The 982090-nt window shown below is 48.6% G+C and overlaps 309 protein-coding genes across 309 annotated transcripts; 162 read left to right on the forward strand and 147 right to left on the reverse strand.

Moving 5' to 3' along the window:
- Window positions 1-5771: 5771 nt before the first annotated feature.
- Window positions 5772-7814, reverse strand: FSST1_003145 (DNA-directed RNA polymerase I subunit RPA34.5-domain-containing protein; the record flags this gene model as incomplete). Its single annotated transcript, XM_083229198.1, has 2 exons — window positions 5772-6538; window positions 6587-7814. The coding sequence occupies 2 exons, from the start codon at window positions 7812-7814 to the stop codon at window positions 5772-5774; spliced, it is 1995 nt and encodes a 664-aa protein (XP_083086575.1).
- Window positions 7815-8380: 566 nt separating this feature from the next.
- Window positions 8381-10772, forward strand: FSST1_003146 (polynucleotide 5'-hydroxyl-kinase; the record flags this gene model as incomplete). The annotated part of the gene is made up of 5 exons (XM_083229199.1): window positions 8381-8417; window positions 8496-8748; window positions 8802-8943; window positions 8995-9282; window positions 9330-10772. The coding sequence occupies 5 exons, from the start codon at window positions 8381-8383 to the stop codon at window positions 10770-10772; spliced, it is 2163 nt and encodes a 720-aa protein (XP_083086576.1).
- A 2661-nt stretch (window positions 10773-13433) lies between these two features.
- Window positions 13434-13838, forward strand: FSST1_003147 (uncharacterized protein; the record flags this gene model as incomplete). The annotated part of the gene is made up of 1 exon (XM_083229200.1): window positions 13434-13838. One exon carries the CDS (start codon window positions 13434-13436, stop codon window positions 13836-13838), a length of 405 nt encoding a protein of 134 aa, XP_083086577.1.
- A 174-nt stretch (window positions 13839-14012) lies between these two features.
- Window positions 14013-16358, forward strand: FSST1_003148 (transcription factor domain-containing protein; the record flags this gene model as incomplete). Its single annotated transcript, XM_083229201.1, has 6 exons — window positions 14013-14087; window positions 14181-14426; window positions 14480-14576; window positions 14626-15033; window positions 15087-15177; window positions 15236-16358. 6 exons carry the CDS (start codon window positions 14013-14015, stop codon window positions 16356-16358), a joined length of 2040 nt encoding a protein of 679 aa, XP_083086578.1.
- Window positions 16359-18346: 1988 nt separating this feature from the next.
- FSST1_003149 (uncharacterized protein) lies at window positions 18347-18710 on the reverse strand (the record flags this gene model as incomplete). The annotated part of the gene is made up of 2 exons (XM_083229203.1): window positions 18347-18581; window positions 18673-18710. The coding sequence occupies 2 exons, from the start codon at window positions 18708-18710 to the stop codon at window positions 18347-18349; spliced, it is 273 nt and encodes a 90-aa protein (XP_083086579.1).
- An 8635-nt stretch (window positions 18711-27345) lies between these two features.
- On the reverse strand, window positions 27346-28026 carry FSST1_003150 (uncharacterized protein; the record flags this gene model as incomplete). The annotated part of the gene is made up of 2 exons (XM_083229204.1): window positions 27346-27577; window positions 27635-28026. 2 exons carry the CDS (start codon window positions 28024-28026, stop codon window positions 27346-27348), a joined length of 624 nt encoding a protein of 207 aa, XP_083086580.1.
- Window positions 28027-30340: 2314 nt separating this feature from the next.
- FSST1_003151 (lethal giant larvae like, C-terminal-domain-containing protein) lies at window positions 30341-33435 on the forward strand (the record flags this gene model as incomplete). The annotated part of the gene is made up of 3 exons (XM_083229205.1): window positions 30341-30459; window positions 30545-32649; window positions 32705-33435. 3 exons carry the CDS (start codon window positions 30341-30343, stop codon window positions 33433-33435), a joined length of 2955 nt encoding a protein of 984 aa, XP_083086581.1.
- Window positions 33436-33785: 350 nt separating this feature from the next.
- Window positions 33786-34478, reverse strand: FSST1_003152 (uncharacterized protein; the record flags this gene model as incomplete). Its single annotated transcript, XM_083229206.1, has 1 exon — window positions 33786-34478. The coding sequence occupies one exon, from the start codon at window positions 34476-34478 to the stop codon at window positions 33786-33788; it is 693 nt and encodes a 230-aa protein (XP_083086582.1).
- A 748-nt stretch (window positions 34479-35226) lies between these two features.
- On the reverse strand, window positions 35227-36921 carry FSST1_003153 (major facilitator superfamily domain-containing protein; the record flags this gene model as incomplete). Its single annotated transcript, XM_083229207.1, has 3 exons — window positions 35227-35605; window positions 35667-36210; window positions 36267-36921. The coding sequence occupies 3 exons, from the start codon at window positions 36919-36921 to the stop codon at window positions 35227-35229; spliced, it is 1578 nt and encodes a 525-aa protein (XP_083086583.1).
- Window positions 36922-41899: 4978 nt separating this feature from the next.
- On the forward strand, window positions 41900-43669 carry FSST1_003154 (saccharopine dehydrogenase (NADP+, L-glutamate-forming); the record flags this gene model as incomplete). The annotated part of the gene is made up of 9 exons (XM_083229208.1): window positions 41900-42268; window positions 42317-42327; window positions 42381-42484; window positions 42538-42555; window positions 42607-42799; window positions 42847-43115; window positions 43169-43420; window positions 43480-43585; window positions 43639-43669. The coding sequence occupies 9 exons, from the start codon at window positions 41900-41902 to the stop codon at window positions 43667-43669; spliced, it is 1353 nt and encodes a 450-aa protein (XP_083086584.1).
- Window positions 43670-43965: 296 nt separating this feature from the next.
- FSST1_003155 (uncharacterized protein) lies at window positions 43966-45159 on the reverse strand (the record flags this gene model as incomplete). Its single annotated transcript, XM_083229209.1, has 1 exon — window positions 43966-45159. The coding sequence occupies one exon, from the start codon at window positions 45157-45159 to the stop codon at window positions 43966-43968; it is 1194 nt and encodes a 397-aa protein (XP_083086585.1).
- Window positions 45160-46477: 1318 nt separating this feature from the next.
- Window positions 46478-49484, reverse strand: FSST1_003156 (Piwi domain-containing protein; the record flags this gene model as incomplete). The annotated part of the gene is made up of 2 exons (XM_083229210.1): window positions 46478-49090; window positions 49143-49484. The coding sequence occupies 2 exons, from the start codon at window positions 49482-49484 to the stop codon at window positions 46478-46480; spliced, it is 2955 nt and encodes a 984-aa protein (XP_083086586.1).
- A 1540-nt stretch (window positions 49485-51024) lies between these two features.
- On the reverse strand, window positions 51025-54164 carry FSST1_003157 (cleavage polyadenylation factor subunit RNA14; the record flags this gene model as incomplete). The annotated part of the gene is made up of 4 exons (XM_083229211.1): window positions 51025-51941; window positions 51992-53000; window positions 53051-53482; window positions 53532-54164. The coding sequence occupies 4 exons, from the start codon at window positions 54162-54164 to the stop codon at window positions 51025-51027; spliced, it is 2991 nt and encodes a 996-aa protein (XP_083086587.1).
- A 1022-nt stretch (window positions 54165-55186) lies between these two features.
- FSST1_003158 (uncharacterized protein) lies at window positions 55187-55597 on the forward strand (the record flags this gene model as incomplete). The annotated part of the gene is made up of 1 exon (XM_083229212.1): window positions 55187-55597. The coding sequence occupies one exon, from the start codon at window positions 55187-55189 to the stop codon at window positions 55595-55597; it is 411 nt and encodes a 136-aa protein (XP_083086588.1).
- Window positions 55598-56725: 1128 nt separating this feature from the next.
- FSST1_003159 (nucleosome assembly factor ASF1) lies at window positions 56726-57728 on the forward strand (the record flags this gene model as incomplete). Its single annotated transcript, XM_083229214.1, has 4 exons — window positions 56726-56834; window positions 56886-56925; window positions 56986-57294; window positions 57347-57728. The coding sequence occupies 4 exons, from the start codon at window positions 56726-56728 to the stop codon at window positions 57726-57728; spliced, it is 840 nt and encodes a 279-aa protein (XP_083086589.1).
- A 1340-nt stretch (window positions 57729-59068) lies between these two features.
- FSST1_003160 (cora-like Mg2+ transporter protein-domain-containing protein) lies at window positions 59069-61505 on the forward strand (the record flags this gene model as incomplete). Its single annotated transcript, XM_083229215.1, has 4 exons — window positions 59069-59886; window positions 59940-60588; window positions 60644-61099; window positions 61161-61505. 4 exons carry the CDS (start codon window positions 59069-59071, stop codon window positions 61503-61505), a joined length of 2268 nt encoding a protein of 755 aa, XP_083086590.1.
- Window positions 61506-62720: 1215 nt separating this feature from the next.
- On the reverse strand, window positions 62721-63650 carry FSST1_003161 (transcription activator HAP2; the record flags this gene model as incomplete). Its single annotated transcript, XM_083229216.1, has 1 exon — window positions 62721-63650. The coding sequence occupies one exon, from the start codon at window positions 63648-63650 to the stop codon at window positions 62721-62723; it is 930 nt and encodes a 309-aa protein (XP_083086591.1).
- Window positions 63651-71984: 8334 nt separating this feature from the next.
- FSST1_003162 (Redoxin) lies at window positions 71985-72754 on the reverse strand (the record flags this gene model as incomplete). Its single annotated transcript, XM_083229217.1, has 4 exons — window positions 71985-72013; window positions 72071-72236; window positions 72312-72357; window positions 72429-72754. 4 exons carry the CDS (start codon window positions 72752-72754, stop codon window positions 71985-71987), a joined length of 567 nt encoding a protein of 188 aa, XP_083086592.1.
- An 816-nt stretch (window positions 72755-73570) lies between these two features.
- FSST1_003163 (uncharacterized protein) lies at window positions 73571-74287 on the forward strand (the record flags this gene model as incomplete). The annotated part of the gene is made up of 2 exons (XM_083229218.1): window positions 73571-73864; window positions 73913-74287. The coding sequence occupies 2 exons, from the start codon at window positions 73571-73573 to the stop codon at window positions 74285-74287; spliced, it is 669 nt and encodes a 222-aa protein (XP_083086593.1).
- Window positions 74288-80255: 5968 nt separating this feature from the next.
- FSST1_003164 (Ras GTPase-activating protein) lies at window positions 80256-82716 on the forward strand (the record flags this gene model as incomplete). The annotated part of the gene is made up of 5 exons (XM_083229219.1): window positions 80256-80376; window positions 80430-80563; window positions 80612-80860; window positions 80913-82506; window positions 82556-82716. The coding sequence occupies 5 exons, from the start codon at window positions 80256-80258 to the stop codon at window positions 82714-82716; spliced, it is 2259 nt and encodes a 752-aa protein (XP_083086594.1).
- A 955-nt stretch (window positions 82717-83671) lies between these two features.
- FSST1_003165 (phosphotransferase family protein) lies at window positions 83672-84877 on the forward strand (the record flags this gene model as incomplete). Its single annotated transcript, XM_083229220.1, has 3 exons — window positions 83672-83770; window positions 83822-84438; window positions 84490-84877. The coding sequence occupies 3 exons, from the start codon at window positions 83672-83674 to the stop codon at window positions 84875-84877; spliced, it is 1104 nt and encodes a 367-aa protein (XP_083086595.1).
- Window positions 84878-85449: 572 nt separating this feature from the next.
- FSST1_003166 (uncharacterized protein) lies at window positions 85450-87902 on the forward strand (the record flags this gene model as incomplete). Its single annotated transcript, XM_083229221.1, has 5 exons — window positions 85450-85750; window positions 85807-86461; window positions 86514-86831; window positions 86883-86946; window positions 87000-87902. 5 exons carry the CDS (start codon window positions 85450-85452, stop codon window positions 87900-87902), a joined length of 2241 nt encoding a protein of 746 aa, XP_083086596.1.
- Window positions 87903-88794: 892 nt separating this feature from the next.
- FSST1_003167 (S-adenosylmethionine-dependent methyltransferase) lies at window positions 88795-89559 on the forward strand (the record flags this gene model as incomplete). The annotated part of the gene is made up of 1 exon (XM_083229222.1): window positions 88795-89559. One exon carries the CDS (start codon window positions 88795-88797, stop codon window positions 89557-89559), a length of 765 nt encoding a protein of 254 aa, XP_083086597.1.
- Window positions 89560-89831: 272 nt separating this feature from the next.
- Window positions 89832-90370, reverse strand: FSST1_003168 (mRNA splicing protein SMD1; the record flags this gene model as incomplete). Its single annotated transcript, XM_083229223.1, has 3 exons — window positions 89832-90145; window positions 90214-90263; window positions 90357-90370. 3 exons carry the CDS (start codon window positions 90368-90370, stop codon window positions 89832-89834), a joined length of 378 nt encoding a protein of 125 aa, XP_083086598.1.
- Window positions 90371-91445: 1075 nt separating this feature from the next.
- FSST1_003169 (Cullin) lies at window positions 91446-94070 on the forward strand (the record flags this gene model as incomplete). The annotated part of the gene is made up of 3 exons (XM_083229225.1): window positions 91446-91511; window positions 91589-93837; window positions 93893-94070. The coding sequence occupies 3 exons, from the start codon at window positions 91446-91448 to the stop codon at window positions 94068-94070; spliced, it is 2493 nt and encodes an 830-aa protein (XP_083086599.1).
- An 831-nt stretch (window positions 94071-94901) lies between these two features.
- Window positions 94902-95406, forward strand: FSST1_003170 (Sm-like protein LSM2; the record flags this gene model as incomplete). The annotated part of the gene is made up of 4 exons (XM_083229226.1): window positions 94902-94915; window positions 94980-95127; window positions 95197-95299; window positions 95375-95406. 4 exons carry the CDS (start codon window positions 94902-94904, stop codon window positions 95404-95406), a joined length of 297 nt encoding a protein of 98 aa, XP_083086600.1.
- Window positions 95407-95699: 293 nt separating this feature from the next.
- FSST1_003171 (DNA repair metallo-beta-lactamase-domain-containing protein) lies at window positions 95700-98234 on the reverse strand (the record flags this gene model as incomplete). The annotated part of the gene is made up of 1 exon (XM_083229227.1): window positions 95700-98234. One exon carries the CDS (start codon window positions 98232-98234, stop codon window positions 95700-95702), a length of 2535 nt encoding a protein of 844 aa, XP_083086601.1.
- Window positions 98235-98926: 692 nt separating this feature from the next.
- FSST1_003172 (uncharacterized protein) lies at window positions 98927-99430 on the forward strand (the record flags this gene model as incomplete). Its single annotated transcript, XM_083229228.1, has 1 exon — window positions 98927-99430. One exon carries the CDS (start codon window positions 98927-98929, stop codon window positions 99428-99430), a length of 504 nt encoding a protein of 167 aa, XP_083086602.1.
- A 651-nt stretch (window positions 99431-100081) lies between these two features.
- On the forward strand, window positions 100082-102592 carry FSST1_003173 (kinase-like domain-containing protein; the record flags this gene model as incomplete). Its single annotated transcript, XM_083229229.1, has 1 exon — window positions 100082-102592. The coding sequence occupies one exon, from the start codon at window positions 100082-100084 to the stop codon at window positions 102590-102592; it is 2511 nt and encodes an 836-aa protein (XP_083086603.1).
- A 193-nt stretch (window positions 102593-102785) lies between these two features.
- FSST1_003174 (telomere length regulation protein-domain-containing protein) lies at window positions 102786-105851 on the reverse strand (the record flags this gene model as incomplete). Its single annotated transcript, XM_083229230.1, has 3 exons — window positions 102786-104473; window positions 104524-104952; window positions 105002-105851. 3 exons carry the CDS (start codon window positions 105849-105851, stop codon window positions 102786-102788), a joined length of 2967 nt encoding a protein of 988 aa, XP_083086604.1.
- Window positions 105852-106176: 325 nt separating this feature from the next.
- FSST1_003175 (NEDD8-activating protein UBA3) lies at window positions 106177-107723 on the forward strand (the record flags this gene model as incomplete). Its single annotated transcript, XM_083229231.1, has 5 exons — window positions 106177-106226; window positions 106304-106402; window positions 106457-106462; window positions 106519-106598; window positions 106651-107723. The coding sequence occupies 5 exons, from the start codon at window positions 106177-106179 to the stop codon at window positions 107721-107723; spliced, it is 1308 nt and encodes a 435-aa protein (XP_083086605.1).
- A 300-nt stretch (window positions 107724-108023) lies between these two features.
- FSST1_003176 (DNA-directed RNA polymerase core subunit RPC40) lies at window positions 108024-109230 on the reverse strand (the record flags this gene model as incomplete). The annotated part of the gene is made up of 2 exons (XM_083229232.1): window positions 108024-109103; window positions 109165-109230. The coding sequence occupies 2 exons, from the start codon at window positions 109228-109230 to the stop codon at window positions 108024-108026; spliced, it is 1146 nt and encodes a 381-aa protein (XP_083086606.1).
- Window positions 109231-110922: 1692 nt separating this feature from the next.
- FSST1_003177 (uncharacterized protein) lies at window positions 110923-115527 on the reverse strand (the record flags this gene model as incomplete). The annotated part of the gene is made up of 3 exons (XM_083229233.1): window positions 110923-114608; window positions 114665-115319; window positions 115426-115527. The coding sequence occupies 3 exons, from the start codon at window positions 115525-115527 to the stop codon at window positions 110923-110925; spliced, it is 4443 nt and encodes a 1480-aa protein (XP_083086607.1).
- A 694-nt stretch (window positions 115528-116221) lies between these two features.
- FSST1_003178 (proteasome core particle subunit beta 2) lies at window positions 116222-117132 on the forward strand (the record flags this gene model as incomplete). Its single annotated transcript, XM_083229234.1, has 2 exons — window positions 116222-116347; window positions 116446-117132. The coding sequence occupies 2 exons, from the start codon at window positions 116222-116224 to the stop codon at window positions 117130-117132; spliced, it is 813 nt and encodes a 270-aa protein (XP_083086608.1).
- A 546-nt stretch (window positions 117133-117678) lies between these two features.
- Window positions 117679-119983, reverse strand: FSST1_003179 (tetratricopeptide repeat protein; the record flags this gene model as incomplete). The annotated part of the gene is made up of 3 exons (XM_083229236.1): window positions 117679-117790; window positions 117841-117979; window positions 118030-119983. 3 exons carry the CDS (start codon window positions 119981-119983, stop codon window positions 117679-117681), a joined length of 2205 nt encoding a protein of 734 aa, XP_083086609.1.
- A 4253-nt stretch (window positions 119984-124236) lies between these two features.
- On the reverse strand, window positions 124237-125685 carry FSST1_003180 (retrograde cargo receptor ERV46; the record flags this gene model as incomplete). The annotated part of the gene is made up of 3 exons (XM_083229237.1): window positions 124237-124410; window positions 124464-125416; window positions 125493-125685. The coding sequence occupies 3 exons, from the start codon at window positions 125683-125685 to the stop codon at window positions 124237-124239; spliced, it is 1320 nt and encodes a 439-aa protein (XP_083086610.1).
- A 1534-nt stretch (window positions 125686-127219) lies between these two features.
- FSST1_003181 (hinge domain of cleavage stimulation factor subunit 2-domain-containing protein) lies at window positions 127220-128158 on the forward strand (the record flags this gene model as incomplete). The annotated part of the gene is made up of 2 exons (XM_083229238.1): window positions 127220-127271; window positions 127326-128158. 2 exons carry the CDS (start codon window positions 127220-127222, stop codon window positions 128156-128158), a joined length of 885 nt encoding a protein of 294 aa, XP_083086611.1.
- Window positions 128159-128746: 588 nt separating this feature from the next.
- On the reverse strand, window positions 128747-131350 carry FSST1_003182 (magnesium transporter CorA family protein; the record flags this gene model as incomplete). The annotated part of the gene is made up of 3 exons (XM_083229239.1): window positions 128747-129023; window positions 129072-130988; window positions 131043-131350. 3 exons carry the CDS (start codon window positions 131348-131350, stop codon window positions 128747-128749), a joined length of 2502 nt encoding a protein of 833 aa, XP_083086612.1.
- Window positions 131351-132722: 1372 nt separating this feature from the next.
- FSST1_003183 (ribosome biosynthesis protein NOC4) lies at window positions 132723-134422 on the reverse strand (the record flags this gene model as incomplete). Its single annotated transcript, XM_083229240.1, has 2 exons — window positions 132723-132863; window positions 132929-134422. 2 exons carry the CDS (start codon window positions 134420-134422, stop codon window positions 132723-132725), a joined length of 1635 nt encoding a protein of 544 aa, XP_083086613.1.
- Window positions 134423-134797: 375 nt separating this feature from the next.
- Window positions 134798-135733, forward strand: FSST1_003184 (F1F0 ATP synthase subunit 4; the record flags this gene model as incomplete). The annotated part of the gene is made up of 4 exons (XM_083229241.1): window positions 134798-134828; window positions 134918-135366; window positions 135430-135652; window positions 135708-135733. 4 exons carry the CDS (start codon window positions 134798-134800, stop codon window positions 135731-135733), a joined length of 729 nt encoding a protein of 242 aa, XP_083086614.1.
- A 646-nt stretch (window positions 135734-136379) lies between these two features.
- FSST1_003185 (Man1-Src1p-C-terminal domain-containing protein) lies at window positions 136380-138536 on the reverse strand (the record flags this gene model as incomplete). Its single annotated transcript, XM_083229242.1, has 2 exons — window positions 136380-136971; window positions 137077-138536. The coding sequence occupies 2 exons, from the start codon at window positions 138534-138536 to the stop codon at window positions 136380-136382; spliced, it is 2052 nt and encodes a 683-aa protein (XP_083086615.1).
- Window positions 138537-139138: 602 nt separating this feature from the next.
- On the forward strand, window positions 139139-140650 carry FSST1_003186 (uncharacterized protein; the record flags this gene model as incomplete). Its single annotated transcript, XM_083229243.1, has 2 exons — window positions 139139-139307; window positions 139356-140650. The coding sequence occupies 2 exons, from the start codon at window positions 139139-139141 to the stop codon at window positions 140648-140650; spliced, it is 1464 nt and encodes a 487-aa protein (XP_083086616.1).
- Window positions 140651-140887: 237 nt separating this feature from the next.
- Window positions 140888-142394, reverse strand: FSST1_003187 (nife hydrogenase-like protein; the record flags this gene model as incomplete). Its single annotated transcript, XM_083229244.1, has 3 exons — window positions 140888-140904; window positions 140956-141697; window positions 141747-142394. 3 exons carry the CDS (start codon window positions 142392-142394, stop codon window positions 140888-140890), a joined length of 1407 nt encoding a protein of 468 aa, XP_083086617.1.
- A 1504-nt stretch (window positions 142395-143898) lies between these two features.
- On the forward strand, window positions 143899-144522 carry FSST1_003188 (acyl-CoA N-acyltransferase; the record flags this gene model as incomplete). Its single annotated transcript, XM_083229245.1, has 1 exon — window positions 143899-144522. The coding sequence occupies one exon, from the start codon at window positions 143899-143901 to the stop codon at window positions 144520-144522; it is 624 nt and encodes a 207-aa protein (XP_083086618.1).
- Window positions 144523-145461: 939 nt separating this feature from the next.
- Window positions 145462-148353, reverse strand: FSST1_003189 (Zn(II)2Cys6 transcription factor domain-containing protein; the record flags this gene model as incomplete). The annotated part of the gene is made up of 4 exons (XM_083229247.1): window positions 145462-146324; window positions 146411-146873; window positions 147115-147435; window positions 147526-148353. 4 exons carry the CDS (start codon window positions 148351-148353, stop codon window positions 145462-145464), a joined length of 2475 nt encoding a protein of 824 aa, XP_083086619.1.
- A 4095-nt stretch (window positions 148354-152448) lies between these two features.
- FSST1_003190 (uncharacterized protein) lies at window positions 152449-153861 on the reverse strand (the record flags this gene model as incomplete). The annotated part of the gene is made up of 2 exons (XM_083229248.1): window positions 152449-153252; window positions 153301-153861. 2 exons carry the CDS (start codon window positions 153859-153861, stop codon window positions 152449-152451), a joined length of 1365 nt encoding a protein of 454 aa, XP_083086620.1.
- A 1015-nt stretch (window positions 153862-154876) lies between these two features.
- On the reverse strand, window positions 154877-156736 carry FSST1_003191 (putative ubiquitin-specific protease UBP16; the record flags this gene model as incomplete). Its single annotated transcript, XM_083229249.1, has 1 exon — window positions 154877-156736. The coding sequence occupies one exon, from the start codon at window positions 156734-156736 to the stop codon at window positions 154877-154879; it is 1860 nt and encodes a 619-aa protein (XP_083086621.1).
- A 977-nt stretch (window positions 156737-157713) lies between these two features.
- FSST1_003192 (uncharacterized protein) lies at window positions 157714-158685 on the reverse strand (the record flags this gene model as incomplete). The annotated part of the gene is made up of 1 exon (XM_083229250.1): window positions 157714-158685. One exon carries the CDS (start codon window positions 158683-158685, stop codon window positions 157714-157716), a length of 972 nt encoding a protein of 323 aa, XP_083086622.1.
- Window positions 158686-159232: 547 nt separating this feature from the next.
- Window positions 159233-160291, forward strand: FSST1_003193 (uncharacterized protein; the record flags this gene model as incomplete). The annotated part of the gene is made up of 1 exon (XM_083229251.1): window positions 159233-160291. One exon carries the CDS (start codon window positions 159233-159235, stop codon window positions 160289-160291), a length of 1059 nt encoding a protein of 352 aa, XP_083086623.1.
- Window positions 160292-160639: 348 nt separating this feature from the next.
- On the reverse strand, window positions 160640-165089 carry FSST1_003194 (uncharacterized protein; the record flags this gene model as incomplete). Its single annotated transcript, XM_083229252.1, has 4 exons — window positions 160640-160765; window positions 160827-164798; window positions 164845-164961; window positions 165012-165089. 4 exons carry the CDS (start codon window positions 165087-165089, stop codon window positions 160640-160642), a joined length of 4293 nt encoding a protein of 1430 aa, XP_083086624.1.
- Window positions 165090-165455: 366 nt separating this feature from the next.
- Window positions 165456-166253, forward strand: FSST1_003195 (centromere protein H (CENP-H)-domain-containing protein; the record flags this gene model as incomplete). Its single annotated transcript, XM_083229253.1, has 3 exons — window positions 165456-165615; window positions 165665-165830; window positions 165878-166253. 3 exons carry the CDS (start codon window positions 165456-165458, stop codon window positions 166251-166253), a joined length of 702 nt encoding a protein of 233 aa, XP_083086625.1.
- Window positions 166254-170863: 4610 nt separating this feature from the next.
- On the forward strand, window positions 170864-171338 carry FSST1_003196 (high mobility group box domain-containing protein; the record flags this gene model as incomplete). The annotated part of the gene is made up of 3 exons (XM_083229254.1): window positions 170864-170924; window positions 171037-171254; window positions 171309-171338. 3 exons carry the CDS (start codon window positions 170864-170866, stop codon window positions 171336-171338), a joined length of 309 nt encoding a protein of 102 aa, XP_083086626.1.
- A 2177-nt stretch (window positions 171339-173515) lies between these two features.
- FSST1_003197 (uncharacterized protein) lies at window positions 173516-175406 on the forward strand (the record flags this gene model as incomplete). Its single annotated transcript, XM_083229255.1, has 10 exons — window positions 173516-173952; window positions 174009-174085; window positions 174132-174205; window positions 174257-174327; window positions 174379-174453; window positions 174505-174731; window positions 174789-174900; window positions 174948-175075; window positions 175126-175287; window positions 175333-175406. The coding sequence occupies 10 exons, from the start codon at window positions 173516-173518 to the stop codon at window positions 175404-175406; spliced, it is 1437 nt and encodes a 478-aa protein (XP_083086627.1).
- Window positions 175407-175937: 531 nt separating this feature from the next.
- Window positions 175938-177880, reverse strand: FSST1_003198 (phosphoglucomutase PGM2; the record flags this gene model as incomplete). The annotated part of the gene is made up of 5 exons (XM_083229256.1): window positions 175938-176230; window positions 176280-177293; window positions 177346-177549; window positions 177602-177699; window positions 177828-177880. The coding sequence occupies 5 exons, from the start codon at window positions 177878-177880 to the stop codon at window positions 175938-175940; spliced, it is 1662 nt and encodes a 553-aa protein (XP_083086628.1).
- A 623-nt stretch (window positions 177881-178503) lies between these two features.
- On the reverse strand, window positions 178504-179210 carry FSST1_003199 (ribonuclease H-like domain-containing protein; the record flags this gene model as incomplete). Its single annotated transcript, XM_083229258.1, has 2 exons — window positions 178504-179070; window positions 179127-179210. 2 exons carry the CDS (start codon window positions 179208-179210, stop codon window positions 178504-178506), a joined length of 651 nt encoding a protein of 216 aa, XP_083086629.1.
- Window positions 179211-179746: 536 nt separating this feature from the next.
- Window positions 179747-181360, forward strand: FSST1_003200 (Gfo/Idh/MocA family protein; the record flags this gene model as incomplete). The annotated part of the gene is made up of 1 exon (XM_083229259.1): window positions 179747-181360. One exon carries the CDS (start codon window positions 179747-179749, stop codon window positions 181358-181360), a length of 1614 nt encoding a protein of 537 aa, XP_083086630.1.
- Window positions 181361-181673: 313 nt separating this feature from the next.
- FSST1_003201 (uncharacterized protein) lies at window positions 181674-183085 on the reverse strand (the record flags this gene model as incomplete). The annotated part of the gene is made up of 3 exons (XM_083229260.1): window positions 181674-182481; window positions 182539-182704; window positions 182818-183085. The coding sequence occupies 3 exons, from the start codon at window positions 183083-183085 to the stop codon at window positions 181674-181676; spliced, it is 1242 nt and encodes a 413-aa protein (XP_083086631.1).
- A 4170-nt stretch (window positions 183086-187255) lies between these two features.
- On the reverse strand, window positions 187256-188362 carry FSST1_003202 (NUDIX hydrolase; the record flags this gene model as incomplete). Its single annotated transcript, XM_083229261.1, has 1 exon — window positions 187256-188362. The coding sequence occupies one exon, from the start codon at window positions 188360-188362 to the stop codon at window positions 187256-187258; it is 1107 nt and encodes a 368-aa protein (XP_083086632.1).
- Window positions 188363-190057: 1695 nt separating this feature from the next.
- Window positions 190058-190390, reverse strand: FSST1_003203 (uncharacterized protein; the record flags this gene model as incomplete). Its single annotated transcript, XM_083229262.1, has 1 exon — window positions 190058-190390. One exon carries the CDS (start codon window positions 190388-190390, stop codon window positions 190058-190060), a length of 333 nt encoding a protein of 110 aa, XP_083086633.1.
- Window positions 190391-192617: 2227 nt separating this feature from the next.
- Window positions 192618-192893, reverse strand: FSST1_003204 (uncharacterized protein; the record flags this gene model as incomplete). The annotated part of the gene is made up of 1 exon (XM_083229263.1): window positions 192618-192893. The coding sequence occupies one exon, from the start codon at window positions 192891-192893 to the stop codon at window positions 192618-192620; it is 276 nt and encodes a 91-aa protein (XP_083086634.1).
- A 1630-nt stretch (window positions 192894-194523) lies between these two features.
- FSST1_003205 (uncharacterized protein) lies at window positions 194524-195208 on the forward strand (the record flags this gene model as incomplete). Its single annotated transcript, XM_083229264.1, has 3 exons — window positions 194524-194643; window positions 194745-194983; window positions 195070-195208. 3 exons carry the CDS (start codon window positions 194524-194526, stop codon window positions 195206-195208), a joined length of 498 nt encoding a protein of 165 aa, XP_083086635.1.
- Window positions 195209-197003: 1795 nt separating this feature from the next.
- FSST1_003206 (40S ribosomal protein uS19) lies at window positions 197004-197806 on the reverse strand (the record flags this gene model as incomplete). The annotated part of the gene is made up of 4 exons (XM_083229265.1): window positions 197004-197073; window positions 197125-197421; window positions 197533-197609; window positions 197792-197806. The coding sequence occupies 4 exons, from the start codon at window positions 197804-197806 to the stop codon at window positions 197004-197006; spliced, it is 459 nt and encodes a 152-aa protein (XP_083086636.1).
- A 2061-nt stretch (window positions 197807-199867) lies between these two features.
- On the forward strand, window positions 199868-201030 carry FSST1_003207 (uncharacterized protein; the record flags this gene model as incomplete). Its single annotated transcript, XM_083229266.1, has 2 exons — window positions 199868-200322; window positions 200373-201030. The coding sequence occupies 2 exons, from the start codon at window positions 199868-199870 to the stop codon at window positions 201028-201030; spliced, it is 1113 nt and encodes a 370-aa protein (XP_083086637.1).
- A 1494-nt stretch (window positions 201031-202524) lies between these two features.
- FSST1_003208 (tubulin alpha chain) lies at window positions 202525-204235 on the forward strand (the record flags this gene model as incomplete). Its single annotated transcript, XM_083229267.1, has 5 exons — window positions 202525-202536; window positions 202728-202786; window positions 202840-203150; window positions 203205-203708; window positions 203760-204235. The coding sequence occupies 5 exons, from the start codon at window positions 202525-202527 to the stop codon at window positions 204233-204235; spliced, it is 1362 nt and encodes a 453-aa protein (XP_083086638.1).
- A 762-nt stretch (window positions 204236-204997) lies between these two features.
- FSST1_003209 (rRNA-processing protein NOP12) lies at window positions 204998-206859 on the reverse strand (the record flags this gene model as incomplete). The annotated part of the gene is made up of 4 exons (XM_083229270.1): window positions 204998-205486; window positions 205547-206668; window positions 206722-206788; window positions 206849-206859. The coding sequence occupies 4 exons, from the start codon at window positions 206857-206859 to the stop codon at window positions 204998-205000; spliced, it is 1689 nt and encodes a 562-aa protein (XP_083086639.1).
- A 714-nt stretch (window positions 206860-207573) lies between these two features.
- FSST1_003210 (Sds3-like-domain-containing protein) lies at window positions 207574-209661 on the forward strand (the record flags this gene model as incomplete). Its single annotated transcript, XM_083229271.1, has 4 exons — window positions 207574-208552; window positions 208604-208673; window positions 208720-209203; window positions 209257-209661. 4 exons carry the CDS (start codon window positions 207574-207576, stop codon window positions 209659-209661), a joined length of 1938 nt encoding a protein of 645 aa, XP_083086640.1.
- Window positions 209662-209993: 332 nt separating this feature from the next.
- FSST1_003211 (uncharacterized protein) lies at window positions 209994-210505 on the reverse strand (the record flags this gene model as incomplete). Its single annotated transcript, XM_083229272.1, has 4 exons — window positions 209994-210078; window positions 210177-210258; window positions 210307-210431; window positions 210495-210505. The coding sequence occupies 4 exons, from the start codon at window positions 210503-210505 to the stop codon at window positions 209994-209996; spliced, it is 303 nt and encodes a 100-aa protein (XP_083086641.1).
- A 614-nt stretch (window positions 210506-211119) lies between these two features.
- FSST1_003212 (RNA-processing protein PTA1) lies at window positions 211120-213498 on the forward strand (the record flags this gene model as incomplete). Its single annotated transcript, XM_083229273.1, has 4 exons — window positions 211120-211454; window positions 211511-211676; window positions 211726-211853; window positions 211914-213498. The coding sequence occupies 4 exons, from the start codon at window positions 211120-211122 to the stop codon at window positions 213496-213498; spliced, it is 2214 nt and encodes a 737-aa protein (XP_083086642.1).
- A 1009-nt stretch (window positions 213499-214507) lies between these two features.
- On the forward strand, window positions 214508-216074 carry FSST1_003213 (uncharacterized protein; the record flags this gene model as incomplete). The annotated part of the gene is made up of 2 exons (XM_083229274.1): window positions 214508-214562; window positions 214879-216074. 2 exons carry the CDS (start codon window positions 214508-214510, stop codon window positions 216072-216074), a joined length of 1251 nt encoding a protein of 416 aa, XP_083086643.1.
- A 1133-nt stretch (window positions 216075-217207) lies between these two features.
- FSST1_003214 (uncharacterized protein) lies at window positions 217208-220133 on the forward strand (the record flags this gene model as incomplete). Its single annotated transcript, XM_083229275.1, has 4 exons — window positions 217208-217306; window positions 217366-217932; window positions 217980-219574; window positions 219626-220133. The coding sequence occupies 4 exons, from the start codon at window positions 217208-217210 to the stop codon at window positions 220131-220133; spliced, it is 2769 nt and encodes a 922-aa protein (XP_083086644.1).
- A 1729-nt stretch (window positions 220134-221862) lies between these two features.
- FSST1_003215 (uncharacterized protein) lies at window positions 221863-224566 on the reverse strand (the record flags this gene model as incomplete). Its single annotated transcript, XM_083229276.1, has 7 exons — window positions 221863-222575; window positions 222629-222825; window positions 222873-222947; window positions 223003-223058; window positions 223108-223969; window positions 224095-224207; window positions 224477-224566. The coding sequence occupies 7 exons, from the start codon at window positions 224564-224566 to the stop codon at window positions 221863-221865; spliced, it is 2106 nt and encodes a 701-aa protein (XP_083086645.1).
- A 4204-nt stretch (window positions 224567-228770) lies between these two features.
- FSST1_003216 (major facilitator superfamily domain-containing protein) lies at window positions 228771-230745 on the forward strand (the record flags this gene model as incomplete). Its single annotated transcript, XM_083229277.1, has 5 exons — window positions 228771-228816; window positions 228915-229015; window positions 229069-230401; window positions 230453-230620; window positions 230675-230745. 5 exons carry the CDS (start codon window positions 228771-228773, stop codon window positions 230743-230745), a joined length of 1719 nt encoding a protein of 572 aa, XP_083086646.1.
- Window positions 230746-230990: 245 nt separating this feature from the next.
- On the reverse strand, window positions 230991-232468 carry FSST1_003217 (histidine phosphatase superfamily; the record flags this gene model as incomplete). The annotated part of the gene is made up of 2 exons (XM_083229278.1): window positions 230991-231784; window positions 231841-232468. 2 exons carry the CDS (start codon window positions 232466-232468, stop codon window positions 230991-230993), a joined length of 1422 nt encoding a protein of 473 aa, XP_083086647.1.
- A 1149-nt stretch (window positions 232469-233617) lies between these two features.
- On the reverse strand, window positions 233618-234713 carry FSST1_003218 (SDR family oxidoreductase; the record flags this gene model as incomplete). The annotated part of the gene is made up of 4 exons (XM_083229279.1): window positions 233618-234227; window positions 234287-234351; window positions 234406-234599; window positions 234659-234713. The coding sequence occupies 4 exons, from the start codon at window positions 234711-234713 to the stop codon at window positions 233618-233620; spliced, it is 924 nt and encodes a 307-aa protein (XP_083086648.1).
- An 8241-nt stretch (window positions 234714-242954) lies between these two features.
- FSST1_003219 (mitogen-activated protein kinase kinase kinase) lies at window positions 242955-247033 on the forward strand (the record flags this gene model as incomplete). Its single annotated transcript, XM_083229281.1, has 2 exons — window positions 242955-246435; window positions 246489-247033. 2 exons carry the CDS (start codon window positions 242955-242957, stop codon window positions 247031-247033), a joined length of 4026 nt encoding a protein of 1341 aa, XP_083086649.1.
- Window positions 247034-247656: 623 nt separating this feature from the next.
- On the forward strand, window positions 247657-248274 carry FSST1_003220 (cytidine deaminase; the record flags this gene model as incomplete). The annotated part of the gene is made up of 3 exons (XM_083229282.1): window positions 247657-248009; window positions 248081-248162; window positions 248212-248274. The coding sequence occupies 3 exons, from the start codon at window positions 247657-247659 to the stop codon at window positions 248272-248274; spliced, it is 498 nt and encodes a 165-aa protein (XP_083086650.1).
- A 3371-nt stretch (window positions 248275-251645) lies between these two features.
- FSST1_003221 (uncharacterized protein) lies at window positions 251646-252671 on the forward strand (the record flags this gene model as incomplete). Its single annotated transcript, XM_083229283.1, has 1 exon — window positions 251646-252671. The coding sequence occupies one exon, from the start codon at window positions 251646-251648 to the stop codon at window positions 252669-252671; it is 1026 nt and encodes a 341-aa protein (XP_083086651.1).
- A 1265-nt stretch (window positions 252672-253936) lies between these two features.
- FSST1_003222 (uncharacterized protein) lies at window positions 253937-255642 on the forward strand (the record flags this gene model as incomplete). Its single annotated transcript, XM_083229284.1, has 2 exons — window positions 253937-254020; window positions 254071-255642. 2 exons carry the CDS (start codon window positions 253937-253939, stop codon window positions 255640-255642), a joined length of 1656 nt encoding a protein of 551 aa, XP_083086652.1.
- Window positions 255643-256183: 541 nt separating this feature from the next.
- On the reverse strand, window positions 256184-257713 carry FSST1_003223 (uncharacterized protein; the record flags this gene model as incomplete). The annotated part of the gene is made up of 2 exons (XM_083229285.1): window positions 256184-256683; window positions 256735-257713. 2 exons carry the CDS (start codon window positions 257711-257713, stop codon window positions 256184-256186), a joined length of 1479 nt encoding a protein of 492 aa, XP_083086653.1.
- Window positions 257714-258374: 661 nt separating this feature from the next.
- On the forward strand, window positions 258375-260676 carry FSST1_003224 (Hsp70 family protein; the record flags this gene model as incomplete). The annotated part of the gene is made up of 9 exons (XM_083229286.1): window positions 258375-258538; window positions 258619-259192; window positions 259251-259295; window positions 259344-259410; window positions 259459-259705; window positions 259759-259861; window positions 259915-260015; window positions 260069-260285; window positions 260335-260676. 9 exons carry the CDS (start codon window positions 258375-258377, stop codon window positions 260674-260676), a joined length of 1860 nt encoding a protein of 619 aa, XP_083086654.1.
- Window positions 260677-260899: 223 nt separating this feature from the next.
- FSST1_003225 (WD40-repeat-containing domain protein) lies at window positions 260900-262418 on the reverse strand (the record flags this gene model as incomplete). Its single annotated transcript, XM_083229287.1, has 2 exons — window positions 260900-261407; window positions 261460-262418. The coding sequence occupies 2 exons, from the start codon at window positions 262416-262418 to the stop codon at window positions 260900-260902; spliced, it is 1467 nt and encodes a 488-aa protein (XP_083086655.1).
- Window positions 262419-267377: 4959 nt separating this feature from the next.
- Window positions 267378-268211, forward strand: FSST1_003226 (Ser-Thr-rich glycosyl-phosphatidyl-inositol-anchored membrane family-domain-containing protein; the record flags this gene model as incomplete). Its single annotated transcript, XM_083229288.1, has 1 exon — window positions 267378-268211. One exon carries the CDS (start codon window positions 267378-267380, stop codon window positions 268209-268211), a length of 834 nt encoding a protein of 277 aa, XP_083086656.1.
- A 1849-nt stretch (window positions 268212-270060) lies between these two features.
- FSST1_003227 (major facilitator superfamily domain-containing protein) lies at window positions 270061-271732 on the reverse strand (the record flags this gene model as incomplete). The annotated part of the gene is made up of 3 exons (XM_083229289.1): window positions 270061-271087; window positions 271159-271527; window positions 271581-271732. The coding sequence occupies 3 exons, from the start codon at window positions 271730-271732 to the stop codon at window positions 270061-270063; spliced, it is 1548 nt and encodes a 515-aa protein (XP_083086657.1).
- Window positions 271733-274538: 2806 nt separating this feature from the next.
- Window positions 274539-275693, forward strand: FSST1_003228 (methylenetetrahydrofolate dehydrogenase (NAD(+)); the record flags this gene model as incomplete). The annotated part of the gene is made up of 3 exons (XM_083229290.1): window positions 274539-274741; window positions 274828-275560; window positions 275613-275693. The coding sequence occupies 3 exons, from the start codon at window positions 274539-274541 to the stop codon at window positions 275691-275693; spliced, it is 1017 nt and encodes a 338-aa protein (XP_083086658.1).
- A 2368-nt stretch (window positions 275694-278061) lies between these two features.
- On the forward strand, window positions 278062-280797 carry FSST1_003229 (uncharacterized protein; the record flags this gene model as incomplete). Its single annotated transcript, XM_083229292.1, has 2 exons — window positions 278062-278793; window positions 278842-280797. 2 exons carry the CDS (start codon window positions 278062-278064, stop codon window positions 280795-280797), a joined length of 2688 nt encoding a protein of 895 aa, XP_083086659.1.
- A 907-nt stretch (window positions 280798-281704) lies between these two features.
- Window positions 281705-282241, forward strand: FSST1_003230 (Apq12 family protein; the record flags this gene model as incomplete). Its single annotated transcript, XM_083229293.1, has 1 exon — window positions 281705-282241. The coding sequence occupies one exon, from the start codon at window positions 281705-281707 to the stop codon at window positions 282239-282241; it is 537 nt and encodes a 178-aa protein (XP_083086660.1).
- A 372-nt stretch (window positions 282242-282613) lies between these two features.
- On the reverse strand, window positions 282614-283714 carry FSST1_003231 (protein GPN3; the record flags this gene model as incomplete). The annotated part of the gene is made up of 2 exons (XM_083229294.1): window positions 282614-283468; window positions 283667-283714. 2 exons carry the CDS (start codon window positions 283712-283714, stop codon window positions 282614-282616), a joined length of 903 nt encoding a protein of 300 aa, XP_083086661.1.
- Window positions 283715-285446: 1732 nt separating this feature from the next.
- Window positions 285447-286655, forward strand: FSST1_003232 (S-adenosylmethionine synthetase; the record flags this gene model as incomplete). The annotated part of the gene is made up of 1 exon (XM_083229295.1): window positions 285447-286655. One exon carries the CDS (start codon window positions 285447-285449, stop codon window positions 286653-286655), a length of 1209 nt encoding a protein of 402 aa, XP_083086662.1.
- A 6136-nt stretch (window positions 286656-292791) lies between these two features.
- On the forward strand, window positions 292792-293451 carry FSST1_003233 (uncharacterized protein; the record flags this gene model as incomplete). The annotated part of the gene is made up of 1 exon (XM_083229296.1): window positions 292792-293451. One exon carries the CDS (start codon window positions 292792-292794, stop codon window positions 293449-293451), a length of 660 nt encoding a protein of 219 aa, XP_083086663.1.
- A 1581-nt stretch (window positions 293452-295032) lies between these two features.
- Window positions 295033-296424, forward strand: FSST1_003234 (PLC-like phosphodiesterase; the record flags this gene model as incomplete). Its single annotated transcript, XM_083229297.1, has 1 exon — window positions 295033-296424. The coding sequence occupies one exon, from the start codon at window positions 295033-295035 to the stop codon at window positions 296422-296424; it is 1392 nt and encodes a 463-aa protein (XP_083086664.1).
- A 2695-nt stretch (window positions 296425-299119) lies between these two features.
- FSST1_003235 (uncharacterized protein) lies at window positions 299120-300436 on the forward strand (the record flags this gene model as incomplete). Its single annotated transcript, XM_083229298.1, has 1 exon — window positions 299120-300436. One exon carries the CDS (start codon window positions 299120-299122, stop codon window positions 300434-300436), a length of 1317 nt encoding a protein of 438 aa, XP_083086665.1.
- An 865-nt stretch (window positions 300437-301301) lies between these two features.
- On the forward strand, window positions 301302-303153 carry FSST1_003236 (uncharacterized protein; the record flags this gene model as incomplete). Its single annotated transcript, XM_083229299.1, has 3 exons — window positions 301302-301473; window positions 301554-301956; window positions 302007-303153. 3 exons carry the CDS (start codon window positions 301302-301304, stop codon window positions 303151-303153), a joined length of 1722 nt encoding a protein of 573 aa, XP_083086666.1.
- Window positions 303154-303382: 229 nt separating this feature from the next.
- FSST1_003237 (uncharacterized protein) lies at window positions 303383-304336 on the forward strand (the record flags this gene model as incomplete). Its single annotated transcript, XM_083229300.1, has 1 exon — window positions 303383-304336. One exon carries the CDS (start codon window positions 303383-303385, stop codon window positions 304334-304336), a length of 954 nt encoding a protein of 317 aa, XP_083086667.1.
- A 568-nt stretch (window positions 304337-304904) lies between these two features.
- On the forward strand, window positions 304905-306000 carry FSST1_003238 (NADP-dependent oxidoreductase domain-containing protein; the record flags this gene model as incomplete). The annotated part of the gene is made up of 3 exons (XM_083229301.1): window positions 304905-304956; window positions 305007-305578; window positions 305635-306000. 3 exons carry the CDS (start codon window positions 304905-304907, stop codon window positions 305998-306000), a joined length of 990 nt encoding a protein of 329 aa, XP_083086668.1.
- Window positions 306001-306642: 642 nt separating this feature from the next.
- FSST1_003239 (WD40-repeat-containing domain protein) lies at window positions 306643-308773 on the reverse strand (the record flags this gene model as incomplete). Its single annotated transcript, XM_083229303.1, has 2 exons — window positions 306643-308592; window positions 308651-308773. 2 exons carry the CDS (start codon window positions 308771-308773, stop codon window positions 306643-306645), a joined length of 2073 nt encoding a protein of 690 aa, XP_083086669.1.
- A 723-nt stretch (window positions 308774-309496) lies between these two features.
- On the forward strand, window positions 309497-310022 carry FSST1_003240 (F1F0 ATP synthase subunit e; the record flags this gene model as incomplete). The annotated part of the gene is made up of 3 exons (XM_083229304.1): window positions 309497-309517; window positions 309665-309842; window positions 309949-310022. The coding sequence occupies 3 exons, from the start codon at window positions 309497-309499 to the stop codon at window positions 310020-310022; spliced, it is 273 nt and encodes a 90-aa protein (XP_083086670.1).
- A 1370-nt stretch (window positions 310023-311392) lies between these two features.
- FSST1_003241 (dolichyl-diphosphooligosaccharide--protein glycosyltransferase subunit STT3) lies at window positions 311393-313906 on the forward strand (the record flags this gene model as incomplete). Its single annotated transcript, XM_083229305.1, has 5 exons — window positions 311393-311528; window positions 311639-311662; window positions 311715-312389; window positions 312440-313583; window positions 313636-313906. The coding sequence occupies 5 exons, from the start codon at window positions 311393-311395 to the stop codon at window positions 313904-313906; spliced, it is 2250 nt and encodes a 749-aa protein (XP_083086671.1).
- Window positions 313907-315010: 1104 nt separating this feature from the next.
- On the forward strand, window positions 315011-318345 carry FSST1_003242 (uncharacterized protein; the record flags this gene model as incomplete). The annotated part of the gene is made up of 4 exons (XM_083229306.1): window positions 315011-316498; window positions 316546-317733; window positions 317806-318184; window positions 318242-318345. 4 exons carry the CDS (start codon window positions 315011-315013, stop codon window positions 318343-318345), a joined length of 3159 nt encoding a protein of 1052 aa, XP_083086672.1.
- A 640-nt stretch (window positions 318346-318985) lies between these two features.
- FSST1_003243 (serine/threonine-protein kinase) lies at window positions 318986-322680 on the reverse strand (the record flags this gene model as incomplete). The annotated part of the gene is made up of 3 exons (XM_083229307.1): window positions 318986-321538; window positions 321591-322600; window positions 322656-322680. The coding sequence occupies 3 exons, from the start codon at window positions 322678-322680 to the stop codon at window positions 318986-318988; spliced, it is 3588 nt and encodes a 1195-aa protein (XP_083086673.1).
- Window positions 322681-324269: 1589 nt separating this feature from the next.
- FSST1_003244 (PH domain-containing protein) lies at window positions 324270-328617 on the reverse strand (the record flags this gene model as incomplete). The annotated part of the gene is made up of 3 exons (XM_083229308.1): window positions 324270-327851; window positions 327917-328074; window positions 328212-328617. 3 exons carry the CDS (start codon window positions 328615-328617, stop codon window positions 324270-324272), a joined length of 4146 nt encoding a protein of 1381 aa, XP_083086674.1.
- A 5503-nt stretch (window positions 328618-334120) lies between these two features.
- FSST1_003245 (uncharacterized protein) lies at window positions 334121-335373 on the forward strand (the record flags this gene model as incomplete). The annotated part of the gene is made up of 3 exons (XM_083229309.1): window positions 334121-334539; window positions 334596-335266; window positions 335318-335373. 3 exons carry the CDS (start codon window positions 334121-334123, stop codon window positions 335371-335373), a joined length of 1146 nt encoding a protein of 381 aa, XP_083086675.1.
- A 602-nt stretch (window positions 335374-335975) lies between these two features.
- On the forward strand, window positions 335976-336994 carry FSST1_003246 (rRNA-binding ribosome biosynthesis protein UTP23; the record flags this gene model as incomplete). Its single annotated transcript, XM_083229310.1, has 3 exons — window positions 335976-336063; window positions 336176-336265; window positions 336315-336994. 3 exons carry the CDS (start codon window positions 335976-335978, stop codon window positions 336992-336994), a joined length of 858 nt encoding a protein of 285 aa, XP_083086676.1.
- A 912-nt stretch (window positions 336995-337906) lies between these two features.
- Window positions 337907-341459, forward strand: FSST1_003247 (uncharacterized protein; the record flags this gene model as incomplete). The annotated part of the gene is made up of 2 exons (XM_083229311.1): window positions 337907-340033; window positions 340083-341459. The coding sequence occupies 2 exons, from the start codon at window positions 337907-337909 to the stop codon at window positions 341457-341459; spliced, it is 3504 nt and encodes a 1167-aa protein (XP_083086677.1).
- A 2658-nt stretch (window positions 341460-344117) lies between these two features.
- On the forward strand, window positions 344118-345362 carry FSST1_003248 (uncharacterized protein; the record flags this gene model as incomplete). The annotated part of the gene is made up of 2 exons (XM_083229312.1): window positions 344118-344514; window positions 344584-345362. 2 exons carry the CDS (start codon window positions 344118-344120, stop codon window positions 345360-345362), a joined length of 1176 nt encoding a protein of 391 aa, XP_083086678.1.
- An 826-nt stretch (window positions 345363-346188) lies between these two features.
- Window positions 346189-346978, reverse strand: FSST1_003249 (DUF846 domain-containing protein; the record flags this gene model as incomplete). The annotated part of the gene is made up of 4 exons (XM_083229314.1): window positions 346189-346346; window positions 346412-346695; window positions 346767-346812; window positions 346879-346978. The coding sequence occupies 4 exons, from the start codon at window positions 346976-346978 to the stop codon at window positions 346189-346191; spliced, it is 588 nt and encodes a 195-aa protein (XP_083086679.1).
- A 489-nt stretch (window positions 346979-347467) lies between these two features.
- On the forward strand, window positions 347468-348482 carry FSST1_003250 (Pyruvate/Phosphoenolpyruvate kinase-like domain-containing protein; the record flags this gene model as incomplete). Its single annotated transcript, XM_083229315.1, has 2 exons — window positions 347468-347513; window positions 347566-348482. 2 exons carry the CDS (start codon window positions 347468-347470, stop codon window positions 348480-348482), a joined length of 963 nt encoding a protein of 320 aa, XP_083086680.1.
- Window positions 348483-348847: 365 nt separating this feature from the next.
- On the reverse strand, window positions 348848-350050 carry FSST1_003251 (uncharacterized protein; the record flags this gene model as incomplete). Its single annotated transcript, XM_083229316.1, has 1 exon — window positions 348848-350050. One exon carries the CDS (start codon window positions 350048-350050, stop codon window positions 348848-348850), a length of 1203 nt encoding a protein of 400 aa, XP_083086681.1.
- A 3796-nt stretch (window positions 350051-353846) lies between these two features.
- FSST1_003252 (RNA recognition motif domain-containing protein) lies at window positions 353847-354675 on the forward strand (the record flags this gene model as incomplete). The annotated part of the gene is made up of 5 exons (XM_083229317.1): window positions 353847-353866; window positions 353918-353990; window positions 354108-354214; window positions 354290-354525; window positions 354581-354675. 5 exons carry the CDS (start codon window positions 353847-353849, stop codon window positions 354673-354675), a joined length of 531 nt encoding a protein of 176 aa, XP_083086682.1.
- Window positions 354676-355264: 589 nt separating this feature from the next.
- Window positions 355265-356203, reverse strand: FSST1_003253 (gamma-glutamylcyclotransferase; the record flags this gene model as incomplete). The annotated part of the gene is made up of 2 exons (XM_083229318.1): window positions 355265-355820; window positions 356151-356203. The coding sequence occupies 2 exons, from the start codon at window positions 356201-356203 to the stop codon at window positions 355265-355267; spliced, it is 609 nt and encodes a 202-aa protein (XP_083086683.1).
- A 1336-nt stretch (window positions 356204-357539) lies between these two features.
- On the forward strand, window positions 357540-358672 carry FSST1_003254 (EF-hand domain-containing protein; the record flags this gene model as incomplete). The annotated part of the gene is made up of 4 exons (XM_083229319.1): window positions 357540-357580; window positions 357730-357748; window positions 357815-358148; window positions 358209-358672. The coding sequence occupies 4 exons, from the start codon at window positions 357540-357542 to the stop codon at window positions 358670-358672; spliced, it is 858 nt and encodes a 285-aa protein (XP_083086684.1).
- A 4544-nt stretch (window positions 358673-363216) lies between these two features.
- Window positions 363217-364910, forward strand: FSST1_003255 (uncharacterized protein; the record flags this gene model as incomplete). The annotated part of the gene is made up of 4 exons (XM_083229320.1): window positions 363217-363330; window positions 363531-363923; window positions 363973-364428; window positions 364491-364910. 4 exons carry the CDS (start codon window positions 363217-363219, stop codon window positions 364908-364910), a joined length of 1383 nt encoding a protein of 460 aa, XP_083086685.1.
- Window positions 364911-365479: 569 nt separating this feature from the next.
- On the reverse strand, window positions 365480-366650 carry FSST1_003256 (uncharacterized protein; the record flags this gene model as incomplete). Its single annotated transcript, XM_083229321.1, has 3 exons — window positions 365480-365751; window positions 365808-366160; window positions 366226-366650. 3 exons carry the CDS (start codon window positions 366648-366650, stop codon window positions 365480-365482), a joined length of 1050 nt encoding a protein of 349 aa, XP_083086686.1.
- Window positions 366651-367061: 411 nt separating this feature from the next.
- On the forward strand, window positions 367062-367540 carry FSST1_003257 (Acylphosphatase-like domain-containing protein; the record flags this gene model as incomplete). Its single annotated transcript, XM_083229322.1, has 5 exons — window positions 367062-367073; window positions 367121-367151; window positions 367203-367215; window positions 367271-367340; window positions 367391-367540. 5 exons carry the CDS (start codon window positions 367062-367064, stop codon window positions 367538-367540), a joined length of 276 nt encoding a protein of 91 aa, XP_083086687.1.
- A 1860-nt stretch (window positions 367541-369400) lies between these two features.
- Window positions 369401-372322, forward strand: FSST1_003258 (uncharacterized protein; the record flags this gene model as incomplete). The annotated part of the gene is made up of 1 exon (XM_083229323.1): window positions 369401-372322. One exon carries the CDS (start codon window positions 369401-369403, stop codon window positions 372320-372322), a length of 2922 nt encoding a protein of 973 aa, XP_083086688.1.
- Window positions 372323-372768: 446 nt separating this feature from the next.
- Window positions 372769-374456, forward strand: FSST1_003259 (rRNA-processing protein PWP1; the record flags this gene model as incomplete). The annotated part of the gene is made up of 2 exons (XM_083229325.1): window positions 372769-373025; window positions 373088-374456. The coding sequence occupies 2 exons, from the start codon at window positions 372769-372771 to the stop codon at window positions 374454-374456; spliced, it is 1626 nt and encodes a 541-aa protein (XP_083086689.1).
- A 3107-nt stretch (window positions 374457-377563) lies between these two features.
- Window positions 377564-378496, forward strand: FSST1_003260 (uncharacterized protein; the record flags this gene model as incomplete). Its single annotated transcript, XM_083229326.1, has 1 exon — window positions 377564-378496. One exon carries the CDS (start codon window positions 377564-377566, stop codon window positions 378494-378496), a length of 933 nt encoding a protein of 310 aa, XP_083086690.1.
- A 1551-nt stretch (window positions 378497-380047) lies between these two features.
- Window positions 380048-380903, forward strand: FSST1_003261 (isoprenoid synthase domain-containing protein; the record flags this gene model as incomplete). The annotated part of the gene is made up of 2 exons (XM_083229327.1): window positions 380048-380716; window positions 380787-380903. 2 exons carry the CDS (start codon window positions 380048-380050, stop codon window positions 380901-380903), a joined length of 786 nt encoding a protein of 261 aa, XP_083086691.1.
- A 203-nt stretch (window positions 380904-381106) lies between these two features.
- On the reverse strand, window positions 381107-381916 carry FSST1_003262 (chitin deacetylase family protein; the record flags this gene model as incomplete). The annotated part of the gene is made up of 1 exon (XM_083229328.1): window positions 381107-381916. One exon carries the CDS (start codon window positions 381914-381916, stop codon window positions 381107-381109), a length of 810 nt encoding a protein of 269 aa, XP_083086692.1.
- Window positions 381917-383377: 1461 nt separating this feature from the next.
- Window positions 383378-384072, forward strand: FSST1_003263 (uncharacterized protein; the record flags this gene model as incomplete). Its single annotated transcript, XM_083229329.1, has 2 exons — window positions 383378-383952; window positions 384009-384072. 2 exons carry the CDS (start codon window positions 383378-383380, stop codon window positions 384070-384072), a joined length of 639 nt encoding a protein of 212 aa, XP_083086693.1.
- Window positions 384073-384605: 533 nt separating this feature from the next.
- On the reverse strand, window positions 384606-386045 carry FSST1_003264 (Cys/Met metabolism PLP-dependent enzyme-domain-containing protein; the record flags this gene model as incomplete). The annotated part of the gene is made up of 2 exons (XM_083229330.1): window positions 384606-385643; window positions 385809-386045. The coding sequence occupies 2 exons, from the start codon at window positions 386043-386045 to the stop codon at window positions 384606-384608; spliced, it is 1275 nt and encodes a 424-aa protein (XP_083086694.1).
- An 853-nt stretch (window positions 386046-386898) lies between these two features.
- On the reverse strand, window positions 386899-387919 carry FSST1_003265 (uncharacterized protein; the record flags this gene model as incomplete). Its single annotated transcript, XM_083229331.1, has 4 exons — window positions 386899-387294; window positions 387372-387512; window positions 387572-387600; window positions 387745-387919. 4 exons carry the CDS (start codon window positions 387917-387919, stop codon window positions 386899-386901), a joined length of 741 nt encoding a protein of 246 aa, XP_083086695.1.
- A 2956-nt stretch (window positions 387920-390875) lies between these two features.
- On the forward strand, window positions 390876-391551 carry FSST1_003266 (uncharacterized protein; the record flags this gene model as incomplete). The annotated part of the gene is made up of 2 exons (XM_083229332.1): window positions 390876-390923; window positions 391015-391551. 2 exons carry the CDS (start codon window positions 390876-390878, stop codon window positions 391549-391551), a joined length of 585 nt encoding a protein of 194 aa, XP_083086696.1.
- A 284-nt stretch (window positions 391552-391835) lies between these two features.
- Window positions 391836-392860, forward strand: FSST1_003267 (S-adenosyl-L-methionine-dependent methyltransferase; the record flags this gene model as incomplete). The annotated part of the gene is made up of 4 exons (XM_083229333.1): window positions 391836-392192; window positions 392256-392266; window positions 392316-392401; window positions 392466-392860. The coding sequence occupies 4 exons, from the start codon at window positions 391836-391838 to the stop codon at window positions 392858-392860; spliced, it is 849 nt and encodes a 282-aa protein (XP_083086697.1).
- A 78-nt stretch (window positions 392861-392938) lies between these two features.
- On the reverse strand, window positions 392939-393353 carry FSST1_003268 (U4/U6-U5 snRNP complex subunit LSM6; the record flags this gene model as incomplete). Its single annotated transcript, XM_083229334.1, has 3 exons — window positions 392939-392964; window positions 393024-393137; window positions 393242-393353. The coding sequence occupies 3 exons, from the start codon at window positions 393351-393353 to the stop codon at window positions 392939-392941; spliced, it is 252 nt and encodes an 83-aa protein (XP_083086698.1).
- A 458-nt stretch (window positions 393354-393811) lies between these two features.
- FSST1_003269 (ubiquitin-2 like Rad60 SUMO-like-domain-containing protein) lies at window positions 393812-395329 on the forward strand (the record flags this gene model as incomplete). The annotated part of the gene is made up of 1 exon (XM_083229336.1): window positions 393812-395329. One exon carries the CDS (start codon window positions 393812-393814, stop codon window positions 395327-395329), a length of 1518 nt encoding a protein of 505 aa, XP_083086699.1.
- A 510-nt stretch (window positions 395330-395839) lies between these two features.
- On the reverse strand, window positions 395840-397648 carry FSST1_003270 (DHS-like NAD/FAD-binding domain-containing protein; the record flags this gene model as incomplete). The annotated part of the gene is made up of 1 exon (XM_083229337.1): window positions 395840-397648. One exon carries the CDS (start codon window positions 397646-397648, stop codon window positions 395840-395842), a length of 1809 nt encoding a protein of 602 aa, XP_083086700.1.
- Window positions 397649-399941: 2293 nt separating this feature from the next.
- FSST1_003271 (rhomboid family intramembrane serine protease) lies at window positions 399942-401612 on the reverse strand (the record flags this gene model as incomplete). Its single annotated transcript, XM_083229338.1, has 1 exon — window positions 399942-401612. One exon carries the CDS (start codon window positions 401610-401612, stop codon window positions 399942-399944), a length of 1671 nt encoding a protein of 556 aa, XP_083086701.1.
- A 364-nt stretch (window positions 401613-401976) lies between these two features.
- On the forward strand, window positions 401977-402591 carry FSST1_003272 (uncharacterized protein; the record flags this gene model as incomplete). The annotated part of the gene is made up of 1 exon (XM_083229339.1): window positions 401977-402591. The coding sequence occupies one exon, from the start codon at window positions 401977-401979 to the stop codon at window positions 402589-402591; it is 615 nt and encodes a 204-aa protein (XP_083086702.1).
- Window positions 402592-403229: 638 nt separating this feature from the next.
- On the reverse strand, window positions 403230-404438 carry FSST1_003273 (uncharacterized protein; the record flags this gene model as incomplete). Its single annotated transcript, XM_083229340.1, has 1 exon — window positions 403230-404438. The coding sequence occupies one exon, from the start codon at window positions 404436-404438 to the stop codon at window positions 403230-403232; it is 1209 nt and encodes a 402-aa protein (XP_083086703.1).
- A 4016-nt stretch (window positions 404439-408454) lies between these two features.
- On the reverse strand, window positions 408455-409669 carry FSST1_003274 (uncharacterized protein; the record flags this gene model as incomplete). The annotated part of the gene is made up of 1 exon (XM_083229341.1): window positions 408455-409669. One exon carries the CDS (start codon window positions 409667-409669, stop codon window positions 408455-408457), a length of 1215 nt encoding a protein of 404 aa, XP_083086704.1.
- Window positions 409670-411900: 2231 nt separating this feature from the next.
- FSST1_003275 (Inosine/uridine-preferring nucleoside hydrolase domain-containing protein) lies at window positions 411901-413357 on the forward strand (the record flags this gene model as incomplete). Its single annotated transcript, XM_083229342.1, has 4 exons — window positions 411901-411940; window positions 411993-412095; window positions 412147-412316; window positions 412375-413357. The coding sequence occupies 4 exons, from the start codon at window positions 411901-411903 to the stop codon at window positions 413355-413357; spliced, it is 1296 nt and encodes a 431-aa protein (XP_083086705.1).
- A 268-nt stretch (window positions 413358-413625) lies between these two features.
- FSST1_003276 (U6 snRNA-associated Sm-like protein LSm8) lies at window positions 413626-414039 on the reverse strand (the record flags this gene model as incomplete). Its single annotated transcript, XM_083229343.1, has 2 exons — window positions 413626-413820; window positions 413878-414039. 2 exons carry the CDS (start codon window positions 414037-414039, stop codon window positions 413626-413628), a joined length of 357 nt encoding a protein of 118 aa, XP_083086706.1.
- Window positions 414040-416092: 2053 nt separating this feature from the next.
- On the reverse strand, window positions 416093-417524 carry FSST1_003277 (cyclin-like protein; the record flags this gene model as incomplete). The annotated part of the gene is made up of 2 exons (XM_083229344.1): window positions 416093-416944; window positions 417060-417524. The coding sequence occupies 2 exons, from the start codon at window positions 417522-417524 to the stop codon at window positions 416093-416095; spliced, it is 1317 nt and encodes a 438-aa protein (XP_083086707.1).
- A 478-nt stretch (window positions 417525-418002) lies between these two features.
- FSST1_003278 (WD40-repeat-containing domain protein) lies at window positions 418003-419559 on the reverse strand (the record flags this gene model as incomplete). The annotated part of the gene is made up of 1 exon (XM_083229345.1): window positions 418003-419559. One exon carries the CDS (start codon window positions 419557-419559, stop codon window positions 418003-418005), a length of 1557 nt encoding a protein of 518 aa, XP_083086708.1.
- A 1548-nt stretch (window positions 419560-421107) lies between these two features.
- FSST1_003279 (kinase-like domain-containing protein) lies at window positions 421108-422646 on the forward strand (the record flags this gene model as incomplete). The annotated part of the gene is made up of 1 exon (XM_083229347.1): window positions 421108-422646. One exon carries the CDS (start codon window positions 421108-421110, stop codon window positions 422644-422646), a length of 1539 nt encoding a protein of 512 aa, XP_083086709.1.
- Window positions 422647-424828: 2182 nt separating this feature from the next.
- On the forward strand, window positions 424829-426138 carry FSST1_003280 (cytochrome and DOMON domain-containing protein; the record flags this gene model as incomplete). Its single annotated transcript, XM_083229348.1, has 3 exons — window positions 424829-424865; window positions 424934-425709; window positions 425788-426138. The coding sequence occupies 3 exons, from the start codon at window positions 424829-424831 to the stop codon at window positions 426136-426138; spliced, it is 1164 nt and encodes a 387-aa protein (XP_083086710.1).
- Window positions 426139-426899: 761 nt separating this feature from the next.
- FSST1_003281 (F1F0 ATP synthase subunit h) lies at window positions 426900-427650 on the forward strand (the record flags this gene model as incomplete). Its single annotated transcript, XM_083229349.1, has 3 exons — window positions 426900-426926; window positions 426989-427082; window positions 427382-427650. 3 exons carry the CDS (start codon window positions 426900-426902, stop codon window positions 427648-427650), a joined length of 390 nt encoding a protein of 129 aa, XP_083086711.1.
- A 1428-nt stretch (window positions 427651-429078) lies between these two features.
- Window positions 429079-431828, reverse strand: FSST1_003282 (kinase-like domain-containing protein; the record flags this gene model as incomplete). Its single annotated transcript, XM_083229350.1, has 2 exons — window positions 429079-430540; window positions 430600-431828. 2 exons carry the CDS (start codon window positions 431826-431828, stop codon window positions 429079-429081), a joined length of 2691 nt encoding a protein of 896 aa, XP_083086712.1.
- Window positions 431829-439751: 7923 nt separating this feature from the next.
- On the forward strand, window positions 439752-440658 carry FSST1_003283 (uncharacterized protein; the record flags this gene model as incomplete). The annotated part of the gene is made up of 2 exons (XM_083229351.1): window positions 439752-439918; window positions 439983-440658. The coding sequence occupies 2 exons, from the start codon at window positions 439752-439754 to the stop codon at window positions 440656-440658; spliced, it is 843 nt and encodes a 280-aa protein (XP_083086713.1).
- A 19-nt stretch (window positions 440659-440677) lies between these two features.
- Window positions 440678-442405, reverse strand: FSST1_003284 (iron-sulfur cluster assembly protein NAR1; the record flags this gene model as incomplete). Its single annotated transcript, XM_083229352.1, has 1 exon — window positions 440678-442405. One exon carries the CDS (start codon window positions 442403-442405, stop codon window positions 440678-440680), a length of 1728 nt encoding a protein of 575 aa, XP_083086714.1.
- A 744-nt stretch (window positions 442406-443149) lies between these two features.
- Window positions 443150-443820, forward strand: FSST1_003285 (uncharacterized protein; the record flags this gene model as incomplete). The annotated part of the gene is made up of 4 exons (XM_083229353.1): window positions 443150-443155; window positions 443208-443325; window positions 443375-443479; window positions 443531-443820. The coding sequence occupies 4 exons, from the start codon at window positions 443150-443152 to the stop codon at window positions 443818-443820; spliced, it is 519 nt and encodes a 172-aa protein (XP_083086715.1).
- A 191-nt stretch (window positions 443821-444011) lies between these two features.
- Window positions 444012-445171, reverse strand: FSST1_003286 (C2H2-type zinc finger protein; the record flags this gene model as incomplete). Its single annotated transcript, XM_083229354.1, has 2 exons — window positions 444012-444610; window positions 444661-445171. The coding sequence occupies 2 exons, from the start codon at window positions 445169-445171 to the stop codon at window positions 444012-444014; spliced, it is 1110 nt and encodes a 369-aa protein (XP_083086716.1).
- Window positions 445172-446067: 896 nt separating this feature from the next.
- Window positions 446068-447384, reverse strand: FSST1_003287 (3-deoxy-7-phosphoheptulonate synthase; the record flags this gene model as incomplete). Its single annotated transcript, XM_083229355.1, has 4 exons — window positions 446068-446225; window positions 446279-447181; window positions 447255-447309; window positions 447373-447384. The coding sequence occupies 4 exons, from the start codon at window positions 447382-447384 to the stop codon at window positions 446068-446070; spliced, it is 1128 nt and encodes a 375-aa protein (XP_083086717.1).
- Window positions 447385-451775: 4391 nt separating this feature from the next.
- On the reverse strand, window positions 451776-453746 carry FSST1_003288 (WD40 repeat domain-containing peptidylprolyl isomerase; the record flags this gene model as incomplete). The annotated part of the gene is made up of 3 exons (XM_083229356.1): window positions 451776-451913; window positions 451964-453624; window positions 453680-453746. 3 exons carry the CDS (start codon window positions 453744-453746, stop codon window positions 451776-451778), a joined length of 1866 nt encoding a protein of 621 aa, XP_083086718.1.
- A 433-nt stretch (window positions 453747-454179) lies between these two features.
- Window positions 454180-454941, forward strand: FSST1_003289 (FAR-17a/AIG1-like protein; the record flags this gene model as incomplete). Its single annotated transcript, XM_083229358.1, has 2 exons — window positions 454180-454712; window positions 454767-454941. 2 exons carry the CDS (start codon window positions 454180-454182, stop codon window positions 454939-454941), a joined length of 708 nt encoding a protein of 235 aa, XP_083086719.1.
- Window positions 454942-455577: 636 nt separating this feature from the next.
- FSST1_003290 (DNA replication protein SLD5) lies at window positions 455578-456342 on the forward strand (the record flags this gene model as incomplete). The annotated part of the gene is made up of 3 exons (XM_083229359.1): window positions 455578-455705; window positions 455754-455934; window positions 455983-456342. 3 exons carry the CDS (start codon window positions 455578-455580, stop codon window positions 456340-456342), a joined length of 669 nt encoding a protein of 222 aa, XP_083086720.1.
- A 965-nt stretch (window positions 456343-457307) lies between these two features.
- Window positions 457308-460898, reverse strand: FSST1_003291 (uncharacterized protein; the record flags this gene model as incomplete). Its single annotated transcript, XM_083229360.1, has 1 exon — window positions 457308-460898. One exon carries the CDS (start codon window positions 460896-460898, stop codon window positions 457308-457310), a length of 3591 nt encoding a protein of 1196 aa, XP_083086721.1.
- A 4320-nt stretch (window positions 460899-465218) lies between these two features.
- Window positions 465219-465698, forward strand: FSST1_003292 (uncharacterized protein; the record flags this gene model as incomplete). The annotated part of the gene is made up of 2 exons (XM_083229361.1): window positions 465219-465461; window positions 465510-465698. The coding sequence occupies 2 exons, from the start codon at window positions 465219-465221 to the stop codon at window positions 465696-465698; spliced, it is 432 nt and encodes a 143-aa protein (XP_083086722.1).
- Window positions 465699-465836: 138 nt separating this feature from the next.
- FSST1_003293 (WD40 repeat domain-containing protein) lies at window positions 465837-467582 on the reverse strand (the record flags this gene model as incomplete). Its single annotated transcript, XM_083229362.1, has 1 exon — window positions 465837-467582. One exon carries the CDS (start codon window positions 467580-467582, stop codon window positions 465837-465839), a length of 1746 nt encoding a protein of 581 aa, XP_083086723.1.
- Window positions 467583-467860: 278 nt separating this feature from the next.
- Window positions 467861-470407, reverse strand: FSST1_003294 (pseudouridine-5'-phosphate glycosidase/carbohydrate kinase family protein; the record flags this gene model as incomplete). Its single annotated transcript, XM_083229363.1, has 4 exons — window positions 467861-468833; window positions 468886-469173; window positions 469225-469901; window positions 470003-470407. 4 exons carry the CDS (start codon window positions 470405-470407, stop codon window positions 467861-467863), a joined length of 2343 nt encoding a protein of 780 aa, XP_083086724.1.
- Window positions 470408-471288: 881 nt separating this feature from the next.
- Window positions 471289-472153, forward strand: FSST1_003295 (uncharacterized protein; the record flags this gene model as incomplete). The annotated part of the gene is made up of 3 exons (XM_083229364.1): window positions 471289-471433; window positions 471492-471787; window positions 471851-472153. 3 exons carry the CDS (start codon window positions 471289-471291, stop codon window positions 472151-472153), a joined length of 744 nt encoding a protein of 247 aa, XP_083086725.1.
- Window positions 472154-472727: 574 nt separating this feature from the next.
- On the forward strand, window positions 472728-473921 carry FSST1_003296 (SDR family oxidoreductase; the record flags this gene model as incomplete). The annotated part of the gene is made up of 2 exons (XM_083229365.1): window positions 472728-473121; window positions 473173-473921. 2 exons carry the CDS (start codon window positions 472728-472730, stop codon window positions 473919-473921), a joined length of 1143 nt encoding a protein of 380 aa, XP_083086726.1.
- A 3074-nt stretch (window positions 473922-476995) lies between these two features.
- Window positions 476996-479142, forward strand: FSST1_003297 (FAD binding domain-containing protein; the record flags this gene model as incomplete). The annotated part of the gene is made up of 4 exons (XM_083229366.1): window positions 476996-477258; window positions 477318-477697; window positions 477747-478787; window positions 478844-479142. The coding sequence occupies 4 exons, from the start codon at window positions 476996-476998 to the stop codon at window positions 479140-479142; spliced, it is 1983 nt and encodes a 660-aa protein (XP_083086727.1).
- A 1853-nt stretch (window positions 479143-480995) lies between these two features.
- Window positions 480996-482751, reverse strand: FSST1_003298 (Aldehyde/histidinol dehydrogenase; the record flags this gene model as incomplete). The annotated part of the gene is made up of 2 exons (XM_083229367.1): window positions 480996-482050; window positions 482103-482751. 2 exons carry the CDS (start codon window positions 482749-482751, stop codon window positions 480996-480998), a joined length of 1704 nt encoding a protein of 567 aa, XP_083086728.1.
- Window positions 482752-483816: 1065 nt separating this feature from the next.
- On the reverse strand, window positions 483817-485658 carry FSST1_003299 (calnexin; the record flags this gene model as incomplete). Its single annotated transcript, XM_083229369.1, has 3 exons — window positions 483817-485105; window positions 485162-485444; window positions 485542-485658. 3 exons carry the CDS (start codon window positions 485656-485658, stop codon window positions 483817-483819), a joined length of 1689 nt encoding a protein of 562 aa, XP_083086729.1.
- Window positions 485659-487360: 1702 nt separating this feature from the next.
- On the reverse strand, window positions 487361-488015 carry FSST1_003300 (uncharacterized protein; the record flags this gene model as incomplete). The annotated part of the gene is made up of 2 exons (XM_083229370.1): window positions 487361-487804; window positions 487860-488015. 2 exons carry the CDS (start codon window positions 488013-488015, stop codon window positions 487361-487363), a joined length of 600 nt encoding a protein of 199 aa, XP_083086730.1.
- A 3317-nt stretch (window positions 488016-491332) lies between these two features.
- On the forward strand, window positions 491333-492400 carry FSST1_003301 (methylthioribulose 1-phosphate dehydratase MDE1; the record flags this gene model as incomplete). The annotated part of the gene is made up of 3 exons (XM_083229371.1): window positions 491333-491484; window positions 491729-492253; window positions 492307-492400. The coding sequence occupies 3 exons, from the start codon at window positions 491333-491335 to the stop codon at window positions 492398-492400; spliced, it is 771 nt and encodes a 256-aa protein (XP_083086731.1).
- Window positions 492401-492707: 307 nt separating this feature from the next.
- On the reverse strand, window positions 492708-493932 carry FSST1_003302 (uncharacterized protein; the record flags this gene model as incomplete). The annotated part of the gene is made up of 2 exons (XM_083229372.1): window positions 492708-493587; window positions 493637-493932. 2 exons carry the CDS (start codon window positions 493930-493932, stop codon window positions 492708-492710), a joined length of 1176 nt encoding a protein of 391 aa, XP_083086732.1.
- A 284-nt stretch (window positions 493933-494216) lies between these two features.
- On the forward strand, window positions 494217-494563 carry FSST1_003303 (mitochondrial 54S ribosomal protein mL53; the record flags this gene model as incomplete). The annotated part of the gene is made up of 2 exons (XM_083229373.1): window positions 494217-494397; window positions 494451-494563. The coding sequence occupies 2 exons, from the start codon at window positions 494217-494219 to the stop codon at window positions 494561-494563; spliced, it is 294 nt and encodes a 97-aa protein (XP_083086733.1).
- A 215-nt stretch (window positions 494564-494778) lies between these two features.
- On the reverse strand, window positions 494779-496586 carry FSST1_003304 (inorganic diphosphatase IPP1; the record flags this gene model as incomplete). The annotated part of the gene is made up of 6 exons (XM_083229374.1): window positions 494779-494920; window positions 494973-495056; window positions 495109-495452; window positions 495506-495625; window positions 495804-496339; window positions 496571-496586. The coding sequence occupies 6 exons, from the start codon at window positions 496584-496586 to the stop codon at window positions 494779-494781; spliced, it is 1242 nt and encodes a 413-aa protein (XP_083086734.1).
- Window positions 496587-497225: 639 nt separating this feature from the next.
- Window positions 497226-497573, reverse strand: FSST1_003305 (uncharacterized protein; the record flags this gene model as incomplete). The annotated part of the gene is made up of 1 exon (XM_083229375.1): window positions 497226-497573. One exon carries the CDS (start codon window positions 497571-497573, stop codon window positions 497226-497228), a length of 348 nt encoding a protein of 115 aa, XP_083086735.1.
- A 684-nt stretch (window positions 497574-498257) lies between these two features.
- FSST1_003306 (Eisosome component PIL1-domain-containing protein) lies at window positions 498258-499338 on the reverse strand (the record flags this gene model as incomplete). The annotated part of the gene is made up of 2 exons (XM_083229376.1): window positions 498258-498665; window positions 498727-499338. The coding sequence occupies 2 exons, from the start codon at window positions 499336-499338 to the stop codon at window positions 498258-498260; spliced, it is 1020 nt and encodes a 339-aa protein (XP_083086736.1).
- Window positions 499339-500428: 1090 nt separating this feature from the next.
- On the reverse strand, window positions 500429-500638 carry FSST1_003307 (uncharacterized protein; the record flags this gene model as incomplete). The annotated part of the gene is made up of 1 exon (XM_083229377.1): window positions 500429-500638. The coding sequence occupies one exon, from the start codon at window positions 500636-500638 to the stop codon at window positions 500429-500431; it is 210 nt and encodes a 69-aa protein (XP_083086737.1).
- Window positions 500639-501358: 720 nt separating this feature from the next.
- FSST1_003308 (dolichyl-diphosphooligosaccharide--protein glycotransferase subunit OST1) lies at window positions 501359-502942 on the reverse strand (the record flags this gene model as incomplete). The annotated part of the gene is made up of 3 exons (XM_083229378.1): window positions 501359-501638; window positions 501689-502543; window positions 502596-502942. The coding sequence occupies 3 exons, from the start codon at window positions 502940-502942 to the stop codon at window positions 501359-501361; spliced, it is 1482 nt and encodes a 493-aa protein (XP_083086738.1).
- A 2172-nt stretch (window positions 502943-505114) lies between these two features.
- On the forward strand, window positions 505115-506771 carry FSST1_003309 (hexokinase-domain-containing protein; the record flags this gene model as incomplete). Its single annotated transcript, XM_083229381.1, has 5 exons — window positions 505115-505244; window positions 505297-505322; window positions 505373-505783; window positions 505838-506292; window positions 506348-506771. 5 exons carry the CDS (start codon window positions 505115-505117, stop codon window positions 506769-506771), a joined length of 1446 nt encoding a protein of 481 aa, XP_083086739.1.
- Window positions 506772-506961: 190 nt separating this feature from the next.
- Window positions 506962-508317, reverse strand: FSST1_003310 (protein-arginine N5-methyltransferase; the record flags this gene model as incomplete). Its single annotated transcript, XM_083229382.1, has 1 exon — window positions 506962-508317. The coding sequence occupies one exon, from the start codon at window positions 508315-508317 to the stop codon at window positions 506962-506964; it is 1356 nt and encodes a 451-aa protein (XP_083086740.1).
- A 1414-nt stretch (window positions 508318-509731) lies between these two features.
- FSST1_003311 (VTC domain-containing protein) lies at window positions 509732-512276 on the forward strand (the record flags this gene model as incomplete). The annotated part of the gene is made up of 3 exons (XM_083229383.1): window positions 509732-510256; window positions 510312-511943; window positions 511995-512276. 3 exons carry the CDS (start codon window positions 509732-509734, stop codon window positions 512274-512276), a joined length of 2439 nt encoding a protein of 812 aa, XP_083086741.1.
- An 837-nt stretch (window positions 512277-513113) lies between these two features.
- Window positions 513114-514861, forward strand: FSST1_003312 (pyridoxal phosphate-dependent transferase; the record flags this gene model as incomplete). Its single annotated transcript, XM_083229384.1, has 3 exons — window positions 513114-513296; window positions 513343-514089; window positions 514142-514861. The coding sequence occupies 3 exons, from the start codon at window positions 513114-513116 to the stop codon at window positions 514859-514861; spliced, it is 1650 nt and encodes a 549-aa protein (XP_083086742.1).
- Window positions 514862-515225: 364 nt separating this feature from the next.
- FSST1_003313 (MCM DNA helicase complex subunit MCM4) lies at window positions 515226-518376 on the reverse strand (the record flags this gene model as incomplete). The annotated part of the gene is made up of 3 exons (XM_083229385.1): window positions 515226-517084; window positions 517135-518004; window positions 518055-518376. The coding sequence occupies 3 exons, from the start codon at window positions 518374-518376 to the stop codon at window positions 515226-515228; spliced, it is 3051 nt and encodes a 1016-aa protein (XP_083086743.1).
- Window positions 518377-518840: 464 nt separating this feature from the next.
- On the forward strand, window positions 518841-519573 carry FSST1_003314 (coatomer subunit zeta; the record flags this gene model as incomplete). The annotated part of the gene is made up of 3 exons (XM_083229386.1): window positions 518841-518952; window positions 519030-519270; window positions 519333-519573. The coding sequence occupies 3 exons, from the start codon at window positions 518841-518843 to the stop codon at window positions 519571-519573; spliced, it is 594 nt and encodes a 197-aa protein (XP_083086744.1).
- A 184-nt stretch (window positions 519574-519757) lies between these two features.
- On the reverse strand, window positions 519758-521059 carry FSST1_003315 (threonylcarbamoyladenylate synthase; the record flags this gene model as incomplete). The annotated part of the gene is made up of 1 exon (XM_083229387.1): window positions 519758-521059. The coding sequence occupies one exon, from the start codon at window positions 521057-521059 to the stop codon at window positions 519758-519760; it is 1302 nt and encodes a 433-aa protein (XP_083086745.1).
- Window positions 521060-521698: 639 nt separating this feature from the next.
- Window positions 521699-524160, reverse strand: FSST1_003316 (conserved oligomeric Golgi complex subunit 4; the record flags this gene model as incomplete). Its single annotated transcript, XM_083229388.1, has 2 exons — window positions 521699-522895; window positions 522949-524160. The coding sequence occupies 2 exons, from the start codon at window positions 524158-524160 to the stop codon at window positions 521699-521701; spliced, it is 2409 nt and encodes an 802-aa protein (XP_083086746.1).
- A 396-nt stretch (window positions 524161-524556) lies between these two features.
- Window positions 524557-527929, reverse strand: FSST1_003317 (uncharacterized protein; the record flags this gene model as incomplete). The annotated part of the gene is made up of 4 exons (XM_083229389.1): window positions 524557-525095; window positions 525150-526481; window positions 526531-527704; window positions 527762-527929. The coding sequence occupies 4 exons, from the start codon at window positions 527927-527929 to the stop codon at window positions 524557-524559; spliced, it is 3213 nt and encodes a 1070-aa protein (XP_083086747.1).
- A 1630-nt stretch (window positions 527930-529559) lies between these two features.
- FSST1_003318 (kleisin alpha) lies at window positions 529560-531483 on the forward strand (the record flags this gene model as incomplete). Its single annotated transcript, XM_083229390.1, has 2 exons — window positions 529560-529823; window positions 529876-531483. 2 exons carry the CDS (start codon window positions 529560-529562, stop codon window positions 531481-531483), a joined length of 1872 nt encoding a protein of 623 aa, XP_083086748.1.
- A 611-nt stretch (window positions 531484-532094) lies between these two features.
- Window positions 532095-532507, forward strand: FSST1_003319 (tubulin binding cofactor A; the record flags this gene model as incomplete). Its single annotated transcript, XM_083229392.1, has 2 exons — window positions 532095-532274; window positions 532328-532507. The coding sequence occupies 2 exons, from the start codon at window positions 532095-532097 to the stop codon at window positions 532505-532507; spliced, it is 360 nt and encodes a 119-aa protein (XP_083086749.1).
- Window positions 532508-532782: 275 nt separating this feature from the next.
- On the reverse strand, window positions 532783-533835 carry FSST1_003320 (Tho complex subunit 7-domain-containing protein; the record flags this gene model as incomplete). Its single annotated transcript, XM_083229393.1, has 1 exon — window positions 532783-533835. One exon carries the CDS (start codon window positions 533833-533835, stop codon window positions 532783-532785), a length of 1053 nt encoding a protein of 350 aa, XP_083086750.1.
- A 420-nt stretch (window positions 533836-534255) lies between these two features.
- On the forward strand, window positions 534256-535801 carry FSST1_003321 (uncharacterized protein; the record flags this gene model as incomplete). Its single annotated transcript, XM_083229394.1, has 5 exons — window positions 534256-534430; window positions 534481-534906; window positions 534958-535069; window positions 535115-535170; window positions 535266-535801. 5 exons carry the CDS (start codon window positions 534256-534258, stop codon window positions 535799-535801), a joined length of 1305 nt encoding a protein of 434 aa, XP_083086751.1.
- A 662-nt stretch (window positions 535802-536463) lies between these two features.
- Window positions 536464-537983, forward strand: FSST1_003322 (uncharacterized protein; the record flags this gene model as incomplete). The annotated part of the gene is made up of 3 exons (XM_083229395.1): window positions 536464-536567; window positions 536830-537230; window positions 537280-537983. 3 exons carry the CDS (start codon window positions 536464-536466, stop codon window positions 537981-537983), a joined length of 1209 nt encoding a protein of 402 aa, XP_083086752.1.
- A 1176-nt stretch (window positions 537984-539159) lies between these two features.
- On the forward strand, window positions 539160-541355 carry FSST1_003323 (tetratricopeptide repeat protein; the record flags this gene model as incomplete). The annotated part of the gene is made up of 7 exons (XM_083229396.1): window positions 539160-539815; window positions 540022-540235; window positions 540300-540333; window positions 540387-540445; window positions 540744-540948; window positions 541053-541163; window positions 541315-541355. The coding sequence occupies 7 exons, from the start codon at window positions 539160-539162 to the stop codon at window positions 541353-541355; spliced, it is 1320 nt and encodes a 439-aa protein (XP_083086753.1).
- A 2182-nt stretch (window positions 541356-543537) lies between these two features.
- On the reverse strand, window positions 543538-545390 carry FSST1_003324 (bZIP transcription factor; the record flags this gene model as incomplete). Its single annotated transcript, XM_083229397.1, has 2 exons — window positions 543538-544558; window positions 544615-545390. The coding sequence occupies 2 exons, from the start codon at window positions 545388-545390 to the stop codon at window positions 543538-543540; spliced, it is 1797 nt and encodes a 598-aa protein (XP_083086754.1).
- Window positions 545391-553814: 8424 nt separating this feature from the next.
- On the forward strand, window positions 553815-554572 carry FSST1_003325 (DUF3237 domain-containing protein; the record flags this gene model as incomplete). The annotated part of the gene is made up of 3 exons (XM_083229398.1): window positions 553815-553862; window positions 554019-554328; window positions 554406-554572. The coding sequence occupies 3 exons, from the start codon at window positions 553815-553817 to the stop codon at window positions 554570-554572; spliced, it is 525 nt and encodes a 174-aa protein (XP_083086755.1).
- Window positions 554573-555058: 486 nt separating this feature from the next.
- On the reverse strand, window positions 555059-556313 carry FSST1_003326 (Mob1/phocein; the record flags this gene model as incomplete). The annotated part of the gene is made up of 3 exons (XM_083229399.1): window positions 555059-555605; window positions 555656-556129; window positions 556300-556313. The coding sequence occupies 3 exons, from the start codon at window positions 556311-556313 to the stop codon at window positions 555059-555061; spliced, it is 1035 nt and encodes a 344-aa protein (XP_083086756.1).
- A 1370-nt stretch (window positions 556314-557683) lies between these two features.
- Window positions 557684-558969, forward strand: FSST1_003327 (Paf1-complex subunit LEO1; the record flags this gene model as incomplete). Its single annotated transcript, XM_083229400.1, has 2 exons — window positions 557684-557941; window positions 558001-558969. 2 exons carry the CDS (start codon window positions 557684-557686, stop codon window positions 558967-558969), a joined length of 1227 nt encoding a protein of 408 aa, XP_083086757.1.
- A 685-nt stretch (window positions 558970-559654) lies between these two features.
- Window positions 559655-561565, forward strand: FSST1_003328 (triacylglycerol lipase family protein; the record flags this gene model as incomplete). Its single annotated transcript, XM_083229401.1, has 4 exons — window positions 559655-559714; window positions 559792-559922; window positions 559972-560788; window positions 560843-561565. The coding sequence occupies 4 exons, from the start codon at window positions 559655-559657 to the stop codon at window positions 561563-561565; spliced, it is 1731 nt and encodes a 576-aa protein (XP_083086758.1).
- Window positions 561566-562012: 447 nt separating this feature from the next.
- On the forward strand, window positions 562013-562594 carry FSST1_003329 (uncharacterized protein; the record flags this gene model as incomplete). Its single annotated transcript, XM_083229403.1, has 1 exon — window positions 562013-562594. One exon carries the CDS (start codon window positions 562013-562015, stop codon window positions 562592-562594), a length of 582 nt encoding a protein of 193 aa, XP_083086759.1.
- Window positions 562595-564033: 1439 nt separating this feature from the next.
- On the forward strand, window positions 564034-564615 carry FSST1_003330 (uncharacterized protein; the record flags this gene model as incomplete). The annotated part of the gene is made up of 1 exon (XM_083229404.1): window positions 564034-564615. One exon carries the CDS (start codon window positions 564034-564036, stop codon window positions 564613-564615), a length of 582 nt encoding a protein of 193 aa, XP_083086760.1.
- A 1848-nt stretch (window positions 564616-566463) lies between these two features.
- Window positions 566464-567166, reverse strand: FSST1_003331 (uncharacterized protein; the record flags this gene model as incomplete). The annotated part of the gene is made up of 2 exons (XM_083229405.1): window positions 566464-566915; window positions 566974-567166. 2 exons carry the CDS (start codon window positions 567164-567166, stop codon window positions 566464-566466), a joined length of 645 nt encoding a protein of 214 aa, XP_083086761.1.
- A 4910-nt stretch (window positions 567167-572076) lies between these two features.
- FSST1_003332 (UTP--glucose-1-phosphate uridylyltransferase) lies at window positions 572077-573489 on the reverse strand (the record flags this gene model as incomplete). The annotated part of the gene is made up of 2 exons (XM_083229406.1): window positions 572077-573367; window positions 573428-573489. The coding sequence occupies 2 exons, from the start codon at window positions 573487-573489 to the stop codon at window positions 572077-572079; spliced, it is 1353 nt and encodes a 450-aa protein (XP_083086762.1).
- Window positions 573490-573954: 465 nt separating this feature from the next.
- On the reverse strand, window positions 573955-574206 carry FSST1_003333 (uncharacterized protein; the record flags this gene model as incomplete). Its single annotated transcript, XM_083229407.1, has 1 exon — window positions 573955-574206. The coding sequence occupies one exon, from the start codon at window positions 574204-574206 to the stop codon at window positions 573955-573957; it is 252 nt and encodes an 83-aa protein (XP_083086763.1).
- A 2459-nt stretch (window positions 574207-576665) lies between these two features.
- Window positions 576666-577393, forward strand: FSST1_003334 (GIG1 family protein; the record flags this gene model as incomplete). The annotated part of the gene is made up of 2 exons (XM_083229408.1): window positions 576666-577193; window positions 577247-577393. The coding sequence occupies 2 exons, from the start codon at window positions 576666-576668 to the stop codon at window positions 577391-577393; spliced, it is 675 nt and encodes a 224-aa protein (XP_083086764.1).
- Window positions 577394-577654: 261 nt separating this feature from the next.
- Window positions 577655-578647, reverse strand: FSST1_003335 (dihydroneopterin aldolase; the record flags this gene model as incomplete). Its single annotated transcript, XM_083229409.1, has 2 exons — window positions 577655-577924; window positions 577982-578647. 2 exons carry the CDS (start codon window positions 578645-578647, stop codon window positions 577655-577657), a joined length of 936 nt encoding a protein of 311 aa, XP_083086765.1.
- Window positions 578648-586297: 7650 nt separating this feature from the next.
- On the forward strand, window positions 586298-587927 carry FSST1_003336 (uncharacterized protein; the record flags this gene model as incomplete). Its single annotated transcript, XM_083229410.1, has 4 exons — window positions 586298-586376; window positions 586425-586663; window positions 586724-587494; window positions 587550-587927. The coding sequence occupies 4 exons, from the start codon at window positions 586298-586300 to the stop codon at window positions 587925-587927; spliced, it is 1467 nt and encodes a 488-aa protein (XP_083086766.1).
- A 1384-nt stretch (window positions 587928-589311) lies between these two features.
- FSST1_003337 (glycoside hydrolase superfamily) lies at window positions 589312-590823 on the forward strand (the record flags this gene model as incomplete). The annotated part of the gene is made up of 1 exon (XM_083229411.1): window positions 589312-590823. One exon carries the CDS (start codon window positions 589312-589314, stop codon window positions 590821-590823), a length of 1512 nt encoding a protein of 503 aa, XP_083086767.1.
- An 876-nt stretch (window positions 590824-591699) lies between these two features.
- Window positions 591700-594104, forward strand: FSST1_003338 (uncharacterized protein; the record flags this gene model as incomplete). Its single annotated transcript, XM_083229412.1, has 3 exons — window positions 591700-591783; window positions 591858-592055; window positions 592107-594104. 3 exons carry the CDS (start codon window positions 591700-591702, stop codon window positions 594102-594104), a joined length of 2280 nt encoding a protein of 759 aa, XP_083086768.1.
- Window positions 594105-598313: 4209 nt separating this feature from the next.
- Window positions 598314-599988, forward strand: FSST1_003339 (ammonium transporter AmtB-like domain-containing protein; the record flags this gene model as incomplete). Its single annotated transcript, XM_083229414.1, has 3 exons — window positions 598314-598383; window positions 598463-599386; window positions 599441-599988. 3 exons carry the CDS (start codon window positions 598314-598316, stop codon window positions 599986-599988), a joined length of 1542 nt encoding a protein of 513 aa, XP_083086769.1.
- A 545-nt stretch (window positions 599989-600533) lies between these two features.
- On the reverse strand, window positions 600534-602570 carry FSST1_003340 (histidine phosphatase superfamily; the record flags this gene model as incomplete). The annotated part of the gene is made up of 6 exons (XM_083229415.1): window positions 600534-601100; window positions 601149-601354; window positions 601409-601551; window positions 601599-601660; window positions 601713-601780; window positions 601838-602570. 6 exons carry the CDS (start codon window positions 602568-602570, stop codon window positions 600534-600536), a joined length of 1779 nt encoding a protein of 592 aa, XP_083086770.1.
- A 2715-nt stretch (window positions 602571-605285) lies between these two features.
- Window positions 605286-606647, reverse strand: FSST1_003341 (TauD/TfdA family dioxygenase; the record flags this gene model as incomplete). Its single annotated transcript, XM_083229416.1, has 5 exons — window positions 605286-605730; window positions 605787-605956; window positions 606007-606074; window positions 606137-606367; window positions 606425-606647. 5 exons carry the CDS (start codon window positions 606645-606647, stop codon window positions 605286-605288), a joined length of 1137 nt encoding a protein of 378 aa, XP_083086771.1.
- A 3372-nt stretch (window positions 606648-610019) lies between these two features.
- On the reverse strand, window positions 610020-612464 carry FSST1_003342 (uncharacterized protein; the record flags this gene model as incomplete). Its single annotated transcript, XM_083229417.1, has 6 exons — window positions 610020-610123; window positions 610206-610361; window positions 610417-610459; window positions 610534-611403; window positions 611501-612159; window positions 612242-612464. 6 exons carry the CDS (start codon window positions 612462-612464, stop codon window positions 610020-610022), a joined length of 2055 nt encoding a protein of 684 aa, XP_083086772.1.
- A 5551-nt stretch (window positions 612465-618015) lies between these two features.
- On the forward strand, window positions 618016-619743 carry FSST1_003343 (uncharacterized protein; the record flags this gene model as incomplete). The annotated part of the gene is made up of 1 exon (XM_083229418.1): window positions 618016-619743. The coding sequence occupies one exon, from the start codon at window positions 618016-618018 to the stop codon at window positions 619741-619743; it is 1728 nt and encodes a 575-aa protein (XP_083086773.1).
- Window positions 619744-619997: 254 nt separating this feature from the next.
- On the reverse strand, window positions 619998-621443 carry FSST1_003344 (uncharacterized protein; the record flags this gene model as incomplete). Its single annotated transcript, XM_083223853.1, has 1 exon — window positions 619998-621443. The coding sequence occupies one exon, from the start codon at window positions 621441-621443 to the stop codon at window positions 619998-620000; it is 1446 nt and encodes a 481-aa protein (XP_083086774.1).
- Window positions 621444-623915: 2472 nt separating this feature from the next.
- FSST1_003345 (RNA recognition motif domain-containing protein) lies at window positions 623916-624875 on the reverse strand (the record flags this gene model as incomplete). Its single annotated transcript, XM_083229419.1, has 5 exons — window positions 623916-624016; window positions 624118-624245; window positions 624347-624403; window positions 624463-624486; window positions 624664-624875. The coding sequence occupies 5 exons, from the start codon at window positions 624873-624875 to the stop codon at window positions 623916-623918; spliced, it is 522 nt and encodes a 173-aa protein (XP_083086775.1).
- A 1309-nt stretch (window positions 624876-626184) lies between these two features.
- FSST1_003346 (uncharacterized protein) lies at window positions 626185-627696 on the forward strand (the record flags this gene model as incomplete). Its single annotated transcript, XM_083229420.1, has 1 exon — window positions 626185-627696. One exon carries the CDS (start codon window positions 626185-626187, stop codon window positions 627694-627696), a length of 1512 nt encoding a protein of 503 aa, XP_083086776.1.
- A 1072-nt stretch (window positions 627697-628768) lies between these two features.
- On the forward strand, window positions 628769-629866 carry FSST1_003347 (protein ERV29; the record flags this gene model as incomplete). The annotated part of the gene is made up of 4 exons (XM_083229421.1): window positions 628769-628932; window positions 629002-629114; window positions 629182-629675; window positions 629729-629866. The coding sequence occupies 4 exons, from the start codon at window positions 628769-628771 to the stop codon at window positions 629864-629866; spliced, it is 909 nt and encodes a 302-aa protein (XP_083086777.1).
- Window positions 629867-630896: 1030 nt separating this feature from the next.
- FSST1_003348 (major facilitator superfamily domain-containing protein) lies at window positions 630897-632845 on the reverse strand (the record flags this gene model as incomplete). The annotated part of the gene is made up of 3 exons (XM_083229422.1): window positions 630897-631828; window positions 631884-632500; window positions 632565-632845. 3 exons carry the CDS (start codon window positions 632843-632845, stop codon window positions 630897-630899), a joined length of 1830 nt encoding a protein of 609 aa, XP_083086778.1.
- A 1699-nt stretch (window positions 632846-634544) lies between these two features.
- FSST1_003349 (GNAT domain-containing protein) lies at window positions 634545-635129 on the reverse strand (the record flags this gene model as incomplete). The annotated part of the gene is made up of 1 exon (XM_083229424.1): window positions 634545-635129. The coding sequence occupies one exon, from the start codon at window positions 635127-635129 to the stop codon at window positions 634545-634547; it is 585 nt and encodes a 194-aa protein (XP_083086779.1).
- A 2170-nt stretch (window positions 635130-637299) lies between these two features.
- FSST1_003350 (P-loop containing nucleoside triphosphate hydrolase protein) lies at window positions 637300-641411 on the forward strand (the record flags this gene model as incomplete). The annotated part of the gene is made up of 2 exons (XM_083229425.1): window positions 637300-637356; window positions 637422-641411. The coding sequence occupies 2 exons, from the start codon at window positions 637300-637302 to the stop codon at window positions 641409-641411; spliced, it is 4047 nt and encodes a 1348-aa protein (XP_083086780.1).
- A 372-nt stretch (window positions 641412-641783) lies between these two features.
- Window positions 641784-643572, forward strand: FSST1_003351 (HeLo domain-containing protein; the record flags this gene model as incomplete). Its single annotated transcript, XM_083229426.1, has 3 exons — window positions 641784-642288; window positions 642336-642374; window positions 642428-643572. The coding sequence occupies 3 exons, from the start codon at window positions 641784-641786 to the stop codon at window positions 643570-643572; spliced, it is 1689 nt and encodes a 562-aa protein (XP_083086781.1).
- Window positions 643573-644224: 652 nt separating this feature from the next.
- On the reverse strand, window positions 644225-646366 carry FSST1_003352 (phosphoprotein phosphatase CDC14; the record flags this gene model as incomplete). Its single annotated transcript, XM_083223855.1, has 2 exons — window positions 644225-645732; window positions 645789-646242. 2 exons carry the CDS (start codon window positions 646240-646242, stop codon window positions 644225-644227), a joined length of 1962 nt encoding a protein of 653 aa, XP_083086782.1.
- Window positions 646367-648016: 1650 nt separating this feature from the next.
- On the forward strand, window positions 648017-648456 carry FSST1_003353 (chromatin DNA-binding EKC/KEOPS complex subunit PCC1; the record flags this gene model as incomplete). The annotated part of the gene is made up of 2 exons (XM_083229427.1): window positions 648017-648063; window positions 648132-648456. The coding sequence occupies 2 exons, from the start codon at window positions 648017-648019 to the stop codon at window positions 648454-648456; spliced, it is 372 nt and encodes a 123-aa protein (XP_083086783.1).
- A 522-nt stretch (window positions 648457-648978) lies between these two features.
- On the reverse strand, window positions 648979-651019 carry FSST1_003354 (uncharacterized protein; the record flags this gene model as incomplete). Its single annotated transcript, XM_083229428.1, has 2 exons — window positions 648979-650409; window positions 650480-651019. 2 exons carry the CDS (start codon window positions 651017-651019, stop codon window positions 648979-648981), a joined length of 1971 nt encoding a protein of 656 aa, XP_083086784.1.
- Window positions 651020-655543: 4524 nt separating this feature from the next.
- Window positions 655544-657910, reverse strand: FSST1_003355 (uncharacterized protein; the record flags this gene model as incomplete). Its single annotated transcript, XM_083229429.1, has 1 exon — window positions 655544-657910. One exon carries the CDS (start codon window positions 657908-657910, stop codon window positions 655544-655546), a length of 2367 nt encoding a protein of 788 aa, XP_083086785.1.
- Window positions 657911-662007: 4097 nt separating this feature from the next.
- Window positions 662008-664180, reverse strand: FSST1_003356 (uncharacterized protein; the record flags this gene model as incomplete). The annotated part of the gene is made up of 3 exons (XM_083229430.1): window positions 662008-662052; window positions 662106-663533; window positions 663695-664180. The coding sequence occupies 3 exons, from the start codon at window positions 664178-664180 to the stop codon at window positions 662008-662010; spliced, it is 1959 nt and encodes a 652-aa protein (XP_083086786.1).
- A 572-nt stretch (window positions 664181-664752) lies between these two features.
- Window positions 664753-668040, forward strand: FSST1_003357 (3'-5' DNA helicase; the record flags this gene model as incomplete). Its single annotated transcript, XM_083229431.1, has 1 exon — window positions 664753-668040. One exon carries the CDS (start codon window positions 664753-664755, stop codon window positions 668038-668040), a length of 3288 nt encoding a protein of 1095 aa, XP_083086787.1.
- Window positions 668041-668960: 920 nt separating this feature from the next.
- Window positions 668961-669741, forward strand: FSST1_003358 (uncharacterized protein; the record flags this gene model as incomplete). Its single annotated transcript, XM_083229432.1, has 2 exons — window positions 668961-669029; window positions 669220-669741. The coding sequence occupies 2 exons, from the start codon at window positions 668961-668963 to the stop codon at window positions 669739-669741; spliced, it is 591 nt and encodes a 196-aa protein (XP_083086788.1).
- A 262-nt stretch (window positions 669742-670003) lies between these two features.
- Window positions 670004-675822, reverse strand: FSST1_003359 (uncharacterized protein; the record flags this gene model as incomplete). The annotated part of the gene is made up of 7 exons (XM_083229434.1): window positions 670004-671223; window positions 671274-671521; window positions 671576-672370; window positions 672427-673538; window positions 673606-674958; window positions 675011-675097; window positions 675151-675822. 7 exons carry the CDS (start codon window positions 675820-675822, stop codon window positions 670004-670006), a joined length of 5487 nt encoding a protein of 1828 aa, XP_083086789.1.
- A 1561-nt stretch (window positions 675823-677383) lies between these two features.
- On the forward strand, window positions 677384-682384 carry FSST1_003360 (RecQ family ATP-dependent DNA helicase; the record flags this gene model as incomplete). Its single annotated transcript, XM_083229435.1, has 1 exon — window positions 677384-682384. The coding sequence occupies one exon, from the start codon at window positions 677384-677386 to the stop codon at window positions 682382-682384; it is 5001 nt and encodes a 1666-aa protein (XP_083086790.1).
- A 1062-nt stretch (window positions 682385-683446) lies between these two features.
- On the reverse strand, window positions 683447-686683 carry FSST1_003361 (uncharacterized protein; the record flags this gene model as incomplete). Its single annotated transcript, XM_083229436.1, has 1 exon — window positions 683447-686683. One exon carries the CDS (start codon window positions 686681-686683, stop codon window positions 683447-683449), a length of 3237 nt encoding a protein of 1078 aa, XP_083086791.1.
- A 3685-nt stretch (window positions 686684-690368) lies between these two features.
- On the forward strand, window positions 690369-691970 carry FSST1_003362 (uncharacterized protein; the record flags this gene model as incomplete). The annotated part of the gene is made up of 1 exon (XM_083229437.1): window positions 690369-691970. One exon carries the CDS (start codon window positions 690369-690371, stop codon window positions 691968-691970), a length of 1602 nt encoding a protein of 533 aa, XP_083086792.1.
- Window positions 691971-692761: 791 nt separating this feature from the next.
- On the reverse strand, window positions 692762-693787 carry FSST1_003363 (HSP20-like chaperone; the record flags this gene model as incomplete). Its single annotated transcript, XM_083229438.1, has 1 exon — window positions 692762-693787. The coding sequence occupies one exon, from the start codon at window positions 693785-693787 to the stop codon at window positions 692762-692764; it is 1026 nt and encodes a 341-aa protein (XP_083086793.1).
- A 1034-nt stretch (window positions 693788-694821) lies between these two features.
- Window positions 694822-695992, reverse strand: FSST1_003364 (Alpha/Beta hydrolase protein; the record flags this gene model as incomplete). The annotated part of the gene is made up of 4 exons (XM_083229439.1): window positions 694822-695102; window positions 695159-695426; window positions 695487-695882; window positions 695936-695992. The coding sequence occupies 4 exons, from the start codon at window positions 695990-695992 to the stop codon at window positions 694822-694824; spliced, it is 1002 nt and encodes a 333-aa protein (XP_083086794.1).
- A 762-nt stretch (window positions 695993-696754) lies between these two features.
- FSST1_003365 (copper metallochaperone COX17) lies at window positions 696755-697102 on the forward strand (the record flags this gene model as incomplete). Its single annotated transcript, XM_083229440.1, has 3 exons — window positions 696755-696779; window positions 696835-696899; window positions 696962-697102. The coding sequence occupies 3 exons, from the start codon at window positions 696755-696757 to the stop codon at window positions 697100-697102; spliced, it is 231 nt and encodes a 76-aa protein (XP_083086795.1).
- A 365-nt stretch (window positions 697103-697467) lies between these two features.
- On the reverse strand, window positions 697468-697949 carry FSST1_003366 (uncharacterized protein; the record flags this gene model as incomplete). Its single annotated transcript, XM_083229441.1, has 3 exons — window positions 697468-697645; window positions 697703-697815; window positions 697872-697949. 3 exons carry the CDS (start codon window positions 697947-697949, stop codon window positions 697468-697470), a joined length of 369 nt encoding a protein of 122 aa, XP_083086796.1.
- Window positions 697950-699224: 1275 nt separating this feature from the next.
- On the reverse strand, window positions 699225-700997 carry FSST1_003367 (chaperonin-containing T-complex subunit CCT4; the record flags this gene model as incomplete). Its single annotated transcript, XM_083229442.1, has 4 exons — window positions 699225-700067; window positions 700119-700774; window positions 700828-700879; window positions 700935-700997. 4 exons carry the CDS (start codon window positions 700995-700997, stop codon window positions 699225-699227), a joined length of 1614 nt encoding a protein of 537 aa, XP_083086797.1.
- A 473-nt stretch (window positions 700998-701470) lies between these two features.
- On the forward strand, window positions 701471-702956 carry FSST1_003368 (proteasome regulatory particle base subunit RPT1; the record flags this gene model as incomplete). Its single annotated transcript, XM_083229443.1, has 4 exons — window positions 701471-701473; window positions 701534-701625; window positions 701682-701796; window positions 701844-702956. The coding sequence occupies 4 exons, from the start codon at window positions 701471-701473 to the stop codon at window positions 702954-702956; spliced, it is 1323 nt and encodes a 440-aa protein (XP_083086798.1).
- Window positions 702957-703392: 436 nt separating this feature from the next.
- Window positions 703393-704052, reverse strand: FSST1_003369 (uncharacterized protein; the record flags this gene model as incomplete). The annotated part of the gene is made up of 1 exon (XM_083229445.1): window positions 703393-704052. One exon carries the CDS (start codon window positions 704050-704052, stop codon window positions 703393-703395), a length of 660 nt encoding a protein of 219 aa, XP_083086799.1.
- A 1058-nt stretch (window positions 704053-705110) lies between these two features.
- On the reverse strand, window positions 705111-706415 carry FSST1_003370 (ubiquinol--cytochrome-c reductase catalytic subunit CYT1; the record flags this gene model as incomplete). Its single annotated transcript, XM_083229446.1, has 4 exons — window positions 705111-705783; window positions 705842-705904; window positions 706034-706191; window positions 706341-706415. The coding sequence occupies 4 exons, from the start codon at window positions 706413-706415 to the stop codon at window positions 705111-705113; spliced, it is 969 nt and encodes a 322-aa protein (XP_083086800.1).
- Window positions 706416-706537: 122 nt separating this feature from the next.
- FSST1_003371 (uncharacterized protein) lies at window positions 706538-706741 on the reverse strand (the record flags this gene model as incomplete). Its single annotated transcript, XM_083229447.1, has 1 exon — window positions 706538-706741. The coding sequence occupies one exon, from the start codon at window positions 706739-706741 to the stop codon at window positions 706538-706540; it is 204 nt and encodes a 67-aa protein (XP_083086801.1).
- A 240-nt stretch (window positions 706742-706981) lies between these two features.
- On the forward strand, window positions 706982-708294 carry FSST1_003372 (GTPase-activating protein RNA1; the record flags this gene model as incomplete). The annotated part of the gene is made up of 2 exons (XM_083229448.1): window positions 706982-707173; window positions 707227-708294. The coding sequence occupies 2 exons, from the start codon at window positions 706982-706984 to the stop codon at window positions 708292-708294; spliced, it is 1260 nt and encodes a 419-aa protein (XP_083086802.1).
- A 605-nt stretch (window positions 708295-708899) lies between these two features.
- Window positions 708900-709679, reverse strand: FSST1_003373 (uncharacterized protein; the record flags this gene model as incomplete). The annotated part of the gene is made up of 1 exon (XM_083229449.1): window positions 708900-709679. One exon carries the CDS (start codon window positions 709677-709679, stop codon window positions 708900-708902), a length of 780 nt encoding a protein of 259 aa, XP_083086803.1.
- A 2348-nt stretch (window positions 709680-712027) lies between these two features.
- FSST1_003374 (proteasome core particle subunit alpha 7) lies at window positions 712028-713066 on the forward strand (the record flags this gene model as incomplete). Its single annotated transcript, XM_083229450.1, has 3 exons — window positions 712028-712030; window positions 712125-712349; window positions 712404-713066. The coding sequence occupies 3 exons, from the start codon at window positions 712028-712030 to the stop codon at window positions 713064-713066; spliced, it is 891 nt and encodes a 296-aa protein (XP_083086804.1).
- Window positions 713067-713499: 433 nt separating this feature from the next.
- FSST1_003375 (DNA-directed DNA polymerase) lies at window positions 713500-716625 on the reverse strand (the record flags this gene model as incomplete). Its single annotated transcript, XM_083229451.1, has 2 exons — window positions 713500-715508; window positions 715554-716625. 2 exons carry the CDS (start codon window positions 716623-716625, stop codon window positions 713500-713502), a joined length of 3081 nt encoding a protein of 1026 aa, XP_083086805.1.
- A 12675-nt stretch (window positions 716626-729300) lies between these two features.
- Window positions 729301-731161, forward strand: FSST1_003376 (putative tyrosine protein phosphatase MIH1; the record flags this gene model as incomplete). The annotated part of the gene is made up of 4 exons (XM_083229452.1): window positions 729301-729551; window positions 729609-729676; window positions 729740-729971; window positions 730024-731161. The coding sequence occupies 4 exons, from the start codon at window positions 729301-729303 to the stop codon at window positions 731159-731161; spliced, it is 1689 nt and encodes a 562-aa protein (XP_083086806.1).
- Window positions 731162-732741: 1580 nt separating this feature from the next.
- On the reverse strand, window positions 732742-734459 carry FSST1_003377 (CwfJ C-terminus 2-domain-containing protein-like protein; the record flags this gene model as incomplete). Its single annotated transcript, XM_083229453.1, has 2 exons — window positions 732742-734386; window positions 734443-734459. The coding sequence occupies 2 exons, from the start codon at window positions 734457-734459 to the stop codon at window positions 732742-732744; spliced, it is 1662 nt and encodes a 553-aa protein (XP_083086807.1).
- Window positions 734460-734786: 327 nt separating this feature from the next.
- FSST1_003378 (armadillo-type protein) lies at window positions 734787-742711 on the forward strand (the record flags this gene model as incomplete). Its single annotated transcript, XM_083229454.1, has 2 exons — window positions 734787-736159; window positions 736210-742711. The coding sequence occupies 2 exons, from the start codon at window positions 734787-734789 to the stop codon at window positions 742709-742711; spliced, it is 7875 nt and encodes a 2624-aa protein (XP_083086808.1).
- Window positions 742712-742977: 266 nt separating this feature from the next.
- On the reverse strand, window positions 742978-743526 carry FSST1_003379 (DNL zinc finger-domain-containing protein; the record flags this gene model as incomplete). The annotated part of the gene is made up of 2 exons (XM_083229456.1): window positions 742978-743008; window positions 743198-743526. 2 exons carry the CDS (start codon window positions 743524-743526, stop codon window positions 742978-742980), a joined length of 360 nt encoding a protein of 119 aa, XP_083086809.1.
- Window positions 743527-744109: 583 nt separating this feature from the next.
- On the forward strand, window positions 744110-744850 carry FSST1_003380 (uncharacterized protein; the record flags this gene model as incomplete). The annotated part of the gene is made up of 3 exons (XM_083229457.1): window positions 744110-744467; window positions 744518-744632; window positions 744688-744850. 3 exons carry the CDS (start codon window positions 744110-744112, stop codon window positions 744848-744850), a joined length of 636 nt encoding a protein of 211 aa, XP_083086810.1.
- Window positions 744851-745439: 589 nt separating this feature from the next.
- On the forward strand, window positions 745440-747238 carry FSST1_003381 (SWI/SNF chromatin-remodeling complex subunit SNF5; the record flags this gene model as incomplete). The annotated part of the gene is made up of 2 exons (XM_083229458.1): window positions 745440-747089; window positions 747143-747238. 2 exons carry the CDS (start codon window positions 745440-745442, stop codon window positions 747236-747238), a joined length of 1746 nt encoding a protein of 581 aa, XP_083086811.1.
- A 2903-nt stretch (window positions 747239-750141) lies between these two features.
- Window positions 750142-751780, forward strand: FSST1_003382 (putative exoglucanase type C; the record flags this gene model as incomplete). The annotated part of the gene is made up of 3 exons (XM_083229459.1): window positions 750142-750750; window positions 750803-751369; window positions 751424-751780. 3 exons carry the CDS (start codon window positions 750142-750144, stop codon window positions 751778-751780), a joined length of 1533 nt encoding a protein of 510 aa, XP_083086812.1.
- An 817-nt stretch (window positions 751781-752597) lies between these two features.
- Window positions 752598-754338, reverse strand: FSST1_003383 (general substrate transporter; the record flags this gene model as incomplete). The annotated part of the gene is made up of 5 exons (XM_083229460.1): window positions 752598-752997; window positions 753054-753792; window positions 753843-753993; window positions 754051-754185; window positions 754246-754338. The coding sequence occupies 5 exons, from the start codon at window positions 754336-754338 to the stop codon at window positions 752598-752600; spliced, it is 1518 nt and encodes a 505-aa protein (XP_083086813.1).
- A 2131-nt stretch (window positions 754339-756469) lies between these two features.
- FSST1_003384 (transcription factor domain-containing protein) lies at window positions 756470-758747 on the reverse strand (the record flags this gene model as incomplete). The annotated part of the gene is made up of 6 exons (XM_083229461.1): window positions 756470-757436; window positions 757493-758101; window positions 758152-758382; window positions 758436-758536; window positions 758593-758612; window positions 758678-758747. The coding sequence occupies 6 exons, from the start codon at window positions 758745-758747 to the stop codon at window positions 756470-756472; spliced, it is 1998 nt and encodes a 665-aa protein (XP_083086814.1).
- A 3160-nt stretch (window positions 758748-761907) lies between these two features.
- FSST1_003385 (transcription factor domain-containing protein) lies at window positions 761908-764886 on the forward strand (the record flags this gene model as incomplete). Its single annotated transcript, XM_083229462.1, has 4 exons — window positions 761908-762135; window positions 762202-762709; window positions 762764-763505; window positions 763554-764886. 4 exons carry the CDS (start codon window positions 761908-761910, stop codon window positions 764884-764886), a joined length of 2811 nt encoding a protein of 936 aa, XP_083086815.1.
- A 345-nt stretch (window positions 764887-765231) lies between these two features.
- On the reverse strand, window positions 765232-767619 carry FSST1_003386 (pyridoxal phosphate-dependent transferase; the record flags this gene model as incomplete). The annotated part of the gene is made up of 2 exons (XM_083229463.1): window positions 765232-767305; window positions 767405-767619. 2 exons carry the CDS (start codon window positions 767617-767619, stop codon window positions 765232-765234), a joined length of 2289 nt encoding a protein of 762 aa, XP_083086816.1.
- A 753-nt stretch (window positions 767620-768372) lies between these two features.
- Window positions 768373-770060, reverse strand: FSST1_003387 (uncharacterized protein; the record flags this gene model as incomplete). The annotated part of the gene is made up of 6 exons (XM_083229464.1): window positions 768373-768568; window positions 768619-768745; window positions 768795-769038; window positions 769085-769260; window positions 769536-769994; window positions 770051-770060. The coding sequence occupies 6 exons, from the start codon at window positions 770058-770060 to the stop codon at window positions 768373-768375; spliced, it is 1212 nt and encodes a 403-aa protein (XP_083086817.1).
- Window positions 770061-771900: 1840 nt separating this feature from the next.
- On the reverse strand, window positions 771901-772726 carry FSST1_003388 (superoxide dismutase; the record flags this gene model as incomplete). The annotated part of the gene is made up of 2 exons (XM_083229465.1): window positions 771901-772418; window positions 772471-772726. 2 exons carry the CDS (start codon window positions 772724-772726, stop codon window positions 771901-771903), a joined length of 774 nt encoding a protein of 257 aa, XP_083086818.1.
- A 2129-nt stretch (window positions 772727-774855) lies between these two features.
- Window positions 774856-775237, forward strand: FSST1_003389 (uncharacterized protein; the record flags this gene model as incomplete). Its single annotated transcript, XM_083229467.1, has 3 exons — window positions 774856-774893; window positions 774955-775105; window positions 775163-775237. The coding sequence occupies 3 exons, from the start codon at window positions 774856-774858 to the stop codon at window positions 775235-775237; spliced, it is 264 nt and encodes an 87-aa protein (XP_083086819.1).
- Window positions 775238-776325: 1088 nt separating this feature from the next.
- Window positions 776326-777397, forward strand: FSST1_003390 (uncharacterized protein; the record flags this gene model as incomplete). Its single annotated transcript, XM_083229468.1, has 4 exons — window positions 776326-776350; window positions 776416-776820; window positions 776875-777156; window positions 777213-777397. The coding sequence occupies 4 exons, from the start codon at window positions 776326-776328 to the stop codon at window positions 777395-777397; spliced, it is 897 nt and encodes a 298-aa protein (XP_083086820.1).
- Window positions 777398-777790: 393 nt separating this feature from the next.
- FSST1_003391 (heterokaryon incompatibility protein-domain-containing protein) lies at window positions 777791-779551 on the forward strand (the record flags this gene model as incomplete). The annotated part of the gene is made up of 1 exon (XM_083229469.1): window positions 777791-779551. The coding sequence occupies one exon, from the start codon at window positions 777791-777793 to the stop codon at window positions 779549-779551; it is 1761 nt and encodes a 586-aa protein (XP_083086821.1).
- Window positions 779552-779574: 23 nt separating this feature from the next.
- On the reverse strand, window positions 779575-780207 carry FSST1_003392 (DUF4291 domain-containing protein; the record flags this gene model as incomplete). Its single annotated transcript, XM_083229470.1, has 1 exon — window positions 779575-780207. One exon carries the CDS (start codon window positions 780205-780207, stop codon window positions 779575-779577), a length of 633 nt encoding a protein of 210 aa, XP_083086822.1.
- A 983-nt stretch (window positions 780208-781190) lies between these two features.
- FSST1_003393 (uncharacterized protein) lies at window positions 781191-783740 on the forward strand (the record flags this gene model as incomplete). Its single annotated transcript, XM_083229471.1, has 5 exons — window positions 781191-782646; window positions 782697-782774; window positions 782825-782997; window positions 783047-783645; window positions 783698-783740. The coding sequence occupies 5 exons, from the start codon at window positions 781191-781193 to the stop codon at window positions 783738-783740; spliced, it is 2349 nt and encodes a 782-aa protein (XP_083086823.1).
- A 774-nt stretch (window positions 783741-784514) lies between these two features.
- FSST1_003394 (uncharacterized protein) lies at window positions 784515-785627 on the forward strand (the record flags this gene model as incomplete). Its single annotated transcript, XM_083229472.1, has 1 exon — window positions 784515-785627. One exon carries the CDS (start codon window positions 784515-784517, stop codon window positions 785625-785627), a length of 1113 nt encoding a protein of 370 aa, XP_083086824.1.
- Window positions 785628-785990: 363 nt separating this feature from the next.
- On the reverse strand, window positions 785991-788333 carry FSST1_003395 (transient receptor potential ion channel family protein; the record flags this gene model as incomplete). Its single annotated transcript, XM_083229473.1, has 2 exons — window positions 785991-786382; window positions 786440-788333. The coding sequence occupies 2 exons, from the start codon at window positions 788331-788333 to the stop codon at window positions 785991-785993; spliced, it is 2286 nt and encodes a 761-aa protein (XP_083086825.1).
- Window positions 788334-791675: 3342 nt separating this feature from the next.
- Window positions 791676-795125, reverse strand: FSST1_003396 (uncharacterized protein; the record flags this gene model as incomplete). The annotated part of the gene is made up of 1 exon (XM_083229474.1): window positions 791676-795125. One exon carries the CDS (start codon window positions 795123-795125, stop codon window positions 791676-791678), a length of 3450 nt encoding a protein of 1149 aa, XP_083086826.1.
- A 3131-nt stretch (window positions 795126-798256) lies between these two features.
- Window positions 798257-798826, forward strand: FSST1_003397 (uncharacterized protein; the record flags this gene model as incomplete). Its single annotated transcript, XM_083229475.1, has 3 exons — window positions 798257-798265; window positions 798335-798402; window positions 798493-798826. 3 exons carry the CDS (start codon window positions 798257-798259, stop codon window positions 798824-798826), a joined length of 411 nt encoding a protein of 136 aa, XP_083086827.1.
- A 705-nt stretch (window positions 798827-799531) lies between these two features.
- On the reverse strand, window positions 799532-801036 carry FSST1_003398 (Zn(II)2Cys6 transcription factor domain-containing protein; the record flags this gene model as incomplete). The annotated part of the gene is made up of 3 exons (XM_083229476.1): window positions 799532-800190; window positions 800245-800580; window positions 800652-801036. 3 exons carry the CDS (start codon window positions 801034-801036, stop codon window positions 799532-799534), a joined length of 1380 nt encoding a protein of 459 aa, XP_083086828.1.
- A 7317-nt stretch (window positions 801037-808353) lies between these two features.
- Window positions 808354-809663, forward strand: FSST1_003399 (phosphoprotein phosphatase methylesterase 1; the record flags this gene model as incomplete). The annotated part of the gene is made up of 3 exons (XM_083229478.1): window positions 808354-808568; window positions 808626-809446; window positions 809497-809663. The coding sequence occupies 3 exons, from the start codon at window positions 808354-808356 to the stop codon at window positions 809661-809663; spliced, it is 1203 nt and encodes a 400-aa protein (XP_083086829.1).
- A 1349-nt stretch (window positions 809664-811012) lies between these two features.
- Window positions 811013-811581, forward strand: FSST1_003400 (CFEM domain-containing protein; the record flags this gene model as incomplete). The annotated part of the gene is made up of 2 exons (XM_083229479.1): window positions 811013-811090; window positions 811183-811581. The coding sequence occupies 2 exons, from the start codon at window positions 811013-811015 to the stop codon at window positions 811579-811581; spliced, it is 477 nt and encodes a 158-aa protein (XP_083086830.1).
- A 646-nt stretch (window positions 811582-812227) lies between these two features.
- FSST1_003401 (ribulose-phosphate 3-epimerase RPE1) lies at window positions 812228-813141 on the forward strand (the record flags this gene model as incomplete). Its single annotated transcript, XM_083229480.1, has 4 exons — window positions 812228-812343; window positions 812394-812520; window positions 812582-812827; window positions 812878-813141. The coding sequence occupies 4 exons, from the start codon at window positions 812228-812230 to the stop codon at window positions 813139-813141; spliced, it is 753 nt and encodes a 250-aa protein (XP_083086831.1).
- A 757-nt stretch (window positions 813142-813898) lies between these two features.
- On the forward strand, window positions 813899-815848 carry FSST1_003402 (oxidative DNA demethylase; the record flags this gene model as incomplete). Its single annotated transcript, XM_083229481.1, has 2 exons — window positions 813899-813956; window positions 814011-815848. The coding sequence occupies 2 exons, from the start codon at window positions 813899-813901 to the stop codon at window positions 815846-815848; spliced, it is 1896 nt and encodes a 631-aa protein (XP_083086832.1).
- Window positions 815849-816109: 261 nt separating this feature from the next.
- Window positions 816110-817321, reverse strand: FSST1_003403 (uncharacterized protein; the record flags this gene model as incomplete). Its single annotated transcript, XM_083229482.1, has 1 exon — window positions 816110-817321. One exon carries the CDS (start codon window positions 817319-817321, stop codon window positions 816110-816112), a length of 1212 nt encoding a protein of 403 aa, XP_083086833.1.
- Window positions 817322-819109: 1788 nt separating this feature from the next.
- FSST1_003404 (RNA polymerase II degradation factor 1) lies at window positions 819110-822082 on the forward strand (the record flags this gene model as incomplete). Its single annotated transcript, XM_083229483.1, has 2 exons — window positions 819110-819410; window positions 819564-822082. 2 exons carry the CDS (start codon window positions 819110-819112, stop codon window positions 822080-822082), a joined length of 2820 nt encoding a protein of 939 aa, XP_083086834.1.
- Window positions 822083-823710: 1628 nt separating this feature from the next.
- Window positions 823711-825641, forward strand: FSST1_003405 (major facilitator superfamily domain-containing protein; the record flags this gene model as incomplete). Its single annotated transcript, XM_083229484.1, has 4 exons — window positions 823711-824004; window positions 824057-824320; window positions 824379-824469; window positions 824518-825641. The coding sequence occupies 4 exons, from the start codon at window positions 823711-823713 to the stop codon at window positions 825639-825641; spliced, it is 1773 nt and encodes a 590-aa protein (XP_083086835.1).
- A 510-nt stretch (window positions 825642-826151) lies between these two features.
- On the forward strand, window positions 826152-827558 carry FSST1_003406 (Saccharopine dehydrogenase-domain-containing protein; the record flags this gene model as incomplete). The annotated part of the gene is made up of 4 exons (XM_083229485.1): window positions 826152-826320; window positions 826375-826531; window positions 826581-826653; window positions 826704-827558. 4 exons carry the CDS (start codon window positions 826152-826154, stop codon window positions 827556-827558), a joined length of 1254 nt encoding a protein of 417 aa, XP_083086836.1.
- Window positions 827559-827691: 133 nt separating this feature from the next.
- FSST1_003407 (uncharacterized protein) lies at window positions 827692-832112 on the reverse strand (the record flags this gene model as incomplete). The annotated part of the gene is made up of 3 exons (XM_083229486.1): window positions 827692-828151; window positions 828198-831664; window positions 831717-832112. The coding sequence occupies 3 exons, from the start codon at window positions 832110-832112 to the stop codon at window positions 827692-827694; spliced, it is 4323 nt and encodes a 1440-aa protein (XP_083086837.1).
- A 1877-nt stretch (window positions 832113-833989) lies between these two features.
- FSST1_003408 (Asparaginase/glutaminase) lies at window positions 833990-835339 on the reverse strand (the record flags this gene model as incomplete). The annotated part of the gene is made up of 1 exon (XM_083229487.1): window positions 833990-835339. One exon carries the CDS (start codon window positions 835337-835339, stop codon window positions 833990-833992), a length of 1350 nt encoding a protein of 449 aa, XP_083086838.1.
- Window positions 835340-839577: 4238 nt separating this feature from the next.
- Window positions 839578-840630, reverse strand: FSST1_003409 (transcription factor SUA7; the record flags this gene model as incomplete). The annotated part of the gene is made up of 1 exon (XM_083229490.1): window positions 839578-840630. The coding sequence occupies one exon, from the start codon at window positions 840628-840630 to the stop codon at window positions 839578-839580; it is 1053 nt and encodes a 350-aa protein (XP_083086839.1).
- Window positions 840631-841850: 1220 nt separating this feature from the next.
- On the forward strand, window positions 841851-843145 carry FSST1_003410 (anthranilate phosphoribosyltransferase; the record flags this gene model as incomplete). Its single annotated transcript, XM_083229491.1, has 2 exons — window positions 841851-842180; window positions 842240-843145. The coding sequence occupies 2 exons, from the start codon at window positions 841851-841853 to the stop codon at window positions 843143-843145; spliced, it is 1236 nt and encodes a 411-aa protein (XP_083086840.1).
- A 247-nt stretch (window positions 843146-843392) lies between these two features.
- Window positions 843393-843878, reverse strand: FSST1_003411 (uncharacterized protein; the record flags this gene model as incomplete). The annotated part of the gene is made up of 1 exon (XM_083229492.1): window positions 843393-843878. The coding sequence occupies one exon, from the start codon at window positions 843876-843878 to the stop codon at window positions 843393-843395; it is 486 nt and encodes a 161-aa protein (XP_083086841.1).
- A 1723-nt stretch (window positions 843879-845601) lies between these two features.
- On the forward strand, window positions 845602-847137 carry FSST1_003412 (CoA-transferase family III domain-containing protein; the record flags this gene model as incomplete). The annotated part of the gene is made up of 5 exons (XM_083229493.1): window positions 845602-845754; window positions 845807-845838; window positions 845897-846023; window positions 846074-846578; window positions 846632-847137. 5 exons carry the CDS (start codon window positions 845602-845604, stop codon window positions 847135-847137), a joined length of 1323 nt encoding a protein of 440 aa, XP_083086842.1.
- Window positions 847138-847622: 485 nt separating this feature from the next.
- On the forward strand, window positions 847623-848921 carry FSST1_003413 (uncharacterized protein; the record flags this gene model as incomplete). The annotated part of the gene is made up of 2 exons (XM_083229494.1): window positions 847623-848369; window positions 848424-848921. 2 exons carry the CDS (start codon window positions 847623-847625, stop codon window positions 848919-848921), a joined length of 1245 nt encoding a protein of 414 aa, XP_083086843.1.
- Window positions 848922-849349: 428 nt separating this feature from the next.
- On the reverse strand, window positions 849350-850267 carry FSST1_003414 (uncharacterized protein; the record flags this gene model as incomplete). The annotated part of the gene is made up of 1 exon (XM_083229495.1): window positions 849350-850267. The coding sequence occupies one exon, from the start codon at window positions 850265-850267 to the stop codon at window positions 849350-849352; it is 918 nt and encodes a 305-aa protein (XP_083086844.1).
- A 2860-nt stretch (window positions 850268-853127) lies between these two features.
- On the reverse strand, window positions 853128-854147 carry FSST1_003415 (uncharacterized protein; the record flags this gene model as incomplete). The annotated part of the gene is made up of 3 exons (XM_083229496.1): window positions 853128-853329; window positions 853390-853638; window positions 853738-854147. The coding sequence occupies 3 exons, from the start codon at window positions 854145-854147 to the stop codon at window positions 853128-853130; spliced, it is 861 nt and encodes a 286-aa protein (XP_083086845.1).
- A 1331-nt stretch (window positions 854148-855478) lies between these two features.
- FSST1_003416 (asparagine synthase-domain-containing protein) lies at window positions 855479-857255 on the reverse strand (the record flags this gene model as incomplete). Its single annotated transcript, XM_083229497.1, has 4 exons — window positions 855479-855547; window positions 855604-856140; window positions 856188-856598; window positions 856650-857255. The coding sequence occupies 4 exons, from the start codon at window positions 857253-857255 to the stop codon at window positions 855479-855481; spliced, it is 1623 nt and encodes a 540-aa protein (XP_083086846.1).
- Window positions 857256-857966: 711 nt separating this feature from the next.
- FSST1_003417 (uncharacterized protein) lies at window positions 857967-860300 on the reverse strand (the record flags this gene model as incomplete). The annotated part of the gene is made up of 3 exons (XM_083229498.1): window positions 857967-859230; window positions 859282-859496; window positions 859560-860300. 3 exons carry the CDS (start codon window positions 860298-860300, stop codon window positions 857967-857969), a joined length of 2220 nt encoding a protein of 739 aa, XP_083086847.1.
- Window positions 860301-864289: 3989 nt separating this feature from the next.
- On the reverse strand, window positions 864290-865222 carry FSST1_003418 (uncharacterized protein; the record flags this gene model as incomplete). Its single annotated transcript, XM_083229499.1, has 2 exons — window positions 864290-864850; window positions 864893-865222. 2 exons carry the CDS (start codon window positions 865220-865222, stop codon window positions 864290-864292), a joined length of 891 nt encoding a protein of 296 aa, XP_083086848.1.
- Window positions 865223-865962: 740 nt separating this feature from the next.
- Window positions 865963-866955, forward strand: FSST1_003419 (uncharacterized protein; the record flags this gene model as incomplete). The annotated part of the gene is made up of 2 exons (XM_083229501.1): window positions 865963-866736; window positions 866869-866955. The coding sequence occupies 2 exons, from the start codon at window positions 865963-865965 to the stop codon at window positions 866953-866955; spliced, it is 861 nt and encodes a 286-aa protein (XP_083086849.1).
- A 328-nt stretch (window positions 866956-867283) lies between these two features.
- On the reverse strand, window positions 867284-868607 carry FSST1_003420 (cryptococcal mannosyltransferase 1-domain-containing protein; the record flags this gene model as incomplete). Its single annotated transcript, XM_083229502.1, has 3 exons — window positions 867284-867699; window positions 867750-867978; window positions 868026-868607. The coding sequence occupies 3 exons, from the start codon at window positions 868605-868607 to the stop codon at window positions 867284-867286; spliced, it is 1227 nt and encodes a 408-aa protein (XP_083086850.1).
- An 800-nt stretch (window positions 868608-869407) lies between these two features.
- FSST1_003421 (dolichyl-phosphate-mannose-protein mannosyltransferase) lies at window positions 869408-871830 on the reverse strand (the record flags this gene model as incomplete). Its single annotated transcript, XM_083229503.1, has 3 exons — window positions 869408-869826; window positions 869878-871513; window positions 871573-871830. 3 exons carry the CDS (start codon window positions 871828-871830, stop codon window positions 869408-869410), a joined length of 2313 nt encoding a protein of 770 aa, XP_083086851.1.
- Window positions 871831-873759: 1929 nt separating this feature from the next.
- Window positions 873760-874423, forward strand: FSST1_003422 (YjgF/Yer057p/UK114 family; the record flags this gene model as incomplete). The annotated part of the gene is made up of 4 exons (XM_083229504.1): window positions 873760-873934; window positions 873986-873999; window positions 874056-874256; window positions 874307-874423. 4 exons carry the CDS (start codon window positions 873760-873762, stop codon window positions 874421-874423), a joined length of 507 nt encoding a protein of 168 aa, XP_083086852.1.
- A 353-nt stretch (window positions 874424-874776) lies between these two features.
- FSST1_003423 (WD40-repeat-containing domain protein) lies at window positions 874777-875972 on the reverse strand (the record flags this gene model as incomplete). The annotated part of the gene is made up of 3 exons (XM_083229505.1): window positions 874777-874817; window positions 874869-875696; window positions 875750-875972. The coding sequence occupies 3 exons, from the start codon at window positions 875970-875972 to the stop codon at window positions 874777-874779; spliced, it is 1092 nt and encodes a 363-aa protein (XP_083086853.1).
- A 427-nt stretch (window positions 875973-876399) lies between these two features.
- FSST1_003424 (U1A/U2B'/SNF family RNA-binding protein) lies at window positions 876400-877107 on the forward strand (the record flags this gene model as incomplete). The annotated part of the gene is made up of 3 exons (XM_083229506.1): window positions 876400-876485; window positions 876535-876751; window positions 876802-877107. 3 exons carry the CDS (start codon window positions 876400-876402, stop codon window positions 877105-877107), a joined length of 609 nt encoding a protein of 202 aa, XP_083086854.1.
- A 51-nt stretch (window positions 877108-877158) lies between these two features.
- FSST1_003425 (ATG3/ATG10 family protein) lies at window positions 877159-878022 on the reverse strand (the record flags this gene model as incomplete). Its single annotated transcript, XM_083229507.1, has 3 exons — window positions 877159-877323; window positions 877416-877637; window positions 877702-878022. The coding sequence occupies 3 exons, from the start codon at window positions 878020-878022 to the stop codon at window positions 877159-877161; spliced, it is 708 nt and encodes a 235-aa protein (XP_083086855.1).
- An 871-nt stretch (window positions 878023-878893) lies between these two features.
- Window positions 878894-881078, forward strand: FSST1_003426 (glycoside hydrolase; the record flags this gene model as incomplete). The annotated part of the gene is made up of 3 exons (XM_083229508.1): window positions 878894-879383; window positions 879443-880782; window positions 880842-881078. The coding sequence occupies 3 exons, from the start codon at window positions 878894-878896 to the stop codon at window positions 881076-881078; spliced, it is 2067 nt and encodes a 688-aa protein (XP_083086856.1).
- Window positions 881079-882976: 1898 nt separating this feature from the next.
- FSST1_003427 (amino acid permease GAP1) lies at window positions 882977-884964 on the forward strand (the record flags this gene model as incomplete). Its single annotated transcript, XM_083229509.1, has 4 exons — window positions 882977-883307; window positions 883370-883577; window positions 883627-883836; window positions 883902-884964. The coding sequence occupies 4 exons, from the start codon at window positions 882977-882979 to the stop codon at window positions 884962-884964; spliced, it is 1812 nt and encodes a 603-aa protein (XP_083086857.1).
- Window positions 884965-885712: 748 nt separating this feature from the next.
- Window positions 885713-887890, reverse strand: FSST1_003428 (uncharacterized protein; the record flags this gene model as incomplete). Its single annotated transcript, XM_083229510.1, has 2 exons — window positions 885713-887518; window positions 887588-887890. 2 exons carry the CDS (start codon window positions 887888-887890, stop codon window positions 885713-885715), a joined length of 2109 nt encoding a protein of 702 aa, XP_083086858.1.
- A 2434-nt stretch (window positions 887891-890324) lies between these two features.
- FSST1_003429 (vacuolar protein sorting/targeting protein 10) lies at window positions 890325-894911 on the forward strand (the record flags this gene model as incomplete). The annotated part of the gene is made up of 2 exons (XM_083229511.1): window positions 890325-894232; window positions 894284-894911. 2 exons carry the CDS (start codon window positions 890325-890327, stop codon window positions 894909-894911), a joined length of 4536 nt encoding a protein of 1511 aa, XP_083086859.1.
- Window positions 894912-896459: 1548 nt separating this feature from the next.
- Window positions 896460-899736, reverse strand: FSST1_003430 (uncharacterized protein; the record flags this gene model as incomplete). Its single annotated transcript, XM_083229512.1, has 2 exons — window positions 896460-897917; window positions 898843-899736. The coding sequence occupies 2 exons, from the start codon at window positions 899734-899736 to the stop codon at window positions 896460-896462; spliced, it is 2352 nt and encodes a 783-aa protein (XP_083086860.1).
- A 4813-nt stretch (window positions 899737-904549) lies between these two features.
- FSST1_003431 (mediator complex, subunit Med16) lies at window positions 904550-907774 on the forward strand (the record flags this gene model as incomplete). The annotated part of the gene is made up of 8 exons (XM_083229513.1): window positions 904550-904728; window positions 904777-905131; window positions 905186-905438; window positions 905493-906143; window positions 906194-906313; window positions 906363-906476; window positions 906526-906807; window positions 906864-907774. The coding sequence occupies 8 exons, from the start codon at window positions 904550-904552 to the stop codon at window positions 907772-907774; spliced, it is 2865 nt and encodes a 954-aa protein (XP_083086861.1).
- A 3438-nt stretch (window positions 907775-911212) lies between these two features.
- FSST1_003432 (uncharacterized protein) lies at window positions 911213-914835 on the forward strand (the record flags this gene model as incomplete). The annotated part of the gene is made up of 2 exons (XM_083229514.1): window positions 911213-911754; window positions 911871-914835. The coding sequence occupies 2 exons, from the start codon at window positions 911213-911215 to the stop codon at window positions 914833-914835; spliced, it is 3507 nt and encodes a 1168-aa protein (XP_083086862.1).
- Window positions 914836-915788: 953 nt separating this feature from the next.
- FSST1_003433 (uncharacterized protein) lies at window positions 915789-916989 on the forward strand (the record flags this gene model as incomplete). Its single annotated transcript, XM_083223862.1, has 3 exons — window positions 915789-916529; window positions 916596-916859; window positions 916912-916989. The coding sequence occupies 3 exons, from the start codon at window positions 915789-915791 to the stop codon at window positions 916987-916989; spliced, it is 1083 nt and encodes a 360-aa protein (XP_083086863.1).
- A 2722-nt stretch (window positions 916990-919711) lies between these two features.
- Window positions 919712-921689, forward strand: FSST1_003434 (ammonium transporter AmtB-like domain-containing protein; the record flags this gene model as incomplete). The annotated part of the gene is made up of 4 exons (XM_083229515.1): window positions 919712-919942; window positions 920176-920240; window positions 920301-921061; window positions 921112-921689. The coding sequence occupies 4 exons, from the start codon at window positions 919712-919714 to the stop codon at window positions 921687-921689; spliced, it is 1635 nt and encodes a 544-aa protein (XP_083086864.1).
- A 647-nt stretch (window positions 921690-922336) lies between these two features.
- On the forward strand, window positions 922337-924787 carry FSST1_003435 (DNA-directed DNA polymerase IV; the record flags this gene model as incomplete). Its single annotated transcript, XM_083229516.1, has 1 exon — window positions 922337-924787. One exon carries the CDS (start codon window positions 922337-922339, stop codon window positions 924785-924787), a length of 2451 nt encoding a protein of 816 aa, XP_083086865.1.
- Window positions 924788-925535: 748 nt separating this feature from the next.
- FSST1_003436 (Tim17/Tim22/Tim23/Pmp24 family protein) lies at window positions 925536-926457 on the forward strand (the record flags this gene model as incomplete). The annotated part of the gene is made up of 5 exons (XM_083229517.1): window positions 925536-925568; window positions 925627-925742; window positions 925799-925825; window positions 925887-926017; window positions 926081-926457. The coding sequence occupies 5 exons, from the start codon at window positions 925536-925538 to the stop codon at window positions 926455-926457; spliced, it is 684 nt and encodes a 227-aa protein (XP_083086866.1).
- A 643-nt stretch (window positions 926458-927100) lies between these two features.
- On the forward strand, window positions 927101-928424 carry FSST1_003437 (PCI domain-containing protein; the record flags this gene model as incomplete). The annotated part of the gene is made up of 2 exons (XM_083229518.1): window positions 927101-928333; window positions 928395-928424. The coding sequence occupies 2 exons, from the start codon at window positions 927101-927103 to the stop codon at window positions 928422-928424; spliced, it is 1263 nt and encodes a 420-aa protein (XP_083086867.1).
- Window positions 928425-928763: 339 nt separating this feature from the next.
- On the reverse strand, window positions 928764-929708 carry FSST1_003438 (uncharacterized protein; the record flags this gene model as incomplete). The annotated part of the gene is made up of 1 exon (XM_083229519.1): window positions 928764-929708. The coding sequence occupies one exon, from the start codon at window positions 929706-929708 to the stop codon at window positions 928764-928766; it is 945 nt and encodes a 314-aa protein (XP_083086868.1).
- A 2206-nt stretch (window positions 929709-931914) lies between these two features.
- FSST1_003439 (transcription factor domain-containing protein) lies at window positions 931915-934287 on the forward strand (the record flags this gene model as incomplete). The annotated part of the gene is made up of 3 exons (XM_083229521.1): window positions 931915-932427; window positions 932480-934150; window positions 934204-934287. The coding sequence occupies 3 exons, from the start codon at window positions 931915-931917 to the stop codon at window positions 934285-934287; spliced, it is 2268 nt and encodes a 755-aa protein (XP_083086869.1).
- A 73-nt stretch (window positions 934288-934360) lies between these two features.
- FSST1_003440 (P-loop containing nucleoside triphosphate hydrolase protein) lies at window positions 934361-935981 on the reverse strand (the record flags this gene model as incomplete). The annotated part of the gene is made up of 4 exons (XM_083229522.1): window positions 934361-935581; window positions 935634-935668; window positions 935718-935836; window positions 935902-935981. The coding sequence occupies 4 exons, from the start codon at window positions 935979-935981 to the stop codon at window positions 934361-934363; spliced, it is 1455 nt and encodes a 484-aa protein (XP_083086870.1).
- Window positions 935982-938373: 2392 nt separating this feature from the next.
- Window positions 938374-941362, forward strand: FSST1_003441 (RAM signaling pathway protein-domain-containing protein; the record flags this gene model as incomplete). The annotated part of the gene is made up of 2 exons (XM_083229523.1): window positions 938374-938940; window positions 938990-941362. 2 exons carry the CDS (start codon window positions 938374-938376, stop codon window positions 941360-941362), a joined length of 2940 nt encoding a protein of 979 aa, XP_083086871.1.
- Window positions 941363-942157: 795 nt separating this feature from the next.
- FSST1_003442 (uncharacterized protein) lies at window positions 942158-942967 on the forward strand (the record flags this gene model as incomplete). The annotated part of the gene is made up of 1 exon (XM_083229524.1): window positions 942158-942967. The coding sequence occupies one exon, from the start codon at window positions 942158-942160 to the stop codon at window positions 942965-942967; it is 810 nt and encodes a 269-aa protein (XP_083086872.1).
- A 252-nt stretch (window positions 942968-943219) lies between these two features.
- FSST1_003443 (trans-2-enoyl-CoA reductase (NADPH) TSC13) lies at window positions 943220-944263 on the reverse strand (the record flags this gene model as incomplete). The annotated part of the gene is made up of 3 exons (XM_083229525.1): window positions 943220-943884; window positions 943938-944162; window positions 944227-944263. 3 exons carry the CDS (start codon window positions 944261-944263, stop codon window positions 943220-943222), a joined length of 927 nt encoding a protein of 308 aa, XP_083086873.1.
- A 1589-nt stretch (window positions 944264-945852) lies between these two features.
- FSST1_003444 (40S ribosomal eS8 domain-containing protein) lies at window positions 945853-948234 on the forward strand (the record flags this gene model as incomplete). Its single annotated transcript, XM_083229526.1, has 2 exons — window positions 945853-947088; window positions 947131-948234. 2 exons carry the CDS (start codon window positions 945853-945855, stop codon window positions 948232-948234), a joined length of 2340 nt encoding a protein of 779 aa, XP_083086874.1.
- Window positions 948235-948971: 737 nt separating this feature from the next.
- FSST1_003445 (40S ribosomal protein S8) lies at window positions 948972-949655 on the forward strand (the record flags this gene model as incomplete). The annotated part of the gene is made up of 2 exons (XM_083229527.1): window positions 948972-949035; window positions 949099-949655. The coding sequence occupies 2 exons, from the start codon at window positions 948972-948974 to the stop codon at window positions 949653-949655; spliced, it is 621 nt and encodes a 206-aa protein (XP_083086875.1).
- Window positions 949656-950272: 617 nt separating this feature from the next.
- Window positions 950273-953517, reverse strand: FSST1_003446 (rab-GTPase-TBC domain-containing protein; the record flags this gene model as incomplete). Its single annotated transcript, XM_083229528.1, has 5 exons — window positions 950273-950335; window positions 950393-951340; window positions 951390-952591; window positions 952649-952976; window positions 953074-953517. The coding sequence occupies 5 exons, from the start codon at window positions 953515-953517 to the stop codon at window positions 950273-950275; spliced, it is 2985 nt and encodes a 994-aa protein (XP_083086876.1).
- A 3476-nt stretch (window positions 953518-956993) lies between these two features.
- FSST1_003447 (E3 ubiquitin-protein ligase TOM1) lies at window positions 956994-969123 on the forward strand (the record flags this gene model as incomplete). The annotated part of the gene is made up of 4 exons (XM_083229529.1): window positions 956994-957041; window positions 957094-968581; window positions 968629-968973; window positions 969029-969123. 4 exons carry the CDS (start codon window positions 956994-956996, stop codon window positions 969121-969123), a joined length of 11976 nt encoding a protein of 3991 aa, XP_083086877.1.
- A 691-nt stretch (window positions 969124-969814) lies between these two features.
- FSST1_003448 (40S ribosomal protein eS6) lies at window positions 969815-971028 on the reverse strand (the record flags this gene model as incomplete). Its single annotated transcript, XM_083229530.1, has 5 exons — window positions 969815-969910; window positions 969966-970133; window positions 970319-970681; window positions 970768-970854; window positions 971023-971028. The coding sequence occupies 5 exons, from the start codon at window positions 971026-971028 to the stop codon at window positions 969815-969817; spliced, it is 720 nt and encodes a 239-aa protein (XP_083086878.1).
- A 467-nt stretch (window positions 971029-971495) lies between these two features.
- FSST1_003449 (chromosome transmission fidelity protein 8) lies at window positions 971496-971936 on the forward strand (the record flags this gene model as incomplete). Its single annotated transcript, XM_083229532.1, has 1 exon — window positions 971496-971936. One exon carries the CDS (start codon window positions 971496-971498, stop codon window positions 971934-971936), a length of 441 nt encoding a protein of 146 aa, XP_083086879.1.
- A 466-nt stretch (window positions 971937-972402) lies between these two features.
- FSST1_003450 (2-(3-amino-3-carboxypropyl)histidine synthase) lies at window positions 972403-973846 on the reverse strand (the record flags this gene model as incomplete). Its single annotated transcript, XM_083229533.1, has 2 exons — window positions 972403-973550; window positions 973609-973846. 2 exons carry the CDS (start codon window positions 973844-973846, stop codon window positions 972403-972405), a joined length of 1386 nt encoding a protein of 461 aa, XP_083086880.1.
- Window positions 973847-974319: 473 nt separating this feature from the next.
- Window positions 974320-976183, reverse strand: FSST1_003451 (H(+)-transporting V1 sector ATPase subunit B; the record flags this gene model as incomplete). The annotated part of the gene is made up of 7 exons (XM_083229534.1): window positions 974320-975127; window positions 975180-975505; window positions 975556-975717; window positions 975770-975805; window positions 975859-975878; window positions 975941-976025; window positions 976085-976183. The coding sequence occupies 7 exons, from the start codon at window positions 976181-976183 to the stop codon at window positions 974320-974322; spliced, it is 1536 nt and encodes a 511-aa protein (XP_083086881.1).
- A 386-nt stretch (window positions 976184-976569) lies between these two features.
- Window positions 976570-977767, reverse strand: FSST1_003452 (hydroxymethylglutaryl-CoA lyase; the record flags this gene model as incomplete). Its single annotated transcript, XM_083229535.1, has 2 exons — window positions 976570-977445; window positions 977504-977767. The coding sequence occupies 2 exons, from the start codon at window positions 977765-977767 to the stop codon at window positions 976570-976572; spliced, it is 1140 nt and encodes a 379-aa protein (XP_083086882.1).
- A 550-nt stretch (window positions 977768-978317) lies between these two features.
- FSST1_003453 (tubulin alpha chain) lies at window positions 978318-980041 on the reverse strand (the record flags this gene model as incomplete). Its single annotated transcript, XM_083229536.1, has 7 exons — window positions 978318-978543; window positions 978597-979020; window positions 979071-979601; window positions 979658-979733; window positions 979803-979829; window positions 979886-979926; window positions 980017-980041. The coding sequence occupies 7 exons, from the start codon at window positions 980039-980041 to the stop codon at window positions 978318-978320; spliced, it is 1350 nt and encodes a 449-aa protein (XP_083086883.1).
- Window positions 980042-982090: the final 2049 nt, after the last annotated feature.

Here is a 982090-nt window from a genome sequence, read left to right on the forward strand (position 1 = left end):
TAACGGTTGGTACCTTGGCAACGCAAGCGAACAGCGCTTCTGAACAAGTCCACATTGTTTGAAGTCCAATTGATTCATCACCGTTCGCATTCAGTATTACAGTTGCAGTCGTCTCCGAGGATCCGATTATTCAGTACCGTCTTCCTCCATTCCTAGAAGACGAATGGAGTCAACCCTGGTCCTCAGCAAGACATATGTCAATATGCTAGACTGCGCGCGTGAGCTCAAGACAGCACGAAACGAGACAAGAGCAGACTGAAATCATGATGCGCTCGATTTGTTGAATCAATTCCACCCATCAAATGTTGTCTTTCTTTGATCAGGGTCTATGTCGATGACGGTGGCTGGTTTCAATACAAAACGTCACCATCAGAAACGGTCCCTTGACGGTGTCGCTTAGTTACAGCCCGATGTCTTGCTCGATTGGCAGACTAGGCAGCGTCATCGTCGTGGCACAGCAGCATGAGCCTTGGGGAGCCATCTGAATTCAACGATAAAAAGTGTCTCAGTCCAATCAAAGATGTGATTAGAAGTTGGTAGGCGAGTTGTCATGTGCTCCCACGCTTGCAGTGCAAAATGATGACGATCCTCAGCTTAATCTGCCATGACAATTGACAGTTGATTTGCATGCACTAATATGCTCTGACCAACGACAATTTGACTGATCAAGGTGAGGCAGTCCAAACAGCTCACGCCCACATCCCATGCGTTGGCAACATCCGTGCTGCCCGTGGTAATATTGAATTAAATCAAATCCTGACCACAATTGAAACATGGAAGCGACCCGGAGATATCCTCACAGGGACATTTCCGTTGAGGTCAGTATCCTGTTGCCTCCATAGGTAGTCTTGCTGTTAAACAGCCGGCTATACCGGCAGTGCTTAATAACGCAGTGATTGTTTGCAATCAGCAATCGATCAGTCAAATCGTCGAGGAATGATCCTCTTTCAGAAGATAGCACAAAAGACTCTCCACCTGCAAAGTTTCAAGGCCGCAAACCGAGATGGATGATGAACAATGAACCATTTAGATCAATAGAAAAAACAAGGATCTTTTTTATTTGACGCTAAAGGAGCTGGGGCCACTGCATCTTTCTTGGTCGGGTCGCAAGGAAGAGAAGCGAAAAAGGAAGCAGAGAAAGAAGAACAGAGCCAAAATTCACAGCTGCCGTTGTCCGTCGAGTACTTGCGACAGATGTACCTTTTCTCCCGTCCCTAGAATTCTCCAATTCCGATGCTGCTAAAGCCCGCGGAAAATGTGAGTGGGATGAATCCCTAGCTGCTTTTCTCACACCACAATCTTGATCTCCAGCAACCACTGTTGCTCAACAGCTTCAAGTAAAGTACCCCTTGAGCCAAGATCACCGTGAGAAATACATCGACGTTTCATGATCATCACTGCACGTCTGGCTCCTAGCTGTCGAGCCACGGCAGCGGCGTAGTTAATCTCATGTTAGCGCCAAGCCATACACAGCAGCTTCTCTGACTGTCAGCACAAGATCAATTGTTGCCGAATCTCAAGAAGAAGTCAAATTGATATCACCACTACTCGGTTCAAGCGGCGCGGTGTCTTGCCAGCATGGAATAGCCATGTGTTCATGGCCTGCTAGCTAATCTAATAAAGCTCCGTTACCTTCGGTCTTCGACTCAGCCCTGCCTTGGCGAGGAAAGCCCATGACAATCCGCGTAACGGTTTGAGGCTTCGTCCTCCAGACAATCAAGACAAGGGTTCGCTTCAGATAGACCCTTTTCACCACCAGACATAGGCGCGCGCAACCCTTCCTACCGCCCAGGTCTCAGAATATATGCACAAGACAAGGGTCGCAACCCCACGAATTGTCCCCCATGAGAAATCCCGCTTGCTTTCAATTCACATTTATTCGGATGCAGCGGAAGGTTGGTTCTACTGTTGGTCTACACATCAAACCGTTGAAGCCTCTCTGACTTTGAAAACCCGCCAACCAATAATGTCCTTTATCTACGACAAGCCTCATCGTCATGGGATGGTGACGTTACTTTACCAGAGGTTAACTAAGTTCAGACCACTTTTAAAGTCGGAAGCTTGCCCGCTCCGGATGCCGGTCGGTGTCTGCGGAGTTTTCCAAGCGGAAGTTATAAACGGCCGCTCGGGTCATATTTGTCAATGCGAGGCGTTCGCTCCGGTGTGAAGCGAGGCGCGAATCCGTAATGCAACGAAATTGAACGTGGAACCTCGTGCTAGCACCCGAGACTGGAGAGAACATCAGCATACATTGTCAGCTTGGTGGAGGACCTTCAGGGTCTGACGAGATTAGGGAGGGTCTCCCGTAGCAGGGGTACGAAACTCGTCCAGTCCTTTGGAGAGCTCTGCTATTTTGTCGCATGCGCAACGAATCAGCCTTGTTAACTTTGCAAACAAACCGATCGATACATTGAAACTTTCCTTGCAATCTCCTTTAACAGGTTTTCCAAGAGCGAGCCGCCTGTGCACGGCTTCATCTAAATAATCCCCCTTACCGGTATGGAAGAGCCAAGGTCGAATCGGGCTGGCCCAACTTTAGGAGATCGTCAAGGGTCCCCTACCTGAGCACGAGACATCCATAATAATTTACGATACGCTAGTTTGTCTAGTTCCTGTCGCCCAGAGAATTGGACGACAGTTTCAATGCAAACGAAGGACACCTATCAGCTATTCTGATCAGGACTATCCCTATCCATCACTGCGTTCGGCGTTGATTATGGATCAGAAACATTCAGGAACAGGCCGGCTCTTGATGCCTATTGAAATCGCACTACTGCATTTCTCTTACCTGGCATTCTCGACATAATTTCAGGTGGTGTGTGGCATGTCACAATAAGCACATGCTGCACTGCACTTAGCTCTTGTCTTGAGTTTAACATCACGCCATATAATAAACCTGATGCTTGTCGATATTGATCAGCTCTCATCAGACGCGCGCTGTACTTGCTAGAGAATGGGTCCAGACCTGAACCTATTGTATGATTAACTGCAATTGCCGTTACATGCCTATCACCCTACTTACATGCAAGAGTCCAACATGGTATGCAAGCACACGCTTACAAGAGGCTAATGCCCAATGACAGATACCTTCAGGCTCAATCTTACTGGATGAGCGTTGATGACTGCTCTCTTAGCTCCAGATTCATGCCCTCGTGAGCTACGACTCCAAGGCACATCATGGATCAGGTATCATGATACCAATAAAAGCCTGGTTTTGGTAGCCAACGCAGAGGCGGTCAATGTTACGGCATCCGAGCGAGCCGCCATGATACTGACTAACACTCTTGGCCTCAAGGATGCCGGCAGCCTTGTTCACAGCGCTGTATAGAGCATGATGGTCGACTATCTGTCCCATGGACAATACAAAGGAACATTAAACGAAAATTTCGGTCTTGGGGCTTCAGCGTCGATCTCGTCGGTCAACGAATTCCCACATCGGGTGCTACAATCTTTACAGAACCCGCAACGGTCCCTCTTAGCTCAGGACCGTCGGACTTTACTATTCTTCTTTCGGGTTTTCAACTCGGCCGATTTTTTGTTTGAAGTTTTTTTTTTTTAATATTTTTTAATCACTCATTCGGTTTCAAAGATTTAGTTAAATGTTCGGGCCTCGGCCTATTAAAGAGGAACATTAAAAAAATTCCACAGGGTTCATGTCGGCCGCAGATCCACTATCGGTTGTTTTCGGCCGGTGCTGCGATTCGGAATCTATCAGAACACCGCATGGGACGATGCAATGAAAGTCTGTATCGCTGGTCGCGTGTTAGTTGCAGTGAGATCCCCGTTGTCCGGATATTCCCAGTTTCCCGTGTGCGGTTCATTTGAAGCTCGGCTTTTGGTTCAACTTTAACCCAAACCACATGCTTTCTCCTTAAACTTTTTAGGGATCTTTTTAGGGATCTCGTCTGTTCGCCCCGTGCCGAACACGTGGGGGTATCTGCTGCGTGACATTTGGCTTGCTTCCGTCGCCGTCATTATCAGCAGTTAGAATCGTATCATGGACGACGTTTTGTACAACTACTACAACACAGGAACGTAACAATAGGGGTTTCGTATAGGCAGATCAGAAAGTGAAACGTCTACGTTTGTGGTAACAAGTCGATCGTTTTCAGCTTAGAACCAGCTCTTGTCAAACATATTGACCAAGTACAGAGTACGTTATCTCAGAGTAACTCGAGATGTCTTAGACGTTGGACCAATATCTCCAACTACTCTATCCAAATGACCTCTGACTTGCTAGCTCCACCGCCCCCAGCAACAGTAAACCGCCTTATTCAGTTATGATCAACAATTTTTTCCATCTTTACCGCATAAACTGAGCTCAGCATAGACCCCTACCCAGCTTCATGCTCATGTGAGGCTGGCGGTGAGAGCTAACCTAACCCAAGCTACTAACTACATACTTGTTGACGTGAGTGATGGTGCAGATCTGTAGCTACGACTTAGACGCATGAGCAAGCACTTTCCAAGCGTTGTGTTTTGTAGATATTGTTCAAAATAATGCTCTCAAGGGCCACGTTTCAACGTGGGATCTATTTCTGTATCTCAAGGGGGCTTTTCGAAACAAAATCTTTGTTACAGATTTTATCCTTACTACGGTTAACAACAGTTCTTAATTTAAGTCTATCTTTAGATAGTACCCGACTTGAATTATAGAATCGCAGACGTCATCGTGCTATACGGATACCGCCTTGCGAGACTGAGACCAGGGGGCGTGTTTCTCCAAAAAGGTTGGATGAAGCTAATGAACCCTACATACCTGACTAGCTAGACGTAGCTGTAGAGCTTGTTCGTTGGAGCTCTCTTTTTTTCGGGCGATTGAGTTTTTTGGAGACGTGGGAGAGGAATTTGATGGCGTTGGGGCTTTCGCGGGGGAGTTGTTGTTTTGAAGCCACGAGGTGGAATGGGAATGTATGTTGGCTTAGTAGATCGGTCGATCAGGAACTATAGAGCTACAATTGGCATTTTGGAAAAGATGGCAAAGTCGTGCAAAAAGGATTACAACATGTGATATGTGATGTTGTGTAGCCAAAGCCAAAGTGGTGATAGCCTCATGGACGAGTATGTGCTACAGGGTAAGCAACTTAGAGGGCGGTTTTTTACTTGATCGTGATCAACGCATTAGAATAGATAGACATCGTCTGGTAGTAGAGGTGTACATCCATTTAACCCATAGTGTCATATCATTCATTATCTGTATACAGCGCCTGGTGGTGGATGATGTATCATGCCACGGATTACAATGTCACAAGTTGGGTGATGGACACTTTAAGTGTTTTGTACTCTCACATTGCCTATATATGGATGATATCTACTTTAGGGTTTCCATCCTGAAGCTCTGGTAAGCTCAGATCGTTGGAGTCAACCTCAAGGAGATTATCCACCAAAATTCCTATCCCATATTTCTTCCTATAACCTCCTCAACTACACCCCTTTTTTCCTCCTTTCCCTTTACGACCGAAATGCACCACCAACGCCATGCCGCTAAATTACAGAGACTGTTGCCTCGTCGCGGTATCGAAAAGCTATGTCAGAAGAAAAAAAGATATTGCCGATTGCTAGTTCAACCCAACCGCATGAGATGACCGCTGAACAACGATGATATGACAGCCATGTGCCAGCAGCGTACGTTCCGATGTATGGCTAACAATGCTATGCGCCATTCGTCATTGCGACACATCGTTGGACCAAGCGATTCACATCTTGGGAGTACCCTTGCCCTTGTACTTAGGCTTGCGCCTTTCCTTTCGAGGAGTCTTCACCTGGGAACGCTATTCCGAGGAAGAGCCAGGGACGGGGGGTGGGACACGGGTTTCCTTCTTGCTTGATGCGGTTTTCTTGCTATCCTTTGGCTTTTTGGATCGCTTCTCCTTGGCCCGGATGAGTGAGCTTGGGGCCTGTGATGCAGGGGCAGGCGCAGGAGAGGATCTGGGAGGTGACGAGTGAGGAATAGAAGGAATGGGAACAGCGCTCTCCTTGACCTTCTTTTGTTTGGAAGCTGGGGTTCCTGCGGTAGGGAATGTGGGAGGCAGAACAGGAGTCTGCTTCTTGGCTACGGAAGCGGGCTCGGAGCCCAAGTCAGGGCTGCCGACTCGGTCTGTTTTCTGCTTCTTGGATTTCTTGGCTGCCGATCTGGCCTCGGCCTGGAGTTGCTCAGTGGCGGCGGCAGCGTCGTCCTCAGAAGCTGCGAGCTTTCGCTTGTTCTTGCGGGTATCGGGGGTTGGCTCCTCTATGGTCTGGGAGCTAGGCCGCTCAGGAAGAGTCATCTTCTTTTGCTTCTTCTCAGACGTCTCCTTGGATTTGCGCTTCTTCTCCTTCTTTTCCGCTTTGGTTGATGAAGCGGGAGCCTCTGCCATCTCTACATCCTCTCCATCACTAATGGTACCCATGGGCTCGTTGACACCGATAGGCTGGTAGCGGGCCTTTAATCCGGCAGGCTGAGCACGAGGGGCTGGCTTAGGGGTAGGGCCGACAGATCTGTTGGCGCCAAGTGGCGTAATCTTCTTGATCTGCATCATTTGATCAATCTGCTTAGGGGCTATTGTACGTTAATATTTGAATATCTGCGACGACTCGGTACACTTACCAGATTGATATTGAGAAGTATCAGAAGAAGGGATCATGATCTGGATGTTACTCTTGGGAGCAATACTCTCAAAAGAGAAACCGTAATCATCACCACCATGCGAGAACAGCTTGTTGCTGGCACTTGACTGGTTCATGGGGATTTCAAGGTTTTGAATAACAGAAATTGGGACGTCAGAAGGAACTGTGAAGTACCAGAACTGCTTGCCCTCGAGGTTGGCCTTGTTGCAGACCTCGGCAACATCCTTGCCGTTTGTGCCATCGTCTCCCTTGCGGAGAACAAAGTCGGGAGTAATGAAGTTGGGAATGGCAACCTGTCCTTCGCGATCCTCAATGTGCATAGATTCGTCAACCATCTCGTCGTCGGAATCCTCCTCGCTGGAAGAGCTGTCGGATACCGTGGCTGCGGATTTCGCAGCAGGCTTCGCAGTAGGCTTCGTGACAGGCTTCGTGACAGGCTTGGTGGTAGGCTTGGTGGTAGGCTTGACAGGTTGCTCCTTTTCACTTTCGCTTTCGCTGTCACTGCTTTCGCTGGAGCTGTCAGATGTAGTAGCAGCAGTGCCATTTACAGCAGGCTTGGACTTGGATTTAGCTTCGTCCTCGCTCTCGCTCTCGCTAGAAGATGACTCGGAATCGTCCTTCTTCTCGGCGGAAGTCTTGGCAGCTGGTGCCTTCTTCTTGTCTTCCTCATCGCTTTCGCTGTCGCTATCCGACTCGGAAGAGCTCGAGCTGCTGTCGGCATCCTTGGCAGGAGTGGTACCGTTGGCCTTCGTGTTGGCCTTTTCGTCGTCAGAATCGGATTCGCTGCTTGAATCACTGGAAGATTCAGGCTTTGGAGCAGACTTCTTGGAAGAGGCCTTGTTGTTGGAAGCTTTGCGCTCGTCGTCGCTGTCGGCGATTTCCTCATCCTTGCTGCGACGGCGGGCAGACTGGGGAGTGGACTTCACAGGAGTAGGCTTTGCAGGAGTAGACTTTGTACCGGCGGTAAGCCTCTCCAGGAAGCTACCGGGAGCCTCATCGCTGCTGCTGTCGCTATCGCTATCGCTTCCCGAGCCTTCGTCGTCGTCATTGTTGGCAAAAATCTTGTTTGGATCGCTCGACTCTTTCTTGACAAGTGTAGGGCGGCCAGCAAGGCGACGGTTGGTCTGCGAATCGGCTGATAAACCCTTCTTTGTGTTCTCAATGTGCTTGCTGAGGGAATGCACCTTGAAAGGTTCCTTGGGCGCCATCTCGGGCAGATTTTTCGATAAGGATTATTGGTGGTGAGGGTGCAATTGGCGAGGAAGTTGTTCAGAGTAAAGTTCAGGTTGCTAGAAAATGAAATTTTGGAGGCGCCGCTGCGCTAGTGGGGCAGATATCTACAGCAACGCGCCCGCTTCGTGTAAAAATCTGGTGGCAGGTATGGAGTGCGCGAATGATGTAGGATGAACAAAGGCAAGATATTATTTTGGTTGTACATTATCAAAATCAAGAAAAGGTACTAAAGACCTTATTTGAGTTTAGAATTTGTGATTTTATCTTATTTAACAGCCGTTATAGCATCTCAAAAGTCACTGACCATGTAGCCTGGGTACCAGTCAAAATGTTTCCTTATCGATAAGAAAATGTATCCATTCACTCTCACCTACCCGCGACAATCATCTCATGGCTCTATCAACTTGTATACTAAGCTTGGAGGATAAACAATGCAGTGCTAGTTCACTGATTGAACCTGGTGTTTATCTAATTTCTCAAACATTTGCATCTTCTTTGTTGCCCGTTCTGACCAAGACCGGTGCCGGCGAATATATTGGACATGTCGTCTAACAAGAAACGAAGAATTGATGAAAAGCGTAAGTTTTTAGTTCCAGCGATGACTCTTTTTCTGCAATCCCAAAAGCTTGATGTGACTTAGGGCTAACATCACAAAGCTGCAATGAGCGCTCTCAGTGCTCTTCAGGCTCGACTAAGAGAAGGTGCAGCATCTCCCGCATCAACGATGGAAACTGGTTCAGAGTCCGATGAGAAGTCGGCGACCACCAGTGTCAACCGCTTTGACGCTCTTCGGAAGAATAGTAGTCAAAAAACTACTCCAAAATCTCCTAAGAAGAGTGCGGTAAATCAATATCTGCAACGCGGGGCAGAATCACCAGCCAGTCGTTCAAGAGGCGTTGCAATAGCAAGGTATGCATGTGCATGTCATATTTGGAACCGGGAATTGCTCACCAGTATTCTAGTGGGAGTATAGATACTCCCAATCCTGAGTTGGCCGGAGCTTCTCAGACGCTGGTTCGAGAATACACATCATTTCGCCTCTCAGAGCAAAACCATCGAATCAAGACAGGAGGTGTCATGGAATTAAAACTATCAAACAGTGCGGTAAATTTTGTTACGACTCGATCTTCTAACAATCATGGCTAACTTGCTTAGCGGTTACTGGTTCTTGGGAGTTTTGGGATTCGGGTCATCCAAGGTGAAGTGAGGTTGGCTGGTGCTACTCTCTACCCCTCGGAAACGATTGAATGGGCTCATGCTCCCCACTGCCATGCAGTTCCTGTGATACGTACTACGGAAAAGACAAAATTGGAACTTCACCCTGATAGTAATGCTCGTGGCATACGCCAGTTGGGTCGGCTGTCACCCCTATTCAGAAAAATATGGAATGAGCCACCCGAGACAAATTCTTCCAAGGCAACAAAAGACTCTACCTTTGAGATTGTAAGTTTCTATGTCTTGAGTGGGACGATGTGCTCATACTTGCTTAGATTTATACCCCTAAAGATGCCCCTAAGAAATGCATCATTCAGGAATTGGCCTCACCAGCTGCGTGGAACAAGAAATTATCTTCACTTGTAGTAACGAGCCGAAAGAAAACTTCACTGTCAACACTGATATGTGGGCCTAAATCGGCTGGGAAGTCTACTTTCTCACGGCTGTTCATGAATGGCCTATTGACAGATCGATCCCAGAAGCAGGGCGCTCGTAGTGTTGTGGTACTCGACCTCGATCCAGGCCAACCAGAATACGCACCACCGGGGACTTTATCACTCGTTTGTGTAACAAAACCCAACCTCGGCACACCATTCACACATCCTAGTCTCAAAAACTCTGCTTTTACGGTTGTCCGCAGTCACTCAATGGCCTCGGTCACTCCAGCTCCAAACCCGGACCTCTATCGGGCTTGTGCGGCAGACCTGTTTGATACCTACTCGGAGCACTACGCTGGAGTCCCTCTCATTGTCAACACCCCCGGATGGATTCAAGGAACTGGATTGGGTTTACTCTCCAGTTTGATAGAGAAAATCAAGCCCCAGGAGGTTGTGTATATGTCAGAAGCAGGCCCGTCCGAGACAGTCGATGCTTTGCGTACAGCAACAAAACTCGAGTTTACAGAACTTCCATCTCAGTCATCTGAGTTTACACCAAGAACTGCAGCTCATCTCAGAGCGATGCAGATCATGTCTTACTTTCACTCGCAAAATGCGGCGCCAAAGACTCCAAACCTGTCCGATACACCGCCGAGATTAAAGTGGAACGCCTCGCCGCTCTCCTTGAGACCGCCTTTGCTTGTGAAATATTCTTCGTCGAAACGAGGCATATTGGGACTCTTGTCCTATGACTACCAGTGCCCCCCAGAATTACTGGCTGACACAGTGAATGGGCAGGTACTGGCTGCAGTCGAGATAGAGGACCCAAGAGCATTCTCCAATTTTCCACAGGAGGGAGTATCGCCGCCGGCAATATCAAGGAGTCCAGAAAACATCCCATTCATTCCCAACTACGATGATGCAGCCTTGAATCCCCGCTATTCCCGGACTATTGGGATGGTGCTTTTACGCGGTATCGACACGAAATCAGAGACACTCCAGCTTGTCACCCCAATCCCACTTGAAGAATTCAGGAGTATCAAGTCGCAAGGAAGGAGTATTGTGCTTCTTCACGGTAAGTTTGATACCCCGAATTGGGCTTACACGGAGGAGCTGTATGAGAAAGCAGGGATTGACGAGGGAAACGACATGATGCTTGAAGTTACCGATGAAGACACGGATGATGATCAGTCAGAAGCTGAGCCAGAGGGGGCCGATGGAGTCAGTGACCTAACCCAAGTCCCTTGGGTTGAGATCTTGAACGGAAGTCAAAGGCGGCCCGTTGGTTCACGAGTTTGGCGGGTCCGAAGAGATCTAGGGCGTAGCAACACGGGGGACTAGTGCTGTGCATAGATCGTCGATGGGATGCCACCGAAATGCTTCCACTAGTTAGCGGCCGTTTGACAGATGGAAAAGAGGTGGAGTGGGGACACGGCCCGGCATTTGGTAATGACCATGTGGCTTCCTCGGCATTGGAGGAACAATGACGACTTGGCTGATCTGACACTCCATAGAGTAAAGTTGGGGAACATGAAAATTGCCATTGGCTCTCGAGAAACATTGGATTGTCAGTTCATGACATGTTAAAAGTGAAGTAAAGGTGTGAGAAAAAGAAGTGCAAGTTGATGGCAAGACTGTCAATACAATACGTCCAACCTCGTAACAAGTGTGACTGCCACAAGAACTGAAACGTCAATTTTCAACCCCAGTTGTTGAGCTAATGTAACCTGAAGGGGATTTTAGCTCGGTTTGAGATCAATATTTGACCTGTCATCTTTTCTTGCTGTCACCCACTGCTCACCCAGCAGCTTGGTCCAAACCCATGTGGTGTTGATCGTGGTAGAGAGAATAGAGGAATGTGGCTAATGCATGTGGTGTAAAACGGTTACACAGCGGATGCGGGCCATGGCCAAAATCAGGCCATGATGAATTCTAGACCAAGTGCGTAGTCTGTTTATATAGACACGGATATTGATGCTATTCGGGACAAGACCAATGATTATCTGGCTTGCACCAGCTGAACAACTTCGCCTACCATTGCCGACATCGTCTTTACTATTCTGGTTAAGTTTGTACTCACTCAGCTAGGTTCGTAGCCGCCAAATGGTACGTTGGTAGGAATAATTAGACGTATACTGAAGGATTGGACATGCATCAGCTTGCATAGCTTCACCTTTATACCCCCGCTTATGACCTGACCCGATAAATATCGGAAATCGTGATGTCTTTCGAACGAATGAACTGGGAGTTGAGGAATTTGTGAAGAGATCGAGGGTACGATATGTGAGAATATGGTGGATTTAATAAAAGTATTAAACTTTGAATGCTCGCTCTTACTTTCCAATTCTTCTGGACTGTTTGATCCCCTTTGAGGGAAAGAGCGACCTGATCATCAACTAAGACATGCACCTGCCTCTTGGGTCCCCCAATTGTACCTGTCACGAAATGAAACCTACTAGAGCAAGACTGAGAGGCCTCGACTTGTCTCTCAACCATTTTACACCTCGCATTTGACCCATTGCTATCGCCTTGCCCATTCACACAAAAGCCCAACAAACATACAAAGAACGATGGAAGTCTCCACCACAGCGCCTCCAGATTCCGAGCTGCTTACCGGTTTGCGAAACCGGCCTTCTGCATGCGTCTCAGGAATTTGCCAAATCCAATGGGCATCTCCGTAGGCCCTTGTTTTGGCTTTGGCAGGAAGCATCTAGGCTTGCACAACGATGCGGAACGCCCTTAATCTTTCACTGGATACAGGTACGACTTCTCGAGACGATAGCGCTTACTAGGGCTGCAGCAGCCCAGCGAACTACGCCTGGGTTATGAGTCCGGGCCCTAATCCCCGTCCCTACAGTAGGGTTTGACCTCTGACGCACAATCTTGGATCTTCGGGGCAGCGGTTGGAGTCGCCGGGTACCAACGACAATCCGCTCGCGGATCCGCCTCGTGTGCCATGACCTCGCTTTACATATGTCGTTCGATTTTGCGACATGCCATGCAAGCTAGGGGCACAGCGGCGGCTGTCTCTGATGCAAGTTGAACCGTCCGGAGGGTTCAGACGAAGCAGGGAAACTTGTGGCAAAGGCTTTGTCAGTCGATTTTAGAGGTTGAGAAAGTGTATAATCACCTCACCGCCTGGCGTCCTCTCATGCGCCACGTGCGATAGTGCGACTCTAGATCAGCTCGCTTGCAACGGCGCGTCGTTGCTTGACATTAGCGCGAACTTTGAGCGATACCCCTGTTGCATAGACTTTTCACAACCATGACGTTCAAACATCGAGAATCAAACATGCAAAACGAACAATATGGGCCTGATAGTGGAGAAGACCGTTGGGACCATTCTTCCAAAGTAGGATGCCGACTGATGCTCATATTGAGAGGATGGATGAATCTTCGGACAGTGATGGTTTCTCTACCAAGGCTTTCTTGGCGCAAGCCTTGTAAGGCTTCCGATGTATGTACGGGTTGATACGAACTTTCTCAAGCCTACTCTTACGCGTCCTCGAACGAGCCTCTCTCTGTTTGGCTTACGAGGAATTGGTGTCTAGACTCTAGAGACGGTAGGACTTCCCGCCTGTTCAAAGCTACAACGACACATACGCACGCACAATGCACGGGCAACAACGTCGAAACAGATGATCTTGGGGCCCAAATGCCCAAATGAGCAAGGATCCAGAACATTCAGACCCTGTAACGACAGTCAGTTTGTCATGACCGGATCGACTTGAAAGAAAATCAGGCGCTGTGGTTGGCGGCTGGAATGCCCTGGCCGGCCGGCGCCGGGTTGTGTGGCGGGGACAACGTTAACAGAGCCAAGAGAGGGGCCGGGTACGGGGATCGATGAAGTCGGCATGAGAGACAATGGTGGATCTGTGCAACAAACGACATTACCAAGAAATCAATGGGAACGCAATGGCTGGTGGGGATGAAGCAAGAACCATCGATGACTGCTTTAGTCCTCGACGCCAAATCCTCTCATACCGGCGAGAGGACGACAGCATGACTGGTGATCTCGACATTGGAAAGGACAGAGCCGAATTTATCATCACCGGCAGGTACTCGGCTTTTTTCCAAACTGTCCACAGCTATTGGAATGGGCCAAGAACATCCTTCACGGTAGTCTCACTTGATCGTCTCGCTTATCTCCGCTGGTCTCTTTCCGGACCCATTAACCGCCAGCGACTCCTCGGCACAAAATTACCAATGGAACCCCCAAGCGATGCCTCTCCTTCTCTTCCTTCCGTGTGCCACCCACCACCCAATAGATCTGCAGGCGGGCAAATGCATCTTAGCAACAACGGTCGACTAGGACTTTCCCCACTTGTCCAAGGACATGATTGTCCAGTCTTTCATTACCAGTATTTGGCAAGTTCCAGCTGTTTTGCTGCTTGTTGTGGTAACTAAATGATCAGTCCACTCGTCTCGGTTCCTTTGCGAAGCAAGTACTTCTGCATTTGTTTTAAAAAAAAACGTTAGGGCCTCTGTCCTTGCTTTCATGAATCGGATCTGGCCCCAGTTGGCAAATACAACTAATGTATACCACCCAGTTCTAGTTGGTCGGCTCTATCACCTGGCGTCATGGGAGAAGGGGCTCAACGAAAGGAAGCAAGCTATCGATCCGCGTGCACCGAATGTGCTCGTCGCAAGCAAAAAGTAATCAATCCCTGCCAAGCTACCTATAGCTGCTACGCGAACATTTGCGGTATTTGGTCTTTCTAATGGCACTGTATACTAACCATTGCGTAGTGCAACCGTGAGTGGCCTTGTAACGGATGTCAGAAACGTAAAGTGGCCGATAAATGCCGCTTCAAAGACACCAACCAGCCTGTGACTGAGAAAGTTGCTGTGGAAAGGCAGCGAAAGAATCGAGTCAACATCAAAAGTAGCCCCGAATCTCTCGATTCCGAGGTTGAGGATACAGGTAGTGACGGGATTCATGCCTTGGGCTACACGCCTTCCCATCTTCTTTTTAATCTTGCATCAAGACACGAGGTTTGTGCACCCAGACTATTTGCCAGCATCTAACTAACAAGTTTTATTCAAAGACTATGAAATCAACATCACAGGAGTTTGTGAAAGACCCCACTGGCTTTGTGCAGCTAGAACGGGCTCTGCAAGCTATCCCTTCGAAACCGTACACCGGTATGCAGCGCTATAAACGATTTCTGACCCTAGCTGACTAGGATCCCAGACATACTTATCCAGAACTTTCTCAACAATGTCAACTACCACTACTATATTGTCTATCCGCCATTGTTTCTAGAACAATATCAGCAATGGTGGACTTTGCGAGCCGAGAATCGACCACTGAGCGTTCAATGGACTTGCCTTCTTCTCACGGTTTGTGCATGTGCATCGCAGTACACCGATGTTGAACTGCAGGCAAAACTCGAAGGCGACCTTGGCCATCCGATCCAGCAAATTGCCGAACAATATCATAGAGCTGCTCAAGAGCTGGCAAGCGCTATCCCACTGGGCCACAGCCATCTCATCAATATCCAACAATTACTGCATTCTTGTTACTGGTTCAAGTCTGAAGCACGTTTTGTTGAGTGCTGGCATGTGCTGAATGCTGCTATTCGAGAAGCCCAAGAACTTTGTACGTTTACGCTGTCACATTCTGCTAACCACCACTTGCTGACACTCTAATAGCTATCCACAAGGAAGCAAAGGCCGGCCCTCTATCTGAACTGGATCTGGAAATTCGACGAAGAATATGGTGCATCCTTGACACTTGGGACTGGTGAGTAGCGCTTCATATTGTCTTTTTCCACCAAAAATACTAAGTTCCGGATGCGAAGGCAAATATCTACACTCTTGGGCAGACCCCTAATAATTGACCGAAACGACTGCGACATTAGTCCCCCAAACCTCAGCTTAGAGGGCTATCAACACCCACCCTTGACACATATGAAGATGCAGTCCAGCTTGATTCAACATATTTCTGGAAGATTTGGGCATACTAAGAACGTTGTGACCCACGCAGATGTTCTGGAATACCAAAGGATCGTCGAAGCTTGGATCAACACCTTCCCTCCCCCTCTGAGTGTTTATGACCCAGATAGATCATTAGATGCATCATGCCCGTGGATCATTTTGCACAGGCATAGGATTCGTACTGTTGCATTCACAATGCTTGTCCAACCTATTCGAGGCTTTCTGACAAGGCCATTTGCTATTCGATCTCTGGAAGCTGAGCTGCAGATACGCAGTGATGGTATAGACTACTGTCTGGAGCTCATGGTATCTTTGCGTGGATTCTTCGATCTCGTATACCCAAGGGATGCCAAATACCATTTTGTTCTGTTCTGCATCTTCGATATCTCAACCGTGCTGTGTTCAGCAATTCTTCATGATGAACAGTACACGCTACCTCGGCGCGACGATGTCTACAGAGCTATAGATGAAGCACATGCTTTGTTGCAAAGTATGAGAACAGTAGCAAAATCGGCCAAGGCATATGGAATTTTGACACGAATCGTTCAGCGACTTCCCAGGACAACGCCAACATATGAAACAACGGCGAAGAGGCCCAAGGTATTAGCACACCAAGTTTCGGAAGTTAATGCACCACCACAGATAACTCCTCCAGTCGGCATGCCAAATCAGCATAATTCACCTCCTGCGGCGAATTTCTCACCTTCGCCAATAAATTTACCTACCCCTGGAGTACCGTCCCCGGTGTACTCCTTAGCCAACGGACCCCCCATGGCTGGCGGCTTTGCACCTCCTGCAGTATATACTGGCCCTCCGCAATGCGGCGACTGGCAGCCGCAGTTGTACATGCAGGACCCGACGACTTTTGCGCCCACCCAGTTTACTTCTCAGGGCGCCATATTTGCGAATATCTCGGACGAGGAGCTTGGCGAGCTGGCAAATGTTTGGAACTATCAGTCCCTCGATTTCAGCTTCATAAACTCTTAGATGTTGCGGTTAGAATGACGAAAATTTGGGCTGCGTATTGCAGGCTGCTCATCAATGATGACGAAGGATGTAATATGACTTGGGAATGTCACTTCTCCAGGTATAGCCACGGGCAACGGCTATTGACTGCTGTACGAAATTATGACTGGCACCGCTCTGACCTTATGCAAAGCAATGTGAGGCCAGACATCAATCCATCTCGGCAAGTATATGGCGAGAAATCAACATTTATGAAGACTTACACGGGAAATGGAGACCAAACTTCACGAGATAAGAATGGACAAAAAGTATTTACGATGTTATGAGACAAACGAGTGTTGGTATAGATTGATAGAAGCATCTAGAACTTGTGAATATTATTACTTGAACAAAATTTGACAACTCCACGAAGTCGTCCGCTATATACCATGATCATGATCTACCTGTTTTCGTTGGGTCCATAGACAAAAAGAATATCCAGCCAGTTCTTCCTTTGATAGTAGTCCCCAATATCTATAACCCAAGTGAAATGTGTCTAACCAAGTAAATCTATAATGCCCAAAAGAAAAGTCATCATACTTTGGAGTCCAAAACCATCAAATAATAAAATTGAGAGAGAAGAAAACAATTGAGAGAAACGAATTAAAATAAGAACGGGTGAGAAAAGGAAGAAGAAAACGTAAGTCACGAAAAGAAAAGAAGAAAGACACAATGTTGCTACATCTTGACCAGCATAATATAACTCCAGAAGATAGGCCCTGTGCCTCATATATAAGTCTCCCAACGGCACTTCGCACATGAAACTTGAAATAGTAAAGATCATCGGTGTGAGTGAAGTTGAAGAATGGGTCTCCTTGTTAACTGCCGGTGATTTGCGGATGGTTTCAGGTTTGCTGAAGTGACTGGTGGCCTCAGGATGCCTCAAACTCAAATCGAATGGCTCTCGAGTGAAGATGGATGCGTCCGTCCATGGGGTAATTTGGGGCTTGGGTGTTGCCTGAGGAGTTGATGCGATTGGCTGCTACGTCTGTGATTGTGCTCAGCCGCCCACAAAACAGGCAGATAAATACCCAACCCCTCGCACCAGCATTAGTCAGTCGATTCCTTTGTGTCTCATCTTTCATCCTTCTACAAACTCAGAAGCAGCATCGAAGGGTTATTCAACCTTGAACGACCTGAAAGCTTCACCATGAAGTGTGATTATTCAGTCGTCGTGCTGTCGTGCTCTGTACAGTCCGCAGAATGAGAGGTCTGTGTTCTCTCATTCATTATGAGCCATTGGTGTCCCAATGAGCCGTGGATGAACGAAGAGTTGAGAGGCTTGGATCGAGCCACCAAAGGGAATTAAGCAGCCGCTTGTATCAAATTTTGGGGAGGTTTCGTTCGTATCACGGATGTGCTGACCATGGTTTGTCCCAATCATCACAAATGATATACAAAATATCACTCGATTCCTGATGGCTGCTGGTGATCATCAGCACACAAGAAAATCGAGAGGGCGAAAAGATATTCGAAAGGGCATGTGACATGCAAGCAAGGAGGGAAAAGAAGAGAGGAAGTCCCAGGTAGGGGCATGAGTCGGAGGGCAAAAGAACACGAGCCTTCCGAACCCGAACGAGTCGCCTAGAACGGGAATGTGTAGTCATATATACACAAGGAAAGGTAGGGTGAGTATCCCAAACCCTTGGTGATCTCGGTCAACAAAAACATCGTGGTCACACCCATTCTCAGAGTGGTGACAACTGCAGACGTTGTCTATCAATATCCAGGTTCCATGGACACACCCATGGACCAGTGAGCGAAACATTGGCAACACTGGGGGCTTCATAGTATATGCATCTTTGTATATGCTGTATGCAGGTTCCAGAGAGGGTAGCAAGGTAGACGGGGCAGATCAAATATGTCATTGAGGGACGAAGGAATTCGGTCGGGCCTGACCTTTGCCCTTCGTCACCGACCACAATCGACAAATTTGAAGGAAAGAGGTGATTGGCGATTGAAGTTGACAATCACTCGAACTTCGACCCAGTCCCAGTGAGGAGGGACGAAGGGTTGACGTTCAGGGCCGTATTCTGGTACCTGGCCATGACGACTTCCAAGCTTGCGATGTCCTGATCGGGGTTTCCTGGGTTGGGAGGTGTGTTTCGAGTCGACAGATCGGCAGCAATGTTGTTGGGAGTGTATTCGGCGACACGGTTCAGCGACATGTACTGGGGCTCGGCTGCGTTGGAGGCTTTAGTGGTTCTATTAACATGACAACCGTTAGCAACGTGTATCACCGCCATCGCCGAACAACGAACGCCTGAACCGAACGATACCTGAACAAGAAACATACCCTGCGGCCGAACCTTGTTTGGGAGTGGTAGACGACATAACTGTTGGGGATGTTGGACAACCTTCGAGGGAGGGAGCGTACGAAGATCGAATACGGTGGGTAGCTGCGGCAGTGACAACAATGAACGAGCGCCAGAGAAGCGGCAATCAAGACGGTTCTATCGGACGATCGAAACGAATAATAATACTGGGATGGAAAAGGGAGAAGCGAAGATGCATGGAATGGGAGCTGTACAGCATGGAAGTTCGGCAAGCGGTATGTTCGTATGCGAACAAGAAAGTGAGAGGAGCAGGTCAAGAAGAAAGAATGGCAGAGCGAGACGCAGTGTGGTAGCGAAGACCGACAGCAGCAGCGTGGAAGGTGTTTCCACAAGGTTGCTTCCTGACTGGGCAGAGGTAAAGCTATTGCAGAAGAGATGTTGGATGAGTATGTTGAGTGACGGGGAGAGAATTAGAAAGAGTGCGCGGGAAGGTGTTTAAGTATGAACCGGTTCATGTTGAGCATCGTGGGGAGGGAAAGTGACGAAAGGTAAAGATAAGATAGCAGCCATAGAGGGACGGACCCAAAAGAAGAGGGACCCTAAAGAAATATGCCCGGGCTTCAGTACGATTCAACGCGGGGTCTGATGTCCCCTGGCATGAGGGCGTGTACAGTGCGGCGCAGAGGGTGCGTTATACCCCCCGTTGGGGAAATAAGTCGTCGGACACTGGTAGGCCCAATTTGAGCGTCGGACGTCCGAAGTTTTGTTTCCCCCTGGAGAATGGAGTCCACAAGCAAGGTGTAGTCATCCATCATAGGTACTAAGGTACGACACCTTAATAATAAAAGGTCAGTAGAGCTTAGGGATGACAGGGGAGATGGAAGGGGACGGGAGGGGACGGGGGGTGGAAAGATGGGAGGACGTCTCGCCTGGTCACTTCCCTCTCTCCCGACTTGGCGACTTTACGACTTACCATCAATTGTCATGTAACTCTTTTTACCTTGTTCAATCGCAAAATATTATTATACCTACTCAGCGCTACAGGCACGACCCCCTGGTCGACGACATGCATCACTCTCTCTGCATCCGTATGTACTGTACTGTACACAGATTGTCTCCATGCAGGACATTGACTGCCACTGCAAGAATGGCATGGGGTAATCCATCTTGTGTCGGACCCATTTAACCCTCACGCCCAGGATACCGCTACCGCTCTCGCTACTAGAGTACCATGTTGTATTGTCCACGGTGGCAGTCCTTACATCGGTGATGGGCAGCACCGGGGCAAGGACTCTGACTCCAAACCAAGCCGGCCTGGGGGGAGGGGTGTATCTCAATTGATTCCTCGCCGAGGACCAAGGATTGTCCATCACAATGCCGCTCCGCAGCATCGGAGCCCCAGACAACATTTCGCACACTGCACTGCAAGATGGACAAGTTCTCCACACTTGTAAATTCTGGGTCGAGCTCAGCCTGTGTATACAGAGTACATACGCCTTATTCAACCGTGTTTCTCGTTTGTCGCACCGTATGTGATGCATCCACCCCCAGATACACTCAAGTGGTGGCTCAGAGTAAGGGAGGCATGATGGGATGGCTCTACAAATTGGGGATCTGTATGACGGGAACCTGGTATGTACTACAGCTCTTGATCATGGCACTCAGTTATTAAGCATAAAGAGCCTCCTAAACTTGTGAGCCAACGGATTCAACATTATTGTTTGAACTCGTAAATTGACTGACGTAGTGGGTGACGACGATAATAGTGACTTTTGTTTTTCCCTCTTTGCTCTGTGTAGCTTCGTAAGCTTCAGTTGAGCTAACCCACCAACAAGAACAAAATTAGGTGATGGGGACTGGCTTTGGTCGGTCAGCTTGGTGAATGTGATTGGTGGGCGGGGCCACAGAGAGATAGAATTACGAAAAGGCAACCTTTCGTAGGTAGGTTATACTGATATGATTTCCTAGGAAATCAAGACCAGACAACTAAGTCGTTGCCTTAAAGTTGCTTTGACCCACTGCGGCTATAAATGGATGGTTCGCGTGCCGCCCGTCTTTTAGGCGAGGGGGCCGATAAATACAAGAACGACTTATAATGGAGCAATTAATGGACTGGGCTGTGACAGCTGGGGTAGGTCGCGCTGTCCATCCTTAGACTCGTGTACCGTACCTCGACAGGGCTGATGATGACCCACCTTGCTTTCCATGCTTTTGCAGTAGGCACAGGTGAGCATTGAAGCGATTGGAACGGAGGCGATCGTGGACAACTACCTCAATGCACATTGATTGCATCAAGACAGACGTATGCATCTACCCAGGGAATATACCGTTGGCTGTTATCTCATACACGACGCCAGTAGGAAGGCAGTTTTTCGAGAGGTCACGCTGAAGTAAAATATTCTGCAACGAAAATCAAATATGGGGTTTCAAGCTACGTTTTATCGGCCATTGTTACCTATGTTAGGTGCGTTGAATTAAACTTGGCATACAATTCGACAATTCTGTAAATTGAGGGAACATGACGCCCACTCGGACAAGGAACCAGGATTGAAGAGATGTAGTGTATTATACGAATGTGCTAGGTTATGGCTTGTCGAGAGTCAGACATGACTTGGGACCTGAAAATCTGAGTCCAAGCGAACGTTTTTTTAACCCGGCCCCAGCGACCTTCGGCAAATAACGCCACGAATTAGGAATTGCAGCAGAGAAATGGAATATCGGTAGATCATGTGCAAGGACTAGAGACGACAAGGTGCGTCTCCAAGCACTCACCTTGTTCTTTACGGGCCGGATAGAGTAGTTTCGCGCCGTCTCCCATGCCAGACTCGATCGGTCAAAGGGGGCTTACAGGGTGGGCAGATGGGGTGTCTCTTTTCGAAAGATTGCCTCTGTCAGGACAAGAAATGATAAAAAAGTACAGAGTAGGGTTAAAAGAAAAGTTGTGCCGAAGTAAAACGCCCGGCCGGATTCCCGATTGCACGGTGGAATCCTTCCGGCATTTGCGCGGAACTCGGCTTTGTTCTTCTTTGTTGTGATACACACTTGTTTCGAGCCCAGCAGCTTGGATCATAGTCTGTAGCGGACGGCAACGCAACGCAACCCGCGCAGCGCAGCACAGCGTCTAGGCCGAAAACAAAATCTCTTGCAGGCGGATCAGTCCCCCGGCCTCAACTTTTGGGAAGATTTTAGTGTGGCTCACCTTTAAGCCGGGCGCTGAGGGTGGCTCTGGCAGTAGATAGTATGGCGTGGAATCTCCTACCAAGCCTCACTTCCTCCCTGTCAAATCACATTGACAAAAGCCATTGAGGCTCTTCCGAGTATCTAGGGAGAGCTGCCGAGAACTGGCGTCTCAAACTTGACAGGCTACGTATTATCCGAGGTCCCTCATCCATGCCATTTTGGAAACTAACGGGCGTTGGTATCGAGTTCTGGCGTACGCTTTTCAATCGGGATCACGGTAAACCTTCTAGAGATCTCGTTACAACGTGCGGTGGATCTGCAGCACCGCCCGGTAGATTGAGTTCTTGTTGTGTCCTTCTAAACCATGGAATCAGATCTGAAGCTTGGAGGGCGCAAGACACAGTGCAGGAGATAACAACCATGTACACGTTCCCCATCAGATGAACTACCCATCAAATGGCTGGTGGCCGATTCTAGATACGGAATTGAAGAGGGCTTATTTGAAGTCAATGCTTTCCGACTGACAGGTGTTGATGACGAGGTCCCTCCCAGTAACTTATTAAAGAGTTTAAAAGCAGGGTCAAGGGACCCCCTGCCATTCAGAGTCTGCTTAGATGGACACAGGCTACAGACCGACATTGTGACATTGTTAGGCGGTTCTGAGAAACGGAGGGGAGTACGTGCAAAAAATGAAGAATTTGGTCTCCAGCTGTTCGGTATGCCGAACGGCACGGAGCGCTATGCCATGGACAACTCTGAAATCATTCACCTGGTGGGAGGCAGGTAGTGGGCAGGTTGCTCTAACGCCCTGGGAGCCACAGGGGGTAGGGCAGCCCAAGAACAGTGGGCGTGGAAGGAACAAGCTTAGGTCAGTGTAACTCCTGCCTTAGTAGTAGTGTGCATGTAGATCATAAACAAAAGCCAAAGATACGGGGATTTTGAACATTCTCAAACGGATTTCTTCCATTCTTTTTCCACTCCAATTTTTCAATCTTTTTGACAGGTGAATATGAAAGGAAGGGGGTGGACGCAATAATTGGCCTTTGCATCGGCACTGTTTTCTAGAAATCTTCGATGTCACACCGTTTGCAGAGAACCACTACTCCATCTGCTTGCCCGCGCATGAGTCCATTCGACTTACGAGAGGCTCAGAAAGGGCTGCAATGACCTTGTCCTGAAACAGACTACCTATTCCTGGGTGTCCAGGTCAACAAGTCCGTTATTTCGGTTTCCCATCAGACTCATTGTATTTCTGACATGGATAACAGGGCAAGGTCTCTAGCGCGATGGCATCACTTGGGCAGACAAGCAGGGCGATGATCACCTCTGATGATTTGCAGCGACAGGATATCTCACCGCTCACTCGCGTATCCTTCACCTCGAATATCATGGCCACTCAAGGGCTCCGGGGAGTGTCCCGGCTGCAATTTAATCTGCCCCAAGGGGAAAATGTGGGGTTCAGTAACCTGCATGCATGCATGCTTGCTTGCTTGTTTGTCTTGCTGAAGGTTTTGGCCCAGGTACGTGATCCATTTGGGTAATCACCCACTTACACGCTGCACCTTTGCAGTTTAGTGTTGAAGCCAAGGGCGTTCGATTGCTCATCATGGTTGAAATAAAAAACCAGAGTGGCTTGGGCTTGCTCTTCTTTTTCTCTGAATATTATCAATATGGTCCAGCCGACTCCACTGTAAATTGAGGCCACCCACACACATAGCTTTGACAATTTCGCCAAGCCAAATGATACATCATGTTCCAGGACGTCAAAGGCAGCGACTTGCATCTGTCTTCTCGATGGTGACCTAGACTGGCGTTGATTCTGATGCTATACTACGGTACCGAAGTTACATCAAGTCCTTGCAGCACCCGGTGCATCTCGAGTTGCACAAGAAACAGTTGGACAAGGCTTCCCAGGACCTACAGCAGTCGAATAGAATGGTGGCTGTGACTATCACGAGCGGCGCCACGACAAAACAGTTGGTGACGTCCTTTTTGTTTTGTTTTTGCTTACAAGGGCATGGAAGAGAAGAAGGTACTTGCTACCCAGGAGAGGACCCTTCATGATCAACCCATGATCCATCTTTGTTCCGTAACAAGGAACAAGGGAGACAAGATCAAGATCGACGCTTCCTTTGACTTAGCTTGAGCGGAGCGGTGTTTCAGTGCCCAGTGGCTTCAATGTCAAAACCCAAGCAGGTTAGCGCTGGGACGTACCTTGACGAAAGGGTTCAAGTGTGTACCGATGAACCGGGTCTATGTATAGTTCAGTTTTGGTGACTTCGCACCCAGGGCCTCATCTCATCTCATACCCATGATGATCAAACGCTCAGATCCCGGAACCCAACAAGTCGTCTCCGTTGCGGTATGTAATCCCCGGCGGGCGTACTTGTCCGGGAATGAGTATGGCCGCTAGTCACGCCTTTTTCTTTGCAGCGCACACCACGCTTCCAGCCGCATGATGCCAAAGGACTATCATTCAAGACTTGTCGGCTTCAGAATCCGGGATGCCGACAGGGGGCCAAAAGCCAGCTTGACAGGGCTGTGATGCGAATATTTGCACACTGTAACATCTGTACAAACCAGTCTGTATTTGTACATACAGCTCGAAAAATACACTCGCCAATCACAAGCAGGAAAAGGCGGGCGTAAAGTGGCCCTGGTACGGAATCCCAGCCCCGAAAAGGAACAACCATAAGGATAACGGTTGGGGCCTTGTTTTGCTTTTGTTATTTAGTCGAGCTGACTTAGCTTCAACGGATGGGGCAAATGAACAATATGAGCAGAGCTCGGGGGTTGGTGGTTGCCATAGCCGATTTGCACTGTAACATCCGTGCAAACTAGCTTGTACAGCGCAGTATGCCAAGGGACACGAAAGACGACGTACGTGGACTTGGGGAATACAAGGACATATACGACGCAACCAAGGTCGCATATTCCTGGCTGGTTCTCGGATCGCGTGTTGACCCTGATAGGCAAGGCAAGGTGAACAAATGGGGCCGGTGAGAAGGTCGTTCAGGTTGACATTATCTGAGAGAATGGGGGAAAAGATGGTGCACGAGGGGACATTCCTAGAGGATGCACAAGACATAAACGACAGATACGTCTGACGTGAACAAACTGGGCAACCAATCCGCTCGCCGACTTCACTAAACAAGTCTCGAGAGGACAGGGGAGGACTCATGGATGGTTGATGAAATGCCTGTGTTCCTTGGGATGGGCCAGGAACCCTGCTGGAAGGCTTCTGGAAGGCTTCTGGAAGGCCAAGAACTTGTGGGGCCTACCTAGGATTGCGACGCTGACATGTAGGCCAAATGTACTGCAACCCTCAACAACCTGCTTTTTTCCACCTGACCCCCAATTGATCTGCACCTTGACCTCCAAGTCGCGTCGCAAGTCCCAAGGACAACGCAAGACTCTGCAGAAGCGCATCGATCATATATAGAGCCTACCGCTCATCTGGGGCATTTGCGAGTTGGCAGGGCAAAGGGCGCTTATCACGCAGACCCCAATGGCCTATAGCACGACTACTATGACCGTTACACGACTTGGGGTAACAGTATCGACTGCACCCCAGGCTGCGAGGTGTCACCAGTGACGCGGCGAAAGCGAGTGTCACATTCTAGAAACGAAGAAGACAAAAAGAAGCTTTCAAGTCTTGTGCAACCAGTTTGTTGTGTTTGATTGCCTCGAGATAAAAGCTTACATTGGCTAGACTGGGTACACACACTCTGCCTTGTCAGACTTCAATTGAGCACAGAGAAAGCCTTGAGGCCTGCTGCATCAAAGCGTGTTCTCTGGCAGATGCCGAGGCGCTTGCATGAACAGGCAGTCGAATTTATTCCATGTTTCTCTTCTAAATCAGAACAGGCATCGACCTCGTGGCTCAGTACACCGGCACCTCAACAATGTCTCCGCTGCAGACCCATGTTTGTATGTAGATCACGGTGGTGAGATTGACTTTGGTGATTGCTTTTTATGCATGCCGCTCAAGCCAAGCAGGCTTCTCTATTAGCCAGAGGCAGTGTCCTAAGCGAGAATCATCTTTCCTACCTCATGTCATATGAACGTCATGTCTCAGCCTGAAGCGTTAGTCTGGGATGGATCGACTTGAATCAATCTAGATTAGTAAATCGTAAGCTAAGCTTTGTTTTTGTGGCTTCATTGAGCCTCATCAAAAGAAGAGGAATATGCCTGTCAAGCTGGGCTGTGGCCTAACTCACCGGTCGCTCACCTGGCTTATATGTGTCATGGAGAGGCAAGTAGCTTCGTGTCAAAACTGCAGTCGATCATGCACAACATGGGATTTACGATTATCATATGCCCGAGTCATGAAGAGCACATACGACAACCCTGATCCTGGAACCTAGTGCACATAAGTTCCAGTACTTTGCTAACGATGTAACAGTAAAACGTGTTGTATATATCCCACTAGGCTTTGACACTGGTGAGGTTGGGACACAACCTTTAGTACATGTTATCCTGATATACATCTAAATTAGGATTGCAAGTACTGTGGCTAGAAACGTCTTTCATAGGCTGAGGCCTAGAATACAGTTAATGATGCTTTTAGGGCTATTGATTCGTAGAGCTTAGAAACCGGTAAGTTGGTCATTGAAGAAAATGTGTGAATACCCAAGTACGTATTATTGAAGTACTAATATAAGACTCAGCAGTTACTAGAATTTCAACCAGTTTTGGTTTGACACATGCGTCTCGCCTTCTAGGCTTCATTCCAACTTCTCAAATTCATTTAGTCCGTGGGCCATCTTCTCTGCCACACACTAGTCAGGGCACCTTGAAGCTTTGCAAAACGCTCGGACAAAGAAACAGGGTTGAAGACGGCATTGGCATACAGTTATACTTTTACAAGTACTGATTGAGATAGGAGGTTCGTTTAATATTCAGGGATGCACTGTCCATCCATAAACAAGTGACGGTAGGACGGCAATATCCGCTGCTTCTAACGAGAGCTGTGCCGATAGTCATGACGAGATGACTTGTTTCATTTTGTTTTTGGGCCATCTCTTTCAAGTGTTCTTTCTCTTATGAGTAGTGTAACAGATTTGATGTATACCTAGAGGGATAGTGTAGGTGATGTCCGTTGGATTATCAAAATACAGATTTCAAAGATCTATGCTAGACCTTCTATATATATGGACGGCGGTACAATTAGTTTGGCATTAGCTTATACATGCCCCTGATAGCTTTAGAATAAATCAAATCAAGTAGTCATCAAGGTTCAGTTCATATTATAGAATCCAAATCTTGTAATTTACATAATATCCATGCCAAAAATGTTTCCCGCTCGCCATTTATGCGAGGATTCTATCTTAACATATCCCATATAATATACCAATAATGAAACTAGCCGATAAACGTCATACTCAAACACATACTCCTAATCTCAAACGATGATACGCCTTTCCCCTGTTGTTAAGCTCTTCTTTAGCTTCTAGATCTTTTTTGGCATGTGAAGTGCCTCTGTCGTATGGTGGAGAGTCTCTGTTTGCCTCTCAGATGTGCGGGTGGTCTGGGTGTGCCGTCCGCATATGTCGATCAAAGTTGTCCTTTCGTGAGTAGACATGACCCGACATGGCCTTGCGGCATCCGTCCACCTTGCATTGGTAGCCCTCGCCTTTGCGATGTGTACGCATGTGCCGGGTCAAATCCTTTTGAGTAGCAAAGGCAGCGCTACATTGTTCGAAGAGACATGAAAAGTGCTTGTCATGGTACTTTTGGTGTTTTCTATAGAGTGGTTAGTTGCTGATGTTATGATGGTAATAGAACTGAGTGGGAGCTTACGCAAGGTCAGATGGGCGTCTGAATGACTTGCCGCACTTGCCACACTTGCAGACATTCTGGTCACTGTAGACATCGTCTTGGTTGGGCGGACTTGAAGTAGCAACGGAAGATGAAGATGGTGGTGCACCATTGTAATCCTGAGACTGCCACATGTGTGGATCGTCAGACCGCTGAGACTCAGAGTACCCTCCTAGACTGTAGGAGTAGGTTGAGTTGGAGTTTGATTGGCTGGCATAGTAGTTACCAAAGGCGTGGTAACGGGGATCTGATGATGTTGGCTCGTTGTAGTAGTTGGAAGATGATGAGCCAGCCCATGGGTGGTAACGAGAGTCAGAGTCAGAGTCTGAGTGGCGGAGTTGGTCGGCAGATAGCCCGTGGCTGTAGAGACTCATTCCGGAGAATTAAACAAGTGGTTTTTGTCTTAAGGATGGTGGTAGTGCTGTGTCGATCGGTTGTAGGTATCCATTAGCGGGAGTAGACAGAAGCAATGAAAGTCGCCCCCCGTCTCTATATGTCCCATATTCTCAGTGCCCAACAACCAAGGCGATACCCGAAGGACTCATTGTCAAATGAATTGTGTATGTCATGTAGGTAGCCCTTGGTAGGGCTCTGGAGGTGAAGCAAGCCAGCCCAGCATGATGCTATGTTATGGGATATGTCATGCTACCCGTCCAATTCTTTCTGCACTGCAGACTGCAGGGGAAACTGGGTCCGCAAAAGGCGGCCCGCTACCTGTTAGCGAGCCTGGTTCTGGTGCTTATGATCCAGGGTCGATAGATTGTGTACTGCAAGGCCAGCGGCCAAACAAGAGGCTTTTGACAGGCCCACGTCAGAGGGTGAGGAGATATTTGGGGAGGGGCCGCCTAAGCTGCAAGCAATGCCCAACGCATACGACACGTCGACGAAAAGAGCCAATTGTAGAGCCACAGCAGAACCCAACTGTGACCCTGCGGCCAATAATAAAGTGCAAGCCTCGTCTCCTTCTGGAATTTCGATACAGCGAATACAGAGACTACAGCCCCGGCGCTCCAACTTTGCATCTACACCGGGCTTCAACTTAGGCAGGATTCATTCACTGGGCATCGATAGTGACAAGTGTGGGTTGGGAGATGGCCCTACTATTTGCACTATGCATCATCTTCTCGCCTAGGCCCACGTGGACTCTTTTGGTTAATTGACATTTAGTCTAGTGCTGTGTTGTACTGTAGTATTGGGTTTGGGTTCAATCTAAACAATCGTCAGCAGTTCGTTGGCCATTGAACACGATGCACTCAATATCAGGCATACACGATCACAAGTTATGGATAACAATCGTCATTCGAGACACTTCAGCTGGCAAGAACGAGACATAGTGACGTATTTCTGTACATGTCACTCGGCAGTCATCGAGTCCAAGTGGACTCGAAATCAAACAATCGTTGAAGAAGATCGACAATGTGTCAACCACTACCGAGATATGGAACAGGACCCTTGAGTGGAGTCATGTCATCACTAAAAATGAATAGAGATTGAATATGCCTATCAAGAATATCAAACTCAACAGTTTATTATTAGTAAAACGGTTGAGAAAATCACTGTGAGATTCCCTCTTTGTTCTTGCTTAGAGCACCTATATTGATTTTAACAGCTCTCTAAACAATTTGACTTCTGTACTACCAAGCTACTTTTGTCTTACTCTTAGATTCCCTATCCATTAAGAGATCTAAATAGATATTAATCGTATCGTGGATCGACAAACTATACTCTATAGATAATAACAAATAGGCCCAAGTCATTAACTAGTCTGACGCTAATTCTTTGACCCTGCGGAACTATGCAAGAACCCGACGGCAAGCAAGGAACGTCCCGCTGCCAAAGCCAAAAAAAAAAAAAAAAAAAAAAAAAAAGAGGTACGATACAGTTTGCATAAAATGTGTTAGTGCAGGTTTATTAATGTGTAATGCATTCAGGCCTTATGAAGTCTCAGAATAGATCTCGTGATGTTTTTATATGTGACTTGATCTGTGCGTCTTTGGACCAAAAACTAATCACTACAGCCAGTAAATCAATCCCACTGCATTAGGTATTTAGGTACTGTACAACACAGACCGCGCGGACAAAAAGCAAAGCCCGAAATCATTTGCTGTAATCACCTGCTTTGGGGCGGTGCAGGCTTGGCCGTGGGTCGAGCTTATTGGCTAACAATGGCAAGATATACTGTACCTACTACTGTCTTGCAGGATTGGGCCCTGACTTGTAAATAACAATCTAGTGGCTTTCACCGATTCAGGCTGATACCGAGTTACACTGCACAAAGTCCGTTTCATTCAAGCGCCTGACGAAAAGAACAACTCTAGAGTGTCGTACAAAGAAGCTATTAAAGCCGTTTTAATACGTCACAGTATTAATCGCGACCCATCGTGTTCCGCACGGTGATAGGACGGGATGACGTTGCCGTCGCCAAGGGTCTTGGGGTCTTGGGGATCTTGGACTGGGAAGTTACAGTGCACTTCGTCAGTGGGCAACTGCGCAAACCAACCCCACCAAAGGGTCCCTTTCTCTTTCCTCTTCATCCTAGGTCTTTATTCTCCCTCCATCTTTTCTTTCCCCTTCCAAAGTAAGAGCTTTAAGCTCTAAAATACACACCGTTAGTGAATCTTATAGCGTTCCTCGTATAATCAGTCAATCTAGCCATCGCCATCGTCAAAAGGCGACGTACACATCAAGATGGCGGCCTTCCTCCGCAGCAAGCAGGCGGGCATGCAAAATGACCTATCAGCGAGCATCAGACCTGAACTCTTCATGCCCGATGATCAGGCTCGTTATGGCATCAACTCTCAAATCAGGTAGCTAAGCGCATCATCATCTCCCAACTTCCCGCCGCCCATCGTCATGTCCCAAATTGACCCTGCTGACCCTGCCCTTTTACAGCTGTTACGCATACGACCCAGTCCAATCCCTCCTCGCCATTGGAACCGGTGAAAGCAAGTTCGGCCCCGGCAAGGTCTACATCTTCGGACAGCGACGTGTGCACAAGATACTCGAGCCCCCCCGATCCACATCATTCCAGATCGTGCAATTCTCGTCCAACCGCCTTGTTACTGTCGACGCAAAGAACGAGCTGGGAATATGGGACATCGATACTGGCGAGCGCGTCGCTGCCATGGTCGTCGCTGGCCAGGTCGTCTCTATGGTGACTGATCCCATGCTTGATTGGGCTTTTATCGGCCTGTACAATGGAGACATCATGGCCTTTGACTTGGACAGAGGAAACTTGGCGCGCGCATTCAGACTACCTAATTTCTGGAAGGAAAGGAACCCTGGTGCAGCCACTTCCAACCTTATAACCATGTCACTCCACCCGAGAGATGTTGGCAAGCTCCTGCTGGGTTACACCCATGGTGCTGTCGTCTACTCGTTTAAGCAAGCCAAGGCTGTCAACTACTACGAGTACGTTGTTCCTGCAGGCGCCCCAGGAGGCAATGGTGTAGCTGTTGAGACTGTCCGAAAGCCACGACTTACACATGCGCTGTGGCATCCATCCGGCACCTTTGTGTTGACCGTCCATGATGATGGAAGCTTGGTCTTTTGGGACCCAAAGGCGGAAAAGGTCGTCATGGCGAGAACCTTGACCGACTTTGACATTGACCAGCCCTCATCCGCCACATCCGCGCCAGCTCTGTGTGAGCCCATTACCAAGATTGCCTGGTGCTGCAAGGAAAACTGCGATGATAGCGGTCTGCTAATTGCGGGTGGGCAACGTATGGATGCATCACCCAAAGGTCTCACATTTGTTGATCTAGGACAAACACCTGTTTATGCGACATCAACATGGCAAATTCTCGCAAATTACTGCCGCGGAAAGCGACAGTCTCTTCTCCAACTTCCTTCTGGCGCCCAAGCAGTCAACTTTCTCCTCATTCCGCGATTCTCTCCTCATTTCGGCGGCGCACAGGACCCAATCGCTGTCATTGTTCTTCTTTCCTCTGGAGAACTAATCACCTTGAGTTTCCCCTCTGGCTACCCAATTAGTCCTACCAACCAACTCCACCCGTCTGTCTCTTTTGTTCATCCCTTCGTAACAAAGATCAATGTCTCTGCCTTGGAACGCCCTCGATGGCTTTCCATGTTTGAGAAGCGCAACCAAGGTGAACCACTTCTCAAGGGAGGCGCCGAAGCACCACGACCTCGAAAAAGATTCGAAGAACGAACCATCATACAAGCTGCCCATGCCGATAGCACCATCAGGATTTGGGATTCTGGACATGCCGATGAAATTGAGAATGGAACTCAGCTACAAGTCGATGTTGCCCGGGCACTTGATCGATATGAGGATGTCGAAATCACCTGCATGAATATGGCAACCAGCACAGGGGAGTTCGTTGTTGGTACACGTACAGGAGAAGCCATCATTTACCGTTGGGGCCAGAATCGTTTCTTCGGTAAAGACAATATGCCAGAGCTTGACCCAAACCCCAAGGGACTCACGGATATCAGCTCTAGAGCGGAACCAGGGTTGAAGGAAGGCTTGCAGCCCCTTGTTCTCTACGAAATGATGATGGGACCCATTACCGCTGTGCAAGTGTCAAATGTTGGCTTTGTCGGTGTAGGCTCAGAGCTTGGGTTCCTTACCTTGATTGATCTTCGGGGGCCTTCGATCATCTTCCAGGCACCCATGACAGACTTTGCCAAGCAAGACAAGCGAGCTTCCTTTTTGAAGGGTCACAGCACTTCTTCGGAACCGCCAAAGGAGTGGCCAGTCGTGATTGAGTTCAGTGTCATGACTCTGGATGAAGACAAATACTCGAGCATTTGCTGCTTCGTGGGAACAAACTTGGGCAAAGTCATCACCTTCAAAATTCTGCCAGGCCAAGATGGCACATATACTGCGCAACCCGCAGGTGTCGTGGCATTCGATGGAAAGATCATCTCACTTAGCCCCATTGAAGCTGATACAGGCAAGCCTGCCCTTGCTACCGGCCCGATCGTGGCAAGCCTAAGAGAAGGGCGCCAGGTCAATGGCGTACTCGTCGCAGGTAAGTTACTCTACATTATGACAATGTTGGAAATACAATACTGACCATCATTTAGTTACGCAAACAGAGATCCGAATCTTCAAACCCGCCAATTCCAAGGGCGCATCAAAAGAGTTTGATGACATTCTATGCGATGCTGCCTGCGTAGCAGAAACTGAATTGCAGGGCTTCGCTGTGGTTGGCTTGTTCGGCGATCGAACTGCTCGAGCTTTTTCGATCCCTGCTCTCAAGGACATCGGAAAGGCCGATCTTCCTATGCTAGATGTGACGAGGACCACCAACTCTGTTGTAACACAAACTGGTGATATCTTCGCGTGGTCAGGACCCAGCGAGTTAGCCGTAATACATGTTTGGGGAGCAGGAAAGGGGCCGCAGCAATCTCCGGATACCATGATCAACCCCGAACTCAAGTGCCCAGTTCGACCAACTATTTCAAATATGCAATGGATCGCGGGCAGCCAGTTTATCACTCCTGAAGATCTCGACCTTCTCGTTGGTGGGCCAGATAGGCCACCCAGCAAGCGAATGATGGATGAAGCAGCTGCTGAGAAACGTGCGGCTCGAGCAGGCGAGCAGGCTCCAGCTGCTGGTTCGAGCAGCCAAGAAGGATGGGGAGATTATTTGACACGGCAGTTGAACGAAAGAACGGAAAAGTTGAATATGATGGGCGACAACATGGAAAATTTGCAGAACAACAGCGCCGGGTGGGCAGATGATGTTAACAAATACCTGAACAAGCAAAAGAGGAACGTCGTTCTGGGAGGTCTCAAGAGCAAGTTTTTCTAAAAAGGGGCTATGAAGTATAGCTAATAAAGGCTTCTTCTGTGGACGAGAAAACTGGTCAGTTATTTTACGATTAGATACCAATGGGATTCTGGATTAACCTGCCAATGTCTAGGCATCTTATGTTTTGGCGGTTCAACTAACAAACAACGTCGTCACATATTGTAGAAAATCAAATTTCCAAGAAAATGTAGTTTTATTTAGTACTTACCCTCAACTATCAGTTGCACTCGCAACGATATCCTCGCATCAAAGACCAGCAACGACGCCGGCCATAACCCAAAAGACCTTAGAATGAAGAGAAAGGGGAGGGGGATGAGAACTTACCAGATCACCTGGATCTTGCCGCAGTTTCATTCCCGTCGCCCATGCCCAGCATGAGCATCATTTGGGGCATCTGGATCCCTGTTAGGGTCCCAGTGTCCTTGACCGTCGTCCCTCAAAACAGGATTATCTACCTGTTCATCATCGGGATAAAGATCAATCGTGGACATGGACCCAAGCTGAATCTGCTGAGGAACTTGCCGACGCCCATCAAGATCATCATGAGCCGCGTCTCCGTTAGCAAATGACGTTAGGCTCGGATTTCCACGCCTGACTTGCCCCATCCTAACCCATCCGGCTCGACTTTCAGGTCCATCATCATATGGACCTTCACCTTGGAAAGAGAAATCAGATCTCTTGTCTGATTGGTCCGAGGAATGACGGCTGTGATACTCTCGGCAATATGCAGCGGTGACGGTCATTTCATCCCAGCACTCGGCATGCAGTGTTCGCCAGTTCGCCAGCTCTCCGGACAGCAGATCTGCCTCTCGCTGGAGTACCTTTTTGTCAGACTCACTCTCTCGAAGTGCGTCTTGAAATTTCATGAGCTTCTTGTCCTGTTCCTGTTTTTCGACGATGTAATCGCGAATACGGAGGGACATTCCAAGGATGATGACTAGGGTAACAGCCAGAAGGAGGCCGAGACCGGTAGACACCCAGTTAAGCGTGTCTGATTCTTTGGGGGAAGAAGACACGGGTGTGGGAGTCGGTGTGGGTGCCATTGTGACGTTTTGCTGCGGCAACATGTTAGCAAAAGGGATATTTGGGGGCATACTTACCGGAAACTCGATATCGTGAGTGATGGATACCGTGTGTGTGTTTGTTGGTGATGAAATATCCCAGAGTTGAGTGAGAATGGGGTTTTTGGAAGAGAAAGTTTCTGATTTGTAGTAGCGGGTTCTACAGCTTAAATAGTATGAAGAATCTTGTTGTTCAAGGAACCCAAGGTGATGTTACCAGGGAGGTGAAGGGTACTGTAGTTATTGACTGGTGGCCCTTTGAATATCAACAATCGCTTTGTTGGTTGAATGTTGTTCTCAGAACTTGAATGTGTTCATATAATGTGTCTTACAAGAACATGATTTTAAACATGAATGTTCTTCCTTGTTCCTATAAATAATCAGGCAGTATAGAACATTATGGAAATAATGCATTGTTCCTCAAGCAGCTTGGTTGTTGAAGTTTGACATATGCACATTGTTTTTGAAAATTGTCGGCTTTGCAAAGAAGAACAAAACAGAACTAAGAGAACGCAAGAAACATGGTATGTAAGACTTTCCTGTGATTATTGCCTTTCACACTTGAGGGTTTGAGTTGACTGAAGTGCGTTGCTGTGGCCGAGATCGATATGCATGCATGTATATTCATCTCAGTAACGGAACCTCAAGACGAACCGTGTTATCCTAAAGTGAAAGTTATACTATTATATCCAAATATTTGGTATCATGCTCAAGCAGTCCATAACCTGGTCTAGTAAACATATTCAAAGTTGGGATTCTCCTTGTCCGTCATATCTGTGAAGGCGGTTGCATTCGTGGTAACGTCATGGCCTGCTGCGCGCAAAGCCTCACGCTGCTTTTCTTTCTTCTTGTTCTCCCACTTAAAAGCGTATCTGAAGACAAAGAAAAGAGCAAACTCTATGCAGTTGGCGACAAGGAGCGAGCCAATACCAAGAGGGTACGATGGTGCTTGTTCGGAGCGATAGAAAAATGGACTTGCAATATTGCCAATGCAGGCACCAAACCAGATCATTCCAGAAACAATCATCTTCTTAGACTGGCCACCGGTGTTTGAGGTGATGAGGGATAGACAGATAACAAAGGATGCTTGATATGAGCCAGTGAGGTAGCTGTGAGAATATTAGATATAAGTTTTCAAATAATCAGGCAAGAAACACAAAGGAGACTTACAAGCAAATCAATCGACCAACATATGCATCCGCAGGAGCAAGAAGAAAGCCAAGTGCTCCAGCAATAGTCGGGATCATGAAGATGGCGCTGACAAGTGTGCGACTGTTCGGCGGCATGTACTTGTTCGCTAGAGCCCCTAGACCAATCCAGATGACAACAAGAACACCTTGAGGGATACCCAAAAGAGCAGTGTGCAAAGTATCGAAGCCGAGTCCTCTAATGACAAGTGTCGAAAAGTTGGAAATGCCACCATTTGGAATGTTAGACACAAAGCCAAGTAATGTGAATAGCCATGTCTTGTAGTCAAGATAGGCTTCCTTGATTTGCCCCCAGTTGATTCTGCGTTGCTCGATTCCTGTTTGGTTGCGGCGCATTCGGGCGATCATGACGAGTTTCTCATCGTGTGAAAACCCCCGAATAGTACGAGGTGAGTTTGGCAGCAGTAGAACAAGAACGATAGCCCAGGCTGAACAAAAGGCGCCGACAACAAGGAACTCATATCGCCAGGACTGAAGTGCTCCATGGATGTTACCAATAGCATAGCCTGTTGCAAGACGGTTAGCTAAACATCAAAGAAACCCAAACAGAACAGTTACTGACCGATTAGACCTCCACCAGCAACCCCCACGCCATTGAAAGCATACCAAGCTGAGATTCGACTTGGCTGCTCCTCTCGTGTGAAATACATCGAGGTAATGAGCATAAAGGCTGGATCAGCAATGGCCTCAAATGCACCCGAGAGGATTCTAAGAGCCAAAAGACCAGCGAAGTTGTTTGCTGCAGCTTGTGTCATGAGGAGAGCACCCCACATGAAGATGTTAAAGGCCAAGTAATATCCAGGGGGGCTGCGTTGCATCAAGAGGTTCGAAGGGATGGCCCAGACAAGCCAGCCGAAGTAGAAACTGCTGGAAAGCCAAGAGTATTCATCTCCTTTCAAGCTAAGGTCATCCTTTAGCCCAAAGATGGCAGCATATGAGAGTGTGGTCTTGTCGACATAATAGAAGAAGTAGCAAACACCGAGGACGGGAATGATAAGTCGGTCCAGTTTCCTCCTAACCTTCTTTTCCAAGATTGGATCGATCGAGTCGTCGGTTGGATATTGTGCAAGTGCTTGTGCATAAATGCCATCCTCGTGTGGTTTGTCCGGATGTGTAGACCGAATACTATCAACTCTGGCGATGTTGTCTCCTGTTCGTTCCATCTCTTCTGCGCGAGCCTGTTCGAGCTCGGCTTTGGTGGCTATGCCGTCAGCCATGGTGAAGTTGGAGTGTTCCTATTTCGGGTACGTCTCTAAGCAGAAAGGTCGATCTATAGAGGCATCAACTATCACCAGTCTTCCGGAAACCGAGTTCTGACGGGCTAGTGATTGCTTAACAGCGTGAACTCTTTCACCCGGCTGGTGGGTAGCAGAAATGTTGGCCTCCTAAGTATTATGATATAAGAACAAACAGCCTAGGAGGTATGGTCTGAGTAGCATAAGCTGGCCTACTAGTTCCGTCTCTTATGCTTCCAGCAACGTTTGTGATACCCTGAGGCCCGGGTCAGGTTCTCATCTTATATATCCATACATTTATGTTTAGCTCGGACTCAATAGGATCTCAGATGCCGATCTCGCTGCAACCCAAGGATCCCCCTCTTACCTCTCCTGGCTATCTTAGACCGCAATGAGTCGATCACCATGTACAGTTGCCCCCACGAAGGCCAGTCATGCATGAAACCCCGGGATTTCGGCACTTGATCTTGTTTCCGATGCGTGTGGCTCGCCGAAAGTTCCTTGTGTACTGAGCCTGAGTCAGTTTCTCGCGAAATAGCAATTGCATTTCCATTGGTGGACATTTCTTGTCTTAAATCTCCTCAAATCACCAATATGGGCAATGTTTTGCACTCTGTCGCATTTACGAAGGCTTTCCTCTAACCTTTTAATTCCATTTATTGCCGGTAAGTGAGGGGAAGTTGTGGAGAGAGCCTGGGGTAAGTTCAACGCTAGGATGTTGAACCACACCGTTCATAGCGTCACTGGGGATAATATGGAGCGTGGGGGTTCTTGAACAATTGGGGGAGGCGTGCAGCCTTTATAATTGTGTTGATGGTAGTACAGTATCTACTGGGTAGCAGAAAAAATGGCCTCCTAAGTCTTAGGGTATAAAAATAAGTAGTCTAAGAACAATAGCCTAAGGGGCATAAAGTGACCTATTAATTTCGTCCCTTATGCTTCCAGCGGTCAATTTTTCTGATACCCTGATGAGTATGTCTTTATCAAGATGGTGTTCATGCAAGTGAAGCCGATGTGTAACACGATGAGGCCCATCACTATGTATTTGTGGGAAAGTCCCAAATGACAGAACAACCTTAGAAACAGATCTATAAGGGCCAAGTGAGAGGTCAAGAGCCTGTCGGCAGATGGCATTTCACGATAAATGATTGGGAGTAGCGTGGAATGGGAAAATTAAGAGTTCTTGGTGTATTAAAATGCATAGTATGTGTCGACTCGGGAATGGAGCGACACAAGAGAAGAGCACCCAAGTTGAGAACGTGTAAGAAAATGGAAAACAAATACGAAAGTTGGCAAAGGAATCAGCACCTGGCTGTTTTTGGTCGTCTCATCGATCAGCCATATACTAACAACCACTTGTAGATCCCCTGACAGGATGTATAGGAGTCGGCATCGGCGGAATTGAACTTGTCGCATAAGGGTGGGTGCAGATTGTCCAAGGTGATCGAGGGTTGGATGCCTGTAAGATACATCAGCATGAGTCTTGCAGAAAACTGTGTATTGCAATGAACGGTCGTACTATCGTATTGTAGCAGCGTTGCGAATCGTCTTTGGCATAATGGTTCAAGTCAGATTGCATACTGGCCGCAACACAGAGACTTAAGAAAGATTGTAAATGATCAACAATCGTCGAACTGAGTGCCGATACCAGTCAGTTCAGATGGGACTTGTCCGGTACGTGTCCTGACGAGCCAGTCTCGGGGTGGTTCACCGAAAGGTCCAGTCGCGTTATACCCTTCGCCCCAGACCCCGAGCAAATGGTGACGCGGGCGAGTCAAGAATGGGAAAAAATGATATACCAATAACTCAAAGATGTATTGGTAGTCATAGGATGGTTCAAGACGTGTGCGACGTCCAAGCCGGACCGAGACGGGATCATCTTCGAGGGTTCTTTTGACAAAGGTATCAATTCGGAACTGATACTCTTCATCTGCAAAAGAATCCGAATTCCTTCGATGAACTATAAAGTTCCGACCTTCACAAGTAGAACCGCTGTTGAAGTCCGTACCGGTCAGTGAATGATTTCAGCAAAGACACGCCGGAGGGATTGAAGTGGTGACATTGTCTTATTGTCAGACAGGGGCGAGGAGGGCTTACCATGAATACGCATCACCATCGACAATGTTATCATTGATCGGCTTCGACATTTACACACAAGTGGGGGAGGTTGGTTTGTAAACTTCGGGCTCGAACTGGATGATGGTATTACAGCTGCTTGAGATAGCTGGGGTAATCTTGATCGTGTTTGAGTAGTGTCACCACTGATGTGCTGGAGACATGTCTTTTAAATAATCCCACGCAGTCGCGTCTACTTCCAGACACTAGCATGTAGATGACATGTATCTAGAGGAAAGTGATTGTGGACACCTCCAAAAGCAAGTACTGTCGAAGATTATGTCGGCGCATTGTAAAGGGGCGTTTTGTTTGATGGCATCGAGGTTCTATGGTCAGGCTGGAGTAGCTCGATGAGCTGACATGGACTGAGACAGGGTGAGACTTGTTGTCACAGAGTCGTCGCCATGTCTAGGATCTCTCGCGTGTCGGTCTCGGAGGTTATCGCGACGATCAAAGCTGGGGTGCGACATTCTGGAGTCGACAGGAATGAAGGCCAAGAAGGAAGTGAGACAAGAGACAAGATGGAAATGACACGGTCGGCAAAGCGTAGACTTCAAATTGATGGAGGCATGGAAGAGAGAAGAGGAAAGAACGTGAGTGAGTGAGCACTTTCCCATAACCCAAGGGAGGAAAGACACAAGTTACCCCCGGTGGCGCCTTCCTTTGTACCTACCGTGCCAGTACCTTCTTCGATACATATTAAGCGGGCATCACTGAGTGCCATCACCTCACCGCCAAGGCAGGGTTTTCATGGTCCTATAATTAATTGGACAACTAACAAGATTGCAATATGCAGGTAGAATCGACCTGAGTATGAGTTCCAGGTTCCCAAAGTAAGGCTGTTGAGCTGGAACAGGCTTGCGATGATTCCGTTGTCCCGTTAGTGAAGATAGGGGGCGTGCTCGAGACACACTACACTGCAATTCATCCATCCATCCACTCCTACCAAGGAAAATCCATCGCAACCAACTGCAGGTAAATTGTCTATCAACCAACAGCCTTGGTACAAATTGTTGCCATCTTTTATTTCTGGTTAGCCTTGCCCAGCCACTACCACCTGGATGCTAACTGACTCGAGGGTGTTTGAGAGGTAAGAAAGCACACCCTCCAGGCTCATCTGACGAGCTTGAGCATGTCTGCAGCTCTTCGCGGCATTTCCATCATGTCGTAAATTGGAAGATTCGTACTCGCCTCTCGGTCAACCAGGTCATCGGAGTTGGCTTGGAATTATCAGGTCTCACCTGCAAGTCGTCCACCTTTCCGTTTGCGACAAATGCATCCAAATCCGGCCTTACAGGGGGGAAAGGATCTTGCAGTAGTTCTTCTACTTTCAAAATAGATTTGACTCTTTGGGATCAAGCTTCAAACCTGGCAGCGGGCGGATCGGGCCACGCATGTCCGCCCGGGGAACACTCCTGAGAAGCCGTTACCATCTTCACCGACTGGCCATAGCTTATTGCGCCCGTTACGAAGAGTGACAAGCTATCAATCTCATCTTGGTATAGCTTACAAGATCAAAAGACAGGTTTACAGAGAATTGTAATTAGAGTCGAGTCGCTCTGGGGCGGTGCTGTCCCTTACTATCTGCCTAATCCGAAGGCTAAGCTGGTGACCGCTACATGGCCGTTTATCTGGCCCAACAAACTGTTGTCCAAGTTAATACACTTTTTTGTTCATGTCGCCATGAAACGCGCCCCATAGTGGATCAAATGAATCGAGTCATGAAAGCTTTGTCGGGCGCTTGATGAAACTCACTGCCTGCCAACTCGTTTTTACAGAGTACACAGCCCACCACAAGGCTTTTAACGTTCATATATTCATATCAACATTGAATGCAATTAAATATTTAACGTGAAAAGATGTACTCTGCATTATTAAACAGACGCAGGGTCGTTGGATTAAAGTCATGATTGAGTTTGTTCATCGCATGTTAGCTTAGACGTTGGGGCCGCCCTTGATAAAGTTAAGATAGTTTCAGAAACAATAAGTTGCAATCTCAATAAGCATTTCAAACATTATTCGGCTCTTTATGCTTATTTAAAAGTTTATGCTGTCTTCTGGAGGGAGGGACATTCTGGCCGTCAAGGGATACCTCATATGCTAACAACCACAAAAGCGAGTAATCCTTGTCTGACACATGCTGATGAGTGTTTCCATCAAAATAACCACAGTCTATTTGCTGGAGCTATAGATTGAGTTGAACAAATGATTGTTCATTGTTTCTGGTCTTTGTGTTTGTTGATGAAATCGTCCATCATACTGGCGACCAAGACAGATCAGAGGGCAATCACCACGCAGATATCACCTATAATACTTTCCTACTGCTTTTCGATTGACTGACTAGCTTGCTGTGTATATATTTGAGCTTCAATTTATTATTGAAAAGCTCTACAAGTCATTAATGGTTTGGGGGTTCATCTCATAGCTTAAGTTATTACTGATGAAAAGTCAATACTCATCGGTATCGCATGCCCTTTTGGTCCGACAAGGACTCACAATCAACTTTATCAACATCCAATGTCCACTTTTACCCGTAGTTTCGTCATAGCAAAACAATTCAACTGGCCAGCCCCAGGCTTTTATCGTTTTGAATCAACGCTTTGTTACGGGTTTACTCTCTTCCCCAGCGAATAGCCCGACATCGGGTGGGATGACCCCCGGCTCCTCCGATAGCCGGAACTACGTATTATACTGCTCTGCCCCTCGTTATGCGGGGCCAACCAACGAACGTCAAGCTTGATCGACAAGAAAGGGAAAGAGGTGCTTGAAATTCTTTTGCTTGTTTTAACTTTGGAGAATCTTTTTTTCATTAACAACTGTAATCAACACATCGTCAAAGTCAACAATGCCTCAATCAGCCCTTCTTCTCGGTTCCGGCTTCGTTGCCACTCCTGCCGTCGAGGTCCTCTCCAAGGCCGGTGTTCAAGTCACTGTTGCTTGCCGTACTCTCGCTTCGGCCAAGAACCTCGCCGGTACTTACGACAACACCAAGGCCATCAGCCTCGACGTTAACGATTCCGCCGCTCTCGAGCAGGCCGTTTCTGAGCACGATGTCACCATCTCTCTGATCCCTTACACTTTCCACGCTGCCGTCATCAAGGCCGCTATCAAGGCTAAGAAGAATGTCGTCACCACCTCTTACGTCTCTCCTGCCATGGAGGAGCTCCACGAGGAGGCCAAGGCCGCTGGTATTACCGTCCTCAACGAGATTGGTGTAAGTTGATCATCCAATCCTTCAATTGAAGCTTACTGACAATTCTAGGTTGACCCTGGGTATGCCCTTCGACGAACACCATCACCCGTTTTTATTCACTAACTATATTTAGTGTCGACCACCTCTACGCTGTCGACTTCATCGACCGTATCCAGCAGGAGGGAGGCAAGATCAAGTCCTTCAAGAGCTACTGTGGTGGTCTCCCCGCCCCTGAGAGTACGCACTTCGTCCCAATGCCTCGCTGTAGTCCAAAGCTAATCACATTATAGACTCCAACAACCCTCTAGGTAACTCGAGCTCCAACCACTACACCCAACGCCGTTACTAATCATAAACAGGATACAAGTTCAGCTGGAGCAGCCGTGGTGTCCTCCTGGCCCTCAAGAATAACGCCAAGTACTACGAGGACAACAAGCTGGTTGACATCTCCGGTGTCGACCTGATGAGCACCGCTCAGCCTTACCAGAGTGGATACCTGGGATTCAACTTTGTCGCCTACGGAAACCGAGACAGCACCGGCTACCGTGAGCGGTAAGTTGTACAGTACTCTCTTCGACGGCAGTGACTGACCTTGGTAGATACCGAATTCCCGATGCCGAGACCGTTGTCCGAGGAACCATGCGTTACAACGGCTTCCCTCAATTCGTCAAGGCCCTTGTCGACATTGGCTTCCTCAGCACCGACGAGCAGGACTTCTTCAAGCAGGCCATCCCCTGGAAGGACGCTCTTCAAAAGTTCATTGGCGCCAACTCATCAAGCGAGGAGGACCTGATCAAGGCTGTCCTCTCCAAGACCTCTTTCAAGGACGAGTCTGTTAAGAGCCAAGTGCTGGCTGGACTCAAGTGGAGTAAGTATATATACTTGCCAGTCATATGAGCCTATGCTGATAAAATATTACAGTTGGTGTCCTCTCTGATGTTAACATCACCCCCCGCGGAACCGCTCTTGACACCCTTTGCGCCTCTCTCGAGCAGAAGATGGCTTACGAGAAGGGCGAGCGTGACCTTGTGTTCCTCCAGCACACTTTCGAGGTCATTAACAAGGATGGTAGCCAGAACACCTGGACTTCCACTCTCGTTGAGTACGGTGCCCCTGAGGGCTCCGGTGGTTTCTCTGCCATGTCCAGACTGGTCGGAGTTCCTTGTGGTGTTGGTACGTGCATCCTTCTTGTCTTTTACGATTGGTATCTAGACATACTAACATTCCAATAGCCACCAAGATGGTCCTCGACGGCACCATCACAGACAAGGGTGTTGTCGCCCCTGTGTACCCCAGCCTTGCTAGGACATTGATGAACGAGCTCAAGAACAACCACGGGTAAGTTTTCTCAATCCAGTTTATTTTTTGATACAATTGCTAACAAATCATAGTATTGAGTGTATCGAGAAGATTGTTGCCTAGGCGCCTTAAAATACAGCGGACAAAGATATCATACAGGGCCATTCACAATTTCGAGCCATTTGGGGACTCATACACCGCGATACCAAAAGTTGAGTAAAATGAAATAAATAAATAAATAAAAGCTTAATGACACCCAAGTACTACAATACTGTTCACCTCGCTGATATAACGTGATGTGATATTATATTAAGCCAAAGCTCTATGCCAACTGCCCATTACCCCTTTTCTATGCTTTAAGCGTAAAGACAAATGCGTAACATCCAACCCCCTGTGAAAGAAAAGATCGTCTCCAGGGCCTATAAAAGAATGAAGGCCAAGGAGAATGTTAGAAAGAACGTTATAAAGCTTGCGCTTTGGATCTTGACGGCCGAGTTGACGATGACGGGAGGTGTGTCCCCTCCGTTTCCACCAGAACCATCTTGACCGTCGGAGCCATTGCCGGAGTTGTCGCCACCACCAGATCCTCCGTTGTCTCCGCTACCTCCGTTGCCTCCGTTTCCGCCATTCCCTGAACTGCCATCACCACCGGATCCCCCATTGCCTCCGTTTCCGCCATTACCACCGTTTCCTCCGTTCCCTCCGTCACTGCCACTACCTCCGTTACCTCCTGAGCCACCATTTCCGCCGTTACCTCCTGAGCTGCCGTTGCCACCGTTATTACCACCATTTCCGCCGTTCCCATCGTTGCTTCCATTGCCACCATTTCCGCCGTTCCCATCGTTGCTTCCATTGCCACCATTTCCGCCGTTACCTCCACTCCCGTTGTTACAGTCCTTGCAAGGAGGGTTGGGGACCGGGACTGGTACCGGAACTGGAACTGGAGCAGGCTTGCTACCATTGCCGCAACCACCAGGGGGGCAAGTAGGAGCCGTCCAGTTTCCAGTACCATTGTAAGAACACCCATAGCAAGGCTTGACAATGGGCTTCGGCACATAATGACACTTCCCATTGGGACACTTGTTGCGATAGGGGCAGTCAACAACGTGCGGTGGGCACTCATGCCACACATCGCCGGGCTTGGGTCCGCCAGTCGGAGCAGGAGGGTAAACGCTTGACATGGGAGTTGGTGTTGCACTCGGGAAATTCTCAAAGACGATCTGAGCGTTGTTTCTCTTGTATAGATCGTAGATGGGCCATCCTTGTACCGATGCACCTCCGCATGTTCCCTTGGACCTATCGGCTGGATCACACCATTGAGTGCAGAGGGAGTTGTCCACCTTGACAACGCGGTACGAGATAGGACGATCGGAGAGGTCAAGCCGGTCACAGACACAGCTATTTCCACGAAATCCGATGATATTTCCGTTCGATGAGCAAGTTGAAGTACATCCCGCCTGACCTAGGTTGAGCTGTCGAGGAAAGGTTCCAGGTCTGATGGCTACACAGCCGAGGTGTTGGAAAGCTCCGTTTGCTGTGAGAGCAGGGTCGGGAGTTGACTGGGCGTAGATACCGACTGCCAGGACGCTGGCAAGGAAAAGTGATTGCAACATTTTGACTGTGTAGAAATACTGAAAAGAAAAATAAAGAGTGACTGACTGACTGACTTCAAATGCACAAAGAATGAGTGAGTGACTGAGCTGGGTGAGTGAACGAGATGATTCGAAACCAGAAGAGCCGAGAAATAGTTGATATTTATCTTTTTCTTCACACGTCTTGGCTTTGAGATGTATGATTCTCAGACTCCGGAACCATCCTCAGCACAGCCTGGTTCCAAGCACTGCTTTTGGGTTTTTGATGAACCGATCAGCCGCTTTCAGGCTTGTAGGAGAATCTGAGACATCTGATTTTCGTAAACGGGTCATGCCGAAGATCTCATCGGGGTCGTGGCTTCAACGTTAGGAATGGGCGTGTTTCACATGGATCGATCATCGGCCACACTTTTGGAGAAAGCATCTTGCTGTATTTACCCTACAATGAAGGGTTCAGAGATTAAGTCATTGTTTTTCGGGCGGTAGATAGGTGCAATACAGCAACATTGTTGTCGTTAACGCATATGCCTATTTGGTGTATCCTTTCCTGTCTACCTACGCCGAGATTTGTCTGTTTATCTTCATCACCCCTCTGATCCTTTTTTACTAAAAATTATCATTTCCCATTATCAGTATGGCCCTCATCATCTTCCCCTCACCCACCTACGTTAAACTGTTAGTCTCCAAAAACTTGACTGCTTGAGGCAAAGAAGGCGGGTACCTGAGACGACCTGTTCATATTGACTGAGACATTTGCCACTATCGCAAGCATCTTGCCTTATCCAGTATTTTGCTTCCGGACCTCAAATCAATATTACAACTGTTGGTGCGCGTGGGCCTCTGAGGCCTTCAATCTTGTCGAACACAGTGAGGTGGTGTAGACCATGGTCCAACCCAAGCTGTCCGGATTCTGAGAAGGCGTATGAAAACATTTCAAGATATCTCAGCTTCAAGTGCTCTTGAAGTCACTTCATACTACTTAGACACGATATTGTAATTCACGTAGAGCAAGAAAAGACATTTGCCAGATCATATGGTTAGAATTGATCTAGACCTATTGTATGTAGAACAAGTAAAATCAACCTCCACCGCCACTTCCCTCCAAACCGGTCGCCCCTTTTAGTTTGTGTGTTGCTGTAACTCTGTTGCTGCTTCAGCGCTAGCTTTGGTTCAGAAATGTAATCGCTCGCATTATCCATGCCCGTCCCTCCTCCCAAGCGATCACCTCTCTCTCTCTATCATCATCCTTCGCCGTTCATCTTTCATCGTTCATCGTTGTCCATCCCCGTTACAAGTCCATGATTATTATCCATAGCTTGCATCAACATCATCATGAAAATTAGATGTACCACATGGTACTGCGGAAGAAGTCGCGTTGTCGCTGCTCGCCATCAGCAGGAGTCTGATGGCAAGGGCCTCCCAGACGGATCAGAGGGGGCGCGTCAGCGGTCCTGTTAGGAGCCGATGAAGTGACTCCGTGAGCTTGCTTCTCTCGAGCAATCTCGTGTCCCTTGGCACCAGTTCTGAATCCATCACTGGTGGCAATGTTTTCGTGGGCGCGAGCTCGGTTGCTAGCGAGATGCGCGTAGTAAACAGCCGGGTGGAGAGAGACAGGGGTTGTGGATCGGGCATAGGAGTAGCACTGCTGGTAGATCATCTTTTGAAGATCATTGACAGGCATTTTCATCTCGTCCAGAATCACCGAGTAGTGGACTGGTCGGGCGGTTCCCTGAATAGCAACATGAGAGTTAAGGTAGAAGTCAAGCATGAATGGGTGAGTGACTTCCTTCTCAACAAGAGTGCCAGGTAGAGGGTTTCCATTCTTGTCACCCTTCTGAGGGAAGAAGCGGACGTGGTGACGCTTCGTGGCAATGATGACAGTGAACTTGGGCATCTTGCCGGCGGGAAGGATGCTTCCGAGGTGCTTCTTGATCTCAGATACCTCCTGCTCCAATACATGAGCGAACTGGCCTTCACTAACGCCATCGCGGAAATAGATCAGATGCGCAGGTAGCTGTCCTGGGTGGTTGTGTCGCCACTGAGTAATGAGTTCTCCAAACATGAAGCGGATGTTAGAGGGAGTGAGCATCTCGACGCGATAGCCGTTCGTCTCGGCAACTGCAGCGTATCGAGTGGCGTTGGGGTCCACAGACATTGTCATGGAAGCGACTGAGGCAGTCGCACCACCGGGAGCGGCATGGGAGACATCGCATCCTACAATCATAGTTGGGCGGCTGGGGGGGAAGAATGTAGGAGTCTTCCACAGAGGAGGCGTGCAGGCAGTGGCACCACCAAGCTTAGCGTTCACCTTCATGCAAACGTTGGAGTGGTATTGACCATTGTTCTTTTGCACATGGCTACCAAGGACAACTTGGCTGAGGATGCCGTATCTGCAATCAGCAGATTTCTTGAGGCGCTCGTAGGTACCACTGTTCTTCTTGGACACAACGATGAACAGAAGTTGAGTGTAGCCCTTTCGGCGGGTGATCTCCTCGTGAGCCCATTCGACAAGCTTTCCGGGTTCGAAACGCAGGTTGCTAGGTGCGTTCAAGAGCTGTGGCTCTCCAGTCACCTTGCCACCATGGCCGAGGAAGGTGGTCTTGAAAGACGTGGCAAATGCCTGAAGAACAGCCTGGGGGACGGGTGCTTCACAAGCAACGAAGCCCCAGTTCATGAGGGGGGCGGTGTTCTGCTTGAAGAACTTCTTGCCTCGCAAGTCCCAGCGACCAGCAAACTTGGGTTCCGCTGTGCCCTGGCCAAACCTGACAGTGGGGGGAGGCAAAATACGAGCCTCGGTCTTCGCAAATTGGGCTTCGAAATTGACACCATACTCCTTCAGATAAGGATCTTGGCCGATCTGAAGAGCGGCAGCTCCCTTTTGGATGTCGGCTTTGCGAACGGCAGGGCGGGTGACTGCGATCTTGATCATCGCAGCTGTCTGGTCCGGGTTGAGCTTGAAAGGGTAGCGCTGCATGCTCTCGACGAAAGCAAGCTCCATAGGAATGTAGCCACCCTTACCAGCATTGATGAGAGGGAGATGGGAAAGTCGTAGAGTGACATTGTACATCTTCTTGTAGTAGTCATAGACTGAGACCTGCTGTCCATCCTTCTCAAAGGTTTCGGTGCGGGCAGTGTGACCGGCCTCACCATACTTGGCGTCGAAGGCGAAGTCCTGGATGGTGTAGAGCTTGTCCTCGTTCTTTCGGCCCTTGTGCTTGACCTTGAACTTGAGACGTCGCAACTTGCGGAGCTGCTTGAAGGCGTCCGATGACTCCCATCCTTTCTTGCCCCGGACAGGCTTGAGAATCTCATTCAGGGTAGCCGGAGTGTGTCCCCGGAACTTGCTGGGGTCGCTGGTAGCAAGGAAATTGCAAGCCATCTTGTCCAATGGCTGGTTGCCGATCCAGAAACAGGTGTTGGCCACATCAATGTTGTAGCCAAGTCCGACACCACCTTGCTTCAAGTTGTCACTCATTCGAACCGAAGCATAAGTTCCCTTGTGAACCTCAACGATGGCTCCATCTTGAAGAGGAGCTCCAGGCCGACCAGTCTGGTAGAAGTTTCGCTTGATGGCGAGTAGGTTCTTTGATGGGAACTGTCGAACAAGATGGTCAATGAAGTTCAGTGCCTCTTGAACACTGTTGTTGAACGACATCTTGTGAGACAAGTATCCCTGGAGGGCAGCGACTTGAATCTCGGTGGTCTTTCGGATAGTGACCAAGAACTTGCCACCTTCTCGAGGCTTGGCACCAGGAGGGCGTTGACCTTCGTCCAAGTCGACTGAGAAACGAAGCTCACCACGATCAACGAGTGCAGGGCTCCAGGCCAGCTTCTTGCCGTCGAAGAGCCACATTTCGAGTTTGTAGGGCTTCATGGTCTTGACAGTGACGGGATGAGCCCAAATCTTCTTCATGACCGGGCCAATCTTGTCAGGGCTAGGCGACAGAACGACCTGAATTTGTCATTAGCATAGGCAGTCACAATGTGGATTCATAGATACTTACATCGTACTGGTAGATCTTCTTGTTGAAGTCAAACTTGGTCATTCGGTACTGATTGACCTCGATCATTTCCGGCTTGCCCTCAGTGTTGAAGCGACCTTCTCGAAGAGTGAACATGTCCTTCTTGGTCTCAGAGATGTAGGCATCGGGAGGCAACTCCATGCGGGTGTTGCCTTGGTCCTCCTGCTTTACAACGAGTCTGGCAGGATCGTAACCAAGTGGTTTGGCATAGCCGCCAGCAGGTCCGCCAGCAGAGCCAGTTGCGGATCGCGCTGGTGACTGGGAAGGTCGTCTTCCCGAGCCTGAAGGGCCCCCCGGAGCGGGTGAGCGACCTCTGTCCGACATGGTGACAGATGAATCTGAAGAAGTTAGTTGATGTGTGCGCGTGTGTTTCAAGTGAATTTGAGATATGAAGAAGTGAGTGATGAAGGTGTGTGGTAGAGATGTGAAAGAAGAGTGGATGAAGAAAGGCTTCTGAGGGGGAGGAGGGTATTTGTAGCCAAAGGAGACGAGATGTCTGAGCTTTGGAGAGATGAAAGAGGGATGACTTACCGGTCGCAGAGGTAGTGTTTGCGTTCACACTTGAGTGAGAATACAGATGCTGAAATCTGGCGAATGTGAGAATGTGCTTTAGAGCAATAGGCTTGGTTTGAAGAGAATGATAAGAGCTGATGTGTGTGATGTATTTGATCAAGCTTGAAGGTAGTTGTTGTGCTTGCTCAAGGAGGAAGAGATGTGGTGGATGATGTTGAGGGAAGAAGGAAGAGGAGATGGAGAGGGAAGAAGAGGAGGATTTTATAGGCAGAATATCGAGAGATCAGAGGAGAAGAAGGGTTAGTGACTCACTGTAAGAATTTCAAGAGGATTGCGTGGAAGCCTAAACTTAGGGATGCCTCCAAGGCAGAGAGAAGATGAGGAGGAGATGTGCTGCTCCTCGTTTGGTGGTTGTTGTGAGGGAGTGAGGTGCACAAGGAGAGAAGGGGGAGGTTTGGATGAGCAAAGCAGAAAATAAAAACAAATCAGAGGAGCAACCACAACGCGCTAATTCTCCTGCATAACCGATGTCGGATAGTGGCAACCAAGTGGGAGATTTGTTTTGAGATTTGAGGAAGGAGACGGGCACTGGCAGGCTAAATCACGAGACCAAGGCGGCTACCAACATGCAAATATGCCACAATCAGGTATCTAATCTCTTATTTCAATGTTTACGAGTGATATTTAGCTATTTTATAATGTATTGAGATATAATTTAGAATTGTAATAATGTCGAGGTTGTAAAGAATGCCGAGTTACGGCATTGTATTTCACCTTGCCCGCAGGGGCCACCACTGAGGCAGAGGCACTGTTTGATATCAAAGCACTGTGACATAACTGACAAACATAGGTAGGTACCTACTATCTAGGCACCTATCATACAAAAAGAATTAGCTTATCGGATGTTCACATCGCATTCCCGGATAATAACAAATAAATGCATTGCGGTCAAGAATGGCAATGTTTCTCGGCTTCTGCAGGACAACGACCTTTCAAACAGCATTACAATCAAAGACAAAAGAAAAGGCACACATTTTTTAATAAAGGAGTCTGTTTATTATACTAGCTTGCTAAAGCTACAAAGTTTAGAAATGAGTAGGCGAGGAATCTCTCTCTGCCTTGTCCATCATCCCAGCATAACATATCCATGGCAATCACCACTGACTTCTGCCATCAATTCCCATAAACGCCATACCATGTATAGAATGCAAGGCAAAGACAATCCCAGCCCAACCATTAGCATCATCCAAAGAATTTCCCTTTTCGGCAGTGTTACCAACTGGCGCCATTTCCGGGCCCGAGTCTTTCACCACTGGCTGTTCTATCAAGAACCCATCTCAAAAACTCGGCCTCAGTATCGATATCCTCCGAATTGTCCAGGCGCTGGCGCACCGTATCCGCCAGGTACCTGCGGCCATGTGGATTGCTGGCCACTTGCTTCAGGCGGAGGGTACGGGTTTGATTGATACGCATTTCCCGTCTCCGGTCGCAATGGCGAATTCCTATACCCACCAGCTGCAGCGGATGATCTTCCGTATGGGCTCAATGGTCGGTTGACAAACTCTCCCGATGCTTGTCGTGTGTGAGTGGGGTTGCCAAAGCGTTGTTGATTTCCACCGGCGGCTTTCCATGTAGAATAGTCGGGAACCTCGGTATTTTGGAGAAGGGATACCAAAGCTGCAGAGTTCAAACGTAGGCCATCATAGCTTGAAGCAGGTGGCAGAATGTTGAGCAAGAAAGTAATGTCTCTGTGCAACGCTGATGTCTGGTTCCGTCGTTGCTGGTCAAGGCGTCGGCCAGCCGCACCCTTGAGCGGTGAGACGCCTCTGGCAAGTCGCTTGGGTGGGTTGAGCTCTTCATCATCGACAGCAAGAGGCCGTTTCGGTGAAGCAGTTGCCCGAACATACTGAGGTCGGGAATTTTGTTCCTGTCGGAGTGGCATGGGACTGTTGCGTAGTGAGATGGGCTGTACGGGCTGCTCGACTACAGGGACAATCTGCCTTGGTCGCATCTGAGCTGTCTTGGAGATGATGATGGGAGCAGAAATGGGATCAAATGTCTCGTTCGAGAATCGGGCTACAAAGGACTTGAGCCTGGGGTCCTCTGGGAAAAGTTCTGCCATTCGGTCTTCCAACTTGGAAATCTGTGACAACTCGCCATACTGCGATTCGTACTTGTGGAAATAAGCATAAAGCGGCTTGGCTTTTGCTAGGGTGTCTGGTTTAGAAACCAGGCGGTTGATGCAGGTCTCGAAAACGACGCGAGCATCTATAAAAAATTAGTTTCATTATTTTCGCTATAGGATGGGTTTGACTTACTGGTCGTGTCATCCTTCGAATGGAGATACTTCAAGTATTCTATCATGAACATCTCATCATTGGGGAATAGGCGCGCACCCCTTTCAAAGATTTTGGCGCCTACATTGTCCTTGTAGACAACAGCCTCGAGCAACGCCACGGCGACGTAAACATCACTTGTAAGTCGTCCTTTTTGACGGGCATCGGTGAAGACTTTGCGCAAGCCACCTTCTGTTTGAGAACCTTTGCCTTGAATACGGCGCATGGCCCTCGCCATAGCAATCCATACATATGAGATTGTCCTTGACAGAAGTTGTGTTTCGGTAGCATATCCCTTCTGAATGGCAAGGATGCGCTCCTCCATAGGCGAACGTTTGGGTTTGTTATCTTCGTCGTCGTCATCATCGTTTTCTTCGATAGATGCTTGGACCGGGTCTAGTGCCGCCGCCTGCTTCAGTGTTGAGACTTCCAACTTTTCCCGCTCCTTGACTTTGTCGCCCATCTCGTACAACGTTTCCAAAACATCATCGTACGGTTTGCGAACAGCTTGCGCAAACGCCGCTTTGTCAGCCTCCTTGCCTGGATGGTTAACCTCGATATGGTCTGCGTGCTTCAATGCAAGCAACACACTCTCGCGGTTTGCCTTGATACCCTCCACTAGTAATTCCGTGCCCACCTCTTTGTCGTTGTCGCGGATATCATTTTGGAAACACCATTCTGCTGCATCGACCCAGATTTCAGGCCAAAATCGCAGTGCCATCAATGCTTGCTTGTAGACATAGAGAACTCGCTGGTTGTATGCCTTGGGCTCGTCAGGCTTCAGGACAAGCGGATCTTCCTTTTCCCAGGCAATCCACTTCTTCCACATTTCAACTTGATCTCTGTACTCCTGGTCGCCACTGAAACCTGGAGCAGGTGGGAGCCTTGGAAGGTTTGTGCGGTCAAGGTACCGAGTGATGTTATCCAAAGCAATGTTCGCACTCTTGGCTGACATGTAAGCTGGAGAACGGTCCTGGATGAATTTGCGACCCTTTTTTGTTAGTTAGCCCATGCTACAGGTAGCGGGACGGTGAAACTTACGGCCATCTTGTTCAATCCCATTTCGAATTGATCATACTCCTTCCAGAGATTGTTGACGGTCGACATGGGAACAGCGACAGCGCGTTTGTATATCGCGCGCAACTGGTCCATTTTCTGTCGATCTTGCCAGTCTTCCCCGCCGACTTGGCCTGGCCCATTCTTGACGAAGTGGACATACTGCTGCCAGATGTTGCCAGAATCTCGGTCCACTCCGATGTTGTCAATCACAAATTCGTAAGACTGGGTAACGGTGCGACGAGCCTGGCTATTTGGGTCATTGTTCAGGTCGTTGCGACGGCGAATATAGTCTAAATAGACTGTCCACAGCTTCACGTTGGGAACCGTCATCAAACATCTGCCAAATAGTTGCTCAACATCGACAAAGTTATTATATTTCAACTCCAGTTCAATCCATTCAACCCATTTATCAGCCTGTTGAGGTCGTTAGCATAGACTACAGGTTAGGGACAGGTTAACTTACAGCTTGTGGGAAAATCTCTACGAAGCGGTTATAAGTACTTCGGGCCTGGTCGAGTGTGCCAGAGTCTCTGTGAGCGGCAATCAACTCTTGCCAAGCATCCATATCGCCACGAGGGTCCTCTTTGACACGAAATTCGAGGAGAGCAACGGGATCGAGACCAGCAAGAACCGGCGTCACATTGGAAGGGACAACAGGAGGGACAGGAGCATGAGTTGGAGCTGTAGGAACGTGTTCATCAGACGTAGTGGAAAGGCCAGGCTGATTTTGGGTAGAGACTGCATCGGTCTGGGGAGCGGCATTGGCAGGCTGCTCTTCTTCATCTTCGCCCTCATCATCCTCATCCTCATCATCAGAAGCCTCAACTATGAAGCCACCTGACATCTTAGGCTTTGATGTCTGACGTTGAGGAGTACCAGAAGAAGCTGGCTCGGGAACCATGGCGGGTGTACCAATAGTGACCGACTCTGGGTCATATTCTCCGCCTTCATCTTCTGTACCATTATCCGCTGCATCAGCATCACCAGAGGCAAGAGAGTCTTGAGCATAGTTATCAACTTGTTCCTCGCTATGCTGAACTTGATCGCCCTGTGCACCAATATCCTCCGCACCCCATGAAGTACCTTCGGAAGCCATCCTGCAAATGTTCAGACTCGGATTGTGTTGCGATTTACTCGGTCGCGATTTGTAGGCGACTTCAATGGGCGCGTCGCCGAAGACCGCAGGACTAAGAATGATCAAGCCTGAGTCAATGACAGATCAGCGGTGGCTACTCGGGAAGATCACAGATGTCTCGGTCGAAAATGCGCGATGTGCTCGATCAAGAAAGTGCGATCCTTGATGATACGAGTGACGATCTGGTGAGATCTGTCGCGAACACGGCAAGCTCGAAGGAGCTGCGCCAGCTTGCTCCGGAAAGATTGGCGCTGAACAATTGCAGCGGTCGCAACTCGAAGTCGGAAACGGCGAAACAGGTAGGAATGAAAGATATGTCGTGTCGAGGGAGATCGAAGCGTCTTTGTTGAGCTGCGTACGGTGTTTTTCTGGTAGCAGCGCCTCAAAGTCTGATAGCTCCAACAAAGAATGTGATTTGGGCAAAGCAGCTGCGGCAGAACTCCTAGACAGGTTTAGTGGTTCCAAGGCGGTGAAGTCGCAGTAATGGGCAGTTTAGTTCAAGAGCCGCACTTTTAGTGGGTCGCGTGATGGGACAATGGGGGAACGAATAAGAGGTTGGAATTTCTACTACCTACACGATAATGAGTGTAAGAATGTCTACGAGAAGTTATTTTGACCTTGTCAATCTACCAAATTACCTGAGGACTAACGCATGTACTGTAAGTTGGATGAACTGAGGTTGAAGGAAGAGAGAACACTGCAATGCAAATGGCGAAGTAGTTAACCTACTTGCGTGTTCATATTAGAGTTATTTGATAGGTTGACCTCAAAGTATGACCTCGAAAAGCGTGCAGCTTCGTCACGGATTTTAGGGCTCATATTAGAGTTATCATTGCTATACATACAACCAGGAAGCTACTTGGTAATCATTCAAACTTTCACAGCTTCTTACATGTCAGGAAAACGTCGAATTTACGCAACCCCTACTTTCATAGCAGTACCTTCGTGCCAGTCTACATGATTTCCATTTCTTAATCTTCAAAATGTTCATACGACCCACTCGATTAAGCACGAATCTTCCAAGGCTGGTAACGAATTTCCCCCGTTCAGCCATAAGAGATGGCGGTTGGCAATCAGCCGTAAGAAATGGCGGTTGGCAATCACCCGTGAGAGACGGCGGTAGGGAATCAACCGTGGGCGATATAACAAACACCGTCAATATCAATCACCCTTCAGGCTTCACACCTCTCCAGGTCATAGGTTTCTTCATCATCGTTGTGCTATTGGTGGTCATCGCTTATCTATGTTGTGCAAGCTCAGAGGAATCGGGTGGCGGAGGAGGAGATGAAGGCAAGGAGGAAGCGAAACCGGAAGAAGCTTCAGAGGAGAAGGAGGAGGAGGAGGAGGAGCCAAAGCCGAGGCCTGGTCCCAACCGGGCCTACTATTTCTACTAGGAGGGTAGTCAGTATATAACACCCTGGTCAACGGAGGACAGTTGGACTAACTATTCAGCAGCATGACCTTTTCGTCGTCAACGAGCGCATACCAGAGAATTTTTGAGTACTTCTGGATAAGTCCCTGGACGGATGGATGGACTGCCGGTGTCATATGGGACTTTTCGTGGCAGTAGGATACAAACTGGGATGCGTCGGTACGATAACCACTTACATGTCTACGTTTCCGTCTTGGAAGCTGGATTTTACCATCACGGGACAAGAATTTTAGGATTCTTGTAATGTTATTGTGTGGGTTTCGGTAACAAAACTTAAACTACAAAGCGATGCCAAGATAAAAATCACTACGAATATTTATGTGTTTATCTGGATAACCTCAGTTGTTGCCGTATGTTTATCTGGGTGGAAGTCCAGCAAGTGCGTCGCATAAAAAGGTACTGATTTAATGGTTGATGAAGATATTAAATAGGTCAGATTCTGCGTCAAAAAACAAAAGCTTGATCTCTCGATTTGGGATCGTAAAGAGACATATGCTTACGGACTATGACATACCACAAATTGTCTCAATCATTTTGTTTCTGATGCTCTCGTCATGTAAATCTATTGATGATTTGTTTCTCGATGCTACCTACCTGATAGCTGTACATATCCATTTGATCCCCTGTAAAGAACCAATCAAGTTAAAGAATCACAAGGGTCGCGTCCAATTCAACGCAACCTCTCTACGCGGGGTGTGACCGCCTAACGCGTTCCACTATCGCTCCTCACATTTTGGAACGCTCAGGGCAAGTCATCGCCCATCGCAACCAAGAATCGATCCGCTCTTGTTTTCTTTCACCCATGCTCTTATTCCTACTCCTGGTCCCCCTCCAAGTTCAGGTGCTAAGGCTAAGGTATTAAGACTAGTTGGCCGCTTTTCCATCAAATACTCCATCCATCCACTCTTCTCCCTCCTCCTGCATCTCACATCGCACTTCTTTTCCACATCAACTCTCTCTCGTCACAAGAGTCAGATACTATTCTACGTATCCTTTCCCGTTCTATTCGGTCTTTTACTACAATCAATTTTTGCACTGCGTGCTCTTGATTACGACTTTTCTCCCATTATACCCACCACCTTCTATCAAAATGTCTGTCGTCTCACTCTTGGGTGTCAACGTCCTGAACAACCCTGCCAAGTTCACCGACAAGTACGAGTTTGAGATCACATTCGAATGCCTCGAGCAGCTTGAGAAGGGTTCGTGTTTTTCACCAGTACTGCAAAAATCATAGCGCTAACGTGGATCAGATCTCGAGTGGAAGCTCACCTACGTTGGATCCGCCACCAGGTACGCATGAGCTTGACCGCGATTCCTCACACCGCTTCTTCTTCTTCTAACACCTTTCAGCGATCAGTATGACCAAGAACTCGACTCCCTCCTCGTCGGTCCTATTCCCGTCGGAGTAAACAAATTCATTTTCGAGGCCGATGCTCCCAACACCTCCCGCATCCCCGATGCCGAAATCCTTGGTGTCACTGTCATTCTCCTGACTTGTGCCTACGACGGACGAGAATTTATCCGCGTTGGTTACTACGTCAACAACGAGTATGACACCGAAGAGCTCAACGCCGAGCCCCCTGCCAAGCCTATCATCGAGCGCGTGAAGCGTAATGTACTGGCTGAGAAGCCCCGTGTGACTCGATTCGCCATTAAGTGGTAAGTGAACAGCAACGACTTGTAGAGACGCTCCAAACTAACTTGTCTTCAGGGATTCCGAGGCTTCTGCTCCCGCCGAGTACCCTCCTGAGCAACCCGAGGCTGACCTTGTTGCCGACGGCGACCAATACGGTGCTGAGGAGGCTGACGAAGAGGCCGAAGAGGATGCCGAAGAGGATGCTAAGGCTACGGCCAAGGCCGCCAACGGAGAAGACTTAGAAATGGCCGGCGTCGAGGGTGAAGGAGAGAACGCTGCTGATGAAGACGAGCTGTCAGAGGATGGCAGCGTCGACATCGAAGGCGAAAGTGAGGATGAGCTCGAGGAAGAGGAAGAGGGTGAAGGCGAGGCTGAGGCCGATGGTGATGCTATGGAGGTGGACGGCGCTGAGAAGCCTGCCGCATCAACAGCCAAGCCCGTCAGCGTTGCGTCCTAAACACGTCTATGGCGCAGGGAATCACGTTGCATTCATACTAACTAGGTGTTGGACATTGCTATTAAAGGCTTTTAATATTCGAGCAGGGATTCATTTGTTTTAGAAAGTTATGAGGACACGAAAGGGAATGATATCAGGCGGGCGGCTTGGGTATGGAGCTACGGTCGGTGGTTGACAGGAATGGGCATGTACCGTACTACGCGGACGTGTGTAAAATGTACCTTGTTACTGTAAGATGCGCAGTTATCGATTATACCAGAACATATATCGTTATCCTTGTGAGAATTGGACTTGTCTTTGTCGGAGTAAACGTTCGACACATACCAAACGTAATTGAATTTACTCAATCATGACAGGATTCGTCGGCGATAATCTAAGGTTTGCTCATGATGGCTTTCAGCACGTGGGATGTAATGAAGCTTTACCCCCCGCGACATGGCGCATCCTTTCCAGGGCCAGGGCCATGACCATCCATGTTCAGGGTCGCCCGGGCTGTGAGAAGAAAAAGGTTGCATGACGTACGATATTAGAAATACAGACGGCTGAAGAGTAGCGAAGTTGATGCATCAGAGTCCATTCCGCACTGCCGCCATCATGATATCCGTTTACAACCGTTTAAAGGCGCTCATAAGCGTTGATGATCGACCAAACGCCTTTTTTTGCTTCAAGCCTCACTATCAAAGTCCTAGAAACTCTGTTTGTCATTTTGTATTCATGAGCTTAACGACCTGCCATTGAGCTTCTAGCAAGATTCCATTGAGATAACGAGGCTTGCTTGCGATTTATGACAGCCCTATCATAAGTGATATATTCTTCCACGTGAACAGGCTGAGCTGCGATTCTCTGGCATCCCACCCATGTCGTGATGTCACGAGAATTCATCAGCTTCAATAGCAGGGAGATCTTCAAAGGGAGACTGCTAATGTTGTATTCGGATCGGACATCTCTGCTGCCTTGGCATCATATTAGTTTGAAAATAAGGTCTTGCTTGTCTCAGATATCCGTGATTGGGAATGTGTGACATGCAGATGAACAACTGTTGGTCTTAAGAGTCATACTCCACGCTGCTTGGCACGCTAGAAGCAATGCTTATCTGCTTCATGGATCTTCGCTTGCCCTGCCTTGTTCAAGCATTAACCATGGATGTTGACCGAGCAGGACTCAGCCGCAATATGCATCGGAAGCCGCCGATAGATGGATCAGGTGCGAGGGATGAAAGAGTAGAAATAAACATCCATCTTCCCCAGTGTCTTCAGTCTGGTAGATAGCCAATTCATATAGTTTAGAACCAGCTTCAACTCTTATCCAAAATCATATCAAAACTCATTATACGTGTGTCAATGAACACAAACACATCCTCCCATGCCCTAGACAAACTCATTAGAGTACCTGAGCCCACCCACCAAAAGCATCAACACTCCCCAGCGAATCATGGGGGTGGTTCTGTCTCTCATCGGATAGATTCAGTTGAATCCCCTACTCGAAACAGCATCTCCAATGAGTCTCCAGGTACCTCAAGGTCACCTCTTGGAGCTTGTGATGACCCAACATTCACAATGGAGAGCCCTCCCTCCCCGTTCTGCCCACGGCTTCGATCAGGTACTTTGGAGAGTGTCGAGCCAAGAACATCTCTTTCCGTCAAGTCGTGGCCTTTGATGGGCTTGTCAAGCGATAGTCCTCATGTTGGGTTCCCACAAGATGATCAAGATGGACACTTCGTCCCTCTGCTCGACATTACTACTGCGAAAAAGGCTGAGGACTATTCTCGCAACAAAGTCCAGGGCCATCTCGCTCTAGAAAGCTGGTCTGATGAACAACTCTTCCAGCACCTTCGTGACACTGATTTTTCTCCAGAGATGACTGTTCTTCTCGATGAGATGATCAAGCGTCGCTCCGAGATCCCGAATGATCCGAATGCTGTCTTTCGTGATTTTGCAGCTTACGAGAAGGAGCAGTACAGCCAGTCCACATTTGAGGTGTATGAGGTTGGACACAACAATATCCCTTTTAAACTCAGCGCTGATGGAAATGGGGATGAGCCATCGTCAGATACCAGCGACGGGCAACTTGAGAACTCAGCTGATTCTGTAGATGCGCCCACAGTCTGGCAAACTATCCGATCCGTCAACACCAACAGCCATTCTGTAGGCAGAATCACGTAAGTCTTCAGGTCATTCGAATATCCCTTTGACGCCAACTGACATTGCTTAGAATAGTCCAAGAGCCCACCCCTTTGATCCTCGCAACCCTTCATCTGACCATGTCTAAACACTTTGATATGACTGAGCTCCTCACCCACCTCCTTTCTGATGAGCCCAACCGCGGCCGCACCCGCGCCTTTATGAACCGGGCTTATGAGCGACCACCCTCTCAATCCATTCCAACTTCGCTCCCAGTCGGGCTATCAACCTCCCTACCCAATGTCCGTCAGAAGTCATTCTTCTTTGTCTTCAAGTATTACACTGTGGTCAATCCCCCTCTGGAACCGGCTTCCTGGCAGCGATTCGACAAGCGAGACTCAGAGAGTCGTCTGGGAGACCACATTGATATTGCAGAGTGCGGTTCTGTCCTGGCTCTGTCTCTCGGTGGAGAGCCCGAAAAGGCTCCTACCTGGCGATTGAGAAGAGAACGTCCACGAGAAGGTTTTGTCTTCAACACCTTTGGACCATGGCAGTTACTTGCTATTCAAAGCTTCCCAGACAACTCGCACACAGTTCGAGGGGAAGAGTTCACCAAAGAAAACAACAAGTATGTGAACGGTCCGCATGCGTTCTTGGAATTGCTCATCTCCGAGTATCGCGATGCAACAAAACGAAACTTGATCCTCCATGAGCGAATTACTAAACTCATCACTCCTCCTGTACGTCTCCAATGTCTACTCTAGTATAATTTAAGTTCTTACTGACCATCTGAAGCCCGAGTTCATGTTCGACCCCAAGCTCCGTGACAAGCTTCTCTTCGAAGACAGGCATTTCACGTTTATTCGCAGATACTTTTGGTCGTACAACACTCTAGCCGTTGTCAACACAGGCATCAAGTCAATGATTGCTGCCTATGTTGACACATTCACTGACAGTTTCTGGGCTGGAAACCACCCCATTTTGTGGCCACATCGATACCCTGACACACCTGACGGCGTTTCTTATCGTGAGCGTATGGCCACTGTGCGTGCCGAGCTCGACAAAGTTGTCCAGGAGCTCACCGAGGTTCTCAAGCGCAACGAGCGCACACGCAAGGAGATTGAGAACTTAAGGGATCAGCTCTTCAGTGGAAGTTCTATCAAGGAGAGCCGAAGGGCGATTGAGCAGGGTGACAATATTAGAATACTCACCATGATCAGTATGATATTTTTACCCTTGACTTTCGTAACGGTGCGTTTTCCAAGTCCCCTGATGATAGTGTTACGAGAACATCCTTACTGACATGATCAAGTCCGTTTTCGGCATGACAGTCTTTACTATTCCAGCAACAGACTGGCGTTTCGCCCTTACAATGATACTCGTTTGCGTTCCCTTTATGCTCCTTATTACATTCCTTCAAACCCGCTCCTTTGGTGTCTTGCTGCGTAAACTCGGCGCCATAGGTAGCGCAGTCGTTCGCGTTTTCAATCATCTCCGACGCCATGCACGAGATTCCGCTGATGTTTCTGACAATCGGTCCATCGCGGCCGTCGCACCACGGATTAACAATGGCATATGCTCACTGAGGATACCGACATGGCCTCGAGAACGATTTGGAGATTTGGAGAAGGGCGGTGTTGGGGAGTGTTCAATGTAGATAGTGCTTTTGACTGCAATTTTCCTTTGGAGTTTGTGCTTTGGTGATGGACTGTTCTTGTATCATGACGCATTTCTTCCCTCAGTCGGTGTTGATTTCTTTGTTTGGCGTATTACGACTCTGGTTTTTATTTATGACTTATGAGATATGATATCAGATCTGTTGATCGATGAGTTTTAGGTTACCAACACCGGTAACCTAATAGTCTGAAATGCTAATGTTTATGCTTTGTGTTTTACCACTTGTGACAAAGCTTGCAGGATCATACTTTGGAAGCCAAACCCGTCAAATGTCTTACGTTTTCTGGCGTAGATCAAAATCTTAAATGAAGGTTTCCTAACGACTGACTTTCCCAACAAGAGCGTGCATAACTAACAGCCCTACCTCTCGTAGCCAAGCTGCACGCCCAAAGATTATCATACTTTTAGAGTCACAGTAGAGACCGTCAAAGCAACAAACGTGTATAAGCCTTAATTCATAAATACGACACCCATCAATCAATCCAACGCCCTGACCTCTAACATATACACACACGCATACACACACATGAGAAAGCCTCAAGCCCATGGCAAGATGGAGCCCTAGTCCTTATATAAGCGGCTCGGTACATTCTCCATTTACCCGTTCGATACTTTCTTTCTTTATTTTTGTTTTCCTTCGCATTTCCATGTTTCCCGCTTGCTCTTTCCCATGAATGTCAAATGAAACCCGACCAGTGGACAGATGACAGTTGTGAATGTTGCGGACGGACAATCTAACCTTGATAATCCCTCCAAGAAAAATAAAGACAGAAATATGAAATAGTGAAGAGTTTGTGAGAAAATTGGGACGAATGAAAAAAACGAGGTAGGGTATCGGTCGTGCATTCTACCCATCCAATATCCCCTATTGACGATATGATAATAGACATGAACTGCCTGTTGCCAGAAGAGTGCTTTATTAATGAAACTCAAAAACAGACGTCCCGTCCAAAGGTGCGCGGCAGACACAGCCTTCATATAGACCGTCAAGACATGTCAAGTCTATGACATACACGATCCGTAGGAGACACGCTCACCAGGCTAACAGAAAAGCTGCTTGCACCACCAAGGTTCTTTGAGATCGCGTAGGGAACAAGAGCGGCAGAATGAAGTAAGAATCGTGCTTTCGTGACGTCGTAAAACGCAAAGGGTTGGAAGGAGCAAAAACGGGCCGTGGATGCACTCAAGCACCACACTAACCATCGTCCTCATCTTCTTCGTCCCCTGGGCTCGCTGTGTCCGTCTTAGCTTTTTTATTCGAGGTTGCCGAGCCGGCTTCAGACTTGCGCTTTGTTCCCGCACTTCCTGAATTCTCTCCAGCAGAGTTGTCTTTTCCATCGGCACCCTTCTCACCATCGCGTTCCATAGCCGCAACTTCTTCGGCTGTAAGAAAGCGACCACCAGGGCCACGAGGCCTTCGCATAGCGTGGTTGTGTCGTGACTCGTGAAGGTATGGCTTGCGTCCTTTGGATGTCAGTCGCAGTTGTTCTTCGAGCTTTTGGCGGGCAACGCGGCGCTTGAGAATACGGTGGAATTGCTTGGCGTTCACATATAGCGGCGATTCTTCTGCACCGCTAGCAGCCGGCATGTCAGGCGATTGCGGATGTTGCATCTGTGCGGTCGGCATCTGCGATGGTGCGACGCCTGGACGCGCGCCGGCATGGGTCATCATCGGTGCAGTAGGAACGCCAGGGCTTGTGACCTGACTCATTCTACGTCCAGGTAATTGAGACATGCTGTTCATGCGAGGAGATTGGCGTCCATCCTTCTTAGCATTGGCGCCCATGCGGGGTGAGCTCTGAGGCATGTTGGGATCCGCAGGCATGTAGCCATAGTTTGAACCAGAGGCAGCAGCGGTCGCCGCCATTGCGGCCGCCTGTATACCGTTCATTCCATAATGAACTTGCTGCATACCCTGCTGCGGTACTCCGTACGGTGGTTGATACATGCTGTGATCTTGAGTTTGACCTTGAGTTTGACCTTGCTGTTGGGAAGAGATAATGGGTGACGACTGCACTGGGTGCTGGGAGATGTTCGTTGGTGATGTGATGTTGTTGGCAGCAGCTGAGTTTGCGTAACCCGAGTTTGTGTTTTGCCCTTGTTGCTGATATTGGCCGTAATCCATCCTCCTCTAGTGCTGTCTCGTTGACAAGTGTTGAGGAAGCGTCCTCGTCGCGTTATCCTTGTATCACGCGTAGTATCAACAACTGGTTTGTCCTGATACTTGACGCGTGATACTATACCCTCTTTGCGCAAATTAAAGAAGGAAAAGATATCTTCGATCGCAGCAATTGATCACTCCTGTGCGGTATTCGAGATCAATCTCTCAGTTGGGTACAGTCTCGGGCTTATTGAGCTCGTGGCGTATTTGAGCGAATCGAAGATTCTCTGCAAGTGGCCACAATATAGTAATTAGGCACGTGTACGTGAGCTGGCAGGTCAAGCCGAGTAGATGTTGCTGTGGCTTGGTTCTGCTTTCGATTATGGTAAGTAAATACGGCGATTTACACAGCCACACGAGCAATGTCGAGTTTGAAGGATATCAACAAACACAGGACAAGTAATAGCGACAGGACAGCGCTGGCTGGTCGGTTGCTTGTCTTGAAAGATCTGTCCAACCATAGGCGTTAGCTCAAGTGTATATAGGTCAAACTAGAGTAAGAGGAACGGCGTAAAAACGGGGGCGGGAACGATTGAGGTGCAGATGCGCGTTTGGAAAGCCACTCTTGATGCGTTGGCAACCCAGAGTCTCATGCATGACGGAATATGCAGCAACAGATGGGCCCACACCTTCCAGCCAGCCAGCCCACAAGTCATTTGCTCGGAGCTGCATGGACTGTAATGTAAGAATTGATTCTCGGGGCCTCAAAGTAGGATACTTCCTTCGTTGGGCAGACTTGAGGCTCTGGGATAGAATGAGGCTTTGCCTATACCTCCGGCTCGGCGGTTGATGTCATTGACCTGCCTTGCCTGCATAGACGTATCAAAACCGGCGAGGCGTCGGTTCAGTCTGCAATGCAGATATCAACGACAGTCCTTAAACGGCGTCGTCCAGACATGCGATGTGAGCTTTGGTCAAGCAAGGGCGGGCGGCAGTCAAAAATGATTGGCTGCCATGACTTATTCTCTTCCAGGATTCTGGACAACTGCGGTTTTGCGCCTCGCAACAGGGTCTGGAAGCGGGGTATTGGCTCGCCAGAAGGGGAGAAGACTTGTATAGCACAGCTGTGCACGCCAAGGCTTGTGAGGCAAGAGTAAGAGCAAAGAGAAAAGACTGGGGGCATCACACTTCCTAACATCATCAGCCGTAGTACGAAGCAGACACTCGACTGCGACGTTTCATGACGGAGGTGTGGAAACTGGACTGCCCAAAGACACAATGCTCAAGGCGAAGGGAAAAAAGGACCTGATAAGTCCATTGAGATGAATAAACCATGATAGACAAAAAAGCATGAGGTTGAAAGCAGAGCAATAGAGTAGGAACATGCAATACATACGTGTTGAAAGTTTATCTGAGCACGACAACGGTCGCTTGAACAGCTATTAATGTTGTCAGTCTAAGTACACGCAAGCAACGTCAATTAAGTTCAAGTGCAACAATAAAGCTCAGAATACTCGATGTACCACAAGCTATCAATGATGACATACAACACACGCGTTGGGGCGCTATTTTTCGAATAAAAGACGCGTTTGCCAAATAAAGTGATAGAAGCAATGCGATGCTGACACGATCTGACAGTCACCGCGACACGACGCGCTTACTGTTCAGGGACGAGCAGGACCACCAGCACCGGGGCAAAAAGATAGAAAAAAGGAAAATTACCAGTGATGAGAAAGAAAACAATGTGCAACATTGACAGAGAGCGCAACAAGAGTTGAATCTCTACGTACCTTTTGTGCTGCGAGATGCTGAGACGTACACGAACGCGGGTATGCCGTTGATATGGATGTGATGCCTTGAGCACACTGAAGCTTAACTGTACAACGTCCCTTTCAAGGTCAATTAACAAGATAGCTCGAATCTGGGGTATAATCGGGATCCGCAGACAAGAACCGTCAGGTGATAGACGATGCGGCCAATGAATACAGGCAAGACGATACTGGCGACGATGATAGGCTTCAAAGTCGTGAGTTGAAAAGGTGAAGCGAAATGCGGCAGAGTGCTGATTTGCTATCAGGGCAGGGTGGGTTTAATTCGAACCGGGGTGGGTGGGTTGTCTCGGGCGAGCGATGGCTAGTCTTGTCGCGCGGCAAGTCTTGGTAGCTAGCTCGTGTTTGCAATTTGGTGACAGGCAGGCAGCTTCAGAAACAAGGCCAAGCCAAACTAATATGAAGCCGAGAATCCCCAAGCCGAAGGTAGGGGGATTCACGCTTCCAATACAGGCCGGAAACGGCCAATGTGAATGAAGGAGGAAAGAAAGAGGCCGACCGGTCTGGTCTGGTCTGGTATGGTATTTGATCTTGTGTGAAAAAAGACCAAAAAGATGAGGTTCGAATGTAAAAGAAAGAAAACAATCGATCAAAGAAACAATACCCAGCCACCGATATACGTAGTTCAGGCAAAAGTATAGGTGTTGTGCTAAGCAAGATACACCGAGTTGGGCTTGAAGGTTATTAGTGAAGGGTGAGAGGTATAGTATATGAACAGCTTGCAGCTTGGGCTTGTTTTGTTGCAAGGTTTTGTTTGAGCTGAGGGCTGGGTGTCAGGGGGCGAAAAATGACAAGCCGAGCTGTGATAAAGTGGTTGCCAAATGAAGGTGCAATTGACGTTGATATGCAGCGGTTGTAAGGCTGAATGAAGCTTGAACAATAGCTGTAGCTCCAGTCGTGTTGCCTGTTAAGGTGATTTGCAAGGTGTTGAACGAATCGCAAGACTCAGAGCTCGCAGGCACAGAAGCTTGTCGTAGTTTTGGCCAACCAAAGCTCAAAGCTGGCAGCGCGAACAGAGCGTTTATTGTATTGCCTTGAGATAACGGGCGGCTTGCGCGGATGTGATCCAATCAAGACCAGAGTCGAGACTGATTGCGAATTGTGAATGGCCAGGCAGATTATAGTACCTAGCGACACAACTCAATCAAATCAAATTAATGTTTCGACGAGAGGCCTGGGACAAAACTGAATTGAGTGGATGGGAGGAGGAGGATTGATTGGTGAAGCCTGAGGGGAGGACGAGGGAATGCGAGAAGATGATTTGAGGGGGCAGGCTCCAGACTACTTGATAATTTTTGACTGGCCACAGTAATCAGATTGTGGGGACATTTCCACATCGAGCCCTTGATTGGATAATCCACATTCCGGGCCATGACGCAACGGCTTCATCCACTACAGCAACCTTCTGTTTAAACGGGTAGCTCTTTTTTTTTCGGGTAGGGGGGCCCCTGTTGGAGGGGTAAAACTCTGATATAGAGGGGGCTGGTAGTGGTGTGTACCTAGTACGAATGGAAGGTCCGAGTGTCAATAATTAATTCTCACGCGCAACGACTTCAAGATCTTCATTATGCTCAGTACCTACCTACTATAGATACAAATAAACTTAGAATAAATAACTGCTCGAGCTTAATATTTCACTCACTTGATCATGCTCATTCACTCAATAAATTAAAAATATTTCAATAAATTCAGTCAATTTCTTATCTGATACACAGCATGGACCCCACCCAGGAATCAACAGCTGAAGAATGCTGATGCTGAAGTGGTGGGATCCTTTAACCAAAACATTGCTTTCTAAAACACAAGTCCTTCCGGTCTCGTATCAAATTCACACTAAACAGATGTACGTTATCTTTTTTTCCATTTACAATTTCACCTTCAAACAGCTTCTTCGTGCCCATATGCACAATGTCCATTACTAGGTACTTTTTCACATAAAAGCGAGCTCTCGGGTAGCAAGCAGGACGATGTTAATTGTGGTGACGACAGCTATCACAACCACAATCCACCTGCTATTTGCCTAGGCTTTCCCACCCCTCTCTTGTCGGACGATCATTATCCGTGGATGGTGTATGGATGAGTTGGCAGCCCGGAAGGGCTAAAATTAGCCCGAGCTTTCATTGATGGTGACAAAATAGAGCACAAGATCTTACTTGAAGTGAGCTGAGGTTTTTTGACAGCGCTCCCAAAGAGGTAGCCAATTTTGGTATACGAAGAGCGGTGACTGGCTGTGGGCATATGTACAGGGCCCATTCGATCATTTTGCATATCGAATTCGACAATGCTGCTTGGAACAAAGTATATTTCCTTCCAGTGCTCATTGTCAAAAAGCCACCTGAAATTCAACATGGGAGCCATGCGGCCGTATACCAAATTCCATACAAGCTTTACGATTTTAGAGTATGGCTGAGTTCTAAGGATGGAGGCCGGCAAGACAATGGGCAAATATCGGTGTATTATTGTCGGCACTTGTTCACAGATAAATCCGGCGATCTGGACCTTCTCGTTACTGGTCGCATATTGGAGATCAGAGACATTTCCAAGCCTCATTGCTCATTATCAACTTGGCTTAGATCCTGCGTCAATTGTTCTCGAGTGTAGCTCCACTGCGCCATGGTCCACGTGCAGAATTCCTTGGACTGTTACAGTGCCTGTATCTACTACCACGCGAGCAACAAACTTCGATCGCGTCGAAAAAGACCCATGCATGATGAGTGCGAGGGTACGAGACTGTTCCAAATTTCTGGCAGGACAGAGGCAGTTGTGTTGATTCATTTCATCTTCTCAGGTTACTGCCGTCAAGCCCTGTCGTCAATGTGTTCAGTCCTGGAAAGCTGCTAATGCTGGCTGCAGCAGGAGGTCAGTCGTTCGTACGTAAGACCTATGGAGTCGGTGAGTGGCCATGATCCTTGGCTTTGTGGATCGCCATCAGGTAACACGGCCGTCGCACCTCAATGGGAATATGCGGGATAACCTGCCGAGAGGTCCGCATGTGGGCGAGGAGCTCTGTGTGCCCTGTCGCACACGGACGCGGCGCGTACCTTCAATTGACGTCGCTTTGTTTCCAGACTGATGCTATGACATTGGATTCTGAAGCACCGAGTTTGAGAACAATCATATCAAGAGCAAAAGAAAGCAAGCAATTTGCATACAATCCAATAATTATCAGGGGATATTCAGCTCAGTGTGTTATCGGATGTGCTTCATCTCATACAGGGCATTCATTTGTTTGTTGCACTACAATCCAGGATTACAGGAGCGCAGGGCCATATCACAACCTCGTTATACCTACCGTGCCCTGCTTGCCTCTTCGTGTATCGCACATCGTCTCAGATGGTGGGGGCTTGAGTGGTGTGTGTCCTTATGTCTTGCTGCTGCCTCTGCTGCTGGCAATGATGGTGGTTGTGGCCCGTGGATGACTAGATGCATGCGCATGGTTGGCCAGTTGTCACAATTTGGTTTGCGGCTTGGGGCGGATTATGATGGTGTGGTTGGGTAGAGATCCGTCATCTCGCCTCCTCTTCTCATTGTTATTTCTGACATAGAAGGAGAGTTTGTTGTAAGCTTGAATATGGTGCTTCTGTTGACAAAGAATTAAGGCTTTGACCTGGATCGATTGGTTACCAGCTTGTACCAGGGATCGATAATATTCCGATTGGCCCCGACGTATATCTACATTGGGCATTCAGATGGGAAGAAATCTACAGCACCTAAGACTACCTATGCAACAGGTCATCGAGGTAGCAGATGACGGGATACCTGTGCCATGATGGATTGCATCCCAATCATTCCATTTCCCAACGTCAATGCATGCAGCCGCCCTATGATCTAGGTCAGCATGTACACCAACCCAACCTCGACAGCCATGTCGTAACTATTCTGAGACGACGACCTACCTACCTAGGCAACAGCACAGATAACACCAAATATGGATAGGCTGAATCTAGATGTGCAGCTCATTAGGCTGTTTGCCTCGGGGTTCGGATCAGACAGATGTTGTCCGAGTCTTTACACAAGGTACTCGGTGGGAACCCAACTACAATGCCTGACGTTGATGACTTTAAACATCAGCCCATCTTCAGTACGTACAGCATCGACCTGCCTGAGGTATGGGTACACCATACCTTCACTAGAAAACCTCAGGCTCAAGTTGCGATGACATGTACGTGCGACCGCCTTGTCTTGGACAGAGATGAGGTCTGGCTTGTTTTACATTCCCACTCTTGGTCACAATTGTAATGTCCGGTATCACCTCAGCCGCAATTTCTGCATCCAGGTTTTGATGCTGGTCACGTCGGCCTTGACTCGCCACTATCACAGTAGCATGATTCGTAACCTTGACAAATTTGACTTGATTTTCAACAATGGCCATTTGAAAGTCGACTATTTTCCCGAAACTAAGCTCGGAGTACATGGCCGTCTCATATTGGGCCATGATCCAAGCATCTCACAACTCTGATTCGCTATTAATCACCTCTGATTTTCATCCAATGCCCTTGTTGCGCGCTTAATTCGCCCACTGATATGAAGCTACTCCCAGCATCGCGTTCCAGACGCGTCCCTGCCCCTGACCTAAGCCCTTTGTTAGTCTCTGTTTCGTCCCTGTCTAGTAGCTTCAGCTCATTTGAGGTGATGAGCTGAAGCCCTTGCGATGGTTCTCATTCGCCGCCACCGTTGAAGCTCCTCAGCAATATGGGCTCCTCTCTCCTCTCTCCGCTTGTGAGCTTGGGGCCCTTGGACGGCGCGACCCGTCGATCATCATCTCGGGCCTTGCGTCTTTATTCGGCAAGCCATTGCTTCTTTTCCGTCTCGACATATTGCTACTATTTCCATCCTTTAATGGATCCATTCGGCTATCGGATGAACAATCGTCCCTTTGACTCCTGATGTGATCTTTGTTGGCGAGGTAAACTTGACCAGCTTCATTTCCGATTAATGAAATTTACCATAGTTGAGATGGCGTTTTCTAGAAATTACTTTACTCCTCAAATGTGGTTTTTGGGCTTTGGAAGCCAAAATTGTCAGAATAAACTACTTTACAATATTAAGGTGCTATGATAAAATTCACGGTCAGTGGATAGTATGTGCTGTGGTTTTTGTCATAGCGTGCCTTTTTACATATTGATGTAAAGGACGCCTACGATGTGTTAGCACTCATTGTGTTCATCTTTAACCCCAACCTTGTCTTGTCAGAGTACTCAAACGGCCCATGAGTTTTCGGGGTTTGTCATAAAAACAACCTCACCTTGGCAGGCAGTTGTGAATGTAGCCAAAATAAAAATATCTTCCACGCCGTTTCAGTATAGGGTATTTCGGAACTTAAATTAACCTTCAGCTTCAGAATTTACTTTAACGTGTTGTTGTAAAGCCAATTTGATCAGAATAAGGGGAACTGGACAATGATTCGAAAGACATCCTTACGGTGAGTTAAAATTAAACAACACAACTTAAAAGGATTAGAGTTCCCGTATAACACATCTGTAAAATACTCACCTTGCTGGACTCATCCTATCGTTATTGTTTTGTTATTCATATGGGAAAGCGAAATGAGTTCAAGGAAGACCAGATTACGCAAATGTAGTCAAGATTTCAATTCTGAGATATCTATCGGATGAATGACTTACTACATTTATATGCTTCTCGCTATCACTGAACAGCACACTGGCCGAGGTATGTAGGTTGAAACTCGGCATCTTTGCAACGAGCAAGTTCTTGTAGAATCCATAATTTACCCTAAAGTGTGCGTCTTTAGAACCTGCGCGTAGGTTCGTGAATCATGGTGTACATCGAATCGAATCGAATAGCACGCAAGCAGAAACTTCTCGACTATTGTGGCAAGTTCAGAAGGTTGACAGTTCTACGAGAAGTAGATACGAAGATGTCGCCACAATCTTCACGGAGGCGTATACAGTTTAAACACTAGATCTGGCCGGGGGTTTTGCCCTCAATGGTGGTGAATTTAGATTGATGCCACAGATATGAAGACCAGACGTGTTTACGAGCTTAGCAATATCGCCATGATTGTACGGACTCAGTGTTCGTTTCTGGATTGTATACACGACGCAGAGGATTATCATGAAGGCGTAAGTTCGTTCGTGTAGATAACTGAAAGGTCAAGTGACAATCTTGCATCATGTGAGATACAGGTTGGGGATGAGAATGCGCATGAGACAACACTCTCATGGCATCTGCAAAGATCACATGAAGTCGAAGACTGACCCAACGCTGAGCTTCGGCTGGTGCATGGCAAATGATTAGAAGACCATGTGGCATGAATAAGATCGTGCACTTATTGTGGTGGCAATCTGTGTGAATCTCAATGGCAAGATTTGGTGGTTACTGCACGATGGCAAATACAAAGATATCACTGCACCTCGGATCCATAGAACCATGTAGATTGTCCGAGTAGGTTCGTTACTTTGTGCTCTTGTAACGTAAATTCTTAGATATTCCAAGGAACCTCCTGCAGATGGATGCATATTAGAGGACACAGATAACACAGCCTGCCTCGGCATGATCGTCATAGCTCCTATTCGAGAACCTGCTCGGCCATGGACACTGGTAAATGTATATTAGCATTTGAAAGATACAGCCACCAAAGAAAAAACCACTTACCAGCACTTCCTGTGTTATCTGGCTCCACGTAGGCCTTGCTGACCTTGCCATCCTCAACCTTGAGAGCGTATCGCTTGCCTCGCATGCCGCCGAAGACGGCGTATGCCTCGAAACCGAGGTCCAAGGCCTTGGTGAACTCACCAGTGGGGTCACCGAGGAATCGGATCTTGTATGTGTTAGAAGAAGTACATATGGAGGCTCTGATGAGGTGAATTGGTATATATCATGGATGTTGACTCACTCCGGTCTGCTTTGCGGGGTCAAGCTGGTCGCTCCAGGCCTTCATGCTGCGTGGCTAGTTAGCTTCATGTGGGACTAACCAGGGCATTAATAGAATTAAGAGGGAAACGAAACTTACACAAAGGGGTCGTTGACGGAGACAACAAAGACCTGTCCCGCCTGTTTGAGCTTGGGGTGGTTGATGTATGAGGGGACATGCTTGCTGGAGCATGTGCCAGAAAAAGCGGCAGGGACGCCAATGATGTATCCATTGGATGCCTTGAACTCTTCAGCGAGGTTAACTTTGTTTCCGGGCGAATCCTCGAGGAGGACGTCGGTGTTCGGGATCTCTTGGCCGACCCTGACGGAGGCACGAGGGGTCGAGTGGAAGCCACGGGCAGCGCCGGAGATAGAGGAAGAGGGCCTGGCGAAGGCGAATCGACGGAGGGGAGCTCGGAAAGACATGGCTAGAGGCGGATTGAGTCGATTCTTGAGGTGGATTGTACGGGTTGAGTGTGTATAAATCGGCAATTGCTGGTTTGAGGTTCGAGGTGGAGGCGGAGCTTTCGAAGCTCGGGGGAGCTTAGCTACTAAATAGGCTTAATGACATCAGACTGAGCTCCACTCACTATCAGTGATACAAATGTTTGGCTTTGGTTAAGAAACTCCAGCTCACCAAATGTGTTTTTGTTGATGGGAGAATTAGTTTGGTATGAAGATGTCTTTGAACTTATCAGATTGAGTTTTGTTATCAACAAACTTAAATATTTAGTTGAATCTAGAACTATTTACACGTAGGTAAATATTTTGAATCTATTTTTTCTTTTCTTCAACAACAAGCTGAGGAGCCGACACAATGAGTAGTAAAATATGTTGAATGCTAAACAAACAGGCTCTGCCTTGACTAAAAACAGGTAGGCAGTTACGTTGAAGTATCTGCCGATGCCGGTGGCACTAAAACAATGGCCTCTATGTGTACTACCATTCCTCTGAATCTGCATAATTAACCGTCTCTAAACATATTCACTAACAATACAGAGATGCAACTTAAGCATGGGAATTTAAATCCCCTTCCATAATGATCTCTGCCCTCAAGTGTTCTTCCTTTCCCGAGCTGAGCATGCCCTTGCGCACTGGATAGCCAGCCGCCCTTATTGTGAGTTCATAAGGCCACCGCATCTATAAATACGTGGAACACAAGCTCATCAGCTTATAGGCCCCTAGTCTTGACCACCGATGACGAGCCGAGTCGTCGGATATAATTCTTCAGGAACAGCAATCATGGATATTGCCAGTCTCATAGAATACTCAACTTGGACTCTCCAACGTCCTTTGGCCCCAGCAAGCGACCAAGATCAGAACACCACCAACGAGCCGAACGAAACAAATAACGTTTCGTCGCCAACAGTTCGGACACTAAAATACACATTGCCTACTTGGTTTCGACATTCCCTTGCGGTTCATGTTGTTGACTTCAGAGTCAGCCACAACGACGAAGGAGATAGAGGAGACAAACAAAGTGGTATATTCATCCAAACGCACGAAACTAGAATGCACGGCCGTCTTTTCATGCCCGTTCAGAACTCAGAGTCAGGTCAATATACGTTTGTGAACCAGGAATAGGACAACCTGGACCATCACCCGGATTTTGGCTCGGAGTGTACGATCGGCGTCATCTACAAGAAGGACTATGAGACCACCTTCAAGCAATTACTGAGTCTTGTCCCTCTGCCGCAAGATAGAAACTGCAGTGATACAGTTCCGTACGGATATCGAAACGGCGAAGATCAGGACCTGCCCCCTAAGGACTCGGCCGGCTGGGTAACAGCCGTTATCCAATTACTGGGAACACATCATCTGTTGATAGAGGAGGAACCGGACGACTGGTATATTGACGATAGGGGAGTTTTCCAGGAACGTGGACGGGATCAAACTGTAGTTCAGGATACCATCTACTGTGGGATCTCTACTATAGTGAAACGCAAGTCAGACGACTGAGTTTCCCCATGGCTATATCACGAGTACCAAAACTGTGATATAAGCAGATCAGTACTGGCGGCACAAGCAGATAACAATCTCTAGGACGTCACGAATTCACCGCGTAAAGGAATCGAAGTCGTAGGCATGCTTTGAAATCCGGAAACGGCTGATTTGACGACGCAACGTGCGACTTGCTATCAGTCGTTCGGTACATTTGACGATGCTCTGGCGATATTTATAAATAGAAATAGAGCAGTAATCACCAGAATCCCCCCAGAACGACAACAGTATCCAATGTTCAACATACTGGCCACACATGCTAGCAAGGGGAACAGTCTGTGTACTCCTGAACCATTCATGCCATCTGGTCACAGAACAGACTCACGTAGTCGCTACCGTTTCAAGAGGCTCAGCACAAGTGTGGTGTTTTTAATAGTTCATCACATATACATCATGGTACACATCACCAGCATTGATTGAACTGCCCTTGTCAGACACAAGGATAAGACAAGCATAATGCGATAAACATACTTCGAGACAGCCGTCAAAGCCGATGTTGAGGGTTGAGCAATCTGATACCGGAACCAACCGAGCCTGGGTGTGGGTTGTTACACAAACGTGACATGAGCTGCACTCGCATGTATGCAATGATGCATGTATTTTGATACACAATGGAGACAAACTAGGCTCGTCCCGTGAACAAAGTGGTCTTCGTTTCAGAATTGATCAAGGATTCGATCGGCCGACGACGTATGGAACCCTGTCTGGTAGGGGAAACACTGGGAGAATCACATCATCTGTGCTTTGTTCGACCACGTCAAGAAGCAAAAAAAAAAAACAGATCTCCTTGCGTATTCGGATTGTCTTCGGTCGTCGGCTACATGGTTCCATTCTTCCAGTTAGTGGAGTTGACGTGTAAAATGATAGTATCGATGAGTCTGTGCCGCATGCCAGGCACAATTCTCCCATAGGCCGATATAAGAGCTTACGACCTGGGGCCAAGTCAGCTTATTGTTCTTGTATATGCAGGGGCACAAACACGAGATCAAGGTGTCATTGCCGTCAGTTAGAAGCACGTGGGGGACGTGTTCTCTAGATTCTGATGGGATTGCCCGTAGTTATCCTGGACTTGACATGAAAGAGGGTGATAATGATCTGAGGTTAGAAGTGATAAGTCCAAAAGTGGACAAGCCGTACAAGCCGACAAGCAAGGAGTGATTGTGCAAGTGGACACTTGGAGGATACGAACGTTGGCTGGGTCTTGAACGTTGGTTCCAATTCCCCGGCTCAACCTGGCGATGCATGCTGATGTGCATCTACTAGCTCCATGCACTCTATCACCCGCTTTGACGCTTGCTTGCTTTTTCCTGGAGGCTTGGGACCCGACAGACTGAACAGTGAGTTGAAGACGCAATGCGTCAGGCTCCAAAATACACACTGATATACGGATATGCGTGACACAGACTCCAAGGCTGTTGAGGGATTCGAGTCTGGCATTCATTTCTGTTGGACGTGGCCAGGATGGCTAGTGATTGGTAGAAGCAACGACTAATACCCAGCGATGCAAGCCATCAACACCAATGTGAGGGTCTGGCGTTGTCTAGATCTTGTATCAGCTTAGCCACTCGAGGGAAACAATGCTTTCCTGAAAGTGAAAGATATTGCCGTTATTGCAAGACTGTGGCTTGCGTTGTATCGAGGATCACAATGTGGAGAGAAAGCCTTTCGCTTCGTGAGAATGACTTGTCATGGTCGGTTATCCAACATTGACATACATACATACCATGCGAACCTTGGTTTCCACTTTTCGAAAAGAGAGCCACAGAAGTATATGAGAAGGACGTGATATTGACGATCGTAGCATGGGGTTGTGGTATGAGACCGTAATCCGAACCGCCAAGCATGAGCCTCGCATTCGCCAAAGGAAAAGAAAAGAAAGGCAAGAACAAAATAGAACTCGATCGCCTTGTGACAAGGGGGTTCATGTGCTGTGATAATGCCCAAGATGGCGATCTTCAAAACTCTGCAGCCGTTTGTCGTTGCATCGTGTTTCTCTGCCGGCGATCGACAATGATCAAGTCAGGCCAAACAACAATTACAGCCCGCAATGCTTTTACTTTCTACAGGGAAGCCAGCAACCAGGCCATTGTTTGTAAGTACCTTTGGTCTCGATGTACTTTGCGAATTGAACAGGGGAGTGTACATGGCAGACAGGGGGACCTGGAAAGAGAGGGAATAAAGGCACAGCACGCCAGAGACATGGGTCTTGGGGCTGGTTATTAGTGAAGAAAGGTACATGGAGAGAAGGAAAGAAAGAGACAATTTGATGCGAGACATGCCGCGCTTGGGATGTGACGATATGTATGATGTGTGCTGATAATTGAGGGTAACAAGTCAATATGGAAGTTAATATTTAGACTAGACCAATAGAAAAAGACCAAGAACCCTTATTGTTGACGATCTTCAATATCTTCAATATCTTTTTTCTTTTTCTGTTTTTTAATAAAATAAAAATTGGGGGTTACATACTGCTACTACTATTATTGGGTCTTCATTGGAGCTGATGTGATTCTCATCATTTCACTATCAAAGTCAAGTCACTCTTCTCTCGCTAAAGAACATTATGACCTCATACAGTCACACGGGCGGACCTCCGCTGTATGGACTCTATTATAAGCTGTACCGGAAACCTGGAAGACTTGACAGATACTTGAAAGGTTGATGAAGCCATTCACAGATAACTCGCTCTTGATATTACAAGAATAAGCCCAAACATACCTGAGCATATCTGCCACAGAGCACAACTACAGAGGAGAAACACACATCATCGGACCCCCTCCATTATGGACTTGGAGGGCATCCACAACGACCCGTCAGTGGATGCATAAGCAGGTGCAGGCACTTTAGTAGAGCCTGAGCCCTGTGCCTTGTCTTTATATCTAGCCCGAAACGGGCCAAGGTCTAATCTACCCCTGGCTTGGCACGCAAGGATGAATGACTGACGCCCCCCTCCCTCCCTCTGGCCCCTCTGGTCCCTCTGGCGTCTTGTCTTGTCTCCTCTCTTCTCGCTTCGCTCTTCCTCGACGACCGCTAACTAGTTGATACTACGTATGTATTGCAACAAAACTTATCCAGGCACGAGGACTGATTTGGCCTTTAGGCTCTTGTCTGTCCAGTGAACAGGGAGCACCTGGGGTGATCTCCAACCCCCTCCTTGTCTACTCTCAGTTTAGTTTTGAACATAAAAGCTCTGTGCTTGTTATACGCTTCAACCTCTCTCAGCTTGGATATCAACAAGGCCACAGCTTTCTTTTGATAAGTGCCGTCAATTAATCTAGCGCTGCTGTGTCGAGGCCGGACCCTTCAGTTGACCGAGTTCCAAAACAACGGGAGTTTACCCAGAGTTTTGTTCTTTGGCTGGTCATGCTTGGGGAAAATCCTTAACATGGATCAGGGACACAACTAGCATTGCACACACACAAGACCAAACTCGTCAAGGACCATCATATCAAAACTATACGGGGACTGGTTGATACATAGATCGTCGCCACTGATCAGCCATAACAAGTTTAATAATTGTGGCGGTCTGGCGACGACAGGATGATCAATTCCAATCATAGCCCAGAACCTGCTTGAGAAGTTTGGGTTCAAGTTCAAACGAGATAGACGATTTGTTAGTAGTTTGTACCACCACAAACTGGGCTACCTTCTGTCAAAGAAACCCCGCCAATGCCCGCCTTTGCGACGCCTTCGTTCCACACAGATTCAAGAGGCGACTGGACTGATTTCCTGCTCGGGTCTTTGCTATAATTCTGTTAGACTCCTATGGCACGTGCAGAGTCAAAGTAATATCCGTCAAAGCTGGCATCAAAACGGGGACAAGGTAAATTGAACAAAAGAGTTCTTTGTTGCTCATCTGCAGCGTTCCAACGGTCTCGTTAACCGGCCGTTGAGGTATTCTCTACCTTGCAATATTCCGTATCATTACCAACGGCGATGGCAGGTTGTTGCTGATCCGTCATGGGCTCCCCTGTCGGTTCCCGCTACGATGCGAGAGCCCGCTCTAAAAACGATCATGTTTTCACATCCACTCTGCTTTTTGTCACTGTCTCCATGTGTCTCCTCCCCCTGACCCCAGCCCGTCTATGGAACCCTTCAGGGCTTGGTTTTGCTCTGCCTGTCCCCTTATCTTCCCTTTCTGTACGCATGTCTGGAAACAGCCAGAATTGTAATAACAAGGGTACATATTTGTTGATGGCTGCTGCGGATGGTTGTGATAATATTACAGAGTATATTGCTGTTAAATACCACCGCACCTTGGCTCCGAGGCCATCTCCAAAGGATCCAATGATAATCTAGGCTCACTCACTGTCAACAACAGTTCATTTGGCTGATTTTTTAGCTCCAAGGCTTCTGCATCCACTACATCGTAGCATGTCAGAAACCCAGACTAAACTCCAGCCACGTTGCCGAGGTAGGTAGTGTAGATATTCTGACGAACATACAACCAACTCCCACCGTCACTTATAAATTTCCGTTTACAGGGTATCATCCACCACAACTGTCCTCAGCTAATAAGGGACAGTCCCAACCTGTGCTGTGCCTTCCTGAGATAGTACTGCCTCTGTAGCCTCCCCCTTCCTGACCCTTATTTTGTTTCCATTATCAGTGCCTGCCTTTCACATAAGACTTGACCCCTGATTCTTGCCTTTTTGTAATTGATACTCGCGAGGTAGGAGGCAGGTACCTCCTTCCACTCAGTGAAAAGCCACTGGACACGTTATTTGTCACGTTTCTCGATAACCTCTTTCCTTCCGCTTCTAACGCTTTATTCAACGGCGATCGCTGCTCAACAATCAATTAATCAATCCACGCACCACAGCACCTTGCGATTCAGATACAGCAACCATCCTTACATCCATCGCTTGTTTCGCGTTTGCTACTATTCTGTTCCTCCTCCTATCTTTTTTCTCTCTCCCCACACACACACGCACTAGACACCAAGAAGCCCAAGCCTAAAACCCACAACGCACGTCCGTCCCTGCAGCTTTCAACGCCAACGATCCACCGACCGTCCCACGCGCCGTCTCTCCCTCCTGAAGTCCGCGTCTCAGCCGTGCATAAATCTGCCCGACGATACAGATTGCACCCTTGTCTGGTACCTTGCAGTCCACTACCTGAACCACCCCAGGACAAGTACCTCCTTAGTTTAGGTACTTGGTCTGTTCGTTGTGTCGCCTGTACCTGTACAATTCTATCACCGGCCCCCTTCCCCTTCCAAACATCTGCCTGTCTGCCACCATTATCACTACCACTACCACCGCTACCACCTCCACTTTCGTTATCACCATCGATCAATCCGTTGTCTTTTTGTCCTCCATTTTGCGCTTCTTTCTTGCTTGATCGTATTATCCTGCGCTCCTCGTGAGATCGAGGTTTTTACTCCCAGAACTTTGCTTCACGACACACTGTCGCCCCCCATCGATTTGCTCTCATTGCTTTCCATCTTCGATCGTCGCTTGTGTCCTCTCCTCTTTTGTCTTCCGATCGACCGTACCCTAATTGCGCGCCCAAACCGCCATTCGCATTTCATAACCGCTGACGAACCCGACCGACTTGTCGCAAGATCGATTTTTGTTCGTCCTTTTGATCGTATTGTTGTAATCCATCAACACACAGGCATCGCTGTCTACACGCCTGGCTACCCGCCATCACTCGACGACTTGTTTCATAACCACCAACGGATCTGTCTCGACTCACAGTCATCAGGATAGACTGGCACACCTTCGATTATCCGGGACAGCTGAGTCACCGCTCAATACGACTGTAATAACGAAGCTCTATTTGGGTTTCAAGAGGCATATGAGCCTAAACCTTTGCCCTCCCGAGTTGTAGCAGACACACTATGTCAGTCATGTTACAAACACCATCTCGAGCTTCAACCGCCTCCTCCTCTTCCTTCCAGCCTATATCTCGTCAGAACACCATGTCTTCCTACGATGGTTCGCGCTCTGCGCGCCAGTCGAAGCGCTATTCCATGTCGGCATTGTATATGTCGATTTCCGCCAACGAAGGAGACCTCCAAATTGAAGATGAACTTGCCAAAGGTAGGTGCCAGCCATTCCATAGTGAGAAGCTGAGCCATTGACTCTCTTTACAGCTCAAAAGTCCTTGCGTGATCTCAAATCGAAAATTTCATCACAGTCTAAGAAGAACTTCGTCCTTGAGAAGGATGTTCGATATCTGGACTCCCGAATCGCATTGCTTATCCAGAACCGTATGGCTTTGGAAGAGGTACGCTTGCTTTGGCAATTAAATGAACCAGTTCTCACAAGCAACTAGCAAAATGAAGTCGCCAGCCATCTTGAAGATGCTCTTGAAATGCAGCAGGGTGGTTTCCCAAACGACGATAAGACGCAAAAATACGGAAACCTGCTCTTCCTTCTACAGTCTGAGCCCAGGCACATTGCTCATCTTTGCAGATTGGTTTCCATGTCCGAGATTGACTCCCTACTTCAGACAGTCATGTTTACCATTTACGGAAACCAATACGAGAGTCGTGAAGAACACCTTCTCCTCACTATGTTTCAGGTACGTTTATTTACCATCATGCACTGAGCTGTTGGATTCTTACAAGACTTAGTCTGTTTTGACATATCAATTCGACAACACTCCTGACTACTCGTCCTTGCTTCGCGCCAACACACCCGTTTCCCGAATGATGACAACATACACTCGAAGAGGACCTGGTCAGAGTTTCCTCAAGTCGGTACTTGCTGATAGAATCAATGGCTTGATCGAATTAAAGGATCTCGATCTCGAAATTAACCCGCTCAAAGTTTATGAGCGAATGATAGAACAGATTGAGGAGGATACCGGCCAACTGCCCCCTCATCTTCCCAAGGGAATCACGGGCGAGCAGGCTGCCGAGAACCCTCAGGTTCAGGCCATTATCGAGCCCCGCCTGACTATGTTGACCGAGATTGCTAATGGCTTCTTGACCACCATTATCGAGGGACTCGAGGAAGCGCCTTACGGTATCCGCTGGATTTGCAAGCAGATTAGGAGCTTGACCAAACGCAAGTATCCTGACGCTAATGACCAGGTCATCTGTACCTTAATCGGCGGATTCTTCTTCCTGCGCTTTATCAACCCTGCAATCGTTACTCCCAAATCGTACATGCTCATCGACGGGACCCCGGCCGAGCGACCACGACGAACTCTGACCTATATCGCCAAGATGCTTCAGAACCTTGCGAACAAGCCATCATACGCCAAGGAGCCGTACATGGCTAAGCTCCAGCCGTTCATTCACCAGAACAAGGACAGGATCAACAAATTCATGATTGACCTCTGTGAAGTACAGGACTTCTATGAGAGTCTCGAAATGGACAACTATGTCGCTCTCTCAAAGAAAGATCTCGAGCTTGAGATCACTCTCAACGAAGTTTACGCAATGCACTCGCTGATTGACAAGCATCATAAGGAACTGTGGAAGGATGACAATTCGCATCTTGCCATCATCATGTCGGAACTGGGATCCTCGCCTCCCCAGCTACCACGGAAGGAGAACAGGGTCATCAACTTGCCCTTGTTCAGCCGATGGGAATCAGCCATCGGTGATCTCACAGCAGCTTTGGACATCACTCAGGAGGAAGTGTATTTCATGGAAGCCAAGTCGATTTTCGTCCAAGTCATGCGATCAATTCCATCAACGAGTGGCGTAGCCAGGCGCCCGCTGCGACTGGAACGTATTGCTGATGCTGCAGCCACGAACCGCAGTGATGCAGTGATGGTGCGCAAGGGTATTCGTGCCATGGAATTGCTTTCTCAGCTTCAGGAAATGCATGTTATCGACAAAACCGACCAATTCGGCCTCCTCCGCGACGAAGTTGAGCAAGAACTTCAGCATCTTGGCTCCCTCAAGGAAGGTGTGATCACGGAAACTTCGAAGTTGCAGGAGGTTTACAAGACCATCCGTGACCACAACGTGTATCTCAACGGACAGCTTGAGACTTACAAAAGCTACCTGCACAACGTTCGATCGCAAAGCGAGGGTACTAAGAGAAAGCAGCAGAAGCAGCAAGTTCTTGGACCATACAAGTTCACTCATCAGCAACTTGAGAAGGAGGGTGTCATTCAGAAGAGCAACGTTCCAGACAACAGACGGGCCAACATCTACTTCAACTTTACTAGTCCATTGCCGGGAACCTTTGTTATCTCATTGCACTACAAGGGTAAGTTGTACAGATTTCAGTCATGTGTAATAATACTAACCCGAGACAGGTCGCAATAGAGGCTTGCTTGAGTTGGATCTCAAGCTTGACGATTTGCTTGAAATGCAAAAAGATAATCAGGATGATCTTGACCTCGAATACGTCCAGTTCAACGTACCAAAGGTGTTGGCATTGTTGAATAAGCGCTTCGCTCGGAAGAAGGGCTGGTAAATGATCTATAACGACAATACGACTCTCGACCACAAAAACATCTCGACATATATTGATCCATGTACTACGACCACATCAGACGGAAGGGCTTGGCGTTATGGATACTGATACCACGGAATTTTCTGCTCTCTTGACCCTGGGCCACATAGCTATTTGGAGGGCTTGTCACCATGGTTTTCTTTGTTTGCTTTCATTTGTCAGAGTTTTTTGTTGGGCATGAATGTTTACTCCATATGTATTGTGTCGGCGGGGGTGTAAGACAGGGCAGGGAGGATTACTCTTTTATATACCGTTTGCTTGTTTCTTGAATAGCGGTATTCTGCTTCGGCTGGTCCGCGGTGGGAGCTTGTATATGGCGCCTCGATTATGTGTGCATGCCGATAGTTTGTTTAAGAGACGGATTGAACCCAGTAGGGGTATGGGGAATGACTGTGGGGATGACATACTGGGGCTTAAGTGGCCTCGAGCACCCTGATAATGAACGAAGGATGTCAATGTTTATAGCATAAAGTTGAAAGTTCTTATGATATGGGTACCGATTACGTGATAATTTAATTTTGTTTTGATAGGACAAAATTATCATGGATTTAGTACCTGGAGAGAGGTAGATGTCGATGCTGTTAGTAGGGAATTTATGAACCGAGGGATGGAACTGGGGATTGTGGAGACATCTTGGGGAAGAGGGGCCGCATGAGCTGCAGAGGCTAGGAGCTAGTTACCGTATCCCCCAGACATGAACCTCGGCATCTCATATAACAACCTTGGACTGGATGTTGACTTTCTTACGGAGTAGTAGTTTACATCTTTCTCTCTCCCTTTCATTCGCGATATCATATAAAGAAGTTGTCATTTAACACGACACGTTCTTCTTCATTCGAAGCAAACGCGTGATTGAGCATTGATATTCGGTCATCCCTTCATACTATCTGCTTTCACCTCGCTTTACTTTATTCCCATGGCTGGTAGAATTCGACAGCCCGTCGACGAGGCGGCGCTTCAGAAGTTCATTTCTGAAAATGTACCTGACATCAAAACACCAATTGACCTCAAACAAGTGAGTAGCTTGTTGCCATGTATTGTACTGCATCTGACATCAGACTGCTAGTTTGGCTTTGGTCAGTCCAACCCAACATATCAAATCACCGCTTCCGATGGCCAACGCTTCGTGATGCGAAAGAAACCACCTGGAAAGCTCCTCTCCAAGACAGCCCACAAGGTTGAGCGCGAGTACCGCATCATGCATGCTCTTGAAAACACTGATGTCGCTGTCCCTAAGACGTACTGCTTATGCGAGGATGACTCAATTATCGGAACACCGTTTTACATAATGGAGTTTCTCGATGGCCGTATTTTTGAGGACTTCACGATGCCTGGTGTAGAGCCAGCCGAACGTGAGGCCATGTGGCGCGATGCTGTGTTAACCCTGGCTCGGTTCCATGCAGTTGATTACAAAAAGGTTGGGCTGGAAAAGTTTGGTAAACCATCGGGTTTCTATCCTCGACAGATCAATACTTGGGTGACAATTTGCGGAAGCCAGGAAAAGGCTGTCGATATCGAGACCAAGGAACCAGTGGGTAAATTGCCATACTTTGAAGAGACTGTGCGTTTCTTTAAGAATGAGCGATTGCAGCCCAAGGACCGGGCAACGCTTGTACATGGTGATTACAAGATTGATAACCTGGTGTTTCACAAGACGGAGCCTAGAGTGATTGGAATATTGGAGTATGTTTTGGCGTCCTTTGTTCCACCTACTGATACTAACGATACTTACAGCTGGGAAATGTCTACCATCGGCCATCCCCTTTCCGATATCTGCAACTTCCTTACCAACTTCTACTCGGCCAAATCCCCTGGTGCGACTCCATACGATGCATCAGGATTCCTCCCCGGCAAAACCGCCGGGCTTCCACAGCCGGAGAAGATCTTGGAGTGGTACGCAGAAGAAAGTGGCTACGACGCTCGGCCGGAGGTGCCGTGGGGCATGTCGTTTAGCATTTGGAAGCTGGCGGGTGTGTGCCAGGGCATTGCAGCGCGTTATGCGCTTAGACAAGCGAGCAGTGAAAAAGCGAGACAGCACGCTGAGACGAGGGGATCTTTGGCTGAGTTTGCCTGGGCATTGGCTAAAGAAGCTGGTGCCGACGAGACTGTGACAAAGTTGTAGGATATTTGTTGTATCATGGCGTAATGTATGGTGTTTTCTTCAATGCACTGTGCGGTTCTCTTTTAGTAAATGATTGTGCCACTACAACTATAGGTTGCAAGATCGTCAGTAGACTAGGTACTATATATATATAGGTATATATGGAGTGGTGGTTGGTGTTTTGAGGTGCAACACCCCAAGATTCAAATCTGAAACATGCCAGGAGTTGACAGCTTATGACGTTAGACTTTTGCGATAACATCTTTTTCCCTTGACAAGAAAATCTTTGTTACTTTTTGCAGATTGGTCAATTAAAACTGTATCTCATCTTCACCGCCAAGTAGACCCTTATACATGCCCCATAGCGCGAATCTTTTGAGGGTCGTTTTACAGCACATCAATCAAGCTTATCGCTCGCTAATGCCAAAAAGGGCCAAAACTTGATTTACTGTAACTTGACTAAAATCCCCCTCGACGACGCGACATCCCATCAATACAATTGAGGGTCCTAGTCCTATCTACCCAACCTACTACTCCTTTAACCTAGACATTGAACTATATTGACTTACTTACTCACTGGACTCTTTCAATTCATGGCAGCCAATACTCGCCGGCGCATCACATTGCCGGACCCCTCAGCGGATGAACGTCGTCCTTTACTGAGTAGGCTCAGTACTGGTGGCGGCCCAGAGAACCGCGAGGCCCTGTACAGCTGCATGACAGACCCCCATAGCCATTTGCCCGTGTATACCAACATTCATCGTATCCGTCGCGATATCATCAGCGTCGTTGAGGATTACCTGAGCCTCGCCCAGCTGCAGGATCTGAGAATTAATGTGACAGTCGTGCGGCCGTTGGTTGATAAGTTCTTTGGCCTCAATGACATTTCTATCAGTAAGAAGAACAGTGAAGATGGATTGTAAATACCCTTTACTGACCACTTCTCATAGTCTACTGCTTGCTGGTCAATCGTGCACAGTTTCTGGAAGAGCAGTCTCATCTGAGCAATCGAAACAATGTTAACTTCACTCGTGCTACTTTATGTGAGCTGATTGCTACGCGCATTCTACGACGCTTTGGTGAAGTGCACGATGACGGCCACGATGGTCTCCTCTTACTCGCCCATATCCTCGTGGCAGGCTTTGAACCTTTTCAGAATGCTCCTGAAGAGATTCGAGACGAGGCAGAAAGGACAACTACCTGGGTGGATTATAAGACACTGCCTTCTCTAGAGATTGCCATTGTCACAGAGAGCAAGCACTTTCTCAGCTCGGCGACTTGTGAAAAGGTCGTCAACGCCATCTATGAGGGTCGAATCGTTTATACTCCTTCGACATTCTGGGACATCATCCCCGATCATTACAAGCTGAAGCCCATCTCTATCTATGACCCTCGCGACTCACCCCTCCTCAACCAGTACCGTCTGATCGTCCCTCGTACCCGGAATGTTCTGGAGTCCATCCAATTCGCCATGCTGCTCGCCCTCTATGTTGCGGTTATGGTTCTTAGAAGGAAGAACTGCTATGGGCCGACTGAAGCTGCGTTTTCCATCTTTGCTTTTGGATGGGGATTAGATCAATTTGCTACTATTTTGGCACACGGATGGTACGTTACGACTATGTCTCGACCTTTCATCATTACTGACACATATTGATAGGAATGTGTATACCCAAAACCTCTGGTCATTCCTTGATGTAACCTTTATATTTATTTACTGGGGATATCTAATCTTGCGGTTCCTGGGTTGGAAACTGGACGACACCAACCTGAACGAGCAAGCATTTGATGTGCTTGCGCTCGCAGCTCCCGTATTAGTTCCACGCCTGGCCTTTAACCTGCTCAGAGACAACTTGGTGTTTTTGTCTCTCAGGTCAATGATGGCTGACTTTTTCTTCCTTACGGCCCTCTCCGCCTGGTGCTTCTTGGGATTCTTGCTTTCTCTACTCTGGCTTGGCGAGGGAGCACACCCTCTTCTGTATGTTTCGTAATGTCGCTCATTGTGTAACGTGATACTGACGCGCACTAGGACAATATCGAAATGGATGATATACATCTGGTTTGGATTAGATGGTACAGGTATCCAGCGATCAGTAAGTAATTGTAATTCTATTCTCTATACTGCTTGATAACTGATATCTCTCAGACCGAGTTCCACTGGCTACTAGGACCTAGTGTTATGGTCGCGTTCGCTTTCCTAGGAAACACTCTCTTCCTTACCATTCTGGTCTCCATGTTGTCCAACACCTTTAGTAATATTTCGACAAACGCTATACAAGAGATCAGCTTCCGAAGAGCTGTGCTCACTCTTGAAGGCGTCAAAGCCGACGCTGTCTTTGCGTACCAACCCCCCTTCAACATCATTGCCGTCTTCTTATTCATCCCTCTCAAATTTGTTGTAAGCCCGCGCTGGTTCCACAAGATTCACGTTGCGGCCGTCAAGATTTTGAATCTGCCCCTACTTCTTATCATCGCTGTTGCTGAGCGTCGACTGCTCTGGCCTGCCCGAGTAATTGAGGATCCTAGCGAGATCAAAGCTCCACTGCCGACCAAGAGCCAGTTCTGGAAGATGTGGCGGTTGACGGTCCATCGAGATTTACGTGCTGTGTTTCAAGTCCCACCACCTGACGCAGTACACGACGATATTGCTGTCGACGATGACCTTACTCATCATCTCATCCGTCGCCAGTTTACACGCGGAGCCACAAATGAATTAGAGCCGCGAAACGCGGAGCCTCATGCCCGTCCTGATCCTGGAGGCAGACGACCATCTAGACGAGACTCTATGTTTCCAGGTATACCGGCACAGAAGCTGCGTGGATCTTTCTCCGAAAATGATATGTTCGAGGGGTCATCAGATAGATTGGCGAAAATGGAAAAGTCGATAAGACGCATGGAGGCTATGCTGTCGCGCCTGGTACCATCTGATGAAGATGCCATCAGTGACTCGGAGCTGGAGGAGAGCGGCACACTGAGAGGGGAGAACACGGCAGAGTCCTCATTTAGAAGATCGGAAGACCAAACAGCATGGGGAATTATGCAAGGTTAGGCCTGGTTACATACTGAGGATGAGCTTGTAGTGAGTACTGGATTACTAGGCAGCCTTTATATTTTATTTGCTTGGTATTGTTCTGGCACCGATTCAGTGGCACTGTCAGAGGCAAACTTCCTTTACACCACCAAATAGCGAGCTCTTCCTGAAAATACTAAAAGCATTCGCGTTTTTCTTCTACACCCAAATCTCTCACAGGTCTTCTCTTTTGATACTCAATATCGCATCCCCAGCCTAGGCTCCCAATATGTGCACAGTCACATACTTCAAGCACAAAAAATGCAAGCACACCTGGGTTGTCCTCACAGAGCCCTGCATGCCTTACATGGGCCTCAACACCTGCCCGACCTTTTGCGACGGTACAGCCAAAGATCCGCCCAAGTTTTACAACACGAAGAGTCAGCCTTGTCCGCGATGTCAACTACACGGCGTGTACGATCGCAACTTGGTTCGGATGGTGGAAGCTATGGGATGTGGAATCAAATGGGGAGTTGGACCAGGGAGAGACGATTGGGGTTGTGAAATCAAGTGTGTGATTCAATAAGGGGCTGGCAATGAATGGGTTTTCTGAGCGGAATCGACAAGGCGGTTGCTAAGTGGTTTCTTCAAGGCCGACATACGAGAACAGCATCGATTATGGACAGCAGGTCTCTCTATTGAATGCTATCCCATGTTGACCACCTATTATCTCTGCTGATTCATTACAAGTTCAAACGCCTTAAATATTGATTCATATTTGGGTCCTGTTGCCATCCATTCTTTAGCCTCATATGCTTCACTCGATGTATCACGTGCCATGTCCACATAGAGCCATCACAAGTTTTCCAGCCGTAAATCCATGAAGTCTCACCACAACCACATCATCCTCACCCATTGCAAGTCACAAATCATGCTTCCCACACCAGATACTTCTCACGTCCCATATGAGCGGGTCTATGAACCAGCTGAAGACTCGTATCTCCTTTTAGACACACTCTCATCGGCTTCTGAGACTGAGTATCTACAAAATGCTTTCCCGAGTGCTGCACCTCTAGTGGTGGAGGTCGGCACAGGCTCAGGGGTTGTTCTCGCCTTTGTGCACGCGCATGCACAGAAATTCTTTGGTACACGTCAGGTCCTCACAGCTGGCATCGACATGAATGCGTTTGCATGCCGTGCGACTGTTGGGACAGTAGCAAAGGCAGAGTCTGACAACCCCGACTCTCATGCCTCGTACCTGGGCTCGTGTATGGGAGATCTCACAACTTCGTGGCGTGAGGGCACAATTGATGTCCTCATCTTCAACCCTCCATATGTGCCGACACCTGAGATGCCGGCCAGGCCAGAAGCGTTTGTTGCAGACGACCTTGAAGTTACTACAAAGACCTCTTTTGATGACGACTCATACCTCCTGGCTTTGTCGTACGCAGGCGGCGTGGATGGCATGGAGACAACAGACAGGCTGATTGAGGCACTGCCGCGAACTCTATCCCGTCGTGGCTGTGCCTACCTCCTTCTCTGTGCACAAAACAAGCCTGACCAAGTCAAGAGTCGGATCCAGGGATTCGGACCTGAATGGCGGGCTCAAACTGTTGGTACAAGCGGCAAGCAGGCCGGATGGGAGAAGTTGCAGATCGTGCGGATATGGCGAGACTATGTGAGCGCTGCGGAATAAAAAGAAGATGTATAAAAAAAGGGATGCTGCCATGACTCTGAGGCTTGTAAGAGCATGCATGTATTCAGATATCTTTCCATACCTACCAAAAGGCGATACCCACCCCAAGAGGATTCAGATTCATACAGTTTTTATGGCTAAACAACCCGAACGCCAAGTTCCATTTAAAATGTGATATCTTCGCGATATCGTAGCCACTCCACGAATGATGCGCCTTTACGCTTCCATCCTCCTTCTCTCCTGACCTCCTATCTCTTTCAGTATAGTTACATCTAAGGTCGCCCTCCGCGGCCGCGACCACCGCCGCCACGTCCACGTCCCCTGGGGCCGCCTCTGCCTCGTCCTCCTCGGGCACCGCGGTCCGCTGCCTCCTTGCGGGCCTTGTTCTTGGGCTTGGGCGCGTCGTCGATGAGTAGTGTGTCGAGAGGTAGTGAATCGGGAAGGATAAAGTATCGAATTGTAGAACCTCGGATGTTCATGGTCTCGAGGGAAATGGGCTCCTGACCCTTGATGGTCATCTTGACGTTGCGAAGAGCCGTGTTCATTTGGGGGGAGACGGAGGAGATTGTGCCGTGGATGATGGTGCCTGAGAACAAGTTAGCGTGCTGCTGCATTCTCCCAAGCTTAAGGGAAAAGGATATGAGCTTTCCGTACCATTTTTCAACTCAATTGTCACCGTCTCGTTGGCGCATTTCATGAGGAATCTAGGAGAATCAAGTCAGTCCAAAAGCTCCAAGTTGGAAAAAGAAGCTCAGCACGAATGAGGTCGAGCGCAAAGCGTGGGGAATTGTTCGTACCGGACGAGCTTCATGTTGGCGACTGAAGAGGAATTATGCGCTTTGGATTACTTATGGAAGTTGGTGGTGGTTGTGAAGTAGGAGTTTAATGGGCGCGTCGTCGTGAAATCGATTCGGCGTGAGGCTGAGAGGCTGGCTACCACGACCGCCTGAACTGTCGGTCGGAAAAATCGAGGTTAGGAGCTTCTGCAACGGCACGTGATCTTCAAGTTAGTAAGGATGTCAACCTCGACCTAACGTTTAGAGATGGATCTCAAGATATCGAGACTGAATATAATGAGAACAAACTTAGTTGCAATATAATTAAACTTAGAGCTTGAGATATCAAGACGTAAGCTTGGATAGGTCCCTATTCTTTACTATGATATTCCTTATACTGTTCTACATCTTTGGCTCTTGAAGGTGATTAAAAAGTTGGTCTCAGAGCTTTGGGTACAGAAATGAATAACCTAAAAGTCTGGTCTAAGACGCATTAACTGACCTACTAATTTCGTCTCTCGTGCTGTCTAGCGGCCAACTTTTCTGATACCCTTGGGTGCTTACGACTGTAGGTTGGCTGGGTCGAGCCTCCACAATTGTTTTGATCGTGACCCATTGCGGCAAAGATTACTTATCGATAACGAGATCCGCGGTTCATTCACCAAAGTATGCCGGGGGGAGCAAACAACCATAAATTGCAGCCTCGCCAACTTGACTATGTCATCATTCATTGCTCGCCTCTCGCATTCAGCCTGGGGATTCCTTCAACCCCCTTGTTCTTGACCGGATCCTCAGGGTTGGAATCCTTAGTTCTCTCTCGTGAACCTTCTCTTTCATTTGTCCTTCTGCCATTCACTGCGCACCCCGCCTTGCAAGCTACAACCTGCTTTACCCCACCATCTCTCGCCTTGAGATCGATCGGAAGTTCACTAGACATCTTCCTTCTTTTTCGACGATTCTATTTTGTATGCTTTATGTAACCTAAAGGTTATAAGAAACTCAGACAGTAAGCCAGTTTATGGTATTTATACTGCCTTGAGCTCGCTTGGAGAACATCACTATCATCGTCCACCGGGGTGACATCCATCATCAGGTTGTACTCAAGCAAACATGATTACGGGTCGTGGAGGAGCCGGCGCTCGAGGTCGGATCAGACCCCCTCGTCGCATTGTGCGCGTGAGTATGCCCCAAAGCGAACAAGAGTTTCCGCTCCCGTAGACCCAGGATCGCAAGACTAATAAATGTGCATCTAGTCCACCGACGCTGGCGAAGGTTCCGATTTTGAGGTATGCTGGACAATGCTCAGGGAAGCGCTTACGGACATACACAAGAAAAATTGCAGCAAGCTATCCTTCGAAGAACTGTACCGGGCGGCCTACAAAATCGTCCTTAAGAAGAAAGGCGAGGTCCTCTATGAAAAGGTCAAAGCCTTTGAGCAGGATTGGTTTTCCGAGAATGTTATTCCTGAAATCAAAGCACTGGTCAGCAAGAGCCTGATCAACATCGGAGGCACATCGGTCCACGAGAGGCGACAGACCGGAGAAAGATTCCTCAAAGGGCTGCGCGACAAGTGGGAAGACCACAACATGTCTATGAACATGACGGCGGACATACTTATGTACCTCGACCGTGGCTATACCCAGCTCGAAGCGCAACGAGTCCCTATTTTCGCCACCACCATCGCGCTTTTCCGAGATAATATCCTTCGATCATCCCTAGAAACCAACCACAAGGTCATCGATATCCTAATATCCGTTGTCCTCGATCAGATCAACATGGAGCGCGAAGGAGATATCATAGATCGAAATCTTATTCGAAGCTGCACCCGAATGCTCAGCAGTCTTTACGAAACCGAAGACGAGAAGGAAAGCGACAAGCTATACACCACAGTCTTTGAGCCCTGTTTTCTTGACAATAGTAAAACCTATTATGCCACCGAATGCGAGAAGCTACTACGCGAATCGGACGCCGGGGCCTGGCTTCGACACACCCAGATGAGACTGAATGAGGAGATCGATCGATGCGGAACTACAATCGAGCTGGAGACACTGCCAAAAGTCACATCAACTATTGATCAAGAGCTGATCATTAAGCATCTGGGTGAATTTCTGGCACTCGAAGGGAGTGGATTGAAGTGGATGATCGATAACGACAAGGTTGATGAGCTTTCTATCCTCTACAGGCTAATCTCCAGAGTCGATTCCACAAAGACATCTTTGCGGGATATTCTGCAGCGCCGTGTGGTTGAGCTTGGCTTGGACATCGAAAAGGTCCTGAAGAACACAGACTTCTCGACTGGCCAAGCCGATGGAGAAGAGGGTGAAGGCGGCAAGGGAAAGACCTTAAACCCAGCTGCACAGCAGACTGCTGCTGCAATCAAATGGGTCGATGATGTTCTTCGTTTGAAGGACAAGTTTGATAATCTCTGGACCCGTTGCTTCTCAGACGACCTCATCATCCAAAGCGCCCTCACCAAGAGCTTTTCCGACTTCATCAACATGTTCAACCGGAGCTCTGAATACGTCTCCCTGTTTATTGACGATAACCTCAAAAGAGGTATCAAGGGCAAGACAGAAGCGGAGGTGGATGTTGTTCTTGAAAAAGCCATTGTCTTGATCCGGTACCTGCAAGACAGAGATTTGTTCCAGACATACTACCAGAGACATCTGGCTAGACGACTACTTCACGGCAAGTCCGAAAGTCACGACGTTGAGAAGCAAATCATCTCTCGAATGAAGCAGGAGCTTGGACAACAGTTCACTAGCAAATTCGAAGGCATGTTCAGAGATCTGGTCACGTCTACGGAGCTCACCACCGGCTACCGTGACCACATTCGCAATGTTGGAGACGGTAGTAAGACTATCGACCTCAACATCAACGTTCTTACCACAAACTACTGGCCGCCTGAGGTCATGGGGCGCACCGCACAAATTGGCGAGGGCTCTCGTGTTACTTGCACGTACCCACCTGATTTGCAACGGCTACAGGCGAGCTTTGAGCAGTTCTATCTAAATGATCGTAATGGGCGCAAGCTTACCTGGATTGGTACGACTGGCAGCTCTGATATCAAATGCACTTTCCCGGCCATCGCTGGGAAGTCTGGCCCTCTATCACGAGAGCGGAGATATGAGATTAACGTGCCGACATTTGCTATGGTTGTTATGCTTCTCTTCAATGACCTGGAAGATGATCAGTCCTTGACATTTGAGGAGATACAGGCCAAGACGAACATCTCGAGTCAGGATCTCATGCGGACGTTAACGGCCATTGCGGTAGCACCCAAGTCTCGTGTCCTGCTCAAGGATCCAGCCAACAAATCAGTGAAACCAGGCGACAAGTTTACTTTCAACGCATCTTTCCAGAGCAAGACTATCCGAATCAAAGCGCCCATCATCAATGCGGTGTCAAAGGTTGAAGACACGTCTGAGAGAAAGACTACTGAGGAAAAGAACAACCAGACGAGAGCTCACATTGTTGACGCAGCAATTGTGAGAATAATGAAGTATGCATTTCCCATACCGGCTCTGCAGTTCAGTTTCAGATACTAACATTCCTAGATCTCGAAAGGAGCTCTCACATTCTCAGCTTACCAGCGAAGTTCTTACCCAGCTGTCGGGTCGCTTCAAGCCTGAAGTCTCGCTCATCAAGAAGCGCATCGAAGATCTCATCGCCAGAGAATACCTCGAGCGCCCTGATGAAGATGGCGCACCGTCTTTGTACCGTTATGTTGCATAAAACATACAGATCATCATCAAGTAATCGCATGAATCATGAAATAAAGGAATCGGCATTTCCCGGGCTTGCATGGCGTTGAGATTGCAGAACATTGTCATTTATCTGCAAAACACGGAGACACTGCAGTAGTGTTTGGAAAGGTACTCGGGAAAGGGACTTAGGGAAGGGAGTAGAATTATATATTTGCTATTACAAGTCTCCACATTTGGTGTTATGCCAGGAGAAGAATTCGAGCACTGAAGACTATTCTGAACCTTGATAGCTGCTGTGCCTTAGTAGCTAGTTTCTACTATTGCTCGTGACATGACGTTTTTCGTATTTTAGTGAGAGAATCAGTAATATTCACCGAACTGGGAATCATGTCTCAAGGTGTTGGTAGAACTGGCCTGTAAACACAGAGGAATTTAGTTAGTAGGTCGGTCGGTTTATACTGCTTAGAACAGACAGGTTGTTTATTTTTGTTACCTAAAACTTGGAGACCAAGTTCCCTGCCCCGGTACCTAGGTATCCATCAATATAGTTTTCATGTTTGTTAAGAAGAATCACATTACAAAGAGAAAAACGACATCAATAAGTCAACAAGTGTTGGAGGTTGGACGAGGTCAAGCTATGATGGATCACGTGACCATACTCAGCTGGCGCCTTTAGCTGTAGCCGCTATCATGATGGAGATCTTGCACCACCAACCATCTAAACAGCCTCTCTCGACGACTACACCCATTAATTATCAGAAACTCTGATATTCTGATTCTTAATTATCTAAAAGAGTCCTCAAACTATATCTATTTTCTCTAGGACAAGAGCTGCGATCGTGAAAGAGTCACCGACACAATGCTCTTCTTCAGGTACATCTACTTACCCAACGCACTCGCCCCCATGTTCTCAAAGCTGACGCTCTTTGTCGCATAGCTTTTTCAAGACCCTCATTGACCACGAGGTCACTGTTGAGCTCAAGAACGATATTCAGCTCAAGGGTATTCTCAAGAGTGTGGATCAGTACCTCAACATCAAGCTTGATGATATTCAGGTTGTGGAGGAACTCAAGTACCCTCATCTCGTACGTATAATCCCAGTTTTTATTTATTCTTGGTCATTTGGAGGGTAAAATTATTGACTTGTATTGCAGAGCTCCGTCAAGAATGTCTTTATTAGAGGCTCAGTCGTGAGATATGTTCACCTCCCTGGTGCGTCAGTCGACACGCAGCTACTCGAGGATGCTACCCGAAGAGGTAAGTTTCTCTTTTACTTCATCTCTATCTAATATTTCATGCAAAGTTTGTGAACTGACATGTCGTGTTTTACAGAAGCGGCTGCTCAGCAGGCCAAGGCGAAATGAGCGGTTCAAGTGGATGGATGAGAGGGAGAGTGAATCATGTGGGATAGACTTTTAGAGGTCGACTGCATCAGAAATGAGATGGCAAAAACAGGGAAGGACTCATGAGGCGTTGGCTCCTGATATGGATAATGAAATGCTGTTCTTTCCTCTTTTCAAGTGAATGGTTCAATGCTCAAATGAGATTGACTGATCCACGTTGAGCACCCATCTCGACTTTATCCAAGACCATAAAAGTTGTATAAATTCTCGCTAGAATACAGAATATGCTATTCACCATTTCAATAGAATCATCGTTACCAAAACGCCCCGCCAGCCATACCAGGTTTACCATCCCATAGTTCTTTCTCGGCCACTGGGTCGTTTTCTTCGCCTTCTATGAGCGGTACCACCAACCCTGCTCGCCTCCTCTCTGCCAGCCAACGATCTATCCATCCCTTCATCCGCTTTCTTGACTGTTCACTACCCACGTTGACGGTCGGGATAACCTTTTCAATCCGCAAACTCATGAGAAACATGGCCAGCTCTCGAAAACTGCTGTGTTCCGAGTATGGAACTCCAAAACACATGGCTTCCTTGGTGCTGCCTCTCTGTGGAACAAAGTTCTTGTATCCAAATCTCGTGCGCCAGTTGTTGTCATGGAGGATTTGATGGGTGTGAATGCTTCCAGGGGGAGTGTTGGCACCAAAGGATTTGCCTGCAGGCCTGAAGTTCCAACCGCTGGGGCGAAGTCCGACTATACGACTGAAATACGGTTTGTAGCTGTTGAGATATTCTTGGAGCGTTTCAGCACGAATCTCCATCAACATCTGCATGTGCACTTGCGCTTCGAGAGGGTCGGATGTCAAAAGCTCAGAAAGTTCTGGGTCGCCAAGTTGTTTGCAGATTTTGATCTTGCCAGGTGTTGCGAAGATTTTAGATTTGAGGGCTTTGGCGATAGAGATGCAAATGCGCTCTTTACCAATTGAGTAGGTGCCGCAAATTACAAGTAACCGTTGGGGATGCTTTTTCTTGGTGTCGACCTTGTCTTTCTCATCAGACTTTGCGTTTGGGAAGAACTTGCTAACTGCTGGAGTGCCCTGCCCACTGGCCTTTTCCCAAATGTCGTCTTTACAGTTGGGATCAGGAGACATTGATCCACACAGGTCAGCACAAGCTTTGATGACATCGTTCTGAGGTGGAAAGGAGTATTTCGGATTGAGGTACGTCGTATCCAAATAGCAGATATCAATCTTTTGTTGTTTGACCTTTCCAGAAATGGAGTCGATGATGTCTGGTTTGAGAAGAGGATGTTTAACATGCGCAGGACAAGCTCGAAAATCTCCACAATGTAATATGCGCTGAACACGATTATTGACCCCTTGCTTCGTTGTCTTCTCAAAGAGAAAGAGAGAGCTTCCCGGGCAGTGGTTGGCTGGTATCATGGTGACAGTTGCACCCTCAGTCCCTGGAATGTCGTAGGACTTGTCAAACTCCAGCTCAACAACCCACTTTGCTGCCGTGCGAAGTTGATTCCTGACAAGACTACCAGTGACCTTGCTGCAATATATAGGCCCATGACACCACCTTGCTGTTAATCCGATATAGTGATCACTATGGAAATGGCTTAAGAAGTATGCGTTACAACCTTGTACGGCGCCATAGCGAAACGCATCGACGCAAATGGAGAAACCAGGCATGATTTTGTAGAACGGGCACGTCCTCTCGTAAGCTTGCTTTCCTCGTGAAGCATGCTCCGCAGCAGCAGCCTCCTGCCATGCCGAATCTTCAGCATTGTTGGACATGAGCTTCGAAAATGCTGTTTTTGGAGTCGAATCGGAACCTTTCATCTCCAAGGGGTTGGCTTGGCCAGGTCTGGGAACGGCAGACCGTGCAAATCTTGTGCTAAGTTCTGTTGATTCGACATCGTGTATTGGAGTGGGCTTTGTGGGTGATGGTTTCTCTGGTGTTGTTTTATCCTTTGGTAATGGAATTGGATGCCCGTCGAGGCAAGAATTGACATGCCGTGTCGCTTCATCTACCGAGATCCCTGCCAAACTACCATTGCAAATCGGGCAGCTCTCCGCCATGGAATCATCGTCAAGGGGGTCTTCAGCCAAGTCTTCGATCGATATTCCTGCTTCTTCCGCCTCTAATCGTGCTTGCTCTTTCATCAAACGCATTACTCGCATCTCCTCTCCTTCCAAGTCGTTCAAATCGGGAAATTCTTCGTCTGGTATGTCTCCTAAATTGTCAAAATGCTGGTATGTCGAGTCTTCCTGTTTCAAAGCTGGAGTCCTAGTATCTGTCTCTTTCTTTTCATGGTCCTTAGTTAATCCGTCCGTCCGGACCTCTTCATGCGGGGAAAGTTCCGTACATTGGCCTGGTTTTTCAGACTTGTTGTTCATGGCCTTGGCCTCATCCTCAGATTCGTCTTCGCTGTCAGAGTCCACAAAGGGAGTCTTGATCTTGGGTTTCGTCGGTTTCCGCTGTGGTTCTTGGTCGTTTTTTGTGGGTGATGGGCTGTCTTTGGCTACTAGCACCTCTTCAACTTTCACAGAGACTTCCGCCTTGATTGTTTGCTCAGGCTCTTGGCTCAGTTTACGCCTCTTGTTCGGTGAATCGGCTTCATTATGTTGGGTCGAATTGTCAGCGTCATCGGCAGAGTAAAGATCTTCGGTCTCGGCGATAGCTGGTGCTTCTCCCAGAAAAAGAGAGGTTTCATGCTTCTCGGTTTTTTTGAAGAAGCTCAGAATACTCTGATTGGCTTTGGCAGGCTTCTTGGGCAATTGTGAAGCCGAAGGACCCTTTTTTGGTGTATGCGATCGATTAGGTCTCTTTGGTGCAACCATGGTGAAAGTTGAGGAATTGTACAGAATTCAGTATCGGGTAATTAAAAGTTGAAATTGTTACAAGAAATATACAAGTAAATGCTGGCCTTTGGTTCTTGCCAAATGGAGAGACAGAGCTGGTTTGGTCGTGAGCTGGTGTAATTGATCCCTGGAAAATTAAGTAGCAAGGGGTCTAAACGAAGTGGGATGAGCTGGAGTAGTTAACGCGAAAACGCGAGAGGTGGCAAAGACAAATCCATCGCGCTGTCATGTGACTATAGCCCAATTTAACTTCTAATCACGTGTGAGTCTGCTTCGTTGATCAAACAGCTCTAGCTCTCCACTTCTATGATACCTACCTAGGTACGTAGACAACAAGGCTCGTGAGACTCTCTCTTTGGCCTACGTCCAAGACCTTGGTAGATCTCTCTATCTCCCAATGTCTTGAAATACTCGAATACTCCGTACTTGTTTCTTCTTCAACATAAAAAAGATATGTAACGAGTATGTCTTTATGGTTGACTGTAACATGATACCTCAATGAAACAAGACTTGTTCCATGTCATTCATAAGCGACAATTAATCTTCAAGCCATTCGGAACTAATAACTACTGCACAGCTAGCCCCCTTTTCGACATCGGTATTATCTAGTCGATGTCCCACGAAATACGGCTTTTTGCGAGACTTGTATCGTCTTATTCCTTTAAACCACCATGTTTCGGTCAACTGCCCAGATACAGCACATATCACCCGTTCCTTCAGGAACAGCAGTCTCTAAAGCTGTCGGGATGCTTCACGACCATGCATTTTTCATACAATGCGATCCCTATATGACCAAATACGAGGCCCTGCCGACGCCGGAGCCTGTCCCTTCGATCCCTAATACGCTTGAGCACAAGCCTGTTGGGCAACCAAAATGTTATTCTGTGACAGACAGAGTTCACACACTGCCAGCAGGACTTTGGGATTCTGATGTGGTCAGCACATACGAGTTCATTGACTTGGAGAAAGGCGTCTTTGTAAGAACACGAGGCCCGATGGGCTTGGTTTTGGAGACTATATGGGAGATTGAAGAGACTGTTGATGGGGGATCAAAGATTGTCGAAAACGTTACTATTTCATGCTCTAGGCTCATGCTGGGTATGATAAAAAGCTCGTGCGAGGCCGGCTGGAAGGGAGTCCATGGCAAGATGCTCGAGAGGTTGGAGGGTTCTTGATAAGATACGGCCGGAAGTCCTGGAGTTGTTGGTGCCGGTTTATAGTAAACCTGCAAAAACATGAGCTCCAATGCTTTCGCCTGTTTACTAAACCGGGGCCAACGACTCCCCCAGGATAGCAGATTCCTACCTCGACCTCTAATGCGCAAGATATGTGCCATGTAATTTAGATGCCATTATGATGTAGACTTCTGCTTTCCATCATTCTTGATTTAACCGGTGCCTATTCGTGGACCGTCTATAAGACAACTTCTTCAACTCCCCTTTGGGACTGTTTAAGTGTCAGCCACTAAAGTACACCGCCACAACTCCATCATCTCCACTCATTGGCTCTCCACGTTGACGGGGAAAGTGTCAAGGGGCCTCTCCTTTCGCAACAGTTCAGTCTCAAGCTATTTGTGGTTTCAACATCACAAAAGGTTCCTTGTCTTGAACTTATCGCATCGCGTCTCTTTTTTGTTTTGCTTCAAGGGTCGCGACCTGCTTGTTCCTCCAAGGTTTCCTTTCCCTTGACTTGCACAGCGTGAAATTATCATGAAGTAATCAACAAACGCATCAGTTCTTTCTCTACTCTATCAGTCGGCTACCTAGCTAGCTTAGTTGCTTGCATCCCTCCCTTGCTGAACATCTTCAGCCCAAATATTCACCAAAATGTCGTCGCTTCAACCTAGAGGGCCCGACTCTGCAGTCGGCAAGCAAAAGGCAATTGAAGATGCAAAGAAAATGCAAAAGCTCGTCGCTGAGCAGTGTTTAAAAATCGGAAAGGATCCTCCCCAGTACCGCCTTTCAGAACTCATCGGCAAGGGCAGTTTCGGTCGTGTATACAAGGCCACCTCTCTAACATCAAACCAACTTGTTGCTGTCAAGATTATCGACATTGAAGAGAGTGATACTGTCAACCCTAAGCTTGCCGATACCTACAGCGATTTACTCAAAGAGATTAATGCCTTGCAACTTCTTAGTGACAGCGGCGCTAAGAATATTAACCATGTCATCGACGCTCTTCCTGTCGGTCAATCCATGTGGATGATCACAGAATATTGCGCTGGAGGCAGTGTCGCTACTCTCATGAAACCAACTTCACCAGGCGGTCTTCAGGAGAAATGGATTATTCCCATCTTGCGCGAGGTGGCAGAGGCCATCTACTGGGTCCACAGTCAAGGCATCATTCACAGAGATATCAAGTGTGCCAATATCTTGGTTACCGAAGAGGGAAACGTACAGCTTTGCGATTTTGGAGTCGCTGGTGTCATCGAAACAAAATTCGACAAGCGTTCAACCGTCATTGGTACGCCTCATTGGATGGCACCCGAACTCTTCGACAATAGCACTTCCTACGGTACAGAGGTTGATATTTGGGCTTTTGGTGCCATGGTATTCGAGATTGCATCAGGCCTGCCGCCAAGTGTGGCTGCTGGTATGATGGATTTCAACAGGCTGGGCTCTTACCTTAAACAGCACCTCCCTCGCCTCGAGGGAGACCGGTATTCTCAGGGCTTGAAAGATATTGTGGCGTACTGCTTGGTAGATGACCCCAAACAACGTCCTCCAATTGAACAAATTCAACGACATCGGTATATACACAACACCCAAGACGCGTATCCTTCCTCAGACCTGGCACACTTAGTTAGAGGTTACAAGTTGTGGGAGGCACAAGGAGGTGTTCGCAAATCTCTCTTCTCTGCAGGAGGAGCACAAGGGCCTTCCGACCTGGGTCTTCAGCTCTTAGACAATGACGAGTGGAACTTCAGCACAACTGCTGCATTCGATCAGCAAGTTCTTCAAACCGGCGACGCTCAAGCTGTATTTGATGTTTATGGTTCCAATGTTGACTTCAGGAACGACGGTTTCGACGATGCTTCGCGCACTCAAAAGCCGAAAGGGCGTCGACGTCCACCACCTCATCTGCCTTCTGTCAAGGCGCCCTTGGAAAAGCTTTTTGACCCAAATACGATATCAAATTATGAGGACAACTCTCGAGCATATTATGGTCGCCCATTCCCACCACCTGCTTCTGACTTTCAACCTTCTCAACCTCCAGCATCAGATCTGCCTTTGCGGAACGATTCATCCCAGTCTCCAGGCGTGAGAGAATCCCTTATAGACCTCGATATGTCCCTTGACGGTAATAATCTCTCCGAGTTCGTCGACTTGAATACTATTCGGGCAGGCGACCCGAGAGCATCAACTGACTACGACTTTGGCGACATATCTTACGACAAGCCACCACTCAGCGACCCAGCAGATATGGGCAACAACCGTCGAACACGAGATTGGAAGTTTCCATCGATGGCCGCCCCGCCTGCTTCCGCAAATCCTGAGATGTTCAGATTTCCTTTCAACGATGATGAAGGACCAAGCACCAGTCGTCTTATTCACCCACCCACAGAGCCGCTTCAGCCTTCAGCCCAGTTCGACGACCTCGCAGTGCCTTCACCTGGAAACAACAGAGTATCAACGGGCAGTCTCATTGATTTGGACATGAGTCTGGCGGACCCCATCCCTATGGGTGACTATACCAGACCATCAACCTCACACTCCGATGTGGGATCTTTGGCCGGCTCAGAAATAGGAGGAGCGGATCCTTTCCAACTGGAAAAGCACGCTTCTCTCTATGTCATGCCCAACAATATAAGAGAACCATCCATCTACGTATCCGACGACTCTGAATTTGCGACTGCTGTCGCGGACCTCTCGCTCAACGACCCTCAGATGAACTACCAGCAGACTCAGGTCCCACTATACCAGCAACCACCGGCTCAATCGCAATCTCCTCCGACCAATGGAGTCTCACTGACTGAAAGGCCATATTCTCTTAGCGAGTTTGCGGACACAGATCCCGAGTCGTTCGCTCCTAATACACTGGCCGCTCCAGAACTTGCGCTGCAGCCTCCACCACTTCAACCTCTACCAGATCTACCATCAGCACGGGATGACTATCCACGCTCTTTCCAACAGCAATCTTTTCTACCACCTGCGCCTACGGCACCTGCTCCGATGGTTTTGGAAGGACAGGGCACTTCAGAAGATGTCAAAGAAGAGCTTCGACGTTTGGCTATGAGTTTGAGTGACCATCTCAGTCATGCAAATGCGTGTTTGTCGGGTCTACCGCTTCGAAGAGCGAGTACTACCAGGATAGAACCGGTAGAACCTCCATTGTAGATACGATTTGGCATACATATTTGGACTTGTGGGCTATGAGATTGTGATATCAAATTTTTTTATAGATTGCAGTGGAGGAGACATTGATTTGGGTATGGGAACTATTGGTATGTAAATGATGTATGATCATAATGGTTAATTACGAAAAGAAAGATTGTAAAATCAGATCTCATTTCAACTTTTGATGTTGTATCTACTGAAATCCGATCATGTCTCCCATAAGTAAAGCTTGATACTTTTCAATAGCTTCTCCAATCCTGATGAGTACACCCGCCGCTAGCATCTTGACATCGTTTTCTTCTCCGCCGTCCTCTCCCCTTGTTCTCTCAAACACCATTGAAACCCACTGTCTTGTCTCCATCACTTCTCTTCCCTGGCTCTCGCAGAGTCGTCTCAGGTCGCCGCCGTTTACTTCAAGGAGTGAAGCCATAGCAACCAACCAGCCCCTTGTGGCGCCGAGATCACCCAATACGTGCACACGAACGCCGAGTAGCAAATCCCACAGTTCAGATGTAAGCTGTGGTAGAGAAAGTGTTGAGGGTCCTGCGGCATGGACGATGATACCTAGTGTTTGTAGATAAAGAGCCAGAAGTGCGTGGTTGAGGATGATCGGTTTTGCAGAGCGAAGAGCAACTTGGAAGTGGGCGGCAAGTGGTGAGAAGAAAGATGTAGCAAGGAGAGCGGCTGTTGTATTGGGGATAGCACGGACACGAGGTTTAGACTTGGTCTTGGACTTGTAGCGTGCGGTGAAGGTCTGAAGCTTTAGTACATCAGGCCCTGTGTTTGCATCGGCAGCTTCTGCAGCCAGTGGAGCGAGGAAGGCTGATGTAAGTGACTGAGAAATACTGTCGAGGGCATTCGCAGGAAGTGCTTTCAGTTGAGAAGAGGGGAGTGCCTTGCTGTCATCGTTGGATGGGCCAAGATATAGCTGTTCCATCTTTTCAGGGAGTCGCTTTGATGGAAAGGCAGCAGCAGACTCGTACTGTGAAGTCTCGAAGCCAGCCAGTTCCCGAGCTGATAGGCCCAGTGTAATCAGAACTGACGTTCGCTGATAAAGAGAGTAATCGCCTTCGAAGAAAGTGCGTGCAAACCAAGGAGCCATTGTTTTGGGTTGGGAAATCACCAGCGCTACCATGCCTTGCACTCGCAAGTCTTGAAAATTGTCAATTTCAAACTTGTCTTGAATGCCCACCAAAAGCCCGGCCAATTCATCGGCATGAAAACTGACTTCGGTACCATGATTGGCCTTGCGTCGTATGAGGACTGGGGCGGTTTGGAGAGCAAGTAACTGCTTGTCATAGGTTTCGGAGTCTCTGAAGTATGAAATGAGGTCTCTGATGTAGACAGGAGGTTTGGGTTTATTGCGTTGAACCAGAGTTGCGTCGTCGTCAGAATCTTCAGGGTCTGAGTCTTTGGCATAAGGAGCAAGATCCTCATCCTCCTCTGAAGAATCGACTTCTTCGATGATAGCCTTTGGCTTGGCCTCTGAGATGAGGGGTTTCTTTTGCTTAGCTTTCTTCTGGACAGATTTGCTAGATATCGCAGGTTTCTGTTTTTTGGGTGTTGGCTCCATCGGAAGATTTGATAGGATAGGGTCGATTGACCCAGCCGGATCAAAGATCTTTGTAAGTCCTTTCAACTGCTGTGCTTCCTCTGTATCCGTCTCCTCCATCTTGAAGTCCAGCCTTTTCTTGTTATCATCGATGAGAGAAGAGAGTGATTCACCCACGACGAGACCAAGGAACTGTGCTCTTGCTTGAGTCGCACCGATACGATTAGAAATTGTGGTCATATATGTGCCAACCCGCATAAGTAAGGTCAGCTTCATAGGGGATATTCTGTGCATATAGCCAGATGCTAAGAGCAGGATCTGGGTATGCACTACGAGAGCGTCAGCAGGCTCACATTGAAAATATCTGGGTAGCCCTCACCATCCTGCTGCAGCATTGCTGAATGTCTAATATATAACTCATCTCCAAACTGCGCGAGGCTCTTTTCCAGTACAGTTGTGATGGCTTCTCGGTCTTGAGAGATCGCGGCTATTACAGCACGGCGGATACCAACTCCATCCCCAAGACCTGCACCTGAGGAGGATGCACACCAATCTATGAGTATGTCTCTTCTGAATGGGTCGTTCAACGCTAGCTCCTTCAATAGTCCAGCTACTGCAGAAACGGTGTCGTCCGGGGAATTATCATCTAGAGTCAGGTGGTTCAAATATTTGCGCGAGAGGTGGTGCAGTAAAAGATGAATGACCTTTTTAGAAGACCGTGGTTGACTAAGGGCAACTCTTGTGAACGTCTGCACTGAGCTTCCTTTGGAAAGAAGAAGCCCGTCAATGACGGTCTTGATAAGGGTATCTACAAGACATCAGTAAGCATGTTGATACTAAAGATGTTTGGGAATTACCTGAGTGATGCAGTGACAACGACCTCTGGAACAGTTCGGAAGCAAAAGTCATGGCACCTTCTTCAGGAGACGACCTGACCCATGAGACAATACTATTTCCCATCCATTTGCTGTACTGCAGTCCATCAGCAATCCACTTGGTCTCATCCCTCTCTCGATCACGGCCTATTATTTCCAAAGCTTCGGCGGAAGTTGATACGATTTGACCATTTGTGAGGATTGATGACAGCTTCTGAGACTGAACCCGTTGGAGAGCCGGGTTTGGGATGCCTTTTGTTGACGCACTCCAGATCGCAGATATAGCTCCATGGCCGTCAAGAACGGCAGACAGCACACTCAAGAGAACGTTGCCATTTAGAGATAGATCGGTTTTCTTTTCTTCTTTCCCACCCATCCGCGACTCCTGGATTAGAGTTCTAATCTGTGTGATAACAGCATTGAGGCCGGTTAGACTTTGGATGCAGGCAACAAATAGCTCAGCATCTCGTGGGAGTGTCGTTGCAGCCTGGACAACACCATCGAAACTTCCTTCTAGTAATAAAGTCCAATAATTTGGTGCAATTTCGGAGACGAGCAAATGTATAATCAATGCGCTCTTGGGACTAGGCGTTGAGAGAGAAAAGTTATCGGATGAAGGTTTGGTGCTGATCAGAAACTGTAAAACTGAAATGAGACTGTCGTAGTCAGGTTGATTCTTTAGAACATCTACAGCATCATCGGCTGTTGAAATTGTAGTGGTTTTTCTTGGTTCTGGCTGGGGAGAGGGTGTCTTTACTTCTGTAAAGAGTGGTTCTGTCTCTTTTCGTGGCTTGAGATAGGTGGTGCTCACGGGCGTGAGAAGATCGTCCATGTTGATTGTTGACAATGAGTGTAAGGCAGTGAAGTTTCTTTAAGAACGTTCATTAAAAAGAGGGCATTTCTGGAGTTTGTTGTGTTGTAGGTCAAAGTTAGAGTAACTTCTACACTCTAAAGATGGATAGTTTGGTCAAGGTACGTTGACCCCACCTTCACCGAGACTCACCGAGACAGCAGTTCAGGTACTTTAGGCAATGACGATCCTCCCCCCACGCACGGATCCTTTGAAAGAGCTCACCTCTCTCTCTCTCTTTCTCCCTTATTATTCTTCAGACCTAAGCCATTCTTAAATCTCCAACACTTTTTGTAATTAACAAAACATGAATTGCGACGTTCAAACACCAGCTGGTGATCACCAGAAAACGCGATGGTAACTCCCCTCTCTTCCGTTGAAGCTCAAACTGAAGCTGTAGCTCTGGAAACCATCAATACTGACCTTATCAAAAGGAAATATCTCGACCAGATCCGTAACAATGCCGGTCCTTATACAGATCCTGATGCCATTGCGCCTGAATCACTCGATCGATTCGTAACAATGAAACTTCTGTAAGTATTTCCATGCTAAAATTGTCGATCGAATACCAAACTAACATCACATAGTGTCATGTCAGTCATGTTCCTTCCACGATACCATGAGCGCTCTATTAACTTTCATTGTACAGTGGCGCAGGTGGCCTAGGATGCGAAATCCTCAAGAACCTTGCTATGTCGGGATTCAAGAATATTCATGTGATAGATATGGGTTCGTCCACGTTCATCTCTCCACTCATAGACGCTAACTCATCATACCATAGATACAATCGACATCTCCAATCTTAACCGACAATTCCTTTTCAGGAAGGATGACGTTGGTAAATACAAAGCCGAAGTCGCGGCCGAATTCGTTCAAAAGAGAGTAAAGGGCGTCACCATCACGGCGCACAACAATCGCATCCAGGACTTCGATGAGGAGTTCTATAAGCAGTTTCAACTTGTCATCTGTGGTCTCGACAGCATTGGAGCCCGCCGCTGGATCAATGCTATGCTTGTTGCTATCGCCGAAGAAGGCGAGGATGCTGATGCCTTGAAGCCCTTGATTGATGGCGGCACCGAAGGCTTCAAAGGTCAAGCACGAGTTATCCTGCCCAGCATGACCTCGTGTATTGAGTGCCAACTTGATATGCACGCCCCCCGTGCCGCTGTTCCTCTATGTACAATTGCCTCGATCCCTCGACAGCCCGAGCATTGTGTTGAGTGGGCCCATGTTATTGCTTGGGAGAAAGAGAAGCCATTCCCAAAGCTAGATAAGGATGACCCAGAACACGTCACTTGGCTGTTCCAAAAGGCCCTTACTCGTGCCCAGGAATTCAGCATCTCTGGCGTCACTTACTCCTTGACACAAGGAACTATCAAAAACATCATTCCAGCCATCGCTTCTACCAATGCCATTATTGCCGCCGCATGCTGCAACGAAGCTTTCAAGATAGCAACGAGCTCAGCACCGTGCCTTGGGTTCGAAACAAATTACATGATGTATTCGGGTAACGACAGCATCTACACATACACCTTTAAGCACGAGAAAAAGGACGATTGCCCTGTATGTGGACGCCAAGCTCGCCCCCTTGAGGTAGATCCCAAGGCAACACTACAAGAGTTAATTGAGTCGTTCGCCGTTCGACCTGAAGCTCAGCTTAAGAAACCCTCGATCCGCGCCGAAGGTAAGACCTTGTACATGCAGTCTCCCGTAAATTTGGAAGAACAGACGCGGCCAAACTTGAGCAAGACACTCAGCGAGCTTGGGCTCGAAGACGGACAGCAGGTTGTCGTCACCGATCCTGCATTCCCTCTTGAATTCAACTTTTATTTCAAATTCAAGACAGCTTCTTGATCCTACCCTATCCTTGGGCCCAAATCGGCACACGGCGTTCAGGCTTTTGGGCATCTTTCGGCGTTGGACATGTCAACCGGGGGTCTACAATGGAAAACAGATAAATAACAAAGACTAGAGTAGCAAGAATTGGCATGGAGTAAAGAAGGACGGACGGGTGACGCGTATTATGATGTGGTCATGGTATCATTCCTTTTTTTTATCTAACCGTAGAGACCGCAAAACAAACTTCAAATTTCAACCAAATTACGATAAGAGCGCCAAACAAGTCCCAGTCCCCGTTTTGATCAATGTAGCAGATTACCGCGCCATGTTGATAACTTGCTGCTCGAGCTTCTTACACTTGAGCTTAAGATGCTTAACTGACTCGAGGAAAAGCTCATCGCTGTCCCATTGCCCCGTGCTCTCGATGGAGAAGATAAAGTGATCTCGTCTTCGGCCAAGCTTTACCTTTCCTTGGAACTCTTCGTGACGGAGAGCCTCTCGGCTGACCGTATCCTTCATAGCGTTGACAACCACAGCCTTGGTCTCGCCCTTATGGCCCTCGTAACCGCTGCCAGTCTTTGCGGCATCATCAGCTGTAACCTTCTCAAGTCCAATAACACCTTTGGGGAAACACTTGGCAAACTTCTCAGCGTCGGCTGCGAGGATAGGCTGAGTGATCGTAATGGTTGGTAGAAGACGGTAAGAGGCTGTCGCGACGGGGGAGAACTTGGCGTGATCGGATCCAATGCCCTTGTGCATGTGCATGGCGAGGTTGATGGTCTGTCGGGGTCGTAGCTTGGCAATCAAGATATCAGGGTTCGTAGGCGCAATGGCGTTCTCGCCGCTAAAGTACTCGGCCTGTCTGCCAGTAGGCACAAAGACAATGTCGCGCGCATAAACGTGGGCATTGTGGTACGCCTTGAGAGGGTCGTTCTCGGCAGGCGAAGCGTCCTCGTTGACAGTGCATGTCACATTAAGCTCGAGGCGGACAGTGTTCCAGTCGAAGCAGCCGGCATAAGGATCCTCACCAGCCTCTGGCTTCTTATGCCACTTGAGAAAGTTATTCAGACCCTCGCGACCACCCTTGAAGGGAATAAGACCAAGTCGGTGGGCGAGAACCTCGTCCTGGATAACGGAGGTGTTGTTCTCAATGTAGACGTTCTCGATAGCGAGGGTAGGAATCTCGGAGAGGAGGATACGGCGGAAAGCGTTTGCGAGCGAGGCATCGATTCCGACGAGTGAGAAGGATGAGAGGAACTGGTCGTTCTGGTGGAAGTTCACCGAGAAGGCATCGCGGAAGCGATCAAGAGTGTATTCAACATCCTCACCGGGGTGGTGTCCGGGGTAATCGGTGGAGGAAATGTTTGTGACAGTTTCCTTATTAATACCAACAGTCTGGGCGCGCAAAAAGTTAGATTTCGGTATGCGATCACGGACGAACCAATTGGTAGTTTACCTGACGGCGCGCAAGATCATCTGCGGTGGGAGCGTTCCTCCACGCAGCTTGTTGTGTGGGAGCCATTGCGGTAGTGCTGCTTTGTGATATGAAGAGAGAAAATTAAGTAGGTAGGTTAGGCGGTGGTGGATGTTAGTGATGATTAGCGAAGCAAACAATAATTTTTTGAAGCCCCTCCGAGGTGAAGTTCGGTGAGTTCGAGGTGAAGAAGGTGGGGCTGTGGTGGGGCCCGGTCGAAAAAAAGATGCAGTTGCGAGCGCGACACTTTCAAGCTTCCTTTGTCAAGGTAAGAGACGGCGCAGACGGGATGACTCCACTTGTCTCCGAGACGGCCGACCGTTCCCGACCCACGTTTCGGGTCCAGCGCATGTGCTCCACCCCCGTGTAAGCTGTGAGTACGTACCAAGAATGACTATGGTCTGATGCCATTATTCATTATTGTCAGTCGAGGTGGCTTTTATGCAACGGTGACAAGAACGTTTTGATATCGGTGGTGACAATTCTTGGTGACAAAGCCTTGAACCATGGCCTGACGGCGAGCGACTTCGGCTTGCTTGCGCATGACCAATTACCTGGATAAACCCTTGAAGATTCATTTATACGTGAACCGTCCATCTTGAATCTTGATCAAGATGCCGAGATTCATCCCCTGCTGCTCCGTACTCGGCAGGTTGTTACTGAGCGTGGTACACCACCGGGCCGGCCTCTCGAGATCAGCACACCCAATCACTCGTCGTCCATCGCCAGAGTTTAGACTTGCCAATAATGGATGCTGTCATTGTAAGTGCGACGCAGTTCGTCCTCCTCTCTTCAGGGATCACGCGCACACTTCTCCCCCACTAAGATATACCATCGCACCCATATTGGGACGACCATACGACGTCAGTATGCCGTTGAGTCGAACTTAGAGGCCTTGCTTGACCCCTGCCCTCTTTTCAATTTGATACTGCTCGCACATGCCAAAAAAGGTTTCTGTATACTGTTCTCCAGGCGTAACCGGTCCGGCCTTGACAGTGTGTAATGTAATGTGCGTATCTGATGTGGTTTCGTGAAAAGACGACTATATAATACTTGACAACCCCTCCTCATCTGCTCAGATCATATTCACCAATTCCATCATCAACAAATTGATTGACTCAAAAACAACATTGACAACCTTATCAATAATCCAATCACCCTCCAAGTCCAAGATGCTTTCTTTCGTAAAGTAATTCGGTCCAGTTCTCAACTCACACCTCTGAGCTAACACTCGGCCTTCTAGCTACACTCCTCGAACTCATCCCGAGCACAAAAACAAAGAACATTGCCGGGTACACTCTGATCCATCCAACATCCCGCGCGATGTCTCCCGGAAAACACCCGTCGTTGAACCCAAGTCCTCCGTTCCACGATCTACTGGTCCTCCTGCTCCCACGACTCAAGCTTAAGCGATGAGCATAGGCATTGGTCCTACGAGGCAGATGTCTTGGAATAGTTCAACGGAAGGATACCTGTGGAGTACAAGGCGTTTTTATTAGCTGGTTTGCTGCAACGGTATCGATAATGGGATGCAATTGGCATGTGGTTGTCTGTTCAACAGGCGCACTTGGTGTAATAAGGGTATAGTAGGGAAAATGAACCATGGGCAAAAATACATCAGCTACTTGGGTAGCTTATTTGGCTTTGATACACTATTTAATTTCTAAACTACAAATGCTTGTTTGCTTCATAACCTAATGATACTCAAAACTGAGTCCGTGCCATTCTCGTCATTCTTGATTATTCGATATCCTCCATAGTCCAAACACTAACACCTTGTTTTTCAACGCTGGCCTTCAACTTGCCCAGAACAGCCTTTCGGCGGGCTCGCTGTTGCATCAAACTACCCTTCTCCTCTTGGCTGTATCCACTGAGCTTCTTGCGTGGGGTAGTAGCTCGTGCGGATGCGCCCAGAGACATACTGGCTGCAAAGCTGTGACGGAGATTGCGGACAGGGGTTCCTTCAGGAGAGAACATGACGCTTCGCCTTGCCTGAGGGGTGACCATTGGGGATCCTTCTCGGCTGGCGGGGTTAAGAGTAACCTTGCGCATCTGGTTCTCGAGAACATCGATATCTCCGCTGCGCTTTTCTACCATGGCCGTCATTTTGCCAATCGTGCGGAGCACCGCATCAACCGTGGGAACGTTGGCTTTGCCCTTGCCAGAAGCACCGGAGACAGCTGCCATTTTGGTCTTCAGCAGTGTCAAGGCTTCTTCGGCTTCAGCCAAGAGCTTCGAAAACTTGGCGAACTCCCGTCTCAGCTCGTTCTGTTGTGTTGCTTGCTCTGCAGTAAGGGGCATAGACTTGGTTACTTCTGCCTGCTCTGGGTCGGACCTGATCATCAGGATCTGCTTAAGATCTTCCTGCTTAGCTCGAAGGCGATGCATATCTCTGGTGAGTTCGTGACAGGCATCGAGTTTATCGTCCAAATCACGAACACGTCCATCCTGGAGATCATTATGCAGCTCGTTGTCCAAAACTTCTCCCAGCTCATCGATCTCACAAAGGACCCAATCTTCAGGGACATCGAGATCGTCCTTGCCGCGTCCACCTTCCTTTCGGTTATCGATGTGGCCCTTAATAAATGACTTGACAGTTCGAGCATTCAAGCCAAGGGTGTCAATCATAGAATTGATATCCCGGTAAACAGCTTCAACTTGACTTGGGATGCTCTCCTTAGCAGGCGGGGCAACGTTTGAGTGGGCAATAAACTCATCCAGGGCCAAGCTTCCTTCAACTGCGGATGCCAACAGCTTATGGACCTCATCGTCTTCCTCATCAACCAATGGTTGAGTCTCAGCTGCCTCCTGTTTCGCCTTCAACTTCCGGTGCTGTGCCACGAACGGATCTTCGGGTGCACGAGCGTCTTTGCTGGTGATTGAGGCTCCCATTCGAGACTGTCTCGATCCAAGAAGATTCGAGGCGATTCCGGGGGCACTAACCGACCTCATGCTATCTGATCTCTGAACCCTGTCTGGCACTGCGCTTCGTAGTGGGCTTGGAGAACGAGGGCTAATAGCGCTGGGGCGCGGGAAAAAGGGGGCATTGCGAATTTCACCGAAAAAGGTTCGTGATCCTTCCTGGTTTGTGCTAGAAGAGCCAAGAGCATTACTTGGACGGCCAAAAGAGCTTTCAGGAGTATAACCAGGCGAAACAGCAGGGCTCAGGTCCTTCGCCACGTCTACACCACTACCCTCTGAGCCGTTGTCGTCTTCCTCCTCTCCCTCTTCCTCGCCGACGCCCTCTTCTCCTTCCTCCTCTTCCTCTCCCTCTTCTTCTTCCTCGTCCTCTTCGTCCTCCTCGTCGTCACTATCAGCAGAGGGAGGTCCGGTGACAGCAGGAAAGAGGCTGGATGGTACCTTGGGGGCACCTTCTGGCTTGTCGAAAACAGACCTTTGCTTTAATGGGTTAACCGGATCGGGTGGTAGGGGAGCATCAGCGGCCACAGTAGGTTTAGAAACATGGACAAAGTCCGGCGGCAATGGAGCATCAGCAGCTTCGGTCGACTTGGTTGTTGACTGAGCCGTTTTAGAGGTAAAGTCTGGTGGCAAAGGAGCAGCTTCGGGCTTAGCTGGAGCAGCAGGTGATGCAAATGGGTTATACTTCGGGGTGGGATCCGGAGGTAACGGCGCATCTTCTCCTTCCTTGGTCTTGGAAGACTCGGCCTTGGGTGGCTCGGACTTCTGACCGAATAAACTTGTGTAGCTACTCGGTTTCGGTGGGGTGTTGAAGATGCTAGCCCTAGGTGTGTTTTGTGACGATCCAAATAAACCTGCACCAGCCTTAGGTGTATCAGAAGTTGAACTAAACAAGCCGCCGCTTGGTTTAGGGGTACTTGAGCCTGATCCAAACAGGCCACCGCTGGGCTTCGGTGCCTCTGGCTTGTTTCCAAAAAGGCTACCTCCAGAGCCAAAACTGGATGGCTGTCCAAAAGCCGATGCTTGCGGGGCGGGAGATGGAGCAATACCGAACTTGGACGGCGCAGGAGTAGTAGTAGGGGTGGTAGACTCGGGGCTCTGTTGCGAACCGAATACTGTATCCTTAGATTTTGGTTGAGGAGTTTCCTCAATCGCTGCAGCGGTATCCATGTCGTCGTCTCTTGGTGCAGGTGTTTCGACAGCAGGCTTGTTGTTGGGGTCGGTAAGTGCAGATCCAAAATTGCTGCCGAACAAAGAACCACTTGGCTTGGCGTTGTCGTCCTTGGCAGAACCATCTGGCTTGAAAGAGCTTTGAAGTTTAAAAGGTGTAGAGCCGAATGGACTACCAGAAGAGGGTTTGGCGGGGAAGGCAGTCTCTGCATTGGAAGTCGATCCGAAAGGGCTTGATGCTGGTTTACTTCCACTACCAAAGACGTTGGTATTTCCATCATTACTTACAGATGCAAAGCCACCCTTGCTGGCAAACCCTGCGAATCCTCCTGAAGTAGGAGCGCCCGACTGCCCATCAGCTGCTGCCTTTCCAAAAGGACTCGAATTGCTGTTGTTCGCAAAGCTTGAGAATCCCGTCTGGCCGAAAGCAGGAGTCGCGGCCGACGCACTGCCTGTTGCTGAAGCCCAAGGAGAGCTCTTTGAACCTAGCTGAGATGATTGTCCAAAGCCGATTGCGCTAGGCTTGCCGAACGCTGGGGCCGCAGAGGGAGCAGCGTTGCCGAAACCACTTGACCCGAACACAGCACCTCCTGTACTAGGAGCGGCAGAGGTGGCACTACCCCAGGGAGACGACTTTTGTCCAAGCTGAGCAGCCGAGCCGAAGGCAGATGCCCCAGAGCTTCCAAAAGGTGAAGCTGCTGATGTGGGCTGAGAGGCCGGCGCTGATGGTGCAGGAGTCGTGCCCTCAGCCACAGCCAAGTAAGGATACGAAGTGCCTTGTCTAATCGAATCATTGTAAACTACCCACCAAGCGCAGAGCACACCATCGTGTGTAAGTGCCCAACATCCTGGAAGTGGACCTGGCGACTCTTCTAGCTCAACATCTGAAGGAATAGGCTTGTAAACCTTGTCCTTGCCGGAGAGATCAAGTGCAACACCAACTGGGACCGCGTCATCCATGGATTCAGTCATTGGCAATGTCGGTCGCTTGGTGTCGTCCAAAAATTCTGTCAGGGTAAATACCCCTGTGATGGATTCGGCAGGCTGGTCTGTAGCCAGAGGAGTCTGGGACCGAGTCACAATACCCATTTCCGAAACGGCAGTCGAAGCGATGATGAGCATATCCTGAAGAGCAGGGGCGAAGTCACGAAGACGTAGAATTGAGTGGTGTGGCGCCTTGTCTGAGCCAAACGGCTCGACGGGGTCGGTCAACTGCTGGAAGGTAAAAGACGGCGCTTTGCGCGTGATGATGTGGTAAATAGATTTGGGTGGTGATTGGTTATTCGAAGTATGGATAGACAGGAAGAGGTGGTTCTCCAGCCAAGTGAGAGACGACACTGCGATGTTGTTAGCCTGCTTCAAAGACCATCTTGTCTGCCTCCAATTTACTTACCATGAAAGTCGTCCATATTGGGGGGCCTAGGAATCTCGCCTTTACCCTCTCCTTCCGGCGTCATTTGGAATATGGTTCCATCACCGAGACCAGCGCATAGCTGCTTGCCCTTGGTGCTCCAGCTAACGCAGCTAACCTGGTTCTTCAGAGGGTTGCTGATCTGTCGGTCCTTGAGATTCGCCATATGCAAATTGCCATTGTTCGTAACAATAGCACATAATTCTGACTTCTCAGGTGTAGGGTTCGGTATCATGGCGCGCAACGTCTCACCGTTTGTTGACAGCTCAAAGGCGGAATTTGTTGATCCAGAGAGTAGGCTCTGGACCTCGTAGACAGCCAATCCACCTCCAGATTCCGCCGAAAGAATCAAATAGTTCTCATCTGCGGTAAACGACAATTGCGAAACTCGCATCGGCATCGGAATCTTGAGCTGCGGCTCGAAATTGCGGACATCGGTGTCGCCATCTTGTGGTGCTTCGAAGGCTTTTCTGACTGACTCGGTCGTGGCGATGACGACTTGGTCGGGTCCAGCAGCAGCGACAAGACCTTTGCGCGAAGCGATACTGAGCAGCGACGCGGTAGAAGATGGAAGAGATTCCCACGGGGATGTAAGGCGAACCTTTGCGTCGCCAGCGATAGAAAGAAAGCCTAGATCCTAATACGGGTTATGAATGATTAGCATCACGTCGTCCTCGGGAGTCAACAAAACAAGACAAGATAACAAGATCAACAACAAAAATCAAAAGTAATGCGCCACTCACATCTGTTTGAATTGTCTGCAGAGGGGACCCAGTGATGAGTCCTCCTGCTCCTGCGTTACTCTCAAGCATGGCGTTTTCTGAATTGCCAAAGCCAAAAGCCATGACTGTTGCAGAGTAGCCGACCTTGAAGAGAGGTCCTGAAGTTCATAAATTTGCCCGGGCTCTGCGTAGGAGTGGGTTGGGTGACCGGGGAGCTCTGCGCGCAGGCAGGCCTAGGTAGCGGTAGGCTAGGGGACGTGCTTGTGACGGATTATGATTGGTTGTTTGTTGTGCCTAAAGCCTACCTACTAGGAGGTAGTAATCGGTGACAACTGTGTAGTACTTGGAAATCAGGCGGTGATTGAATCTGGAAACGTGATTTATGAGTGGGTTCAGGCTGAGTCTGATAAAGTGAATAATCATGGATTGAAGTGCCAATATTTCAGTTTGTCGTAAAATCCAAGTCGCTCTCATAGCATCTGCGTCACGTGCTTGTAATAAGTAATTGCTCCTGCCTGTGGTAACTTTTGCGTCTGTCGTGCCTACAGAGTTTCAACCAATCAGAGCGTGCCTCTCAGCTCTGTTACAGGTGCTCTACTGAAGCTCAACTGCTGGAGGCAGCTTTTAGCCTCGTCATCAGCTCTTGCCTTGTTAACCTCACTCCGTCTCGCCTCTTTCCTACGACCACCGACATCCCCACCACAAGCGATACCTCAAGCGATCCCACCATTGTTTTGCGATATCTTGTTATCCTATTGGGATCAGTGCTACATATCAGCTTCGACATCTCGAATTGGGGAATCATAGGTCTTACAAAATGCCTGGCTTCGACTTCTCCAACTACAACCGCAATGCGGCTCTCCACGCTCGAGGTGTGCCTCTCCCCAAGGCCACCAGCACCGGAACAACTATCGTAGGATGCATATTCGATGGTGGTGTCGTGGTAAGTTGCATCCTTCACCCTCTGCAGGCAGCCTTTGAAGCCTAAACGGAGCCATCACCATCCGATTCGAAGATGAATATTGACACCTGTATCAATAGATTGCCGCCGATACTCGAGCCACATCCGGTCCCATCGTCGCCGACAAGAACTGTGAGAAGCTTCACTACATTTCCCCTCAGATTTGGTGCGCTGGTGCCGGTACAGCCGCCGATACTGAGTTCACCACCGCCCTTATCTCTTCTCAGCTCGAGCTGCACTCCCTATCCACAGGCCGCAAGCCCCGCGTCGTCACCTGCATGACCCTTTTGAAGCAGCACCTTTTCCGCTACCAGGGTCACATTGGTGCCTACCTTGTTGTTGCTGGTGTCGACCCTACCGGCACTCACCTGTTCACTGTCCATGCTCACGGTAGCACGGACAAGCTTCCTTATGTCACCATGGGAAGTGGTAGCTTGGCAGCCATGAGTGTGTTCGAGACGCAGTGGAAGCCTGATCTCAGCCAAGAGGATGCTGTCAAGCTGGCCAGCGATGCCATCTTGGCTGGTGTATGGAACGATTTGGGCTCCGGTTCAAATGTCGACGTCGCTATCATCACCAGCGACAAAACAACACTCAAGAGAAACTACATCACGCCTAACCAGAAGGAGCCTAAGCTTCAGAGTTACCGATTCCCCAAGGGCACGACAGCGGTGCTGAACGAGAAGATTATCAAGAAGGAGGAGATCAAGCGATACATTACGGTGGAAGACGTGCCTGTCCCGGAGACAATGGATGTTGACACTTAGGCACGTTACGGCAGAACGGGACCTTAACGACCGATTTTGCCCAAACCTACATAGCTGTGGCTGATGAGGTAGTAAAGCAGTAAAGTATTTCCAATAATATTAGGGAAAGAGTGCAGGTATCTGCGACACCATTTGATGTCTTTGTCTCGTCTACTTCCTATATGTGCAGTGCATTCTGTAAGAACTCTCAGAAGAGAGCAGACAGCCGTCGTACTATTTACATAAAGCAGCGGTGTCTTGCCTGAATCAGGCAGAAATAAGTAATCCATGAACCCCTTGTAGGGGAACACATGCGTTGAAGAAAAGATAATAATAAAAAACACGTCTTTAGAGGTTGACGTTGTACACGGAACTCAATCCAGTTCCTTTTGCCTGACCCGGCGTTTGCTCTGAGCAATCACTGCAGGAAGCATAAGAATATTTCCTCCCTAGACCCCATGAAACCCCCGATCAATGGAAAACCAGTCAAAACTCCGATTAAATGGGTATGTCGAAGATGTCATCATTATCGTAGTAAGCGTGTCACTGAAGCTGTTGCCCTCGGGCTCACTTCCGTCCAAACATAGCTCTGGTGCGGGACTTGCTCCTGGCCTTCTTTTTGTCCTTCTTGGACGTGGTAGACTCGTTGTCGTCGTCGTCGTATTTAGCCTTGTGGATCCTAGTTCATGTCAGCATGTGTGTTATGGGAGATAATCCATCCAAACTTACCAACTGTTCCCAACCATGCTCATACCCTTGGCTTCAGCCATGCGATAAAACTTGGCACTCTTTTTAAGGTTCTTCTTGCAGCCAACACCCTGAGCATAACAGAAACCAGCTTCAGCTAGCGCATCGACATCGCCCCAGTCTAGGATCTTGGTTAATACGTGGCTTTCTAAAATCATAAGTTCAACTTACTACCGGCGATCTCGAAGCACCGCAGAGCCAGAGACTTGTCCTGCTCGATTCCCCAACCATTCATATGGCTCACGCCCAACTCGTAAATACTCAACGCAAATTGGGCTTTTCGGGTTCTTCGTTCTATCACATCGACATGCTTGCCTTCCTTTACATGGCTCTCATCATCTGCGATCTCGACGCTAGCGTATTCGGCAGCTTTTCGTAGCCATTCCACTCCCTCTTTCTGGTTTGCGCGCATGCCCCATCCATGCCGGCAAGCCAGGGCGTAGAGAAGCATGGCGGTTGGGTCATTCAAACGAGCTGCATAACGAAGGTGGTATGTCGATTCCTTTAGATCTCCGCTCTCGTGACATGCGATTCCCTTTGCCAGGTGCTCTTCTGCAGACATCTCTGAGGCAGTGGGTGCTGTTGAGCGAGCTGTGGGTGGTGGTCGGATCGTGCTTGCTGTATCATCGGTAGCTATTGAGAGAGGAGTGCGATCTCGGCCGCGGCCGCGGCCTCGCGGTACATCTTCCGAAGCTCGCGATTGCTCAACTGATCTACCCGGCGTTGGAGATAGGTCTGGCATGGGAGGCGGTATTGTCTCTGACTGGACCTTTCTCAACTCTGTTAAATCCTTCGGCAATGGACTACCTGTGGCCAAGGAATTGCCTGGTACGATATCGGCTGAAGAACTGGAAGGTCGGGTTGGGGGTGAGGGAGGAGGAGCATTTTCGAATCTGTGACCACTCGGGGGAGCCATATCCTGTTGCCAATTGAGGGGTACCTGCGCAGCATCCTCGTCGGATTCTCCTCGCTGGATAGCTTTGCCTCGTGGGAGTGTGAACTTGGAGTAAATATAGGACGTTGCGCCCTTGTCTTCGGTCTGTTGGTCAAGGAAGGCCTCACTATGCATGCTCACTGGTGTATGAGCCGATTCATCAGCCAATATGAACGACGGTTGGCTATCAGAGGAAGCTTGTCTCAGGGGTGGCTCCATACCAGGCGTGCCAGATCTGCTCATGGGTCTTGAGAAGTTGAAGGATGGCCGAGGAAGGGCAGAAGATTCAGATCCAATGGATGGTGATCGTCGATAAGAACCAATTGCTGGTGATGCCATTGCACTTGCAGAAGACATCTTTCGTGGGGGCAATGAGTGGAAAGAGCCCGTCATGTTATGGTCCTCCTCAGAAGGTATCGCTGGAGATGAAACATTGCTAACTCCACGTCTTCTTTGAGGGAACATATTTTGAGGCGGCGCAAGTCCAAGATCGTCAAACACGTGCATTTTCGGCTTCTCTGGTGAGCCTGCGATCGAGCCGCTAATTGAGCCGCTGGGTCGTCGGGCGGAGAGCAGTGAAGCATTGTCTTCTTTCCGAGATGGAGATGATTCGAGTCGCCTGTCGGACTGTGACCGTGTGTCACTAAGTAAAGATGGCGATCGTTCCGTTCTAGCGCCATAAATTGAGCTTGCCTCGTCGATATGATCAAGTACTCGTCCTCTAGATGGTGCTCGAGGGGGGATCGCAGGAACTTCAGCATCGGGAGTAGGCGGTATCCGACTCATTCGCGGGTGCATCGACACGGGACGCTCAGCTTCGTCTGAGAAGGCATCTTCCACCTCTGTCCTCTGTCCAAAGCCCGAGGGCTGCTGTAAAGGAGGGTGATCGCCAGCTTCGGAGCCCGAGTCTTGTGACAAAGAGCGAAAGTAATCTGAACGTCCCTGAACAATTAAAGGACTCTCAGTGGTCAGGGGAGGTAGGCGGCTCATTCGATTGCCGTCCTTGGCGCTCTCTTGTAATTGCCTTGCAAGCAATCGACTCTGCAAAGCAAAGGCGTCCAAAGGAGACAACTCGGGAGGGATTTCACCTGCAACATGGAGACGAGGTGAGCGCAAGGGCTTCGAGACTGTAGAAAGGTTTGATTGTGAGGAGTCCGATCGCAAATCCAGCAAAGAAGGCCGTGACGCCATGATGGTCGTTTTGAAGGTCAAGTCCAACTATCGATGACTGTTTCCATGCAGAATATGGACTGAACAACACAGTGAGAGTACGAAGGCACACGCTTCCAATTATTCCAGCTCAATCTCAGGGATTTAAAGTTGCTCAACCAAATTAGCCGGTTATGTTTGCACTTGGACGCTCGGATGGACCAAGTTGGCGCGAATGCTATGTGAGAGGCGAAGAACGAGTGGTGATCTAGGTGAAATCCGAGGGCAGGAACATGGATAGATGAGAAATAGTCCTGCTATGGATGCTGGTAAAAAAAAAAAAAAAAAAGATAAAAAATAATGCGCGATGGCTGGTGACAAGATGTTAAGAATGACGGCGAGTCGAGGGCGAGACAACAGCCAAGGAGCGATCGGCGGCGGAGAGTGATCTTGCGCGGGCCGCGCTATGCGATATGTGGTACGGAGATGTGTCGATGGAACAAAGTTGAAACAGGCAAGAGAGCCAGGAGTCCAAGATGTAAGTCGGCGACGGAAATACAAGAAGGAGGGAGATGATGTAGTAGGATCGGCAGCCAAGCGAGCAATGTCTTTGGTGTATATACTTGGGGATGCTTGTGCTGTGCTAATTGCGCTACGGTAGGTGTTGTTGATGGCAGCGATGGAATTGTCAACGCTGAATGACGTTGCGCTGATACTGCAGGTGAGGTCGGTTGAGAATTGGACGCAAAACAAAAGGGAGCACCAGGAGAAGAAAAAGGCGCAAGCGTAGGCGAGCGCAAATGAGTATGTGAATGACAGTTAAAAACAATGTACAAATGTTAGTGACGAACAATGGATGGCGACTTTGTCTTGGATGAGAAGTAGGTATGGACGGTACTGCTACAGGTAAAGTTGGGTGGGAGGTAGTGGAGGTTTAAGGTCCCATGAGGCCCAGACTAGGCCCTGCCCCAAGTGAAAGTAGCCCATAACAAGGCCCCAGGCCCCCAAGGGACCTAGAAGGAGCTAATTTACGTGCCCTGTGTGGCTTTATTAGGCATACGTTATAGTACAGACGATTGATGGGACAAGAGTGGATGCTAATACCCAGGTCATGAAATGGATCACCGAATGGATCCAGTCCTTTTGGGTTCCCTTTTTTTTTTCCAGAATGGATCCATGTATGCATGCATGGGTCATGGATAGATGGATGGACAGACTCATTTTGTATGTGTGGACGGCATATGAATGGATAACTTACAATAGACAGACAGGTAAAAAAGAAAAAAAAAAAAAAAAAAAAGACGTCAAAGTGTACTCCATACGACACAACAAAAGGCATGGTTGCTGTTTTAGAGACAAAGCACTGCCTAGGTTGATCAAAACTACATACTCCGTACATCCATGTGAAAGGTAAATTTGAGTTGCACAGCATATGACCATGGCCGAAATAAGGATGGATGCCCCTTACTGCAGTGCACCACACCCATGCCTCGTTTACACGATCCAATCTGATACCCATGATAGGATCAATCTACCACGATAGTCTCGCAAATGTATGTCTTCTATCAAAGCACCAGAAACCCCCTCTTTCTACGGCAGTCTGTGCTCATGATGTGCCGAATCCTTACATACCTCTCGCCACTTCATACGTACATAGGTGAGATCCTTCCTCTCAGCCTCAGTATCGTATCTGAGGTTGGAAAGCTTGAATACGAGCACGTACAAGTGATCTGATATCTCATTCCCCGCTTCGGCGTACACTACATGCACAACGTCCAAGTCTAACTTAATTCCTCCGAAACTAAATAAACTTGTCCAAACTGGACCGTTAGTGGCCAAAAGGGGCGTTCAATTGCATATGTATCTTATCAGCATGTTTGTGTGATGCGCCTCTTTTTGTTTTGACAGCCCCAAGACGGAGACACAACCTCTTCAAGGTAGGTAAGTCCTTCATTAGTTACCCTGAGCCAGAAATTAGATTAGGTATTTACTGTATTAAGGTGCTTTGCTTGAAAGGGTAGCTAGGTAGTAGCTATCTCATACCTGGTTAATAGTCACTTGCATCTAATCTCGTTGCTTCGAGTAGCAACCGCGGTAACAATAACAAGACATTCATTTCTCAATTGTTCTGAATCTTTGCATGATATTATGTGCATTGTTTCAAGAAGACCTATAACTCTCTAGCCTGTCAAAACCTTGTTTCTTGTAATTTCTAGTGACGCTTCGACCCTATCATACCTATGTCATGGTCCTTGTTTCCAACATGTCAATGCTATCAAAACACAACATCAAAACACACTGCGAACAAGACAAGACGCCAGCCAGGGGCTCCTTCAAAAGACCCCACCAATCCGAAGCCACTTCCCCTGGTACGTTATCCTTCAAGGGACCAATTCGGTTGTAGCCACAACGCCTCGGTCTGGGGAAACCTCAATGAAATGTGTGCAGTACATACTATTAGCAGACTCACTACTGGATTCCACCGTAATTAATGACGAAAGCTGATACCTATTGGATCCCACTATTCACGATTTAAATCACCACCTGCGAAGCCCTCGTGACTGACCACTAAGCACTAATGAGATTCTCAGCCTCACCTGGTGATTTAAAGCAAGCAAACAAAATTGAATCAGACCCTTGGATGATTGATACACTGTGATAGCAGTAGTGGTATCAACCATGGTTCCCTTACACATCTGTTGGTTCGACGAACCGAATTATTATCTTCAAGACCCCTTCAGGTGGTCCAGAATGTAATTCTTGTCTCATCGAATATGGGTCCCAGATTCACAGTTGAGCTCTAGACTAAGTTTTACGGATGCTCACTAACATCCCTCCACCTCTAAGCTAAAGCATGACTATATTTTCTCCGCCCAAGGGTCAACCCTTTTTTTAGCAACCCATGTGCTGCGCCAGTCCAAGTGAACCAACCAATACAGGCGAGTAGGGGACCACAAGGCAAATTAAACTGGTGCACGCGTGTTCATCCAGACTTTCCACATGGACTCAGACGCGTATGTATATCTCCATTCTCCTCTGAGGCTGGCTGGACTAATAAAGTGCACTGACTTTGATTTCCTTGCTGGATCGAGATGTCAACGTCAACGTCAACGTCAACGTCAAGCCATCGTGCTACACACCTGTTTTTTGTTCTTTGCCACAGAGAAACAAGCATGCAAGGGCCATTCTAACAGTTTCTGGCGTATTATAATCCAGATTCGTTCATTATTGCGTGTGGCTACGGTTTCACCACTGCAATGACTGGTCGCATTCTACTCTGTACATCGGGTGTAAACACAAGTGGATTCGTTGGACCTCTAGAGATTTGACTATCTAATAACTGGTCTAGTACTCTTTGGTAATTTACCTTGTGACATCTGGATGAAGGATGAAGGATGATGGGATGACTTGCTGAACCAATCACGTATTCTATCTTCCCAATCAATCTCAACTACAGACACCAACTAACACAAGCAGAACAGCGATGTTCCAATTGACATGTTACACGTATTCTCTGTAAGCATTCGCATCTCATTGTACTCCTAGACTCTTCGGTGGTGACTCCGATGGTTGAAAATCTTCAACATCGCTTAACTACTCATCTAGGCCTGTCCATGACTGTATCCTCATTGTCGTTCTTCGCTCCGCCAATAAGTATCATGAACCCGGCCAGTTCATGCATCAAATACAATGGCACTTCGCTTCGTCCCTGGCTGTATCCATTACTTGCGCACGGTCAATTTAGCAACTCGTCACTAATCTCCGTGCTCACATTTTCTGACAGGCACAAAGCCAGTAAAGATCGACTTCAAGGGTACCACCATCTTCCGGTATTAACAAAAAAGAATTGTTCCAGCCAAGCTTATGAGCCTTCCCCATCCTCATGATGCCGATTCTGCAGATCCCAATCAACGTTTCCTTGTCAAACCGTTGGAAACTCGTAAGCCATGTGCTATAAGCAGACTAGTAAGGTCTTTTTTCATGTAGGTAATCCTCTCATGAGACATTCAGACCCATGTCAAACATGCTTCATATCAACTTCAATTGAGTTTTCCCTATGCTACAACTTATATGCTTATGCAAAAACGCAGTTTCTTATCATTTGCAATGCTGCTCAAAATCACAACTAACCCAGAACGCCTACCCTGCCAACGCATATAGCAGTGGACTTTTGGGATGTCTACATAGTAGGTAGGTAGGCATACTGGCCTCTACCAATGACATCTTGGCCAAAACCTATCTGCCGAACCAGGCTTTCTCTTCTCTATTTCTTCCAAGACATATCCCAACACTGCTTACATGTCCTTGGATCGCATCTTCTTGAGACGTGCCGCACCTTCAAACAAGCCTCGGTCGACAGCAGCAGCCACGGTCAGAGTTCCACCGACAATGGCGCAAAGTCCAGCAAGGAAACCACTGAAAGTCTTGGCCTTTTCCTCACGGTTAACAACCTTCATGGGCGAGATATCCTAAGTCGAGTGTTAGTTTTTCAGATTGCCAACCAATGCGGTATTGTACTTACGTAGGAGAAAAAGACACCTGGAATACCGCCACTGGTGTGCTGGCGCTCTGCGTGACCCTCAGCAGCATCGTTACCACCTGCCAGGCTTCGTCTGTGGCTGGTCACGGAGTACTGGTGAGTCTCGACACTGCCATCCTCGGCATAGCCAAAGGCACCAAGGCCGGCGTTGTCTTCCTGCAGGAGACCGGCGATCTTAATGCCCTTGTTATCCCAACCAAGAGGAAGATATGAAGTTGGCACAATCTTGACAAAGTACATAAAGTTGTAGTTGGGGTCATGGGTCTCCTGGGTAGTGTCATCGAGAGGGTTCTGGTGGTGGTTGGTCCAGAGCGTGTTCTTATGGCCGACCTTGCGAGCAATGTGGTCGGGGAGTTGAGGACCGAAACGGAGAGAGTGGACGTGGTGAGTGAAGTCGTGCGAGAAACCCTTGGGGACATCCCAGTAGTTCTTAAGATCGTGAACGTGCATGTTACCGCTGCTGAAACTTCGGCCGGGAGCGAAATGGAAGTTACCAATGACCTTGTTCACGCGTAGACCACCCTCAATGCGGCAGCCCTCCTCACGCTGCGCATCCAGCTTCTCGCCATAGTGCTCGCGCTCACACTGCTCAACACCCTCGCCGCGACCAAAGGCCCACGAGGCCTGAGCATAAGCTTCACGGACTTCGTCACAAGTCTGACAACAGCCTGCCTTTTGACCATTGGCGGGAGATTGAGCACCGTAGCAGCCACCACAGTATGAGGGGTCGAGGTGATGGGCGGCATCGTCGTGAAGTGAGAGGGACTTGGTATCGATAACGGCGCCTCCCTTGCTCTGGGACTGGAGACGGACTTTGTTGACACCGTGCATAACACCGTGCTGTTGCTCGCCAGAGACATCCATGACATCAAGCGTCAATAGCTCGCAGGGCATCTTGGGAAAGGTGATGTTGAGGTGAATCTCCATGCGCTCGCCTACAAGACAAGATGTGTTAGTATTCGATTACAAGTGGCGCATTCATTCCAATGGCAAAGAATGTTTCTTCCATACCTCTTCCCTTATCCACAATCAGCTCAGGATGTATATCGATGCGACGGTACTCTGCCCATTCTCCCCAGGAGAGGAAGAGGACCACCAGCAGCGACACAATCGTGACGATACCACCACTGGTCGTTCGAATTCGCGCTTCATCGACAGTCTTGGTAAAAGCATCAAGCCTTGTAAATCTCGATTTCGGAGGCATGGCGATTTATCTGCGACAGCAAAAAGCCGAGGCGATTGTTGTGTTGAGTTGAGTTGAGAGAGTGTGTCTTGTAGTAGTCGCGGCACCAATCAAAAAGGAGAGGTTATAGTCGCGAGAAGGGAGTGGAAACGGATATACAGATAGGCAATTATCAACTGTAAGAAATGAGAGACAGCATTTGTCTAGTTTCCCTTGTTTGGTTTCGGATCTGCACCTGGCACTCGAGAAATCCGATCGAGCAAAAAGAAAAAGGAAAACACAAGCAAATGCGAGAATAGAATTACAAGAGATGTTGTTTCCTCAAAATGTTAAGGCCACCTTTTTCCAACTGCGGCTGACGTCCTGTTCTAAAACGTAGCTCCGGGGGCGTTTTACAAGGGTCTAGTCCCCTCCGGAATCTATAGGCTAATCCAGGTCAGGTTTGGCGTCTGGGCTTCTGTATCCACTTTCCCACATGAGACACTCTACCAATGGATTGACTTCGTTCATTGCTAAGACATGAGCTGCTGCAAGAACACTTGAAACTTGCAATTCAACTGTCTGGTAGGTAGGTAGTTGTAAGTTCAGGCATTATGAAAGTATCAGAAAGATACTTCTGCTACGCCTGGCTGAGAAAATCAAATGCTGCTGGCTCTAGGCAGCTTTCTTGCAAGACTCATTGTTGTACAGTTGGCCTATAACTCGCTGGTATCAGGCCAAGCAGCATTCACCTTTCTCAGCCAGGTATAACAGAAACATATCTTTCTGACACTTTCATGATGATAAATCAATGGTCATTAAGAACTTTAATAAAATTAAAAAGGCCTAGGCAAAGGCATAAGAAGCTAAAGATATAACTAAAAACTAATATACTTTAAAAGTAAATACTTTTTTTACTTTTACTTACTTAAATGCTAACCCTGCCTTACGGTATCAGAAAAATCGACTGCTGGAAGCATAAGAGATGAAATTAGTAGGTCACTTTATGATCCTTGGGCTATAGTTTTTAGACTACTTATTTTTATACCCTAAGACTAGGAGGCCATTTTTTCTGCTACCCAGTAGACCTGCTGCCTTAGTCACTGAACTCTATCAAAAAGAAGGTTCTGTGAGTTGGAATACGCAGAACAGCACCTGCTTCCTTGCTTACACAGAAGTTCTTTCTTCCTCCTTCACCCTCCTTCAACTCATGAGAACCTATCCTGCGAATACAACTATTAGTAGGGTAATAAAAAATACCTTTTAACTTCTACTCTTTCAGAACAAAGACCAGTGATTCTTGCTTGTGATTGGCTGCGCGAACACCAAGTCTCCACCGAAGCTCTCTGCGCGCATCAGCCTAACGTCGATTTATTGGCAAGGCTGAGAAATTCCATCTTTCTTCCAACTCTGGACAAACTATTGCGACTTGTGATACATTTCGTCTTTCTTCAAGTCACAATACAAAGGACTTTCTCTCAATCATCTTCGCAGTTCTCTAATCCTTACCACGCGCTTATACCCTTTTCCAGTCGTCCCAACGTTAATCTCGTCAATTGCGACGTCTATTCACATCATGTCTACAAGACCACCCTCCCGCGTTGTCTTTGTTGGCAACATTCCCTACGGTATGCCTGCCCCTTTGCGACCGCTCGCGCATTTATTCTAACTCTTGTTTTCAGGTCTCACCGAAGAACAGATTACCGACATCTTCAGCAGCGCCGGCAAGGTCGAGCGTTTCCGCCTCGTCTATGATTCTGAGACTGGCCGCCCTAAGGGTTTTGGCTTCGCAGACTACCCCGATACAGATTCTGCCTCTTCCGCCGTGCGCAACCTGAACGACTACGAGATCATGGGCAGAAAGCTTCGCGTCGATTTCAGCAACGAGCAAAAGAGCAGTGACGACGACAAGGACCTCAACACGTCCGGCTACAACATGCACACCTCGAACGGTGCCGCTCCCAGCTACAACGCTCAGCCCAGCACGCTTCCTCCTCTGCCCTCTGGCAAGGAACTCCCACCTGGCGTCAGCTGCACCGATGCTATTTCACGAACACTCCAAACCCTACCTCCCGCCCAGCTTCTCGACATCCTTTCGCAAATGAAGACTCTTGCGAGCAACGATCCGCAGCGGGCCAACGAGCTTCTCCAACAAGCACCACAACTGGGATACGCTGTATTCCAAGCTCTGCTCCTCATGGGTCTCGTGTCGCCTGAGGCGATTCAGTCCGTGGTTGAGCCAGGAGCGCCGCCTCCTGCTTCTTTCCCTCCTGCTCCTATGCCTGGCTTCCCTGGTGTGAGTAACACTCCACCAGTGGTTGCCATGCCATACCAAGCACCCCCTCAACAATACTCTGCTCCTGCTCCTCCTGCGGCTGCTAATGCCCCGCCAGATCAGGAAGCTTTGATGCGTGCAGTGATGGAGCTCCCTCAGGCTCAGATTGATTTGCTTCCCGAGGCAGAGAGGCAGCAGATCCTAGCTCTCCGAGCTCAGTTTGGTGGACAGCGGAGGTAAAATTATACCTAGGTCGGCATTTGGGAGGCGTTACGGCGTATAGTTTTTTAGTAATTCAAAACAATATCATTCTAACTATACTGGTCTCATTGTAAAACCACATTGTGATAGAAATGTTGTTGTGGAAAGATGATTTGCGAGCTTTGATCACGAGTGTAGGGTGGGCAGATACTTTGATTTGTATTTGCGTTTCGATGTATCTTAATAAATAGCTATTCTTAATGAAAGCCCAATCAAAAACTATGCAAAACACCACACAGAGAAAAGGATTAAATTTATAAAAGTGACATCACGTTCTTAGCTCGAGGCAATTTTGTACCTGACTATACCAACGCAACAAAAACTCCCAACCAGCCTGAGCCCGTCTATCAACGCAAGAAACTATGTTGCTTAGAAGAAATGAAAACTCCAAACCAATATTCGTTTCCTAGTATAAAACCCTCCAATACCAATAATAAAAAGAGAAAGAAATGGAGCTGCAAGTTTGCTGTATACCTTGCCGCTGTTCCTGAACATAGAACGTAATGATTTATGTACTCAGCTTTGCCCTTATTCTCATACCTTACTGCCTTAGAAAAGTACCTCGCATTAAACAATGTTGTATACCCTTTTGGCGATCATAAAACATGCAAAACCAAAGAACAGTAGACCAGCAGTGATCCAGAAGAACCACTGGAGATCTCCTTCATACTCTTGGCCTGGTACCCACACGTTCATACCCCACAAACCAGTGATGATGTTCATGGGCAGTACGATTGTTCCAAGAACAGTGAGTTTTCCGAGAACATCGGCTGTCTGCTCTTGACGCTCGTTCATGCGTATATTGATCTGGGCGAGGTAGTTGCCGTGGGAGCGGGCAAGAATTCTGAGAACGTTAGTGGATGTCTGTTATGAGTGAGGAGAGTCAACTTACTTCTCATAATGACCAAGATTGGCAGTCATGGTAACAATATGATCCTGGATATCGCCCAGATATAGGCCAATCTCGGAACGTGGCGCAACATCCCATCGCTCGTTGCAACGCTTGGCAAATCCCTTGATAACATCTGCCTTGTTGCCCAACAGTCTGTATAGCTTCATCACCTTCTTTCTGCACTCTCCCACCTGTTGAAGCATATCTACACTTGAATCCGAGGCTGCCATAGCATCATCGTTTTTGGAAGACTCCTCGTTAAGTCTCTTATCAGCAGACGAGTGCAACCTCAGGATAGCATCATCAATGTCGTCAACTTCGGTCTCGATCTTCTCGATCAGAGGGGCAAAGACGTCGGTAATGTCGTCAATAATAGCGTATGAAATCCAATCTGAGGAAAGGATCAGGTAGTCTTTCAGTTGCCGGATTCTGCGACGGACGTTGGCAGGATGTGGTGTCCTCGAGAAATGGAAACTGATAACTCCTTCACGGAAGACCACAACGTACATGTCTACAGGCTCAAGAAAGTTATTCGTGTTTTCGTCCTGATCGAACGACCGATAGTTGACAAAGTAATAATGACGGAAGAGCTCAACTTTCTCGCGAGCTTCCTGGAGCATGATATCCTCCGCAGTGAGCGGGTGAATGCCAAAGGTTTTGGATATGACCTTCATCTCAGCCTCGGTTGGACAGAGGACGTCGAGCCACCAGACTGGTCGCTCGCCGTATCTGATCATCTTTTCATTTGAGCCACCTTCGGCGTTTTGAGAGGTACGTGCAGTTTCATCTGCGGATCTCCGACCGGTGGGCGTAGCATTGCCAGACTCACTTCTCGAGACTACATGTGCCAAAGGATCTTTGAGGGGCGATATAGTTCCCTCGCGTTGTTCGTGACTATCATGGACAGTCGATAGAGATGGTTGACGTGTATGAACCTTTGAGTTGCCTTCCGTGCTAAGGTTATGGAGCTTCGTCGGTAGAATAGGCTCAACCTCTTCATCGTCAGATTCGTCATCTGAGAGCACTCGAGGATCTGGAACAAAAAGTTCACGGAATCCACCCCCAGGTTGAACCAGCTCAGAAATAGTCTGACTGTGAACTGTGCTCTGGAACTCCTCGTTGAAGTATGTGAACCGATAAGGTGACTCTTCGACCGCCTCATAAAATTGACCTTTACGTAGTGGTCGCAGACGCCCATTGATGAGCTGCGGCTCGGTGATACGCTTTACCCGACGCTCTTCCGTTCGGTCCTCCTTCTCCATGGAGCTCCACTCCTCTAGAACGGACAGGTCAGGCCATTGACCACGACGGCGACGCGTTCGATATTGGCGGTGCTCATGAGCCTGCGACTGCGTATCGTCGTCACCCATCTCCGACATGCCAGGGACAGGGAAGCACACATCCTGCTCAGCCTCTGTTGCCATCCTACGGCCCATATCAGGGCGACCATCCCGCATGTCGTCCATATCAGAGAGGCAGTCGATCTCGCCCACCAAACGGTGGGGAGAGTCGTCACGATCACCAAGCCCGTCCCGTATCATAACATCGCCCAAGCTGAGCTCTATGCGATCAGCGGTGCCAAATGTAGGCGAGCCAGGCATCGAGGGAGGGGCGTTGACATCGTAGTTTGCGCCGGACGAGGTTCCTAGGCGCGTTGTTGATGATTTATTCGATGGGCGACGGCTTCTCGTCCGGTTCGATCTTGCATCACTTGCACCGTAGCCAGAAATTATAGATTCGCCGAGCAAAGGAGCGTTTTCCTCCCATTGTGTATGGTCCTGGTGCTCTTCCTCGGCAGAGACTGCTGGTATCGATCGCAGGCGGTTGCCAGCGGAACTTGCAAAGGGCGACGACACTGACATACCACCAGGAGGTGGTGCAGTAGATGTTCGTCTGGGGCGCAAGGGCTGATGATCTCTGTTTCAATGTTAGGTGATTGTCAAAACAATTGTCCATATGGGGAAAACTTACCGATGATCCAACAATGCTTCACTGTCGATACTGGTATTGCTTAGGTTTGCGCGGGGGAGATTAAAGAAACCCTCTCCTGTGGCTTGACGAGCCTCATCGTGGTCATCATCATCGTCCATCGCCGCAAAACTCTTTCTGCGCGTTCTCTTCTTCCTACCGCCGCGATGCCCCTTCCTCTTCTTAGCTGGCTTGGATACGTTGGAGTTATTCGACGATTCAGGAGCCTGGGACTGGTTCGCATCTGAGGTAGGAGGGGCGGGCGCGGATTTGCCCGAGTTAGCCAACTCGTTGAAGCGATTGCTCGACATGGTGACAATCGCAGATGGATGGAGATGGTTTGGCAAAGGATGAGAGGAGCAATTCGAGGGCAGGGGAAAAGAAAAGCGACCGCCAAAAGTGTACGTAGTAGTGCGAGGTCTCGCTTGCAGCCGCAAACGCAGAGGTAATGATGTCAGATATCAGAGGTTGACAGGGGATGTACTTTTAGTGCAGTTTGCACTAACATCCAAGTAGCAACCAGGCAACGTTTTGGGTGAGCTCATTCATTCCCATGGTGGAATGAATGGCTCTGAGTCACTTGAATAAAATTGCATGTTTATGGAGTATATATCATGTAAGAAAAGTTTCAATTGCAGTTGTAGAGATGCATTGGCATTTAAAAGTACTTGACCACGTGAGGACAGTCACTTATCAAAGTGTTAATAGAGTCTACAGTGACTCTATTGGACTAATTTTAGCGCATATAAGTTGCAAACAGCGGTCCGCCAATAGTATTTACACGAGGACAAATACCCGCAAAGAATGTGCCTTGAAGTTGGGGTTGGTAGGAGCATAGATCCTTGTCTTTAAATCGGATCATCGAATGTTTCTGTCTGCCAAGATTGAGAATCATTAACGATACACAAATGCACTTAACTACAATCCCAGTATATTTACGAATGTTATATTCGTCAAGGTCTCGGCGTAACCGTCAACTGAAAAAGTTCCCACTCGTATTGCCTGCATCTTGGCTGTTTAAAGTTTTAACAACACAGCTTCGTTGACATCAAGATTCTTTAAGTTAGTGTAATAACTTTCCAGTGTCAGAGTAACGAATTTGAGCTTATATAAATTGCCTTCGTTTTACAAACAGACTTCTAACTGACTCACGTCGGTGTGTCAATATCATTAACGATAAGGAAAATAAAACAAGGAAAAGTTGCATCGTCTCCATACAAAGCAACCAAACTGTACATGGCATGCCATCGAGATTGTGGTCACACACTTATCTCAGGACTTGATCCTGAATATGAGTCTGTTTCTTTAATAAGAAAGGCGTGGTGGCGGAGTGGTCTAACGCGATAGACTAGAAATCTATTCTCTTCGGAGGCGTCTGTTCGAATCAGGCCCACGTCGACTTAACCAAAGTCGGATTCTTCAAGAGTTCAAGTATCTTTTTGCCAAATACTCCAATTACACAGGTCATCACTAACTTGTTACTGGGGAACTCACTTCAGGAATCTAAGGATTAGAACATATCCAACGTGATCAAGGTTTACACGAGCACATATAAAAGACACTCATTCAGGCCCATATTTCATGTTCTTGTAAAACCAGAGGTATCTAAATTCTGAATACTTTTTAGCCCACGGCTTGGTATTAATAACTATCACAAATCCCAAATTCATTCCCACAACAATACTACTGTCCAAAGTCCCACAACTTAACATACAAGTTATCCGGCTCTTCAGCACCCTCATTAGCGAAAAAGACCTTCTTTGGGATGTGGAATTCGGTAACAGGAGCCTTCTTGATCTCCTTTGCGATCTCGGCCTCGAGAAGCTGCCAGGGTAGTTAGCATCATTGCATTGGACAATCATCAAGGGTATGAGCGGTTCCAAACTTACAGTGGCGTATGAGTGATCAAGGAAATCTTCAATGTTGTAAGACTGTTTGGTGAATTGCTCCGAAATGATTTTGGAGATCGTGGCAACGTTGGGGTGGTAATGCGACTGCAGCTGAACAAGCTCCCACAAACAACTCTCAATTGCTTCTGTGTGCATAGGATCTGTCTCGTTGGGGAGGAATGGATCTTTGGCGCCTTGCTCCTCAATGTGCTTCTTCACCTCCGGGTCTTGAATCTGTCGGTGGATCATAAACGTGCATGTTGGGTGACGCTTCAGCAAGTTGTAGATCCAGGGGGTGACAAAAACAATAGCTCCAGGAGGAGCGTTCAATGAGAGACGAGCAAGACGTTTGATGAAACTGGCTACCAGTGCAGCGGGAAGATGTGTCGAGCCAAGGAAGGTGTCGAGAAGACGGAAGAATCGAGATCGATGCTTGGAGTGGAGGATATCGCGATCCAGGAGAGAGTAGAGTTTGGAGTAAAATGATGGGTAGTCAAGGTTGCGCTCCTCGATCAAGTAAAACACACCGGAAAGGGCTAGGAGCGAAGTCGAACCGCCTGCATTGTAGCAGTCTGTCAAGAAATCAGAGAGAAGCTCAGGTTTCGTGAACCAAGGCGCAATCACTGTTGTGAAGATTTCGAGAATCTGCTTTCTTTGCCGCTGCTCCTTGCCATCCATGAGGCTCATCAGAGCAAGCCATGCCTCCTGGCCTTGCTTCTTGTGCTGGTTGATGTTGCGAAGGTTATGGGTCTTCTTCTTGGGCTTGGGAATATAAAAGTCCTCAAGCTGGTCGGCAGACTCAGGGACGCCATCAAGAGCTGACAGAAGTGCAAAGCATCTGTCAAAAAGCTCTGGTGAAGGCTCGCCTTCTTGCTCCTTCACGATATGCTTGACTGCGTCCAATGTGTAGTAACGGATATCATCAAACTGTTCCACGAATTCCTCGACAAAGTCGTTCATCACCTCGCTGTCCTCGCTCTCAATCAGGGAAAGCACGATATCTCGGAGGAAACTTCGAGGGAAAATGTAATCATCCTTTTCGCTGAAAGTTTCACCCTCAGCCTTGAGCGTTCTCATACAAAGTTTCAGGACCGTAGATGCTAGCTCTTTGTCCTTGAGAATGGCAGCTAGAGTCTTCTTGAACTCTCCAAACTGCTTTCTGAGCCAGGCCACAACAACTTGGTCTTTCTCGGAGAGAGTCTTCTTGGTGGCTAGGGAGCCTTGCGCAAGTAACCGTATGAAAATTCGACACAGGGCGAGGGTGGCGGGCATGCTTTCTGAGTCGCCATTCTTGAAGCCATTGGCAGTAGTGAGAAGAACAGTAATGTCATTATAGTTTTTTCGCGACTCCAGAATGCCTTGTTCCATCAGGAGAAATTTGGCGGTGGGATCTTCAGATTCATTGCTTGATACTGATGACCGTCGGCGCTTGGTGGGTTCCTCTTGGATAGAGGACCTCTTGCGCTTGGAGCGCTCAACAGTTGTTTTTGACATGTTCAGATTTGAGACTTTGATTCAAAATGAGATCCTGAAAGTAGAACTGTGGGTTAAAAGAGGTGAGAACGTCGCGATGAACCGGAAGTCTACAGAAAAAGTAGATTATTTGAGACGATTAATGGTCAAAATATTGATACTTCTCTCATCTAAGTTATGAAAAGGGAAATCTTCAAAATCTTTAGATGTTGAAATTTTGACCAATCAAGTTTAAGCACCCACCACACGGCAAAATCCCGGCGCTCCAGATCTGCTCGATCAATCAAAGTCACGTGTTTTTGATTGTTGCCGAGCTAGCGCGATAAAACCTCAACCTCACTTCCAGCTCTCCGATCAACGACAAGCCCCGATACCCCCATCACGAACTATCCCACAATGGCGTCACGCTTGGCACGAAGCGCCGTCGGTACGTCGAGAAATCCCGAATTCCTCGATTCGAAGCCAATTCGACCCCAATTGGCGAGCCTTTGACTCCCACTGACACTCGATACGTAGGCGCTCCCCTCCTCCGACCCGTCCTCGCCCGCCGAGCTGCCCCTGCCTTCTCCGTTGCCGCTGCGCGATACAACAGCAATGTTCCCGCCGAGGACCCCAAGAAGAAGGCTCAGAGCATCATCGACGCTCTTCCCGGTAACAGCCTTCTCAGCAAGAGCGCCATCCTCAGCTCCGCCGCCGCTCTCTCCATCTACGGCATCTCCAGCGAGTACTACGTCATGAACGAGGAGACCATCATCGCCATCTCCCTTCTTTCCGTCTGGACTGCTCTGATCAAGTACGGTGGTCCTGCCTACAAGGAGTGGGCCGAGGCGCAGAACAACAAGATCAAGAACATCCTCAACAGCGCCCGTGCCGACCACACCGAGGCTGTCAAGGGCCGTATTGAGGATGTCAAGCAGATGGGCAGCGTTGTTGAGATCACCAAGAACCTGTTCGAGGTTTCCAAGGTAAATTCTAAATGTCAGATGGATATAAAAAAGGGTTATGGCTGATTACGGTCGTTTTTGTAGGAGACTGCCAAGCTTGAGTCTGAGGCTTTCGACCTTGAGCAAAAGACTGCTCTGGCTGCTGAGGCCAAGGCCGTCCTTGAGTCCTGGGTCCGATACGAGGGCCAGGTTAAGCAGCGCCAGCAGAAGGAGCTTGCTCAGTCCATTATCGCCAAGGTTCAGAAGGAGCTCGAGAACCCCAAGGTCCTTCAGCAGATCCTCCAGCAGAGTGTTGCTGACGTTGAGAGTATGTGCCACCGATCGAGGCCAAAACCATTGACATGACTAACACAAATTTGCAGAGATCGTTGCCTCCAAGGCCCAATAGATAATTACATGCCGCTAGAGTCTCGATCACCGGATTCCACGGTTTTTCTTTGTACCCCCCTTGTGTCATAACAACACCTGTGCATTAGCCGAATCAATCAAGACCCTAGTTACTTCACTGCCGGATAGCTGTTGTCTGTGAGATTTTCGAGATTTGGGTCCATTGTGTTCAAATGGGTTTATCGGAGCTGTAAATTGCTCGTCGGGAAAGGTCGGGATCTCCGACATCGCCCATTCTCGGCGGATCGCAAAATAACAAAAAAACACATCTTCAACACAACGACGTCAGTTTTCATGTTTAAATGACTGGAGTGATTATTGCATGCCGTCACTCAACGAAACGGGTCATATATGCATTGAGTTTATCAACGGCCAACTTTTTGCGTGCTGAGTTTTTCGATATCCTTGTATCTCAATCATGGCTTATCTTAGACTTATGTCTGATAGAAAATTCTCATGCATTTGTTTGTACACGGATAATTGTACATTTGAATAGACTGAAATTCGCAACGCCTTCCCTCCCCAGAGCATCTGCTCCATTGCTCCGTTTACCCATTACCCAAAACAGTCTCCATTATAAACTAATAGGAAATGGTGATAACAGAATACAACAAGAGTGAATACTCAAGATACATTAAATGTGAATATTAGTAAAGGGGCCTTGGTTCGTGCCATTTTTTCACCTCGGGCGTAACCTTTGATGCCTCCGGAGAGTCTGTATGTAAATCGGGACCAAGGGATACCCGGCCAGTTCGTCGCCTTCTCGCCCCTTCGCCAGCGACAGGGCCAATCCATTCCCAAGCACGGCCAACCTCGCCGCTTCTACCCTCACGTTGGCTGGTTCGAACATTGCTGTTTTGCTCGACCACAGCTCGGACCCGTTGCCAGATGCGTTCTCGTTCTGACAATGAGTGAATAGTTCGAAGAACGTCATCTCTCAAGTTTGGCAAAAACAGCCAAGGGTCGTCAATACCCTCTTCGCCGAGCTCCTTCTGGTTGGCAAGTCTTCCTAGGACGGTGTCGACCAGAGCAGGAACTTGAGCCTTTGTAGCTACATGCTTACGGTACCGGGCCCGCATGTAGAAGATACCCAAGACGGCAGAGATTAAAAGTCCAATTGTGAGTCGATATCTTGCCAGGCTGAGTCGGACCGATCGCTTGAGCGCGCAGGTGAGCGGAAGGCGAGCGAGAGACGTGGACGATAGCTGTCGATCTGGAAGATCGGGGGAATCGGACGATCTGTAGGGTCGATAGTGGATCTGGTTAGTTTATGGTCAGAAACAGTTGAAGCAATAAAATGTTGTCGAGGTTTGGTTTGTTGGGGATCAAGTAAAAATGACTTACGGTGCTGTCCCGATGATTTCAACCTCCTCTCTAGTCGCAACCTCGCCAATGGCCTCTGCCCAGAGTTCATCAAATTCCTCCTCAGTGAGCCTTTGAGAGCGCTTGCGGCTGACAGTCTGCTTAAGTTCATGTTCAGCAATGGCAGGGGAGTCTTGCTTTTCACCATCCTCGGTGACAAGCTCTCCGCACTCATACTGGGCACGTCGTTCTCTGAGCTCTTCGATGGCCTTGTCGGCTACAGCCTTGACGCGCCTTGCCTTCTCGCCATCTGGCTCACATGTGGGTGGGACGGGAACAAGACCACCAAGAGACAAAGGATGGGGCTTGAGAAGGAAGCCATTCTCACAACGGACTGAGTAGTCCCCATAGCAGTAGGCGTGTGATGGGCAAGGTTCGCACTGAGGCTCAACAAAAGGCAAAAGAGCGTCTGGAATAGGAACATCAGGTGAGATAAGCGATTTTGCTTGTCCACCAACCTCGCAGTAACCCACAGCTATCTTCTCCTGGCGATACCAAGCAAGGTATGCTCCGAAAAGGGACAGGAAGAGGACCAAGAGAGGGGCCTTGAAGCCACCTTTTCGTGAAACTTGACTTGTAGGCTTGCGTGGCTCGGCAGCCATCTCACCTCGGCTTGCGGCTTCCTCGAGCTCCAGTTGTTCGTTGGGCGTGAACTCCTCGCCAGCCTCAACCATATCCGGGGTTGGCTGACGGTATATAGGGGTCTGAGGTTCGTGAACCTGCTGATAGTCGTCATTGTAAGTGCTTGTTCGAAGCTGTGATGATGACTTGACACTTCTGATAGAATCCCTTTCAGCTGTGCGACGGCGGTTGGTGGGCGTCTTGTGTTGAGCTGGAGAGCTTCCACTTTGGAAAGGGTTGTCGTATGTGAAAACACTTTCTTCGTGGTCGGGTAGTATGGTTTCTTCCTCCACTTCTTCCTCCTCATCCTCCTCCTCTTCTTCGGATGATTCTTGCTTGATCTGTGGCGTTAAGTCCCTCCGTGGCTGACGTACAGAGCGAGGCGCCTCATAATAGTCAGGCTCGTCAGTATGCGAAAGCGCGCGGCTTACTGATCGGGTGCTGCGCTTTGTGGGGCTTCTAGACGCAGGAGTCGCAAGAACATCATGCTCAGTCTTAATGCGGCTTGATGTTTTGCGAGGGGACTTTGATCGCTTCTTGATTGTTGATGGAGGGGCCAGATCATAATCGTCCCAAAGGCCGTTATCTTCAGGACTGCCAGCGTTCACGATACCCATGCTGGACCTCTTGGCGCGTGCGCGCTGGGCCCGGAGCTTAGGGGCTTGTGGCAGGACATGTTCCTCAACCAGGTCAACGAGTTGGGACTTTTTCGCAGTAGTAGGGTACTCGACGTTGTGTGTAACAAGAATTGATCGAAGGCGTGGTACAGTGACAGAGCGCGGGTCAAAGCCCTCTTCGAGATAATCATCGATATCGGCCATGATGACTGATTTGACTTAACGAAAAGAAGAATGGTAAAGTTTAAATGGTGCGTAGGCCGCAGGTTAGGGGACCGCCCACGTTTTGTATGTTCGATCTTCAAATCTGAGGTCGGAAGGGTTTCAAAAGAACAACAAGGAGTGTAGGCAACCACTCTTAAGCCTACAATGGTGATAAAGAAGGTTGTCGCCACAAGGGAAACAAATAAATCTCCTTTTTCACAAAGAGACTGAAAAATAGGCAGAAAATCTGCAGTGGTGGGGTGATGGATCGTGAAAGAACTGCTGGTCTCTGGATAGACAAGCGAATTGTTGATGACGGGCGCGGGTGAGACCCTTGACGCAATGACAATTGATAGCGCGGTTGTCTGTGGCAACTCAAATCAGGTTCGCGACCACCCTGTCACTTGACCCGCTCAAGATCATCGCACCGCCACATGCTGTAGCCACACCGTGCCACTTTCGTCGTCGAGCTATCGAACGTTTGAGGGACGATTTGCTACAAGAGATATGGAGCTTCACATGTCTTTTGCTGGATTGTAAGTCGAGCTGCAATTGCCTCAACTCAATTGTTCGGATATAGAAAATATCGCTATCAAGGAACAATGTTGGCTCGTCGATCAGCTTTAGCCAAGACAGGCTTTGTCTGTCGAACCTGTGCTCGTCAATATCAGTCTCAACTTCGACGGGCTTCAACTTCTACGCAGGACAATATTTATGATGTTGTATGTGTTGGTGGCGGACCGGCAGGTCTGAGCCTATTGACTGCTCTCCGTAAGTTCTTGACCTCTAATAATTAATTGGCGTCTTTAACACTAGTAGGTGCCAATCCTATAACTGCCGGTCTTCGAGTTGCCCTCATTGAAGCTCAGGATCTCTCCAAGATCTCCTCCTTCTCACTCCCTTCGACCCAATTCTCCAACAGATGCAGCTCTCTCACTCCTGCGTCGGCTCAGTATCTCAACAAGATCGGCGCATGGCGACATTTGCAACGTGATCGGGTTCAGGATTACCAGGAGATGCAAGTATGGGATGGAGTCACTGGTGCTCGAATCGAATTCGACTGGCCACCCAGCACGACTGGAGATAAAACAATCGCCTACATGACAGAGAATCTCAACTTGACATCCGGACTACTCAAAAGATTGCACGAACTTGGTGGAGTGGACATTTTCGATAAAACCAAGGTCGAGGGCATCGATCTAGGCAAGGAAACCGAAGACTTGGATCTGAGTGAATGGCCGATTGTACAGCTCTCGAATGGCCAATCTCTGGCAGCACGTCTGCTTGTTGGTGCCGACGGAGCGAACAGTCCCGTGCGTACCTTTGCCGGCATCAACAGCCGCGGCTGGGACTACGGCAGGCACGGCGTTGTCGCAACTCTGGAGCTTGAAGGCGAGGGTTGGGGTGGCCAGTTCAACAAGATTGCCTATCAGCGATTCTTGCCTACTGGACCTGTTGCGATGTTGCCCATGCCTGGCAAATATGCTACTTTGGTCTGGTCTACCACCCCAGAGAAGGCTGCCCTCCTCAAAAGCCTTAGCCCCAAAGACTTCATTGCCATGGTCAATGCTGCTTTCCGACTGAGCCCTGTCGATATTGGCTTTATGCACACTCAGCAAGGCAGTCAGGAAGAAGAGTTATCATGGCGCCTACAACACACAAGCTTCAACGCAGAGGCTCTACCGCAGACTGTTGTTGGTGTGCAGGAAGGCAGCATTGCGTCCTTCCCCCTGAAGCTGCGACATGCCGACACATATACCGGTGAACGTGTTGCACTCGTTGGCGATGCCGCTCATACTATTCATCCATTGGCAGGTCAAGGTTTGAACCAAGGTCAAGGAGATGCCCAGAGTCTGGTCAACACCATCGAGTTTGCTGTCTCTCACGGTCAGGATCTTGGTGCTCAACTATCTCTTGAGTCCTACAACAGCGAGCGATACGCAGCCAACCACATCATTCTCAATGTTTGTGATAAGCTTCACAAGCTCTACTCTGTCGAGAGTGGCCCCCTGGTGCCGCTGCGTTCAGTTGGCCTAAGAGCTGTCAACGCCCTTGGCCCCCTGAAGAACTTCTTCATGGAGCAAGCCTCTGGTACCGGCACCAAAATCTTGTAAAGTCTACACATGTATACTCTTATCTTGTAACACTAAATGTACATAATCACTCTGGACGAAATCGGAGCCAAAAATGGAACTCAAGATGATTCATTGCTAAATTTCAACAAGCATCACCTCTGCATAGCTTCTCGCTCGAGCACACGACGTTGTGGGAGTATTTACCGTGGTCTCCCTATCAGCTATGATTACAAACAAAAGGAACCCATTCTAATCTTCTTTCTTTTCCAAATTGCTTTACCTATCAACCTCACCTGTGAAATGTCAGCATGAATTAATAAAATTTTCTGAAAGGAAAAACTTACCGAACACCAGATCCATAGTACCAATGACCGCCACAGCATCGGCCAACAAGTGACCCTTGGAAACGTGATCAAATCCACCCAAGTGAGCGAAACCGGGAGCACGAATGTGGCATCGGTAAGGTCGCTCACTGCCGTCGGAAACGACGTAAACACCCATCTCACCCTTAGGGGCCTCAATAGCGGAGTAGGTCTCGCCAGGAGGGACGGCGTAACCCTTGGTGTAGAGAAGGAAGTGGTGAATGAGGGCCTCCATGTTCTCCTTCATGGCGGTTCGTGGGGGAGGAGAAACCTTGTAGTCCTCGACACGGACGGGACCACCAGGCATCTTGTTGAGACACTGATGAATAATGCGGAGAGATTGGCGGAACTCCTCCATTCGGCAGAGGTAACGGTCGTAGCAGTCACCGTTGGTTCCAACGGGAACATCGAACTCGACCTGGTCGTAGGCATCGTAAGGCTGGTTCTTGCGGACGTCGAAAGGAACACCAGAACCTCGGAGCATGACACCAGTGAAGGAAAGGTTCAGAGCCTCAGAGGCAGGAACAACACCAACACCTCTCAATCGCTCAATCCAGATACGGTTGTCAGTCAACATCTCCTCGGTCTCGTCGATTCGGTCGCCGAATTGGGTAGCCCACTGGTAAATGTCGTCGAGAAGACCAACGGGGATATCCTGGTGAACACCACCGGGTCGGACGTAGGCGGCGTGGAGACGGGCACCGGAAACACGCTCGTAGAATTCCTACGCTTGTCAGTCATCGCTATCTTCCAATTGACCATCGTCCACCTACCATAAGCTTCTCACGCTCCTCGAAACCCCACAGGAAAGGTGTCAAAGCACCAACATCCATAGCGTGTGAAAGAACGGACATCAGATGGTTGAGAATACGAGTGATCTCGCCGAACAGAGTTCGGATCCACTTGGCTCGCTCGGGAATCTCGACGTTGAGTAGCTTCTCGACGGCCAGAGAGAAGCACTGCTCGTTGGTCATCATGGAGACATAGTCGAGTCGGTCGAAGTAAGGCAGGGCCTGGAGATATGTCTTGTACTCGATCAACTTCTCGGTACCTCGGTGGAGCAGACCGACGTGAGGGTCGGCTCGGACGATCTCTTCACCACTGAGCTCGAGAATCAGACGCAACACACCGTGAGCGGCGGGATGCTGGGGACCAAAGTTAACAGTGTAGTGTCGAACCTTTCGGTCTGAAACTGAGTTCTCGCGCGACTTTCGGGTTCCGGGAGTTCGGGGCTTGGACAGGCCGTAGGCGTCCTGGGCGGTGGTGAAATCTTCGTCAACGGGCACAAGTCTGGTGCCAACGGTCTCGACAGGAGCGGCGTTTCTTCGCAGGCAAGTCGTCGAAAAAGGGCGGGCGGCGAATGTTGCTGGCCGCATGCACAGGCTCTTAACGCCTCGGCTGGCGAGTCGGAGAGCAGCCATTGTGTAGTGTGAGCAGAGAGGGAGCGGCCGTAAGTGCGACAGGATGTATAGAGTCTCCCAAGAGGGCCTCTGGCTCGAGGTCAATGGCAAGTTGATGGAGGGGAATTCGCCTTCGTGATAGTGGCCGTCATCTCCCGCGGTCCGGGGATCGTTGAAACCTGGGAGCTTTGTTCTTGGTGGTGGGTCGGACTATCATTGTTGCGAACAAGAGAGCCAATCATAGCTCGACCATTACTCGTTGATTTTATACTATCAAGTGGCATCTCGTTACAATTGCATCACATAATTCGGCTATGAGTTGCTGATGATAGTGGAATATCACCCGAATTAAAAAAGAAAGACCGATCTCTTATGTAGCTCCATGAATTGTGTATTTCTAGCACTTGTACGTTCTTTGGAATCCCAGCCTCGCAAATTTCGACTTTCAGCAGTATTGAATGCATTGATTCCATTCAAAAGTCCAAGTCGTCATCCATCTTCAAATTCGAGACCATAAATTCCGAAATTGCCACGAACTACCGTCTTTTTTAGCTAATCAATATAAATAAAACTCGTTGACTTGATTGGATGAAGAAACTATTTGTTCTTTCTAATACGAATATAAGCCAAGACTAACCCTCATACATCTATATACACAAATCCACATCATCCACGTGTATTTCTATCGCATATAAATCAGGACAATCACTTTTATTTTTAATAATATTAGAAACACATATACAATGGTACAATTGCATATTCCGTGGTGTATCTACATCGTGGCTCACAAGCATGCTTTCGATGTCAAGTCTAGCATGAACTGGTAAGTTGACCTTCCACTACTAAGTCACAATATAGAGCACCTTCCAAGGCCATCAGATTATCTGAAAAGTTGGCCGCTGGAGGCATAAGAGACAGGTAGTGAGTCAGTTTTCGCTATTTGGCTCTACTCTTGGTTTGTTTATTTTTATAGCCTAAAAGGCCGACGTTTCTGCTACTCACTAGGCCATCTCAATATTTACTAATAAGAGCACATACATAATAGAGCAGCTGCTTGGCTGTCAATATAGAAATGATTAAACTCTGTGGTTTGCTCAGCTTTATACGCATCGATTGATACTCGGCTCTCATGGGGGCGGACCCCCAGTAAGCAACAAGCCGTGAAACCGCTTATCGAGCCATGCCAGTTACGTCGAGGGACTTTTGTTTCAACAATCCTATACGAAGACTCCCCTTGTCTTTCGTGAGTCACGAATCGCATTGATTCGCAACTGTCAAAATTATACTCAAGTCATACGCTGGGCTTCGTGACTCCTTTCTTGACTCACCTCCTAACCTCTGAAAGCATAAGAGACGACATTAGGTAGGTGTCGTTTGGATCAGATTTCTTGGGCTGTTTGTTTCTACATCACGAAGAGTAAGGCTAACTTTTCTGTTACCTACTAGAGTCAGTACTGGTACTCACAATCAACTCCGCGAAGAGCACATATTCTTCGCGTCTACCACACATTCAACCGAACTCACCATGGCTGAGCCTACTAAGTTAATCTCGCCTTCACCACCCAGCGAAGAACCGGGTACTCTGCTTGTGGAAACCGAACGTCTTATCATACGACGATACCATCTCTCAGATGCACATGTTCTAGCGAGTGCGGCCAACAACAAAGCCATTGCTGCCAACTTACGCAACACATTCCCATCACCGTATACTCTCGAAAATGCTCAGAACTTTCTTGTCAACATGGCCTGCAAGCCTGACGGAACATCTTATCCGTATCACAACGGTATCTTTCTCAAACCCAGCACAGCCGAAAACCCATCGAAGGAGCCCCTCTTCATCGGCGCTATAGGCGCAATGCCCAAAAACGATATGTACTTTCGTACATGGGAGATAGGCTACTGGCTGGCTGAGCCGGCTTGGGGTAAAGGCTATATGCCAGAGGCTGCAAAGGCATTCATACGGTGGTGCTTTCAGACGTGGCCCGACTTGAACAGAATTGAGGCAGTGGTCAAAAGCTCAAATGTTGCGGGTCTGGCTACAATCAAAAAGTTGGGTTTCATATATGAAGGCACAAGAAGAGGTGCAATTTCCAAGAACGGTGAGATCTTGGATGAAGTCCAGTTTGGATTTCTGAGAAGCGAATTGTAAAGATACGGATGCCCTCTATAGCAGAAAGTTGGCCTCCTAAGTCTTAGAGTACATATTGAGAAGGCTCGGGCTTCGGTTTAAAAATCAGAAAATACAAGCTGAATGAATTAAGCTGGGAGACTCATGAGAATACACTAGTCTAGTAAAGCACAGTCCCGAGTTATTAAGTAAGTTATATTTATTATGTTAACCATTACTGTATACTAGCTTAGATTGCAGCCAAACTCCCTTAAGCAAGACTGGACCGTGTAGTTGCCAATTCATGATACTACCGGTAGTCGGTTGGTCACCGCCACTTGGGTATCCAATCGCAGTCTTGATCGGTAAAGCTCAACTAGAGCCATAGCCTGGTATTCCGCGGGTAACAAGAGCATCATCCGCCATCCAGTCTGTAGGGAAGTCAAGTGGCGCAAAGCAAAGTATACTCGCGGTACCACTGAAGTCTTGCATTAGCTTCTTGTGTTTCGTCTTTCCTGTGCCCACCCTCGCCGTGTTGGCTTCTACCAGTCCGTTCCATGATGCCGATTTCTATATTTCTTCTTCTCCCTCACTGCCTGACTGCAGGAGCATTAAGGTATACACTTCGACCATAGTGGTCATTGTTTTTTGCAAACGCCTCGGCCACACTGTAGTGTAGGCCATGATGAACAAAGGGGAAGTAAGGGTAAAGACAATGCCTCGCCATCCCATCCCAATCCATTGGGAAAGAAAAAAAACGCCTTTAACGCAAAAGCCAAAAATGAACTTTTAATGAACCCTCGCCATGCCTTAGATGCAACAAATAACAGCCCGCTTTATTGAGAAACAGTGCTTTTTTTTAAAACGAAAGGGAAACGCATGACCACAAGATCATGTTGGGTTGATAACAAAAGAAAAATGGCTGCAGCCGTGAATTGTATAGGATAAATCGAAAGGCTCATCCAGAATACCAAAAGTTGATTAATTTCTCCGAGCGATATTGACACCTGGATTGACGAATGCTCTATGTGCGATGTCGCAGAACCGGCGAACCACATTGGTCGTACCTCCTGTCACTTGTGACTCGTCGAAGATAAATTTGGATGCAACCGCAAGCCTATTCTTGGGGTCGCTCTCGTCAACGTGCTGAGGAGCGTTGTTGTACGCAGAATCGAAGTGGGGTGAAAGCTCTCGAACAACAGCAATAGAGTAGAGGACATCACGGTTCTCGCGACCATCGAGCAGGTAGCGCATCCTTGCAAGCATATCCTCCCTCACCTTGACAGCAGCAAGACCAGTGGGGTTGTCGCGCATCCGTACAAACTCGGCCAAGCTATACCAGAAGTCGAATTGACGGGTGCGAGAACTGTCAGGATGCTGCACAGGTGAACAAAGAGGGTTGGAAGGCAGATAGTCCCCACATAGTAGTGCCTCGACAACTCGAACGCGGTTTTGGGCCTCCTTGGCATCGTTCTCAGCCGGCAGACCAGGGTTGACAACAGTTGTAGGGGCTTCGTAGGCAGATCGCGCAAGCTCCCATACGAGGCGCGTCTCAAGAATACCCGAGTAAGCCATTTGCGAATGATCGTTGACCTTGACAGCCTCCAGGGTTTTGAGAAAGCTTGCTAGCAGATCCACCAAATAAAGGTTTCGAGGAAGTGACATCTTTCCATTTTCCATAAAAAAGTACCATGTGGTTTCGAAGAAAGAACTGAGACCATGTGCGTACATCTCATGGTAGACCTTTGTGATCTCGTTGAGCATCTCCTCAGGATGAGGACCGGTCTGGGGCGGCGGAACTTGGCCCAAGAGTTTGATAATCTCATCGATATTCATTTTGTTGGCTGTCAAAAACACGCGTAAGCAGATGTTCTCAATAGCAGCGCAGCAAACGACGAACAAGGGTAAAATCAATAATAAGGGGCGCCACCTCTTAGGTTTTGGTTGTCAGCAAGAGGCCTATGGTCAACCGCTCTTGAGCTTTCGGGATTGTGGAGGGCTGGGTCGATAGCGGCAGCCGAGTACTCGTATGTTGGCTCGGACTTGATAGGAGGAGAGGCCACGTTGGAGAAGCTGGAATCGTAGCTAAGCGAGGTGATGGATGGGTTGGGGCTTGCAGTTGTTGCGTGAGCTGTTGCGTACGAGCTAGGGAGCATCGACGGCTGGCTACCGTATGAGTTGGTAGGTCGAGCGGTGAGAACAGGGTTGGGCGCTATGGAGGAAGGAATGCTCGAAGGCACGGAGCTAGGGACTGTAGGAGGAGTCCTCTGGCTAGGTGCCGGTTGAATGTTAGAAGGCTGCCCGCCTGCTTGCTGCCGAAAGATTGGATCGTAACCCAAACACTCGCGCTTTGACTTCTTGCAGTTATTGCAAGTTGGGTGTGTCTCGTCGCACTAAAAGAAGATGTTAGAGCTATGTTGGGCGGGGTACTTATATCTCCACTAGAAGAAATAGGCCAGAAATGGAGAGGGGGTTGTGCAGTGCAGCTGGCTGCGAGGTACAGTACGCGCGACCAATAGTAAGCTTAACTGAGCTCTCAGAACTCTGAGAAACTTCAAGCTTTAGGTCGGGTTCATTTGCTGAGGCGACAAGCAAATTTGTATGCATGTGGTTGCAGATACAGAGAGGCATTACGAGGGAAATCAGGAGCTGCGCAGCACTACGCGAACCTGAGTGTTGCTCGCTTCGCTTGTAGCTTCTGCCAAACGAGAAATCTGCAGAAAGCCGCAAACATGATACACCATGTCGATCTGGGCGACCTAATTCCGGCTCTCCAGCTCTGGCGCGTACTTGCAGTCCTTTTCTCCCCAAGTTTATCCTCTCATAGCATCGCTTTCCATTGCGCACGTTGAAACCACAAGCCGCACGAGGGATGAAGAGTACGAAATCACGGCTTACCTTGATTCGGCGTTTTCTGCAAGTCAGACAACCTGTCTTTGTCCGACGTTTGATCTCCTACACTCTCGGTCAGCCCTGGTTCCCTTTGTCATGCCCGCCATTGGCTAGGATTGCAATCGAAGATGTCCTTCTAAACTTTTTACACACCTTCTTTGGCCCCCTGCCCATAAGACGGGGATCATGGGGAATAGCGTAACGAGCCATAGGATCAGAAAGTCCGTAACCTGGAGCCATGGGCATACCCTGATGCTGATAGTACTGTACACCGCCTGGCACTTGGGCCATAGGCATGTTCATCGGCATGCCCTGTGGACTCGACACAGGCGGTCCATGTGGGTTTTCAATCGTCCTCATGCTAGGCAGGGACATGTTGCTACCGATAGGCATAGGACTGGGTCGGTACGCCTCAGCCGGTTGACTCGTCACCGCAGGATAAGAGCCATATTGGGCAGTTGTTACACCGACCGATGGCGCATAATGTGTCGAAGACCCATGGTAGCTAACATGCTGGCCATGAGGCATTCCCGGATGTTGGTTAGACATTTCCGAATTAGACGCAGGTATTGTCGAGGCAGCCTCGGGAGCTCTGCTGTCACCGTTCTGTTGGGCGACCGCGGGCGGAGCGGTAGAGGCAGCTGGAGCTGGAGCTGGCGTAGACGTCGGCGCAGAAGACACTGCGGGAAGTTCGGGCTCTGCGGGAACGGGTGCGGAGGTGGAAACCGCAGCGGTCGTCGAGGTGGTCGGACGGTCCGCTGCTGTGAACGGTACCGAGGCAATCGAGGTGATGGGCGGGAGAGTCGTGTCGGAAGGAGCTGAAGCTGTATTGGCGGATCTGGTGCTCGCGGCGTGAGTTGTGGGAGCGGTGACAGATGCGACAATGGGAGCTAGAGAAGGAGAGTTTGATGTCAGAACAGAAGAAGCTGGAGGATTATTGGGAGAGTCGCCGTGACTCTGCCCATGGTCGTCTTGAGCCATGTTGTTTTTTAATTAGAAATTTTTATGGAGCCTCAAAGCGAAGTCAGGAAGACTGAGAGTTGACCAGGGGGACGCGACCCTGGGTCGGTCACGGAGGGAAGACGAGGTGCTGGCGCTGGGCAAGGAAGATCAAATCCAATGGAACCGGGGCGTAGCAGGGGGAGAGAAAAAGGCGTGCAAGAGGGGCAGACTCCGGGACCAGGGGCCGCGACACGATGCGACGACGATGGAACTGTCACTGAGAGTAAGGCAAAGTCGCGATGGTGGACTGGGCCAAGACCAGCGAGCGACAGGTGACGCGCTGGCGCTGGAGCTCAGAACTGGAGCTCTGAGCTGGAGGAGCAGGTATCGGAAAGGTGAGTCGATGAAGCCCAGTCCAGGGGTCCAAGAGGCGGGATCGGTAGGCGAGGCAGGCTAGTAGAGGCAGAGCTGCAAGATCGGGAGCGAATAGCAAATAGAGTTGAGTCGTAATAACTGCACGGTGCTGTAGGATACGATCAATACACCCATACCATCGCAGCACAACGCAGAACGGGATAGACTAGACAGATAGTTAGAACAGCGCAGCACAGTACAGCACAATAAAATGGATCGCCCCCTGCCTGGTTGCCGCGTTGTAGTAGTGGTGGTGGGAGTGGTGACCGTGGTGGTGGTGTTGGTGTTGGCCGTCCAGGTCCCAGTAAATTGTAAGTTCTAGTGGAGACGGGCCGGCGGGGGCTTTTTGGCTTAAGTTTGTAGGCGGCTTGCTGCCCATTCAGTCTCCGCTGGTACGGGCCCGATGATCGATACTCGACAAACAAGCGCGACGCGAGCTTTGCCCAGTACAGAAAGTACGGTACAGTAGAAACTCGTTACAAAACTTGGGCAACAGGCGGACGGTTCCGTAGACGAAATGGAGGCGAGGCAGGCAGCTCTAGAATAATTGGTAGAAGGGTTCTCGCTCTGAAGAGGCCACTAGCAAGCATGCATTGGACCAGGATACCTTCTATATGAAGAACGTCTTTCGCTTAATGAAAAGTGATGTCCGTTTCGATGAGACTCGAGAAGTTAACAATAAAACTCAGCTCTATTTTTGAAAACCATAAGATTGTGCTGCTAGAATAGAATCATGACAGCTTATCATAGAAGGCCCAAGTCCTCGAAATTCTTTTTAATCGGGTCCTGCCAAGTGGTGTTCAGATGAATCAATCATGGAACTAGCGCACGGAACAACAGTAGCTCCCCGTCAGCTAGAGCCTCGTCTCGGGCCTAAAAGTATGTGCATTAGCGGCACATCAGATAGACGGCACCCATTGAAGCAGCATAACCGAAGAGGCTTCGAAAAGGTTTGTTTGAACAACATCTCATCTCATCTCATCTCGTTCCATGCATGCAGGTATGCATGGCACATGGGCAATGGCAGTTGGGGATCTTGTTTAGATCTTACATACATATGATCATCAGCCGTCAATGCGGCTGCAACATATTGACGAGAATATTTTTGCTTTTTTCCTCTCTCCTTGACTCGCTTGCTCGGGTCCACCAGTAATTGGCAATTCTGGAAGCTCTCTGGAAGCCAGAGAATCTCCTCTCTCCCTTACTTTGTGGATTACAGGACCCTGCTAACGAGGCTTCACAATCAATCAATGAGCAGGGGGGCAATATAATAGCATGGATAGTCATGGCGGAGCATAATATCACGGTATTCTGCTGAAGCCAAAGCTGGCGGTGTCAAGTTTGGTCTCATTATGCAAGTACAACAGATATTGCGGGAGTGTTCAAATGATTCATGTCTGCAACACCGCCATTTGCTTTTTATTCTGCACCGGACTGTTCTGGTACGTAAGACAAGACGATCATCAAAGGCGACTTGAATGCCTCATCTACACAAGCTTGTAAAAGTGACTACTACAGTTCAGTTGACGAACAATATTTGGTCTGGGCAACCCTGGCTAAAGCTTGAGACAAGGCGGCTAACTGTGCTTGATTGTGTGCCACTCATGGGCTCTCGGGTGCAAGGTTCTCGTCCCGTAGTCTAGTAATATTATAGTCGACTCCAAATAATCAAGACACCCCTATTCTCTCACCTCCAGTGACTTTTGGTCCCTCGACAGCTAGGTTAGTAGTTAGTTCGCTAATAGTTTTCCTTACCAGCCGACCGACCTTCCATGGTACCCAGAGATGAACTCCAGACTCAGATTAACGCTTTGGCTAGACCTGAATAGTAAGTACTCACTGTAGGTCATTCAAGGGCCCAAGTTAGTGTTTATCCATTTGTTCTCTCTTTTCTCGTTACCTACTAGTCAGTACCTGTTAGCCTGTACACACATGGCGCCAGCAACTTCACTTCGAACTAGTGAAGATCTCTGTACAGACCGTTGATAACTTAGCACGATCAGGAGAGATGTGGTGAGCGATACGTATCCGTATCCTAGGTAGGTTTCTTTTGGAAGCGCTCCTCTGAATTTCCATTGAACTTCCCCAAGACTGGACTGTCACATACCTAGACACCCCCGCAAGCCACAGGCCCCACAGCGTCCCCCCGTAGAGGACTCCTGGGCTCCTGTTGGCTTCGAATGCTTCTATGGAAGGCGCTAATGCCAGGTACCAGCCAGACGGTGCTCGCTCGCTCGAACCCTTCCACCAAAGGAAAGAACCCAACCCAAAGCCAACTACCGCACCTGCCTACACACTTTCACATGAGACATACATTCTATAGTAGGAAAGTGCTACAGGCAGTAGATATTCTTCCATTCATACACTCATCTATCTATTCGAACCTCGATAATATTCTGTCGAACATTGATTTATCCGGTAATTCCACCGTTCCAAGCTACTCCTTACAGAGTAAGATTATGCGAGCATCATTGATTGACCATCGTCATATACTCCTCTATTTCTTGGGCTGGTCTTCCCCCAAAAGCAGGTATCCGCTGCGGATTACTGCGGGCAAATCCTGCCGCCGCCCACTGATTCCCAATCTTAACAGATATATCCAATATCATCTCCCCCTCTTTCCAATTTCAGCAAATGTGATACCCCTGTCTTCTGTATCACTTCATTCTGTTCCATTTCCAAGGAGTCAATGCCTAACTGGGAAATGGACAGCCCAAAGGAGATAACAGATAACATCAGCCATAGCACAGCAAGACAAATACATGTCTTGAGCCGCCAGTTTGCTTCGGCCATGTTTTAGCTTTCTGACCGTATCCGTACACGCTTCACGTGTATAGTACATAGGACCTATACCTATACAACCTACCCGTCACTACTGGAAACGAACTAACCGGCAAGATCCCGGTGGAAGCGAGACGAGCCTCTCCACAACTCCAAGACCTGTTCTGGTTCGTTGACTTCAACCCGCTCATACGGGTCCTCGGATGGTTCCCACTCTACCTACCGCCTTTTCAGACTTGGCTTGCTGTCTTGTACCATACGGTACCTTCCAGTATAAGTGGATAACGGCAATAGCAGCCACCTCCCTCCCCGTTTGTCAAAGCCAGCATCCCGGCTGACAGAAGCGACGGGAAGCAAGCGAGCGAACGCCGCCAACTAGCGGATGCCAGGAGGCAAGATTTTGAGCCAACCGGCTCTCTCTGTGCATCTCACTATCTCGCCTTGCTGAGTCTTTCTCGCCTACCATTAGTTCCCGGATCTCTGGGACGCCCACCGACCTTTGCCGTACCATTGCTACTTCGCTGGCCAAGTCCCTTCCTGGCTCCTTTCCTCCGTGCGTGCAGACAATCTGCAGTACAGTACAGAGTACAGAGTATCCACGTTGCGGTTTTCCTCCCCACTAGCTGTCAATGGCGGTCGGCTTTTGGGTCACTAGTACTCGACCACGTTCCAATAAGGCGTCTCCTTCTGCCTTACTCGAGAGGTGGAAACAAGTAGTACTTGACACTTGAGGCTAAAAGGGGGACGATACAAAATGGTACATGGTATGATACATACGTTGAGCCGGAAAAAAGCCCCGAGCACAAGATCATCCGCCAGATACCTTGCGCCAACGCTGAGTTTCCGACACCGTTTCGAACTTATGCAGTACGACTGAACCCCAGTGTTGATCACCAGGAGCTTGCCTGCCCGCTGTTTCTGGTTGACAGGAACATCTCGTTAACTGCAGCCGTTGAGCAATGGCTTTACCTCAGGCCAGTTTATCCCCGTTGCTTTCCCTGTAGCGCCATCCGCCCCCAGCAATAGCCAAGGACTCGTGTGACACCGCTCAATCTCCATCTCATATGTCCATGCCAAGCAGCGCCGTCCACTCTGCTCACATCGCTTTTGGCAAGCGTTGGCACTTCTGACGTCGCCCCACGAGCGGGTGTGCTCGTCCGGTTTACCCACATGGTCCGCCATCAACTCGGTCGGCCGGCTCTCAAGCGCCGATATGGCTGACCCCCCGAACAACTGCCAGACATCGTGCCATAGCACCGGCTGGTCTACCTCCGCAAGGGTCTCTCCGACGCGGCGCATTTCACCGGGCTTCCGCAAGCCATGGAAAGAAACCAGGGGTGAACAAAAGCGATCTCCCCAGATACGTGTGATGGACGGCGGTTCACCGTTGAAATGATGGTTATACGCCTCCTCGATGTAGATCCCCAGCTTCTGTAGTGTTGTTGCCACCAGGCGGTCTCCCCACGTCTCGGTCATGGATTCGGCATATGCTTCCTGCACGATGCCTGGATGTTGAAACAACTGTCGCATCGCTTCTCCAGATATCAGAATGCCGGATCCTCCATGTCCAAAGCGTGCCTTGTAATCGCCCACCGCGTTGCCAATATACTGGGGTTTTCGGTAGTCAATATGGCCCATTAGGAGCTCCAGAGACGGCCGAATCAAGAAGGTATCATCATCTAAGATGATGTACCACTTCTTGTTGGGCAACTCATTATATATCATCTCCATACCCATGATGAACTATCTCTGTCAGCAAATCGGAAAGGCTAGTCGTCTGAAGACACATACCTTGAGGGCATCAAGTTCCCATCCATAGCTTTGGCCAATTTTCAGGGCCTCTTCCTCATCTCCGGCCTGGAGCCTGGCTTGGAGACTCATGTACTTGACAAGCCTGGGGTAATCATCAATTTTACCCCTGATCTTGGTCTCCATGACCCTCTTGATAGCATCATGCACCGTGGCACCAATCAGACTCGCATCTGTCTGGTTCACAGTTGTCCAATCTCCAACGACGAGAAAACTCTCGCCTTCCTTTCCTAGGTAACCTCCTGTCGCCTTGAAGGCAGCAAGCTGTTCGGCTACCCTGTGACGCGTTCCATAACCGGTTTTAATGAGATATCCCACGTCGTTTTTAAGGTCCACGGTGAAACGTGGTGCCTTGTATAGCCAAGCATCTTTGTTTGATGCTGCGCCGCGGAGAAAATTGAAGAAACGCGAAACATTGAAGACGAGCGCTAGGCGAATAGCTGAATCGTGAGGTAGGATAGTGTAAATTATAAACACAGATATGAGAAGAAGAATAAAGATAGGTCGTAGCCGACGTCTTGTACGTCGAGAGATGAAAACCATTATGAAAGAGTGGTTGCTATATATGAGCGATGAGAAAAGGTGTTCTCGGTATGAAATTTTGTCTGTATTTTTCACTGTAAGATCTCGCCAAGAATTCCTTGGGGCTTTTTCAAGTCGTCAATTTCTAACCGCAACATCCTCGGATGTCGAATCTCATGAGATGCAATGCGCCATGTGCTTGAGGTACGGTAATCGGCCAAGCTTGTTACTCCTTCTCCTTTGAGGGTCAAGCGAAGGATTTGCTCCCTTGTCGCAAGATCTGCGAGCCCTATGTCGAATTGAAGAACGAATTGAAAAGCTAGGAAAATACAACTTTAAGTATGGGGAAATATGAAAGAATATAAGAGAATATCAGTGTAACACGAAACGATAGTTCCTATCAACAAGGTTGGGGTGGTCGTCATCTCCAAAGCTGTTAACTCTTAGCTGTTCCCATATCCTGCTGAGTCATTCTGTGGGGCGTAATTAGCTGCGAGACGGAATGCAATCTTGTTCCAGCTATTATTCGCTGCGCCGTATAAGCTACGAATGTTTATGTATAGGTCTTGTTTAGTGAGAGTAGATATTTGCTACTTTCTAAAAAGTGAAGTAACTCAAATAAGTATGTATTGTCAGTTATGGATTCTCGTTGGGACTTACACATTGCTGAATTATGTTTGGCGATGATCACATATATAAGCCACAGGGTAGCAAGCCAAGACGAGACTGCTTTTATCGATGCTTTGAATAGAATGCGTATTTTGTTTCTTCGCTTCCCCTCGCATGATGTTATATCGTATGCCAATCGCTGCTTTCCATATTTACATAATTCTCATCCCCTCTCGGCTACCTAAGCTCCGGATATTCTTCAACGGCTGTATGAAAACGATGGAATCTAACAGTATTGAAACATAAACGTCTGTTTCCCTCAAAAACGCCAACCCTATGCAAAAGGACGGGTGAGACTAGAATAAAAACTACCCCACCAAGAACGTACAACCTTGGCGTATCTCGCAGAACGCGATGTGTCGCCCTCCTAAGCGTCTTCCTTGTCGAGCTCGTAAAATAGTAGATAGACTTCTCTCTGCATGCCCAAGACTTCGCTCGTCTTGGCCTCCTTGACTTTTTCGTCGTTGACACGCCACCATTTGTCTGATGTTGTCTTGCGCTTTTTTGATCGCTTCGAGACATTGGATGCCACGAGCTTGGGTGTGGTTGAGCTGCTATTGGTCTGCTTGGGAGATGTGAGCCTGGAGATGGCAGATTTAGTAGAAGCTGCCACGGAACGGAGGCTGCTGGTTTCGGGATCCTTTGGCTTGCCGATTGCTGGTAAGCTCGCCGAGCCGCGTAGATCTGCCGGGACACTCCTAGGTGGGGGAGGCAATGAATCCAGAGAAGGTGTTGAAGAATTACCGGACGAGCCTGACAGGAGATCGGGAGTGGAAATAGCCGGGCTGTGTGTTGGTCCGCCGCCGAGCACCGGTGTTCCCATGGGTGTTGGTGTCTTGCTGAATGCTTCTGAAGGCTGGAAGGTATTCGGATTGGAGAAGGGCGCGGGAACATTCTGTCGTCGGAATGCTTCGTAGTGGCCACTGTTGTGTCCACCGCGGTGGGTTACTAGGCCGAGCAACTTGTATTTCTTTTGGTCCATCAAGCCACCAAGAGGCAGTTGCTCAGGAAAGGCTACCTTGGCAGAGTTCTTCTGTGTCATTTGTCCTGCGTCATAAATGGAACGAGACAAGTGAATAGCCAAGATCTTTGGGAATATGGACATCCGAGTCGTTTTTGCGATCTTGCGCTTGGGCGCATAGCGGCTGTCTCCAAGGTCGAGGTCTTCCGGCGGGTTCTCGGGATCTGTGTCTATCGTATGTTGGAGTCTGTCGATGTTCTCCTGAGCTTGTGCCTTGAAGCTTTCCGAAGTCGACTTGGCCATTTCAGCTTCCAGGTCTGCCTTTGTTTGTAGCAATCGACACATTTCGCACTTGAAGTCATCGATTGTCTCGGATTTAAAGATGCCGTCGAAACATGCATTCAGCGTTGTGCCCGATACTTGAGGGACAGCCAGCGTGATAGTGCAGAATGTTTCCTCTCGGGGCTTAGTCTTATAGTTGCATGTCAAGCACTTGAGATGCGACTCGTATTTTCCCTCCATTGGAAAGCCTTCCTCAATTTCCAAGGGCAGTTGACTGTCGGCCTGTGATATCTCGATTTCCTCGGATGACTCGATGGCAGAGTTGCTGTCGCCATCTGTAGCAGGCTGTTGTTCTTGTGAAGATTTGTCGCTGTCATTGCCATTGGCTTGATCTTCGGCGGTCTTGTCGATATTGGTAGGGAATAAGCCACGTCTTCGCACGTGTAATCTTGCTCGTTGACCGCAATGGTACTCGTCCTTGAGTCGCTCGGCAACGATTTGAAGAAATTCCTGCGCGTCCTGCTGTTGGCGGCTGATCCTCTGCTTAAAGGCCGCCTCCAAGACTTTAACGAACGGGAACGGCGATATGGACTTCTTATAGATGGGGCGTTCATTAAGCGCGTTTAACATTTCCTTCAGTCCTTGTGTGACAAGTCCCTCTTGTAAACCCTGAAGCTTCCATTGCGGAATCTCCTTACCTTCCGGTTGGACAAGATGGGCGTATACGGCAGGGTCTTCGATATGGCGACGATGCGTCTCGCGAATTAGATACACCCGCAACTCTCCCAAACCAGCAAGAGCTTGCAGAACCGAGTTGATGAAACAGTCATTGGCTTGGTTTCTTAAGCCGACGATCGTCTTTTTCTTGGAACTAGTAGCATCGTGGTCGATGGAAAAATTCGGCGCGAACACATAGATCAGCGCAGCGGCAGCGAGAGAGGCGCCGGCGGCGTATGAAACAACTGAAGTATTTTTATCGTGCATCTTTCAACAAGGTGGTCTAGTGGCCGGTTCGGAGGACTCGGGATCGATGGGGAACAAGAAGAACTGTGAGGGACAAGCTCGTGTCGGACAGGTCAAACGGTCACTGCAGGACGGTGGCTTCGGAGCATGTCTTGGGTATCGAGTTTAATATGCGACCGAGACTTGTTTTGACTTGTCAATAGAGACCTAACTCCGAATTGTATTGTTCAAGTTCACGGAGCAATTCGACATAGCAAGATGGGTTAAGAGTTCAAAAGGGCGCAAGAGGAACGAATATGTAACAGAAATCGAGAAATGGTTAAGTCTAGTCTGTAGTGGTCCGTCCCCGGTGAGATAGATTATGGAGAAACAATCCACCCATGGAGCGTTTTTTTGGCAAAACCAAAACCAAAACCAAAACCAAAACGTAACAGCCGGGGGTAAAACGAAAAACACGGGGATTCGACCATGAGATGACGGGTTTTCTGGAAGAAAGCGAAGCCGGAGCATCCCCACTCTTGCCAAAATTCCACCCCATTTTGGCAGGTGAACAAAGGAAGGAGCTCCGTTTATTGGCGTCCGCATGCCGTTTCCCCCGCTAAACAGGGGGGTATCGGACATAGCTTCGGGGGCATTTTGGCTTTTGGCTGTTGGACCCCCAAATCTGACCACCGATTGAGATCAAAACTACCCGGGAGCTGCACATTGGATGATTATTTGACATTTATTTCCGTTGCATCCGCTCAAGATGGTAGTGCTTATTGAACTAGCTAGGCTTTGATCATGTCGAGGGATTTAAATGTGATCAGCCTTACAATATTTAATTGTTGATGAGGCTGGAAAAATCCATAAAGCCGCCATCCTCAAATCCCACATCACAAGGCCTCATCCAAGCTGCTTCCCAAGTCTTGAGGCATAAAAATAAGTAGTTCAAGAACTAAAGCCTAAGGAGCATAGAATAACCTACTGGTTTCGTCTGTCATGCTTCCACAGCTACATTAAGCATCGTTTTCTGCAGGCTCATTGACCACTTTTCCTTCCCAATCCCATAAGTCCCCTTCCAGAGCACCGCGCTTTACCCACGTTGTCACAAGCTCTCGAGGCGTCTCATCACCATAGAACGATGTCGGCACATCATACAACTCAACCGTCATCCTTCCTTTGGGGTCGTACTCCTTCCAACGCGACGTCTTGACATCTCTCCATACAAAAGCCGCGTCCAAAAGTGTAATCTTGATATCACGGTCAAGTCGCACATCGTTTCGAGGTAGTTTATGGAAATACTCCTCTTTGATATTGATCGTTTCCACTCCCAGCGACCGCGCAAGGATAACCTGCTCGAGATTGTGATGCGATGCAATGTACCACCATAACCAGTGGTTGTCAGCGGGCGCTCCAAATATCGTAAGGCGCTTGAGATTCTGCCATAAGCCCCAAACTTCGGTAGGGGAGTCCTGAATACCCAGTACCGGGTAATCACCTAGACAAACAAACTCTTCCAAATTATATAGGTGCTCGAAGCCTTGACGTAAAGTCTTCCTCACATCCAGGTGATCATCGAGCAGTTCTAGGCTCTCAAAGGGCATATTGACGACCAATCTTCGTAAGGTCCTGCATACGTGGTAGAAGAGCTCTCGCACCCACAGTGCCGTAGGCAGATCATTGAGCGTATCTCCAAACGGGGACAAATAGAGTGATGTGATGCTGCTTAGACAGAAACGAGTTGGGAAACTTGGTACGAGTTCAGGAATGCAGAGTAGCAGCTGTGCTATCTTTTGATTTGAATCGATATAGAGACATCGCTCTCGTAACAACTGAATAGCCCGCAAAGAGATTCCGCGTGAGACTCGTGTCAAAGAGAGTAACGTCTTGGTGGAAATATGTGATGGTGGGAGGATTGCGCAAGGATTCGAGGGCAAAACAGCCTCGACGATTTGGTAGAGTATTTCGCCAGGTAGAATACGCTGCATTGTGGGTAGCAGGAAAGTTGGCTTCCTAAGTCTTAGAATATAAGATGAATAGTCTAAGGGGCATAAGCTGACCTACTAATTTCGTCTTTTATGCCTCCAGCGGTCAATTCTACTGATACCTGAACTTGCCTTATCATGACTAGATAAGCTCAGACTAAGAGAGCTGACGTCAGTGATACATAACTTTACTTACACGTTGAACATGGTTGTTACTAGGAAACCACGAACAAGTATCATATAACATGAATATATCAAGCAGAACAAGTCAACCATCTGCAATTGTTGCCTTTTCAACAGTTGAGATAAGATGAACAAGACAGAAATTGTTGAACAAGCCCTGAAGAACACCACCATATAACCACTAACATCACAAGTCGTAAGAACATTGAACAGCAATTGACGACATATAAAACATTTAAATTACTCTATTGAGAGGATTAGAAATTTCACAATCCAAACAAACACAACTTTGCAAAACTTACCCAAACGAAGAGTTTTACAACGACCAACTAACTATCTTTCCAGAAAATTCGCAAACATCGTCACCATGAGTTCTTCAGCCACCACCCTGGAGCCTAATCGGCTGCTTGCTCTCCCATCTGAGATTCTTTTCAAAATTTTGAAAGAGACCACCCAGAAAGAGCAATGCTGGGTAAACATTCTTACCAGAGGTGAATCTCTCTGCGGGAAAATTGGCAGGTGCGATACATTGGTCTACACAAAAGGTGCAAGTGCTCAAGGCCCCAAGAGCTATCCCTTCCATCACGAGTGTATATTCAAGCGCCCTGTCGCTGATGGCAAGATTGATTTCCAGGATACCGTCGACAAGACCTGGGAGCAGGATTTCCAAGCAAATCGCCTCAGGAACCAGCTCAATGTCTATGAGCGTTCTCTCGACCCTGATCTCGTGGACAACGTGAGATCCCTCTGTCTTCGTATCGGAAACGCGGACATCCCGATGGAAGAGGAGTTGGATCTCATATGCGAACATGTCCCCATACTTTGCAAAACCCTCAAGGCAGTGCTTTCAACTCCCGATCCCATCTATGACGATCCAGACGAAGAACAGAGCCCTGGTGAGAAGCAACCGCTTCCGTTCGATGATGTGGTCGAGTGTCAGCGCCTCAAACATGTCATGATTCGTTCTTCTTCGCGGGAAACTCGTTTTGACTTGATCCAAAGGATTTTTAAGGACGCGACGAATTCTTTCCCACGCCAGATGCCGATCTCCATGTTTGGCTCCACAAATGAGATGTACCTCCGCATGATTATACGTGATCGAAAGTTTGACGATGATATTGCTCTCCTCAATCAAGATTGGTCCCTTTTGACCGGTCTCGAGAGTCTCTGTTTTGACCTCAGCACAGAAAAATGGGACTTCTCATTTAAGAACCTCAGGTGTCTGTTCCTCAACATGGGCAAGTACCTGAAGCTCAAGACACTTGTTGTTTTCGATTTTCACAACGGTGCCTTTGAGAAACCCAACATGATCGCTTTGCTGATGAATTGTCTACAGCCAGGCGGTGAGCTTCATCTCATTCTTGCGCCCCACGAGAAGCTAAATGATGACATCTTTACCGACGAAGACGAGTCAGACACAGAGTGACAATCGAATTGCCACGGATGACATGTAAGTTAGATTCCTTTCCTTTCTTTCTAGCTGAATATACGCAATTAAAAGCATCAAGCCTCCTAACGTTAACGTGACTCTAAATGTAAATTGAAGTTTATTTCGTTAACTGAAATCTTGACCCAACGCTGCTCCCCTTAATTTATAATCCCTCAATTTCCCGCTTCCTAACCGCTGTTAAACAACCAGAACACTCCTCCGATCTATCGCCCAGTCTTGTAGACACCGCCGATGCGCCAAACATAAGAAGCCCATCGTTTCCCAAGGGGAAGCTGATTATTGGGCAGAGACAAATAAATCTATCAGAATAGTAGACGCACAAAGTTAATCACCAAGCCACCTTCTGCTCCCGCTCTCATAGTTGTAGTCAACACTCCACAAAGAATCCCATATGTCCGATCTTTTTGTCGGGCTCTCAACTGAATCTTCCCTTTGTACGTTGCTTCGGGGCTGCTAATAGACTATCAGCAGCCCGTAATCAGGGTCCAAAAAGGGCGTCGACGTTTCGTACCTCGTCCGCTTTGCCGCCGCCGCCTTGGGTCGATGACTCGTCTGAAGGCTGTCTGGTAGGGCCCTCCACCCGCTGGTTCTTCTGCCCCAGGCTGGCGATGGTAGATGTGAGATGCCCTCCCTGCGTTGGACTTGTACCGGAGGGCGTGTCGGCGTTATGCGCTCGGAGTGAATTCGTTTCGCTGGCCAAAGCACTATTCTTCAACAAAGTTGTGCCACCAAGTTGGAACGGCAGGGCTTTCTTGGAGTTGGTACTGCTGCGCCTACTCTCAAGACTCTTGGACAGTGTCTTGTTAATACCTTCAATACTTGTAACGCTTTCCCGGCTCTTACCCTTTCCACCCGCAGTGTGAGTGTGAATGTTGGCTGTTGCCTCCACGGTATTAGCCGCGACAGTTGACTTGCCCATTCCAGGGGTCGAGGGCGCGCCAGGCTTGTCCTCCAATGCATCGATCAAATACCAACGTAAACCATCCGACAGCTGGAATGGATTATCGTTCTCCTCGTCGTTGATTGATTCCGTCTCACTGCTCGGTTGAAGGCTCTTAGAAAGGTCGACAACTCGTTCTTGAATTCGTGAAATACGGGCAACAAGCCATTCGCGATGTCGTAGACGATGGGCATCTTGCTCGCGGAGGAAATAATGCGGGAAACCGACGTTGAAAGCAGCCCATGCACCGGCTTGCTGGTTACGAGTCGGAAGGAACAAGGCCAAATCTCCCTCCCTGAAGTGCTTGAAAGCGATCTTCTCGTGCGAGTCTTTCTGTAGGATATGCGCTCTCTCCCTATAAGAACGCGCTTCCTTCTGCCATTTGCGAGCCATGTGTTCCACTTCCTTAATTCTGCGGTAAACAGTTTCGGAAAAGAGTTCCACGTCGAATTTGCCTAGGTTGTTCATGAAAGCTTCGTATTTCTCGTCTTCGGCCTGCATGTCGGAGTTGTTAAGCCAATAGAGTAGTTCCAGGTCGGCACTATCACCTAACACGCGGCTAAGTGTTCCAGATTTGCGAATGGATGCGCTGGGGTCGGTAGAATCAGCGAGGTTCTGGGCATTCCTCTCGGCGCGTGGTATCTTGGTAACAGTCATCTCTCCATCTTTCCTGGTAACAGCGTATCCCACACGTTCTAGCAAGCGGCACATGCGATCATTCTGAGAGTAGAGGCGTTGCGTTAGATCTTTCGTCTTCTCGTCCCGGTGTTCGTAGTGGCTATTCATGTGCGATATCTTGCCCTGGAGAGATTCAACCTTCTCCTGGAACATCCGGAGCTCTTCTTCTAGGCTGCCAACGTGAGATTGCTTGGATGCCACCTCTTCAGTCAAGGTCATGACCTTCTTTTCCTCGTCCTCTAGTCTTGTTTGCAAAGCTTCAGGGCCAGTTTCGCCATCACTGAGCTTGGCACGCAACTCCGTAAGTTGGTCCCTGCCATCAGCGAGTTCTTGTTCAAGAGCTGACACCTTTGCTTGTTCCTCAGCAAGATTTTCGCGAAGATGAATTGCGACCATCTCATCCTCGGAAAGCTTGGTATCTTTCTGGGAGATCTGCTCTCGAAGTTCTGAAATGGTTGAAGAGAAGTGCTCAACCTGGGTCTTTAGCAACTCAATATCTGCTCCCGAGTTTCGAGACTTCTCAGCCAAGGTCCCGGCTTGCGTGAGCAGCAGATCGGAAAGATCTACAACGTTGTCTGGGATAGTAGTGTCAGGCGAAAGCTCAGTGAAGAGCCTCGTCAAAGCTTGCCAATGGTCATCCAAAGCCTCCTCGGCAACACTTAACTTTCTTGAGGCGTTTTGGGCCTCTTCCTGTGCGGACTGCATTTGCTGCTCGAGGGCCTCTTGTTGCTCTCTTTGGATTCTGGTTTCTTTACGGAGAAAGTCAACCTGCCCTTGCGCCTTGAGCGCATCGTCTTGCCGCTGCTTGTTGACTTGTTCCAGCTCGGCTTCCAATTCTTCCACCCGTACAACCAATCCCGCTTTCTCGTGCTGCCTTGATTGATCAAATTGGTCGATTTCGTCTTCGGTATCCTCTAGGCGAGCCTTGAGCGTCTTGATTTCGATCTCCAGATTCTTACGCTCTTCGACGAATTCGCGCTCGAGGGCCTCCATGTTCTCGAGTAGATCTTGTTTGGTAGTGTTAATTTCTGCCATCTGACCTTTCAATTCTTCATGCTGGGCCTTCAAGTCTTCGTGCTGACCTTTGACGTTTTCGTGATCATTCGATTGAGTCGTTAGCTCCTGCTGTAGATTGGCTGATCGCTGTTTCTCCTCTCGCAGTTCGTTTTCGAGTTGAGTGATACGTCGCATCAAAGGATCGATGCCTTCGGAAGATCGTCTGCGGTCGTCAAAGCGGCTCGATCTGACGGAGGACCCAGAGTTTACTCTCTCGCGTCCTTGTGATTGGAAAAGGTTTCCGGGGCGGCTGGCTTGGCTCTGTCGATGAAGTAAGTCTTCCAGACGACGAACTCGACTTTCGGCCGTCTTGAGCCTGTTCTCTAATTTCCCCTTATCTTCCTGTAGCGATTGTAGTAGATCGTCATCTCCTCGGATCATAAGTCCACTTCTACCAAGTGCAGCCTCATGTATGCTTCCATTCTTGAAAGCCTTGAGTCGTTTGGACTGCTGCTTTGTTGGGTTATCAAGCTCTTGTATAAGCTTTACTATGTCGTCCAAAACGTTCTGGTCAATAGGCTGCTCTTGCAGTATCTGGATAAAATCCGTCAGGTCCTCTTTAGTCAGACTTGGCCAAGGTGTGTCTTCTCCAAGCAGGTTGACCTCGAGACCCATGACATTCGTGTCCAAATCTGGACCATACATGCTACCAATCATTTTCTGCCACTTGCGCCGCCTTTTGGCTTCTTCGTCCTGAAACAAGGCCATTTCGTTTGCCAACGTAGAAGAGTCCGTCTTGACTTTATCAACCCACTCGCGGCGTCGGACTGCCTCTGCGACAAAAGCTGCATACATATAGGGGAGTTGGTGAATAAGGCGAAGGTAATCGAATGTTGTCATATCATCCTCAGACTGGTTCAACACGTTGATCTGACTCTTGACGTTGCTATGCAGGGACGTAATCTCGGTGACATGGCGCATGAACTTTGCCGACTCTGAGGCAATGGAGTTGCGCGCATCAATTCCATAATGAAGTAGCTCTTCCATCTCTTTCACTCGCTTCTTCAGTGTTGGTACCAGATGCTCGGTATGCACCGAAGCCGTCTTAGAAGCTTGCGCCACATCTCGTTGCGTGCTGCCATACCCTAGTGCTGCTCGATAGTCGGAATCCATTTGTTTCACCACTGCCTCGATATCCTCAAGAAGCTGTGCTGTGTCTGTACTATGGCTGAGAGCAGAGCGGCTCATCAGCTTCTCGAAATCGGCGATCAGCGACTCCAAGCTCTGATACATCTGGGATGCTGTATTGCCAAGTTGATTTGCCTTATCGCTGAATCTTCGGTGGGCGGTCGGTGCCAGCTTCCCAGCCTTCTTCGCTGTGTCCAACTCGATGAGATCCTCCAGGGTTGGTTTGGCCTTGTTGATTTCCCGTCGAGTCATAAATTTGACCATGGAGGGTGAAACTGGTGTGCTCTTGGCGAGATCTAGATACTGCTCCCATCTCTCAACAAGATTGGCATGCTCTTCCAATGCGGGTTCTACCCATTTTTTGAGGTCGTTATACTTGGGCTCGATTTGTTTGATGCTAATTTCGAGGTTCGCCACAGCAGCATCCAGACACTTGATAATAACATCTATTTCACTGTATCGTGCCAGAGTAGTCGAGTTCATTTGTCCGCAATCTTCCACAAGATGCATCGCCCAGCTCCGGCGGTCCTTGTATAGTTCTTGCCATGATGTTATTGACTGTACATCATCGATAGTGTTCGGCGCATTCGGAACGGTGTAGCGTTTCGGCGATGGTATTGGGGTGATGAGGTTCGCATTGCCCGGAGAGCTTATTCGGATATCGTAAACAAATATCTCTGTCTGGGATACCGTTAGCGACGTTGTGTACCCTGGTTGGGTATCAAACCTCTGTATGTAAGTTTGCAATCTTGACCGTTCGTCCATGAGGGTTCAAGGCAACAATATGCTGTGGAGGGATTGAGGTTCTCTTGGAAACCCATGTTTTGAGATCATCGAGGCTGTACTCAAGTTAGCCATCTATCATGGTATCAAAACGGTACCGATAAGGCTTACATGGAGAACTGTGCGGTATCGACTTCCAGCCGCAGGCCCGTATGGGCTATCAAAACCTGGAGAGCCATCCGTAGACATCTCCTGTTGGAAACAATGCCGCAGTTTGCGACCTACAAGAGAAGGGATGACTTCAGTAGATGTATGGTTGAGTCTACCAAAACTAAAATGTCGGAATGATGTTGAATGACCGGGTTTATAGCTATCTTCGCGTGACGAAGGATCCACAGAATACTAGCTGGGCATGATGAGAGCCTGGTGTTAGCGTGACCGGTGCCTTGTGACAGACACTTTTTCATTCGTGGGGCGCCACAAAGTAACCGCCACACATCAAAGCCACAAACAACGACCATCAGGAAAGTGCAACGCGTTTGTAGTAGGTCAAGGAATTTATATCAAGAGAAGTCACCAGCAAAGAAGTTATCTGAGATTAAATTCGGAATCACGATGGAGGACGAAGGTGATATTCCCATGGTGGATGGTCACATTGAAGCATCTCATTTGCCCCTCTCAGAAGATGAAGAGAAGATTCTCGCACTCTACGATCGAATACAAGAACTCCGACTGGAAATTGCTATTATAAATGCCCAACAATCGCATCAGTCAGGTTTGTTTTCACTCATAGCAATCTTGCCACACATTCTTACAGTTCTCAGATGATACTGCGATATTTACCGATGAAGAAACACAAAAAGCACAATCAGAACTTCTGGAGACCAGAGCACGATATGTTCTTAGGAACGATGTGATGGAAGCTGTCATGACAGCCAATCCTATACTCAAAGCCGTCCACAGTAACGCAGAAACAGCTCCCATCGAGCGGTATGTACTTTGTCATGAAGGATTGGTCATTTGCTAACATTTGTCAGTGAACTTCTGCCATACATCGAGAGTAGAGATGAAACATCAATCTTAGTCGCAACGCAGGCCTCTCAGACGAACGAGGTATGGAAGGCGTTGACAAAGGTTCAAGGCGATACACTGCGGAAATCTCGACAAAATGTCACTCTGGCAGCTGAGCTGTTTGAGTTGGCAGATCAAGCAAAACTCAAGAAGAGAGTCCCTCCCAATAACACGAAGATGATGGAAGAGCAGGAGAGGCTCGAAGCCGAGGTCAAGGCCAGCAAGCAGAAATGGCGGGTCATGAAAGGTGTGGCCGGAGGTATAATAGTCGGCAGCGGCATTGACTGGGTCCAAGACGATGAACTGCGGGATGTTGTACTCGATCCTGAGACTGATGAATGATCCCACATACCCTTTCTGAAGCCCAGAATTACCAACTACCAGTTGTCTACCTGTGCTTCACTATGAGATGACCATCTCCTTGTCGATGATCCTACCACACGGCACGAAAGCCAACACCCGTCCCGTCCCGTCGGGAAGGATACGTACCGTCTTGACCAGGACGGGATTGCAAGATCTCCCGACGTGGAGACAATGGGTGTCTTTGAGAGAAAGCAAGCAAGACTCCATACTCATCAGATAGGCTTTGCAACTAGCGATGCACCTTTGCGGCTGTCCCTGGAAGAACATGCAGGTGCCAGGTCTCGAGCCTCTCTAGCCTTCATCCTCGTTTCAAGGTCTAACAACCCACGAACAACCGAATCATGATCTCATTCATCAGGGCATCCCGATAGGGTTTAGAAGCAAGAAGCTATGACCATCAGTCTGTTGAGATATACACGTGATATCTCTTGGCAATTTCGAGATGGAAAACCAGAGATAACAGGACAGAGCATAATAGTGATTCAGAAATTCTGCGGCTATTTTTTCGATGTTCTTTCTGAATTTACCTTATTCTGGACCAGATCGGCACCCGAAAAAAGGGCGCGTTTATTGACTACTGCGCAGGGGACTCGTATTGGGCAGCTATTCAGGAACTACAAACCTTGCCTTGGACGATTTTCGCCAAAGGAAAAAGGAAGAAAAAAGGATAAAACAACATCCTCAGTATTGAATTGTAGAAGGGAGATTAAATATAATTTTGAAGAAGCAATTATGTCAAGACGAAAAAAGGAAAATGGTTATTGGAAGGGAATGCTCAGAAAGGTACCTGAGTACCTCTTCCAGAGCGAATATCGCAATGTGTGATGATTTTGCGTCAGAAAAAGCAGAGTGACCCATACAAGATTACTAAGTCAAAAGCATAAACGTGAAAACCAGGTGGCAGGAAGAAGAGTGAGTGGAGAGGAACAGAGAGAATTGGCTTGGGCGGGGGACCGCTCAGCTCCCTGTTCTGAGCTCTGGCGTGAGCCCAGAGTCGGCTCGGCGTCGAGGTACAGCACAGTATCAGGTGCCAGGAGGACTACATGACCACCTAAAGACAGGTGTGTCGCGTACCCGCTGCAAGTCTCTACTGGTACCTTTCCTGAGGGCCACTTACGGCGTGTCTTTGCACATTGTTTTGGTCCGGCGCGACCAGACATGCTCGGCAAAGCCGCCATCGCCGGGCGCTTTTGCTTGCCTGCCCTGTCTGGTCTCTCTCTCTGCGACTAGGCGCTGTCGACCGTCTCCATTTACACCAACAGGGCTTCTCGCGCGACTCGTGGTACCCGCCATGTCCGCAAATGGAGTATGCGTCACCATGTACCTTTTGCCCGCATCATTGTGACTTTCGCTTGCTTTGACCTGTCTTTTCCTTCTTGGTATGGGGTTAGGAAAGGTATCCATGACCTTGATGTATTGTATCAGCACTGATCGCTGCTCAATGATGCGCCTATGAACAATACTAGTACACATTTTTACTCAGTTGGGAAAGCACCACAGTGATACACGGGTACACAGCACCAGCTTGCCTCTGCCAAAGCTAGGACCCTATTGTGCCTTTGCACTCGAGCGAGTAGCATGATGGAAGGCGACGGTAACTTTGCCCGGGCCTAGACTCAAACAACCAACTAAGGCGTATCCGTACCTTGTAGTCAGATCTCAACTGGTGCATACCAAGCAGACCTATGCTAGTACTATGTAGAGGACCGTGAAAGTGAGATGCGGGATAGGAAGGAGGGTATCGGAATATTGATTCTTTACGTTCGGTCGAGGCAGGAGAGTAGCAAACAGAAGCACAAAGGGATGAATGAATGCGAGGGGTTAAACAGTTGGTCTTGTGAGGATACGCATAAGCAGGTACCTGTACGTACGATTTTCGTATGACGGTACTTGATGATCACGCACGGCTAAAGTACTGCACTCCGCCGCACATCATTGCACCCGTCAATAGTGAAAAGTGGTCTAGAACTGATGACAGGCCTGGCGTTGATCAAGAAACGCCTGGTGACTGAATATGAGAAATGAACAAACCAAGAAGCTATTGAGAATAGTCAGAGCAGGTCGCCTGGCAACCATAGTGAATGTGTAGGTTTCCAGCTATATCAATGCCATTCTTGACAATCAGAGTTGCGCAAGTGATACCTTTGTCTCAAGGTAACAAATTAGTGCCGAATTGAGTGTGATGCACGCTTGAATGGTGCATCAGTCGGAGTTTGTATGGCAGGGGTGAGGGATAGTGAAGTAAAACACAGCCCGAGATTGTCTTAGGCACAGGTAGGATAGTTAGCGCTGGGGTTTTGAAGGACAATCCCTCCCAAGGCCGGATAACGAACGAGTTGTGAATTAGAGACGAACCCGGAAACGGGACATTGCATTCGGTTGCCAGGTCGTTGGTGTTCTCAGTCAATGCTCGTGGATCGATAATTGGACCCTTTTCCAACCACAAGTTGTGCTCGCTGCTGAAACGTGTGATGCTAGATGCGCCAGAACAAGCAAATTTTGGTTTAGTTTACTTTAAGACAAGTGTTCAATTGACGTCTGACTGAAGAGATATTGTATTTTGAAAGATCCGAGAGGTCCGATCATTATAGCAATTGCTCTTGAGTATAGTCTCTCATCTGGTCGTGGCAAGTTTGCGTGCGTTGCGAAAGTGCTAGTTGCCTTTTCAGCGAATCATCTCTCACGAAAGCTTGACATTACATCAATAAGATCCAACGCCCTTAAACAGCCCGCCATGATAGGCGAAAGAAGAAATGAATAGAGAGAACCGAATGCAGTGTACGCATCGTATTAGTTGAAGAGTCGTTATGCATTGTATGTAATTGCGTGGATAATTTCTGATGCTCTGGTAAACTGGATTTGAGGAATCGATATCCGTACATAGTATTGAGAGGAAGCGTTGGTGTTGTACGTGGTTGGCATCAAATTGGTGTGGTACAAGTAACAAACCTAGGAAAGAGAAGGGGCAGGGAGGAGGGTGTCAGTAGCGGAGCGTCATGGTAATGGTGAGGTGAGCGCGACGACAAGTCCGAGATTGATGAAGCATAGCGGCCTCAGAGGTGGAGGTGGAGAGGTGGATGGGCATGGACATGGACAGGAGGGGACTAGGTACGGTAGCAGAGTAGGAAGAAAGAGGGGACGATGTGAAGCCAAAAAAGAAACATCTAGTCAAACTTGACAAGAGATAATTAGAGACATAGACAAGCAAGGGCAAAAAAGTTCATTGTTTCACACGGTAAATCTGCTGGATTGAGCCCGTTGACTGGGTAAGAAGAACGGATAACGGATATGGCGGTATAATACGGCAGAGTGCTCATCAGAGTAGTCGTCCAGTGCAGAGAGGCTGGTTGGATGGGCGTGATTTGATTAGGAGTGATCAGAGTAAAAGAGGTACCATAATCAAAGGCAGAGGGGCTTGCGACTGCCTCCTGGAGCGTAAGTATACTGTGCGAATAACATCGTCTGTGTTGCGGTACAAAACCTTTGTACTGTACCTCGGCGCGGCGGGCTGCGTGCGGCTTGTACCCGTACAGTACCATACAACAATAGCAACAGAACCACCCGCTTACACGCTGGTGAGTGGTCAGAGGTAGGTGCTCTTGAGGAGCTTGGATGACGGGGCTTGGACGGAGTCCTGGTCGTCTCCCCTAGTAGCAGGCCCAAAGGTAGAAATTGGCCCCAGGCAGGTGCGGTACAGGTACGGATTACGGATACATCTCTCAAACCCAAGACTGCTGCGACAGTACTAGTGCAAGTGCAGCTCCAAGCACACGCACCGCAGAGCAATACGCACCGCACCCGCACCCAATTTTCTTAGAGGAGGAAGGGAAGGGTAAGGAGAAGGAGAAGGAAAAAAAAGGGAAGGGGGGCACCAAGAAGGCAAGCTCACTCCAGCCTACCAGCCCAGCCCAGCCCATTGCATAACAGTCCAAGTCTGGTAGCTGGGCAGGCCGCGTTCCCTCCCCACGCACAATCACTCCCCCATAGTAAAAAGGCTGCCTTGGCCCTCCCTATACATTCCCTCTCACTCTCTTTTCTCCCATACAATTCTCCTACCCAAATTCGTCCCTCTCTACCTATACTCAACACGCCTCGATAAGTCTTTGGTGAGTAACCTCCCATCTTATACTTCAAGAACCACAACTTTTTCCCTTGAATTTAACCTTTGCGCCTGTTCACGTCTTGAGCTTTTCAACTGTTTTCAAATATTGATCACTGTAAAAAAAAGTCCATCGCAAGCTCAAGCTGCATCGGTCTATCGCATCATCACCTACACATCGCTGGTCGCGCAATAGCTTGACACTTTGGCTAACAGAAGCGCATTACAGACTACATCAACACCACCAATCTCTTTTTTTCAAAACCATCCCTCAGGTATGCTCAAAACCTCCTTACACCTTTTTTCTATCAATTTACGCGCATTTTTACGCGTTGGAAAGCGCAATCGCTTTTGCGCCACACCACTCTGCCCTCTTCCATATTGCTCCCAGCTCAGCTTCAAGCTAGCTTGAGCTACCCCTCCATTGTTGCTAGCACCGCATTTCACATTACGATCTTTTGCTCACTCTTCCTCACAGAACACCGTCAAAATGCCTAAGGCTGCTGCTACCGGAAAGCGTGCTACCAGAACCACCAAGCGTGCCAAGAAGGGTAAGTCGAAGCATTTCCCACACGCTCGTGCTTGCAATCACACTCTTTATTGTGGCTTTGCATCGCACGTCGCGATCTTCTCCGAATCAACGAACACAACTAACTTCAATAGACCCCAACGCCCCCAAGCGTGGTCTCTCCGCCTACATGTTCTTCGCCAACGAGCAGCGTGAGAACGTCCGTGAGGAGAACCCTGGTATCTCTTTCGGTCAGGTCGGCAAGCTCCTCGGTGAGCGATGGAAGGCCCTCAACGAGAAGCAGCGTGCTCCTTATGAGGCCAAGGCTGCCGCCGATAAGAAGCGATACGAGGATGAGAAGCAGGCTTACAACGTAAGTTGACATGGTGAAACATTTTAAACAGAGGTATACTAACAACATATCAAGGCCGACCAGGAGGAGGAAGAGTCTTCCTAGAAAGAAGTCTCCGATGTCAAACCCAAGCGTCGCTCGCAGAAGGTGAAATCTGATTCGGATTAGTCCCAACACCAGTGCCGTGTTGCAGATTCTGGCCAGGAAGTCCATCTTCTTTGTATCTCGGTCTGGGCGGTGTTGTATGATGGCACAGGAAGAGTGCCTTGTTTTTTATTAGGAATTTTCACGGGTTAAGGCCGTCCAGATGTTTATGATCTGGAGGACGGTCGATTGAGCTATGGCTTCTATTTCGAGTGTCCTTGGCCATGAGAACCAGATCCCGAACTTGAGGGTCATGGGACGAGGAAACGCAATGTGTACAATTAGGGAACACGGAGCCAAATAATCAAAACTGCAAAAACATCAACGTTATCTACCACATGCATTCAGTCCATAAGGCTTGCAGCTCTAAATCACCAGCAGGAAGCTCAAACTTGAAATGACGTGGAGGCTTGATGCTGTTTGAGGCGCGAGCTCTCCCTGTTTGATGAAAGTGGCTGATGGTGGCTGGTAAAGAAGCAGAGTATATTAAGAACTCTTTTGCTTTGGACCTTTGATTTCTATGTAAAGACTTCAATTGTCCATGTTGACTTGATGAAAATATATTCAATCAATCCGTTTCCATTGACGTTCACGTTGACGTTGACGAAGCCAAGATGATTTCTCCCCAGCCGTTCTTGCCTGATAAGTAACTACCTATGTCAAGAAGGGAAGGCGAGGGGAAAGGCCGATCCATCCAACCAAGCTGAAAGGCTCACCCATAATTCTCTTATCACTCAACTCTTACGGTACTTGTCCGTTGTCAGTCAAAAACACCAAAGCCATTGTTACTGTCACTCGCAGTGTGCAGATCAGCAAGGCAAGTTGCAATGCTTGCCTTAACAGGGAGACGATGGGACAATGTTATATACATTTACGTATGTACGAAAAGTTTACAAATAAGAGAACGTACAACATCGCGCAAACTATCCATGACTGGTATCAAGCATGTCATGTCCTGCCGAGCCTCATCCCCCACGGCTATTGAAGTGGAGTACAAGAAACACTGAGAGGGTCATGCCATGCTAACTTAGGTCTGACCAGGACGAGGAGGGAAATACGGTATACCCCAGCACGAACGTCGTTTCGAAGCTACTTGTTTCTTCACCTTCTCACAATCTCCAGTATCGTCAGGTTTTCCCCACACTCAGTCCACATCCCGCGGATGCATGGCAAGGGTCGCCGACGTAGCAACACGTCGCATCTCGACTGTCACTGGACAGAGCTGTACAGCTGCTCTTCTCTGGGAATGGTCGTCTTTGACTGGTGCGAGTGCCCACCCATCTCTATCCTAATCCAGTTCAATTGATGCCCCCCGAATATCTTCCCATGCATTCGCCTGGCGTCATGTCCCAGTACGCTTGCTATCGTGGCAACGCCTGAGAAGTTGATTCAAGCTGGCGCCCAAATCTCAAGTTGACAGATACACACCCAATGCCGTGCTCGCTAAGCACAATCATCTCCTCTCGTTGGTGTAATTGTCTCAATGAAACCCAAGGCGACAGTCTTGATTCTGCAGACTTATGTACAATGCGAGCGGCATCTGACCATCAGGTGGACCAAGACCCCCGGACTTGAGGCCTGGCTTTAGTTGAGGCGACGACAGGACGATGGACCCCAAGAGCCTCGGACATTACGTGCATCGACGTGATGGGCTCACTCTGGGCTCAGAGCGAGAACCGTGCACCAACCACGTCAGGGAAGGTCGTGTGTATGGCTAGACTGGTGTCGGTACACCTGTTGATGGTGTTGAACAATTGCCCGGATCGGATCACACGTTATTGACGGCTTGCATACCCGTCGTCCCCTCTTCTTCCATTATTAACCAAGGATCTCTTCTCAAGTCTTGAATCTATTCCTGGTCTCTCATCTGATTCAAGATCTCACAATTGACCATCATCGTCGGTTATCTATACTTTTCTTAATACCATTAGTTCAAAATACCTCCACCAGTACTGTCGATTACTCCGCACACTTCACCGTATACGTTGGCTCGATCGACTATCTCCACTGACACGACTGTTGTTGGCGGAGTGGAAGGATTAAAGGCAGACTCAAGATCATAACAAGGCCAATTGTGGTCTCTCTCGTTTTGTGATGAAACAGAGACGCCCACTCGTATACGCATTCTATCCCTCATGATGGAGATGGTTCTTGGTGATCAACTTGAGATTCACTTGCTACAGGGCTGTTGCTTGGAGGCAGAAAGGGCCGATCTTGTTGCACTTCAGTTGCTAGGACTTCACAATGCCCTACCCGATGGCAACCATGCTCATCTCATGATGCTTATTGAAGAGATGAGAGCCTCTAGCCAATTGCTTTTTGAACTACCCGAGCACTGCAAGGTCCATTTCTCCCGTGTTCCCATCGTGCTCGATTATCTTGAGATTCTCCTTCCTTGCCTATCGAAATCACTGCGAGACATCACTGCCTTTTACGAAGACCGGACCCAGACCAGAGAGAATCGTTGGCGAAAGATGTATCATTCCATGACTGACGAAGCCGGGGGTCTTTCGCTCCCCCAACGCTTCATCCTTTACAATCGTTTCCTGACTCTGTTACGAGAGTTGTTGACAAGGTTAGCCAGACATTCTAAGATCACCTCTAGGGCTGAAACTGATAAATATTGCATAGATCGCTGAGCTTCGACTTCAATACAATGGAAACCACCCGGGTACAGCTCATGGAGCTTAGAGAAGCCCGGAACATCCGTGAGAATATCAGCTCCAGCTTCAATGCAGAACTAACAAACAACAGCTCCTCCCCCTATCCGTCTCAACTCTACTTCCCAACTAGACTCTGTGCTAGATGATGACTCGAGCACCATAGCGGTAAGTCAAGTCAGCATGACTTCGCATAATGGCTTCTCACAAAGTTAATAGAACATACATTGGTCTGAAAAGATCTTCTCTCTGCCACTGCCATCTCGAACTGCACTCAAACATCAGCAGCCGTGAGTTTCCCATACCTCATCTCACTGTTCTTTGGTCCTTAACAGTTATAGTTCAAAGGCATGGGGGCCATTACAACCTTGGGATCAAATCAAGATGCCTAGCGATGCAAAAATTCTCTTTATGCGGTACGACCAAAATGCAGTTGATGAGTGTTGGCCTCAGACTAACAGAAACAGATCCTTCAACGAGCGCCAAATAACTTTAGTGGTGTATGAAACTGCACAGGATCAATGCCCCTACTTTCTCCTGCGGACGTTCCACATGGGTACACCTTGGTTCTCGCTTCGTGGGGCGCATGAGCTTGTCGTTGAGCGTAACGGAAGTTGTCTTCAGTTCTGGCAGTGGAGTGCGAACGACCAATGCACCAAGAAATGGGCCAGCCTTTGCTTCCTGACATGGGAAGGTAAGTTGAATGCTGTTGAGACATACGTCTGGTATACCGAAACGCTAATGTTTCTAGAAATGGTGTTGGTGTACTGCTGCTTTCTGTCATTCAAGACTCGCGACAACCTCACCCTTCGAATGGCAAACGAAGACCTCAGTCTTTGGGGTGAACGCAAGCTGTTTCAAGCGTAAGTTCCAAATCCAACACTTTGTCGACTTATGCTTATTCAATTAGCCGAATTGTGGATGACCATTTTATGCATTCTCTTATTGTCTATGAGGACGTTGTCTCCAAGGGCCTTCGTCTTCACGCTGCAGTCTGGGAAGGGGACCTACGACAGTGTCCTGTCTGGACAGCATTCAGTACGTCAGAACTTCAACTTGACGCAATATTTATTAACAAGAGTCTTCAGTCACGCATCAATCTACATCAACGAGATGGATTAAGAGAGTGAGCAAAACCAGAGTTCGCTTAGCCGACATTCATCTCTATGTCTTTTGTCAGGAATATCGACAACAGAACCAGCGAATCAACCGTTCTGGAGCCTTTGAAATTAAGTTTGTCAGTGAAGAGGGTTAGTTGTTCATCCCAATTATGATGCAGAGGCTTACATGTACAGCGGCCAAACGTTTCAGAGATATATTTGCTCCCACGTTCACGGATGAGAGCACGACGACCGATACAACGGCCTGACGACTAAAGATAATCTCTCCGCGATTCGGGCATAAACTAACACTACGACCTCGAGCCCATGCCAGTTATTATACTCCCTCCTTTTCCCATTATTCGTAGCCCTTTGAACCCGGTTTATGCTTTTCCAGCGACGGCGTCCCACGAGAGAAATAACGGCTTGACGATTCACGAATAACGATTTTCATTTTCATTTTTGGTAATAAATCCCGAGTGACAGGAAACAGAATGTAAGATACTTAGCATGGCTCGTTTGCCATTATGGTCAGTTGGTGGGCTCGTCTCGTGTCTTGAACATAACGATATTAAGAATGTTTTATACTGCGGCACTAATTCATACTACTACTACTGTGCCTGCTCTTGCTTCTCAAAATACATCATCTGTTCACCAATTGGGTTGGTTGGTAGTTTCAATAACGCTCAATTTGTTTAATATTGTTGTACGCAACAACAACCTCAGAATCTCATAATTATCCTATGCTTGCATCCATCTCTTCAGTTCTTGGTCCAAACACCACCTATTATGTTACTTGTTTAGGTCTTGACATCAGGCTCGTCACGGCCGACATGCTCCTTGAACTTGAGGAGCTCAGTAGCAAACTTGACCTCCTCCTTCAGGAAGTCTTGGGCGTCTAGCTCGTACTTTGAGGGGTCGCTGGTGTGCTGCTCAATGTACAGGCGGATGGTGGCTCCAGATGAGCCAGTACCAGAGAGTCGGACAACGATACGGCTGCCGGAGGAGAAGCCGGCGTACAGACCTTGCTTGGAGGCGACAGAGCCGTCGAGGTCGGTGTATGAGAAGTTGCCAGCCTTGGTAACCTTGCGGCCTGTAATAAGTCAGCTTGTATTCTTGTAATAGATAGTAATGATACGCACCCTCGATGGTGCTGCCAACGAAGTTGGAGTCAGCAACAAGCTTCTCTAGCTCACCAACAACCTTGTTGGCGCCCTCTGAGTCGACATCCTCGTAGTCGTAACGGGTGAAGAAAGTACGTCCGTACTTGGTCCAGAACTCCTTCTGGATCTCCTTGATCGAGGGGGTGACCTCGGGGTTCTGGACACCGACACCAGCGATGATGTTGAGCCAAGCGATAACGGCCCAGAGACCATCCTTCTCGCGAATGTGGTCACTACCGGTACCGAAACTCTCCTCACCGCAGATGGAGAGCTTCTTAGCGTCGAAGAGAGCGCAGAAGAACTTCCAGCCGGTGGGCACCTCGTAGCAGTCGAGACCCTGGGCCTTGGCGACGAGGTCGACAGCACCGCTGGTGGGCATAGAGCGAGCGAGACCGTTGACACCGTTCTTCTTGAAGTATGGGATGAGGTGAGCGTAGTGGGCGATGATGGCGAGAGAGTCACCGGGAGAAACAAAAGCGTTGGCACCATAGATCATGTTTCGGTCACCGTCACCGTCAGAAGCGGCACCGAAGGGGATGTTGTTCTTGTCGACAACCTCGACCAGGGAGTGAGCGTAGGTAAGGTTAGGATCGGGGTGGCCACCGTTGAAGTCGGGGCTAGGGATACAGTTCTGGGTAGAGTTGCTCAGTCCAAGCTCCTGCTCGAAGATGGCCTTTCCGTAGGGACCAGTGACACCGTGGAGACCATCGAAGAGGACTTTGAAGTCGGGGTGGGTGGAGAAGAACTTCTTGATAAGGTCAAAGTCGAAGATGTCCTTGAGCATGGCAACGTAGTCGGCAGTGCTGTCGATAACCTCGACCTCGAGGTCGCCGTAGGTCTGAGTACCAACAGTGGTGATGTCGACATCGGAAATGTCGGCAATCTTGTATGAGGTCAAAGTCTTGGAGAACTCGTAAATCTTGTTGGTAACGGACTCGGGGGCAGGGCCACCGTTGGCAAGGTTGTACTTGATACCGAAGTCGTTCTTGGGGCCTGTTGGTGGTTAGATTGTGTTCTCAGTCAGAGGATATATAGTTAAACTCACCACCAGGGTTGTGGCTGGCAGTCAGGAGGATACCTCCAGTAGCCTTGCGGATACGGATAACATGGCTGGCAGCGGGAGTAGAAAGGATACCGTTCTGGCCGATGATGAGCTTCTTGACTCCGTATGCGGCGCCAATCTTGGCAATGAGCTGGATAGCCTCGGGGTTGTAATAGCGACCATCACCACCAATGACGAGGTTGGAGCCTATAATTGGGTTAGATCATGTTCCTTGTTTTACTGCAGAGTAGCTGCATACCCTCAACACCCTCAGGGATGGACAGCAGAATGCTGGCGATGAAGGACTCGCTGTAGTGAGGCTGTTGAAAGACAGTAACCTTCTTTCGAAGACCAGAACTGTTGATGTATGTCAGTAGAGTTTCAATGGGTTGAAGAATGGATAAGAAGGTTCTCGGTAGCTCCCGGAGCAGTGGGGGGAGCACAACAGGAAGATCATCCAGGTTCAAGGTCAAGGAAAGACTTACGTTCCGGGCTTCTGATCCTGGAAGGGCTTGAACTCAACAGTTTGAACGCCCATGATTGTTTGATATAGTAGGGTAAAACGAATAGGGGAGGATATTATGAACTTTCTTTGGGAAGATTTGTTGAAGAAAGAGAAAAGGAGGTGAAAAGAGAAGCGAAGGTAGCGGTAGAGGATGTCGAGACGAGATGGGGATGGGGACAGGGACTGAGACAAAAAGAGGGGAGCTACAGGGAGGAGGGAGCTCTCTGGTGGGGTAGACGAGATGATATCACTCAAGCTAATGGAGGGGCAACACAATTGATACTGTGTTTATAGAGGAATATTGTATGTGACGGACAGTGTTTATAGTGTTTAGATATTTCGTTGAGATACAACATTTTAACGTAAGTATGAGAGGTAGAGCTCATGATGGAAGCTGGTGGATATGACATCCAATATGTCCACCTGAATTGGGTATCCGTAGTGGCTACATAACCGAAATATTGGCAAAAGACAACACAAGCTAAAGCTAGAGCTAGAGCTTATAGCATAGAGCTATTTCTTTGCAAGAAGCTACCAAGGTAAGCAAGCAGCTCAATCATGACACTTGGACCCGTCACAACATATTTAATATGAGGACAATCCATCTCATCTCTAATTATAACCCACCTCTCTCAAAACATAGTATCAATTAAAAACTATTGTTTTCCCTTATTAGGCTTGTTCTTAGCAGGCACAACATCAAATGTCGGTCTAAAGATAACCTCCCTGTAGTACTTCGCCTCCTCAATACTCTCCAGAATATCATCCCTCGCCTTGTGCAGTCCCTTCTTATTAGGAACCTTGTTCACAATCCTCTTGGCCGCCCAGCGTCTCGCAGCCTCCTTGATAGAGCTGACATCCAGAATTCGGTGGTGCAGGTGTCTCATCACACGCTTGTAGGGCTCTCGCCTCAGGAATGCCCTGTCGCAGTGCACGCTGTTGCCTGCGAGGAGACCACGCTTGCGCTCGGGGATGAACCGCGTGATGTACTCGTAGAGAGCATCAGCAGCTTGCTCCGGAGTAGTTGTTGACTCAAGAACAGCAGCGGTGAGGCCAGAGTCTGCGTGTGTCTTTGTGCACCACTCGTCCATCTGGTCGAGACGAGACTGGGGGAAGTGGATGATGGCGTGAAAGCCTTCTTCATCAAGAATCTCAAGATTTCCCGTTGTGATGATGCAGTAGATCTCTATGATTTCATCGTTGTCCTGGTCGAGACCAGTCATCTAGACGTATGTGAGCTCAAAGCCGTTCATTATACAACGTAACACGGCATACCCACCTCACAGTCGATCCATACAAGAGGATCATCAGTAGAACTCTTTGGCTGGTTATCAGCTTGGCTTTCTGCAGTTGTAGTAGGCATTGTTGCAGAATTTTGGATGGTTGCAATGTAACGTTTAAGTCAAAGAGCTGTTGGCTTTTCTCGTGAAGGCATCAGAGAAAGCATATCTTCACTAAATCAGTTTAGTAATGATTTAGTGGGGTTAAAGATGGGAACCACCCAACTACATTTCACTTTAGTTAGTACACGTAGGTAAGGGTAGACAGTGAATCAATGCGCTGGGACGTTGTATGTACTAATACGTTCTACCTTATTGGTTACCATCAACTTCTACAACACGATATACGAAAATCATTGCAACAACAACAACAACTGAATGTTACGTTCTACGACATTATATCTCTTTTATTTCAGACCTATTGTTGCCTAGTTGTATAATCTCGCTGCCTGGCTATCTACCAATCATACTTCAAAGTAGTGTCTTGGAGTATCTATGGCATCAGGCGTTCTACTCAACTTGACCACCCAAGAAAGATATTTAACTTGCCTCTTTCAACTCGTATAATATCAAACGTCACATTGAATCGAATAAACCATACAATATCAATACTTACATCATGTCGACACTAGTGAACAACCTCTTGTCAAAGCTTTCAACAGACCAAAATGGAGACACAAACTCACAGCCCCAACCACCTCCCAAGCCAGAAATGTCCGACACGCCACCTCGCTTCCTCATAATAGGGGCCGGATCTCGAGGACAAAACTACGCTGCTGCCATTGACAGCGTCTCCAATGGCGTGGTCGCTGCTGTTGCTGAGCCCCTCAAGTTCAAGCGCGAGTCCCTTGGCCGGGATCACATCTGGGGCAATGGTTCCCCAAAAGAAGGACAATCATTCCATGACTGGAAAGATTTTCTCGCATACGAGCAAGATCGCCGAAAGAGAGCTGCTGCGGGAGATGAGAATGTCCCAGAAGGTGTTGACGGTGTCTTTGTTTGTGTTCTCGACGAGATGCATCGTGAGGTTATCGTTGGCCTTGCGCCGCTTGAATTACACATCATGTGTGAGAAGCCTCTCGCCTGCTCTCTTCAAGACTGCGTCGACATGTACAAAGCTATGCGGCCCTACCAGCCTTCAAAGGTATTCTCTATAGGTCACGTACTGCGCTACAGCCCTCACAATATCATGCTGCGCAAGCTCCTCGTCGAAGACCGTGTCATTGGCGATATATCAAGTGTAGTCCACACTGAACCTGTGGGCTACTGGCACTTTTCCCATTCATACGTTAGAGGAAACTGGCGTAATGAGAACACCACTGCCCCGTCGCTGCTGACAAAGAGTTGTCATGACATCGACTTGTTGCTCTGGCTGCTCTGCTCTCCGGAAAAGGCGGGACAGGGAGAGCCTCATATTCCGGCGACGGTGTCTTCATCCGGCGGCCTTCATCTGTTCAAGAAGAGTAGAAAACCCAAGGCAGCAGGGTCCGCAACAAACTGCACAAAGTGCCCCCTTGGAGACGAAGGCTGCAAGTTCTCGGCAAAGAACATTTATCTCGGCCCCAAGCTCAAAGGACTGCAGTCCGGCAATACCAGATGGCCCGTCAGTATCGTCGTTCACGATATTGAGGACTACCCATCTCAAGAAAAAAGAGAGGAGCTTCTCATGAAGACCCTTGAGGAAGACTATGACGAGTCGACACCCAAGTCCGAGGTCCAGTCCCGGAACTGGTTCGGCCGTTGCGTCTTTGAAGCAGATAACAACGTCTGCGACGACCAATTTGTCACAATTACTTGGCCCGAATCTACTCAGCCGGCAAAGACAGCGACTCTACACATGGTTGCCCAAACGACTAAGATCTGCGAGCGATACTCCAACTTTTACGGCGAGCACGGCGAGGTCTACGCCGACTCGCGACGTATCGTAGTTGAAGACTTCAACACAGGCGAAACAAAGACTTATTATCCCCGTGTTGAAGACCTTGGTCATGGTGGAGGAGATTTGGGCCTCACACGCCAATTTGTCATGGCATGTGATCGTGTCAAGAATCATGGCTGGGAAGCTCCTCGTGCGCAGGATGAGTTTATTGGATGCACTCTCGATGAAGTTTTACGAAGCCACGCCATGGTCTTTGCAGCTGAGGAAGCGAGACTCGGCCGAAAGGTTCTTGACTGGGAAGAATGGTGGAACAAGGCTCTTGGAAAGCAACTGGAGCTGAACGGACATGTATAAGCATTATCTTAGCTATGATGAGGGTGTGTTTTATGGGTTGAGATTATTGAGCAAGTTCATAAGGATCATCACAAATTGGATCATTTAACAGGTATAGATTGAGGCATTATCATATTTTGAATTCATCAGTGAAATAACCCAATTAGGTCTGCCATATAAAGTAAAACAAAAGTTCATGCAATCGATTAGCCATGCAGTTGTTGAATCGCCTTGAAAGTCCACCTGTATGTCCACATAGTCTTTGCCTTAAAAATTTCCACTCATCCAGAAATGAAACTCCTTTTACTCCCGTCATGTCAGTCAATCAAGACTTCTAGCTAAGCTCAGCACGGTTGCCCTCATTTCCAATTGGTTGAACAGCGGGCAACTCTTGAGCCTGAGGAGTCTCGTGGCCGTCCTTGTTAGGACCCGGGCTGGGTGTGAATTGTCCTGGAGGAGGCGAAGTGGATGAAGGTGCTCCATAACCTCCAGCGCCATACTGAGCAGGATATTGACCTTGCTGGCCGAATGGCTGGACGTACCCCTGAGGCTGAGGAGAGTAGCCGCCGTAGCCAGGTTGCTGATAACCTTGGGGTTGTCCGTATGGAGCAGCCAATGAAGGGTCGTATGGCTGCTGGTAACCTTGGAAGTTTGAAGGCACACCTGAAGGATATGTAGCATTTGAAGGCGAAGAAGGAACGTAGCCGGCTCCTGGGCTCTGAGGGTGCTGGGCCATCGCAGGAGGGTTTTGCGGGCTGCTACCAGCTGCTGCAGCTGCGGCATTCTTCTTGCGACGGCGGAAAAGCAGGAAAGCAGCCAGACCGACCAGAGCAAGAGCAGCGACGCCGCCAACAACACCACCAGCAATAGCGCCGACGGGGGCGCCCTTGTCGTCGTCTTTCTTATCAGATTCTGTCGCCGACGCGGAACTTTCTGTTACTGTGGTAGCGGAGTCGTCTGCGGTAGAAGAAGCATCTTTCGTAGTCGATGCATCACTTTCAGTGGTGCTCGAATCACCGGTAGCCAAAGGATCGGAGAATAGAAGTGCAGAGCTACCCGAGGTAGAATCACAGGCGAGGATCGTGTAGGGGTCGCCAGATGTGGTACCGACCCAGGTGTGGCAGTACTTGGCAGTAGCATCACTGAAATGAGATTAGAAACAAATCGATTTCATCAGTGAGTTTTTTTAAGGAACATACCAGCAAAGAGTGTGAAAGTCCTCGAGGAAAGCACACACAGAAGCAGATTCAGTATAAGGCACGCAAGATGTCTTCACTGATTTGCAAGCTCGGCCAGTTTCACAGCATCCAATCCAACCGTTAGAATAACTACAAGTGGCGACACTGGAAATGCATGTGAAGGAATCTGTTGAAGTCATGTTGTCAGCAAATCGATACTTTGCAAGTAGAGTTCATAGCTTCTTCCAATATGTGTGTTGATAGTCACTAATGCGCTCTTTCAGAACAGGGTCAACTCACTTCCTGCTTTACCGAAACCGCAGGTCATGGGCGCTAGGTCTCTCTTTCCCATGGCAAACTTCAAGTCCATAGCACCAGCAAGCTGGGGGGCCTCTGTTGGTACAGGACTCCATCCCAAGGCGATATTAGCTTGTTCGCCGGCTTCAGGGCCGTAGATGCCCGTCTGGCGAGGAGGTTCCCATGACACTTCTTGGTCTGACTTGAGCCAACCGGCGGCGGCTGGTGAGCTGAGAGCCCCAAGGGCAAGTAGAACAGCGGAGCGATGCATCGTCGTTCGATATCGTATAGTTATTTTGAATCGATGGCGACTTCAAGCTGTTTTGTATGTATTCGAATCCCACCGCTTCCTTCTTCCTTTCGGCAGTGGCGGATTGGTATTCTTCTGGGAGCGAGGACGAGGTTCGTTGTATAGGTATGTCCTGGTGTAAGTGGGTCTATACCCCTCGATACAAGTGAAGCTATTCAGACTTGTTTCCAAGTAGAAGCCAGAATTAACTCGGATAGAACAACAAAAAGAAGTGGTTTGAGAAGAGAAAACCAGTGCCAACGCAGGGGTCAATGGGGGTTTTGACTCTCTCCTGTCTGGGCTGCACTTGGGCGTTTTCGGGCCCGAGGAGGTTGACAGGCCATCTCGACCTACACGGGACGTGCTACAAGCAGCGTCCAGTACCGCAGGGGACCCCAGAGGACGCTAAACGAGATCAATGGCCACAAGGGGACCTTTCTCTGCTTTCTGAATGCTCCAAATCCACAGCCCCTGTCCGCTCCAGCACGATCTCGAGCTAGTGGCGCCGTTGGGTGACTCTCATTGGTATGGGAAATCTCTAGTGCGTCGAGCTGAATAAACCCCTGCTCAAATTGAGAGAGTCGACAAGGAATGGTCTGCTGGCTACCATCCAGCCTTTTGCAGACTCAGCCCCCAAAGAAACAACTCAATTTTTTGGTAGTGACAGAGAAACTCATTCTCTAGAGTTTTGCTAGTTATTCTTGACACTTCCATAATTAGAATTAGAATTAGCGGAGCATCTGCAGCAAAAAAAAAACCATCGCTGTCAGACATGATGAGGACGGCTTGTGTGATAAAACGTCCCGTCGCTGTGTAAGTCCGACAAGATCTCGTCTACGGATCGAATGAAGTGTGACCGACAATCTTTGGTGGTGGAGCTATCTAACGATAACTCCGCAGCGAAGAGCATGGGCTCACTTGTACCGGTACTACGCTGTCCTGCATTTCTCATCCGTTGTCAAACGGACCGCCAGCCTTCCTAGGTTGGGCTTGGATGGGCGCCCCTCTTTGTTTGTCTCTAGACTTGAGACAATATCGAACGCACCAGTGATATGCAGAACGCGGGAAACGGGATAGCTGCTAGGCTGCATTTTTTCAAGGCTGTGTGTCATGGCCAAAGCAGTGCTATTCCTTGAATTTTCCCACGGTTACGTTGCAGTGTGCTGTTGGAATGGTCTGTATCGTTTCTGGGAGGTGCATGAGGCTGCGTTCTCGAACCAGCTCATAGTGGCGTCCTGTAGCTACTGCACAATGCAATATTGCTCAGAGGAGGGTACAGGGGACAGCTCAGTATGATTGGGAAGTACATTCTCAAGTTCCCTCATGATCAGCGCTTACAGAATTTCGCTCTCCTCCAGATCGTCAGGTCAAGAACAGTTGGATTTTGGTGGCTCAAGCCACTTGCCTTTTTGCACATGATTGTCCCATAACTCAGGAACGTAGTTATCTAACATGAACAGAAGCATTTCCCTTAATCAAAAGTGCAACGGGAATCTGGGGTTTGTTGTAAGTGATGGTCTTGGCCTGCAATGGTTTGTAATGCAACTCCCAGGCACACCCAGGATCGAGCTCGCCATATCTAGTGCGGTCTCCAGCGTTTCCGTAATTTTGTTTGGCTTTCTGGCACAGATCGCCGGTGCCGGATACGCTGAGCTCGTGACTGGTCCTCGCACAGGTGGCCAGAGAGGGATGTAGTTCCGGCAACATCAAGACGCGTGGGGACCAACTTATAAGCTTGATGCTTAATCGGCAGAAGGTTACATAGTTGTGCTGTGATCACAGGCTTAACGGATTGCCGTAGAGGTGATCCGCATTGTTCTCTCTTGTATTTGATGGATGGTATTTTGACTCCTGTATTGTATTCACCGCTCGCAAAAGATGGAAGCACCCCATATTGTTGCGTGTGGGCCGTTGGATTCCTGAGACCTCTGCATTCGATTGACCACTTGGGGCAATGCAAGTTCTCGGGCAAAGATTGTAGACTCAATCGCACAAGAGCATTGAGAAAGGCTGGTTGCTGCTAAAATCTGACATTGATAAATAGCTCGCGACGGGTTTCATTTCAACTAGATTATGGCTGCCGTTTCTCGTAGTAGGGGAAATTTGTTGGCATGGAATCGTAGCGTTCGACAGGAGCTAGCCTTATGATGGTGTCACCTCGTGCCACTAGAAACTTGGGCAGGCTAGCGTCTCCATTATTGGGCAAACGGCTCTGCGAGGATTCTCATCGGTGACAAGGGAGCGAGGTAATAGGCGAATCTGGACGGTACCTGTACATACAATCGCAAGCAGGAGTGTTCCGATAGTGCTGTGGTTGGGATGGGATAAGATTGTCGATGAGTGGATACAAGTGAGAATCAGGAGCGAAGATCTCTGATCCTGTAAGTAGCCGGGCGGAATATCTTTGTCTAGTGCGGAAATATTCAGTTTATACGGCAGGCAGAGACAAAGTTGCGAATTTGTTTACCCTGCACTCTGTAAAGTTGGTGATGGCTACTGAAACCATCTAAATTCTGTAAATAGAACACAATTAATGACAGTCGCGACCTAGAACACGGTAGTCCATCTTCGGTATTCATCTGCTGCATCTCTAGTTGGCCGTTGGGATTCAGCCTTGAAGTCTTGGCTTGTCACCAGCAGCAAGCCACCAAAAAGAACCCCAGCTATACGACACTAAATTTCGTTTTAAGCAAGGTACACTAACCGAGTGGTGGGACAACAGACTAAAAAAGAAAGGGAGAAAAACGCCTTGTCGATAGTTCATGAGATAACAAACTCAGCTAACTGGAGTGGTCAAGACATCAACTCAACCCTGAGTTATGTACACTACTACGTTTACCAGTCCTCTCTATCACGAATTAATTCCCACGGAGCCTCCGCATGGCAACACACTCCAGGACCCTTAATCAACCGTCTGGGCCCAGTTTTGTCTTGCCGAGCGGGGAATCAATTGAGTGGATATGAGCTTAGAAATTAGTCTATTTATCTATCCCCTGACCGTTCTTGTAAGTGGACGGATGGTCACATATTCACAATATTCTTCAACACCAACAGTTATCTGAATCTTGATACTGCATGCTCGAGAGATAAAACAATCCAGTCACTTTATGCCTTCTGAGATTTGCTCTTATTATTCGTTTTCTATATTCTGATCCTAGTAGCTATATCATGAAGTCTCTGCTGTTCCCGAGATAAGTGCCATCATAAAGCTTATTATGCCAGCAATACCATACATGGTATTATCACCGAATCAAGTTGACTCTCCCAATGAGCCAGACAACTTATAAAGGAACAAGTGTTTCTTCAAGTCTCCAAATCGTCATCTACACCCAAAGACCATCCAAACAAGCGGGCGGGCAGGTAGGCAAGACTCCACCAAACACGACAAAGAGCCACTCAACAACCACTTATCATTGAGATGCTTCACCAGCCCAGATAGCACTCTACCATCAGACGTTCTATCACTGTATACTGCCCAAGGCCACTCCATATGGGATGACACGATCCCAGTCCAAATTTAGAAAAACCCGCAGAGGCGGCTTCTTCACTCACGTCTCTCGTCTGTCATGAGGACATCCCAAGCACCTTGGCTGGCGATTGCGATCTCAAGGCTTATAGGAAGAGCCTCTCTGAGACGGAGGATCTTGTCCCTTTCTATGGCTCTTCCCTCGCGGTTGTCGATTTCTGGCCAGTCTTCTTACCGGATGTGTATTGAATTGCCAGTGAGCGACAACTCTGAGGAACGGACCAACAGCCTTTCTTGGCTAAATTTACCTAGGTATCTAGTAAGTAGCAGAAACTTTACACTCCTAAGTCTTGGGATACAAAAATAAGTAGTCTAAGAACTATAGCATAAGCTGACTCAATAATTTCGTCTCTTATGCTTCCAGCGGTCAGTTTTTCTGATGATACCCCGATGCACATCTTGAAAGTGCATAACTAGCTTTAGGCAAGGCGTATTCCGAAAAATCTCTCTTATTCTTATCGTACAGACTCATCTCATTAGAAGAGGTCTACTGGGTAGCAGAAAAAATGGCCTCCTAAGTCTTAGGGTATAAAAATAAGTAGTCTAAGAACTATACCCTAAGAAGCATAAGGTGTCTCATTATTTTCGTCTCTTATGCTTCCAGTCTCATCTTTCGCTTGCTTTCACTACCACCCGATTCTGCACTCGTTCCATCGGTCGGCAAATTTAAAGGGCAAATCTGGGCGCAAGTCTCTCACGATTTCGGGGAAATGAGTGTCGTTTTGCACATTAGCAAGTCGGTGGCGCACCAAGAAGTCCAGCATCACAAGCCCGCAGTTCGGCTTCCATTTGCCCTTCTCCATCAGGCTCTCCTTCACTTGCGACACATTCATAGGCATGATCTTCTCGATGCTAGGCTCGTTTCCTTGTGGGCAAAAGTCGTTTATGAGTTCGAGGTCGTAGATGATTCTAACACCAGGTTCAAGCTGGCCTTCGTCGTGTTTGCCTGCTTTCCGATCCTTTTTGTCGAAAAAACTGACCCACGAAGATCTGACAACCCTGCCAATTTCTCTCGCTGGCTCTGTATCGGTGCCAGGTGCAAACACTTTTTGGCCCAGTTTCTCGATTTCGAGGCCCGTCTCCTCTTTGGCCTCACGAGTCAGTGTTTTAAAGGGGGCCATCCAATGCTTGATTCGGTCTTCCATGTCCATGCCTCCGGCAACGATCTGGTCCAGCATCCCGGAGTAGCTATATTTGTGACCAATGGCACGTTTTGCGACCCAGATGCGGTACTCGTTGGTCGTACGGTCCCTGCTATAAACGTTGAGGTGTACCCCAACCGTGAGGATCCCGAGAAAACCTCTCAAAGGCGTCGGAATTCGCATACCTCGTAGGCCGTGGGTAAACATGTGCACTGGCGAGTATTCTCGCTCTTCAAAGTCGGTGGCTGCCCATTTGGACAGCGAGGGAAATTCTCGGCAATTGTCGAAGGCGAGCCTTTCGAGAGCAAGCTCGCAGCATTTTAGGGGATCTTTGCAATTCCTAGTGACAGGGAGACCGCCCTCGAATGGTAGAAAATCGGTACGGATGATTATTATGCGATGAGAGCAGCCTTCAAAAGCAGGAGGTGGGAGAGCGAAGATGTCGCTATGCCAGGTCATGGCTTCGGCGAAATGCTCTGGTACGAGACCCACGAGCTCGTCGACGCCATCAATGTATAGACGACGGACATTGTTAGGCAGGCTCCATTCATACTTATTGGCGTAAGCGATAGGAAAGTATAATGAGTCCATGGTATCTGCTGGGCTGGTAGTGGATGGATTGATAGACGATGGATTTGGGGAATGATTCCGGTAGATGTGTTCACAGTGTAGTGATGGTTTTGGTCTTGATGGAGATGTCACTGAAAGTGATGTATGTGCTAACTTTTCTGAAGCCATGGCGAGAGGCTTGGAGAAGGAGTTTTAACAATGGACCAGACAGATAGATGGCAGGAACTCAAATGAGAGAAGGACCCAGGGGATGACACAAACAGTTATTCGCTGAGGTCAGAGAAGAGGAAGGCGCAAACTTTACGTTGCGAAGGCGTTGTGAAGGCGTCGCGACTTGTGAGGTAGGCAGTTGCGAAGGAAAAAAAATTCAAAATTCCGTTTGCGCTTGCATGGATGAATGAAGATGAGCGAGTACCCATGGAAGGATGACACCTGCAATCGGGTCTGGTCCGTGAACCGCAGCCTCGGGTGGTCGCTGCCTTTTTTTAAATTGTCGCACCGGTGAGGGAATCAATCAATCGGGCAAGTCCTTCACGATGCAGGACGGGCAACATCGATCGTCTGTCTGGGGAGGTGCGGACGGGGATGCATCCATCTTATTTGGTTCATACTCTCGACCTGACCTGACCTGACCTGACCTGACTTGACTTGACTTGACTCTGAAATGCACTAATTCACATCTCAGGTAACCCTCCCCCTTGCTACCTGAACCAAGTGCTTCCTTGTCCGAGTCATGAGGACAATGGCCCATGTGCTGCTTCCTTTGGTGCAACAGCGGCTTGTGTTGAAATTTGAATCGCAAAATTGTGAATGGTTGTGGTTGAGTGAGATTGTGACTGTTTGTGATTCAGTCAGTGAACGAGTAGTGGCAGCTGCTACACTGTGTGCGTCTCTTTAGGTCAGCTAAGAGAAGAGAAAAGAAGAGAAAAGAAAGTAAGTGTCACTGCTAATTTGAGTGTTTCATATTGTGTTTGGGACGCACATATACATGCATCTTGGTCACCAAATAGCTGGGCTTGCACGACTTGCGCGACTTGGATGTGAAGAGAAATCGTATCTGTACTCGGGGAAATTGGAGCTGAGGTATGGACATGCATCCAATGTCTGGGGTCGCTGAGTTGACTTGCCCTATCTTAGTAGCCTATCTTGCTTTCGATAGGTGCTTTAATTAGCGGGACGGGAGCGGAACACCGGCCGCACATCCGCCCGCTCAACCACAGAACCGTGTTTTCTTAGGCGAACAGAACCGATTTACCTATCACAGTCTTCTTAGGTCCTTTCTTTGCTTTTGTTTCTGGGTATATATTCAATTTGTTGTTATGTATCAACGATTGTAAATATGTCATCTTTGAAAAAGAAAAGAACCCTACTAACCCCAGTTCTTGGTACCATTGACCAGGCCTGTGGTTCCCTCATTCCAGTAGAGTGGTCCTCACCGGGGTTTCGTGTCTGAGTGACACTACATATGGAATGGAGTAAAGTGATACGAAAATGAAATGAAATGAAGCAAAGCAAAGCAAAGCATTGATGAATGCTGTCCGAATGCGCCCTTGACCCTCTGTCGGTTGCCCGTATCATACCTGTCGTTTCCCAAACACGCCTTTTTTGGTCAAATTTCGTTTCGTCGTTTCAATTTCCCTGTTTCAAAATCTTACACAAATGAACGCCCTTAATGTCGGTAATCGTAACCATTTTGTCATGGTTTGTCGCAAACTTCTAGTGGGCCGCAGTGTGGCGGACTACTCCAGGTCCTGGATAGGCCACTGTCTTTCCAATCGAATGATTGTAAAGTCTCGTGCCAGCCGATGCGGCGGCTGCTGCTGCTGCAGCTGCAGTGGTTGTGTCCTCAAGAGCATGTTGTGCGAGTACCGGTGTAGACAGTGTCGACGTTGTGACACAAAGGTTACACAGCTCCATCTGAGGCTCAGGGGTAAGACAGTAGAAAGGGCTCGAGCATTTACGAGCACAGCGTGTGAAATCGATGACCGTCTCGCCTAGGCTATGGCGGCAATCCTTGCACATCCGCTGGGCAATTACGGTATGGCACATATTGATGGAGGTTGTGGTTGTACAGTGAGTATGTACGAGAGTATGAGGGTGATAATGTGTAAGAGAGGATAGCACGGTATAGAGCTATACAGTATAAGAGGGATAGGTATATGTAGTAGAGTAGATGTGTGGAGGTACTGGCGAGATCTAGTAGAGAGGTGGGTGGGTAGGACGTGATATGTATAGTAGTAAAGCCTGGAAGCCAAAGAGAAGAATGCCGAAACGTTTAAGAGCCTGGTTATTGACTTTTGTAAAGTAAATATAATGAGGCCTCGCTGTGTATTGACAACGTAAGCGGGTCGGGGCGCAGTTGTTGATATTGCTGAGGGAGGCTTGGACGTATCTCAGGCATGGATAGGTTATAGGTGGAAGAGGTATGTAGACAAAATGTATATCAAAAATGTGATCGAGTTTATCCAACCAAACAAACAAGAAGAAACAGACAAGCTTATTAGGGGGTTCTCGGTCCCTTTTAAGCCTTTGACAAATGTCGTGTCAGATTATGTATCTTTGGCGTTTAAAAGTCGACGAGTGACAGTTTAATGACGCGCGTAGGAAGGGAGTGGTAGATGATGATAGCCGGTAGAAATAGCAAAGTTAGGCTTTTCCTTTAAACAGGGAGAGGATTAGGTAGCTAGCATCCGGATGGCGGATGAGTGAGTGTACAGTATGAATCTGAAAGTATGAGAGAGACACAGTCTGTGTGAATAGTGTGTGTGTGACTACAGCACGCCATCATATGACCCTTTTTTATTTATTCAAAGGGAATATTCGGAACAAATTGGGGAAGCACAAACCAATTGCTCCTATCAAATAAGAGAATAGTCGTTGCAATGGAGAATCACTGAGTAAATGAATGGGTATGTGATGTTTGATATACAGGGCCAGCGCAGCAAAGCATGTAGGCACCTACCTACAAATGGATAGCAAGAACCGAATAGAACAAGAGGTCGGGCCTCAAAAACACTGTGCTGACAAGGGAGTGGCTCAGATAGAAGGAAAATAGTCAGCTTGGCCAACATGAAGTTCCATCAAAGCCGAGACTTTTTGCTTTCTCTGAAAACGTGTGTCGTCTTTTACCCAATTAATCACTAGACACGATGCATCCGTGACCAGAAAAAAATGAGCTTCCCCGCATTGAACAGTCTGCGAACACCCTGAGAAAGAACAATCTCTGGGGCTCCCAGGGCTTTGACTAATGGATTGCCAGAGTACGACCACCGAGGTAACCTTGGCTCTGAAACTACTGCAAGGATGTGCAATCACTGTGAGGCACTTTTACAAGGGAGGACATGGACGAAAGGATATCAGCGGCTATTCCATTACCTTTTTCTTCTTTACCTGATGAGACAAAAGGAAGAAGAAGAAGAAAATTGTGATAGTCAAGACGTAAAACTACTGGCCAGTTCGTATCCTTTCCCCTCTTTTTAACCCATTCCTGGGGTTTCTCGTCGCGGGGCTCTACATGGATAATTCAACTTGGCGCGCACTCCAAACCTTGGCATTTTGTTTCGCGATGGGAATTGGAGTTTTTGCCTCTTGCGCGCATAACGAAGCCAGACCAGAAACAGAGTACCACCTATTTTATGTACATTGTTTCTCAATATCACATGGAAATTTCATACTTCTTATCAGCAATGGCCTGACGATGGGAAACTACATCAAGCTTTTCCGCGTCATGGCTCATCATGATGAACTTTGAACAGATAACGATCGATATCAGCACAGTGCCGTCTTGTCATGGCTATGTAATGCAAGGAAAAGGGCGTCTTGAGCACTGTGGTTTGCTGCCGGGATGTTTGTGCCTTGCTGCCTGTCAAACACACGGGATGATGTAGAGTCGACGTGAGACAGGGGAAAGTCCCTTTTAGTCTGCATATTTGTATCTGTGTCTCTTCTAGACATTCGGCCAACATCCATCAACACTGCTCCTGCTCACATGCGGTTCTCATTGCGACGTAAATCACCCGCCCAATATCGCCGCCCATCATGTAATTCGTACCTCGATCATGTTTCACAAAAGAGCATGTCTCTCAGCTGATTGCTATACCTGATGTCCACTCTGCTGATACCTCGAGAGGCTTCCCCAGCCGTCATCAGGAAAAGCATCGACCTGAACCAAGCCTTACCGGTATGGATCAAATATTGGTTAGACTGGTCATCTCCGATACTGCAGTCTGCTGTGATTTGGTCCTGCATGGCGCCAAAGCAACAGAATGTCATTTGGTCAAGGCGCCGCAATCTTTGTTGCACCTCCTTCGTCATCCTTCCAGAGTTCCAGACCAGCCCTTTGCATAGACTTCTTTCCGAGGTTGGTCCTCTCTGAGGTCGCAATGTGAATTAACGAGCTCAATTTGGACGGATGGGGAAGCTTAAGGCCTCCACTGCGGGCACGGTGAGATATCCCAAATTCTTGTGGATGCTTCGCTGGCTCCATAGAGTTCAGGGCGTGAAAGTCCATGATAACCTCCTCCTGATCCAGGCGTGTATAGCTATAGCTCATGAGTTGGACTCTGCATTGGGTAGGCGCTGCAGCGGTCCGGTTACGTGTGGCATAAACTCTACTCTTTTGTTGGGCTGTTGCGATTTAGTACTCGTCAGCGTTGAACTCTCTATTTTCCACGAAAGAAACCCCCGCAGCGCCATTCCGGATGCAATGGCTCGAGTCGCCCTGGATGTTGTCACCGTCCCGTTGCTACAAAAAGCCCCGATGAGGCGCATCCAGCACAGTTTGGGTTAGCCGTGGTGATCATCTGAACCTTGTGGTAGCTTCAGCCACTTCTGACAAAAAGCTCTCCAGAAAACAAGGCATCTAACAGTTCGAGTTCCTTGCATATTAGCTTTTGCTCTTGTCAAAGGAAAGGTTCTTGTCGGCCACCGTTATGCTTCTGTTTTCGTAATGAGGTGATCAGTAAACGTTGTCGGTGGTCAACTTTGGGTGAGCCACTGGGACTCTATCTACTCAGGTACATTATCAAAAACATCGAGACTGGTATCTCTTTCTCTCGAATAGGGACCGCTCTTATCTTACCATGCTATTTATGGGAGCCAGATCTGGTCAGGTTCTTATATTGACATTTGCATAGCCCTGATTGGCTGAGCTTGCATTATATAATTTAGCTGCTCTATTACCTAAAATAGTAAGCTAATTTCCTTCCTTTTATAGAAAAAATAAGGCTCTTTTAATCCTCTTTTCTATGCCCTATCTAGTGAAAATAGCTGCTGACAATATCTTAATAGTTGGCAGAGCGGGCGGAGTACGCGCTCCCGGGTAAGCAGTGGCGGGTCGGAGGGCATCCGTCCATGACCCAAACCTCATTATCAAGAAGTTAACGACCAATGTTGTTCCTATGTGTGCTAAGAAAATAGCCCTCCTGTATCTCGCTTTTGATATTTTTCCACGTAGAATACTCAGCTTTGATGGATCATGAAGTTGTGGTTGTTCTCTTGGTCAAGTCAGAGTACCTTTCACAACCCAAGCACTGATGATACGTTTGCCATCACTACAACATGAACGTTGCCCTTGGCGTTCTTTGAGTAGGCTAAAAAATTGGGATAGAATACGGCGATACAATAGGCACAACATATTGTTAGAATGATTTGTCAAGGTTAAGATCCAATGTTATTTCTACTGGGCAGCACAGAAATTGGCCTCTTTAATCTTAGGATATAAAAATAAGTAGTCTAAGAAGTGTGGCCTAAGTAGCATGAACTGGCCTACTAACTTCGTCTCTTATGCTTCCGGCTCATTCATCTTTGGCGACTCAAATCTTTGAGGTAACAATCATGACCCTTATGAATATTCAGGTAATTAGAAACTTAATTGCGAAAGACTGAAATAAACAAAATCATCAAGCAAGTTTTTGCTACAAAGGACTTTAATCTCGTATTATTTATTTTTGCAACCCAGATCTTAGAAGTCAATTCCTCTACCCTGTCCCTACTCACAGTGAACTTCTATGGTGGGGAGATAAATGGTAAACATCTGCTATGTAATTGGTGCACAATCACAAGTGCCTTACGTAAACACACGCGGACTGGCGACGACCTCACCTGGTTGATCTGGGTGCGGCTTCTTCTCACGAGACCCTCACGACCGATTGCTCAATTGAACGCTGCCCAATTCGCCCAACATGTTCGTCGCACGACAAAGGGCAGCCTTCGTGGCTCGACAGCTGCAGCGAACAGCACGAACCTACGCCTCCGACGCCCACGCCCACCACAAGGCCGCCGAAGTTAACGAGTCGTTCAGCGTACGTCGAGTCACAACATACTACATCATCGGCATCGCATCGCCCAGCAAGGCCGATGGATGAAGCCAAATTACAAAGCAGAAACTGATGCAAGTTTACAGACCGGATCTCTCCTCGCTGTCAGCGGTTTCTTCGGCTCCGTTCTCATTTACCAGTTTGTTCCCGCCGAGGGCGAGCAATCTTCAATCCTCAACTTCATCAACAAGTACACTTCGCGCAGCAAGGACTGGGAGGAAATCAACGCTCTTCACACCAAGGCCATGGAGCAGGCTGGATACGACCGAAACCTGTTCGAGAACGGCGGCAACAAGCACCGATTCGTCGATGTTGCATACCCCGAGTTCGTCATCCCACCTGCCAATATTTGGGAACCCTCCAAGACGGTAGCAACGTCCCGGCAAGATCAATTGCTAACCAGGCAAACAGGGCAATCTCTTCGTATGCTAACCGAAACCACATTGCTGGTCATCTTGCCAACATGGACTACGTTGTTGAGCACTACCGACAACAGCACCTCAAGGAGGAGGAGCGAAAAGCGGCCAAGTTGGCACAGAAGCAGGAATAAGGGATGTACACTAGACGTGAATCGATACTTGAATTCATTTTTCATTGAGTCATCAAGTGCACCTACTCGATTCAGTAAGCTGTGCTTGCCAAAGTGGTTGTCTGCCGTTTTAACCTGTATCACTCCCCAACGGGTAGCAGAAAAAAACGGCCTCCTATTAGGGTATAAAAATGAGTGGCCTAAGGTCGTGGTCAAGGAGCCAAAAGCTGACCTACTAATTTCGTCTCTTATGTTTCCAGCAGTCAATTTTTCTGATACCCTCCCTGAGGACTCCTTCTCATCCCGGGGATACTGTTTCCCAAGAAGGGCATTGGGCTTCTTGGCTGTTTCCCATGTCATTTAACTACGTGGAAAGAGCACTAGGATAGATACTCTGATTCACGTCAAGAAGGAGCTGCAGTTAAATACCCCCCCCGCCTCCCATATGCCATGGTTTTCCTCCACACTCACAACATCCAACATCATCATCCATCTTGGATCCCAACAGTCATTTGAAACACATCATTCTTTTACAACACTCTCTATCATCTACACTACTTTCACATCCACAGATATTCCACACACGATTTCTTACCGTGTCAAGATGATTCAAGAAAAATGTGAGAGGATCGTGATGCGCACCCTGGCCCATCCATACAGGCGGTGGCTCAGAGGTAGCCCATTTCCAACTTCGATTCGTGGCGCTGACTCTTTTAACAGATCACTGGCGATTGCCTCGACGCTCACACGATACGTCAAACTAGGAAGCGATGGCAGGGGAAGATTTGAGAGACTCATCGACCACAACGACACAAGGACGTGAAGCAAAGGCGCGGGAATCCCCGACAATTGCATTAAATCCGATGGATAACTTTCGGGTTCCTACTCCTCCGCCGCATCAGGAACCTTGGCCGTTATCGGAAGACCTAGGAATGCAAAGAGGTCCCGATGTTATGATTCGCGACACGTCCACTAACCGCGGCCTTGGCTTGTTCGCAACTCGGAACCTACCAAAAGATCACAGGATTATTAACAGAGAATATGCAGTACTTTCCGGGAATCCTCTTTCGCTGAGAAACAAGTGGAACAGTTTGAGTCATCGCAAGCGCGACGAACTGAAACTAATCTTTAGAAACTTGCGAGCAATACCGACTGTGGGGTCGTTGTCGAGCAGGCCCATGGATCAGGATCATGTTAGACTCCTCGAGAATTTCAGGCATGAATACGGCTTCCAGGATCCCCAAGGCCGAACATGTCATTTTTACGGAACGGCCTGTTTTATCAACCATGCTTGTGGCAAATGCGCCCAAGCGTCTTTCCAAATTGATGGCAAGTGGCCCTATTGCATCAACGTAAAGCTGGATGAACCTGTCAGGGCAGACGAAGAGATATTCATCCATTATGGCAAGAAAAAACTCCCGTTTGGTTGTGCAGTTTGTACCAAAAAGAAAACCACATCATTCGGCGGAAGAGTGATGGACAAGCTTCGCAAATTGTTACGCAGAAACCGTGAAGAGTGACATCATACGGATGAATTTCTGCGACCGATATTGGGAATTGGAATTTCATGGACAGAGCGAGTGCATTGTTGAGCAAGGCATTCACATCAGGGAGCCAGGAGCGTCACAACATCTTGTTCAAACATGAGCGATAGTTGAAGGTAGTCATCAAGCGGACAATGCTCCTTTATTGTACTATCATGGTACCCATTGTCATCAGTAATTTTGATAGATGTTTTAATAATCCATCTACCAGAACCAGTCCTTTTCGCCCAAAATGTCCGTGAATGCAGAAACCACCCAAGACCGCAAACTTCTTACTTGAGGGGAATGAAACGAGAAGAGTGCGTGGCACCAATACCGGGTCTACCGTGCTTGACGGGCTTGCTGTAAAGGGGGTCAGTTATGAGAAACATGATGAAGCGAGAAGCCACGTACTATGAGATGGAGAACTCAGCCAAGTAGTGACCAACCATCTCAGGCTTGATCTCGACCTGGTTGAACTCCTTGCCGGAGTAGATGCCGATGACGCTACCGATCATCTCGGGGACGACAATCATGTCTCGGAGGTGGGTCTTGACGAGGTCAGGCTTCTCGTTAGGCTGAGCCTCCTGCTTGGCCTTGCGAAGCTTCTTGATGAGGCCCATGGGGCGGCGCTTCAGACCACGGTTGATCCTGCGGCGAGCACGAGCGTGGACAACATCGCGGAGCTGGTCGGAGGAGAGGTCGAGGAGCCTGTGGAGAGGAAAGAAATAACACATCAGCATGGGTTTGTTCGCTCGGATTGCGTCCTCGTAGTTTCATCTTCCATCATCGAGGCGCGGGGTTCGTTTGGCAGCAACATACTGGTCAAGGTCGATTCCTCGGTAGGAGAACTTTCGGAACGCTCTCTTTCTCTTGAGCTCGGCAGCGTGCTCGGCGTCCTATCCAAGCATACAGGTCAGTCAAACTCTTCTCTTCATCATGTTCCCATTTGTGATCGATCCATCATCTTTCTTTTTTTTTCTTCCTTTCGCGGGCGGGTGTCGAGTTGTCGTTCTTCTTCTCTGCTTATGGGGTTTTCCAAAGGGGGTGGGAAGGGGATATCTCGAGGGTTCACACGTACGTATTCGTCAGCCATTGTCGCGGTGTTGTGTTGATTGAAATTCGCTGGTCGGAGAGCGAATATGGATGGGCCGGGATGGAGTCGACTTTGAAGGCGGTGGTTGAATCGCTTAGGTGGGCACGATTTGAGATCCGGTAGGGTTAACATGCCCTTCAACCCCCCGTCATGTGATCTTTTCTTTTTCTTTTTCGAAACGCTGCGCCACTGATGGAGAAGCCGGAGAGGGAAGTGCCGTGACTCCGAGATTTAGTGGGGGAGTGTGTGGCTGTTAATGTGGTGTCGTTAGGCTGACTGACAATTGTGTCTGAAACTTGATCAGTTTCCTTTTGTCTGTTGTTTCGTGCGAATGCATTTTATGATTATTATTTGATGTATATTTCACATTTATCAAGGTTCTATTCAACTTGATTATTAGTAGTGTGCCAACAGTTCTGATACTAGGAGTGATGTTGTTGAGCTTGGAGGAGAGTGCCCGCTCGAATCGAGACACCAACTGCTTCAGAATTTAATCACTGCATTCACAGAACTTCTTTCTGTTGCAACTTGGAATATCTTTGTCAATCTTGAATGATTCATTCAAAGGTCTTTCATGAACAGCATCAATTGCCGAGAGACATCAATCATTACAATGCCGGATCTTCAAGCGTCTAGCCATATAAAGTGTCCACTGGCGTGTGCTACTGTAACCTTATCGGTAGAGTCTGTCCGTCACTGACCATGACATGACCTAACAGCAACCAACCGCGCTTCTGACAACCTTTTCCCCTTTGCATCTCTTTCCGAACATCAAGTTCAGTGTTGATTGGGATAAAGAAGCGAGAAGCCCAACCACTTGCTTCATATTCTCGTACATTGTCACATATCTATCTGCTTCGTCCTACGTTGGCAGTGGTACGCCAAGAGCTTCAAGTTTACTGGGCATTGAATGTGCATTGACTTTTGTTTGACTCCGGTTTGAAGGAATCAGTCAATCTGCTCTTGGCCTGAATGATACGAAAGTGAGTTTTGGGTGGGAATAAGACGGAGCGAGAAAAAAGAACCTGACTGGTGATTCGTGGCCAAGACGGAATCTGCTGCCTTTTTAACAATTTCACAGAATTGGACCGGTACTTTGTGTCGTGACTTCGCGTGCAGGATTCCAAGACGACCCAAGACTTCCAAGCCGGCGTGTTCGGCACAATAATAGGCGGCCCTCATTTCCCGCGTCAGAGCCCAGAAATCCGATACTCATCAGCCAAGGCCGTGGCACTGGGGCCAGAAGGCTCGGCTTTGGCTGGATGCGCCCACTGTCATGGGCATTGGCTCGCGCCGCTTGCTGGGCATATTGGGTCTTTCTGGCCGCATTGACAGTCTTGGTCTTGTCCTTCTTGTCTTGTGACGGGCCATGTCGGTGTTCAGACGTGTACCTTGTCTGAAAGACTACTCTTGGCTATAAGAAACTACCGACGAGACGAAAAAAACAGATAAAATGCCCAGACTCTCAGCGGTCAACGTGGACAGAGGTTTGGTGTAATTCGGGCCTTGGCATTTCTCGGCACCCACCCGTGATAAGATTTCGCCAAGCCTTCAAAGACCTCAGAAGGGGGAACACCAACGCTACTGTACCCGTCCTTCTCGCTCGCTCGCTGGTATGGTATGGATGGACCTGTGCTGCTGTTTGCTTGGCTGACTCTCGTCATTTCTTGGGTAGCTTTTCTTTCTTTTCGTTCATTTGTCACCTTTACTTGTCTTTCTGCTTGCTATATATCCCCATCGCCTCATTCCTCTTCTAGACAGACGCTCGATCGAATGGCCTTCGAGTACCGTTACAGACGCCGTCTTTTACATTGACAACGCCTTCACTATAGTCAAGTCGCATTTCCGATCCTGTTTTACGCGTCAACCTAAGTTCGATATATATCTTTTTGTTCGCCGATAATAGTGGTCGCATGTTTGGATGGACAAGACGTTAAAGGTTGTCCCTGAATTGCCGAGTTGACGGCAAGCGAAGCACTGGTGGTGCGGCTTGTAGTCGAGTCGGCCTTAGTACTCGAGCTACTCGCGAGTTTTCAAACATAGTTGTAACAGACAGACGACATGTCTTTGTCAACTGAGGATGATGAGTCCACGGTATCTGGGTCTTCTCCCATGCCATCCGCCGCGCCTTCATCGGCCATGTCTCTGTCCAAACCTACACCTCACCCGACAACACTTGTAATCGAACCAAAGCCAACCGATGACGACGACCTCGCCAGCGACTGGACGTTTCCACCCATGACAACTCCCTGGACTGGCCCGCCTGATTGTACATGGACTTATGATGCAAACCACATGTCAATGTCTGGGATGGGAGGTCTCGAGGCCATGCTGGACCTTCAGCCGATTGCTGGAGCAAAGTCACTCTCGTGCTATCCGGATGCTATGTTTGAGAACGGCCTTACGGGTGTTTACAGCCCGGGTACGTGCCCGCATGGATGGACTACTGTAACTCTGCGTATCGAACCCAGTGCAAACCGGGACGATGAGACGACTACGGCCATCTGCTGCTCCTCGTAAGTTGTCAGCAACAATGCATTATGAGCTATCGTTCTAACCGTACCAGGCATTATACCTGGGAAGGCAGTTTGTGTAAACGATCGACCTCTTCCGTGGTAGCTATCCCTTACACTTTCAACCAAACAGCGCAGACCTACGATGCCCATGCCGAATCCGCCACTACTTTATACAGCGCAACGATTGCTGTGTACACTATTCGTGCCCTTTTCAAGGATAGAGATAAGGATGATTTGGGACTGAAAGACGAGGACGACATTCCAGGCGTTGACCACCATAATGACACTCTGTCTTTGGGTGAGCGAATCGGCATTGGTGTTGGCGTTGCAATTTTTGTACTGCTAGTTGTTGGAGGAATCGCCTTTTGGCTCATTCATCGAGAACGAGCCCGGACAGAGAAGAGAAAACCACACGAGCTTGATGCAGTGGGCAATATGCGCCATAGTTCTTCAGGGGCAGGCGATGACTTTTACGCTGCTGCCGATCAACGAAACAGAGGCCGCGGAAATACAGAGCTTCCTCCACCTGCGTACGCGGCCACAGACTCGAACAGCATGACAGAGAACGACAGCCGTCTAAGTGAGGATACAACAACGCGGGACGAAGAGATCAGGGCGTTGCAGATGCAGAAAGATGCGATTCAGCGTCGTCTGCAACAGCTGGAGCAGGCTGATATACAGAATCAAACAGACAACCGAAACAACTAAACTCAACTCAACACAAGTGCGAATGGTCAAGTGCGGGAACGAAAAGAGAGCGAAAGATCACGACTTGGATGGGAAACGGCCTACTATACCTATGATACCACTTTGCACAGCTCTAGCAATTGCTATGAGCTTTTTTTCATTATACAAATAATTTTACAGGAGGGGACATCTGTAAGGTTTTCGGAGTACGGCGGCAGTGATACACAACGAAATATTACCATATCAGGCTCTTACTTTTAGGTATCTAGATATAGAACATCATTGCAACCTGTAATGTTCTGTATGGCTGTAGTCTGAAACAGTTTAACATCATAATCAAGACTCTTGACTAATAATTGGAGAATATTTGCTACCTTGGCCTGCCTGTTCAAGTAATACATTAGGCAACCTTTTATATCTAGGCAACAGAATTAACAAAAGCCAATTTGGGAAGTTCTACGGATATTGGATTTTGTTCCCGATTAACGCACGAAGTCTCGATCATGGCAAAGATGGTAGATCAACGATCTTCATAGACGTCCGAGTTACGAAGTACCCAATGCATAGTATCTAGGACTAGGTAAAGGTAAGCTTAGAGTATAGCTACGATGAGATATATTTTCTAGAACGTGATAGGGTGGTTGGCTACATACTAGGTACATACATAGTAGTAGACTATCATTTCACTCACTACCCTCTTAGTGATAGACTGATAAAATTCTATGTTACGTCCGGCACCACCTACTAGGCAGAGAGATTAACCAGCTACTACCTATTGTGAGAACTATCCATGGAGCGGGAAACTGATCACTTGTCAGGAATTCAATTGTCATAGCAAACCAACAGATGTCTGATTTGTTGTTCAATTGAACACCAAGTTAGTGCATAGCTAACCAAGTAAGCTGCAGCCTAGTAGGTAGGTAGTTATCTCCGCTGCAGAGTCTTAGTATCAGTACCTACTACCTATCTATCTATCCAGAGTACCTAGGTAAAACTCGTCCTAGATAGATGCAATTTGGTAGGATTGTGATAGGTGTTCCTTGATATGTGTCACTCAAGCTCCATGTCAAGCTACTGTCTGTACAGCTTGCATTCCGACCTGATTGAACAGATCCCACCTGAAGTGTGCTAGAGTGCCCCTTGCAAGTGCAGTTCTTCCACTATCGAGCAGGGGTCCCCAGGCTGTTCCCTGTCAATTGGCGGTGAGAGTCACCTCAGGTACTCTGCTTGTAGGCCAAAATTCGCCTGCATCACTTGTATCTTTCTGATAGCTTTTTTGTGTTTGGTTCAGTTCCCATGTTGACGAACCCCGCCACCAATTGGATGTCCAGTGGCACGTCGGCACCCACAGATTTGGGAACCTCCAAACCACCCACCCCGAAAACCATCACCACCTCAGGCCCCTTCTTCCCCTTACCCCTTCAAGCGCTGCGCGCGTAGTTATTTCTCTCCCCATACTTCTTCCCCCCAAACTTCAAACTCTCGTCTTAGCTTTTTAAGCTTCATTTATACAAGATGAAGGGCGAGGTATGTTTTTTCCAGTCCCGTCGCGAACCTCTAATCCCCGCGCTGCTCTTCATTGCTCCCCAATTGCATCCTGCTGCTCTGGTTTTGCTCTGCTCGAGAGGCGTTGGGGGTGTGTTCCACTTGGTGTCCTGAGCTGTCCAAGCTGGGGCGGCTTCAGTTTGAGCTCGCGATGCTGATTTTTTGTTATCCAGATTCTTCACCTCCACCTGGGCCAGGCTGGTACACAGCTCGGTAACTCTGCTTGGGAGCTGTACGTTGTCTTCTTCTCTGCTGTCGAATCAAGCTGACCGGCGTTCTTAATAGCTACCTTCTCGAGCACGGTCTCGGCCCCGACGGTCGACCTGACCCCAATGCTCCCGATATTGGTGACCCCGGTTCTTTCGAGACCTTCTTTACCGAGACCAACAGCGGAAAGTATGTTCCTCGATCTCTGTTCGTCGATCTCGACCCCTCGCCTATCGATGAGATCCGAACAGGCGAATACCGCAACCTTTTCCACCCCGAGCTGTTGGTCAGTGGAAAGGAGGATGCCGCCAACAACTACGCCCGTGGTCACTACACCATTGGCAAGGAGAAGGCTGACGAGGTCATGGACCGCATCCGTCGTGTCGCCGGTAAGTCTTGATATTGTACAGTTGATATTGCCCAGCAGCTAATTCACAACCCAGACAACTGCCAGTCTCTCCAGGGTTTCCTGATCTTTCACTCTTTCGGTGGTGGTACCGGTTCTGGTTTCGGTGCTCTCCTCCTCGAGCGCCTCTCCACTGAGTATGGCAAGAAGTCCAAGCTCGAGTTCGCTGTCTACCCTGCTCCCCGAACATCGACTGCCGTTGTTGAGCCTTACAACGCTGTCCTGTCTACTCACAGCACTATTGAGAACTCCGACTGTACTTTCCTTGTTGATAACGAGGCTGTCTACGATATCTGCCGTCGCAACCTCGATATTCCTCGACCCTCATACGAGCACCTGAACCGTCTCATCGCCCAGGTTGTCAGCTCTATCACCTCGTCTCTCCGATTCGACGGTGCTCTCAACGTCGATCTCAACGAGTTCCAGACCAACCTGGTTCCCTACCCCCGAATCCACTACCCTCTCATCAGCTACGCTCCTGTCATTTCTGCCAACAAGAGCGAGCACGAGAGCTTCAAGGTTCAGGAGCTTACCTTCCAGTGTAAGTTAAGCTTATGATTGCTGGCCCGTTATCGATACTAACCTTATTTAGGCTTTGAGCCAAACAACCAGATGGTTGTCTGTGACCCCCGAAACGGCAAGTACATGGCTGTCGCTCTTCTGTACCGTGGTGATTGTGTTCCTCGCGACTGCAACGCCGCCATCGCTTCCCTCAAGGCCAAGGCCTCTTTCAACCTTGTTGAGTGGTGCCCCACTGGTTTCAAGCTCGGAATCAACTACCAGAAGCCTATGGCTGTCCCTGCTCCTGCTGAGGCTGGTGGTCTTGCTCCCGTCAAGCGATCCGTCTCCATGCTTTCCAACACCACCGCCATCGCTGAGGCCTGGTCGCGTCTTGACTACAAGTTCGACCTTATGCACAGCAAGCGTGCTTTCGTCCATTGGTACGTCGGCGAGGGTATGGAGGAAGGAGAGTTCACCGAGGCCCGAGAGGATCTCGCTGCTCTGGAGAAGGATTACGAAGAGGTTGCTGCCGACTCCTTCGAGCCCGAAGAGGAACTCGAGTACTAAACAGTCGCATAATGTGATATTGTGTAATCTCTTTCGACTTCTTTGATGGCATGTTTTAGCGATAGCTCGGACAGGGCTCACGCCCGCGAAGCATACAGACAAGAGTTGTGGAGGAAGTTGTTTAATATTCCCGGTTTTTGGGCGGCACACATATGGGGGTAAAGCGTGTGCTGGCCGCCACGCGCCAATGGCTCAGGGTACCCCGTTAGTAAATGGTCTTATATGTTGGAGTCAGGTCCTAATAGATGAGACTATCCCTCGATGCAAATTTGGCGCATTTATTTGCAAAGCAGGCACGAAAAATTGATGACATATTCTTTCTCATTCAAACAAAGTAGAAAATGTATTTTGTACATGTGTCGAGATTGGCCATGTCGATTGTCTTACATGTAAGCTGAAATGACAGATGTATGCAATCAGTTGACATAATCATAGTAAGTAAGAACATATTCAGATCAGTAGCATTCGATAAGAAATGAAGTAGTTCGGCTATATACTAGGTAAATAAATTATGTCGGTGCAACTACACGAACCATTTTCTATCATGAATCAAATGAGCTACCCCCATCTCTTTTTTAAGCGGTAGAGACCAGGCCAGTTGAGGCAAAAAAAAATCACTCGTAACTTTTCCGGGCGTGGAGACCTAACGTTTATCAACCAACCCTCCTGCTCTACTATTCTCACTAGAAAAAATAGCCCATACGCCTCACTCCCATGTCTTCTATCAGCCTCAACAACTTATGCAGCGCTCGTCAAAATTAATCAGTTCTTCTTCTTCCACTCGGCCGCTCTCTTTGTGCCATGGTTCTGAGGCTTGCCTGACTTGCCCTTACCCTTACCCTTGCCCTTCTGTTTCTGCTTGAGGTCCTTGGGTAGGCCATCTCTTGCTGAAGCACGGCGACCCTCGAAAACAAACTGCTCTGGGCCCTTGATTTCTGGGACCGGGTTCTCAGCTTCCCGGCTCTCGCCATGTGCTGAGGGGCGCTTCTTGTGGCGTTGCTGCACGGCGGCCGAACGGCCAAGAAGCTTGCTTGTGCGGCCAGCCATGGACTGCTCCTCAGGTGTGGCCTTGTGCTTGTATTTTGTGCTCTTGGGTGCACCGTTATGTACGATGTGCTTGCCCCTGGCTCGCTCTTGGGCGAGGACTGTCTTGCGAGGATCCTTGGCACGAGTTACTCGCAACTTGCGCGGCAACATGGGAGGGAACTTCTTGCCATCAAGGAGTAGGGCAGCCTCAACGTCGTTACCGTCCTGTCGAGTGAGGTTAGCGGTTTGAATCTCTAATAGTGAGTGATAGAATCGTGGACTTACATAAAACTGAACGTAGGCAAAACCCTTGCCTACACGAGTCTTGGAATCCCGAACAACCCGGACATTCTCCACCTTGCCCTGAGTGCTGAAAGTTCGCCAAAGACCTTCCTCAATATCAGAGGGGATCTTGTTCCTCTTCTTCTCTGAAGTTTCTCCCTCGGCGTTGGTGTTCAAGACTGTCTCGTCATCAACGAATCCCAGGTTACCAACAAACACACATCGGCGATGATCAGTGGGACTGGGGTGAGCAACACTGTCAACTCTGAGATGACGGTCGAGGACTTGGGTACCGTTGAGCTTTGTGGCTGCCGCACGAGCTGCCGCAGTGGTCGAGTACACGACGTATGCGTTGGCTGATTTGGTTGTGGAATCCATCAAACTCTTTGTGATGTAAGCTGCGCGCTTGGGCAGAGAGCCGCCAGCAAACGCAACGGAACGGAAGCGAAGTGACTCGATGGTTTGCGGGGGAGTGGCGTCCTTCTCCAAGACGGATGAGAGATGAGCCATCAGTGTCTTCTTGGCAGATTTGGAGCTGATTGCTTCGGTGGACACATTGGCAAGGAAGACTGTTCGGGCCGCCTTTTCCAAGTCCGATGTTTTGCTGTCCTTGGCGAGTGTCTCATGGACAGGAATATCGCTTTCGTTACCAGCATCTTCCTCATCGGCTGCTGACTTCTTGTCAGTCTTGGTCAGAGCGTCGTTCTTCTGTCGTTTGCCGGCACGCTCAGCTTCTTCCTCTGCAGCCATCTTGTCAAGATATTTGCCTTCCAGATCGTCATTGTCCTTCTTGCGCTTTCGTTTTCGCTCCTTGTTTGACTTGTCTTCTGTCGCATCAATGATGTCGTCAAGCTCGACAGGCGCATCCTTCATGGGCTCGTCTGCACCCTCACTCTCCTGCTCCTCCTTTTCTTGTTCGTCTCCGCTTTCGTCCTCTTGCTCATCCTCGTCCTCATCTTCGTCCTCATCAGAAGGGCCATCTTCTTCGAAGCTTAATTCCTCGCTGATCTCGGAAAGAACCTCATCGTCCTCCTCAAGCTGCACCTTGGGCTTGGCAGGTTCTCGAACCTTTTGGTCTAACAAGGTCGAGTATCTTGACTTGGTGGGAGCTTGGACAGGACCGGCCTATGTATGATAAGTATGAATTGGCAAGAAAGATCATGCGTCGCAAAACTTACACTGGATGCAAAAAGAGCATCGAGGGTGGGGTCTACTGCCTTAGAAGAGGCTCTTAGGCCTTTTGAACTGCGTGGAGTCAGTTTTGTTTGGTTCTCATACAAGAGTGAAGATCGCGAATGTGCTTACCCTTTCGCCATTTTGTCGAATTTTGTGTTTGGATGGAGTCGGCAAAGCTGTTGACTCTGGTACAATCTTTGGCTCTGCGACAGGAAAAAGACATTGGCAGTCAGAAAAAAGTCCAGAGTTCAATCGAGCGGCCCCACCTAAAGATTTCCTTGGCTGTCGCCATTGGCTCAGAAGATGTTAACCAATGGATAAGGTCTCATGGCTTTGATAGTGGGCTCGAGGCAGCGCCATGAGCCGTTCTGCCGTCAATGACCGCCTTTTGCAACAGGCGGGCCCGTCATTCTCAGCAACCCGCTTTGGTGGAAGCCCGCCCAAAAGCCGGGCAGTCCAGAACCGTAGAGGCAGAAGCAGACACCAGGGCAGCCAGCGCAAACCGGCACCGTACCCATTCCTCTCTTCCTCCGTATCCCCTCCACTCACCACCACAAATTGTCAGTACGAGGAATCTTTAGCTTTCTCAAGTTACTTCTATCTTTTGTATTTTCCATGCTGCACAAAGATCGACTCAATCAGTTCTTTTCTAGCTCGCCTTTACCCCTTCAACCCGATTCGACAAGATACTTTGTCTTCGATTGTCCGTTGACCGTCCCTCACTATTCACCACGGGCGCGTTCCCACGACCACCCGGCCGACCAAAGCTTTCTGGTCTACTCAACAGATCAAGCAAACGCATAATATCTTCACTCGGTCGACCCATAAACACATAATCGCGTTTTGTAGCAGCGATGGCTGCTTCTGCCTCGGCCCCTCCGCTTCTCTCCTCCCCGGCGCTTGGAGTTGCCGACCATGAGGATAGCAACGTCTCCAGCCCCCTCAGCGAGGTTGACACGAAAGATGACAACGACGACGAGATCGAGCACATGCATTTAGACCACGACGAAGAAGAAAACCTCAGGCGGAGCCCTAGAAAGAAACCCCAAGTCGCCTCTGACTCTGACAGCGTCCTCTCCGACGCCCATTCCGACGTTCCCTCCGATGGCAACATCACAGAAGCTGAGACTGAGAGACTCTACGATACCCCTCGGCATCAGAGACAACGAGACGTCGTGGTAGACCAGTTTAATGAGGGTCAAGTCTACGAGCACACCCCCAGCAAACTACGCAGAACTGCCAACCTACAAGGCCTCGACGATGACGAATCTGCCATTGATGACGACGATGCCTCGACGGGCTCACCCACAGTCGGCGGGGACTCTCCGATAAAACATGCGACGAGTCATGACGAAGAGTTGGAAGAAGGACACAAGAGCGACACTCAAGAGCGCAAGCGAAAGCGCACACCTGCCGTCGAGCCATCGGAAACAGAACAGCCGCTTAGAAAACGGACAAGTTCAGTGCATGCGCACGACGCAGATGCTCTACAGAAACTCGAAGAAACCGGCCTCCACGAAGATACGGCCACCCCTGCGAATGGGAGCAGTGGCACACACACGCCCGTTGAAGATATCGATGTATCCCCACGAAAAAAGCCTGCCAATCGCGATACTGATCTGACAGAACGCATATCACGTGTAGCTAAGAAGAACACGCGTGGGTCCAAGCGAAAGGCGGCGGCGGCGGCTAATCCGGATCTCGACACTAATAGCGGAAGTCATGATGGTGCGCGTGACAGCGGTAGAGGGACAGACGTGGATAACCAGGGCGATGACGTCGATCAAGATGCCGACGAAGAGGTTGACTCGGTGACTGCGCACGACGAAGAACGTAAGAAGACAGTTGCCCAAACTTTGGATCATGTTGCTCACCCAATTATAGTGGAGCGTAAACACGCTGCGTTCAAGGACTGGACAGTCATCGAAGAAATGTTTGGTGTCTTTCGTGACAGGTATGTGGAACACTAAGTAAGCATGCACATACTAACATTCCCCCAGGCTCTATAAGGACCGGTTGCAAAGGCTTGAAGAAGAAGAGCAGTCTCTCCTCGCAGATGTGCCAACACACCCCGAGTATCTCAACATGAAGCAGTGCTTGGATGATAGATTGGAGCAGAAACTGCGTGAAATCCACAACGAACACGAGTACCGCATCAAAGCCCATGAAAACCGGTCTGTGGCCCAGCGTGCCCAGGTATGGGGTCAATATTACCAAGCGGTTCGGGAAAAGAGAGAAAGGACCCTGGAGTCTCTTAATCAAGAATGGTACGACATTCAAACAGCCAGACGAAGCGCGCACAGCTTGCAGGACTGTGGCCTTCTTTATCCCAAGGATCCTGCGCAGCGAGTTCGAAACGCAATTGCCTATAATACTGAGGTCTCCGCCCTGGCCACTATCGCAAAATACGAAGGATTCCCTGCTGGCCCTGAAATGGCTGGAGCGACACCGTTAGAGCTTGAGGACGACTTAGCTGCTATTGAGGTAAGTCGACGACGGCGAAAACTCTACGAGCCTGCTGAGCTGACCATGACAAGCGAGCAAAACGGTCGCGACACAAGCCAGCAAGCCAACGACGTGAAGAGTATTATCCTCAACCATTCGACCGCCTCGGCCCGGCAGGCGAACAGTTTCTCCGGGAGACCCCATGGGCTAATCCAAATCATCTGATTCACAAGATGTATCCTACCACTGCTCCAGTAGAGGGACGGCCAGATGATGCGGCTAGCCGTGGCGCGCAGCAAATACACGGTCCTCCTCCTGTTGATATCAAGTCAACTCTGAATGTGGCTGCTCAAGTCACACAGCAGTCTCCATCACTTTCGACACGGTTGTCTGAATCACCAGAATTGACGCGAACCATGCCCAGCCCAGCACACCAGGTGAAGAAGGGGGGCAATCTTCCAGGCGTGAGCCGCAGTGCAAAGACGGCGGCGACATAGATGATGTTTACAGACTTATGGTTGAACATACCCCGTCGACGGGACTTGGTTGATAACACGATGGAGCATATTGCTATTGTACTCGGACTTTTGTGATACCCTTGGGAAATTCTCGGTTCAGGTACTGATGGATCGATCTACTTTTTTTTTCCTTTTTCTTTTTTTTGGCTTGAACTTGGAAGGCGAATAGAGCTTGCGCTCGCTTGCATCAAATACCATTATTGTCGACCTAGAGTGGTCGGAGGAGAGGCATCGGCTTTACAGCAGACAGTGCCCTCTGTTTGAGGAGGTTATTGTACAAGGACCCCACGTACTTATACATACTGCACAGACTAGTTGGCCAGCATGTTGCACATAGGGCGATCGGAGTTTTGGTAGGCGTTTTGCGCAACAGGCTTCATGAGTAGCGACGCCTGCCTGTTGCTTGTCATATAACTTGCACCCATTTGAATATCATAAATTCCAACGCTTGGTATTGATCGTACACGCAGTCTAACCACAAGATAGCCCTTTACTTGGAAGCGGCGGGCTTGGGCGCATCAGGGACCTTGACATCGTCGAAATTGTCTTGTCCAACGGCGTTGAGGGTATACCAATCTGAGATGCGTTAGTAGACGAATGTAGTATTGTTGAAGGGGATCGTACAGATACTTCCGACCACACCTAGGAGACCAAGGCCAGTGACAGTATTCTTGAAAAGATAGGGTCTTCGAGCTCGAACGAGCGCAGCGCCCTGTCGCAGGCGGGGATCATAGTAAGTTGAGTGCGGGCTGTATCGGAGTCATGATCAGTCCATTGCAATATGGAGAGCTTTGGTGTCGGGATGAACACACCTTTTGACCATTTTGAAGGTCTTACGCTTGGCTAGAATTGAATTTCTTGATCTTGAAATGTGAACCGAATAAATTGACTTTCAATTGTTGGCGTGTTGCAAAAGATGGTCTCACTAATCGATATCTGACCTACTGGCGAATGATTGTTCCGTAGGCGGGAAGAATGTTTGCGGCTAATTGTCGGCCCAGCCCAGCAGCCGTGACGTCTACCTACCGCACCTGCACCACCCCTAGGTCCAGGTTCTCTGTGGAGCTCAGTTACAAGGCTCTGGACCATTTCCACGTCCAATGTTCTTTGATTTCCGCGTCGCCAATCTTTCAGCAACATTTCTAACAGACAAAGGCTGGCAACGACGACAATAGTGCTCTACGCCTCAGCAACGCGTAATTCGAGACGAAGATACTGCTAATTGCGAATGTTGGGTGATTTTGAGCTTTTAATGCGAAGCATGCTCAACCGCATACAAGAAAGCTCAGCCTAGTCGCGCGACCACGGTCCAAAAGCAGTGGGCAAGCTTCATCCACGACAACACATTTCCATTGATCTTTCCTGGAGCTCTCGAGCTTGCCACCCGTCGATTTCTACGCCCGCGATTCGAGAATCATCAACATTAATCCACCTACCATGGCAGCAACACTTTCTGTGTCGGACCAGATTCGACAGCTCGACGATGCACGAAAGCTAGTTTTGGGAGACGTAAAATACTACCCCAGTGTCGTCAATGGAATATTACCCATCATCGGACCTAGCGCACCACTTGAGCTGCGGAGATGGGGTGCCGAATTTCTTGCTGAAGCTTTCGCGACGCCAGCTTTACCGAATGGAGAGAAAGAGACAATGCAACCTTATGTTTTACCAACATTGGAATCCCTGCTTGAGAATGAGCGAGAGGACCCTCAAGTGCTGCGCAGTGTGATTCAATGCGTTGCCAGTATTTATCCCTTGGCGATGCGATGGATGTATGGTGATAGTGGTATCCAAGTTATGTGGTTTCAAGACTAACGTGATCATGCAGCATTAATAACGGCTACGACACAATCACTTGGGAAAGAATGGTGGCTGTCAAGCAAAAGGTTTTGAGAATATGGGACAATGCTGGTCCCACCGTGAGAATCTGCTGCATCAAGTTTGCACAACGTGTGGTTCTTGCGCAGACTGCTACCACCGGTTCTGAATTAAGAGTATGGATTTTCTAAACTTTCTACGTGATGTCGCTAACGCAACTATCAGTATGGTGGTACACTTGATGTCTCTCTGGATAAAGTTCCGCAAGGCCACCAGTCCCTCGATCCTAGAAATTTAGAGGCTGAGGCATCGGGGCTCCTCGACCGAATGCTAGGTGCCCTACAAGAAAGCAGGTAAGACTGTTGATCGCGGCTGCTCCATATCTATGTAGCTAACCTCTAACGAAACTGCAGTGACGCTTTGATTGTAGATTCGACCTTGAACTGCATGTCCATCATCATAAGAGCGCGCCCAGCTACATCAAATCGAATCATCAATGCCCTCCTTGCTTTTAACCCCCTCAAGCTTGCCAACTCCCCCCTTACACCGAAGACCCGGGTCATGATCAGGTCGATGGAGAAGACAACTCGCATGCTGTTGATTCACCTTGTAAAACGAGATCCTCACAACCCTATGGTTCCCAGAATACAGCAGCACGTAGAACGTATGATGCGTACCATGGCCGATATTTTTGACAATTCTGGACATAAGCGCCCTCTTGAACCGCCACCTCAAGACGATTACGAGGCCAAACGGCCACGGCTGTCTCAAGCGCAAGTCCGGATACCACCGCTGGGTCCAGGCCCGCATAGTCTGGCCGACATTTTTACCCTGATCGACAACAGTGCTCTCCGGAACTTTGATGTTTCGCAAGTTCCCGCGCCCTTGGTCACTAGGATTGCTGTCACAACACTGGCAAGGCTTGATCCTCAAGTACTGTCCCAGGCAGTTGATGGTGTCCGTGGCCGCCTCGACGCCCTCAACAATGCTCCAGCACCTGAATTGAACCCCAACACAGCCCCGCTCGGTGTGGAAGAAGATGACGATGAATATGAACCCGACTTCTATCAAGCTGAGGACACGGAGCAGATCCTCAACAAGCTAGATAGCTCGCCGACTCATGAATTACCATTGTTGGACGACGGCCTCACGTTAAAGTCCTTCCACCTGCACCAGCCTAGTGCCCTGACACCAGAAGCGGCATTGACAGCAGGTAATGGCACAGTGACCCGAGTCATTGAGATGATGAAATCTATGGAAGAGCCAGCAAAGAAGAGCAAGGCTGGCTTTAGCAGATTGGCAGCTAGCTCTGGCAACCGGGACTCGTGGATGACAATCCTGGCTCGACTGGCGACTCGCTCCGTGGCTGGTCTGGAAGAGACGGCTATTAAGGACGAAGACGGCTCGTTAACACACCAATCCCTCAGCAGCAACATTCGCGACGTCCTATATTCTTACGTGATGGAGGACTTCCGCAAACATATCGATGTGGCGGTCTCTTGGCTCTGCGAGGAGTGGTATAACGACAGGCTACAGCAGAAGAAGGGCGGCGATCGGCCCCTGTACTACGAAAAATGCTGTCTCCGGTTGATTGATGGCTTCCTCCCGTACCTTCACCCTCAGGACAAGGTCTTGACACGCTTCTTGAGCGAGATACCGGATCTGAATAAGAACGTTCTATCGCGGGTGAAACACATGTGTCGGGACCCTAGTGTTGTCCAGTTGGCTCTGACAAGTCTATTGTACTTGATCATGATGCGACCACCTGCCAAAGAGATTGCATTGGATACAGTGCAAGATATTTGGACCGAATGTAAGTCCCAGACGACGAAAATCAATTATCCTGTTATGTTTACTAACGTAATGAATTTAGTCGAGGAAGCAAGACCCGTAGCAGGCAAATATCTATCCAAGTATCGCCCGTCTTTCATGGAAGCTGCACTAAATGGTGCTGGTAATGGTTCGGGGCAGTCTGCATCAACCGCTATTACCGCTTGAGGAAATGACTGTTCTATGATGCATTTCAAGGCGTTAAAGGGTAGATTAGTAGGGTTAAGGTCAATGGTACTGATCAGATGAATACCAAGCATTATTGCGACCTCATGAAGGTGCAAGACAGTTTATAACGCCGATCAATACGTTGCCCCAATTACGATGTTGGTTTATGTGATTTGTTAATACATTGATGTATCTATAATCAATGTCAGGCTTGGAATACGCCTTGCATGAAACCAATTAAAAACCCATGCACTCGAATTAGTACTGTTGTTTCGATGTTGGCCCGTGGGTCTTGAGAGAGAAGTTCTGGGCGTCGCAGAGTTGGAAACTGCATGTAAACATCCAGTCCTCAGTGATGGATGCTTTGTGCCATGATTAATAAGTTAGCCAGCAGCAGGGTAGCCTGTAATTAGTTGCTGTGCCACCACACAGACCGTCCATGTCCCTTGACCATGACGTTTACCAGACTGTTGCAATGCATCTCTTTGTTCCTCTGGTTTGTTTGTTTATTTACTTAGTGACGCTGATCATCCCCAAAATATCAGCGGGCTCAATATGTATTGGTTACAGTTCAGACCGATCCAACACTCTGCGTCTCCTCCGTCCCTCCATCTCAACGGTACCTACTGTAACGGTCCAATAAATAGGGACCAAGCGGGAGCCAGTCGGGAGATGACTGGTACGTACTCCTTATATCAAGTGGAGGTAATTACCTGAAATAAGTCCTCCCTTGAAAACCAAAACAAAGACAAAAAGAAGAACAGGGTCGCTTTTTCTTGATTACCTACACTAAATACTTTAGTGTGTATCACTTGTCTGTGTTTGCAGTCGTCGATTGTCCTAAAGCTGCAGTGTAATCTTTGCCTCATTTTGTTTTGCCTTACTTTTTGCTTGTATTTGCTTTGCTGTACCTCTGCCAGGCCACATCCCTTGTATTTCTGCAGCATTCATTGCCCAAGCAACCCGAGACATAGACACAGCACCCTCCATTTGCCAGCCCGTCATTGCAATGCGAAACCGCCTCTTCCAAAAGGAATTCTCAATTCACAAAGACGCAGTCACCGGTAAGTATGAATAGCGGTTAAAGTTAATTAGCATGCTTTTTTCTATCTGTATATGCTTTCAATTAAATATTCTAGCCTCCACTTTGAAACAGCTCCCCACATCTTCAGCCGGGGCTCAACTGCGTTCTCATCCCATCTTCTCGTCCCCTACGCGTATCGTCTTTTAAGGCTTGGCTGGAGTTTCTCATTTCAGCCTCGTATTCTGTCTCACTCTACTAGACACCGACCTTTCTACCCTTTTCTCTCCTTACTTTCCTTCTTTTTGTTAAAAACTACTATTATATTCAACAACGCTAATATCACTATTTACCATCAGCCGCAGCCACACTTGCAGCCGATTTGACAGATCCACATGCTCCTTCATCTGACAAGGAAAAGACCTTAACTCCCGTCTCTACTGGCTCCATCAACAGCATGAAAAGCCGGAGTCCTGCCACCTACAAACCGGCTGTCGCCAGGTCAAGCACAATCCGAAGTGTCCGCAGCTTTGACGGCTCCGAATCTAGTCCTGAAAGCAAACACAGCACTTTCTCCAGCAGCGTAAACAGTAGCACCAGCGGAGTGTCCCATTCCCACTCCAATCCCGATCTCAACGACCACACGCATACTCCCGTTAAAGCCAAACACGAACCCAACAACGCAAACACAACACCATCGCGCTGGAGCACCAGCGCAGCGCGCGTAATAGAGCCCACACCAGATTCAGAGAGGCCCACCATGTCAGAAGGCGCCGAAGCTGTAGACGGTCAATGGGACTCGACAATAGGCAAAGCCGGCCTTGGAAAAACTGGCCGAGTTATAAACAAGCTCGTCAGCGACAACGAGGCTCTAAAGCGCGACATCAAGATCGAACGTCTAAAAGCCGACGAGGCTAAGCAAGCCGCCAAGTTACTAGAGGATAAGCTCGAACGAATGGTCAGCGATTACGAAAGTCGATTGCTCGAGGCCAACGTTACAAAGACACTTCTTGCTCGAAAGGAGCGTCAGGTCGAGACTCTACAAGCAACCGTCGAGCTTGAAAAGAAAAAGGCTACAGAAGCTCTACTGCGTGAAAAGAGCTGGAGGGATGAAATGACAAAGACGACAAAGGACGCAACAGTTCAAGTCGAAGAAGCAACTAGTTATGCGCAGTTGATGGAGGGCCGCTACAACGCCATTTCCTCCCACTGGCAAGACCAAGGCGAGGAAGTTAAAAGAGCGGTTACCAAGATGAAATCAGAAATAGATCACCTCAACGCAGAACGACGAGCAGACGACGACAAAATAGAAACATTAAGAGATCTCTGCGACCAGCAAGACGGCAACATCAAGCAGCTACGACATGAAAAAGAGGAGATCGCCCGCAAGTTCGAAGAATACAAGAAAACGCAAGAGCAAGACCTCAAGGACATCAAGACCAACGCCAGATTGAGAGAAGACGAGCAAGAAGCCCTACTACTAGCGTCTAAAGAAACACTCGATAAGCTTAAATGGGCACTCAACGTTAAGAAGAACGTTAAAGGCGCACAATGAGTTACATCTCACACCTTTCACCGGCAAATGGTGTCTGCAACGACTCATCTCAGTAACCTTTGCCACAAGAAGTGTGATCCAACCATATTTATAATTCTACCCCATCTCTCGACTGGCTGGACTCCAGTCTATCCATATTGAAGCTCCTTGATAGCTTCACAACTTTTATGCCTACGAACACTTGATGAACTACCGTCGCTTCGATACCATTCCCCGTATGATTTTCTTATTCTTTTCTTCACAAACACATGGACTGGAAATCTACGCTGGATTTAAATCACGTCTGTGTGACAAAATTTTAGCTACTGGTCTGAACCATGGGAATTGTCGGGCTGTGGGTGTTACTGGTGTTGGGCATGCTTTTTTGCACTCGGGTCGAGTCTTGGTATCTCCGCGATCAAGAGAGGAAGCCACATTAAAAGGACATAGAAACTCAGCATCGTTATGTTAATAAAAAGACAAAATACAGGAAATAGAAAAGAAGAAGAGAATGTCTTGCAAATTGTTCCTATTGTAACCAGTTGGGAGGACAGAAGGTCAGCTAACTCATCTTGGTTTCTACATTTAATATACCACAAACATAATACAATCACAAATTTATAACACATTAAAGCCAGCGTATCGCTATTCCTGTATCGTTTAGTATCGTGCGCATTGATTGGACTTTCGATAGATACTGTACTATTGACGTTCTGATCCCCGAACACAACATTATACCTGGCTTGCCCCTTTCCCCTGAGACTTGCGGTGCTATCACTTTCTGATTGACGCAAATTCTCAATCTATCGGGGTACCTTACCATTAGTGATTCACTCACAGGTAACTTGCTCTCCCCCTAATTCAGGCATGAAAGAAGGCAAACGCGGAGTGGCACTGCCACTTGCCTTTGTAAGTGCCAGAGCTGCTGCTTGCCGCCCAGCATCAGGTGCTAACGGGAAGGTGCACCTGCCTACCTGCGCTTCTCCCTCCCCTTCTCCCTCCCCCTTCCATCTAAATCAGCTCTTCTTTACTGTTCATTTTTCATTTTTTTTTCTCTCTACGCCCTCTTCTCTCTAACCTTTCGCCTGCACAAATCACCCACCACAATGGTATTTCTCCGCTTCTAACCATTTCACACTCTAGAGTTCACAATCATGGATGGATTTTCCGAGTTCTACGTTTCTTGCAACCCCCCGTTACTTCCTGTCGGTGTATCGTCCGTTATCGCAGATGTCACAAATGGCTTGGGAGAGGTACGTGATGAGAAAAAAGTTCCCAGGATACTTGCTTATATGTCATTCCCACTTCTCAGACCGTCCTTGAGGTCCTGTATGAGCCCGAAAACTCTTGGTTTAAGTTCATTTCCGCTGTTCAAGACCAGCCCGCGATTACTTATTGGATGCACAAGCGCCTAGACCAACTACTCGAAACCGAGGTCGGCTTGATTAATGAAGGCGGAGATCAAGACGAAGACCAGGACGATGCCAATTGTCTTGATCCTAAAGTTCGGCCTGATATCCAAGTGCTGAAAGAAAAACCTCATGTTATTCCTTACCCGTCGCTCCGACACATTTCAGCAGATATCATCGAACAGTACGACCCTTTCAAGTACCCCGACCATATCAAGCATCTACCTCATAAGAGAACTTGGCAAGGTCCAGAGGGGTTGGAAGGAGTTACTGTCTCCCGACTTCTCTCCAAATTCCAGCTTCTATTGCCAGCATCACTTGGTCCCGATGGTATCAAAACGTTGGGAGAACTTACAAATTGCCGAATATCCCATAATCTCCGGGGTTCACTATGCTACATTGGCACTGACCAGAGTCTGAGTGCACTGGATGCTGCAACGAGCAAGCTCAACACATTCGCGAGCCTCACGGTAATTGTTATCGCCATCCCAGGTTGCAAGTCTCTGACAGTCTTCAGGATTCCCCTTCAGCCACAACCTCGCACCTCATCTATACTGAGAAGCAAGAGCCAGCGAGAGTGTGCTATGTCTGGACCACGCATGTCGGCCTGTCAAAGATGACATATGTTGACCCTGAGTGCTCCAATCTGGAAGACGAGTACAAACGCATTGCAGGCGCAGTGACTCTAAGAATCGGAGTCGCCAACAACAAAGGTTTACCAATCCCGGATAGCACGACATACCCAACTGCTGAGCCTAAGGCTCCCGGGCGCAAGCAAACAGACTTTCATCCTTTCGAAGGGTACACCTATGGCAACAAGCGGTCCGGCACAACAGCTGTCAAGGATCAGAAGCGGCCTCTACAGTGCTTCCAGACGGAGCAGCCCGGAATAAGCAAGAAACAACTCGCCGCCGCGGAGGCACGTTGTGCTACGAACATTGTCAAAGAAGCTATCGACAAGAATTCCTCGGCTCATTCTTCTAGACGAAAGCCCAAAGCTCTAAAGAATACACGGGCAGCTCAAAAAGGAAAAGAGGAGCTTAAATCTCTACTCCAGCATCGCGAGTCTGTGGCTATATGGCTGGGCGATATTGAGCCCGACGAACCCCCTGAAGCTCCAAACAAGGTGGATGATGATGAAGAAGATGCTGCACCTTTTCCGACGTCTTCTCCCAATCATCCTCAGTTGATTGACTTCCAAGACTCATATCAATCACAAGAGGGGCCCGAGCAGAATTTGATGGATATGTTCGATGGGCCTATTGATTATACAACCCTCACACCGGACCGAGTTGCAGTATCTGGTGCGGATACTACCCAAGGTCCTCCGCTCACCGATTCTGAGGTTGTTTTCGGTAAACAAAGCGATGAGCTGAAACACTTCTTCAACACGATGAACCAGAAAGCCGCCCCTGAAAGTTCATGGGCGGATATCGCCTCAAGGAAGAATGCTGCAGCCAAAGAGCAGAATGATATGGACTTTGGGCAGAACGTGCGAGTCAAAGTCGTGCCAGGAATGGATACACCCAAAATTACACTGGATAACGATGGGTCTGTCAAAGTCAGTTTCGACGCAGAAAAAAAGTTGCATGACTTGCTAGAGGTTTTTCAGGCAGTCCCAGGAAGAGTCAGTATGCAGGCCAAGTTCGGTAGGGTTTGTATCAAAGGCATCCCCCCTGCGGAAGTCTACTTGAACCCCTCTCCCAACGGACCTTTCGAGTTTATCGGTGCCAAAGCCAAATGGTTGAACGACAACAATCCCCACGTGGAGTTCTATCCGATTCTTACAACTAGCGCCACAGAAGCCAATTTGATTCCACATATCACAGGCGGGAGAGTCTCATGGGTATTGACGGAGAAACGGGTGTATTACGAGTTTGTCTGCACTGAAGAAGATGGAACCCACCCCCCAAAACAGCTTGTCGTGAACGTCGATGCAGATACGTTTACCCACGAGTGCCTTCCTTTGCCACGAGAAATGTCCCAGGCTTTCATTCACTGCGCACAAAATGCATGGGATGTTAAGCTCAGTGTTGTACATAGAGACATGGCGCAAGTCACCAAGGAGTTTGAGATATTTGCTGCATCGCTGGTCCAGTCTCTGGACATCAAGTAAGTCCCGAAACCCACATATCCAGTCGGCAGAAAGTACTAACCTCTAAGGACAAACGAAATAGGAGAAATTGTCATGCATGTCGAGCCAAAAGATGTCACGAAATGGTGTATTAATCGAGTCAGGGTCCATCATGAGGCCAAATACCGAAACGGGGCAAAGGGGCCAAGTTACCTTACAACTACCATGGTGCGCGTGGTCGAAAGATTCCCCAATGCAACCCAGAAACTGTATCGAGGCCAGCTTGTTCCAGTGGCTTTGCCCGGAAGTGGGCGGGTTGGCCAGTGGTTTGAGGCTACAATCTCATCGGTCACAGCCGAGCATGAACTGCAGGAGAATATCGGGCTCGAACTTGGCGAGAAAACCAGCTGGTCCCCTGACAGTCTGGAGCGTCATGGTACATTCAGAGCCATATGTGAACCGGCAATACGGATGGTGCGTCACATGGATGCCGTGGGCAACTCGAATGCAAATGGGCACGGTGTTCAAACTGACCAGCCGTTTTTCGATGCTGTCGAGGATTCAAGAAAGCGGGCGAAGAACTATTCTTACTGGTGAAATCAAGATTGAAAACTGTCAGACCTAGAATGGAGTGGATGGAGGGATGGAGGGATGGAGGACGAAGTCAGTGTTAGACTTTGAAGATCGTGCACTAGTCTAGATGATGTAGAGCAAGTAAATGTTAGAGTTTGGCCATTGCCTTGTCTGGTTAGTATTGTACAGTCCCTTCAGTAGAGTTTAATCAATTTCGTTACTATCGATCTCGGACGATCTAACCGAGCGTCTATAGTGTCTCACCGGATTGCCGGAACTTTACTTCCGCGCGTTTATGTGGCCGGTGAAATGAAACATACGAGGACAGAAGATTGAGCTTATCTCGATTCGTGGTAAAGGTACTGGTTTTTCCGGGCCTTTTTGGGCATTGGTCTATTTGTCAGACGCAATCCTATGTCGCCTTCTATGCTGCAGCACAAAGATATACTCAATAAATATTAACCAACACAATCCGCTTTCACTAAAAGCCAAGGTCACTAACCAGGTTAACGCAAATCCTGAGAAGGAAAAGCGCGTCCAACGCCAAAGCCAGCAACGGTTGGCGGGACCCCTGTTCGGCCCGTTCCGTGTTCCCGCTCTTGTGAGAAAATAAGGACAAAGAAGGTTTTTCTTGATTGCGCCAACAGTGCCTGGATTAAGAATGGCTTTGGAAAAAACTGGGCAGTTTGTTCCTGCATGGGTTAGAACGAACGATGAGTTCGTATTTACATAAATCACGAATGCCCAATCGGCCCCAAAAACGGGAAAGCTAGACTAGACTAGTGCGAGATGGGGTGCAGAACTGAGCTTGGCGATCGGCGGAAGTGATCTTGCACAGGCGTCGCAGTTTGATTGATTGGGTAGACGCTTTTAGGCAAAAGAAACAGCGGTATTTCTTGGTGATTTCTCACGTCCATCACACCTATCATGGGTTTTTTGTCTCTTCACTTGTCATATAACTGAAGCAGGCGTAGTGCTGCCGCCTTTCCTCTTGAGGGTTCTTGATGTTTGGCTACGATATTATGACAATTATTCTTATCCATGACTAGGGATTTGGAAGTGAGTACACACACGACAGACTTCCTTGATATCTAATGTTAGATCTGGAGCTAAAGTAACCTCGTGGTTAAAAACCACGTCATAATGGTGTAAGCCCTTATCCATACCTTATTATTCCCTGTCATTGAGATCTGCTATCAGCCGAAACCGGTTGTGGCTGTAGATGTCCAGAAGCTCGATAATTGCACGCTGTAGCTGAGAGATGTGAGATGATTTGACAACTCTACCATCACAAAGTCAGAGTTTCGATCAGGGAGCTTGTCAATAGGCTGGTATTTGTAAGGGGCTACATAGTTATGTCGAGAGACCGAGTGAGTTTTGTCTACTTCTGGAGGCGGGCTCATCCAGTGACAAGTAGAACAGTATCAATCCAACGAGTCCATATGGCAGCCGAAGCATTGTAGAGTGAATCCGGGAAAATCAAATCAAAAGAGGCGCTTATCCGCCTTGGGTATTAAATACTAATATTCTCTTTCTCTCCTCCAAAAACGTGATCAACACGTATCCCATGAACTTCTCCTTAACATCTAACTCGAACTATTAGAGCACACACTAACCAACGGGATTAAACCACTCATTTCCCTGGTTGTAAAGAAACAACCGATACTTCGCTTAGTGACCTGATCCGCAAAATCTAATATGCAGCCTCCCTCCATGCTGTCACTATTTGCCAGTGAGCCTGTATTTTTGTCGTTCAATCGTCCAGTCGATAGACTAGGCGAATGATATTCCAGCACCAGTTCGCCGTTGAGTCTATCTTTTTCATGTCGCGTAGCCAATCCAAGTATGTCGTAACAGTCTGCGAGGCTTCAACGTCGAAGCGTTGCCCGCAGAGCGATGATCGAATGCGTACCATAATTGGGTGCTGTTGCGAAAGGTGCAATAGCACCAGAACTCCAAAAAGGTTTTGGGACCAGAAGAAAGTCATCGGTATAAGTCGCTTGTTGGTACAGGTGGGCGATAGGGCGATGGGCCATTTGAGTGATGCTTTGAGACATTCGGCCGCACCTTCGGCATCTTCCTGTGTCACACTATCTGGGTGGTGAAGGACTTTGTAGATGCAGGGGCGGTAGATGAGATATTTGTTGTAGCTGTATCGTGTCCGAAGGAGTGCGACATGTATATCGGCTACAAATGGATACGTTGCTGGTTGCGTGTCAAGGTCTGGCGTGAACATATAACTACTAGGCAGAGACTGCCCAGCATAAACATCATTGAAAGCACCCTGTGAAGGATCTGAAAATGTTATATCCTGATTGTCTTGCCATCTCAAATGGCTGGGCAACATGCCTCTCCACTGTTCGAGTTGCGCATCGAGCTGCTTCATAACAGTCGCACTGCCGGGACTCGAGGCGCCGTTGAAGTGCCCAAACCCTGGAAAGGATATGGATACGTCTGGACCAAATGCTGAGATAGATTAGCTAAATGTCGGGCCAGGGGCTGAATGCTATTGAGCCTACTCTTGTTGAGGACAGAATGCAAGTTCGCCGAGAGCCTGCGAAGCACAATCTGAGACGCAAAATGCTCCTGGAAGTGTGTCGCCTGGTTAGTGATATAGTCCTCGTCAGTAATATGTCCATTAAAGTCAGGAAGACCGATTGTCTCTTCCAACTTGTCTAACCCGGTCAAAGGTAAACCGAATTCCATGTGAAAGTAACTTTTGTCTTGTTAGTCAATACCTCAAAGCAGCAATTCAGTACTCACGTCTCCATGACTGAACAGTGCCAAAATATCCTTTTTACCAAATCTGATCGGAGACCATGGAGCTCGGTAGGTTTGCTGTAAATTAGGGTCAGACAACATCAACTTGACAGCTAACAAAAGGTCTTATTACTTTACAATCAAGGCCTGGCAGGCTGAGGAAGCAGAGACAGTCATCCTCCAACATTCCTAAAAAGTTTGTTAGAGTAATGTCAAGAGTTTCAACGATGATACTGACAAGAGCTTGCCCGCAGCTTGAGTAGTATATGGCAGCAAGCGCGAGCATTTGCACATTTTCCAGGCTGACCTCGCTTAAAGAAAACCCCATCCTTTTGCGTGCCTCGTTGAAGTAAGAGAGGCCAGGTGGTCTGTCGATAGTCCCCCCCTTGATCCCAGATGGCCGCTGCTTGTAGGCTGAGATAGATACTTCGGATGTGGTGAGGGCCACCTCCCCAAGGGCAAGAACGAGGAGTACAAGGCTTGGTATTATCCCTTCGTGGAAGCCGTTGCTGATGATTGAGCCCAGGGTATTTGAATTGAACCATTGCCTGTCCATTATGGGATAGAAAGTATTGATGACATCGAAATATCCTTTGCTTAGTCTTTGCACCGTCTCCCAGTCTACACTGGGGGGGCTGTGGTTGAGAGAAGATGCGGAAGCCGAAAAGAGCAAGGGTAACTGCAGTGTGCTGTTGCTTGATATCCCGACTAGCTGAAGTCCATCGAGTGGCAGGGTAACAGTAGACTCGCGTAGGCCCCGCGGAAGCGTAGGTATTTCGCCTACTGGTGAAGGGGGCTTCTGTCCAAGCCGTTCGAACATGTGGCGCACAACAGGCCATTCCGATACCTTGGATACCGAGGAGTCATATCGGTAGCCGCCTTTATCGCGGCTGGGTGTTGGACTCGTAGGGGGAATAGATGTCCCTGGGAGAGAGTCTTGCGATTCGGGATCGACCAACAGTGGCGTGTTGGGATAAACACCAGAGGGTTGGGAAGTGTTGAAAATGGCAGGGGCGGTGTTTTCCCGCAAACCTATGTGGTCAATCTTGCTTTCAACACTTTTGAGCCGATCTAGAATCTCAACTAGAGTTTTATCCTTCCTATGGACGGAGTTTAGCGTTTTGTAATCGAGTTATTCGGCGGCCAAGGGAACAACGACGGTATCGCCATAAAAAGGCCAGGCGCGGTATCCTTGTCACTTCCTCGGACTTTTATGCAAACATACTTTGTAGGTTGAGGTTCTCTGTATCGGCATTCGAGTTTGAATCGTTGACATGTACCACACTTGGGCCTTCGTTCATCACACCTCTGTTTTCGATTGCGGCACGTTTCGCAAGCCTAAGCATGTTAGTTAATTTGTTTCGACGACAGGTGCTTACTCAGTCAAAGAAGGCAACAAGAGGAAATGAAGTGACGAGTAAAGGGGCTCAGTGCGAGGGTATTTGCCCAGAGCATATGGCAGGGTTAACACAGGGGTCGGCGTCTAAGTCTAACAAGACTGCAGCCAAACAACAGGTGGAGTTGGGAGGAGCGAAAACGACGTGGTCGAGAAAAGGGCTTATAGAAACATTGCATAGAGACAAAATGTGATGAAGAAAATATCGTACCTGAGCAGCAATAGCGCCGCGCTCTTTTCGGTTCGTCTGCGGCACAGGTCCAGGTGAGACGGTGCTGGACGAGGATGGTCCTAGGTCCATATTTGGAGGGTATTCAAGGCCGATGTTCACATATGAGTGTGACAAACGGGAATGGAAGTATCGCAGCTCTAATAAGCTGGTTAAGATGAGTTAAACTTCCGAGTGTAACCGTTTAGCTCCATTGAATACAGGTACAGTGCCTTGAAACAAAAGTTGGTAGAGCGTTTAGCTCCTTGGTGGCCTTGGTCGGGGATGAACTATGTTGCGACGGTTCTGTGAAGCTCCCGGGCGCGGGTGGAAATAAATTATTGGGGGGCAGGACAACAAGAGTACGCACACACGCACGCACAACTAAGTCTAGGCGGATGTCCACGAGAAGACTGGGGTTTAAATGGGTACGTGATGACGGTCTCTGGGACGAAGGGATGTTGTGTGGTTGCGTTGCTAGTGTTTCTGTTGTGAGTGTGAAGGCTAGTTGACTCAATCAAGTGTGCAGGGAACATCGAGGATTTAACAATGACAGGAGGCTAGAGAGGCCGCCTTATAGTCAGAATTCGAGAAGACATCTTTTGGGAGAGAGTTTTTCAGAGTGCACGGGAGGAGCAAGGGCGCGGAGAAAAGATTCGTAAAATGGGACTGGCAGGATGTGAACAGAAGTCGAACCGGAGCGAAGCCCGGCTCCGACAGAGACGAGGGTAGCAAATAATACAAGACTTTAGTGAAATCAAAGCTCGTCAGGTTCCAGTGCTAGAAGCGGTCGCAAATCCGTCAGTGCAGACAAAAAAAGGGCCCCGTTCCGATAGCCATTGGACGGTGTGAGGCAAGGGAAATGGAGGGTATCAAGATAATCCAACGTCTTGTCCCGTCTCATTATGGTTCTGAAGAGTTTAGCACCACACAGCTGGTGCGGTACCGTACCGTACACGTTTTGAGACCGCACCGCTAATTGCACCACACCGTGCCATGAGCTTGGCTATGCACCATGAAGTTTCGATACTGTACCGTATGTATCGTCACTAAAGACCATGGGTTTGCATGCATGCCGCTGGACGTCATTGCTGGATCTCACAACGGGCCGGGGGTCGAGCTTCCCTCTCCGACCGTGGTTCCCTCATGACAGCCTTCCAGATCTAGAGCCCACCCACACCCGATCGATACGCGCGCATCCACCAAGCACCTAAATCGATCAAGCCTACAGCGAACGACGTTAGAAGCTCCCATCTTCTTAGGCGCACAGTTTAACTCGACCTTATTTTGTTTGGTGCCATGCTCTTGTTGCCGCTGTTGTTGCCGCCACAGCCAGGTCCTTGGTACGCGATCGTCCATAATCTGCACCGACTGTCTGGAGCTGGTGACCACTCCACTGGGAGATATCTTGTGGGGACTAGGAGAGTCGTGCTTGGCTCTCAATTCCATCCCTTTGGCAATTGCGCTGCTAATTGTGACTGGACGAGATGGTTTGCGATCGTCCTTCTCAGTTCCCACATGGTCTAGCGTACCAGATGGTAGGGAAAGACGTAAGTCAAAAGACCAGTAAATGAGTTTCTCATTTCCCTGCTGCCATGTCCGTACATGTCTGACCCTATTGATGATGCTGGGGTACAGGGTCTACAATCGCGCCGTCATTTTGTGTCGCGTTGAGCCGATGAATGCATACCTTAAAATCTTCCCTGCCTGTGGGCTCGCTACAGCTCCGATCTGGCACACAACACCCTCGCGCTGCAGATGATCCATGTGATGACGAATAGCGATGCGACCGCCACTACCCACCCCTATAATGGCAGAACCTTATGTGCATATGTGACACTGTGGCACAATCCCGATAGCCAGAGACCGTTGGGTTGATGCCAATTAGCTAAATAACCATCCGCAAATGGCGTCTGCTATTGATAGGCATTCTCCAAACCCGATAGCGGGAGAGGCTGTCAAATTGGAGAAAACCTTATAGCATTCATCGAGCAACATGCTAGATAGTTATCCATGCCGTCTTTTTTTAGCGATTCTCCATACTCTGAGTCTCTGGGTTTGAAAGCATTTGGAGCACATTCTTTTCTCAACATCTCTTGCAATAAGGCTGAGTCCTGCAACGCCCGAATTGGACATGATCGACAGGTTTACATCTGCTGAAACGACAAAAGAAAAGACTTGTAATATTCGGTTGAGCCAGACGATAGCCGTGATATGCAGGGGATTGGAGCTTAGGATAAACCTCAAGCCAACCATGATGTTGTATAGAGAATTTGTCATGAAGTGCTGAGTGTTGCTCAGCTGAACAAGGTATTACCAAAGCATCGTTAGTTCAGCGGATCATCGATCCAACAAAAGATGTCAACAATTGATTTGCAGGCTGTCTTGGCGAAGTCTTGCTAGATATCCGGCAGCCAGCCTCAGCCTGTTGGTCTTTGAATGTAAAGAAACAAGCTCTTCTTATTTTAAGAACACAGATCCTCATGGTTGACTCCGCTCCACACACAGAGAGACAGACGGTTTCACAAACATACGATAAAATGCTTGTTGGGGGTAGAATTAGTGATGCCACCATCCTGGTGTCGTTCTTTAGGGTTCCCATAATCGTGGGCGGATGGCGATAACTGAAGCTACCCAGAGCCGAGGTCGAAAAACTAAGTGGGTTAATGATATGTCGTATGAGACAAGGCACACGGCGCTGAAAAAGGGCATGCCGATGTGTTTGTTGATTTTGACTTGGTATCAACCAAAAAGCCGTTGTGACGTTAGTGGCAGAGTACCAAGATGCAAGCACGGAGACCGTGAGACAACCGCCCAGCGTGCATAGAGGCTTATGTTTGTACCCTTGACATGACTTCTGGCGAGTAGAGTTCCATTAAGCTGGGATCGTGCCGGAGCAATCGAGACATGGCTGAGGATTTCTCCGAATAAGCGACGAATGTCAGAATCCAATGATGGATCCTCGGGGCCGCCTGTGGGCAGCCCGAGACAAGGGCTATGCCCCCCTGTAATGACATATACCAAGCTCAATGCCTTGCCTCGGTACGAAAGAAGGAGGTTGATGAATGTTGTAGATTTTGATCAGAATAGGAGGATTTGTGATAGCCGTTCGTCATCTATTCGCAATCGTTTTGGATTTCAAGAGATTCGAAAGCCATGCCGTGCTACTTGTATTCAGTGCTTCAGCTGGATATCATTCATTTTGGGAAGTGACCAATCCACATGGCTCTTAGCAATAGCACCATGTACTTAGGTTAGTGGGCAAAGAAGGTACGATATAGACCCTGGTCTGTTCCTGCTTTAAACGTACCGCAAGTGCCTCCCTCTCCCGTGAAGACCCACAGGAGCTCTTGCCTTACCGACAAACCAACATCTTGAACTTAGGAGCTTGAGCCAACTTCTATCTCACAATGTATTAGCTATTGGGTGCCTCCCTGGATGAACTGGGCATCGTGCCTGCCTCCCTACTGAGGTGGTACTGGGTAAGTGAATGGCTCCAGGAAAGATTGCAATCAAAGGAGGAAACACTTGCTACTGGACTAGATGCCTGTTACTAAGGCATTACTTCTTAGGTGCGCCGTTGAGACAAAACCGCTCAACCATTCCATTGGATCAAACCAATATACTGTGTAATCCCACGTCGCTATAACCGAAGGTTCTATCCATGTCCAATTATCTATAATGAGATAATATTGGCGTGCAGCAGAAACAGATCAGCCTGATCGTCCGTTGTTTCCGCACTGTCACAGTACAATAATACTGTGTTTGCGATCAGAAATTAACGTTAGTACATTAGTACATTGCCTGTCACCTGCTTGCCAATAAATATGGACAGCAAATGAGGGGACATGAGGCATGGAGAAGGATGAAAATCTTGGAAGAATTACTCTCTGATCTGCAGTCTCTCCAACTTTGTAGGTGGTATTCCACTGAACTGGTCCCTGTACCCCAGTCATTTAATCACGGCAATTGGGGAAACAAGCGGAACCCTCGGACCATCTCCACCCCCATATTTACTGCGCGAATCTCACATCCACCATCCACTTCTGGTGCTCGAACTGATCATCTCTAACTACTACGTAAGTTGACGACTTGACAATATCATTCTGAAAAGCCACCGCCTGAGACTAAACCTATCGAATCTTGCCTCGGAGAAAGGTCTCTTGCTTTCAAAGGTCGCTTACAGTACCAATACTACAGTCGAGTCGTGTACGATCTCATGACGTGATATTCGCCGCTCCACATTACCGCAGTATTCCACGGTCCCCCAGTCCTAGATCGGTATTTCGAGTTCAAGATGCCCCTGGGCATTCTCGAGGCCAAGGACATCGAGCATGTTCCTGGTATGTATTGCAATCATATCATTGATGATGCAGGGAATTGCCACCCAGCACTGATATCAATTCTAGACACGATGAGTTAACTCGCCATCTACCCCTAGGCACGACACGATACTTTGACGACCCGTCGCAACCCCAGACAGCTGATGAGCAGCACGGAAATCTCAAGCGGGCCAGAGTAGGAGATGAAACCATCATTCTAGTACGTTTCAGTGGCTCCTGTACCTGTTGCGCTCAAGCTGACACCAATCTCAGATCCCTCAACCTTCCGATGATCCAAACGATCCGCTGAATTGGTCGCTATTGCGACGCGACTTCATAACCTTCCTCCTTTGCTTCGCTGGCATCCTTGCTACTGCCCTCGGTCCCATCCTCGCCGCCAATACCATCACGATCTCTCTCCTCTTCGCCAAAGACTTCACCAAGGTTGCGCTTTTGACAGGATACTTTTTACTGGGATGTGGTGCTGGTGCCATTTTCTTCGTTCCGTCCGGCCGCATCTGGGGAAAGCGACACCTGTTCCTCATCGGTATACTTATTATCATTGCCTCAAGCGCATGGGCTGGAGCTGTTGGGACAAATTATGGGAGTTTTATTGGTGCCAGAATCGTGCAAGGCGTAGGATGTGCGCCATATGAGAGTTTTCTCAATGCGGCTGTTGGTGATCTCTACTTTGTTCACCAGCGAGGAGTTCGTATGGCTTTTACCAACCTGGCTGTTTTTGGCGGTGCCTTCTTCACGCCTATTTTGGTAGGCAAGATCACTCATGAAATGGGATGGGAATGGACATTCTACTTCGTGGCAATCTTTCTTGCCGCTACCCTGCCGGCGGTCTTCTTTTTGTGCCCCGAGACCGCATACCGACGGGAAGCAAGCCTGAACACTGATACCACTGGCGAACTTGGAATAGAATTGACGACAAAAGACAAACGTCAAACTCCGTCGCCGCAACGAGAGTCCGGGGAAGCAACGGCTCAAGAACTCGACCAACATGCGCCAGGCTTTACATTCTTTCCCAGGTCGAATGCTCTTCAGCCTATTGGTAATTCCACCACTCCCAAGAAGACCTTTCTCCAGTCAATCTCGTTATTTGACGGTCGGAAAACGGACGAACGGTACTGGGTGCTTCTGCTGCGGCCATTTCCTCTGCTGACTCACCCAGCGTTCATCTGGGGCTGCCTTATCCAGGGTACCATGATTGGTTGGACCGTGTTCATTGGAGTCATCGTGGCCGCTATATTCATCGGTCCTCCTTACTATTGGGGTGAAGTCGATGCTGGCTACACTTACACGGGCCCTTTCATCGGCGCTGTTTTAGGTTTCGTTCTGGCAGGTCTTCTTGCCGATACAAGCGTGAAATATTTGACCAAGCTCAACAAAGGCATATATGAGCCCGAGTTCCGTATTCTTCTTGTCATACCAATGATGATCATCGGTGGCATTGGTCTATACGGTTTTGCTCTAACAGCTCCCGGTGTGATAGAGAAGAAATATCCGTACCAAGTGCCTTTGATCTTTTTCGGCTTCGAGGTCGCAGGGATGGTTATTGGTGCTGTAGCCAGTTCCTTATATATCGTTGACGCATACCGTATGTTATTCTGGCAAATGTCGCATTTCTGTTTTGCTAACCTGTTACTAGGTGACTTGACTATCGAAGGGTTCACGATCATGATCCTATTCAAGAACTTCTTCAGCTTTATGCTGACGTTCTTCGCCTACAATTGGATCAACAACGGCGGTATCGAACGGACAATGATATCAATCGCCTCGATTCAAGTGGGCGTGTGCCTACTAAGCATTCCTATGTGTAAGTGATCTCTTGTTCCGTCGCATGACATGACTATTCACTAACACCCTCCAGACATGTATGGCAAGCGGGTACGAGCCTATTACTATCGCCACGATTTACTTGCTATGACTGGTCTCCGGTAAATACCCTGGGAGAGATTCTTTAGTTAGAAACGTTAGACATTTTCTTTTGCAATATCTAATAATTAATTACTTTGGCGGGCTGTTTATTTGAGCCATCTCCTTTTCAACGTCTCTGGCCATGATATATGAAGTTGTTCTCCCAGAACATTATTGATCAATTTTTTACGAAACCATCATGTTGGTATATATATCATAACATCATTACAGGACACATTTCCTTCCTTATCCAAAATTATGTCCTTCTCTTAAGCCTTAGCCATAACAGGTGCCGAAGCATCAGCAGGAGCAAGAGTCGACTTCTTGACGAGGCGCAAGCCGCCAAACAGGAGAACGGCTGCTTGGATACCAAGAATGACTACCAACGTGACAAGAGCTCCAATTACACCGGCGACAGGCTTAGAAACACCGTCACTTGAGCCGCCAGAGTTAGAACTGGAAGAAGCTGAGTCATCGTCGTCATCTGAGCTGCTGCTGGCGCAGGTGCCGTCGGTGTTTCCACAGAGCTCGCACCAGTGCTTGGTGTCCTCGATAGCAAACTCGGACATGCCGGCCTTGAAGTCCTTCCAGGAGATGGTGGTAGAGTCATCTCCAAAGAGAGGGAACATCTTGGGGGTGTTCTCGGCAGCAGTACCGTTGGCGAAGTAGAAGCGGACACTGACATCGTCGACGGTAGGGTTGGTAGCGTTTGTAACGAGCTCAAAAGCCATAGATGAAGCGTAGTCAACGATGCCCATGAAATCAGAGCTGGCCTTGTCGAGACCAGCCAGGCCGAAGAAAGCCATGAAGGCAGCGTAGGCACCAAACTGGATGTTCACCTTGGGTGCTTTCTTGCCCTCGGCGAGGGGCTCAAGAGCCTCGACGATCTGGCCACCAAGAACAGAGCCAGCAATGGCACGGACAGGCTCGCTGCTGTTGTAGGCAAGGTTCCACTCGTGAATAGAGGCGAGGTTGTAGAGCTTGTCCAAAGTGGACTCCTTGAGAAGATCGTCAGAAGGAATGCTGGAGTTGTGGATGCGTGCAACGTTAATAAGATCAAAGACTGGTTTTGTTAGCAAGGTGTAGGCAGATGGATTTCTGAAAAGAATGTTAACGTACTCGTGTATGCATTTCGGAAGTTGGCCTCATCCTTGCCGTAGGTCTTCTTAATCACGGGAAGAAGGCTTTGGTAGAAGTCTTCAGTGTCCTTGTAGATCTGATCATACTCGGAAGAAGAGAGGTAGGCATTTGAGCTGGCCTCAGCGTTGGTGCAGCCACTGTTGCCCTGGAGCCAGGCGTTGCTCTCGGAGTGCTTATCGCTAGCAGCAGTCTCAACAGAAGCAATTGGGATGTACTGGTATCCGCTCAGAGGAGCCTCAATCTTGGACCCATTGGCGAGAGTCTCAGTCTGCTGGGTGGGAGGGTAAAGGCCCTGAAGAAAGACGAGAGCTGAGTTTTGGAGGACGGCGTCCACGGGCGAAGTCACATCTAATTGAGATAGAGCCACGGACTCTGAGCTGAGGCCGGAGATCTTTCGGGGCGCATCTTGGCTCACATAAGTGTCGCGGTACCAGGATCCGGAAGAGTGGACCTCGTCGGCTCCGAGAGCAGTGAAGTTGACGGGCTTCCAAGCCTTGGCGGTACGGTCTCCATGGCGGTGGAAAATGTACAGGCCTAGAACATCTTCGGCGAGGGTGAAGGAGGGGAGAGATGAGAGGAAGAGGAGGGATGGCAGCTTGGCGTGCATCTTGGCTAGATGTGGATACTGGTGAAGCTATTCACGCTTGGTTAAGTATAAAACAACGCTGAAAAGGGCGTGACGAAGAGATTGGGAAAGAAGCGAGTATAAATACTCTCAGGGTAATCAATCGTCTTATCATTACCCAGATTGTTTTACATACTAGTAATGCTATGAATGGGCCGGGCAGTTCCCCGCCTCGGGTTATTCGGCGTTGAGCGGGTAAACCACTACAAGGTTATGAATATGCATACAGTTAGTTACTTGAGTACCTAAGAGTGAGCTAATATTGAGTCACTTCATGAATGATTTCTCCGTGTAGAAGGTTATTTGTCTATCGGTAGTTACACTCGACAGGTCAGTTATAAGTTGTCTTGGCTAGAGTATTTTGTCCAACAGTATATCCTCTTCTTTCAATTCCTCTCGTTCCAATTGCACAACAAATCAATACAAATTCTCCGCAATAGGCCTACCAAGCAAAGTGGAAGTTTTCGACATCCAGCTTCCAATTTCGAGGTCAAGCTTTGGCAGCTTGTGTAGCTGCCCTCCTTGAGTAGCAGACTAATGCAAAGTCCCAACTAGGTAGTAATCAGATGCAAACCGCAAATTGACCAATTGACTTTTTCAGGCACTTTTGAAGAGGAGAAGAGGAGGGCAAAACGGCCATCGGAGACGGATTTGATTGGATATCGGTCGGGTCGCGGCCCTATTGACGGATCGATTGTGCCGTCTTATCCCCGTTTTGTATCGGTTGTTGACCGTTTGTCGGATTCTTTTTTCGCTCCTAGATAACAGAGACAGACAGGGAATATCTAATACTTTGTGGGGTGTAAAAATTGATCAATATTTATATTCTGTTAATTCGATATATGCCAATACCTATAACTCGACTATCTAATGTTTTTCGAAATATAGGCTTGTTCCTAAAAAGAATCTTCTAAGCAAAATACTTCTTCTATTGACTATTGTCTTCCGTCTTCTCCCCGGAGATGCCATCACAAAGCGGGTCTCCTAGTCGGATGTTTATCTATCGACCCAGAACACACATCTCCGTCACCTCCGATTCTCTAACTTGATGATAAGATACCAGCCCTCTTGAATATCGAAGTATCTATCATGGCCACCTTTCTATCGATTCTCCATAATGACCAACAACAATCACAGCTTTGCCTTGGTCGTCTTTCGAGGATCTCGCAAGTTCTGCGAAAACTCTCCCTTGAGAAGATAATCAGGATACTCCATACCAGCCTCGGTTCCAACACCCATGGCTCCTTGACGTCTCCACGCAGCGCCGTCCACGGCCAGCACCTGTCCGCTAACATAGCTTCCGGCGTCGCTGAACAGGAACACAGTTGCATCTGCGATATCCCGTACGGTGCCTGCGCGACCCATTGGGATGCTCTTAGCATATCTCTTCTTTTCACTCTCTGCGTCACTTCCTAGTCGCGCAAGACCTTCAGTGCCTTCAATGCCTCCAGGGGCGATGACATTGCTCTGAACGCCTCTTGGCCCGTACTCGAGAGCGACAGAGGCCATGATAGAGTCCACAGATGCTTTGGCGGCAGAGACGTGTGCCTGGAGTGGCATACCTGTGTAGTGGAATGTTGCAGAGACGTAAATGATGCGAGGGTTAGAGCTGCGCAACAGGTAGGGCATGGTGGCTTTGACTGTGTTGAAGGTTCCTAGTACATCAATATCCATTACTGATTTGAAGGCGTTGGAGCTGAGTCCTTCTATGGGAGCGACGAAATTGCCAGCCGCACCAGCACTACCAACAGGCATTAGTAAACTCAATCAAGTAACACGTCACAGACGGTAAGGTCTTACATGACAAAGTCAATTCCTCCCAGCTCTTTTGCGCATCGCTCAGCAGCAGCCTGAAGACTCTCAACCTGGAGAGAGTCAGCACCAGCATAATCAGTGTTAGGAGAATGCACGCGTCATACCTTGCGAACATCACAGCCTCCAATTCCTATCACTTTGGCTCCCTGTCTAACAGCTGCAATCTCCTTTGCCGCATTCTCAGTCTTGTCGACGCTTCTGCCGACGATGCATGCATTTGCACCGAGGCGAACTAATGCTCGTGTTTGCATACTGCAGATGCTTCCTGCGCCGCCGGTGACAAATACAACGCGTCCATCTAAACATTGATATGCGTTAGCGTTCTAGTTCAAGTGGGATTTTGTGAGGGAAACCGACTGAAGATGCCATCCTTCCAGACAGGACTGAGATACTCGGACTCAGGGACAGACATTGCAATCCGACTCAGTTACAGGCGTGGTAAAGGTGTAGTATAGAGTAAAAGTTGAATGAAATCGTGTTCAAACAGAGGAGCTAAAATTGTTATAGATTTAGTATATATAAATAATCCGGGGAAGTGATGTATTTGATGGTTTAGTTGTCAGGAGAAAGAATGAGGGTCATTAGCCGAAAGGTCCGTCGGAGGTTTCGCGCGTGCTATTACGTGCCTCGGTTTTGGGTGGATCCAAGTTTCTCATGGAATCCGGGGTTAAACTCCACTCTTTGGCCGCATTCTCGGCCGAGTTCAAGGCCCGGGCCGCAAACCATAACATAGACCTGACGGTAACAGCATGGATGTATCAAAGTTTATTATGACCAGATACGAATTCCCGGGTCAGACTTTACCAAGGCTGACTGCATGTCATGAATTTTTGCTATTAATAGGCTCTCGCCCGTCATGTCCCTGTTGGGTATGCCTCGGCGACTTGACTTACACAAACATATGTGGAAATTGTACTTCGTTAGTAATACTAAACCCGGATAGCGTCTATTCACGTGAGACGTTTCTGTTTTGGTCTGTGCAAGGTTGAACTGTCTTAGATTACTCTTACAGGTTTCTTGGTAACGAGCCGTGTTGCCGTCACATCTCCCCCTGTACCTGCATTCTCGGCCGGCAACGTTTATAGTAAGAGCCAAGTATGTACGGATATATGTCTCCGTGAGATACTAGACTCTGTTAAAGTTCTCCACGGGCTATATATCCACATACCTGGTAGTGTCAAGCTTATCTGCAGTCTCCACATCATGATCCATCACCTTGAATATTCCCGAATCTTAATGCAACGAGAATCGGTACGTTCCGTGCTATCGCATTGGGACACGGCTTGGCTCATCATACACTAATACGACGACAGGGCTATGGTTGATGCATTAGCCGGCCTAGAATGCTTCCTTCACGCAAGACTTTCTCGATACAGAATAGTTGAGAAGTCTTGGACCAGGTAGATACGTATAGACAATCACACATCCAACACTAGTTAATCCGCAATCCGTTTCAGCAAAAAGGTCGGTACCTGGTTTTTTCATCATCACCCTCATCTCATCATGTTGATCACATATCATGCAGGTAGCCCTGTACCCAGACGTTGGGCATCGGGCATTCATTCCTACAGTGGCGTCTTCGCCTCAAGTTTAAGCGCGTATGAGCTGATATTCCCCCCAACCAACCGGGTCTCGATACAGAACAGATCTCGCTTAATTTTCTTTTCTTTTTCTCCGTATCCCTTCTGCAGCTGCAGAACAAGCCCTGTTGTCTCTCGTCTCCTTGATATCAAGGAACCATTGGCTATTATAGTCCGCCTTACCAAAAGGCTCATCCCGCGCGGCATCGTATCTAGGGGCGCGCTTATGCTTATTCCCCTCCTCACACCCCGCAGTCTGGACCCTTTTATCCCCGGTCAAGCCCCGTTCTCCGTTAGATAGCTCTTTCTGTTGGATTTTGATCCTTATTTTGTATGTGTATGCGTACCCTATCTTTTGTTTCAGAGGGGATTGCTTGGTGGGGGTGCTGACCTGGAAGGTCTCGATCCTTAGCGGCTTGTCATTCCAGAAGCCCCAACCTACTAAGGCACGTTTTACCTACCTGAGATAGGTAGTATGAAGCAGGTCGACTAATCAAGGCACGCCTCAATCACCAACATGACATTGGTCGCTAGAAATCAACCCCAATGCACCCATTCAGTCAGCAAGAACACCAGGTTCATCCTTGTTCATTTACGTGATAACCACAACCATTGACATCTTGTAAATGCGTGTATCATCGTGGTTGGTCTATAGAAACCGAGTCAAAGGCCACTGTCTCTCCCCACTGATATACGCCTCACCTCTCGCCATCCTCACAACGCCGCTAGCCTTGAGAATCATTCGGTTCTGGGCTAGGGCAAAGGTCCATCAGGGTGGTTTCCAACACTTCCCGTCATATCATACATACGATCTATTAATTTCAATAGTCTAACTGATCCAGCTCGCTCAAGTTCCGTAACCACATCAGTCAGTGCAACGCTCATCATATAGAATGCATCGGTTCTCAACTTCTATATTCGGTTTCTAGTGATTAAATCTTGACAGATCAATATAAAATATCAACATGTCAGCGGTACTGGCCGCGGAAAACAGTAGTAGTTTCAATTTCCAAACTTGACTATTAAGCGCTGGTTTCGTTTCGTCTCTTTTTGAGTCTCCTGGTTGTCTTTCATCATGTAAATATGCGTTCCCTGTCTTTGTCCCGTTGTTACCTAGTCATTTCCTATTTCCCTTTCTGTAGAGCCTTCCAGGAGGCTGAGGCCATGGCTCGTTACCCGCAAACTCGAATCACTTGCCCGTTTACGAGGGCTCAGGGTTGCAACCAAAGTGTTCTTGCCGCCTCAAGCATGCTACAGGGGCCCAATTCTACACCAACGTAGGATTTGAGGCTCCTCGCTAGTTGGCATGATGGGGTTTTCGCTGGCAGGGTGTGCTTTGTCTCTAATCATGTAGACTCTTCCAGCATCTTGTCCACTTCATCCACAACAGAGCGGGCAGTTTTCAGGGAGCACAATGTAGCGTTCATGAGGCCCTTTTGAGCAAGCGTGCTCGCGGCTTCCGTCGATTGAGGTCTTGCAAAAATGCGTTCCGGGATCGGTACATGACATGTAGATGTAATAGTTTTTGGTAAAGTCGCACATGATGGCTGATTCTGGAAGGTAATCCACAAGACAGTTAGCTTCACGCACTCTGATAAATACGACATTCCCTCTCCAGATATGGAAACAACTTACCCCCAAAAATGCCTTTTTTTCGTCAAGAGATGACTCTGTGAAAGGTTGAAGAACGAGCTTTGTGGATACAGACTCGAGCTTGGCCAAGTCAAGACAGCAAAGGTTAAACAAACTCAAGACCCGCTGTAACGGATATTGGGCGCTTCTGATAAATAGCCCTTTGTGATGTAAAAGTCGAATGGTGCGTTGGGCAGGATATATAGAGAGCGCCGGGGGAGTGACAGTGTTTATTATAGGCTTGAACTCTGTGTGGGTGGGATCACAGATAAGGCAAAAGTTCAGTTCACTGGCTTTGGGTAATAGAAAGGGAATGCGCAAGATGATCCAGAAGAAAGAGGCATCGATTCATTTTTTTGAGGGCGATCTCGGCGGTGGTTATAGATGGGGACCGCTACGAGAGTCAAGGATCCCAAAGACACTACGTCGACGGGGACCTTGACATGCTTGTTTCTGCTTCGGAGGTCTTTGCTCCAGCGGGACGGGGATTAAGAAAGCAAACGTCAAGGTTAGTAGACATATTTTGCCTGGTCCAGGGTTTGATCTGTCATGCCGGCTTCAAGCCAGGTCCAGGTCTGTGTGACAGCGGGTGGAGTGTACTCTCAACTTACTCTTAGCTAGTGGGGTGTCGCATGTCTAACGGTCTCATCCTGGACCTCGAACGACGGGACGCAGTAAAATAGCTAGCCCTTGCTCTTCTTTCGTCTGTTTCCAGCAAACCCTAGCAAGACCATCAGGTTGCGCTGCCAGCTTGTAATATCGGTACGAGGAGCCGAGGCACCCCTGTTACTGTTACATAGAGAGAGAACGGCAGTAGATGGTTGCTTCAGAAGATGGGCCAACAGAGACTTGGTGAGGGGCGATGTCCTAACGATGCAAGTCGAAGAAAAAGGACGATTCGGGGGGCGCTCGGGCACACGCCATCAGGAGAAGATTAAATTTTAGTTGAATCCTCATGAAAATTTGATAACGCGATTGGGCCATCATATCTTCCACTAGTTGATTGAAGGGCTGTTGTCTTTGTTGGTCTTGCTACTGGCGTCTTACACCAAATCGGCCATCAGCCTCACTGCTGTAGATTCAAAAAAAAGAAGAAAAAAGAAAACAAACGCGAGTAGCCGACGATCCGTTTACGATGATCAGTTTGACCAAAAAAATGTGTGCCTCTACACCAGGTACCGGCAGTACCGGTGCAAGGTTGCCAAAGACAGTGCAGTGTCTATAAATTGGATGATTGATGGTTCCATGGGCGGCGGTCCGTTGGCGCAAACGGCAAATATTGGTCAAACTTTGTGGGTGGGTGTAAATGCATCGCTAACAGATTGCGATGTCACCTTCTCCCTAATTCCCTTTCAACGGTGAGTACTAGGATCAACGCCACGAAACAGCCCTTGTTGAGCACTTTGGTGCGTTTGACGTGCGTACCGATGTGTCGGGATAGGCTCAATCGTAACCAAACCGTTGACGTCGTAGCTATGGCTGACTCCTTGATACAAGACATAAAATCAGCAACTGTTTTCCTGCAAGTTACGGAACTTTAGCTCCAACCTATTTTTTTCGTACAGCACCATATTATCCATCCATTTGTGCAAGGCGTGATGGCGACTTTCTCTGCATACACTAATGGAGGCCAAGGATCCAGTGGTCAAACGATCGTCCTGCAAGGCTTAATGTTTGGTACGTAGATAAATTAGGATGGTGGTTTGATGACGAATGAATAATCCTGTTGTTGCAGGATGCCATCGTTCGACAATTCCCTGCGTTCCTTTCTTCCTTCCCTTTCTGTACAGAGTAGCTCGAGATGTATAGTAAGGAGCAACGACGGGACCATCTAACTTAGTACTACTAGGGTAGCAGTAAGAGTAGCTGACGTTAGTGAATCCCATTATGGCTGAGCATTGCGGCTTCCCGTACCAGTCCAGTTCAGCTGCGGTGCCTTTCTTTTCATCTCAACTTCATTAGTATGGAGACTAATTGCTTGTGTCTGTTAGGATATTCCCTGCTGTTAGGAATATTCTAACTTTAATGATGGTATTCTCCGTAATACGCGTTCCCACCTCCCACTTTCCACTTTTACTCCCCTCCCGCTTCCCATCCGTCGCATATTCATCTGACTACCTTGATAGTAGATCGTCCCATTGCAATCAGGGTATTCTGCACGGAGTTTTATGCAAGACGTTTCGGCCCATAATCCAGCTTGCTCGCCTTGCCTGTCATGCAACCCACAATATCCCGCCTCATGGTGTTTGACATCCGTTGGTGTCGGTGTCAAGTTATGATCCGAGCACGGCGATCAACAATTCGCCCCGTATCCCAGCCCATCAACAACAGCTGAGAGACCTGAGAGACTTGAGAGACAAAATATTGCCATTGGTTTAGATAGTTCGAGGCATTCGGCGCATCCCCCAACGCAGCATAGCCAAACTTCAAACGTATCATGAAGCAGGCATTCGAGTCCTTGGCAGTCAGTTCGAATCCGGGGTGGAAAGTTTGCTCCCCACCAAGTTGCGACAACTAGTCTAGCAAGACCAACCGTCGGGTACCTACAGGAGCGTTCTCATTTCGTGCATCCTGGTCAGCCCTAGTAAGGATCTTGATTTCTAGCCCCACGCGATGCCAAGTCTCGGCTGCTGGTTTCACATGGAAGGAAGCTTTTCAGCTGAGTCGTCTAAGAGCCTGACTACGAGACCACGCAGCTCCAAAACTCCATCAACCATGTTGCGTTTTCCGAAGCCTAAGAACAAAGGGTGCATATTAGGGGTTTTAGAATTCAGGTGAAAGGGTCGTATGCTAATTACTGCTAACCGGATACCGCTTGTTGCATACGTCGCCAACCGTTTATGTCGGCACAACCGCTCAGGCTTACTTGAGGGTTTTGAACATGTCGAATAAGCTACCGGGCAGGCTAGCCATAAAAGGCGGCTATAACGAAATCTTCTAGCAGAACGGAAGTCTTCGACGTGCGTCTTGCCTTGACGGCAACGTGGCTTGCTCAGGGACCTTGAGCATGGCGACAGCGTGAAGCAATGACCAACTAATCTGTCTGCATTAATCAAAGCAACAACCATTCAATATTTCCAATGTGCATGCGTAGAGAATGTGCACTAATGCAGCTTGGCTGCATAAATACCGATGCTGATCTGACCAGGGTGCGTTTTTTTTGTCATGGTATCTCTGATGGCATTTTTGTGTAGTCATTATTTACCGACAACTGCGCAACCGCTGCAAGGATCTCATCCGGATATTCGAAACGTTATTGATCAGCATATACCGATACTCACACAACGTCGTCTCTGACTACCGCGGAGACTCCTGTCAATCCACATGATTATTAAACACGATGTATCGATGTCGATCATGTAACAAAACTCGTCGGCCAGTTGATAGCGAACATACTGAAATTCTAGCGCATGCCGCCGCCCTCAATTGAGTTATAGCATCGGAATTCTTGGGCCACCAACCTGGATTTCTACTAGCCTAGCAATCTGACGGGTTTGAACCAGGTCCAGTACGCGGTGAACCCTGTGAAAACGTGGGAAGTGTGATATGTCTGCTGGTACCGATTTTGTGTACATATGTATTAAGTAAAAAGAGGAAACTAGAGTCACCCAACGACGATATTCCCTGCTGGTAAAATCTAGCTTTCCATGGCGGCTCCGTGCCGCACGTCAGGGCTGGATACAGTCCGGCTTTTGCTGCATTCGCGTGACTGCTTATTGGTCAACACGGCACGCGGTATCTTGAACACAGCCGCGGTAATCCTGATGCTTCTGCTAGGTAATGAAAACGAGTCAGACGATTCCTGCAATTCCTGCAATGTACCAAGACCTTTGGTTCTCCGAAGTCAGGCTAATCGAGGCTGAGATTAGGCGAGTAAAAGTTAGCATTCTATAACCGATATGAACCAGATCTTGCCGATCAGAGTGTGAAAACGGCAAGATCAGTCAAACGTAACCTTGAAGCCACCATCTGCGTCGTATGTACTCAGGTACTGGTTTCCTTTCTAGGTCTTGTCAAGGAGGTATCGGGTCAGAGCGTTATGTTTCACCATGGGTGTTAGTGGCTCTGAGCCTGGTCTGCCGCAGGGTGAGGGTACATAGTAGAATTTTTGGAGTTACTTTGGCAGACTAACATCCGATTGTATAAACTTGTGTCGGATTACGGCTGATCCGGTCCCCCCTTGGCTCAGATTTTATGCTTATGGCTTGACTATCTTTGCACATGTCGGGTCAACGCGGGTACAGACAATATCTCTTCATCATAATCTCTTCAGTAGGTATGCATGAATCGCATAATTGCGAGTAATTTTGGTTTAAGCACCTCGGGGACATACATCTCCGAGCCGTCATCAGAGTCATGCCAGGTGCAGCAAAGCGCGGCAAATGACATAAACGCTTGGGCTTCGGGGCATTTGTTACGCTCATGACGGCTCGTCCACCTCAGCAGTGACCGTATATGGGCTTAGCACTGAAAGCTCTGTTGAGCAAATCTCGGCAAGCTCAATAATTCCGTTGCCTGTGTAGGGTAAACTGTGCGAGATGGTTGTGAATGTGTGAGACTGGCACAGCCGATTTGAATGCTGCGGAACTGGTACAATTGTAATATTAGTGGCTAAAGGTAGTGCCACCATTAAGTTACTTGTGTATTAGTGATTTTAGTCTTGCCCTCGAGAAGGGTTTCAAGTTAAGCAGGCCGTCAATGTCCTAAATGTCAAATTTCAGATGTAAACACTATTTGCTCAAGAACGTTACCGAAGTATTATAGCAACACGATATCAAGTACCTAAGATGCCTCATATGGCGAAAGTCCATACGCGTATTTGAAACAATATCGGCAGCTTGTGCATATGTAACAATGAATCTACAGTTCGATGATCTAGTTGTTCAATGTCGTTTCCATTATAGGTATCTAGTATCCGACCAGGCGGGTCACAAAAAACAGAAACAAGAACAACACCAGACGAAAATATCAGTGCTCTCTTTGGCTAAACACTCACGGAGATTTAATCAAGTATTTTCATCAACCAGAAATTCATGCCAGTCTTCATTTGACGCACCTGGCATCCGACATCAATCACATGCACAGCCACATCATCAAGCTGCAGCCACACAAGGACGCAGCTAGCTACGCCACTGAGTCGATTGGTGCGCTATGATTGGCTGTGAATTTGCACGCGCTTCACTGTTGCCACTCCTCCATGCGATTCATCTCGATCTACATGCAACAGGAGCTCCTCAAGCTCAATCTCCTCCCTCCATGCCTATTTTCGACCCATCATAAAATTTTCGACTACATTTCGACCAGCACGATAGTCGCTAGGTGCTGGTTTCATTGCCCCCATCAACCTTCTTCTTGCCAACGGGACGAGAACTCGACGCGGCGCTGAGGGGCTCTAACAATACCAACTCCACCTGGGTGCCAGCCCAGTCACAGCCGTTAGGATGGCCGAGTCATCACCCCGTGCGGTTCGTTTTCAAGGCAGTGAAGACGATGGCCGCCCGGACAAGGCCCGAGGCCATCGGCTTGAAACTCCCATCGAGCCCAACGGCGATCCTCATGCGATAGAAAGACACGACGAACTGGGCAACCTGATTCGATACGAGGCAACGGGCCACACAGGATCTCTAACTTCGTTGGCTACTGGAACGGCCATTAATGGTGTCTCCAAAGCTCAGCGAGGCCAGGCTGTTGGTGATGATGGCGCTGCCTACACGCCCAACGGCTCCTGGCCCCAGCGACCATTAGGGCCTGCCCGGACACCATCGAACACGTATAATCCTGCCACGTCAAGAAAGCCAGCTCATCCAACGGCCACGCCATCTTTCACAGAGTCTATCCGATCGTCGTCTAAAACACGCCCGCGGAACGAAAGCAGGTTCCGTGCACAAGAGCGAGCATATGTACAGAAACTCCGACAAGATTACAGCGGAGGATATTTTACGTCGTATTCCGCCCTCAACGGAAATGATTCGGATTCGGAAGGGGAGACCCCCTCATCGGAGGGCCCTTATGACGACCGTTTCGACCAGGAGACTATTATGTTCTACGGCAATGACACTCTTCAACCCACAGATGAGGATCTGAAAGACCCAGAAAACCGCGAAAGGCTCGAGTGGCACGGCATGCTGGAGGCTGTTCTTACCGGAGACGTAGTACGGCAAGAAAAGAAACGATTGATTGGATCTGCAGACCAGCAGGCTGGGAAAAGCGCTCACAAGACCGAACTGTGGCTAGGCATCCGCTCCAAAGTTTGTGGAAGGCATATTCCAGTCCAAAGACGTATGTTGGAGGAATCTCGATCGACGCTCGACCGCACTCTCGACGAAATCATCAACTTTCAAATAAAAGGCGAGAGCGAGGCTGGAAAACCACCGTACGAACAGGTTAAAGACATGGTTGCTAAGATCCAGATGTGTGAGAATCTGTATCCTTCTTGGGCTGCACTCGCAGCGGAGCACAAGGCAGCGGATTCTGCTGCGTTCAAGGAGTCGCACGATTCCATTATCTCGTGGTATAATACCAACGAAATGATCAATACCGAACTGAATATTTTGAAGAAGTGGGTTGGGAACGAAGAGCTCGATTTTACACGCACTAAGCAGCGATCGCCCGCTGTTAACGGTATCAACAACGATGAAACGTCATTCCTTGATCGACTGATGAAGGAAGACGGCCTCCAGTCACTTTACAACGACGACAATGGAAACCTGGAAAAGGGAATGCTTGCGCCTATATCCACAGTTATCAGCAAGGCGAAGGATACTCTTATTAGGAATTCTGAGGCCTTTCGTAAACGCCATCTTCCACCCTACCTCGAGGAGCTTCTCACTCTGATCAGTTTCCCCTCACGCCTCATCGAAGAGATCACCCGGATGCGTCTCGCTTATGCTAGGAGAGTTAAGGAGTCTGCCCAGCAAAATCCTTTGATGCAAGACCAGATGATCTCTCAGTTTCAGCTATTGCTCAAGTTTGCCATACGAATCAAGATTGAGTGTACTTCCATTGCGAACCCCGAGCCAGGTTGGGATCTGCCGCCCTGTATCGATGAATCTTTCGATCAAGTCGTATTGGAAGCGTTGAAGTACTACTTCAAGATGCTAAACTGGAAGCTGAGCGGAAACAAAAACACTTTCAAAGAAGCCGAACTCTTGTTTCAGGAGTGGGACTTTGCCAACGAGATCGGTAGTCACCTGCAGCGTGGCCACATCGAGGTTGCAGAGCAGTTCAGTTCATTGACGTTCAAGGCGTTGCACAGACTTAGCCAGACTTTTGAGAAAGAACTGCAAGCGAAACCGAAGGAGACCGCGACTGAAATGAGCAAGCGTTATAAGGCCTGCCTTGATTCCGTGCGCGTTCGTCAGCGAATGCTCCAGCGATTCACTCGAATGCTGAACGACAACTACGAGCACGCCTCGGACTACAGCATTTCATTCCCACCCGAAACCATGCAAAAGTTTTATGATCAATTAGTTGCTTCCGGCCACTTCCAAGTAGACACACGTCTTCTCGAACAGGATAACATCTATGTGGTTGCGTCCCCGGAGTTACGTGAGCGACTTGAAGATATCCAGGTCATGATGGCTATCACATCCAAAGATCAATTTCCCGATGAGCTCGGAGAACAGTATCTTCTTATACTTCGACCGGAGGATCCGCTTAACTGGTTTGGTGAAACGATCGAAGTACCACTTCGTGATTTGAACATTGATTTGAAGCGTGGCCACATTCGACTCTGTGCTTCCAGCCCCCAGGCCCTACACAATGCACGAAGAGCCTTCATTGAAAATGTCGATATGCATGTTGATCTCGTTCAGGAAGCACGATCCAACATACAAAAGGTCAATTCAAGGTTGACAGAGATCAGGCGCGTGGCCTACAAGCTTTCTAACAACTTCATGGACAGTGTGGAGATTATCAGAAAACAAGCCAGAGGCAAAGATTGCCAGGAACTCATCCAAACATGCTTCGTTTTTGCTACAGAATTCGGACAACGCTCGTTGCTTTACATGGATAGCAACAGACGGCAGATGAACAATCTCAAGTTGACAAAGCTTGCCCTTGACTGGGTCAGCTTCATCTGCGATGATTGTGTAGCGTCAGATCGAAAGACGTTCCGTTGGGCTGTACTCGCGCTCGAGCTAGCCATGGGCATGACACGAGGACGCCACATTCTAGCGCTCGGTGAAGACGAGTATGCCAAGCTTCGTTCGAAGGTTGCCGGATGTATGTCCCTTCTCATCTCCCACTTTGATATCATGGGAGCTAGGTCAAATCTGGCCGCCCAAGCCGAGAAGGAGCGGATCGAGGCACTGGTTGGACAGTTCCGAAAGCTTGACAAGAACCGAATGATGAATGATGAAGAGGCCTCTCGATGCGTGACAGAACAGCGTATGGAGGAGCTCTCAAGGGTGGACGAATACCGATGCGAGAAGATTGCTGAACGACAAGGAGTTGGAAGAGTACTGGAAGGTAATAACGAGGTTGACCGGTCGCTGGCATACCTTTCGTCTTCGGCAACCAACGTCACAATGCGTTGGCAACAAGGCCAATTCGTTGGAGGCGGCACGTTTGGCAACGTCTACGCTGCTATGAACCTTGACACTGGCCACCTGATGGCTGTCAAGGAAATTCGACTTCAGGACCCCAAGTTGATACCTCAGGTCGCCGAACAGATCAGGGAGGAGATGGGCGTACTGGAAGTATTAGACCACCCCAACGTCGTCTCATATTATGGTATCGAAGTTCATCGCGATCGAGTATACATTTTTATGGAGTTCTGCTCGGGAGGGTCGTTGGCCAGTCTTTTGGAGCATGGTCGAATCGAGGACGAGCAAGTCATCATGGTTTACGCGCTCCAACTTCTCGAGGGTCTTGTCTACCTGCACGAAAGTGGCATTGCCCACCGAGACATCAAGCCCGAAAGTAAGTGGGACATTTTAAGTTGATTAGAGTTCCTGGTACTAACTATGACATAGATATCTTACTCGACCATAACGGAATCATCAAGTATGTGGACTTTGGTGCCGCCAAGGTGATTGCTCGACAAGGGCGCACACTTGCCGGAGATGTACAGGCGTCCATGCCAAACCGATCCATGACAGGAACGCCGATGTATATGTCACCTGAGGTGATCAAGGGCGAGAACCCTGGTAAGCCCGGGTCTGTCGACATTTGGTCCTTGGGCTGTGTCATCCTAGAAATGGCTACGGGCAGGAGGCCTTGGGCGCAACTGGACAACGAGTGGGCAATCATGTACAACATTGCTCAAGGAAACCCACCCCAGCTGCCACCCCCGGATCAACTCAGCCCTCAAGGACTCGACTTTTTGAAGAGATGTTTCACGAGAGATCCCCGAAATCGATCATCAGCTGTTGAACTGCTTCAACATGAATGGATTACATCTATCCGAAGTCAGGTTGTAGAGCCCGCGACACCAAGCGACACAAGCAGCTCGGCACAGTCGACACCTACTGTCGGTTCAATATCGAGCAGGCTTGGAGGGTCTGATGGCTTTTACTAGACGTCTTGAGTCAGAAGACTTGACGGGGCGGCATTATTTGGGATCAATATCATGAAAGAGAAGTGGAGCTTAGTAAATGGAAGAAGAGGAGGGATGGGGATTGTGGGTTCGTTCAAGCACCAGTCTACAACAACTCGCTGGGTAGACGGTAGGCATGAGCGATGAGTTTGGGAGTTTTGTGCTGCTCTGTCTTATGTGCTTATATTTGTAATGAGAATGGCTGGCTACAATTTGGAGGGGAAAGGTAACAGGTGCATGCATATAGTAACAATGGAACATGAACATGAATAGATGCGTGTCAGCATCTAATAATACCTACATACTGAAATTTGGAAGTTATTCGCGAGTACCTGTGATCAGATAACAGTGAATATTACTACGATTACTATGTTTGACTGGTAGGAAACTGCCGAAGGTCCGTCATTTCGGCGCTCAGCCCCGCATTACGGAGACGCCCGATGCGGAGACATGAACGATAAGGGCCCGCCCGCCCGCGTTACGGGACACGGGACAGGATACCTACATATAAGCATCACTCATTCTCTATCACACGCTCTCCTTCTTTCCTTCCTTTCCCTTTCCCCTTCCCCTTCCCCTTCCCCTTTCCCCTTTTCTTCTTACCAATGGAAACTCCAGAGACCATCACCAGAAGCGACACCGCCAAAACGGCAGAGGTTTGCAAAGCACACGGCATCACGTCGGAAGAGTTCTCGGAGCTCCGTACTCGTGCAACAGCAGCCAAGGCGACAGCTTACTGCCCATACAGCCAGTTCCGTGTCGGAGCTACAGTTCTCTCAAGCGAGGGTAAGCTCACAAGCGGTGCTAACGTCGAAAATGCGGCATACCCTGTGGGAACCTGTGCAGAGCGTGTTGCTCTCGGCACGGCTGTGACGAGCGGTCATCGTGGGTTCCGAGCCATTGCCGTAGCCACGGATATCGCGCCTCCTGCGAGCCCCTGCGGAATGTGCAGACAGTTGTGAGTTTTATGGTGGAAGAAGTGACTGAGGATAATGTGCTTTTTGGCTAACGAGGTTGCTTGCGATGTAGTATTCGAGAGTTTTGCAAGTTAGATACACCTATTATTATGTTTGACAAGAATGAGGACTTTGTAGTTGCAAAGTTGGGACAGGTCAGTTCATGGTGCTTTTATACTTGGATTCGTGGTTAACTGTTTGCAGCTTTTGCCAATGTCTTTTGGACCTGAGCAGCTTCCGCCTCCTGGAGCATCAAAGACTGAATAGTTGAGATACTGATTCATTAAGCATTATGCATTTGGATGAGGTTGAGAAATCGATGTTGGATAGATTGGACTGCATATGTGCTTCTCCTGGTTATTGTGTCGACGGTTATGGCGTTGAGGGCGGTTTAACGTTTTGACATGAAATAAGAATGAACTGCTATGTAGATGCATAGTATAGCTCAGCGAATTCAGACGTGTTGAACATGAACAACACGCGCAGTATTCAATTGTGAACAAAGCAATACGCATGTGATCAAGTCTACACATGACCGCTTAGCTTGTCGCTTACAACCATGCGAATTCCCGCATATAAGCGAGCATGTCGTCAATAAAATTCTCCTGAAGAGGCTCAGTCTTGCGTATCAAGTTCGCTGACAAATGGACCGACAAGTGTCTGTTGGTGGTTGAACATACGTGTTGCTTGTGCTTGTGCTTGTGCTACTAGAGTCCTCCGTTTATGTGTTCGGCGTTATTATACGAAGATATAGCTTCTCAATTTGGAAACACCATGACGAATAAAGAGCTGAAAACACGCGTTGCTCTAACAAGAGCTGATACGATGGCGTCGGAAGATTGAGTTGGCGGGAACTAAATATGGAACTGTCGTGCAGTAGCGTCAGGTCCCCAAAGGTTGGATACAGACATGTGAGAAATCTGGGGTTCAGGATCTTGTTTCAGCGAGGGAGCAGCAAAGACATCGCGTGATCAACTACTCATGTGATGGGATATTGGTGTTGATCGAGTCGAGTCTTGATTCCCCCAGTCTGTATGCATGATGGATATTGGTCCTTTGCATTAAGAACACCTTCAAAGACTCGACGTCATTTCGACCAGGGCAAATCACTCATCTAGAGATAGCGCCTATACTATTATGGTGTTGTACTTAATGAGCTCAAGTGTCTGTTTGGGCTTTCTTCAGCCCTTAAGCATCCATCCCTGCGCAAGGGTCTCACCAGGATCAAGGCATCACAGTAGCCAGGTCCAGGTCCAGGCGTCTGTACTTTGTACGAATAGTTGGTTGGTTGCTGGTCATCGGGCTTGACTGACTCAAGAAACTTGTCACGTCAAATTGAGTGGCTATTGGCTTCACGATTCAGAACGTGGCTGGATGACCAGCGAGCTAAGCGCAGTGAAATGACAGACAAATGAAATGAAAGGGAAATGGAGCTTTGCCACGCATAAACACATAATGCATGCATGAACAACTCTGGGATTGGCGCAACTCTATCTAAGCCTCCCAGGTACGGTACGACAGACAACCGCTGACTAGCGAAGTATGTAACAATGCATGCTCCACGTTGGTGTTTATGCTGCTGTCGTTTCTGAGCCATTTGAGGGACTTTATTGTTCCTTTCTGTTCCACTTATTTGTCTTGCTGCTATGCTCAACAGGCCTCCCGGATTCTGATCCGCAGAAGCCAAGCAGAAGCGAAGCTACTGTGCCTGTTGGCCCGGGCCCTCGGTTCCCCCGTGAAAGGGCCCACGGCGAGGCCCCTGAAACTCACCCGGCACCTCAAGTGAATAGTTCCGAGAGGCGTCTATTCGTACCAGACTGCAGGGACTGGAGAGAGCAGTCGAATGCAAACGCGGTGAGTGGCTGAACGGTTTCAGCGGTCGAACGGTTAAGCGGCGGGCTACCGGATTAGGGAATTCACAGTTAAGATTGTTCAGTTTAGGTAGTGTCACGTTCTGGAAGGGCGGTCGAGGTTAGTTTTGAGCCGATCTTTGGGATCGTCTCATTGCGATGGTGTATCTTGTCGACCGTTTCCCAAGGAACTGACTGAGGTTTGAGGCAATTAAGTGACAAGTTCGGATGAATAGTCGAGTGAGTCCGAATGGTTGGGTTAAATGCAAATGTAAATGTAAATGCGTGCTTATTAAGTGTTTGTGTTTGTGCCTGTTTGTTGATGTGGAAACGGAATGTGATGTGACATTTGAAGGGAGCGAGTAGAAGACAAGATTGACGATGAAAGTAATGCGCCCTACCCCGCGCCGCGTTGCATTGCATTGCAGTGCATGACTTGAATGTTATAGTCTCGAATCATCCTTCTAATTATGGCTTGTTGCTGTTGTGATTTGAATAATTCCTTTGATTGACTGGACGCTACTGGGGGAGGTGCAAGTGTCAGGCATGCAAAAGGAAAACGGTGGCGTTGGCGAAGCTGCTTTGTTTTAGATTCGATACCCTTGTAATTAACGTTGACGGAAACGATAATGCAGAAAACGTTGCAGGAAGTTGGTTATCGAACTCAAAAAATAGAAAGAAAAATATCCAACGTTAATGATATCCAAGTATCCGTTTTCCCCGGTCCATTTCCTCTGATATTACTATCCTTCCATCTTATCAAACTGTCAACCAATTCTTGACCGTCAAATACCCTGGACACCCATCACCCACTGAGCCCGCTAAAAAGATCCCTGGTGGGCACTGCACGTTCCTTCAGAAGTGCCTAACCTAGTAGGTAGCCCCTCCACTAGCGGAGGTACCTTGGTAGACCCTGCACTCCATGACTGACCGTCTATCACATTGGATGGGATTAGTTAGAATTCAAACACGCGCCCAGTGTCACTTGTCACTTGTCACTCTCCCTCACTCTCACTGGCGACTACCTTCTCTCTCTCAAAACAATCTCAAATTGCTTTCATCTTCTCCTTCAAACGCTTTATCCGCTTCCTCATCTTTATTCTCCTTCAACCCCCCTTGATTTCTCTCTGCTTCACCTACTCGTCTTTCACGTCTCCTGATTTAGTGCCACCTCCCGAGACTTAAGAAACGAGTACAAGGTCCCCTTTGCCGCCTTTCTCTCTCTCACACTCTCCTCTCGACCCCAAAACCAAAATCCCACTGGACCTCTCGAGCTACAGCTGCAGCGCACTGCACTACAAAAAGTATAGCCTCTCCACCAGGCTCGAAAAACAAACAGAAAAGCGTCCTTTCTACCTCGGGTTCCCCCAAAAGATTGATCCACCCCCGCCTTTCTGTCGCGCTGAAGTTGAATCGAACTCAATCCAATCCCACTCTCTGGTCACTGTGATCGCTCGCTCCCTTGACGCCCTTTTGCTTGTGCTGCGCCGCCTGCCAATCCAAAAAGAGCACCGACTTGCAGCCGCCGACAAAGAGAGCTCCCCGTAGGACCGCCGCTGACGATCATTTCTGCCTCGACGAATAAACCCCAAATCGACGCCATTGCTCGTCGGCCAAGACGCGATCAAGCTTCAAGCCGGCACAATTGCACATGCCACTGTTGATGTCCTGACGACACCGGCTTGGCTCTTACTCAAAATTCTTGTCACCCGTGTCGTGCCGTGCCGTACTGTATTACCGTACATCGTATCACGTTTCTGTTTCCATCTACCGATTACCAATCTCAAAATGGAACCAGTTCCTGAGACAGAGCGTATGGAGGAGTTCCGTCCTGCTCCTACCCCTGCTCCTGTTTCCGCTTCCACCTCTGTTTCTGCGTCACCCGCCGCTTCACCAGTCGTGCCATCACTGCGACTGCAAAACCCCAACGCCATTTCTAACCTCAGCATCGACCTGCCCCGAAAGCCACCAAACCTGAGACGAAGTACTGACCCCAGTCCGACTTCGCCCGCTTCTTCACCATCTTGGTCTTCCTCGCCATTCATTCCCTATCGACCACGCACCACTTCTCCGCTGTCGGGAGCTCACACTAGATCTCGTTCTACAACGAGTCTTGCGCCCCCAATGTCCCGCACTCAATCCATGCCAGGTGTCAACGGCTCAGGTCATATTCTGTTCTTACCCCAGCACCGCCCTGGAAGCCCAGTTGGATCACCTAGTAGAGTGCGAATTCCACGAAAGCCCGCTGATGAGTCTTTCCCACCTATTTCGCCAATCCGAACTTCAGTTCTTGAGCCCGAACAGAGGCATGAGAGACGAAGCACTTCTCCAATTATGGGAATTTCCACAAGCACTCCCGCGCGACTTCGACGACCATCTTCCCCTCTGCGATCCTTCACATCTTCGAGCACTGGCTCCCTGGGAACCTTTCCCTCAACTCCTTCATCTTCAATCTCGTCTTCATCCTCTTACAGAAGCTACGACGCCCTTTCAGGGAGCTATGGAACCACCTACTCTTCTGTACCCTCCACACCCACATCGACCAGGTCCCGAAGTCCCAGCATCTCCAGTTTGGAAACCATTCCTGACACGCCTGACGCTGAAGAAGCGGCGCTGGAAGCTGAAAGAATTGCCCAGCTCAAGGCTGATGCAGATGCTGCTGAAGGAAATGATTCCGCAGACCTGAAAGGAAAAGATGGGCAGATGCGAGGACGCACAATGGGTTTCGGCTCTAGAGATAAGCGAAAGCGCTGGAGTGTGTGCGGTGCCGAGCGTCGAGGGGATATTGATCTCGAGACCATCTGGGAGGATTGATTGGTTGGAGGTGGATGATTGATTGAGATATGGTTTATCTCAATATCGGCCGGCTTATAGCATGCGTAGCTCAAGCTGGCACGGGACGATACTTGATACTTTATGATTGCATCACGGGCGACGGTTTACTGATTATTCTTGGCGGCATAAGCATATGGTTTTTGTTGGTTTCTTGTTATCTTTTACAAAGGGCACGATGGCGATTGCGTGGCCCTCTTGATACCCATTCCTGCACACTATGGATGATTCGACAGGACAAACACGCACACACACAGTTACAGACAGATAGGCAGACATTATACCCACAGACCACATTTGAGTTGGCTGTGAATGGAAACAGGTTTGTACCTCATAATTGGATGAACTGTATGCACTCTTGGTGATGCTACGTAGGGATTGTTTCATTATACGACTAGCTTCAGGGACACAAAATTGTGCTATGACGAGCAAGGTACTTGGAGCTAATATCCCATTACTATAAATCAAGGGCATACTTGAGTATGTATCTGGTGGGTAGCAGAAAATGGCCTCCTAAGTCTTAAGGTATAAAAAATAAGGAGTCTAAGAACTATGGCCTAAGAGACATAAAGTGACCTATAGATTTCGTCTCTTATGCTTCCAGTGGTTAACTTTTCTGATACCTTGAGAGTCAGTCAATCCTTGGATCGGATCGGAATTAATAAGTCCACTATTTGTCTTTTGTTCCCTCGCTGTAGACAATTAATTGCTTCTTACGCCCTTTGTTCCCTATTGTGCCACTGAAGATCAAGCCTTGTGGTTGGCGCCAAAAACTCCCTTGAATCGATAAAGTGCCTCCCAAGTTTTAGTGTATAAAAATAAATAGTCTAAGAGATATACTCAAAGGGACATAAAGTGATCTACTAATTTCATCCCTTATACTTCTAGCGGTCAATTTTCCTAATACCATGAGGAGTGCCCCCACAAGTGAAGCCGCCGCCCTTGTTTGTACAAGTCTTGTTAGGTTTTCTCATACAACCATCCCTCTTCCAATATAACGTCGTGCCCTTTTCGTATAATCAACCAATTTTCAATATTTCACCACCCTTGTGCTTATATTCGAATCCTTGAGAAAACCCTTTGATCAAGATGAAGTCGTACTTAAGGACGTCGAGATTCGTTCCAGGAATGATTCTCTCACCACCAGACTCAGCATCTCTTGTCCTACTCTCACTTACAGCTTCATTAGCTTTTAGCTGATTATTCTCATCAACTCTCTTCCTCTTCTTCAAGCTTTATTTTACAAGATGCTTCTGCCTTCTGTTGTTGGCGCCGTTGGCCTTCTTGGCACGGTTGCTGAAGCTGCTCCTCGCGGTTCTTGGTTCCGTCGAGTATGTATTCTCATCTCACTTACAAGCAAACGCATACTAAATGTTCTCAGACTCAACCTCAGGTTGCTCGATCTGCGAATGATTATACTCCTCCCAAGTATACTCCTATTGTCAGCTACACGCCTCCCAAGAACACGACTACTCCCGTCATTCACTCGACAACTCTTGAGCCAACCATCCAATGTCCTACCGACTATGTTTTCGTCACTACCAGAACTGTCGATGTCACAGTTACAGTCACTGCTTCTTCCAACGGATCTCACTACACCACTGAAATCTGCAAAGATTGCACCAAGACTGTGACTATCAGCAACACCGTCCTTGTGCCTCCTACCAAGTATGCTTCGACTCCTCCATACGGCAGTGAGAACACTGGTTCTCTTTACCACCCCGTCAACTCAACATATGCGGCGCCTTCTCAAACCAAGACTGGCAATGACTATCCTCACATGAACTCGACTGCCGGATACTCATTCACCACGCCTATTGATCAGCATGCCTCGCCTACTTACCAGACCCCTGGACAGAGCGCAATCTACAGTGCTCCTGATGGTCAGGTTTCTCCCCCGGTTTACACCAAGCCAGCCAACACCAAGCCTGTGTACTCGGACCCTGCTTACGGCAACTCGACTGGTACACCATCAGGATACGTTCCTCCCGTATACACTAAGCCTGCTTACTCTTCTCTTGCTTCTGGTAACGGAACTGTGCCTGTGTACACCAAGCCTGTGGACACGCCTGTTTACTCAGCCCCAGTCTATACGAAGCCTAGTTTGCCTGGTAACACTTCAGTCGTTACTCCTCCTGTTTACACCAAGCCCGCTGAAACGCCCGTGTACTCGGTCCCTGTTTACACCAAGCCTGTCATCCCTGGCAACTCTTCGACCATCGACGTCCCTGTTTACACGAAGCCTGTCGAGACTCCCATCTACACGCCTCCTGTTTACACAAAGCCAGCTTACCCTGGCCCTGTGGTCCCTGATAACTCTTCTACTGTCGAGCCCCCAGTCATCTCTGCGACCACCGAAGATGCAATCTACACCCCACCGGTCTACACCAAGCCTGTGTACTCAATCCCTGCCATCCCAAGCAACTCTTCAACGATTGAGCCCATCATCCCAACTCCCACAGGCTCTTCAACCAGTGAGACTTCAGCTTCGCTCTCGACCAGCGCTGATGTTAACCCCATCTACACACCACCCGTCTACAACCCTCCTGCCATCAGCAGTGAGTCTTCTGAGTACTCTACCATCTCTATTCCCACCAACTCGACCATTCCTCCTATAATCCCTACAACCTCTGAGGATCCCATTATTATCTCAACCACAGAAAGCGCCACCACCTCAGAGACCGAGACGTCTTCTGCTGAGACCACTTCCCCTACTGTCACCAGCTCTCAGGTACCACCAGTGATCCCCACCCCCTCAACCACCGAGGCCTCCACTTCTACCACTGAGAAATCGGAAACCATAATCACTGAGACGAGCGCCGAGACTGCCACAACCAGTCCCACCGTGACACCCTTCCAGCCCACCCCCACACCCGAGGCATTCAGCTACGAGCAACCACGACAAGGTGGACTGGCTGCGGCTATCAGGCTGGGTCTCGGACTCGGCGCTTAAGCTACTAACGACATCGCTTTGACGACATAGCTCCTTTGTACGGACAGTATTTCTCTTTTTGGATTTGGAGTTTGAGGGTTCTGGTTAATACCTAATTGTGGTTTCGGGGTAGTGTGATATAGATGCATACATGGAATGGTAGAACATATGACGGTGGAGTACTACTGCTAATGAAGAGAGGAGGAGTATCACGGAGGTCTTTTACTATGTAATTCATTTCTGTTTATTTCAATCAAAAGTATTAAGAAGCTATCACTACCTCAATCGTGTCCCTGCATTTGATTCCGAGCCAAGTTGCACTGCAGTGCTATCGGATTGCTCGCTATGCTGAGAACATCCCGCATCGATATTCTCATGATATGATATAACCTTTACCAAACGCCGTCCATAACTGGACACCAATTTGAATAACCCGGATAACATTTACAAGTATTTTGGCGACCCCTTCTTCTGAGCTGCCAGAAGGCGCATAACGTTGTTCCCAGTATTGTACAAGGGATACGTGTTGTCCCACTCCTCTGCCGTATAAAGTGAGCCCGGCTCAATTGCAGACCACTCTACCCTTCTGTAGTACGATCGTGCAGCAGTAGTCCTGCCCATCAGCTGTACCGCTTTTCAGCAGCATAGGAGCAAGACAGAACAGAACGCGGCTTTTTGGAGTAAGAGCTCTCTCATGATTATCAGAGATCATGTACTTCTCATTGAAAAATTGAGAGCCTTCACGGTCCTGATATGGATCTTGCCATCGGCGTTCGAAGAATGCCTTGGAGGTCATGATGATTTTGTCAAGCTTGATGGCATTGCGGAAGATGTACTTGAGCTGATCACAGACCTTCTGGTCAGCCCGGTCAGTTTTTCCATGACGCTGTGGAAGAAACGGCTCCATGATCTTGGCTTCTTCGTTGATGGCATGGTTAATGAGAGTCTCGTCCTCATCCCAGAACCCGTTGAACATCGTGAAGATCTGAGCAAAACACCGTGCGGCTTCAGCCATAGTAACCTCGTACTCAGAATCATCTTGATCAAGTGAGATAATTTGGGCTGTGAAACTTATGAGTTAAACGAAATGGGGTATTGCGCAATGGAACTTACCGTAGAGATCGTACTTGGCACGCTTGAGAGAAGTTGATCGAGAACCACCCCAAATTGGTGGGGTAGCGTCGAATACTTTGCACTTAAGCACAAGCCATAGGTAGCCCTGCATGAGATCAATACAATGATCTTGGCTAGAAAGGAATTTGCGATAGTCTGTAGTAAGAAGACGTAGTCGACGAGTCACGGTGTCGTCGAGTTCCTGGGTGCCTGGGGAATTTGCCAACAAATGGGCAAGCTGGCGGATATCGTAGGCAATCTGAGTCCAAAGACTCATTATCGTGCCATCGGTTTCTTTGGAAGCATTTGCCAGAGGTCTGCCATCCATGGCTGTTTGCTCTTGGTCTCTCTCCTCAAGAACTTCATGAAGCATGTCTTTCGTTTTCTCGAGTTCTTCAGTCTGTTTGTTGTAGTTGCGGGACAGAGCATTGTATTTCTTGACCACGTAATTGTTCTCCTTTTTCACTTCACCGTACTGTTGCTTCAAGGTCTTAAGCTGCTCTTTCTCAGCAGCAAGCTGTTCTCTGAGCCTCTTGACCGTAGGCGAGGTTGAGCTTTCAGACCGCTGCACTTTCACGGCTTGGATAGAAGATTCAATCATGCCCAGGCGGCTTTGGATAGAGGATTCAACCATTGCCAGGCGACTTTGGATCATTTCATCCCGTTGGGCTCGGTCCTCACGTAAATCGCTTAGAAGATTGTCGAACTTTGTGTCGATGCCCATCGCCTGAGACAAGGTGCTGAGGTCACCTGAAGAACTTGAGATGGTAGACTTGGTGTTATCATTTGTCTGGCTCTCGAGTTCCATAGGGGGAACTGTATGTTCCATGGAACCATGCGAGTTGTCGATAGACTGTTCTTCAACTTTGACAACGGGAGCTCCAGGCTGGAACCCGGCCAGGACAATATTCACCTGTTGAAGTTCCGCAGGGGGCATAACAGAGCGCTCCGGCTTTGATTTTTGATCATGGGCGTCCATATTTGGCCAAGTGAGATGCGAGGGACGTTGCAGCGCCTTGGTGAATCGTTGATATAGTGAGGATGAGGTGAGATAGAATGAGCAGTGAGTGCGTGTCAAATGAGGAGTGAGCGAAGCTAAATCAAGGCCAAGAGGAATGAGTTAGAAGATAAGACACTGAGGATTTGCGACGGAAGAAAAACCATTACCAAAGTCAGTCAAAGGTGATGAGTTTGTGTTTGACCGAAAGCCAGGCTGGATATGCGGCTTCAGGAGATCTATTTGATACCAGATCCGAGGTAGAGAAGAGGTTAAAGGAAGAAAAAAGATACAGGAGATTAGGAAGAGGAGCTAGAATATCAGTAAAAATAAGTCAAACATGCACAAACTCATCTGGCGCCTCTGCTTTTCGCGCGGCCGTTCGCACTGCTCTGCCAGTGATTAACTGTCACCAGGCACCAGCAACCTACCCACCTATAGGTACCTTAGTATGCAGGTAGAGCCAAGGAAATACTATAATATAATTGTTTATCCTTTCTTTTTAAGATCATGTCTTCGATTTTATTTTCTTTTATTTCTACACAAGTGGTAAACTTACCACCCTTATCTCTTACCAGCAGAGCAACACCAGTTCCATCACCAAACCTTTCATACCCTTTTACAACAATTGCCTTAAAACAACATGTTGTCAAAGAAACCACACAAGATGGTCAAGAACCCGGCGAGTGTTTCGTTTACCAAGGCGCTAAACAAACCCATCAAGTTGTCAGTTCTAAAGAAGGCCAAGACAGCGCCTAGCAAGCCAGCCAGTGACGCGATCATTGTTGGCCTCGACTTTGGAACTACGTGAGTCTTTCACCCCTAAATCATCATAGCTTGTCCCGAGTATCTGTCGTGATCACTGACCGGAGAAACTACATCACCAGTTACTCGGGTGTCGCCTGGGCGTATTCCAAACAACCCGATGAGATTGCCCTAGTGACGAACTGGGAAGCAGATATGAGAAGCTGCTCCGATCTTGACAAAGTGCCGACGCAGCTACTTTATGACGGGGAGAACATGGCGCACTGGGGATACTCTATCCCTGCGGATGAAACTCCTCTGAAGTGGTTCAAACTCCTGTTACTTCGAGATCACGACATCACGGAGGACATGATCAAGTCTTCTCAGATTCGCAACACCCGTGCTCTTCTTAAAGAGACTGGTAAGGATGTCGTCGACGCAGTCGCAAGCTTTCTAAGTGAGATCTGGAAGCATGCCATGGATTCCATCCTCAAGGCTGTTGGGCCGGAACTGCTCCAGAAATCTCGTTTTCACGTTGTCATTACGCTCCCCGCCATTTGGCCCCCGTACGCCCAGCAGCGGATGAAAAAGGCAGCCAACATGTCTGGGATCCTCGATGTCCGTCCGAGCGGCGCAACCACTCTTGGCTTCGTCCCCGAGCCAGAAGCAGCAGCGCTGGCCACTCTGAAGGACTTTTCAAAGAGATCGACCATCAAGGTATGAACCAGAACATGAACACCAATTCTTGGAAATCCTAACTGACTGGATCTATTAGCCCAGGGATACCATGGTTATCTGCGACGCTGGGGGTGGGACAGTAGTATGACCACCAAATCCAATGTTCTTTCTACTTCTAACCGAGAAACAGGATCTCATCAGCTATGAGATTGAATCCGTAGATCCATTCATTGTCAAAGAATGTGTCAAAGGCGACGGTAAGTTACCAGCAGCACGCTGGATTTACGAGAGACTGAGTTTTATAGGTGGCCTTTGCGGAGCGGCCTTCCTTGATGAGAACTTTATGAACCTCATCAAAAACAAGAGTGGTCTCGTTGCATGGAAGAATGTCAGCAAAGTGGATGAGAAAAGGTTTCTCAATGATGAATGGGAGCACACGATCAAGGAGCAATTCGGACGGAACATGGGCCGGACGTGGCTAGTTTGCCTGCCAGAAAGTTGCAGTATTCAAGACCAAAGAGGCAAGAGGAGAAAAACCCTAACGATCACGTCGTAAGTCAACCTGAGTCCATCTTTCATGAGATCATATCTAATGGCTGTCTCAGAGATGACCTCCTGACCGTATTCGATCCTGTGATCAGCCAAATTGAGGCACTGGTCCGTCGCCAGACTGATGCTATTCGAGACAGGTATGGGAAGCCAGCAAAGGTAAGAAAATCTCATGAAATGAGAGTGAGAAAGTTTACCAAATAATTTTACAGTACATCTGCCTCGTTGGTGGCTTTGGTCGCAGTCCTTACCTCTTTGAAAGACTGCGAGACGCCACTGGATGCCAAGTGCTACAAGAGAGTGGATCCAAACCGTGAGTTGTAGTTTGTATCTTTGTGTCATCGTTGTGGTCTAATTGTATCATAGCTGGACTGCCATTTGCCGTGGTGCCGTTGTTCGTGGCTCAGCTCTTTTCAACCCGTCGTCTATCACAGTTGACACTAGAATCGCCCGACGAAGCTATGGAACCTCCTTCATTGAGAAATTTGACCGCAAGAAGAATCATCGCCTCTCGGACAAAATCTGGATAGAGGAGGAGAAAGATTATTATGCTGACAACCAGATGAAATGGTTTTTGAGAGAGGTACGCAATTTGATGAACAGCCAGAAGCAACATACTGATCCTTGAATAGGGCAGCAACATGTCCACCAAGAACCCAGTCCGCGAGAAATACTATCGCGCTTACGCTGCTGATGAAGACGAAATCGACTCCATCGTTGAAACTATCTACGTCTGCTCAGCGTTCCCACCTCCGAAGGATATGAGGCCAACAGTTGAGAAACTGTGCGAGATCACATGGACACGAGACATCGATATCGAGTCGCTCCCAACTTCCACCAACGCATCTGGTGAACTCTTCCACAAGCTGGAATACGAAATCCAGATGACCTGTGATGAGGGAATCGTGGACTTCACTGTCCTGTTCCAGGATGAGTGCGTTGGAGCCCACCACATTGACGTCAATTTTCAGTAGACGGTGGGTTGGGGAGCGCAGGATGGATGATTTGGACGGCATGGGAAATCTTGCGTTGGAATCAAAGGCGTGATACTTGGGACAACATTGCCGATGAATGAACAAATGAGCGAATGGGCGCATGAGCCTGGCATGGTGTTTTGGGAATTTCGCGAAGCAGGAGAAGCTCATAAAGATTAGATATTGTAGCCACAGACGCCTTCGCTATCAATATAGTACCGATCTATGCATCTTCCATTACCACATCCTCCTGTGCTTCAAGTGCTTCAGACTGTAGTTCCTTCTCCACCTTGATCGCCTCGCCATTAATCTTGGGAGCATCTCTGATGTGTCGATACACTTTTACCGTGCAATCCTGTCCTGCGGTCACCATTGTCTCACCGTGGACGTCCACCCAGAAGCATACACCCTTGTGGCCTTCGACCCGTTGCAGCACTGTCTTTGATACAACGTCCCACATGACGATACTGCCATCCTCGCTAGCAGAAACAATAAAGGGGGCCCCATCCAGGACTCCAAAGCAGCCGCCGACTGCAAACTTATCGTTGATGTGACCTTGATATGTTTTCTTAACAGTACCAGAAACATAATCCCATAAGCGAATGCAATTATCTAAATTAAACGCCAATACGAAGCGGCCGTTGGGGGCGAAGCAAACGTTGGCAACGGCTGGGTTGTCTTCGTGAACGAGAGTCCGTAGACATTGGCCGGTTGATGTGTCCCATATACGACTAGATATTGTGTCAGTAGATGCATCAGGAGATGAAGTTAAGGGGTCCATACATCAAACCGTCTGTCGAGCAACTCACGACCAGCGTTCCGTCTCGACTAAAATCGATCCCACTGACAGGATCGCTGTGTGCAGGTAAACTGCGCATGAGTCTGCCTGCACGCACATCCCACAAGAAGACAGCTTCATCGTAGGAACCACTGGCAAGAATATTGCCCTTTGGTGAGAATGCTAAGCAATGGATATAGTTGTGGTGACCCTTCAGAGGTGCCATTTCCTGACCAGCAACGCTCTTTCGGGTCGTAGTCTTTGGCCGGCCTGTAACACGATCCCATAGTCGAATAGCTTTGTCGTCTGAGCCGCTTGCGATGGTGTTGCTATCAGGTGTCCAGGCAAGACAGCTTACTCCAGCCATATGTCCGACAAGTGTGTCCATGTGCTCGCCTGTTGTAGCATCCCAGATCTTCACAGTAGCGTCCGCCGACGCAGATGCGATAAAGCGCCCATTTGGTGATATCCGAACTTGTGAGACAGGTTTAGAATGGCCTCGAAGAACAAGACGGGGTTTGTAGTTGGGTTTGAAGGGTTCTTGAGAGGAAGTAGATTCGGCTTCTGGCGGTGAAAGCGAGTCTATTGGAGCGCGGCGAAAAGATGATTGTGAGCGAGAGCGTGATCGTGAGGAGCGGGGTGATCTTGTTCGTGATGTTATTCGAGATTGTGATCGCGAGCGCATTCGAGAGCCGGACCGTTTGCTAGATATAGACTGCGACCTCAGCCGTGATCTTGACCGCGATGTACGTCGGCTTTCGTAACGGCTTTCTTCAGCGCCATCTTGACCGGGACTTGGACTAACAGTCCTACTGTTTCTGCGGTTCTCTCGTATCGATAGCTTCCTTGTCGCAGACAAATCTACGTCGCCATTCTCGCCGTCGCGTTGGGGAGACGATTCGCTACTTGATTTGTGGCGCTTAACCCGAGGTGAGTCACCAAGACGCTCGTCATCAGAGGCCATTGTAGTAAGGGAATACTACGGGTTCCTTTGATAATACTAAACCAAGGGTGGGAGGTAGTCTGGACGAGGCTGAGAGTTTGGCGCGCTGAGGGAGAGTGAAAGCGCGAAGGTGGGGTACGAGGCTGAGAGAAATGTCCAATGAGAGTAATGAATCATGAAGACAGGGGGTCCTAAAATAGTGGATCTTATTACAAAACAGACAGGCGCATAAAACTGCAGGTGTTAGGGTAGCATAAAAGTTGGCCCCCTAAGTCTTAGGGTACAAAAATAAGTAGTCTAACAACTGTGGCCTAAGTAGCATAAGCTGGCCTAGTAATTTCGTCTCTTATGCTTCCAGCGGCCAACTTTTCTGGCACTCTGATGAGGTTCTAAGCCAGGCACAGCACAGTAGCATTGCATATAAAATTAAGATTGCCAAAATTGTCCCCCTTCATAATAAGCCAACGACTTCAATTGAATCCCACCACCCATTAATTGATTTGTAACAGTGACACGTCGTTATTGGCCAGGGCTCAAAAAGCCACTCCTGAAGATCCGGAAACTACCATAGTTTGGGGAAATGGGGGAAGAACTTTATTGGGTAGAGTCACCCAATTCAGTGCCCTCATCTCCGGGGAAATCCAATCACACAATTATCGCCATTTCGGCAGTTGATGTCATTGAAGCATTCATGCGCAGGATGCTTCATGATTGATGGATGAGATGGATGCACTTTGGAGGGGGTGTGAACAATTGAAGCGCTAGATACAGAATAAAACCCCCCCCTTTTGAGTTCTACAGGGTGATCGAATTTGAAAGCATCAAAGAGACAAGCTTTCGCTACAATAAATTCTGAGACGCGGGCCCGAGGCGTCCGGTAGTCCAGCCACGGCGTTCACTCTGCGACATACCGGTGTATTGTGTTTTTTCTAACCACGCTGAATCAACAGCCGAACCCCTTTGACTACCTAACAAAGGTCAAAGAGTGCAGTTTACCTGCAGCTACGGATACAGAGTACTAGTGACTGTATAGGCAGCTGAATCGGTGCAAATGGAACCAACAGGTTATCAACAATGGCGGTCAAGGGTTTCAAAACCTTTCGGATGATAAAAGGTAATTTCAGCTCCGTTCAGGCTATTGATCGCGTGCCGCACCGCCTACCGAAAGAATCGACGATGGCGCTGTAATTTCTCCTTTCCAGATCATTAATCCGAGTAATGTAGGGAGTTGCAGTTGGTCTTGCAGTAGTGGGCTATTCTGGCTTCATCATTTGGAGACAACAATCAACTGTTGCAGCCGAGACTAATAGTTCAGGACTGGTTGCTTATTCCCAGGCCTGCCTTCTCCCTTGTGTGTCAGTTTCGTAACCTCGTTGCTAATCCATGCCAGAGGAATCAAGACATTCCGCGACCGACATAATATCTAAGACAATTGTCTCATCAAGATCCCCGTCATTCAATGTTGACCAGCTGCAAGGTCATTCCATCTGTTCCAAGTTTCTTCTCTTTTGACAGGAATTAGCGGCCGAGTAATCGTCAAAGCGCCTACAAAAATCGAAGTAATTTCGAAAACGGGGATCGGCCAAAGGTAGGAGGGGTGTCTCGGCATCGAGATGCCAGGTCTGTCTGCATAATCATTAAAAAAACGTGCCAGTGAGATGCTCCCAAGCGGCTGGTTCAATCCGACGAGAATAGCTTCATGTGGCGTAGGATAATTAGCTGAGGATAATCTTGCAACCCCTATAAACCCAGATTGGCAGTTGGCTAGTGTAACTTGTCTTCAACGCTACGGTTCAGCTGGGGATCGACTGGACCCTTCTAAAGCGTTTGAACGACGACGGTTATGGCGTTTAGATTTAATTGGTTGATGCTACCTTGAATTAACCGTCACTCCTTTTCCTGATATGTGATAGGTCATTAACCAACTCCATGTCGTGCTCTGAATAGACTCAATTGAAATTTGAGGCCAAGATGAAATGAGATTTTAGTGGCTGATACCATTGGTGGATGAAGTGAGCAATCCCCTGGGTAGAATACAGTATAGCGAAGGATGCTCTGTAGGCGGGACAAGCATTGTGAAAAGAAAATCGGCGCATTGTGAGAAGTGGAAGCGGAGCTGGCGAGGGTCCTTGTCGAGCCAGCATTGCATTGGCCATGAGGGGATTATTGATCCCGTACAGGAAGGCCGGATCGTACGTATTCGATAATGAATGACATATGAGGTGCGGCCGTTTAAGTGGGATGCGAACTGTTGATTGCAATTGCTATCCGTAGAACAATTTCATATAGACGAGACAATACTATCTAGTATATAGTCATCCTGACTTTTGCCATAGGGGTTAGTTGAACTATGCCTGCTACCGCATACAAACTCAACTATACTATTCTAGTTATTATGCAAATGCAGATTGCCAGTCATTCATCTTGAATTACATTTTCAATGTCTCACCCAAGGCTCGATGCTAGCGGATCGGATAGATGGTGCCATAGTACCCCGTGATCGCTTCGAATCCTCAATTTCATCTCCTTTACCATCGCAAGTGATCGTCGTTGTGGCCCAGACGTACAACGTTGTATTCTCTGAATAGGAAAACCGTTATGCGCCGAACTCGCCTATTCGATTCGATTTGCCCATGTCAAATGAAAGTAAGCAGCCCTACGAGAATTACAGCGGCTACACAAAACATATTTCTCGTTGTGACCATGTCATTGGAAGACGCAAAAGCAAGTAGTAATTTGGTGTGGCATACTTTTCAGCCTCTTGGTTCTTGAGACAGCGATTCACTGGTCAAAGGTCATGCTGGGAAAGTGGCATACCTGATATTAATCAACGGGCGTCAAATAAAAGCTTTCATCAAGCTTAGCAAGGCAATAGCTTAATGCCTACTATTACCTACAAGCTACAAGCTTATTCCGAACTTTAACTCATCCGCTGAGGCCTTTCGGTGACTCCCCCATTAGGTAAACAACCCAGCGCTCCAGTGGAAATGGGCCCTTTGTTTCCTGACAATGCATTTTATGGGGGATTTAATAATATCGTGGCTCTGACTTTACTCGAGTGTTTCATCTGCAACTTTGTGCGGAGCAATGAAAAGCATGACCCAGGGACGAGGATGTGTTCATCACAGAACAAGTGTTTCAAATAGGGCCATATTCTGTCACGTTGAATTCTTTTCCCGACGTTCCAGGAAGGGCAGTTGGGACGGTTTGCTGACACAAAATGTCGCACCAGAAAAAGAAACCAAGACAGCACGGATGGTAAATGTTCCAAACCTGCCAAGAGCTGGAACGCAAGACAACAAGTCAAGAAAGACATTCAACGCATGCACTACAAAGGGACTCGGACGCAACGCAAACAACAATAGCAACTGATAATGTTAGCCATGTCATAATAGCATTCATCTCATCTCGGGGTACGAGCGGCGATCAGGCCCGGAAACCGGCTCCCTGCCCCTGAGCTTCGAGATCCCTGGAGTTGGGAATCCTAGGTAATCTTGTTAGGTCCAAGAAAAGGTCTCGATGGGCATGGGCATGGGTCATGAGTCGCCTAAAAAGCCTAGAGATCAGTCAGTCATTCTCAGTCAGCGAACACTAAAAACAGTGACGGGAAAGGAGTTGAAAAAGGGCACATACATGCGAAACAGCGGGCCAATTCCTCGCCAAGCAGGGGTTTGCCGAATCGCCGACATGTGTGTCCCCGCGTGTAGCCAATCGATAAAACGTCGCCCACTCAAGTTTAATTACATTTTTGTAGCGAAGCCGATATGTGATTTTTGCTTGGAAGCTCAGCAACGATCCTGGGTCGTCTCGGCCCTCATGGTCCGATCTCTACCAAGCGAGCAAAGTCCAGCCCGCATGAGGCGAAGGTCAAGATTTCCAGGCCCGCATACTGAGCAGCGAGTGATTCATGCCGGACAATTGGGACGGACGGGATGGCGGAACGGGCGAGACAGAATTTAGAGACATGTTTGCTGATATTGGTCCAGATTCGCAATCTATCACCATCACCAGGGGAAATCAATCACGTTCATGTGCCAACTAAACGGCGTATCAGTGTCGCAATTGATTGGAGGAGTCCCCTGGCTTACTGTGCCTTAGCGGATGAACTGCTAACCGTGATCGGTCTAAGCCGCGCTGACCAGCAGCAGAATACTGGAGGAAGGAGTTCGCTTGCAAGAACAGTGCAGTGTGGTGCAATGCCTGTGGCTTTTCTGACTGGTGCGCACCAAACACCTCAGAGGTTGAGAGAGAGAGAAAGAGAGGCTGCCTCTCAGGGGTGCATTGACAGTGCTGCCAATTAGCGAGTGTTGGCAGTTGGTTCTTGAGATTCAATGCCTGGTCGCACCGATTATGCCCCTGGACTAATATGTACTGTACTGCTTTAGCCATTGGGTTGGATGGGCACGCGCCTTCACCGACCAACAGCCTCTTGTGGAGAGAAGATGCAATATTCTTAGGATGTTTGACCTGAGTTGGTTTGGGTTGGCCTGAACCTAACTGAACTGGTGCTGCCCTACTGCAAGGCAAGGCAAGCGCCGACGCAGGAACACCTAAATCCTGTAAGGCACGGGCTGTGCTTGCAGCGTCGGTCACCTCGAGTGGAGGGTTAGCATGGTACCTGCTTTAGCGTCCCCCTTGGCGCTCAATGGTCCCGCAGGGACATGGTTGACTGGTCCAAGCTGTTAACTGCTAGAGGGTACGTACCCCCACACCGCACACCCTCTCACCTTCACGCCCACACCCAGTCCCCCTCTGGCATTTATCACAAAAGGCAAGCTTCATCCGCTGCTTCTCATTCTTTTTTCCCTCTCTCTTCACCACCACCTTCAAACCAGTCACTCTTTTCACGGCTTCCAGCCTACCACACTCTTTTTATTATACTCATAATAATTTAGGTCGCTTTACAGCTTCTTATCAACAATCCTCTTTTCCTACCTTACCAATTACTATATACCGTAATTCTTAAATCCAACCTTCAAGATGCAGTTCACCATCTCCGCCGCTGCCCTCATGGCCCTCGCCACCCAGGCTCTTGCCCAGGTCGCTGACTTCGACCCCGTCCTCACCCCCAGCAACTGGGAGCAGGTCAAGACCGGTGAGACCCTCGAGATCACCTGGCAGGCCAAGCCCAAGTACTCCGGCGAGAAGATCTCCATCTCTCTGATCGGTGGTGCTACCCAGAACACCCAGGTCCCCATCAAGACCATTGCTACCGGTGTTGACAACGACGCTGCTTCTTACTCTTGGGCCATCGACTCTTCCGTCGGCACCAACAACGTCTACGGTCTCGTCCTCAAGCTCGAGAGCAACCCCGAGGTTTTCCAGTACTCTTTCCCCTTCAAGATTGAGGGTGGCAAGTCCGAGGAGAAGCCCTCCAAGTCCGAGGAGAAGCCTGCTGAGACCAAGAAGGACGACTACGAGCTCCCCACTGAGGCTCCCAAGCCCACCAAGGAGGCTTACCCCGTCCCTCACACCACCGTCGTCGCTGTCCACGAGACCGTCACTGTCCCTTGCAACACCACCACTGTTGGCGGCTCTCCCACCACCTTTGTCCCTGTTGTCAAGACTCACTACCCCATCCCTCCCCCTGCCCACCAGGCTCCTCCCGCCCACAACAACGGAACTGCTCCCCACCCTCCCGTTTACACTGCTCCTGCCCAGCCTAACGTCCCTGTTGTTCCTACTCAGCCCGCTGGTCAGCCCCCTGTCTACGGTCAGCCCACCCCTACTCCCGTCCCCGTCTCCGGTGCTGCCCGTTTCGGTGCTCCCGTTGCCGTTATTGCTGGTCTCGTCATGGCCGCTTTCGCTCTGTAAGCGGAGTCACGCACCATTTGATCTTTGGTTCTAGCGTGGCGTCATGACTTCATGACTGCATTTTAGAGGGTTTCTCGTTTCTTCTGGGTATGGAGCAGTCTGGGTATATTGAGACTCTGTTGCGCACATACATTGATTCTTTTGTTGGTATTTATGAGACGGGAGGTTTTCTGGATTGTTAATGTATTGAGGAAAAAACTATAAAACCCAATTTGGGTTATTTGTCTTGATCAATTTTCTCCGATGTAGCTGCCCCGTGTACCTATGCTGCTACGTCGAATAGACATTTGGCCCAACTTTGTGTTTCCCAGGGATCATCCTTCTAGTGTTATGAATATGAATACTAAGATACCCATTTTACTTTGACAATTGCATCCTACTTTGCTGGTGAATTCTAACTTTTGCGTGATTTTGATAAACCAGACTAGTTCTGTAGTGATATTGTGATTTTCGGTTGGTGAAACGGCCAGGACCAAACGTGCATGTCTATCTTGTGGATCTAACGGCTCTGCATATGCAAACTGGGTTCTTGGGATCAACAAAGGAAATTACGAAGCAATTGGTTCTCCGCTCTGAAAAGTTTGATGGGCATGTCCATGCTATGCGATGTTTCGCTGCATGTTGATTGCTGGGTTGCTTCATCCGTTCATTTTGTCTCGTTTCGTCTCAAATTGATGTCGGTCAATCAATTATCTAGTTGTCGGCATTAAATTGATTGACAAGCACACACCCCCACCAATACGAGATGGAGCCCTATAACCGCTGGAGGAATGCTTAAGCATGACGCATCCGTCATCGTTCGTTTCAACCGTTGCCGGCAGTGGCGTACTTGGCATGAGCTTGAAGCCGTTCTGCCGCTGACTGGAATGCAATTGTTGCTTGAGAGTAACTGACTAAAGATAGATGTGAGTGAGGTATTCTCTTATTTCACCCTGTAGATCAAATACTTTGGGTGGGACTATTTCTTACTATGAGATGCAAGGGAAGAAAGACTTGGAGTTGAGGGTGGTGAAGAGATGAGTAGACATGACGGTAGTCTCTGTAGGGCAAATATTTATTGATATAACTGTAAAATAACCTTGGCAATGAAACCAACTGTACATCATGGATCAATTACTACATCGCAGTGTCACAACGATCTAGTTTGCATGTCGCTCAGATCAAACATCAAACTTGATGTTGCAGCTGATTGCGTATACAAGTCTCACATTCGTATCCCGTTTCACTGGCAAGGGAAAACACTGAAACAGCCCGTTCTCTCTCCGTCCTTGTGTCACTGAGTGAGACGCAGCGCCTCTTGTCTATCCTTCAAACGCACGCAGCGCTTTTGTGGCGTTTTCGATCGACAGGGACAAGTTCGAACTTGGACGTCTCAGTATCAACGTCATTTGGTCTTGGTATAAGAACGCAAAGTATGTCATCGACGGTGGTTGGCGATTAAGACTAATGCAAAGTAAAGAACTAAGCACAAATTATTACAGATCGACAAAAGCTTGGTATGAGAATTGTCTTGCTTTGAGTAGCTTCTTTCTTCATTTTGAATGATTCTGTCGGATGTCGAGAAGACTTGCGGATCACTTATTGAGTCGCTTGATCACCCTATACAGTCTTACAAAAACGCAATGCGATAGGCTTTGAAGTTGTTTTTGGAACGTTACCCAATAGTATTCATGAAAAATAAATATTCGCATCGTCCTTTGACGCGATGAACTACCCTATTAACCATTGCCATAACTTGACCGCTCCATTGAACCATTTTGCGCCTATCCAACATTTGTCCTAATAATTTCGTAAAACATCAGTATCCTATCCATCTATTTCTTTTCATTCCTGTCACACTCCAATGCACTTAGTGGCCTCCAATCTGGCCCTTTGGCAATGGAGGAATCCAGCAAACAGCCAGGTTCAGCGCGATAGTGATGATTCCAATAACCCAGAAGCCCATGGCGTAGTCATTGCCACCGTGCATGAAGCGGAAGACAATAGCAAAGATGACACCACCAATGTTGCCGCCACCTCCAGTCAATCCTGATAGAATACCGTTGGCAGAAGGGTGAACGTGAGGCACGAGAGCAAAGTTCGCACCGTTACCAGCCTCGATGAAGATGGCCATGACTACCACGAGACCAACCATGGTACCGATGTTTCCTCCGTTAGCTTCAGAGGGGTTGACCTTGCCAATAACGATAAGAAGAGCACCCGTGAGGAATCCGCAGGTGAGAATCCAAATCTTCTTGAGCCAGAGGCTGCGTCCAAAGTTGTTGTACAAGATGTCGGCGATGACACCACCCAAAGGTCGGTTCAGGAAGTTGAGAAAGCCAAAAATCGCAGCGTAGTTACTAGCCTTTGTCTGATCGAGATGAGGGAAGTTCTTCTTGAAGTATGAGCTGAGGATGGCGTTGATAGCAAGCTCGCCACCGAATGAGCATGCGTAGGTAGCGATGTGAAAGATGGTTTGGGGGGAGTATGTGACAGGAAGCGCTTCGCGGAGACTTGGCTTGACAACAATCTCGCCTCGAGCAATTTCCATGGCCTCTGAGCGTGAGATGGAGTGCTCGTGATCGCCAACCTTGACATCTCTCTCCTCGCCGGGGCTCTTCTCTTCGTCTGAACCTGCAAGATCGGGTGTGTATGTGCCAATAGGAGTGACATCGCCAGAACTAGAGATTCCATGCGCTTCCATGTTCTTTCGGACAAGCTCATCTTGGTTATCCCAAGATCCCATAGGGCTGTCTTCACAGAGAAGCAGCATGCCGAGACCACAGACGATCAAGCAAACCAAGGGAACAATGAAGGTGACTCTCCAGGCCTTTGAGGGGGTAAGGCCATGGTTGGCAACCAGGGAATCAAAGACAGCAGGCATAATGAAATAAGTTCTTTCAAAAAGTTAGTACATATTCATATAAGTCATTTCTTTGTAGAAGTTTCGTGAGTGGGGAGCACTTACATTCCACCACCAGCGTTTCCCCATCCTCCAGCGAGAGCGTTGGCAGTACCAACTACGTTCTTGTCAAAGAACCCAGTACACCATACCTGGCAAGGCACGAATGTTGCACCAAGAATACCAATGAAGAATCGAGAGACATATAAACCGGTTGCACTGTTGACTAGTGGTGCGAGACCGATAGGAAGACAGCCCAGGAGAATCAAGTAAGCGAAGACGCGTCGAGGGCCGTACAAGTCGCATAAAGGACCGGTCAAAAATCGAAGGAAGAATGTAGAAGATAGAGAAACAATATTGGAGTTTGCGATTTGAGCCGGTGTAAGATGGAGATCTTCTTTGATAGTGACTGTCAATAGAGGGGGGAAGGTGTACCTGGTACCCTGTCAATACACCACAACAGCAATACTTGGAATTTTTCAACTTACCAAGCCCAGAAAGCGAGCATAAATCCAAGCCATGAGAAAGAGAAAACTCGGCCGTACATGTCGATAGGGTTGAGCATTGGTACACTTCGAGCTTTTCTACTGATGGGATTGACCTCAGGGGCCTTCCACAGGTGGGAGATTTGAAATCCCATCTTGAACACGTGGGCCGATGAATTTGGAGAACCTCAAGCTAGATAATTCGTAACTTTTGAAGACAGTGAAAATGATTTGTGAGGATTGGAAGGGTCTTGATTATCCCTGAGTTGCTTGTTGATGTTGAGCTTGAATAGTCGTTCGAACGGGATGATGCTTAGGACATATATAGCACGACTGTGTTGTATACTTTGTAGGCCAAGTTGTGAAAAGAAACATCAAAAATTGTATCTCCGGTTTCCTAGAACTATCTTTGGGATACTGAATCGATAAGAAGACGACAGCTTGGCTGTGCTGTCTTTGAGATAGTAGCGAGCGAACGGTGCAGCGATACTCGGAGGCCCGGAGATGCACAATTCACTGAAGCCTGTACAGAATTCCTCGTTAATCCGATAAGAACTGAGCTGATATGATGTAGGCTAAGAGCGGCCCGTTGTAGTGCGGTGTTGTAGAGCCTCAGTGGTCGATATTTGATAGTCTTGTAGTCTCCTAAACAGTGAGTAATCAACTGTGATGAGCTTTGAATACGATATACATCCAAAGATGTTTTGATCAAGTTGGCGAGTCCTTCTCAAGTCGTAGTTATCATGTTATGAGCCCCTGACAAGCAAGTCCCAAACGGCTTTTTGGGCGTCCAGGCGTAATCACTCAAGCGAGGGCGAGCAACCAGATAACCAAATTGGATTAACCGGCAGAGATAACGATTGGACGAATAGTATTCATCAACATGTGCTTTTTATTTCCAGCCCATGTCTCAAACAATGCAAGTATGCGAGTTGAATGACGAGACGCTTCCTTGCTAGACATGGCGAGATAAGAGCTGCAGCATCACGGAGTGCTAGTCCAGACGGTCATGTACCGAAACTACTTAACCGAACCGGAACCTTAAGCTGCAAGCCAAGGTGCTCACGTCGTTGTCGTCTGATAAGCTGATCGTCTGTGTTCAAATGTCCAACATGTAATTGGCCATATGCCAGGGTGCCTTGGCGTAACGGCTGCAGGAAGGGCGATCAACAAGAGCCGCGATAAGGAACACGGCTATTGCGATCCCCTAGCCGCTACAGAGAGGCTTGTTCCAGGGGCCTGGATGGGACTTGGAAGGGTGGGAGATAAGACCGTGGTGGTATTTGGAGAACTGAAATGTGAATCTCCGCGGAGTAACGGTGTGGCGGGGTAAGGTCATATAAATACCACACAGCAGGCTATAGCTTCAGCGATAAAGGACAGGAACGACGGAGATAAGCAATGTTTCGAACGTTGGCATCTTCGAGAAGAGAAGCCAAGGGTTTGAACCAGATACGGCAATGCGCTAGGGAATTATCCTATCTCGTCGCGGGCGTAAAGGGATGGTGGTGTCATGTCAATCATGGGGGTACCAAGCCAAGCGTGCGATGCTCTTCGTATTGAACCCTCGACCCTGGACTCTCTCCTTTATATAAAGCTGTTGCGACACCCGAAAAGGTTCCAATGGTAAGAAGATGGTATAGTATGTATGTATTGCATACTGTGCCGTCATTTGACATAACTTCCATCATCAGCGACATGGCGGAAGAGCAGTCAATCGGGATTGTGCCTCAGTGAGCAACTCACGCGCCGCCCGTTAATCAATCATATTGCTCGGGCTGCACGTATGGAATGTTCAGCGCAGCAATAAAAAGAAATTGGAATCGTCCAGATCTTGAACAAGCTGACGACTAGCGAAAGCCATATAGCCACTTGGCACTGGGCGTGGTTGAGCAACCACTAAGGGCGCTGAGAAGCTGTATTTGAGTTTACCATCTTCAAGGATCTGGTCCTGGAAGAGTCCCGAGTCATCGCCCGCTTGGACGTGTCTCAACCAATATGATTTCTTGGGAAATTTCCCGTTGTTACTGGATCATATTCTTTTCTGGAAGTATATCAAACCGTCAAAGGTTGCTTTTCGTTGTAGAGCAATGGCGTCAGTGGAAGAGTGGAACTGAGTGTTTAATCCACGCGCCGAAATCGGCAAAATGGAATAAGGCTAGAAAGAAGGAATGAATGCTAAACTCATGCAATCGCGCTGGAGGTTTAGTGAGGCTTAGCACTTCGGATCATGTACCTTCTAACTCTCTTCTTTCTATCATTATTAATATTCTTCGCCATGAAGCTCAGGTCGTCATTACAACTCAATCTTGGATAAAGCCATGATTCCCCATGGAGCAATCACTTTGAGGGACTCACAGAAAGTCAAAGACGATCATGATGCTAAACTATATACGGTAAGAGGGGCACTTAAAACTCTCTTCTCTGACTGGAGGATAGAAGGGTTAGGCTCTGGTTTTTTTCCGATTTTTTTGCGCAAACAATTTTTTCTTAATGACTCGGGCCCGTGGAGGGGCAGCTCTTCAAGAGTTTTGTTTTCTTTGGTGGGGGATACATTTAAACTTGCGATTGTTGTTCTTCTTTCTCCTCAAACCTCCAGTTTTTGGTCAAAGTTGAATCAAAACAAACCAAATCGACCCCGATTTCTCCAAAGGTGAGTCTCTTCTCTCCAATATGCTTTAGTCTCGTCATCACGTGGCCCCCCAGCCTTTGCTCTGACGGCATCGTATCCCCCCCCCCTCGTCACTCCAAAAAATGCTGGTAGTAAGGCTCATAGCCAAAATTATGTGGGGTTACTCTCGGTGTGTCTTCACCTTGTTAGACTCATGAGAAAGTAAAAGAGACAGAGACAGAGATATTCATCAAATTAATCAATTTGTCAAGAAACACATGTGACTGACTATGAGATTTCAGATCAAACCCTGCTTTCGCAGTCTGAGTCTAAACTTGAGAACATTTGCAATGGCTTCCTCAACCGTCCCCAAGACCTGCAAGGTCATCACTGCTGAGACCATCGCCAAGGGCTTCCTTGGCGAGGTCAAGGACACACTGGCCAAGATCCAAGGCGAGAACCCGTGCACACCTACCTTGGCTGCTTTCCTCGCCAACGGTGATCCCGCTGCTGTCAAGTACGCTGAGTGGTCCAAGAAGACATGTGAAGAGAAGTGAGATATTCCTCTGTGTAGCTTGAATATCGCCCTGTCTATCGGGTGATGGCTACCCCCTGACCTGGCGCTAATGTATACCATAGCGGCTTCAACTTTGACCTCCGAACTGTGGACAAGGAGCTCCTCGAGGAGGAGATCATGAAGGCCAATGAGGATGAGGATGTCGACGGCATGATCGTCTACTACCCCATCTTCCCCAACAACCCTTCTCACGACAAGTACATCCAGGAGTCTGTCGATCTCGGCAAGGACGTCGAGGGTCTTCGACACCAGCACATCCACAACATGTACCACAACATCCGCTTCATTGACCCTCCCGAGAACCGCAAGAAGTCCATCCTCCCTTGCACTCCTCTCGCAGTTGTCAAGATCCTCGAGTACCTCCAGATCTACAACCCCATCCTGGCTTCCGGCAACCGACTCTACGGCAAGACCATCACCGTCATCAACCGATCCGAGGTCAACGGTCGACCTCTCGCCGCTCTCCTCGCCAACGACGGTGCCACCGTCTACTCCGTCGACATCACCGGCGTCCAGGTCTTCACCCGTGGAGAGGGTATCAAGAAGGCTCGCCATCTTGTCCAAGACAAGGAGGGCTGGAAGCTCGAGGACTGTCTTCCCCTCAGTGATGTTGTCATTGGAGGTGTCCCCGTCGAGTCTTTCAAGGTCCCCACCGAACTCATCCGTGAGGGTGCCGTCTGCATCAACTTTTCGTCCTACAGAAACTTTGACGGTCCTGCAATCAAGGAAAAGGCCTCTATCTACGTGCCATCAGTCGGCAAGGTTACCATTGCTATCCTGTTGAGAAACCTGGTTGTAAGTGCCACTCGTCCACCATACGACACGCCATGTGATACTAACCAGTCAGCGCCTTATTGCCAACCGACCCTCCAAGGATCAGTCGCAAAAGAACGTCGAGGCCCGAGCTGAGGCTTTTGCCGATGACTAAACTAAATGCTTTTTTTCAGGTGTGAAGGGGGAAAAAGAAGATATTTTGAGAGGGGGGTTATGATTGCTTTGAATTAGATTACGGAAAGAAAAACTCACAGGGATACATGTTTTGCGAAAACAAGGAAAATGCATTTTGTTAAGGAGTTGCTATAGATGGGATATATCAAAAAATGGGATGCTGGGATGACTGGGAAGGGCTGTTTCACCTTGAGATCTTGTGAGATGTGACGAGCCAACCCGTATTCTGGCTTGCATCATAAACTTGTAAAATATTGGATGAGCTGAGAAGCTGAGTCTTGTTTTGTCTCAGCTGTTCTGTTCTACCAAGTGCTTTGTGCGTAGCCCAGCCAGCATAGCACTCGAGCATGGCTTTCTTTTCTTTTCTCGTAGGATTTTGAGGCGTCTTTATTGAAACACAAACTAGGTATGGCGGGCCTATTGACGATGAGATCGGATACTTGCTGAGATATGATAGCTGTGCTACTTTATTACGTATGACTGGCCAACATCTATTTTAAAGCCACGACGATCGGAATTGCTTTTTTCGCATTACAAGTAGGTCTTGGTGATCACTTCAATTGGTTTCGAAAGGACTATGCTATCATTCAGCCTGGAATAATTGAGTGTTTTCAACTTGGAAGTTTAATTAAGCTGTTCTTAACGTGTTCTAGAAGTTTTCCTAAAACGAGGATATCCTGGCTACGCGGTGATTGGATTGGCGCCCCTTTCTCTTACATAGTTATCGCGCCCAGTCCTTGGGCTAGTTCTTGGTCCGTACTACGGATACATACATGGTTATCCCGGTCTATAATAAAGGAAATTGCCTGGTGCAACATTGTAGTTTTCGATCAGCTTAGTTTATCCATAGTACCGGAGAATGCAACCCAATTAGAGAGTGAGTGCGCTTTGTTATTAAGGATGGATAATATTATCATGTACTATTGCATATCTTGTCCCTTTCCTTCAGGAGAGTCATGAATGACAAACAAGACACGCAACACAACGACACCTGAGCTAGTACAGAGCACGGATAGGTGCAGTGTCCATACCGAGGTAGAAGCGTACGACAGGTTCTTATGGATACCTACACTGCAGATCTTTGCACGACTTGATTCTCTAGAACTTGGTGAACCAGACATGGTCGTTTTCATCATGCGCGGCGCCATACACCATTGTTTCAATCATTGACTGGCTAGCCACCAATCAAAAGACTCCGGACGGCACCCTGAAATAAAAAACAAAGTGCCCCAAGTTTACGGATACAGCAAAACAAGGCATAAGTCCCCCATATTTCCCGTTTTGCGCAACGACCCGGGCCATACGCCAGTCCAGTCAAGTTCTAGTTAGTCCTTTTAGTGAGAGGAGACTCTAAAAAGCTGGCCGCATCGACGGCGCCAGCGCCAAAAGATTGAAAAAGTCCACCTAAGTCATTGCATTCCAAGACGTTGCTGGTAAACTATTTTTGAGAGGTTGACACGAAATTTACCTAAAAATGGGCGATTATGCTTGTGTCTAACGGTTTTCTTCAACGTCTTAACAATCATTATATAACACCACCTGCCTGCCTACTACTACCCACATAATACTGCAGACTCCATTCTAAGCTGCTGTTATTTAAGATCTGTGGAGAAGCTGCATAGAGGTCTGAGTGTCAAGGCCGAGCTCAATTAAAAGGGTACGTACCAAGCTGCGATCCATTCCAATAAGGGAACCCCAACGTCCATCGCCATCATTCTTTCCATCCATAGGTTCAGTTCAATTGCTTTTCCACTTTGGATGCTCTCCCTCACTCGTTTTCAACGGCCGTTCTTTTGGATTGGACATGCCTATGTAATTGGATCCTTGTCTTTGGCTAACTTAGTACGCCTTTTGCGAATAGATCTTTCCCTTTGTTTTGTTTTGTTTTGTTTTCTATACTCTACTGGCCATCTTAATTCACCCCTCGTCTATTCGTTCGCTCATTACTCGACTACCTTCCTTCCTTTGTCTGATCAACTTCCTTTCCCGGTTGTCAACTGCCGCTCTAATCTCTCTCGCGCCACGCTACCTGCATACCTACTGCTTTTCGACTGGCAGACTCTCACCATCGCTACAACCGTCGAATCACCATCGTGTCGCATTCCCTCGAAACAAGAAATCATAATCAGCCTCCTGCAAGCCAGCTCGCGTGCGCAGCCGAATTGGGACCGAACGTTACTTCGGGGCTTGTCAAGGTCCTGTGTCCCAAAAACCCGCCAGTCGCTTAGGGCGCGCTACAAGACGAGACGAAACGAAACGAAACGAGGCAAGACATAGTTCGACTGAACACTCGCCATTTCAGACAATCGATTCTCTCCCTGTATTCGACCGCGTTCACTACGAGAATCATGGCGGCGCAAACCATTCCTAATTACAGTCGCGATGTCCGCCATGGCAAGTCGGGCTCCGGCTCTTCATCCAACTATGGGCCAATCCCTGGGTCACCTACTCTCACAAATCCCGATATGATCTTGCCCGATTATGATTTCGATGCCTCTTTCGACCAGCTGTCACAACAACACATGCCGATGTGGGACAATTCTCAAACCACCGACATGCGCTTTCATCCGCAAAACCAATTCATCGCCGGGCCTGTTTCTCATCCAACCCCTATCATATATGGAAACGGAACTATGCTGTCCGACATTGGCGAGGTGACGGAAGTAGAGAGCGTTGTGGGGAAAGGGGGACGGCGCGGATCGGCGCAGTTATCTGTCTACAGTAACGACGATCACGTATTGGGCTCTTCACAGATTGCGGGCGCATCGCGCATCAAGCCAAGGTCGCAAATACAGCAGCGCGAGAGAAAATCTTCACTCGACTCTAACAGCACCATAACGTCGCACGGTCGTGGTGCGCAGTTTGGTGACTTTGACGATGCTGTTAGTGTCGACGATGTTGACTTCCAGGGTGATGATGAAGAGAGTATGGCATCGTCCTATGTTGAGGGAACCGCTGCGCGAGAACCCAAGTCTGTGCGCGTGCCTCGTATCGAAGATATCTCAAACCAACGCTATTCGACCAGTTCTCTGAGTGATAGGGCTGAGCAGATTCTGGCCAATGCTAAGCAAAGATTAACGGTATGTTGCTATTCTGGGACCCGGTAGACGCCACTGACAAGTCTACAGGCAATGGAAGGAAATCTCTACAGAGCAAAAGGTTCTTTGTATTCTCCAACGTCCGATGGATCGACGCCTTCTCCCACAATCGCGCGGCCTGCAACATCCTTACGGGATTCTAATGCAGGCTTGGGCTCAGGACAAGGCCACTCTAGGAATACAAGCGAAAATAAGTTTTATAACGGGATTGCGAGTCCAACTTTTCTACAGCGATCTGCCAGTGCCCTGGGGTCTGCAGGAGGCTACCGTCAACCATTGACTTCTTCAAGAAGTGCAGATGCTTTGGGAATCGGCTACGGCGCTTCATCTCAAAGGAGCCCTGTAAGTGCCCTTGATCCTATGATGGAAGCTTTGAGCGAGAACGACGGTGGCACGCCCGGGAATAGTCGACGCAGCTCCCGCCTCTATAGCCAGCTCAGCCCAGCTTTTGGCTCCATGACAGACACGGATATACCCAGGTCCCCGTCAGTTGCTCAAGTGCGTGACCTAAAGCACCAGATGAAAGATTTGAGAGGGAAGATTTCCAGTCTCAAGGAACAAGCCCGGGCCGATAGTATGAAGCGACGTAGTTTGCAGAGCCTCAGGACACCCAGTCCGTTTACACACGCAAGATGGGACCAAGCATTGCCAGAGTCTAGGAAATCGCAAGAAAGCACGCCTGATGCGCTTACCTGGCAAGCACCGTGGAATCCGGACAATTCTGATGAGAAAATCGATGATCAAACCTCACCCAAGTTGGATCCAAAGGAAGCTTCGGAGCTGGAACGAGCCAAGACGGCAGATATCGAGTACGAAGATGCTCTTGACACTCTTGAGCTACCAGATGAACCATTGGCCGAGGAGGCGAAGGTGTCTACTCTATTGTACGGAGCACTCGATCCTCAAACCGACTCTCAAGCGCAGGAAAACGACGACATGATTGATGACGGCGAAACATGGGAGGGGGATTTGGAAGTGGAGGATGAGGAAGTAAAAGAAGAACTTCAATACAACCAACAAACAGGTGGATATGATGACAACATGGAGGACGACGACGATGAGTTTGTGGATTTTGAGAGCGAAAGTGGCGAGTCATCTTACCACGATGCGATCCAGAACCCCGTGTCTCACGAGGACCGTGAAGACGCTTTCGACTACGAGCACTTCTTCCTCCATTCAGCAATGGGATCAATGAGTCAGCGTAGACGCGGAAGCTGGAGCAGTGTGAGTTCGGGCGATTCTGTAGAGACAACTCGTGGGCCCGTTGTCACTCCGGCTCCTGGTACTGACTCTGATTCTGACCACGAACGGAGGCCAAGTGTCGAGTCCATGGCATCCTTTAATTCTTTTACCACAGCTACCGAGGGTCGATCAAGCCGTACCTCGAACTTCGATCACGTAACTGAGACTGTTGTGGACCTTCAAGGGGGTATGAGAAGACCTTCAATTGCGAAGCGAGCATCGTTTGGGGGGTTTAAGTTCCCTCAGAGCAGAGCTGCTTCAAGGAACGGTTCCGTCGATATCCAGCACCAGCAGCAACAGCCCCGACGCGGCACGGTAGTTCATCGCCCTGCCAGCAGTGCAGCTAGTTACGCACGCCATCGTCCTTCTATGCCGTCGTTCGGATCCACGGGAACGAACCGAAGCTTTCCCCTTGTGGACAAATCCAAGACGGCCAATGGGATTCTGACCCCCAACAGTAGCACTCCTGGAGGATCGCCTGACTCGGAGCTCAAGCAGATCTCTGCAAGTCTCTTGAACGAAGCAGCGACCTTGGGCGGCATCGAGACTGGACACATAGACGGCAATGCGTCTCCTATGCAAGGAATTGACAAGGAAAGTCAAATACTGGTAGAGAGGCTTGTTGCCAGTCTCGGCAAGTGCGTGCTCGGGTTGACAGAATCGTCGAGAGCCGGATCAGAGGCACGCATGTATCGCAGGAGGATCGATGCTGCGCGACGCGTACTCGAAGGTCTTGATGAGTGAAGAGGACTTCTTTGACGGTTATACTTGGTTGGGATTTCAAAAGATGTGGCATTTTTACTACAACGTATTTGGCGCTTTGCACGGAGGGATATTACATATCACAGATGATGATGATGCTCTGGTTTAGAGTACCTTGGTGGCGTTAAGACCTGTCTTGGATCAGACCAGGTTTATGTTCGATACCCGTCAAGTCTAGCGATTTCTTTCTTTTCTTGTAAATATTTTACCCATAAGGGGCTTATTTATTGTTATGCCTACTACATTTAACATACAACATTTTACTTTACTTACTCCTTTGTTCATCGATCAGCTCAAATGCTATTGTTAACTGATGGTCCGTGCATCAGCCTTTCGCTTAGATTAAATGTTTTGCATGTGATAGAGTTGAAATATTTGACAAAGACGGATACAAATAGAAGCCATCGTTGTGTTTGATTCAAAGAAGGGGAGGTGAGTATGGGCTGTTGTTTTTCAGCCATTCACGTCACAGTACATATTAGAATATATTATATTTGCTGAAGACAATATCGCCAAAGGCCGATGGCTCACGTAAGGTACAAGGTTCCAGAATTGCTGATCGACAAACAAAGAAAGCTTAATACCAAATACCGTATTCATCAAAACATATCACGATACCTTTCATCGGTGCATTCTGCACGAAAACAGAAGTTTCAACTAAATTACAGGCTCAAAGAAAACAAAGAAACAAAAGGGGTATTTTAATTTGCTCCATCCCCATCTCACCTTACCCATCTTAGACCGCAACTTCATCCTCAGAACTACCCTGGACGTTAGCTCAGAAAAGCCACGAAAACAAACATTTCCCCCACCAACAACATCAACCCAGAACCTGAACCTACAACCCTAACATTACCAACCGCGCATCAAACTATCAGTCCCAGAAAAAATGCCCTCCGTTGAATCACCGAACATGGCGACACACCTCATCACGGCACTTCTGCCCCCCGAACTTGCAGAGTCCGTCCAGAAACACATCCTACACCCACGCTCACCAGTCCAAGTCCTCGCGCGCAACGTCCTTGTCCAGGTGCAGAAGGTTATCGACACAGCTATACCTATTATCGAACCTATACTCGACCGCGTCATGATTCTGCTTGCAGAGAACCAAGGCCTTGTCGGCGTCATTGCATCGCTGCTCGTGCTTGCCACTGTTGTCATCATCCTCAACTGGATCCGTCGTCTACTCATGTGGTGGACTCGTCTGGCGATGCGCATTGTGACATGGGCCTTTATGTTTGCCCTGGCGGCGTGGATCTGGGAGCGCGGCGTTTTTGAGAGCGCTAAGGACATGACCGTCATAGGCGCCAGGATTTTGGGATATCTGGCCGTCATCAAGGACGTTTGGCTGCAAGAGTACGACCGCTACGAAGCACAGCAGGGCATGGCTGGGACAAGAGGCCCTGCCTCTGGACGATCCAGATAAACTACATTTGATGAAATGTGCAGCATGCAGTCATTCCGCGACCATTTTATAGCACACGATACGAAATTGTTTGGATACCCCAAGAGATGGAATACGACAAAGAAACACAAAAAGCGAACAGCATCAGCCATTACAGCAACACATCTACTACGGGGAATTGCTGTCATATTTATGACGAAAAAGGTGGAAATGGTGACAATTTTGAGGTGGAAGGCAGAGAGAGACATGGGCATACGTCTATACAAGCTCTTTTAAGTCTCAGATTATGGAAAGAAACCAGTAACGCCGGCGCTATGCAATACTACTATCAAGATACCACACAGATTTCCTTTTCTTACACATGTTTAATTTTCCCCGTCATTCATACCCTCCCTAACCCTCAAATTCTTCGGTTTCCTCGTCGTGAGGCTCCTTGGGGTCTTGAGCTTCATGGAACTGTATGCAATCGTCAATGTAGCTCAGGATAGCAGCAACGCTGTCCTCGTTGGTCACATCCAGCTTGTGGTAGTTGATCATGCTGAAACTCTCAATCAAGTTAGCCACGGCGCGGTTCAGCCGTCTGAAACTGGCACCCTTCATGACCTGCCCCTTCTCGTCGGGGGCTGTTGATTCGTCGTCTTCGGCTTCCGGACCCTCTGTGATACGGCGTGTACGCTCGACGGGATCATCGTCGAGTAAACCTACATCGGGGGTGAGGAAGCGCTTGAGGTCCTTCTTCTTGACTTGACCCTTGACGAGATCCATCTTGGACAAGACGTTGATGTGCGGCACCTCAAGCATAAGCATGGCACTCATGGCACTGAGAGTTCCCGAGAAGAATTTTGCGCGATCAACGACAAATGTGGCTTCGAGGAGGTAAACAGCGGCCATACGGATATCGAGAGATCCAGGCTGAGACAAGTACTTGACCAGAGCCGGTAGGATGGGAACATGGGTGTACAGTTCGATCTGCCCAGGCATGTCGATAATGATAAGATAATCTTCAGTCAGACCGTCAAGAGCTTCCGTCAACCAGTCGAGGTTCTCCATGAGGAACTCGAAGCAATAGATGAGACCACCATTGGGCCCGAGGCCAACCTCTTCCATAGCATCTTTGAGAGAGATGAGCTCCTTGATATCGAGGTCGGGCTCATGTTCGAAAGACTCGGCGGCAGGATCGAGGTTGATGTAAAAGGCGGAACGGCGGTTAAGGTTAAGATGGGTGATGAGGGCGGCGCAAAAAGTAGACTAGAGGAGACACGAATACGAGGTCAGTTGAGGCGCTTTAGTAAACGTTGGGGATGTTGTGATCCAAGCACGCGATTCGAGGCGACATGATGGTAGTGATATTGGCAAGAAGAAGAATAGGCGGTAAAGTATCCCAGGAGAATAAGCGAAATACAATGTAGGCATTCTGAGTCGAAATGAAATGAAATGTCCACGTACCTTGCCCGCGCCTGCAGGGCCCATGACCATAGCACCGAACTTGCTCATCTTGAAGAGGTGGTGATATATGCGATTTGGTGTTTTGTTTCGTCAGGCCAAGCAAGTCAAATCGACATGGGGAGGGGGACAAAATGCGATGGATTAGGTACAGTGCAGTACAGAAGCTGGGAGCTTCCAGGGTCGAAGCTAGCTGCAGTGCGTTTCTAAGCAGCCCCGCTTTGAAGAAACAGTTGCAGGCTGGGAACAGAGGACAGTAACGGGTTAATGATGTGTGTATGTATGCAAGATCGGATAACCAAGGTTCAACCGGCTATATGACTTGAATATCGCAGAGATGCACGCTTCTTCTAGATAGATGTGGTGATGATGACGAGCCTCTTCCATTGTCAATTTTTGGCACACGTTCTGGAATGGTGGGGTAAAAGTTCGGGTATATTGTTAGTCCTTTTTTTTTCGCCTTCTTTTTTCCCGTCTCTTTTTTCTCTTTAGTTTTTTTTTTGCCCCTCCTACTCGGCAGCCAGAAAAAAAAAAGTTATTTCTCATGGATACATCTCTTCGTGCCTCAACTGGTATAGCTCCTTCGGCCCCGCCATGTACCAACTTTACTATATCATGCCGAGACTCGGGCTATCATGATGACTGTAAAGTTAGGTATCATCACCCACTCAACACTAGGCATCTTCTCCGGATATGGCACGTGTTTGTCAATCAGTCAGGGAATTGGTCAAGGATCATTTCAACAAGGGTTGAGGCTGATAGGTTCGGCAACTCTTGACCCATTGTTCCTTCGACCGGATTGTCCTAAAGTCAGACGATGAGAGAGGGGATAGACTACTAGGACTACTAAGATAGACAATGGACAGGCGGGAAGCGGGGGAGAGACGAGTACGAGTAAGGAGTACCTACCCTGATTGCACTGCCCTGTGTAATTACTGTGGTTGAATGGCGGCAGGTGCGATGGCGCAATACGGCTACAAATTTCGGCTTCCGGAGGAGGTGTCTTTCTCTCCCAGTCAAGTGTCATTTACCCCTCTAACGTCCAGGGTATCAATCACCGAAAGCCTGGCCAGCGATAACATGTGTACCTGAGCTTCGCGCTAACCCCTCATACTAAAGCAAAGTATACCCTTATGATTCGGTGCCCTGTAGATCCAAGACTACTTTGACCGACGGCCGGTCAACAGAAAAAAAGCACTGGCAGTATTTTTTTTTGTCGCTCCCCGCCTTTTGGGTGTTCCCAACATGAGAAACCATTGTAGTAGAACTTACTGTAGCTTTAGGTATTGTTCAACAGGTACATAGAAATAGCCGTCGCGTAGGTGAAGGATCGAGTCAATTCTCGAGTATCGGATAAGATTGGCTGAAAATGAATGTATACACCCAGTAAGAAAAAAGTGTAGGGAGAAAAAAAAAAACTCTCAACCTATTCTCTCCGACCTCTCGCAAATAAAATTCCCACCCCCCACTTCGCTCATATCAAAGCCTGCATCAACGTATTCGCACATCCCCTCCCTCCCGCCTTTTCCTTTAAGGTACTTCAGCTCCCGCTCAATTCTTCTTTTTGCTCTTCCCTTCTTCATCCTCTTTTATCTTTCCCGTCCTTAATCAACTCTTTTTCTGAGGTAAGCCTGCCGTCACAATCGCTCTGTACTGCCAGTTTATCTAACAGCGCATCTTCAGTGACTCCTTTTCTCTCGTCACCCAACAGTCAGACTTTCCCGTGTCTGTCTACCTTTAGCCGTCTCTTCCCTCACTTTCTCCTTTCATCCCAATCTTCACAATGGCTACCAACGGTTCCAACGGCGTCCACGCTGATCCTGCGTCATGGAAGCATTACAACGAGGGCTCTTTCCTCTTCACCAGTGAGTCGGTCGGTGAAGGTCACCCCGACAAGATCGCCGATCAAGTTTCCGACGCCATCCTCGATGCCTGCCTTCGCGAGGACCCCCTCTCCAAGGTTGCTTGCGAGACTGCCACCAAGACTGGTATGATCATGGTCTTCGGTGAGATCACCACCCAGGCCAAGCTCGACTACCAGAAGGTTGTCCGTGACGCTATCAAGGACATCGGTTACGATGACTCCGCCAAGGGTTTTGACTACAAGACCTGCAACTTGCTCGTTGCCATCGAGCAGCAGTCCCCTGACATTGCCCAGGGTCTCCACTACGAGAAGGCTCTTGAGCAGCTCGGTGCTGGTGACCAGGGTATCATGTTCGGATATGCCACCGACGAGACCCCTGAGCTTTTCCCCCTTACTCTCCTCTTCGCCCACAAGCTCAACTCTGCCATGAGCGCGGCCCGCCGTGATGGCACCCTCCCCTGGCTCCGACCCGACACCAAGACCCAGGTCACCATCGAGTACAAGCACGACAACGGTGCCGTCGTCCCCCAGCGCGTCCACACCGTCGTCGTCTCTGCTCAGCACTCTCCTGATATCACCACCGAGGAGCTCCGAAAGGAGATCAAGGAGAAGATCATCCAGAAGGTCATCCCCGCCAAGTACCTTAGCGATGAGACCATCTACCACATCCAGCCCTCTGGCCTCTTCATCATTGGTGGTCCCCAGGGTGACGCCGGTCTGACCGGCCGAAAGATCATTGTCGACACCTACGGTGGTTGGGGTGCCCACGGTGGTGGTGCCTTCTCCGGCAAGGATTTCTCCAAGGTCGACCGATCCGCTGCCTACGTTGGTCGATGGATCGCCAAGTCCCTGGTCGCCGCTGGTCTCTGCCGACGTGCTCTCGTTCAGCTCTCTTACGCCATCGGTGTCGCTGAGCCCCTTTCCATCTACGTCGACTCCTACGGCACCTCCGAGAAGACCTCCGAGGAGCTCGTTGAGATCATCCGCAAGAACTTCGACCTCCGACCTGGTGTCATTGTTCGTGAGCTCAACCTGGACCAGCCCATCTACCTCCAGACTGCCAAGAACGGTCACTTCGGTACCAACCAGGGCTTCAGCTGGGAGAAGCCCAAGACTCTTAACTTCTAAGCCGTCTTGTGACATGGTTTCAAACCACAAAAAGAGTATTCAACAGCTCTATGCATACATCTCAACAGATGTGTAATCAGTACATTTGATTTAGCAACTTTAGGCGGCGTACGGTTCTCAACGAAACCTATGTATCTCCCACCGGAAGGGAGGACGGTCGGTTTCCGGCTTTTGTTTTATTCATGATTTCTATCCAAAAACCATTTTGGTTCCACGGGTGTGGAGATTTCTTTCGCGATATACCAGGCACGGAGTGGGCGTCTTTCAACAAAGACATTTTAGGGCAAACCTGCATTTGTGAGGCGAATCAAAAGAAGAGTCAAAAAGACTTGCATTATAACGATACCACGACAAGGGAAATGACAAAAAGACGACGCATCCAATGTGAAAGCGGCGTTTTGATGAGGAAACAAAAGAACTTCAACATCTTTTTCTTTCCAGGATTTCTAGCCGAGCTGATGCAGTAGGCGGGCGAGACCAGCCAGGACGTGGTGGAGGTTGGATTGATCGCTAATTAGAAAGTCGATCTTTGAATGATAGAAGGATTCTAATGGGCTGTTAGATGCCCAGTCGCTGCGAATGCAGACGGCAGCTAGAACTAAGAAAGAAAACAAGTTATTACGGGAGTCATGTTGAATCTCCTCCCTCTTGTGACGTTGTCTGCTGACTGGACCCTTAAATCAAGCTCCGATGCCGGATTGGGTTGTCATGATGGCCTTGGCCGCAAACGGAAATCCGAAACTCTCATACTCACGCAGGTGGTCAGGGTACTGGTAACGCCACAGGCTGGGTATCTTGTACAATCTTCCTATCATGACACCTATCTTTCAGCTATCTACGTGATTGATCGATCGTTAACCCAACCTCCCCACGAACAAGCTGTATGTGATTCGAGCCAAACTATAAACTCGAGATATAGAAGCGCTCCGAAGGCCAGAGTCCCAACTTAGACTTCAGCCGATCCAACAAGGTACTTAAGTGGGTTTACTTTATTCGGAATTTAGATGTCCAGGCTTACATCAGTAATTGTAGCACAAGCGGGCTTATGCCTGGACAGGAAGTTGTCGATCAAACATATGGACAAAGACATGATGGAACAGATCTTTGAGGAACTGCCCGCTTGAATGACCTGGCGTGTTACAGGTTCATCTGCTCTATGGCTTGCGATCACCCAGGTCTTACAGCCGACGCAATTCCGAGAGTTTGCACATCCGGGTGAGCTCGTCAGGTCACGTTGTAAGAAGGCACAAAGTATGAATTCTGAAAGAGGCCAGCCAAGTGCAAGCGGTGTCTTGGAGTGGCTTGTGTGTGGCACCCAAGAAGTCAACCCTGCAGCAGTGAAGGTCCTGCATGGTACCATGAAGCCTCAGAAGTAGAAATCGAGCGAGAGCCGAGAGATAAAGAAAAGGCTATTCCATCACACCCACACACTGCCCGTTATGTCGTGACATGACAGAGGATGAGACGATGTGACAAAGGCCAGCATCCTCTTCCGGAAGACATGTCTGACAACGTTGATCATCTCTCAGAAACTGCCGTTATTCATTCCAATGATCATCTCCAAAAAGACTGAACAGTCAGTAGTAGAGAAATATGCGGCTGAAATGTGAGACAATGCGTAAGAGAATTATCTCCGTATAGCCAAAGTTCCAAGGCTCCAAGCACCAGGTATGCAAGAGGCTGGCTATGAATACAATGTGACTCCTCTCGGATGTGCTGATTCTTGAACCTACGCAAGGGCGGTCTGCAATATATCGGCTCTAATTCGAAAGAATATACTACACGGCTGCATGTCTATAGTGATTATTGTCCCTTGGTATCTGCCTAGTGGGTAGCAGAAACGTTGACCTCTCAAGTCCCAGGGTACAAGAAAAAGTAGCCCAAGAAGTATAGTCCAAGTAATATAAACTAACCTGCTGATTTTGTCTCTCATGCTTCAAGCGGCCGACTTTTCTGATACCTGAGATTTGTACTTGGAAGCTGAGCAGGTTTCTCCTGAGGCTGAAACGTACATACGCTTGGCTGCCAAGGTTTTATCTCACCTGCAGCAAGAGTTGCAGACGTTGCTTGAATGTGACAAAAGATATCGCAGTAGCCTATTCTTCAGAGCTCTCCCTGCGTGACCGGACCTCACGTTCTTGCTGAGGGGTTTGAGACAAACATCACGCATACATAGCGAAAAGAGACCGTATATGTCGGTGTCTTGTGGCAAAAAAGCATCATTGAGGTAGCCTTGCGTGCATTAAGCACGGACACATGCGTGCCTATTCATGTACAGAATAAGAGCGAGAACAAACAAACCTTGTGCATAATATGATGACCCCTCTTATATTATGTGATAATTGAGAGTGAATGACGGACTGTTGGGTGGAATTCTCGGAAGGTTGATCAGTAACTTACGCTCTGTACCTCTTGGTTCCAATTCACGATATCAAACCTAGAACCTTGTTTGGTGCAAGACTCAACGCCTAGAAACGGAACAATAAGCTGGGTGCCTACCTGCCATATCATTCTGTAATCTTGACGGTCAGGATCTGGATAACACTTGAATCCCAGTATGGAGAGTGTAAAGGCAGGACATGGGACGTGGAACTCCGAGCTACTGACTTGGCCGAAGCACTTATAGCCATTGCCTATACTTGTGAGATAAAAGTAGAGTCTGCATCACGCCGATATTTGCCTTGTACCAGTCCATCTTCTTGTGCAGTAGGCTGGTGAGCTCGGGCCAGACACCTCAAATATGACTTCGGTTATCCACCAGACAGATTCAACTAATACAGGAAGACTGTTGGATCCCGATCACGCCGGGATATAGGCTTCGCAATCTCCAGGGTAGCAGGTCGATAGGAGGCAATCAGCCTGCTTGTACATTCGGCTCTTCTCTAGTTAGTCTTTTGGCCAGATCTCAGGTGAGCCACAATGGAATTTTTTTTGGCACAATCATGAAGTTAACGATAATGATCCGAGTTTGAGACATATTTAGAAGCTTCGGATTTGTTTGCTTGTTGGTCCAGGTGTTCGGATGATAATGTTGAGCAAGTTAATTGGACTTATTCACCCCTTGAGCGTGAAGTCGCCGAGATAGCTTTTCGGGAGGGGGCGTGTCATCCCAGATATCCGTCATGAAACGCGGGAATAAGAGCCAACCATGCTGTATGCATTGTTCTTTGACGACTTGCGTACCGACAGAGGCGGAAGAAGACCGTAATTAACGAAATGCCAAGCCAAATGACAAATATCTTGCTCAGCGTATGTACACATCATTGTTTGTTTGAAACAGAATGTACGTATGGGGCTCGACAATCATGGAAAGCGGATCACCCAACAGCATCGGCAGTTGTTGACGAAAGGCTATGGAGTTCTTTCCGAAAGTAGGGGGAGATTGACAGCCGTTTATGCTTCCTGTACCACCAGAACAAGAATGTGACAGAACAAAACGGAGTCCTGCTGTTCTCCCAAAGCGTTTGATACGGAGAGCATGCCATGTAGCGAATTAGCCACTGAGTTGTACTTCCCCGGTGGATAACAACTTAGGTGCAATAATGACTAGGAGAGCTAGCATAGGTACCATGCATTCGTGGCCCAGCATTAAGACCCAGCAGGGCGGACCAGAAGAACACCGTCCCGGTACGCCATTATAGCGTAGTCACTCTGCTGGTAACCACGGACTAGGCGCTGAAGGTTCAGGAAATGCAGAAAAGTGCGATTGGAGGTGAAGAGGCCCAAGCTTGAATAGACAGAAGCACCGGGGCAATGGTTTGACAGTCGTCACAACCCGAGATTTAGCTTGGGACAAGGAGGAGCGGACACCAGAATGTGAGTGGCATGGCAAGCATTAGTCAGTGACTAACTTAAGTATTGCCTTGTTGTTGGGAAGTCTACCTAAAGAAAGAGGTATAATTGATCGGCGAATTGTCAAATAGGTGTGGATGGTTTGGCATTGTTTGTTTGTTCAAGAGTGATGGTGTAGTGTATCCCTTGTCGCGGGATGATGAATGGCGTGTGACCGTTTTGGATCATGGACAAGGTATGTAAGTAGGACGTATTCCCTATTGTCGATGTCAAGGGTGCATTTACCCGTCTGTTGGTTGAGGTTGAAGAGTCAAAGTTGCAAGGGAGGCAATGACCTATCGACTCAATGACACTGTGGTGGTTGCGGAAGGCGGGTCTGTCTTACGGGCGCTAAACCCAAAGTGAGCCTCAATAGAGGGCAATAGACGGAAGGTGTCACCCGTGGCCGGTGCCTCGATTCAGCCCAGTCGGTCGGGACTACGGCCTTACTTTACAGGGGATGGGACAACAATACCAAGCGCATTCTGAGGACAATAGGAAGCTGCAAGCCGCCAAGCCACGCCCCAAAAGCCACTTCACGCCTTCCGCTTTTCTACCGGCCAACAAGCTGCCTTCAACCTGCCTTGTTACGCCCTGCTTTTACAATTTGGCCGATGAGCATTTGCCGATTGGATCAATTTTCCAGAAAGGGAGGAACTGTGGTCAACTCGTTACCCGGGTAGGAGATGCCTGACTCTTGTTTCTGTGTTGATCATTTATGATACTAGGTAGAGATCGTCACTCGTTTTATGCCAGAGTTTCTCTGTGAATCTGACAGATGCATAACTTCAAATCTTGTGTTACTCTCTTTCGTGGCTGCAGTTAATCTTCCACAGTCTCACTTTATACATGAATACCTCAGCAAGACACCATAACATCGGAGCATAGCATTGCATGGTTACACAGCGGCACAAGCTCGCAGCCTTTTTACATGTCATTTGTCAAAAAGGAAACTCGCATAAATCCGAACCTTTGAATACAGGCACTTCACACTTCACTCAACAAGGAAATAAATTGCTATGCAACCATCCGCAGCGTCCATCAATAGGCAACAAGATCTTACCAACAATCGAAAACAAGGCATCCTACTACACATGTTTCGTGTCTTTGCCTGCTTGTACGTGCTAACATTGCCCTGTCCGGTGCTAGAGCTCATCCCATTCCATGGACGTGGTCTTGAGATGGTCCTCGCGTTGGTTTCAGCCCTTTTCTCTGGACTTGGAGGGGGCGTGTATAGGAAGTGTATCTTACTCCACGTCAACAGCAGCCTTTTGATGAAGTGCTCACAAGAGCACATTGTGTACGGATACAACAAAACAAAACTTGCCCTGACGAACGTTACTTTTGGTCGAGGCTCAGAGACCGTACATTTTAATTTTGCTGGCTTTTTCAGGCACGCCCTACTCTGACAGCCTCGGGAAGCTGGTTGTTGACATATGACTTTACTGTCTCAAGCTTTGTTGGTGGCTTGTCTCTGAGTGAATCAGCTACAGCATCCTATTCGTACACTGGAGTCAAATTCAGGCTGGAGGATCCATTCATCCAATCCTATTTTGAGCTATTGTGGTAGTTGCATGGGAAATGATGGCTTATAGTAGAGTCTCAACCAGGGTCCATGCATGACATGTTTCCCACACACCCACCCTCTTCCCCTGTGCGGGTAGATGGGATTCTTCTACGGATCTTGTTTGCTGTTAATTGTACTATTGTGCTGTAGAAACCCATCGCTGACCCATGTCAAGACAATCAATCAGGTGTTGAATAGATCCATTCTGTATTGTCCAACGCTCCATGACCAGGTCTTGGTGATAACTCGCCTGCATGTTTCCCCTTATTCCTGCCCCCCCTTGCGTCCAACTGTGTATATTTGAGCCCTCTTCCCGCTGTGTATTCCAGACCTCATCTCCGAATTTCTCCCACAACTCTATCCAGTCATCACTCAATTCTCGCGTCATCAAACTTAGCAAGCCAGAGACAACCCCCTACCATACGTGGCGCAGAGCTCTCGACCACCACATTGTCTCCTGGCCTTGCCTATTGTGTCGAGGACAGACTCTTGTCGTCCCGTTGGCGTAAACGGCAATCTCATCGTTGAGAAACCTTTATAAACGACAATCCTGCCTGCCGTGCTAGGTTATCAGTGTCTCTCTTCATCATTAAAAAGCTCTTCATTCTTCTTCGAAAGACGAACTTGCAACTTGCATCCTTCTCTTCTTCCGTTCCCAATAGAGAAGACATAAACTAGGAGCACAAACCTCTCGCCCTTCTATTGTTGTCATCAGAAACTACAACGCACAAAAGAATCATGGGCCCTCCAAACAACTCCCCTCAACCCCAAGGCCCCCGAGTCACCGTTCCCAAAGACAATGGTCCCCCTCCAGCATACACCCCAAGACGGATCCCTTCTCATATTGCTTCTTTTGTAGCACAACTTTCAACTACATTGGACAGGCAAAATCAACAGATGTCTTCATTGGCCAGACAAGCTCAAGAGACTGGGCGCATCGGGGACAGACTGTTTCCTAGACCGGCTGTCCCGAGCATGCCCAGTGTTGCCATGGCCTCTGATGATCAAGACGAGACATCTGAGACTAGTTCACCAATTAGCCTACGTATCAACACTGCCGTCAATGTGTCACGTAGCAACAACATCGTCTGCTTGACTGCCACTCCCGCAGAGCAGGCCAATGCCATTGCCAGAGCAGTTGTTCAAGCTTTGCACGAAGGAAGCTCTGGACGTTGTGGCATCCCCATGATCGATGAGTCAGGCTGTCCCCGACCTTTAAACATCGAGGTCGATGCTGGCCTCGTTGTTGAAGGCACAGGCAATGTCATCGGAAGCCGAGACGTTATCGGCGAACTCCTTCAGAAGCGCGGTACACCCCCACTCCGACGATCTCGTGAGGAGGCGGAAGACGAGGATGAAGGCTTTGCAGCAGCAAAGAGACGACGTTCAAGTCATTAAGCTCGACAGGATACCGCACATGTTCCACGAGATTATGATCTCGTTCGAATTTGTGAAAACATCCACACAGACATTCCTATAAAAAAAAAGGCAACTCGCTGGTGTTTTCAGCGAGTGTGATGAAAGGAGAGGACATGGACGCAAGCGTTTCTTGTTTATGTTTCAGCCTTAGACTCCTGTTTTTAGATGGCAGTTTTTGAGCTGAGCATGATTAACGGCCTTTTTATGATGGTTACAAGACACATGGGGTTTTGGGAGTTGGTTAATACTTCTGGGGCAGATGCAACCCGAAGGAAGGGATGACAGCACATGGACATGTACGACACATGGATATTGAAGGGGCAAATCATTGGGCTACTTCCAATTTCTTATTATACATGATCTTTAATACATCTTCTTGTTTAATTATTACAAAACTTGATACCCGAGAAACTTGAACCTTTCCTCTTCACCATCGTTTCCAGGACTTGCTTGACTTCACAATCTTCGTCTGGCCTCCCTTTTGACAACCCCAAGGTCAGCCGCACTCGCAGCCACGAATTTCAATAGCCTATTCTGGGCCATATTGGAGTCCAGTTCCCGTCTCAGCCATCATCATCGTACTTGCTCAATCTTCAGAGCGCCATTCCCGCGGCCCTTACGCTACTGTACCTATGTATTGCCATGGCGTCTGCATTTCAATCACCACTCAGTTAAAGCCAATACACACCCCTTCAGATGGAATGGCAACTCTCTGCCAGAAAGGCAAAGCACGGTCACTCTGCGCCCTGGTTCCTCCCACCATTGTTGTCCCAGTTCAAAGGTTCGGGTCAGCTTAGATCGTGTCGATCTTGCTCTAGTTTGCTGGCTAGTTATTGACATCCATCCAACTCGAGGAGGCTTTCTTCTGTCCGGGATATTTCCTTGAATTCGTATTGGTCAAGGCATCAGATACAAGCATTCGTAGCTTCTGTGTTGTAATTAACTATTGCGCCAGGTCAATTGCTAGTCAAATTGGCCTACCAAGGAATATACCATTTGACAATCAAGCTCTTGCAAGCCATTTTCTTGACTCTCTCTCTGTTCTGCTAATGAATTCAACTCAATATCGGAAACTGCCGACAGAAAAGTATGGCTACAAGGCAAGATGCTTAGCACCTGGAATCAACAAGTCTCATTGATACGCCTTTTCTTATCTCGGCACCTGATAAATACATGAAAAAATAGTGTTCTGTTAATTATCAACTCATATAGCTAACTATAAAGCTAATTGGTACTATCATGTTTCTCCAGCTTCAAGACTCTTACCGTCTTTTTGGTGGCCATTTCACCATGTCCCCACCACAACTGATCCTTGCGCTGCTCTCAACTCCCCGCCAGTTCTTCACCTTTGTTTTTATACATACATATTCGGTCGCTGTAGTTGCGCATGCAAAGAGTTGTCGCTTATCGGTGATCTTGGTGGAGGAACTCTTTTACTTCATCCATTGTGAGGAGTTCTGCCCAACCTCCACATAGTAGCCCTTGTCAAGTTCCTACCACAGTGCTCAACAGACGCCACCATTCCCCTGGTGTTCATCTCATCCTACGACAACCGCAGCCATGGCCAACCTCACTATTCGCAATCTTACCATTAACCCAATTGAGCTCATTGATGCCCAGCGATTCGAAAGTCAACGTGTAAAGACTGGCTATCTCTCCAGCATCACTGGCCTTATTTACAGCTCAAACAAAACACATGCCAAGGGCGATGCGATTATAAAGGAAGAAGCATCAGTCAATATCGACCCTTTCAAGACCAAAGACACTGGGATCAGAGCTGCTGATAGCAACAAAGAGGCTGTCCGCCTGACCTTCAAATATGAAAACCACAAATACGAAGTCGACATTCCGAGCTCCTCAAATAAGTCGTCTGTTATGAAAAACCTTGACGGCGGAAATCACGACCTCACCGTTGTCTATACCCCCAACGGTGCTTTTCTCGCCATCTTTTCTTCTGCTCAACTTCATCAATGGATGGAGGAGCTTCATGACGATTGGCCTCTCCCTTTGCTTTCCATTCCCGGCACGCACAACTCACCAACATGCTTTACCGCCCTGCCTTCTGTTCGCTGTCAAGCGGTCGACATTCCAGAGCAACTCCGAAATGGCGTTCGGTTTCTTGACATCCGAGTTTCTGTAAGCTCCAGTAGTGACGATCTTGCTCTTGTGCACAGCGTGTTTCCCATCGCCCTGACCGGTGCAAGGTACTTCAGAGACATGGTCGAAGAGATCTACAAGTTCCTTGATGAGAACCCCAGTGAGACCATTATCATGAGTATCAAACGCGAGGGTACCGGCAGAGGTACCGACGAGCAGCTCGGCAAATACCTGAAGCATAGTTACGTTGACAAGAGGCGTAGCCGCTGGTGGACCGAGCCCAGAGTTCCCACTCTAGGCGGTGCGCGTGGTCGCATTGTCATCGTCCGACGATTTTACTTGGACGACGAGATGAAAGAATCATGCTGGGATGGCCGCGGTTGGGGCATCGACGCTGGCGATTGGCCTGACAATTGTGAAGATGGCCAGGTGGGCGAAGGAGAGCATATCCGTGTTCAAGATTTCTACACAGTCACCGAGAGTCAAAACATCCAGAAGAAGATTGAGTTTTGTCGCCGGCAACTCGAGCGTGCTGCTGAACAGACCTTTGCCCTCGCCGGTATGAACGATCACAGAGAGGATGCTGATCTGCCTCCGTTCATCGTCAACTTCCTCACAGCAAGCAACTTCTTCAATGCTACCTGTTGGCCAGAGCGCATCGCCGCCAAGGTCAATCCTTCTGTCATTGAATACCTCTGCATGTGCCACGGCGAAGAAGGCAAGGGGCCCAACAAGCTCAAGATCGGTTCTGCAGCCACTGGCATCGTTGTTACTGACTGGGTAGGCCATCGAGATGATTGGGATTTGATCCGGTGCATTGTCGGAATGAATGCAAGACTGCAGCTCAAGAGATGAGCCGTACAAGTACATGGAGATAGATATGGTTGATTTTGCCATTTGCGTAGATACCAGGACACAAAGCTTTAGACATCGACTTCACGTAATTCAACACACTTTTAGACAACATTTTCACTAAAAGATCAGCCGAGGTAAAAAGTTCAAAAGTCAATGATTGAGATTTGTTGTATTTCCAGCGCATTATAGATAAACACACTTCAATCTTCCAAAGAAAAAGAGTAGTAGCAATAAATAAATCTTCAGAAGTGTAGCAGGCGTGGTAACGGGATGTGCCTGAATGATCCATACTGCTATTTCCCATATAGCACATACCGTTACCACTACTGCTACACTGCCGGAGGTTTATCCATGGCCAAGTATCTTCTCTTCACAACAATTGCCTGTGAGTATCTCTTTTCTTTTTGAAAAGATGAATTATCTCGCCTCCAACCCCCCCCTTTAGATATTTCTCGATAGATGTCGGTGTCTTTCAACAAGCTTCGGCGGCATACGTGATCTAGCCGGGCGACCGGGGGTAGATGTACCACATCTGCGACCCGGTTAACGCTATGGATCAAAGGGTAGGGACCACGATTGACTGACTGTTATGTTGATATTGTGGCACGATTTTGGTGGATCGATGATTGCAGGAGGAAGAAGCAGCTGCGTATAGCTCGGAAGAAACAGCTGCATACAGCTTACCAAACTCTAATTATAGAGTTTGGTTGTTGCCCTAAAAGTTATATTCTTGGTGGGAAAGTGGAAGTTATTGAGAAAACCTTGATTTGGTATTGTTTAGTTTTAATCTATACATTTCATTAAAAACCGGAGTCTTTAAGACGCTTGGACTTGCATTTGCTAGTGAAGTACAGAAATAAATAATAGGGATTTCTTTTATTAGTTTTTCTAGGGCTGTCATATTATCGGTTTCTCTCAAGAACAAAGATACCTATACCAGTATTCCCCTGAAATAATAGTAAAAGAAAAAGAGAACCAATTTTGTTCCTTCATATTGTTACTTGTAGGGGATACTTTGACAAGTATCACTCTTCCTGAAAGGAACCAATGACGTGAAGGCCCTAGAAGCAATAATGATAATGCAGGGACGGAGTGCATTTGCATTGAACATATGCTTGCATCCTTCATGAGAATAGATTGCTGCACCGTATGCGAATCTCATAACTGTGGACCTGGCAAAGCTGGTTAGCCATAACGTTCACTAGATCATCTCGTAAACAAAAAGCGTGAAAGGAACCAAATCAGTTCTCCAAGGTGAATAGGTTGTTCGTCATGATGAACTCGGATATAGCTAATAATAGCATAGTCATCATATGGTAGGGGTAGTGTAAATAAAAAATGTTTGTCTTACCATGGCAGATGTGAGGGCTAGTGCAAATAGGTTATTTTCCTACGGCGGAGTCAGCATGGCCGCATCATTTTGATATTAACAAAAAGCGTAAAGTGAAATCTGGGTAAGTTAGTGATGAGGTTCTAGTCAAGTCAAGCAGTGAATAACATACCGATCAATCAGAAGTTGATGTTGTGTTCATATCCCGGGATCCGAAGACCCCGAATCAAACAGTGTGAATACAATTTGAAAAATAACTCATCACGAAAGGGGTGGGTGGCAGTTGCACAATAGAAAGAATTCCTTGTTTAAATACCTAGATCCTCAACAGTCAGCCACCGGTTCCTTAACCAGACATCGACAAGAATCCATTTTTATAAGCCACGATCAGGTGACGAAATATCAACAAGAGGTCCCACTACACACCCACCACAAGGATTTGTACGTCCTCGCTTTTCTAGGGTGGGAGGCAGCAGTACTCGTTTATGTCCGCCCGTTCGTTCAAATATTCATCATACAGTGGCTGCGAGAAGCTCGGCAAGAGGGTAGGGCAAAGAGCATTACCTATTAACAAACGCGAGTTAGCAATTGCGGTCATGATAGATGGAAGCAAGCAAAAGTGCGTTGTGATCTCCAGTCAGACAAGGCTGAAACTAAATACAACAGTATCGACATTATATATTAAGAATGAGGAATCCCTGAAGTCGTTTTGATCATCATACGGAGAGGGGGGAGAGTGAAGAGAGAAAAAGATAAAAGTGTACAAACCTTTTAATTTTGTAAGAAAAGTTGACGCGCTTGGCTGGCAAGCACGTCCAACATGGGATAGCAAGTGAAACAAAACAACTAGTGACCAGTTAGTAAGGGGTTCTCGACAAGAGTATCCTGCAAATGCCCGAGGTCCAAAGCTTTCTCAGTGTAGTTCTCAAAAGAATAGTATCACCAGTGGTTGGTCTGATTTGGATTGTTCGTGTATGATATGCATCATAGAAAGCAAGCAAGAGCAGGGAGACAAAAAGATCTTACCTAGAAGGAGAGGGAGGTCTGGTCGCGCAAAATTAACAACGCTTGCGCATCGCGCGCGCGAGCCAGACCTTGAGGAATGAAGAGAAGAGAATCAAGTGAAGGAAGTTCAAATTCATGAAAATTTATGCTGGTTGGTGGAGGTAAAGATTGCTGACTGTACACAAACGCTAATCTTTTTTTATCTTAGCTCGACCCCGCAGTCCGCCACCCGACCCCTTCCGTGTGGCGCATGACGTGGCGAATTATCACCGCCATAAAGAGTGTCATAAGCGCCGACTCAGTTGTATGAGTTGTACTTGATCTTTACAACCATCTTCCAACTCAGTACACAACTTCACAATGGCGTCCTTACAGGCGCTGTGGGGTCCAATGGCCCGACGGCTCCTGCGAGTCGCCGTGGCCAAAACCACAAACGTGGTGCGGACCAAATTTGTCGTCATGACGCGGCCCCTGCAAAACCAACTTACACTGAGAACCGCCAGAGTTGCTCGTCAACCTATTCATCCTGTTGCTGCTCTTCGACAGCAGAAACGCCATACTAGCCGATGGTTCTCGAGCTCCGCAGCTCAGAACGTCAACCGAGTTATTAGGAGATTCGTTAGCTCCGAGCCCAAGGCTGCTCGTTTCGACCGATCCAAGCTCCCGAGCTCCAATACCTCACAACGTGTTGCGCAGTTCTCTGGCCGAGCTCCATTTGCGAACGCCCTCCGTCCCAACTTGACGGGTGGTGCTTTCCCTCGAAGTGCTGGTGGATATAGTCTCGGCGGCAGTGCTCGATACTTCTCCCACGGTCCGGCAGCTCCGGCTCAGGTCGTGCAGAATGTCTCTCAAGCCATGAGAGCATTCTTCCTTTCTGGCCAGAAGCTCCGTTATGACGGCCTCGGTCCTCGAGGTGATCGACAGTATCGAGCAGTGTCGCCAGTTGAAGGCCAGGCCATGCACAAGCTCTCAGCCTTCTCCAACTCGGCTCCCGGCGCTTTCGTCGACTTCAACCTCAGCCCCACCGTCACGGCTCTTAGCCCTCTCGCTGCCACCATCCCCTTCGCCTCCGAGACCTCTGGTTTCAAGGCTCAGGCTGCTGCGGCCGGTGCTTCTCTCAACACTGAGGGTTTTCTTGATGTCCTGTCCTCCGACTTCGGCCGAGTACTGCAGGATCTCCGAGCAATTGATACCGACCTCCGCAGACTTGCAATTTTAGGTGACCTTCCAGTTTTATTAGAGAAACACAATACTCTTCGAGTCCGCTTTCCAGGCGTCGACGCCGACACCCTCGAGCGATTATGCGATGACATTGGGATCCAGCGCGGCGTGGTGGGTCAAGATGCCGAGTTTGACGACGCTGCTGGCGTTCCAGTAGCTCTCAAGTTCCCATTCGCCCCTGACAGCGGGAAACAACCAAGTGTATCACTTCGATCTTTGGAGGGTTATGAGACTGATGAGATTTCGACTCTTGACGAAGAGTATTTCGCTCATAATGAAATCTTGGACGATATGTCTGACAACCCGTGGTTGGCTGAGACTGACGGATACGAGACAATGTCCCCTCCAGCCAGCTCGGTAGTTGGACAATCCGAAGATTACGAAGGTCTTGAGGGAATCTACCGGTTCCTTGAGGAATGTGATCATGCCAAGGGAAAGGTTGGTCGAGTAAACTGATTTTGAGCGAAACGATACCAGAATGCCATATGAAAATTGACAGGCATTGATTGTACTTAACGACCGACATTCTCTACACCGAACGAACCACAATAGCTAGATTTAGTATGAACAGTAACTAGCTTCCAATTGAATTTCCTTGAGTATTTATTAGTTTTCTGAAGACTTGGCAAATGCAACTACGTGCCGTGACTTGTAGTTTGGGTGTTTCTTTGCCATAAGATTGAGACCTTACCCACCTTTGATGAATAGATAGATATTTTAACTTCTATCATTTAGAGAGTTCTGTCAGGTAGCTGGCTGATCTGTTGAGTCGGCGCATCAGGGCGTGGTTGAGCTGATGGGGAGACATAGTTGGACTGTGGAGACTTTGAGTTGGCGCATTTCTGATCCAAGAGGTTGGTGCGAGTAGATATGTCTTGAAGAAGCATTGCCATTGAGAGCATCTGAGCACAACGATGCTGGCATTCGATGGAAGAAGACGACATTATGAGTGTTGATGATGTTGGTGGTAAGTTGAGGTTGGAAAGTGGATGCTGTGGAATGATAGTGATAGATCACCTTACCCTGTGGCAAGTTTGGATGTAAGCGATATCCTTATTCAATCACATTGTATTTAGTATGAATTGATTCGGCCTGATAAGTACTTAATCATTTTGTTACAAATAATGTAATATTTTATTTATCATAAGATAATTGACGTTGCAGCCATATCATTACAGTACACTCCATAAGTACCATCTGTTTCTTTTTGGCTGAAGAATTTCAACTCCACCCTCATCCAATGAGTGACCTCTCGAATATGTCCAGCGAAGCGTCACATTGATGTTACTTACCTTATTCTTCAGCCAAGAAAGAAAGAAAAATGGCAGCTTCACAACATGTTGGACAGCGCATTTCCTATGACGGCGCCCTTTGCACAGTGAGATACGTCGGTGAAGTCGCAGGCACAACAGGAACATGGCTGGGCGTAGAATGGGACGACTCAGCACGAGGCAAACATGACGGATGTCACAAGGGCGTTCGCTATTTCACCTGTAAGACCAAACATCCCCTCTATCTTCCTTATGACTGATCATACTGCTTGTGCTTGATACAACAAAACTGACACTCACAGGCAAATCAAAGTTCCCCACCGCTGCTTCATTTGTGCGTCCTTCTCGACCGGCTGACCCGCCGCGTCACTTCTTAGCAGCAGCCAACCACAAATATGCAAGCGAGTACACGCTTCCAGATGGTAGAAGGGCGGCAGAAGAAATCATCTTTTTCGGAAAGCGTGCCGAGGAGGTCGGCTTCGAGAAGATCCGCCGAAAGCAAGCCAATATCGGCGAGCTGACTATTGTGATCCTGGATGATCTTCAGGTTGCCGACGCAAGGGCAGACGATGAAAGTGAGGGAACCATTACCAAGACGTGCCCCAAAATTACCCAACTGGACCTTAGTCGCAATTTGTTCCAACACCTTGATCCTGTCTTTGACATTTGTCGTGAGCTACCAAAACTACAACATCTCACCCTCAAGTGCGTTATATCTATCAAAAACATAAACCGTTTTACTGACACGATTGCAGTGGCAACCGTTTCCAGGAAGTTTTGGAAAACCAAACTCAGGGCGTTGTGGAAAATGTCAAAGAGCTGTCCCTGGAGGAAACCATGATGAGCTGGGAGGAAGTTTGCCACATCGCAACAAAGTGTCCGTCTTTGGCAGCTCTTGATGCCGGATCAAACCAACTCCATTCTCTCCCAGCACTAAACTATGGGAGCCTTCCATTGACTTTGACATCGATCAACCTTGAAATCAACGAATTCGCCACCTTTACTGATATTAGTACACTCACTGCACTCACGTCTTTGCGCAATATTCATCTCAAGGGAAACAACATCACTGCAATCGCACCGGAAGGCGTCGAAGGCCCAATGTTCTCAGAGAGCGTTCAGTACCTCGATGTATCATACAACAATATCCAGTCATGGAAATTCGTGGACCAGATCCCCAAACATTTCCCTGGTTTGGTGGGGTTGAGAATCGGTCACAATCCCTTCTACGATGCTGTTGACGCTGATGCCAAATCATCTTCTTCCGAAGAATCTCACATGTTTACCGTCGCTCGCTTGGCTTCGCTCAAGTCTCTCAACTTTAGTCAGGTCACAGTAGCCGACCGGACCAATGCTGAGATGTTTTACCTCTCTCGGATCGGAAAACAGCTTGCGGCCGCACCTGAGGAAGCCGAAGCAGATGTTCTGGCCCACCACCCTCGCTGGGCAGAACTATGCGAGATTTACGGCGCACCCAGCATTATGCGTAGGTCAGAAGTCAACCCTGCCTTTTTGGAAGCTCGCTTGGTCACTGTTACCTTTCATAGAAATGAGGGAGAGGAGAGAGTAACAAAGATACCCAAATCCTACGACATGTACGCCGTCAAAGGAGTTGCTGGAAAGGTATTTGGCCTGTCCCCCCTCAAACTTGGCCTCATCTGGGAAACAGGAGAGTGGGATCCTGTCGCTGGATTTGATGACCAGGAGGGTGAAAGCAGCGACGAGGAGGATGCCGAGGAAGAGAGGGAGCGCAAAGAGGCCGACGCAAACGCTGCCGACGAGGACAGCGGAGGCAAACCAGGTCGATGGGTGAAGAGAGAAGTTGAACTTAGAGATGGGCCTAGGCAGTTAGGTTATTGTGTGGATGGTTTGGATGTCAAGATTCGTGTGGAGGCTCGTTAGGTGAGACAAACTTGTTCAAGTATTACATAGACCTTTGTGCTTGTCTGTACTGCAGCAAACCCGGTTCATGAGACAGCGCACAGTCAGCAAGCACTCTGTTACTGAATGATATAAAAGAAACACAACAGAACGACCACAATGAATTTCTGGTTCGCTTTACTCCTCCCGCATTATGTAGCTTGGCGAACAGCCGTCTTTCCTCATCACTACTGCAGCAGTCGTAGTCATCATGACTTTCACCCCGAAACCTCAGTTCTTCCTGGTTAGGCCTGGAGCTGAGGAGATCACACCCACAGGACAAATTATTGTTCAGCCCGCAACTGCTGTGCCTCTCATCCCTGCAGACCTTTTGCCTGACTGGGTAGAAATCGTCGGCGTTCCGCGAAGTCTATCAGAAGATGAGACCAAGGACATGGGAAACCTGGGTGTCTTTCATGCAGAGCAGTATACCTACAAGCTCCGATTTGATCCCGTCACTGGAGATGACGCTTGTGCCAGCGATGAAGTGGAAGAAGAAAAACCTTGTGAATCTGTGATGCAGCCCAGTGCCAGTATATGGGGTCCATCGATTTCTCATGAATCTTCTTCTGAAGAACAAAACCCAGGGACCTCGACGTCTCTGCCATCTCACACTTCAGCCCCTCAAGTCAAGCTTAAACCCGCTCAAGGGCTTTCGTCAAGTCGTCACAACCCGGAGAACCAACAGCAGCAAAAATCTATCACTGACAAGGAGCCATCGCCACTTCAACCCAACACCACATCACCGTCATCGGAACTCCCTTCACCATGCCGACACTGGTGCCACCATGGAGTCTGTAAATGGGGTCTGGACTGTCACTACGAGCACACAATGCCCACAACGTCAACTGGCCTTGCAGAAGTTGGCCTCTCGCAGTCTCCTGACTGGTGGCTCCAGGCGCGTGGTGTCATGCCAATGCCTCCAGAGATGCTTCGTGCTGCGGATGCATCGAGTGCTCGTCGAATGGACAGGAAGATCACCAGCTATGCCAAGAGGAAGCCTCGGTTCAGAGTTCGTGCGAAGCGGGTCGACGTAAGACCAGTAGATTTGGATGAGGCGTCGGAGGTAGAGGCAGAGGATGAGTATGAAGAGGAGCCGGAGACCGAACATGAAGTGATGCAAGAGCCGAAGAGGGGAAGAGAGGGCGTTCTGATTGAATTCTGAGGGTATCATCACCCTCTTTGGACTAATGTAGGCATTAGTCAGGTCAGGACGCTCAACTGTTTTTTATTCAAGTGATAGCTTCGATGGCACTTGAAATCTATTCTTATAAATTGTTTAGGCACAGATAGTTATCGGTTGTCTCACTAAGAAGACCAACTCCCACTACCACCTACCAAGATAACCTGCCCACCGTAGAAAGACATTTGTTATGTGATAAGATCTCACTATTCGGATTAAGAAACACAAGCCAATATCCTATCTCCACTTCTCTTCATAGTTGTGGTTCATAAATCCATGATAAGCAACCTCTGATCCCGTAGTTTGAAGTGTTTATTAGTCAGATCTCGGGTTTATGTAACATTGACGCTGTAACGCCGATGGATCGGGGCTGCGACATCACCATTGCCGTTTAGGATTAGAGTCGATGATGAATGTTGATGTTATCAAGTGGGATAAAAAATACATATATAAGCATCATGTCACCTTTGACGAGGAGACATCTCAAAGCCTCTTTTACTGATACCAGTAACACCATCTCCACAACACTCTACTATACTCAATAATCAACATGCTCGAGGTTCTTGGAAAGCAAATTGGCCCTGTCGCCTATGGCCTCATGGGTGCGTAAATTCCCTTTGAGAAAAAGACATGAGAAACTCACATTCTACAGGCTTCACATGGCGCCCAAATGCTACCCCTCTGGACCAGGCTATTGAAGCCATGCGCGCTGCCTCTAACAACGGCTGCATGCTCTGGAGCGGCGCCGAGTTCTACGGGCCCCCAGAATACAATAGCATGACCCTGCTCAAGGCGTATTTCACAAAGTATCCCGAAGACGCAAACAAGATCACTATAGTTATGAAAGGTACCTATAATCTCCAAAAGTTCCAGCTCGATGGATCCCCAGAGAACGTTCGAAGGTCAATCGACAACGTGATCAACCAGCTCGGCGGAACCAAAAAACTTGACCTCTTTGCGCCTTCGAGGCGAGACCACAAGGTCCCCTTCGAGACGACCCTCAGCGTCATTCAGAAGGAGTACATCGATACTGGCAAAGTTGGCGGCATTGCTCTTTCAGAATGCAGCGCCGAGACTATCGAAGAGGCTGTCAAGATTGCCAAGATTAGCCTCGTTGAAGTTGAGCTCAGCTTGTTTAGCACAGACATTTTGCACAACGGCGTTGCTGCCGCTTGTGCCAAGCACAACATCCCCATCATGGCCTATTCACCCATTGGACGTGGTGTAAGTACATCTATATACTTCATCTGAAAATCTCACGCAACTAATGACCAAAACAGATTCTTACTGGCCGCTTTAACAACAGCTCTGAATTCCAGAGTCAAGGAATTGCCAGCAAGTTTCCGCGTTTCCAACCCGAAGCCTTCCAGCACAACCTCAAGCTCGTTGAGCAGGTCAAGGCTGTGGCTGAAAAGAAGGATATTACCCCAGCACAACTCGCTATCAGCTGGGTGAGAGGTCTAAACGGCCGCGAGGGATTGCCCACTATAATCCCAGCACCAGGAGCAACCACGGCGGCCAGAGTAGAAGAAAATGCTCAAGACTGCCAGCTTTCGGAAGAGGAAATGAAGACCTTGGAGAAGATAGCAGATGAGTTTGAGGTTTCCGGAGGGCGATACCCAGAGGGTATGCCGATGGAGACTTAGGCTACGAAATGGATATCTGGTGTCCAGTTAGAACGGATTCAAAGAACTCTTGTGTAAAATAATAAATGGGAATGTGGTTGATATTCAGCTGTAAATTGTCCACGTGTTGCCTAAAACAAAAAAGGCATTCGGAATTGCAGAATTCATAAAAATGAATGCCATCATGAAGGGTTGATTATGAGGGTACGTGATGGAAAAGTGTAACCTACCAGATAATGATCAGCGTCTTTTATAGCAGCAATCGTAAGGATTGTTGCAGGGAAGACGGCACCCTCTTGAATGACTTGTAGCAGATTTGTGCGAGTTCTTGAGTTCCTCGTTCTGTTGTTTGAGGTTCGGAGATAAGCTTGAGCTCCAGTCGCGAAAAGTTGACCATATTGGTGTGGAGATAGCACGTGACAACATGGGCTTGCCAAGCCCGATATCCTTAGGTGAAGGCATCGTGGATACTTGGGCAGTAGTATACCCAAGCAAACTAAGATTTACTGTTTTTTTTTTTAACTCAATAAGTCACAGTTGATAACCGAAAAGTCGATAACAGTAAACACAGGGTATATCAGTAAATTCAGCTGGCAACTACCTCACAATACAAGACACCCACCCACTGGACTATGCTGTTAACGCTCCATCCAATAAGGGTCCTTAAACTATCAAAGCACCGTTGGAGCCGACTGCTTCCAGTCGGTTCACAAGCTTCTTCACGTTCGCCCAGTCCTCGTTCTTCAAGCTCTCCTTGCCACCAAGACCACTAGCAACCTCAAACACCGTCAATGAGCCATCGATACCACCAGTGGCAAGGCGCTTTCCATCATTAGGTTCCCATGCGACCTTGTTCAGACTCTTCGAAAGCATGGTTCTGCCGTCCTTTCGGGAGCTTGGTGAGATCTTTGACACGGGCTCTTCGGTCTCAACAGCAATATCCCAAAGCTCCAACCAGCCAGCACCGTCAACCAAAGCAAAAATATTGGGCTTAACAGGAGACCACTTGGCGTCGTAGACAACATCTTCGCGAACAAAGTCGATAAGAGGCGCAATTGTACCGTCACCAGATCCAATCGTGGATGTAGCTGCAGGTGCTCGAACCTTCCAAAGCTTGACGCTCCAATCCAAAGATGATGATATAACCAGATCGCCCAAATCCACGGGACCCCTAGCAGGATGGAAGTCCACCGACATGACGGGAGCAGTATGTCCCTTATAACTGATCTTCTTATCGACACCAGCCTTGGCGCCGGCGCGGTCGTATCGATGGCAGGGGAAGATGGTGCCCTCCTCACTACCAACAAGGAAGAATGTAGGGTCTGTATCTGGGAAAGAAAGACACGTGGGACTCACGTCTTCGACCGCCACCTTGGCCTGACTAGGGTTCTTCAATTCAAGAAGTTCCTGCGGCTGGGCGAAGACGTCCATTGTCCAACCGCAAACCACACCGTCGGTGGAGCAAGAGATGATATTGTTGGCGTTTTGAGTACCGACAATATCAACAGAGTAAATAGGATGAGCATGACCATAACCTGTCAAGGGGGTCTTTTGTACTGGTGCCGCCTTTGCTCTCGTATCCCACAACAGCACCTGACCACTGTATGAGCCACCAATAATCAGATTGTTGTGATAAGGAGAGAATTTGGCAGTGAGAATATCCGACTGCGCAGTGAAAACGTATTCCGGACGATCTTGCATGTGCATGTTCCAGACTTGGACCAAACCATCCGGTTCATGAGGAGCCGTCGGGTTCTTAGTATAAGAAGCGAGAAGTAGCTCGTTGAATTTGGGCGAGAAATCAATTCCGCTGATCATGCGCTTCTTAGACCATCGCTCGTCATAAAATTGAGCCACTTCCTTTATTCTGTGTCGCCCTTTGCCGCCCGTATTACCGCTGTCCTCATCGTCGTCGTCTATGTCTTGGCCTTGTAGAGCGTAGTCTGTAAGGATATCATACGTCTCTTGGTCAAGAGCCCGTTCAATGACCTTTGTGGACTTCTCGAGGAAATCAAAAAAGTCGTCCGATTGCGCAACGGCATCGAGCTCCTCCGCGGTCCAGTTTCTCGCAGGTTGACTAACTGCGGACGGGACGACACCATCGCTCAAGAATTCCTTTGTCGCTCGTAGCTCCTCTTCAACCTCTTCTCTGATCTTCTGTCGGAGTTCCTCCTCTCGATCTCGCTCTCTTCTGCTCAGCCTCTTGCTGGGCGTCGAAGTTACGGCGGGAACATCTTCGGCCTCCGAAATGAGAGATTGTGCTCTGGTTCTGGTAGGAGTTGTCCACTCCTCGGTGGTCTGGACACCTTTGCTGTACGAGAAAACCTCCTTTACTGGAGATGGTGGGCATTCGAAAACGGTCAGGAGCGGTGCGGTACTGAGACTTGGGGGCGGCTGGGCGGGAATCTGAATATTGCTAATGGTGGTAACTTCGGAAGGTTCGTTGCTAATCTCGCCAGCGCTAAGGACGCTGTTCGGGCGACTACCGCGAGGAGCGGGAGAACCAGGCCCTCCTGTGACTGCTGAGCCAGGCCTGCTGTCACCAACAAGACTGTTAATGAGGGTTTCGATCTCGCGGCGGTTATCTGCTCTTCCAGGGGTTGGCGATATCAACTGTGGTTGAGAAACGTCAACGAGGGGCTTAAAGGCGGTAGGGTGTCAGGGGACCAACGTCGCTAGAAGTTCCTACGCTCGCACGACCTGCATTCGCTGCGTTTGCCCGAAGCTCTCTTTGGCGCTTGAGCTCAGCAAGCTTTGCCTTCTTTGCTAGGATTTCATCTCGACGTTGCTGCATTGTGGACGTTCCACAGTCGCATCGCGGGACTGCTCGATGTTTGGAAAGCTATAATTTGGAAGGTATAGATCGACGACGACTGGACACGGTAATAAAAGATTCACTTTTTTCAAAAACAGACGTGCAGTGACGGTGGCAAGAAAGAACAAAACCAATCTCAGGTCGCAAGGTTGAGGTATGCAATTGTGTGGTTGTTGTCGCGATAGAAGTTATGAAATGCTGGGTTGTACAGTAGTAGCAGTAATGAGGTTGCAATGGGGTCCAATTGAATCCATCCATGCGCGATAGGACCTGACTGGACAGGACTTTAGAGGCACTTAGGCACTAGCATCCCTCAGAAACCCCTGCACCAACCTGGCTGACTGGACTGAGCTTTTAAATGTTAGTGGAGGTGGTGATGGCACGTAGTAAATTCTAACTCCACAGTCAATTCACTGATACAAAGAAGCATGACACGTGATCATTTTGGCCGGCTCACTGGCTCCAGCTTGGCCGAGCTCCCCAGCCGCCAGCGGTTGGCTGGCTCTTTAGGTTGGCAGCGAATGGAAAAACTGCGACTTTTCCCGACGACTTTTCAATTCTTCACCTCAAGCCGACGCATCTAATCACCTCGAGCCACTCCGACTGGGTCCATTGACAAGCCATTGTCGACCCCCGACTATCGTCAATACCGATCCTTTCGCTTTTCGTCCCGTCCGCCCTTTTTTTGCGACTCTATTCCCAATGGCTTCGACCGGAGTGAACGTGCGTGTTATCCTCCCCCGATACGGCCGCTCGACCGTCTCCCAAGCCCGAGCTATCGACGATATCGGCGAATGGACTCTGAACTTTTGAGCGGCACAATCGGATGGAATTGTATATGGTTCAAGGGACTAATTGAGTCATTTATAGGTTTTGCGGTGGTCCGCCCTCGGCCTGGGTATCTTTTACGGCTTCACCCACCAGCGAGCGATTACTGCTTCCCAAAGGGCTGAGCACGCGCAGCACGAGTACGAGAAGAAGGAGAAGCTTATCCAGCAGGCTAAGACCGAGTTCGCCAAGAAGAAGAACCCTTCAACTGGTGATGATGGTACGTCATTCAGTTATTGTCGCTCCAATGCTTGCTTCTCAGGCAATTGGCAGCGGCATATCGCGCACATGTGAGCTGGCGAACATCCAACTAACCGAAACAAAAGTTATTACCGATCCTTCAGACCCCAAGTTTGATCTTGAGAAGCTGCTGTTGAAGGTCCAGAAGGAGAGCCCTTAGATATGTAATAATGGCGCGGGGCAACGCAAATATGACAAGGGGGAGAATTGAACGATAGGAGGTTTTGGCGAAAAGGTTACCACTAGGGAAACAGGTCCTGCTGGGGCAATAATCCGAGCCTCGAACCAGACCCGATGTATGATTGAGGATATACGTGGCGGTCCTGCATAGATGTTTCCTTAGGTCCCTGTTTAACTCTGTGTACAGGTGTACAATATATCTACTTTAGACGGCAAAAGCGTCAATTGTCTTGAATAAGGATCTTGTGTTACTTTGGCAAGGCATTCTGGGATAAGTTTGAGCTGGAAAGATATCATAACAACTGCAAGAAACCTATGATATAATGTATCGTCAGGGAGCTAGGTAGCTCTCCAATACATATTAGGTTGGTATAGTGTCAACGAGTTTACAATATCTGAGCAGTTTTTATGATGTACTGTATGATTTTTAACTATTTGCACCAAATTGAATTCCCAAAATAACATTTGGCGTTGTTGTATCAGTGTTGTATCTCGAACACGCAGCTCATTTTAATACTGCCCAACATTGGAGCAATAAGTTGACAACGCAACATCCCCTCCCCGCACTACTTTTTAGAAGGTAGCTAAAATTCTGAGAGTATCCAGGGTCATACATGAGTAAAATTATGTAGGGTTACTGCGCTATGTTATGCTCTCTATCATCCAATCCAGAAAATGCTCATACACATAACTACACGCATGTTTCTTCATATCTCTATGTACCTATCATGAGAAGAGACGATTGATAAGCGGTTAAAGTTCTGCTGAATGGACGCAATCTCCCGTGGTCTGATTGATCTTATATATCTTAAGCATTGACATATTGGAATGAACTAAACAGAAGGCAGAAAGATGTCAATGCTTCACATGCTCATGTAGTGACTTTCTGAACACAATTACTAAGTGAAGCTCTATGTAAACAGTACCATGTAGATTGTGACATTCTGTGCAAATTGGGGCTCGATTGATCAACATAGAAATACCAAAGAACGACGAGAAACGACAGAACCAACAAGAACAATTTTACATCTCGTAATTCAAGCACACAGTGTTGACCAATTTCGTATATATTTGTTGAGTATCGTGGCGTTGATATGCCTTGTTCGGGAAAACGACGGTCCAGCGATGAGGCTAATGTTTCGAAATGGCTTCAAGGCCGAGAGTACGTACCTTTTCCGCTGGAAAATAGGTGGGCTCCACATCGACCTCCTTGTACGTACCTGCTAACTGTACCTAGCTCCCGCGTTGTAAAGCTCCAAGCTGTCCTTCTGGTGGAGTTGAGAGCATCCATCATCTCGGGCTTTGGTTTCGACAAGTTGCATCTATCATTGTCGACAATTGCAGCCCATCATGACGGCCGCAACGTCAAAACCTCGCGACACGCTCGCTCTATTGACAGGAACCAACACAAGAACTCTTCTGAGAGTCCTCATTCTTTTCTTCATCGCTGGCGCAGCTATCTCCAGTCGTCTCTTTTCTGTGATTCGTAAGTGCTTCCTTCTCCCCTCATGATGGAGGCTTGCTGCGCTCTCGCACCCTTTTCACTGAGAACGTCTTACTTGTCGAAATAATCATTTGCTAACAAATTGCGCGTAGGCTTTGAAAGCATCATTCACGAATGTCAGTTCCTTCCACGACGCCCCGTACTAATGCAGAGCTAACACCATGGTAGTCGACCCGTGGTTCAACTTCCGTGCGACCAAGTACCTCGTCGCCAATGGGTTCTACAACTTCTGGGATTGGTTTGATGACCGAACATGGCATCCTCTTGGACGAGTCACTGGAGGTACCCTCTACCCTGGTCTGATGGTGACCAGCGGCGTTATCTACCACGCTCTCCGTACCCTCACTGTCCCCGTCGATATTCGAAACATCTGCGTTCTTCTCGCGCCCGCCTTCTCTGGCTTGACAGCCTATGCTGCTTATCTTCTCACCAACGAGATGACCACTACGCACTCCGCTGGTCTCCTTGCTGCGGCCTTCATGGGAATCGCCCCTGGCTACATTTCTCGATCCGTTGCTGGAAGTTACGACAACGAAGCCATCGCCATTTTCCTCCTTGTCTTCACCTTCTACCTATGGGTCAAGGCTCTCAAGAGAGGTTCAATGGTCATTGGTGGTTTCTGTGCTTTGTCTTACGGCTACATGGTTGCGTCGTGGGGTGGATATGCCTTCATTACATGTCTCTTGCCAGTTCATGCTTTCACTCTCATTTGCATGGGCCGTTACAGCGATCGCCTTTACCTCAGCTACACAGCGTGGTACGTCGCTGGTACACTGGCCAGCTTCCAAATTCCCTTTGTCGGCTTTCTCGCTGTTAAGACCAACGAGCATATGCCAGCGCTAGGTAAGCATGTACAAATCTCCAGCTTGGCTCAATACTGACATAATATTCAGGTGTTTTTGGTCTGCTCCAGGTCATCGCCTTCATTCTTTTCGTTAAGCGCGTAATTCCTGGCCGACAAATCACCACCGTTGTGATTGCCGCCGGTGTGGTGACTTGCATGATCGGCTTGGCTGGCCTGATCCTTTTGACCTCTCTCGGATACATTGCGCCTTGGGGTGGCCGATTCTACTCCCTGTTTGACACCGGCTATGCTAAGGTCCATATCCCCATTATTGCGTCCGTCTCGGAGCATCAGCCCACTGCCTGGCCCTCATTCTTCTTTGATATGAACTTCCTCATCTGGCTCTTCCCTGCCGGTGTTTACATGTGTTTCCAAAACCTCCGGGATGAGCATGTTTTCGTTGTGGTCTACGCTATGTTTGCAAGCTATTTCGCTGGCGTCATGGTCCGTCTCATCCTTACTCTGACCCCTATTGTTTGTGTTGCCGCTGCTATTGCTGCGTCCCAGCTCCTCGATACCTACATGCAAATCAAGCAGCCTGATGCTGCGGAGGAGACCAAGAGTGAGGGCCCCGAAAGCTCCAAGAAGAACAAGGGCGCCCTCCGTGCCCTTTCAAAGCCAACGGTCGGTATCTACACTATCATGTCCAAGGTCCTGGTTGTTGGTGCCATGGCCATTTACCTAGTAATGTTTGTCACCCACTGTACTTGGGTCACTTCCAACGCCTACTCGTCGCCCTCCGTCGTGTTGGCCAGTCGCATGCCAGATGGTAGTCAGCACATCATTGACGATTACCGAGAGGCGTACCAGTGGCTCCGACAGAACACCGAGAAGGACGACAAGGTCATGTCATGGTGGGATTACGGTTACCAGATCGGCGGCATGGCTGACCGACCCACCCTTGTCGACAACAACACTTGGAACAACACTCACATCGCGACTGTGGGCAAGGCCATGAGTTCTCGCGAGGAGGTCAGCTACCCTATCATGCGCCAGCACGAGGTTTCCTACGTTTTGGTTGTCTTTGGTGGTCTCATCGGCTACTCTGGAGACGATATCAACAAGTTCCTCTGGATGGTTCGCATTGCCGAAGGTATCTGGCCCGACGAGGTCAAGGAGCGCAGTTTCTTTACGGCTCGGGGAGAATACAAGGTCAACGAGGAAGCTACCGAGACCATGAAGAACAGCTTGATGTAAGTGTACACATGAGATTTGAAAAGTGTTTTTGAGCTAACTTTCTTCCAGGTACAAGATGTCGTACTACAACTACGCTGGCATGTTCCCCCCTGGAAGAGCCGTTGATCGTGTTCGAAACACTGCCGTGCCTTCTGAGGGTCCTACTCTCGACACTTTGGAGGAAGCTTTTACCAGTGAGAACTGGATTATCCGCATCTACAAGGTCAAGGATCTTGATAACATTGACCGTAACCATGTCGCCGCCGGCGGTTTTAGCCGAGGACAAAAGAAGAAGAAGGCGCTCAAGAAGCGAGTTGCTGTCGGCTCCCGTGTGGACTAAGGGGTTTTGGTTTGCTAGAAGCGTGGAAGAAAGAATACAGGGCTTCAATGTTACCCGCATTTTAGACAAAAGTGAATTGAAAATGTATATCAATGTAAGAAACATGCCTGATTGAGAATAAAGAGAAAGAAAAGGAATAAGGATAGATTCTTTTGTTCCGATATAATTGATGAATTGAGCGAGCGTACGTTCATACTAGGTGATGTGTTTGTTGTGATATATGATGGAAGTAAGTGAAGCGCGTAACAAAGGCGGCACTAGACTGCTCATGCGTGTTTGCATTTTCGAGAAAGGAATTGCAGCCGTTTGCAGTTCAGGGAAGAAGGGTCAAGATGTAATGTGTAGAAAGGTTGTAGACGCAGTGAATGTCTCTAGGCTGCTGAGTGTTTACAGGTGATGTCTTAGTGTATAAAGTTATATATCAACTCGCTTCCTCCTTTTCTTAATCTTTACCAAAGCAGATGCCTTCATCGTTGAATCTCTCCCCTCGACTTCTTTGTGGAATATCAGCTCACACATCGCTCAGGGGTGACACTTTCAGCGATTCGATTGACTTTCTTATTACTTGAAAACAACGAGAGAAAGGAGTCCAAAGGAGGCTTTATGAGATTCAAGGGTGAGACCCTCCTGAATATCGAGAACGAGACGAAGGTCCCAAAGCTGACCTTTTTTCTTGCCAGTACACATTGCCTACAAGACAAGAAATACTTGCATTACTCAAGTTTATTACATTAGTCTCTTCGGCTACCTAGGTAGCTCTTTATCTAAGCTGCGAAAGCGAGTGGCAGTTCTCGCCAGCTGCCAACGGCCGCACAACTGCCTTCAACTTGCACTTACGCACGCACAAAAAATCGAGGAGAAGAAACAAAACGATTAATTCTTCAACTCTAGCGTCATCATCTTGAATGAACTGCTTCTTTTCACTTTACGCACTTGATTCATATCCTCACATCTCCACCCATACTCCTTCCAGGTTATTATTCTATATACCATAATCACTTCCCTTTTCGTTCTTCCCACCATCGCGCCAATAATCATACTCGAGGCTGAATAGCGACTCTATCCTCTCCCTCTATCTACGTGCCTTTCTCTGACAGCGCAACTATGGGCCTCTTCGGCAAGGCCCTGCGCCGCCGTCGCCATCGAGCAGGCCCCGAGTTCGACCTTTTGAGCGCAGCTTTTGGTTTCCCCTTTCGCTACCGAACTAAATCTTCATACAACAAGAGTCCTGGACGAATGAAGATCGTCTATGATCATCCCTCCGACTCCAACGACGAATCAGACTCGGATGAAACATGCTCTTCATCTTCCCTGAATGATCGTGGACGACAACAGCATCGCAGCCGCCACCTTTCTGAAAGACCCCCGACTCCGCATAGAAGCACTCCAGCGTCTCCCGGTTCTTCAAAGAAAAGCTCTTCGCGAAAGAAGCAGCATCGCCGACGCCGTTCGCGAGCTTCATCTCGATCTAGCCCTGCAAAATCGACTCGCTCTCGAGCCTCTCGCTCGACATCTCGTCGGCCAAACATTGGAAGCATGACTAGCCCATCTACCACCCCCTATGTACAGAGTTCTGCAACATTTCCGCCTCCCATTCCTATGCATTTGTCGAAACCACCTTGTAATATTGTACAGTCGAAAACATTTCCTATTTCTACTTTGAACCAACCTTTTGGACTTCCAGTATGCCAGCCAATGCCTCAGCAGCAAGTATACTACCAGAACCCAGTCAACTTTGGGCCGCCTCAGCCATCTACTATGCTTCGAGCTCCGGTCCCTCAGTTCATGGCTCCGGCTATGCCTCCGCCTGTCATGGTGCAGCCAACTCCTGGCCTAGCGAAAGTGCCTGTGTCTTCTGCGACTTTCAACAGCAACGTGATTCCTCCAGTAACATCTGGCGTCGATTCTCCAAAGCCAAACTCCCAAGCTCCTGGTCCATCTGGCCCGTGGACTAAAGACATACAGCGACTGCAGAAACACATTGACGCAAAGATGGCTGATCTATCTTCCGAGCCTAACAGCAGAGTTTTGCGTCGTGACCTTCGTCGTCTACAAGACCGACTGAACTCGACCTTGAACAAAGCTATTACGCACAGCAAGAAGTCACACGCAAGGAAGCTTTCCCTCACATCGATCAGCAACTTCTCGCAGCTAGCCCTCGGCAGAGATGATGCAAGCGAGGCTGCAACTGCACCGGTCCGCCTTATCGCACCTGTGCACAGAATGGAGAGCGAACAGCAGCGAAAGTACCACACTCAGCAGGTCAAAAGCCCTCAACGCATTCCGCGTCACCATGTCTGCTCAGGATGTGGTAACATTCGCTCGCAGCAATTCCATAGGCGTTGGCCCTTTGAAATTTCAAGGAAATCGCACAAGATCAGCTACTGCGAGAGCTGCCGAGAAGAAATGTACAATCGAGGTATTGTTCAGAAATACCACTTCTGTTTCAACTGCGGGGGTGCGAGGTCGATGGCTTTTCATCAGCAGCATCCAGTGCTACCGGGCGAGCCAATCTTCGTCAACTATTGTGGTTCATGTACCGAAGAGTTCAAGGTTTATGAGATTCTTCCGGATCATTCTGTCATCAACTTTGTAAGTTTGCGATAATTGCCGATCTAGCAGTTGCTAATACATAAAAGGTTGACCCAAGAATTGACACACACACGGAAATGTCCACTCCTTCTGATTCGGAAGATGACTTGGATTCACTCACTGTCAATCGTCACTCAAACAGCAGAACCGACCATGACAGTGTCCGAAGCGATCAGCGATCCCAATTCAAATTTGAGCGACCTGCCGAGCCCCCTCGCGGAAGGCGAACAGAGCCACTTACCCCTAAAACGCCTGTTGTTGTATTAGATGCCGACTTTGTGCCCCCTGAATCGCCCTACTGCCCCTCGCGAAGCACTAGTTCTTCTGACCGTCGAGCGGAGAGGCAGTCTTCTGGACAATTCAGTACAGGTTCCAGTCCCCACAGAGAGGAATTCGAGGCGAAGGGCAACTACCAAGCGCCCTACGTCGAAGATTCCTCGTCAAGTCACCATTCCAGAGTAGCCACCCCGACCTCCAGCCTTCGCTCTAAGAAGAGAGGAAAGAAGGCTGAATCCAAAGATCGTGGAACTCGAAAGAATATCTCCCCTGATGTTGTACTCAAGTCCGCACTGGCAGGTAGTGACCGGTCTTCCTCGGATGGATCTAAAAAGGCCAGAGCCAAGACGTCAGATGAATCGCCTCGAGTTCGCGGGGAGTCTCTCGACTCTGACTGTTCTGACCCAAGTTCTTCCAAGTCTTCAGGCAGCAAGACAGTGAGGTTCAAGCAATCTGTCGACATTCGTACAGCCTTGCCGAAAGATGCAGACGACTTCTCGGAGCCCGGAAGTCCCAGATACCCGCGTTCTCCGGGCTCTCCTCTCATCTCTCGCAAGCAGTCTACCTCTCGCCGTACCAAAGACCTAAGAGACAATTATTTGCACCCTCACTATGGCCAACATTCGAATGTGCCACCAGGCTTTCATCGTGAGCACTTGCACACTCCTGATAGCTTTGTCCCCGGAACACATTCAAAGGGGTACTCCAAAGGAGCATTCAGCAACGACTTTGACAGTGGCGGACATTGGGATTCTTTCGCAAGCCCCGGATATCCCTATGCCGACCATTATTCGGAAAACTCTTTCCGCGACTACTACGACGCTGGTGAGGATTGTAAGGCATCATCTTCTCACCCCTACAACTATGACCAGTACAGGGAGTCGACCGCATCTCTTCCGTCGCGCCTTTCTACCGGGAGTATATTTGCCTCCTTCTTCAAGAAGGACAAGGCGTCCTCTGTCCCTCCAAGCTACCGAGCAAGCCCCAAACCTTCTGCTCACGATTTCAACGAGACTGCCAGAAACAATTAGGAAAGATTTGGCCCTCGCAGTTCCAATGACAGTCAGGCAACACCTTGCCCTCGGCCATCTCAGTGTTCCTCAAACATCTTTAGTTCATTCACGGAACCTGAGTTACACAGCTGCACAGACACAGGGTCAGCTACTGAGAATGGCAGTGGTCCAGCCGGAAACAACCCATATTACACGCCTCGCAAGCGCAGTCACCCAGAATCATCTTACGGTGGTTCTCCTATCCGATCGGATAAATCCCCCAAGCGGGATTTTGATTCATCCTCGTCCACAAAGTCGGACAAGTTTGTTTGGAAAAATGCCTTTAATCCTGTCCCAGTAGTTGAAGAGCTGGGAGCTGCCGGTGACACTTCACCTGAGAGCCCAACAGACCTGCTTGGTAAGTATCACATCACTCACATGCATCAATACCACTTATTAACATATCATTTCCCAGAGTTCAATTTCGTCATTAACCCAGCTTCTCCCATTGGTGATGGAGTTGACGAGGTGTCATCGGAGTCGTACTCCAGCATACCACCCTCATCGGACGAGAACTAGAACAACCAAGCAGCTGATGAAACTGCTATCTAATACTTTCGGCCAGCAACACTATATGGGTCTTGCGTCGCCGACTTTCACCTAGACACCTGGTGAAACACAATTGCGATCATTTTTACTTTTGGGAATGTACGGAGCCTCTGGATGAAGAGCTTAGGATTACGAAAAGTCAACATGGAAAGGACTGTCAGAGGCATGATAATGATTTGATATGAAGGGGAACGACTGTACGACTTGTTTTTTTCTTGGAACGATACCTTGCTATGGCCTGTTATTAGCGAACGAAACGACTGAATGAGTAATGTATATACGTATGACGATCAACACGATGCTTTTTAGAAGCCCAATGCACTTACTAGTCCTCAGAATATAAGAAACAGTGACTGCTAAAGCGTAAGGGATGAAATCAGTAGGTTAGCTCATGCTACTTGGCTACTTAGACTAACTAGACTTCTAACGATACTTATTTTATACCCCGAGTCTTAGGAGACCAACTTTTCTACTACACACACAAACGCCGAATTCCCAAGGACAAGATAAAAAATAGAGTTCGTTACTGCATTATCCCATCATCCTCACGCCGACAAAGGGATCTGAAGCCTAAAAACACAAATGTTTCTCTAATGAAGCCGATGTCCCATTACTGAATTTGAAAACTATTCTCCTGGCTGGGGTTTGGGCGAGGCAATGGGATCCCAAGAAAATGACTTGTTAGGGGTGCACTTGTGATCGCAGCCATGCGTGACAGAGGGCTCTGTCTTGATTCGAAATACGCGATAGCTTCTTGTCGTTTCATTTCGAAAGCATCGCTCCGTGCTCGTTCCCTGTCTATGTTTTCCGCACGTTCTTGCAAATCAGCACTGATTGCATCTTCCTTCTTCTTTCTCTCTACAGCATCCTTGATGCGTTTCTCTGTTTTCTGGCATGCGGCATCCAGCTTCTGGGCCAGTGGTTTATGTGCGAGTTCCAGTGCCTTGTTCTCGCCACGCTCTTGGGTAGAGGCACCCCAGAGACATTGGAAATTGAGCTTTGTTTGTTGACTGCTGCGGTCGCCAGACCCCCAGATTGTCAACATATCACCGTTGTAGAGACGAGTCCAGTGATGAGAAGGCCCGCCGTGGTTCTTAGCATCGGCTGAGGCAAGCTGATAACCGTTGATGTTGATGCCAACAGATGCTTTAGTCGAGACGTAGAAGCTATAGGCATTTGGATCCTCCCCATCTCGGAGCCAAGGAAAAGGCATCTTTGATGGGTCGAATGTGTCGTCATTTTTCCAGAGCAATATTTTGAAAGCATACTTGGGTACCCGAGATTCGTAAATGTCGCTGAACGGCTCTGTATTTGAAGGACCACGACCAAAAGAAACCAAAGTGTCGGTAATAGGGATAGTAATGCCTGGTATGCACGACTCTGGATGGGACTCGATGACGCCAACGAGTTGTTTGTTGGGTTCTGGTTTTTGGACAGGGACGACGATTTGGGTATGGGAAGTGGGCAACGTATCAGGGATTTGTGAGTCCTCCGAGGCGACAGCGGTAGGTGGAAACTCCATGGCGTCGTCTGTCGTGCCCTGCGGTGTCCGGGAGCTCCGCCGAGTTTCGCTGATCTGTGTTCCAGCTTTTGACACTGGAGAGAAGTGCTTCATTGCAAGATCCCATAATGGGGTCTTTCCGGGCGCAAACGTTTCACCCCTTGTCTTCGCCGCCTGCTCGAAGGCTTTGTGTTGGAGGTGGGTCAATTCAGGATAGTTGAAATGCCAGGTCTTTTTGTCCTGTTCCCAGAAGCATGTTTTGTTGAAAGGCTGGTCAATTTGTCGTCCCGAGGATGGTTTTCCGGCTACAGGGACCTGGATCAGTAGTTGATACTCTTCAAGTGCTTCATTTGTCATCTCTTCAAGATTGCCCTCCGATTTTAATCTTTTCATAGTGGGTTTTCCGCGTGGTGTGCTCTCCTCAAACTCGTCGCTGGTGTCTTGGGAAGGAGGTTTGCGTTTACTAGTATTCAAATCCGATGATTGCAAGGAGAACTGAGAAGCCCCCAGAAACTGCATACTAGGCTCGTCCCCACCAAGGCTTTGGGACGCCACATTCTCAACAAGGCTTTGAAGCTGATCTTCTGACTGTTTTTGAACCATAGAGGCAGTCGTTTGGCGGTATGCTCGGCGGTTTCTACCCCTAGGCGTGGCATCCTCGTCTGATTGGTAAGCCTCGTCCTCATCTTGATTAAGAATCTCAGTTTCACCTGTGCTAGCGTTGCTCGCTTCGAGGTTGAGGTATTCGTCTGGAATTACACCAGAGCTACCAATGGCGGAAACACCGACTTCTCCGAAAAGCCTGGGTTTGTTTGCTTCTGGAAGCCCTGCCGTAGTTTCCTTTTCCGACTCTTCACCCATGGAGTCACTAACCCGGTCTTCCTCGTAGTGGCGGGGCTGTAACTGAGAGAAGTTATCATACATGTCGTCGTCCGAGATCTCGTCAAAAGATTGCGAGGCGCTGATGACCGAGGATTCGCCGGTACACCAAGGGTGGTGTTCGAGTTCTGTCACTGTCGCTCGGTATTCTGGGCGCTTTTCAAGCATTCTGCAAAGGAATTCGATCACTGGCTCTTTCAAGCCGTTCCTCTCCAGGGGCGAGGTGTCTAACCGGGTAGTCATGATCTTGTGCAACAGTTCAGAATAGCTGATGCCGCTCTTAACTGGATAAGGGGGCGACGCAGTCAGAGCGTAGAACAATACACCGCCTAAAGACCAGATGTCAACAGCATGGTTGTATCTCTGACCTGGAGGACGTCGCATTTTCTTACCCCGGCTACGTACGCCATTATCATCATACTCCGCATATTCTGTGTACACCTCCGGCGCACAATAGAGTAAAGTGCCACAGAACGTTCGTAAGAAAGTCTGTTCACTATCCACCATTTTCGACAAGCCAAAGTCGGTAAGTTTCAGATCGATAGGATTAAGAGAGTTGATAAGAATATTGTCTGGTTTGACGTCGCGATGAGTGATGTTGTTGGCGTGTAGGTATCCTAATGCACTCAAGAGCTGCTTTGACATGATTCGAACACTTTCCTCTGTTAAAGCTTTGTGGTCCGAGATAAGTTTGCCCAAATCACCACCAGGGACAAACTCCATAATGATGATAAGTAGTCGGTCATCCCATTCGAAATGCTCCATATACTGAACGATATGAGGCTGTAAAAATGTATGTTAGAGGAGACAAGACAACGATATAGGCAAGACTTACATGTTCAACCCGCTGCATGATCTTCATCTCATTCTCAACCTTTTGGTCCAGCACGCCGTTTTTTATAAAACGACGCTTCTCAATCTCCTTGGCTGCGTAGGGCAAACCGTCGTACTTGGACGTGACCCTGTGAACAATCGCAAAGGCGCCCTTTCCGATTGTGCCAATTCTGTTGTACTTCTTAGAACCCGTCCATTCTCTGTTACCGTTGCCGTCTCTCCTTTTTTGTGGTTTGCGAGAAGCTTGCTGGGTAATTTCGTCCGTCTCCTCTCTTTTAAGTTGGTTCTGGGCTGGAGCCTTGAAGAGATCAACGTGTCCACCAGGTCCAGGCGTGATTGTGTCGTTTGAACGCTTGAGTCCGTGGCGAGTAAAGAAATCATCGACTTTTTCGGTATACGCTTGGTCGTATTCATTATCTCGCCGAGGTATCCTGACTCGGAAAGTCAAATCTCTTTCCGCTTGGTGGAGATACACCTTGATGATGGAGCCAGAGCTAAGAACCCATTTTGTTATAGGCGGGTCATCTCTTTTGGCTGAAGGATTCGAGGCAAGAATGTGGTCATCTACTATAGTACCGTTGGTAGACTGGTCCTCAATCATGACAGTGCCATACTCGTTGACGTATATTCGGAAATGTATGTTGCTGACTCGTTTCAAGGGATCGTTTACAAATACAACATCGCATCGCATCGTGTTGCGGCCAAAGACAAACCCAGCAGCGGGGTTCTTGAGCTGTGACGACAGCCGAAGGATAATAGCATGGCTGCCGCTGCTTCCCGTGTTGGCGCTAAATCGGCCAGCCTGGTCTTCGAGGGCATAATCTGGCTCAACGCCGTCCGCTTCGTCCTTACCGATAATATGGGGAGAGCCTTCCTTGACAAGGCGTTCAAGTTCGATGCGGGCCGATTCCGAGTGCGGATAGAGGACGCATATTATATCGGAAATGTCTTCATCTGAGAAGCCCGAGTTCTGCTTCCCGATACGGCGCGGGTCGAGGACATTCTGCGTCGCTTCCACGAGGAGGTCAGCATAAGGAGGAGAGAGGCTGGTCCAGAGAGGACATACCTTGCGTGGGCTCGTCGCCATCCATTGGGATCGACCCGAGCAGCCTACGCTGCAAAGCGATGCAAGACTGCCGTTTTTATACTTGATAGAGACAGGTCCAGGCAGGCAACAAGGTTTGTAACGTTGTGAGGCGATGACAGGTGCAAACGTTACAGGCTAGAAAGTCCTACTTTTTAGATATGATATTGGGGTAACTTTTTCGAAGTGGTATGACAACCGGCTGGCTGATGATTTGAATGTCTCGGTGCGTCGTCGCGAGGTGGGATTAAGAGCAAATTGTATTTGAAACTTCCAAAAGTAAATAAAAGAAGAGGTTGAAGAAGAATCCAAAAAGAGGGGGGACAGGATGGAAAAGAAACGACAAGGGACTATTGAGGTTGAAGTACGGATAGGTAGGTGCGAATGGATGGACTAAGATGGGCAGGAACGTCACGACAAGCCCTCCCATCAGGTACCAGAAAAGTTGGCCGCCAGGAGCATAAGAGACTAAATTGCCGGGCCACTTTATGCTACTTAGACTATACTTCTTAGGCTATTCATTTTTGTCAACTAAAGCTTAAAGGTCAATTCTTCTCCTACCCACTAGCCTCCATAGAACAGGCCTCGAGGGCAATAGAAACACTGCCTCTGGTTGGCTGATAGCGATCGGAATCTAGTCTAACAGCAGGAGGAGGCCTGTCCCATGGCCAATTGCCTGGCAATTAGGCACCCTCTACTCTCGCTTCCAGCTGATAAATCCCGGGCATCCACGACCCAGCGTAGCGGGGAGACGCCGTTTGAGTGCCGTGACGACCCTACTGCTTGACCCTTGCTTAATAGAGTGGAACGATCCATACAACACTTATGGATGCCTTAGCAACCAGAGAAAAAAAGTCGAGCTCATGATGTAACAAAACAAGGTCACATCACGTTCTATCCACGTAACACGGGCGCGTGGAAACGATACTCGAGGCGCGCTCAAGTCACGCGCTTCGAGTTGTTGCTTTCCTAACAATAAACAGCCAACGATTCAGACGTCGACGTCAGCCTGTCAGGCGCCAACGACCAGCCATTGCCCTCGAGACTTCCTTCAGAGTTGAGCGGGTCAAGCACAGTCACTGGACAGTAACGCCTGCCAAAAGTCTCAGCTTAGCTCACGCTCCGCCACTATCCAATTATTTGTCCTTGACTTCGATTTCAATTTTAAACGCGATCTCGAACTAGTAACACCTGGTATCGTTGTATGACATCAATAGCCATCGATGTGCTAAACCACATCATAGCCACTGGCTTTCCAAGATAATAGACCTCACATAAAGTCAAGACGAAATGTTACAATTCAATAAGTAATTCAAGGAAACGGAATATTGTATGCTGACTAGGTAGCCTCACGATGTATCTATGACAAATGAACATAATACGAAATCCCCGAAAATGATGCAACTCTTCTCTGTATATCAAGAGTGTATTGTATGCAAATTGATCTTAACCCATGACCGTTAAATCATATTCCTACATGCCCAAAACGCCGTATGATGCATGCGCCCGTTTCGTTGTACTCCAAGTCGCTATGATCATGCGATATCCATAAGTAGTTCCATGCTGACTTAACTGGAGCTGCTTCCCAAATCCTGACTAGAACGCTTGTCCTTGGTACTGTGGATGGACATTGCGAGAAGCCTGTTGGGCTCCAGGCGATGATGAGTTGTATTGACCTTGAGGCGGCACGAAACGAGGATCGACCTGTTGCGCAGCTCGCATCGGTCGTGAGAAACTATTCGGCTGCCCATATCCTCCCATCTGCTGAGATGCTGGTCCGTATTGGGAGCCACCTGGCGTGTACTGGCCTGGAGCTTGACCCATGGGGCTGTATGCAGGCATGTTACCAGCACCCATCACTGGCTGCTGGTAAGCTTGTTGGTAGTTTTGCTGCTGCTGCTGCTGCTGGGCCTGCTGTTGGTACGTCATTTGTTGTTGCTGAGCAAGTTGCTGTTGTATCATTTGCTGCTGAGCCATTTGTTGCTGGGCCATTTGCTGCTGGTACGCCATAGCTGCCTGCTGTTGTTGTCGCTGGCTGATCGCTTGTTGGACCGCTTGGCTATTCATCCCTTGCTTCATCTGCTGCTTCTCCCGTTCCCGGGCTTCAATGGCACCAACTAGGCCTGAACCTGAGGAAGCCTGTCTCTGGTGGCCAGGCGAGAACCCCTGAGATCCTTGTCTTTGGTGTCCAGGCATACTAATCAAAGGTTGACCAGTCAATCGGGCAACGTGTTCCTGCTCTCGTGCACTGAGATGGCTCGAAGTCTCTCCAGAGCTTGCAAAGTTCAAGGTCGAATTTGCGCCTCGCGATCCAGGTCGCTGAAGCAGATCAGCCGAGTTATTTCGAGAGTGGCGGCCGCTCTGAATAGCTTGTAGCATGTCGGAGGAGCTATTTCGCTTCATTCCCCCAGGACTGCCCGTAAGGTTGCCGCCCATGCTGTTGCTAGATGGGGTTCGGGCATGAGATGCCCTCTGCTGCACGAACTCCTCGGCACTCAGTCCGTGAGCACTGGCTGGAGGAGCTGTTGCACCTGGTGACCAGGCCATCGTGCGCTTCGATTCTGGGGACTCCTTCTGGCCAAGGGATCCCTGAGAAGCCGAAGGTTTGTGAGCAGGAGGGGTTGGTCCATGACCTCCAGGCGTATGGGGCCTACTCTTAGTAGCACCATAGTTGATGGTTGGACCAAAATTGATATTTGGGATATCAAACTCTTTCCCCGACTCTTCAGCGCCGCCAACGGTCTTCAATACTCCAGCACGAGGCTTGGGTTCTTGGTATTCGTATGCGTCCATAAAATTCCTGAGGCTGGTTGCAGGAGAGTCGTCATCGTAGTGACTGCTTTGATTGCTCTCCAGTCTGCCAGGCGGCGCTGGCCGCCTTTCAGAGTTTGGGGTTCCTTGGCGGGGCGTCTGTCGGCCTTGATCAAAGGCATAGTGATCGATGATCTCATTCGTAGTAATGGCGCTACTACCAGACATAGTGTTGCCCTTGGTATTTTCGAATTGTGCGGGCCCGGGTGGCGGGGGTCCAGGCATCTGTCCAGGTACAGGCTTGCGGTGGGTCGTTTGTCCTTGGGGACCATTAGGAGGCCCGTTGGGAGGTCCGTTGGGAGGTCCGTTCGGGCGAGATCCTGGCGGTCCGTATGAGCCAGGAGGTCCAGGGGGTCCAGGAGGACGACCTGGGCCAGGCCGGTAGTTGCCGTGAGGACCAGGGGGTGGAGGTCCATGTCCGGGATGCGGACCATTTCCACGACCTCGCTGATCGGGAGGTCGGCGACCATCGAAACCGGGGCCGCGAGGGTCGGACGGTCTTCTTCCGTCAGGGCCGGGTCGTCGAGGATCTGAAGGACGCCGACCATCCGGCCCCATGTCGGGGCGACGATTGCCATTTTGAGGGTGAGGACGTTGCTGAGGGGGCATACCCGGAGGCATCGGGGATCGTCGACCTTCAGACGTCCCAGGACGCGAGTTTGGCCCGTGGCCATAGGGGCTAGGTGGCCCAAGCGGGGGCTGGCCCAGTGGTGATCGAGAGCGCTGTTGAGATGAGTTGGCTGGGAGAGGGAGACTGTTGGAAGAGGGATCCTGATTTGTTGAGCTTAAAACTTCACGCGAGCGGTTGTCGTTAGCAGATATCCCTACGGAGTTGGCGTATGGTGGTAGTACCGATGGTCCAGATCTTGCAGCGTCCACCTCATCTTCCCCGGGAGAAGGTCTCGAATCATTCGGTCCACCCATTCCTCCAGCTGAGGAAAGTTGGGCTAGGGTAGTAACGGAAAGCCTACTGTTAGCTCGTCTGAGCTCAGGTGAGTGATAAGCTCTGCTGACGGGTCTGCCTTGAGAGCCATGGCTGAAAGCAGGAGGGCGCGAAACAGGCTCGGGAGTGTGCATCTGTCGCATTCCGTCCAGGTCTTTCAGAGGTGGCGAGCCATTGGGCCCACGTTCGTTTTGGTAAGCAGGGCTCTGGTCTCGCGAGGCCTGGTTACCGACAGGAGTCTGGCCACGCTGTGGCGAGGCCGAGTAAGGGCTGTTGCCATTGACGAAGGGAGGACCTCCAAGTTGATTGGGATCAGACGAGTTGCGGCCATGGTTTCCGAGAGCAACCCGAGCAGGGTCTGCAGGAGCAGAATCTGTTCGAGCACGCTCGCCAAGGGAGAAAGATCTTGAAGACCTGGTGGGAACTTGCTGGTCCGAATTGGTCTTGAGGGTGGGAGGGCCATCTCCAAAGCTCAACCTAACGCTCTTTCGGCTGTTGCTTCGAGAGCGTGTTGCAGGCGCATCATCCACAGCATTCATGCGAGTACCAGTAGATTCCTTCAACTTCTTTCTCCAATCTCGCTCACCCCAGTTCGAGCTACCGTCCTCGAGAATCAAGTTGGAGACGTCGAGATTCTCGAGGTAGCCATAACGCCGGCTCTTTGGCATGGCGAACATGAGGGATCTGGAATCGAGTGTACTGGCAACCAGTCTTCCGGGGCGACCATAAAGACCAAAGGTATCCCATGTGGGGAAGAGGAAACGCAGAAGCATCTCGAATCCGGTGACAGCAGGGCGAGTTTCTGGCATAATGAAGACGAAACCTTCGGTGGAGGAAGGAGGATCAGTGTGGATAGAAATACTACCCTCAATCTTAAGCAGGGTTGATGCCTCGATCAAAGACTTTGCCTGAGGATAGATTGCATAGGCCGAATAGGCGTCGGTGATGGTGGCGATTGGTTGCGCTTTCTTCTGCTTCTTGCCATCCTTCCTCTCGTCGTAGAATTTGATGTCTCCCTTGAGGGTAGGAACAGGTGATCGATCATAAGGAGACCTCTTCTTGAGTTCCTTTTGAAGCTTTGCATACTGCTTCTCATCGGGAGGGGTGATAACACACCAGCATCGTCTCCAAGGTACACCAGCACCGAATCGGACTCTAACCCATTCTTCGGTGGGGAATCTTACCCTCTCCATGATCACACCAATGTTATTGAGCGACTTGCCCTTACCAGCAATAAGAGCGCCGGTGTAAGCCTCCTGCAACGAGGAGTGCTCAAAGATGGCCAGTCGGATACCAGCGGTCCACTGCAACAGGGAGTGTCGTGAATTAAAGTGAAGAAGATATCGGTTTCTTCCAGCTGTGGAGATACTCAAGATGTTCTGCAGGGGCTGTTCATCGGCAGACCTTGTGGGCAAGGATTCGATCTGTCAGAAATTCGTATTAGTCGAGTTCGGAGATTTCACCATCAACATGAGACCGGATTATTTACCATCTTTATCGATGCATCAGTCAAGTTGACGAACTTTGGTAAAACTTCGCCATCCTCGCCGGCAGCATCGAGCTCTGAGGCATCCCATAGTGACAAAACGGTACCGACAAGCTGGGCGAAACATTCACACCAGGTTCTATCAGGGTTGGGTTTACCCTCTGTTGACGAAGTCGTTAGCTATACATCCTTGCAACACATGTGTGCCCGAACAGTTGAATGTGGAGTCCCCTTGGCGTCAGGGGGGGTAGGTATGTGGGGATGGTAAGAACGGCAGTGGGATCTGGGTCAATCATACGTGTATTCTGGTCGTCGAGCTTGAGGAAATAACCCTCCTGGTACAGCTTGTTGGAGTGGCTATTGAGAAAAGAATAGATAGGCTGGAGTTCGGGGATTGTATCCTCGGTGATGTCCATAATGGGTGGTTGGTGAGCCAGGACCATAGACGGGGGTCGTGAAGAAGCAGCGGACGAACTGCGTCGTCGGCGGGTGGATGGTTCAATTGGGGAGCCGCCGTTTAAAGGTGTGCCATAGTCCGGTCGCGAAGGCGGTGTGTTTGGCCGAGAAATATCGGCACTGACTCGATGGTCTGGGAAAGGTTCTGTGCCAGAATTCACTCTGCGATGCCCTTGCTTGTAAGGTGAATCTGATGGAGGAGAGGTTGAAGGCGGAGGTGTCTTTGTGCCAGCAGAGAACTGGGACATAAACGAAAGAACTAAATACCGGCACCAACAAATTAGCACGAGACGGGATGAGGTGAGATATTATGAACGGCATGCAGCCCCCTGGAAACAGACAATATGTCCACGTCGCTCAGTCCCTTCAATTAGAGCCGGACCCCTAGAGGAACTAGCCAAGGGCCACCATACGTCAACGTACAGTGGAACTCTTTGTCCCCGCTACCCATAACTGCCCCCCTGCGGCCTGTGTTGCAGCCCGGCGTATAGGACAGTCATCTCAGGCTGTTCAGTCCATGGATTTGGGTCGGGTGCCCTGGGCAAGCCCACCTAAACTGAACATGGACACGCCAGGGTAAGGGTCCAAAAAGCCACTAGCACCACCTTCTCTAGGTCCTCCTTACGTGCACGTCCGCGCGCAAAGTAAAGCAGCGCAACGTATACGAAGGAGCCAACCCCAAGGACTGGAATGGTATTCACGAATGCACAACATGTGTAGGTACGCACCTCGATTTCGGCCCATCTTGTCAACAATAGCGGGTGTGACCGAAGGGAATTTCTGAGACAAAAAAAAAAGTAATTAAAAAATGAGGCCTATTCGTGCCCAGCAACAACAAAGGGAGAAGAAGGTTAGTTGATTCGGTTTAACTGCGCAAGGGATGGTCTCGAAAGAGATGAAAAGCTGCGCCAGCCACGATACTGACGTCGTCCGGTATCGTAATTTCAGACGAGTTTGATTATCTTCTCTGGGCGTCGAATATCAGGGCGGTCCTGTAGTCCAAGAATGAGAAAGAAGAAAGGGAAAAAAGCTGGCCCTTGCGTGCGATACGATTTCAGATGTAGGTGAGGTGGGCGGTTCTTGTACTATTATGTCGGCTCTGAACTCTAGACTCTCTTTAGAACCCGGGGCCGGACTGTATCCATTCAAAGGTGGTGCTGCGGCGGGTGCGGATGCGGATGCAGATACGGATGCTTCGGGTCACTGACTTGTCAATACAGTACTTGAGCAGCCAAGGATGTCGATGACCAGGTGCAACTGGTCAATTTGTGGTGATTTACCGTAAGAAGTAACTGCAGTCAGTGCCTGGGCAAGCGACAGTAACGGATAGGCAATGCAATGCAAGTCTTGGCTCTGGAGCTGCCGGTAATTAGGTATACGGGCTGTGTCCGTAATTTCTCCAATACGCGGAGGTCGGTGTCTTCGGACTTGTTAACTCGTCTTTCGGCGAGTAGCGGCGGTGGTCTCTTAAGTACCGAGCTGGAGGTTCTTCGCCCTGCGTTAATGAAGGGAAGCACTGTATTAGTTAGAAAAGAGAGATGCGTCGTTCGATGGGTTAACCTTGTCAGGTTGTCTAGAATGCGGGCTTCGTTGTTTAAATCTGTACGAGGCTGGTAGGGGACCCAGAAATTCAACGTCAACGAGAGCAGGTTTTCTTGGAAAAAAGAGGACCACCAACAAGCTCCAAACCAGCCCAGGACCGGGTCGTGTTCGGTGTTGCGATGGATCTCCAACCAGCGCGGGGGGTCCCTTATTTTCTCGATAAAGTCCCTCGGTCTTGGGTACTTCTGGAGTAAGAGAAAGAAGAGGGTCCGACCAGCTCGTTTGCTTAATTTGTCTGCGTACGAGATCCAACTATCGCTGCTTTTCCTGCAATCTTGAAGGTACTCCAAAGTACAGTACAAGATGATAGGTACTCCTTCTGCGAAAGATATGCAATTTGCGATTTGCGATGAACGAATTGAGTGATGACGGGCCCGATCAGTGGCATACGTCACTACTAGTTTAGCGGGTTATGGCCTGGGCGAGATGGGGATGGAAGTCTAAGTCTGGTGGGCTGGACAAGAACAGACACCCTCAATTCACTAAGAGGACCCTCCTATAGGTAGGTAGGTAGTCTTAGCACAGGCACCTCGAAACTTGTGTACACCGAGTAATGTAATTCAAGAAGTCGGTGAGCCAAGGCTCTAAGAAGAAAGTAAAAAAGCGCAGCAAGAGAAATACATAGAATCAAGGAACAGAAGGAAAGAATTGTTCGCGAAAGGGATCAAGGAGGGTTACAATCCGCTCATAATGGCAGGGGCATCATGTTTTCTATATACTTGCCATGATGCCCAGTTCCAAGCGGACTACCTCTACCATTAGTTACCCGGCTTACTCTACCTCTGACGAAAATAGAGCTCAAAGAAGCACAAGGAATCAATCAGACGCTTTGACGACAGGCATCTGTTTCGCAACATGCCTTTGACAAACTGTCAGATGCTGGATGGGCGCTTCGGCGTATCGACAGTTATGTGGAAGAAGCATGCTGTCCAATCATAGTCCCGCTCTTCCATCTGTCTATGACTGAGCCAAGATCAAGTGCAACATAACAAGAGGCTGCATGCATCTACTTCACTGGATTCGCGTGTGCTTGACGCCAACTGTTGCTGGTGCAATTACTGTATTGTGTCTCTTCTCTGGGACCAATTCGTCTGGTTTTCCAAGACCTGTACCAGCAACCAGACTTGGAATTCGCGGCACAGCACGAGAACGAGGCAATAATGATAAGGAAATCTTGTCAGCATTGCCTTGACTTGTAAACAGGGTAGCATAGGGACCTGCAGTGTGCAGTGCAGTTTCTACCGCTGATCCACTGCTTGATCAAGTACAACATGAGCTTGTCAACGAATATCTAATGGCCAGTGGCTGGGATATTCCCGTTTCGGGCTCCGTAGAACGGCGTCAACGACGGGTGTGATCGTGGCATATCCCGGCCTGGAAAAGACTCGTCATTCTTAACGCCATTTCCTTCCGCCTCAGGGCTTCTTTTACCGCTGTCTCCACGAGCACTGGGACTAACCTACTGGACGGGCCGTTCATCGTCCATGCCCGGGATGGCTCCATCTCATGCGTCTCAGACGCTTGGGTGCCAGCCACTCTGATTGCTTCCAATGGATCACTTTGTTTCGTCCTGTTACGAGTAGAACACAGTCTCGTAAGCTTTACGCTCGAATGCTGTCGTACCAACAAAATTACACCATACCGAGCCAGTCTCGTATTATTGCTTCAATAGTATCTAGCCAAGACTCGATCTTTGGGGCTTTTGGCGATTTCAACTCCACCCTTCATCAATGGCGGTCGTTTTCGATGTGTCCAAGAGTTCGAATGATAGACATACATGGGGCTTACCTGAGGCCCATTGAAGCAACACGTATACATCGTCGGCGTGTCCCTTAGTGGTACCGCTGGGTAAGGTTCTCCCAGGTTTAGGCTCCATGGATGATGTATGGAGGCATCCAAGCCCTATTTACACTCAGCCGGACCAGGGTCAATGTAGGTGAAGATGGGGTCGTAAAAACCGGAGAAGACAACCCGAACTGCCAAATCTACCTAGCGTACTTTTGGAAGCGAAAAGTACATATTTTTGTGCGGCAATTCGATACGTGAGTTCAAATCACGATGGCTATGCTAGACATGATGCCAAGCTCTTGGTGTTGTGTTTATTCCACCACCGACTCTCGATTGGTCCCGACGTATATCGAGGCGCCCGTACTCTGTACATCAGAGCAAAATCTCATCAACGATTACTGGACGTTAGTATACGGTACCTTGCTCAACTCGACCGGGAACGCCGGCTCTTCCTTGGCAATGCATCTTCCATGCTCAGTCAGCCGCCAGCAAATACTAAATAATCACTGTACAATAGTACCAACTGGACGATAGCTTCGAAGGTTACAACCATAACGGGGTTCGTTTGCGTAGGCGGTTAGAATTTTCTGTTTGATAGACATGACAACATACAATGCCTGAAGTTTTGAGGATAGCGCTTGCGCGTCAAACAATGGGTAATGAGGTACAGATTGTGCCACTCAGGTTGATGATTGTGATTAGCGTGTCACTTCAAAGTTCCGATTGTGCTGGATGGTATCCATGCCACCCATAGCCATTCGACAAACAGCCTAACAGCTTCTGTCAGACCCCCGCCCTACCGGACTCCCTCTAGGGCCCCCTACAGTGAGATCGGCCAGGTCCACTATGTTTGATCGTCAGGCATTTGAAGAGCCGGCAACTCATCTCTCAAGAGCCGCAGATCGTCATGTCAGCTACGTACGTACTGTAACTTGACTTACAGGAGAATATTCCATACAACGCTGCAGTGGCTTACATATACAGAAGGGTTTCAAGATATATCCCAATCAGCCTAGGGAATGCAACCTCGTCCTGCTGCTTATAGTCGAGAACAAGTTCATCCTAATCCTTTACGTCATGGGTCCCGATACTATGGTGATTTCCCTGCACATTGAGGACGCTATCAACCTGTCCAGCTGATATTTGCATGCGTGGAGACATAAAAACATGTCACATAATGATAGTGTCTCAATTTGATGGGGGGGGCTTTGTCTCAATAAAATGCGTCATACATCAACCCTCATCTTATCATGAATGGCATGACACTTCCTGAGCGAATATTGACAACACAGGAGGGTCATTGCGCGCTGTTTGGCGGCCTAGACCTTGGCATTCATGATAGGTTGGGTTGATTCCTTTATTAGATCGTGGAACAAAACAAGGTGCGGCAACCTTCACGCTGGACACACCTTAATTTGTTCAATGTGGCTGCTGTTTCGTCTCATGACGTGTAAATATGTCTGTGTCCCCCAACGCCAACACGTGGTGCTTCGAATATGTCTTCAATTTCACATTCTAGTGGAATTCAGCCACCGGGTTCGAGAATGCTATTCAAGGTTGGAACTTGGCTATCTTAGTAGTTAGATACCTGCTAACCTAGATAATCAATTCGTTGGTAATTTTTTGCATATTGATCCACCCCGGACCGAACCACCACATTGTTTCGCCAATTGTCTAACATTCAGCAAACAGATTTTATGGACTAACTACAGGGTATGAATCTCTCCCTTGTTGTTTTAAGCTTCCCCAGATATCGATCTGAAGGGACATCTTCTCTTTGCGACAGTGAGATCTATCCAAGTAACCTAATCATGTAATGTGTTACTGCCATTGGTCTTGACCACTCTCACGGAAGCTCGCCGAAGTACAACCTTTTTTTACGGACCGGTCGCACAAAAACAGTACACCGACCGGAACAAAGTATAGGGGAGCAGACTTTTATAGTAAAAAAAAGAAAAGGTTTTCTTCTCTCCCCCCTTTCTCCTTCCCAGTGTAAGCCTGTCTCTCTTGCGGTTGGGGTCAACAAGGAGCTCGGGTTCCTGCGGGAGAAGAATAGTGTTTGTGATCATTGGTCGCTTTGACTCAGAAATTGCCATTTTTGGATATCGCCTTTTCTTTTCTTTGGCGGTATAGAAAGCAGTATTGGGGTCTGGCTTATCACGTGTCTGAACTATATGTAATCCTATCCCCCAACCTATACCTAGGTACGTTCCAATCTTGTCTCAATTGCGAGCCTGAGCCTGAGCCTGATTACTCCTCTTAGGAATTTCAATCTTTGGCACAGCAGCAGTCTCACCACAGGTTGCGGCCAGGCAACTCAAACTGGGCAGGAGCCATCAGCATCAGGCTTGTATAGCTGGAATGCTCATTCAACCACATTCGATTCTGGCGCCCGTCCCAATATCAACATTACCATCGCTCTCGGTGCGACGCCTGGCACGCACGACATGGCGCCCGTGTCGCAAGAGATGGTTCGCTTCAGAGACGACTCATCCTACACATGAGATTCCGACCTTGCCTTTTCGATTCGAGACGGGCATAGGCCTTTTTGCGAAGCGACCTCCTCGACCATTCCCGCCGCCTTTTCTGTCTCCTCCGTCTACATCATTTACGGATCCTCTCAGTACACATCACCAAAGCCGAGACCGCCGCGCCTTTGTCCACGGCCAACTGATAAGAGGGAAAACGAACGGCGATGATGCTGTCTACGCAAGTGATTATTTTATTTGTGCCAACGACGGCGTGGGAGCGTGGGCTACAAGGCCGAGAGGGCACGCAGGGTGAGTAGTCGGACAACTTCCGAGCTGCCTCAATTAGCCGCTTACATTCGTCCCAGGCTTTGGTCACGACTTGTTTCGCATTTCTGGTCCTCCGCGATCGAAGAAGAACTGGCTGAATCAGAAAAATCGAAAGAGCCCAACCCTATCGCTAGTCTACAGAGCGCATACGACCGGACTCTCGCTGCGACGACTGAGCATGACTGCTTGGGCACAACAACAGTTTGCGGTGCGCAGCTGCATTACAAGACTTGCGCCGAGAATGAAACACAGACCTCGCCAGTTTTGTATGTAACCAATCTTGGCGACTGCCAGGTTCTGGTTCTGAGGCCCAGCACCGGAAAGATCATTTTCAAAACTGTGGAGCAATGGCACTGGTTTGATTGTCCCCGACAGCTTGGTACAAACAGTCCCGATACACCCAACGATAATGCAATCGTGGATAAGATCGATTTGGAAGTTGGCGATGTGGTGCTGGCAATGACCGACGGCGTTATCGACAATCTTTGGGAGCACGAGATCGTTGCGAGCATACTCAAAAGTATCAAAGAGTGGGAATCTGGAAAACACCCAGAGGCTCACAGAGGTGATCTCACAGGCGGTCGTAATGGTGGAATGAGGGCAGCTGCCCAAGATCTCATTGAGGCAGCTAAGGAAATCGCTCTAGATCCCTTCGCTGAGAGTCCATTTATGGAACGTGCGATTGAAGAAGGTTTAGCCAGCGAAGGCGGTAAGTTGTATTCACCTCACATCTTGCTGAACAGAAATCTAACATCACTAGGCAAACTTGACGATATCAGTGTTGTCGCTGCCCTTTGTGTAAAAAACGAGGGTTAATAGTAGTCTCTTTGCTGGACATTCGAGACATCTGAACGACTTAGAGTAGACTTGACGGAACGAGCGAAGCATTATGGACCTACTTAATTACACGATTTAATGATGGGACGGGATATATATAGCCCTGAGATGAGGCTCTCCATGCATTATAGAAAGAATTTGCCGACTAAATTTAAAACTGGTTACTCTGAATAGAACGATCGATGACCTACATGCCTCACCATGATAATGCTTGGGTGTAACAAGCTATAAGATTCTACAGAGAAACAAGACTGTTTAAAGCTCATACTGAAGTCGCCATATATGTCTTACGCTAGTAGTGACAAGATTCCTTGGAAAATATTATCAAGATAAGGATATAAATCTAAAGACAATGTTTGTTGTCCTTTAATGACTTTCTTTTCCTTCATGACAAGTGGGATGATGGCGGGGCATGATGACGGACAGCGGGTCGCGTCCAGCATATCTTATCGCACGTGCCGCGATAAGGAAATTTATTTTTTGGAGTTGATCTTGACTTCACCTGGTGTCGCATCTAGTTCTGTTTTGGTACGTCCTCAAACAATTGGCTCAGCCCTTAATCCAGCAACAAACTATTCAAGATGAGAGGAAAGAGGTCAAAACAGTACCGGAAGCTCATGGAGCAATTCTCCCAGACTTTCGGCTTCCGTGAACCGTATCAGGTCTTGGGTAAGTTGTCGCAAACTGCTATTGTCCCAAGTTATCCTCTTCCCTCGTCGGACTTGAGGACAATGCGATATAAAGAATAATGGCCAGAGCGAACCAAGCTTACAATCTCTAGTCGATGCCGAGATGATCCAAGATTCTTCCCGATGCAAGATGGACCTCGAGCCTGCTCTTTCAAGAACCGTCCATGGCAAGGTCAAGCCTAGTACGTCCCGTCACCAAGCTTTTTTACAACCAATTGCTGACTTGACTAGTGGTGACGCAGTGTGAGATGCGCAGACTCTACGCTACGAAAAACGAAGCTTTCATAAACCTGGGCCAGACCCTGGAGCGCCGCCGGTGCGGTCACCATCCCAACGAGTACCCTGAGCCGCTGAGCACCCAAGAATGCCTTCGATCAGTCGTCGACCCCAAGGACACAAACCAAAACAAGCATCGTTATGTGGTCGCCAGCCAAGATCAGGAAGTGCGAAGGATGCTACGAGGAATTAGAGGCGTTCCTCTCATTTATATCAAGAGAAGTGTCATGATTCTTGAGCCAATGGCCGACGAGAGTGTTCAGGTCCGAGCAAAGGAAGAGAGGGCCAAGTTCCGAGCAGAGATCAAGAGCTCAGTCGGCAAGCGAAAGCGTGACGACGACGACGACGATGACAAGGCCGACAAGAAGGATGCCGGTACTACAGAAGATCAAAAGAAAAAGAAAAAGAAGGGATACGGAACTAAAGGACCCAATCCTCTGGCAGTCCAAAAACCGAAGAAGACAAAGATGGATGGGCAGCAGTCACGAAAGAAGGAATCCTCCGAGGTGACTGAGGACCAACAAGAAGGCGCCGGCAAGCGAAAGAGACGGAGACGGAACAAGACCTCTGAGACAGAGGACCAAGGCGAAGCGAATAATACTACTACCGCTGAGGTGACCATGACAGACGATTAGGTCTTGGAAGGAAGCAGGCATCGCATGGGAGGAATGCTAATAGAGCACCACTTGCTAATCCCAGGCGATGCGCCAAGGTAGTTTATCGAAAGGAGTGTGCGCCATTAGCGATACCCGAGAAGATAGCATTGGATGTGAGAAGATCAAGGGGTATGGTGAAAAGGATATAGTGTTTAAGCGTTAACAACGGTGTCAATTTAATTGGAAAATGATGCATTCAAATTGTATCAACTCCGGTTCTTGTTCATTCACAATGCTGCAACCAATTGATCAAAGCGGCCCAGTCTATGGAGTGTCGCATCTCCTTTTGTGAAGAATTGTTAGGGGTCGTGTGAGGTATGAAGGAGAAATTGGCTTCAAGATATTCCATATGTGGTAGGCTTGGAGTGGAACATTGCATGGGTTCCTTGCACCAGAGTGCTGACGTCCACTAAGAATCACGCTATCCACTGTCTGTTAGGGGACGTCAACCGCTTCTGGGTCGACCCCCACTCGTAGCAATTCAAGACGGATTTTATCCACTTCAATATAGGAGTTCGTTTCTGGAATAGCAGAGGGACGAGGGGAATAGCAAGTCCGTCGCCTATTTCTTTTTACAACAATTCGACTTCTGGACCTTTTGATACGGGGGTGATTCTCGCATCGAATCACCACTTACATCATCTCACCTCACTCCTCGGCTGGCTTCAAACTTAAAGGAGCCCTGGTGATTTAATTGCCCGCAGCACTTTTGATTTGGGGTCGAATGTCGTTACTAGGCCTTCGGCCCTCTCGATCCATTTGAAGCATCTTTGAATAGCCCAAGTCATCTTTCACTTCTTCATTTTTCTTCTTCAAGAGAACGGTTCTTAACAACAAGCCCGTTGAGCGGGGAAACCAACCATAATTGCGGTCTTCCACTATTGAGACGTCATGACTACTCAAGCCGATGTAGACGATTTCGGCCTGCCCATTAGGCGGTATCCGACCCCGAAAAACGATGAACCCACCGACGCGCCTACTAATGCGCCTACCGACTCTTCTAAAGAAGAGAAGCCTACATCGGCCTCGTTAGATGGAGCTGCGGCCGACGAGCAATCGAAACCTCCTGAGGCCAAGGACGACAAGGTCAAGGATCAAGCGACGCCTGCTGGCGAAGCAGTCAAGGCAGACGATCAGAGCGATACTTTTGAAGATGCCCAATCCGAACTGTCAAGTCCTAGGAAAGAAACTAGATCGGAGATACCTGTTGTCGCACAGGAAACTCCCCCACCGACCGAGACTAAGCCAACAAAGAACGAATCTCTCGAAACTGAAAGTGCCCCTAGCGAGTCCAAGCCGGGAGTCTCTGAAGAAGCTTTACCAAAAGTGACAGACGTTCCCGAGAAGGCTACGGAGGAAAACAAAGCGCCCACAGTCGAAAGTGCTCGTCCCAGTGACCACAAGCCCGAAGTTTCCGAAGAACTACAATCAGCAGTGGACGATGCTCCTAAGAAGCCTACAGATATCGAAATGGGTGTTGATAAGGAAGAACCGCTTACAAACGTAGCAGTTCCGGCTCCTGCTTCACCAACACAGCCCAAACGCGAACAGATTTCTGAATTTTCCCACCAAAAGATCACTGTTAAGCCAGAAGAGAAGAAGCATGAAGACGAACTGGAATGGCAGGAGATGCCCGCATACGCCAGATATGACATGTACAACGATGATGACAAGCTAGTTGCCAAGGAATACGATGCGGAGGAAGTCGAAACATATGAATATGGAGGACTTGGTGGTGCTGGCAAGGGCTATACCCGCGTGTTCCTGGACGACGATGCCGAGTCTGCGACAAGTATGGACGAGAACACAAAATATCTTTTTAAGAATGCAGCTGGAACCAGTATGGTGGATGACGACGATGGACGGGACGCTATCGGTCAAATGCAGGCCACCAAGGATCTTTTGACAGAGGGGCAAAGAGTCGCATACGTGGGATTGGTCCGCCTCGAAATTGTCAAGTTGGTGAAAGATGAGGAAAAGATGAAGACGTTCAAGAAGACCAAGAAAGAAGTTGGCCTTGCAGTTGAATCCATGATGATGTGGGGGCAAAAGATGATGCTTCGGCTTTACGCCCACATGGAGATTAACGAAGCAGAGCAAATTATGATCGAACAGCTCGCCGAACATGGAGTGATGCCCCAAGACTTGTCGCCGGCGCTCGTTACCAATGCTCGTGTAGCAAACCCTATGGCAGAGGGCGAGGCATCTATGCCAGGCACCCCATCTTTAGATGAGAAGCCCGCCGAGGCACCACCACCATACCAGGCGCTTGATGGCGAGGAGCTATCTGATGTCAAGACGCCATCACAACTTCCCACAACGTCAAAGATTGATATTGATTTGCGATGGACGGTTCTCTGTGATCTCTTTCTACTTTTGATCGCTGACTCTATCTATGATGCACGCTCAAGAGTACTACTCGAACGGGTCGGCGAAAGTCTTGATATCACCTGGATTGACATCTGCCGTTTTGAGAAGAAGGTTACAGAGGCTCTCGAAATGCAGCAAGCGGCCGAGAAGGAGAACTGGAACGAGGAGGAGCACACAGAGGCCCGAAGGAAGAAGGCATTGACCCGTCGATATGTTATGATGGGCCTGGCCACTGTGGGCGGTGGTTTAGTTATCGGTCTCTCGGCTGGACTTCTTGCTCCAGTCATCGGTGCTGGCCTGGCTACCGGGTTGACAGCTGTTGGAGTGACGGGCACCAGCGGTTTCCTCGGTGGCGTTGGAGGCGCAGCTATTATCACATCAAGTGCCGCAGCATCAGGAAGTCTTATCGGAGGCAGAGCTGCAGGTCGAAGAACTGGTGCAGTCAAGACATTCGAATACAGACCCCTTCACAACAATAAGCGAGTCAACCTTGTTGTCACCATCTCTGGATGGCTGACGGGCAAGGTCGATGACGTCCGATTGCCTTTCAGTACGGTCGACCCTGTCATGGGTGACATTTACTCAGTGCTTTTCGAACCCGAGATGCTTCGAAGTATGGGTGACACCATCAATATCCTGGCTACTGAGGTGAGTTTTCCAGTTTACTTTTAATATATATGGGACTAATCTTTTAAAGGCTCTTACTTCGAGTATTCAACAAATTCTTGGCACAACCATTCTAGCTACTCTAATGTCGGCTATTCAGTTGCCGATTATCCTGACCAAGCTCTCCTATCTTATTGATAACCCTTGGGCCGTTTCTCTGGACCGCGCTACCGCTGCCGGCAAGATTCTTGCAGATTCTCTCATCGAGCGCAACCTGGGAACCCGCCCAATCACATTAGTTGGATTCTCAATCGGAGCACGAGTAGTCTTTTCTTGTCTCCAGGAGCTCGCCAAGAAGGGTGGTGTTGGCATTATTCAGAATGTTTACATGTTTGGCTCGCCTATCGTAGTGAGTAAGGAGGAATACATCAAGGCCAAGACTGTTGTTTCTGGTCGGTTCCTCAATGCTTATAGCCGAAGCGACTGGATTCTTGGTTATCTGTTCCGACTCACAAGTGGAGGTATCCGCCGGGTAGCTGGTCTAGCTCCTGTTGAGGATTGCCCCTTTGTCGAGAATATGGACGTTACTGATCTTGTTAATGGCCATATGGACTATCGTCAAAAGATGCCTGTCTTGCTGATGAGGTGTGGGTGGTCTGTTGACAGCGAGGAGTTTGTTGAAATTGAGGACCCAGATCCGGACAACCATAATGAGCGACAACGAGAGCTAATCAACGAGATTGAAGAGGCTCGCAAGAACCTGGAAAAGGAGGGCAAGACGAAGAAGTCTGGACGATTTAGCTTCTTTGGCCGACGAAAGAACGCCAAGCAGGATTGGGAAATTTACGAAGATCAAAAGAAGAATGGAGATATTAAAGACAAGTCAAAGGAGGGAGGGCAAGATGACAGCAATACTGGCGTCCTATTCGATATCGATGCGATCCGAGCAGAAATTGCTAAGGATGCTCGTGATCATTACGCTAGCCATGAAGATCTTCAGGTAAAGGAGATCAAGTCAACACTACCTCCCATGAAGTTGGACGTATCGTCGCTTCCTGGTTCCCCATCGACCACGGCCAATGGCTCCCAAACCAACATTAATGCAGCACGAGACTCGCACGATATTAGAGGGTCCCAGGAGCGGTCTCACAGTTACACGCCCAGCTATACCAGACAGACGTCGCCACCTGCTTACAGCTCACCGTACGGCGCAGGGTTCGGGTCAGAACATGGTAATGCATATGGCTCAGGCCGACACGATGAGGAAGACATCCAAATGACGTTTGATACGTCGTTCGATGATCACTCGCGGTCGACAACAACTACATCGGCTACCGAGACTACACCAACTCGACCACAGATCAAAACGGCACAGACATTGCCTTCAATGACATTGCATGAGCCGTGGGGTGATTCAGACGATGATGATTTTGGCAAGGAGAAGGAGATTTCAATGACATTCGCTTGAGTTGGCCATACTAGGAGTTCTGTTTTTTGAGTTACTGGTGTTTTTATAGGTCGGCGGTTAGAAGAGCTCAGCCTCTCTGGGTCTTCGACAATTTGACTGGCATTGAGTTTTACGGCGGCGCATGGCTTTGATTTTTTTTTTTTTGAATGTCGTTGCATTCCTGAAGGAGTAATCAAAAGAATGGTTGGATCATTAATACGCATAGTAGTTAGTACCTATCTATAATACCTGACGTGGTAAGCATGAGCAATGACAAAAATGAGAAGGGAGGAGGAAGATGAGAATAAGTCCTAATTGAAACTTTGATGCATTTGGATTGTTGCGCCGAATATATTATTGGTCTGTGTGTTGGTTCTGCACATGCTACCTACTCGATGTTGGTCCGGTCATACGTTCTATAAAAAGCACATGAGGAATGTGTGCGTGTGACTGACTGTTGGGCGATCTTTGTTAACGTAACCTCTCGCTCGCTACACACTGATACGCTGTACTACGATTATACGCCGTTCACAGAACTGGTCCGGTTGGTTCCATGGGTTGATTATCCGAACATAGCGAGAGTTAAACTGCACCACTAGTCTGTACTACTGGCAAGATGTTGTGAACACTTGAGTATTTCGGCTTTAGTCAAGGTAAGACTTGAGCGAGGTTAAGGCTGAGTGACAGCATTAAATCGAGACTTTGCTAGGAAGTAGCTGGAAGGTGAGGATGTCTCTAGTGTTACGTTGATTGGGCTTTAAAGTATAAGATCGGAGGATCCGTTGTGTCAGCAGAATTCACTCACACACTGTCTAAGAACTATGCAGTTGATGGGCAGAGCCGGCTGCTCTTACATGTCTCATCACCGGAGCAAATTTGCGAAGATGGACGAGATCGTCGGGTTGTTGGTGTACGAGAGAGACTATTGGGGGGGGGGGGGAGTTGGAAAATGAATAAGCATCCTTTAAATTATGCGGATGGTACGATGGTGGTGTTAGAGCTTGAGTGATCAGTTCTCCCAGTACATAGCCCATGTTTGTCAAGGCCGACATAGATTAGATTCGGTGCAATGCTTGCAAGGTGTTTTGATGTCAGATATTTCCTCAAAAAGCAGAAAATGCCTATTCCATCATCTCCTCCATCTCATTGTTGCACATATTTGAGCGATGGTTGAAAGTGGTAACATTGGGGCTGACGGGGCTCAGCGCTAATGTCTAAGACGACAGACCGAAGGAGCATGCTAGTGTTGTGAAAAGTCGACAGCTCGTACTTCACAGTGCCCATCTGTCAGCCGCAGTTGGCTTTTCCCATTGGAGAAAGGCTCAAAAACAATGGGTGCTTTAATGCCGACGTTTCATAGGGCAGAGTGTTGAAAGAAGTTGACGAGGCTTGCACCGCCCTCTCCACTGCATGTTGATATTCGTGAGAATGTATGTAGACTCAAGTATTGATCTCCCTCTTTGTAAAATTGCAGTGAGTATTCGTAGTATTATGAGAGGTTCAATGTTCTGAAGGATCCATTAAGAATGTTCCGAGATTGAACATAGGGCGGTGCAGACTTTGATACCGTCAGCAACCCATAAAAAAATCTCCCTTCCTTCCATTGATGCTTCGTTATCTCCAACATCGATACCTTAGTGCTGACGGAAGGACTCCATCCCAACCCATCCCTTGTGCCCTCCCACCTCCAAAGGCGGGATTCAAGGGTCTCCGTCAACGACAGGAGGTTTCAGGGGTCCGGGCGCCACCCCAGCTCGGCCCAAACTAGAACGGGCATAGAGCATTCCTTTTGTTCTCGTTCACCTCAGCTGAGAATGCTAGAGTTGGGCTGGTGGTCAAGCCAACAAACAACAATGTATTTACATGGCCAACTGTGAATTTGCCGCCCAAGTTCGTTCGACTATAACGTGATAGAAACCAATATGGAGAAAAGATGCATGTAAAAGAGGGCAACCGGCATATCGGCGTTTCAGAGCAAAGCCGTTTGCTGCAGCGATCCTCGTTCAGCGGCTCAGCCCAGCCAAGCAGAAACAAAACGCTAGGCCGGGGGGTACCTTCCAACCGTGCAGGAAGCAAGAGAGCGGAGTGGTCTAAGTCGTTGAGCTTGCCCCTTTAGGCAAGCACTGTGCTGTACCTGCCGTGTACACTTCACGAGTGAGTCCTACCCAGCCAGCTAGCTTACAGTAGTTGGCCAAACCCAGGCTGAGTGCGCCCTGGGCTGCACTTGCAACCATCCAAGTCAAGCCAGGCCTTGCCGCAGCAGCAGAAAGAGGAGACTTGAAGTGATGTGACAAGGAAGGAATGGCCTAACCTAACCTATGTCCGTTTTCTTTGTTCTCTCCCCTTCTGTTCGCTCACCTTTCTTTTCGTCTTACTTCTCGTATCCGAGATCAATCTCTACTAATAAACAACATCGTTTTTGTTTTTACTTGCATAGTCCTCAGGGACTTGTCCCCAAACAAAAGTTATCCGCTGGTGGTTAGAAGTAGACTTGAACTTGGTTATAGCTCAACAGACGAGTCTTACGAAAGCGAACAACCTGCGACGAAGGACCGGCCTCTGACTTACACATCGACCTCACCGTACGAGCTTTGGACGAGTAAACGAGCGACCCAGGATCCTTTAAATCGACCAATACACTAAATCGATATCAACTGGGCCTGAATTTCACTGCTACCAATGGACCGATTGGCGAACCAAGGCCAGAGCGAGGGCGCGGGCGTAGGAGATCTTGCAAAGGATATGCAAGATGCATCAGCATCAGCATCGCCTACAGCCACCAGCGCCCCTGGCGGTGGGAATACAGGAAAATCGGGCAACGGAGACATGGGCGACTCTAACTCAGGCGACTCCGACTCAGGCAGTGATGCCGTTCAGTTTGACACGCAACTTTTCAAGGACAGTCCAGTATTTATAGTCGCCGACAATCAGCAGTCGAGAGAGATCGGATTCGAAGCCGATCCCAAAACCGACCTCGAAAAGGTGGCATGGCAGGTTGTCGTTGATTCCCAAGTTGAGACGCTGGGTTCTAGCAGCTTCAAATCGTCAAAGAGAGCTTACAGTCAATTCCTTGATGGTAGGTTCTCCCCAGGCTCATAAATCATACTCCCCATCCCACGTTTCTCACTAATGTACCATAATCTAGTTACAAATAATATGGTACTGCTCAACTTCGTGGGTGACACCGCGGAGTTCTATAACAATACCATGTTTGTTCAGATTGATTGGAGCAGGGACGGATCAAAGGGCAGGACCAAAACACAACTCTTTACTGTTACCAACAGCACCGGCGAAGCTGCAATTACCAAACTTACGAAAGAACTCAAAGAGAAACAAGAAGGACAAGGACCCGCCGAAGTAACCTCGTCATCAGATGCATCGTCGACCTTGGGGAGCACCAAAGCCACCGGAACTATTGAGCCTAGTGGCAATGAAAGTTCTAGTAGCAGTGGTGGTGGTGGTGGTGGTGGACTCTCGACTGGTGCAACTGCTGGTATTGCAGTCGGTGCTGTCATCGGTGGTCTTCTTCTCATCGGTGCACTGGTATGGTTCCTCCTTCGTCGACGCCGTAACAAGCAGCCCAGCGAAGAGTACACCATACAGCAAACCTACGCTGTGGACAAGGAGATTAGTGGCCGTGCCAGTGACTCACCCAACTCGCCTTACTCGGATGAAAATCACATGCAGCCTATCGCCCTCGGAAACGTCGACCGTGATCGTGGTGCCGCTCATACTCCCCCACCAGGCCGTTCGTCTGTAGCGTCACACGATCGTGGAGCCAATAGTGGTGTTCAGACGCCTCAAGGCATGTCTTCCAATGTCGCTCATCTTGTTGAAGATGGCATGACGGTCGATGAGATTCGAAGGCTGGAAGAGGAGGAACGACAATTGGACGATGAGATTGAGCGTGCAGGGAGACGATAGTGCTGCCTCGCAATGCCAGAAGCTATCTCGGTCGCAAAAGTCGAGGGATACTCTCGTTTCTTGCATCATGGGGTTTGGAGTTTTTGGGTAATGACATGTCTGATCCTCACGGTCGCTTTGAGCTGGCCACTCACTTATGTTGTGTAGAATGTGTGAGTGAGTATGTAGTGGATGGTTGATTGATAACATTTGTCGCGAAAATACCAGAGCCTTTTAGTTTCAAGCGGACTGAGGAAGGGACAAAAATCTATGATGATTTGCTCAATGTGCACTTCTTGAAGCGTATATAAGCCATGAAGATCAGTTGTTAATAAACGTTATTTAGGTAATGGGTCGCATTATTGTTCTCTTGTCATGAAGTGAATGCCCGGCTACTGGGTAGCAGGGAAAATGGCCTCCTAAGTCTTAAGGTATCATAATAAGTACCTAGTCTAAGAACTATGGCCTAAGGGATATAAAGTAGGTGACCTACTAATTTCGTCTCTTATGCTCACAGCGGTCAATTTTTCTGATATCCTTAGGCCCGGCCGCGTTGTTAATTGACTGGCATGGGTCAATGGATGCATGATTTGGAGTTCAAGTCTGATATTCATACATTCCCTGCCTAAGACGCCTTGAAACAGCAAATGTTTATCGTAAACCCACACCCAACAATGAAGAACCCCGCTGACTTAAATCTACAACTTTCCGTGCTGACGTACCATTGAAGTCGGTCCTTACTTTTATGGTATAAAACTAGACGTGTGCGAGCAACTTCTCTTTTCACCCACAAATTCTCGAGTACACTAGATGGTTCAGTGAACCACCTTGCGGAAGAAAACAGCTATCAATTGCGAGAGAACCAGTTGCTAACCATGTTGCTCGCAATGTTACCAGCCAGGTTACCAGTGCCAAAGGCGCTTCCAGCAATGCTGGAGGCGTTGCTGAACTTGTCGCACCGGGAGAAGGCCAGGGTGTTCATGATTGTAAGAACAAGGGCAATAACTTGACACGAATTGTTAGCTCTCTGTTTTTGTGTGGTACGCTGAAGAGAAGAATTGTGGACTTACCAACGAGAGGCAGCCATAGGAACTGTAATCGCACGAGAGCAAGAATAGCCATAAGAACCCACAGCATAGGCTGGATATACAGAGCGAGCCAGAAGAAGCGGCTGTCGGTAGGGTTGATAGTCTTGGTTCCAGGCTCACTGCTCTCAAACACCCACTGCGACTCGCCCGACTGGGCATCAACCTCGTTCCACCAACGCAGACCAACGAGACGACGACCGGCGATGTTCTTGATGTAGTAAAAGTCGGCGGCGAGGAGGAGAATGGTAATGATGAAAATCATGATCCTAGAAAGAAAAGAAGAAACGTCAATATTTCTGCCCTTTCGTTGCGAGAGGTTCGTAAGGGTGTTACGCACATGCTTTGTATGATCCACAGGCCGAGAAAGTAGATGAGGACACTTGCTGAGACCCAAGTTAGCAATTGCGCTTCGTTTAGTCGATGGGCTGAGAGGTTCGATATAGACGTACATATTCTGAAGCCGAGGAAAGTGAGGAGCGTAATGGGATGCGCGCTGAGGCGCCAGCTAAGAGCGCCCGGCGCGGCGGGCTGTGGTTGCGTGGCATCCATGATAGATGGAATAAGTTGCAGATATCCAGGAATTCGTCAGGTTTATCTCGATTCCTCTCAGTTTCAAGGGAACCGTAGTCGTGGAGAAAAAAAAAAGCCAGTCTAGAAAAGAAGGGTTGTTTCGATTCTCGTGGGAAGTTGACCGTAGGTACCTAAGAAGAAACGAAAAACGTAGGTGGTTTGTTGGAGTTGAGAGAGAGCTTTGAAGCTAACTGTGTAAGCTGGCCTTCCCATCAAGCCGCGCAAGGGAGCATGATCCGCGACAGTCAGAAACCCCTGGGCTGCTGGTTTAGGTAAGCGGTAAAAAGTGGCAGATTAGTCCAGACGTTTTGTCTGGGACCGTTTTAGACTCGGGACGTCATGAGAGAGCTTCCTGTGGGGGCGGATACTGAATCTCGGCGTATAAGTCGCACTCACTCATGTTGTTGTTCACTACATACAGACAAAGCAATTGGTATTTTATATAAAGAACACAGAAAACCATTCAAGATGGCTGCGAGATCTTCATCCATCATTCGGCGTTCATTGCTTTACGGTAAGTTTAACTCACCAATTGCTTACTTCACAGCACTAACACCCCTCTTCAGTCCCCGGCTCATCGCAGAAGATGCTCACAAAGTCTCTCGATCTCAGCTCAGACAACGTAACCTACGATCTTGAAGACTCTGTCACACCCTCTCTCAAAGATACAGCTCGAAATCAACTCCGTGAGCACATATCCGGCCTCAAAGCTCGCCCCTCTGGCATCTCTGAGCTTGCTGTTCGCATCAATGCTGTTTCTACTCCCTTTGCTCTTTCAGATCTGACCACACTGGCTCCCCTACGACATGTCGATGCTGTGGTGGTTCCCAAAGTTAACTCGGCAGCTGATCTGACTTTTGTCACCGATGTTCTTCGACATGTTGCTCCAGAGCGACACGCAGCAGATGCAGAGAACCCGATCAAGATTATCGCTCTCATAGAGTCTGCGCGTGCTGTCATGGATCTGACGCAAATTTGCAAGGCATCCCCTTACTTAAGTGGCTTCATCTTCGCCGCTGAAGATTTTGCTCTTGATTTGTCTTTGACAAGAACCCCGTCGTTGACAGAATTTCTGTACGCTAGATCAGCCATCGTCACCGCTGCCCGAGCTGCTGAACTACCGAGTGCCATTGATCTTGTTTGTACCTCATACAAGGGAGAACAGGGTCTCAAGACTCTTGAGGAAGAATGCGCCGGAGGTAAATCCATGGGCTTTAACGGAAAGCAATGCATTCACCCAAGCCAGGTCGAAGTGGTACAGCGCATGTTCGCACCTGACCAGAACGAGGTCGAGTGGGCTGTAAGAATAGCTATTGCTGATGAGAAAGCTTCAGCTTCGGGGCGAGGTGCCTGGACTCTTGATGGTAAAATGATCGATGCTCCCGTTGTCGGAAAGGCTAGTGCTGTAATCGCAAAGGCAGAGCAATGTGGTATCGATGTTCAAAGCCTGAGAAACACATGGAAGGACCAAGAACCAGAGTAATGAGCATTTACTAGGCCTAGATACATAAATATCGATGGACGATACACAAGCACGTAATCCTAAAAGTAGTTGGGCCTCCAGAAAGCTTTCATTTCCGAAGCCTTCGCATAAGAGCTGTCTTCAGTCCTGCCCATAATACAACCAACTTGATCGCCAGGGCTCTTCTGTTTCGCTAGTAGGTACTGATTTATCTCCTGATGAGGGCTTGGATAAATGTCATCTGAAAAGGGCACCTGTTCTCCGCTACACCCTGGGTTACCACTTTGTAACTCGCCCAGGTCCTGCTGCATTTCTTGAAGTTCATGTTCGGTGTATTCTTCCGTGTCGCCTATATGAGCATCGCACAGGGCTTGGTATCTCTCATCCTATTTCAAACTTACCTCGCCCTCGATTCTTTCAAAGAATTCTTGCACTGTTTCGTTGCCACAATTCCGGCGCAGTTGTTGGGCTTTTGTATTGGTGTATCCCCTCTCGTCTTGTATGGGGTATACCTCTGTCAATGGCATAGGGAACAGCATTGGGTTGGGTCTCGGTATGTCAACATCCCCATGAGTAAGGTGAGGAGAATGCTTGGCAGCCAACGACTCTTGTGGCAATTTGATCTCACCGTAGCGTTGCCAGTCACCAAGCGTTGGCAGCTCCGTGCTCACAAGTTCAGGGTTCTGTATATCTGTTGGATGTACAAGGTAGCCAAAGTCTGCGGTGTCACTGTCAGGGTTTGTAAGTGTTAGTCTCTTTTGATCCTTATGATCAATGTATGGGATGTATTGGTGTCGCCCTTCCAAAGCCTCATATATAGGCTCCCGCCTATCGTTGGCAACAGAATCATGTGCTATTTTAAGGTCTGGGCTGGGTTTCTGAGCTATAGAAGCCTCGCGCCCATCTCTCACATTGACTGGATTTGCTCGATCACAAGAACACACTCGCGCGGTGCCACGGGTGCAAAGCGGAGTTTTCTCGCCATGGCGTTCAAGAGATGCTGTATCAGCTGATTTGTTCTGGCTATTCCCGTATTGTTTCTGGTAGAAGCTTGCAATATTCGATTGAGGCAGCGTCGTTGATGGCAGAGTCGAGTCCTTATCGGGATCTGCCGTCGACACTCTATGTTGACCTGCACGGCTTCCAACCGGCTGTATGTTTTTAAGAATATCATTCTCACCATCTCGGATCGGGTCTTGCTGCAGATACTTATCAGAAGTAAGCTTCAGAATGCCCGTGCCGTCAAAAATACCAGTCTCGATGAGTTTCTTGAGCATCGTCCTTGGCGTTTCAGGGCTTGGTTCTGGGTTGGATCCATTCAACGAATTGCAGTCTTCTTGTGAAGTATGACCGGGCTCTCCCTTGCCCTCCGTATCTTTTTCAGTTACTGCTGTCTTTTGGCAGCCGGTGCGTTGCCGTGGAGGGGATTCGAGGTTGTCGGGAGTCTCATCTTCATCGTTGTCTGTGTCTCCATTCGTGCTGGTTTGAAGATCTTGGTGCTTCTCCTTCGGGCCTGGTTCTTGTTCCAAGAATTTCGCATCGTTAAACACAAGATCTGTAACTATAATCTGATGAGAAGTGCGTGGCATAGTCCTCCATAACGGCTTACCTGGTACAGCAGCAGATGACCGGCCATTCAAAAAAAGCCCAGTAGTAAGATTCGGTTTCATCTACGTAGACTGATGTTAGAACTCTTCTACTCATCTGTTTCGATCTCTAGTCTATTCACTCGCCGTTACCCTCATGTTTGGGATGGCCCCGGAGGCAAAGTTGGCCATGATGTCTTGGCTTGATCGAAGACGATGCTTCTGTGGGCGTGACTTTTTTCTTGGTCTTTCTTTTTTAGTCTTCGTTGGGGACCTTTTAGTTTCTCTGTTCTTGGAAGAATAACGGTCTGGGCGTGTTTTTCTTCTTGGTCGTCGTTCAAATGAGTTTCTATCGGATTCATCATTGGGAGACCTTTTTTTATTCTCCTTGTCAGACCCAGCCTCAAGAGAAGGTTCGAAGTGCGAACTTGGGTAAGGGTCATCGAGAAAAGGTTCTTGGGACATTTTGTAAGCGCGTTCCTCATAAGTATGCGGATTTCTTTGCCTATTATTCCTGTGATAGTTCGGAGATATGGACGCAATTGGAAGATTGTGAGGGCGCCAGCTCGACGTATGACTCCGATTGTTGATCTGTGTATCATCTTCTACAGAATCGTGGAGTTCATCAGGAGCCGCCGGTGTTGCATCCAGCCAGGATTGTATTCTGTGGAAGCGGTCAGAAGAAACATCGCTGAATGACTGGTTGGGATCTCCCGTGGTCCTATGGTTGGACTTCACGGGGCCACTCAAACGATGGCGAGAGCGCCTTGACTTGTTCATTCAGATCAAGAAAATGAGAAGATGATATCTTGTCTGCAGACGAAGAGTGTCCCCGAAATGGCAGTGTTCGGAGAGCCATTGCTCGAGATACCTCCTGCAAAGGAAAGTGTAGCAAGACACGATCGCGCTTTCCGTGCAAGACTTGGACATAAAGAGACAAGATAGGTGTGCACTGGGAATATAGAAGGCACGGCAAGTGCTCCCCTCAAACATGAATCACGGAAGATGTATCGATTAGAAGAGTCCATGTTGGCGGTTGCCTCCACCTTCCGTTCTACTTGATCTTTCTCTCTAATAATAGCTGGGACTCTTCTTCTTCCTCTCCGTCAACTGCCAAGAAAGGAACTACAATGAAATCAACCAACAGTCAATATATGTATCTTATTGAAATCATATTTCATAAGGGCTCAGTCAAGCCCCTGCCAATGTTAAATTGGTCGTAAGATCTTGTCACCAAAGTCTTGGTCCCTGATATCCGGGCCCAGTTTGATTCTTGGCATTGGATGCTTTAATCTGCTAAGCCTCTGCCAAGGTGACATTGCAGCAATATTTAATCTGGTGTTCCACTCCAGAGTTTATAACTGCATATTTCCGGAAACAGCCGTTATCACTGCCGGGTTCAAGGCTTGGTGATGAACCACTTTCCTTCTCTCCTCTTATCGTTCAATATGAGAAGTCGGGGGGGACAGAATGGCTGTAAACGCATCTTACGGATCCATCTCTACGGGTGAGACATTTTAACCGGAGAAATGTCCTTTGGCTTTGGCTTTGATCACTCATTCGTCTACTCGTTTCGTACGTTACGAAGCGGGAAGAGCTTTGACACTCTGCACGTTTCACTGCATGATTTAGCTCTTGTCTTACATGCCTTAATCCTTACCCCTGGCGATTCCCTTTCGGGGAAATTACACAATCCGCGTCTACATCTCGTCTAAGTTCTAAGCCTGTGAGCTTTGAAGAGATCATAACCTTGGCTGTGAGACGAGAAAGGTACTGCACAGACGACCTTGACGAATTCCCACCTGTTATTCTTGAGAACAACAAGAGACATTAATAAGTTAACCATGAGCTTTTCTCTTCTTTGACACCTACCCGCCCCTGAATCCGGTCCATTCAGGAGAGAAGGAGGGGCAGCACGTGTCTACGGCAGGCTTCGGTTGAGGCGGGGCTCAGATAACACCCTGAAAAGGACAAGCAAATCGCCAAGAATATAGGGAATACGTTGTGTATCCCGACAGCGCAGGGCTATGGTAACACACGCCCGAGCCTTGCGCATAAGTTACAGCAAAGGCAAACATTATCAGTTCGCTGTGACAGAGAGACGGACTTGCGTACCAACTCGTCTCTTTCTATGAACAGGTCCAGTCTAATCACCTACCTTGGTTCCAAAGGCCCCCTTCCCGAAGCACAGGGAGTAGGACCGGGATATTGGGAGTAGGTGGGTTGAAGGAGGCTATGCCAGCGACGAATCGAAAACTGGCAGTATGAGGACAAGGGGGAAGATCTTCGGCTATGTAGCTATGCTTGACCAAGGGGCAGAGGGCGATTTGAGCTTAGCCATGGTGCTTGGCTTTGAATGAATGTGGGGAGAGCCACGACTAGGGTGTGGAGGCCCGTCGTCATCACAGGACCCGCATGAGCTTGCATTCTCCTGCGTCGTCTGGAACTTCAGAATGGATGGTTGGCACCAAACCTGACATTCACGACCACGGTGAGTGTGGTGGGTTAGTGTTGGGTATCATCAGGGTACCAGAAAAGTTGGTCGCAAGGAGCATAAGAGACTAAATTACTAGGCCACTTTATGCTACTTGGATGATACTTCTTAGGTCATTTATTTTTATCATCTGAAGCTCAAAGGTCAGTTCTTCTGTTACCCACTAGAGTATCCAAAGCTTGTTTAGACAGAGCTCCCTGCATATGCCAAACAAAGACCACCGAAACGTCCTGACTGAACACCCTGGTCGACCTGTCGCGGTGACGGGTAGTCTAGGTAGTTACGGTGCAGTTCATCAGCACTGCCTCCATTGATGAGCCCATTAGGCCTGAGATCGACGCGAGGAGAGAGCTTGGCTTAGCTCGGGCTATGAGCTTGATGCAGTACATGTAAAAGAATAGAAGCATGATTCGCGAAACCATGGTGTCAACTAATCAAGCCTCATCAAACAAACGAGATATTTTAAACTTATAGCACTTCCAGCACGGCACATACCCCTGACGAGCATCCATCGTCATTCCGCAACGCTGTCAAACGGGATTCAGGGTCAAAGAAACAACGTACCTGATTTCCTGCCTGCCCGCCGTGCCTCCAGTTCACTTATTACTGCGCTACGCTTCTCTGCATTGTGCTGCAGGGTGCATACATAATCTCGACAGTCACGCTCCGCCCGCATTTCATTTGATTCATGCTCAAGACCCCTCTCACTTCACTTCATTTTCACTCTCATCCTTGGACTGTCACTGGACTGCGCTGTCTAGTGAATAGAAGCTAAGCTAGAGCTACACACGTTGCCTTGCCTTGATTTTACTTTACCTTGACCACACTGCTTTCGCAACCTCCTACTAGGTTTAAGCTCCACCCTCATCTTCGTTCTTACACCTTTCACTTTACATCTCAACCTGTTCATTTATCAACTGGCTTAGATCTGTTTCCATAACAAGCACTAAGGCTCACTTTTGGATAACCAAGTCCAAGTACCCTGACGACATTCATACTTCAGCCAACAAAGGTGCGCTCTATCTCTTACAACACCTCTTTTTTTTTATCATTCTCTCTCGGTCAAACGTGCATGTAAGCGCGCGCTCTACCCAGCGACGCGCGGCATCCTGATGAGAGGATTGCTGTGGCACTGGAATCGAAAAGGCTGTTCAGCAGTTCGGTTGCTCTAGATGTCCGTCCAAACGACTCTGTTCGAGCTTATTCCTCTAGACCACATATACAATCCTAAACGCCAACGCTTATTCAGTACCTTGTCTCGAATAAAAGTTAACGATTAGATGTGAACAGATCTCACAATTCATCATGTCTAAGCTTTTCATCGGGTATGTTATATACATTTCACGCAACTGTTTCGGCTACTGATCCAATCTCAGTGGCCTAGCATGGCACACAGAGGAGACCACTCTTCGCCAGAAGTTTGAGGAGTTTGGTCCTGTCGAAGAAGCTGTAGGTGCCTCCGTTCCTTCTCACCTTCAAGCAAGGCGCTTCTAGTCCTACATCTTGTGGCTCTAATGCGGGTGTTTGTTGGACGGCGAGACCGTTTCTAACAATGGAAATGTAAAGGTGGTGGTCAAGGACCGTGATACTGGTCGCAGCCGCGGCTTCGGATTTGTGCGATACACCCAGGAGGGCGACGCTCAGAACGCCATCGCAGCCATGAACAATGTCGAGTACGAGTCACTTTAGTTCCTTATCACACGGCAACGGTGCTATTGCATTATCGTACGAGATCTAACTATGTATAGGTTTGACGGGCGAACTATCCGAGTTGACAAGGCATCCGACAACGGCCCTCGAGGTGGTTTCGGTAGGGGAGGTGGTGGTGGCGGCGGCGGCTATGGACGAAACTTTGGTGGCCCAATGCCATACGGAATGGGCCCTCCTGGACCTGGGTACCAAATGCCTGCTCCTAACATGTACGCGCCCATGCCTTATGGCCGCGGATATCCTCCTCAGCAGGGCTACGGCGGCCCCCCTCAAGGTATGGACACAGCAGAGCTTGAAGTCTGTTTACGGTAAAGTTGACATCTTCATAGGATACATGCATCCTCAGCAGCAGTACGGATACCACGATCCTTCTCAGCAGCTCCCTCCCCAGCAGCAGCCTCACCAGGGTGGAAGAGGTTACTAGAGAGTACGAGTTTGACTAAGAACCCGACATGGGGGGCATTATTTCGCCCCCACGAGTTTTCGACGGACACCGAAGAATGAACTTTCGATGGCCAGTGATATCGGCAGCTTCTCGCAATTGAGCTTACGGATCCTTTGGGTGGCTGAATGATGAGGCATTGGTAAGCATATTGGAACGCACAACTATACCCGGATACTTTGGTTGAAAGCATGGTTTGAGGGGCATGACCCTTTGGGTTGAATGCAATTTTGACACGGCCGTTTTATGAAACCTAGTGCGAAAAGACAAAGGAGGGTTGCCTCGGTAGGCAGGCATGGAAGAAAATGTGAAATGGCGCTATGTGCGGCCACTTTTCCTCGATTTTTGTTCTTGACTTTGATGTGATATTTCGTGACAAGTTGGGATGCAGTTTGTGTGGGATTAAGACATAGTATTGACACTCGGGACGTTGGTGGCCGGAATGGAAATGGAAGCTGATCTATGTTAATTCATAATATGTCTATGATTCTAACTGATCTCTAATATTTAGTACTCAGGGCCATCTCTCTATGCGCACTTATCCAAATAATTTGATTAAGATGCCAAGTATTTAATGATGCGGCTCCTCGATTTCCTCTGCCTCCTCGGTACTGTGCTTCTGCATATGGGCGGATGGCGTTGAGTTGAGGACCTTCTCCTCGTCTGCGCAGTTCTTCTCAAGTTCTCTGACACGGCGGGCGAGGTCATGAATATGAACGTCACCACTATCAGGAGCAAGCTCACTGAGAGCCGTGTCAAGACTCAAAAGGTAGTCCTTGTTCGGTCCACTGGGTCCTTGACTACGGAAGATGTGTTCGGCGAGCTTCTGGGGGTCCTGGGGACCGACGAACTGCTCATTGTCTGGAGTTCCTATGTATACCAGAGTGCGGATGGGAGGTGAGCCATCAGCAGGTTTGAACGGAGCGTAGTGAATTGTATATCCATTGATCTCACGGATATCAAGGTATTCCTTGACCTCGGCGACCTTTTCAGGAATGATGCGGTAAGCAACACCCCATACTCGCTCTGGGGCAGAGTCGTGATGGTCGGTCAGCTGTTCCCAGTAGGATCTCTCAATGAGAGTGACAACACGGCCTGGAGCTTCCGGGGTGCCTCGGTGATCCTCACTGGATGGTTGTTAGTTATGAATGCAATTAACTGCCGGGCCGTTGAGGCTGTACCTGGCCTATAATACGTCAGTTGAGAACTTTGAGTTTGATAGGAAGCGAACTGACCTGCCAGAAACGACGGACATAACCGTCAACCCACCCAGGGATTCTCTGATCTGAGAAATGAAAGACGTTAATGGGAAGGCTGTTGCATGAGAACCTGGGGTAATAACTGCTTACCAAAATGTGGCGGAGGCTTCCATATCAAGCTCCTGCGCAACACGGAGATGATCGTTAGCACATATATGGAGTGATGAGAGATCTGATGTCAGGAAAGAAGCCGCATACCCGTATCCATATAGCCAGAACTCGGAGGGTTCTGATGAGTCTTGGTTGGTCATGTTGGTTAACTGAGAAGTATTAGTAATGTCCTTGAGTAACAACGTTTTGAACAGTAGTGATTTACTGAGTCACTAGGATAGATTTAACCTCAGTATGATATGATGTAATTCAAAAATGAGATATAGATATCTCTCCTATGAGGCTGAGTCCCCGGTTCGGTAGTTGCGAACTTGATGCGTGTTCAATGGAAACGCCGAGATGGAGATAGTGGGTAGTCATAGATCGTGTCTTGTTAAGCAGATGAGGTGATGAGCCACTAACAAGAAAGCAACAGGGGTCAGCGAAGACTGTAGAACAGAAATGGAACAAATTTCCTTCTTTCCTCATGCTCGGACTCGTTTCTAGTGGCTGAGGTCAGGTCAGTGGCTAAGTCAGCCCCTGACTTTTCTTCTTCTCTGTCCGGGCGAGCTTCTTTGTTCGCGCCGACGTCACCAATTACTAGACACTTTAAGTACAGGGGACAGAAGACCCCACCGTGGAACTCAAGGGTCTCTCTTGTCAGTTTTACGAAAGCGAAAATTGAGGCCCTATAGTGTTCGTTAAAACTGTTACGGTTGTAGACCGACAACTTCACCGGATTGGTACTCTGCCTATCGATTGGCATGATGAAACTGAAATACGCGGAACGAATAAATTCCAGACTAAAAATTCAAGGGGACCTGGCTTGAGTTGACGTCTTGGCACGGAACAAAGGGCAGGGAGCCAAGTCGGACAGTCCTTTTTGACCCTGTCTAGGTCGTTGCAGATAAGGCCGCAGTGGAGGTTAAGAACCCAGTTTAATACCCGATAACGGGGAATTTGAGTATTGAACATTTCATCATGTCAATTATTTCTTAATCCCTGGTTCAGGTAATTACTTGTTCTCTTTATTCTTGATATACAGCAACAACAACACTCACAAGCCCAATTCTCTTTCTTTAACTGACTCATCATAAAGAAAAGAACAAAAGTCCGAGGAGTTGTTGTCTCTCACAAGACCACTTACTGACTACTCACTAATTACTACCCATATCTCTCTCCGTTGCAAATCCACTCAGCCACGCTCTATCTCCAATTACGCTCCACCAACCAAACGACACTGCCCCGCGCTGAACAACTCCCTGCTCCCGTCCCCTGAGCCAGAGCCTGAGCCAGAGCCAGAGCATGAGCCTGGGGTAGGACTGTAATACTTTAGTAGCTAAAAAGACCTTCCATCATACATAAGGCGGTGCTACTTCTTCTTCAGCCGCGCACCAATTTGATTCAGCTCAAAACCTCATCATCCCCAGCTCTGCTTCTCTCCCTTTAGAGCCTTTTTCATAGAAACCATCGCAAATCTAAACACCGACACTCAACATGGCTTATAACCGTCCCTACGACGAGGATGCCCTCCCTAGGTAAGTTTCTTCTTTGACTTTAACCAGCTTGCCCCTCCCTTTAGAGCATCCGCCCATCGATCATTGCGGCTCTGCGATTACGTTTAACAAGCTACTGTTGAAGAAGGGCGTCACAATGCAACACAAGGCTAATCATATCATCTGTTTAGATTCGCTGAGCCTGAGCAGGTACGTTACTCGCAAACATCGATATTACCGCACCCAAGAACCGCGAACTAACATTGCGCCCTTCAGAAGCCAGGACAGTCCAGGACTCCTGCCCCGCAGCCACACCACCCTCCTCCTCAGCAGCAGCAGTATCAGCATCATCCCCCTCCTCAGCAGTATCACCAGCAACAACCCCGATACGATAAGCCTCTACCAACCCAAAGAGATGCGCGATCTCATTCACTAGGCCAGGGTCCAGCTTCTCACGGTTATATGTCCCCGCCTCCAAACACTGGCGGCGCGAGACCCCAGGCTCACAATCGTCCTGCTCCCAACTCACGACCTCCTCCTTCGCCCGCTCTCGATGGTAATGGCTCCGATCCCACGCTCCTACCTCTATTTCGTGCTGTAGACAAAGATGGTAAGTTTATAAAGAATGCAAAATGTTGGCAGTTGTATCAGTTACTGACCGCTCCCCTAGGGACTGGCCATCTTTCTGAGAGAGAACTATCCGCCGCGCTGGTCAACGGTGACTGGACCGCCTTTGATCCCCATACTGTTCGCATGATGATCCGAATGTTTGATTCTGATCGGAGTGGCACTATCGGATTCGAGGAATTTTGCGGTCTGTGGTCATTTTTGGCTTCGTGGAGAACTCTCTTCGACCGATTCGATGCCGACCGTAGCGGAAACATCTCACTTTCCGAATTCAACAACGCCCTCGTCGCTTTCCGATATCGACTAAGCCCCCAGTTTGTCGAGTTGATCTTCAACACATACGACAAGCGAAATGAAGGGGTTATGAGTTTCGACCTCTTTGTTCAGAGCTGCATTTCTCTCAAGCGCATGACCGACGTCTTCAAGAAGTACGACGACGATCGCGACGGCTACATCACATTGAGCTTTGAGGACTTCTTGACAGAGATTCTTAAGCAGCTCAAGTAAACAATGGAAAGCAGGATTGGACAGTTTAAAGATGGAAAGAGAGCACTTGGTGTCGGAGCAAGCACTGATACCTCGAAACGCCATATGGATTTATTTTTTGCATCTTGAGGAAGAGGACACGCATATAAGGCGGATTTTACGACAGATATAACCCAAGCTGGGCGCTTCTGAGGTGATGATATGGGATAGCATGTACCAAAGATACCCTAGGTCAAGTCTCCGGATCCTGGCTTAGAGACCGAAACTTACCTTGACATCAGACATGAATTATGTTATATAAACCAATGCGCCCAACTTGCTGTGACCGTGATTTGACATGATGGTTTGTCAATGAGCCTGTATGAAGTCGAATTGGTAAAGATGACTCATGGATGTATTATGTCTCGTCATAATCCCCGATGTATGTAATTGTGAGACTTTGACAAGAAGGTTCAAGTGTCATGAAAGCTGAAGCCGCTGATCGTTTCATACAACCGCCTGGCGAAAACTCAAAACCTCAAGTGAGAAAGGTATGACGTAGAGATCCGGCGACGATTTCATTCGAGAGGACATTCGATAATTCATTTTCTCGATATGCTGTGTCGATTAGCATGCCGGTAGAGAAGCGACACAATACGCGATAGACCACGGGATCTGTCCCCCACGGTATACAAACAGCCTTGGTGTGGTAGAATTAACTGATTAAAAGAGCTTCCAAGCTATAATTAGTATCTCACTCTCCACAGCCGAGTGCTGCTTGATTAGTCGTAGATGTATATCCGGGATATAGAGTACGAATCCTTCAAATGTCAATCAAGTGTAAGAATGTGGCAGAATAAACAAGGCGAAGCCCATTCTAGATTTAGAGCAAGAAACCGGCATGTCTAGAATCCGGATGTCTCGATATTTGTATGAACGACAAACCAAGTCAAGCTAGTTCACTTACCAGAACCAGAAAATATCATGGCTATCGCGGTAATCATGGCTGTCCAATACAATCCTCAACCGCCTTTTAATTCTGTTCAACATGGTAGCATGACTTTTCAAGGTTTTATTTTTCGAGAGTCATGGGACCAGCTCCAAGTTGACCCAAGCTCCGCCCCATGAATTGCGACCTGACAAGGACGTGTCTTGTTCTGACTCTTGGCCGCTACAACCCAGGTTTTGGAATGGGTCTTAGTGAAAGATGCTTACTTCTTTAGAGGTGTGTTTGCGTGCCGGTTCCTGGCCGTGTTGGATTGATACGTTCATGGAAGCCAATTGTTTTGGAAGCCAGCTACCTAGGCAGGTACATATGTAAAGCGATTGCAGCAGTCATGAGCTGGCCCACATCCGTATTCAGTGCGTGATCCCCACACACAGTAGCATTCTCTGTTGGCTATGCTCACACCTTCTCCCATTACCCAGGAGCTGGAGCTGGAGCTGGAGCTGGAGCCACAAGCTCTCGATCTATCGCATGCGGGAAATTTCGCCCTGAGAAAGCCATTGTAAGTCGAACACCAAAGTCACTACCACAATCAGCGTCCGCCATGCAGGCTAAATTCAACAACCCCGTTTAATATGGCGACATATATGCGGATGTATCTCCGAGGTCCGTCAAACGATTGCGCCTGGGGTAAGATTCGAGGCGGCAAGGTCGTTTTATGATGGCGCGGGGTCACCGCCTTCACAGGGTCTGAGAATAAAGCCGGACTTATCGACCTCGGTTCTACCATTGTGGTTGGCTGTCATGTTATCATCTCGAGTCTCGCGATGTTGTCTCGCTTTGTTTAGGCGTTCTCCCCAAGCCTGTTCATGCGTTCTTAGTTAATCCTGCAGGCCGATGCCTTGTTGTTCCAAGGGGGCATGTTGACATGGTACCGGAGCTTCCTCCTCTGTCTCGCCCCAGCCAGTGCGTGCTGGAAAGCTTTGGCGTTTTGGTATTGTATTCACCGCCTTCCTAGGATGTGCCACTGAGTCGAACAATCGAAGCGAGTTAGAAAGAAGACCCTTCAATAGACTTGACTCTACGCACACCCCAGTCTCCCTTGGTTGCTGGCCGGTGATGTCACCGTTTGAAAGACCCAGGAGTGTGGTGACAGGGCTTGTTCCAGGCGTTTATTTCACAGCGCCCCTACGTAGGAGCAAACCTGTCTGTGGAAATCAGCTGTTGTTCAATGATGTCCATTCGGATACCATCACGAACTCACATTTTTTCTAGTTGCCTCTGTCAACTGATAAACGACTTGTACTGGAAAGCAGTTATCTTGTCAGGACCCAAACAAGTCCATGCTCCTGCACCAACACGTATCTGAAATTTCTGGTTAAAAGGACCCAGACGCTGACTCTGTTGAAGTCCACACTTGCGCATCGCTGAATTTTAAACGCCACAGAGAAAGCGACCGTCGGCTCGAGCTCCAGCTTGCAGTGACGAACGTTCCGTGTACATAGCTAAGCTATGCCAATGGTCCCGTGAACCAGTCTATGGTGAGAGTCATGCAGAGGTACCTTCCATGTACATGTGATAACCACTTCCGGAGTTGGCTTAGGAACGGTATTCATGAGTGGCAGTTGACCTTGGGTGTCGGCCCCGCCGACCCTGGCTGTCGCCAAATATGGCCAACCCTTGAGACGCCGGGCCTTTTTTTGCGACATCCATCTGGACCTGTCACAGACGAATCTTCCGTTGAGGCTGGGCTGGCGCAGAAGCTTTGAGATTGGCATGATATTTGCAATCTTTTTCTCATGACGGATGAGTGTAAAGTACACACCTTCATGTGTGGGACATCTCTCGCATGGCTCGTTATCAGTTGCAGCAGCAAAAAGAAAGGATCTTCAACAGACCCGAGCAAGGGACCGGCTCCACCATTGGAGCTTCCCCTGCTTCTTCTAGGGAGCTTCTTAGGCCCAAAGCACCTATGAGAGGTTCATTCTTGGGCGTAAGGACATGCTCTTAACCTCCATCCGTCCACGAGAACTCCACTGACAGATACACCCCTCTTCGGCCACTGCCATCACCCCTGTAGCCCCTCCCGAGTCATTGCAATGGTAGCCAGTTGATTTGCTCGCGCAGCGCTTGGGCCATACCCATTTTGAGCTGCTGATGCTTCTTTACTTGGATGCTGTGCTTCGCTACTGGATGTTGCAGAGGACTCGAGTTTTTTTTCTTTGTGATCAAGATGAGCTGCTGCGGCAGAGTTTTGAAGGCTGCAAGATAGAAGCTCCGACAGAATGGCCCAGGGTGTTTCGACCCCTAACCCATGTTGCAGCCAAGCACAGTTCGGGAAAAGATGGAATGGCAGCTAAAGAGGTTTTTTTTTTGTGCTGCTTCTTTAATGGGCCTAGAAAACTGCTAGGTATTGTACTGTATAGCCAAAAGAGCTTCTGTGCCCGCACCCCCGGAGCTGCACGTCAATGCTATTGGCCCCGGGCGATAAGTCTTTCGAGGCAGCTGAGATCTCAAGCAGTGGAGGCGAAGCACAAGGCATGGCATGGCAATCGATGTCAGTTAGACGCATGGAGCCTGGAGCTCAGGTGGTCCCTTGTCGAGTGAGAGTAATGGCTAGGTATGGGTAGACGTTGAACCAGAGTCTCGTTTGTGCGGAAGCTTTCGCTACTGGCCTTGATTTCCAATGCCCACACGCCCTCCGCAAGAGTTTTTTTTTTTTCCTCTCACTTAACTATTATGTATTTGGATTTTGCTGACCCTCTCTCATTTTTTGCTCTTCTCTTTTTGTGAATATTCACTTTCACATTTCTGAATTTGAGTGAGGACCTGCTCAGCTGTGTGAAAGTGTTTGGTCTGGTTGATTGTTGGTGTATAAACAGAGTTGATAAGTCAACAGAAGCTCTCATTCAGTACCTACATTGAAGCTCAGCTTCCCTCGGCAGCACCGCACACCACACACACTCGTCGACTCACACCCTCCTCTTGCCTTTCTGGCCGTTGCTCTTCTTCGCTATTGCGTTGTTGCTCTTATTACTCACCATCCTACCTCTGTCTACTTACGCTCACACTTTCCCCAAAAGGCATCTTTGCCTCCCACCTTCCTCTGTCTCTTCTCTTCTTCCACACCTGAGCTCTTGCCGAACTTACCTAAACTCAACTTACTTACCTGCCTACATACCTTCTTCTTTCCCACCCACTCGCCTTCCTTCTTTCATATCTCCTTCCTTGCAACCCACCTTGACTCTTGAAAGAAGCGACCTTTTCGATTGAATATCTTTATTCGCTTTGCTCAACTTGCCTCTTACAACACTCGATCATCGATATTCTTGCAGCCTTTGAAGTGAAAGTCAACCACAACTCCAATCGACGTCGCAATCGCATACGCAGCCACCGCCGCATAACTGGCCCAATTTCGAAACGGTTCCTGTAGCAAAGCTTGTCAATGTTTAAAGGTAGCTCATCTCACGTTTAATGAGCTACACTTGGACTGCTACAGTTTTTGTAAAGCTTCATCGTCACCAATTGATCTAGTCCTTTCAATCATATCTTAAATCGCTACTATCTCTTATCTCGCCTCTTATACTCTTATCGCTACAACATCCCCCGCCAGCAAGCCATCACACATGGTGGGGTCAAGATGCCGCCTCGATCTTCTTTAACGTCGTCTTTCTCTATCACAGACTCCAACAATGAGGTAGTCTGCCCTCTTCGCAATCAAGATGGCTCAAGCTGTCGCAAGAGATGCATTGGTGTAAGTCTTTAGATGGATTGCTTTTGCTAGCCACTCTGCTTTATCCTACCCTGCATCTGTTCTTGAACTACCAATGCTGCGCCTGCCCGCCATGTATCGCCATGTCTCACCACTCACATCGCATATTCCCCAAGTTGGCAAGCATATTCCCGTAGCACCATGCAACGGTACCGATTTGATTCTAAATGCCCAAATTGCAGGAAAAGAGGTATCGCTCCATGCAGGAGCATATCCGTCGCGCGCATCCCGAGCATTACATTTCCAAGCTACCAGCTACCGAAGAGAGCTTCTTGTTGATGATTAATACTCCTCCTTCGGAGCGCCGCCCTCTTGATCAGACCTCAGCTCCAAATGCTCAGGGTTTGTCCCACCCTCAGTCAAGCCTACCCCCGCCCATTGACCACCTTCAAGGTTTTCATGAGAGACATAACTACCACCGCGACGAGTCGAGCAATCCAGGCACGCCGCGCCTTATAGAGGACTACACTAACGGTGGGCCGGTGTCTGGTCCAATGCTTGGTACTGCCAGCGCAGCAGCAGCACTAGCTGAACTTCACGGCGTTAAAAGCGAGCGTGACATGGATATGGATGGTGTAAGTGGTATAATTGATCAGACAACCAATGCATACTAATTATACGTAGGAATATTATTCAGATATGGATGTTCGACGTAGACCACGAACCTCCATTGAACTACCGCCACTCAACCTACCAAACCACGACATCACCAGCGACCCTTATTCCTCTGTCAAGGCTAATAGACAGCGCGATTTTCTCCCTTCCATTCTTGCAAACTCACCTCCTGGAAGATCATCTACTCTCCCGCCTCTTCAACGCCCTATTGGCCCCAACCGTCCCCGCAAGCAATCTGTAACGAAGAGAGGAAGAGAGACTCATCATAAGAAGAAGACCTCAAAGGGAACGGCAACTGATTGGCTACGTCGGATACAAAATGAAGAGCGTTACAGGCCAGGTAGTGATAGGAAAGCTCTTTCGGCTGAACCGTCGGCAGACTTTGGGAAGCGATGGGAAGATCTTATTGATGCAGCTGACCAAGCGGCCTCTGCTGCTGGTGACATTGATGAAGACCGTACTCCCGTAGGTCATTCCATATTGTATTTATCTCAAGTTTTATGCATGGACTAACAAACGATGACTAGGTCCCTCAATCTCCGGTTTCAATGCACAGATCATCATTGCCGCCCTTTTCTCACCAGCCGCAATTTCAACCAGCCAGCTATCAGGCCTCACCACTCCAACAGGCACTTACGCCTCCGTCCTACGGCCAGGACACTATAGAACCATTTCCTTCTGTTGAGAGTGGCGAGAACTTCCATATGGGGACCCGGGGGCTTTCTGACTCGTCACCGTCATACTCGGCTCAAAATATTCAGATATATTGCGCTGCATGTCAAGGATTTTCTCTACTCAAGGATTCGTATGCATGCACCGAATGCATCTGCGGTCTCTGCCCGACTTGTGTCGAGGTCCTCATGACAGAGCACGGAGCAAGAAGGAAGTGTCCCCGCTGCGCTACAATCGGCGGACGATTCAAGCCTTTCCAGCTCGACATTAGGTAAAGGACTTCTCGGGAGTCACTTTTTTATTCTATCAAGATTCACGCATAAGGGATACCCTACAACGGTTAACATCACATTGGTACGGCGTTATGGCATATGACAGAAGTCAAACAATCTTGTTTACGAGCAAGATGGCGAATTATGATATGGGACTGGTCTCAACTGTGCCAAGCGACGGTTCGTTCATTTATTACACTTTGGGAAAATTGCTACATGGGAACTTGGGTAAAGGAGTTTTTGTTTTTTCTTTCTTTTTCTTTTCTTTTCTTTTCCCCTTTTTCTTAGGATCGGCATGACACCGAGATCATGCATGTCAGATTTGATTTTGTCTTAGGTTGATGTTGGTTAGGGATCGACAGACCTGTACAGCACAATCAACGATCGTTACAGATTGGGCATGGGGTGGATCAATATCCCGAAATATATACAAGATGCCATTTTTTAGAATAACTATTTTCACCGTTGCATTGGTTAACATGGTTTGTGATATATGTAAAGTCTAAAAAAGAGTAACATGAGTAAGAACCATCTGACGCCAATCGCCAAAGAAAACTCCACTGGATCGCAAACTATTTCTTTCCTTCCTTTTCCCTTTTCAGCAAGAGGTCTCTCATCTGAGCTCTACTGTTACGACTACCGCCAAGTTTGGGTCCTTTGAGGACCTCCTCGGTGCCGGGGCGAGCAGGCTGGTTCGTTGGTTTCTTTTTCCTGAGTTGTCGCTCGGCAACATCCTCGAGGAACCGCTGTCGGAACTCTTCAGCAAGTCGTTCATCTGCTGCACCGTCCTGATCGGCACCAGCGGCGTTGCCGCTTTGTTTTGCGGTGGGTTCGTATAGGTCAACTAAATGGTTCGTGTTAGCATATGTCTTGGAAAAAGAAGGGGCTCTAAATACATACGCTTTGCTTCTCGAAGAATCTCGTCGACGAGTTGGTCGCGCTTGACAGCATCACTATCTCGGCGTTTTCGCGGACGCCAGGGTTTGCCATCTCTTCTGAGTCGAGGCTTCTTGGCTCGTCGTTCCTCACCATCTCCTTGACCTGCGCCCCCGTTACGAGCAGCGCTGCTGTCTTGCGCATGGTCGCCGAGATCAATTTCCATCAGTTGGCCCTGCATTACGGCCCGTCCAGTCTCGTGCTTTGTCGCCGTCGTGGAAGATTGTCCAACAGGGTCCGATGCAGATGCGGATGAGGTAGGTTGTGAGCTATCTCTGGCCGCGCGATTAGATAGTCGGGATTCTATGTAGTCCATCCTTGAATGATTAGTTATTGTACGGTGAGAAGCGCAGACTGCGAGAGAAGAGGGGCTTCAACGTACATGTGCCTATCGTTCAGGTCGGCAACTTTTCCAGTTTGGTGTGTAAACCGGTCTGTAACGCCCTTGATTACGGACTCGTTATTCGAGGTTTCGTCGGCATTGTGAGGAACGAGCGCACGCTCGGTATTCGTGTCGTCTTCTGGGCGATTTGAATTGCGAAATGCGACACCTCCAAAACGGCTCCTTCGCGCATTGCGCAATTTCAGCGCGGCGGCAACAGAGCCTTCTGCATTCTCTTCCTCATCTGGCGTGCTTCTTTGAGCCGGCTTATCGTTTGATTCCGCTGCTGATGCGGTAGGAGGCGGTTGTACTGTTTCTGCAACAGCGTCGTCATCTTCTTGGACACGCTGGCGGTATGCTTTTCTTTTCTTGCCGGCGCGGAATCGAATAGGCTCTGAAGCCGCTCCGGATGAAGTGGCATCCATAAATAAGCTAATGTGTGTGTATTTGCAGGTTGTGTAGTATTGTTTTTCGCGTCGCAAGTTGAAGGGATTGCAGATGTTAGATTGGTAGGGATGGTTGTTTGGGTGCCACTAGATACCTATATGTGACATCAGTTTAGAGCTTATCTTATCGGCATCCCTGCCTGCCCTGCCTGCCTGCCTTATAAGCTAAGACATCCACCTACAATCGACCGTTGACCAAAGGTTGTTGTATCGTCCCGAATTATACTTAGTAAGTATAATACCATGAAACCGCATGAGCTTGTTTACTGAATTGTGTTTCAAATTCAGCTTTCATCACTGGTAGTACTTCTTACATTAACTTTCATATCCTCGAACTTTGACTCCGTAACAACCTACTATCCATTACATATCCTACATAGCCTCATCAAGATGTCAAAACGAGTATGCTACCTCTTAACTGAATCAGTATCAATGCTAAATCTCCCAAGGTCTACTTCTCTGTTGAAGGGCGTGTCCAAGGTATGTTCATCTTCCGTTCACTGGAGCTTCTCTGTAACTGACGTCATGTAGGTGTTGGCTTTCGGTATGATATAACTCATTGACTACGTTTAGAAGGATTAGATCTGACTTGTGGAAAGGTACTTTACTCAAAAGAGAGCTCAGGAGCATGGAGTGACTGGTTGGTGCCGAAACACAAAAGATGAGAAAGTAAGTCGATACAAGCACTCTAATCTGGCCTGGCACTAACAGTGTTTGAGGTTGAGGGAGAGGCCCAAGCCAGCGAAGAGGTTCTTTCCAAGTTCTTCAAGGATGTGGACGATGGCCCGAGATCAGCTCGTGTCACAAAGGTTTCACAAGAAGAGAGGCAGATTATCGAGGGAGAGAGTGATTTCACGGTCACGCGTTGAGGAAGGGATATGAGCAGAACAGTAACAGAAGAGTAAGAAACACAGATCGTTTCTGTCTTCATTAAACAGACTGGCGGTATGGCTTTTGATCACGGCTGACGAGGATGAAAACAACTGTTCCTTATTTCGGGGCAAAAACATCAAATCGCTAACAATAGTAGCACACGACGGGACGACTTGATAAATAAGTCATGCAGTCTCCGATGGTTCTTGGTAGTTATTATATGGCAAACTATAAGAAAGCATTAGTGCTCTTAGACTATCAATTCACTAAATATTCTGATATATCAGTATTATACGCCTTGGGCGACTTTACTCTGTTTGATATAGAAGCCACTGGTTACTATCTAGAGAATTTGGCCTCCTAAGTATTAAATTAGTTATGCGACTTAGGCCATACTTCTTAGACGATCTATCTTTTATAGCCTAAGTTTTGTCCCTTATGCTTCGAGTCGCCAATTTTTCTGAGTGAAGTTTATACCTAATTTAGCACAAGACAAGACTATCGCTCTGCCAGACTCAGTATTTTAATGTTAGAGCTTCTCGTCACTTGAGTTAGACATAGGCATGCATGTCCGTCGTCTTCCTTTTGTGGCAGTATTTGTGGAAGTTCCCGATTTGTGCATCTCATATCGGATGCTAGAAAATTGACAATTAGTAGTTTATTATGACAGTCTACTTCCTTCTTCATAAACAAGAGGCTCGACTTGACGTATCCCGCGAATATTCTCTGCACAAAACACAAAGACAACCCTCAGTACCACTTGATTTTATCAATATAGTTGAAGATATTGGGAAGGTGAGAAGACTCGGCCTATGCATAAAGATTATACGTAAGGCTAGGTTGCCACAATAAATAAACTAAGAACATACTCTAAGTTGACTGCCTGGATATTGTGACTCTTTGGTCGCGTTTCGTCCCTCATTCTATAGTTGATGGTCAATCTTAGCATTTAGTTCAAATATCTCTAAGATTGTGCTGAAGGAAGGAAATGATAGCTCATTAGTTATTGAGCAGGTCTCGCTACCCTTTTGTATATGTGAGAATAAGTTTGCTTCTTTGAACTTTACCTATCATGACTCCAGTACAGAGCGAGGGAAGAAGTCAGCATTAGACTTTGAAAGTCGTGAACAACCATAGCTGACAGTCAAGATGTGTATAGCCCATGCAGCAACATTATTCTTAAACATATAAAAGGAATCTTAACAGCTGGCTTCCAATTCTTCAACATATACATACAAAGCTTCGCTCTGATTCGTTGCATCATGTGAAGTCCGACCTCTCGGCTTTAGGGTACAAAAATAAATAACCTAAAAAGCCCGATCTAAATGGCATAAGTTGACCTACTAATTTCGTCTCCCATGCTCCCGCCAATTTTCCTGATCCCTGAAGCCGCTGAATATCAGTTCATTTATTTATTTTTATCCAAAGCTTCAGGGTCTGGGCAAGTTGACTGATAAGTGGAGGCGTGTTGTCTTGTTATCCAACATCAATGGTCGATCGTGTTTGGTAGGTTGGCTGCTTAGCAGGTCGGTCTGACAGTGCTTTTGTATTGTGTGAGAATAAGGTTACTTCTTGCTTGATCCCTACATTTTGAACTTAAAGCTTTAGAGCGAGGGAAAAGGCCGGTGTGAGCTTTAGAAATCGTGTAAAACCATCAAATAAACCAAAGCTTAGGCCTCTTAATCTTAGGGTATAAAAATAAGTAGTCTAAGAACTATAGCCTAAGGTGCATAAAGTGACCTACTAATTTCGTCTCATGCTTCCAGCGGTCATTTTTCCTGATACCCTGATACCCTGCTATCCTGCATCCACATCACATTCCTTCCTTACTTCCTTCAACATCAGCAACCGCCAAGATGTCGCCAGATCCAAAGAGACGTCGGATCGATTCTGCGCGCCCCTATCAACGGGCACATCACAACGATTCCTCACGCGCTTCTACCCCCCAAGCACAGTCGTCACGCTACGCGGCCACGCCCCCTCAGGCAGGAGCGCGTGAGGCAGGAGCGACCGAGGAAGACACGGCTTTGGACCGCGATTGGTACGGTGGCGACGAATTCGGGGGGCATAGCTTCGGAGACGATACTCACAATCCCTTCGCATCATACGGTGCTTGGGAAGGCCAGCAACAGGAAACAGCCCGGCACGAAAAGATGAGCAGCCGATTCGATGCACGGCGCGAGCAAAGGAACCGAGAAAATGATGCCTGGGAAACAAATCGAATGCTGCAATCTGGAGTGGCCCAGCGACGAGATATGGCCTCCGACTTTATTGATGACGACGATTCAACCCGAGTTCATCTTTTGGTCCACGACCTCCGACCTCCTTTCTTGAAAGGACGAACGATCTTCACGAAACAACTAGAGCCAGTGCCCGCTGTTAAAGACCCCCAAAGTCACATGGCGGTTTTCAGCCGAAAGGGTAGCAAAGTGGTCAAAGAAGCACGACAACAGCGAGAGCGACAAAGGCAAGCCAAAGAAGCTACGAGCATGACCGGAACGACGCTTGGGAACATCATGGGCGCAAAAGAGGAGGACGGCGACTCCGCGCTACCAGTACCTGCCGAGGAAGATGCTCAACCCACGGAGCGAAAGGGCAACAAATTTAGCGAACATTTGAAAAAGGCGGACGGCGCCAGTAACTTCAGCCAGAGCAAAACCCTACGAGAGCAGCGCGAATACCTACCAGCGTTCGCAGTTCGTGAGGATCTTCTTCATGTGATTAGAGAGAATCAGGTTGTCATTTGCGTTGGCGAGACAGGTTCTGGTAAAACAACACAGTTGACGCAGTTCCTCCAAGAAGACGGATACGGAAAAACCGGCATGATCGGGTGCACACAACCGCGACGAGTTGCAGCAATGAGTGTGGCCAAGCGTGTGGCCGAGGAGATGGAAGTGAAGCTAGGAAGCACAGTTGGTTATGCTATCCGATTTGAAGACTGCACCAGCAAGGAGACGGTCATCAAATATATGACCGACGGTGTTCTATTGCGAGAGTCGCTGAACGAACCGGATTTGGACCGCTACTCCTGTGTCATCATGGATGAAGCACACGAACGTGCTCTGAACACAGATATCCTCATGGGTTTATTCAAAAAGATTCTGCAAAGGCGACGCGATTTGAAACTCATCGTAACATCGGCCACAATGAACTCGAAACGCTTCTCCGATTTCTTTGGCGGCGCTCCTGAGTTCATCATTCCTGGACGAACTTTCCCAGTCGACGTCATGTTCCATCGATCGCCTGTTGAGGACTACGTCGATCAGGCTGTGCATCAAGTGTTGTCAATCCACGTCTCAATGGGCCCTGGAGATATCTTGGTGTTCATGACTGGCCAAGAAGATATCGAAATCACATGCGAGCTAGTACAAAAACGACTCGACGCTCTCAACGATCCCCCCAAGTTAAGCATCCTGCCTATTTACAGTCAGATGCCTGCAGATCTACAAGCCAAGATTTTTGACAAGGCAGCCCCTGGTGTTCGAAAATGCATTGTTGCGACCAACATCGCCGAGACCAGTTTGACAGTTGATGGTATCAAGTACGTCGTGGATGCGGGTTACTCCAAGATGAAGGTATACAACCCCAAGATTGGCATGGATACCCTCCAAATCACGCCCATCTCTCAAGCCAACGCCTCGCAACGCTCAGGTCGAGCCGGTCGAACAGGCCCAGGAAAGGCATTCCGACTATACTCTGAGAAGGAGTTTAAAGAAGACTTATACTTGCAGACGATCCCAGAAATTCAGCGCACAAATCTTGCCAACACTGTTCTCATGCTGAAATCTCTTGGCGTTAAAGATCTACTGGATTTCGATTTTATGGATCCCCCTCCGCAGGACACTATTACAACCTCGATGTTTGACCTGTGGGCACTTGGAGCTTTGGACAATCTGGGCGAGCTCACCGAGTTGGGAAAGAAGATGAGTGCTTTCCCAATGGATCCTTCCCTATCCAAACTGCTCATTACCGCAGAGGACTATGGTTGTAGTGAGGAGATGATCACTATCGTCTCCATGCTGTCTGTGCCCAATGTTTTCTACCGCCCAAAGGAGCGACAGGAAGAAGCCGATGCTGCACGTGAGAAGTTCTGGGTGCACGAGTCGGATCATTTGACTTACCTTCAAGTCTATACTAACTGGAAGGCAAACGGTTATTCCGATGGCTGGTGTGTGAAGCACTTCCTGCACCCCAAGTCTTTGAGGCGAGCCAAGGAGATTCGCGAGCAGTTGCTGGATATCATTCGCATGCAAAAGATGACACTAACAAGCTGTGGAATCGACTGGGATATTGTTCGCAAGTGCATCTGCTCGGGCTACTACCACCAAGCAGCCAAATACAAGGGCTCAGGCGAGTACATCAACCTTCGTACTAACCTAGGTGTGCAATTGCATCCGACAAGTGCATTGTACGCCGGGCACCCGCCCGACTATATCGTTTACCACGAATTGATCCTCACATCGAAAGTATATGTGTCAACAGTGACAGCTGTTGACCCCCACTGGCTCGCTGATCTCGGCGGTGTATTCTATTCGCTTAAGGAAAAGGGCTATTCAGCCCGTGATAAGCGTATCATAGAAACAGAATTCAACCGAAAGATGGAAATCGAGGCCCAGATGGCTGATGATAAACGTAAGGACGAAGAAAGGAAGCAGGCGGAGGAGGAAAGAAGCCAAAAGAAGCCGATGAGCAAGAAGATTGGAGCAGACGGCAAGAAGTATATAACACAAGGCGCAGTCAGGAAGCCGGTGATGAAGCGCCGTAACAGACCGTTTTAGGCTCTTAGACTATAAATCCACTAAATTAATCCAATAGTTATCTACGTTGCATCTTTGAACTCCTTCTCTCGTGACTCTTGGCCTAAGTCTTAGACTATAAAAATAAGTCGTCTAAGAAGTATAGTCTAAGTGGCATAAGGTAACCTAATATTTTGTCTGTTATGCTTCTAATGGCCAACTTTCTGATACTCTGATGACCCGTCTGTTCCCCCATCATAGAAACAGAGTTCAACTGGAATATGGAAATTAAGACCAAGATCTAGCAGAGCGATGGTCTTGCCTTGTGCTAAATTAGGTATGAACGTCACTGGTTCCTGGGCGAGTTGAATCCTTATCGATAAACCCCACTAGAAATTTTGGGAGAAATTTATCAGGACGCCCACCTTTAGACACAAAGTGGACTTGAACAACAGCATTTTTTTTTTTAAGATACCCAGACATTCACCATGTCTTCAATGATTACAGCTGCGCAATGGGTCCCTAGGGGCTTCGCTGCGCCTTTCCCTCAGAAATACACCCTCGATGAGGCCGAGTTTGAGCGGATAGCTGAGCTCGCCAAGCTCCAACTCGACGACGCCCAAGAGGATCTTGAGGAAGCTGAGGAGGCAGCCAAGGCTGGCGCAAAGGCAGACAAGACTGAAGACAAGGAGGACGACTCTGAAATGAAGATTGACGATGACGACAAGCCTGCTGACAAGAATGAGTATGCGACTTCCGGACAGTTCTTCGCAAACCTTGTCCAAAAAAACTAACAGGATCGCACAGGATTAATCTTGACGACGACGACCTGAAGGAGTATGACTTGAAAAACTATGACAATGACGACGACGAAGACGCTCCTGGGCAGGGAGAAGGTATGGGCATGTTTGGAAACATCAAGTCGCTGGCGTACTACGAGTCAAACAAGGACGACCCTTACATCACAATCGATGCGGACAAAGAACAGGAGGAGGAAGACCGCGAAGAGCTCCAAGTTCTTGCGACAGACAACCTGATTTTGTCTGCCAAGGTTGAGGATGAGATGGCGCACCTCGAGATTTACGTTTACGAAGATTCGGCCGACAATCTATACGTGCACCACGATATCATGCTGCCCGCCATTCCTCTCTGCGTTGAGTGGATCGACATGCCCGTTAACAAGGCTGGTGTGGAGAAGGATGCGGCAGGCAACTTTGTCGCTGTCGGCACGCTGGATCCCGATATCGAGGTTTGGGACTTGGATACCATCGACTGCATGTACCCCAACGCGATCCTCGGTCAAGGAGGTAACGAGGAGGAAAAGAAGATGAAAAAGAAGAAGAAGAAGTCAAAGAAGTCCAACGACGAGTACCACGTCGACGCTGTTCTGTCATTGGCTGCGAACCGCAAGCATCGCAACCTTCTGGCCTCTGCCTCGGCTGACAAGACTGTCAAGCTGTGGGATCTCAACACAACAAAGTGCGCCAAGTCGTACACTTACCATACCGACAAGGTGTGCTCTCTGGCGTGGCACGCGAACGAGCCTACAGTCCTCTTGAGTGGTTCCTACGACCGAACTGTGGTGGCGGCCGATATGCGTGCGCCTGACGCAAAGGCTCCCCGATGGGGAGTTGAGAGCGACGTCGAGAATGTGCGGTGGGATCCTCATGACCCCAACTTCTTCTTCGTCTCAACAGAAAACGGTGTTATCCACTACCACGACGTCCGCAATGCGCCGTCCGACCCTACAGGCACCAAGGCCGTCTGGACCCTACAGGCTCACGATGAGTCTGTGTCTTCGTTCGACATCAACACTGTGGTTCCTGGTTACATGGTGACCGGTTCGACCGACAAGACGGTCAAGTTGTGGAACATTCAGCCCACAGGACCCTCAGTAGTGGTTTCGCGCAACCTCGACGTCGGAAAGGTCTTCTCAACCACGTTTGCGCCCGACCCGGAGGTCGCCTTCCGTCTTGCTGTGGCCGGAAGCAAGGGAACTATGCACGTGTGGGACACCAGCACCAACGCGTCGGTGCGCAAGGCCTTTGCGCAGCGGGTTCCTGAGCAGAGCGGGAAGGGCGAGGACCGTCTCGTTGGCGTCAACAATGACGAATCCAGCGATGAGGATGATGATGAGGATGACAACGAGGACGATGACTCCATGGATGAAGACTAAATCATCCGTTGTTGATGGGATGGCAATACATTCAAGACGAGAATCGGACAAACCAAACCAAGGAAACCTGTTTGAGGCTGAATGAGACATGGGTCCCGTTAGACAATGGCGCGGCGATCCCCAGTGAGCATTGACAATGGTAGACAAGGGCGAAAACAGCCAGTGTCTTGCCCGCCCTGAAGGACGGTTCTGAAAAGCAGACTGCTGCATGAATGAAAGCATACTGGCGCACGAAAAACTGTTCCACAACGGAACAGTTGGTGAGGAGATACTGTCATGTTTGAGTATATTATCTATTAGATAGACGATGTTTTTCTATGAAAGAAAAGTTGGATTTGGTTCTTCTAAGACGCCCATTAGTTTTCTATTGGTGAATAAACGATGAGCAGATGAACGATATAGCCACCTATATCAAGGCTGATATTAAGGGTCCATTTGGTGGTCTGAGATGCCTCACGGACAAAGCACTAAGGGAGTCAGCTTTTGGTCTAGGAACAGATCTGCAGTAGGCACGTCACTATTACTCGAAATAGGGCGGTGGCACCAGGATATGTATGTACAAGTATCTGTCTCAGACTGCCATAGCGAAAAGCGAGTTTGGACAATTAATTTGCTGTAGAAATGAGACTTCTGTGCGCAGGCTCCCCAAGGCTCCATCCCATCAGCGAGAAAAAAGCTGTGACCATGTCCCTTCGTTAATCGAAAGCGGAGGATCGACCGGTCCACGCGACGTAATGCAACAGTGAACAGGCCAGGGTAGTTCTTTGAGCAGTAGCATCACCCCTGGAAGCCTGGGTCGGACCTGAATTTGACAAGCGACGAGTGAGAAGCGAGAACTCTACCATCCATGGATCACATTTGCAGTCGAGGGCCCGCTTGCGCAAGCATTAGGAACCTGAAACAGGGGGAGACCGGCAATGGCGTTGAAGCCAATTATGAAGGGTTCTCTCTATTGTGTACAGAGAGGCTTGTAAGTTTGAGAGAACGCCAACTACCTACAGATACTAACTGAACTGTTGAATCGTTTAATATGGTTGTGCCTGATGTTTCCGAGGGGCGCTCTGTTAATACTTTGTGCGAGTCAACCACTTCTTTTGTTTTTGGCTTAATCAAGATGGTCTAATGACAGTACTACTAACCCAACGTAGTAGCAGCTAATAACCGGTCGCTTTTGAGTGTCCAAGATGCTGTAACGGTAGTGGTGAGAGCAGCTCAGTTGTGCGTTGGTCATGCACAACAACTCATCTTATCGTTAACCTTTGACTTACGGATGCATCTTCTGCATCCGGTCAGCTGAGGCCAAAGTTCGTGTCAATTTGTCAAAGAATAATAGGGCGTTCAATTGAGTGCTTGCATGCATCCATGTCCTGACCTTTCTCGTCTCTTCTAGTGATCGGTGTAACCCGATGAATAGAAATTTTCAAGGTCCGTTCGTCACCCAGTTCATCAAGCCAGTGCCAATGAACAGTGTTAGTGACAGTGGGTTTTTTTCCACTCATAGTAGCGCGCGGGTCAATAAAAGGTTGATGAATGTGTGAGTGGATGTCTAGAATGGAGGGTGATGATGGAAGGTGAATGGTCGAGCAGACGGAGGGAAGCTCCATTTGGATTCGGGTGTTGGTTAGCATGTGCTCGGAAACAAAGGCCTCAACAGAATGAGAGTCGTCACATTGGATTGGGTCCAAGCAAAAGCAAGGAAGAAACAAAGCAATCGTCACATTAGTGTGTGCCCACAATACGTATGTAAGTAGTCAAGCTGTAACAAGCTGAAATAGCAAAAGAAAGAAAGTGTATCGTGTGTGGCCATGAACGTGTCATGCGGTTGTGCATCGTTTTTGACTGTGATCAAGACATATGCAATGTGATACCAGAGAAGGCACTCAGTTGACAGGAGCCACGAATCTTACCATTCTTAATAACTATCAATATCAATCAGCTGGTTCCTTTGGCGCTCAACGCGGACTTTTCTTCTCTGCATGGACAAAAGAGGAAGAAAAACCTTGGCTAGTTTATAATACAAGGGGGCCATGGCGAGCGAGCATATTCACGCGATTGGTTACCCACATAGACACGACGCCAGGATCTTTGCTTCAGAGCCTTTTTAGCCAGGGGCGTCGGCCAATCAACAGTCACTGGCAAGGACAGGGACTACTGCTAAACAGCCACCAAAGGTGTGATGGTGCCCGGGCCGTTGTAACTCGGCCTGAAAGTTTAGTGGCCTCCAGTACCTAAACTACCACCTAAAATTTGCTAGGGCGAGCTACAGTGCACTGCACTGCAGGGGAGTCGGGCCATCAGGCAGTTGGTCCCGCCTGCCGTATCTAGAAGCAGGCGCTGGGGGGTCCCATATTTGTTTCCTGCCCCCATCTTCATCCCCACGGTGCTCTCCTTCAAGATTCGTCCATATCTCTTGCTTTCTCTCCTTTGACCTTTACACGTCGAGAAAAACCAAGGCCTGTATCTTCAATTCTTCGAAAGTTTCACGATTGCCACTCTCTTGGTCGTGTCTACTTCGCTTCGTCAGTGTGCATTGATTCTGCATCTGATAACTATTTCTCTCACATTTTCATACATTCATTCACTACTTTGTTCTGGTATCCCACCCTGTCGCAGGATCGATCCATAAGCCAAAGAAAACTATACGGATATCAAGCGATACAGCTATTTTCGACGTTGACCGTTCCTTTACAATCATCCACTCGTTCACTGCAAAGCCGGTCAACGTAAATCACACTCTCTTTCTCGAAGAATCGACAGATCAAATCACGCCAGACGTACAATTTCTGCTCTAGAAGCCGGATCTTGGAAGCAAAAGAAAGGACTGGATTCCTTTGTCTCAGTACAGTACAACACACAAATTCAGAAACTATTGTACTGTTTCTTTTTCTCGCTCGCAAGCTTAGCTTTCGACTGGCCAAGTTCGCAGCAAAGTCTTGCCTCAAAAAGTAAATTAGTGTTGAGTCAGTGGCACAGCACTTTTTTGCCGTCTTATCACAAGGAATCTCAGTTGCAGCAACTCCTCATCACTGCTCACCCAAGTTTACTTATAAAACCACCAAGCCACCAAACAAACCTAGCCAAACAAGTGTTATATAAAAATTACAAAAATGTCACTCTCACGCGCTTTTACCACCAGAAAGGCCAAAGTCGCCGAGATGGGAGACTCGCCACCACCGCATCGCAGCAACTCGGCCCGCGATAGACACCATGGTCCTATCCTGCGACATAAGATTTCCGGTCCTATTCAGCTTGTTCATACAACCAACATGCTGTCTTATAACGCTCCCGATATCCCGTCGCCGCACGCTTCTCTCCGCACCAAGTCTTCGCTTCGATCTGTTGGTGAGGACTCCGAGGCTCCTTCAACTACCGAGTCAACTCCACCTACGAGCCCGGAAGTTTCTCCCATTGAAGACGGCCCAGGACCTGTGCCGAATCATTTATCGACTTACTTCTCGGTCTCAACCAAGCCGCACGTCATGCCACCTACTGTGCCAAAGGTCAATGAAGCTCCCGCGATTCCCCAGCGATCACCTTCCCACACCAAGCAGAACTCGTATGACAACATCGCTCGCCAACGATCCGTCTCGCAAAGGTCCAGAGATTCAGAGAACTCCGTCTCCACAAAGGCCAGCTACACCTTCTCTCGGTCGTCGTCAACTTCTACTAGAGCGTCATCGGCCTCGTACGTCTCTGCCGGTCACAACCAGAAGGCTCCCCCTGTGCCTGTGCCTGTGCCTGTGCCTGTCCCTGTCCCTGCAGTCCCAGCCGCCGCCCCAGCTCCTCCGCCATCCTTCCAGCAGCGAGCCCTCAAGGACTCTCATCCCTTTGGCCATGAACTAGCACAGGTCACCGAGCTCGCCGAGGAGTACAGCGCCAGGCCGCCAAGCAAGGAGGAGGAGGAAGACCAACGATACATCAAATCCAAGGGTCTCAACAAGTTCAGCGCCGATGACTATCTCAGCGATGTTCAGAACCTGCTCTTCGGCTTCTTTCCCGATGTGTCACCCGCCAAACCAACCACACCTCAATGGATTTAAAAGCGCACCCAATGCCGAGATATCGGCTTCTTTATTCAACAGTACATAATTGATAGACATTTTACGACCATGAACGGGAGTCCGCGGTAGGACAATGGCGGGCATGATTAAAAGGCACATACACATTCGTTGCTCTTTGGAGCAGCATTTATTCCCTCTTTGAGAAATCTTATTCTTAACACTCACGTCTGTCTTGGTTTGGATTGGTTTATTGGAGGAGAAAGGATACATGTCCAATGTTTAGGTAACCATTTATTTGGTTCGGATATTGGCGACTTGGCGTTTAACAGGGCCATGAAGGAAACAGGACTGGATCTGACATTGATGGATGTGCAGAGGATACCATTTTCTCCTTGATGGATGATTGATTGATTCTATTTTACGATTGTTGTATCTAGACTTACCATACTAGATCACATACACCAGCCTCCAACGGCATATTTTCTTGATTACAGCTTTCATCCCTTACATTTACCGGCATGATGATGGGTGTTATTTTTAAGTCGAGATGAAACTGCTGATCATGGATTGACACATTACTGCACCAATATGCATCTCCAGGCATGCGGTACAATGAAACGCTATGAAACTGCCCATCATTTCCAGCCCCATCCTGTCTAGCCTGCATTTTTCATGCTTTGCATGTATGAATTATTCCTGCCTTTGGACCCCTGGCGATTTAACCAGGACCGCTGCAGGATCGGAAACACACCACAATATAGATCAAACATTAACGAGCAAGACAGCAGGGATCAAATACAACAAGGCTTGATACTTGAAGTTTTAGGTTACGATTTTACGTATGTGTCTTTTTCTTTTTGCTTGTTTTTTAAACTCTGTCACATCTGTTGAGAATCCTTTTTGAGTTTCTAACGGTTGAGAGTGGCGTTTGGGTTTTTCCGTGACGCGTCTGGCTTCAAACTTTACATCTTGATCAAGGAGGTGGAAATTAAACTGCCGATGATATCTACCGATGTTGTGCATTTCCAATCGCGTGATTAAGATAAAGTAGGGTGGGTAATGTAAACTTAATTATGAGGTCGGCACACAAACCTATCATGGTAATGAGTGCTAAATTGATGGTTGACGAGACAGAAGGATAATAAGCAACTAAAAACATATCAAAGTCCAAGCCATGTTTCTATAATTATTTCTCCTGGAATTATTCTCGAACTTGGCAACGTTTCAGCCATACTTTAAATTTTGGTAGCAACTGGGCGTGCTATCCTGCTATGGTAATATCTGGAATGCTTGGCTTAACCTAGACCACTTTAATAAAACATTATTCCAGCCCTATCTTGCTCAATCTCGAACTATCGCGCCCAGAATATGACTAAAACACACTTTAATTCGATCTTTATGAAACAATCACCTCTCAGTCAAAGTGCGATAATCAATGCTCTTCGCGGTCAGACACTGCGGATTCCAAATCTCTACAATCTATTCCGCTCATGGCCTGAACAACACCCTAAACTAAACCGCCATCATGAGCACGTCAAACCACTTGTCGATCAAGCGGTCGATCACATGGCGCTAAAATACCCGCTCATCATGCGGCGTAAGAAAGACGATATTGCTAAGTTCGCCTGCTTATGGTATCCCCAGGCCCGTAAGCGGGAGATGGAGGCACTGGCACTCTACACGACGTGGCTGGTGTGCTGGGATGACGCTGTCGATGCCAACGAGGGCGATCTGGCGGGTGATTTTGCCCGTGCAGAACGCTGGAGACGGCAGACTTTGGGCGCGGTACATGAGGCTCTGGCCGTTGACGGAATGTGTGCACGTGGATCAGACGGTGATCCGATTAACGATGTTTTTCGGGATTTCGGCTCGCGGATCAGCGAGACGGCGTCGAGGGATCAGCGGCGGATCTTACAAGATGAGATACAGCTATTTACTGTTAGCTGCGCAGCTGAGCAGGAACTGCGCCTGGCTGATCATGTACCGGACTATGAGTCGTATATGAAGCTCAGGATCGGCACCGTCGGTGGCAAGATGCTTTGTAGTCTTGTCCCATATGCTACGCAGGAGAGACTACCACAAGCAGTTCTTTCGAGCCCAGAGATACATCAGCTATGGAAACAAGTATGTGTTCTGCTGAGTTTGTTGAATGATTTGTTATCGTTGAAGAAGGAGTTACAGACAGATTGTGTCATCAATGCTGTTGCTGCCATCATGGAGCCGGACATGACATTGGATATGGTGGTTGCTGAGTTGGAGGTAAGAATGAGAACGGCAGTCAATGAGTTTGACGATGCTGCAAGCAAATTGATCAACGATACGGAAGTAGAAGGAGAAGTGCGGCCTCTTGTTGAGAGATACGTCGAAGGATGTCGCTCCATCGTCACTGGTACTCTCGAGTTTACGTTTGTATACCCCTGGAAGATTTATATCAGGCGCCTACTGACTTTCTACAGGCTAACGTCACCAAGATACAACATATGGAAGCTCGTACAACAAGACGGCTCATTAAAAATCACTCTCTGATTCTATTTGGTAGACAGTATTTGCCAATTCTAGGATAATATCCAACCGACCTTAGGGAGTTCAACATCAACACACAGGGGACAAGGTATGATAAAAGTTCAGCCTCACGACTCTCACGGAGAACTATTGCTCCTGGGTTTGTGTTGTTACAGCTTTGATAAGATCTGTGATGGTAACAATCCTATATCCCTGCCGCTTGAGTTCGGGAAGAACTGTACGCAACATTGGCGCAGTCCATGATCTTCTGTCGTGACAGACGATGATGGCACCTGGATGAGCCATGCTCAATATATGCTTTGCGTTGGTATCGGGATATGGTATTTGAGGGTCGTGAGGGTAAACGCTTCCCAGAGTGATACGGAAGCCCTGATTTCCCAGTACATTGCGCATCCGCGTATTAAATATCCCGGATCCTGGACGGAAGTAGTTGTTGGGTAGGATCAGATCGTTGGCAGCGTACGCCTCGGTCAACATATCTTTGACGAGGTGAACTTCTTCGAGAAGCTTCTCATTGCTGAGTGACTTGGACGGCTCATCATGCATAGCGTGGTTGCCCAGCTCATGGCCTTTCTCGACCAGTTTGACAAGTGTACCCTTGCGCCCCTCAACCTGAGACCCTATGACAAAGAATGTAGCATGGGCTTCATTCTCCTCCAATATCTGCATGATCTCATCGGTGTGGGCGGACGGTGCATCGTCAATGGACAGGGCAATAATCTTTTGGTCGGTCGGAATCTCGAAGAGCACGTCGGGGTACTTCCTCCGAAGCCAGTCGATGAGGTATGTCGGAGGCTTGTAGATACAGTAGGCAGAGTAGAAAGGAAGTATCAGGAGGCCTACGAGGGCAACGAGGGCAATAAGTGTCGCCATTCGATTGCGCCTAACCCTACGCCGCAATTTGGTGGGCAGGCGGAAAAGGGAGAGTCGGACCATTGGGGGAGGGCATCTACTGCTAGGTAGTGCTCAGCTGCGGCCGCAAGTCCGATAAACGAGACTCTGAAGCCTGTGCATGCTCCCTCTGGAGTCAAGGTGAAAAGAGGAGGTTGGCGATGATGGCGATGGTGTTGTTGAGGATCGGATGAAGCAAGGGTAAGGGTAGGTACGAAAAGGGGATCACAGGTGGCGCCTCATACTCGGTTTGGACCCACCAAAACAGGCGCGCTTCTACTGCGTCTATCGTGACCACTCACAGAAGAACGGGAACTCGAGATCCCTGTTGTTAGCGCGGCTCAGAGAAACGCTACAAGGGTAGTGGATCCACCGTTAAGGCTCTAAAGGTGGACCCAGGGCTGAGAAGCAACACTGCCCAGTGGCACAGTCTCCGACCTAAAGCGCAGCAGACCAAATAATAGCATCGCATGACATTTTAAGCAGCACATTCAAGATTGGCGAGACCTTACAAGCGCTCAATCTTGTATTTGGTCCTAATTTGAGTAGTCGGACAAGCGCGGCCCACAAGGCTAGACATAGACGTCTAGACTTTGTGGCACTTGAGCCGCATCGGCATCGAGTCTCTAAGCGACTCTCGGTTTCCGGTCTCCGTTCTAACCTATGATTCTCAGTGGCTGCATAGGTTTTCTATGGCTGAACTAGTTGGCCGGATGTTTCATTCCCGTCGGGAGGCTTCTTTCTCATACGAACTACGTATGTGTTTTGAAACGTCAGTGGGTGTGACTTATATGATGACTGAACTTTGTCGGCTTGTAAACCTCAAACAGTCATGATGCGTGCGATGCGGTCATAGACAATGAGTAAACCATGGTAGTAGGAATTCTATCTTGTTATGAGTAGACTATGACACGAGTTGCCAAGAGTACTACTTGTTCAATACTATGTTCTCAATTGGAGTTCCCTCACGAGTCTGCCTCACTGGCGAGACCAAACGCTTTGAAACATCCATCAAAGATGATACCAAAACAAGACAAGAACCTGGGATAAAGTGCGAGAACTGACGTATTTTCCTGTCCCCTGTAGAGCCCTATGACTCTAGGCTGTTTGTAGGTAAGCTTGCTGACATCTCCAGGGGTTCTTTATAGGTGTTTTTGCATGGCCACCATCACCTACAGGGTCTGGTTCCCGAAGCGTGCTTACTTGTGATTGGTTCACAACTGCGGCCTCCCGGCGTGCCCGCGAATAGGAACCTTCAGCCACAACCGCAACTCTTGGATTTGGTAGAGGCATCCCATGATATAGCAGTTGATAATAGCCGTTATGAAAGAATAAATATATAAACAAGTCTGCATGAATAGATTTCTGAGGTATCAATTCATCTACTTAGTGTATTGTATTTTACTTTGTGTTGCATTCATCGTCATCATCATCATCACTACAGCACTTCTTATTACCACTTACACGCAAACAGCCAATCACAAAACGCCCTCTCAACCAACAACCATGAGTCGCCGACAGGACCACGACCAGAGGCAATACAGCCAGAACTACTACTCAGACAGCTCTAGGAACTGGAGTGAAGAAGCTGTTCGAGGCAGCTGGGACTCCAACTACCAAAGAACAACATCAGCCAACACATCTCCCAGAGACCAGTCCCAAGCTTGGAGCAGACCAAGTCCCCAGGCCTACGATAGAAGCCAGAACATGGTGAACCAATGGCTCGGTCAACAGCATCAGAACCAGTACGCCAATGATCCGTCCATGGCCGCTGATACTGTATCCAATTTCACTACTCCGACTACTTCACCTGCCTTTAGCGACTCTCCTACTTTTCCTTCTCGGACTCAGTATACACCGGCATATCAAACCCAAGCTGCAGGCAATGATTATCTGGCACCACCTTCAAGAACTTCTCTTCCGCATCGCCAGTATGACACCCACTACCACGGCGGCGCCGCTTCTTCCTCTCGAGGTTCTACATCATACAACCAATCAGTCGATTATCGACGTACAGAGTCTAGGTCTACCGATCAAGACCTCAGAGGTGTTGGATCCTTTGCTGACAACGATCGATCTCGGTGCGTTTAACAACATACATTACTAAGTACTTGTTGCAACTAACATATCTTTGCAGTCGAGAAGTCAAGTACAAACCACTTGGAAACTGGTTCGGTCTCTGGCTTCCTCCCACCGAGTGAAGCTAGCCATATCGAAACGCAAGATTCCACGATACTACTTCGATTCTACTCTAAGCAACAATTTTACACGAGTTTCTCTTGACGAAATCACCACCACCAGCGAACATTATGCATCTACTCTTCAACCAAAAGGCAACAAACCATTTTCTTCTTCTCTCTTTTCTTTTTCTTCCTCTGTTTCATTCTTCATCGCTTCCCCTTTCCCTTACGGATAGACGTTTCTGAGACGGGCGGGTATGAGTTTCGAGTTCTTCTTATGTTATCTCCTCAACTACACATGCACACTCCCTTGACACTGAGCTACATCTAAGCTCTGACAACAGCCCTTCACACTCTCACCACCATCATGTATTCTTAGAGTCACGGCATTTTACATTCGCTGTTTCTTTGGCTTGTGGCAGTTTCATCTCTTTTTTTCTTTTCATCTGGTGATTTCTTTATTTTCTTCTATGATTTTGTCTTGATTGATCTTCGTTTCTTTCTATCGCGATGAATGATTGTGTCGTCTAATATTTTCCCTTTTCGCTTCATTCTCAGATGTCTGATTTCTTTCTCAGAGCTTCCAGACCCTGAAGAAGATCTTGCTTCAAATCCTCGAGACCCTCGACACCAATGCTAACCCGTAGTAGTTTCTTATCGACCTTGGGATCCGTCATAGCACGCCACTCGATAAGACTCTCCACGCCTCCTAGACTGGTAGCATGGTGGAACAGCTCCAGCTTCGAGGGCAATCGCCTAGAGTGCTCTCCATCACGGAGATAAATCGAGAAGACTGGTCCGTAGCCGTTTGGCATTTGCTTTTGTAGCCAGCTGCCTTGAACAGATGCCTCAGGCTGCAGACTGGCATGCTGAACCCGCTCGACAAGGGCGCCGACTACAGATGAGGGATCACGCTGTTGCTCGACTAGCCAGGCTACGAGGGCAGTAGCCGTGGCGCTCTGACGTTGAACACGGATTTCCAAAGTTCGCAGTGAACGAATACCTAACCAGCCTTCTAGACTACCCATGACAGAACCGATGAGCATACGGTCGCTGAGAAGAGCAGCTTCCCAATTAGTATGCTTGCGGTTAACAGAAAGTGTACCACAGAGCATGTCAGAGTGGCCACCAAAGTATTTTGTGCCGCTGTGCATAACCACATCAACATCATACTGGAAAGGATCCTGCAGAGGAGGCGGTGCAAATGTCGCATCGACGGTCAAGTAAGCGCCAGCTTTCTTTGCCTTCTCTGCATACGCAGCCAGATCGCGGGCCTCGCCTGTTGGGTTGAGCGGTGTCTCGACGTGGACGATGTCGCCAGGCTCGAGGTCCTCGACGGCACAGTCAAGGGGTAGGACCTTGAGGCCTGTTAGACGAGACATGATGCTGATGACGCCGTGGCAACCGTGGTAGCCGTCTCCGATGGCAATGCGCTTGGGGTTCAAGTGAACCAGCATAGCGTGAAAGGCGGATAGACCAGAAGAGTAAGTTACAGTTGGAGCACCAATGATGGATGTCAAGACAGCTTCGAGGCGGGTAGTGTTTGGACCAGTTGCTCTGGAGTAGACATGAGAGTCGAGAGGGTTTTGAGGCTACATGTGTTAGTATAGAAGTCTATATGTCTTTGTAGATAGGCTATTCAGGTGCCGTGTCATGACATGTTGGAAGACTGAACTCATGATGGTGCCAAGGGTTTATGACAGCTCACAATCCAAGTATGATGTATCATGCCAGTTTAAGAAGAGATCCGCACTCACATCAGTGTTATCCCAGGACCTCAGCGCATCGGGATCGTCGCTGTACCTGAAAGTCGTGCTGACATGCATAGCCGGTGCCACTGCCCTGTGTGACTGGATACCATTATCGGCATGAACTGCGCGGGAAGACAGCGAAAGCCCGGCAAGTTTATCGTCAAGTCCGGCTTGAGTTCCGGCAGTACCGTCAGGGACAGAGGAGATGTCCTTGAGGTTAGTCGGAACTTCGTCAGATGCCATGATGTGAGATGTTTAAGTGGTGATGTTGAGTTGATAGACAGACAGAGGTGAGGGGCAATTTTGAATGCCGGATGAGCTAGTTGATATCTAACCGACTCAATATCAACTGCGAGACAACCAAACACGGACTTGTTAAAATGTTTATGAAGGACAAGCTGAGGTATAAATAAAAAAAGTTAAGCTGAGTTTCGTCTGATTAATGATATCGCCATTGGTACTTATCCTGCGCCCTACCAAGAACAGAGCGGGGCCTCCATTCCCATTTGGCAATGCATCACGCAATTTACGAGTGGATGATTTGTTCGACGTAACTCTTTAGTCCGTCATCGGCCTGTCTTGTAACACTTTATCGTTATCAAAATAGCCATGATCAATGAATTCCGTTTTACCATTCCGCCTCTGCTTGCTTATAAGCGCACGCGACCAGGCTCGAGGTGTGTTTGACCGATCATACTGTTTTTTTGAAATAGAAATATTCGATCAAGTAGACATTTGACGACTCACAAGGAATCTCAACAGACCCAAGAGATAATTTCATGGAAACACAAGTCTTCTCATTACTATTATGTAGTCAACATCTTGTCTTCTTTCGACAGACATGACTCTAGCACATGTTGATTCATTTCAAGCGTCTCAGCTCATTACCCAGTCCATAACCAGGCCTTCTCTGTATTATCCATCCAATACAGAGCCGATTCTATGGCCAAGTTGTACCCAGCATGTTAGTGTCGTAGCGAATGCGTTTCTAGCATTATCCCGGCCCCTGTAACCGATAACGCCGGTAATATAAAACGAAAACTCCAGGTATCTCTAATACAACGTAGAAGGGTAAAAACTAAATCTTTCATGCACTTCAATGCATCTCTTGACCTTCAGGTGAAACAGTGACCTTGGGCGGTACATTGTCCATAGGTGTAAGTTCTGAACCTTGGCCGCTCTGAGCTCTCTTGCGGCCATGCATGAGGAATCGGGAAACAGAGGGGTTGCTTGAGGGGTCTTTGTCGCGAGAGTCGGAGAATTTGGAGAAAAAGCCTCGCTTCTGGGGCTGTGGCTGTTGCGCCGGCTGTTGTTGATACTGGTACTTGTGGTCATCCAGTCCAACATCTTCAAAACGTTCCTCAGCTGTTGGGGGCTGCTCAAACGATCGCTCGACCGCAGATCTGGGCATACGGGGAAGGCGAGCAGAATCAAGACTTTGACGCGTAGGGAAGTCGTTGTTGTTGGCAATGGGAGATCGTGCAGTAATGTCCTGGTTACTGTGTTAGTCGCATGTTGGTCGAAAGCCAAGTAATGCGGATGCAGCGGCCAAGGGAGGAAATGGCATACGAATGAGCGACGGTAAGAGTCAAAAGATTCTCGTGAGATGGAGAAGTGTTCAATATCGCCAACGCTGCTCTTTGTATCTGTAGAGTTGCGAGTTGACAGGTACTTTCGTGGCCACTGGCCCTTCTCTTCAGTGGGGGATGGCTTTGCGACCGTTAGTTGTGGACTTTGACGCTTCACTAATTGGCTAAAAATGAACGTACAGGAAGATAGACGCCACTGTCATTGACAACTGTTGGACAAAGATAAGAATTAGCCAAATTCTAGAGGTCTTGTGACAAAATGCCGGATGCGCCGCTCCATGGATGGTTCCCCGCCATGAGAGCGGGAGGGAAGACCACGAGGGACGGCAAGCGACAAGGGTTCTGAGACATACCACTCATTTTGTATTCGCCATTGTCGCGACCTTGACTTCGAATACTCAAGACAGGTTTGGACTTTGAGCCAACAGTGTCGACTTTCTCGAAACCCGGGGCGGTATCAGGGCGTTGATTCTCATCTTGGACGACGACGCTACCGGGACGACGGGTGAAAGGATTGCGAATAGGCATGATGATAGATAGACAAGCGGTGGACGTTGCTTAGTGGTAATTGTGAGAAGATGATATCGTCGAAAAAAAAGATGGTTTCGGTATGGGAGACAGAGTGAAAGATGCAGAAACTGTATTGCTTGTATTTATCAGGTGGGGATACCTTGAAAGTATTTAAGGAAGGTAAAATCTGAGATCGAAGAAAGGAAGGAAGGAAGCAGATTTCGGGGGGGCAGGCGCGACGTTTAAGTTAATTGAGTTTTGGAGCCCGGGGAAGGCGGGAATGTTTGGAACCCAAGATGGTATGTCTAGGATTGGGTGAGATTGAGCAAGAGAATTGGGACTTGACTTTTCTGGTGGATCGATGGGGACAGGCACAGGAGAGTGAGACTTGGCGATTAACTCAGTATAGTAAGTTATTCGAGTGAGAATTAATTACAGTACATGTACAGTACAGGAGGATGTGATGTGGATAGACAAACCGAATACGTGTGTGCGTGGCACCACCGAGTCGGGTCAAATCCTTTACTGTTGAGATGGTGTGAAACAATCATTTCGAGTAAAGAAGACCGATATCTTTTTCATATCCCTCACCGTAATTGAGGGTATTTATTTTCACATTGACGAGAAACACTGCAATCACAGGAGACTCAAAAAAACAAAAACAAGCATCAACAAGTCTCTACACTAACATGGCCAAGCATTGCTTCGTTGTTCGCGTAACAAAAACTATACACAGCCATCTTTTGAAATGCATGTCAGCCGAGCATCGCCAGTTGTAGATCAGCACAACGCAGCGCAGCACAGCACGGCACAGCGCTAGAGTCAGGTCCCAAGCCCAAGGTAGGGTTCAGGGACTTGCTTGATTGACACCAGGTCTTGCCAAGACTAGAAGGGTCAACGCTTACCGTCATCGGTCGAGCAATGGCTTTATTGGCGTCTAACGTACCCACCAACTTCAAAGTCGGCGCATATAACCACTCCTGATGCAACTGTAACTGTCGTGAGGGGAATGCCTTGCTTCCGCGGCCCTGATCGTCTCCAGTTTCACACGCAGCACTTGGATAGATATGTCGCTTTTCGGCAGACAGTATCTATAGATTGATCGGGCGGCACGGCATCTTATCCTACCTAGCCTGGGTATCCTCAACTGATCGACATGTCATCAACCAAGGCAGACTCCTGGAGATGTCCCAGATTTGGGAGATACTAAGTTTGGATCTTGTTCCGTTCTGTTCAAGGGTAGATTTGTATCATAGTGTAACGTCCGTGATCAATCTAACCCTGGTCTTTTTTCGTTTGTGGTGGTGAGGTTAAATTCAGCCGATTGCTACACATACAACTGTAGACAAGGTACGTACTTCCTATGACGATTTATTGATCATTCCCTGATTCAGAGCCAACCCAATCCAACCCCCATCAAGATTTGGTTTCAAGCGTTCATTGATTTCCAAGTTGGGGGTCGCTAAAGCTGTGTCTTGATGTCAAGACTCTTTTTTGGCTATTTCTCCAATTGGTTGTCCTATAGAGACAGGGCGGTAAAGAAGAATGGTTCAACCAGAGACATACCATAATCCGGGATATCCGAACAAGGTGGATCGATTCTCAAAAGTCGTCCCAGAAAGGGTCCGACCCGCCGATCCGGTCTTTATCGGGGTCCTGCAAGCAGCCACCGGCCGATTTCTATCGACAAGTCCCGGCTTTCCAAAAATGCCGACGCCGATAGATCAGTCCAGCAGAGTAGCTAGCATGATTCAGAAAACTGCCATTGGCTGGTTAAGCAAATTTCTATCAAGCTTTTCCTCTTCTCCTACTCTGGGACATAGTTATTTAGTAGACATATTTAGTAGAAGAGGGACGTTTTCATGACTCAAGAAAGACATCACAACGGCTCGTCTCGTTGCACCAATCTGATTCTCTATGCACACGCACATCTACCAATTAGGGATATGTCGCTACCCGAAACATGTTTCGACATGTCAAATACTGTGCATTTGAGAATGACAGGGACCACAGCCACCGACATAGAGTCTGATAGATGTAGTTAAATGTTGTGTGATTTGACATGCCTACCTATGTTTGGTTCAAATCTCTACAGCTCTGTATTTGATTGGCTGGAACCAACACCCTATACAAACGTCAAGTGACAACGCAACCCGGTCAGGACTGTTATATGCTATTGAACAGACAGTACAATCTCATATACATTGGTTAATTGACAATCAAACACCCCATAAAGCATGGTGCAGACTCCTGTGTCAACGTCCGAAGTGGCTTATTGCCAGGTGTTGGTGCTACTATCAAATCCAGCCCGCAGAAGACAAACAATATTGACAACCACCATTCACTTTATTGGATCGGTAGTCTTAATCTTGTGTAATCAACTTGGATCTAATTCAAGTTACCGATAACTGTTGAAAGAACGCTTCCGCACCTTATGCAGGTTCGCGTCTTGGCCTTGTATCAGTTTACATTTCCCCTTGCAGCCATATTACTACTAAACTATAGGTACCAATGTAAGTGCGCATATCTCGTTTTCAAAATGAATGAATACCTAAGAGCTAAAGAAGGAGCTATCATATCGACCTGTCAATATGATTCCCCAAGTGACACTGCCCATCACCGACAGCGCACTTGCCGACAAACAGGACGCCACAGTGAATCAGGAAAGGAGAAACTCCCAACACATTCACCGTACCTGCGTTTTCAAACCCAGAGAATAATACTACGCAGTATGCGGAAGACGCTATAATGTGGCTGTTTGTAGGTCTTGTTTCTGATTCCCCTGCGTTTACTTTGGTCTCAACACTCGCTCTTTTTTGGAACCTGGATTGCCATGCTACGATTTTGGTGCCTCAAACATCGAATTCGACCGAATGTTTTTGAAAAGCTAAACTATCGTCTTTCTCTTTTCTTTCTTCCTCTTTAACAAGGAGCCTTACGAGTATCGTCGTTCATTCGTACCATTCAGCCCACCATGGGTACCTTCTTTACAAGCTGGGAGCTTTGGCAAGAGATGACTTTTGTACGTGTACACTGTTGACTCAGTATCTGCATAATAATGTAGCTCTACTGGTATATATTGCCTACGCTTTTGACTGACTTCTAAACCCAAGGTTCTCGGCTGTTGTATCGTTCTTGTATTTGTCGCTGGACTTATCAAGCTATGGTGGTCCAACCGCGCAATGCGCCGTCACGAAATTATCGACGAGGAGAAGCGGGCAAGACTATCGCTAATGTCATACTGTGGTATCCAAAACATGCGACCCCCCGGCATCCCCTTCGGTATTCGTGCGATCCAGAGTGGCATTGAGGTGGAAGGTATCTGGATCTCACGACCTAAATCGCCCGAGTCCTGCCAAGTCACACCCTCAGCTACATTAGTCGGGCGCCGTATCAGAATATCAAAAGGAAAAGGAAAGATGATTGACCTTGTGTCATCAGAATGTCTACCGTCGAAACTCAACTTGGAGACCACGCCTCATCGCCAAGCAGCCTCGGACGTTTTACAACAAGATGACATCACTCCAATAAACGGATATACGAGACCAGAACTTCCCACTAAGCCAAGACGTTTAAATGCCAACAAAGATCAGAGCCTCGACTTGAATTACACAACACGGTCACATACAGCTGTCGGGTTTCCGTCGTAAATCCGTCGGATTGTTCCCGATTTGGAGTATTTCTCCAAGTCGGCAGCCAGATCTAAGCGCCATTCGTTGATACAAACATTGGAGAAGCAACACCACAAACGGGTCTCCCGCGGGAAGGCAAATGGCTGTTCATGTATAAAAGCATAGATGTCTCTTTTAACATGGTCTTTTTTCGTTTCTATTTCCTGCGCGCGTTTGATTGTCAGCCAGTTCAAACACATTAGGAAACTTGACCAATACCAGCTGGAACTCCACAGTTACCTTGTAGGATCGCTGTTGTTGCAATGGCTTCTTCTCACGTTATAAATGACATCGCAACCAGAGGGTTCGATGATGCGAAGTCTTATGACACGCATCGACCCTCTTACCCCCCTGCCGCTGTCACCAATATTCTTGGACGTCTTGGTCTCGAGGGCCAATCAAGCGCCAAGATCATAGACCTCGCAGCTGGCACCGGCAAGTTTACCGAACTTCTGGCTGCTAGGCCAGAGGGATACGAGATCGTTGCTGTAGAGCCATTGGATTCGATGAGGAACAATCTCGCAGAAAAGAAGCTCCACAAAGTGGACATTCGACCTGGGACGGCAACTGATATGAAGCATGTGAGCGATGGGTGGGCAGACGGTTGTATTATAGCACAGGTAAGATATTCGCATGCCCCTTGGTTGAAGCGGTTAGCAGGGACTAAAACTAACTTCGACAAGGCATTTCACTGGTAAGTCACTCGCTCTGGAAAGAAAGAGCATGCCCTAACGAATCTCAAGGTTTGCCAAAGAAGAATCTCTCCAGGAAATCCATAGAGTTCTGAAGCCTGGTACCAAACTTGGACTGATCTGGAACGTTGACTCGTGTAAGTGCTTTCTAGATAAGCCCTCCTCCTAGTTGACGTTATTCAAGACTGACCATAATTTCAGACAACCAGCCCGAGAGTTGGCCTTCGCCTACAGGCTGGGAGAAAGAGTTACTGAACCTCAACTTTAACGAAAAGGCGGACAGTGAGCCTCGTTTCCGGCACCAGGTCTGGAAGCAGGTTTTTGAACGCCAGGCCAAGGCTGACAAGCCATTCTTCTCTACGCCCATAGAGACTGACAAGGTTCCATGGTCGGTTTGGTTGACACCTGAGGCCTTGTGGGACAGATTCAACACCCTCAGCTGGAACGCGCTCCGAGAAGGCGAGGAGCGCCAGGTCTTTAGAGAGAAGTACGACAAGATTGTGAAAGAGGGTGGCGGCGAGTTTAACAATAAGGGCGAGATTGAGCTTCATGGATGCACCTTGATTGTCTGGGTATCACGATTGGATGGTCCTTAAATGAGATAGCTTGAAATAGTGAATTTTGACATGAGTTTAGTCGTGAAGTGTGCTAGGTTTTCATTATGCATCAAGCGCTCATGGGTCTGCTGAAATGTACATGACTGTATTATTCGTTAGTATGAGTTGTCGAATGAGGGAAATGTGTCGCTTTGTTACTTACCGTTGTTTCCTCTCACAAAGGCGTCACCGTATTCCCTGCGCTTCTGACCGTTGACATACTCTGCTGTCTTTTCCAACGCAATGTTCATGTAGCCGTCCACCGACTGAAGCTCGCCTACGTGCACCAGTTAGTTTCTTCCCAATTAGGCGTGTCATAATGCCCATCATATGCCAGGTCGTGGTTATGACATTGATGGGTAAAGGGCACCATAGACTCACCCTTGTAGACGACGCCAGAGTTGAGTTTGACAGTGACAGGGTTGCCGATGATGTTGCCGAGAAAGCTTGAAGGGTCCTTGCCCTCTCCTTGAGAAATAGCGCCGTTCTCCATTGTGGAAGCGATTGGGTTGATTCCGTGAGGTTGGTGGTGGGAGAGGTTGATGATATCGAGCTTTGGTGGGGGGAACTGTTTGGTCAAAGAAAGATTGATGCCTCGTTGTGCTGTTAAGGTTGGTCCGCAAACGTGCCGACTCGCACTGTGACTGACCCGAACGCTGCGAGCACTCCTAACATCTCGTTACAGCGGTAGTAGCGGGGGTATTTTAGGCCGCCCAGGTCCCTATTTCCTCCACATAAATCATCCCACCTGCATAAAGTGGGCGCGTTAAGTGCCATCGCATCGCGCCTGCGACCTTCCATGATCCTTTGTTCTACATATTCTTACAGTTAATCACAAACACAACTACATACCTAGGTACCTTGTGGCGCGCCTTATAAAACATAAAGCAAAAGCTCCAAACTTGCTACCATTCTTATTCAGTGCACGCTAACAAGCAACTCTGCGCTAACATGAAGAAACTGCCTTTCAAGCCCACTGCGATGCGCAAGGCTGCTCCCAAGCCAACTCAGCCAGAAGAAGCAAACGATAGTGACGATGATGGACTGGCTCTGTTTAGCCGTCGAAAGGAGATGGTGTCTGTCATGCAAGCCGACATCGACCGGCGCTCAAAGAAACGTCGCGCATCTGACTTTGAGGAAGAGCGTCGACAACTCGAGGCTACTGAAGAGAAGCCAGCGCGCGACAAGCCCGAAGATGTTCAGGACTCTGGGGTTTTTAGTCAGGGTGATCACAACGATGTCCAGGAAGACCTTCCGTCCGCTCAACCAAGCGAAGAGACTCCTGCTGCAGAGGAGGCTTCGGCACAAGACGGAGCTGACGGAGCTAGGTTTGCCTGTCCACCTTACAACTTTGAACTGTCAGTTGACTCTTTTAGTGAACTTGTCACGCCTCCACCCTCAAAGCGATCAAAACTCGATTCAAATTCAACTCAAAAACCACTACTGAGCATGCAAACTGAAGACGAGGACGAAGATGAAGAACCATTCCCTGATGCATCGCCGACACCACGAGTACGCCCACAACCTGATTCCCCAAGCCCAGTCAGAAGTCGAAAACCAGAGGTCACGCCACCACAGCCCAAGCAAGCTACGCAGGCCATTAGAATTGATTCGGACTCGGAAGATGAGGTGAGGCCAAGCCAAATGGCGAATCGACGAAGCAGTAGTATTGAGATCAACGACTTCACCTCGACAAAGCCTTCTAAGGAGCCCACACCACCGCCGGTAGCAACAGCGGAGGACGACGAGTTTGCGGAGTACATTCGCAGGGCTGAGGAGAATCGGGCTCGCCAGCAAGCCCTGCAGCAGTCGGCCAGCACGAACGACTCGCCAAAGAAGGACGTGATCAGTGTTATGATCACCAGCACCATACCTGGTTCTGGCGTCTTGGTGGCCAAGTTTCTCTTTGACAAGCAGCTCCGTATTGCACGCGATGCATGGGTGAAGCACCAGCGCAAGAAGGGTCTGGACCTCAACCCCGATGACATCGTTCTCACATGGCGAAGAAGCAAACTATACAACACCTCAACCCTTACTGGCCTAGGTATTCGACCAGCTGCCAACGGAAAGGTAGAAGCTGATGGTCTTGGCTCCGCTGGGTTCAGAGAAAACCGGTCCGTGGTACATATCGAGGCATGGACCCCTGAACTCTTCCAGGAGATGGAGCAGGAGGAGCAGTTGCAACGAAGACGGGACGCAGGGGAAGTCCCTGACGAGGAGGAACCTCAGCAGGATGAGCGGGAGAGATTCATAATCATGCTGAAGGGTCGCGACATCGAGCCGCTTGAATGCAAGGTCATGCCAGAAACGACTGTTGATACCCTGATCGCCGTCTTCCGCAAACAGCGCCAGATCAGTACTGACAGGGAGGTGTCTCTTTGGTGGGACGGTGAGCGTCTCGAAGAGCACGTCGAAATGGAAACGGCCGAGATCGAAGAGCATGATACAATTGAAGTACACGTGCAGTAAGGCAGGCATTTGCAAGCGAAATTTGGGAGGCATTGTGTTTGGCAAATGGACGGGCAATGGCTGGCGCTCTAAGGATATGATACCCAGGAATACAAACTTGAGTTACTTAAATAATTTCAAAGGACAGCCCTGTCACGAAATGGCATGGCGGTTTGGCTCTAAGCGTATCTATTATCGCCTCTCTCTCTATGATTGTGACAGACCCCAGCCATCTACCTAGCTATAGGGTCTCTTCCTAACGCCTGTATCCCGCAGGCCGATCCGGGCACCTTTTGCCTCGGCCTCTTGGTATAACGAAACTTGTACCTAAATGAACAAAAGTAACCCTCCCAATAATATACATCACTGCTGTTCGTGTTGCCGCTTCCTGCAACGACAACTTGGTTCGTATAACTTGATATAAACAACCCCGTACGCCATGAATGCCAAAAGGAACAGATAACAAGATATTAGCCATCTGATGTTGTCCTATAATTTATAATTCGTTCCCGGCTAAGCTGTTTTCGATTTCTATTCGATGAGATCCTGCATGCCTGATGGTTTGGACTTTGGTGAGATAGTGTCTGATTTTTTGTTCGTGACTGGAGAAGAAGTATTATTGGCGTTTGAATTGGGTGTGAGGTCTGAAACCGTCGCTTTTCGTTTTGCGGGGACCCTTGATGCAGGTTTCTTTGCCTTGTCCTGACTCTGACTGGCAATATTTTTGGTTGCCTTGAATCCAATTACTGGTGGGTTGGGTTTGGGTTTGGGTTTAGGTTGAGCAGGCTTTCTGCGTTTGCGTGACTTGGGTGCCGATGTAGCGGCTGTTGTTGTTGGCTGCTGTCCGCCGAAAGGAAGCGTGCTTTGTTTCTTCCCTGGCTTCTTGGCTGCTGAGATTTTAGGGCTTGCGTTGGGTGTTGGGATTCCTCGGGCCTGTTCGACTTGTTTTGGTTTGGCAGTGGGCTTCTCATCCACCTCTGGTTTGAGCGAGGGTGAACTGGCCGGAATATTGACCTCAAACGTTGGCTTGCCCCTAGCCAGGCGATCTTCCAGATGTTGTTCTTCTTCTTTGGTAAGCTCGTAACCCTCACCAATGTTGAAATCCCATTGAGGGAGGTCAGTGAGACGGGCAACGTTGTCGCATTTTGACCGCACCACAATATCCCAACAGTTCTTCAAATCAACACCTTTGGGCTCGTCCTCCAAGTTAATCCAGATGGCAACGCCGTTCTTTCGTCCTCGTGTGACTTGACACATTTCTCTAACAAGTCTGCGGGTTCCGGGAACCTTGAGAGTGGTACCAACGACCACAACGGCATCAGGGCGTGCCTTGAGATCCGCGCTTGAAACGTTTCCAATGGCCTCTCCGTCTGGGTTAAACTCATTATAAAGCACAACTCGCGGCCGCAGCCTCCCAATACCGTGGCTCCGTTTTCCTGCATGAGCTGTTCGAACTTCGTCAAGATCTTTGCATGTTGGGCAGAGCGGAGCCTCTGGGCCGTTGAAAAGTTCGCCTTTGAAGTCTTGGAGGCTGCTGCATTTAGTACAAACCATTTTTTGTAGGCCACCGTGCAGCTGAATGGTGGTGGGCCAGGGACCTTTGGGGTCGAGAGGGACTTGAGTGGCCAGAGGCTCCATTGATGTATCTATGCAATCGATATTTTGCGAGTAGAGGCGTAATAAGCGGCCCTCCTTGGCCAGAGATGCTAGCAGGTGGTGAAACCGTGTAGGTTTGGCACTTTTGGTCTGGGCAGCCATTTCTCTGACCATGTCGTGGAATGATTTGGTGCTATCGTTGTGTCTATAAACCGAGGCATCGAATAAGTCTTTACCGGAGCCTTTAAGGTTATGTTGGTTTTTCACAGATGCGAATAGGCCAGTGGGCGATCGAAAGTCCGGAATACCAGCCTCAACAGAAATGCCAGCGCCCGCGATGACAACAATCTTCTTCTTCTTATTTAGTGTATCGAGAAGCCTTTTAAGTTGGCGAGTATCTTCTTCTGTTTGTTCCTCGTCGCCTTTCATAAGATCCAAATACTCGGTTGTGCGTTCTTTAGGAGGCGTAATTCGACGCTTTTTGGCAGGTGGAGGGCCAGAAGCATCAGGTTTAACGGTAATATCGTCTTCGGACGGAAGATCGGACGTCTTGGCAGGAGAATGGGGGCCAGAGGCGGTCGTCGAAGGCGAGGGATAGCGCTTCGTAGGGTCGAGCTTTGTATGGTCTAGCATAGTGGGCGACGAAGGCGCAGACGGTGTTTTAGGGAGGGTCGAAAGCGGCGAAGAGAGAGTTGAGTTTTCTCCTCCATCAGGGATGGAAGATAAAGGACTCGAAGGAGACATTGTGACCAGGTAGAGTTTGCTCCTCGTCGGAAAGGTAGGTAAGAGCGGGAGTACCTAGGAAGAGTCTAAAAAGGAGGGAGGTGGGAAGTGCCTGCTCTAATTGCACATGTTTGCAATCAAAAGAGAAGTTGCAGCCGTAGAATGGTTTGTTTGTAGTGACAATTAGAAAGAAGAAGGAAGGAGCACTCTAGCACTGCAGAAAATGCGGATGAAAGAGCCGGCGGGTATTAGTGGGTTTGAAGTTAAGTTAATGGAAAGAATTGAGAGTGTTTTCGATCGTAACAAAGAAGTGAACAATGTCGAAGCGAAAGTGCATAGGCTATGAGTTGAAAGAGGCAAAACAAGGCAAGGCGAAGCATGCGAGGGTCAACCCAAAATCAGACCGGGGGTGAGAATGACGAAGAGTTGCAGTCCCAGAAAGCGGGTATCGTTTTGGGGGCAGGAGAAGACCTATGTTAGCGTGTAGCAGCGTTTGCAAATGCTCCGTGTCTTGCAGCACAAACTGCCAACGAGCCAGGGCTCAGCTGGGTCTTTTGCTCTTTTCCGAGGCCTAGATTAATAGCGTTTAAGCCACAACCAACGTAGAAAAGAGAGACGCAGACCACAGGGTACCAGAAATATTGGCCACTGTTAGCCTAGTGAACTAAAGTAGTAAGTCACTTTATGCTATTTAGACCATATTTATTAGATTATTTATTTTTGTAACCTAAGACTTAGTAGACCACCTTTTCTGCTGCTAGAGAAAAAACCGCAGTCGCTCGTTGGAACACCGCTTAGTTTGATGATCGCGGCAGAGCGTCCTTGCCAAGGTGGGGATGCTAGTTCAGGGACGTAGGTGGGCCAATCTACTGGGTTCGTGGCTGATGTGTTCAAGGTTGGTTTGTTGATATTTACATGCAGGTCTCAAGAACAGTCATAGAAGAGTACAGCAAGTCGGTGACATCAGTTCAAAGGCTGTGAGCCTATACTATGCCTTGCGCAACCGTTTTGCTGTCATCATATCATCCAGGCTGACCCTGAAAAGAGACTGGCGTCTAGTGACATTAATAGGCTAGGCTATGCTGCAGGCACAACTTGCATGAGGTCAGTGACAAGGATATATAGCCGACAACATTAAACTTGAGAAGTTTGTGTGATTTAGTTAATGTTAATAACAGTACTCTGTACCCTCAACTCAACAGATGCGGTGAATTATTTGATATCCATTGCTATACGCCGAACTTTTGACTTTTGGGCGCCCGAACCACCCCTTATGTTCTGTTTTAACCTTACCGAGTGGCTGGTATGATTCACTTTAGTCTGCATGCAGTGTGTGGCAGCCCAACTCTGCTACTTGCACTCCAGTTATTGGTCCATCTCTTCACCTCCTTCTTTGCTTTTTCATCTAAAAAGTAGTTTCACGGCAATATTATACATATCTATTCCGCACTGCATGGAACTGGCAGACAAATTTGTTAATTGCTTCACTGTTTATCTCTTTTGACCTGCATAAAAGTCATAATGTTTGTACTTCCTAAAACGGCTACTGCACTTAACAATATGCAAGCAATTTCCGCCACATGCTGCCACTTAACAGTCATTAAACAGGTGACTAAATGTTCAAATATGAGTTCATTGACTGTGGAGTGATTTCATTAAATTTATAGACTGCTTTAGCAAGCCACGCATAGATGTACAAGCGTGCACAACTGACCGACTGGTCAACCCATGTGAACGTAGTATGCATCTAGCTCTGCCAGGTGTACCATACACCCCGGTAAAAGAACAACAGCACAGGCCACACCTACTAAGCCATTCAAGTCTATCAATGAGTAAAAGCAAACACTTTCAGCTGAAACGGAAGAGACGGAAAGAGATTCAATTCGCGCCGTGACATCACAAGCGATATTCCTCAATCCATCGGTTGCCTTAGAGACGCTACACTCTATTGTTGGGCCGGCCCTGAACCTTGAACTCCACCCACCTCCACAAGGATGCTGTCATCCATGCTTTCGTGCAGTTGCCTTGACGCGATTAGCGCGTAACCCCATATTTCAATTTACCGGACCTAAGTCTTGGGGTACAAAAATAAACAACCCAAGACGTCTAGTCGAAGTATTATAAACTGACCTGCTAATTTCGTCTCATATGCTTCCAGAGTTGATTTTTGAGATTTCCTGAGGTCAAGGTATATAACAAGCGGTCACGACTCCTCAAAAGTAGCAAATTGGTTCAACAGTACATATAAATTTAAGGCTAGGTCAAACATTTGTATCATATAGTAGTACAATTATCAGTATATAACTTTAGCTCCTCAGTTGGGTCGCGGAGTTGAATGTCTAGGTTGAACCACTGGACGTCCGATAGGGATTATCTTCCTAGGCCGGTCTCCCCTCTTACGGTTGATGAGTTCCATCCCCAGAACTCCTGTCGCGATACCAAACAAGTGCGACGCAATATCGATCTGCAACTTGACCGTCTTACCAAAGGCGGCAAGCTGCGGCACGCACACAAGCGCTAGGAAGATAATACCTGGCACACCATCCTGGGGCAGACCAAAAAACTTGAATCCATCAAGACGGTGATCCCAGAAGAACGCGGCACAGACACCAAGCGTTGCTGCAGAGGCGCCCAGAGTAGTAACTCCCAGCATGCCTCGCATAGCGTAGGTAGCAACACTGCCTACGAAACCAACCGCACCACAGGCCGTGAAGAGAGTAAGGAAGTTGGCACGTCCAATGTCCTCGTGCAGAGCAGAACCAACAACGAAGCAAGGGACCATGTTAAGTGCCAAGTGACGCATACCCTGGTGAGAGTAAGGCGCAGTGAACATGGTAACAGGCTTCACGGCACCAATGGCTATGATCATGTAGCGGTTCAATAGCTTCCACAGAGGAGGAGCCCTCCATGCCGCCCAGACAAGCACGTTGACTCCGACAATAGCTCCAAGCGTTGCATGCGCAGTTGAGATATCAGGGAAAACACGGTAGCGAGGGGCAGGCTCTTCATAGACGGTAGTAACAGCAGCAAGGAATCCAACAACAAGAGCGACAAGAGTGGCAGAGGGAAGAATACGCTCCCAACTCCTGACTTCAACAGGAGCTTCCAGGCCAGACTGGGCGTTCTTGTAGTACTCGGCGATCTTGGGGTTGGCAATCTGACGCTCTGCCTTGTGATCAAGGTTGGCCAGAGTGCCAGAGTTCACTTCTCCTTTTGCCTCAGCTGCCTTGCGCTCCTCTTCCTCAAGAGCTTCCTGGGCCTTGCGCTTGGCCACGTTCCGTGCTCGGATTTCGTCGAGCTTGCTGTGGCCGTATACCGGATCTGGCTTGTAAACTGTGGCAACTGGCTCTTCGACCTCTTTGCCGCCCTTGTTCTTCTTGGAAGCTGGCTTTGTCTTCTTCTTTTCCGCGGCCTCTTTTTCCGCCTCAAGCTGTGCAAGCTCATCCTCGGCCCGGAGTCCTGCGTTCATGACTTCGTCAACGGAAACTGTCTTTCGTAGATATTCGAGTCCCTTTGCGATTTGGCCTTTGGTGAAAGATGCCGTATGGACGGCAAATGCTGGATCCTCGAGAGTACCGGCCACTCGACGACCATGGAGAATACGTAACAATTGGTTCGCCCTCTTTGCGGCGATACCCTTTCCAAAAGCTTTCACTACTTCGGCTTCCGTCAAATCTTTGCTTCTGAATTGAAGACCGGCTTGGTCCCTGTAATCCTTCGGCAGTTCCTCATAATTTCGGATCGTCTTGTCGAAGAATATCGTTCGTCGGGTCTCGTACGATGTGTGGTTGTTGCCGAAAGGGCTGCTTCGGCAACTGATAGTCGATAAGAGACCGTTTCGGGTATTAGACGAACGTCCAGAGATCCATCGAGCTGGTGTAAACGGTTGTTGGGTCGCAGATGATGACGATACCCTCGAGACTGCTCTTTGAAGAGCAGACCTCAGCAGCACCCGCGATGAATTGGGGCACGCGAATAGACTCATTGTGGGCGGATGAATGCGCAGAATGCGCTCTAGAGAGCCCCCGGCTCGATAATAAGTAAAAGAGCCAAAGTGAGGGGAACAATGGTGGTGTGATGGGGAGTTCTCAGTGCATGAATTAATTTTGACGCATGAGGTCAACAATTTTGGTTGCAACAGTTTGAGATCGACGGACTAAAGTACGTACCGCACGCATACGCAGGACGAAGCCTACACCCCCACCATTACTGCCCCGCGGTCTTCGTTGGAGCTACCTTCGTAGGTACTTCGAACATCTACTCATCTTCAACCCATATCTTCTTTTACGTTGGATCGCAACTTGTGCACACTTCTACAGAATATCCCGCATACTTACACCACTACAAACATGTCGTCTACGACTACATCCGCCGACACACGGCCCATCGCCCCCGCGCGCTTCGCCGCCGCTCTCAAAGACCTATCCATCGGGATGCTACATCTCAAAGTCCTCGAGATCCGTAACTCAATCGCCCACCTCCAATACTCCAACGACCAGCTTAAGCCCTTCGCAGAGGGTACCGAAACCACCCCCTCCGGCGAAGCTTCAGCGCCTGACCAAGACTGCATCGACGCCATCCGCGAGAACGAAGGTGTCATTGACCGTATGGCCGAGCGAATCGCTCTTATCCGCGTAGAGGTGGAAGAGCGTGGTCTTAACTGGACAGAGTTTCAGAACCGCGATGAGTCTGAGAGCAAGAATGATGAAGATGCTGCTACTGCTACTGTTGTAAACGGAAACGCACAGACGAACGCCGCAGCCTCAAACACAGAGAGTCGACATGATGCGTGGAGCGACGGCACATTTCAGACGGGGACAATTCGAAACGGCGAGGTGCACCCAGATCGTGAGGCCGGAAGACCAGAAGGTGGAAGCTTGAGTGATGAGCAGCTTCGAAGAGCGCTAGAGGAACGAATGCGAGATTTGGGTACAGATGATGATGAAGGAGGCATGCATCTCTAGGCACATTAAAAGGGACGTGCAACACTCGAAACATAATGCATGATTGGCGTTTGGTAAGTGGACAGACATCATGGTGGGATACCCAAAAGTAGGTCGTTTTGTCCAGACACTTGGGGCAGGCCACGGTTGTCTAGTCACAGAGGCTACAAGCGATGAGATTTCAAATCCAGTTTTGCTATTTTTTATATTTCCCAGCTTTTGATCAGCTGAGAATGCATGTCCTGGTTGCTACCACAAGTAGCGAAAGCGTTGACTTGTCGCCTTTTGGCGAGTGAAAGGCATGTGTCGCCTCACTTTTAGTGTGAACGAGACAAAAGAAAAGTAAACATATAAACCACCTGCTCCAGCGCCGAAGTGCTATGCGACCCAATGCTAAAACAAAAAAAGACAAGACCAATCCAATCCCGTATAAATGCATATAGACGAGAAAAGGCCAAACTGAAACATGTACCGAGAAACCCGAAAGGGTGATGTTCAAGGAGACAAACACATGAGAAGATACATGTGAGACGAGGGTTGAGGGAGTTACAAGACTGTTAGCGTGGGGATGAGAAACGGTCTTGCATCAAGATAATGCGAGCGTGGGGGCTCATATCTTCAATAATGTGGCTTGAGATTTTGTTTCACCCGGTTTCGAGTTAATCGGTGTCGTCGCCAACAGGGGAGGCGGCGCCTGAAAGCCTCTTTGATCGAGTGGATCTTTGTCGCTTGGATCGCTTCGAGGACATCCTTGTGGCCGTCCTCGTGCTCTGGATAGTCTCGAGCTTAGGACGTTGAGCGGCAGAGTGCTTCCGGCGAGGGCTCGAGTGCATGGCGCTTTGTGAGAAAGGAGCAGGCACGTCAGAGTCGGAATCATCATCTGAAGAATCGTATCCTGGTGGTGCGGCAACTGGTCGAAGTCTTGACTTTCGCTTCGCAAAGCCACTGTCAAGTGAGTCGTCGGAAGTGTCGAAAGACAGGCTTCGAGTGCGATGGATAGAGAGAGATTGGTTCGTTCGGTTCGAGAAAAGAGATTCGATGAGTTCGGTTTCTGTAGGGTTACCGTACTCCTTTCTCAACTTCTCCATAACAAGCTTCTCGTGAACAAGACGGCTGAGCTGAGTGTCATCTCCAACCAGTGTCCTAGCACTCGACTTGCTTCCCGAACTTGCAGCTCGGCTAACAGGCACCTTGCCTTCCATGACCTTGGCTGACGGCGGGGGTTGCAGCATCCATTGGTGGGCGTTTCGTGAAGGGGCCTTGCTACTGACGACAGGAGGGTGGTATTCGTTGACTGGCGGGTTCTTGGGGAAGTAGAAGTTGTGTCGTTGTTGTTCGGTTACCTCCTTCTCAAGACCGAGAGTAGACTCGATTAATCGTCCAGCCGAATCTCGTGCTTTCGATATGGCGTCCATGAACTTTTGACCACCCCATTGTCCCCATAGTTCCTCGTCCTCGCGCTGATATCCGTGCCGTTTGTTCCAATCATCCGAGAGGCCATCGTCTTCGGCAATGACGGAATTGCTAGCGCCAAAGTTCATGCGGCTTCCACCGTTCGTTTGTTCAGATACACTGAACGCACTGCTCCCGGCGCCCTGGCTGGCAAAACCACGCTGGCTGGAATTTTTGCTTGCTGATTTCTTCGGTAATGTTGGTCCCATGCTAATCTCTTCTTGCCAGTAAGGGTTTGTGTTGAAAGGTGATGGATGTTGGTAAGCGGTTGTTGGCTGCTCGCCCGTTATTTTCGCCTTCTCCTCACGCTCTCTCTTATGTTGCTCGCGAGCTTTTTGTCGATGTCGGACCTGAGCGCATGGTGTGCAGGCAAGAACGTAAAAGACGACAGACTGAAGTGCGACGGGGAGAGACATGTTGGCGATCGTCGCTTTGTATATAGTATACCTGGCATAAGAGTCGCTTGGCTTGACTGGCTCACAATGGGAATGATACTCGCGAGGACACAAGGACAATTATCAGGAAAATAGCTCGGGAGAAATAAATAGCAACAGAAGAGGCGTTACACCAAAAGGCACAGTGGCATAGAGTAAGGGAGCAGCTTGAAAGGGGTCCAGCCCAAGAATGAGCAGACTAATAGTCGGCAGATAGTCAAGTCGAGGTATAGTTAAAGGGATAATACGTCGGTAGTCCGAGAATAGAAATGAAACCGGTAAAGAGAAAGAAGGAGGAAAGAAACAAATAAACGAGACGGCAAAGACGAAACGAGGGTTGCGGTGTAATTGAGACGAGTGACGGTTTTTGAGCAAAAGAGGCGTGAGGCCTTTACAGATTAGACCAGCGCCAACAGTGGCCAGAATGGTCCGCAAAAAGGAACAGCGCAGCTCAGCACAGCACAGAATAGCGTAGGAGGCGACGGTCGCAGCAGTAGCGTACAGTTGGTAGGTGGTAAAGTAGGAGTTAGAGCGACGCAATGGTAAAAAAAACAAAAATAAAGTGCTGTAGAGCTGAAACCGAAGGGGCCGGTCGTTGGAAGGAAGAGTTGTCGTCGTTCCTGAACAGCCAACGTCTCAGCCGTTTGGGGCTTATAATAGTACTGAAGTAGGTTGGTGGTTGCTCGGGAGCTCTGATCTGCGAGAAGTCGAGGTACTCAATTCCTTCTTGGCCGTTTACACCTTGGCAAGTCGTCTAGGGCCCTTTTGGCCCAAAGATTGACGCTTGACAGGAATGTGAAATGGTGAAAGAAAGAGATTGTCCAAGACAATTCTTCCACTGTATCCGGTCCTTCCAGTAGTAATCTCAATTCTTGGCTCGCTTGTTTCCTTTGTTGAGCAGTGATCAACCAGAGGGGCTGTGTAAAGGTGGTAAAGGGGGCGCGAGCGAGACGTTTCACAGAGAGGTGCGGCGTGATAGTTAAAACGGGGACAACGAGCAGTCTCTCTGTCTCCCACAAAGAGTTAAGGGTCGCACAGGGCACTTGATGAGCAGAGCAAACAAGAGATTGAGAGGGAAAACGGAATGGTCAAATCGTATAATAAGATATGAGCAGAGAGTAAGATACGGTGCAGCAAGGAAGGAAGATTCCCAATCTCATGTAAATGTGGGTAACGCAGGGTTTATGACGACTGCTGCTTTCGCGTCTTTCTCTCTCTAACTCTCTTCGCTCGCCCGCCCGCTCGCTCGGATGGGTTTTAGAAAGGTAATAAGTACCTAGTAAAAAAAAAAAAGGTTGCCGAGAGAACAAGGATGCCCCTCAATTTCTCAATCTGGGTGGCGGTGATGAGGATGAATGAGAAAGCACCATCGGCATCTAGAAATGAAATGGCGCAGGTTTTGGCGTATGCGGATGAATCGATAAGGTAAAGTAGGCAGCCAACATAATGATTAGCTTTGGGGGAATGGACACTTTGCTGCAGGCAGAAGAACCACCTGCGGGACAGCCAAGGGTTCCTGTCGGTGATGAGCCCAGACGGGGGAGGTTGGCTAGCGATTGGAGTAATTAAATATACAGGGGAATCTCAACAGAGTCGTAACGGATCATCGTGTAACTAACCCATCTGCGTAGCATTACTATGCAACTCATCTTATTGATATGTGTATTGACAAGGAAACAATGTCGTACAGATGAATATCAATCAATGCATTGATTGATTGAGACTTGACGAAACAAACAATCCCACTGCAACAGTAGTTTACGTAGAACAGCTATTCTTCAGATACCACATGGATCAATGCACTACACTCCTCTCTGACAAGGATCACCAAGACATCACAGGGGGGCTGGACACCAGGGGACTTCCAACCATTCCACTATTCCACCAATAGTCCAGGTACCAAGCTGGTCCCAGTCCCAAGTCCTGTCGTGCGTCCTGATCACCCCCCGCTTGGTCGGAGCTGGGTGGGTGTGGAGAGTGTGAGCGGGTGCAGCGGCCCAGACCTTCTGAGACTTCTTCAGGGCAGGGATGTAACCATTTGATCTGAATTGAGAGAGTAGGAAAATAATGAGAGTTATTATGGCTCGGTCTCGGACAAGACCTATTTGTCTTCAGGACCGAATACTACATAGTACTAAAGGTCGATAGCACCATGTCACCTTGGCTACCGTCATCTTCCATCATTTATAGTAGCAAACATCTACCGTTGAACCAAACAGAGGCTCGTAACATTTGTTTTAGCCAACGCATCTTACTGCATTAGCCAAAGTCTTGGAGTACGAAAACTCTCAACCGCCAAGTCGCCGTACATACGCAGCAATAAAAACTATATCAAAGTAAGCTCTGCTCTAGTAGTAGTCCCACGTAACGTAGCAAGTAAGGCGATTTGACCAGAGATGATGCTATTGGTGACGTCCTTTGCCCTTCACCGCGCATTCGCATCATGCCAGATATCAGTTTTGATCGGACTTCTATAGCCGGTTCATGCGATGTCGTTACTGTTTATAACCCCAGTCTTGTTAATCTTTAACTTGACAAGACCGAATTGATATACAACCAGCTATCAGTAATTCTCTCGCTTGTTTGCCCACCGCAGAAATCACCTACTGCATGCAGCCTCATCAGCCTCCACTCACCAAAATCACTCAAAGCTTCTCAAATGTGCCGGTTTATTCCAATGATTTCTCTTGTCTTTCGTCATGGATTCATCTGTTGATTGGGTCTCTCCGTGTCCCCCGCATCCGCCTCCCCGATGTGTTGCGCCGGGCCCCCTCTTTCTTCGGTCCAACTCAATGCGTTTTTTCCCTTTCCACCCGGCTTGGCATCTCCGAACACGAATGAGACATGTTCATCACACGCTGTGTCTCTCATTGAACCACACAAGGCATAAACCACCAACATGCTCGCTTAGTAGTTAGCTTTCTGCTATCGACGCAAGATGCGATGGCCCAGTTTCCAATGCAGATACGCAACTTAGTAACTAGTCATCATACACATCTACCTTGGTAGATAATCAAGTAGTCGTGAGTCTATCGAAATCCATGTCTGGTGAGGTCCAACTGCAGACTGCATCATGGTTATGGAACATGGGCCTCATGCACACATTCTCTCGCATATAGTCATAAAGCGGTGAATACATCAACATCATGATAGCTTAGAACCAAAACTGTACTCAACAGAAGAGACCATCATCCCCAATATGCTACCAAAGCTGTTGCCATTCAATAACTAGACTAACTGCATGCACTCATCCCTCTTCTCTTTTCTTCCCCTACATTGATCCCTTCTTTGGTTCAAGTGCCTTGCATTCTGCATTCCTCACGTCATGAACACATCTTGAACCCCTTCATTCAATATATGCTCTTTCTGCGTTCCCTTACGAACTCCTTAACCCTACTTCCACTTCAACTTCCACTCACTCCCTTGCCCCAGCGTCTGGCCTTTGGAAGGACACATCACTACACTACAATAGCCACGCAGCATCACCCGATTCCAATCACATCCAAAGTTCAGTCGTAACAAATTATTCTTCATTTGGCTTCTCATTTTGGGGGGATCGACTGTTACAAACAAAACAGCTATCAATACACAACCTAGCTTTCTCCCAAAAACATTGACTGTCGATCAATGATCTAGGCGTTAAACCGAAGGCCCTTCTCCTTAATTCCACGGCTGGCATACATCTCTTGCTTTTCGTCCATAATGTGAATATCCCGTCATGTTTTTTTCTGCCGATAGCTACCGTTCGATTGAAGTGCCGCGCTTGGTCTGAAAACTGACCACAAAACCTGAACTCCCAACCACAAACGCTTGTGCTTTCGCACAACACTGTCAATGCCCTGCAAATATTGGGATAGCAAACAGCGTGTTCGAATCCAAATCGTTGCGATTAAATCCGTTGATGAAAAAGAAATGTCAAGTTACAAACAGGTTAAAGGGAAATATGTGATTGTGTGCCTTTTAGGCACACTATGCATCAATCTTGAGGCCAATGTTGCTTAAACATCCCACTCTTCCTCTTCCTCCTCCTCATCGGCACCATCATCCTTAGTGGTCAGTGCTGTGAAAGAACCAAAGGACTGAGAAGGTTGGGCGACCTTATTAGGGCCGGTAGGCTGCTTGGGTTGGGCAGCGGGGCGGGCCGCAGCCTCGTCGCCAGAGCCAGCTGAAGGGGCGCTCTTAGCAGCCTTCTTAGACTTGGTCTTAACAGTGCTCCATTCGTCGTCGTTCTGGAGCTGCTGAAGCTGCTCCTCTTCAGAAGGAAGAGACTCAATCCATTTGTTGTCGGCCTTGGGGGCAGCAGCGGAGGTGGAGGGAACCTTCTCGAAAGTATCGAGAGGCTGGTGGAAGCCATTGGTCTGGGCGGCGGGGGCATCGTTAGCAGCCTTGGGAGCTCCCTCCTTCCAGGCAGACGACTTGGCCTGAGCAGCAGTGAACTGCGAACCATCCTTGGCGGCACGTCCCTCAGCAATACGGGCGGCACGGCGTTGCTGCTCCTCGAGAGCCTTGCGTTCCTTCTCGTTCTCTTCACGGGCAGCCTTGGCAGCCTCAGCCTTCTTGCGGTTCTGGCGCTGCTTCTTGGTCTCAACAGGAGCCTCGGCCTTGGGTGCCTTCTTGTTTTGCTTCTTGGGTTCGGTATCGGTCACACGAAGGACGGTTTGGCGAGCGGGGGCGGCCTCGAGCATATCGGAGACATCGCCAGCGACAGCGACAGCGGGTGTTACATCAGGGGTGGTGGCAGGAGACTGGTCATCATCGGCGTCGGCACCAGTGGTAGATGACTGGGCTGACTCCTTCTCTTCGGTAGCACTGGCAACCTTGTTGGCGCGAGATTGCTTCACAGACTTTTCTCGCTGCTTGCCACCATCAGACTTGGTAGCGAACTTGGTTCCCTCCTTGGCCTTTGCGAGCTGCCTGGCGAACTCGCGGTTGTCGATGTTTTCATCTTTCTCCTTGACACTACTCGACCAAGCACTGGTGTCTGGCTCAGCCTTGGGCTTCTTGGAGGATTCTTGGGCCTCTGTTGCGAAGGCCTCCTGGCGTTGCTTCTTCTTTCGGTCTTCTTTACGTGTCTCTGGCTGTACGGTCTTGGCAGGTTTGATTTGACCTTTGGCCTGAGCCCGAGCCTTTTGGGTGGACACATGATAAATGACATAGCCGACGCCAATCAGGGTGGCATAGGCCGTAAAGGTATAGAAAATGCTGTCCGGCATGATGTAGGAAGAACGTGGACGGGCTCTGTAGTAATGATTGTAGAGCTGCTTCAAGCTTCGTACGAGCTTCAAGGCGCAGCTCGGGGTTCGGGATTTTGTAGAATACACGTGCGATGTTGAGCACAGCGGCTGGTCGGTGGAACGGTTACTCTTTGTCTTCCTCAATCAACCAAGCAAATCGAGGCAATTGCTATATGTATTTGAGAGAAGGTGGACTGAGAGTGGGTGGGAGATCAAGCCAAGTACTCCGTAGGGGTTGTCGCAATTATAAGGCCAGATTGTCCTAAGCGAGCAATCAACCAATCGCCGCACGAGGGGAATGCCAGCAGTAAAGGATCAGATTGGGATGAATGAAGAGTATCAGAAGAAAATCCGACTTTGGGAAAAGAAAATTGAAGGATAGGGGTAGATGAAGGAAGTCAGTTGGAAAAGATTAATGAGTTTGGCGCAAATCAAACAGAGAAAACACCAGGTGGCTTGAAGTCAGTCAGCCAGTCGTTTTTGAGCTACCTGAGGCGAGGAAGGGTCGCGGGATAGACGAATTGGTTCCGACTGCAGGGGATGGAGGTGATGGGAATCCGCTGAGCACCCGACGCCAAGGTAGTGGACAGTGTGCAAATAGCTAAGCCGGGGGAGCTCGAAGTTTCAAGTGGGGGAAATGAAGTAGCTCTAGGGCTATGTATTTGAGGTGAGGTACTTCAGGGTGAGGACTGGTTTATTGATGGGCTTTTGAGAGAAGACATCAATTTCCCATAATGTTTTTAAAAGGAGAAAAGATGTGCGTTATGGGAAAGAGATGAAGGAAGAGACTCTGGTAGAAGGTGAAAATAATAAGTTCATATTACCTAAGTACAGTATCCAATTGACGGGGTGGTTGAGTTGAGCTTTCAGTATCATGACAAGCTCCTTCCACTGCAAGGTACAACACCCAAATTGGGTTGGGGACGACAGAGGTTGAGGCGAAGAAGCCAGAAATCAAATGGCAATGAGTGGGGGGGATTTGGCTTTCAATTGGAAGGCAAAGGGTATGCAGGGGCACGAGAGCACTCCTGCCTATTAAATTGTCTGGAATTTCAGCAATCAATACAATGTTCAAAGAGAAGGCAATACCTAGAGAGCGGGAGTGGGGCAAATATCTAGTACATAGTAGTTCCGTGGACAACAATCAAATTTGGTGAAGCCACGGAGTGGAGGCCTACTATCAGTCGAGTACGTTGTATTCCGAGGGATGTCTTCTTCCGTGGATCATGGAATTTGAGTGCATTGATAGCCACGGATTATCAATTGGTACACCTCTTATCCCCTTGCAAAGTGCATCAGAGAATAATTAAAGGTTCGACCTCGAATATGTACACAATTCCATCACGTGCCCAAGTATCATTAGAAATCTAACAACAGAGACAGGAACAAGACGATGGTAATCAGTAGCCATACAAAAGGGTTCACGGATACTATGAATGAGACAGAGATCTGCTACAATAACTGCCTCTTATCTGATACAGTATCGGCCAAGGCTGATGAGTTTGCCCAATGTCTCATACCCTGAGAAGTGAGGACTGCCAAGTAGAAATAACACAATACCAAGTAACTATTCTCTATGACAGTTGGTCTCAGGCGCAATGGAAACTCACCAGGTTCAATCGAATAACACACAAGCTGCGCTTGCGTCCTTGTATAACCAACCCCCGCAACAACTTTGAACGCTTACCGGAGTTTTTTGATTGGATACCAGAGCTGGTTCAAGGTTGCACAATGCCTCATGACAGCTGCATGGAACCTAACCTAGAGCTTAAAAACACGCAAACTCAACATTCTTGTGTTGCTATTCTATTCTGAGTGTCGTACAGCAAATGGAAGCCAAGCAGGTAATGAAAGTTGATAACCATTCATGTCTTTATTAGCTGAACACTAACCAACCTTCCTAGGATAGGTAGCTCAGGTTCAACCTCAAGCTTATCTCAGCAGACTAACACCCCACCTGCCCAAAACTGAAGAGGGGAAATGCCACTCGGTTGGAGCGTGTGTGTGAACAAGAACTTTGGTTCTGTTTCTCCATCTTGACTCATAATTTTGAGCTCATATATAGAGTTTGATTCTCGATCTGATTCTCCTATCAGCTCAAGAAAAGGGTTCTTTAAAAACTCATACTTACTCCATATCGTTGACAGGTATAATTACCATTGTCTACCTGGGTCGCCACTGAAGTTAACATTTCCATTCCAAGTTTGAAGATGGCTCCAAAACAGAAGATTATTATCGATACCGATCCTGGTATGTCCTCATCAAAACATCAACTCTGGTATTGTAAACTAATGTTTGCAAGGTGTCGATGATATCCTAGCTTTGCTTCTCGCTCTCAGTGCCAAGCCCGAGGAGCTCGAGGTTCTTCTGGTATCTGTGACATACGGAAACGTTCCTCTGCAGAGGTGAGCATACACATACTTATGTTATTATGCCGTTGCTAACAGCCTGGTCAGCTGCCTTCGTAACGTGGTATCTGCCTTTCATGTGATTGAGAAGGAGCTCGAATGGAGGAAGTCTACAGGCAAGCCTGAAGGCTTTGGTGCCATGAAGGCAAACAAGCCCATCGTGGCTGTTGGCCCTGAGCATCCTCTCTGCGACGAGGAGTTGATGGCCGATTACTTCCGTAAGTTTCCACGCTCCCTTGGGCTTCTTTCTTATAAACTGATGCGGTAAATCCACAGATGGAATTGATGGCTTGCATAACGTTCATGAGGCTCATCCCGATTTGTCTCCAGCCGATACCTGGAAAGGCATATTCGGTGATGGTACCGAGGGAGGTGAACACTCCTCTCTATTTACACCTTCCAAGGCTCCATCTCACCAGGAGATTCTTCGAATTCTAAAGGAGAACCCCGCCGATACTGTTTCCATCCTGGCAGTCGGCCCTCTCACAAATGTTGCTCTGGCAGCCGCAGAAGACCCCGAGACTTTCCTCCGTGTGAAGGAGCTCGTCGTCATGGGCGGAGCTGTCAATGTGGAGGGCAACTGCACTCCTGTTGCCGAGTTCAACTGCTACGCTGATGCTGTGGCCGCTGCGCGAGTCTATGCGCTGACTTCTTTGAAGCCAAGCTCCACGATGCCTATTATTCCCAAGGAGCTCTCAACACTAAAGGCATACCCCGAGAAACTTTCCCGCCAACTTAAGCTCACCCTTTGCCCTCTTGATATCACAACGCCCCACCTGATTGGCAAGAATTACTTCACGAACAACATTCAGGCTCACGTTGAGGCTGGCAGCCCTCTTGCCAGGTGGGTATCACACTTTGTCACAGGCTCGTTCAAGAAGATCGAGGAGATGGAGGGAGATGAAAACGAGCCCGGCCTGTCTCTTCACGATCCTATAACGGTCTGGTATATGTTGACTCGAGATGATCCCAAGTGGAAGACTCCTGAGAAACTCGAGGATATCCGTGTAGAGACGAGCGGTCAATGGACACACGGAATGCACGTAACTGATCGTAGGTTCAGGAAGAAGCCCGCCGAGGCTGCGATTGCTCTTTCAGCTAACCCTAGTGAGGACCCTCAAATCCTGACTCTGGATGAGGTGCCTGGCGATGACCACGCCTGGTTGAGTGTGCTCAAGGGCAACCGCCTTAACCGGCTTATTGACTCTCCTGGTCACGATATCTTCAAGGAAGTGCTCATGCAGCGAATCTTCGGATAGAATCCAAGAATCTCGACCTTATGTCAGTTCAACTACTCAAATAAATTCATTGTATCCGAAAAAAGCCTCTGCCGTGGTGAATGAAGGCCAAGATAAATTGTCTAAACTCCCTGTACTCAAACGCCTTGTGACCCCACCAGTGCCACGGGACAGGAGACTCCCAGTTCTCCAGCCGTGGATGCTGTACCCCAAACAAACAAACGTACGTGAAATAGAGAAAGGTTGAGAATGTGTAGCAAAATCTGCTTTCCGCTGTGTCGAATGTAGTCTATACATGTTTTATACCGCCAATCGCTGAACCCTTGACTTCTATCCAGTTGATGCTATCATCGAGCGCCTCATCTACGAGGCCGATCGAGCATACGTTATCACCGCGCACGAGGTAAAGGCCAAGGGGTACTTGAGCTGAGGGCTCATCGTCGTCGGGGGTTCGGATAATTCGTTCCACGGCGTTGTTCAGAACCTATTTACATGCGGTGAGCTTTTGCATTCTTGGAGAGGATAAATACAGGGCTCATACCAGGTTGGTTGTTTGGTCACATGCTGTCATTGTGCCGACTAGAATACGAGAGTCAGCTGTGACGATCAAGACCTTCTCTTGGTGGGTGTTAGCAAGCTGATGAGGTCGGTAGAGCTCAAGGAGGGGTGTCTCACTGTTAAGATATCCGCCCAGGGTAGCCATGATGTCTGTTAAGCGTGTTCACGGCACAGCGAAGCGTAGTAAGAAAGGTTTCGAGTATGAAATCAGAAGAGTACGGAAATCTCGAGGGCGTTGTAGGTTATTGTTGGACTCTTTCAGCGAAAATTGGTCGAAGCTATTATGCTTGTTGCAGGTGCCTGAGTTGGACTTTTTGGAGGAGCTTCTGTATATTGGCGCTAATCCTGATTGGGTTTGCTTGGACGACAGCACACGTCAAGCTGGATATTCGTTGGCAGGTATATGGCAATAGAGATACAAGCAATAACTGGTACATAATGTTCTTTGTTGGAGGCAGACTCTTGACGGATTTGTTTTATCCAGTGGTTTCAGTATTTACGGTTCTAGAATTTTTTACTCGTTGTGTGCCTGTGCTGAACCATTCACCCAAAGGGCAAGATCAAACCTTCAGCGACGCTCCGGAAAACTTAACGCAAAACTACTACTCTCCCATGATTAAATCTCAAGAACGATGTGTTGGACTATACCAAAAAGCCAGTGTATATTCAAGCAGAGTAAACATGCTACAGCAAGTACGCAAATCTTATACTGGCCCTGTCTGGCGTCCGCTCAAACTTACGATATCACAAGTCACTATCACAGAAAGCTATACTGCGCGGAAAAGACGAGCAACTGCAAGCACCAGATCCAAGCAGCAAACAAGCAAGCTATGCGTAGGTGTCTATAACTTGTGTACAGGTAAATGGAACATCACGCACATTCAATCAACATACTACTCCCACGGGCGCAGTATCAAGATCACCTGACAAGAGCAGAGGAACGGCAGCACAGCACAAGACTTCCATCACATTCAGGAATTCTTCTTCACTACCCAGGCAAGCCTGAGCAAGCAATGAAAACTTGAGCACATGTAGTTCGCGTCACCTGGAGGCAGTGTAATACCAGGGACACAGTGGGCGGGATCGTGTGCAAGCACAGAGGAAACCGCCCTCTGACCAAAAATAGGAATAATCAATGTTGATGTCCTTAGACATCTTTCAGAGATTAAACTGAAAAGAACAGATACTACACTTGATCTAAGCCAAAAGGCAAAGAGAGCTAAGGAGAAAAGGAAAAGAAAAAAGCAAAGCTTGAGGCGACGCGGGCGGAAATTTATAGAGCTGCCTGAAGGCGGTGAGTACGAGTGATCGGCAGAATCTCTTTGGTGAGAGCCTCAGGCTCTCAATATTGCTGCAACTTGGGTTGGGGACGAGAAATTAATGAGGTAGAAGCTCTCGGTTGCAAGCCTTAGGCGAGAGGAAGGACCAGCCACATTCATGGCAATGAGAAACTGAGAGTCCGGGGATAGAAGAATGCAAGTAGTAGATAAGTATGGGGTAGCTTGATGCTAATAAAAAACCATCACTAACTACTAACAAGAAGCTCACATTTTATTGAGCAAATAATAGTATGGCAAAAACTGCAGTCGGTTTTAGGATGTACCGAGCTGTATACCGTCATTTAATAATTAAATGTCGCCTAGTTTCGACAAAGTGTGACATTGTGGGCAAGCCATCATCGTGTTATGGGAATTCACATACATCGACCTCCATTGTGTACCAACTAGCAAGCACTGTAAAGGGTTGTTATTCCACGACAGCCTCTTAATTACTGGAGGGGAACAAGATGCGCAGGGATATTGATATTTGCATGAGTAATTCACGAGGCGAACATCAGAGGTAGAGAGGTGCTTAGAGGTACAGTTAAAGGCCTGAATTTGCATCGACAGACTTCGAGCTCAGGAATTATTTATTTGAATTTGAGACACCAGATGTCACTTTCTAACAATTTCATCTTGATAGATTCCTAGGTCATGAGCAAAATCAGAGTACAATGGCTGAGGACATCTGCAGCCTGCATCCGAACGCCGTATTCCGGGAGCGCTCTCCCTTATAGCTTGCTCGACCAGAGCCAGCCTTTGCCATACACAAGACACCCACCCCTTTCCCTAGGTGGTCAGGTGCCATGAACTCAAGGAAACCCGTAACGCCTCTTTATCCCGTACTCTACAATAACTGTATGGTAGATATATCATGGCTTATTCTTCAACAAGCTCACCTTCTTCGTCCTCCGAGAGCTTAGCTCGTTTCTCTGCCCTATCGCTCTTTGTGTCGCCGTCATCTGGCTCTCTTCGCTTCAGCGGTGATTTGGATGCGATCTCATTCTCGTCGAGTTTAGACTGGGATCCCAAATGTCGCCCCTCACTATCCTTGCTGGCACCGTTCACTCTAGAGCTCACTCCAGGACTCCGACTCGCACGTTCGGCTTCCAGTGGGGTACCAGTGGTTGACGATAATGTGTCTGGCTGGCTTAGCAAGGTGTCGCCTCGTCTTCTAGTGTTCTCAAGGTGAAAGGCTGGTGATGGCAGCGACGGGTTCTGCTTTCTAAGCGGATTCTCCGTGTAAAACTGTCGCATCACTTCGATAGCCTGAGAACAAAGGACCTCGTCGCCCTTCAAGTGCTTCCACCACGGCTCGCCGCCAATGTCGTCGATTTGTTGATTTGTGTGGACGCTTGCGAAGAATATGGCACTGATGGCAACATCCCGGGCTTCTATCAGCAGAGGGATAGACGTGAGGCAGGCGTCGTTACAGAAAGCCCAAGCGGCTTGTCGCAAGTGCTTGTTGTGCACTATATCCAGCTTTCCGAGTAGCTCAAACAAATGGCGATACGGGTTGTCGACCATCAGGTCGAATGTGAGTTGCTCAAGCATGACCTCTTCGTATGTAAGGATGCTGTCTCGCCATCGCCAGTACTCCTTGCTTTGCTCGTCAATGATAAGTTTGGTGTTCTTTTGCGCAACCTTGGCCACCGCTATGATGATGTCTTTTGTTTTGCGGCAGTTCTCCTCCACCTTGTTGGCCAAGAACAGGGCCGTTGCTGCTATGTTCTGAACTACAGTGTTAGTTGCAGTTCGAAAAAAACTTTCTGGCTACTCAGTCAAGAGCAGACTTCCATCGCCCAAGAGGCTTTGGAATTGTAGTAACGTAGTCAGGAAAACTCACATAATGGTGAATTCCGCCCTTTTCTTGCACCATGTGACACCGCATGTAGAAGCGATGGAAGAAAATACCAGCTACCCATAGCGTAATTTGAGGAAGATCCAACATGACGCCAGCTTGGTATATAAAATTAACACCTTTTGCCCTGCGCATCCGCTCATCGGCCGGTGTGATGCCCTCGACGATACTAGGCGTACTACGCACCTCGTCCGACGTGAAGGCCCATTGATTGGAGCCGGTTACTGGTGTTTGTGCGCCGGATCGCGCTGGCGACTGGGGTTGGCGCGCCTGGGGGCGAGGAGGAGATGTTCGTGTAGAATGTTGTGGAGGGGTTGGGACGGCGGGGGGGACGGCATCGCGACGTCTGGGAGACCTTGATCTTGAATCGCGCTCAGGTCGGTTGCCGGTAGGCATTGTTGGAGGTTGATATCCTTCCCTAGGAGGTCGGTAGCGATCGATGCTCGCCATGGCGGGCGATTCAGGTCGGATTGGCGATATTAATTGAATAAAAGGGGGAATAGTTCATGGGAGAAATTCGACAGTTGTAGAGAGGTGGTGATGATGATTAATGACCGTTGAGGCGTAAAAGTTGAAAGTGATGCGAAGTCTGAGTTAGAGCCTGGTTAGTTTGAAAGGAACCTGATCTTGAACGGTTTGTCAAGCAGGGGGACATACTAGACAAGGCCTTGGCGTTATCTAATCACTACAGTGGCTAGAGTGGATACATGATCCAATGAGCGTCTGTGTCACTCTATTCAAGCGGATGAAACAATAGCCTAGAGATCCACTTGGAATGAAAGTAACGAACGCCGTTCCAATTGGGATGATTGACTGCCGACAGCGATTTTGAGTACCTGAGTACAATAAAAATTCTTGTTGTTTGTTATTAGCACTTTTGGGGGTATCTTGTAGTTGTACTGTAGTCTGTCTAAACCAGACCTATTATCTAGATTCCCTCACCATCATTTCGCCCCCAGAGTTTGACCGTGCGATCGTGGCCTCCACTGACAATCCATTTGCCGTCCCTGCTGTAGTCTACACTGGCAACTGGACCTGTGTGGCCACTGAGTGTTTGCACCAGTGTCCAGTCATCGGCTGAGAATACCTTGACGTTTCTGTCAAAGCCACTCGAGATGAAGAACGTGCCAGACTTCTTGGGTAGCTGCGCGCCCTTCTCGTCAACACCGGGCGGAACACCAGTAAGGGGGTCATCGAGTCCCTTGTACCATCGCATATCAGAGACGGCGCTGGTGTGCGCACCAACACCACCTGTTCTTTGAACCTTTCGAACATCCCAGCACTTGATCCAACCGTCAGACGATCCGGATAGCACTCTATGCCCATCGGAGCTCCAGTCTAGCGCATGAATAGGCTTGATGTGTCCGTCGCGGTGTCCGTCCAGAATCATGACTGTGCGCCCAGATCTCAGATCCCAAATTCTGCCAATACTGTCAAGACCCGCGCTGGCGAGTAGGGACCCATCAGTATTGAAGCTCACAGCATAGACACCTCTTGAGTGACCTTCTTGGAGGAGAACTTCTGTTGTTGTTTCAACATCCCAGAGGCGCCATGAAGTATCCTCAGATGCAGAGGCTAGATGACGACCGGAAGGATGAAACTCGATACGACACACTCGCTGCGAGTGTCCTTCGAGGGTTGCCAAGGGAGTATCTTGGTTCAGAGACCACATGTGGATAGATCCCTCGGCACCGCCTGATGCCAGGTTAACGGAATCGGGCGACACATTATTTTCCTGAAGAGTAGCACCGGGGAACCAAGACAAACCGCTGATCTTGTTGGTATGACCACGGAAGTTCATCTTTTGGTTCAAGCTTGGTATTTCGACCAGCTTGACTTGGCCGCCCCAGTTGCCGACGGCCACCAGCTCACCGTTGGGCGATATACGTGTCATACTGACATGGCGCTCACCAACAGTCTGACTGCCTTGAAGTTCGAATGCTTGTAATCTCTCCTTGACCTGTTTGCGAAACTTGACATGGGTGCGTAATGGAATCGTGGACTCGGCCTTTTGGAATTGTGTCCTCTGCTTCGCTCGTGGTAGAGAGTACTCGGCAATTTTTAATCGCGCTTCTTGAAGTTCAGGGCCGCCTCGTGAGTAGAATTCCTCCTCTTGGTCTTCTTCTTGATCGTCGTCGGCGTCTCCCATATCGATATCGCCATTTTCTATCCCTGTAATCTCGGCCTGGATCGTGAGAAGTTCGCGCAAACGATCTCGTCGGTCGACAAGCGCCTCTCCAAATAGTGTAACAGGCTCGCCCATCTCCCGGAGCTTCGCACGAACTCGTGTATCATCTGTAGGAACTGCTATTGTTGCCGCCAAGCGTTTGCGATTGAACTGGTTGAGGATCGCGGAAGCCTTCTCGGATGGAACACCAGTTCCTCCCATAGCGATATCATAGTCGTGGTCATCAGGAATATCTTCAAGGGCGATGCCTTGAGGTTCGGCATCCTCGACATACGCCTGCCGCGATGGGTGCATCATCTTGGCTAGAGAGCTTCAAGTTGTTTTGATGATAAACTTGCTATTAGGAGAGCGATGTCTGATTAATGCGATTGATTTTGTTGCCAGGTCACAGTTGAAAGGTTGGCGATATCAAAGTTTGTCTGTCAAAATGTCGTTGATGATAGGCTACAGCCTTGTCGTTCTGCGCGCGGGCTTAGATTGGTAGACGTGAAATTTCCAGACGCGAGCTGGGATCTTGCGAATGAGACGGGAGTTTATTTCGCCGATGGCCGACGATAAACTGGGGTTCGAATGGGTACCTGAAGAATCACAAGCTAAAAACTTGACATGACATGACCAACCAATGGTTTACTTCTACATGATCGATCATCGCATGCGCCAGGGCTGCCAGGCTATTGGTGATGTCAGTGGTCTGGAGACTTCATGCCTTGTGACGCTGACACGAGGAACAAAGGTCCCAAATGCACGGGAACATGAGACGTCCAAGATTTGCCTGTTGCATTTCTTATTGACACCAACAATAACATGATTCAAGGGAGCAGCAAAAGTCCATGCTCTGCAGCCACAAAATTGAAGAATAAAGGGGCATGGCGAGGCCATGATTAATGCGACAAACTTTGTCTCCCTTGACACCCGAGTCTCAGTCTCACGGTCCATGGTATCGGCTTGTGCCTGGGCTTGGGCACTAATTAATCAACGAATGAGTGGAATTCCAGGTTCCAGTAGCCAGGTTCGGTAGGTATTGAGGCAACGATGTGTTGTCCATATTCCCCTGGCTGGCTTATTACGATGACTTGTAATAGTCTCAGGGGGCTATTTTTACGTACAATATCGACACTTTAGTGGTTGTCTGTATCACCCGCTTACTAGGGCCCCCCGAGCCTTTAATTCCTCCCCGCGTTCCAAGTGGACGCTCGGGCAATCAGCAGGGGTACGAATAGACGAAGAGGAAAAAATTGATTGATTTACGGCCCAGCCGAGAGCCCGGCGTACAGGACCAGGCCACCTCTAATACGGGCTGCATTACAGGCGCAGCGCAGGTCATGTTCTGCAGCCAATGCACGCAGGGCCCGCCTAAAAAAGCCTGAAAGTTACAGCTGGAATTATAGCGTCCGGGACACTGCAATAGGCAGACAAGGCACCAAACGGGCAGGCCACTAAAAAAATCCTATTTTTTGTTAGTGGAGGTAAATACTAATACCCATCCGTTTGTCTTGCGGCCCTTTCTTTCTCTTCTTTCCTCCTCACACCATACTGGTGAACAACAGTTTAACGTATACCCACGATATCTCGCCGTTGCCAAATGCATATAGCAAAGCCTGCCGTCCTTCGTACTTCTTCCTTCCGATACCAGATGCGTGTCGTGAACTTCTACGGTACTGAGCCTCACTTCGATTCACAGCCCCGCGCAGATCCGGAGCGCCGACGAGGATTTCCTTGAATATTACGATTCTCTGCACTTGTCCACAGCTTGATTTGGACGAGTGCTGCGTGGTGTAGCTGCCAGAGTATAACCGTGCCGTTCTTTACCCTCGAACCCACAGACTCCCACTTATACCGGCCGCCATGATAAGCCACGCACCTGCCGCGGTCAACACCGTCCGCGGCTTTCAGACTACACCTGCTACCTCGGGCGACGAGGACTCAGACCCTGGACACAACGAGGTCCCTACCCCCCGACGAAAGACTGCCGGACGAACCGTCATCAACGATGTTGTAAGCGCCAACTGCAGCCCTATTATTCGAGCATCTTCTCCCGCTGTTTCGGGCATCGCAAAGCTGCGCATGCAGATGGAACCCCTTAGTCTGGACGGAGGATCCCCCTTATCCATGAGCCGTTCTGGAAGTCAGCAAGGCATCGCCCTGGATTTTCGAAAACAGATGATCAGCCGTACACAGAGCCGAGAGGATGTTCGTAGTGAGGCTGGAAGCGAGATTTCAGACAGCTCTATTAGTTACGAAGTAAACCTCGAGCACGATTTCGCTAGCGAGAGTGTTCGGGAGCGCAATGGATATCTTGGAACCCTTGAAGGTGGCCTTGCGCCGAACCGTAAGATGGCGTCGGAGGACTTTGAACAGCTGCGATGCCTCGGCAAGGGCACATATGGTACCGTACTTCTAGTCAAGCAGCGTGCGACCGGAAGGCTCTACGCTCAAAAGCAGTTCAAGAAAGCATCCTTGGTGGTCCATAAGAAGCTCATTGAGCAGACCAAGACTGAGCGACAGATTCTCGAATCCGTCAACAGACACCCATTCGTTGTCAAGCTGTTCTACGCTTTCCAGGACCACGAGCAGCTGTACCTTATCCTCGAGTACGGACAGGGCGGCGAGCTCTTCACCCACCTTGACACCGAGAAGATGTTCTCCGAGACTGTAGCCGCTTTCTACATGGCGGAAATGCTCCTGGCCATTTCGCACTTGCACAACGATCTCGGTGTGGTATACCGCGACCTCAAGCCAGAGAACTGCCTCCTGGATGCCGAAGGCCATCTTCTCCTAACCGACTTCGGTCTCTCCAAGGTCTCTAGTGACCAGACCGAGGGCTGTAACTCGATGCTGGGAACCGTCGAGTACATGGCACCTGAAGTTGTGCTTGGGAAGAAATACGGGAAAGCGGTCGACTGGTGGTCCTTTGGAGCGCTTGGGTACGACCTGATGACTGGAAACCCGCCTTTCCGCGGTCAGAACCACGCCAAGATCCAGGACAACATTGTCAAGCAGAAGCTGGTGCTCCCTTACTTCTTGAGCGCCGATGCCAAAGATCTCCTCACCAGACTTCTTCGTAAGGACCCCAAGAAGCGTCTTGGAGCAGTGATGCCCAATGATCTCACAACCATGAAGAAGCACCGGTTCTTCCGCAAGATTGACTGGAAGAAGCTTGCGGACCGGGAGCTCGAGCCACCGATCCAGCCTATGATCACGGATCCTGAGCTGGCCGAGAACTTCGCCCCCGAGTTTACCGAGCTTGCCATCAGCCCGGTACTGCCCAACAAGGATGTATGGCCCCGAAGTCTCCCTAAGGATGAGCTCTTTGGTGGATTCAGCTTTGTGGCGTCTTCAAGCCTGTTGAACGAAGCTCGGTTTGCGGCATATGCGCAGACATGATGATGACGGTTGAGAGCGAAGATGAGGAGTTGGATGAATGTGGTTGATTTTCAAGATTGCTGGGTACTGTTTTCGGGTTGTTTTTTGCCTTTGAGTCAACACTACGAGAAGATCAAGCCATCCGTGGCCATTAGACTTAGATGATATTGGTAGTGAACTTGTTGTATCGAATCGCATAAGGTTCATTTCTCTTTACCGGATTCCGAGTTCCGAGTGACCTTGTTCGTTCAGTAATACTTCTTTAGCCTGCTAAAAACGTGCAAAAGGCCGGACAAGTAACAACTAACGGGCTGGATAGACCAACGTCAGTCGGGGGCTTGGCTTTGCGATTGGCACCTGCATGCGCGTTTCGAGCTATAACGCGACTAGTGGTGTCGATGTTCGGAGTTGCCAAGCAGAAATAGAAGGTGTAGTAGAGGCGGTAAAATAGACACTCACATCAGCGGGAGGAATCACGGCATGCGGCACAGGATTGAGACACGTATTAGGGCTTTGACAAAATTGATGATTGACCAGTCAACGGTGTTGTGGAATCGTTGAACGAATAACACGATCAGTTTGACTGCGAGCACAGTATCAAAGTTAATGTGAAAGATTGTCATGAGATTGACCCAGTGACTTGGTTGCTCTCGCTTACTACATAGGACTAGCTTCATGGCGTAAACTATTTAATCGACCGCTGCATAACCTCAAACTCGAAAAGGAGGGCCGCGCAAGCATCCTGTACCAAGCGTCAATAGTTGCATGCCGATGAAGCCTTGGGGAGTAGCAGGAGAATGGAGATCAAGGTTAAATGTCTTGGCATCATTGATGTCTCTGCTTGGTGATGATTGAATAATCAAGCTAAAGCTCTTAGCTATCGGGATATTCTTAAATTTTAAGGTTGACAAAACTACCGTGGTTCCATTGGCATGTTTTGAACAAAAGGTGACGTACTCATTGAGGCTAATGAGGTATTCAGAGTTCCAGACCCCTGATGGCGTTGCAAACGAGAACAATGTTATTGGGCGGCCTTAGGAAGAGTCGGTTAATGCAAAATTTAATCTAATCAAACATGATAAGGTGAAGCCTATGGAGAAGGCTGTGGTTTCGGTGGTCTATGTGGGATAGAAGTGCTTTAAAGACAATACGAATACTCGTCTGTATCTTTGGTGGGATAATGCCCCAGTTCGGGTCGACAATTGCTCCGGACGAAGAAGCATAAATCGATCATTTACCCCATCGGGCAGTTGCAGCCATGAATAAGAATCCCGACGTGAAGGCACCAAATCTACAGATGCCACCTAATAAACTATCTTGCGGGGAGATCCTTGTAGTGGGCGGCCGCCGCCTATTAATTCACTGTAGCACATTCGTCCCTACTGTTAAAGAGTGAGCGCGTATTCGAACACCAACCTAAGATATCACTGAAACAGACGCCGTTTCTCGCCCACCTGCTCGGATATCGGCTGGGCTAGAGGCACACAATACATCTTGTCAACGGCTACAGTTTCAAAGTCATGATGCCTCGACTTGTCAAAGATACTCTTCATCCAATCACTGTAGCGCCATGACTGTGCCCTGAAGCTCTCAAACGACCTCGTTACAAGCCTTCTCGGCACTGCGACCCGGATGGCTACGGCCAGCGTTAAAACTAGTTGCCTGTCCCTGGAATAGCAATATGTATAGATTTCTGCCGTGATCTAGACTGAGGCAGTGCGGGTGAAACCTTAAAATGCTTGTCTACCTAATCTTGGCCCTTTGACATATTAAGGGCGGATCCGAGCACAGGCGAGCTTGATTGATCATTGAGCTGACGACAGCGTCAAATAAGGCCGCTAATGACGGCATCTGAATTGTCATCTGCCGAGAGACCCTTGGTATGTAGAAAGAAAGGTAAACGTTAGTGGTACAACGCAAGCGTGGCTTTTGCTACGTGTAGCGACAAAGCCAAGCGTTTATTTACCGTATTTCAGTGAGCCAGTGGAAAGCTCAGCCCGCAGAATGGAGCGTTTCGAAGGGGAAAGGAACGACCCCCTGGTCACCATCTAGATCTGTGCTGCTTACTTTTCTATATGAGCTACCCAATGCCCCCTCCTGTAAGCATGCCAATCTCGACAGAAAATTTCCTCATTCGCAAATAAAGTCAAAGACTAGTCTAATAGCTTGACTTGTTTTTATTCACATCAAAAAAAGAGAAATAATGAAGTGGTCAACTAGCTCACTGCTAGCGGCGCTGTGTAAGTCGACCTCTACCACATCAACCAAGCATATTTATTTCTACTTTCAACTAACACAACTCTTTTAGGTGCTCCTAGCGCACTCGCCATAACATCTGAATTCTGCCCACAGAATGGCAAAGTCTGCTTCACCTGGGGCGTCCCAGAAGCCTCCGCCAGCTCAGGATCTGGCCCCATCTACTTCCAGCTCAAGGCACCAACAAGTATGTCATGGGCAGGTCTCGGTATCGGCGCTCGAATGTCTGGTTCCCAGATGTTCATCATGTACCAGGACGGAAACGGCAACGTCACTCTGAGCCCAAGACCAGGAACAGGCAATGCCATGCCTAGGTACTCGAAAATGGATGGACTCGAGCTGTTGGAAGGTTCCGGAGTCAAGGATAATGAGATGATTGCCAACGTTCGATGCAACGACTGCAAGAACTTGAACCTGAAGGGTTCTGACTTGTGGATCGCCGCCTGGCTGTCTGGCGACTCCTTGGCTTCGACAAGCCCCTCTGAAGCCATTTCTCAGCACGATGAACACGCTACCTTTGATGTCGACCTTGCCAAAGCCTCGATGAGCTCCGATAGCAACCCCTTCCTTTCCGCCAACACAAACCAAGGCAGCTCCAGCTCTGGTGGCGCTGCGTCCGAGACATCCAGCCGCGGTGCAAGCAGCACGGTTAAGCTGGCTCACGGTATCATTATGTCTATTGTATTCATCGCCGGATACCCTCTAGGTGCCGTTCTCATGCCCATGCTTGGCAAGTGGGTCATCCACGCCGGTTGGCAGGTCGTTATGTTGCTCCTGATGTGGGCTGGATTCGGACTTGGATATGTCTATGCCAGAGACGGAGGCTATGTAAGTTTGCCCTGAGATGCACTCGCACTCGCACAAAACGTTACCCAAATATCAATGCTAACAAATGTGTTACTCCAGTGGGGAAAGCAAGCTCACACCCGAATGGGCACTGCTGTTTGTGCTCTGATCACCCTTCAGCCCATCCTTGGTTACATGCATCACCGATACTTCCTTAGTCATGGCGGGCGAGGTATCATCAGCCATGTTCACATCTGGTTCGGCAGAGCACTCATGATCATCGGTATCGTAAACGGTGGCCTGGGTCTGCAGCTCGCAAACTCATCTAAGGCATATATCATTGCGTACTCGGTCATTGCTGGTCTTGCTGCCGTGCTCTACCTCGGTGCTGCCATTGTTGGCGAGAGGCGACGATCGGCTTCTCGTGTTAAGCAGATTTCACCTCAGATGTCTCAGGAGGAGGCACGATAATTTGGTTCGGTCGGAGTTGAAAGTGGCAGAAGCTGTTGTGCTTTCAAGGTGTTTCGGAGCTCGTGACTTGTGATACCAAGGATCTTTGGGCCACTGGGCTTGAATCCTATAAGTTGAAAGAGGCTATTATTTATTAGCCCGTTCTTTGTTTGTTTCTTCTCCTTATCTTATTATAGAGTTAGCAGATGTGCATAATTGTATTGACCGACTAAATATTATATATAATGCTGGGCACCTGTTTTGTTTTGTTTGGTTGCATTGTCGTCATGCGCACTACATATGCATGCATGAACCCTAGTTTTGAAGAACAAAACGGTCGCATAGCCTAATTGAGCATAATAAAAGATATTGAAATCGATGTAAAGAGAATAGTAAAAAAGCCAAAAAAGCCCTTAAACTCATGCGTCAGAAGCAGGTCATATAGCAATGATGCGTGTAAGTGAGCTTTGACGTCGTTGATCAAGTCCCGGGTGTCACGTTCGAGATGGGAGGGTCAAAACCAAGATCCGATTCTAACGTCAGCCAATTAATCATCGAAAATGTCACGTGCATATCACCCGTGATGCTCCGGTAGCCGCTGAGAAGCACTAAAACCTGAGGCACCAACACGCACGATAGCAAGGCCGAAGCGCTCTAACCGGGGGCGAGGAAGTATCCAATAGTGCTTGCCAACCTCTCACGAATTTTCCCCCAAAACCCTCAATCCGCCCATCTCCATCTCCCCGGAGTCACCCCAATTGAGCCTCTACCAGCCATTCAAAATGCTCATCCAACTCTCCAGGGCTACGGTAAGAACTGCACATAATTTATCAATATTTGTTATTGAAGTTCAGGACTGATAAATTTGTAGCGCGCTCGCTCCGCCGTTGCGGCTGTTTCTCGTGTCGCCAGACCCAATGCCGTCCAGGTGAGGGGCTTCATTGCTCCTACCGTCTCCAGGAAAGGTAAGATCTTGCTATTATTGCTGTCCGCACTTTGAAAAAATCTCCTCCGACGTCGCGATTCGGCCTCTTCGATCGTCCAGTCCATTTTCTTCCGGTCGGATCTGTCCTATAGCCGAACCTGCGCTCCACCTAAGCTCCGACGTCGTCAAACATCATTCTGATGCGGTATGACATATGAAATATAAACGACCGAATCGTCGCTCTTCCGACACTCTCACCGAACTACGCCATGCAATCCGATTTATCAAAATGTGGCCTGACTGATCAATGTTCAATTGCTGACATCATACTTCTTACAGCCGACTTCGTCCAGGAGCTTTACCTCAAGGAGCTCAAGGCCTACAAGACCCCCGCCGTGAAGGAGTCCGATGCCGAGGGCAACGTCCAGACCTTCAGCGTTCCCAAGACCCCTACTTCCCCCGAGGAGACCGACCTCGCCGGCAATCTGAAGGAGTACGAGAGCATGGCTGTTGAGATCGAGGGCCAAGACGCCTCCGCCCAGACTGCCGGTGCCCCCAAGGTTGCTGACTGGCTTGAGGCCGAGGAGGACGAGGAGCCTCACCACTAAGCGGTTTTTTCTTTTAAACTCTCCGTTACCATTTGAGGGTGGCTCATAAAACTATCCGTACCGCAGCAACATTTTGAGGGTGTCTCATTTCTCACCGCTCAGCTGCCGTCACTCGGGGATAAAAAAAGAGGGAGGGCTGATACCAAACTCAGTCCGGGGATGAAGAGCCGGGATGCAACCAGGAAGGAGCTGAAGCAAGTGGATTGGGGACGAGAATCCTGTGTACATTTTCCCTAAAATACAGTCTTCGGTTGCCTGTAGGAACTAATTGCGAAATGCCAACGTTAAATGAAGCTCAAGCAATCTTTTACTATTAATGACTGTCCATTACATTGATATGATATATTGCTAAATTGTGAATACATCAAGGAGTTTCTCTCTCTCTTTTGGACGTGCTATCAACCCGCTAGCTATTCCTGTACACTCGAAATCATGTATCGTAGGTATATCACAGGCAGGCTTTCCTCCATCTACTGATTATCGTGATGGTCACGGTCAATGTTGCCCAGGCTTTCTGACATCAGTGGTATGCAGAGCCTCAAACGTCTCTAGGCTCATGTGTCAATGACACCTATGCCTCGAGCTCTGCTACATTGCACCAACTTGAGCTTGTCGACGTCGGGTGGCAACCAACGTCATTGACAAACCACAAAGGAGGGACGGACGGCTGCATATGAAGCCAACGATAGGCTACTATATCCAACACGAATAAGCTCAGAACAGACTCAGGAGTGAACAACATAGTTCCATTCTGGGATAAAGAAGTGGTAGTTAGCTGCTGAGCTGGTATCACGTTTGAATGTGTGAGATACCAGACTTCGTTTGAATGTGTCAGATACCAGACTTTGGAAATCGGAAAATACACCAAGTATATGCGAGAACAAGGTTGCTTCTTTGAACTTTTATCTTTATGACTGAGCTAGAAAACGACGGACGAAGTCAGTATCAGACTTTAAAAATCGTATACAACCACCAAAATCTGGAATAAATTACGATCAGGCATATATGTGCATGTTGTCTTATGGCATTCTCATTTCATTACTGCATATGGCCCGTCCTGTTATTGCTGGGAATCAAACTAACGGAAAAGGCATTCAAAGAAGGAACCGTCCAAAAACGACCTTATCCCTTCTTTTCTCGTTCTCTCTCTTCCCCCATTTTCTCTCATTTTACACAACCATAAACGCCATCAATCAGCCCTGTACAACACGACGACCAATGCAATGCAATACCAGCCGACCTTGATGCATATAATTCCACAATTAGACATCCGTAGCCCACATGCAAAAATAAGGAAAGGGGCAAAGTTTGGGTTTCGCGAAAATATTACTTTTTTGTTAAGACACGTAGAGATAGATGGATCTCCAGCATGGTTGAAACGCCGTGGAGTTTGACTTGAATAAAACGTGCAAGAAACAATTTGCCGCATTATACGTCAAAATGAGAACCCCCCACCATGTGCTCGTCGTGTCCAGTCTTCACGACCCCACTCATCCGGTTTGCCTTCCTGAGGTCAATGTCGTCAAGATTATCCCAATCGTCGTTATCGCGATGTCTGCGGCCATGACCGTTTCCATCATCCATATCTTCGTCAACAAGTCCTGCTCGATCTCGCATGTGGTCGTCAAGTGCACTCTCATCAACAAATGTGAAGCCCTGGAAGTTGGCTTGGACAGATGGAGATAGAGGTGTTGAGGCGGCGTAGCCCCGCGCCAACGCAGCAGCACGCTCGTTTAGAGAGCCATTCTGATCCAGAGCAGTCGTGAACTCGGGATCAAAATATGAGACATCTGTCTCGGACTTCAATTTGGGCTTGAAAGGAGGAGTGATGAGCTTCTTGGTGAGTAATGTCCAGTCCACGTCAGCAAAGAAGGGGTGTCTCTTCAACTCCTCGGCATCATCAGTCGCACCCAATCTGTGCTTGGGGTTTCGGTTAAGGAGTCCCTTCACGAAGTTCCTTCCTTCCTGAGAGAGGGTGTCCCGTGGGAACCTCACCTTACCGAAAGCAATATTCTTATACATCTGCTGTGTATCTTCGGCATAGAATGGGCTCCAGCCGCAACACATCTCGAATACCAAGACACCGAGCGACCAGAAATCCACCATCTTGGTGTAGCCAGATTCATCCAGCAAAACTTCGGGTGCAAGATATTCGGTAGTTCCACAGAATGTATTGGTTGTGTCGTTCTTCGTAAGGTTGGCCTTGGAGAGACCAAAGTCGCACAAGGCGATATGACCATTTGCGTCCAAAAGGATGTTCTCGGGCTTCAAATCTCGGTACACAATATCGTTATTGTGAAGGTGCTGAATGGCCAAGATCAACTCGGCGATGTAAAACTTGGCTCGCTTCTCATCGAACCGACCCTCCTTCTGCAAATGCCAGAAAAGTTCACCTCCAGACATGTAGTCGGTGACCAGGTACAGTTCGGATGGTGTTTGGAAAGAGAATTTGAGACCGACAATGAAAGGTGAGTCGGACATGGCTGTGCGGACCAGAATATTTCGCTCGCCCACGGTGTGCGCGACCTCCTTCTTCTGTACAATAACCTTCTTCTGCAGAACCTTCATGGCATAGATGCGCTGAGTATCCTTCTTTCGCACTTGGTACACCTGACCAAAGGTGCCCTTGCCAATAAGCTTAAGGATGTCGAAATCCTGCGGGCCAAACTGCTTCTTTTCGGCCCTGTGGTAGATGGCCTCAAGGAAGATTTCGCCGGTCGGCGCCTTCTCAGCCATAGTATCAGCATGACCCTGAAGCTGGAACCAACCCTCGACAGTAGTACCAGGATCCTTGCTGGCTCGGAAGTCAACATGACCGAGAAACTCATCTCCTGATGCCCCATGATCATATACTGAGACATCAACAAGCATATCATAGTCTACCACGTCGCTATTTGTTGTAAGTAATGGATCTCATGTTAAAAAAGAAACTGACAAAAAGTGACTTACAACTCTGCTTCCGCATCCCACTTTGGGTTGGTGAAGGATAGCTGCCCGGACCGGGTGCGGACGGAGCCACCGTGATCATGAATACTGGTGTTACTGCTCTGTCTGCTTCTCATGGGAATGGCCAAGGGACGACCTGAATCACTTCCTGATCGTTGAATGGCGATGCCACCATGAGCGGGGGGTGGTTCGATGCTGAGGTTGTCTTCCTCATCAATGTGGTGGGGGCCGCCTGAGATGAGCTCACTACGTTGAAAAACAATAACAACATAAGGGTCCCGACTCTTCCTGAGTCCTCGGGCCTTGTTGATCTTGATTGTTAGTTTACCCTTGGCAGCAGGTGCCTGGGCACCGCCAGAGCTCCTGGGAGTCTGGGCGCCGCTGACTTCAGCGCTATCGTGGCTGGTTCTCCCGGAGGAGGGGGCCCTCTCAGAGGCAGAAGGTCGCGCAGCCGACATTGCTCGAGTAGGAGTCGAGTTGCCGCTCTTAAACGTCATACGAGTTAGCTCCTTGAGTCCATTAAGAATATTCCACTTGCCGGGGGCAGCAACTTCAGAATTGTCTGAACTTGCAGCACCAGGTTCGGGGTGCGAGGGCTGAATGGAGTCTTTGGTATGTGCTGCGTTTATGGAGGAGTCAAGTTCAGGTAGTGATGGGTCATCAGAAGTTTGAAAGTGGGTGGTGGTGAAGGGCGAGGCTGTGGGTTTCTTGGATTGTGCCTGCTGTGTAAGAGACTTAGGCTCGACAGCAGCCCTGCCATGGGCCCCTGAGTCGGCAGAAATCATGTCCTGGGAGATAGAACCCCCCGAAGACGAGGGCTGAGAGGTGGGTGGGGTTGGGTAGGGGTTTGAAAGGTTATGCTCATCGCGGTGCGTGGTACTCGGCATGCGACCAAAGCTCTCATGTTGAAGAGGCGAACGATCAAAAGCCGAAGAGTCACAGCCGCGAGTAGAGCCCTCGGGGTGTACCTGCAACTGCAGGTCGGTAGGTGGAGCGGTTTGAACTAGAACCCCATCTAGAGTGGTATCGCTCTGAGACGAATTGGGATCTGACGAAGGCGCAGAAGGATGATTACGAACCTGGCCAAAGTAACTCATGATACTGGGCAAGCGTTTGTCCTGTAGATCGGGTTGAGGAGTAGCTACACCGGATCGAGGAGTATCAACACCGATGTGATCGACATTATCCTCGTCTGCCGCAGTCCTGACGTTTTGGTTAATAACCCCATTCATTTTTGTAAGAGATTTCCAGTGAGTGAATAAATCCTTCTACACCGAAGCAACTGCGCGGGGGAAAACAAAGTGGGAACACTAGTTCATGACGGCTGCCAAGCGCGTCAACTAGAGGGTAAACAGGGCAAAGACCGAAAAGGACCACCAAGGACAACAAGCAATAGCGGTCGAGGTGGACTCTGGCAATGCGACTATGACGAGAAAAACACGGAATGGCGAGATATCATTTGGAGCTCGATGTACAGAGCAGCCAGTGGTGTGTTCGCGAAAGTGTGGATGCGAACGAAACGCCAGGACCAGCACCAGTGAGCGAGTAATACGCAGTATAGATTGGGATGGGAGCCAGTTTTTGCCGAGAGTGGTCGTGTAAGACGAAGCGTCAAGGGACCAAGTGGAGGCTCGAAACTTGCATGTAAAGGGAAAAGAAGACGATGACGAGATCAATTCTTTTACTGCCGGGAGTGAAAAACTCGTTCGCTCGGTGGCCGGGGTAGGCTTGTTCAAGAAGGCCTTCTCTTGCGAGTTACCAGAACTTTTGCCTGAAATTTTTGGCCTAGGCAAGGAGCAAAACGTGGAAAACTGAAGCTGATAGCGGGGCCAGAACGCAGGGACTGACTCTGAAGCTGGGCAGCCGTTAATTGTGCCCAATCAGAGTTGGGGCGAGTCAGGCCTAAGCTTGCAACAACACAAAGGACGAGCTGTCTCTTGCATGTGGAATTGTGAATGTAACTAATGCCATGATTGACTGCCGGTTTGGTTGTTGGTCTGTTCGTGTTGTAATAGGCCCTGCAAAAGGATCTTTAGGGCCCCGAGGATGAATTCGAGATGACGGCGGCCGATTACTCGGTTCCATTGCAACGGCAAAGTCGAAAGGACGGCATCGCCTTGATTGGTATCTGGGCTGCTTGTGCTGCCTTATGCGTTCGTTGTGTTGTAATAGATACGTCTTGTTCTCTGGTGCTGATAATGCAAGGATCGAATCTCATGTTTTCCATATTTGCCAGGTTCTGCCAGCGATCCCAGAGCAAAGGCTCGCCGGTTATGGGGAATGCATGCTTTCTTCCTGCCAAGTCGTCGACACCTCATCCTGACCTGCAGTTACAGGGCAGCCGTCCACTGGATAGAGCCCAACAGCGCCCAAAAGTGGAATACAGGCTTGTCTAAGCACCTGTAGAGGCGCCGGAAGCGGTTCCATTTTCATGTGAGGTGAGGTGGGTTCTTTCAGTAGGCGGTGTCGTTGGGAGACCAGGGACTGGACAGCTCTAGCCGGAAGAGGACTTTGAATTGGCTTCGCTGAAGTTGAGGTGCTGAAGTCCGTGTGCTGCAATCGTCCTATCGCCACCGCCGCCGCTCGTCCTTGGTGAGGGGCATCCAATTCCAGCAGCGCAGTGCAGTGCAGTGCAAACGAGCACTGGACACTGCTAGGATCCGTGGCGTGTCGATTTGAAATACACCAAAATACAGGATGCAGAAAAATAAAAAATAAAAAAAGCACCAAATTTGAACGCAAAACTTCAACAAGACAGAGAGAAAGCATTCACTAACCTGGACATCATTGCTTGAGTTGCTCTTCGTAACAGGTCAAAACCTCCTCCTGCATTCGAAGTCTCAGTGCCTGTCATGGCGGCGATTGCGAGGAGCTTTATTAAAGCTACCGCGGCTTAAAACAGGGCCGAATTGTCGGGGCGGAGGAAGAGAGGGGCGAAGAAGCGGGTATATTGCGTGAGATGAATCGTATAACGTCGTCGATTGGGCGTCGCTGGCCCAGGGATCGCTGTTCGGTTCGAGGACGGGACGAATAGTGCGATAAGGGTCGATAACCAAGCGAAGAAGAACAAGACGAAAGGTGAGAAAAGGATGATGGTTTATTGTTGGGAGAGAGGGGAAAAGATTTGAGATGGCGCGGGTCAGAAGAAGTGACGGGATGGAGATGATAATTACAGTAGATGTCTTTTTGGGGCAAGGTCAAGGTGAGTTGAGGTGGGCGTGCGTGGGCGGTAGACTATGGCCTGGCATGGCATGGCCCGGGGGCGTGTTTCCTTTGTACAGTGCGCCTATGTAGGTACGTGAGAAGTGAAAATTAAAGGTAATGTAAACGTAAACTTTGAACAAGAATGGCCAATTTCCAAGTCTTTTATTTTTATTTTTACGAGACAGTTGTCTAGTTAAAAATCTATAGCAATAAACTGAAGCTCAATAGAGTTGTAAAGGATAAATCAGGTGGGTAGTAGGCAGTTGGGGTTGGTGGTAAGGAAGGAACTGCTGGTACTTGCTGAGAGAGGCTCATCAACACATAATTCATCAGATTACCTCACCTCAGCTTTTCAGGGATATTCAACTTGAACGTAGTGCATGCTTACATCACTTTCTGCTTTGGGATTCGAATTTGCTGCGCATATTGATTTACAAACTTACGTTAGCCTGCCGTGTCGCAGGTATAACCTCGTCGTCGATTCCGAGGTTAGAGATGTCGAGGTTTTCGGTATTCGGCTTTGTAAACAACATGGCTAGCTAATAAACTAGAGTTGGGACTTTTCAGTAATGGCGTTGAGAGCTGGCTCGGCGCCATCCGTCCAAGTCAAGTCAAGTCAAAGTCAAGTCTCAAACCCGATCCAACTCCAGCTCCAGCAAGGGACCCCTCTAACTACCTTGCAGAAGAATGACTCTACCTCGCCTCTTGATAAAGTGATAACGGGTTTGAAGATACGTACGGATGCGTTTGCACGAGATGAGATAGGTTTAGACGAATTGAGAGTGGATGCGTTGAGAAATGTCCATGACATCACCGATACTGGATGCGAATTCATTATGAGTTGTTTGCAGTAACCCTGCTAATATTGACTCCCAAGTCCCAACAGAGAAGGACAGCTCAGAGAACGACGATACACCGTACATTTGGTTTTGTTTGGTTTTATTTTTGCCTTGGTTACTTACAAAACAGCGGTGTCTATTTTCATTCGTATTGCAAGATGGGAAACAAAAAATGCCAGTTCGGTTTTTTTGTTTTAACTGAATCATGATGAATGTACGTATCCGAACTACTTATTCGGAACCGGGCGTATCCACTGGCAGGCAGATTCAGATTACAACACAATTTACAACAAACACTCCACAGTGCGCATATCTTTTTGCCTGATTCAAGTGAGAATTAGACAGTGGAGAGTCGATCCTCTTTTTTGTAATCAACAATCGCAATTCCCATCTCTGAAACGACCTGACTTTCAACTAACGGTGGGGGGTTTTCTTTTTGGCGGGGTTTCAGTTTCAACCAGAGTTCTCTCTTGATTGCATTTGCATTGTATATTGCATGATTCCCCCCAAAGTAATTTCATAACAAATAACACATCTTGACCGACAAGTGCATATGAATACGTGCTGGACTGGGTCGGATTAGTGATGGTATGGCTTAGCCACTAACTCCCTAACTTGCCGTCGCCTATCTCGGCTCTTTATGGAGCTGGTGCTGTAAAAATAGGCAGGTATATTCTTTACAGTACTACGCCAAAAGTCTGACCCTACTATACCATCTTTATCTATATAGGAATTTTAATATAATATTTTAATATATTATTTATTTATTAATAGAAAGTTAATTAAAATAATTTATATATTATTAGAAAGCCTTAATTCTAGTATTTAATATTTTATATATTAACCCTAGGCCTAAATATATACTCTTAGTCTTTTCTCTATTAAATTAATATACTTTAAAATCTTAGCCTATAAAATAGCCTCTTATATTAACTTAATATATCTTATAAATTCTATAATTAAAGCTTTATTTTTCTTTAAATTTTATAGAAAAGGGAATTATTTCTTTAATTACTTTTTTAAAATAGCTTAAATATTTTTAATTAAATTTAAATTAAATAAATTTAATAGCTAATTTATTTAATTAATTATATTTTAAAGTAATTATTTTATAGTAAAATTAGAAATATAAATACTTATATTATTTTATTAGAATTATTAAGAATTATTATATATTAATAAAAGACCTTTTTAAAAAGCTTTTTAATATAATTAAAAGCTATATTTATTCTTTTTAGCTAATAAATCTCTTATTATAATAATAATTTAAGATTTTCTTATTTTCTAAATAATAGCTTAAAATATAATAGAAATTATTAATTTAATATAATTATTCTTATTTATAAGGTCTTTATTATATTTTTCTTAAAGAAAATAAAAATAATATTTATTAAGATTATTATTATTATTAGCTATAAAGACTTTATTTAAATTAATAATTTATATAACTATTAATATTAAAATTATCTTTTTTATAATTTATAATATACTTTTTTTAATTCTTTAATTTTATTAATTTAACTTTAATAAAAATAAAGCTAGATTTATACTTTTTTATTATTAAGCTTTAATTAATTTATTAACTTTTATTTTCTTTTATAATAAAAGAAAATAGTATATTAAATAGTCTTAATTAATATAGAATTACTTATTAATTCTTAAAGTAAATTTTATAAAATAAATTAATCCTATTAAATATATTTTAATATATTCCTTTTTTCTATTTAATTTAGCTTTAAAGAATACTTAATATATATATTTTTATTAAATATATATATTTTAATAAATTATTTAATAATATAATTAATTATATAATAATCTATTTTAAATTTATATATAATAGCCTATTTTAATATATTTATATAAAAAAGGGTAAGAATTATAGCTTTTATTTCTAAGGAAAATTCTTTATTTTTTCCTTAGTTAAAATAAATAATATCTCTAAGAAAGGCTTTTTTTAATATTATTAAGATATTATTATAGTAGTATAATTAGAAAGGGTTATTGCATTAAAGTCGCGAAGTAATCGGGTAGTTGGTTAGGTAGGGTTAGACTTTTGGCGTAGTACTGTAGCTGGTCTGGTATTTTAGTAATTAGTACCTAACCTGGCGTTAAACAAGATCTTGATATGTAGTATCGAGATTCCTTAGAAGCAAGTACAAAGAGGTAAATGTAATGTTATCTCATTCTGATCACAAGGCTTCCTGCAACAGGATAGAATTGTCTAGAATACTTTCAACTTAGAAAGTATAAGCGAATTTGTCTCAACCCCGCCACAGCAAATGCTTCAGCAACAAGATTCTACAGCACCAGCTGATCAGTAAAATGCGATACGTATGAATGTCTATCTCATGATAGGCTGTCGACTGCCTTTCACCCGCAACATACCAAGAACTCTCTTGTCACGCATAAGCTTATGGTTTCTTTCGGTTCGGGGCGACTGCCATGTGCTTCCAGCCGTCTTATGGCATGCAGGATTGGTCCTTTTCTTTGCCAATACTCATCAACTCTAAGTTGTTGCCACAAACATTGTTCCTTCTGGTTCTCTGCTATCCGTACTTACTCATCTTACCAGCCTCGCTGCATCAAACTCGACATCCACCATTGGTCAGGAGCTCAAAGACCCTTAGAGCGTAGCTTTGTTCCGCATCTTTGGCGAGTCGTCAATACGGATACGGGTTCGTTGTCAGCCTTTGTATTCGATTGTACAGTAGTTGTGTATAGAAGGTTACGCATTCTCGTTATCCCTGTGAAGTAAGCGACTGCACCATGCGTATTGCCACTATCTACGACAAGGATAATTTGTAGCTGTGTCTAACACTACCTACTCGAGTCATCTGAATACAGTACTAGGTCTTGGCCATGCTGTACCTAGCCAACCTTGCATAGACAGTTTCGACAATGCTTTTAGTCGCGATGTCTGCCTGGGCGGTCTGTATACTTTAGTTACGGTGGCAGGATCAACATTCACCGTCGGCATGTCCGCATAGTACATCTGTCATGTCTACTCCTCTTTCCGATATCCAACTGCTACTTTCACATGTTGGTCCTTATCTAACTATGACGAATACTTTACACACTTCTAATAGGCCACTATACATATAGACCACGCATCACAAGTCTGGTCCTAGTGTGATGAATGATCGACTTTCAGCCTCTGCTGCAACCTTCCCATGTGGTTGCTGTGTAGCAGCTGGTTACCCAATTGGGCAATACCCCGATTGTGATACCCAAAATTGGATACATCAACTTGCTAGTCGGGGCGGTATAGGGATACAGTGACATTTGATCTTTGGTGGTCTGGTGAAACATGCCAGGGGTCAGCAAAGAGACATGCCTGTGCCCGATAGCTGAAATGCATGGCGTCTCATGGCTGAGCTTTTCTCTCTTGTCAGCTTATCATATCAAGGCTGAGCCGCCCTAGACGTATGCAAGGCATCTACAGATCATATAGGAGAGTTCTCATAGGGGTGATGAAGTAACGATCAGGTGTAAAACATCCAAGCCGCGTTTGTTTGTGCGACTAATATCATGCCAGACGGAGACAGGAACCCTGGGAATAATTTGTGTAGCTAGTATACCCATGAAATCAAAACTATACAAGACTCAGAAATTGGTGTGGCAGAACCTGCAAAAGGGGCTTATTGTCTCGTTTGCTAAGAAGGACACGGACCCAAGTACGTTGTATTTGCTGCTGTTTGACGGGCCCAGCCATGGATATACGTCTTGGTAGAAGGGAGATTTAACTTGATATTGCAGCCCTCCAATAGGATAGCTAAGTTGCACCATAGCAACAGAGTCTCCTAAAGCATGGTGTATCGACAAGCCGGCCAACTTCACATCACCTTATCCACCTGTTGTGTGAATATTAAAAAGGCTTTATTATCATTAAACGTTTGTAGCAGTGTATGTAAAGTGTTTCCGAGCACGAAGGCAGCGGGTTTCTCTGGCTTGCAACTGGCCGAAAAGTTCACTACTCTCGGGCCTTCGTCGATGATTCCGTATTCTCCATCAGAGCTCAAGCTCGCTTCTTAGACTCTTCAATCATCTGGCACCATCTCGCTTCCATCTCAGAGGTCACTCCTTGAGGGTATCTTTGAAGTTGAGGTCGAGACGTGAGCGGGTCTGGATAGTTCACTAAATATCTTGTCAATAATCAACCATCATACTAGGGGGGTTTTCTATAGGAAGAACATACAGATACTGACATTTTGGTCAGTTAGCTTTGCACGAGTCATCTCGCCCTCGTCCATGACCCTTTTCATATATGTGTTGGTAGTGCGTTCGGTCATTTCGTGTTGTTGTGTAGACAATGAACGTGGTCCTCCGGCCATTGAATGAAGGAGCGTAATGCGACTTGTAGATAGAAAGACGGGCTGCTTTACTGAAGTCGAGAAATACTGAGAGTTCTCCAAATATTATCGTGATAAGATGAAATTTGAAAGGTGGTTACAAGGCAAGAACTTGTTTTCTTTGGCGGTATTGCATCTTACGTAGTAGGCATTGAATGCTGGGCTGAATGCTTGAATTAGACAGCCCGTGGCTTGGATCCGGATTCTAGTCCACAGTCCAGCGTGGCTGCCCCACCAAATGACAAGCCACCCCGCAATATTCCATGAATTTCAAGCTTTGAATAGGGACATTGACTTGATAAGTAAAAGAATAGAACACAAGTTCTCGAGAGAACATATGCTCGATAGACTTCTGCTATATGATCTAGACTAGACTGTATACTGACAATGAATTTCTCCACTCTTCTAGACACTCACGGTGCTGACAATTCCATCAGCAGCACACCTCAAGCAAGTACTAATCTTACGTCGTGAGTTCCATTCTCAGCCAACTCAGCTCTCCATCTCTCAATGAAAGCCTTAGTTAGCTCTCCCGAGGGCCCAGCCAAAAACCCACCAACACCACCACCCTGAGCCTGTCTTGCCCTGTTCCTTTTCTCTTTCAAACCAAAGGTACCAAACCTCCAACAGTTGACTTGACCTCGCCCCATGCCCGACTTCACGATATCCAACAATACTGTCAAACATCATTTCCCACGAAGAAGACGACGACGTTGACACACAACCCGAACCGCCATCACCAAGTGAAGGGATATTCATCATGAGCAAGAAATCGACATTTGTCCCTGACGCCTGGGAGGATGATTGGGAAACTCAAGCAGACAAGATGGTCAAGGAGCCTGACCAAACTGTCCCTCAAGTACCTCTGTCCAAGGCAGAACGCTTGGCACAGCATGCTGAGCAAAATCGCAAGCTTTGGGAGTCTGCGTAAGCCCTCTTACTTTGGCACTACCTAAGTGTTTCGCTAATATTAGGAATTTCCCCATGACAGCGATGCTCCGCCAACTTTTAACTACTATGAGGCTAACACCTCAGGTGTCTCTCTCACAACTCCGTTCAAACCACAGGTCAAAGTGCTTAGCCGGAAACCTGTCATCGCTAAGCGCGATGCTGCTGCAGGCATGTCCGGACTCTCACTCGACGATGATAATGAGCCAAAGAAGGAGGTACCATTGACCCCGGAGGAAATCCGAGCGAAACAAAAGCGCGACAGGGAGGAGAAGCAAAGACGGTACGAAGAAGCCAGAGCCAAGATCTTTGGAGAATCGAACCCATCTTCAGGAGCCTCCTCACCCGGCACAGTTACCCCGCCGAAAGCTGATGGCTACACTAGCCGCGGTCGTGGCAGAGGACGGGGTGGTCACAGAAACAACGAGACCCGTCAATTCGATACCCGCCAACCCGATAACCGTGGTTTTGATGCTCCGCGTAGAATGCAGAATATGTCGGGCTCGGGCCGCGAGTTGTTCGACCCGAATCACTCACCAAAGCCCGAGCAAGTATCACAAAAACGGCAGCCGGAATTTTCGTCGCCCGGAAGAAGCACAACTCCACGCGATGGGCAGCAGCAAACGCAACCACAGGCACCAATCCGAGCACCTAAGGGGCCGGATGGGACCGGCAGAGGAGGTTTCGGCTTTTCTCAACGAGGTGGTAAGGGCAGTTGATTATTTCTATCGACAAGCTTTACCATCCGCCTCCAATCTTTCCAGCCAGTTGTACCACTGTCTCGTCTGTGGTTGCCTCCTTTCCAACGTCGCTAATAACCTCGCGATATGTTGTAAATGCAAGTCTATCTAGTCCAATATTTGTGATCTCCGCCCAATGCGCCAGGGTATCATGTATGTACGAATGAGAAATACCACCAACAGCTCCTTCAGACCCATTAACAATAGCTTCGGTGGCGCCTGCTTCCTCTCCGGAGAAGTATGCCTCGTCGACTTCCGCAAGCCAGCTCTTTTGCTCCTGCGGACCTGGATTGCCAGAATAATTCTTTCGCTCCATGACGACAGGGTCGTCGACTTTGATTTGACCACCGCCGTTGGTGCAACCTCCGGGACAGGCCATAACTTCAACATAACTATATTCAAGAGAGGCTGTCTTGCCTGCCGGTCTTCGGGCACTCCCAAACGGCTTGCCACCAGGCATTCGAGATGGCTTGGCAGGTTTTAATCTTCGAACGAGGTTTTGGATGTTTCTGAAGCCATAGTACCGAGCGGCGCGAAAGACTGGTTCGCCGTTGATAACGATAGAGTACTCTGCTACATCGACATTGCGACCACGGGTGTGCACAATCTTTGCTCCAGGTGTTTGTGCCGCTCGGCTTTGGAGAATATGCCACAACAAACCACCTGATGTACCGGCCTCGCGAGGTGGATTTCCAGGCAATCGCCGAGGGAAAAGAAAATCATGGAGTTTGGGATCGGGGAATGGGTTGCTCTTGGACAGTGGCGTTTTGGGAATATTGAAGAAGTTCAGGCCTCTTGACTCGGCGAGCATGATAATTTCTTTGCTCGTAATAACACAATCGACATCACGGACGCCTCGGCCTCGAATTTCGCCTTCAGCCCAAACCTCTTCTGTCAGCTCTTCTCGACTGGCTTCGAGCTTCTTGTCAAAGCAGGGCATAATAGCCAGGTGCCAAATGCGACTGGGCGAAATACCCAATGTCCGGCTCAGTGTCGTCTTGAGCAATGTGCCCATCAAGGCCTGTGGCGACTTGACCTTTGAAATATGTGGCAGAACGTGGGGATGAGTCTTCTCGGCGTAACAAACCCAGCCGGGGCAGGATGATGCGAGGATTGGTTTGGCTGGTGTCGCGGGTGTCGATTGTGAAGGGTTGAGGACTTCGTCTGCGCCTAGGACGAGGGTTGCTTCTCTCGCAGTGTTGGTATCAACCACCCATGTGAATTCATTGTTGTGTTTGCCTCCACTAGCGACACCTTCAGGCCCGCGGAACAGGTTGTCGAGCATGTGTCCAACCTGAGCCTCAGAGACGTCTGCGCCGCATGCTGCAGCCAAGTTGGCTCTCGTTTGAGGGCTCACACTAGCAACGAAGAGCTTTGCATTCTCGTCCTCCAGTCCTTCAACTCTGAACTTGCCACTGTCGTCGGTCATCAGCCTCAGAGCCGGAGCCGAGTCGAGTGTTGTGAGAACTTCAGCATGGCTCTGGAGGCTCACTAGGACAGCCTCGGCGGATGTGACGCAGCCAGAACAGGCTAAGCAATCTGTGAGGGAAATCTGTGCGGGCGCATTTGGGTTTGCGGTAGGCTGTTGGCCATCAAGTATAACTTCGGTCTCGAGGGACTGCGATTGCGGGGGCGGGGCGGAGGGAAGAGTTTCGATGGGTTTGATACAGGCGACGCCGGGAGAGATGAAGTCGTTAAGGTCGTCGGCAGATAGAATGGCACTCATGGCGCCGGTTGCTTCGTTGGGGAGTTTCGAAGGGCGGGAGAAGAGGGACGAGGCCGTTTTCCAAGATATCGAGTATTCGTAGTTGTCGCAGTGCACCGTAGTTGAGTAATTGCCCCTCTAGAAAATTTAAATGGAGAATCTAGACGTTGCTGGCTGACAAATAAATTTGTGCAATTCTGGGACAAAGGGTAAAGGTGCTTGTTATATTACGAGAGAATCACCAGTCTCGGACAAAAAGATAAGGATGTAATGATGTTTAATAAAGTATCTCAGTCTTCCAACGTCTCCCGTGCGGTTCGGCTTGGTCTTGTATAACTAACTCCTCGGAGCGTCGGACACGGCGAAGACGGCGTATCAGACCGTGTTAAAGTAATAGATAGGCAATAAAGTCGTTATGATAGGGTCGCTGACATGCGAAATCGGCCCCTCAAGGGTTCCAGAAGAAAGCGGCTCTTGTCAGTTTCTTGGGTGGCAAGGCAATTCTGTCAGTCCAGGCTCAGTCAGTTCGGAAGTGGGGTTATGGATGGAATGGCCGGATGCAGTACGTACCCTGCTCGACTTGGATTGGTGGTGACGTATAAGTCCATCTGCTTTGAGACGTCTTGACGTGGACGAGTTCCAGAGCTTCAACGACTACTTTTAACAGCTATCTACCCTTCTCTGCTACACCTCTCTCTTTGCTTCAACTCACTTTATAATTGCCAATTGACACAATCACAACTGTATTTGTCTGTGTCTTTAACAATGAGCGTATGTGTTTCGCTCTGGACCTCTCAATTCACCAACTGACTGATCTTCTTAGGCTATCGCATCGTACAGCTTTGGAAACTTTGCCTGGCTTGGAACCCAGGCACTGCCTCTTATCCTCTGGCCTTCCTTTGTTGGATCTCTTCTCCGATCTGAGAATGATCCGTCTTCTCGTGAGTTGCCTACGAACGCTACTCATTGTCGCGACTAACACCAATTTAGCTCTTGAGACCTACTTTGGTCGATCGCTCGGTCTAGCCCTTCTTGCGCTGGGCCTTATGGTGGTCGTCCTTTCAGGCGCTCTCCCTCTCGATACTACTTCAAAGGGTAAATATCAACCAACTTCTCACTCTGTATTCATCGCTAACACCGCGACAGAAGCTCCCGATGGCGCACCTTCTCCCTATGCCTCCGCCGCTGTCCTAGTATCCACCATTCACCACGTCTCGAGCGCATTCTACTGCTATGGTCGCTACGCCTGGACCGGCGAGACGGGTTTTCTACTTGGCTGCGCAGGGAGCACAATCTTTGCGACTTTTGGAATATACTGCGCTTTGTTTGCTGGCGACAAAGCTATGACGAGTCGGTATCACAAGTTTGACCAGAGCACAAGCGGATTCCCGTTCAAGAACTCACAGTCATATCGGGCCAAGAAGAAGGCTCTGTAGAGGAATTTCTATTGGAAATGTGTAGTGTAGTATAAGAATCGCAGAGTAATTATTAAATCATAGTTTCGTTTCGGGAATCTGCAATAAACCCCTGTTCCCAATTCCCATGACCAACTCCCTCAACTCCATTTCCGTTCGTTTTGTTTAATACTTAGTTTACAGTGGGCCAAAGATGGGTTGACCAACAACTTCTATTCCTCGGTCACGGATACTGCTATCCCATTCGTTGCTGTATCTTGGTCTTGGTATTCAGCACCGTTAGTCTTCTCTCCCTCGATGCTTTCGACACTCTCGATGGCTCCAGGCACTTGAACGTCAACTGCCCCCGTCAGGATAGCCTGTCGTCGACCGTGCCAGTCGACTTCGCTCTTAATGGCTTGGTGTAGGAGCACTTCCTTCTCACGCCACTCCTGGAAGTAAATATTCTCCCACTCCTTGCATTCATTCATAAGTGACTCGCCGATCTCCTCAGCCCACTTGGCCTCCCAATGGCACTTTCGGTAAAGCTTGTCAACGGGGAGTTCGAGCTCACCGGGGGTAAACAGTTCGTCCGTCAGAGGTGTAAAATACTCGGCGTTGGCTTCGTCTCCGTTGATATCGTCCATGTCGTCGTGGCCGCCTTGCGAGTGCTGGTTGGTCTTCATAATGATCTTGATCTTGCCTCCCTTGCCCTGAGGTCCAGATTGCATTGACTTGGGAACTGGGTCGGATGGCCGGAGAGCCTCTGTCTCGTGAACTGTTCGCATATGTTTGGCCAGCGCATCTGATCTTGTGAATGATCGATCGCACTCTGTTGGGGGTTAGCGACGCTATACGGGCGTTTGGTGTTGGTGAACATACCAGGCAAATAACAGTAGAATGGCTTCTCCCTTGTATGGCTGCGCATGTGCGCCTTGAGGGCATAGCCGCTGGCGTGAGGCAGACCCTTTCTGGTGCAGCTCATCCATTCACATGTGTACTTCTTTTGTCTGTTTTCGATATGGGAGTTGTGAATGTGCTCAACCAACTTGTCCATGTTACCCTGGTCGCCCGCCGGGCAACCATCCCAGTCGCATTTCGTCACTTGCTCTTGGAAATCTTCTTCATCGAGACGCGCATTGATAGGAGAACTTGGAATGTCTCCTGAAGTGTCAGAAGAGACGTCGGACATGCCCTCGAGAGGGTCGGGCTCTGGTACGGTTTCTGGTTCAGCGTCGGGGATTACAGCAGATGATGTTGTTGATCCAGCTTCGAGTCGTTGGCGCTTGGAAGGTCGCAGTGTCGACTCGTCGTAGTCGTGAACACCATCCTCGTCTATTTCCGACTCGTAGGTTGATGAGAGCGGTGATTCAGGTGAAGTATCGCGTGCCATATTCGCGTCGTTGTGGATGCCGAGGCGCGTCTCCTTGGTCGTTAGAGAGTCGGGGGGCGAGGGCGATTGTGGAAGTTTCTGAGTTGTTAAGGAGAAACAAGGGTTGAGGTAGGAAAATGGCAAGTTGCTTGATGATAATGATAGGTACTAAGGTAAAGAGTTCTGGAAAGGAACTTAAAAAGATTGGCGATAAGTAAATGCTGAGCAGCCCGTTCCAGTGGGTAGCAGGAAAATTGGCCTACTGAGTCCTAGGATACAAAAATAAGCAGTCTAAGAGCCATAGTATAAGAAGCATAAACTGACCTACTAATTTCGGTCGATCTTCCAAAACGCCAATTAGAAGCTCAGTAACACAGTGCTGAAAGAGCGACACGATCCTCAGGGTGTCAGGAAACTTGTTGCCGAAGCACAAGTAAGGAACGAAATTACCAAGTCGGCATGCCACTCGGTAGCGAACTTCTAGGTCCTTTAATCCTAAATCTTTAAGCCCAAGGTAGAGTTTCCGAAAGACACGTTACTGAATTCTCGTTGTCGCATAGTAGGTAAGTGCTCTAACACACAGTACATACAGGGACAGGTTCGGACTGCCAAGTAACAAAGCCAATGTGATATACTCTGTTCGGTAGGATAGGGAAATTAGTGAGTCAAATAACAAGAAAAGAAACCTCTACGATATCCTATTGGCAGTCACAGGCTTTCCCCATCATATGTCTTGTCAAACATCATCTTTTACTTTATGCATTTGCATTTATCCCTTAATCAACAAACCCTAAAACTCCAGGCCTTGAACCCAATGTGCGAGCTATTGCAACAACATGAATCCCCAATCTCACCAAATTTTGTGTTCCTATACGTGCAGAAAAGATCACAGCTTCTCCGTAGGGCATACACCAAACTTAGGCACCATTTGAGTTGGCAAGCTTGCGGCGGTCTTTCACGGCCTGCGCAAGAGTATCGAGCGTGGAAATGGTGTCCTCCCAGCTGATACAAGCATCAGTGATGCTGACGCCGTACTTGAGTCCGGACTTGCCCTCGGCGGGAACCTTTTGGTTACCTGTTGACATGTTAGTTCATGCTCATTCTGTCACAGACAGTTCTTCAACTTACCCTCGTTGATGTTGCTCTCAATCATAACTCCCATGATGCCATCCTCACCCTTGGAGATCTGGCCGGCGATATCAGCAGCAACCTTGGGCTGGTTCTTGTGGTCCTTGGAAGAGTTTCCGTGACTGCAGTCAACCATAACTCGCTGTCGCACACCCTTCTTCTGAAGCGCCTCCTTAGCAAGAGCAATGCTCTCAGCATCGAAGTTGGTGCCCTTGGAGCCACCTCGGAGGATAACGAAGCAGTCGTTGTTGCCCTCAGTACCAACAATAGCGACAACACCAGGCTTGGTAACTGAAAGGAAATGATGAGGATGCTGGGCTGCACCAATGGCATCAATAGCGACGCCCAGAGAACCATCAGTGCCGTTCTTGAAGCCCACGGGGAAACTCAGACCACTGGCAAGTTCACGGTGGAGCTGGCTCTCAGTTGTACGGGCGCCAATGGCACCGACTGAGAGCAAATCAGCAAGGAACTGGGGGGAGATAGTATCCAGCATTTCGCTGGCAATAGGCATGCCCTTGGCAGTCAAATCAACAAAGAGCTGTCTAGAGATGCGCAGACCCTTATTAATCTGGAAGCTGCCATCAATATCGGGGTCATTAATCAAGCCCTTCCAACCGACAGTTGTTCGCGGCTTCTCGAGGTAGGATCGCATAACAATGAGAAGCTCATCCTTGTGCTTCTCCTTCTCCTTCAAGAGGAGGTCGCAGTAGGCGAGGGCAGCCGCGGGGTCGTGGATAGAACATGGGCCAATAACAACGAGCAATCGGTTCTTCTCGTCGGTGCCATTAACAATAGCAACAGTTTCGTTGCGGCCCTCGAGGACTGTCTTCTTGGATTCGGAGTTTTGGGAGATTTCGTGCTGGAGCAGGTCCGGGGGGGTCAAAGGGTTGTAACCACGGACTGGGAAAGCATTAATTAGCAAATGTGTTGGACAGATGGATTGTGTAAGTCAAAGCTTAGAGTATGTACTCACTTCTCCAATCTTCGGAGTCGGCTTGGTTGCCAACATTCTTGTTTGGGATAAAGAACTTGAATTATCGTGAGTCACTGTCCAAAATCAAGGTCGAGAGAGCTTGGAGGGGTCGACTTACAGACGCAGACATTGTGACGATGATGGTGGGGGTGGAGAGGAAGGAGTTTCAATTGTGTAGGTGCGTGTGAAGGGCACAGGAGAAAGGGGTATCAAGGAGATGAATGCAAAGATGGAGATATAAAAAAAGAAGAAGAAAAAGGAGGAGAATAAAGATACAGTCAGAAAAATAAAGTATTTTAGCTGTCTCTTGCTTCCCTTCCCTTCCTTTCTATTTGCGCCGGCCTCGGGCTGCAAGACTCAAGAGAGTCACTACATGGTTGTGATTGTCTGTACACTAATTGGACGAATTGTTCTAGGCCCCACACACTTCTTCCGTTCTAGCAGCGAATCCCAAGAAGGGCAGGTACAAGTGTCGCCCGTGCGATCCCAGTGGATGATCAAGTACTACATGGAAGCTCCAGAATTTTAGCTTGACTCACTTCGAACCAAAAAGATGACACTGGCCACTACTTGCCACTTATTGTTAGCCACCAGCTACTGGCTTTTGGACACTAATTCAAGCCAGACGTTTAGTGATCGCCGTTTTTAATTGTAAGAGACTATTTCTTTGTTGAAAATTGTGGTTGTGAAGACCAGAGTCTACTAAGCACAAAGATGAACAATACAATGCTACCCATGCTTATCATCAAGCTTAACATGGTTCACCGGACTGTACCACTACCGACATAGTCTCTGTGCACACTGCAAAATATATCAATCCAATTGGTCAAGTTTCATTCGTGGCTCATGGCGTTTGGATTGTTGTTGCAGTAGAAAGGGCAAACAGACAGACAGGACAATACTCCACGCCCATTAGCTGAAACGCCCTGACATCAACCAGGCAAACAGGACAAAAGGTATCAACAGATGTAAAAAGAGAATCCTGCGTATCGCAGGTGGCTGGAACTCTCCCGCCGGGAATTGAACCCGGGTCTCAAGCGTGACAAGCTTGCATACTGACCACTATACTACGGAAGATGATGGTTGTTGATCAACCATTGTAGCGGAGTTTGATGTCTGCGGGTCTCGCTATAGCTTCTATAAAGCCCAGCAATTTTAGATGTGGATTATATAGTATAAATAGTAGGAAGTAAGTGAGTCTTCGCTCTGATTTCTAACTATCAATATACACACTCCTCCAGTCAGGCACTTCCCATCTTGTTTAATAGATAGGGCCTGATGTAGTAAGGTTGTGACAGGAATCGGGAGTTGAGCATTCATGAGATTTGACCCAATCTTTGGTGTTTACATTTACCATATGGTTTTAGCCAACTAGTGACAGAGAGGGTTGGTGTTATCGTAATTCATAACAATGTAGACCAATAGCTACATTGCTGTCAGGGTTAGTGCTGGACGTCTCGTGAGGTTAAATGCTGTGCTTCGAACGGCCATGGAAGGCCTCCCACTCCCAGTAGGAGACATTCAGAACAATTGCTGGTAACTTCGAATAATGCCCACGTCTGACCAAGATATATTTATTATTTGAACATAAGCGCAGTGGCACAACTAAAAGACATCCGTAATGCCAGTAGGCTATATCGATGACAGAATTTGAGCCAGGTTTCTGTGGATAATCTTGGATCCGGATCTAATATTAGGGACCAAGCTGAAGTAAGGCTGTAGTTCAATAGTAAACGAGCGAACCTGGCGAGTAATCAAAGTGTATTCCTACTTCTACTTTCGAACCGAGCCGTTTGAAACCTGATTAAGAAGACTCATCTCCGAGAGGTGACTTGAGGCAGGGCAGTTATAAGAGGTACCGAACAGGGCCTGGGATTGACCAACAGATATGCTGTAGTTCTAACAAGGCTCTGCTTGATGTTCAACTGTTCTTAAAATATAACCATTGTGCAACCAATGATATTATTGCCATAGCCTACCTACCAGGCTCTGAAGAAATGTGTTCTTAAAGGTTTCGCACCGCGAGGTTCTGGAAAGTCATACTCAGCCTTTTCTATCTAATGCTCCCTTACCCACGATCTCTATTATTGGAACTACAGTTACACAATTCTCTGCAAAAACCACTTCGGTCTTGCATTGGGCAAGTCGTCATGCCTACTTCTCGGACGCCCGAAACCCCAGATCCCTCTCAAATCGAGCTTCTCTTAGTCGGTTCACATCAATCCACAACAATTACTTCATCCAGTCAACGATACAAGAACCAAGACAGAATTGAGGCTTGTCAGCCTCTGATCAATAATGCTAAGAACGCTATCGATGATCAACCTGATGATCCGAAAGAAACAGGAATAGTAATTCGGAAAGCGTTGGTTCCAAAGGTCAAGGATAAGAAAGACAAAAATACAGAAGAACACTTTCCAGAACATGCTTGTTGGATTTGGAGGTGGGAGCTCCTCCAGCTCTTCGTTGCTTCTGGACTCTTTGCCGCTATCTGCATCGTTCTATATATATATAGCGGCAAGGAACTCCCTGAGTGGAAGAATTTAGGCATTACCCTCAACACACTCATCTCGATCATTGCCACTTTTTTCCGCGCATCAATTGCGATTATTTCTTACGAGGTGCTTGCTCAGCTCAAATGGGAGTGGCTTTCTAGCGGCTTTCGCCCAATGCCAGATATTCAACTGTTTGATACTGCTACAAGAGGCATTGTCGGATCCCTTCGGCTACTTCCTGTTATAGCAGTCCGTCAACCTCTCACTCTCGAAGCTATCCTTGTTTCCTTTTTGTCACTAGGTATCGGATCCTTTACACAGCAATCTATTCAAACTTATCAGTGTCTGCAACTGGTTGACCTTGAGCCACCGCCTTCTATAACTATTGCAAACAGGCTGACTTGGTCTGACTTTGCTCAACTCACGCAAAGTGACGGGTATGGTCTAAAAGACAAAATGTCGCTAGCCATGAAGGATGCGATGATACAACCGCGGAATATCAGCACCTTGTACAATTGCCCTACAGGCTACTGCAATTTTACCACGTTTCCTGGACGCTCTCCATTGGGTTTAACGAGGCGAATGTCACATGCAAGTCTTGGTATATGCAGTGACTGCATCGATATAGATGTCCGGCCAAGAAACGAAGAAAATTCCAAGGAAGTCTTTTCGCTGCCGACTGATGAGAGCAAAAATGGTTCCAGGATAGTTATTGGAAGCCAGGATGGAGTTGGCGATACTCACATGAGTGTACACACTATCAGAAATCTTGACTGGGCTGATGGCGAAGCTAACCTTGCTTTCTTAAACCGCGCTCGGTGGTCTATTTCGAATATTACCTTTTTAGCAACCCAAGATCATCGTGCCGCCGACATTGCAGCAGTGGCTTGTATACTCTACCCATGCATCAAATATTACACCGCCGCAATAAAGAGTTTCCAGCTGTCAGAGGACATGGTGTGGGAAGTACCTCTGCGAACACAAAGCTCCAAGAAAATATGGTCTGCAAAAACCGAATCTTTTAGTTATGACTGGAAAGGTGTTATGCAGCCATGCTTAGTAGATGGGAAACGGCGGATCTTATCAGATACACCTTCACCAAAAGACCATTCTACTCTAGTGTATTTTCACGAAAATGACTGGGCCGAGCAAGATATCTACAAACGACCCGGCTTTATCAATATCACAGCACCTGCTGAGTGTGTTATGGAGTTCCCAAGGTTCCTTGGGCACGCGTTCGAGACAGAAATCGAAGCGACTTTTAATTTCAACTGTACACTTGGAGATGATGGCTCTGAGGAACTTTCCTGTCGAACAGATCCCGCCATGGAAAACTCATATCCATCGCCTCTACCGAGTCTTCTCGGGAACAATAGAACATTAGACACCATCAAAGATGCATTGAACTCGTTAGCCACACGAATCACCCAAGAGATACGTCAAGTCAACAAAAGGCAACCTTCACATTCAAAGCATCTTCAAGTGACTGGGAACGCGTCAGAGAACCGTTTCTGCGTTCAAATAGTATGGAAGTGGCTTATCTTTCCAGGTGCGCTTTTAGGATTATGCGCAATCCTACTTTTTTCAGTCATTTTTAGGTTTGGGCTATCAAAGAAAAGGAGAATTTGGAAGAGCTCTGTTTTGCCGTTGCTACTAAAAGATTATCCTGGGTTGGAGAGGATGAATTTGAAAGAAATAGAACAAGTAGCAGAAGGCTTTGAGGCCAAGATGCAGAGGCCAGTAGACTAGGTAGTTTGTGCTTTTTTTCTTCAAGAATTGTATGGTATCTTACAACATGTTACATCTTGTTTCTTATCAGCCGGTTAACCAATATACACTTATACAGACCCTGCTAAACTCAGGTTTTAGTATAGTATAGCTCTGCTTTCTGACTGCATGCACTCCTCGCAAGTGGTTGACCCAATCAAGTACTTCCCATCTTGTCTAATACGATATATAAAAGACTTTATTATCATGGGCTTCGTGGAACCTCTATTACAAGCTAATTCGTTGTAATCAGACTGTACTATAGAATATCAATGTTGACAATCTTGATGTCTTCTTCAGGCTTTTCCTTGTGCGTCCGCACATTCTCAATCTTATGGATGATATCAAAACCTTGTGTTGCACGACCAAAAATAGTGTGCTTTCCATCCAACCATGGCTATCAAGAGTTAGTAAATACGTCTTACAGAAATTCAAAAGGTCACTTACTGTCTTTTCTGTTGTGATAAAGAACTGACTGGCATTGGTGTTGGGGCCTGCATTGGCCATGCTGACAGTGAATGGCTTGTCGTGCTTGAGACTGCTGAACTCATCCTCAAACTCAGGCCCCCAGATACTCTCGCCGCCAGTACCATCTCCGAGGGGGTCTCCTCCCTGGATCATAAACTTTCGGATCACACGGTGGAAGATTGTGTTGTTGTAATAACCGTTCTTGGAATGTGTCACAAAGTTTTCAACAGTCTTTGGTGCTGCGTCGGGGAATAGACGGATATGGATGTCACCGTAGGTCGTGCGAAGGATGGCAGCCGTACCGGTTTCCGTCTTTTTGGCCTTTGCGTCCTTCTTGTGGCCCAGCATCGTTGGCTTCTCGTTCTGGACATCTCGGGTCGACTTGGAGACCTCCTCTTCGTTCGTAAACATGTAGAATCGCACTTTGCCAACGCCAGTCGCGACTAGCATGGGGTCTCGAGATTCTGCTTCTTGTAGAAGAGGGTTAACAGAAGCACCCATTTCGACTGTTGTTATTCCCTTCTTCTGAGGTTGTCCTTGGTAGATGGCAATGTTGACAGCGCGGAAGTTTTCATCCTTTCCATACACCTTGACCACTTGGTTGGTGTATGTGTTGAGGACCTTGATTCCTAGCATAGAGCCGTAAATGATAAAGTTGCCCGACTCGTCAAAGATGACATTCGTCTTGTACTTAAGCGTATCCGACTCGATATCCCTTTCGTGGGCAGCTCTGCGACCGAATTCGACGTTATCTAATTTGGCAGCCCCCGTCCCTGAGCGGTGCATTTCTTCAGCAACCTGCAGAGACTCGTCGTACTCGCGATGTAACTTGGCTGTAGCGAAATCAAGCATGCGAATCTTTCTATCGGGCAGAGAAAAGGTGACGAGACTCTTGCCATTTGGTGAGATAGATAGACATGAGGGGATTGATTTGGCCTTTTTGAAATCAAACAGGTTTGTTGAACTCTTGTACTCGAAAACTCCCTCGGGCTTCTCGTAATCTCCGCTTGGTCGCCAATATTCGAGCATGCCACCCTCATCAGCGGAAACCACACAGTCATACGCCTCATTGTACGCCATCAAGTGTACAGGCTTTCGATGTAAGCCCTTGATCGTGTGGGTAGCTTCTTCCTTCTCTCCTCGTCCATCGTAAATATGTATCAGGGGCTTTGATGCTTCGGAGACGGCCAGGAGCGGTAAGGAGGCGCCCTTGCTGTGGACCCAGCAAACACAGTTGGGGGCATAGTTGAGAGAAATCATAGCCAGCAGATCAAATGTTATGACATCAAAGATCTTGACTGTTTCGTCCACGCCAACAGTCGCAAAGCTTCGGCCATCCTTGCTCACTGAAACTGACTTGATCTCGCCATCGTGCGCCTTGAACTCTTTGACGAAATCAATGCCTTGCGCAATCTTTTTCCAAAACTTGACAACGCCGTCTATCGAGGATGTGATGAGGAATTCGGTCAGGGGAGTCCATGTCGCAAAGAGGATTTGCTCTTTGTGCATAAGAGACTTGGAGTATCGAGGTGACTTGGGCAGGGCGGCGACGTAGAGCTTTTCGTGTGGTAGAACTCGTCTTTTCTTCTTAGGAGCTTGGGAGGGTAGCTGTGGGCCCATGTCATCATCAGAGGAGCTGTCTATAGTTATTGTTAGTATGTTCAAGAGGTACGCGATGGGGGCTATATTTCGTACCTGAAGCATCGTCACGGAACTCAGAGTGATTGCGCTTCTGCGAGCGGTTGTCATCGTCTGACGCCATTTTAAGTTGTTGATCCGTTCAATTAGATTTGAATTGGGCGGTTGGAGATATTGCGACAAGTCGGTAGCTTTCAGAAGTGCATCATTTGTTTAATCTACAGTTTGCGACAGGATTAGATTGTTGTCTGGACAAATTCAGCCTCATGTGGCACGACCTTGACATGTGGCGGTGCTATGACCTACCTGGTAGCCATGTTAGAAGCTTTCTTCAACGGGTCTGAGATCCACATTGAGGTCATGACATGAAGAGACGGGACTTGATCAACTCCGAGACTCCGGCTTGAACACGGTTCCTTGTTATTTTGTAGATGTCATGTGAATTCACTTTTTTCAAATATCCTCTCACCATCTTACTTATCGCTAAAGTCGTGAAACAATCTGTTTGAGACCAGGAACGGTCTATGTCTGTATAACCTCACTAGACCTCGATCAACATGGCACCTCGTCACCCCCTCCAAAAGCTCACATCACCTGCACGGGGTCTTTCGCTAGTCCTTCACCTTCTTGGTATAGCCTCATTCAGCTACAACTTCCAATTTCTCAGAGAATGGGATGTTCCTATGGCCAAAGCCTATGGATGGCACTTCCAATTCCTCACAATCATTGGCCTTTCAGCATCGTTGCTTGCCTTTGTTGCCGGGGCCCTGGCTGATCTCACACTGAGCCGAACTCTTTTCCAAGTCAAGAACTACGTTGCTGTTCTCGCTACGCCCATGGAAATCGTCATTTCCATCCTGTATTGGGGAATCAAATTTATCGACCCCAAACTGCTCATGCCTACCGAATTTTATATCCATATCATCCCTGATGTTGGTTTCCATCTTGCGCCTGCAGTGTTCTTGACTCTGGACCTTCTTCTCTTCAGCCCTCCATGGACAATTCCAGCTTATGCAGTTATGGCAATTGGCACTACCCTTGCGTTTGCTTATTGGTATTGGGTAGAGCTTTGCTTCAGCCATAACGGATGGTACGTTTATTCAATGTTTAGAATGCAGACATACAATGCTAACTTAAGCACCAGGTATCCTTACCCTCTGTTTGAGCTTCTGTCTACGAGCCAACGGATTGCCTTGTTCACTTTTGCCGCTGTTCTGGTTACTGTGTCTTCGTCGGGCCTCAAGTGGTTGTATGGACGAGTCAATGGTTATCAGACTGCTCAGAAGGAAGCTCACAAGCCTCTCAAGAAGGTTCAGTGATTCATCTATAGTCGAATATGTAGTACCTATATAATCACTGCACCAGCGACAGGCAGCGTTCTGTAACGATGTGGTTGTACTATTTCAGTCTCTAAAAGTATAAATTAAGAGTGCAGCAACCTTACCATTATGCTTTTAAAGATTGCAAGGTACTGCTACATTGTTATAGAGCGCTTCGTTGCTGGTGCAGCGGACACAACAATACAGAACATAAATCAGTCTACAACCCGCTTAAACTGGATAAACCTATAAATACTCACTATATTAAGCATCTCATTTCTCAGGAACAATCGATGTAATGAACATGAGTTTGGGGGGATCGCAGTTGAAGCTTGGCAATGCACATTCCTAGTCTACCATAGAAAATGAGTAAAACTCGAGCATCAAGTAAAGACACTCCAGAGATAAATATCCATTTACTTTATATGTTAATATTCCTACCTGTTTCTCAAATGTACCTGGTGTATGCAGCAGATGCTCAACAGTGAGTGTGAGTTGCCCCGCTCATAGGAATGGTGCTTCAAATCAGAGAAACCCCACTACAACTTGATCCAAATCAACAGCCAAGCTACACTGATATCACCCTTCCACCACCAACCCTTCAGCCTTTCTTCTGATAAATACTCAAATTTCAGCATGATGGATATTGACGATATCCTCCGCCAAGTCGATCCTTCGTCGCACGGCATTCCTGGCGAGACACGCGACCTGCAGGCTTTGACGCGTCTCTGGATCGCTGAGCGATCGGCCCCTGAGCTTCTAGAGTAGGTTTCTCCTATTATTCACATATGACTGTTTCTAATTATCTATAGATGGCCAACGGACGGGTTGTTCGAGCGTGTTAACGCACGCATCAAGTCCCAGATAGAAAAGGTCGAGGATATGACGGGTGACATGGACCCAAAGACCAACTTTGCCCTCATCGTTATTCAGACTGAGCTTGAGCGCTACAAGTTCCTCGTGAGAAGTTTCTTACGAGCCCGTATCGCAAAGGTGAGTTATCCGTTCACTCCGGGACGCATTACCGAACTAACCCTTCAGATTGATAAACACACATTGCACTATCTTTCAAGCCAAGAGCTCCGGGACAGGTTGTCACCAACAGAAGTAGCCTATGCCACAAGGCATCAAGCTCTTTTGCACAATCACTACCTCTCATCTTTCCTGGCATCTTTTCCCCAGCAGCTGCAAAATCTCAACGACACAGCAGGCAACATCAGCATGATTGATTCGCCAGATTTGGACACGGCTGTTTTTATTCGCATCCTCAGAGACAAGGACGTTTACGGCAAGGGAACTGATGCCGATATCACCCTTCCTGCTACAAATGGTGACATCCTCATCATACGGTGGTCCAGTGCAAAGCACATGGTTGATATTGGGGACGCTGAACTTGTTTGAGGTGATCAACCCAACCAATGATGATCAAAGGCAGTCTACACCAATACCAAGCATCTGCCAAATCGCCTTTGATACTACCACTGTCCTCGTCACCGGCGCAAATAAAGGCATCGGCTTTGACATAGCGAAGAAACCCGCTTGAGAACAAAGATTGCGTTGTCATTGCACTGTCAAGGAAGCACATATTCCCCTCGAGTTTATGATCTCAACGGTTCCTCCCTGGTTCTTGACATTACCTCGGATGGTAACATCGCTGCTGCAGTCGAACCGGACCATGAGTTTGGTCGTTGAGATGCTCTCAGCCCATTACGTGAGAAGTCCAACAAGAATCAACGTGCTGTCTTTCTTTGTATCTACTGCTATTGGCAGTTTGACCTCGAAGGCTGATCCCGTGCGCATGTCGCATACCTCAACTTCAGTGTCTACATGCATAGCAAGTTAGCTCTCAACATTGTCTCACTACACTGCACTGACAGATATGATAAATACGATACAGTCGAGAAACCAACATCACCTGTCCGGGACACAACCCAAGACAGCGTTGAATTACTATGCAGCTACGTTGGGAGCTGACAGAGAGACCGGTATGTAGAGCGATGATAAGAGAAGTACCCCATGGTGAAGGCTCGAGATATTGTTCAGATCCCGACATGTCAATGTATTAACAGATGAAGCAACTGCAAGCTTTTTGAAATAAACAATCGTTAGATAAACTCTCTAAAATGGTATCCTCAATATTATCCCATGCTTCAAGTCCAAAATGCCTTGCAAGCAAAAAAAGAATTCAACCAGAACGCCCTTTCCAATACCACGCCATTTCTGGACTTATTGGCTAGTTGCCTTTCCTTCTTCATATCCCATCCGTTCCCCCATTCCTGATAGTGAAACTGTTTTGTTGTTTGCGAGTTGGACTTGAGTCCGAAAAAAGCGGAGGCCTTCGATTGGATCGCAGATGCGATTTGAATCTATGCCTCACTATGCGATGTGCCTGGTCGCCCTTCCAAAAGCGCCTGTTCACGTCGCATTTGCTGCCAACGGTATGGCAGAACGGCACTGCGGAGCCCAACAGAGTGCAGACGACGTTGCTCTGGCAAGCCGATAAACCCAGCGGAAGGCTGACGACGATGAAGCGTGTACGGTCGCCAATCACCACTGGCACTCTTGGGAGGCGAGTCAGTGGGTGAGTCCTCTTCATCAGGATCACAATGGGCCTTGAGGTCGATCTCAAGGGTCAAGGCTGTCGAGTACCTGCGCCCAGGAAGGGTGTTGGTACGAGGCCTGGTTCGAGGTCGTGAAAGAGCGTCAGAGAAGTCGGAAACATCAAATTTTCGAGGATTCTCTTGCCCCTTTGCCTCATCTTCTTCTGTGTCAATGGCAAAGTCATCCTGAAGTGGCATCCTTTCCGGAGGTGCTGAGGCCACAGTCGGCAGGTAAGGGCGCTCATCAAGCTTTGGGGCCCCAACCGAGGACTTTGCTGATTCAGTCAATACGACCTGTACATCTCCGGTTACTATAGGAGAAGGCCCAAGGGCAGTGTCTTCTGGGACAGTCTCGAGGAAGTGAGTAATCATCTCAGGAACTGTGTCTGCGGCCTGAGCCATTTGATTTTCGATGTCCAGATCGTCTGTTTCGGCAGGAACCTGAGCCTGGGTTGGGGCAGAGAGAGTGAGAAATGAGTTCTCAACTTGTTCCGTACCAATTACTGGTTGAGCCTCTTGATCCTTGGTATCTCCCTGCACTGAAACTTCAGAATTGCTTGAGGCTGGTGCTCCTTCAAGCACCTGAGGGTTGTCAATCCGGGACAGTTCCTCAGTTTCCTTCGCATCAGGCGCCGGAAGTTCGAATGGGAATTCTGCGGGCTCCTCCTCCTTCTGATCACTGTGGTTGACCTCATCAGCCTGCGAGTGGATCGAAGGAGGTCTGGGGAAATAGGTCAGCACAGAAACATCAAGTGTCTTCTGTGCAGCATCGGCGTCTGTAATATCCTGTTCCCCAGTGGCGACAATGTCAGCCTTGGGTGTCGGTACTTCAGAATCGTTGGACACCTGCGTCTCTTGAGTCTCGATTTCCTCATGGATGCTAGCTTCAGGAGTGCTTCCAAAGCTTGTCTCAGACTTCGAATTTGCCTCAACTTCGGTCGAGTACTGATGAGGCACATCTCTGGCCTCGTCCATCTCACACTGCTCATCTTGTGTAGTAGGAGCGTCCGTGACGTTCTTCTCGCTTGGAGTTTCCTCCACGGCCACATCGGCTCTCTGAGACTCTGTTGTCACAGGAGCTACAGGTTGTGTTTCTTCTTGGGATGCGACAGCCTCGTTCTCCTCAGGCAGAGGGAGGTGGTCTACATTACCTGAAAGATCAGGCATGCGAGTATTGAGTGAGTGACGGACCGACTCCTTATTGGAGTTCTCGGTCGACTTGTCCTTGGTGAGCTGAATGGGCTCATCGTCGTCGGTGATGGGGCGGTGGAATTGGACCATTCCACTCGCAATGGCATCCATGTCAGATTGCTCTTGGTAGATGATTCTTCGCCCGTCGTCGACGATTCGAAGTCCCTCGTTGGACTGGTCATTGGTCACCGACCGCGATGGGGTTGCGACGACACTGTCTCGAGGGCTTATGCTATCAGTATCTACCAGGCTTGGAGTAGACGGGGGTTCGGACTGGTTTTCGTCGTCTGCCATGAAATCAGACATGTATCCATGCTTCTTGGCCATCTCAACACCTGATGGAACGCGGCGCAAATCAGGTGACGGGGTCGCTGGTGTCGAAGGAGGTTCAGCAGAATCTCTCAAGTTTTGCAGCGCAACCTTCCTGGCAAGTGCATTATCAGAATGGCTGCTAGCAAAAGATCCGTTGAAAGAAGACTCAGAGGCTTGACGCAGAAGAGGAGAGGCAGTGAGTGAAGGTGTAGTGGGTGCTACAGATGAGCCAGCTGTCGACAAAGCTGGTCTGGTCGATGAAGCTACCCCAAAGGGAGACGCGGTGCTTCCGCTTGCCTTGAACCGCAAGTTCGGTAACGTTTCAGGGCAGTCGATAGCACAGGTATCTCTGCAAAGCATTGTGATATCTGAACGAATACGCTCTTTCAAGTGAGCCTCCAGAGCCTTCCGCTCCAGGTCAGGGGTAGCAAACTTTTCGAAATGCACGGTGTCATCGCCGCCAGCACCATCGAGAAACCCATCAAAGATGAGGTGGCCCCGCTTGTGGACAGTCATGGTAGCAAGCGCATCCTCGTGGTGTTCAAGCACATTGCTGATACCTGTTTGAAGGCGCTCCATGACGGCCTCCATAGTTTGGCGACAGTATGTAATCGTTGGGTCGAGTCGAACAACGAGAGGCTCATGAACAGCCCAAGCTTTGCCACGCAACTCATGGACAGTAAGAACGAGGTCGTCCAGAGAGCGCATGGACTTGTCAGTCAGATCGCGAGCTTTCTCCAACTTTGCCTTGACTTGGTTTGCGAACTCGTCAAAGTCACGGCCGTTGTGATCATTAAAGAGGACCTTGCTAGTTTGGATGCGATGAGAGAAATAGGTATAATCAGGGCCAATGTGGTTTCGGACTTTGACCATGATGTCCACGGCTCCATCCTCGATGTGCGAGCAACCACCACTGCCTTCTAGTCCCGCACAAGACTTATGACGCTTGTCAAATTTGCGCTTCCAGGTATCGACTGGGTCGATTATGAGATTAGAAACTCGGGTTGTCAACTCCTCGCCAAGCAGGAGAGGCAAAGGCGAAGGCTGGTGACTGTCAATCTTGATGGAGGCATTTCGGTTCTCTGGGTACCGGGTGGCGCAACGACTGCGCAAGAAAAGCTCAATGGAATATCCAGAAACAAACTCGAATCTCTGGGAATCGTGAACGAAATGAGACCGGGGGATGCATGCCATGGACTGAGGCCGGCCTGTGCACGGTCGAAAGATCTCAGACTCATGACTAGCTGGTTCACTCTCAACGGACTCAGACCACCGAAATCCGGGGTCGTGGCGCACTAAGAAGAGGCCGATAATTCGGTCGGTGGCAGCAATAACCTCGCGAGTATCATCGTGCGTCAACTCATACTCTTGGAAAGAGTGCAAGGGCTTTTCTACTAGATTAATACCATCGCGCTCAACACGATACGTGATGCGATATCGCAACGGTTTAACATCACGATGAGGCTTGCGAAGCGGATCGAGTGCGTTGCTGTCATGGCGTGTGATAAGCTCGGATGAGCAATGCTGCAGGCGTGAGAGAAGTGCTTGACAGATGCGATCCGTAGCCTTTAGTTGGGACGAAGCCTCATAGTCGCGGACATGTTCAGAGCTGTGTGGGCTCTCAAATTTGATATCGACATGCACTCGAAGACTGGATTTGGTATCGTTCTGGTTGGGCGAAGGTGATGCAGACGGCGATGCCAATGGAAGAACCGAGGATTCTGAGACTTCTGAGTGTCGGGTTTTCCTCCTACTTAGAAGAGGGAATCGACGCTTGGCGCTTGACAAGGAGAATGAAGGTGAAGGCGTGGAAGAATGGCCATCGACCGAGTTACTTGACCTTCGGATGTGCATATTGAATCAGCCTCTGGTGAAACTGATTACCGACGTTGGGCTTTTCAACCTCCGTTTAAGAGGGCGTTGTGATTAGAGCTGTGGTGTTCAATGGCACAGGGTTCCCATCGAAGGCCGTGCTGCTCTATGCTTCCGTGTACTCAAACCGAGATTGCATACAGAGCTTGTCGATCGGCAATGAAAAACTCAACAGAGAAAGAGTGTTGAGGAAGAAAAGATTAAAGTAGTGAGGCCAGGCGCAATGGAAAGCAGATACCAAGGCAGGAAAGTCTCGGCGACGGGGGTGCTGATTGCAGTCTGGGAGTGATCGACTAAGACGTAGATGTAGGCGGAGACCAAAAGTCTTGGATACTTTGTCAGGTCTAACAAGGGACTGTCTATCAATAGGCAGATAGATGGTTGGATCAATGAACGGCAGGGCGTTTCCAGGAATGTGTGTTGGCGCAAGTTGAATGGAACGTCGACTGTGACCGTATACGGATAGAGATGCTGCCGTGGGAAAAGGCTGTGGCTGGTTGAGCTAAGTTAAAGAGATTGAAGCACTAATGCTTGCGACGATCGCGAAGAGCAAAAGATGTGTTTTCACTGGTGAACATGAGGGGGGAGGGGAAACGACCTTGTACGGCGCATGAAGCGTGGCGGGTCTTTTTAAAGATTCTCTCTGCTTGATGATATTGTTCCTGCTTCTCTACCCGTAACTGATGCCGGTTGCCCTTGAACGGGCAGTGCTCGCAGTGATAGCTCATGGATCGATTTCCTCCAAGGCAGATTGCCCATGACCCGGCATCTCACAGAGTCTATGACAAAGTGGACTGTTTGTCTTGTCATGATCCAGCAACTCTTTACCGGGACGCGCCGGCGGGGAGGGGGTTCGTTGGGTGTGGTATTTTGTAGACTTCCGTGCGTTCCTCGTAGACCAGGTTAGTATCATGCCACGGCAAGCTGGGCGTGAGATGGGATGGAGGGCGCAAGACCTTTAGACCCTGTTATCCGGGGCATCTGGCTGACGGTTGTGGCGTGACATTTTAATTTATATGATAGACTACATCTCTCAGCTCGGGACAGTTCCTGATGACCTGTAATTGGTTTTCCAACTGCCTGGAGTTGGTACTTTTTTGCTTCCTTCAGACTTTTTTTTAGTTCTTTCCAAAATTCTTCCTTCCTCTAACTAATAAGTTCCTTCTACAATCCATAGAATACCCACTGCCCCCACGACAAAATCGAGCTTTGATAAACGGCTATGGAGATCCGACACCGATAGCACGCCTTCGTCCTGCATTTGCGTGCAAGTCATAGTTACCTAGCTCTACTAGTGCTACTCTAGTGCGGGTTGATAACCTTGCAACATCCCCTGGAAGTTGGAGGCTGGCCCAAGCTTGTGGGTGCTTCAGTGGGGTTTTCGCATGTTTAACCCCACTATAAAATCGAACAGTTGAACCCTGGTCTTTAATTCCTTTATCATTCGATAAGTGAGGTCCTGATGAGAAAAATGCCAGGATACTAACGGCTGAAATTTGGGCTCGAGCTAAAGCTGTTTGTTGCTTGCTGCTTGTCTCAGATCAAATTTTATGGCCTATGATATGATGTGCCTCTGCTTCTCCATCTTTATGCGTCCGGCTTCTTATGTTAGAATATGCAAGGGATTGAGCACTCTGCATGTCCAGCAGCCTCATTCTTGGCTACCAAAACAAGGAAAGAAGGTTTTAATCGGATCCATAGAACCCTTGGTCTCGCTTAAAATGCAAGCAATGTGATCACAGCTGACATGCTGTATAGAGGAGTTCTCGTTGGATCCAAGAATATCTCTCGAGGCAAGTATATGACGGACTGATCAGGCATCCTCGGGTCAGCCAGCCTTGTTGAACTTTCTCTTGTTAGTTCCGGTAAATTGGTTGGCTGTATGGTTTACTTGGCAGCTTGGTCAATTGATTTTCCCTTTAGTTCCCTTTTTTTCAAACTCACGGTCTTCGTTAAACAGCTGCTGATCAGCAAATGTCTTTGAAGAGTTGTCGTCTGAAAGATGACAAAGCGCCAGTTAACCAATCATGACTCAGGCATTGAAACTTTGAGCCCTATCATGCACACCATCATTCCTTTCTAACGAGCTGAATGGACGCTTTAAGCCTATAGACCATCCGCTCTTTTAAGGCCTTCTAGTCAATCGTGTCCTAGACTGAATGGATCGTCAGTGAGGAAGTTTTGCATTGATTTGCCAACTGTCCTGATCTCGCTGGGCAAAGCTCAATATTGCAATGACCGGCAACACAAGAAACAAATCTCGCCTGAAATCAATCCTGTCGTAATTCCGCGCCGAGATCTGACCACTGGTGAATCCGTTGACCATTGCCGCTGGGTCTACTTCCATCCAACTCGTACAAGTCAGGCCACGCTTGCGCACTCCATGCCAGGCTTCCCCGGCGGCATTTATTTACGGTACAGTCTCTGCATTGCATATCACATTGTGCATTGCAGGCTGCAGCACCAACTCTGATTGAGAATTACTTCATGAATGCGCTTAACGAGTCTGGGCGAGGCCGTCTTGGGTCATTCATGGTGATTAGTCGACCAATTGAGGTTGACAGAATCTGTCAATGGTGTTCCGACACGCAGCTTACACTACCACATCCGTAATCAACACGTATTAAACGGAAGGCCTCTACTTCCAAAGAACTTCCCGGATTTGATGTAATGGTCTTATCATCACATCCTTGTCTATACTTCACCCGATTCTCTCCGCAATCTCAGACCAGCGCTGGCTCTCTTACCCTACAGCGATCTGACCACGCCTTGAAATAGATTGCATCTTATGATGTTGACTCAAGTACTCTTTAGGGATGGATACTTGTGTCTTATCACGACAATAAAAATATTTAGGTCAACGGTCTATGTATCGGCGGCCGGCTCCATCCTGTAAAGTACATACATGAACTCACCTGCATATACTGTACCCGTAGACCGGAAGCGAAATCCAAGCCCATTCTCTCGGCTTTCGTCCGGAGAGTCTGAGATCCACAGCTTTATTTTCAAGCAGGGTTTCTTGCAGCAACTGTATGTAAGTCGCTCCAACAGTTACCAAATGAGACAATTGTAGCCGACTGGAACATTGTTGAGCTTTCCAACGAAGACAGTGGTTGTGCTTTTCAGTGAGAGTTTCAGACAGCGTTGGCAAGCGACTTACGGTACCCAGATAAGCAGAGTCATACAGTTTAGAAAAAGTTAACTCTGATTTATATCGGGGAAGAGTCCTCAGCATACGAGACGAAATTAGTAGGTTGCTTTATTATTATGCTCCTTAGACTACGGATCTTAGACTATTTATTTTTATACCCTAACTTGGGATGCCAACTTTTCTGCTACCCACTAATTAGAGAGCGAATGAACCTGGTGTGACATAACATGGAAAAAGTAAAGCAAAAAAGGCAAAAAATTACAGCTGACAGGCGCTGGAGCGATGCTCCCACCAGGGCTTGAACCTGAGACCTTCGCATCACCGAACACTCGGAATGAAGTATTAGTACGACGCTCTAACCAACTGAGCTATGGAAGCCGATCAACTGTTGTTGAAGATAGCCATAGTATCACGAAATACATTAGTTTGGTCATTCTCGTCCTCCAACGGCAATCCCTACAACGGAAGACTTCCAAGAATTATATCTCGATGAGAGAACGTCCCTCGGTTACAACTACTCAGTTGAAACACCGCTGATCACAGGGAGTTCTCAAGAGCCCTCTGGCTTTATTAAACTTGACTAATGTTATCTCTTTTGTTACACTTCGGGGATACTACCGTTAAGCCTACACCTTTTTTCAATATCGCCAATAAATCGCCAGACATAACATAGACGAGAACGTCACTACGAGCTTCGGCTTTTTAATATAATAGCGTATAAGGAATCTTGCTTATTATTTCTCACTATACAACGGGATCATGCAGATATGCCACTGATCTAGACTACACCACAGTAACTGGCATAAATAAAGCCACGCTATCTCTTATCCTCCAAAAGTTCCGTTTTATACTACTTATAATATGCAAAAGTACCAATTAAAAGTAAAAGCAGCACACTATAGAACAAACAATAAGCGGTTAGTTACTGCGTGGACAGGAGGCAAACTGCAGCAGCGTGTAAAGTGAATGCCGCCAGGCGATATAAATTTAAGGCTTACCGCATACGTAAACTGTCAATACCCGATGTGAATCTCTTTCAGAGTCATCAATATTCTTTCTCGTTATAGTCCATAATCTCCTTTTAAACTCTGTCTTTGCACCGAGTCACGTTAGCAACAAGCCCGACCTGAATAACTCAATTCAACTTTACAATGCCCAAGAATACAGCGGCCGCGACTATCTTCGAGTATGATGACTCGGAGAGCGACATAGTCGCTGGTATCAAGGCCTTGACCCTCACGCCAAGAACATTGTCCGAGTCATCCATCAAACGCATGTCTCTACTGGAACAATGGAACGACTACTTCCAAAAGGGCAACCTTGAAGACTTCCAGCGGCTGTGTGTCGATTTAGGCCTTCCTGGTGATTTGCCTAGCAAGACGAAATGCCGACAAGTAAGTCAAGCACCAAAACATAGATGTTGTGATATTGACCGTTGCTAGGCGCTCAAGGGTGTAAACGTCAACATTAAGCAATTTCTGGCATGTGACGACAAACCCCATGGAGTCACGCTCTTCAAAAGTAGAAGCGCGCTTATGCGTTGGACGAAGAAGAACAAGGCGTTTTTCCCCAAGCGCCAAGTACCCAATGGTAGCCCACTGTCCACCTTGTTGAAGGTTTTGATTTACTAGCCATGTGTTGATTATCACCGAGGATATGTGCGGAGTGTTAATAAGGGGCAAGGAGTACATGGGGATAAATCACTTGTGTAAAAAATCGAGAATAGCACTCATAGATAACCATACGCCGTTTTGATGCCCATTAAGTATCTAATTCCTGATCTCCCACAGCCTAATCTTTCCTGTATCATTACCAACCGCCAACAAGTCGCTCTGGTTTCCAAATGCAACCGCCGTAATTCTTCCAAGAGGCGTTTGATCTGTGGGCCAGTTACGGTAAACTGTACAAGTAGGAAGATGCACCAGTCGCAGCGCATCCTTCTTGTGCTGACTTCCGAAAGCCATCAGTTGACCATCTGGGGAAAAGGTGATGTGTGTGATGGGTGTAACGAGCTGCTCAAAGACTCGTGTGGGTGTTGGGCGCTCCTTGATGGTTACTTCCTCCGAGTTGAGGACGAGAAGCTCGTTGCGGTCGTAGATGTTGGTGATACCGCTGTTGGAACCGACCGCAACCCAGCGATCATCGCCTAGAGCAGCCGGGCCTTGGTGGCCACCAACGGCCAGGACAATACCACCGACACAGCCCTCATCGTGCCATACACCCAAGAAAGAGCGGCTCTCCATGCTGTACTCGCCGACCTGGCCGTCCTTTCCAAGGATGGTCATTCCGTTTCCAGTGCTCCACCAAGCAAAGTCAGCAATGCCGTTGCGACTCGCTAGTCTAGCGGCAGCAATCCATTGCATAGATGTCGTGTTCAAGACGTTGATGATACCGCCTCCCTTCTTGGTAGATGCCACAATCGCCATGTAGCGACCGCACGGGCTGAGCTTGAAACGCTCCATTGACTTGTGCTCAAGTCGATGTCCTTGGATTTGTGTCGTCTTCTGTACAATTCCTGACTTAAGGTCCCAGTGGTGGAAGTACTTTCGTCGTCCAGCAAAGAATATCTTGTCGCCATGGGGATATAGGAATTCAGCTCGTCGAACGTCGACTTGCTTGACTTGCACAGAGGTCAACTGAGGGTTAGGTGTAGGATGAGCGGCGGGCGCGATGTGATGGAGATAGAGGATAGAGGCGGTGCTTGAGGACAGGAGAACTGGGTACTCGGGGTGGAAAGAAAGACAACCAACGGGTGCATTGTGCTTGTCTGGAATCTCTCGCGTGCGTTGAATATCAATGACCTCGGGCCGTAGACGTTTCTTTTGGGTTGATCCAACCCCAGCCAGGCTGTTAACGTCGCGAAGGAACTTCTCGAGAGGCTGCGCAGAAACCTCTGAATCCGAGTCGCTATCGTCTGAAGAGTTGGATGCAGCCGATGATCGTCTTCGCTTGGTCGGTCGTCTGTCTGATTCGCGCGCCCAAGCGGGAAGAGGGTTTAGTCGAAGGTATTGCTGTCGCAATCTTTGGCTGTATTCGGTTCCGCTTACAAGATCCTCGGCCTCTGTCTTTCGTAGTTTTCGTAACCGGGTGGCTCCAGCAAGTGAGACTGCCAGTCTATCGTCGTCGCTATCTTCCCACGCGGGGGCGTTCCAATCGGTTGGCTTTGCAGCCTGGGTAACATTGGCAGCTCCTGCACCAGTGCCAGTATCAAACATGAAGAGATCGCCATCTTCAACATCCTCCAGACCAGGATCCTGCTCAGCGAGCTGAAGCTCCTTGCCCTCATCATCCCAGTTGCTGTTGAAAACTCCATCGTCGTTAAACAATTGCGCACGGAAACCAGCCTTGTTGCCTAGAACAAGACGTTCCAACTCTTCTTCGTCCGAATCCTTATCATAAAGCGCAATGGTGGGCTTTTTCTGGGGAGCCTCATCTTCCGAGTCAAATTGAGACTCATTCTCCGAGGAGGAGGAAGATGGGGGATCCAGCATCTCTTCGTCTTGTGGTGGCGCCATTTTTGGTTATGGTTTATGTCGACCGAAGTGAGGTTTGCGGGTTCTGACTTGGACGAAATGTTTACTGCATGGAATTTTTTTAGAGGGTCCGATCAGCCTTGCACCTGCGACTGACTTTGATAGGCCAATTATGTTGATTGTTAGTGGGGCTTTAACCAATCATTGCTCACTAGCTCGACGAGGCTGATGATCTTCCAGACTGACATGTAAGTAGAAGTTACAGATGATTGGAAAAACATGCATTTGCTTTTTATACAGGACATCTACCTAAGATCAGATTATTGAGCTGCGGCCTGTGCTAAGACATTTTCTAGCCGGTGCAAGTCGGGACTAACGGACTCGTGAGACTTCAAAGTCAAACATGAGCCTGCTTGAGCAACATCGATAAGGTTCTCGACTTTACCTCCCTGCGCCAAACCAGAGATCAAGACACCGAAGAAAGTATCACCAACGCCGTTAACAGAAACGATGTTTTGAACCTTTTCGGCAGCGGAAAATAGTCGCATGTAAAGTCCACCAACTGTTGGGTGGCTCATTGAGCGGGCGACAATGTATTCTTCCGAGTCAGGATCCCTTAATCGAGGATCATCTCTTCCAAGGATGGTAGTCAGAAGAACGCCCTGAGGACCAAGCTTTGTCACAATAGTAGGGATGTAGGGAAGTAATTGAACAGACTGTACGGGAACACCAGCATCAGTCAGCTCAGCTGAGGTGATATGGACAAAGCGCTGTCGAGCACCTCGCATGCCAAAGGCGTCGATAATGTCAAACCACTCAGGGGCTTCAAAGTAGCCGTTATCGCGAGCTGCAGAGTACATAGCTTCCAGCTCATAACTGTTGGGGGATGCGATGTCCACCGTAGGCTTAGGGAAGACTCGAAGTTTGGGGTGCCCCTTTTGGGGACAGAAAAGATTCATGGACTTGGCTGTAGACACAGGCTCGAATGCGACCTTGCAGTCTTGATCTTGACCAGCCTTGAGCCACGCTCGAATATCCCTCTCACTCCAGTTGCCGTCCACTACCAACCACTTGGGCTTGGTTCCTCGCACAGCAGACTTCCAATACTCGGGGAACGAGTGATGTGTAAAGATGCCCATATCGGCCATTGCCATGACCAAATTCTTGTTGGCGTCATTCACAGCGACGTATTGGGCCGTTCTGTTTGAACCATGATACTCATTACCAAGTGTTCGGATATAGGTTGTGTCCAAGCCGGAGGCCTGAAGCCCATTCAGGACAGTCTTGCCAGCACTGCATCATCTGTCAGTATTGGTTCTTTACTTTCTAAACAAGATACTCTTACACATCATCGCCTACCATGCTGCAAAGCCGCACTCGAGCATGTTTGCTGACGGAGTGGGCAGCGAGCGCCACATTATGGCCAACACCTCCGATGGACTGGCTGATACTAGATGGGTTGGAGGTATGGAGGACGGGCGAAGAACCACCCGACTTGGGCGCATAGTCACAGCTTAGATCAATAGCTACGGAGCCAGCAACAAGAATATCAGCCTTGCTCTCAGACGTTACTTCGGGTTCCTTGAGCTCAGATGGAGCAGCAGATGGAGCGACAGGAAATGAATTGCTATAGCTACGATTAGATTTACATACATCCCAGGACCATTTTCATCGCTGTACTTACAAAGTCTTGACTGGCTCAGAACCAGAAGACAACAACCGTGAGAGTTCGACAGCGATGTTGGTGGCCCGGGTGATGTTGGAGGTTACCAGCGCCTTGTTGGCGATGACGGCCTTTTCTCCCGTGAGCTCCTTGAGCCTGCCCAGGATATAGGGGGTGTTGGCGCTTCCAGTGAAGCCCTTCTCGTTGGCCTCCTTGACAGCCTGCTCGATGTAGGACTGCATCTCAGGGGCAGGGATGCCAAACTCCTCAGGAATGGGGTTTGCGAAGAGCAAGCCTGACTCAATACCGAGCCTCTCCTGCGCGAGGATGATAGCAGCAGCCTCCTTTTCGGTGTGGACGACAGAAGGACTCTTGATGCCACTGTCCCGAGCCCAGAAGGCAGGGAACTCAATCTTTCCTGATCGACCATCGGCAAAGGTTGAGACGTGAGCACCCTGGGTCTCGAGGAACTCGAGAGTCCTGGGAATATCGAGAAAGCCCTTGCAGCCACTGCTGATGACAGCAACTCTGGTTCGTCCGAGCTCAGTGAGATCGGCAGAAACGTCCATTGAGTCATGGCCGCCGCGGTGAACACCACCCAAGCCACCCGTTCCAAAGACACGGATACCTGCTAGTCTTGCCAGAAGCATAGTTCCGGAGATGGTGGTTCCACCGTGGATTTTCTTTCCAGTCAAGCCCTGTGAAGAAGTTTCGGTCAGCCATCGTAATCTCAAGGCAATGAGGCTCGAAGCTGTATATGCTGAATACAGCGACGCCGTCGGTAATCGTGTTGACTCACCATTCCTGCAAGATAGGCAATATCTCGCCTAGATGCCTTGACAGCACTTCCGCTCTCAATCATGCGGAGAACATCAGAGGCTGTGGCACCAACAGTAGGCACACCATCAACAATGGCAATAATAGCGGGAATTCCTCCATTGCTGCGAACAAGATCGGAATGTTGAAGAGCAAGCTCATTGCCCAGAGCTCCGTGAGTGTAGATGGTTGACTCGAGCGCAACAATGGGCTTGTTAGTGGCAACAGCATCGGCAATCTCGTCCGAGACTTTGAGAAGCTCTTTCACACCGGCCAAGGAAGAGCTCATGAGTCGGCGTTGAGAGTAAGAACACATTGGCCGGGCTCCGGCTCCGGAGCATTGGCGCATGACGGAGCCATGCCGAGAGATGAGACTTGACAACCTCATTGTGCAGAATTTCTATGAACTAACGGTGGTAAGTCTTGATGGTGCAGCTTTTGTCGAGGTTAAGCTGACCCAGGTTTGCCCCAGAATTGATGAAATAAATGTTTACAGTACAGCTACCTACCCTGTTACTTTAATAGTTGTTTCCATAGTGAGGGGAAAGGGTCCAGTTCAGTGAGTTAGCGCTAAAGACCCCGTATTATTATGAGCCTCGGAACTTCACAGTGAAATGAGTGATGGCGAAAAAAGCCAATGGTTTGCCTATCGCGAGGTTATCATCTGTCATGATAAAATAAAGAGCTCCACAAGGATCAACTAATAGAGCTTTGAGAGGCTTAAAAAGTAGGCGATGTTGCTTGGCCGTCGGAGGGCTCCGTCGGTAAACATGGCCTCTAACTGATTTTAGAAGGCTCTAAGCAACAACTGAGGATGGAAGTAATTCCGCTGAGGGATCTGTATGTTGAAGGGCCGGGCCGGGCTCTTATACGGAGCATTAGACTAACATCGATAGAGCCAGACATTTAGATATAATACTCATGAGCATGGGTCACTGGATATTAGTTTAGCTCGACAGCATGAATACATGATTTTGTGTGTAGGTGAATTTCAGCTTACTTCTGGTTTTCAATAGCCTCATTAGCCGGTAAAATACCCTGGTTATTACACTCTTATTAAGGACTTCTCAAACATCCATCCACCAGAGACCTGACGTCTATCTGTATTGGAGGCATGGTCAAGCCTAAATATCCGGTTTCAGAAAATCAAGCAGATTTAATCAAATCTTTGCCGTGATAATACTTTTGGTGGCCCTCCTGAATTATTCTTAGTCTCTTTTCCTTCATTGCGCCTGGCTGCGTATTGTTTAGCAAATATTACCTCCAACCATGATATCCTCACGTCAACTCGCAGCTGTGCTGTTCCTCGCTGGGTCATCGCTGGCTGACAACTTTACAATTTCCAACGGCCAGATTTTTACTCCTGGCTTTGTAGTTTTAGATGCACCTCAACCATACACGCCTCTTGGAGGGGGTAAGTTGATACTGCATCTCTAATTGGGGATGGTTCAGCACTGACACGAGTGAACAAGACACCCTCCACGTCGCTATAGATGTAACTGCCAACGGCAAACTACCATTGCCGTCAAATGACGATGACAGCAATGACGATAACCAGATCTTCAGCATCGAGATGTTTCTCTACAGCTACGTCACGGGGCGCAACTTTACCATTTCGAATGGAACGGCCAGCGCTAACAACGCCAGCCTGGGTGAGATTATGGCGCAAGAACCTGGAAGCACAGTGAAGCACATCAACTGGGTCTGGCCCGATTGTCTTGTTGGAGACGGTGCGCCAGAAGGAGACAGTGATCGTGGGGTTTACAATGTAAGAACGACACTGAGATGATACCAGTTCAAAGCAATGTGGCGTGGACCTAACATGAGGCAGATCTCAATCCGACAAAACTTTAGATACAACGGCGACGACTACTATACCATATTCGATGTCCCCATCTCTGTCAACAATTCCATTCCAGAGGATGATGATCGACCGTCGTGCGATGAGCTGTCAAATGAGCTTCTTTCGCCTGAAGATATCAATGTCGAAGCAGCTAATGAGGTGGGCGTTTTGTTTGCGCCTGGCGATGCGACCGAACTCGATATAAGTGGTGAGGAATCGATAGGATCTGTTCTTGGTCCTAATATGGTATATGTTGGGGTCATGGGTGTTTTTATGGTTATGTTAATGTAGATGTCGTTATTACCACGTTCAATCTATGATACCTAAATTTGCTCATCAACCATGGAGTAGGCTAAGTGATACAAAACTGAAACGAAAGTGACAAATGATATAACCTCTTACTATTTCATCCGCTAACCAATGCAGGTCACCACATCGCCATCACCATCGATTGCCAATTTAGGAATCATCCCCGCTTCAATTAATTGCGGGGTTGTAACAGCTCCCGAGGGAATCATCTTTCCTCTCTACCTCTAACTCTCGTTTGCTCATGATAGACCGCCTCACTCGGCGCAAGCAGACGTGCTGGGCTCCTTTCCGGGGTTTCTGACGAATAGACTATGCCGTATTACCCCAGATTTCCTTGTACCCCTGTAGGTAATCGCAGCAAGTCGCGAATTGGTAACTCTTCGTGGAAAAGAGCCTCGGTCTGTGTGTCCATCATGATAATCGCAATATGCAGTCCCCTCATATGAATAGGAAAAGGGCGCCACTCGCCTGGTTGGAATGCTTTCTCGTACCACATGTTTCCGTGGTTCATAACCCTACGATTCAGCGATAACCTCTGTTCATCTTGAGTCGTATCATGCCTATCCACCAAGGACTCCTTCCACGCGAAGGCTTCTGCGCTGATGTAGTGGTGCGGTTGATTCGGCAAACGGCACTGAACCCAGCCCTGATTCTCCCTCTCGTGCTGCTCGCTCGTCTCACCAAGAAGGGTCAGGACCTCTCGATTCTTCATCCGAGCGCCTCGCAGAACCTCAAGACGCTCTTGTACCTTGGGCTCGTGCGATGGGCCAGTAGCTGGTTATCCGAGAAGACTAGAAACAACTGGTCTGACGACAAGTATGACTGGGAGCGCGAGATTGTGCTCGTGACAGGCGGTGCAGGAGGCATTGGCGGTCGAGTCGTCAACTTGTTCGCGGAGATGGGCGTTAAAGTGGTTGTGCTTGATATTCAACCCATGTCCTTTACCACTTGTGCGTGAGATGCAGGTAACTGAAGAGACAAGACAGCTAACTGTATATCAGCGGCCAACGTGCACTACTATCAATGCGACCTTCGATCACCTGAGAACGTGGAAGCCGTTGCCGAAAAGATCAGAACTGAAGTTGGACACCCGACCGTTGTTATCAATGTCGCTGGAGTAGCTAGAGGAAAGACCATCCTGGAATCTCAGCCGAGTGACATCCGCTTCACTTTCGACGTCAACGCATTTGCGCCATTCTGGACAGCAAAGACATTTCTCCCCAACATGGTTGAGACCAACCACGGCATGATCGTCACTCTGACCTCTTATGCAAGCTGGTTGACGATCCCCAACCTTGTCGACTACGGTGCCTCAAAAGCAGCTGCTTTGGCCTTCCATGAGGGATTGACTGCCGAGTTGGCTACGCGATACAATGCGCCCAAAGTCAGGACTGTCATCGTACACCCGGGACCTACCAACACTGCTCTCTTCAAGGGTTACTACCAGAACACTGATTTTTTGATGCCACCTCTGGCGCCTGAGACAGTGGCTGATGCTGTAGTTAAGCAGGTTCTCACTGGGCGCAGTGGTACTGTCATCATTCCGGGCACTGGAAGCATACTAGCTGCTTTGCGGATGCAGCCAGATTGGTATGCAATCCCTGTGAGGGCTAAGGCGCAGTCGTACATGAAAAACTTCAGCGGTCGTCAGGTTATCGAGGATGTGGATGCTTCTTTTGAAAAAGATGGCCATGAGAAGGGTACTGCTGATAATGCGGGCGAGAGCACGGTTCTGGTTTCTGGCAGTTGAAGCTGGGCCAGTTAGCTTTCTCGTTCGCTATGGAGAAGAGTGTAGCTCGATACTTGATTATTGTCTATGAAATATGCCTAAGCCCCCGTGCAATAAGTGCCGAAGTATCGGCCATATCCGATTTGTCGATAGGCAGCTTGAAAACCACCACATAGTATGTAGTTACATTTTGGTTCCAACAACCCAACTGTGATCAAAGGTATGAAAGGATTTACGCATCTTAGTTCTCTGTGTGTATCAATAGATGATACGATGACTTCAAACTAACAAATGCCTAACCGACGTTCCAGACAAGGAAAGAAAAAAAAAGGGTATGTACAGAACTCCCGGCCCGAAATGCCAAAGTCCGGGCCAGCCGATGTGTTATATCCGCCAAGGATTCCATCCTGTTGGTAACTTTCACTTAATAGTGCAGTATGATACCACATTAGGTGGCCCCAACTGCCTGATATTGTGAGCACGCAGGTGTGTCACTATGTCGAGGTGCATATAACATAATCCCAACTGAGACGATAGCCAGGTATGATGCATATAAAATGATTCGATGGATTAGTCAAAGCGTATCTGAAGGATTCAAACATGACCCTATAGGGAAAGTGTCAATGGTAGAGCTGACGGTAAGGCGCCTACAGACAAGACGATGTCGCTTAGTATGCAACGGAAGATATGTGCCATGACGGCGTTTGTTTGGATGACAAGAGAACGCATCCAAGAGAATGCGACGTAAGGTATGCAAGTACTGTACGGTAGGAACAGGGGGGCCGGTCTGCCAAACAGACTAAAGTACATATATCATGAGATGATCATCGTTTACATGCCCGCCCTTCCCGTTGTTCGCTCCAGGGATTGTAGTCCATCAGTATTCGGGACAAGGGCACCTGTAGAGTGGGACTAGGGTCCATCCCTGATACCGTTGAGCGGATGGCTGAAGGATCAAAAGGAACGAAGAGTCGACAATAGGTGGCATTCTAATGGAGTAACAAGGCGGTATGGGCGGGAGATGTGCAACGACAGTTGACTCTGTTGGGACACTCCGTTATCAGATAGCGAGAATAGCCCACTCTCTGAGCGTATGACTTGAGATTTATGAAGCACTCATTGACAGTTTCAACCTGAGTCTATGAGTCGGCTCATATACGTAAACCAAAGCTACGATGTGGTTCTCTTACAAACCCCTTGACTGGTAAACTCTAGGCGTTGAAATGAACTGGTGATGATATTCTCACAAAACTCAGATAGCAAATAGGAAATCCAGTGCTTGATAATCACACTGACCGAGAACGGACTCGGTGGAGATGGAATTGTGCTTCCATGTCCTGGTTCAGGGCTACAAATTGAGCCTGGCGAGAGGGAACCCTGAGATATCTAAGGCAAAGGAACCTAACAACATGCCATATTAGACCCTGATGCTTCCTCGTTCGTCCTGACTGCAGCTGACAGGACGGAAAGTATACATAATGAGTACTGATCCTTGACAGGATTGGCTATCAGAGCTGTAGACACAAGCGGAGAGACAAGCGAGGACATAATATGCCCGCACCACGTTTTCCGTCAGAGACTAGCAGCCGCAGGAAGTGGATTCTTTGCGCGAGCGTGTGGCACGGGTTCAACGTCTTTTTCTGGCCTGGCTCAGGAATCATTGTATAATGTGGTGTTGAAGATTGGTCTAACATAGGTACCTAGTCTAGGCCTGGTCAGTTCTAAACTAGACCATCCCAAGAGGCAGATCTTTCAGTGCCGTTCTTTTGGCTCGACCCTCATATTCTAGAATTAAGTTTAAGATTGACAAATGATCAAATCCCATGTTGTTTCATCTATTTTTTTAATATAACCTCCGTGTTTTATTAGGGGTCCTGGGGTCGTTGAAAACAGGATCATGATAATGATAATGACAATTCTTCAATTATCATCCAATCATGTATTAGATAATTGAGCGGAGACTCATCGGAGACAAGGTGTGGACCCCTCCAAGCTCCGGCAGGAAGGACCCTAGTAGAAAAAGAGTGAAAGAGCTTGACCAGCTAGCGAGGAAGGAAAGGTTCAAGAAAGGAAAGGCCTGTAGTTTGGGAAGGGGCCCCTGCTATCCTGAGAAAGCTAGACCCAGTTGGAGGTGTCAATCGTGTCGACTGAGTGGAGCCATTTGCCAGCCCGACAGCAAAATCTCCCGCGACATCAGCCCATTTCTTGTCGCCTCGTCAGGTCTGGCGTCGCTGGACTCCGATCTTCTGGCGATAATCATGTCATGCCATTTTTTTTTCTGGTCCAGCCAAGGGCGATTGCACCAGCCCTCTTTGACACTTGCATGTCCATTTCCGTCCATTCTTTCTTATTTGCTCTTCTTTCTACTTACAAACTACTACCTTACCTGTTCGTAGCACCCCTGGTCGCCAATTCCCATCAGCCCCCGTTCCGGTAACTGCCCGTTACATTGGTGTTGTGTTTCCCATCTTATATCTTTCTGACCTCTTAAGGTTCGGAATAGCTTCATACTTTACTTAGCCTCCCCCTTCTTCCCCCTTGTCTTCTCTTCACTCTGGTGTCCTCTTTTACGTGCTCTGTCGCCTCTCGTCCATATCCTCGTCTTCGCCATCATCGTCGCCGTCTCGTTATTCCTGATTGCCATTCTCCGTAGTCTGCTGTAGCTGCACACCCTTGTCAGCCCGTTTCAAGCTCAGTCGGCCGATCTGCCCCGCGAATTCGCCATACAATCAATTCCAATCATACATATATCCATTAATATTACGCGAGCCCTCCTCGAAATCTGCGAATATCTGCGACTTGTTCGATTGCGAATATCTTATTTCGACAAGCCTACATCCCCGAATCTGATACGCACAATACCTAGTAACGGAGTGGACCATTCCAGACGATTACACCTTACCAGGCACTGTTTCGCTTCGCTCAACCTTCCCTGTTGCCGCCAACCTATCCGTTTGCGACAACATATGCTTCTAGCCCAAACTCTTCCGCCGCTTTTCCTATCACAACTGCTTCAGGACGACATTCTGTCTCTTGTTTGATCCGGCAGAGGTCGTCCGTGATCTCGCGATCTTGACATCAATTTCAATTGTACCATGGTTCCCAGTGTTGTACAGTCTGACGATATGGATAATATGGAAATACCGTTTCCAGCGCTCCGTGAGCGCCAGGAAGGTTCTCCTCCTCCTTTTCAAGACCCTCTTGCTCTCCTCCGAAGTCTTCCAGAGCCTCCGTTGGAATGTCAGGTTTGCGTGGTTGGTGCAGGACCTGCTGGTCTGATGCTGGCCACAAACCTGACCAGATATGGAATCAATGTCGAGGTGATTGACGACCGGGCCGACCAGACGCCTGTAGGAAGGTAAGGCCATATAGCCTTGAAACTTTCTAGCAGGACAGTTTAATTGACCTCGAATACAGAGCCGACGGCCTACAACCAAAAACGATTGAGACCTTTAGACAAATGCGACTTTCAGATACTCTATTAAAGCAAGGTGTCCGCGTTTTTGATATTGCTTTCTGGCGCAGCGATGCCGGCCAGCCTCTGCGCCGACTTGGTCGCGAAGTCCATTACCCACCCATCATTGATGTGTTGGATCCATACATTCTTCTCGTTCATCAGGGTATGGTGGAAGGTCTCTTCCTTGAGGATATGAAGAAGCGAGGCAAGGAGGTCCGTAGAAACATGGCTTTCGAGTCGTACAGCGTCCCAGACAACAAGACCGGCCCCCTTCAAATCAATTGCCGTGCCAATGTCAACCAGGATAAGCGCTCTGTTCTGACGCAATACTTGATCGGATGTAAGTGGTTATTTTTGCGAAATTTCCTACAGGGACTGATGATTGTTAGGTGACGGTGCTCACTCCAAGGTTCGCAAGAGCATCCCTGATGTCAAGGCCGTTGGCATGTCCCAGGCCGCTATCTGGGGCGTTCTTGATGGTGAACTGATTACCAATTTCCCCGATATCTGGTCCAAGACATTGGTATACTCACAAGAGCATGGCTCAATTCTAATCATCCCTAGAGAAAGGAATATGACTCGATTCTATATTGAGCTCAAGGCTGGTGCCAAGTTTGACCGTCGAGATCTTGGGCAGGAATTCATGATGAAACGCGCAAAGAAGATCATGGCGCCATTCCACTTGGACTGGAAGTACGTTGAGTGGTTTGGTCGTTATCAAGTTGGCCAGAGAGTTGCTAGCCGCTTCACTGACGGCCATCTGAGAGCGTTCCTGGCCGGTGATGCCAGTCACACACACTCTCCTAAATCAGCACAGGGTATGAACACCTCGATGCACGACTCGTGGAACTTGTCGTGGAAGTTGAACCTGGCAGTCAGAGGCCTGGCTAAGCCTAATCTGCTTGAGAGTTATGAAGAGGAGCGTCGCAAAATTGCCCTCGACTTGGTTAACTTTGATTATGAGCATGCGAACCAAATTGCGGGCGGAGATGCCATTGCTTTGGCCGAAAACTTCAGGACCAACGTGCGCTTCATTTCCGGTATTGGTGCTGAATATGGCGAGAACGCTATCAACCGACCAGGAGTTGGTGATAACCAATTCGTGATGGGAGACGCCAAACCAGGTTGCCTATTGCCCCCTGCCAAGGTCACTCGATACATTGACTCCAACCCTGTGGATATCCAGCTTGATATTCCTATGCTTGGCCAGTTCCGCATCTACCTTCTCATGTGGGATGTTCAACAATCGGCACCTTTCCTTCAGACTTTCTGTCATGCCATCGCTGGCAAAGATTCATTCATTAGCAGACTATCCGCTGCGGCCAGCGCTTCATATGCCGCGCAACCTCGAGCATCAGCTCCTGAGGATGTCTACTCCCGACCAGAGCGATACACTGTTGTCAGCCATCTCTTCACCTTCGGTCTCATTAGTAAGTTTTAATTGCGGTCTCTTTTCACCTAGATCCCTGTGCTAACGACGATCCAGCAACCATGCCCAAGACAGAAATTGAAATCTCAGATCTTCCTCCTCTCCTACAAGACAGCCGATGGACTTTCTACCTGGATGACATTCCCGACCAAGATACTCGTGGCTCGCTCTGCACCAACAAGTGGCTTGGAAGCCTTGGACCTGGCGAGGTCGCCATTGTCAATGTCCGACCTGACGGTTACGTTGGCTCGGTAGGCCGATGGGATTCAAGTGTTGATGAATCTGGTGTCCAAGCGGCCCGTTGGCTCGATGAATATTACGACGGATTTATGCAGATCCCAACGCAGCAGGCTTAGGGGTGATAATGAGTTTTAGACATGACCATTCTCAGCTATGCGATCCCTGATAGGGAACATCATAGCCACCTGTGGACAAAAGATCTCATCGATGCTTGTATTTCCAAACTTGTACATCTGGAAGTATGGGATCTTGTTGATTGTCGCCCGGTTTATGCCATTGCTTTGCTATACCTGGCATTGAACAGATTCATCAGAGAACCAAAATAGCGTTTTGGTAGACGGAGTGAATTAACGAATCAGCGCTCCAAGAAAGAGAAGGGAAAGGGGGGATTTTGCGGACAAAGAGACGAACAGTTATGAGGATGATAGAACAGAGACAGACACCAAAATCTACTGCCAGATAAATGGCATTTTCCCTATTGTTGGTATGGGAGGGGAGATAGCCAGTAGCTACTGCTATCGTACAATCTATTATATTTCATGTCATTTGTGTTTCATGCTCTACCATTCACTGCTAATATCATAATTCTCTTGAATTCACTGGTCCTGCCAACCTACTACTTAGATTTCAACTGAGTGTATGGTTAATATGGTGCTGAAATTGACATGGTGTCTTTCCACTGACATGCGCTCTATGCTAACATGACAGCAGCTGCCAACATGGCAATAAGCCAACAGCCTTACGCCGTACTAGGGTAGTTTATCTCACATTCTTCTACTTGTTTAATATGGTCCCATCTTCCATAGATAGTATTGCTTTACTAGAGTGGTCGTATAACTAGACTTAAAAGAGATAGGGATGTCGACAGCCTTAAGTTCACACATCTCATTGACAAGCTAACATGGTACGAGACGCCCTGTCAAAAAAAACTCCCAATGCCAGAGTTACCTCATACTTGACCCCCATCCTCATCCCACTGCTTCCTTTTACATGTTCCTTCTGTAACAATAATCATCCAGATCCATCTCGCTTTCCATTATGTAAATGCTGTAAGTGACAGCTTGGGGCAAGTTGGGTTTGGTCACTTCCTTTGGCTTGAGATCAATGAGATCCATAGCTGTCGCAGTTATATTGACCATGACTGTTTCTTGGCAGTTTCCTTTACTCTAAGATGAACCATGTTGTCGTCGAGAGCAGCGATGATGTTCAGGTGATCGTAAGGGCGGATTCCCAATTCTCAAACTTCGAGGTTCGAGGTGCCAGAGTCGGGGGTGAGGTATCTGCGAGACCCCAACGATACGTGCTCGGCCACTGTGTTGATTCTCGGTGGAAATGTGCTGTTCAGCATTTGTTTTTGGTTTCCGTTTTGAGAAGTTGGGAAAAGGACAAGAAGTGTTGTGTCCCATTTTGTCAAGTTATGCTGTATGTTTCGGGGTGTCTGATGAATTTGCAGAACCAGAACCAACATGAACATCTTTATATAAAGGCCTAAGAAAATGTGAATGGCATGATGACTTCGATTCACATCAATTTCATCAACTTGGTAACATTATTCGTCCTTGTAATATTCACCCGAGTTTGCTGCTTCGGTGACAAATCATACACCAACAAATTCATCCCAGTTTTTTGAATAGTTGACCGTACATACCTACCAAGTGACACCTGAATTACCATAGGGATGCGTAATCTAGACCACAGTGACCATGATATGGAGAGGGCACAGGCTTGAATACCTAATGAAAGAAAAAGACAAGACTTAGTTAAGAAACACCAGAAGATGAGATCACACAAGAAGATGGGGCATTTTCTGAAGTTTTGAATGTTTTTGAAATTTCATCCAACGGGTGTTTATGCCCCTGTTGTTTCCTAGTTATTATGATATTCATTCGACATCAACCGTCCATTTTCCGCCTCCTCCTTTTGTTTGCTTCCAAAAATAAGAAATTCGCTTATCCAAGTCGTGTTTTGATCATTGATGGGTGGGCATAGAGACATCCGCCTTCTTAGCGACGGCATCAGAGCTCTGCCACAGAGCTGTGACAGTCTTGAGCTGAGTGTAGAAATTGATGCCGGGCTTTCCGTAGAAGGTGTTGGCACCACCGCCAGCAATGGACTTCTTGTTGCCAGTGAAAGAGAACATGGGCAAGGGGACAGGGATAGGAACATTGATACCGACCTGGCCGGCCTCAATGTTCTTGCGGAAGATCTCAGCAGTAGCGCCAGATCTGGTGAAGATGGCAGTACCGTTACCATACTCGTTCTTGTTGACAAGGTCGATAGCATCCTCAATGGACTCGGCGTTGAGGCAAACAAGGACGGGACCAAAGACTTCCTCCTTGTAGCAGGTCATGTCAGGGGTAACATTGGTGATAATGGTAGGTCCAACCCAGTTGCCGTTGGGGTACTTGCTGGGCTTGTAGCCACGGCCGTCGAGAAGAATAGTAGCGCCCTCCTTCTCAGCGGAATCAATAAGCTTCTCAATGCGCTCCTTGCTCTGAGGGGTGATGACAGGGCCGAGATCGGCTCCCTCCTCGAAACCGCCGTTGACTTTGAGGTTCTTGGCTTGCTCAGCAACGTCGTGGAGCCACTCCTTGGTCTCGCCGACCATGACGAGGGTGCTCAGGGCCATGCAGCGCTGACCGGCAGCACCGAAAGCGGCACCAACGATGGAGTTGATGAACTGGTTCTTGTTGGCGTCAGGTGAGACGACAGCGTGGTTCTTGGCACCCAGGTTGGCCTGAACACGCTTGCCGTTGGCGGATCCACGGCTGAAGATGTACTCGCCGGCCTTGTTACCACCAACGAAGCTAATGGCCTTGATAGCGGGCTCGTCAAGGATGAAATCGACAGTGCGGTGAGCACCATGGATGATGTTGACAACACCGGCAGGGAAACCAGCCTTCTCGACAAGCTCGGCAATAATCATGGCAGCGCCAGGGTCACGCTCGGAGGGCTTGAGGATAAGTGTGTTACCAGTAATAGTGGCGATGGGAATGCACCAGAGGGGAATCATGGCAGGGAAGTCTAGATTACTAGTTAGCTCGAACAACGGCGTGGTAAAAGACCAGGTACTCACTAAAGGGGCAGATAGCAGCAGTAACACCCAGGGGCTCGCGGTAGGTCCGGGTCTCCATATCCTTAGCGACCTCGAGAACTTCGCCCTTGAGGAGCTCAGGGGCGGCAACGGCAGCTTCGGCGACCTGAAGACCTCGGAGGACGTCACCCTTGGCATCAGCAAAAGTCTTACCCTGCTCGAGAGTAATGCTGGCAGCGAGACGGTCCCAGTTCTCACGGATAAGCTGAACGAATCGGAACATGATCTGCTGTCGAGAAATGACACTGGTGTTCTTCCATGACTTGAAAGCCTTCTCGGCGCTCTCGACGGCAGCCTTCATCTCAGCATCGGTCATCTGAGGGACACGAGTGACGAGCTCGTTGGTAGCAGGGTCGTGCAAGTCAATGTATTTATCGGCCTTGGAGGCAACGAACTTGTTGTCGATGAAGTAGGGGGTATCGACAACCTCGACCTTTGCGTGTGTGGTAGGGTAGCTGCTGGTAGTGGAAGCCAGAGCAGCCGTCACAGGCTGAAGCTGCTTGCTTGTGGCATGAATGCGCCTGGCAGCGACATGGGACGGACCGCTGGAGGATGTAAGAATGGAGGATCGAGAGAGAGCCGGAGTAGAGCGGCTTGAGGCTCCCAAGCCGCGAGAGATTGCGCGACGCATGATGGCGGCGGTAAAGAAAGATGTGGTTGGTATGTATAAGTTGCTAACGAGGAGGAGAAGGGAAGCGCAATTGTCCTCTACAACTTCCAATGAAGCAAGCAACAATCAAGTCAAGATGTAAAAAGGTCATGGGACTCGTAGACTTTTATACTGAGAGATTGACCGTCCTACACCGGCTATGGTACCGGTGCGGAGGCAATTGGAAGGGGCTCATGTCCGTTCATGGTTGGAAGTCACCACCAAAGACGTCTCTGGCTCGTCACTGTGCGGGGCGAAATGAGCTACTCATGATAAGCCAGCAACTGCCCTCCAGAATCGGTTGACATTTCTGGAAAGTGTGGGGTAATTGCCGAACCAGCTCCGTCTTTCCCGCTGGTTACCGGCTGTGCCGATGGATCCCATGGTTCTCATCTTTCGGGGTTCTTCTCCAAATCCGATTCTCTCAGTGGTCAAAATGGGACAGTAACTATTCATGAGACTAAGTAGACGTCTTGCTATTCTCCGTCTCCATTCGCCTGCCTAATCCGGAAAAATATGTATCTTCCTAGATAGCCGTCTTATATCAGACACCGGGAAGACCTTCCGGATATTACAAATAAGCATACATGTTGACAGAACACATTCTTTCTTATCTTGATATCATACCAAGAATAGCAGATGGTTCAGATACTATCTAGACACTGTCCATAATTGAGTGCACGCCGGTTTCGGACATCGTATTGTTGCTAGCGGATAAGAATCGACTCTACCTACTAACTGACCGTGTAATCAATCACATGAAACGAAAAAGCACTACGCTTGCACTTGACTACTTGCTCAATCGTAACAAATCATAAGGGAAAGAATTGAGACGTGGCCTGGACAAAAAAGCTATCAATTGGTTGATATCCCTGTATCGCTGATCTGATGCGCCAAAAGAACAAAATTTCATTTCATAACAATTGTGAATATTTCCTCCGCAACTTGCTTCTTACTTCTCATACTCCTTGATTTCCTCTGACCGATTTGAGGTGTGTGATTCCTTTAATACAATCCCAGTCCGATTAGATCTTTTCTGTCTTCCACTTACGACTGGCTACGGGTGGTACGCTTGTTGACCTCACCCTTAACCTTCTCAGCACCAGTGGCGCTAGCCTCAGCAGCCTTGTCCTTGACTTGCTTGGCCTTGGTGGAAGCCTTCTCAGCAGTCTGCTGAACAGCGGGAGACGACTTGCCGAGGTTGAAGAGGACAGCAATCAGACCAGCAGCAGCGAGGAGGATGGCGGCAAAGCCACCGGCGACCTCGGGAACGAACTTGATAGCCTGGATGGGGTCCTGGGCAGCAATGGCCTTGAAGAGGTCAATCTTCTCGGTGATGTAATGAACAGGGTCCTCCATAAAGTTCAGATCGCTAGGAGATCGGGGCTTGTCCTCCTGCTTGGGCCTATCGGCCTCAGCGGAGGCCTTCTCGACAGGGTGCTTGACACCAAAGGTCTCCTCGGCGAGCTTGTTGGCATCCTCAATGGAGTGACCGATGTAGATGTTGTCGAAGAGGATGTCGTTCTGCATGGTCCAGATCTCGAAGCCAATAGCTCCCATGGGCTCAAAGTTGGCAGGGGTCTTGTCCTCAAAGTAGTTGGGGTTCTTGATCTTGCGGGGAGCCCAGGTGCCCTTGTAGGCAGGGTTCTCGACGTAAGGCGCGGTCCACTTGCCCTTGTAGTCAGGGTTGCGCTTCATGGGCTTAGTCCAGGGGCCACAGCCAGAGGCATCGGCACACTTGGGGTTGGGAACAGTGGGTGCAATCCAGTCACCATCCTCCTCGTCATCCCAGTCATCAGGCTTCTCAGCCTCGGGGTCGGGAATGGTAACGGCCTCGTCCTCGAGCCAGTCCTCAGGCTTGGTGGCCTCCTCGTCAACGATCTCGAAGGGGGCTTCCTCATCCCAGTCCTCGGGCTTCTTGGCCTCAGGGTCAGGGATACGGGCCTGGTCAACCCAGTCCTCAGGCTTCTTGTCGTCGGCATCGTCAACCTCGGCGGGGGGGTTGACGGCAGGGGAGAAATCCTCCAGGAGGCTGCCAGTCTTGACCTCCTCGTTGTTCTGCTTGATCGCGTAGGTGTTGTTGGGGTGGACGATCAGAGTGTAAAGCTCTGTGGTCTTGGTGATTTTGGCAGTAGGAGGAGAGTTCAGGTGCTTCTCCTCGTACTCGCCTGTCTTGGGGTTCTTGTGGTTGAAGATGAAGTGAACCTTGTTGGTGTGGCCACACTTGTCGGGACCGAACATGATCACGTAAGGGGTTGTGTTGGCGAACTCTTCCTGGTGAAGAGCCTTGTTGTCGCGAAGGAGCTTCATGTAAGCACCACCGCACTCGAGGCCATCTATGAACAGAATGTCAGCATGTGCAATCACTCAGCAGGCTGGAGGTTAAGCTTACTCTGGAGCTTGACCTCGTACTGAACAACAAGAGTCTTGCCCTTGTTGTCAATCTTCTTGGGGAACTTGGCGGAGATGGCGTGGTGAGCGGCGGGGTTCTTGACAACAAGACCCTTGTCGCCATCAATTCCCTTGTACTTGACGGGCTCCTCAACTGCCCACTCGCCGACGTATGCCCACTCCTCCTCAGAGCCGGTCGTGTCCTTCTTTGCGTGAGAGGGTTGCCATCGCTGGTCCCAGTCGTCGGTGAATTGTTCAAGGAAGTCAGCCTTGATGTTTGTAGGCTGTGCAGGAATGTGTTAGCTAACAATCGACCACCGGCCGAGCTCATGAGCTCGATGAAGATAACGAAGCTCCAATTCGCCGTAAAAATGGACTTACAGTAAAGGTGGGAAGCTTGTCGGGGACGGCGGGAGAAGCCTCCTTAACGTCCTCGGCATGGACATTGCCCGTCAGGACAGCAGCCGACACGGCGGCTGCGACAGCGTTGAACTTCATGGTAGTTGAAGTGACGAGATAGCTCAGGCAAATGAGTTCCAGACGTCACTGACGAAGCTGCGGGGATGGAGGGGAAGAAAAAACAAAAACACGATCCTAAGACGTGCAACTACTGATAACAGGTTTAGTTTATGAGTGAATTCCCGGCGCTCGAGGAGATTAAAGAATTCCAAGAGTGAAGTGGAATGGATGAAATAAAGAAGCGAGAGGTGGCGTCTTAACAAATAGTGGAGAGCTTCTGCTTAGTGTTGAGGACACGTAGAAGCTCAGAGCCGCTACCGACACAAGTTTCAGGGATCATGAACCGACAGGCGCAGCGCAAGGCGGGGGGGAAAGGTGGGAAGGTGGCCCGGAGCCACTAAGGCAGGAAGGTGCGGCTGCCACTGTCAGGTACTGGAGGCGGGGAATTTGGTGGAAGGCCTCGGTTTGGCATTCCCAACTGCCAGTCCCATAGAAGGCTCGAGAACAGGAAGGCGTGTAGGACTATTGGCGGATGAATTGCTGAGATTATTGTGAGCTGGGATCATGGTGGTTTGTTAAAATTATCTATCATATAAAGAGTAGCAATTGTAACGCTGCACAGAACAGTAAGCGTACCGGTCTCTTAGCAATAAACTTATTGTTTGCTCTACTAACGGTAATTGGGAAGCGGCTAACTTTTCTGATACCTTCACCATAGGCGGAGATGATAAGAGCAATGTCTGGGATGAAGGTTAACAGAACACTAAGCTACAAGGTGTAGTAATAAGCGTTTTTACCTTGAGATTGCATAAGCTAATTCAATAGTTTTGTCTCTCGTACTCTGTACTTCCAGTACCCTGCTTTCTGGCTGTCTGTGAGTTGTCTTCATGAAACTGCAGATAATCTCACTCTGGTTTCTGATTCGGCAATACATATTCACATAACCTGGTAAAATCGGTTCTGCCAGTTTATTTGTCTCTGAATCAATTGTGCTCTTCTATACATGATTCATCAATAACATCAATTATACAAGTTTGTTTGTTGTATGACAGCTACCCTAAGCCTGATCCACGAGTTGCTGGGTCACCAACGTTTAAGTTCAGGAGCCAGTTCATGTGACAGGCGCGATAATCACCAAGGAACATTGTGGCGTCAAGGAATTAATTAGACTCTGTTTCAACAAACATGCTTAGAATATTGGACATTGAGTGTGAATGATAATTCAATTCATTTGTTCTGAGGGAGGTACTGATAGTTGAAAGCACAAATTCACCTCAGTAACTCGCTTTTGTCGATGATTTTTCAACATTTGAATTCAATTGGTTTTTGCGCTTTGAACATGCATCATAAGACCCTCATTTCGCTTGTTTACAAGCTAACGTTTGAAGCACCCGATTGGGAATCATGAGCCAATCACAAAAGACCCACACCAGACACGACCTTAGTGGTCGCGCAGCAACTTGTAAGTTGAATCACTGTAATCACGAGAAATTGAAATGAATTGAGGCGCAAAAAAGAGGTATTGTATTCATGCTCATATGCCGAGCCATATGTGAACGCGAAATGATTACCCAAAAAAACAAAATTTGTCCATGAAAATCGATCAGACCCGTAGGCCTTATCATGCTGTCCAACGTGTCACATCTTGAAATTCAAACTCCAATCATTACCGCTGTAATAAAACCCATTAAATCCTTCTCCGTCGTGCCAAATCAGATTATCCTAAAGCAGGAAACCCAATTTACAGAGCGAAGATAGCGGCAACGAGACCGAGGAAGGAGACACCACCAACGAGGGAAGAGGCGGCGTTACCAGTCTCGGAGACCTCAGCAGCGGTACCAGTGGCAGTGCCAGAGGCAGAGCCGGTCTCCTCGGAGCTGGAGTCGGAGCCGGACTCGGACTCAGTGGCGGAGGCACCAGTGGCGGTAGCATCAGACTCAGCAGCGGTACCGGTGGCGGTGGCCTTCTCAGCGGCGGAGGAGGCAGCCTCGGAGGCCTTGCTCTTGACATCGGGGACGTCGGTGCCACGGGGGGTACCATCAACGGACTTCCAGTAGTTGTCGGCGATACACTCGTTCATGCAAACGGTGTACTTCTCAGTGTCGGCCTCGGAGCCCTTGCCCTTGGGGCAGGCGGCAACACACTTGGTGGTTTCCTCGATGTTCTTCTCGTCAGGAGAGGGAACCTATTGGGATTGTTAGTTTTCTGCATGTGACAGTGGACTCGTTGTTGTAACATACAGTGATACAGTAAGACTGGCACTTGACATCGCCAGGCTCACAGTCGGAGAGGCAGTCGGCCTGAGACTGCTGAGCAGGGTCGAGGGAGACGGTCTTGCTCTGGGCAGCGGCCATGGTGGCGAAAGCGCCGGCAGCGAGGATGGATGTGAAACGCATGTTGATGGTTTTTGGAGTTGGTATTAGAATTAGTTGAGTAAAGTAGTTTTAAAGCGAAAGTGGGAATGGTAGTCTGGTCTAACGAGTGACAGATTTGATATGACAACGAGGGTGAAGAGGGAAAGGAAGGAAGTCTGTAAGAGACGGGGCTGGACAGTCCTTTTATGAATTCTCGAGTAGGTAGCTAATAGCAACAGATGCAGAACAGAGCAAAGGGGCACCCCCCTCAGGTCAGGCAACCAACAGATTCGAGCTAGACAAGACCAGGCAAGAAGCAAAGTCTCAGACCCCATCACCCCAGGCCCAACTAAAGGGACTCTCTGCTGAGTGAAATCAACTGTAGGTCACACTAACAAGACGAGAGCGCCAAAGCTGCACCCCCAGCTCATCGGGGGATAGGGATCCATCAGGCCCATTGAATGAGGTGGGACAGGGAACATGGGGTGAGCGAAAAGAGGAAAGGACCCATGATGGCGCTAGAATTGTGGCCGCTTGGATCCATAAATTTGATCAGGAAGAGAAGATTGTGGACTGAGAGAGACCCATGGTCTTTCACGGGTTGATCAATCCGCTTTGCCGTTCGGTTTGAACAGTAGCTTTCTGTACGCATGATGCATACAACATATTCGGGGTCCCGTATCATGGCAACGCAACACCATCGAATCGACATAGGGGGACTTTTGGCCTCTTTGGTAATGCCACGCAACCCCCCGCCTCACACAACAACACATCTTCACGTTGTGCCACCACTTATTAGAGTTGAACAAGTTGGAGAGCGAGAGTTACAATCGGACAGTAGCGAGCCCAGGAGACAGACGAAAGAGGAGACTCGGCAAGGGCGTGAGATTTCCTTGTCGATCCATCGGGTGAGTTAGGTATTTAGTTAGGTGTGATCACATCACTGTAATTTGGTATAATATCTGGGGAAAAAAGCCCAATCCTCAATTTTAAATTTGCAAGCCATGATGCAGAAAACCACCACTCATTTGCCAGCCCGCACATGGGTTGACTGGGGGAGGAAACGCCCAATTGCTTGGATCAAGTCGCCTGTAATTCCGGCTCGGTGCAGATCCTGCAGTATTCTTACCCTTGTTGCCCTTTTGTCTGTCAATGATTCTTTCTCTCTCTCTCTCTCTTGCTCAGATGATCGGGACGTCGCTTAGACCTGGGCTCGGCAGAGAGACTTATGATGTTTTCTCAAAGACGTTGAGAGGCAGAAAATAACATTGACCCACATAGGCTAATCCTATTCCTCCACTTTGACCATCAATTCATCCATCCATCATGACCAGCTTCGCCTCCATAACCTCGTGTTGCTGAGAAGTATGGCCACCATCTGAGCCTTTGAGCCTCTTGAATAGGTAGTAGCCTGGGCATTGTGTTGTTTCTGTCAGAAATTAGACTCTTGTCACACTAATTCGTAGCCTTCAAATTGACTCTTCCTACTGCTTTCTCATCTTTTTGTTGTCCTCCCAGCGTCTAACTTTAGTTACCTGCACTAGGGAAGGATCTGGAAATCGATTGGACTCGAGTTTGTCTCAGGGGGTGACCATGCCATCCGTAGACTAGGCCAGACAATAATAGACCTTGCCTCCATTTGGAAGCAAGCTACAAGGGGTGAGAGAGCGAGCGGAAGGGTGTCCGAGACTCTAAACCACCAGGGCAGTGTTTGCAATCCAGCCAATCCGGTACAACTAGACAAACAACACAATAACAACAACACATGGAATGGTTTGTCTTTACAGTATCTACAGTGCAGTAAAATATTATATATATTATCATAGTCACATATTGAGCATGTCTATCACTGTGCTAAATAAAAGCCACTTTGCTCATCTTGAGGCCTTTTCTTCCTGAGTAACAACGCGGGCCGAGGAATTCAAGACCATTTCTGGAGAATCGAATTGAGAGACTTTGTTTTAGAGTGAATTTGTTTGGCTAACACCAGCGTCATGTCAATGCACTGTCACTAGAGGTGCTCAACAAACTCTCTTCTATTCGCCTCTTCCCCCATAGAGACAAGAGAGCCACGTACACGGCGCATCTTCTGGCGCATGTAGCGAAAGCTGAGTCTGAAAAAAGTGTGGGTGAGTTGACGGCAAACCTAGACACAGACATCTGTTGTCTGTCGCTTGTCGCCTGTCACCTGCAAAAGCCGTCGGCTCATGCTCTCCCATGAATACGAGCCCTGTAGTAACCATCCCTGTCCTCCCCATATTGGGATGGATGCTAATGCCGTTGGACTTATTCCTTTCGTTATTAGGGGCATTTGCGAATTATGTGCCCTGTACGAATATTCATCCGTACATATATGTACTGCTACGGTCATTGTACTAGGACCAGGGCTTAGCTTCCCGGCATCGGCGTGAGAGCTGAAAATGGTCATTAAAGCCAGGTCCAGGGCCAAGAGCAAGGCCAAGACCAAGAAAAAAGATGGTCTTCTCACACTCATCAAACAAGTGAGATTTAACTAATTAATATTATCCACCAGTTCTTTAAACTCCCAGGCATCAGATCAGGTTTCTTCCAAGGCATTCGTCCACCGTTTAGGTAGGTGTCGTTGCTACCGTACATCTCAAACTCCGAGTCATCTACTAGATACCTAGGATGTGAACCCTTGAGTCAATGCATTCAACGGGCGGAGTATCGTCGAAGCTTCACAACAGGCAGAGCCTTGGTTCGGCTCTGGATCGTTCTCGGCCTTTCCGTCCCCGTTCCTATTCATAGCACGCTTGAGTTGCCACCAGATGCAATACAACATCAGATTCAAGCATGAATGCGTATAGCATCGAGATGTTGGAATCTGGATTACATATTAAGAACAAAAAAAAAAACGTCGCACAAGAGGTCTTTCCGGTCATGAATCAAGGGAAATAAATCCAACGCATGTACATTCAAGCGCCAAACGCTCTCAAGCTACTGTTTCTAATTGTTCAATTAGACTGGATTTAACCTAACAGCCATTGCTTCAAATGGTAAATTTGTGGCTGTCAATTGGACGGATCTCTCTCATCTCTCAGAAACGGTGACGCTTGTGATTGCACATGTCACCTACAGACTCTCCAGCCACTAAGATGCTCTGAAATCCTAGGCTAAGCACCTATGGCTTTTGGGTGTTAAGATTGGTACCAAAATCTGCAATCCATATCCATTGATTGTGCTTTGACCGTGATATCATCTCATTTCCCTGTGCATCACGAGCTGTTACACCGAGACCGCCACAGCCGCCAACCACTTCCGACATCCGTCTCGGCTGCTCCGATATACTCACTAAATTAATCTTGGATATAACATATTCAAGACCTAAAGAAAGGAAGATGGCAGCTGAGAAACAACGCCAAACTGGCGATGCCCTCATTACTTCGGAGGATCCCAACCATCCTGCCAACCTAATTCCCTCGCTATGCGCAAAGTTCTGGAACTTGGGCTGGGTCACGGGTACTGGAGGTGGCTGCTCTATTCGAGATGAGTATGTCTAACTGCTGTTTTGACTTTATCTTTACTTGACCCATTCATTGCTTTACCCCGCGACCCCGCGATCATGAGTTGGAGGAGGCGCAAATATTTTATGTCCCCAATTTGACTCAAGTAGCTATCGCCAAATGTGTTACTCCCCTCTTCAAGTGAAGAGGGTCGCCAAATCAGTCTTTGCTATTTGGATCAAGCCATCTTTGTCAATGCGTATACGAATGATACTCATACAATGGCCATAGTGATCTCGTATACATCGCCCCCTCAGGCGTGCAAAAAGAGCTTATGAAAAACACCGACATCTATGTCATGGCCCTCTCTGAGCAGGACCCCAACCACAACAAGATCAACCAGCGTACATATCTGCGATCCCCTCCCTGCTACAAGCCTTCTCAGTGCACTCCTCTGTTCCTCGCTGCCTTCACCCGTCGAGGAGCTGGTTGCTGCATCCACACTCACTCACAATGGGCTGTCCTCGTTACTCTCCTACTTGAGTCCCAAGGCCCTGGAAAGGACCGTGTTTTTGAGATCAACAACATCGAGCAGATTAAGGGTTTTGGTCGTGGCATGACCAAGACAGGTAACTTGGGCTACCATGATACCCTTCGCATTCCTGTCATCGAGAATACCCCTCATGAGGAGGATCTGACTGAGTATCTCGAGGAGGCTATGGACAAGTACCCCGATACATATGCCGTTCTCGTCCGTCGTCATGGTGTCTACGTTTGGGGTGACAATGTCCACAAGGCCAAGACTCAATGCGAGAGGTAGGAAACCATTTGATCAGCCACCTCCAGCACTTCACACTGACACATAACAGTCTCGACTACCTCTTTCAACTCGCTGTTGAGATGAAGAAGCTTGGCCTTCCTTGGATCAGCGAAGTTGAACAGATTGCCCCCCAGCGAACATAGCAAGGAGAGGCATATCTCATATGTACATACTCCGATAGATAGTATGCAGTGGATATATGCGGAATGAAAAGCTAGGCGCGTTGAAAAGGATACCAGATTTTGATGGAAGTTGAAAGAAGAGGTTCGACATGTGGTTACAAGGATCATGAGCCATGCTGAGGGATAGAAGAATATCTGAGGTTATGGTGAATGTAGGTCACACATACAAGTGAGTTTCACAACCGTTTAGTAGTCATGATACTCACAACATGGTTACGCGGTTCTGGGAACTGATCATTTGTTGACGCAAAACTAAATGACTATCGCTTTATAGTTCATCTCTAGAGCGTTCCTGCTCAACAACCTCAGGCTCCTCCCACATCCTCTTCTTTGGGTTCTTAACATTATCCTCACCACCCTCCGGGATATTTCCAAGCTCATCCGCGTCCCTAATCACATTCACAATATTATCCACCTCCTCCAAGATTTCAGCTTCTTCAGTCTCAACTTGGATAGTGGGCAAGTCATCGCCTGGCAAACCCTCAACGGGAACACCTTTGCTTGGCTGTCCAGCTTCTTCCACCTTACCCGATCCAGACCCGGCGTGCATCACTGCGCTACCGGCCGAGGTCCCCAGCCCAAACATCAACCTCAGAGGTAGCCATACAAGCCACCACATAGGCCCGTACAGCAACCTTCTGAAGAGTAGCCATCCAAGTGTTATGCCCAGCATGTAGAATGCCGTTTGGAGATACCACGTATCGCTCTTCTGCGAGCGCAGCAAAGTTCCCAGTAGATCCTTCGAGCTAGCCAGCATCGAATCCAAATCTGTATACGACTCGTTCAGCTTCTTCAACGCAGCAGATGACTCGGTCAGCGTCTCGTGCGCAAACTCGCTTCGCGCCAGCTCCGCCTGGATCAGATCGTGCGTGCGCCGTAGAGCATTAGTCACATTGGCGCTTGCTCCAACAGTCTGCTGGTCCTCTTCGGTGAGGCTGGACTGTTGCTGTTGGGGATGGTGGTGATGGCGTTGGGGATGGTGGTGATGGCGTTGGGGACGGTTGGGCTTTTCGTCGTCGGGGTAAAGAGAGTTGTTCTCGGATGCTGGTTGTGAAAATGATGTAAGGAGTAGCTCGCGTTCTCGCCTTTGCGCCTGCGCAAGACTATGTTTCGCTGCTAATCGTGCTTTTCGAAAAGAAAGGCGACAACTGTATCGTATTAGAAATAATTCAAGACATAGGCTGGTGTAAGTCGTACCCTTCGAGCTCCTTTCCAATTTTTTCGACACCTTCTTTCAACCTGGCCTTATCATGCTCTGCACCGCGGAGGAATTCCACCTCTTCTTGCAAAAGCTCATGCTCTTCTTCTCCATCTCGTAAAGTACTTGTAATTTCTACACTCAGCTCGCCACTTTCGCTACTCTCTTCATCGGTGCTCAGGGGCACAGAGCCAGGTTGGAATTTCAGCGTTCCGAGTCGGTCGATGAGCTCTTTGAGCTGTACGGTGGTTTCTTGTAGAGCAGTCAGGCGCTCTTGCAAGCCCTCGAAAGACATTTCGGGCTTACACGGGTCGTGATATTGTGTCGAGGTGGAAATTTAATTGGTGTGTGTGCCTTTGTAAGTCGATCTCGAAACGTGGTCCATCAGCATCATGACGTTACGGTGGTCAAACGATGCCCCTTTAGGACAATATGCATGTAACGAGGCACCCTTCCGACCTCGAAATTTCAGCATCGTGAAGCTGCCGAATAACGGCTAGGTGAATTAACGACCACGTTCGACGCCCTCATCTAGTCAATTTCGCCGAATTGCCCGCACGCTGTGCCTCCGCTGCCGAGATGATTACAAAATTCATGACAGAGGTCTCGGCCAAGTTCAACCCGTTCTCGACCTGCGCGAAGCCAGCTCGTTTATTCCTCACATTCCTACCCCCAAATGCTCGAGCCAACGGAACAAACATCACATCGACGATTCTACCTCGAAATTCTACAGAACCTAGCTCTCTACGGGTTAAATTCAGTACGTTGTCTCGTATAGCCTCGTTGGAGGGGTCAATGGCTAACAAGACACAGAGGATGGCAAAGAGCTCAACTTTGATTGCCAAAAGGTCAACATCAAGGGACTTGTCGAGGAGGTGGACCGACATTCACGCCAATTGCAAAAGGCTGCCGATTTGACCGATTAAAATATCACTCTACTGTATCACTATCATGCATTGACGGCGTTGAGGAAACGACTCATGTACATCTACGAATCCCAGCGGGGCAACACAGGGGTCTTGTATAATATTACGACAATTGGCATCATGTTTTACATTGCTCCGAGCATATATGCTCAACTTTTGTGAAGACTAGATGTCCATCCGACTTGTTCTTTTTATGCAAGATGGTCTATAAACACTTAAGCAGAGGCACCGCTGATGAAGAACCACTTGTCAATGGAAGCGTCGATCTTCTCGGCGGGGAGCTCCTCGTTAGCAGGCAGAGGAGGAAGCTGGTCAGGGCTGACGCGAGAAGGAGAGTGCTGGACAGTGACGTTGGTGCTATACATGAATTAGTATGAATCTTACATGTCAATCAGGCTGAGAAACTTACGTAGAAACACCGCCAGAGGGGGTCTTGCCAGTGACGAGACGCTCCCAAGCCTCAGCGCACTCGCGGACAACGTCAAGAGCGTAGCTAGAAAAGGGTGTCAGTTTTGAAATGGCAGCAACGAAGTAGCAACACTCACTCCTTGTTCTTGCACTCGCCAGTGAAGGCAAACTGGTTCTCGGGCTTGCCATCGGGAATCTTGTAGATACGGAACCACTCATTGGTGGCACGGAGAAGACCGGGCAGGTGTCGCTCAACGTCCTCAACGTCGTTCAGCTTGGAAGCGAGAGGGTCGTTGACATCAATGACAATGACCTTCCAGTCAGTCTCCTCCTCGTCGAGGAGAGCCATAACACCGAGGACCTTGACCTGCTTGATCTGACCGGGGTAACCGACGAGCTCACCGATCTCGCAGACATCGAGAGGATCGTTGTCGCCCTTGGCCTTGGTCTCGGGGTGGACAGTGTTGGGGTCCTCCCAGGTCTGGTGATAGAGTTAGTGATACATTCAGATCATGATAGATTCGGTCAACATACCTGGGGGAAGGCACCGTAGTTCCACAGGTAACCCTTGTGGGGGAAGCAGTTTCGGACGTATCGAAGCTTGCCCTTCTTGATATCCTGCTTGATGGGGTTGAGGAGCTCCTCCTTGGAGATCTGGAGAGGGATTTTGTTAGCATCAACGCTTATTTTGTTCTGTTGGTCTGGGCGGCGATTGCGCCATGAGGGGGAGGGGTAATGTTGGGGCACACGACAGCTGTTGATAAAGCGCAACAAACGTTGTGAGGAAGACACGAGGCAAGAAATAACAGTAATTGATACAGGAAAAACATACCTCAAGCTTAGCGTTGGTCCATCGAGGAATCTCAACGACCATGTTCAGGATAGTCTGCTCCTGGTTGGCGTAGAGAGGAATATCGTGGAAAGGAGAGACGGGCTGTCCATCCTTTTCGATGTAGACTCGGTGCTCGAGGGTGTTGGGAGCCGCAACCTTGCGGACGGTGTAGTTGGAGGCCATGTCGGGCTTTTGCTTTGAGACAGGACCGGTGGGTGATGAAGAGGTGGAAAAGTGTCGAGCAATCTGAGCTGTCCGACAAGAAGAGATTTTGGCGGTTGACGTAGCAGAGGGAAGGGGTGAGGATGGAGGGGGCGGGGCACTGTTTCTCCCGCCCGAACCCGAGTCTGTAGCAGCAACAGGGCTGCGTGCTGTAGAGGACGCCATGTAATTGGCCCGTCCTGGTACGCGAGATGGCAACAGTGGTAACGGCGCTGCGAGGGGCCTATGCAGCAGTGTTCCAGTGCCTGTAGTGGTGCGTAGCGACCTCTGGAATAACAGACGGTGGTGGAACATGAATAGCAGTCTTTGAGGGGCTGCGAAGAGTGGAGCAGCCCCGGGGAAAAGGAATTAGAAGGAGGTAGAGAGGCTTTAAGGGATTGATATCAAGAAGTATACGGTGAGTGCACGGAAACCTTGCCCGTGTCCAGGTAGACTTACACCGCGGTCATCGGCTGTTGTGTGACAAGAGAGACCGAGGTCTTTTTTTCGTGCAAGGCCAGACGGAAATTCAGTCGGTCAATGGAAGATATTGACGGAGAACTAACTGATCTTGGATATCATGATGGGTCTCGGCGTGCTAAACTTGACTGGCTTATCTGCCGTGTCATATCCACACAGCACAGCCAACGGCAATCCGAAGAGCTAAAGAAGGTCATGATCGATTCAATGTCTTGACATGAAACATATCCTCTTAAGTCATAAGGTATAAAAATAAGTAGTCTAAGAACCATAGTCTAAGGAGCATAAAGTGACGTACTAATTTCGTCTCTTATGCTTCCAGCGGTCAATTTTTCTAATCCCTTGAGGGCCAATGAACGCGATATCTACTTGGTAGTTTTATTTAAGCCTGGCTTATTAAGTGGTTCCGATTACGGAGCAAGGGGGGCTTTTTAATTGAGGAAGACCGGGCAGTTTTAACATTAAACAGCGAAGACGTGTTATCCGTTTTCAAGGTGCTAGGCAGTCCAATTGAAATTACTTGCATATTAACTTATAATTCACTTAACTACTACTGTGTCCACAGGGTATAAAAATAAAACAAAAAGCCGCTGGGAGGATAAGAGACGAAATTAGTAGGTCACTTTAGACTATGGTTCTTAGACTTAGTACTTATTTTCATACTCTAAGACTTAAGAGCTAGGTTGGACAAATGTTCAAAGAAACGCACTTTCGGCGCGAGGATAGTATCGTCGTTTCCATCTATGTTGCGTCCACCTTGCCGTGACCAGCAGATGTTTTCTCGGTGTTATCATCTGACTCTTCTCCATTTCTGTCGTCGTCGTTGCTTGTCTCCTCACCGCTTGCATCCTCTCCGTCCCTCTGATCGTGCGCATCATTTCGATACTTCTGCTCATCTTTCTCCCACCTGGTCGGATTGCAAAAATGGCATTCATGCTGGGCCATGAACGAATTTGTGGTTGGATACAAAGCATGAGGACAAGCACCCGTTCTCCAGAACTCTTCGCAATGTTTAGTGGGAAACATTGTTGTATGGCACAGTTTCTCGCAAGCGCTGCAACGTGTAAACTCGCGCGGTGTAGTACACATCTTGTAGCCAAGGAGATCTTCCTGTGATATTGCTTTGTGACGAAGTATTTTGAATATAGAATTCCGAAACGATACTTTTCGACCAACTGATGTCTGAGCTGGAGGTTCGGCGATAATATACAGTCCTAGTGTTGCTTTGAATCTGTGCTTTCCTCGCCGAATAGGCACCTCGTCTGTGATGAGTGGTTAGCCTTGGCTTCTTGCCCGGTGATAGGAAGATACACTTACAGTTGGCTTGGTAAGTTGACTGGTTACGTTGGGTTGTCAGTTTGGTTTGCTGAGTCTCTTCATAGTTATACGTCAAATCAGGAGCTTGCGATAGTTGAGAAGGAGAAAGGAGCAAATAATGTCCTGGGAGGTTTTTATGCTTCATAACGTAAGGTTTACTTTGAGGAAGGTTCACACGCTGTCAAACTTGACAAGAACTATACCACATGACGAAAAAACTGATCTGATTCAACTGGAAAGAAAAGCCAACTAGTACTTGCAGGATATAAACATACAGTACCTCATAGCAAACCCATCGGCACCAAACACTATCCGATACTAAAAACTCGCGATAAACCAACAAAGCGAAGTCAAACAAAAGCGAGTAAGGTCCCTCACTTGCTCAGACAAACAGATAAAGTTCGCAGCAGCTAAGAGAACCCGCCCCCCCGCGCTCAATAGACTATAATTATTCTCTTAGCCAGCGACTTCAGCATAAACGGAGGACTTAATACCCCTTTGCTCCTGAGGAGATGTTTCGGACTCCAACGTGGCAGCCTCAGACTGAACAGGAGACATGCGATCGTCATTTATCTGCGGCTCCTTGCCTTTTCCTCCCAGGGTTGGGGATCGACTTTGAATAGGAGTAGAGAAACCCTCGGGCTCGGGTCGCCAGTCACGAAGATCGTCCTCGGCATCGTTAAGAATCTGTCGAGCCTGAGAAGAATGCTGGTAGGCGCCTCGGGTATCGCCAGGTACAACAGGCGAGTCGTCGAGGAGCTCCAGCAGACGACGGCCATGCTTTGCCAAGATAATCTGCTTCTCGGCTCGTTCGATGGTGGCGGCGAACTCGGCAGCATAAGCCTCCTTGAGCTTCTGTCGGGTCTGAAAATTGGGTCAGTAGTTTTCTCAAGACCGAGGGTGAAAAGCGTAATTCCCAACATACGATGTTTGTCAACTGAGCCTCTGCAACGAGATTCTCAGCCTCAGCTCGCACCAACTCTTGCTCAAGGACAGGCACCCTTGTGCTGCCAGGCTCCTTCAACTTCAGCCTTTGAATCTCATCGGCAATCTTGTCCTTGTTCTCTCGGCTAGGCTGCACGCTCTTCTCGGTGTTGCGAATAGCCTTGAGGTATGATCGAGATTCATCAAGCGCATGAGCATATGTATCTTCCTGTTCACCCATCTCACTCAAGACGACACCAACCTTGTCCGAGATGTCACTGATGCTGTCATCACCAGTGTGCTCACCCCATTCTGACAGCTGAGTTGCGATTGAAACTCGTTCACGGCCGGCCGTCTCGTGAGCGCCGATGAGGTTGTTCTCGGATTTGATAAGACGGAAGAGCTTACGGGACAGTTCAGGCTGGACTTGTCCTCTGAGTGAGTTAAAGGAGAAGCCCCCCTTCTTACTACCAGCAGAAGCGCCAGAGTTTTTTGATTTGTTGGAGCGAATTGAAAGTGCGCGATTCCTGAGAAAGGGTATCACGTCAGCTGGTGTTTCGCCCGATATCGACCCATTGCGTGAGACAGATGCATCGAAGCTAAAGCGCGACATTGTTATAGGAATTTGGTGAGTTTGGGAAGATGCGCGCAAACAATAAATGGAGGTACGACGATGGATGTAAATGTTGAACTCACATGTTGACGACGAAATGGATCTCTGTATCTGATTGTTTGAAATGCAAGAAAGAACTATGTGGGATTGTATCGAATGCGCCTTCCTTTACACGGTCAGTTCTGGCATCTCAAGACGCTGTCTGTTCCTGCCTTCCACAAAGAGACAAATTACAAAGCGGCAGCATCGTGAATCCACGCCCACCAGTGACAAGCTTACAGTAAGATAAGGCGACTCGGTACTTCAGCTGAGGAGCCACTTTTGAAGAGTAGATCAGTGTAAACCGTATGGGACTTGGTTCCGAGGTTACAAGGGGGATGGATGTAAGAGATCACCAGAAGGTTCAATGCCAACCCAAGGGCAGGGATCGTGCAGGCTTTAAACAAGTTGGAGAAACATTTTAAACTGACGTTGACGACAATACTTAGCTACCTACATAAGAACCTTTCCCTGCTTTCAGAAGCGCGAGTGCCCTTTCATGTTATCGGATGCACTGGGACTTACATTTGGAGTAACGCGCTGTCTTAGAGAGCTACTTTGGCTCAGTGGCGGAATGCAAAGTGATGTCATGACCACTTTAGCGACGATCCAGCACTGCGGGACACTCCGCACCCCGCCCAAGCGATAGAGAACCTACGTCAACCAAGAGGCATCTCTGAGAAGAGCTCAGCTCAGCTCAAGATGACATGAACCCAAGATCCGTAGCTCCCGAGAATATTGGTCAAACAGGCGTGCCCATGTTTCATTCCCATATTGGTCTTTCTCTGTTGTGATAAGTAACAATAAATTATCGTCTAGCTCATTTCATTTCATTCGTTGCAGTGCTTAATCCTGTCCTGCAAAAACGCCCTGCTATACCCATATCTTTAACAAGACAATTATCCTCCACCACAAGTCATACGTTCCGCATCAATACATAAACCCATTGCCAATACCACTAAACCCAGTCTGCCAAGTGCTACTTTGTTTTGTGCAACGTCATACTTTCTTCAATCACACCCGCAATTTGCCATTGCTTCTCTCTGAACGATCAACGGCGCTCGTAGACAACACGTTCGCTGGTGCGCGGGCTGTGGCTGTAAGACCGCCTTGAGACACTCGTGTAGCTGGCTCGTGGAGAGCGCGAGGATGAGTGATGGTGATGATGGTGGTGGTGATGATGACCGGTGTATCGCCGAGAAGGCGTGATCTCTTCGTGGTAGTAGTACTTGGTCTTGGGCTTGGGATCACTGAAACACATGTTGGCGTTTGTTTAAAGGTTTGTTACGCGAATAGTTTATCGGCTGCGAAATGTCGTAGTAATATCGAGTGATTGTTCCAAGCTGTCTTGATTGCTGCGACAGATAACGTGAGAATGCGTATTGACTCTAAAATGTGAGATATTATTGATTTGGACGATGAAAGATAAAAAGAACGTGTGAGTGAGTCTCTGAGGAGGGTTCTTTCGTTTGATCTTATACCAAAAATGCCCAATCCCCTGGCGTCTTTTGCCCGGTTTCTTTCTGACCAACCCATGTTGGCACAACCTGGCGCAAGCAAGGAGAGGGGTCCTTGACCAAGGATGACCATTCGGAACTTGCCTCACCCACCCATCTCAACTAAAGACGAAGCCCCTCCACACATTCAGAGCCTAGAGCCAAGTAAAGTTTGCTATTAATAAGAAGGCTGGACCTGGTCTTACGAACTGGCCAACCTGTGCAAATAACGGCTTGGGCTCTGATTTTTTCGTAATGGGTGGCTTTGCTGACTCAAAGCCTCGTTTTGGCTAAAACATGACCCAAGCCAAGCGAGCATTTAACAGTCATATGACGCTTCCTCACTTTTCAAACTAGAAACTTGTTTCATTATGAGATTCCCTTCTATGCTGCACTTTTACATCCTGTCTTAAAAATTCGCTTCCGCAACCCTGCAAAGCGAAGATTTCTTGATCAAAGACAGATGCCCCGTTCTATTTAAACGTCTATTTCTTCTGCTTAAATTCCACCTGCAGTTGACCCAGAGCCCAAGTAGTCACGAAGACCGCCATCGCACTGGCAAAGATGATTAGAGGCTTTCGGAGAGCGCTCGACAAAGGCGCATCGTAGGAAATGATGAGATATCGATCCCGGAACTCGTCAACTAGGTTTCTCGCCTTGATACTGACATGCGTTCTGCCAATGGTGTCGAGGTAAGTTCGGGTTAGATCAACCGAGGTCGACATGATGGACGACTCGGGAACGTTGGTGTAGAACTTGACGTTCCTATTTAATGGTTAGATTGATTGCAAACAAGGATCAGCGTATTAACTCACTCAGCACCCTCGGGGAGAAGGACGTTGATGTTGACTTGCTCATACTCAACACCCTCGAGCTGCTTGGGGCCCTCAATGAAGGGAACTCGAAGAACGTAACCTCCAGTCGCCGTCTTGCGCAAGAAATTGGAAGTATCTGAGTTCCATCCGATGGTGAAAGGGGCCTTCCAGCCGCCAAACAGAGGGTAGCGGAGCTTGATCTCAAGAAGAGCCTCTCGCTTATTGGATCGGAATCGGGACGTCGAAATGTTGCCAATAACATCGACATAGTAGGCGTCCACGCTTCCTACCTGGAGAGGAACTCGCATGTCAGAGAGTGCATGACTGGGGCGATTGCCTTGGATCAGATCCTTTGTGAAGTCTCCTCGGCTGAAGGAGCCGGTCAGGTTGGCACCGCGGTAGTGTAGATCGTAGTACTCCTCAAAGGCAATGTTGCCGCCCCAGTGGCTGACCTCGATATCACGGTCCAGTTCCTTGACGTGGGTCACAGGCTTCTGAAACTCGAAACGAACACGCGCGGGGGAGACGGCACCGGCGGGCTTCTCCTCAAAAGGACCATAGATAAGCTTGGAGCCTTGCTTGACGGGGTACTCCTTGACGTCGCCACTTCCAGGAAGCTTTGTGTAATCGGGAATGTTGGAGGTACCGGCCTTGATCTCGGTCTTCTGCTTCTTCGTGGTGTAGGCGGATGGTGCGTAGACGGAGAAGTCGTAGGCGAGGAATTGTCTAGATCTCTGGGAGATGGCTGCAGGGGAAGGGGTATAGGCCTTCAGGTAGTAGTAAGTGATGCCGAGCGTCTGCTGAGCACCAGGCTTGAGCGGCGTAGGTAATTGAATGCGGTAGTATTGGACATCACTAATGTGTAGAGTTAGCATTATTATCTCGGTATAAAGCTTGAAGAAGCTACCTGTTGGTGTCGTATTCGACAGTCTCGACCACAAACGGCCCCGCGTTCGCGTCCTTTCGATCCTTGACCTCGAAACCTCCTACACGAGGTAGCTGTTCAGTGGTGAATGGCACATAGTATTCTGTCTGTGGCTCCTTCGCGACGTTCTCAACAAGGACGTTAATCTGTTCTTTGACGTAATTCTTCTCGAGGGAGATGACGTGCACCAAATTGGCGTTTTGGAAAACCTGGGGAGGCTTGAAGTCGGCAGGAAGGATGATCTTTGATGTCTTGGACTCGGTGCTTGCGCTAGCGAGTGCGGCGGAGGCCAAGCTAAAGAGCGCCGTGGTGATGGCGAACGGCTTCATGATGACGGCTCGGGTGAAGATTTACTCATCAATTGAGTAGATCCAAAGCTGTCAGGTATGAAAAGATTCGTGGCCGTGTGCCGGGGAGAATTGTGGACAAACAAAGTTTGGTTGATGCAAGCTCACGACTCTCGACACCTCAGCTTCGCAGCACTCCTGAGACATCCCAAAAAGCATACGTTGCACGTCAGCGAAAGCTTCAGGGTAGGTCAGGTTGCGCAGCCAATGAAAACGTGGCTAGATTGATGAGACGGGAGAATCGTAGCGCCGGACCCGGGCCGGTATGTTAGCGTTAGCTTTGCATGAGATCCATTAGCCATTGTTACCATTTTGATGGGGCTAAAGACGACTGGTCGGGCTGTCGAATGCTTTGAGGTGTCAACAAGCTTAGAGGTACCTGACCGGCCGAGGAGCCAGGTACCTTGCCTTGGGGACCTCCCCACGAAATGTGGCTTACTGTGTGTGACCTGACATCATGTTACCAAGCTCAAGATATCAACTCAACGTGGCCAAACCCCACGTTTTCTACGACATGGAGGTTGAGAGGAGAGGTATGCGTATAGTCGGTGTATCATGTTATTATGGCCCTTCTCTGGTAACCGAATTCCTTTGGGACATTTTTTTCTTTTTGATAAATAATTGAGATATATGTTATTGTTGCGTGACTATTAACTTAGTAGCCACTAGACTGTCCCCTCCAACGGCCCGACAAGAGCTCAACACCAGGGCTGTAATCGAGGGGAAAGAAATCCCAATCCACAGTCTCGGACCACACCGGCGCTTTTAAGCGTGAGGCAGCTAATTTCAAATCAAGGCCAGCTTCAAAGCTGGAGTTGTCTTTTTGCTTATTTTGCTTTGTGATTGAATCGGTCAATGCGTAGGTAGCTGGAAGCAGCTGCAGGCATTTGGTAATTACAGATAGGTATGTACATGCTGCATGCTTGTGAGATAGTTGAGAGTCGAGAATCCAAAGACAAGACATTTGGCGGGGACCTGGGATGACCTGGGACTGGTCAATTGGTCATAAGATTTCAAATAAAGTACATGTCAACACTTCATGCAGGTAGATGTACTTTAATCCTGCCCGGCCGATTAATGACCTGAGGCTCCCTGCGCATCTTCCGTTTAACGGGCAGCTTTCACTCACTGAGTGAGGATCTATTAGCTGCTTCTACTGCCTTACCACAGCCAAACGTTGAGTTAGCCTAGCCCAGCTCGTACCTACCTCCTCTGCAGCTACGTAAGGTGCTGTCTGCTCCACCTAGGTACTTCCCTCCATCCTATCCTGTTCCATAACTTATCTGGTTTGGTCTGACCTGGCTACTTTAAAAACCCTTTGCCTCCCCCTACCTCGACCTACTGCTATCAATTGCTTAATACCTATACCAACCTCTTCGTCTTTTTCCGTTCTGTTCCTGAAAACCCTCCCAATCTAAACACGTTCCTGTTCAACTTCAACAAGAGCTTACCCCGCCAAATCCGAACCCCGCCAAATCAGACATACCTCACCAAAATGGTCGGTCTTGGTCCTCGTCGCCCTCCCTCCCGAAAGGGTACGTATGCCCATTGCTTGTTTCGTTACTTCTTACACATTCCCCTCGTGCCGCCAAGCTTGACGTCCTGTGGTTTTGGATGCCTCGATTGTACTTTTGCCAGCTGTTGATTGTTCGAGATTGGTGGGGCAGAACCAGCAAAAATGAGCTGCAATGACGATGTTGGCTCCATCTTCAGCCCAGACCGTGGAGTCAGACGTCAGAAGCAAGATGAAGCCCTCTATACTTCGATAAAGGTCGCGATTGGGAAACCAGCAGTGCAAGATCGAAAGCCCATACCATTGACTGCTCGAACTTGTCCAAATGCAGGTTTCTGCCATGGTGGCAGCCAATTCGTGGAACCGTGACATTCATGCTTAAAGAAGAAAAGAGCCACCAGAGATGGTGTATTACGTGAGGTCGACATTCTTAGCAGGCATCTCGGTCCGCCAGCTGGCAAACGTTGTCCTACTTTCATGATGTAGGCGCGGTACTGGGCAGTGCCTTTGTAGCACTAGAACCAGAATGCGTTTCTCTTGGCAACCTCCCTTTTCTCCAGAACCTTTCCCTTTATTTCCCTTACGGCTGTACTCCAAAGAAATAGCACAATCACGTCGAAAATCAGTTGCTAACGACAATCATGACAGGATCCATGGCCGATGTCCCCAAGGACCTCGCCGAAGAGATTAACAAGCTCGAGAATCTCTTCACGGTAGAGCCCAGCAAGCTTAAGGAGATCACCAATCACTTTGTTTCTGAACTCGCCAAGGGTACGATACACGAACAAAGGGACAGACTGAGATATGAGCTAACACGAAGCAGGTCTCAGCGTTGAGGGCGGTAGTATCGTGAGTTAGAAATATTGCATTTCAAATCGTGCTTCTAATGCGCTCTCTAGCCTATGAACCCTACCTGGGTTATGTCATACCCCGATGGCTATGAAACCGGCACCTACCTAGCCCTCGATATGGGCGGCACCAACCTGAGAGTGTGCCAAATCACACTCACCGATGAGAAGTCCGAGTTCGACATCATCCAGTCCAAGTACCGCATGCCCGAGGAGCTCAAGTCCGGTACCTCTGAGGAGCTTTGGGAATACATCGCCGAATGTCTCTACCAGTTCCTCGAGACACACCACGGAGACTGTAGCAAGTTGGAGAAGATCCCTCTTGGTTTCACATTCTCGTACCCCGCCACCCAGAACTACATCGATGAGGGTATCCTCCAGCGATGGACCAAGGGCTTCGACATTGACGGTGTCGAGGGCAAGAACATTGTCCCCATGTTCGAGGAGGCCTTGAAGACTCGAGTATGTTGGATTGACCTCGAATATAACAATGGCTTAACTGACCACGGTATATAGGGCGTTCCTATCAAGCTTGCGGCTATCATCAATGATACTACCGGTACATTGATTGCCTCCGCCTACACCGATACTGCCATGAAGATCGGCTGCATTTTCGGCACAGGTTGCAACGCCGCATACATGGAAGACTGCGGCTCGATCCCCAAGATTGCCGATCTGAATCTGCCTGCCGATCTGCCCATGGCTATCAACTGCGAGTGGGGTGCTTTCGACAATGAGCATAAGGTCCTCCCCCGAACTCCCTACGATATCATCATTGACAAGGAGTCTCCTCGCCCTGGCCAACAGGCTTTTGAGAAGATGATCGCTGGTCTCTACCTTGGTGAAATCTTCCGACTCATTCTCGTCGACCTTCACGACAACAAGTCCATTCACATCTTTGAGAACCAAGATATTGCCCTCCTCCGCAAGCCTTACTCTCTTGATGCCTCCTTCCTGTCTGCCATTGAGGAGTACGTTGCAATAGACACCTGATAACTACGAGCACAACTGACCTACCATTCTTAGGGACCCTTGGGAGAACCTGTCCGAGACAAACGACCTCTTCAACAAGAAGTTGAACTTGAAGTGCACACAACCCGAGCTTGAGCTTATCCGCAGAACCGCTGAGCTTATCGGCACACGAGCTGCCCGCCTCTCGGCCTGTGGTGTTGCTGCTATCTGCAAGAAGAAGAACTACCAATCTTGCCATGTCGGTGCTGACGGTTCCGTTTTCAACAAGTACCCCCACTTCAAGGAGCGTGGTGCCAAGGCTCTGCGGGAGATTCTCGACTGGCCCGAGAAGGCCAACAAGAAGGACGAGGACCCTATTGAAGTCCTGACTGCTGAGGACGGTAGCGGTGTCGGCGCCGCCCTGATTGCCGCCCTGACGCTTAAGCGAATCAACGAGGGTAACATGGCGGGTATCCTTCACCCCGAGAACTTCAAATAAACTCAAAGCGGAATCAATTTAGCAAAGGCGTGAGGTAAACACAACGGTTTAAGAAAGGACCGGAAAATGGAGAAAGGGGTGTACTTGAATCATAGCATGAATAGACACGAGGGGATGTTCAAGGACTACCGAAAAGCGAGTATGTCATGGACAAGCCCCCTAATTCCTGTTGATGGATATATATGTACGCTTAACCCATGAATGTGCAAATGGGTAATCGATATTCTGTGAAGTAAATTAGCTGGGTCGTGTCATCGTAAATGGTGGCTGTATGGGTTGTCTTACTGTCCAGGGTCCAGTAGCGTCTTCGTACGCCCTCCCATTCTCCCTCGCCAGCCTTTTCTAGACCAGCCATGTCTACATCGCTCTCTTCCCATTCAACGTCAAGACCGGCATCGGCACACTGCATCTCGACTACCTTTGTGTATACATCGTAACAGATCTTTCTGTCAGCTCCAAGTCCGTTGAAGAAGCTGAACTTGCCGTCTTGGTCCATGATACCGATGATGCACTCGGAGAAGAAGTGACGCAGCTGTGAGTAGTCTTCACCAAAGGTATCGAAGTAGATGGCGTCGTAGACCTCGCCATCCTCAAGTAGCTTGGGTACAATGTCCTGCCACTTTCCCTTGTGTACCTTGAAGGCACCCTCTTCAGGTCCGCTCTTCTCCCAGCTAGGACCGAACTTGGACTCGTCCTTGGAAAGGTGTTCGAGGACGCTGGGGTGCGCCTCAATAATGTGGTGGCGCGAGGGCTTGAGCTCGGCGAACATACCATCAACAATACCCATACCGAAACCAATGTTGAGGATGCGCTTACCCGGAGCTGAGTCGGGGATGAGGGCGGCAACGGAACGGCGCATAATATCCGTCTCCCAGGCCATCATGACACCGTTGAGATCGGAATCAACAAGCTTCGCATCGTCGTATACTAGTTTTGAGTTGAGATACTCCTCGCTTGTGACTTGCTTCTCTTTAGCATCAGGAGGGATGAACTTGGGTTCTTCTACGGTAGGTTCGACGTCCTCGGTGGAAACCAGCTGAGGAGCCTCCTCATCGTCGTCTTGTTGGACCTCCATCTCTTCGTCACCGTCCTCTGAACCAGATGAAAGCTCCTCGTAGTCTCCCATAAGAGCGAACAGAAGCTCTGCTCGAACTCCAGCCTCGAGACAGAGTTGGTAAAGAGACTTGCGACCTAGTCTGAGAGCAAGACAGCCGGGTGTCTCATTGTTGCTGTCGACATCGTTCCAGATGGCACCTTGAAGGAAAAGATCATGGATTATCTCCCTGGCCTCCTCAACTGAGCCATCTTCCTCCTCGTCATTGTCATCGGGGGAAGCAGGCCCGCAAGCACGGATGGCTGCATGCAAGGGTGTCTCTCCGGTCTTGGGGTCCTGGGCATTGGCCTTGCCAGTTGTTCTGAGGAGGTTCTTCAAGCCACTCCTGTCATGGCCCCAAGCATGGTATAGAACTTCCTGAATTTCTTCAGGGCAATCAGATGATATGCGCGCAGGCATAGAATCGTCGAACTTGGATGTCGTTGCGGCCATTGTGACTTGTCTTATGGAGGGGCAGCTAGTCACTATCAAAAAACAAAAAAATGTGTCGCGGGGTTGTTTCTTTGGAGGGGCACACAAGCCTTGGAGATGGTTGGTGGACCAGAAAAGTTGACCTCTCAGCTTTGTGGTGCAAAAATAAACAGCCTAGGAACTCGGGTCTAAATGGCGTAAATTGATCTACTAATTTCGTCTCTTATGCACCTGGTAGCTAGTTTTTCTAATGTCTTGATGGATGGTTGGACAAGACGCAGCAAGGGTGGATGAACGGTTACACCCGTCTAGGCGTTTGCCTAGGTGTCTCGAAATGGATTGAGTGGAATCAATTAGAGCCGATTTCCCGAGTATCGAGGCAGGATAAATCTCCAATCTGCCAGATTCGTGCAAGTTGACGGGGCAGAGACTTGCAGAACACGGACTTGATTATCGAATTTGACACCGAGGGAGCCTCATCTTTGCTCCACTGAACATCCCCAGTCCAATCGACCCATGCACTCCACTGTAGCATAGGTAACTACCAGGCCGATTTGATACAAGCTGTGGGCTTGTTGATTTGATTTGATTTGATTTGATGCATTTGTTATACACGTGCATATGTAAAAGGATGAACCTGGATGATGCAGTGCTGACTGGCTAAAAATGCCACATCGAATAATCCATGAACCAATAGTTTGTGCTCGCATACTGTTCGTGTTATAGTCCAATTGTACCTGCAAGAATGACGCTTCAAGGTTACGATCCTTGATGGAGTTGAAAGAACGGCCGCTAAAAACTCAGCGGATCCTCTCTCTTCTTCAGCACCAGTTTTCTTGCCTACTACCTACATACGTTCCCCTGGCCACCCACTGACCTATTTGTAGTGACGTGCACGTTGCTACAGGAGATATTATGATTCGTCAATGCGCTGAGACTTGGAGCTGTCTCGAACCTGAGCTTGAACCCAGGACAACGCCAACTAAGCCAGGATTGGCCTCTTGCTCCACATAACGCGCGACCTAAAGTCTGTTGATCGAGGCCGACGATAACAAGCGACCAAGAAATCAATCCGAGGCAGGGAAACCTTGACATTTTTCGTACCGTAATCCAACTTAACTTGCAGTGGTCGCTTTACGGTTGGTCGTCAGTTGCCCTCTGCATTGCAAATTGATAATTTCTGCCGCTTTCCGTCTCGTCGCCAGCCCTGGACTTTCCTCTCTTAACTTTGACTATTACACCAAAACATTGTCTCGCTCTCTCTTCTTGTTATTATCTCCAGGTAAGCAACCATAACAAGAGCTGCCCTTCGCACAAGCAACGAGCTGCATCACTAGCATCTATCCATTGATTGTTTGATCCATTGGCTTTGTTGCCCGCTCTCGCCGTTGAACTCAATCCCACGGATGCGACATCTTATTTCCTCAATGCGCACATGCTAATCGTTCAAGACCTCAAGACCCATTCCAGAACTTGGCTCAGCACCCGCTCGGGCAACAACCCATCGGTTCGACCCGGCGTCGTCGTCATGAAGTTCGGAGAGCAGCTTCGCTCGAGCGTTATCCACGAGTATCAGTGGTACTATATCGATTACGATGGTCTGAAGGATGAGCTTAAAAGGTCTACTGGCCCTATCAAAGTTGCAGCCAAGGGACCTGAATGGACCGAAGATGACGAAACACGATTCGTTGCCAAGCTTGAGGTCGAGCTGGAAAAGGTTCACACAAAGCAAAAGGTGAAGGCTATGGAAATTTCCCGTCGCATTGCTGTGAGTGAGCGCGAGGTCAAGGAAGTTGTTAGCCGCCTCAACGAGCGCGGTCTCGGCGAGAATGGCCCTACCGAGGAAGAGTTTATGTTGCTTGAAGAGGATCTCAGCGATATCATTGCCGATGTCCACGACCTCGCCAAGTTTGTCCAGCTTAACTATACCGGCTTTTACAAGATCATTAAGAAGCACGATGTAAGTCACCGCCCTTTAGGGATCCCATGCAGCAATGATCTAACTCCACGCCCAGAAAATGACCGGATGGCACTTGAAGCCCGTTTTCGATAGCCGACTTAAAGCCAAGCCCTTTTACGAGGAAAACTACGACGCGTCCGTCATCAAGTTGTCCAAGCTCTACGACCTCGTCCGAACTCGTGGAAATCCTGTCAAGGGTGACAGCGCTGCCGGTGGAGGTCAAGCCAGTTTCATCCGTCAAACGACTAAATACTGGGTTCATCCCGATAATGTGACAGAATTGAAGCTTATTATCCTGAAGCACTTGCCTGTTCTTGTCTTCAATGCCAACAAGGATTTCGACCCTCAGGATTCAGCCATCACGTCGATTTACTACGACAATCCTGATACATGGGACTTGTACGAAGGCCGACTGAAGAAGACCGAAGGCGCCGAGGCCATTCGATTGCGCTGGTATGGTGGCATGAAGACTGAGACTATTTTCGTTGAGCGCAAAACACATCGAGAGGATTGGACTGGTGAAAAGTCCGTCAAGGCTCGATTCTCCATGAAAGAGAAGAACGTCAACGCATACATGAAAGGAGAGCTTCTCCCTGCTGCCATATTTGACAAGGCACGCAAGGAAGGCAAGAAGCCTGAAAAGGCCATTGCCGAGGACGAGCGATTAGCATCCGAGGTTCAGTACTCAGTGCTCAAAAAGGGTTATAGGCCTGTCTGTCGATCTTTCTACAACCGTACTGCGTTCCAGCTTCCTGCCGATGCTCGAGTACGAATCTCCCTTGATACGGAGCTGACAATGGTGAGGGAGGACAACCTCGATGGCCGCTCTCGCTGTGGAGACAACTGGCGACGTATGGACATTGGTATCGATTTCCCCTTCTCGCAGCTGCCTGCTGAAGAAGTTGAACGATTCCCTTATGCTGTTCTGGAGGTCAAGCTCCAGACTCAGGCTGGACAAGAGCCTCCTGAGTGGGTTCGACAGCTTATTTCATCTCACCTGGTCGAGGCTGTTCCTAAATTCTCAAAGTTCATCCACGGCACGGCTACTCTGTTCCCTGATAGAATTGATCTCCTACCTTTCTGGATGCCACAGATGGATGTCGACATCCGCAAGCCTGTTACCCACGACTTCGGTATTCGACGACCTGGCTTGTCAGGAACAACAAATACATCCGATGATGATGAGGACCTGGACTCCGACGATGAAGAAATTGAGGGTTCTGGTCGCAATGGTACTAACGGAACTAACGGTAACAACGGAGAATCGAGTGCGCAAGGCGCCAGCCGACGCCGAGGACTCCCAGCTGTGGATGTGGAGGGTCAAATAACCGACTTACCTGATATGAACGAGGACTGTCTTTACGATTCGGATGACGAGTATGACGAAAACTATGAGCTGGAAGTCGCTAAACGCGAAGGCGGTTGGCGCTACTATTCGACTCTGCTCTCCACCAAGGGCCGACACATTGGACAGGCTCTGGGACGACATACGGTTACTGCGCTCAAAGCAGCCATACCCGCGCCTCGTAGCACTGAAGTCCCACGCAGCGACCGACTGCAAGGTCTGTTTGGACAGGGCGTCATTCAAAACAAGAAATTCAAGGCGCCTCCTGGCAAGAAGATTTACGTGCCCGTGCGAGTCGAGCCCAAGGTCTATTTTGCGGCCGAGAGAACGTTTTTGGGATGGGTAAGTGAGATTCTGTCGTCTTTAAACACAGCAACTAATATGAAATTGCAGCTCGAATTTTCTATCTATATCGGCACCATTGCAGTAACCCTGCTCAACTTTGGTAGCCATCCTACGCGGGCTCACTTCTGGGTAGCAGGCGTCTTTACACTGCTCGCCATTATGAGTCTCTGTTATTCCGTGTTGACGTACCTCTACAGAAGCCAAGGAATTCGATCTCGCAAGGTTGTCAAGTTCTACGACCGCTGGGGACCGAGTGCACTCTGTGGAGCTCTCTTCATTGGCGTAGCTCTCAACTTTGCGTTTGAGGGCAGAGAAAGGCATCTCTGGTAAAATACAGAAATATTGTTTAGCTGGCTATTTGTATACTGTGTTGCTTGAAGCGATTATTGGGAAGTAGTCATGATAAGCACGGGCAGAAGTAATCAATCAACCTTTGTCAGGTTTTTTCTTAGTTTATTCTATAGCAAGAAGATGGAAAAGAAGTCATGAGAGGGATAGGCGATATTTGAAATAAAAGCGTCATTCTACAATCTTTGTTGACTAAGTATATGCTCAGGATAGCCAACTCGGCGTCATACGATCTCCTCAGACCTTTACATACTGCGACAACTTCTAACGTACTAGACTAGATAGCCGCTTTCGAGAATTCTTTTGCTACCAGAATTCACCATCCAACTTCGGCTCAAACTGGAAGTCTGCTGAACAAGCCCTCAAGGCTTTGTATGCTATTAATATTTCTCCGTATCAGTACGGAGCTGTAATACTTATTGCAATTATCCATCTACCTCCACGTCAGCAAGACCCTATTCATGACTGATGGTAAATAAACTCGACGCCAAAGACGCCCAAGCTTCGACCTACTCTCTGTAAGCTCCAGTTCTAGACCATGGTCTCTGAGCAGGTTGACGGCTGTGTATAGTTGGCCCCGCCAATTTACTCGATCATGTGGCAGCTAATGGCTTCTAAAACCCCAAGATTCTGGAATGAGGCTGAACAATCCAGAACGAAGGACGTTATTATGACATTATACAATGAAATGACGGGTTCTGTGATACGATACATAAAAGCCGGGAGGGGACTGTCGTTACACGATAGTTGCTTCTGTGGCTCCCCCACGAATTTCACCCCTACCTACAGTCTTTCTTCAACCTCTAAACATTATCCATCATGACAATTCTAAAGACCCAATCCGAGTTCGGACATGCGCCCCCACCGCAAACTCCTTACAGTGTTATAACAAACCTTCCTGGATGGGACGTCGCTAAAGCTATTCGCGATGGCGATCACGCTCCTATGAAGAGAGTGGTTCACATCTACCCTCGCTTCGTAGCTACACATTATGCTGCTCAGGTAGAGCAACCCCCTCCACTCGTTTGAAGTTGACTGACAAGAGTAGCTTGGTAATGATATTGCAAATCACGTTGGCCATGCTGGTAAAGCTGCGTTGGTCTATCTTAGCCCTGCGATATGGCCATATACTCTCCACCATATCACCCACTCAAACCGCGGCGAGAATCGTGTAGCTGAACATGATGTAGTATTCAAATGTGTGGAAATATCTAACCATCGACTATACGCGATCCTCTTTAACCCAGCAACGATGCCTGTCATGATGCTCACCTGGCAGAATCCCGGCCTGGGGATTTCTCTTCGTGGAGCCGAGCAGCTCCTCAAGGGTGTAGCTACCATCAAGGAAGTGCCCTTTGAAGCTGAAATGGAAAATCTTCCGTCGCCAAGATGGACTCCTGAGAGTGAGGTTCATGATGCTCTTCGAGATAGGATCGTTGAACTTCTTCATCGTGCTCCGAGAGACGTAGACAAGGTCAAGTGTACGTCTAGAGATGTGTTTCTATATCCGACAGGAATGGCTGCCATTTTTTACTCAAACACCCTCTTGACGAAGCATCTTCCTGGCACCGTCGTCCTTCTAGGTATCGTCTTTCATAATACATATCACCATCTCATCGAAGAGTGTCCACAAGGGATGAAGCATTTTGGGAGAGTTGATTCAGAGGGGATTTCTATTTTTGAAAACTGGCTTAAAGGGGAGAAGGATGCGGGTAGGTCTGTGAGTTATGTTTTTGTTGAAGTTCCTGGAAATCCAACACTGGACACTCCCGATACTGCTCGTTTGAAGAGGCTTGTAAGTTGACTTTATTGCATGAGTATTAGACCATGTTCACTGATACCTGCAGTCGGAGGAATATGACTTCTTCCTCATTATCGACGATACAATCGGTGGCTTTGCCAATTTAGACGTTCTTGCCCACTCGGACATTCTACTGTCATCTATCACAAAGTCCTTCAGTGGTTACGCCAACGTCATGGGCGGTTCGGTCGTTCTCAACACTCTATCGTCTCATTACCAGACTCTCCACTCTCTATTTAGGGAGTCTCACCATAACGAGCTCTTCATCGCAGACGCACAAGTGCTTTTATCCAACTCCAGCGACTTTCTTGAGCGAACGAGTATTCTCAACCGAAATGCTCTCGTTATGGCAAATTTTCTTCACAAGGCCATATCCTCTCCCAACTCTCCTGTCATCAACGTGCAGTATCCGAGCCTTCTGGATAACAAGGCAAACTACGATGCCATCTTACGAAGAGGGACACCGGAGCTTCCAGAGCCAGGATATGGATGTCTCCTGACCGTGGAATTCTCCAGTGTTGAAGCAGCTACAGCCTTCTATAATAGGGCTGGGTTTTACCCAAGTCCTCACCTCGGAGGCCATGTCACGATTATGTTGCCATATAATATGATTGTTTTTAGCAAGAAACCTGAAGAGAAGGCATATATGGATGAGTTGGGCGTCAGAGAAGCGAGCGTACGTATTTCAGCGGGGCTGGAGAGTGAAGAGGATCTGATTGATACCTTACGAGATGCGCTGAGGGCGGCAACAAACCTCGAGGGGTAGATTACAAAAGAATACTAAGAATACTTAGGATACTTAGGAGGACTAAGAATACGAAATATTAATTAGTCCGGAACTTGAGCATAGTTTTTAGATAATCAAATTAATCGTTTTAACATCTATCTATCTATCCCGCATAAATGATCGACTTGTTGACAATCCCGAAGGAGATGCAAGCTTAACAGTAAAGACCAATAATGCAACAGTACGCGAACAGTATCTATCCCGCATATAATGCCAAACGCCTGACCCAGCCTGGGGGTTCTCCATCATCCAACTCTAGTCGTATAATAGCCTTCATCATCTTTTCTGCATGGTATAACATTCAACGTTGTCAACTCCTCTCGCCAGTCCACATCATTCATACTTATGCAACGGAATTCACCCTGCGGATGGTCCTTCTTGCGCCTTCGCCCATGATCATAATAGCATTCTCAGCCTCCAGAGCCCTCATCACTTCGTTAAACTCAGATTGTTCAACGGGAATGCTGGCGCCCTCGCTCAGCCGGCGAGAAACGTCGCCCCATCGAACTGTGTTACCTCCGGCGGTCATGTCATCCAAGAGACGCAGAATAGCAGTACGGAGCTCCTCGCGACGCTTGCGATCAGCAGCACTAGTTCCCTCAGTGAGAAGACTCATGTCAATGCGGCCATTAGCGTCTGTAGCAGCAGTCTTCAAGGCGCTCTGAATAAGACGGTTGGCCTCACGGACATCATCACGAGTAACTGTTTCAGAAAGACGCATCTTGGCATGAGCTTCTGACAGGCGGATCATGCTCTCGAGTTGACGGGTTGTAGCAGTGATACGTTTATCAGCAGAGCGAACATCTTGTCCGAGAGCACGCATAGCGACATAGCATTCGACAAGCTCTTGGGCAGCCTCCTGCGAGATGACAGGCTGGATCTTGGACCGCGCATAAGAGATATAGAGGGTCAAGAACTCAACAGGCAGAATGTCGTTGTCAGTAGGAGCCGACTGAGGCTTGTCCTCGAGGTAAAGAGACAGAAGATGTTTGGCCAAGCGACGATCGTTCTTCTCATCAGCAGTGTCCAACATGAGATACACGAGATCAAATCGAGAGAGGAGTGTGGGAGGAAGGTCGATGTTCTGGGGAACAGGGAGGTCGGGGTTGTAACGACTACCGATAGGGTTGGCTGAGGCGAGAATGCTTGTTCGCGCGTTGAGAGTAGTGATAATGCCAGCCTTGGCAACTGAAACAGTCTGCTGCTCCATCACTTCGTGGAGTACTGAGCGGGTAGCATCCGACATCTTATCGAACTCGTCGATACAGCAGACACCGCCGTCTGACAAGACAAGAGCTCCAGACTCGAGAACGAGCTGTCTTGTCTCTGGGTCACGCGTGACGTAGGCAGTTAAACCCACAGCGGATGATCCCTTACCACTGGTGTAGACACCGCGAGGAGCAATCTTGTGAACGTACGAAAGCATTTGAGACTTGGCTGTCGAAGGATCACCACAAAGGAGGACATTGATGTCACCTCGGTATTTAGGGCTACCACCTTTCTGGAACGACTTGTTGGTACCGCCAAAGAGTTGCAGCAGAATACCCTTCTTAACGTCGTCCATTTCGTAGATCGAAGGAGCCAAAGAACGAGAGAGAAGATCGTAAATATCGTCGCGAGCGGCTGTCTCTCGAATCTTTTCCTCGTCCTCGACGCTGATCTTCCGTGTCTCTTCGATACCATTCTCTCCAGCCTCAGCATCCTCCTCGCCGGCAATTCCGAGGGTTGACGGATCAGCGCCCATGCGCCTCTTGTCGACCTTCTGAATATGCAAAACATCGACATAGGTTTTATGGACGCTCTTGACGGCACGTTGGGCGGGGTTGACACGAACAGGGCTGACGCGGAAGATACCAGTCAGCTCAACACGGTCACCGGCCTTGCAGAAATCGACGAGCTCGTTGTAAACGCAGACAGAGACTGAATGGGGTGTCTGGCCAGCAGGTACCGCATCGGGCGTCTCCTGAAGCTTGATAACTTGTTTGTCTTCGAAAGAACATCGGTTGTGAACGATTAACATGGAGTTCTTGGACTTGCAGATCTCACGAGGACACTCGGTAGGTTCACGGATCTTGCCACGATCGAGGCCGACGTTGACAGAATGGTTGCAAACATTGCAACGGAAGAAAGCATCTTTCATATCGGGAATGACAGGGGTTGTACGGATGACAAGACCCTTGATGCAGATGAGGCGGTCCATATCTGATATATGTCAGTCACATGCACAGTACATCGGTAGAGGTATTACTTACCAGAAGGGTTGAGATCTCGCAGATTAGTTGTCTTGTCCAACCCGAAAGGTCGGAGAACATAGATAGATGAAGATACCTGATCCTCCAGGGAAGCTTGCTGCTGATCGGGCTGTGCTCGAGGCGTGGGTGCCTCCTCTGGTCTATCTGAGCTAGGGAAATTAGGTTCAGAGCTCTGGGTGCTGTGTTGAGAGGCCTGGTGGCCAGCAGTGCTCTGAGAACGGGTTCTCATAGTCTCTGCTCGGGCAATTTCTACCATCATATCGTGAACGGACTGATCCATAACAGGCACAATTTCTTGAGGGTATGCTTGAATTTGATGCCACAGCTTTCGTGTAGGTGGGTAAAGATTCAAGTCAGAGATGTCGAGGTAAAGTCGTGTCGCGCCCAGAAGCAGCATGTTCTCCAGAGCCTCCCAGTATGGTTTCGATTCCGCATCAGGATCGTTCTGAACCTCCTCGTCGGACGCACCATCGCGATACATACGATATTTCTGTGTAAAGTTGCGAAGAAACTCCTTGAATGAGGCGAAGGTATCGTCGATGGAAACGGTCGTACCCCAGATGAGACTCTGTCCTTGTCCACCGAGAACATCAGCCTCTGAGGTGTTAGGGTCTCTGTTTGCGAATGAAGCGACGTCGGATCCATCAGCTGGGCCCTCACGAACAACACGACCAGCGTCGTCAAGAATAACCCGACGAGAGGCACGAGGTGTTCGTGCTGCATCAGAATTGATATCACCTCGACGGTGAGGCGCAGGTGAACCAATCTGGGAACCCAGGAATAGTCCACTTGCTTCACTTCGAAGCTCCGACTGATGTCGTAGTGATCTTCCGGGGCTTGAGCTGGGATCGTAGCGAACAGGAGAAGATCCTATACTTGTCAGTCTCGTCACGAATATGTCTGGTCTTGCCGTTTCTCACCTCCGTGGTAGGCAGGGGTTGTTGGGTTAGCTCGGGGGGTTCTCTGGGGATCAATGTCGCTTTGGGTATCTGTCATCTGGCGAAAGGGTGAACTGGGAATATTGCTGCGAGCTCGGGTGCTCTGGCTGTTTGTCATCTGCGCGAATGGCGAGGAAACGCCGCCGGGGAGGTCATTCTGACCGCTGGGTCCTGGCGACGAAGACTGGTAGTTGAGAGGAGGACTTGAAGGGACCTCTAGCTGCGAGTTTCCTGCATCGGGATTGCGAGCAGAACGACGAGGAGTCGCTGAACCGCGTGTCGACCTTTTCGTGGGAGACGACATGGTGGAATATGTTGTTTGTTGTGTTTGCGAATTGTATAAGTGAAGCTAAACAAAGATAAGTGGCTTGACCCTTGCCAGTGAAAACGAGGGGGAGGGGCCTCAGGGTACCAGAAAGATTAACCACTGGCAGCACAAGCGCCGAAATTAATAGACCACTTTATGCCTTTTAGGCTATGGCTCTTAGACGACTTATTTTTATACTCTACGAGTTAGAACGCCATTTTTCCTGCTACCCACTTGAGGGATTGGCTGGGTGACGAGTCGCGTCTCCTTTTTCCTGCACGCGTAAGTGCTTTACGCGAGACAGGGAACAAGTTGCGATAAGATAAGAAGTTCCGGAGCGGCCAAACATTACTTCCGGCATCCCGTTCGTAGTGTGGCATCGCTGGCATCTGTATCTGGAGGGGCCACCGTTTAGGTAGGAAGCACTTACAAGCTACCGAACAATACAACAAACCGCAACCATGTCTCCAGGAATGACCCTTTTCGCGATTCAGGCCGTCCTGATCCTCAGCACAGAGGACGGCTCCAGGATATTCGCAAAGTATTTCCAGCCGCCTCACTCAGCACCCAATGGTACATCCACCCTCTCCTGAGCTTCCCTCGCTATAATACCACTGGGCGCAACGACAGCTGACAACTGTTCTAAACAGCTCCCGCAAGCGCCTCAGCCAACCCCTACTCCGATGTCAAGGCGCAAAAGGCTTTCGAGAAGGGTCTTATTGAGAAGACCGCCAAGCAGACCGGCGACATTATTCTCTACGACAACAGAATTGTGCTGTACAAGATGGAGTCAGATGTCATGATGTACGTTGTTGGCAGTGTCGACGAGAACGAGATTCTGCTATACAACACCATTCTTGCTCTGCGAGACTCTCTCCACCTGCTCTTCAAGTGAGTCCTTCGTCACAAGCTTGCGCTTTCCTCCAAGGCATGCACTAACACCGTCACTACAGGCAATCCGTCGATAAGAGAACAATCGTTGAGAACTACGACCTTGTTTCGCTCGCCATTGACGAAATTGTCGACGACGGCATCATTCTCGAGACCGACCCCACCATCATCGTTCAGCGTGTCAGCCGGGCACCCACACAGGATATGCCCGTTGGTCGCATTGACCTTAGTGAGCAGGGCGTCAACAACCTGGCGCAGCTAGGAAAGTCGAAACTGGCGGATTGGCTTCGACAGGGTCTGTAAAGGGGATGAAAGGGTTACGTCTAGATATTCAGGAGTTTTGTCGTTATTCTAGCGCCGCATGCAAACCAAAATTCAAAAGAGGAAGACACCGCGCCATTGGTTTGGGCTGGTCTGGCTGATACAGGGTCAAAGAAAGGAGGTGCTTTTCAATACAGGGTGATGATGTTCTAATTGATATGATCATTCATGCTCTAGTTTCAGACGCCGCTTTGCGGAGCCGATTCATGACCGCCGCTGCGATGTCACTTTTATCATCTATGCCATCCACGAAAATGGTGTCTGCGCCTCTTCGATCAAACTCCCTCAGCGCTGCAAAGAGACCTCGCGCGATCCCTTCCGTGCCTCGGCCCAAGTCGATATCCAGGATTGTTCCTATGGCTTGCTCCTTGTCGTCTAATAAATCGCCTTCGTATACTTGGAATGGCGAATCATCCTGTTCGTTGGCGGCTTTAACATCGGTAAGATGGTGGAAGTTGGCGCATTGGAGTCCAGCCCCTGATTTCCATCGTTGAGTGCGGATAACGCCAATTTTTCTTCTCTTTCGGTCACCGTTTGTAGCATGGCCATTGACTGTCTCACTGGCCGTCTCGAAGTCAGACAGAGCGATTCCGTCACCCCCCTTTTCGAAACTTGACTCATAGAGCACTACTGTAGCTTTGGGGCTGTAATGCTTGTACTTCATTCCTGGTGCTCGAGGCGCTGCCTTTCCTTCTTCGCTCTTGTCTTTGTAGGCTATCGTTACGTTTTCCCAGCCAGGGCAGGTTCGTAGCTCATCGATTCCAATACCACCAGGACGGAGTACAACAGGGGGGTCGCACAGTCCGTCCACTACAGTACTTTCAACACCGACATGGCAGTGTCCTCCATCCAAAATAAGTTCAATTCTTCCATCGAGATCGTCCTTTACATGCTGAGCCGCTGTGGGTGAAGGCTTGGTGGAGGCGTTGGCAGAGGGCGCTGCCAGGGGTACACCAGCAAGCTTGATGAGGGAGAGAGCAAGGGGTGAAGAAGGCATTCGTACGCCAAATGTCTTTAGCCCTGCAGTCACTTCAGGTGCCAACTTTGACGGGACGGGGTTGGGAAGTAGAATAGTTAAGGGTCCGGGCCAGAATCTCTCTATTAAAGCCCTGTAACGCTCTGGTATGGGATCTTGATTTTCGTCTGTGTGACCAATGTACTGTCGCAACATGTCCAGGTCGCAAACATGCGAGATAAGAGGGTTGTCTGAAGGTCTTCCCTTTGCAGAATAAATTCCCTTGACCGAAGGTGTCCGAGTAGCATCTGCGCCGAGGCCATAAACAGTCTCGGTAGGGAATGCGACAGGCGTATCCGTGGTTCGTAACTCGTGGGCTGCATCCTCCAGTGCCTTGAGAGCCGCATTGTTATCACGGTTAATCTCCCAACTGTCCAGCTTAGCAAGACCATTTCCAGGTCTGAAATGGCCCAGGGATCCCTTGCTAGGGACTTTGACTATCCTTGTCTCCATCGCGGGCACAGCTTGAGAAATAAATCTCTGTGATGTAAGTGGTTTTCTCGATGCCAACAAAAGTAGCGGGCTTCTATGAGAAAATAGATTCGAAAGATGAAAACACTATTCTTTCGGAGTGCGAGAGCTTGTGAGGACCCCCGCAAACTATGATATCGCTGTTTGTGGCCCAAGATTCGTGATAGTTGAGTGATGGAAAATTTCACCACACCGGGCCTCATGCTCACTCATCATGACGAGCTAAAATGGAGCCTCTGGCTGGACTTTGATGGTTGAGACTTGAGAGTGACTCAGAGGGATGCCCAATCGAAAATTGCTGTCTTTAGGCTCTCGGCATGCCTGAAGTACCACTAAAAACATTTTTATTTAGAAGGGCTACCGAGTAGCTTTTATATATAGCCACCATTAACCTAAACAAGTGTATCCTAACAAAACCTGACTGTTTGCAAGAGAATAAATATTTCTTGAAGGACATATCTTTATTCAATGAGTATCTTATGAAAGTACAGTCAAACTTAAATTTCTCCCAACATGACACCAAATACTCGCTTGCATCTATTCTCATTCATACATTTTGAACTCTTTTCTCTAATCTACGTCATCTCTTGTTGTCCATCGAAAACATCATTAAACACTTTATCACCCTCTAACCAAGGTTCTCGCCCTCCTTCTCTCCTCCTCAGTTAGGACCCATTCAATACCCTCGTCTTCCCCATCTTGTGCCATGATTTCGTCCCATTCATCATCTTCCATGTTGGCAACCATGAGGAGCTGGAGCACCTTACCAAACACCTCTCTCACAGCGTAATCTCCACGGGAGACTACGTCCACCAACGCAATAAAGTCACGTTCGAGACGGATCGCACCGAGAGCATTAGTTCGACCTGCATAGCCCATGATCTTCTTCTCCCAAATCTTAGATAGGTATCGCGCGGTGATGTCGAGTAGGGTGGTGTATGTTCCAGGGGTCATTATACGTGCAATTGGCTTCATGAGTTGATCCCAACCGTGTTCGAAGAGTCGGGGTACTTGCTCCAAAAGTTCATCCTCATCTTCGTCATTCTGCTGAGCAATATCGGCAATATCGTCTTCGGATAATGTGTAATCTGCATCACGGAATGTCTCCGTAAGAACAGGCCGTAGACGAAGCTTCACGACTTGGTTGAAAAGCACTTGAATGCCCTCATTGAGGAGCTCAGATGACTTGCCAATAAATGACGTCTGGAGGGTATGCAAAGCATTCGCCACAAAGATAACATCTCGCTCGAAGGGGAATGAGTCTTTGAGGGGTCCGTTCTGAGCGTCGCCGTTTGGCGAGTCACTCGACTCCCCTATTCGGCCTGTGATAATGCGGGTCAAATACTCGTTGGCCATGTCAAGACTGTTGATGAGAACAATAAATTGAATGATCCGATCTTCAGGCGGGAATCCCCCCTGAACAACAGGCCGGGGGTACGATTCATCCCGCATCTTGCGTTGAATCATGCCAACAAAGTCAGAACCGAGCACTCGGCCAATTGTTGGCACTACAGAAGCAATAACATCTCGTTGCGAGGTAGATATGGACTTCTGAATGACGGTATTCACAATGTACATAACATCATCGACAGCCAATATGATGTACGGAGCGTTGCCCTCGATATGTTTACTTAGGCTCAGTGACAGACCAGTAGGGTACTCGTCCAGTTGGAAAGCCTTCTCCACTGAGCGACGGAAGAAAAAGGTAGTCATGACATTGTAAGGAGATGTGAGTTTCGTGGACACTTTTCGGTATAGATTAGACTTGACCAGTACATCTGGTATCACAAGAGAAGCTTCATATGGTGTCTCGGCGTCCTAAAAACATGTAAGTACAAGCGCAGTCCAGGGGTTCAGAGACTCGGCCATACCTTGCATTTGCCAGCGAGGAATCGAGTGTACAGAGACCAACGCCCAAGCATGACGGCAATCTCACTGAGCAGGCCATCAACCTCTCTCATGTTAACGCCCTCGTCCTCACTCTCTCGGGGGTTGTTGCCTTGTCCGATAGCTGGTGAGTTCACTCTTGGTGTGCCACCGCGAGGCGGTTGGGGCAGAAAGCTTTGAACAAGGAACGAGAATGGGTAACTCCTGACGTCGGTGAGTTTTCTGTCGATTCCTCTTTCGTCGCTCCAGGTGTCGACAATAATGCCACCTTGGACATCCGCTTCCATCTGCAAACGTTCAATCACTCGGACCATCTTGCCGGTGCCGTAGTGACGTTCCACGAGTCCGCCGTGACCTTCTACAATCTGTGCGATATGCTCGAACAGTTTTGTCAGAGCGTTCGCGTAGAAGAATCCCTCCCTGCGTTGACCATTCATGGCATCCTTGAGCGTCGCGCGAGCTGTCCCAGCAACTCCCTGGCATACATATCGTCCATAAACGTCCAGTCCAACATCCGCTCTTCCTATCAGCGGGAAGAGCTTGAAGAACCGTGTGACCTTTGTTCCGTCACTTTCCTCTGCTGCCTTCTCGAACTCTCGCAAGAAGAGGCCACATAGACTCTCCTTGGCTTCCTCAAGCGTCACCCACGGGGGGTCGGGTACTTCGACGCTGGGTACTATGCCAACGGCGAATGAACCCTTTGTTATCTCCTCTGGTATGTTGCTGGCTCTTGATATGTATCCGGCAGCGGCCTCCCAGTCCTGGGGGGCGCCCATGGACCCGACCACGCCATTAACACATGCCTTCAGCTCCGCAACCTGTTCCACGACTCCTAGCGTCTCTTCGACTCGAATTTTCTCCAAGTCCAGTTCTTTGACTCTATCGCTCAGTCGCCCAGCAGTATCTGCTGCTGTCGCCAGCATGTCGTTTCCAATCGATCGCGCGGCGATGACCTGAGCTCCTAATCCAGCCCGTAGAAGATCTAACCGGCCTAGATCGCGGGAGAGGTCGGCTTGGGAGGCGACAAGAGCATCGAGTCGAGAAGTTATAGAATTCTCGCGGGCGTGGAGGGCGGCAAGCGCATCGCGAATCTCGGCCTCGGTGGTAGCATTGTCAAGGGGCGAAGTAGAGACAGCAATCGAGGATTCGACGACGGGGTGTTCGTTATGAGAGAAGCCGTTTAGAAGGCTTGACATTGTCATTAAGGTGCCCTACTCGTGCGGCGCATTTCTGTTCACAACCTCTTTTTGTCTACAGTCAGGGCGACAAGGAGTGACGTGGAGCTTGCAGCTCACTTGTCGCAGCTTCTGGAGGCGTTACTTTAGGTTGTTGGTGACACGCAGCCTCCACAAGGGAAGCTCCCCGCAATTGACTACAAGGCTTCGAGGTTACCCTGCACCGACAATAAGATAGGTGCGCATTAACATATTATAGTTATTTGCATACATTTATGTTTGTGTATTTTCAAGAGCCAACTAAACTTTAGTCACTATGCAAATCCATCATGTGTATAATATTCATGCGCTGTATACTATACAAAATATGCTCCTTTGAATACAATATCCCCCAGTAGTATCAAGCTCTTATTTACATCACACAGCTTGACTGTATCCATTACCAAAACGCCGTTTCCCATACTTAAGATATTTTCGCAGCTCGTCCGCCCAAAACACCGTGCTGCATAGAAAAACAAGCCGAACAAGATCGAAAAACCCAAGAGCTTCAGTCTGGAAGGTCTCCTGCAGCCAGGGGAAATAGATGACAAGCAACTGGCCAGCAATGCTGAGAGCAACGGCCCAGTTAAACAGGTTGTTAGACAAAACTCCAATTTCGCCCCGGAGGATCGACTTGGACTCGGATCGGCAACTCAAAGCGTTGAACATGTCGAAGAAGACGAAGCAAGTAAATGTCATGGTGGTATCTCGTCGAGTCACTTGACCATCGGCCACCATCTCACGACGGTAAATGAGCATTGTACCGACAGTAATGATAGCAGCCGACGTGAGCACACGTTGGATAAGCTTTCGTGTAAGCACAGGATCTCCTCGTCTTCGCGGGGGCTTGGTCATCACATCGGGGTCAACTTTTTCGACACCCAGAGACTGAGCTGGTGGGCCATCCATGATGATGTCTGTAGCATGGTGGTTAGCTTACACGTTCCTAGAGCTGGGGCAATTTAACTTACTAATCCATAGAATCTGCATGGCATTCAAGGGGGACTTGAAGCCGAAGCAGGTGCAGATAAAAACAAGAGCCAAGCTGGCAGCACTTGTGCTGAGTTGGAAGGTGAGGAAATTCTGGATATTATTGAAGATACCTTTGCCCTCCTCGATTGCTCGAAGGATCGTGGAAAAGTCATCATCCGTCAGGATCATATCTGCTGCTTCTTTAGCAACATCAGTTCCGTGACGACCCATAGAGATACCAATATCAGCTTTCTTGAGTGCCGGCGCATCGTTGACACCATCTCCAGTCATGGCAACGATATCGCCCCTTGACTGCAGGGCTCGAATGATCTTCAGCTTGTGGTCCGGGTTTGTTCGGGCAAATATCGTCGTATGTTGCATGGCCTGTGCTAGATCGGCTTCGGACATCCTGTCAACCTCGTCACCGCGCAGGACAGGCTTCACGGCATTCTGACCGCTTGTGTGTCCCGTGGGCGCTGCGATAGTCATGCCCAATTGTTTTCCAATCGCAAGCGCTGTAGTTTCAGCATCACCGGTAATCATGATCACCTTGACACCGCCTCGCATCAGGCGCCTTATTGAGCGCCCAACTCCAGGTCGAGGAGGATCGCGCATGCCAACAAGACCGGCAAAAGTTAGGTTTTTGTAGATATCCTCTGGGGCATGAGAGGCAGGACTCTCACTTCGGTCAAAACCAGGAGTGCTGCGTGCGTTAGACTTATTTCTTGCCGTACGTGAGACATCACCGCTCGCGAATGCCAATACCCGTAGACCCTTGACAGCCATAGCTTCAGCAGCCTGAAGAGCTTCTTGACGACGGGACGAGTCAAGCACAATCTCCCTTCCGTCTTTTTCAAGATATGTGTCACAAGCTGCCAAGACCTTTTCGATAGAGCCCTTCATGTATGCGTATTCCTTGTCGCTTCTTGCTTCCGAACCAATTGTAACACCCATCCACTTTCTTTCCGAGCTGAAAGGTGTTTCACTCACTCGCGGACCAATAGATGCCCTAACATCGTGCTCTTTGAAGCGATCGAGGAGGTCAAGCATGGCAACATCAGTCGGTTGTCCAACCCAGCGAGTATAAGTAGACACTTGGTCGCGGCCGAGCGTAGAAGAGAGAACGGCCGTGGCAGCCTGACCATGTTCGGTGTACTTTTGAGCAAGCCGCGCATCGTTGGCAATGTTGCCTATACGTAACACACGTAGAGTAGCTTGGTTGGATTCCAGACTGGTTCCCACATCTTCGTTATCAGACTCAACCTCAACCGGTTCTTGAGCTCCAAAATACCACATGCGAGTGGTCGTCATATGATTTGTAGTAAGAGTGCCTAGTATAACTTGTCAGCTTCGTCCGCGCAATTCTCACACTTGACATACCCGTTTTGTCAGTGCAAACTACGTTTACAGATCCTAGTGTCTCGACCTTGGGCATCCTTCGCACAATCGCATTATGCCTAGCCATGCGATGCACTCCAAGAGCCAAGGTGACAGTGACAATGATAGGCAGGCCTTCGGGAATAGCAGCGACAGCAAGTGAAATCGAAATCGTGAAAATCTCTAAGATCTTCTTCCCTTGGAGCCAGCCAACTATCGAAATAAGACCGATCACCACGAATGAAGCTTTGCTGAGCTGCGAACCGAGATCGTCCATCGATAATTGGAGTGGGGAGCGCGGGCTCTCGGTGCCAGAAACGCTCGTAGCGATGGTACCGAAATGCGTGTGTCCTCCAGTCGCAAAGACAATACCTTGACCATGACCGGACTTAATCAATGTTCCCATGTACGCAATGTTGTGAATACCATCTCCGTGAGAATCGCCATACTCGGCTGGAGCAAGGGATGCAGGTCGTGGTAGCTGGTTCTTGTCAAGACCGTACCCACCAAAGCCACGACTGCGCGCTTCAGCCGTTACTCGGACAGGCTCAGTCTCTCCAGTAAGATTCGAGGCATCAATTGTCAGGTCGGCAGCTTTTGTAACACGAATATCGGCAGGAATGCGATCACCAGTGGTGAAAAGAACAAGATCGCCAGGAACCAGCTGCGAAGCCATGACCTTGGAAGAAGTTGCATCCAGAATATCGCTAACCGGGGTAATAGAGCCTGGAGTCAAGGCGGAATCGTCGTCATCAGCACGCGGAGGCCATGTTGGAGTCTTTCCTGTTGGCGACACCTTGCCCTCACCCCGAACCAGATGGGCGTGATTCGGCACAAGATGATTGAGAGCCTCGATAGACTTCTCAGAGCGGTACTCTTGTATAAATCCGACAGACACAACAATGGTCACCGCAACGGTGATGCTGATAGCATCATCTGTGTTTCCCAGAAGGAGCGAGGTGCCAGCCGATACCAGGAGGAGCAGGATAAGGGGCTCCTGGAACTGTTTGATGAATCGCAGCCACAATGGCTCTGGGGGATCGTGAGGAATTTCGTTGGGGCCATAATCGCTGAGTCTGGTCAAAGCCTCGTTTGGAGTGAGGCCGACGGTAAGAGACGTTCGTAGATTCGCTGCAGCTTCGCTTGGGGTCATGTATGAGAAATGGTCTGCGACATTCTAGTGGAGTTGTTAGTTGAACCAGACATAAAAGAGATGCGCAAATTGAAGACTGACCCGTGCATCAGAGGAGGTAGTTCGGGCATGGTGACGAGGGCGTTGCGAATGGTCGCTGTCCTTAGAAGTGGTGTTGTCGCCTACAAGTCCGGTGATGGATGGAATATTGGATGTTGGAAGCAAGGTGTCATTTCCCGGACCGTCGCGGCCGCCCCATGGCAGCTGCATATCGAAAATAGTAGGGCGCGAGGGTTCGTGTTACAGTTGTAGAGTGAAGGCCGTGGAATGCATTGGTGATCAGTTTCGATTCAGAAGTGAGCGCAAGCCTGATGAGGAGGAAGGAAAGTCCTCTGTGTTGTAGTTGAATACAAGGGAACGACGTCAAGGCATGGACTAGAGTTGCCACGAGAAAATGTATCCAGCTAGCAATTCGGATCCCACTAAAAGAAAAGGGACCGGTTCAAGACCGTGGAAGAAAGGATCCAAACATAAGTAAACGCGACAAGGCGAGAAGAAGAATAAAAAGAGGCCAGCAAGGACACAAATAAAGGTGATGGCACGTTGGATGACCTGGAATTATGTAAAATCGTCCTGACCTGGAGATGTCCAGGTGTCTTGTCCTTCAGGGAGCGGGTCGAAGCTAGTACTGTTCAAGCTCCGGCAAGGCTGCCAGGGGCTTGCATCGACCTAGAGAGGCTTATTAGCCAGTGACATGAGGATGGCTTGGCGGACGAGTCAAGATTGGCTCGAAGAATGAGCAGTCATGTCTGGGCCAATTGCTTTTGCTGCAGGAGCTTAGAGGATTGGCATGGGCAGTTTAAGCCACATCATAAAACAACGTTTGAGATATCCGGCCATGTCGCAATTGTCTACCGTGGAACAAGTCTCTACGGTTTCAAGTTTCACTACTAAGGTACTATACAAGTACTATGTATAGGTAGTTATAATAGCTGAAGTGCGGACGATCAACCTCCAGACCCTTTACATCTAATGCTAGGTACTACCTATTTAATGACATGGGTAGGCACCTATGTAAGCATCGCATATTAAATTGGTTGTTCAGCAGATGAGATGTAAGAAATCTATTAAGCAATCTGCATGAGAAATTAGATGCGTATGATGAATAGCTCGGTATTCCAAAGACCCATCATGCCCCATTGAAGTTATTAGCTTCGTTCGTATAATGAATGACCTCAGTCCTTAAAAGTTGGTTCCGAGCGTTCGTTCATCAATTAACACGACCCGTCATCCACATTTTTTGGTGGGATGTTGGTCGGGCGACCTGGCTAGCCGATCATCCCATCCCACCAATGAGATTCACGAACCAAGCGGATAAACTATCCTCCGACATCCCTCGACCAGGCTTTACTACTGCCACAGATCAGGCCCCAGCCACGCCATTTACCGTTGGAGACGACTCAAGGCCTCCCCCTCTTCAAGGTCCAGGTCCCATTTTCCCCTTCTAATAAAATACCTTGACTGCCTTACGTCGCGATAATCCCGCCCGCGCACACGCCTTATCACCTCACACTGTTCTCCGAAACCGTCGCTATCGTCTCAAACTTGGTCGCTGATTTCCACTTCTCACTTGCGCGATACTCTTGCATTGCTTCATGCTCCTGGGGTGCTCGCGACGCTGCTCTTGCGCGTAGAGCTATCCTGCCATCGAGCTTGTTTACCCGACGCGCCGGCATTGGTGTTGTCCGCCTAGCTCAGTTCCTTTTTTATTACCACCACCAACTCTGTTTGAACCTCGCCTCTACCAATCCTCCATATCTGGATCACAAATTCTTTTTGGAATTACTATTGCTACCGTCGTGCTTTCTTTTTGTGCATCGTGTAATCTCACGACGGCATCATGTTTTATTCAGAGACCTTGCTTCAGAAGAGCGGGCCGCTCGCCCGCGTCTGGCTTTCGGCCAACCTTGAGCGCAAGCTGTCAAAGACACATATTCTTCAGTCCAATGTTACAGACAGTGTAGAGGCCATCATTATGCCTAACCAGGCGCCGATGGCCCTGCGACTTAGCAGTCAGCTACTTCTTGGTGTTGTGCGAATTTACCAGCGAAAGACGCGTTACCTTTTGGATGATTGCAACGAAGCTATGATGAAGATCAAGATGGTTGGTTTTCTCTCCTGACGCGTCCCATAGTCGCGTTTGCTAACTTGGCCAGGCTTTCCGATCTTCTGGAAACAACGATATGGCCGTTAATCTCCAGGCCCCCAACCGAGAAGCTTTGACCCTTCCTGACAAGATCACTCCTTACGACAATTTTGAACTACCGCCCCCACCAGACGCGAATTGGCTTCTGTCTCAAGTCGAAGACGTGACCACCGCACCAGTCGGCCGAAAAGGTCGCGTCAGCCAACGGGACATTAACTTGCAAGAAGATTACGACAACAGCCAGTTTCTCAATGATGGCATGGCCATGGATGACGATATGATCGCCCCATTGGGTAACATCGATCTGGAATTAGATTTTGGTCTTGATGATCTCGGTCTCGAGGAGACAGCACTCGAACCTGAAGGAGGTCGACGAGAGGATCGCACCGCAGCCGGTCCCGATATTAACGATTCGGAACTTGACTTTCCTCAAAAAGATGATCAAGATCGTGCCATGACTCTCGACCTTCCTAGGGACGACGTTATTATTCATGATGGCGGCGAGGATGTTGTAATGGAGGGTATGGAACTTGACTTCAACCCAGACGACGTCTCTCAGATGCCTGGTATCGCAGGGCCCGAATATCCTCCCCCACGAATTTCCGAATCACCGCTTTCCGATATTGATGAAGATCGGGCCGCACAACTGGAGGAAGACCATTCGAGATATCAGATGGCTGATCTGTATGAGCCTGAAAATGAGGACGACCAAATTGTTCGACGACCTGCGCAGCGCGCCAAGAAGCAAAAGATTCTTACTCCTGACGAAGAGATTGCCCTCTCGAGCAACCACATCAAGCAACAGCAGGCGAACCGTGACAACATCATCAAGGAGGCCGGATTCCTCCCCCGTGATCCTTTCCTTTTGGCTTTGATGGATATGCAAAAGAGTGGCGGATTCGTCTCCTCTATCATGGGCGACAAGCGAAGCACGAACTGGGCCCCCGAACTGCGCGGCCTTCTTAGTCTTGACACTGCTCGTGGCATGAATGAACTGAAGCGCAAGCGAGACAGCGGAATCGCCGATGTTGAGAGCGATCACGGAGCAAACAAATCGCCTCGCATGGTCGATATTGGGTCAGACACTGGACTTGGCTTTGAGGGTGGCTTTGGTGACATGAGCCTCCCTCCCGATGAAAGTCGCCATGAGATCCTTGCTGAGGATGAAATGGAGGATGAAGAAGGTGTTACGATGATGCCTGGCTTCGAGGACACAACTATTGCTCTTGTCCACCCCGCCGAGAGTGGTCCTGTTTCGCTCGGTACCAAGCACGTTGTTCACCAGCTCCGAGACCGATTTGGTGATGATGCTGCCGACAGCCCTGGCAAGCGAACTGAGAGAGCAGTTCTTTTCCAGAACCTTTGCCCTCGAAAAGAGGCTACCAAGGCTGACGCCACCAAGATGTTCTTCGAGTGCCTGGTTCTTGCCACAAAGGACGCTATCAAGGTCGAGCAAGGCTCCGGCTTGGGTGACGACATCCGGATACGCGCCAAGCGTGGACTCTGGGGCGCTTGGGCCGAGAGAGAGGCTGGTGGTGAAATGTCCCAAGACAATGACGCCCGCGATGAGCCTGAGCATGCGGCGGCTGTAATCCCCGTGGTTGCCGTTTCAGCATGATTCGACACGAGCATGCATTTCCTAGCTGCATCGTTATGAAGATTTGGATGGGCGGACATGTTTGGTCGTGTAAAGTATTGAATTCCAGCATTCTTGGGCCATCAACTCGACGGTCGCCCAGATGGTGTTGTAGGCGTTTAGGGATATACCATGGCTTGCGGTACTTGGTTGGATGGATCGTGGCTATACGGGAAAAAAGGCGGAGGTCGATTTGCCTCTGCTTTCTGTTTTTATGATGAGTCTTGTTGGACAATAGCATTAGTAGCTGAATATAGTTGTTGAAAGAGCAATACAAAATTATATAGCAACTGTCACTCTGTCTGATATTGTGAATTGATGTATTACATTCCATGTGTTCTTGTTGTACTCAGCTAGGTGTGTAGAAGGAAAGGCGACAGTAACAGCCCCGCCATCCGGACCCCACGTTGAACATGATCTCATTTGCTCGTCTGTATAAATAATTGCTCCAGGCATCAAAGAACGAAACAGGCACCCAATTAACTATTCTCGCTGCTTAAGAAAGCCGATCCAAACTTAAAAAAAAAAAAAAAAACCCTTGTCTACGAGCACGACAGTTAATCTACATCAAAACCACATCAACCTATTCCACCATGCCGCCGCCTTCACAACTCGCCATTGCTACAAGCTCCGTCAACCGCCTTCTCAAGGAGGAAGCTTCATACCACAAGGAGCTCGAGCAGGAGGAAGCTAGCATCGAAGCCTTGAAGAAGAAGATTGACAGCGGTGCTGGCGACGACGATGAGAACGCTCCGTATATACTCAAGCAGCAGGTTGGTCTACAAGACATCATCAAGCATCAAGGCTCACAGCTGACAATTTCTAGCAAACCGCCCTCGAACAGACAAAGGCCGTTTTCGGACCCCTACGAGAAAAGACTGACGCCGCTATCGAGAAGCTAGAGGAACAGCTCGCTTATAGCGACCAGCTCGACGTACCGGAGGAGCAGGTGCAGCAGGCCAAGGAGACACTGGCAAAGGCCAAGGCGACTCAGACCGATGCGTAATAGGGCACGCGAAATGACGGACGAAGGGAAGAGCTACTTTACGATATTAATTATATGAGACTTAATGCAAAGGAATCGCTTCTGGGCTCTCTATACACTCAAGAGTCGATACTAAACACCCTGGCTTGCGTTGGTTTCTTCCCCTTATGTTGACTGTTGGGTTTGCATGGGATCGAAAGAGGTTAACAAAACCAGATGTACTTGAGGGTATCTTGAAAAGTATTAATTACAGGAGGCGGACGCAAAAGGTTCCAAACTGGCAACGAATACCAAAGCTAATTATCCACTTCCATCTTGTCCTCGTTTTCTTCAGGTGGCTCGATTGTCACCTGAGGTGTTGCTTCTCCATCTTCATGAACCCGACTCTCAGAATCATCCATATCAACATCGTCCCCAGACTCCGCCTTGCGTTCATCGCTTGGTGGCATGGGCGAAGCGTCTCGGCTCGGTGCCTGACTACCGCCCCTGGAGCCAACGCGGTTGTGTTGCGGCTTCAGCGTGTCAGGGCCCGGGGTATCCCTCATTGGTGTTCGTTCGCCATTGAGAGCCTCTGGATTAGGTGTGCCGGCGTCAGCATCTGCTTTCATATGGCTGTCGCCGTCTGGGTGAGGCGTCGCATTGCCGCTGGGTTCGTTTCTGGGCGTTTGTCCGACTTTGTCCACCTCAGCATCATCATCAGCACCCTCATTCATACCCTCTCTGCGGTCAACCTCTTCCTTCTCGTCACGGATCTGTCGTCGTAGAAGCATGCCTTCCTCCATGATTCTATTAAATTGTTCTCGACGTTCTCTCCAAGTCTCGCTGTAGGTTTCACTTTCTCGTTCAAGTTCCCGACATTCTTCCTCGAGTTTGGCCAAGTTGGTAATCTGGTCTTCGCGCGGTCTAAGCAAGCGGTTGGATGTTATCTTCTCTGCTAACTCGTCGAACTTTTTGCGCTGCGCAAGGGTGGCTTGCGCAGCCTCGAGCTGGTCTCTCAGTTGGATGTTGTTCTCTCGGACACTATTGCAATCGTCGAGGATGCGGTGTTGGTCGGCATTATAGCGCTCACGCTCTTGGGCATTGGCGTTGTGAAGGAATTGCATACGTGTGATGCTGCTGCCGAAAGCATGGAAATCGAGGTTCATCTCCTCCTTCAGCTCCCTAAGCTTGGGCTTTAAATCTTCGGGGGGGTTGGCAGCGACTTCAGGGGATAGTAAAAGTTGTGATGTAGTGTTGAGACGTTTTGTGATTCGCTTGAACGCTTTCTCCTCTACGTTGAGAAGACGAGACTTGTGAAGCTCGGCCTCTTCTTCAGGATCAAGAAGATCCCACGAAGCTGAAGATGCCATCTCGATTCGAGTCGCGGTTTGCTTGTGTGTACGTTTGCGTGGGTTGATTGGTGGTCGGAAAATGTTCTTAATAGGAAGATGACAGTTTTGCGACGCGTCACAGAAGTCCTTCGACAATAACTAATAGCAAAGACGTATTTAAAATACTTCAAGTTAGACGATGGATGATAAACAACAAAGCTTCAGCCTTGCAATGGTATTGAAGGTGCTAAGATAATGGAGCCAGTGAACCAATGATACTCGCGAGTGAAGATGACTAAGGTTTACATTCCGATGATGCATCCCCGCCGCCCTCTTTGATTCAAAGAAGTCGCATTGTCAACCTCCAACATTCACACCTTCCTCTCGCCACCTATAGTTATCTCTATAACAAAAAGCCCGCATACTGTCAAAGAAAAACTCATCGGTAATACAGTAAATATGTCGGAAGAAGAAAGAGAACTCTTGGCTCGCATCGGTCAACTTGCAGGTTCGTGCCCTATGTTCTATGATAAAATCCATTTTACTGACGATTTCAAAGGCCAGATTAACCGCCACAAGAACGGGCAAACAGGTCCTCGGTTCCCGCCGAACTCTCATCCTGCCCACCATCGCCGTATGTTGCGATCCAAGTTTCAAGGCAAGAGCATCACTAACGCTCACAAGACAACTCGTATCGACATGCAAGCTCGCCGTACCCGGCTCGCCACAATCGAGTTGGGCGACCGCCCGCTGCGCATCAGCATAAAACGCTCCATTTGAACGTCGATAGCTCAAATGCATCCCGATCCGCCAGCAGCGGTGCCGAGACACCACCAGGCTGGGTTTCTCGAAACGATCGTCATCGTCAGCTCATCAATGCAAATGTCTACGAAAGAGACACGCAGAATCGAGCGAAAGCCATTGAGCAGACACACCAGAATAAGATTAATGGATATCGTCAGCACGAGAAGGCAAAGTTTAACGAATTCTTGAAACACCAGGCCAGCGCCTCAAGCGCGCACACTAACCCCGTAGGTCAAAACGAGCTCACCGTCGAAGGTGTCCGGTTTCGCGTTATGGATGGGGGAAAGAAGCTTGTCAAAGTTCCTGGTATGTGTAAAGCCCCTCATGGAGTCGACCTTTTTACCTTATCTGTCGTAGATGCTCTCAACTCGTCCTCTCGAACTCCCAAGACTGCTATCATTGCTGGGGTCAAGTTTTACCGAACGAAGACAGGCAACCTTGTAGCGAATCGCATTGTTAACGACCAGCGGTACGTAATGTCTCTCCGTGGGCCGAAGTTGCTGACAGTATTTAGGCGATCGGGCGCGGTCAAGAAGATTGATCAACTTTGTAAAATCTTCTCAACGACTGGTATTTCCTCTTTCTATGACTGGAGTGGTCCACGCCTCCATCATCCGAACCGGCCTAGTGGCCATGGGACAAAACTAACATATAATTTCTGCCAGGTTCATGCACTAAAGGCCCTCAGTGCCGCTACATTCACGATCCCAACAAGGTTGCTCTCTGTAAAAACATCCTGAAAGACGGACAATGTGTCAACGGCGAGTTCTGTGATCTTTCCCATGACATGACTCCCGAGCGCACCCCCAACTGCTTGCACTTCGCCAAAGGCCATTGCGCCAAGGATGATTGTCCTTATACTCACTCCAGAGCGCCCCCTGCTGCTCTAGTGTGCCGAAGCTTTGGCTTCAATGGCTACTGCGAGAAGGGGGCAGGTTGTACTGAGCGTCACGTTTTTGAGTGTCCTGACTTTAGCAATACCGGCCGATGTAAGATCAAGGGATGCAAACTTCCGCATCGTGAGAGGGCAAGCGTCCTTCGAAACAGATCCAACGCCCATGGCGAGCCTCTTGGAGATATTTCAAGTGATGACGAAGGTGCAGATTCAGATGATGTTGATTCAGATGAAGTTGCCGAGTTCATCGACGCAGATTCGGATGTTTCCGACTTTGAAGAACAGAAGGATTTCCTATCGATTTAAATTCAAGTCAAGTCGTGGCATCTGTTGCTAACAGACACGCCATTCTGGCTTTCAACATGTTGCATTATCCGGCGTCTGGAGCATGGATGGGTTTTGGTAAATGCACTCGAGATACCCGTGACTTATCGGCGTCTTACAGGGTTTTGGCTACGCCATACCATGAATATGAGAAGAACAAAGCAAGGGAATAAGAAAAGGGAGAAAAAAAAGGCGATGAAGAAAAAAAAAGAAAAGAAAAAGGTAGAAAAAAAGCCTATTTCACAAAGCAGTCCTTGAGATAGATTAGGTTGTAAATGAAAGTTTCGTATTGAACAGGAGAACCACGCGTGAACATGATGGCCATGCCAACAAGCAAACTTACAAGCCAACGAGATTTCAGCAAAACTCCATATGAAAATAAAAGCTCTGCGACATTCACGACAATGGCGCCTTCTTTCTTCATCGCCATCCGATCGAATAACCAAGGAAAGACAATCAAGCAAGTTATATTACCCCCGCTTCAGGGTCAGAAAAATTGACCACTGAAAGCATAAGAGACGAAATTAGTAGGTCGTTTTATGCTCCTTGGACTGTAGTTCCTAGACTACTTATTTTTGTACTCTAAGACTTAGCTAACCTTGATTGTAGTCGACCAGAGCGGATCATAAAGAAGGCCAACAACGATGTCTGGCTCTTGGGCTTCGCTGCCGCCAGAGATTCGGTTACAAATACTGAAGATAGTCTCGCGCCAGGAAGGTCGCGGCTTCTGCGCGGCTGTCTGCTCAGAGTGAAAGGCATTCATTGAACCGCAGAATTTCTACCGACTTGAATTACAGGTAGCATGCCTAGAGCAAGAGCAACTTGGCCATATGACTACTCGAACTGCGGGTCTTGTTCGTCACATTCGGTTGAATATTGAGCTACCACGATACTCATGTCTCTCATGTCGGCGGCCTGAGTCAAAGCAGGGTATTGAAGAGCATAGCTCTATCTTCAGCGCTGCAATAAAGAAATTGTTTACTGTCTTAAGTACTTGGAAACCCAGACAGCCTCGTGTTAGAGCTCAGTGCCTTCTCACCTAGCGATTTGGAGCACTGGTTCGAAAATTATTCCATTGGACTGCACGCCCAAACCGATGGAGAACCTGAGCAGCAGCAAGAGGCTCCCGGCAGATGGCATGACCCAGAACACGGTTGGGTTGATGGCCGGCAGGTGAAGAGGCCCTCTGCAATGGCTATGTTCCGTCTCTTCGCTCCGACGTGCTTCAGTTTCCAGGAAAGCATCCCAGAGGTCCACGCAGTGACGCGGCTTATCATACCTCGAGAATGTCGGCGGGAGATTACACCGCCAGTTCTAAGTCTATTGCTACGGAAACTTCCTCGACTACAAACTATGGTATACGAGCCATGGCGCTCTTGCCATCGCTTCCGGAAAACGGGGTTTGATCGAAGTATGTTGAGGCACCAACTGTTTGATCGACGAGCTAATCATTTATACAGTGTTTGCAGGATCGATCCAGGACGCTCTGCCGAGTCACGTCGAAATGCTCTCAATCTTTGAGGATCCCAGTTCTAAGCTTGTGTCGGCAATGCACCGCGAACATCCGCTGGCCCATCCAAATATTTTCCAGCAACTTATCGATGATAACATGGCGGCATGTGGCGAGCTAGTCAGAGCCCTGGTCTTGAGGAGTTGTGACCTCAAACATCTTTCAGTCTCCTTCATGATCGATGCCCGCCAATTTTTGGACTATTTGCAGTTAACTCATTACTGCCACAAATTACGATCGCTCTTACTCACGGCGTCCGTCCTCAAAAGAGAGTCCCCAAGTTGGCGAGTTGATTCTTTCCTAAGAGACGCGGGCTCATTTCCGCATGAGATGAAGCAGCTCGAACGCTTAATACTTTGGAACAGTAAGCAAGGAGAGGCTTATGCGGTGATCTATCAAAGGAACAGATCAAGCCAGCGAGCTACTCTGACGAGGCGTGGAACATGGCATTTTGAGCTGAATCGCAAAGGGGTAGAATGCTGGGAGAATGTCAACCCAGATTTCATCCTCCGAATCGAACACGAGCAGTTACAAGCAGTCGTCAAAGAAAGGGGTGATGCCATCTACCACTTAGGGTTGTCAGGGGAGGTTATCGATCCAAAATCTGCCCGGCAGCTACGACAGGAAGAATTAGCAGAAACGTTGGCCCGTTAAGTTTTAGGGTATAGAAATAAATGGCCCAAGATGTCTGATCTAAGTACCACAATCTGGCCTACTAATTTCGTCCCTTATGTTTCTAACGGCTACTTCTTATGATACCCTGAGTAAGGTCTTCTTGTTGGCTCCTCGTTCATTTCTTGTCGAAGCATTCAGAGTGTTATTTGAGATGGGTTGGCGATAGACATGAAAGTTACCATGCAAGTTATATTTGTGACGAGAAGCAAAGCGGAGGGAGTATTACAAGACTTCTAGTTCGAATTGATGATATTGATCAAATTTTCGGATACCCTAAGGCATTTCACCATTTCTTCTTTTTAAAACAAAAAAGATACTTATAGCAGCCTAGAAGTATAACAGTAAATATAAACAGTATAACATTCAGTAAGGCCATAGGGGCCACATGACCATGCAATTTGCTTGTTTGATTATATGGCCTCAAGTCTTTACTGGTCGCTTTACTATTTATATTTACTATTATACTTCTGGGGAAATACTGAAATAAGGCTCAGAGGTAATTCAAGGTAAGCATCACAGATTAAAGGGAGATCAAATACTGAGCAAGACCAGTGCTGCCAACTAACTGACCTGGGCCACCCCTAATCAACTACTACTACCCAGATAGGTTAGTAATTAGGTAGTGAAAGTGTCTCCATATCAACTTCTAAAAATGGTGAGTGTAACTAACATAAACGCAAGAACAAAGACGTCAAGCAAAGAGTGCACCAACTTGGTATTAAACTGGTGTCTTCTTATTTTGTTACTTTGAATAGAGAAACTAATAACCAGTATTTGAAAGAACTCAGTATTTCTGGCCCTGATACGAAGAAGAAAAGAATCAACGCTGGTTAATTGATTTAGTAGTTTATCATCATCGTCTTAATCCCTATACGAGACATGGAAGAGAAAGACCTCGAAGAAGGAGGCTTAGATGGAAGACATGAATCTACCTTGGCGGAGGCTTTACACTGCCTCATTGACAACCTGCTGACAGCATCAGGGTCTTGTACTCTGTGTGCATGCATGGCTTACCCTGTACCATTCTTCATGGTGAAGGAGCTCACTCACCTATTCGTTCCGCTAACTGCCTAGGTCGCACGGTTGGTATGAAGCCAGAGCCAAGTACATATCTTCCTGTCAATCTCCATATACAGCACATAACAAATTGCGAAAATGGGTATACGCGATATTCTCAAGAAGAAGGATGACCTTTCCACAGGTGAACCTGCTCAGAAAGAGACGGTCGACCGTCTGGCAGCTCCCGAGTTTACAATCATCCGCTCCGATACCTCGACCCAGGAGCGCATCTACCCGCCGTCTATGAAGTCTTTCGACAATCTGCGCCTTGCAGCTCAAGACCCCAAAGGAAAAGAAAAGCCCCGGCGATCCCTCGACGTCTTCCGCTCCGGCCGTTCACGATCCGGGTCTGAATCGAGCCAGACCAAGAAGGAGAGCGGCGCCCGTCGTCTGTCGCATCGTCTACACCTGAGCCGTGCTCCTCCGTCGTCCGAGAATGTCCCCGAGAACCTACCAGATATCGTCACGTCGAGCGACGGTGCAGACGAGCTGCAATGGGAGAAGCGCGCGACCATGCTAGCGGGACAGAACAACCGTGTCAGGACCACCAGCCGGCCAGGGACCCCCTCGGACAGCGGTAGAAGTGAAGGGCGTGAGGTTTCCCTGCAGAAGATCGATGAGGATATTCAAGAGGCCATTCGCCTGCATGAAGCGGGCAACTTGGAGTTGTCAACGCGCATGTTTGGGCGGCTGGCTGATCCTCAAGGCGCCAACAACCCATTGAGTCAAGTCCTATATGGTCTTGCTTTAAGGTGAGAACAGTGAATGAGAGGAGAAGTTTCCAATGTCTCGGGTAGAACGTTTGGATCGGTCATCTACAGGGTTTGAAGCATTGCGAAACGCCCAAAACTCAAAACCCTGCAGTGACGCCCCCAAGCATCGACCCATTATCACCATGTTGGATGAAGCAAATGCAAAATAAAACATCTCGAAACTAACATAGGCTTATTTTGTACAGACACGGATGGGGTTGCGCACCAGACCCAGAGGGCGCCGTCAAGTATCTATCAGCTGCAGCCTCCAATTCCGCTTCCATTGAGCAAATGGCTCTCCAAGCCGGCATGAAGAAGGGCGGAGCTGCCAAGGGAGAACTTGTCCTGGCCATCTTTGAGCTGGCAAACTGCTTCAGACATGGTTGGGGTATCGACAAAGACGCCTACGCCGCCAAGCAGGTAGGTTTAGCTCTCATGTATCGCGAGAGTGGCATTGGAAGCTGACCATTGGCCTGCAATGTAGTATTATGAGACTGCAGCGAATTTAGGAGACACCGGTAAGTTGTACAGTACTAGACACGAACAGACTGAGCCTAACGCCATGCGATAGATGCCATGAATGAGATTGCTTGGTGTTACGTTGAAGGCTTCGGGTGTAAGAAAGACAAGGTACGTTGCACCGCCAGCCATCTATTCACCATATACTGTCTAGTCGGCCCAAGAAGATATCTGTACATGAGTCGTGCCAAAAGCCTTCAAACCCGAGGAAGAGTGATTCTCGGTGAGACTGGCTTACTTGATTCGCTCGAGAAACTCTCGCTGCCCAATATCGTGCATACAAACTCAGGCATCGACGGTTTGCTCCAGCAGTGCAAATACACCTCTCAGAGCTTCCTTGGACCGACGGAAGCCCTCATCCCCCACATACAAAGTATGACATATCATATGAGGCTGATGACTTGTACAGTTCGCGGCAGCCCGGTATTATCGACTGGCCGAGAAGGCCGGCCACAAGACACTAGGGAACTCTTGGTACGTTCAAAAACATCCACACGGCTTCAACGGCCCAGCATCTCCATCTGCACCTCTCTATGCAACAACTGCTTTGTGGTGGTCTGTTGGCTTGATAGGTTCTCGCCCACCTCGCGCTGCTCATAGGACCACAGAAGCTGGTGCGACGAGTGGCGGTCTATCAATTGGCGTTCAGATCTAAACTCATGCAACGTACGATCTGTAAAACGGGACAAAGTACACTGACTCAAGCATTGTGCATTAGGATCTGGAAGGAAAAGTACGACCCTCCGGGCGAGAGCAGTCGCAAGTAGTGCGGAGGAGGCAGCCATGTGCGACTGTACCCAGGAGGTGCATCTCCGCGATCTGATGCTGTGTAAGTCAATTTCATCGAGGAAGAGGAGGATACAGCTTTGTGATGGGCTGTTGGGAAGGGTCTCGGCTTGTCACTGGGCGATTAGATATTGTTTGTAAGCGCATTGGATATGTCGCATTCTTATAAGCTATTGATTTTTACTCGTATATAGTCTTAGATATGTGTTGCCCAAGCCCCAATACAACTGGGTAGAACAAGCCGCGGAAACCTGTGTGTGCTTGTGTTTCGCCAAGATGCTATTTATTGAGTAGATATATAGAGTACAAGACGCCTTTTTTACTTCTATGGTTGGTTGTACGTGTTGCAGCATATTGTCGCATAGAAAGAAGCTTTGTGTATGTTTGTGATGACCCGTTGTTATCTCTTCTCTCTTAACCTCGGCTCTCACACTAAACGCCCTCGTGATGAAGAATCTTACCTGAGCTACCGTTGATGCCCAACTTTACCGAGCCATGAGCTTTCTCGTTCCTATTGGGCGTTGTTACTAAGATATGCGGCCTGTAAATGCGGCCGGGCCGGGTCGGGGCCCGCATGGATGACGATGAACCGTGCGTATCACATCACATTCGATCGATTCGTCGTTATAAGATGTTAATGAAACGATATAGCAGAGACGGAAAAGGACGAGAATGAGGTCATGAACATGATGTGATCTTAAGAAAACCGTTTCAGAGATGGAGACTCGGCCGTTGGAAGGCATCCTGATTGGGATATAGAGACTATCAGACTTTGGCACAGGACGGGTACAACATTGCTAGTTTCTGTTAACGGCTGTCAATATACTTAGTATCATATCTCATATGAATATTGAGGCCGTGATATCAACCCAGTGATCCATTCATGAACGAAGTAAAGAGGGTGACCATCACTTCAGCTCAACGCCATGCAATGCTATGCAATGTAGAGTACGGCAGCTAGATACAAGACGCGCTCGAATACTTCGAGACTCGATCGATGCATGGCCAAGGATTCCCCAAGGTTGTTCAGCCATGATGGTGGCGCAAATAAAGATAGGTAGTTCGATTCAGAAAGTGTATATACTATCGGCATAAACATGAGGCCTGCCACTATCGATCTATCAGATCGACATAACGCTGCTATACAGGGTGTGCAACTCTGGTTATCTCATTACCCCCAAATCCAAACCTACTTCCAGCCTTTCCTTTCCCATCCTGCCGTCCCTCCCTCTCCGCATCCCGTGCTGTCCCAGCGCCGCGCATTGGCAAGACATGTCTTAGACAAGCCACCATCTCACTCTGACACCCACCAGTCACAGCTTCAGCCTATAACCGACCTATCAGCCACATGTCTTACCTTGTTTTCTTTTAAATCCTGATTCTCAAATTAGCACATACTCTGCTTCCTTCTTTGGCGTTTTACCAATGTCAGCCTAGCATAGAGTCCAAAATCTTGATCTGATCACCCATCACATTCAAGGCGTAGCTACATGATCTGTTATGACCTAGCAGTAGATGTTTACGAGGTAACATCAACACCACCTAGGAAATCATCATCATAATCATCACTGTGAATGTGCATGCTATACGATATGAGAGAAATCAAATCTTCTCGGTTCAAATATTCACTGCGTAAATACTATCTCAATATCATCCATGTCATCATAAATATCGTACAACAGACCAGACCACCTGGGAATGGAGGTTGCTAAAGAGAATCGAATAAATTCCAAAATAAACAAATAAATGATCACCGACGAGCTCGTTTCTTCGTCATCATTGACCATTCCAGTCATTGTCGTCTCTCGACGTATGCCAATTTCCATCTTCATGACAAAAAAGAAAACACAAAAAAAAAGGAAATAACCATCCTGCCTCCCTCCATGCACCGTGATAATATACAGACTCCGATGGACTGGGCCCTCATAGAGTCTGCTTGCTTTCTGCTGGCTTCTGTTTTGCCGCTGCTTTCGACCCCAAGTGCCACCACATCCACCACCAACCATGCCTTTACCCAAAGAAAAAGAGGTATCCGATTTCGAGACAAGACAAAATCACACAAAACAAATCAATGCACGCTCGCTTGCTAGATCCATAGGAAATCAAAAACGACTCCGAAATAGGAAAAACACAAGAAACGACAACTGGAAGACAGAAGACCATCCGTTTGGGTGCGTGAGCAACATGTCTGAAGTGCGCGAGAGCGACATCGAGTATATGGCAGCTCATCCCCGGTATAGAGGAAGGAAAAAAGCCGACTTCAAGGAAAGGTAGGACAAAAGAAAAAATGTACAAAGGAGATGGGGGTTGATGTAGATCAGTGGGGGGCTATGAAAGCCGTGAATTCGTCGTTGCGATATTCTTTTCAGTCTTGGATTCGTTTCGTCGTTCATGTTCTCATTTCATTGCATTGCTGCTCATTCTGCGCTGCTGCATTCGGACACCATTTTCGCGAAGTTGCGCACGACATCGTTGGGGATCTGGTCCCAAAGGAGAGATCGTGTGTAAACATCGGCTGCATCGTTCTGTTTGTTTGATCGCATCGCTGCGAGTGCTTCGGCCAGGTTTCGGCGTCCCTGGCTTGGAGAAGACTTTTCGGGGGCGTTTTGAAGGAAATCTTGAGAGTTGACACCGTTGTACTGAGCAGCTGACAGAGAGAAGATTTGTTCGTTTGTCTGCTCCTGTGTTGGCTGGGTCAGAGTGTCACCAAGCTCGGAAAGCATCGAGGGCGCAACACCGTCCATCATCATGTCGTTCATGGGGATCGGGTTGCCCCAGTTAGCAGCACCCGATGGCTGAGGAGGGGCCTGCAGAGTAGCTGACTGAGAGTTGACGCCAGCATCCTTGAGAACGCTGTCCAGGATGTTGGCTGAGGCAACCCTGACATCCTCGGAGACACGAGGGATCGCTGGAGTTGAGCGGCTCGAGAGGACGAAGGCGCCAACGAGGAAGAGCATAAACAGAAGACCGCCTTGAGCGGGCTTTTCGCTCTCGGCGAAAGGGTTCTCGCTCTTCTTGACGGGGGCGATAGCCATCTCCTGCTTGACCTCGGGCTCGGCAGGGTACTCGTTGAGGAAGTTGGATGCGTCCCAGGCGCCAGGCATGCCCATGCCGTCCATGTCGTCGAAACCGGATGAGAAGCCGCTGTCCGTGGCCGAGGGAACGGCACTCTCGAGTCGCTGAACATGGTCGGTCAGAACGCCAACCTTCTTCCTGAGCTCGCCAGTCTCAATGGTGTGGGCACGGATCATCTCCTCCTTCTCAAGGTTGATGTTCTCGATGTAGTTGGTGAAGGACTGCTTCTCGAGAAGCATCTGCTCAAGCTTGCCGCGGAGTTCAGCCATCTCTTCCTCCATGTCGGTGATGATAGCGGTGTATTGCTTCTTCTCATCCTCCAGACGCTCTGTGTGTTGCTTCTTGCGTTGTCTTGAGTCAAGACTGAAGGCAGTTAGTAAACCATGTAAACCGTTATTATTTAGTGGGGGAAAACTTACGCTGCCTGACGGTTACGGAGAAGTCGCTTTTGTTGCTTAAGCTCCTTGATCTCTTGCTCATCAGTGGACTGAGAGATAAGATGGTCAATGTTGCTAAGGTTTCGCTCGGCCGGGATATCAAAGCGAGCATTCTTCTTGCGAATGCCATCACCTCGGCGCATCTCGTTGTGGGAACGGATACCGGGGCTGCTAGGGCGCATCTTGTTCTTGTTGATGGGCTGCTGAGGGGTCATCCACTCTTTCTGGGGAGAAGTGGGGATGGATTGGTTTCCAGCGGGGAGTGCTGGGAACATGTTGCCAGGGTTTGTGAATGGTGTCGGGCCGGCCATAGGTCGTTGGAAGAGAGGAACATTTGTGTCATATTCGGCAGACATGGCGTCAAAAGGATGAAGAGGAGTGCAAGCACCGGAGCTGGGTCCAAAGGCCCAGTTGGCAGTAGCATAGGCGTTGTGTTGAGTTTGGTCGAGGCGCATGAAAGGGTTGTTGCTGTGCTGGTCCAGGAAAGGGTTGTTGGAAGGCACCGACTGCATGTCGACAGACTGCCAGTCCTCAGTCTTTGGTGAGAACAGAGGATGCCCAACGGCAAAAGAATCTCGGCGGCTGTCGGCCATTGGAGGCGATAGTTCTAAGCCCGAGTCGAGTGTGTTGTGGTCAAGGACGTTGTCGTCTAACACGCTGTTGTCTTCGTCCTCGAAGTACTTTTGTGCGTGCTGTGTGTCCAAGGTTAGAGAAGCTGGACGGTAGAATGGTTGTTGCATTTGAAATGTTGAAGACATTATGCAGAGTGAGTGAGTGAAGTGAGAGCGGGTATATGTAAGATAGAGAGGTGGGGGGGGGGGGAGAAGTTTAAAAGAAGAAACGGTGGAAGGAAGCAAGGCTGTAAAGAGAATGACAAGCCAAGAAGGGAAGGATATGACACAGGCAATCTTGAAGATGGGAAATCCAAATCCAAAATCCGATTTTAAGATCAAGGTGAAGATGAGCACACAGAGGCACAGAGGGAAGCGAAGAGAGGTTGGGGCATGAGGGAGGGGCGCGGCAAATAATAAAGTACCCAAGACAATAGGAACGAACTAAGGTATCATCATATTTTTTCCCTTGCGCGCGGGAGAGTCAAACAATTGTTTGGTGGGCGGGCAGCAGCGCAGTACAGCGGTGAAGGGCGAAACGGGTACGGGTGTGTATTTTTGGTAGCCTGCCAAGTTTTCACGCACCTAGCAGCAGCAGCTCTCACCTCACTCGAGGGCAAGAGCAGGGCAGGGCAGGGGGGCGTGTAAGGTAGGCAGGTAGAGCCTAAGGCAAGGTGAGGTGAGGTCGGGTGCAGGTGGGCTTGAGAGTGAGGGTAAGAGCGAGTGAGAACCTGGAAGGGAGCCAGAAAATCCGGCCTTCCGTGCTAAGGGGTGGGGTCAAGTGCCATGCCATGCCATGCCATGCGCTGCTATGCTATGCCAGGCCAGCAGTACCTACAGTACCTAGACCCAAGATAGGTGCAATACAGAGTGTGACTCAAAGCTCGGTGCAAGATCGGGGGAACATGGTCGTACCTCCCTGGTATTGGGCAATCGTCAGAGAACCGAGTCCTATCCGCTCTCACTCTCTGTATCTCTCGATAGAGGGCGCAGCAGAGGTAAAGACGTGGGGTTCTTGCGCTGAGATTGTTTCATACAGGCGCTTTTCGTATCCAGACTCCAAAAAAAGATTCAACTAAATCCTTTGGGCCCAATATGATGGCGGTAAAAATAAAAAATAAAAAAGGCTGAGGTGGTGATACGACGCGAAGCCGGAAGCTTGAGCGGCGAGAGCGGGAAGGGACGGGAATGGCAACAAGCTCAGAGGCAGGTACTCAACTAGAATACCGCCAAACTAGATCAATCGACAACAAAAACAAAGCGCGCGACCGAAAGCTGGATCTCTATCTGCAATGCATCCAGTATAGTGCAGTGCAGCAGGCCCAGCCGGCGCGGCGCGGCGCGGTGCAAAGGACGATGAATGACCAAAAAGAGGGCACACTTACAACTGAGAGACTTGTTGTGTGGGATGGTGTGGGCTAACGTCTGGTTAGGCCTTTCTTTGGGTGGTGCCGACAATGATGTTGAGACGGAGATGGATGGATGTTGCAATTGAGTGACTTCTTGATTCAGGTATGCGACTCGAATCAATATAAACAATCAGTCAAGAGGAAGAGACAATATATGATTGTCAATAGAAGTTGTGTTTAAAAAAACAGACTACCACTTTGGGATCAAGACGAGGACCATCTTCGATTATATGTACTTGTCTGGGGCAAACAACCGGCAATTGCGCTTGTGGGGATTTTTTTGGACAACGGCGGCGATACCTAGTCTTGGAGAAACACGACTATGGATAGGCAAGGCAAGGCAAGGCAAGACAACAGGCCTTGGTCTCATCGGTCTCGCAAGCTCGCAGGGTCTAGCAGGGGATCTCTTAGACGGAGGATCATGAATGGACATGACCCACTAGAGGCCCGGGCCATGGATGGGCCCGTCTCCCTCTATATGGATATTGGAGGGCATTTCCGGATCAATGAGCATCTCGAGTACCAGGCAATATAGATCTCATAGGCGCTTCATCAGGGTGTAACTCCAGTCCGGTATACTAGACTAGACCGATCACTACTATATTGGAAAAGAATGAGCAATTGTAGGAATGAATAGCATAAACAGCCAGTCATTGAGCATCAGAACGAGCACGCGTCTCGTTGATTTAGCCGTTTACGCAACATCCAATACCTATATGGGAATAAGAACTCAGCGTTGCAGAAGATCTCTGTGGGTGTGGAGGCGTATGTCAGGCTTGGGGGGCCTCAATCGACCAGGCAAACTTGGGGTCCAACCAGGCTGATAATACATACTGATAGTCTGATACTAACTTAGCTACCTATCACCTACACTGCAGTATAGCAGAAGACGAGACCAGAGAGGAATAGATTGATGGTTACTCTTCTCTGCCCGTCGCTCGTTTTCCAAATACCAATCCACATCCAGCATCTAACACGGATGTTCATTGGCAGTCAGTCATAATGGCGGTGATGAGTGTCGCAGTGCCCAGCCAAATCTGTAACAACGACTCCATATCAATTATCGTCGTGGTGGAAACCAGAGATACGTAACAGTCATCTAATGGAGGACGGCAGCCCGCAGAGAAGAGGGTGATTTTGAAAGCTACACCATCATGGTAATCAGATCCCTAGATGCAAACCGACCTGCCGTTTCCAACGACAGAATGAAGTTTAGTCTACCACACCAGGCAGGGGGACATTCCTCATGTGTCATCCGAGCTCGGCCAGAGAGGAGGATTGCCATGACTGCTATTCGTCCCTTCTTGTCAGCCATGGAGCCCTTGTGAACAATGGCAACGGCGTATGCTCCTGTTAGCTTCACCATACGGGCCGCCGTCAGTTGACCGCTGCTCCCTGGTTATCCTGCTACATTCTGTACGAGTACATCAAGCTAGGAGTATTTCCCCTTACGCCGCGATAGGTTCATGCAATGGGCGGTGCTCTCGAGTGATGAGGCCATCATCGAGGCAAGGCTTTGCTATCGACTAACAGGTATGTGATATTTCTGTCTCTTTCAACGTCTAGACTAGACTAGAAGCATACCCACCATCCCAGTAACCCCACGCTTCTGGGAGCCAGTAACAATCTTCAAGTGGTGTCATGGCTGAGTTCTGACTGCGGGCTTGCAAGGGTTTTGACAAGCATGGGGGAGAATCCGCCCAGGTTGTTTACTACCGGTGCGACAAGAAGAAGCAGCCAAAGAACGAAAAGAACATGCCTTGCTGTGATGGTAGAGCCGCTGAAAGAAAAAGAAAAAATGCCATTGCGTCTGGGGAACTTTCACAGCACAAACACGGCACAACCCCTGTAAATAGGACCGCCATCAGACTGGATCTACGGAAGTTAGCGACGGGAAGCCATGTACTAAATTTGATACTCCCCAGGTTATCCGTAGATTAGATACCTATTATTACAACAACGTCAGATAAAGACACCTCTAGTACATATCTACGCATTAGTGAGTCTCTAGACTGTCAGGGGCTCTTACTCATGCTCACGATACCACCACATCCCATTAAACAACTTGGTCAGCTTAAACTCGTCTTGACAATATCTAATAGGTCTAGCCTCGGGCGCTGCTGGGCCGGCCCGGACGCCTTCGGGTTGGTTCAAAAAAAAGCTCAGCAACCTAACACTGAAATTCCAAGACGTTGGGCACCAAAACACGGACGCTAGTCCTCAGATGCTTGGGCTTTATTTCTGCATCGGCCGAGGGCCACTAACAAATCATGGTAAGAATCCTATTGCACGGTTCATGTACCTGTGGGGTAAGAACGTGTCGACGACGCACTTTCCTGAGTACCGATGGATGATGGAAGTGGAAGGGCCTGGGGGCTAGATCCAATGCCCTTGCCAATTTCAGCGAATTACTTTCCGTTATACCCAACTTTTCTTCAGTTTACAAGGCAATGGGTCAAAAGACAACACAACACGAAACATCAAAACTTTAGACCGCGTTCAATACCGCGTTTTCTACAGCACCTGCTACATCTCTAGGACCCAGACCACATCTTCTTTTGTTCTAGCGAAAGAACCGAGACCCTTCGGCCCCAGCTGTGCCAGGACACACGCCATAGCATTATGGATTCGCCTCACAAATGAACATCTCGCCTGGCTTCATCCCCGCGCCAGTTGTCCTGTCCACATGTCGAAAATTGCCAGGGAAGCCAGTCAAGTCAGTCTTGCATCCTACGCACGAGCGGATGGATGTTTGGGAAACTCGGCGATAGATCTGAGATTTCTCGGATATCAGCTTAAGCGAGCTGAGCGCTGCAAACTACTCTTTACGCGAGGCTCTAAAGCAAGCGTGCCATCGAGTAGAACGGTATACCATCGAGCAGAGTCCCAGGCAACGTCTTTGATTTCGTAATCAAGTTATTGGACCCTGAGCATCATCCAACTTGACAAGAGACATCTCCGACAAATGCCGGCTGTTGATCATTGCAGACGACAACACCACAAATCCCATCTTTTTTCCTGCAATACTGCATTCCACATCACGTCTCGAGCATCTGCTATCGTCCGATTCATCTGCGGCATCGCCAAAAAACTCACCAGCCAAGAGATAGTTCTCTTGATCATGCACTGATGCTCCATCACAGGGTGGCTGGAGAGACAGCTGCGACTCCTGTAGCTCCTACACGCTCCCACATGTGCCCATATGCACGCCCTCTACAAGCCAAGTTCTAACCACTAGGCTCTTGAGCCTGAATCATGGATCCACTGTGCTTCATGGTCGCATAATGGGCCGCTCATGGTGTTTCTCTTTTGAGCACTTTGTTTTGTCGGTGTGTTACGCGTGCGCGTCCTCTCCCTAGTTGACCAAAAAAATGTCAGGCACCTTGCTATCACTTTCCCTGCTGACTTGATCTTTGGCAGATCCCAGATGCTTTAGCGTCATCGCATTGACTGGTGAATGGCCCAGACATCGCAAGCTCAGTCTGCATCTGGATCCATGCCCCCCCCCCGAACTCAAGGACCCTTCACGCGTAAAAGAAAATACCACGCGTGCGAACATGAATTGAATCGACGTTGATGCATCTCCCAATCACTGCCTTTCTCATGACGTAGACATGTTACAATGCGTATCGTCCGGGTTTGTTCAATCCTTACTACTGACGCCCCAGGATTGAATTCTGAAGAATCCGTCTCCTCCAGAGGCGTTTATCGTCACATATCGCTGTGCAAACGATTTTGTCACAGCCGAGGACTTTCGGCTTATGTTCCGGGAGGGTCAAGTTGGGTCAACAGCCAGCGCCATCCGAAACGGCCCAACCTCTCATCATATCCAATCATTTAAATAGGGCGAGAAGCCTTCGCTGCTTCATTCGCCCAAAGGGCTGAGCTTGCTTGGCCTGCGCCGTCCTAAGCTGCTTGTCCAGGTAACCAAGCTTGCACCCTGTGCATACACTTTGACCGATTTTGGTTTTCCATATCCCAAGTGGGCGATGCCGCATTCTCATCGACTCGGAACGTCTCAAACCTCGTATGTGGTTCTTGGGACGTATATCGCGGCCATCTCGAGAGCCTCATCAATTTGGTAACCCGACAGGATCTACTAGACTGGGTCCTAAACAACGCCGAATGGCCATCTCACCATCGCGCTAGGGGTATTACTCACGGATTCCGATATGAATCCGACATGAAAGATACTTGGAGGCCTTACCAAGTGCCTGGATAAGTCGATTGATTGGTGAACATCAGAGCTACCGCTATTATGACTCGATATCAGTTGCGATGTTCGGACAGACGTTATAGCCCCCACGCCAGCACAATACCTCGTCAGAATCAGTCGTCGGTTTCAGATTCACATGTTTTCCTGCTCCCCTGGTCTAACGCTGTGACATCCAGTCCATCCAGTCTTGGTAATTTCCGTGCTGTATGCCGCAAACTCGAGACAACTGAGATACAGCAGTCTGAATTGTATTTTGACCATGACGCAACCTCACAGGATCTCCATTTTGGTCGGTGCAGTCCTGCAAAGAGGACTTCGGATATTATTCTCCTTCGACCCTTGATCCTAGGTAGTCGTGAGAACATCCTCTGGCAACTGGGACTGACCTTATTACGCGAGACCATCATCAATGGGTCAAACTACTCAATGCAAATGATCGGATCCCATCCTTACAGTAACACGCGACAGCAAATAAGCCCAACGACCAACAAATTGGTTTTTTGCTTTTTTGGCCTTGCATACTGAGAAGCGAAGCGTGCCTCCCGAACATGCGGTCTGGGCATCCCTGTCCAATTTTGGGTCCGCGCTCACGCATATCTTGAAAACGAAGAGATTTTTCAGTATAGTGATCCACCACATGGAGATTGCCGCTTCCAAGCAGTTGCATTTTCAGCACTCCGTGAAAGCCAGTCTCGACAAGTCTAATGAGATTTTGTAAGGCTGTGGTTGAATGTTGCTGGAAAAGACGGATCAATTATGATACTTTCCTGCGGGTCTGGATCTACCTATATTCCCCCCCACTTATTTTCAACCTCAAAGACCATGAGAAAGATTGAATTATATAGCCTCCCCATCGATATTGTTAATCAGGAAGGGGCTGGATGATGCTTGAGGCGAAACTTCGCCAATTCTATGAAATCTTGGTAACCTAAACGTCAACGACGTGGGACAGGCATGTCGCAGCCGAATACTTATTATGACGCTCACAACATGTCGGAACAAGGAAACATAACGTTTCTATTTGGAGGACGAAAACACCTAGATGTCTTTATGAGGACTAGCCTGGTCTTGCAAGTGCAATCGCGATCCTAATCAAGTGTATTTTGCGAGGCTAGGGCACCATCAGAATATAGACACTGAGAACTTTGAAGTCAAAGTTTGATACCAAATAATACTGAAATCATTCTGAAACTTTTCTTTTTCCGACGCAGCGGCAGGGATTCCCCAGCATGCAAGGCTCACTCTGTGAAATAGCAAGCCACGATATTAGCCGAATGTCCTTCTGGATCAAGTTATCCTGCAGGCTGACTGCTATTTTTAATATGCTTCACTGAAAATTGATAGCATACTTAACAGCCTTGTCTCTGCTTCTCTATCGGTTGGTTGTATGAGCTCAGCCGGTTGACCTTGCGGCCATTACCCAAGGACTCCGTTAAGGATGATCAAGATGTCATACCATTGTCACCGCCATCAATCACCATCTCCGATCGTGGCATGCTCATCGAAATGACCTGATCTTGATTTCGTTTCAATATGACGATGGTCACCCTTTCCGAGATAAGAAGATCTGGCGGTGAAGCAGGGTTGTGAAGGTATATTTCGCCACTTAAGGACAGGCAAAACCTGTCAGCCACTTAATACTATACCAGTAGATGATTCTGAAACGAGTGGCGCTGAGCTGATCGCTGGACCTACGTTGTTTGAGGAGAGTAAGCTGGGGGTAACCTGGCACTGACGGGTTGAAACGGATGACAGTCCCGAGATTCAACAATGATCATCGGTCGACGGACGTATTTTGCTTCTACTGCACTGGAACAAGGGCGATCCAACAAGTGCGGCCCCAGACCTTCAATCGAGCATAGGAAGTTTTGGGCAAGGGTCACCATATTCCCACCGTGGGCGTCGATGTCGTCGCCAGAATCTTGGGATGAAGGTTCTTGCCCTGGTTCATGTCATTCGAGCGACTGAGGTAGTGACTTTCGTTCCGTCAAGCACGATGTCGATTCGAACAATAGTAGCAACAATGCGGGTCTATTGGCGGTCGTTAGGACTTTCGGCATTTACTTTCTGCGCATATAGCACAACATCAGTCGTTATCGAGAAACCTGTCGTGAGATGGATAATTGGACACTGGATATGGGCAAGCAGACTATTTGTGCGTTGCCAATCTTCTGATGAAGACATGCAGTCATTGATACTGTTGAACTACGAGTGGTGATGTACTACGAACAATGTTACACTGGTAGCTGGTGCTTTGAACACACACATCAGTGATACTACTCGTTGTCGCGAATCCCATAATCATTCCTGGCAAGCATTCCTGGAGTGGTCTGCGCCATGGACTCGGTTTCAATCATGGACAAGGCAGCGTGATACCAAAACGCCTTGTCCCCAGTTGACGATTGCTTTTGACCGTACTCCAGTGAGAGATCCAGTATACATATCTACCGTCCCAATGTGTTGCCCAAAATGCTTCTGTGCTTGTGTTATAGGATCGTCTGTGGCATAATTGCTAGACTTTCCGTGTTCATGTTTGCTGTGTCTCCAACTCTGTCCATTTGGGTGTCCTATATAGCGTAACTCTCTTTTGGTGAAACAGAAAAGAGAACTCGTCCCTCTATCGCTAATGTGCTTCGTTAGATGTCCCTGACACAAAGAGAAGTATACTGCAATGTGCTCCATGGTTTAGTTACATGCTGAAGCTGGTACTCAGTTCGTCAATATATCTCTACCGTGCGCAGCTTTTCTGGTTTGGTCTCAAACAATACAGATATAATATGAGATGAAAGGTGCATATATCCCTTATCTCACACGCATACTTATCTGCAACTCGTTTCAGAAACCGAACTGGTAGTGGCAGAAACGTGAAAAACTCTGAGACCAGCTTCAGCTTTTTGTCTTTGGAAACAAGAATGAGACTTGGTACTCAATTGACTTGTTCTCGACATGAAGTTGACCAATTTTCCCGTCCTTATCCCTGCTTTTACGGCACAGGTATGTCAGTATTGCCATCGTTTCACCTTATTCCTTTGTCCCGGCTTTGCAACATTCTGCCTTCAGCCCTATCCGACACTGGCTTTACACTCTCTCCATTTGTTCATATCAAGACCCTTGAAATTGTTTACAGAGTTTCTAACATTCTCATGATAGATCGCTATCAAGGACCCGCTTATCATAAGTTCCAGTCTACTCAATATTCCATTCGTCCATAACGATGGCACACTCATCTCTGAACCCGGCTATGAACCTTCTATCGATGCCAAGTTCATACACGGGAGCGACTTTCTACGGCGTGATCCTGATGGACAATGGGTAAAGCTTGAAGTTACGAGTGTTGCGCGAGATACCTCTGGCGCCATCATGCGATTCAGCTATAACGGTGTCGTGGATATGGCTGGGGACGAGGGAAAAGTCATTAGAGGTGATGCAAATGCAACCACGACCGGGTTCGGAAATGCCTGTAAGTCTATCCCTATAGCTTTCACGCCATACCTTGAGATGCTTCGAGATATATGAACTGAACACTGACGAACCTAGTCGTGCAGATCAGGTTCGAGACAGATGCGCCTGGTCTGAAGGCCTTGCAGGATAAGCTTTATGTAGGGTCAGGCAGATTCGTCATCGAGGAAGACCGGCCGGTTATTGTGGAATACAAAATCAGCGAGGTGAGTGCGAAGTGCGACAAGGAACCCAAGACTGGCTGAGTATCGACCGGCTGGGGTTACGAATTGGCCGAGTGACGGTCGTGCAATGTACGGACAGAGATTTCGTGACATGGCCAACAATGCGGGGGATCGTGCTATACAATGGTGTTGCGCTATAGTGTTCTAATTTTTTGAAATATGTTCTTGTTTGGGGACTAGAAACAAGCCTCACTTTAATACAAAAAGTCGCCAGTTCCGTTCTTGTGCCCCGGGTCTTTAATCGCCCTCTTTACAATCAACTCTCGCCACGAAGCACTCTAGTCGAGGCCCCTAAAACTCCAGTCTGCAGCTCTTGTCGCTACAGGGATATGCTTTGCCATGTCTCCGCCACTTGTCTCTTCCGTCTGATCTATTCTCCCAGAGTCCAGATCCAATACATGCCTCCCAGGTTGTATACAGTTGAATCTATTCACATTCGATTACACCATCCTTCTCCGCCCTTCGTGCTACGCTACACGTTCTGCCCACGCTTTTATTCGCCCACGCTTATTGAGGGGCTGTGGAGAGCTGCAGGAGGCGTTCTCCGGCTCGGATGTTGGCATACTCGTATGCCTTGGACTCGGGAGGGAAGGTTCCGTTAGCGGCCCAGAGGTCAATCAGAGGCTGCATGGGCTCCAGCTCAGCGGGCTTGAGCATATCCAGGGCGGTAGCAGTCAGGACAAAATGAGAAAAGCAACTGTTGAGCTGCTTCTCGAGGTTGAGGTGGTAGAAGGGCTCCGAGAAGTGGGCCCAGTAAAGGTGAGCGTAGACTCGGAACATTTGTCGGAAAATCATCTGGCAGATGTCCACAAACTTGTCGGGGAAACCTGATCGCTTGCCAATATACTCGGGCTCACTGGGGCTCGAGAGCTGTGACAAGGGCGTAGTGGTGATGGAAGGGTTGTGGGCGTACGAAACACCAGAGGGGTCAGTTGGGAAGATGTTGGTGTCGTCAATCTTTCCTGAGATCCATCGCTGCATGAGAGTCATATACTCGTGAGCAGGAAGCTCAACAGGCTCCCTGTTTCGGTTGAGCCAGGTGAAAGAGTGGTTGCTGGTGAGAGTAAGTATATGCATAGGTCATAAAGAAAGATAACTACTCACGCTCCAGCTGACATGCGTGGGCAGCTAGTTGAGTTGCAGACGGATGTGCCATCATCTTCCTTCTCATGCAGGACGCGGACAAAGTTCCAGAGATTACGGTAATGCTCGACAACCTGATGAGCGATCCACTCGCCTTGTTCAACGGTTTTAGGTCGTGCGCTCAATGTCATAAAGTTACCCTTGACAATGTGTTTGGCGTACTGGGCGTTGAGCCACAGAGGAAGAGGTCGAGGAAGGTGATAGGATGAGATAAGATCGTCACCGCCCATGGCGCCGCTGGATTCGTCCATGCCAATAGTCTGAGAGAACGAAGGGGAGCTGGGCAGAGGAGGAACCTTGGGAGCCAGGCTAGCTGCAGACTGGTTCCCTTGGGTTGGCAGCTCTGGAGGAGGAGGTTGACTGGCGGTAGAACCAGTTGGGCTCTTCTGAGGACCACTGCTAGCCTTACCGGAACCGCCTCGGAAACGAGCGTTGCTGATGATTGTCAGTGACTGGGGAATGAAATAATGCAGACAGGGTGAGAAGCAGAGTGAAGATGAAGATGCAGGTGAGGGTAAAGATGATGAAGGAACAAGAAAGAGGTCAGAAACAGCTAATGTGACAGCACACTATGCTTAGATAGGCGAAATTGGTTGAAACATTACCAGGTCCCGCTCATGATGGCTGCAGAAAAGCGCCATGCGTGGCGCCCTGACAAGGGAGACAGGTAAACGATGGAAAAGGTAGGGATGAGGGTATATGAAGGAGAGGTTGCTCATGTTATTAGACCCCGTTCTTTGAGGACGTGATCATGCGAAGCCTTCCCCTGCAAGTAGTTCGTGACGACACTTGCAGGGCTTGGGATGAACCTGCCAGCTCATGAAGATCCTAGGAAGACATGTCTCGAATGCTGTACTAGGGGACCACATGGTGAGAGTTTGGCTCCGGGTGCTTGGATATCCTTCGGTAGTTGGCCTACGACAGAGTGCGCAAGGCATGGATCTAGGTCTTGAGTGTATCTCCAGGGTAATGTGTCTGCAATGTTGCACTGATACAATAGGAGGTAAAGAGAAGCATAGTGGCTGGCGAAGAGCTCTGTACCTCTTCAAAGATGCCCGAGATGATAACAGCAACGGGAGACGAACCACACAAAGCTATTGATAGCAATGTAGATCCAAGACGGGACAAACGCAAGCGAGATGAAGCAAAAGAATAACGAGATATAAGAAATAAAAGATACTCACATGCCAGAGAAAAGGTTCGACATGGTTGACAGAAAGGCGGGGTGAAATCGTGGATGAGAGGACGAAAAAGAAGGATTTCCTCTTGGGGTTATGGTTTCCCAAGGTTGAGGTTGAACGAGTGAGTGTCTTTGTCTTGTTCCTACTGATCGAATAATCGAGTCTAGTCGAGTCAAGCCCTGTTGTTAAGGATCAGGTCAATATCAAATCCTCAATTCAATACCAGCAACAGGCGAGGCGTGATTGAGAAAGGGGGTTTTTGAGGTGTCGGTGTCGGGGCTCGATGAATGAATGGATCCCTCGATAGGATTAGAGGGTAGTCTAGCGGCTAAGTACCCCGTAACTCCCATGCTGTAGTAGATGGAGCGCCACACGCTAGCGCATCTTCCTCCCGGAGGAGAGTGAAACCTCCACTCCCTGTTGCTTTCACTGCTCTGCTACTGGTTCTATGTCACCTGAAGCGCGCCATGCCTGTTTCAGAGACCTCCTGTAAATACATCTTTGCCACCTTTTGACATTGGCATTCTCCTGAGGCTGCACTTCGCTGTAACTTCTCCACTAACCTGGAACAGAGACAAGTTGACTGTGGCGACGAGACGACTGTGGCTGCTCTGTTCAGTGTGGCTGGTGACTCTTCCCCCAGAAACAGCTAGTCTGACTAGTCGGGTCAAAGACTCTAGTCGCGACTTGAGCTGAACTGCAAGCTATTACTTTATGCGCGCAAACACCAACTACTTTTTCCATCACTCTTCTTTTTCAATTCCTTACCCACTCAATCTATCAGTCATAAAAACACATAAACTACATCATGTCTGACTCAGACGGCCTAATTGAGCCTATTGACGATGGAGGCGATGACCTTTTCGGCGACGAGGGCGACGACGATATTGTACCTACCAAGGAGTCGGTCGATGAAGATGACGAGCTCGCCTCGGACCCAGAAGGTGACAACTACGCGCGGTACCGCAACGACGATGAAGACCAAGCACAATTAGAGACTAAGGAGCGTGCTGTCCAAACTGTCACGACATACCGACATCGAGTTCCCAAGCCCAAAGACGGCGCGGTATGTGAAATTCTGCTTCGCACAACACAGCAGGCGGCTTGCTAACTTTGATTCCTCAGTTGCGAGTTCTTCGCGTTCCCAAGTTCATCAAAATAATGCCTGAAGAGTACAACCCCGATACATACCAGCCAAGCGAATTCGATATTGCCAACGCCAAGGCTGAACATCCCAAGCACGTCGCCCGAGTCCGAAGAGATCACAGCACCGGCGAGCTAAAAAGCAACACAAACGTCTTCCACTGGAGCGATGGATCAGTGACTATCTCTGTCGGGGGAGAGCACTACGAAATTAACAGAAAGGCGCTCGCACCACCACCAGACAAGCCTTATAACGAGGTCCAGGATGGCCACTACTACGCCGCTGCCGCCGAACTGCACAGCAACATTCTTATGACGGTTGGACATATCACGGAACAATACAATGTTCGACCCAACAAGGCCGTTGGAGACGATGCGCTGTCCCGTCTTGCTGAGAGAATGGCAGTCGCCAGCAAGCCAGCGAACTCAACAGATATGATTATCAGGACTACTCGCGATCCCGAACTCCAGAAGAAGCAGGCCGAGTTGGCCGAGAAGGAGAGAAACAAGGCCCAGAGAAAGCGCGAAAACGCCGAGGCTAAGATGGTTGGTGGCATAGGTAGATCATCTGGGCGCGGAGGAGGATTGTCTATTGGTGATCTTGAGGGAGGCCGTCGGGGTGCAGCAGGCTCTCGCAAGCGTGGCGCGCCTAGTGCAGCTAAGAACAGGAGACGTCGAGAAGAGGAGTCCGATGAGGATCTCGAGGACGCTGTGGGCCGGCACGAAGGTTACTCACTCGACGATGGCTTCATCGTTAACAGTGACGATGAGGAAGCCGACAGCGCAGCTGATGATGACGACGAGGAAGAGCTTCTCGACGATGATGAGGATGAGAAGCCTCGTTCCAAAAAGCGACAGAGGACAAGGGACCCCAGCGACGATGGCAGTGACGTCGAACAGGCGGCAGGAAGATCTCGCCGGAGGAATGTCATTGACGATGACGATGATTAGATTAGTCTCGAGGTTCTTCATGGAGTTTTGGTAAACGCAACAAGAGATTAGTTGCAGAACAAGCAAACAAAGGCATTGCTGTATAATATGATATTCCTTTAAATTATTGGTGCAACTTTTGAAACTACCACCAGTATGGTAGTCTAGCATAGTAGCTTTTATTAAACTTAGACTTTTGAAGATCGGCAGAGAGCGAAGCTATAATTCACTTGAACCACAACGTGTAATTGGTCTCCTGCACTCTGCAACTAGATGATCGAATACAGTGGCCTGTGTTATCAATTTATCAGCTTGAAGCCCGCACTAACCTCCCTTACATATACGCATGTGAGTGTGGCTGTCTGAGACTCCTGGTGATCTCATTGGCAATCACATGCCGATTTAGCGTAGGTGAACAAGGTACCGTACTTTCGTTGAACGAGCTGCGGGGAGCTCCACGGAACCCAACAACACCAACCTGCCTTACATATTTATCCTACCTGTAACCAATCTTTTATCTCTCCTAAACGCCTATAAGACTTCTTTCTCCGGTCCTGAGTGCCGTATATACATAGCCAATGTTGCTCGTCTAGTACAAAGTACATTCGACCACGCGTAATCTTGTCCTCGCGTTCACAACCACAGACCTGATCCAATCTCTTGCAAATGGTGCTTGTGCTTGTGATCGGCCCTCGGTAACGCGATAATGGGGGTGGTAGTCACCGTATGGGGTGTCGTCGTGGACGTGGCCAGCTTTTGGCAGAGGGTAATTAACCATCTCTCCTTTCCAAGCATGACACGCACTCCGAGGTTCATCGTTTCTAACTAATCATGTCTTTGTAGAAGCTTCGAACCTGGTATACGCGTAAAAGCCCTGTTGAACTATGGCTGGACCTGTTGAGGACAGCAGAGGTCTTTGAAGACTGGGAAGAAGCCGCGCTGCATCTTGATAACCTCCTCGGTCTTGACTTATGGCGCGTGTAGCTCTCATCATCGGGGGAAATCTCACTAACACGGCTATAGGAGGAACAACCCAGCTTCTAAATATTATGACTGGAGACTTATTACCGAACGTCTGGACTCCCTTGCGACAGCTCGAGAAGACGCCAATTTTCAGCAGCTCGTCAATCTATTAAGATCCGGTCTGGTCCGAAACCTAGGAAACATCACCTCACCCAAACTCTACAACCGATCCTTTGCTGGCACCAAGTATCTTATAGAAGAGTACATTACCCAGATTGCTGAAGCAGTGGAAGATATTCGTGCCCTTCCTACGACGCCATCCGCTGTCCATGGCCACGGGCCATCTCTGACGACACAGATAAAGCTAGATTGTATACATGATACGAGACAAGCTTTCGGGAGAAGCACCCTCGTTCTTCAAGGCGGTGCCATATTTGGCATGTGTCATTTAGGCGTTGTGAAGGCTCTCTTCTTACGTGGTTTACTTCCTCGCATCATCACCGGTACAGCTACGGGCGCCCTGATAGCAGCTTTGGTCGCAATCCACACAGAAGAAGAGCTCCCAGCTGTCTTGAGTGGCGACGGTATTGACCTCTCAGCCTTTGCGCCAAAGGTTGGGACTGAGAATGGTGAACTATCGACGTTTCGAGCTTTCCAGTCACGGTGGGCAACCTTACTACGGAGAATTAGACGCTTCTCCAAGGAAGGCTATTTCCTTGATGTGACGGTGTTGGAGGAGTGTGTGAGAGCCAACGTCGGTGATCTCACGTTTGAGGAAGCCTATAATCGAAGCAAGAGGGTGTTGAACATTACGGTTGCGACCGAGGGTCAAGGAGGTGTACCGACGCTGCTCAACTATCTCACCGCGCCTAATGTGGTATGTTTTTTATGCCTGTCTCTGTTGCTTATGGAATATGCTGATTTTTGCTAGTTGATTTGGACAGCTGCTGTGGCGTCGAATGCTTCATCGCCTTCGCTCTATGGTGACCGCAAGACAACGATGCTCTGCAAAGACGCTCATGGTAACATCGTACCTTGGGCACCGGCCAATACTATCGACTTTCGACACTGGACGCACACATCGTACTCGGATCGAGACTCACCTCTCAGGCGTATCGCTGAACTCTTCAACGTCAACCACTTTATCGTCAGCCAAGCCCGACCATACCTTATCCCCTTTATTCAGTCCGACATGCATGGTCCATCCCTGGTGGAGTCGCGTAGCAAAACCACACAAGTCTCTGCTTTTCTTGTCCGCATGGTCGGATTGGAGATAAGACACCGCCTTAGCCAACTGGACACGCTCAACCTCCTACCAACAGGTATCCGTCGCTTTTTAGTCGATGAGCAAGTCCCAGCAGCATCCATGGTTCTTGTGCCGGAAGTGACAGCTGGAGACTTTGTGCGATTATTGGAAACTCCGACTCGGGAAACCCTCAACTACTGGGTTCTCAGGGGCGAACGAAGCGTGTGGCCTGCCGTGGCTGCCCTTCGAATTAGGTGTGCCGTCGAGAACGAGCTCGACAGGTCTTACCAAGTGGTGAGAAAGCTCAAGGCTCCTGGGCTGAGACGGAAGGGGAGCATGGCAGCCAGTATGGAGGCTGAAGGGAGGGAACTTAATGGTCGGTTTGGCACTGATGCCAGTGCAAGTTGAATACTGTTTACTTTAAAGGCGCAGGGGGGCATGGAAGCATCGATAAGCATTAGCCCTTTATTCATTTGTTCTATTCTATTACATTCCTTATTGCGTGCACACGGCTCAGGAGTACCTACCTACCTAGTACATAGGTAGAAAAGAAGCTGAACTAAGTTTTAGAATACAAAAATGAACAGCCTAAGAAGTCCCATGTAAGTAGCATAAACTGACCTTAATTTCGTCTCTTATGCTTCCAACGGCCAGCTTGTCTGATACCCTGAAGGCAGTTAGTAGTTGAACCTGCCTCATACACCTACGGTTCTTCTCCATTTATCTTCATTCGGGAAGGTACTAATCCTCCGTTATGTAGATCAAGTTATGAAGGAGACACTTCAGATTACTCTTCTCCAGATACCTACTCAACACAACGCTTAACTACTATCTAGTCAACTACGCGCCGAAAACATGAATCAGTTCCAACGCATCCAAACCTCTGCCCCTAGTTATACGATAGTCGATCCAGACCAGCAATTCGATTATGAGGTACTGATACCCTCTGATGGTCACCTTACCACAAGTTTCATCTGGATTTATGACCAGGAAAGGCACTTGACCGTGCTCAAAGATTTTATCACGTCCCTTACCAAGAACCCGTCAGGACTGACAGAGGGCACGTATTCTCGTCATTGCGTTCTTTTGAGTTTTTATTCTCATGGGACTACGGGAGACATGCAACAATGGATCGAAGTGCGTGATGCCGTGCGCAAGCTCGGTGCCATCATTGAATCAGAGTCGCGGATCGTCGGGAGAGAGAATGTTAGCATCGTGGCATTTAGGGAAGGCTGCGGCGTCGGTCTGATGTACCTGATGGAGGCAGATGGACCTCTTGGTGCTTTCTGCGGATGCAAATTACGTATTCCCTTTCTGAGCGACATCTCGTACATTGGAGAATTAGGCAAGCATCCAACACAGGATTTTCAACAATTCATCCCAACCCAAGGTTTGGAAGATCAAGAGCCGGATACACCCATGACCACTGGAGAATAGGATATATCCACGGCCGCTGGAGAATAGGATATATCCACGGCCCCTGGAGAATAGGATACACCCGCGACTGGAGAATAGGATACATCCACGACTGGAGTATAGGATACACCCATGACTGGAGAATATGACACACCCGCGACTGGAGAATAGGATACACCCGCGACCGCTGCAAGCTCAGATGTACCTAACCTATTTGACAACGTTTCGGCTGAAGCACCCGATCAGTTACCAAAAACCAAGCTTGACCGGCTTGTGTCCTTCCTTCGAAATTTGCACTGGAAGCCAGAGTGCTTTTCAAATGGTAGAACGGGTACCAATACACCAGTATTCATGATACCTACCTTCCCAGACACGAAGAAGGAACAAGACGTACACGAGTGTCTGACAGGACTGGGCCTCGCAGTCCGTGTCAACAGCAGGGCTATTTCCAACCTGGATTACCGGGATATGTTGAATAAGTCGGTCATCTTTCTTTTTAAAGAGATGGCCGCCAGCAAACTTGGGCCTTGGAAGTGACATCGTAGGGGCTTTTGAGTGAGGGATATCACATCACGTCACGTAAGGGATAGCCTCTGCTTAGGAGCTTTAGGACACAAAAAATAAATAGCCTAAGGAGTCCCATCTAAGTAGCATAAATTAGACTACTCATTTCGTCTCTTGTGTCTCCAGCTTCTGATACTTGAGGGAACGTCTCAGGACATGTGCATCGCCCTCGGGTGCAACAAGAAATCATGCTTCAAATTACTTGAAAGCCAACTTTTCTGCTACCGAATAGCCCTCTCCCCTTTTCCAAAAATAGACCTCCCTCTATCAAACTGGGCGTCAAAGGAAAGTGAGGCGATTAGCTTCTGACAGGTAATCGTGGGTTCTTGTCTAATGCTAAACGGGTTAGAAGAGGTTCTGCCATGCGATGATGACACCACTTGTTAAACTCGGCGACATCTAGACTCATATACAGTTAGTATAAGTGCAAGTACAATCCATAGTGTATATGTAGCGCTTTCACGATAAGGCTGATTCTCCGCGTATTGATTATATAGGGCTGTCGGGTTGAGACTGTCTCATCGTACGTACTCCAGGCAATGGGAGATGTCAGCGCGTCAACCATCGTGGCTTTTTGGGTGTGGTTGACGAATTGAGAGAGCTAGATCTGATGCGATGACGGTTCATTTGCGAGTTCAAAAGGTCTGGCCTCACCCACCTCCTCGGATCCGTCTCTGTTCACTGCAATCCAGTATCAGAGGGGTTCCTGTCCAAGACCTCAGCTTGACCAAATTATCACAGCTTATCATCGTTACTGTATCACATACTGCTTCCACACAGAGCTTGTACGCAGAGCAACATTGCACTGCATTCTCCTTACGTATATCAACGAAACATCGTGGTGGGAGCCTGACTCATTGTTTCTAAACTGAAACAACCACCGACTTCGTTTCGACATGGACGTCTTCGATAATCACGAAGATGGTTCTGAATCCTCGATCTCCCTTGCCTCGTCTGTCTTTACACATGACCCTGACTTTTCACCTTATGGCTCGTATGTTGTCGACTCTGACGTCCCCGATGACATGGATGTGGACATGGATGATGACGTCCATCATCAGCAGCACTATGGTCCTCCCACATACGAGTCCTTGATACTCGAGAATGCCACCGTCCGTTCTGATGCCGACTTCTTCTCGGTGACGGGCTGCACTGCAGCAACAATCGGGTCGTCGTCGGTCGTCTCCACCTCCGAGACAAGATGTCCCACTCCGGGATCCGTCTCGGCCTCAGCTCCGGCAGCCGATCTTCAAGTCCGGGAACCCCGGCCTTCAGACTCGTCAATGACCATTCCCGGTCCCGTTTCGCACGTGGTCGGTCGTGCTTCTGGTATCCCCACCAGCGTCGATTCCATGTTCAACTACGGATACGCCTTTGTCGTCCAAGATGATCAAGGACTATGCGGCATCGGAGCGTGGGCTGACATTGCGACGAGTCCATTTGTTGCCAAGAAGAAGCGGATTACTACGCGACAGTAGTAATCTTGTGTTCCCAGACTTTTGTTTTATCTTTCTGTCCTCCCTTGCTTTTGTCGCTGGAGTCTGACTATACTGAGACAAACAGGATCAAGGAATGTCGTTAGTTTCCACTTCTTCATATCATCTTGTCTTTTGCCGTCTAACGGGTGGTCGCGCGTTTCATCTACAGTATTTTTTCCGTTTCCTCTCCCTCACCCTCTCTTTTATTGCTTTCTTTCATCTGGTCTTATGCAGGAGGATGAACGCTTGGGCGGGAGAAATGTTTCTCTCTTCCCCGCTCGTGCTTTTTTTGTTTTGATTTTGTTACATGTAACTTTATCTTTGTCTTGGGAAAAAGCAAAAGCAAAACGGGGCGTTATTGGGATAGTCGTTCGTTTCAAAACATTAAGAGGTCAAAGACATGGCAAAGACAGGGGCAGACACCGCCACAGCCACACAAAGAAACAGGAATGTTTGCTGGTGCAGGGGGCCTTGTATCAGATCACTTACTTGCTTGCTTTGCTTTGATATTGTGTACAGGTCAGATGAGATCGGTCATACCGGAAGACAAGGAGAAGAGAGAATGCAAAACTTGTACATTGATTCTCCTTTTCCCCACGCGAGTCGATGCCCATGAAATGTAATACAAGCCCGTTAATAAAACGGGCAAGGAAGTGATCAGCATTGACAATCGAAACCTGTTTGCTTTCATATGCAGGGTTCAGAGTCGTAGTAGCAATTAATTAAATCTCAAGACACTGCATGCGTCGTGGGTTTGGGCGGATCCTATGTCTCAAGTACACGCGTCTGGGGTGAATCGCTCAAGACTCTGAAGCGATAATTTAATTACCGGCGTGCAACACCCAAGTCTCGGCCAAATACCTCGAGGTCTTGTGTTGTGTGTACTAATGTACATATCTGACAGCAAAGGCGGTGATGGACCGATTGTTCGCTTACTGGGGTACCCAGAGAACTGTAATGAAGATCGCATAAAAGATCATGTGGAATATCCCGAAGAGGGAGGTATCATATAAGGAAATCTCGGTGTTTAACGGAGCAGGCGAGATCCGGAACCATAAAATGCGGCAATTCTTTTTTCTGTAATGCCGAATGTAGAAATGTCCACTGATATCATACACTTGTTATAGCAGGGAATAATCCCTACCCAGGCACGCAAGGCTTGAAGGATTGCAGGACTACCCGCCCGGCCAAGGGGTCAGTTTGCAGTAGTTGGAGCCGTTGAGATGATGATTCTGAAACAGCAATTGGACCGTAGATGCATGGGTTGGCAGGGCAGATCAGTCCGGGAACCTGCATAAGGGAGTGGAGAGCAAAAGCAAAAGCAAATTGAACTCCAAGTCAGATGTATTAACTGACAGAGAAGAGACAAAGGATAACTAATAACCTGCTTCTCCACAGTTATTAAAAAAAAAAACAGCCCATGACATCAGACTCTTGGATTCAAGGGGTAAGAGAAGCTTCTACAATGGAGACAAACTCAAATCCCATCAATGAGAATGAGTCTTCAACGCCTGTCCCGCATGTCAATATCAACTACAATTTGGAAATGAAAGCCACACACGTAATTCAACATTGATAAATCACAACATAGGAAAACAATGATTGTAAAAAGGCAGACCAACTTTGAGTCTAATTGATTTCTAAATACCTGGCTCTGGCTCTCGTTCCTCCCTGATAAGCCAACGCGGGCTTCATCATAGGATACAGCCGGCCGTGACGCCTCGTGGGGTAACCGGAAACGAATAAACAAAGGCCATCATTAAAGTAGAATTATACACCGAAAACTTGAATCTCATCAAACCGCTCTTCTCATCCCGCGTATTCGTGCAGAAAAATCATGTCCATAACTTAGTTGAGGTAAACCATGGCCATGGCGGCACCAGCAATGAGAGCTAGGGAAGAGGTCATACGGGTGGCACCGCTGACAGGGACCTCAGGAACACCAGTCTCACCAGCACCGCCGGTCTTGGTGGGGGTAGCAATGGGAGTGGTGGCGTTCTTGGGGGGGACGGGGACGTGAGTGGGAATGATGGGCTTAGCAGTGGTGGTCTCGTCGACAGGCTTGGTGACGAGAGTGGTAGCCTTCTCGGTGGTCTCAGCAACGGCGGTGGTCTCAGCTGCGGCGGTGGTCTCAGCTGCGGTCTTGGTAGCAGAGGTGACGGAGGGAGCGTCGTAAGAACCCTCGTAGGAGAACTGCTCGCTGTAGTTGGCCTCACCAGCAGAGTCGGTGATCTTGAAGTTGTAGGTGTCCGAGGGGAGCTGAGAAGGAGTAAAGGTGAAAGAGTCACCCTCAGCAGAGCCTGTAGCGTATTAGTAAATAAAAATTCGAGCACAAGTCAAGATTAGTTTGAGACATACTGGTCAAGGTCTTGTAGTCCTTGAGGTCGGTGGACTCTCCGTTCTGGAGAATGATAGTGCAGCCAGAATCACAACCGGTGAAGGTGATGGTGTAAGGCTTGCCCTCAGTGAGGTCGAACTTGGTGTTGGTGAAAGCAGGCTGGGCCAGGGCCATGGTGGCGAAGGCAGCGACGGTAGCGATAGTGTACTTCATTTTGAAGGTTGGAAGGTTGTTTGTGATTGAAAGAATGACTGAGTATTACTATCCAGTCAAGTTAGTGGATGCTTTGCTTTGCAATGTTTCGATAAAGTGTGAATAGTAGCGAAGCTATGAGCAATAGTGCGTGTTGGATGATGTTGTATGCGAGGGGTTTGAAGAGCGCGAGTTGTTGTAATAAACAATTCACGGGCCAGGGCCAGGCAGGCGTTTCCAAGTGAATCACTGGCACCTGCGTAGACTGTCGGTTGACTGCCAGTGTCGGCAGGTGCCAATGATCCATGTTGGTGATATCAACGGATACTGCCAGTGCCAGTGCCAGTGCCAGTGCCTGCCAGTGCCAACGCCCACGTCATATTCCAACTCCATTGAGGGAAACCGTGTGTGATTGTATGCGGATGCGGATGGTGCCTTGCAAGGGAAAGACCGAGGGTAGTATTCAACTTACATTAAGGTAGGTAAGAGGCACAACGAGGTAGCGATTGACTAGAGGTAGACTGCGTTGATGGAGAAGAAGGGAAAGGGAAGGAGAATGAACAGACGGAGGGAGGCTTATTATAATGAAGGGAACTGAGAGCTAGTAACAATCGAATGGCAATAATAACAATAAAGGGGATAGGATGCTCTGAGAATCAAACGCTACGCTACTCTACTCTACGGATACCAACCTAATCAATCCCACGAGACCTTGGATCCTAGGTATCTAGACCAGGTCAATGGATGTGGAGGCTAATGGGATGAAGGGGGTGTGTGGTGAAAGGCCAAGAAAGAGGTGTGGGAGGCACGGGCGAGGCGTAGCATAGGTTTCTAATCCATTATCTCCTACGGAAGGAAACTGGAGGTACCTACTAACCTGCTTGCCCTGTGCTGTGTGTTGAGTGATGTGCTCCTTCTCCTTTCCTTTGGTTCCTTCCTTCCTTTCCCCCTTCGCTTCAGATTCTTTGCACTTAACCATGGTCCCTGTGCTCTTTCACCCACAAGTGGAACTCTCTACCAATAGCATTGCTTAGCTTCAGTGATCCCATCTCCCTCTCCCCTAAACCCATGCCTTAATTGCTTGGCCCATTTCGCTACATCATCACATTCCATCCACTGGCAGGCCAGCCACGGCGTTGCAATGCCCGAACCAGAACGGATCCTTGCTGAGGAAATTAGCCATGCAGGCCTAGCGTTTAAGAGAGTGCCAACGCTATGCCCTTTGTGGCGCACTCATCACGTCGCAGTTCAATGCTCGCTCGCTCCTCCAAGGATCTTCCAGCTCCACCTGCAGGACCTACTAACAACCTCTTGGAGTGCTGTACCTGACAGCCAAAGCGGGCACGCGCCCATCAACCATCACTAGTGATATGCGGCCTCGATCCATCACAATTTGACTGCCATCCATGCCTCCGATTACCTCTCAGTCTCTGCCTGGGCACATACCTACAATTCCTCGCTATCAGCGGATGGATACCTTCTGACGTTAGTGTTGTACATCACCGAACAGGGAGGTTCTATCCGCTTGGTCATGAGTCGAGCGTTGATCCATGCGTATCTCTCTTCTGTTTCTCAATTCCACCGCATCCCCGTGCTGGTCAAGGGTTTGTCAGCCTTGCCTTAGTCCGGCAAGTGGTCACGGCGCGCTTCTCCGGTGCGCACCGGAGGTGGTGCACCTATTCTCTGGGGCGAGGTCAGGCCAGCTACCCTACCTTTTTCGAATATTCAAAAACTAGGGTGTCAAGACGCTTATCGATGAAATTACATGGTCATTTTCCTGGAGCTGAAGGCGAGTCAATGTCTCAGTATTTTTTGCATCTTAGGCAATTAGTCGACTTTTCTGGCACCCCTTCGCCTACCCTACTGTGCCCAGCAAGAAGCGATAGCCGCCATGATTTTAGGTTGGCATCCTAGACAAGCTGTCGTAAGCCTCCCCGATGCAATGCGATCCAGCGAAATAGCCGTGTCTTTGTTCTGTTATGTATTGCCTTTGCAAGCTGAGCCGTGTTTCGTCACAAGATTTTATCTTACACAGCAAACAAAATCAGTTGCTTTAACAAGGCTTAACAGAGGTTATCATTCCCTATCATTATGTCGGCGCATGCAAGCAATGCTCTCAATCCTTACAGTCATCCTTTGAAGCATGCAACACTATGATAGGAGGATCGATAATAGCGGATATCAAGACCCCTGTGGGCTGTGGCCAACGGTTCTCAACATCCGGGAAATTTCAGCATGTCGGCTGCTGCCATTATCGATTCTCTCTCGTCCACAGCGGTCTGGATGCTTGCCGCTATTGGGAACCTGGCCTCCCTCCCTGGTCGCTCACCTTTCCTTATCGGGCACCACTTTAATGACATTGCCTCCTTGGCTTGTCAATAGTTCCAATAGCCAGCTTCAATCGTTGTCTTTTCCTTGCAAGCACTTGAGGTTCTTGTTCAGTAATGACTCTTGCAAATTTTCTTGGAAACATTGATGAAATGGGTCGTTCTCGGCATTGGTTATTTCGAATCCAACTCCCCGCTACTGGCCACAACGACCAAAGATTGCCATTTCAGGCGCCTACAGCGCATCATCCGTGGATAGTGTTTACCGACAGCACGTCCAGCTGCAAATTAGTGTGAATCATTGCCCGCTGCCATATGTACGTTGCTGTAGCTGAACGTTGGGCAATAAAGACAACAAACAGATATGGCCACTCATGCGAGGCTTTCACTGGCCCATGATTGCATGCCATCAGAGCATTGGCAAATAGTTACGATATAGCGCAGCAAGGCAAAGGCGTATGGTTGACGACACCATCATGTTTGCTCCTCGCATTTTGGTTTGAGCTTTCAAGGAAGTAAGAGAGCATGCATTGTAACACATTCCACAGAACTTGACATAGCTTCTAAACCATGAGGAAGGACTACGCAAGAGCATTCGTACTATGCATTCTTTTCACTAACCCAATCCCCAGGGCGCAGCCTTGCTGATGATATAGCGTATACTCCAGCCTTCTGCAACAGCATCATGAACCAATGTGGTTCGTTGGCCGCCGCACCAGTTTCTAAATCGGTGTGCTTATTGTTGACGTTGTCTTTGTGGCTTGAACATCGGTAGGAAGTCAAGGAGTTTCTCCCATCAACAAATCCGAGAACGGAGGGTGACCACACAACGTTCCAAGCTAAGACAGAACCTTATTTCTTGATTCACTGTCTCTTCTTTCCTTGGGCTACCGATGTTTAGAAACACTCATCAACCGACAGAGTACGTGCGGTGTAAGTGAATCACGCAAAAGGCACTTGGACGATGCACGAATGTTGAACCTTCCGGGGTTTGCAACACTTCCTGGTCATGGAAGACATCGAATGCAGGCATTGCACCGGCCAAACAATATCAGGTTGGGGTCCCCAACTTTTGGCATAGGCTCAGGACCATGCAGGCCAGACCAGGCTGGTCCGGACATCGCATTAACCAACAACACTAGCACCCCACACACAATATGCAAACGTGCATTGCTGCTGGCTGGCTGGATTGGTTGCGTGGAACTACGGGGCCACCCTCTCCGGACTACACCATTTTGAGCATCCTCATGATAGTCACAGCCTTGGCTGATAGAAGCCGCCATTATTAGCCAATCCTTCACGATACCATCATGGGCTATCTTTGATATCCCCTATCTTATACCATAATTTCCTTTGGCTGTTCTAGACGCTGACTCTCCGGCTGGGCATTCGGTAAATCCAAGCGCGCTGGAAATATCTTTTCGTCCTTCCAGAAAGTATCGTGGCCCCGAAGCTTGATTTCTTCCTTCAGGGTAACATCCAAACCTTGCGGAGATGGGTAACTTCTTTTAGTGCAAAGTGCGTTCGAAGCTATCATTGACCCCGGCTCGGCATTGAAGATCGCAGGAAATGAAATGCCTCACGGATGGAACGTCATGAGCGCCGATCCAAGTCCTTTGATTTCGCCCATTCACTACGGTTTGCTTTCCGTGATAACCGCCCCCATCTCTGTTGTAGACCATGATGAGTCCAAACTCATACAAAAGTCAAAATACTCTTTGGCACTTGCGCAGGGTCTTTTCCAGCCTCCCCCAGAATGTCCACAGACCAGTCTGTGAGCGTTCGCCCTAACCACGTCTCATCTCTCAAACAAACTGTTGTTTTGACCCTGTTATCCGACCGCGACCGATTCGCAACTAGCAGCCACCCGGCCACTCGAAGATCATAGTGCGATGCGATAGATTCACGCTTGAGAGAAATAGATGCTTCTGTTTCCTCTCTTTCAACGTTATCATGATGTGCGCCCGTTGAACAATGGCGTTTGATCTGCCTACCCTTCCGAAGGTTGGGCCAGAGAAGGCTGGTGAACTGTAAATGCCTACTTGCAACAATTTAAGGTTAATAAGATCTGGACGAAACGAGTTTAAAGCATCTGGCCGCGTCAACTCAGTTGTTCAACGGAGAAATACCGTTAATGAAAAAGAACAAGAATAAAAGTTAAAATTAATTGCTTAATAGCCGGTGCTAACGTTTGCGGGTTGGCGTTGGCTTGTTTGTTGGTCACGCATGAGTCAATGGCACATTTTCATGAAACTCTTCATTTCTCCAGAAATTGTCATTGCCTTTTTTCAATTAAAATGTGCTCTGTACCTATGTGTAGGTAGCGCGAGCTATTGCTGTTTTGCCAAGTACGTACATACTCAAAGTGTATCCTCCAAAGTTCCCAAGCGTAGAAGTCGACGCTAGAATTCGACTCCCTTGAACCACACCTGACGCGGAGACAATCCTCCATGCCATAGCACAAATATCCTTTTCCTGAAGGATTTGCTAAAAATGTCTACCAATGTATCACCATCTTATCCTATCCACTTCAAAAAGCCTTGACAATGGGAACTCGAGAGCCAACATGCAACATAAGCGCACAAATTCCAACATGCTCCCACTTTAATGCTCAAGCAGACGCAAGCTACCCTGTACGACAACGTTCTCAAGGATAGATCCAGGTGGGATGTCGATAGTGCTGCCTTCTGTGGCAACGATGATAACAGTGCCCTTGAGCGTCACACCACGACCGAGGTTGACGGCACCAGTGATGGTGAGGTGGTCCAGCTCCAACACCTTGGGGATGGAGGGGATTCGCTTCTGGAAGTCTGAGACCTTCTTGAAATCACCACCGAGCTTAATCAAGGGGGCGTCACCAAAGCGGGCGGCGCTCATTTGAAGCTGGCCGTGCTTCAATGTGTAAAGATCAGACTTGACAAGCATGAGGTCAGAGCAAGTCTTGACGGGCAAGAATCGTCGACGGGGGACATTAACACCGTGAGCGTTGTTGAAGTGACGGATGGCAGCACCGACAGCGGTCTCGAGCTGAACAATGGAAATATCGGACTCTCCCTTCTTGTCACCAGGAATGGTCTTGCCGTTGGGGATGATCTCCATTTCGAGCTCATCATTCTCCACGACACGCTTAATAGCCTTGAGGTTGAGCCAGATGTTGTTGGTATTGAAGTACTTGAACTTCTTGATGGACTTGAACTCGTTAACATGCTCCTTGGGAACCTGGGCGATCTCGAGCAGGCGAACGGAGCCCTCGTAGTCGATAATGGTACCACCCTTGACATCAGCCTTGGTCTTGTTGGTCAACTCCATGATGTACTCGGCGTTTGTCTCCATCATGTGCTGGAGGATGCGGAGATCGACGACAGCGCCCAAGTTGTCGACGTTGGACAGGAAGACAATCTCGATACCTCGATCGAGGAGCTTGTCGAGAATGCCAGAGTTGTACAGAGACTCGAAAACATCGCCGTGGCCAGGAGGGTACCACTCGTTGATAGGAGAGTCGTTGTCCTTGGGGACGGGGAGGAGAGAATCCTTGTAGACTCGAGGGTATCGGGACTGGTTGAAGGTGAGGATATCGACATTGTGTCCCTCGTACTTCTTAATAATGGCAGCAGTGTCGTCGTTTGTGTTGAACGAGTTCATGAGGATGAAAGGGACGTTGACGTCGTATGTGCGGTTGAGGTACTCGATCTGTCGAACGGAAAGGTCGAGGAAAGACATGCCATCACGGACCTCGATAACGGACTTGGGACCGACGCAACCCATAGAGGTTCCCAGACCACCGTTGAGCTTGAGAACGGCGAGCTTGTTGAGGAACTGGACAGACTCGGTGTTGGCAAGGTCCTCGTAGTCGACGACCTGACCTTGGGCGGGAGGGGCAATGCGATCCCAGTCTCTACACTATTATCAGCAACTGTCGGGTCGAAATATAATTGTTCGGAGGGGGTGAGCATACACTGCGTTGCCCTTAGCCTTGTCGTTAAGGTATCGTCGGAACAAGGCGAAGAAGTTGTCCATCTCGGTTTCGAACAGCTGCAGGCACCTGGTTAGCTTGGGATGATCCCATAAAGCACCCATCTGATCTTGAACTTGCCTTCTTCTGCTCGGGGTCCTTGACGGTCTCGGCAAGGTTGGTCAGAGCATTTCGCATCTGAGCGGCGGCGACGTTGGTCGACGTGTTCTCGAAAGCCTGACGCATGATGTATTAGTACGATGGAAAACAACGTTTGTCTCTTCAGAATTGATCGCGGATCCCTGGAGTCTTTTTGGCTGGTGTATGATTTTGAAAAGATGGAAGCAAGTTCGCATTCTCGCCGGATCGCCCCAATGAACTCAATGGAGTGAATATACGCGTATTGCCATTGTATTCATTGTGGCTGATACAATAGTGATTTGATGAATTCGAAGCTTATTCATAGCTATAACTGCTTCTGTATGATGGCAAGGTTTTGCCATCACTGTAGAGGCAGTTGCAGGCCATTGTTAAGCTTTGAAAACAGATGCGGGTTCACCGTTGGCAGGTGGTGGTACAAACACCATGACATGATGCATATTCACGTCCTCATGAGTTCCCAAAGAATGCATTGTTCCACAATGCCACCAAAGGAGAGTGAATGATTGTGCTAGACTCACCATGTGACTGCGTGTCTTGCCATGACGACGCTCGTTGCCCTGCTCATCGCCGGTGTTGGGCTTGAGGTGGGTAGGCAGCGCGCTCTTGATAATATTGGCCATTGTGAAGAGATTATGAGGGGAGAATTAGTATGACAAGAACCAAAATGGAAGCAATGGAGATGAATGGAGAAGAGAGAGAGATGGAGAGGAAGAGAAGAAAGAGGAGGAGCAAGTAGATATGTTAAGGAATGAGGTACGGGTAGTAGGTAAATAGGAAAGGGGAGGGAGAGCAGATGCGGGGCGGTGATGCCCTGGCTTGCAGCTCTCGTCTGCTGTTGCCCATGCCATGGCCCATGGATTGCATCTTCTTGGTGGGGGTGGCGAGGGAGCTGTTCCCTGTAGGAACAAAATAAGCCGGTCACTTGGTTAGAGAAGGATGGAATACTCTGTCCCTTTTATTTTCTGTCATGATTTTGCTGAAAAAGTCGTAACAGTGACGTTGATTCTTTTTTTTTTCTTTTTCTTTTCTTCTTCTTTTTTTTTTTCTTCTGTTTAGGTCCTTAATTGACATTGGTATGGCGCCTTTTCTTGAAGGTCAGTACGGTACCTAACATCAGAGACAATAAGCCAAGTTGCGGTGACAACCCCTTCACTATTTGTTTACCGTAGATACTCGGTGATATTGATCGTCTAGATCCAGCTCGCTCAGCTCCCATGTTTTGTCGAGGCCAAACTATTGGCCGTTGGGGGGAATGGAGGCTGGTAACACGTACCCGTTGTCTGGGTACAATAATAGTTACTAGGCGGTGGCTTGAAAGGAGATGATGATAGTGCTTCGTTTCTCCTTTTTTGTTATTATTCCATCTCGTACATTGACTTAATCGTAATTGTTCATTTCTCTACCGTCTCTATGTCTCTGATGCGTACGTTGAACGGGAATTAAAACCCCGCCAACTCACCACTTTGAACTAACGATCTCTCTCATCTCCATCTCATCTCTCACCTTGTAGCGGGCCCCAACACCAAGACCAAGCAGGAACTAGGATCCGGGACCCGTTTGCCGCCACATTCAGTATATAATTAGCAGTCAACTACCCAGTTAGTCGAGATGATGGGCAAAAGAGTGAATTCGAGATCGGTCCTTTGCCGATATGATACTACAGGAACCCATGTATGATTTTCCTAATAAAGACAGGAACATAAGCAAAACGACTCTGTGCCCCATAACACCTTGAGAGAAAACCTTTTGACGGGAACTAAAGATGTGGTATCATGGCAATGGATGGCTAGTTTTGGTCCAAGTACACCACCTTCTATCATGATATCGCTCATTGAATTGCCACTTCCTTACCCAATACAGCAAACCGCTCAATTTTAAATGCCTCTTTTCCATTCAACAGTCTACTAAAAGAGATTAAAAAAGAAAGAAGAAAAATATGTTTCCCGCGGGTGAGGTAACATCCCCAACCAGCTTACATTTGCTGTACATAATGCCCCAAACCATCCCCTTCAACGGTGAGGACATGGACAAAAAAGGCCAAAGCTCCCGCAGCTCTCCGCGCGCGAAGTATCTCGTGGCTTTACAATTGGTTGACCAGAGCTAAGAGAATGGAGTCTAGGCCCAGTCGAAATTGGGCAAGAGTGGATGCAATAAAGTTGACCATGCTTAGTCTCTACACTATCTAACTATGCATCGGTCGATCCTGTATTGATAATGCTGGACATAACTCTAGATAGCAGTTATGTGTATATTGAATCAGAGAATAAAGACGAGAATATAGAACTACAAAAATCTGTGTAAGCCACTGACATACGCCTCTGCCGCTCTATCATCCAGTAAGTGAATCCTCACATGCAAGTCTTGATATCAAACACCCTTCCTTCACGTGGCCTTGGTAGTGGACAAGAAGCCTGCTTACCCTACATACTCGAGACATTACAGCGTAAACATGAGGTCAACGTATTGATAGCTCCTCCACCATGTAAATCATGCTGATGCCCAATATTGTGGTTCCTCGGACCTCCAACTCCTCTCTCACTACTCCATGCGCCGCAGTTTGGTGGAGCGCCGCATTATAATACCCCGCCTGATTACATGATGGCAGTCAAGTGAAATCATAACCATGTTAGACTATAAGTCAAGAACACGTTAGACTATAGGTCAATGTACACACCGAATTATCCGATAAGAATATAAGACTAAAACTCAAGTTGTACAACAAATCATACTCCAATAAGTAAATCCCGTATAACTTATAGTTAACTGCATATGCCCTGTCTTATCATGTCCCCTCATCATGACTAGTGCAACATGGTGGAGAACAGAACAATGTATCAATCCAACCTCTTAGCCAGGTAAATCAACCACACGCAAGCCTTTCTATGTGATGAAGAGCATTCCAAACGCCAACTCGACAAACAGTATAAAATTACCAAATCACCTTCCGACGAGGATTCGGTCAGCTTCATTTTCGCCTTTTTCTAACCCCCTAACTATCGACATACCCAAGCTCGCCTCACACCGTAACTTCACCCCATACCACCCACCAGGAGTCGCCTCACACTCAGCTACAGCAACCATGGGCAGCGCAGAAACACTTCCTTTTTGGAACTACAATATCCCAGAAGATCAGAGAACAGACGAGTGCCCTGAGTTTCTTCTCACTACACACGAAAAGGACAAGGGCATTCTTTCCACGCCAGACGAAGAATACCACATCTCAACATGGGACGAGGTCCACAAAATCATCGAAGCAAACCGCCTAGAGCTCTTCAAACGTGTCCCCTCAGAGCTTCGCCGCTATAAACAGTTTACCTTCCATCTCAAGAAAACCTACGGCAGTGTTGCCAACTTCCTGCTTGAGCACCGTCTTGGGTGGACACCTCCTGTGAAGCCGCGCGGAGCACCCTTTGAGTTTGAGGATGACTACAAGATCTTATGGAACGATGCTCCATATGGTATAGATCCGAGAATCGCGCATCTTGTGGTCTGGACAAAGTTCGATCTTGAGGAGGACCCTGCAACGGGCGATTTGACAGACAAGGCGAGGAAGGAGATTGATGATTTCGTGTCAAGAACGTTTCGAGCACATGTTCCAGAAGAAAATGTACGTTCTATATATTGCTGGTGTTTCTCTGGTTGTGAAGCTTATGAGTACAGGTTCTCTGGTTCAGAAACTGGCAAGGTCTACAGTCAGTGAATGCCATCCAGCATCTACATGTGATGCTCTTCAACCCAGATCCCGACTTTGTTCGGAAAATCACAAAAGGTGATGCCCCCCGAGCAGGAATGGAAGTGAACAAGTGAGTACGACTTGACGCAGCGGGCTTCGTCAACGTGCTTTATATGAGGTGGGTTGCAAAAAGTATGCCTAAATGTTGAATAGGCTATACACTTGATCAATGCTATTTTGCGTTATGTACAACATGTGCAAACTGTTGAAAGAAACCCGTGGCTAGTTCAAAATACCATGCCAGGTAGAACATGACCCAAAAATCCTATTCATACATTGTCGATTTTTCTTTTCCCCTTGCTTCTGACTAGTGTCCAAGATGGCGTCGTTCTATATTACGACTTGCCTAAACCTGCAACCTTGTTCCTTGTGTCGTCAAACCTCACATCCTTGGTTTTTGAAACCTCAATCTTGACATCCTCAGTCTTAACTGTCAACTCAACACAAGCAGCTTCAGCAAGTGGCACAGCTGTGGGCTTCTCAAGGCCAATGCGAATGATCTCTCCATAAAAGTCATCCCGCTTGGTCCTCAGTTCCCTGGCAATGTGGAAGGCAAGGCTAGCCGCCAAAGCCTCCAGAGTTTCGAATGAGGATTCCGACATGGCCTGTACGGGTATGTGTCAGTGTTTGGGTGGTAGGTCGGCCACCTAGGGTTTACTCACATCGACGATAATGCTTTCTATGACAGCGTAGTCATCATGCGCTGTCTGATACTCATCGATCTTTATGTTTGTAATAACAACTTGTTTAGCGTTTCGCTCATTGCTGTTGACGCCGATGAGCGTAGGTACTCTGATTCCTTCCAGACCCAGTTCCAAGCTTCGGGCTGTGATGGCCGAGTCAACAAAGAGACAAGAACCAGTGAGCCTGATGGCACTTCCCATCAACGAGGCCTTAGGGAGAACTAGCGAGACTGATAGGCGTCGGATGAGGCTAGTCTGGAGGAAAGCCTTTGTTTGCTTAGCAGAAGGGTCCTTTACACCGGTATACTGGAAACCAGTAAGGTCGACCCAGAGCCTGTTCAAGACATCACTCAGCGACAAGGCTGAGTTTGGCAATTTCTCCAAAGTGCTCAGAATAGACTTGCTCAGAAGACCATAGTGCACCGTGTCGGAATCGACCTTGTCGTCTGCTGAGGATGAGGGGAAGGCATGTGTCAGTGAGACCTCAGCAGATATAAGCAAAGGCTGCTGCTTTGAACCTCGACCCCAGGCATCCTTCGGTCCTTGGATTGTTGTCTGGAGGTTTCGCACGCGGACAACGGCGACTGGGTCGCCCTCAGCGTTGGAGAGTCGCCGCGAGGAGACGAGAGGAGTTTCTTTGCCCATGGCTGATGATATGATGTGACTCAATTGGTTCTGAGCGAATTGACAGCAAGTGGCTTGCAGTCGGTGACTACGCGACACGACGCGATGTAAGAAGCCTGTAGTTAGAGAAGCGTAGTAGATTATGTTGCTTTGGGGAATATTTCTATTGGTGGTTGTTTGTTTAGTTGTTGACTCTGGAGTACAGAGTTATGTCATTTGTGTGACTGACTCTGTGTGAAGCTAGAATGGCAAACAGCAGCGGGGCAAGCCTCGTCGTCCAACTAACTCTACAGCCCAACAACAGAGTAACATCACCAGCGCCCGTCATATAATATCGTTAATTAATATACACGGATTGATATTTACATCATGCAAATTTCATTTGACGGTATCACTCAGGTTGTAGTGTTTTAACGTACTGTTAAATGGATGGTGGGAACATACATTAGGTTAAGACAAGATGATCATCCTTTCAATGCGACTTACAGTTAGACACATCTAACAATGAGAAGTACAAGACGAAGCTACACACAATGCTATCCACTTAGTATCATATTACCAATACCTTCTCTCTTCTTTCCCAGGTACTTGTTGTCGCTCGCCCGATTGATATGAACAAATACAGATCACGTGATGCTCGAACGGTCAACTTACCCTACACGCATCTACTGGTCATGTTACTCACAAACCCAACTTATTGACACAAATATTATCAGTGTCTCTTGAACCAATATCAATTGTTTATAGTTAATCGTCGCCTAAGATTATGCTGATTACTTTAGACGAAACGATGGCGATAATGGAGTGTATTTGATGATTCACCCAGAGTACGCAAACAATCAGTATGAAGTTCACCCATGAAGCATTATGATAAACCTGCTGATATACGCAGAGTTTGAAACTAAATACAAAACTCAAACGCTGTCACCGGTATACTACCATCTAAACTTCAGAAAGCCACCCGTGACGGCATCCTTCCCGCGGTTCGCACAATCCTCATCATCTCACCCACCCTACCAGCGCAGCGGTTCTCAGGATCAACATTCCGTCGTTCGGACCTTTGGTCTAGGACCAGGGTTTCAAACATGTGTTGGGGCTCCTCTCATGCACTTGCACCTGCATCTGTATTTGGCCCGAGCCAGCCCTGTCTCCCCTCTCAATCTGTAGCCCTGTGCTGCTCACAAGGTTTCGAGTCCCGTTCGGACTAAGTGGTCGTATGAGGAAGCTCAGGCACGTAAAATCACGCAGCGCCGCGTGTTGAAGTCGCATTTCCGATGGGGAAAAGAACAAGAGAGGCATTCGCTTCCAGAACATCGGGTTAACGCTTATAGCCGTTCGGAAGACCAATCTGTATAAGGCAACTGCAAACGCCTGACAGCATTACGGATAAGATATGTGTATAGTATAGCCTTGAGGTGATCCTCAGGGTCCGTGGTCTTAACCCACGGCCGCATCGTCCATGAGTCCACTGTTAAGCTGTTGCTTATCTATCTCGCTTAACAGCAGAACCAGAGTCGCCTAAGCTACGCGGTTGAAACACAGACGACTACGACTACGATGACGAGGTCCTGATGGTGGAGTAACGAAATAGGAAGAGATGAAACGCGACGACGTAGTCGGACGATGTCTCCAGGCCGGTCCTTGCTTTTTTGAAAACGCAGTAAACCAGCACCATCATCAACTTCCAGAGTTTAGCAAAAGTAAAACTCCATTTCGACCAACAGTTGTCAGCGCTAAGTCTCTAAAATGAGTGACTAAAAGGCCGAGTTGGCATCTTGTAACCCCCCAGGTTGCATCGGACTGATGCTACCACAACGATCAATAATGAAGATCATATCGCTGCGGCTCTCTTTCCTGACCTTTCGGCAGAATCCGCATATAATGTTACCCAACGATTTCCAGCGCAAATGGAATCCTCTTCCACAACGGTGAGGAGCAGTATCATCAACTAACCAACTTCTCCGTAGGATTCGTGTCAATAGTCCCCGAACGTACGGACAACCCTAGCCCACAACGGCGAACTTGCCCACGTTTGTATATAGCAATCTGGTAGAACCGTAACGAAACCAGACAAAGCAAAACGCCTTCCACGTCTCTAGCTGACCGGGCCGCCGCGCAAAAAGCACAGAAACCTAAGACTGACACACCCAAGTTTAATCATCCTTCGGTTTTACGTGCTAGATGAAGTTAGCTTCCTTCCCGAAAAGGGCTCATCAAACTGTACAGTTGGATATGCGAGTCAATTCAGGCTCAGATCATTAAAATGGCTTGGCTAAGACAGAAGCTATGCTGTGGGTTTGAGGGCCGTGCCATGGGCAGCTTCGCTGTTAATAGAACTAATCAAGGTCAGTGCAACTTGGTAGGCTGGTCAGTTTCAGTTTCGTGCACAATCCGCGCGTTTCATGTTTTAGTCCGGAATATTCCATTCCGCGTTCCATAGTAACCTCAATTGCATTTTGCTTTGTATCCAACTAACTGTAAACAACAAATTTATTTTCCTTACGGCCAGACGCTCAAAAGGTTCTAGACTATTCATCCGATCCGGAGAGTGCGAAAAAGGATAATGACCACGCGAACATCCTGGACTGTCTGGCTGACCGGTATGGATCATCATCTCTCGAACCAACATGGTCGAAATTCCAATCCGAGTACTCTGTATTGCAGTACTTCTTGCTGTGCCACTCCGGCTAAAATATACGGCACTACCCACCTCTCGACTTCCTTGAGAGATGGGGTTGCAGAAGCAACAAGATGCAACAGTTCCGAATCAGAAACGACCTTGCGCGAATTGCATACGTCGGATGTAGACCGGAGACAGTACGTAGTAGCCAAGAAAACTTCCTTCTGCAAAAACCTCGCTTCCGACGGTGTATGCTATATCTTACCTGTCAGCTGGGACAATTGTTCCGTTGACCTTTATCCGATATTATGTATAATACGTATATCGATGGACCGGAGACGGCTTCCTGCAAGACAATTCAATGGTCACCCCTGAATGCTTCCCGAATTAGGACAATATCCACTATTTATGGAGACGGGAAGAATATCTGCAAGGGCCGGAGCAGACACGCAGCTGCAAGTATGCGGCACATCAAACCCAGGTTCTTTAGCTAATTGACTACTAAGGCATGGCATCATGCCACAATTGAGGCAGTAAGAGATTCCCGGTCCTTAGCACTACCAATTAACAATTATTGTAGTATCCGTTATCTTTGACAGATGTCAAGGGAGGAATCCGAAACCTTCTTTACGGCGGAGAATATTCTGTTGACTATTGAAAGGGTTGCCAGCTGTAGAAGCATGGCACATCAGATCAGCAAGCACGTCTTGTTGCCGTTATCCGTGGAAGTGTGAGAACCGAGAGAAAACGCGCTATATCTGGGATAGGCATCTGAGCCGTACCCAACCAATGGCCCAAGGGCCTCCCCACCATCACCGAAGTGCATTTACATGCAAACAGTTCCTTTGGCAGCCTAGCATAGCCCGTGTTTACTGTTACTCAAGGGCCACTAGCCAGGAACTCGGATGTGAGGATGCTGAGCCGCCTGGGGAAGGATCGCGGGGAAGACAGGAGTGAATACGAAAGGGCAACTCGGCTTGAAAGGATGACTGTACGTGTTACAAGGAACCGTGTGCTAACAGTACCATAGTATTCGCAGCCGGCAGACCTGTTGCGAAGTGTCCCAGTCAGACCCTGGTATCTCAGTAAATAAGAGTCTGGTCATATGCGTCATACACGAAGCTTTCTGCGGGCGATACAGTAACAGTTGAGTTTGATAACTGGTGGTTGCACTGGCACTCTACGTTTTCGTTGAAGATATCGTACGAAGAACCTAAAATCAGTCGTAAGCGGAAATGCAAAGCACCACACCATCAGCTTTGCAAACTCTGCAAACCAGGTACAGCGTAAGTGGCTAAAAATGGTGTGAAGTGAGCTGCCCCGAGCATGCATCATGGTGTACAGTACCTGCATCGAATGCACCTGTAAGGCACGGCATCACCTACTTGCTGACTGCTTCTTGAATGAGGTTGCCATATTAAGGTAACATATTATTCAGATTACGGTGGTAATAGTGAGGGTGATGACGCTTGACCGTATACGAATATGCCATTGAGGGATTGGGAAGTTATTTATGAAGTTATAGCACAGGAACATGGTCTGATTTGGTGGTGGGTGGATGGATGTGGTGGAAGATGTAAGCTGATGCTACTCGATTGCGTGCATCTTTAGATCTGCCACTGGCACCCTTTCGACTGAACCCTGGAGAAAAATTTCGTTGGCGAAAGTTGGCGAACTTCAGGTGGTGGGAAGCGTAGCATGCGTAGGTACTATGATGGTCAGTATTGTTAGGTCATGATAGTGGCCGATGATATATATGTATAAGATAGGTGTTAATGATACGCGCTTGCTCATGCTTAGTGATGTAAAAAATGAGATGCATATATATGGGGAAGTATCTTTCGACAGCGATTGGACCCGACAAAGTTGATGATAGTGGATATACCGCAGAGTGTAAAAACTAACACACAAATCAGAAGTTAAGACATGTTGTTGGAAGGAGTAACAAGGTGATGGTTGCTGAGTGGCGAAAAAAGAGCCAACCAACAAAAACCCGAAGCCAGGAACCGAGCAGTATCTAACATTAACAGAATTGACAGGGACCAGGACAAGGGAACCGCCCATGGATGTGACTGACCAGGGATCAACAAGGGTTCAAGAAGGGCCGAGAAGCCAGTAAAGGCAAAGAGACAGCAGCTGTCACGTCCCCCAAGACAGTGCTGGAAGCGAATTGTGAAGGAGAGGCCGTTAGTGGTTAAGGCTGCCGCGCAGGCTTGTGATCTGTCCATGGTGGCTTTTCGTATGCGGCAAATGGCGAGCGTTGAAAAAGACGTTGAGATGTTAAATTGGAGCTTATACATACGCGATTGATCAGAACGTCACTTGCCAAGAGTTGACTTGCTTTTTTCGCTAATAATTGTTTAGAGTAGAACCGTAGGGCTCATTGTTGAATATCGATAAATCAATTAAAAATGAAAATGTTTATAGATGATTGGTGAGAAGTATTACCACTTGCCTCGAGAAATGAAAGACATGGAGCTTAGCTTGTCCCTGGACAAATAGACTCCACTGCCTGTCTGCCCTGTGAAGTAATATGGCAGTTGCAGTGGAAAGAAACATTTTGTGGACAGATGAATGATAACCATCCGGGGGAAGAAGAGGGAGAGGCCCACCAGATCGATGCCTGCAAATCAATCCAATCCGACCCCTGTGCAATTCAGTTCAATTCAACTCCCACTCGCCAAACAACAAAAAGAATATATCAAACGTTGATTTTTACCCGAGACATCGCTAATATCACTGTGCTTTATACCACGCCTATTTTTGACCGTTGTTACATACTATAATGGCATCGTCGTATTGAACTGAACTGTAGCGCTCTTAACTCTGTTGAGTCATGAGAATAGTTGGCCGCATACGAGATCGGTGCTTCTCTTATTGGTTGCCGATCAAGCTCCATGCCATACTGCCGTCAGTGGATTGGTTACACCACGCTCAGTTCACTTTGTTTCGGGTCAGCTCAATTTAATCTACAGCAGGTCTCAGCTCAGCTCTGCGACTTGTAGTAGTAGCCAGCTCCGTCATTGCCGTATTGCCAAATTTTGAAACGAAGCACGGTCGACCCCAAGTCCCGAGAGCACCTCTAGTCGACAACCGTCTGCGGTGTTGGAGAACTGTGGCGCGAGATCTAACGTGATTGTGTTGAGCTTGTTGACAGATTCCCATGTGTTTAATTACACTGATCACTGAGGTGGCTCGGCGTCGCTATGACTTCGTTCTCGGGACGTCACGTTTCGAAAAGCGCTCGGAACAAGATGGCCTAAAACACTTCCACGTTGGCTCACAGACCTATGGGCGACCCAACCGAAGCGCGGCTAAGCCGTCCTCTTCTCATATAAATAACAAAGCTTGGCAGGAGTCCGTCTATCTAAGCTCTCCCGTCAGTGTGGTGCTAATGAAAAGATGGCGTCTTTCAGGTCTTCAACTGTATACCAACCAATTCAAGGTTAGTCTAAGTCCAACTTCCCATCCATTGATGAGAAATGCGAGTGTATGTAAACATCAATGGCTGGTCTGCTCGCAGGATCCGTCATATTGCATACATGCATGCTATGGCTTTCACCAACAGGTGCTGTTTGGTTGAGAAACCACCAATAATCAATTGTCGATGCACTTGTTTTGTCGAGGCATTTGTTGACAACTGACCGCTGTAGATCTACCACGACGCCCCAGACTCACGGACCTTAGTCACCTGTGAGGGTGCGACGAGCTAGAATAGCGTCACACCTGATACTTACCTACCTACCTATTTACCTTGGGTTGTGGAATTATCAGTCTTATAGACTACATAGGTACTACTAAGATTAATTAATTAATGTCCCCCATTGCTAACAGACGCTCACATTTTGTTCGAAAAGTTCATCCGCAGCCCTGTGGATAAATTCAAGAGCCAGAGTCAGAAAAACCCGAGTAAGGTAAATGGCAGGGGTGTGTCGGGACAACCAAGACATGCATCGACGACCCCTGAGTCTCCGCCTTCCACATTAGCACATCCAGGCACAGGTATGACAGGCACAGGCACCCGCACCACAGCCTCTTGCTTCTACTCCACCCACTTGGAGACCCTCGTCTGTGTTAAACTTCGCCTGTATTGCGTACGTACCTGCAAAGGAGGGCACACATTAGGTACTTTGGCTCACTCTCCTCTGCCCAGACTCTGCACTTTGACGGCACCGATGCACGGCAGAGTGGGTCTTTCCCAAGTTCAACGATCCCTGTATTCAGGTACATACTCTTCCATTGCTGGACGCCGCCCGCTTGTCATCACCGCCCGCTCCCCCAATCGCACGTCGAGTCCTGGTGCTTAGCAGTCTCAGCGCCTGCAACTCTTTTGGTTTGGTCTCCATCAGGGCCCTATTGGCCCCTGCTCGGTGCCCCTAGTCCTGGTTCACCATGCCTCTACGTACTGATCCAGGATGCTCCGAATAGATGGGCGAGATGCAGGTTGACAGAAGAAAACCTTACCGGACTCTAACATGGCAGGGGTGTTTGAGAGAGGCAAAGCATGCAACCCTGTTGCATCCACCTTGACTTCAAGTGTCGTTCTCGATTCCCCGTTGTCAGTGCTCGAGGGCCCCGTATTGGTCCTGGTCAAATACATACATACAGAGATCTCCCTTCATCTCCATTCATCCCATGAGTTTATATGTCCCGTCTGCCCTCCTCTCCATACGAGTGACTCTGAATTCGCAGGTTGTTTCAAGAATCCAAGTGCTGGCTGCACGGTGTTGCTGTCACACTTGTCTAACAAGTTTTATTGTATAATATTTTGATCGTCATCATACATCTCTCTCTACTGTCATACCTTTCTCTCTCTTCTCGAAAATATCTCGGCGCTGCCGTCTTGTCACACATTTTCGAACCGCCGTCAACGGAACGCCTGTTATGCTTTAAACTGATTCAACGTCGACTATCACGCCTCTCCAGCCGGTATCGGAGGGAAAAGTGCAACACTCGACTACAGTCGTCTTGCTTGGGCTTGGGCTTGGAGTATCTTTTGGCTGGACTATCGATAATTCGGATTGGCACGGCAAGCCTACCCATTCTTCATCATGGCTAACACAACAATGGGTATCAACATGTGCCCTCCGCCATTTTATGATGCCGCTATATTTCCTGACGATGGTGGATGTAAGTTAGCTGAACCTGAAATACAGGTCTCCTTTCTAACCAATGTAGTCATCGATGGTCGGCTCTGTAAACAGATAGGCAGTACTGTGTGCTGCCTACCTTGTCCCATGACGGACTGGGTTTACCCCGAACGATTCGAGACATTAACTTCAGTTGCAAACTGGGTGTCGCTCGCCAGCCAGATATGTTGTCTTTTCTTACTTTTATCATGGGCATGCCTCCCTGTTGAAAAAACCAACCGACATTACTTGAGCATATGCCTAACCATTGCTATTCTACTTATGAACGTGAGTGATACCAACACTTGCCTAGACGTCGACTACAGTGATTAACCCTTCAAAATATAGATGGGCTTCGTGGTTCCCCTCGTAGCACAGCCCGAGCAATGCTACAATGAGATTACACCGCACAGCATGCACACCAGCAAGGTCTGTGGTGCCTCTGGTACTTTCATTCTTCTAGGAGGCTGGGCAGGTGTCATGTGGGTGTTCCTCAGATCGGTGTCTCTCCACCTTCAGATTTGCTGGCAAGTCCTTGTTGGCAAGAACTTCATGATCTTTGCTCAAGCAGCAGGTTGGGGAGTTCCTATACTGGGAATTGTTTTGGCCCTTGTCTTCAGCGGTGTCTCGTTCCGTTTTGGCAAGACATGCCACATCAACCACGAGAACAGCTTGGCCGACTTTTGGATTCCACTTCTCCTCTTTGCTGGACTGACAGTCATCATCACATTTGCCACTTTTGGCTACTGTATCAAGGTCTATCTGGCATCCTTGTCTGATAATGGAGCATCCTCCGAGGGTTCCAGCCTGCCTACTTACACGCATAGCGTCAAGACCATGAGCCCACGACAAGTTTACCGCCGAGTTCGTCGTGTCATCGCCCACCAGTGGCGTGGAATCGCCATTGTACTGATCATTATTGCCGACGTCATCTTCTTTTCTGTGGTTTTCGTCTTCCAAGACAACGTTGTCCAGTCCGTTGCGGACGATCCTGACAAGGCAAATGACTGGGTTGGATGCCTTTATCTTACAAAGGGCAAGAAGGAAGAGTGTTATGACGAGGCATCCGGCCTAGTCATTAACGAGGCAACTGTGACAGCTGTGCTTCTTCTCTTGGCGGTATGTGTTCCCGTGAACAATGCATCAATCGAAGTAATTACTAACAATATGATAGTTCAACGGTATGTGGCTAGTCCTCTTCCTGGGGCGATTGTCTATGATCCACGGCTGGATCGACTTGATCAAACGACCCTTTGCCCGAAGCAAGAAGGAATTCGTGTCTGTCGATGCGCGTGTCGATGTCAAGAGCCAGCCACGCTCATACGAGATGCTTTCAAGAGATTCGAGCGCTGCAGTAACACCCATCTATCCAACGGCGAAGTCTCCAGAAGATGGACGAAGAACACCAGACTACTTCGGCAGCACAGCTCGTTATCATGCGCCTGCCAGATCCTTCTCAAGCCCTAGGCCACTGCCGGACCAGGACGCGAACTCACCCCCACTACCGATCTACAACAAAGAGATGAACCCTCTCGGTATGAACCGAACATAACAAGGGCTGATTACAGAAGCGAAAGACTCCAAAAGCAAAATATCCCAAAATGGATGATTAATTCATATTCAAACACATTTTTTTTTTAATAATCAAAAGACATTCGGAACAATGGCAGAATCGAAGCCTTCCCGGAACATGTACCAACAACGCACATTCGGCCAAGTCCTGGTATCGCGTGGTCAGTTATCACTCGCCGAGCGATTGAGACCAGCGGCCGAAAGCACAACCTCATCAAGAGATGGAAGACGGCGGCAACAGCCGCAACTGTATTTTCTTTGTTCGAACTTGAGATGTGAAAAAACCATCAGCACAACTGCAAGACGTTGGTGCTTGTACGATTCAACCTTGCAGTGCAGGGAGATGAGAGAAGAAAAAGGTTGGATGACGATGATCCGAGGCTCCATATATGGACGACACTGTCTTGGACACTATATTAGCGGACTGCGGGAACAGACGAGGATTAACGGAGCTACGGATCTAAGATGATTCCGCACATGCCGGTAGATCCAGGATCGAGGGCAATTGCAATTGCCAATGACTGTGAATACTAGTCGACCTGAATCATGCCCATGTGTTGCAACGCGCCGGAAGTTGCGGATTTAGGAAGCAAAGAAGCGATGGCAGAGGCCGAGAACGAATCATCGTGTTCGAATTCGGGGATTTCTCGAAACGCCAAGGATCGCCATGCGTCCAACATCTGACATCCCATCCGCCTGAATACTTTAACGTGCCGAATAGTGGCATCTTTATAGAATATCATAACAGTCAATTACTTAATCATAAGATATCAAGTTATAATATTATACACTACCAAGAAGAGATTTCTCTATGCAGCGTGCCGATTAACCAATGAATAAGCCCAAGCTCGGGCAATGACGAAATTGAGGTTTCTATCCAATGTCGTGTCGCGTGAGTTGACGGCCAGTCTCCATCAACCACGCTCTCTTAGTCACAACGCCATGCATTCTATTCCGGATGAGCCGGAAGATAAGACTACCTTGAAGACTTGGCAATCGGATTGATCGATATGTAATATGTTAATCATTACTTTGCAGTGCTATATGACTACGCGGTGAGTGAGCTCAACGCATAATAAATAGGCCCCGAGCAGCCGTCATAATGCTAGACTTTATCTTTATTTAACCTGACCTCTTCTACTGTGCTCCTTTTCACCACTAGGTTGTCTACAAATAACAGCAACTTGAGACATTGCAACTTAACTCTGACAAAGCATCTGGATTAAGTTCTGGATATATCAGAATCAATCAACTAGTTTTCCTAGCCGAAAAAGACACAACTGGATCTTCCAAATTATCAAACAACAAGGCTCGGCCAGAAACGTGACTTGAGGCTCAAGCCAAAAGCCAACTTGGTGGTAGCCATGTTTTCGGCCTTCCGGGACCGGCCCCGCTCTCCAACGTCGCCGGTGGACGACTCACACGATCGCTTACTGGGCGATTGGATAGATGTTGAGCAGAACATGAATGTTGAAGAAGAAGATGGACAAAAACAAGATGAATCAGACTATTCGAAAAGGACAAGGAAACCAGCGCGACACGTTCATTTTGCCGATGACGGGAAACTAAACACGAAGATCGATACACCAGCACAAACTAGCACACGAATACGAAGATGGAGTTGTCTACTTAGTCCGAGTAGCATCATACTTGTCGCTGCGACAATATTGTTCCTCGGAGTTGGCTATGTCTATCAATGGAATATCGAAACTGCGCTGCATCAAAGTTGGATTCCGGATGCTGCTAGCGAGCGCTTCAGCCACAACCCATTGCCTCCGTCATCAGAGCATCTTCAAATCACCAACTATACGCTACCACTACGAACGCAAGGTCGGGATATTGTTGACGCCAACGGCCGTCGTTTTAAGATGGCATCGGTGAACTGGTACGGCGCGAGTGATGAGTTCTTCGTTACCGGAGGATTGGATATCCAGCATCGCGACGAGATCGCCAAAACCATCAAGAAGCTCGGGTTCAACAGTGTTAGGCTACCTTATGCGGATGAGTTGGTTATTCAAAACCCAATTGTTGACGAGAAACACCTTCGCGCGAACCCTGATTTGGTAGGCTTGCGGGCTTTGGATATCTTCCACGCCATCGTCGGAACTCTTACCAAAGCCGGTATTGCAGTCATCGTTAACAATCACATCACCAGCGCAACATGGTGCTGCGGTGCCAACCCTTGTGATGCAGGCTGGTCCAATGATCACCTGGGTCCTATCTGTCGAGTAAGACAGACCGAGGAAGAATGGATCCAACATTGGGAGACGATTATGCTACCGCATATCAAGAACCCTCTTGTCATTGGCGTTGATCTGAGAAATGAGATCCGTGGACTTTGGGGAACTATGCCGTGGTCCAAATGGGCACCAGCTGCTGAAAGATGCGGCAACCGACTTCTTCAGATGAACAGAGACTGGCTTGTCATAGTCGAGGGTACTGAATCCTCCAACGATCTATCCAGCGTCTGCAAGCGTCCTATTCTGCTAGATGTCGCCCATCGGTTAGTGTACTCCGCACATGTATACGCGTGGTCCGGCTGGGGCAGCTGGGAGGGTCGATTCCTGCAGCGCGACTACAAGTCATTTGCAAAGACAATGCGACACAACTGGGCCTATATTCTTGAGAAGCAGATTGCTCCGGTATGGGTTGGTGAGATTGGTGCTCCTGTAGAGCCGTCAGTTGGCGATATAAATTACTGGCAGCATCTAACGCGGTTCCTGCAAGAGATGGATGCCGATTTCGGATACTGGGCCCTCAATGCGCGCAAGCCAAAAGGGAATGTCACCGAGAGGTACGGTCTTTTGCAGGATGACTGGAAGACGCCAGTGCTTGATTACCGGATGAAGGATATGCTGGAGCTCATGGCGGCTTGAGCATGTCGAATAATGTACTTGATGACCATGGATGAAATAGGAATGGATTTATGGTTTTGATTTGGAGGATATACCTTTATAGCGCAATTGACATTATATGGATATATCATTCAGGTTGATGTGGTATTTGGACGATGTTGTGTTGGCCTAACTGAGTTGAGCACTGCAGAAACATAATCGTGACTTGCTGCATGTTTCGCTGCTAATGTCTAGGGGCTAAGACACTGGAGATACTATTTGTGGTAAGACATACATGTTTGATTCTACAACAGTTGCCTTTATAGATAGTAGGTTATATCAAATGACAATCGAAATAGAGTTTACCTAGTCTAAATGATTTCCTGTCCCGCTGTCGGACCCTAAAACGGTAAACTGTAGATTTTAGAATTCACCTACCTTCTTACACATTCCCCATACCTCGTTTATGCGTCCCCGTTTATGTTAATCGTGACGATAGATTCAGTAACCGTTTTGTAGCGATTATTTGTTTACGCGAACCAAACGGGCTGCTTATCGATAACAATATACGTAAACAGGAAGGAACTGACGTGCCGTTGCACCGCACCCCGCGACGCTCAATTCAGCCGCTCACATTGGACCGGACCTTCCAAGAAGGCACCCGATAACTGAGATCCTCTCTTGCCTGCACTGTGGTAGCCTGGCCTGGCCGTGTTGTGTTGTACACTCACTCAGCTTCTGCATAAACAACATTCCGACACATCGGATTAGGTCAGATCAGATCAGATCATATCATCGGTATCACCCTCGGCTGCTGAGAACAAAAGAGTCGAAATAAGCGAGTCAGTTTATGTCATCTTTAGGCTGGCTCCCACATCATTTATTTCCTCACCCTACAGTCAAGGTCAACTTTTGCTGATGGCAAACCAACAACAACCCGGCAACCGCAAATTCCAGCCAATATCCGTCGGAAAATGCTATGCGCAAACCGCCACAGACAGGGTAAGTCTCTTGCGAACTTGGATTCCTGTGCGGGTGTCTCTTTTACTGATGCCGATTCCTTTGCGAATGAGTAGTTTGGCGATGGCGCCAAAGCTGCTGTCCGTGATCGCGAGCGGTTGAACATGGGCCTGCACCCTCAGAGCTCCGAAGTCCCCTTTGTTTGGCCTAGTAACGATTCGGACGACGAGAGACACAGCGGATCTATATACCGATTAATACCGTCCATGCAGAAGTTTAGAGGCAACCTGACTGCCCTCTCCCAAGTATACAATGTGTGACCATCTCTCCTCTGTTGTGTTTACGATACTAACTGCTAATTCCAGCTCTACTTCTCTGCATATCAAGGCCGAATATTCGTCTACAGACCCCGCGCCGCCCCGAGCCAAGCACTCTCGAGTCAACCTGATCTACAACTCAAACCTAAAGCGAGTAGTGTGGCCCGAGAGGTAGGAGGTGCACTCGATGAATCCAGGCCGCATACCGTGAATAATATGACAATCGGGTTCCTTGGCGATGAAGAAATAGTCCTTGCGTGCTACGATGATGGCGACGTGGTTGCATTTTACACCAAGGACCTTGCGAAACGGATCTTCACAGGCCACGGTACGACCGATACGTTGCACAAAAACCAAACAGCCCCGAAGGAGTTCTTTCATGAGAATGTTGGGATATCAGCTTGGGGTTTAGCTGTGCATCGAAGATCTCGTCTAATTGCTGTCAGCTCGAACCGTCACGAAGTGGTTGTCTTCGCCCTTGCCTTGACCCAGAACCCCCCGAATCGCAGGACAAGTGTATCCCGAACGACGCAGCTAGCTATTCAAACACGGACCCGAAATTGGCGAATTGTGATCCGATTGCCTTCAGCCGCGGACAATATCCCCAATGTCTGTTTCATAGACGATCGTCAGGGTAATGCGCAGCGCGTCGGTGCTGTTGATGTCAAGGGGAACGCATGGCTTGCAGCTATCTGGAAAGGGAACGTAGGCCCAGTAGAGGTCCGACCCATATCCGAGACTCTGATAAGGAGTGAAGAGTTCTATCCCGCTCCGTCTAGAGGATGGGGAATATTCGCCCTCAATGAAGGGGATTTCCTGAAAGTCAAAACCACGGAGGAGCTATTTGGTTTACCTTCAGATCAACTTGAAATTATTCCAGCGGGCAACGGGCAACCTTTGGTGAACATTAGAAATGCCCTCTCCAAGGTTCCTGACAACCCGCCACCTCTCACAGCCGTGCCAACCATCCCTGGCCCGGCTCTTTGGGAGCCGGGTTTATTCCAGCCCTGGTTTGCGATGCCGGATGGAACTGGATTATTAGGCAGCGATGGAAGCGACGTTGCAGGCGAGGATGAATTTGAAGACACCGAGGAAAGCGACGAGGAAGGCGATACGGACGAGGACTCTGAAGTTGATACGGAGGCTGCCACCGTCACGGTTACTGGCTGGAGCGCCATTAACCACGTTCAAGCCCATGCGCAGGGGCATGGCAATGGAAAGTCAGCCGCCAGTCTTCCCGATAACCTGTATGCGTGGGATGAGACGTTGAAACAAGACGACTTCAAAGGGCGGCAATATGGAAAGGAAGACAAGAACGAAGCTGCTTCTGGAGACATTACAAACCCCTTCAAACTTGACATGACATACTTTCCTCATAACAACACGGTATACCCAACGCTTCGGGACACCATCCCTATGATGAAATTCTTGGGGAATAGTAAATCCACTGAGCATAACCGACATCCCTTGACACCGCAGGCTCATCTGGCAGATCTTGGGAAGAAGCTGTTTCTTCTACGAACATACGAGAAAGACATCGAGCTGCGTTCATTCACCGGATCGACAAGTGAAAACTCACCATCAGAGATCGGAGTTGTTTGTCCCGATGTACTGACGTTTGGACGCTTTCGAAATGTCGGGCTGCGAGGGCACTTTCACGCGACAAGCAGGCTGAACATGATTGCTTTAGCCCCTGAGCTTTCTCTCATGGCCATTGGGTCACCTACTGGACGGGTTGTGATCATAACACTAACGCGAAAGCCTTGTCCTAACGAGCACCATGAAATTACCTGGGAGCACGGATTTCGAGTAGAGTGGGTGCTACCGACGGGATCTGATGAGGCCAAACATCGCAAAACCCTGCGACCTATGCACGGAATGGCCCTGGGTCCAGTCCAGACGGGCGACGATGTCGGAGGTAAGGTTGGAGGTGGAGGACCAGCAATGCCACGGCGATATCGGCTGATGCTGCACTACCGAAACCACGATATCTTGTCTTATGAGTTGACACGGGAGGAGCAAACGGGCAAGTTATGCATTTTCTGATCCCAGGCGTTTTGATTCGAACTCCCTTTGTTGCTTTCCCTTCCCAGGACTCTCCTGGTTCATCGATACCCGGCGGGTGCCTTCATTATGTTAGGCCGGAGTTTTGGCGTCATGGACAATTATCATGGCAGTTATTCTTTTAGGGTAGCTGAAGTTCTCAAATACCGTAAATGCACTGCGAATTGGAGAATGAGCGGAGCAGTTCGCAATCGCGCATCCGCCTCCCAGAGGAGCAGAAGACTCGATCCGTCAGCATAAGGGGCGAAATAATTTAGTCAATTTATGCCATTTATGACGGGCTCTTATCAGACTGTATTTCCGGCACCCAAGCTCAGGTTTCAAGTTTCCTACTATCTTGAGCATCGATCACTTAAGCGCCGTACGTAAGTAGTAGTAGGCCGTATGTCTATCGGGTGAACTAGGCTGGTTGGCCATGGTGAAGAATAAGAACCGGAGCGAAGGGTGGAGGTCAAATTGCCTCGGGAGCGGTGACAATTATGAATTTGTATTTACAGTTCTTAGTTCGTTGCTTCATCTCACCTTGAGTATGTATGCATCCGTATCTCGGGGTTCCGGGTCGGCGGGACGAGGCAGAGCCACCCCGCAATCCGTTCCGGGGAGAAGGACAAGACGCAGAAAGTCTTCTAGAAGAGGAGTGACGGTAGTAAAGATAGCTACGGCAGTAGGAAAAGGGCGTGTGGGAGCTGGCAGATTCTAGGACATGACCAAGTGCAATTTGTGTTGATTTGATGACAGGCTGACTCTTGATTGGTTAAGATGCTGCAAGGGCAGATAAGACGGAGAAAATCATGTCTGATCAAGTTGTAAAGAGTGAGTGTGATTGGATAGGTTAAAGTTAAAACCTGGGGATAGAAGCTGGACATTGAAGTCCTGCCAGTTTATGGGAGACGTCATGAAGAAGATGTGTCGATGAGGGAATCTTGTGAAGAGGAATGATCAGGTTCCGAAAATGAGGCTCACTGCTAATGGAAAGTGTCATGGATATTGATATTCTAGTGAACGGCCTCACCGAGATAATAGTACAAAACTGACTGGATCCGTGTTAAAGCCGAGGTTTGGACTCTGTAAAGTGCCGGCATCAAATTCGGAGCGGCCCCAAAATACGTCCGAATTAACGGTACGGAAGAGAGGATCCGCCTCCCGATGTGCCGGGATGCCCCGGAATACAAGGGAGTCGAGCCAAGCTTTCACACCCACGATGCAGATGCAGGGCAACTGCCAAGATTTATAAAGATGTAAGCTGAGTGTCGTGCCGTGTCACTGTAAGCGTTTCGACTTTGGGTTGCGATTGGGCTCTCAGGTACAGAATAAGAATTTAAATAAGAATTAAAATAAGAAAGGCATGGGGGTGGATTCGTTGCATGATGACTGCTGAGGTACTCCGTATACAGAAACACAGCTGGATATATTCACATTTAGCTTGATAACAATCAATCAATCATTGAAATGATGTTTCAAAAATAAATAACAAGGTACTTGTACGGATGTGCATGCCCGGCTAGCTGGGAAAGACTAGATATATATGATTGGTTGATGAATTATTATGTGTCCATGATTTTAGCAATCGACCCATGTTCTCATTAAACAACACTTTTACTCACACGAATTGAGGATACGTACCTTTTCTTTTTTAGTTTTAGTGGTTACGGCACTATACCGAGAATGCCACAGCCTCCCCCCACAAAAAACCAACGACAGCAATCATCTTGTTCTGATAAGAAACTAAATTAAAGTAAAAGCTCACATCAAAGAGCTGCACCTCACTTTAGACGGACGGCTCGTTTAGGACGGCTCCCGAGACTTGGGGGCCAATGACAGGCATCAAATTCTCTTATCTGGATGACGCCAGCGAGTGTGATTCACTACAGTGAAAATAAACAAGATGATGCGCACAAGACGGTGGCGTTCTTCTTCACGTGTGAGACAGGTCAGTCAATCAATAATAACAAGGTTAACTAGAGTTATTTTACTTTTGCTTCAGAATGAAACCCGTGTTCCTGGTGAGAGCTGAAGTGTGTAGGCCAAAATAGCCAAGAAGCCAAGCCGATGGTGGTGGTTGCAGCCTCTTGTGTTGATATCTCGCCAAGTCTGTTACTAAGATGATTTTGATATCTTACAGAGACGCATTATTTATGATAGAGACAGAGCTGAGAAGACAAAATCTATCGGCCCAGATCCTATGTTCAAAAGAGATTCATTGCATCCTTCGAGCTGAAGCTGGAGCTGGGCCTGAAGCCCAAATCAATCTGGTTCTGATCTGACAGTATGGCCAAGCACATGGCATGGCATGGAGTTTTAAGGTAGTAATGCAATCAAACGTCTTTACACATTGTCCGCCGTAATGGAATAATCTTTACAGCTTAGTCTCCCCCCCATCCCTGGTCTCTCGTTGGGTTTCCTCTCCGCATTTACGGACGACGATCAGTAACCCACGATTACAGTAGTTTCCGATCAAGATGCCCGTTTTATTCTTGTTGATCCACTCGTTTTTAACTATTTCGCTATAGTAAAACAATTTTCATCGTCATGATGGCGAGAAACCGGACATAGTGAACCGACAACGGCGAGGGTCTCGCATCAATCCAGGTAATATACATCATCAGAGCAGCTTTTTCAGCTTTCAATCACAGTAGTGAGTATACAAATTTCGGCGCCATGTCTATCTAGGTACATGATCCGAGTTGAGTTTTCTTATCCATGTCTGCCCAGTGACAAAGTTTGAGATTTATTGTTACCCTTGATTACAGAGCAGACACAGACACAACCCTGCTTTTCTGTTGCCCGATAATCTTTGATGCTCAAACAGCAAACAATCTGTCAAAGCACGACAAGGCCTTGTCTTGGGGACCAGAAAACCCCACGCTTTGTCTGTCTCCATGATATCGCGCGTCAATGGCGTGTGCCAAACGAAACCCCAGGTCTCCAGGGGGAAAGAAATCGCGTTTTAATTCCCGTCTTTTTTTCTTCGGAGGAGGATTTCCTCATTCTCTGCCCCCAGGTTCTCTTGATCCAATGAATTGGAATATTCAGGTTTTCATGCACACCCTTGTTTTGTGCTGATGCCCAAGAAGACAGCCAGCCCCCATTCATAGTAAGTTAGTTGGTTGTACGGGCATTACACCAGACATGAAGGATAATCTGTGTGACCTATTTTGTTTTTATTATTCTGTGAGTATATTTATATAAGAAATTGAGTGACCATTCATGCAGAATAAGCTTCCTCCTTTCTTCAGGCAATGCCTCAAAGCCTCAATCTTCTTCGTGAGGGCGTCTTCTACGAACGGACTCTGTCCGGCAAGACAAGACCAAAGACAGAGCAGGGGTGTTCTTCCGATCTGGGAATCCCAGGAACCAGCCGAGAACGGCGCTCAAAGAGGAGTCGACATAGTAGACGCTTTACTCAAAATGTATAAGCGTTGAAGAAGCTAGGGTCGGTACTGTACCTGCCGCTATCTTTATCTCTATCAACAACTCGGTACGTACCGATAAAGATATCAATTTTATGAGTCCATTTGGTTACTACGCGCTGTATCTAGCGGGAGTCAGATCAACTGCTGGCGGTATCACAGCGACTAAACAGGTGCTGTACAGCCCTGTGAAATGCTGGGTTGCCAGTACGTACCGTGCTATCTATGCGGCTTGCCCATGGATGCCATGCCATGACATGCCCTGTCTCTAGCTAATCTCTATCTCCCTCCCCCAGCCCAGCTGCTATCTATTGTCTCGAATCCAATGCATCGCGCCTCTATCTTGGGTACAAGCAAGATCTGCAGCAGATTGGACTGTCCCCCCCATCCCATCCCATGGCACACATTTTTTTCTTTTTGGCTCGTGGAGAATGGGCCTAGGATGTCTACCTTAGATACGGTTGATATAGTACCTTGAACAAATATATTAAAGTCTTTCCCCGTCTCAGATCCTTCCTCTCTCCCCTCGTCTCTATTCTCCATATTCAGTTCCGTTTTCTATTCCAACTAGGTTACTTCCATACCTTCCTAGAATTGGTGGAACTTTCCTTCCTCATCCGGTCTCTCTTATCACTCACTGGATTATACCTTCTTCGCCAGCCGAACCGAGAAGGACTACTTTAATCTCATCGACCCTCATCTTCTCGACATCTTTTACTATCAAACATCATCCGAATATACGAAACGAAGCCCGACGACACTTGATATACGATAACCCAACATGTCTTACGTTGTCCCCGGACCCCCAACGCCTTTCAATGGCACCAACGAGGAGCTTGGTGGTGATTCCAGTATGTTTTCACTTACAATAACAGCATCACGGCTTCGGGATGTCACTGCAAAGCAAATACTAACATGATTCTCCTCCAGCTACCGAAAACCTCAACCAATGGTACCAATCTGGTGACCAGGCCTTCATTCTCGTCTCAGCCTGTCTCGTCCTTCTCATGGTTCCCGGTATCGCCTTTCTCTACTCCGGTCTTGCTCGAAGAAAGTCGGCCCTTTCCATGCTCTGGGTCGTCATGATGTCCTTTTCCGTCATCGTCTTCCAGTGGTATTTCTGGGGTTTCTCTCTCGCCTTTTCCACAACTTCCAACAACCCTTTCATCGGCGATCTCAAGCACTTCGGTCTCAGACACGTTTGGGGTGCTCCTTCGGTCGGATCAGCTCTCATCCCAGCTCTTCTATACTCTTTCTACCAGATGATGTTCTGCGCTGTCACTGCTGCTCTTACCATTGGTGCTGTTGCTGAACGTGGCCGTGTCATTCCTAGCATGGTCTTCATCTTCTTCTGGGCTACTCTCGTTTACTGCCCTCTTGCCTACTGGGTCTGGAACCCCAATGGTTGGGGTTTCGTTAACGGTGTTCTCGACTACGCCGGTGGTGTTCCCGTCGAGATCGGCTCTGGTATGTCTGCTCTTGCCTACTCCTGGGTTCTTGGCCGCCGTAACGAGAAGATGATGATGAACTTCCGCCCTCACAACATCTCGTTGATCACCCTCGGTACCATCTTCCTCTGGTTTGGCTGGCTCGGCTTCAACGGTGGCTCTTCCTTCGGTGCCAACCTCCGTGCTGTTATGGCTTGCTGGAACTCTTGCCTCACTGCCATGTTCGCCGCCATGACCTGGTGCATTCTCGATTTCCGCCTGGCCCGCAAATGGTCCATGGTCGGCTGGTGCTCTGGTACCATTTCCGGTCTCGTTGCTGCCACTCCTGCCTCTGGTTTCATCGACCCCTGGGCCAGTATCATTCTCGGTGTTGTTGCTGGTGTCGCCTGTAACTTTGCCACCAAGAGTAAGTCAACTCATCAATACATATTTTGCCACAGCGACTAACCATATCTTACAGTCAAGTTCCTCATCCGAATTGACGACTCTCTCGATGTCTTCGCTGAGCACGGTGTTGGCGGTATCGTCGGTCTCATCTTCAACGCTTTCTTCGCTCGCGGCTCCATCATCGGCCTCGACGGTGTCAACACTGGTGTCATGGGTGGTTTCATGGATGGCAACTACGTTGTCATCGGCTGGCAAATCGCTGCTATTGTTGGTGCTTCTGCCTACGCCTTTGTCATGTCAGCCATCATTGCCAAGATCATTGACCTCATCCCTGGTCTTAAGCTCCGTGCTTCCGAGGAGGCCGAACTCCTTGGTATGGACGATGACCAGCATGGCGAGTTCTCCTACGATTACGTTGAGGTTCGCCGAGACTTCCTTGCCTGGAGTCCCCAGCGTGGTGAGCCCGCTGAGGATGGTGACGTCCTTGAGCCCACTCATGGTATCCATGAGCACCAGTCCATGATGAACCCCAGCGAGTCAGATGACGCCCGCAAGACTCCTTCTCTCAACACACCAGATGTTATTGCGCCCGACGCGGTCATCAACGAGAAGCATGCTTAAAGTTGCAATTTGCAACCTTGTCTTTGCGAGTCGGTTAGCCTTGTTTGTTTGATATAGAGAGTTTTATTTGTCACGGGAGCAACTTCTTTTTTTGTTTTTGATTATACTTTGGGATACTGGGAGTAGCAGGCAGTGGCGTTAAGGGTTGGTCTACTCGTCGACGTATATATGCCTTTATTGTTTTGAATACCCGGCGGTAGATGTGTATGGCTTGGGAAAAGCGACACAGGTCATTGGATACGTACATATAATCCTGCAATCTGATATTACAGATAGTCACTGAATCAGATCATTTCTTCATACTTTCATATCTCTTGAGTGCATTGTGAACATTACGATTGAAATGTATATCGCATGATGACTTGTTTCCTCTACCAGAAAACATAACATTAAATATCCTGGCGTGTCTCTATATCAATTCCGTGCTATGTTAAATCCCACGACAAGATAAATAAATGACAAGTCCATAACTCAATGGTACCGTGTCCATCTACAAACTCTAAATGATATCCTATATGCTTTCACTGTAAATGACACAATATGGTTTATGATGGTGGCACTCCATCAGCAACTTTACCATACGGCGGCGCCGGGTAATCCCCAAAGCAAGAGTAATCAAACTGCGCCTTTTCGACCATCTTGTCCTGAACCTCGAGGAACGTGTCAAGCTCGCACCAGCCGTCCTTTCGGTTGACATCGCACTCTGGGAAACTCTTACCCAGGGGTACAGTTCGCTGGTTGAGCACAAAGTGAATGTACTTGGTCTCCTTGCCTTCCTGGTAGCCATCCCTATCCGGCGAGACAGGCTGGGGTGCCTTGATGATCTCGATATCTAGACGGGCACCGAAGGGTGTAATCTTGGAGACGACAAATTCGTGGTCGCCAGGGTACTTATCGGTGGGAAGATCCTCGGCGAACTGGCGGAAACCGAAAGCTGTCAGAATAGAGATGATGTTGGTGTCGTGAGAAAAGTCAAAGTAGAGGCTTTGGTTCAGAGGGAATGTCTCTGTCATGCCATCCAGAGTGGTGTTGATCTGCGAGCCAGAGTAACCAAGGGTGTGGTTCTTGAGACGCGCAATAACCTCTTGCTGGTAGCCAAGACCGGTTGCTCTCTGTATCAATGGTTAGCAATGCCCATATGAGTGGAAGAGTGTACATACGCCGATAGGGCTCTGGAACCCGGCTCCGGAAGAAAATCCCAGATCAATTGAGTAGCCAAAGTGTTCCCACTCCTCATAAGTAAAGAGGTCACAGAATCTACTGAAGCCATATGCGACAGTCTCGTAAGGACACATATTCTGTGCAGCCCAAACGTCCGCTGCAGTCCAGGTGAAGCCTTCGGTCACGTTGTTGAATCGATCGGTCGCTATTTTATCTGTCAGGGTTTATCTCAGAGTTATAGTCTTCACTTGTGACATACCATCCTTCAAGTACTTCTCATACCATGCCGCCACAGGGGTCACATAGTCCGCCTTGTTTGCGTTAGGGCAATTGAGACTGCCGGCGAGTGAGTTGTTGAAACCAGGGGCTTCAATGATGACTTCAATGGTGGCATTGTTGGTCCTACTGGCGTCAGTATTCTGTGAGTTGTTTCGTGGAACATGACTTACCACTCGAGGCCGAAGAATCCAGCCATCCAATTCTCGGCAGACTTGAGCATACGATCTTGTGTCTATGAAGAGTTAGCTCATCGACACAATATAATTATATATAACACAACATACGGTGGTTCTGACAATAAGCTTGCTCTGGGGATTGTACAAGCTACCATACATGTAGCTGTGCAAGATACCTGTGGTCCAATGTTAACTGACATCCACGCTGCAATTCTGGAATCATCATCTCTTACCAGACTCAAAAAGCTCCTGGCGACCTCTCGGCACTAGGATCGCCTTACCAAGCTCATACTTCCAATCGTTGAGAAACTCTAAGGTTCCGGTGGTCTTGAGACTCGCTGAAGCATTCGCGAGACGTTCACCGAGGGTTGCAACATTTGCACCAGGGGTTGGGTAACGGGCGCCGTGACGAGACAGCATCTGGACTTGAACAATCTCTGCACCTGGAGGAATAGGATATTCATCAACACCGAAACCGGTGGAGGGAGAATAGGGACTTAGGTAACCCATCATCTGGAAGATGCTGCGGTTACCCTCTTTCATACCCTCTATGGGGATGGAAGTCTGTAGCGGATCATTAGGGACAAAAGTAGCCGTGGGCTCGAAGACATGAGTCTGGGCCATGAAAGCCGGCTTGCCAGTCTCCGTCACACCGGGCCATAGGTTCGGCGATGTCTGGAAATACTGGGGCACTCGGGGTGGGTCACCCGGACATGAGCCGGAGGCGGAACTAAAGGCCAAAGGAAGACTGAGGTAGAGGTTCATGGCCATGAGGATGACGACAAGGCCCGAGAGAATGATCACCATATTGCGGTAGGTTCGCGTTGGACCCCGGGGAGCAATTGGCTGGACGTAGGGTGCCGGATGACCCTCATCGTGTCCATCGCCTTCATCTTGATAAACTGGCTGGTATCCTGCAGAACCAGAACCAGCCTTTCCCTTGAGCAACCCTGAAGCTGCGGCCATAATGAGACGAAGCCGGGGCGTTTGTGATGGAAGTATTGAGCTGTAATGCGATGCGTGGTAATCGCTGTGCTTTGTCTCAACTAACGCCCTCTACGACCAGCATAGGTTACGAGTGATGTACCCCTTTGACACAGTGGAGGCAAGATACTGTAGGCTTGACTTGACTTGACAGTAGCAGGCCGACAGTGAAACAATGCTGAAATCCAGGCCCTGGAAATTAGAAGGAAAGGGCGAAAGGAGTGGAAGAAGAAAAAAGAATGGGTCCGAGATGCGTCAACTCTTGATGCGGCTCGGGATTGGAGTTTGATGCTGATTGATGATGCTTCTTTCAAGATTGGAAGATGGAAGCCTCGAAAACCGATCCCCTGCGCGTTTGAGATTGGGGACGAAGAAGGAGTACGGTAAGGGGAAGGTGGCCAATTGGGTTCTCTTCCCAGCACTGTGCACCCCTTGCAAGCATACCTGATCCTAAAGCTTCCACAGGTGCCTTGCCTTAGCAAGACAGGGGCCAAGTCTGCTGGGGCCATGATCTCCAGCTGCTCGTGACGCTAACGAGGGACTTGTTCTAGCGTACCTGCCAGGCGTTGGGAACCGGTGAGAAGAACGCCAGATATGCACACTGTATAAACACTGTATTCAGTTAACGTATCAGTGGGGCTCGCTTAACGTTCCAGGCGCAGCCGCCAGTGCCAGTTAACCAGTGCCGCCGCTCCCGTGATCATCTTTCAGGTAAGGCGGTGCAGATGGGATAGACTGTTTCGTTTCCACCAGGCATTCAATCTAGGTCCATCCATCTCGTCTGAGGCAGTTGTCTCTTCTCTCCACTAAGTATCCGTATGTATTATGTACTTACTCACCGTCTCGTCATTTTGATACCTATGCATTCAAGTTTCTATTCTCGTCTCGTCATATATATTATTCTGTTTAAACAGTGCTTTCATCACGGTCACGATTATCCTTATGTCTCCCTGCGAAACTTGCTCAATGCTGGTTGTCAAGCCACAATTGATGCCTGGAGTTGCTCCGTGGACTATAATTCGTTGTTTGATAAGAGAAAATGTCTTGTATCAACCTGTTTCCCCACCAACTTATCGTTTTGACGATGCCTTGGAACATTTGACAACGACCGCGCCACTCTCCCTTGGATCATCATAAATCGTCTTGTCCCTTCGTCATCGACCATAACCTTGGTCTTGACCGCCATTATCTGCCCGCTTCAGTAACAGTATTATAGCACAGTGCAGTGATAGAGTTGGTTTCGAGAAAAGAGAGACCCTCGTCTCGTGCCAGGTGAAAGTGAAGAAAGAAGCAACTATTGGACAGGGAGTGAGTTTGAGAGACAACGGGGAGATACAAAGCAAGTAACGCAACACAAGCTCTTTTAAAAAGCAATAGCATAATCTGGTCGATTCTCACGGGGCTTTTTTTCTAGTTCGCTTTGTCCTTGCTGCTGTTTAACAGTAGACTTGCCCATTTAGTAAAGTTCATGCAGGTAAATAACGACTGCAAAAGTGCAACTCTGACACCAATGGTTTCATCGTATCTGCTGCCTCACTCTCATAACTCAACCAATCATTTGAAACTCGATGCATGTTATATTGAATACTTGGACAACTCATTCATCGGTCATTCCAAATCTCCCTCCACCTAATGCATCTTTACATCTGAAACCCTTGCCAACGCTCATCTTGTGTCACCCAACTTTCATCGACGGAAGCCACATCTTTTCTGATGGTAGCCTCTCGGATTGGTTACCACCAAACACACCCTTGCGAACAAACATCCCTGCCACCACACCGTGATCACCAGTCTATCATTACATAGTACGTAGACCCCAACGTCCCAGCTCCAGCTCCAGCCCCAAGCTCCAGCTGCAGCTGCAGCTCCAGCTTATGCCCCTGCCAACTTTCCGCCAGCCTCATCCTCATTCTAAATCTCGCCTGACCTGATTGTGGCTAGGGATAGACAATTGATTTGATACCTTATCACTTCTCGCATGTCTCTGATCTCATCGCCGTTCTAGTGTGTCTCATCGATGCTAGCTAGTTTCTCAATAACATGACATGTCATTGCTTGGACAAGTTTCGCCCTCAGCCATCTCGACACTCTTTTGCCGATCGTAAACTACTCCATGCACTCTGTGCAGACCTATGACACTATTCGCGGGCGCAGACCCGTAAACACCTGACACTTTTGATATGAGCCAAGTTAGAGCCGACATGGGTCAGCGCCAGCTGGGTCGCATTGGGGCTGATTTACTTTACCCCTGTTACTTATTAGATCTCACTTTTGACAGCTCCTGGTTCCTGAACATCCATCGATCTTTGCATGCGACTCCATATATTCACCTATTCATAGGGATTTGTTTAATACAGACTTCCGATAAAGCTATTACTTCTCCTTTGCCCTTTGCCCTTTGCCAACGTAAAGCAGATACCAATAGCCAGGTTCGCCCCAAAGACAAGAAAACAATGTCCGTTGCTTTTCCCCGACCGTGACACCAAATAAAAACATACTCAACACCCGAATGATGACCCTGTAGCATAACTTTTAGCGCCGCTTCCATTACCCCCATATTACCCCTTGCCTTTCTTGTGCGCCTTTATTCCAATACCGACGAGCGTTCGATAACCTCGTCATGTTTGCCGAGTTGTGATCATGTATGTGTATACATTCTCTGTTCTCCCCACAATTGTGTTGGTCGCAAACCCAACCTCAATTGGCCTGAGACCTGAGGGGAAAGAAGCCATCCGGCATGGGTTCAATGTGCCAGATCTTGGGGGCGTCCTCGTTGAAAGCATCATCCCACTCCCGTCTCAGGTCCATGGGAAGGTTCCATCCCAATTCATTGTCACGAAGTCTCATGCGCACCAAGTGACGACGCTCCGAAGCAGCTTCGCCATTGACGAAACCTTCACGACGATGCAAGACTGTGAGGTTGTTGATGAAGTGCATGTCACCTGGCCGGGTGCTAATCTCCAGTTGAGTCGCTTTGGCAATGTTCTCAATGGAGTCCAAAGCTTCCATTTGACGTGGAGTAATAGTGGGGAGGTTGCTGGACCGTGGGTGAACCGCGTTCCCTGTCAGGGCCACTCGCCCAAAGTTCATAATCACTCTCCCATCGTGGTGGAAGAGAACAGGGCGGCATTGGAAGCGGGGCCTATCCCAGCGACAAGTCAGTTGATCTGCTTTTCGTATATGATTGACATAACTTACAGGGCGAACGGCCAGTCAGAGCGAGACAGTGTGCGGATCATGTCAGGGCGACTGGCGGCAAGAACATTGTAGACGGTGTAGGCCGATGCGATGATGCATTTGCCTCCTGACACGGCCGTGTTTCGAGTGAGCCAGCTCACGATGTCGCCGGCTTCCTCATTGTGGAAAGTCTGGAATGCAAGTTAGCGTAATTGCATTGATGGCAGGTGCATGTACTAACAATGGGGGAGGTGGAATGACGATGATGACCAGCCTTGAGCTTCGAAGAGTTGTCGGCAACGATGTGAACTGGAAGCAAGTTAGTAAAGCCAAGGACAAAAAATGTCAGTTTTCAAATAATGAACACTTACCAAGCATGTTGCCTTTTCGGTCCTGGCGGCCGTGGCAGCTTGCGATGTACGACTGGATACCGAGATAAAGCACAGTCAGATCCTCGACGGAGTACTTCTGCGGGTCTAGGCCACGAATGACACCGAAGCCCTTGCCTTGATGGACGTCTTGGCGAACTCGATCCAGGAGAGATCCCAAAGTAGGAAGGGGGAAATTGTCTCGGGAAACACAATCCCCATCGAGACCCAATGCTATTTAGTGTAAGCCACATCCCGGACGCCACAAAAGGGGAGGCTCAAGGAAAGTACCTTTGAAGTGCTGCAGAGCCAGTTCGGCTTCCTGTATTTGCGTCTCGGTCAAAGTCAAGATGTACTCCGATTCATCTTTGAACTGAGTACCGGACCATGCCATAGATACATGTAGTGATTTGGGCCATCCTTCGGGGATCCCAGCCGGCGCATCTACCACGCGGGTGGCACAAGGAGCTAGTTCAACGGCGGCCCGTCCGGGCCTAGGCATGAGAGATGTCATGATGGTGGTTCCTGGGGAGGATTGCTAGTGGTTCTCTGTGGAGGACGTCTCGGTACTGAACTGTTTGTATAAGCCAGACTGTTCCACGGGCGAGGAAATAAGCAGTGTAGATGGTTGGGGAATGGGCACGGGCTGGTATCTGGCAGTGTGTAAGACAAGAGGTAGAATGAAAGTTGATATCAAAGATGATGGATAATCGGGATCGTAGTAGGTATGGATGGAGTATAAGAGTGATGAACAAGAAGAGATTGAGGAATGAAACTGGAGAGCGAAGTGCTTGTTTAAATGTCTTGGTCGACTGGAGCAAGGAAGGACATAACAAAAAGGAACGTTGAACTATCGTGGCAAGTGCAAAAGTGACGTTGGAGGCGTTTCGAAACTCTCGACTCCTCGAAAGGAAAGCGCGACTTACAGCCGAGAAGATGTGAAGGAAGGTATGTGAACCGTTTGTAAAGTAGGAAGGAGCACAGGAGGTAGATGGATGAGAAACTGATAACCAATGAAGGGGAGGAGATATCGACAGATACTGCCGTATAAGTAGTTTATAGAAGTCGGCAGATGGAACCGAGAAATGGTCTTGTGATGTACACAGACTGGGATGAGGTCAAGGTTGAGGTTGTAGATCAAAGAACGTTTAGACTAGCAGTGGATGCTAGTATTATAGCTTTTCTGAAGTGTATAGAGAATCCCCAATGGCCCTTGCTGCGAAGTAGTTTGTACTAAAGATCGGACATCTGAAGCGGCTCAAGTGAGGAAGGATGTGAAACGACACGGCTACTTGCAACCTCCCCCTTTCTTTCTTCCCGTTAACATGGTATTCTATGACGAGGAGAAGAGAAGAGAATTTTCGTTGAGAAGGAAGAAATTTCTTCTTTCTTTGTTGTTTCCCGGTTACGGCGGTTTCGTGTCTTCCCAGTAACAACCTCAGATAAACGTGACCAGGGGCTTGTTGGAGGATGCAGACTGGGTACCTACTCCGTACCTGCTTGAGTACCTGGCTGTTCGATCGGCTACATGCCTACCGGTGCTCACTCGTGGAAGGTTGCAGATACGCTGCGGGAGACATGGGTTGCGAACCCAGCATCGCGGGTACACGCTTGTCTACCATGGCTTGGCTGAACTAGGCGGTCGGTATTTCCAGAGTTACCTGGGGTATATCATGGTACCCCTGGAAAGGCCATCTACCTGGTACTCAGACTGCCAGGTACAGTCGATATGTTATAGGTAGCAGGTAGGTAACATTACCTATCAAGTTACCTCATGAATGGGAAATGGCAGGAGCAAACGAGGAAAAGCCATACCGCTGGTTCCATTAAAGCCTTTGTGTCTTTTGTGCCTGTAACTGGTTGCTCAATGACCTGGGTAGTAACATTAACTCTGCATTAGTACATAGATAACCTTGATGACTATGTACGTGCACTAAGCACAGTGCAAGCGGAATCGATGGATTAGACCAAGAAACAGGAGACGAGATGAGACGAGATGAAATGAAATGGGACGAGTCACGAGAGTACTGTAACCAAGGGCGGGTTCTCTCATTCCTCGAGAAAACGGTCAAGGCCCCCCTCGACGGATGAGATGGGTCAAAAAAGAAGGAAAGAAAGGCAAAAGAAAAGAAAGGTATCTAGAAAAATAGGAGCTTGCGGTTGGGTTCCTTACTAGCATGGGTTGGCACCAAATTGGTGTTTTTAGAAGAAGAAAAAGCAAAACACCAGCTAAAAAAACTCACGAACTCCAGTACAGTGCAATCCATTGGGAACCCACGTAGCACGGGGAACGGTCAGGGCGTGATGATCCTCTTCGTGTTACCACTCCCTTGCAAGACCACGACACTAGGTAGACTACTTCATATCCAGGAACGCGTGAATAGTCGACTGTTTGTTTAATTTTAGGTGCCGTTGGGAAAATAGTTCTCTCAGCTGTCTGCGGTCCGCATTGGCGCCCTAGGCTAGTATTGAGACTTAGTACTAATCTGTGGCTACCTGACCCTTCGTCAGCCTGCCACTTGCTATCTTTCGCATGATGTACTTCGCAATATCCCAAGTCTTCCGTCAAGTAGGAGTTAGAGTAGACCAAAACTCGGCAGTCAATCAAACGATAATCCTCTAAACATATGTAGTTCAAACTTACCTATTGTGTTCTCTAACGTCATTGGTTGGGGGGAACTATGTGTTGCCACCCGCTTTAGTAGCCTCAGTGTCTCGGGCCCTAGCAACATTCCCCGTAGCAAACAATTGGGTTAAACCCAACGAACGCATGGGCATCCGACTGAACCCAAAGGCCAGACCACGCAGGGCAAAACAGGGCAAGGCAGGGCAAAAGCAAGGGATAACTGTGTAATTCATTCGATTTCTTCTTCTCCTTTCCCCTTGTCGATTCAATCTCTTTCAATCTCTTTGTTCGTTAGACCATCTTCTCTCCTCTCCTCCCCTATCCTTTCCCTCTCCCATTTCTTGCTTCCCGAGCCGATCGATACACAACACCAACAGAACATCGTGCTACATCAACAGACAACCCGACTTGACCTTGGCAGACCGAAACCAACAAGACCAAACTAGAACAAAGCATATCATAATACATCTGTGGTCCGGATTCCTTCCAGGCGCCGCCGAACAGGCCCGGCCCGTCCGGCACCTGTCCCGTCATGCCCAATCCCTAGGCAGCTTGGGCGCATATAAACCTTCAATCCGCCTCGTGTTTACGTGCAACACTGCACAAGCCATCCGTCAAAACGCAACGACCCGTCATCTCTCGACGCTCGGTCAGTAACTCTCGCCTCTTTCTGTAGGGGGCCGAGCACGCTCCTTGGTTTCTTCGACCTATCTTCCTCTTCACAGCGTCACCTCCTTTCCGGCCCATATTGTATCTTGTTACGCGCACTGAGTTGCGTTGCGTTGCGTTACAACGCCACCTATAATCCTTTCCGTCTCTTCCGCTCCATGGACGTCCGTCTCTCCGATAGCGCAAACTGGTCCATGTGCTGGGCCGTCTAGTGAGACCTTGACAAGAACGATCGATCTTTTGGCTATCTCCCCCCCCCCCCCCAAACAATCCATCCATCCAGTCACGTCCCAGAATTACCAAATCAGTTCAATTCTTTCTCTATACCTTCGCCCACCATTGACCGCCTTTTAATAACCAAACCATACCGAAGATTCCGCCATTATCGTTATCATCATTGTCGTTATCGGCCGTGATTCGTCGCCTCCCCCGCTATATACCCTGCCCTCTTCAACGTGTGTACAGTCTCAGTCCCCATGTCCTCGCTGTAAGTACAGCATTTACCAACATCATGCAAGATCACAGTACCTCCTGCGGGCGGAAAGCCCAAGGCGAAACAACTACAAGTTCCCCTATCGGTCAAACACCTCGTCATATTGTTGTTCGAGGTTGCCAGTTGGTCTCAAAAAGTTGACTGACGAAGAAGTAATCATGCTCGTACACAGCTGATTTCCGAAGCTTCTCCCATTGCAATGCTGAATCGTAACGTCAGCGAATTTCCCGTCCACAAAAACACCACGACGGTGAGACCATCAAGTCAGTTGTTGGGAAACTTACCGTATCGTCTGGCTAGATTGCTTGTGTTGTGCACAAACTTGATCTTCTCCTCATCGAGACCCGCAAGGGTTCGCAGATCTTGGTCTTTGCAATCCTCAGAAAACGGGTAAATGCCCTTGTTGCAGTAGTGAAAATGCGCAAGTAGAATATTGGCACCTTTTCACACCTTCAATCAGCAAGTGCTACAACACAAAAGAGAATGGCAGCATACCTAGATGATATTCTTTTACCTTCTCCTCACGCGCAAAACGCCGCTACGAGTGCACTCATGATCAGCAACTATGTCTCTTCCCATACACGCCACTTGTGTTTTGCTTGAGTCTCTTACCTTCATACCGTGCTTCTTTGCATACCCAGCGTCGTGCGCTGTAATGAGAGCTGTGTTGTGCAGAAGGATAAAGATCACAAGGTACGTAACCAACCACGTGCTTTGCTTGTTCTTGGACATCATCTTCTGCAATTTGTCTAGCAGCTCTCTTCGCAATTTGGTCTGGATGTGATGGATCAGAATAAGATCCATCTGGGCTCCAAGAACTGGCGGAAGGGGAATATTGCCGTGATTGGGATTGGTCTCGTCCAGAATATTCCTCTTCATGCCCAACGTCTCTTCCCCAACAATGAAGCTCGACCTGGTCGTCAAACGAATCGACATCCATAACAACAGAGTCTGATGGATCAGGTCGGCGCACTCGGGCGACGTGGATGGGTCCTTGAAAATCTTCCATGCTCGTAGGTAAGTTCGGAAGAGGAGACCTTCAGGTGGTCCAAGTAGCTTGGTGAAAGCGTCCTGCATGGTGCTCTCGATGTGGTTCAGGTACTCAGCTTTTACTTCTTCGAGGTTCACCATTGCATATGGAGGGATTGTCACCGACTTCTTGACTCCCTTGTAATCCCATGTTCGCTCCAGCTTGTCGCCAGCTTGGGGAATAAACCGTTGAACCTTGACTTTGACAAACCTGTTTGAAAGCCCCCCGGAGAGATAAATAGTTCTCGGCTCTTCAGTTGCCCAACTCTGTATTGGATCCGAAATGTTATTAGTCCATCTTCGCGTCCATTCATACCCAGGAACTTGGCCAGGTTTGAAGAGTCGGATATCCGTGATCTTATATCTGAGACACGGAAAGCGCCCTGCCCTCGAGTTGGAGACCTTCTTACAGGTCAAGCATGGACCTCCCTCCTCCTCTGGGTTGTTTTCACACTACACCATACGGTTAGTAATCCACTCACAACCCAGCTCACGATGGCAAAAGCATCAACTTTTACAAACACGAAGCGGTTGGGGTTACGACACTTACGCGTATTCTTTGCATCCTGCATCTGATGCATGAACCGATTTTTCGGGTTTGAGCAGTTTGTTCACGGAGATTGGGATCTTTGAATGGGCCTCGCTTTCCTCCTCGTTGGTTAGGAAGTAGGATCTCAAAGTTAGGATGTTGATCAACGAGGGACCAGCCATTCTGCGCCGTCTCTTCGCCATTCTGCCCGTTGACAAGCATGCCATATTGGGAAACGCTATCGGTAGAGATAAGGCCGTGATGAGTAAGGGCTGTCGTGTCAATAAGATTCGGGCTGGAGTTATATTCAACTTGTGAAAAGTTCTTAGACAAGAGGTGTTGATTGTTCATCATTACTGGTGTTTCCAGCGGTGCTTCATCCTTGAAGGCTTGGCTAGGATAGAAATCCCCTCCTGGTAGAAGAGGTTGCTGAGTTGGGCCAGTGTCACTCATCAAAGGCTCAGCTAATGGTGTTTGGTCAGGAATCAGAGGGAAAGTGACAAGAGGCGCAACATTCAGTTCAGGCTGTTGATAGTGATAGCTTGGCTGTGGCCCGGTACTCAGAACAGTATTATCATACGCATCAGAAGATGGCATTGTCATGGATGGTTGCTTTTCTGCTACATATGGCGCATCTGGACTCGAGACCACAGGTGCGGCACTCGACAGTTGTTGATAGCCTGCCGTGTTGGTGTGAGCAATGATCTAAGCGCATCATGGCGTGTCGAAGGTGAGTCGGGATGAGGGATAGCAATCACTTACCGTCCGACTGTCTTGAATCCCAGCCGCAACAAGGGCAGAAGAACAAGGTGAGGTCTGCCATGCGTCTGGCTAGTGGTGAAGTTGAAGATGACATGGAAGTTTGAGCACACCCGTCCCAACCTGACGGGGTCCCATACTGGTCATGGCGCGGATCGTAAGGGTCTGATACTGGAAGCTTCATCAGAGGTCCTTGGGACGAGGTTGATCCATGCTCGGGCGCCATTGGGATCGACGGGTCGACTCTTCTTCTCTTTCTACAATGCACTTGATCAAGTAGTTGATGTATTTGATAACCAGAAGCTACTCCATAGAAGCTTGCAATTTGGTCAAGGCTCTGATGAATCTCATATGGTAGGATATTATAAGTAGGATCCACAGGAGGGGTGAAAGATATTGAGGAAGAAGGATCGTCAACCCCTAGTTCGAGGAGAGGCCTCTTGGTTTTAGAAGAATAATGCGGATTCTATAGAAAAATCAATTCACCGCACATTCAGGTACGATAGGAGGGGCCTGGGGCAAGATCAAGGAGAAGATGCTTGTCGGGAGTCATGGCACGAGAGCCACGATGGGGCGGCGACAAGAGGGAACGGGGTGATTGGCAACAGCCGCAGGGGCCATCCAAAGAAACCGATGAGACGGGGAATCGATGATATAACTCCATGCAGCTTGCCGCCAACCGGGGAGAGAAACTCTTACCATAATGGCTGCAGTGAGACAGGACAGGGTGTGGAACAAGACGGCCTAGTAGCAGCAGTAGTAGGAGCAGAACAAAAGTCAAGGTACCACCACGCGGGGATCAAAGTCGACGAAATACAGGCAATGACAAAGGAGAAACTAGCTTGCCCGGTTTAAACCTCAAAAACAGTGGTCAAAATCGAGCGACGCCGGGGTGGAAAGAGGGGGGAGTGTGGTGGTAGGCTAAGGTGCCACGAAAGCCATCACCGGAGCACTTGACGTTCGAACCCCCGTAGTGCGCCGAGTGGAGCGCCAGCGATGACCGGAGCCCAGACGACAACGACCGAGAGAAAGGCACCCAGACGGTCGGGAGAAGGGAATAATGCGATGAAGTAGGCGAAGAATCCGGGGAAGATAGGCTGAGAAAGGATAAGTAGGGGCTGTTGAATGAGCCCAATCAGATGGTTGAGGCTCCTTGTCCACGAGAAGATATTGGTGTGCTGCTCGCAGCCGTACTGGAAAGCTTCAAATGTGAGCACAGTAGGTACCACTGGAACAAGACGTGGAGCCTTGTCCGCCCAATTCACTCCTTTAGCAACAAGGCGAATTAGGTTGTCGTAGTACTGGTAACAGAACGTGGAGCTGGCAACCGGTGGTGCTGGTGCTAGCACCGGACGGTACGTTGAGCAAACTCAGAATGATATGCCTGCGGCCGCGATCGTATGGATGACGACCGATGCTGGATGCGGGCTGAGCAAGTCTGCGGCTGGCGGTGTGGTGGCTGTAGTGACTGGGCGTTGAGCGATTCAAGCAACGGCTCGACGGTCTGCTGGGAATGGCGATGATGAACGAGTCTGTGAGAGAGGAAAGTGGACTCGGTGAGGACGGCGTCTACATGGCCTCGTGCTGAGCAGTTTTTGACCGGTCTGAGGGGTACCATGGGCGTAGCAGGGGCCTTCTGATTGTAGTGCGCGAGGGCAGAGATTTTTTGGGATATTACCCGCCCTACCGGTTCAGTGTGCCTGGAGTTCCCAATCTGGTGTAGAATAGTTGAAAAGCTCTGATATGCGTGAGTAAAATAAAAGTATTGTCGACAGGTTGAAGGCTTTGCTGGAAATCCAGAAAGGGTGGTCTGACTGTGGACTTAATCCGCCTAATCAGTCGAATCTTTGGATCGCTCCATTGTTCCATGGCACGCATAACCAAAGAGCCTGCCTGGTCATGACAACGATTAATTCGTGCATTAGAATGCCCATGTGATTGACATGGTGCTGACCAATGTAGGTCATGGCTGCACAACCGCTCAGCTAGGATTGGATGTGCTATCCTCAAATTGCTTTTTCTCCTACAAGGTCTCGCAACGCCAGCCCGCCCGGGCATTGCACCCCAGGTAAGAGGTACATCAACAACTCCGCAATTTAGCAGAAGTTCTCAAAAGTACTTATCCTGAAGTGCCAAGCAGGTTCGAAGAAAGGATTTGTTTCGTCCATTTACCATCCTGAGACCAGCATCAAGAGTTCTGCGAGAACAACTGCAGAGAGGTGCGTCCCCAGTGTATAAAGAAATGCAATGGCACCTCAGAAGACGGCATGGACAACCAGTCCTCTAGTCTTGTTTGTCAGTACCTAGTGCCCCCAGATGCAAAGAATGCATCGTAATCCTACAAATCTCCGGGTTTAGTTCCAATTTTTCTCACCTAGTTCTTTACCTATCAAGTGAACTAAGGCTGACAAGTGATGACAGATAACACGGCCAAATAACTCGAGTCGAGAACTGTGACTTGGGCGCCGTCAGGTTTAGACCATGTGATAAGACTTTTGTGTGCTATCGTCACGCAAACGTTCTGGTTGGTACGAGAAAGAAACAGGGGCAGCGACCGGTGAGACGAAAAATCACCATTGTTCACAGCCGGATGTTGGAATTGGACATCGGACCGATCGACGTCGGTTTGGGTGCTGTTATCGTTGCGAGTTTCTTACGAAAGAGCTAGGTGTGTATAAGACGCTGGAGCTGGGAACACGCTAGCCACACTAACGGCACGATGTGAGTTGTGGGCATGATGCCCTGTCCTGTCCTGCCCTGCCACCGGCCTGGTCAAAGGTTCTGCATGAGAGTGTCGAGGTAATCAGTTGGTTGATGGGTTTGCTTGCATCAAAATGCATGCGAGGAAATTAGTGGCGGTATCTGCATATCTCCCTCTTTGCCGGGCTGTGGTTAAATGTTTCCTCTTCTCTCATGGAAGTGCAGGGCTTCCAAAGAACACAGATGGACGTTCCTGACGATATCAGCCTGTGACGTCGGTCTGGAAGATGGATGGCAAAGGATGCATGTTGCAGAAACAATCACTGGGCTTTCATCAGAATGGCAGGAGGTGTCATGGTGATATCCCGTGATTGGAAGTTAGACTCAAGTGGCGGTTGCGCCTTCCCTCAACGGATGCGTGGTAATTTTGCTTTGCGTTAGTTCAAGTCCTCAACGGTCTACGGAAGGAAGCGGGAAGGTAGGTAGGTGGCTGTTGACTTGGCCTCCACTCGAGATAGAAAGAGCCAAACAACTTTCGTATCCAAACTTAGTACCCTACACTGCAGACCGAAGCGATCTCGAGTCTTGATCGGGTCCAGTAACCAACCTCTCCGACTCCTCTAGACTACCTTAAGCGCCAGCATGAACAAAAACTTTCACTTTAGCGGATCTAGAAAGAAACATGGATGCCACATGGAAGGAACCCCTTCTCTACCACTAGCCTAACTAGTCTCCATCGACGGGTCTTCCCGTGCCCCTAAATCGAACCGGTGTCTGTCGAATAGATGTCAATGGAGCTTCTTCCTGGACCTCTACGTTTATCCAACCATATAGCATGCACGCCTACCCATGTACCTAGGCAAGAAATGGTTGCACGATGCGAGGTCTGCTTTGCTTGCAGTTTAGCCAAGTCGTTCACTCAACCTCGTTTTCTCTTCAGCCATGTAAGCGGCTGTCGACCACTTGTCTAAGACATCCTGCTCCACACCGGCCGATAGCTCTAGGCGTCGATTATAATTCCTGTCTTATGGTATGGTAACGCAACAGCAACACGACGAATAAGTCCGGCCAGTCGGGAGCCCCGCGGGCTCGATCCTAGGATATGCAAGTGTCAGCTTTGCGTACTGCGAAAATCTCCTCGGCCGATCGAGACGATATGCAGTTTGTGGCCAGGGCAATATTGGATGTTGCATCAACAATCGCTCTCCGATGCGCCTCTTCCGGTTCGGTGTCGGTTAGCACTGCCTTGTCAGAAATCAAAATATCGGGGCGCGGTTTGCTTCAAAGAATGCTTATTAGTGCAGATGACGTTTCTAATGTCTGTGATCCAAATGGTCGGTATTTCGGGAATGAGAATGTGACTGCTCACCGGTCTGCCAGGAGCCCTTGTTACCAAAACTTCGGTATTCCCCCACGCTGACAATTGAGGGCCAAACGCCGGCATTCGTCTGCGGAAGCGAAGAAGCAAACGGTATTCGTTATGGAACTTACGATACTGACGAAAAATCCACGGCTCCCGGGCCGTCCTAGGCACCCAGTACGAGCCTTGGCTGGGCTATCAGAGCACTATGTCTCATCTGAACCCTGGTTATCTCTGAGCTTTCAGATCTTCTGAGTGATATACCCAAAGCAGACCTATCCGCCTGGAGCCCAAGGTTATTCAACCAGTCGAGAGCTTCCGTGACCAGCTCGAAGATGTATCACCTCCTTGGTAAAGGCATGCAGGCACGGTTGTTGAAATCAACGTCACAATGGGCTCGTTTCATCAATGCCACTGGACTCCAGCTTCCTTTGGAAGCTTATTGCAAAACCGCTTCTCCCCGCTTGATGACTTTGCAATCCCCAGCTTGCGTTCCTTGTGGATCCTGCACAACTTGACCAAGCCGTCAACCTGCAATAAAATCCTTATTGTGCACCATTCCCCGTCCTATATCTTGAATTGTTTTCTATTTAGTTCGAGAGAACCTCCAAACAGTTTACGATCGTTTATCTTCTGAAAAGTTCATTTCAGAGTGCATTGATGATATTTCAACGGTCCACACTGGCCCGACATCGACAGTCGCGACAGATCATATACCGCTTGGATAAGGTTGAAACAATATAATCCGCCGAGCCCTTGCGATATAAAATTCTACAGCCTCGCTCCCGAAAGCACGCAGTAGCAAGCACTGGCGGAAAATCTATAACGAGGATTGAAGTATTGGCATTGGCGATGGTAATTTCGGCTGGATGGGGACAGGACAGTCAATCTGCGGAACGGCAGGCTGATCGTACCGTCCAACGCTTCAGGTGATTACGGATACCTGCCTGGGCTGGCTCTGTATCAGACTAGAGTACCTACTAACATGGATGCTTTTTTGATATCTCGAGGCGGACGGGTGCTTGATTTTCAGGTAGCCTACCTCTGGAAGGTGGAGCCTTAGGAAACCTACGTCAAGCGCGAAACTAAGTTAGGGAAAAATGGATCTTGCCATTGAAGTTTCAAAGCAGTAGGCAATCGCCATCGCGAACGAGCTTTCGGTGTTGCTTGCTCTTCTTCACCAGCCAGGAACGAGTTTGTGATCCGTCACCGCCGCCGTCACCATTCCTGTCATCCTCGGTTTCACAAGAGCAGCCAACAGGCAAGCTCCCAATCCTTCGATCATGTGATCAAAAGACCCAGAAGCACGGCTATTGTGTCAAAGCCAGCACCTTAAAATCGCCAATCTGGCGGCGCCATCCATGTCGGTCTGATATTGTCACACAACAACGATCATCCTCTCTCAGCATCATTGTTCACCCGTGGCAAGCTCGCATCTTCGCTCAGTATAATTTCATTGCGAGTCAATTCCCGCCTTGTTTTGAATCGGTCTCAGCTGCTCTGCTTGTAGCTCAACGAACCGTTGCCAACAACTGTTTGGCCATTTCCCTTGCATCCGAGACTGAAACCCCTCATCTGCAAATCGACTGTTCGTGTCGGGCAGCATCCAAGACATTGTGCACTGCTTAATATCTCTTTGGCGTACAGCATTGCGCTCCGTTGATTTCGAGCTGTATCCTACTAGTTTTCTACGTCAAGCACTACATCAGCCCATATCATGGAGTTAAGCCAGGAATCAATTCATGATGTTATCCACCCTACTGCAGCTTTCTCGGATCTGCCACCCAACATTGATGTGGAATCGGTGGCACGGGACGATCAGCCTGTTGACTGGGCAGACTCGGTCCTGAATCCCAAGAATCGTATCGACAGCCTCAGCCCGTTGAAGCAGCCTCTCTGGAGAATCGATGGCTGCACTGGTTTCGGAAGCCAGTTCTACGCTGTGCCTTTATTTATCGATTCCATGCCGCCGATGCGGGTAGATGTTTTTATCCCCGAGCCATCAAAGCTTTCGTCTGAACTTCGACAAGCTCTTGACGTCGATGTGGCATTTCATACCACGAGTGCGAGGCGTATTGCGCATCTCGGCATCACTCAGCATGTACTCCGCATCTTGCAACATTGGACATCGTGCCAGGAGGATCCTATTGGGATCTTCAAGAAGATTCCTTATGGCTCCAGGATTGTGCTCAAAAACATGCCCAAGAATGTTGCTGATGCGGAGATCATTATCGCTCCAACTCATTATCTTGAACGTCAGCTTTGGTCTGTGTCCTCGCTCCAGGCTGCTTGGGGGAGTGATGTTGAACTGCCTCCCACGGTCGATCTCGATAATGTGGTATACGTCTCACAGCTTCACGACAGCGTATGCCTTGTGGAGATCGAAGGAAAGACGTGGATTTTCAAGGCTCTTACCAGTTACACAAAGTACCTTTATCACGAGCTAAGGCAACTTCTCACCATTCCATCGCACCCGAACATTGTTTCTCGGCCAGTCCACCTGGTAACAAAGCAATGCGGCTTTGGTGGGAAAGTGGCCGTCGTCGGATTCACGCTGGAATACCATATCCATGGTAGTCTGCGCGATCTGATCCCGTTTCTCAAGCTTCACAACATGGTATCGTTGGCCGATGAGACCAAGTGGGCCATTCAACTTGCGTCGGCGCTGGTGCACCTTCGTGCGACTACTGATATGTTCTACCCCGATCTCAGACTAGACAACATCGTACTTTCAGCTTCTCGTGATGCCGTAATGGTTGACTTTGAGCAGCGTGGTGTCTGGTGTGAGTTTGCCGCCCCAGAGGTCAACGCACTTGAATATGTGAGACTTCTTGCGATCGATGAAGAGATTCCAACAGAAGTCAGTGAAAAATACTCAAACCTCTTGTCTGAAATGCTTCCAGATTGGGAGGCGATGGGCGATAGGGAGGAGTACAAATGGCCTTCCCAAGGCTACAACGTCCCATGGGCTTGCCTCACTCCAAAAGAACAGGAGGCATGCGAGGTGTATATGCTTGGTCGAGTATTGTGGTGCATCTTTGAAGGGAATAGCGCTCCCCAAAGAGCCGCAGTCTGGCTTTCATACAGATGGGAGCCGCTGGTTGAGTTTCCAGGATACACAAAAACTCCTGGAGCCATGCAACGGCTGATCAATCGGTGCACGCGTGGGAGGCGGTCTGGTCTTAGTAGGTGGATCGTCAGGGAAAGGAACCAACTCGTGCTCCGCGAACTTGAGAAAATGGGGCTCTCTACCCCTGAAGATGTACAACAGACTGCGAAGACTTGGTGGTCGGCAGAGATTGATGCATCGGAGGAGTGGCTGAGACAGAGAATCGAAGGCATGAAGAAGGGTGACTGGAAAGAGAATTTCTACGATCGACCGAGTCTGAAGGAGGTTCTTGCGGAACTCGAGGCTTTTCGTGACGAGGCCGGATTCAAGTTTTGACGGTGTTTAGCTTCAACTGGGGACTCTCATTCCACTGAAAGCCGACCGAAGAGTTTGCGTAGGCCACAAGATTGATTGAAAGAGGCTATTACCAACACTTATGCGGTCTACAAATATGGTTTAGCCAAGTTGCCACTTGGGATTGTTCGGTTCAAGCCAGTTTTCTTAGCAACAAACGAGCAGTAGCATAGTATTATTCCTGGCCCAAGAGCATCACTTAGTACCTACATTAATATCCAGTCATTCCGCTATCCTCATCTAGTCCTCCTCGTCTTCCTGCCACCCATTTGCGCCTGAACAGATCGCTTCAACCCAGAACCTGTACTCGATGTTCTCAGCCTCCTTAGCATTGCCCTGAACCGCTGTACATAACCTGCAGGTGCACCATATATCTCAATCTTGTCAAGAATTTCTTCGAGATTGTGTAAAAACTGACTTGCGGCCTCCGGGATCAGATTCAGTACGTTGAGGATGAAATCTTGGTCGCGGTCGCCAATGAGACGTAGGTAAAGGTTGCGATCGATGCGGGCCACATTTCTAAGACCTTGATCTTTGTTGTGAGATACCACCGAGCCCAAGATATGCACGAGACTGCGAGCTGCAGTTAAGGCCTCGCGTGAAGAAAGGGGCTTTTCCCTTGTGTATATCTCATGACGCATCCGACGAACGCAGCCGAGGATATGGGAAGCTGCCCAAGGTACATCGTGAGGAGATTCAACGTCTGATGAAGGAGTTTTGGCGTCGAGATCTCGCAGTACACGGTCAATTCGCTGGGTGAGTTTATGGAACGGATCTTTGATTAAGTCTTTGGAGCGTGAGACGGAGCGGAAATAATGAAAGAAATGGTGATTGTCCAGAAGCATGCGAAATATGGTTTGCTCGAGGTCATGACGCTTGATAATGTTCTTTCCCAAAGATACCCGATCGAAGATGTCGGGGCGGAACTGGTTTGGGTCCATATCATAAACTGAGGACAGTATTTCCCGAGCTTCTTGGGCTCGGAAAGTATCTGGTTCGTTGTCGTATTCTGAGTCGGGGGTGACAAGGTGAGAATGAAGCCCTTCCGCAAGCACGTCGAGATGATACTTGGAGATGTTCTGGAAAGGATCTCCAATCGCCTCAGCATATCCTGTCGAGTTCATTCTGAGAGGTTTGCTAATGTCTTCGTCATACAGGGTCTGTTTAACGATTTGGTCCAGAAGCCACAAGATATGCCTGCAGGGCTGTTCACTATCCGCGCACGAGCAGCTCATATTGGAAGTTCCATCTTCTGGTGCGCGGATTCGGATAGAACGTGTAACAAGCTCTGTCATTTGGAACGCATAAGTATCATCGATACGACGACACTTTTCCAGCACAATCCTTGGAGGTTCTCTGAAGGTTTCGCGGATGTTAGACTGGGTAGTTTCGGGAAGGTGATCGACAAGATATGTTAGCTTGGTAGGCGATCGAATGGTGGAAGTTTCATTCTCGTCGCTGTCGGAACTGTCATCTTCAAACTCGGAACTATTCGAGTCTGTTTCCGATTCTGATGACGATGATGGCTCATCATAGTGAGACTGTTCTAAGACCTGGGTGAAGTGCTCGCGTCTTGCGCGAGAATAGGCATCTGAAGACATACTCTGTAGAGATAGTCTGCTGAAGCGAGATGAAGGAGGAGTCATTGGCTTGAGAAGAAGCTTCGGTATTGTGATGATCATTTCGAGAATATCAGGAGAGGTCTTGATATCGTTTTATATCATAGAACACTGCTGGAGCCTCGCAACTACCTTGGGCCCTGAACTTGAACATCCAAAGAGAGAGAGAGATAGACCCTGACTGCGGCCACACATGGTCGGCGATGAGCCTCACGGCCGGGACGAGGAATATAGGAGGGGCCCAAGGCATCATGGATAAGATGCAAGCAGGTACAAGAATGTTTCTGAAGAACAAAACAAAATCGTAGATATTCTGGCTAGGGTGATGGGTTGCCATGAGGTCCCCCCCCCCAGCTGTGGCTGTGAGATTGAATGTGGTATGTATGGTGCATATCATGACTTTAATACCCACTATACTAAGTAGAATACGGGGTCGAACAAGCAAACATTTATTAGACTATATGAATGAAACTGCATTTATTAGTGTTTCTCGGGTATTTTGATCAATAATAATCACAATAATTCTCCCGTCCAAGATATCCACGTAGACACTAAATAAAAGTAATGATATTACTTACCTATCTACTTTAATTTCGACGTATTAGTTCAACGACTGACAAATTCTCCAGCTCCAGCAAAATCAGGCTAAATTATTGTTTGATTGAAATGTCTATGTTGGTTCACTTTATTTAATTCAAAGCCTATTCACACAGCCACAATCCCACCTTCTGGCGGCTATAGAGCCACTCACAGATCACCACGGCTGATCTCGCGCGACCTCATGAGCGGCCCGACATGGATGTGGCATAGGTTGCACGCTACCCAAATAAATCGCCTGTAGTATTTCTACTACTTGGTCGCGGCTGATGCGGCCGGTTGAAACAAACCATTTGCGGGGACCTATTTTATAATGTTTGTCATCTGGCAAGGCATTTTCTAAGCGACACACTCAACCTCGAGAGCTCAGCTTGACCTGATGGTGATGAAGAAGTAGAAGGCCGAGGCTGTAAAGGTGCGGTCTGACTGTCTTTGAGTGACCGTGTCTATGTTTGCATGTCGATGATGCGGTATGGTGCGATGTTTGCTAGGGATCAGATTAAGACGATAGGTAATCAGAAATAGAAACATCGCGTTAGCCATGGTCGTGTTAAGCAAGGTGTACCACACATTAGTAGACTACATTCTATGACTCTCATGGCACTGATATATGGAAGCAATGTCGTTACACTTCTAGAACGGCATTGCCAAGGTTGCTGCCCTGTTCTTTTATTATGATTTAGCGTGTACAATTATATACATAGGTTAGCAATAGAATACAAGTCCTGACCTTACGTTGTCTATATGGATTGTTAATTGGTCACAACATCCGTTTAGTGCCAACACGTCCATCTTGGCCATCGGACGCTGTTGGCCCCAAATAAGGCATCGATGCAATCGATTGACTCACGGCACTTTGATGCATCATCACTAACCGTGTGTCTGCCATCAACCCATGCACATGTTGGTGGCGTTCTCCGAAACTGAGATATCAGGTCTTGGATACATGCATGTGTAGGATCGCGGGAGTCAGACCGATTGTATCGAGGCGCAGACATCACTTCACATCGTGCTCACGTTACTTGTTACTTGTCTACGGAGAAAAACCGCACACGGAGATGCAACGTGACGGGGCATGTTAGTCCAGCTGACGATATCGCCATGCACAGGAACTGACATCCGACTGCCGCAGGAGTCCAACAGATGGTACCTTGTTTGTAATGAGAAGTAAAATTCTCAGAAAGAAGCTGTTCTTGCACGTCACGTAATCAAACTGACTTCATTCTAGGTTGCTAATGCTTATCGGTTCCCATCCCCAGTGACATTATCAGATTTCTTAGTATGCTGTACACGACGTCAAAGCCTAAAGGAAAGTGGAAAGTCAGAGCCTTGATACATCACACATCTGTATGGTCTGTTACCCATCAAAGCAGATGGCAAAGGTGAACGAGGGTGGTTGGCTTCTCGTGGCCAAGACTTCCGGGTGGAAAGTGAAAAAATAACAAAGAAACACAAAACGCAATAAAAGCTATCCACAGGCCGCAACGTCATCAAAGCCTTTCCCAGGCTTATGTTTAAAAAAGCAGTTTGTGACTGGTCGTATCGCCACTTGCTGAATCAACCTTGAATTTCCCCAGTGCACCTAATTCCTAAAACCGTAAAAGGAGAGGTGTTTACGTGTCAAGCGAGTCCGAACCAATGATAAACTACCTCAGAGCTGATGCGTGTTGGGCTCCTGCTCTAGAGCCCCCTCCAAAAAGTGGTGTGATAAAGAGTGTTGATACATCATGCACAGGTCAGTGCAGGTCGAAGTCCGTCGTCGAAGCGGACGACTCGGGGGGATGCGTGGCTCTTGGTGGCTACTCTCTTGGTCGGGGTTCTGCCTTTTCGGAGGATCGTCTTCGGATCGGGTGACGGAGATTTAGAAGAAGACGAAGACCGGCCTGCAGACGAGGAAGTCGACTTCCTAGACAGGCTATCCACAGACCGGTCGGATTGTCAATCGATACCATGCTGGGTCTTGAGCTGAGCTAAAGATTCGCGGCGAGCTTCGAGGTCCTCTTTTGACTTGGCCATCTTGTCGGGCTGGTGGTATAGAACTGGAGAATCGGGTTAGTACAAATGCAGATGCAACACGGCGTTTTATCCCCTGATGATGTGATGTAACAGCATCGGCAGGAACAATCAGGGACGGACATACCAACGAGGTATCGGTTTTGGAAGTTGAAGCCGTTGAGCTTGTCGCAGGCCTGCTTCGCGTCGGCTACGTCTTCATAGACAACGAATGCAGTTCCCTTGGTGTTGTTGGCGATACCCTGTCGAACTTGGCTGCACAGACCGTTAGTATAAAATTCGTCAAGCGCATCTCGAGATAATGTGCAAATATCGTCCTCGCTGAGAAATCGTCGAGTGTCGGGGCAGGTGCATACCGAATGGGGCCGAATTTTCCAAAGAGATCGAACAACTCTTCTGGAGTAACGTTGTAACTGTCGATATCGATTAGTCTGGAACCGGGCGCAAATCTCGACGGCTGATCCTGGCATACCTCAAGTTCTTTACGAACAGAGCTCTACAGAAAAGTTAGCAAAATATTTTGATACATGTGTCCTCAAATGCCAATCTAGACCAGGAAATGCGACGAGTTACGAATAGGGCGCAAGACTTTGAAATTGATTCGCGGTTGTTTGTACTAGGCATAGAGTACAAGTACAGTACGAGTGGGTGCGTGCAAGTGGCAGCGACTTACCGATTGACTTCTGGGGCTAATTTACCACCGCGACTACTCATCTCTTGGATGATGTTCGATGTTGATGATATTGGTTCTGTAGGAACGGAGAGGGCGCGGTGGGCGGTATTACGGGACGGAGAGAGAGATAGAATTGAGCGGAGCGGAGACGGGAGGACGGCAACGACCTGGAAGGCGAGATCTATGCACGTGACCTTGCAGTTGGACCACATCTCGGCGGAGCAAGGATATGATTGGTCAGCGGAAGTTGGCGTGATCTAAGGCGGATGGGCGGACAGCATCACTTGACAAACGTTGCACTGTATTAACGTTCGCTAATGGTGGGTGAAGCGATATGATTATTGATTGAATTGAAGATGATTGCTGTTTGTATATAACTCGCTAGCATCATTCGTCTTTGCGCATTTGCGTATTTGCTACCAGATACATCCTGTTTCTCTCTCCATAATGCGACCAACCAGACGCCTTTATCCCGTCACCGCATCTGTATGCACTCAAGTCAGGCTGAAGAGTACTGACTACAGAGCAGCCTGGGGCGACATGAGGCTTACTGTGGTCAAGCAAGCCAAGGCAGATAAGACTAGGCACCATGCAAGTGTTAGTGCACCACGAGCCGTGGAGTCGCGTACCCGCTGATAGAGAAACTGACGGCACTTTCAAGCCGAGGCCTTTACACAGTGGGTAGACGTGAAGAATAGGCCCTGCAGAGGTTGGCTTCTAGCGCCTTTGCGTGCTTCAGGTATCACTGCAGTAGCATACAACCTGGTCACTCGGACACGTGGAGGGTGATTTTTCAGGGATCAGATCAACAAAAACGTCAGTCAACAAAGGGTCCAGGTTAACTAAAGCACAATCGCATAAATACTGGTACCTAATAAGGCTCAATTCATCTTCTAGGTATCTAGTTCTAGCTAGGAACTACTAGGGTGAGCGGGATAGACGTGAGCTTAGCATTTCCTTCTCCTTCGTTCGCCGCCAATTAATCATGAACTTTTTGTTGTTCTCACAACGCTTCATCCTCTGAATCTCGGTTCAGCTGTCCGTCAATTTTATTTCTCGTAGGGACCCATTAGTCATTCTCCACAACAACCCCGGTTCATCCGTCAATACTGACTCGGCGGTTGCGGACAAAGACTCACAATGAGTCTTTAGAAAGAAGCGAAGCAACAAATATTGTAGACAGTTGATACACTGTAGCATCAGGTCTGCCAGTTATCCAAGCGAAATAGGTCTCAGCTCAAAACTGAAGAATTCACGGGGGCAGGTACGGATAGGTGGTTTTTCTATGCCTATCACTCTAGGCAGATTACTACTACCGTGAAGTGAAAGCGTGAATCTCAACTTCAACATGAGCTCGGCCAACTTTGTTTCCTTTTGCAACTTGTTATCATCATCACGATATTGATATTCAACCACATTGTTCTGTATTTTTCACCATCAGACAACGGCTCTTACTCGAGTACGAGATACCTATCTCATGGACTCACGAGGCACAGTCTGATCGGCACGACTGTCTCCACAATGTCGCGCTTCGCCCACGACGTTCTCTCCGTATTTGATGTCGCTTCAAGCGACCAGGATTTCCTCGCCGACGTCATCGAATTCAGTCGGGGCCAAGCAACAGCCGAGTTTGAGAAGCTTCGCCGGGAAAGTTTGTTAGCAGGCGCTCAAGATTGGAATTATCTTATTGAATGTGCCATCTTGATGCGACAAACTTGCCGATACGACAGATACAGCACAGAAGCGCAAGATGTGCTCGCATATGTACGGCATGCATTGGACGGACGGGTTCCTCCGCCAGACTCGGGCTCAGATTCGGACTCATGGATTATGACCGATAGGCTTATTGCTCGAGCAAAAGAGCTTGAAGACGCCCCCGAAATCCAACCACCAAAAATCCTCGGAAATACCGACAAGCAACGGCTCTTGCAGCGGCCTAGCCCGAAGGTTTTCTCAAACACGAGGAATCTCTCCAAAGTTTCACCTTACTGGTCTGATCAACCTCAGAAGAAGGTCCCAAATGTGAGCCGCAAGTGGAGTGCTCCACCCGATTCGACTTTTGGATTATCACAAATACATACCTCTTTAGAAGCAAGAAATAATGCTTTTCAAGGCTCAAGTCTTGGTGGTCTCGCTGTCGAGCAGGGTTCCCCGCAAGATATCATTATGGGCGATAAGGATAATACTCCAAGCGTCAAGCCCAACAGTGTCATCTCCCCCTACTTCACAGACGCCTCGGCTTCTACTCTAACGACGTTAGTGGTGCAAAAGCGACCGCCGCCGGGAACAGTGCCTTCGGTCCCTTTCGCGCCCCTCACATCGCCAGACTTTGGTCTTATTCAGGAGAAAGTCGCACATGAGCCATTCTGGCTACTCATTGCTGTGTCGTTCCTTATAAAAACGAAAGGTATACACGCTGTTCCTCTGTTCTATAAATTCAAAGAGCGATTTCCCACTCCAGCTGATATCGCTTGTGAGTCGAACACCAAGCCAATTATTGAAATGATACGTCACCTTGGACTTGCGAATCACCGTGTCGCTTTGATACAGAAATATGCTCGAGGATTCTTGGATGATCCGCCAACTGCTGGGAAGCTGTGCAGAGTGAAGAAGTACGATTGTAGAGATGTTGACTTTCCATTTTCTGGAGACTATGCATCATCCCAAGATAAAGGCGACAATCAAGATCTGGAAGCCTGGGAGATTGGACACCTCACACAAGGAAAGTATGCCATAGACAGCTGGCGCATCTTTTGTCGAGACGAGTTACTCAGCCGAGCAGAAGACTGGAAGGGAAAGGGTAGAGAGCCTGAGTTCCAACCCGAATGGATGAGAGTAAGGCCGGACGACAAGGAACTCAGAGCATATCTGAGATGGATGTGGATGAAAGAGGGTTGGGAATGGGATCCAATTACAGGTGATCGTACTGTGTTGAGAGAAGAGATGCGAAATGCTGTCAACGAGGGAAGAGTTGGGTACGATGATAGAGGCGGGTTGAAACTGAAAGACGGTCCAATCGATCCGTCGTTGTGACAGAGTCGACAGTTTAGAGAGCAGCTATTACGAAGCAAGAAGCGTACTGGTTTATGCTTCATGTGAATTTACTGTACGAGCAAATACGATAGACTTGTCTGGAATATAGTCCAAGATGGTATGATAGTTCCAAAAAGAGACAAACTTAGAGTTCTAGCCCATCAGGCCCTAGTCGTCGTGAGAAGGAAGCGAATGCAATGGTCTGCGCCACTGAGGTAGTGTTTATTGTAAGAGTTTCCATTCTTGGATCATCTAGTTCCCGGCCCTAACCCAAGTGGTGATGAGAGGGAGGGATGTCTGGGGCCCTTGTTAAGAGGTTCAGCCCGTGTTAGCACGTACCTACCTAGGTAGTTACCGACCTACCTATCTTGTCCTTGCTGATCTGAGTGGCCTCGGCTTGATGTGAGGTAGAGACCCGGGACAGAGAGTAGGATGTTAAGCAGATACTAGAACTCCAGGTAGACTAAGGTACCCTGAACATGTAAACCCCCCTCTATTCGGAAGTAGCTACAGGTATCGGCACCTAACAAAGCCCTGGCGCAATTACCTAGGAAAAGCAGGGAGCTAAAAAGTGGGACGACACAAAGCTCCATCACGGGATCTCTAAAGGACACCGTTGTACAATCAGGGCCTCTCAGACTGTTACTGTTACCTACCAGGTAGATCCTTTTCTTTACTCGTCTGAGGTCATCGTCTCCAATTGAATCACAAAGGACAGCTCGCCTCGACGCCTCGTTCTCGTCTGTCTCTCCTTGCCCTCTTTATCTTATCCTCACTCTTTTTTGCTCCTCCTCTTATCTTGTCAAGGTTGTTTGTAGAGAGCTTCTCAATCACTGTTTGCTACCATTTATCGTCTTTTGGTCGAGCCCAATCAAACAAACGCCCTCTCTTCTCGGTTCAAACTCCCGAAGGCTTCACCAACCAGCTCAGCTGCTTGACTTTACTCTTTTCTCCTCCACTTCACGACCGCGCTCCTCAACATTGTCGTGCTTCTTCCACTTCACCATCATCCAGTCAGCAGGTCTGCACGTGAAACAAGCTTCCTTCGAAACCGAACGTCAACTCTACAGCAATGTCCAACCGATTCAACTCTGGCTACGGCCTCGGTGGCCCCGCGCCCTACGGCGGATCCCAGGCTGCTGATCCTCAGCAGGGCGAGGGCTTTCTCGAGCAGATTCGTCCCTATACCAGCAAGATTGAGGATGCGCTCGACACCATCAGCGAGCCTATCAAGCCGTGAGTCGAGCGACGTCCTTTGCAAGCGCGTTTGGAGCTCTGAGAGCTGACCTTTGTCCCCGTTGACAGTTATCTCCCTGCCATTGGCCGTTTCCTGATCGTCGTCACCTTCTTTGAGGATGCTCTCCGTATCGTCACCCAATGGTCCGACCAGTTGCTTTACCTGAAAGACTACCGTCACAGTAAGATGCGCCTCTGCCCCGAGAAGCGGGAAAGGCTGGTTTGGTTGTTCTGACTGACATTTGACAGTTCCTTCTGGTATTACCCACCTGTTCCTGCTTGTCAACATCATCGCTATGTTCTCTTGCTCCACCCTGGTCATCATCCGAAAGCACTCCGACTACGCCGTCGCCGGTCTCATGGGCGTTGTCGTCACCCAAGCTCTTGGTTACGGTCTCATCTTCGACCTTAACTTCTTCCTCCGAAACCTCTCTGTCATTGGTGGCCTCGTCATGGTCCTATCTGATTCGTGGGTGCGCAAGACCCAGGTCTTTGCAGGTCTCCCCCAGATCGACGAGAAGGATCGCAAGATGTACTTCCAGCTGGCTGGCCGTGTCCTTCTGATCTTCCTCTTCATCGGATTTGTCTTCAGTGGCGAGTGGTCGCTCTGGCGCGTCATTGTCTCCTCACTCGGCGGCATCTCCTGCGTCATGGTTGTCGTTGGATTCAAGGCAAAGTACAGCGCCACTCTGCTCGTTGTCATTCTGAGCATCTTCAACTTGTTGGTCAACAACTTCTGGACTGTGAGTTACGATTCGCGACAATTACGTTCCACGAAAGCTAATAAACCATCTAGCTCCACGAGCACCACCCCCACAAGGATTTTGCCAAGTACGACTTCTTCCAGATCCTGTCCATCGTCGGTGGACTCCTACTCCTCGTCAACAGCGGCCCAGGCCAGTTCAGCATCGACGAGAAGAAGAAGGTCTACTAAGTCCGCGTCCAAGACAAGCGCGCTACGTCCAGTAAAGGATGGGCATCGAGGTGTCCGGCGTTGGCAGGGCATTTTCTATTTACAATTTTGGGAAAGGATAACGATCCGAAGAAAAGTTACGTTCGAGCTGAAACGGCAGCGGAACAAGTTACATACGGTGGCTGAGGCGGCAGTACTAGGATTGATATGATCTGAAGATGGTATTAAAATCTGCTTTCACAGCACATTTGACGGCAATGAATACATTGATGATCTTTAACATTCGTTGATATGGCGGACAACTTGGGCATGTGCGGCTGTCTCCTAGATGTATTTCGCTTGATGGTATATCCTTATCGGAGACTCGCTGAAAAAGCAAGCGTCTAGTGGCTGGGCTATCTGATGGGGTTTCAGTTGGTTATGTATATAACGATCAACGTTGAATGCGTACGAAAGTCATGCCCGTTTGAACAGCACGTATTAGAGCGATCGATGACACTGGAGATTCTTTGTATTGTTGTGATAACCAACAGGGCGCGACCAAACGTAACCACATGATAGTCGCCAAGCTGGTTCAAACACCAACGAGGTGTTTGTGCTTGGAGCATGCCCGGGAGCTATGAGCAGTCAACAAAAAAGCTACCCTCTATCTAGGCTTTGGAACATGAGAATACATAACCCAAGTCCGGTCTGCAAGGCATAAACTGACTACTTTAGTCTCTTATATTTCCGGCTGCCGACTTCTACAATACCTTGACGGGAGATTATGGGCTTTGGCTTGTTCGATAGCCTGTACGGGAACAAATTCACAGATGTAGGTAGAAAGCATTTATACACTTTTTGGATACTTCACTCATAATATAACAAATAGCGTGAAGGAATTGAAACTCGCGTGCATTACTTTTCGCCAACGTACCATCTACCAAATTATTTAACAGTATATCAAATAACATCTTATCCTGTTCTCTCACTCTTCGACGCGGTGATAATTACCGCCCAACTACAATATAAAGTCGGGCATGCTAATGTTTTGAAACCTTCGTCGAGTTGTTTAGAGAACAAGACCCTTGGTCTGCTTGAGCTTCTTGACATCAATGTTCCTCAGCATGGGAACCCAGATGAAGAACAGAGAAGCAATACCAACACCGGCAGCAAGCATTCTGACCTGGGCAAAGCCGTACGACTCCTGAATAGCAAGTCGAGCAGGACTGTCGACGGGGTATGCAAGCTGGTTCACAATACTTCCTGCAATGAGAGTTGCATTGGCCACCTCAGATTCGGGCAGTCTCTTCAAAAGCTGAGGGATAAAAGTGTTTGTCCAGATGGCACCTGAGATAGCTCCTCCAATGGCACCGCCGACACCTCCAGCGACGTATAGCGTAGCGAGTGCAGCAGCAACATATTGGTGGGCGACGGCAGCCAGGACAGCGAGCTGCATAACCAAGATGAAGACCGCACCGCCAATGGAGATAAAAATCTCGCACATGATGATGTATCCAACGTACTGGTTGGGAGCACGGAAATGGATCATAAGGCCGAGAGCAAAAATGTAGATGGGGACAGCGAAGTAGAAGGTCCACTTGTAGAAACCGGTCTTTCGAATGAGGAAGCCGACAATGAAGAGAAGCACACCTGAAACGACCTGGAAAGTGGAGTTGACGTATCCAGCCTCAGCAGGGCCGAGGTTAACAACGACCTGTAGGAAGGAAGTAAAGAAGTAGTTCCAGGTGTAGTAGGAGATTTGGTAGGTCAGGTCGATCATGCAGGCGGCGACGACGGATCGATCGAGAAGGAAACGGCCCTGGAGGAAGGGGACAGGGGCCAGCCAGTACTCCCAAACACCGAAGAAGATAAGGGTGCAGAAGCCAACGACGATCATGGCGATGATGTAGTCGGTGCTCCAGCCGTTGGGGGCGTGGGCCGCGAGGTTGAATGGGAGAAGGAAGACAACGAGGCCTCCGCCGAAGAGGAAGATTCCGATGACTATATTACTGTTAATATTTGAGATGTCATTAGAGGTTAGATATGAAATACTTACCATCGAACTCGTTGAAAGCCCACCAGATGCTACCAACAAAGCCACGGCTTCGCGTGGTCTTGGTAACTGTACCATTCTTGAAAGCCTTGCGCAGGTTGACCTTGAGGACAAGGAAAAGAGGGATTGTGACACAGGGCAGAACAATAGCGATCCAGCCAAAACCCCATCGCCAGTCCTGGACATCCACGACAAAGGCAGCGGCGGCCTTGGAACCAGCAAAAGCAGTGATCATGTAAGGGGAAGAAGTAAAGGCGAACGCCAAACCTCGATTCCTAAGGTTGGAAGCATCGGCAGCGAGTACACCCACAGCATAGATCATGCCTCCCCAGCCGACAGAGTAGAAGACCTGAGCAGCGCAGAAGGTGGCGAGGTTCTGGGAAACGGCCATGAGGATAAGACCAAGAGTGGCAAAACCGCTCATGAGTAGGAAACCTTCGGCACGACCCCAGACATCGAGGGCTTTGGCCATGGGGATGTAGCATGCTGCGGTCATGGCGTCTGATACGATGGGTATGGTGGTCATGAGGGAATGAGACTGCCACTCGCTGGTAACATAGGGGACCAGTACGAGATAGAAGGAACCACGGAAACCGCTGATGAGGAACAGAGTCCAAATGCTGTCGATAGTTTTTAGTATTTCTATTGTTGAATAGTATCTGGTCTCGATGGTCGCAAACTTACAGACACAGAAGAGCGGCTAGAGATCCTTTGCCCCAAGTGAGGGTGATGGCCTGGATCTCCTTGACGCCAGTCTGAACATCCTCACTGGGAACATCAGAGTCGTTGCCCTTATCATGAGGTGGGAGAGTACCAGCAGTGGCTTCCTTGTCATGGTCAAGACCAACTTCGCTGACGACATCGGGAGTCTCATGGATCTCCTTCTCATGAGGAGCCAGAGTCCCAGCAACGTGAGTGTTATCCTCACGGGCGAGACCCTCACGTATCTTTGCCAGGGCCGACATTGCTGCTGTTGAGCTTGCCACCGATACTAACAGATAGTGCAGTGATATATGATTGAGGCTGCAACACACTCGAGACAGTGAAGTGAAGAGTAACTAAGAACCGAGAAGGGGAGTCTGGGATGGAGAGGGAGCTGCAGCATTCCTTATGTAGTGCAATGTAACCCTGACATGGCATGGGCAGATAACTACTAAGCTATCGGACGAAGGATACAACCGTTCAAAGTAAAGCTCTTCTTTGCCATGTGTTGGTTCTGTTCCTACTCGGACATGTCCCTCTTCTCGGGAATACCCCCTGCAAACTGCTCATCGATTGTGCCTCGCCCTCGGAGCTGAGCGGGAAAGAACTTCACATTAACGTCAAGCCAAGGAGCTATAGGAAGGATAGTCTCCTGGGGCTGAATCTGAACTGATGGGTTCGGTTGGTCTTTTCCTCAATAGGACAGTCTCCATAACGGGTCTACCAACAGGGCAGTTAAATCAGAGGCAACATCATATTATCAGTGGCAAAGGAGTGGGGGAAAGAGTAAAGCTACCCGAGATCGGAAGGCCAGGGGAGGGATTGAAGGAGGGAGTGAGGATTTTTTTTTATCTAATCTGATTGATGGATAAGATCCAACTGTCAACAGCTTCATATGCCATGCCGTGCCAAGGGGACTCACCCGAAGCTAAACCGTCACCAGAATAACTCTGCTATAGACTGGCACCAACGGTTACGCAACGCAACGCAACATTACACTCAATGCGGGTCTATAAATTTTTAATAAAAGAAATCTACTCAGAGAACACTTGTTGATGTTGTTGGTTGCAATGCCTGCCATCTGATTACGGGACCCTGGCAAGTCTGGCCACATTTTGGCGGCTTGGCATAGGCTTGGGATCATCCGAGCCCACTATAACTAGCAGAAGCTGCATATTATAGAACATGCCTTATCCTTACCTGAACTAATAAGAAGATGCATTAGGTCTTGGGTAAAAAATATGCTTCAAGTTCGTGCTTCCTTTGTGAGACGAAAGTCCACTTTTGGCGCGGAACATTGTCTTGGACACCCGTGATAAAGTTCAGGTTGTAACATGACCAGGTTCCACGAGTTAAGACGATAAAATCCTCCGGAAGTATAAACTAATTGGGAAATCTGAGTCCCGTTAAGTGATTAATCCCGAGTGACTGAATCAGAAATTGTGCTTCGGTCCCATCGGGTTTGCACTTTACAGAGCATGGGGTGACTCTTGAGCCGAGCGATAATCGAGTAGAATGTCTCGGTTCGTTTCCAATTCTGTCACACAGATATGCCGACTTTACTATCCGCTAAAACTGCATCTTCCTTTGCCAACGCCGAATGTTGCATGTATGCGCGATATAACCCACTTGTTCCATAATCATGCGTCCTTCTCTGCAGGCCGAGATGGATTCTCATCCACCGCATGATACCTACACGTTCCAGATGATCGGTAGATTCGTAATTAGAATGAACTCGATTCTATTTATGTATCATTCCAGTTATTCATTCGAACATATAATGTGTAGACAGATACCATTCAATTAAAGTTGTGTATAGATCTATGTCATAGCACTCCCCGGTTTGAAATTGATGTCACAGTAAAACAAAATGAACAGAATTTATGATATCAGATCGCTCAAGTATTCAATTTCGATGTTGTCTAAATGTTTTAATATTTTCGTAATTTCCCAGAGCCTACACTATGCCGCACAAACTTGTTGCGACGACCACTCGTCCTTTGTAACTCGGTATTCCACTTCTCCCTCCTCAATACCAGGAGGAGGGTTGTCGTACTTGTTATGGAATGTCCTAACATGCTTGAGCCCAATCTTTGACATGATGACACGCGAGCCCTGGTTCACAGCCATGGTCTCGCCGAAAATTTCCTCCACGCCGAGATCTTCCAGGCCATGCTTCACCACCGCTCGGGAACCCTCCTTTGCGTAACCCTGTCCCCAAAACTTGGGAAGGATCCTCAGACCGAACTCGACACGCTTCTTATTGACCTCGGGGGGAGTGTCGTTGCTCTGACTGGGTGCGAGAATCCACCAGCCCACAAAGTTCTCGCCTACAAATCCAACCCAGCATCCAAGCCCGGATCCGAACGAGGCTGTTTCGAGCAGCAGTTTGTGTACGATAGCGGAATCATCAGCCGAGAGTGGCTTGCCGTAACCAATATACTTCATCACTTGAGGATCTGAGTCCAGTTGGTAGATGTAGTCCCCGTGTTCGGGTCCGAGAGGCCGTAGCTCGAGACGGTCGGTGCGGAGTGTGGCTTGGGTCATGGTTGGTATCGTATTGACTCGACTCTGGTGGCGGTTTTAGGTAAGTGGACTGTGATTTGAGGCACCTCTTGTTGTATTCTTCTTAAATTTGTATAGAATGAGCACTGCTTTTGATATCTACAGACAAGATCTCCTGCAAGACATCTACGTGCTTCACCCACTCTTATATATGTAATACCAAGAGATCCGAAAGCAGGGCTATGATCCTGCTTAAACTCTGAATGGAACAAACAGAGTCACATATCACAAGAGCCGTGAAACGTTGCTGATCAACGGGGGCCTTGCTTGGTCTGCAACAGCGAGAGGAGCCAGCAACGCCCGTGCTAAGATGCTGCTTGCTGAAACACGACAAGATCAGCATCTTGGCATCTTCTAATCTCCTACGTAGAAGTGAACTGCAGTGGGCACGGAAGTTCCCAGGCAGTAAAGAGTGTCAGTTCTCCTCTTGACTGCCAAGATTACTGTACCTGTTCTGGTGTACAGTAGACTTGATAAGTGGATGTGAAATAAGCATAGCATTAAGCTTTCCACTTTAATTGTGCCAAATTGTGACTCTGTTTTTTGATATCCAATCACGTCAAACTACTTCATCAGCCTAGGTTGGGTATTGTAACCGAAAAAGCGACGTCTTGAAGGATTTCTCCTGTCTTTCGAGGGGTGCTTTGGGTGCCATCTCTTGTCTTAGAGTGCCTAGATCGACCCACAATGGTACCTAGGGAAGGTTTGGTTTGGTCCATGCGCATATGCATATCTATGCAAATATCCATTCTTGCCATGCCCGATACCTAAATGGGATCTTATCTGATCTGCTTCTCGTCTATTGGAAAAAATGGATTTGCACATAAACTCAAAGGCTTCAGCTCCCACTGATTAACAACCTTTATTTTTTTTCCCCCGCTGTATTGACGAAGGAATAAGCATAAAAGCGCCTCCCGGACTATTGACCTCTATTTACTGCCCGAAAAACAGTCTTTTTACTCCGATAGGACAAAACAGTCTCCATGAGGCATTCTTCCCGATGCAACTCCACCATGTCTCCATACCTGCGGCTTTTATCAGGGATTATTTGCACTAAACAAAACCCTTGTGATGACGACTGACCTTCTGATTCCACTAACACCAAGCACACCAGAACCACAGTCAAATAGCCTCGAAATACCTGACTTTTTCTAAGCAAAAAAGCTGTTCGGAGCTCCCTGGTCGCCAAGACGATGTATCAAGTTGCGAATATGGTAAATCAAATGACGATCACACCCAGTACTCGGCGGTTCTTTTACGTTCCCTGCATGCCTGTTCAGTTGGGAGCCAAACTAGCGCCATAACATCGCACCCATCTTATCAATCACCTCATCTTATCTGATCCTAGATCATCATCCATCTGGTCCGACTTTTTCTTGGTGTTGCCGATCCCCGTACACCGGCTTCTCAAGTCCTCTCTGAGATTTTTTGAGTTCAAGCAACCCGTCCCTCTTTACCCACAAATTTCCTTGACTAGATGAATCATTCGCATGGTCAGGCCTGACGAACAAACGTCTGAAGAAGCCCCGATGGAGGAAGAAGATTCTTCCAATTTACGAGACAACATCGCCTCCACTCCACTTTGTGATCCAGGGGTCCTTTGATTCCAACCATTGCCGTGACCCTTCTAGTTGGCTACTCGAGCCACGGCAACTTCATACCTGTTACTGCGGTGGGCCTTTGCCAATTTCTCCATTCACTCAGAGGCATCGTTCAGGAATGTGGGAGACCTGCGGGAACTGGAGACCATGCGATGCAACCTTAAACTGCATCAAAGCGCAGGAGCCTGTAATGCAACTTTTGTTGTACTAGTCGACCGAGACATGTGTACACACATGTATCAACCATGAGCTTCCCTGATCGACAATAACACTTGCAGGGTCGTCTTGGCTCAAGGTACTCACTCCTATATCGGCTGTTTGATCGAACTTTGCATGACGTTGTCCGTCGAAAGTTTCCCCTGTCTCTGCTATCCATTATTGTAGCTTGTCTACCGGGCTGGATAATTCTTATGGAACATCTAGAGTAACAGATCGAGTCTTCTCAGGCACTGTTAGTTTTGTCAACCTGCTTTCCGTGATACAGGTAACCAGTCATTGAGTGTGTCAGGAGAATACTCCCGACTTGTGGCACTTGGAAAACACTTGCAGCCATGGCCGCCGAAACTGAGAAGGCGGCCACTGAGGAGCCGAAGAGGAGTATCTTCTCTGTAAGTCGAAGCAGAACGCTAAAACTTTCGACACAATACGTGAACAACACTAACGACCGTACTAGTTCCTCAAGTCTTTCAAGACGTGGTTCGCCTACCTCGAGCTCCTTTTCGCCGCTGGCCCAACATGGGTTGACTACGCCCTCATCGCACTGGGTACTCTCTGCGCAGTTGGAGCTGGTGTTCCATTCCCTCTCATGGGTGTTCTTTTCGGACAGCTTATAGACAACTTCAACGGCGCGACATGTGCGGCTGATGGCAGCAACTCAGGTGCCAGCGAAGCTGCCTCGGATCCTCTTCAATATGAGAATGCTATCAACGACAAGGTCATAAAGACAGCTTGGATTGGCGCAATTGCTCTTGTTCTCATCTATGGTCACCTTACATGCTGGAACATAATTAGCCAACGTCTCGCACAACGTCTACGAACGCGCTATGTGTCGGCTCTCTTGCGACAACCACCAGAGTTCTTTGACACTCGTGGCGCTTCTGGCCAAGTCTCTAGCCGACTTCAAGGCGACATCACCGCCATCCAAGCCGGTACATCTGAGAAGGTTGGCAATATCATCACCACCTTGAGCTTCTTTGTCACCGTCTTCATCATTGCCTTCACGAAACAACCCAGACTCGCTGGTATCCTTATATGTATGCTTCCTGCATTCTTGCTCTCTGGAATTTTGGGAGGGAGATACCTGGGAAAATTCGTTGTCAAACAGTTGGAAGCCTCTACTGCAGCCTCTTCTATTGCTTCCGAAGCTTTGTCTCATGTCGCTGTCGTTCAAGCTTTCGGCGCTGCGCCTCGTCTTGAAGAGAAGTTCGCAGAGCATATGGCCCGCTCTCGCAAGTATGCGATTGCTAAATCTTCTGTTGCTGCCGTGCAAACAGGTCTCCTTTACTTTATTGCCTACTCGGGTAATGCTCTAGCCTTCTGGCAGGGTAGTAAGAAGATCGTGGAGTCCGTGGCAAGAAATGACGGAAACACCACTGTTGGTGAGATTTACGCTATTGTGTATCTTCTTGTTGATGCATGTGTCATGCTTGGTGGAATGGCACCTACTCTGCCTTTCTTGGGAGCAGCTGTGGGTGCATTCCAACGACTAAAGGAAGACATAGACGCCCCATCTTCTATCGACGGCACGTCAAGCGAAGGCACTGTACTTCCTGCGACTGGGGCAAAGTCTCTTGCCTTCCGTAATGTCTCATTCGAGTATGCATCTCGCCCTGGTCAAGCTGTTCTCAAGAACGTTGATCTTGAGTTCCCTGCTGGAAAGTACACGGCCATCGTTGGCCTTTCTGGTAGTGGAAAGTCTACCATTGCAGCACTGATTGCCCGTCTACATGACCCTACCGAGGGTAAAGTCGAGCTCGAAGGTCATGACTTGCGGGAGCTTAATGTTAAATCCCTTCGAAGTTTCATTAGTTTTGTTCAGCAGGAGCCATCGCTTCTTGACCGGTCGATTCTTGAGAACATCGCGCTTGGACTGATCAACTCACCTAAAGACTCTCATCAACACTTAAAGCCTCTTCTCAAGGGTCCTGAGCTTGCAAAGATGGCTGCACAAGGCAAGGAAGCACTCAACTCAGCCGCATCTCTTGGGCCCGAGTTTGCTCAAATCGCCGAATTGATCCGTCACGCTACAGAGCAGGCCGATGCAGCCGGTTTCATCGATCGTCTAGAGCTCGGTTATGGTACATCCGCTGGACCCAAGGGATCACTCGTCAGTGGCGGACAAAGACAGAGGATTGCACTGGCTCGAGCCTTGGTTCGCGACCCTGAAATCCTTGTTCTTGACGAAGCGACCGCGGCTCTCGATTCTGCCAGTGAAAAGAGAATCCAGCTTGCTGTTGAACGCGCTGCTGCTGAGAAGCGGACCATCATCTCAATTGCCCATCGTCTATCGACTATCCGTAACGCTGATAACATTGTTGTCATGCAAGCAGGACAGGTGATTGAGCAGGGAACTTATGATGAGCTCATGGCCAAGGAAGATGGTGAATTTGCAAACATGGCTAGACTCCAGACTGTCGGTAACAACAAGAGCGGTTCAGCATCTGTTGATGGTGATTCGATTGGCGCATCCACTCTCCGAGCAGAAACTCAACTAAATGAGAAGGCTGACTTCTCCGAGACCCATAAGTCATTAGACGCTCAATCGTCCGAAAAGGACAAAGAGGAGGCGCCCAAGAAGGACGAAGAAGTAAAGGATCACGAACTTGATGAAGTGAAACCTTTCAGCTCCGTCATGAAGGGTATCGCCTGGTTAATCCGGCCATCTCTGGGCTGGTTTGCCCTCGCCATGATTGCGGCAGTTTTTGTTGGAGCCACTTTCTCCGGTTCAGGTATCATCTTTGGTTTTACCGTTGGAGCACTCAACCCGTGTGCCAACACTCTCGACCACATTCGTTCCATGGGAAACATGTTTGCTGGCCTCTTCTTCATGCTTGCTGGAGTTGAGTTAATAGCAAACTTCTTCGCCTGGTTGGGTTTTGGTATTGTTGCCGAAAGACTTCTTTACAACCTGCGCGTGTTGTCCTTCCGATCTCTGCTGGAACAAAGCATTCACTGGCATCAATCTGAAGGCCGTACTCCTACCAGCTTGCTTGGAATTATCACTAAAGACAGCATGTCTGTGGGTGCTTTCAGTGGATCAACATTCGGTACCGTCTTTGCCATTTTGATCAATGTCCTAATTGCCATCATTATCTCCCATATCTTTGCTTGGAAGATTGCCTTGGTTTGTCTTGTTACGCTCCCTATTCTGCTTGGCTCCGGCTTCATGCAGCTGCGCATGCTGGCACGTTATGAGGAACGCCATCAAGCGGCCTTCTCGACTGCCACTTCGCTCGCCACAGAGGCCATTCAGTCCATTCGCACTGTTGCTGTTTTGTCACTCGAGAATGAGTACATGGAAGGTTTCTCACGTCTTCTCAAGCCACCAAAGAAGGAGGTTGTGCGGGCCTCCGTAACGACCAATATCTGGCTAGCCATCTCATACACAACTGGTACCTTCATCAACGCTCTCGCATATTGGTGGGGCTCACAGCTCATCATGAAAGGAGAATACACCCAAAAGGACTTCCTCATTATCTTGGTGGCTATGTTGACAAGCGCCCAGCTCTGGAGTGGTATGTTCTCCCTTGCCCCAGAGTTCTCTCGCGCTCGTCTTGCTCTATCTCGTGTTATGACGGTCGTCAATATGGGTATCAGCACTCACACTGGAAAGCCTGGACAAGACCCATCCAAGGCGGGAGATGATCCTGAGGCCGTGGGAGGAGAAAAGTCACTCAGTCCTGCGGAAAGCCACGGCCGTGGTGGCGCAAGAGTAACATTTAAGAATGTTTCCTTCTCTTATCCAAGCCGACCAGATGCCGTTGTCCTCGACAATGTCTCCTTTACACTTCCACCAAACCAGTTCTGCGGTCTTGTTGGCCCTTCGGGAGCCGGCAAGTCTACCATCATGAACATTGTTCAACGTTTATACGAGCCTACTGCCGGTACAGTCCTTATCGACGACCAAGATATCACCAAGCTTTCTACATCATTCCGTGACAGTATCGCTCTTGTTCCCCAAGAGCCTGCCCTATTTGATGGTAGTGTACGTTTCAACGTCGGTCTGGGAGCACCTCCTGGTCACGAAGCTACAGACGCCGAGATTGAAGAGGCTTGTCGCTTGGCCAACATTCATGATGTTATCGCAGCCCTTCCTGATGGTTACGATACCGAATGTGGTCCCTCTGCTTCTCGTCTGTCCGGTGGTCAAAGGCAACGTCTCGCGATTGCCCGTGCCCTTGTCCGTCGTCCACGCCTATTGCTTCTCGATGAAAGCACCAGCGCTCTCGATGCTGCCAGCGAAGCGGCCCTTCAAGAAGGTCTCGAGAGGGCATCACGAGGCACAACTGTTTTGGCAATCACTCATCGATTGCACACTGTTCAAAAGGCTGATGTAATCTTTATTGTTGAAGGAGGGCAGATTGTTGACAGTGGACGACACTCTCAGTTAATGGAGCGAAGAGAGAGCTACAGAGTGAATGCGATGCAGCAAATGTTGCAATAAAAGCATAGCATGTTTGGTAAGAAGAAAACGGATGTTGTATATTGTGCCATATGTATTTTGTGTAATCTAAAACAGCACGAAAATAGTCTCATTCTAAAAACCTAACGATTTCTAATACTAAAAGACGAAACAATTGTTTTCCTTCTACTTAAGTACTCATGCGTTATGATGATGCTCTCAAAAGGATCATACCTGAGCTTATTAAGCATCGATCCATAACCTGTTTAGCTTGCATGTCACTTTCTGCGCCTGAAACTCAAACGATAATGTCTTGAGGAATTGATAACCATCTGAAGAAAGTACATTTGCCCTCACCTCTCACACGTTTCATCTCGCCACCTCCACCTCAAACCCCTCACTCAAACCCACATAATGGCCGCTGAGACTGTAGGAACTGCTCTCGCAGTAGTAGGCGTCCTCGGTCAGCTCTTTGATGGATGTGTCAAAGCATACAATCTCTTTACGACGGCAGCAAACATCGACACAGATAGTCAAAGACTTCTGTGCAAAGTACGCATAGAAGAGATGCGGCTTGTCGTCTGGGGTCGAGACTGGGGCGTTGCTGAGGGCAGACTCGAGGCTCATCTAGAGAGTACGAGGAATCCTCAGCTGAGAAGCTTGGCTTTGCAGATTCTTGAAGAGCTACATAGCGCTGTGACGGACTTCAAGAAACTCAAAGATAGGTATGGCTTGGTTGATGTGGGTACGGGGAGGGCTACCTTGGATGTTGGCAAGACGAAACCTAGAAAGTCACCTTCGCCTTCGAGGAAGACCTCAAAAGATGATGAGTGTCGGAAGTTAAACGGTGTGGCAAAGACTATGAGTGAGATGAGTTGGGGGAAAGAAATGAGCTTGAGGGCTAGATGGGTTATAGCAGGTGAGATATCGACCTGTCAATATGAACATCATGACTAACTCGAACAGATAAAGATAAATTTACAAACCTACTGAAGGATCTCCGAGGTACATCATCCTTCTCACAACACGCCACAAGATTGACTAATTCGACGTCCAAGACTTCAACGATGGCCTCGAGCGTCTCTTCCCGCTATCCCATCTCCCGTCCTTTCAACGCGCCTGGACTCATCAACTCCTCGAGTCTGCCCAGCGAGATATAACTCAGCTCTCCCTCCTCGAAACAGCATCAACAGGCGTCTATCCCAAACTCACCGCATCAGCCAATCTCAAGAAACTCCGCATCAACCTCGATGCTAAACCCCAAGCCTCATTCAAGCCAACATTTGCTCTCAAGGTTCCTCGTGCTGCGCTTGACCTGAGTGAGGACGACGATCAAGGAGGTCGCAGCAAGGGACGGCATGAATCTGCAGGCGATGTTGTTATCGAATGGGTGGACTATGATCGTGATGATGTGGACGAGCGTGTAGCTCACGTTCGTCGACTGGATGATCTCGCTCGCATGATGCATTCGGCTTCAGAGTGCCATCCTGATCTTCACAGCATCGACTGCGTAGGCTACGTCGATGACTTCTCGCGTTGCAGATACGGCCTCGTGTACAAAGCGCCCTCGCCGTCCTTCTCGACGCTGCACGAGCTCATCGCCAGTACAGATCTCAAAACTCCTGATCTTGACGATCGCGTTCGCCTGGCGCATACACTTGCTGTTGCCTTGTGGTCTCTGCACTCTCTTGATTGGCTTCACAAGAGTCTTTGCAGCTCAAACATTCTCTTCTTTCCCTCTGCCATCTCTACCTCGGCGCACTCATCAACTGCCACAGCTGCTCTTGTTCCTGATATACAGCGTCCATATCTCACTGGCTTTGATGCTTCACGGCCAGATCTCGATACTGCACTTTCCGTCGTCCCGAGGAATCCATCTATCATGACGCTCCATCGGCATCCAGCTTCGTTGCGTGGTTATTCCCACTGTAAGCCCATGGACATTTATAGTCTAGGGCTGGTGCTTCTCGAAATCGGATTGTGGAAAGTGCTTCAGACGTATCACAAGTCGCATTATTCTGCTGAGTGGTGGCGCGACAAGGTATTGCGGACTGCCCTCGTTCCTGGCCTGGGCAGTAAGACTGGTCGTCGATATCGTGATGTTGTAGACAAATGTCTGGCCGTGAGTGAGAACATGACGAGTGCCGAGGCTGCAAAAGTGATAGAGGATGTTGTGACTGCTCTTGAAGCGATACGGGTATAATGATGATACTCAACGCATGACGAGATATGAAGTTGGATGAACGAATGATAAGAACAGAGAGCGACCGTCAATTGCCAGCAGACAAAAAGGTGTTTGAACAGTTATAAGCAGTTTATTCCAATCCTCGGATGCACATATATGAATAGTCGTAAAAGCCCGCTGCCCTCTCATCTCCGGTGCTCTCTTGGTAACCAAGAAGAGTCAATCGATGCAATGCCAAACCAAATAAATACACAATATCAAAATTTCATCCATCCCTTTCCTGTACGCCGTCGCAAATTAAAACTCCATTATGCCTTCACTCCTCCTCTCCAAGACAATGTCATTTTTTCGCCTCCAAATGATCTCCTTGGTCATAACAAACTTCATTCAATCCATACCGTATGTTGCAGAAACTGAATTATCTTGCAGGGTGGGAATGACAAATAATTGGAAGCCAAACACACCACGACAAGTCATCGTGAAGAAGAATCGGTTCAACATTCAAACACAAACGCCCATCGTCCCCTTTCGAGCCAGAAACGCCAATATATGCCAGATGTTGAGATCGCGTGACGTACGTGAGTCATGATCATGATGTAGAGTCGTGCAGTTGCCTGTTGCGCCTCGCGTTGGAACGCTGAAGCGGCTGGACTCGCTGAGCTGGCGCTTTCTAAGCTCCAGAGACCTTGCGAGCTGTCGAGGCCGCCGACACTGACGTGCTGTGGCTAGCGCTGCCTACTCTGCCGCTGGTCTTTCGAACGCCAGACTCCTTCGCACGGAGAGGAGACTCGCCCTGGCGCTTGCTGCCACGAACCTTGGCCAGGACACCGGGTGTACTGGGCACGCGCTCAACATACTTGGAACGCACAGAGCCAATGTTTTCGGCATCATGTGACGCATCGTTATCTATTGTGTAGATAGCTGTGGTCTGGCTCACAGATCGTGTCTTCTCACTGCGAGCCGGCGATTGTGAAGTCGCCTTACGGCGGCGCATCATGCGCAAGTGTAACTCCTCATCCGACTCGCCGCTAGCGTTGGTATACTTGGCAATCAAGTCGGCTTCTTGCTCTACTGGATATTGTGCTTCAGGAGGAGCTCCTCCAGAAATAGAGCGCTGGTAAGGGTGGTGGCGATCCCTGGCAGCCTTTCGTGGTTGCCCTGGTGTGGGAGCTGGTAGATAGTCTTCCTGAACCCCAATGTTATTGCGGTCATGGTCAACTTCACTCAGCGGTGTGCGATTTGAAGGACTTCGGTTGGGTGGTGTCGAAGCCTGGCCATTTCGTAGCGTTGTCTTTTGCATAGCACGAATGGGTGTGCTGGGAATAGGGTTGGCAGCAGCCATCTCTCTCCTTAGTCGGCGCTCGATCCTCTCCTCAACCCACCACTCTCGGAAGGTGCCCTGGTTGAGGTGAAGCCAGTGCTGTTGAGGACCAACAACCATGCCAGGTCGCATAAATCGCATGAAAGAGATGACCTCGTTGGCTGTGAAACCATGGCGGTAGATGAGGTAGGCACCAATCAAGCAACCAGTTCGACCCAAGCCAGCCTTGCAGTGGACAGCGATTCCCTTCTTGCGGATAGTAATGGTCTCGTGGGCGAGTCTGATGAATTTGCGGACAGTGCTGAGCGAAGGACATGTACCATCGTCGAAGATCATGTCCAGATGTTGGATACCCAGAGCCTCAAAGTAAGTGGGCGAGTAGAGCTGGGAGTTGAGACGGACAACCAGGCCAATATTCTTCTCCGAAAAGTGCTTAAGCACATTCTTGAAAGGCTTTGGTAGCTTGGGGTGGGCGTCCACAGCGGCTATCGTTCGTGGGAGCAATGGGAACAATTCGGAATCCTCTGTGATCTTCTGAACTGGCGCGTGCTGAGGAGAAGCAAAAGCCAGGAAATTGGGGGTGATCCAGTTGAAGTCGCCGTGCTCGACTCTCTCGAATCGCTCGTACTCGTCCAGGTCGAAGTTGTCGAGGTCGCAGCACTTCTCCTCCTTGGCCTTCCACACACCGTAAACAACATCTTGAACGCTAATACCGTAGTCCGCTTGGCTGTAACCGGCGTCTCGGAAAGGCATCAGAGGAGGATCGACTTGCGCAATCGGGGCGAGAGCCAGGTGAGGAGGCCAGTTCTGGATAAGGACCATGTAGCACGCGAGCATGCAGGCGGCATTGGCGCGACCTAGAATTCATGTTAGTTTTCTAAGAGCGCGCAAAGTTGTAGATAGAAGAGCTCACTCTTAGGGTCAGCAGCGCTATAAAAGACGATGGGGCGCTCCTTATTCTGCTTGGCGCCTAGGATGTCGTGGAACTGGATAGCAAATCGGTACAGGTGACCGATGTGGAGAGGACCAAAGTCATGGTGAAAAGCGTTGTAGAGGAGAGTATCGTCGACAGTAAAGTAGCAGGGCTGAGGTCTAGATGGCTTCGCGAGCGGGGTAGCGCCGGCAGCGAGTCTTGTGGTTCTCTTTCTAGGAGAAACAGGCGCAGGCTCCTCGGGGTAGGGGAATGGGGTGTCGGCAGTAGGCGCAACATTGTAAGCGGCGAGGTAGAGGCGATCTGGGATATAGTTTAGCGCTGATGTTGGGAGAGATATGTGGTTAAGATAGAGGTTGACGTCGATCAAACAAGGCGGAGGCGACGAGTAGAAGGGGTAGCAATGCGCCATGACTCTGGAAAGCCAGGCGGCCATTGTGCGTATACATAAAATGATTTGAATTGTGGTGAGTTGATTGCCTACCTGGTATATACTCGACGATTTGCGCCATGCTTTGCGGCTGCGGTTGCAATTGAGGGTGTCGGCTGGAAGGCGCCATGTTGTTATTGTTGATGTTGACTTGCGCTTTAAGGAGTCTGAGCGGTGGAACCGTCCAAATAATAAGAAATAATGAGGAAAGAGCTTTCGAATGCAATCGGAATATAATCAGAGTATAAACAAATATACAATCAAAATACTGAAGCAGCGACAATGTCTTTAATCTCAAATTCTCGGGCGACCAAAAGCAGGTGGTGACGGATGATCAATTGCAACCTATTCAACGGGAAACTGCAGCAGAGGCGTTTTAAGGCTAAATTGAGTGCGTCGATGGAGGTCGTCAGGTTAGAGAGTAAAAGAAGAAAAGAGGATGAACAAGGTATTCCAAGTCCAGCTCCAGCGCGGACGAGAAAAGGCACCAAAGACAACTTTGGAGAGGAGAAAAAAAGAATTGAAGGTCTTGGTTGACGATGTTGATGATAAGCAACGGGACCTGGGCTAGCGATTCTTTTGTATGGGCCGTTCTCGTTGTTTTCTGGCCCCTGCCCGAAACAGGTTGCTACTTGGGTCCATTGCCATAGCAACGCAGCGCAAACAACGCCCTGGGCCACAACAGACCGCTCCAGCTACGGGCGGCAGCCCCAACTAGCCAGCACTAATAGCTCACTATACCACTCCAGTGGAGAGCCGTCCAGCTGTTTATGGAGCACAGGGCAGTTGTCAGTGTTTATTGCAACACTTTCTCACACGACAGCATTTACTCTCCACTATTGAGAGAATCCATCAGACAGCTGTCAGTACACACATGCCTCAATTGAGTCAATCTTGCTGCATGATCCCGTTCATCAACTCCGCTGCAGTACTCTAGTCGTTCAGTTTGTTTGTTGTGTGTATACTAAAACAGTTACCCTAAATCTCCTACAGCCAATTCTGTGGAAGCAGTGTTACATGAGAAACCAGCTACAATTAAAGCATGCAAGCCAGACTACTTTCTCACAAAATTGTACGACCAAATGCATCATAAAGTGTTCCCAGGATAACCTAGCTCTCGTATAACGTCACTGTATTCTCCATTGTAGCCAGTAAATTTAGCTGTTGTTATGATGGAAACCGGTTGTGGCTTTTGTGGCGGTGTCACACGAATCTGGCAACTACCTACTAGTTACCTCCCTTCAGTTCCCGCTGCAATAACGTCAATCTTTACCGCCCGATCCCCCACCGTGAACCAACCAATCTTATCCCCGCGCGCATATCAGATGGAAACCTGCCGTCAATTTTCACCACCAGTCACACTCTCACTAATTATTATCACACTTACACAATTCAAGTGTGATCGTTCTCAAATCACCCAAGAAACCGCCCTATCTATTAAACCAAAACAAAGAGAAAATCACTCAAATCCGATATAACGGGTGACGTTCCTCTCCCTTCGATATTAGGTCTAGATCTGCATTCCTTGTCACAGCCGAGCCAACCTAGCTCCGTCATTTTCATTGCCCTGATAGTGACTACGGCCAAAAGAAATAGGAAAAGACAAAAAGGAAATCGATATAGAGATCGATCGCATCGCATCACACACAAGAGAGATAAAAGCGGTCGCTTGCTTGGAAGCAGTGACCACCTTCATCAAGAATAACCATGACCGCCACTCCCGATGCCGAATTTCCCTGTTCAATGCAAGCCACCCCTCTCCCTCGGCCACCCCTTGGCGATGACGCTTTACAAGGCTAAGCCCAACTCCAAGGCTGGCTGTTGTTTGTTGTTGTTGTCATAGCTCCCGTTACTCTACAGCTTCCCTTTTACTAATCCCTGTCCCCCTTGTCTAGTACTCTAAACGTCCCTTTTCCCACTGCTCGGCTGGCCACAACCGCCCTCAAGGCCATTCAGGTGGACCCTGAACTCTCCCCACTTGTCAGGCGACAGCTCACCGTTGTCCCGGCGCCGACGTCAAAGTCAACCCAAGGTTCACCAAATGGTCAAGATGCAGATGCAGACGCAGATGCAGATGCACGGCTCCTCGAGGTTCAGTACAGAGCAACAACCAATAGAATGCTTCGTGTCGCTGTCAACGGCTTCATGGAGAGTTTGAAGCTCGTGGTGGAGGTTATGGAGCAACTAGACACTGATGTCCTTGCTCAAAAACAACAATAACATGATGATACTATCATCATCATCACAATAAACATTGTTATGGATACTTCTCGTCTCTTCCCTTCTCTCCACCACACATCACTTGTTCGCTTCTCGGATCTTATTTCTCAAACCTGGTATCTCACATCCATGTCTCACTGACTGTGCCTTGCTCGTTATTAATACTTGGTTTGACTGATTTGACTATTATATTCAACCCTGGTATATCTATGCTCCACGATTCATGTGAAACCGTTAACCTTTCGTTTACCAAATCATCCAATCATGTCCCTGGCTACATCGTGTAAATGATTCTCTACAAATAGCCAGTCTACGCCTAGAGGCGCTTGTCTAATGTCCCGCCTAGCCGCCCTATCAACCTCGGACAAAACGCCAAAAACAAAACATCGCTGCCACCGTTGAGGATATAATGCAGACTGCCGACCCCTCGCGAACTGGACCTATCTTATTATTGCCCGGGGTCCCCATCTGTACAGTGCTTATGTACCTTTCATAAACCAACCACATTTCCATCTCTTGCTATTACTTTTCCTCCGTTGACCCTTGTAAACCCTCCAATTGCTTTTTTAGTTCTTCAACCTCCTTCTTCAGGTCCCCGTTCTCTTTCTCCAAGCCCTTCATATGCACGATGGCATTCTCCACAACACTGGCTTTGCTGTTCTGTGCATTCGCTTGCTTTCCGTCCTTCTTATCGCCTTCGTCTATGATGTCTGCCTTATCGCCTCCAGGCAACAGTCCAGCCATGACCTGCAGTGCTGAGTTGATTCGGTTGCGGCGCCCTTGTTCTGCAATCTTGTGTGATGTTCGCTTTGATGTAAGGTTGGTCGAGAGTTCGCTTGGATATGACACACCCGGCACCTTGTTGCCCTCCAGGATGTTTTGGTAGTTAGACTTTGACATCAGCAGTTGTGAAGCAGCACTCTCCGCCGGCGTCATTCCAGGCGTACCAGGAAGCAAGGGTTTGATGCTGGGGGAGATTCTCGGTAGCAGAGCAGGCGAAACGTGAACAGAGCCTGTAGACCTCTTCCTGCTTGACCGAGGTGCAAGTTGAGGAGTTTTCCGCGCAGACGGGCCTGTCGATCCGGGGACTAGCTGAGGGCTCGCGGTTGCAGAAGCGCTTCCCGATTGTCGTCGAGGGAATGCCGGGGATGGCAGAGGTTGGAAGCCGGACGCCTTGCCAGGAGCGGGTTCCACAACTGGGGACTGGACTGAGGACCGTGAGATAACGGGGGTCATAGTCTTGCTTGATACCGACTCGGGTAGCTCTAGTGATTCGATGTGGTCAGAAACAATAGGTTCTTGGTGCCCGGCAGCATGCTTGTTTGCCCTAGATGCAGGCAGCTTCATAAGCGAAGCAGGTGTAGCTGGGGCAGGATTTAAGTCCACAGGACCCGGGACAGGTGTTTGTTGGCTGCTTGACTGTGCTTGAATGTATGGCGATTTGCTGGTCGATCTCCTGTTGGGAATTGGAGGCGGAGGCATTTCGGAAAGCGCTTCAGGGGACACTGATGAGTATTCCTCAGCTGAGGTCTCAGTAGAGGTTGCGGACGTAGGGAAAAAAGAGCCGTTCATCTCTTCGAACTCGTTGAGTACCTGTGACACAATCGCAGGACTGGGTCCCACTTTCCGACGTTGAGGTTTCACAATGGGAGAGCTTCGAATGCTAGCCTTTGCCCTCGTCTTCGTTGCGGCCTTCTTCCTGGCAGGCTTCTTGGGCAAGTCCAAGACAGACGTGACGGGAACAGCCGATCTGTCAAGGTCCGCATGGTCGATTGGCGAGTTGTTTGTGTTTGTGTGGCGTGGGTCGTAGATTGTCGAGGGGTCGTTCTGTGCATGAAGAGCTGGCGATGTCAGAGGGCTGAAGTAGGCGTTGGGAATAGCGTAGCCGCTGTCCATAGAAAAGTTGGGATCCAGAGGAGTCACTGCCGGGGAGACAAGAGGTGTGAAAGCCATCTGAATGCAAGTTAGCCTCGAGTTCTCCAGATTACAGATCGTCATGAGAGGGGCAGTAGTGATTCCTTACATCTTGTTCCTTCATGCGCTGGTGGTAGCCTCTATCGTAAGCGCCTGATGCTGGCATTTGCTCGGCTTGGGAGTAGAATTGTGCGTTGTTGGGCATCTCAAGACTTTGCGGCGTTGGTGGTACAGAGTGGTTGTGGTTGTGAAAGAAAGCCGCTTGTTGCTCCTGCATTTGGCGCTGCTGCTGATGAAACTTTTGCTGCTGAAGATACTGGATCTGGGCATCGATGTTGGAAATGGGGTCACTTGCAGGCGTCATCATATGAGCCGGGATCGTTGGTTGAGTAGTCGACGTTGACATTGGCACTGCGCCGGCTGTGGCCATCAGGCCTGGGTTGTCACAATCGGTCATTATTGTGTCGGGAGCATCGCGCGATTGACTCATTAGTCCCTGGGCGGAACCATCTGGGAAAGATTGAAAGTCGAAGTGCATGGCATCGCCCAGGCTTCCCATATTGCTCATATCGAGAAACTGGTGGAAATCATCATCACCGCCCGAGGTCATTGTTTGGTCTTGCCCGTTCCATGTCGTCGAACTCATCATGGCTGAAGTGACGGCGGGCGCCGATGTGGTACAATTGAGTTTATCGAATTAGGCGGACGAGAGGGGGTTGAGTAGTAGTGGGCGAGCCAGACGAAGGCTGCGCAAGACAAGAAAACCAGGTCGTGGAAGCAGCACCAAAGCGGAGGATCTGACTCCAAAATAGGTAGGTAGTGATGGAGGGAAAAAAGTCTCGAAGTTGACAAGTATCACAGAATAAAAACGGGCGAGATTTAGGATCAAGATGCGCTCCAGTCGGACACAAGAGGAGCTTGACCGGTTGATCGGCGGTGATACAGATAAAGACAGCAGAAATATCGCGGCAAAAATAACGGGCTGGGAAAAGCCTGCGATGAAATAAAGCGGAATGAGTACCGCAGAGGCTGTGAACGCTGCGACGATGCAGAAAGTAGTTGGACCAGAGGGGCAGCTGAGAGTGAGGAGCGTCAAGGGAGAAAGAAGGCCGTCGTCAGTGGTTTGTGATGCAACACACAGGTGCAGATGTAGATGCAGATACAGATGCAGAAGTAGGAAAAAGAAAGAAAAAAGCGGCAAAAGAAGCCGCAAGCCCAAGCGCGAACAAGACTCGACTCAACGGAAGTCCTCTACCGAAAGAGACTCGACTCGAGTTGAGTAGAGTCAAATTGAGAATCAAGTTCAAAAGTGAAGAGTCCAAAGGTGGTTGGTTGGTTCGCTATGTCAGTTAGTGGCAATCTATCCGTACTACCTACCTAAGGTAACCTATGGGGGGCCTAGCTAACGCTGGGCAGGCAACTGCAACTTCAACCCGCTCTCCAACGTTTTCAATCTGAGAACTGAAGGGAAAGTCTGAATGTAGAGAGACTTTTTGTCGCCAGAGTGGGGGGGGATGACAAGCGAGGGTGGGGGCTTCTAGCCAACTGTTGGTGGGGAGCAGTTGGGCCACCTTCAGGCGTCCTCTGCCCTGTACCCGCTGCAAGCTGGAGCCAGGCTGGGGAGGACCTGGAGGTGAGTGAGTTAGAGCTAAAGCCAAATCCTAACTCTTTTTCTACTACCATCTAGTTTTTATTGGCCAGAGCTCAACCACAGAAATCCATTGAGTGAGTTATTAGGGAGCAGGGATCCATGAAAGTACTGGTACTTTGCGAAGCAGGAAGCCCACTCTCTATTACGCTCCATCTTCCATCACACTCACGGAGGATAAACTAAAGCAATGGATGCAGAACATTGTCAGCTACGATTCTGCCAATTGAATCGAGGGACTTTGAGGGAGCTTGTCGGGGGGGAACGGTGGAGAAAGTCACTTTACTGCAATTCGTGGCAGGGATAGATGGCTGAGGTTCACAAGCCGTATCCTCCGTTGCGACTTGACTTGCACGAGTTTGGCTCACGCGGGGGTTCTTTTGTCCAGAATTTACAGGAACTAACTAGCTGACCGTACTTTCTATAGAGCATGACCTTGGGATTTCACACACACACACACACACATTCTCATTTTCATTCATCTAATCCAGCTGACTTGAACTGACTAAATTGTGGCTGCAGGGCCGCGTGGGATGCTGTCCCTGTGTCCCTTGTCCCGAGATTCTTCAGGCTTCTGATGGTGGTCTCTGACGGGCATTTCTTAATGGTGGGCTTAAGCCAAGCCATGGATGATGGTCTAACATCAACTCGTCATTAGCCTCTCACAGGATGGACCTCAGTCTCCAAGATCAGAGCCTTGTAAACCTCGCAGCTCTAGCTCTGACTCGCCTACCAGAATTGGAATTTGGCCGTGCTGCTGCCCAGGGGCCCTTGCAAATGGAGGTGTCTGAGCCCGTTATTGATGTTTCTCTGTCTGTTTGAGCCCCCGTTTTGGTGACCGATGAAATCTTGGCTTTTTTTGTAGTGGCTCTTTCAGTGGTAGTGTTATTACCTATTACCGAGTATTGTTTGATGGGTTTGAAGACTTCTTTTAAAGCTGACCACATGAACTACGACCCAAGTCTCAAAACACCACATTTGACCTCATAAGCTCTGTTCAAATTCTTTTCTTTGGATTTATCGGAGCTGCCTCGGAATGTATCCGGCTTAATAACGCTGACCACTAAACTAGTAAACATGTGAACACAGAGAGCACCACGTCGAATTTACTGCTCGAGTGGACCTGGACTGGACTGGACTCCTCCATTCTCCTCTTAATCCCCCATCCCCCATCTCCATTCCCCTTCACCCGTGTACTGTTGAGCTCCAACTCGTCTCCGGATTATTCCATCCCAATCAGACTACGGTTGTCCGTTGACTAGGGTTACCCTTCTACCACCGGCAACCTCTTCCGTACGGAGAAACTTGCGGGTAATTCTGGCTTAATGTATTAATTGCGTATTCTGTCGTATGAGAGCTCACTCACATGAATGGAATACTTGTATGTGCAGTTTGGTTCAGGATTCGGTCACTCAAAATTCTTCCAGTACTAGGTCACGACCGTCGTGTTTTCTCAACCCATAATAGCTCCATTGTAACTAATAGGCTCCCCGTTGCTAACGTATCATGGCTCAGCTGAAAAAATCTCTCAAACTCAAAAACCAACCGCTGCTTGATTATTGCTACCTAGCTAGACCAGACCAGGTTACCTGAAGGACCCTGAAAACGCCATCATCCTAGGTTAGCCCCTTGGGATATATCGACGGGCAAAATGGCCGGTTATTGCAGGCAGTTGGGCTTGCATCGGGGCTCACTCCCCTCCCCACCAACACTCACAGCTCTTGCAGGCTTGGGTAAAGTCTGGCAGGGCAGTCGGATCCTCTGAGTATGTGTTTGCAAATTTCAAACGTGTACTTTGTCAGAGAAACATCTAATACGTAGCTCATAGCATGTGCTAATACGGCCCTGACGATATGTCTAAACATGGTTTCTGTCAGCCGAAGGGAGATATACAGACATGCAAGAATCGAGCCATTGATTAGTTCAGTTACCATGACCATAGTTCTGATCTGTCATAACAACCTGACAGTAACAGCAGGTCGTTTTTTCACATGTTCATCACGAGCCTGGTTACTCAAATCGTTCACCGAGTTATGTGCCGCTCCCTTAGACCCCCACAGAAACCTGGAGTTGAGGCTCTGGCAGTTGCTGGTGTCAATTCAGCACCTAGATATATACGTACCGCTAGGAATTTATAGAACAAATCCGTTCGCCTCTTCTGGAATAATTCTGCATTTGCTGACAGAGTTTATTCTGCAAGCCAGGGAAGATCAGGTGGAGTTGTGTTCTGTATTGAGCGTGACATATTTCCCTTGAGAACTACCTTCGTAGTTGTATAAAAGACAAGTAACACCTGTTTTTTGCCAATTCGTAACTCATATACAGTCACATTTAGAATCAATATCTAACATAAACTCCCCCAGTAAGAGCACGTACTGCCAAGGTAAAGAAAAGGCTCGGCCCGTCGCTTGTCGAAACTCTGATGCTGGCTGTGGTGTACAGATCTTCACACCCACCACTCATGGCCCGGATATAAGAGAGGCGTTTGTGGCTGCAGGATCATTCCTTACTGAAGGGTTTGCGATTAATTAAATGAGTTATTCCTGGGTGTCATGCGGCTGAGTATAGACTGGTCTCACATAGAGACAGGACCGATCTTGAAATAACTACTGAATGATAAACATGAAACAGAACAATATAATCCGATCAGCTCTGATCGGTCTCACATATAGAAGCGCAGCTGTTATAAGAGAAACGGCTGCTCAACTGAAGCATCTCTCACTCTCTTCATCTTACTTCACTATTTAACTTGGCATCTGCCAGTACTTATGCCACGTCACATCAAGAAATCAGAGGTAATTGTTCATATCGTTTTATTGCGGGAAGTTCCAGCTTCGCAACCACTGCTTCTTCTGGCTTCCCTTGACCTCCACACATAGACACAACAAAACTGGCTGCCGTCGCTCAACCTCGACCAGCAACCACGTCCCCTTCCCCATCACGACGCTCTGTCAGCTCTTTTATTCTCCGTCTAACATCTCCATCAACATCTTGATCATCCATCGAGGTTCCCTTTTTTGCTACACTAGCCAATTACATACATCAGGAGATGGTGGTATCATAACAACAACGACGACGATGATCGACAGAAAAGGTGGGAAATAATGACCAATCCCGGGTCAACGTCTAGAATGTACAAATAAGACGAAAGCAGGCTAAAGAAAAGAAAAAGAAAAATAGGTATGAGACATATTAGGCCGGCGAGGACACGCCGGCACGGGTTCATGCGGTGCTTTATCAAAAAGGAGAAAAGAAAATAGTGTGTCCAATAGACTCTAGGCCTGAGAGGGGTAGGGAGTGCGATCAAGTGCGCGTGCCATTATGTACTTGCACTGAATAGTAAAGGTTGAATGAGGGTTAAAGAGCAGAATATGCGCTTATAGGCGGTCGCTTTGTACTGAAGCCAGTTGTCCGCTTTCAGAGGGGGGGAAGGAATATGCGCCAATGCAGAACGGGGTATCTCAGTGGCTCGCGATAAACATGCAAGACTCAAACGACTTCATCAGTTCATCAAGACTGCGAGCTTTACTGGCGAGCCCGGTCACCAAGGTTGAGCCAACTCATGTCATTCGACTGTGATGCCATCGCAAGCTGAGGCTGAGTGCTTACTCCAGATGTGGGGGATTGAGGCTGAGGAACTCTGGGAGAGAGTGGCTGTCCGAAGTAGAAGCTAGGATTGTAAATGCTGCTCGTCGCCCTGTCGGTGCCCCATGGCTTGTCCTTGGACTCGGGATCCCAGGTCTCATTGATGCTTTCGGGAATGCCGCTGGAATAGCCGGAGGACGATACCTTTGAGATTGGTCTTTCGATTTTACCAGCAACACCATCCCTGAAGGGAATGTTCTTGCTGTACTCGGAGACGACGGGGCTTCCGGAGTTAACCCGGTTCATTTCAGGACGAAACTCGAAATTAAGAGGAGGGACAGTAGCAGAGTCCTGTGTGACACGGGGGTTTCGGAAGCCTGGCTGTTCAGAGTAGTGCGATTCGGTATCTGAGCTGACAGTGTTCCGCTTAGGAGGTCCACCGAAGCCGAGAATTTGAAGAGCGCTGCCACCGGACCAGTAGCGGTTCCAGCCAGAGCTTCTTCGTAGCCCGTCTTGGGTTTCAAGGGGACCGTTACGTGATCGGGGCTCGACGACGTTGGGGTCGAAGGCAACTCCCTTTGCGTCCTGTCCTTGCACGGTTGGGTACTGCGGCTCTTGTAGGATTGGCTTGCCGATAGTAGACTTGAATTGTGTTTGATCGACACCAGCAGAATTACCATTGTGGCCGTTGCCGGCACGACCCATCAAGATCGCCATGGATGACTGGGAATCTTGGGACATGGTTGACACGTGGTTACGGAAGTGAGGCGAGGCAGGGCTAGCACCACCGAATCCCATTTCCTTCTCGTCGGCGAGGTTGCGCACTTCACGGGGGGCAGCAGGTTTGCTGTTCTTGCCAGCACCACCCATCAAGATTGTCATAGACGAGAACGACTCTTGTGACATGTTGGGCTGATGGCCACGGAAAGGCGATACAGGAGCGCCGCCAAGACCCATAGGATCTTTCTTGTCAGAAGCAAAGCCATTCTTAGGCTGTGCCCTTTCAGGCGAGGGTTGTTGCTGTGCCTTCTTGCGGCGACGTAGGAGCAAAAGGATGACAACGAGCAGAGCGAGAAAACCTAGGATCGTGCCAAGAGTTATACCCAAGATAGCGTTAGAGCTGAGGCCAGAGTCACCGTCGCTGCTTCCACCAGCGATAGACGCAGCGTCAGTGCCAGTAGCGGAGCTGGACTCGGAGATTGTCTCCGAGGCAAACAGACTCTCAGTTTCGGATGCTGAAGCAGTGGATGTGGCAAATGTAGACGATGCGTCCGAGGTGACAGACTTCGCCTTGGTGGATGAATCAGATGAGGATGTTCTGGTAGAGCTGGTCTTAGTCTTCGTGGTCGCTGTAGAAGATTCTGCTGAAAGAATCTTCTGATCACCAACGACGTCGGCGGCATTGAGCCATGAGTTGTCCTTCATATCGAAAAAGGCGAGGGGTTCATCAGCATTGCCGCCGACAAAGACAACCCTGCCATTTGAATCTTGAGCAATCGAGTATTGTCCTTGAGCACGTGTGATCGTAGGAGCCAGTGTGGAGTTGTAGTCGGGCCAGTCGTTCAAAGAGAGGTCACGCTTCGCATTCGCGTCAACTGCCCCTTGAATACCTTGATCGTCAGCCCCCCAAACAGCGTAGCGATGGACCATATTGGGGTTTGCTACGAGATCGAAAACATAGAGGCTCTTAGAACCGTCATCTCCTGCCAAAACCAGGGCTTTGCTGGAAGGTGGAAGAGCCTCTGCCAGAGTGACACCGTTGTTGACCCATCCACCTGAAGCGAACGTTCTGACTTCCTTGTCCCACAATATACAGGCTGCATCGTCAGACCACGGAATAACAACAGGGCTGACAACCGGAGGAGCGCCAGCCGCAGACATGATATTCATCGCATTTGCAAGGTCGATGTAATATGTGTTTTGTGAAGGTGCTTCTCTGCCGTCTTGGGTACCACCCGCAACGACGATTCGATTAGCGTTTTTTATGTAAGCGGCACCATGGTATTGCAGGTTTCGAAAGGCTGTGTTGTCGGTAGCGATGGTCTCCCATTTCTTGTCCGCGAAAATGAACTTTTGGAGACCATTGTACTCAGCAGGGCCGCCGTTGCCTCCGACCACAAACAGCTCAGCTTCGGTACCAACACATACTCCTCCAGTAACCTGTTGTCCCATTTCTAGTTCCTCCCATTCTGCGTCTTCTTCCAGGGGCAGAGCCATAAAGGCCGTCGGCGTAAAAACATAGAGAGTGTTGTCGTGAACGACAGAGCAGCCATTGTCCACTGAGGACGGTGGCTCAGGCAAACTCATCGTGGCGAAAAGTTCGGAACGAAATCAATCTTAAAATAATCAATAGGTTTCCGATGGCATGGCGGGTTCGAAAAGTCGTCAAGTGTAGTTCGTGTCAAGGCACAAGCCAGCAAGAAACTGTAAGAAAGAAAGTCAAGTTCAACCGGGATGATGAACAAGAAACTAAACCACGTCCAGGCAAGACCGCGCGTGGTTAATTGAATAGAAGCCGTCTCGGAAATAATGAACGAACAAGGTCAGTCGCAACCAGACAGAGTTGAAGCTAGCGGGTGTGACGACGATTCGATGAATCCGAGATCTGGGGAGAGCTGGCCGGATGCAGCAAGATGAGTAGATATTGTCGAAATGAGTGGAACGGTGGCTGAAAGCTCAGCACCACAGGTGCGAGTGGTGGGTGGTAAAAAGAAGCTGTCGACACAACGAAATCGCTTAGACTCTCCAAAAGGTTGATGTTGATGTCGTCGAAGAAAGGCGAGAGACGAAGTTCGGATCGGAGGGGGTCGATTTTGCCGTGCGCTTGTTCGGTATGCCCAAAGGAGGTGGAGGGAATGCAAATCGAGCGTGTACTTTCGCGCGATAAGTAAAAGGGAGGAAATGGAACGATTGGTAATGAACCTCGACGTTCTCGTGCCAGACGGTTTTTGCGAGGCCTGGAATGGGTGTGGCAGAAACAAGCGCTTGAAAAGCAAAACGGAGCAGAGGAGATAGATGATAATTAGAGCAGATGACCCAAGAGAAAAGAGAGACGAGACAGAATTGGGGAGACGAGACGTGTGACATGAACTGGCAGGGGATTATCAAGACCGGGGGATCCTGGTCGAAGGCGGAGTCTCAGAGACAACCAAGACGGGCTTCAGCGACGGAAAAGAGCAGGGGCGTTGGTGCTCTTGGTCCTGCAAACAGCCACTGAGCACGCCGCACCGCAGCACACCAGCAAAGACAATATGGTCAGGGCTCAATAGCATATTACGGTGGGAGCTAGGAGCACTTTTCAAGCCTTTTGGTCTGCGTACGAGTCGACACGCGCAGTAGCTGGATGTGATTATCGTGAGCTTTGACTGTGGCGGAGTTGAGACCAGAGCAGAATGGACGGGCAGCCTAGCATTGCCCAGCAGTCAGCGACAATCCATACGCCGGGCATCCAGCAAACGCAGGTACGGCGGGTCACTCCTTCTCTGGGCCAAAGGCTGGGCTTCCCGTCCAGGGGTTATTGTCTCTGATTGGTTGATAACTGCACTTTGCCAAACGCTTTGTGACGCCCAGCTGCAGGGGTCCTGGTGACCACTAGTGCAATGAAACCTAACCATTGGTGGCATGAATCGTCCTTCCAGGGCCCTGAGGCACAGAATGGCGAATTCTTATTACAGCTCCAGCACAGCAAACGCAACTGCAGTGTTCGAATCAGGGGTACATCCATTGGATGGACCCGACGGGTTCGGATTGCCTGTTCTAAAAGCGGTACGCGGTCCACCGATCCACAGGCCCATCTGATATTATCATTAGGGGCAACCACTCCAATCCCAGGAAGTTGTCACTTTTTTCTAGTTATAACTAGTAGATGGAAGTTCTGTTATAATGAGCTGAATGGTAAACACAGGGTAATATGGATGATGCATTATGTTCCATTGGTTTTCTCCTTGTGAGTATTACCGGCACGGTCATTTTACTATTAAATTCTCCAATGCAACCTACCTACCTAGATACATACGACAGGCATGAATTATCTCACCTCTCACCTTAGGATTTCTTTCCTATCGTACAGCGCCCGCCCTGCATACTACACTAATCACGGCATATAAACACAATTTACGCGAAGAAGAAAGGAAGATACGAGAGCCCATTTTTTACGCATGAGTTCTCGTTTTTTCCAATTGACCCATCACCCAGTTCAAGGATTACACGATATAATACGAGTGCTATTAGAAACAAAAATGCAAAACACCCAGGGCCAGAAATGCTACGCATTGTCAACAAATGTATGAACAATATTCTGCAAGATTGCATATTTTCAGCCTAGCCTGGCCAGCTACGTAGCATTAAGTGTCCCATATGTCACCCATTTAACTCCCGATCCTCCAGGGTTCTGGTCTATATTTCTCTCGCCTAACTCGCTTTTCTTCTCCTTGTTACATATTCTCCGCAGCATAGCAAACAGTCGCTACAGTACTCATACAATAGAAGTCTCGTCGTATTAATATCGGGCATCCCCGTGCTTTTGTTGCCCACTGCTACATATCCATCCACGGTCAATAATGCTGGTTTGGCCGAGGAAGTGAAATTGGGAGAAGTAACTTGGATTGCCCAATGCAACTGTCAAAGACTTGACCACTGGTTGTATTGTGGAAATTCCCTGGTGATTGGATACCGTCTATGATTAAAAAGACGTGCTCCGACTCAGTATCCCACCAACCATGATAACCAATCATTAGGCTGGGGCCTGTGGTTAAATCCACCAGCTAAGATATGAAACGCACCGTTGCACGCCAAACCTGAGCATCCCTGATAGGTACAAGCTAACAGCCAAGATTCATAAGCTGTGTTCTTATGATTTACGTACCTGCCCTTCTCGACTTCCTGAGGCGAGTTCGCTCTCGCCTGACATTCGCTTCGGAAAGACCCTTGCCAGAGCCGCGTAGGAGTTTCTTGTCTTGTGTGCCGAATTGATTATCTTCATGGGATGTTGAAGAATCGGCGGGGAAATTCTCTGTTCTCCCTTGTCGATCCTTATCGTATTTTCAACGGTGATGACGATGGTTTCTCCCGCCTCGTGCCAAAACCTTGCGGCATCGTGATCGCGCCTTGTCCGTTCACTTTGAAGGGATGGAACTGCTTGTCACTAGCCGAAATTCCATCTTAGACCAGTCTCAAGACTAATTACGTCTGTTGTGCGCACTAACAGCCAGTGCCTTGCATTGGTTGTTTCTTGATAGCCCGTACCAAAATCTGCCAAAAGGCCAGATGACAGGCCAGCCACTACCAGGCCAGCCACTACCAGGCCATTGGGTTATTCATGTTAGTCTGTGTAGATGTGCTATCGGTACAGGGGAGTAACATGTACGTAGCTATACTCTTGGTAACTAACAATTCATCCAGTGTCCGTCATTGCGGGCATGTCCCTTGTTGTAAAAGCCTTAGTATGTTCTTCACTATCATGGGAGGCTGATGCTGATATGCAGCTTTTAGCACCATCACCGGAAGATTTTCTTAGTCTGCGCGCTAGAAGTCGTGAGTGACTCGCGAGTAATTACATGGGCACTCTAGTGTGGCCTGTTGGCTTGCTTGTTCGTTGTGTGAAAAGCAGATCGTCACTTTAGAAGATGAGTCGGATATCTTCGAAGTGGAGGTGATCCAGACCGGCAATCAGAGCAACTACATAATAGGCAGTCAACGGCGGCAAGCGAAATGAACCGAGAGCATGACCTCATCAGATCAGGCACCATCACCAGTTGCCAAGACGTATTTTAGCGCCCAGAACGATGGCATCGTCCCTACCCTATACCAAATAGATTTGTTCAATATCGAATACGCCTTTGCTTCCAACTTGATGCTCAAGTCTTGGTGTGTGTTAATACCTGGGATACAATTCAAGGTTGCAAACTTGATGCGGAATGTTACCGGCGAAAGTCCGTCTATACTCCGCGCGGCTTAGATCTAAATAGGCAGCTACCAAACTATGGATCAACCTTTGAGATTCCGTACGGGTATATTCACCTGACAACTATGACTACTTCCTTGGTACTAGGTAGACAGGTATATGCAGGCCAGCATAAGATACCACTGTGGGCAAAACGCACCAAAATGGCATTTGAAACAATCACACCGAGGCAGAGATTCTAGTATATGTAGGTGCATTACACATCTTCACAATAAACTAACGGAGACTGGCGTTTAGTACGAGATAATGTTGGGTTAAAAGCATCTGCATGGTCTCAATCATGGTGCGCTTAATTCATTTTGGACAACACCTCATTATAGAATAAACAACCGATCCCCTGCGGCCCCTGTGGCCCCTTGTAATCTGTGTAAACCGTAAACTCCAATGTTCCAATTCATCGCTGCCTCCCATGGCTCCCATGGCCCCATTACCACACACCAATCTATGGCACACCGGCTGTAGCGAAAGCCTCAGCTGGGAGTTGTGGCTGGAGTACGTTTAGTCCACATTCATCGTCTTCTGGAGGGTTAAAATACATACCTTCTTCTCATTAAACATAAACAAAGCCTTGTCGAATTCCCAGTTGACTTGGGCAAGGCACATCTCAGAGTACTGGGCTGTCATGCCCGTTTGCTTACAGAGTTCGATGATCATGACCTGATGTTGGTCTGCAGGTGCTGGGGCAGATGCCACAAACACATTCGGGAGCAGACTGTACGTTCGCAGCGAGAGCATGTCGCTGACGACCCGAATCATCTGTCCCGGTTTTCCAGGCCCAAGGACGAATGTTCGGGAGAAACTGCGCTTTCCCGCAATATTGGTGCTGGGGTCTTGCTCATCAAATTCACCATGAACAGCGATGATTAAGCCATCAACGCCGCCGGTGCTCTGGCCACTGGGGTCGATCAGTCCCTGCAAGGGATGGCAGTCCATGATGTATTTGGTGAGTTCCTCTTTGATGTTGGGGTGACGTGTAAGAGGGAGGGTTTTCCAGGCATCTTGGATACTGGCAGCACCCTTGAAAAGTCGTTGGACACGGGCATTAGGGTTGGTGATTTTGGTCAGATTGCGGGAGAGCTTGATGTAAGATGACCATGAAATGGGGGGCGCCGCTGCAGGATCCGGGGCAGCTCGGGTGTCAATAGAAATGGAGAATCGACTTTCCTCATCGTACAATCTAGATGCGAGGCCGGGTCGGTCGCTATCATATGAAGCAAAGAACTCCAAGAGAAAGTTTTCACCAACATTGGCAACGTCTCGGAAATCGGGCCCGTTTTGGGGGATAGGGGTAGGCCACATGGCCGCCTCCTGCGCAGCAATCTGTTCGGGTGTACGGAGTTGATTGCCGTTGACGTTTTGTAGTTTGGGGAACCATTCCAGAAGGGTTGCCAGATAATTTGGGTCAGCAGTTTCGATGGGATTGCCTGTCATGAACAATGTTTCGAGGAACTTGAATTTTCCTTTCCATGGCTGGAGCGCTTGCATGGAAGCCACCTGGTTACCACTCATGTCAAGGTTTTTGAGGTGAGGAAAAGTCGTGGCGATGATCTCGACTTGTTCCACATCATCAATGTTGTTGCTTGCCAGGCTGATGCTTTCGATCGCTTCTTGCTTTTCCTTAGAACTCTTGAAGAGACTCTCACATACCGCCATAAGCCCCTTGAACGTCTTGAGAGCTCGGTCACGGTTCTCGAACATGCCAAGAGCGACAAGCTCTGCGTCGGAAGCCAGGGCGTCCAACCTGAGGAGCTTGTTGTCACCGACATACCTTGAACTGAGAATTTCTCGAAGCCTACCACGAAGCTCCGTAGTCTCCTTGGACTCCACCACCGCACCTCTGGCCGGAATCTCATCAACCTTGATGACCTCCAAAGGTGCGCCAGCAAACGTAAAAGAGTTGAGCTTAATCAGCTCCTCAGCATCCTCCTCAGTCGCGCCTACGTAGACGTAATCACCAACGGGATGGTGCTACACCGAGTTAGCAGGCGTTGTTGGTTATGGTTAGCACGGGTGCGGGGGTGTATAATTATATAGCAGATATCAATTTCAGATCGATACATAACTCTCCGAGTCTCGCATAGCCGAGTCGAATATTCCGCACCTGAAGCCTTGTCAATGACAATACATACCTTTTTGATTGCGACCTTTCGCTTTGAATTTGTTCGAAATGATCCGGCCTTCCGCTCCATGAAACCAAGAAGATCGTTGACGCCGCCCCCAGAATTGTTGGCTGCTTTGCTTTCCTTCAAACCGCCGACTCGCAGCAGCGTCAGGCCTGTCATGTCTCGGGACCGGGTTTTGGGAGTCCTGCCAGAACCAACGTTCGAAACACGAGAGGCGAGGGATCCAGCAGTGCCATTGGTAAGTGCTTCGATAACATTTTGGGCCTTCTTGGAAGGACCTCCACGCGTTGAAGTGCGGGCACTAGAGCGAGTAGGAGTGGATTTGGCGGCGGTGGTAGGGGTTTTCTTGGCACGCCGACCGGCATTGTCCATATCCATATCGCCGTCGCCATCAACGCGACCAGCCTTGCGCTTAGAGATTCCGCCTCGTGATGTGCGAGTGGTGTTTCGCGCCTCGCGCCCGGTGGTATTCTGACGACCTCGAGGTGCCATCGTGGCGTCAGAGGGCAGGGCGAGCAGCAGTGGTTTATTTTGTGGTTGGGTTTTTTTTTGGTAGAAGCAGCGCAGGTGGTTTTTGGTGGTAGAAGCAGCTGACTTTTGTGGCAAAAGCAGCGCGGTGGTTTTGTAGTGATTTTTTTTTTAATAGAGTAGTACAAAGAGGCGCAAGCAAGCTTTGTAGTTGTAGTCTTGCAGCGATCTCGTGAGTTTTATGATGAAAGAAGAGATATGCCCAGGCAGCTCTTTGTTCGAGAAAGCCCAAGCTTGTAGGTCCACTGCCTACCTGAATGTGACCTTCGACCAGAAGTTTGATCCGTCATACCACGTGACATCGCGTGTTTCAGTGGCGCGGTCTGGAAACTACAACGCGTCCCTTCCTTTGGAAGCTTACCTGCTACCAAGGTACGCCAGCTGCTAACGTCTGTCATTTCTTTGTCACTGAACCACCACCACAAGCAAGGGTCTCGCAATTATTTGTGAGCAACTGAACATGTTATGAGACTTCGATTCAGAATACGATAAGAAATAAGCAGAATACTTGGTGCATCGCAGCATATCTTGTCATCATGGATAGCGACGAATTTGACGATGACATTGCAGATGAAGACTTTTTGACAGCCCTCGACCAGGTCTCTTCTTCCATGAATGGCCAAAGTACTGCAGCATCTTTACAGACTGTGGTGGGTCAGCCCAGTAATCAGAGAGCCTCTGCAACTGTGGCGGCTTTGGAATTGGAAGATCTCCCATCAGATGCATTCTCATCACCAGAGCAAAACCATTCGCGACCAATAGCGCCTGCAGCAATACCAGTAGGAGCTACTCCCAGGACAGGATTGAACAGGATAAGTTCTGGCAATTGGCGTCAGACGACTCTTTTCGGCGGATCTGTGGCAAACGACGCTCCCCGGCCACCACAGCCGGCCTCTGCAAGGGTGTTTCGTGCAGACCTCCCTCGGGAAGAACCAACCCATCATGAAGTTGATAATGAAGCTATGAAGACATGGGTGTTTCCAACGAACCTGGGCAAGACCCGGGACTACCAGTTCAGCATCGTCAAGAATAGCTTATTCAACAATACCTTGGTAGCATTGCCAACTGGTCTTGGAAAAACATTCATTGCAGCAAGTGTCATGCTCAACTTTTACCGGTGGACCAAAAATGCCAAGATTGTATTTGTCGCTCCAACAAAGCCTCTTGTGGCACAGCAGGTTACTGCTTGCTACGGCATTGCTGGTATCCCTCGGTCGGAAACGACATTATTGACCGGTGAAATTCCTCCGGTACTCCGTGTTGATGAGTGGGCGTCTCGTCGAGTCTTCTTCATGACCCCTCAGACTTTGCTGAACGATATTTCTCATGGCTATGCAGACCCCAAGTCTATTGTGTTGCTAGTCATCGATGAGGCACATCGCGCGACGGGAGAGTACGCATATGCCAAGGTCACAAAGCTCATCCGACGATTCTCCAAGAGTTTTCGAGTACTGGCACTGACTGCTACGCCCGGATCCAAAGTTGAAACGGTGCAAGAAGTAATCGACAATCTGGGTATCTCACATTGTGAAATTCGTACCGAAGACTCTATAGACATTCGTCAATATGTTCACTCAAGAAGTATTGAACAGGTTGTTCTCGACCCATCCGACGAAATGGTACTGGTCAGTGAGCTTTTCACGAAAGCTCTGAAACCAATGACCGATAAGTTGAGTTCGCAAAACATCTGGTTCGGACGAAGCCCTATGGCTATGACGACATTTGGTTTAATGCAAGCCCAGAAAGAATGGTTTGCCTCTCGAGGTCGACACGCCAACCAAGGCGTCCAACATATGATGCGAGCTGTTTTCACCGTTCTCACAAGCATCGCACATTCTATAAAGTTGCTCAATTTTCATGGTATAAAACCTTTCTACGATAACCTTGTCGACTTGCGTAGCGAGCAGGAAGGGAAAGGAGAGAAAGGATCCAAATACAAGCGCCAGCTCGTCCAGGACTCCAACTTCCAAGAAATGATGGATAAAATTTCCAAATGGCTTCGCACCGACGGTTTTGTAGGCCACCCCAAACTTGCAGCCCTGGCGGATACTGTGTTAAATCACTTCATGGACAATGCTGCAAATCCTGCGACCCGGGTGATTGTTTTCAGCGAATACCGGGACTCTGCAGAGGACATCGTACGCATGCTCAACAAGCATCGGCCTCTCATCAAAGCCAGTGTCTTTGTTGGTCAAGCCGATAGCAAGCGAGGAGAAGGCATGAAGCAAGCACAGCAAATCGAAGCCATTGACAGGTTTAAAGATGGCGAGTTCAATGTTCTTGTCGCGACGTCCATCGGCGAAGAAGGATTGGATATTGGACAAGTGGACCTTATCGTGTGCTACGACTCTTCAGCGTCACCAATTCGAATGCTTCAACGAATGGGACGTACCGGCCGAAAACAAGAGGGAAAAATTGTGCTACTCCTCATGCGAGGCAAGGAGGAAGACCAGTTTGCTAGATCTAAAGACAACTACGAGAAGATGCAGAGCTTGATCTGTGAAGGAAGTCGGTTCAACTTCCGATTCGATTTGTCCACACGAATCGTCCCTAGGGAATTTCGACCGGAGGTGGACATGCGACGTATCGAAATTCCTGTCGAAAACACACAAGACCCGTCGTTGCCAGAGCCAAAGAAGCGGCGAGCGCCAGCAGGGAAGAAGAAACCACCAAAGAAATTCCATATGCCGGATGGCGTGGAGACTGGTTTCCAAAGTGTGGCCAGTATGCTGAAAGTCGGTGGCAGAACAAAGCCAACCAAGTCCAAGCGTAACCCGGAACTCGATGACCTCTCCACAGTGCCTGAACTCACCAAGGTGCTGCTGAGTGACGAGGAGCTTAAGGAGCTCAACCGGGCGTATCGTGACCTACCTTTCAATCATAGCGTAATTGAGGAAACGGACATGCCTGATATGACAGCGTATCCAGAGCTACAAAGACAGCTGCGGCCGGTTGCAAAGCTTAAACATGGGACTCGCACCAAGCGCTTTGTCAAGATGTGGAACAAGATGGGGAACGAGAAAGAAAGCCTTGTCCTACCATGTCGTGATGAAGATACAAGCAATTACTTAGATATTCCTGTTCGTGCGTTTGCTGGATCTGACCCAGAAACAGATTCGGGATCTGACGGCGAAGCAACAATTTCGCGAAAAAAACCGGCAAAAGTAACAGCGGCTGCCAAAAAGAAGCAAACTCGAAAAGCGCCACCAAAAGCGCAACCTCGAGCAAAGAGAAGGAAGCTGTCGCCAGATGCAGCGCCCCGGACGTTTGCTCTTGGTTCCACGGTAGACGAAGGCTCGGGCGAAGATGAAGAGGAGGAGGACGAGGATGAAGAAGAAGAGGAGGAGGAGGAAACTCTACCCAAGGCCTGTGGACGATCAAAACCTGGCGCCAAAAGCAAAGGCAAACGCAAGGCTAAGCAGAAGACTGGTGGTATCAATATCGACGAGGTTGGCGATGACTGTGATCGCGATAGCGACCTGTTGGAAACGGATGGCTCGGACGATGGTGAAGATCTTTTGGACTTTGTCGTTTCCGATAATCATCCAGTGTCGAGCATGAAGGACCCGATGTCTCTAACATGCACGTCTCCGTTTGCTTCATCACCTACTGTTAAGGGTGCAGATGACAACGCTGGAAAACCTTTCTTTGTGCCTACCATGTTCTCAGCAACACAAGAGAGCGAGGATTTGCCAGATCTGGGCCGCATGCTTGACAAACCAAGCCAGACAGCAGTCGAGCTGTCGGACGACGACGATGTGCGAGCAAATCGAACAGTGCGTGGACGACGAAACGTCGTTGATGATAGTGACAGCGATTTGTAGGATCAGGTCGGTGGTTGAATGGTCACGAGCTACGGGTGTAATATCAAGGCACAAGCAAACAGTGGTACATTAATATGTAGACTTAATTATGTATGAAGGGACGAATCATGACGAAGATATCGACAGTTACAACTTATATTATAACCCTTGCCTGAATTCTCAACATTGATTGTATAGATTCCTGTTGTGGTTGGTCAGCTAACTTGTTATAGAAGATAACCAGACAAAACAAAGTGACAACATCTCGAAACATCAGAAACCCATTTTATAAGCACCACCACCTCCGACGCACCCGCCAGGCTCACTGACCGCCAGCTCAGTATCATCCCCGCGTGCAAGCACACCCGAAAGTGGTGCACAGCAGGGACAAAGGTAGAACGTCTTGTCAGGAGCTTAGCTAGCGGGTACATGTGCCAGAGGCAGTCTCAGACGGCTCTTCCTATAAGATTATGGAGGGTTGAAAACAATGAACTCATCATGCGAGATTCGTGCGGTATACCAAGACAAGAGATTTTTGAGAACTTACGGGAAAGGGGGTTCAACGCGGGCGATTTGTTGCTGTTGTTTAGTATCGCGTCTTGTTGAAGATGAAAGAAAGAGAAGAAAAAATCACGAACTGCAGTTTTCTGTTCTGTAGTGGATCACATATTAGTAACTTTAAGCGACACAGTGATCCACTTGTTGGCTCTAGACGCGCAAGCGCCAGACGCTGTGTATCACCGCCACAAGGAGCCCCTCATCTTTCAAGCCACAAATGGCAAGCTCGATATCTCAACGTCACTACCCGATCTTCGCCCGCATCCCAACTTATCACTCCATTCCCGCTCTTCCCCCTCTTTGAAATAACTATTCTTCTTTTTGGATCATCATCAGGAGAATAAGACAATCATAATTCGTGTTTGATACGGAAATCAATCGCCATGACTGCAACAGGAACGAGCGTTTCGCTCCTCAAGTTTGTGGGCACCGTCTCGCTCGGCTTGCTGACGGTATGTCAACGTTCCATCTTCGACTTTTTCGACTTGAGTATCAAGTAATATTATTGGGCCATATTATAAAAATACTTGCGGAACCTCCAATTATACTCATTCTTGGGGCTTAAAGAAGGACATTGTTGAAAGATGACTTATCATGTATTGCCATATACAACCCATCAGTATCGCTAACTCTTGCTTCCAGGGCGTCTCATACTCCGTCTCTTCTCTCGCTCTCCCTGCTCTTCTCCGACTTCCTTCCTCAGCTTCTGCCTCTCACGGTCTTTCCACCCTGACTGCGACCCTCAAGACACCCGTTCTGGCCCTCACGTCTCTCGCTTCTGCGCCGTTCCTCATCAGCTTTTTCCTCGCTCCCCGCTCATCTCGCCATCCCTACCTTCTCTACACAGCTCTCCTCGCCACCCTATCATCTGTCGCCCCCATGCTAATTCTCACACCTGCTCCTCGACGTGCTGCTTCATCGGCACCTCGAAAGTCTTCGCGTGCTAAGATGGAGGCTAGCTACGAAGTCCTGGGCGATGCTCACAGTGAACCCGCCAGTGATGAAGATATCGAAGACATTAACGGCGAGGAAGTACGAGCTGAGGTCGAGGGGCTTACACGAAGCTACCTTGCCCGAACCGCTATCTCGGCCCTGGGCTTCGCTATGGCAGTGGTCGGTATTTGGGGCGATGGCGCATCCCAGTCTGTTGTCTACGTTTCATAAGAAGGACATACAGTTCTAAATTGCGACTTTGTTTCTGTTTACATAAATTGATAAATATTTCAAACATAAGGGCGGGCGATATACCTAGCATTTAGGACCATCTCCGATCAATACTATTTAATAAAGCAATTTGACCTAATAGTATACTTTGCCAGCCAAAGTCCTTAAATAAGTAACTCGAATTCTTAGTCATAGTTCTTTCGATAACAAACAATCTGATTTAACTATCTTAAACATGTTGAAATAGTCCAGGAAGGCAGCTTTACGCATCACTATCGCTTGAGGAACCGCTCTCTTCTCCAGGCTGCTTGTTGACAGGCCAAGCCCAGGACAGACAGGAATTCATTTGCTGAACTGCAAAGTCAACAGTTGTGTTCTCATTCTCTTCTGGATCCTCCTCTCCATCCTCAACTCGAGCCTGGACACTGAAATATCTCGATGCTGAGTACTTCTCGCCCAGTCTCTTGGCAACATCGTTGGCCTCGTTCAAAGTTACCAATCGGCGTTTCCCAGGGTACTTCTGCATCGCCGTGCGACAGAGATCCCACAAGGTCCCCCCAATAGTCTTGTTATCGAGACTCTTGTTTGAATGCTGCTTTTTGATACCCATAGCGGTCCGAATCAACGAGACTTCGTTCGCCTTGTAATTGTCGCTGAGCCCGAGAGTCTCAAGAAACTCCTTCCTCTGCTCTGGAGTATGGGCCTCAATTTCAACCTCACGGATGAAATTCTTGGGGTCATCTACTAGAGCATCCCTGACACCATCCTTTCGGCTTCGACCAGGGTACCCAGGCATCTCGAACTTCTGACTAGTGAGCCGGTCGTGGGCCAGCTCAGCCGGAGTTCGACCAACGGCATTCTCGCGGTAAACCAGGCTTGGCCTGAATTTTATCAAGGCCTGAGTCAGGGCGATCATGTCCATCATGATTGCAGTGTGAAGACACGTATCGCCTGCTCCGTTGAGCATCTCCAGTTCGTCGCCCTTGGAGTATTCGAGAAGGAGATTGAGCATCCGGATCATTTCCTGCTCCTTGCCATCGTATGCCCCTCTATACCCATAATAACGGCGGTGGTAGGAGTTGGCATTGTCGGGTTGAACCCCCGAGGCTTGTGAAACCCATGCATGCAGAGGCGTGGTTCCGTTCTCGGCTAGGTTCTTCTTCTGCAGGAAAAGATGGCTTCGAAGGTCGGTATCAATGAGGTCCAAAAGTTCGCGAAGCTGGTAATCCTTGGGATTACAGGCGAGCGCCGCGTGTAGAATGTTCTCGCCCTTCTGGTTGCGAGCAGATTGGTCGGCGTTGGCTGATAACAAGATCTTGACAGCGTCGATTCGTCCAAGACGACAAGCCACCATAAGAGGTGTGTCACCTTCGGTGTTCTTCTTCTCAATTGCAACTGGGAATGTCTCGGTGAGGAACTCGAGTACCTCGCTTGAATTTTCGCCAGGATTAGCCAAGACCGCGCAATGGATCACAAGCTCATCTGGAATAATCGTTAGTGTCTTGTACAGGACAACATGTCAGAATACTTACTGTCAGCTCCGAGCCACTTTGAGATCGCACGGTCAAAACCACCAGGGCTCTCCTTCAAGTGCTTGAATCGATAGTCCTCCTTAGAGGCCTTGGATTTAGCAAACTCGCCGTATAACCTATGCGGAGCATCTCCCAGGAAAAATTCAACGCTGTCGAGGTTACCAGCAAGAGCGGCATAAAGAAGAGGCGGTGTCCTTGGACCGCTGCTTCTGGTAACCATGCCACGTCCAGCAGTGGCCCAATCCTTCCTGTATGTTTGTTAGTGTCAAATTTGCAAAATAGGAAATGCCTTAGATCCATACCTCTTTCTTCCATACACAGTCAGTCCCTGGTAATAACGTGGTCTTCGGTTCAACTCCACGCCGCTCTTCTTGACAAGGTGATCGAGTGGAATGCCTGCGCCTGTCTGTTTGATAATCAAGGCAAGCATTTTTGTTTTGCCATGATCGACAGCGTACCTGAAGCCGTCTTGTGGGAAAACAAAGCCTGTTGGCGAATCATCGTCCTCTCCGTCCTCTCCGTTGTCGCCTTCGAATTTCTGGCTCGAATAGTGCTGCGCCAAGTCCAAGAGAAACTTGAGCCCGGTCATGTTGTCAACACATAACATGTGAGTAAACAGGCTGGTGTTGATCCAATGATAGAAGAGCCTCTCGTTCTTGACTGACCAATCGGTTGGCACTGACTGGCATATGACTTGTAGAGGCTTGGTGTGAGACTCAACGTTCAAGTCAACATGGCCAATATTGTCAATAGTGAACTGTTGTTGCACCTTCTCAGATACGATTCGTGGTTCGCCGTTCTGAGAACCATCAGAATCGTCAGAATCTTCACTGTATTCCTCATCATCATCATCATCGCCGGTGTCCATTCTGAATCGGACCTTGTCCTTCTTGGGTGGAGACCACTGTGCTTTTGCAATCTCAAGCAAGGCTTTGGCCACGTCGTAATGTCCTCGAAGTACGGCAATAGAGAAGGGGGTGTTGCCCTTGTTATCCCAAACGGCGATCTTCAGTGGTGCCTGGTCCTGTTCTGGGCCCCATGCTTGAAGTGAGAGTTTCTTGATCTTGTCAAGATCTCCAGTCCAGGCCGCTTCCATCCTGTAATCAGTTAGTAAAATTCACTACTCGACGGACCATCAGGTATGTGTACTTACAGTTCAATATAACCATCTCTTCTCCTTTCGGTCATATCGCGGTCGTTGTTGAAAGAGAAGCGATACTCAAAAGGTTTCGGGTCCTTGTCGTCTGACCTTCTGCTGCTTCGGCTTGAATCGTCTCTGCCATTTGTCTTGATATCAGGACGCAGCTCTGTAAAGGGCTTGGCACCTCGAATTATAAGAGCTTCTTCTACAGCCTCAAAGCCAGTAACAAGCTCCTTGATTGCCTCCCGCTTCTCAGACACTCCCTTAGGTTCTCGATTCTTCTTGACCTCCTTTTCGTACTTCTTTTTTCCTTCGACGAAGTTGTATCGATGCTCTTCAACTTCGCATGAAACAAGAAAATGGGAATATGTGCCCTCAATGTGACGTTTCAGGAAGTCATCCAAGCCTGGCGTCTCTTTTGGTTCAACTGGCCCTTGCTTCTCGCCTCTGTAACCTCGCAATTGCTTCAGCGAGGACCGAACCAAGTCTAGAGCTGAACGCCCCTTGTTGTAGTCCCGTCGGTACTCGTTGAAGATTAATTCCTGAGTTGCAATATCCAGTGGGTTGGGATCAGCGCCGTTCTCGATTAGCTTGATTGCTATATCAGTGTTGCCTAATCGAATAGCCATAATCAACGGCTGCTCTGTACTCTCACTGTACATTTGCTGATTCCTCTCCAAGTCTCCTAGGCGACCGCTCATATTAGAAACTTTAGCGGACTTGAGCCAAGTATCGAAGTCGATTTCGGATTTAGCGCCAGCGGCCAGTAGCTTCAGGACCAAGGCGACATCGCCGTTCTCAATAGCGGTACTGAGAGGCGCGATGACCTCTGAGTTCCAGTAGCTCCCGCTGGTGATCATGTGATTGATGGCTGCCTTGATACCTGTTTTATCGTTGGCGAGAAGGGTATCGACGAGGTCTTCTTCTCCAGCTTCGACGTAGCGATGAAAGGCACTGCACCCTCTAGAGTCGGCCTGAGCAGAGGTGGCACCAAGTTTCAAAAGAAGATTGGCCATCGACTTGGCCTTGTCGTTAGGAAGTGACAAAGCTAGAACCAAAGTCAGGATCGCCTGAGCATCGCCGTCCGTGAGAGACTTGACAGGAATGATCGAGTCAGACCCAAACTGTGCAATGTGTTAGCAAGATAACCATGAAAAGTGAGTACAGGCATGGCGATTATATTAAACTTACATCGCAAAGTGTTCTAACAGCATCCTCGTGGCCCTCCGCAATTGCCAGATGCAGAGGAGAACATTGGAGGTCCCATGCCAGGGCGTCAATGTCGAAAAAATCGGGTTCGTCTTGCGACTCGTCGGGAACCAGATCTTCGTCATTGTCGCCTCCGGCTTCTTTGACCTTGACAAAAGATCCTGTAGTCATAGATACGGCATCCACATCTGTGGCTTCGCCATCAATGAGCTCTCCATCAGAGTCTTCATTGGCCTCAGATCCAGCATTTTCCCCTGAGTCGCCATCTTTGGTGTCAGGCACGGACTTCTTCTTGTCCTGGCGCTCTTCTTCAGCTTCTTCATTCTCAATCGACTTTTCCATCAGAATCTTAATCATTGATGAATCGCCCCGTGACGCAGCTAAATGAAGAGCAGTCCTACCGTCTGCTAGGCGAGCAGTGAGGCGAGCACCATGGCCCACAAGGCACTTGACGACCTCGGGAGTTGATGCCATGACAGCAAGGTGGAGTGGTGTCCTGCCAGTGTAGTCCCTCTTGTTCGGATCGGAGCCTTCCTGGCCGAGCCAGTTTGACACATCTTCGAAATCGCCATCGACGATGGATTGGCAAAGTCGTGTAACGTTTCCGACGTACGCCATGTCGGTCCAATCATTCTCGGTAAGGGGGTTAAAGGAGCCGATTTGCTGTCGGCCAGGATCGTCGATCAGGAAAGAGACTTTGCCTTTGATGTATATCTCGCCCTCTCTCTCTGCGACCTCCTTTTCCTCCTCGGTAATAGGTTCGGGACAACAGCCACAGCAGTCTTCAATAACATCCTCAACACGTCCAAAGAATGCAGGATGGCGATGCAGGTACACTTTACGTTCGTCGGGCTGGTTCCACTCTGCATTGAGAAGTAGATCTCGTGTATAGCAGAGCTTCTCGATCCGCTTGGCGTTGAAGTGTTGTCCGTAGGGAACCGTGAAAGTATGATAGTTACTGACATCCTCCTCGGACAACCAGTCGGCAACCTCGTCCTCGTGACTGTCTTTGATGTTGCCATGGAGAACTTGATGTTGCCTATAGACCCTGGGGCGACCTCGCTCCTCCCTTCTCTTATCGAGATAGGTCTCGCGAGCCGTCGTGGTAGGTAACCTCTCCAGGACGAGCAGACGAGCCAGGCCTAGAGTCCTCCGGAAACTGCGCTCAAATATGGTAGGGTCAACTTTCTCCCTCGAGAAGTCAGGGTAATAGATTTCGAATGCTCTCTTGGAGTACTTTGAGAGCCTGTTTTCGTAGCTGGGCGAACGGCGTGTAAGATCGATATGGTTGATCTGAGTGATGAAACTCCCAAGAGCTCTGGGTGTGACATAGACCTAACACTATTTAGCGAAAAGAGCGAGTGAAGAGGGTAAAAGGAAAGCAAACCTGGCTACCATTGTAGGCTCCTCCGGCGGCATCGATGTCAAAGCCAGTAAGGATTTCGCTGACCGATTTGTAGACACGCAAAACGATCTTAAAATGACATTAGCACCCGTAGCGCGTATGAAAGTCCGAGAGGAACTGACCTGGATGTGTCGGACGGGGTATTGACTAGCAATCGTGATGGCGTATTTGGTCCTCACCACGGTGACCTCATTGAGCAGGGCATCCTTGACAGCCCGTTCGATTTTCTTGATCTTCTCGATGGCTTGCTCATGGGTGAGCCCATAGAGAAAGAGGTCGACATCAGAAGCAGGGCAGAACTTCTCATGGTAGTACTCGCGAAGCTTACGCTTGGTTGTATTAAACTCTTTGGGGACAGGGAGAAGACAGTTGACAACCGAAGAACCAGCAGCTACCACGTTTGACCAGTCCAGGTCGGTCAGAGATGACTCTGAAAAGATGTTGAAGTTCTTTTGGAACTCGGCCAGGTCGGCAACGGTTGCGAGGGAGTCATGAGGGCGACGTTTCTCATCAGGGAGGGCCATGATGTACTTGGACTTTTCCTCTTCAGACTCAGCCTCGAGGTTTCTGCCTCGAGTAGTGATAAACTTGGTGTCTTCTGTAAAGAGCGGAACCACATTGAGGTAAGGGTCGTCAAGAAGAGGGTTCTGACGATCCTGGGCATAGACGGATCGCAACTCGGCTTCATACTTGCGGTATGGCTCAAGTATCTCGGTGATTGGCGTATCTTTGTGATCAAAGATGTACTTGGCCAGTTGCGAGTGAGGAGTGGGAAGCTCAGGGAGATTGGCCATGATTGCGATGTTTGGGGAATGTGAGAGTAATAAGACAATGAAAGTTGTAGAAAAGTAAGAGGCAAGTAGAGAGACGGGTGAGGGGCAAAAAGAGTCGAGTGTCACACAAGTTTGGGAAGGAACTCAAGACTTTAACCAGACAACTGTGATTGTTGAATTGATAGATATTACAAGTACATTCACCTTGAAAGAAGTTCTTGAAGCTTTATATAATAATATTCGGCATTGCTGACAGCTGAAGCTGTTCTAACACCACAACGAGACCTAGCTTATTGCCCCACTACCATAAAGTAGATCGTCTGTTGGCGAGTAACAAAGACTAGAGGCAATAAGAAAACTTGACTTCTAAGATTTAGGGTGAAAGAAACAAAGCGACTAAGACATGGTTGAAAGTGAGATACGTTGGGGCACTAATTCCGTCTCTAATCACCATTGTAGTCGAGTATTTTTGGAAGCCCCGCAGGCCAAGATAGATCGCGTCCCCTAGCGCGTGTTAGTGACTTACAGGGGTATATGCTGCCTAAAGCATCAAGGGTCCAACACGCGAAAGCTCGTGATCTTGGCTACTGGGTAGCAGAAAAAACGGCCTCCCAAGTCTTAGGGTGTAAAAATAAGTAGTCTAAGAACTATATTCTAAGGAGCATAAAGTGACCGACTTATTTCGTCTCTTATGCTTCCAGCAGTCAATTTTTCTGATTCCCTAAGGCTTGGGTGCAAGTCTATCCGACCCGCTGATGCCTGGTTCTAATGGCAGAATCACCTTGTCGAAGCGAACAACAAGTGATGTAGCGTGAATATGCATCGTTGCTTCGGCTTCATCGTGAAAGGTTCGGCGATGAACTGTTTGGGTCAGATCCAGGCAGAAGATACCAATTGCTTGGATGAGAGCAATTGAGCACTCAAGACTGGGAATATTGTTTATCTCCCATGTCGATTCTATGCGGCGAATCGAAGAAGGATCATAAAAAACATTAGAGGAAAGTCTTGTCTTGGTACGGCGGATAAATGTCATGATGGCTTGATCACAGGATACTGTTTTTGCATTCTTGATAGTGCCTTGATGCTTCAGTGTATACAGGTGGAGATGTCTTCGATGCAGACGTTAAAGAATAAGAAGTGAACGACTAAATTTGACTAATTGATCGTTGTATCTAACCTTCGGTCACATCCAGCCGAAGTCAATGCAATCAATCAATTGAATAACGGTATTACTTTTTGATACGGATACAACCTAACAAATTCAACTGTAATTGCCGGACGATGAAGAGAAAAGAATACAAAAGAAAAAGAGGTAGTCGTCTCTGCTATCTGCAAGAATCGGAATGTTAATACTGATTCATTACAGTTCTTTACAGGACGTGAATCACGTGCTCTCGTACCTTCCACTCTATTGCCCAACGCGTGACGCGCCAGAGCGGGACAGCCAAATCCCGCCTGGGGCACGATAACAAGCAAGGCCTTTCCAAATTTGACCTGTTCAACCAAAACGACAACCCATAAACACCTCGATGTTTCTAACAGAGGCAGCTGAAAGACGCTCCTATACAATTGCGTCGGCTTCATGACTCGTAACAACCTTGCTGAGCATTTGTCCTGGCTGTTGAACGATCAAGCCCGCTCCAAGCCTGCAACACCATCTTTTCCAGTTTGCAACGACTCTTCTCAGGCTGACCTGTCCCAACCCCAGCACTCAGGCTCCCAAGTACGACAAACCTCACAGCCTGTTACATCTATTAGCATTGGGGACGATCCTCAGTCCATAAGAGACGCGTCCAATGGACGGGGAGCACCGGACCGAAGATTGCGGCAGACGGACCCGGTGATACTGGACGACGACGAAGACACAATGGGACGCCTCGTTCTGAGTTCCAAAGCCAAGAAGCCCAGTCTTGTCTCGAGACCACAACAACTTCTTACTCCGACTTCCATCACTCCGAATTTTTCAAGCCGACAAGACACCCCCGTCAAACGGTCTAACGAGTCGCCACCCAAGAAAACGCCCGCCCCGGTCCCAGCCCGACTATGTACGAGCAGCCCCGACTTCCCAGAACTCAAGACAGGTGGTGTCGATTATATGGACCTGACCGACGATACCTTTGCTTCTTCCGATTCATTGTCTTTCGGTAGCGACGTAAAGCTGTGGCGTGAAGACTATGCGACTCGACCGGAACCAGAGCCAGCTGTTTCGAGTGGCAGGAAAAGAAAGAGCAATGAGATTACAAAAGAGGAATTCAGCGACCTCGGCGATATTCCCGATGTCTACGAACTTCTCGGCACCGAACCTCCACCCCCTAGTCCGACTCGATCTGCCCGACGAAAGAATGGGACACTAAGTACTCGAACTCGGCGAACACGCGATGGCTTCACCGATCCCCCATCAACCATCATTCCACCGATTGGAGAGGAAGACCATGATCTCCTGCTGTCACCCTCAAGAAGAGTTCGCAGCCAGCTTACCCGCGAACCATCACCGCAGAGAACGCTGCCAATTATTACTGCTAGCCAGAGCCCAAGGAAAGCTACAACCCCTTTGAAAGCGCCTGACAGTTCTGGAACCTCTAAGCTAGTTCTTGAGGCACTGTCTCCTCAACGAGATACGGAGCCCGGGGGAGACGACCTGGTTATTCCTGACTCTGACGATGACTTTCTCTCACCACCTTCACGCCATGATTCTCGAACCATTCTGGAGACTTCAGCCAACACAGAGTGTGCTGAGCCCCAGAAAGAAGAATCGCCCGCACCTAGCGCTAGGATTGATCTCCATTCCAATTCGCAGCGCCAAATCTCTTCCGGCTCAACTGCCACTGGCAGACCAGTAGACACATCAAGTAGCTCACAGTCTACTAGATTGATTGTTGATGATTCTGTGCTCGACCCGCTTGGCGAAAGTTCATCTCACTCAACTCAAGAGCCAGCGCTTCTCAAGCAGCTGGCCTCTGACCCCTCCATCCTCACAAAATGGGGAGGGTTTATTGACAAGCTTATCCAAGATAATGGAAAGAAGTTTAGTCAAGCCATAAAAGAGCGTTGGTCTAAGCCGCAACGTGCAGAGGTCAAGGCGGAAAAGGAGCGTCTGAAGCGGCAACAAGCAGCTATCACTGAACTCGCTGGTCCTGTTGAAGATTACCGAATATTGGATGAGAAACGAGATCAGTTGGCTCAGAAGATTGAACGAGCCTATGCAGAAAGTCTCGACACAGACGAGGACGAAGTTCGGCTCGATGATCTTACTGACGAAATCCAAGAAACTGAAGATGGGTTGACCAAGATCATCCGCGATGCCAGGCTCGACATCGATGGGTTTCTGGAGACCCTTCAAAAACTATCGCATATCTCTGCCCCTGCACCAGTCGTTGTACTAGGCACCCAACCTGCGTTTCAGAGCAGTGTTAACATGTCTGTACCTCCACGAGAGGCGATTTCGGCCAGTCAAATGGGCACACAAGTGGTGCACCAGACTCAACTGCCCAGAACATCTTCTTGGAACCCTCCGGCTTCGAGAATTGAAGCGTCACAGGATATGAGTGTCCTTTCACAGGAGGATGACGACTTCTCTGCTGCCCCCTTTCCAAGAGACTCTACAAGAGCCCCTAGGGTATCTTACCAATCAAGGGTGACGACGAATCATATGATGGATCACATTCCCATAGAAGCAGAGTTTGATGGTCTTTCGGACCTAGAAGATATGCAACCCCCTCCACGGCCCAGGCCTGCAAACAACTCAGCATATTCAAGCAGCAGTCGCAGAACGCCCCAAGGGAAACATCACCGAGCCGTCGAAGAATTTAGCGACTTCAGCGATGATGAGGAGATGCTTGCTTTTGCGCAGGACTATGAGACCCGTCAGTCGCTGGCTCCCAACTCACAAGACTTCCGACAAATCTTTTCGGAGACTTCTGGCAATGCACTGCCATCTGCAAAGTCACGGACTTCATACAAGAAGCCTTCGGCGACACCAGAAGCAATACCTTCTCAGTTGATGAAGTATTCGTGGTCTCCCGAAGTCCAGAGAATGCTCAAGGACAGATTCAGAATGAAGGGTTTTCGGTGCAATCAGCTCGAAGCGATCAATGCTACACTTGGAGGCAAAGATGCTTTTGTCCTAATGCCGACTGGTGGAGGTAAATCGCTGTGCTATCAGTTGCCAGCTGTCATCAAAACTGGCAAGACCCGTGGTGTCACTATTGTGGTATCACCACTGCTCAGCTTAATGCAGGACCAAGTTGATCACATGAAAAATCTGGGTATACAAGCCGTTGCCTTCAATGGAGAATGTTCAGCAGAATACAAGAGGCAAGTGATGAGCGTTTTCAACGAACGAACTCCAGAACTATTTCTCGAACTGTTGTACGTCACTCCAGAGATGGTGAGCAAGAATGTCAATTTCAACAATGGGCTGCAAACACTCCATCGCAAAGGTAAATTCGCTCGCTTGGTCATTGACGAAGCCCACTGTGTCAGTCAATGGGGTCATGATTTCAGACCAGATTATAAAATACTTGGCCAAGTACGCCAAAAGTACCCAGGCGTGCCTGTCATGGCGTTGACAGCTACTGCGACAAAAAATGTCATCGTTGATATCAGACACAATCTTGGAATGGACGACTGCCAAACCTTCTCACAGAGCTTCAACCGACCAAATTTGTACTACGAGGTTCGGCCCAAATCGACAGGCGAGAAAACCATTGAAAGCATCGCATCGCTCATTCAATCCAAGTACGCTAACAAAAGTGGAATTGTTTATACAATCTCACGAAAGAATGCCGAGAAGGTGGCTGAGAGTCTCTCGGATAGCGGAATTACGGCCAGGCATTATCACGCAGGTTGCGACCCTCAAGAAAAGGTTGAAGTGCAAAATTCCTGGCAAAGAGGTCAAGTCAAAGTTGTTGTTGCAACAATTGCTTTCGGGATGGGAATTGACAAACCGGATGTGAGATTTGTCATACATCATGGACTCCCCAAGAGTTTGGAAGGTTACTACCAGGAGACGGGTCGTGCTGGAAGAGATGGAAACCCGTCGGACTGCATTCTTTTCTACGGCAAAGCGGACATAAGAGTCCTAAAGAAACTGATTGCCGATGGAGACGGTAGCCATGAACAGAGGGAGCGCCAGATGTCGATGTTGAACAGAGTCACAGCATTCTGTGACAACAAGTCTGATTGTCGGCGAACCGAGATTCTTCGTTATTTTGGTGAAGATTTCTCCCCTACGGAATGCAATAAGAGTTGCGATAACTGCAAAGCTGGATTGACTTTCGAGCAACAAGACTTTTCAGAATACGCCATTGCTGCTATCAAGGTCATACAGGCCCAGCACCGTATCACAGCAGTGCAGTGTTCTGACATTCTTTTGGGGAAAAAGTATCCCCAGAATGAAGCAGAACTATCCGAGGAGTGGCACGGCATGGCGAAGGGTTTGAAGAAGCACGAGCTCATTCGGGTGATTGACAAACTATCTGCCGAGAAGGCTTTCAATGAGGACAACCAGGTCGGTCGGCATGGCATGGCAATTCAGTACTTACGCCTCGGACCAACTCACCGACTGTTTCTTTCGGGCCAGCGTAAGCTGATGTTGTCCATTCAAGTACCAGAGCCAGGTGCGCCAAAGAAGGCAACCAAATCTCGAGCCAAGAAGGGCAAGGCGCCGGCCGAGGAGGAGGTCTCAAACATGCCATCGACGTACGTCTCTTCACCTGTTGGCCGTCAGAAGAAGCCACGAGCAACAGAGAGTGACCGTGGGAACAACTCGACTGCATCATATTCGTGGGAAGATGCAGGCTTTGTGGTAGACGATGAGTACGACGAGGACGCATTCGATGAGCTCCCGCAGCATCGACCGGCGAGACCATCGTCTCGTACTCCAGGCCCCCCTATATCAGTTGATACCGGCTTAGAGAATCTAGACGAGATACACCGAGACATAGTCGAAGGTTTTGTCTACGAAGCAAGACAAACAGAGGAAAAGATTCGCAACCAAAAGAGCCTGAGGAAGCCACTTTTCACGGAAAAAGACTTTCGGATTATGGCTATCCAATGGACCACCTCAATTGAGAAGATGCGTAGGATCCCTGGCATCGACCCCGACAAAGTCGATGAATACGGACCCAGGATCGTTCACATACTGCAGAAGCACTACAACCACTACCAAGAAGCGATGGACCCTAGGAGCGGCGGCGGAGGCCAGGATGTTGTAGATCTGATCAGCTCAGAGGGTGAGATGGATGACGAAGATGCCGATGAGGACGAGGACGGTGAAGATTCACACTATTTCAATGGAAACTCCCGACCAGACGTCCAGGCGTTCCACAATAGGCTGCAAAGCCTTGGGAGTGCGCAAACCCAAAGCAAGCCAAGGGCAACCAGCAAAAGTGGCGGAGGTTCCAAAAGATACTCTGGCGGCAAGAAGTATCCCAGCAAGAAGTCCACAGGTGGTGTGACGAAGCGTAGGAGCACCGGTAGCAGCTCTGGTCGCAGAGCGGGCAGCTCATCGACTGCTGCCAAAGCCTCAGGCAGTGGCTCGAGAACACTGAAGAAGGGGGGTATTGGGCTGATGCCCATGTAGGAGGAGCAGAGATCAATTAGTCTTTTTGATTCACGAGCACACGACTAGAGCGAAGGATGAAGGAAACGGCGTATATACCAGTGCGGCGGAGAACTGCAGGATGGACTATGAGCTTTTTCGACGACATGCGCGCTTGCTTCTCGCTACTAAGATCATACCCCTTTGCAGCAGGGCAGGGCAAGAAAGAATTGACATTCCAATACTAGAAATCATCAAAACTGTTTATGAGCGGGCGGGGAGTTGATGGTGGCTTTCTTTTGCATGGGTGGCGATAGGGGGTTTCATTCGATTTTTTTTTCCCCCCACGGACACGACTCTCAATGGCGTTCACGGGACGCCTCACATGAAAAAAGAGCTTTGCATTCGTCCAGTTCTGTGGTTGTACATGAATCGTACGGCGGTGTCGTACATGCCTGGTCTTGAAGGAACGAGGCTCAACTGTCACATAGACACATCACGAAAATTAAGAAAAATTCAAACCATGGCTTGACTACTTGTACTTAAGGGATTGTTTGTATTAAACAATCTCTTTCTCCTTCGATGAATGTCCGCTATATAAAAAATACAATATCAAAAGAGAGGGTATAGCGAGGTATAGCTGCGGATATGATTCATCAAAACTGTCCCTCATGTACCACCTATCTTGCTGCGTGCCGATATCCTTTCCTTTCACTCTCGTTGCATGTGCATAGGATGCACGAGCTGCTATAGAAAAAAAGGAAAGATGTTCATCAAGGGTGATGGATGATTCGTAACTAAGGACTGCAGTCCTCACAAAGAAAACGGGATTCTCCGTTGTCATCCCTTAAGCTATGTCCCAAACTCCGTAAACCATTTTGATCTTAACCTGGTACGCCGTGCTGCTCAAAAGACGTGTGTTTGTTGTTCCTTCAATGGCGCGCCAGGCCCCTTGACAACCTCGAGGCCATATATGTGGGCCTTCAGTAATTTGAACGAAGTTAGATTGTTAGAACATATGTTACATAGAAACAGTAAGATTGAAGGCTCATCCTGTTTCGAAAAGTGAATATATTGTTGTGCCATGATCAATGCGTAGGGTTTTCAGTGCCTCCACCTTGGCTTTGAATCCTTTGGATCGGCCGGAGAAGGTTTGCGCATGGCAGATCGCGCACCCGCTAGGGCAGCGGGACTCGCTCGTCCTGTGTCCGATCTGGGCTGGGGGAGAAGACTGATCCTCCTCGACACGGTAGCAAGAGAGCTGGCAGGTCTGCTATGTGGGTTCTCGCCGTCATCTCCAATGGACCTAGAAGCCTGTAGAGATGATCGCCTACCAGAAAGAGCAGTTGTTGACAGATGGGACGCCAGACGCGGCTTTGGCAAAGGCTGGCTATTTGAACCATGGGAAGCAAGCCTTTCTCGGAATGAGAGGCTCGAGTGGGTGCGCCTGGTGGGTGTTTCAACTCGGGGCGACACTGAAGTGGCGCGAGCGTCAGGGCTGCGTATAATAGGCAGTCTTGAGCCACTGGCCCCGGGTGTAGCTGAACCAGTTGATCGTTGTACAGAGGGGCTCGTCTTGGCATAAGGGCTCGGTGTTGTTAGTGTGAGTGGTTTGAAGTTGTGACCAGTATCAACATCCGCTGTATTCGTTGAGCTGTTCCAACGCGGCCGATTTGCCAGTTTTGAATCCGGTCGCTTGATTTGACTTGCTGCCGATAGGTTGCTGACAGACGAAGAGCTGACTAAAGTAGAGAGACGAGAAAATCCTGATTTTCTGCCAGTTTGTGTAGTTGGCGCTGGCAACGACGAGTGCCGGCGATTCGGGGGAATTGAGCGATTATTAGCTCCTGGGGTGGCCCGCACCTTTGGAGGCTTCATCGGCGTATGAGGATCCATTCCCAGACTAGACATTATGACTGATGATGGTGGTGAGCTGCCCGGGGTCTCACGTCCACTGCCCAGGGTCGAGCGATCGTTCGACAGCATACTGGAGATGGAGTCACGCAGCTGTTGGCTCTTGTCTGCATGGAGGTCTTCGACTATTGACTCGGCGTCTTTCATTTGTTGTTTGAGATTCTGCCATCGATTTTGCAAATCGGTATGTAGGCGTAAAATCTCTCCGTTGACGGTCAAGCGCTCACTGACGCCTTTGTCAATAATTGAGAGAACGCGCTCGATAGCCGGTCCGTAGTGCGTTCTCTTGGCCTCATAGCTCTCCAATTTCTTCATCAAAGCAGGTTGGTTAGTCAAATGCAGACCAGCATCGGCAGCTTCCCTGAGTTTGAACAAGGAGCGTTCAACAGACTCTTGCATCTTCTGAGCCTGTCGGCCAGCGCCTCGGAATACAATGACCCAACGATCCTCGCCCAGCTCCTTGCGCAACGATTCTGCATCCTTCTCTAGCTTTCTATAGCTTGCATCAAGCCCGTCACGTCTCATATTCAACTCTTCGCAAGCTGTGGGGAAAGCCGGCCGAGCTCGTGCTTCGAACATAGACAGTCGCATCGGTAGGAAGTCAAGAGAGGCTCTGAGAGGCTGCATTCGAGCAAACAGAGCTAGTAAACTCGAGTCGTCCTGAGACAACGTAGGCGTGCCGGGTGAAGTAGGGGTCACTGGGAAGGTTGGAATGCTGTAGCGATTTGGCGCTTGCAACCGCGATGCATGTGAAGGATTCTCCTCGACAATTGTCTCAAGGTCTCCGATATCGACACTATCCGCACTGGCGGCAGCCATTAGGCTCTTGTGACGTCGTTCCTCCATCTCAAAAACCAGCCTACTTAATTCGTCCATTTCCCCTTGTACGTCACCAAGAACATTGTTCCAAAGCTCCTCCCACTCCATGGCTATCTCAACTTGAGCCCTCACAGTATGTAGTGTTCTGCGAATCTTACTCCATTCTTGGATGACCGACTCCATCTGAGTAACAGCACGAACAAGATCGTCGGCGGATACATTGCCAACATCTTTCCTGTTCTGAAGTTGCTCAATCGCTCCCACATAGGCTTTAACAAGTCCTTCGAAGCGTATAATGGCCATTTCCACCTCGGCGAGGCCTTCGCGACCACCTGCAGCAGCCCATTCTACATCATCTTCGCTATCGAGACCCTCAACCACCTCCGATGCTTTGGAAATCCAGCTCCTGATTTGCTCGGCAGCGTTGATCAGCGCTTTCGCAGCGACTTGAGCGGTTGGGATGGCATTCACTTGGCTCGCTAGCGATTCGGCATCTGGAAGCTGCAGTGACGTCAACTGGGCGAGTTGAGAGGCGAACGAGGCACGCGATAATGTATATATAGAGCCTGGACGATTGTGACCGGGGGTGAAGTACGAATTCAAGTTGGGAACATATTCGGTAGAGGTTGTCGCAGGAGAAACGACTGGTGGTGTATCCTTTGGGGGTGGTGGTGGAGGAACATCTGCTCTGTCGGGGGATGGGGGACGTGTGGTTCGTTCGATGTGTTCTCGTCGAGTGTCGAGAGTGACTTTTGTTCCATTGCCATTGGTGTGGTCCGGAAGGCGATACTTTTGAGTGTCCATATCCAGAGGCTTGCGATGCTCGATCTCGGGTGGTAGGGTCACAACAAACTCGTTGTCCTCGATAGTTAACGACGACAGCATAAGAGAGGGCTCGAGGGCGACGGGCTTTGGTGAAGAAGAAGCGCCGGCGCCCTTCCACGGGCGACCGCGCCGAGAGATAACCGATTTGATCGAACCTGCTTGGTGCTTCTCGTCGAGCTGTCGAAGTTGATCCTCGTCTAGGCGACCGATATGATCGATTTGAGGTGTAATCGGGGACGTCGATATTTTTGTAGTGCCAAAACCGAGAGCTTTTAATCGTGCAGCCAATCCGGGAGAGGTCTTGCGAATGTTAGAAGAGGGTAGGGGTGACGTTGGAGTAGGGAATGGGTAAAGAGCGTTTGTTGATGTTGATGTTGTATTTGCTGTGGTGGAAGGGGTAACCGCGACGGAAGCGCTAGGAGTCGTGTTGGTCGTGGAAACAGTGGTTGTGGGTGAGGCAAAATTAGTTGTCGTCGTGTCAATGGCAGAGGATGAGGAAGTGAGCGAGCTGGAATTAGGATCCGGGGCGCAGGTGGATGAGGGATTGGATGAACCAGGGTTGAATGGCAAGTGAGATAGTTGGCCAGGGACGTCAGCGAAATTCAGTAGGCTGCCGGCGGGTGCATCATGGTCCCGGTCACTGTGGCAGTGGTCGCTGACGAACTGGCCCACGTCGATAGATCGGTTGGCTTCAGGGCTTGCAGCAGGTGTCGCCAAAAATGGATCTGCTTTTGACTGGTTTTGGACGGCAGATGTCGTCGCGTCCCGATTTTGTGAGTTCATTAGTTATTGGGATTTGTCCCTTTAGAAAGGAAAACGAGGGACGACTGGCTGAAAGCCCAGGTTGAAGCGCAGATCCAGGTCATAGAAGCCAGGATCTGTTGTATGCGTTTGGACCTTAAAATCTGTAAGCGAAATGCTTTCAGGTTCTCGTCAGGTCAATCGTTGAGATCGAAATAGAAAATAAGAGATAGGACAGATTGATCAAGTTGCGAGCAGTGGTCAAAGGGTGTCCTTATGCCTCTCCCTCCTGGCTTCTGTCTCCCTAATAAGACGAATGAGAATGTCTTGCCCTTCAGTGCCACAAATCACTAGCCCAACCATGCGAGGTCCACTGCCATGATACGGATACTGCGCAGCTGTTGTAGCTGGAGGGCAATGACAGTGTCGTGTCAATGACAATACCAGGATTGGAAGGCAGGTGGTTGGTGAATTGATGGGATGAATTCATTCACATCCACATGTGAATGTACGCAGTGAGTCTTGGGAGGAGCAGAAAAGTTACCTCTGAGCTTCGGGCTATACGGATGAAAATTAATGACTCGAGAACATGGCCTAACAGAGTATAAAGTGACTTACTTATTTTGTCCCTTGTACTCGCAGTAGCGTTGCTGTCAGTGGGGACGGGAGCTTGAGTGGAGTTATGATGTACTATATCTGAGGGTCTTCAGGTGGCTGCAAGCAGAGAGCTCCTGCGGGAGAGAAGAAACAGTGCCGACCACTGAAAACTGAGTCTCTAACAGGGTGTGGATCAGTGATGAATTGGCAAATACCAAGCGATACTCGTCACAGCCAGTCGAATTGACTGAAGGCCGGATAGCCTCAAGCTAGAGCCAGGCAGACAAATGAAAGGCTCAGGCGGCAGGATAAAATAGAATGGATTTGCAAGAAGTACGAATGACTTAAACAAGAGCAAAGGTTATTGCTCAAAAGAAAAAGGAAGGAAGAAAATCGGTTGTACCGCGTCGTACTCTGATCAATTACGAGCCAACAGAAACTATTGTCTGATGGGGTTCGAGAGATGAAAGTGCCTGGCGGGGACAAAAGGGGGCCAGTCAAGCGTTTCGGAAGATGGTCGTATTGATAATAAATGAGACGTGTCCAAAGCAGTGGATTGTAAGAAGTGAGCGGCGGGAGATGAAGTAAAAGTAACAATAAACGTAGAAGAAATTCTTGCTAGCGAATCGCTACGAAGATGGTCTAAGTTATTAGGTCTTTAGATGAGATGTCCCAAAATGGAAGAAGGGTCAAAGGCAATGGGTCAACTTGCGGCATGATCGACCAAGGCTGAAGCAAACCTGTATCATCAATATTCAGGGAAGATCCATCACTCTAACTACCTATCTATTAGTTTACAGAGTAGCTTGTAAACCAACAGATACATCATTATACTTGATCCGGCCGCCATGTCCTTCTGTCAGAACGTCAAAGAGTCTGCAAAAGGCAAAAAAAAGTTTACGGAACGTCATTAAAGCAACACACCCTGGATCATCACTGTTCGTACAGAGTAAAGAAAGAAGGAGAAAGAGAATACGAACGGATACAAGACGTTGCATCCAATCTAACACTACCACGCAATACAATACGCAAATATTAATGCCGATGGACTAATAGATTGACGGGCAGAGACGGGGGTGATACCTAACTTCCCGGGGGTTTAGATCAGATGAACATTGTCGTCACTTGAAAACTATTTCTGATATGATCCAATACTCAATCCCCGGTCACTGGTCTCGCCTAGCAATTGACCAGCTAATTAGCGCCTACTAACAAGTTCATGGATGGGTTAATGTCGATCAGGTATCCGTGTTGATGGTGTTGTTAGTGTAGGTAGAGACGAAGCTTGTAAAGTGGACAATAGAGACGATATGATATCTTGGAACATGATCGGAAAAGGAAAGATATCTTCGGAAGCTGTATGTGTTCGTGTAAGCTAATGAGATTTAAAGTGTTGTACTATGAACAAGGGTTGTTGATATATGTAGATATGCAGGTATAATAATCTGTCATAAAGATTGGACCTAAAGATCGTCACAAACCATAAAGTGCATATAATACGATAAATACTTTCATAAGAGTACAATTGACTAACGACTGACAGCATATACTGATCAAACTCTTTTGCGCATAAATCCAATAACAGAGATGCATATTAAATCTCGGGGTCATCCTAGCGTTGTGCTCGGGCTGGAGAGTTGAGGAGGGTCTTGGTCAGTCATTGGGATCATGGATCGATTCTGAAACTCGTGCTTATCTCGCGATATCCGTGGCAACGGAATTCCAATCGATATCAGGAAAGAAGAACGAAAGACGCTTGGCGTTAGGGGTTTACTATCAAGTCGATAGGTAGTTGTGCATTGGATGAAGTTCAAACTCAATATCCGTTTGTGTGAGGTTGCCCGGGGATATAATATTGGAGTCGTTCTAGAAATCGTGAATCGTGATAATTAAGAGCTATGCTGCTGTTTCCGTCGGTCTCTATGGCACTTCGGTTGACTCCATGTTTTAATCCTTGACTTTTGTTTTGTGCATCTTGTAGTGCAACTATTGTCGTGCAACCAGTCATCATCAACGCTCCCTTTCCTTTTTGTCTCGTACAGAAAGAAGCTTACTGCAGGGTCCATTACCGTTCCTGTTCCTGTGCCGAAGCTCCTTTGCCTGCATTTGGTGTTACCAATGTCGATCTTTAACCTCTTTCAGCCCAATCCATAAGTAAATATTTGGTTACCCCTTTGTTGACTGACGATTAATAAAAAGACATCACGATAACTATCATATCAGCAGACCAACTCTCTGATACTGATCGATTCGACTCACTTCAATACACCCTAACACCAAACGCCTTCTGGAAGACACGGATGCTCCCTCAGATCCTTGTTCAACTTACCAGGGAAAACGGAGTCACTCGCCTGAGCTCTCACGACTCTACTGTCCATCACCGTTAATAATACACAATTCACCCCTGTCGAAGTCCCCATCTGCCTGTCCAGTCCAGTCGGTATTAGCGAGAACGGATGAACTGGAGCTCGTAGTTGGAGGCCCAGGTCCAGTGTAATTTCGCCCGTGCCTGTCCCGCCAACCATTCAAAGTCAAGCCCGGCCTTTTCATGAGCCAGGGTTGCCCCATCCCCATCAACCCCCCTGGAAAGGAAATCATCCATCCATCCAATTGCCCCTTCACTCACCTTTCGGCTCTTTTTAATTAATCTAATTCCTCTCCCCTCCTTGTCTTGTCTTGTCTTTTCTTGCCAGGCATCATCTTGTCTTGACTTGTTCTGTCCTGCCTTTTCTGTCTTCTGTCTTTTGCTACGGCACCCTTCCATAAACTGACTCTCATTTCTTTCTTCTATTCGCTCTCTCATCCTCTATATCGCTCTCTATATTGACCCAGCCCAGCCCTAGCCCCATTTCCCTTAGGCTATTGCTGCAACTACCAACCGAGCTATCTTGAGCAAGCTATCGTGTCGAGTGGGACTCATCATCTCTTGTGTTCGTTTGTGCACCTGTATAAGCGCAGATCGCTATTCACATCGCATCACACATCACGTCACGCACGAATTATCGTCCACAAAATAGCTAGGCTGATTCCCTGACGGTTCTTTATCATACAACGTTGCACATCAATATTTCCAGCTGCATCACTATAGCACTAGACCGGCCGTTGCCTCGTACCACGGAGCAAACACGACATGATGGTTACCACCAACAATCAGACACCGTTACTCCGCTGCGAGTCACCACCTCCAGACGCCCTGCCAACACCAGCCCTCGGCGCATGCCCGGAACTCTCTCGCTGCTTGTCAACAACGTCCTCTTGGTCTCATGGCAGTAACGATGCCAACTCTCGGGATTCACTCGGCATCGAAAACTACAACCGTCACTCCACTGGCAACCTCGACATCAACAGCATGAAGCAGCGCCGAGATGTATCGACTTCGAGACACTCCAGCTACAACCTAGATGGTCGAAGCCGACGTCGTGGCTACATGCGGCCACAAGGGACAGATTTCGCCGAGAGTGCACGATCTCGTGAGAGTGTCATGAGTCTCGGCAGCATCGCACATCTGCAGTACTACTTTGCCAGAACAGGCCTACTTGATGGCAAGGGTGGCCAACTAGCCAGGAAGAAGCAGCGACGTGCAACCCTCGATCTCTCATCCTTGGATACCAACACAGGCTCATTACCCAATATTGTGGGTTCAGATGTAGATTCCTATGCGTCCACCAGTAGCAGCCCAGACTTTAACTCGCAGGGATTTGGCAATGACATCGTCGAATCCCCCACAACCGAAGATATGGAGGAGTTTTTCGATGATACCTTCAGTGATGTTGGAGGACACATGCTCCCTCCAACTGTGAGCACCTACCATCACCGAGAAAATATAGTCCCGAAGCCGCCAACCATTATGGAGCTCAAGTCGGAACTCGAGCAAGCGCTGGGTGATGCAAAGGATGCTTTGGACGAAGTGGAGGCACGAAGAGCCGGCACTTGGGAGACACCGGCTGATGCCCCTGAATACCCCAACATGCCAAAGGAGCATACCCAGGGGTGGTTTGAGCTCCAGGGAATGCACATTCTGGATGTCGTGACACTAGCAATTCGTGCGGCAAAGATGTACTACACAGCTCATGAGCTGCCCGACCGCCTTGACTCTATTAAACCCGAGAAGCAGGTCAGGGCGGACCTTTTGGCTGTGATGGAAACTCTGAGACAGATGGCCACTAGGAACTTCAAGGAAGGCATGAGGGATGAAGAAATCAAGACGATGACCATCTGGATTGACAGTGTGTTTGACATCTTGAGGCAGGAGCAAGAAATTGAGGATGCTGAGATTGCTGAGCGGGATGGATGGATCTGGGCCAAGGGCGATTGGACTGGCCGTGAGCTGGAGCGAGAGCGACAGTTCCTCTTGTCCATGGACACCACTTCTGAGCCCTTGCCTGAATGGGAGCCCATGTCAACTACGGACGAGAAGCCCACACCTTTTCTTGAAGCCATGCAGGACGGTGTTCGACTTATCAAGCTGCACAACGCCGTTGTACACAAATCGCGGCGACGATTTGGTTCTATCGGATCATACCATAGCGATACCCAGAAACCCTACCGCTGTGCCGACAATCTGCGTTACTGGGTCAAGGCGGCCGAACTGCGCTTTGAGGTTATGCTCAAAGTCGATGTTTTGGCTGTTCAGTACAACACATCACCCCAGGCCTGGGTAGACTTCGAGACTGCCATCCTCAAGTGGTCTCGCCACGTTCGCGATGAGGTTACCCGCGAGTTGGCGCTATAGCACAATGCCTCCAAACAGACATTCTTTTGTTTTTCTCCACAGTGATCGAGGGATATGGCCAGCTCGATGCACTGATATTCTAATGATTGGACGTTGAGGATTCCCCCCTGGAGTTTTGTCGGGTTTTTATTTTTTTTATTTTCTTTGTGTACTATGTTTTTTTATTTCTCGTTCTGGGAGGAAGGATATTATATGAGATTGTGCATATTGTGCAGCGGAGGATTCTTCTTCTTCACCGACATGACGGAAGCGCCTTGGAACATTTGTATTCCCCTTTTTCAACGATTTGGGCTTGGAGAGTCCTTAATCACCCTTTTCTTAGAGAGAAAGAACACCATTACATTCTAGCATATACCCATTGCATAGGCCTTATGGAGATGAAGATATGTTCAGCTTTAGGCTGTCAGACTGAATACAAACTAAACAAAGTAAAAATAAACATAACAAATAGAATAATAGCTTCTGCATCTACGTCCGTGATCTCAGAAACAACGTATAGCATCACATAGGCCTAAATCATGGAAGCAGCATAGGTCATATTTTCAGTTGAGACATTGATAATATTAAAGTTATTTTCCAATTTTCATCCTCCAATTATTTATCAAGATAAAAGCTATTCGTGCCAAACCAAAAGCAAGCCAGAAATTCAAACTGTCGTGTACCAAGCCAATAAAGAGGCTATCTACTTACTGGAACTCCGTCGAAAGTGTGGATATCATATCATAGCGTACCGTATCGTTCCGTTCCATTTCATTTCGTTCTCAAGTTCATTACTCCTCAGTAACCCGCCCTTACTCGATGTCGATCTTGTGGATCTCAGTCCACTCCTTCTCGGCCTTGGGGACACTGATGATCAAGACACCATCCTCCATCTTGGCAGTGATGCCCAGACCGTCAACCTCATCGCGCTCGTCAGCTCCCACAGGGGGCAGCGTCACGGTGCGCTCAAACATGCCGACCTTGCGCTCGCTAGAGGCGAGAGAGTTGAGGAAGGTCTCATCGCCAGGGCGGTGGACGACACCAGAAATCTTGAGGAGGCTGCGGGCGGCGTCCCAGTTGAGACCAATGTCCTCCTTCTTTGCGCCGGGGAGCGCGACGTGAATGACGTACGACTTTTCGGTGTTGAAGACGTCGATGGGTGGGTTGAAAGAAGAGTCTGATGATTCAGTGGTAGCGGTGGTTCGGTCTTGATTCTGTGCCTCCTGGAACTGCTCGCGCATGTTGCGGAAGAAAGGATGGCTGGCCCAGCCGCGGAAGAGAGCAGGGAAATCAAAGGGACCACCATAAGGAGGAGGAGGAGGGTGAGGTCCGTGGTGAGGACCATGATGGGGACCATGATGAGGTCCATGTCCACGAGGGAAACCTCCACGGCCTCGTCCACCTCGAGGGCCGCCACGACCACGACCACGTCCAGGCCACTGAGGACCAGCTCCGCAGTGGTTCTCCTCAGGAGCAACTTCCTCAGGGTCAGGGACGTTCAGAGTCTCCTCAGAGGGGCGGCTGTCAGTGCTGGTAGCTTCTTTTGGCTGCTCGCTACGAGTGCGAGAGTCGGGAGTGTTCTCGCCGGCGAACCAAGGACCCCAGACGAAGCCATCGGCCTCGGGAGGTGGGGGAGGACCACGAGGGCCTCGAGGGCCGTGATGGGGACCAGGAGCACCAACTCCAGGTCCTCCAAAGGGGAAACCGGCCATGAAAGAGGGAAGGGGAGTCTCGGTTTGGTGGTCAACGCCACGGCCGGTTCCCTGGTTGGGGTCAAACTGCTGGACAAAGTCCCAGAAGTTCATGTTGTTGTTGTACGGATTCTGGTGTGGACTCATGATGAATGCGTGTGTATATTCAGTAAATTATGAGTAGTTAAATAGGTAGTGAGAGTGGTTGTATAGGTGAGTGAAGCTGGTGGTGGATATCATGTCATGAGGGTAGGTAGCATACGATTTATATAAAAAATTCTCCATATTAACTAGATGGGGCATCTCGTCCGCTAGGAGGCGAGATCTAGACACATGCGTAACCCGCATCGTAACCTTGATTAGGCAAAGACAGAGCACGTAATAGTACACACTTGAAAACAATCAATCGAACCATTTGGACATGCGGAGAAGAGCGAAAATGTGTGGTTATTCGGGATATTCTTGTCCGCGCGTCCGCTCACAAGGACATTCAAGGGTCTCGCCTCCAAAACGTGTCCGAGTCTGGGGTTAAAGAGAAGTACAAGCGGTCCCGAAGATCCAATTAGACGTCCGGGGGCGAATAGTTGAGCCACACTTTAGATTTCAAGGTCTGGGCTGGTCCGTTGATTCGGTGCCGAGTTGCTGTGCCTCGCACTTTTCTAACGTGCGATGGGCAACAATAATCTGTCCGCGCTTGAAAGAATAGCAGCTAAAAGAATCCATTAGCATATTTTCGCTGCCTAAAGAATAGACTAAGAAGAGGCCTAAAATGCTGACTCACTTGCTGTTAGTTCCTACGTGTCGCCACATCAGATTAGATCGATCGGTCTTTAATAGCCGCGTGGACTTTTGATGTCTTCATTGTGATTTAATTTGTTGAAATATTTTAATGATTGACTAGGCATAGAGAATAGTGACTCTGTCTTACGTTTCCAGCTGTCACCCTACCACCCTGGCTTGTGATTGTTTGCGTTGATTTCAGCTGTCTCACCACCGAAATCTGCCCACTTACCACTACAGCCACTCACTTACACGGCTAGTCTACGTCACCCATATTGCCTGTCACTTGTTTGCGCAAACATCAAAGTCTACGAGGAATATTTTTTTTAGGGGTGAAATCTTCAAGACTCATTCTGATGATTGAAACAAACCGACAGAAATAAACTAATTTATGGCCCGGATCATTTAGCCAACAGCCACTTCAGACCTTCAGCAACATCCCTCTCACGCTTCTGCGAAATCTCAAGTTCAGGAAACACAGCCCAGAACGCATGAGGCAGGCCAGGATATATGTCGATCTTTGTAAGGACTCCTTCGTCCTTGTAGAGCTGTTCAAGAATAATGCTGCAGTCTCGCACGGGATCCATCCCACAAGCCTGGAAGTAAGTCTTGGGAAGCCCTGCATGACTGGGAAAGGCAACTGGAAACGCCAGAGGGCTCTTCATGTCGGGTTTGTACTTGGCTGTTGTCTTTTAGTTAGTGAAATATTACATCGTAGCGTGAACTGGGACAGCATACAGTGAACAAATTTCATTGACTCGGTGCTAAACACAGGAGCCTTGGCGCACTGCTCCCAACTGATGAAGTGATCCCTGTATTTCTCAGGAACTGTCTGATCATTGATTCCAGAGGTGATAGGTGCGTAGACGCCAGTCAGGGGAGGCTCATTCTTGGTGTCGCGGTACAAGTGCGAGACAACTAGAGATACATCCGCGCCTGAGCTGGTACCTCCAATGATGAAGCCCTTGGACGGGTTGATCCCGAACATGTCTACATTCTGAGATGCCTACTTTATTTTAGCAATTTTGTCCCCATTCATTATTCAAATACACCAGAATGTACTCACCCAAACAGTTGCATCAAAAGCATCGTTGATAGCTTGAGGGAAGATATGCTCAGGCGCATGGCGGTAGTCTACGTTGAGAGCAACGCCTCCAATCTTTGTAAATTGAGCACATAGCCCTGCCTCAGTCTCGAGATCACCTGTGACGAAGCCGCCACCATGGAATACGATTAACCCAGGGCGTCCATCGGAGGGAGTATCGTCTTTTGGTGTGTATGATCGTGCATTGACTTCAAAGCCGTCCCGGAGAGGGATCTTGAAGTCTTGCATCTGATAGGAGAGAGTCTCGGGGTCAGGTTTAGGCTGGAACTGTCTAAGCTGTGCCATTATCTCTCTGAAAGCATCAAGATTGGTGTTTGTGTCCCAGCCGTTGAGCATGGGGTTATGAGCCCTTATGATCTGTGTTACTGTCAATGATTTGAGTGATTATGGGATCGGATTCAGGGACTGACGGGCTCGAACTCGGGGTGTGCATCTCCAAGCGAACGGGTTTCTTCAATAGTGAGCATGACGAAGTTGCTGAATTGAATTCTGGGATGAATGGATAGATGAATGGATGCTGGTTATGGATGGTATAGAGATTCGAGTTAAGAAGCGAATCTTCTATCTTTATACTTGGAATGAATAAACTATTTGTTGGGTAGAACACCTGTATCTACTCCCGTATACTAACTGTCACATTGATCGATTATTGGCTATTCGAGTATCGAAGGATCAATAGGAACATGTTTAGGGGATGAGGTCTGAGTTGGTCTCCCAAATGATTGGATGTGAGTACATCTCCGACTTTGACACCACCGATTCATCACCAGGCCGGTGAGAATATAGTCTTGTCACCGGCATAAATCCGTAAATGCCGTTCAACAGTGGACCTTTGAGTACTCCAGCTGAAGTCAGGGACCATTATCCTAAATTGGCAATAAAATGATGTTGAGTTTATCTACTCACCTCAACAGACTCAACATTTGACGTTATTTTACCTCAATCTCTGGTAGAAATGCAATATCTAAACAGTTGAGAATGACGTCAAACTCCAAAGCGCGAAGTCATCGCGACGCCACGTGAGAAGTAAACAATGATTGGTCAGCTACGTCAATTCAGCTTAGAAATTCACCATTTGAGAGGAAATGGCCTGAAGTGATCCATGGTATTTGCGGCCCGTACATTCGGTAACTAGCTCCAACGTCAACTTAGCCGGCTATTCTTTTTCTTACCAAACTTATCACTCTGCAATTCCTCAGATTATCTACCTACATATAAAATCATACACAATGGATGCTGCTCAAACAACAATCTGTACGTCTCCGCTTCATGCCCGCCTGCTTCAATTCCTGCTAACCCAACCCTATAGCTTCGCCTGTGAGCGCTGCCGCAAACGTTGCGTCCACTTCCACCACAGCCACCAACAAGCCCAAGGTGAGCCTCACCCGTCGACCACAATTGTCCTCAATTGCCATACTAACACTCCCTCTCAAAAGCCCTGCTGTGTGTGCAAGGACGAAAAGGCCAAGCGCGATGAGTGCATGCTCTTCTCCAACGCAAAAGACCCTGCCGCCGACTGCAAGTCTATGATCGACCAGTACCGATCCTGCATGTCGGGCTTTGGATTCCAGGTTTAAACAAGGCGAAAAAGGCGACGACTGTCGATGACGAAATGATTCCTTTGGTCACAATTACGGGCCGTGTACAACATTAGACGGTATAATGTAGAATAACGGGCAATCCATGCATTTTCCTCTCCAGGTAACTTGGCTGTTCCTGTCAGCAGTGGCGTGATATTTCGAGCCCGCCCAAGATATTGCGCATGCCATAGGGAACAAACCGTACATTCTTTTCCTCCATCCTTGACTCGTGCTTCTGATCTAAACAGTTTGGATTTCATGAAATGGTTGTATCGAATATGCTCTGGTTTCCTTCCGATGCCGCCCATCCACCAACGCCGACTATGAGATGGCCCAACATGACAATCCTGCCGTCCTTCTCACTATCTTGCCTTCCTAGCATTATCTTCTCTACCTTTGAAGCTTGCCTTCATCATGTCCTCTACTACCTGGGTTGTAGAGGCAACTTGGTCGACGAGTGTCTCCATCTGCTGTTCGATGGCCTTCCTGCGCTCAATAGCCTCGATAACCCTGGTGATAGCAGAAGCAATGGCTTCAAGTCTGGAAAGGGCAAGTGTCAGCTGGAAATTCAAAGCAAAAGCATAAAGGGAAACCTACTCTGTGGCATGCCGGTCTTGTTGAAATGCGACAACGCGAGAGCGCAGGTTTTCCATTTCGGTGGCTGTCTCCTGCACGATCTCAGACATGCGGTCATTCCTTTCCTTCTTCAGCTAGGTAATAGAAGAATTATTAGCTAGAGGCGGATTGGAACATTGTTTGGACCTACCTGAACCAGTTTGGTTTGGGCTTGAAACCCGATTACGCCAGGGTCGCTTTCCTCGTTGCCTGCGTTTGTTGGTGCCATGATCAATTAGGTAGGTGGCTTGGTCCGATTGATAAATGAACGAAAGAATTATTCAGGTCAGATGCTGAATTTACTTCAAGAGAAATTCCACATTGTTGTGATGAGGGGTGATTAGGTCAGTTAGGCAACTCTCAAGGAAGGAGCGACCTCCCTCAACAACCTACCTGCCTAGAGATAATACTGAGTCTCCGCTATGAACCATCACGACTAAGTGTCGACCATTTCCTTTGACACCGCCCCTTTCCCGGGTAATGACTATAGTAAATTTGATATTAGATGGTAATCATGCCAATAGAACCAATGCAGACATGTCCTACCTGCTGCCTACCAGTACAGATCGCAATGGTGGGAGACGTGCATCAGCTTGCCAACTACTGGGGGATGACTACAATGTACATCAAGGGGATTCCACATACACCAAAAATGCCATAGTCTCCTATGTTGGGCATAGCACTGCTGTCACTTGAATTATTCTCGAGGGTATAATCGGATCCTGTACACACCCAGATCGGCCAGCGGTATCATCGACTATGAAAACTAGTGCATATATACTTCGAACCTCCCATCCCCGTCTTGGTTGCTCGGTTTGTGAAGTCATCACCACTTTTCTCTCTGTGCGCACTTGCCACCCTCTCGACACGACATACTTCTTCATAGGCAGATATTGCCCATGAGCAGATATATAAAAAGGCACAAAAGCCAAAAAGAAGATTGCCAAGACTGGGGTTCGAACCCAGGCATCTCTCGATACTGCAGGATAACCTAGAAATAGGAAATACTTAAATGCAGCGCCTTAAACCACTCGGCCATCTTGGCGTTAAGAGTTTCAGGTCTTTATCCCCATTTATATAGACACCGTGGTCTGTGTAACTTTGAAGTCGATCAGTTTCAACGCTGCAACTCAAGCATCACTACTGCCATTGTCAACTCCAGCGCCTTCTCTACAGACATTCTGCTACCAATAATGTCTCGCTGCCTTTCTCCTAATTATTTGATTATTGTGAGCTATCGAGCACCAACTACAAGCTCTGACGTGAGGAACCACTGAGAAGCAAATCCGCATATTCTCATTGGTCTCGAGGCACTATAAGCAGTTATCCAATAGTCATCTACAAAATGTATATACCAGAGCAAAAAGGAAGTTGTCATCACATATGTCAATTATGGGTGTCATTGACCCAGTCTATATGGCTCAATACTTTTATAGCAGACTCAGAACCCATTTTGGTATTTTCATACAACCCAAGGCAGATCCTGCTGAGGGGATATCTCACTCTATCGGGTCAAAGCAATGTCGTCTATCCTCAGAATCATCTTGACAGTCTCGGCCGCCAGCTCGATCGCGCTTGTGCTCACGAGGAGAGGTTGCAAGACATTCTCCTTGGAGATGTTGGTGTTGACACCTCCCGACTTAATACTAACACCGGCGTTCTTGTCGCCCATCTCGTGGCGGTGTCGCAGTTCTGTGACAACCTTGATGCTGTTCAAACCAGCGTTCTCGGCCAGTGTGGTGGGGATAACCTCAAGAGCGTCCGCAAAGGCCTTCCAGCAAATGGCCTCAGTACCTGTCAAGCTACGCGCTTGCTTGGAGAGCTGTGCCGCAATCTCGATCTCAGGGGCACCACCACCAGCAATGAGGGCCTTCTTCTTGACCAGACATCGTACAACACAGAGAGCATCGTGCAGACTTCGCTCGGCCTCCTCCAGAATCAAAGAATTGGCACCTCGAACAACGACGGAGACAGTCTTGCCGACAGACTTGGTACCGGTAACCTTGATCATGCGCGATCCGGAAGACTGGACCTCCTCAACCAAATCAGCATATCCCAGCTTATCCTCGGTGAAAGAGTCAATGTCGGCAATGGGCTTGCAACCAGTAGACTTGCAGATGAACTCGACCTCATCACGCTCAATATCCTTGACTGCGAGGATGCCAAGCTTGGCCAAGAAGTGTAGCGATAGGTCGTTGACGGCATCTCGTAGGATAGACTTTTGGATAAACAGGACGTTACACTTGGCCTTCTTAATCTTCTTGGCCATGTTGAGAAGGTATAATCGCTCCTCCTTGACGATCTTGTCCATCTGTCGGTAGTCGTTGACCTGAATGGTGTTCTCCATCTGTAGGTCGTAAGTAAAAATTCATAGCTGGCTGGGTGTAATAAAACTTACATCGGGCTTGGGAGGGCTCAACTGGAACTGGATGAGACCAATTCGAGCCTTCTCCATACGAGCAGGACCACCAGCGTTCTTGAGGGCAGGCTGAGTAAGGACCAAACCGTCGACAAGCTCACTATCCTCGATCGTTCCACCAACTCGCTTGACAATTCGGATGTTCTTAAGATCAACGTTGTCGGCAGTCTTCAGGTCGATAGTCTTTGTGACCGAGTTCACCGCCATGGGTCCGAGCAGGTTCGAATATTGTGACACGATCTTGGATGACAGAGATGTGTTGGCGGCTTGAAGAAGCGAAGAAGTGTCGCTAAGGGTAATAGGGAGGGACATATCGTGAAGAACCTCCACGGCAGCGGCGGCAGCTCTTTGGAACGACTCCGAAATAACGGAAGGGTGAATACCCTTGGAGAGAAGTCGGTCAGCAGCACCGAGCAGACTGCCACAAATGACGACGACAGAGGTTGTTCCGTCACCAGCCTCGACATCCTGAGCACCGGAAAGGTTGACAAGCATCTTTGCTGTGGGATGCATGACAGCCATGCTCTTCAACATAGTGTTTCCATCGTTGGTGATGATAGTTTCGCCCTTTCCACCTCGAATCATTTTATCCATACCTCGAGGACCGAGGGAAGTTCTGACGGCATCGGCGACGGCTATGCAATCGTTAGCCTAGTTGAAGTTTGTTGTTGGATCGAAAGCGCCATACCTCGGGCAGCGACGATGTTGGAGGAACGCACCGCCATGGGCTTCTCCTTATCCTGTCCATACAGTTAGCGGGGTGAAGCTCAAGAGCTTGATTCAAGCTGTCCATACACGAAAAGTAGCATTGCTGGAAGCACCTGCTGCAGATGCAGAAGCCACGGCCGGTGCAGACATTTTTGAGAATAAATTAGCGGTCGCTTGAATCCTCAAAGTAAAGAAGTGATGTTGATGGCGGGGCTTTGAAGGAAACACGGCTGAACTTCTTGGAGATGTCCCACCTCCCCTAGGCTGCCCTACTCCGCCATACAATTGCCAACTTAGAAATTTTGGATCGGGGGTACAGATCATCCAGCTCCGAGGGGTTCCTTGAGCTAGCCTTCGAAAGGTTAGAGGGTCTAGTGCTGCGTTGCCTCTGCCAGCAGCCACTACCAATTGCGTGGGTCCGTGCTCCAAGCTCGCTCAAGGCAACTCACAGATTACGGAAGGCCTTCGGTGACACCTCCAACTCCAAACAACTACGGCTCCAGCATCGACAATTCGACTCTCATTCTCCCACATAGATATCTCGTCACCGCCCACACTCCCAGATATCACAAAATCTTATACTTGCAGAATTTTTAGACGATAGGAGACTTGCGGATTTCATCATGGTCAGTTGGCGTGCCATGGAAGCTCGACTGTGTACCGTACCATACTAACACCTGCCCCAGCCTTCCGCAACCGGCTCAAACTGGGAGAAGTACCAGAAGACTTTTGCCGACGATGAGGTAGAAGAGAAGAAGATCACACCTCTAACAGACGAGTACGAATCGCTTTATCTACAACAGCAATGCGACTGGTCAACTAACTTGCTACCAGGGATATCCAGGTCCTCAAGACCTACGGTGCCGCGCCTTACGGAACATCTATCAAGAAGCTTGAAAAGCAAATCAAGGAGAAACAACAAAGCGTCGATGAGAAGATTGGGGTCAAGGTTGGATCCATCATGCTTAAATCAGTATGCCATATTAATCTTGATAGGAATCCGACACAGGACTTGCGCCACCGCATCTATGGGATATCGCTGCCGATCGCCAACGAATGTCCGAAGAGCAGCCCTTCCAGGTAGCTCGCTGTACGAAGATTATCGCTGACGAGAAGGGCGATGAGTCCAAGAGCAAGTATGTCATCAACGTCAAACAGATCGCAAAGTTTGTCGTACAACTTGGAGAACGAGTCAGCCCTACGGATATCGAGGAGGGCATGCGGGTCGGTGTCGATAGGAACAAGTACCAGATCATGCTTCCGCTGCCGCCCAAGATCGACGCGAGCGTAACGATGATGACCGTGGAGGAGAAGCCTGACGTCACCTACGGCGATGTTGGTGGTTGCAAGGAGCAGGTCGAAAAGCTGAGAGAAGTCGTGGAGATGCCTCTACTGTCCCCCGAGCGTTTTGTGAACCTCGGTATCGACCCTCCCAAGGGTGCTCTGCTCTACGGCCCTCCAGGAACCGGAAAGACTCTTTGTGCACGAGCTGTTGCCAACCGAACAGACGCTACCTTTATCCGAGTTATTGGTAGTGAGTTGGTCCAGAAGTACGTCGGCGAGGGTGCCAGGATGGTCAGAGAATTGTTCGAGATGGCTCGGACAAAGAAGGCTTGCATTATCTTCTTTGATGAAATTGATGCCATTGGTGGTGCCCGATTTGACGACGGTGCTGGTGGAGACAATGAAGTTCAACGTACTATGCTTGAGCTTATTACCCAGCTTGACGGTTTCGACGCCCGAGGAAACATCAAGGTCATGTTCGCGACCAACAGACCCTCGACATTGGATCCTGCCCTGATGCGACCTGGACGTATCGATCGAAAGATCGAGTTCTCATTGCCTGATCTCGAAGGCCGTGCCAACATTCTCCGCATCCACGCAAAGTCCATGTCTGTTGAGCGAGACATCCGATGGGAGCTCATCTCACGTCTCTGCCCCAACGCAACTGGTGCTGAGCTGCGCAGTGTGTGCACTGAAGCCGGTATGTATGCCATCCGCGCCAGGAGAAAGGTTGCCTCGGAGAAGGATTTCCTCAGCGCAGTAGACAAGGTTATTAAGGGCAACCTCAAGTTCAACTCCACAGCGACGTACATGCAGTACAACTAGATATGTTCACCATAGCGAGAGGTGTAATTTAATGCGGTGTATGATTAGAGGGCAATTAGATGGCGGAACTTGGAACGTCACAATGAATGAAATTGCTTCTGAAAGACACTTCCCTTGAATGAACTGTTATACAATGTTACTACAAGTCGTAGTTTTCGAATTGCTATGATCTTAATCAAGTCTACCTAACGCTATAATAAAACCCAAATACGTCAAAAAAGGGAGGCCTTCAAGGCCCTTTGCCCGAAACACCATTCATTACCATCCATCATATAACAATGCTATGCCAGTATTCCATGCCGTCTGGTTTTTCCCATTCAAAATCAATATCCTCGGCTCGAGCCTCCTGTATGGCAACGAAGATACGCGCCCGGCGCACGCGTGACAAATAATCATTATCCGTAACAAACGCCATGTATGTCGTACTTGTTCTAAATCATGAACCTTCCATCCGAGAGAAGCAGCCCAAGCATGTTACGTCTCCTTCTGTGCCTCGTTCAATACAGCAGCGGCTGCATACCACAGCCTGGTGCCCAACAGCCTTCCATCCTTGGCTCGATTGTTGTTGTCCGTCCTTTGCAGTGACATTGTGCTGTGGTTCATCGTCCACATCATCCATGTGGAAAGACCTTGAAAGCATTTCTTGCTCCGAAACTCCAGAACCACCATCCATATTCCATCCGTGACATTCGCGAAGGCATACAAAGCAAGTACGCTCCCCACAGCCTTGGCAGTCAGCAAAAGAGTCGAGGTGTGTTTTTTTGGTCGGTCTGCGGTGGCAGATGTGGCATGGAGCAAGAGCGTTTGTGACCCGGTTCTTAGTGACGGGCTGAACTTGTAGCGTCTTGGGCTGCGATAAACGCCGATTTCGGGGAGAAGTGCTTGTATCGTCCGCGTCAAGAATATCGTCGTTGATCATACGGGGTTTCTTTGTCATAGGAAGAACCTTTCTGAGTGGAAGTTCTGGCCGTTGTTTGCGATAGTAAATATCCATGGAGTCTCCCGAGGGATATGTCGAGTATAATGGCCGCTCGTCATCATCATCGCTGTATCTTCGCTTGCGTCCTGAGTGGTTGTCTTCTCCAACGAAGGGCATTGTGAGGTGCTTTTTGCCAGTGCTGCTTTTGAACATGCACGGCGCGGCAAAACAGACTTATTATGAAGGTAAGAGACTTAGGGAACGAAATTATTGGTGGGAGGAGTTGTTTGTACTAAAATGGCAGAATGGCTTATGAAATGACCCGAGGTTGGAAGCAGGGAGGTGAGAGGAGTAAATAGAGAGTTGAACAGAATTGAAGGAGAGTGGTTGAGAGGGACGGTTACTGCCCGGTCACCAAGGCAGACACCTGCCGCTACAACCTCGAGAAAAGTGGTTCCTACTTCGGCAGGTGGACGTTCATATTGTGGCGCTAGCTGAATACATATCTGCCAATGAAAGTGACGGAGGCATGGACGGGCCGGCTTAGGGAGTCTACTGGAATCAAGCATAGGTTGCCACACCCTGGATTGCATCGTGAACGTTTGATCGTGAACGAATGATTCAATCGCATATAGCTGGGATACACTTAGCCACAAGACAACGTTTTTCTGTCTGGAAAGGGATCATTTTACTCTTAAAGAAGAAATTTATGATAGTACATCAACTACGGTCATGGTGGAGGCGGGGTTTCATAAATCTAAAGATTAAATCGCCCAAGACAATATTACTACAGGATTTCACCAACCACTGTATCGTACATGTCGTGGCATACTGTTCATCCATTACTTTCTCTTGTTTAATACAGACTATCTGAGACTTGATCATGACCCAGCATAGAAAAGAATAGGAAGACCTCTACTGTGGTCTCATTGAACCAATATTAAATCAACAAAGGAGACTCGAGTGATTCCAAGGATGCTGCAGCAAGTCATTATATACGTCCAATCTGGTACGTCGAGGTTCACATATTTCACCAATCCCCCCCCCGCGAGACTTCCAGCATAAGTACTGTCGAATAAGAAGGTATTGAACGATTCATCTGATTTACACTCTAACATCCACTTCCAAACTTCATTCCATTCCACAACCAAACTTCTTTTATACCCGCCACCGCCGACAAAGGAGCTGCTCTAGGGGCGACTAGTATACATATGAGATTTTGAGATCTTGCCTGTTTAACGGCGGACCTTGACCTCCTTGGGAGGGTCATAGGCGATCTTTCGGGACTTCAGCCAGGCCCACTTGTATCGCTTGACCCAGACACTGACAGCCCACAGGGAGGCAGAGACAACCAGAACCTTCATACCCATTCGCTTTCGGTCGTCCATCTCAGGCTCGGCAGCCCAGTTAAGGAACTCGACGACGTCCTTGGCCATCTGAGAGGTAGTGGCGGGAGTTCCATCCTCGTACTCGACGAGACCATCGTAAAGGACACGAGCCATGGCGATACCGGTACCGGGGAAGTAAGGGTTGAAGTTCATGCCGGGGGCGACCTGGACACCAGCGGGAGCCTCCTCGGGGTAACCAGTGAGCAAGCTGAAGATGTAGTCACAGCCACCGTGACGGGCCTTGATAATGAGAGACAGATCCGGGGGCAGGGCACCGTTGTTGGCAAATCGGGCAGCCTCCTCGTTCTTGTAAGGGGGAAGCATGTAGTCGGCCAGCTTTCCGGGACGCATCTGGATCTCGCCCTGCTCATCAGGCTCACCGGGGTACTCGTTCTCCTCGGCAAGGGCCTTGGCCTCGTCAACGGTCAAGATGGAACCGACGAGAGTTCGGTAGGGGACTCGGCTAAGGGAGTGGCAGGACTGGCAGACCTCCTGGTAGACCTGGAAACCACGGCGAAGACTACAAGGGGTGTCAGTAATTCGGCATGGCGTGTAAAGCAAGATCGGTGGCATCTTACGCCTGGTGGTCGAAGGTCTTGAACATCTGGTTGTGGACCCAAGGGTACTTGGTAGGGTGAAGACTATATTGATACTGTTAGTGACTGGTGATGCAATGACCGTGCGAATCATCGATAGGCTGGATTTATGCCTCATCATTCAAATAGTGACAACATAGAAACACAGCAACCGATAACCAGGGGATAACGTACCCCTCCTCAGCGGGAGTCATGGCAAAAGCCACAGGTCCATAAAGATGGTAGTACCAGGCCATGGAGCCGAGGGCGAGAGTGGTCGAGGCGGCGGCGGCCAGGTTCAGTCGGGTGGCAGTGGCATCACCGGCGGCGTTGGCGCTTGAGGAAGCGGCACGCTGCAAAGAAAAGACAGTCAGCAATCTTGTACAGACAATTGAGGCGAATTGTAATGCGATTGGCGTGGTTGCGGCGTGTCGAGGTTCGTGATGATGATATCTCGGCAAACGGGAAGCTCGTTGGCAGAGGTGGTAGAATCGTGCCATACCTTGGCGATAGCGGAAGGGCCATTGCGAAGGCCATTGAGGGTGCGCGTCGAGCGCAAACACGACCTAGCAAACATTATGGGCGAGCTAGACCGTCACTGCTGCGATCGAATGTGAGGCGGCGAGATGGGGAGGTCGTTCTCGGAGTCGGAGGACAAAAGGGCTCAAGCAGAGATCATTAGTAGCATCAGACAAAATCCTATCGAGCGTTCCAATAAGCCGCCGCTGATTGGATGCGGATCAGATCAGAGTCACGTGTTCTTGCACTCTGGCCTTGCTCGGCTGAGCGGCCAGGTGACTTCCGCTGGTGAGCCTTCCAAATTTTTCCGACACCCGGGTTAAAGTCGGGTTCGACAATCTGCATGACCCAGCAGTCCCTACTGGCGCCAGCTCGGCTACCCATAGTGATGGGAAATTGCAAAAAATGCCAACCAGGGGCCTCTACTCAAACCAAATCGGGTTATTCATTTACTGCCTAATTCTGTTTGCTGCCCCACCCCCACCTTGGACTGAATTCATATTCACACCAAACTTCAACATTCTTTCGCATCAAACTTCAACTTTTTTTTCTTTGGGTTTGGAAACAAAACAGTTTTCCTCTTTCCTTCATAGCTATTCGCTCCTTCCTTTTCTTTCTTATAGAATGGTTTCCTCCAACAAGGTGTTTTCCCTCGAGGGAAAGGGTCTCAAGCTCGACACTGCTGAGGATATCGAGGCTCACATTGCCCCTCTTCGATCTCAAGATGTCGAGGAGGTTCGCATTTTGGGCAACACCCTAGGTGTTGGCGCTTGTCAGCGCCTGGGTGAGGTTCTCGCGACAAAGAAGAACCTTCGTGTATGTATATTTCTTTTCAAACATGTCACCAGGCAGCTCACACTTTACTCCAGATCGCCAACTTTGCCGACATCTTCACCGGCCGACTCCTGAGCGAAATCCCCGACGCTATCTCCTCCCTCCTGACCTCCGTCCTCAACCTCCCTAAGCTCAACACTGTCAACCTCAACGACAACGCATTCGGCTTGAACGTCCAAGCGCCTCTCGTGGCATTCCTTTCCGCACACGTTCCCCTTCAGCACCTGTACCTGAACAACAACGGCATGGGTCCTCATGCTGGTATTCTCATTGCCGATGCCCTGTCCGAGCTTCACGGCAAGAAGGAGGCCGCCCGAAAGGAAGGAAAGGAGGTTCCCGATCTTGAGACTGTTATTTGCGGTCGCAACCGATTGGAGAACGGAAGTATGACAGCCTGGGCAAAGGCTTACAGCCTGCACAACAAGATCAAGACGATCAAAATGGTTCAGAACGGTATCCGACAGGAGGGTGTCTCTCACCTTCTGACTGAGGGTCTCAGCCACGCCTCTGAGCTCAAGGTTCTTGACTTGCAAGATAACACCTTTACCGTCACTGGCGCCAGAGCCTTGGCTAAGGTCGTTTCTAACTGGGCCTCTATTCAAGAGCTCGGCGTTGGTGACTCTTTGCTGGGACCCAAGGGTGGTATTCTCGTAGCCACCGCTCTGGCTAAGGGCAAGAACAACAAGCTCGAGATCCTGCGACTACAATATAACGAAATCCCTGCCAAGGGTATTAAGGCTTTCGCCACTGCTGTCAAGGACGGTTTGCCCGCCCTGAAGCGCATCGAGATCAACGGCAACATCCTCACTGAGGACGATGAGTCAATCATCCTCCTCCAGGAGCTCCTCGAAGAGCGCAAGGAGAAGTTCGCTGGCGATATCGTTAACGAAGATGACTGGGGTGTTGACGAGCTCGACGAGCTTGAGGAGCCCGACAGCGACGCCGAGGAAGAGGAGGACGAAGAGGAGGAGGATGTCGAGCCCGAGGAGCGTGCTGAGAAACTGGTCAAGGAGGCCGAGGAGGCTCAGGAGGAGCCCGTCATCCCTGTCAAGGACAAGGAGGTGGATGAGTTGGCAAAGAAGCTGGAGAAGACTGAGATCTAGACATGGATATATATGAACTGCACGATGATGACAATTCACTTCACAAGGCTTAAATGGAAATTTGATACCCCCTTTACAACAACCTGGATGAACTGATTGAGCCGGAAATAAGACAAAGTAGACTACGGATTGAGAAACCAGATGTCAAGGTTCAGCAATCGAAGAAAAGGCGTATGTGTGTTTTAGATATATAGAATGAGACGCTTCAGTGAGGTCAAATTTCGTACAATGCGTGCCATGAGTAATGAAGCCTGCCAACGATTAGAAAGGTCCAATTGTTTGGAGCAGAGTAGGAGTGAAATAGTTTGCCAATTGAAAGCTAAAATTCCTCTAACGCCATCTGATCCGTTTTCTTTAACTTAAAAGCGAGTTTCTTGTGATAAATTCATCCATCCTAATGCCCATACAAAAAGTAGTAAATTCCATACAGTATCTGGTCGTTCATGCCTTCGTCTCTCATTGCCTCCCTGTGCGCTTAGAAGCGCGTGCAGCTCATACATCGCCCGAAAAGCTAACCCCAGTCTTCGTCTCCTGACTTGAGTGACTGGGATTAAAAATCAGTGCTGTTCTGTTCTGTTTCTCAGCATAGTAGAAGTGTTGACCATTTACATGACATCCATCGTGTCCATCTCAGGTGCTCGGAACCCCTGGCAAGCGCCATATTGAGATGCCATCGCCAGCAGCTGTTGCTCACGAGCATAGTCGGGACCCATGTAAACCGGGTCGGTAGCTTGAGAGTAGAGTCCATAGGTGCTTCTGGGCTGAGAGTCTCGAGCCTCTCGCTCTCGCTCTCTTCGCATAAGCTCTTCGTAGCCGGAGGCCATGTATGGCTCCATCTCAGGTTCTTGCTGGCTGACCCATCTACCGTCATTTGTTTGGACTTGTGTGCCGTCCAAACTCATAACCTGGTGTTGCTGAGACAGTCTATCGTAGCGGATGCGGGCTAGTTGCTCCTCGTTCTCAACAGTAGTGCTGCTCCATGCAAGAGCAGGGATATCGCCGCCGTTTCCAGGGGGGCAGATATTCCAAAGTTCGATGAGTCGCTCCTGCTGGGCAGGCTCAGCAACCTTGAAAAGCTGGAGTTGTGAAGGAGTAAGTGTAGCTGGGTTGACGCCATGGTGCATCAGGATGGCTTCGACACTTGGTGCTTGAGTCTGGGGTGGCTCTGAAGATCGACGAGGAATTTCCTGGTGCTGAGCTGCTTGTGCAATATGGGCAGAGTGTGTGTAATGAACGGAGGTGTAGATGATAGGCTCAACAAATTCTGCTTTGGGCGCCTCCTGAGGCACAAGTGCAGGCTCGGGAATCGGGTTAAAGGTCAAGTTGCGAGCCAGGAGAGCAGCAAGCTCATCTTGTGAGTGCATGTCTTGCTGAGAGAATGCCATGGCGGGTTTTCTTTGGTATCTAGAGGTTTGTTAGCCTTTATCGCACAACATTTAGTCGGGGGGAACATGATAGGTACCAAGGTGGTTTAGTTAAGAGGGAGTGTCGACGTAGTAGTAGTCAGGAGCACAGCAATTTGTTGTTGTAGATGGAAATATCAGAGCACATCAGCAGCAGAATCAAACTCCAGGAGATTCTTTGGTGTTTCCTGTGAATATCAGGTCGATGTGTATGATGCAATACCTGGTTGGGGTGGCGGAAGGGAGCGATATATTGTTGTACGGAGGTGACTCGGGATCATGCGCAGGCGGGCAAAGGAAGATGTTCTTGTTCTTTCTTTTTTTATATTTGGCAGCTAAACTAAGCTTATGGAAAGTAGTAGTCAAAGAAAACTCGACGAGTCTTTTGGAGGAGAAGATGAATATTTAAAAGGGAGTTCGTCCCTTGTTCTTTGCTCAAAGGACCCTTGGGTTAGGCCTTGACGGGCTTGGAGGGGTTTGTCTAAGAGCGGTGGATCATTGGGTCGGGTTGCAGGGAGCACACGGGGTGATATGGTTAACGTTAGTGGGGAGATGAGCACGCCTGAGACGACCTTTTGTGAGGCGGTTTATGCGGTGATTCAGAGAAATTCGAGGCTGGATAAGGGAAAGAAAGGCTTCTTTGTATTTATTGGAATGAAATCGAAAAAGATAAAAGGATTCTGTTGTTGACGTGAAGATTCAAAAATACCTTGAAGTGAATCGCGGGGGATATTGCTACCAAAAAAATGATGGAGGGGCAATGGATAAGTGGTGGATGGATGAAACGTGCCCGGGACACTGCAGAACCGGCAGGGACAATGACAGTGGCATTCCCAGTGAATTCAGGCACCTTTCCAGGCCCGTCATGACGCAGTAAAGACACTTCCATCCATCCATGGAACCGACTGACAGAGGCACATGATGACCCTTATGACAGCATCAATTTCTGTAGTACACCATCTCAACAATTTTATACATCATCTTTCGTTTTGATCTTCGTCTCTTGCAAAACTCTCCATATTATATCTAGTACATCTCTTCCATATCAAGAAAGCATGAATCATATTCACTCGCCTCATTCACGTCTTCACGCAAAAGGATTTTGATTCCAACAGCTTTAACCCATGTCTTATTGACCTGGCGTGACCCAATAAGCCTGTGCCACACGGCGACCGTCACACACTAATTGCTCTGCTATGCTTTAGTTCAACGCCGACATGGTTGTTTTTGCTGCATTTGCATTCCGTTTCCGAATCATCTGCTTTGACGTGGTTCATTTATGTGAACTGTGCTGTTCTATTTATCTCAATCCAGAGTCGTGGTTCCAGGCAAATGAGAAAAATTCCAAGTGCTATCCCATTACACTATCATTAGGCCTCAACCAACCTCAAACTCACCGCTAACCAGCAAGAACGGTTACGCAGTAAGTGGTTAGTTAGTGGCTCCTCAATGTTCGACGGTAGGTAGGTGAACTTTTATTACCTGCCTAACGAGAGAGGCATGCGAACTGAACGGCGTGCTCCAGAGTTGGGTCTTGATGCTAACATTAGGTCCATTTCAGTAGGTTTTCTTTTTAGTCACATTTTATGACCTTTTGAATGTTCACTGAAAATAAATAATTGGTTGAAGCCGTCATAGCATAACCTAATAAGAAAAATATGTGACAAAACTTAAGCTGAAACTGTCAACACCACCCAAAACACATGGCATTCCATCGGTTCAATACCGAGACTTGAGGCTAAACTCTCCAGGGATGTACGGTTCTAGACATTCAAGTCCCTAAACTTCTCCTACAGGGGAGCAAGCAGATCAATCACTAGTCTAGTACCTACCTTAGTAGGTAGGTAGCTACTGGGTAGCAGAAAAAATGGCCTCCTAAGTCTTAGGGTATAAAAATAAGTAGTCTAAGAACTATACCCTAAGAAGCATAAGATGTCTCATTATTTTCGTCTCTTATGCTTCCAGCGGTCAATTTTTCTGATACCCTGAGGGGTAGTTAGGTTGGGAGGGAGCTAATGGATCCTTCCACAGCCACTCCCGTCCGTCCTCTACATACCACATCCCCCGAGGCTGTGCTCTGGTGTGGCGCTCGATCTGTGGCAGTGGAGGTCATATCTTAACACCTCAGGCATCAATATCCCCAGCCTTGCAGCGTACCGCCTGGTCAACTGCAACACGCAGCTCCAGGCTGCCTAGGTGAAGGAAGCTCCAAACCAACGCCATCGCAAACATCCCGACAACACAGCTCCCCTCCTCGTTACCAATTCCCGCCCGATCTCTTCCCACTGCCGAACTACACTCTATCAAACTGAACAGATAAATCATTCATCATGGTAAGCTAATTAATTGCACACTCGGCCAAGCAAGCATGCTTGTCGTCATCGAGGGATAGCTTCAAGTGCTGACCTAGCTTGTCTCTTTATATAGACGTCGATAGGCACGGGTTACGATTTGCTCAACTCCATCTTCTCCCCTGATGGACGAAACTTCCAGGTCGAATATGCAGTCAAGGCAGTAGAGAGCGGCGGTACTTCGATCGGCATTCGAGCTAAGGACGGTGTCGTCCTAGCTATTGAAAAGGTCGTCTCATCCAAGCTCCTAAAACCCGGTGCCAACAAGCGCATTGCTACAGTCGATAGCCACGTCGGTGCTGTATGTCATTGACCTTCTACAACTCCTACGCTCAGCCTTTACTAATCTTATCAGGTATCATCTGGTATGGTTCCCGATGGACGTCACTTCGTCGACCGAGCCCGTGACGAGGCCCAGAGCTGGCGACAGAACTTCAAGACCCCCATTCCCACATCCAATCTTGCCAGCCGCATGGGTGGCTACCTCCAAGCCTACACCATGTACGGATCAGTTCGACCATTCGGCATCACCGCCATCCTGGGCGGCTACGACACCCCCGAGGATACCCCAGTCGATGGCGAGGTGGGATCAGGACCCAAGGTTGGAGCTGGCGGCAAGGTTACGGGCAAGCACGGTGGTCCCTTCCTTTACATGATTGAGCCCAGCGGAATGTACTGGGGTTACTACGGAGCGGCCACAGGCAAGGGCCGACAGGTCGCCAAGGCTGAGCTCGAGAAGCTCGACTTACCCGCCGGCAACATGTCTCTAGAGGATGCTGTGAAGCAGGCGGCGCGCATCATCTACATTGCGCAGAAGGACAACAAGGACAAGGACTTTGAGCTCGAGATGACCTGGATCAGCGGACCTGATGGTCCTACCAAGGGACGGCATGTTGAGGTGCCAAAGGAGCTGCGGGAAGAGGCTGAGCGATTAGCAAAGGCCGAGGATGAGGATGACGACGACGACGATGACGATGATGATGAGGACGCTAAGGACGACGACAAGATGGAGGATTAGAGAGCAATTGTGTCAAGAACAAAAATTAAGGCACTTGTACTATCATGATGACGAATTCATAGAATTTAATGGTTCATCTGCAGGCTTCCGAACTACTTGCGGGATGCCTGAAGCTCAAACGTGCTGTCTATACGCGAGTGTGAAGGGAGAGAAGGTTTGCAGGTCCGGCAGGTCCAGAAATTTGCTGTACTTTGTAACAAAGGCCAGTCGATTAATTATATTAGTAACTTATGCCTACACATCAATTCGCCTCGAATCCTGTTACATAATGCTGCAGTTGATTGCTGCTGATGTGTCAGGAAAGTTATCAAGCTTCAAATTGTAGACGGGTTCAGATACATTGTTCTATTTTTATATTCAACTCAAAAGAAACTGTCTATGGTTTTGCTTCTCCATCGACTCATATGTCATTGGCATTATCTATTCACATATATTAAGCCTGGGAGGCTGTGTTTTGAGACCAGTTGTACCAGTCAAGGAAGAAAGACGACTGAGGCTTAGTCTCGCGAAGCACCCAGGTCTCCCATGTTTTGGCGTACACGCCGATCACATCTTTGATATTGTCTTTTTCGACAGCGAACAGTGCTGACACAACGATGAGACTTGCCGCACTGCAGGCCTTTGCATATGCGTGTGCGTTGTCCTGCCCGACAGCTTCATGGATCTCGAGCAATACGCCTAGCAGACCATCTCTATCGGGAATCTCGATCTTCTCGCGGTTGCTGCGAGCCTTCTTCAAAGCCTTTTGGTAGTTGAGGATGATGTCGCATGCGCGGGAAGCAAGAGGCTTCGTGCTAGTGGTGCGCATCAGACTAAGGAGGGGCGGTAGGAGGGGGAAGGCTAGAGGGCTGAGAGGCTCGTTGCGAACGTAGATGTCGAGGAGATCAAGGATGCGATGCTTGAAGTTAACAACTGACTGCTTGGCCTCCTTCTTCTGCTTCTTGGAGTCGTTTGTTCGGTCCTGGATACGAGGCTTGATGGCTGCGGCAAGCTGCTCGTCGATGGCGAACATTTCAGAGTCGGACATGTCACCTTCTGATTCCGAAGACTCAGCCTCTACGTCCTTGTCTAGGCGGTGGCTATTGAGAAGCTTCTCGAGGGCGTTGTCCAACTCTTCCGGCTTGTCAAACTCACCCTCGTTCTTATCATCATCATCTTCATCCTCGTCTTCATCTTCGTCTCCGCTTTCATCATTCGTCTCGTTCATATCAATAAACTCAACATCCGAGTCAATCTCAATATCCGAGTTATCTTCTTCGTCCGCGTCTGTTCCCTCTTCGTCCTCCTCGTCCTCGTCAACTTCCATCTCATCCTCTCCAGTGTTGAACAACTCCTTTTGACCCTTTGTGCTTTCGTTGGATGAGAGGGGTGTAGTCAGGAGCTCCAGACCGCCGGCTGAGATTTGTGGTGTGAAGGCATCGAATACTTGCTGGGAAACTTGACGCATAAGAGATGAGGGTCGTGCGACAAATGATAGCAGAATCTCGACGAGAAACTCTGACGTACCAGCCTCACTCTCCGCAGACTTGCCCTTCTTGAGACGGTCTGAGTACTGAGCAAGATCGTTGAGAACTTCCATAGCGTCTGGATCCTCGTTGTATAGTTGGAAGACAGACACAGCGTGCAGCATTGCTAGGGCCTGGAAAAGACTCTTCTCGTTGCCATCTGCTGCCTTACGCTTAAGCAGTTTCTGCATTCTTGACAGAGCGTTCCGGACGGCCTCGCTAATCTCCTCGGACATTGCCACTGAGTCGGGGTCGATAGCAGACACGGCAAGGCATAGTGTGCCGTAGTCTTCGGTTCTTCGGCTGACCTTGGCAAATGAAGACTCGAGGCGAGTTCGGCAAAGCTCGCGAACACCCTCCGTCAGAGCGTCTGCTGGAATATTCTTAGGCTGAGAGTATGCAAGCTGGGAAAGCTCTTGCAGGGCAGCGGAGAAGACCTTTTGTTGGATCTTTCCAGACGTAGTTGAAGCCGAGGCATTGAGGGTCTTTGATAGGTAGTCGACGTAAACTCTAAGGGTGGATGTAGCTTGTGCTGTCTCTTGCTGGTCGATGGTACTAATAGGCTTCTGGATAATACTGATGACCTCTTTGCCAGTCTCCTCGGATACGTTCTGCAGGATATGATCGATCGTCTTGGTGTTGGTTCGTTGGTCGAAGTTGTAGGCGCCATTCTGGCCGAGCAGACTGTTCAGAATAGGTATAAGTGTCGGGGGATGTGTTGAAATTGTTGACTCGATAGACTTGAGGGCCTTAATCGCTGCTCGATGCAGGTATCGATCCTCCTTGGCAGCTTGATTCATGAGGCAAAGGGTAAGGTTCTTGCTGAACAGGCCCTCAAGATGGTTGGGGAGGCTGACAAGTGCTTCCAACATCTTTTGGAATACCATGAATCCCTTGAACTTCTGGCCCTCGGTGGCGCTTTTGGCAAATAGGGAGTCTTGTACATGTTAGCTGCTGGTGTTAAAATGACGTTCAAACTCACCATCCACTACACGAGCCCAGAACTGTTGGAACTCTTCGGCCTTGGGCTCTCCTTCCTTGACGTAGTGGGCCAGAAGAATATCCCAAACATAGTGCAACTGGGCGGTCCAGCTTGCCTGCTTGTTCTTCTGTCCACGCTCGGGCAGGTCCTTGGAAAAGTCCTGAAAGCTTTCTCGAAGAACTGCAGCAAGGTCACCGAAGGACTTCTTGGAAAGAGGATCGTGCCAAGGCTTCACCTTGAGGTCGGGGAACCGGGAGAGAGTAACGAGCCAGACAGCCACACCTTCGGGGGTCTTGGCCAGGTTCGCTTCTGCAATCTTCTCCAGAGTAGTTTCGGCTTGCTTTTTGTTCATATGCTCGATAGCTTGAACAATGACCCAGCCACACTGAGAGCGAAGCCAGACCTTCTTGGCCGCGAGCTTCAGAAGAAGTTCCAGAACTGTATTCCATCTCGAGATGTCGTGGAAAAGAATTCCAGCTTGGGCGAAAGCCATAAGACCGAAAACCTGACCAAAGAAGTGGTCTCGTTCTTCCTGTCCTGGGATATTTCCAATGACCTGGATCTTCTCGTTCAAGATCTCGAGGACGGTGTCGAAGTCGAGGTCCGGGTAATTCGATTCGGCGAGCGCCTTCTCTCCAAACAATTGTCCGAGAATCTCTGTCAAAACCAAGCTGAATCCGAGTCTGGACGCATTGCGACCACTTGCGAGTCCACGGAACAGGCGGCGATCCAGATGCCGTCGCAGAATGGCACTAGAAACGCCCTCTCCATCAGTGCCCAACAAACTGGCAACAATGCAATCGGCCGCCTCGATGCGATCATCGGGGTCTTCGCTGCCTAGCAGCTCATAGAGCTCAGCCTCTCTCTTGCGATCTTCGCCAATTGGTGACTCCACGAAGAGGGCCTTGACGAGGGTCGGCTTGGTCTTGGTCGAGCTCGCGGTCTTGGACTTGGTCTTGTTCTTCTTGCTAGCGCCATTCGTTGACGGATCGGTTTCGTTCTTTGTACGCTTTTGAGGGTTCTGTAGGCTGTTGGTGCCCTCTTTGGCGCCGCGCTTTCTTTTGCTGCCCATTTTTAATTGTGTGGGAGTTGTGGATGATGGAGGCGCAAATTTGCTTGGTTCATCGATCTTTTTCGCGATGCCTACCTTTTGCAGAAAAATCACAGGGATTGTGAGATTCTGCCAACTGTCACCGCCAAAAAGTTGCTGAACCCCACCAACTGACGTAGTTGTATATCGTAGGATTCAAGAGAAGAACAATTTCTTGTAAAGTAGAGATAGATCATTGCAGGCTTATCTTAAAGCTAGAGGCTATTGATGAGGTTGTTCTCAACCTTTGTGTGTCTAAAAGCTGGCCTATAAGCTCACTAAAGGACCAACAAGGCATTCCCAAAGTTTGAACATCTTAGACTACCCTATGCCAGGCTGTATCACAACGACTCAAAGGATTTCGTGAACACAAGGAATTGACAAGTCAAGCTGACCTCTACTTCGATGTTTATGTTTCACTCTGGTTTAGCATAATACTGGCACGCAGCATCTAAGAAATATTCATGCCAATGGGCTGAAGATTCAGATCAATTGGACTAGGAATATGATCTACACAAGAAATAACGGATGGTGCGAAAGACGCCAGATATGGCGGTTTCATCATGACACTTGACAATTGTTTGACAATAGGAGTTTTGCCACGTTCAGGAGTATCTCAAGTCCATTGATAGCAGTCATTTATCTTCCCCTTAATTACAACCCAAGTTGCAAAAGAAAAGTCATGAACAGTGCACGTGTATCATCACTCAACCAACGAACCCCTTATGAGGGTCTTGTCTTGTCGTGGAATAGAAATTGTACCCGGTGATAATTATCAAATGTCAGTTTTAGTTTTTTTTTTCAAGCCACGCCTTATGTCGTCGTTCTTGGCTCTGTCACTATTACATGCTATTACCCCGTACCAGGATGGGAGCTCCTATTGCGGAGTTGGGGTTTGGTGTCCCTGAGTTTTGACGCTGTACGTGAATCGCAAAAAGTCACCAATAGCATGAATCTCACAGGCAACCGCTGTGCTTTAACGTTTTCCCGATAAAAAGTTTTGACATATAATTTCCGTAGATCGGTCCTTTGGTTGCGGAGCCCTGGCCAAGGCCATGGAGTATACCCGATACCCTCAAGGAAGCGAAAAAGGAAAGCCACCAACGCAACGCCGCCGCCGCCTTGACTAACTTGGGGCCTTTCCAGCCAGCCAGGCCAGGCCTGGTTATTAACGAACTAGCATGGAAGTTGACGCATGAACGCTGAAGGCTGAAGTGTTGTACGTACTTTGTATGGATGTTACATCCGCTGAACCCAGGCCCTGTAGGTTTCGATGACAGGTTGCTGAGTTGAGGCGAGTTACTACAGTGATTGTGATTGCGCAAGGTGAGATGGTCAGATCTCATCCAATCCCCATCATTGCGTATCCAACCCTGTTCGATTCGAGACGTTGTTTCGAACAACAGTTTGCTTTTATCAGGCTAGAGTTTCGCTTATGGCAAAAAGCAGCTGGGACGTTTAGGGAAGCTGTCAGACCCCAGGTCAAATAAGCTAAATTTGATCATGACTACCGACAACAAGGCGAAGCAAACATTAAAATCCAATCTTTACTTTGACCCCTATGCTATTATGGCTGTGCTCTGTATAATTGACGTTGTTGTGGAAACGGAAGCTTGTAGATCATTCATTATCGTTCAACTTGTACATGTGCTTACTATCTAGCACAGCATGAGGCTATCAAAGACATCCAAGGGAGTGTAACACACCAAGATCCACGCGGTCTCTACGCTGGTAGTAAAGCAGCTCTTACTAACTACAACAACGCACTGGATACAGCCTATGCTGCGTTGCGAGTAGCTGCGTCGAATAGTTAATGATCAAGCCTACTAGACATATTGCGATGCCCACATCGTCTGTAAAAATCTTTGCGCTTGTCGTTATCCGCGACGAAGCTAATGGGCAAAGCGACCTGTAAGCTCAGTGCGTAGTACTATCCGACGTGTTCATCCGTTGGTACGACATAAGGGACCATGTTTGTGCTCAAGCCTCACAAGGGAGGGAAGGGAGACACAGACCCCAGGAGGAAGCTAGGAGAAACAATTTGTGTACATAGTAAATGATTTAGACGTGTGCGCATGTATCAAGTAGCATTATATGCCATGTACAAATTGTACCAGGATTATGTAGGTCATTGATGAAAGACACATGTATAAGATTGTGCAGTGATCTGTTCAAGCCTCTGTTGGAAGACCATGGCGACATGGAATGTTGAATGTTTAAGATATCAATCATGCTACGCATTTCAATTAAGAGCACAAATTAGTCGGGAGATAAGTGATGACATTGTTTAATATCAGCGACGTGTTGAATTGACCTTGAATAGGCGACCAGATACTTGGAAGTGATGGTATGCGGTAGACCGTCATAACAAGACATATAATATAATGCTGCTATGTCTAAGTCTGAAAGTCAAAGAAGTTCTACAGCCTCACTTGGGAGCCAGCGTAACCAACAACCCAGTCCCGGGAAATGAGTATGTTGGCACATGCAGAGGTCTTAGTACAAAGTAGACAGAGACGCGAAGACTGGTCGATGCGCGTACCGCGCCGTACCATGGTTAGTTACTCAAGCGTAGATCTCCAGAGCAACAGTTTACCTCTAGGATGGAACTGGAGCTGGGGAGAGCCTGGGTTCAGAAGCGACAAGGACAGGCCAAAGCAAGAAGGAGTCGGTAAAGCCGGAAGAGAAGAGAAGAGAGAAGATGAGAGACAAGAGTTGGCTTGAACTGTTTAAGGAAAAAAGAAACTACATCAAGAGTCGCCAAGCGACACCAGTCAAGGGAGAAAGAGGGCGTCTAGAAAGATTAAATAAGCTACTTCTTTTAATTCATCTGACACGTCGAAAGCACCAAAGAAAAAAAATTAGAGATGGATCGTAGATTTGATACATACCGTCAGTACTTGGTTCATTAGAGCCTCTCTAGACCCTCCGCAATCCCGGCAGTGTGGGCCAGCTAATAAGAGTAGGTAGGGAGTTGAAGACAAGAGTTAAAGTAAGGAGAAGGAGCACGTGATATCGCATAACGAACGACATGTTCAACGGGCATGCATTCCGAATGTGGATTCTGTATAAAAGAAAGCAATGGCCAAGTTGATGGATGTAGAATGAATGTTATGCTTGATGCACAGCACGTTCATTGTTACATTCATCAAGTTGCTTACTTCAAATAAGTCTTCCAGAATAACCCACCAGCTGAACCAAGATCAAGGTTGTAACGTATGATATTATTGAATTTTCTTGGAGCAAACATCAGTATTAGCTCAAGATAAATGTTTGGCGACCAACGAATTGACGTATCAAAAATTGGTATTGATGCACTGATATATCAAATCAACATGTCGTTAATGCCATTATCCTGAGACCCACCAATTTGACGCGAAGAAAATTCACGTGATGCCGCGTTCGTGATCCGCTGAAGAAGAACGGGTAGACGCGAGGACGTGTTGGATTTGTTTACTTTGGGAGGCGGGTGCCAATTTATTACCCCACGAATTAGGAACCCACGCCGCAGCAGAACAGCAGGGTAAGCTTTACGGGTTCAAGTGGGCTAAAGCTGTTTCTCTGCCCTGGTCAATTCTAAAACAAGAATCCTGCACATGGTTATATCAATCACATCACACCATCCACGGCCATTTTGTCATGGAAAGTTTACCCCTCATTCGACAGTCAGAAGACGTTTCGCGCTGAATAGGTCCTGTACGGGCAGGCTTCAGGGAATTTTTAGGCCCTGGCTAAAGGGATGGAGGGGTGACGTGGTGGAGCTCAACTCGTGGTCCATCCCGCATTAGCTGACGAGCCAGGAAACCAAAGAACCCCAATCCAGGCCAGCGATTGGCTGTCTCTGATAAATTAGTTTTAGATACCATGTACCATGCATGCACTGCAGGTAGCTTAGGTGAGGTTAGCTGCAGCTCACTCTTTGGCGTGGAACCTCTCTCTCGCCTTTCTATGCTATGCTACCTACCTATGCACGCTGCAATGCATGCAGTAGTTGCAATTCGTCTCTGGGGAGATGGTCAACACTTGACTCTATATAGTAGCAGAGTAAACAATTCTATCGGTCATAGATAAGAAAAGTTCTACTCATAGCCTGCTTTGCAGTCGCGTCTAGCTAGTCAGGCAAAAGCTTCTCAATTGAAAGTTTGTGACGCACAACTTGACCACTTTTAGAAGACACGAGCCTCTGCAAGGAATGCGATAACTACAAATACAGGCTTTACTCCCAGCGGCAGTACGTGCGCAACGCCTGTTGTTAGGGTCAGTAACAAACGTAACTGACCGTATGTACCGTAAATGTGGTGACCTGCCAGGTTATAATATAAAACATACACTCATAAACCAAACAACCCTTGTGCGATGACGATGTTTTAATCAGAGAAAAAGACGGCCTCGGCCAAGAATGACGTCGAATCTCAGACGGTGCCAGAAGGGGAGATCGGGATTTAAGGTCGTGGATCGACGATATGGCCTACTTGAGACTCCTGGGGCCGTGTCCATTCTGGCCAGGAAGTCCCAGTGAAAGAAGATCAAATACAGGGAGTTTTTCAGGTGCTTACGAGGCTGTCAAGTTTGTTAAATCCCGCTGTCAATATCAATCAGCGTTCTGTGTCTAGTAGGCCTGTCCATACTCTGTAAACTCAATCAACCAACCGTCAAGAAACTAGGTAAACCTGGGTTCCAGCTGTTGTTGTTGTTGATCATGTCCAAAAGATACTTTCATCTTAACGCCACCAAGAACAGGATAAAAATCTCCGACCTTGAACATCTGAATTGAGAGCAAGTTGAGACAACGAAATCGAGATTGGCGATCTTGAATTGCCCGGATGAATAAAGCAAAACCTGCCACTTCTCGGTACGTACGGTACTCCCACTAAGGCGGTTGAGGATAGCTGAACGAATAGATAGCGTGGTGTAGCGTAACCTCTCGTCATCGAAATATCGCTAACAACACGCCGTTGACTCTAGAGCCTGAGCTGACTCTCTAGTAGAGAGTCTCTAGCGACAGCAAAAACTTCAAAATGCGGGACACTGTGACCAAGGCTTCTGGAGAAGGAGACGAACTCTTGGACGGTTGCTTCACGGAGCCATTAGGCATTCTATCCGTCTCGCCCGCCCGTCAAGCTAAGACTCTCAATCCAAGGAAGTGAGGCAGAAAACATAACGATTTGCATATTAACTCCACCTGGGATGATGGAGACATGTTCGTAACCGTTGCAGGACTACGGGTATTTCAGGTTGGTTAGTTCAATGGACTGACTAGCGGGTACCAACTGACGATAGTTCGTGGTTTCATATCTATTATATACACTCACAGCCTTATAGAAAAAAAGACAAAAATGATTAATTGAACAGGCCTTTGAAACTTGAGATTCGCGTACATACAAAATCTGGGCTGACGAGCTGGATGTTTCTGTTTCCGATCCTGATGGATTGATATGGATGCTTGCTGATACGACAAAAGTGACTAGGGTTTTCTGCAAGCTGAGTCGCTGGATCATCATAGTCACAAGGACGGAGCCGCTGCACTTTCCAGGTACGAACAATGCAATGCAATGCGAAGCGAAGCGAAGCGATGCAACCGAGCGACGCTGACTTGACTGACCTGACTCCCCTAGTTACTCCTCGTCTGGTGGGGGAGAGTGAGGTGAAGTTGAAACTGGGAACACAGCTCATTACCCAAAATGGCTCAAAGTAAACATTGATTTTCGAAAAATCGCGTCAGACTCGAGAAAAAAACGCGGTTGACGGTTGGAGCTAACGTCAGTTGGTAGTTTGTTGCTGATGTTTTGTTACCAAGGTTTTGGAGTTTCTTTTCCACACCACAACTGATTTCATAATCACATCATAATACGCAGCAGATATGTATTCAATATTCAGTATTCATTCTGCATTCCACTAAATTATAATATTTAAAAGATTGATAATACAATACAAGTCTCAATCTCAAAATCATGGCAGTTGTCATCAAAAAGCGCCAGTTCTTTCTTCTCCTCTTCCTTCTTTCTTCCCTTCTCGCCCCCGCCTAGGGCTACTCCGTAGATGCACCATATGACCCCCATTGACAGGGAGTGACCCTGGTAAACCTTGAAAGAGGTTGCCGCAGTGTCAGCAACAATAGTATCAGCTTGGCAGCGGAGGCAGTGCTTTGAGACGACTGTAGAGTGACGCCCACAGCCAGACTAACTGCAGTTGACCTAACGATAATGGATATCGCATCAGTGCTTTTTTGTTTCGAGAGGAGGGGAAAAGGACCAGGCTAAGCCATGCGGTTCCCGGCAATTGAGTCAGCCTAGACTGAGTAGCTAAAACCTCGAGGTTGGTGGGCTTTCTTTGTTTCTATCAATTGATCAGTCTGTGGCTTGGATATGATCGTATTGGGTCAAAGTCAATTATCTATTAGTAGATGAGTGTGTCAAAGAAGAGGGGTAAAATATGGCCAAAAGCAACAGAGGATCAGCTTGGCTGGCATACTGTTCTTTGGTGTGCGGCGTCCCCAGAAACAAAGGATGCACGATCGTCCCGCTGAGGGCCACAGACAAGAACCATAGCGCTCGGAGGTTTGAATGCCGAGGAAGAGAGTCAAGTTGTTGTTGTTGCGTACAAAAATGGATCAATCATGATACACTTATCCGTATAGACACTCTCTCATATGTAGACAAGGCTGGCTGTGGACAAGGGTAATATGCGGAGTATCAATAAACAGGTTAACAAGTTCAGTTCGTCATAGCTTCTACCTTGCCATTGGACAACTCCCAAGTCTTTTGGATGTAAGAGGAATTGGTGAGTGCTGACCTTGGCGTCGGACACCCCGCGCGAATATCCGTTTAGTGATTGCTGTACAGAGTATTATCTGGAGTTATTCGTCGATTCCTTATCTTGGTAGGTAACATTGACTGTTACCCCAGGACGAGAACTATTGTTAGAGAATGCTGTCGATCGACCGACCGACATGTATCTATTCAAAACCTGTACCCGGGAACGAAACGCCTCCCGCAGGAATTCAAGGGTCCGGTCCCTTGGCCATCACTCTCTTTGATGATCCTCTTTCACCGTACCAGAGTTTCCAGTTAATACCGATACAGAAGGTTTCAGTCAAGGGCCTTGCATTCCTCACCCTGTTGTGTATGTACACGTGGATATGGCCATTGAAGAAGCAGAGTCAAATACCAGTCATGGAAAGTCTAGAAGCTATTTTTCCATATCTACAGCGGCTGGTTTGATTTTGCTTACACTCTATATATGTTGATGGATGAATGGTTGAATGATCTACAAACTGCATCTGAACCTATTGATCGTTTCGCCTAATACACGCGAGCTGCAAGCTATTGAATTGATGATCTATCTAAAGATTGCTGAATGCATACGGGTACCTGAATATGCGCAAGATCACATATGTAGTCCAACTCATCCAAGTCGGTAATGTAGGTTGAAGCGAATCGCGATACCCATCCAAGCGATTACAGACAGCTAAGCTTCCAGTACAAAGCGGCATGAACTCTTCGGTTCTCTACGCACGCCCCTCCTCGGTTATTATCCACTCGAGTCCTCGTCGCTTGTCGCCAGCTGCTCCAATATGGACACTAGCATCGGACTAGACATGGGTTGGATCTTGCTTCTGACCCAACAACGCTGCGTAAATTGAAAATCCCAGCGTAACCTTGCACAAACCAAACAATGCCTTGCATTGCATCCGGTCAAGACAGGAACCATAGTTATGTCATCGCTTTACAGTACCTGCCAATGTTGGCAACTGCTGTATAGGTACTCACATATTGGTGACAACTCGACCACTGCGATTCAATCAACTCTTTCCAAGAATGCGGATGTCATCCGCCATCGAGTCAAAAGAGTCCAGACCTGCTCTATTGAGTTTGAGTCTTATGAATCGTCAATCGCAATTGTCATTCGTTGTGCTGACCTCGACTGTGGGACCGTTGTGTTTCTGAACCAGGGTTCTAGTGCAAGAGTGCGACTGTCTCACGACCACCAGAAAAGGACCCTGAATTTTTCCTTTTAGAGAGGAGCAGGTCTCCATCCTTTGTCTACCTGGCTACACTCGAATTGAAGTTGTGAGCGGGCGTGCACGAGCTCTAACCATTGTTCTGGGTTCAGTGACAAAGATTTCCGAATTTCAGCTATTGGTCTTCTTTGCAGGGACATGCTCTTCAGCAACCGGGGTCTCGACCTTGAAGAGGCGTCTTTCTGGCGAGCTTTCAGCCGACACTTCAGAGTTGTGAGGAACCCCGAAGCCAGACCAGGAACAGGGCCCATAAGCCATTGAACTGACTGACTGACGACGACTGGACTGGACCGGGGGCCAAAACCCACCCGAGAGTCGCCGAGGCTTGACTTATACGCACGCAGTACAGCACTCTGTACATACGTACTACTGCACTATCTAGATAGATGTCAATGTGTTCCTGAAGAATAAAGAATTGGCATAAGCTTAGGCCAGGTACTGAAACGGCGAGGCAAGCGGGCAAGGCTAGTCAGGTCAAAGTTCGATTCGACCAGGGTCTCGAGGGAACTGTTACAGATGAGGCAGTTTTCCCAAACAACAAAGAACCGGTTTTGGCTGTTGGCGGTTACAGTGACAGTGACCTTGGACCAGATCCTAGCTGGGCTAACGTCATTCTTCCCTAGGGTCTGGTTCAGATCAGCAATCAGATCACTTACAGTACAATGTACAGTATTCTATACAGTTCTTGAGCTCCATTGACTCCCAGAAGCACGGTTGACATTTGTTGACGTTCATTGGAAATGCCTGTACTCGGGAACCACAACATTTTGTACACATGCTATTCCCAGCGTAGAACAAAGGCCCGGCACCAAAAAGGGAGGCGACGTTTTGACATTTGAACTGGAGCAAACTAAATGGGGACAGTTGGAGCCTTTTACCTATTTTTTTTTCTGTCTCTGTCTCAAAAAGAGGAAACTATTTGATAACGAACAAGATCAATACGGATGTTTGGTAACGAACTATGGAAATTGTTATGTATTTAATTCGAGGGAGGGAAATTTAGAGACGCAGGGAGAGAGAGATAGAGCGATATACTATCGGAAAGATGAAGCTGTACCCGACAATCACTCTTTGATCATTTTTGGGATTGACTCAACTAGATCGACTCTGTTTGTCTCCAATCTTTTTAACCAAGACTCTGCTAGCCAAGTCTATTTGTTTTCTGTCTCAACCATTCACAGACACATCCCGCAATTCCGAACTTTGGCGGCCAACAAGCATCGAGCGTCTTAGACAGAGGCGTTGGCGACTTCTTTGTTCATGGACGTATCCTGGCTATTACTGCTGGGTAACGCCACTACGGGCGCCCTTATTAGTGGCATCTGGCCGCAGCGGAGAGACCGTCCGCGTCTTGTCTAAGAAAGAAGAGCTGGCTGACAGGCAATTGACGTGACTTGGCTTATTATTGTTTAAACATTTTGACAGGCTGGTCACTTATCCAATCCCGGAGCGACGGTGAATTTCTGGACGAGTCAAGCCACAGCAAACCATGACAGACTCGATGAAGTACACTCGAGTGTTCAGTTTGTGATCGGGAGGCTTGAAATGGACTCCGGATTAAGAGAGATGTCACAAGAGGTCACAATAATTCTTCGTCTGGCTGGTATGTATGTTCGGGAATAGTACAGTGGCAGTATGGCAATCAATTACAAGGTTTGATGAGATATCGAGATGCTGTCAATGCTTATTCATAACCGTACATCTGCAATATAAACAAATTGCAGATTAACCCTTCAGCGCCAAAGAAAGCAGCAAACGCCGCCCCATGGTTGGTGAACCCTTTTTAGTGGCTTTAATGTGGATTAGCTGATTGTTATTTCGAGAATGATTCTCTTTGACTGCAGGGTGAATGGAGTCGTGAAGCTTCTTTGTTATTGTTATTCAACGCTTGCCTTGCGCTTGGCCACGGTATCCATGCTTTGGGATCGTCTTCTAGAGCATCCATCGCATGTTCTATTCTCGTGATATCTCATTTCCGACGTCGTCTTCAAACTTGATGTTACTGGGACGACGCTTACCAGGTCATGGATTGATCGTCAATTCATGATGGAGCCGTTGGGATTTAATATGTGTCGCGGGACGGGAAGACGCATCGCTTCGCATCGCACCTCAGACCTGGTATCGCTACAGTAAATTATATGTTGAATGCCCTCACCGCTTCTTAATTCACAGCTATGATGTAACCTGGTTGGTCGGTGCATTGAGAGAAGAAGGACGCATTAAGTAATTTGTGTAAGAGACGAGACATGTACAATAGTTATTCTAGTTATCCATTGGATGCTGATGATTGTGTCAAGGCTGAACCTGAACCAGAAGCAGACGCAGAACAAGGGGAAGGGATTACCCTAAAAGGAATAGGTGTTGAAATAAACGGTCGATCATTCACGCAATGAGATCAGGTTTTGATGATGATATCTGTCTGTGCTAAATCGAGATCATGAACAAAGACGATGAAATGTTGGGTGTATCTCCAAGATTTGGATGTACATATTTGGGATACGAGTTCAAGACAAAGGCAAAGGCAAAGACAAAGACTAAAAGATGGCATTCTATAATTATCATAATATATTGGTTAGCAGAGCACCGACAAATGCGTATCCTTGTGATGGCTGGTAAACTGTATATAGAATTTAGGCTTTTGTATCTCTTTATGCGAACGGTATATTTTACAAGGCATATCTTGAGTTTGAAAGCTTGGCTGACGTTTTAAATGTTCATGTCAGTGCGCGTCCATGCTGACTTGGCTCTAGAAGCAAAAGTGTTATTACCTAGAAGCCGGGAATGGATGCCATTGATTAAGATTCATGTATACAATTAGATCATTTCCAATAATGAATGAAAGTAAACAAACCTGTTAAGTAAAGTAGTAATTCTGGTAGAGTATGGAGAATGGACCAAGACCAAGTTTGACGCAAAACATCCAAATCCGAACTGCATATCATCCAATTCAAGGCACAGACTTTACACAAATAGCATAGCTTAAACCAAGGCACAGAAGAAGCACAGCACAATACAGTACCGAATAATGAACTGCCCTGGATAGAACCTATTAAGCGCCAGACATGGAAACCCTTCTAGGACAGCTTGCAAGGATGGCCCACCTCCGCTGAGCAACCGCCCGCCATGCTCCGGGGCGACGTCCATTCAACAAGTGATACAGGGCCTGGTAAGTGGAGAGAAGGAGACTGGTGTGAGCTGTGATTTGCTTCACCTTTTGCTTTCCAAGCCAGGGCCATTGCTTTGCTAGCTAAGAGCTGGATCTGTCTGTGCCTTGTGCCTTGACGGGTCGGGGATGTAGAGTGTGAGTGTGAGCGTGAGGCCCTGAAAGTGAGGTACCTCCAAAAAAAGAGGGCACCGGCACATGTGGGACTGCCCAGGAACTAATAAACCTGCACGCCCCTGCCTCTCTTTCTACTTCACACGCCTACCGACCCAAAGCTCACTTACCTTACCCGTCAGGTCCATCAGTGGGCGTGCAATTCACTTCCACTAAACTCCACTGTAAGTCGGTGCTCCCCAGCGACCCCCAGGGCCCCAGTACAGGTCCCAAATCACCCCTAACAACCTTGGTGGGATCGCCTGGGAAGAAAAAACCTCCAACCGGGACGGGCTTTGCCTTGACTGGGCTTGAATGAATCCATTCAAAAGGCTTCTGCTCCCGCATTCACATCTTCCCTTTCCCACTCCATCCCGCCCCGACAACTTCTCCCAAAGGAAAGAAATTACGGTTACAGTTACGGTCACGGTTAGCCATCGTTTTTTACATCTCCAATTAGACAAAAGCTATCTCTCCATTCGCTTTACCACTCAACCACTTCGCACTCGACACCCACCAAGGAACTTCGATTCAAAGGAAAGAGAAAAGGAAAAAAAGAAGGCGTATTAGAGGAAGATAAAAAAAGAGGGGAAATTCAATTCTTGTTCTTCTTGTCTCGGTGTGCTCGTATAGTCTTACAGTACCCAGAGTAACCTTATCTCTCTCTTTGTCTTCCCTTTTCCTGTCCTGTTCCGTCTTTGGTACTGGACTGTGCGTATTTCTGCCTTGTGCGATTCAGTCCTGCGCCATCCGCCCGGCAACCAGCCGCCCCCCCGGTCAAATTGGCACCCGGCTCTGGTCTACTCTCGTCTTCGATCCAAACCCAGCCTTTCATCTCGATCCCTCTCGAGATAGAAACTGAACTGAGACGTCGACGTCTTTTCGACTCAACTTATCGTGTTTTAACGAATCCTTTTAAATCGTCGATTCACGATTCAGTCCCTGTCGAGTCTCGTTCGTCCATCCTTCAAATGTCCTTCGAACGATTATAACGACCGACCACTACGATATCGTCGACCCCGCCGCGAGCCAATCTCCCATCCATCCTCTAGCCCTTGGTTCGATAGCCACTCGATTTTATTACACACGATACGATACGATCCAATATCCTTGACAGCAATCAAGGATTTTACTCAGACGCTCGTTCGATAGCATTATAGAGGTGTTACTGCAGCATTGATTTACTGCAGAACTACCTCTTCACTCCTCCGTCGCCGTGTCTTCAATATTCAATATCTCTTAGTAGCCGACGTGCCTCGACAGAACTCGACTCAACTCGAGTTCCCTCGAATCGTCCCGCTGCTTCATCTTCATCACCATAATGGAAGCTTCCTCTCCTCTAGCGGCGCTGCATCGCCCGTCGATGCTCCCCAGCTGGGGTAGCAGAGACATCTTTCGCGGACACCCTCACTATGCGACGTCGTCCGTTACATCTGCCAGCATGAGTCTGCGTGAGCAAATGCACAAGCATTCTAATGGCGACTACTTCAACGTCAAGGACGCTCGTGCCTCGCCTGCTACAAGCCTGGCTGCTGACATCTCTCAGAACTTCCGACTTGACAGTGACTCAAGGTTTGTTCTAATGCCTTGTACTTGGTTTGAAAGCGTGTTGAATTAACATGCTTCCAGTCCCAAGTTCCACACTCCTCGAAGAGCACTCTTCACTGCTGGCATGGTGCGCAGCTTCCAAGATCGAGGTGAGAACGGTCGACAATAGTCCAGAACACAGAATATGGCGGCTAACTGGCATGTTTAAATAGATTCCCTAACAACCCCCCCTTTGCCGACATCATCACCCGCTCAATTGGCTGAGCTCAAGGAGTTGATGGAGATCTCTCCCCTGCCTCACAAGGCCCCTTTCTTCACTCAATTCGAGATTACATCTCCAACTCCCGGCTCTACACCAGCCGCTGACGATGAAATGGTGCTCGATTCGCCGGCCCCCATCTCTCGGCAGTCTTCCTTGGAACCACCCAAGCCCATCATGGCTGAGTCAGTCTCATATTCCCACATTCCTCATCCAACACCAACTGACGTCTATCAGAAACCGCAAAATAGCTATGCCTCGACGACCTTCCCTAACACGGATGAAGGGTTTTAGTACTTCGGCGGTACCGAACCGTCAGGCTGACGCCGTTGACGCAACTCCCTTTCGCTTTAGTGCTGGCGGATCTCGTCTCAACCACACCAGCTCCAACCTGTCTCTAAGTGAATGCTTCGAGACAGCGTCACCACCCCAGGAGCGCAGGCCCGTATCCGCCAACAGCCCCTGCCCCGGTATGCCTGCTGGCCGTGCTAGACCCCAGTTTCTCAACTTCAACGCTTGCTCTCGCAACAATGCCTCCCCTTCCATGAACGCGCATTCTCGTCGACAGTCCAACCCCTTTCTCAGGAATCGCAAGCAGTTCCGTCGATCGTTGAGCATGTTCGAGCATCCTGCTGACGTCATGAAGAGCAACTCAGATGGAGAGGAGACACCCTCACCTGCGCTTCAATCGGTCATGGATGTGGAGGAGGCTCAAGAACCCGTCCTCCCCCATTTCCTCCTTGAAGACCCTACTGATACCATTCCTCGTATCAGTCGCGAGACCCTCGTCGATGTCTTGGACGGCAAGTACAGCTCTCACTTCGACCAGAAGATCGTGATTGACTGCCGTTTTGAGTACGAGTATGAGGGTGGTCACATTGATGGCGCTGTCAACTACAATGACAAGGACCTACTTACAAACCAGCTCTTCCAGACTCCCATGGACGGACGAACTCTTCTCATCTTCCACTGCGAGTACTCGGCCCACCGTGCCCCCCTTATGGCTCGCCACGTTCGTTCTGAGGATCGCACCGTGAATGCTGAGCACTACCCCAAGCTTACGTATCCTGAAGTCTACATCCTAGACGGTGGATACTCTGGTTTCTTCACCGAGCACCGTGGTCGATGCTATCCCCAAGAATACGTTGAGATGTCAGATGAGGCTCACCAGCGCACATGTGAACGCGAAATGGGCCGATTGAAATCTCGCAAGGGCCTTAGCCGAGCCGCTACTTTTGCCTTTGGTCAACGCGAGCGTAGTGTGGAAGAGTCGCCTACTGCCCCCAGTAGACCTAGCTCACGACACCCTCATCTCCATGCATCTATTTCCCGCCTTGGTGCCTCCCCAATCACGCGCCGCATGGCCTCATACTAGACGTACTGATCTTTACGACTCGGTCTTTGTGATGCACGTGGTAGAGCCCGACTCTATTGGTGCTGGTTTCACCTTGTCCGCTCTCTCAGGTCTCGGTCATTTTAATCTTTCGCCTTCTACCAATGATGCCTGTTTGGTTCGATAACCTGACTTGCAACTAATCCTTACTACGATAATCACCCTCATGCTCATACATACACCACGACCGCAACGACTTCGATATTAGATCTTTACTACGAGTTCTCGCTCACCGATTAACCTTTCCCTTTCTCTTTACGTTTTACACGCTTACGTTCATGGTTCATCGATGGAACCTCATTCACAAGGGAGCCAACATCCTCCCCATTCTGCATTCGGGCGCGCATTCTTCTTTATCTTTCTCTTTTCACTCATCATCATGCATCTGACTTGGCGATTTCCGGAATTGCATTTTTGGCTTCTAAAACATGCCTCAGGAACAAGCATTTCCTTACGACTGTGGCTCTGTTCACAATAGACATTTCGATACCAGGTGTCTCGGCCTTTCGATATCTTCATTTGGGGAAATCAGGAAGAACACACCTGTCTGGAGAGGTCCATTGATTGCCGGGCAAAACCCAACTTGCATCTGTCACTGGGTACTCTATTCCACAGCATTTTTGATACCAGTATCCTCAACTTTACGGATACATCACACCCTACAAACGTTTATACGCGCATATTGTCGCACCTATACCCACCCAAACCCGACGAAACCGGGCTTGGTTAACCTTTTCCTTTGTTCATTACTACATATTCAAACAATCACTTCCCGAAAAATTACTCGGGAGGTTGGAAAAACTACATAACAACCCTCAGACCTGTATCTGTATTCTTTTCCTTTGTCCATACATACATAAACAGGCACAGGTCATTGGTTTTGGCAGTACCATGAAAGATTGGTACTGCTGTACTTTTTCTGTAGGACTAGCTGGTGGAACGAATCCGCCTTATGGCAGGCAAGCGAAAGATGGTTTTGCTACTTGTACATATTATTACATTGCCTTATGGGGGATATGCCCTGGCTAGGAGATACCTACAGATGAGGGAAAAAACAGTTGAAAGTTAAAATTATTAAACTGCTGCTTCTCAACGGTGACTGAACATGATGGCCAATCTAGTAAGTAATAGTTCAGTCGCAAGTTTACCATGGATGGTGATCAACATCAACGTAGAAACGACTCAATGACATGCCATTTGGGTGCAGCATAAACCTAAGTGTTGGTTTGGGCAATGTATGGGTTAACAGCATTTCTTACAGTTCTCTCGCAGATGTCTCTTTTCTAGTTGCAACATTGGGATCATGTTATTATATCACCTTTTGAAGACGGCATAGTTCTTCTGCTTTGACACGGTATGTGATTTTGGTCTTAATTCCAACCTCAATTGATTTATGATCCATAAACCAGTACGTCTAAAGTGTGAGTGAGCTTGGGATACAGAAAACAAATGGCGTCAGAGCCGGCCCAATATGACACAAAATGACTAAATGACCTTCTGAAAACTCCTTTTCATCAAACGCCGCCCATGCCTCCGGTATAATATACAAAAATCAAATTGTATTAAATATTCGTTTCATCGCCGTCTTGAAGAGTGAAATCCCATTCCTTGAACGCCTCGCGGAACGCCTCCACGTCCTTGGTCTCCTCCTCAATAGTCTGCTCGCAGCCCTTCCATGAAAGGCGGTGCTCGAGATTGAGAAGCTTGGCTACCACTCGTCGACCGAACTGGAGATCAAAATGCTTGTCTGCGGGCAGAGGCATGACGAGGGACTTGCCCTTAATACGCTCCTCACCATCATCTGCCCACAACCACACGCGGAAGAAGTCGCCACCTGATTCAGCTTGTTGCTCGAGAGTCAGGTCTTGTGCCTTGAAAGCTGGGCAGGACTGGTTCTCTGCTTCGACTTTGAAAGCAGCTTCCGCCAGACCCTTGTGGATGAGCTCGGCAGGTAAGGGCATCAGTTGCCAAATCAGATGGACGTTGCGTTCACGGCTGATCTCCCAAGTGACGACGCCAAGTTTGTGGGAGCTCTTGGCAGCAATCATGGCCTGGATAGCTTCGCGGAAGTGGTTCATCTCTTTATAGGTCTTGGCAGCCTCGCCGTTTGGATCCGCGACTGGTCCAATACTGGGGATGGTCGGATTGTGTGGTAATGGAATGATGATCAAGTGACCTGGGAAATCAAGGCCTTGCTCGGTGAAGGTCGCAGACGTAGGCAAGGGGCCTTTGGCTGTTGAGATGTAGGCGTCGTCACCAATGCTGCAACACATGTGCGAAGATAAGTTGGGGTTGGAGAGACAAAAGTAGCATCTATCGGGACCTGGAGGGGGTGATCGATGGCGTTGCTTCTGGCGCCGGCCCCTGTGTCCCCTCTCGTGCTCGTCACCGCCATACCGGTTATAAATGTCCTCCTTAGGGGCACGTTTCTTGGTCTTGGGGTTAAATGGCGATGCTGTGGCGCCGACGGGTACTGATGCGTCTCCTTTATTGAGGCTGAATGCATACAAAGACTTTGCTTTAGCCTCATTGCCATATGGGGCCATTGAAATGAATCGCGTGACGCAAGTGTTGTCGGTATCCTTCTCGGTAGGATGCACAAACGCTTCTCGCTCATAGAAGTAGCCTTCAGGAGAGGATGCTAAATGATATCGTGGTTTAAGTGCCGCGCATAGCTCCGCGACCGAGTCTGAGACAGCCAAGGACGCTTGGTTTGTAGGATCAAGCGCAACTTGCGAACCAGTCCAGACACCCGCTGGCCATATCGAAGTCAAGAGAATATCAGCACTGTTGGCACCGCGCAGGCTCTTGGCATCGTCGACTGTGTGAAATGGTAGGTGCTGTTCTTTAGATTGGCCAGCAATGAGGTTCGTATCTAATTGACCACCGAGAGCGACGATTCGCACACCATCAGACGTCTTGGTAATACTCCGCTTGCCGAGAAAATGTAGATTCTCGCAAATTTCCTCTTCAGCCTCGACCTTTGCGGCGATGCGTGGGGGCAAAGGATGACTTCCCATGGTGAAGTAAGTCGGCAGAGGGACTTGAAAGGTTCCATCGAGAAGCGCAGTAATCGAATCGTCATCCTGTGTTGCGCTGAAGACGTCGCCAGTAAGAATGGCCATGGAGAAGCTGTTCTTTGAATGAAGAGTAGCTAGCTTCTTGAATGCTGGTCCAAGCTGGCCATTGAGGCTGCCCAAGACGATACTGGATAAAATTTGTGAGATTATGAGCTGCAAGTAAAGATTCAAAGTATCACTCACATTTTAGGTGCAGCCATATTGGCGGTTGTTGTGACAAGAAATGGTCTAGACTTCTCACGATAACTTCTAAGTGAAGGGAATGTGAATGAAAGAAGCTATGATGAAAGTGTACGAAGAGCGCGTTGGAGTTCTATAATAGATAAGAGAATGCGGCGCGAGTATGATTGGTCAGTGTGGGGCTCCATGCATTAGCGCCGTCTTATCGGTTTTGCCGCTTATGAACCGATAAAAAAAGTTTTGGCGGGGACATCTTTTCGCGGTATGGATGTGAAGAAGCTCTTTTTCGCAAAGACTTGGATCTTCATTTTTCCAAGTTCTTTACATACAAAACAACACCGCCCAAGATGCCGGCCAACTCTTCAGGGCGCATCACAAAGGCGCGGAAGAACAAGAACTCAACACCCCACCAAAAGAACCACCGGTGGGAATCTTTTACTACTAAAATCTCAAAATTTAATTCACTTCAACCTCTACGAAAAGTTCGCCGTCATGACCTCGATAACGAAGACCTTTCGACCTCGACATCCTACTTTCAGACCGGACTGCAAAAATGGGGAGAGCTCAATGTCTCGAAACCGTTCTCTGCTTTCAAGACAAAGGTCTGGCCTCTTTGTGAGAGCTTGCCCCAGCTACTCCATTTTGAGCAGCGCATCATGGACCTGCTCGCCGACTTTATAGCAGGACAAGACAAGGAAGCTCTGGAGCCGCTACTAGACCTCCTAACCGCTTTCTCCCACGATTTGGGAGTTCGATTCGAGAAGCATTATGGTAGAAGTTTGGATTTAATCATGGCTATCGCAGCCAAGCCACAGGATGCCGACGTTATTGAGTGGACGTTTGGAGCCCTCGCATTTTTGTTCAAGTACCTTTCTAAACTACTCGTTCCTGACTTGCGACCTACTTTCAAAGTCATGGCGCCACTACTCGGAAAGTCACGACATCCTCCTCATATTGCCCGATTCGCAGCCGAAGCACTTAGTTTCCTGGTTAAAAAGGCTGCCGCGCCATCACAACGCGAGACAGCTTTAAAGCGCCTGGTCGAATGCGCTCGGGACGATCTTCTGAGCATCAAGGACGACCGTCAGTTCATTTTGTACAAGGATGGATTGATGAACATGTTTGCCGAGGCCATCAAGGGTACTGATAACATTATCCATTCCACTGCTCCAGATATCTTCGCCGCACTGGTCGACGCCATTCCTGAAGAGGAGCGAACCCTCAGCGAGGATACCACATGGACCGATGTTGTCTGTGGTGTGTTGACCAGTGTTATACATCATGCGACTGCTGAGACTTTTGGGGATTTCGCAGACGGAGTCCATGCGGCAATCCGGGGTAACATGGAGCGGACAGCTCCTACCGACCGTCAATGGCAGGTTGTACCCCTTATTAGGATATACGGAACCATGGCCGGTGTTCGAAAAGGATACCGAATCAGTAATTGGTCGCCTCTTATCAAGAACTTTGTCGACTTGCTTTCCAGTGTTACAGAAGCAGCTCCGCGGGACTCCTCAAGCACCGTCTGGAGGTTTGTCATGGCCAGCACTACGATTGTCTGGCACCACGCACCTATTGATGCTTTGATACCCTATATTAATCCTCTCATCCAATCTCTGACTCGCGAGCCATTCATGAAATGGTTCATTCCCTTTTGTTCTTATTTCTGCGAGCTGGATGCTCAGCGCTTCGGAAGCTTGTTTCGTAACGATTTCCAAAGGTAAAAATCCCGAGTATCTACTAGTTTCGAGCCTTTACTAACTGTGCAAGATTCATTGCGAGTCATTGGTCTGAAGAGTCTAATGAAGATATGCTTTGTGTCCTCTTGCCAAAGATGATTGAGAATGGCGCTTTTCCTTTGGCCGGCGAGAAGGACAGCTGCAGAATGTCACAGGGTTGGCAAGGTCAGATCGTTTCCAAGTTCGAACGCTTAGAGATCTCACCATTCCCTGAACGCGGCCCCTATAACAAGGATCCTCAAGTTTGGCGGGATAGGTGCCTGCCCAAGTACTCGGCGCTGCTTCAGATTCTTGAACTCACAACAGTTCACCCATCGACAAACGCTAAGATCGCCGAACTTCTACTCCGGAAGCTAAAGCTCGCGCTGCGGCCCTCTTCCACATTGGCATCGGACGAGGTTCATTTTATTGTTGGTCAGGGATTCCACGCCTATTTGCGTATGAGCAAGGCTGCTGGCTCTGTCGACATCACTTTGAGTCCGCTCCTGCGTGCAGCCGTTCCTCGATTTTCTCAATCTGTCAGCTTCTTGCATGCATATCTTGCCTACGAAGAAATTCTACAGGGCAACGAGTCTGCTCGACGACAAGATAGCACAAGTAGTGATAGTTCATCCACTGAGGAGGACCCAGTTACTAAGTCTTTGGTCGAAAACTTAAGTTCTCCATCACACGAACTCCGTTTAGCATCTTTGAATCTACTCAAGACGCTTAATATGGCAACAGACAGCTTTAATACCATCGAGACCATGATCGAGGTCGAAGAGACCCCGCTGAGTCTCACACATACAAGAACGATTGCTATGCTTCTTCGCAAGTTAGGCCAGAGCTATGCTTCATTTGAGGATAACTCTTGGCTACAACGGGCTGTGCCTGCTTTCCTATTCGGTATGCTCACAGTGAAGCTGTCTCCTGTGTGGGATGATTCGGTTGAGACTATGAAGCAAATCACAGAGATTAAGGCTGGAGAGGAGGCAGTCTGCGAGGTTGCTTTCCGCTGGTTGAAGGTTCCTTCATCTCGATGGGGTGCCTCGCAGCCCGAAACCCACAGCTCTCGTCGCGCGTTTGTTTCCGACTTTGAATGCACAAACGTGCGCAGACTGGAAGAAGCTGCAGCTGAGGTTGAAGAGTCAATCGACCACCCAGATGAGCTGATGTTGCAGAGTTTTGATGACAAGCAGCGAACTGCTGAGACAACCGCTGGCAATGCCAGGTCGCGCGCGCTCAAAGTTTTCAATGCCATCCCCTTCATCGCAGAGAGGAGGTCTCGTCAACTTGTGCCACACTTCCTCGCCTGGGCAAGTGAAGACCGAACCCCTGAGTCTGTCGAAGGTCAAGGAGCTTCTGAGGGGGCTACTTGGTCTCTTGCAGACCGCAAGGCCATGCTCGGAGTCTTCTCCCAATTCATCAACCCTCGTGTCCTTTACGAGCACGAGCAAGTCTATACTTCACTCTTGCAGTTGATGGAAAATGGTGACGCTGAGGTTCAAAAGGTCACCCTCAAGGCAATACTTGCTTGGAAGCAGGAGGCAATCAAGACTTATCAAGAGAACTTGGAGTTCCTCCTGGATGAGGCTCGATTCAAGAACGAGCTTACAGTCTTTCTCCAAGACGAAACTGCTATCAAGCCGGAGCACAGAGCTGAGTTGATGCCCATTCTCCTCCGATTGCTTTATGGTCGCACCATTTCCAAGAAGGGGGCAGCAAGCGGCCGACATGGCCTTCAAGCCACTCGACTTGCTGTTCTCCGAAACCTCAGTGTTGAAGATATGGGTAGCTTTTTGGACATTGCCACTGGCAAACTGAAGGATGTCAAGGTTGTTGGTGCCTCGAAGAAGATCTTCGAGGAGCCTCTTCTCCCTGTCCGAAAGCAACTTGGTTTCCTCAACATGATTTCTTCCGTCATTTCGGAGCTCGGTACCAACGCTACACCCTATCTAGAGACACTACTCAATGCTGTTTTGTACTGTCTTGTCTTTGCCTGCCGACAACTCAGCGGCCAGGGCGACCCAGAGGACGCCCCCGAAGAAGAGGAAGAAAAGGCCAGCACGCAGTCTCTCTTGAGGATTATTCGGTCCACTGGTCTGAAATGTTTGATTGCGCTTTTCCAAAACGCCCAGTCTTTCCAATGGGCGCCTTATCAAGATGTTATCCTCGGAGATATTGTGGCACCAAGACTGGAAAACTTGCCTAGCGAGACAACACAGGGAGTTTCTGGTATGCTTCAGCTCTTTGCTACCTGGTCTGTCCTCCCCAGAATCGCCCTGTTTTTTGCGCCACATGACAAGATTCCCGAGGGCATTCTTCCCAAGGTCATCGAATGTTTGTCAATCGAGAAGGGTAAGGATGCAGTCAAGATTCATGTCCTGTCAATTGTTCGCAACTTGGTTAAGCTTGCGACTGCGCCTGCGCAGGAGTGCGAGTTCAACGAAGTTATCAAGGCAGAGCTTCTCGAGCCCAACTCTAAAGCAATTCTGGCACAGATATCCAATGTCTTGGACATGTCTGGCATCAGCAATGACCTTATGGAAGCTTGCGTAGAGACAATCCTGGTAATGTCTCCCATTATTCAGGATGCCGAAGATGTCCAGGCCGTTATCAAAATCTCCATCTTCCTTCTCAACCAGCCACCTCGAAGAGTCAGCCCCAAGCTCAAGGGCAGAATCCTGCTTATTGCGGAGCAATATGTCGCAGGTTCTAGCGCCTTTGACAACCAGTCACTTCTCGACGATGTTTATGACACTATCTCCTCTCTTTTCAGCTACTTCAAAGACCGCGACAACCGACAGTCCCTGTCGAGAGCGCTGCTTGCTATCGCTGGAAAAGATAACAATCTCCAAGAGGTTGCCGAATTGTGCTCATCCCTCAACTCCTTCAAAGAAGGCCGTATTGATGAGCCCGATTACGATGCACGCCTAGCTGCCTATAGTGCAATCTCTGGTGATCGAGAAGTCCCGTTGACTCCCAAGCAGTGGTTGCCCTTACTTCACAACCTTATCTTTCATATTCGAGATGATGCTGAGTTTGGTATTCTGGCCTCTAACTCCGCCGACGGACTGCGTCGATTTATTGTAGATGCGGCAGCTTGCTCGTCCGAAGAATCCAAGGGAAAGTTTGGCGTCCAACTTCGAGAAGTCATCATGCCTGCTCTCTACGCTGGTGCTCGTGAGCCATCTGACACTTCTCGACGAGAGTACCTCCGCGTAATGGGTCATCTTTTGTCAACCATGCCGGAATGGGAGCCCATTGCTGATCTCAGTGCATTGTTGAACGACCGAAACGAAGAGAGTTCTGAGTTGACATTCTTCTTCAACATTCTAAGCCCTGCGACAGCACGACAACTGGAGGCTCTGCACATTCTTGAGGCTGCCAACAAGCAGAAGGAATTTGGAAGCCAAAACCTGGCCCAGTTCTTCATCCCGCTTCTCGAACACTTCATCTTCGGCCGTGCCGATGGAGTTGACGACCACGGTCTTGGCGCTCAAGCAATCATCACCATTGGCAATCTCGCAAGTTCTTTACACTGGAAGCATTACCGCACCACCCTCCAACGATACATTGGTTATGTTGCGGCCAAGCCTGAGCAACAAAAGCTGACAATCCGCCTCTTGAGTAAGGTTGCCGACGCACTTGTCGACGCAGCTGAAAACGATTCCGAAGAGCGCATGGATGTGGACCAGATTGATGTATCTTCATCAAGCACCACCAGACTTCCTCTCACAATTCCGAAGGCAGAAAAGCTTAGCGTTGATGTTACCAATTTCTTTTTGCCTACACTGGTGAAGCATCTTCACGAAAAGGACGAGTCAGAAGTCAGTTACCGTGTCCCGGTTGGTGTCATCATCGTCAGACTCTTGAAGTTGTTGCCGTCGGATCAGATGGACCAGAAACTTGCTGGTGTTTTGACCGATATCAGCCACATCCTCCGCAGCAAGTCTATAGAGGCCCGAGACATGGCTCGAGACACACTAGTAAAGATAGCTGTCAATTTGGGCTCGTCTTACTTTGGGTTCCTTCTCAAGGAGTTGCGAGGCGCTCTGACCAGAGGATACCAGCTCCATGTGCTTTCGTACACAATGCACTCTATTTTGGTCGCTATCGTTCCCAGCTGCGCCCCTGGCGACCTGGATTACTGCCTCAACTTTGTCGTAGCAGTTGTCATGGACGACATCTTCGGCGTGATTGGACAAGAGAAAGACGCTGAGGGATACACGACACAAACCAAGGAAATCAAGAGCAGCAAGAGCCAGGACTCAATGGAGCTCATCGCGAAAAACGCCTCTATTGGCCGTCTCATTGATTTGGTGAAACCGTTGCGAGCGCTTCTGATGCAGAAGGTTGATCTCAAAATGGTCCGAAAACTCGATGCTTTGATGTCACGTATAACATCTGGTCTTCTACAAAACCCTGCCGCTGAAAGCCGCGACACCCTGGTTTTCTGTTACGAAGTGATTCAAGATGTCTACAATTCTCAAAAGCCTGAAGTTGAAGAGAAACTCGACCCTCGAGTCAAGAAATACCTCGTCCAGAAGGGCGCCAAGAAGAGCGGTGATCGAGGCAAAACGACTAAGCACACATACAAGCTGATTCGTTTTGCAGTCGATATTCTGAGGGCGATCCTGAAGAAGCATGACAGCTTGCGCACTCCTGAGAATATCACTGGATTTATTCCTATCCTTGGTGATGCTATGGTTGGTGGAGAGGACGAGGTCAAGATTTCTGCCTTCCGCTTGCTAGCCGTCATTGTCAAGGTGCCGTTTAGTGACGATCAGGGGTCGAAGTTGTACAAGGTTGCAGTCAAGGAAGCAACCAAGAGTATTTCCATGTCAGTCTCCACCACTACTGAGGTGGCTCAAGCAGCACTTAAGATGCTGGCTGTTGTTCTTCGGGATCGTCGTGACACTCCTGTCGGGGACGCAGCGATTGATATGCTAATCACAAAGTTGAAGGTCGATCTGACTGAACCTCTTTACCGTCACGTCACGTTCAATTTCTTGCGATCAGTTCTGGACCGACGCATTGAAACTGCTTCTGTTTACGACATCATGGACTATGTGGGCACAGTTATGATCATCAACGATGACAAGGATACCCGTGATCTTGCCCGAGGCGCATTCTTCCAGTTCGTTCGCGAATACCCTCAGAAAAAGGCCAGATGGGCCAAGCAGCTCAACTTTATTGTTGCCAACCTAAAGTATGAGCGAGAGGGCGGTCGTCTGTCCGTCATGGAAATGGTTCACTTGCTCCTCATGAAGTCATCTGACGACTTTGTTCAAGAGATTTCCTCTACCTGTTTTCTCCCACTCTTCTTTGTCCTTGCCAACGACGACAGCGAGAAATGCAGACTTTCAGCTGCAGGCCTTCTCAGGGAGATCTTCCGCAAAGCCGATAAGGAGCAAACTCAAACGTTCCTCGGACTCGTGCGAACATGGTTGGCTCAGGACGGAAACGAAGCAGTGCTCAAACTCGCTTTCCAGGTTTTCGGCTTTTACCTTGAATCTAGTGGAAACGCATCCAAGAACAAGCAGGACTTCAAACTTGTTCTCGAGAAGATCAGCGGCGTTATTGAGAACGAGGATATTCGTGAAGTCGACGGAGAGCTCATAGAGGCAGCCCTCGAAGTCATTCGTGCTGCTCTGGCTGTGTTCCCTGAAAAGATCCTGGCAAGCAACAGCGAGGAGATGTGGTCTAACATTGTCAGATGTCTGTCACACCAAGAACCTTCAGTTAAGATATCATCTATAGGCTTGACAAGCTCCTACTTGGCAGACTTTGCCCAGCAAACTGGTGATGTAACCGTTGGCGAGCCGGTAGAGGGTAGCCATGGTCTGACGCTCGATCTGTCAAAGGTACAGAACCTGGTTAGACTCGTTCTGGGTGTCCTGGCAACGAGAGACATTGATGAGAAGCTAGGAGCGGAAGCTGTCCAGGTTCTTGCTTTCTTGGCTCCTCGTCTCCCCGAGGGTGACGGAGAAGATGAGGAAGAAGAGGAGGAAGACCAGGGCGAGGAGGAGAAGAGCGAGCGAAAGACAGACCTTGAGCATATGTTCAGACAAATCTCTCGCGTCATTCGAAGAGAAATTCCTCCCAGGGCTGTGGCCATTACACCAAAGGTAGCTGCGATGGAGCTTCTGGAGACTGTGTGCCGGAGGTCTTCCCTAGAACGTCTTCGGCCATCGTTCAAGACCATCCTTGTGCCACTCCATAACCTCACCGACCCCTCCATTGCCCCTCCTTTCTCGAACGATGAGCTTTTCAAGACAAAGCATGAGGCTCTCAAGACACGTGCACAGATTCTTATGGATTCTCTGCAGAAGAAGTTCGGCACTTCTGAATACTCTAAGCAGTTGCTCGCCATTAGGGAGGAAGTGAGGAAGAAGAGAGAGGAACGATCAAGCAAGAGGAAGATTGATGCGATTATCAAGCCGGAGAAGTATGGACGGGACAAGAGGAAGAAGTTCGAAAAGAACAAGTCTCGCCTCAAGACACGGTCCAAGGAGCAGAAGGATATGAGGCAGTCGTTCAAGCGATGGTAAGGGGATTGATGGTGTTGCATCAACGGGCGTTAAGGAATTATAGAATTGGACAAGATGTGTGTTTTATGGCGTAATCATATGGATTCATAGTAAAAGTCATTTGTATGTCAAATATGAAAAGCAAACACGGCCATCTATTGGGCTCGTGACTATTATAATGATCATTCCTGTCTGAAGAGGAGGGTATTCCATCAACGCCACCCAATCCTCTTACACTATCGTACACCATTGTCTATTTTTAACTCTATCCAGTAAAATGTCGCCGATCAGTCTGAGCTCTCGTTCTTGTTAGATGCCCTGCTTCATGGGAGAGAATTCTCTGGCCAGAATTCAATATCGCCTTCTTCGCCCAAGGTGCCTCTCTTGACAAGCTGGCCCTTTTCCTTCACAAGTTCTTCAACGGTGACGCTTTTGTCGCCAAAAATATTCAGGTGGTCACTGATAATATGTCTGTTGCGACAACCCGGACATGTGATGAGCGTAGACCCGAAGTGGTAGCCTTGCTTGGAGACATTGTGGTGGGAGCGATGGCCGCATGGAACGCAGGTAAATGATAGTTGGTAATGCGAGGGTTTGATCTCTGGCCTCTCGCCTTCACTCTTGGGCGTTTCTCCCACCTGCGTCTGCTCGGATTTCGGCTTGACGTATGTTCGGGGAGATGGTCTAGGAATATTGTGTGCTGCGCGGAAGGATTGTTGATTTAGATTTGCGACAGGGCGGGCAAGAGGGGTTTGCAGGTAGGAAGAGAGGCGATTTGGTTGAGCACGCAGTTGTCGCAGAGCTGCGGGGGCGAGAGAAGGTGCTCGTGAGGCCATACTGTATGATTTAATGTAGTTGGAAGGTGATGGCGATGTCGGAGTTGATTTAGAGGAAATGTTTTTAATTGAAGAAAGAAGGGTCTTGGTTGTGAGACGTCATTTGTGGGCCCAACGGCTTAGAAGAGAAGCTGTAGAAGGTTGACGAATCACATCGACCCTGTCACTTACACGGATGGACTTGCCAGCGTTTTGAGGCATGGCACGAGGATGGAGGATTTTGGTACAGAAGAAATCCTCGAGGAAGTTGCGACAATCCAAAAGGAGAGGAGCTCTTGTGCCGTTGACAAATTATGCCAACCTTGTCATCGCTCCTCCCTCCCCAGTGAATCACAGTCAACGTCAAGATCTTTTCGGAGGTGGGCTAGTTTCTCTACAATCTCTCTTCTTCATCATTCTCTCTACTCTCTCAGCTTCTCCATCTTCATTCATTTTAGCTGTATTTCTCGCATCCATCAATTCCCACTATTCACCAGTCATTACACGATCATCATCACTATCAAATCACCCCCCAACACGTCTTTGAACTCGGTTTCTCAGGCATTACCATTTCGTTCAGACAGGTTCCCTTATTACCAAAAGCATGCTCCGCACCCTCGTATTGGCCTCCTTGGCCATACTCTCCTCTGGCTACCCTCGGGTTGTTTCAGACGAAGACGACAATGTGATTGGCTTGTTCCACATCAATGAGGCACGCCGGGCAGAGGGACTCAATGATCTTACCTGGGATGAATCTCTCGGAAAATCCGCTAAATCTTGGGCCGACAAGATGGCTGATGGAAAAGTATCCTTCAATTATCGCCCAGCTCGGTATCCGATATCAGGCCAAGCCATATATATGGAAGACACAGCGACTGATTGCGTAGGGCAATCGTTCGAAGCTACTCTCCAAAGCGCAGTGGGAAGTTGGCTTCGCAAAGAAACCAACACCGACGATTATGGTAAGTCGTCCTGAAACTTCTTGGGCTTGCTGGGTCTGACAAGTAGATAGATGCATGCATGAAACCCGCCGCAGAATACGTGGGGTGTGGTAAATCTAAGAAAACGTTCGACGTTGATGGAGGAAAGAAGTGCACCTTTTACGACGTGTGCTTTTTTTCCTACGGGTAAGTCACTCTTGGCTAATACTGGTTAATGTAAGTATTGCCGCTAACAACACAGTTGTTGGCCACCACTATCACCACCACCGCAGCCAACACAGAAGAACCCTGGTATTCATCATCACTGGGGTTACCCTATTTATATTCCAACGCCTGTCAAATTCACTCCCATCAAGGGATCAGATGATGAGGCCAAGCTTGAATTCTCTGAAGAAGAGGAATAAGCTGATTGCTTGTACGCCGAAACTCGGGCGAGTGTTTCTGGGCATGAATTGAACTTGCACGTGTGAAGAGACTCGGGCGAGGAACAGTGATGGAACATAATTAATGTTTATTATTAAAAACAGCTATAACCACTAGGAAGGTTGATGAAATGAAAGGAATGAATTCACTTTTACTTACATGCTTACTTAGTACTTCTTTTATTCACATGCATTCATGTCTGTAAGTGAGGATGTTTGATGCAGGGTAAGCTGTAGTAGCATTACATAATCATCACCGCCCCGGTATGGCCCGTGCACTCTACAGCAAACTTCTGGAACACCGAGCGACGCGATTGAGAAAAAGGTCCCTAGTTCGCGACTCCATCAAGCATCGAGCCTTGAAGCCATCACGACAGGCACCAAACATCCACATCTCTCACCCCCCATAGCTGTAGCACAACTATTGCTATTGTCGCGTGAATATCATCATTGCACCAGGGTCTCAACTCCAAAGTGCACCGGGGCAATAGCCATAGAAGGCTCTTCACGTGTTGGCCTAGCTCCCTTTTCCGCGGCATGAGATGACCGTCGAGGTCCTATAACGCACACAATGGAACGATCAAAGCCCCAGGCGTTCTTATCGAGCTATGCGCCGCGACTCCGCGCCTACAACAACTCCCTCCTCACGCCTGTTCTACCGAGCAGCGCGCCCGCCGGCCCCGTTTCGAGGACCACCAAGCGAGGAACGACCATCATTAATTACGCTGAAGATGGTTATGACGACCTGGAAGACGATAGCGACGACCCACGTCGACGACCAACGGGATTGCGGAGCTTGCGCAAGGAGGACTCGGCCACTAGACAAGACCTCGCTGACAAGGTTGGCAAAGATACTAAGGGGCCAGTTGAGGTGCAAGGCATCTGGCGCGATTGGATAGCAAAGCACAAGCTGCTGAGGAGCGATCAGCAGAACGCTATTCAGGCGACACTCCCTCTTACTCTGATTCCTATCCGAATCGATCTGGACGTTCCTGCGTTCATCCCTCCAGCCCCATATCCAACGCCGAACCCTAACACGGTGGACACCTCACTTCCCCAGTACCGTCAACAGGAGGCGACGGTGCCTTATAAGCTTCGAGACATATTTTGCTGGAATCTTCACGAAACTCTCATCTCGACCGACCAGTTTGCACAGACATTGGTGCAGGATCTGGATCTGCCAAATCGACAAGCCGCCATCGCTGAGATCAGCAAGCAAATCCGGACACAGCTCGAAGAATACTCGGGTGTCGCACTGCACCCTTTGTTCCATAGTGATCAACAAGCCGCCTCTGTCCAGCAACCTACGACGACCGCATTGACCCCACGACCTAGCTTTGCGCTCAAGTCTCGGGATGATTCTCCAGTGTCCGCCATTCGTGGCACTTCTCGGCCTGACACACCAGCGCAGACAGGAGGTGCGGCAACTCCCTCACAAACCCAAGCTCCTGATGTTACCGCAGAGGCAACACCAATACTTCCCGATTCAGATGATTACAACCCCGACGATACCTACCGATGCATTATCAACTTAAGTCTCAACCTAGCGTCCATGCTCTACACTGACAAGTTTGAGTGGTCTCTTTTGCACCCCCCTGGCACTGCTGAGGCATTTGCCAAGGTTACTTGTACGGATCTCGGATTGACAGGAGAGTGGATCCCGGCGATGACCCATGCCATATATGAGGCTGTACTGCGGCTGAAGAAGGAAGCATGTGAGGCAGGGGGTCTGGTTGCCGGATGGGGTGGTCTACAGCAAGAGCTGCCAAATGATGCTGCTCACGGCTCAGAGGCTGGCTGGAGATACGAACCGGAACATCTCGGCGATGACTGGGAGCCCAAGGTAGAGTTTCTCAGCAAGGAGGAGATCGAGAAGAGGGAAGGCGACCGCGAACGTGAAGTTCGGCGGTTGCGCCGTGAGACGGCACGGTTCAGCTCTACAACAGGTATGCTTGGAGGCACACCTTTTGGGGCACCGATGGAGGTTGAAGAAGAGAGAATGGGTCGAGGTGAACGCTCTAAGAAGAAGCGTCGTTTCCGAAGCTTGAGCCCGCTTGGACGGGGCGGTACGCCTGGAGGACGAGGCACGCCTGATGTCGGTGGCTACGGGGGAGGTGGTGGTGCTCTGACAGATCAAGAGAGATTCCAGTGGAGGTGCATGCATTGCAGGATATGGGGCACAAGCGTTTGGGCTGTCAGAGACGGCCCAGCAGGCCCAAGGGTAAGATTAACATATCAAGATGAGTTGACTAGTTTGTTGCTAACTTTGCTCAGACTTTGTGTGCCAACTGTGGCTACCTTTACGAGCGTGATCAGAGACTACCACGCCAGAGTAAAAACCTCCATCTTCCAGATGTCCGTGCGGTTTAGGAGACCCCAGAGGAGCAAAGCCAACCGGTAAAAATCTCAGACTCTCACCTGAAGAAACCTACAAATACTCCGTGTAAGAGCAATGGACGGGCAAGCCGAAAGCTGCAGCCCTTGGCCCCTAAATAACGATCTAATGGAATGGGATGTGCCCTGTTATCGGAGTGCTAGGAGAGAGATAGTGGCGAAGCATCATGCTGATAGCCAGTTACATTTGGGTGTCTTCGTTTTTGCGAGCAAAAGCTTTTTGGGGGGCGGTGGAATTGGAAGGGATGATTATATGGCGTCTAGGGAGGATTGGGATTCCTCAAGCGAACGATACACTTTGTCGTTGTTAATTGCTGGACAGAGGGAGGAGACGAAGAGACCATCGAATTATGCATCCTTGTAGTATTCACGAATATAGGTGGTTTTAAGGGGCGTTGTTGATACCTCTGGATACTATTGCATGCTGAAATATATTCGGTTGCTCTTGACCTGAAGCCGTGTTTCAATGAACAATAAGTCAGAATATTATGGTCGAGAGGTCTGTCAGACAGTAGGAGTTGTATTGATGTTGAGGTAAAGGTCACGTGTGGCAACTTGGCCTGCTCTTCGTCCACGTCCCTATCCAAACCATGACAACCTCTTTCTGCCCTTACAAGAACGGATTTTGGGAACAACTACGTTCCACCAACACCAGATGATGCCGCTAACTCCAATATGACAATCAGCCACAGGCCCTTGCAATTGTATTGCATCGCGTTGACTATCGAACCACCGAAGGCAAAGTCGCGTTACGCTTTAGGACAGAACGGAAGAAGATCCTCCACGATCTAATCCGTCGGCCAACTATCCGTACTTTCACCCCCGCACTTCTGAAATGGGCTATCCCAATATCCCCGGAACACATCCACGTATGGAGATAACCTCTTACTTGCCTTGAGTGTGGAGTATCGAGTACAGGCTGACTTGGCAACACTACCAAGGCGGTTCGAGCCGAAGAGAACATGACCATTTTATGCAAGGTTTCGGGCTCCGGACCATCTAGTTGACGATGCTCCGTGGCTCGAAATGGTATTGTTTACGAGCTACGGACTTTTTATCGTTGCGGCAAGCAGCTGTTCAGATCGAAGTCGCATTACTGCTCGACTTTGAGCCACTAAATCAGACGGATTGGAAGAGCTCACAACACAATTCTATGCCGTTGAGAACACAACCGCAACTGCAACATTTGTATTAGATTGTGGCATGCACCTTTACCAGTCGTCACATGAGACCACCAGTCACAAAAGTGGCTTAACTGGTTGCCTGACGAGGCTTCATATAATCGGCAGCAGGATCCTGGCCTATAATCGGCATATGACAGGGACCGGAACGCTATCTCGGTCATGATGTATCCGAAACTGCTGAATCTGGACGACGGGTTTCTTCATTGCCTGACCTGGCCATACTATGCCAGGGGTTTAATTTCTACAGCCTCCACAACACCCAGCAGCTGACCAAAACCCTCTGTTATTCGACATGAGCATGGGCGTGAAATGAATGCATGAGCATGTTCAAATTTACAGAAGATGGTCCACGACACTTTTTTTAAGCGGTCGGACGGAGTCCCGAAGTACCGTGAGTTCTTTCACTGGCGCAAGCCGCAATGCACAGGACGGAGACATGATGCTTCGTGTGCGGAACTGGTTGCTGCGAATTACACACCCAGGTATCAATACAAGTGACATATCAAGTAACATACTATCTGATAGGAACAACTGACAGAGTCTGCGATACCAGTGGTCTCTTCACCATCAAAGGAGTGATATGCATTAAACATGTGTTCAGTTGGATGTTGGGTTCTATCCAGAACTACGGGTTTCAGAGCAAGCATAACCTTGCACTGCAGGTCATGTTTGTCCGAAGCGTCATAACCGTGGCGAAAGAACCCGGTGGGGTTTAACAAACGATTTCTCCATATTGCTCTTGTATGGAAGCTACAACAGTACTGCTGCATACATGGAAGATCCCATGCCCAAGTCGTGGCAAACAGGAAACCGTCTTGGCTCACCGTTGAAGTCAGTATACTGTGGAGCTAGCCACCTGTCCAGATGGTACGGCTAATTTGATCCCAGACGAAGATCCGCCCGAACAAGACGATAGGGTGGATGTTTTCTCTTTCTTACCTCTTCAGGGGTACTTGCTGAACCACCTCACGATCTCGTTGTAATTCCAGTCTATGCTACATTGCTCTCATGAGGTCGATAGGCGATGGAAGCGACGGCCCGGAAACGGACAGCATCCTATTTTGTCGTAGCCTTCTTGTGAAAGAAGGTCTCCGCAGCAAGACAAATATGGACTCTTCATATACGCCCTCACCAGTCCGAGGCTTGACGATTATCCAATGGGGGATCTTCACGAGTACAGCCTCTTCGGAGGCCAACGTCTCTCCCCTTCGGGAACGACGGACCGGTCTCATTATTTCTTTTCATTTTTGCAGAAACGCATCTGCCATCTACTATACGCAATTGAGTCTACTGCGGAGATCGACTCAGGAACTTGCTCACCCGTGCGCCCGCTTCTCCGATATGTCGCCGCCTTGGAGCTACACCCAGCCTGACCTTGACAAGCCAAGCTTTGCAAGGCAAAATGTTGACCATCATACCTTCTCCTGTCAGAGGGGTCGCGGCCCGCAACCCGATCTTTGTCTGGAGATGCAAGAATGGAGCCTCATCGGCACTACGGCTTCTCTTTTTGATCATACCATGTTAGAGTTGGTCAACGGTGGAACGAAGATCTTGGTAGTTCCGGGTCATTTCGTCCATGTCTACAATCCAAGTATATAATAAGCTTGAGTCCCCAGACCAGATCAACTTCACCGCACTCCTCATCACATCTTCTTCAGTCCACTCATCTATCCACCGGTTCAGCTTTCGTTCACAATGTATCGCGCTATCGCTACCGCCTCGGCGCTCATTGCAGCCGTTAGAGCTCAGCAAGTTTGCTCTCTCACCCCCGAGACCAAGCCTGCCTTGTCCTGGTCCAAGTGTACATCCAGCGGATGCAGCAACGTCCAGGGATCTGTCACCATCGATGCCAACTGGCGATGGACTCACCAATTGTCCGGATCTACCAACTGCTACACCGGTAACAAGTGGGACACTTCCATCTGCACCAGTGGAAAGGTCTGTGCTGAGAAGTGCTGTATCGACGGCGCCGAATACGCCAGCACCTACGGAATTACCTCCAGCGGCAACCAGCTCAGCCTCTCTTTTGTCACAAAGGGGGCTTATGGTACCAACATCGGTAGCCGTACTTACCTCATGGAGGACGAGAACACCTACCAGATGTTCCAGCTCTTGGGTAACGAGTTCACCTTTGACGTCGATGTTTCAAACATTGGCTGTGGTCTGAACGGTGCTCTGTACTTTGTCAGCATGGACGCCGACGGTGGCAAGGCCAAGTACCCTGGTAACAAGGCCGGAGCTAAGTATGGTACTGGTTACTGTGACGCCCAGTGTCCCCGTGACGTGAAGTTCATCAACGGCCAGGTAAGCTTTAAATTCACTTTGAACTCGGAATGAAAGCTAACATGCAATAAAGGCCAACTCTGATGGCTGGCAGCCATCCAAGAGCGATGTCAACGCTGGCATTGGTAACATGGGCACATGCTGCCCTGAGATGGACATCTGGGAGGCCAACTCCATTTCCACTGCCTACACTCCTCACCCTTGCACCAAGCTCACTCAACACTCCTGCACTGGTGACTCTTGTGGTGGAACTTACTCCAACGACCGTTACGGCGGAACTTGCGATGCTGACGGTTGTGATTTCAACGCCTACCGCCAGGGCAACAAGACCTTCTACGGTCCTGGATCCGGCTTCAACGTCGACACCACCAAGAAGGTTACTGTCGTCACCCAGTTCCACAAGGGCAGCAACGGCCGTCTCTCTGAGATTACTCGTCTCTACGTCCAGAACGGCAAGGTCATCGCCAACTCTGAGTCCAAGATCGCTGGAGTTCCCGGAAGCTCTCTCACCCCTGAATTCTGCACTGCCCAGAAGAAGGTCTTTGGCGACACCGATGACTTTGCGAAGAAGGGTGCTTGGAGCGGTATGAGCGATGCTCTTGAGGCTCCCATGGTTCTTGTTATGTCTCTCTGGCACGATGTAAGTGCTACCAAACTCCAAATTCACCATGTAACATGATACTGACCTATACAGCACCACTCCAACATGCTCTGGCTCGACTCTACCTACCCCACTGACTCTACTAAGCTCGGTGCTCAGCGAGGATCTTGCTCCACATCCTCTGGTGTGCCTGCCGACCTTGAGAAGAACGTCCCCAACTCCAAGGTTGCCTTCTCCAACATCAAGTTCGGTCCCATCGGCAGCACTTACAAGGAGGGCGTGCCTGAGCCCACCAACCCCACCAACCCCACCAACCCTACCAACCCTACCAACCCCGGTACCGTTGACCAGTGGGCCCAGTGCGGTGGTACCAACTACAGCGGTCCTACTGCTTGCAAGTCTCCTTTCACCTGCAAGAAGATCAACGACTTCTACTACCAGTGCCAGTAAATTCGCGGCTAGCCTATGCTATCTCTGGATTCTGAAAAGATTTGATGAGAAGATGATTCCTGTGAAGTTGCCTTGGGGAGGGACGAAGATGGTTGATGTGGAAAGGGGTTGGTTTTCCAGCTTGTCGATTGCTTTATGCTCTTTCTCGCCCTTCTTTTGTATCGCGCAGTAAAAAAGCGACTTTTGCCTCTATTGTATATACTTTGGTAGAAGAATAGCAATAACTGTCGTTATCAACTAACTTGGTGTTTCGTTTACTCTGTGAAAACCTGATGTTTGAATGATTACCTGGCGGCGTGATATTTCGTCCAAGCCTTCTTGCAAAAACAAAGAGATGCTTATGGTAGTAGTTTCCCAATAGTACAACAATATGGATAAAAATATCATGGGGCCAGTTTAAAAGATTACAATAACCTTACGAACAAGATATTGATGAAATTTTGTGAGCTCTTCCGTTTACTTCGGTAAGTTATATTAGATCAGGACCAACGTATTATAATCGATTTGGCCTCAACGAAGTAACGATGATAATATTCGATTATACCAACACGTTGCCGCCATAACCACGGTAAAAGCTGGATGGCATAGCATATGTAAGTGGTCTGGTGTTGATGCAGGCTAAAACTAAGACTTGAGCCAGATTATCACTTCTTGTACTGAATCTGCGAGCTAGAATGATTTGAAGTTGATAATATCTCATTGTCTAGTTAAGGCTCAGCTATGTGTCAAAGTGATGAACTTCAATATTGTCATTGACGATTCTGCCAATATAATCAAATATCTTTCATAACTTAATTATCCAATCACTGCAATTCCTCTAAACAGACTCGCGCTTCTTCTCGCTCTCCTGGATCTCCGCACCGTCCTTGAACTGCTGAGTTTCAGGGCGGGGAACGTCAGTACCGAGCATCTGGGCTCCCTTTTCGGAGTGGTCAACACCACCAAAGACAGTGTCCATGTGCTCCAGTGCGATACCCTTGGTCTCAGGAACACAGAAGAAGACAAAGATTGCGAGAAGGATGTTAACGCCGAAGAAGAAGAAGAGGCACTTGAGGCCAGTCTTGGCGAGGAAAGTAGGGAAGAACTGCTGGAAGATGGTGTTGGCCACGTTCTGGCACTGGGAAGCCATACCGACGGCCTGGGTTCGGACGTTGGCAGAGAAGACTTCACTGGTCCACATCCAGACACCAGCACCCCACGAAGGCTTGTAGAAGAAGCTGTAAATAGTATGTTAGTATCGACCGAAACAATCCGAGTTCGTGATGTAACTTACATGAAGAGGTAGAGCATGACGACAATACCAATAGCAGAGGGTTCAGTCTTGGGGGTAGGAGTAGCGAGACCGATGATAGGAACGATCAACATGCAAACAGCCATACCGACAGCACCAACCATGAAGATCCAGCGACGACCAAAGCGATCAGCAGTCCACACGGCGTTAAGTGTGAATAGGATACCCATAGTGGCCCACAAAGCGTTGATGAGGTTGATCTTCTCGGTCGAGGTCCAGACTTGCTTGTAGATGGAGGTAGAGTAGGTGTTGAGTGTACCTTGGCCGGTGAGCTGCTGACCGACGTTGAGAACAACAGCGATACCGAAACGCTTTCTGAGAGAGGGGTCCTTGAAGAGTGCGCGGTATCCGGGGCTGATTGCCTCCTTCTCGTACTCGATAGCGGCTTGGATACCCAAGACTTCTTCCTCGACCTCTTCCTCGGTATCTCGGATGCGGCGAAGGGCGGCTCGGGCGTCATCGATTTTGCCCTTCTTGATGAGGAAACGGGGAGACTCGGGCTGAAATGGGAGCAAGACGATGACGATGATAGGCACGAGGACCTGGAAGATAACAACCATGCGCCAGTCCCACTCTCCGAGCTTCTCACGGTTCTTTCCACAAGCATAGTTGATCCAGTAGGCAATGAAGGCACCGACCGAGTAGAAAAGTTGCCAGAAGGTCATGACTTGACCTCGAATCTCAGCAGGCGAGACTTCACCGATATAGACGGGTCCGGCAGCTAGGAAGAGTCAGTATTTACACAGAAGTAAATTATAGTAGATGACTTACTAAGAGCAGTACCCTGACCAATACCGATGAGGACACGGCCCAGGATAAAGACTCCAAGCTTGCCCTTAGGAGCAAAGGCCTGGATGATAGCTGCGATAATGGTGATGAAACATCCGATTCCCATACCAGCACGTCGACCAAGCCAATCAGCCTATATGTAGTAATGAGTATACTGTTCGCATAGTTGTTGTATTTGTGCTGAACATACCAGAGGACCACCAATAAAGAAACCACTGACGATGGCGCCGATTGTGTAGCAGGTGTTGATGAGACCGACAGTGTAACTATCCTCCTTGAGGTCGAGGTTAAACCAGTTGAGCCAGTTTTCGGAAGCTTGGAGGGCCTAAGGAGGTCACGTTAGTCGAGATGTTCCGAGTAACAGACTGAATGCTCATGGACTTACATTGAAAACACTGGAGTCAAAGCCGTAGAGCGTCATACAAGACGCTGCTACCATGGCAATGAACCAGTTGTAGGTTCTGGTTTTGCTAGGCATGTTGGCGGTGTTTGGTCTTTCTCCTTTTGCCTGTATAAAGAAAGTTGTCCCTAGGGAAGTCTCAACTGTCCACTCCCAGATAAGGAGACCAAAGATGTGAGAAGAGAATTAAAGGTGAAGGAGACAAGGAGCAGAGTAGAAAAGGGACAAAGATTGATGCTTCCTCAGTGTTTCTTTTATCTCTATCTGAGTCGAGGAAGGAACCCCCAGACCTGGGTCTAGAGTCATCTCTTGCCCCCCGGACCCCAGACTACCTGCCCTGCCCTTCTTGTCTGCCTACCAGGAAACCCCAGATGGCAGCTACGATTGCTATTGCGGACGCGAGCGGTTTCCCCACCACCAGTGTTCCTCTAAGTGGTCAATAAAGGCTTAGTTTGACCGACTAAATGATAGACTGATTCCTTATTTTCCTCCTAGCTTTCTAAAAGTTCCTGCGAGTTTACCAACAGAGCAGGAACCAAAGCATTTGTTTCTGCAGTTTCCATGCACCCTTATCTTGGCTTTTGATAGGCCATGACTTATCAGATAGACAAGACATTTCACGTGCATGTCATTAGGTGCTTATCGTGACATTGATATTGCTCGCTTAACTGTCGAAACACAAGAGAGGTAGTATCCGTTCATTGTTAACTCAGACCAGACCGCCAGCCATTATTGGAAACCCCCGCAAATCAACTTAGACTTAAAACTATTGCCCCTAAATCGAAGCCCCCAAAGATACCTCCCATTCCCCCACGATTCATACGATCTAAAGATGAGACGCAAGAATTCCATCTATAATATCAAAGAATAGACCAAAGACACTCCCACGCGGTGCCGAGTTCCGTGTGCCCTTGGCGTCAACCCATGCCAATTCCTCCACCAGCTCGGCGCCTGCTGCCAATTTTGGAGTGGAGAATGGGGGGAAGATGCATCCTGCGGCTGATGATAGCCGTATCGTACCAGATGGCAGGGACGGCAAAAGCCACGATTGGTGGAACATCTACGCAATTCAATTTATCCGTCCAGACTGTGATTGCACTTAACTCTGCCCGTGCTAGACCCGCTCAGTCTTAGCCAAGTCGTAAACGTTTCTCCACCTCCACGATTTTCCCGTTCACCCCGTGCGGAGTAGACCGCTTTCAATCTCGGTTCCCCGCATTGGCATTTTACCTTGGCTACCTAGTCAATCCGGGCTGGATATCTTGTTAGTTGGGACGGTAATGGAGAATGGATGAATCTGGGGGTAGAAAAAGAAGCAAATCCTAAAGACTAGTCTGAATAGGATTATCTGTAGCAAACCGTTTCTTTGATAGCATCGAATCCACTATACCGATTGCGTGGACTCCAACCCCCAAAACACCAGAACCCTCCAAATAAACTGAAAAGCCAATTCATATAGGTCAGCCGCTCCTTGATCAAGGCTGGAATCACTAGATGGACGGCTTGCTTCATTCACAATACCACCTCGTACCCCAAATCTTAGAACGCGAAGCTCCAGCTCAGCGCTCAGCCAAGACTCGGTTCTCCTTCCCCGGCCCGACCTTGCACTCTCTCCGGATGTCATGTTCTATGTCGACCATTCCACTTGGAGCAAAATAATTATCCGTGCCGCAATCTTGAATGCCAAGGTCGATCTATCCGGGTGGCAACCCTCTACTAGGAAAAACCCGTTCAATGACCAATGGTTAAGAAGAAACATTCCATCAGTCCTGCGTCTCCTACATTTGTATCACATCCTAGCATCAGGGGACCTCCATTGTTGACACTGCCAGAGAGGCTGTGATATTTGTTATTTAGTCTTGCGTTTAATAGGGAAACAGTTACCCAGAACCGGCAACGCGACGCCAAAATCACGAGACACTAAACACCAAGTCTTTCTACCCTAATGGTATCCTGTCTTTGTACTCTCCCAGTAGGCTGCTGTCAGAGGCCTTTTCAAACCCCAAACACTGCCAGACATATCAGCCTGTTCTCCCTCTAATGATGTCTCGATACACAAACAGACCTTAATGCAAATACGCCCTGCTATTCACGAGTCAGTGGTGGTTATCCTACATCGAGCTCATTAACCACCTCCTGGCACTGCCGTTGATTGTGAGCGAAACGTCAACTCATACCGGCTGAGAACGCCGTTGAGTATTCGTCTTACTTATTGTGGTGGGTAACCGCCACGCATCATATGTGTAACATCGACTCCTGCCCATTGCATTCCCTCTGCCTGGTGTGAGTTCTGCGCTTGATAACCACCCTGACCTTGAGGTGGCATACCTATGCCCTGGTACTGTGATTGATACTGTTCTCTAGCAGCATCACGCCTTTGCCTCCTCTCCGACAGACGCTCCACCACTTCTTGTGAGATCAGCCCAAAATTTTCCCTCAAATGTGAGGCATCTACCCAGCGTTCCCCGAAGGTGTTCAAGGTCTGAGAGACTTTATCCAAACACCTCAAACTTCGATCAAGATTATCTTCTCCGTTCATTCCTTGAGGTTGCAATCGCCTTGGAAGCGGAGGGGCAGGGGCAGTGCCGGGGCGCGCGATTGGAATTGGCACTGGCAATCCTGATAGCAGCATGTCTTCTGCATCTCGTATAACCGCGAGAAACTGGCTTGCCATAAAAAAGATCCTCATGACGTCGTGGTACGTGAAGAAGCCCGAGTTCTGCCCGCTTTGTGCGATATCGTGGGCAGTGTCAAGATAAGCCATAGAATGCTCAAATATCAAGATACGGTTGTAATCGGTGATGTTAGGCGCCCTAGCAGAGGGCGCAATGCAGTAAACATAGCTGTATCTTAGCTCCTGGTCAAACAATTGCCGGATCTCGGGAGCAAGGTTGTTTGGCAGAGTATCTTGCCATTCCCGCATATCGAGACACATCCTCCAGACATAGGAGATTGGATCTGGCAGAGGAACTGACCCAGACTGGTACAGGTCCTGATACCAATGCGATTGCGCTCGTCGAAGTTGAAAGAGTAGCAGGGCAGGGTCAGCTGATTGAGGCCCAGAAAGGGCACCTGAGGCTGATCCTCGTCTCGCGTTGCCGGACGCCTGAGGAAATGCGACATTAACCGTATCATCAGTGAACGAGAATGTCCTGGCATAGACCATGCTAATTGTACTAGAAATCAGGGTCAGCTTGCGAGTTTTCCATCGACAAGAAAAGAAAGAGCCTACCGATCGAGGGCGTATACGCAATAGAAGATCTTACGCCGCATATCTAAAGCAGATTTGTCAGGCACTGAAGACAAAGGAGGATCCTGGTGAAAGCCTAAGTCGACAATGGCACGTGCTGTAAATCCTATCGAGTGCCAACTATCAAAGTGCGCGGGATCGAGCATAGCATATTGCGTGAGCAAGAGTAGCGACTGTATTTGTGTGACGTATCCCGGGGCAAGTGCTTCATCAGCATGATTCATGGCTCTCGCAGCATACTTGAGACCATCCTGGTAGTGAATATCTTGGCTACGCCGGCTTTGGGATATAGAGCTAATAGCGAGAATCATGTACACCATCCAGTACTCCGAGTGCTGAATAGTTCTGCTGTTGTTTTTGTCGTACATATCGTCGATGGCGGTTAGAAGTGCGGTCTCGGAAATACAGGGGAACAATGAGTAGATATTGTCCATATAATGCTGAACAAGAGCATGAGCAGTTGGCCTCGCAGGCAGACAGGCCTCGGGAGATTCTGGAAGAGCATCATTTGTAGTTGCTGCCAACACCAATCTCGCAAATGTCATGTTTGTCGATATAGGCTCAAAGTCTCGTGTCGTAGCATTGACAGATCTGCCGATTGTCAGTCGAAAAGATAACGCCAACTCAGTCGCCATACTCACAGGAATCCAAAGTCAGATACAAGGGAATTGACATCCAAGGTTTCCCTCTTATGGGCAGCCTTTCGATGTATAGCAGCACGAATAAGGGCAAGTGAGTCCCTGCGATCCATCTGTTGTACATTAAAAGCCGACGCATCTGTGTCATGCATTGCAACTGATGCTTTGCGCGACTTGGCAAACTGCAGTCTCTTTTCAAGCTTCTCTATTCGCAATTCCAATGCAGCCACGTAACTGGACATGAGTTAGAGCAAAACATGGATTCAACGTTCAGTTCAGTAACCAACCTTCTTTCTTTGCCCCTCGCAAATTGGTCATTAGCCGCCGAGCATTCATTTGCTCGACCAGCCTTTTCGCAAGCAGTGCAAGCAGGTAGTTTACCATCACACTAAACAGTGTTAGCCCCTACTCCCAATGCATGTACAAGACTGTCCGTTTGCTCACCTTGACTTTTGCAGCACGGCCTATAAGGTTCAACAAATCAGCATTTTCAAGAATCTTCTAAGAACCAGTTGGGTTCAACACTTACACCGGGAACAGGCTGACACAGGCCGGGACACCCTGAGAAGAGGGTTGTGAGAGAAACTTGGACGGGGCATTTTGTCGCAAACTGAAGTGTGAAATCCCTGGCTGTCTTATGTCGCAAATCTGACAAAAGGTCGTATTGGACTGGTATTATGCAAATCCTGCCAGGGGAAAACAACAGTCGTAATGAAAACTGACAAGAGAGCGCAATTGATGGAACAAGTCTGGGGTGACTGTTGGAGGAATGTCGTCAAATTTCTCCACTTGGAAGCGGGACACTCGAGGCCACAAGGATCAGGCTGGCAGACAAGCGAGGACAGATGACGACCAATCGATTGGTGTTGAATCTCAGCTTTTGTCTCCAACAATATGAAGAGATTGCAGCTGAGCACTGCAGGGTCTCCCTCAGCCTTGTCGGTGACCAGAAATACAATAAAAAGGGGCGTGGGAGATGGACGAGGTCCTGGTGCGGGCAGTCAATCCACTGTGTCGTGGCGTCGTTGGTTGACTCGAGTTCTGAGTGGACGGTTGCGGGACAATCATCAAACAAAGGAATGATAGTCGGGGACTCGGTGCGTCAAAGAGTATTTTGGTACTGCTTAGCCGATTCTGGCTTTGGTTCAATATCGGCGAAGTCAAGTTTAGGCGGTGGGAAAGAAGAACACAACAATGATGGAATAAAAGGGACTTTGGGTAACAACAAAAGTAAAGTGCTGTTCCAGTTTCTCTCACAAGGTCGTGTCCCTCAAACAGGTTGTTGCATAGGGTGGGGCCGATGGCGTGTACAGTTCAAGATCATGTATGCATAGTAAATAACTATGTACACGACGTTAAAGCATGATCATAAGAATTAGATAAATCGCATTTGTCTTTGCTGATGTTGATGTCGTGTCAGGGTTTGTTCTAACAAGAGTGTAACAGATAAGGCGGTCCTCGATGACGGGATGGATAACCCAAGTCAGGTAGAAGGTGGAAGGAAGGTAAGCTCCAAGATACCTAGAAGGTGGTAACCCGAGCAAGCAGGTACACCCTTCTCTCTCTAGCCGCTTCGCGACTGCCTCGGTTGACCATGGATACAACAGTAAACTTTATTCAACTTTTATATGGACTACTAATGTGCTGATAATGCAATTGTGTTATGACAACATCCATACAACTCTTTTGAGCTTCAAATTACTTACCACATCATCACCAAGGTTTGTCGCAAGAATCCAAATTCTACATTATATCCGATGTACCAGCAAGGTGCCTTGTAACCTACGATGTACTGTCTACAGTACCTACTACCTACCACCTACCTACCTATGGCAGACGGGAGGTCCGGATCCTTGTCCCCATGCACGTCAACTTAATACCTTAAATACGGCCGAAAAACGCCAATGTAGGTACTTTGCGTGCAGAACAGTGCCGACTTTACCTCTAGTTTCGGCATATAACTGAGAGGCTCAAGTCTCGGGATGGTGCTCAGCTGTGATTCGGATCTGTTACCCGAAGGAATGCCTTGACAGGGGATGTTCAGCTATCAGACACTGGGGCTCTTAGGGCACGGCAAGGCACGGCAAGGCAAGGTCATGGGCCACTGATCGATATATCAAAGCAGAACTTGCAGACATTTGTTCGTAGGAACCGTCCATGTGTTTAGTCAACTGGGCTTATATTTGCCCGTAGTGGCGCAACACAAACTCCATGACTGCAAAGCCTCAGATGTAGGATGCAAACGGCAAAAAATGCCGTAACAGCCAGCCGGCCTTGTACTCGGTGAGGCTTCTTCAGTTCCACTCAGTAACCACTTGTTGTTGAATCCCAACAAGCTAATAAGTGACTAATAGCCTGTACTATGTATAGTGACGTGTCTCAGTCTCCGGTTGAGGTTTGTGTGGGCTCTTTGACCCTGGAGAATCTGCAACAAGGAATCTTGACGAGTTTTTTACGTATTGCTGAAGGAGTCAGTTCATTGGCATCCAGCAAAGTATGTAAAGCATGGCTATTGCAGAAATCTATGCCAGTTCGGCTTTCCTACGTGAGAAAATCATGAGTTGTATTGGATACCAGTACCTATCACATGGTTTGAAGATTGCATACCCCAAAAGCCATTAATCTTCAGCAACATATGTAGTGCGGGTTTGGCCGAATAGTTTTACAGCGTAACTACCTGCCATCCAAAGATCTACACTAGAGAAGCTCAGACCAGTTCCACGCGAGATAAAACCCAATTTTCATCAATAACCAGCTTGAAAGATTGGAGCTGATGCCCTACCTGAATCAATGGAACCGTGGATGAAACAACTGACCAACCATTGCGAGAGTGACACAACTAGCCTAGGGACTTTAGTATCCATATCACAAGAGTTGCAAAACTCTACTTGGTCTAGGCAACAGGTCAAAACAAATAGGTAAACAGACCGTGACCAAGACCTAGACCGAGACGAGAGATAAATTAGTCAAGAAGAGAATTTCTCTTGTAATTTCCATCATAGCCTCCGCTCGTCTCGGCCAACTGACTGACTACTAACTGTACGCTAAATAGGTACCTACAGTACGGCAGTGGTGATGCGGCCACATACCTTACTGCTTGACCTCGTACCGCTTTCGACAGACCAACAAGTGCGGAGTCTGTCATTTAACTACTTCCCAGGGTCTCACTAACGAATCGTTTAGCAGCGAGCATCGACCTCTATCGTCCCCTTTCACTAGAACTCCCCCGCTATATCGACATCTTTTACCCTGCATAGACAGCCAGTGGAGCCAATCATCAGCTATCATTGTCTGACCTTTGCCGTCAGGTCCTGGTTTGCTTGCCTTGCCCCTCCTTCCCTCACTAGACTGGAGCCTACTGTACCTTGCTGTTTGACGTACATCCGTCCATACCTGACCATTCATCTGTACACAACCGCTTTATCTGTGGTTCTCAAGAACTCTTACAGCATAATCATCTCGCGACGCTCAGTTGATATTCAGGTTGTGGTTATTATTTGGCCAGCGGATCCGTATCGTCCTATCCCTCGGTTTCGACAAACCGCCCAGATCTGTTATTTGAGTCTATCGTCATCGCTCCGTTTCGCTCTCTCCCACGATCGGCCTGTCCTTGTGCCCTGTTCCCGTTCCCGTTCCCTGTGTTTGTAACAGTGCCTCCCCTCGGCGTACCGGCTTCGCGACCTTGACAACATCGGACATCGGATGCTTGCGCGTAATCAAAATCAAACCGTCTTGTAGGCGATTCCGCCAACGTGCCCAATGGATCCGGCAGACATCTTTCGACAAGGCTTCAGTCATGCCGCACAACGCCAAAATCCTGTTTTCATGGGCCATCCTCAGCATCACATGGCTCAATACCAACCGCAAATACAACAGCAACAGCAGACGTTTAGAAAACCGATGCAGCAGGCCGACGAAACTTCTGATGGGGATGGTTCGGGCCACCGCATTGCCCACACTTTAACGGCCTGCTGCCGTTGTCGACAGGTACCTTCACACCCACTTGCGCCGGCTTGAATATTTGAGTTTCTATGCTAACAAACTTTTGCGCAGAGAAAAACACGATGCGATCCTACCCTGCCCCGTTGTCTGCCATGTGAAAGATCGGGGTCTACATGCGAATATCTAGATGCAGCCAAAGGTCGCAAGATCAACCGGCAGTATGTTATCAAGTTGCAAGACAAAGTTAGGCAGCTCGAAGCGGAGCTCAGTCAATTCACGGATGATGAGAACGACTATCCCAAAAGCAACGAGGATATGGTACGGCCCGGTGGGCTGGTCCGCCTCAATGGCGGTGACGAAACCCATCGATATCTGGGGCCCAGTAGCGGGATTGCCATGACTCGTCTTGTCATGGAGCAAGCGAAGCGATACACAGATTCAAAGCGCATCTCCGATCTTATTCCCAGCGTTCGTACCAGGCAAGCTCGCATGCAGTCCATTCAGGTAACTGGGCCTGCGGCTAGGCGAAAAAGCTACCCAATGGTCAGCCAGCACCCAGCCGAAAGCCTGCCAACAAGAGCTGTAGCAGATAAGTTATTGGAAATCTTTAATCAAAAAGGTGGGTTAATGAGAGCTGGATGAGGAATTGCATTTTGATGCTAATAGATCACAGCTCAACTCTTCTGGCCTGTTTTGCATGAAAAAGACCTGCTACAGGATCTTGACGCGGTCTACAATGGCGACAACGACCCATACCGACTCTTTGTCGTGAGAATGCTTGTGGCTATTAGCTTACAAAAGTTAGACACGCAATATGCTGGTTTAGCAGACAGTTATTATTTGGCGGCGATGAAATTATTGGAAGACGTCGTTCGCCAGAAAGACCTCAAGGCGTTACAATGCCTTGTACTCCTTGGACAATACTCGCTTCTCACCCCTACGAGGATGCCAACTTACTACGTAATCGGCCTGGCAGCCAGGATATGTCAACAGGAAGGACTGGCTAGTGAGAAGACCATATCAAGTGGTTACGACTCGGATCCCAAAACAATCGATATGCGACGACGAATTATCTGGACTGTAGCCGCTATGGAATATGGCTTAGCGCACAGCATGGGAAGGCCCAACAACTTTGCGACAGGGGACGACCGATTAGATGTCGAATTCTTCGAAACAGTCGATGACGAGAATATTACGGACCAGGGCATCCAGCCTGGCCCACCTAGCGAACGCAAACTTGTTGCCATTCACTTTTACAAGATGAGAATGTACCAAGCAGAAATTCGAAGGGTTCTGTATGAGAAGAAGAAGGATGAGCCAAAGGACGACTGCCATCCATGGTATGCAAGAGTCGAGAGTATGAACAAGGAATGGCTAGATGCATCACCTACAAAGCCTGACTGGTGCAAGCCTTGGTATGACCCCCTATTCATGTCATCTTATCCACCGCTAACATGCAACAGGTTCACTGGCCGATATCACCAAATGAGGATATTCATGTACAGGCCCTCTCCCCAAGTGCCAAAGCCATCACCTCGCGCCGCTGCAATTTGTTTCGACAGCTCAGCATACATCATGCAATTGAATTCCAAACAGATGGATAGTGGTGCGGATATTACATGGGTTTTTCTCTTGACGGTGAATATGTCTCTCAACACGCTTCTATGGGCCGTCTCATATCCCGAGGTACGACAAAACCATAGTCGAAGTGAGGTCGAGAACCTCATCAATACTTCCTTGGATGTTTTGGAACGCTGTGCAGAAAGATGGCCAGGATCTGCATCAGCCTCACAGCTTTACTCCATCTTCTCCAAAGCGTGTCTACAGGGCTACGATGAACGACCCATGACTGGGCAGACAACGAACTTCTTCAATACGCCCCCATCTTTTGCAGACCCCAACTCCCCGGAAGCTTTCCAAAACAATGCTCAGCAAGCTCCTTTTCAGAACGCACCCCAGTTTAACCAGATCTTCAACTCAACGCCGGAGGCCATGAATGCATACGCCTTTGACCCCAACTTTCCTCCTCCTCAGCCTAGCTTCAGGTCCAACTCCATCTTTTTCAACCCTGCTAGCAATGAGCCCACAGGTCGGAGATTCTCGTATTTCCCTCCAGACTTTATGCAACCTGGCGAAACTATGATGGACGACCCAACACCGCCAGCCACCACAACCCCAGAGCAGCATATGACTTCGCCTCCAGACCATCTTTCCGAGCAACTTCCGACGCCTCCAGATTCCGTCCCGACTGGCAATATGGCGACACCAACACCTAGCAATACGTTGTCGCCTCAAAACACCATAACGGCCCATCCGACACCCATCATGCAAAGTGCATCACCAATTGGGGTTCCCATGGTGCCTGTGCATAACAGCATGTCACCGCCCATTAAGATCGAGCCATCTCAACAAGCTCCCATGTTTGCTGTGCCACAAAATCCCCAGTCGGTTCCTCAACAACGGCCTCTGCCTCCACTAAGCAATACCGCCAATTGGTTCTCGCCTCCTGCGCCTTTCATCAACCCATATACGTTCAGTAATATGAGCAACAGCTTCTTCAACGATTCTTTGGCCAGCCCTGGGAACTATGGCGATATGTCAAACTCTGGTCTCGGATTGCAGAATATTAATGGTGGAAATACTCCGGCTCCTCAATTCGACTACGGCTTTGCTCGCCACGGCAGCCTCACGCAATCTCAGCAACTCGAACTTATGAATGTGTTGGAGACGGAGGGCATGGGCGACATTGATGCTTTCTTAAATGGAGGTACGGTACCGACTAACAGATGGTACTGAAGAACTTGGGACTTGGGATACGATGGCGTCACTGATGAGATAGTATCATGAGACAGACAAGCATGGAAGGAGTTTCTCAAGGGTATCAGTAGCATTAGATTTCGTCTATGAGAACAGTGGGTTATAGAATCAGTTTTTGCTCAATCGTGATCTATACTATTTATATAATCCTCCTAGCCATAATATGCCCTGCTATTATGCTTATGGGATAAGTTTCTAAACTCATCGTAGGAATACAACCCATGCTCTTAATAACCAGAGGCTCTGGGAACCGGGCCAATCAATCAATTACGTTGCCAATCAATTGCTACAAAAGCAAAGCTAGATCACGGAGAGATAATCCAGTTACGATACTGTCGCTGCTGTGTCTTTAAGACTCATCTTCTTCGCAGAATCAGCCAATGTGTCTGCCTTGCCTTCGGGCCGCTTGGTCCTCTTCTTGCGCCTTGTGGTGCTTGCGACCACGGGTGCTTCGCAAACCCACTGCGCAATCATGGTGGCCCTCGCGGTACAAACGGGGTAGAATTCGCTGTCGTCGACAACCCATCGCTTCGGACGTCCGTCGGCATTGGATGCACCATTAGGCGTGACGGCAGCGGCAGCGGCAGCACGGTCTTCCTGCTCTGCACGCTTCTCCTGAGCCTCGATAGATGCGCGGAACGTGTCCTCATCGCAAACTCTCTGGTCACTGAGAGCAACACGAACCCGCTGGTCGCGCTCGCGCATGCGATGTCGGCGTAGTTCCTCAGGGCTCGGCTCAGGTTTCTCCGTGCTAGAGCCGCCATTAATCAGAGATGCGGCGGCGGCTGCAGCCTCTTTACGAGAGGCGCCCGTGTTCGCACTTGTGGCACCGTGTTGAAGGGGATCGTAGTGGAAAGGAAGTGGTGCGGGCGTACAGAGAGTGTCCCATGATGCACTAAGCTGGAGCCAGCTGTCGTCAGCGCGGCGGAGGACTTCTAACCAGTCAGACCGGGCTGGGGAGCGACACGCCTGAAAGATTGGGTATCCATCAGCTAGGCGTATCAATCGTGCCGCCATATAAGTGTGGCGCTGGAGCTCTTTGGCTGAGGTCTGGATGAGACAGTGACAAAGGAGGAGTGAGTGGAGAGCATCGGTCATAAGGGGATGATAACTCGACCCTTCGCACGCTTTCGGGCTATCTGACGACTGAGTTTGTTTGTCAGGGTTTGTGACATCTTCATTAGGATAAGGGGGCAGGTCCGAGGGAGGGACAGCGGCGAAGAGCTCGGCGAGAGTGTATGTGGTATGTGGTTCGAGAAGGTATGTTGCTTCAGATGGCCGAGGATTGCGTACACCTTGTGCGGATAGATTCACGCGGTCATTGAAATCCTTGACGATTAGGTTTGGCAGGTTGGGTGCGTACTCGAAGTGCGACAGAAAGGCGAGCAAGTCTCTGAGCGCCCACTTTGCGTATTTCTTGACAAGCTTCCGCGCCTCGGCCTGTTTACGAAGAGAGTTTTCGTCCTGCTCCTGTGAATCCTGGCCGTTGGCTTCTGCACTGGGTTTGCCGTTTGACTGGTCTGTATCTGCATGGCCATTCTGCTTCTGAGCTAGAGAGAGGCCGTCTTCAATGTGTTGGCAGGCGCACGATAGGTACGCTGAGGCACGTAGGAAGCACAGCTGGATTTCTAAGCTAGTCGGCTGATCTTTTTCTGCTGGAATAACCTCCTGCCGCCAACGTTTACCCGTATGCGACAGCTTCGAATTGGCTTCCTCGTTTGGCCGATGGGGCTGCTGATGTATTCGACACACAGCAAGGGCGGCTGTGAGGTCATGAGCAGCGCCCTCGTAATCTTCCTTGAAGGTCCTGACGATGGCGCGAGTGCGCAGAGCCTCGCTCTCGTTGGGCTTCTCAGATATGATCTCTGTCAATGACTCTAGGCTGGTAGACTCGGCCATTTGGCGGGAGGGGATCTTCTCATGGAAGAAATGCACATATTTAGCATCGAGATCCTGTGGGTTACGCTGCAAGACAACAGCACCAATTTCCTCTATTGTTGATGCGCCCTGCATTGTCGCAACACTGCAAGCTATTTCGTCTAGATGGTACGCACGACTAAGCTTCTGGCTCGCCTGCTCTCTCATCTGCGACTTGCGCTTCTGGCTCAATTTCATCCCATGGCCTGGACCTATCATGCCCAGCATTGACATGGGCGATGAACCAGGCAAACCTCCATGCACGTTGGTCAAAACGGGTGAGGCAATGTCACTAGCAGCTCTCACGGCGAGGTTTGTGGCTTCGTCAACGAGACGGCGGATCTTGAGCAGGTCGAACAGGACGGCCGGGTCGATAGGACGAGGTCGTGGGGTGTTGTAGTTGATGTTTGCAATTGTTTCGAGGATCTCGATGGGCATCTGTAGCCAAGGTCCATGGTAGGAGGATATGTATCGCCAATGCCTAGGTGAGGTTGATCGTCAATATGTCTGTCGTGCACCCAACAAATCGCAAATGGGCAACTTATTGAGCAGATCCGGTAGCGCAAAGATTAGGACCTACTTGTTCCGGCAAATGTTAAGTGTCTGCGAAGAAGCTGCCGAGGGCAATTCCCTGGAAGCTTTTGGCTTCTTCTTTTGACCTCCATTTGCACTCGAATTTATGGTCGCAGTGGTGGAAGGTTGTGTTTGCGTTTGCGAAGCTTCGTCAAGGGTCGCATTCTGCCCCCCCTCATTACCAGAAGCAGCAGCAGCTTGCTTGTTCTTTTTCTTTGCCATTTTCACGATTGAAGTGGCAGCATAGGTGCTATAATAAATAATAGTTCATTTGCATGCGACATACAATCGTAGCGGGTAAATCGCATGCGTAGAAAGGATCAAGGGTGTGGGCTGGAATTGGCGACGTGGGGTATAGGTAGAGAATCTGATCGCGATGATTTCATGAGGGACGAGATGAGATGGCGAAGAGAGAAAAAAAGGGAAGAAAAAAATCAAGATACTGGTGGCGTTTGTTTATGGTACAAACGATACAAAATACTGTGAATAATGCAACTAGGAGTAAACAAACAAGACGATATCTCGTTTTGTAATGAATTTGTGTTTGCTTGGTTGTGAATTGCCGCCTTCTTTCTGTGAAGCTGCTATGATGAAATCACGTGAAGGTACGATGTTGACATGAGGGATGTAGATAACTAGCGGCAACCAAACTCAACTTGTGTTTCAAGCTTGTATCCAATTCTTGAAGACCATCACGCTCAGCGAATTCCCCACCAGTTTTTACACGAAGAGAATGAATGACTTAATAGCGAATTATTAGTACTTGCACGGCAAAGTGACATTTGACATGGATATTGACATTGTGATCCATGTATAAGTCGTGACCAAGCATATGCAAGATCTCTCATTCATTCCCGATTTGTACAGACTACAAGACACAAGTATAACTGAGCCTAAATGTTTTCACAGTATTCCAGACTGGTACAATTATTCCATCTGATTGAAAAACCGATACCCCATCCATAGCTACTCCCTCTAGCTCATTATATGCTCCATATCAGATACATTGCGCATTGAATAGAGAAATGGCTCTCGAAAAGGTAACTCGTTCGATGATTCCATCAACAGCGGCATGGCTGTTCTTTTAAAGACGAACTCGTTTTGTAGGAACGAGACGAAAGCCTCTATATCGCGCTTGGTAGTCATAGCACCCAAACTTGCACGAACGATACTGTCTTCGTCAGTAATTGTCAATACACTGTTAGACCTGGATAAACATACCCAGTCGGTTTGTTGTGTACGACGGCCATCTCTGTTGAGCCGCAGGCATGGCCACTTGAGAAGATGCGATCCCATTCCCATTCTTCATAATTCAAAGCCTGGGCCACTCCGCCAGGACAACAAACGCCTAAATATCTAGTAAGTATTTGTGACCAAGACCGACACAATATACTCACCCCCTGCTCGGATGTATACTCCAGCTTTATTGGCAAGTATTTCTACCTCAGTCCAAGGCACATATGAACTGTCCTCCCTCATGATATTGAAGGCAAAAGTCGGCCCTTGTGCTGAAGGATCGCCATGCCTGACAGAGTCATCGGCGTATAGTTCAATTACTGGTAACCCGTTTCGATGTTTAAGATCTGCTAGTTGTTCGTATAACGAGCGAGCGAGGTAGCAACAGTGACGAGATATAATATCCTGTGGGTGTCAGCTTAGCTCGTTTACAAATAATGCCTTGACTTACCATGGAGCCATACAGTCTGAGATGCGTATCGATCGCGATACCAAGTGCTAATATACTGTGAAACGGCAATGTGCCATCCTCAAGCCCTTCGTGAATACCCCACGACATGTACTTGTTCCCCAGGCCGGGCACCTTCTTCATAACACGAGTGTCCTTCAATGGCGACAACTGAGCCACTGTCCCCCCACCAAAATACCTTCGTAGACACAATACATGTCCAGAGGCTCGTCTCACAACCAGAGCTCCCAAGTCAGGAAACCCGAAAATCTTGTAAAGCGAGAGACAAGTGAAATCCGGCGCACCTAAGGGGTCTTCGAATAAAGAACTCAAAGAGCTCGTCATGGCCAAAGCCGCTGCGTCAAAAAGGGATAGGTATTTCGAAGTTGAGGGTGTTTACGAATCCTTCTCGGCCAAGTCTTGGGTAAGCGTCGTCCACTAAGATTTGACTGACCCGGATATGCGAATAAGCCCAGACTTGGTGGTTTTCCTTTTTGGGTCTGGCAGCTGAAAGGTCGAGAGATCCATTCATCGACGCTCTCGTCATCGTCAAAACAATGATAGTCTCCTGCTGCGAGTGCCCGGATTCCAATGAGACTCGTGTGCGCTTCTCTATGGCATCCGTACCAGAAGCCTTTTGTCGGCGTCTTTTCCCCCAGGTCGCGAAATGCGTCAGCAACAAGCTTTATAGCTGCCGTAGCGTTGGCAACAAAGACGAGATCGAAGTGCTCTGGGTCAGCACCTAGAAAATCGAGTGTCTTTGCACGGATGCTGTCCACCATCTCGCCGGACAATTTCGCTGGGAGGTTTTCAGAGTGCGGGTTACCCCAAAGGTTGCCTATCATAGCTTGTGAAAAGCCGGTTATAAGAGACCTCGCATATATGGTGGTTCCTCCGTGATCAAGATAAGCCCCTGTAATACCGGCATTAGTAGAACGGAAGGATGAGGTTGGGTGAGACTTGACACACCTTGGGCCATATTCGGATATTCGTCATCTCGAAAGTCTTCAATTGACGAGTTATACTCCATAACCTTTCGAGCTGTACGTAGCCCTGAGAGAGTTTCTATAGTAGTGTCTGCGTTTGTCTGAACTCGCTATTAGTGAAAGAAATGATAGTGATCTAAGAGATAATCGAGTTACGGGTAGGGAATGGCAAGAGCTGGCTATTCATGAACAAAGAGATAGTTGGACTATAAGGATACAACCTCCGATATAAAGATTTAGAATATGACATACCATTATTGGGAAGAAAGCCATGTGATTGTGAGTTGAGCAGCAATAACGTCTGGGAGGCTAATGATGGACACGTCTCTAATACTGGTGGAGCTGAGACAACGTTGAGATACAAACAACCCTCTTGAAAGTAATTGAGAACGAGAGAGAGATGACAAATATGGATTGTTGAGGTGTTTCTGACTGGAATCAGGAAATTCACTTCTCACATCCTTTTTGGGACGGACGACAATCGGCATGTCTTGAACCGAATATCCAACCGGAGTTGTTATATGACAGCCTCTCTGTCAGGCCAATCCTTCAGCTCAACTTGACTACGACTTAACCGCCACACACATCTCAAGGGAACTACTGGATTTTTATTTTCCTTCATCTGGAATCCATGGCCTATTCCCTACGGACGAACTCTGAGAAGATGCAGCCAATCGTCGATCCTCGGAGTGAGGCGATGCTACAAGATGCATCGGGGATTGTGCAGATTCTGTACAAAAGGCGGCTGAGAACAAGAAATGCCAGGTTCAAGTTCCTCCCAGCTGAGACATTGACTCGGACTAAAAGTTAGTAAAATCCTTTGACTGTCAGCCCTAGTGATTGCTGCATTGCGCTAGGCCCGGGCCTCAGACTGTTGATTCGAGGAGGTTTTGGCGACAGGATGTAAGCAGTGCTGTAATGATGATTTCATTGGGGGCCATGTCTAAAAAAGGGGCAGCAGTTGGGTAGCATTCATATTAAAAGAAGCAGAGAGCATTGGGGTGTAATAGACATATCCGGAAGTTTGTAAGATCATATCATAGAGCGAGAGAAAAAGCCGGTATTAGACTTCAGAAATCGTGTAAAACCATCAAATAGGTATATTGAGATTGAGTCAGCACATCAACATGCGGAACCTTGAGCTCCGATAAAATAGAAACGATTATTTCTAGCTTTTAAATATGCAACACTGGTATAATGTATGTACTAAATATTGACCGGGCTCTTGCAACCAAAACTCAGCAATCCTTGCACCCTCTGTGGGGTATCATTAATGAATCATAAATTGTTTGTCGATCCTCAATAGCCTCGCAGGCACTCTGAATTAGCCAATCTAACTGGCGAGAGAACTTGAGTTATCAGATGACAGAAAGTTAAATAATAAGTGACATTGATAATAAACTATGGATCCTGGCAACTGCAGATCATGCTTAAGTTGACATCCATAAGCATTATAACTATAATCTATCGTAAGCATCCTATAAGTTTCACCATCGTCTTTGTTTACACTTTGGCCTGCTCATTCGCTGTGCCTGGCAGTTTCAACGCTCCAAGCCTCAAACCGTTGGTCCTAACAGCCGACTTGCATATTCACTTATTAACAAAACGCCACAGCACATCCTTGACATCCATCGTATATGGGAAAGTATTCATTTTATTTTCTTTGTCTGTCCACGGCCCTAGAACACCCCTGCAGCTAGTACTAGTAGGCATTGTCAGGTCAGAAGATGAAAAGTAATGTGCCCCGGTACTAGAAATATGAACAAATGTACAGTAAACGAATCGAAAAATATCACGCCTTGGTCACAGGCCCATTTCAACGGCTGGCTTCAATTACAGAGCGAAAGCGAGCACAAAGACACCGGCCAGAGCCAGGTTGAGCGGCACAGCCATAGCAGAGCCGGCGTTGGGGCCAACGGCGTCGGTCGCAGTAGAGACTGGTGCTTCAGTGCTGGGATTGGGCGTGTTCGTGGGCGTCAAAGGGACAGTCTCGGTGGGAGTAGGCAGATAACCCGGGGCAGAGTAAGACTCGTTGGTGGCAGGAGGCTTGATCTGAGAGACAAAGTTGGCGCATGTAATGCGAGTCTTGTTGGCATAGTGAAGGACGAAAGAGCGGTTGCCAAAGAAGGCGCCAATACCGTCCTTGGTGGAAGCGTAGTAGTCTATGTACTCGGTCTCGAAGGGATCGCTTGTGATCTTTCCATGCTTGCCGCTGTTGTCTCCGACCTGGCAAGATTCAGGTTTCTCGGCATTACAGGGAGGCTCCTCGCCGCGCGCAAAAGGGTCGAGGTGAGCAAGAGTCGCAGTGCAGTTGCCGTTGTTAGGGACAGGATCAACGTGAATGTGGTAGGCTACAAAGGTCAGTATGTGTATACTATATTGGAACACGGCGGTTTGACTTACTGAAAGGTCCACCTTCCTTAGGGAGGTTGCTGAACTTGACCATAAACTTCACACCCTGACCAGAATCGGTAGCTTGGGCGTGGATGTAGCCCTTGACATTTCCATCGATGGCAGCATCCTTGAAGAAAGGCTCCTTGGGGAGGGTGGCCTTGTATCCAACACCAGGAGGGTTGTCGTTGACTCGAGGAGCATCCTGGGCAGCAGCTTGACCGGCAGAGGCCGAGAGAAGAACGGCTGCGAGAGCTTGAGGGCGCATTTTGAGTGAGTTGGCGATAAAAAAGAGTAGGTATGTATGTATTGTAAGCTGCAAGCGAGCAGGTGGTGCAACTAAAAGTAGTTGCAGTATTAAAGAACGAGCGAACCACTAGGGTCTGACAAATTAATTTAGGTGTTGAGACTGGCTCAAGAGTGAATCAGTAACTTTAGGTAGACCGAGGTGAAGGCTGCAGTAACAGTGACAATAACAAAACAGGACGGGAAGGAGGAAGGCTGAGAGGCGTGGGCTCTATATATAGCGGGAGGCGCTGAAGCTTCCAAATGGATCGCCAAGCCTGAAGCGTCATCACTGGTTTGGCGGCGTTGACTAGGATCATTTTGCACGGCGATTATTCAACAACCAAGAACAAAGACCAAGCCTGACAGGGCATGGATGTTACGGCAAATGAGATGTTAAATGCCGCGCCTAAATTGAGGGCAATACCAAAGTCCCTGTTTCTATGGTCGATGGTCTAGCGGTCCATCACTGGCAGCGCAAAAGCCAGCAAGAGGCTCTTGATTTTGACCTTTCCCAACGAATAGACTGGATTGTTCAACTATAAACGCGGAGAGGACGATCCATTCTTTTGGGGCCCTGCAGCATGCAATAGTCTCTTCTGAAAGGCATGTCAGCCCAACGATTGGTACTCACGGCTCATGGTTCCGCGAGAGCCCGTATTCACTGTCAACGTGGCTTAGCTCTGCATCGATCTGCTGTACTCTGGTTTGGTCTGGTCCGCTCTGTTTCGCTGTGCTTTGTTTTACTTTTTGCTTGTTTCAATAGACCATGACCATGCCATAACAAGATCATATTCACTCTTCCGAACCCCGTGTTTGCTAAAGGCGGTGCGTCGCTGACAAGAGGGAGGAAGGGAGGGTTGCGTAACCTTGCACAGACACCCATGGGCCTGAATAACATTTAAATCAGTCATTAATCGCTACAATCGGTGATGGTTATGGTGTTATGTTGCACCACAATTGAAAGCTACATGTGTAATGATGGCATCACGGATCTCCAGTCCACCCTCATCAACCTCCGAGCCTTGGTATTGCCGCATCGAGACAAAACATCTCGGAGTCACTGGCCAATCTCCAGTCTTGGCTTTTTATTCATTCGCTTTTGTAACATAAGATTGAATTGAATCGTCACTGTAAGCTTAAGCTCAAACAGGGCACAGCCAAGATATATGGGCGATCATATAAACATCATCTGACCCTGGCGTTTCGTCTCATTTTGTTTCGTTTCGTGTAGCTGAGCGTACCTGAAGCTATTGGAGGTGAAGCTACCAGACCTTAAATGCCAAGGTCGCTTACACCACCAATACCCTCCTACTGTGGAAGACAGGACTAACCTATTTAACCAACACCAACACTGCAGCATTCAATAGCGTGCTCAATCACGAACTCGTAAACCTTAGTTACGATTTAGCTTCAACACCCTATTTGGTGACTGCTCAGGTCAAAGTATAGTGTGCTCTCAAGCAGATGTGTATACGTGCAGACTTGAAAGATCTAATACCCTACTTTACGTTGATCTATCCCATCCCCTTGATATCCTATGAGTTACAAACTGCACATTGAAATTGCGATTGCCTCCCGTCAGCCAAGATAATGCCTTGTTTTGTTGGTTGCACTGCACTGGGTCTAGGGAATCCGTCTGGAATCAAACCTGATAGTTTCGCATACCAAGCCCAGCAAGCCATCTGTCTAATACGCACCCAAGGATCAGTGAGTGGAGTTTCCACCTGGAAACTCTTGTATGTATTACAGTTGGATTACAAAAAGCAATGGGAATGGAAACCTGTAACTTATAATACATGGATTAAATCCATGTTGCATTTTAGACCAGATAGAGATCCAGATATTCCCGCTTAGTCTACAAGGGACGGTGCACGGCTCGGTGTGGAAGATTGGTATTGTGGCACATGGTAAAGTGGCTGTGCATAGTGTGGCGCCATCCCAGCCTTGCTGCACCAGAGACAGGAAAGGAGCTCAACGGCGACACATTAACGCATCACCAGCTCGAAAGCCATCGCCATCAAAATCACAACCAACGATTCATCGCTTCAATCCTTGTAACGAAATACCGATCGCATACCAGTTACCGAGCTTTTCCTCCAATTGCCCATCATGAAGCCCGTTGTCAGCGCCTTCAACGCGTGGGGATGGTTCGTCATCCCGTCCACCTCACTTCGTTCCATCATGGCAAGGCTAACATAAAGCTTCCAGCACTGTTCTCTCCGTCTTCGCCATGGTCATCCTTAGCGTTCTCGCTGGTCTGTACCGAGCTGGTCACGAAGAGTTTACCGGCGGTGTCAATGATCCTGAGGATGGTAAGCCTGTTTCAAACACCATCTTCACGGCCGTCCTTGTCTACGCTGTACGTGATTGCATCCCTATATCTAAATGAGGACTCGCATCTGACTCGTATATATAGGCTTTCTTCGTCTTTTGCGGTCTCCAAGGACTCCTCCACGCCCGAGAAAGCCGCCGAGGCGCGATCGCTCTGTAACAACACTTACTTAACTTTTATCCGAACTGCGAGTAGAGCACGACATGACAAGGAACTAGGCGTTCTGGATATAATTATCGATTTGAACTTGGGATGGCACTGCATTTGAAAGACGAGCATGGCTGGTGCCTATGTATAGGGCGAGCAAGCGGGCACAGCATGGCGACAACCGAGACGCGTGTACTTGGCTGAAGATACGCGATGTATGGAATATGATTGTTTAGACGGCTCATGCAATTTGCGTTATGAAAATTGATTCTTCGGCTGTACTACGCGACATACATAATCTTGTTATTCCACTTGAGCACGGCCGAACTGACAGTGGATGTGTTTAGGTTTGGCTGTTTTGAAGTCATTGGGGTAGTTATTGTCTAGGGCACAATACTTCTAACATAGGTAGTCAGGTTGCAGTTGAGCTTTACCCAAGTACAGAATCGGTTACGGCCCTTTCGTAAAGTATCACAACTCGGATCCATCCTCAATGTTGGTAATATTAGCCGGACATCATGATATGGACCGGCGAGGTGGGGCCGCTCCGGATGGTGCCGAACGGAATAAAAGCTATCGGTGGCCGTCTTGACGGTTCTATTTGCAACTTTATACGTCACAATCGCCTAATAGAAAACAAGCTCGGAATATACATATCTTATCATTATATATATATGAATGCCCCTCTTTTTGATGGTCAGTATCGTCATATTCGCGTGGATAAAGTGAAATTTACTAAAGCCTGGGCGAGCATCAACCGTCATGGCTCATGGTTCCGGTCATGATGATTGGTTTGGAGGGGTAAGCTATAAGCTCTCGTATCATGATGCGAAGATATAATTAGATAAAATGAAGAAGATTTCAGCACATTCGTCTTTTGCTTGGCTGGCCCCGTTAATGTGACGAAGAAGTATCTACAATACCCTGACTGTAGTGTCGTCATCGATCGATCTACATCAGGATTCGGATTGAAAGCTCCGCGTCTTCGTGCGCGGGCAGGTATTAAACAGAGGATGCTGCCTTCGTAGATTTTCTGAAGAAGTCCTTTTTTCATCTTCAAAGTTTGGTTTGCTGTTAGTTCTACTATTACATCACTCAAAATGACGACTCAAAACTTCAAAAACGGTAAAAACTTCCTACTCATGATATCTCACTCAAAACCAACGGTACAAAAACTAACTGAAAACTAGAGAAGGACATTCCTGTCTCTCACCAGGACTTCCCTGGTACGGAGAGGGATATGCCTAACCCCCAAGCCACCCGAGACGAGCTTCCTGAAGCTGGCGGTAACTCACGAACCTACCAAGGCTCTGGCAAGCTCAAGGGCAAGAGGGCTTTGATCACTGGAGGTGACAGTGGTATCGGTGCTGCTTCAGCTCTGCTTTTTGGTCGAGAGGGTGTTTCGGATATCGTTATTGCCTACCTGCCAGAGGAGGAGAAGGACGCCCAGGATACCAAGAAGCAGGTTGAGGCCGAGGGTGCCAAGGTTCACCTGATTTCTCTCGATCTCTCCAAGCAGGAGAACTGCAGAAAGCTGGTCGACTTTGCCGTTGAGAAGATGAACGGAATCGACATTCTCTTTAATAATGCTGCTTGTAAGTTAATTTTAACATGACTATCAATATGCATTGGAACTAACTTGGATCCAGATCAAATGGTTGTCAAGGACATCAAGGATCTTCCTGAGGAACAATGGGTTCACACTTTCAACATCAACATTCACTCCTTCTTCTACGTTTCCAAGTACGCCCTACCGCATATGAAGGAGGGTGCCACCATCATCAACAACGCCTCTATCAACGCCTATATCGGCCGTCCCGACCTTCTCGACTACACCTCCACCAAAGGAGCGATTGTGTCCTTTACAAGAGGTCTCAGCAACCAATATGTGAGCAAGGGCATCCGCGTCAACGCTGTTGCTCCTGGACCTGGTACGTCCCACAGCATATCTGATCAATCTTGAAGTCATGACACTAACGAAACACAGTCTGGACTCCTCTCATTCCCGCCACCATGGACGACGAGGCGCAAAAGAACTTCACAGCTCCTATGGGACGACCTGCCCAGCCTTCGGAGATCGCTACCTGCATAGTCTTCCTGGCGTCGAGCGACAGTTCGTGTGTTAGTGGACAGACCATTCACTGCAACGGCGGTACCATTGTCAACGGTTAAAGTGTTATAATTAAAAGCTACAATGACCGAGTTACGAGATTGCTATTTATATTAATGAAGAGATCAAAAACTATTATGTCTAAATTGTCTTGCCTCTAATTGGCATTTGAAGTCTGTGTGCTTGAATTGCACAGTGCCCCTATATCATTTATTGACACTATGTCTAACATCCTCAGTTTGGAATGAACTTAAGCTCATCTTCCTTAGCTTACCAACACATTTACTCTTTGAAAAATGCTTTGATGGTATACATAATAGCAATATCATTTCGATACCATCTAGTTGTATCTTCTAATTGACGGCCACTCTCCTAGTTAAGCCCTAAGTTAAGCCCCTCACCCGACCTCGATAAAATCCAGACAGTGTCTTCTCAATCTCACACTCTCACTCCTAATGAGGCTCATAAACACACAAACACTCCAACTTGAGTTCTACCACGGAGGGTCTCGTCGATATGCCATCTTGTCGCATGTTTGGGGCGATGACGAAATCACGTTTCAAGACATGACTTCAGTTGATCCTGCCGAAGCGCTGGAGCTCGACCGATACAGCAAGTTGCGCGAGAGCTGTAAGCTGGCACGATCACTCAAACTGGACTACTTGTGGATAGACACATGCTGCATTGATAAGAGCAGCAGCGCTGAACTCTCTGAAGCTATTAACTCCATGTTTCGCTGGTATGCTGAGTCAACGATTTGCGTCGCTTTCATCCAAGACGTTCCGCCATCAGGGTCTGAGGAAGAGAAAAAGAGAGCATTCAGGGGAAGTCGCTGGTTCACGAGAGGTTGGACTCTTCAGGAGCTGATCGCACCCGGAAAGGTCATTTTCTATGGACAGGACTGGAAACCGCTGGGAACCAGATCGGAGCTCAAAGACGACATCAAACTTGTTACTGGAATCAGTGAGGAACTGTTGAATTCGACGCATCATATGATGGAGAGCAAGCAAAGACAGTTGTGGCAATACTCCGTCGCCGAGAAAATGTACTGGGCTTCAGGAAGAGAAACGACACGGCCTGAGGACATCGCTTACTGCTTACTTGGTATATTCGACATCAATATGCCTCTACTGTATGGAGAAGGTCAAATCAAAGCATTCAAAAGGTTGCAGGAAGAGATCATCAAGTCGACCGATGATGAGTCCATCTATGCGTGGCGACAGCCTCGATATCGAGTCGAAGGAAAGACGTATTGGAGTCTGCTTGCGAATAGTCCTTCGGCTTTCGACATTGACCATGTGGCAAAGGATCTGAATGGACTGATACCTAAGAAGTCCAAATATCTATCCCTTCGCTCGGGGGTATCTACATCAATGACCAATCGTGGACTGGAGCTTGAGCTATCCCTAACACCCTTCCCCATTGACAAGTCGGGGAGTATCTTCCTGGCCTTCTTGAACTGTGAATTTCGTCAAGGCCAAACCTCCATCAACCCAGCCATTTTGCTTCAACGGGCGGCATGGGATAAAGACTCTCACTTTGTGCGTATTCGGCCAGATATACTTGCGCTATCCATGATGAACAGCATAATTCTTCCCGACGAGCTTCTGAATATGATGCGAGGTGGCCAAACCCTCATATTGAAAGAGGCGATTCCACGGCAGATCTTTGTACCGCATAATACCCCTGATCTGAGGTACCTGAAAGGAGTAATATTTCGCCCGGAAATCAAGGGTCTAAAGGACGAGAGCAAAATGGTGATAAGAGTACGCTCTCGGTCGCCAACATGGCAATACTTCGTCGATACCCGTATAGGCTCTTCCCAGACTGCAGAGTCCTACGAGATCAATTTTGACCTCGCACCTGGGCCTTCGCTTGGTTCATTACAAGAACCCATCGTCCTTGGAGTGTTGGAGTTCGACTTGGGTAGCGCCGACTCCAAGCAATGCTTGGTGATGGGACTGGAGCATTTGTTACCGAATCCTTTCCAAACAACACCTCTTTACTTCTTGCCGTGGTACGCGTTCGAAGAACAGAGCTGGATTGCGAGACAAGATTTTACGAGGGTGTTGGATAAGCCACAGAGGAGGATGGAGTGGAGAGTATCAGATGTGATAAGAGCCACAATAGGGATCGAAAGTAGATATTCGAGCCTGTTCTATAGTCTGACTTTGGAGATTGAGAGCAAGAGAAAAACCAACTCCTGGTTTCAATGACCAGAAGCATGATTAAATAAACACTATGGTGCGGCAACTGAGGTCATCTCAAGCTTTGCATACACCGATTCTGGTACATCGTAAGGCCTCTCCTCGAATACCAACCCCAGCACAAGGAGCTCTTCATCAGTGATATCAGGCCGTTCATCAATGACTCTCTTCAATTCACGTGCTTTATCTGTGACATCCTCGATACCTGCAATCCACTCATTCGCCCACTGTTCACTCAGAGCTCCCGGGATACCGATCTGAATACTTCTGTGCGGCAACACATCCAGCTTTGACGTCCTTTCAGGATCCCACTGAATTCTCACATCATTTGATTTTTCGCGTTTTTCGCCAGGATCGGGCTTTTGAACGTGACTTGACAATACACCTCTTTCAAGAAGATGGATGAAATCTTGGTGCTTCATGCGGAGGGCGAGAATGCGTGATTGCCCAGGGTCTTTGAAGGAGTAGCCTGAGCGGTACATCATCCAGGCCCAGCTGGGCTTTATCCAAGTCATACGGCCTGGTTTGAAGTCTGGAGAGGCATTAAGCTTTTGGTTTTCCACTGCAGCATTGGCGATAGATTCCTTGTAGGCTTGGTAAACTGTTATTGTTGTGTCGTTATAATGGGCTCGAATTTGACGATAAGGGATAGAAAGGTTTGCCATGATGAGCTGAAAGCTTTTGTTGATAATTCCTTGTTGGGATAATAGTTTTTATTCATTATTGAGACATCATGAATTTATATACAGGTTCTCAGGAGACATCATGGGCCATGGCGATGAGTCTTTCGGCGAGGGTGTTAGTGGTGGCTCAGACCAGTTCAGCTCCGTTAGCACAACAAGGGATGTATTGAGATGAAATGCAAGCATGTGTATTATAATGATCAAAAGAAAATTGCTATCCGAAAAGGTCTGCTACATTGCTTTAAGCCAAGGTTTCGTTATGCTTGAGAAGGAACATTTGTGAATGAAGTTTCATCCGTGTCTTGATCCGGTAGGAAGTAGGTTTCGTACATTATCATGCGATCTGGTGGTGGTGGGAAGTCTGAAGCAGCTTCTTAGGGAACGCACCCACTGCAACAGTGGCGACGTCAGAAATAAAGCACCCTTGTAAATTAGTAGCTGCAAATTAACCAACGTGGGAGGACCTGTTTGCCCCGCTTCCTACCTTAGAAGGATCCAGCAAGTGCCGCCTGACCCAAAAAGCTGAGGCAGCTGCAGGAGAGGCAAGATGGAGTAGGAGGGGTCCTGCCATGCGCCGCCTCTCTAAGGTCCAGTGCTGTTGCTGTCCTGGTAGCCTAGGAGAGGCATCCATTTGAGCTCCAAAAAGAGACGGTATTTTAGAACTCTGACTCGACAACTTCACCAAACTATAATACTAAGCTTTGGATTGTTTGGTAACCACCTGCGATTTCGCTTGATATTACCGACATTACCTTAACTTCTTTAGACATCCGACCTAAGCTGCGACGAACCACCGTTTTCCCATCTCACCAAGAACCTAGCCACGATACCTACAGCTTGCGCCTTCAACTTTGTAGGACAGTGAATGGATACTCTATTCTGTTGCACACGAGCACACCTTCCTTCGCCCTAACTTCGATCCTCGAAACTTTTCTACTCCACCGCCAACTCCTCGAAAGCTTTGTATGTCTCCGCCGGAGCAATCTACACCTTCGTCCGGCCAGCCTGTCTTAGACGAGACGCTGTCTAGCAAACCTGATGTTGATGTGACGTCTGCTCAACACCCTACGATAGGGAAGTCTGATACTTCGGACAATGACGACCATGGCTCGAAATCAGAACCCGATACTCAAGAGGGAAACTTGATCGCTTTCGGCGACCAGCCGACCAACCAGTCGCAGGACGACAACGCTGACGCCGCCGCTCAGGAAGGACCTTCAGAAACGGCCAAGGGAAAACAAGCAGCTGATGACCAGTCAACTCCGAGCAGTGCCTCAAACACCCGCATCTCGGCTGCATCCAGGATCAAGCCTATTACATTGCCCCCGTCAAACGATGCCACGACTCAATACCTCACCGCCGAACCGTCCACGTATGTTGACCCCACGCCTGCAACCCCAACAACTTCGCAACCACCCTCGCGAACACCTTCAAATGCTGCACGCTCCCACATTTCTAGAGATACCTCTCCCTCCAAATCAGACGCCGGATATGATGATAAACGATATATAAGCGAAGATGAGCAAGAAGGTGGCTCCCGGTCAGAGATCCAGAGCATTATGCAACAGTTCAGCGAGTACGGCGGAGGCCCTGGCGAGGAAGAAGTCATGAGCCCTAGATTGGAGATTGCGTCCCCTATGCTGGGACATCCCTCTCAGCATCCTCCCCGAAAGTCGAGCCTAGAACCTCTTGCGCCAACGTTCTCAAACCAGTTCAAAGGCTTACACATCTCGACAAGTTCCCCTCCTGCCGAAACGTCAAACGAATCTGCTGTCGAAGATTTCGGGCCACCTGTTCCTCCCAAAGATGGTGTGCATGGCACGCCTCCACGACCAAAGATGGAACGAACCATGAGCGTTGCTTCGCCTAGCTCGCCAGCACAATCCTATCGGCCTCCTCCCCCTGAGCCGGAGCCAGAACCCACCCAGCCGTTCGACTTCCATAGGTTCCTAGAGCAGCTGCGAAACAAGAAGGCAGATCCTGTGGCAAGATACCTCAAGTCTTTCCTTTCAGAGTTTGGCAAGCGCCAGTGGATGGTTCATGAGCAGGTTAAGATCATTGGAGATTTCCTAGCTTTCATTGCTAATAAAATGGCAATGTGCGAGGTCTGGAGGGATGCATCCGATGCCGAGTTTGACAATGCTCGTGAGGGAATGGAGAAGTTAGTCATGAACAGGCTGTACACTCAGACATTTTCGCCCGCAATTCAAGCTCCCAAACCAATCCCTGGAGCCAAACCAAAGCGCAAGGGCGGGGATGTTCCTCTCGGCCCTGGACGACGAGGTCAGCACCAGGAGGACGTCGAAAGGGACGATATTGTCAGGCAGAAGATGAACATTTATGGTTGGGTGAGGGAAGAACACCTAGATATTCCCCCGGTTGGTGAGAGTGGGCGTCGATTCTTGAAACTAGCCCAGCAAGGTCAGGCTAAAACTCAAACTACAAATCCGAAATGTACTAACTAGCTACAGAGCTTCTCAAAATTAAGTCATATAGGGCGCCGCGGGACAAGATCATATGTGTCTTGAACTGCTGCAAGGTGATCTTCGGTAAGATGGCCTCAGCAACAACAGCCAAGTGATCGTATTGACAATGATAGGTTTATTGAAACATAACAAGTCTGATTCCTCGGCTGACTCCTTCATGCCCCTTCTTATTTATGTTGTTCTGCAATCGAATCCAGAGCATCTTGTGTCTAATGTGCAGTATATTCTTCGCTTCAGAAACCAGGAAAAGCTTGGGGGTGAAGCCGGCTATTACTTATCCTCATTGGTAAGTAATGTTGGGTCGGGAAAGCGGCAACAAACTAACGTCGTCACAGATGGGTGCTGTGCAGTTCATTGAAAATATGGATCGAACCACATTGACCATCACAGACGAGGAATTCGAGAGGCATGTTGAAGAGGCTGTCTCGGCAATTGCTGAAAAGCATGCTCAATCACCAAGAGTCATGCAGCAGCCAGTCTTCAACGAGAAGTCCGGGCGTCTCTCTGGGGAGACATCGGCTCGCCCCTCTCTTGAGGGGCCGCGCCATTCAACATCAAACGACGAGTATTCAGGCGAGGAGAAGGCTGCTATTACTGGTCTTCTCAAGACCATACAAAGGCCACTCTCCAGCATAGGAAGAATGTTCTCCGACGAGCCTGGTCCGTCTCTGGGGGCTGGTCCTAGCAGTGCACCTCGGACTCCAGCGCCGCAAGAACGTCAAAGTCTCGAGGGGCCTCTGGGACCCCAACAGCTACCTACCAAGCAGGTGCTATCTGCAGAAGAGGCTGCTGCACGGCAAGCCAGCGCCGAAGCAGCTGAAGCCCAGAGGCTTTCGCGTGCAGAGCATGCAAACGTTGTTGAAACACTGGCAGGCATGTTCCCTGATCTGGACAAGGAGGTGATTAGTGATGTGGTATATGAGAAAGAGGGCCGGTGAGTAGCATCAGAGCCTATCGTTTTGTCTTGTGCTAATAACATTTCGTAGGGTCGGGTTAGCCGTCGACGCATGCCTCGCTTTATCAACATGAGGCAATGGAAATATAAGAACGGACCAAGCTTTCAGTCTATGGTCCTTGTTGATATCATGAGGCTTCAATGCATCGCGATGCTGTTTTAGTTTCAACATGCATAACCCATAGTTCTATTAATGAGCCATTGGTAAGATAGAACATAAATACCAATATTCTTTATACTTTAGCCATTTCAGATATTATATCACACGTGAGATAAAGTTGTTTGACAATCTTGTTTACTTCTAAAGGATCAGCTCCGATCTACGGGTACATGCATACCGCATTGCGGCCGTATTACCTCAATCTTGTCTATCAACCAAACGGTTGCTGAAACTACCGCTACATTTCCGAGATCGCCAGTGATGGTTCCCTACATGGCTATTGATGGCTGTGTCGTGAAGCTTATTATGCATTTACAACACACCTTTATAGCCTCACTGATTTGAAGAGCAGGGTCGCTACATAGCAATCGTTGTGGCCCAATTCTTCATCATACCTCAGAACCTTATTCTGCAGATAACAGCCCTGCTCCTTCATGCAAAATATGTTGTTCTTTCATATAAAAGCATTGGTCTGAGTCATATTGGAAGCACGGTCTTATGTTTTGAGGATTCGACTCAGACCGTACGCATTCTAACTTATATGATCCTTGTTCTTGGGTCATTTCACCGACTGGCTAAAGTGCATTGATATTTTGATGGCTACTTATAGCCTGCTTTCTACCACGAATTCTCATATTGAATCACATAATTAGGCCACCACTATTATTCTTGGAACAGATTCTCCATCATGACTCGAAAACTGGCCACAGTTCGCCATGTCTCAGCCATCGCACCCATCCCCGGCGCCGACCGCATCGAAGCAGCCACCGTTGACGGTTGGACATGCGTTGTCTCCACCAATGTCTTCAAGCCAGGCGACCGCGGTGTCTACTTCGAGATTGACTCTCTCCTCCCGGCCTCGGATCCGCGATTTGCCTTCTTAGCCCCGAAGATCGTCTCTCCCAATGGCCCCACTCATACACCGGACGTCCGCGTTCGGACTGTAAAGATCCGGGGCGTCTTGTCGCAAGGTCTTCTCATGCCACTGAGTTACTTTCCTGAGATTGTATCTCGTCTAGATGCTATTGGGTCAGACGAACTGCAAGACAAAGGGTTCGAGGATATTCTCAACGTGTGCAAATATGAGGGCCCAGCCACACCATTCCCTCAAGATTCAGCACTCAGCACGCCGCTGCCAGACTTCCCATCCTTCATCCCACGAACAGAGCAGGAGCGTGTACAAAATCTCCCAGATGTCTTCTCTACTCATGGCTCAGAGATCTTTCAAGAATCAACCAAGATGGACGGCTCATCCATGACGGTATTCTATCTCGACAGATCCAGCCCTCTATCCCAAACACTTCCAGATGAGATACAAGACGTTCGCGTAGGAGTATGTTCAAGAAACCGAGTTCAGATAGAGAACCATCCGCGAAGTCAACCTCTCTTCTACGCCACTGTGCGAGCGTTGGGACTCCACCAAACATTAGCGAAAATTGGTCGCAATGTAGCTATCCAGGGCGAACTATGCGGGTCGAGCGTACAGAGTAACTTTGAGGGGTTTGCAAAAGGGAGGCATTCGCTTTTCCTCTTCGCAGTTTACGACATTGATGAGCAGCGATATCTGCCACCAAGGGAGGTACATGAGAAGTGGGCTCCATTGCTAGGTGTTGAGCATGTGCCTGTCCATGGATACAGAGCCTTGAATCAAATCGGATCTACAGTAGTAGATCTGGTAGCACGTGCAGAAGGTAAAGGAGTCAACGGGCGAAAGAGGGAGGGCATTGTGTTCAAGCGAGATGACGGACTATTCAGCTTCAAAGCGATATCGAACTCATATCTACTGAAGCATGGGGAGTGAAAGAACACAGAGATGTGAAAGGAGGGAGGCGAGCAACACAGTCCTGGTTTCTGCATCAATTTACGAAGGATACCATTTTGAGTATTTGTTTGTTTGCATATAGTTAAAAGGTTCTATTGATAAAAAATGAATGATTTGATGCGCTTCCGTGGTAACAAAGTCTTTCGCTGTAAGTCTCGAGTGCTTCCCCACTCGTTTCCCAAGATATAAATACGATACCGAACCTAGAGGAAGGGTACCTTGATTGTTTTGAACAGGCAGCCGTAAATCTCATACATTAAATGAGAGTATACACTGGCGGCGTTATGTACAAGAGTGTTTTTTTTTCGGGTGAAGGCGTAAGTATCAACTGTTGCCAGCTGCTCAGAACCCTCTGTATCCGCCACCATTGCCGTGCCCGTAGGACTGCTGGCCGTAAGCTGTGTCCCCAGAGTCGTGGCGTCCCAATCCCACAGGATAGGGGTCTTGTTGACTCCAACCTGGAGGAGCAGCGTTGCCCATCAGGTGCTGAGAATCGGGCTCAGTGCTAGTCAGGTTACGGTTCATAGGAGGGCTCGAAGACAGGTGGTTGGGTTGCCGATAACCTGCTTCCGCGTCCCTGTACTGGTCAGGGGACATGGATCGGAGAGATCCCTTTTCTTGAGGCGGAGGCATGGCAAACATGGAGATGTTGTTGTTGTTGTCCTTACGGTCGAGAAGAAGGGAGTTTCGGGCATCCAGAGGGGTGAGAGTGTCCATATCACGTTTGGCTTTCTCTGTAGACCGGGTCAGTAATTGTTTTGTATATATATGTCAGATTTGGAAAGACTTACCCAACTCCTTTCTTCGCTTGCGGTGTGGGTTCTCCTTGACAAGAACGTTGATAGCGTTCCAAATGATAAGGATAACCAAGAGACCAGTCAGGGCAGACTGGACTGCAATGAGAACCACTCCTGCGATTGTCTTGCTGTCTTGAGGAATGTTGAGTTCGTGGACAAAGACAAAAATGCAAGCCACCGATAGAACACGGACAGTCTGGATGGCAATACCAATGACATTGCTGGACTTTCGCTCAAATGGACGCGTAAAGACAAGTAAGCAGAGCATAATTGACTCGACGACCAACTGTGCAATGGTCTGAGCCATGCCGTTACCATCGCCGACGGCAAGAGTGCAGCCCTTAGCAAAGAGGTACACGATGGTAGGGATGAAGATCCACCAGTAGTCCTTCTTGTAAGATTCGTAAAACAGAGAGTACTTGACCCAGTACTGCTTGTCATTGTAAAGGGCGTCAGCGTTGCCCTCGGTGCTCTGGAGTCTCTTCACCGTGCTGAAAATCTTCCACGTGAACCAACCAAGAATACCGGTGAAAATGGCGAGCGTAATACCAGCCAAAAGCTGCGCAACCCACGAGTCCCCTACGGTGAACTGGAAAACACAATACAAGACCCAGATACCGTAGAGGACCAGAATCAGATGGGTAATGGTTCGAGCAATTGATCCCCAGTAATGTTCTCGGAAACCGCTCAGAGATTCAGGAAAGTTGCCGAACAGTGCCCAAAACTCAAGAACAGCCTTGACAAAAAGAATACTGACGATGATGAAGGCAATGATAATGGCGACAACCAGAAGAACAGTCATGAATGTGTTGTACTTGGGAACTCTGTATTGTTCAACATAGGCCGTAATGCCAGAAACAGAAAGAGTCTGGCCCTGAGCAGCAGTTGCAACCTCACCATCCGTCGCGTTGTCCATGGAAGTTTCAACACCACGAATGGCGAGGTTGGCGAGCGATTCAAAGGTGTTGAAGGCGCGTTTGACCTTGTTGGAATGGTCCTCGGGAGGCATAGTAGAGTTGTCGGAGAAGACCAGGGTAGCATTCCTGAGGATATCGAAGCTGTCAGTAGAGAGATCACCTCCCGTCGAGTTGCGGAAGCTGTCGATGGACTTCTGGACAGATTCCCAGGGAATAATACCAGCAGAGAAACCAAAGTTTTTAGTGAAACTGCGGTACACAGGAGGGTAATCGACGGAAAGCATTCCGTTCATGGCCATTCCCTGGAACCATCCCAGAGTTTGTGCAAAGCTGGGGCTGGGAGCACCACCAGCGGAACCAGCGCCTGCAGTTCCACTCAAAGTGGATGAAGCGGCAGAAGCACCCGAGACGAGAAGAGCAGCACCGACAACCCCGGCGGAGATGTAGGTGACAGCGGGAACCGACGCAGTCTTGCCATTGTTGACCTGGGTTTGGAAGCAAGCGATTTGCTTGTCAGGGTCGTCGACAGCTACCAGCCTGAGAGTCGCTTGGGCTGAGATGTCGGGGACTTGGAAAGCAATGGCGGGAACTTGGTTGGCCCATTCCGGCTTGATTTCCTGGTCACCTTTGGCGGCAAAGTGTGTGTTGGGCATGGGGCAGAGCTGAGGGATAGGAGTGTCTTTGCTGCAAGGGTTGATGGAATTTTCGTACACCTTGCGGCCATAGGCGTTGACCTCAAGGATTGCAGAGACGTTTTGCTCCTTGTCGCTGGTACCGGAGACGTCGAAAGTAACGATCTGCTTGTCGTTATCATAGCTGATGTCCAGCTTTTGGATAGTGATACCAGGTTCAGAACCACAGTCGGTAACACCAGATGTCCTGAGGATACTGTCACCCAGGACTCCAGTGACGAGGGTCGCGGCCGTCATGGCCACCTTCCAGGCGCTCCAATTGGAGTGAAGTCGAGTCATTGTGAATGTCGTAGAAGTTTATACTACAGAAATACGGGAAATTCGTTGCTCGTTCGGAATTGATCGAGGATTCGGCTTCGGTAAGTTGTTATCGTGATAGATTGCTGATATATCCAAAGAGCAGGGGGATATCAAGTGGAAAAATCGAGGAAAAGTTGGAAAGTCGTTTGTAAGGGAAGGATCTTAGGGAATGGTATCAAAGAGGCGATATACGTAAGAAAGAGATGGAAGCTGATTAGAAAAAGAAACAAGGAGTGTCCGAGATGCAAAAGATATCTCAAAGTGGTCGGCAGAGCAGTGCAAGCACGCGCACAAAAGATGGCCGAGGATCAACCTGGAACGAAGAGAAGATAAATGGCAACGAATTGCCCGAAAACCCGTGAATGTCCAACGTGCCGGCGTTAAAGTCGTTCGTGGGTTTCGTATCGCGAGACTCAAGTCTCGTTTTTTGTTGGACGGAAGAAGTCGTCGTTGTAGTTGAAAGTCTATGTGTGTTGTTGTTTATGTGACGCTGAAATGAGAGGCTAATAGTCGACAATGCCGCAAGGGAAGCAGCATGTCCTTTCTGGACAACAAATCAAGTGACAAGTCGATATGAGAGAGTGTATGAGAGTTGGAAAGAATCAAAAACGAAAACGCTTTTTGTTGTTTTTTACTTGAGACAAATAGAGACGATGTAGGAGACGAGGAGGGAGAAGGAGAAAAGAGACAGAGAGAGAGCAGAATAGGAATAAGATAAGCAATAGGCAAGCGCAATTATAGACAGACCCAGGTTCGAAAAAAAGAGGAGAAATGCCCAAGATGAGAAAAGATGGACAAGAGGATCAAGGAAGCCAAGGAGATGCAAGGTTTGTAGTGGATGAGAAGGGGGTGATGAGGTTGTGTAGACGCCCTGGACCACCTGCCCCCCAGGCTTCCGGGACGTTTTGTGGTAGGAGGAGCCCCAAAGGACTAAACCAGAGCCTCACGCCTGGAGTCTCTCCAAATATTCAACTTCTAGGGTCCCCCTTCCAAGAACTCGAATACCAATGATGAATGGATAAAGCCATCGAACCATACACCAAAAGAGTCTTTGAACCCCTGAGACACCAAACCCCGATCCCTGACGCGTCTTCACCAGGGGCCCGAGACATGTTAGTGGTTGGTTGGGCTTTAGCAGGGGTGATCTCAGTGGGTCATCTACCAATCACAGACCCTACAGCAAGGCCAAGCTATTTTCTGCAGGGGTTTCCCTCGCGGGTGGCTGACCAGTCAAGCCAAGGCAGTCCAAGCTAAAATCAACCCCAGCTTCTTCTGAAACCAGCCAGTCAGTCCAGTCAAGTCTGAGAATGACTTGATCAAAACATGTTTGGATCAGGTGTGAAAGACGCCATCGTCAGTTTCTGTTCTGAGTGTTCTAAGAAACCATCTTGGGCATCAGTTTCTTTAGATTAATAGGTATAATCGTAGGCGTTGGCTCAACGGTTGACTGAGACAAATCTTCTAATAATAAACGTCTAGTCTACCTAGTCTTCTCCACATTAGAAGCCTCCTTTATAACCATGTACAGATCATGTATGTACCTCTGCATATCCAACATATACCCGTCACCACAAAAAATACTACTCGATATCGACCGATAAACTTCTTTACAAGCTGATCGATCGTTTTCCAACGACAAACTTTGCACTTACTTGCGAATGGATAGATACAGTGATTCCTCCTTCGCCAAACCAGGCCCCCCAGCCAAGTCCCATGTCAAAGCTTCCATTCTCATCTTCACCTCTCAATCAAGCCGTCAAATAGATTAATTAGACATCCATCGCTTACCATTTTAAGTGTACAAGTACCTGCTATTATGCTCAATTCTGCAGGTGGTATTTGTTCTTCGCCCAGCTTACTACTCTGCACAACCTGGCATCATATCTCGCCCTTTCAACACATCTCACGTCCCAGGTCTGCATCTTCATTGTTTTATGTCATGTGTCGATTCTGTAACTCGCTGCCACAGAATCCGTGTCATAAAATCTTGATCAACCCACAAACTAAACTACTGATCTGCTGACTCAATTGGATCGTCACCACTAACTTTCCAAGTTCACAAGCGGCTTGGTCTTTAGCAAGGAAGCACTGACCGTTGACGAACCTTACAGAACAAAACCCGCAGCGCCATCACCGCCTTGGCCGTCGGTGTTTAATTATCTCAGATCTTATTATAAACGTATACCGTGTGTATACAGATAGATGCATTGCAGTACTGCACATACATAGGTACACTGCTATGTGTCTTCTATTTTAATAATACCGGTATGCCATACATAGAAACAATGTTCCTAATCGTTCACCATTGTTCACGCGACCAGGCAATTGCAAATCTCGGTAATCCCAACTATCCTAGCCACCAACATAGAATCCCTGGCGCTTTGCAGAAGCCTGCTTACCTCGAGTTGGCACAGTTGGATCAGTGGAAATTAGACAGAACAACCTACTTTAGATAAGAGATTCATGCTCGTTAACCAAGAGTAGAAACACATAAACCTCATTTCGGAAATCTAACAATCTCGCATCACAACCGTTGAAATAACTAAAATTTTCACTTTCAAGGCAATCAATATCAAACACAGGGGCCATTAATGATGTACAGTTTGTCCACCTCGGTACTCGTTGCAATATGTACGACTTATTCCCCACTGCTTCGCTGTTCTGGATCCATCATCCTCCAAGCCCCTTTTGATGCCAAAAGCTTAGCTTCGCCCATGCTCGGAAGATACTCCATCCTTAGTTGCATATTCCCTGCTAACTGCGGGTTACTTGGCCCAGGGACTCGTAATCACTTTGCACACGCGTTAGGCGGCCTCCGCTGAGCCTCTCACATATCAATTAAGAGAATCAATTTCCAGTTATGTCTTTGGTATATTTAGAAATGCCAAGGTGTAGACCATACAGTCTAGAAGTCATTATTCCCCTCATAAAATACCCAATGCGCCATTTCCTGCCTTTCCTGATCCCTTCTTCCAGGTCTTCATCCCGGAATTCCCCAATATCAAACGCTCCACAACAGAATATCGCACTTCGCTCGTCCTTGACCCTAGCACCATGACGAGACAGCAGGTTCGGTCTATTCATTCAACCCAGCAACAATAAAAATCAGAAACAAAAACGAGGCTTTCGCCTGTAGGAATCCCCCAAAAACGATTTCGTTGCCGTAAGAATCATCATGGTATCCAGATCATACGCCCTTCTCCCCTTTTGGCACTCACCATGAGTGGCAGGCCTGGACTGTACGATCCCGTCAAATCCCAACAATAAAACACCTGCAGTAATTCACATAAAACTCAAAAGGTCGATATAGCAGGGTTATCACTAAAATCCAGCCATGCGTCTATCGCCCCACATGCCATTGCCGGTGTTGGCATTCATGTTTGGTGAGTGAGAGTAGGGGGACGCAGATCCTTGCCCGCTGAAAGGGCTTCCATTTCCACTCGAAGGATCATCATACACCATTGCTCCCATCGGTCCAACAGGCATACCATGGCTCTGAAGGCCGAGGGCATTCATCTGGTTATATGAGTCCAACCCATTGCTGGGCATCATGAAGGCATTGGCATTTTGTTGATAGCCTGCGCTTGTCACATTCATATCCTGCATCGGAGCATTATAGTTCTGGTGATTCATGGGATGCATCCCCATTTCTGCATGTGCTGATGAAAAGTTGTGGCCGACGTTGCCAACATTGTTGTACTGCTCGGTGTAAAATCCCTGCTGTTGTTGTTGTTGTTGCGGCTGCTGATACGGGTCAGATGACATGACAGGGTATGCCATCTGGTTCTGGTTGTGGTTTTGATACATCTGTTGGTTCTGTTGTGGGATATGCTGCTGTTGGCCTCCCGCTTGATACTGCATCAGGAGGTTGGTTTGCTCGATGGGCGTAGTTAAGATGTTTCGTGGAGGAGGGTCTTGAACCGGGCTGATGATAGTGTCCGCACTGAGCTCGCTGGCTTTAGCATCGACAAGACGGAGTACGGGCAACGATATTTGCTCCATGTGCTTGGCCAGGTGCACTGTCAGTTTCTTCCACGTGGGGAATGTCTTTCCACAGAAACGGCAAGGCTCATCGTGGGGCTTCTTCGTAGTTTCGTGGTGGCACTGCTCGACCTTTTGCCATGTGGGTTCTGAACCGCCCGCCTTCTTTATGGCAGTTTTGCTCTTGACCTTGGGCTCGGGGTACTTGTGCTCTCGCACGAGATGCTGGAGGAAGTTATCCCGGCGATAACACTGGTGATGGCAGGCTTCAACGTCGCATGTCCACCACTCAAGCTGCCGGTGACCTTCGTTTTCGTGTCGAACCCAGTCAGCTTTGCGCTTAAACATCTTTGGTCCGGGGCATTTGTCCCAGGTACACGTAAAAGGCTGCACGTCCTCGTGGACATGCTTCGTCCAGTCAGACGGCTTCATAAATTTCTTGGTCGCATAGCAGAGGCGGCACTCAAATTCAGCTGGAAGGTGGGTTGTTGGAGGCATTGGAATGTCCTGGGGGAAACTCTCGGTATTTATAGCACCCTCGCCCAGCGACCCCTCGTCCTCGTCGTTTGGAGATGAAAGGGGATCCAGCTCTCGCAAATTCTTGTTCTGGTCAAGAAGAGTAGCAGAGCCATCCCTAGATGCGCACATGACTCCAGAGTTGCATGCTGCTCCTAGACCAATATGGGCAACCTTGTTTTTTAACAGGTATTTATATCTCTGGACCTGATGGTATGCGATTCGATCAACGAGGAAGGTGTTGGCAGTGGCCAGGCTCGGGTTCAAGTCAATGATATGTTGCTGAAATCCTTCAAGGTTCGGTGTTATGTTGTCAATGACATTCGGGTTTGTTCTCATATCAGCTTCGTCGCCGAAATCGTCGTCGTCATCCTCGTCGTCATCCAGATCGGCCTGCTTCGACTTGGCTAATGCCGCTACAGGCGGGCCGCCCGTTTCCCGTTTCCACATAGATACAAGAGTCGAGTGGCTTTCCGATTGCATGCCGTTCAGTGAAGGTTTAGGGAGCTCGGATTTGCTTCGCGCGCGGCGAAGCGGATTCTTGACTGAGAGACCACCAAAGGGGCTCTTTGGAGATGTGATAGACCCGCCAGGAGTGCCGCTGACACTAACCGATCCGCTTCGAGTATGCGTAGTGCCAATGGATGCAATGTTGCTGCCCATAGATGCGATGGCGGTGTTGATTGAAGGTGTGGGTTTCTTGCCCCAGCTACCCATTCGGGTTGGTTGAAGGTAACCATCTCTTTGTTTGGAAATACTATCGCGCTTCGAATCTTGACTTCCTCTTTCCTCGCTGCTAGGCAAGCTCTCCTCGTCGTTGCCACTGCTGCGTGTACGTTTGAGGAGCTGAGATGCGCTAGGACGGCGTACCAGACCTCGAAGATTTTCGAGAAGGCTTCCCGGCTTATTGGATTTGCTCTCTCGGCTAACTGAGAGCTTTTTCAGGAGACCGCCACTTGTACCCTGTGCCATATCGAGATCAAAAATACTGGGAAGACTTCGGCGACGTGTTCCCCATGTTGCAGCTCTCGACAAAACGGAGTCAGTGTCACGATACATACGCTCAAACCTTTCCATGGCAGCCGCTGAGGATTCGGGTTGATGTCTTCCAGGCTGCCCCCGAGTAATCGAAGGGAACATAGGGGCATCAGCCCAGTTGCGGTTGGCAGCAATGATGTCGCGGTCTTGCTGGTTCATTTCACCTTGATCACGGTAATAAGTTTGGCCGGGGATGAACCTATTCTCGGTTTCACGGCCGAAGGGGATGTCACGATCATTCGTATCATCTCGCTGAGAGTTCAATTCGTTGATTTGTTCTCGTGAGTTCTCGTCTGGCTTGACCGAGAGATCATCGAGCTTATGGGCCAACCATTCACCCACAAGCTCTTTACGCTCATCATCATCCCGATGATTGGCAAGCTCGTTGATGCTTGGCACTTCGTCGGAGGGGCGGTTGTTGGGGTCGAGACCGGCTTGGCCTGTTGACGAATTTCGCTGCCATTTGCCGGAAGAGTCGCGGGCTGAGGTGTTGCCTCCAGACGACATCAAATCGCCAGCCGACTCAAATCCACCACGGACTGTAGTAGGACTATCATCAAAGCTGCGCTCAACTGAGGAATGAACTGGAGTCTCGGTATGGGTGCCCCACATAGAGACAGTAACGCGAGGACTGGTCATGGTGGAAACTCCAGGTGCGTCTTCACTAGACAGGCAGCTGCTACTCTGACTTGGTGTCAACTCAGACGTCTTTGTATTAATTGGATGCGGGTTGAAGCGCTTCTGAATCTCTTGTGGTGAAATACAATTGGGTAGTTCAGATGGAGCAGACCCCCTGATAGCATAAGTGAGATCGCTCTGAGGTGGTGTAGCATGCACCGATGCTGTTTGTTCTGGCGTCAACGGATATGTGCCAGAGTTGGGGTCCTTATTTGGCACAAGTCCCTGGCCCAGAGGTTGGTCCAGTCCAGTTATGTCCTGTTCCAGAAAGTTGGGAGTGCCTCCATCGGCATTGAAGTCAGCACCAAAGAATGGATCGTCGTCAAGGTCGCTGAAGTCACTAGGTTGGTATTGACCCAAACTAGAAGTTGAATCGGGTGTCTCAAGATAGTTAATCGGGGAGAGGGAATCGTTGTCGTTGTGCGACAACGTGGGCAACAGTTGGTTCGAGCTGAAAGACGAGGTTGATACGTGCTGATCCGAAGTAGAATAAGGTTGAGTAGAGCGGTTGTCTTTATCATGAAGACTCGCAGGCGATACATCAAACGTTGAAGTCATGATTGCGGTCAAGGGAAGCGGGAGGGTGGAAGTATATATGCAATGGGCGAACCTTGACTGGGCGAGCTCCCAATGTCAGATCACAGACGGGAGAACATAGCCTTCGAAGTGATGCCGTAGAGTGAATTGGAGTGGATCAGCTCCAGTGCCTAGAAACTAATCGGAGCTGCAGAAAGAAATGCCGTTGAAATCCAACAGTTCGTTGCGGCTCATAAACGGGGGTATATAGAAGAGATCGTCCGAAGGTATTAAAACAACAAGTGACAGGACTGTAGTGTAGTATCTCTTGATCAAAGAGTTGAGAAGGGAAGAAAGAGGAGGGGAAGTGAGGGCTGAATGAAGTTGGAACGCGGCGCTGCGCGCGAAAGCGGATCAAAGAGCGCTTAAAGGCCCCTGCTAAAAAGGTACAGTACTGCTACCGTGCCTATCCCATGTGCTTAATTAGTCCAGGGTATCAACCCGGCAAGCAAGAGCTTCAGAACCCACAGATAGATAGATGTTAGATGGCTCGAGATATGATATCGGCGCAGGCAGATTCCAATAGAATCGATGTTGTAAACAGCACAGATCAAGTCTCAAGCGGGAGAGCGGCGTTTGCTTGTTGCAGCAATCTCAAGGTGGGGATGTCACTGTAAGTTGTTGATCGCGATATGGCTCACAGAAGGGGCACGCGATTGAAATGAAGATAAACAGATACAATGGGCATTGGCGGCCTACCAGAGACAATGTGGAGGAAGTGCAAATGTAGAAGGGGAAATAATCAAAGGGAGGGCAGAGGCAGATTGAAGGGCAGACTGGGGAAAATGCTTGTGGCAGAACCAAATAGAAATGAGGCTTGACTAATAAATCAGTGAGAGCCGGCGTTTTGCTTAAGAGAAATCCAGATGAAGGCGGTAAGATCGTGCGGTAGTTAGATAGTTGGTAGGGTCGAGAACAAAACGAGGGGCATTTCAGGCGCAGGCGAGACATACAGTACTGTACTGTACATACCTACTTGATGGTACAGCCTGTTTCCGACTCTCCAATCTCATTCCCCCAGTCCAGGCGCTTGTGTGATACACTCGTTGAAGGGTGGAGGACCGCCTGGCTGCAGGGTCATGGGGGCCAGGACGGGCCGCTTGGGAAACGGTTATTTGACATCTATGGGGAAGACATTTGCCAGATGTTGCGGTACTCGGTTGAGACACTCATTGCTAGCCAAAGACGCTGGTATTCGTCTATTGTGCCACGACCATCTCAACGAGGCGTTCTCGATGGGGGGCTCTGGTACCGAGGCGCATTTCACCAAGCCCCACGCAGTTTGGACCCTTGTTCCAGCTCCTCTATCATTTGACCACTTAGAGTCTTGAAGATATGTCCTTAGGCGTTTTCCTATTTCCGACATTGAGCATCTAGTGTGTCCTGTTTGTGTAAGCGTTGTGACACTACCGGTTCGCTCGACCTCGAGATGGCACGTCAGTCGCCTTTTTGCAAACAGTCACTGATTGCCATGTCGCACTAGGCGATACTTGGTCAGCCTTGTAGGGTTTTCTGTTCTGATCTGATGTCACTGCCGATCTGAGACTGGTCTCAGGTAGCAAGGCACAAGGCACATTTGAACAATAGACAATATCATCAACAGTGACTGTTGCCTGGCCATTAGCTTCTCAGCCATTTGAATGAAACATTTAGATGTACGCTTCAGGTAGAAGCGAATACAGCTTTGTTCGATTTTCCTAGCTTTTTTCCACTTTATCTTGAGGCTGAGACTGGAGTCGCGACATGCACAGCCTCCCGGGTATTGTGCATGCATCAACAGGATAGGACCTGACAACTGTTGTCGATCGCAACCCCGTCCTTTGTTATGCAACTGTGTTGGGGCCATTATTGCCAATGACATCGGTAGACTTCTTTTTTTTTTGACGCAGGTAATTATATTCAAGTTTGATATCGTTGATATCAAAGCCATTATACCGTACATTCCGTTTAACAGCCCGGGAGAAGCTCGTTGTGCTTAGCACCAGTCCAGGTACTTTTGGTTCTTTTGTGCGATGTACTCGTTTTGGCCAGTCACAGCTTGACCTCACTATGGTTTTGGTGTGATTGCGTAGGGATGGAATGTTGGTAACAATGGCTACATCGGAGCTGAAAAAGAGTCTCAGTTCAATACCGCTGGCGATAGCATGATCCAAATGTGACGTTGGAGAGCATGCACGGTACTGAACATGTACATACATACAGTATGTATGCATCTCTCTGCACTCTGCAGCACACATTCTCCAGTTTTCCAGGTGCTGTCCTGTGATATGTTGTAATGCGTTCTTTATTGGGCAACCATTGCGCAACTTGTGGAGGCCGAAATCGAAATCGTGATGAGCTGATCTAGCCTAGTCGAAGCTTGACAGCTCATCCAGGACGAACTTTATGACCGAATCCAAGCTTGAGGCTGTGCATGTCTTATTGAAGGGTCAAAAGCTTGTTTGGTGTCGTCTGAAAGATACGAGTTGGATTGAAGCTGTGGCTATGCATTTAATATTATCGAACGATGCAAATTCAGCTTATCGTCAAGTTGTCCAATGGTTGTCGCCGTATTGATGTTTCTTTTCTTTTCTTTTCTCCAGACTAGGAATCATTTATCAAGTCAGCCTCTTGGTTTGAGATTCAGAGATGGAGCACGTGAGCATTAATCGCTATTGGTGGTCTTCCCAAATTCGAGGCCATAGAGATTTTCAGGCCTAAGGCGTCCACGAAGTAACTGTATATAGGTACAGTTGATATAAGCATAATCTATAATAAGCAACACTGAAGAAAATATCAACGTGAATGGTATTAACATGTCAAATACTCGAGCTGATCGAGATTTATCACATCTAAAGTACCTAAATCAAGAAGGTATTTTGGTCAAGTGCCCATGCTTAGGTACTCGTGAGCGTGACATGGATTGCAGTACCCATGACACCTTCTGCCACTAAACTGGATCAAGCCTCATATCATCCTTTCATCCTCACTTAAGAGAGCCCGTTCTATCATCGGCTACAAGCGGTTGGGGAGAACAAACCATCGTCCTCGCTCACTTCAAATACAGAGTCTTGTCTGCCAGTCACTTCAAACGTATAGTTGTCTCAGCGCCGAGGCGCCACAGCTTGACCGCCATGTTCCAGGTTTGTAGCCAAAAACGTAGCCAAATACTTGAGAGCCACCTGGTTTACTGAGCATACTTTTGGATACAGCCCCATCCGGACGAAAGCTTTCACCTGCGCCTCCACAGGGCGCGATCTGTTGTGTTGACGACACAAGAGTAAGTGGGACGGAGTGGCTCACCCACAGCCGACATTCCCGCGTTGATTAGCCCCAGCCAGGAATATCTACAGACCACTGACATGCGTAGACTTGTTGAAATCAGAGCCGCTCAGCGTACCTTTGAAGGCGCATATGTTCGTACAGCTCTCGGCCAATTCTCGTTCGCCCTCATTATCCTCAAGGTCTTCACCGAAGAGTTCTACGCCATAGGCGCGCTATTCGCTGTGTATGGAGTCGCCGTTATGCTAGTTGCCATCTACCGTCGATACGAGGGTCAAAACCAGTTCTTCACGTCAGAGACTGCTGATGGATCCTTGAAGAGAAAGTTTAGGACGAGCGGGAACAGTGTGCTGTTGCTAACCGTGCTGAGTCTGAGTGCGTATGTCACATTGATGATTTTGACATGGCGTCTAGTATCATAATGTCGCTGTGTTGCTCCAGCGTTTCATATTATTTCCGCCTTTGGATGGCTTCTATGACCTCTATTATATTGGTTCAAATCAAGACGTATATAGAACAAAATGGCAGTTTTATGAACAAGCTCTTGGATGGTGCCCATCTCATTCACCTTGGCTGATGTCTCAGGCCACAGCTGTTTAAGTTACCACTCGTACTTAATACATAATGTTGCTCAATTGTATAACTTCAAGTTTTGTGAATGAATCGGATTAAATCATGTTAGTATCGAGTCAACACTTGTGGCCAAGTCAAATCACGCATCAGGCCAGAAAACATAAATTGTGGGAGTGGTATATGTAACATTATCCAAGTCTCAGTCTTGTTGCATTGCTTGGGACCGGTTGATAACCCAAAGCTCTAGATATTGACCATGTTGCTCGCCCTCCCTTAACACACATCTGGAACGTTCGGGTTATGCACCATCGGGATTGGACCCGTTGACGATAGCTAAAATCATTTGATATTTGCTCAGAAGCAAAAGGACCAAATCACTTCCACGACGGAACCTCCTATTAGATACAATGGCCGATCTAGGCCTGCGTAGTAATTGTATATCATTAGTATTACAGTGCATATAACCTCCACGTTGAGACGCCAAAAACTAAACAACAACATTCGCTTCATTTCCAACCATGCACCTAGTCTATCTGTTATCCTGCATGCTATTGTTATTGTGACTGATATAAGTTCATGGGTGGCGCGTTGTTCATAACTTGCTGCCCATCATTGGGAAGCTGGAGCCCATGATCTTGGCCCCTGTTCGCCTGCGACCAGTCGTGGCCATAGGCTTCATGGCCTTTCATATATCTGTAGTCGGTGTATGCGTTTGTTTGGTCCCACGTTGTATAGTTCGCAGGGGGTACTGCCGCGGGTGGAAAGGGTATTGGTGTGTTCACGTTCGAGCCATCAAACCCAGGAACCACACCATTCATGGAAGTGGTGTATGCGTCGGACAAGGCAGATGATCTTCGCTCAAATTGGCGACCGGGGGCCATCAAAGAGTATTGAGAAGGGTGATTATTGTTGAGGGGTTCTCCCCCGTACGACATGGACCGCGTCGGTGGTGCAAAATGACCCCAAGCCGTATCAACGTTTCCTTGAGGTATAGATTCAGAAGTCCCAGGTGGCCAGCCAGATGGAGATTGTGCTACAGATGTAAAGGGCGAGAATTGGGTGCTCATTGGCGACCCCGAGGCATATGTTTGCCATGGCGCACTTAATTCCGACGATGTGCTTGGGCTCTGATCAGGTGCCGTGATTATCCAGCCGGCTGTTGTCTGGTTGGACGTTTCAATAGGAGTCTTGCTTGAAGGAGATGGTAGTGAAGCTACACGTGGCTGTTAATATGACTTCTGAATTAAAACAAAGACAAGTGACAAACCGTTCGTCTGAGGTTGGAACCCCACAGCTCCAGTGGCGTCTCCCGTCGTCGGAACAGTAATAGGGAGCGGCCTTTTCGCTGATGGGACGAATGATGGTTTGGCCCTTCTCGATTGTTCCACCGGTTTGCTAATTGAAGTTGCTGGAGAAGATGTTGTTGAGTTCCCCTTTGCTCCTGTGGATGCCTTGGACCCCTGCCTACCCCGTGAATCATCGATGGACTCTTGGTCCACTGGAAAGAAACTGCACTCTTTCTTTAATCGAATACAATTGATACATCTCCCTTGTGTATCATTAGGCGAAGCGATGCATCTGATCTTCCGACGCCGGCAGTGACCTTGAAAGACAATTAAGATGCATGTACTCAACGACGGTAAATTCTCGACTCACCACAAGCGACCGACGTACGGTGGTAGCCTAATTTGTTCCTTTTCTTCTCTCCCGCGCTTCCATTTTTTTGCTGTTGCTCGTCGGCCTCCGTAGCAAGTAAAGAAACACTATTTGGTGCTGAGTGTACCCCCTTCATTTCCATACCATGCTGCTGGCTCAGTAGAGGAGCTTGCTGATCAACCGTTGGTAAAGACGAAAGTTGCCGTGAAGGAATTGTGTATGAGGGTATAAAGCTCGTAGGCGGCGGCATTCCCATCTCATTATCATTAGAGTGCAGTGGTGGATAGTGGTAAGACATAACGTCAACCATAGAAAGTGGCACAGAAGATGAAGTCTCCCAAGAATTAGCAACACCAAACAGGTACGGGTTCGAACAGTCGGACGGCGATATAGCGACAGCCATGGACGAGACGTTGTCGATGTAAACACTGATGGTGGGTTTGTCTGGACAATCTCAGCCTTTGGAAAGTATGAGACAACTGGCTGAAAAATGATGATTTTGTAGGGTATATCCAGGCCGAAGGATCCGCAAGCCGTTTAACGCAACCGTAAAATCCACAGAGTGAAAACAGACATCTATCGAGCAGTTTCTCAGAGATCGAAGAAAGAGTTCGGGTCACCTCTGGTCCTATTATAAGGACCAAGACACACGATGAGGAGGGAGATGGCGCCCCCAAATGATAGTGATGGCAAGATCAGGGTTATGTCCAGCTCAAAATGTGGTCCATGGTATGTTTTTGACTGGCTTCTGGTCCCAAGACGATCGACTTCTAGGGTTGACACAGACAAGGGTCTACTCTCTTAAAGATAATGTATCTAGCGGCAACTAAATCATGGGCCAGGAAAGGGGGGGCGTCTGGGGGTGTGAAGGATACAGATCGAGTCGGAGGGTAAACCGACCTAGGAGGTTTAGCTTACAGCTTAGCAGGTGCCCTTGTGGATCTACGACTGCTGAGTACCGACGACTAAAATGATGGATAGTAGATGGATGGTGACAATTGAGTAGTTAGAGCGCCACCGGGATGTTATATTGGCTCAAAGTCAGTTGGGTGCAACATGAGCAACCTGAGCGGTTATTGACAGGTTGGAGATCGATGATGTCCGGCACTCTTCTTCAACCCAGTGTCCTTTTTCTTCTTCTCTGGCCTATGCTAGGTCGCAGTGGTTAACACTCCTGCAGAAGTACATACTGTAAGAGCGCCATTAGTCTGTTAATGACAAGCGGCCAAGACATTCCTGCTCCAAGACCGCGGGCGGTGATGGGCCAGCACAAGTGCCAACAGGGTATCCACGATCAAAGCCAAAGGTTAAGATCCTGGAAGTTAACAGGGGGTGGTTAAGAGAGCAAACCACATTTGCTTTTCGGGTGGTTCTTCAACAGGCGCGGGGGACACAGTACAGTAGCGTAGATCTCTCGATACTTTCCAAGAAGCAGCACAGTAGGTATAAGCGTGGACACCTAATGTGTTGAACTTGTCGGGAGAAAACAGTATGGATTCAGCAAGTTGGTGGATAATATCAAGCCTGTAGTCTTTTGGAGTTTAGGAGGTCGTGTCTTGAGTCCCAGAATGCGGTGGCCCCAACCTCCACCGGGATGCGTTCGGTGATGGTGGTTGCGGAGGAACCTGGCCAGCAATTCAATTGTTCTTGCCTGTGAGGCTTACTGTACGAGGCCATGACCCTTGTGTGTATACGAATGCCGGGACCGGGGCACCAGGGCATCGAAGCCGGGGCCCCGACGCCTTGCTAGGAGGTATGAGCATGGGCATCAGTGTTGACGTGAGTGATGCTCCCCTAGTCACCCTCCTGCATCAGTCCCAGCAATGTCAACCTGTCTTTGGATATTGGTGTGAACTATTGACAGTGCGGAAATGCCCAAGGTTTGATGCAGTACGCGGTTGGGGGGGGGGGGGGGGGGGGAGGAACATCAGAAGTCATGCTTGCCCAGCCAAGATCTCAAATGGTTAGGGGCACTTTTGATAACAGGGCCCGAGGTCAAAATCCCAGCAAACAAATAGAATGCCCCGTCCCAACTGTACATTACATATTGAGACAGAACACTATCACCGGAGAGTTGGTCATGGTCCCTAAAGTGGCCCTCTAATCCGATTCGTGCCATAGTGATATCGAATCGGGGCGTTACAAATACAGTATATTAAGTCTCAGCTCAGGTACTGTTACCCCTTCTCTCCACTTGTTGATATGTGCACGTACTATCTAGTATTTCGACACCGGATGTTGGATCCTAGAGCCCGCCGACCCGATTTGGGAAAAGGAAGAGGAAAAAGCAACGTTCAGGCTGTGCTAAAAACGACCAAGTAGCTTTGCACACTCGGGCATTACCCATGAGGGAAATAACCTGGTCTCAGTGCTGTTAAATACCTGCAGCCAACCGATTTTTTTTTATACCCTTTCTTGTCGCATGTCTACTCTTTTGAGATTTCAAGAGGATTGAGTCATGTCTTGCGATAGTTCTTGCTCCTGAGATCCGCCTGCCTCAATTGTATACAAAGCCTAAAATTGTGGCACATGTACATGACATCCTAGCTGAAGTTGGCATCGACCAAGTTGTGGGCAAGCAAAGTGATTGATATCCGCAAGATCAACCCAATGCGGTAACGGAGTCGCAAAACAAGGTACAGCCAGAACGCAAACCACTCACTGGACGTTATGGGTGAGGAAGGTCAGTTCTCAATTTGCAGACAAATATTTGCTAAGCAATACCCTCCTTGGTTGGACTTCGGCTCGAGGATGCATGTCTGTGCGTCGACAATACCTCCGTGTCTGTTCTGACAGCTTCACAGAGAGGCAAGAGATTATCGTGAAGCGAATTCGCTTGGCAAATGTCGCTTGCCGGGGTACTAAACCTATCGATATTGCAGATCTCTCCAAATTTGTGGGAACTACCTCAGAAAGCGCAATTGAGTGTACCTTGGTTTCCAACCGAAAGAGCCCCAAAATAATGGCACAAGATTGCAGAGCCCTTGCGCAGGGTCCCCGGCAGGCAGGTAAGGTAGCATAGGCTGCCTGTCAAGATATCCAAGTCTCAAAATGAATCCGCACAAATGCGACAATTGGCTGGGTAAGGTACTAGATGCGTTGCCTGCAGGTAGAGACATGCAGAAAGTGATATTCGCCGATGTCACCTAGCCTTTTGAGTGGTGCCCAAACGGATTTCTGGTAAGGTCCATGCTGGCGCTGTCTTGGATGAGAAGCAAACGGATCATATCTCTCCTTCCATTCATGCTGGGTTTTGCTATGCTGACTACCTACCTATGTGAAAGAAGACCGGGGGTCAGCATAACCAGGCACGACCCGATTTGTCTTCGGAGAAAACGATAGCCTGCTTTGAAGAATGAGAAAGAAGTATTGATTGATGCTGGGCTGTGGGAATTGCACGGGATGGCTAGAAAGTTCAGATTTGCTCGGTAGATATCCGTACTCCGAGTCGATCTGGGGATACTCCCGGCGCTAAGATGGCACTGGTCGGGGCGACGTCTACGATAGCTGCTTGTGTGATTAGTGGCAGTAAATATCAAGCTAAAAGCGACTGTGTCAAACTTGACGAACTGCCTACCCAGAGAGGCTATCGTTGACTCAGATAAAAGTCGGTGTTGGGAGATAAAAACAGGCCACGCCACTATGAGTAAAACAAAGACAGACAGTAGGAGACAGCCTGGCCTGCCTAACTAAAATGTCTTGAGCAGGAGCCCACCCAATCGTAGGAACATGGTTAATACTCGGCAACATCAGACAGCTTGCTTTTCTTGGCAGGGACTATCTACTAAGGTAGTCCACCTGCCCACCCACTGATTGACGGGAATCTATGCTCCCGCAGGTGCACGTGCCTTGACGTGCACTGAACTTCCTATTCGGGTACGCACAGATCTCCTTAAAAGCCCGTCTTGCCTGCGCTATCTCTTTTTAGTTTCTCCACTTCAGCTGCTATTTCTCCACCATCCTCGTCAAGTGCCGACTCACCAATAACAGTCAGTGCCTCTGTGGTTTTATTCAATCTGATTCTCTTCAACATTAAATGATTTGTGAGACGCTCGAGGAGTCAGTTGGAAGCTACAACGACAGTTATATGCAGTGATGTACCGTCTTAGCCACTGTTCCTCCCACCGACAAAGTGGCGTTACGATAAAACATTGTGCTGAACATGCTACATATGTCAAAACCCGCTGTCAACTGAATCAAATACCTGAAAAGCATCAGAGTGCCTCACCCACCCTTGCCAGATATTCCAACCAATCTAACCTCCCGGATCGAATCACCGGTGAGGTACCGTAGGCCTCATCATTTAAATATGCTCCATAACAAAGAGACGCCAAACTTTCAACTAGACGTTAGCATGCTCAATCGAGACAAATCTCATCGTCATACCATTGTTGCTTTGACTTCCGGGGTCCAATTGTGTACATCAGGGCACCAGATCTGACGGAAGGCTTGCGCCTTGAATCGTCCCCAGATCCCAAGGCATACAACGCATGTTGACTGCCTTTCACGATCCAACCAACTGCCACAAATTCGTGAGATGGTAAAACAAAATCTCCAATCGGAGCCTGTTGCATCAGACGCCAAGCTCAGATGTCTTGGAAACGCCTTCCAAAAAGCTTGTGAAGTCGCAAATAACGTCGACGTGTCGGTCTAGAAGTGATACAAGATATAAGCTAGATGCCCATATCTCACATTGGGTGTGACCTGGGGCAATACTATGAGAGGCAATGGCTCTTTTTCGCTTTCTTTTTTGCTGTATTACACAATATGCACCCTTCCGAGTTATGCGCAGTTACTGGTTGACTGATCGTGAACTGATAGAGAGGAATTCGTTATCAAAATGAGACTAGGTTGCGAGTTTCCTATGTGTCGGGACCGAGACCCTTGCAACAAACCTGATTGAAAGCTGCAATGGTTATTGGACTGTAATTTTCCGTGCCCCGTCCTGACAGACAGGTGTTACACAACGTTCAACTCTAGGGATGAAAGGTCTCGAGTTTCACGAGGCTTAACCTAAGTGATGCAATAGCTAGAATTCCAACGAGCCAACCGGCTTCAGGTCGACATTCTTGTCGTTAAGGAGATAGGTCCAAATGGCATGCACTGGGCGTGCTTTGGTCGCATGTTCACCAATTAGGCATGCCGAGTTTCTGGGAAGACCATGTGAGAGAGCCATAGTTGATTGGTATCCATTCACAGGATGATCCTCATTCATGACATTAAATCCGGATCCACTGCCTAGGAAATTTTACAAGTCTTAAACCCCCGGCCTTGAAACCTTTACTAAGAACTCCCGACAGCTCGGCCATTCCAGTCCTAATAACTGCAGACAGGAACTAAAACTTGTGATCTGCATCTCATGCAGCCATAAGGAGGTCCGAGGTAGTTGGCTTTTTCTTTTTGCATGTCTAAAGCAACGGGATCTGTTGATCCGTGTCCTCAGTTGAGTCAGTCAATAAGGTCGAGACCCTAAAAAAGAAAATTGGCCGCTTCACTTCATATGTGCACAGACCCTAAGTATATATTGAGGCCTGCGGTTTGTGGTGGGAGGAGCAAGTTTGAATTATTGCTTGATTCTGGGGACAGATTACGAGGTCACTTGACACTGGTTCAGTTATTCCGTTTCTCTATTCCTCCATATACGACGCCCCTCATATAATAGCTCTGTTGGTGGCAGCATCATTGCATCCTTCGGTTATATCACTCCGGTCCTTATCAAACAAACAAGTAGTTACTATTACGCAGGTGAAAATGCCCAAGTTGTTGCTCTGGGTCCAGTGTGCCATTGCAGCTCATCGTGCACAGTAGGCAGTCCACCTAGCATTGCCGGGACCGCCCCGGTTCAAGCACATATGTGGTTGTCATAGACTCTCTTGCGATTTGGCTGGTGAGTCTAGACATGTGTTCTTTGTATCTGAAAGCCAAGGTCTCTTTTTCTCTTACAACTACCTAGGTAATGACACTGTACCATCATGATATCTGATGCCAGGTAGGCTCGCTGTAGAGCCAATGAGATCTAACGGAGCCGCCGATCACTAATGCGGTGACCACAGCGTGGCGAGCAACTGTGCCACCTCGCCGCGTTAGTTAGCTTGATAGTTGATACCCATTCCTCGTTGCTTTTAAGGTGACGGATATGAGATTGAGTTTTCTGCTTTCCAACGCCATGAGATCGGTCAGGGGATGCAGGAACGAGGAATTCTTGAGCCGCTAGAAGCCTCAATTGCAGCAAAGTAACTCGCCAGGAGACACGCCTCTACACTTTGATGGTATCGGATTAGGCCCAGATGATGGCTTAAGGGCAAACGGCGAGTGCTGTATCTAACTTGGTTGGGTGTCATACGAAGTTTCTTTTTCTGGCTTTAACAGGGCATTGCCAATTGCTCGGCCGAGTCTCGGAACTGAACCACAAGGTCAGGATGTGATGAGTACCTGTTACGAAATTCATTCCATCCAATGTTACACAAGACTCCTGTCTTCAATTCGTCTAGGGTAACCTGGGCCCGCACATCGAGATGCACCACTGACTGTGATATTCACTCGTGTCAGTCTTGCCAATGTCTCTGTTACATCTTGTCAATCTCCTCTAAATTCCAGACCATTTCTTTCTGGATGGTATGGTGAAAGCATTGAACCAAAACAGGTACTGGAGACCTCGAAGTAGGGTGTGCAACGTTTAACTCCTATATAGCAAACTCAAAGATGATGGGAATCCCGGTATTGGGAAACATTTCAGTTATGGTTAACTAGCTGATCACCATGGCACTATACGTATTGGATCCAATTGGCCCGTTTAATTGTTAGAAAATGTATGATGAACTTTAAAGCCAGCTGAACTTGGGATTTCCGGATGGTGCTTAGAGAGAACTTGGTAGTCCTATCAGATGATGGTGTGGCCAGAAACTTAACCGGCTGGCTAAAAGCAACTTATCAATGGAAGTACATACAAAAGTAAAAAAGTTAGTATTAATTATTTCCTCTTGTTAGAGGTGTGTGGTATTGTAAGTAAATGGTTAACTAGTTGATCGTTTAGTTTCGAGCTAAACGTCAGTAACAGAGCATTGCAGGTTGAAATACCTAGTATAGATATACAGAGCGATTCGGAGGTGAAGCTAAGTAAAACTGAGTTTAGTGATAACCACTCCTCAGACTACTAACCTAACAAGGCAACCTGCAAACACATGCATTGTAGCTACTAAAGTTGCTTGCACAAGTACTCGTTGGCTTATTGTTAAACGACTCCCTACAAACACCGAGGACTAATGTCATAATCAGCATCCATCATGTGTGAGTGAAAAGAAGAAAAGACATACCTAGGCATGAAAAGAGAGAAACATGCACTGTGGAGAACCGTAGAGTACCCCGACGCCATACAGTGCTGGTGATATATCAACTGATATGCACTGTGCCCCAGTAATTATAACCACAAACTGAGTTGGTTGGATCCTTGGTAATAGAGGCTGACGTTGTATCGCACGACTACCATCACAAGTTGCATGCAAAAGACGGACATTGCTACTGCTTGATACCTACTATCGATAAGCTGCACCGCTGGAACTTGAGTTACCTCTAGCACAGCATAGCACAACGAGCGTCAGCAAGAAAGCCACCGCCATTTTTTGTTTTGTATTTTGCTTTGCATTGGCAGTGCGAATGGAACCTACGTCATCTGCACCTGCACAGCCGTAGCTACAAGTACCTACCTACCTAGGCATCTAACATGAGCGACCTGCAGCGAGCATGGGCTAAAGCCAAGTTAGGCATATCTAATGATGGCTTCGATGAGCTCCAAGAGGAGCAGGATCAAGATGTACTCCCCGAGCTGCCTGAGCCTGTCGACGATGACTCCTCCTCCGCCTCATCAGCCTCGTCTGTCTCATCAACTGGAACCATCATCCCCTCGCCCAACCAAAAGCTGTTCGCTCGACCTCAAGGGTAGTTAACAATCACATTTGATATCGAGTAAAACATCACGGGACTGACAGGCAATAGAGTCGCCCGTGGCAGGACCCTGGAGCAGATTCCCTGGACGACTTACTTTGAGCGCGAGGTGTCGTTGAAGTCGGAGCAAGACCCAGAAGTCATTTACCATGCTTATCTGACATCACCCGTGGGAAAGGGGCCATTGTTTGTGATGCACCATGGAGCTGGTTCATCTGGACTGTCATTTGCTGTTGTGGCTTCTCAGATAAGAAAGCGCATTTCGACAGCTGGTATTCTGGCCTTGGACTGTAGGGGTCACGGCTCGACATATGCCCCCGAAGACAAAGCTTTCGACATGAGATTGGAAACGCTCTCATCAGATCTGTTCAATGTTGTCCAGCTCACAAAGACTGAGATGTCATGGCCAGAGATGCCCCCAATAGTGCTCGTGGGACACTCCCTAGGCGGAGCAGTCGTAACTGACCTGGCCAAGTCCGGGAAGTTGGGCACATCAGTTCTGGGCTATGCAGTGCTTGATGTTGTTGAAGGATCTGCCATTGATGCACTGCAAAGCATGCACACCTACTTATCTACAAGACCCCTGGGCTTTGCGACACTGCAGGCAGGTATCGAATGGCATATTCGATCGCGGACAATACGCAACTCCATATCTGCTCGCACTTCTGTCCCTGCGCTGCTAGTCTTCAACGAGAACGACGACCCAACACGGCCATGGAGATGGCGGACCAACCTGGGTGCCACGCAGCCTTACTGGGAGGACTGGTTCGTAGGACTAAGCAAGAAATTCTTGGAGGCTAGAGGAGGAAAGATGCTTTTACTCGCCGGAACGGATAGATTGGACACTGAGTTGACCATTGGACAAATGCAAGGTACGTTTGGATGCAATCTTGTTGACTGTTCATGCTGATCGTAATAATAGGGAAATACGCTCTGCAGGTGTTTCCTGAGGCTGGCCACTTCATCCATGAGGACTTGCCGGAAAAGACGGCAGTGTCGTTGGTCGACTTCTTTCGCAGAAATGACCGCACTGCTCTCGTGCTTCCTCCGAAGGTGTCCGATCTTATCAGGCAAGGGAAAAGAGTATGAATCGGGTCATCAATGGACCGGTAAAGTTGAACGGAGCTGTTCACAGCGTCGCCTTCATTAAACTTTGTTCGTGGATGCATCAACAGATGCTGTCCCGAGAGCCGGGTTACGACATTGACTGTACACCGAAAGTGGGTATGGCAACACGAGGCTTCACAAGTAATGACACGATGCCTGCATGTTACTCACAACTCAAAGATCGTTGGTACGGAATAGAATTTGATACAAACAAACCTAGATGGCTGCTGAGAGTACTGGGATACATAAATGGTGGTGGTGGCGGCGTCTATTGAGCAGGCACTAAAAGGTAGGTAGTCTTTGATCGACAACCGGGCTGGACCTCAAATAGAGTTGGGAATTGACATGCTAGAACAGTCAATAGTGATGGCGAACAAACATATTCGGAAGTTCAAGACGTTATGCTTCAAGCCTCCATATCTGCGATGTGCCTGATGGTGCTTTTCCATTTCTGATATGCTCGGGCCCTCGGCAGACCCTCAGGGGATCACAAAACTCTACTGCTGAAAGTAGAGGAGACAAAATCAATGAGCTGATTTATGTGGTTGCAGAGCTCATTCTCGAGCCATTTGCTTTTACGGCTTCAACCTTGGAGGTCAACTTTTCTGTTACCCCTAACTTAGTAGGCATGCTCAATAGCGCCACCGCTATCGAAAGAGGCTAGCTTGGTATATAGGCTGTTGGTGTTTGTTACTTGTTGAAATATGAAACGACTACCTTGCGGTTGTGGTATAGATGTAACGACCACCCAGTGTCATACTTCAAAGGAACGCGCCTGTACATCACCTACTATACATCGTTTCTCAGCCCTCTTGACGTTAATCAATCCAATCCGATTTAGATTATAGGGCTTCATCGATGTTTCGGCATGGAACATTGCTCCGCAAGGCTCAGCTCGAGCCTCTTACAAGGTCAACTACCACCTAATCTAATTTAACTTGGCGGGAGTCCGAGGACCCTCATCGGCGGCCAATCCTCCGAGCTGGTCTGGAATATGGGGAAGCAGGGAGGCAACAATTGGCTGCCCAGCGATCTGCATAGCAACTGGGTTGATTGGCATGTTATTCTTCGCCGCCAAAGTGTTTCCGAAGGGCTGGGCTGGGCTGGCTCCCCGTCTCACGTACCTACATTAATGTAACTAGGCCCTGATAGGCATTGTGAGCTTATTTAGTTGAGAAGGGAATTGTCTTAAAAAGGGAGAGGGGAGACCATACTTTATTCTTTAGACGCGCGTACCAGCTTTATTCTACTTTACAAACTCTCGTTCGTTGTCTTCTGTCTTTCTCTTTCTCTTTCGCTATCATTAATCCACCGATTACCGAATAATCACCATGAAGCTGTCTCTCTTCACCTCTGTCGTTCTCGCTGGCCTTGTTGCCGCTCAGCAAGAGAAGCTCCCCAAGTGTGCTGTATGTCGCATTCTCTCTAGGATCTGCAGATGACCAGTACATCGGATGTCGCCACACGAGAACCCTTGCTAATCTATTATCTGTGTCTTTAGCAACCCTGTGTTGACCAGTACACCACTGGCGGCGGCGTCGCTGGATGCGGCCAGCTTGACATCAAGTGCATCTGCAGCAACCAGAACTTCCTCTCTGGAATCGCCTGCTGTCTCGACGAGAAGTGCGACACGGAGGGCAAAGAGACCGCCGTCAAGTACGCCAAGCAGATCTGCGCAACCGCCGGCGTGACCGACCTTCCCGACGACGTGAAGTGTGACAAGAGCGCCGCATCTGGCACCGCGTCTGGCACCGCAACTGGTGCTACCACCCCTACCTCGAGCGACAGCAGCAGCACGGCCTCGGCCACTGGCGACAGTGCCAATGCTGACAACGCCGGTTCGCGCGAGGGCGCTGCTGGTTTCATCGGTGTTGGAATGGCTATGCTGCTTGCCCTGTAAAAGACATATGGCGTTGGTTTGAGCTGAGCGTTTACCCTCATCAAGAGGAGGGATGTAATGATGATGGGTTATAAGCAAAACCCGCTGGCTGTTTTTTGTTCTGTTCTATGTAAGGAGCTGAGCTAGGAGTTTGAAACTTGTACCACTACTACGCGGTCGTCACAAAGCTGTCATTGTTGATAGTAGTAGTGATATAGCCTGGTGATCTTTTATATCAATCTAGCTATTATCTGCTGGCTATCAATTTACTTTCTTCTATAGAAATGTGTTTGTGTCTCTCATGTTGATTGTATCAACTTGATTGATTCGGAGTACTTGCATCATCATCACCATTCGAGGTCTATCGAATCCCTGTTGGTTATTAAACCTTGACAGAATAACGGACCAAGAGATTTTCGTATTCAATCTACCCATTGATAATGAATGATTCCCTGATGGTAAAGCGGATTCCGATGAAAAGAGATCTGGATGCTCTTTGATAAACGAAGACGCCCCAGCCAACGACCCCACTAACAACGTCACTGGACGACGGTGAGCAGTGAGAACAACCCCACCATGCAAGAGCTCTCTCGAAGAATGGTCCAAATCTCTCTCCACCATCATACGTGAATCTTTTACACTCGTGTTGACCGCGCATACCTCGATAATGGCTCCTAAGACAATCATTGCTCCCTCTATCCTGTCGGCTGACTTTGCTCAGCTTGGCCATGACTGTGCCCGCACCATGGAGCAGGGCGCGGACTGGCTCCATGTCGACATTATGTGCGTTACAGCTCAACAATAAAGAAATTGCTATCATACTGACTTGATAGGGACGGCCACTTTGTTCCCAACATCACTTTCGGTCCTCCTATTGTTGCTGCCATCCGAGGCCACGTTGATCAGCCCACCGAGGCCCACGGTCGGGGCACCTTTGATTGTCATATGATGATCGCAGAGGTAGGCATTACTTCGCGAATGCGAGCATAAGAAATATCGGGAAGCTTACGAGAGTAAACAGCCCAAGAAATGGGTCAAGGAATTTAAGAAGGCTGGCTGCAACCTTTACTGCTTCCATTACGAGGCCGCCTTCTCCAGCGCCGCTGAGAGTCCCGAGCAACAGACCGACGAAAAGACCAACCCCAAGGCACTCATTCGATATATCCACGACCAAGGACTATTGGCTGGTATTGCTATCAAGCCCGATACCTCTGTCGATGTGTTGTGGGAGATCTTGGAGAACAGTGAAGAGAAGGAGAGACCTGATGTAACTCTGACTCGCTTATCCACCAAGCATATGCTGACCTACAACTATAGATGGTTCTTGTCATGACCGTATACCCCGGCTTTGGAGGCCAAAAGTTCATGGCCTCCGAGTTGCCCAAGGTCCAGGCCCTGCGCAAGAAGTACCCTGAGCTCAACATTGAAGTCGATGGTGGTATCGGACCTAAGACAATCGATGAGGCTGCCGATGCCGGCGCCAATGTCATTGTTGCAGGAAGTGCTGTTTTCGGAGCCAATGACCCATCCGAGGTTATCGCGCAGTTGCGCCAGTCGGTTGATGCTCGAAGTGCAAAGTAAGTTTGTGCTTGACAAATTGAAGGAGTACCGGGTATAGATAGAAGTTTTTAGCAACGATATGATGAGAGATGAATGAACATGTAAAAATTCGGGTTTTGAGTGTTATGAAGATAGGTCCCCGTATGATTTAAGGCAGAGATCCTAACGTTCTATTTCAGTGCTTCTTTTCGTCCCATTTCGTTACTTTGAGCTGTGGTGAGCTTGAACTTGACACACATCTGCAACTTCTAATTTTAACATCAATCCATCTTTTAGAAAAGATTTCCTTTATATCATTGATAATTGTTTTTCGACCAGGTCTCCATTCACATGAGAACATTATGCTACTGTTGCTATCATGGATTAGACGAGGTCCACTATCGGCCCCATCATGATGGCTCATGGGAGCTCATGTTAGCGTCCGTAGCTGCTACATAGGTAATAAGGAATTGGTCGAGGAACAGTACAATTGGGTGCAATTGAGATGTCATAAGAAAAATGAGTAATCGAACAACATATCAGGTACGAATAAGAAAGATTAATAGTCGAATAAACTTGTGGCATAAAATTTTAGACGGTCTATCATCGGCACAGTACATTACATGGTCCTAGGATGGGTCGATTTTCGGAACCAAAAATTTCAAAAGATTGACGACGTCAGCCCATTATTTGCGACCAACCTTAACTTTTCTCAAGTCCCGAATTTGTTTCCAACAGCAACCCTTTCTCTTTTCTCCTCGCACAACATTTAAGATCCAATTCAATTGCGCGAGCCATCATGAAGAGAAAAGCGGGAGCTGCTGCCTCTAAGGCTAACAAGAAAAAGTCAAAGCCTTGTATGCATGGTCAATCGCTCCAGTTCGCAAGCTTCCACTAACATACTGTCTTAGCTCTCAGCGCCGAAGAAGCCCAGAAGCGATTCCGCGCCGGCCTATTTGATAAGAAGGTCCTCAGGTCATACACGAAAGAGTATGCTCAGTCGGAGCCCTACAAACATGCCGTCATCCACGGCCTCGTCGACGATTCCCTCCTCCGATCGGTGCGCAGCGAGATCGAGGCCAACGTTGAGTTCACACCTAAGGAGACCGATATCTACAAGATCCACCAGTCTGGAGACCTTGCCAACCTCGACGGTTTGGACGATGAGTCGCTGGCCAAGCTGCCATCGCTCCTCAAGCTTCGCGACGCTATCTACTCTGAGGCCTTCCGCAACTATGTCTCCCACGTCACCGACTGTGGTCCATTGAGCGGTCGCAAGACAGATATGGCCATTAACATTTATACTCCTGGCTGCTACCTGCTCTGCCACGACGATGTCATCGGCAGCCGCCGCGTCAGCTATATTCTCTACCTGGTCGACCCCGACACGCCTTGGAAGCCCGAATGGGGTGGCGCGCTGCGTCTGTTCCCCGTCCAGGAGCTTAAGGATAAGGAGGGCGAGGTCGCAAAGACCCCTCTGCCTGACGCTACAAAGGTTATCCCACCTGCGTGGAACCAGCTGAGCTTCTTCGCCGTTCAGCCCGGCGAGAGCTTCCACGATGTAGAGGAGGTCTACCGTGCCGAGACTGAGAAGAAGCTCAAAAAAGAGGGCGGTCGCATTCGTATGGCTATCAGCGGATGGTTTCATATTCCCCAAGTTGGAGAGGATGGTTATATCAAGGGCGAGGAGGAGAGGAACGCAAAGAACAGCGGCTTGATGCAGCTCCAAGGCAACCCTGCCCAGTATGACATGCCTCAGCCTCAGGTTATGAAGGTTGATAAGTCAGAAACCAGCAAAGGCTTCGACGAAGCCGATCTCGAGTTTCTGCTCAAGTACATGGCTCCCGCATACCTGGTACCAGATGCTTTGGAGGAGATCTCTGAAACCTTCAACGAGATGTTCGAGATCACTCTTCCGGATATCCTGGGTAAGAAATTTGCTCAGCGTCTCAGAGACTATGTTGAGGTCGAGGAGAAAAAACCCGTGCCGCAAGATACTGCCACAATAGAAAAGAACTCTTCATGGCGCGTGGCCAAGCCCCCTCACAAGGCTCGATACATGTACCAGCAACCCAAGGGATCTGGAAAGTCTCGTACTTCCAAGAAAGAGTCACCGATTACTGAGCTTCTTGATGTCTTCCTGCCAAGTCGCCAATTTCGCCAGTGGCTTCAGATGGCCACCAAGACAACTGTTGAGAGTGCAGACCTCCTTGCTCGCCGATTCCGCCGTGGCCTAGACTATACTCTTGCAACTGGGCATGAGGGCAAGGCGCGCGTCGAAATTAACCTTGGTTTCACACCTACGTCTGGCTGGGGCGATGACGAGGAAGAAGAATCTGAGGACGAGCAGAATGGTGAGGAAGTTGAGGGAAAGGGCAAGGGCAAGGGTAAAGCCAAGGCTGTCGAGAAGAAGAATAAGAACGAGGAGGAGGAGGCTCCTGAAGTCGGCGGACAAGAAATCTTCATGTCAGGCGATGACGATGCCGATGAGGACGCAGCCGTGTACAAGACAGGAGGCGATGAAGACAACATCCTCTTCTTCCAGGCCCCTTCTTGGAACAAGATGACCATTGTCCTCCGTGACAGCGGTGTTCTCAAGTTCGTCAAGTATGTTAGCAAGAGTGCCAAGGGCGATCGATGGGATATATCTGGTGCTTTCGAGGTTGAAGAAGAAGACGACGATGGTGATGACGACGACGACGATGAGGAAGGCGGTGATGAGGAAGAATTCCAAGGCTTTTCGCCGTGATTGAAGAAGACACAAAGATTGAAGAGTATAATCTTGCAACGATAGATACCATGACATAAAAGCACGGCCATGATTTAAAGTCTGTTTGAATAATGATGAATTCCCATTGTCTTGTTTCCCAAATTGATGCTTGAAAGTCTTTTAAAGACTTAACCGTGGTATCGCTCTAGCCAACTCCCTATATACTCATAATTCCAATATGTACATTTAGATTTGTGAATGGGTTTCATACTCAAATTGCCATCCACACCCGTTATTCTCTCATAATTCCATAGCCGGTTCTAATTTGTCGTTGAAGAGGCTGGCCACTTCTGATTGTAGTAGCTCTGTGACACCCTGAGCTTCTTGAGTTCTGCCAGACTGTGATAAGTGATTGACAGTGTCGTGCCCCAGGAAGGCAAGCCACGAGACAGTGCTCAATTTGGTAGGCTTGGCCTTCTTAGGCCCAATAGAAGTGACCAATCTTCTAAGTCTCTCCTTATCCTTGAAGAAGTTGAGTGCAGGAAGATGGTTAGGGTGTGTTGGGTGATAAAGGTGAAGATGAGCTCGCTCCAGAAGCAAGGGCTGGGAAAGACGATCAGCGGTAGCGATGTGAGCATCAAAGAGTTCTTCGGATGGCGCGGGTCGACTGTAGGACTCGACGGTGGAGAACCATGATACAGAGCGCCACGAGGAAACCAGAAGATCCGAGAGCAAGGGGCTGGTCTTAAACAATTGCTGCGCTTGCAACATGGTGGAGATGCCCGAATCAAGGTTGCCATACTGAGGCTGACACTTTGTCTTGACGAGTTCTCCGAGCAGATACGATGCTCTCTTGAGACGCTTTTCCTTTGAGATGTCTCCCGAGCTATCGTTGACTGTTCGCACGAGCCATTCCCAAGCAACTTCCTCCATACCCTCTGCCACTAGGAAAGGGGCCAACGTCCGAATAAAAGTCTGGTTGTCCATGAAGCGCAGGTCTTGCTCGGCGCCACAAGATCGAAGCCATCTTATCACACGGCCCGATACCCCTGACGTAGCGAGGCCTGCAAGACCAGCTTCTTGTGCCTGGAGTTGCTTTGCTTTGGCGTGCATGCAACCGATCGCGGCCTTCGGAGTCATCAATCCTCGAGCTACGGCATGGTCGAAAACTTCTATGGGATCACGGGCTGGTGTCGCCAAAGCCGGCGGTTTTAGACTCGTAGGAAATGTTGATGTGACATCTTTATTGTAGCTGAATAGCGGGTTGGCTAGAATATCCTTTAAATGGAGATTTGCAGCTGATAGTCGGGCATGGTTTGATGGATCGACAGATTTTGCAGCAGGCTGGGCTGGGCTGTTAGAGCTCTCTCCGTATTCACGATCGAGCTGCTTCCGAAATGATGTCTTGAGACCGTCAAGAAGCTTCTGAGACTGCTGTTTCGACAAAGGTAGGGGTTCGTGGTAGGATGCGAAGAGATTCTTGAGCGACTGAACCGACTTTGTGGTGAACATGGTTGACAAAAGGGCAATTGATGAGCCGGTCGAACAAAGATGTCAACAGCAAGCCCTGGGCTTAATTGAAGCCGACTCTGCAGTTTAACAGATCGTCACGAATGTCGTAAAAGGCGGGGTTATGGGTAATATGTTTTGGTCATGCGTGCGTCCTCGCGTTGAACCTGGCTGGCATGATGCCATCGTCGAACGAGTCAAGCCACAAAGCGGGACATTCAAGGTCATGTGATGCGGTGTTGAGCCTCGGGTGGCGTCGCCTAACATCGAACGCAATGTGTAGGTATATTAAGAGACTCAATCAAATGCTTTACTGGTCTTGGCTGAGCACTGGCAATCATATAGGCTATACTATCAGACACCTTGCAGATATTGCAGCCCCTATCAAGGTGAGTGAATGAATCGAACGTGAATATCAATTGAGTTATCCAAAAGCAAGGAGAAAGCTTGGGTGGATCCGAATTGCGCCAAGGGTGCTAAAGGTTGCAGCAACCCCCTGGTATGGATATAGGTGTATCACGACTTCGATTGAGATCTAGCCTCTTCTTTTCTCACGCTTAACAGACTCCTGAGAAAGTACTGGTACATCGATCCCCAAAGGGTACCTGACAGCAGCCAGCCTCACACAACCATGAGCGTAAGCGCTGACAGCCGAACTTTCAGGTGCCGCATTCTCAAACAAGCAAAGATGCTGTATTGACAGGAAAACGCCCGAGTGTAACCGCCAATTGCGTCTCAATAAGACTCGAACACAGCAGATAAAAGAGCGGTGATGAGACCGTCCATGTAGGCATGCATTGGATTGCATAGACTATTGTCGAGGACTTGTCTGGCTCTCCGCATGAAGCATTTGATAGGCACGTCCCTGTCCCTGGAGTGCGAATGTGACGTCCTTCTCCAACATCCAAGTCCAAGTCCGATTCTTTGTTACGTGCTCGTGTGGGCTACTCGCAGGGGCCTGAACGCGGCGAGCTTCATGATCCTTGGTTGGATTTGGGGCTAAGCGACGAGAGGAACGCCCAGAGTCTCTCTCTCTGTCTCTCTCTGATGGTCGAGGTACCGCGTTGCACGAGAACGGCTAGGGACAGAAGACGTGAATCATGTAGCTGTACTTGCGGCCATGCCGTTGAGGGTATGGACGCCACCTGGCAAACTGTCTCCAATGTTTAGGGCGATCTGCTTCCGGCCAGGGCAAAGTGTCGACGTCGGACGTTTGCAATTGGATGAACGGGCCAATTTAGACAATCATCAAGTGCAGCTTGAGCCACTGTAACAGAGCTAGAAGATAGTGCGATTGGGGGGTCTTTCAGGGGTTGACAGACCTGAAGGAGAACATCAGAGGATAGGTAGATACCTCCTACTACTAAGGTAGTAGGTAGGCAGGCTGGGGCGCGGGCCAGCCGCTAGAGGCAAAACCTTCGTAACCTCCTCCACTACCACTGATCAAATGCCCTGAAGGTCAACCTAAACCCACCTCAAGGTTCTTTACTTCTGGGGAAAACCTCGTCTTATCCTGTCTCCTCTCCTCTCCCTTTGACTTAGCACCAAACCAAACCTTCCCACCAACCTTGATCTCTTCTCCATCATCTGGCCTCTCATTCCCATCGACGCCCTCATCTGTCGACCACGGATACTCAACCTGCCTGTTGCTCCTTCAGAGGACAGCTGACAGGTCTACCTTTTTTCCTCCATTGTTTTCCTCCCCACACTTTGAGCCTCCATAGCTCTCCTCCCGCACAACGTTAACCTCACGCACGCACACACAACACATAATCAACCACAACCCATCTAATGTCCGAAGCGACTTCACGGACATCCGCCTCGCGCGGCAGAGGCTCTGGCCGTGGTGGTAGAGGAGGTTTCGCCGGTCGCGGCGGCCGACGAACCAATGGCGACAAGCCCGACCACAGCACTGCTGATTCCCAGAGTGCATTCGAAGACGAAGGCGATTTTGGCGAGCTTCGAAAGCAATATGGCAACAAGACTTCGGTGATCCGCGAGATGTTCCCCGACTGGTCTGAGGCCGATGTCCTTTTTGCTCTCCAGGAAACCGACGGCGACGAGAACGAAGCCGTCACACGCATCGCTGAGGGTATGTCAGGCTTTTTATTCATCTATATCTCAGTTCACCCTCGCGCTCAGGCTACACACACGTACAAGCGGTTGAGATAGTTGCGCTTTCATTACTCCCTTGTCTGCAACTCAATACTCTTGAATTGTCCCACTGACACATGCCCTTTTCTAGGTACTATTTCGCAATGGGGTGAAGTTTCAAAGCCTAAGAAGGCTACTCGAGCTAAGGCTAAGGACCAAGCTCCTACTACTTCGAACGACGCGACGTCCACTGGGCCCCGAGCCGCCCGTGGTGGCCGAGGTGCATCTGAAGGAGGTCGAGGTCGAGGCCGAGCTACTGAACGAGGAGGTCGTAGCACACGTGGCCGACCTGCTGCTGCTCCCACCAACGGCGCTGGACCTAAGGAGAACGCTGCCTTGTCTATTCCCACAGAGGAGTCATCTGTCTGGGGCACTAAGGATCCCAAGGTGGGCACCTCGGAGGAAAAGGAGCCCATTGCTGAACAACCTGCCCCCTCCGCGACTGAGGCACCCAAGCCTGCTGCTCCTGCAGTCAAGACCTGGGCAAGCATGCTGCGACAGTCTGCTCCTCCCAAGGCCTCGCCCAAGCCCAAGGAAGCTCCCGCTGCTCCCCAGCCAGCTGCTGAGCCTGCTGAACTTGAGTCTGCCCTCGAACCTATCGAACCCGAGCCTGAGGCTGTGCCTGAGCCCGAGCCCGAAACCGCCCCTACTCCCGCCGACGAACCTGACGAGACCACGCCCGTTGCCGACACCACTATCCCCGCCGAAGTTCCTCAAGTTAGTGTAGAGCCTGAGGTTGCTCTTCCTCCCTCTAAGGATGAGCTCACCGAATCAAATCTTGAACAGGTTGTTGACGAATCCCAACCGCCTCCGGAAGGTACTGTCGCAAGCACCGCTGCTGACTCTTGGGATCCTCGACAGAACCCTGCCAGTGTTAATGCTACACCCGTCTCAGCTGCCCAGCAGCAACACCAAGCCCCTCCTAGCGGATTCGCTGCAACTGCCGCCAAGGCCACTGCTGAGCGAACTACCCGTGTTCCTAGCCACCACCAGCGACGTGTCCTTGACCAGGAGGAAGCTGTACGTATGCCTGGAAACCGTGAGGTTGACCGTGCTGCCGTTCAGTTCGGAGCTTTCAGCCTGAACGGGGATGAAGACATTGATGGTGAGCGAGAGGAGCCTGAGACCAGAGCCCAGCCTCCAGCCGACTCACCTGTCACTCACCCTCGCACCTCGCTTCCTCCTGCTACCCAAGCTGGCGTTCCCGACTCATTTGCTGAGAAGCCTGCTCCTGCGGTTGCTCCGATTGCGGCCCCTACTGGTATGACTTCATCTTCGAGTTCGCTGTCCTGTTTGATTACTGACCGTGCTATAGTTCCTGCTGCTCAATCCCAGGCTCAGGCTCAGGCTCAGATCCCTGGCCAAGCTCCCGCCTCAAGCGCTCAGCAATACGGTCGTTTCGGTCAAGCTGGTGTCCAGGACCCCATGGCCGCTCAAAAGCCGCTGGATCCCTTCAACCAGCAGAGCACCCCCTCTTCTCAGCCCCCATTCGACAACTTCTCTTCCCAAACCTCTCAGGCACAGCAACCTGGCGCCGCTTTCAGCTCCGCGCCTAATGACTATGCTTCCTACTACACCGCGAACCAACCCGACCGAAACCCTTACAACTACTATGGCCAGCAATTTGGCCAGCAGGGAGGACAGGGCCAGGAGGCCACTGCTTCTCAGCGACAGTTTGGTGGTTATGGAGCTTCTCAGGCGGATAATCTTAGCCAGTATCCCCAGAGTGGTCTGCACAACCAACCACGATTTGGTGGAAGTGCTGTGGATGCCCAGAACAGTGGCAACAGCACTCCCAACCCTACTACCCAGGCCCAACAGCAACAGGCTCAACAGCCTGGCCAGCAACAGCAGCAGCCTGGTCAGGGATCTCAGCCCCAGTCACACGGCCAGCAGTATCCTGGTTACAACCATCCCTACTACAGCAACCCCTACTACCACCAATATTACTCTGGATATGGCCAGGGAGGATTTGGCCCATATGGAAAGGGTGGCATGTACGGCCAGCCCTACCAAATGTCCCCCAACGCACCTTATGACCACAGCTCATCTCCCGCTGGATTCGGTCAGTCTTCTCTCCACCGCGACAGTGGTTTGGGAGCATCTGGTCTGGGTGATTACGGTCGTGTTGCTACCAGCCAGGCTGCTAGCCAGCCTGGTCTCGGTGCCAGCTCTTTCGGTAGCGTCCACGACAGCTTTGCCCGGGGAGCCACCTCGTTCCAGACTCAGGGCCAGTCATTCAACAGCCCTGGTCAGCCTGGCAACGCTGTTGCTGATGACTTGAAGCCTCCTTTCGGTGACTCCAAGGCTGGATCTGGTCCCTCGCCTTCCCTCGGTGGTGCCCGCCCTGGATCAGCTACTAATGCCCCCGCTGCTCAGAGCGGTCTCCCACCACCTCAGAACGTCGGTGGCTATGGCGGCTACCCTAGCCACCTCCAGGGCCACGGTCTTCATGGCAGCAACGCATATGGCATGGGCGGTAATGCCGGTGCCAGCCAGCACGGAAACAGCCCTTACGGCTCATACAACCAGGGCTTTGGCGGTAGCGGCTACTATGGCAGCAACCAACAACAGCAACAGCGCGGTGGTTGGGGAGGCAACTACCACTAGGATGGTATCGCCGACGTAATGCCTCGTAAGAGAGTGTAAGATGCAGGTGAAAGCAGAGGCGAGGCGAAGAGATGAGATGAGATGAGAGGATTGATGAACGATGATTAGGAGTCAGGGGTTATAATCAGCATGATGCATATGGCTCATCCGTGGAGCCAGACGAATATTTTCTCTCTCACACCTCAATGTGTCTACGTGTACGATTGTTTCTTTTTTCGAGAATCACCTTAAAAAGATCAGGGTGGCATATGGCAAACCAAAACAAAGAAAACGGAATGGAAGGGCAAGGCGTTTCGCCATGGTCTTTTTTCTCTTCTTTCTCAACTTTCACTCCCACTCTCATTCTCCCTGGTGCTTTCTGTTCAGGTCGAATCTAACAAACAAACGAGACTGCGTGCGTGTCATTTTCCTTTTCCCGAGTTGGGAATTTGCTTGCTTTGATGAAACAGTATTTTTTTGGGTTGTTTTTCGAGGGAGATGGCTCAACTGCAACGGCTGGATTATTTTTTGTTCGCTCATGGGCTTTTTGGGGAACTGGGTTGAACGTGTTCGTTTAACGATGTGTATTCTTTCTGAGGACAAGGGGAAAAGGGCATTCAAGGCAAGGCGTGCACGGGAGAAGGCAAGGCAAGGCAAGGTTAGGGCAAAGGATTGATTTGGCCAGGCATGAGATTGAGAAGTCCCTTTAAATGGGCTTTGATCCAATGATATCAATGAAAATAAGAAAATCTTATTGGAGAGGAATTATTGCTTAGTCTTTTGCGTGATGAACAAGCATGTTGATGTATATGTACAGTCATGGATATGCTGTAGATGTGTCGGTGACAGATGGACAATGGAGCACGTAAGCTTTGGGGGCACAATATGCAGTCATTCTCGTTTAACTGCAGACAAAGACATGTAATGTATCGCATTATGGGAATACATATGCATGTATTGCGTCAAGTATGTCAAGAATCCGAGTCTGCTGTGGAACAGCTACAATGTATATCTCAAGGTACGATATGACAGCCAGAGGCAGAGGGGAAAGAAAAGACGTTATCGGGGTAAATAGCCATTTGGAAAAGAATTAGGCAATGTGTGGACTATTTAGGGATGGTCCTCTCCGGCAATGAAACCCGGCTTTTGTGTATAATCTGAAGGATGAGTGGGGTTGCAGATATCAAAGATCTGCCATGCAACGCTGCTAATGCAGTCCTTTATGGTCAAGTAATAAGAGAGAATCCATATAGATATGTGTATTTTCCCTTGAATTTGTATTCTTAACTTGTTGAGGAGTCGAATGTTCAGTAGGTACTAATATAAAGAATACAACAATTGTTGGAATATTCCCATGTTATATCTTGATCAAGTTCGCCATTTCGGCTCGCTTAGACAAGTTAGATCATCTCCATCCCCCACAGTTTTAACTCTTACCCCAGTTGATTTGATTGATAATTTGTATTGGATTGGGGGCTCTAGCCGGGCTTGGCTGTTGACGGTTAGGTCTGCAGTTGGGAGCTACGGGTAATATATTAACCTCGACATTCCCCCATCATTTCCGTCGTTTGTTCCTTTTATTTGTTAAAGTCATGAATTTCTGATCCAATTTCTCGGTCGAGTAATCTTGTTCGGGATATTAGATGAGAATGGCTGACCACGGGAATGAAAAAAGGCCAGATTCTGGAGTTGAGCCCGCCTCGTCTCAAACAGCTACTCTTGCCGTTACGGGCGAGGAAAAGAACATCATCTCAGAGGCTTCAAACAGAGATGAGAAGACACTTTCCGGTTTCGGCGCCGATGATCGGACTCCTAATGATGACAATGCCCTAGATGAAGGAGAAGGTGATGCTGAATCAGTGGATTCAAAAGATGAGTTGAAGTTGTCTAAAGGTCGTTGCATAGCTCTTGTCTGTACCGTCACTGGAGCCTCTTTTCTCAACGTGAGTTTACCAACTACTAACTAAAGATATCTGAATTATTAACACTTGGTAGACCCTTTCTAGTCAAAGCGTGGTCATTATTCTCCCCCAAATTGGTCGAGCTCTCGATGTTCCTGACACGAGACTACAATGGGTCGTCTCATCCTATGTCTTGACCTTTGGTTGTTTTTTGTTACTTTGGGGACGTATAGCAGATATCTACGGAAAGAGACTGATCTTCATCCTGGGATCTTTTTGGGTCACAATTTGTTGTATCGTCAATGCTTTTATCCCTACTGAGATTGCTTTTGACCTCTTTCGTGGACTTCATGGACTGGTAAGTTGTTATTCATATCTGTTCATACTGAAGAGTGTAACTGATAATACCTACTCAGGGTGCTGCCGCCAATGTACCAACTGCAATTGGTATTCTTGGCACTACATTCCCTCCTGGAAAAGCAAAGAACTATGCCTTTAGTGCATATGGTGAGCTTCTCTACCTGTTTGTCCACAGACATAAACTAACATATACAGCTGCCGGCGCCCCTCTAGGCAGTGTCTGTGGTAATCTGGTATCTGGCCTCATAGCTCAATGGGCCAGCTGGAAATGGGTCTTTGGTGCTCTCGCCATAATGGCAGGCATGATCGCCGTCGCTGGTGTCTTCTGTATCCCGCCTTCGCCACCAGAGCTCCGACCCGAGCATACCAGTCTCCGGGCTAAGACGGCGGCCGTTGACTGGATCGGCGCTACTCTTATAACATGCGGCCTCTTGGCTCTCACCTTTGCTCTCACAGAGGGAAACGTTGTTGGCTGGACTGTCCCTTGGATTCCTGTACTCATTGTCGTCTCGCTAGGTATCATCGTCGCCTTCTTCTTCTGGCAACGGTATCTTGAGCAAAAGACGAATCGACCTCCCCTCGTCAAGGTGTCTATTTTTAACAACTGGCGCTTCACAGCTGTTATGATCATCATGGGCTTTTTCTTTGGCGGTTTCAACAACTACCTCATCTATGCTACCTACTACTTCCAGGACTACCAAGGCCTGTCACCTCTGCAGACGATGTTACGATTCATCCCTACTGGAGTTAGTGGCTTCATTGTCGCCTTTTGTACGGCCTATCTTCTTTCGCGCATCCCGACTTTCTTCATCCTTGCCTTCGGCCATGTCGCCGTCTGTATCGCTGCTCTTCTCTACGCAGTGCCTATCCCCCCAACTACGTCGTACTTTGCTTGGGGAATGTGGGCTATGATTCTATCTGTCGTCGGTGCTGATACAGCATGGCCTTGCCTCACCCTCTTCACTTCCCATGCACTGCCCAGGGAGGATCAAGCTGTTGGCGGTGCTCTAATCAACTCATCCGGTATGATCGGTCGTGCCATTTCTCTGGCTGTTGCTACGGCTATTCAATCGTCGGTCATGGCGAAGGCGAGAGGAGTTGATGTGCAGCATGTCGGGCCGGTTGAGGAATGGGATGCTCCATCTCTCAAAGGTCTTCGGGCAGGAGCTTGGACAAATTTTGGTATTCTCTTCATGGCTCTTGCACTGGTTGTGTATACTTTTAGAAGTATGGAAATAATTGGCAAACTACCCGAACGTCCTCAGAGGGCCGAAGGGGTAGTCAACCAGCAGGATGCAGATGTTGAACGACGCGCTTAATAGAGTGAAGGAGTACATCAACAAAGGACATATCGGACGATAGGTACAAAAGTTGCATTAAAATTGAAGGAGTGTCAAGTGAGAGGACACTTATCTAGCAAGCTGACATATTTGAAATCATGACATAAAGTCTCATAAGAACATATCACACGACTGAAGCATTTCAATATTGCGTAATACCGCTACTCAGGCCGCCTTCAAGTTACAAGACTATTAAACCTGACTGCATATTTACTAATGATGCTCTGCCAAATTACTGTAATAACCGGCCCTTATTGAGCCGACCGGAGCTTTGTTACCCCGCAATGCCCCGTCCGGGGCTGATATGTTTCCGTACCGGCCTTCCATCACGCCGAGAAATGGGGCCGTTCCGATCTCCGTCCGCTCTTCGGTCGAAACAGAAAGTAAGTACCACGATATAAAGGAAAAGGAGTAATACCAATATGATTGCCGTGACTTAAGCACTAATGCATCAGCTATATTGAACCAAGTTCAGATAAAACACATAAAATGGAGAAGTTCAATATCGTCCTCCTCGGCGCAACCGGATACACAGGCCGTCTATGCGCAGCATACATGGCTCGGGTACTCCCAGAGGCTATACCTTGGGCTATAGCAGGACGTAGCAAAGTTAAACTCGAGAAGCTATACAAAGACCTTGAGCTCCAACAGAAACCATGTATGTCTCTCCTCGAATTTAATTTCTAGTGCGGACTTGATGACCTCAAGACAGGCACTATATACACTCTTGATCTCACCTCCGAAACAGCCATCATAGAGCTTGTGAAGAAGACAAGCATAGTTATAAACACTATTGGCCCTTATGCTACAACTTGTGGGACATCTGTGATTAAAGCATGTGCTGGAAATGGCACAGATTATGTGGATTGGTATGTTGCTTATACTTCAATATGTGTCTGTCGACTTACGTTAGAGCAGCAGCGGAGAACCCGCCTGGATGCAAGAAATCATCAACAATTATGATAAGATAGCGCAAAAGACAGGCTCAAAGGTCAGATTTCATATCCAATACACAATAAACGTCTAACATAACATCTCTAGATAATCATGACCACAGGCTGGGCCGCCGTCCCCGCAGATCTATCAGTCTATCTCTCCGTTCTCAAACTCCGTAACCACTTTTCTCTCCCAACACGTGAAGTCCTCGTCTGTCTTGACGACGTCCGCGGTTCTTTCAGCGGTGGCAGCCTCAGCTCACTATGCAGTCTTGAGCCCACTACCCTAGCCTCATTCGATATGTCGCCCATGGCAAGAACTGATGCAGAAATCGCCAAAGACGGTATTTTACCTGCCCTGAACGTATTTGGTGTGCAAGTAGTCGATGGATTAGGTGCTTTGGTACAGAGCTCTCATTCACAGATCGAAACAGCTATTGTGGGACGCAGCTGGGGTTTGTACGCTGAAGAGGGACCAGATTCTCTTGGACCGGAGAGTTATGGGACAAACTTCTTCTTTTCATCGCGCATGAAGTGTTCTAATCCGTTATCTGCATGGGCATTTCGATCGACTTACACCGTTCTGGAGAACGCTATAACCAAAATACCCCCTCTCCGTTACCTCGTTACACGAATGTTTCCGCCAGGAACAGGTCCATCTGAAGAAGTGCGCAAGGGGCATTATTTCAAATACCGTGTCGTGGCTGTACCGGACGAGAAAGAAACTAAGCCTGTACCAAGAGCCGAGGTTAAGTTCGAATACGATGGTGATCCGTACGTCTTTACAAGCGTGGCTTTAACCCAAGCGGCTTTGGTTCTACTTCAAGAGGACACGCCAGCCCATAGACGAGGAGGTATCTTGACAACTGCTTCGTTGGGCGAGAGTTTCGCAGAAAGGCTAAAGCAGCCAGACGCAGGCGTCAAGATAGAGGTTAAGGTGATAGGCGATGAAGTCTATTAACGGTGTAGTATAATATAATTATATCGTGTATCGTATGCAAGCCAAAAGTCTAGAGAATAAACGACAACGCCACTGAATATTTAGAAAACGTGCTCGTGTCTGATGGGTATCAAAACTCCACAACTGCTTCACCTCATCGACCCCTGATCTCTTCCTCGATGTTGAGATGTGCCAAATCAACATCCTCCTCCTCTTCCACTGGCTCATCGCGAGCCATGCGTTTGAGCCTTGCGCGTAAAGCAGGATCCTGCTCTAATTCCTGCCACAGCTCTACATCCCACTCTTCAATATTCTCACCGCGTCGACTCTTTCCCCAGGGTGGCCAGTCCCAGAGTCCATGCATAAGTAAAAGACGCTTGACGCACTTGAGCACTATCTCAAAAAGACCAATAAGGCCGAGAACAATGAATAGAGTTGCCCACCATACAGCATCATCTCCAAACAAGGTGGTGAAACTATCCCTGATGGCGTAGGGCCCAGATGGCTGAGGGGCATATGCCGCATCCAGGAAAGACAGCCAAGCGAACCAGCCGATTGTTGTGACAAAGAAAGATCCCATGACAATAAGGGATTTGTAATGTGTTTCAAAAATGCTGATTACGTTAGTTATTATCCACAAATCATGCGACATTCACTTACAAAAGTTTCCAGTTGATCCAGAGGACTCCAACTGAGAACGTGAGCGTACCAAGCGCATACAATCCTTGGTCGCGCGCGGCGGGTGTTATCCAGCCATGGCCAGCCCAGACGCCGTACCAACAGATCACACCCTCAATAGCGCCAAGAAGCATCCATCGGGCAAATTTCCAAATGTTGAGACCTTGGTTCCGTTGCCCATAGACGTACAGCTCAGGGACAGCTAGTAATGTCTCAGCACTGAGGTCCTGTTCCCAAATCCCCATACAGATAACACAAAGACTAGTAAACAAAGTGTTAAATACAGTCAAGCTGGTAGCTTCGTATAACGATGTACCACTGTAGCCCGTATATCTCTGATACTGCGCTGTTGGCAGATAGAAAAACATCTCCTTCCAGAACGTGTACAGAATGAACTTGGCCGTGCGGACATAGTTCCATCGTCCATGAACAAGCAGCATTCGTTGCAGAAATCTGAACTGAGCGATCGCATAGTCCGCTACACGAGCAGCTTGAAGACCTTCCTTTCCGGAGATGCCAATGCCAACATGACTGGCTGAGATCATAGCCAAGTCGTTTGCACCGTCACCAATGGCCAAGGTAAGTCCTCTTCGGTTCTTACCCCGGTACTTTTTCAGTCGGGATCTGACGGTAGTGACAAGTAGCGCTTTCTGGGCTGGAGAAGCTCGGCAACAAATAACTGAATCGACCTGCAGCATAACCTTGAAGAACTTGGCAGACAATTCTGGCGACTTTTCGACAGCTGAAAGGGTCTGGCCGTCGATAACGACAACACTATGAATAGAACCAGCCTGCAGGTCTTCCTGGAGAGCAACCAGTTGTGAGTCCAACCCTCCCTTGGAGACATCTAGGATGTACAGATCGGACCCTGGTCGACAGATTCGAGCAGAGTGAGCAATATTGATGGCAGTCTCACGCTTGTCACCAGTAAGCATCCAGATTTTGATATTGGCTTTTCGCAATTTTTCGATTGTTTCGGGTACTCCTTTCTGTAACTTGTCTTCGATAGCAGTTGCGCCGACTAAGTCGAATGACTGCTCAATCATGTCACCCGCCTCTTCAATGCGTTGTTGTCGATTGCCGAGGTTGGTCGCGGCTTCGTCCCATACTTTCTTCCACGCCTGATACTCGTTTTCCGTGATAAACTTTTGCGCAAAGAGTAGGGTACGAAGACCTTCTGTCGCAAAGTCGTCTAGATGTTTGAAACATTTGGTGAAAGTCTCGGAATCATCTAGAAGAGTGGGGTCTTCGAGAAAGGCAAGATGGTCAGGGACAGGTTGCTGGTAATGAACAGGAGTATTCAGATATTGGCCACGAGGCATGTCAATCGACACGCCTCGAGTGGCGATAGACAGACGAGGCTTATCTTCAGACCGCCTAGAAAGCCGGCCAAACTCAAACGACTTGCTCCTGTCCACATGAGGCCGTCTGCTTGTGCTTCGATCTCTCGATACGCCAGGGTTCCGTCGAATTGTGAGACTTGGCCTACCGCCAAAGCTGTTCCGTGGTTCTTGCTGCTCGCTCCGTCGGCGCATCTCACGTTCAATGTCAGCACTCTTGCGGACTTCGTTTGCCTTTTGTTTAGCAACTTGCGACATCTTAAGGCGCGGTAGGATAGCGGAATCTGCGCCCTTGCAGATCACAGAAATACGGCCGTCAGGGAAACGAACAACGATGGACATCTTCTTTCGCGAGCTGGTGAATTCAATCACATCGAGAACCTCATATTTCTGCTCCTCCTCTTGGCCGTCAGACTGAGTTACTCGCAGGGTGATGGATTGGGTTGTTCGATTGATAACAAGGTAACCGAGCTCCTGGGCAGCCCTAACAAGAGCAAGTTCGTCAGGGGATGCGGCTTGGAACTCCAGTTCTCCGTTATCCTTGTGCTCAGGCAAGCAGGTGTGGCATAGGGCCACTGCCAAAATGTACTGTTTTGCTTTCTTGGCAAATCCCGAGTTAGGTCGCAGTCGCAGGTATTCGATAAGATCGTTGGTCGTCACATCAGGCTGAACATGATCCGGACGTCCAGTGGAGCGCCATTGGGATGATGACCTACGACTTCCGAATGATGGCCGTGAAAGTGCCATTGAAGGCCTGGATGGCGCCATGGACGGTCGACGAGACATGGAAGGGCGGGGTGACATGTGAGATGGCGATGGCAAAGTCAGTGGTTCGTGGGATCCTTCAGATTGTTCCTCCCTGATGACCACTGTGACAGGTTCCGTCTTGTAGACTGAAGGCTCGCCGGGATCTGACTCTTCATCCAACTTGATGGCCTCAATCTCGTCGACCTTTTGTTCTAGATCCATCTCATGTAGCCAGACCGTTCCAGCAACGCTTATCTTTCGAAACTTCATGATGTTGTCCGTCAGGGTACCTGTCTTATCCGAGAAGACGTATCCTACCTGGCCCAGGTTTTCCAGAATAGTGTTAGTATTGCACCGTGCAGGTGTGTCCGTGTCCTCGTCGTACATCTGGAGATCCCCGTTCAACATGATCAACTGGCCAATCTTCACAATCTCAAGACTGATGTAGAGTGCTAGCGGGACAACGTTATTGAACATGATGATGAAGGCGATGATGATTTGGTAAAAAGGCACCCTGGCTTGTTCCAGGTACCATGAGTGTCTTTCGGTGCTCTTCTGCCACCCGACATAGCCCATCGACACACCGACAGAAAGCAGGACAACGTAGGTCGCAAGCGTAACTACTATCTTGTTGACGACCCGTTCAAGGGCAGGCTTCTTTGCTTTGGGATGCTTGTTGGCGTTCATGCGAATCTTGCAGTCCTCTCCGGTGTTGATGACGAGACCAATTGTAGCATTGGTGTTTCGAACGATACTTCCACGATAGATAACTTCACTTGAAGTCAGGGGGACTGTCTTTTCATTGACAGTGACACGGCCATCAAAATTGTAAAGATCTGGGTTCGGGTCCTCGACAACAAACTCGGCCTTACACTTTGAGATACCCTCGATCGTGTCGCAAACTTGAAGAGCATGCGCAACCTGTTTACTCTTGAGGTTGGTCTCGCCGTCGAGTGCCATGGTCTCGATATACGCCAATTTATTCTCTTCATCACTGTCCAGGAGGATAAGGTCGGCGGGGATTGCCTCGTCTCGACAGAGTCTGATAATGTCTCCAACCTTGATCTCACTCCATCTGACAGGAACCCATCGCAATCCGTTGAATTCTTCATTGGGGGCGGGATGAGGTTCGGCCGTAGAATTGGTCAGGAATGGGTTCCATTTCCTCCATTTAGTAACTGGCTTGATCTTTCCGGTGTATTTGTCCTCGCGTCCTAAAACTGTGGCGAAACCAGCGTTCTCAATCTTATCAAGACGGTATCGTCGGTAGTCATCGTATCCTTCCTTGACAATGGTCAAAAGCACAAAGAACAGGAGCGGTAGAATCGTCGTGTAAGATCCGGTCGTCGAGAGGCCTGGGATCTGTGAAACGTTAACAATAAGATCATGCTCACCACTCGTTAGTTGTACGTACCATCTGCGGTACACCAACGCACAGAAAGTAAAAGTTTCCGACGCGGGAGAACTGGAAGAAGAGTTGTTTCGGTATAAAGTCCCATACTGTATAACGGGATGTTCGGATGCTGTTGGAAACGTAGGGGAGGCCACGGCGGTCGTCTATCAAGGGCGATTCGTGTTCGAGCTCGAGGGGCACACGGCGCCCATCGGTTGACGCGACAATGTGTTTGCGACGCAAGATAAGCTCGACAACGGTCTTTTGATATAGATCCGCAGCAACGTCCTTTATGCGATTGGCCAACGGAGCCGATTGACCGGCATCACTTCTGCGACGACGGGTATTGGTTTTACTGTCGGTTTTCGAAGGTTCGGGTCCCAATGGCGCTTCGACATCCGGGCGGTCTTGGGACATGATGGCCTGGCGGGAGGATAATAAGCGAGCGTATTGAGGCTATCTTTGTCGACTACATGCGGGAGAAGTGTCTGCTGAGGTGACGTATTCAATCGATCGAAGGAAACAGGGGGGATAATGTTAAAACGAATGACATGTATTGTAAAGATGCTGTTGCGGCTGTTGCTGCCCCTGAATTAATTGTTCAAACCATGAGGCTCTAACGTTTGTGCCCTGTTCAAAAGAAGATTGGGGATCTCATGCGAGCCAAGGGAGGGATAGGTAAGAAAGTTGCCCGCCTTGATCTCGATTTAGAGTAGGAATTTTGCCCTGCCTTGATTCGGCATTGGCGGCGTACCCTTGCACTGAGGCCAGTAGTGAGTGGCCTGTCGGGTTGGTTTAGTCCGATGGCCCGGGACAGAGATATTTGTGGCTGACGCGTTTTAACGGGAATAACTGGAAGTTGAGGTATGTATAAGGATATTAATGCATTTAGCAATGCTATCGAGAGCTATGTTTGGATGTCTCTGTTGTCTAGTAATCGAGACAAGGTTACTGAGTAGTTATTAGTGTTGAAGGGAGATAAATATGGGGAGTACGCGTGGAGCGTGGAGGACCATTGCCTCTATCTCTATAGCCAATCTTGAATCCATTGATGGACTCCCGAAAAGTAAGCTTTGGAGCCCTGGAGATGAACCATCTTAGATTGCTATTTACAACCGCTAACTTGCTTTGGTACAGTAGATCCTTGAACAAAAGTTCATGTTTCCATTTTGGTCACCTTCCTTGATGATATGCACTCAAATAGCAAAGTCCCTCGGCCGGAGTAATTCATCCATTTCCGTCTCATTTAAGGCCCGGTCCTGTATCCGATTACTGTACCTACAGTGGACCTTGTGTAATGGAACCTGGAGATGATCACCGAGATGCATTCTGCACTGTACTGACTATACCCGTAGTCGACTTTCAGAAGCAATTGATATCCCAACTCAAACCCTGATCACATCGGTCCGTCTCCCTGTTGAGCAGGTGTCAAGGATATTGAAAAGTCAACCTAAACCAAGTCGAGCAAGCCCTGGTTTATTGAGCCCCTGTCAGAGCGGCGGTCCGTTATTGCGTAGATACAGCTTCGCTTGTGATTTTGTTTTTTGCTTCTTCCGCTGTCAATTATGCAGCTATCCTCGGCAATGGGACCTAGAGAAAGACTCCACGCAAAAGTAACCCTGGATAAATCACCGTTGGACGGATAATTGGAAAAGTCGTTGATGATTTGATTTGTGCTGTACCCGTTCAATCACCACGATTGCTTCATTTACGCAATGATCAGTCGAGGTTGTGCTGTAGTGTAATATGTTGAATACAATTAACTATCATGATTAATACGTCTGTCTGCTTGTAAAAGCAGATCAGTTCCTCCACATGCGTCTCCTTCCTCTTTCTCGACAACTTTTGTAATGATGCAAATAATATCATGAACAACAAAATGACAAATAGCCTCCCAAGTTTTTTTGCCCATCCCAAGGCACCTTTGCTGTAGTGAAACAGAAATACAGAAACAAATAACAATGATGATGTTTGTGCAAAAAAATAACAGATAGCCACCCAATTTTTGAAAGCGTTCGCTGGAAGAGGCAAAAAAAGACAAAAGACATGGAACAAAAAAAAACAATGCGCCCTAAAAATCACTCCCTTTTTCTGATGCGTCGAGTTTGCCTCCGAGTGATCTCCTCTCTTGTTTTGGAAATCTTCCATTGTCGCTGTAAAATTACCCCCTTCTATAGATCGGGATTACGATGTTCTGATGCGCTGTGATGCGCTGTGATGCGCTGTACCATCCATGCTGTTGTTATGGTGGTGGTGGTGGTGGTCCTGCTGTAACCTCGATCTTCGTTGCCCCTTTAGTGCACTCCCGAATGCTCAAACAGGGACCTGATGGCATCGTTATCCATCTTGGTCTCGAGGGCCAGTTGAAGCTGGATCCTCGCTTTTTGCGGATTCAAAAAACCCGCGCCGATTCCTGCCTCACAGGGTCCGACGAAGCCTCCCTCCGGTCTCCGACTCACTATCACGGGGATGTCGGTCTCGCGGACAATACGTCGAATCTCTTCGGTACCTTTGGATGTCCAGAATCCGGCTCCCATACCCGCAAGGACGATGCCCTGGGCTCCGAGGTCAATGGCTGCCTGAAACATGCCCACGCTGAGCTCCTGGTAAGCGTAGAGCACATCCACCTGAGGTAGTGCTGATGATTCTGATCCAGCCGTAGAGCGTCCGAATCGGCGGCCGTTGTTGATGGGCTGCAGATCGAAATGATGGTGGCCAAGAGGTCGTGATGGTGGATAGAAAAAGACTGGCTGGACGTTGACGAATGTTCCTAGCAAACCACTATCAGGGGCTTGGAAGGCATCCAAGTGGTTGGCGTTGACTTTTGTCGTAAAACGAGCAGATCCAATTCGATCGTTCATGGCAATCATGACTCCTCTGCCTCGGGCACTCGCTGTCGCTGCCAATGTCACCGATGACAAAAGATTCATTGGTCCATCAGCGCTGATGGCGGTTGCTGGACGCATAGATCCTGTTACAACCACGGGCTTGTCGCTCTGGATAGTAAGATCGAGAAAAAAGGCCGACTCATCCAAAGTATCTGTTCCGTGGGTTACAACAGCACCTTGGGTAAGAGAACTGTCCAGGTCATCCTGAATCTGCTTCGCCAAAACTCTCAACATGTCCGAGCTCATGTCTATGCTGTCTGTATTGGCGAATTGAACGCCTCTCACATTGGCAACGTTACACAGTTGCGGTACTGCATCAATAAGAGAATCAACTCCCAACGCAGCTGACCGGTATCCCGTGGTCTGGTCAGCCGAGCTTGCAGAGCCAGCAATAGTGCCTCCGGTGGCATAAATGGTAACATTGGGAAGATTGGGGTTGAAGCAGTTGAATCCTAACGTGGCAGAAATTTCGAAAGGAATCCCCGTCTGTATCGGCGCTTTTTGTTGAACCGAGAAGTGAGGTTGGACGTGTAGGTCGAGGACAGGAGAACCCCAGACCGAAGCAACCCACGCACCAAAAGGCAGCAGGGCCGTTGAAGGAGCCAGTACAGCCAGGATAATCCGCCACAGATAGCTCACCCACGAAGCTGACGATGAAGCCATCTTCATTGGAGACGAGGCCGCAGTCCCTGAGCAAATAACAGGAGCGGTGGCGATCAAAGTCTGGTCGTGAACTCTTCTGAAGCTGGGCATCATGATGTAGACTAAAATCTATAGATCAACTTGTAGCTAGAGGCAGTGTAGTGCAGTTATGCTTCATGGACGCTTGTCCTTTTGTCTCGCCAGCAAGGTCCAGCCTTTTTTTTTGTTTCTTTCTCAAGAGGTCTAACGAGTGAGAGTAATAAAAAAGATTAAACGAGTACAGAAGAGAAAGACGAGCGAGCACATGTTCTCATACAATGGAGATGCGATGCTCCCCATTCTTGTACTGGGAGTATGGCTAATCCATTTTCATCTGTTTACAACTATTAGTCAATTCCCCAATCTCCAATCTCCAATATCCAGCTACTAATGGATGTACTGTACGGTACTGTGTCCATCCATGTAATTATGTATCCATCCATCCACAGATATGCTGTTTGTATGTATCCGTACGTACGTACTCTGGCTTTTTGCTGCTGAGCACGGTGCATCGGCCCGCCAGGCGAATCGTAGTCCAGTATGCTATGTATCTTACGACCCTGGACACATGGTCTCTGGGTCCTGGGTCTGACAAGGTTGCTTCTAAAGCCATGACTTCAGAGAGGGTTTTTGTTGCTGTTACTGTACCCAGGTACGGATACAGTACTGCAAAAAGACTACCCCCTAGGAATCTTTTTGCGCCAGTCAACGGCTACCAGTCCAGGGTCTTTTCTCATTTCAAGCCACTGAACATGGGAGGGCGGAGGAGTTGGATGGGGACTCTTCATGGATGTTGACTTTAGTTATGGGGCACAAAACGGTTATGGAGAAGTGAAGTCAAGGATGCTTGTTCGTCTTGCTGGGCTAGCCTAGCTTAGCAGCTTATAGCCTGCAGGATGCACGCAAGCAAGCAGGCAGGCAGGCAGGCATAATTTAATGGGGGCAGGCAAAGGACAGGGCAGAACGGTACTCTGTAGGTAACTAGTGATGGTACACTTACAGTACATCAACAAGGTGGCAGTGTAAGAGTTGATGGTGGTGGTGGTGGTGATGATGATGATAAGTGCTGCTGATAGCAGTCAGTCTATGGATGGATGGATCAAGTTCATGACAATTCCTGCACGAAATATGTGCATATGTATTTTGCCTATTTATTAAGAAGGTGCACTTTAAATACTCGCTTTCTGATTTTGTTTATGAAACACGGATATGCATATGCATTTCTTCAACAGCCAAGACACAGAGACATGGGTGTATTCTAGGATGTCGACAATGAACACTGTTTTTTGATAATTTCACGATTATCCCCGATGACTGCTTACATCCATCATGTCGTATCCCGGTTGTTTTTCTTTGTTGGTCTTGAGCGGATCAGCAATGACATTATTAGATGCATACTAACTCGTGGCATGACATGGATACAACAAACAATCAAACACCTAGCTAGTAGGTTTTGCAATACCAGACTTGTGCAACATCTACATGTTACGTATTCTGAATATAATTGTATTCTCGTATGCCTAGAGTAGGTATGTATGGAACTTGAACCATGACGCAGAACTAGCAGAAACATGATTACTTCTCACTGCCTACATAACTAGAAACCACACCCATCAAATCAAACCAGGGCATTTAGTCTACAGTATCCAGAAACTCGTTTATCAAACCTCTGACATGACAGTCACATCGCTACTGCAATGTGCAGTACGACGCCGCCAAGGTGCACTACGCACGCAAGACGTACATGCATCAGTCCGTACAGGGGGTCAGACAGCCTATGGATGGACGCATCTGTGGGGCTTCCTAACCTGGGTCACTCAGCCGAAGCCCCCGTGGTCTCCGTTTTGATGTCTTTGAGGCAATTCCGACATCCGTCGTGCCTTAGCCTGTACAGCACATACATAACTACAGAGTGTACGGATACTCACTTACAGCCATTCATGGATACCATGTCGAGCTAATTCTGAATTCCAATTCATCCGGTCTTGTTCCAACAATTCAACCTGCTCAATCTGGTTCGGCAATTTAGCTTGTTTGTTCCGAAAAGATGAAAGAGCATGATACCATAGTAACTATCCATAGCTAGTGGTTGTTGGTTGTTCAAGTTTGCTCACACCACTTCTGGTAAAGCTGATGGCGCAACCTTTAACTAACAATTCACATGATGCTGCTGACACGCACCTCATCTCGGTTGATCCTCGTGCTCGTCCTCGTTTCTCTAATCATACCAGACCAGATTCTAACTATAATCATCTGCCTTGTCGTAAAAGGGCTGATGGCAGATTTCTCACGTCACACAAACGACGGGAATAATAGACCGGATCAGCTCTTCTTTCAGCTGTTAGTCGCTGTCAACCACCAACAGTAAGTATATACATTGGCTTGTGTGATCTTTTGTGTGCTACAAGGAAGAGCCTGCCAGCCTGCATCGTCATCCCGTGAATAGTCATGTAGCCAAGAATAAACCCATCAACGTTATCACACTAAAAAAGGGTCCTCAGATCATATTCCAATAGACACAAACAATCAAATGGACCCCCACAGAGATATCCAGTATACGTAGTGCAGCTGTCGTTGAAGAAAACCCACCCGGGTATAGAATTCCTTGAGCTTTCCATCAACCGGACAGCGGGTCTTTCCACCATGTCATATCCCACCACCCATATATTATGGGGGGCTTGTCTTGGAAACTAAGAGGTAGGGGTCAAGAAGGGAAAGAAGAAATTTTTCTTTTCTTTTTCCTTCTAAACAAGAATTGACAGGTACGGATATGTAGCGAGTCAAGGTGCTTCCCGCGGTTTCACGGCATTCCCGCCCCATCTTATTCCCACTTCTGATGACGATTTATGCCGGCACTTTGAACTTGAGTGCTGCATCGATACTGTAGGTAGATATGTAGTTAGTAGGCCCCTACCCAGACCAGGTAGACAGGTAGATGGTTATTATGGGATATCCACACTTGACCAATGCCCCGATGAAAGGAATGCCTATAGATAAATCCACTACGGTACGGTCCGTTGGCTCTATTCCCATATCCATATACATATGTATTCACAACACTGTGATACAGTACAGTATGAATATATGATGTGTAGAATCGCATGCTTCAAGTACGTCGTTATCACAACAAAGACCTGGTCCGAGCTGAGACACATGTACGTCGTCAGCAATCTTCAGGTCATCCCATCGCAGCCTGCATAATCGATTTATAGGTCGACAAGACTGAGTAGACGGATGGTTGGAGCATGCATACTACATATGTGACAGGCCAAACACCATTCTGAGACATGCAGCATCACAACTTATGTAGCCCAGTTCCACCTTCTAAAAGAATCCAAGTGCATACATGCTACAGACACTCGTGGTTGAGAGCGAGTGAGTGACCAGGTACATGACATGTACTGTATTATGTATGTACCGTCCATCGGGGGATAACTACCTACCTAGCCCAGAGCCTGCAGCTGGTATCCGCACCACTATGGAGCTAGGGCCGAGACCTGTCAAACTGGGCTACATGCATGAAACGACGTTGGCTTCTTTGTTAACTGTAGAGTTGACGGTTACCCCTACTTTACTCTTCAGAGATTCACCAGATGCATGCCTATGCATTCCTTTGTTCACGCCATGTATGTTGTGTATCTCTGCATAAACGAAGCAACACAACCCTCTTTGTTAAAATGATGCTATGTGATGTGATGCTATAAGTGACAAATGATATGCAACCCATGGGGAAATGGTGATTACTATTACCATGCGCATATCATCGCGATCTCCTACCCACATACATACTTTCTTTCTCCCACCTATCCACCCACACACACACATGCCATGCAAGTGACCCTTGGGAAAAAGCCGAGGAAATCATCGGGGGGGACCAAAACATCCCATTCTTCATGACGTTGGGTGCCACCCTCCTGCGTAGTAGCGTAATGACCACGGTATATGCAAGTCACTCTTCCTCTCTGCATGTTTGTTTCCGAACATGGGACGACTCAATATATTGGGGGAGATGAAAAAATTAGAGACCCAGTGTTATTCAACATACGAAAAATAGACAGCCCAAGAGCATGCATTGTTTTGAAAGTCACCAGAGTCAAGTTTTCCTCTGCCCAGGAAAGACATGCATGCGCCTTGAAACAGCATATTTGTATTTGTTTAATAGGGTCATCGCTATAACAATTTGTTTAGAAAAAGAAAGAAAAAAAGAAAAAAAGAAAAAAGACAATAAGACTATTTGTCGTCAACTCCCCAAACGCCACCTGAAAATAGAGCCCCGAGGTATAAGAGTGCCTTTTCCCATCCTTGAATTGTATTTATGCTGAAACATTAACGTTGGCTTGAGGCAGAGAATCCATGCTGGTGCCGTTATCAACAAGCCATTCCTTCTTAACCAACTGCTTGCGTGCACCATACAGAAATTTGTATGCTGTCTTAACTGTTCCGTCACTGACACCTGCCTGCTTGGCAATCAGGTGTGACGGGCAGGCTTCTCCAACGATGTGGCATGCCATAAAGATACACGCTGCAGCCACCGACAGCGGTGATCGTCCGGCAAGATCCGAGATGTTGTTGGCCTGTTCGGCCAGATCGCGAGAAATCTTGGCCACCTTTTGCTGGTTTCTGAGACCGAGCTGAGATACGTAACGACCACAGAGATCCTCGGCGCCCACGGATGTGTTTTCGTAGTTGGTGACTGTGTTTAGACCTGTAGCCTCGCCATCCTGCTCCTGCAGCTTTTGCAAGAAGCTTTGGAGCTGCTTGAAGACTCGACCGACTTCCTTCTTGCTCACACTGGTCAAGTTGAAGATTTCTCGAAAGGTTCTAGGTACGTTGTTCTGTCGGCAGGCGATGAAAATGCAACCTGCGATGACGGCTTCTTGGGGTTTGCCCTTGAGGAACTTGTGCTTGTCGACGAGCTTGAAGATGTGCTTGGCCGCGTTTGAAACGTTCTGTCCCATGTTGATAGCTTCGCAAAGAGAGACGATTTCCTTGTACGCGAGCATGAGACCCTTCTGCGCCTTGTCCTGCGTGGTGTTGTTTTGCGTTCGCGAAAGAGCCTTGTGTGCCTTGGAGTCGGAAAAGGCTACAGTGGTAGCGAGCTGCTGTCCCTCGACGAACTCATCCTGAGGACCACCGACACGACTGGGATCGTCACCTCCCTGATCGTCGTTCGCAAAAGTTCTCCATTCGGATCTCGTGTCGATAATGCGGCTTCCGACCACGAGGCCGCAGTCTGAGCAAACTGTATCGCCGCTTGACCACTCGTCGACTAGGTTAGGAGGGTTGATGTTGCATTCAGGGCAGACTAGGACATTGCTGAGGTCTTCTTGGAAAGTAGGGCTGTCTTTTCCGTTCGGGGGCATCATCTCGCTGAAAGGAATGGCGGCGTAGGTAACGCTGTTTGTTGGAGAGTGCAGGTTGGTTGTCGTGTGCTTTGTTCTTGCGACCGCGATTAAGAGTGGATTATGGATGACTAAGCTGGGATCTACACTCGAGCTTACTTTTAGGCATGAGAAGCGAACAGAAGTAATGCTATGGTTACATTAAGACAACATCTACAATGAGTGCTTCTGCCTATTTATTATGATTAATTTTGTGGGAATAAGGTTGCTCTATGAACCCTATCTTTCGTGACGAGGCTGCGTGAATCAAGATATTAGACTTCGAGGCACACCCACATCAATTCTGTATGATTAAAGGCACCAAGTCTATTGGAGGCTGTGTGTTGATTTACTACTACTGACTTTGTCCCCTACTCTGTAGCTAAGAGTCATAATTCATAGAGTTGAAGCAGCAACCATACGCATAAAAGCGTTTTTCTGCACTTCTTCTTCCTTCAACATAAAGTCTGTCCACATACAATCAGTCATCATGAAGTATATCTAGCCAAAGTTGCTGTCTCCGGGTTACGGCCATCACGTGTTGGCTTCAATTGAACTTAATTAAATGACATGAATTAGCTGACTAACTGAATTTCTTTGTTCTCGCAGCAGCCAGAGATTTCGATGTCCCAAGGCAGAGTACTCTGTAAAAGGCACCTCCTAGCCTAGGACCCTGAAGTTGTTCCTATTGTTCCAGCCACAGCGGATACTTTTTTTAGTGCCAAGGCGTTAGCAATTCCAGCAAAGCTCCTCTTTCGACGTCATTTCTTTGTGATATCTTTTCTAGATTCCCGCTGAATGATGTGTGTATGTATGATTATTGGACTATAGTCAAGAATTGGCTGACAACAATGTCTTCAGCTTCAGCCAGCCAGTGGCAAATGACATAAAAAGTCAACCCCCCATAACATTTCTTGTTATTGTCTGTACATCATGAAATGCTTCTTTATTTCTGTCTACCGTTCTTTGTCCAACTCTAACCGCTAGAGTTTGCATTGTCCGAAGTCGGCCAATCATGCAGCTCTAATGGAGCACTCCGCAGTACGTACTCTGTCGACTCACTCACTCATAACACAATTGAGTCAATAGAACAAACATTCAAAAGTTGAACGAAGACGAGACGAATCCAAGCGATTCCTTTTCGACTTCACTCTCATTCAACCGATATCTGTTTTTCCCTGTTTCAGTAACACAACCACAACAAGATGGCATCTCAATCCCAAGACAGTGGGCAAAATGCCCTTCCACCTGTCAATATCAAACCTCTTCTCACCAAGCTCTGGCCTGCTGAGTCCGCCGTCTCTCCTCAGGAGATTGCCGAGGCCATCTCTCACTTCTTCACAAACCAGGTCACCGAAGCTCAAACAGCTTCTCTTCTCATGGCTTTGCATTTCACAAAGCTTGATTTCAGAGCAGATGTCCTCGCTGAGTGTGCCCGTGTCATGCGGGAAGCAGCTGCACCCATTCCTGTCGAGGAGCTCAAAGAAGTCATTCAACGAAGAGGAAGAAAAGAGGGAGCTTACAGAGGTGGACTGGTGAGTGTTTCAGTCAGCCAAGCTTATTTATTTATCGAATACTTGACTAACCCTCTTAGTGTGACATTGTTGGTACAGGAGGTGACGGCCATGATACCTTCAACATCAGCACCACCTCATCCATCCTGGCCTCAGCTCTTCTTATGGTCTCCAAGCATGGCAACAAAGCCAGCACTTCAAAGTCTGGTAGCGCCGACTTGGTCGCTTGCATGAAGCCTCAGCCTCCTATCATCAGTGCTGTCCGCCCAGACACTTTGGCCAAGGCATACTCGGAGACCAACTACACCTTCCTGTTCGCCCCTGTGTTCCACACCGGCATGCGCTACGTTGCACCTATCCGTAAGCAGCTCCCTTGGAGGACAGTCTTCAACAACCTGGGCCCCTTGGCCAACCCTGTCGAGGACGTTCTCGAGGCTCGTGTCATTGGTGTCGGCAGACGAGATCTCGGCCCTGCTTTTGCTGAGGCGCTATGCATGGCCGGTTTCAAGAAAGCTCTCATCATCTGTGGTGAAGAGGATCTCGACGAGGTCAGCTGTGCTGGAAACACCCTGTGCTGGAAGGTCAATGAGAACAGCTCTGGAAAGCTCGAGGTTGAACACTTCACCGTTCACCCCAGCGACTTTGGTCTGAGCACTCATCCCCTCAACACGGTCTCTTCTGGCAAGGAGCCTTCTGAGAACGCAGAGATTTTGTCCCGAATCCTGCACAACGAGCTCCCTGACAATGATCCCATCCTCGAGTTTGTCCTTCTCAACACTGCCGCTCTCCTTGTCACATCTGGTATCTGCGAGGCTGATACCAGCAACATGGGCGAGGGAGACGACGGCAAGGTCATCACCGAGCGTGGCCCTGGTGGCTTGCGCTGGAAGGAGGGTGTGCGAAGAGCTCGCTGGTCTCTCAAGAGCGGTGAAGCCTGGAGACAGTGGGAGAAGTTTGTCAAGGTCACAAACGAGATTGGAGCCTAATCACTTGGAAAGTGTTGACTTTATGGTATTATAGTTGAAACGGTATTTACAAAATCAATACTCCAATTACAATATAAATACGCCTTACATGATAAAACACGAGACTTGTGTTTTTAACGCCATCAGACCTTTGGTATATGCATTTCCTTCGTGGGTGTTCAGTTCATTCGTATCAAGTCAATAAGTCGGTATGTCGTGGTAGTTTAGTCGATTCATGTTCGTTGTTCGTGCTCTGGGTTTGGGGCTATCAGAAAATTCTTCCAAACGCAGGTGAAGCTGGGCTGGAGGTTGAGTCTGACATTGTTGGTGAAGTTGGGGAGTAGGGGTTCGTGGAGCTGGACCCAAAAGACTGTGGTTGAGGTCGAGATGATGAAGAGCCTGCGCGAGTCTGTATCCTAGCGCGGTCGACGCCAGGATGGCTTCGCATCAGGGTCGACTTGTTTCGTTGAATATCAGCTTCATAAGCCTTCCAGTCTGTCCTTAGACTTGTGCTGCTGTCTTCTTCCTCAGTGTCGTAGTTGTTGTTATCTTCAGGTCGGGCGGTCGTTCTGGAGGATGTCCGACTTTGCAACGATTTTCGAATCATGGTCGACCTCTGTTGATCAGGGTCGTCTGTTTTGGTGAGGCCTGACTTTGTTCTTTTTTTCTTGCCAAAGGAGAAGGAAGTTGATGGTTCATCACTACGACTCTGGCGTGGCTTCACCCACGAGCAGAGGTAGCTGAAAATAGGCATGATGATGACGGAAAGGATAACGAGCGGAAAGGAATAAGATAAACGAGAGGATAGACGATAGACGAGATAGACGGCGACATGCCGAATGTTTACTTTAATAACAGCAGATGTTGCCATAATAAGTTTTTCGAGACATTCCAAGGGTTGGCTTATGCCGGGGAACCACCACCACAAAAGCAAAGATGCAAGCCATAATCTAACGTAGATGGGATCATCCTAGCAACGGGGAAACGGCCAGTATGCGCCGCCGATGCCACGTAAGAAAGCTGTGCTGGGTTACTTTTCTCTTTCTGTAAACTTGAGCTTAATTTTTGGGCTGATCAGCGATATGGATGGGCGCACAACGGCTCGCACGCTTGAGGCGCTGGATCTATAAATGGGAGCCAAGGCCAGGGATGCGGTTTCAGGGTCTGAGAGAACGAGAATTATCGGCAGACAAGCTTAATTCTGGCTTGAATGCCGTGGCTGATACGATTAGTCTCTCATTCTAGACTTTTCAGATCTATCTTGGAAGCAAACTGTATGCATTTCTAAAATATTCTTTGTCTGATATATGCATGGATCAATTATACGGTAAGTTGGTTTGGTTGGAAAATGGATCGCCAAAAGGAAGCGTGACACGAGCGTGAACAAGGATCAAAGTCTTTTCCAGGTTCTAGAGTGCAGCCAAGACAAGAGATAGAGAAACGAGAGCGAAGAAACGCTATTCCCATTGTCCCGTTCAAGAGCAGGGGAGCAACACCCCAAGCACTAATACGAGCCCAGTGGTGGCTGTGGTTATTTTGAGCCTATAATCGAGCTGAATATGAGACATGGATGATATCAACGGCATTGCATAGGGTGCGTTGTTTTGTTCAGCTAACGATGGATAACGGAATTATGACGCGCCGAATAATTCTATAATTATTATTACTAAAGTTGACGAAGTCTTGGAAATAAAAGAACAGTCCGGTCTGTTATTCTGGTCTTTGTTGTAAAGCTTCAAGCTAGTTTTGGTCAAGGTAGCACTGGCAACGAATTCGATTGTGGCTGAAGCAAGCTTCGTCAATCGACTTTTATTAAAAATGATCGGCATATGCTGCGGCCAGAATGCTACGCATGACACTGGCGCAAGCTCACAGGTTCAGCTCTTTTGGAAAAGAAATATTACAAGTGATGCTACGCGGCTTGTGGGTATCGTGATTTTGATGATGGTTGAAGATAAGACACCTCCATTAATAGGTCCTATACTTCGAGTGATTATAATACTTCCCCTTCCTTTCTCCTGTGTTATCAAGAATTCAACTTCCTTAGATGGTCAAAATACATACTTGTTTTGAGAATAGCTTACAAATATTTACACGGCAAAATATCAACAATGGCCGAAACACCAAACCATACAAGGTATCTAATTAACAAATCAATAAAGTTTAACTGTATCTGGGGAACTAATTACTACTCCATCATTCGGAGCCGAATAATTCTAGAAACGGCAACTTGACACTCGGCACCGAGACCGTGATGATTGGGTCATTCGTCACCCGCAAAAGCCGAGGTGAAGATCCCCGCAGCTCTTTAAAGCTCCAGATCAGCTCCGTAACTAACCATCCGGTTCCGATAATCGGTGTACATTACATTATATCTATTCATTCGTATATACAAACTACTATAACTGAATTACTCGATTGCTCATATTCTCGTTAAAACTCAATCTCTATCCTATCATCTATATTGTCTGCCGAGGATGAGTTTATCCTTTGCTACCCGGACTTTGAAGTCCAAGCCCACGCTCATCAATGGCTATGCACGCGGTCTCCGTCGATATTCCAGTGCCGTAGGAACCGGACTTCCACTCGAGGGCATTCGCGTGCTGGACATGACCAGAGTCTTGGCAGGAGTGAGCTTGTTCCCCTAGGATTCACGCTATAGACAGCTGCTGACCCCCGCAGCCATATTGTACTCAGATTTTGGGCGATCTTGGGTAAGTCTACTCATGTCAGATTACATACTTACGCCGTTTTGACATGGCCAACGTACAGAGCTGAGGTGATCAAAATCGAGCACCCTACTCGAGGTGACGACACCAGGGCATGGGGACCTCCATATGCCAAATACAAAGAAGTGTCATCGGCCAAAGGGCCTGGAGAGTCGGCGTACTTTCTAGGGGTAGGTCGCGGTCTCATAATTCAAAAGCACTCATCTCATATCATTCACAGGCAAACCGAAACAAAAAGTCACTTGGCCTATCCTTCCAGCATGAAGAAGGTGTTCAAGTCCTTCACAAGCTTGCGGCAAAATGCGATGTCTTGGTCGAGAATTACCTCCCAGGAACACTAAAGAAGTATTCCATGGACTATGAGACTCTCCGCAAGATCAACCCAGGTCTAATATACGCCTCCATCACCGGCTACGGTCAGACAGGGCCTTACTCAAATCGGGCAGGCTACGACGTTATGGTGGAAGCAGAATTTGGCCTTATGCACATCACTGGTGAAAGAGATGGGCCGCCAGTAAAGGTTGGTGTTGCAGTGACGGACCTGACGACTGGCCTTTATACCAGCAATAGCGTCATGGCTGCTCTCCTTGGTAGGGCCAAGTCCGGAAAAGGCCAGCATATCGACGTTGCATTGAGTGATTGTCAGACAGCGACGTTGGCAAACATCGCCAGCAGCTGTTTGGTCAGTGGAAAGAAGGATTCGGGGCGCTGGGGTACAGCTCATCGTAAGTCTATCTAACACATGTGACTCGAAATCTGGCAATACTGACTCTCGCAGCTTCCATTGTACCATACAAATCATTCGAGACCAAGGATGGAGGTATTCTCTTTGGCGGAGGCAACGATCGCCTTTTCGGTGTTCTCTGCGATGGTCTTGGTCAGCCCCAGTGGAAGGACGACGTACGCTACAAGACCAACGCCGACAGAGTCACAAACCGCAACGATCTAGAGGCAAAGATTGAGGCCATGACGAAACTGAAGACAACTCAGGAATGGCTCGAGATTTTTGAGGGCAAGGGTTTACCTTATGCTGCCATTAACGACGTCCAAGGAACACTTAACCACGAACATACAAAAGCCCGCAATATGGTGATCGAGATGGAACACGACGAGTGCGGTCCTTTAAAAATGGTCAACACGCCTGTCAAGTTTTCAGAAACGCCTCCTACGATTCGCAGCGCACCGCCCATGCTGGGACAACACACAAACGAGGTGCTACAGGAGCATCTTGGGTTGAGTGAAGCTGAAGTTGATGTATTGAGAGAAAAGGGAGTTATTGGATAGATTACTAATAAATTCACTGCCAGGTATACATGTAAATATAAAGAGAATAAATCAATAGATTTAATTAATGGGAGTGTTTCCATCAGTACCTATGCACTGAAAATAATAGGTACCTACTACCTACTAACCTAGGTACCTGGTAGGTACAGGTAGGCAGGCAGTAAGTGAATGACACCTCGGGTACCTGCCGCACTTAGAAAAGGATTGAATGACACCCACGTGACCACGTGTCGCTGATTCTAACAGAACATCTTTGAGCCATGTAAATTAAATGGAATCTCCTGATTCAATCCTCAACAATAGCCAACTTTGGCACGGGAACCCTCAAAAACTCTTTATTATACGAACCAATTCACTTTAGTAAACAGGTTTTCTCAGCCATCCTTGCAATTTTGGAAGACCAACATTGCCGTCCTGCTTCTCATCACTCATACACGGCCACTAACAACCTCAAATCTTTTTGACATCACGAGAAACCAACAACAATGGATCAACTCTCAGATGAAATTCACGTGCAAGATTCAGACCCCATGGAAGGAGTTTCTATAACAGCACACGGCACTGTCATAAACGTTAATCCTTTATCGCCACCGACGCCGAAACAGCCCTCATACACGTCTCAGTTCTCATCTGATAGCTCGGCCATTTTGAGACGCCTCAATGACAATTCCCAATTGCGAAACAATCAGAGCTCCGGAGGTGCAACCACCGCAAATTCTAAAGTCACTCTATCAATACCTACACCAGCAAAGCAAGGTCAATCGATAACAATAGGCTCATTCAACAGCGGCGTGAAACGAAAGCGAGATGAATCATCCGCCAAGGTAGACTTTACCAAAAGCACCATTCCATTCTCCTGGAAGGGCCCCTCGTCATCTCAACAATCAAGCATTCAAATTCAATCCACAGAACAGGAAGATCGTTGTTCCAAGTGCAACGGCCCAAGCCAAGCCAGTCCTTTGGTCACTTGCATCAGCTGTCTCAAACATTGGCATCAGAAATGCCACTCGCCTATCATCGGTGATGGGACCACAATTCCCTCGAACTTTACCTGTATATCGTGTACTGCAGGCCGAGATCAAGCAGCCAAAACGAGAGGCAGGGTCAGTCAGCATCGACAACAGGAAATTGATCGTCTTCGTCAAAAGCGGCTATTGTCCCTCCCTGGAGGTGTCGTTCCCGCAAAGCCTTATCTGGTAGGATTCGGTGCTGGTCAGGCTCCACGCCATTCAGTAAGTATCACACCATGGAAGATCAATAGGACATCACAGCTAATGCCACGATAGCGAGCTGAGTATTTTGATACCATGTCGAGGACAGATATGCTTAACATTCTGTCGTTCTGTGATCAACTGAAACCCAATCTCCTGGCTGACGTTCTTGTTTCTGTCTCAAAACGACATCCTGACCTACCAATGTTTGACTCGCCCGAGTGGGAGAGTCAATTATTGAACACTCCTCGGCCTGTCAAGGCATCAAAGCATGACGAGAAGCCTCGACACGGTCATGTGCTTCTCAACAAAGCGGCTAAGCATAAGCAAAAGACAACCAAGAAGATTCTAAAACGCACTCGCGTCATCGAGGTCATTACAAGTGCTCCCGAAGAGGACAACGTGAATGTCCTGCCACCCACTTGGGCAAAGGCTGGTGAGGGGATGTACTCCAAACTACTGCCCGAGACAGAAGACAGATCAATTCTTATGGACGACAACGATGAAGAGTCGTTTAGTCACTTTTTGGTTGACAGGGCTGGGCGTCAGATTATGGAACCTGTGGGCGCTTAATGGGAAAAGTTGCAGCAGTTTACTATGGCATGGTTTTTCTTAGGACGTTCTTTTTCGGTTGGTTAGAGGTCTGGTAGCAAGCAATGCATACCCAGGAGTTATGGAAGGAGCTGAACCCAGGGTAGAAAAAGGCCAGAATAAATTTGATCAAGTCACTATCGTACGCTTTCTTCTGGCTCATCACTAACACAGAGTGGTCACTGCATAGGTGAGTCTGCAATTTTATCATATGAGATTATTCAATTAATTTAAGAAATACATCAAGATAGGAGCCAGCAGGCGTGAAGGCATCAGATCATCCGGTAATCCGAGACCAAGACAAAGTACATCTTTAAACATTCCTCCAACCATTAAAAATTAAGCCATTATTACCCGGATCAGTTCAGTCAACCACTCTTATACATCATTTATAGATCATTGCTGACCGCTTAGCAGTTGCACTTGAAGAGACCCTTGATGCTGGCGTGAATGCTGCCAACAATGCGGAGGAGTCCCTCGATCTTGAGGGTAGCGCAAGCACCAACCTTGTTGACGAAGAGAACGGAGTCCTTGACAACGCAGAAGCCAGCAAGGCCGTTGACGTAGCCACCGACGTTTCCGCGGACGTCAATGTAGTTCTTGCAGCCCTTGGAGCAGTAAGAGACACAGTCGTAGACAGCGCAGTTTCCGAGTCCGAGGCGGCAGGTCAGAGATTTGATAGAGTCGGTGATGGCGAAAGAGAGACCGCCAGTGACGCTACCAGGGCGGACAGAGTATCCGTACTTGTTGGTGTTGAAGAGGGCGACAGCATCGACAGAGCTCTCGAGGTAGAGACCAGCAAGACCAGAGCAGACGGCACGGAGGCTGACACTAGCCTTGGCCTTGACATCAATGGCAGCACCGCCATAGAGAGCAATCTCAGCACCAACAGCCAGAGGGGCAAGGAAGACGGTGTTCTTGAGGCTGGCCTGGCAGTAAGAGTGGCGGGTATCGTACTTGACGATCTTGTAGGGGGAAGCAGCACAGTAAGTGCCGAGCTTGACATCGACACCGGCGCTGACGTAGGCACTGGCCTTGGGCTTGGCGTAGCAACCGGTGGTCTTGGTGCCGGCGCATCGCTTGGATCGGGCGTCCCAGGACTGTCCGACGGGGCAAGAGCAGGCCTTGGTCCAAGGGCAGTAGGACATGGCACCGGGGCAGGAGAAGCTGGTGCGGGCCTCAAGAGCGGAGCCGGTCTTGTCAAGGTTGATGGTGAAGTCGGCGGGGGAGATGCTCGAGGTGGTATCGAGGAGGGCATCAGGAGCGGGGATGGCAGAAACCATGGTGGCCATCGAGGCCAGGGTGACGAGGATGTTGGAGAAGTACATGTTTGCTGTTTGTGTGCGTGTTTGTTTGTTTGTGCGATAAACGATGGTAAGCTTTATAGCTTGTAAGTTGTAAAAAGAATGTCAAGATATGCCGTTAAGGCTGTGAAGTGAATTGAAGTTAAGTGAATGAGTTGAAAGAACGAAAAGATGATGCTGATGAGAAAGTGTTGATGATACGGGCCATCCAGCCCTCTTATATAGCCACAGTCCTTCTTCTCTTCTCTCTGAAGCCCAAAGTATTTTTATCTTTCCCTCCAACCGAAGTAGTACTACCGTTCTGTCCTGACTGAGCACGAGGCATTCCCCAAAATTGCCACCCTGTTGGTGATCCGATAGCCTTCGGTGCAAGGTCCAACGGTGGTGGTGATGAGAGGTCCAAGCACGGCGTAACGAGAGAGTCTGGATGTAGTCGACTTGCAGAGAAGCAGGCATCATCCACGAGCTACTAACCAGGAGGAGGATGGTCTGGGGGTCAACTTTGGGTAGCACAGACTGATGGCCTGGGTTGTCATTTGGGCTCTGGATCGTTACTTGGACCTTTCTTCTTTGTGTCTATTGGTCTTGGCTACGGGCATTCCGTTGAGCGTTATGCCAGTCGCGCGGTTTTGTTTTACCTTGTTTTGTTGTGCTATTGGTTGAAGAAGTTATCTTGAAAGTGCAAGGGACGGTCAAGGATGAAGCATTTACTTTGACATACAATGAGGCCATTGGAATTATACAGACAATTTACTTCTCTTACAAACAAATCTCATTATCTCGATAGATGATCCTTCTCTAGTAGAGTGCATTGCCTCTCCTCGTTTACAGACTGAGCAAGAATCTTGGGGTTCCCATCCAACAAAAAGGAGTTCACACTCTCCTCTCTTCAGCAAGACCAGGATAAATGTTTCATTTTCTCGGGCCGCACTGATCGATCCAGCAAATCAATTCGCAGCTTTAAACCAAAATAGGTTAAGTTGACGGCTTGAACGTTAGTGTTTTTGGGGCGTCGAGTTTAGTTTAATTACCCGACTGAAAAAGAAAGTTGTTTCAGGACTGAGAAAATAGCTGCACGACTTCAGTTGAGTCTTGCTTCTTTCAGGGAACGTCCTTGAAGAAATGTCGCTGAGATACTCAATGGGAACCTGCAACAGAAAGTTGCGGATAGCCTGCATGGTTATTTTTAAAGTTGGTGGTGCGTGGAGAGATGTCATCTACTTGTTACATCGGATACAGCTCTAATCATGACATGGGATAATACTTGACCAGGGGCACTCAATTGAGTGTCCCTCTCTGTGGAGGTGGGGATCTTCTAGGTTTCGAGCTTCGGCAGATCGACGTTCTCTCTTGTTGACGTGATCTGTTGATGAGATGATTGGCATGTTTCTTATCCCATCCCGCCTGCTAGTAGATACTCAGTCAGTGTAGATATTTCTTAACAATTGCTACCCAACATTGTTTCTTCAGATGCTCAAGACAAATGTATCGCGAAACGATAACCCGTATGGTACTAGCAGCCCAGAGTAAACCCTCCCCTGAACGATACGGTGGCGTAGGTACCGTTCAGGCACGGCTGAGCAGTGGATCATCGAGGAAGACTCCAAAGTCCAGACGCAGTCTTTCCTGCCGCTGCGGGGAATATTTTATTTTTGTTTATTCCATCTCTCTTGCTTGAAGGTTTCAGGCTCTGGTCAACCTCCCCAATAGCGGCTTACGCACGGTTCATAATCTTTTGGTGGCGACGGTGATGGCTTCGCTATGCTGTTCTTTGCTAGCCATGCAATTAGAGTATCTACGTGCACAAGGGGCTATTGTTTCTGAGTTAGGACTTGGCTTGTTCTAGTCTCTATCAGCATGGACCATCCTTGATCATCAATCAAGTTTTGTTTAAGTGACCCCAAAGCTTTGTTCACCTTCTTCAGCACTACTCACATTCACTTGTTCACATGGTATTAGAAACATGTTAACCGAGAAGCTTGGCGAGCAGTTATAGCGGAATATCTGTCAGGTCTTGACTCTTGTTGAATGTATGTTTGTGTTAGTCAGGACTCCGAAATGAGTCTCCTGACTCTACACAATCTGTGCCGAGAACCGACCAACTAACTTAGTAGACAGCATCCACAGCGGAATTAGTAACAAATCAATCATGTTGGCATTTATTCCCACTCTTTAGTATCAGTCCCAGGCAATGCCATCTGGGAAAATACAACTTAGGATCCTCTTCAATAACGGAACTTGCCATTAGTTAGGCCTACATACAGTTCTGCTCAGCAATCCACTTGTTAGTGCCCAGTATCGAGTCATGTTATTGACTTGGCGATGATACTGGTTGAGACACGGCACAACAACAAAAGAAAAGATAGATAGATGATCTCGGCACAGAAGTAGATAAACAGAACGGTAGCCCATGCATGTTTTTACTATTGTAAGATACTCCCCACCGTGGTATTTGACAATCTAAGATATTGTTTTTCCAATATCAAAGATGTGATGCTCATGCTGAATATCATACCCTATACCAAACCAACTCAGATATCATCACTTGAGCTTGATATTCTAATTCAATAGCTGTATTATTCACGTCACCGAGATAAATCAGATTGAACAAGAGAATGTATTCATAAGCTGTGGTCTGTGCCACTTAATTGGTGTTCCTCTTCCAGTCTGTACCAAGCCAATGATAAGGACATGCACCGGATAGTTATTACATCCACTTCGTACTCTGTCCCCTGCTAGATGCTTCTATCCCAACAGTCATGGGATCTGCATGCATGGGTAAGTGAGACCGGGTACAATTATCCCGAACCTCATGCTCCATATTATATTTCAAGTCAACTTCACTCTCCTCCTCCTTCTTATCAACAATAGAAAAATTCATTACTCATGATGAGACACAGCTCCAGCCTCGCTTCTCCAAGGCTGACTGCCGAGAGTTGAACCACCAGGGTCCGCTTCGTCCCCGTTTATGTCCCCTGCTGGACATGAATCTTCTTCTGATCTTTTGTCGTTGCCACCAGGAGCCCAGTCGAGCCCAGCACTCTGTCGTTTGTTGAGATAGCACAATGTGAACAAAATCCCATCCACTAGATATATGATTAGTACATGGAATTTGGAGATAAGAGCCAAGTCACGGGTGAACTAACAGAATGGCAGAGATAAGACTCAGTACCGGCGCACCGGCTTGTGATAGAGGTAGACCCCAGTATGTGTAATCTTCTGGGAAGACTCCGTCCACTGCAAGGAAGGAGACCAGACTGCCGATAAGCAATGACGCTGTGAATGTCCTTAGTAGGATAGCGGAGCTGGACCATTGCTTATCATGGTTGACGATGGACCACATGCCAAGGCCAACGTCGCAAGCGAGAGCCGCGATGAGAACGAATGCTTTGAGGCTACAGGATTAAAAAGTTAGCCGGGTTTCGCTTGTTTGAGCCTCAAGATATACAATGCGATTGTATACACAAGGATAGGCGGATCGGATGGAAACATACCCATGACAGGAGTTAACAGCTCCGGTATATGAAACAAGAAAGACGGCCAGCATCAGAATGACGAGCAGACATGAAACAATCTGCATGAAATCCACCGCGATCCTGACAGCCCGAAGGACAGGTCCGGACGGTTCATCAACTTCTTCTGGGAGAGGTGTCAGTAGAGGAGTGACCTCCCTGGCGATGGGCTGAGGGGTCGTCGAGAGTCGCGGGAGAGACCGCGGCCTCGGGACGATGCTAAGGTTCAGCGGAGGAGGGCGTGTTCCTTTGCGCATATTGTCGTCGTTTTCTTGTTGATATTGATTGTTGTTGGTAGAGAAGCTGCTGTAGCCCGTCGCAGACGTGGGAGATAGAAATGTCGAGTTCGAATAGGAATCCTGGTCCCTGACCCCGATAAAGTTTCCAAGCATTAAGAAACTGGTATAGAATAATGAGAATAAGGAAAGAATTCGTTGTTGATATTGAAAGAGAGAATATATTCTTTCGTGGGTTCTCGATTCGTATTGATTGTATTGCTGTAAAAGACAGTGGAAGGAAATAAAGAATGGAAATAACTATAGTAAAGGAAAAAGACAGAATAATAATAATAATATCAATTGGTTAGAAAAAAGAGAGAATAATACAAAAAAACGAAGTCATTGAGAAAAATGAATGCGGAACAATTGGACTAATAAAGAAAGGAAGAAATCCTCCCTTTGATTCTTCCAGGCTCGGGGACGGATACACTTTTTTGGCGCGCGCCAGACTGACGTTTGAAACTCTCGCCCCTCGACTCCATTCGGAAGCGCGCCGATGGAGGAGGCAACCCGACCTGAAAGACACCTGAAAGTACCAAGGATCAGGGGTTGTTTACAAGGGAGGGGGGCTAAAGTGTGCCTGAACCGCCCAAACTCTTGGTAATCATCGTATCGGCTCGATTCGACCTTACGGAATATGCAGGGGCTCGTCGCACCAAGAACCACTGCTTTCAGTTGGCCACCGCCCACAGCCCATAGAACTTCCAGCCGCCCATGCCATGCAAAACAGTGGGAATCTATCTCCCTGCTATATTTGGTAGTTTTCACCGGTGTTGAACGGTAACGGAATGATTGAATTCCTCTCTTGGCGCTGAGCTATGCCTGCCGCCCTGCCGTAAGACACAATAAAAGACATGTCATCATGATGCGATATTTGATTGGATCTGCGCTTGTTTCAATTGCGATAGTCAGTCTTTACGACATGACATGCTCGGCGCGGATAATTCGGCTGCATCGCAGGCCTCTCAAACCTCCCGTCCCTTCTATCGATGTTACCACATGCAACAAGCAGGGGTATCGTCTCGTATCTGCATCATTTCTTTTCACTTGAATCGTTCGTTTATTCTTCAAGGTGGGTCAATCAATTCAATTGTCATAGCTTTTCCATGCCATTTATGTCATCCATCTATCAATCAATGCCATCATCTAAATCATCCTTACAACGGCCACCTTCAACTCAAGCTCAGACTTGCCTTTACGACCTCATTGACATGATCCACGCCATGAACAAATCAGAACAAAGGGTTAGCAGTAGATAATAAAGTATCCCCCGCAAACGCTCAACATTCAAATCAATGTTCGCTTCAGGTCCCATGTTTCATGCCTCGGAAGTATCTGAAGAATCATCACGGCAGAGTTGAAGGTCCGTCCGCACCCAGTCCGCTTAGTCACTTGACTATCACAGACTATAGCATCAATCATGAAAGCATCATATCGAATGCATATCATGAAAGAAGTGTTGTTCCTTTGGTCTTTCCACTCTCCATTTTGGCAGTTCTCGCACCAAATTGTATCTATCACAACTCGTTAGCAATCAGTAATCAATCACCACACCCAAACAATCACTTACAGCTCGCTTCTTCTCTTGTGAAACAGAACTCATCCCCAAAGACTGCGCAACAAGTCTCAACACCCTCTTCTCTGCATCCAAAATCCCTTCACCACCTGCATTCTCAAAATCACACTTCTCCCATACCGGAGTCTCAATCGCCCATTTGACGAATCGCTCATCAAGGTATGGAAACCTTACTTCTCGACCCCAATGTGACATGGCCCGGTCGTCTCGGCCGAGGTTCCTCTTTCCGAGCCGGCTCACGTCGAGCTTCAGCTCTTTTACAACTCCAGCGTAACCACGCTGCGTGTAGGCCACACCGTGTCGGCCGTATCCGCCAAACAGTTCATCGGCTCCCAAGCCGGATAACAACACTCGTGCTGTCGTACTGTAGGGCTGCGGTGTCGCCTCTGTACTCGTCTCGCCTAGCCCTCGTCCTCTCGCGGCAAAGTACAGGGCACAGGCGATCGACAAGTCCATCTCTGTATTGTGGGGGTAAATTAGCCGAATAACCTCAGGTCGGTGCTCCAGATTTTCGGCATAAGGCACGTTTACCTGTGACGAGTCAGTGCTTAATCTTTGTGCGTCCCTTGTTCACCTACAGTCACGAACCGCCATGTCCTGCTGGGGCAAACGTGGCTGAGCTCTGCTAACGCATTTCTCCCTGTCATTCGATCCGGGCACTTTTCATAGAGCTCCTCTTGTGACAAATCGGGAAATTGCCCTGCTATTCTGGGGTTCTCAAACGCCACATTGATCAAGTCAATGCACTGATCTGGCAGAATCATGTCATGGCACAATCGCGCGAGCACGGTGCAGTCGAGTCCGCCTGAGAAGAGCACCGCGACTCGTGCATCCTTCGCTGTAGCGTTTGGGGGTAGTGGGACGTCTAAAACTCGCAGTCGGAGAGACTCGACCAGGCGAGAATGTAGCTCCTGCACGGATGTAGAGTTTGGCTCCAGTGCAAAACTTTCTTGTGGAATCCTATCGTTGAACACGCCAATACTCGACACCTGACAACGTAAGTAGCAGGCTTTCCGGGGTAATACTCACGCAAAACTCACCAAAGAGGTATCTGCAGTCCAATCATGTCGCTCTGGCACAAGTCCAACAGAAACATCAGCACTCAGATCCAGGGTATAGCATCCATCAGCTTCAACTTCAGTCCATCCGTCGACTGGCGTCTCAGCAATGCTTGATAGAGAAAAGGGAAGTCCGTCATTGACAAGCAAAGACCGACGACCCAGGCGATCACGCCCGTAGTAAAGCCGCTTGGCAGGTTTGTCCAGATATATGAATGCGAACGGTCCTTCGATGTCTCGCAGAACACCCATAACATCTCTTGAGCCCTTGCTGGTTTCCGCCAGCAGAGCTAGAATAGCCTCGCCATCGTTGCCCTGCACGGGCTCTCCTCGAAGAGCCCAGGCCTCCCCATTCCAGCAGAGAACGGATCCTGTGACAGGGTCGACGAATGGCTGTCTCGCTACGTGATCTCCCCGTAGCGACAGGACAGTCGACGTGAAGGTGAGAAACAGCTCACCGTGGCTGTTGTCGAGCTGTGTCTTCACAGTACCAATATGATCTGGTCCTCTGTTGCAAAGGCATCGCTCCAGCTCTGACGAGAGGACCTGGTCGGAGTTTGTGTTGATGGAAGCATGGATTCCACACATCTTGCGCGTTGTAGGTAAAAGGACGCGGTTGAAAGAATCACCTGGGGCAGTTTCGCTCGTCCACCACGAACCGAGATATCATGGGTCCACTTTGATAGCATGTTACCCTGTACCACCTAACACTTGATATCTGAGGGTTGAATGTTCAAGCTTTGCAAGTTAAAGTTTGAGAGAGTTGTCATCCATTAGCGCATGCCAACTTCGACTATCAGTCTTGCATCTTCAGAAGAATCAAGCACACACACAGCTAATGTCGCTTATAGGATGAATTTGTATACGACATGGGTGTATTTATTTTCCATAATACGAGGGAGAGGCGAACTCTATACTAGCTAAATAAAAACCATTTGTTGTTGAATCGAACTGCGCTCTGAAGTTGTGGTGGGATAATGAATAATGAACAATGTTGCGCTTCCAGATACCCAATTCGAGGGCTAATAATTCTTCCTTCCACGTGAAGGATAAAAACAAAACAAACAGCCTTAAAAGGCTTAATCCTCCTCGTGATTCTCAAGGAGAAAGCGATCTCAAATGAACAAGCAAACGTCTGCAATACATGAAAAAGACCCTATCCCGCACTGGGTGGCCTATAATAAAAGCTTCATATCTCATCAAACCAAAATTTGTTTGGCAATTTTCAGGGGACATTATACAATTTGAGTAAGTCCCCCTTTACTCGTTATTGTGATGTCTCGGCAAGCCATCGACTTCCTAGTCAAAGTTTTGCAAGAAATCAACAGTAGACCAGTCCATTTGGAAAGGGTCCTGAGAGTTTTGGGAGAAGCCCATATTGACACTGGGAATCTCGCCAAATAGCGGCTGATAATCATTGGTCTTGACCATACCATTGCTGCTAGGGAAGAGTGGAAAGTCCATTCCATCTGCACCAAAAGAGTCATCAAACCCCTCGTCAACATCTCTCAGTGAGTTGGGGGTGAAGAGCATGGCAGTCTCCTGACCAGTTGGCGAGAATTGAGAGGGAACGGCCTGAACAGGAACCTGCTGAGGAATCTGTTGAGGAACTTGCTGGAACATGGGCAGCTGCTGTTGCATCATCTTAGGGTTATCATACATGCCAACTTGCTCAGGCGAGGGGAACTGAGCCGGAAGTTGCATAGTAGCAGCGTAAAGATCCTCGTTGTCAAGGATAAAAGCTGAACCGTTTTGATATGGTGCATACTGCTCGTAGGAACTAGCAGAAGCAGGCGAAGTCGAATCAAGAGTCAGATCCATATGCATTGCCTCAGAAGGGATGTTGTTAACTGACATCCAGTCAGAGTCGGTGGGGTAGAGAGGAAAGTCGTTGCCTATGAATTGTGTCACTTCGTTTTGTGGAGGCGTCGGGACATTGTTGTAGTCGATTGAGGATGGTGTTGACATGTTGCCCAGAGGGGGAGTTTGCTGCTGAACGCTACCAGCGATCGACGGCAGCTTCTTGCCGTTGGTCTTGGTTCGTACATAGGTCCAGCCGTGAGCCTTCTCCATGTGCTGTTTGCAGTTCGATTCACGCTTTGACTTGTAGGGGCATGGCTTGAACGAACACTCATACATAGCGGGGGCATCAGAGTGCTTGTCGTTATGGTGACGATCCATCTCCTTCTCAGTTGGCCAGCCATAGGTGTGGTACTTGCAAGTTGTGACGGGGCACTTCCAAGGGCGAGAGTGCGTCTTCTCGTGCTTTGTAAGATCGCAAGGCCTCTTGAACTCCTTGTTGCAGCCAGGCTCACGGCACTTCTTGGGGGCTAGTTCTTCAGGAGAAGCGTTCTTTTTGCGACGAGCCATAGATCGCTGGATCTCCTCCTCATCCTCCAGTTGCTGGCTAAGGGAGCGCTTCACCTTCATTGGCGCATCTTCGTCTGTCTCAACAGGCTTGCCAGTGTTCAAGGAAACATACGTGCCGTCCTTGGTAACACGGACGAGCTCAGCAGGACGACCGTTCTCAAGAAGGCCACCGAAGAGCTTGATCTGATCAGATCTTTGGGGCGAGTTAGTTGGATGATCCAAGGGAACGAAGCTGGGTACATACGCGTCGATATCCATTTCGTCGCCGTTGGCCTGGGCGGCAAGTTGTTTTCCGTATTCTAAAATCTGATCCTTAAGGTCGAGGAAGTATCCGTTAGTATAGGGCCGGTCTGCGGGTCGAATTTGTTCGCGGTCGCTAAGATATTCGACTGTCGCTTGAATGCATCGGACGGATGTAAGGCAGAAATCCAGGTACAAGGTTGCTGATTTGGCTTTCTCCTTTAAACACAGAGTCCGATAAGTATTTTCCCAAACGCCATTATTTGTCAGAAGCTGACTTACCGGTGCCATGAAGATCAAGGTTTTCTCAAGATCTCGCAAGCAAATGATTTCCTTGGATCGAATTCTCCTGGGAATGTCAAGCACAATAGGCTCAAACTCCTTGAGGGTTGGCTTGGCCAACAAAGGGCGCAAAGTGTGCTCGTGGATGCGGTTAATAGCTCTTGGTCCCAGTGAAGGGAGTTTCCCCGCAGTTGCAGCAGCAGACCTTGTGAGGCATCGTGTTTGCACCTTTGCCTCCTTTGATGCAGTCACTGCGCCCCGCTTCTCGTTTGTGGAAGCCACTGATGTACCCAAACCGCTATCGGAATGGTCTTCAGCAACCCGCGAAGAGCGACCTCTGGGGCGCAGGGTACGTCTTTCTTCTTCTTTTGTCATCTTGGGATCGACGATAGGTCCCTCGAGGAAGCCGCGAGGAATGGGAAGACTGGTGTCGCGGAGAGTCTTGGGCTTTGACGCGGATGACCGAGAGAGCTCTTGATTCTTGGCAAGAGCCTCGTCGATGTCGTTCAGAGTCAAGGCCACACGTCGACGGTTGGCATCAACGACATCATCCAAATGGGACTGAGCTCGAGGCAGAGTAGGAGGGACAAATGTAATGTCCGAAGTCAAAGATGGTGATGTAGGAGAGTGAAAGGTTGCACCCTTACGGAGGGTAGAGCTGTTCTTAAGAGACAAGGCATTCTCGGTGTCGCAGTCCGGGCGAGTCACCGGAGTCCTTCGACGAGGGTGGGAGAAGGACATGGCTTAGATGTAAGGTGGGTATGAGGTCAAGGACAGTCGACTGATGGCTAGAGGTGTCCTGAAGCTAAATCGGGGAGTCCCGTTAGTTCAAGAGCTTGACCTTTGAATACAAGCAGGTGCTTGGCAGTGAAGGACGGAGACGTGAGTCACAGTCGATATTCCTAATTCCCACACCCAAGGGGAAAGAAAGGTCTGGACGTTGATCAAGGCCGAATCGGGTTGCTGGGTGATTGGCCAATACGAACGATTGAAAGTGATGCCAGTGAAATGCGAAAACAAGATAGAGTCGACGTCAAGGGACGAAGGACCAGATGTAAAGATGAGATAAAATGTTAACCATACCAGGTCGGAGATGGAATATGTGACCGAGATTGATCAGCTTTACTGTCGGCGAGCCAATGCGGTGGAGGTGGCGTAGAACGACAGGGAAGCAGTAACGCGCGACTCGGATTGATTATGTGTTCCTCAAGTGGTAAATCGACTCAAAAGAACTCGATTTGTTCAGAGATAGCAGCAAAAGACAAGTATCGATTTGAAATGTAGGCAGTAGAAAGTGTATGCCGCGTTTCGTTTCGTTGCGTTGTAATGTGATGCGATAGAAAAGGCGGGTAGAATTGGAGGGAAAGAAGCCCGGACAGAACGGACGGGGCGGAAAAGGGTATTATGAGGGCCGATAGATACAAGGGTGTGCAATTCCTGGATCAGGGCGTGCAAAATCCCAAAGGCCTGTAAATAAGTTGCAGGTTGGTGGCGGCCTCAGGATAAAGAAGCAAGAGAGTAAAAGATGAGAGTCAGATTTGAGAAGGAGGTGAAAAGGAAGATAGGTTCGGTGTCTCTGGACGAGGTTATGCTTAGAAACCAATTGGGGGAAGACCTCAGCCCATCCTGCTGCTGCCTGGAAGCCCTTCTTAAATAGGCTTAGGGTTGACAAAAAGGGTTTAGAGCAGCGCGGGCGGGCTGAGGCGTAGTCTGTGCGGAGGAGGAGTATTCCCTGCACGAGGTCACATCTGATAGGCCAAATCCTGTGCAGTACTGATGTCGCTAACAGAGTTGAGAGTGTCAAACTCTCGTTGCTCACCAATTTCCCACCAATTCACTCATTTCCCACCAGACCTCCCTCAAATTCCTGAGCAGAGCCGCAATGGGTTTTGACTTTTGGCTTAAGGCCTCGGGTACCTCGACTATGACAAACAACCCACCTGTATCCCCACAAACTCCGCCGTTACCGACACTTCCCTTCCACTCGCACCCAAATTCCAGAACCTTTGTGGTTCGGTTCATTAAAATGATTGACGGTTACAGTTCTTCCCAGTTTTTCTGAGGCAGAACAATTTCCAGACTTCTCATTGATCTCATCTCAAAGCCAAGAACATGTTGAACGTTTTGGGGGCCAGAAACACAACCATTGCGTACCGACTGTCGTGGCCCTTGCGTACTTGACAAATGATACAACCTCCCTCATGTTTTAGACGCGAACAAATCTCACGCTGGCTGTCACGATCATAGACCGAGACGTAAAGGGGGAAAGAGAAAATGGTGTTGTTGATTGTATCGCCGAAACGCGGATGACGTCGGGACGTAGCTGGTTTTACAAATGGCACAATCAGCACAGTAAACCTATTGAAAACGCCTTGCGGAGAGTCTGCAGGGATCGACGGCCCACCGTCACAGCTTGCATCTTTCTGATGGTCCGTGACTTGGTTAAACCATCAGCAATACAGTACGGGTGCTGCGGTTTGGTCTGGTTCTGTTCAGTGCTCTGGTTCTGTTCCGTATGATCCTCGTGTGGCCCTCTCTCGCCCATTAGCATTGACAAGCATAAACTGGCCACTGGGCACTATCTCATTCGCTCCGTCTGCAACTGAGACTGATGGTGTTGCACACAAAATGCACACTGTACTTGAATTGATTGATGCATTGCATTTTGACCCTCCACCTCAGCCCTCTTTGACGGCTGTGCCTGCAATGGCGTTGCGCTGCCTCTTTGCAACCCTCTTGACTGCATTGAATTGTTGGAATTTTTAACTTGCATAATTTGGATCTCGAATTGTTTTAATCCACCATGTTAGGAACGGAACTTGAGCTTGATTGAGAGGGGAACTCGCCAACAACCAAGACATCAGGACATGCATGCATTATCGTCCCCAGACCCTTTGAGCAGCAGATAAACAGACTCGACTGAATCAAGGCATGATCGTCACAAATAGAGATCCTTCCATGAAAGTGGACACGACGACTCACACCGTGCCCAGCTATCGAGCATCCTCGCTTGTCCTTGTCCTCGGATCGGGAACGAACACCAGACCAAAGCTTTCAGTCTCAAAAGAATTCTCCTTGACTGGTCTGGTTCCTGTCCCCGTGTCCATCCATACTGCAGTGCTGCACCACCAACGCCGTCTCCATAGCGCGGACCCACGGCCAATCGACCAGGTTCGTCCTCGCATTTGCTCCACGCATAGGGCTGCTTCTTGGTGCAGGGGTTGGTAAAACGATTGTCATGTCACCGTTGACTCAATGGCCGGCGATTTCCCTTTCGGGTCCTAGACCGTGGACCCCCATCACTCAACAGTTACATTGCATTCGCATCTCATCGCACTGCTAACCCTTCAGAGGTTTTGTCCTGAAGCATGCATCCCAGACTGAGGCCGTTGTGCTAGATCCATCGGTCAGTATCCGCCACAGCCAAACAATGCTCTTGAGAAGCATTCCCTCGATCAGAAGAGTCATCATTGCCGCCGGCTTTTGAAACTTGCATTGATTTATCACCTGTTTACATAGTACATAGTACAGACTGCAAGTCCTGGCATGCTAGCATATCATTTGTGGAAATATGCAAAGGTTCCTTTTTGTAGAGGGGGCTTTCGTATGAAGCCATCGTATTGCCATCTAGACCGATGCCAAGCTTAGGAATTCTGTCATCTATCTAGTTTCAACAGAACAGATGCGCGCGTACGCAATCAAACATACACTTTTGACCAAAATAACCATATCTACGTAAGTCTCCACGCAAGCGCGACATTTTAGCAAGCCCCTGCATTCATTTGTTCATTCCATCAGGACTCTTTGTACATCCAACACCACTATAGTCCTATTTATGTTGTCGTCAACTTTGAAATGTCCCTACCACGGGCCAATGGGAGCTTACTTTATCGAGCAGCCTATCCCAGACCGGGGACATATTTGGATGCCTCGAGTGGTGAACCCCATTCTCAAGGCACCCGTATTTCTGGTCCGCAAAGGATACGTATGCATTTTAGATACCAAGGACTAGACTAACCAGTGACATCAGCTGAAACTGATTGTTTTCTTTTCCCTCATCCCTGTGCGACTGGTCTCTTGACAGTCCTATTTTTGCCGTTTACACAAACAAGCTCCAAGAACTTTCGTAACGAGTTTATTTTGGATTGCTCGGTCCCTGTAAACCTCTTGATCAAAACACCCGAGAATTGTGACCCTTTATTGGTCAATATTATCAGGTTTGATGGTCTGTGAATGCTAAATCCTTGTAACGATCGTATACTCGCTTGCTTTAAAGGTTTTGGCTCATATCATCTTGCTACCGTCTTTTTTATGGGTAGTAGATCATATAACTCACTTTGGCAAAATTGGATCTAATATGCAGAACATGAAAGATCTTTCAGCTATTGGGTTTTCGGCACGAACTGAAAGCCTGGGACTGGCCTATATAATAATAATTGCATTAATATCATATATTGACTATTAGGAAACGAGATCAAACAATACATTCATTAACACGGCTGATCTTAGTTTAGGCGTGACCAGTCTGTTGGTACCATTGTATTTTATTCTTATGCATTTTACTTCACCATTGAAAACTCAACAAAGAGACGCAAAATTTTATCAAAAATTCAATTTCGATTTGTACCCCACCAGTCTTTATTCAAATGAGAAAACATCACAATCCATACGCCAGCCAATTCCCAAAACACCCAACATTCCTCCAACTCCACCCACCCTAATCTCAAGATCTAGATGAACGGAGGGTACTCGGGGTATTCATCGTACTCGGGGATATGAACAAATGGTGCACTCAGATCACTCTCAGTGAGTGGTGAAACCGTCTGAGAGCGGTCGACTGGTAAATCTGGCCTAGACGGCCTGGACGGCCTGGACGGCTTGGATGACTTGGACGACCTAGTACGTCGTTCGCCTCGCAACGCTGCAACTCTGTTATTGACCGGAGGACGCTCGCCATCTATAGGGCTTGGCGCGGGGCGAGGAAGGCGATCCATTACATCCATGTTTCCGCGACGGAACTGGTGACGAGGACGTTCCGAACGATTGTTGCCAGTGTCGTCCCGAGTACCCTCTTGATGCTCGCTCAGTGAACGAGCATTGTCGCTGTTGCTGGGCGAAACTTGAAGCTCGTGTTGGCTAGGCTCTGTGTGAGTGCGGCGTGGCGTTGCCGTCAGGCTTCTGCTCTTCACACGGAAGCTTTCCCTGTTGCCGAAAGAAACCTCCAACTCATAGGGGCTGGGGCCCGAAAAGTTGTTGACACTTCTGTTGTTATTCTGACGGTTAGAAGGAGCCTGGAGGTTTGTCAGTTCAATTCCGTCTCTTCCATGACTTACCTGCAATCTGGAAGGCTGGGCAACAAAGCGAGCACGATGAAGTTGCCTGGCGTACCCGTAGGAAGGAATCTGCAAAGATCCGGTTTCTCTCTGCTGCGGAGAAGGATAGCTCATCTGGGCCTCCGCTTGATAGCCATCAGGCTGGTAAGTTCTGTCAGGGGTTCTCACCGGACGCTCGTTCAAACCTCCACACGAGTAATCAGACGCCTGCGTCTGTCCCGCTCCCTGAGAGCTTTCAACACCATAAGATGACTGTGTGACAAAGTTGCCATAGTCTCGGCGAGTATTGTTCCTCTGATATTTGTCACACACATGGCATGATCCAGTCATGGTCGTGTGGATTGTGACCTTCAAATGAGTACCGCTGGGGTACAACCAGGAGGACAGTGAGAAGCAGGAAAAGCAACCCTCCATCTGATCCTGCCAACAACTCTCCTTTCGAATGAGCTTGTTGTGTCGACAAGACGTGTAGTTGCGGATGTGATATTTACACATGTTGGGCAAAGTGTGGTGACAGCAGTAGTATACAGGGTACTGTTTAACGTAAAGAAGCACGAAGATGTACGTACGCCTTTGGTGGTTTGAGATTCGTGTTCGTCGTCAACTGTGTAAGTGGTTAGGGGAATCTGTAGTAAAGGTGTCTCGAAAGCTGAAAGACATCCTTACGGGTGTCTGAAATTACTTATACTAAACCTTCTGATGTATGAAACAAGTGGCCATGGAGTTATCCTGGTAGTTAACACTTTTACAAGAGTGATGGGAATCTGAACAAAGCCGTTGGGCATTCTCTTGTTCTATGACACCAAAGAACAGCCAGACTATCATAACAGAACTTCTAGGCAAAGTCTTGCACACACCCCTTTGTCCATTTATCGTGACAACGAACAAACACATGCAGTACTAATACAATGGGATCTCACGCACGTATCCTGCTGAACAACTTATTTTGAACAGTTTGTTCTACATTAGTATAGGAGACGTACCACATCCTTTTAAAGCGAAACATCTTTCACTGTTTGCCCATCATGGCATTGTCGTTCATCTTTCCCTGCTTCAGTCTCTTCATCAAAATGTCTCCTTCTGTAAAGAACCAGGCTTCCATCGTCGCTGGACGACGACAAGAAGAACACCCTAAGGCAATAACACTCTGCCCTGATCCAAGAGGGGCAATGGAAACACCACTCAATACGCCTGGCGGTAGTGGTAGTCTCGCTCCACAGGCTCGAGAAAATCCTCAGGATGAGATCGACAAATCCCGCCCACACCGAGTATCAGCCTTGAAGCAGGCTTGGCGATTCTTCTCTGGTAAGTCTTCACCTGAACCTTCAGTTCTTAGGACCAAACCAAAGTATGAGAGAGACTCTGATAATTGGTATACCGTTGATCTTACAAGCACTACCAGTGAAAGTAGGTACAGAGCACCGCAACCATCGCCCTATCCTAAAGACCGACGTGGAAAGGCTACCCGGCTCGACGAGTCTCAAATTCAGTCTTACTGGAACGCCCCCTTTCAACCCGAACGCCCAGCGCCCCCCTCCTCGCACTCAATTAGGGGGTCTTTTACTAATGGCCGTGAGCCCGAGGACATAGAGATTATGACCTGGAATCCTTGGCCACGCCGGTCTATTCACATTGTCCACGATGACCCACGTCAAGCTATTCGATCCCAAGTTGCGCTTATTGTCGATCCCTCAACGGAAGATTTCTCATCGGGCTCAGACTCAGAGAGTTCTGTTACTTCTGCTTGTGACTCTTCCTCGGTTCTTGCAACTCACTCGCAAGATGAGACCTATGGAGAAGATGACGAGGAGGACATCGTTGTGCAAGCAACGCGACTGACCAGAGTAGGAAGAGCCACTCTGGTCACATTTCCTGAACTCGAGCAGCAAGAGGAAGATATCGTCTTGCTTGCATGACGAGCGACCAGAGTAGGAAGAGCCACTCTGGTCACATTTCCTGAACTCAACCGAAACCAGAACCAAGACGTGCAAGAGAGGCACTCACCCTCCGTCGACCTGGCTGACTGTTCAGTTAAAGGGAATGATGCACAAAGTCTTGCTTAGACAGGTCTTCAGGCGAGGAAGTTGTGCTAGAGAAGAGATGAGTTGGCAATGCAGAGGGCTGGACCCTTGGTTGCCACAACTCAGGAATATCGGCGTTTGAGCTGGACCTCAAGCAAGAAGTTATGGCTGGCCCATGACTGGTAAAGTATTATTTGAGTCGAAGTTTCTGACGTTTCTGGTAGGTTATCGGCTGATTTTTGTTTCATGGACATGTCGTTTGAATGTTCTCAAATAGAGGCTGAGCCATCTCTTTCAATTTTTATCTCTATGGGTATCTTGGGACTTTCCCTCTTTTTTCTTGCAATGTGATCTTTTAAGCCATATCTAACTAAACATGTGCCCAACCTCGCTCAACAAGAACCTGCATCTCGTTAATCAAACAAAACTCACCAGGTTCTCGCCTCCCCATGCCTTCCTTCTCCCATGCCGCCACACGCTTTCTCACCACCCAGGAGTCAAAGGGCGCTGAGACCCATCGCATGACGCGATTGATCCAAAGGCCAGAGAAGATCTGCCATGTAGACACCCAAGCACCTTGCTCGGGATGCACGGCCTTGTATGCGGCCGAGTTGTAACCTACACGAACACGAGGGTTAAGATATACACCTCTTGTTTTCGTGAGAGGGTTATCTGCGTGAATCAAACAACACTCGCAGCCTTCCAGATGATGTTTTGCTAGAGAATCCGGAATGCCGCGGAATCGGAGTTTTGAGGATGAAGTGAAAGGCTCAGTAGGCATGGCAACTAAGATAGTATCAGTTATTGTAATCTCGACCCAGGGGTATTGAACGGACCAATTCCGTTCCAGCAACTCGAAACTGGCACGGCATCTAGATGGTTAACGAGTGCATTTCTGGAAACGCTCGATTTAAAGTAGGGCCACGTGTGCATCGCATGCGCATAGCCAGAGGTATCTCTCAGCGCAAATGTATCATAGTACTCTGGCGGCCTCGAGAAGTCCAATGAACAAGCCGCAGCGTAATCGCCGCCATTTGTACCCAACAGCTTGAGGATATCGTCGATCTGAAATTGTGTGAGAAGTTGTGCGCCTACGGCAAGAAGTGACATACCGTAAAGACAACATCGTTGAGAAAGAGAACTTTGTCGAAATGCTCGCCCTTCTTCTGCAAAGCAATCAGGTCTTTCAATGTCCTGTTTCTCAACTTGGCCAAAAACGGTATCCTTCTCAACTCGCGCTTCCCTCTCGGCGTATCAATCCAGCCCTCGCCTTTATCCGGATTCTCAATCTCATCCTTATGTGTCGTATCTGACATGTCCACGCGATGTGGCACCCCCATATTTTGAAGCTCCAGCGCCATCTTGTTCAGCTCGTGCTTTGTGTTGTCCCAGCTCCCGCTCTCGTACACGCTAACAAATACGTTTTCTTTCCCTAGAGTCTTGGAAAGCTCGATCACCGCCGGAGCCCAATTGTCTCGTATCACGCGCTCGTTGTTGAAGTGCATGCTGGCGATGTAGATTCGCTCCGGGGGCTGCGAGAGCTTCGGAGCAGGCGTGTGGTCGGCATCTAGGAGGTTTTTGTGGATGCGAAAAACGTCAAGGATATTTACGAGAATTAAGAGGACCAAAACGATCTTTGGGAAGCGCGAGCGGAGGAGGCGACGGAAGTAGAGGCGGTTCGTACGAGAGACCATGATTCCTTATTCGCGATGAGGATGACAGCGAAGCAGCATTGTAATGGCCTGATTGGTGTTGAAACAGGTAAGTATATACCGTGCGACGAGTTTAGACAGAGGAATTGCGGAATATCATCTAAGGAAAAATCATCGAATCTGACTGATGTTTAAAGAGGACAAAGTATGCATCCCTTGCTTATGTACCTACCTACCTGTAGGCAGATCACATCAACTACTGGAGTACAGTATATTACAGTACCCATTGGGGTTCAGCCTTTCTGATAGCCCGCCCTACAACAGCGTCATGACAGGGATGTCATTCCCGCATGAGGGGCTCTTTTACAATGACTTTGACGTTTTATACAAATATCTACATGTTAAAACACACGCACATCATCGAGCTATTGGACCTTCAAATGCCAGACCATGACTCACTGACGATGATCCGGGGTACATATTTTTAGTCTGTCGGTTTACAGGGGCTAAAGCTATCCTGCCAAATCGGGTCAAACCAATTCACTCATTATAATGGACGTTTCAATTCTTCCATGATCAATTCGTTCAAGTACTTAAAGAAATATCAGGCTAGCTTCTTTATATCTTCAACAGTTTACATTTCGTCAAGAGGAAATTGAGAGATTAGCTTCGCCAAGTACTAATGGTTCGTTTCTCCATTGACACCCAGCATTTCTTCCATTGATCAATGCCATGATGACTCTGTAAGCCATAATCGAGGCCCAGGAGAATCCATCATGAGATCCACGCACACTTCCCTGAGCCTCTTGGACCTCAATGCAATGACCCACCTGCACCTCCATCTATTTGGCAAAGTGCAGGTCGTATCCGAGCCACTTCCTTCGAAGAATAGCCTCAACAGAGAGACCAGGGTAACCGTAGGTAAGGGGCAGGAAGAAGTACCAACCAGCGACGATCAGCGCCAAAACAACACCACAAGCGGCCCAAGCGCCAACCATGCTCTGGCCAGAGAATCGCTCGCGGGCGGTGACGTGGTGCTTGGGGCCGACAGGACCCTTCTTGTCTTTGATGGTGATCTCCTCGGCAGGCTCCGAGTTGAAGATGAACTCGAGAAGAGCACCGGCGACAAGACAAGAAGCAAGGTGAGCTGGAAGGTAATGATGCAAGAAAAGCTGTCGTCCCATGAGGAAGAAGGGGAAGTAGTGGGTAGCCCAGGCCAGGAAGAAGAAGCCGGTAGAGTTATACAGGCGAGAGCGGGTACCTTGAGTCTGTCAGTATTAAATTCGTGAACAGGGATTGCAACTTCACTTACGGCGGTCCAGTGCATCAATTCCACGGCGAAGAGAGACCTGATCAGCAAGAAGAATACCGGCGTACACGGCGAGAAGACTGCTGGCCAACCACCAACCAACAGGGTTACCAAGGAAGTAGATCTGCTGGCGGGTCTCGCTCTGAGTCCAGAAGCTGACACCGCGGAGCAGGAAAGGCCACTGGTAAGGATGGCTGGCATAGGGGTGGCTGCTGGTGAGCTTGCTGTTGTGGTAGAACATAGCGCGCTGAAGCTCGAACCACTTCTGGAGGAAGGGAAGAGACTTGACCTTGCGCTCGGGCTTCTGGCGACGAGGGTGATCGGCAGAAAGCGAAGCAATGTCCTCAGCGATCCAGACGTTGGAGCTGGGCGCAATCTGCTTGTTACCGTTGATCTCCTGCTGCTTGTAACCCCACTCAGGCAGAGGCTTGGTGTGAGTCCACATAGCGACCTTGCTTGGGTTGTGGATGAGCTTGAAGTGACCGGCAACCGACTTGAAGTTTTGGTTCTTCTTGCCGTGCTCGAGGCGGACCTCAAAGAGGGTTTCCTTCTCGCGCTTGCCGAGAGCTTCTTCGGGTGTGACAGCTGTAAATTCCTGGTTGGTGGGGTAGTAAGGAGAGGCAACATCGTGAGAGAGCAGGATCTTGTCAGTACCAACGTGGCGGAGACGGACCAGGTCGTGGTTCTTGACAATGCGGCCAGGAGTCTTGCTGTTGTCAGCGGGCCAGATCTCCCAGTAGTTGTTGGTGTCATTGTAAGGGTAACCGGTGATCTGTTGGCCCTGGCTAGAAACACGGCCGTCGTCGTATCGGAGGGGGTAACGGTCCTCGTGACTGTGGAGGTAGGTCTTGGTCTCCTTGTGTCGGATAGTGATGCTGTCGTAGTACTGAATGTCGATCGCGTTGGCCAGCATGACGTTGTCGCTGAGGGTCTCCTGGAATTCAGGTGTCATGAAGTCGTCACCAGGTCCGGATCGGTAGAGAACAGCGAAATGAACCTGGAACCAGAAGAGGTAGAATAGGAAAGGCATGATGATCAGGCCAAAGGCACGAGCAGCAAAGTGCTTGCCGAACTCTTGCATACTGATAGCACCGCCGGGTCGGTTGATGTTCAGAAGATCCCAGAGATCGATAACGACGGCACAGCCAATGGTAACGAAAGCAAAGACGCCAACGTACTTGACCGAGATATCGCAAGAAAGAGCGAAACCGGTAAGAATAAGCCATTTCCACCACTTGCGGGAGAAGGGCTCATGTCGGAGCTTGTACCACTTGATGTAAAAGAGAAGACTACAAGCCATAGCGAGAACGAGGGTAGCATCCAAGAGGATAAGTCGGGTCTGTCCAATATGGGCGTTGTCAAGAAGAAGAAGACCAGCGGCGAGGACACAAGCGGGAAGACTGTAGCCAGACTCCCACATGATGAGGTATGTAACGGCGACGGTCAGAGCACCGAGGGTAGCAGGCAGAGCTCGGAAGGCCACGTAGGGGACCTTGTTCGCAATGTAGGAGTCGCCAATGTTATCGAAGTGGAAGTGGCCATCGTAACCGACCAGCCAGCCTACAAAGGCGAAAAGGAGCTTGCCGAAAGGAGGGTGGACATCGAAGAAGTAGGTTCGCTCGAGGTAGTAGGAAGCGAACTGTAGAGTCAAAGTCAGCCATTGTGCTTAATGATTGGGATATCCGATCCAAAGCTTACCTTTCCGAAATGCACCTCGTCAAAGACAACCTCGTTGGGGTGGCTAATACCCCAGAATCGAGTCACGAAGGACAAGACAGTGATGATGGCAAGACCAATCTTGTACTCGGTCTCGCTCTGGGCAGCGGCCCGTTGAGCACCAGCCTTAGCAAGTTTGTCAAGCTCGGGGTTGGGGTTGAAAGACTCTTCAGAGGGTTTCTTTGATGGCGCGCCTCTCTGTCGCAGGCTGCCCTGCGTAGGCGAGGAGCTTCGAGCCATGATGGATCTCGGTTAGCTATAGATGCGACTGTTAGTCAAGAAACGCTTCGGATCTGGAGTTGAAGCAAGAGAGAAGTCCATGGCTTGTATCAAGTATTGTACAGCACTATACTGCACGCAATGGAGCAAACACATGTCACGGATGGCCCAGAGGAATGACGTGTCTCAAACTTACCTCAGGGGTTTGATAGAGGTGCCCTGAGTTACACCAAGAGATAGATAAAGAAGGGCAAACGGAATAGGGAAACAAAGGAGCGAGAGAAGGATAGGGAGAGGTAACTGCACAAATAAGAATTGTGCACCTCTTTAAGATTGACAAAAAAGAAGAAGACGGAAAGGAAAAAGGGGCGGTTTGATAAAGTAGAAATAAAAAAAAAGAGAAGCCTCCCTTTGGAAGAAGTTATTGAGGACAAGATCCAATCCAGCGATGGGACGAGACGGGAACGAGCTACTAGTCTCACTAATTACCGTCGAGGACAACCTGGCCAGCTTGCCTCTTCTTTTTTTCTTACCTTAGCTTTAGTCTACCCCCTGTCCTGCCTGTCCTTTGGGGATGGACGCAGGGGTACGGAGCAATGGAACCTATCGATTGGATTTCTACCCCACTCATTTATCTAGTAGCTCTCAGCCACTTGACAGCTGTTGCTTCCATGTCTTCTTAGAGGATTCAATAGGAGCTAGGCCCAATTACGCGGCGTTTGGGCTTGATTGACTCCACTGTTACCAACTTTCAGCTTGGAGAGAAGATACCTGCCACCGTACAGGGCTGATTGAGACTTAGAGGCAATTGAGCCACAGAACAAGTACAAATACTCTGTCCATTGAATATTGATGCCATGGGACGGATAGTGAGAGAGCCTTCTACAACTTAGACATCCTTCACCGGGCCATACCTACCTAGACTGTTTCTCTTTGAATCACGATCCAGGCTCGGAGAATACGGTGCTATCCTCAATCTGGGGTTGAATGAGACTTCAATAGAGACAGCCCGTGCTCTATGTACCAAACACCCGTCTCCGATTATCTTTTGCCTGTCCTGATCCGTTGGATCTCTTAACAAAGGCTCTAATGTATTAGATCCTGCCCTCAAGGTAAAAGCCACCAACTATCATGAAACAAAGCAATGACTTACTTTTGCCTTGTTTGCCAAATTCTATATACAAAGAGCCGAACACAAAAGACCATTTGTACAAACAGTTGCAATCAGGAATATGGAAATCTCTCATAGTCTTAAGTCAGGTTTATCATGATGCTATACTATGACGCAACCACAAAGAACACTATCTGAGGCTCTTATACGAATTAGTCTCACCTTAACCGTCTATATCATGAGAATAAGAGGTTCTACTCTGTGTTTTGGACCCTTTCGACCCTTGGATCAATCTTTAAACCGTCCAGTGGGTGACAGAAAAGTTAGCCTAAGTCTTAAAGCGTAAAAATAAATAGATCAATAAGTCTATTCTAAATGCTTGAAACCGACCTACTAATTTCGTCTCTCATGTTTCCCGCGGCCAATTTTCCAATATCAAGAGGGCCGTGTCCGGAGGGCGCAATGCGGGGCATTGCCGTAGACGTCGTCAGATCTACATGTCAAAAGTGACCTGCAGTGAGCCGATCAACGGAGCTCAGCAGCAGCAATTAACTGATTCAGTATGTACGTAGGATAGTAGCTTAACAATAACAGCCAATGACCAATTCCAATTGACTCTCTCAAGGTGTGTTATGTGTCTTATATAAGCTTCGGTGGTCCCCTCCGAATAGTCACCGAACCTCCGGAAGCTCTCGTTCAAAACACGGCATCCAAACCTTGCCTCAACTCTTGCTTGCACTTAGCTAACTCCCGAACCCAATTCCAGACAACTTTACATCCTCATCCATAACTACACTACAGGTACGTTAACAACTGTCAATATCAGTTTGTGTCCTACAATGTCTTTTTCTCTCGTTGCTCGTAGAGCTCCCCGCTTTATCACTTCATCCCTCCGGACAGCTCCTCGTCAGCAGGCCATTGTCATAACAGCAGCAAAGTTCACACGTTCAAGCAGACACCAATCGACAATGTCTTCCGATCAGCAGATTGTCTTCACCAAGAACGCCCCTGCGGGTAAGTTGCTTATACTCTTGATTTCTATAATGCTTACTGACGATATTCAAGCGCTTGGCCCCTACGTATGTTAAAGCTACCCCTCACTGACAGAAACAACACTCATCAAATTTCAAAACAGTCTCAAGCCATCAAGACCCCCCACATGATCTACTGCTCTGGCCAGATTCCTCTCACTCCTGAGGGCGAGCTTGTTCAGGGTATCACTGAGCAAACCCGTCAGGCTTGCAAGAACGTCCAGGCTGTCGTCGAGGAGGCTGGTTCTTCTCTTTCCAAGGTCGTCAAGACTACTGTCTTCATTTCTGACATGTCCTACTTTGCTGTTAGTCCTGTCAGAAAGCCTCTGTTCTTCCAATTACTTACCAATTGTAGGAGATCAACACGGAGTACGAAAAGTGGTTCTCTCACAAGCCAGCCCGCAGCTGTGTTGCTGTTAAGACTCTCCCCAAGAACGTCGATGTTGAGGTTGAGGTCATTGCTCTTCCTTAAACACCCGGAGTGATTGAAAGAAAAGAAGGGTGATCATATAAAACCCAATAAAAGAAATTATCGCAGTCGCCCCCTGGAGTCTGTTAATCTATGCTACTTTCGCTTGTTCTTTTTGACACCCTTTGGTTACACGTCTTCGTGGCTTTCTATTCTCCTAGACATACATAAACGATCTCGAGGTAAACATGGACTAAGTATTAGCCAACTATGGAGCCAAGTACGCGATGAAAATCCAATGAACACGTGGACACGGCTGGAATTGGGATGCGATTCGTCTCATGAAATCGATTATATTTAGTCTTATGATAGATGGTCCAACTCTATTCTGCAATACGTTGGATCCAAAGGTCTAATTAAGCACTCCACAGAACAATCCTGCCATCGACGCCGCTTGCTGTGATATTTGTTAGTTTCCAAATGTGAGATGAATGACTTTGCGACTTACTGCTGAACTTGGTGACACGGTCACCAGAAGACTCAAAAGGCCTAACGGTGCTGATAGTGTTTTGGTGGGTAGTCTGAAGCTGAGTATCATCCTTGGCCTTACCCTTGAGATCCATCTGCCTGAACATGTTCAGAGCAGACTCCTCACGGTGCTCGCCCAGACCAGGGCGGCCCTTTTGCTCGATAGGACCAGCTAACTGCCAGCCACCCTCATCACCCTTGAAGCGGAAAGCCTCGCAATCGTAACCAGCAGCGATAATCTCATCTTCACTAGTCCAAATCAGGCTCTTGAAAGGAAGCTGCTGAGTAGAGACGGTAACAACAGCACGAGGGGGCTGTTCGGGGCCAGATGGGTAAACAACAGTGATGCTGCTGTCGTGAGCTGCAAAGGCAAGACTATCTCCACTGGGAGAGAAAGAAACCGAGTGCACCCATCCAGCCGAGTTGTTCAGATACTCTCCGCAAACGGTGTTGAATGGGAGACGCTCGCCCCAAACCCCGGGGGGAGGACGAGCATCCATACCCTTGATAAAGGCGGAGAAGACTCGCGCATGAGCATCGGTAGATCCAGCAGCCAGAAGGACCGAGTTGGGGTGCCAAGCAACACTGGTGATGGTGCTGCGGATAGGCTTCTTCAGATGCTTGGAAACCCACCAGTCGTTTTCCTCCTCGAAGTAGCAGACAGCAATGACCCTGTCACCGGATCCGACGGCAAACTTGTTCTCGGAGGGAGACCAGCGCACGAAAGTGGCGGCGCGACTGATTCGAAGAAGGACGAGAGTTGGCTTGTAACCCTCAGGGGATGGTTCCCAAACGATAGCGTTACGGTCTGACAGTATGATGTTAGCCAAGATATGATATAAGTGACAGCTATAGACTAACCCTGAGAGCATGTGACAATACGCCCACTGCTAGGGGCAATGTCAACACCAGTGACTGTCTTGTCGTGGCCCTTGAGCGAGTCCTTCAGCTTAAAAGCGCTGCCAACCTTGCCATAGAGCTCGACGGAAGTGTCCCGAGCGACCGCAAGGACAGACTGATCGGCCGAGAAGGAGTGGTCGGCGATGGGGTTGTGGAAGAGGTGGTGAACTTCGGGGGCGGCCATGATGATAGTATTTGCAATAGGAGGAGCTCTCTACTATCGCTTTAAGTCGATTGAGAGTATGAAGGTGTAATAATAGGCTCGTAACGTTCGGACGTTGATGTACGTATTGGGTTGAGTTGGCGGTGGGGTGTGGGGTTACGTATGAGGTAGCGCTGAAGCTCCAGCAGATGAACAACACCCAATGGAGCTTTGGTGGGCCGCAGCGGCTGTGTTCGTAGCGCGAGGCTGGTAGAGTTGACCTAGGTACCTAGGTTCGGAAAAATCTCCATTCCACATCAACACCGCTGAACATTGATATCATTCACCGAACTGCGCCTACTCGCATCACCAGAGCATTGGACCAGGTGTTGAACATCTAATTGCATGATATTGACCGCAACGCATTCAAAATCGATTGAAACCTATCTAATTCAGAGTAACGACTACAATGGCCGCCACAGCCACCGCGCCTCGCGGTCTTCAACCAAACTCATCCTTGCCGGCCAAGCTGCAGCCTATTCCACCTAATCAGACGTCAGTACTTCTTTCTTATGTTGTTGTTGGATGAAGCTAACTTCGGAAGTCTCTACGTTACAAACCTGCCCTCTTCAAAAATCCAGAAAGACGATATTCGAACCGCTTTGTACTTGCTCTTCTCGACATATGGAGCCGTACTGGATGTTGTCGCACTCAAGACCATGAAGATGCGTGGCCAAGCCCATGTTACGTTCCGAGACGTGCAATCTGCTACACAAGCTATGAGATCTCTTGAGGGACAATCATTCCTCGGCCGCGACTTGGTTCGTGATCCACTTCCGTGATAAATGCTCTTGGTCTAACTCTGTCTCAGAAAATACAATATGCCAAGTCAAAGTCCAACTTTGTGGCCAAGCTTGACGGCACTTTCAAGATTCCTTCCATGAACGCAGGCGCCGCCAATGTCGAACAGACCGAATTGCAACAGAGCATCTTCAACGCGCCCCCTCCCGGAACAGCACCTGCACCTGGCTCCAGCCTTCCCCCGAAACCTACTGCGAACACCGACCAGGTCATGGAAGATGCCGACACACCAGGCGATCGGGGACAGAAGCGAACTCGCGACGAAGAGGATAGTGATTCAGATGTCGCCATGGAGGAGGACAGTGATGATGATTGATGAACCAATGGAAGGCCGGCTATATCTCTGAGAGACGCAATCTGGGCCCGTTCACTGCATTGCCATCTCTTTGGGCACCCACAGGCCCACACAGCCCCCAACAAGCCCGAGCCATATCATGAGGTAGTTCGTCCTGTCGCACTCGAATTTGGAGATGGCGTCTCCTAACAAGCATGGGTGGACAAAGAATGATGGGACGCCCGTAATAGGGTGATGCTGTGAGCAAGATGTTAGTTAGGCCAGCCAATTTTGACGATACCCTGAATCATGAATTGACTTGTGCGAACAGCTCTCGTCTCAAGACTTACATCGGCCGATATCCCACCTACGTTGCCGAGTTTCCGAAGACCAGCCTTGTACTCATCAGGCACAAGACGGCGAAAGACGGTGTCAACGTCAAACGCGGGTTCGTCAGCGGGTAGGTTGCGTAGAGTGAACCACAGGCAAGGCACACGATATGTAGGGTGAAGATGAATTTCGTATTCCACCATGGCAATCTCTGGACGAGCTCGCTGTCTTATAAGAGCAGCCTGCGGTTTCGTAAGATAAACCTGAATTTAAGGGAGACAATACAATGTATCGAGGGTATGTTACCTCGTCTGCTTCTTCAGCATCTATCATATCCCTATCCTCCGCTATTGGTACATGATGATTCTTCTCGTCCGAAAAGGAAAACCCGTCCAAGTCTACTGAGAGATCTCCGTGATCCAAGTCAAATTCGAGAGGACGTCTTATTTGAATATATGTCGTAAAACCTCCACCATAGGAAAAATCGGTGCAGAGTGCGTTGCAAAGCCTGAGTTTCCAGCGCCCTCGCTCAGGGCCTAGTGAGGCCTGGCAATATTGCCTGTCGAGATGATGGCACGCTTCTGTGAACTCTTCAGAGCTGAGTGAGGGGAAATTCTCTATGCTCATTTTGCTAGCCTTATGTGCTTTTAAAGGTTGTGAATGTCGAGCAGTCTTGAAGTTGTGGTTAAGTTGGGTACCATTTCCCATGTGCAACTCCGGTTAGTATTTTGCGTGTGTCAGGCCCACGTTGAGTGCGTTTAAATGTCCACTGACTCAAAAGAATACAGGGCTGTCGGCGCTATTTATTAATGTTTGACTGGAGGTAGTGCAACAATACATGCAGGTCTCGATATGTTCTACTCCTGTGGTGCCTCAGAACAATAGAGAAATGCTTGTCGCGGAAGAAATAGAATCTCTTCTGAGCAATGATGTCGAATACAGGGTGTATATAAACTTATAGGCTCGATACTATTGACCGATGAATTCCCCATCTGGGTGCAAGTCTAGTCTTCGTTGCACTTACATACGCAAAAGCAGCCTCGAATAATACATGTCTCAACACATATTCTGATTGCTATAACAGATATAACCCAAAATGTAAACGGAATGTTGGATCTCAGTGCTCGGGCCAAGACGCTACGTAACATTAACATTACTCGGCCGGTGTGTGCATTTTCCCGAGTATCGGTTTCTCAATCGACACTTGGGCACCCTGGTCTCGTGTCATGAAGACAGAGCTACCCCAAGCTCCTATTCCTGACACTGACACCTCATGCTGTTTTCTGTCCCCTACGCGTAATTTGTTTGAGATTTAATCTGGTTCGTTCTTGCCAAGCGTTACTTGCAATCCGTACATAATAATCATTTTGTTTCAGCGAATCGTGCCTTCTTTCTATCCTTTTCCGAGTCATTCACGTACGTGCCTGCCTTTCGGAGCTGCAGCTCCCCCATACCTCCTTCGCTCTAGTCCCACCTTGAAATACAAAACACCAAACCAATGATTCGAGATCCGTTCAACCTCCACCGAAACATAAACACTTTTAATCGCCCGCAATCTCAAAACATTCCGTCGCCATCGCGGGTCGAGGCTGGTGAGTTAGCTATGGCCTTCTCTATGCCCCGAACCGCTCCGGACTTCAATAGTCGTCAACGAGAGCTCGAAGACAGAGTCTGGGGTTCTGGACAGAGATCCAACAAATCAGATCGATTACCAATGTACAAGGACAAACCCTACGCGTCGCCGTACGACGACGAGGAACGGCCATGGTGGAAACGTAAGAAGGTGTTGGGTATCATTACCCTCATCTTCACGTTAATATACTGGTTCGGATCCTCCTCCAAGACACCCAAAAAGAGAACCGTAACGACCGACTGGAGCTTCGCAGGCTTGTCCAAACATGATAAGAAAGTGGATTGGGATCACAGGAGAGACCGTGTGGTGGAAGCATTCGAGCTGAGCTGGGATGCTTATAGACTTCATGCTTGGGGTACGTTTGACTTCATATCATGGACAACTCACATTGGCTAACCAATGAACTCAATGCAGGATTCGACGAATTTCACCCTATAAGCAAGACAGGCGAGAACATGGCACCAAACGGGCTCGGCTGGATCATCATTGACGCACTGGATACCATGATCTTGATGAACCTGACATCCCGCCTTCAAGACGCTCGCCAATGGATCTCGGAGTCTTTGACATGGGATCAAGACCAAGATGTAAACACATTCGAAACCACCATTCGCATGATGGGTGGTCTTCTCAGTGCGCACTACTTATCCACCGAGTTTCCAGGTCTTGCACCGCTGGCGGAGGACGATGAGGGGGCCATTGGGGAGGACTTGTATCTGGAGAAAGCTAAGGATCTGGCTGATCGTCTCATGAGTGCTTTCGATTCTCCTTCTGGCATCCCCTATGCAAGTGTCAATCTTCAAAAGTTCCAGGGTATCGAATCGCACGCCGATAACGGGGCGTCGTCGACCGCCGAAGCTACAACTCTCCAACTTGAGTTCAAGTACCTTGCAAAACTCACAGGAGAGAAGGACTTTTGGGATCGAGCTGAGAAGGTCATGAAAGTTGTTGATGACCAAGGGGCCCAAGATGGTTTAGTTCCCATCTTTATTTATGCGAGCACAGGAAAGTTCAAGGACGAGAACATCCGACTCGGAAGTCGCGGCGACTCATACTACGAATATCTCATTAAGCAATATCTTCAAACGAACAAGAAGGAGCCTATTTATCAAGATATGTGGTACGACGCCCTCGAGGGTGTTCGTAAGCACCTCGTCACCTACACATCAAAAGAGAAGTTCACCATTATCGGAGAGCGACCTAACGGGTTGGGCAACTCCCTTAGCCCCAAGATGGATCATCTCGTGTGCTTCATGCCTGGAACGATGGCATTAGCGGCCACAGAGGGCCTCACGGAGGCTGAGGCACGCAAACTCCCTACGTGGTCAAAGAAGAACGAGGAAGACATGAAACTGGCGCGCGAGTTGACAGAGACATGCTGGGGCATGTACAAATACATGGCAACAGGGTTGGCAGCCGAAATCACCTATTTCGAAATTGATAGCGAACCACTGGCTTATGGCAACCCTCGCCAGGGGCCAGCCAACTTTGACTCAAGCCCAGAGGCGGAATGGCGTAAGGACTTCACTGTCAAGTCTGGCGATGTTCACAATCTCCAACGACCGGAGACAGTGGAAAGTCTGTTCTACATGTGGAGAATTACCAACGATAACCGATATCGCGAATGGGGTTGGGAAATGTTCAAATCCTTCATGAACCACACAGCTGTGAGGAACGGAGGAGGCTTTACGAGCTTGCGCAACGCCAATGTCGTGCCACCCAAGGTGCGCGACAACATGGAAAGCTTTTGGCTGGTAAGTGATGGACCATCATGACAATATGGAGATGGAATGCTAAACGTGCTGACCAATAGGCCGAAACGCTCAAGTACTTCTACCTCTTGTTCTCGCCCTCGGATCTCCTACCTCTGGATAAGGTTGTTATCAACACTGAAGGACACCCGTTGCCTCGGTTTGATATGGGACAGCTGTTTACCACTGGATGGCAAAGACAGCCAAGGGATGCCAGTGGTAAGATTGTTGCCAAGACCGTCAAAATTGATGGCGATGAGAAGGAAGCGGTCATGCAGGATACCAAAAAGGCGAATTAGTGGATTATGGCACTTATGACTGTCGTGTATCTGTACGGATCGTATCTTCGCCGATTGAATCGGCCATGAATAAGCTTAAATGATACAGCGAGCCAAAGGACATTTTAGCTGCAGCATGTATGTAGCATTCTTTATGTCATCACGCTTTGGCATGAACAGACATTAGAATAAAGAAAAAAACAGCGTTTTCATCATTTCAATATAATTTCTCCTGTGTCAAAGTGTTTGTTTTCTTGAAAGTCTAACGAGATGAGACTGTTTTGGTATGGCTTTGCAGCTGCCTTTCTCGTCCAAGCTTGAAGTGTAAGAGTAACAGGCTAACACAGTTGTTTCACAGTCGCGACATGAGCATGGTTCGATAGCTTACGAGTGGTCATCCTCTGAACAAGATGCTAGGAGTCTGATAGCACAACTCCACTTCCCCATGTTTCTTTTATCTTGGCTGCTTGGCTTTTGAGGACATGTGATTGCAATCATGATACGAGGATAAGAAACCTACCCTGTAACATGGTCGGGAAGGGTTCTAGGCTGATAACGGGCGGCTAACTAATCACAGAGGGATTTGCTTTTTGTCGGAACCGAGAGCATGTATCTAGGACAGGGAATCTGTCTGCATCTGGGCTGAGTCGAGTGTGATTGACTAAAGTTAGTGGCCAACTGCACCTGCTGGAGATGGCTTAGAGGAACAGGGTTTATTGATACCGTTGTTTGTTGGCTTGCCTGTGAATTCGTGAGGGTTGTGTCCAGGTTGTGAAGGATTCTTCGATTGGATCGTTTAGAGCATAGCTATTCTCATAGCTCAAGAGGCTCAACCGTAATGTTTTACGTCTCAACTGGATGTATACAGCTCAGCGGAGGTACTCATTCCCAAATGGGCTTCGCGATGGACTGTTTACTCCAGAATCTAAATGAAACCCAGCAATCTGGTCCAGGTGGTATCATCAGTGTGCGGGGCCCCCAGCCAGAAGGCGTTACAGTGGGTGGCCCCCACAAGAATAGCGTCACTTTCCCCACCAATACAGAGCAACGCTCCTAGCATTTTCAACGCTTTGAGCGTTTGACAGCTCGATCTCGGTGGCGTTTAAGCCTGCCTGAGCTATTTTCGCTCCTCACAGGCGTTCTTAAGTTCCAATTTGACATTCTAGATCGTCACATCACTGGTCAAGTTCAGATTGGATTCGATATCGGACCCTTTCGGAGGGATTGGGCTTGTTTAACGCCAAGCTTGAACCCATCCATTGTCACCGACTCGACTTGAATGCCCGTATTACTGTTTGCTAATGCTAGGTACTCCCCCGGATGATAAGCCCACCTCACCTTCCTACTTTCAGGTCCTCCTCACGCTACCTACTTACATCGACGTAGCGACGTTACCCTGCTTTATTCCTCTTCCACGTTGCGTTGTTTAATTAATCTACATAAGAATCGTTAATCTCGATTACCACGTCTTTTGGTTCCAAAACTAAGCATTCCACCTTGTGCATTGTTCACTTACACTCTGTCCATTAACATCATCACTTGATCTACATCGCTCGACTTCGATACTCCATCACTACGGTTACCTTGGTGGCGATATGCCGACCGACTCATCATACTTGCAAAGACGATCAAGATACCAGCAAGCCAATATTGGACGCCAAATGCAACCACACTCTCGTGCGCTTTAGAATATCAACCACTACACTACTGTAACCCTGACGAACCCGACGAACCAGCGGCCTTCGCCGACTAATCGCCTGCTCACAACATACACCTCGCACTCACCTCCAATCTATCACAGCGCACATAGCAACGATAATTCTCAGCGAAGGGCCAGCTCCAGTCATCCCGCGGTTCGGGATCGACCAAGTGTGAGCTCGGCCCGGGCGCAACGCGCAAGTACAAGCACAAACCCAAGAATGGCTCCTCACGATGTCGAGCGCGGCAGCATCAGCAAGATGAAGGAGGAGTCCCTTGCTCCGGGGAGTTCCTTCAGCATGCGTGAGCCCGAATACACCGACATTCTTCCACCGTCGTACTGGGGCCGTTTCGTTGATGGCTTCAGGCGCGATCAGCGGTCGAGCTTGTTCACAAACGACCCGCTCGGACAGCAGGAGGGATCTGGAAGAGTGCATGATGGAGCGCATTACTATGATCTTCAGAGCGCAATGCTAGAGACGGCCAACTCGGGCCTGGCGAGAGAATTGAAGGGACGGCATTTACAGATGATTGCAATTGGAGGTTCTATAGGTGAGTTTGTTAACAGTGGCTGCGACATGGTTGAGTATTAAAGCTAAGACATTTTGACGCAGGGACCGGACTTTTTGTCGCATCAGGAAGAGCTCTAGCAGACGGAGGTCCAGCATCGATACTACTGGCTTTCACTATTGTGGGAGCCATGCTCTTTTGCACATGCCAGGCGCTAGGTGAACTGGCAGTCATTTTCCCGATCGCGGGATCCTTCTCATCTTGGGCGACTCGATTTATTGATCCTTCATGGGGTTTCGCAATGGGGTGGAAGTAGGTGATATCCTACATGCAAGAGGAAGCCGACACTGACTCAATACAGCTACGCAATGCAATGGTTGATTGTGTTACCGCTTGAGATCATTGCCGCATCTCTAACCCTCTCATACTGGGACGAAAGTCTTACTCGCGCCATCTTTGTCTCAGCGTTTCTCGTACTCATCATCATCATTAACATGTTTGGAGTAAAAGGCTACGGTGAAGCCGAGTTTATCTTCTCTATAATAAAGGTCATTGCCGTCATTGGATTTATGTAAGTCCCCCTCAAACACTTACACCCATCTCCATCCGAGTCCGAATTGACCTTCTTTGTTTTAGCCTTCTTGGTATCGTTCTTAACTGTGGCGGAACGCCAGACAGCGGTTATATCGGCGGCCGTTTCTGGCACGAACCTGGTGCTTTCAATAACGGTTTCAAAGGAATGTGCAACGTCTTTGTCACAGCCGCATTCTCCTTCGCTGGCACTGAGCTTATTGGTCTCGCTGCCGCTGAAACTGCTAACCCACGAAAGTCATTACCGACTGCTTTGAAACAAGTGTTCTGGCGGATCACTCTTTTCTATATCGTTGCCCTTACGTTGGTAGGGCTGCTTGTCCCATACAACGACCCCCGACTTACCACAGGTACCAGTGATGCAGATGCAGCTGCGTCACCTTTTGTTATTGCTATTGAAGAAGCGGGCATTCAAGTTTTACCTTCGGTTATGAACGCAGTCATCCTTTGCGCCGTTCTCTCTGTTGGAAACTCGGCTGTATTTGGATCTTCACGTACCCTCGCTGCCCTCGCAAATCTTCGACAAGCTCCAAAGATCTTTGGATACGTAGATCGCAAAGGTCGTCCACTTGTCGCCATTGCTATTGCGAGCGCTTTTGGCCTCATCGCCTTCCTTGCTGATCTTCCTCAGCAAGGGGCTGTACTCGACTGGCTCATGTCTATATCAGGTCTCTCAACTATTATTACGTGGGGTTCTATCTGCGTCTGCCATATTCGCTTCCGCAGGGCCTGGGCCGCTCGTGGCCGCTCTGTCTCGGAACTACCCTTCCAGTCTCAAGTCGGCGTCGTGGGCTCATGGATTGGCATCACCCTCAACGTCCTTGTCCTTATCGCCCAATTCTGGGTCGGAGCATTCCCTATCGGCTGGCAGAACTTGACGAGCTCTGAAGTAGCCCAAAACTTCTTCCACAAATGGGTTGGCGCACCTTGCGTCCTGGCCTTTTACATGTTTCACAAGCTATATTTCCGCACCACGTTTGTAAGGACCCGAGATATGGATGTTGACACTGGACGTCGAGATTTTAATGTTCCTATACTTGTAGCTCAAGAAAAGGAGGAGCGTGCAAGTTGGCCACGCTGGAAGAGATACTATAAATTTATGTGCTAAACCATCTCACATGGGAGAGATATAGCCATTGACGTCGGGTTTATATAATAATGAACTTTGAGATTTGGATTAGCATGGAGTTGCATAGGATGGAATAGGTATTTAGCGACGGATAGGGGTTCAATTATTTATCTTCTATATATATTCGGATTTATTTATGTCGACCCAGTCTTTACACACAAAGTTCAAGTATTATTACTATCAAGGCAGACTTGATTAGTATCATGATCGCTTAATTTAATGGTGCCGGCGTAAAAGATAAATTGCAAAAACCTTTTCAGTCATATCCTTGCCAGTAATTACGTGGCAGTCACAAAAAGGAGTTTTCGACTTCAATGGCTCTTTATAAAATGATCTGTTAATATAAATGCGCTAATAGAGGTCATTTGACCAGAGTCTCCTGACAATTCAAATATAGGTTTACCGTACAGGCCGTTCATTCATACCAGCCAAGTTGCGAATCTGTTGCGCTTTCATGTCTCTGAAGCACTGATCATACGCGAGACAGGAACATAAACCAATAAGGCAAACAAAAGCAATTGTGATAAGACTATCGTAGTTCGGGAGAACACGCTGCGTTTTCGAGCGCTGTTTCGAAGGGAACTAGGGGTGTTGGCTGACCATCATAAGTCGTGAGTTGTATGCGTTTACGATTCATTGTGAAACATTGAATATCAAGGCGATACGTAGTGTCATAGTGCAGAACCTATTTGAAGTCCGAGTGACCCCCCTTGCAAAACACTCGTCTCTAAAAATCCCAGAAATCATCCTTCTTGGAGGATGTGTTTTGCCGTCGTGAAGGAAGGGGCTTCTCGGTCACGTCGGTCACGTCACCATAAAGCCAGTCCCGGTTGGTGCCCTTTCGGCCACCCATACCGTCACCAGCAATGTTGATCTTGTGCTTATCTGTGTTCTCCTTCACCTCGTTGGCGGGTGCGGTGTTCGAGGCTGGTGTTCGTCCGGGGACCGGCTTGGGGTTTGTAGGTACGCTGCTAGCTATCTCGTCTGTTTCGCCATAGAGCCAGTCTCGGTTGGTTCCCTTTCGACCACCCATACCGTCACCGGCAATGGTGATCTTGTGTTTGTCTGTGTTCTCCTTCACCTCGTTGGCGGGTGTGGTATTTGAGACTGGTGTTCGTCCGGGGATCGGTCTGGTGTTTACTGATTCATCTTTGGCCGCTTCGCTTGTCTCACCATGAAGCCAGTCTCGGTCGGCACCCCTTCGACCACCCATACCGTCACCAGCAACGCTGATTTTAGGGGGCTTGTGTAGGGGAACGTCAGAGGCGACCGCATTAGGTTGCTTGCGAGTGGGAATCGGCTGGGCGACATCTTCAGCATCACCATAGAGCCAATCCCGGTTGGTGCCCTTTCGACCTCCCATACCATCACCAGCGATGTTGATTTTGTGATTAGGAGTGTTCTCTGTCGGGCGGTTCGCCTTCTGAGAGGCCGGCGACTTATCGTACGTATCCCAGTGGTGATCCATCATTTGGACTGCCTTCTTGTGGCCTTCGTTTGCGCGCTGTTGTTGGTGGGCTGGCGAGTTGTCGGCGATTTCGAAGTGGTGATCGAAATCCTTTCCGCGGTTCTTTGCGTTGGTAATGTTGCCCAAAGGAAGCTCGTTGTTTCCTGCTTCTTCTCTGTTAAACACTTGATTCTTATAGAGTCCGAGGCCTTCGTTATGAGCGTAGCCAGGGGGTTGGGCACCGGTACGTGGCGGTTGGGGCAGTCTCTCACCGTCGTCTGGAAGCTCGAAGTGTGGGTCGCCATCACGTCGAGGCTTGGTCGCCTGGTAAACAGGGGTATTCTCCGTAGCGTCCCTGTCAGTATCCCAATGGCGAACATCCTGTGTTCGCATTGTCTTGGACGGCTTCACTTTCTGGGGCGTTGTGAAATCCTCGAAAGACCATTGGCTGTCGCGCTTGGCTTTGGGCAGATCATCGAAATGCTGGCCTTTTTGGGGGCTGTCCTGAGGATCACTACCGTCTGCAAAATCAAAATGAGAGTACTTCTTGGGGTGGGGCTTGATATAACGCTTGTTCGTGTGTTGTTGAAGCTCTACAGGCGGGCGGTCGATGTCCTCCTGACCATCGAAAATGCGTGAAGGCTTGAAGTTCTTGCCCTGACCGCCCTTAGCTGGCGACATGGCTCGACGACCAGCGCTTGGTGACGTGGGCTCGTCACCTAGAATTTCGGTGAACGATCGCTGGCGAGGTCGTGTACCCGCATAGGGAGAGACAATAGTGGCGGGCTCAGCATCCTCAAATTCGTCCCGCGAACCAAACAGCCTAACGGATGGGTCACGGAAAGCGTTTTTAGAGTTAGTTCGGTCTCGCGCAACGGTCCCGCTGTGACTCGGGGCAGCAGGGGCGGCAGTGCCTGCAGTCCTGATGCATGCCTGTACAAATGCGATCTGCTCTCGGCTATCTTTAATAGGCCAGTTGCGACCAGAGTTTCCAATCACTTCAACTTGCTTAAGAAGCGAACCCTGGTCCCACTGTAGTCGGATCTGGACAATCTTGCCGGCTTCGTCGAAGGTTACAAAGTGAGTCTGGGCAAATCAGCATGTAGGTCAAGCAGGTGCAAAACTGGAAAGAATTCACGCAGGTAAACAACATACGATGGGAAGATAGACGTCGCGACCAGCCAGAAAATTGTCGTCAAGACCAGGAAGATATGGACCGCCACTAGTTTGGAAACCGAGACCTGTGTCAATTTCCAAGACAATGACGTTTCCGCCATCGACAATGTTGAACACATCCTCCTTTTTCTTAGACACCTGCTTCTGAAGACCGTTGAGATGTTTAATGATCTGGGTAGGACCGGCAAAGGTTGAAGTCGTAGTAACGTAGTGCAAGGCCGCTGTATCAGCCAGCAGTGACGAGCTGGGCGCAGCTAGGAACTGCTTGTAAGTGGCCGCCATGACGAGCACGAGGGGAATGCGACTTGTAGAGAGTAATGATCGTTATTCGCGTATTGGATACCTGGCTGGCGATAGAAAGAAAGAAGACGAAAGGCCGCGATTTCAGGTGGCCGGAACAGTAGAAGGAGAAGGGAAAATGACAATGAGAGGAACAAGTGGGAAGAAGGCAGATAGATGAAGGAAAGAAAACATGGATGTATTCAAAACAAGCACGTGGAGGAAGGTACAATACAATCAAGCACCCTTACAGTGAAGGCGGGCAGGATCTAAGCGGGCAAGTCCAATCATGGGTCCCAGATGGCAACTGCCTATTAATTGACTGACGTTAGCTTGTTCGATGTGATGCCCCCTACCTAACAGGTGCTGTTTACATCCATTCACAAGGGGGGCAGTCTCCCTAATTTAGCATGAGGAATCTAGGATTTCTTTTGATGGCGCATTCTGTAACCAACGTTGCCGGCCTTGGCTAGATCTGAGAACAAGCTGTGGAAATGAAAGGGATGACTGCCCTGGTCAGAAGCGATGCACTTACACGATGTACCTACCATTACAGTTTATCACCATTCATGCAAGTGATCTCTCATGACGAATTTGTTTTTGGGGTCGTCTTCAATGCATCCAATACTTCTTTGGCTCGTTATCAAAGGCCAAAAAAAGGCTTGTTGCACTATGGCATCAACAACACTCCTCGTGATGACTTTGAGATACTGCTCACTCTGTTGGATCTTAGGAACTCTCGAGGTCAGAGTTTGTTATGAGCTAACGGCTACCAATTGACTCTCGAACCGCTCTCGGTTACTGCCACGAATATTGTTTGTTTGTTTGTTTGTCTTCTACCTACTAAGGTGATGGATATATGTCGTATGGCACTAATAGAATTCAAGACAGGCCTCGAGTGTCCACTTCTTGTATTAACGAGTGAGATCGATTTCTTAATCACAGGCATTATTACGGGACGCTGATGATACCCCTCATCTGGGGTCGTTCTCTGTATATTCGACAGCGTATGGGGCGTTGTGCTTTTGACCTTTGGCGGTACATTGTCCTGTATATTATTATGAACACCGTAGTGTTGCATGGTCATTTGTATACTTTTATCATTCCACACCATGATTGATTGCCTTGAATTCCATGGTTGAACCAATCCTGATCCTTTTCCAAGATAGAGTAGCCTATACAGCTTGTCAGACTAATGTACAGTACCTGAAAATACGGATCCTGACCCCGAACCAGGACCAGGGCTAGGGGAACATGGCGACACCACTCCACATTGTTTCAGCTTTTAGCGCCTTTCCTCTTTTGGAGTTTCTGATGGGTTTCTTAACATCGCGACCATCAGAAGTTAGGGTATCAGAGAAACTGGCTGCTAGAATAGAAGCATAAGGGATGAAATTGCTAGATCAGTTTATGTTTATTAGACCATAATTCACCAACTACTTGTCTTTGTATCCCAGGAATTGAGAGGTCAACTTTTCTGCTGCCCACCAGAGAAGCTATCTAGCTGCTTGGTAAATTCTGGAGATCATTACTTCTAATAGTGTCATGTTGTTCTTACTCACCAAGGAATATTATGATCTTCATGAAACGCTGAATTTGATCCAGGTTTTCTCCTTTATAAGTGAGATTTTGAAGCGTTATACTACGATCTCAGGCTAGAAAAAGAATGTTGCCTTCTCTTCTAACGTCTCACTCATTTCATCATGTGCGACTATCCTTTCCTCTGTGTGTCAACTATGATGCTTTATATTCACTGCTGTTGCCATTTTTGCAAAGTTGTTAAGTTTATCTCTGAACAATATTTGGCCAAGAGCCTTACGTTAAGCCCCAATGCTCCGCTACCGTGTATTTCCAGGAGCAGATCACGAATTGATAGCTTGGAATCCAAGTGTGTGTTCGCTCGTTGATCGCCAATGCCTACATTCTACCTGGAGGAGGTTCCTATTCTCAAAGCTTGGACCATGTAGGTCAAAGTCATGATAGCTGAAGCCACAGCATTCCAACGAGCAATGAAGAAGAAAAAACTCTTCATTTTCAAAAAGAAACAGACTTAAGATTGATACAAAAATTTTTTCAATCTATTATGCTATTAGGTAAGTATTTCTGTGCACCGTATTCGAGTCCTTGAAGCTGGCCGTATCACCAAAATTGACCTCAAAGAGTGATGGCCAATGACGTGTAATAGCCGGTGTGGCGGAGCTCGACGCCACACAAAGGTACTCGAAACAGCTGTCGCCTCACTGCTGACGTGCCTCGTAAGGAGCAAAGTGTCCTGCCTGCAAGTGACTTTACATCAACACACGAGCTGAACACGACTTCGAAACCGACATTATATCGTTTACGAACCCTTTAATAACCGGCAATCTTCGAATCCGCGAGATCCTCGCCTCGCCTCGCCTCGCTTCTTCATGATACCTTTACCTCGAGCTCCGCCGCAATGATGAGGTCCTCGATTTGGGCCGCATTCTCATGGCGCGCCCTCGTCTTTTCACTGCTCTGGATAGCTGTGATAGCGAAGCAAGATAAGCCAACGGTCGACGTTTCCGTTGCCAAACACCCTCCTCTGAACCTGAATTACTTCGAGGATAGCGATGTCATCGTCTTCCAAGATATTGAAGAGAGAAATATCTGGAGGTCCGAAGATGCAGGCAAAACCTGGGCGCAAGTTTCCGGCATCCCTGATCGAAGCGCAGTCTTCCTATACCTTCACCCATTCGATTCCCAAACCGCCTTCGTCCTCACCAAAGATCGGAAGCACTACAAGACCGAGGATCGTGGCAAGACTTGGAATGAATTCAACAGTGGTTCGATGCCTAGTGCATTCCAGCCGGAGACTTTGGTCTTCCACGCCGGCGATCCGAAGCGCATTATCTTCAATGGCATGAACTGTGATGGCATTTTCTGCGACGAAGAGACAACATATACTACCGATGGATTTAAATCTGTTGACAAGCTACGTCCAAGCACCTCGGGCTGCTGGTGGGCCAAAACGAACCGAGAATTCACTACCGGTGAAGCCGAGCTGGACAAGACTCGAATTCTTTGCATCGTTACTGATCCATTAAGTCTGTTCAAGACTAGCCAGAGGCTTTGTGTTTCTGACAACTTCTTCGCGAAGAGCAGCGGAGGAAAATACGACGAGTTTGAGCCCAGCTTGGACGGTCACCGCGACGTAACCGGTGTTGTTAGTGTCGCAGCAGTCAAGAGTTTTATCCTCTTAGCCTCCTCGTCTGTCGGGAGCGATGAGATGACACTTTTTGTCACAAGCAACGCTCAGCAATGGCATCGGGCTATGTTTCCTACGGACGACAGCCATGACCATTCCCACAAGATCAACCAAGAAGCTTACACTGTGCTCGAAAGCACCAACTACAGCATTCAGGTCGATGTCATGACCTCTCACCCATCCACTCCCATGGGTGTCATTTTTACCAGCAATTCAAACGGCACATACTTCACAGAGAATGTCCCCTACACCAATCGCAATGTTAAGGGTAACGTCGATTTTGAGAAGATCAGCGGGATTCAGGGTATCTTCTTGGTCAACACGGTCGAAAATGGCAAGGAGGTCGATGGAAAGAACCCGAAGAAGGTTGTTGTGACACAAATCACATTCGACGATGGCAGGACTTTTGAGCCAGTCAAGGCTGGCGACGACCGAATTCACCTTCATTCGATGACCGACATTGACAATATTGGACGTATCTTCTCGAGCCCGGCCCCCGGTCTTGTGATGGGCAACGGAAACACTGGCGCTTCTCTTGGTGAGTTTGCCAGTTCCAGCCTTTTCGTCTCCGACAACGCCGGCGTAACATGGAAAAAGGCACTAGATGGTCCTCACAAGTATGAGTTTGGCGATACAGGCAGCATTCTGGTTGCTGTCCGAGATTCTCTCAAGGAGGAAGTCGACAAGGTTTCGTACTCCTTGGACTACGGAGAGAACTGGGAATCCGTCCCATTACCCGACGGTCTGAAAGTTCGACCCGTCATTCTCACAACTACCCAAGATTCGACAAGCCTCAAGTTCTTACTTGTTGGTGAGAAGGATAGGGCATACCAAATGATTGCCATCAACTTTGAGGGTATGGATAAACGCACGTGCGAAAACAAGGATATGGAGTCATGGTACGCCCGTGTTGATGACAAGGGAGAGGCTACGTGCATAATGGGCCACAAGCAAACATACAACCGTCGCAAGAAGTCAGCAGATTGTTTCTTGAAGGCAGATTTCCGTGACCCTGAACCTGTTATTGAGAACTGCGAATGTACCGACGCCGACTTCGAATGCGACTACAACTTCCAGCGAGACCCTGAAGACGACAAAGTCTGCAAGCAAGCAGGGCCTATTCCTATTCCCGAAGGCTCTTGTAAGGACAAGGAGGAGAAATTCAAGGGATCGTCTGGTTGGCGTCTAATCCCTGGAAACACTTGTACGCGCAAGAGTGGCGCTCAGAAAGATGACCCAGTCGAGCGCAAGTGTTCCGATGGTGCCAACTCAGGCGATGGGCAAGCCCCTGGTGCCCCAGCCAGCGGCGATATTTCGGTTAAGGAGAATGAGTTCGCAGATATTACGGGACAAGACATGCAAAAGTTTTATCTCATGGGTGACGCGTCTGGCAGTTCGTTAGAAGAGGTTGTCATTGCTCGGCCCATGGGTGAGAAAACGCCTGACGGCAAAGTCGAGGTTGAAAATAAGCTGTGGATCACCTCCGATCATGGCAAGAGCTGGAAGCGCATACTCGAAAAGGAGGATATTCTTAATATCAATCCTCACAACTTTTTCAGAGAAGTTGTCTTCTTTCATACCAAGTCCAAGAAGGTCATCTATACCGTTGACCGTGGCCATAGCTTCCACAGCTTCGAAGCACCCTTCGCTGATCCTGGTGCTCACATGAGCTTCCACCCAGACAAGAAGGACTGGCTGATCTGGATTGGCAACCGTTGTGATGACATCTCAGGAAGTAAGGATTGCTACCCAGAAGCATCAGTTTCCACTGATCGTGGTGACAATTGGAAGACTCTGCAGCGATATGCAACCAAGTGCGAATTCACTGGAAACTCCGCTTTCAAGTTCCGCAAGCAGAATCAGATTGTTTGTCTTGTCCACAAAGATGAGGACATAAAGAAAGACAAGACTCTTGTCACCATCGAAGACTTTTCTCCTGAAGAAAAGATCATCCACAACGGCACTGTGGCAGCGTTCGCGACCATGAATGAATTCATCCTTGCTACCGATGAGGTATCTGCGGACGGCAAGGATAAGGTCGGCCTGCAAGCTATTGCTAGCATGGACGGAGAGCGATTTGAATCAGCTAGGTTTCCCGACAACTTTCACGATTCTCACTCGTCTTTGTACACTGTCCTCGACAGCTCCAACCATGCTGTCAACCTGTTTGTCGCTACCGATCTTTCCGAGGGCAACCGTCGTGGTTCAATCATCAAGAGCAACTCCAATGGCACAACCTATGTCCTGAGTGCTTCTAATGTCAACGCTGATGAACTAGGGTATGTAGACTTTGAGAAGGTTGCTGGTCTTGAGGGTGTCACTCTCATCAACACCGTTGCAAACCCCGAAGACAAGAAGGGCAAGAAGACAATTCAGACCAAGATTTCTCACAACGATGGCGCTGAATGGACCTTCCTGGCACCGCCCACAAAGGATGTCGACGGAAAGTCGTATTCATGCAGCTCTCTAGGAGATGGCAAATGTGCCCTTCACCTGCACCATTACACCGAGCGGGAGAACAAGGGCAGAACTTTCTCTGCAAGCACCGCTGTTGGCATGATATTTGCTTACGGAAACATCGGTTCAAGCCTTGGAGACATCAAGGATGCCGATACTTTCATGTCGGCTGACGGTGGTATTACCTGGAAAAATGTCAAGAAGGGCGTCTGGACATGGCAATATGGAGACCAGGGTTCTATCATCGTGCTCGCACAGCGTGCTACTCGCGGGAACAGTGTTAAATCGAAGGCAGTCGCTTACTCAATTGATGAAGGCAAGACTTGGACCGATCTTGAGTTCAGCAAGAAGGAAGTTACTGTCCAAGATTTGACATCTGTCCACAGTGGAATTTCTCGAAACTTTTTGGTCTGGTACCGAACAGATGACAAAAAGATGTTTGCTGCCAATCTTGACTTTTCAGGGCTCACAAACCAACCCTGCAAAGATGCAGACTACGATCTCTGGTCTCCCAGACATCCTCTCCAGGAGGACGACTGTCTCTTTGGACATAAGGCCAAGTACCTCCGAAAGAAGGCGGATCGCAAGTGCTACAACCAAGCAAGCATGTCACGTCTGCGAGAATATGAAAACTGCGAGTGTACCCGAAGAGACTTTGAATGGTAAGTAACGTGATGCGCAAGAAACGATAGACAGAGGCTAACAAGACGCAGTGCATACAACTTTGAACCTGACAACCACGGACAATGCAAACTGGTTCCTGGCCACGATGCTCTTTCACGTCAAGAATGGTGTAGCCAGCACCCTAATGAAACCACATGGAATGGGCCTTCAGCATATAGACGCATCCCATTGACAACATGTCAGGGTGGCCAAGAGTTGGACCTGACAAGCGAGGATTGGCCCTGCGAGGGACACGAGGAAGAATACGAGCGCAAGCATCGTGCTTCAGGCTGGGGTATCTTCTTTGCCATTGTTATTCCTATTGGGGTTGCGTCCGCTTTTGGCTGGTATGTTTACCGCAACTGGAGTGGAAAGTTTGGTCAGATCCGCCTGGGCGACAATAGTGCCACCTTTGACAGCGAGCAGCCTTGGATTAAGTATCCTGTCATTGCTGTCTCGGCAATGGCGGCTGTGGTTGCCTCACTGCCACTTGTCCTGACTTCCCTGTGGCGTTCTACTGCCGGGGTTTACGAGCGTGTGTCGAACCGAAGCAGAGGTGGCAACTGGTCGAGGCGATATACCACCCGAGACAGCTTCGCCCGGGGACGGGGTGACTATTCCATGGTCGATGATGACGAGGGCGAGCTCCTCGGTGACGATAGTGATGAGGAGGTCTAAGGGATGCGCGAGTGTACGAGCTATGATGGACCAGGGATCGGAATTGTATGATAATATGGTGTCTTACTGGGAGCCATTTTCTTTTATTGTCTGAAAAGATGCAAGCGATGGACTGACGGGGTCTTTTTTGACAAGTTGAGCATTGGTATACCGGAGGATATAGAACAGAAGGAGGGGTAGGCATTATGGTATAACTCAATCACATGTGTTCTTTGGTTATATATCCCTTCACATCAAGACTCACTATCGAGAATGTTCAAGAGGGAGGGCCATTGTGAAGTCGCTCCTAGACGCCAATACCGAGCACCCTGTCAACAATCACCAATTCCGATTTCCGGTATGGTGTAGTGGCTAACATTTCGCGCTCTCAAAACCTGAGAGATCAGTACCGCGGAGCCCAGGGTTCGATTCCCTGTACCGGAGTTTCTTTTTTCTCTTCTTTTTGGTGATCTCTCCGGCAATAGGAACTTCTCCTTCTTTGCTTCTTGTCGTACAACAAATATCTCGTCCGTGTCTGCCCATCCTTCTGTTCTCGCCCCTATTCATCTCATTTGCAACGCACGGCTTATGATGTGCATGGACATGGACCACCGGGGAGAAATAAAACTTGAGCCTAAGAAACGAAATAACTCATCCTTGCAGCATAGACACTTCCAAGATTTTCGTTTTTCGTACCCACGCTCATGTCTGAGTTCACTTGCTAACTTAACCCCTGGATACTCGGTAGGTAAGCTATTGCTTCTTGAAGATCTTTTTTGCTTCTTGTCAGCTTAGTCCAAAGTTGTCAACTAAGACTTGCATGAACTATCCAAGGCATGCACGCTGGCGGGGATAAGGGAAACCCTCCCGGATATGGATGCTCGTTCCGGGCTACTGTTTTACGAAAATGCACAGCTTACTTTTGGTGCATATGCCGGATGCACGGTAATCACATTTGCCGTGTGATACATCCTTACTAGCTGCATGAAAACAGGGTGCAAGTGCTTGGGCATAACGTGTGGTATTATGAAAAAGCAGACTGGGGGAGGAAGCGCACCACGTGTTGGACAGCTTGACTTGTCACAAAATATGTATGATAGATAGGAATACCAGTTGATAGAATGGGAGTGAATAGAGCCATGTAGCCGATAGCTTGGCGACTGTTACATGTGCACCTTAATGAGTTTCAATAGTGTGACCAGTATCTGTTTTCGATTTACGCCATGCTTGCCAGCTGGCAGACTGCAACTATGGACAAAATCTATGTATGAGCTGGCGCTTGATAGCAGCGAGCAGCCAGGGACAAGATACAAACTCCCCAACTCCATCCAATGAATACCTAAGACTGTTGTTCTCAGGTGAAATGCCTGTATATATACTGAACCATAGCGAGCCATAGCGAGCTTGATGAAATGAAAGGTCTATAATAACGATTAAACATTTGGGGTATTTCGTAGTGAGCAAATGTGACAAAAGGAATGTATGAAGCAGTATCGATCAGACATTGAAAACGGATGACTTTTCTTTTATAACAAATGCGTGGCTTCGAGGATTTGGCTTTGTGGCCAATCAAGACCGCTTGACTCGATTCCAAAGCCTTTTCACGGCACCGCTATCTTGTTCTTGATGATCTTCCCATTGATCAAAAGCAGCAAGTTGCCTCTCGATGCTCTGTTTAGGGTTTCCGCCACGAGAGTATAGGGCCGGGCTTGAGGCAGGTTCGTCGCGGCTCGGGCCCCCGTGGCTGCTACCCTGCTTCCAACCATAGATTTGGTCCTCGCTTTGCCGAAGATCTGGTCTCGTCAAGGTCATGCGAAGTGTCATCTCTCGACTTGCCATCGTATCCGGCATATATTTGTCCATCTTGGAATGGGAAGAGTGTTCGATACTATTCCTCACAGATCGAACTTGATGTGCCCTGTCGTATAGTTGAGGCGTCTTTGGGGAATCAGGCTCGGCTGCTGAAGCGTCATCACTGTATTTGGATGATCGGTCATCCTCTAGGAAGCTGCGTAACCTGTCTTGTTGATGAACCGTGTTCTTACTGAACACTCCCGTCTGAGGCCTTGATCCTCCGTCTTTGGAAAAGAACCCGAACTCGATAGCTTCGTCAAACTTTTGCGGTGATGCTAGACATTCTCGCAATTTCTTTCGAGCCTCAGGGTCTTGATAGTGAGTAGCGGCAGGGTCGATTGGGGATGCCAAGGGGGAAGTCATACTCTGCCTGTTGGCAGATATTAACGACAATGCTCGAGCCCTTGACTTCTTGCGGCCGTGGCTGAAAGGGCCGATAACGGAGCTGCGCGATACAGGGGGAGCAGCGGCAGAAGTCGGGGAAGGTAGAATTTCCTCTTGTGTAAGTCTGTCGCAGGTCATAGATGGCCTCCCGAATGGCAGCTTGTTGATAGATAAATGACGGCGAAATGAAGGCCTTCGGCTCTTGTTGGGAACCGGTACCTCTTCGCGCAGGCCAATGTGATAATCATCTAGATACAGGCGAAGATCAAGTCCCTCTTCGTCGTCTAGCCACCGAAAGCTATCGTAGAAAGAATCCGGTCTTGTCGTTTCTGAGCTTGATGCCGTTTTATCATTTTGGCGTGGCAGCATGCTGGAGTACGACGATCGCCCACTGGATAACCTTGGGCTTGGGATTGGAGACTGCAGCATGATATCTTGTGATTGCCACTCAATACCTGTCTTATCTGGCAGCTCTTCCGTGGTCTCAGTTGGGGTTTTCTGTGATTGATAGGCGAATAGGAGCTCCTCGTCTGTGAGATGCCGGCGCTTTATCTTTTCGGGCAGATTGGCGTAAAATCGTTGGTCTGTAGAAACAATACGTGGCCGATCCAAGTGTTGTAAAGAAGCATCCGAAGTAATAGGCCTTTCTTGAGGCTCGTAGCTTCTTCTAGGCCTTGGAAGGGATGACCAGGGTGTGAGGAGTTGATCCTGTCCGACGCTCCCGGATCGCTGATGTCGTCCCAAGTCTGGAGAGTGGGCCAACTGTGATCGCTCGATAGTTGAGAAGTACTGGAAAGGGAAGGTATTTAGTATGAAGCAACAGAACTATGTGAAGGAACCAATATTCAAGTAAACAGAACAAGTGTAAAGCACATAAACAATGAAAGGGACTCCCTAGTTCTTAAAGGTACGAGAGAGGGGCGAAACTGGAATCGGAATGGATATGTCTCAATTCAGGAACGAAGCGGTAGAGCTAGGGCAGTGAGCCGTCAACTAATGGCTCGTGGGGCACGACTCGAGTGTGTCTTGGGGTGTATGACGCCTGGTGATTGTCGGGCGCACAAGCACGTTGATACATGGATCGCCCAGGAACTGCAAGTCCTGGGCGCCATCACAACGCCTCTTTGGGGGATGTGATTGCTGAGCGAAGGAGAGCTCAGCTTGGTCTGGGTCCTGTACAAGATACCGGGGGGATCGGCCAATGGGTAAGCACTGAACCCACTGAGTGCGTGGAGCCGCCAGAACGGCCACCGCTCGCCAGGCTAGACAGACAGGGCAAGGTCAAGGCTGTTGCGGTGGGACGGTGGGTTCTGTTGGCGATTACTGACGGTCCCCTGGGTTTCTGGTTTTTGGTGGTTGCGACTGATCCTGGTAAGTCCAAAAAGGAGGATCCATCCATTTTAGACGCAGGTCGAATTTAACCTTGCCAAGTCATGATGATTCAGGGCCGCTCTACCTGAGCCGGACTGCACGACTTAACCCATAGAAGAAGAGACAAGACACTTGTCGAGGTGCAGAACTCTGTTCGTAGTAAAGAAGGGAGTGAAGATGGCGGATTGGTATGGCAATGACAACGACAATCCGTTGACCGCATATCTAGCGGTTTAGACTTTCGCTTACTGCTCCCTTACCGTCGTATCGAGGAAGACCAGTAGAAACAAAACATGGAACACAACGGACGAGATCCGAAGACTAATGAGAGGTATGAACTTACTTTCCGCTGTATCGTCGGCGGGAGAGACTCGAATTCTTCCCTCGTGATCGTTGTTGAAGGTCGGTTATCTAGCGTTGGAGGTTGAAGATCAGAAGAGACCCTCGGGTGTTTGACAGAGTCGGAATTGGCACTTGGACTGCGTCGCCATTGAACAAGATGACTGCGTGAAGACGATGGGCGTCGGTCCGATGTCGATAAGCCGTCATCGGGAAACAGACATTCGGTGTCAATCGCACTGAGGCGGTACTGTTGCGAATTATATCGTAGACTGTCACGACCAGGCCGTGCATCTGGCGGGACACGCAACCCGATCTGCTCCTTCCCAGGCCGCGCAGGCGGTGGGTAAGGCTCGAAGCCATTGTCCGTCGTCGTCGTCGTCATAGCGGTGGTCGCAATACTCATGGGACGTGATGGCAGCAGAAAGCTGAGATCACCGAGGCCCTGATCCTGATCCTGATCCTGATCCTGATCAACATGATGTGTGAAGTCGCTAGTGTCGACCTTTGTGGGAACACGGCGTTGGCGTTGCGGCTGCAGTGGTGGCTTTTGGCGCTCTAGTTGGGAATGCATGTTTTGGATATCGTATGCATGCGCATGCGAAGATTCTGCATGTATGCGGCCCTTTGTGTGATTTGGCTGATTTGTGTAATGATGCAGAGGTCTGGGATGAAGACGATGAGATAAACTTTCAGGACAAGAATCGAGGGTCTCGCTGTCGAGAAAGCTCATAATATCATCCAGGGCACCTGGACCCTGATTAAAGAGACTACTGCTATCTCTCATGCTCATGCTATTACTGTCAATAGACTCCGTTGGCGTGCCCGGATTCGGCCAGTAACCGTCGCTCGACCGAAGCCTTGAGTCCAACGCGGCGAGCCCATCACCCTGGCCCATGACGAAGTCAGGTCGAGGGTATCGTTGGGTTACAGCAGGAAATGCAGCAGGGTTGTCGCAATGTTGACAGGGAGTGGTGATGAGACGGCGGGATTCAGAGTAGACTAGCCAACGTTGATCATGGGATGAACTGGAAAGGAACGGCGATGCAAGGTCCACTGCTGTCAAGTTGGCCCCCCGCAGGCCACCGTCCCTCGGTCGCCCTGGTCTTGATGGAAGTTCGATAGGCAAGTAGGTAGTAGTCGGTTGGGCGATCGGAAGTGGTTGACTGCAGGCTGGTAAAAGTGAAGAAAAGTGCGGGTTTAGTGAGTCGGTTCGAGTCGGTAAATCGTGGGGAAGCTTGAAGGGAAGATATTAATATTTCGCGTCTTTTTTTTTTTTCAAAATGAATCAACGGCTTTAATAGGTCATCGTCATAGGTGATTGCAGTTCCCGAAGTCGTCGCCAAATCGTTCGCCAAGTGCCGTAAAACTAAGACTGATGATGGGCGGGTACGATATGATAGCTCGGGTACTCTGTACTTCTGAGTAGTATCTGCAGTAGAGTGTCCCTCTACCAGATGGGAACCAAGCCAAGCGCAGCTAATGGGAATTAAGGTAACAACGAGTTGGAAGCGAGAGCGCGGCGTCAAATTCAATCCTATGGGACCTCTTCTTTACCAATCACTCGAAAGGTCCGTCGGGCAGAATAAGCTTCCGAGAGCGATCGAGCGTTGAGGCGTGAGGCTTGATGAGAGTACTTGTCCGAGGGTTAGAGTAGAAACGACCGAGAAACAATTGACAATCGACGATTAGTTAATGGCGTTTTAGATGGTGTCAAAAAATCCAGGCTAGTACCTGAAGTTTGCATATGATACGACAGAAAAGGATGACAAAAGAGGAAAGACGACGAAAATCAACAAAAGCGAGAGAAAGGAGACAACTGTCTGCTCTGCCTAGGTAGCAACCTGGTTTCAATTGAATACACGGGCAAGATGGGTAGGGATACGGATACCTAGGTAACTAATTGATAAACGTCGTGCATTACCCCATCCCCATAGATAATAATAATACCCAGAGAGCAACAATTATTAGAAGCTCAGTCCAGGTGTCCCCCGCCGCGCCGTGCCGTGTCCTGCGCTGTGCTGTGCTGTGTTGTCCTCCTCATTGTGGGCGCAAGTTCGGCATCACTCCAGATTTGTATAGTGCAAGGATGACACGAACATGTTTTTGCTTGAGAATCACGGCGGTGCTTCAGAATATGTCGATGGCCGTTCTAACCATCCCATCCCATCCTATTAGCCTTCGACCCTCGATCCCTGCAAGCATCATCTTAATACGGCATTCTAGAAATAACTCGGTACAATTGTCAACTCCTGGATAATATCAGAGTATATGTGTATACCATCTAGGCCGATTCACCGTTTTTGCAACCCACACACAGTCGAGTTGCAGTCGCCAATTGTGTCAGTCGGCATTCATGCTGACTGTCCATGTGTTTGCTGTTCAACGACAACTCTGTTTAGCTTATAAGCTAGCAATGCAACCGGAGTCCCAAGGTCCCGGGCAGACATTCGTTAGGCCCGAAACTACTGCACTGCACGGTACCTGACTGGGTGTGAAGATGCTGACCGATCCAACTAGACCCAGCCCAGGCATCCGTACATCTATTGACGTTGAGCTAGGTATCACCATAACCATAGTCTGGCTTCTGGGTGGCTGTCCACTGTAACGAGCCCCCGACTCTTGTGGTTTAGTCCAGTTTCGGTTTAGCTGATACAGCGCTACGGGACCAATGCACGACCGCAACCGTTACTCCAAAGGCTTAAAACAAAAACCCGCATTTCATCGGACCTTACTTACTCTTGTCACATCCATCCACAAGTGAACGAACAACACACAGCGACAACGTTGATATAGCAGCACACGGGAGGATCATACATGCATACATACCTACCTACCTACCTGAAGCGCTTTAAAAAAGCAAACATGCGCAGATCCACGTTCCTTGCAACACGGGAGGAAAACGTGTCGCTCGCTATACCCAATTTTCGACGCGCACAATGCAACGCAACGCAAACCAAAGTATTGCAATGCATTACACCAGTTGTCATATCATTTGAGAATTATTGTCTGTGTCTCTCTGTCTCATGGGCAAGGTTGCCACGACGAGTTGGCTAATGTGATAAGAAATCCGTCAATGAAACCTTGGGACTGACTATTATTATTTGTTAATTAACCAACAACACACATCCCAGCTTGGCTGGACTCCGTCTTACTGGTATCGACTGTCATAGCTTCTGCCTTAGTCTATTTCCAGCTTGCCTGTCGCCTGTCAAATATCATCATCACCTCCACAGGAGACTTTTAGTAGATTAACAACCTCAAAACGAAAGTCACAAGGCACTGCTGATGCCCATCACTACCAGACTTCAACTAGTCTGTCCCTTTCTGTTGCAATTGTCAGATTTGCATGCAACGCTATCATGATGCAGGGGGTACAGACTGCTAATCTGACAAGCAGGGATTTATTGCCATTCAAATCTGTTTAAGCGACATGCTGCCATCCACCACAGAACTGTCCAATGCCAAGACCCTTGGATCACCTAGATATCATAGCACAGTTTTGCCGCCGGCCAACGTATCTCTTTGAGGGATCTGACCCGAGCTCGTAGCACTTGTTCTGAAGATCTTCGGGGAGCCCGCTGAACTAAGTGGACGATGGCAGGCTGATTAGACCAAGCTGGACAACATCATTCAGCCCAACGTCAACTTCAACATCAAACGATGCAAGCTCCTGGAACACGCATATACCGTGCCGCAACAATGCCTGGCGCTGGACAACATCAAATATCAATGACAGTGTGTCCTCTATATCATCATCTTGGTCAATACCTGGTAGTGTTCGTAAGCCTCACAAACCGGTATTGTTGGGTCCGCTCCCTTCCGTAATAACTCGGTAATTCAAAACCCAGATATATTACAGCAACTATGCAATCTCACGCAGTGATTGCCATGAGGTAAACGTAGCTGGCCATGCAGGCTTTCCGAGTTCACGTTGCCACAGGTTGCACAGCCATGTTCACATAGATAGCATGCAGTTACAACCCAAGAGCCCCAGCGCAACGCAGGGCATTTATACGAAGTACAGCGGGTAACACGACTCATGTGTATTGTAAGCGTCATCGTGGTTCCAATTCGAGGGGGATCTTATGAACTTTATTGTGTCTGGTACCTCACAAGTCCGGGTTTCGACGAGTGATTATTAGACACGTTTAAGTATGATGGTAGGAATATCGAAGTCTACTTTCAAGACAGTGCCTCTCTTGGTAGCTGTCACTTACAAAAAAGGCTGCGGTCTGTGCAAGTCAGTGTAGCTGGTGTTCTCCGTATGGTAAATTCTTGTTTTAAACAAGTACCCCGTTGCGATCGGTTGTAAGTCATGGCCCACTTGCTTAATGTCATGAATATGATGATATCCCTTCTTAACTGCGTTAGTTTTGAGCGAGAACGAAAATTTTACCTTTTGATACTCGATGTCGACTGCCGAGTGTCACTTTCCGGCAACATCATCGGCCCAAGTGCGGGTTGCGCGGCTTTGTTGATTTAGACAACGCATACTCAGCCCGATCACGGATCAATATCCGCATGAGTACTAGAAAGACGATGCGGTGTAGTAAATATGGAGATGAAGCTATCACCGATGGATGTCGTATGCAGTCTAGTTGTACAGATACATATACCTGAAACTGTTTGGCCGAGTGTGGATCACGGCAGGAGGGGAGAAGCACAGACGATGCAAGGCGATGCGGGCTTCAAAGTTTGCTTCCAGACGCCCTGATACGTATTCCGTAGTACATTCGTGCATCATATGGGGATGTGTATGCTAGATCCATTGTACACGTGCTTTTAAAGGTCTGTGGTGAGGAATGGCTGGCGCGAGGGCCAACTACGGTCCCTTGCCAAGGCGCTCAGCAAACCAACTGTAGCCAAAACAGGGAACTCCTTGGATGCCAAAGTGAGGGCAGGGTTCAGCTTCTAACACAGTCGTGTAATGTGGGAGAAACAAGTCAGTAACATATAAACTGAGTCGTGTGGTGAGCACCAACAGACCCCAGCCCAGAGTGCAGTTCTAGGTACCTATCCGAGGGCCCAGATTCAACAACGACCTATTGATACTGTGTTCTTAAGAGTGTCCTCTAGGCTCGGATTCAGTTGAGGTAGTACAAGAGTTTTACAAGACCATTTCTTGGCCAAAACGGTAAACCTGCAGAGAGAGTAAGGGCTTTGTTCAACGTCCATTCTAGAGCGTCTAGGCTGAGGCGGCCGTCTGCAGGCTTCATCCGATTGCAGAGTTCAAGTACGAAGTGGTCTTGACTTTAGTTGTCAACCAACATGCGCTCATTGATAACTAATAGGTAGGTATATAAACAATATAGATATAATTCATGGCTGATGTTAAATTCGACAAGACACGTGAATCGACGAGACGCGACATGTTCATTGGATCCAAGCTCGCATCCACTTTAGAAGTTTGTCCAACCAATAAGAGACGGCATAGCACGACACCTCTTGATTCAGCCTCGAGGAGTCTTCAGCCTTTCTCACCTACCCAGAAACCCGTTCAACCTCAAGGAGAAGCAGAAGCAGAAGCTTAATCATACCCTCTCGCATTAAACCTTATCACGCTGTAATCTAATTACTTGTATCACTGAATCATGCTCAATCTCCATTTTTTGATTCATTAAACTTTTGGTTCTGCTCATCCGCTTCTACCACTATCCCTACTGTTATTCTTGATACCCCAATCCGGTACCTCAGTACTCACTCCTCTCATGACATCGGAAAAGATGCCTCTCATGCTGGAAAATTCCATGCCAGTAGACCTCAATGACGTTGATGACCTTTTCGGCGATGCCGTCGGTGTCGGTGTCGGTCTTTCTCTGCCGGGGCGAGCACAAACCAAACAGCTTCAGCAACGGATGGACGACATTAGAATTCGAGGGTGTTGCCAGTATGATAACCCTAAATCATTTGGTACCAAACGACTAACTTTCAATAGAGCAGTAGCATGGTCAAGGACAGGCACAATTGCCAACATCACCCCCGATGGCCAGAATGTCGAACTTCGTTACCTGCGACGTTCTCCAGACGATGGCTCATGGGACCTGAGTGATCCTACCACTTGTCCCTTTGTCAATGGTACTCCAGCAGTCCCCATCGTTCACTTGACATGGGCTGGCACGAGTACTCCTGACCTGGCTGTGATTGATGCGGCCGGTCGTGTCATTATCGTTAGCTTCTCCATCACTCTCAACCATCCCTTTGTCCAAAGGAAATGGGATGCCGATCCCATTGATGATGTCCATACCATCGTCGGTGCATATTGGCTCACAGTTGCGCCTTCGAATCAACAGGTATGCCTATTACAACTTCTACCTTGAACCATTTATTGACCGTGATATGAATAGTCCTACAACATCATGTATGGGCCGGCCAACAAACAAACAAACGGATATACTTATGAAAGTTCATTCGTTCACCACGGAGGGCCATCCCATCCCAGCCCTGCCAAGAGCGCTTTATTGACCATCACTACGCATGGTGTTCTCAGGATGTTCTGGTCACAAAATAACAGTCGAATTGAAGAGACAACCATAGAACTCGAAAGTATAAGCGCTTCCGATGAACTCATCACACACGCGGCTTTCACGTCTGAAAAGAGTGAGTCTATCTGGTTCTCAGCCTGCCCCAAGTGTTGTCATTAACAATCAGTAGAATATTTACTCCTTGCACTTGCAACAACTTCTAAACAATTGAGGCTCGTCAAGATCGAGATCCAATGGGGCCAAGCATCTCAAGCGGATAAAGTCCCAGGGAGACCTGCAGGAAACCTGAGCCCTTCTTTGGTTGAGAAACACTTGGCTACTACGAATTGGCTCCAGGGCGGCCCTGGTGATTCGAGTCTCGACACATCAATGATCGAGCTCTCCCACCTAGAGGTTCTTCCCTCTATCTTGGATAATACTGGAAAGAATCCCACGTCACCAATGGTTGTCACGGTGAAGTCGCGTACCCCTAGTGAGGGGTCCTATCAGGCTGCACAAAGTGTTCTCGACCGTTGGGAGGTTGTTGAGCAACGGCAGAATTTATCATCGGCTTGGGAACAGCTTGGGAGTCGACGAAACAGCATTTCCTCAGAACTGCCTCCTATCACGCAACTGCGTAAGGTTGCACATATTACAGCCAACAAAGTTGTTGTTGCATTCCACACCCTCACTTTCGGCAAGATCTTCGTGCTCGCTTTCGCAGACGGTACGGTAGAGTATCGCGATCGACTAACTTTCGACGAAATATACACAACTCAGGAATTGAATAAGATCATGAACCTTCGGCAAGTTGGCTGGACATTTACAGATGAAGGACCATGTAATTCAACCGTCTGCGGTCTATATAACCTTGGCTGACATTCTTTTTAGGCCAACAAATCGCCTTCTCGCCCACATATTGCTCGATGGTGCAAATGGGTGAAGACGGCAAAATCAAATGGGCTAAGCTGCATTACCCTCACGGTGATGTCGGAAATTCGATGCAAGACGGTATGTCCATTCGCACTATTGACTACAAACATATCTAACCCAGTTACAGCCAATTATGCTGGTAGCATTGCTGCATTGTGCGTCACTGCTGCGCCAGCCATGTTTCACCAGAACAACTACGATGATATACTTGCCATTGTGAGGCCGTATACAACAAAGAAAAGTGTGTAGTTATTCCAGTCGTTACTATGTATATCACTAACACAAAGCAGGGTTTGTCCAAGACTGGGTCACCGAGCTTATCAGGATCCTTAAAATCCAGATCGACTACTCAGAAGACACTCATCACGATTCCCTTGTTCGAAACGGCTCTCTACAGTACTGCCTCAGTATCATGAACGCGCTTGGATTCCGTGGAGATTGCAGCCCCCGATCCTTCCTAGGCAAATTCTCTATGCTCTTTCTGAACGTCCGTAACGTGGTCGTTCTTATCACTATTGCCAGCAACACGCCTGTTACGGTCAGAGAAAAGCTCAGTCCTTTGGATGAACCTGGTGCGTTATAGCGGACACGGTACGCACATTTTTGGCAGCTACTAACATAAATACAGAGGTCATGGCGACACTTGTTGGCTGTGCAAAGTGGGCACTTGATCTGATCGCTTGGCTCATGGACTCTCTCTTCGAGCTTATGAACGACAGTCATTTTCAAGCACTATTGACTCGGGAGCGCTTCCATGAGGTAGCTTCTTATCTCCAGGAAAAGAACAACGTTGCTCTTCATTTCTTAATGAGCTCATCCAGTCGAGGATTCCTTTCAGCAGTTTGTCGAAGACTGACACACTTGGAAGGGTTGAGTGGCCGGGCCATCGAATTCTACAGGAGGCAATCAGCTGTTGTCGAGGGTGCTTCGGGCGGCAGGGCGGCCCCTCAGCTACAGCAGGCATATCAAGCAATGCAGCAGGTGACATCTTCCGCGCTCGTCAAGGTTTCCGAGGTTGAAACCCTCCTCACCGAGCTCAGCACGGAGATACGACAAGCCTACCAGATTTTCCTGCCAAACTTCGTCAAGAGTCAGCAGAACGCACCACAGGGAAAGCAAATCGACATGGCGGTCAAGTCGACCCGCTCGCAGATAGAACTCTCCATGCTTCTGTCAGGGTCACCCCCTTCAGCGTTTATCCAGATCATCAAGAAGTTCTTCGCCACAGACCTTCCGTCATTTCGAAACGCTGTAGATCCGGGCCGACTGTTTTTTGCAAATTACGATCTTCTCGAAGTCCAGGATGACGAACACAGCTTGACAGCGAGGAAGGCACGGGGCATGCTTTATGTCGATGTATTCAAGCGGATGCAGATTAGACCCTCCCCCAACAAACAGTGGAGGCGCTGCTCCAGGTGCACTGCTGTGATGGAGGATATATTTGGAAGTAGACCTGGGTTTACATTTGTCCTGGCACAGCAACGCAAGTGTTCTTGTGGAGGGCAATGGACATTGCTTCCGAAAGGAAGCGTTGCGTGAGTTATTGATGGATAAAGGGCGTTTATATTGGATGTAGAAATTGGGGCATGGTGGTGCTGATGAAACGGAAATATATCACGAAATAGTCTCATAATACAGAGCTTAAGAATACGCATAGGTCACTTTTTTGGTAAGCCACTACTATCGTGCTTTTTCTCCCTTCATAGTGATGTATTAGTACATTCCTTCTGGCGTGTCTCGGTGAGTCGACTAGTAGTGTCGGCCCAACTCTAGCTGATGATCATCGTACCTGCCTTCATCAGTGGTCTGTTTCAGCACACAACTTCTCTGGTATTCCAGGTTGCTGGTACCTGTCACCTGCCACCTGCTGGTGCGTGTCCCTGATCGAGGGTCTCGGCTAGTGTTCTCGACAGCAGCTTTTTGTATAACCATGTCTTACTAAGAGGGGCAGCACATGGCTATCATTGTGCCACCATAACAGCCTCCAAACTAAACTCAGTCTCCGATACGAGAACCGTTTCTAAAGTCATCTGACAAACTAGCATCAGACTACCTTTCGCTAATCAAGTTCGTCGTGTCCTTGTATGTCGTGCATTGAAACACGTCACGATTCATGGCCAACACGGAACGAATACCCTATAACAGCCCGATTGTACCAAGCATCGACTACCTGTTTTCAGAGAGAGGCAGCCTAACCCCCCATACTCCATGGGAAATTAGGATGTGATGGCGCCAGACTCGGTTTGGAGCAGTCGTCGAAACAGCAACGATAGCGCCTCATTAGCTGATGTGATAAAAAGGAGTGTGTTTAAGAAAGATCGATCTGCAATCAATACTGGCAGCGTCACAACTCTAAGCGCCACCTAATTTCGAGTCAGTGGGGGTTATCCAAGGTCGGTAGTTGCATCTGTTGTCCTTTCAAGCATTTTCAATGTGCTAACGTGTGATACAGCTGAAGCGTTACAGTGATTGTGTGAGAAATGTAAAGATCTGCGGTTAATAGTGCCACCTTGACTGGATGTGAACGTTTCAGGACAAGTCTGTTGTTCAAGGTAACTTGGCTTGGTCTTGGGTTTCCAGGTACAAGCACAGATACCCTGTACTATGATGTACCCCTGTCATGATGATGTGCATCTTTATTAGACCAAGTGACTACGATGCTTGGCTTTCAATAGCGTTAGATAATTTGTGATCCATCTATATGATAACGACAGCAGGTCGGGCCCCTTACTTCGGGTGCATTCGCACGAAAACAAACAACATTCATCGCCAAAATCTTTTATCGGCATCAACTGTGTTATACTCGTCTGCTGATGACCCTGCCTGTCACAACAATAGAGTTCAAGCCAGTCGTGATCCGGATCTAAGGGAAAGACCCTGAAAACGGACAGAATAAGGTGTGTAACAAGGGGCACCCTGCGATTCGAATCCGTTGTAACACTTACATTAGATATTGCCATCAGTCCACGAGATGTTAATCTGTTCTTCTAGTGAACATGTCAACAAAAGCTAAAGCTGGAGTCTTGTTTAACAGAACGCTTAGTGAGGATTTAGTACTCTCACCGCCAGTGACTTATAGAAAGCACAATTATTATTAGAGCTGTATAAAAAGAAACGGAGTGAGTCTAGAGTTGACAATCAATTAATATTAGATTCTTCATGAATGTTTGCCAGGCGCTAAACGCAACCAGTCGTGGCCTACTCTGTATTTCGCTCGGTATTCTTTAGCTCATTAGGCACTCTTTAGCACCTCATTCGCTAAACTAGGGGCGCTACCTGAACCCCTGGATCATGAGGCGGTTGAGCTGAATGTGTTGCCGGAGAAATCAATGTTGTCGTGGCATCATACTCCGGACGGTAGATACCTACCTAAACATGACGGACTATTACTGGTAATGAGGCAACCTTTCTTTTAGGCTCGGAGAATTTAAACTTGTGCATAGAAAAAAGAAAAAGAAAAAGAAGAAAAAAGAGAGTCTGCACCGTTTAACATGCGGTTACACGCATATGCACAGAATCGTGGAAACGTTTCGATAGCCGCCGCCTTAATATAACGGTAACACAATTTTCCGCCTCGCATCACCTTTATATTTCTAAAAGAGGACGGCAGGTGACTCGAAGAGGCCAAGGACATGCTTGAAATTCCAAATTTGGCATTATATCCTTGTTCATATCTCGGCCTTTGAATGACATTGAGCAATTGAGCTACCTGAGGCATTGGTCGCAGATTGATCCATGATAAGATCGTTTCTCTCGTCCCATCTGGTCAACGAGACGAGATGAAGATATAGAGGACTTTTATGAGTCTAATTGAATGCGTCTATGCGTACTTGTAAGGGACAAGACTGATCTTCAAGACTTGGAAGGTGGTATTATGATACTGTGCCATAATCATCCACTTGAAAGGATTATAGAGCCTGAAATGGATTGAATGCCGTACCGCTCTTTGCGCGGCGCATGTAATTGGATCTTGTATCACCTCTAATGTCAAGGTAGCACAGGTCGCTCCCCCTGAAAGCTTTGTTATGGTAGCGCCTAGAAAAGGGCGCTAGTGCAGGTACTTTACGGCAAATCCCTCCCAATGGATCCCTTCCGTTGGTCACCACCTTCACCAGAACATCCTTGTTGTTTAATTGTAATTGGTTAGGCGATTAACCTTTCAGGTACAGAAATGGTTTGACTGGTTCATTGAGCGGCTATTATCTGTTGGGTTTTATCTTCCTTTGTTTTCCCACGATCCAATGCCATGCGAGTATGCGCTTGGAAAGTCAGCTCTAATATCAAGCCTCACCATTCCTTTCGAGCCCTCACATGAGATTGGGAGATGCAGTTCGCCCCTCTCATAATGATCGATCGGCCTTATAAAGTAAACTTACCTATGACCTTGCGGGGGTTTAGTGCAGGGGTACCTTTGTCATCATCGAATCGAATCCATGCCCCTTTTCCTAAACTAATTCGAGCTAAGCTTAGATCAAATGAAAACATTATTGGACCCCTGACGTTACAATCAACCGCCTAGACTAATACCTAAACTGTTATCGTGCATAGCACCCAGCCATCGCTCCAAGCTCCTGTTCCCTTCGCTTCGTTCCTCTCCCCAGGGGCCAAATTTCTCTTCTTTCCCTTCCCTCACCCGTTGATGATTGACCGACGCGCCTTATTCCGGTGATAAGACACCATCTACTTACTAACTGTACATATTATACCACTTGTACCAAGTACTACCCGTAACTTATACCTGGCTTATTGGTGTGTCGGTGTCGGTGTCTGTCTGCGTCTGTGTTGCGTCGTGTTGTGCGACACGCCCTCCTCCGTTACAACTTCACCCCCACTCCTCACACCTCTCTACCGTTCTCTCTCACCTCGCCCGCTCCTCTTACCGCCGCCCAAGACCAAGACTTGCTGTGAAGCGTCCTTTTGGTCCTGTGCTGTGCTTTGTAGCCTACTGGCGAGGACCGGTCGGTATATCTTCCAAATATGGAACCCGCCCTGGCTGCTTCCGCTCCGGGGTCTGGAGTAACGGAGCCTTCTGCATCTTCTGATACTCGTTCTGATACCAAGACACCTCCTGGCGCATCTGCAACCTCTGCTGCTGCAACCTCAACCTCTTATTACCCTGTCGATAATAACGCCGACTCTCGTCCGTCCTCTTCAGCATCGAGCCATTCGTTTCAACTCCAAAAAGAATCAAACGTACCCGCACCCGCTCCGCGATCTCCAGGAACTCTCGCTCGATCTCAGACGGTCGACGTCCTACCCGGCTCGTCCTCCGTCCCCGGCCCCGACTCTGTCACCTCGCCTTCCGGTTCTGTTCAATCCTTTGGAGGGTTCATCAAGCGCAAACCTCTCTCCTCGTCCGCATCGGCGATTGCTCTGCGCTTCTCGTCATCAGGATCACTTGTGCCGTCGCCCATTGACTTGCCATTGCCGAGCCAAAGGTTCTCTAGGCCTGAACTTATCGACAGTCCTACCTTTTACGAATTTTCTTCCGCTTCTCGCAACGGGCCGCAAATCGCCCAGTGAGTTCTGCCCTCACCTGTATTCTTTGTTTCTTTGTCGTCATGTCTCACATGGCCAACTTGCCTCCCCTGGCTTCCCTTGCAGAAAGCGTTTGCTGACCCGAATTCCTCTCTAGAGCTCCCGACGTCAACCTGGCGTCCCTTGCCGCGACAACCCCTGGAACACAGAACATTCCAGGACACAGCCCTACTGCCTCCAGCTCTGACTTCTCAGATGTCCTGGATGGGTATGACGATTTGATATCCGAATCCAAATCAGAATCTGGACCAGACGTTACCCGCGAGACTATCCTTGATGGGAGTGACACAGAAAACGATAACGACGAGAACGAAGACAAGAAAACCAAAAATATTAATTCGAGGGACAAAGAAATTGCCATTGTTCCCGACCCCGCCGAACCAACACAGCCAAAAGACCACTCTGAAGTTGACGCTCAAAGAGCTCAATCGCCTTCATCCGATAATACTATATCACACCCAAAACTGGCTCCCGCTCCCATGTTTGTTCCAAAGCAAGCTCCGCCACATCTCAAGCTCGACAAGGTCACAATTGACGTTGCGAACTACGACTCATCACCAGATGATACCCATTCACCATCTGGCCAAAACACACCATCGCCTCAGCTCAACAAGCCTTTGCCCAAGTCGCCGGGCCAGAACTCACCATTTGCTTCTCTCTTCAACTGGGCAGCGCCCTCACCTTCACCTTCTGCGACGGAATTCTCGTCCGCATACTCGCCGTTATCTCCTTCAAAGTACGGCGCAGCCAATGATACGGTTAGCAATCCTCAACCCGTCGATCAAGACTATGCCGCCAGTGTAACGGATATCTTGACTTATCGTAACTCATACTCATCGGTTCTACAGTCCCCCGCTTACGCTCAAATTGACGAAATGGAAGACGAATTAAAAGCCATCAGCGCTGAGCTGGCAAGCTCCATTCGGCGCGAGATAGACCTGGAAGACCTTGTAGACCGGCTCCAGGAACAGATGAACAACCCTCAGGCCCCTGGTAAGAGGTCGAGCGATTACTACTCCGACTCGGGTTACAGTTCGGCAAAGTTGAGCGAGGCTGAGCCAAGTCGAGAGGAACTTGAAAAGATTCAAAGGAGGTCTGAACAAGAGAAGGCCTCGATAAGATTAGAACTCACAAACAAACTCCAAGATGAAAGGGGGAGAAGAAAAGAGCTTGATCAGCAGATCAAGGAACTTGCTGAAAAGGCGTCGCAAGTTGACCTTGTCCAAATGAACAACCAAGACGCCAGTGGACGACTAAAGGATCTTGAGACCACTTGCGGCGACCTCAGGAGGCGGTTATCAGAGGAGCGCGTTGTCAAGAACAACTTCGAGGACCTCATCAACGCTATCCGAGGAGAGCTCCACGAGGCTACCAGCGAGCGAGATAACCTCCGCGACGAGGTTGTTCCCCAGCTGAGGGCTCGTGTCGAGGGCCTTGAGATAGAGGCTGCTGAATACTCCAACTTGACCTATGAGTCTTCAAAGATGCAGCAGGAACTCCACATGCTCAGGAAGGAATACGACGTCTTGCGAAGCGGATCGAGACCTGGTTCCCCTACGCCGTCGCTTAGCAACACCCGCATGTCTCGTGCCATGTCTGGTGGCTTCGGTGGTGGTCTTGCTAGATCCAACTCGGTCGCCACTGGCTCGTTCCGTGGCCAGCGCCCTTCAGGTCTGTCTAGATCTAACAGTGTTAAAAACGTGCAGACCGAGTCCAGAGAAGCACTCTCAGAGAGATTAAAGGATGTCGAGGCTCAGAGAGATGCCCTTCACAGCGCCCTGAAGAACCTTCTCGATCGTCAGGAGTTCCAAAACCGCGAAAATGAGAAGAAGATTAGAATGTTACAGAATGAACGGGAGAGGCTCCTTTCAGCAAACCCACGCAAGGCCGGCTTCGAACGAGAAATCTCTAACCTTCGTACTGAGATCAACGTTTTGCGTCGCCGAGCTGAAGATGCCCTTGAGCAGAAGTGGCAGGTGGAAAGCGGTCTTGGTGGTCTCAAAATGGATCTGGACAAGGCCGAGCAGGAAATTGCCCTGCTTCGCGCGCTCTTGGAGGAGAAGGACATCCTTATCCCCCCCTCCTTCGCTCGTTCAAGTGGCTCAAGCACTGGCAGCAATTCATTCGGTAGCACACCAGTAACGTCCGAGTCGCTTGCAAAGGCATACGACCAATTGAAGGCCGCCTATGCTGAGTCGCTTGAACGAATCAAGGAACTTGAGCATGAGACCGGAGCGGATGAGAGGACTCAGCTTGCTGTCGAGCGTCTCGAGCACACTCTTTCCATCGCAGTTTCTGAGCGCGATGCCGCCAAGTTTGAAATTGACAGCCTCAGAAGTCAGTACGAGACGGTGAGCGAAGTTGAGACCAAGGGTATCGAGAGTGAACGCGCTCTTGCCGATGAGCTCAATGACTCGGCCCGTCGGGTTGGAGAGCTCGCCTCTCAAGTCCAGCAGCAGCTTGCAGCTAACGCACAGCTCCGAGAGCGCCTCTCAAACGCTGTTATTCGAGGTGACAACGATCGCAAGAGCAACTCGGACCGCATTGCTGGTCTCCAAGTTAGCCTCAAATCCATGGAGGAGAAGCTTATTGCCGCCCAAACAGCATCTGAGGATCGAGTCAACCGTCACGAGGATGAGATTACCGCTATCCGCGACGCCCACAATGCTCAGCTTCAGCGTATGAGCAACAATGCCAGCTTCTATGGCCCTCGATCTCCTAGCTTCCAGGCCAACCGCAAGCCTTCACTTCTCAGCCCCCTATCACCTCGATTCCCTGGGTCGCTCCGGTCCCCACGCTTGAGCGAGAAGTCCTTTGAGGAAGCTGCGCAGATGGAGGTACTCCGCCAGCGAGTGACTGAACTAGAAAAGGCGCTCGAGGACGCTGAGAAGGATATGCAAGACGTGATTGCCAGAATGAGCACAGCTCAGATTGAGGTGCTCACCCTTCAAGATGAGCGAGAGGCTGCCGTTCGTGAAACACGACGCCTTCAAAAACTCCTTGAGGAGGAGCAAGTTAAGTCTTTTGAGGACAGATTCAGGACGCTCAGTGGCAACGTCTAAAAGAGAAGGACCGAGGGGAAATAACAAGACCACATTAATTGGAGTATCATGATGGGAGTACCTTTTACAGTTGGTGCTCGCAATGCATTTAGCGACCCGGAGTTGTTGCTTTTTACCCCTTATCATTATTCAGTAATGATTCAGCAGCCAGAACGGTTGCGTACTTTCTACACGGCTTTTTATCGAGTCTTGGAGTACTGTTTTGGGTACTTATTCTTGTGGTAGTATCACCGCGTCTCACATACATACGCGTGCATTGGAAAAAGGAGCATTTGGGAAGGATTTTTGGACACATGTTTTACACCAAACGCGATCCACAAAAGGGACGTGGTTTGTCAAGTATATGTAATGTTTTGTATTCTTGTTTGGCTATTGGTGAGGATCGCGTGCCGCCCGTTTGTATCATAGAAGGATAGAAGGCCAGGTAAGAAACTGTCTACAGTACAGTACAGTACAGTAATAAATGCTTCAGCACAACTTTTTGAGTTATACTCTGTGACTAAGACAATAGCGAACCATCTAAGAGTTATTTCAATCTCAAAGGACGCAATAGGCATCATTTCATAAACTCAAGCATTTGTATACAACCTCCACACAATAGTCTCATTCTTGTGTCTGAATATAAATTAGGTACTGTTGGAAACTGCACACTAGTGCGCATTACGCACTTTGATCAATCGTTTGCTATGCCCATGTGATGTCAAGTACAATGGGCAGGTAGAAACTAAATCAATTTCTGCCGTTTGTTTGGCCCCTCTCGCGTGCACCTGCTATTGAGGCTATCACTAAACGCATTTGGAAGTTGCTATCCTATGCACCTTTTCTTTGTCGTTTGTGTACTTTTCTGAACGAATCAATATTTTGTTTCTTGCAATGTATGCACATTCACTACTCTCGCATTTCTCAGTCAACATTACCATCACGACCTCTTGTATTAATTCTTGTTGGCCACGATGATATCTCTTAGGCATCACATCCTTTATTGGGTGGTGTCGTTCTCGACACTCCCCCTAGCCGCGCTCCGAAAGATTCTCACCGATCGTGGACTCATATCTGATATTCTCAACGATCTTGAGTTTCCCATCGTCGGTCTCGTGTTATATTTCCTTTCGCGCTGGACAATGAAATTACTTGAAGACGCCAAACAGAGGACCGAGCAGGAAGCGAAATCCAGCGGTCTTAACACTTCAGCGCAGCCAGATAAATCAGAAAAGGAGTCCATTGTAGAGCCAGCCACCAACGGCAACGCCAATAGCAAAGCCAACGGCAATGGAAATATTAAAAATGCGAGGAAGAGATTGGCCAGAGCTCAAAGAAAGGCTCGTAGGCAAAATGGAAACAGTTCCAACCAGAATAGGAACACCTCGAACCAGAACAAGAAGAACCAGAACCAAAACGGAAATGCGAGATCCAACGGGAATAGAACACCAGTACAGCTGGACCTGAACAAAATCTCTAGGAAAAGACTTCAGAAGACCCCTCCTATAAGCTGGGAGCGGTTAATCAGGCGAGCCGTGGGCTACTTTGTTGAGCATCATCTAGAAGAATTGTACTTCCTCAGCCTCATACTTCTTTTCACTCGTGAGAAACTACCTGGACTTGAACAGAGCCCGGGAGGGGATTACGACCAGATGGTGGCGCGAGTCTTGATAACCTTCATGATTTTAGGCACTCTGGAGCCGCTGAGGTGTTCTGTAAGTTTCTACTATCCAGCTCAAACATTATACACCTGCTGACACAATCGTTTTTCGCCCTCACAGCGGCGGGATATTGAGGCTTGTGGTCTTGGAATGTTTACCTACTGTTGTGTATTTTGCGACGAAGGTCCAGGCCCATGGAAATCCGCAGTGATGGGAGCCATTGGTCTCTGCTCAATCGGAGGATTGATCGAATGTATGTTTTACATCAAGATCGGCCACTGGGTTTGCTGGCCTGCGTTGTGGTTGACAAGCGACAACCTCGGTGTATTCGACATGCTCGTTCGTATCTCGGCACTTGGACCACTGATCGATGTTGCTGAGACGGTAAGTTTGAAGGGCACCTTAGAAGACGTCTGGCTGATATAAGAATACCCAGACCACCTATTCCATCGCCTTCTATATCTCGCCTGTATGGTATGCGAGAAGACGGGAGCTTATGCAGAGACCCCTTTAGTACACGCGGTACTCCCACAAGCTATTCGTCGTGACAACCTATCTTATCTTTCCCTACATCATCGCTCTTTTACTACAGGCACTGTCAAATGTAGGCAAGACACGGTGAATTGAATGCTGCGGATGGATTAGACCAGGAGCACACACGGAAAAGCATGAGGCGGATCTTGAATTGAGCGAATATACTCTAGCCCAGCTTTGCGGGTTGCACACATGCGAGGCACCGTCCAAGTTGTAGTTGCAACTCTGCAATAGATCAGAGAACTGGACATTCAGCGTAATAAATAAAACTAGTAACTCGATTTCCGTCGTTTGAGAATACAGCCCTAGTTGATTCTTTTTTTCCACCCTAAAACTCAGAGGTTGACACACGCTCCTAGCTAAGTCTTTTAACAGGCGTTGTCATGCTATCGGGGTATTGGAACTTTCATGCTGCCCCTTGTCTTCTTGCAACATATTTATGTGCATCAAGACAATGAACTATCTTTGGTTTAGGTGACACAGCACTGCAAACTAAACTAGTATAAATGAAAATAGAAATAAGTCTCGGATAGCAAGCTTATTCAGCGAAGATAACTTTCAATTAGTTATAGAAATATAACCTTTTGCAAGTATATTGTACTGCTGAGTGACAGCAATGTTCAGCTTGACTACATACGAAAAGGGGTACATGAGCTGAGAGTAGTACACTGCCCATTTTGTTTCTTGAGATTAAGTCGCTACAACGTAATGATTCCACATTACTAATTTCATCTTCGTTATCAACAGTATCATGCTGACTCTTGGTTCATCCTCGATGAGGTGCAATCTGCTGTTGGGCTTTGATGTGTCGACTTCATTTCATTTGGGAAGGGGCAGTGCGATGATAGACTATCATGGGTCTCGAAGCATATCTTGACACAAATCCGGTACAAGATATTACTGTTCTGACCGCGGAGATGATTATCACACATCGCTTTGACGGAAGCAAATGAGCCCAACATCGCCTCTAACCGTATGTCATGGGACTAGATATCGAATATCATATCACATCCAACGAGGAAAAAGCAATTGAAAGTTGAGTGGTACGAGTATTATCATGTATCACTGAAACTGCCGATCCAGTATACTATTAGGAAGGAAGGAAGGAAAGAAAGAAAGAAAGCTCCAGGCGCAGATGCAGACGCATTGATGTTTGTGGTCACCGAGAGTCGAGTCACCGTTGGTCTATTGAAGCTGAGGCTGGATCATGGATGTCCCCCCACACCTTGGCATGGCCAATCAAGGTGGAAGTCCTTATCAGACAACAGACAGACCCTGGGTGAGGCTGGCCGCAAGTGGTTTCGTCATGTCTGACTCGGAATTGGTAGCATTCTCTCTTTTCTTTTTGTACCAAGATATGAATGAGAGGTTGAGAGCTGCTTTCAGAATGAAGCTGAGGGCGAGAGCAATAGGATAACTGATCAAATATTGGTGAACACATGAGTCGTCGACTATCATAAACACTAACTAGGTATTGTATCAAGTTGGCTGTCAAAGAGGCTGGGCGTTTGGCTGGTTGGAGCAATACCAAAGCCCCATGGGATCTACACAATGTCATGTAAGCATTCAGGGGCATCCGGCCCAAAGGAAACATGAAGGATCTGGGGTATGTGCAGGTCTTATCAGTACCAATATTTGGGGTTATCGTGGCAGACAAGGCAGCATTACAGAAGAGTCTCTCGGCCATTTGTCTTGACTTTTACCTGAAGCACTGTGGGATAGTGAAGCGAGATGATAGCGGATACCTGTAGAGCAAGATTTGATATGCATCTGTACTCCAAGAGTTGTTCCTGCATACCGGGGGCTTGGGATCGTGTCCAGGACTAGCAGAACTGGGGATAGTAGATGCTACCAAGGTAGGTAGCAGACAACTTAAGATGGCGTGTCATGAATGAATCTGGGTTAAGAGGGAAGCAGCGCGCGCAAGTTGAATTCCTGTCACTTCGTGCGGGCGACGCCTGTTTATGAGGAAGTATTGTGGTGAGAGTGAAGGGAAGTGAAAGTGGCAATTCTTAGTTGAGGTTACCGCAAATTGACAAGCGTCTGTTCACTGTGCTGGACTGGTTTGTTAGTCCGGGGAACCCCCACTGGAACTTGACAGAATAACAGTGCCCTTTTTGATGGCGGTTTAGTTTGTGTTATTCTATCAACTAGTGCAAGTTCTATCTGGTTCAATTGTATCGCCCTAAAAAACGTTACGACAGTACCAGGATCTTTAAACTGAACTGACTGGACCCTTTTCTTCGCGTCTTGACTTGACTTGACTTAACCTGACCTGACTTGTCTTATCTCTAGACTCCTTCACCCTACTTTCTTAAAACAATCAGCCTCTAGGGGGTGTTTCTTAGGAACCATATACTACATCAGCCAAGCTCATTAGGCTTTCTCACAGTACAGTACTGCCCGTTACTGGCCAACTGTAGGAGCATTCTTTTCAGGGATCTCTTATCTCTGTACCCCCCGTCTCACTGCCTGCTCGGCCGCCTGAACCGGAATCGCGCCCTTTTTACCAAAATCTCAGTGACAAGACCAGACAAGCCTCTCTGCTTCTCACACTCACACTCACAATTGGGACTCTCTCAACACCAAAATAATCGAGGACCCAATCGCATCGAGTAGCACCCCCTGCGAATCTCTTATCTCTGACCTCTCGCTCTATTTGACCTGTCTCTCCCTTTCTCTTTCCGCCGACTCTGCCCAGCATGTCACTCTCACGTCGTGCAACCTCGCCAGTCTCGACCTTGACTTCCCTGTCGCTGTTTAATCCTTCAACTTTGGCATTTCTATTTGTATATCACTCCTCCCAAGCCAGAAATCACGTCGCGGCCATGGGAGGCGACGGTGACGCCAGAGGAGCAACCAACCTCAAGTATAACGGTACAGGAGCAATAGGTGCAAATCCACTCGATATGAATGTCAATGACTGGTACGAGGTAAGTCTACTCTCTGCTCTATCACCAAGCACATCATCCTCTGTATTGGTCTTCATCTTGAACCATTCCCTTGATCTGTCTCTTCTGTCTCTCTTATACTCACAATTTTCTCTTCCCATGAGAAGCTGTGAGTGAGAAACAGTAAGACCAGACCAGACACAGTCAAACTGCCCAGTGGGGCTCCATATCTTTCAACGCCCGCAAGCTGACCTTTTGCGCCCGCAACAACACAGGCTGGAGATATCGCGTGGATGCTCTCAGCCACTGCTCTAGTATTATTAATGATTCCTGGCGTCGGGTAAGTCCTTTGGCGCTCTTATCCGCTGTTTTATTAGCTCATACTAACAATTCCCTGTAGCTTCTTCTATTCAGGACTCGCTCGTCGCAAATCGGCTCTATCGCTGATATGGCTCTCAGTAATGAGCGCCGCAGTAACAACCTTTCAATGGTTCTTCTGGGGCTTCTCGCTTACATTTTCTCATACGGCTGGTCCCTTCATCGGTGATCTGGCCAACTTTGGATTCCGCGATGTCTTGGCTCGACCTTCGGTGGGCTCGGCGCATCTCCCGGACATGATGTTTGCTGTGTATCAGGGCATGTTTTCTGCCCTGACCGTCGCTCTCGCTACTGGCGCCGTCGCCGAGCGTGGCCGAATGCTCCCCTGCATCATCTTCATCTTCGTGTGGGCCACCATCGTCTACGACCCCATCGCATGTTGGACTTGGAACCCTAATGGTTGGTCCAACAAGATGGGCGGCCTGGACTTTGCCGGAGGTACCCCGGTGCACATTGCTTCAGGGAGCGCTGCTCTGGCTTACTCCATGATGCTGGGCAAGCGTAGTGGTCATGGAACCCACGAGCTCAACTACCGCCCACACAATGCTACTCATATCGTGACTGGAACCGTCTTCCTATGGGTTGGGTGGTTTGGTTTCAATGCTGGCTCCGCCCTTTCAGCTAACCTCCGCGGTGTCATGGCAGCTCTCGTAACTAACCTAGCTGCTTGTGTCGGCGGAATCACCTGGTGTCTTTTGGACTATCGCCTTGAGAGGAAGTTCTCCACTGTTGGCTTCTGTTCTGGCGTTGTTGCTGGTCTTGTCTGCATCACCCCTGGCTCTGGTACATTCACCATACCCTTCTGTTCAACATAATGTTCTAACAAATCTTAGGCTACGTCCCTCCTTGGGCCGCTGTTATCTTTGGTGCCCTTGGTGCTGCCGGCTCGAACTATGCTACCAAGGTTAAGTTCCTTCTCGGAATCGACGACGCCCTCGATATTTTCGCTGTCCACGGTGTCGGCGGTCTCATTGGCAATATTTGCACCGCCTTCTTCGCCAGCCCGACTATCGCTGCTCTCGACGGTTACTCTCGCATTAAGGGTGGATGGGTTGAGCATCACTGGGCACAGATGGGTTATCAGCTTGCCGACTCGGTCTGCGGAGGCCTGTACTCTTTTACCGTCACATGCCTTATTCTTTTCCTTATGAACCTTATTCCAGGATTACGCCTACGTGTCGACGGGGAGGCTGAAATTCAGGGTATCGACGACGCCGAGATTGGAGAGTTTGCCTACGATTATGTCGAGCTTACCCGAGAAGTTGTCAGCGACATGGACAACGAGTCTGGAAGCCGATACTCAGCTGATCCTACGGCGTTCCAACACTACGAGAAGAACCATATCCCCATGATCGATGCTCGCATGTTTGGTGGCCAGCCCGCCCATGCTCCTGTAGCATTCCCTCAGTGAGGTCATATCTTGGAACACTTCACACAACGAAAGAGGAAGCTTAATACTTGAAACAACAGCAGCGTGAAAGGAGCATTTGTCGAGTCAATTTATACGCATCTAACGGCGCCATGGTTTGGGATTATTGAGTTTTAGATACCCTGGTTCTTCAACCATTTTTGTAGGATTGTTTGGCTGTATAGTATATTATGGAGTTTCTTTATTGTGTAAACTCAAAACACAAAAAATAAAACAAAAGTTAGCATTGTATAAATAAATTAACATCAAGAATTAGCACGTTTGTTCCATGATGCTCACGCTCATAAACAAACCTTGACTTATTTGCGGGTCTTTTACCCAATTTAGTGTTGAAGCCTGGTAGCTTATACATAGTGGTTTGCATATGATGGAAGCCAATTAGACACAGTCTTGAATCTTCAACCAGCAATAAGGTCTTGGTTGGTTTTGGCCGCAACGTGAACAAAAATCCCCTTTGTCCATATATGAATCAACAATCCGATTGTCTATTCCGTTCACCTGTCTTACTGCTCGCATGACTTTTAATTCAGGCTGTAAGCACATATAAGAATTTCTTGGCCTTGAGGACAACTCCATCGCGCGATTCTTCACAAAACACTATCCATCCTGAACAACATAAACACTTCATGATGGCCTCGCTAGAGAAGAAGGAGGCATTTTTTAAACGACTCCAGATACTTGATAGTGATAGTGATGATGAGTTTGATGCGGAAGAGTATCACGAAAGGCAACAATGTCGCAAATTCTTTGCCACCAAATCAAAACAACAACCACAACCAACCCCTAATCCTCAGGCGAAAGAGCCCCCTGTGCCGGATATCGTCAATGATGAACCACAACAGCCAAGAGTGACGCCTAGGAGAGTCACCTCGGCTCCAACGCCAGCGCCTGCTCAAGCTGCAAAGATTATCAAGGGAACGCCAATGACAGCTATGGGCCAGACGAGCAAACCCAGCACGCTCTTGAATCGGCGCAGTGATGGAGCTATTCTGGTTGATGATACACCTATACCCGATACTGCTCGCCAAATGCAAAGAATTCTACACAGAAGCGGTTCTTCACCCCTCGTTGCTCCCGGAAGAAGTCTCGGCCAAGTGATCGGTCAGTCTCCTTCACCAAGCTTGACAACGAAGAAAAGGAAGCGCGAGCCTGTGCTCAAACCCCGACCAGAGAGCGAGCAAATCTTGAAGGGCATTACCTTCTTCTACGTTCCTGATGATGATATCGCTCTGGTTCGAAGATTGCGCATCACGAAAGCGCGCGAATACGGTGCGACGTGGGTGCGAGCACCGAGCATTGCGACTCACATTGTGGTGGAGAAGCATATCAAGTACAATGAATTGGAGAGTATATTGAAGGGAACCAACAGGAATCTTCCGCCCAAAGTGGTCAATGATGAATATTTTATCGACTGCGTCCAGTTCAAGACCCTTCTTAATTGCAACCAAAAAAAGTACCATCTAATAGGCCAGCCCGTAACCACTGAAAACGAGTCTTCAGTCATTCCACTCAGTCCTCTAGAGTCAGTCTATTCCCTACCACTCAAGCCTCTTGAGAGAAACTCTAGGCGGTGGGACCACGTACTTCCACAAGGTACTCCGGATAGGAGTGAAGAGCCGGCTCATCCTAGTCAGATCCCCGAGACTCCTGCCCCTACAGATTCGCAGCCGGTGATACTTAACCTCCAAGACATGGCCTCTTCTCGTCCTGGAAGTAATGGAGGCAGTGCGACTCATTCTCGGAACACTTCCTTGTCAGCCCTACAAGACGCCGGAGGTGTCAAGCAACTTAGCAAGGAAGACAACCATAAAGATGAGCTATCTGAATACATCGAGATAATGACGGAGTATAAGGACCTCCCATTGGACGCAGATGATGAAGACGCTCAAGCTGTCACAGACATTGGAGATACGGAATCAGAAAATCAATGTCTTTCAGGCTCAGAAGACGAAATTGCCAGGGCGCGTAAGCCGAGAAGGAAGACGAGATCAAGCGGTAAATTCATCACATTCGAGGATCGGTTTTCATGCAACTCAGCTGGGGCAAAGGACGCTAAAGCGGGGAATCCTAATGCCCGTACAATCGAGGTCCTACAAAAGATGGCCGATTACTACAACCGTATCAACGACCACTGGCGAACAACTGCATACAGAAAAGCCATCAGCACTCTGAAGCGCCAAGAGACCAAGATCACGTCTGCTGAAGAGGCGCAACGGCTACCTAACGTGGGAGCTCGCCTGGCGCAAAAGATTGAGGAAATTGTTACAACCGATAGGCTACAGCGACTTGAGTATGCCCAAAAGGAGCCAATGGACGAGGCACTACAACTATTTCTGGGCATCTACGGTGTTGGAAACAGCCAGGCTCAACAGTGGCTGGCACAAGGGTTCCGAACATTGGAAGACTTGAAAGCCAAAGCCAAACTCTCGCCAAACCAGTCGTTAGGCATTGATCACTACAACGACCTCAATACCAGAATTCCTCGGCATGAGATCGAGGCTCTAGGTATTGTTGTAAAGAGAGCCGCGCAGCATATCGATCCAGAGGTGGAGCTCATTATTGGAGGCAGCTACCGAAGAGGAGCAAAATCATCTGGTGACATTGACTTCATTATCACAAAGTCAAATACAGAGTCCTCATCTGATCTGCGGCCTTTCCTCGACAGCCTTGTTCAGCGCCTCGAGACTGAAGGATTTCTCGTGGCACGACTAGCATCATCTCGGTCTGCTAGTGACGGGAGTAAGTGGCATGGCTGCTGCGTGCTCCCCAGGATCAACGGCTTCAGCGACGATGACTATAAACCTGTTTGGCGGCGCATTGATTTCTTGCTTGTGCCTGAATCAGAAAGAGGTGCCGCTTTGCTGTACTTCACTGGCAATGATATCTTCAACCGCAGTATGCGTTTGTTGGCTTCCAAGAAAGGAATGAGATTGAACCAGCGCGGTCTATACAAGGATGTCATGCGAGGCCCACAGAGGGTAAAGATTACAGAGGGAGAACTAATCGAGGGACGAGACGAACGAAGAATCTTTGATATTCTCGGAGTTAAATGGAGAGAACCTCATGAACGATGGTGCTAATGAACCAAAGGGTTCGTTGGTGGTAGTTTTGCATAGCAGAGCCTCACGGTTACAGTTTTACCGAGGTCAAAGTGGAGAGCTCATGGATAGCGTGGAGTTTGGCATTTACTACATATCAGAGATATGGGTACTTGGAGATGGATTCATTTGCATAAGGGATTGGGTTGAAGCTTTAGAATTGCAATAGATTTTTGGAAATCAGATATACGTACCCTCTCAACCCATCCAACCCACGTGAATGCAACTTGGGTAAGATTTCCCCAGATCTTGGCTAAACTTCAATCGGTTTACATGTGAAATTCCTAGGTTGTGCTGACTCTTCTCCAGAAACCGACGTCCTTCAGTGGATGGGAATTATGAATTACCCTGCGTCATAGGCGACTGGGCCCTGTAGTCCATTCCCTAGTGGGGACATGTCGTCTTCTCCGCAATGGACAGAAGCCGAGCCAGCTCAAACATCCGAGGCTCAGATCTAGCCCAGGTGACATTAATCCATGCGAATAAGTTAGAGTACTCTGGGGGCGCCTCGACTCGTCTTCAAAACCTATGAATCTACAAACTTTATCGATATTTTCCAGTGCTTAACCCATGCTCCAATACGACTCATCTACACCCTAAACCCGACCTCCAGAACCAGGCGACGACGGTCGATGCCTTGAGAGTACAGCGCTTTGCGACACCAATCGACTCCTGACCCTACGACCGCCCCGACCATCTACGTTCCTTTCGCCGAGGCTTAAAAGATAAAATGGCAATGCAATCTTCATTGGAGGTGTTGAAGGTATGTCCTCGTTGTCTCGCGACACGCGACTGAGTTTGCGCTGACTGGTTCTGGGTAGAATACGCTTGAGGAGATTGTCAAGAACCCGCAATACCATGATCTATTATCGCTAGTTAAGACGGCGCGCAATGGTATCATTTACGGAACCAAGGTGCGGTTTCCTCATGCGCTGGTGTAAGTGACTAAAAACCTTGTTGACAACCAAATAATCGCTAATCTCGTTACAACAGGATGGTCTTTCTCTTCCGCTCCGGAACGTATGCTCAACCTCTTGCCCGTGGAACCTACCGACAGCAAGCTAACGTGTGACGAACTCAGATTCCGAGAAAAGGTCAAATTAGTCCTTCGGGCGACGAGACATCATGCGACCAACTTGGCGCGCTTCGCTACCATTTATAAGCTGACCATGTTGGCGCTCAAATACTTTGGCGCAGAGCCTGGAAAGGAAGGTACGTCATCGTCGCCAAAAGTCGCTGTTTGGAACGAGTATTAGATTCTGACTATATGTATAGGAACATACGACTCTTTTGTAGGCGGTCTTGTCGGCGGTTACTTTGTCTTTGGCGGTCGATCGAAGCGCACAGGAAAGATCTCATCGGTCAACCAACAGATCGTCATCTACGTGTTTGCGCGTGTCATGCTCGCCCTCGCACGCATCGCTGTCAAGCCTGGCGCTGGTTTACCAGTTGTGTCGTCCGAGCCTCTCCACAGCACCATCAACCACTACGCCTGGCCAGCATTTGCCTCGCTGTCGTGGGCTATGGTCATGCTGGTCTTCCGCTACCACCCCGAGGATCTACAGTCGAGCTTGAGAAGCAGCATGACATATATCTATAAGGACTGCAACGAATTCGACTCACTCCGAACTTTGCTCTGGGTGAACAAATAGACAGGAGACGGTATAGAACTTGCATGCAAATTGATGGTTGAATTGGGTTTGGCGTTGAGGCGCGGGATGCTTTGGATATTAGCATTCATTGCTTTGGGTGTGGCGGTCGTTACAAGTTGAGCCTTTCTGTTTATAAGTAGCATAGGTAGACTCGAGGATTTATAACCAATGATAAAAGTAAACTTGTACTGTTTCATGAGCCAGGGGTGTTTTTGACGTGATCATAGGATGGACCACGATGGCTTAACAATGAACTTTGTCAGTACTATAGGTGTTGTGTTTCCATCGATCCTAGGTCCAGTGAATATAGCCGTTGGAGGTCGGGAGACAAGTACATACCTGGTAGATAAAGCCTATAGGAAACGAGGATTACTAGGTCAGCTAAAGCTTGTAGGCGGTGCTTTAGCAACCTATTTACTCTTTATATCCAACCTAAGCTCAAGGTCTCGGTTGTTAAGCTACCTAGGTATCCATACCTAGCCCGTACCTAGATTATACCCCACTAGAGCTGACCCCTGCTTGCCCCTCTGCCCCTCCACACTGACGCCTGAGCCTCAACCTCTTTACGAGCTTCTAGGCTGCTGCCTCTTTAACCTCCACTTCCACCTCCCGCTCTCCCCATTAACATCATCACGAAACAACAATGGCGCCTAACCCTGAAGTCGCGAGTGCTATATCGAAAGCAGAGTCTGCTTCCGGAGAAAAGGGCCCTGTCTACGAACAGTTCATCCCAAGCATCAAGGACCTCTCGCCTCCACCCACCGCCGACGACCTCAATGCTATTGTCGACTCTTTCTTCGGCCAGGCGCTTGGCGTCGTGGCCACCCGAACCATTCTCTCGTCTTTCATTGCAACACTTCGAGAGATACAGAACCAGGACCTGTGGATTGGGGTCGGAAACCGCACGCTAGACACAATTGCCGCCCAGCCTTCTTCTTCATCCTTCGTCGACGCTGGTGCCACACTCCGAGAGCTCATTGCTACCGCCCACGAGAAAAACGAGGATTTCCTCGACGCAGCCAAAACTTTGGCCGATATTCCCCTTGACAGTTCCCAGCGCAAGATCACCGATGAGGAAAAGGCTCGAACATGGGTCCGAATCGTACGAAACTACCTCGAAGTAGACGACTCTACAGCCGCCGAGATGTATATCAACAAGCTCAAAAACATCATGCATTCAGTCGCCGACCAGGAATTAAACCTCCACTTCAAGCTCTCGCAAGCACGTATTCTTGATGCTCAGCGTGACTTCTTGTCTGCATCTCAACGATATCACGAAATTAGCTTCTTCCCCGCTATTGATGAGGACGATCGTGTGCATACTCTCAGCATGGCTATCAAGTGCGGCGTTTTGGCCCCTGCAGGTCCCATGAGAAATCGTACATTAGGCCGCCTTTATAAGGATGATCGTTCGTCTCAGCTAGAAGAATTCGGTATTTTGGAAAAGATGTTTCTTGATCGACTTTTGTCTCCCGAGGAAGTGGACAAGTTTGCCGAGGGATTGCAACCACATCAGCTGGCGAAGACTTCAGATGGGTCAACAGTACTCGCCAAAGCCGTTGTTGAGCATAACCTTCTTGGTGCATCGCGGCTTTACAGCAACATCAGATTCGAAGCCTTGGGGTCACTGTTGGGACTGGATGCAGATAAGGCGGAGGAGACTACAGCACGTATGATCGAACAAGGTCGACTAGTAGGTCGAATGGACCAGCTCGACGGTATTGTGTACTTTGAGGGAGGCGAGGCGTCTGGAGAAAAGGGCAGTGGACGAGCCGAAGTTACCGTTGGCAAAGAAATGCGAACATGGGACTCCAATGTCCAAAGTCTGGCAGAAGAAGTAGAAAACGTCACCAACGCGCTGCAAAAGGAATTTCCTGTAAGTGTTTCAATTACCCCAGTGTCCAAGTTGATCTCCCCTTACTAACTCTGTCTGATAGGAATTTGTTGCTGCAAACCTTGTTGTATGAAGAAAAGATACAAGCATAGAAACTTTTGTCTTGTCTGGCGTTTTGGGGGTTGGGATGAATGAATGCTATTTATGTCTAATGCACAGCACATAGCTCCCTTTGGTTTTAGACTGGCATTATGACACAGGCCAAATACCAAATCCAAATGTTTCTTACGAACCACCATATCCGTCGCTGGTGATCCGTATGTTGTTGGAGACCAGGCTTCGCCAGGCAGAAGAACCCAAGTGCTGTTCTGCCATTGAATTGAAAAGTGACCAGAGACCGCCACATCTGTAAAATATCCCTCGCTTCTCTCATCGTCCCTCACTTCTATGACTTCGATGACTTCGATGTTCCCTAAGCGCAGCAGCAGAACTCGGCGCACTTCTTGGAGTACTTGACCTCAATGTTGAGCTTGAGATACTTGACCTCTTCGAATCGACCACGAGGATAGACCTTTCCGCCCTTCTTGTACTCCTCAACCTCGTCATCATCGTAGTCATCGCCGTCGCGGCCCTTCTTGGAATCATAGTCGTCACCCTTTCCGCCCTTCTTGTAATCGTAGTCGTGCTTCTTGTCGCCCTTCTTGTCGCCCTTCTTGTAGTCCTCACGGCACTGGTCATCGTCGATTCCAACCCACACACTATCCTTGAACTTGGGGTAACCGGGGACCTTCTCGACAGGAACAACGCACTTGTTCTTCTTGCAGTACTTGTTGAAGTTAAGGTACTTCTTGTCCTTGAGGCCCTCCTTCTTGTACGAGTAGAGGCCGAGATATGCGATCTTGTCAGACCACTTCTCCCAGTCCTCGTACTGGACAATCAGGCATTGGGCCTGGCCGTAACCACTGCAGGCACCGACCTTGCCAGTGACCTTGTAGTCGTCGCCCTTGGAGCACTTCTGGAACTCACTGAAGTACCCCGAGTAATTGGCCTTAGAGTAGTCGTAGGCGTACTTCTGGCACTTCTTCTTGTCTTCGGGGCAGGGACGCTTGTAGCCACGACCCTTGGGTTCGTATCCGTTCCAGCTCTTGGGATTGTAGGGGCACCAGTCACAACGTTCAATGTCCCATTCGTACTTCTTGCCGTTGTATCCTTTACCTCCAGGTCCATATTCTTCATCATCATCATCATCATTGCCATATCCCTTGCCAGGGCGATAGTCATCACCTCCCTTCTTCCCAGGATAGTTGTCATCACCGTGCTTCTCAGGGGACTTGTTGTCCTTGTCGTAGCCAGAAGGAGTCGCAAGGACACCAGTGGCGATGAAGGCCAGGACGGCGGTGACTTGGTAAAGTTTCATGTTGATTGGAAGAAGAAGGAAAGCGAAGTAGATTCTGTAACGAAAGTGTGGTAACGAGTGAGAGTGTGCTAAGGAACTTGTTTGATGAGGATAATATTAGAAGCATTGAAGAGGATTGAGGCCATTTTTATAGATAATCCGAGTCTTGATTACAGCTGATATCTCAGTTTCTAGTTCACCCCTCGTATCTGTCTTCGCATATTCGTGATATTCGAGTCCGTAGTCCTAAACAAGACATAAGTTGGGATTTCGCCCCTGACGTCCCAAAGCCCCAACTATGTTGCCGTCGGGTGAGGCGACGATCTGACGATGATCCATCGGAACACAAAGCCTCTTAACCAGCAAATCATTATTATTAGAGTGAATTGGTAAGAATTCACAGACGGTCCGATGGTAGTGAGTTTGTCAGGTTCTCTCGCGAACCAGCATTATCCACACCACCACCACCCACATCCGAGATCCGAGTTCAAGCTAGATAATTGTTATACTCAAGTTCAGGAAGTCAGTACCACCCTGGCTGGTAGCCTCATGGCCTTGAAAAGAGCCAACAGGACTGGAACCTGGTAGTTCTAACGATATAGTATTCGTAGACTCAGCCACTAAAGACTCGTATATGCAACGAGCCTAGACTATTGATTATTCATAAGGCTAGTAGCATAGATGTTCTGTTTCTCTTTCATCCATGCATAGGGTGCTTAGGGTGGATGTTTAATTGCCTTTTACAATAGGATGTATCTGAGTCTGGGTATTGGCATCCTGTCTTCTTTGAGTCGCCGCTACTGCCTGCTTTGTCTCTTGTTTACCATATTGTAGAGCATCAACTACGCGTTATGTTCATCTGATCAGCTCCTCTTTTGTCACTCTAATGTCGAGCCTATAGACCTGATCAAGCTTCATCAATATTCTTCAGAAGGCTTATTCCGTAGGAGTGTATATTTGGTCTTTGATGTCTTCGTGTAGCAAGCCACTCTAGCTGATTATCGTCTATTCGTCATGGTACTCTTCGATTCGGTTTTGGATCGAATCGTCATACATTTCCCTCCCCGGCAGTAATGTGTAGAATCTTGAGAGAACTCGTTGAGCATACGACCATTGAGACTTTACCAGGATCTATATCTAGAGCAATATCGTCTTCGGACTGAAACTTCCGTAGAAGGAAGTGTTCGATAGGTCCATAATATAACAAAGGCTGCAATATGATGGAGCTGACTTGGAACTATTGGAAGTTGAATAATGAAGAGGTTCGTCCTGGTAGTACAGAAGAGCAATTACTAAGATATTGTATCACCAATGATTTGGTTCTATCAACGGCTCCTTGCCGTTTATGTCCCGTTTTGTCTGAAAGAATCCGTGTTACAGTGCTTGTGAAACAATCATCAGAATCTTTCTACAACATCTATAGCGACCAATGGTTTCAGTGGCCAAGAGATCACGATATTTGATACGCCATCGTAATACTTGACGGATGCCGGCTTCGATATCAATCCAGACCTATTGCATTTTAGCCAATACGAATAACCCCCGAGGCTAGACAGGAATTTCAGAATAGTTTTTGGCCGTCCCAAGCAGTTAGTAACTACTAATCAATTAGTCGAGCTAAAGATTCATGTTCTGGTTATCCTGGATGCTAATGCTTGATGTTGCTTCTGTACTTTAGGTAACCCAGCCGCTACACCTCTACAGCACGGGTAACGCAAAGTCCTGGCTCAAAGTTTACATGAAAGAGGTAATAACTTCATTGAAAAGACAATATTGATCATATCTTCAGGAGGCATTATCTTATATTAAAATTTCTTCTTCTTTTTCGGTGGACCAAACCTTCACATTTAAGCTCAGGCTACAACATATAAATTGCAAATTGGTCCGTTCCTGCAGCGAAATCTTTCTCGTCTTCTCCATCACAGTGGTTCTGCCCTGAATTTAGTGTTTTTTAGCACTCGTCGCTACTGTATGACTCGATATACCGGGAAACGGGGGGCTAGAACAATGATGATGAATTAATCCTATGGTCAAAGTTGATTCTTTTCTTCTTCCAATATGATTAAACGTACTGAGTTCTCTAAATACTAGTTGTTGGTTTCTGCATTTTTAAAATAATAATAATAACAATACGCCATCAATGCTGACCCGCTTTACATCTTTACTCTACTCACTTACCTGACATTTTCTCTCTATTATATTCCCCAACATCTAAACATCAAACACTATGCCACGGTCTCCACGGGAATCATCGGTAATATCCTCCACTGGAAGATCTCCCCCGTCGCTCAAACGTCGTAGAAGGCGACCCGCGCGGTCCTGTGAACAATGTCGCCGTCGCAAAATCCGATGTAGTTTGGGCCAACCATGTAATGGCTGTGTCCGGGCCAGGGTGCCGATACAATGCTCCTATCGCGATGGAAGTCCCGTTGAAGCAGCTCACGAGACACGGGCCTCACTGGCGACTGAGACGCGACTTACGCGGGATGAGGCTATCGCGACACCGCAGAATCGGACTAACACCACGGCTCAAGATCAAATATCTCGATCATCAAAACCCGACAATAACAACGCGCTCGTATTAAATCGTGAAAACCATGCCTCTCAAAGTGTTTTATCGCCTCAAGTATCTACATCTTCATCTTCGACTTCTATTCTACCCTTTATACCAAGACTCCGTCACGTACCAGAAAAGACCAAGCTTTTTGGCCAAACACATTGGCTTCATACTGCAGAAAAGGTGAGGTTACCGCTTTCAGCTCTATTCATGTACAAATCTAACGCTGTTGGAGTTTCCTGTCTCAGGGACATTTCATCCAGTCGAGGTCGAGCCATCATGGGAGGACGCCAAGTCAGACTTCTACGATGTCTTGAAAGAAGCTCGCGGTATACGTTTTGGCCTCAAGAAGCAGTGCTCATCCAACCTTGAACAGCCAATCCAGGACTTGCGTGGTACTCTCCCTGCCAAGGCGGTTTGCGATGAACTTGTCGCTTGTTACCTCCGTACATTTGAACCTCTGTACCGTATTATCCACGTCCCTTCTTTCCGGAAGGAATACGATAGACTTTGGGAAAGCGAACAATCGTCTTCGCTACCGACTGTTTCGATGGTCAGGCTGACATTAATCATGGCTATCGGCACCACCTTTGTGCAGTTCGACAGTGACGTCGAGATTAGTCACCTTTGGCGGCCTGCACAGTCGTGGATTCAGAATGCCCAATGGTGGCTTACAGGTCCAAACGAAAAGACAACATATAACCTCGATGGATTTCAGGTGTTTTGTCTACTGATCCTTGCTCGTCAAGCAACCTTCAACTGCCGCGGAGCAACATCATGGCTCTCGGCTGGCTCCTTGTTACGCGCTGCTTGTACCATGGGTCTTCACCGTGACCCCAAGCTGTTCTCAGGCCTATCGCTCTTCCAAAAAGAGTTTCGTGCTCGATTATGGGCCACATCCTTGGAGTTGGCTGTGCAGTCATGCTTGGATCTTGGTCTACCACTGCACCTTTCCGAGGAAGACTTTGATGCTCCTACTCCATCAAACTTCAACGATTCAGACCTCGAGTCTAACTCTCCCCAGACGCCAAAATCCATGGACACCTTTACGGACTCGTATTTACAAATAATCCTTTCAAAGTCCCTGTCGTTGCGTGTAGGAATCGTACGCTTCTTAAACGACATTCGCCAGGAGAAGACGCATGAAAAGGCAATATCAATGGGAACACAACTACGTGCGGAGTGCAGGGACGTGGCTGCCTTTTTCCACTCAGTCAATCAAAGCCAGGCAAATCTCGGACACGGATCAAGTCTCAAGGCTAATGAGTTTCATCGCAAGCTGATAGATATTCACTTGCGTCGGTTCATACTATTTCTTCACCGCGACTTTATGCTCCAAGCGAGAACTGATCCTCAATTTTATCTCTCCCGTAAACTCTGCGTTGAGACGGCTCTTATCATTGCATCTGGAAGTAACGGCGTTGACTTGGACTTGCCCATGCGGGTATGGGACGACATGTCTCGGTTGTCCTTTGTCGGACGTGGTCTATTCAAATGTGCGTTGAGCTTCGATGCCATGCTCATCCTGGCACTGGAGATCATAAGTGAGCTGCAGGACGAGTCGACACCAGATCATGAGTCTAAAATTCTTAAAGAAATGGCGAGGGCTGCACGTGCACCTCTGATTCAGGTCCTGGAAGAGATAAGCAAACAGCTTCGCCGTCTCATAGCCCGAGGCAACCTGAGTCTCAAGAGACTTCTGTTCTCGAATGCTCATCTTGCACATATTCGGGCCTTAGAAGCTGGACGTCCAGTCAAACCGGCTGTATACGAGACCGTAACTTCAACTTTGCGCGACTGTGTAGTGATGATGCGTGGATTTCAAGCGACGATGGAACCCAACGAGCTTATGGTGACCTCAGACAACTTGAACACCAACTTTTTCGGCCCAGACATGTTTTTCGATGTAAGTAACCTTACCAACATACAATACTTGGCGTTTCTAACAGCTCGTGTCAGAACAATATCATGGAGTGGGATATTTCCGACCTCCTGGGGTTTCCAACAGTTGGGAGAGACGGCAATTGGCCAGTCATGGATTGATATTGACTGAAAGCATCACGACGAGATTAAACTCAAATGTAGTTGTCGAAGAGGAGTACTCGAAACACTTGTATCATTGTTCATCATAATACGCATCATAAGTCCCCGGGATATCATAAGTGCCTTGCTGCGCCTGCGTGCTCACCCACTCCTCGCTTGCCAATCCTCTCATGAACCTCGTTTCCAGCTCATGCGGATCCTTGTGCCAGTCACAAGCAAAGTCGCAGTCCGGTATACTTGTTTCGCCAAAATATTTGCATATAGTAGCATGCCGACACTTGTCGGTATCTTCACAATATTGAGCCAGAGCCTGGAGGCTTTTGAGTCTGGCGATTTGGTTCGTCTCCTCCTTTGAGTCTGACCTGATCAGTCGAGTCACTCGCTCCAGGTCCTCTCGGCTGTAGTACAGGAAGCAGTAGCTCGCGTTGCCGTCTCGACCTGCACGACCAGCTTCTTGGTAATAGCCTTCAAAAGATTTTGGGATTCGCCAGTGAACAACAAAACGCACATTATCCTTGTCAATGCCCATACCGAAAGCTGTGGTAGCAACAATAATATCGTAGCCGACCTCATTATTTATCCAGCGGGATAGTGTCTCTTCTTTGACGTCCTTGGGAAGTCTGGCATGGAATGGTTTCGCTCCGATCCCTTCTGCGCGAAGAGCGGCAGCAAGAGATTCGCATTCATCCCTAGATATTGTATAGATAATGCCTGGGACGTTGTCAACACGTTCGTTTACTTGATCGAGCTCCGCTCTCCTTTCACTGCCGTCGCGTCGCGCATAGACGCTTTTAATCCACCGAAGAAAGTCGTTGAGACGGTTGTCTTCTTCGTCTTTGGTGTATCGGATTTCCAAATGTAGGTTCTTGCGCTGGGGGTTCATCAAGAATTGTTTCGTTTTCTCGGGGGTTTGATCAAGCTTTAGTATAGAGAGTACGTCCTGGCGAACCTGCGGATTTGCAGTTGCAGTGAGACACATGATTGGCACATCTGGGAAGGTATCTCGGAACCATGACAGACGACTGAAGTCTTTTCGAAAGTCGTGACCCCATTCTGATATGCAGTGAGCTTCGTCAATTGCTACTCGAGCGAGTTCCTTTTGCTTGTAAACTAGCTGCAGACGTTCACGGAAGCGTGGGGAAGAGCACAGCTCTGGTGTGACATAGAGTAGTCTCAGTCTTGGGTGACCACTTTCAAGATCACGTTCGATGCGAACTTTGTCAGGGTAAGGAGTCAGGCTGTTGTAAGAACTGGCTTCAATACCAGAAGCTTTGAGTGCCTTAACTTGGTTGATCTGAGAGGGGAGTTAGAGCTTGTCTTAGCGATAATGGGGCCCTCTCTCATACCATCAAGCTGAGAAGGGGAGAAACAACTATGGTAACTGAAATATGGTTAGAGGATGAAAATATTCTAGATATATGGTCACTTACTGCCTTGATCAATAACTGCTGGCAGCTGAAAGCACAAACTCTTGCCAAACGATGTGGCAGCTTGAACGTATACATCGTAGCCATCTAGAGCAGCTTCTATAATTTCACGTTGATGAGGCCTGTGAAGACCAGTTTGTTAGATCTGAAAGATGAAAAGAATTGTATTGTTTGATCTGCGGCTCACCTGAAATCGTCCTTATGGAATTGTCGTCGGAGAGTGAACCCAATGTCTGTGCACGAGTTGCTTCTTTTTAGAGGAGGCATGATGCCTGCTGTGTGAAGCTCGCGAATGATTCACGACAGTCGCAGCGAAGCAAACATGTGACAGAAGATTGGCTGGTAGTACACCGGAGTTGTGGCTATGACAAGGGTGAACCGTTTTGCCGGCAACTTAGTAATGGTGATTGGCACAGTTTTTTACTGTTAGTGTTATAGTCTGTGTTTGTGTTAATGCAAGCTTCTTTTGACATACAGAGTCGCATCGGAAGTTTTACTGTTGTTTTGTGAGGATCTTTTTCTACATTTGGCAGCTGGATCGTTTACTCGGAGACAGTCCACCGGATCAGCAACCAACTGTCTTGATCAGTGCGCAGTATCCGTGTTGCATTTTAGGTCCAGACCAGGCAGGGTTCAAGGAAGAATGCTATCAACAAAGAATGTTACAATAAAAGCGATGGAGAGTTCAAGGTCACGTGGTTTATTGCTACTGTACTCCAGCGAGGTTTCGAAAGAAGATGCAATTGAATGAAACAAATCCATGGCCCAGGATGGCTAATTACCCTCTTCGTTGGGCAATAATGTGATGTAACGTAAATGACAGGATATATTGGAAAAAGAACAGCTTTTGTTGTTTTCTACATACCTCTTAGCTTAGTACTGCGTACCTTGCATTACTCGCTGTAGACTTGGACAGGGTTTCAAACTCTAGAGACAGCACAGCCAGACAAATCACTCGGCCGCCCTCCTACATACAGAATACGATCGTTGATGATTGTTGATGGAGACTTTGACGTTTCATAGGTTGTCATTACCCCTCGTCCCTCGCACCTGAGCCTGTCGAAATCGTGCCAGATTCTATGTTCTGACATTCGCCCTTCGCTTCGTCTCGTATCATGCATCTAAAAGCTCAAGTGAGTCGAGTCTAGGAGATAATAGTTAGTTGGCTTATGTATCATATTCCATCGCTTGGCTGGCATGTAACTGATTCTTGTCTCGACAGACAACTTAGGAGTAAGTAAGCCTGATCCCTCCCACCGGTGAGCATGGGTTCCAACGTTAGCTTCTCTCCATTTCATCTGCATCCCGCTCTTCTGCTCATACTGTGCGTCAGTGGCTGAACCGCAACCACTCGGAGCCCAAATAGGCATGTAGAAACGTGTTTATTAGTGATGAAAAAGGTTTCTGGGGTGAGGCCACAGAGGAGGTTCAATCAGCAGCCCCGCACTGTGTTTCACTTTACGGCGGAGCTGGAGCAGGAGATGGATGACCCAACCATGGATCTGTTGGCTCTGTGTTTGCCCCACACTTCCACTGAAAGTCCAGCAGTTCCAGTGCATGTCTGGCCTGCTAGCCTCCCCAGCCTCTGCTGACCAAAACACTTTCATCCATGGTAGGACGCAAGTTTACCCCTATCTGATACGCTATCCCCTATCCAAGCTTCCATGAGACATGGGGGACTACTTGCCTTCAGACTACTGTCAGGGGCGGTTGGAGAAAAGAAATTCAGAGACAAGGAGGCAAGAAATATTGTTCTGTACCTGACTATCTCCCTAATGTTTAGGTATGCTCTTGCCAAGAATTCTTTTTTGAGTAATGATACCTCAAATTCATTGGCTACATCAGCAGCTTTAGGTTGAAACGTGCAGCTCGAGTAACCGAGCGAGCTCCTGACATTCTCTCTCTCTCTCCCTTTGTTGGACCCAGCTTGATTCTTGTTTTGTTTGACTTTTTGATAACTTCCAGAACCAGAGCAGAGCAGAGCCAAGGTCTAGGGGATAATCAACGGGGGTCATCCCAGTTATTTTCACCACCCTTACCTCTCCATCCTGCTCGGCTCCTGGTGCTGAACTTTACCAAACACGGCATTTCAATCCGACCTCATCGCCTCCCGAATCTGCATCACCTCATCCACGGCCCTTCCCGCAGCATTCCTCTTTCAACATTTCTGTACAAATCCTATCACTGGATTGTTTTGACTCAACAGATCTCTTTGGTATCGCCGTTCTTATAATCAAGCTTCAAGCCCGACGACGCAATACGCTCCACCTTGATCCCTATCCGCACGCACTCTCACCTCAATACAACGGGCCAAACCCTGAACGTCGCGCCGCCTTCTGGCCTTGACTGAATTTACAATCATGATCATATCGAACTCGTCGCCCACACCGCCTTGATTGGCCTAAACACTAGAAATAACGACCCGAGGCTTGGCTCCCGCTGAGACAAACGGTCCCCCGTTTGCGCCTGCGTTTTGATTAAAAGACAACCGCAGACACAGCAACAGAGGGGCTTCTGAAACGTCTTATCCTTCAAGCATCGACATACCGTCATTCAGATTCCAACTGCCACCCCCTCGATTCGATCGGTTACTCCACCGGCGCGCCATCCCCACGTTTCCTACTTGAGCTGCGCATTCCTCATACTTGAACCGTTCGCCATGGAGCGGCCAGACCGACTTGCCGGTTCGTCCGTCGGTTCTGCATCACAGGCTTCAATTCCCAGAAGCTTGCCCGAAAACCACACATCTGGACGCCGTCCAGTCCCAAACTCAGCTGCCACATCCAACGGCCCTCCGCCGCCTCCTCCTATTCCTAACCTGCGCAGCGTCCCATCCAGCTCATCTCTTTCAACCACTAGCATGTCGGCAGCCCAGGTTACCAATCTCGCGCGCGAGGCTATGCAAAATGCAATCGAAAGCGAAAGTCAAGCCGCAGAAGCTGGTGCCGTCAGCACAGGACTCCGTACCGGAGTCACTATCGACCTAAGTCGTAAAGGCATCCAGAAACTGCCAGATGAAGTTGTCGATATTGTGAAGGGCGAATTGGAACGTTCAGCTTCCAAAAACTCGTCCTCAAACACACGGCCAGATGCCGATACTTATACGGTCTCCAGACTGGCATTGTCTCATAACCAACTGACGAGTTTGCCTGCTCGCTTTTCCGAATGCACATCACTACGATACCTCAACATCCGGGGTAATCAGATCAAGGAATTCCCTATGCCTGTACATCCCCCTCCCCCTGGATTTAAGTAACATCTAACATCTTGACTAGTTGTGTGACCTGACATCTTTGGAAATCCTTGACCTCGGCCGGAACCAACTTCGAATTCTTCCAGCAGATATTGCAAGACTCTCTTCATTGAAAGTACTATCTATACCCAAAAACCAAATACGAGAGCTACCCGTATGCATTGCCGACATGGGATCATTGCAGGTGATCAAGTTTGAAGGAAACCCTATCAGCTTTCCACCACGAGACGCAATTCAAGTGCAGGCGGCGAGCCCTCCACACGAAGGTATTCAAAAGGACAACGAAGTGACGGAGGTGGCAGTTACTTTGCAGATCAAGCGATACCTGAAGCAATATACCATTAATGGCCGATCCGAATCTGACAACACCGGAGATGAATCGAGCGAGGGTGCGGAAACCCCCCGGTTTCCCTTGAAGAGAGTGGCTAGTGGGCGCTTTCCTGTCAAGGTCCAGGGCGCCGATTTGCCTGATATTCGTTCTCCCAATATTGGGTCACGAGCACCTCCGATACCGTCAAGATCACATTATCGAGGACTTTCGCAGCAAAACACCGCTTTTCGAAGACCTGGTGTTATGCCATTGACAATCGGCAATGTCAATGAACGTGTTCGCAGCAACTCTGAAAGCCTGCTCCGAGCAGAAAGATCAGATGGTCGCAGCAGGCGCATGGGAATAGTCTCAAGAAAGCCTTCCGACCTCGGCACGCTTGACGAGATGCAGGCCAACAACCGCTTTAGCCATTATCGTGGTTTGAGTCACGGTTCTGCTATGCAAGGAAATCAAGCATCAACCAAGAGTCCGGCGACACCAACAGAACCCTACCTCGCACGCCCGATATACGTGAGGCGTCTTTCAATCCTCCCTGAACGACGCAGGGAGTCAAAGATATTTGACCCAGTCATTGAGACTGCCAAGGGAATCCTCTACTCAGTCTTCCAGATTCATCCCATGATCCAGGCGCTAATGGGCTTGACAAGTGACGGCTCAGCCAAGCGATCCAGTCTAGAAATAGTGTTCTACAACACCAACTCGCATGTTGAAGAATTGGAGCAGGAGCTACAGAAACATGAACACGCGTCAGCCGAGCCTTATGATCATTCCCAACGAGAAAACGAAAACGTGCACAGGGCATGCCAGACTCTGGTCAGCGCCTATGGCCATGTTTGCACACTTTTGGCCGACAACATTGGTACATTCGTGGATTTTGGAGATGCTCGATATATTCGAAGTCTGCTCATGTCCCTATACAACAGTATCATGGAACTGCGCGTCACTTTGTCATCTGTCAGTGCTGCCGATGTTCGTCGACAAGGCGGACCCAAGGGTGGTTCAACTGGCGAGCGCACTGCCAGATCACATGCGCGAGAACCATCTGCAACTCCCACTATCAGCAGATCCAATGGGGCTCGCAACCGCAACGGTACTTTGGTTCACCATCCGGTTAATCTGCGTGTTACCACCGACGTTCCAGTGCCCACACCTCTTTCTGCAGCATATCTTAATGGCAATGGGCGCACTGCTACTCTTACCTCGGCCACTCCTCGATCAGGAGAATCCTTCTCCTCAATTGGTAGTCGCGGGATGTCATCCGAGTTTACAGAAGAGGATCGACAGTTTGAGCGGATTTTCCTGGCTCTGCAAAGATCTACTGATCTTGTCATGGGTACACTGCCCAACTTCAACGCCCAGCTGGCTGGTGGCTTACGAAATGCCATGTACCAGCGGACTCCTGAAGGTGTTCTCCAGCACTGGAAAGGATTGATTGCTATGTGTAGTCAGGTCATCCAGCAGACAGAGATTCTCAAGAACAGGCTGTCTAAGATCAAGTTGAAGGAGCCAGGCGTTCGGACGCAGGCAAGTTTCTGGAGTCTCTGCAGTAATTTCAGTCACTCGTGGGCGGACATGATTTCTCAGATCAAGTATGGGCCTAATAGCGTGCCACTCCCCCCCGATACTCGGGCACGTTTGCGACCCATTCAACAAAGTATCAAAGAGACAAGCAACATCATCTACAAATCGCCTTGGCACTTTCTGTTCCACCCTTCCGGCACTATGAACGGACAGTCATACCCTCGCGGCATGTCACCTACATCAGTTCCCATCACACCACAGAGTGCCGCCCTGGGGCCTGCAATGCAGGCTACAGTTCCTACTACGCCCTCCAACAGTTCCTTCGCAGCAGCGTTCCATGGGAATGTTTTTGACCGAGCGGACGCTCTCATGGCTAACCCAGGTATCTCCATGGGCCGCAACGGCGGTTTTGGCAAAGGCCACATGGGCTTCAGTTCGCTATCTTCTTTATCTTCCATATCATCTGATGAAGGGATACTTCCCACTCACGGGCCACTCGGCCCAGTACCTCTTCGTCTCAATGGAGGCAAAGTCGCCTTTTAGATAGAGCCGGGCCTCTACTACTTGGATCACCAACTTGAAACAAGCTGCCTAGTGCAGTTACTATTTGTTCTTTGCATAAAAGCAGAGAGAAGGAATATCGGGTCTTGTTCTGCATACTTATCGAGGCTCTTTGAACCGGCGCACAAATGAACAAATATGCGTCGGTAATCATTCATTTACCGCATAGCCTTGGCGTTGGGGTTGCAGCTGCTTTTGAATGATTAAATATCAGAACGTTTGGAAGTTATCTGCATTTAATTCTTTTGGGGCGCGAGATTCTAAAGTTTGTGCACGGGTTAATGTTAAGAAACGTCGTCTTTGGTGGAACGAAAAGTTAGGGGGGATACCCTCATCATGGTCAATATCAGGCTGCTCTGCGAATATAGATATACGGAATTAAGAGTTTTCCTATGGTACGGCAAAAGGCAGAGAAAATGTTCCCTTACACGATACTAGCATATAATGAATCTAATGTGGCTTAAATCCTTTCTGACAATTTTGAACACGAAACTCACAACTTATTTTGTTTTTTCATATACAAGAGCTAGTGCTGTGGCAATATGTGTTGGCTAACATACAGTGTCTCGAGGTAGATGTAATACAGACCAAGAAGGGCAGATCCCATGATCTTGTGCATCAGCTGCATGATAGACGAAGTGTTACTCGACCCCACCAAGATGCAGTGTAAGGTATCAGCAACATGAAACGGCCAAGCTACATCTCTCATTATCTAACGTTATAAACCAATTACTTCAAGCTAAGCCAACAGACCAGCGACTTAGTCTTATATTCATCATGTCAGCTGCAGCGGCTTCTTCGCAACAACCCGCCTCTTCGGCCGCTGCGACAGGCTCCTCGTCATCATCGTCTTCTTCGTTATCTCCCTGCCCGCCGACATCTCCTCCTCCCACAATCGCATCTACGTCTGTCGCCCATGCTCACGCCCACGCACAAATTCCATCGGCAGCGCAGCAATCGTCTCCTCCATCTTCGCACCTCCAGCCCACGCTCCCGTCGGCCGAGACGCAGCGCCATGTCGCCGAGGCTCGTCGTGCCGTCGTTGCAACGCTGGAGAATATGATGGACTCTGAGCTTCAGTGGCGCGCATCGACGCTGCACTCCAACGCTGCTGTACTGAACAAGCAGGCTCAGGATGTACAGCGTGCGACGGACGGGCTGCGCCGTGAGAACGTCAAGCTTGCGCGTGAGGCCGACGCTGCGGCGCACAAGCTCAAGGAAATTGGTAATGTACAGAACTGGGCCGAGGTGCTGGAGCGTGACTTTCTTGTCCTTGAGGAGACGATTAGGTTGGCAAACGACGATCGTAGCTGCAGCTGTAGTGATTGTGGGAGCTACAGTGGGAGTGGGAGCGAGAGCGGAGGCGAGGATGGTGAGCGGGCTATGGATCTAGACAATGATGCCGATGAGAGGGGAAAGGGTATCGAAGTGAACAAGACACTGAGTACCGATATGGAGATCGATACTGAAAATCATGCGCCGGGTGCATTTTCGGATGCTAGTCGGAGCATGACAGAAGCAGAGTCGAGTGTAGGGAGGGGCGCCAAAGGATCGGATACAGCGTCCATGTCTACGATGTCACGATGAGCATATGGGAAACGAATCAATCAATGTTACTGCAATTCGGGGCACTTCTGTTATGGGAATTACGGCTTGGCGTTAAAGGTACGGTTATACTGCAAGGCATTCTTTACTCAACATATCATATAGCATTAGTCTCAAGTCTATGCACTGTATCTACACCCACACATGGCACCATTTTTTACCTAGGTATTCGTTAACCTGGCTTATCTATCTTTCCAAATCCGTGCCTTCGTTTGCAATCAAAAAAGTATTTGCTTACAGAAGACCAGGGAAGATGACAAAGCGCTTCTTCTTGTATCGGTCACCGAACTCCTTGCGGTAGGCACGCTCCTTGCCCTTGGCCCAGCTGATCATCTGCGCCGCACCAATGGAGATGAAAACAGCGACAGTCCAGTCACGGCTGACAATGATGATTCCAATCCATGCGAGCACCTCGTACAAGTAGTTGGGGCAAGTAACGATGTTGAAGCCGTAACCAACAGGGATCTTGCGCTCAGTACCACCAGTGGATCGCAGAGAGGAGAGATATCGGTGAACAAGAGCGTTCATAAACTCGCCGAAACAGTACAGGGCAACTCCAACAGCGTCAATGGCGGGCACGTCGGCCTTGGCAGCGAGCGAGTTGGGGTTGTAAATGGAGTAGGCACAGGCAGCACCAGAGACGGCCCAGTAGAAGAAACTGTTCTTGAAGATGTTCTTCCAGGGCATTGTGTTGGCGGAAAACTTGTGTACAAAGAGAGTCTCGTACTCGCGCTTGACGAAGTGCAGCATGATCATGGCGAAAGTGATCCATTGAGTCTGGGACATGTCGCCGTCTCCATTACGGTACAAAAAGGGGCGGGCTGCAACGAAAAGGGCATGAAAAATGAGGGGACCCAGGTATTCGACGACGAAGACGGTTCTCCAAGGAATTTGGTAACCTGTTACATTGGTTAGTAAGTTTTAAGTTGACATTGTGCAAGTTGACGCTTACCCATATCCTTAATGAGGACCTCGCCAGCTGCAACTACGGCGGGCTCATCGACGAGGCGAGCCTTGCGGTTCTTGAGGGTCTTTTTGGTAGTGGGATCATAGACACCAATACGGTTGTGGTCACCGAGCTTGGTCTCCTTTGCGATCAAAACCTTGAGGTCCTCAACGGTGGTGTCGGGCTGGACCTCGATCGACTCTGGAAGGTTCTTGATGGGTTGCTTCGGAGCTGTATAGTGTTAATTACCAGGCCAGACAGGACAGCGGTGATGCGGTTAGGGGTTGAAGCATACAGCGGTTAGAGATGGTAAGAGTCCTGAGGGAAGCCATCTTGATCTTGCTTTTCTCGGACTAGACAAGTTTGGCAGAAATGGAGGAGAAGAAGCAAGATATCGATCATGCAATGGGGTCGGATGTTGAGGACAACCAGGAAATAATTGCTGGCCTCCGTGTCGTCAGGGCGAGATTAGATTAGGTACGTACCCTTTTTTCTAGACCTCGGTTTAGTCTTTTTGGTGGGGGTGATGAACTTATTCCCCTGTGACCCCTGAAATAAAATCCTTTTACTTTGTTGGGAAGAGGTTGATTGGTTCTTTCACTTACACCAGATCCATGTCTGTAAGCTTGTAATAATTGAGCCTCATGAGTACCGAAAAGGGTGTAGACAAAGCTGACATATTCTGTCTAATATAGTACACTTTTTGATCTTGATTATTCTTATGTGGCTCGACATGATTCCAATTAAAACTTGCATGGCTGGTAGTTCAAGGAGAGTTGTAAGGACAAAGAAAGAAAAGAGATGACGTCTCATCTCAATGGACTGATAGTAAATCAATAATTAAGGGAAGTAGAGTGGAATGTTCTCAAAAAGATAAGAATTGACAGAATATGCTTCTAAATCTTACACCTCCTACCTATGTTTGCTCCAAGGCAAATGCATGTTCATCTTCGATACTTTCAACTCGCCTCTAACTCTTCAATCACAGCAAGTCGTAGACAATAGAGCATATTAAGATGATTCTGTGGTCTCCGGACGTCGTCAGAGTACTTCTTTTTGGCGATAACATAATACTTTGAATTCTGATCTTATCAGTAGTCATATTGAAGAAAGGATATCACATCAAGTTCCTGTTGCGGAGGCTGTCACTGAATCACTGAGTGCATGTCTATTGATTTATGAACTTGTATTAAGTAGCCTAAAATAAAACGAAGAAAATAGTCTACTGCTGCCTTCGTTAAACAATAATCAGGATCGCCCCAGCACACCAACCTCATCACCTTCGACCACCTCAAGATCCTCTCTACTCACTCATCTCCTCTAATAGCTTGAGATCACTACTTTCCCTTTTTCCCTCTCCCATTTTTTGCATCTTTTGAAGCTCAAGATTGTTCATATCTGCCTTGTGCCGGCCAGGCACGACGGTTTGTTTGCTAGCATTTCACTGGCAGCTGGCGATCGGCTGCACACGCATTCACGTCCAAACCACGCGCGTATGCTTCGCGCTTGGGTTCTTTATTTACTTCGCGGCTTCATCATTAAATATTTGCTATACGCGCCTAGCCCAACTTGTCACTTTTTATATTGGTTCAATGACGCCGCCCGTCCTGCCTACCCAAGTCATCCTAATCAACTCGACTGTTTGCTCTTTGTTTAGATTCTAAACTCGGATTTTCTGGGTAAGAGCATGCATTTCAAATAATAAATAATAAATTCAGACTAACTTTAGTACTTCTTCAGGTTTATCGTAGTGCTCTGGGCAACAAAGTGCGACCAAAAGCAAGCACATAGCCATCTACTCGCATATCACCCAAGCCTATCAAGCACGTTGTGCCTACCCGAGGTCCAAAGAAACTTTGTCCTTCGCTTTTGTAGCAGTATCTACCTTCCCATTATCACATGTGCATCAGGGCTGGCAAACATGAATCCTTGCGCACCCACGTTCGTACCGACCTTGGAGGATGGCTCTTCTAACGAGGACGATCCCCTACCTCTGCCAACGAAAATGCATCCTTCAGCTCAGAATGTCCACCTAAACCCACGCCAGAGCATAGAACTTCCTTCTATCACTATCGACCCGGACAAATACGACACAATGTTCCCTGCCCTTCAGGGAGTTGACGGGCGAAGTGTTCGAAGTCCAAGACTGGTAAAGAAGCGACAAGACATGAAATTCCAGGCATCCAAGCTGACAAGAGGCCAGGTCCGACGATCAAACTCGGATGACGAAGAGCAGACAACCGTTAAGTACGAAAAGTCTGAGAATCAGAAGGCTGAGAGTGAGAGCAGCAAGGTCGATGGTGAGAGTGTCAACTCTTCTTCTGAAGAGGTAGAATACCTCAAGCCAACTATCTACACTCCAAAGAAGTCCCTAGAGCTACTCAAACCAACCGTCTACACTCCTCCAACTTCGTCTCGAGAGAGCCATCGAGCACGATCTGGTGTCGCTAAAAGAACCGGGAGATCATCTAATTCAAGAAGCAGCACTAGATCTCCCAGACGCACATGGAGGCCCCCTACTCCTCATCCAGAAGGCAAGCCACGAGGACCAAAGTCTCATCGTTCGCTTACCCCTGTCAACATACCAACGCGATATCTGCCTTCTGCGCCTTTCCCACCCCTTTCTTACGGTCAGTGTTACCCTGAATATCATAGTCAAGTACATCAACATATCGACTACCCACCGTTCGTGTCGCCGCCCATGCCGCCTCTTATGGTACCTACCATGATGCCGTTCGCAGCTTGGCCAATGCCTCCGGCTCCGTGGCAGATGCCCTTGGCTCAGCCTCAGAATACCGGATGTCCCTCCGATTGCGAATGCCAATTCGAACGGGTGTATGGACCTCTGCCGAATGAAGATGGCGGCGCACTCTATGGACCGCTTCCTCCACAGGCTTATCTCCATCCCCAGCTGCAATCTCGACCACCAATGCAACAACAGAGTCGAATAGAAACAGAATACGATTCACACCCGCGGTCTGCTTCTCGTTCGTCTACCGAGAAGGATGATCAAAGCCGCCCCTCTCATAACAGGTCGGTCAAAGGCCACCATGGGCAAAAACCAAACATGCCAAGTTCCGCTCTAACCGCCAATGGTCCTTCTGGTGCCACACACTTGAAAACGCAGGTTGAAAAGATCAAGCAGGAGAGCAGAGGGGTATCGGCCATTCCAAACAACGACAAGCATCCTGATATCTAGATGATGTCGGTGCCTGCTGGTAAAGACCGCCAACTTCTTGGTGTTGTTTGCAATGATGACACCAAGCGGGAGCAGATCGGCAAGGAACTTCGAGAGGTTGCTGAAAAAACCAAGACCACCGGTTTCATCCCAACACGACAAGTCAAATCTGCGCAGGATTCTCCCAGCGTATCTAGAGCTGCCAAGATCAACATTAAACGGGAGAGTCAAGCCCATGCTCAGGAAAAGTCTCGAGGTACAGATCAGAAACCTAGCAACCCGCCCCAGAACGCTCCCACAGGCCCAGCTTCTACGCGCACTCTAGCTCAATCGTTTAGCGCAACCGTGAAGAAGGCTTTGAATTTGAATGTATCCGAGTCTGGTACCTGGTCTCAATCCAAAAGCTGGACCAGCTTCGCTACAAGGGAGCGTCAGGCCTTTCAGAAGATGATGGCCAACCTGCGCTACATGAGCGCAGACCAATCTCCATTTGTTCCTCAAAGCCCGGCAGAGCTGACGGCTTTCAAAGCAGCCTTGGCGGAATCGGAGACGAAGAAACTCGGACAAAAGGTACAGCAGCGTCTCAAGGAGACCAACTCCAAGGATGTTGAAGGTACCAAGGATAAGAACAAACCCACGATGAAATTCTTGGGTGGTAAGAAATTTGAGGACCATCTTTCACCTGTTTTTGCAGCCGTTAACTGCTTCAACAAAGCACGGATGATGCCGCCTCATGGGGTCGAGTGGCCGTCCCTTGCAGAACTGAAGGAAGAGGGAGACAAACGTGCTAATCGAGAGGGACGATGTTTGCCTCTTCCTCGAATGGGTTTTGTTGCTCACAGATTCTTGCACTGGGATGATGAAGCATACGACTCGGATGGGTCAATTCATTGGGACAAGAAGGTTGTCCAACTTAGACTCGGTTCTCTGTGCCCTATTACCGGACACGAGCCTTCTATACTTCCACCACCTGAACTTCAAACCGACGAGGCTCTGTTCTTACCTGCTGATTTGCTTCATGATATTGACATGGTCGATATCGAGAAAGAGGAGAATGAGGAGGATGAAGAGGGCGGAAAGAGCTTAAAGAACAAGAAAGCTGAAAAGAAGGAACTTTCAAAGTAGGCTTCAGGTGGGAATGACACGAAGATAGTCATGAACGTGCTTATCAATCCTATATCTTCTTAGATATTGGATCTGTCAGCGCCAAGTATTCACTTGGTTGCGCTTTGGACAGGCATTGAGATTTCAAGAGGATTGGTTCTGGGAAGACTCTACTCATTGTTGCTATCACATTTGAGAGACTTCAAAAATTGGAAGCTGATAGTTTAGAGATAGAGGAAAGCACGATGTATTGAAATAAACAGAACAAACTCGCTGCGTAAAGATCACCAGAAATGCCGATAACTGCACTAATAACACATCGTAAAGTCCAAAGATTGCCCGTTTGGTGATAGTTAGCTCAGTGTTATGCTATTGGTCAATGAGTCAGCAAGTGGAGTTAGGGCTTTCAACACTTCGGAGTGGAACATCCCAGTTCCGATTTACCGAAGGTGCACATACTCACAGGATTTTGGCAATCTAGACTTTGACCCTCGTTCCGCCAAAAAAGTTCACTCCTACGACCATCCGCCAATTCGATTGCCTGGTGAGCGCCAACATCATCAGGTAGGTTGCCAAACGACGAGAACGAAGAGACGAATTCAATACGCGGCGCTGCTCGACGATATCCTCATCTCGAATATCCTGCTCATTGAGTTGCTCTGCCCTTCTCTCCCCCCCCCCCCCCCCCCCCCCCGCCTTGAAAAAGACGATTTGGCTAACCATCTGGGATTTTTCCTCCCATCACAGAAACCGCAATCATGGGTATTTCGCGTGACTCTCGACACAAGCGCTCCGCCTCCGGTGCCAAGCGTGCCTACTACAGTGCGTAATAATTCCGAAAGCCCGTATGATCCTTTGGACATACGTTCTGACCTTTCACAACAGGGAAGAAGCGCGCTTTCGAGGCTGGTCGTCAGGGTGCCAACACCCGTATTGGCCCCAAGCGCATCCACACCGTCCGAACCCGAGGTGGTAACCACAAGTACCGTGCCCTCCGTCTCGACTCCGGTAACTTCGCCTGGGGTTCCGAGGGCCTGACCCGCAAGACCCGTGTCATTGCCGTCGCCTACCACCCTTCCAACAACGAGTTGGTCCGAACCAACACCCTCACCAAGAGCGCCGTCGTCCAGGTTGATGCCGCTCCCTTCCGACAGTGGTACGAGGCCCACTACGGTCAGGCTCTTGGCCGAAGACGCCAGAAGGCCCAGGCCGCCAAGGAGGGCAAGACCGAGGAGGAGGTCAAGAAGTCCAACGCCGTTGAGAAGAAGCAGGCTGCTCGCATGTCTGCTCGCGGCAAGGTCGACAGCGCCATCGAGAAGCAGTTCGAGGCCGGTCGATTGTACGCTGTTGTTTCCAGCCGACCCGGTCAGTCCGGCCGTGTCGATGGTTACATCCTGGAGGGTGAGGAGCTCGCTTTCTACCAGCGCAAGCTCCACAAGTAAGCTTGTCATTAAAAGCTGATGAAGAAAGGAGTGTTGGCCCCTGGCATGGTGTTCAAGGATTTCTCACTGTCTCATGGTTAACGACAGAATGAGGTTAACATAACGCATCGGAATGGGTCCTTAAGGAAAGGAATAAAAAAATTTCTTGCGCTGAATTTAATGTCATGATCAAGCTCTCTTCAACTGCAAAATGTGACTTGTGATTTATGTTTTCGTCTATCAATCTGTACATCGTACGGGTTTTCTAACCAGAGTATCATCTGTCCTACGCCACCTTGCCAAGCTCGGTCCGAGGACTACCAAAAAGTAAAAATAAAAAATAAAAAACTTCGCCTCTCATGTCTACACAATGTCGTTGCGTTGGGCGGATGGATTTAGATCATAAATATTTGTGTGGGGTGGCTGAAAATGATTCTGCCTTCGTCTTTTCTCCGAGTTTACCATCATTACGACATGCCTGATTCGCCATGTCCAGTGAACGAACCATCAAATACCTAGGCAATAACCAGCCAGCTTGTCATAAGCTAAAAGAATCGGCTAAACAAGAATACTTTATACATGAAGGATGGTCAGGGACCAAATAACCAAACAAGGTCGTGTGTGTTGAAAAGGCATGTCTACGCAAATTGACGTTTCAAGTCAGTCCACTTGCGGTTGAGGGTCTCATGCTGAGAGTTGATCTGAGAACAACATGTTAGTAACTCATCGCGGTGTGTTGGAGCAACAAAGATACTCACCTCTGCATAACGCAGCTTGGTCTGAACCAACTCTTCTTCTAGCTCGCCCAGTTCCTTCTCCAGTCTCTGGTTCTCCTCATGAACATGCATATTGCGTTTCATCAAATCATCACGCTCGAGTTTCCATCTCTCTTCGAGATCCATCGGTTGCTTCTCAATGACAATCTTCAACTCGCGGACCTGACCTCGCATGCTATCATTCTCGTCCTTGAGCTCCTGGTTTTCGACCTTGGTATGCACAAGTTCCGTTGCTAGATCGGCCTGTTCACGATCGCAAGCTTCAACTCTCTCCTCCATCTTTCGGAGCCTGATAGAAAAGCTGTGATTGGCTGAACGGAGTTCCATGAGTTCATTCTCACGGTCTTTCTCGGCCTTGGTCTTCTCTTCCCATTCAGTGCTATAAGCTTTGAGCATCTCCGGGGTGATCTGGACTTCGCAGGCATCTTTGACGAGCTGATCTGCACGGTAGACCTCTTTATCCATGCTGGAACTTGAACTTCCAAAGAATCCATTCTCCAGAAGGCTTCCCTGGCTGGGATCCTTGTCAATATACACATCGAAGAGCTTATCCTTCAAGTATGTGGTGAGCTGCTGCATGTCAGACAACCCTAAGAGGATGCTGGCATTCTTCTGCATCAGGACGATACCAAAGCGCAAGATCGCCGACAGGCCTTCGGAAAAGATCAAATCATAAATGCGGAGAACCAATTGAAGGGGAAATCGATAGGCGAATAGCGTCAAGAACCACTGGGTAGCGTAAAGGTGAGGCGAAATCCCCTTTCGGTGGAGATGACAGTAGAGTGCTGGCTCAAAGTCTTCCAACAGGCGTTCGAACTGATAAAGATGCATGTGCAACCCGGGCATATCCTGGATGAAAAGATCCCGTAGCTTGTAGTGGTTCATCAACCGCACCAGAAGACAGAAAGCTTCTTGCTCGGGCATCTGGAGCTGTGTCAGTATTCTGAAGAGAAAAAATTGACGGAAACGCGATACTTACGTTGAACAGCAAAGGCATGATGAGGAAGTTCATGCCTTGGGCGTATCCAACACCTTCGTCGAACAGAGCATATGCTTTGCAGACACCAAACAGGCCCTCTTGAAGCCCGGCAGCAGCTGCATACTTAGAATAGCTTGTGCGAGCACCAAGATCACGACGAATCGTCTTTTCAAGTTTTTGCAACGAAGCAGCATCCTCTTTGTCCTTTCGCTTTTTCTCAACCGCGGCCGCAGCTTGAGCCTTCAGTATTGCCTCTGCATTTTTCTCATTTGGGGGAGAAGACGGACCATTGCCTGAATTATCCGAGTTAATAGAGGAAGCGGAAGACGCAACGGCATCTCCACTGTGAACACTGAGGTTTCCATTACTTAGCGAGCTGGCGGTTGTGCTGTGGCTGTTGCGGTCTTTGCTCTTATCTGTGCCCCGAGTCGCCAAATCTTTGTATACTAATTCGAGGTCGTCGTTCTTACTGTCAGCCAGCACCTGCCATACAACACCACGAATGGCGCTAGGAATGCCGGTTGCAATGGCTTTGTTCAGTTCTTCGGCGCTTGTGCGAGCCACAGCAGTTGGCCCCTCATAAACAACAGATTGCCACAAGTCCCAGTCGACTTTTTCCTCTGAAATGGCAGAGGGGCCGGCGTTGACACCAGACACTGTACCTGGCGCTAGGCCAGAAATGGGCTGAGGGACAGGAGATGATGGAGGTTTATCTTGAGTTTGTCCATCATCGCCAGGCAAACTGAGGCCAAGTGCCCCGTCATATTTGACATTTTCGCCGCCTGCCAACGCACGAGCAGCCTCTTCCTGTTGTCTTAGTTGCTTGAACCTGTCTTGCAAAGTTACCCTTCGGACAGGATCGCCGGGTAGCGAGTCTCCATCCTTCTCTTCCTCGAGTCGACTCAACATCATTTCGGGGTTACTGGCGAGGGTAGCAATAGAACCACCTGTATTTCTTCGGCCAGTAGGAGGCGGTGGGAGGGGAGGCTCTCTTTCTTTACTCGAGCTTCGAGAAAGCCAAGAGAAGGGGCTTGTTAGCTTTCGACTAGGTGGTGGCGCCGGTGGGGAAGGCGCAAGTGTAGCTGTCGGTGGCACTGGGCTTTTTGCAGGCTCAGCGGCAGGCGACCATGGCATAGAAGGGAGAGAGATGCTATTCAGTGAAATTGTTTTGCTGACTGGCTTCGGCGGGAGGTCTTTTGGTACTAGTAGTATGTCAGCATGTGTCATTTGACAAAAAGTCAACTAGGGATTTGCCGTACATGGAGATGGAGGCGTATCGTCGTCAAGGCTGACATTATCCAGGTTCAATGTGTTGGAGATACGTGAGGAGGCCACCGATGCTTTCCGTTGCGATTGCCTTTCGCGGATGCTACTTGCAATGCTGCCAGACTCAGAGGCAGTTGCCTTGTGTTGGGCGAAGCTGGGCTCCTGGATATCCTCTCGAGTATACGACTCCTCAGACCGCCTATCAGCTTGCTCTTCTGTTGAACTGCTAGGAGCTTTAACATGCGAGATGGTTCGTTTGGTAAGTGAACGTGTAGGGGATTGCGCTACAGCATCTTCAAACTTGTCGTCTGCGTCGGATGCCTAATGTACTCGGTTAGTATCCGAATGAGATAAGGGATGCAGTCTGTTGTGTGACTGCCACAGCAGTGTTCGAGAAAGGAATGTGAAAAAGACCTACCGACACACTGTCGTCAGACTCCATGCCAGACGAGAGCCTCTTGATATTGGTATCGATTTGCGATGGCTTCTCCTCGGGCTTCTCCTCGGGCTTCTCCTCGGGCTTCTCATCCACCTTCTGCTGCTGTTTTTTTTCAGTATCATCGTCGGAGTCGTCCTCGCTACTATCTTCGAGCTTCTCTTCAAGCTTCGTTTCAGGCTTCTCTGTTCTCTCGTCAAGCTTTTCATTGGTATCTTCCTTGTCCGATTTGTCCTCCATCTCAAGCGTTATTTCTGGCTTGTCTGGTGTCTCTGGTATATCTTTTTTCTCCTGAACGTCTAGTGCATCGTGTTTCTCTTCTGTGTCCTGTGTTTCCTGCTTCTCTTGTTTCCCCAGCTCTGGGACGGGATCGGGACCGGTGTGCGAATCGATCACAGGCGATGCGACTTCCTGCGGTTGCGACATGGTTGTGGATGTTGTTTGTCGTCTGAAATCTGAGTGAGAGTTGCAGTCTTCGTTTCGTGTCAGGGATGGGAATGATTATCTGGCCCCTTCAAGCTACCTTCCATATACGAAAGTCGGATGTAGGGAGCAGCTTATGCGGAAGGGCGCCAGGTGTCAGGGAAATTGGAAATCGAGAGACTGAGTACTGCGTCCGGCGGCAGAGTAAATGGAAGAATGCCAGAGGCCAGCTGTTGGCAGAAATCGAATACAAGGGGGATGTTGTGGCGTTGATGTTGTGGTTCTGCTTCTGCCCCTTACCACGTCGACAGTGGATGTGGAACTCGCATAAGAACTGGAAGCTCGCAAGGGTTTTGTTGTGACAGTGAGGCGCTGATGGGGCTGCCAAAAATAAACGAAATGGGGTCACCGACAGCGAGGTTGGCGTACCTGATGGGCAGTAGGTCAGAAAAAAGAGGTGGAGTACAGTGGTCGGGTGCCCTGAGTACCGAGGGGTAACGGACCTTAAGAATGGAGCCTATTTAGGGGCGCCCTTGAACGTGTAATTTGGTATTAGAAAACGTCAGACAGGGTCACTTGGAATGGAGATTAGTCTCTGCTGCACAGCCGTTTTAATTTTGTCGTACTATAACTGGCCTTGTCTGGAATTCAAATTCAACCCATTTCGGTTGGAGGCTTGCCAGTCTTGAGAGGCAATTTGATCCTGCCCCAGCCAGGCGCCAGGGTATCCCAGGGATGGATAACAGCAAGCATAGGTAATGTTCACACATGATAATTTGGGGTGGTGTTAATCTCCTTTCAAATATTTGCTGCTATCTTCTTGACTGTGACAGTCTGCGCCTCTTAGTGTGATGGTACTGTTCTGCGCATGTTTAGTACAGACTTGCATTTGTGTACAAAGCTCGTAGCTTTAGTTATTAACTACAGCACAAGATCTCTAGTCGATCAATACGTTGCGGGGCTATACTTTGTCGTGTAACGATGGTTTTGTTCACACCTAGACAGCCATCTTTGTAAGTTATTAATATCCACATCTCTACCAACTAACTACTTGCCCCTCCTTCTCCTCAGTAGTATTCTAGTCCTGGTACTCCAAATAGAACCCTTTATTCTTATGGTACTTTGTCCCAAGATCCGAGTTACATCTTTCGGTCTTCAATAACAAATTAACTTACGTCTAAACTCCTTTTTCAAAATTAGTCTTTGACGCCAACCTACTCGAGATACTGGATTTCTAGTTAGTATCCAACACGCAATGGCTTTATCGATTTAGAAAGGATAACCCATTATGGCGGGGGTTTATAATGACTTTGTTTCACGAGTGCTATGACGTGGATCCGGAGCTAACCAATAGGAACTTTAAGGTGCCTGTTTCATCGGTTGTCGAATACCTAGACTAAAGGACGTTCATAAGATCGAGAATCATGGAATAGATATACACCTGCCTACCTCCTACCTTGACTAATAGCCAAAACACATATCGATCTGGCTATGGGACATTAAAACATTTGAACAGTCCAGAGCACAAAACGTAAATAGCATCATAAATGGTCTAGGACGCTATGAACTCTTCTACCGTTTCGTCCTCTAGGCCCTCACATATCAAGTTTAGGTCTCCTCAGGCGTGAATAGTGCATAGTTTTGTTCAGCATATACTTTTCTATCAGAGTTAGAGAACTTTGTTCGAAAAGTCATGTAAACCTCTTCAGGACGTCACCTTGTCCTGATGTGAGTTTGCTTCGACTGAATTGCAAACAGCGGATCCATTCACTAGCCATATGACAAAGACTTTGAATATTCAGAGATAGGTATATCAGGAAACTAAATTGTTTTGTGCTCATCCATTCTTCACGTACATGATTTCCGTGCTTAACGCCCTACCAAATTGACTCGGGCTAAATGTATCTATTAATTAACTGTTAGTTTAATACGCACATGCTTACGTCAAAACTAACAGATCTGAGTAAATTATATAGAGAGCATACCACGTGTATTTAATATCTTAATTGAGCTATGAATCAGTGAAAATGAAGATGGAACAAATCATGATTATTTGCCATGTGTTTCCATCGCATATGTGTTACTTACCCTGGAGTTTGCAGTTTTACGCCTACCTTGCATCAGGGTACCAGAAAAGTTAGCTGCTGGCAGCATAAGAGACGAAATTAGGAAGCCAGTTTATACTACTTAGGCCACACTTCTCAGACCACTTGTTTTTATACTCTAAGACTTAGGATGCCAACGTTTCTGCTACCTAGTAGCCTTGGTATGTTCATAGAATGTGCAACTAGGTATATGCTTCTGGGCTGTTTAGTGAACAATAAAAAAAAGCTCAGTATTATGATTAAGTTGGATTCTTCACCCAGTATGAGCTGGGGCTGCCAGGTTCATGTAACAAAAATTTCCTGATGGGTTGTTGGTGACGGAACCTAATGAGTTTCCATTTTCAAAGTGTTCTGCTTCTGTTTAGGCGGCTCATGCCATTTGGCTACCCCACTCGATGAGAGGCAGCGGAAATAAACAAACGCTTCAAGCACAGGTAGCTAATAACTTGCCCATCATGAGAAGATAGGCCATACCAACTATCTAGATATCGGTCTTGGCCCTACTGGTCCTGATGAAAGACCAGTCGTTTATATCGATATGACAACCGTGAATAATATTCTGCGCCATGTGCCTCGTTAATAACCGTCCAATTATGTACTCCTTCATCTGCAGTGCAGCTGGAAAATATCATCATGAACAGGACTGATACATGCTGTAAGCTGAAAAGATTATCCGATCCTTAAACCCGGGGACTGTTTGTATTGTGTAGTGGAAGGTTTGCCTGGAAGGTACCTCCACTTCTGTAGCTTCCGCCTTCCGGCACCTGGGCATTACGCAAAGGCCCACTTGTACCTCAACCTGACGATTTGCAAGATGCCTTTTCCCCATCCTGCACCTTCTCTCCGCATCTTCACCAAATACTCTTCTCTTCTCTTCATATCGACCCAAGATTTTCCTACCACCTACGCCTAGCCGGTAATAGAACAATCGGCTCCATCTTTGTAACCGACAGGGCACGATTTGGCCTCGGATAAAAGCTGTTCTAGGATCGACCTGCACTCGACCTTGGACTGCTTCCTAAGCTTCATCGACCGACCACCTTCGATATTTCTTTGCCGAACACGCGCGTGCGTCTACTTTTCAGCCATCACACCCCATATTTCTCTCACCGACAAAAACAACTACGTCATACCCTTTCCGGGTGAAAATTTCTTTCCGAGTTATCCTAGGGCTGTCACGACCAGAGCCCGCGAAACTCCAACTTTCGAGAAGCTGATCACCACTACCGCTTAGTCGCGGATCGTTCATAACTGAAGCAGCCGACCGAATAAATTTTCCCGCGGACAAACTATTTATTCAGCGGGTTGTTAGCCCGGCTGTAGTGGAGGGGGAGATTCCATAGTTTCCTGCGGCTCAGCCGCCTCACCTTCATCATGGGGAAGATAACCAAGCCTATGCAACAAAAGCACAAGGATACCTTGGTCAGTAGCGAACGCCCTATCCGACGAATGCAATACTGACATAATGTGATAGTCTCCTTGGCTAAAAGCTTACGTTGAAACCACCTCAACAGTACCTCTACCCCACTTACCAAAAGAGCTTGCTAGTTTTCCCTCGCGATGGCCCTTCGGACGTGGCGATCTGTACCACTGGATACCCCTTCTGAATCGATTTGACAGCATTCTTGAAAATTTTTGCGCCACATACAAACTGAACGAGGGTCCCCAAGCTCGCGATTTCGAGTGCAATGTGTTGCTCAACCAGGACAAAGAAACTACCTTTGGTAGCGAGAAGCAATGGTCAGCGAAGGAGTTGACAGACTTGGGCTTCTCATCAGATGGAGACAGGCAACTAGTGGAAGTAGTGCTGCGCTTCACTCGCATGCTCTTGGAGCATTGCGGTAACAGGAGCATTTATGCCAGCAGCGCTCATCTGAATGATCTCCTTCACACCACGTCTTTGAGTGTCCTTATTGTCACCCTCGAAGTTGGTTCAGAGTTAGCCCAGCGGTACCAAGCATCCGTGAAACGCATAGCAAATCCTTCGAGACAGATCAGCACAGCACTTCTTGCCAACCACTACAACATTGATCTCGACAGAGTCCAGCAGCTTGCCCTGCCCTTTGTCAAGACACCGATCATTAACCTATCGGACCCCGTGCCATCAAACACACCCGGGTCAGCCAAAGGGAAAGACCGTACGCCAGGAGGAAGTTCCAAGACGGCCAACTCTATGCACGCGAATGATCTAGTCGCTCTCGCGGCGTCGGATGACAAACGGTGGGTTGGTTGGGGCGATGTTAAGGTGATCTATTATCCCCAGACCACCCAGCAGGAGTCCGTCAGCGGCGACGGCAGTCGCGCATCAGTGCCGTCTACACCAACACCACTTCGTCGCAGCTCCACGATGACAACTCAGCACCAGACCCCGAAGAGTCGGAGTAACTTGGACGACTCATCTCCGCTTGGACCTCGGACACCTGGTAACGCTGAAGATTCGGCCTCGGCTGGATCCAAAGTCTTTGAACTACCACAGTCTGTTGTTTCTTCAACTTCTATCTATCGGCTGATGTCATCCGTTCCTGCAGACCTTCCCCCGGCTGCGAAGTATGAGATTTTTCACAGGATCAGAACCTCCAAAGCCCTTATGGGTTCCAACGAGTCACGCCAACAACTATTGGCTGTCCGCCTCCTGTCTATTAACAATCTCGCCTATATCCACAACGAAGCAAGCTTCCTGGAAAAGGTGCTTCGTCAAGACGCAGATGAAACTCGCAGATTTCAGCTTGTTTATCAGCTAGCCGAACTCATTCACCCTACAGCCCATGGAAACGTTGATGTTCCGTTGTGGCTGCAAGCTGTGGCTCTTGCCTTGCTCGAGGCTATATCGAACTTCCAAGCCAGGTGCCAGGATGTCTTGTCTGCTCTGAATGCAAATGTCAACCACGGCATTTTACTTTATGTTATCAGAAAAGCGGTTGCTGGAATGAAGGAGGATGACGACAGCGACAAAGGCAACCAGGTCACAGAAATGGACGAATGGCGCAACAACCTGTTTTCTCTTACGCTTCACCTTTCCATGTCCACACGAGTGGGAAGCGAGATGGTGTCAGCAGGACTTATGGAAATTCTCGTCGAGATCTTGAACATTAGGTCGGCTGTCGCACAACGAAACCATTCCATGGTTCTTGCGTTTCTAGACGGCCTGATCTGGACCTACCAAAACGCCTTTACTGCCTTCTTCAATGCTAAAGGTCTCGATGCAGTATCTCAATTGGTTGTGGATACTGTCCAGGAAGCGCAGACTTTGCACCAAGCAGGACAAGGTATTTCAAAGAGCCAACAGTCGGGACAAGTGGACTACGAAATCCCGTACTACCAACAGCAGACACTCAAATGGCTTCTTAAGTTTGTTCACCACATCATGTCAAACTCGTTCAGCTACGGCGGTAACTACGATCGTTTACTCCGCAATCTCGTTGACAAGTCGGATCTTCTCGGGAAGTTGCGGGACATTATCGAAGACAAGAAGACATTTGGCTCTGTTGTCTGGACGAACTCTGTTACCATTCTGGGTGACTTTATTAACAACGATCCTACAAATTTCCCCGCCATCTCCGAGTCTGGCATGATCAAGACCTACTTGGAAGCTGTCACCAACAGACCACTGCCAAGTGAAGTATTGACTGAGCAGAAATCATCAGACAAAGACGAAGAGGACGAAAACAACTCTACAGGAAATACTGTCAGCTCACTTGTTGCAAATGACACACGGCCACATCCTCCTACAGAGCAAGCACTCCGGGAATCGTCTCGTGGACCATTGGCAGCAGGGATCCTGCCCTCAACAGATGCCATTACGGTTGTTCCACAAGTCCTAAGCTCCATATCTCTCAACAATGCGGGCATGAACCTAGTAGTAGCCTCGCAGGCTTTTGACGGCTTCTTGGAAATATTTGAGAGTCCTGCACATGTACGATGCATGGAGCTTGATGGAGATCTTGCCAACAACGTTGGAGCGAGTTTCGACGAGCTTGCTCGCCACCACCCAGCCTTGCGACCAGCCATTGCAAACGCTGTAATTGACATGGTTGCCCGCGTGCGTTTCCTCGGAATTGAAAAAGCGAGAAACGATGGATGGGGCGCCCGGCTGTTGCTAGTGGACTCCGAGGGCAAGACTGTAACTGTGGATGAGAACGGAAATGTGTCATCACAAGGCGCGTCTTCTGAGAAGACTCAGAGCCAGGACACATCTGGTGATGCAGATGTGAACATGTCTGATGCAGTGCCATCGAATGATGCGGACCCTGAGTCCCGCAAGGATGAAGAGCCATCTTCGCCAGACCAATCAATTACGCCTTACATCTATGCCCTGGGATACTTCTTGAGCGCTTACATGTCAAACCAGGGACTCAAGAACAGTTTTGTAGATGCTGGAGGCCTGGAGTTGTTGCTTGACATCTGCGAGTCCCCAAGTCTGCCCATCAACTTTGGCGACACCGTTTCCTCAAGGATTCTCAACCAAGTTATCTCTCAGATCGTGGATGGTTCCCCAGTTCGCGGCCTTCCTTCTATCATCAGGCGAGCTCAGTCGGCGATCGACACCTTGGAACCTCTCTCTGATAAAACAGACACCTTGCCTCCGTACTTCGCACCTTTCCTTGCCCCCGACCTTGAATTGGCGCAGAACGATCAGGAACCTACAGCGGTTAAGAATGGTACCAAAATGATCAAGGCATTATTGAATGCGCAGACCTTTATCAAAATAATATCTGACTGCTTTTGTACAACAAGGTCCAACTCTCTGACGTTCTATCCTGTCAATGTCTGGGACTACTACCTCAACTTGGTGAACTCAATTGGACCTCTCCTCCGTGGAGTCCTTACGGAAGAGGCAGGGGAGCTCAACGTCGTTCCCCAACACTGGTCGTTTAAGCGCCAACCATCCTCGGAGGGATCACCCACTGCAATTGATTCTGAGCACGACGTGGGGGACAGTACTTTGTTGCCAGATATGCTGGGCAGCACAGGGGTGTTCCAACCAAAGGTGTCTTCGGATGAGACCAAGCTGAGCCGTCCTACAGAGGAGGAGCAGGCTAGTCCTCGCTACCAGAATTACGAGACGCTCCGGCATCTATTGCACCCTATGATCCCAACAACTTTCCCTCTTTTCCAAACGCTCGGAAAGTCCTTACTCCCCCGCCGGGAGCGAGACCCTCGTGATAGTTATCAACGCCCGCGTCACTTGGAGATTGCCAGAGCCCTTGCAAATGCAATTCTCAGCCAGCTGAGGCCATCAGTTGCCACCGTGGAACCCACTCACAAGGATTTCCATTTCTGGATCATCATGCTACATACTATTAGTGAAATGGTGATTGATCAGCCCAATCACCGATCAAGCGATCGTTCAGGCGTAAATATCATCTTGCCCGTTCTCATCGCTTTTAAAGAAGAGGGCGGAATGGATGTTTTGAACTCAATGCTCAGGATATTTGCCGAAGCAGTTCGCAAGGGTCGGGGCGCCGCTGCGGATGGAGCTTCCGGATCCAAGGTCGCCGCCTTCGGGCTCAAGAAGGTCCTGGAACTGGTTCTAGTATTGGTTAATGGAAAACCACTCACTGACGCCCAGCAATCATTCGGCCTGCTGCCTCGCTCTGCAGATAGGTCTTCGCATCCCTCCCAACAGCTTGTGGTAGAGTTCAGAGCCTCCGTTCTTCCTGAAATTACCAAGCTCTGGGATTCCGAGTTCGTGGAAAAAGTACCACATCAAACCGCGACATGCTTGATTGACATCCTCAAGTTGATCGCTACTGGTGAACACGAGCCTTCAACATCAAGGGGCAGGCCGGTTTTCCAGCTGTTTAATTACACAGACGTTCGATTTGATTGGCGCTCTCACCGCGGCGCCATTGAGGAGTTGCGCACCAAAGGATACGAGACCGACCTAATTCACGAAGCGATATTCCGAGCTAACGGAAGCGTGGCTGCTGCAGAGATGTATTGCTCAGCTCATCGAGCTGGTCTCGCCGGCGCCCGCAACCCGATTCCATCTATGGACTCTGACACTTCTGTTTTGCAGGAGACCCCGCAAGAAACCTCAGGCGCCAACGACACAGAAGGCACAAACGCAGCCAGCAGCGCGGAAACAGACCGCATGTCCCTTGATGGGCCACCAGAAATTGCTACTCCAGACCTCACGGATAGATTCCTCGGAGAAGCACTGGGCGAAATCATTGATCCACCTCAAACTACAGATGATGCTCACGAATCCCAAAATGTGACGAATGAAACACCAGCGAATGTTTTGGAAGAACCTCACAAGAAGGAGAAGGAGCCTTCTCGGGCTGCTACACGGGAAGATGTTGATAAGTTTAGAGCTGAGCTGCGTGCGAACCTAATTGACAGGTGTCTTGATGTTGTTCGTGCTCATCCTGAAACCGCCATTGAGGTTTCTGAGCTCATTCGAATGACTATCAGGCAACAACCTAATGATAACGACGACGAGGTTGGCCAAACTCTGACTTTGGCACTGTCTTCACTGGCCCAAAACGAGGAGGATGAAAAGCAACGCAATGGGAAGTGTATAGCCGCTTATGCCCATCTGCTAGCATTGCTCTTGCAGGACGAGCGCTTCTTTATCAACAATGTGGCGAGCCTTGGGGATCATATTGACGAGTACATCGGCTTCTTGAAGGTTTCGTCTTCGACCTCGACTGAGGAGATGCCACCTTGGATTCCTTACATCCTTCTTGTCATCGAGACACTTCTTCGACATGACGAGCGTCCTGTTGCCGCACAATGGAAAGCACCAAAATCTGAAGATGAACCTGTTTCAGAACCCATCATTCAACTGCGAACTCTAACTATTGGCGAGAACCAGCGAGCACATGTTTTAGAATTCGTGCTCGAAATGCTTCCCCGCATTGGAAAAGAAGAAACCCTCGCTGTTGCTGCGCTCCGAATTCTAGTCATCTTAACCCGCAATCGATGCCTCGCCAAGGTGGTTGGGGACAAGAAGAACCTGCAACGGCTGTTCCTTATGGCAAAACAACTGTCGGGTTCTGGCTCCGAGAGGTTCAAGCAAAGCAAGCTTACTGCTCACATCATGACTATTCTGCGCCACATTATCGAAGATGAAGAGACTATCAAACAGATCATGCGTGCTGAGATCAAGATCGGCTACCCCACACTGCATAGAACACAGCGTGGCCCCCCTGATGTCCAGAATTATTTACGGCAGATGACACCGATTGCTCTCCGTGCTCCAGACCTCTTTGTTGAAGTCACGAATGAGATGCTCCGCTTTACAAGATGGGCACCATCTTCGAATGATAGCTCTCGGACCCAATCCCTTGTGTTGAAGGATGAACCAACTGAAACGAGCACTGATAAAGCCAATGACAACGCGGAGAACGGGACAAAACAAGACATCAAACCGTCCACAGAGCTTGTAGATAAGGACATGGTGGATGCACCAAAGCCACACGAGAGCAAGAGGCCTGTTGTCGAAAATCCTGATGGCGTCATTCACTACCTTCTCTGCGAGTTGCTCAACTATCGCGAGGTCGATGACAGGGAAGTGCCAGTGGCTGAGAAGGACCCCCAGCCCGATCCTGTGTCTAACCCCGAAGACACTTCTTCCTCTCCCAAAGATAACAATGCAATTGACGCAAAGGACAAGAAGCCAACGAAACCTGTTTTCAAGTCTGAGGAGCACCCTATATTTGTCTATCGCTGCTTCTTACTCAATTGTCTAGCTGAGCTTTTGCAAAGCTACAACCGAACCAAGATGGAATTCATTAACTTCAAGCGAAATGCTCCTTTAACTACAAGCACGCCAATCAAACCTCGTTCATCAGTTCTTAACTACCTGATCTATGATTTACTCTGCCAGGGCAACTTGAGTGGAACAGCTGACAGCATCGCTGGTAAGAAGAAAGCCGCAACTTCGGCACAAACTCAAAAGGTCTTGGTTGCACTCGTTTCCAAGACAACTGAGAAGGCAATTGACCGCGGAAAAGACAAGTTTGCATATGAGGACGAACCAGACCTCTTGTTTGCACGCAAATTTGTTCTCGATACCATGCTCAAGGCTTACGAAAGAGCACCCTTGTCTGATGAACCCTTGGAAATAAGATACTCGCGCATGCAGTGTCTGGCCGAGCTTATGAACCACATGGTTGGCGAGAAGGATAAGGACCATGCAGGTCCTGGGCGGGCTGATAACGTGCTGGCTCGATCACATGCCCAGCTACGGAGATTAATGTATGAGAAGGGCTATCTCGAAAAACTGACATCATCCATCGCCGAAATCAACCTCAATTACCCAGGCGTCAAACGTGCCATCAAGTACATCCTACGCGTGCTACGGGTCCTTACCGAGACGGCTAAAGAGCTGAGTCATTCAAATATCCTCCTGCCTACAGATTCTTTGTCCGACACGGCCGATGACGATCTCGGTTCCACCTCCTCACTCTCTGACCTCGACGATCGCGAAGAGACTCCCGATCTGTATCGTAACTCTGCACTTGGAATGCTGGAGCCTCGTGGTGAAGATGATGAGTCTGATGACGACCAAGAGGACGACGACGACGAGGATATGTATGGGGATGATTATGACGACGAGATGGAATACGGAGATGATGATATCTCGGATGAAGAAAATATCAGTGATGACGATGAAGAACTCGGTGACATGGGCCAAATCGAAGGCCTCCACGGGGAACCAGGCGTCGTTGAAGTTATAATGGACGATGATGATGACGAAGACGACAGTGATGAAGAAATCGACGACGAGGACGAAGTGGGGTCGGCGGATATGGAGGATGTGGAAGATCAGGTGGAAATCGTTGACGAAGACGGAAATCCTCTTGATGATGATGGTAACTCGGATTGGGAGAGCGCCAGCCACGACGATGACGATGAAGACCAGGAGGAGGACGACCTGGAATATGATGGACATGTTCATGAAGAGCATATGCACATGCCAGGAGATATTCTTGACGGCATGGCTCGTGCCATCATGGGAGACGGCGACATTTACGATCCTGATATGATGGTGGAAGATCACTATCTCGACGAGGGCCATGATGAGGATGAGGACGAAGACGAGGAGGACGAGATGGAAGATGACGAATATTTCTACGATGATGAATATGCCATGGACGATCAACCTCAGCCAATGCCAGCTCTCGGCTGGGACGGCCTCGCAGGCGAGGATGATGAACGGCGACAAATGTTCATGATGGATAATAGTCATCACCGTCGGCGCCTTATTGCTCCACGAAGTGACAATCGCGGTGCTTTCCCGCCAAGCTTCATAGTTGGTAACCGTGAAATGGCCGGGGACTTCCGCAACTTCTTTTCACGCAACCAACAGAACAGGCCTCAAAATAATGCTGATGATGGCACTAACCCACTTCTGAGACGTGGTGATCAGAACCGGGATAGCCCCCAGCGTCCCGGACCTCACCAATCCTTCGGCTTGCGTGTTCCCGAAGCCATTTTTGGACCAGGTGGTCGAAACCCAGATGGACCCATGGGTTTCTTGAGTGAGATAATGGAGTTCCTTCCAATTATGGGACGAAATGGACAGCATGCGTTCCACCTCCAAATCACTGGTCCAACCGGCCATCGCGAGTCTAGAGAACTTGGTGCTATTCGGACCTCTCGCACTGATCAAAGACGTGAGGGTCTAGGCCAGGATCCATCCCAAGCTGTTTCTTTTGTCATCGAGGGCACAATGGACCGCTACCAAGAAGAAGCCAGGATGATCTTCGGCGCGAACGCTACGGCAGAAGCATCTAAACTTGGGAATATCATTATGGCCAAACTAACGCCTGCCGCGATGGAATTGGAGAGGAAGTTAAAGGCCGAAGAGGCAGAACAACAAAAGCGTGAAGAAGAGGAACGGAGGAAGCGCGAGGAGGAGCAACGCCTAGCGCGCGAGGCAAGGGAAGCCGAAGAAAAGGCGGAGAGAGAGAAGCAAGAGGCCGAAGCGCGTGAGGCCGCCGAACGCGCAGCGTCTGAAGCTGCCGCTGTGAGCCAAGACGCTCCCGCTCCCGCCCAGGCTGAAGGCGCTGGGGGCGCAATGGAAGGCGTTGAGCCAACTGAACAAAGGGACGCAGATCGTCCTGACCCTGCTACGCAGAGCGATGGTCCTCGTGTTATGACCACGATTAGAGGCGAAGAAGTCGACGTCACCGAACTAGGTATCGATCCTGATTACATCGCAGCTCTGCCTGAGGAGTTCCGTGAGGAGGTCATCGCTCAGGCAATCAGCACGCGCAGATCCGAGGCCCGGGAGGAGACAAATGGAAATTCGACCGAAGCCTTCCAGGAGTTTCTGGATGCCCTTCCCGAAGAGTTACGCATGGAGATTGCTCAACAGGAGCGTCAGGAGCAGCGTCGCCGTGCCCGCGAAGAAAGCAACCGTCAAGCCTCTGCTGGTGCTGGTCAAGCCGTCGTTCCAGAAATGGACACTGCCAGTATCCTTCTGACATTCCCTCCCGAGCTTAGACAGCAGGTTCTGATGGATCAAGGTGAAGAACTGATGGATCAACTTACTCCAGCGATGGCAGCCGAGGCTCGAGCTTTAGCGCAGCAGCACAATGTCCACCCGGCCGTTGTTGGCCGCAGCCCTCCTGTTGTTAACTCAGCTCGCCAGACTGGACCGCCAGTACCTCCTGAAGGGACAAAGGTACAGCGTCGCACAGTTGTTCAGATGCTCGATAAGGCTGGGGTCGCCACGCTGCTGCGTTTGATGTTTATTACCCAGCAGGGTTCAATTCGAAACCATCTATTCAACGTCTTCGCTGATGTATGCGAGAACAAGCAGACCCGCCTCGAGGTGATCAGCACCCTCCTCCAGATTTTGCAAGATGGCAGCACAGATATGGGTGCTGTAGAGCGCAGCTTCGGTCAACTGTCTCTAAAAGCACGAAGACCTAAGGACAAGGGTCAGGAGTCTGAGCAGAAGACCCCTCAGCCTCTCAAGAGAAGTCTGACTGGTCTAGCTGTCGGCAATACTACGCAGACAAACTCAGAAACCTCGCCTCTTCTGATTGTCCAGCAGTGTCTGGATCTGTTGGTGGAGCTATCTGCCAAGAATCCTCATATTCAATGGCTTTTTCTGACAGAGCACGAAGCCGTCGGCTCTAATTTGAAGCGATCCTTGAGCCGCAAAGGCAAGGGTAAGGACTCGAAGTCACACAAGTACGCCATCAACTCGTTACTATCGCTACTCGACCGCGATTTAGTTATGGAAAGCTCTGTTGTCATGACTCATTTGGCTGATCTTCTAAACCGAGTGACGCTGCCTCTCCAAAACTTGGAGCGGCGGCGAAAGGAGGCTGAGGATGAACTGGAAGCCATTGATACCAAGCCAGAAGAGCCTGTTGCAGCAGCAAATCTCGCTGGACAGCCCTCAGGTACAGAGCCAACGGAGGCAAGCACTGCTGACGAACTCAACACTGCCAAAGAGGAGGGCAAAGAGAATATCCCTGCCGGTGACGCTGAAAAGAGACAAGCGAAGAGAGACTCGATCCAAAAGAAACTCCGACAGCTTCAGCCGCCTGTGGTTCCTGCCCAGAACTTGACCTTGGCCGTGAGAATTTTTGTAGCTCGAGAGTGCAGCTCCAAGACCTTCCAGAACACTATCTCAACAATCAAAAACCTTTCAGCCATCCCAGGGGCCAAGGCAACGTTCGGACAGGAGCTCGTTCACCAGGCTAGGCTCTTGAGTGAGAATATCGTGGCTGATCTGGATGATCTTTTGCCCCACATCGAAAAGGCATCTTCAGGCACTGAGATTCAAGGCGTTGCTCTTGCCAAGTTCTCACCGGGGGCATCCGAGCAAAACAAGCTTCTTCGTGTTTTGACCGCTTTGGATCACCTTTTTGACACTAAGAAGAAAGCCGACGAAGCCGAGTCCAACAAGAACAAGGACGAGAGACACGATCTGGTCATATCGCTTTACCACAACTCGACATTTTCAGCGATGTGGGATAAGCTGAGCGCTTGTCTTCTTGCTATTCGTCAACGTGAAAATATGCTCAACGTGGCGACAATTTTATTGCCATTGATTGAGTCTCTAATGGTTGTTTGCAAGAACACCACTACGAACGACGACCCCCAGCAAAAAGATATGGTCCTGTCAAGCCCACCACCCGAGTCTCGTACGGCTAGTCTCTTCTTTAGCTTTACCGAGGACCATCGCCGCATCCTCAATGAGCTTGTTAGGAGTAATCCCAAGCTCATGTCAGGTACATTCGCCTTGCTCGTCAAGAACCCCAAGGTACTGGAGTTTGATAACAAGCGCAACTACTTCAACCGTAGTGTTCACTCACGATCCGGTAACAGCCAGAGCCGGCCAGCATATCCCGCCTTGCAACTATCTGTCCGCCGTGAGCATGTTTTCCATGACTCTTTCAAGCACTTGTACTTCAAATCAGGCGATGAGATGAAATTCGGCAAGCTCAACATCCGATTCCATGGAGAGGAAGGTGTCGATGCTGGTGGTGTCACTCGCGAGTGGTTCCAGGTACTGTCACGACAAATGTTTGACCCCAATTACGTGCTTTTCACCCCTGTGTCCTCAGATCGAACCACCTTCCACCCGAACAAACTCAGTGGTATCAACGATGAGCATTTGTTGTTCTTCAAGTTCATCGGCCGCATTATCGGAAAGGCATTGTATGAAGGTCGCGTCCTTGACTGCTACTTTAGCCGTGCTCTGTATAAGCGAATCCTGGGCAAATCCGTTTCAGTCAAGGATATGGAGTCCTTCGACCCTGACTATTACAAGTCTCTGTGCTGGATGCTGAACAACGACATCACAGACATCATCACCGAGACCTTCTCAGTTGAGGATGATGAGTTTGGCGTTACCAACGTTGTGGACCTTATCCCCAACGGCCGAGAAATTGCAGTCACTGAAGAGAACAAGCACGACTATGTTCGTTTGGTGGTTGAGCACAAGCTATTGTCCTCGGTCAAGGAGCAAATGGCGCATTTCCTTCAAGGTAAGCAAATCATGAATGGTGTATACATTACTTGCTAACATTTGTAGGCTTCCATGACATTATCCCAGCGGAATTGATCTCTATCTTCAACGAGCAAGAGCTAGAGCTCTTGATTTCCGGTCTGCCAGATATTGATATTGATGATTGGAAGAGCAACACTGAGTATCACAACTATACTCCATCATCGCAGCAAATCCAGTGGTTCTGGCGAGCTCTAAGATCCTTCGACAAGGAAGAACGTGCGAAAATGCTGCAATTTGTCACTGGAACCAGCAAGGTTCCCCTCAACGGCTTCAAGGAGCTTGAGGGTATGAACGGTGTTAACCGATTCAACATCCATCGCGACTATGGCAACAAAAACCGACTACCCTCTTCGCACACCTGTTTCAATCGTGAGTGCATGCATCATTGGAATACTATAAAGATCGGATCGCTAACATGAATTAGAACTTGACCTTCCTGAATATGAGAGCTACGATCACCTGCGCTCTCAAGTTATGAAGGCCATCACAGCAGGAAGCGAATACTTCGGCTTCGCGTAATTTCGTCAACTTATGCATTGCAGGCGTGTTGGAGGATGGAACTAGACGGGGGACAGGAATGAAAAGAGATAACGATGATTGATCATGTTTTGGGGACTGTTTCTTGTTAGCATTGGTGGTGGAATGCCCCAGGATGCTTCTGATCCTGAGCCATTTGTTGTAGCATCGTTTGATAAGGAAAAGGGTCTGGGAGAAGTGCAGGTCTCCCTTGGCTGCTTGCTTTTACAAGACGGATAGCTTACAGAAGTGGGGTTAGTCGGGATTGTATGTTATATCATCACACCCAGGCCTTTCACAGATATAGAGATAATGAATAGTGATTTCATTAACTAGACTCTCCTCGACTCTTACGAGTTATAAGAACGATTCAAAGTATGACCTTTGGCATTGCATACTTCTTATTTACCAACAAGAATTATTTTGAGTTTAACAACGGGAACGGGATTCACAGCCAAGTGAGAAAAACAATCATGGTGATGGACGAGAAATTGAATGGTATCAAGACAAAGGAACATGCGCGTGTCTGGCGTATGGCACGAGTGCATCAATGCATGTTCTTATTTTTCCCGAAATGCCTCTAATACAGTCGTGATTGGCTCAAATCGAGCCCTATAGAGAATCCTCACTCCTATTGCATGCAAACCACAAGACCAAGGTATGATTCCCCTTTTTTTCATTAAACGCCGGAACCTTACTTGCGCATAGAGCTGGCACGTCGCTTGCGGGCATCGGCCTTGTTGGCCTTGGCCTCGGCAACACGCTTGGCGAGGATCTGGGCATACTCGTTCTAAAAGGTTTCTGTCAGCGGGTTGTAGGGAAAGTTTGATTAATGGGTAACTTACGGCCTCGTCCTTGACCTTCTCGGCCTGTCGTCGCTTGAGAGCGGCACGGTGGCGCTTGTGCTGGAGACGCTGGGGGGTGACGAGTCGCTGGATGCGAGGAGCCTTGGTGTAAGGGGACTTACCCTCACCCTTGGGCTGAACCTCTCGTCGGATGACGTACTTGCGGACCTAGTTTCATGAGAATTAGTCTTCTACGTTTGGGGAATAGTATTTAAAGCTCGCTGCCACTTGTCCTGTGCCTTCTTGGCAGAAGGTAGGACAAGAGGTCCTCTCACACTCTACCCAGACTGCTAGCTTTTACACTGCAGCTCCGGGTAGGCGATGAGCGAGTATGGGCGTAGGGAGAGACATACATCGTCATCCTTGGTGAGGCCGAAGAACTTGCGGATCTTGGTGGCACGCTTGGGACCAAGGCGCTTGGGGTGGACGACATCGGTCAGACCGGGGATATCGGCATCACCCTGCTTAACAATGCTGAGAGCAAGGACGGAAAGATCCATGGCGACGATGCAACCACGGACGGACTTTCTCTTGCGCTCACCAGTGCGGCGAGGGCGGTAGCAAGAGTGACCCTCGGAGAGGAGGAGGCGGACACGGGTAGGGTGCATGACACCCTGCTTCATGGGGAAACCCTGCTTGTCGTTTCCACCAGTGATGCGGAAGATGTAGCCCTTGAACTCATCGCCGATGGAGTCACCGGGAACCTCAGCGCCCATCTATCAGACAAATAGTTAGCATCGTTGGTCGAAGTCGATCGGAGTATTTCTCGACGGGAAGGTCGTGGAGGGAGGGTTCGACGTACGCGCTTGTCCATGAAGACACGGACCTTGCGCTCATCCTCGATGTCGATGAGCTTCTGGCTGCCATTGGCAGGGTAGCTGATGTTCAACTGTTGAAAAAGATTGTCAGCCGAATGTTTACTTTCGTGATGTGAAATTTGATCAAGCAGGATAGGAGCACGAGGAGGCCAGACGGCGACGAAACAATTCCGTTCCAAATAGCAGTCTGACTCTCCTCGTAGACTCGTATCGTTTGATCGTATTCAGTGTCGTCGTACCTTCATATTGCCAGTTGTGTTGGTGCAAGTGTTCTTGACCTGGCTGCTGCGAAGTTAGTGGAGGATGATGAGGTTGTAAATTTCACAGCGAATTCGAGAAAATGGGAAAGTGCGTCTCACTAGGGCTCCCCACGGCTGAAGGAGAATGAAATTCGTTGACCAATTAAAAGGCTTTTTGAAACTCTCGGGTAAAAGAATTGCCTTTCTCCGTTTTTCTGCCCCGCTTGGGGTTACAGAGACCTCAATCATTAAACTCCACACGGTGCCAAAGCTGGATATGTGACGAGTTCGTACGTGGTGCTGGCTTCGGTACGTCCCTACACGACTTCTGGGTCTGTGGAGACGTACCTAGCTCCGATATCTGAGAAGACTGTCATGAGTGTTCATTCATCTCATAAGACACTCGGGTTGTTCCATTAATATCTCCAGATAAATCTCACCTGCTCATAACCCATATTACTACACCAGCCACAATGTCATCAGCCAAGCTATATCCCCCCAGCAAAGATTCTACGGTATCTAGTCCATTACCGCAACTCTTACAGACACCTTCAGGCCTAGCTCTTCTGGAACTACAAGGAACTCTCAACTTACCCCAAAATTCCGATGGTGAAGCTCTAGGTGGTGTCGATATCGGAAGACTCGATTTCCCGGATTATGTCCCTGGCGCGGAGGGTTCAGCATGGATGAAGCAGGTCCATCTTTACGTTGGCCAACATCAACGTCTGACTGGTGAAGTCAAGAAGCTGCCTAAAGCAATGGCTGTGGTACGAAAAAGGGAAAACAAGAAAATCATCGGCTCCGGGGGAGAGTCAGAAGAGCAGGGCGAGAACTTTGAGGTGGTGGAGATTGTCAAGTACAAGCTTATGTTCTCCAATCGACCTGAACCTGTTGGAACCGCCAATGCACCATGAGCATTAGCAGCGGTCTCTGAAGTTACTCTATTCATCTATCCACTCCGTTTGGGTCTTAAATACTCCCAGGCTCTCGTAACACAAGCGATCGTGGGGTCAATGTACCGTTATAAAAATCTATATGAACCCAGAAAACGATTAGAGGGAATCGTCCCTGGGTATCTATTGTGGCACTTAACTCTACAAAAACACCTATCGTTAACATTCGTTGGTCCGAAGATATAGCTCTGCTCCAAAAAGAACAACGCGCCATGGCCTCATGTTCTTACAATAACAAAAGAGCACCACTTACTGACACCAATTAAGTTGGTCATCTTCAGGAATGAGCAAGATTCATCAACATGATGTACCCCAAGAGAGCTATCATAGGGCTTTTGCAACCGGCCATAACATGCAATGATATGATAATAAACCCTCCCAAGATTCAAATTGGAAAATCGTGTCTCGGTTCTTGTATTGGTGATATCTATGAGGCAATCTGCAAAGGCCTCGTCCTACCCAACCCGTCCTTTCCATAATAATCCATGGGATACACACCATCTCCCCAATCCTGTTTCTCCCCCAGAGCTACTAACGCCTCGTAAGGTGTCAGTAACGGCCTTGGGAAAGCGTATCCCCAATCAATGCTCAACCGCGGACAAGCCACCTGCACCCAGCACTCGACATCCGACATGAGTGCGAGCTTGCCTGGGAAGATTTCACTCAGCAAAAGGTGCACTATGGGGATGCCCCGAGCCTTGAGTTCATTCTCGATGAGACCCAGCGTGTGTGGGTTACCCTGACGACCCAGTGCACCAAGAATCAAGCCCCATTTGCGCGCTGTTCTAGCGCTCTGAATGGCAGTTCGTCGAAGAGACTGCATCTCCTCGTGGCCGTAGGTCTCACGAGTCAGCTTGCGGGAATAGGGATCGTATCGGTATGCTGGGATAGTAGGGTTGTGAATCATAATACTCTCAAGGTGGAAACGGCCATCACCCAGGTATAGGATCAGATCGATCTTGTCATCTTCGGTAAGACGAGGGGATGTACAGCCCAGAATCTCACCCTTGCTCAGAGGGGCAATCTGCGGAACAAGCACACGGAAACCGCCTCGCTCGAGACTGCTCTTGACACCATGAATAGTGGCATTGAACTGAATGGTTCCGACAACGGCAATGGTCTTGCCACTGGCAAAGTTGCGTTCCAAGGATGCTAGAAGATGAGTCGCATCGATGCTGATATCGACAAAGACGTAGAGTGTCTTGATAGTAGTCACGTCGACAGGGATGAGACAGCTGTGAGCATAGTGCACCAGCAAGTCGCAACCAAGGGCCCTCGCAGTGTAATCATCGATACAGCATGCACCGTAGGTCACATCTCCCATGATCAGAGTCTCGATACCCGGGCAGAACTGGGTCAGAATGTCGGAGATGGTAGTAGCAAAAAGAAGCAGGCCTTCGGGCATCTGGAGCGCAACTCTCTTGGAGTCCGAGGTCTGGATACGATGAATCGTCTTTGGAATCTCAAAGTTGTAGTTGGCCGGCAGCAAAGCAATGGCAGCCTTCAGATCAGGATTCTCGAGAATTTCCTTAGGAACCTGATTCAATAGTCTGGGCGCTCTTCGGGGTTTGGCAGCTGGACAGCATAAGCATATCTTCACTTTCTGGCTTCAGATTTCATCATTTTCACGTACTTGCGACAGCGCCACTTGCACCAGCAGCTCCCGATGATCCATTCCTTGCGGCAACCTCATTAGCGATTCTTTTTCCTATGAATCTCTTCTTGGGCTGCTTCAGCGGCGTGGCCCCGTTCTGTGTTGTTGCTGACTCTGTCTCATTTTCAATGGCGGGGGATGGGCTGGCCTGAGCGAGCTGGGCCTCTTCGATATCGGCTGCTGTGCCAAGATCGGTCTGTCGTCTGTCTTCCTCCATTTTTGGTCGACGGAAACTGATCTTATTCAAAAAGCCCAGATTCTATCTTGATCGTTTATTCTCGTATCGCGTTTATCCAGTAATTAATTACTAACTTGAAAAAGTTGGGCGGCAATGTGCGTAGCTTGAATTTTCAACACTGTGATTCCACTTTTAAACATGATTGACTTTATCATTGGTCCTTTACTGTCTAGAGAAGCCATGACAGCCAAATGCTACCACTCATCATGATAACTCACTCATTCGTTTCCACTACTCGTCATGATAGGTAAACCACGTCAGGTAGAGGGTTGGTTGAATTGCATTAGCTCGCCTCCCTATCTTTACCCACATGCCTACTCTTTCACTGATCTACAGCTTCCTTTCAAAGACAGCATGAAAACAATCCACTTAAAAAACAAGTTGCTCTGTCTGCTCTTCCATCTTGCGCGCGCTCATTATACTATCTATCAAAATGCTGACAAGTCGTCCCCTCATGCGTCAATCAGGTTCTCTTCTGTCTGCTGCTGACCGCGTGCCTCGGTGTCTGCTCGGGCCTTGCCCTTGGCCTTGGACTCCTTGGCGGCTCGCTGGTAGAACTCGTTGAGGACCTTGGCGGGGATACGGTTGAGAAGCTCCTTGGGGTAGATACGGAGCAGGCTCCATGCAAGGTCGAGGGACTCGTAAATGGATCGAGACTCGTACTGGCCCTGGCTAATGAACTGGCGCTCGAACTTCTCCAGGAACTCGAGAGACAGCTTGTCTTCAGCGGACAAAGCCTCCTCACCGACGACAGCCTTCATGGCTGCGGCGTCACGACCAATGGCGTACTTGGCGTACAGCTGGTTGGAAACATCACCGTGGTCCTTTCGGGTCATGCCCTCGCCAATGGCAGACTTCATCAGACGAGACAGCGAAGGCAGCACGTTGATGGGTGGGTAGATACCACGGTTGTCGAGAGCTCGGTCAATGAAGACCTGACCTTCAGTAATGTAACCTGTCAAATCGGGAATAGGGTGGGTAATATCGTCGTTGGGCATGGTCAGAATAGGAATCTGAGTGATGGAACCGTTTCGACCCGAAACACGACCGGCTCGTTCGTAGATGGTGGACAAATCAGTGTACATGTAACCGGGGTAACCACGTCGACCAGGTACTTCTTCTCGAGCGGCTGAAACTTCTCGGAGGGCATCACAGTAAGCGGAAAGATCAGTAAGAATGACCAGAACGTGCTTCTCGAGCTGATAAGCGTAGTATTCGGCAGTGGTAAGAGCAAGACGAGGAGTAATAATACGCTCGATACTAAAGAGGATGTCAGTGGTTGAAGCAGACAATAAATTAGCCTATTACTTACGTAGGATCGTTGGCAAGGTTAAGGAAGAGAGTAGTGCGCTCCAGACTGCCGTTTTCCTCGAAATCGCGAGTGAAGAAGCGAGCGGTTTCCAAGTTAACACCCATGGCACCGAAAACGATGGAGAAGTTCTCCTCGTGGCCATCATGAACACCCTTGTTGGTGATGCCCTGCTTCTGGACGAGACCAGCCTGTCGACAAATCTGCGCGGCAATTTCATTGTGAGGCAGACCGGAGGCAGAGAAAATAGGAATCTTCTGTCCTCGGGCAATCGAGTTCATGGTGTCAATGGCAGAAATACCGGTTGAGATCATCTCCTCGGGATATTCCTAATTCCTTTGTTAGACTGTTCCATGGAATCGTTTGGCGGAAGCCTTACTCGAGAGTAGGGGTTGATGGGAGAACCGTTGATGTCGAGGTAGTCCTCGGCCAACACCTTAGGACCCTTATCAATAGCTCGACCAGATCCATCGAAAATACGACCAAGCATGTCCTCGGACACACCAATCTTCAAGCTCTCACCGGTGAACTTGACTTTGGTCTAAAGTTGTCTTAGCTCAATATCCGCTAATATAAATCGCGATACCGCCTACCTTCTTGACATCAATACCGGAAGTACCCTCGAAGACCTAGATAATTCGTCAACCTCCATATCACTTCGCATCGTATTCATTGAAAATACCTGAACGACAGCTCGGTCACCTGCGTTTCTATGTCAGCATATTCCGCGTCATTACTTGCACTAGGCCAGTAGCTGCACTAACCTCGAGCTTCCAGGACTTGACCTGAGCGCTCAGTTCCATCGGGAAGGGTGAGCGTCACAATCTCATTGTATCGCGGGAATTTGACCTATTGTTATCAGCTCAAACTGGCCGAGCCGACTCGAGTTTGGGGAAATGACGACGTACGTTGTCGAGGATGACGAGGGGACCGTTGACTCCGCCGACAGTGTTGTATCGAATTCTGGGGGTGACCGAGTACGAGGACGACTCGCGAGAATCCGCCATGATGGGCGAAATATCGGTAAATAGGCGGGAAAGGTTGAGGCGAAATGGGCGAAGGAGGACACGATACAGGAACCGATCGCGAAGCTTGGATGGAGTTGGGAAATGGCCCAAGAGGTTGGAGGAGGTTGAGCTTGCTTCACCAGAGTGGGGTCTCTCTACCTTAGTCTAGCTGCGCCAGCCCAAAGGCGACGCACGGCCGATAAACTCACCTCCACAACAAGCAACAGTGACATCACATGACATACGAGTATAACCTTGGACTGATTATTGGGTTGTTAAACGACAATATAGGTTTCTTAGATATGTTGAATGGTTTTACAAGCTTGAATTATCGTCAAGTATTTTCAAAAGAACGCTAGGCCCCAAGTATGCAGTTATCAAGCTTGCTAATTGCCCTGTGTTTTAGCCTTGATAGCTTCCCTAGCTGCGTTTTCTATAGCTCGGGTTCGAGCTCCCAGAACCGCCTTGCCAACTGTGCTTCCATTCTCCTTACCCAGCTCCCTTGTGATCCATGCTCCAATATCAGACATGGCATCTAGGCTGATACCTGTACTCATGCCCAGAGTCTCCATGAAATAAACCATGTTCTCGGTTGAGACATTGCCAGTCGCACCAGGGCTGTAAGGGCAACCACCCAGACCACCAACACTGCTATCAAACGTTCGAATGCCGTGTTCTAGAGAAACGGCAGTGTTCACTAAAGCTTGGCCGTAGGTGTCGTGGAAGTGCATGGCAATGTCTTCAGTTCGGATGCCTGCCGCCGACATACACTGAAGGAGAGTTGCCGTTCGAGGGGCTGTACCCATGCCTGTAGTGTCACCAAGAGAAATCTCATCGGCTCCCGCCTCCAGGAGATCTGTAGCGATCTCCGCTACCTGATGAGGGTCGACATCAAATCCCTCAAAAGGACATCCCAGAACTACAGAGATGTAGGCTCGAACACGGAGGCCCAGACCCTTGGAATCTCTGATCACCTCCTTGAAACGCTCTAGCGAAGTCTTGATATCACAATTGAGATTCTTCTGTGTGAAGCTCTCGGTAGCGGCAGCAAACACTGCGACTTCAATGTTTGGCTTTGTCGCCTCTGCCTCTGCAGTTGCTGGCTCTAGTTGCGTTGCAAATTTGCCGCTGTTGGCATCGAGAATGTCCGCGGCAGACTTAAATCCCTTATTGTTGGGGGCAAGAAAAGAGTATGAGATCGGGCCGGGAGACGAGATCTTTCCGTCGAGGATATGCTGAAGGATTTCGCTTGAATTGCTCATCTGCAGTGCGACAACTGTCAGTACATGGTGATATCAATGCTGCAATAGCTAAACTTACCTGAGGAACCCATTTCGGAGCCACAAATGAACCAGCCTCAATAGTAGAAACGCCTGTTCGAGCCAACCGCTCGATAAGCTCAATCTTTGTTTCCAGAGGAATTGACATCTTCTCGTTCTGCAGTCCATCTCGAGGACCGACCTCCACCAGCTTAACACGGCTATCATGCGAGATGCCGCTGCTGGCTGTCGCAAAGCCTCTGTGCCAACGGATTTGCTGTGAGCGTCGGCATGCTCTGCACACGCTGGATCGCAAAAGACTCATGGTTATATTTCTTGTTGTTTTTGATGTAATGTTCGTGAAATTCGGTCGACACACGGTTCAAGAGGATAAAATGCCGTGTTTGCTAGAGGTCTAAGTAATGGATGCCGATTCGCGTACTGTCGGCCCCAACCCCAGCGTGGGCCGAGCTTCGGGGCTCGGTACATGCGGTTCACAGTACGGGCATCTAACGGACTACTACCAATACAATTACAGAAACGGTTCGAAACCCGTGCTGTTCCCCGCGTTCCGTGAGTTTAATTCACAACCAACCATTAGTACTTAAAAACAATGGGATTGAGCTGTGAGAGGTATCTTTGCGTTATTACAACTACAATACTAGCAACTACAGTACAGGACTGCCTCACGTAATGCCTCCGACTCGGACAATTTTGATATAAAAAACACCGGAACCCTTGTACAGATCTTGGTCTTTTGGCATTAAAACTCGTTTTGGCTCAACCTTTGCGAAAATAAGAAAATACACCTCTCTGTCGGTAGCAGGCTAAAGCTGGTTCAAAGATAGTAATCCAGTCATTGCATCCGTCACCGCTTAGTACTCAGCCTCCAACTCCTCATCGCCCATAGAGTCGGTAGCAACCTCCTCGTAATCGCGCTCCAGGGCAGCGAGATCCTCACGAGCCTCAGAGAACTCACCTTCCTCCATACCCTCACCAACGTACCAGTGGACGAAGGCACGCTTGCTGTGCATAAGATCGAACTTGAGGGAGAGGGAAGACCAGGCCTCGGCAATGGCGGTGGTGTTGGAGAGCATGCAGCTATAATGCGTTAGGACTCATGTCGTCATTCAGGAGGTACAGGTTTGACTTACACAGCGCGGCTGACCTTGGCGAGGTCGCCGTTGGGCACGTTCTCGGGAGCCTGGTAGCAGATACCGAGCTTGAAACCAGTAGGGCACCAGTCAACGAACTGGATGGTTCGCTTGGTCTTAAGGGTAGCAACAGCAGCGTGGGCGTCGTTGGGGACGACGTCACCGCGATACAACAGACAAGTGGCCATGTACTTGCCGTGGCGGGGGTCACACTTGACCATCTGGTTGTTAGGCTCGAAGCAAGACATGGTCATCTCCTGAACAGAGTTGGCCTCGTGAGCGGCCTTGGCGGCCGAGATAACAGGAGAGTAAGCGACGAGAGGGAAGTGGATTCTGGGGTAAGGGACCAGGTTGGTCTGGAACTCGTTCAAGTCGACGTTGAGGGAACCGTCGAATCGGAGGGAAGCAGTAATAGAAGAGACGACTATATGTTGTCAGCCAACTGTTTTAGATATCAGTATTGATAAAACCTACCCTGAGCAATAAGGCGGTTCAGGTTCTCGTAGTTGGGGCGCTCAAGACCGAGGTTTCGGCGGCAGATGTCGTAGATGGCCTCGTTGTCGACCATGAAGGAGCAATCGGAGTGCTCAAGAGTGGTGTGTGTGGTGAGGATAGAGTTGTAGGGCTCGACGACTGAGGTGGCGGTCTGAGGAGCAGGGTAAACACAGAACTCCAGCTTGCTCTTCTTGCCGTAGTCGACGGACAGGCGCTCCATAAGGAGAGCACCGAAACCAGATCCAGTACCACCACCGAAAGAGTGGAAAACGAGGAAACCCTGGAGACCAGCACAGTTGTCGGCAACCCGGCGAATCTTGTCGAGGACACCATCGATGAGCTCCTTGCCGACAGTGTAGTGACCACGAGCATAGTTGTTGGAAGCGTCCTCCTTGCCAGTGATCATCATCTCGGGGTGGAAGAGGTTACGGTAAGGACCGGTGCGAACCTCATCGACGACATTGGGCTCCAAATCGCAGTAGATGGCTCGGGGGACATGCTTTCCGTTGCCTAGAGGAAGGTGTCAGAAGGAAGGGGCGGTTTAAAAACGAGAGTTATATTCCTACCAGTCTCTGAGAAGAATGTGCTAAATCCCTGATCGGGGTCCTGCGCCTTGCGCTCCTCGGTGAGGTAACCATCAGGCTAGAGGTAGTTAGTATGTGTGAACGACGTGATATTTGTTTGTTGACAAATCGAGGGGTAGTTGTGTACCTGGATACCGTGCTCGAGGCAGTAAAGCTAAGTACATGGTTAGTAAACAGAGAAATAAACAAAACAGGATACAAGAAACTCACCTCCCAACAGGAGTTGGCGATTTGGCAACCAGCCTGTCCGACTATAAGAGCTCAGTTAGCACGACAGTGGTTCGTGGTGAAAAAGGAGATGCGGTGAAAGGCCAGAGTAGAGAAAGGGAGCGACAGCTTACCGTTGATGCTAATGACCTCACGCATGTTTGCAGATGTTGTTGATTTACAAGTATGGAGATGAAGTATGCAAGAGCAAAGAAGAGGGACCGCAGAGAAAAGGACGACAAAAAAGAACAGGCCAGGCAAGGCTTTTACAACAATGACTTGGCTGAGGAGGAGGAAGAGAAAGCAAAGTAAAGTAAAGCGGAGTGGGACGAGAGGGCGAATGTTTAGTTTGGTGATAAGTTAGCGGTGGTGGGGGAAATTTGGCAGACAGGGGACACTTTGCTGGGCAGGGATTGGATTGGACTGGCTGTGGATTTGTTGATTTCGAGGCGTGCCTGGGCTGGAAAGGGGCAAGCGCGTTCTGCAACGCCCTGTTGGCGCTTTTCGCTGCCGACGCCTGTTGGCCGGCTGCCAGGGCCCCAGGGGTTACCAAAGGGACCTACGGGGACCATCTGGAGCTTTACTGGTCCCGAAGCGCCTTCCATTGGACTGAACATCACCTACCGCTCCGTTGTTTCCATCTTGTCCGTTGTTCTTGCGCTTCACCGCTCGAGCGAAAAATTGATAACGGCTTAACAATTCTAAGGCAAGTTATTCTGTCCAGTACAACGTTATGGAGTCAATACCTACTTTGTACTCCCTACCAGCTGCCTGATACTCGAATCCAACGAACCGGGTAGGCAGGCGTCTGTCCGTCCTCCCGTCGAGCACCGAGATATTGGTGTCTCTCTTTAGACGACGATCCATGGGTCCATATTTGACGACGTCTCATCTCTCCTCAGACTTTCATTTCGCCTCTGTTATGAGCTGCAAGCCCCATTGGAAGTCAGGTCTCTGAGCCGCTTGTCAACCAAGAATAAAGTTTATTAGGAACACCATGAGGAAGAAATATCACAATTCATTAGTGATTGTTATTTGTCTACAGACAAGTACTCGATACACTTACTTTCTCTCTCTTACTTCGGAAATATGAAAAGCTACCTTTTAACAACTGACCCCTGCTCTAGGTTCCAGTCGGTTGTTTATATCCCTGCTGCTATAAGTACGTACCCAGATCCATAGCTTCCATTCCCCATCACTATTCGCCTCCTGGTTTGTTCAAGACATCCAGAGATACAGGAAGGTTTCTTGAGCTCGAAAGCATGTTACCGTTCAAGCTGAGTCGGTCCTGCGAACCTCCCAGTGTGTCTCGCCATCGCCTTGAGCTCAGTCAACGATCTTCATTGTGGCAAGTTACATGTTGGATTACAAATAGCCTCAAGAGGCCCAAGCTTCACCGGCGTATCGTACGCACGATCACAAATTATCGATTGACAGCAGGTCCTCGAACTCTCAGCTCAACCCATAAACCCTGAAAGGTTTAACCTCGTATTGTTAGGCAAATACCGACAGTGCCTAGTGGGTAGCAGAAAAAATGGCCTCCTAAGTCTTAGGGTATAAAAATAAGTAGTCTAAGAACCGTAGTCTAAGGAGCATAAAATGACATACTAATTTCGTCTCTTATGCTTCCAGCGGTCAATTTTTCTGATACCCTGAGGAGTGCCAGGGTATGCTCATAATGGTTTCACTCAAGGTGATATCACAAAAGCGTTCCCATAATCTGATGTTCATATACTCCGTGGAGAGTCAATGACAATTTAGTCTAGCTCACTGCCAATGTGTCTTTGAGATCTTGCTTGTCTACTATGCGGCATCAGAAAATCAACTTTGAACTTGAGGTTTCCGGAAGTAGAACAGGAAGAAATCCAAGATTGAATAAAGTGAATCAATGATTCCATCTTTTGAGTTAACAGGTAAGCTTTTTGATGTCTTAAGGAATGTCTTTGCAATAAACAGAATCCATGATCATGAAGAGCCATTGAATTCGCCTTTAGATGAGTGGACCTGCACTGTGCAATCAAGAAACATTGTTTACCAAGATCCCTGCTCGAATTGACTTGTGCTCTAGGGATCACTGTTATGTCGTTACAATCGGCACAATTTTAGCTAACCTATATCGAAGTATCAAGAGTCGAACAATAAAGCTCCCTTTCCTCTTGAAGCCACTGGACGACTACGGATATATGAATCCTTCTAGTCATTTTTTTC

Source organism: Fusarium sambucinum, chromosome I (genome assembly GCF_050947815.1).
Source record: "Fusarium sambucinum isolate potato_lamoka chromosome I, whole genome shotgun sequence".
Taxonomy (NCBI): Eukaryota; Fungi; Ascomycota; class Sordariomycetes; order Hypocreales; family Nectriaceae; genus Fusarium; species Fusarium sambucinum.